We start from the raw sequence: 1139248 nt of genomic DNA, 5'->3' as shown, positions 1-1139248 counted from the left end.
TACCTCATTGTGACCCTGTTTAACAGTAGTAAAAGAAACAGGAGCTTGGCCCAGGGTGTGTAATTTATCCCAAGCTCTCATACACACCTTTGTTACTTGTTCCACGGTGAGACCATCAAAGCCTAATTTGGCGGTAGTGTCAGCGTAATTATCGGAGCCTGTGAGCTGAGCCTGAGTAATTGGAATGCCATCAGCCCGATTTAGCTCAGCCTGCAGATGGACCTCCTCTGACCACCAGGTACGGAATTGTAAATGCTGAGATGGAGTTAGAACAGCTTTTGCCAAAAGGTCCCAGTCTAAAGGAAGCAAAATGACCTCAGTACAAAGAGTCTGTAATACCATCCTAACATATGGAGAAGTAGGACCATACTGAGTACAAGCATCCTTGAATTCTTTTAAAAAGGTAAGATTGAGCTGCGCATATCGACACACTTGTACCCCTTGCGCCTTAGGATGTTCCAGCGCAACCGGATAAGCCCACGCCTCTAATCCACTTGTTTCTTTGTTCTGGCGTAATAAGCGTTGCATGGAAGTTTCAAGAGCAGGCACGTAAGATGGAGTCGGCATAGAAGTGACCGGAAAGGTATGTGTAGATAAGGGAAACTGAGGCTGAGGAGGTCAGACAGGTATGAGAGCGTGAGAAAGAGGCATTGGGGGAGCAGAAGAGGCAGAAGCATACTGGTGATTATTGGCCCAATCCCGTGCAACCGGAGTGGCAGGGGCTTCCATGTGTGGAGAAGGGTACAGAGAAGTAGGCTGCTGAGTGACCTACTTCTCTACATCCTCAACTTATGAAGATAACAGGATTAAGAGATTAAAGTAAAGCCAGGTATAAGAAATTATAAAAGTATTATTTGGGAACTGATAAATGTCCATGAAATCTTCACAATGTATGTTCCTCTGCCGTGGCTCCAGCCAGTCCCTCCGTTCGGGGTCCCTGACTTCCTGCAACAAAAATCAATGCTTCGAGGTTTTAGCAGGAATAAAATTTAGTGGTTTTAAATATGGGACTCCTTGGAAACTTCATTCTGATAGAAATGCCAGACATTTTTGATGCTCCCAGAGCCACTCGTCGAGAGACATCTTAGGGTAAGGTAAGGAGCCCAGAAACTTAGTCTACTTCAAACCAATGAAGCACAAGTAAGACCTTCCTAGCGCCAGGATGTACCATGTTTTAAAGATGCATCACCTATTCATTAGTTGCAAGAGCCTCTAAGTGGCAAGGGAAAGAGGGACCACTCTAAGCCAAAATGTAGAATAGGAAAATTGTGACTTGAGAGCTTTGGCCTCTTTTTTCTTTGCTCTTTCTCTTAATAGTGTCCTCCCTCCTCTTTCAACTGTCTCTGCCTATTTGTCTTCTCTTGCTTATTTGCTCTAAATGCTCTTTTTGAAAAGCATCTATTATCAGTCATTTACACTGTGTGCCAATTACAGTGAATGGTTCTATTTTAAGAACAATGGCATGACAAGCCTGATTTCTACCAGAGCAGTGAAATTGTTGGTCCTTCCATGAAACTATCAGACATCAGTGAGCAGGTAGGGAAAGATTCCGGTGACTTGGAGACTCAGCCACTGGGGATGCCCAGAATCTTGAACAGACAATGTTGTAGTATTTGTGGGCTAAGGGACTCAGAGCTCAGAAACTGGCTTGGAGATTGGGGCCCACCCTGGGCTATACAGTACTCCTGGGTAGTGCAGTCTCTATCCTGTGGGTTTCTCTTCTTCTTGACTGCTTCAGTCTTAATAGAGTAATAAGAACTCTACCCAGAGTTTATGACATCTGAAACTCTGATACCTACAACTATTTAAGAGGTGGCTATCAATCTGTTACTAGAAAGGTTTATATAAGTGAGTGAGTATTGAGCTGAGTCTCTTTCTAGTTTCACTCATACTTTGATCTGCATTCATTCATTTATTTACTTTTAGAGACAGAGTCTCGCTCTGTCACCCAGACTAGAGTGCAATGGTACCATCATGGATCACTGAAGCCTCAAACACCTGAACTCAAGTGATCCTCCTACCTTAGCCGCCTGAGTAGCTGGGACTACAGGCACTCAGCTAATTTAAAAAAAAGAAAAAAAATTGTAAAGCTGGAGTCTCTGCTATGTTGACCAGGCTGGTCTTGAACTTCTGGCCTCAAGCAGTCCTCCCAACTTGGCTTCCCAAATTGCTGGGGTTACAGGCATGAACCACTGTGCCCAGCCGCTTTGACATATTTTAAAAGACAAGCTGAGATAACGTGATAGGGAGAGTTATTTTTGTATGTCTTTGAGAATTTTTTGAGATACTTTATGGGATGAAATAATTTACTCTTTCCACACAGATGAGGACTTCTTAGAACAATCTCTTAGCAATCCATGGGCTTTGAGCCCTTAGCCCCAAAAGGAAGCCTATCTGAGTCCTTCTTTAAACACTAAGGAGATCATATTCCTACCTCCAGGAGCTTCTGGCTGGACCTACAGCCCAGAGACAACTACTGGGGGATTATTTCATGTTCATGGGATCCCATGGTGGCAAAACAGAGGTATGGCACTACTACCTCACAGCAACCCTAATCAAACAAAAATTAAATTGTTTGAGGCTTCTACTTGGCAAGTAGTTTGCTATTTTAGCTTGTTTTTTAATGCTTTCTAAATCGATAGTAAAGTTTTTAAAATTCAACATGTTCCCTCCAATTTACTAGAAAAAATAGGAACTGCATACACAAATATGTTTCAAAATTAAACAAGCTAACTCAAGAGATGTGTAATTTTAAGCAATTTAGAAACATTTTAAAAATCTGCATTGAATTCTCCCTCCCTATCAAAGAGTAAAAAGTTGGTAATTATTCACCATATTTAAAAAGTATCCTAGTTACATACAACTGATCAGCAATGGTAAAATGCTATGATTGGTGGAAAGAACATTGATGAACTTCTTGCAGGTCAAAGCAATGTCAAAGTGAATGGCAGTCGTAGTGGTAGGATCCCAGATGTGTGACTGGGGTAGCATGCTTCAAGAGCAACTGGTGTTTTTTGGAATGTGCCATGAGGATTGAGAATACGTGAAGACATCTCTTTCGTCTCACAGGACTTGGTAGTCAGTCATACAGCAGGCCTTAGGCTGCCAGCTTAGTATTCTTCAATTGTTTCAATGTAGATTGCTTATATTTCTGAGCTTTAAAGATTTCCAAATAAATAAGGAGTTTAATTTAGGTAACTATGAAATGTGTGATTTGGTATGGGTGACATCTGCATTCTATATTATTACATATTAAAATTTATTTTAAAAATACACTCACATCAGAAAGCATATTTGACAGTGGTAAAGCAGCAGTTTTTATTTATTACAAATTCTAAAAAAGAATCCAACTTTATAAGTAAAAAGGAACACTGATGATCACTTAAAACATTTAAATTTAAAATTACTACTAAAAAAACCCTTTACATTCACACAAGTCCAATGCCTTTGTTGGTTTTTACAGACATAGAATTTCTGTAGGGTTTTGGGCCCTATCAACAATTTTTATTAAGTACTGCAATAACAAAATAAAGCAATAAAACAACTGGACACTCCTAGAGGACACCAAAGATAAAGGGCCCATTAATCAGGTGCAGGCCAGAGAAACCCAACCTGTTGGCAATATGACGCTCTTTCCCAACTGGGTCTTGGTGAGACACGTGGCACAGCAAGGCTGTCAGTGCATGTGCATAAATTGTAGATCAGGTCCCACTATGCTACTTCCGGAATCAGCCAGCCCTTCCATGAGTCACAGAGGTCCCTTGGTCCTTATTCATCTTGATATACTCATGGGATGTTTGGAATTAAGGAGTCCAAACTACCTTACTTGCATTTGAAGTCTTTCACTTCATATCGTACCCCATCAGTCTAAGAGCCCACCCAACAAGGGTGGCTACAGATAGATGCTCACACTCTATAGGCTGTCTGATCCTGGAACCAGCCTGGGGCCCTGATTATGATCTCCACAGGGCTGTCAGTGGCAAAGGAAAGCTCTTTAAGACCCAGCGATCATAGCAGTGGCATCAGCCATGGTGAATCAAAGTTAAGTACAATGCTCCCAGCAAACAGTGTTACCAGTTGGGTTGAGCAATAACAAAATGCATTTGAAATCAGTAAGACTAAACCGTGTATATATAAACAATAATGAATATTACAAACACCAACAACCACAACAATAACAGATCAGGCTTCTCAAAATCCAGAAACCGGAAGGCTATTTTAAAGTGTTTAAATATAATCATGTAAGGAAAAAAAATCTCCCCAAAACAATAAAGTCAAGCAACCTTATTTTCACATCTATACGACTAAAAAATGAAAATGACCTTTGCTGGCATTATTGCTACGTGAATATCCATACTTTCCCCCTTGATATCTAAGGACATGTGGGAGAACTTTATAAAAAAGTAAAGTGTGCACAGAAGGCACTGTTTTGGCACTAGCAAAAAGGACATTTAATTTCACACGAATCACGTGAACTTTAATAACCCATGATATATATGCTAAACTCAATCCTTTAAAGCCCTGCGGAAACTGTATTTTTCGTGGTAGCAGTTGCTCGAAGCATATTAGGAGAAATCATGAGCAATATCACCAGAAAGGGAGAGTCAAAATCTTGGCATGATTTCATCATGTGGTTTGTAATCTCAGAACACACCCTGATTTAAGATGAGGGAAGGCAAGGCTCAAGTGCTCCCTCTGTTATCATGGGTATTGGAGGCCGATGACTTTTCCTTATGCTTCCTGCTAAGCATTTAAATAAATTTAGAAAATAGGTAAAAATAGATTCTAATTAAAGTGTTATATTTTTATTTATTTATTTATTTTTTTTTGAGGCAGGGTCTCACCGTTGCCCAGGCTAGAGTGCAGTGGCGTAATCTCAGCTCACTGCAGCCTCACTCTCCTGGGCTCAAGCGATCCTCCCACCTCAGCACCCCCAGTAGCTGTGACTACAGGTGCATGCCACCACACCCAGCTAATTTTTGTATTTTTTGTAGAGACAGGATCTTGCTGTGCTGCTCAGGCTGGTCTTAAACTCCTGGGCTCAAGCGATCAGCTTGCCTCGACCTCCCAAGGTCCTAGGATTATAGGTGTGAGCGAGCCACCATGCCTGGCCTTAAAAATTTTTTAACAACTACCTGTAAGCACTCAGGACTTAAAAAGTATTTCGACTAATATTTAAAATTTAAAAGTTTTTAAAAATTTCTTTTATTCATAGAAATGAAAAGAAAACAGTTTCTTACATTTTAAAGGACGGTAATTCTGAAACTAATATTTTCTATCAACTATGGATGGTGATGGTAAAGTTCTATATATTAATGTTACTTTTTCATATATATCTCTCTTAAATGACACTTTGGTTTTCGTTCTCTCAATGTTTATCTCTGGGGAAAATGTGATTAAGATAATCGGTATTTTAGTATATATCAAAAGTTCTAATATAAGTTTTCCTCATAGTTTTTAACAGAGTTTGCATAGCTCTATTCTTAAATGTAGGACTGCCATTGCCTTTTGGTGGTAATTCACAAATTATTATGTTTTCTTAAGAGTATAAAATTGAGGTGCCATTACAAGAAATTCTCACTGAAAATGTTAAGAATATATTTCTTAGTGTAGAAAAGTAATTTAAGCTGCTTTTATTCAATCACAAAAGAATTTGCATATGTATTTCTTAATTACTGGAGAAGACTTTATATAATTTTGATTGATTACTAGTCAAAACTCTACAAAACATTTAGGTAATTCTGAGAAAGTAAAAAAAAATTTAGTTAAAAACATTATGAATTTACAAGTAGAAACAGAAAGGTGCCAAAGAGCTGGTGATACTGACTTTTGCTAATAAAACACCTACCAGGACAGATCTGTCGGAAAAGGTGTGGCAGGAACAAGTAAACAGGAATCCCCAAATGCCCCTACCTCTTCTCCATTCCAGATTACAAAGCACCTGCTATAATGTACTAGAGTTTAGTGATTTCATATTAGAAACATTATAAATACGTCTTAAAGAGTCTATCTATAGGAAATATACATATAAAATCATAGTATATTTTAAAATAGTTTAAAAACTAAAAATTAGGTATAAGCATATCTATCAACATCAAACATCAATTTTTCTCCACATCAGTTGGGTTTTGTACCCACATAACGATATAGTGAAAGCCCACCATAAACCCAACTTACTTATACACTGACGTTTGAGATACACACACACAGATATATATACACTCATACAAACATACATAACTGTTAACATACATACAAACACACACATCCGTTGAGTCTTCACAGAAAAAAATGCACAGTGGCTGACAAAGCATCTTTTCATAGATATTTGTGTCTGCAAAGTGTTTCAATGTGGAAAAATAATTTTTCACTGAATTCTGCTTCAAATTGAGCACAGTGGGCATAACAGTTTTAGCTGCCTGTCACATTCTAAACAAGTTTCTTGATTTCGTTACAGTAAAAGATTTGAGTGTTTATATATAACGTTTGTTCACATTTCCTGTGTGAAGGGCCTATTCTAGACTGGGTATAGAATCAAATGGGTTTTCAGTGTACTGTGACAACAGCAAGGATTTATGAGCATGCCTACAGTCCCTACCAAAATACCCGATCCTGTGCTTATCCAACTCCTTCTCTCCAGTAAACCATGCAGCTTGAGAGAAAATTCTGGGCTTCAGATTTTACCATGTGCACCCTGGAAGTTGTGGAATGTCCGTAGTGAGTTCTGTGTCATGGATGCTATAACACTAGCAGCCAGAAACCCAGGCTTTCTACCTGTTTATTTGATGTTTAATCACAATAAACTCTTGGCTATACAAAACCATCGCAACTTGCTTTTTAATGGCATCAATAAAATAGCTCATTTCTTGGAAGACCCATGAGGAAAACGAATGTTTTCCTTGTCTTTGGATCACACGGGCCAGCTAGCATGCTTGGTAATGTTCACCATGGTGTCCTGGGAAATGTCACCCAGCCTCATCCAATGAACTATTTAATGATCTGTACAAGAAATAGTTCATGAGAAGCAAAACACGCTGCAAATAAACAGTCCACTATTAGGGAACCCTAAAAAGTAAAATATAACAATTAGAGAATCTTACATGTAAAAATTTATTTACTCATTTACAAGGGTAACTGTGTTTATATAGCTTTAATTCAATTTGGTTTTTTTTAGCTTCCAGTTTTAAATAATCATGTTTTTTAAACCAAAATATTTGATTCCCCAATCACTGATGGGTTATTGTATAACACTGGAGCTTGTATTATTAGGCTTAGTGTGGTCATTTGAAAGCAAATGGAATAAAAAGTGCTAAACAATTTATGGGGTAGGGGGAGAAAAACATTCCTAAATGTTTCCAAAAGAAACATCAGAGGCAAATTAGATCCAAAGTCCTTAAATTGGGCCATTTGCCATTTAATATTGGAATAGGGTTCATATCAGAACAGGGGGATTTTCTCTTCTTCTATCCCTTCATTTTTCCCTCTTTGCATGATGCTGCTGTAGCCCCCTCATCTCTAGGACAAGATAAAAAAAACAGAGAAACAAACAGGTGAACTCTGTGCCTGACGACGTTAAGAAAAAAACTAAACTGTGATTAAGTAAGTAATAGAAAAAGGAGGAATCATTCCACTAGTTGTGTGGTCTGGGAGAGTCTGTTGGCTTATTTTAAGTGACTTTTTAGAAAAGGATGCTTGGGGTCTACTTATTCAAGCATTGGTCTAACTCTTTGATCTTCAAACATATTCTCATTACGGCCACCCCATGAGCTTTCTGGCCATGGCGACTATCTTCACGTTTTAATTTAAAGGGTCCCAAGTAGATCACAGTGCCTCTCTTAAGTCCCTGACTGGGGATACGTCATTCACAGCAAGTGAAGACCTCGTATTTTAGGACCACTGTTTGCAAAGGAGACAAAAGTTCAAAAGGATGCCAACTAGTGGCATGGAATGCCACTCCTGGCCTGCGTAGTGCAGCAGAAGCAGACACCCCTATTGGCTGAAGTTTGAGCAAACTGTCATATCTCACAGGAAAAAAAATTTGCATTAAACCCACTGTTGGCATTCACAACTTATTGAAAAGGCTTTTTCCTTATCCCCTCATCTTACCCCTAACCAGTGACAGACACCACGATGAGTAACTGCATTTTTGGCATCCCCTAAACTGACATTAATGAAGTCAAATAAGGTAAAGCCACTAGTATTTCCCCAACTGCAGGGGGCATAGACGAAACCTCTTTACATTCAGTGATTTCCCTCTGTTTCAGTATGTGCAGTGTATGCCACCGATTAATGACGACCCTGGAAAAATGTAACACAATAACAGTAAAACACCAGCTAACTTTTAACACTCATGTTCCCAAGCATATACATACATACATACATATATACATACATACACACATACATAGACACATACATACACACACTCCCACTGTTTGGGGGCTATTCATCACTGATGAATGAAACCTCCACTCAGCATCTGAGGAGATACTGTCCAGATGAGTAAATATAAATTAGGGTGAACTATGTATGCAGCAAACCCATGACAACCCAGCATGCTGATGACATCCCGTCACGGTTTACTCAGAGTAGGATATGTATGCTAAGACGATGACCAGCTCTGCTCCTGCAAGTGTTAGAATTCACTTGTCTTTTCATGGAATATGAAAGGTGAACTGAGATTTCTTGGGTGATGGTCATTTGCTTGAATGGCAGATTTTTCTTCTGTTGCTGCATGAACGTTGTCTGGATAAGCATCTTCTTCATTGTTTTCTTCTCTCAGATGACCCTCCAGGCTGTGTCTGATGCCATAAGAAAAGTAAATCAGGAAGCCTGTTGGGGCGGGAAAAAAAAATCAATGTTTCAGGTATGCCAGAAAATGACTTTTAAGTTATTGAGGTGGAGAATTAAATGTAGAACTTAATAGAGTTTTTCTCTGTCCTTTCTGTAGTACTTTAGAACAGGGGTCACCAACCCCTGGGCCACAGACCACTATTGTTAGCAACCAGGCCACACAACAGGAAGTGAGCGAGCAAAGTCTCTAGCATTTACAGCGTATTTACAGCCACTCCCCATTGTCAACATTACCACCTGAGCTCCGTCTCCTGTCAGAGCAGGGCAGCATTAGATTCTCATAGAAGTGACTGCGCACGTGAGGTATCTAGGGTGCATGCTCCTGATGAGAATCTAACTAATGCCTGATGATCTGAGGTGGAATAGTTTCATCCCAAAACCATCCCCCACCCCGTCCATGGAAAAACTGTCTTCCACAAAACCCATCCCTGGTGCCAAAAAGGTTGGGGACCGCTGCTTTAGAAGAATGAAATGCAAATACAAGATACCCCACAGAAGGTGTCCTTGATCAATATTTTCCTGGTAGAATGTGCCTCTCTATTGTGAAGACCCAAACTTGATAGATTGTATTTTGCTCTCAACAAGTTTTTCAGTGTTTATATGGAAAAATTTTAATTTATGTTCTTAAAAGTCAATACTGTACTTTAAACAAAATGATACGTGGAACAAAGTCTCAAATTATACCCTAAATACAAGTGGTGAATTATCACAGTCAAGGTCAGATATTTTAGAAAGTACACCCTGTATTAACAAAGGGGACACGGACATGCTTTACACATGTCACTGTCACCAGGAGAGTCCAAAGAACTGTGTGCAAAGCAACTCTTTGTTAACAGCCACACTGACTGTGTAGGGATCAGGAGGCAATGTTTTAAGTACCCTCCTAAGATCACTGCAGACATGTAGGCATTTTGCTGTTTTAGTTCTATTTTAGAAAATTGGTTGTGAGTTTTGGGTTGATGTAAAATGACTTTTTCTGGGTTTCATTTTTTTCACCCATAAGCTGAAGGAAATAGAGCCTACATGGTTCTACAGGGTTAGTGGGAGATACTGACTTAAAAAGGCATCTGAAAACATCTGGAAAAGCACTCAGACATCCCTAAGAATTAGGAAAGAAAGAAATGGGAAAAAAAAAGCCTTTATTCCCAGGATGGGGGAGAGGGTGTGTTTCTCTCATCACAGCACACGACATAGGAAAGAGAACCCAACATGAAAAGACCTACCAATTGCCATCCAAATGCTGAATCTGACCCAAGTGTCTGCACTCAACTGGACCATCAAGTAAATGTTCACCAGGATGCTGAACGCTGGCAAAAATGGTAAGAATGGAACCTGAGGGGGAAAACAATCCTTTTCAATATACTCATATTTTGAAGCATATTCCCCAAGTTATTTCAACAGGGCGGCAATTAATTTGGCATATATACTTTCACACCACGTCAGCCACAGTTAAAACCATGCTTCTAGAGACCATAAAAGGAGAATCACATCTGAGAGTATTTACTAAAGCTCAAGGCAACAGGGGATTTATCAGATTCAGTAACACCTGCACCATCAAAATAATATTGGTTTTAGGATTTAGCTTTCTTTGGGGTTTACTGATTTCATTTAGACACACACAGGGGAGACCTCTGAAATGTGGGATACATATAGTTATCCCAGGTACATCCTTCCAGGAAGCCCTCTTCAAACCCAAGCCAGTATACGGTTAGCTCAAATGGGACAGGATAGTTTAACTTGCAGTGGAGGAGCTTAGCTTTTTAATGTTTAATTTAGTTTTATTTTATTTTTAGAGACAGTGTCTCACTCTGTCACCCAAGCTAGAGTGCAGTGATACTATGATAGCTCACTGCAGCCTTGAACTCCTGGGTTCAAGTGATCCTCCCACTTCAGCCTCCTGACTAGCTAGGACTACAGGAATGAGCCACTACACAAAACTAATTTGTTTGTTTGTTTTGTAGAGATGGGGTCTCGCTATGTTGCCCAGGCTGCACTTGAACTCCTGGCCTCAAGCAATCCTCCTGCCTGGGCCTTTCAAACTGCTGGGATTACAGGTGTGAGCCACTACAACCAGCCCAAGAGGAAAGGCTTTTGGTGGGAACAAAGTTCTCATGAGAAGGCAGTGAATTTCTAAAAACAAAATATTCACCCTACTTTTCTGATATTATAGCTTCTTTAACATGAAATTTGCTTACTATTATATATAATAACATTGTGATAGGAACATACCCGTTTTTGAAAAGGCAGTAAGAGGATCAATGTAGAAGGAATTCTGTACAAAAAGGAACATATCGAAAGATTCTGACACGCTCATTCACTGGCTAACCACATTAGAAGTTGCTGAAGCAGGCGGATCACCTGAGGTCAGGAGTTTGAGACCGGCCTGGACAACGTGGCAAAACCCTGTCACCACAAAAATACAAAAATAAACAGGGCATGGTGGCTCACACGTATAATCCCTGCACTTTTGGAGGCGGAGGTGGGTGGATTATTTGAGGTCAGGAGTTCGAGACCATCCTGGCTAACATGGTAAAATCCCGTCTCTTCTAAAAATACAAACATTAGCTGAGTGTGGTGGTGTGCACCTGTAATCCCAGCTACTGGGGAGTCTAGAGGCAGGAGAAGTGCTTGAACCCGGGAGGCAGAGGTTGCAGTGAGCCGAGATCGCTCTACTGCACTCCAGCCTGAGCAACAGAGAGAGAGACTCCATCTCCAGAAAAAAAAAGAAAAGAAAAAAGAAAAAACTCACCAAACTAATTATACAGAGAAAATGAACACAGTATTTTGGGTCTCTAATCTTCATTACACATACCATGAAGGCCACTTTTTGCTGATTCTGGGGCTGCCTCCAGATGGTGAGAACAATGGCAACACAGAGAACAAGAAACAGCGCGAGGAGAGCGAGGCTCCAGGCCTCCAGCCTGGTGATGGCGTGAACTCCGTAAGTGGTCAAGACACTCAGGCCCAACACGAGGAAAGCTGCAGGGGAGATGTGTAGATAACACAGTCAGTACACCGTGCTCCACCCAGACTGCTTGGTGCAAAACAGCATGTTCTGATACAACAATGAGTTCTGTACACATCTACTTGGCGAAATACAAAGAGTCTTCGCCTTGCCCTTTCTTCTTTTTCATTGAGGAGAGACGTCCAGTTGCAAGGGTTTAAGAACCATTGCTTATTTACTCATTACCCTCCCCTCCTTAGAAGCCAACCGCCCTTATTGGTGTTACTGACTGGCATTATCTACCCACGTGCTATCTGTGTCCTCACTGGTTACTTTCAGACTAGGATGCTGTCAGAGTGGTTAATTCCCTTTTTTCAAATGGGAAATGGCACATCTGGTTATTTTAAGCTGTTGTAAACATGGACTGTGATATGATTTGGCTGTGTCCCCACCCAAATCTCATCTTGAATTGTGGCTCCCATAATTTCCATGTGTTGTGGGAGGAACCCAGTGCAACATAATTAAACAGTATGCGGTTTCCCCCATACTGTTCTCATGCCAGGGAATAAATCTCACGAGATCTGATGGTTTTATCAGGAGAAATCCCTTTTGCTTGGTTATCATTCTCTTGCCTGCTGCCATGTAAGATGTGCCTTTCGCCTTCCACCATGATTGTGAGGCCTCCCCAACCAAGTGGAACTGTGAGTTCATTAAACCTCTTTTTCTTTATAATTTGCCCAGTCTCGGGTATGTCTTTATTAGCAGCATGAGAACAGACTAATACAGACTGCTAATGTACACAAACAACATATCATCTGCATCTTTTCTCCTTATTTCGGAGAATGACATCACCACCCCATCTCTGACCATCAAGTCTGCTCTAGGGGCACCTCCTATTTGCTCTGAGAAGCCTGTGCTTCCCTGCTTGCCACCAGTCATCCTGTCCTGTAAAGCCCAGTGAGAGTACGGACTGCCTCTCTTGGCACCCCAGGTGCCCAGTGGAGTGCCTGGCACACAGGTGATGTTCAATACATGTCATTGAAAATATGAACGATTACATAACTGTGGGTAAACAAACAAGGATTTTCTATATTATTGGACAATTCCATCGGGTTCCAGTCAGGTTATTGGCAGGGGTACATGGCCTGCTGCTTTCACCCAGAGGGCATCCTAACCTCTAATGAATGTGCCAGTTTGTACTTCTGTCACTCTCGTCTTGAAGTATTCCTTCCTCTCTTGTTCAATTATCAAGATACAATAAATTTATACAGGTAATATAAAGATTATCTCAACCACTGGTGATGCTTTAGGTGAAAATTTCAGGGTGGTTGCTAATACATTCTAGGGCAATGTGAGGCCCTCTGTTCTCTTTCACATCATGCCAGCTCTACTCACACACATCTTCTGGGTCCGTACAATGTAAGCAGAGAAGAAGACTTACCCAGGAATCCTACCAGAAAGCTCACGAGAGAAGCTGACTGCTGTGTCGGCAGAAGGGAGGGGCAGAAGAGGGTCCGCACACTGAAGCCCTGTCTCTGCAGCATGGTGACCTGGGACTCACTCTTCGAGGTTGCCCTGGGAGACGATCCCAGACCATCTTTCTCGGGAGAACATTTGGGCTGGTCGTAAGATAAGCCAGGCTGGTACCTATTCCCAAACAAACATCTATGTCTTTATTCTCAAATAGACATTTGGCCCAAGTGAAACCAGCACCTAAAACCTTAAGTAAGACATCATACAGAGTGATGGTGTGTAGAGTAAATCAACACTTATGACTCCAGTCCCAGAGCATGATGAGCCAGGACACAAACATTTTCGATGAGACATCTGCAGCAAAATACCCAAATTTCCCCCAGGAGTCACCTAATCAGAGTCATATATTAGATGGCACAAGAAAGTGAAATTGTAAAGTAAGGCAATCACAAAAAAAGAATGATTATTCTGAAATTATCTATGTCCAAAGCAAATGTGGTTCATGAAAACAGCAAAGAAACTCTGGGTAAATTTCAGCTATAAAATAATGCAGTCACCATTTTGGCATTCAAAGGCCTCATCACAGTCTGTCTTTCTGGCCTCATCCTTCCCTACCGATTGTTCTAGCTAAACCCAGACAAGCTCATCTGACCATCCTGCCACCTCTACACCCATTGCATGCCATTTTCCTTTATTATTTTATCTTCCTCCTGTATAGCTTATATCAGGACATCAGCCGTGATATGGTTTGGCTGTGTCCCCACCCAAATCTCACCTTGAATTGTAGTTCCCATAATCCCCACGTGCCGTGGGAGGGACCCAGTGGGAGGTAATTTCATCATGGAGTGGTTACCCTCATGCTGTTCTCGTGATAGCAAGTGAGTTCTCGTGAGATCTAATGGTTTTTCTTCTTTTGTTTTGTTATGTTTTTTTTGAGACGGAGTTTCGCTCTTGTTGCCCAGGCTGGAGTGCAGTGGCGTGATCTCAGCTCACTGCAACCTCTGCCTCCTGACTTCAAGTGATTCTCCTGCCTCAGCCTCCTGAGTAGCTAGGACAACAGGTACCCACCACCATGCCCTAAGGGGCTTTTCCCCCTTTGGCTTGGCACTTCTCCTTCCTGCCATCATGTGAAGAAGGACACGTTTGCTTCGCCTTCCACCATGATTTTAAGTTTCCTGAGGCCTCTTCAGCCCCGTGAAACTGTGAGTCAATTAAACTTCTTTCCTTTATAAATTACCCAGTCTTGGGTATGTCTTTATTAGCAGCATGAGAATGGACTAATACAAGCCTGCTTCTCCTCCTAGTGACTGCCCCAGGCTTTTCAGTGTGGCCTCTTCTCCTTCTGGGCAGACTTTACTTATCTTTGAAAATAACATTTTCCCTCCATATAAAGAAATAGGCTCACTGAGAAAAAATACATGAAAGTATACAGGAGAAATTTAAAACCAGCCATAATACCATCAGCCAGTGTTAATCACTGTTAGCACTTTGGTACAATTTCATCCAGGCATATGTTGTCTATATGGGCATATATGATTTCTTCATGAAAATTTATTATTTAAATAAGTTCAGACACTATATATACAATAGTTTTATATCCTGAAATGGATAAATTTCTCCATAAAATTAAATACCATTTTATTTGCTGTACAAGAGTTCAGTGAATAAATGTAGCCTCATTTATTTAACCATTCCTCTAGTGATCTTCAGCTTAGTTTCATTTTTTCACTATTGTAAATTACCTTTTCCAAAAACATCCTTTACATACATCTGTGTGTGCCTCTGATTAAATCTTTAGCACAAAAATTTTAACAACTGAATCAATGGAACAAAAGGCATAGCATTTTTAAGTGTCGTTAGACATTATGAGAAATTGCCTTTCATGTAGATCAGGCCAACATATCACTCATGGTCAACTTGCATTTGATTCTTTGCTAAAGACCAGATACGCTTCTTCCACTTTTCATTGCTATTTTGATAGATGTGACCTCTCACCTTGGTGAGACTGCTGGCTCCATGGAAGCCAGGAGAGTGAGGGCTCATTTTCTCACTCCCAGAGTCCCTCATGCACGGTACACCCTGTAGAACCACCAGGTGACTCACCTGAGGATGAGAACACAGGCTGCCACCAGAGAATAGGCCATGAGTGTGCCAATGGACATCATGTCCACGAGTGCCTTCAGGTCAAACAGAAAGGCCATCAAAGCTAGGGGGAGAAGAAAAGAATGGTGAAGTAAACGGCCCAGGAGGAAATTCCATACAGTTATTAACGTTCAAGTCAGGGACATCTGACTGCCACTTCGTTTTAGTAGCAAGGATAAGTCAACCAGAGTGTAGAAAATATATCTCACAGTTAATAAGATGTTTTTTACATCATATAAACTGCTGATAGGACTTCAAAAACCCTCAGCTCTCTAGCAACTACCCAAGGCACATTCTACTTGGATTACATAAAAAATATTTGGCCTGACAAAGAGTGAAAACATTACGTGACAGAACACCGTCTTTGATATTTCAGAAGAAAAACACTTCTAGGAAACACTGGCTAGCTCCTTTTTTAAAACCACAAAAAAACATTCAAACAGAAGGTGCTTTCATTATAGATATTATATAATCACTTTAGTTTCCATATGCACTGAGTTATATCATAGACAACTCAATTTTTTTTTCTTTTTTGAGACGGGGTCTCACTTTGTCACCCAGGGTGGAGTGCAGTGGTGCAATCTTGGCTTACTGCAATCTCCACCTCCCTGGTCCAAGTGAGTCTCATATCTCAGCCTCCTGAGTAGCTGGGACTACAGGCGTGCGCCACCACACCTGGCTAATTTTTGTATTTTTCGTAGAGGCAGGGTTTCACCATGTTGGTCAGGCTGGTCTCGAACTGGCCTCAAGTGATCCACTGGCCTTGGCCTCCCAAGATGCTGGGATTATAGGTGTGAGTCACAGTGCCCGGCCTGACTCAAAATTATTTTAGTAATTCTGATAAAATAAAGTAAAATAACTTTCAATTAAATTATGTTTCTGAAATAGGCTAAATTCTACTACGATTAAAGCCATGCATTCCAGGTAGACTTACTAGATCTGAGAGATCAATTTCTGGTCCTGCATACCAAATCCCAAAATATTAAGAGAGAAAACATACTTTAAACAGTTAAATAGCTTAACTTCCACTAAGCAACTGTTTTCTCCACTGAAACATCAAAATAGTGACAATATTAACTTGAATTTAGCATATAGTTTTCCCTGTCATAGTAAGTAGATAACATCACATTCCATTTACATGATGTTTCAGATCCCTCTACAAGATTTAAATCTCTGTGATCTCATCTTATCTTTGAGTCAATGATCCTATGAGATGGGAAATCATTTACGTTTAGGCATTTAAAATGGCTGGATTTGACAATTTTTGACCCCAAACTCAGCAATTGTGAGTGGTTTTTCTAACAGGATTATCCCCATCTTAGAGACAGGCTAACTTAGCAAGGCCACAACTACTTGTCAGTGGCAGAGTTCCCTTCATCCAACAGCCCCATGTTCCTTCTACAAGATCACAGTGTTTCTTTTAACACACTGTATGCCTCACTTTGAAAATTCTTTGCTGGGCACAGAGGTTCACACCTGTAATCCCTGCACTTTGGGAGGCCAGGCCGGGCAGATCACCTGAGGTCAGGAGGTTGAGACCAGCTTGGCCAACATGTTGAAACCCCATCTCTACTAAAAATACAAAAATCAGCTGGGCGTGGTGGCACGTGACTGTAATCAGAGCTACTCAGGAGGCTGAGGCAGGAGAATTGCTTGAACTCGGGAGGCGGAGGTTGCAATGAGCCAAGATCGTGCCACTATACTCCAGCCTGGGTTACAGAGTGAGACTCTATCTCAAAAAAAAAAAAAAAAAAAAAAAAGAAGGAAAAGTATTCATTGCTCATACACTTATACATCAGATTATTACAATTTTGTTATGTTTAAAAATCACAGAGAGCCAAATAAGGTAGCCAAGAGAGAAGAAAATGATAAATTGTCCACACAAGCTCTCTGATCCAAGTTAAAAACAAGCAAAGTAAGGTATGGGAGTACAAAATAAAACAAAAATATTTTAGAGCATTTTAAAAAGTGGTCTATTATAATTATCTTCTTTTAATTATTAATTTTAATATCTTAACATGCCACCAGGTTAAATTCTTCCTGAATAGAGAAAGATAAGCTTTTAAAAATTCCGGATCATTACTGGCAAGTATTTTACTGGAAAGAGAAAATTTTTTATGAGTTAAATAAAATGTATGACTCTTTGTCAAAAAATATTTATAAACTACCTTTAATATCATGTGTTGTTTAAAAATAAAATGGGCTTCACATCATCTGGGCAAACCTTCATTTTAGGGGGGAAGAAATCTAAGCCTGAGAAAATAAGTGACTTGACCTTCTAACATAGTTTAAGAAAGGGCCAGATTGATAAGAAAATGTTTACAAAGTGAAAGTGTTTAAACAAATACATTCTGACCCTGAAAAATTTCCATTTTACACAGAATGAAGCACTAGCTTTTTCTAACCTAATTTCCTAACAATTCAGAGCCTCAACAAAATTGTCATTTTGGTTTGAATTTCTAGTGCCAAGATTGTTCATTATTTTATGTATAAAGCTTGCTAAAGTCTTTCTTTTGCTTCCTGTAACAGTACCTTTAAGGCCATTGTCTGGATCTAGAATCTCACTGAAATTTTCTGCATGAGATAAGGATCTGGCCAAAGATGTTTTACGTGGATATTAAGATGTGCCAAAAGACTAGCAATCTGGATTTTCTGAACATAATTTAAGTACCAAAACTGTTGAAAGGAAAAATAGATTCCTGATGGAGTTGGAGAGGATATGTATGTTCGTAACTGTTAGATGGCTGCGATGGCCCTGGAAGCAAGGATGCCCACCACACTGAGGATGGTGATCACAAGGACCAAGCATAAATCATCTTGAATATTTCTTATTAATAATGCATAAAGCTTAGCATTTAAAAAATCCTATGGCCCCTTAGCAATATTCGATGTATATCCTAGACCAAAAAATTGAATCATTATTTTAAAATTAATATTTCAAAAATTAAGCAAGAATTCCTTAATCAAAAGTTTATATATCAATAATGTAATTTTGTATGCTAGTTCATCAGAAAAGCAATTCATAATATTTAGTGAAGAGCTATTATAACCCTTTGTACATTTGTTAGAGCCCAAAAGATTAAAATAACAAAACAGTAAAAAAAAAAATCCCAAAGGGTCAATTAAGAATGAACTTCAGTATACCACCACCACCGCAATTTTCACCTGTTAATCCCAATGCTTGTAGACTAATTTTTATCAGTGATTTTGTTTTTTTTAACTTACATGCACAGCATGCAGACCCTCTTTATAAGTCCATGCATGCGAATTAAATGTTCCAGTCCAATGCTCAAGAAGCCTAAGTTTGTAAAGCTTACCAGAAATGACCCCTGCAGTCAACGTGGCAGCAACTGGTGACTGCCTCTTACTCACTCTGGCAAGAAATCTAAACAGTAAGCCATCCCGGGCCATGGCAAACAGAATTCGGGGTAAAGGAAACATAGAGCCCAGAAGACTAGAACAGAAAAATTCAAAATCCACATGTGAGTTATTTTAAGGATTATTCTAGACACGTATAGACAGGTAAAGACTGGACACACGAAAATGCAGAACCAGAAAATTCAAAATAGGAAACACTGACAAAAAAGTGACTGAACTTCTTGTAAATCAAAACAGAAAACCACCTAGCTTTGTATTTTTAATGCAGAGTCCTTGATGAAAAAGATCCCCCGTTTCTTAAGAAAAGTCAACTCTCTCTCACCTGCCACTGCACCCGATGATAAAGTAGCAATTATTGGTGTCTTCGTTTTGGAATTGATTTGAGCTAGACATTTGAAAAGCAACCCATCCTCCGCCATAGCATAGATTACACGAGGCATTGGGAAAATGGATCCAAGAAGACTGAATAAAAAGCAAACACATGCAGTATGGCAAACATTCATGCAAGATTACATCCCCGAACGGAAATAAAATAATTGTATAATATTCAGCATGACAGTTGTAATTATGAAGTCATATTATTTATATTAACAATTATGTCATTATTTTTTAAATGCACTATGATAGGGCATTTAAAAAATTTGCTAATATTTACCATTGTGCTATTCATTATTCTGTTACAGATAAGTGCCCAGGAAAATTATCAGACTAAAAACAATATTGCAAGTAATTTGTGTGTACCCACAATTATTACCAAATTAAAACTAAATAATTAAGACTTAACCAAACCAATATTAAGACATTTTTAGCAGCAACAACTTAGAAAATAAAATTACTAATTTGATATGTAATTAAAGACTACGTAATTTTATTTCATAAGCAATAGTTGCAACCTTTATTCAATAATGATATTTTTTTACATTTATTGTGCCAGTATTTTTTCTCATATGCCCTGATCCTGGATCAAGTCAGTAATAATCCCCAGCATCATCAGATAATCAAGGTAGAAAAAGGCAAAGATCAATTTATGTAAATGTAGTATACAGAGGCGGTCACAATGAAAAGTTAGCAGCTGAAGTTTAGTAAGACAGTTTTTGCTTGAGATGTTCGGAATTACTTTTGTTTACTAGCTGCACCATTTCACACATTATTTAGTTGTGAAAAATAACCATGTAAGAGAAAACAAAAAAAAGTATTTTATTTAAAAATCCTTCTTATTTATTTATTTTATTTGCGACAGGGTCTCACTCTGTCACCCAGGCTGGAGTGCAGTGGTACGATCATAGCTCACTGTGCCCTCAAACTCCTGGGCTCAAGCGATCCTCCCACCTCAGTCTCTCAAGTAACTGGGACTGGGACTAAAGGCGCATGCCACCACGCTCAGCTAATTTCTTGAATTTTTTGTGGAGACCGAGCCTTGCTATGTTGCCCAGGCTGGTCTTGAACTCTTTGCTGTAAGTGATCCTCCCGCCTCGGTGTCCCAAAGTGCTGGGACTACAAGAGTGAACCACGGTGCCTGGCCCTTCTTTATCGTTAATAAGGCTCTTTTGAGCTTGGCCATAGATGAATCTTTGTCCATCCCTTCTAAGGCCATGCTGGCATGGTATCTTCACAGTTCAGACTTTTGAAATTACTTGAAGCTATTCAAAATAAACCTCAAGGCCGGGTGTGGTGGCTCATGCCTGTAATCCCAACACTTTGGGAGGCTGAGGTGGGAGGATCGCTTGAGCCCAGGAGTTCAAGACCAGCCTGGGGAACTTAGCGAGACCTCCTCTCTATAAAAAATAAAAAATTAACCAGGTATGGTGTTACATGCCTGTATCCTAGCTACTCAGGAGGCTGAGCTGGAGACATCACTTGAACCCAGGAGTTCGAGCCTCAGTGAACTATGATCATGCTCCGCACTTCAGCCTGCTTGACAGAGTGAGACCCTGTCTCAAATAAATAAATAAACCTCAACACTAGCAGATGGCTGAGAAACCAAGAGTGTCTAATTGCTACTTAATATTGTCTTAACTAGAAAATAAAAGGGAGTTTGAGGGGGAAAAATAAAGCTAGGCTGGTGAATTACATTAAAAGCCTTCTTTTTCTAGTTTCAGACTTTCAGAACCTTCTTTTCAGTGAAAAAATTACTAATCCGGCAAAAAGATTAATTTTCTCTTTGCAAGACTCTTCTACCGTGTGGCATGATAAAAAACTAGAACAAAATATCTGACTCATAATCATATGTTAATTGAAGTAAGGATAGCTCAGGAATCCTGGGAAATGAGTTCTAAAGTATTCAAACAAGCAGCTACTGAAAATCTGAAAACTTGGGATTCAACGACCCTTTTCTCTTCACATATTTATATGAATTTCCACCATTTATTTAAGAGTGATCATTTCTATTTCTAGACCAACTTCACTCTGATTGGTGCTAAGAAGAAAAAGTCTCCATGTTTCACAATAAAAAGCACATTATATTTTTAAAAGACAGAGCATAAGTGTCCACTCACACAGGCTCAGTATTACTCGAACAGAGTGTAGCAAATGCAAGGTCTGTACATACATTCTCAGATGTCTGAAGAACTACAAGTATCACCAAAGCCAACAGAGAAACATTTTAGGACAAGAATCCTGAAGTTTCATAATGCCTATATACATGACTACGTGCCGCAGATATATTTGTGTGTGTGTGTGTGTGTGTCTGTGTGTATCAATGCCATATATATTTCTCCTGAAGCCTGGACCATCACTATCTTAAAAAACTGACTCTGAACTAACAGCAGGGGAGTTTATCCTTTAAGATTTTTATATGGAAATTCTGAGCAAGCTAACCAATAAATACAAAGTTGCATAATATTTTGTTTCTATTAGGATACTTTTTAAATGGACAAAAGCAAATTTTTAGACACTGACTACTTTGTAGAATCCCAAACAGCCCCTGTCCCAAAGGCAATGCAATGTACCTTGTTGACAAGGCGCAGAGAGAACCAGCTGCGACGACATACTTGGCAGGACCCCATCCCACATATTCAAATGCTACAGGAAGGGGGCTTTTTTCATCGAGGAGGTAGTATGGCATCATAAGTGTTAAAGCTGCAGAGACCCCAAAATAGGCCATAAAGCAAACAAGCAAAGACGTCACAATTCCAATGGGAATAGCTTTCTGGGGATTCCGAACTTCTTCACCTAAGGAAATATAAACAAAAGATGTGTATGCTTAATAAAACATCAATAGGTAAAGAAATTAAATTGTGCAAAATTCTTCCTCTTCTCCAGGGTAATTCTTCTCTGCTTTTGTCCCTTTTCTTTTCTTATCTTGATCCATCTATTTTATTTTATTTTATTTTACTTATTTTTGAGACAGAGTCTTGCTCTGTTGCCCAGGCTGGAGTGCAGTAGCGTGATCTTGACTCACTTCAACCTCCGCCTCCCTGGTTCAAGCAATTCTCCTGCCTCAGCCTCCCGAGTAGCTGGGACCACAGGTGTGCGCCACCACACCAGCTAATTTTTTTATTTTATTAGAGATGGTTTGCACCATGTTGGCCAGTCTAGTCTCTAATTCCTGGCCTCAAGTGATCCACCCTCCTCAATGTCCCAAAGATTGGGATTACAGGCGTGAGCCACCGCGCCCAGCTGATCCATCTGTTTTACATGAAATTTCCTTTATTCTTGAAGGTACTTTCTTATTACATAAAAATCCGATTCCCAGAGGGAGAAGAGGAAAAGTCATGCCAGTCAGTTTCCTATCTCCAGGAAAGAAAAAAACCAACCAACCAACCAAAACCCACAACATAGCAGCACTACTAAGTGTTTAGCGATAGAATAGCAGTCTTAATCCATTTGGAAAATGATTCATCTACAGAGATTAAATGACTGCTGTGCCACTGGTAGGTCCTTAAGTATGAAGGCTTTGGATGAAGTTATTTCATCTATTTGTATGAAGTTCTAATTTCAATTTAAAAAACAGTATACTTTGTACACTAATGAGAATGAATACTCAAAATGTGGTCAATTGTATGGCCATACCATGACATAAAAATAGAGGAGGCATTTAGAGAGTGACTCTGTCATCATTATGATGTTGTATAAGATAACATAGGAAGAACTGACACAATATTTTTTCTCCCACTAACAAAGAGACCATTTAAGAACATGATCATCATGTATGGACCATGTGACAGCACTTCTGGACTGAAGGTTAGGGATGGTAATAATGACTAACATTTATAAAGTAATCAACAGCTTGCAAAGTATTTTTCATATGCATTATTTTAGGTAATCTTCCTACTATTTGAAGAGTAGGAATTGCTCTCCTAAACTTACCAACTGGAAACCAAGGGCAGAGAGTTGCATTCTTTCTTTTTATCATCGGCAGCACGTGTCACAGCTGGGCCTGGAACTAGTGCCCTTCTTACCCCAAATCCCTCTCTCTTTTCTGGACCCTCTGCTGCCACACATGGGTACTCGTGCAAGACAAGGAACACCCATTCTACACTGAGCCAAGACACTGCTCTTACCAGTTGTTGCAATGCAGTCAAATCCCACAAAGGCATAAAAGCAAGTTGCAGCACCAGCCAACGTTCCTGTAAAGCCATAAGGCATAAAGCCACCAGCCCCATAGATACTTGTTCCGTTTTCAGAAGATAGCTCTCTAAGAAAGAGAACAAACACATTGGAAAGTCACTTTGACAGAAAACTCTCCTTCTTGGTGACTTGTCTCAGACTATATCCTTGGAAGGTGGTTGTGTTTATTAGCTCTTTGAAGCTGATATACGTAAAACTGAAACCTTACTCTCTCACCCTGTGCTACAGAATGTGGTGGTGCCACTAACAATGGTACCTAACAATGACCCTCCTGTGTCACTGACACCCAATTACAGGTTGATTGATAGCACATGTAGAAGCCCCAGACCTGCTCCACGTGAACCCACAGCCAGGGAGGATTTTGAGAGCAGAGATTCCACATATGAGCCATGCTCTGGGACAAAGACCAGAAACTTCTTCTCATGGATGCTTATTCTTAGGAGAATTCATTCTTCAATTCATAAAGCATCGAGTAAGGCAGAGTACATGTCTCTAACATTCCTTAAGAAGACATTTAAAAACATGAAACAAAACTTCCTAGTCTTGATTGATAATAATGAAATTGAATATAATATTTTATTATATGTTAAAAACTATGTAAGTTTATAGGATACCAATTTTTTCCCTTATTGGAATGACTAAACAACCTCTGTCAAGAAAAACATACAGGTGTACCCCATTCCATGCAGTAGATATTTGTGTAATCTTACGTCAGCTTGTGCAACTAACAACATTCTCCAAAAAACAAGGTCTGAAGATTACTAAAGCATTAAGAGAATACAATAAAACTGAATGGTGGTCCTGAAGGAAGAACTAAAGGATGCAGGACTCAAAAATACTCATTGTTATTTAGTGGTGGCAAACTGCTGGGGGGGAAAAGATCAAGTTTTTCCAATGGTGATGATCTTCCCTTGCTCTTCCCCTAAACCCGGAGCAGAGCTTGAGGCTGGGAACCAGCAGTTGCATGGGTTCACACAGTTGCTCCACAGGGAGCACACCTATACCTTTAAGTTTGAAGGGAGTCTGGGAAGAGGGGTCTTGGAATGGAACAGCCTCTCAGAAGGGTCTCAGAAGCAAGAAATTTGAGAACCATTGCTCTAGAAGAAAACCCACATATGCCATCTGGTATGGTTTGGCTGTGTCCCCACCCAATCTCATCTTGGATTGTGGCTCCCACAATTCCCATGTGTTGTGGCAGGGGCCCAGTGGGAGGTGGTTGAATCATGGGGGCAGGTCTTTCCTGTGCTGTTCTTGTGATGGTGAGTGGGTCTCACAAGAGCTGATGGTTTTATAAGGGAAAGTTTCCCTGCACAAGCTCTCTCCTCTTGTCTGCCGCCATGTGAGACATGCCTTTCACCTTCCACCACGATTGTGAGGCTTCCCCAGCCATGTGGAACTGTGAGTCCATTAAATCTCTTTTTCCTTATAAATTACCCAGTCTTGGGTATGTCTTTATTAGCAGAGTAAAAATGAACTAATACACCCATTTAAAATATTTTCTTAAACAAGAAGGAGAAAAAAAAACCTCAAATATTTTACCTGGCACTTGCTGATATATTTTTGAGAAACTCTTCACTAATCTTCCAGTTTGCCACATTTCCTTTCACAAACCCAGCAACCATCACAAACAAAAGGACGAGAATATTAACAGCTGTGAAGACTTTATTCACCCAAGCAGACTCTTTTACTCCAAAAGACAAAAGACCTATGGAAAAAGGGCATTTCAATTTTTATTTAGCTTTAGGAAAGGCAATGGCATTTTGAGGCAAATACACGGCTTTGGGATATTATTTCACCAGCATTCATGTCTATAATTTCCATCTATCTACCTCTACCGCTAGTTCTTACTCATTAGTTAATTACCTAATTCTGAAACGTCTTCTGAATGCAACCAACTCAATTTTGGAGGCAGGTCATGCTCATAGAAGACATCACACTTTCTAAGAAACATAAATCTAGTAACTTTGGCCATCTTTGCCAATGATAGGTAAAGTAACATCTAATTTCAAGGTAAATGGTTGCAAACTATTTTTTCTTTTTTTGAGACAGAGTCTCGCTCTGTTTCCCTAGCTGAAGTGCAGTGGTATGATCTCGGCTCACTGCAACCTCTGCCACCTGTGCTCAAACAATTCTCTCACCTCAGCCACCTGAGTAGCTGAGAATACAGGTGTGTGCCACCATGTCCAGCTAATTTTTGTATTTTTTGTAGGGTTGGGGTTTCACCATGTTGGCCAGGCTAGTCTCGAACTCCAGACCTCAAGTGATCCACCTGCCTTAGCCTCCCAAAGTGCTGGGATTTCAGGCACTTAAGCCACAACTCCCGGCCCAGTAGCGAACTTTTTAAAAGTAAACGCTAAAACATATGTCTGCCATGCACACAAAATACATAAATTCTTCAATTGTGCCAAAAAAAATTGTTAAACCTATTCTCATTTTAACAGCTTTATATTCTGATTGTAAAAGTGATCAATTTCCTATTCAAGTACTTTGAAGACACATAAAAAATATAAAGTAGATCAACCGTGCTTTTCCCTCCCAAATTTTATACACACACACACACACACACACACACACACACACACTCTTTTGTGCCAGTAAATATATAATCTCATTTTTAACAGCTGCTTAATCTTTGACTATATTGAGGTACTACACTTTAATTCATCCCTTATTTATAGACAATTAGATCACTCTTTGTTTGTTACAATTATAAATAGCACTGACATAATAATTCTTTTATAAATATCTTTCTACACTTTCCATTTACTTCTTTACAATAATTTTCTGCAAGGTAATACTGCATCAAAGATATGGACTGTTGGTTCCTATTATCAAAATATTCTCTGGAAAGTTTGGCTCAATTTAAAGTATCTATTTTTTCTATTAGGATATTCTATTCATATTGATTATATGATTTGGCTGTGTCCACACCCAAATCTCATCTTGAATTGTAACTCCCATAATCCCCACGTATCATGGAAGGGACCCCGTGGGAGGTAACTGAATCATGGGGGCAGGTTTTCTGTGCTGTTCTCATGATACTGAACACACCTCATGAGATCTGATGGTTTTATAAAGGGCAGTTCCCCTGCACATGCTCTCATGCCTGTCACCCTGTGAGACGTTCTTTCGCTACTCCGTCACCGTCCACCATGATTGTGAGGCCTCCCCAACCATGTGGAACGGTGAATCCATTAAACCTCTTTTTCTTCATAAATTACCAAGTCTTGGGTATTTCTTCATAGCAGTATGAAAATGGACTAATACATTGATTTATAAAATTTATTTATATATTAATGCCATAAGCTCTCTACCTGCCATGTACAACAGATTATGTACATGTAGAAAAGTTATTAGACAAAAAAATAAATTTTCACTTTTTAGTTTCCACCTTGAAAAAAAACTCTTAAACATTAACCCAAAACATCTACTTTGTTTCCTTCCAGTATTTTTCTAATTATATTTATCATATGTATATCTTTAACCCATCTGGTATAAGATTTGGATTATGGACCTAAGAAAGTTTATCTTTTACCATTGAGCAAATGATTGCTGTGAAAAGATGATGCCACAGATTTACTTGTTTCTTCCCCATTATCTATACCACCCACCATCAAATAAGAGAATTTTTCCAAGCACAGATGAAAGAACTTGAATTTTGTTCTTCTACCTGTGTAATTCCTAGAATCATATATTAACCATATAAAGGAAAGCTGTGTGGTCAGCACAATTCCTGACTCTGTAATTATAAGTTAGGTTAGGAACTACTGCTATATACCTCAGAGAATAACAAAGCCACCTTTATATTTCATGTAAGTTTCCCAACAGCGTATATGCACTGTCTACTCTGAGGTCTCATGTCCCACCGGCAGATTAGACACCAATGAATATCTCATCTAAACGGAGCATACACTTCCCATGTATCTTTAGTAGAACAATCGCTTCACGTAACAAGACATTTGGTGTTACAATATGAATAGGGATTTACATAGGAGGTTTTGATCTTCAGAGATTCTAAGAACGAAGTTAAAACATAAGCTTCACCTATAATTAAAGGAAAGATATGATGGTGAATGAACACAGGACAAATGAGCCAAGACCTGAGTCTTGCCGTGGAATTAAACCACGTTATAATTGTGTCACAGCTACATGCTTTTCATCATTTAGAGATTAAAGTTGAATATTTTAAGTTCATTAAAATGATCCCTAAATAAAATATGATGTAAATAATTTAATGCTAGACTGGTTTCTATTTCTAAGCTAGACTGCTTAGAAACCAAAACAAAAATGAATTCTTTGTTGAAAAACAATTGGTGCAATTTCTCTTGACATTAGAATCAAAATGCAAAACATTTTAGATCTATGCACTTGGTTCATGTTCTTATCCTGATCCGTATATAAAACATTTAATTAATGACTCACTTTTTAAAGGGTAAAGCTATTTTAAAAATTATATAATTTTCAAGTAAACATTTCAAAAGAGAAAGATATTTCTGTCTCACTCTTCTAACAAGGGAGAAAACAGAGATAAGGTCGGACAAGAAAGCATGAGGCAGACTGCCCAGGGTAAATAAAGCAAGTAAGAAGTAGGAACAGACACGGTTTTTACTCTTAGGGCAATCCTTGATGGGCATAAGCAGGACTGCAGGTAGGAAGGAGACTCAAAATAGAAAACGTGGCCAGGCATGGTGGCTCATGCCTGTAATCCCAGCACTTTGGGAGGCTGAGGTGGGGGGATCACTTGAGGTCAGGTGAAACCCCGTCTCTACTAAAAATACAAAAATCAGCCAGGCGTGGTGGCGGGCACCTGTAGTCCCAGCTACTCAGGAGGCTGAGGCAGAAGAATCGCTTGAACCCGGGAGACGGAGGTTGCAGTACCACTGCACTCCAGCCTGGGCGACAGAGTCAGACTCCATCTCAAGAAAAGAAAATATTCAAAGAGTTAAGACAAATATAAGGAGACAGAGCTATGCCTATGAAATAAAATCGGCTACCACATGAGTGCTTACTAGGAACCAAACGAGAAGGCTGTAGGAGGCAGACACTTATGCCCTCATTTTATGTATGAGTGAAGGAAAGATTACATAAATTGTTCTATGTTCCAAAGGGAGTGAGTGGCAGAGCAGGATTGCAATCTGGTTATTCGAATTCCTGTGCCTCTTAAAACCGCTATGCTACAATACTGACAAAAACTGGAAAATCCAGGCACTAAGTATGTTTGTCTATATAATGTTGACGTTACAAAATGACAGGTGATTTGAACTTGCTTCCTTTACAACCAAAGGCCTATATTATATAGATGAAGCCATGTCAGAAAAACAGAATATCTTCTAGAAATTGCAAATATCCCTAGTTGTATCTAGCAAGATGAAACAATGCCAAGAAATTATACATTCTTCCTTACTGAAACCACTGCTATTCCTGCAAACCTGCAATTAATTATTTAAAAAATCAATGTCCTCATCCTATTATTTAGTGTGTACCAGGTGCCATTTACTCAGAAGTGCTATTTTTACCACTGCACACAATTTAGACTTAGGTTAAAATGCAATTCCAGCCAGTGACAAACCCCACAGATGTCTAACAGTAACAAAAATGTGTAAATATACTGATCTCGTCTTGGCAACTCAGGCCCCAAATTCAGAAGTAACCTATTTTCCTGAGACAAATAGTGTGGCTCATCCTGGGGAGAGGCGTAACTGGTTTTCTTACCTGCTAGAAGTAATATAAGGCACACAGCAAAAAAATCGGGATATTCTGCAAGACCAGTGTAATTCATTCTGAAGTATGTCCTCAAAAACTGACCAATCTGTTTGCTAAGAAGTTCATCAAAGGTGCCACTCCAGGCTCTTGCAACACTTGATGTACCTTCCCAAAACAGAACAGAGAATACGAAGTCACTGGGGCAAATTAACGTAGCATCATTTGCTACTCTATTATAGGATAAACATGAGTTCACAAAAGATTGAAAATTTTAATCATATATGTAGTATCTGGATATTGATAATCATACAGTAGTCATCAAACGCTCAAATCCATAACTACGGAATCAGGTAACTTTATTTGCAATAAAGAATTATAACTTAACAAGTTTGCAAGCCCACTAAAAGGCATAGTCAGAGATGAAGCAAAAATCACAGAATTTTGTGGCCGGGTGCCATGGCTCACACCTGCAATCCCAGCACTTTGGGAGGCTGAGGTGAGTGGATCACCTGAGGTCAGGAGTTCGAGACCAGCTTGGTCAACACGGTGAATCCCCGTCTTTACTAAAAATGCAAAAAATTAGCCAGGCATGGTGGCAGGTGCCTGTAATCCCAGCTACTCAGGAGGCTGAAGCAGGAGAATCGCTTGAAGCCAGGAGGCAGAGGTTGCAGTGAGCTGAGATCACGCCACTACACTTCAGCCTGGGCGACAGAGTGAGACTGTCTTAAAAAAACCCCACAGAATTTTGTAATTAGAAGGAGACATTTTCGAGATGACAAAAATGAAACACACAGACATCAACTGATGTACCCAACACCTACAACTGAACCTAAGGGCTGTGACTCAGGGCTGCGATTTCTTCCATTCCACACAAGTTAGACTTCTTTTTTGAAACATACCTATCACATACGATAAAATGAGATTCCAGCCAGTGATGAAGGCCCATAGCTCTCCGACAGTCACGTAGGTGTACAAATACGCAGACCCCGTCTTGGGGACACGGGCCCCAAATTCGGCATAGCAGAGGCCAGCCATCACTGAAGCCAGAGCAGCAATGAGGAAGGACACCACGATGCTGGGACCCGAGTCTGCCTTGGCCACCTCCCCAGCGAGGACGTAAACCCCGGCACCAAGGGTGCTTCCAACACCCAGGGCGATGAGGTCCATGGTGGATAAGCAGCGGCATAATTTGGTGTCTTCTAGATTGTCCAGGGTCACGATTTTTCTCCGGATCAGACATCGGGCAAAGGTCAGCGCGGCTCTGCAGGGAATCATGCTGACGTCTGACGAAGGCGACCTGAGCAGAAGGGAGGAGGTTAGAAGCTGATCTGGAATCATCATCCTTCCCTTTGGTAACCTAGCTTCCAGGCACAATTAGAGCTGTGTGTGTGTGTTTGTGTGTGTGTGTATGTGTGTTTCACTTGTTAGAAGAGATGCAGTGACCCAGAGCAGTCAGAAGGAAGGTTTAATAACCAGAGCCTCGAATTTCCTGTAGTTCAATTTCCTGTAGCATACACATCCCTTTATAAGAGACTGCAATAAATGGCTTATGTGGCAAGCAAAGGAATATAGCAGCCTTGGGTGATTAAAAAGATTTGCCATTCTTGTTCGCATATTATAATTCTGTGTTTTTGTTTTTGTTTGGAGACAGGATCTCACTCTGTCGCCCAGGCTGGAGGGCAGTGGCACAATCTTGGCTCACTGCAGCCTCAACCTCCTGGGCTCAAAACAATCCTCCCACCTCAGCCTCCAGAGCAGCTCAGCCTCGGGGTTACAGGTGTGAGACACCATGTCCAAGCTAAAAATTTTCTAACGATATGTTGACAGAAATATATTTCAAGAGATGGCTAATTTCATTCTCACTACAAGGAAGGGAGTGAATTGCCTCATCTTTTAGGTTCTGTCTCTCTTTACTTCAACCATCCATTTAATTCAGGTTCTTTTTTTTTTTTTTTTTTTTTGAGACAGGGTCTCACTCTGTCACCCAGGCTGCAGCACAGGGGCGTGATCATAGCTCAGTGAAGCCTCAACTTCCTGGGCTCAATCAATCCTCTCGCCTTAGTCTACTGAGTAGCTGGGACCACAGGCATGTGCCACCACGCTCGGGTAACTTCTTTATTTTTTGTAGAGACGGGGTCTCACTATGTTGCCCATGCTGGTCTTGAATTCATGGGCTCATGCAGTCCTACCTCCTTGGCCTCCCAAAGTGCTGGGATTACAGGCATGAACGACCATGCCTGGCCCAGATTTTTCAGGCCTTACTAAACACCAGGAATTGTGCTGGGAATATGTGTAGAATGATGTCTTATATAGATGGGGTCTCTAGCCTTACAGGACTTAGCTATCGTCTAAAAGCACGTAAAAACTTAATCGTTACGTATTCTACAGCTTTATCAAGCATGTGTGAGCTTCTCTGTTTTCATTTTAAACAATGAATGTGAAGCAGATGTGAACTTTTTAGAATTTTTTAAAAATCACCTCTCAAAGCCTGCTGAAATCTAAAATGGCTATTCAACCACGCTTTAAGTATGAATTTGTACTAAAATACACATGCTTATTATATTTGAGATTTCTAAATAAATAATTCCAAAGTCCATGCCAAATATTATTCTATGTTCTTTTAAAAATGGAATGAATAAAGTAGACAAAAAGTCACACTCCCCATCTCCTGCAAGCCTAAACAATCTAACACTGAAAAAAATCAGGTTATAAAACAAGGTATGAATATTAGTTAAGAAAAAATACATACGCATATATTACAGTAAAAAGGCTTAAAGCAAAACATATCAAAATATTAACAGTAATTATATTTAGATGGTAGGTTCTTACTTCTCTGTATTTCATATGTTATATTGCTAACACCTATTTCTAATTTGTCTCCAATGAATATGTACAACTTACATGCAAAAGAAATATTAAAAATGAAAGAGCTGTACATGGGATTGTCTACCAAAACATAACTCAGCAGATGAGGAAATAACTGAGGAACATTATCTACACATCAATATAAATATAAATAGAGCTTCCAATAGTGAAAGCAGGTAAGTCAAAGAATATGAAGAAAAGCCTAAGGAGAAATAAAAAATAGAGGACACGTTCCTTGATGAGAAAAATAAACTTTCACACATCTTCAGTATCTTCTGTGCCAACCTGACTGAGTGCCAAAGAATGGCACTTCACAAATGCTTGTGGGAAAATCTGCAAAGACGTTGACATCTCCAGTTTTGCCCATATTCAGGTTTTCAAAGTCAAAACCTATCAATGCTTCCATAAATCAAATGTGTATCAATTTCTACCACTGGCTAACCCTTAAATAGCCCTTTCTCATATATCTAGAAGATAAGTGTTCTGCTTAAAAAGAATTGAGAAGCAAAAAGTGGAAGTTATATAAAGACCAACTGAGGGGGCCAGGAGGGGTGGGAAAGGTAGTTACTAAATGCAGAGCTTCCGTAATATTTAAGCATTTTTACACAGAGATGTACAAAGATCAAGGATTAGGAACCACTGCCAACTGAAAAGTGCTCAGAAACAAAGACCCACTGAAGTTCATTAATGATTTAAGATCACGTGAAAATGAGACATGTCATATACAACTCTGGGAACACAACTGATAAACATACCCATTCGTCATTTAACCAAATAAAACATGCCCATCGTGGAGTACTTAATTAACCTTGACTTTTATGAATAAAAGACATAAATTCTACGACTATTGCATATTTAAAGAGAAAGGATCTGGAAGGAAGCAAGGAAAACAAAGGAAAGATTCTGGCGCTAATAGGATTGCGGGTAAACTTATATTAAATCCTTTTTTCCTGGTACTGTGATTATGATGTTATTTGTGAAATTTCTAAAGAAAAAACAGCATAAAATAAAAGAATAAGCAAGTCGACCAATAAACAAACCTCCTTTGAAAACGTTAAAACAGTAAAAGCTTTTATTATTAAGTTACCCAAAATGAATAAATTAGTGATGGTCATCTCTTCAACACGAAATTGAATTTAATTCACTCCAGATTACACAGGAAGCAGGACTGCTTATAGAAATGCACAGCTTTAATCACATAAGATATGATTTCTACTGCTTCTTTCCTATTTTTTTTCTTTTTTGGAGGAGTTGGGGGGAGGTCTGTGTAGGCAAATTACTTCTTTCCCATTAAAGATGAAAAGTATTTTATGTGTAGTCAGGTTCTCCATTTTGCTCTGGGGAAAAAAGACAAAGATCCCATTTGTCAAGCATTCATTTGCTTTTGAGTAATTAGAAAAGCATACGTCAGAAACTTCTCAGAACTGGCAGGTTACTCAATGTCCTTTGCAAACAATCTCAACTACGCACAGCCTGGTAAAATACGGATTGCAAAAGCCACAATGCAGAACTAATTTTGTAGAACTATAATGAGATGGGAGAAAAGTAAGGAAAAAACATATTGGGTCAATTTAATGAGTCATTTTTAAACAAACATTTATTGAGTCCTAGCAGGTGTATCATGCAGTGCTTAGCAGATGAAGAAAGTGAATCTCGTACGTTTGTAAAATATGCTTTTGTCGAGACACACTGATATATGAAAGTAGTGTGGCAACAAGAGAATGAGAAAAAAATTTGTGTCTAATATTAGTGATATAATTTGATATGTACATATTTTTGAAGTTTTTATAACGTTTTTAACATTTTTAAAAAGATAAGCTCCCTATATGAAATGGTTATGACCATCTTACTCTCATTTTTACAGGGGACTTACTGCCCAAGAAAAACATCCTTCCTACTTATACAACAAATACAAATGCAGAGATAAAATGCAGGGGTTTTGGAGGTGATTCCAATAATCTGGAGGGCACAGACTTTGTTTTTCCAGGAGCAGATGATCTGCACCGTTGTAACCATTGTCAGTTATTGCGGCTGTGACCAAGGGCTCATATTTAATATGAAACCTACATGCATGTAGTATAAGAACAATGATGCAGATTTTGGGAAGAGGCCCATATAAAATTCACACTCGTGTCCTCGTCCTTAGAATATAAGGCTCTAATCAATATCCCTATGAGGTCACAAGTGATTCTGGCAATACCAGAAATAGATATCTTTCTTCAATAAGCAATTATTTTATTAATTGCTGAGACAGTGGCGTCTCTTGAGGAAGATAAATATGTGCATATTAGCTTAGATCTGAAAATAGAATTAGCGAAGGGAGGGCTGGAAGGAACTAGCAACATGCTGTGCTGCAGAAAAGTCTCTGAATGATTTTCATGAGCCTAATGATGCATGTGGATCTTTCTTAGCCCCCACCCCCATTCTGCCCCAAACTTAAGTATAACCGTTTCTACACATCTTATTCCTTGATAAGGCCCTATTAATTCTTGCCAAAAAGCTAAATTCCTTCCTCAGCAACTTGGAATTACCTCCTTCTAAAACTTCTTCAGCCCAGGCCATGAACTTGACAGTACAGAATTTTAGGTCTAGTAAATCCCTAACCCTGATGACATTAATGGAGCAAACATCCTTTCAATGATCCCAGGAAATCTTTCCAAATCTGCTAATCATAGTCACAAGTTGATCCTGGATTTTCACTTTAGTTCAAAAGTTTGATGTTGCATTGAGTCACTTAGAAATGAATCTTTCCCTTCCTCCCCTAAGTAAAGGTTGACATTTCAAACTTAATCTTCTATATCAGTATCCCAGGCCCTGACAATAAATCTTACAGGAGAAACTAGCTGTCGCACACCGGCGGGGGGCAGGTGTTCCAATAAACCCTCGACAAATTAGTTTGTCCGAATTATAACCAATTTTTTCTATCTTCATTCCAGTTGCTAGTTTTGTGGTGAGACATCTGCTCTTTCTGTTTTGGGACTGATGGAAAAAAAAGTAATTAAATCATATAGATAAGTAAGGATCTTTACCGTATTGTTTTTGCCCTAGATCTTTTTTATTTTGCAATGTCCAAACCCAACGTTTCTACAGCGTTAAAGTTCCAAGATAAATTTTCAAATTATAATGTGGGTTAAATAATTTAGTAAAGAGGAAAAAGATATAGCCATAATACCATGGATTTATTGACTTTTATTCTTTTTGCTAAGTTTTGAGAGATTAATTTCTTTAAAAATTCATCAAAAGCATAATGTAGGATAAAAGACTATCACAAGTGGTAACTGCTCAGCCTTGATTAGCAAAAACAGAAACCACAAACCTTTGCATTCAACACTTAAGCCTGAATTTTTCTGGAAAAACAAAGAACACTCTTTCATATTCACTTCACTTTTATTGGGTGCAAAACTTATCTTTTCTCCAAATCAAGTTTTCTGAACAATTTCTTCCTCCAGAATTTTCTCCAGAGAAGTGCATGCAAGTGTAGACACAGGTCAAAACAAAAAACACAACTGAGGCCACTACAAAGTTACAACCAGTGTAGTAATAACATTGACATTTTCTTCCCTTTTATACCAAATCAGTACTGCCAGGAAGTTAGAGGAAAAACATATTATTTCAAATTTTCTGATACAGAATCTAGACACAGGCAAGCATTCTTCCTAAAGACATTCAACAAATAAAGGGCTGGGAAGTCTGTAAAGACAGCTGGTGCTTCCAAACATGTGACTCCATTTCACTTTAGTAAAAGCAACATTACAGTGGGAATAGGCGTACCTAGTTAGCTCAAAGAGATGCAGAAAAAAAAATTAAATGAAGCATCCAACTTTTGTGTTTAGGCTTGGGGAACAGAAGCAGCAAAAATTAAAATGAAGAAAGCAAAGCCCTCGGCACCTTGGTAACCGGAGTCCCTGCCCAGTCAGCACACTGCATTCCCGACCAGAGCTTGGTGGCAGGCTTGGACACTAGGCAGATGCCCACACCCATAGGTCTCCAGCAATCTTTGGCTAGTATGTCACTCTGACTGCCAGTGGGTACAAGCTGTTCCCTCTCCCCAAGCTGCTAGGACCTGTCACCTTATATGTGCCATTGCAAACATGAGGAATGGCCCTTTCCAGAATTTTTTACCTTACCTGGGATCCCGCCACTGCCTCCTGCCCTCCCCACAGCACTGTCTCCATACCCCCAAGTCATGGATCACTGGACCAGAGAGACACCTGACTCAGGGTTAAATAGTCAAAGGCTGGGAATGCTCAATTAGATGTTCTTGAAGCTCTAAAGAACAAAATGATTAGGTCGGTCAAATGGTCCAGTGCAGGCTGACGTCACACACACTGGGGACCGGCTTGACAAGGTGCAGAAACCCACAGGCTGGCAGTAGAAGCCACACAGGGTGGGCTGGGCACGGTGGCTCGTGCCTGTAATCCCAGCACTTTGGGAGGCTTCAGGAGCACTTGAGGTCAGGAGTTTTGAGACCAGCCTTACCAACATGGTGAAACCCCATCTCTACTAAAAATACAAAAATTAGCCAGGCATGGTGTTGTGTGCCTGTAATCTCAGCTACTCGGGAGGCTGAGGCAGGAGAATTGCTTGAACCCGGGAGGCAGAGGTTGCAGTGAGCCGAGATCGTGCCACTGCACTCCCGCCTGGGTGACAGAGCGAGACTCCATCTGAAAATAAATAAATAAATAAAAGAAGCCATACCATGGTCATTCAGAGGAGGACAGAGTTGTGAAAGGCAGCTGCCCCAGCAGGGAGGCAGGGCAAGAGGAGCCTGGGGAGCTTTTCTGTACCCCCAGGCCTTGCTGCTCTTCTAATGCTGGGTGTGCAAGATTCCCCGACATGGTTTGGACATACCTCCTGTGCACTTCAGCTATTTAGAGTGGTCTCTGTTCCTTGAAACCAGAAGCTACTGGCAAAGGTCAAGATGGTACTGAGCGGGCCTGCTTCACCCCACTCTACTCCCACTGTCAACTCTTCCAATCTGCTACCTTCAGCCATTTCTGCTACATTTCCTGGGAATTCCTCCTCTTTCCAAAAGGAGGTTTCCATGATAGAATAACTCTAATTTGTTCACTTTCCAATACGGTACTTAAAGGGTTTAGCCTGCATTAATTCTGCCCTTTACCCACAGACGTATATACTCTCTCCTTGAAAAAAATAGCTTGACATAAGGTAGAATTGTTTGTTTGTTTGTTTGTTCTGTGGCAGGCTGGAGTGCAGTGGTGCAATCTTGGCTCACTGCAACCTCTGCCTCCCGGGTTCAAGTGATCCTCCTGCCTCAGCCTCCCAAGTAGTTACAGGCACCTGCCACCACACCCAGCTGTTTTTTTTGTATTTTTGGTAGACAGGTTTTCCCCATGTTGGCCAGGCTGGTCTTGAACTCCTAACCTCAGGTGATCCTCCTTCCTTGGCCTCCCAAAGTGCTGGGGTTACAGGCATGAGCCACTGCACCCAGCCAGAAAATCTTTTCTTTTTAGACATACATACAACCAATCTGGATTATCGGTAACATCATTTCTCCCAATGCCCACTACTGGAATGAGGAGCATGTAAGAGCTAGTCAAGGCCCCAGGAATACCAAGGGCTCTACAGTACTTACTAAAAACATTTAAAACTTTTTTTTTTTTTTTTTTTTTTTGCCAATGAATCACGGAAGTAAGGCAGCAGCAGAGCAGTAATTCACCTAATGGAGGAAAGGATATAGAGGGAAGCACTGGGAATATTTTACCATACTGGAGAAGGTTTTTTAAGATTCCTGAATCAGGGAAGTCCCTACAACACTTAAGACTTGAATGTTAGTGGGTTACCTTTTGTTAAAAAATGTAAAAAAAAATTTTGTTTTGAGATGGAGTGTCCCTCTTTCACCCAGGCTGGAGTGCAGTGGCATGATCTCAGCTCACTGCCACCTCCGCCTCCCGAGTTCAAGCAATTCTCCTGCCTCAGCTTCCCAAGTATCTGTGACTACAGGCGCCTGCCACCATACTCAGCTAATTTTTGTATTTTTAGTAGAGACAGGGTTTCACCATGTTGGCCAGGCTGGTTTCAAACTCCCTACCTCAAGTGATCCACCTGTCTTGGCCTCCCAAAGTGCTGGGATTACAGGCGTGAGCCACTACGCCCAGCCAAAAATGTAAATTTCTTATAAATACTTCCACTACTTTATTCATTCCCCCAAATACTTGACGCACCCTATCAGGCCCTGAAACAACCATAAATAGGCTGCCCCAGTGCTTCCTTAGTGCCACCTGCAGTTGCAGAGACACACAGATGACAGCCATTGCAATATGAGACAGCTATGCTTGTGCATAGGGGAAGCAGGGCACTGCAAGGGCTCCTAACTCTGACTGTGATGGGGATACAGGTAGTTAGAGAGGCCTTCCTGGAGACAGCTATGTTTGGATGAGTTAAATTTAGCCATCTGAAAGCTCAGTGAGAAGGAGGGCGGGATGGGGCGGTGGGGACACAAGTGTTCTAAGCAGAGAGTGTTCACAGCAAGAGTAAAGAAGCAGAGGGTAGTTCAATCCACATAGAGCTTAGGGAAGGGGAAGCCAGAGGTAAGCAGAGCTAAGCAGAAGGGTCCCTAGGCCGTGCAAGGAGCTTGAACTTGACCCTGCGGGCAGTAGGAAATCACGGAGAACTTTAAGCCAGACGTAGAATTTGAGAAACATCATTCTGACTGTACTATAAATAAGGGATGAGAAAGATCAAGACTAGAGATAAGGAAAAAGGTAAACAGGCTACTCGAATAATCTAGGCACAAGGGACTCTGAGCAGCTCTAGGGGAAGGGCAGTGGGGTGAAGAGATGTGGGTGGACAACAGAGCTTAGCTTCTCCACCTTGAGAGTCAAGGAAGAGGACGAGTGGGAAGGGACACATGGATTTGTAAGCTGGGCGGTAGACTACTGAACTCCTATTCACTCCAAAGTTAAAACGTTAACTTTACATGTCATATAGTTTACAGATAACAATAACAGAGAATCAACAAATTATGTCAGATTGACTTCAGTATAACTTTGTGCAAGGAGGGTTCTGTTTTGTCTTTGTTTTTTTTTTTTCCATTTGAAACTTGCACGCGTGTTCTAAAACTGAAAAAGCAAACACATAGAGACTTTAAATACATGCCTCTAGAATACAGCTAAAATTTCCACATTGAGCTCCTTGAATTATCAGAATTCCAAACAGATTTTTTCTGTTTGGAATGATATTTTCATGGAACAAAGTATTTTAAATGAGTGGGTTTTCTAGCTTACTGAAGATTAGATCTCTAAGTCTTTGACACTGTCCATCAAATCTTGCCACAATTCAGTAATCCTCCTCTAAATGCTGTTGGATTTCAGGGTGGTTATCCACTGTGATGACAGGTGTCCGACCTACTCATCCTTACAAAAGGGTAATCACTTCTCAGATAAACTGTTTAAAAAGATGAGCATAACTGTTGTTTAAAAAGCAAACCACTCAATACTACCTTAATTCCACTTTGAATCCACTGTCCACATAAATTAGAGCTAACTCAAGGATGCCAAGGAAATCCCAAAGACCTGGATAGAACCATGTTCCCGCTGCCCTTTTTAAATAGCCTGTGCCCATCAATAATAGACTGGATAAAGAAAATGTGGTATATACACACTATGGAATACTATGCAGCCATCAAAAGGAACAAGATCATGTCCTTTGCAGGGACATGGATGAAGCTGGAAGCCATTATCCTCAGCAAACTAATGCAGGAACAGAAAACCAAAGACATGTTTTCACTTTAAGTGGGAGCTGAGCAATGAGAACACATGGACATAGGGAGGGGAACAACACACACTGGGGACAGTCAGGGGGTGGGGTGAGGGGAGGGAGAGCATCAGGATAAATAGCTAATGCATGTGGGGCTTAATACCTAGGTGATGGGTTGATAGGTGCAGCAAACCACCATGGCACACGTTTACCTATGTAACAAACCTGCACGTCCTGCACATGTACTCTGGAACTTAAATTAAATAAATAGCCTGTGCTTGGGAAGCGAGCTTCACTTTTCTCTGGATTAGTAACTGACTTTCAGATTAAAGATGCCAGAAGTATGTGCGTGGACCAGGAGGGTAATGGAGTATAAGAAAGCTTTTTGTCTAAAAGCAAAAAGCTGAGAAATACTTTAGAACGCTCTGGTTTCCTCTAATTATTCTCTTTCCAAACAGAGCCAAAGTGTATCCCTTTCAAATCACCACCCTGCACCCACCCTGTAAAAGTTACCTAATTTAATTAATTGTTAGAATTCAACCACTTTTGTCTCAGTGCTAGACAAAATTCTTTCCTTCAACTGTGGCAGAAATGGAATTTAACCAGAATTCACATTCATTTTCAGTTCAAGTTCAAGAAATTTAGAGGGATACTGACTTGGGATTTATGGTTTTGCTGAAAAGCCATTTATTGAAACAAAATGGTCACTTTTGAAACTATATTTTGAATTTTGAAAAACATATTCTGATTTGGTTCTTCTTAAAACACAGCAACAATGTATGAGCATAGATTTTTATCATTAGCTTCTTGATAGACTGTTGAAATGCTGCTATTGGCTCAGAGAAGTTTGCAAGTTCATACTGGCTTCAAATAAATCTGAATAAAATACTCCTATTGTGTGCTCAGAGAAAGCAATTAAAAGGGTGCTGGTTCTTCATGATTCAGAGCCTCTAAAATTTCTATCTAGAACATGCAAACCAAGAACAATTAAAAAAATTAAAACAACTGGAAATAACGTGGTCCTTAAAACTGAAGACTGATGTGCTTGTCACATTTCTATTCTACTTATTAATATGCCATAAATGTAAACAATTTCTCCAATTAAGTTTTCTCCAGACTTTAATTTTTATATTACTGCATAGACTGAATTCAACTTATTAGCTGTTCAATAAACTGTCAGTTTCTCTAAAAGATCAAGCCTTAGACATTTCAAAAAAAGAAAAAAGAAATCTAAATGCAATTTCCAAACAAAATTCCAGGAGGCAAGGGGATACAGGTACAAAAAGACAAGTAAACTGGCCATTACCGTAAAGCTAGATGTCTGTGGGTAAGGGAAGTCCAGGGTACTACTGGGACACACAGGAGGGGACTCCATGCTCACACTGGGATTGGGGTCAGGAGGCAGCAGGGAAGCTTTCCTGGGGAAAGCTATGACTAATCTGATTCTTCAGCCATTATTCCACTCTAAAATTGCTGCGGTTTTCTTTTTGAGACGGAGTCTCGCCCTGTTGCCCAGACTAGAGTGCAGCGGCGTGATCTCAGCTCACTCCAACCTCCACCTCCCAGGTTCAAGTGATTCTCCTGCCTCAGCCTCCCAAGTAGCTGGGATTACAGGCACCCACAACCACATCTGGCTAATTTTTGTAGTTTTTTTTAGTAGAGATGGGGTTTCACCATGTTGGCCAGGCTGGTCTCGAACTCCTGACCTCAGGTGATCCGCCTACCTCAGCCTCCCAAACTGCTAGGCTTATAGGCGTGAGCCATCGCTCCCGGCTACATTTTTTTTTAATAACTAAGAAATATCCATAATCTTTAAGACTCATTTTGAAATTTTGACAATTTATTTAATCAGTCACTTCTTAAAATCAATTCGAAGTCCAAATTTTCCTCTTTGTTACTTTATTTGAAACAATTCCTTCCTTGGAAAAAGATCTTGAATTTTCACATAAATATTTAACAGCAACTATAGTTATTTCCCTGATAAATAGAAAAAAAACCCTTAAAATAATCATATTAGTCTATAAAGTCTTAATCAGAAATTCCTAAAAACACGTATTTTGATTTTTAATTCTGAATAGTAACAGCTTAAGTTACTATAAAATTTAAAATTCAAACCATCTCATAAATTAAAAACTATTTTGGAATCACTGATGAATAGGAATTTTAAAATATTTAAATAAAGTGTGAAAAGTAGGTTTTACAAAGAATATAATTCATAAAAATAAAAAGCATTAGACACCCTGCAATCTAAGCAAAAATTTTAAAAATATATCCATATACACATATATCATACTACTCATGGAGTTTCTCAAATTTCTTTTTAACAACACTCATTTTTTAATCTTTTGTCACCCCAAAACAAAACTTAAACTATAAATTATTTTTCTGTCCTCTAAAACCTTTATAGTGGCTTTGTATTACATACAATATACGGCCATTGTACAGCTGCAGTATTTTCAAATAAGAAGACTGTAAGAAGAGAGAGAAACTCCCTTCCTCCCCGCTCTTGCTGCTTCCTTATAAAGAGGAGTTTCATCTGACCTTCAGGTCTTGCAGCACTAAGATGCAGACAGAGAGAGAGATATCCTATCTTAGGCTCTGAATTACACCATTTCCAGGAAACCAGCCCTGTTATTTCCCAGCCCTGACTTTCAATGATGCCCAGAAAAGGAAGCAATTATTTGAAACCACACTGTATGGAGATTTGTAAATGAATTAGGCTTCCTTCATTTTAAATATGCTTAGAAATATTTAGAAATATCAGCATACTTTAAAATAACAATTAATTCTTATTAAATTTAAATATTATATAAAGAATGAGATTTCAGTTTTAAGGCTTTGCATCTATTTACTGGCTAGATGCAGTAGCTCACGCCTATCATACCAGCACTTTGGGAGGCCAAGGCAGGAGGATCACTTGAGGTCAGGAGTTCAAGACCAGCCCGACCAACACGGCGAAACCCGTCTCTACTAAAAGTCCAAAAATTAGCCGGGCATGGTGGCACATCCCTGTAGTCCCAGCTATTCAAGAGGCTGAGGCAGGAGAAACGCTTGAACCTAGGAGGCAGAGGTTGCAGTGAGTTGAGACTGTGCCACCGCATGCTAGGCTGGGTGTCAGAGAGAGACCCTGTCTCAAAAAAAAAAAAAAAAATCTATTTACTCACACTTGTATCTAATCTGCCTTCTGCCAACTAACTTCAGCAACTTTCCTGGGTTTCCAAACCATCCCTCTGTGACCTGGCCCCAGCCTGGCTTTCTAGCCCTGCATGTTGCTATTCTCCAACGAGTACTGTAGCCCAGTTTGTCCTCCTACTACCCTTAGCACATAAGTCTTCTGGCTCACATAAAGGTGAAAAGGTTTTGACTGAACTGCCACATCCAGCTGCCCCCACCTTGCCCCCTTGCCCTCTCCCTCTGTCCCGGCTCCCAGGCCATCCGAGCTACTGCAGGGACACAGCAAGAAGGTTCTTTCTTATCCTGTCAGCTCCTGAGCTTTCCTTCTGACTCAAAGAAGCAGCGGCGGACCGGGGATGGGGGGCGGGGGGGAACGTAGAAAATTAAAGCTAAGAAACCAGGCTTATTTATATAGCATGGGGTAGGAGGCAGGGAAAAGCTAGCAGCCTGTAAAATGAGAACCTCCCGCTCATTCACCTGCCAGGAAAAGCCGGCAAGAGAGATAAGGGGATGTGGAGAAGTGCTGGTGTTGAATGCAAATGGGGTCTCCTTCAAGAGGTATTAGGTTGGTGCAAAAGTAATCGTAGTTCTTGCTACTGCTTTTAATGGCAAAACAGCAATTACTTCTGCACCCACCAACCTAACACAAGGGAAGGTTGAAATTCCTTTTCAAGGGACTTTTGGCAGCTTCTTTGAAAATGTCCCTCTGGGCCAGGCATGGTGACTCACACCTGTAATCCCAGCACGTTGGTAGGCCAAGGTGGGCGGATCACTTGAGGCCAGGAGTTCGAGACCAGCCTGGCTAACATGGCGTGAAACCCCCTCGTTACTAAAAATACAAAAATTAGCTGGGCTTGGTGGTGGGCGCATATAATCCCAGCCGATTGAGAGGCTGAGGCAGAAGAATCTCTTGAACCCAGGAGGTAGAGGTTGCAGTGGGCCAAGATCACATCAATGGGTGACAGAGCAAGACTGCATCTCTCAAAAAAATAAATAAATAAATAAATAAAAACAAAGAAAATGTCCCTCTGTAGAGACCGAGTACCATGGCACTTGAGTAGGATTGACACTTGCTTATACAATGTGTCCTCTTGCTCCCCCCATCCCCAATGAAGGGAAAACTGCTATTTATACACCATCACTTCTAAATAGGATTCATTTCGCTGGCCATAAATGACTGGCAATTGAGCCCTAGAAATGAGCTTGATAGAACAAGTCAACTAAGGGCAGCAGAGAGAACATTAAGAAAACGGAAGAGATGGTTGTACGTACACAAGACATGCGGTTAAGGACAATTACTGTGATTGCGGCAGAGTGTAAGGAAAACCAGTGTTACTGAACAGAGTGCAGCAGAAGTGTCTAAATAACTCTGCAAAGGTTTTTAAATGAATTTCAATTATTTAACAATCCCCCAGTGACACTTAATGTTAAAGCCTTTATAATGCCCTTTTTTATTATAAAGTACATGTAAATACATTTTAGAAATCTTAACATCACATTTGAAACTCTAGTGGATGATTTTTGTGGGGACCCTAGAGGAAACCGGTCCCCTCTCATCTTTCCTTCAGAATTCCTTTCATCCCTGACAGGCGGCCATGTTGTATGGGCCCGGAGAGCCCCAAGTTTCAAGGACATCCTGTCTTCTCCTTATGCAGCTCTCAATGCTTTTATTTCATGGAGCTCTCCTCCTATAACTCTTACCCATTAGTCTAACTCTGCCCTAAGAACAAACAAAGAAAAGTCTTCTCCTTCAACTAATTCCAAATAGCTACCTTCCCAAGATTTCTCTCCCCTCATATAAATATATTAATTCAAAGTGTAACGACCAGGCCGGGGGCAGTGGCTCAGACCTGTAATCCAAGCACTTTGGGAGGCGGAGGCAGGTGGAGTTAACTTCCTCAGAACTCTAAGCCTTTGACTGCCCCAGGAGTTCGAGACCAGCCTGAAGGAAAGAGCAAAACCCCGTTTCTATAAAAATTAGCCAGACATGGTGATGCGCACCTGTAGTGCCAGCTCCCTGCGGGGAGGCTCAAGTGGGAGGATCCCTTGAGTCCAGGAGGTAGAGGTTGCAGTGAGCCATAACCATGCCACTGCACTCCGGCCTGGGCAACAGAGTGAGACCCTGTCTCTAAAAAAACAAATAAACAAAAAAAGCGTAATGACCACACTGAAAAACAGTTATTAGCTTAAAATATCACCCTCTCAAGAAAACAAAGCGTTCCAGATGTAGGGAAGCAAATATAAAGCCTAATTAGCTTATGATAGTCCTCCATTTTGTCTACTTCTATTAATTCTTTTTGCTTTGTTCTTAAAAAGCACCCGACAGTATACGGAGCTCTGCTGGGTCTGCTCCTCCCTGTCTCCTCAGCTGTCTTCTGCTTCCTCCTCCTCCACTCGAGCTGCCCTGGGCTCCTTGAACTTCCTCAGAACACGAAGCCTCTGACTGCCCCAGGGTTTTCTGCACAGTTGTTTCTTCTTCCTGGAAAGTTACTCCTTCCCGTCTTCGCCTGGATGGCTCCCAATCACCCGACACTCCCTTGAGCTAAATTAGGTCACCCTGTTCTCACAGAACTCTGTATTTTTATGTCACATAAAAAAAATCCTAATTAGTCAACTACTTGGATGAAGACAGATTTTACTCCTTGTTATGTATTGAATTGTGTCCTCCATCCAGAAACATATGCTGAAGTCCTAAAACCTGGTACCTTATTTGGTGACCTTACTGGGAAACAGGGTCTTTGCAGGCGTTATCAAGTTAAGTCACTAATCCAGTAACACTGGTGTCCTTATAAGAAGAGGAAAATGCCATGTGAGACACACGAAGAATGCCATGTGATGACAGAGGCAGAAATTACAGTGATGCAGCTGTGAGCCAAGTAACGCCAAAGATCGACGGCCACAACCAGAAGCTAGAAGAGGCAAGGAATGACCCTCCCCTGCAGGTTTCAGAAGGAGCACAGATAGTCCAGCTGCCACCTTGATTTTGGACTTCAAGTTTCCAGAACTGTAAGACAATCTATTTCTTATTTTAAGCCACCAAGTTTGTGGTACCTTTGAACGACAACACTACGAAATTAATATATTCCTTTAGACTACATGTTTCTTGAAATCAAGGCCTATATTTATTCATTTGTCACATCCCCAGTGTTTTCCCAGTGACTGAAACATGGATAGGAGTAAATATTTGTCCAATGAATGAATGAGGGAGTGAATGATTTATATTTGGTTTGTAGTCAACTAAAACCCTCATGTCTTTTTTCTCAAATATTTCTATACAGTGTGGTCTTCTTGGTTCCATTTTGCTTCACTGATTATTTTAACACCTAAATTCAGCATTTTAAGTTTCATATTATTTGAGGTCATGTTATAACACAAGTCTGTCAATCATGCATTAAGTACCCTACCTACCCGTGTATCACTGCAAATTTGAAAAGCAGGTCTTCTATGTTAATCCAAATGAATGATTTTAAAAACTTAAACCTGACAGAGCCAAGGGCAGAGTACCATGGCATGCCACCAAGATGTCCCTTCAGGTTGATACTGACCCATTGATCAACACTCTGGTATATCATGCAACCAACTAGAAATCCACATTTCTCTCGAACTTATCCCCAGGTTATCACAATATATTAAGTGCTTTGCTGAAATCCTAATACATTATGTTGAAACTTTCCAAATTCACCAGTGTAATAACCGTGGAGAAAGACGGCATGCAGTTCGTTAGGCGTAACGTGTTCTTAGTGAACTCATGATGCTTTCTGGAGATCAGCTACTTCTTTTCCAAGTAGATACCACACACTGCTAAAATTTTTCTGGTGGATGGTCTTCAGCTCCCTGATCCATGGTTTCCAGCATCTACATTGGCTTCCAGTTTGAAAATAAGGGTAACTGCCTCTTTCCTTTCTTCTTCTCTCTTCCTCATACTTCAGGGCACCTCCAAGATGATCTCTAGTCACTCCACACACACACACATCTAAAAATTCCTCCAACGTCATGAGATGTAATTCATCCAGACCTGAAACTGTGAACTAGTTTTAACAGTGAGGTTCTCTCTCACCAACTCGGGTTTCAGGTTCCCTTTCCGTCATTTGTCCTGTCCTCCTAGTCAGGTGGCCCTTCTTCTTGTAAAGACAAAAGCAAAATAGAGATTTAGGAGCTCTGCTTCTCTGTCATCTGCTGCCACCACACCAGGCTTCTCCTTTCTTGTTCGCCTTCCTATTTTACAAGCTTCCAATCAAACATTTCTTTGCCATTTTTCACAAACCCATACTTTTTACTTTATTCTTCCACCTTTTAAATCTGAATCCCTGAAATGATTTCCCATGGCAGCTACAATGAAACCTTCTGGTATCTGCCCCTCTTGTTCCTAACTCAGAGCATTTGTTATCAGATTAGGATTTTGATTGTATTTGTCTTTTCTTCTTGCCAAAAAGTATCACCTTTTAGGGTTATAGTCCATAGAATTATCTCCATATTTTCTCTGAGTATTTAGAAATCTGCTTTTTAAAAATCTAGGGTATAGAGATTGAGTCCACTAGCTAGTCATGAGGGAATGTTCTAAGGTATATGCAAATTACTTCCCTATCATCAAAAGACAAACATTCTATGAATACTACCAAAAAGTAAAGCTTGTGTAAATTTTTTGAACTTCCCAAACTCTCAGTACTCAGCCTCCCCATTTCATTTATCTTACATCAACAAAGACCAAGTTTGTTTAAGAATCTTTCGCAGGAAGGTTTCAACAAATCCTGCTTGCAGGAATGTGCTGGTTTGCAAGCAACAGAACAGTATTTCATCATCTACCTCTCTAGCACCATCCAGTTGCTTAATGTACCCTGAGTGCAAACTCATACACAGCCAATCACTGTCGAGGCACTTAGGATTCTACCATGATAATTTAAAAGTAACCAGTTCATTGTCAAATTAAAACCCTAGCAAACAAATCCTCCCAGATTATCCCCTGTGCCTCCCTCAGGACTCGCCACTCCTACTGTTCATACACCCAAACCTGTATCTATATAGTGTCTTTTTCTAGGACATCTTGCTGTGAATGCAAAGATAACTTGTTGAGAAATAAAAAGAAAATGGAACAAATACTAATAATTGCAACTACGATTTTTGGCCACTTTCTTGTTTCAGATTCTAGAGCTTGTTTGTTTCTTATTGCATATATTTAAGTTCTACATCGTGATGTTTTAATATACATACTGAAATGGTTACGACAGGCAAGCAAACTAGCATATCCATCTGATCACAGTTACCCCCTTTTTTAAAAATAAGACTTCTAAACACTCTATTTTCTTCAAGTAGAGAAATACCCATAATGAAGATAGGCCTTCTAATGAGGGAGAAGAAGAGCCCAGCATCTCTAAGACACCCGGAAAGAAACTAATGAGTTTCTTTCAGCTTAAGAAGTCAAGGCAAACTAATCTGGTGCGCTGAAAGGATCCTTTTAATAGATAGGATGTGATGTAGAGAATGGTGGGAATACGTGGAAAAATGGTTCTGTGTTAGATTACAACTCTGTCTAGACGCAGAGAGAGAGTTGAGCTCTGAATCATCCTTGACCCTTGCCCCAATCAATAATTTTTGGTAATTTCTCCACTTCCAAAAGTTAAAGTACTATCACTATAAGCAGCAAGTGAGCACAGGGGAATTCATCAAGTATGCTAAGAACTTGTTCCTGATTGCATACTGTGGGTCTGTATTTTAATCCCTGCTACGAACAAGCTAAAAAAAAAAAAAACTCAGGATTAGATGCGGAAGACACAACTATGTACATAAATACATAAGTTCTTCAGCGGTGATTTCAGGTGCACCCATCACCCGAGCAGTGTACCCTGTACCCAGTGTGTCGTCTTTTATGCCTCACCACCCCCCACCCTTTCCCGATTCCCCAAAGTCCAATGTATCATTCTTATGCCTTTGTGTCCTCATAGCTTAGCTCCCACATATGACTGAGAACATACAATGTTTGGGTTTCCATTCCGGAGTTACTTCACTTAGAATGACAGTATCCAATTCCATCCAGGTTGCTGCAAATACCATTATTTCATTCCTGTTTGTGGCTGAGTAGTATTCCACGGTGTGTGTGTGTGTGTGTGTGTGTGTGTGTGTATGTGTATACATATCTATATATGTGTATATCTCACATTTTCTTTCTACACTTGTTGATTGATGGGATTTTTGAGCTGATTCCACATTTTTGCAATTGCAAATTGTGCTACTATAAACATGCACATGCAAGTATCTTTTTCATATAATGACTTCTTTTTCCTTTGGTAGATACCTAGTAGTGGGACTGCTGGATCAAATGGTAGTTCTACTTTTAATTCTTTAAGGAATCTCCACACTGTTTTCCACAGTGGTTGTACTAGTTTACATTCCCACCAACAGTGTAAAAGTATTCCCCTTTCACCACATCCATGCCAACATCTATTCTTTTTTGATTTCTTGATTATGGCCATTCTTGCAGGAATGAGCTGGTATTGTATTATGGCTTTTGATTTGCATTTCCCTGATAATTAGTGATGTTGAACATTTTTCCATATGCTTGTTGGCCATTATTTTATCTTTTTTTGAGAATTGTCTATTCACGTCCTTAGCCTACTTTTTGACTTTTTTTTCTTGCTGATTTGTTTGAGTTCTTTGTAGATTCTGGATATTAGTCCTTTGTCAGATGTATAGACTGTGAAAATTTTCTCCCATTCTGTGGGTTGTCTGTTAATTCTGCTGATTATTTCTTTCGCTGGGGAGAAGCTTTTTAGTTTAATTAAGTCCATCTAGTTATCTTTGTTTTTGCTGCATTTGCTTTTGGATTCTTGGTCATGAACTCTTTGCCTAAGCCAATGTCTAGAAGGGTTTTTCCAATGTTATCTTCTGGAACTTTTACGATTTCAGGTCTTAGATTTAAGTCTTTGATCCATCTTGAGCTAATTTTTGTATAAGTTGAGAGATGAGGATCCAGTTTCATTCTTCTACATGTGGCTAGCCAATAATCCCATCACCATTTGCTGAAAAAGGTGTTCTTTCCCCACTTTATGCCACGTTTGCTTTGTTGAAGACCAGTTGGCTGTAAGTATTTGGGTTTATTTCTAGGTTCTCTATTCTGTTCCACTGGTCTGTGTGCTATTCTTATACCAGTACCATGCTGTTTTGGTGACTATGGCCTTACGATATAGTTTGAAATCAGGTAATGTGATGCCTCCAGATTTGTTCTTTTTGCTTAGTCTTGCTTTGGCTATGTGGGCTCTTTTTTGGTTCTATTAGGATTGTTTTTCCTAGTTCTGTGAAGAATGATGGCGGCATTTTGATGGGAGTTGCATTGAATTTGTAGATTACTTTTGGCCATATGGTCATTTTCTTTCCTTTTTTCTCCCTCCTTTTTTTTTAATTTATGTTCCAGGATACACGTGCAGAACATGAAGGTTTGTTACATGGGTATACATGTGCCACAGTGGTTTGCTGCACCTCTCAACCCATCATCTAGGTTTCTATTTTTATTTTTTGATACGGGGTCTCCCTCTGTCACCCCGGCTGGAGTGCAGTGGTGTGATCATGGGTCACTGTAGCCTTGACTTCTTGGGTTCAAGCAATCCTCCCACTTCAGCCTCCCAAGTAGTTGGGATACAGGGGCACCCTCCATGCCCAGCTAATATTTTTATTTTTTTGTAGAGGTAGGGTCTCACCGTTTTGCCCAGGCTGGTCCCAAACTCCTGGGCTCAAGCGATCCTCATATCTCAGCTTCCCAAAATGCTGAGGTTACAGGGATGAGCCACTGTACCCAGCCAACCCCCGTTTTAAAAATACACTTCCTAAAAGTCACAAAGGAAGCTTTCCCTCACTTGCTATTAGCTAGAATTTGACCCTAGTATGCTTCAGGGGAGACAAAGGACCTAGTCTTTATTTCAGGTGCTCTTGTAGATGCCCAGCTAAAAACTGGGAAGCAGATGATGAGGACAAGCAGCATCCCCTATTACACTGTCTGAGAAAATGTGATCAAATATCGTAAGAATCCTTCCCAGTCTCCGTCCCCAGGTACTTATCAGGGTGGTACAAACAAGTGCACAATCTACTCAAGCCCAGGATGCAGGTTCAGTCCTGCTCCTTGTGGTCAGTAAGGCCAAGTTGATATGATTCGGCTGTGTCCCTACCCAAATCTCATCTTGAATTGTAGCTCCCATAATTCCTATGTGTTGTGGGAGGGACCTAGTGGGAGATAACTGAATCATGGGGGCAGTTTCCCCACACTGTTCTCATGGGAGTGAATAAGTCTCACGAGATTTGATGGTTTTATAAGGGGATACCCCTTTCACTTGGTTCTCATCCTTTCTTGTCTGCCACCCTATAAGACGTGCCTTTTGCCATCTGCCATGATTGTGAGGGCACCCTAGCCACGTGGAACTGTGAGTCCATTAAACCTCTTTTTTTAAAATAAATTATCCAATCTTGGGTATGTCTTTATCAGCAGTGTGAAAACAAACTAATGCATGCATACAACCTGGGTCATTTTCCTCCTCTTACCTGGGAGGCTGTGTTGCCAGGCAGCCACTACAGTCATTCAGGACACAGTCTCAGTAAGATTCTACAGCCTCTGCTAAAAGAACTTTCCAAACACAATTTCTTTAAGCACTGGCCACTGGGTAGCAGCTCCCTGTGGAAGTGGCTTGACAGAAAACTTTAAACAGGGAAACAAGGGCACGAAGAAACTTGCTTCCACATTTGGGTTTGATTTCTTCCTTTTGCAGCTGGCTGTATGCTAGCAATGCATCATTCTGGGCATGGACACAAGAGCTGGGTTTTCTTCAAGGCTTCGGCTCTTGAGATTTCCTCCTTAGCCAAGCATACCGCAGCACCCCATGCTAATGAGAGGCTTGCTGCCGGAAAGCTGAAAAGAGGCCACAGCTCAGTGCCACGTCTCCCTGTGAGGAGCCCCTGTCTCTGGGGCTACTGGCTCCTGCCACGGTTGTCTTCACAGGGTGGTCTGATCCAGGATGGAATTCCAGAAGCACTTGATGGATGGCAGACAGGGATGAGTGTGAATGAAACATCAGAACTCCCTCAGTGTAATTCCTTAACCAAGACGTTTACAGAAATTAATGAGACAGAGATAGTGTGCCTAGAATTAAGTATCAAGGAAATACCAGAATCCTGCCAAATTAATCTGACGTAAATTCTTGCAATTCTACACTCTGTCCTCTTGCCACCAATTCCAAAGAACCAACATAGGCCATTTACAAGCTTTTTTGTCTGTGGGGAAAACACAAAGTATACCAAGCATTGCCTAAGCTCTACAAGTATTTCCCTTCATTTTTTTGAAATATAAACATTTATTTGACCTCCCTCTATCAAAATATACAATTTCATATTTTAAATGTATTCTTTTTAGAGAGCAAGTATCCTAAAATGGCTCAAGGACTACCAAAAAAAAAATAGTAGAAGAAAATGTAGTTACCTTACATATATTAGCCTAATCAATAATATCAACAAATCAGCAAGAGTAACTATCATTATGGTACTATGTGTTTTCTTTCTAAAGGAAATCTCATCTAAAAAATGCTAAGCCTGAAACAGGTTTATATAAGGTCATTTCAGTAACATATATCTTAGCTGTAGGTTAAAAATCTAACTTTTAAAGCAATTAACAGAACTGATTTGCTTTTAAGACACTTAAATATCTTTTTTCTTCAGTATTGTGTGGTCACACATCAATACTGGAGTACGAAATAAACATGCTGCTCTATTTAAAAATATCCTCTGCTTAAGCTCATCTCTACTTACAGATACCCTTTTATTCCTCTCAAGGTCCTTCTCATCTCCCATCTCCTCCATGAAACTTTTTTGTAATGAAAGTAAATTTCTGTTTGGAAAAGTACTCTTTTTTTAAAGACAGGGTCTCACTCTGTTGCCCAGGCTGGAGTGCAGTGGTGCCATCTCAGCTCACTGCAACCTTCACCTCCCAGGTTCAAGCAATTCTCATGCCTCAATCTCCCAAGTGGCTGGGATTACAGACGTGTGCCACCACACTCGGCTAATTTTTGTATTTTTAGTAGACATGCGGTTTCACCATGTTGGCCAGGCTGGTCTCAAATTCCCAACCTCAGGTGATCTGCCCACCTCGGCTTCCCAAAGTGCTGAGATTACAGGCATGAGCCACTGCACCCAGCCATGATATTTTTTTATAAAAGGATGTGTGCGTGTGTGTGCATTTGACATATATATATATATATATATACACACACACACACACCCACATACACAAATATTCTCATGAACTCTATGCTTCAGATAACTGTCTTAAAATATAGTTTGTTGGAACATATGTCACAATAAAAAAGTTTTTCCCTTTAATAATTCTTTCCTAAAACATGCTTGCAATTGGTTACACATAACCTATGTTTTAAGATTTAAGATGCTTTTATCACTTACTGAAATCTCAAAATGCCCCAAATTCTACAGTCAGTACCAAACAGCATTCAAAATTAAGTATAATACAGCTTTAACATATATATTTCACTCTGATCGTCACTAATTCTTTCTCACAGAAAACTCTTCTTTTCCCAAGTCATTGTTGGGGAATAAGATGTTTCAACCAATCAGATGGTCTACTGGTAGACAACAAAATTGAATCCATTCCCAGGGTGCACAGAAGAAGAAGCAGGGTGCTCTCCTTGGATCACTCTAGAAGGTTTTATGGAGGAGAAATCATAAAAAATATTTTAGGCAATCAGAAACGTCTGCTTGGGAAGATGAATGTGAATATTTAGGAACCTGGCCACCTTGATTCAGAAGCCCCAAAGAAACTTTCATCCTCTTTATGTAAGTGACCCTGAAGTAAACAAAGGAGATGATGATATGGCATGGAGAAAAGTTAGAGAAAAAGTGTGAAGGGTTTGGAGCAAAGACTAGGGAGCCACAGGCAATGAGAAACAAGCACCTAAATATATGGCAAGGTCATAGTGAAAAGAACCCAAAACTCCACAGCCTCAGTGAAGGCTGACCTGGAGGGACAGGGCCGAAGGGAACAGGATTCAGATACAGGAAGCTCACAATTAGCCTAGAAAGAGAAAATGGCAACAGAAATATGGACGAAGATAGAGATTCTCATTACTATTGCTTAAAAAGAATTCAATCATCAATTTATAATTTCAGAAGAGTTCTGATAAGTTCCTCTAATGAGACATGCTCCTAAAATATACTACCATCGCTATAACTTACTTCTGGTGCTACTACTGAGAGCTAACATTTATCAAGCACGTACTATGTTTTAGGAACTAGGCTAAGTGTATTACATATATTAACCTAACTGAACTACCTATCAACCCTATGAGGTAAGTGCTTTTATTATCTCTAGTTTATAGGTGAGAAACCAATGCTTAAAGAGGTTAAGTACTAGCTGGTTGTTATAGACTACATGTTTGTGTTCCCCCAAAATTCCTATGAAGTTCTGACCCACGATGTGATAGTATTTGGAGGTAGGGCCTTTAGAAGGTAATTAGGGCTAGACGAGATCATGTGGATGGGGCACCCATGATGGAATTAGTGTCCTTATAAAAAGAGGAAGAGCCTGGAGCTGGTGTTCTCTCTCCACCAAGTGAGGACACAGGGAGAAGGCTGCCGTCTGCAGGCCAGGAAAAGAGCCCTCCCCAGAGCTCAACCATGCTGGCACCATAATCTCAACTCCTAGCCTCCAGAAGTATGAAAAATAAATGTCTGTCTATAGTATTTTATTATGACAGCTCAAGCAGACTAAGATGCTAGTACAGATCAATGTCAGGACAATGTCAGACAAAATCAAGTCTGTCTGACTCTCCATAAATGAATATAATATGCATTAGCATTTCAGAAGCAATGTAATGAAGTTTTACAATTAAAAAAAAACTTCTTTGTTTGTTTTTTGCTAATGGTTTTGTTTTGTTGTGGCCACTGAAGTTTCTGATTAGTTTGCACCATCTAAAGAGACAAGCATGAAGTTTACATTTTTCCAGAGCTCAAAATTTCCCATGATGAACACTAGGCTGAGGAAGCAGAGTGCTCTGATGAGCAAAGTGTTAACTGCCACATCCCAGAAAGCAAAGCACAGGCAGTTCCTACCAATAAATAGTCCAGTTATGAAGTACACATTCTAAACTGAGATGAAACACTATTCCAGAATGTGCCTTAAGGAAAGAAACTTGTCACCACAGCTTGGTGAAAAGCCAATGTTAAATGATGATGACATCATCTAGCTTAATATAGCACACTGAAGAGAAACTCAGAATCGATGCAGTTGCAGAATATTGTTTCCTTTACTTTTGGATGTTGTGCAAAAAAAAAAAGAAAGAAAAGAAAAATGAATAAATATTTGAGACTATCACATGGGGAGAAAAAGTAATTCAAAGGAAAGGGGATTCCATTTTTAAGCAAGGCCACTGTACCCCAGACTTTGATATATAAAAATAAAAATTAATAATAGAGATGATTCATTGCTTTCCTATTATGTCTTGGGCTCCTGACATACTTTATTTAACCCTCATAACCACCTCAGGAGAAATGTCCTATCTTTGCATGATGAAACTAAGGCTCAGAGATAAGTAACTTTTCAAAGTCACAGAGCTAGATCTGAACCTAAGGTCCGTGTGGCTCCAAACTCCATGCCCTCTCTTCTATGCTGCGTAACCCAGAAGCAGTGAGAAACAGAATGCTAGCAGTTCCCAGGCTCTCGGCAGCCCCCTAACACTCAGCTGATGAAAGAAAATTTGAAGGGCATCAAGATGTTACCAAAAATATATTTGAAAGACTTCAGAATTGTAAAACTTCATCTCCAATAGATTTTAACTTTTCAAATTCATGAACTATTACTGCCTTAAAACTGAAAATGTAATAGTTATTAAATGTAAGCAATAGAGGAAAATCAATGTTTAAGGACAAAGAAAGATACTAGATAAGCATCAGGACTTAAGTCTGTATTAAAAAGTCCAACACACATTAAAACTTATACCTCTAAGCTAGAAAAATCTCCCTTGATTTAATAGAAGAAGGTTACCTACAATAAGCAGATGAAGATTTTCACGGCCTTCACCAAAACACGTAACATTTTCTAATACACTTGTGTGCATTTTACAATTTATCTAGTTCATTTCTAACCCATCTCTCGGCTTCTCAATCGCTAATATTCTTGATTCTCTTCATATTCTTGAATTCAAAACATATTTCAGAACAAGCAAAGTCTTCTGGCCCTACAAATCACATCTTTTGTGTTTTCATTTTGCCTGGATTTTATTTCAAATGACCTCTGATAATATCAGGAACCTCTTCCTTCTATTGCCAAGTTTTTGTTTGGTCTCATTTTGCACCTAGAAATAAATGAGTATAAATCAGTTAAAATCAACATTATTTTCTTAATCCATGCAAGGAATGTGTGTTTAAAGTGATTCAAAGGGGGGGAGTGAGCAGAGATATTGGATCCATATTTAATACATCATTTGAACTTTTCATATAGAATTCCCACCTTAATGCCTTAACAGCACAAGCCTGCTTCTGCAACTTTTCTGTCCCCTATTTCAAAGTCCTCTTCAGTGTTGATTGTGGCGACAGGGACTAAGCCACAACATGAACCCTCAGTGTACAATGCATGAAGACGGGATTTGCTTGACTGCTCTGTTCACTGGTTTATCCCAAATACCTAGAGTGCTTGGCACATGGCAGATACTCAAATATTTCCTGAATCAATGGATACTTGGCATCCATGTTTTTCTTCAATGCTTAAACCACCATCTTTTTCTTAAGTGCTGACCAGTTATGTTCAGTGAAGAGTAATCCGGATGGGGTGAGAGGTCTGGGAGACCATGTCATCACTTAAAGAGCAATGAAAGAAACTGCAGGTGTGCAGGTACAATAAGCGAGGGTACAGCTGTGGCCCAAAGAGGGAAGAAGCCCTGAGCTAGCTAATAATCTCTAGCAGTTACCACCCATGTGTCTTTGGACAAGTCATTGGCATCTCGGTCTTCTCATCTTTAAAACAGACAACACATAGGCCAGGTGCGGTGGCTCACGCCTGTCATCCCAGCTCTTTAGGTGGCCAAGGTGGGTGCATCACCTGAGGTCAGGAGTTCGAGAACAGCCTGGCCAACATGGCAAAACCCCATCTCTACCAAAAGTACAAAAATTAGCCGGGTGTGGTGGTGCACCTGTAATCCCAGCTACTTGGGAGGCTGAGGCAGGATAATCGCTTAAGACTGGAAGGCAGAGGTTGCAGTGAGCCGAGATCATGCCACTGCACTCCAGCCTGGGCGACAGAGCGAGATTCCATCTCAAAAAAAAATTAATTAATTAATTAATTAATTAATTAAATTAAAACAGTTATCATAGAACTATCGTAAGGAATAAGTGGACAAGCAAAGTGTCTGACAAATAGCAAAAAGTTTTAGAATCACGAACAGGTATTATTGATATATTTAGTTTCTTTTCATTCTTAGGGAAAAAGACATAGAAAAGAGATGATAACTTTCTTTAAATACATGAATGGCAAGATGTAGGAAGGCAATGATCCCATGTATTTACTTCAGAAGACAAAACTACTAATAAAGGATATCACATAGAAAGAGTAAGGCATTGATCCAATAAAATGCAAATCTCCCTAACAAAAAGTGTTCCTACCCATAAGAAGCTGCCACCACTAAAGGTATCAGATGTCTGTCATTACTTAAAACAGAGGACAGTTGATTCAGGAATTTTGTGGAACCAGTTTTAGTTAGAAGGGTATTAGACAAGGTTATCTGCCAACTCAGATTCTAAGATTTAATGATAGGATTTTTATTTTGTGGCTGAAAAAGTAAGGCTTAGCCCATGGTTCTCTGTATCGTATAAACCAATAGTCAGATATGGGTAGGTAGATTACAGCAAAGCACACATTGCCAAAAACCCACCACCCCACTCAACATCCCCATCCTTCAAAAAAGTGGCAATCAGGCCAGGCACAGTGGCTCACGCCTGTAATCCAAGCACTATGGGAGGTCGAGGCAGGCAGATCACGAGGTCAGGAGATCAAAACAATTCTGGCCAACATGGTGAAACCCCGTCTCTACTAAAAATACAAAAATTAGCTGGGTATGGTGGTGTACACCTGTAATCCCATCTACTCAGGAGGCTGAGGCAGGAGAATCGCTTGAACCTGGGAGGTGGAGATTGCAGTGAGCCAAGATCGTGACACTGCACTCCAGTCTGGAGACAGAGCAAGAATTCACCTTAAAAAAAAAAAAGAAAAAAAATGTGGCAATCAAAGGCAATAAAATAAATTCACAGGGACTAAAAAATTAAAAGCCACAAGGTATGTCCTCATTATTGATGACTTTGGAAAAGTACCGGGTGTATTACACCATTACATAGTGACTATTTAGATCAAATAAATATTGAGTTGGTAAACGTTTCTTAAGTTTAAAGGTTCATCTGATGCAACAAATCTTTTTTCAGTGTTAGCAACTATGAAGTCCCTCCCCTTTTCCTGGTACCCTTGCATGGAATATTTAATTCAGCATAGCAGGCACTGCCTTTACCAATATAGCTCTACCCATGTACGTACTCATTACATAAAACAATTTCCTACAAGATCAGAAAAGAAATGCTGTTTTACCCACTTGGACCAGACAATGACAGTATCAAATACTGGAAATATTCATATTCTAAACTAACAGAAGATTTTATCTTTCTCATTTCAGTAAAACTAATCACAGGGTCTCCCCTGCCTTTATGCTCATTACTGCTATGATTCTAAGACTTAAGGTAGTTGTAACTCACAAACTTGAACAAGCAGAATCTGCTTAGGCGTGAGGCCTTTATTGAACACTTTTATAAGACATCATTTTTGGCTGAATCAAATGATAGTAAAGCTAGCCTAAGAAATGACTGCGGAATATAAGAAGCAAGGCAAGGACCTTCTACCAAGCAAAACTGAGTTTCTGTCCTACTCAGAACAGCTATAAAAGGGAAACCTGGACAACTTAAATTATTAAGTTATTCTAGAATTCGCTTCCAGGATCAACTTCCACCAATGGCTGCTATGCATTCCTCCATCTCTTTCTTTCTAGATATATTTTTGAGAAGGGAAAATATTGCATTATATGCCATTGTATTCTCACGTATTTAAAGAAATCTAAAATAAAAACATGGGTTTTCTTGGATCATTCTGCTTCTATTCTTCCCACAACGTCAGGGACTCTGCAGGGTTCTCTATAAATGTTGGATCAGTCACTGCTCCCAACTCAAATGCGTGTTTTGGGACACACTGTATTTTTTTTTTTTAATTGATTCCTCTTTGGTTTAACATAGTTAGCCACCACCACTTTCTATTTTGCACTAGCCTGTTTCATTCATTTCTGTTACTTACCTGGATCCAGGGACTTGGGATCAAATTACTGAGAGACTCTGTGAGGTCAAGGAAGCCTCACTAACGTGCAGAAGTGTTTTTACTCCCAATAAGGGCTGACCATATACCCTTGTAGAGAAGAACTAAGACTATTACGTGTCAGTGATATTTAGACGCTATTTGCAGTTGAAATTTACCCAGATTATTTTTAAATCCCTGCCATTATACACATGAATATAGAATATAACTGATCCTCAGAATAAATAGAACTTGATTGCTACTTTTTAGAGGTAGAAATGTTGAGCAGGATGACAGGTTTTTGGCAATATGTGCTCTGGTGTAAACTACTTACCTATAATTTAATCTGAGAATGAATGAAACTTTCCCTCTTAGAGCTGCTGTAAGTGGGACAAAAAGTCAATTTTGCTTGGTCAAATGTCCTTGCCTCGCTTCTTAGATTCCACAGTCATTTCTTAGGCTAGCTTCACTATCATTTGATTCAGCCAAAAATGATGTCTTATAAAAATGATCAATTAAGGCCTCATCTCAGCAGATTCTACTTGTTCAAATTTATGAATCACAACTACCTCAAATCTTAGAATCACAACAGTAATGAGGATAAAGGCAATGGAGATCCTGTGATAAGTTTTACTGAAATGAGAAAGATAAAATCTTCTCTTTTAAAATAAATGGAACTTTCTCTATCTTTTAAAATCATGGAAACAAACCAGGCAGGTTTTAAACTTCTTTTTGTGTGAATGGAGGTAAAAGTGGATGATTTTGTTTTCCGTTTCAGTTTAGAGCAAACTTGTAATTATAAAAACACTTCAGACTTCAGTATCCCTTAGGATGACTACTACAAAAAAAAAAAAAAAAAACAGAAAATAACATGTATTGATGAGGATATGCAGAAATTGGGATCCTTGTGTCCACAGTAACGTAAAATAGCTACTGCTGTGGGGAACAATATGGCAGCTCCTCAAAAAATTAAAAACAATTAACATATGATCCGGCAATTCTACAACTGGCTATATGACCAAAAAAAACTGAAAGCAGGGTCTTGAAGAGATATTTGCACACCCACGTTCACAGCAGCATCATTCAGGAAAGCAATCAAAAAAGGTATTCTACAAAACAGTGGAAGCAACCCAAGTGTCTATGATGGATAAATGGATTAATAAAATGTGCTTTATACATACAATGGACTATTATTCAGCCTTAAAACAGACGGAAATTCTGACACATGCTGCAACACGGATGAACCTAGAGAACATCACGTTCAGTGAAATAATCCAGCCACAAAAAGGCAAAACACTGTCTGATTCCACATGTATAAAGTTCCTAGAACAGTCAAATTCATAGAGACAGAAAGTAGAATGGTGGTTGCCCAGGGCTGAAGGGAAGGGGAAACGGGAAACTGATTAAACGGTACAGAGTTTCAGTTTTGCAAGATTAAAAAGTTCTAAAAATCTGTTGTAGAATGATGTGAATGCATTTAATGCTACTGAACCCTTGGCTAAGATGGTAAATTTTGTGTTAAGTCTACTAACTGCGATTTTAAAAATAGGGGGAAAACCCCACCATGAGGGAAAAGAAAGGTTATATATTTTTTACTCCACTCCACTTGGGGTTCTATATGTTTGTTTGTTTTGGGATGGAGTCTCGCTCTGTCACCTAGTCTGCAGTGCAGTAGCACGATCTTGGCTCAGTGCAATCTCCACCTCCCTGGTTCAAGTGATTCTCCTGCCACAGCCTCCCAAGTAGCCGGCATTACAGGCACGCACCACCATGCCCAGCTAATTTTTGTATTTTTAGTAGAGATAGGGTTTCACCATGTTGATCAAGCTGGTCTTGAACTCCTGACCTCAGGTGATCCACCCTCCTTGGCCTCCCAAAGTGCTAGGATTACAGGGGTGAGCTGTGCCTGGCCTAGGGTTCTGTTTTAATGATGGATTTTGGACTGTGTGTCTCCAGGGCCTTGAAAAAAAAAGCCGTATCTTTTGTTACTCTACTCCACATAGAGAGACAGAGAAACACTAATTAAAGCCTGACATAGAATATATGTTCTAAGAGCTCACAGGACATGCATGTCCTTTTTGTATATGTCTCTACCTAAGTACAAAGAGAAGTTCTGTGCTCCAGAAGCATTCCATAGCCACTGAACAACTATGTCTTAAAAGAAGAAAAAGGAAACTTTAGAATTTATCTTCAGGCAAGTATGCCAAAGACTTCCAAACGAGATTATTTTCTTACAGAACAACAGATTATGTTGTGAAATCACAACATAGTTCCATAGTGTCAGTATGTTAGGAGGTGGGATGCAGAAAGAACATAAATTTTGGTGGCCAGCCCTAGCATGGGTTCCAGCCCTCTAAATTTTAACTTTCAGAGTCTAAATTTTAAATGGAAAATTTTTTCAAGTGGGAAAGTTTTTGTTGAGAATTGTAAAGCCCCCAGTTTATTACCTTCTAACAGTAATTATAAAACGATTATTATCCTTGAAAAACCTCACCTTCAGTTATTTCTGCCAGTAGCCTTTTTAAAGTATAGTCAATATAAAGTATAATGTTTAATGGTTTAGCGACAGATCATATTACTTGAATAAGAACTGAACTCACTGAATTCTATCTATTCTGCGAATAATTTGTACAACAAATGTAATAACAGGATGTCAAAAAGCAGTAACTGTATTAGTCTAATTCAAATCATGTGCTGAACCCTCCCTAGCTCCATTTAAAAACTTGTAAAACGATGACTACACAACCAATGACTGAGAAAGAGGCAAGGTACTTAGGGTTCTTCTGATTCTCTAACAACTCCTCCCTCTTCCTAGGCACTGAAATAAAAGTGTTGGAAACATCAACGCTGCAGGACTAGGGATGAAGAAGTTAAGGAGAAAATGCTTAACTTTTTTCTACAGATTTTTTTTTTTTTAATTTTACTTTAAGTTCCGTGATACAAGTGCAGAATGTGCAGGTTTGTTACGTAGGTATACGTGTGCCATAGTGGTCTGCTGCACCTATCATTTAGGTTTTAAGCTCCGCATGCATTAGCTATTTGTCCTAATGCTCTCCCTCCCCTCGCCCCCAACTCCTCAACCGGCCCCAGTATATGTTGTTCCCCTCCATGTATCCAAGTGTTCTCACTGTTCAACTCCGACTTATGAGTGAGAACATGTTGTGTTTAGTTTTCTGTTCCTGTATTAGTTTGCTGAGGATGATGGCTCCCAGCTTCATCCACGTTCCTGCAAAGGACATGATCTCATTCCTTTTTATGGCTGCACAGTATTCCATGGTGTATATGTGCCACATTTTCTTTATCCAGTCACTCACTGATGAGCATTTGGGTTGGTTCCACATCTTTGCTATTGTAAACAGTGCTGCAATAAACATACGTGTGGATGTGTTTTCATAGTAGCATGATTTATATTCCTTTGGGTATATACCCCATGATGCGACTGTTGGGCCAAATGGTATTTCTGATTCTAGATCCTTGAGGAATCGCCACACTGTGTTCTATCAAAAAGTGGGCAAAGCATATGAACAGATACTTATCAAAGGAAGATATTCATGCAGGCAACAAACATATGAAAAAAAGCTCAACATCACTGATCATTAGAGAAATGCAAATCAAAACCACAATGAGATACCATATCACGCCAGTCAGAATGGTGACTATTAAAAAGTCAAGAAACAATGCTGGCAAGGCTGTGGAGAAATAGGAACGCTTTTACACTGTTGGTGGGAATGTAAATTAGTTCAGCCATTGTGGACGACAGTGTGCCAATTCTACAGCTTTTTTTCCTAGTTATAGATATTCTCAACATTTTACTGTTTTTAAATACAGAAGTACTGTCATTTTTGTTACCAGTTAGGCAATTTTGACTTTTCTGCAGACACTTTTCGTACACATAAAAAGGCCAGCTCACTCTTTTATTATTATTATTATTATTATTTATTTATTTATTTTGAGACAGAGTCTTGCTCTGTCACCCAGGCTGGAGTGCAGTGGTGCTATCTTGGCTCACTGCAACCTCTGCCTCCCAGGTTCAAGCAATGCTCCTGCCTCAGCCCTCCAAGTAGCTGGGATTACAGTCGCCTGCTATCACGCCCGGCTAATTTTTGTATGTTTAGTAGAGATGTGGTTTCACCATGTTGTTCAGGCTGGTCTCAAACTCCTGATCTCAAGTGATCCACCTGCCTTGGCCTCCCAAAGTGCTGGGATTACAGGCTTGAGCCACTGTACTGGGCTTCAATTCACTCTTACATAATGCACGCACCAATGAAAAATAGGTAGATATGGTTCTGGTTGAAATGAAATACACAGGCTTCTTCCAAACACAGAATGTGATGATTTACTAAAACTATTCATATTGCATATCATGTCTTTAGAGACGTGGGAGATTCCATTCAGCAAATAACTTCAGTAGCTGTTTTAGTAAAATGAACACTAGAAAAAAATTACTTTTCTCTACCATAAAACACTGTTCTGCATACATCACTTTGTTGGAGGTGAAAAAATAAAAATAAAAATGATTACATTCTTGTTTCTCTTTTTATTGTACTTAATAATAATAAAGAAATTGCTGGGCGTGGTGGTTCATGCCTGTCTTCCCAGCACTTTGGGAGACCAAGGTGGGTGGATCACTTGAGGTCAGGAGTTCGGGACCAACCTAGCCACCAGGTTTCATCATCATGAAACCCTGTCTCTACTAAAAATCCAAAAATTAGCCAGGTGTGGTGGTGGGCACCTGTAATCCCAGCTACTTGGGAGGGTGAGGCAGAAGAGTCTCTTGAACCAGGGAGGCGGAGGTTGCAATGAGTCAAGATCACACTACCGCACTCCAACAGGCGACAGAGTGAGACTCTGTATCAAAATAATAATAATAATAATAATAATAACAATAATAATAATAATAATAATAAGGAAATTACACTTAGTTCAATAAAATGAGCACTTTTCTTCCAGTTCCTGAAAATAGCCTGAATTCTGATTCATGGATACAAAGTTAGATTTCAGATTATATAGTTCAACTTTACTGATTTCTCTGGTCCAATATGCAATGCATTAAAATGACATGATGAAGTAAAGGCCCATTCTTTAAACAGATGACTTGAACTTTCTTTTTTTTTTTTTTTTTTTTTGAGATGGAGTCTCGCTCTGTTGCCCAGGCTGGAGTGCAGTGGCGGGATCTCAGCTCACTGCAGGCTCCATCTGCCAGGTTCACACCATTCTCCTGCCTCAGCTCCCCCAGTAGCTGGGACTATGGCGCCCGCCACCATGCCCGGCTAATTTTTTGTATTTTTTAGTAGAGACAGGGTTTCACGGTGTTAGCCAGGATGGTCTCGATCTCCTGACCTTGTGATCCGCCCGCCCCGGCCTCCCAAAGTGCTGGGATTACAGGCATGAGCCCCCGCGCCCAGCCGACTTGAACTTTCAATTACTGTTGGTACCAACAACTACAGCTGGTATCTACAGTTCCCACTCCTAGAGCTGCCTCCACTTTAGTAATATCATTCGACTGCCTTATACCACCAGCATCTCCATCTTTCACCAACACACACCACAGGAGCTCACCACCAAAAGGCGGCAACGATCAATCAACTGAAAGCCAAAAAAAATAAAAAATAAAAAATTCAACTCTATTGAATACTTTCAAAACTGAGAGAAATAATGTGGGTCCTCAGGGTTTTTAAAATCCTTATAAAAATTAATATATTAATATACTACCATTACTAGCAGTTCAATGAGATAAATCAGGCTTTCAGTCTTCAGCCACTTGACCAATTTATAATTTTTATTATTTGTTTATTTTTATTTTTATTTTTTTTTGAGACAGAGTCTTGCTCTGTCTCTCAGGCTGGAGTGGTCTCGCCTCACTGCAACCTCCGTTTCCCGGGTTCAAATGACTCTCATCCCGCAGCCTCCTGAGCAGATGGGATTACAGGCGCTCACCACCATACCCAGCTAATTTTTGTATTTTTAGTAGAGATGTGGTTTCGCTACGTTGGTCAGGCTGGTCTTGAACTCCTGATCTCAGGTGATCTGCCTGCCTTGGCCTCCCAAAGTGCTGGGATTACAGGCATGAGCTACTGTGCCCGGCTCAATTTATCATTTTTAAAAGTAGACAGGGCATCCAACAATACCTAGAGTTAGCAACGCAGAAAGAATACAAAAATATTTTACATAATTTATAAGAGTAACAATAAGGTTGTTTGTCCTTCACATTTCTCTTGTATTCTGTAGCAAAAAAGATGAGAATAATGTAAATATGTTATTCATTATTCAAAAAGTTCACATGATCCATTTCAGTACAGAAAAAATGCACTATCAACAGAAATTTTCTGCCAAGTCTGCTCTTTTTTTTGTTTGGTTCACTGAACTAAGTGCAAACCATCTGTTACCTATGATAATCAGAAAAAGTAAAAAATTCAAATAGTTTTTAAGAAAAGATAGCACAATAGCACTCCAAACAGAACATACTTGTTTAAAAGCACCATTTATGAGGTCCAAACCCTAACGACTTTAAAAGGCTTAGAACTCATATCAAAAGTCTTTTTATTTTCAGATTAAGACTATATTTTCCCATTTTCTGGTAAAAGTATGCCATTTAATAAACTTGTTCATATCATAAGAATGTCACTCTACTAAAATATCTTATCCAAATATATTAATTTCCAAGAAACTTTAAAATCTAAAAACTTTCTTTTCCACTCTTCCTGTAACACTTACAAATTTCTAAATGCACTTCATTAGCTTCAAATATCTCTTGGAAAAATAATTTAATAGCTTATCATGAAATCTTTAGGGCATATTTCTATTACATGTTATTGTTAAATTAACAGAGTTTTTAAAATTTACTCATTTGTATTTTTTCTTTTTTCACTGACGTAATAACTATACATATTTATGGGATAGAGAATGATATTTCAACATGTATACACTATATGTAATAATCAAATCAGGGTAATTTGCATATCCATCACTTCAAATATTTTTCATATCTTTGCATTGTGGATATTCAAAATCCTTTCTTCAAAAAATTTTAAAAGGCCAGGTACAGTGGCTTATGCCTATAATTCCTGCACTTTGGGAGGCCAAGGCGAGAAGATCATTTGAGGCCAGGAGTTCAAATCCAGCCTGGGCAATACAGTGAGACCCCCGTCTCCACACACGCAAAAATAATAATAATGCACACATACACACATTTAAATCGTTTCCAGCTTTTCAAAATTATATAATAAATTATAGTTAACCATTAAAATCTAAAAATGTTAAGTTATAATTGTGCTGATCCCCAATTTAAAAATTCCCACATAGGCCAGGCATGGTGGCTCACGCCTGTAATTGCAGCACTTTGGGAGGCCGAAGCAGGTGGATCACAAGGTCAGGAGATCGAGACCATCCTGGCCAACATAGTAAAACCCCATCTTTACTAAAATACAAAAAAGATTAGCCAGGCACGGTGGTGTGCGCCTATAGCCCCAGCTACTTGGGAGGCTGAGGCAGGGGAATCGCTTGAACCTGGGAGGTAGAGGTTGCAGTGAGCCAAGATTGTGCCATTGCCCTCCAGCCTGGCGACACAGTGAGAGTCTGCCTCAAAAAAAAAAAAATTCCACAAATAAGTAGTGCATTCTAGTAATTATTATTTGTTTCCACAAAAACAGAATGGTCTGATTTTTCAACATGCTTGGACTCTAGTCTTCACTCTACCCCTAGCTGTCTAACCTCACATGAGCCGAGATTGCGCCATTGCACTCCAGCCAGGCAACAAAGAGAGAGTCTGTCTCAAAAAAAAAAATTCCACAGAAGTAGTGCATTCTAGTAATTATTATTTGTTTTCACAAAAACAGAATGGTCTGATTTTTCAATATGTTTGGACTCCAGTCTTCACTCTATCCCTAGCTGTCTAACCTCAGATGAGTTACACCTCTCAAGACCTCAGTCTCTTAACCTATAAAAAGAGCGCTCTAAAATGTCATTCTGAGGCACTTACTTCTCTTGCATATTTGTCTAGCACCGTGCCAGAAACTTGATAACTGTCCACGGCGAGGGAGGCTAGAGAGGAACGTGTCCAAAGCCTCTGAAGTTTCGCACAGGACAGTTTTAAATGTACTGTGAAGTTTAGGCTTTAAAATATAAAACCAACTACCACAACAGTGTCTCACCATTTTTATAGTGATATAACCGAATGAATTTCCAGGACACCAAGCCTTATTCATGTTATGAATCCTCTTTAAAGAAAATAGTGATTTTTGTTATAAAAATGAAATTCTGCTAAGTTTCAGGAGAGTTTAAAGCAGGCACCAGCCCAGCACTTGTTTTCACAGCTCTAGTACTACAAATTTTATCAACACCCACTATTGTCTCTGAATGGCATGTAAAAGCGTTCTGTGCTGTGTTCTTGATGAATTGTACAGACACAAGTCCTATTCCACCTACACAACCACTATGTCACAAATGCAACGCATTTAAAAGAGGGCTTTCTTTTGCAATAAAACATTACAAATCCTAAGTACAAGTAAAGCAAGTGTTGCAAGAGAGAATTTCAGTAGCTAAATCAGCATTAAAGTTCCTCACTTTGTCTCACTATTATTCATTAAGCATGTTATTAAACAAACATAACTGTAAAAGGAAATGCTATGGGATAGTTATTTTACACTGTAAAACCTGATAAGGCCCTGCAAGGATGCTTCCATCGGTCTTTAGTATGATTCAGTTCTACTCAACTGTAAGTTCATTAAATCTCAGCGATTTCTACAAGAATATCCATATGAGACTGACATTGAATTGGCAAGATCACATTTCAAATGTCACACTAAAGATGATGCAATTTAAGATAAGAAAAGAGGGCACTAACTATGCTTATCCATTTTTTTTCTGTTTATGTCAGACATTTACAAATACTCAATTTAAATTATCTCAGCCAAAACTCAAGCAAATTTGTTCCTGGCCCATAGGAAGACATTGAAATCTATGAATCTAAGAATTTGGAGGAAAGAAAGATGGTGAGGCTGGAGATCACTGAAGTCAAGTATACCCTTGAGGCCAGGGAATGGCGTCCACCATGGCACTAGTGAGAAGGGTCATTGCTATGTTACTGTCATAGCTCTGTGACTCAGAGCCAGTTCTCAGCCCCAACTTGGAGGCCATAAGCAGTCTTCTTCAGCAAGAGGAAACGATGCATGACCAAGAAGGCCCCATCCTGCCCACAGGATTCTCTCCTAAGACATTTCTCCGAGAAGTTGAAATGGTTTCTGCATTCCAAGGTTCTTATCTTGGGTTTCTGAAACCCTACTTGCCCACTGGTTGGAATGCGGGAAGTCTTGACCTTCCAGAAACCTTACACAAAATTGCCGGAGGGAAGAGGCACAGTTTACACATAGATGTGCATTCTTTTTTACAGGAAAGTGAACTGGATGGGATCGGGTCGGGGGCAGGTACATGCTTCCATCACTTAATTTCCTTAACTCCCCTAAAACATCAAGGGAGCCACTGCTGTACAGAACAGCTGCTATGATCTTAGAGTTCTTCTTTCCCACAGAGGCGTGAATGTAAACAGAATGGCCAGCAGATCGGAGTAAAGGAGGAGGAGCTCCTTCTCTGTGTATCAGGGAACTATGGGAACCATTCATTCAAATGCCTTTCATTAGAAAAAACTGTAAAAGTCACACAATCTTTTCTTTTTCTTGACCTGAATTTCTTTAGTTCTCCTGTTTGAGTCAGTCATTCAGTCTGTTAAGAGTTGCAGTTAAATTTCAGAGACTGCTCAAACAGTATGGCCCTCAAGTTGTAAATATTATACAATTCTACCTAAAAAGAGTATGACCTTTAACTTCTCCAAATTTATTAATAAAAGTTGGTAATAAAGATGAAAGCCAAAGAGAAGAAGATGTGGTAGAAGAGTAACTGAGAACATATATGGGTTCTCTAAGGAATGCATATAGAAATACAATTGATAAACTTGATAGAATTAATTGTTACTTTGGTCACTCAAAATGACCTCAATTTTATCCCATAATAAGAACCACTGGCAATTCTATCAAGTATGGGCTCTGCCAATTAGAATTACACACACATTTAAAAATATCGCTGCAATTCAAGACTTTAAAGTAAAGTATGAAATAATTTAAAGAGCAACTAATTGAAAGGTAAGGGTTTCAATCCCCTAGACACTGAACTCCATAAGAAATTGACCAGTGGTCCAGGAGAGCCACAAGATCTCATTTACCACTTGCCTCAATCTCACTGAGCACTTGGCACATTCTCAGAGGGCACACAGCGGTGCTCAATACTTACTCCTCACTGAGGCTCACTAAACACTCAGCAGTGCCATTTTGTTTCAGGATGATCAACAAACTGAATTCTTAGTAGTTTGATATTCTTCTACCAATGCCTTCACAAAGGTCCAGATCAATGCAAAATGCCAGGCCTCTGAGTGAAAATTGAAATCTCACTTTGCTTGGTGAATCACAGCCAGTGTGACTTCACTTTCTTGCCATAGGCTGCTGTGGAACAAAGGTAAATTCCTCATGCGGCCAAAACACACCTGAGTGTTGCTGAGGCCTTAAGGATGGAGGGTCAAAGCTTACCCCAGGCTCCTTCTAGGTCTCCCCAGAACTCAAGAGCAGAGACGTCTCCCAAACAATTGCTTAAATCACAGCTGAATTAAAGAAACCACTTAAAACTTGCTGGTGAATTCAAACATAAATATAAAATTGTATTGTTTCATATGATCATTAAAGCAAATAAAAAGTCCATACAGAGTAGCCTAAAGTTTTGAGCTCAGGCTTTTCTCAGAGGAATTCATACCCACATTGATACAAATTATCATGAAGAGTTTCCATTTGAATTTTTATCAGGACAAGTACCTTGGCAAGTTGCAAATATTCTGTGAACTATGAGCATCATGTATGAATAATAAGTACCCTTTGCTAGAACAGACAAGGAACATTGTGGGAGTGAATATAAAGTGAATTTCAGGAAGGAAAAAAGCCACGATCTAAAGAAACAGCCACCCTTCTGAAGCATAAAATTTCTTCCAATAAAGATGTTTTCAGCCGGGCGCAGTGGCTCATGCCTGTAATCCCACTTTGGGAGGCTGAGGCGGGCAGATCATGAGGTCAGGAGATGGAGACCATCCTGGCTAACACGGTGAAACCCCGTCTCTACTAAAAATACAAAAAATTAGCTGGGTGTGGTGGCAGGCGCCTGTAGTCCCAGCTACTCGGGAGGCTGAGGCAGGAGAATGGCGTGAATCCGGGAGGTGGAGCTTGCAGTCAGCCGAGATCGCACCACTGCACTCCAGCCTGGGCAACAGAGTGAGACTCTATCTCAAAAATAAATAAATAAATAAAAATAAAGATGTTTTCTACTTGAAGAAAAAACACAGAGAAGAAATTTGTGAAATTTTTACTTACGAATTTATAGAAAGTTCATTTAAAATTTTATTAACTTATATAATATTTTAAAATGATAATATAATGAACATGCACCCACTGCCCAACCTAAGACCTAAAATGAATACTATTTACTGCCCATGTAAGAACCAATCATGGTATTATAGCAGTGTGTGGTGAAGAATTATGATTAAAGAATTTGGAGCACCTGAGGTCCATTGAACAAAAACCTCGTGAAGTGATTCCCCTAGTAGAAAAGGACTCACTCCAGGATTCCTTTAAATAATCTGCCTGAGTAGACTAAAAAATGTGAATCAATTTCTTGTCCAAAACCCCCTCCACCCAACCTCTCAGGAATGATTATCAAAAATTTTCTAAAAGGTACATTCACAAGAACCAGGAACCTGGAAAGTGAACCAGTGATACTCAACTCCATACCTTCATGGAAACCTTCCTTGTACAATGGAAGAGCAATATCTTATAGGAATTGAAGTACAGTAAAGATTGTTTTAAAATATTGTTTTCTTCTGCTAGGCCAAGGGTAGGACACTAAACCGAATGTGTTTCCTTCTAACAGAAGAACGCTTCCCTCTCTAATATGGAATAGGCACAAATCTTTCCACTGTTAACATTTTTTTTTTAATCAGTCCTTTTTCCACTCCAACATGCAAGCCAAGATTGAAATCAGCACTAACCTGTAAGGGCTCACTGCTTTCCTGCTGGTCTTCAGAGTCTCCTGCTGGGAGAAGCAATGATGGGAGTGATAACTAGAGGACTCATGTGATTTCTCCATTCTTTTTTTTTCAAGCCTCACCTCCCAGACTCAAGCGATCCTCTCACCTTAGCCACAGATATACTCCCACCATATATATATATATATATATAATTGTAGGAAGACTTAGAAGGACTTGATGAAGCCAAAATGGGTTAAGGAAAGAAGAGAATTTTCCCCACAACTGTGGGAAAAACTAGTAAGAATCAACAAGGGACATAAAAATTCCTTGTTGTGTATTGTTCACCAAATATTCCAAAAATGAATACAACACAGTTGGGGCTTTTTTTTTTTTTAAGCTCCTGTTACAAAGGTCATGGAATGTTCTCGCATCACTCGCCTTCCCGATACTGAATCCCAGAGTAGGCTCCGTTCTATAGAGGGGGGCTAGTACGCAGTAGTGCCAGAATGGGTATGCGGGTATTGCTTTCATTTTTTTTATCTCATTTTACATATTTTATATTTTATTTTTTGCAGGAGGATGGGGATATGGTGAAAAATTAAATTCATGACATTTGCAGCACTAGAACGCTCTAGCTTCATGATTCAGTCTTGGGTGTATAAAGTCCTGTATCAAGAAATTCCAAGACTTTCCATAACACATCACATCCATACACACCCAGAATAACAGGGAACCACATCTCTCTGAAGAGAGAAATTCAAACTAAAAGTCTAAATAAGAACAGAAGAGACGTGACCCACATATTTGAATCCAGCCTCTAAAATAGCTTTATTAACTCAAATCTTTTCTCAAGTCAATACTAATTATACGTGAGGTCAGCATAACGGCAGCAGATGCCTGTCTCAGAAATATTTAAACTTTAAGAGTCCATAAGAGGCAGAGCACACTCATGCCTGTAATCCCAGCACTTTGGAAAGCCGAGGCAGACGGATCACTTGAAGCCAGGAGTTCGAGACCAACCTGGGCAACATGGTGAAACCCCATCTATACTAAAATTACAAAAATTAGCCGAACGTGGTGGCACACGCCTGTAATCCCAGCTACTCAGGAGGCTGAGGCATGAGAATTGCTTGAACCCACGAGGTGAAAGTTGCAGTGAGCCAAGGTCACACCACTGCACTCCAGCCTGGGCGTCAGAACCAGACTCTGTCTCAAAAAAGAAAAAAAAAAGGTCGATAAGAATGTGGAAAGCAACAGCATACTGCTTGCTTCCATAGACTGATATATAACAGTTTCCACTACTAAGATGGACAAGAAAAATTAATAGGTGATTCATGCTGTGATTACCTTAACTAATTGAAGCCTGATGGAAATGAACTCCTAATTGGCTGGGAGTGTGTGTGTGTGTGTGTGTGCTGAGACAGAGTCTCGCTCTGTCACCCAGGCTGGAGTGCAGTGGCACGATCTCCGCTCACTGCAACCTCCACCTCCCAGGTTCAAGCAATTCTCCTGCCTCAGCCTCCCGAGTAGCTGGGATTACAGCCACCTGCCACCAAATCTGGCTAATTTTTGTATTTTTATTTTTTATTTTACTTTAAGTTCTGGGATACATGGGCAGAACACACAGGTTTGTTACATAGGTATACATGTGCCATGGCGGTTTGCTGCACCTATTAACCCAATTTTTGTATTTTTAGTAGAGACGGGGTTTTACCATGTTGGCCAGGCTGGTCTCGAACTTCTGGCCTCAAGTGATCTGCCCGATTTGGCTGGGTTTTATCAATATCATCCACAACATTTCCATAGCCACAAACACCACTTCTAAAACAAGAGCTAGAAAGTCAAGTAAAAGGGAAATACAAGAGGAGTGCGGACAAATTTGTTACTACTAGTGAAATAAAAATGTCCAGCACATGTGCTTTTGATGATGAAATAGTAGCATCGCCTTCATGTATTAGAGCATGTAAATTACTTGCTTTGTGGCACAGACAGGTCTGAAATCGTCTGCTTAGAAGTGGTATTTTTAATACAGTACAGCAAAATAAAAAAGTGCTCTTAAAATCCATCAATGGAGTTCCCCAAATGTAAACATAATTATAGAATCCCTCTAAAACCGGAGTTACACGTTACTTTTTTGATTTTCCAGTGTACAGAGTAGAAACTCAGTAAGTTTTCAATGAAGGAATAAATACATTTGAAGACAGATAAAACATCTTTTCTCAAACTGTTGAAATCAGTGGCATTTACTCAACAATAAAGACATATAAGCATGTGTTATGTGACACATACTATATTAGGTACTAAAATGAAAAGTTATTAAAATGGAAGACAATGACAAGAACAATTCCGTTAGTTTTCTGTTGTCATTCAAGGTTGTATCTATACGGTTTTTAACATCCAGATTAAAGGTTTAGAAATTAGTTAACAGCTTTGATTTTCAAGCCCATTTAGACAAGTGCTATCACTTAAGTGAAATCTTAGTTAACTAAGTTTTTCAGTATTCAGTTGGATGACAAAGCATTCAAATGATGCACCCAATACTAAATATGTGAGTATTTAGAAATATATTCCACTGAAAGTTTTTGCTTTTGTTCTAAATGTTTGGCATCTAGTAGGTAGTCTATAAGAGTCTTTAAAATCAATGTGTTCATATCTACATGTTTGGGGGAAATAAAGCAAACAGCAACATGAAGGTGCTTCCAAGATTCTGTTCTGAAAGTTGTCCACCAAAGGGCACCAAAGTAAAACCAGCAGATGGCTCTGAACACACAGAGAGAGAAGCGGGGAGAGAGAATGGAGGGAAGAGGGAGAGAGAGAGGGAGAGAGAAATGAGGGAGAGGGGGAGAGAGGGGGAGAGAGAGAGACAGAGAGACAGAGAGAGAGGAAGAGAGAAGGGAGGGAGAGAGGGAGGAAGAAGGAGGGAAAGAGGGAGAGACAGGGAGGGAAAGAGGGAAAAATAAAACAAGAGAAGACAGAGGCTAGGCTAAATAGAGAAGTTGCCAGAGGACTTCTGGGAAAAAACATTTGAAAAGGAAGGACTGAAAAGAGAAGAAATGGGCACAACGAGGACTCCGGGTCTGGCCATAACAGCCAGGAGAAAAAAGGGCTTAAGCCAGGAGGTCTGAAAAGAGAACAGAAGGTAGAGCACCTAGAATGGGGACAAGGCACTTCCACTCTGCAAAGGTGAGTGTGTTTGCAGTGCAAAGCAAGAAACGTGAACTTTAAAATTCTTCAGGCACATGTGTTCAAACAGCAAAGATATTTGAGAATGCAAGATGAAAAACTCCAGCGTAAGATGAGGCTTTTTAAACTGCCATAGCTCCCCTGTCTCCCCAGCTAGCTTCTATTCGCCTTCACAGGCTCCTAAGCCCAGTGACAGGAGAGACTCTGGAATGATTGGAGATTCTGGAATGAAAAGAGCTATGCTCACTGCTTAGGAGGCCAAGGATTCTGCAAACTGGATCCCTGCAGATACCACAGCGCTTTACTCTGGTTTCCAAGGCCATGGCGCACCCTAAAAGATTAAAATGCCTTAAGGTAAATGACCATTCCCAGATGAAGGCACAGAATGTAAACAAAGTGTGGGCCAACGGAAGAAACTTCAAAAATCACAGTAAAGTGGCCTCCCAGATTCAATCCAGAGCAGGCAACTAGCAACTTTGTAGTAAAAGGAGGGGGAAGAAGTCGTGTGTTCTGCACTGAGAGATCATTTCATGTCACGCTTCAGTGCAATTAAAATAAAAAAGGATTTACTAATTACAAAGCAATCCTAACAAGGTACATAATATAGAATATTCACATCTTATACATCTCCTAGAGAAAGATTACAAACACAGAATGTTTCACCTTCCGGAGGAGATAATTATTAAGTTTTAAAGACTAGCTCAGGCAAGAATGAAAAAGTATCAAGTCAAGACCACATACATTCTAATTTTATAACCCAGGCGGCCCTGGACAGGATTCAGAGAGCTCTTATTTGAATAAGATCTGACGATACCCTCTCATTAAAAGGATTAGTGTTTCTGCACAAACGTCTAGATAAATCTTATTACTGGTCCAAAATTAGTCACCTAAAGGCTTTAGACAGTTTTGCACAAATATTTACAACTCTGAAGAGGCTGAGTCCTTTTTCTCTTGAAATCCAGGCACTATATCCACTTCAAAAGCCACATATGATTGTGGCTTTTGCTGAGCATATTTCTTTTCGACGAGTTGAAGATGACAATCTCTCAATACCTTACTCCATAGACTGGATGGATGTAAGCGTCAAAAGAGGATGAAAAGGTACTTTATGAACGGACAGGTATTCTGGGGTGATGGGTTCGGAGATTCTCTAAGCCCCAAGAACAGCGTTTCATGAAATGGGCTTCACGAAACGGGCTTAAAAAATACAGCCCATCTCAAACGGATTTTAAAAGGCACCCAGTTACTTTAAAATACCCAACACAAACACCAAGACGGGCTATTTTAACAGGTCCCCTGCAGAATGTGAAGGGGCTTCCAGCGCTCCAAGCCGGGTTTCTAATTTAAGCCAAGAACCGCAAAGGAGCGAAGGCGACTTCGGGGACCCTGGCACCGTGCAGGGCCGAGAGGTTCAGCCTGCCCACCCGGAGAGGGGTGCGCCGAGCTCCCCTGGAAAAAGTGACTGAAGGGTCCCCGCGAAGTCGCCGTGCCAGCCCCTCTCCCAGTTCCAGCGGTACCCGAAGCCGCCGGGCACAGCCGGCTGCACAGGGACCGGACGAGGCGAGGCGCACCCCGGGGTGCAGCCCCGAGGACGAGGGTACACGGCTTTAGCCCCAGCCCACGGCCCCGACTCCCTGCCGAAGAGTCGCTGGAGCGCGGCCTCAGGGCAGCTGCGCGCAGCTGGACTCGTCCCTGGGAGCCCTCGACCCTCTCCTTCCCCGCCGGCCCCAGGGCGCCCTCGCCCCGCTCCTTCCCCGCCGGCCCCAGCGTCCGGGCTGCCCCTCGCCCGCGGCCTCTCGACGGTGCTGGAGACCTAGCAACTTACTGGGGCTGCGCTGGGGTCGCGCCAAGAAGGCGGCGGTGTGCTGGCGGCTGGAGCGCGTCGGGGGCCCGCGGCTGGGGGACGCTGGAGCAGCGGCCGCCGCCTCGCTGGTCCCGCGAACACGAGCGCCCGCCGGCCGCGCTGCAGAAGGAGGGCTGGGCACGTGGGCGCCCCACTGTGTAGCCACCCGGGGCGGGGGCGGGGCGCGGGGCCGGGCGGCACCACCTCCTCCAGCCTCCCCCGCGCTCCCGGAACGCGACACCGAGCCCGCCTCCCGCCGGGCCCCGGCCGCGCTGGCCAATCCCCGGGGTGGGCGGTGTGCGGCCGCTGCTCAGCGGGGTTTGCCTGGAGCCGAGCACACTTGGGCGGGCGCTAGCCCCGGGCTAGGCCGGTGGGCGCGGGCCGGGGAAGGGGGGCTGCGCGCGAGGACAAACTTCGTGCTCTCCTGGGAGGACCAAACCTCAAGGGCATTTCCGAATCTTCCAAGCAGAGTTCTAAGTGGGGTTTTGGTCCCCGCGTTTACTTTCCATTCTAGAAGGATTTTGGAAATAAGAAAATAATAATAAAATATAATAATAGCAATGATAAATGGAAGCCCAGGTGGATGTGCTTTGTCAAATGCAAACTAAACGTTGATAAATGATGTGCAGTTGCTATTTTGGAAGACTCCAGTAGTATGAATACGTAGTCACGATTGTTTGGGGGTGGGTTTACAAGGAAATGACATTATTTCCAGGGGAGCAAGAGCAGAAGTTACACAATGAGGGTTTCTCCTACTGTGCTATTGTTTACTTTAGGAGTCTCTGATAAGATTAAAGTCACAATGTGAAAGCCTGTTAATTTTCATCCAAAACGAAGCAAAACACGCACTGAATTGAACAATAAGTGTGTCAGTGTGTGTGTGTGTGTGTGTATGTATGTGTGTGTGGTTTGTCTTTAGAGACAGGGTCTCTGTCGCCCAGGCTGGAAGGCAGTGACACAATCGTGCCTCAGTGAAGCCTCGACCTCCTGGGCTCAAGCGATCCTCCCACCTCAGCCTCCAAAAGTGCTGAGAATTACAGGCCTGAGCCACCACGGCCGGCCTATTACTATTTTTGTTTGACAGAAAGGTCCACTTTGCTTAGTATTGCGGTAAACGCCCCTTTAACCCGCCTACTAGTAATAACTTTGGCAAAGTGCCACATTCGTATTGCTGCCTCACAGTACATATACAATTTTAATGTGATATTCTAAATCATTCTTGACTTCAAGACGTATTTCCCCAAGATAATCTAATAAATGGTGTGGGGTTTCATTCCAGAAGATAGCACACACAAAAATCTCAGTGTACCTCAGGAAGCCATCCATGGATTTCATCAAAAACTGAAAGCGTAGGCTGGGCGTGGTGGCTCATGCCTGTAATCCCAGCACTTTGGGACGCCGAGGCGGGCCGATCACCTGAGGTCAGGGGTTCGAGACCAGTCTGGCCAACATGGTGAAACTCCGTCTCTACTAAAAATACAAAAATTAGCCGGGTGCGGTGGCGGGCGCCTGTAATCCCAGCTACTCAGGAGGTTGAGGCAGGAGAATCGCTTGAGCCCAGGAAGCGAAGGTTGCAGTGAGCCGAGATAGTGCTACTACAGTCCAGCCTGGGCAACAGAGTGAGATTCCGTCTCAAAAACAAAAACAAACGAACAAAAAAACTGAAAGTCTAAACAGCACTATGATTACAAAGATATTATCTGATAGACTAAATGTCTTAAGTAATAGAGACTGTCAAAGTAAACTTATTTTTACAGTCAAAAAAAGATTCCTTATGCAAATTATCATTAATAGCATTAAGGGAAATGATGCATGTGGACTTTTAACACCAGATTCCTCCTCAATCCCACAGCTAGGAGGCGTTGTTCAAGGGAGCGACGACTCAGATACTTTGTGTAATTTCTAAGGGTGAGTAATCTGATCTAATATTTTTCACCTGGTTCAAAAAAAATAGAGATTCTCGGGAGTCGCGGTGGCTCAGGGCGGTTGCCCTGGCACTCGAGGAGGCGAGGTACACGTTCGAGGCCAACCTGGTCAACACTGATTAAAATAAATAAATAAAAATAGAGATTCCTGTTTTTAAACTTAAGCAATTATTTCCCCGCATATTTTTACTTAAAGGGTCTGTGTTTAAATCTGTTTAATTTGTGATTAAGTTACAACACAATGATTTGGGATAAACAAATTTATCTGACATTTGGAAACTGCCAATTTTGTCAGAATACCAATCTTTGAATTTATCTAATCTGCCCGCCGGAGCACTTCCTGAAGCAAGAACATGCTGTGTTCATGTGTGTGAATAAGAAACACAACTTCATCTCTAAGCAAAAAAAGAGCAAGTTCTTTCAAACAACTTTCTAACAAGATTGCTGAATATCTCGACACACCAGTTCTTGACTTAATATATTCCATTTCCTGTTTGAAATTATTGATTAACCCTGAATCCTACCTCATAACTTTGGTTATTTCTCACCTTTAAAAATGTGTTTAGATGCGGAAAGAGTAGGATGTCCACAGATTTAGTATGAGTCTCTTAAGACAGACTATGAGACAAGAGAAAATAGAATCGAATTTTTAGAAATGAAATATTTGAAACAGGTTAAGCTATTTTGACTTCATCTTCGTTTGCATTTTCTCTTGCTCCCCGGGGTTGAATTAGCATCTTTTTCCCAGTTGAGTAAAATTTTCACCCACCTTCTATTTCACCCTCCCTGGTTTACTGCCGTTACTTTTCACTTTCAGCCCTCAAGTTTCCTCCTTAGGAATGAAGCAGAAAATCCAACTTAGTCATTTTCAGCAGACGGAGTAGCCTAGTTTGTCATCTTCCAAAGATTTCACAAACATTCGTGCATGTCTGAACTCTTAAGGGTTTATGAAATTGCTGGGAATTTTAAGGGACTTTTGTAGCTGAATAAATTCCACACCCTGTACTCCCACACTTGCCAAATACAACCTAAAGTAAATCTCATGTCCACAAATGAGGGATTTACTTCTACCAGCAAGATTGAAGGAATGGATTCTTACTAGTTCTAATTTGTGACTCTATTATCCCCAAGCTATTTTAGCGAAGACAAGCTAAAATCCTCCAATTTTTTTCAAATGGTTGGATACTGGATACTAATGTTTGTGCTGTCACTGAATCGACTCAAAAGGGAAAAAGAGTTGGACCAGAGTCAGAGCACTAGCTCTTTGTTTTTTGAGACGGAGTTTCACTCTGTCACCAGGCTGGAGTGCAAGGGCACGATCTCAGATCACAGCAACCTCTGCCTCCCGGGTTCAAGCGATTCTCCTCCCTCAGCCTCCGGAGTAGCTGAGATTACAGGTGCTCACCACCACTCCTGGCTAATTTTTTTGTATTTTCAGTAGAGACGGGGTTTTACCACGTTGGCCAGGCTGGTCTCCTGACCTCAGGTGATCCCGCCCACCTCGACCTCCCAAAGTGCTGGGATTACGGGCGTGGGCCACCGCCCCGACCCAGAGCACTAGTTTTAAGAGCTTCAGGCCACCGCTGTTCTCCACTCCCCTTTCAAAAATGTGTAAAAACCTAGAGGCGACTTTCCACTGGACAGAGTCCATATCTGCCCATCCCTTAAGGCAAGCAACAAAATATTGAAAAAATGGTTGGAAAAAAATACAGCAAGTCCTTATAAATGACAAGTAATCTTTCAAATTCATCTTTTTCTACTTCTCTTTTAACTAAGACCAAATCATTGTTTTGCAATGATTTTCACTTCTACGTTGCTCTTCCTACGAATTTCCCTGCCTCCTGTCACTTGGTGTCTTTCTGGGGTTTCTTTACATTGGCCATTAATCAGGAATGGACCTGAGCTCCACCCACCCCTGCTAGTCTCTGATTCCTTCTGCCAGGATTCCTGCTGGGACTCTTATCTGCTGGAAAAAAGTCAGTTTTCTTAATCCAAACATCAGTTAGCCTGTTGCTCTAAGGAATGAAAACCAGGGATTTAGGAGGGAGCTCAGATAATGTAAATCCTCTCCTTTCTTTAACCTTGATGAGGGTCCTAATTGCTCCAGAAATCTCATCCTAATCATATCCAATGGACCTTTCCCAGTTCTCATGTGCCTCAAACTCGCTCCTACTTTCTTTCTTTCTTGAAAGTGGCTCCTCCTTGGCTTCCATGATCTCTTAGTCTTCCTCCTACTATCCTGATAACTTTTTGTCTTGCTTGCTAACTACAACACTCTTAAGATTAAATTATTGAATCATTCTTATCTCCATCAACCTTCACAATCTAGGTTGTTATGCTTTTTTTTTTTTTTTTGAGATGGAGTCTCATTCTGTCGCCCAGGCTGGAGTGCAGTGGTGCAATCTCGGCTCACTGCAATCTCTGCCTCCTGGGTTCACGCGATTCTCCTGTCTCAGCCTCCTGAATAGCTGGTATTACAGGTGCATGCCACCACGCCCGGCTAATTTTTTGTATTTTTAGTAGAGACAGGGTTTCACCATGTTAGCCAGGATGGTCTCCATCTCCTGACCTCGTGATCTGCCCGCCTCGGCCTCCCAAAGTGCTGGGATTACAGGGGTGAGCTTCCGCACCCGGCTGAGAGAGTAACTTTTATCTCCTTTACTACAAAAGAAAAAAATTAAAAACCACTCATCATGCTGGGGCAGACACTGACAGAGATCGTGTCACTGCACTCCAGCCTAGGCGAAAGAGAGAGACTCCGCCTCTACAAAAAAAAAAAAAAAAAGAGGGTAATCTCCTTTTATTTGCGGGGGGGGATATGTTCCAAGACCCTCAGCGGATGCCTGAAATCATGGATAGTACCAAACCCTATACATACAATTTTTTTTCTATGTATACGTACTGTGATAAAGTTTAATTTATAAACTAGACACAGTAAGAGATAACAACAATAACTAATGATAAAATAGAATAATTATAACAATATAGTGTAATGAAAGTTACGTCAATATAGTGACTCTCTCAAAATACCTGATATTAACAAAAATAACTATGATTTACTGTGGATAACTGAAAACACAGAAAGCTAAACCGTGGACAAGGGAGGGGAGGTACTGTTGTACTCAGGTGAAAATGTTACTGTTTAGCACCCTCCAGGGCTTCTCTGTAGCCACATCACAACATTAAATTCATTGAGCTCAAACAATGACAAGTAAAATTACCCTTTGGTAGTGGGGGAAAAGGAGGAAGGGCTATTGGTTTCTTGCTTTTAAAAGAAAAACTTTAGCCAAATTAAATTTAAAGGAGTTTAATTGAACGATGAACAATTCAAGAATCAGGCAGCCCCCAGAATCACAGCAGATTTAGAGAGACTCCAGCACAGCCATGTGGTGGAAGAAGGTTTATAGACAAAAAAAAAAAAAAAAAAAACCGGAAATGATGTACAGAAATCGGAAGTGAGGGGCAGAAACAGCTGGATTGGTTACAGGGGGACAGAAACAGCTGGATTGGTTACAGGTTGGCATTTGCCTTATTTGAACACCTTTTGAACACCGTTAGAACAGTTGGCTACATTTGATTGGCCAAAACTCAGTGACTGGCACATGTGTGGGCTACAGGCAGTTTACACCTCTACTTATTATACTTCACAACGTACAGAAAAACCTTTAGGCTGAACTTAAATATGTAAGGAGGCAGCTTTAGGCTAAACTTGATTGACATTGGCCAGCATGACTTTGATGTCTTCAACTGTCTGTCTCAGGCTCACCCAACGCATCCTTTAAAATGCTTTACGAGTTAGTAATGTTTCCTAATGTATGAGTGCTTCAGAGAGTATGTTTTTAAAAGTTCCACCTGTTTTATTTTTATGTTTGGATTGGCACTAATTGATGCCCTTCAGCAAATTAAGCAGCCTTTTTTCCCTTTTGTGACCCAGACAAAAAGGCAAAGTCCATTTTAATGATAGGTAGTCTGGTCCACCAGCTTCTTTATAACAAGTCAATGCTAGCTTACTCAGTCAGAAGAACATCTGGGGTTCTTCCTCAATTATACAGAAGAATTGAAACTGCTGGATGTGATGGGGCTTGTTCGCTAGTCTTAACTATCCAATTAAACTACACTGAGCAAGGTAACTGTGCATTTTCTCCAGAAGCTTTAGAGGAAACTTGCTCTTTTGTGCTTTTACCTGGTGCTATGGTTTGGATATAGTTTGGCCCAGCCAAAACTCATGTTGAAATCTGATCCCACTTTGTAGTGTTGGGAGGTGGTGCCTGATGGGAGATGTTTGGGTCACAGGGCAGGGCAGCTTCCTCATGAATAGATGCTCATGCAGGAGTAACTGAGTTCTCACTCAGTGGGAATGGATTAGTTCCTGTGAAAGCAAAAGCAGGTTGTTAAAGAGTCTGGCTTCCACAATCTCTCTCATTTCCTCTCTCGCCGTGTGATCTCTTTGCATACACCACTCATCTTTCACTTTCCACCATGAGAGGAAGCAACTGAGGCCTTCCTCAGATGCAGCTGTCTAGCTTTGAACTTTCCAGCCACCAGAATCACAAGCCAAATACACCTCTTTTCTTTACGAATCACCCAGTCTCAGGTATTCTGTTACAGCAATGCTAAATGGACTAAGACACCTGGAAATGGGGAGACTGAGCTCTTACAGCCAGGCTAAACCTGAAGAAGATCCTGGCCTCACCTGGAGGGCACTCCAGTTCTGCTTAGGTTTTTGTTTTGATCTTTCCTAAGATTCAATTCTGGAGAAGAAATTATAAAATAAAGAGATATGATTTAATATAAATGTGTAGTATAATAAAAAAATTAATCCTACTGGATGCTAACTTAACTAAATTTATGATTTTGAGCAAAAAAATTCCTCACTTCCATGTTTCTAAGTTTCTTTTTCCTGTGAACTGGGGACAATAATAGTTAATTTCTACAGAAGATTGTAAGGAGATACACAAGGGAATGAAAACACTGTGAGCAAGTTAAATCACTAAGTTTTTACTCTTATATCCGTTTATACCTTCATCAGTCTAAAATTTGGTGCCAAATACAATTTAAAGTTAAAAATCTAACTGTTCTCAGGTTACAGATGTAAATCATGTAATGAGGGATTATCTTTATGCATTACATTAAGACAAATAAACTAACGCTTAAAAAAAACTGACATTTTTAAACCAGATTGTTCTATCCAAGGAGTTGTTCAATACTACTTCCATCTATGAGGCCACCTCTGTGTGTCAACAGCAGTGATTGCCAGAGCGTGACCCATGAGCGTTAACTGGCGGAAAGGTCGTCAGCATGCTGCTCTTGCTGTTTCGCCTTCTGCCCTGCTGACCTTGTGTCTACCTGCTTCCCAGCATACTTGGAGATCAGAGACTATTGGTACAAAAAAATAACAAGAAGAAGAAAAATAGGAGAGGGGAGAAACATCATGAAATTACAATGCTTTAATTTTAAATGCTCAATCGTGTCACAGCCTATGTAGGTGTCAGAGACGTTTGAACCAGAGCAACTTCATCTTAAATAGGAGCTGGGTAAAATGAAGCTGAGATCTACTGGGCTGCATTCCCAGATGGATAAGGCATTCTAAGACACAGGATGAGATAGGAGGTCAGCATAAGATACAGATCACAAAGACCTTGCTGATAAACAGGTTGCAGTAACGAAGCATGCCAAAACCTACTAAAAGCAAAATGACGACAAGAGTGATCTCTGGTTGTCGTCACTGCTACACTCCCACCAGCACCGTGACAGTTTACAAATACCATGGCAATGACAGGAAGTTACCCTATATGGTCTAAAAAGGGGATGCATGAATAATCCACCCCTTGTTTAGCATATAATCAAGAAATAACCATAAAAATGGGCAACCAGCAGCCCTCCAGGCTGCTCTGTCTATGGAGTACTCTTTCTTTAATTCCTTTACTTTCTCGGTAAACTTGCTTTTGCTTTGCACTGGGTGGACTTGCCCTGAATTCTTTCTTGTGAGAGATCCAGGAATCCTCTCTTGAGGTCTGGATCGGGACCCTTTTCCCCCAATATAGTCATGTGATCATTATAAAAGTATATAAAAATATGTTCAAATATATTATTAAAGGCATCTAAGTATGGGTCTTAGAAAAATCCACTGGATCCCCTGTTTTAATTCAGAGGTTAAAATCTCAGCCTCCCTGTGAGACCTGGCAGGTAACACCAAAGTTTGAATTTAGTTGAGTACTAGACAATAGCGAGGTACTGAGAGAGTGGCTATGGAACTGAGAAAGCATTTGAAATGCAAAGCTTGAAAAAAAACAGGCAGACAGGTAATATGCAATGCAGGCTGAAAACGTTTAACATGTTCTCTAAAGTTTACTCATATCATCATGTGGTCAATGGAAATCACTTACGAAAAGGATTTTTAAAACCTCAAAAGCTGACTTACTCATTTGCAACAGGCTTCGTAGATATTTAATTTTCTGTAATATTCCAGTAATGTATTCCCTTTAAGGTACTGTTTTGTTGATTTTTAAAACAAATAGAAAGCTTAGTGTATATTTCTTTCAAAAAAAACTGCAAAAACATATTTCCCATGAGAAACTCTACTTGTTTGTGTGGGAAACTATACAAAGGAGTTTATTAGCAATAAGATTGTGCATGATCATCAGAATGGCAAAGTAATCTTTTTTAACTGAGTGCATATTCTAATCCTCCTGTATGATTTATGTGAATAAAATGTTTGAAGTATTGTTGAGGAGATAATCTTGACTAAATTGAACTTGACAGTAGTCCTTTATCCAGTTCCAATGTGCTTAGACTTTGAGGCGCATATAGAATCGGAGAGAATACTGGTTTAAAATATGATTCAGTGAGTACATTCCAGCAGTAGATAAAGTGCCTCGGGGCAATGAAAACTGCATTGAATAAAATTAGCTTCAACATCCACAGTCTAACATTTCTTTTCGGGCATGGGAGCGCTTGACTTTGATGGGCTGGCTCACTTCATTTTGTATTGTATTGTGGTGGTAATATCTAAGGAGATAGATAACCATTCATTTTGTATTGTGGTGATAATATCTAAGGAGATGGTTATCTAACCATTTGCAAATGCATGTTGTAAATCCAGTTGTGCCAGAATTCCAGAAGATTCCAGAAGATGTAGGCTACAGGTTGGAAGTCACCCTTGAGTTATGCAGAATACAACTTAGACAGCCTTATAAGCAGCCTCATCGAGGATCTAAGACTTTGATGAGCTGTTCCACGTAGGGAAGTTTCTCAAAGAAAAGAAATTTGTCCTTCTAAGTATCCCAATTTAAAATGGCTGTGTGTGTGTATATGTGTGTGTATATATATATATATATGCAAATGTTTTTTACATGCATTTTAAAATTTAGTGTACAATTTGAGCCCTCTCAAAGAACATTTTTTTGCATCTTTCATTCATGACTATGAGCATGTCAACAATTGATCTTTGCTTTGTAGGATGTTATCCCAGCAATTATTGAAGCATGTATGGTGGCTGGGCACTACAACAGTGTTTTTAAAATGGTAACATGCTTTTTAAAGAGAAAACAAAATTTCAAGGACCCTGCGTTATTTGGGGTACTCCTAGAGACACTGAAACAAGGATTTGAGTGCAAGAACTTTATTTGGAAGGCATAAGGGAGTAGGGAATTAAGACAGAGAAGGGAGGGAAGCTCACTCACGAGTAGAAGAGTGTGTTTTCAAGAAAAGTACGGCAAGGACTACTGGAGCTTAACCCTTCTCAGGAACTTTGGAAAACAGTGTAGATCATGTGTCTTGGAGTTAAGTAAGGGTGAGAAAAATGAGATGTTTATACAACAAATTCCATCAGCTTTGGATCAGAGCTTCTCCTGGGAGGTGTTAACTTCTCCAGAACATAGACAAGCATGCTTTAGTAGCCAGAGAAACCCCTAGCAAAGGGTCAGAGGACATAGTCTTCCCTGCCCTTATAATATCATAGCAACCGTGTATCCTCATTAATTAGGGCTTCTTTATCGCATCTTGGTCAACGGAATAAGAAGCTGAAAATGCCAAGGGAAAAGATATAACTTTAAATTTGGTGGAAACTTTATTCTAGCTCCTTCTAGAAGGATCCCTCTCCCTACCAGGAACCAGAACCTCTGGCCCAGCGTGGCGAAAAGTTGTGGAAATGAGAAGCACAAGTTCTCCAAGTGGTTCCTTGACCCATGCCTTTGAAACACGGACACGGTGGTGGGCTAACTTGTTAAATTAAATCAAGATGGGGTATGAAGGGGACCATAGCCCTTGCTTCTGACCATCCTGCCGAAGCTGTGATATTACTTTTGTTATTGTGGAGGGCATTTTCAGGTGGCTTCCATTTGGCCTTTCAAAACTATACAGACCAGGGACTAGCGTGAGGTTTGCCAGCTATAAATATAGCCATTTTGATTATGTATTTGGGCAACGGAGAAATTTCTACTTGGCAGTTCCATAGATCTGCTGGATCTACTGTGAGATGAACTTGGGTCAGGACTTCAGACTTCATTTGTCCTCTAGCTGCTGTGTACCTGCTCTTTAAAAAGGGGCCCTGAAGTTGCCCTAGGTCCACTGCATAAGTGTCCTGCATCCAAAAAGTGGAGCTGCATTCTGCTGAGGAAATGTAGGCAACAGCGTAAATGTGTGCCTCAGAATTATTTCACTCACGGGAAGGAAGAGCTGAGGTATTTATACTCCAGTTCTTTTCAGTCATAGACTGAGGGCTGCTGCCAGGAGGGTTAATTCTTTTCAGCTTATCTGGCCTGCTATGTGCATGGTGGCAAAGAAAAAAAGGCCCCAGTTGCAGGCATTGGTAGTTGGAAGTTAGTAGTGCATGCACTACTAAAACAGTAAGAGCCAGGGAGATACAAGTGGAACACTGTCATTACCTGCTATTTTTAATCAATTTAAAAAAATTTATTTGAATTTTATTCATTGCATTTAAAAAATACCTTATAAACATAAAACTAATTATTAGCTCTTTTGTTTATATCTCTTAGAAAACTATAAAACCTACCTACATCATAAATTTAGAGCAAATAAAATTGCAAACCACCAAATAGCCCAGCTACTTGGGAGGCTGAGGCAGGAGAATGGCATGAACCTGAGAGGCAGAGCTTGTAGTGAGCCGAGATGGCGCCACTGCACTCCAGCCTGGGCAAGAGCAAGACTCTGCCTCAAAAAAAAAAAACAAAAACATTAATTTAATATGAAATGATGGTTTGCTAAAACTAAAATGCCACATAAAATTATGGATATGATACTGACTACTAAGACTTTTCTTAGTTTGTGTGCTTTTATTATATATGAAGACTCAACTTTTCCTGCCATTTTTCTTTTCTTTTTTTCTTAACAACTAAAGAACTCTCATTCTATAGTGAACCATAAAATCATTTACTTTTGCTTGACTTGAATGCATTATTTGTACATTAAGCCCTTCTCTGTTCTTTTCTTCTCCAACAATTAAGGTATTAGGATAACATAAATATAAATGCAAACACTGGAAGGGAACTTTAATAAAAATATGGAAGTTTTACATTTTCATAGATAACTTGCTTACTCTAATATGAGAAACAGTGTTGAGCTGAATTGTTAGTGAATATTATACCCATTCTAAGAATTCTAAGTTGGTCAATACGGAAATTATGGTTACAGAATAGAATATGAATGGTATACTTCTTGACAATATATATAACATATATATTATGTAATACATATAAAAATGTATTTTAAAATATGTAAATATCAAAACCATTTTTCATATTAAGAGTCTAAATTTATCTTTATGTGTCTGAAAGTATCTAAATATTAATAAATAGTAAGTTATAAATAAGATATCTAAAGATTCCAAGAATATCATAATAATACCATGAAGTTGAATATTACTCAAACCTCTTAAAGATTTTATTGTTGGCCAGGTGCAGTGGCTCATACCTGTAATCCCAGCACTTTGGGAGGCCAAGGCAGGCAGATCATGGGATCCAGATAGCGAGACCATTCTGGCTAACATGGTGAAACCCCGTCTCTACTAAAACTACAAAAATTAGCTGGGCATGGTGGCTCACGCCTATAGTCCCAGCTACTCAGGAGGCTGAGGCAGGAGAATTGCTTGAACCCAGGAGGTGGAGGTTGCAGTGAGCCAAGAGAGCACTACTGCACTCCAGCCTGGCGACACAGCAAGACTCCAGCTAAAAAAAAAAAAGAAAAGAAAAGAAAAAAGATTTTCTTGTTTTTCTTAATCTTAGAGTGATTTTTAAAGACACATATTTTACAGTAAAGAAATATTAATCTCAAAGTTGTCAGTCCCTTCTGTTTTACTTTAATATCTTTTTCTTTGGTGGAATTAAAATTAAATTGAATAATATTAATTTTGAAATAACAGGTACACCATGATCCCTGGTTTTTGAAACTTTTTTTGTCTTCCTTCCTTCTTTCCTTCTTTCCTTCCTTCTTTCCTTTTGGCTGAAATTATATTTACTTTAGGCTATTACTGTTTTGTAATGATGAGAATTGGGGGAATTTTAAATTTTCTTCAGTTTCTATTATTAACATATTTTTACAAAAATTGGAAAAAGTGTTAGAAAATATAGTGCAATTAAACTTAATTTTCATTATTTTAAAAAATACTTCACAGCCTCTGTATTAATCTAAAGATCTAGACATAGTTTTAAATGAATCCACATTATCAACCAATCTGATTTCTAGAAACCAGCTGTTCCAGACACGGGTGATATTGCAAAATACATATCTATTTTATGTATTATGTATATATTTTACATATTTAAAAAATATATATGTATATAGATGTGTTTTGCAAGGGTCAGGAAAGAGGTGTTTAATTAATCGAGAGTTTCTCTCTTCAACCTAAATAAATGGAAGAGGTTCCTTATTATTCTCTACCCATTTATGTTTAAAATCTATCACTCCTTTATGGTTAAACCCATGGTTTAGGTCCCTGAAATTTAGGGTTATTATCAGTGCATTTAGAATTAACAAACAAGAGCCAGTGTGACCATGTGACAGGGTGATTATATTAGAAGGCACAGGAAACTAAGAAGTTAATCCTCCGTATAGTTCTTGAAGTGAAATGGGATGAAAATCAAAACCATAGAGAGAAAAAAGAAACTTTTAGAAAAAATATGACCTAAAACCTTAGATACTGATGATTTCTACCACATGGGCAATTAACTGCCTTTGAAGTAAGGTTGATGTAAAAGTAATTGCGGTTTTGCATAATGGCAAAACCGCAATTACTTTTGCATCAACCTAATATAATGTCCTAATTCTTTGCTAATAAATAGGCAACAAGGATCAAGAAACTTTCAACTCACCAACACCTAAAAAGTCCATATAACTGAAAGATCATTTTACTCAAAATCTAATGCCAACCTCAGCAACAACTGCAATTCCATCCCTTGGGTCAGCTGATCATGCTAGGTTATATTTAGCCACTGACGTTCACATGTTACAGCTTACTAAGATTCAGGCCTATTAAAAACAGGCTGGACAGGATGGCTTGAGTCCAGGAGTTCAAGACCAGCATTGGCAACACAGAGAGGCCCTATCTCAAAAAGGAATCTTTTTTTTTTTTTTTTCTGAGCAGTAGGTCTCAACACTGGGCTTAAAATATTCAGTAAACCATACTGTAAGCAGATGAATTTCACTTTACTATTCCACGAAGAGCACAGGCAGAGTACATTTAAGCATAATTCTTAAGGGCCCTAGAATTTTTGAAATGGTCTATGAGCACTGGCTTCAACTTAAAATCACCAGGTGCTTTAGCCCCTAACAAGACAGCCTGTCCTTTCAAGCTTTGAAGTTAGGCATTGATTTCTATCCATGAAAGTTCTAGATGGCATCGTTTTGCAATAAAAGGCTGTTTCTTCTACCTCGAAAATCTGTTGTTTAATGTAGCCACCTTCATCAATGATCATAGCTAGATCTTCTGGATGACTTACTGTAGCTTCTGTATCTTGCTCTTCACCTTGCACTTTCATGTTATGGCAATGACTTCTTTCCTTAAACCTCATGAACCAGCCTCTGCTAGCTTCCAACTTTTCTTGTGTAGCTTCCTCACCTCTCTCAGCCTTCATACAACTAAGGAGAGTTAGGGTGCTGCTGTGGATTAGGCTGTGGCTTAAGAGAAAGTTGTAGCTGGTTTGATCTATCCAGACTGCTACAACTTTCTCCATGTCAGCAATAGGGCTGTTTTGCTTTCTTATCGTTTGTGTGTTCACAGGAGTAGCACTTTTAATTTCGTTCAAGAACCTTTCCTTTACATTCCCAATTTGGCTAGCTGACACAAGAGGCCGACTTTTGGCCTATCTTCCCTTTTGACATGTTTCTTCACTAAGTTTAATCATTTCTAGCTTTTGATTTAAAATGGAAGATGTGTGACTCTTCCTTTCACCTGAACATTTAGAGGCCGTTGTAGGATTATTAATTGGCCTAATTCCAGTACTGTTGTATCTCAGGGAATAGGGAGGCCAAGGAGAGGAAGCAACATGGGGGAATGGCTGGTTGGAGGAGCAGTCAGAACATACATGTATCGATTAAGTTCTCTACTTTACATGGGTGTGGCTCATGGTTGCCCAAAACAACTACAATAGTAACATCAAAGATCCCTGATTACAGACCACCATAACACATATTAATAATGAAAATGTTTGAAATATTGAGAGAATTACCAAAATGTGACACAGAGACACAAAGTGAGCAAATGTTGGAAAAATGGTGCTGATTGACTTGTTCAATGAGAATTGCCAAAACCTTTCAATTTGTAAAAATGCAGTACCTGTGAAGCACAATAAATCAAACTGTAATAATACAAGATATGCCTGTATTGATACACACATCGTCATGGATGAATCTCAGAAATATGCTTTGTGAAAAAAGCCAGATCAAAAAAGTGCCTGCATGCTGTACATGGAGAGGAGGGTGTGGGTAGGGGTAGGAGTAAGGAACTACAAGGGGCAAGAGGAAATTTTTTTTCTTTAATTTTTGAGACAGAGCCTCACTCTGTGGTTCAGGCTGAAGTGCAGTGGTGTGATCGTGGCTCACTGCAGCCTCAACCTCCTGGGCTCAAGCGATCCTCCCACCTCAGCCTCCAGAGTAGCTGGGACTATAGGCACGTGCCACCATGCCTGGATTATTATTTTTTTTAATTTTTATAGAGGTGAGATCACACTATGTGGCCCAGGCTGGTCTGGAACTCCTGAGCTCAAGCAATCCTGTCCCCTCGGCCTCCCAAAGTATTGGGATTACAGGCATGAGCCACCACACTCGACCTAAGAAGAAACTTTTGAGGGTGATGAATCTATGAAACTATCACCACAATGAAGGTAATGAACACCACTCTCTTCAATATGGTCAGAATATCATGGATGTTTGCATGTGTTAAAGTGTATCAAACCACACACTTTAAACACATGCAGTACATCATACGCCAGTAATACCTCAATAAGATGAACCAGACTGAAGCTATAAGGAATGAAATGAAACTGATCTAATAAGCAAAGTTATTGAAAAGTTATAGGATTAAATGGAGAGTGAATTAGGAAAGTCCTTCTTTGGGCAGGAATGCGGTGAATTAAGGAACACAGTAGGAAGAATCATTATTCCTTGTGCTCTAGTGAGTTGAGACTTCACAATGTATCCATTATAAAAGTAGCCGCTCACTTGCCGTCAACAAATGCTGTTGCAAACCCAAGAGTTTCATTATCCTTATATGCTGTCTTGATCACCAAGTGTGAGTTCCACTAGTGCATTTTAAAGTCTCTTGACCAAAGCATCATGTGCTGGGGCTTAAGAATTAATCTCATTTCTTTTCCCTCAGAATTCTGAGCCGATTGAGAAATAGACACAAAGCTAAGTATTAGCTTTGACTTATTGTAACTGATTGGCAGACTTATAGTCCAACACCTTCTTTTATGATATAAATGTATCCTCCCACTACCTGGATAACTGCAGTTCTTCCCACAGCTCTCCAACACAGGGAAAGTTGTAGCAAACTCACATTTTAAAAGCAGGTTCAGAGGGAGAGTGACAGATTCTGTCTGTTCAAGCAGCTAAAATGTCACTGAGAGAGCTACTTGAAAAAATGTTTGGAATTGTAGAAGGAGTTTACTGTCATTATATACAGGAAGCTAATGATGAACTACAAATACTTAGAAAGCACCACTGTAGGAAGCGTACTCTAATGAAAAGAGTTTTACCTTGATTGCTTTTCCTTCACACAGACTGAAAAGTCACACAGTGAGTGACCACTTCAACACTGAACCAAGATTAGGAGGCATAGTTTTGAATCATCAACTGTTCTCTGTAAATAAATTGGTGAATTAGTATTCAGGAGCAAGTTTGTTTGTTTTTTTCTCCTACACTGGGATCAACACTAATCTCAGTACAGTTTTTTTCATTTGATGCCTTTTCATAAAATAGTCTTTAACAAACTGAAATATATCTTCTCCTGTATTTGCAGGACAAATAAAGATGACAAAACTAATTAAACACATATTATGTATTTCCTTTTTTTTGAGACAGAGTCTCACTCTGTCACCGGGGCTGGAGTGCAATGGCACGATCTTGGCTCACTGCAACCTCCACCCCCCAGGTTCAAGCAATTCTCGTGCCTCAGCCTCCTGAGTAGCTGAGACTATAGGCATGCGCCACCATGCCCAGCTAATTTTTGTATTTTTAAGAGAGACAGTGTTTCACAAGGTTAGCCAAGCTGGTACTGAACTCCTGACCTCAAGTGATCCGCTCGTCTTGGCCTCCCAAAGTGCTGGCATCACAGGCATGAGCCACTGCGCCCAGTCCTCAAATACTATGTACTTCAATTTAAAAATGAGTGCTATATTTGTGTTTCATAATACAGTGAGATACTTTTGCTTGTCTGCTTATTTTTCCTTAATAATACTATTCTGATGATAATCATACTCAATGCATGTAAAAAAGCAGGAAAAACAACAGGAAAAATATTAGGCTAGGCGTCATGGCTCCTGCCTGTAATCCCGGCATTTTGAGAGGCTGAGGTGGGTGGATCACTTGAGGCCAGGAGTTCGGGAGCAGCCTGGCCAACAGGGCAAAACTCCGTCTCTGCTAAAAACACAAAAATTAGCTGGGCCTACAGTGGTGGCCTACAGCCTGGGCAACAGAGCAAGACTCTGCCTCAAAAACAAAAACAACAACAAGAAAAAGAACAGACGAAAAATATTGAAAACATTAAACAAGATAGAAAGTTGTTTAAATGATCCAAATAAAAGGCAGAGATTATAAATTAGATTAAGTCCCAGCTATGTGCTGTCTACAAAAAACACCTACTTCAGATGTGAAAATTCATATATGCTGAAAGTAAAAAGATGAAAAATAATATAGTACATAAACACAAATGACCAAAATATCTAGAATGGCTATAGTAATATCAGATAGGGTAGAGAGAACAAAAAATTTAGCAGCCATAAAAAGACATATTCCATAATGAAAACGATGACAGGTTATAAAGAGAGCATAAAACTCTTACATGTCCATGAGCATAACAAAGAGTGTCAAAATACACAAAACATAAAACCAAGGAGCTGAAAAGTAAAGTAGGTAAGTCCACAGTTATAGCTGGATATTTCAGCCCTCATCTTAAAGAGCAAATAGACAACAAAATCAATAAAGACATAAAAAATTTGAACAAAGCTATAACCTGACCTTAACAACTTTTATGGAATACTCTACCCACAAATTGCAAAGTACACATTCTTTTCCAAACTACCCAGATACTTTCAAAGATGTACCATATCGAAACCATACACATTACATTCTCCGTTAGCCGTATAATTAAATTAGTAATAAAGATAAACTTCTAGAAAATTTTCAAATGTGAAAACTAAAGAGCACAATCATAACTGTAGGTGGAAGAAAAATATCACACAAGAAATTAGAAACTATTTTTGAATAGTATGAAAACGAAAATAACTGTTAAAAATCATGTGACACAGTTTAGAAAATGCTCAGAGATAAATTCATAGAATTAAATTCTGATATCAGAAAAGATCTCATACCAAAATTCTATGCCTCTACAACAATAAACCAGAAAATGAAGAAATTAAATTCAAATAATAAAAAAGAGAATAATAAAGATAATAGAAGAAACCAATAAAAGGAAATTTAGAAAAGAGCAAAAAATAAGAAATAAAACCCAAACTGGCTCTTTGAAAATATAAAAAAAATCATTAGTTATAATTATTAGAATAGAGAAGATGGAGAGGGAAAGCATTGGGAAGACAGAAACTGAATACACAAATTGCAAATATTAGAAATGAACAAGAGATCAATTCCTACAAACTATAAAATGTTAAAATGATAAGGGACTATTACGAACAACCATATGCCAATAAATTTGTCAATTTAGCTGTAATAGAATATTTCATATGAAGATTCAAAGTACTGCACGTAAGCAAGATGGCAGACTAGGAGGTCCCAGCCCTTGTACCCTCCGACCCAAAAACAACTTTACAACCATCCACAAATAAAAATCAGTCTGTGAGAGCTCTGGAGTCCAGTTAAGAACTGCAGCAACCAGTGAAGCAGAAAAAATTGAGGATAACTGCAGAGAAAGGGGTAGAAAGAAAGGTCTAATTTTACTTGCATTACTCCATTCTTCAGACTAGCAAAGCTCAGCACTGAGAGGAACCCATCGGCTGCAAGCTCCCCAGTGGGAGAAAAGCAGAGCAAGAAAATCACTGAGGACCTCATCTGGCTTAGCCATTGCCCCCGTGTCCAGACTTGGTTCCTTCCAGTGGGTTCGCAGCCTTGTTGACTTCAAGAATGAAGCCACAGACCTTTGCGGTGAGTGTTACAGTTCCTAAAGGTGGCACGGACCCGAGAAGTGAGCAGCAGCAACATTTACTGTGAAAAGCAAAAGATCGAAACCCCCACAACGCAGAAGGGGACCCCAGCCGGTTGCCGCTGCTAGCTTGGGTGGCCAGCTTTTATTCCCTTATTTGTCCCCACCCATGTCTTGCTGATTGGTGCATTTTACAAAGTGCTGATTGGTCCATTTAACAGAGTGTTGATTGGTCCATTTTACAGATTGCTGATTGGTCTATTTTACAAACCTCTAGCTAGCCACAGAGCGCTGATTTGTCTGTTTTTCCAGAGTACTGATTGGCGCATTTTACAAACCTCTAGCTAGCCAGAGAGTGCTGATTGGTGCGTTTCTACAGAGCACTGATTGGTGCATGTTACAAACCTCTTGCTAGCTACAGAGCGCTGATTGGTGCATTTTACAATCCCCTTGCTAGACAGAAAAGTTCTCCAAGTCCCCACCCGACCCAGGAAGTCCAGCTGGCTTCTCCTCTCACCATGGTCCCGGATCCCTGCAGCCTTCACTGCTGAGGACACAGTCTTTGCTGATGTGAGCTTCAGCTGCTGGAGCCACTCAAAACCCATGTTGCTGCACTTCCCTGACGCTGGGGCTCTTGACCTCTCCCTAATTTTGTCAGCTGGCACCACTATACAACCCCAGAACTATTGACTTTGTGCACCCACTGAACTAGCATTCCCATGCCCCTCTGAACCTGCCATCACCACGAAACTTACATAGCCAGTGCCCTCAAGTCTGTCACAGGTTAAGGTCGTTCTCTACTGAAGCGATCTGTAAAGTCTGAAACAAATGCTTGCTTCTTCAAATGTGCAGACACCAACACAAGGCTATAGGTAACACTAAAAATCAGGGAAATATGAAACCACTGAAGGAACATGATACATTTTCAGTAACCAACCTCAAAGAAATGGAGATCTACAAATTGCCTGACAAATAATTCAAAATAATTGTTTTAAAGTTCACCAAGCTGCAATGGAACACAAATAGATAAATCAGCCATTTTAGAGAAACAATACATGAACAAAATGATAATTTCAACAGGAGATAAAAGTCATAAAAAAGTTCCAAACAGAATTTCTGGAACTAAAAAATACAATGACTGAAACGAAAAATGCAATGGAGCTTCTAAAGCAAACAAGCAGAATAAAGAAGTAGTAAACTCAAAGGCAGGTCATTTGAAATTATTCAGAGAAGAAACAAAAAAATAAAAAAGAGGGACGAAAGCCCATGGGAGTTACGTGACATGATAAATAAAATCAGAATATGCATAATGAAGTTCCCAAAGGAGGAGAGAGAAAGGAGAAGAAATATTATTGAAAGAAATAATGACTGAAAACTTCTCAAATCTGGAGAAAGAAATAGACATTCAGATTCAAGAAGCCCAAAGCACCCCACACAGGGTTTTTGAATTTTGAAAGCAACAAGAGAAAAGCAACTCCTCTTATAGAAAGGAACCTCCATAAGATTATCAGTGGATTTCTCCTGAGAAAGTGGGAGAGAGTCCAAGAGAGAGTGGGATGATATATTCAAAGTACTGAATGAAAAAAAAACTGCCAACCAAAAGTACTATACGTGGAAAAGCTATCCTTTTAAAATTAAAGAGAGATAAAATCTTTCCCAATCAACAAAAACTGATGGAATTCATCACCACTAAACCTTCCTTATAAGCAAAGCTGAAGAGAGTTATTAAAATTGAAATAAAAACATGCTAAATATCATATACATAAGCATATGAAACCATACATCTCGCAGGTAAAGGTAAATACATAGACAAATATATAGTAACATAACACTGTAATAATGGTGCATAAACTAATGTTAACTCTAATACAAAAGTTAAAAGACAAAAGTATTATGAATAACTATAACTATACAATTTGTTCATGGATATGCAATATAAAAGGAAGTGAACTCTAACTGCAATAACACAGACTGGGTGGGAGAAGTAGAAATGTAGAGATTTTTTAATGTGATTGAAGTCGTTATAAATTTCTGTAGGTGGTTATAACATAATTACAAGATATTTATGCAAACCTCATGATAGCCACAAAAAACTGTGACATATACACAAACGATAATGAGAAAAAAGGAAAATCATTACATAAATCATCAAATAGGAAAGGAAGACAACAAGAGAGGAGAGAAACAAAACAGCTACAAAACAACTGAATGACACTAGTAAGTCCTTATATATTAATAATTAATTTAAATGTAAATATATGAAACTGCCCAATCAAAAAGCATAGAATCTCTAAATGGATAAAATACAAGATCAAGAGATACACTTTCTATGAGACTCACTTTAGGTGTAGGCACACAGAAACTGACAGTGAAAAAATGGAAAAAAATATCCCATGCCATTGGTACCAAAGGAAAGCAGGAGTGGCTACATTTGTATCATAGAAAATAGACTTTTCTTCAAAAACTGCTACTAGGGACAAAAAAATTATATGATGATAAAACGGTCAAATCAGCAGGAAGATATAATAATGTATATACACCCAATATCAGAACACCTAAAAATATAAAGCAAATATTGATAGATCTGAAGGGAGTAATAGACAAATAATAATATGAGACTACTTCAATACTCCACTTATAATAATGGGTAGTCTATCTAGACTCAAAAAAATCAGAAATGAAAGAAAAGACGTTACAATGGACACCTCAGAAATTAAAAAGATCATGAGGAGCTATTATGAACTATGCATCAACAATTTAGATAACCTAGAAAAAATGGATAAGTTGCAAGAAATATGAAACATACCAAGACTGAATCGAGAAGAATTAGAAAGTTGGAAGATACCAGCAATGAATAAGGAGAGTGAATGAGTAATCAAAAAGCTTTCATAACAAAGAAAAGCCTAGGACCAGGTGGCTTCACTGATAAATTCCATGAAACATTTAAAATATGAACAGCAATGCTTCTCAAACTCTCCAAAACGTGAAAAAAGAAGGAACACTTCCAAACTTTTTATGTGGTTTTTGCCTCCTACTAAGCAAAATTAACAAATGTAAACACACACACACACAGGAATTAATAAAAGTAGTATCAACACAATTTTCTTGTGCAATCATAGTTTTGTTTTTTTCCTAGGGGATGGGCCACTGTCAACACTTCCTCCTGTGCCTTTTAACAGGCAGTAGGGTGGGACCCACTTATAGTTGCAATGACAATGATGTTTATTGTTGCAGATGCCTCTCATATTACAGGTCTCAGGCGAGCAAGTACTTTCCTCAAATGGCAGAGGGACACACTTCCTATGTGTACACATATGTTTTGAGCCACACACTGTGCCATCTTTCACTTCACCAATATCAGGTAAGGTCATTCCAAAATGGTAGTCAGCACTCCAGCAGTTGATGCCATTGAAGTGAGCCCAATGCATCATAGAATGATCTCTCAAAATGGGAATTTCTGTCACATTCTCACACTGAACTCTACCACACAGGATATGTGAAATATTACATCTTACATATTTAGTATTATTGAAACCATAGCGGCAAAACAATCACCGTGTGTGTTCACCCTGTAGCAACTCTGATTTGCACTCTTGGCTACCTTGCCAAAAATGTGTCTACACTGTCCATCATTGTTTCTACATCCCTTTTGATAGTGGTAGCCACTGTCTATGCAACTGAGGCCATCCTGCACATACACATCTTCTGGACAATTATGCTAAGTTCCATTGCACACTCTGGAAGATCACATTCGTTGTGCTTTTCTCTACACAAGGATCCTGATGGAAGAAACTGGCAGTCTTTGCAACAAAGTCCAAAAGCACAAGCAGCCCCAGGTTTCAGAGTATAGTTTGCCAAACAACACAGATCTTGGGTACACAAGAATAAGGATCCACAGTCACACTCCTCTCCTTCCTCAAACACACCGTTCCCACGGTACCTGTGTATGAAGATGTTCTCTGGATTTGGCGAACCACGCAAACAGGTCGTTTTCGCAGTGATTGCAAACCAACGTCTGATAACAGCAGCTGCTGAATCTATATGTGATGTTTACTTTTGGAGACATTATGCATATTTTCTCCCCGCTTGTACATGGGCTTCTATCGTGTGGCGTACACAAAGTATGGCCAAGCTCATGAGCCACAATGAATGCAAATCTAAGCATTTGGTCATCCAGGAAACCAACAGCTCCGCAATTACCAGCAAGAGTACATCCAGTTCCGAGATAGGATGAACTAGCAAATCTACCATATCCTTTCTTCACAATAAGATGTACAGCATCCTGTTTTATGCGGGAATTTAAGCTGAACTTCTTCCATTTGCAAAATTCTGGCAGGACTGCATATAGGTCATTTATTGCTATGGGGTTTCTTCGATCCAAATCTCAATTCCAAGTAAAACCACATCAACTTCTATTGAAGAATAAAAGGCATTTACTTCACTGATAATAAAGCTTACACCCCTCTGCACATTTGAAATATTCCTTTTCTGATAAAGTAATTGCGTGCGGTCTACCACCACTGCCAGTTCAAGAAACCACCTGTGGGTCCACCAGCCCTCATAGGTGCTTTGCATCAGAGTGGAATTATCACTGTCTTGAAACTTCAATTGTCGCGCTATTTATTCTTCTGTTAATCCACATCCTAAGGGTGGGAATTGCGTCTCCTTGCTATCTAGCTTATACACCAGATGTTCAAATGTGGCAGAAAGCCTTTGGGCTTGATTTCATAAACAACATCATTTACTTGTAGTATTCCTTGAAAGCCCCCAAAACAGGTGCTAAGAGCAACCGGGGACTCTGGGTCCCCTTCCATATAACCATGGTAGTAGCAATCACTTTGGACAAAAGGTTGGTCCTCAAGGAGAGCACCCTGATCAGTGTAGCTGAACACAGAAAGGTATCTGGATATCAGATTCTTCCTGGCCTTCATGTGGACAATGCGTCTCTGTTGTCCAAAGCACAGGCTATACGAAAGCCAGCCTGGAGCCTTTATGTTTCTACCAATGCCAGTTACCCTGACAGGTATCACCACTTCTGGAGAGCTGTGGTATTGACAGTGTGCAATCTGGGGCCATCCAGAAAGGAACAGAAACACTCCCAGCCAGAGCAGCGAGAGAGTGATCCTCACCTGCACCGGGGGATCGCCTACAGCTATTATGGGGCCATCATGATGGAGCTATACGGGTGAGATCAAAGGAGGGCAGGGCAGGAGGCACTGTTGTTGTCTCCCTCTCTTTGAGTCATTTGTATGCAACACTGACCTTCACAGTCTGTCTTCTGGCAGACTCAAGCCGTCAGAGCAGCAGAACTAAATAGAAAAACAAGAAGGAAAGGGACAAGGGTGATGTTATGAACGGGCCATGGTGGAGGACAAAAGCAGAGTATGGGTGAAAATGAATTAATGTTTGGCTCAAGACATGACTTGATATACTGTCTTGGATTTGCGCTTACATTTTGGGGAGGCAGAGTCAGACTTGGTGTACAAAACAATGACAATTGGCCACAGGTTGATAATTTCTGAACCTAGATGAAGGGTACATGGATTCATTAGGTTGTTCTCTAAATCTGTAAGTCTGTGTGTGTGTGTGTGTGTGTGTGTGTACATTTGCACAATAAATATTTAAAGTAAAAGGGTCTTAATGAAAAGAGAAACATATATCTTGTTTTGAATCTTGATTTATGGATTTATATATATTGACTTGGAATACATAGCAATGGTTCTTCCTTTTGATAATAAATTATGTAGTTACATTAGGCAGGAGATATATATAAAAAAGTATGTCTTTTTTTTCTCATGGATATGCAACAAATCATTACTTGTTCCATCTTCATCCAATTTTGTCAAACCGCAAAGTTTGAAAGTATCAATTGTCCTGCAAAAATAGTAGCATCACCAGGAGCAGTGGCTCATGCCTGGAATCCCAGCACTTTGGGAGGCTGAAGTGGATGGATCACTTGAAGCCACGAGTTCGAGACCAGCCTGGGCAACATGGCAAAACCTGGTCTCTACAAAAACAAAACAAAACAAAAATTACCTGTGCATGGTGGTGTGTGCCTGTGGTCCTAATTTCTCAGGAGGCTGAGGTGGGAAGCTCTCTTGAGCCCGGGAGGCAGAGGTTGCAGTGAGCCAAGATCACACCACTGCACTCCAGTCTGGGTGACAGAGTAGACCCTGTCTCCAAAAAAAAAAAGAAGTAGTATCTACTATAATTGATACCCTCATTCCATTCGATAAAACAATAAACAATGGTGGAATTGGAGGGGCAAGTACCTTGGGTTGATTATACTCTTAAGAAAAATAATGCTTTTCAAGGCCTCTGGCCATAGAAAATGGAAATGAAGTCAAACTAGCTAGGAACGTAATAGCTGGAGGGGACAATATTGAAGGCAAAACTAAGTGCCTTCAGAAATGAAAAGGAGCTCATTGAACTCCCAGTGGAGGGAAGAAAGCTTTGGGAAAGTTCATATTGTTGTACCTGGGCAAAGGCATCAAAATTTCTGGCACTTTTGGAATTATAAAATAACCAGCTCCTGAGATGTACCCTGAAATATATTTATGTCATAAAAACATATATATATATACACAAAACATATATACGTATACAGCCTGGGCAACATGGTGAAACTCTGTCTCTACAAAAAATACAAAAATTAGCCAGGTGTGGTGGTGCATGCCTGTAGTCTGGCTACTTGGGAGGCTGAGGTGGGAAGATCACCTGAACTTGAGAGGTTATGGCTGCAGTGAGTCATGATAGCGCTACTGCACTCCAGCCTGGGTGACAGAGCAAGACCCTGTGTCAAAAGAAAAAGAAAAAGAAAAAAAAATACACACATATATCATATAAAACGTTATCTCAATAATACAAATGTATTATCACATATTTGTGAAAATGAGAAGCCTGGTTCTAGCACAGTGCCTGGCTAGCAATACTGTTTTGTTGCTTTGTTCTTTAATAAAATATTAGTAAAACCACATACTGTACAGACACTCTACTGCACACTTGGCAGACATAAATGAACGCTACTCGCCTCAATAAGTTAATGGTCTGGAACATAGGTTTAGGCAGAGCATTAGGGTGAAGATGCACTTAGGAATCTGTAAAGTCACCTTCGATATTTTACATATAAAATGCCTATTTTCATTTATCTATTGAGAATATTTATAGTCTTCATCAGGTCACCAAAGTAATGAGATTATTAAAGTAAAGAGATTTAAAACTACTAGCCTAGTTTGGGGAAATAAAAAACAGAGGAAAGTGAAATCTGCTCTGAGAGATCTAAAGCACACTGATCAAATACCATTTCCCCTAATAGGTAATACAAAAATTAAAGGTTCCAGATTTAGTACCTATCATCTCCTGGACCCAGACTCATTTCTCCTTAAATGTTGTTTTATCTCGATTCTAAGTTCTTTGACCACTTCTGTCTAGAATCATTTTCCTGTCCCTTTATGGAATCTTCCTTTGATGAAAAGCAACAGCGATCTCTCCTCTATTCATGCTTCTTTACAGAGAGCTCATTATTTCAACTTAATTTTACAAAAACATATAGCTCAACAATGACAAACCCAACAGAAGGGAAGTTTTGCATTCCCAGTATCCCCCTATGCCCTATAGACCAGATGTTTGGTTGTAACTTGCTTTGGTTACGAAAGCCACTTCCAAATCACCAAACTGGCAACCGTCTCATACCGTTATTTACCTTTCTTCCTTATTATAGTAACGTCCCACATCAATCCTGCATCAACCTCAAAGAAAGGCATTTCTCATTTACTATTTCCGTCTCCACTGGTAATCTCATTCACTCCTCGCTGTGTTGAACAAGAATGTGGACAAGCCATACAGCACTCAATTTTTTTTTACCTTTACAACTAACCTTCAATGATCTTTAGCCATTGACCTACAGCCATGACCTGTATTGTATTATCATACACAACCATCCTGACTCTTACATATTAAACAGAGAACCACAACTTTTCTTATGCATCAAATTTATAGAGAATTGAAATAATTTTTTCTTTTCATTTTTCCATTTTTCGAGTACCCATTCTTGTTCCTTTTTTTTCTATAGCCTCGTTCTGGATTCCGTCAGTTTAACCACTGTTGACCAAAATCCTCAACCCAATCTAGTTTAATCCTTTTGTCTGCCTTTGCCACTCCTATAACACAATGGCAGTACTGTGAGGAAAATAAATCACAGGGTTTATATTTAGAGGGACGCTTAAAAGGCAGAAGTACACAAAATTGGAATAAGATAGCCTGATGGTTCAGCATAAAAGATGAAGTCATGAACAGATATTTATTTCAAACTCTCCTGTACGTCTAATAATCTTCACTTTGTTGTCCACATTGTTTCTCTATTTTCAGATTTTCCAAATTTCCTCATCAATACTTATAACCCTCAGCTGAAGTTGACATTGTCTTGGTTTTTACAAGTTGCTATTATTATCAAATTTCAATCGTGGTAGTTTGAATTGGAAAACCAATAATTCTTCGTTTAATGCTTAATACAGTGTGAGTTTTTTTCCTAGTCTTTACTTTGTCATTGCACATAGGTGGCAGGGGACCTGTTTCAGGCTGAACATTATCCTCATCATGAAAGGGATGAGAGTTCCTTGATAGTTTAGGTAAAATAACCAGGTGCAATAAAGGAGAGGCTCACTTCAAAAAATGCTAAGAGCCCACAAGAAGAAAGCAAGACCAGTGGAAGAAATCTTTGAGGACAATATCTCTAAATTGTGAGTAAAATCCTGATTTGCTGATTTGCTCTTCATGTCTCTCTTGATATATATTTGATCATTTTTATGGAGTGTGGCTTTTTTTGTGATGGAAAAAGATTATTTATTAATAACATAACACTGTCGAGAGTGAACTTGGCCAAAATAAACAGGTCAGAACTTATTCCTAAGACTTCATCTTGTAAGTAGTTAATGGGAAGACAAACTTGAAAGACTATTTAGGCTGGGTGTGGTAGCTCACACCTGTAATCCCAGCACTTTGGGAGGCTGAGACAGGTGGATCACTTGACGTCAGGAGTTCCAGACCAGACTGGCCAACATGGTGAAACTCTGTCTCTACTAAAAATACAAAAATTAGCCAGGCATGGTGATGCATGCCTGTAATCCCAGCTACTCAGGAGGCTGAGGCAGGAGGATCCCTTGAACCTGGAAGGCAAAGATTGCAGTGAGTTGAGACCGCACCACTGCAATCCAGGCTGGGTGACAGGGTGAGATTCTTTCTCAAGAAAAAAAAAAAAAAAAGAACGAAGGAAGGAAGAAAGAAAGAAAGAATATTGAACTGTCTTTGCACTCATTCTATTATCTCATACAAGGACTCCAGAAACTACATGTGTTGAGAGGATGTAGCATTTTCATTCATAAAGTGGTGGAATACCATAATTATACAGAGAATTCAAGATTGATTGTCATACATCATCTTTTATAAATTCTGTTTTCTTCTCCCCCCAGCTTCATCAAATTCATAAATATCTGTACCCTGATTACCACCTACCTCTTACAGCCTAATTCAGTATTTTTTTAAACCATGAGTAAAATTCCATTAAAAGCACTTTAGAGGCTCTGAACTAAATAAATGGAATAGAATAGGAAATAGTAAAGGACATAGAACTCCTGTCTGAACACCAGACAATGATTTGTGTGTGTGTGTGTGTGTGTGTGTATTCATGCATGCAGCAGTGCTGGTGTTCCCTTTCTTTAGAGCCAAACTCTTAAATGACTTACTGTTAGGTGAATTAGTCGTTCCCATGATCCTTTCTACTTATAGTCCTCTTCATAGATCATTTGTTCCACCCACCTCTGTGAACAAAGATTTTTATTTGAGACCTCAGATGACACAGAGAAATGTAAATCCTCTCCTTCATTTGCGTCTCTTTTGAATAGGTTCTAGATTGAGCTGCTTGGCAACCAGGATCTCTCAGTTCAATAGAACATGGCAACTGGGTAAAGTCCTTCCCCACTGTGGCTCCAACATCACAACTAGACTTTTTTTCTAATTATTCTTCAATATGAATAAACCTGATTTCCTTATCCCCATTCTATATGTTCCTTACACACAGTATAACCATTTTACCTTTTGCGCTTTTGCTCAACCATTTCCTTAGCCCCAGATGATTTTCTCAACATCAAACCATATTATGAAACACTGAAAGTATTTCCAGTTGCCAACAAAAAAATTCAACTTCATTTAAAACACATTCTGAGGAATTCAGACATCAGTAATCATTCGTATCTTTTTTCCTAAGGTAAGGAATATCTCAGAGACGTTTCAAATCTGTACATAGGCACGCTTCTGTACATAGACATGCTTTTTTTTTTTTGTTGAGATGTAGTCTCACTGTGACACCCAGGCTGGAGTGCAATGGCACAATCTTGGCTCACTGCAACCTCCGCCTCCCAGGTTCAAGCGATTCTCCTGTACCAGCCTCCCAAGTACCTGGGAATACAGGCACATGCCACCATGCCCAGCTAATTTTTGTATTTTGAATAGAGACAGGGTTTCACCATCTTAGCCAGGCTGGTATCGAACTCCTGACCTCAAGTGACCTGCCTGCTTTGGCCTCCCAAAGTGCTGGGATTACAAGAATGAGCCACCGCACCCAGCCAGCCATGCTTCTTTATTCATTATAGAGAACTGCTGTCAGTAAGAAAAAGCAAAAACAGAATTTACAAGAAGAGGGGTGAATTAAACAAAAGTGTAGGAATACATTTCATAGGTAAATGTATTACCACCTGGAAGGCCAATAAATGCTAATCTGGAAAGACTACATTTAGCAAGTTGGCTAGGGAAACAAAGAAAAAAGTTAGTTTTTTATTATCCTTGAGAGTTTACCTGTGGGACAGAGGGAAGGTTGGTAGTATCTGCAAGTGTCTTTCCATTGCCCCCTCATCTTAGTAAGTCCAGCTCTGCCCTTTTCTTCCTAGCGGACTTTTTTTTGATAGGGTCTGGCTTTGTTACCCAGGCTGGAGTGCAGTGGCACGATCTTGGCTCACTGCAACTTCCCCTCCCTGGCTCAAGCAAGCGATCTTCCCACCTGAGCCTCCCAAGTAGTTGGGACTACAGGCGCACGTTGTTACACCTGTTAATTTTTTGTTTTTGTTTTTGTTTTTTTTAATAGCCACAGGGTTTTGCCATGTTACTCAGGCTGGTCTCGAACTCGTAGACTCAAGTTATCTGCCTGTCTTGGCCTCCCAAAGTGCTGGGACTACAGATGTGAGCCAGCCAGCTTGCCCTGGCACTCAATAGATTTTTTTCTTGCTTGCTTTCATCACAAGTAGTTCTTTTTTTTAATTAATTAATTTATTTTTTTGACAGGGTCTTGCTCTGTCTCTAGGCTGTAGTGCAGTGGCGTGATCATGGCTCACTGCAACCTCTGCCTCCCAGGTTCAAGCAACTCTCTGCCTCAGCATCTCTAGTAGGTGGGATTACAGGCACTGGCCACTGTGCCTGGCTAATTTTTGTATTTTTAGTAGAGGCGGATTTCACCATCTTGGCCAGGCTGGTCTTGAACTCTTGACCTCGTGATCTACCTACGTCAGCCTCCCAAAGGGCTGGGATTACAGGCATGAGCCACTGCGCCCAGCCTTTTACAACTAGTTCTTAAAGGACCAAACTGGGCCATGGTGGTTTTAATATCTGTATGAATTTGCTAGGGCTTCCATAACAATGCAACACAAAATGAGTGGCTTAAACAACAGAAATTTATTGTCTGACAATTCTGGAGGCTGGAAATCCAATATCATGGTGTCCTCAGGTTCACACACCCTCGGAAGGTGCTAGAGCATTACTGATTTCAGGCTTCTCCTCCAGCTTCTGGTAGTTTCTTGGTTTGTGGCAGCATAACTCCAATCTTCACCTGCCATTCTCACTGAGTCCAAAATTTCACAAGGGATACCTAGTTATATCAGACAATATAGACTTGGAGTAAAAAACTGTCACAACAGACAAATAATAATAAAAGGTCAATTTATCAGGAAGATATACAATAATTATATATGCACCCAACCTCAGCGCACTTAAATATATAAAACAGTGACAGATCTGAAGGGAAAAATAGACAGCAATATAATAACAGTAGGAGACTTCGGTACTTCACTTTCAGTAGCGGGCAGAATAACCAGACAGAAAGTCAATAAGTAAACAGCAGATTTGAACAGCTCTGTAGAACAAATGGACCCAGCAGACACATATAGTATATTCCACCCAACAGGAGTAGACTACATAGGCTTCTCAAGTTCACGCAGAACATTCTCCAGGACTGATCATGTTCCATCAAAAAACAAGTCATAAATATTTTAAGAAGATTGTAGAAGAAATTTACCTCAACATAACAAGGCAAAATATGTAAAGCCCAGAACTAACATTACATTTAATGATGAAAGATGCCAGCTTGTTTTCTAAAATTAGAAACAAGAAAAGGATGTTCACACTCTTCATTTTTATTCAATATAGTAGTAGAAGTCCCAGCCAGTGCAATTAGACAAGAAAAAGAAATAAAAGCCTTCTGAATGGGAAAGGAAGAATTAAAATGATCTCTCTTTGCAGATAACATGATCATTGACCATATATGTAGAAAACCCTAAAGACTCCATAAAAAACCTGTTAGAACTAAAAACTTCTAAGTAAGTGGCATACAAAATCAGCATATAGGATACAAAATCAACATAGAAAATTCAGTTGTATTTCTATACACTAACAAGTAAATTCTTAAAATGAAATTAAAACAAACCCAATTATAATAGCAATAAAAAGAGTAGAATTCTTAGGATTAAACTTAACCAAAATGCTGAAATAATTTTACATAGAAAATTATAAAGCACTCAAGAAGGACATTAAAAAAGACATAGATAAATGGAAAGACATATCATGTTAATGGATTAGAAGATTAATACTGTTAAAATGTCCATGCTACCCAAAGTAATCTATAGATTCAATGTGAACTCCATTAAAAATCTCAATGTCATTTACTATGCAAATTGAAAAAACCCTAAAATTTGTAGGTAGTCACAAAAGACTCCAAATAGCCAAAGTATTCTTGAACAAGAAGAGCAAACCTGGAGGCATCATACTTCCTAATTTTAAAATATATTACAAAGTTGCAGTTATCAAAAGGTATGATACAAGCATACAAATAGATATATAGAGCAAGGGAACAGAATAGAGAGACCAGAAATAAACCCATGCATTTATGATCAATGACCTTAGATGGAAGTACCAAGAATATATTATGGGGAAAGGATAATCTCTTCAATAAATGGTTTTGGGAAATCTGCATATTCACATGCTAAATATTGAAATTGAACCCTTATCTCCCACCACACACAAAAAATCAATTCAAAGTTGACTAAAGACTTAGATGTAAAACCAGAAACTGTGAAATTACTAGGAGAAGACATAGAGAGAAACTCCTTAACATTGGTCTTGGCAATGATTTTTGGATATGACACCAAAAACACAGGCACAAAAGCAAAAATAGAGAAGTTGACATTGCATAATACTAAAAAGCTTCTGCACAGCAAAGGAAACAATCAATAGATGAAAATGAAACCTAGGTTTCTTAGTCACTTTGAGCTGCTATTACAAAGTACCTCAGACTGTATGGTTACAAGCTGCAAAGATTTACTTTTCACCGTCTGGTTACTGGAAGTCAGAGATCAGGATGTCAGCATGCTTGGGTTCTAGTGAGAATCCTCTTCCAGGTTGCAGACTTCTGTTTTTTTCCTTTATCCTCACATAGTAGAAAGAGGGCTATAGAGCTCTCTGGGGTCTCTTTTGTCTGGTTCTAATCCCATTGGTGTGAGCTTCACCATCACAACCTAAATTATCCTTCAAAGGCAGTACCTCCTAATAACATCACATCAAGGGTTAGGATTTCAAAATATAAATTCTGAGAGAAAACAAATATTAGTACATTGCACTAGGGAATGGGTGAAAACATTTGCAGTTCATCTGATAAGAGGTTAATATCCAAAATATATAAAGAATTCACATAACTCAATAGCAAACAATCCAAATAACTCAATTTAAAAATGGGCAAAATCCCTGAATAGACGTTTCTCCAAAGAAGACATACAAACGGCCAATGGGTATATGAAAAGGTGCTCAACATCACTAATCATCAGGGAATTGTAAATCAAAACAAAAATAAGATATCACCTCACACCTGTTAGGATGGCTATTACCAAAAAATAAGAGATAAATGTTGGCAGAGGACATGGAGAAAAGGGACACTTGTACACTGTTGATGGGAATATAAATTGGTGCAGCCATTAAGGAAAAACAGGATGCAGTTTCTTCAAAAAATTAAAAATAGAAATACCGTATGACCCAGCAATCCCTTTTCTGAGTATATATCTCCAAAGGAAAAAAAATCACTGTTCCAAGGCTCTATCTGCACTCTCTTGTTCACTGCAGCATATTCACAAAAGCCAAGACATAGAAACAACCTAAATGTCTGTCAACAAATGAATAGTTAAAGAAAAGAAAATGTGCACACACACACATAAACACACACTATTATTCAGCCTTAAGAAAGAAGGAAATTTTAACACAAGTAATAAAGATGAACCCAGAGGACATTAAACTAAGTGAAATTGAAATAAACCAGACAAAGAAAGACACATACTGTATGATCTCATCTCCCTTTTTTTTTTTTTTTTTTTTTTACAAAATCTTGCTTCATTGCCCACACTGGAGTGTAGTGGTGTGACCTCGGCTCACTGCAACCTCCATCTCCTGGGTTCAAGTGATTCTCAAGCCTCAGCCTCCACATAGCGTGCACTGCCACACCCGGCTAATTTTTGTATTTTTAGTAGAGATAGGGTTTCACCATGTTGGCCAGGCTGGTCTTGAACTCCTGACCTCAAATGATCCACCTGCCTTAGCCTCCCAAAGTGCTGGGATTATAGGCATGAGCCACCCCGCCCAGCCTCATCTCACTTTTATGTGAAATCTGTAACAGTCAAACTCATAGAAGAAGAGAATAGAAAGCAAGTAGCCAGGAGCTGAGGTGGTGATGATCAGAGATTACAAAGACCCAAATGGCTTCACTTGTAAATTCTATCAAACATTTAAGATGCCAATAATTCTAATTCTACACAAATTCTTCCAGAAACTTGTGAGAAAGAGGAGAAAACACCATCCAGTTCTCTTTATCGGGTCTACACTAACTTGTACAGAAAAGAAAAGGAAAGCATAAAAACAAACCAACAAATAACCTCCCGACCCATACCTTTCCTGGACATTGACCTGAAACTCTTTAACAAAATATTAGCTAATCAAATCCAGCAATGTATAAAAAGAAAAATATGGCTGGGTACGGTGGTTCACGCCTGTAATCCCAGCACTTTGGGAGGCCGAGGGAGGCGGATCACGAGGTCAGGAGATCGAGACCATCATGGCTAACAAGGTGAAACCCCGTCTCTACTAAAAATACAAAAAAATTAGCCAGGCATGGTGGCAGGTGCCTGTAGTCCCAGCTACTCAGGAGATTGAGGCAGGAGTATGGCGGGAACCTGGAGGCAGAGCTTGCAGTGAGCAGAGATGGTGTCACTGCACTCTAGCCTGGGCGACAGAGCGAGACTCCATCAAAAAAAAAAAAAAGAAAAGAAAAAGAAAAATACATTATGACCAAGTATAATTAATTCCAGGAATAAAAGGAGCTTTAAGTTTGAAAATCAATCAATGTAATTCACCATCTGGAAAGACTAAGAAAGGAAAGCCATATGATAGAACACATTTGAGAAAATGTAAGATCTTTTAACGATCAGCAAACGAGAAACAGAAGGGAAGTTCTTCAAACAAATGTGACATCTACAAAAACACACAATGTGATGCTTAAAAGTGAAAGGCTGACTGGTTTAGTCCCATGATCAAATACAAAACAAAGATGTCCACTCTTGTCACTTCTATCAAACTTTGGAAGAAGTCAAGAAAAACAAAAGAAACACAAATTGGAAAAAAGCAAAATTATCCAAAAATTATTATTGCAATGATAAGATATGCATGAATAATAAACTTTTACTATCTTAACTTCATTATATCATTTCTTATGAAAATTTACCTCTTATTTTCTTGAAGTCAAACAACTAATCTGAATATGATGATGGATACAGTGAATACCTTAACTCTACATTCCCACTCAGACTTCTTTTGTAATAGTTCAAAAGTAAAGCAGGGCCGGGCGCAGTAGCTTATTCCTGTAATCCCAGCACTTTGGGAGGCCGAGGCAGGTGAATCACCTGAGGTCAGGAGTTTGAGACCAGCCTGGCCAACATGGCGAAACTCCATCTCTACTAAAAATACAAAATTTAGCCGGGCATAGTGATGGGCACCTATAATCCCAACTACTGGGGAGGCTGAGGCAGGAGAATTGCTTCAACCCTGGGGGAAGAGGTTGCAGTTAGCCGAGATTGTGCCACTTCACTCTAGCTGGGCGAAAGAGCAAAACATCTCAATAAAAAAAAGTAAAGTAGGCCCACCACCTTAAACCAAGACTACCTAAAACCAGTTGATCCTGTCTAGAAGCCCTATCTATTGCTTAATGATTGGTACTTTCTTGTGTTTGGTTGTGTTTTGTGACTAGCCAAGCAGCAAGTCAATATTGAATTACTTTCCAAAGATATTATCTGTGGGGAAAATGTTCTTTGAGGAATATTTTGCGTACAGAACAATCACACTAATAAACAAAATATACTGATGTTTGTGATACTGCTTTCATTTTGTAGCAACACAATGTACCAATGAACTATAACTCCTATTTTTTTGTAGCCTAAATTTAACTTTCACTTAATCTTTTTCCTAAATGTTGTATTTTAGCTATGAGTACCTCCAAAATGACTATCTGTAGAACATTGGGGTTTTATGCATTATTTTTTAAAACAGACTAATTGTGATAATTAAGTTTCCTAGTACCTTTAACAAACTGAGAATATTAAAATAAAAAGTATATAGTCTGAGCTCATAGCAGAGGCTGAAGTGTGAGTATAAGAGACTGACTTTGGGTGACACCTCAAGAGCCAAAGAGAGCATGGAAGAAATAGTCAACCCTGCTCTGCTTTTTAAGTAGCTTGTCAAAGTCTTGTAATGTGTAATTCTTATTGGATTTCTGAGCACCTTCCCCTCCCATCTTTCTCAGAATCCTTTTATTGGGTTGATGACTAACATTTGAAAAGTTTCACAGGAAAACTACAGTTCCAAAATGAGGTCACACACAATTAGGTGGCAAAGTATCTTTTTTTTCTTTTTCCCAGTCCAGAGTTCTGATTTGTGATCCTGTGACCCCAATTATAGGTTAGTGTGAATAGGTAGGTTTTCTCTAAAGCACTACATTTAAAACTCTCTTGCTGTTTTCTCTGATTTCAAGTCTGTGTTCTCTTTGGACTCTGCAACACATGAAATCATGTTATCCTCATAGCTGATTTGCAGAACACAGATTTCCTCATGTTCTTAAGTCTGTGGCTTAATAAATTTTTCCTAGCTACATATCAGCCTTCCTCACTTGCTCAGTGATAGACGCATCCCTCAATTAAGTCAAAGGGAATGATATCCAGGAAATTTATCAATAGTTTATAATGCCTGAATGTCTTAAACATATGAAGAAAAGCATACATGGTTTTTTCCAAAGAAAGAGGACAGATAATATCGCAATATCAATCAGTCTGTTGTCACACTTTGTGAGTTTTTCCCTTTAGTAAGAGATTCCATAGGTAAAACTCTTTATATTATTTTGTGTATAGTTTTTATTTGTTATAAAGTACATGCAAATAATACTAGCACTAACTCTGGAGTTAGGAGGTTAAGATTTTATATTCAAGCAAGATAGTAGAATAGGAATCCTACAGCTTCACTCCCTCCATAGAAATCCACCAGCAACTCTCTGCAGGCAACAATGCCCCCATGAGTATCACAGAATGCAGAAGTGAGGTTGAGACAGCCCCTTGAACCACAGAACTTAGAACAGCGGCACACAAAGTGTGAGAGGAGTGGCTTCACTTTTACTTCATTCCTTACCCTACTCCCAAGCCGGCACAGTGCCGCACACAGTGGATTTCCCAAGACCCACAGTTTTTACAGATGGAGGACAGAGTTGGAAGTGAACATTCAGCTTCCTGACCATTCTGGGATGCATCACAGAAGGCATTCTCTTGTCTCGCCCCAAAGCAAATACTGGAGGTATCTGCGGGGCTAGACCACCTGGGATCAGACGGAAACAAAGAACAGGTTCTTTGTTTCACACCAACCAGCTCAAGGATCTTGGCAATTGCCCTGCATTCTAGCCAGTGGAGGCACACCTCCAGAAAAACTAGCCAACAGCAGCACAGTGCAGGAAGAATGGTGGACGGGTCACCCAGGCTCAAATCCCTGGCCAGCTTCCACGCCCAGCCCCAGTGCTCTCCTTGAAACTTTCCCAGCCTGTGAGGTAGGAGGAGGTTGGCAATTATCTCCAAAGGGAGTATCTGGCCCTGCCTGGTCCAAGCTGCTGAGTTTTGTCCCTGCCAAGCCCTTGATATGCTCATTAATCCTTCCTTAAACTGAAAATCAGAGGCGGGATGGTGATTAACTGCAAAGGGAGTATCTGGCCCCACCCAGGCCCAGCGGCCAAGTGGCTGATGCTCCAATTCTTGGCGATCTGCTTAAAGCTACCCTAGAAAGGCAGGTAAACCCACGTCTATCCATATCTGTGGAGTTTAGCCTCTGGCCCTACCTACCCTGAGTTGTTCAGTAGCAATCCTAGATACGTTGCCCAACCTCAGAGACCAGCATGTGGCCCTGCCCAACTACAGGTCCCAAACTGCATTCTGGCCAGCCAGGAAAGACAACCTCCGCTGCTGCCCAATCAGAGGCAATCACAGCCCAGTCGGCAGATCTGCCTTGCTGCTGAGTACAGCCTGTGGTCTCACCAAACCACAGAGCTCAGCTGAGCAGGTCTCACTGCACCCCAGAGCAGTTCCACTGAACCCCAGAACATAATTAACATCCCAGGCAAACTAGAGAACATAATAGTAAAGTCTACCATCTGAGGTTGCCACCAAGTGGCCCCATCAGAATCTCAGACTGGATTAGATAATGAAGGTCTTCTACCATCAGAGAACACCAGCAAAAGCTGGAAGGGATGGCCATTTCCTCAAATGCACAGGCACCAATGCAAGACGTAAAGACTATGAAAAATCAGAGTGAAATGACAACACCAAAAGAAACTAACAAAGTTCCAATAATAGACCCTGAAAAAGCGGAGATCTATGAAATGACAAAGAATTCACAACAATCCTAAGTTCAGAGAACTAAAAGAAAATAAAGATAGAAAATTAAATACAATTTGGAAAATAACTTATTGACAAAATGTTTGATAAAGAAGTAGAAGCAAAAAAACTGAAATCCTAGAGATAAAAAATACAGTAAACTAAATTTTTTCAATAAAAAGCTTCAACAGCAGGCTTAATCAAGAAGAAGAAAGAATCAGTGAACTTGAAGATAAGACATTTGAAATTTTCTAGTCAGAGGAGAGAAAAGAAAAACGAGTAAAAAAAATGGAGAAGGCCTATAGGATTATGGGACACTATCAAGAGAACTAACCTATGCACAATAGGAATTCCTGAAGGAGAAGTGAGAGAGAAAGCCCCAGAAAGCATATTTAAGAGAATAATGGCTTAAAAGTTTCCAAATCTGGGGAAAGATGACAACATTGAGGTACAGGAAACTCAGAGGTCTCCCTTTAAATTCAACCTAAAGAGAAGTTCACCAAGACTTATCATAATCAAATTATCAAAAATCAAAGACAAGGAAAGAATACTGAAAACAGCAAGACATAAGAAACATAAGGCCGGGTACGGTAGCTCACGCCTGTAATCCCAGCACTTTGGGAGGCCAAGGTGGGCAGATCACGAGGTCAGGAATTCGAGACCACCCTGACCAACATGGTGAAATCCTGTCTCTACTAAATACAAAAATTAGCCGGGTGTGGTGGCACGTGCCTGTAATCCCAGCTACTCAGGAGGCTGAGGCAGGAGAATTGCTTGAACCGGGGAGGCAGAGGTTGCAGTGAGCTGAGATCTCGCCATTGCACTCCAGTCTGGATGACAGAGTGAGACTCTGTCTCAAAAAAAAAAAAAGAAAGAAACATAATATATGCAAGGGAGTCCCTTGATGACATCACTACTCTCGCAATGAAGATGGCAGATAAACCGTGGGTCAAGGCTGAAGCAGTTGCCAGGAGATTAGTACCTGCCTCAAATATGCTTCCCGCTAGATAAATACACTATTTCAATACTTAGGACAACTTGTCCTTAACTTTGTGATTTCAGAGATGTTAGTGGAAATGTAGGTGGAAAGACAGCAAGACAATCCTTAGGCATTTGTCAAAACTATCTGTCAATGAGATGAAATGTGTTACAAGCCTGTAAAAATACATAAGGTAAAATACTTGGGGTACTTATTTAAAAGGCAAATTTTCTTTTAATGTGTAAAATAAAGTAAATATTTTAAAAGACAAATTTTCTAACTTTGCTTTATCTATTTCTTATATGCTGCCTAATTTTTTCTCCTAAGGGATTAAAAAAACTTCCTTATGCTTAGTTTAAAAGAAAATATAATACAAAGGGGGCAAAGATTCAAGCAAAATTTAAGAAAAAATAAAGTAAATTTGAACTGTTCATCCCATCTGGCAGCCCTGTGATTAGTGATACTAAGGGGCGTGTGGAGGGGTGTGACTGGTAAATTGCAATCATTGCTTTCTACCTGGTGTTGACGCAGGTGTCAAAAACCAGTTGACAAGTCATGTGTGTTGGGCAATTCTTTTGATAACTTAGTTCAAGTTTCTCCTCTTAGCAAACACCTAAGTGAAAAACACTGTAAATATCCACTAGCTGGAATGCCTGAAGGCTAATCGGTTTTTGCTCCATGTCCTGTATACACTGCATCCCAGCAGATGGTTGAGATAAAGCGTGCAGGATGGGGTATGCTCTTTTATTCAGAGACCCACCAGTGACAAATTCTGTGTTATAGACGGTTAAGAGTAGTTTGATGCCATCCTGCAAATAAATGTCAGGTTAATAATAAATAATGTCTCTAGGAAAATCTATAAGACCTAAACCACTTTCTTTAAAATAAACCTTAATGGCGGTAACTTGATTTTACGAGAGTGAAAGAAATGCTATTGGATTCTGAAAGAAGCTGACATATGGCTAGCGCTTAAAAATTAAACTTTGTAATAAAGGAATAATGAATTATTGGGGTTTTGAGGTTTTAAAAAATAAATGTAGGCTTATAATGCTTAGAAAATTCTTTTAATGTAATTGCGTGGGTCATTACCCAATCCATAGAGAATGATGGGCTTTCTAAACACCATACTGACGGATAAAACTTACACAGTCTCTGCTCTCCAAAAGCTTTCAGTTGAAAATTGTGATCAATTAAATCAACATGTAGGACAACATTTGGATATGAAACTCTACAGCAAACACAGGAAAAATATGGCAAGATCCACACGCTTGAATCTCCTTTCAAACACAGTAGTTGATTTTATATAAAGAAAATGTTTTATTCCCACCCATCTGCTTACCCCTCAAGAAAGCAAGCATAGTCAACCTCATTTCCATTTAAATTAATAAATCTGAACACAGAATTTTTTAAGTCTCATGTATTCAATAGAAAATAATAAGCAATGCAATGGTCACCCATAAAGTGTCCATTTTAAAGTAAGGGGTAATCCTCAAAAGAAACTTTAAAATAGGGAAAAGTAAAATTCAATGCTGTGCCAAGTTATTACTGGAATTCACTAGGAAAAAATGAAAGTAATTTCATTGGGTTTGACTGAGAGAAACACTGTACCAGGCTTTTCCCAGAATATGTTTTGACAATCCCTGTTCCATTTTACTTTTAAGCTCATATGTATTGCAAAGAAAATGAAATCCATATGTTTCTAATTCATTTATACTCAACTCATCAAATGTGTGCTGTAGGAGTACTTGAAGTTGGGCAGCTTCTAAACCATATTTCATCCTTGCTAAATAGCGCTCAAAGACAGAATTGGCTTATGTTTAACTCTATAATTAATTTTTATGCTATCGGAGGAATGTCACTGAACTCACATGTTTTAGTATGTGTTATTAACCTCCTCTTGGAAATAGGCAAGCAGTATAAAAGTTTTAGCTAAATAAATCCTCTCTGTCCTTTCTGCCTATTGCCTTTTTGTTTCCATTGTTTTTCAAGAGAAACAAAAGGAATTAGACTTACAAAGAAAAATCTGTTCTCTCCTCAAGGAATATAACGTGTGTGATTACTTTCCTCCCTAAGTGTTCATGTAAATAATAATGCTATTCAGCAATGGAGCAGAGTCATTCTCATTTCTAGTTCTTGGTCAGACTTTTATTCAGAGAATTTTGGTGAGAGTTTGATTACTGTCTATAATCACTCAGCTGCAATGTTAGCAGCATGAAAATAGTGACTGTGTTGTTCAGTTTTGCATTCTCACATCTGGCTTGACACCTGGCTGGTCCTTTCAAGGTGACTGGCACCCTGCCCAGTGTTCTTTGTTCCTCAGTAGAGTGCGAATGGGCTTTACCATCCATTTGTTTTAAGCAGGCATGTTTGGGGATAAAATAAAGACGTAACGCTAAATCTGACATTGGGTTTTGCAGATTTAAAACATTTTAACTACTCCAGTCATTATAACATAAAAGTTGTTCAGTCTTTCCAAGCTGCTGTATTATAATCCAAATGGGATTCAGGAGAGTTACCAAATGAAAAATCCACTGCGCATCTTTACTGTGGCATCAGGAACATTCCACACTGCCCCCTGAAATAAGTTTCTTTCTCAAAGACAGTGTTTCTAAGATCAGGGCTTTCTCTGTCCTTTCTTCAATCATTCAGTGGTGGCTGGAATTCAGCCCCAATACAGTCAGCTGTCTCCTAGTATATGAATCTTTGAGGTAAGGACTTTATAAAATATATATTTACCACATTAGGCTCTTTTCTCCATTACACTTATTCCACAGATGACCCCACAATTATTTTCCAGTCCCTTGTAAAGGATACTTTATTATTAATTTTCTTCCAGCGGGGCTTAAATTGGCAGTAAGATATAGAAAAAAAATAAGTATTTAAGGTTAGATGCACCTGACTTACAAGATAAGCTATGCAGCCTTGGATAAATAGCTCAACGCCTCTGAACTTCGATTTAGTTACTTCAAAAGCAACCCAAATAGCTAGTTTAGCTGCCGTGCACAGTGGCTTATGCCTGTAATCTTAGCACTTTGGGAGGCTGAGGTGGGCGGATCACTTGCAGCAAGGAGTTCAAGACCAGCTTGGCCAACATGGCAAAACCCCTCTCTACAAAAATACAAATATTAGCCGGGCGTGGTGGCACATGCCTACAATCCCAGCTACTTGGGAGGCTGAGGCATGAGAATTGCTTGAACTCTGGAGGCGAAAATTGCAGTGAGCCTAGATGATGCCACTGCACTCCAGCGTGGGCAACAAAGTGAGGCTCTGTCTCAAAAAAAAAGAAAAGAAGAAGAAAAAAAAAAAAAGCTAGTTTAAAGATTGTAACACAGGCTGGGGGCGTGGCTCACACCTGTAATCGCAGCACATTGGGAGGCCGAGGCAGGAGAATTTCCTTAGCCCAGGAGTTTGAGACCAGTTTGGGCAGCATGGGGAGACCCTGTTTCTACAAAAAATAAATTAAAAAAAGCCAGGCCTGGTGGTACACACCAGTGATCCAAGCTACTTGGGAGGCTGAGGGGAAGGTAGCTTGAGCTGGATAGGTCAAGGCTGCAGTGAGCGGTGTTCACGCCATTGCACTCCAGCCTAGGTGACAAAGTAAGACTCTCTCTCAAAGCAAACAAACACAAAAATTAAAAATAAATAAAGATTGTAGTACAAATTAAATGAGAAAAAACTCACAGAGCCTAACACATAATTGATTCTCATAAATATTAATGTTTTCTCTCTACTCTGACAGCCTGAAGACTATCCCTTCTACCTGTACTGTCATTTTTATTATTTCAGTGCATTTTTGTCAGGTATGAGCAAGGTAATATATGAGGCGGCTCGAACGTTGCAGCGAAGAAAAGAGACGTGATCACTTCCTTTTGGGGCTTCAAATGGGGTGGAGAGAGACATTAAACAATTGCACAAATAAACGTACATGTACAAAGTATCACATACTATAAAGGAAAAGTAGAGTACTATGAACATTGTTACTCCCAGACACGTACCTCCTGCTCGGCCAGCTTTTTCCTGGCAAATATCAGGATTCATAACATCCAATAAATTTTCATCATCCTGGCTACAGTCACACGGGACGCTTTGAAATCCTATTTGATTTTTATGAAGTGGGGAGGGATCAATACCTGTGTTTATCAAACATACATGCCATGTACAAAACAGTGTGGGATCCATATCAAAACATCAGCATAAAGAGAGACTAACATTATCATTAGTATTTATTTATTAAGAAACTGATAAATTATTTAAAAGTTCACACCTAGAAGGCTGTATGATGCATCTGTTTGCACTAGGGATATCCTATGCACAAGATTTTTGTTATCAATAGAAAGCAGATAGTAGCCTTCATATTTTGCTGCCCAGGAAAGATGGTGGTCTTGTCAATTTTGTTGACAATGATTTGGAATTCAGAAACAAGGTCATGAGTGGTGATCACAGACCCAGACCAGCTCACATGGCATAGAGTTTCCATCACATAGCTGAATCATGATTGTAAATAATGTGCTCAGCTGGGTTCTGGGCTATGTGAAATAGAATGTAGAAGACAGAGAATACTCACCCTTTCTCCAATATAGGGGTGATCACAGGCCAAATTTAAAAACAGGTAAGAATGATCTGTGTACTTTTCAGCTTGCCCTCTGTGTCTTTTCCCTAAGCTCCTGGAGCCAGGATATTATTTAAAGCTAAATACCTGAGGCTGCTCAAAGTGATAAATGTTCTAAAGCAAGTGAAGGAGGGTTTTATTTTGTTATTTATAGTTATAAAAATAAAATTGTATTTTAAAAATGTAGAACATACAAAAAAGAAAAAAGTCCCAGATATTCATTATGCCAATATACATGTCATTCTTGCATATTTCCTTTTCCCTCTTCCCATGTTACATAAAGGTAATACATACTATTTGGTCTCCTGATTTTCTACCATTTTACTAACTGAGGCATTTCTCCTCTTGCAATTTTGTGTTTTTCAACATCACATTTAACGGCAGCTGGTATTTCACCAGCTAGATGTGCATCTTTTTTTTTTTTTTTTTTTTTGTGAGATGGAGTCTCACGCTGTTGCCCAGGCTGGAGTGCAGTGGCGCGATCTCGGCTCACTGCAAGCTCCGCCTCCCGGGTTCATGCCATTCTCCTGCCTCAGCCTCCCGAGTAGCTGGGACTACAGGCGCCTGCCACCACGCCCGGCTAAATTTTTGTATTTTTAGTAGAGACGGGGTTTCACCGTGTTAGCCAGGATGGTCTCGATCTCCTGACCTCGTGATCCACCCGCCTCGGCCTCCCAAAGTGCTGGGATTACAGGCGTGAGCCACCGCGCCCGGCCTAGATGTGCATCTTGATGTCATTAATCCTTCCCCTTGTGCTGGAAAATTAGATTGCATCCAATATTTTTTGTTACTACAAATAACACCATAAAAATTCCTCTTGCATGTAGGATGTTTTTCTTATTTAGGATAAAATCCTTAGAGGTCCCAAAAGGGAGACTTCCAGGGGAAAAGTTTGGGCAAAAATATTATGCCACATTGTTTTCCAAAGATTATGTCTCTTTCAACTGACTTCAGAAAGATTTGAGAGCATCAGCTACACTTCTTTCTTTCTCATCTTGCTTATTACCTTGTTATTTTATTTTATTAACTTTCTACTTTGAAATAGTCATAGATTCACAAGAAGTTGCAAAGAAATGGACAGGGAGATCCCGTTCAACTTTCACCTAACCTCACCAGATGTTAACATCTTGCATAACTATAGCACAGTTTTGCTAGGAAATTGACATTGGTACAATCCACAGAGCTTTAGATTTCACCAAACATGTAACCCTGTGTGTGTGTGTGTGTGTGTGTGTGTGTGTGTGTACCCACATCTCTATGCAAATTTATCACGTGTGTAGCTTCACATATCCAATACCACAATCAAGATGCTTTACTGTCACCAAAGGCTCCTTCCTATTACCCCTTAGTAGCCACATCCACACCTCTGTTCCCATACCTAAACCCTGGCAACCATTAACCTGTTTTCCATCTCTATAATTATGTCATTTCAGAACTGTTGAGACTGGCAGGAAGCAGCCAAATGCCTAGGTAGATGGCATAGGTCCCCAGTGAAACACCACATCCAAACTGAAGACAGTTTAAAGCCTGAAAGCCAAGCTACAGGCTAAATCCTCAGACCAGATTGAGAACTTGCCTTCCTGTTCAGTGTGCTTTTCTGATCAATCCCGACCCTTCACCTATTTTACATTATACTTACCCTTTCCTAATTGGTTTTCTACTCTGTTGTGCCCACCTTTGAGTGGTGTCTTCGCTTCAACCTTTCTTCTATACTCACAAACCAATCAGCACACACTCCGCATTCAGAGCCCATAAAAGGCCCTAGACCCAGCCACAAAGGGAAGTTTCCCACCATCAGGTAGGGGAAACCACCTCACTCCCTGTATCCTCTCTTTGCTGAGAGCTTTCCTTTCACTTAATAAATTCTACTCCACTCATTCTCCTCCACTGTCTGCACATCTAATTCTTCCTGGTTGTGAGACAAGAGCTAGGACCTAGCTGAGCTAAAGAGCAGAAAGACCAAAACAATATTACATAATGGAATATAGCAATATATATCCTTTGAGTTGGCCTTTTTTTCACTCCACATAATTTCCTGGAAGTTCACCCAAATGGTTGCAGGAATCAGTAGTTTGTACCTTTTATTGATGAATAGTGTTCTACGGCAGGTATGTACCACAGTTTTTTTAGCCATTCACCCCGTAAAGGACATTCCGTTAATTTCCAATTTCAGGCTATAATGAATAAAGCCTCTGTAAACATTCATTTACAAGTTCTTCCTGCAAATAAGTTTTCATTTCCATGGAATGAATGCTGAAGAGTGCAATTGCTGGGTCACAGGGTATATTGTGTGATTCGTTTTACAAAACACTGCCAAACTGATTTCCAAAGTGGTTGTGGCATTAAACATTTCTACTAGCAACCCATGAGTGATCCAGTTTTTCGGCATCCTTGCCAGCAGTTTGTGTTATCACTATTTTTTATTTTAGCCATTCAGGTAGTTATATAGTGATATCTCATTATGATTTAAATTTGCATTTCTCTAATGACTAATGATGTTAAATATATTTTCATGTGCTTATTTGGCATCTGTAGATGTTCTTTATGAAATATCTATTCATGCCTTTTCTCCATTTTCCAACAGATATTTTTAAACGTTCAGTTTTGAGAGTTCTTTATATATTGTAGATATAGGTCCTTTGTTGGACATGTGATTTGAAAATATTTTCTCCTAGTTTTTATAATTTTTATTTTCATCTTTTTAACAGGGTCTTTCCCAGAAGAAAAGTTTTTAATTTTACTAGACTTCAATTTACATTTTTAAATTAATGAATTATGTTTTTATTGTCAAGCCTAAAAATCTTTGTAGTCCTAGTTCTCAAAGATTGTCTCCTATTTTTTATAGAAGTTTTATAGTTGTTTTTTTTTTTTCCTGAGACGGAGTGTTGCCCCGTCGCCCAGGCTGGAGCGCAATGGGGCAGGATCTCAGCTCACTGCAACCTCTGCCTCCTGGGTTCAAGCAATTCTTCTACCTCAGCCTCCCGAGTAGCTGGGATTACAGGCACATGCCACCATGCCCGGCTAATTTTTGTATTCTTAGTAAAGACTTGGTTTCACCATGTTGGCCAGGGTAGTCTCAAACTCTTGACCTCATGATCTGCCCGCCTCGGCTTCCCAAAGTGGTGAGATTACAGGTGTGAGCCACTGCGCCCGGCTCAGTTTTATAGTTTTATATCTTACTTTTAACTCCATGACCTATATTGAATTACATGTTGTATAAGGTGTGAAGTTTAGGTTATAGTTTTCTTTCTGTGAATGTCCAATTCTTCCAGTACCATTTATTTAAAATGCTATCTCTCTTCCATTGAATTGATTTCGATCCTTTGTCAAAAATAAATTGGATCCATATTTGTGTAGATCTGTTTCTGAATTTATATTCTGTTCCACTGATATGTGTTTATCCTTCTGCCAGAATCACAGTCTTCGTCAATTTAGCTATGTAGTAAGCCCTAGGTTCAGGAAGAGTGATTACTTTCAATTTATCCTTCTTTCTCAAAACTGTTTTGGCTATCCTAGGGCTTTTCCTTTTCTATGTAAATTTTAGAATCAGCTTGTCTTTGTGTACAAAAAGCCTTGCTAGATTTTGATAGGAGTTGTGTTAAACCTATAGATTCATTACTAGTTTGAGTTTCCCAATCCATAAACATAGTATGTCTCTCCAAGTATTGAGGTCTTCTTTGGTTTCTTTAATGAGCATTGGAATTTTATTATTTAGGTCTTACGTATATGTTTTGTTAAATTTCTACACAAGTATTTTGTTTTCTTTGGAGTAATTGTAAGTGGTGTTGCATTTTTAATTTGGTTTGTATATAGAAATGTAATTGATTTTTGTGGGTTGATTTTGTATTCTGTTATCCTACTTAACTCATAAATTCTAAAACTTTTTGTAAATTCCCTGGTATCTACTTTATAGACAGTCCCCTCATCTGCAAATAGATACAGGTTAATTTCTTCCTTTTTAAGCTGCATGCCTTTTATTTCTCTTACCTTATTGTCACGGCTAGAACTTTTAGTAAAATGCTGAGTAAGAATGGTGAGAGCTTATATCCTTGCCTTGTTTCCAATCTTACAGAGAAAGCAATTAGTCTTTCACCAATAAGTATTATGTTAGCTGTGGATTTTTCAGAGTTGCTTTTTATAAGGTTGAGGACATTTTCCTATGTGACCATTGTATAGAAAGGTTTTGTTTTGTTTTTTTTTTTTTTTTTGAGATGGAGTTTCCCTCTGTCCCCCAGGCTGGAGTGCCACGGTGTGATCTTGCCTCACTGCAACCTCCACCTCCTAGGTTCAAGTGATTCTCCTGACTCAGCCTCCCAAGTAGCTGGGACTACAGGTGCCCACCACCACAACCAGCTAATTTTTGTATTTTTAGTAGAGATGAGGTTTCTCCATGTTGTCCAGGCTTGTCTCAAACTCCTGACCTCAAGTGATCCACCCACCTGGGCCTCCCAAAGTGCTGGGATTACAGGTGTCAGCCATGGCACATGACCAAGAGATTTTTTAAAATCATGAATTGTTGTTGAATTTTTCTTCAAATGCTTTTGTTGCATCAATTGATACAATCAGTTAATTGTATCAATTAACTGTTGATACAACTTCTTTAGCCTGTTGATATGGTGGGTTACATTGATGGATTTTTGAATATTGAACCCACTTTGCATGTCTGGTATAAATTCCATTTTGTAAAGGTGTTTTATTCTTTTTACACATTGTCGAATTGCTAAAATTTTGTTGAGGATTTTTGCATCTAAGTTCGTGAGAGTTACTGGTCTACAGTTTTCTTAGTCTGGTTTTGTTAGCAGGGTAATGATGGCCTTGTAAAAGGAATTAGGAAATATTCCTTCCTCTTTCTGGAAGAGATTGTGTAAAATTGAAGTTAATTATTTAAACATCTGATAAAATTCTCCAGTGAAAGATTTTAAAATACAAATTCAATGTCTATAGTTATAGGACTATTTGTGTTATCTATTTCATCTTTTTTGAGTGTTGGTAGTTTTCGGAGTCTGGGAAATCCGGGAAGGAAAAAATTTTTGGGTGAAGGTACTATTACTACAGTGGTAGGCAAACTATACTTAGAAGTCAGCCTCAGGTTAAACACTCAGGACCAGATCCGACTTGTTACTTTTTTTCACCAATAGAGTTTCCAAACTCACTGATTTTCTGAAGGATCTGTTTTTTTGTTTGTTTGTTTTGTTTTTTGTTGTTGTTGTTGTTTGTTTTTTTTGAGACGGAGTCTCGCTCTGTCGCCTAGGCTGGAGTGCAGTGGCACGGTCTCGGCTCACTGCAAGCTCCGTCTCCCAGGTTCACACCATTCTCCTACCTCAGCCTCCCGAGTAGCTGGGACTACAGGCGCCCGCCACCACACACAGTTATTTTTTTGTATTTTTAGTAGAGACGGGGTTTCACCATGTTAGCCAGGATGGTCTCAATCTCCTGACCTTGTTACCCACCCGCCTCGGCCTCCCAAAGTGCTGGGATTACAGGCGTGAGCCACCGTGCCCGGTCCTGAAGGTTCTATTTTTATTCCTGTGTTTCTTTTTCAACAGTACATGTGACTACAGACAGCTGAGAGTGGGTAACTGGGGCAGTAGCTATCAGTCTACATGTGTAGTTTGGAAGTCAGTATCTGGTTTTATAATTTTAATGTGTGCTGACACAGGCGCTCCACCAATGGGAATCTGACGCACTGCAAAACTCCCAGTTTTATTGCACTACCCCCTCCAAGGTGCACATATACTGAGTCATGTACAGATACTGGACAGTGACAGAGTAACCAAGCATCTGCCACACAATAGACTAAGGAGGAAAACTTCAACACCCCTTAAAACCCAATAAGCACTTTAAAAGACAACTCTAGGAAATTTGCTCTTCATTTTAATTTAAGAATACTGATTACAGGCTGGATACAATGTCTCATGCCTCTAATCCCAACACTTTGGGAAGCTGAGGCAGGAAGATCTCTTGAGCCCAGGAGTTTGAGGCCAGCCTGCGAAACATGGTGAGAACCTGTCTGTATAAAAAATAAACAAAATTAACTGGGTGTGATGGCACGTGCTTGTAGTCCTAGCTACTCGGGAGGCTGAGGTGGGAGGATCACTTGAGTTCAGGAAGTCAAGGCTGCAGTGAGTCATAATCACACTACTGCACTTCAGCCTGGGTGACAGAAGAAGACCTTGTTTCCAAAAAAAAAAAAAAAAAAATGCTGATTACAAAAAGAAAAAAAAAAAGCCTGAAATTTCTTTCTCAGGAGCCTGATCTAAATGTTGAGAAAACTGTGGTTCATTTTTGGGAGGGGTAGGAACCTGATCTAAATGTTGAGAAAACTGTTGCTGGATTTTGGGAGGGGCAGGTCCCTGTTCCATGTCCCTCTTTCAGCAGCATAAGAACATTTTGGCCAAGAGTTTCTCAGTGCCACACCCTTGGAACCATGGTCACAGGCTTTTCCAATGTTTCCAGACTCTATGGCATCCGTATTCCAGAAACAGAGTTTAGTCGCTCAAACCTTTGGCTTTTCAATCAGATAGTTGGCAAAGTTGCTATTTGCTGCTCACAAAGAATCCTGTCTTTGTGAAAAGCACACCTGTTGATTTAGAAAGGTCTTTCCCCGTTGGGGTTTCATGTGTAACGTGTCTTAGCAAATATTCACAGCATAGATACTAACCTCCAGAAGTAAATATGACCATCTACATTCATGAGGAATCAATTTGGTTAAGCCTGCTGGAAGAACACAGGACCCAAGGCTGTCAACCATGCTCAGGCCTGGTTGTGAGTGGTCATTAGACCATCAAGTGGTCAAGGACCCTAGCTAGTCATAAATACCAGCCAGGAGTATCCAAAATTATCCTGTCTCATTTTACAATCACTTATACATTACTAAGTCAGTTCTTGGCCAGAATACCTTTAAAAATATAATCCAGCTTTTATAGGTCACCATATTGGAGATTTTATTTTTAGTTTCAGAAGAATAAGACACTGGTGACTATTGCAATTCCAAACATCACACATTGTAGGGGTTTGATCCTATAATGTTAAACATTATAGAAATTTGATCACCATAATGCCAGATAATTACCAGACTCTAGAGCTTGTATTTTATTTACCTTTTTGTTGTTGTGTTTAAGACATTTACAAAATAAGAGTATTTGAATATTTAAATCAGGGATCCACTTCTAACTTTTTTTTTTTTTTTTTGAGGCAGGGTCTCACTCTGTTGCCCAGGCTGGAGTGCAGTGGCTTGATCTTGGCTCACTGCAACCTTCACTTCCTGGGTTCGAGCGATCCTTCCACCTCAGCCTCCCCAGTAGCTGGGACTACAGGCACGCATCACCATCCTGGCTAATTTTTGTATTTTCTGGTAGAGATGGAGTTTCACCATGTTGGCCAGGCTGGTCTCAAACTCCTGACCTCCTGCAATCCATCCACCTCAGCCTCCAAAAGTGCTGGGATTACAGGCATGAGCCACTGTGCCAGGCCCTCTAACATTTTTATTCAGACTTACTTTTGCTCTTTCCTGGTAGATCTTTTTGGTATTATTTTATAAAACGAAAGGCAAAAGGTGAGACACCTATTCTTTAATTAATAAGTTTATTAACAGATAAGCTTACAGCAACTGAAAGTGTTCAACATCTGTAGGTATGATGACATGAAAAAGTTTGAATTTGTTTCATCTATCACCTTGCACAGTATGGCAAGTGGAAAGAGGCACTGTAGGTGCAAATCCAGCAATTACAGCTGGTTAAGCCTAAAACTACAAGAAAATATTCCCAATTTCTTCTTCCATGAACACATGTATCTTGTTTTGGATTATATTTTTCCACTGCATTTTGACCTTCATAAATATTTTTCAAGTCTCCTCTTTCTGTCCATATTATTATGTCTTTCTATTCCATTCTGGGAAGCAATAGGATCTGGAGTAGAAAGATGCCTCTGATTTCCCCAGGCAGAGAGAACACACCAAGGAGAAAGGTTGCGTTAGTGTTTCACCACCCTTTAAAATCGGTGCTTCCCAAGTGTCTGACCGAGACACTTATTAAGAATACTAATTCCCAATCTGGGCCTTTGAAGAGTCTTATTTGATTGGCTTAAAGTGGTACCAAGGGACTTCTCTCTCTCTCTCTATTTTTTTTTTTTTTTGAGATGGGGTCGAGCTCTGTCACCCCGGGGGGAGTGCAGTGGCACAATCATAACGCACTGCAGCCTTGGCCTCACCCGCTCAAGCAATCCTCCGGACTCGGCTTCCTGAGTAGCTGGGACTGCAGGTGTGTGCCACTGAATCTAGCTAATTTATTTTTATTTTTATTTTTATTTTTAGAGATGCAGTCTCGCTATATTGCCCAGGTTGGCCTTGAACTCCTGGTCTCAAGCAACCCTCCCACCTCGGCTCCCCAAAGTACTGAAATTGCATGCATAAGCCACTGTGCCCAGCCAGACATCTCATTTCTTAAGCTACTGGGACACTGTTATCATCAGGGCAGTTTAGGATGAATTAAAATAGGTTCAAAGAACACCTTTAAAGGATCAGGACCACCGAGGGAGGCTGTAGAGGTTGTACTCTGCCCAGCCAAGTAGGGAGGAGCTGGGCTGAAATTTTACCAGCCCTGATGGCCAAAAGGTTCTCATTGGCAAGACTTTGTGGGAACCTGAGAAATAAGGGCTTTTAAATTGGTCCACCCACCGGAAGCATCTTTTTCTCATTGGCACCACACTGCATGTGTGTCAGCTACTGGCCCGATCAGAATGGCCTACAGCTCTGGTTATGTGCACAGACTCCTGGGTTCTTACCCCAGATCTGTTGAATCAGCATCTCTGGATTGGTTGTATTTTAAACCATCTCCTGCCACTCCCCACTACTGTGACTCTCATACATATAAAAGTTGGAGAACCACCAAGTTCTTAGATATAAAGCCTTTTTTTAAAATTCTTATTTATTTTTGTTTTGTGACAGAGTCTTGCTTTGTCACCCAGGCTGCAGTGCAGTGGCACAATCTCAGCTCGCTGCAACATCTGCCTCCCAAATTCAAGCAATTGGCCTGCCTTAGCCTCCTGATTAGCTAGGATTACAGGCACCCACCACCACACCCAGTTAATTTTTTTGTCTTTTTGGTAGAGACAGGGTTTCACCATGTTGACCAGGCTGATCTCGAACTCCTGACCTCAGGTGATACGCCCACCTCTGCCTCCCGAAGTCCTGGGATTACAGGCATGAGCCACCGTGAGATCCAAAGCCCTTAAATAGCAAACTCTTTGACAGACATGACTTCATATTCTTTTCCTCCCTAATCTTTGTGGACTTTTCAACCCTCATCAGAAGTTGCAGGCTTGAACCTGGAGGTGGAGGTTGCAGTGAGTTGAGATCGTGCCATTGCACTCCAACTTGGGTGACAGATGAGGCTCTGCCTCAAAAAAAAAAAAAAAAAAAAAAAAATGAAGTTGCAGGTGGCACTGAGCAGAAATTAGAAAGGACCCTAGTGCTCTAACAGTACAACCTGAAAAAGCAAAGTCCATAGGTCCCCAGTCCCTTGGGCCTAAAGGCATTCTATCAATTCCTAATACCTTTGGACCTGGAGTCTACTTATAATAAACATACAGACCCCAACTATGACTGTCATTACTGGAGGTCAATAACCACCTCTCCTACCTGCACTGCTATGTCCATACAGGACCTATGTCTCCCTCAGTTTCCTCTTAGTTTCCACACTTTCCTGGATTCTGTTCCTTATGCTCCAGTCCTACTGCAACTCATTTCAAAGTTTGTCTCTATTATCTGTAGATTTTGCAAGGTCCCTGAACCTCATCTTCTTTGATATTTCAACTTTTACATGCTGCGTTGCTTTCCAACCATTGATTCTCTTTGTAGCTTTTCCTCCCCACCTCCCTGACTGCCCACCACCTGATTAACCCTTATCCACCCACAGTGTTCAGCTTTGTTCAACCTAAGTGCCAGGGATATGCCCTCAGGACACATTGGTTTCCTTCCTTTGGGACAGAACAAACACCTCTGGATACCTACAGCCAGTGAGGCTTCATGGGGGCTACTCAGGTTCAGCTCTCCAGGAACAGATTTTGTTGAATTGTTTTCAATTTATTTATTTAGGTCTCTGACTAGGATATTATTGTGTCTGAGTCCAGCACATTTCACAAGGTGGTATCTGATTTAAAGCTTAGAGAAATGAGACACAAGAGAAAGGACAAAATTGAGACTCAAAGCAAAACTAAATGAACATCACTTCAGGTTTGCCTGTGGATCTTCCGTTGTGATTTAAACTCCACTGCCCCCTTTCTTAGAGTATTTTGATAGACTTTCCTTTTGAATCTACATCGCATGTTCCCCCTCAATCCCTGCCTTCTGAAACAGGGAATGCCTAGAAGTGCTTGCAGTTTTACCGACTTTGAGATGCTGGGAGAGATTTCTTTCCTATTTTCAGACTCCTTTTTTCATATTACTTCAGATCGCTGCTGATTCTGCTAGGTAACCAGGTTTCTCCTACTCCAGAGTTTAGATGATTTTACTAGACATGTCTAGAAAGTAAGATACTTCACTTATGGAATAAACTGGTGTTTAATGCATTTTTGCTTGGCTTCATGTAACAAGAGCCGTAACACAGTAGGAGATCAAAAATAATTCCTTAATGTTTTTAAATAGCTTTCCAGAGGTTAAAAAAAACCCCTAGATTTTGCGGAAATAATTGGTTAGGGGGAAAAAAACACCACTGCAATCTACTGATTCTTCCTAGAAACAACAATCTTGTCACCAAGACTGGACAGAGTGACTTGTTATTAGCAAAGGATAATTAGAAGGTGGCCATTTCTGAACATGAAAGACTACATATTATCTATTAAATGTTATTAATAAAGTGCACTATTTTGTTCTCTAATACAAGTTTTAGTCTTAGTAAGCAATTATTTTCCCCCTAAGACTTCCCCCCAGAAAACTGAGTAATGGATGGATAACTGTGCTGATTTTCCATATAACTGGACTCAAATAATCATTGTCGACTCTCCCTAACAGAGTTAAACGTCCTGTGACACAAATTTCCTAAAAAGCTTTGCTACGTGACGCTCTTTCAGTGGCCCTGTGTACGGAGATCAAGGAGTGAAAACGAGCCCTTAGACTGAAAGTGAACCTCACAATGGAACAGAACGACCCGCCACCAGACAAGATTCTGCACGTGGTTAAAGGACCAACTCCAGTCACAGGGATGACACACCAGTGCAAGGAGTAACATTTCAAAGGAAGAGAAAGCTCAGGCCACATCCAGTCACCGTGCATCACCAGCCTCAGAAGAAGGGGGGACTGGCTTATGCAAATTATCAAATTTGGTTCAGTTTCCCAGCATTGTCTTCCTTACCTGCGACTGTTTGTCTTTCATTATAGAACTAATACCAAAAGTTCTCCCTTACAGGTGGGAGCTAAATGATGAGAATTCATGTACACATACAAGGGAACAACAGCAACTGGGGCCTTCTTGAGGGTGGATGGTGGGAGGAGGGAAAGGAGCAGAAAAAAATAACTATTAGGGCCTATGCTTAGTACCTGGGTGCCGAAATAATCTGCATAGCAAACCCCCATGACATGAGTTATATATAAGAAACCTGCACGTGTACCCCTGAACCTAAAATAAAAGTTAAAAAAATGTACCCAGAGAATATGTCATGGAAAGGGAATTTCTCTTTGATTTGCAATACAGAAGAAAAGAAAAGCCCTTCTCTTACTTGGATAATGTGGAAAATATTTCACTGCTGTCCACACTGTGATAGCTTGGGTTGAGGGAGAGGAGAGGCAGGAGGCTGGGAAGCTGGGAGGACTCGATAGAGCATGGCTCCTCCTCCTGGGGTGTCTTCCAGCCTCGTGTTCTCTCTTGCGGAGAAAGTACATTCATGCTCAAATATTAACAGCCATTCCCCAAAGAATGGGCTTCTGAGCAGAATAAGATTTGAAAACTAGAATTGATATTTCGAAAGCTTTGGAAAAGTGATCCCTTACCTTTCTTTGTTGGTTGAAGGAGAAAGCTAGGAAACCGATGGGAGTGTTTTGATTAAAAGTTTTGCCAGACTAATGGGTGGGCTTAGGTTTTTCTTTTCTTCTTTCAGTCTCTGGTATAAAGACACAGCAAGTCAAATCTAGGGGGGAGTAAGGACTGAAGCAACGGGGAGACAGTGCTTAGTGTCAGGGTTCTGGTTCAGATAACAATTCAAAGTTTCTAACAAGCCCATAAACATCTGGAATCCATGCAACTGGCCTGGCGAGGTTGCAAGAAAGGCTCTCCGGAGATTTGTCAGTTACTTCCTGCCCTAATCAGGACAAGCATGTGTGAATATTTTTTCCCAGTGTGTTTCTACTTTCATTTCCAGGGGAAATGATATATGTAGGCATAATTGGAATATGGAATGAGAAAACACATTTCGTACATTATTATTAGATGATTATTTCCATAAACCCCCAGTAGTCAATAAGATTTGTCTGGTGATTTACTTAAAGTGTAATTTTAATAGAGCTCTATTTTTCATATGTTTGTACATATATATGTGTATATATTGCACACAAATGTAATATATATGTACTACATATTATATGTGTATTTAATATATGTGTATTATATATATAATATATAATATATATGTGTAATATATGCACTTATATTTAAAAAAAATAAGGAAGAGGCCGGGCACGATGACTCACGCCTGTAATCCCAGCACTTTGGGAGGCCGAGGTGGGCAGATTACCTGAAGTCAGGAGTTCGAGATCAGTTTGGCCAACATGGTAAAACTCCAACTCTACTAAAAATACAAAAATTACCTAGGCATGGTGGCATGCGCCTGTAATCCCAGTACTCAGGAGGCTGAGGGAGGAGAATCACTTGGACCTGGGAGGCAGAGATTGCAGTGAGCTGAGATTGTGCTACTGCACTCCAGCCTGGGCAAACAGAGTGAGACTCTGTCTCAAAAAAAAAAAGGAAGACAGCAAAACATTCATGTGCACAGAAACACAGATATAGAAATGCTAGAATCTTTTTGTGTTCCAGGAAAAAGAATGGCAGCCCCATATATGAAGAGACATGATTTTAACTCAAGTCAAATTCTTTATAGGAAAGTATACGGTAAGATTTAAAGACTTTTTTCTGTATATCTAAAAATCAATCACAGCAACTGGCTTAATGAAGAAAAAAAATAGATAAGAATAACACTTAGAATTTCTGTTCTTTTCTCCAGGGAGCAACTGCTTAGTACTATAAAGAATTGCAAATATTAATATTTTCTGTTTACAGGGAAAGCTTGAAAGTTATACCAGAAGTTTCAAAGACTAACTTCTGAGCCTTGAGCCTTTGCCAATACACTACATTTATTTTTGTCTCCGTGCGTGCTTACAGTTTGCTTATACCCCAAGTTCTATGCAGGCTTTGATTTTTTTCCCAAAAGATCTGTCCAACACTCCTAACGAATTCCCCTCTCTGAAACGTTAGTGACCTTTCCATAGGGGCTGAATGCACCAGTTTGGCTCATTTAAAAAACATATAAAACCAGTGATGGCAATGGAGAGAACACCCAGGAACCCAGTGCTGGAGCCTCATGTCACAGCAGAAATGATTCGTCAGCAATACGGTCAGCATTCCCAGGGCAAATAACTTCCATTTCACCACTGGACTGGAAGACAAAGATAGAGATGATTTTTTAAAATTAAGTTTTAAAATTTTGACATCTTGTACTTGGTAGTGCCTTTGACAGGGATATATGTATACACGTATCTGTGTGTGTGTGTGTGTGCGCGTGTGTATACAATCTTAGACTATCCTTCCTAGTCCCTAAAATATGTGATGAGAGATTTTATAAGTGAAGGAGTACTCCTCCGGGCCAAACATATGGATAAGAGAATTACAAAAAGCAATACCCCAATTATGAAGCCTAATTATATCTACTTAATAAAGGACAAACAAACTTCTTACAAACAGGCAAAAGTAATCAAACTCTAATCTTATTTTATTTTAAATGTGCTGAGTCCGGCGATTAAATTTTTCAAAGGTGAAGTCTGAATGGCCCTATATGCCTTGAATTTCGTGAATAGCACGTTGCGGTGAATAATTTGTGCAACAAACATATTAAAGAGGCTTGGAAATGAGAAAATAAGCTAATATTTAGTTTACTTTTCAAAAGGTGTGAGGCTCAGAATGATTATTCGGGTAGTGATTTTAATTTAGAGAAGATCTGAGAACGTGTAACCAAACTTTTGGAGGCCAGGAGAGCTACAGGCAAGTTCTGGCCAATCATTCAATTATCAGTTCTTAATGATCTATTTATGTGGCAAGTACTGCGCTAGGCAATGGATATATACAAATAAAGAACTGAAACACTCATGAGCTAGTGAGTAGACATGGAACACATTATTGTAAGGCACCATGCCAAGTGCCACAGTAGAGATGGCAACTAAGAACTCTAGGGGAACACAGAGTCAGAAGATACTGCTGGCCTCAGAGAACTGGGACAGCTTTCTTTAAGAGATGGGATTCTGCTCTGTTGCCCAGGCTGGAATGCAGTGGCACCATCACTGCGGCCTCAGACTCCTAGGCTCAAATGTTCTTCCCACGTTCACTTCCCCGAAGCACTGGGATTACAGGCGTGAGCCACTGCACCTGACCAGGTGAGGTGATCTTTGAATTGGATCTTGAAGGAAGAGCAGGCATGTTCCCGATGACAGAAGAGCCAGTACTTCCAGGCAAGAGGAGCTCCCAGTGCCAAGATATGGAGTCCTAAAATCACCCAATCTTTTAGAGAAGCTTAATGCTGCTGGAGTGTAGTTTGCTTGTAAGTAAGTACAGGGTAAGAGTTGAGCTCTGTGGATAGATTTTCCCACTGTTTTCCTGCATTATCCTTGGCTGCTTACTTAGTTTATAAAGTTAGACAAAAGGATCTCTAAGTTTCAAAATTTTATGATCCTATGAAATTTTTGGTAAAAAAATCTGTTCCTAGTTGGACGAAAAGAACTCTTTGGGGTGAACAAGGGTGTGGGATTGTTTCCATGAAAATGAAGGTTTGCAGCTGCCTCACACAGCTACATTAAACAAAAAAAAGGACAAGACTTTTTTTTTTTATTCTTAGCACATCTTCTTGACATGTGCTTCTAGCACTATTCAGAAGGCAAATAATTTTTCCTCCAATAATAGATAAGTTTCTTTTTTGCTTCTTTAATTAGACTCCCTCAGCAAATGGAAAGTTTTTGTCCTGGTGTCATTAGATGAAAAAGTGTGTGTTTTAAAAACAGCCAACCTACTTCTAAGAGCAAGATGAATACATATTTATTGTCATTTAACTATACACATGTACAAATGCAGGAAACTGAGGGTCCAAGTCTGGGTGGAACTGTCTGATCACAAGTTCTTTGCAGACTTCAGAAACCACAGTGGACCTCAAGTTATTGGGATGAAAGGAACGACCTGTAAAATTGATATGCTACTAATTAACGAAAGAGAAATAAACAGAAAACATCTATTCGGCACATAACGTATAATCTCAATTAAAAACATAAAAGTTGAAAAAAAGGTGGGCTTATAAAAGACAGACAGACATTTGGGATTTTTTTTTCAATACATAATATTGAAAATTATTATGACTTGATTATTTAAGTAATTTCACCTTAACTCATAAATACAGAGACTGTAGCTAAACTTTAAATTTTAACTCATAGACAAAACTCCAGGAAGAGATAATTGCTAGTTTTACAAAGTCATTTTTTAAAAAATCAGAAAAAAGCAATTATCTGCTGTTAAAAACTTGAATTTTAATATCTTATTTTTGTTCTTTTTTTTTTTTTTTTGACAGGGCCTCGCTCTGTTGCCCAAGCTGGAGTGCAGTAGCACGATCTTGGCTCACTGCAACCCCATCTCCTGGGTTCAAGTGTGCTTGTGCCTCCCCCTCCCAAGTGGCATGTGCCACCATCCCTGGCTAATTTTTTTTTTTTTTTAGTAGGGACGGGGTTTTGACATGTTGCCCATGCTGGTCTCAACCTCATGAATGCAAGTGATCTGCCCGCCTCGGCCTCCCAAAGCGCTAGGATTACAGGAATGAGCCACTGCACCTGGCCATAATTTGTTTTATTTTCATCTCCAAAGTTTTAAAGAGTACTTGATACATTTTGCTTCTCTGAGATCTGTGATTAAAGACCACTGATTGCTCTGACATAAGCAACTTCACCCCAAATACCTTTTTACGCTCTCTGAAATGGAAAAACGTGTGACATATAAGAAACCTTTGTGTTTCCCTGTTCCGATGCTCTCATAGCAACCGGCCCACCTGCCCAAAGCATATCCACCCTTTTTCATCAGATTTGCACTATCTCCCCCCTGTAAAACATCCTCTTGGTCATCTCTGCTTGAATAACTACTTTCAGCTCAGAAATTCTTCATTACCTATTCCCCATCACTTAACTGGTAATTAGCTCCATGCTAGCTTTTTAATAACTGTCCTCAGCTCTTTCATTGGTGACTCTAAGTAGGTTCTGGTGCTAATGCCTCAATCTACTTAATAATGTCATTGATGCTTGGGGACACAGACTTTTTCTTTTTGGCACTTCCACAGAGTTTAGCTCAGTCAATATTTGTTGATTTTGAATAACTGGTTAATTCAACAAACATTTACCAGGCAGCTACCATGTGAAACTAGCATAGGCCCTGTATCTTTTTCCAGGTTTGTCATTAAAAGCTGCCAGCAAACTCAAAGTAATTTAAACATAAAAATCTGTATCCCTTATAGATGAGTTATTTATGGAAGTTAATGATTTGAAATTTTTTATTTGGCAAAAAAGAGTAAGAAGGAGAAGGAGGAAGAGGAGAAGGAGGAGGAGGAGAAAGAGAAGGAAAAGAAATGGAAATGTTTATGGGGCTTTTACAAATCCAAATGTTTATTTTCTGTGTGTTTATTTCACAGCATTACTATTTATGTCATAGGTTTATGGCTAATGGTGTGATGACAAAAGGAATATATGCTATCTCTCTGAACTCAGGAACCTCCCATGGCTGTCTTGAAAAAGATGTGAGCCTCCTTCCAAAAAGGGCCAATAACCTATCTGATGTCAATATGTCAGCATCCTCAGTGACATGATGACTATCTTTGTTCATTTAGTGTTGCTGTAACAGAATATCTGAGACTGGGTAGTTTATAAAGAAAAGAGGTTTATTTGGCCTACAGTTCTGGTGACTGGAAAATTCAAGATTAAGCGTCTGCAACTGGCGAGGGTCTCGGGCTGTTTCAACTCACTGCAGAAAGTGGAAGAGGAGCCAGCCATGTGCAGAGATCACATGGTGAGAGAGGAAGCAAGAGAGAAGGGAGAGCCGTGGCAGGCTCTTTTACACAACCAGTTCCGGAAGGAACTAATAGAGTGAGAATTCACTCACTGACCTAAGGACGGTGTTAATTTATTCATGAAGGATCCACCCCCACTAGGACCCAAACACCTTTCACTGGGCCCTAAGTCCAACATGCGGGATCATATTTCAACATGAAGTTTGGAGGGGCAAAAACATCCAAACCATTACCAATAACCTAGTGGAAATGACAGGGCATGCGAATTTGAGTTCAATAACTCGATTTTTAATCTAACTGTATTGCTTAGTTTAGCTACTCAGCTTCACTTCTTGGAAAATCAGGGAAAATTATTATCATGATAATTATAATAAAGTTATCTTCATAGGGTTCATATAACAAAAGAACACGAGTATGCATGAAAAGGTATTTGAAAGCCTTTGAAAAATTAGATAGGATAACAAATTTCACTTTGGCCCATCAGTCCTCCATAATCATTCAACAAATATTATCTTCCCATATTATGATCCAGCCACCATGGATTTTGAAACTTGCTTAATTGTGGCATTCAATAACAATATCACCACATAATCTTGTTTTGTTCCTTGTACATGAACATTTTTTCTTAGATGAACTTTTTTTATATGGAGGAGAGCTCTGGCTCTTTCATTTCCCTGTATTTTAGGCAAGTTCCAAGGACTTAATAATAGACATAGATTCCTTATAATTGATGGTAAATCACAGCATTAAATATATTGCAAAAATTATAAAACAGAAGGTAGTATATTAAAAAAACAAGGAGTTTTAATGCATGTAAGCTATGCTATAAGAGATAAAGGTATTGGATCATGCAATTCAAATCTGCAAAACCCAAAAAAGGAATTTATTTATCTGGTAATGGAAGGCTATGAACAAAAAAGAATTGCAAATAAATACTGTACCCAAGTTGGTAAATTTCTTTCTGACAGGGGGTGGAAATGAACACTTCTGAAACTGCTTTGCGTGTGGAGTGAACAAATGAGTACACACGAGGAGCCAGATTTCTCACAGTCAGATATGAAGTTAAAAATAAGGAATACGAGAAGCTCAGAGTGAACCCTGTGGCTCTAGATTAGAGTCAGAGGCATCAATATAAACTCCTGTTTATGTTCATATATATGCAAATAGATAGAAAAAGAAATAATCTTAGATGTGCATATATATGAGTTAGTATGCATACATAACGTTGACTCAGCAGCAGTAACACCCCAAAGGCAATAAGCACTCTGTGTCCAGATTTTGGTTTCCACATATCATTATCCAATAAAAAGAAGCAGGGCTCCTTGGAGAAATGGCTGATTCTAGGGCTGGGGCAAGGAAAATACGAGACAGTTGTGGAGCATTTTGTAGTGCCAGAAAGTAAGGAAGTACTAATAAGAAGGAGGAGGAGAAGAGGAGTGGAAAGGAAGGGGGAAAAGGAGGGATGGAAGGATCAGAAGGAGGAGGAGGAGGAGGAGGAGGAGGGGAAGAATCAGGAGGAAGAGGAGGAGAAGGAGGAGGAAGAAGGGTAAAGAGGGAAAGGAGGAGGCGTCAGGGGCAGGAAGATGAGGGGAAGGATTAAGAGGAGGAGGACTAGAAGGACTAGAAGGAAGAAGAAGAGGAAGAGGAAGAGGAAGAGGAGAAAGAGGAAGAGAAAGAGCCATATTAAAAGGACCAAAAAGCCAACCTGAAAGGGCTCCCTATTGACAAACCTGGAACAATTTGAGCAACCAAATAAATAATGATAGCATTGGATTATAACACAAAGAATAAAATAAGTATTGTTGAGTCCATACTGGTATAAATGAATGAATGAATGAATGAAGGAGAAGGGGCATCTCTTTCTTACAGAAGAATGCCAAGCAATATACGTAGATACTTCCCGCTCCAGGAGGTAGAGCTTAATTTCCTTACTCTTGAGCGTGGGATGAACTTAGGGACTCAATGCCAAAACACAGAGAATGGAAAGGAAAAACAGTAACTTTACAGAGAAGAAACTCACAAGATACCATCTTAACCAAGTGGTAAGTCATGTGAATATCACCTACCTCTTAATATGATGTGAAGAGAGCTGCAAACCTTATCTCTGAGGTATTCTTATGAAAAATAAACCCTGGGAGCAATCTTTGTTTTTGTTTTTTTTTTGAGACGGTCTCATTCTGTCTCCCAGGCTGGAGTGCAGTGATGAAATCTCGGCTCACTGCAACCTCCACCTCTCGGGTTCAAGCGATTCTCCTGCCTCAGCCTCCTGAGTAGCTGGGACTACAGACTCATACCACCATGTCCAGCTAATTTTTGTATTTTTAGTATAGACGGAGTTTCGCCATGTTGGCCAGGCTGGTCTCGAACTCCTCACCTCAGGTGACCTGTCCGCCTCGGCCTCCCCAAGCGCTGGGATTACAGGTGTGAGCCACTGCACCTGGCCCCCTGGGGGCAATAATGAAGAAAAAACATGGAACTAACCCAAATGGGGGGAAATTCTATAAAATACCTGGCCTATACCGTTCAAAATTTCTGGATCATGAAAAACAAGGAAAAATAAGAAAATTTTATACACCAGAAGAGAAACTAAGGAGAGATGACTACTAAATGCAATGTGGTTTCCTGGATTACATCCTGAAACAGAAAAAAAATATTTTATTTTAAAAAAACTGAAATCCAAATAATGTCTGTAGTTTACTTAAACAGTACTATTACTTAGTTTTGTCAAATGTACCATGGTCATTTAAGATGTTAACATTAGGAGAAACTGGGTGAAGAGTATGGATATTATATTTGCAACCTGAAAGTATTACAAAATAAAAAGCTTATTTCAAAATTTTTTTGGTTTTGGCAATAAAAAGATGCGGTACTGATACATGCTACAATGTGGATAAATCTTGAAAACATTATGTTAAGTGAAAAAAGCCAGTCACAAATGACCCTATATTATAAGATTCCATTCATATGAAATAGAACCATCCATTTGTCTGGAACAGGCAAATCTCTAGAGACAGAAAATAGATTAGTGGTTGCCTAGGGCTGGAGGGAGAAGAGGAAGGGGAGTCACAACTAATGAGTACAGGTTTTTCAGAGAGTGATGAAAATGTTCTAAAATTGATGGTGGTTATGGTTAAATATGAATATTGTAAAAACCATTGAATTGTAAAGTTTAAAGAGGTGAATGATATGATGTGTGAATTATATCTCAATAAAGCTGTTTTTAGAACAAATTCTCCTGGGCAGGTTTTTTCTGTCACTGGATGTTGAAGTTCGAACATCATCATTAGACTTAAACTTGATTTTTCTGCATTTCTTGGTTCTACCTTCCTTTATGTTGGTGACCCCTCAGCTCCACATGGCCCCTTCAGGTTCAAATTGTATTCACTTCTCAACACTCTGGTGGCATGAGGATGTCTTTCTACCTACAGTCCCAACAAAAACCTCATTTCACTTTATTTTTTATTTTTTGAGGTGGGGGATCTTGTTATATTGCTCAGGTTAGTCTCAAACTCCTGGACTCAAGCGGTACGCCCACCTCAGTCTCCGGAGAAACTGGACTACAGGTGCAAGTTCTGATTGGATGATTAGAAAGTTTCTAAACCAAACTCCTCCCAAGTGTGTGTAATAGGATAGGGGTGGGAGGGGCGGATAGGTTTGTGTGCCATTGATAGCCACTCAGACAACAAATAAAGAAACAAACAAAACCCATCGTTCTGTTAACAGGAAAAATGTGAGTGAATGCTGAGTAGCAAAATAACATATATCTACCCTTTCTTGGTCAGTATGTAGAAGTCGAAAGAAATGAATCGTTTTTTTTTTTTTTTTTTTTTTTTTTTTTTTTTTTTTTGAGACGGAGTCTCGCTCTGTCGCCCAGGCTGGAGTGCAGTGGCGCGATCTCGGCTCACTGCAAGCTCCGCCTCCCGGGTTCACGCCATTCTCCTGCCTCAGCCTCCCGAGTAGCTGAGACTACAGGTGCCCGCCACCACGCCCAGCTAATTTTTTGTATTTTTAGTAGAAACGGGGTTTCACCATGTTAGCCAAGACGGTCTTGATTTCCTGACCTCGTGATCCGCCCGCCTCGGCTCCCAAAGTGCTGGGATTACAGGCGTGAGGCACAGCACTCGGCCTGTGAATCTTAATGAAATGAATGGGTTTTCCTTAAAAAAAAAAAAAAAAAAAGCAAATAAATATTTATGCTGTATTTCTAAATTTTTCTCTTTGTATTCAACAGAAAAAAAAGAAAAACCAACAGGAATAGAAAAAAAATTGTACCAGTTTTGAGTATACAAAAGTATACAGCATGCAAAAGTATTGGCGCTTTTTCTTTGTAGCAATTTAGTTGGTTTCTAACTTTCACTCAGGCAGGGAAATATGATATACCACCAACTAAAATTCAGACTGTTTCATGACAGGATAAAACTGTTCACTATTATAGCCATTGGCCACAGGTAACTATTCAAATACAAATTGAAATTAGTTACAGTTACATGCAATTTAAAATTCAGTAACTTAGTTGTATTAGTCACGGTTTTAACTGTTCAGTGGTCACATGTGACTAGCGGCTAATGTGTAACAAAGAATATTTCCATCATGGAAAAAAATTCCATTATTGAACAGCAACGGTTTCAATTATTTTATTTTTTATTTACACATTCATTCATTCATTTTTTTAGAGATAAGGCTGGAAGGCAGTGGCGCAATAATAGCTCTCTACAGCCTCAAACTCCTGGGTTCAAGCGATCCTCCTGCCTCAGCCTCCCAAGTAACTGGGACTATGGGTGCAAGCCCCCACACCCAGCTAATTTATTTTATTTTATTTTATTTTATTTTTTGTGGATACAGGGTCTCACTTTGTTGCCCAGGCTGGTCTCATACTCTTGGCTTCAAGCAATCGACCCACCTCAGCCTGGCTCTGGTATTACAGGTGTGAACTACCATGCCCGGCCCTGTTATATTTATTTCTAGAGTTTTATCAGACATCAGATTTTTGAAAGCATCTCCCATAAGACAATTTAATTAGGCAGATAAAAACAAAGAAAGACTCACACTTAGTTACCTTCATTTCCTTAATATGACCACTCCATTCTTATGAGGTTAGCTGGATGCCCCTCAGTGGTTACTGTTAACTGTCCATCCCAACGTGGCGTTGGAGTCCTTCGTGGCTAGACCCCAGAGTGGCTCTGTCTAGCAAGCAGTGAGTATTGTTAGTTCCCTTTCTTACCTCATAGTGTGTCCCTTCGTAAGTTCATTTGCTAGGGCATTGCTCACTGTAGGCAGAGCCCCAGTGTGCTCCCTAATGTGGAGCCAAAGACATTTGCTCCTGGTCACAGCTGCTGTCACCACAGATACACAGTGGCCCTTTGCATGCCAACATTGCCAGTTCAGCCATCACATTGAATCTTTTATTGAAATTGGCAGAAACACAAAAATCAATCCCACAACACATACTTGGATCACCCTGATCTCTTTTGCTCTTCTCAGCTTCTCAAGCAGACAGAGGACACCAGGGGTCTCTGTGTTGTGGTCTTTGCATGCCCTAGCACAGGGCTCTGTGGTTGTCTTCCCACAAATTAGAAGAGCCAGGCAAATATGCCCTTGGTAAGACATCCCCCCTCGCTCTGTGCAAGTGGGTGGGTGAGGAGTGTCATCAACTCCAAGAAGACTTGGAACGAATACTGCCAAGGCACTATTTCCGCTCCAATACTCCAAGCTATCAGCATCATGTTCTCCTATCTGGGCTTTTCCTTAAGATCCCATCCTCTCTGGAATGTGTAAACCTCCTGAGCCCCTAGAGACAAAGACTTTGCACATTTCACCCATGGAACTCTGCATAGCACCAGGTTTCACTGAATGATATCAGATCCTTGTTGACACAGATTTGCCATCTAGAGACTTTACTGTACAGTTTTACTTCTTCAGTCAGACCCTTAAAATGTGTAAACGATCCTAATGCCTGTAATCCTAGCACTTTGGGAGGCCAAGACAGGGGGATTGCGTGAGCTCAGGAGTTAGAGACCAGCCTGGGCAACATGGTGAAACCCTGTGTCTACTAAAATACAAAAGAAATTAGCTGAGCGTGGCGGCGTACGCCTGTAGTCCCAGCTACTCTGGAGGCTGAGGCATGAGAATCGCTTTAACCCAGGAGGTGGAACTTGCAGTGGGCCGAGATCACGCCACTGCACTCCAGCCTGGGCGACAGAGCGAGACTCCATCTCTACAAAAAAATAAGAATAATAAAATAAATAAACAAAAAATGTGTAAATGTTCTTTTAAAATTGCTGCTTAAAGAACTTCCAAAAATAACTCAATTTTGAAATTTAAAATATAGGATATAGAAATAGGCTGGGTGCGGTGTAATCTTAGCACTTACACGCCTGTAATCTTAGCACTTTGGGAGGCCGAGGCAGGCGGATCACCTGAGGTCAGGAGTTCAAGACCAGCCTGACCAACATGGTGAAACCCTGTTTCTACTAAAAATACAAAAGAAAAAAAAAAAAAAATTAGCTGGGTGTGGTGGTGGGCGCCTGTAATCCCAGCTACTCAGGAGGCTGAGGCAGGAGAATCGCTTGAACCAAGCAGGCAGAATGTGCAGTAAACTGAGATCATGCAACTGCACTCCGGCCTAGGCAAGAAAATGAGACTCCATCTCAAAAAAAAAAAAAAAGAAATAATCCAGATCTTTCTCAAGTGAATAAATTAAAATAACAAAAAGGTTTTTGCATAACAGCTTTACTGAAATATAATTGACATATGCTACTGCCATGTTCAAAGTATGAATTTGATAGGTTTTGACATACAGGAAACCTTTGCCACAATCAAGATAATGAATCACCAGGCTGGAGTGCAGTGGTGCAATCACGGCTCGCTGCAGCCTCAAACTTCTGGGTTCAAGTGATCCTCCCACCTCAGCCTCCCATGTAGGTGGGATTACAGGCATGTGCCACCATGCCTGGCTTTTTTTTTTTTTTTTATCATTTTTAGTAGAGATGGGGTCTTGCTGTGTTCCTCAGGCTGGTCTTGAGCTCCAGGGCTATAGTGATCTTCCCACCTCAGCCTGGCAAAGTGCTGGGATAACAGACGTGAGACACTGCAAGCTAGCTTATACGTATTCTTCGGTGAAGTTTCTGTTCAGGTATTTTGCCCATCTTTAAAACTGGGTGTTTGTTTTCCTATTATTGAGTTTTGACAGTACTTTATATACAAGTTCTGGACACGAGTCTTTTAACAGATATGTGATTTCTAAATATTTTCTTCCAGTCATTGGTTTGTCTTTTTAATCTCTTAAGATGTTTTTGAAAGAGTAGAATTTCTTGACTTTGATGAAGCCCAATATATGATGTTTTAGTGCATTGTGCTTTTGGTGTTATAGATAAGAAAATTTCACTTAATCCAAGGTCACATAGATTTTCTCCTATGTTTACTTCTAGAAGCTTTACAGTTTTAGGTTTCACATTTACATCTATAATCAGAGTTAATTTTTGATTGGTGTGAAGTACAGATCATAGTTGTTTGTTTGTTTTTTTTGCATTCAAAAATAACTTTTCTAACACTGCAGTTGAAATGACTCTCCTTTTACCACTAAATTGTTCTTGTACCTTTGTTGAAAACCAGTTGACCATATACGTGCAGGTCTTTTTCTAGACTCCGTTTTGTTTAGTTACTCTCGTATAACTGGTCTCAAGTCAAAACTACATTGTCTAGGTTACTGCAACTTTGTAAGTCTTGCCGTTTGGTAGTATATTGTGCAGTATATTAAAGTGAAATTTGATCATGAATATTTCCTGTCTGTCTCTCTTAGGATAGTATATTGGGTGGTATAAAGTGGTTCTTATTTTTCAAAATTAATTTGGCTATTCTAGGTTCTTTGCATTTCCATATTGTCAAATCAGTTTGTCAATTCTACAAAAACAGCCTGCTAGAATTTGGACTAGGATTGCACTGTATCTCCTACATGTGGAGTACATCATAATAATATTGAATCCTTCAATCCATGAAGATAGTACAACTCTATTTATTTTGGGTTTTTTTAATTTCTCTCAGCAATGTTTATAGTTTGCTGTGTACAAGGGTTATACTTTTTTGTTAGATTTATCCTTATTTCATATTTTTAATGTTATTAATGGCATTTTAAAAATTTTCAATTTCCAGTTGTTATTTGCTAACATATAGAAACATAACTTATTTTTTTGTGTTGATCTTGTATCCTACATCCTTGCTAAGCGTACTTATTAGTTCTAATAGCTTTTGTAGAGTCCATCAGATTTTCTGTGTATAGAGCCATGTCTTTTGGAAGTAAAGATAGATTTACTCCTTCCTTTTCAATTTGGATGTCTTCAAATTCTTGTACTTGCTACTGCATTGGCTAGACCCTCCAGTACAATGTCAAATAGTAGTAGTGGCATTGGACATCCTTGACTTGTTTCTGATGTTGGGAAAGCTTTCAGTCTTTCATCATTGGGTATGTTAACTGTAGTTTTCTTGTGGATTACTTTTTCAGGTAGAGGAAGTTCCCTTCTATTCATAATTAGCTGAGAGTTACTTTATTTATTTATTTTTATTTTTAAATCAGGAATGAATGCCAAATGTTGTCAAATAATTTTTCTATATCTATTGAGATGACAATATGGAGGTTTCATTAGTCGGACAATATGATGAATTAAATCGATTTGTTATTTTTAAACCAACCTGCATTTCTGGGATAAACAAAATGTTTTTAAAAACAGAGAAATTCATCAGGTTGGATTTAAGTTAAAGCAATCTGACTGCTTGGTTAGTGCAGCACAATTTATTAAATCATGGAAGATAAGTTATTTTTCTAGTTATGACTGTTTTCAATAAATCTCAAAAACTTTCTTAACTTTTCAGTGAAACTATACTAAAATATGTGAAATTTGTAGTGATCATTAGTTTATCAAGGTAAAATGCAACATATTCTTCTCTTCAGTCTATTTAGAAATTAGAAAATATCTGAAGTGTCTACTTTTCATGAGATCTTACGCATTTCCAAATACATAATTTTTTAGTCTAGGGCAAAGTATTTTGTGTGGTTCTACCTGTTTACACAATCCTCTCTTTTCCCTCTATTTTATGACACTCTTAGTTGAGAACTAGTCTAAACTCCCTTTTTGAGGCATTTTCTCAAAGGAGGTTGCAGTATTACTGCCTTGGGTGATCCTGGTAGCCCATGGAGGGAGGTGAACATAAATGCTTGAACACTAATACCGCCCGTTAGCTACTGCTCCTAAGAGAGACGGACAGGAAATATTCATGATCAAATTTCACTTTAAACTCAGGGCAGGAAGTCACTATCCTCATCAAAAGGGAATTAAGAGATTCCCTCGGGCCTCAGAAGACAGGGAGGCTGTTTGTACTAGTGAGAAAGTTGCCAAAGTGAGAAGGGAGATAATGAGCTCTTCAGATGTGGGGACAGAGCCAAGCAGACATCAGCTCTTTCATTAACCAGTCAATCAGGTGAAGCAGACTGGAAGGAATTCAAGCCTTCAGAAGAAGTAAGATGATCAAGACTTAATCCTCAAGGTTGTTAAGCAAGTACATAAGCAAAGGCCAGGAATTTTTGCCATACAGTGGCTGGTGGTGCAGGATTTGGGGACAGGGAGACCAGGGTTGAGTGGGGACTGCACAATTTCTTACCTATCTCTCCTTTCATTTTCTTTCTGTGCCACCCCAGTTTTCTTATTTGTGTCGTTGTGAGATGAAGTAAGTAAAGCAACTAGCGTATTACTGGTACTTCACTGTAATAGAAGAAAGATGCCATTCATAACCCTGACCGGCTTCTAGAAAGGATTCTCTTCAATGGAAGGCTGCTTCATGCTGCTGGAGGCTTAACAGGTTTGTACGAGAGCACCAGCTGGGAAGCGTCGACTTGCTCTGCACATTAAAGAAGCAGAACCCCGTCTCTAGTAAAAATACAAAAAATTAGCCGGGCGTGGTGGCGGGTGCCTGTAGTCCCAGCTGCTTGGGAGGCTGAGGCAGGAGAATGGCGTGAACCCAGGAGGCGGAGCTTGCAGTGAGCTGAGATTGCACCACTGCACTCCAGCCTGGGCGACAGAGCACGACTCCATGTCAAATAAATAAATAAATAAATAAATAAGAAGCAGCAGAATGTGGAGTTCCCAAGGCAGTCTTGGTGGGAAAGGAGCAGAGAAGTGAGTATGAGTAGAAAAAGCCAGTGAGGCTGGGCGCCGTGGCTCACGCTTGTAATCCCAGCACTTTGGGAGGCTGAGGTGGGTGGATCACAAGGTCAGGAGTTTGAGACCAGCCTGGGCAACATAGTGAAACCCCGTCTCTACTAAAAAAGTAGCTGGGTGTGGTTGTGTGCACCTGTAATTCCAACTACTCAGGAGGCTGAGGCAGGAGAATTGCGTGAACCTGGGAGGCAGAGGTTGCAGTGAGCCAACATCGCACCATTGCACTCCAGCCCAGGCGACAGTGTGAGACTCCATCTCAAAAAAAAAAGAGAGAAAGGAAAGCCAGTGAGAGGGAAGGCCCAGTGAGGGACAGTGAGAAACCCCCAAGGGTGAGTGCAAGAACACCTCCAACAGCCAAATGCTAGATGTTGTGGGTGAAAATGTCATAGATTTCCCCATATGTTGCAGAGGTATGCAAAATGGAAACTCTTCATTTCTCTGCAACTGAACTAGATTTCGAATGCCCCTTTCCGCTTGGTAGTGACAAAAGAAATCTGAGTCAGGTCAGCTCAGACACTTAGGATTCAAAACTCAGCGAATAATTGCTGTCTTCACAATCAAGTCCATTTCTTCCTCAGCTCTTTTCTCCCTTCTGCCCAGGAGGTGATGTAAATACCAGAAGGAAAGGATTTTAACTGTCATCCATATCAGGGAAGAGAATGCTTTATCCCCAGTCATCTTTTGTCTTTCTCTGGCTGCTACTGAGCTGAAACTTGTCCCCCCAGGCCTCTGGGTGCATGATCCACTGCTTATGCCAAAATGACCACTGTTCTCCCAAGGACTCTGATTACCTCTTCCATGCAAACCACGTGTCCTCCTCACTGGGGTATAGAAATCGGATTCCTTCACATCTCTATTAGTCTGTTTTGCATTGCTATAAAGGAAGTCCTGAGGCTGGGTAATTTATAAAGAAAAGATGTTTATTTGGCTCATGGTTCTGCAAGCTGTACAGAAAGCATGGCACTGGCATTTGTTCAGCTTCTGGTGAGGCCTCAGGAAGCTTTTACTCAGGGCGCAAGGTGAAGGGGGAGCTGGCATGTCATATGGCAAGAGACGGAGCAGCAGAGAGAGCAGGAGGTGACAGGCTCCTTTAAACAACCAGCTGTTGCGTGAGCTAAGAAAGCAAGAACTCGTTCATGACCATGGGGAGGCCATTCTTGAGGGATCCACCCTCATGGCCCACCTCTAACACTGGAAATCACATTTCAACATGAGACTTGGAGGGAACAGACATCCAAACCCTATCAATGTCCACTAGTCTAGGTGTCATCTCCATCGTCCTCTCAGGGGCCACAAGCAACTTTCTGCCACTGTCCCCTTATCACCCTGGAGGTCCATGAGGCCAGCTGTCAGGGTGTCTCACTCAGAATTTGCTGACCAGGATGGATGCTGAGTTTCTCCCTGAAACTCACAGTCTTCCCAGGTTTATCTACTGAGAAGAAAGGCCAAGTCCTTTCTTGTGTTGGCTCCCATAAACCCATATTAGATTTGCAGTTTTCTTCCCCACTTCAACACGGCCTGGGGGGAGGTGGAGCCAGGGGTCACAGACACAGGCAAACTCACTCTTTTGTTCTCCTCTCCTCTTTGAAGTTCTTTCTCCAATTCAAGCAATTGAGCAAAATATTTCATCTTCTTGTGTGGCTAGAAATGGACTCTTCATCTTTCTCCTTCGCAAGGATTGTTTATGGGTAAACATTGTGTCTTCTGCCTTCAGGCATTGGCTCTTGATAACAAAAGCCATGTTTTTGGAATTCAGAAAACGTTTTCCTCTTCAGGTGCTGTGGCTCTCAGCTCAAGTCTCTGCTGTTCCAAGGCTTTTTCTCTGTAACTTCTCTCTGACTAGAGTGTAGATGAAAGATGTTACAGGTGCTGGACCAGTGAGAAGAAAGGGGACGATCAAAGAAAATGTAAGGAAAGACAACCTCAACTGGCATTTCAAACATTATTCACTACACTAATATGTGTTTTTAGGTTGGTACTACTGTGTGGGATGAAGTGACCCTTCTATGGAACCTAAACATCTTCGGTATAGTGTATATTTTTGGAAATATTTGGGTTCAATTGTTTTTTATTGGAAATCTAGAAAAAAGCTTGGGTGTAAGTCTGAGATGACATAGTACAGAAGAGCAGCAATGGAAACCTGGAGCCCATATTGACCTTGAGCATATAAGCTCCCCTACACACATCTAAAAATCTGCAGATATGTGGCCTTTCCTGTAGTATGGACTGTGCACTCAAGCTCATTCTATCTCAAAGCGAAGATTTCCTTGGTGATATCTGGGTTAAACAAGAAAGGGCCAAAAAATGTTAGGTAATTATAGTAGTCCTAACAGAAGTAGGAATTGTGGTGGTAGGAATCTTCCTGAAGAATCAGACATTCCAGTGTGGACTGGCTGGGGAAAGAACAACGTGAAACAAGACCAGGACAGGAGGCATCTCTTCAGCAATGCTGGCGTAGAGACCTAGACAAGAGAAATGGAAACTGATATCCTAACTCACCTAATACCACCTATTGCTCATTATCTACAACATAAATTAGTGCTCTCAAGGGCCTCAATTTGTAGTCAATCAATGTCTCGTTTGCTGACCTTCCAGGCAAGTGGTATCACCGGGCATCTGTGTGGATGCATTGCTATGAATGAATACTTTGGCATTGTCTGAAAGAGGATAAGATAAGTGTATTAGACAGGGTTCTCCAGAGAAACAGAACCAATAGGATATACTAGTTTCATATATATCATATATATAAATGAAATTTATTTTAAGTAATTAGCACACACGATTGTAGGGGCTGGCAAGTACAAAATCTATAAGGCAGGCTTGCTGCAATTCTGGCAAAAGTTGGTGTTGCATTCTTTACTCCCAAGGCAGTTTTGAGGCTGAATTCTTTCCTTTTCAGGGTCCTCAGTCTTTCCTCTAAAGACTTTCAACTGATTGAAAGAGGCCCACCCTTGTTATAGAGGGTAATCTGATGTTTTCACTGATTTAAATGTTAAACACATCTATAAAAATACCTTCACAGCAACATCTAGACAGGTGTTTGATCCAACAACAGGGCACCATAGCCTACCCAAGTTGACACATAAAATTAATCACCACAATAAAGGTTTTTATTTTCTTTAGAGTAGAAACATATGAGTAGGGCAGACTGGGAAGACGAGAACAGGGTTAACATGGCCTAGTGTTTGTCCCCCTCTGGTTACTCAGGTTTCAGCAGTGATGGAAACATGGGTGAGCCCCAAACTAGGAGAGCTTCCTGAGAAATTCTATGGACTCTGGGCTCAAGCAGAGCTGCCCTGAGGCTGAGAGATATAAGATGTGACCCAAAGGTAGGAAGAGAGGCATCCTCCCCACTTCTGTAGAAAACCCAGCGTGGCACTGCCCTTCAAAATGGTCAGTCTGAAAGTTCCAGAAAACAACACTCTTGACATGGATGTTAATCTTCTCATTCAAGGGCCCCATGGCACTGGCAAGGATGAGGTCTTCTCCAGCAGGAGTTTTCATGTGGCAGAATCTGAAGTGGAGCGTGAGGTTAACAGGTGTTCCCAGGCCTATCTGAACAAGCCTCTAGGAATGCCTAGACATGCCTGCGAGGAGCTTTTCTGGAGACAGGACTTTGTGTGTTTTTTTTTGTTTGTTCCTTTGTTTTTGTTTTTTGAGACAGGGTTTCACTCTGTCACCTGGGCTGGAGTGCAGTGGTGCCTTCTTGGCTCACTGCAATCTCCATCTCCTGGGCTAAAGCGATCCTCCCACCTCAGCCTTCCTGAGTAGCTGGGACTACAGGCGCATGCCACTATGCCTGGCTAATTCTTTGTATTTTTGGTAGAAATGGAGTTTCACCATTTTGCCCAGGCTGGTCTTCAACTCCTGAGCTCAAGAGATGTGCCCACCTTGGCCTCCCAAAGTGCTGGGATTACAGGCTGAGCCACCTTGCCTGGCCAGAGACAGGAATTTCTGAATGAGCAAGTGGAAACAATGGGCCAGTGGAAGCCATATCCACAGGTTAGAAAGACCTCAAGACTTTTGGGTCATACTATCCTTTACAGACTGTAAATTCAATTGGTCTCAATAAACTTTTTGTGGATTTCATAAGAATCCTTACAAATCTTGTTACCTGTATCCATCTGACATGCTTTGGTTCTGTGTCTGTACCCAAATCTCATCTCCAATTGTAATCCCCACGTGTCAAGGGAGGGAGGTGATTGGCTCATGGGAGCGGTTTCTCCCATGCTGTTCTCGTGATAGTGAGTTCTCATGAGATCTGATGGGTTTGTTTGTTTGTTTGTTTGTTTTTGAGACGGAGTCTCGCTCTGTCACCCAGGCTGGAGTGCAGTGGCACCATCTCGGCTCACTGCAAGCTCCGCCTCCCGGGTTCACGCCATTCTCCTGCCTCAGCCTCCCGAGTAGCTGGTATTACAGGCGCCCACCACTGCGCCCGGCTAATTTTTTGTGTTTTTAGTAGAGACGGGGTTTCACCGTGTTAGCCAGGATGGTCTCAATCTCCTGACCTCGTGATCCGCCCGCCTCGGCCTCCCGAAGGGCTGGGATTACAGGCGTGAGCCACTGCGCCTGGCCTGGATCTGGTGGTTTTATAAGCATCTGGATCCCTTGCTCGCACTTTCTCCTGCTGCCATGTGAAGAAGACCCTTGCTTCCCCTTTACCCTCGGCCATGATTGTAAGAGGCCTCTCCAGTTATGTGGAACTGTGAGTCAATTAAAGTTTTTCTTATAAATTACCCAGTCACTGGTAGTATCTTTATAGCAGTGTAAAAAAAAGACTAATACACCATCTACAAATTGAACTCCACCTAATAACTAAAGTCAAGAGTCCAGGGTACAGGGTGAACAAAACCAGCTCTGTTCAGGTTACTGCATAATTGTATAGAAGAATGTATTAAGTTTATACTTGCCGAAAATCTGTTCTATGGTCAAACTGATAGAGCTGTGTTAGTTTAACTTAAAACCATAAGTGATTTAGTTTTTATGCACAAGAGCATGTGATTTGAAGTAAGATAATCATGAATTTGAATTCTTGTACCACCTTGACAACTTTGTGACTTGGATTAGTTAATTACTTTTTTCATCTCAGTTTCTTTCTCTGCTTATGAGTCTGTTATGAGCCCTGGACTATAGAAAGGACTCAAAAAATAGCAGTTGTTAATATTATTGCCTACTTCATCCACTACAATTTCCATTATTTTCCCTTAAACTTTAGTTGACATCAATGAAAGTGAGATTTAAATATCTGCTGTGGTTCTTAACCTGGGTGGGCATTTGGAACCAAGGGACAGGGCAGGAGGTGGGTTGCTGTTTTTGGCTGTCAAAATGATTGGGGATTTCTGCTGGCAATAATATAACGATAATAATAGTGCCCAGAAATCAAGAATAAGAAACAGTCTGCAATTTGTCGGTCACCTTGCACAATGAATTAACTGTCTCACCCAAAATACCCCTAGGGTCCATTAATGAGAAATGCTGTGTTTTCATTTCTGCCTATTTTGAGCTAGAAAAGAGAAATGAAATGGAAGAGGAGCTGAGTCCAGCAAGCAGGGTTTGTGAGAGTTTACATGTGGGAGGTACTCTTCTATCTGCTTACAACTCATTACTCTTTGATTTCTCGCAACTCAGTTATTAATTCCCATTTTACAAGTGAGGAAACTGAGGCACAGACATTAAGCACATTCTGGGCCTGTACAACTGAAATGGAGGAGCCAGTATTCAAGCCCAGGCAGTCTGGCTCCTGAGTCTCTGTGCTCTCAAGAGTTGCATTATAATGCCTCTCAAGTAGGTGAAATAAAGCAAAACAAAAAGCAAAAATAATTAAATGACGTAAAACACTCACTGTGGGTATAAATAGTTTTAGAGTTTCCAACGATAAATGAAAATTCTTTGTTTTTTTTTAAGCCCAAAAAGATTAAAATAAAATTATTTTCCTTGGTAGTGCCTCCCATTTCTGGTTTTTTTTGTTTTGTTTTTTTTTGTGTGTGTGTGTGTGTATAAATTTAAGTTGCGATTTTATTACATGGATATTTTCTTTAGTGGTGAAGTCTGGGCTTTTATGGTGTCCATCTCCTGAATAATGTACATTGCACCCATTAATTTCTCATCATCCACTTGCCTCCCACCCCTCCTATGCTCCAGAGTCTCCAGTGTCTACCACTTCACATGCTATGGCATGTGCACACATTATTTAGCTCCTACTTATAAGTGAGAACATGTGGTATTTGTCTTTCTGTTTCTGAGTTGTTTCCTTTAAGATAATGGCCTCCAGTTCCATTCGTTTTGCTGCAAAAGACATTATTTCATTCTTTCTATGGCCGAATAGTATTCCACTGTGTATATACATCACATATTCTTTACCCATTCATCCATGAATGGACACTTAGGTTGATTCCATAGTTTTCCTATTGTGAATAGTTTTGTGATAAACATACAGGTGCTTATTTTTTAAATAGTTTTGTGATGAACATGCAGGTGTCTTTTCGTATAATAATTTCTTTTGCTTTGAACTGTTATAGAGAAAGCAATTTGAGGAAGTTATTAGTAATCTCAGTAGTAACATACACACTTTGCTACAATTTGCAAGAGGTGTCTCCTCCTCTCAGTGCAGTGAACACTCTGTGTGTGTGTGTGTGTGTGTGTGTATGTGTGTGTGTGTGTTTGGGTGTGTGTGTGTGAACATATATTTTTATATACTCTATTTATAAAGATAAATTTATATTGAAGGAGTATTCATTCTCCATACCATTCTAATGAAAAGTTTGATAACAATTTTTTTAGAAAATAAAAATATACTTTATTGATTGAAGTAGAAAACAAAAGTACACTTTACTGATTGAAGGATAAGACAAAAGAGTAAAGGTAATAATGGACTTAAAGCAATCTGCACTTTCATTACATTCTATGATGACCTCAATTTGCAGACTTTGAACTTTTGCTTATCAACTGATAAACACACATTTAGAGTTGGCCCTTGGTAATCTGGCTGGCCAATTGACATATTCCTTTAAACTGTATTGCTTCCTTGGTTTGTCCAGAAGTGTTCATGCAATTACTTGAATATTGAATATATTCTTGCATTTTCCAATTATTTTTAATAATTGGTAATAGAAAAATAAGACTACTTTTATTAGTCCGTTTTCATGCTGCTAACGAAGACATATCTGAGACTGTGCAATTTACAAAAGAAAGAGGTTTAAATGACTGATATGGTTTGGTTCTATGTCCCCACTCAGATCTCATCTTGTAGCTCCCATAATTTCCACGTGTTGTGGGAGGGACCTGGTGGGAAATCATTGAATCATGGGGGTGCCCCTTTCCCATGCTCTTCTCATGATAGTGAATGGGTCTCACAAGATCGGATGGTTTTAAAAATGAGAGTTTCCCTGCACAAGCTCTCTCTGCCTGCTGCCATCCATGTAAGACATGACTTGCTCCTCCTTGCCTTCTACCATGATCGTGAGGCCTCCCCAGCCATGTGGAACTGTGAGCCTCTTTCTTTCTTATGTAAGAACCTCCTTTTTCTGGCTGGGCATGCTGGCTCACGCCTGTAATCCCAGCACTTTGGGAGGCCGAGACGGACAGATCACGAGGTCAGGAGATTGAGACCATCCTGGCTAACACGGTGAAACCCCGTATCTAATAAAAATACCAAAAATTAGCCAGGCGTGGTGGCAGGCACCTGTAGTCCCAGCTGCACGGGAAGCTGAGACAGGAGAATGCCATGAACCCAGGAGGTGGAGCTTGCAGTAAGCCGAGATTGCACCACTGCACTCCAGCCTGGGCGACAGAGCAAGACTCCGTCTCAAAAAAAAAAAAAAAAGAATCTCCTTCTTTTGTAAATCGCCAGTCTCGGGTATGTCTTTATCAGCAATGCGAAAATGCACTAATACAATGACTTATAGTTCCACATGTCTGGAGAGGTCTCACAATCATCGTGGAAGGCAAGGAGGAGCATGTCACATCTTACATGGATGGCAGCAGGCAAAGAGAGAGAGATTAGGCAGGGAAACTCCCCCTTCTGATATTGTCAGATCTCGTGAGACTTATTCACTATCACAAGAACAGCATGGGAAAGACTTGCCTCCATGATTCAATTACCTCCCACCGGGTCCCTCCCACAATACATGGGTATTGAAGATGAGATTTGGGTGAGGACACAGCCAAACCATATCACTAGTGATATGACAATAGTAGCAGATATAAATAATTAAATATGATAAGGCATTTAGCTTTAGTTTCAATCACATACTTTTTGAATTTCCATTTTGCAACTGTGTATTAAATAGTGAGGAAAAAGAAAAAAATCAATAAAATGTACAAAATTCTAAAAATAGATTGTTGATGTTTATGAATCACAGTTGAAGTGTGCTGATGATGGAAATGGAAAAATATTTAAAATTAAGGATTGGGAACTAGCACTGAAGACACTGTGGAAATCGGATGCTATAGGGAAGCTCACAGAGCCACTGCCAATAAGTTGGCTAGCAGAAGCTTCCTCTTTCAAAGCCCAAAGGAGTCAGGTGTTTGATGTCGTTGATAAATACCTCAATACAGTCACCACACATTGTCACAGTCTTCTGTTCAAACCTAGGCATTTTTTTCCCTAGCAATCTTCTCTTCCTAACATTAAAGCAAATTTCTTTTGTTTCAAGTCAGGGTCACTAGTAACCCAAGTGAATGAGAATCAGGGTAACAAATTACTTTAGGAAACTATTTTTCCTTATGTATTTAACCTATTTTTTGGGATTTATAGGCATTATGTATCCTGCAAAGAGACAAATACTATTCATTATACCACTATTAAGGATACTGTAATTTAAAAACTTTTCTAGTAATGGAAGTTCTGTTGCCCAGTTTATTGTCTATTCCATTGTCCTACTTTGGTTTTCAGGGCTTCTGGACATACAAAGATGAGTCACTAAATATGAGGTCATGGGGAAATCATTGCTGAGTGAGTCCCTTCTCGTTTCTCTTCTCTTTTATTCTTTAATTCAAAAGTTTTAAAGTTTAAAACAATGATTTCAAAAGTGGACAAGAATACTATCAGTTAAACCAGAGTAAGATCCATTTTTCTCAATATTCTAAAAAAGTTTATATAATTATCTCTATTTAATGTTTTGCTCTTGTAAATTGTCTTAAAATCTTTTGTGTTCACCATTTCCAAGACCAAAATGAATGAAAAAAATGCTAAAAAACATGATCATGGAATCAGGAGCAGTAAGCTAAGGAAATGGGTCCTTCATTGACACAATATCGTGTTGACATGACTATATTCTATATGTAACTATAAAAACAGTTACATATATGTATTTATATTTGATATATATATGGATATAGGGTTACATGTGTGTGTATATATATGAATATGGATAAACATATGGATATATATATGGATATGGATATACATATATGGATATATATATGGATATAGGGTTACATATATATGCATAGGAACTGGCTTGATCTTGAGTTTTAGGAACAGACCTTCTCCTTCTACCTTAGAAATAAGAGGAGCCACTTCTTATATATATATGTAACTCCACATCCTGGTAGGATATAGTTTCACAGTCTGCACAGACCATGGAATCTAAAGAGCTTTATGACTCTTTTAGCCTAACAATGTAAAGATAAAGAGTTGTTACTGGTCTTCAAGAGAAGCCACTTCTGATGGCACCCCTCCCACTTGAGAGCTGCCCAGTCCACCACTGCTCTGGAGTTTGTAGGAGTGCCTCCTCTTGTTTCTAAGGTAGAGGGAGGAGGTCTGTTCCTAAAATGCAAGGTCAAGCCAGTTCCTATGCATTTCGCTGGAGACATATTATAAATGGAAGTAAGATACAGTGTAAGCAGTAGCAGGATTAGTACCATTGTTTGCAGGAGGACGCAGGCACAGCCATCGTTTGTGAATTTGGAGCAGTGAACAAGCTTTTTACAACTTGACTTTTGCAATATAATGCATTTATGAGTTGATTCTTTCTCCTTCTTATTGTTATAAGTCCATTTTGTGCCGCTCTAATAGAATGCCTCAGACTGGGTAATTCATAAAGAACAGAAATTTATTCTCTCACAGTTCTGGAGGCTGGGAAGTCCAAGATCAAGGTGCCAACAGGTTGGGACCTAGTCTCTCTGTTTCTGAGACATTGCCTTGAATGCTGTGTCCTCCATGGGGAGGAATGGCGTGTCCTCACATGGCAGAAGAGCAAGAGAGAGAGACAGCCCACTCCCATGAGCCCTTTTCGTAGCAGCATTGATCCATTCATGAGAGGGGAGCCCTCATGACCTAAACATTGTCATTAGGCCCCATCTCTCAACGCTGTTGCATTGAGGATTATGCTTCTAACACCTGAATTTTGGGGATACATTCAAACCACAGTATCGATTATCCTTGCAAAATGGCTGAATGATTAGGAACGAAACACTGAAAATAAACTTGATTTACCCTACCAAAAAATAATGGGATTTGTGCCATGTTAAGTGCTTTAAGAATGTCTTTGCAGTGGCAACAGTCAGTAGCAACTGCCTAATCCAAATGCAAACACAGGTGGTTCTCAGCAAGTTAGATCCAGATCAAATGCTTATGTTATTTCACCATTTTGAACAAATCTTCTTCACTGCTTTTGTTTACAGAAATATTCTCTCTGCCAAAGAAGAGAAGAAAGAATAGTCGTGCAGAGCCAGCATTTGAAATTACTCATTATCTCCACAAGAAACCCTAATATAACCCAAGAATAACTTTTAACATCTGTTTATTAAAAATCTGAGAGTGTCCTGGTGAAAAGATCCATATTCATATACATTTTTCCAATATTTAGAATCTATATCAAAATTAAAAAGATGGTGGGATTAAGGTAAGGCTTTATTAATTATGTAAATTCTATTTTCTCAAATATCAAAGATATATTTGTTACCCAAATACCAAAGATGCATTTCAGATTTATTACTAAAAGTTAAATTGAGTAATTTTAATAGACTATTGTCTTCAAAGCACCATAAAACTTTCCTTTAAATCCAATTGGACTCATAGAAAAATCTTCGGGGTTTTTGTTTTTTGGTGTTGTTATAAAAGCAGCCTTGCCAAGAACTTGACAACTCAGGAGGAAACACCCTCCTCTTTTCTTTTTCCAGCTATTGTTATACATTTGGGATATTTGCTGCTATTGTTTCCTCATGGCAAATATGCCTGATTTTGTTCTTGAAAAATAACTGCTCAGAAAGACTATTTTTGAATTGAAATTTTAGGAGGGTCTTTCAACTAATCAGTGTCTAATTTGTGATTTGCTAAAAAAAAAAGTATTCTCTACAAAAAGTTTTCCTTTGACTCATGACACTATGATGTGATTATTGATTATGTTTGGTTTTTATTTTGAAATGCCTTTTTAAATTTTTTTTTTTTGAGATAGAGTCTTGCCTCGCTCTGGCACCCAGGCTGGAGTGCAGTAGCAGTATCTCGGCTCACTGCAACCTCCGCCTCCCGGGTTCAAGTGATTCTCCTGCCTCAGCCTGCCTAGTGGCTGGGATTACAGGCACCTGCCACCACCAGCTAATTTTTGTATTTTCAGTAGAGATGGGGTTTCACCATATTGCCTTAGCTGGTCTTGAACTCCTGACCTCAAACGATTTGCCCACCTGAGCCTCCCAAAATGCTGAGAATACAGGCATGAGCCACTGTGCCCGGCTTGAAATGACTTTTGAAAAATACTTGTTCTTTATAATTATTAAAATATGTAATGTGAATATTTGTAAAATATTTTTTAAAACATAAAATTAAAATCAACCACAAACCCACCACTCAGATGTAATTGTTGTATCTATTGATTCCTTTTTCTATTTTCTCTCTTCACACACACACACACACACACACACACACACACACACATTTTGAAACACAACTTAGGTCATACTATATATAACACTTTTGTATCCAGGTTTTTGGCTTAAAATTTTGCCATGAGCATTTTTCTAAGTCATTAAGCATTCTTTTTTTTTTTTTTTTTAATGAGACAGAGTCTCGCTCTGTCGCCCAGGCTGGAATGCAGTGGCGCTATCTTGGCTCACTGCAAGCCGCCCGGGTTCACACCATTCTCCTGCCTCAGCCTCCCGAGTAGCTGGGACTACAGCGCCCACCACCACGCCCGGCTAATTTTTTGTATTTTTTGTAGAGACAGGGTTTCACCGTGTTAGCCAGGATGGTCTCCATCTCCTGACCTTGTGATCCGCCTGCCTCAGCCTCCCAAAGTGCTGGGATTACAGTCATGAGCCACTGTACCCGGCCAGTCATTGAGTATTCTTTGAAACAATTTTAATGGCTCTATCATATTGTATATATGGCCACACCACACTTTATTTAATAATTCTATTATTTTTGCTATTTTTTCTAATTTTTCACTATTCAAAATGTGACAGGAAGTCCTAACTGGACTAGAGCTGGGACTCAGATGCTTCCATATTGTTAGGTTAGGAAAAATCCTGCCTCCCCCACTACCCCACCACAGTTCTATTGGAATACAATTATTTTCACAGGAGCTGAAGAACTTCCTGAATTTATAAAAACTTGAACCCTGAAGAGATATTTGCAATTATCTGAAGAACTAGACAGTCTGTAATGCAGGCTGCATATCATCTGCCCCACAAAGGTCCTGACTCCACCCAAAAAACGAGATAAACTCATCACAACTGCAAATGGGAAAACCGTGAAAAGCAGATTCTAGCATCAGGTTTTCATGTCAGAGGGAGAGTGGAGGCTCTGGGTACAATGGGCTTACTGATCTTAGAAGGCATCCCAGTGATGCACCTCGTGGGGAATGGCAATGTGCATGAATAGAAGGCCTATGGACTCTGACACTGTGGTGACCCAGAAACTCTGCTGTGGTGCAAACCCTTACTTAAGAATGTCCTAACTTCTCAAGAATATCTGCAGTGGGCAGATCTCTGGCACTGGGGTACAGTGGCAGCTTTGCGATTTCACAGGCATTGAGGAGAGCATGTCTTCAGCACTGTTAGTGGCTACAACCACAGTGAAAGTAACAATACTGGCAATGGCAGTGACTAACCATAACGGAAGCTAAGTCCCAGTCAAGAATTTGCACAGAATCGAGCTGTCATGGTGGGCCCAGCTTGGATCACCGTGATGGGAAAAGAAAAAACTCTTAAACTCTAGGAAGTGAACATCATTGGATGGGGAATTCTCCAAAATGAGTGTGAGTTTGATTCTTGAGTCATGAGCTGAGGCAGGCTTTCAGCTTCCCTGACATCACATGCTGCAAATTTCCCGCAGCCGCAGTGGCAGTAGAGAGGAGTAGCATATTTTAGGTCTTTCTGTGCCTACTGCCATGGAATCCTGAGCCAGCTGACAAGACAGCAGGGACCCACCAGGATTGGCTTGTGTATACGTGTTGGAAATATTTATTAGGGAATATTAGGAAGAACAAGACTTTGTCATGAAGATGGAGGCTTCAGGCTGGTGAGATTTTAGATATTAATAATCATGTGACTGTCTTTATACTCATAAATTCATGAAATCTGAAGTATTTAGATTTCATAAAAGCTGTATTGTGACAGGTATGTGTGTCAGGTCAGAATCAGCACAAGGAATAAAATCCACTCTAAGTACTTATATTAGTCAGCTAGGGCTGCCATAACAAAATGCCACAGAATGGCACAGACTGAGTGGCTTAAACAACAATTTACTTCTCACAGTTCTGGAGGCTGGGAAGTCCAAGATCAAGGTCCAGCAGGGTGCAGTTTCTGGCAAGGGCTCTCTTCCTGGCTTGCAGACAGCCACCTTCTTGCTGTCTGCTCACATGACTGAGAGACAGAGAGCTCTGTTGTCCCTTCCTCATCTTATAAGGGCACCAATCCTAAGGGATTAGGGCCTGACCCTTATGACATTATTTGACTTCTGTCACCTCCTAGCAGGCCCTATCTCCCAATACAGTCATATTGGAGGTTAAAGTTTCAACAGATGAATTTTGTGGGAACACAAACGTTCCATCCATAACAGTATTTTAAACCGACAGAATTTAATGCAAGAGATTAGGTGCTTACAAAATTAATGAGAGGGCAAGAAGAAGAAGAAAGCTTAATAATAAGAGGTGCCATAAAATGGATCATCCTGTCTGTATAGTTATTGAGAATGTCACTACATCACCGAAGCAATGCCCTATGGTGAGTATTTACATGGGACACAAGTATTTTCATACTCTGCGCTCTTTTGAAAGATCCATCCCTAAATATTTTCCTTATTTCTCATTGCCGATCTCAAATTTTGTTCCTTCCAAGTCCCGGGCATTGAACAAATGCTGGTCACTCACCTCTAATTGGCATCAATCTGTATATGTGGCCATCTATCCTTCAAGGCATTGAAGTTTCTAGAAAAATTGCACAGTTCTGCCCACCTGGAGAAGTTCCGTCCTCTCCATCCTTGGTGGCCACTCCTGAGCAGAGCTGTAGTGCTGCAGCATTCCACTTCTGGCCGCTTTGAGTTTATGGTGCAGAAACATACATAAACCAGGCTGGAACTTTTTCTTCTTTTGTGAACTAGGTGCATTAAATGCCCTATAACACTGTAAGTATGAATTGAGGGAGAGGTGGCATTGTTCGACACTGGAAGAAGGCATGGGAATCTGAACCACCTTCTCGGGCAACTCAGTTGGACCTTTAGTGTATGCTTCAGTGGGAGCTCTCTCTCTCTCTCTCTCTCTCTATTGTTTTTGAGACAGGGTCACCTCTGTCACCGAGGCTGAAGTGCAGTGGTGTGATCATGGCTCACTGCAGCCTCAACTTTCCAGGGAGATCTCTTATGTCCCACTTCATTCTGATGTTTGAGTGCTTCTGGGCTATGCAGAGGATGCAGACATCCTCTGCATCTTTTTAACATGAGTACAATGGACCACCTCATACCCATTAAGATGGCTGCTATAAAAAAAAAACTAAAACTAAAAATCCTCCAGAAAATAACATGTATTTGTGACGATGCAGAGAAATTGGAACCCTTCTGCACTGTTAGTGGGAAGGTAAAATGCTGCAACCACCATGAAAAACAGTGTAAGATTTCCTCAAAAAACTAAAAATGGAATTACCATATGACCCAGCAATTCCATGTCCGGGTGTATATTCAAAAGAATTGAAAGCAGGTGTCAATGAGATTTTTGCACACCCATGTTCATAGCAGCATTATTCACAATAGCCAAAATGTATAAGCAACCCAACTGTCCACTGGAGAATGAATGGATAAACAAAATGTGCTCTATCCACACAATGGAATATTATTCAGCCTTCAAGAGGCAAAAAATTCTGACATATGCTACAACATGGATGCACCTTAAGAAAATTATGCCAAGTGAAATAAGCCATTCACAAAAGGACAAATACTTTACGATCATACAGTATTTATGTGAGGTACCTAGAGTTGTCATATTCATAGTAATAGAAAGTAGAATGATGATTGCCAGGGGCCAAGGGGAGGGAAAAATCAGGAGTTATTGTTGTGTGGGTACAGAGTTTCAGTTTCGCAAGATGAAAAGTGTTCTGGAGACGGATAGTGGTGATGATTGCACAACAATGTAAATATGCTTAACACCACTGAACTATACACTTAAAATGGTAAATTTTACGTATATTTTACCATATTTTGAAATATCTTAAAAGTTAACACAAGGGCACTGTATGGCTGGTGGTGGGCCATGCAGTAACCAACTATGAGTCTTCAATTAGAGCTTGTAAGAGGCTCCTTACCAACCTCTATCTGCTGCAGTCCCCTTCAGTATATCTGGATCTGCTGAGGTCAAAAGGCCACTGTGATAGATCTGTATCCACTACAACCCAAACAAGCTGGAGAGCCTTTTTGTGCTCTGGGCCCTGTGCAGAGCTGGTAGCCTTTCTGGATAGCTCAGGAATAGGTTACATCACGTATTAGTAGGGGTGCAAAGTGAAGCAACTTGCCTTTTGCTTTGGAGAGGCTATTTTAACATGCTCCAGACTACTGCAGATCTCTAGAAATTCACTGAGATGTCAGGACCCTGAACTTTCCCAGAGTGTATCTCCCACCCTCTGATATGCATGTGTCTCAGTTGGACATCTGCCACTTTCAGTTCAATAGGTTCAATCAGCATGTTATTATCAATGTAGTGGACCGTGTAGTAGCCTTAGCATAATGTACTGATCAAGGTCCTCGTGGAAAAGTTGTGACAGATGAAAATAAACTGCTTATGATAATCTCTGCTCATTGAAATGAACAGACAAGAGTTACTTTGGAAGAACTGCATCTGGTGGGAATGTTCAAATGAATTTTGACATGAACCTCAAAGAAGTTGATAGAGGTGGAACAGCATGAGCGAAGACATAGAAATAATTTGCAAGTGCAGGATATAGAAAGGGATTGGTTGACTGATACATTTAAAAGTATGTATTGAGGCTTGGTGCAGAGGCTCGCACCTGTAATCCCAGCACTTTGGGAGGCCGAGGGGGGCGGATCATGAGGTCAGGAGATCGAGACCATCCTGGCTAACATGGTGAAAGCCTGTCTCTACTAAAAATCCAAAAAAAAAAAAAATTAGCCAGGCGTGGTGGTGGTGAGAGCCTACAGTCCCAGCTACTCGGAAGGCTGAGGCAGGAGAATGGTGTGAATCCGGGAGGCGAAGCTTGCAGTGAGCCGAGAGCGCACCACTGCACTCCAGCCTGGGCAACAGAACGAGACTCCATCTCAAAAAAAAAAAAAAAAAGTATTGAGCACCTACTAAATGCCAGTGACTTACCTGGCTGAGTTTGTAAAAGACAGCACTCTGAGCCTTAAATGACAGAATAAGGAAATAATTCACAAGGCAATTATAAATCACTTGAAGGTTTTTAAGCTGGAGAGTGATATGGTTAGGGTGGCTTTTCATGAAGATTAATCTGGCAGCAGAGGCTAATATTCCAGCCAGGAAGAAGCAATAGGTTATGACCTAGAGTCTGAACTAGAGCTGAACTAGAGGATCTGAACTAGAGTCATGACAGCGAAAAAGGAAGAGAAGGATGGGATGGAGAAATGCTGTAGAAGAGGAAAATGCATCTGCCCTGATATGGGGGCCAGTAGGAGAGATGAGCCAAAAACAACTCCAAGGCTTTGAGCTTGAGTAATTGAGATCAATGAAAGAAATAATGAAATCAAGAGGAGGAGTTGGTAGTAGGCAGGAGACAATAATAAGGATGATATTATTACACTGAAATACCTTGAGGGCAGGGACTGTGATTGTTTTGATCATACTTTTGTCCCCAGTGCTTGGCATAAGATGAATACTCAATAAATATTTGTCATGTAATATGTCATATGCTCAATTTCAGTAAACTGACATGTCCACCCTTAACAAGGAAGTATAATGATCCCTCATTTTTGCTATTAATTCTATTTTCATTTTGACCTACCTAAGGCATGTATAAAAATATAGGAAATACTATGATGAATACCCACATATATGCCAACTACTCAACCTGAGGAACAGATTTTTTTTTCTTTTACAGACATTATCACTACAGATATTATCTGTCTTAGTCCATTCAGGCTGCTGTAACAAAATACCATAAACAGAATGGCTTATAAAGAATAGGAATTTATTTCTCATGGTTCTGGAGGCTGGGAAGTCCAAAATCAAGGTGCTGGCCAATTCAGTGTCTGATGAGAGCCTGCTTCTGGATTCACAGATGGCTGTCTTTTCACTGTAGTTTCACATGGTGGAAGATGTAAGAGGTTTTTCTCAGGCCACTTTTTAGAAAGGCATAATCTCATTCATGAGGGCAGTTTACTGAATCCCAAAGACCCCACCTCCCAAAGGTCTCATCTCTTAATATCATCACCTTGGCACTTAACATTTTAACATTTGCATTTTGGGGCAACAGAAAACATTCAGACCACAGCATTTTTATTGTCCCCATCCCTCCTGAAGGTTCCACTTCCCAAAGGTCCCATCTCCTGATACCATCCCCTTGGTTGTTAGGATTTCAACATATGCATTTTGGGGAGACACAAACATAGCATTATCATTATTCCATCTTATAGGCAAGAAGGTTAAAACTGAGAGTGGTTAAATAACTTGGTTCAGGTCACACAGCTAATACGTGCCAGAGTCGTGATGTGAATATAGGTCTTTCTGCCTTCAGAACCCATGTTTATCACTTTATCTGGTTTGTGACATTAGGGTTATTGATGGGACATCCAAGTAGAGGTACTCAGCAGGTAGATGGAAACATAATATGGCATGTAGGAAGAGAATCCAGGACTGGAAATACTGATACAGGAATTATCTGCAGCCAAGTGATGGTTGAAAGGATAGAAGTGGGAAGGGAATAAGAAAATAAGTGTCCTGGGTGGATGCAGTGACTCACGCCTGTAATCCCAGCACTTTGGGAGGCCAAGGTGGGTGGATCACTTGAGGTCAGCAGTTCGAGACCAGCCTGGCCAACATGGTGTAAACCTGTCTCTACTAAAAAATACAAAAATTAGCTGGGCATGGTGGCAGGTGCCTGTAATCCAGCTACTTGGGAAGCTGACGCACAAGAACTGCTTGAACCTGGGAGGCGGAGTTTGCAGTAAGCCGACATCGTGCCACTGCACTCTAGCCTGGGCAACAGTGAGACTCATCTCAAAAAAAAAAAGCAAATGAAAATAAGTGTCCGGAAGACACAGTCTCGAACTTGAGCTGTATGCCTTCCTGGAGGGAGAACAAAATACAGGAGACTATTTTGCTATTTTAATTATTTTTAAATGTTAAAATATTTTATTATAAAAGGTTTTATTCTTATATGTAATCAACATATAATTGCACACATTTATGGGATACAGTGTGATATTTTGATATACGTATACACTGTGTAATGAACAAATTAGGGTAATTAGCATATCCACCACCTCAAACATTGATCAATTCTTTGTGGTGAGAACATTCAAAGTCCTCTTTTCTAGTTATTTTCAGATATACAATACAATATTGTTAACTATAGTCACCATACTACGGAATAAAACACCAGAACTTATTCCTTCAATCTAACTGTAATTTTGTACTCACTGACCCATCTCTTCACATACCCATCTCTCCCCGATTTTCCCTAGCCTCTGGTAGCCAGTATTTTACTCTGGACGTCCATGATATCAGCTTTTTAAGATTCCACAAATGAGTGGGATCACACAGTATGGGTCTTTCTGTGCCCTGCTTATTTCACTTATAATGTCCTCAAGGTTCATCCATATTGTCACAAATGACAGGGTTTCATTCTTTATGGCTGGATAGTATTTCACTATGTATCTCTACAACATTTTCTTTATCTATTCATCCATTGATGGACATTTAGGTTGATTTCATATTTGGCTACTGTGAATAGTGCTGCAATAAACATGGGAGTGCAGATATTTCTTCAACATAGTGATTTCATTTCCTCTGGATAAATACCCCCTGGTGAGATTGCTGGATCATACGGTAGTTCTATTTTTAATTTTTTGAGGAACCTCTATACCGTTTTCTATAATGGCTGTACTAATTTACAGTCCTGCCAACAGTGCATAAGGGTTCCCATTTCTTTGCATCCTTGCTAGCATTCGTTATTGTTAGTCTTTTTTATCATAGTCATTCTAATTGGGGTGAGATGATAGCTCACTGTGGTTTTGATTTGCATTTTCCTAATGATTAGCAATATTGAGTATTTTTTCACAGACCTGTTAGTCATTTGTGGGTCTCATTTTGAGAAATCTCTGTTCAGGTTTTTTGCCCATTTTTAAATCAGACTATTTGGTTTTTCTGCTGTTGAGTTGTTTGAATTCCTTTTATATTCTGGATATTAACCCCTTGGCAAATGCGTAGTTTGCAAATATTGTCTCCCCTTCTGTAGGTTGTCTCTTTACTCTGTCGTTTCCTTTATTGTATAGACGCTTTTAAATTTAATGTAATCCCATTTGTCTCCTACTGTGTTTGCTGCCTATGCTTTTGAGTTCTTATCCCAAAAACCCTCGCCGAGACCAATGTCTTGAAGAGTCTCCCCTATGTTTTATTCCAGCAGTTTCACAGTTTTGGGAGGAGGCTATTTTAAAGCCTTGACTGTTCACAGAGTAAATACTCTTTTCATGCTGCCCTAGAATTTCCCTTTTGGCTCCTAGAAAAAGGGCAGAGCTGACTGCAATCCACCGAGTGCTTTTCCTCCACATCTTTGTTACAGGGCAAGGCCAACAGAGACATTGATACATTGCATCATCGAGTTCATAAAAATCCTGAAGAGATGCTGCTTTTACTTTTTGCCAGGCAGAACCCCAAATGCAGCTCTCACCATAACATACTGAGTGACTCCAGATGAGGCTGAGTTTGTTCAGAGATGTGTTCCCTCCTCCACTTATAATATGGTCCATTTGGGTTTAATTACGCTGAATAGGATTGTATTGAGTTTGTAATCATTAGCAATACCATCCCCAAGGAAACACGTTTTGGTCTCACTGCCAGATCAGAAGTTTGCGTTGCCTCAGGAGAAATGTAAATATTCCGGAAAAAGTCTTGCAAGTGTTTTTGACAAGAATTCAAAACTCCTCAGGCCATTGAATATCACAGGATTTTGGGAAAGTGCCCAGTTAAAATCAAGTTTGTATTTTAAAATTCTGTAGCAAAAGTATTTGCAACTAAATTATCTATGTGATAAAAGTTACATAAGAAGAATTCTCTAGAAGACGTTTGGTAACTTGCAATCAGGTAGTTTAGGTCTTGCATATGGTTAGGTATCCCTAGAGATCTTTAAAGGCATTACCAACTCCCTCTTTAAAAAAATCAGAAACACAAAGGTAGAGACAGTGCATTATTTTGACTCTCAAATTCCCTTTACACTTCAACATAGTATAGGCTAGGCTAAATTGAGCGTTAAAGTTCAGTGGCTTTATGTGACAACAACAACAAAAGTGTTCTTTTCACTCACAAAAGAATCAGCTGTGGCTTTCCAGAGTAGTTCTTGTAATAATGTAAGCTAATGGTAATAGAGATACAGGCTGTTTCTCTCTTGTCTCATTTCATTTGAATACTGAATAGTTTGGGGCCAAAGTTTCTTCTAACATGAAGAGCAAATTCATTATTATTTTCTCGCCTTTTTAAAAAAATTTATTTTTATTTTTATTTTTTTGACAGAGTCTTGTGCTATCACCCGGGATGAAATGCAGTGGCACCATATTGGCTCACTGCAACATCTGCCTCCCGGTTCAAGCGATTCTCCTGCCTCAGTCTCCCAAGCAGCTGGTATTACAGGTGCCCACCACCATACTTGGCTAATTTTCGTATTTTTAGTAGAGATGGGATTTCAACATTTTGGCCAGGCTGATCTCGAACTCGCGAGCTCAGGTGATCTGCCCGCCTTGGCCTCCCGAAGTGCTAGGGTTATAGGCATGAGCCACCACACCCGGCCTTTTCTCTTTAATCTCAACATGTGACCTCCACATCATCAAGACAGGAGATGAGAGAACTGACGGGCCACACAGGGGCTTCGTTGGGGTTTGGCCCAGAAGTGGCATAAGCCACTTCCACAGTCCATTGGCCAGAACCAGTCACATGGCCCCATTCAATAGCAAGGGAGTTGAGAAGTGTAGTCTCTGTGTTCCCAGGTAGGACAGGAGAGTTAAATATTGATGTGCACAGCAATATCTGCCATTTCACAAGGCAAAAATCCCAGACACTGATGATAAAATGAGGACAACTACAATGTGCCCTGGCAAGGGAAAACCCAGTTAGATGGACACGCAGGTAACTAGATCTTAACTCTTGCTTTGCTTGATGGTAAAAATAGTTTTGTTGAATACACTTATTTTCCATCCAAGAGTCACAAACAGTAGAGAAAAAAATAGCCATTTTCCAACTCTGTGGACATAGGCTGATTTAGTGTAAATTTGAGTGTGGCTCCATTTGCAAATTACATAGAGTTGGAAGAATAAGCTTTTTTTTTTTTCCCTTCCCTTCTCATTTCTTGGCCTGGGGCCAGATGGAGAGATTTTTGCTCTGTGAAGACTCAGATTCAGACTCAGAGATGCAATATTCATCCTACTGGACCACGGTTCATTCCAGACACACCAAACATGAAACTTCAAGAAGTACATGATTCTAAGTCTATCCACTGATTTTTCTTGAAGTAACAGGAAAAATGCAGTAAGTAGATCATTCTTCTTGAGGCTTCTTTAGCATTGCCACAGGCTCTCTCACCACCTTAGTTGGTCTACCTTTTATTTCCTTGGTGTTGGCCATATCACAATTACAGGATTTAGTGTCCTTCTTATCTGGGACTCCCTTCAATCTTCCAGCATTTGCCATGATACCTTGAGTATGACCCATAGTTAAATCATAGCAATATTTTCTGAGTAAATGAATGGCTGGTTTTCCTTTTCTCTCTACTTAGGATGAATATAGCCAGATATTTCAACAACATACTCTCGGTTCCCTCACCTTACTGCCCTCCAATTCTTGCTACTATTTCAATCTCTTCTGCCCTGCTAGGTGGTGTTGGAATAGCAGTGAAGCTTGGGGGGCTATATGACACTTTAAGTACCAGAAAATTCTTTGTGGTTGTTAGGGATCAATACAGTTTGTGATCTAATATCTTAACATTAGGCTACTTAAATTGTTCAGACTTACCTCCCTTCAGCTACCAATCAGTGTTTTTTTTAATATCGAGTATAGTAAGCCACAGGTCAGAAGCACTTTCATGCAAAAATTATCAAGTAGACTTTTAATTAGCTCACCAGAAGAATAGAACCCTGAAAGCATATGATTTCAATATCATTTGCCTATTTAGAATGTTCCCCTCCACAAAACTATATAAGATTCTTGGTATTAATGGAATTTGGAGATGACAGCTAACTTTTGAGATCATCTGGGCAGGCGACTTTCTCGTTTTATAAACAAGGAGACTGAGGCCAGTGTGTGAGTTGGCACCAGAGCGCTCTTGACTCTATTCCTGGTCTTCTTCGGTAAAGAAGAAATTATGCCCTGGGTCAATCATGACATATGCAAATGGTGGTTTATAGTACTTATTCTAATTGCCTCCCAAAGCAGTAGGAGGATGAAATGGTAGAAGACGTATGAAAGAGGGATCTGGAATTTTTAAAATAAATTCGACACCGTATTAATTATTTGTTGGAAGCCTGCAGTGTGTCCAAGTATTAGATAAAAAAAGGTAAGCAGAGTCCCTATGGTCAAAAAAAAAAAAAAAAAAAAAAATCACAATCCAGCCTGAAAGATGAGTAAGAGTGAGGAAAAAATTGAACAAAACTATGTAGAGTTCTATAAAATTTCACTTATGGTGGAGCATTGTACTCTTAGGGCTGCAAGAAAAAAAAAAACAAAAAAAAACTGGAGGGCGTTCTTCTTCTCTTTGGCTTTTCCCAAGAGGCCTAACACTAAGAATGGCACCAACCCTACTGTTATTATCATCAATAGAGAAATGGTACCGCATAATGGATGCTTTGTATTTCTATCTCTCAGTTCAGTTGGAGCTAAATAAAGAGGGCAAATGAGCAGCCAACACCGTGCCAAGGGAAAAGTGTCGCCTGCAACAGTGAAGTCGCAGGTGGATGTGAGATGCCTGACTTAGCAGCGCGCTTACCAAGGCGCTAACACTGCTGCTATTATTTCCACCCGCACCCCCAGTGCTATGCCGGCCGCGCCTGGGATGAAACACACACACTGAGCCCACGAGACCGTGCTGGGTCTAGAGTGTCTGTGGCAGCCTTCTTTTCCGCCCCACCCTGAAATCCTGCCTATCCTGGGACGCCCTAGAAGGAAGCCCAGGGACGGTGTGGAGCAGCGTGTACTCCCCATCTCTCTTCCAGGAGGCCACACCCAAAACAAGGCCCTCTTTGTGTCTTGGGAAACAGTGGCGGTACAGTGCTTCGCCGGCTGCCCCTCTTAAGAGAGAGCGAGCAGCCATCGCCCCAGCAACCCCAAACAGAGACGCGTCACGGCGGCGGCGCAGGTGGGCGCAGGCGGGCGCAGGCGCGGAGCTGGGATCTCTAGGGCCGCGCGGGAGCTCCGGGTCCGCACGCCGCGCGCGGAGCACCTGGGGGCGGAGCCAAGACCGCGTCCCGCCCACTCCCGGGCGCGAAGTCCCCTCCCCGCGCCTCTCCTGTCGCGCCGCAGACGCGCGCAGGTGCGTGAGGCCGCGCCCGCCCGGGACTCTGCAGACGTGGGCCAGCCATGGAGCACATCCGCACGCCCAAGGTTGGTGGCACCAGCGCGGGCGGAGGAGGGACGAGAGGAGATGGGGGAGGAGGAGGAGGGATGCTCAGCGCGCGGGAGGCCGACTGCTCTGCGGGGCGCCGGCGGAGCCTGGACCGCGGGCGAGGGAGGAGCAGGCAGTGCCTGAGCATCCCGGGGTGCCTGCGAGCCCGGTCGTTCTCTTGCTGCCTCCCAGGCCTAGCCTTAGCTGCTGCTGGGTCTGACCTCTTGGTTTTGGGGGTGCGCAGTGGACACAGGGGTGAACGGGAGGGAACCTCAGTTGTCTGCTAGTAACTGGGTGTTGATCAACCCTTCTTTCTCCTGGCACGAGGCTTTCTCTTTTAGCTGTTGGCCGCTCAGAATAGTTGAAAGGGAAATAAGCCTTTCGGTGACAGGTGCAAGGAAAATGAGCTGAATGCAGATGGGCTCCTGCGCTTGGAAGCTTGTTAAATCTAGGGTGTCAGGTCCACCCGACTCGGCCTTCCCAGTCCCCATCCTCATCCTCAGCGTAGCAGCTGCAAGGGGCTTTACACAGAACGGATGATCAATATTCATTGTAGGTTGAATGATGGTGTGTTCTTGCCTTTTCCAGTCCGTTTTGTTCGTTAGAGAAAAGGACGCAGCTTACGGATTCGTCACGCACTGTTGTGTTTTAACAACACCAGCTTTTGCTAATCAACAAAAGCGAATGGTCCCTGATCACTCCAGTAAATTAACATTGGAAACGTTGATCGCTGTACCGACTCTTCCTACTCAGTTGTACTGATAATCTAATTTAGAATGAAAATGATGATCGACGTTACTGCCTGATAAAAACCCTAAACGAGTGAAAGACTATGTTTAAAAACCCCATTGGCTGTCTGTTGTTACTACCATCACAGCTCCTTGCGTTTTTGCAGGGTGAACTTCCATTCAAAATGTAGGCCCCTGACAGGTCAAAGCTAGGTCAGAGTGGCCATAGCTCAGGTGGTTCCAGGGATCCCACACATTTAAGAGGGGTGGGGGCAATTGCTTTATGGCCAGCAAGAATTGATTCCTAAATTTTGGAATAGTTCCTGAGTACCTTTTTGTAAAAGCAGATTAAAGTGATCTCATGTCATTGGAAGAAGAAATCTTTTAGTTTGCTGGAGAATGTCAGTTCCAACAGTAAATTTAAATTGTATTGATTTTGCACTAGGGAACTAAATTGTCGCTTCACAATCAGGAAATTGTAAACTTAGAAGACAGTGCTACAAACCACAGAATAGGTGGCTCAAAGCTTTCAGAGTTTAAGTGGTACTAAATAATTTATTCCAGAAGGATGAATTTAACTCATGGACTCTGCCCTTGCCAAGGGCATTCTTCCTTCTTCCATGATGAAGGGGGCCGTTTGTAAAAGTGATAGCTGTTGTGGATATTGATAGCAAGAATGATAGGGTGACATGGCAGTGGATGCCACTTTGTTACAGAATATGAATTTGGGGGAATCAAGGCCTTTTCTGTTCTATATACAAAGCCACCTGGTACAAAGTCACGTGTGAACCTGAGTTGTAAGCAGTGTTCTCACTTACTCTTAAAATTGGTGTTTATGGATACCCTCTAAGCAGTGCAGTACTTGAAGTCAGAAATCCTTATTTATCTGGAAATGGAAAGAAATTGGGGGAAAATGGAAAATTGTCTGAAGTGTTACTGAATTGGGTGGGTCATTAACATTTGCGATAATGCTGGTGAAAAAAGAAGAAATTCCAGAGGTTGGTTGGATCAGATTCATTTATTCATTTATTTTATTCTACAAGCATTTAGAACCTTTCATGTGCCAGGCTCTGTGTTAAGTGCTGGGAGCATCCAGGAACTCACAATCTGTAAGGGGAGGCAGTTGTAAATATGTCAGTGTATGATAGAGACATGTGCAAGGTGCAGTGGGTAGAGAGGGAGACTGAATAGAGGATCAGCTCTGCCCTCAAGGTCAAGGGAAGCCTTCTTAGAAGAGCCGTCTTAACCTGGAAGGAGTTAAGGAGGACTAGGAGCATTTTCAACAGTGGTCATGTAATTGTATAAATATATATTGTAATAAATAATTACAACCCTAAAGAAGCTGAAAAGAATAACAGCGGTCAAAGATAAATGATTCCTTGAGGTTAAATAACATCCTCCTTTTGTTTTACATTTTTAAGGGCAAAATTAATTTTCACAGTCTAAATGAAAAAGAGAACAACATTACTTACAGAGCTTGCGGAGTTAAATATATAGTTGTTACTGGTCATATTCATCTTTATTATTTGCTTCCATTATACCTGGTGAAACTATAGGTAAATTTCCTTCGATTTCGTGGTTTCATGTCTTGGGTTTGCAAGGAGTATATACAAAGTTTGTTTATCTGGCCCATTGTGGGTTTAAAGCAATATTTACCGTGTGGGTAGTAGAGTTTTAAGAGGAAAAGAATTTTATGCGTGTATAATGTACAGTTGCTTTTCTGTTACAATGGAAGTCATTCACTCACTGTAGACTGTGTAATATCCATGACAGCCTCTGTGTTCTGCTTTAGTCTCTGGAGTGCAGTTTAAGGAGACAGGTGCACGTGCATAATCTGCAATGCTTTGCACATATTTCTTTCTGGGGGTGCATGTATGTTTAACTGAAGCCTTTAACAGAGCATATGCTAAGCAGAGTGCTTCTCTTCCAGAATGGTTCCTCTAGAGGGAAAAAAAAGTTCCAAGGACAAGCTGGTTTGCGGTTGGGTTAAAGGGGGGACACCAAGTATTACTTGTGTACTCATCCCAGTGAACTTCTAGGTTTCTACTTCACTGTCTGGCTTTCTTTACCACTCTGAAAACTTGCTGGAAGCTTAGGCATAATTTGGGTACAAGTGCTGCTTAATTAAATGAAAAGACTTCAGGGCTCCTGGAAGTAGCTTGAAGTGTTTGTAGGATTTAGTTTGGTACTAGATTGAGGCAAATGTGTCCAGGATCCTGGTAAGTGATTTCTACTTTATATGCTTTGGTCTTTCTGGAAGGCATTTTTCCCACGTGTAAATTTGAGTTATGAAATAGAATATGTGATAACCTCCAAAACAGACCTTGCAAATGTCTTCTCTTCCTTTCTACACCTACCCCCTAGTCTGACCCTGACTGGTCTCCTGATTTATTTTTTTGCTCTTTTCTAATCCCGTTCTCACAGAGGGGCCTGGATGATGCTTTTATGTCTCAAATTGATCATGCTACTTCCCTGCTAAATTTCCTGGGTGGCGGTCCCTTTGTACCCAGGATATAAAGTGAGAATCCTCAGAATGGCTCGTAACGCCCTGTGTAGACTGAGCCCTTCCTACTTCTCCAGCCTCGTTTTGTGACAATTTTCTTCTTATCCACAACCCTCTGATCACAACTTGTTTTCACAGAGTTCTCCAATGGGACCAGTTCTTTTCTGCCTCAGGACTTTTGCACTGCTGTTCCATCTGGGGGGACATTAGTTCTCACTCTTCACCTGGCTAAATACCTCATCTTTCTAGTTTCAAATTGTGATTTCTCAGGCTATTGTCCAACTCCCCCATCTAAATCAGATCTGCCTGTTGTATTTTATCATAACACCTTGTGTTTTCCCCTTAGGTTCTTCATTACAATTGTTAAATTTATTTGAGTTATGTTCATTTAATGTCAAGCTCCCCTGCTTGATGGAAGTCCTATAATGGTAGGGATTATATTTTGTTCACCCTTTGTATCTATAGCACCTAACACAGTGCTTGGGACCAACTAAGCATGCAGTAAATAAATTCAAAATTGAATTAGTGAAGAATGCATAATTCATTACTTTTTGTTTGTTTGTTTGTTTGTTTTTGAGACGGAGTCTTGCTCTGTGGCCCAGGCTGGAGTGCAGTGGTGTGATCTTTGCTCACTGAAACCTCCATCTCCTGGGTTCAAGTGATTCTCCTGCCTCAGCCTCCCGAGTAGCTGGAACTGCAGGCATGTGCCACTACACCCAGGTAATTTTTATATTTTTAGTAGAGACAGGGGTTTCACTATGTTGGCCAGACTGTCTTGAAATCCTGACCTCAGGTGATCCACTTGCCTCGGCCTCCCAAAGTGCTGGGATTACAGGTGTGAGCCACTGTGCCCAGCCTCATTACTTTATTTTTAAGAATTTGCTTTATTAATCCAGGGCTCTTGTGCATTGTACACTTGTATACAATACTACTTGACAGTGTTGTGGATCTTATAGTATTAGTGTGAAATATTTGTGGATGTCAATGTATCTGACATAATATGTGAGATATATATGAAACATTTTGCAATTATATATATTTTAATGAGATAAAATTCAAATAATGTAAAATTCACCATTTTTATTAAAATGCACAATTCATTGGTTTTAGTATATTTACATATTGTGCAACCATCGCTACCATCTAGTTCTAGAACACTTTCATCACCCTGAAAAGAAATCCATTAGTAGTTAGCCCATTAGTAGTTAAACTTGATGATGCCCATCAAGTTACCCATTAGTAGTTAGACTTGAGGATAATATCTTATAGTTATCTATGTTGAATATTATCTCATTGAATTTAGACTTTTGCTTATGTCTTACTCTTTTTTGGATGCTGATACACATCTGCTGTTCCTGTCAGTTTGGTACCATCCACTATTTAATCAGCTTGCTTTCTATTACCTCATTCATTATCTTATCCAAGAGCAGAAGTGACTTAAGCCACTTGCCCCCATGTCTCAGGATCTTGATCCTAATAGCAGATTCAGTAGTTCTCTCAGTTTGATGTCATCTAGAAGTTGATAAGTTTGTCCTTCATCACGTCGCCAAACAGCTCATCAAAGAAAGAAAGGAAGTCTTCTGAAATGATGATGGTGGATCCATGATGTTCTTGCTGACTGATGGTTTCCACTTTTTAGGTTCATACAAAGGTCCATTAAATAACTCATTTTAGAACCCTGCCAGAATTAGTGTTGAACTCACCAACTTATAATTATACAGTTCTGTTTTCACCATGGGCAAATAGTTATCTCATTTTCAAGTTCTGTCTGTGATGGACGGACATCAGCATATCCATGAGGTTTGCCTTCTCTTGATCATTCACTGTCAGTATACTGTCAGCTCCAAGGGTTATCTCTTCTTTTATCTTCCTTTAGCAAATAATAATTTTCTGGTTATAAAAGTAATATGGACTACATGTAGAAATTAGCCACTGTTAATATTTGGCTACATTTTCTTCTGGTGTTTTTTCTCTTTGCGTACACTAAACATTGCTTAGAAATTTAGGATCACCCAGTTCAATTTTGTAGTTTGCTTCTTTAAATGTACCATATTGCAGTGTTCAAAACATACTTTTAGAAGATTATGTGGGGCTTTTTTTTTAATCCTATGGAAATTTCATTATATTTACTATTTCCCCATTTTAGGGCTATTATAATAATGTCCTGATGAACATCTCATTATTATCTGCATGTGATTTCTTCCCTAGAATAGAACCCTAGATGGAATTACTGTGTCAAAGAAGATGAATAGTTTTATAGTTGATATATATTACCAAATGACTTTCCAAAAACGTTATGTCATTTAGCACTTTCAGTAATAGAATATAGACTCTCTTTCTTACTATACCATTGCTTTATTATTTAAGGTTATTTTTTGCTAATTTAAAGGGGAGAATAGCACTTCATTCTTTTAGTGTATTTTTTTTACTAGTGAGGTTGAAGCTTTTCCAAAAATGTGTTTACTGACCATTTTGTTACTTTTTGAATTATCTATTTATATTTTCCCCATTTTAATAATGGGTGATTTAGTGTGTATGTATAGTATATGTATTTCAATAGCTTTATTGAAGTGTAATATGATTTATGTAGCATAAAATTTACCTTTCTGAAGTATGCAATTCTGTGATTTTTTTGTATATTCACAGAGTTGTGCCACCATCATCATTATCTAATTTCAGAACATTTTCATTACTCCAAAAAGAAACACTATACCCACTAGCAATCAGTCTCCATTTCTCCCTCACCCCACCCAAGGTAACCACTAAATATACATTCTGTCTCTATATATGTTTGTTTTTCTGGACATTTTAAATTTAATCATACAATATGTGGACTTTGTGACCTCTTCTTTTCACTTAATGTTTTTAAGGTTTGTCTAAGTTGTAGCATGTATATCAGTACTTCACTTTGTTTTATCTGTTCTGTGGCTAATACTGCATTTTGTTTATACGTTTATCAGTTGAGGGAGATTTGTGTAACCGTGTTTTGGCAATTATGAATAATGCTGCTATGAACTTCAGTGATAAGTTTTTGTGTGGACATATGTTTGTATTTCTCTTGGATAGAATTTCATTTTTCTGAGAACAGAATTGCTGAATCGTATAGCAACTTTGTGGTTATCATTTTAAGGCACTGCGAAATTATTTTCCAAAGTGGCTGCACTATTTCAGAACCCTGACAATAATGTGTAAGGGTTCCAGTTTTTCCATATCATCACCGACACTTGTCATTGTTTTTTATTTTAGCCTTTCAGGTGGGTGTGAAGTGGTATCTCATCCTGGTTTTGATTTGTGTTTTTCTAATGACTAATGATATTGAGCATGTTTTCATGTGCTTATCAACCATTTTCCTGTCTTTTTTGGAGAAATGCTTATTCAATTCCTTTGTTTCTTTCTTGAGTTATTTTTCTTAAATTATTGGGTTGCAAAATTATGTAATCTGGATACAAATCCTTAGTCAGTTATACGACTTGAAAACGTTTCCTCCCATTCTGTAGGTTTTCTTTTCCCTGTTTTGATGTCCCTTGAAGCACAAAAAGTTGTTAATTTTGATGAAGTCCAACTTATTTTTTCTTTTGTCACTTGTGCTTTTTGTGTTGTATCTATGTATATTTTCTAGAAAGCCTTTTTCTGATCATAAAAGTCATACATTACAGAAAATTTAGCTCAAAGGAGAAGAAAGAAAATAGTAATTCTGCATAATTTCAAAATCCAGAAAAAAATGCTGTGTGTATATTAGCATTTTTCTTTACATATATAAAACAGTGCAATTTAAAAGAAAATCATGTCCATTTTCTCTGTGGTGTGTGTGTGTGTGTGTGTGTGTGTAGTTTTGGGGAATGAGAACCTGTTTTTTAATATGTCAAAATATTTTTCTCATTTTATTACACCTTCTGAAAAGTGATTTTCTTTATAACCACATAGTCCACATTACAATGATGACCATACGTTATTTAGTGTCTGGAGGCAATTCTCCATGGCCTTTTGCAGTTTTGCACTTTTGTTCTAAACTATCTTTTCAAGGATGATTTTATAGTGAACAGCCTTGAAAGAGAGGAATAGCTTCTTCCTTAGTAGCAGAGGGCAGATTTATTTGCTGTCCAGGGTAATAAAGATAATGTTATCCTCATAAAGGATTACTTGCATCCTGTTTATGTGATGGGCATTTCTTAAACTCTGAGTCTCTAAGGTTCCTCATCTAGGACTCGAGCCCTGCTGTGTGCAGCATCCATATGGACTGCTCCATATTGCCCCTTAGACTTGGGAGGGGGAGCGTGGAGAGTCAATATGAAGATAAAGCTTCTCCCTCCTGGTGTACAGAGAATGTCCTTTGTCTCTGACCCAGAAGTCTTGTGTCTTCTGCCAGCACATGAAACACTGGGAGGCTACTTGTTAGGTTGTAAGCAGATTCAAATTTCAAACACTTCCTAGTTCTTGACAGTTAATCCCCTAGTATTTGATATTTAATTTGTCTCTATATTGTCACTATAATAAATAACTGATAGGCTGGGCGCAGTGGCTCACGCCTGTAATCCCAGCACTTTGGGAGGCCAAGGCAGATGGATGGTTTGAGGTCAGAAGTTCAAGGCCAGCCTGGCCAACGTGGTGAAACCCTGTCTCTACTAATTTACAAACCTGTCTCTACTAATATAAAATACAAAAATTAGCCAGTCATAGTGGCCAGTGCCTGTAATCCTAGCTACTCTGGAGGCTGAGGCAGGAGAATCACTTGAACCTAGGAGGCAGAGGTTGCAGTGAGCTGAGATCACGCCACTGTACTCCAGCCTGGGCCACAGAGCAAGACTCCGTCTCAAAAAACAAAACAAAACAAAACAAAAACAAAAACAAAACCACCACCAACAAAAAAAACCTGATAAGCATCAATGTATTTAAATTGTTGTGTAAATCTCTATTACCTCAGATTAAGTTTCTCAGGCATCTTCTCTGGTTCCATTTCTATACATATTTTAAAGATTTTTGATGCTGTTTGTATGTTTTCCTCTAGGATTGTGTCTGCTAGTATGGCAGAGGAATACCCTTTAAAAAATTCTTGAGAATTATAGATGAAGTATGGTTTCTTATCAATTTATGTTTATTTGTTTACTGTTGAGATTGAATTTATTTTTTACAATTGTTTATAACAAGAGCAATACAATAATAGTACTGATAGTACTGATAAGATCCATAATATCCATAAGATTCATAGTACCTGGATCTTATTAAGAAAATAATTTGTATATCTAATTAATTCCCTCTTGCCTCACACCCAATTTTCTCCTCTTGCACTCTTTCCGGTCTTGGCGATCCATACGTTCCAGTGCTGGAGCCAATAACTTTGGAATTATCCTTCACTCCTCTTTTTCTCTCCTCCCATATCTATTCTAATCAAAAATCATCAGCTTATCCAGGTTATCCCACCTCCATTCCTACCACCCTATTCTGAGATACTATCAACTCTTGCCTGGTCCCCTTTCTATTTTTGCTGCTCCCCTACCAGTTTATTTTTGCCAGATATACTGTTAAATATAATTTGGAGCTTGGACTTCTTTCGTGGGTCTCCTCACACCGAAAGCATCTAAACTGGAAAGGAAACAGTCAAATTATCCTTGTTTGCAGATGATATGATCTTATATTTGGAAAAAACTAAAGAGTCCACCAAAAAACGAGCAAACTGACAAAGAATTCTGTCAAGTTGCAAGATATGAAATCAAAATACAAAAAACAGTAGCGTTCATGTATGCCAACAGTGAACAATGTGAAAAAGAAATCAAGAGACCAACCCTATTTATAATAGCTACAAATAATATGAAATACCTAGGAAACAATTTAACCTAAGAAGTAAAAGATCTATAAAAGGCAAACTATAAAACGCTGATGAAAGAAATTGAAGAGGACACACAAAAACTGAAAAGATATTCCGTGTTCATGGATTGGAAGAATAAATATTGTTAAAATGTCCATACAACCCAAAGCAATCTACAAATTCAATACAATCCCCATCAAAATGCCAATGCTGTTCTTGACAGAAATAGAAAAATCGTAAAAGTTATATAGAATAACAAAAGACCCAGAATAGCCAAATGTATTCTGTGCAAAAAGAACAAAATTGGAGGAATCACATTACCTGACTTCAAATTATACTACAGAGCTACCGTAACCAAAACAGTATGGTATTGGCATAAAAACAGAGGCATAGACCACTGGAACAGAATAAGAAATCCAGAAACAAATCCACACACCTACAGTGGACTTGTTTTCGAAAACAGTGCCAGCAACATATATTGGGAAAAAGACAGTCTCTTCAATAAATGGTGCTTAGAAAACTGGATATCCATATGCAGAAGAATGAAACTAGACCCATATCTCTTGCCCTACCAAGTTAAAAAGCTTCTTCACAGCAAAGGAAACAACCAACAAAGCAAAGAGACAACCCACAGAATGGGAGAAAATATTTGTAAACTATCCACCTGACAAGGGAGTAATAACCAGAATATATAAGGAGCTCAAACAACTCTATAGGAAAAAGTCTAATAATCTGATCTGAAAATAGACAAAATTTCTGAATAGACATTTCTCGAAGGAAGACATACAAATGGCAAGCAGGTATATGAAAAGGTGCTCAACATCAGGAATCATCAGAGAAGTTCAAATCAAAACTACAATGAGATACTATATCACCCCAGTTAAAATGGCTTTTATCCAGAAGACAGGCAATAACAAATGCTGGCAAGGATAAGAAAAAGAGGGAACTCTCATGCACTGTTGGTGGGAATGTAAATTAGTACAATCACTATGGAGAACTGTTTGGAGGTTCCTCAAAAAACTAAAAACAGAGCTAGAATACAATCCAGCAATCCCACTACTGGTTATATATGAGTATGTCCAAGAGATATCTGCGCTCCCATGCTTATGGCAGCATTATTCACAGTAGTTGAGATTTGGAAGCAAACTAAGTGGCCATCAACAGATGAATGTATAAAGAAAACGTAGTACATATATACAATGGAGTACTATTCAGCCATAAAAAAGGAGGAGATCCTGTCATTTGCAGCAACATGGATGGGACTGAAGGTCATTGTGCTAAGTGAAATAAGCCAGCTACAGAAAGACAAACTTCGCATATTCTCGCTTATCTGTGGGAGCTAAAAATTAAAACAATTGAACTCATGGAGACAGAGGGTAGAAGGATGGGTTACCAGAGGCTGGGGAGAGTAGTGGGGTCTGGGGCAGGTGAGGGTGGATAGTGGCAATTGTTAACGGGTACAGAAAGTAGTTAGAAAGAATGAGTAAGACCTAGTATTTGATAGCACAACAGGGTGAATAGTAATTTAATAAATAATAATAATTTAGCATTTTAAAGTAACTAAAAGAGTATAACTGGATTGTTTGTAACACAAAGGATAAATGTTTGAGGAGCTAGATACCCCATTTACCATGATGTGATTATTACACAATGCATGCCTGTATCAAAGTATCTCATGTACTCCATAAATATATAGACCTACTATGTGCTCACAAAAGTTAAAAAAAATTTTAAAAATAATTTTCCAGAATTTTATTATTGACTGAATTTATTATGACTTATTTATATCAGACTACTTTCAAAAGAATTTGAGACCTTTGTAAAGTATACATGCTTTAAAAAATAACCCTATAAAATATGTTTTGTATTGTCATTCCATAGTTTCTTAAGATAAGGAACTTATCCATAAGATCCATAATATCCATAAGATTCATAGTACCTGGATCTTATTAAGAAAATAATTTGTATATCTAATAGGTACCTCCATTTCACTATGTCCCAAACTGAGCTGATTCCCTCTCGTCTCACACCCAATTTTGTCCTCTTGTACTCTTTCCAGTCTCGGCAATTCACCCTTCCAGTGCTGGAGCCGATAACTTTGGAGTTATCCTTCACTCCTCTTTTTCTCTCCTCCCATGTCTATTCCAATAGTAAATCCTCAGCACTCTGCTTTTAAAATATATCCAGGTTATCCCACCTCCACTCCTACCACCCTATTCTGAAATACTATCAACTCTTGCCTGGTCCCCTTTGCATTTTTGCCGCTCCCCCACCAGTTTATTTTTGCCAGAGATACTGTTAAATATAATTTGGAGCTTGGACTTCTTTCGTGGGTCTCCTCACACCCAGAGGGAAATTCTGTACATTATCTGCCCCTTCTCCCTCTCAAATCTCATTTCCCACAACTACCCCACTCCCTGCTCTTGGACCTCACTGCGTGACCACTACTCCCTGGATACCCAAGCACACTCCTTTTTCAACACCTTTGCACGAGATGTTTCCTGTGCCTGGAACTTGCTTTCCTTAGATATGCAGATGGTTTGCTCCCACACTTTTTTAGATCTTTGCTCAAATGTTATTTTATCAAGAAAGCCAATTTATCATCACATATAAAATAACAATCCTAACTCACCCAAACCAACATACTTTACCTCTTTATATTTTTCTCCATAGCATTTTTTCTGTAACATACATACACACCTACACACATACACATACCACACACATGCATACAGTCTGTATCCTGCGGATTGAAACTGGCAGCTAGCTGCGTTTATATACAACACTGAATGAACGAATATGGATTATTAAGTTCTATAACAGACCGTGTGTTCTGTACACCCAAGCCTCCATGCAAGACAACCAGACTTCAACTTTTGCTAGACCTGTTAAAAGTGAGGATTTCATGAAATGTGGGCGATTTTTGAGGAAACTTCTGTGATTACTTGGCTTAGACAATCTATTCTTACTTGGAAAACTTAAAAAAAAAAAAAAATACTGCCACAGCTACGCTTTTAAGTGGATTGCTTCATTCCAACAAACTTATCAGCCTTGTCTTTGGAGTAAGAGCGTATTTGATTACAGTGACTACCTCCTCAACAGCTGTTAAATATTGTGCAAGAAAAGTCTGACAATTAGATAAGAATCCATCTTTAAACAGGTCTAAATCAAAACAGCACTGAGGTTTGTTCTTTTGATAAAATCAAATTGCAACGACAAGAAAAACGAAGGGTAACGCTGGATAGTATAGAAGCAGCCCATTACTCTAGAGGCAAGGAAGCAAACAGGACTCCAGAGGGCCTGGAAACAGCATTGTAAGGCTGCTGGGAACCTAAACTGCATTTTCTTTCCTGTTCTCAACATCAAAACGCAAAATGGTAAAGTTGTTAAGAACACACACTCCGGGGCCACAGTGCCTGGTTTTGAATCCTCACTCTGCCTCTTATAGCTCACTAACTTATTTAGTGGGGATAACAACAGTACTCACCTCTTAGGGTGATTGTGAGGTCCAAGTGTCTTAATAAATGTAAATCTATAGAATGATGCCTATCACAATAGCTATAGTGTTATTTCAGGATTTTCTTGTACCAGTACTATCAGTACTATTGTTGTATTGCTCTTGTTATAAATAATTGCAAAAAATAAATTCAATCTCAACAGTAAATAAATAAACATAAATCGATGAGAAACCATACTTCATCTATAATTCTCAAGAATTTTTTTAAAGGGTATTCCTCTGCCACAATAGCAGACACAATCCTAGAGGAAAGCATACAAACAGCATCAAAAATCTTTAAAATATATATAGAAATGGAACCAGAAAAGATACCTGAGAAGTTTAATCTGAGGTGATAGAGATTTACACAACAATTTAAATACATTGATGTTTATCAGTTTTTTGGGTTTTTTTTTTTTTTTTTGAGATGGAGTCTTGCTCCGTTGTATATATGTACATGTTTTCTTTACACATTCATCTGTTGATGGCCACTTAGTTTGCTTCCAAATCTCGACTACTGTGAATAATGCTGCCATAAGCATTGGAGTGCAGATATCTCTTGGACATACTGATTTCCTTTCAGGTAATGTGATTCCTCCAGTTTTGTTCTTTTTGCACAGAATGCATTTGGCTATTCTGGGTCTTTTGTTGTTCTATATAACTTTCAGGATTTTTCCTATTTCTGTCAAGAACAGCATTGGCATTTTGATAGGGATTGTATTGAATTTGTAGATTGCTTTGGGTTGTATGGACATTTTAACAATATTTATTCTTCCAATCCATGAACATGGAATATCTTTCCATTTTTGTGTGTCCTCTTCAATTTCTTTCATCAGCATTTTATAGTTTGCCTTTTATAGATCTTTTACTTCTTAGGTTAAATTGTTTCCTAGGTATTTTATATTATTTGCAGCTATTATAAATAGGATTGCTTTCTTAATTTCTTTTTTGCATTGTTCACTGTTGGCATACATGAACACTACTGTTTTTTGTATTTTGATTTCGTATGTTGCAACTTGACAGAATTCTTTGTCAGTTCCAATTGTTTTTTGGTGGACTCTTTAGTTTTTTCCAAATATAAGATCATATAATCTGCAAACTAGGATAATTTGACTTTTTCCTTTCCACTTTGGATGCTCTTTATTTTTTTTCTCTTGTCTGATTGCTCTAGCTAGGACTTCTAGTACTATGTTGAATAATAGTAGTGACAGTGGGCATGCTTGCCGTGTTCCAGATCTTAGACAAAAGGCTTTCAGTTTTTCCCTATTCGGTATGATACTAGCTGTGAGTCTGTTGTTTATGTCTTTTATTATGTTGAGGTATGTTCCTTCTATCCTCAACCATTGGAAGTTACCAGAGGCTTGCAAATACTGTCATCCGTTATTTTAAATTGATGACGCCCTAGCTCTGATTGCTTGAGCAAACAGATGTGCAAAAAGAAAACTAATAAAAACTCTACACTTTCACTTTATACCCCCTTCTTTTTAACTTTTTGTTGCATCTCTTGATGTCTTACTGTACTATGTCTTGAAAAGTTGCAGTTACCATTTTTTATTGGTTCATCATTTAATCTTTCTACTTAAGAGTAGTTCACACACCATAGTTCTTTAGGTTGGGACGTTCTTTGTGGTTATCCCTTTGAATACATGTTATATTCCCATTTCTTCCTCTACCTCCTCTTTAAGGCCAGTAACTCTTAGATTTGCCTGTTTGAGGCTTTCTAGATCTTGTAGGCATGCCTCATTGTTTTTTACTCTTTTGTCTTTTGTCCCCTCTGACTGTGTATTTTCAAATAGCTTGTCTTCAAGCTCACTAATTTTTTTATTCTGCTTGGACAATTCTGCTATTAAGAGATTCTGATGCATTCTTCAGTACAGCAATTGCATTTTTCAACTCCAGAATTTCTGCTTGATGCTTTGTAATTATTTCAATCTATTTGTTAAATTCATCTAGTAGAATTTTGAATTCCTTCTGTGTGTTAACTTGAATTTCTTTGAGTTTCCTCAACACTGCAATTTTGAATTCTCTGTCTGAAAGGTCACATACCTCTGTTTCTCCAGGATTGTTTCCTGGTGCCTTAGTTCATTTGGTGAAGTCATGTTTTCCTGGATGGTCTTGATGCTTGTGGATGTTTGTTGGTATCTGGGCATTGAAGAGTTAGGTATTTATTGTAGTCTTTGCATTCTGGGCTTGCTTGTTGTCATATTTATTGGAACTTTCCAGGTATTCAAAGGGACTTTGTACCAAAGCCCAATAATGCTGTGGTTTTTGCAGACTCATGGAGGTACTGCCTTGATGGTTTTATATAAGATCCTGAAGAATTACCTGGATTATCAGAGAGATAGTCTTTTTCTCTTCATTTATTTTCTCCCAAACAAATGGATTCTGTCTGTGCTGCACTATCTGGAGCTGCGAGTGGGGTGACACAAGTACCCCTGTGGCCACCACCACTGGGACTACACTGGGTCAGACTTGAAGCCAGCACAGCACTGGGTCTTGCCCAGGATCCACTGTAACCACAACCTGTCTACTTCCAAAGTTCACTTAAGGCCCTAGGGCTCCACCATCAGCAGGTGGAGAAGCCAGTTAGGTGTGTGTCCTTCCCTTCAGGGTGGCGAGTTCCCCCAGGCCCTGGGCAGGTCCAGAGATGTTGTCTGGGAGCCAAGGATTGGAGTCAACAACCTTAAAAACCTACCTCATGTTATATTCTGCTGCAGGAAAACTGGCCCTCAAAACACAAGACAGTCTTTCCTGCTCTTTCCTCTCCTTTCTGCAGGCAGAGGAGCCTCTTCCAGTAGCCACCACTACCACTGGTCCATGGGGTTTCTGCAGGCCACCACCAACGTTCGCTTAAAGCCCAAGGGCTCTTCAGTCAGCTTGTGGTGAATTCTGCGAGGCTTGGAGCCCACCCTTCAGGGCATTGAGTTCCCCTCCAGCCTAAGGCAGGTCCAGAAATGATGTTAAGAGCCTTGGCCTGGAATCAGGGACCCCAAGGGACCCCAAGGGACCACGTGGTACTCTATCCCACTATGGCTGAGCCAGTACCCAAGGTGCAAGACAAAGTCCCCTTTACTTTTCCCTCTGTTTTTTTCAAGCACAAGGAGTCTTTCACCATAGACCCCACAGCTGCATATGTGCTGGGCTCCCCTGAAGCCAGCACACCTCATTCTCACCCAAGGCCCACTGTGTACTACCTGGGTATCACTGCTCATTATTCGGGGCCCGAGCTCTTTTGTCAGCAGATGATGAATCCTGCTAGGACTGGGTTCTTCTCTTCCATTCGGCAGGTTTCCTTCCGTCCCAAGGTGTGTCTAGAAATGTCATCTGGGAGCTAAGGCCTGGAATGGGGGCCTCACAACTAACTCTGCCCGGTGTCTGATCCTTTTGTAGCTGAGTTGTTATCCAGGATGCAAGACAGTCCTTTTTACTCTTTGCTCTCCTCTCCTCAAGCAGAAGGAAGGAGTCACTTCCAGAGGCACTGCCTGGGGTTGTGAGAGGGGTGGCACAAGCATTCCCTTAGCCACCCCAGCTCGTGTCTCCCTAGGCCACACGCTACCCCAGTCCACTGACTCTAAAGGCAGCCCAGCACTAGGACTTGACTAGGAGTTGCAGTCCTGTGTCCTGGATTGCCTTTCAGATTTACCGAGGACCTGGGAGCACTTTAGCCTGCAGTAGTGAGGCTTGCTAGAATTCAAGTTCTGACCACCGGGACAGGCAATTTCCCTCTAGCTAAGGCTGGTCCACATACTCCCTGAGCCCAACACATCTTTGCTTTGCTATGATAGGGCGGCACTGAGTTGAATGCCAAGTCCTCAAGTAGCTGTGCTCTCCTTCCCGCAAGTGCACAGATTCTTTTGCCACGTAGGAGAAAGAATCTGTGGACTTAGTCACTGCCAGGGGATGGAGGACAGGTTGCCTCGGCAATTCAAGACTGTCTTTGTTACACTTGTCAGTGCCTCTTTCAGCAATACAAAGTTAAAACCACGTACTTTAATAGCTCACCTGATTTTTGGTTCTTATGACGGTGCTTTTTTTGTGTGTAGTTGTTAAAACTTGGTGTTCTTGCAGGCAAGATGATCTGTGGAGGCTTCTATTTGGCCATCTCTCCTTCCATCCCTATAGTTTCTCTGGAATTTTTTTTTTATAAACCATATGTTGGTATGAGCAGCCATATCTCCTGATGGATATTATTATATTATTTAACGTTGAATATTTTATTCTATATCATGTACATAAATATACTTATTTCCAGTAGTTTAATTTTTGTTCTTTGTCACCTTCCCCTATCATCTATTAAGATTGAAGTCATAGACTCTAAATACATTTCCCAGTATGAGAAGAATGTTGTATTTAAAAGTGTACTGGATGGTTCCTTTGTAATGTGAAAGATTCTGCTTTGCTTTTTCTGGTTTCTATGTTTAGGTGTTTACATCTGTTTAAAAAAGCAAACAAATATATTTATATATTTGTATACTTATGTGCAACACCACAACCAACCCAGTTTAAACAGTGGGCAAAGGACTTGAATAGACATTTCTCCAAAGAAGATATACAAATGGCCAATAAGTACATCAAAAGATAGCCAACATCACTAGCCATTAGGGAAATACAGGTCAGAACCACAATAAGATACCACTTTATACCCATTAGGATGACTATTACTTAAAAAGAAAGAAAGAAAACAACAAGTGTTGGCAAAGGTTGTGGAGAAATTGGAACCCTTGTGCATTGCTGATGGTAATGTAAAATGGTACTGCTGCTGTGGAAAACCCTTTGGTAGTTTCTCAAAAAGTTAAATGTAGAATTACTGTATGACTCAGCATTTCTACTCCTGAGTATATACCCCAAAGAATTAAAAACAGGGACACAAACAGATACTGGTATGCCCATGTTCATAGCTGCATTATTCACAATAGCCAAATGGTGGAAACAATCCAAGAGTCCATCAACAAATGAATAAATAAACAGAATGTGATATGTACATGCAATGGAATATTATTCAGCCATGAAAAGGAATGAAGTTCTGATACATGCTACAATATGGGTGAACCTTGAAGACATTGTGCTAAGTGAAATAAGCCAGACAAAAAAGGGAAGATAATGTATGATTCCACTTACATGAGGTATTTAGAATTCTTAGAAATGAAAAGTAAAATAAAAGTTATGAGGAACTGAGGGTAGGGGAAAATAAGGATTTTTGCTTAATAGTTAGAGAGTTTTTGTTTCAGGGGTTGAGAAAGTTTTGGAAATTGATAGTGGTGATGGTTACACAACAGTGAATGTACTTAATGCCACTGAATTATATGCTTAAAATGGTTTAAAGGATATCTTTTATGTGTATTTTGTGACATTTAAAAAAAATATGTTTCCTGGCACATAACCACTGCTCAGTAAATACTTACTGACTGAATGAATTTGTCGAATGAACTAATACTTAATTTGGCAAGTGTATATCAACTATTAGCATTATAGTGGGTGGCATTGTGGGTCTGAAGTCGGATACTCAGTTAAAATTCTTACTCTGCCATATATATATTTTTTTAATTTGGCATAATTAAAAAACTAACATATTTACATATTATAAAATTTATCATTTAAAAGTATACATTTAAGTAGTTTTTGATATATTCACAACATTATGTAACCATCACTACTATCTATGTAATTTCTGAACATTTTCACCACCCCAAAAAGAAACCTGGTATTTAATAGCAGTCATCCCTCCTTTCTCTGTCCCTATACCCTGGACGATCTCTAGAGATTTGCCTATCCAGGACATTTTATATAAGTGGAATCATACAATTTTTGGTCCTTTGTGACTGGCTTCTTTCAGTTAAGCGTAACTTAAGATTTTCAAGGTTCATCCATGTTGTAGCATATATCAGTACTTCATTACTTTTTATTGCTGAATAATATTCCATTGCATGGATATACCCCACATTTGTTTATGCATTCATCAGTTGATGGATATTTGAGTTGTTTCTACTTTTTATTGGGAATAGTGCTGCTATGAACATTTATGTATAAATTTTTTTGTGTGTGAAAATATGTTTTCAATTCTCTTGGGTATATACTCAGGAGTGAAATTGTTACATCATATATTAATGCATGCTTAACCTGTTGAGAGGCTAACAGTTTTCCAAAGAGGCTGCAGCATTTTATATTCCCAACATTGATGTATGAGGGTTCCAGTATCTCCATATCCTCACCAACACTTGTTATTGTCTCTTTTGATTATAGCTATCCTAATGGGTGTGAAGCAGTATCTCGTGGTAGTTTGAGTTGTATGTACCTGGTGGCTAATTATGTTGAGCATCTTTTTATGTGCTTGTTAGCTATTCGTATGTCTTCTTTGGAGAAATGTCTATTAAGATTATTTGTTCATTTTTTATTTTATTATCTTCAACTTTTGTGTTAAGTCTCGGGTTACATGCGCAAAATGTGCAGGTTTGTTACATTAATAAACGTGTGTCAGAGTGGTTTGTTGTACAGATCATCTCGTCATCTAGGTATGAAGTCCAGCATCCATTAGCTTTTATTCCTGATGTTCTCCCTCTCCTCGCAACCCCCCTGACAGGCCCCAGTGTGTGTTGTTCCCCATGATGTGTCCACGTGTTCTCATCGTTCAGCTTCCACTTATAAATGAGAACATGGAATGTTTGGTTTTCTGTTCCTGCATTTGTTTGCTGAGGATGACAGCTTCTAGCTCCTGTTTGTTTTTTAAATTGGGTTATCTATCTTTTTAATGTTGAGCTGTAAATGTTCTTTATGGATTTTGGGTACTAAATAATTAGATATGTGACTTGCAAATATTATCTTTCATTCTGTAGGGTGTCTTTCTCATTGTTATCTTTGAAATACAGGTTTTTAATACTAATGAAGTACAATTTATCTATTTTTCTTTGGTTGCTCATACTTTAGGTGCTGTATCTAAGAAATTACCTAATCCAAGTTCACAAAGATTTACACTGTTTAGGTCTTTGATCTATGTTGAGTTAATGTTTGTATATGGTGTGAGGTAGAGGTCCAAATGCATTCTTTTGCATGTGGAATTCCAGTTGTCGCAGCAGCATTTATTGAAAATAATTTTCCTACTCCATTTAATTGTCTTCGTACCCTTGTTGAAAATTTATTCTTTATAGATGCTTGGATTTATTTCTGGACTCTCAGTTCTATTCCTTTAATATCTTTGTCTATCCTTAGCCAGTACCACACAATCTTGATTATTATAGCTAGGTATATGATCTTGAAAGCTTTGGTTTTCTCACATATAGCTTGTTAGAGACTAAACAGAATACATTTAAAGCTCTAAGTAATATGGCACATAGTACATTTTAGCTGTTTTCAAGTTATTTTTATAATCATCATCATTGCAAAAGGATGTGGCCAAAAGTTTGTATGCTGAAAGAACTTCCATGAAATTTGAGAATAAAAAGAATTTTCTAAATCCAAACATTTCATTTGACCTACTCATTTACCTCCCCGCTGCACAATGAGTTTCAATATTTTTTCCTCTGGAGGAACTCTGCAAAGAATGCCTCCCTGTAACCCAACTCTAGTTCACACCCAGACTTTGGAGCATATTGTTTTTTAATAAAAACATTGATCTCGTCAAACAAATGGATTTTAGGAAAGGTGTCAAGTTTCACTCAGGAAGCCTCTGCAGTGGCCTATGAGGCAAAGCCCCAGTGACATCGCCCTAGATTCCTGAAGGAGAGTCTTTTTGGAATGGAAGTATGGAGAAGAAAGTGGGAAACACACTTTGGCTTTTTAGTGGAGGAAAGTAAGAGGGTAACATTTGTGCTGCCATGAAAGCTTTAAAAAGGGATGCAACTTTAAGGCACTGTACACCTTGAAACATTTATATGCTTGTAAGGAATGATAAAGACATGAAACTGTAACCTCCTATGTAAGTCTACTTGAGCCATTATTTATTTATTAGTAAATTTTGACATTTCCCCATTGAAGTCACATTATTAACTGATTAGGTTTGGTTATCACTTCTGTCTTACATCTGGAGGCAAAACAGCATTTGGAATGCTTGTTTTCACAGATGTACATATATTTTCTCATCCTTATTTAAAGCTTATTTTTATTGCTTTTTTTTTTTTCCATTCTGAACAGGACAAGCTGTGAAGTATGCTTGAAATTAAACCTCTTGACCAGACACCCAGGATTCCGTGACTTTGTCCGTGTGATGGTGCAGTTTTATATTCTTATACTGCACTCAGAGGGAGTCCAAGAAGCTCATTTTGTACTATATTTCTTAGGCCAGGAAAAGTCTAAACTATTTTTCCTAGTGCCCTTTCCCCTGGTGGACAGCTAGTTGAAGCCTCTGGGAGTAAAAGTACTTCCCAGGACATAAACCCAACCCTTCCTCCCACAACCATTTAAAATGGTTTAAAAATAACCCCCACTTAATGTTTTGTGGCAGGCTATGACAACTTTATAAAAATTGTATGTTTACTTTTCTCCTCTTTTTCATTTATTAAAACACTGCTTATCATAGATTCCCGGAGAAATAAATTTATTGCCAAGCTGTGAAAGTAAATTTTATTCCTTAGGGCATGTAGCAAAGCACACATTATTTAGAACAAGGTACAGTTGAACTGTGCAAGTTGCGGTGAACTGTTCACCCAGTTTGAGTAGTGGTAGTTTAAGGAAGGGATTCTGCCTTTTAAGCTAAACAGATAAATTTAAAGACACTATTGATGCATATATCCATTCACTTGTACATTCAGCAAGTATTCCTTGAGTGCTTTCTCTATGCCAGATACTGTTTTAGGCCCTGGAGGTCCAATGATGAGTAAGACAGACAGCGGCCCTAGTTTCATGGAACTTACAGTGTAGTAAAGAATTAAACAAAAATAATACTGCAGTTCTTTAAAACAATATATATGTCATCACTGTAAGCCAAGATTTTGGAAAATCTCCGATTTTTAAAAGATTTTTCCCAGATCCTGCCACCCTCCCCCTATAAACCTTCCAGTTGCTTCCTACCCTACTCAGAGTGAAAGTTAAAGTCGTAACATTGTCCTGGAAGGCCCTACAAGGTTTGTCCATCTACTGGGCACCTCATCTCCTACTCGTTTCCCCTCACAGATGCTGATCCAGAAGTCCTCACCTCCTTGTAGACCCTTGACCATATCCACCTGTTCCTGCCCAGGGTCTTGTCATTTGTTGTTCCTTCTGCCTGGAATGCTCTCCCCAGATACCCCCATGGCTGGCTCTCTCACTCACTCTGGTTCTCTACTGAAATACCTAATTATGTTATTAGAGAAGACTTCCCTGGGCACCTGATATGGTCTGGCTCTGTGCCCCCACCCAAATCCCATCTTGGATTGTAATATGAATTGTAATCCCCACGTGTTGGGGGAGGGACCTCATGGGAGGTGATTGGATCACAGGGATGGTTTCCCCTTAGTATTCTCAAAAGTGATAATGAGTTCTCATGAGAGCTGATGATTTCCTAAGGGGCTCTTCCCCTTTCATTCTGTACTTCTCTCTCCTGCTGCCTTTGAAGAAGGATGTGTTTGCTTCCTCGTCTGTCATGATTGTAAGTTTCCTGAGGCCTCCCCAGCCATGCAGAACTGTGAGTCAATTAAACCTCTTTCCTTTATAAATTACCCAGTCTTGGGTACTATCTTTATAGCAGTGTGAGAAGAGACTAATACAGCATCCTGCTGGCCCTCCTCACCCAACTGCTTATCCTGCTTTAATTTCCTCTCTAGGAATCTTCTGGCATACATACGTGGTGATATGGTTCCAGCATATCTTATGCCAAATTGTAATCCCCAGTGTTAGAGGTGGGGCCTGGTGGGAGATGGTTGCATGATGGGGGTGGATTTCATATGAATGGTTTAGCACCATTGCCTTGGTGCTACTCTTGTGATAGTGAGTTCTTTTGAGATCTGGTTGCTTAAAAGAGTGTGGCACCTCCTCCCTCACTCTTCCTTGTTCCTGCTCCCACCACGTGAGAAGCTTCACTCCCCCTTTGCCTTACACCATGATTGGAAGCTTCCTGAGGCCTCCCCAGAATCAAAAGCCACTGTGCTTCCTGTACAGCCTGCAGAACCATGAGCCGATTAAACCTCTTCCTTTTATAAATTACTCAGTCTCAGTTATTTCTTTATAGCAATATAAGAACAGACTAATACATGAGGGGTTTCTTTTTTTTTTTTTTTTTTTAACATATTCCCTGTTTCCCTGCTTTCCCACCTTCAAGCAGAATACAAACTCCATGTGAGCAGTGACTTTATCTTCCCAATTCATGTGCCCCCAGCACTCAGAACACTCTATGTCTGGTACAGAGTAAAGGTGCACAATAAATATTTGTTGTACGAATGAATAAAGGAAATGGTTTAATGTGACTTGGTGTCGAAGCTTCAGTATCTTTCAATATCTTTCAACAGACATGTTTTTTCTTCTCCTCCAGTATTCTCCATTTTAGTTATATGGCCCTACTTTTCACATTTGCAGATGAAGTTTTATTTTTTCCTCGTCTCTGCTCTGTTTCCTGTATGTGCAACATCTTCCACAGCTGAATCTTTCTTAACTTCCTGTCTGAAAAGTCAAATTCAGTGATAAAGCATTCTGGGTTAATCATACCTAATTCTACCTAGAAGCCATCACATAATTTATTTTTACCATAGTACTGTTAATTTTCATTCATTGAACAAATACTTAGCATCTGTGCTTGGCATCAGGCTACAAAGATAGTCAAAAACATTAGTGCCAATCTTTAAGGATCCTGCCATGAAGGGTTGCTGTGATGTTCTGAAATGTGATCATTGTTGTTTCAGGAAGCCAGTAAGCCAAGGACCATGTGTCCCTTTCCTTTCTTCCCACAGTTGTAGTGTGAGTGTTTGCCTAGCATTGTTCATTGTGCTGCAGGGAATATTAGGAATAAAATAACTTGGGTTCCCATGAGAATATGATTTTGGTAATGGTCAGAGTGTACAGTAAAGATAGCATGTATTGAAGTAGTGTAGGATAAGTAGAAACCAAGTAGTGATCAGAGGGGTTACAGCAATTCAGAGGACAGTGAATGATCCCAGTGGACTGGGGTAGTTGAGGAAAGGTGTTACTGAGGAGGTGGATCTTGGGTGTCAGGCTGGAGGGGAGTGTGTTGCGCTGGGTGAGTGGCAGTCCTTTTCTTACTGTTCTTGGTGACCTCAGAGTGCACTGTGACAGGCAATTATGCAGCTTTGCTTATTGGGCCTCAGAAGAGGCCTCCACATCATTGGGTCTGCAAGGCATTCTACTTTATACTCATTTCCCAGAGTGGGAATGATGGACACTTTAGGGCCGGACTGTAAGAGGAGAAAGAGGAAAATATGGTGCCAATTATGCAGTCTGTCCTTGGGGGCTTTGAAGTCGAGGAGTGAGGCATGGGAATGTGTAAATGAGCTGGAACCTGGCCTTGGCCTGGGTGGACACAGTGTACCCCTTCGTGCTCTGGCACTGGTACTTGCCAGGGGTTGGTGGGAGGGAGAGCATGAGACTTGGGTCTCTCTTTGCCTGGGCTTTCTCCTCCCTTTGGACCAGTAGTTAGTAAGTTCTATTTGGCACAACTTGCCCTTGGAAAAATGTTTCCCCATAGTTCCCAAAGAGCTATATAAGTAGATGGTTTCGTCCTTTGCTGTTAGTGCCTTTGTCAAAAATAGGTCAAATTCAGAATCATTTTAGAATTTTATAAATATTGTTAAAGGAAAATCATAATCAAATAAGCCTTTGACTTTCTGTATTGCTTCAAAGCAAGGTCTTATTCTCCCAATACTAGTATATGTTTTTAAAATGACTTTATTGTTTTGAACCCAACTGTCTTTAGTAGGTCATTCCATACATTTACTCTTTGAGATACAAAGTATCATGTATTCACTGAGTTACAAAGAACCAGCATCTGTTCTGAATTTATTTTTCTTTTAACCTCTTTTTTCTTCTTTATGCTTGTTGAAAATGGTATTTTTGGTTGGGGTTATTTTAAGTTGGTGTTGAAATAAATCCTGGGACTTTGCTCTTGTTCAACAGTGCATGTTCTTTTAAGCCTACATATCCAGGGTCATCCTACCAAAATAAATTATATGGGCCCTTTGCAAAATTCTCAAGTGCCTGAATTTTTATTTATGAGCGTTGGCTGCTGGCATAACGTTTGTAATTTCCCCTGAGCAAAAATGGGCACTTTTTTCTTGTTCTGCCTTTTCTAAGAATTTCTATCACTCTTACTTCTTATGTAGCTATGGCTGTGTCACTATTTTAGCTTGTATATTCCCTTAGGAGAATTTTTAAAATTTCCTTAAACGTCAGTCAAATCTACTGTTTTAACAATTGTATAGGTAGATGGAACTCAACAACCTGCCCATTTGTAAACACTCAGGCTTATCCAAAATCATCAAGATTTTTTTTTACTTTGACCTAAACTAGATACAATAATCCTTATCTGAATAGGAAGTTTGGGTGATTTATTTTTCTCCTTTTAAATGCAAATTTCTCAAAGCATATTTTTCTCTGATGAGTATAATTTTATGTATAGGAATTAGAGATTTTAGGTGGCTCCAAAATCTGTAGAAATGTGTGTATCAAGTACCCCATTTCCCATGTGGAGGAAGGACTTAAATTTTCTGTCAAATTGAGAAATAGATTCTTCACTTGGGACACCGATATACTAACAATCCTTCTGACATGCGTAGAATTACAAGATCTGTATTCATTTTTAATGTCTTTCTGTGCAACCAACGTAACAAAACAGTCTAGATATATTCATTTATCCTTTCCCCCTTACTTTTCAAAGTTGTATCAAGATTACTGGGGTGAACTTTTCTACCAGTAGCTCCCCTGGGTCTGTCTAAACTTCTTGGATTGTGAGTCTATTTGAAACTGGGTCTTAGTCTTCGAAACTGGGTCTTAGTCTTCCAATCTGTACCTCCTTACTTCACTTAACCTGGCTGAGACTGGCTCTGTCCAGAGTTTGAAGTATGATGATATGGGCTCTCCAGGCTAAATAGATATTGGTAGAGGAAGAAACAGATGCTGGTACATCAGAATACTTGGGATATCTGGGATATCAGAATACCTGGGATATCTTCACATGCACAGATGCTGGTACATCAGAATACCTGGGAAGAATGATCAGTGATATCTCTCATATGAGACTGTTGACTGCTTTGGGAATGAAAGGAGGAACCTGTTTAGCAGGTAAGGTGGGGCCAGGTTGTGGAAGGCCCAGTTAGCAGCAGCGGGGAGACACTGTAGCTCTGAACAGAGAGTGACATGATCAGGGTGTGTCTAGAGTGACTACTGTTTGAGTGCCAATCTGGGGACTAGACTGTGTGGCAGGATGTGCTGGGCTTTGGCCACCCATCATCCGCTCTCCCATGCTCCCTCTGAGGAGCCATGCCTGCTCTATGCCCAGTCTGTATGTTTTTTTGGTGTGTGGCGTACTGCCAATCCAGCTACCCAAATCATGTCATTTCATGACCACACTGAATGGTTTAGGGATAAGCGTGTGACCAAGTGAGATGCAATGAGACTTGGCTTGGGCTCCAAGAAGGGCAGCTGGTGCTTTTCTTCATGGCCATGGATGTGGCAGGAGATGGGACAGGGGTAGCTGGAGCCATCATGAGCAGAGCCTGCTGAGAGCCAGCATTGAGGGCCCAGCGAAGAGTTTGAGGGTGAGGAGCTGAGTGTTTTCAGCCCCCCTCCCCTTCTGAAGCCAGCCCTATCACTGACCTTTGTAGACATACGATCCAATAAAAGCCCTTTTGGCTCAAGCCATATGAGGTTTAGATTTCTGTCTCTTGCTCCTAGAAGAGTCCTAGGCGATAGAGGTGGAATCAGATCATCTGTGGGCAGTATTACCAGTTAGGAACTTTTTGTTTTGTTTTTGAGACAAGGGCTCGCTCTGCTGCCCAGGCTGCAATGCAGTGGCATGCATGATCACGGCCCACTGCAGCCTTGACCTCCCCGGCTCAAGTGATCTCCCCACCTTAGCCCTCTGAGTAGCTGGGACTATAGGCATGTGTCACCATGCTTGGCTAATTTTTAAATTTTTTTGGTAGAGACAGGATCTCACTGCATGATCTGGGCTGGTCTCTAACTCCTGGGCTCAAGCAGTCCTCCTGCCTCAGGCTCCCAAAGTGCTGGGATTACAGGTGTGAGCCACTGCTCCTGGCCAGGAGAGTCTGATAAATAGTCTGGGTGCCTGGCACAGAGCAGGCACTCCACAATTTAGCAGATTTAATTAATTAAATTAAAAGGGCTTAAACTGATGGGCAGCAGCTGTCTAATTTTCACAAGGTTCTTTCACAAGTAGCTTGCTTTGTGTTGTATTTGACTATTAGGCCATTCTCACATTGGTATAATATCAGAGACTGGGTAATTTATAAAGAAAAGAGGTTTAATTGGCTCATGGTTCCACAGTTTGTACTGGAGGCATGGTGGCATCTGCTGCCGGGAAGCACAGGAAACACAATCATGGCGGAAGGCTAAGAGGGAGGAGATACTTCTTACATGGTAGGAGCAGGAGCAAGACAGAGCCAGGGTAGGTGCTGTACACTTTTAAACAACCAGATCTCATGAGAATGAACTCACTATCGTGAGGACAGTACTATATTCGTGTGTTCTCATGCTGCTAATTAAGACATACCCGAGATTGGGTAATTTATAAAGGGAAGAGGCTTAATGGACTCCCAGTTCTGCATGGCTGGGAAGGCCTCACAATCATGGCGGAAGACGACGGAAGAGCAAAGAGACTTCTTACATGGTGGTGGTCAAGAGACAAAGCTTATGCAGGGAAGCTGCCTTTATAAAACCATCAGATCTCGTGAGGCGTATTCACTGTCACGAGAACAGCCCAGGAATGACCCAGCCCCATGATTCACTTACCTCCCACCAAGTCCCTCCCATGACACGTGGGAATTGGGAGAGCTGCAATTCAAGATGAGATTTGGGTGGGGACACAGCCAAACCATATCAAGTACCACGAGGGATGGTGCTGAGCCATTCAGGAGAAACTGCCCCATGATCCAGTCACCTCCCACCAGCCCCACCTCCAACACTGGGGGTTACAATTTGACATGAAATTTGGATGGGGACACAGATCCAAACTATATCAACTGTATTAACTACGGTTTTGAAATAACTTAGTTTCACAGCAGAATGCGTTTTTTAAAGAATTAATTGTTTTGGGCAGCTTGAGAATAGGATTCTTTGCATGCCTCCCAGATATATCCCTGTGTGTGCATCCCACCAGGATTTTTCTTCATTATACTAGAGGTATCTAAGGGATTTCATGAAAGGTAGAGTCTCTGTTTCTTCTGGTTATGTGTCATATATTTTCTTGGATTATGCTCAATTCTTCTGTAATCTCTGACCTTTGAATAAAATAGTCCTGGGAAAAGACTTTCAATGGTTTTATAGATGTAGAAAGATTAAATACTCCTTTTGGAAAAACAGTTGATGTTCTTTATTTCTCTGTCAAAAGGCTGAATTTAAAAACTCCTGAAGCTTCATGGTTACCACCTTTTGTTTCAGCAACTTTATGTAAATAAGACAAGAGTGCTTTCTTTTTAAATTGGAAAAACCAAATGCTTTTTTTCTGTAATTATAAGAGATCGTGGCAATTCTACATTGTTTGGAAAATTCGCTATAGCTTCAGTTTTTCTTCTTGTATGTCAGAGTACTTTGCCAGCTATAGTTGGGTAGTTTATATTTTTTGCACACTCTGTTTTTTCTATGAGTTTAACAAAGGGGAAATGAAGTCGTGGACGTGAGGTGGCAGCAAGAAGTAAAACTCTGAAGTCTGTGTTATGGATATGTTTGTTAATAATTATTTTATTTATTTATTTATTTATTTATTTTTTAGAGATAGAGTCTCACTCTGTCATCCAGGCTGGAAGGCAGTGGCATGATCATGTCTGACTATAACCTCAAATTCCTGGTCTCAGACCGTCTGCCGACTTCAGCCTCCTAAGTAGTTGGGCCTACAGGTGCCTGCCACTATGCCTAGATATTTTTTTGTTTTGTGTAGAGATGGGGATCTCATCTTGTTGCCCAGGCTGGTCTCGAACTGCCGGCCTCAAGTGATCTTCCTGCCTCAGCCTCCTAAAGTTCTGGGATTGTGGGTATGAGCCACTATGCCCAGCCAATAACAATTATTTTTTAATAACTGCTGAGATGTATGCTTTTTTCCCCTCTCTCACACATGCAGTTACTTATAGATAGGATCATTTGTCCAGGAACTCTGAACTCCAACTTGAAACATCTTTTTTTAGCAACCATTATACAGACAGTGACACCTGCCATAAATAAAAATGACGTGAGAATTTCTATATGGTAGATGTTTCTATAATTACTGCATGGCGGGTTAGAAGTGGGACTTGGTTCCTGCATGGTTCCTCCAAAGCCGCAGGAGGCCATTGCACCTTTTGATGTGAAACATGCTGGTGCACACTTAAGAGCTCTGTCCAGAGAATCCCTGGACCACCTGGAGAACCAGGCCTTTCGGGGATTTGCCCCTCCAAACGAGAAATGAGCAAGTAGGGAGGTCACATGGCCAGCCAAGTTGCTCTGTACCAGATGACCAAATCTTTTAGCTGTAGTCAGAGCATTTAACTTGTTACACATATTCGTCTCTAACTGAAATCTCAGGGACGATGGAGGAGAGACTTTTGAGCCAGGATGTTTTTCCTTAATTTGCAATATTAGACCCAGACTGAAGAGGTCAGGTATGGGAGAGATCCAGGGAAGTGGACACTTCTGGTTTGAAATCTGGCTCTGCTCTAGCTGCGAGGCTTGGGCAGTTGATTGACTTTTCATGCACTTCAATTTTAGCACCTGTGAAACGGAGTAACCATGTCTTTGTCTCAGCTAAAGTTAGAAATAGCATATGGATAATACCTAGCGCAGTATCTGATGCTCGGTAGTTGTGTGGTCAATGGTAAAAGTATTTTCGTTGTTGTTATTACCCTTCCTCCTCTTGCTCCCTCTGCTTGAGGGAAAGGTTAAAAGGAACGCACCACAGTTCTGCTGCCTCCTTTGCCATAAGCTTTTCTGAAAAATTCGTCCTGGATTGCCTGGATTTGGCATCAGCACTTAGTTAAGTAGGGACTGAGGGGGTGGGCACTGTTTAAAGGTAAAACAGCCTCCATGCCCAGAACCATCCTCCCAACCTTGGTATCTAAGGGCGGCTCCCTTCCCTGGGACCTTCCACACCCCCCAGGTGGTGGATGTGTCTTATCTGAGCTGCCAACAGGCCCTGGATCCCCGTCCCCATATCTCTGAGCAACACCAGCCGCTCTCACGACATTCTGTCCTGACAGTTTGGTGCCCTGTGAGTGCTTCTTACAGCCAGTGCCCTTTGCCCTCGCTACATTCTCCTAATCACTGTGCTAATTACTACACAGTGTAATAGAACTGCATTAACTGGTGCATATTTTAAAGTGCAATATTAATGTAAATTTTTGTGCTTTACACCTGCACATTTTGTGGCTCATATAACATGTTCTGCTCACAATGGAAGAACATTGAGAAAAAAAGGACTCTGCCTGCATTTTTAGCTTCTCATTACTGTAGTGGTCTCAAATTTTGTTTCTGCACAAGGTCTCCTTATCACTCAGGCACTTTCTGATCAAGGGGTGGGTATTTCATTTGAGACACTAAGATTGTTCTGCATGCCGTGTAGCCCGAATATCAGCATTAAAGATTGCAAAAAGAAAAGAAGATGGGTGGATGGATGTGCTAAATAGATAGATTTTAAAATAAAGTCAAATGAAAGTCTTTATTTTTAAGAGTACAGCAAGACACTTCATCAATTCAGTTTTGAATGCAAATGATACTTAATTATGAGAGATAGAAATAACTCAGGAAATCTTACCAAGTGCTCTAGGGTTTCTAGCCAGTGATTTCCTAACTCCCCAAGAGAAGCAAAAAAGAAGAGCTCGAGACGGGGAAGGAATCTGGAGAATGAAAAAGAGCCACTGTGGCCAGGCAGCTTGTTCCTCCAGGCTGGTGGGCTTGGTGCCCTTGGCCTTGGGATGCTTATCACAGTCCTTTGGGACCAGAACACTGGATATCAGTGCAGCCTCTGGACCAGCTTCAGAGGCTGTTAGAGCATCATTGCTGCTGTGGCTGATGCTTCTTTTCCTCAGTAAATCACAAAAGTTGTGTTGGCCATCCAGGTTACTGAGTGACTTAATTTCCAGAAAATTTAATATTGGGTCATTATTATACGCATTTTTACTGTTGCCATTTTGTATCCTCGTAGGTAGTCTATGAAGTACCACTGGGTCACAGCTGCAGTCTGCTAGAATGGAGAGAGACATTAAAGACCCTTTAGATCCCTTATAGAAGTCAAAATGCAGGGATAGTGTCTAAACTGCCTACTCCCAGCAGTTCAATTTCAGAACCAGAACCAGAGCCCAGGCCTCTTGACTCACAAATACTTTTCTTTTCGTGTTGGTAGAGTTAGAAAATGTCATGATACCAATTTTAGCACAACAAACTATTTATCTAGCTGCTTTTCTTAGATTAGAACATAAACTTGTCTTTGGTTTTGGCTGCTGCAGAGATTTTGATTTCTCTCTGTTAAACAGTCCCTGGCTCTCTTCCCCCAGATGATTGACAGCGATCTGGAGCCTAATTTATATGGTTTTGAGGACTTGGTCTTTGGCCTGAAAAAAGCCAGTAGCCAGTGCCACTGCTTTCTGTCCTTTTCAATGACTGGCACCCCGGCCCTGCACTTTGGATTCTTCATCCTACAGAGCAACTTTAGTTACCCAAATAGTCTGAGATGGTTCTGGAACCCTGAATGTTCAGCAGTTCAATATTTGACCTGCAGGATGGAAAGACCCACATTCTACTAAGATTGAAATTCGAAGGTGGCACAATAGAGGGTCACTGAAGAAAGGCTCTGTCTCTCAGTGATTTATGAGGTCTTCCTGACACCCAGGCAGTGAAGGGAAGACCAAGGAGGACCTATGCTGGGCTGCCAGTGTGGCCTCCTCAGACCTAGAAGTGCGGTGGTGGGGCCCAGGGTTTTGACTGAATGTTTTCAGCCTTGGCCTAGAAAAGATGATGAAACCCTCTTTTCCCGTCAGTCTAACCCCAACAGAGGAAGGACGGGAATTCAAAAGAGCCATTAAAGTGGGGCATAGTCTTTTCCATTGAATCTGTAAGATTCTTGAAGATAGACAAAGACGCTACCTTATTCACCCTTTTGCTTTTTTTTGGCAAAACCTGACACAGTGCCACACATAGGCATCTTTTTGAATGGAATTAGATGTTTAGTGTTCTGTCTCTTTTATTAGTTCTGAGAATCTCCAAAGTCTGCTAGTGCCAATCTTTGGGCTCTTGTATCCATTGCCAAGCTTTTTGTCTCTGGGTTTATCTAAAAGAATAATATTGTGATAGTGGTTTGTGAATATAGTTTTACAGTATAATTTTGTCTTAAAGCATTCTGTTTTCAAATACTAATTTCATGTATAAGATTTCTTACAATAATTATTAACTGACTATGCTAAACATATTAATTTTGAATAACAATTCTAGAATGACATCAAAGGCATTTACAAGTGCCCACCGCAGCCATGGTGAAGGATGAACGTGGCTTTGAAGTTAGACAGACCTTAGCTCTAGCACGGGTGTCCTGCCCTTTGAATGTGAGGATGTTTTTGCCTATATGTGGTGGCGGATATCATGAAAATTATGCATGGTCCTTTTTTTTTTTTGTAAGCTCATCAGCTGTTGTTAGTGTATTTTATGTGTGTGGTGTGGCCCAAGACAATTCGTCTTCTTCCAGTGGGGCTCAGGGAAGCCAAAAGGTTAGAGACCCATGCTGGCCGGGCCACGCCACCTGTTCCCTGCAGGATCTGGGAATGTTTGTCAAGTCTCAAGTTCAACAGAACTGTGAAATGGGGATTACGCAAGAACCTATAATTCAGGGGTTACTGTGGGGATTAACTTGAGCTCAGGTATATAAAGTGATTGTGCAATGCATGGATATCGAATATCGAAAAAGATTTGTTATTGTTTTTATTGTTATTTGGCGATTTTTCATAAACAGACTGATAACTGGGCTTGGCCTGATTCATGAGATATTGGTGGAGTTCTTGAAATGCCCCAGTTCTCTTTTCTTCAGAAGTCCAAAGCTTTCCCCAGAATTTCTGCCAGTTCCCATGGAGGTTTGCATTTTCGCAGTCCCCTCTGGCATTCTGAATTAGTTCACGTTGCAGATCGACTCACCATCCATTTATGTGTCATTGGCTTGTGGCACAGCTCTTCCTTAATCACCTAGCTCTTCCTTAATTACTCTCCCCTCCTCCAAACCATCAGTGCGTTATGGTATATAGCCAACTGTTCTGAAGATTTTGGCAAAGGAAGGGTTGATACTGCAATGAAACGGTGCCTTCAGACAATTTAGATTAGATTTGTTCACTCCATCCCTGGGGATTATTTCCTGTGGTGCTTCACTACCTAATTAAAAAAACAAAAACAAAAACAAACAAACGATCAAAAAACCCAAAAAACACTTAACATGAGGTATAGGCATTTTTCCCAGAAGACTAACAGTGCTGGTGTTGGATTATGGTCCTAGGGGTGATTTTCTTTTCTTCCTGTTATATTTCCAAATCTTTAAACATTAAATAAATAAGTACATGTTTCCTAATTTTTAAAAAGGCAAGTTCTAAAAGCTGGGGGCAAAAGTTTGTTAGGATTGGAGAGACAATATAAGCAGGATAAACAAATCTTTGCTCAGTGATCCCCATCTCCTTCTAATCCTTTAAAATGTATTTTTCAATCCGGCCTAATGGAGTCATTTTATTTCCCGTGTGTATCACAAGTGCAGATGCCCCGGCTGGTAGCACTAACAGGCATCTTTCCTTCAGATGTCTTGACGTGCCAGTTGCTTCCGAAAAGCTAACGTGGCTCTTGCTGCTCCGGGGTGGAGTTCGAGTGGTCAGACTATCTGCTTCTGCCCGCTCAAACCCCACTTTGGCAAAGAGGGGTATCTACTTTCTCAGTGCCTGGGAGTTGACACCTCAAGCTGCTCTTTCATGGCTTCAGATCCTTGTGCTGCCAGGACCCCTTCTGCTAAGACCACCAGTGCCCCCATGTTCCTGAATCCAGTGGGCCACTTACAGTTCTTGCCTTACTCCATCTCTCAGCAGCATTTGACATAGACACTCGCTCTCTTTTAAAATATTCCCTCTGCTACCCTCTTGACAGCAGAATCTCCTGATTGTCCTCCTACCTGTCCATTTCTTTGTTTCTGTGCTTTTCTGATTCCTCTTCTTCATTTAGACCTTTAAACATTGGGTTTTCCTCAGATCTCTTCTCACTCTGCCTGCTCGCCCTGGGTAACCTTTTTTAGTGCCATGGCTTCAATTATTATCTTTTATGTGCTAAAGACTAAATTTATCACATTTCAATGAATCTAAGACATCAGCGATGCTAAGAGGCCGCAAGATTTTATGAACCACAAAAGTAGAAAGCAGCACTGCCAATGAAATGACACAATAGCTTCTTACACATCAATCATCAGATGTGTCCCATTTTTAGAAATACCAGAATGTAAAAAATGTACATCCAAGAATTAATAATATATTGTAATATCTTCTGCATAGATTTCCATAGCCTTTTTCAGAGTATGAATACCTCGTATGTCTTAAGCATAGTGCTCCTGGGAGCAGGCAAATGAGTTGCAACAATTTTGTTTTGAGAAGCTGGTTGTTTCCTTAGTCTTAGCTCTCCCTAAGTATAAAACTGGCCTTATTACTTTGTACTGTGTACAGCATATTATATGTATCGATGAGATAGAATTAAGTTAGTCCAACGGTAAGGCTGAATTACTGAGTCAGTGGGTCTTGAAGATGGTGCCCAAACTCTGAAATTTATTTCATTTTAGATCATTTTCAACGTCTTAATATAAACTATGAGGTGGTCCCTGAACAGTGCTTTCTGACTTCATAACATATCTAAGACAACTGAATTTTAATTTTTATAACTCATTTTTAATTGTTAGTATCTCTGGGAAATCATACTGTTGGTGTTCCCCTCCTTATTTCTTTTTTCCCTCTCTGTATCTTCAAAATTGCTTTTGACAGCTCTGGGACCTGTAGGAACTATTGCCAAATTTTGGAATGTAACTTTCCTGCAGCAGCATCCAAAGTTAACAAAAAGACATGGAAAAATCCCATCTCAATGGTAGTATTCTAATCTCCCAACATTTGCGTATCTTATTTTGCTCCACTGAGCTTTTCTAGAAATAATTTAAGTGATATAGCTTCCTCTACTTATGTAGGGAGAATAATCCATATCAAATATTTTTGCCTCAAAATATTATCTTATGCTTAATATGATTATCTCAATAAAGTTTCATTAGTCCTAAGTGCAAGGAAAATTATTTGCGTTCCATTTGTAGACATTTGTAGATATTGTTAAATGATATGTTTTCCCTGAACTTCTGTTTAATTTAGCTAGGCACATTTAAGCCTGCAAATGAGTTTTTTCCCAAAGAAATATTCCAAAATTAATATATCCCCTTATTTTTCTCCTCCCATACTCTTTCATAATATCTTTCCTGTAGTTAGTTTAAAATAGAATGTTTAATGATAAAAGTTTAAGTAAAATATCCCAACCATATGGGAATTTGGAACATCCTCCCCTTAAAAACTTTCAGGTCGAAGAAGAAATAAAAACTGCAATTATAGACCATCTAGAAAAAAGAATGAGAATACTATGAATAATATTCACAGGATGCAACCTGAGATATACTTGGAGGAAAATAATTGAATTTAAAAACTTTTGTTATTAAACAAAAAGAACGACAGTTAACAAACTGACTGTGAAATCTGAAAATTTAGAAACAGACAGACAAAAACCACATGGCATGTCCAAGCAAAGCAAGTTAAAACATTTATTAAGGAACCAGAAATTAACAAAGTAGGAAAGAAAAATATTATAAAGTTGATATATCCAACACCTGTTACTTTAAAGAAAAACCTTTGCCCGTCTAATCACAAAGAGGTAAAAAGAAAACAATTCACAGTAGTAGGAATGAGGGAAGGGATAAGAAGAGAGGGGTTTACCCACAGATAAGAATTAAAAGATTGTAAAAATTTGAAAATCTGCAGTAAGATAATTTGTAAAGGTATTATAATATTAAAATGAGATTTAGTAAAAATTGGAAACAGTGAACGAATCTGTAACCACATAAATTGAAAGCATTACTAAAGAATTATTTCTGTAAAAAGAAGTACTATACTTGTTTCAACTAATAAATACTTTGTATGTTGAAAGCTTCCTGATTAATTGATGTAATCATAACCATGGTTAATTCACTTGATAAAAGCAGCATGAATAGGCTAGGGCATGCAGGTTCTCTCTTAAAAGTATAGATGCAAAAGAAAAAAAATCAAAATAACAACTATGGTAGTGAAAATACAAGGAATATTAAAATATCAATACATAATGACTGTGTATGAATTATGTAGCTGTGATTTCAAGTTGGCCATATACCAGGAACACAAGACTCCTTTAAAGATTAGGAAATCTATTACTATTATTGATAATTTAGGACTAGAGTTAAAAAAGCAAATATTTATCCAAATATGTATTAAAAAGGCATAACATTCACTTCTGATTTTTAAAAATCAAAACTCTTAGTAAACTAGGATTAGGTCACTTTCACAATGCGATAATAAATACTAGCTTCAAACTCAATGGTAAAAGATTATAAGTGTTCCATTAAAAATGGGTGCACATAAAGAGATGCTAACGTTGTTAGCTATCAGGGAAATGCAAATCAAAACCACAATGAGATCGCATACTAGGATGACTATAATCAAAAAAAGAGATTATAATAAGTGTTAGCAAGGATGTGGAGAAATTGGAACCCTTGTATATTGGTGGTGGGAATGTTAAATGGCACAGCTCCTTTGGAAAATAATCCAGAAGCTCTTCAAAAGCCTTACTATATGAGTTACCAAATGACCCAGCAATTCCACTCCTACGTATAGCCAAGATAAATGAAAACATACGTCCATACAAAAACTTATGCTCAAAAGTACATAGCAGCAGCATTCATGGTAGTCAAAAGGTAGATACAAGCGAAATGTCTATCAATTGATGAATGGGTAAATGAAATATGATATATCCATATAATGGTATATCATTGGGCAACAAAAAATAAAGCACTGATACGGTCTATGAATAGATGAACTTGTATTGAAACATAGATTGAGAACATGATTGCTAAGTGAAAGAAACCAGTATCAAAGTATGACATGTTGTATGATTCTGTTTATACAGAATGTTCAGAATAGGCAAATCTATAGAGACAGAGGGTAAACTGATTTTTTTAGGGCTGGAGTGGTTGGGGGAATAACTGGGATGTGACTGGTAATGGGTGCAGGGTTTCTTTTTGCGGCGATGAAAATGTTTTAAAATAGTGTGTTAATGTTTGCACAATGATGGTGTATACAGTGCTGTGAATATGCTAAAAACCGTTGAATAGTACATTTAAATGGGTGAATTGTATGGTATATGAGTTATATCTCAACAAAGCTGTTATTAAACAAATGAAAAACAATGCAAGAGTGACTGTAGTCTCCATGCTATTTATAGTTACTCTGAAGTTTCTAATTAATGCTATTATACAAGGAAAAAAGATAAATATTGGAAAGGAAGCAACAAATTATTACAGAAAATATTTGGCTACTCAGAACATTCGAGAGATTCATACTAGAATTAATTTTAAAAAGTTCGGTAAGGAGGCAGTTATAAAAACTCATTGGGCCTTGGGCTACTAGCCTTACTGTATAAACAGTTCTTATAAATATGTAAGAAATGCTGATCACCCAGTAGGAAAGTAAACCAGTGATATGAAGACCATTCGCAAAAAATACACCATGATGGATAACCATACAAAAGAATGTGCAGCATATCAGTAACAAAAGAATTCTTCTAAAAAAAAAATCATAAGCTGGTAGGTGAAGGGCACTGTTGTTGAATGAATGTTTTTAACATACATAGACTTTCACAAGTCCTCAGGAATTTCACAATGCTCCAGAGTAAATTGCATGACTACAGATATTTATAATACCTAAGTCTTTATTGACCTCAGTAGATCTCTGAAAATTGGGAGGAAGTGAGATGGGACCCTCTAGAGCTACTCCTAGAGGGGGCTGGCTTGGCTCTAAGGGCTTAGAGGAGACTGAGGCAATGGGAGGTCTTGGGTCCTGTTTGCTCTTGGTGTTCTGAGGAATGTTCACGAGGTCTGCTACTCCCCCGGCTTTCCCTTGGAGTAGATAGGAAGTCTGAGACTCCCAAACTAGATCAGGACCACACCTTCTATTATTTATTCATTTTTGAGAAGGAGTTTTGCTCTTGTTGCCCAGACTGGGGTGCAGTGGTGTGATCTCGACTCACTGCAACCTCTGCCTTCCAGTTTTAAGCAATTATCCTGCCACAGCCTTCCGAGTAGATGGGATTATAGGCGCCGGCCACCACGCCTGGCTAATTTTTGTATTTTAGTAGAGACGGGGTTTCACCATGTTGGCCAGGCTGATCTTGAACTCCTGACCTCATGATCAAAGTGCTGGGATTACAGGCGTGAGCCACCGTGTCTGGCCTATTTATTTTTTTTTCAGATGGAGTCTCACTCTGTCACCCAGGTTGGAGTTCAGTGGCACGATCTCAGCTCACTGCAACCTCTGCCTCCAGGGTTCAAGTGATTTTCCTGCCTCAGCCTCCCGAGTAGCTGGGATTGCAGGCACCTGCCACCACCCCAGGCTAATTTTTGTATTTGTATTTTATTTTATTTATTTATTTATTTTGAGATGGAGTCTCACTCTGTTGCCAGGCTACAATACAGTGGCGCAATCTCAGCTCACTGCAACCTCCGCCTCCTGGGTTCAAGCGATTCTCCTGCCTCATCCTCCTGAGTAGCTGGGACTACAGGCACCCACCACCACACCCGGCTAATTTTTGTATTTTTAGTAGAGACAGGGTTTCACCATGTGGGCCAGGATGGTCTCGATCTCTTTACCTCGTGATCCACCTGCCTCGGCCTCCCAAAGTGCTGGGATTACAGGCGTGAGCCACCGCGCCCGGCCAATTTTTGTATTTTTAGTAGAGACATGGGATTTCACCACGTTGGCCAGGCTGGTCTTGAACTCCTCACCTCAGGTGATCCACTCGCCTCGGCTTCCCACAGTGCTGGGATTACAGATGTGAGGCAATGCAGCGGCCCACAGCTTCTATTTAAACTGAAGAATGGAGCGAATACAATGCATTAGTTCCCAAGCTGCCTCATGGAAGCAAATACCATTTTGGCTTGAGGGATGAGTCAGTGTTTCTCTGCAGGTGGTTGATCCTTGGCAGTGGTAGGACTGCTGTGCCTTGTGGTCATTACAGGAATGTTCCTCTGGTGGTTATGGTGGCTGTGTCTTACTAGAATTACCATTGCTTCAGTTTTCTGTCGCTCTGTACAGATTGTCTTGTCATTTCCATTACATTTCATGTTAGGATGATCTCAGTGCACGTGTCCTTAAAATTGTTCTGCATATAAGAGATGTATGCTTTGTAAAAATTGTTTCCAGAAATCTCTTCTAGCAGTTTGGATTTTAGCTGAGTGGTGATAATGCCATTCATTAGGAAGATTTTGTTATAAATGAATGTAAGCATCTTGAAATGGTATGTTTTCCAGATTTCTCTGATACTTTTTTCTCCCATATGTATGTTTATACTTCCTACTAGTTTATATGGAAGCAAACAGCCTTAAGGCCATTTCTACAAGCTAGAAACACATAGGAAAATGTGCTGTTTTCTTTTTCATAGAATGTAATTGATACATAGTGTAAACTCAGAACTTTTACACATACACTTTCTGCTTTAAATTAGAAATGTAATATAATTATAATGAAATGAAAGTGTTGACCATTGTAAAACTCAGAGAGGGTATTCTTAATAGGGTCTACAAATCTTTTGTGGTACCTTTAAACTCATATTTTCATAACTGGTGAATGTTCATCTTTTAATATACAGAATCCTACTCTGAGATCCGATTAACTTAAGGGGAGGTTTTTGGTTTTTATTATTGGGGGAATTCTCAAAAAATTGTATTTTGGAATAAGTGTGAATTTACCCTCTTATCATTTATTTCGTGAATTGCTCTTCTGCTTTACAGTAACTCTTTTCATCATGCCGATTTCTCTAGGTTGAAAATGTCCGCTTGGTAGATCGAGTGTCTCCTAAAAAAGCAGCTCTAGGTACTTTGTATTTGACGGCTACCCACGTCATATTCGTGGAAAATTCACCTGACTCAAGAAAAGAAACATGGGTATGCTTTCTTTATTTTTAGCTTTCCTTGTTTTGCGTTGTTTGAAGTAAAAAGTGTTTGCCCTCCATTCATTTTTCCTCAGGGTGAGATGGGTGGGCTTTTGTGCCTGGGTGTTAGGGAACTGTTTCTGGAATGTGTGTTTGGCCTTTTTCTGTGCAGTCATATCTACTTGATCTAGTATTCATTTTAAACACAAATTATTTGAACATCAGTGAAGACAGACTTAGAACTAGCCAGAAGATACAAGTGCTTTCTGTCACAGCTGTCAAGGAGAGATTCAATAATGTCAGTAGGCCAGATTCAGCATTGTCATCCTCCAGTGCTCCGTTTGCAATACTCTCTATTTGCAGGGTCCTGTAATGCAGCCATTTGGTCATTTTATTATGTTGCCTCTACTTTTCTGATAATTTTAAAAAGAAAGAAAATCTAGAGGAGCTTCATCATCAGGTATTTCTCCTACTTATTAATGAAACCATTAGATATTTGAACATCACTAAATAATAATAATAATAATTATTATTATTAATATTGTTTTTGAGATGGAGTCTTACTCTGTTGCCCAGGGTAGAGTGCAGTGATGCGATCTCAACTCACTGCAACCTCTGCCTCCTGGGTTCAAGTGATTCTCCTGCCTCAGCCTCCTGAGTAGCTGGGACTACAGTCATGCGCCACCACGCCTGGCTGACTTTTTTGTGTTTTTAGTAGAGGCAGGGTTTCACTATGTTGTCCAGGCTGGCCTCAAACTCCTGACCTCAAGTGATCTGCCCACCTTGGCCTTCCAAAGTGCTGGGATTACAGGCATGAGCCACCATGCCTGGCCTTATTATTCTTTCAGCAACCCAATCATGACATCCCTGAATTGTAGATTTCAGTTTTCTATATTCTGTGCACAGTGGTACATTTTTAGCAGAAGGTGGCAGGCACTTCTTAGTGGAGGGAAACTTAAAGATTAAAATGCTGCCATTGAAGACTGAGCAGAGACCCTCCTGTAACACCAGAGATGCACTTCAGTATGATTTCCTTTAAAGTTAATCTCTTTAGAGAGTAGAATGATGGTTTTACCAGAGGCTGGGAGTGCAGAGGAGAGGGAGGGAATGAGGAGATATTGATTGAAGGGCACAAAGTTTCCAAAAGACAGGAGGAAAAGTCTGGAAATCTATTGCACAGCAAGGCGACCATACTTAATGGTAATGTATATTTCAAAATAATTATGAGAGTAAATTTCAAGGGTCTCACTGTTAAGAAAAAAACAAAAAACACTATAGGTAAGTGATGGCTATGCTAATTAGCTTGATTTAATCATTCCACATGATGTACATATATCACAGCATCACGTTGTAGCCCATAAATGTGTACAACTATGATTTGCAATAAAAATATTAATTTAAAAAATAAAAAGATAAAATAAATCCCTTCTTTTGCAGCCTGCCCGACCACCAACAGCTTAGAAAACAACAATCCCGTGTTGATACAGAACTCGAACATTCCATGTGGAATTAAGGAGCATGGTGGCACCTCCCAGCGGAGCCATCTCTAACTTATGTTGATTGCAGAAGTTTATTTTGCTAACTTCTCATGACCTTATTTAATTTTAGCTATTAAGTGCATTCAACATTTGACTACCAAAATGTTTCCTTACCTGGACTTGTGCAAATTTATATGCTGAATGGTTTACTTCAAAATAACTATCCTGGATATCTGGAAGCTTGGTATTGAAAAATAAAACTATAAATTTAGGAAGTTGGTTCTTACCTGGAACATCTCAGTGCTTGTCATCTGAATGCAAGGGTTGAGCCAGCTGGAGGTTGGGGAGTGTTTCTTGTCTTTCTTTGAGCCACAAAGAAATGTTAGTCCTTGTCGTATTCATTAGTTATTTGTGCTTAGCTTATGCAAATTAACATTTGGTTCTAGATTCTTCACAGTCAGATTTCCACCATTGAGAAACAGGCAACAACTGCTACCGGATGCCCTCTGCTGATTCGCTGCAAGAACTTTCAGATAATACAGCTCATCATACCTCAGGAAAGAGATTGCCACGACGTGTACATCTCCCTGATACGCCTTGCAAGGCCAGGTAGGGAAGAGGAACTCGGCATTTAATATGGAACCTCTCTTAAAAATTCGCAAATCATGTTCAAGAATTTGTATGGTGCTTAGGAATGATAGGGGTTCAGGGATTATGTGTCAGTCTGGTTCTCAGGTGAGGATAAGCCCGAATGATCATCTGATACAGAGTTTGTTGTTTTTTTAGAGTCTCCCCCGAGTTATTAATTATGTGAGTCTCTTTCATGAATCTTAGTATTAACTTAATCTTGGTGGGGTTATAGGATGTCTTCCTTTTGGGGTGAAATTGCCTTTAAGTTATGTGCTTCTTATATTGTGGTAATCAAGCCACCTTGAATGGGGCCAGTGACAGAACTGATCAGTTGTTTTGTGTGGAAAATGTTATCAGACAGTTCTAGTTCAGTTTTCTCTCTCTTGAAGCTTTTAAGGTTTGGTCTCCATTGCTTTTTTTTTTTCTTGGGGTTTTAGTTTTTTTTTTTTTTGAGGCACTTTTGCTCCATTGCCCAGGCTGGAGTGCAGTGGTGCAATCTCAGCTCACTGCAACCTCTGCCTCCTGGGTTCAAGCGATTCTCATGCCTTAGCCTCCCAAGTAGCTGAACTACAGGTGCCCACCACCATACCCTGCTAAATTTTGTATTTTTAGTAGAGGTGGGGTTTTGCCATATTGGCCAGGCTGGTCTTGAACTCGTGGCCTCAAGTGATCCACCTGCCTCGGCCTCAAGTACTCGGATTACAGGTGTGAATGACCATGCCTGCCCCTCCATTGCTTTTTGATAATAATTTATTTTTTCCAAGGTTGGTACAACTAGACTAGCATCAGTGACTATTCAGGGTGTTGATCTGCTATTCTCCTGAAAAAAAAAAAATTTAATGTGATGGGAAGAACATTTGGATTTGAAAAATATGTTCTCGCCATTGCTATCTTGTTCTAGCCATCATCTTGGGCTCTTCAAATTTATAGCTTACTGTTCGCTTCTACAGAAGCGTTTCTTGCCTCTCTGTGTGGCTTGTGTGAGTTGTGGTGTCGTTTCCCTTAAAAGAAATATACTCGGCTGGGCGTGGTGGCTCACATCTGTAATCCCAGCACTTTGGGAGGCTGAGGCAGGTGGATGGCAAAGTCAGGAGATTGAGACCATCCTGGCTAACACGGTGAAACCCCGTCTCTACTAAAAATACAAAAAATTAGCTGGGTGTGGCAGCGTGCGCCTGTAGTCCCAGTTGCTTGGGAGGCTGAGGCAGGAGGATGGTGTGAACCCTGGAGGCGGAGGTTGCAGTGAGTCGAGATCACGCCACTGCACTCCAGCCTGGGCGACAGAGCGAGACGCTGTTTAAAAAAAAAAAAAAAGAAAGAAATATACTCTACTATACTCTACGTTTCTTGGAAGAATACAGTGAAAAGAGATCATTTATATAAAAGTTGTGTTACACAGAAGTAATTAATAAAGGAAATAAGATATGTGCTGATAATTACTTTGCCAAATGCTTTTTGATTCCGGACAAGAAGTTCAATTATAAACTTTTCAAGGCATTTGGTTGAAAGCATAAGTTTCTTATGCTTTGTCCATATTCTTTGTAGGTAGCTAAGAGCTAAAGTTACTAAATGGAAATGACGCCAGGGAGCTGTCAAAATCTGGTAGTTTTTACTTTACACTATTACCCTTTAAAGGCAGTTGGTTGAGGCTTTTTCATCCAAGTGTGTTAAAAGAAAGGCAGAGTAAGCCAGAAAAGCAGTTGAACTTTTCGGAGGGTGCACTAAAATTGGAACAGAAGTTCTGGGAAGATGTACGTTAGGTTGCACGTAGCAGAGAATGTGAGGAGGATTCTGTGCTAACAGTTTCTGTGTTGCTGATTCATGGAAGTACTAGGCGATAAATGTGCTCTGAGCGGAGTAACGGGATTTAGGAATAGCCCGGCGAACTGGGAAAGGGCTGAGCAGCTGAAAGAGTGAATCACAGGGACCAGGAGGGTCATGGCCCAGAGACAGCGAGTGCCAGGACTCTCGCTGTGAGGATCCTTGAGGGGGAAATTATTATGTTCCCTCACTTTTGAAAAGAGAAACTTTTTCCTTAAAAGATGAAGTTTTGGGAGTTGGGTATTAGATGTAGACAGAGATCTGACTGGCTACCTTTTCTAAAAGAAATCATAGTAATTCATTGAATCAAAGCCATCACCTAAGAGGAGCTAAAAACAATCACCAGCATTTTGAAACATGGGCATTAGAAATGCCAGTTTGCCTAAAATGTAGTGTTTTAATAAGTGTGGGAAGGTGAAACAGAACACAAGCAGTTCACAGTGTAATGTTAAAGGCAATGCTAAAATTAGGGCATATTGTAGGCTGTAACTTTGGAAGCAGGACTTTGACTCTGGAGGGAGATGGGGAAATGTGGAAGGGGTTAGACATGAAACTGTGGCCTTCAACTGGGGGATGGGGTGGTCTTTCAGAACCATCTGAAGATATTTTATAAAAGACACCCTCCACCGCCTTTACGGAAGGGTATGAGAATAAGGGTGTGTGTGTGGTTGGTGAGGGAGGTGTACTTTGAATTCTAGTAGTACAATATAGCTCTCTCGATATGCTGGTTAGTCACCAACAAAGTTTACATATTTTCAGTTTATTTATGGACACCCAGCTAACTGTAAGGTTCTACAGAGCAGGGGTCCCCAACCCTTGGGGCACAGACAGGTACCAGTCTACGGCAGGTTAGGAAGCGGGCGGCACAGCACAGCAGGAGGTGAGTGGCAGGCGTGCAAGCATGAGCTCTACCTCCTGTGAGATCAGTGTTGGCATTAATTCTCTTAGGAGCATGAACTCTATTGTGAACCGTACATGTGAGGGATCTAGGTTGTGTGCTCCTGATGATCTGAGGTGGAAGAGTTTCATCCTGAAACTATCTCCCAACCGCACCCCCATCCACAGAAAAATTGTCTTCCACAAAGCTGGTCCCTGGTACCAAAATGGTTGTGGACCACTGCTATGGAGGACAAAACAGTTGTTTTTTACATAAGAAGAAATGTTTGGGAATTCCTTTAAGTCCAGGTCTCTGAAGGAGATATTTTCAAAGCTGTTGTAATTTAATATTAAAATCAAAAGTACTTGAAAAATAGAAGAAGAAAAAACCCCAAACCTTAGTTATCAGCAGAATGCGAAGGGTGGGGAAGAGAAGAGAAAAGTTTCCAACTGTTAGCAGAGGGACACAGAGGTGTGAGGTGTTTCAGAACCAGTGTAACTATTGAAAGGGAAATTGCTTCAGACATTCTGCTGAATTCAGGCAACTTAAAATAAATGTCGAGATTATCTCTTTACTGAGTTAGGATTTCTGGTATAAGGTAAATCAAATTATTAAAAAATTAGAGACTTTATTGGTTTGCTTTTTGTGTGAATAAAGATTGATAACAATTTGCTCACGGACTGTAGAGGATCTCAGGCAAAACATAACATGTCTAAATGCAGGAAGCTGTTTCATTCTTGGTAAAGAACTAACAGGTTAAAATAAGGGTTGTGGCTCATATGAGATCAGTTAACCTTGTAGATCTAATGTATTAATAAGGATTGAACTTTTCTGATGAAAAGACCCCTGTTTCTCAGAGGCCTTCAGCTTTTCCCATGTCCTTTCTCCTCTCTTCCCTCCAATTTGCCTCCTGCTGTTTATTTTTGTATCAATTATCTTTCCCTCTTTAGTGTTTGTGGGCACTTCAACACTTAAATAATTTCGTTTGTTTATTTTCCCCCTTTTCCTAAACTAGTTTCTTTTTAGTATCTTACTCCCCAGATCTTTTGGATATTTTTTATTTAAAAAAAAATCTCATGATTGAAGTAGTCTCATTTGCTTTTTTGGTAACTTTTTATATTCCTTATATAAGTCATTGATGTTTAAGCAATTTTTGCAGTGGTAATTTCTTTTTTATCAGAGCGTAGCAGCCCTTTTCCACTGTGTTAGCTTTAACAGTCCTAATATTTAATTTCAACCCTTGTTTGCTTAAAATAGACCGATAAGGTGAGGCACCCTCATTTTTAGTTTAATTATGCAAAATCCAATAACAGCTGTATTATCTTCTCACCCCACTCTAAATGGTTTTTCAACTACAGTTATTTTAAGTTGCCTGAATTCAGCATAATATTTGATGCAATTTAGCTTTCAGTAGTTACTTTGGCTATTTAAAAAAAAAGCTTACATCTCTGTGTCCTGATGACTGTTGGTAAGTTTTCCCTTCCCTTTCCCACCCGTCACATTCTGCTGATGCTGATTCATGTTTGTTTTTTCTTTTCATTTTTAAAATACTTTTGATTTTAATATTACATTATTTATTGCTTCTCCCAGTTAGTCTGTAATGAGAGGCAATTACTCCATATATTTATCCTAAATATTCTGTTTTTATAACCTTTAACCTGATACCTAGGGAACAAGCTAGGTTATTTTCCTTCCTTCCCTAATGTTTTGTTTTACCACATCTCTCCCTTATTTTGGCAGAAGGAGCACCCTTTTCTTTATATGGGAGAGAAGGAGCAAAGGTTGTGTACGGACGCAGCCCCATTTATTCACCTGGTGGTTCCAAGTTGAGAGTTTCCACCTGATGTCTTGCATTTTCTATGGGAAGTAGGAAGTGGGGTTATCTGAGAGTGAAGGAGGCAGGGAGGGCAATAGAGACTGAGCTGCACTGTAGTGCCATAGGCTTGCCTAGGTTAAGGGGAGCACGATGAACACCAGTGCTAGAATAAGATCAGCCAAAACATGGATCTCTGTGCTTGGGTTGAGCTCATGCTTTCAACTGAAACACTGATTTGGTCTTCCTGGAAATAGCCAAACTGTTACTCATCCTTAATTTCGTGTAGTATTTTAGAAATTATCATTTTGCTTTCTGGGTAGAAAAACATTAAAGCTGGACTCCTCTTTCATTAGTTATATGATTTAAGTAGATAATATATGATACTGTAAATACCAAGATTTCCACATTAACTTTTTCTGAATGTTTTTTAAAAATTAAAGGTGCACATTCAGTTTACTCCCACAGTCCAAAGGCATTTTGAGTATTTGCTTCTTATTGGAGGAGCTCTTATGTAATGGGGCCCCTTAGGGTGAGGCCCTCGGTGTACTTCCTGCTGAAAGCTGCTGGTTGCTAACAGCAAAAAATGTTTTAGTTGGATATGCTGGATCAGACTGTGATGGGAAAAGCCAGTGGAGCTTTTTACATGCCTGTTTTAAGAGTGGGTACAAAATCAGCTGAGGGATATGACCTTCCTAGAGTGGGCAAATATTTTCTCTCTGTTCAGATTCTGTAAATATTAAAGATTTGTCTAAAATATAAGAAGCTTCTGCATAACAAAGGAAATGGAAGAAAATACTTGGAAGCCATATACCTGATAAAGGATTAATACCCAAAATATGTCAGGAACTCAAACAACTCTAGGAAAAAAAACAAGTACTCTGATTAAGAAAAGGACAAGGGACCTCAAGAGACATTACTCAAAAGAAGACTAATGTTAGATGGCTAACAGATACATGAACAAAAGCTCAACCTCAATAATCATTAGGGAGATGCAAATTAAAACCACAGTGAGGTATCGCCTCACAACTGTTAGAATGACCTTTACCAAAAAGATGGAAGATAACAAAGCTTTGGCAAGGGTAGGGAGGAAAGAGAATGCTTATTTACTGTTAGTGGGAATGTAAATTAGTACAGCCATTATGGAAAACAGATGGAGGTTCCACAAAAAACAAAAAGTAGAATTATCATATGATTCAACAGTCCTCCTTCTGAGTGCTTACTGGAAAGATCGAAATCTATAAGTCAAAGAAACATCTGCTCTCACATTTTCGTTGCAGCACTATTCACAGTAGCCAAGTTGTGGAATCAACTGAAGTATCCATCGTTGGATGAAGAGATAAAGAAAACATGGTATATACAAATAATGGAATGCTATTCAGCCTTAAAAAGGAAGACATTTTGTTATTTGTGACAACATGGATGGAATTAGAGAGCATTATGCTGAGTGAAAAAAGCCAAACGTAGCAAATACCGTGTGTTCTCACTTACATGTGGGATCTATGACAGTTAAACTCATAGAAGCAGAGAGTAGAATGGTGGTTACCAGAGGCTGGGGATGGGGGAAATGGGGAGATGATGGTCAAAGGGTGCAAAGCCTCAGGCAGGAGGAATAAGTCTCATTATTTTGAGATCTGTTGCACGGTGTGTTGAGTATAGGTAATAGTTCAGTAGTGTACATTTCAAAACTCTGAGAGTAAATTTCAGATGTTCTCGTTACAAAAAATGTTAAATACTTGAGGCAATGTATATGTTAATTAGCTTGAATTAATCATTCCACATTGTAGTCAAAAATAATAACATCACTTTTTGGCCGGGCGCAGTGGCTCATGCCTGTAATCCCAGCACTTTGGGAAGCCGAGGCGGGCAGATCACAAGGTCAAGAGATGGAGACCATCCTGGCTAACACGGTGAAACCCCGTCTCTACTAAAAAAAATAAAAAAAATTAGCCGGGCTTGGTGGCAGGCGCCTGTAGTCCCAGCTACTTGGTAGGCTGAGGCAGGAGAATGGAGTGAACCCGAGAGGTGGAGCTTGCAGTGAGCTGAGATCGTGCCATTGCACTCCAGCCTGGACGACAGAGCGAGATTACATCTGAAAGAAAAAAAGAAAAAAAAATCATAACATCACTTTTTACCCCAGAAATATATACAACTATAATTCATCAATATATTATTAAAAAGTCTAAGCAAAAAAAAATAAAGATTCTCAAGCCCTAGTTTTTTGTTTTTTTTTTAAGCTTGCCTCCCAGCTAATTGCTAAACATTCTGCTAAATATTTGGCAAAAGTAGAGAGCGAAAAGAACAGAAAATTATGACATGGGAACAATTCAGTAAAACTTTCATCTGTGCTTGTGGCGCTTTTTCATTTCTTAGAGTAGGCAGAGTCTGCAGGCTGCTTCTGGGCTTGCCTGTGGGTAAGAAACTTGCCCATATTGACATGACTGAGTGTTGGCTGAAAAAAATGGGCTTTTCCTGGCCTTCGTGTACAATTTTCCTTAAATTGGGCCTAAGGATTGGTTGATCACCCTTTTCCTTAAAAAAGGGAAAATTTCATAATTTCAGTGTCAACCCATCCTAATATCTCCAAGTTCAAGAGTGATCTGCTTAATGTCTGTTATAAATTATTCTTGCTGTAATTTATGGATAATTTCATTGCCTCTTCCCAGTGGAAACAGGTATCAGCCCACACAGAGAAAACTCTCAGTAGTCATAGGATGTTTTTCTTCTTCTACCTTTAAAGCTATTTGTAAATATTTAACAAAGGGAACTTAACTGCCATTATTAGCCCATATTCAGTAGCTCTTCTTTCACTCCGGGAACTGAGGCTTTCTCAAGAGATTCTTTTGGCGTCCTAAACAACTTGCATTTGTGGTTAACATTATGGTAGCAGAAGCCTGAGTCATGAAAATGGTACTTAGAGATGGAAAAGATGTGTCAATGTCGAGCCAACTGTTCCCATAACAGGATCTGAAGTTTCACATGCTGTCTGCAACATTAGCTAAGATGATAAGAAATTGATTTTACGGAAAGCGTCTGTTCTGCTTTGTGTGTGAGCGCACCTGGATGTGCGTATTTTGTTATTTGTCCAAATAGTCCGTATTCTAAGTTTTGAAGTTTAGAAACATGACATGGAGAAAGACTGAAATAGAACATAATTTATCTCACTGACATACAGCAGTTGCTTCTTACTCTCAAGAAAAATGAAGAAATCTGGTGCTTAAAATATGACCCTTATCTTTCCTCTTCCATGCAGATGAGTCATCTCAACAGCAATCAAAACAAGTTTGAAACCTGAGTTTTCATGTCAGGCTGCCTGTGTGTTGCTGCAGCCTCTTGCTGGTGGCAAGATCCTATAAAGGGCTACACATACATGTATTTAGGAAACTTAAATTGTTCACACTGAATACTGTCACTATGCTAAGGACATAGGAGGACCTAGGAACACTATGAGAAAGAAAGATATTGGAGAAAAACAGGAAGATTAGGGGACTGGAACGAGGAAGGAAGAAGAAGAGAGAAGGATCTGCATTTGGGGAGGGTGTGTTACAATTAGGAGCAGGCCTTCTGCAGCCAGATGTCTCATTTAAACCTGGACTCCCCGGTTACTGGCTGTGTGTCTCTGAGGGAGGGAATGTGCCTCCCTTTTGCCTCAGATTTCTCGTCGGTAAAATGAGGACCATCAATGTTGCCTACTAACTGGATTAATGCACTTAATTGCAACAGAATCTGGAACAAAACAAGGTCTGAGTATCAGCTATCCTTTATTATCATCAGAAATGCTTAGATCTGCACTGTCCAAGATGGTAACCACTGGCCACAGATAGCTGTTCAGCGCTACTCCGAACTGAGATATGCGGTTAAGTGCCAAATACACGTGAAATTTCAAAGACAGCACAAAACAAAATGTATCAAATATTAATAAGTTTTATATCATGCACATGTTGAAGTGATAATGATTTTGGATATATTGGGTTAAATAAAATAGCTTGTTAAATTAATTTAACTCTTTTAATGTGGCTACAAGGACATTTAAAATGACATACATAGCTCACATTATATTTCTGTTGGATAGCTCTGGTCTCTACACTTCCCTTAAATGGCAAGAGCAGAGCAAGAAAATCAAATCCTAGATTTTACTGGAGAGAGGGAAATAGTGGGGCTATTGGGCTTCAGAAGCATGAAAGGCAATATATAAAGACAGAGATAACACGACAGGATTGAAAGAAGCCACGTCATGATGCAGCCTTCAATTCGCATCCCACGAGCACAGCGCTGTGCACTATGAATTGATTTTTTTTATGAATCTTATGCAAATGAGCAGCACAATTAACGATATTTATGTAGTTGTTTAAAGTTCAGATGTTTCCAATGCAAACGTTTAATATATTCCAGAGTTTTTTCAACTTTGTTATTTTTTTCTTTTTTAACACTTGTGAGCATCAAAATGTGCAATTGGCCTGGGCCTTGTGTCTGCCTCTGAGAGGCCATCCCAAATCCAGGCTTGATAGGCATTAAAAAAATGGAATCTTCATGCCTAATGAATGCATATGTTCTTAATTTTTATGTTCCATATTTTATGTGGTCTGGAAAATATATTTGCTTTTAAAGCAACAATGAAAAAAGCACAACATGGAGATGTCCCTGTGTTCTAAAAGGAAAGAAGGTACTGCCAAGTTGAGTTCAGATACCCCAAGGTCATCTTGTCATTGGTGGGAGGAGGTGGGAGACCCTATCTACTGCACACAGGTTACTCCCAGGAGTGTGCAGGGGGTGGGGGTTGGGATGGCCTCTCAGGGCACTCCAGGTGGGACAGAATGTTTTCGGGGAGATTTGGCTCTGGTTTTGACTAAGCTTGATTTAACTTTATCCTACCTTTTCTTGCAGTGAAATATGAGGAGTTATACTGCTTTTCATTCAACCCCATGCTGGATAAAGAAGAAAGAGAGCAAGGCTGGGTGCTGATCGATCTTAGTGAAGAATACAAGCGGATGGGCCTCCCTAATCATTACTGGCAGCTCAGCGATGTGAATAGAGACTACAGAGTGAGTGCGTGAAACCCAAACACTGAAGCCACATGAAATTAGGATTTCAGCCAGCTTAGCATCCCTTTATTTTTATCTCCTTCAGGTTTTATAGCTCTTTGTAGATATCCATGTGTGGATTTCCAGGTCTCTCTTGGTTAGTGCCCACTGTATTTCCAACCTGGACCTAGAATCAAAACGTTTGAACCTGCTATAGAGATCACCCCTTCCAGACCCTTCATCTCATGGTTGCAGAACTTGAAACCCACAGAGGCCGGGTGGCAGGACCTGTGGACAGGCAGTTGGTGGGAGAGCTGGCCAGGATCTCATTCTCCCATCAGGTCTTTTTATAGTGTAGTGAGTGATTAGTGGGCAAGTCAGTGAGACTCTGAAGGCAGTTTGGCACCAGCTCCTCTATGTGCTCACTGAGCCCTTGCTTGGTACACAAGGTCACCAAGAGGCTTCCCTAGAGAAACATGTCTACACTCACAGGAAGGAATATGGAGAGGCAGGGAAGCTAGAGTGGCAGAATTAATCCCATCTTCTCCTTAATGACAGGCTTACAGATCAGGGGTGGTTTCACTATTAATTTTTAAAATAAGTAACAAAAGTAATGTGAGAACATCCTAGAGAGTTTACAAAAGGAAAAAAAAAAAACCCACCATCCCATTTTTAAAGCATTCTTATGTTTTAAAATTTTCCTTCAGTTGTTTTCTCATCTGTATAGTTTGATAACTTTTTTCATATGTAAGTAATGCATATTCATTATTGAAAATTGGAAAACATAGAGCAAAAGGATATTAAACCACCTAAAACTGCCATCACTCAGAGATAGCCACTGTTATTATATCTGGCCAATAGTCTTCTGGGATTTTAATGTATATATTAATTTTTTTATGTATGCACACACTAACCTATTTAAACATATATAACAAAAATGGAACCATTACATGTGCCTTATATTCTGCTTTTCTTCACATACATATTGAGAGATTTTTCTGTCAATAATTATATTTTATGATATATTTAAAACACTGCATAGTATTACCTAAGTATGGCTGTATCAAATAATATCTACCTGCTTTCTAATTTTTAGACATTTAGATTTTCATTACTTATCACTATTTTAAATAATGGAGAACATCCTGGTAACTATACCTTTGCCCATATTTTAATTTTTTTAAAAGATAGAATTTTAATATAATTTTTATGTCAAAATGCCTACACAAAGTTTTGTACATGTTGTCAAAAATAATTGTGGAAAGGCTGTACCAATGTCTATAAATTCTCAGTTGTGAATGCTTGATTCCTTATACCCTCACCAGTAAAGAGTTAGCTTTTAAAAATCTTTTTCTACCTTGATGGTGGGATGAGTGATTTCTTATTTTAATTTAATCTTCATATCTTGATTTCTTGAGTTGTAGCTTTTTATATATTGATTGACCATTTATATTTTATCTCCTGATAAATGACCATTTCCAGTTATGTATTTTGAATTCTGGTTATTTTCTTGACCTTGTCACAGGGATTTTTTTTCGGGTTTTTTTTTTTTTTTTTTTTTTTTTTTTAAGGAAACAGGGTTTCACTCTGTTACCCAGGCTAGAGTACAGTGCAGTATAGCTCGCTGCAGTCTCAAACTCCGGATCCCAAGGAATCCTCCTGAGTAGCTAAGATTACAGGCACATGCTACCATAATTGCTTAATTTTTCAAAGTTTTTGTAGGAATAAGTTCTCCCTATGTTGCCCAGGCTGGTCTCAAATTCCTGGGCTCAAGCAATCCTCCTGCCTTGGCCTCCCAAAATTGCTATAATTATGTGTGAGTCATCTTGCCCAGTGTCACGAGGATTTGCTACATTGCTATATGGTACTTACAACAATCAATGAAATGATTGTGCAGTAGTCCATCAAATGAATGCACTGTAAAGTACTAAAGTATTTCTTTATTAATATGCATTTAAGCCAGGCATGGTGGCTCATGCCTGTAATCCCAACAGTTCGTGAAGCCATGGCGAGAGGATTGCTTGAGCCCAGGAGTTTGAGACCAGCCTGCGCAACATGGGGAGAACCCCATTCCCACAAAAGCATTTTAAAAAATTAGCTGAGCATGGAGGTGTGCACCTGTAGTCCCAGCTACTTGGGAGGCCGAGGCTGGAGGATTGCTTGAGCCTGCGACGTTGAGGCAGCAGTGAGCTGTGATCGCGCCATGCACTCTAGCTTGGGCAACAAAATGAAATCTTGTCTCAAGTTTTTTAAAAAGGGCTTTTAGATTACTTAGACTTTTTTTTGCCATATGAATAATTCTTGATGTAGTATCTTTATGCATATAATTTCCCGCAATTTAAAATTATTTTATAAGAAAAATCTTTCCAGAATCTATCAAAAGGCATAAAGGGCCTAATTGTTTTAAAAATTTCAGGCAGGTAGGACATTGATGTTTTTGTTTTTGATCAGTATTTGTTAGTTTCTAGTCCCTTATATTGCATTCAGTGCACGTGGCCTGTAGAATTCATATTTGGGGAATGTTTTGAAGACTTATGTCTTCATAAAACACAGTATTCTATTAATTTTTAATAAATATTTTGAGTCTGGAAAAATGTGTATTCTCTGTTATTTAGGTGTGAAATTTCGCATTTATCTAAATTGAATTTCTTATTATTTTGGTCTCTTTGCTCAATTGATTTCTGACAGAGGTATGTGAAAATATTCCTGTTATGATTGTGATTGGACATTTTCTCCTTAAGTTCTAACATGTTTGCATTATATATTTTAAAGTTACTCTGCTTAGTGTGTAATGATTAAGGACATCTGCTTGGTGTATTCTTTTTGTCAGTTTCACATATCCCCTTTTCCTGTGAATTATTTAAACTTTGAATTCTATTTTATATGATTGTATTTCCACTGTTTCTTTCTCTTTGTCAGAATTTGCTTGGTGGAGCTCTGTTTAACCCCTTCTTTTTAACTTTCCTATGTAAATGTTTTGTCTTTTTAAGCTGAGTTTGGTTAGATTTTTTTACTCAATCTGAAAATCTTCTTTTGTGGTAAAATACTATCTGTGATATTGTTCTAGATATCTTGTATTGTATGTTTTATCAATTATGCTTTTTCCTTTTTATGTCTATCACTGGATGGTTTTTCCCTGTATTTGCTTGTAATTATTTCAGAAGTATATATCCTATTGCTTTTCCTCCACTGAGTATGTTTCATTTAGAAAAAAAGTTACTGAAATCATCCTACAAAGTAGAGAAGGAAAAAAGAAAAAAAAGTTATTTATTATGGCACACTTATGGCATACACAGGACTTTGAAGAATAACGGAATGAACGCCAGGGATCCATGTGCTGTATAAGATTGAACATCGCCAGTGCTAGTTAATTTCCCAGATGTTCCTTCCAAATTGTCTCTTGCTCCAGCATCAATGTCTGCAATTTGGCATTGCCATTCCTTTGCCTTTATTGCAGCATGTCTACATTTCTAAATATAGGAAGGCCTCACTTAATGTCGGTAGGTTCTTGGAAACTGCGACTTTGAGTGAAACGATGTACAGGAAATCCTCAAATAACATCATTTTGCTCGACATCATTTTGTGATAGCTATGAGGGAAAAAAAAAGGTGTTGTTTTATGTTCTTTTGCTTAAAGTTGCAATTGGCTACAACCTAAGGGCATTGTTGAGCAAGGACTTACTGTAGTAGTATGTGGTATTGTTTTGCATGTTTTTATACTGTCTGTACTTGTTCTGCATATGCTGTATATAGTTTTCTGAAATTTGACTTTTCACTCAGCATAGTAACATTTGTATTTGTGATCCATTTCATTTAAGAAACATGAATATAGTTACTACATGCCAGGTACTGTTCTAAAAACTTGATAAATATTAGCAAATATTAGTTCTATGTATAGTATTATTATTATTTCTACTTTATAAATGGAGAAAGTATGACAGAGAGATTAAGTAATTATCTAAGGCATAAAGAGATTAATAACTGTTGATACCAATAGCTCTGATTCCTTCATTTTTCACTACTGTGTTGTATTCCATTTCACAAATATACCATAGTTTTAAAAATTATTCATCCTTCCCTCTTTCTTTTTTTATTTTGTTTGTTGTGTTTTTTTGTCATGAATAAAGCTGTTAAGTGGCTATGTATGTCTTGTAGTATATTGTGTTTCTACTTAGGAGTAGTGTTTATGAGCTGGAGAGTATATAGATTTGAGCTTTACTAAATTCTGGAAAATTCTTTTCTAAAGTGTTTGCATGGACATATTGACCTGCTTGCAGGATATGAGTTCTCATTACTGCACAGACTCCCCGACAGTCGGTATTGATGTGATATTCGCTGGTATTCTTCTTTGTTGATCCCACAGTGCCACTTCTGAGAATTTATTCTATGGATTTAATAGCATACACACACACTGATACCCAAGGTTATTATTTTATTTTATTTTATTGAGACAGGGCCTCACTCTGTTGCCCATGCTAGAGTACAGTGGGGCGATCTCAGCTCACTGTAACCTCTGCCTCCTGGGTTCAAGCAATTTTCTTGCCTCAGCCTCCCAAGTAGCTGGGATTACAGACACCCATCACCACAACTGGCTAATGTTTGCATTATTATTATTATTATTTTTAGTAGAGATGGTATTTCACCATGTTGGCCAGGCTGGTCTTGAACTCCTGACCTCAAGTGATCTGCCCGCCTCTGCCTCCCAAAATGTTGGGATTACAGGCGAGCCACCATGCCTGGCCCCCAAGGTTATTTTTTTGAAGCATTGTTTGTAATAGCAAATATTAGAAGAAACCCAAATATCTTTAATTAGGTTCTTGGAAACTGCGACTTTCCAAGAACCTAATTCTTGGAATGGGGGCCAGCTAAATAATTTTTGCTCTATCCATATGATTAAGTTAGTTTATAACCATTAAAGGCAATGTGGAAGATTCCTATGTACTGATAAAGATTGCTAAAATATATTGTTAGGTTAGAAAAAGCAAGGCACAATATGGTGAATATAGTATAATACCTTTTGGCTTAACAAAGGAGGGAGAATAATAACACGTTTGCCCAAAAGTGATAACCTAGAGTGGTGTTGGTAATGGGGTGGATAGGACACAAGGATGAAAGTGGGATTTCTTCTCCTGCTCCAGCACCACTGGATGCAATTTAGCATTGTTGTTCTTTTGCTTTTATTTATAGCATTTTATGCACCTTTTGGTATTGTTTCATTTATATAACCATGTGGATTTATTAACTGATCTTAACTTTGAGCCAAACTGATTGGTATGAATTGGATCTTAATGTGGTTTTTGCATTGACCTGATCAACTAGTGAGGTTAAGCTTGTGTTTCTTGGCCATTCATGTTGACTCTTCTGTGAATTATCTACTCACATTTTTGCTCTCTTTTCTATAAAATTATTTGTTGTTTTCTTGTTGATTTGTAGTTCTTTATATAATGTAGCCAATAATTTGTTATAATTTATAGCACTTGCAGATATCTCGTCTCAGGAGATTCTGATACACTGTTCCAAGTGTCTTCAGAAGTTTTGAGTTGTCAGTCTTTCTTACCATGTTTTGTCTTTCAGCATACTGTTTTTCTTTTTTTTAATCCTGGTCTGTTTGCTAAACTTTGTCCCAATTTGACACTGTATAAATCCCACAATTACATTTTTACCAGTTATGATTATTATGGCTTTATAATCTTGATATCTTAAAAGTTAGTTCCTTTGACATAATTCATTAGGATATCTTGAATTTATGGATTTGGGCTAGAATGGACACTTCCATGACAGTGAATCTTCTTCATAATTACAGTTAAATTTAACAACCATAGAGTTAATTATTATAAAGTATCTGGCTCATGTAATCAGACTAATTTGTTCTCATACTAAAGCTAACTTTTGCAGTGAATTTTTGGCCTTGAAATGAAAGAAAGGAAAATCCAAGTTTAGTAAAGAAAATTGGATCCCTTTTTGTTAATATGACACATCCTTGGGCAAGGGAGAAAATGAGACTGAACCACATCTTGTGGAATAACGTCTCCTTGGAAATACAGGTTCTTCCTATTTTTGATGAGATTTCCTTCTAGAATTAGCGCATAAACATGACTCATATATAGTTGCTTAAGTCCTACATTGCACAGACTGCAAAACATGAGTTACTCAGCATTTCTTTTCAGAAGCAACACACAGCAAAACAAAACTAACAGCAAAACAAAACTAACAAGGAACAAACTGTTTTGAAGCAGAAAAGGTAAAAACCTAGGGGATTTTCTGATTTTGCAAATATCACTGAAATGGGGGGAAGATGATGTACCCTGATTTGTCACTAACTTAGCAAGAGAATAAAAGTTGTCTTATTTCAGAAAATTTTTGACTAATAATCCATGGAGAGAGAGATATCCAAATCCATTCCTTTTGCTTTTGACCCCATGGCTGAGAAAACGTTTACTTTTTCATCCCTTATTTTACAAGTTATCTTATTTCCTCTCAGAAATCCTTTGAGGACGGTGGGACAAGAAGTGTCATTTGATGGAAAAGACACAATTGCCGATGGTGGAAATAACAGCAGACGTAGAATACAAAACTTAGATTCTAGAACCAATTTTGCTATTTTCTTTGTGTAGCTTTGGGCAGGCTAATTATTACTATTATCTGTATCATCTTACTACCATTGCTATTTATAAGACACTTGCTTATGGTAGTGTAAGTCTCTAAGCTCAGATTTCTTTTTACACCTAACCCTTGAAATTGTCTTTATTTAAATAAAGTAATTGGTATTCATTGCTAGGTTAAAGTTTTAATCTAACTCTCTTGGAATAAAATATAAAATACAACCCAAACCAGTGATTTTATTAAAGCTCATTTATTTCAGTTCTCCACAGCTATATTTTATGTATCATGCATTATTTTGTTTTATTCACATATATGTCATTTTATCCTGTTCATAACCTCCTCCTTCTCCCTGTTCATCATAAATTCCTTGAAATAAATTTTAGCACTGAAATGTTTAAGAAGATTGTCTGTATAGATATCTCTCAGTTTCTGACAACTCTTACCCCAAAGTGCTCAGTTGAATGACTGGTCCTTGGAGGTCTGAGTGAAACTTTTGGATTGCATCTTAGATGGCTAGTAGCCTGCAATGATAAATATATTTACTGGAAGATTCTAACCTGGTTAACAAAGATCAGCTGTCCCGGGAGTGTGAAATCTTCAAGGCCAAAAACTCTTATTCATTTCTGCTCTTGCAACTGAGAGTAATGCCTGGCGTATAATAAGTACTCAGTAAAAGGTTGTTGAATGAGTGAAAGAGTTACCAAAAGATTCCTCTTGCCGGGACAGCACCAAGGGATGTGGGCACTTCAGGAAGGTCCATTAATTTAGTGGAGCACAAAGAAAATCGGTTTCCTTATTCATTTTAAAAAATGGTAAAATGATTAACTGACTTCCACTTTCATTAACTAAGGCAGAGTGCATGTAAAGAAAATTCAGGAGAAAAACATTTTCCATTCCTCTGAACTTCTCATATTCTCTCTGAATTTTGTCAGGTGGTTTTCCAAACCTGACAAAATCCTGAGAGGCATACTGAGTTGTTTGAAAATTAGCGATATATGTTGCATCATTGTGTGCGTTATTTATTGTCGGAATTTTGACTACAACTCTGTGAGCTTGTTGCAAAAATGGCAGCAGTCAATGCTAAGATTGTTTTTCCTTTTCTTTTTTCATTGTGATTTAAAAAATGCATAACATAAAGTTTTCCATCTTAGTCATTTTTAAGGTATAGTTTAGGAGTGTTAAGTAGATTGACACTGTCGTACCATAGATCTCTGGAACTTTTCATCTCCAGAACTGAAACTCTATACCCATTAAACAACTCCCCATTCCCACCTACCACAGCCCCTGGCAACCATCATTCTACTTCTTGTTTCTATGAATTTGACTACTTTAGATACCTCATATAAGTGGAATCATACAGTATTTTCTTTTTGTGGCAGGCTTATGTCACTTAATGTCCTCAAGGTTCATCTGTGTTATAGCATGTAACAGGATTTCCTTCCTTTTTAGGGCTGAATAATATTTCATTGTAATGATATACCACATTTTGCTTATCCATTCATCACTTGATGGACATTTGGGTTGCTTCCGCCTCTTGGCTGTGAATAATGCTCTGTGGATATGGTTGTGCAAATATCTCTTGTAGATTCTGCTTTCAAGTCTTTTGGGCATACATCCAGAAGTGAGATTGCTGGATCATGTAGGAATTCTATTTTTAAATTTCTGAAGAGCCTCCATACTGTTTTCCATAGTGGTTGCATAATTTTATATCCCCATCCACAGTGCACTAGGGTTTCAATTTATCTGCGTGCTCACCAATACTAGTTGTATTATGTTTTCATTCTTTCATTTTGTAATAGTGGCCATCCTAATAATTGTGAGTTAGCATCTGATTGTGGTTTTGATTTTGATTTCCCTAAGATACGCAATTTACTAATAGCTTCTCCCATTCTGTAGGTTGCTTTTTCACTTTTGATTGTGTCCTTTGATGTATAAAAGTTTTTAAGTTTGATATAGTTCCATTTGTCTAGTATTTTCTTTTGTTGCCTCTGCTTTTGCTGTCATACATAATAAATCAGTGCCAACTCCAGTGTCATAAAGCTTGTCCCTTATGTTCTTTTCTAGGAGTTTAATACTTTCGGGTCTTATGTTTAGGTCTTTAGTCCACTTTGAGTTAATTTTTTTATATAGTACAAGATATGACCCATCTTTATTTTATTTTACTTTTGCATGTGGGTATCTAGTTTTCCCAGTACCATTTGTTGAAGAGACTAACCTTTCCCCATTGAGTAGTCTTGGCACCCATGTTGAGGATCATATGACCATATACATGAGGGTTTACTTCTGGGTTCACTATTCCATTGGCCTGTTTGTCTGTCTTTATTCCAGTACCACACTGTTTGATTGCTGAGAAATAGATATGGCTTTGTACTATATTTTGAAATTATGAAGTGTAAGTCCTCTAACTTTCTTCTTTTTCTAAATTGTTTTTTGCTATTTGGGGTCCCTGGAGAATCCATGTGAATTTTAGGATGAATTTTTCTCCTTCTGCAAAAAATGCCATCGAGATTTTGATAGGGATTGCCTTGTGGTTGCTTTGGGTAGGATGGACATCTTCACAATATTAAGTCTTCCAATGCATGAACACAAGGTATCTTACCATTTACTTGCGTCTTTAATTCCTTTCAGTGATGTTTTATCTTTTCAAGGTAGGATTGTTATTTTAATTTCCACTTGAGAGTGCTGTCTACTTTGATGAAAGCAGGACAAATATCCATGCTTCTAGCTTGGTAAGAGGTTTTATCTTCCCGTGTTAACTGACACCCTAAAACTGCTTTTCTCAAAGGCATTCTGGCTTCTTAGAGTTCCCTAAGCAAGTACTCATCAGAATGCCTTATAACTTAAGCTGTGACCCATGGAGATTTTTCTCCTAGACCCAGTGCTCTGGGGAAGGCAGAAATCCTCGTAACTGGTATTGTGTTCGTTGAGGAAGGCCTCCACATCTGATGCAAACCTGGCCACTGGTGACTGGGCGCAGGTTGTTGAGCTCTTTGTCCTGGCACATGCCAAGCCATCAAAGTCTACATACCTCTACTCTGCAGAGTGAGAGCTCTGGTGCTCTTAGAGGGCAGGAGGTGGTCTTCTTGCTCCTTTGTGAATCAACAGGGCTGTGAGTTGGGGCCAAGGAGAGTGGGCCTCTGGGTGTTGATTTTCTCTATTTGGTCTCATTCCAGCTATGGTGCACACAGGGCCATGATGCCAGCGAACGTAGGTGTTTATTTAGCCTTAGAAGACCATAAAAGGGCCTGGCAGGAGGTTACCTCTTGCTCTTCAAAGAGGCTGTGTGAAATAAGCATGTTGACAAATATTGCATGTTACTTACTCTTATTTAATCATAAAACTTTGTAGTTCCTTAGTGTTGTTACAAGGAAGAATGTAGGTAATTCCCAACTTGCTGAAAACCTACTCATTTCCTTTTAAAAACTGTTATTTTAGGAAAATGTTGTTGGTCTGGTGCAATGACTACATGTCTCTTGAACCTGAGACAAACAGGTGTGGTCCATGTCATAGTGTTGTAGCTGGCTGACTTCAGGGAGGTTCAGACACCAGATTGGCATGGGGGAGGGAGTGCAGTGTTTTATGGCAGTCTTCCCAGCTAAAGCTCTCTGAGTCCAAGTTGGTTGAGCCTTCTGTTCTTGGCAGATTTTCCTTTAGAGTGTTAGTGCCACAGCCCATGTTAAACTCTTTGGTAATCTTCTTTCCTAAAATGTCTGGTAGAACCCTGAAATTAGATTCTGGGCCTGTGAACATCTCTTCTGTGGCACTTTTATTTCCTGCTCTATGTTGTTTCCTATTTTGGTAACAAAGACAATGGAGGCCAGCAAGGGAGGCATCATCACAGAAGACTTTATAAGAGGCTTGGATTTCAGTTGTGGGTTTTCAACCCCTACAACCCCATCTTCCAGAGTGATAAGGGTGGGTGGAGATGGACACAGGACCTGCAGATAAAGTATTTCCCCTTGATATGGGTTGCTGTGTCCCCACCCAAATCTCATCTTAAATCATAGCTCCCATAATCCCAACATGTCATGGGAGGGACTCGGTGGGAGGTAATGGGATCATGGGGGCTGGTCTTTCCCATGCTGTTCTCATGATAGTGAATAAGTCTCATGAGATCTAATGGCTTTATAAAGGGCAGTTCCCCTACACACGCTGTCTTGCCTGCCACCACATAAGACGTGCCTCTCCTCCTCCTTCACCTTTTGCCATGCTTATGAGGCCTCCCAGCCATGTGGAACTGTGAGTCCATTAAACCTTTTTCGTTATAAATTGCCCAGTCTCAAGTGTTTCTTTATAACAGTATGAAAATGGACTAGTACACCCCTGTTGTTACATGTACTTGAGGACTCCCTTGAGATGCCTAGGAAAATGTTTGACATCCAGGAAGTAAAGAGGTGCTTGACATATGCCAGGACACTTCCATGTGGGTGATCTTCACATTGCGAAAAGACTGATGGACTGAGTGAATGCAAAATGTGTTGAGCAACAGTAGCCTCAACTGCTATCACTGTTGCTACCACTAACATTTGTTTTGGATTTAGTGGTTTATAAAGTGCTTTGCCATGGGTGTTACCGGATTTGATCCATCTGTCAACCCCATCAGATATTGTTGCTGCAGTATCACTTCTAGAGATTAGCAAACCACAGTGCACCGTGTAGTTTGGCTTCCCCAGGGTCATGAAGTTGCTCAATCAGAGCCAGGTTCTAAACTGCTGATTTCTGGTTCTTAACTGCAAGATCCTTCCAAGGCGCCCTTCCACTGTGGTAATCACTCTCAGGGATGCATAGAAAGAGTACATCGATCCTTACCACTTATCAAATCAACACATAAGAAACAAAAATCAAGCTGCTACATTGCGCGGTAATGTGTGGCACATTAGGAAATCTGTATGGGCTGAAAGGTCAAGGAAGAAGCTTCCCGAAAGATGTGGAACTTGGATTGGCCCTTGAAGAATGGATGGGATTTGGGAAGGTGGAGGGCAGGAGTGTCCGGGGAGGCATCAGCTTGTGTGGTGTGTCAGGGTCAGGAATGCACTGGGCGTGTCAGAGCCACACAGGTAACCTGCTGGCTTAACCAGTGTGCTTATGTTTTAGGAAAAGTGTCTCCTGGTGTCATTCTGTCTTTCAACCAAATCCTGGCAGCTCAGATTTTCTCAGCCAGGATGCAGCATTGCAGTTTGTCTCTTTCTGGTGAAAGGAAGGCTTCATTGTCACTGGTCTTGCACAAAGAGCCCTTGGAGAGAGGGGACAGTGCACGGGGACAGAACACTAAGGGTAGCTCGCGTTCCTTCAGAATGATTACATACAATCAGCGGCACTTCATTCCTCTGAAGTGGCTTTGAGTTTCCTCGAAATAGCCTCCTCTGTAACATGGTTAAGGGAACTTAAGGATGCACCTGTAAGCGTGATGAAGTGGAATTTCTGGGGGCAGTTCGCAGGGCATTACTAGATGGCCTAAAAATCTCTTTGTATTTTCTGGTGACAGGTCTGTGACTCTTATCCTACTGAACTGTACGTTCCCAAATCAGCCACGGCACACATCATAGTGGGGAGTTCCAAATTCCGGAGTAGACGGCGATTTCCTGTCCTTTCTTACTATTATAAAGATAACCACGTAAGTCTCGAGGCATGTTTTTGTTTTACACTTTGCTTTTCTAGTTTTATCATAAGCAGGCATTTTCTAGCTGCCTTCTGCTGTGCGTGTGTGTGTTTGAATTCTTCAGAAGGTATGTGAATATTCCTGTGCATGGTATGACATGATACAACTATGCTAAGTCCTTATCTCAAGTAAACTTCCTATGTTTATTTGACAGTAATGTAATCATTCAGAAAATGACTCAATAGATTCAGAAAACTCCTAAAGCTAATCATCCAAGTGAATACTGTCCTCTTCTAAGTGGGCACCTTGGGAAGCTCTTTGCTTATTCAGTGCTGCAGATCTGTGGCATGCCTATTTTAGAAAAGCCCCCGAAGTCCATGGCTCTTTCTTTTTCTCTATTATGTTGTTTTTTGTTTTTTTTTTTTTTTTTGAGACACAGTCTCACTCTGTCACCTGGGCTAGAGTGCAGTGGTACAATCTCGGCTCACTGCAACCTCTGCCTCCCAGGTTCAAGCAATTCTCCTGCCTCAGCCTCTTGAGTAGCTGGGATAACAGGCACCTGCCAACATACCCAGCTAATTTTTGGGTTTTTTTTTTTTTTTTGTATTTTTAGTAAAGAAGGGGTTTCACCGTGTTGGCCAGGCTGGTCTCGAACTCCTGACCACAGGTGACCCACCTGCCTCGGCCTAACAAAGTGCTGGGATTACAGGCGTGAGGCACTGTGCCCGGCCTTATTACCTGTTTTTAAATGATGTGTTCTTTTGAGTATCTTCAGTATAAGAAATCTTTGATTATAGAGAGCATGGGTTTTATTTTTTAAATATTATTTATAAAAGCCAGAATTGGGTTTGTCTGTAATAGGGACTCTAAGTAACAGTGGCTCTAATAGGTTAGAATTTTTTTCTCTTGCGTAAAATTCCCAGGGGGGGCAGTCCTAGCCTGGTAGCCTGGCCCCACCCCACTTTGCCTTCAGGTACTCAAGCTCCTTCTACCTTTCTGCTCTGCCATCCCCTGGATTTGGCCATGGCCTGCCTGGTGCAAGAGGTCGCTTCAGTACAGTCACCACCCACACACTGCAGGTGGCAGGTGACCGAGGGCTAATGGTGTGTGCCCAGCTTTTTAAGGAAGGCTTCCAGAAACTGCCACGTGACACCTCCCTTTCATCAGAACTGCACAGGGCAGGCATGGAAGTACAGTGTTATGGGTGGCCATTAAAACAGCTAAAACTTAGAGTTCCATTTCTGCGGAGGATAGGAAAACAAATTCGGACGAGCAAGAATGGTCTTTGGCACCCACTTTTAAAAGGTAGCAAAAAACCACCTTTAAAAAAGGTGGTTTAAAAAAACAAAATGTTATTTGGTTCTAGCCAGGTGAGAGAGAAACTAGTTTTTAAGCTAGATAATATACTTCTGGATTCAAAGCCGAGTGAGGCTATAAACAAAGGGAGGGGAATGTGTGAGTGTGTATCCACATGCCTGCACCTACAGCCAGGGGGTACAGCAGGGTCTCAGTCAGTTTCTAAAGGCTTCCACAAATATCTGGAGCAATGCCGGCTTCATCAGAGTGAGCACATAGCCCTCTCTGTTGCTACTTTGAAGGAAAATATTAATTTAGTGGTGACAGTTCTGTGAATTGGTAGGATAAAAATTATTTTTAGTTACACTCATTGCTCTTCGTCTTTTCCTAGCCTTGAATGAGGGTCTAAAGTATTTTATTAACTCTGAATATATTTCAGCTTGCACAGAGCTGGAGCACTTGGTTAGAGGCAAAGGAAGATGTGATTTTTTTTTGTTTGTTTTTTGGAAACAAGATCTCACTTTGTCGCCCAGGCTGGAGTGCAGCGGCACAATCATAGCTTGGTGTAACTTCAAACTCTTGAGAGCTCAAGGGATCCTCGTGTCTCATCCCCACAAGCAGTTAGGACTGTAGGCACATACCACCACACCTGCTAAGTTAAAAAAAAAATTGTAGAGAAGATAATTTTTTTTTTTAATTTTTTGAGACGGAGTCTTGCTCTGTTGCCCAGGCTGGAGTGCGGTGGCACAATCTTGGCTCACTGCAGCCTTGATCTCCCCAGGCTCAAGTGATCTTCCCATCTTAGCCTCCCGAGTCACTGTGACCACGCGTGTGCCACCCCGCCCAGCTAATTTTTTTGTATTTTTTGTAGAGAAGAGGAAAGCCATGTTGCCCAGGCTGGTCTCGAGCTGCTGTGCTCAAGTGATCTACCTGCCTCAGCCTCCCAAAGTGCTGGGATTACAGGTGTGAGCTGCTGCACCTGGCCTCTTTTTTTTATTTAAAGATAGAATAAATAGAGATAGGAAATTTCACGATGTTGCACTTGAAATTGGGATGCTGGTAACATGCACTTTTTTTTTTTTTGGTAGCATCCATTGATTAAAGAAGAGAGAAGATGAATCCAGGAGAGGGAGAATGGATCTTTTATTGTTGTTTCAGAGGTGTTTTATTGTTGTCTGTAGAATATTTTAAAAGTGAGCACAGTGTGCCTAGCAACTCCCTTTTTATGTTCTTGAGACAAGGGACATTTTACTTTTTGTCAGTATGAGTAGTATCAGGATTAAATGTGTATTATCTCAGAAAGGAGAGAATTTTTAGCAGTTAGACCTCAGAGGCAGCTTCTTCCCCGGCTGACCTCAGACCCGCATGGCTCCACGCCTGCTCCCCCAAGTGCTATTCTACTGAACCTCCAGGCCTGAAAATGAACTCACACAGCATAGTTACAGCTTAAGAGTATTCATTGCCCATATTTAAGATTTTAAAGCAGAAACGACTTGAAGCTCTAGCTCTTCTTCCAAGGTACAGAACAGAGATGTGTTTCGAAGCAGCGCTGTGTGATCGGGTTACCCCAGGGAAGTCCTGAGTGAGCACACACTTGCCCGCCGACTCTCCCACCCCGTGAACAGAAATCTATTTTGCGGGTAGAATAATGATCAAATTTGTGTTTTATAACAATGTGTACATTTTAATATCAAGGTTAATTACATAAATGCTTCTGATTTGACTAGGGCTTTTCCTAAAGGGAGGTATTATTACCAGAGGTGGATTTCTGTGCTTAATGGAAGACACTGAAATGCCAGAGTAGTTATCTGTGCTGTCATTGCTCATCGATGGCCATATAGAAAACAGGCAGTCTCCCAGAAAAAGTAAACAGGTACACATTCCATAAATTTGCTGATCTATCTTTTCTTCTCTTTGGTTATTTGAGACATTTTAGGCTTAAAGTATGTATTCCTACTCCCAAAGAATTTATGCTTATGAATAAGGATACTACATTTTATGGTGAAAATACTGTTTCCCACGTATGTTACCAAAGGGACACTTTTGATTTTGGTGGTGAGATGACTTGGCTAATGTTGGGCACTGGGAACTGGTGATCAGATTAGGAGAAGCTTGAAGTGCACATGATTTTATGAACCTGAAGTTCTGTTCAATATAAAGGCCCCTGTGGAGGGTCCATCTTTCCCTTTGTATCAGCTGTTACCACATGTAGTGTTAGGTTGGTGCAAAAGTAATTGCAGTTTTTGCCATTACTTTTAATAGATGTAATCACATTCTTTCATCCCCGTGGTGAGGGAGGGATTCCTGCTGTAGGTTACAGGGACAGCCAGACACACAGCACTTGACACTGGGCAGGTGAGATGAACACTCACATATACTCACTGCCAAGGGGAGGAGGACACCACAGCCCATGAAGGGGCACATGAGGTTGCACTGAGGAGCAGAGTGTCAGCCAGGGGCTGTGAGAGGCAGGCTGTGTAGTATCAGGAACTTGGGGTCACCCTTGGTTCCTGCAGGAGGATGCGATTAGCTTGCGTGCATCATTCCATGGCTGGCAGGGAACTAAAACCTGCTACTGGGGGACGGGCAGGAGCTGCACCTGGTCTGCTGGATAAGAATTGTTTCACTGGGGAACCTTACCTGCAGGAGCAGAGCGTGGCAGGGAACTTGCAGTGAGGCCATTTGAGGCCCTCTCAGTTTTACCAGATGTCGAAGCAACACATAATATTAATTTGAGGCCTTAACGCACACGGGTTATGTAGAGCCACATGGGTTCCCTTTGAATATCCAGCTATTAACAGCTTTACAGATCATGGTTAGAGATGCTTAGTCATGTGCATTCAGAATTCTGTATATCTTTCTATGAGAGTTCTTAGAATTGCTGTAGCCTTTGTTCTTTATTATGCTAGGATTTTTTTTTTTTTTACGTTTCACTGTAACGTGGTGCACAGCATGGTCTCCCAAATTTACGGTACACATTTCTAGGAAACAAAACTCTAGAAGATTTCCAGTAAGGCAACTTTCCTTAGGAAAAATACAGATCTTCTTGGTCTCTTTTTATAATGAATACTCATTGAAACTTCCTATGTGTTAGGCACAGTGCCAGGAGTTTTACAGTGTTATGCTCCTTCTCACACCCTGTAGTTTTAATATTTTACCCATTTTATAGATGAGAAAACTGAGGATCAGAGAAGATACATAAATACCCCAGATCATACAGTGAGTGAGAGCACAACTGGGACTGAAAGCCAGGTCTTTCTGCTGCATCTTTATGTTTTGAGATGGAGTCTCGCTCTGTCACCCAGGCTGGAGTGCAGTGGCGTGATCTCAGCTCACTGCAGCCTCTACCTCCCAGGTTCAAGCGATTCTCCTGCCTCAGCCTCCCAAGCAGCTGGGATTACAGGTGTGCACCACCACGCCTGGCTAATTTTTGTAGCCAGTAGAGATGGGTTTCACCATGTTGGCCAGGCTGGTCTCGAACTGCTGACCTCAGGTGATTCACCTGCCTCGGCCTCCCGAAGTGCTGGGATTACAGGCATGAGCCACTGCGGCTGGCTTTATGCTGTATCTTAATGCGGTATTGTGCTGCCTGACCTATTTCCTCCCATTGGGGCTTCATTTACTTTGTTAAGAATTCAGGATCAGGAAATACTCTGTCTGGATTCAAATCTTGGCTTCCCTATTGCCTAAGTGTGTGACTTTGAGTATCCTACTTAACCTCTCTGTGCTTTGGTCACTTCATGTATAAAGTGGAGCAAATAACAGGTCTTATTGTATATGATAATTAGGCTAATTAAATAAAAATATGCAAAGTTCTTATAATAGTGCCTATCATATAAACACTCAAAAACAGTAGTAAGCCATCAAAAATGTTGGATATTTTAATTATTAGGAGCATTATAAATGAGTGCTATCCTTTACAGTTTGCAACTGAAGAGTTTTTAATATATGCTCCAACGTCAGTAAGAAATGCTGCCAAGTAATAGTCATACTCTTTGGATAATCTGTCTAGGGTATGTATAGGTGCACAAAAGCACTGAGACTACTTACTGTTCTGCACAAAATTGAAAACCACATGTTAGCAATTACTGAGTCAATGAAAAATTCCATTTAGAGCATATCTTTAGTTTATTAAGAAAATCTAACTACAAAATACCAAAAATGTAGTCTCTTTAATATGCGTGTTTTAATTTATCGACTACATTCCATAGTATAACAGTTCCAATATAGTTCCTCATTTAAAACTAGCCGTTCTAAACCAGAAGATAATTTGAAATAGTTGTTGTCCCTAAATTGCTTCATAATTGGTGTCTCACTCCTTTAGTGAAGTCTGGTGTGTGTGTTCTCAAATTCTCACCATTTAAATGTGTTCCCATCCCCACCTAACCCTTCTGATGGGATCTAAGATTGTCTGGTGGCAGCTGTCCTTAACTAATATTTCTTTTTTTTTTTGAGATGGAGTTTCACTGTCGCCCGGGCTGGAGTGCAGTGGTGTGATCTCGGTGCACTGCAGACTCTGCCTGTCGGGTTCAAGCAGTTCTCCTGCCTCAGCCCCCTGGGTAGCTGGGATTGCATGTGTGTACCACCATGCCCAGCTAATGTTTGTTGTATTTTTAGTAGCGACGGGGTTTCACCATGTTGGCCAGGCTGGTCTCGAACTCCTGACCTCAAGTTACCCACCCACCTCGGCCTCCCAAAGTGCTAGGATTACAGGCATGACCCACCACACTGGGCCAACTAATATTTCTTTAACCCGGGTAAAGTATCATCTAAAGCCAACTCAGAATTATTCTCTTTCCAGGCAGAATTCTCTCTGAGCAGGTGGCAGACCCTGACCCCTTACAGATCAAAGGAAACAGGACCCCTGTGAAAGCCATCTGTGTCATTTGCTTTCTGGACCTTGGACATAGCTTGCCTTCTGCTCGCCGAGTCCCTCTTGATCCCCACCTTCACTTCCCCTTGCTCCTGGCCTCGCCGTCACTTGCCATTTTCTCTGCCATGCTCATACCTGCTGATCTTTTTCTCCTCCCCACCAGTCAGGAATGAGCCACCCTAGAGCGACTCTGCTGCCCCTTTGCTTTGCTTCCCACGCCCACACCTTGTCCCCCTGAATTCTGAATCTGGCTGTAGGCCTCAGGCTTCCTTTAACCCCCTCCGTGATTGTCCGTCTCTGCAGAATGGTGTTGGTGCCCTCAGTCAATGGCCCCTGTAATATGTCCAGTCAATCTGTGGCTCTCTAACTTCAGAGCTAGCAAGAAATGTCCCCACCTTCTCCAACAAGGAGCACCCAAGCCCTTTGGAGAGATCCAAACCCATGTTAAGTTGTTCTGGGTTGGGCTTGAAGGACAATTAAGCCATGGTTGGACTAAGAGTTGGGGTGCACCTTCATGGATGGAACCCCGCAATGCAAGCACGCTGAATAGGCTGTGACACGACAGGACTATTTGCAGTGAAACTTTCCCGTCCATATTATCCTGCGTGAAGGGGTTCTGTCACTGCCTGCATTATTTCACACTGTGGACTTACAGTCTCATCGTAGATGCTTTGAGTCATTCATGCATTTTATTGGGTGTTTTGTGTTTAATTTAAATGTTAAAACCTAAATCCATAAAAGTACTTTGCCACAAAAGCCGTAGTTTTATAGCTGCAAGGTCGGGTCTGTACTACCTATTCCTCACTCGGGGAAATGTTTCTGCTCTTCCAGCTATCATCTGACAGTGCAATCTACTCCATCAGAATTGCAGGGTACGGGACTTGCGGCAGAGAATGCAGATTGATTCCAAAAAAAATCCCCCTTGTTCTAAGTAGACTTGAGTCAGCACGGGTATGTGCCTGCTGTCCTTCGGTTTCAAACCTAGCAGCAACCTGGGCTCTCGTCACCGTGAAAGTTTCCCGTTTAGAATTAGAATTGGTTTTTGGTATTTGTGATGTTTCTAGATGGGCTAGTTTTTTTTTTTAAAAAAAAAGGTTGGAAAGCATTAAAAAAAAGTTTATTTTACTAATGTCACCATTAATAGTATCCTATACATTTGAGGAGAACAGTTATTTATTTTGTATTTCTTCTTTCAGCAGGAAAATGAAGCAATATCAGTGAAAAGGAAAGTAGATTATTTAAATGGTTTTGAATATCATAACTTAGATCCTATCTAAACATTTCTACACATTCCTAATATTTTGCACAGACAGGCTGTTTGTATTGCTTGCCCATTAGTGGTTTCTTTGACTTGAATTTTAATAAACAAGGCTTGATTTCCAGAAAGCTGTATCACATTTTCATAAGCCGAGGTGGACTATCAGTGAGCCAAGGGCTCTTTGTTCTGGAGACACACGTAGAGTGTCTCTCATGGGTACAGTTACCTGATGATGCTATATTGCTGTCACCTCTCCCCCTAGGCCTCCATCTGCCGGAGCAGCCAGCCCCTGTCTGGCTTCAGTGCCCGGTGTCTAGAGGATGAGCAGATGCTCCAGGCCATTAGGAAAGCCAATCCAGGAAGTGACTTCGTTTATGTCGTTGACACCCGGCCTAAAGTAAGTGTCACCGTTGCGACGCATGTCTTTGCACCTGAGCTGTGAAACTGGAGACAGGCAAAGGCTAGCCGACTGCCCTCTCTTGTACAGGTTGCTTCATCTGCAAAGGGGCGGTTCCTCTTGGCATAGTCAGCGTCTGGGCAGCCTTCTGGCTGCTTCCTGGAGGTCTAGTGCACCTGAAGCCTCTGACTGTACAAGTACATTTTATATTCCCCCTGCCCCTAGCATTGTGCTGGGCACACAGGGCCACCCAAATGAATGTGGCTTCATTTTGGAGATTGCGCTCCTAAGTATACCATATTAGTACTTGGTTTCTTTCTAAAACAACCCTTTCTGCTCTGACAATAAAATTCACTCTGGAGCTCCAGCAGTTCAATTGTTGCAAAGTACTTAGCTATTATTTTTCAAATTCAACTTGTAGTAATCTATATCTAAGACTTGGAAAGATTTATAAAATATAAGGTAAATTAAAAAATGTATTTTTTTCATAAAAAGTTCTCGGTGTGTAAAAAGGTGTAGAAAAAGATCTGAAAGGTTAAACCCTGAACTCTTAAAATTCCATGGAGAAGGGAGTAGGATTTGGGGACATAGAGGGCTTTCTACTTGTTGATTGTTAGAAAATTATTAGTTTACAATTACATATGTATTAACATATTAGTTTTCTAATTTAAGAAAACCAATAGGAAATAATAGATCTAGACATCAAGGAGTCAGCCACGTTGATCTTACACTTACCTCCCACTCAGCCTTACTTTTTCGTTTTTAAGGAGAATCAGTGTTAAGTCCAATAAAATTCCAGTTTTTCTCCTTAGACCCAAGTCTTCTAAAACTTCAACAAGTGAAGTCCCCAGAGGGACGGACACAAAGTCACCTACAAGTGCATTGACTACAGCGGACAGAGTGAGATGACAGAATGAAACGTCCCTTAGTCAGCTTATTTGGCATTGCACTTTCCTAGCCACTAATGAAAATGTGCCTGGACCTATGACTGAGGAGAAAGATGAACGTCCAGTTCTGTCTCCTCGTATGGTAAGCAGAGGAGTCCAGGATGTCCTGTTAGGCAACAAGAGTGGGATAGAGAAATTATGTTTAATGTAATCCCGTTAAAAAAAACTGGGGCTAGGCACCGTGGCTCACGCCTGTAATCACAGCACTTTGGGAGGGCAAAGCAGGTGGATCATCTGAGGTTGGGAGTTGGAGACAAGCCTGACCAACATGGTGAAACCTCATCTCTATTAAAAATACAAAAATTAGCTGGGCATCACAGTGTATGCCTGTAATCCCAGCTACTGGGGAGGCTGAGGTGGGAGAATTGTTTGAACCTGGGAGGCGGAGGTTGCGGTGGGCCGAGATCATGCCATTGCTCTCCAGCCTGGGCAACAAGAGCGAAACTCCATCTCAAAAACAGAAAACAAAAAACAAAAAATTGAGAGAATGTATACCACACTGTTTAAGGTAGTTTTTCCTGTGGAGTGAGATTTTAGGAAACTTTTCACTTCCTAAGTTAGAGTTTGAAATTTTTTTTCAATATAGAAAAGGTAAAAGAGCATAAGGACCTTAAATTTAGTTAAACGTAGAGTTACCATGGGAATCAGCCGTTCCTTCCTAGGTATATAGCCAAGAGAAACGAAAACTTATGTCCATATAAAAACTTGTATGTGAATATTTGTTCATTATTAGTAATAGCCTAAAATGTAAATAATCAAATGTTCATAAATGGAGAATGGATTTACAAAAGACAGTATGTCCATTCAATGGAATATTATTCAGCTATAAAAAGGAACGGACTATGGATACATACTGCAACATGGACGAACCTTGAAAGTGTTATACTAAGAGGAAGAAGTCTGTCACAAAGGAATCATGAAATGTTTTAAACGGGCAATTTCAGAGCTATTGAAAGTAAACTGATGGTTGCCGAGGGCTGGGGGAAGGGAGAGAAATGGTGAGAAACCGCTGATGGGTAGTGGATGTCTCTTTAGGGTGATGGAAATGTTCTAAAACGAGATCATGGTGATGGTTGCACAACCCTGGGGCTATACCAAACACCACTGAGTCATATGATTTAGATGGGGGAATGGTATGACATGTGAATTACATGTCGGTGAAGGTACTAAAAAAAGAACATAGGAAATAAACATTACAACAGGAAGGGTAAAATAGAACCAGCAGCTCAAGTCATTTAAAAGCGTACACCGTGGGGAAGAGGTAATTATAGACACGGTCTATGCTCATTGGTGATCTGCAAAATCATGAGACCTGAATCCTATCCTTTGTGTGGATACTCAGGCCTTGGTGATTTTCACGGATTCTCTGAACTTCATGTCACCAGGTATTATGATTTGTGTCCAGGATAATGGAATGTGATGTTTTCCTGGAGTGAGATCAGTGCCCTACTCGTCCCCTCACCCCAGAACCATCCTGTCTTCTTCGGAGCAAAGCACCCAGCGGGAGAGAAGTGTGTGGAGTAGTGAGGATGGAGTTACTACTCACGGATGCCAGATGAGTGACTCAGTCCTGGAGATCAGTGATGAAACTGATACCACAGCTAGATCACATTCACATTCTACTAGATTATAAGTAAAGGGTCCCTTCCTTTTAAATTCTCAGAGCACGACACACAGATAAAAGTTTCAAACTGAAAACAAAAATAGCTCCTTTGCTGGAAGATGTTCACTGAAACATACCAGAAAATCTCTGGCTTTTACTGTTGTCTGTCAATGTGTGCCCTTCTCTCTGGCTCATTGTGTTTAAACCCTTCCTTCTAATGTGACTGCCTTCCCACCTCTTCTTCGTACCCTTTGTTGGAGCAAGGCGGGGCTGTTTTGAATTCCCTAATAGTTACAGATGATTTAGTAATTAGCTGCTTAGATATACTGAAGACAAGATAAGAAAAGGAAGAGAAAAGACGGGGGCTTTACTGAGGAGAGATTGGGAAGCCCGTTTCTTATCCTGTTTTTTTTCAGATTTAAATAAAGCCACAGATTCACCTACTAATTTTAGGACCAGTGATCCAGATATGTACTGTGTTGTGTAAACCTTCTAGGAAACGTGGCAGCTGTAGAGCCAGGCATATTCCAGATTTAAAATAAATTAATCCAAAGGATTTGATTCGAAGGGTATATTTAGTGCTAAGTGTGTTTACTCTCAGCGATGAGTTTGACACTGATCCATTAAAGAAAACTGGGGTTTCGTACAAGCCGTGCCCTCTTCTCATATTTATCCATGCACGCACACTTCACGTGAGTTTTAAACTGTTTGCTTAGAGCTTTCATTCTTTTAAAGATTGTGTTTGTTGATTTTTGTTCCAGAGTGTGTTAGGCCTCCTTGGTAGCCAGGAGACTGAGTTTGCTCTAGAAGGTGTGGACCCTGGCAAGCAGGCACTTCTCAGGTTTGCTCACAGGTTTCATTAAAAAGAAAAAGGATTAGGAGCTAACCTGGATCATTCTTGGCCTTTGAGCAAGGCTAGCCCCACGTGAGAACTTCCAGAGCTGCCTGTTCAGATGAAAGCCTCTGAATTGCTTGTTGACATTTTTTGGGAGACACCAGCCTGGGCAATGTAGCGAGACCTCCATCTCTACAAAAAACAGAAAAAATTAGCTGGATGTGGTGGCATGGGCCTGTAGTCCCAGCTACTTGGGAGGCTGAGGTGGGAGGATTGCTTAAGCCCGGGAGTTTGAGGCTGCACTGACCTGTGATTGTGCCACTGCAGTCCAGCTTGGGCAACAGAGCGAGACCCTGTCTTGACAGAAAAAGAAAAAATTGGGAGACAAAGTCAATGAGGTCTTCAAGCATGTACTGAATGTCAATTCCAAAAAAAAAAAATTATACTCTTCAGGGCACATATTATAATACTGCTAGGGTCTGGTGCTTTAAGAACATATGAAAGTGTTGCTGCAGTATTCGTTGAATTTTCAAATGAGGGCCAACTCAGTGCAACCTTGTTCATGACTTTCTCATTAATTTGTTCTGGGACTTTTGCTGAGCTTGTAAAAATGGCAGGCACTTTTTTGTTTTTTTGAGATGGAGTTTTACTCTCCCCCAGGCTGGAGCTCAGTGGCACGATCTCGGATCACTGCAACCTCCATCTCCCGGGTTCAAGCGATTCTCCTGCCTCAGCCTCCCGAGTAGCTGGGTTTACAGGTGCCCGCCACCACGCCCGGCTAATTTTTTTGTAGTTTTAGTAGAGACAGGGTTTCACCACGTTGGTCAGGCTGGTCTTGAACTCCTGACCTCAGGTGATCCGCCCGTCTCGGCCTCCCAAAGTGCTGCGATTACAGGCGTGAGCCACGGTGCCCGGCCAAGGTACTTTCTCATTTAGTTCTTTTAAGAATCCTGGCAAGTTAGGAGGGTTTTGTTTTGTTTTGTTTCTTTTCATGGATAAGGGCTAGAACTTAAAGAGGTTAAGTAATTTGCCCAGGGTCTCACAGTTAACATCCAGGATTCACATCCAGGCTTATCTAACCCCAGAGCCCACACTCGCTCTGTTTGACCATGGTGTTTTTTCTGTTTACAAAAATTCTCCAGCAGAGCCTCATTTCCACATGGAAGCTCTGTGGGGTTACCACCTCTGAGCACACACCTGACGAGGCCAGAGAACCCCCCACCAGCTCCTCTGACGCAGCCAGGGCCAGCGGAGGGGGTGCTGAGGCATGAAGAGAAGGGCCGAGGGCGAGGCAGCACTTGCCTCCGTGACGCCTGGCCTTTTGTCCTTGCTCCTTCTCCAGAGACTCTGCTGTGGTTCTGCCCCCTGATTTCACCAGGTCAGCGAGTTTTTAGTTGTGTAACAGGATGTCACGTGGGATGTTTTTCTTTTTCTCTGGAATTAGTGAGTAGGTGGTTCCTACTTGCTGAGTCCTGGGAGGGGTCACCTAGGAAAGTCAGTGGTAGAGATGAGGGGTGCTTGAGAGAGGGGAATCTGGGGTCTCACACTTGCTGATGGCCATCATGGCAGCAACCAGAGTGAAGAGAACTGGGGCGAGGGCAGTGTCCAGTGGCCGTGGAGCAATCTGTGCTCCCTCCTTTTGGCAGGGCAAGGATGGAGAAATTTCCTGTGGATCCAGTGGAGCCTAAGGAAGGAAGTTGAGCATGAGCCATCTTGCTTCAACATTCCTACAAGGGCTCAGCCGCTGGGTGTCTTCAGCTGTAGGTGACTTGGGGTGGGTATGCTGGTGAGGGAAGGTGAGCGTATTGGGATAGGCTCAAGCCAAGGTGCATTTCTCATGTCAGTTAGATGTGTACTCCCCACCTCCAAAAACCTGCGTCTATACCTTGGGAGATTCAGCACTTGGACACTATGCCAGAGAGGGAAATGGTGACCAACTCATGTCCAACCGATGAAGAGAGAATTGCAACCCTGCCTAGCTTTCCAAAGAGAAATTTACCTCTTCTCTTATCCCTCCTCTGCACGCATCCTCCCAGTACACAGATAGGGCCTATAAGAAAGAGGAGAGGGAGGGCGGGCCGGAGCAAACCCCTCACCAGTCCAAACAGCCTGTAAGGCGGCGGGGAAGAGCTAATTTTGCGTCATATACGGGACTGGAATTCTAAGTTAGGCTGGATGGAGGTTTTCTATCTGAATGTAAACCTGACGCTATTAAATCTGCCCAAGAGGTCCTTAGCAGGTAGAAAGGAGGATTTTGACTAGCACAGTTGTAGAGAATAGTTACAAGGAATAAAATCAACTCACGTTTGTGTCTGCACCGCAAGTGAAGTTTCTTCCTTTAACCAGTTATATAGGAGGGAGAGAGAAAGAGCGTCATTTGACAACCTGTGTTAGGGCAAGACCAAGTCCCCTTCCTGCCAAGATCGGCTTGTACAGTCATTTCCCAACCATGTCAGCATAGGCGCTGTCATTCTTCAGGCATAAAATGTAGCTGTGGAAATGGTAGACTTGAGGACTAAGGCAGTGACCAGGCTGACCTTTAACCTGATACCAAGATGAACACAGACTGAGTTTTTCTACATTTGATTGACTCAGGGTTAGGGTGAGAATCTCATGCTGTTTCTTCACAGTCTTGCCCTGCTCTCCCCTGGCCTCATTCTGTTGTCCAGTCATTTATGCATTTGCTCAGCCGGTCAGTAAATCTTCCTTGAGTGCCTGTTCCATGCCGGTTTGAAGGACACGGATGTGGCCATAAATGAGACACTCAGGGCCCCTCGTGGAGCCTGCATTCTCCGTCCCTCCTCTTTCAGCGCTGAGGTTTTCAGTGCCCACCCCTCTCTGCTCGCTTCTTATTCCTGTGCATCTTCTCGTTGTGGACACTAAATCAGTGTCCGGTTTTTCAATTAGACTTGCTCAGAATCCTGGAGTTGCTCTCCACTGCCACAGGTGAAGCCTCAGTTCCTTGGCTGGGCCTGTTGTAGTGGACCCTCAGTGCTTTCTAGCCTTCCCTCTTGCTGTAGCTGCCACACAGGAACCTTCGTCTTCACCTGGAGTGGTTAGTTCATTGGTCATCTAGAATGCCCTCCCCTCTCTCTCCATCCTTACAGATTGTGTTAAAGTCCAGCTCTAGCTTTCTCTCTTAAACAAAACGTTACCCCTGATCCCCAGGCCGACAGAGTTGCCTTAGATTTCAACACCTGTCACTGTCACTGTCTCTCCCGTTGCTCAGCTCTTGCCCAGTCCTGGTGGATGTCATCTGGGACCACTGGGTGCCATGTGCTTTCCCTTCCATTGTCAGTTCTAAGCTGAAGGCAGCAGGAACAGCTTCTTTTGATTCCGCTTAATGCCTGGCCATAGTAGGTGTCTATAGAGTGTTGACTTTGCTTCATTTATTAACTTCTCTGCACCCAAAGACACTGATATTATTATCAAACAGCAAAAGAACCTTGTGTTAGGAAACAGGGTATTTTTCCAGTCCTACTTTTCACCTATCTGTTGTGTTTCTTAAACATAAATTGAAACTGAAGTGGCTACCTTTATTGCTTTATCTACTTGAGAACTTTTAGGACCTGAAATGAATAGCTTTTCTTTAGTTGTGAAATGGAGTTCTCAGTCAAAGGGACAGAGGACCATATTTGATGTAGTAATAGCGATTTGTTTACGTAAGGGATGCTGTATCTTACTGCACACACATACATGTAAAATGTCCAAGATAACATTGAATTTTTATTAATTGTAAAACCATATCTCCTGCTTTGAGGGTTCAGCTTTTGCTACATTATCATGATAGGTCCTGTAAAAAAGGTGGAAATCCTAAGAAATTACACTTCAGATGGTAGATGAAATAGTGCCACCTTCTGTTCATTTTGAGAAGTGCACATTGGTGTTCAGGAGGTTATTTGTGTTGCTCCTTTGCTTTTAAGGAAGATTACCAATCACTTCTCCCAGATCAAGGATAATCAGCTATTTCATAATGTGTACATGGAGTCTTAATTGTAGATTAAAATAATATTTTTTGTTTATGTTTAAAAAATCTATTCCATATTCTAACTTTTGTAGACTATGTAGTCTCTCTCTCTCTCTTTTTTTTTTTTTTTTTGTATCTCTGCCTGGGATAACCCTCCTGTCCTTTGTGGGTGAAGGAGGAGAATGGTCGGTAACATGGGGTCTCGCTCTGTCACCTAGGCTGGAGTACAGTGGCACGATCACAGCTCACTGCAGCCTTGACCTCCCAGGCTCAAGCAGTCCTCCCACCTCTGCCTCCCAAGTAGCTGGGACTAGTCACATGCCACCATGTCTGGCTAATTTTTGCATTTTTTTGTAGAAATGGGGATTTGCCATGTTGCGCTTGAACTCCTGATCTTGAACTCCTGAGCTCAAGAGATCTGCCCACCTCTGCCTCCCAGAATGCTGGAATTATAGGCATGAGCTACTGTGCCTGGCTGGTTTTTGTTTCTTATGCTTTTTAAAAGAGTATCTCTGTGGTATGTGGTGAATAGGCTTAACTTGAATTAGTCAAGATACAGCATAAATGTAAGGTTCATGTCACGTAAGGATACTTGCAAGTCTCCTATTAATTCTATTTATGATGCTTGTTATAAAGGATAAACCAACATCTTTGAAAAATAATTATACAAAGCAGTGATATTTTATAATAGTTTTGGAAGAACAGTGTCTATGGTAATTTTACAAAAGTTTTCCCTATAAAATATTTATACTTTTTAAAGTGTGAACATAAGTTGTCTTAAATGCATTATTTTAATATTTTTTCTTGATTAAGGCCAAACTCTTTATTCTCGTAGCATGCCTGGGAGAAAGATGACACCCTTTTGTAGATGGGAACAGTGTCCTGAGGGGCTAATGTGGCCCAGCTGATGTCACGTAAGCCAAGTCATGGAGCAGGGCTGCTATTGAAACGTGAGGTGTCTGCCAGCCTGGGCCCCTATGGCAATGGCTTATCCTCTGCTGTTTTTTTCACTTCTAATATACTTTATTTCTATTATTTCAATTACAAACTTCATATATGCTCTCGGTATCAGTGAAAGATTACAGGGGCGTCCAAAGTAGTACCGATGGCATTCTCCTGTCGCCTGCCATGCTATCTTTCTGCTGTAATTGCTGCCAAATTGGTACCGTTTTCTCTACATTTTTATTCTGCTTGATAAACACGCAAAAACTTAAATACATATCTCTCAGTTGGTTTATAAAATGGATGATTGTATGAATATTATTCTGTAGCTTACTCTTTTCACTTGTCATGGGCCAATGCCAAGTCTATGCACAGAGGGTCCCTGACTTAATGGTTCAACCCATATGATTTTCTGACTTTTTACAATGGTGCAAAAGCAATAGACATTCAGAAACTGTACTTCTCTTGTGATGCTGGGCAGCAGCAGCGGGCGCAGCTCCCAGTTTGCCATGCACTTTTGACTTATGGCATTTTCAACTTAAAATGGGCTCATCATGACATAATCCCATCGTAAGCCTCAGAGCATCTGTCTGTCTGCTGTGTGATCCGTGCCCTCCTTCTTGGTCGTTGCTTGCAGGTCAGGGCATGATAAACCATTGTGTATCCTGTCATTGTCCTATTGAGATAGTCAAGGGTTTTCAGCTTTTTTCAATAAACATTCTTGGGCATCTATTTTTATGTGCTGGTACTTTTAATTTTGTCAGACTTTTAGGAGATCTATGACAAAGAACATATGTGTCTTTAACTTTAAACTTAGCTCTTTTAGCTTTTAAAAAGTACTATTGTGCACTGTGCTTTTAAAAGCAGATATTTTTTCTGGTGGTGAGTTCTCAGCGTAGATTCTCTGCCTGGGTTCGCCCTCCTGTCCTTGGTGGGTGGAGGAGGACAATGGTCAGCGAATGCTGTTTTCTAGGATGTGATGACCTGCTTAATAAAATAGCAAGAATGTTTACACATTCTAGAAACCAATGCATTTCCCAGCTAAAGTAGGTCTTGTCCCCTTCTTGATTTTAGCCACGCAGGCTAGGACAGTGTTTGGATTTAATAAATTTCTTCAAAGACCATTGTGACTTAACCTAGTTTGCACTTGGAGACCCCAACTTCTCATATGCAAAATTATAATAATGAAAGTGATCAAAAAGCCCAATAGATCTGTAGATTTAAATAAGGTGGCTGGCGGAAATGTCTCTGGAGACTTGGTTGCATTCCCTCTCTTCATTTTATTCAGTAATTCCTGCTCAAGGTTTAACTGAGCATCTGAGGGATCTTGTGGGCAAATTAGAATGATGCAACCCATTCCTATTTGATAACATGTTTATTGGCAATATAATACTAGAAGATATAATAATGTATAGAGCCTTATTTTGACAGCTGTTTCTGCGGATATTCTTCTGCCAACCTACCAGTTATGTGTGGTATTAAATTGGACTACTTGGTTCCATCACAGAATTCCACATCCAGTTTGGCATCTGTGACGGGGACTGCAAGTGACATCTCCAGAAGGGTTTATCAGTAGACTGCTTTCCAGCTAAGAAAATGTGACCCACACTGACAAATTCATGCTGTTGAATCTAAGCTCAGCAGGAGTGCCTGAAGCTATGTAGTTCAGTACAAGGTTGCAGTGATTCAGATAAGCATGTTATGTTTCCGTGCATCATTCTGAATGCTTTGATTGGGTATCCATGAAATGTTTTGGTTGTTTCATCATTGTTTCATCAATGTAATTGATGACTGTTCTGTTTTGCTGACCACTGCAGCTTAATGCAATGGCAAATCGTGCTGCAGGGAAAGGCTATGAGAATGAAGACAATTATTCCAATATCAAGTTTCAGTTTATCGGGATAGAGAACATCCATGTCATGAGGAACAGTCTGCAGAAAATGCTGGAAGGTAAACCATTTCCTTATGCACAGCATTAAAATGCAGTTAAGTATTTTGATGCCAAAAGGGAATAAGATAGTCTTGATTTTAAAACGTTTTTACATAGGTGTGATAATTTGGGAAGAATATCATGTTACAGTGGCTTTTTAAACACTTAAGAACCTTTCTCTTATTTGTAAGCATCACTGTGATGTGGTTTTGGTGGTTAGCAGTCAGGGACTCTACAATGGTACTTAACATGTAAGGTCAAAGTGCACAGGGATATTTTTGTTTCTTCTTCATAATGTTAGTTTGATCCACATTCAAGGTCATTTAGGAATAAGGCAATCCTACATTTAAAGCAATAACCAACCATTCTTGTATGGAGATCAGGCTCAAAAACTGTATCCTTGCTGAATGGCCATTCGAAGGGAGAATATTGGAGGAGCTGACCCTCATTTCTAAACAGCAGCCACTACAGTACACATGCATGTAACCTCCCGCCACCTCCACACACACTTCGACATATATGGCGAACACTACAAGACACGTACCCACAGACTTACATACTCGTGTGGACAGGAAATTAAAGAGATGGATTATGTAATAGAGAAGAGTTATTCATGTGGCCAAGCCAGCCATATGCTGATGAGCAGACATTCTGCATTTCAAGCAAAACCAGCTTAGTCTGCTGCTTCTGCCCTTATGATAGTAGTGACCCCAAGAGGAATCTGTCGCTGTAGTCTACCACTTCCGGCTCTGCGAACTGGGAAAGGACAGAGGATGCAGAAACCATGGCCTTGTGCCTTGGCTGTCCATGCAGTGTCTGCGCTTCTGGGGAAAGCCCTGGAGAGCTGGAGCTGGGAGCCCGGGAAGTGGGCTGTCTTGAGTGGAAATGCAGGCTCTGGAATGAAGAGGGACAAAGAAGGTGCTGAATTATTTTTTCCAGGAATCCACGTTTGCTCTCAGTTACTTAGGCCGCTCTTCATTTAATCAGAACACCCTAACGTTGGGGTTGGAGAAATCTGAGTGTCACAAACAGGCCTAGTTTCCATTCTGTTTCCTGGACTTTCTGGTTCATCTCAGTCATTATGAAACTTTGAACACACCAGTTAACTTGTTTGGGACTCCATTACCTGCTGCGAAATGACAGGATTAGACCAACACTTTCTATGGGTCTTCCAGCTTTGACAGTTTGATGCCCCTCTTTAGCAGAAATCCCTTTCTACATCTGAAAACATCTCAGCCCCAGAGCCATTTCCATCTTCTGTACATAGTTGGCAGTCCGTCTCTCAGGTCACAGTGACAATACCTGGACATTGTCACAGTGATCATACCCTGGGCATGATTATTTGAGCAGCTTAAACTTTTGGAGATTATCATGCACAGTTTGACTGTTCCTGCTACAAACTATGTTTTTTATGTGTTGAAAAATTGGACTAGCTTGGTACTGTTATTGGAAAGGTAGTCTGACTTTAGTCTGAAGACTGTTCATCATTTATCAGGATCCTTAAGTTATGCTTTAAATTTTTTATTTAGTCATTTCATAAGATGACCTGGAGAACATAAATGTTCTTCTATGCAGAAAGTTGCTCCTACCAGTGCTGATAGCATATACATTTGGCTTTTGGTTTTAAATGGGTAATTCTTTGGTTTCTCGTTAGGAACCATTTCTCCTGCCCTTATACCTGTGGTCTGACACTACTGTTTTCTAAAGAACATGCAAACTGACCAAGTTCTGGAGGGCAGCTGTCTGTTTCATAAGGGAACATGGTGCTTTGACATAACTTTTCCAGCTACGTGCAGTGCAGTAGGCAAGGATATCTTTCTGGATGCCTGTACGTGGTCTTGACCAATGTTTGACTATCTGTTTTTACTGAGTAAATTATAAACCATTGCGGAGGCTGAGCTGATGATGGTGTTGCAATCAGACCCACCTTCTAAGGCTTTTCCTCCTTCAAACAGCTATCCTTGGTATCAAAGAGATATGAAGGTTCATACTGCTGCTCACTTGGTAGGCAGAGGAATGAATGATGCATTTCATTCATGATTACTATTTTCTGAATTATTTTTTACCATTGTTATGGATATAATCAGAATAGATTCTGAATAACAGAAAAGTAAAATTGTTTGCATTCTGGTTTCAAACAGCTGTCTGTGAGCAAGAGCTGCAAGATATTTCATCAGAAACTGAAATCTAGGACCAAGTTCACATCCTGTGTAGGTCCTCTTATAGAGATGATTTAATTTTAACTTCTATTTGTAAGTCTCAACCGAACTATTTTTGTGGGATCTATACTTCCTAAGGAGAGAAAATGATGCCTTTCAGTCACATAGCAAGCAATTTTGTAATTTAGTGAAGTGATTTTCACAATAGATTCCCTTTTGATAATATAGATACTGGCTTTTCCCTCAAGTAATAAGAGGATACCCTGTATTTTCTTTTTTTATTTTAAATTTTTAAGTTCTGGGGTATGTGCAGGATGTACACAGGTGAACGTGTGCCATGGTGGTTTGCTGCACCTGTCAACCCATCACCTAACTATTAAGCCCAGCAGGCATTAGCTATTTTTCCTAATGCTCTCCCTCCACTCCCCTACCCCCGCCAAGAAGCCCCAATGTGTGTTGTTCCCCTACGTGTGTCCATGTGTTCTCATTGTTCAGCTCCCACTTTTAAGTGAGAACATGTGGTGCTTGGTTTTCTGTTCCTGAGTTAGTTTACTGAGGATAATGGCTTCCAGCTCCATCCATTAAAACAGTCTGTAGAAGAGCCTGGAATAGTCCCTTTCAAGGCCAGTGTATTATCATCAGCAGATGTGGAGCTTTTACCTCTTAGGCATCCTGGGTGTTGGGGAGGAAGTGGTGAAGAGGAAGGTGGAAAGGTACATGCAGTTACTTGCATCTCTCCACTTGTTGAGGGTGTGCCCCATTGGGACACCTCTTCATATCTGCCCTGAAGGTCAGCAGGCACTGATAGGAAAGACACAACAGTGACATCTTCCTCCTCTTCCAATCAACTTGCCATCTTTTGGAGGTCACCTAGAAAATTTCACTTTTTCCCCATGAGTAGCTTTGTGCCTGCCTATCTTCCACATGACTGTTAGATTAATACTGTTGGTCATTGTGTCACTGACCACTTATTCATCAGTGTATTCATTAAACTAAAGATTGAGCAATTGCTCTTTGCCACACTTCATAAGTATTTTCATTTAAATGATTGTATCTGATTTTCACAACAGTTGTGTGCAGTACGTGGTATTATCTGTACAGATGAAGAAGCATAATTTTTTAAAAGAGTAAACAGTAAGTTGAAATAAACATGTAGATAAACATGTAAACTTGCTCTGGTAATCAGAGAAATGTAAGTTAAAGTACCATTTGCCACCCAATTTTTTTTACAGATTAAGATATTCGCTACTCAAAAGAATGTGGTAAAACTGGTGCTCTAAATATTTATCGTATTATTTAAATTGGCTTAGACAGACATAATATATTTGGTTTAGAGATAGTTTTTTACCAGGTTGCTTCCTCTTAGGGACTAATCCAAAATATGTTTTTTTAAAAATAAAGATACAGGAAGGGCATGGAGGCTCATGCCTATAATCCCAGCATTTTGGGAGGATGAGACATTGAGGATCACTTGAGCCGCAGGAGTTTGAGACCAGCCTGGGCAACACAGTGAGACCCTGTCTCTACAGAAAATTTAGAAAATAAAAAAAAATCAACCAGGTGTGGTGGTGTGTGCCTGTAGTCCCAGCTGCTCAGGAAGCTGATGTGGGAGGATCACTTGGGCCTGGGAGGTTGAGGCTGCAGTAAGCCATGATCGTGCCACTGCACTCCAGCCTGGGTGACAAAGAGTGAGGCCCTGTCTCAAAAATAAAATAAGCTATAGACATGCCTATGTTGATAGTAGTGTTTTATTTATAATAGTAGAACATTGGAAGCTGAATGAATGTTTAACAGTAGTAGACTGATTAATTTTACTTCACCTTCTTGATAGAAAAGTTTGCATCCATGAAAAATACTAAATGTGAAGACTATATGTACTAACATGGGAGAATATGTATAATGTAAGCGAAAAATTCAGGTCGTAAAATTGCTTGCATATTCTTTTCACTATACAATAAATCATATGTCTGAAGAAAGACTAGGAGAGCACGTCCAGAATGGTCACTGCATTAGCAAGGAAAGATGAGAGTGATGTTATTCCCTTTTTCCCTCTTCATTTACAAAAGATTTGCTATGGCTAGTATATTCCTTTTTTAAAAAACGATATTTATTATCTCATGGTTTCCGTAGGGCAGGAGTCTGGATGTGTCTCAAGCATAAATGGGAACTCATGGACCCTCTTAGCATCTTTCAAGGCTGCAGTCAAAGTGGCAGCTGGGCTGCGTTCCCATCAGGAAGTTTGAATGGGGAAGAACCTACTTCCAAGCACTTATGGTTGTTGGCAGAATTCAGCTGAGGGCCCCATATGTTGGCTGTTCACAACACGGCAGCCTGTTTCTTCAAGGCCAGCGGGAGTGCCTCTCTCCAGTTACAGAGTCTGGTGTCTTACACTTTTAAATTGTTTTTTAAAAGCATCCTTTCCAGTATCACATTACAAAGTAGTATTTTAACCTAGCACTTTTTATCATATTACAGTGATCCTTGTTGAGTAGTGATTCTGATGTAAGACAAGCTCACAGCTTGTGACCACAAGGAACATTATAACCACCTCACATAGTAATGAAGATACATTTATGGAATGCTTACTATGTATTGGACACGGTTCAGATTTTTTAAGCTGTATTTACTCAAGTAAACCTCATTGAAGTTGTGGTTGCTACTCTTATCTTCATTTTATGGATGAGGAAATTGAGGCACAGAGCCTGAGAAACCTGTTTCAGCTCAAAATAGTAAGTGGTAGAACCACCATTTTTACCTACTTAATGTGAGTGCAGATGCCTCACTCTTAACCACTAGGCTTTTCTGCCTCTCGAGGTAGTGGGTTGGTATGGAAGGTTCCCTGGCCTCAGTGTGTGAAGTCCTAGGTTTGGGTTCTTGATTGAGTCTCTGGGTAAACTTGAACAAATCTCATTTTCTGTATTTGTAAAGCAATGTAAGCAACATATCTTCCCCACTTTAACTCATGATCATTAAAAGGATTTCTTGCAAACTATAAAGTGCTTTCCAATGTAAGGTGGGTATGCTTTCTCTTGGGAAGCAATAATGTCTTTGAAAATAAGCACTCAATGAAATGGACACGTTGATGGGCTGTAGGTGAATTCAGTCAGCCAGGCAAGTATTTGGTAGGCCCCATGCCTTCCTATGGGTACATTTGCTGAATTTCTTTATTCAAAAGACACGGAGTAAGAGCACAGTTTTCAGAAGTGTTTGTCTCGTGATAGGGTCTGTGTGCAATCAGTGCATGTTCATCAAAAATGATTTAATAAACAAGACATAGGCCTTTGGGTATTTTCTCAGCAAGTTGTTCTATGGACTTGCAAATCTTAGCCTGACAGTGGAGCAGGGGAAGCGAGCCCAGAGCATGTGGGACGCGGGCCCCGCGTCAGCTCAGGGATGTGGGCGATTGTACGGTCAGGGACTGAATGAAAGGGGGCCAAGCAGATCCATTCTAAAAGACTGGAATCTTTTTAGCAGGCCTCAAAATAGAACCACTTAAAAAAATATTCCCTGACATGATGGGCATTGACTGTGGAGAATGTTTTGTGGCAAAGTCAGGTGGCCCTAGAGATGATACCCGATCTGTTCTTCCACGCAAAGGTTTTGAGGCCTGATTGACTGGAATCTTCATTCGGTGTGGAAAGGATGGTTGGAGGCATAGCACTTGGAGTTGTCGTGGGAGGCACCATCGTGGTGGGTATGACGGTCACATGGTGGATGCCTGCTCTAGTCTCCCTGCCAAGTTGCCTTGGAGGCAGTCTAAAGGGAACAGCCCCGGACACACCCAGCTCCAGTGGTTTCTCTGAAATAGTTCTCTCTGCTTGGAGAGGAGAGGTTGTGGCTGTTGGTTCCGATGTCCCTTTTGCTCGACACATTCTTCTGTACCTCATGTCTTTATGGAGTGCTGGCTAATTCAACCTTGAGGAAATGGAAGATGGATTCAGCCCTTTGTAGATACTGCAAATTTAAGCTTTTCATTTAAAAGTATTTCTTTTATCACATTACCTGCAAATTTATGCTGTGAAATTCTACCAGATGTGAGCTAATGAAAAGCTGTAAAGGTTGGTCCTTCTCCAGCTTTCTGTAGTCTCAGTTTTTAACCATTATTAATTTCCTCAGATTACTTAGCTATTGGAGGAGATAACCAATAATAACCTGAAAATCTAGTCATTTCTTTCTCAAAATTTGGCACCTTGGCCTAGGTTTCCACGTAGAAAACCCATTTTCCCATTAAAGTGGAAATAGGTCGCTCTACATGGAAATAGCAGTTTGTATGGCCTTTTAACAAGTGTTCTGCTAGACCAGCAGCCTGTCAGGCTTCACTGGCTATTGACATGATCATTTAGAGGAAGGAAATGGATCAAGTACGTGTGCTTTTGCCTCTCTGGTGTTGTATGAGGATTTCAAACACAGCTGCTCAGGTGCTGGATGGGATCTGCCCATCTGGACCATCATACACTAAGCGCAGTGGCATAGGCTAGAGGAAGAGCATGGATGCATGTGCGGTGGAATGGATTCCAGCTCAGTTATTTACTGGCTATGTAACCATGGATGGCCTGGTAAACCTCTTGAAGCCACTGTTTCCAATCTGAAAATCGAGAGTGAATCTACCCTGTAGGGTAGATTATGCAGAGCCTCAGGCACAATACTTGCTTGTAGTAAGTACTTAACACACAGGAGCCGGGCCAGTTATCGCAGACGCTCATGCATTCATCAGACAGTTACCGAGAGTGTTCTATATGCCAGGCATTGGATAGACAAGTGCTTCATTCATTCATTCTGAAAGAAGTAACCAGTTTTGACCTAGAGCAGAAATCATGGGAGGAAGAAAAGATCATGCTTGTTTATTAGTGATGTCACTGAGGGCCTTCCCTGGGTAGGTCATATTGAGTGTTTTAACTGGATGTCAAAGCCAAAGCATTTGACATTATCAAAGGGACAAAAGAAAAGGTTATTTAATGAGAGAATAGTAGTTATATTTCTCCCAGTGATGCTTTATTTTGCAGTTCACTGAGACAATTCAAAGATGAATTTTAAAATGTTCACCCAGATGGCAGATTTCCAGAGAACTAGGAGAGCTTCAAAATGAGTGCTTGTAGAAGAAAGTGTAGCCCATCAAACTCAAGACAGTTGTGGCTAATGTTAGTGATAAAAGGAGCTGTTTTTCCATAAGGCTCTAGGTGGGGTTTGGCAGTGACAAACCCGATATTTGCTTGCCAGTGACAATACAGTCTCAAAGTTCATAAGAGTGTTGGTCCTGGAAGGTTTCTCAGCCGGCATAAGGCGTGTGGAATGACCCCCACCCCTGCGGCCTCTGCTGCAAGTGCTGCTCGTTTTACCACGTGAGTTACTGGCAGCCACCATCTCAGTCTTCCGGGATTCCTGGCCTTCTCTCTAGTGCCTACCACTTTATATCCAAGCCAGACTTTCCAGCCTCTCAACACCCCATCTTTTCCCAGTTTCGACTTCTCTTGTGCCACTTGCTTTGAGTTCCCTATTAGATTTTAGCATCCCTTAAACCCTACCTTCAGTTCGATTCCTGTTCATCCTGGCTCAGTTTGTATATTGACTTTTAATTATTCTCTATTTTTTAGTGAAAATAATATGGAAAGTGGAGTCAAGGGATTTAGATTTCGATCCCAGTGCCTTTGCTGCGTTGCTAGCATCTGAGCCCATTACTCCTTAATAAATCAAGATAATTCTGTTGGCTGGGTGTGGTGGCTCATACCTGTAATCTCAGCACTTTGGGAGGCTGAGGCAGGCGGATAACCTGAGGTCAGGAGTTCGAGACCCGCTGTCCAACATGGCGAAACCCCATCTCTACTGAAAATACCAAAATTAGCTGGGCGTGGTGGTGTGTGCCTGTAATCCCAGCTACTCGGGTGTGCCTGTAGTCCCAGCTACTCGGGAGGCTGAGGCAGAATTGCTTGAATCCAGGAGGTAGAGGTTACAGTGAGCTGAGATGACACTACTGCATTCCAGCCTGGGCGACAGAGCAAGACTCTGTCTCAACAACAACAACAAAAAAAAAAAGATAATTCTATCCACTGTAGATGGGAGGTTGTGAAGGTTCATTAAAAGGAAAGCACCAAGCCCCATTGTTTACATAAGGCAGATGTAACAGAAATGGGCACACACATACATATTTTTAAAATAGGAGAGAAGGTCTCCCTGTGTTGTCCAGGCTGAAGTGCAGTGATGCAACTGTAGCTCACAGCAGCCTCTGACTCCTGGGCTCATATGATCCTCCTGCCTCACCCTCCTGAGTATCTGGGACTACAGGCGTGCACCTCCACACCCAGCTAATTTTTTATTTTTATTTTTTGTAGAGATGGGGTCTTGCTACATTACCCGGGTTGATCTCGAACTCCTGGGCTCAAGCAATCCTACTGCCTTGGCCTCCCAAAGCTCTGGGATTACAGGCACGACCCACTGTGCCCAGCCACATGTTTTTTATTTGTTGTGAAGTTTTACACACCTCTGCAGTTAATATTCACTTTTCCTTACCACGTGTTAAACCTAAGATAGTAGAGGTTACCATCATACACTGTGAATTTGTCTTTAGACACAAAATTCTCATTCACACATACTAATAGTACATTATTCTATGAACTTGCTGCTTGATTTTCTTTAGGCCATTGGTAAATAGTATTCTGGAACATACGGTGATGAGCTTGTGTAGCCTAAACACTTCGATTGTATAGGCCATAATTAAGTCCTCTTTGAATGGCTTCACCTGGTGGATATTCAGTGGAGGGACATTATCATCATTTTGCCAGTTCTCTGAAGACTGTCTTATGGATCTTGGCTTCATGACTCCAAAATGGGAAAAGGACAGAGCCAACATTGGCAGAATTCAGACAAGTGCTGGGCTGGTAATCAAGGGAGGGCCATGTATGTTTCAACTTCAGATCTCAGGGTGCAAGAAAGACCAACCCCACAGGGTTCAAATGGAGACTTTTTTTGCACCCCCACTGACCTCACCCAGCAATTGCATAGGAGAAAGTAAGAGTGGTATAGGAAATACCTAAGGCAGATTATCTGAGGCTTATTTTCTTCTAAGTAAATTCCACATTTGCAGAGGTCCCAAAATTATATCTGTTGTCTTTGCTTTTTTATTTTTTTACTGTAATTTATATATGTTTCTGACATGTAGTTGTCCTTTTATATAAAACAAATATCACTAGACCTGGGCATGAAACTCCCGATTAGTAAGCCCTTTTCTCTGCAATTTGTGGCATATGTCTCTGATGTCAGCTGAAATGAACTTTGTTCAGCAAAATGGTTTGTAAATATTGGTTTGGGTTTGGCAACAAGAGTAAACAAATAAGTATTTCTGCCTTATCCTGAGTTTATCCAAACAAACCCAACAGTTTTATATTTAAAAATCCAGGCGCTAATCGCTTTGGTCTCAAATGTATCCCCAACTGCCCATGTCTGTTAATCATCTGCAGACCTCTTTGCTTTTCACACTGCCACTCAGCACACAGGGGAAGAAAACACCCTCTCAGTGGTTAACTTTGCTTGAGAAACTGGTGGGGTTATTTTACTTAGCACACGCAATGTTAATGCTCCTGAAAACAGAAATGTTGAACAAGAAGCCTTGTTAGTGCTGACATGGTAAAAGCCACAGCAGCCTGTCCCGTTGCTGAGAGCTAACTGGACAGAGAAGCATGGGGATATTCTCTCTGGCAGGACATTCTAGGGCCTGGTCCTGTGGCCATCCATTCCTCTCTTGCTTTTGGCACAGGCCATTTCCAGGTTAGCTGGCAAGCCTGGTGTCTTTATTTTTAAACTTGCAGTCATTTCCATGCCTTGTGGGAAGAGAAGGTGGTGAAGAGGATCTTTTGTTCCTGGGCTAAGCGTCAGAGCTTGGATGCCAAGGTATTCTTCAGGCCCCCTGAACTTATAATCAACGAGAATGCTAACTAGCCCTAAGCCCTATAATAACAACTGGAAAGTTTGGCCTGTTCAGTGAAAAAAAGACTGCAAGAGAATGTTATCTATGGAAGGCTTGGAGGAATCAATTGTGTCCTGAGACTTCACGCAGTGGAATGTGTGTATTTTAGGATTAAGTTGAACACTTTGGCGCATGGCCTGGGGAGGGACAGAAAGCCCAAACAGCAGGCGCCCAGGGAGTGGTGAGAGCTCATGGAGGGTGCTGGAATTTGCCATGCTTTCCACTGGGCTGTGTTTCAGGGCCATGTGCACAGGCAGAAGTGAGCCTGATGCTTGGAGGGCCTGTGCGGTATTGCTGGGCACTGTCACAAGGCAACAGATCTCCAGGAGAGCTGAGCTTGCTCAGTTTTAACTCGGGGCTGGCATTTGGCCTTTGCATCAGATTGTGCTGTCTTCCAGTTGGGTCCATGCATCCCTGAGTTCGCAGGAAGACTTTTTGAAGTGCACCCTGGCTACATTACTTTAAGGAAATTGGCTTCTAGATCATGAACTTCTGTATGTCCTCCTTACTACGATTACATGACCTGCCTCTCAGAATGCTCCTGGGGCCAGCTTTAAGCCATCTCTCCCTTCCTAGCTCCCTTCCTAATTGCCTTGTTGCCACCTTACAAAAAAAACCACCTTTTACCACACCCTCAGTCTTGCTATGATGCATCATCTCAGGGTGTGTGAAGGAATATGTAGTTTTATATTTTATTTTAGAGGTACATGTGCAAAAATGAAGACTTCTGATCAGATTAAGCTTCCTTGAGCAATCTAAGTCAATACTGTGCATAGAAGTAAAATGCAAGACACAAGTGCAGAAAACATTTGGAATTTTAAACTTTCTGGTGGCCATATTAAAAGTAAAAAGAAAATTTCATATGTTATGTAAATATATATTTATATTAATTTTAATAATGTATTTTATTTAACCTAGTCTATCCCAAATGTTATTTCAACGTTATCAGTATAAAAAGCTAGTAATGAGGTGTTTTTCCATTTTTTGTGTGTACCATGCCTTTAAAATTTGATTCATATTTTATACTTACAGCATATCTATCTCAATTCTGATCGGACATATTTCAAGTGTTCCGTAGCCACATGTGACTAGTGATTCCTATATTAGGGCAGCACTGTTGTAAGTGATAGAAAGCATAACCCTTAAGCTGATGGTATTTGGGAACCAAGACTGATTCCTGTTGAATTATGAAAAAAAAACAAACTGAGGTTGAGAGGCATTAATTAAGAGCATGAACTCTGGAGCCAGACTGGAGCGTCATCTCACCACGTATCCATCAGCTGGGAGATGCTGGACAAGCACTTAGCCTCTGTTTGCGTGGTTTCCACAATCAAGAATGAGAATAATAAGTGCCTTCCTCAGAATGATTGTTTGAGGATTGAAAAGCTAAAGCTAATCTATATAAAGCATAGTGTCTGGTACCTGGTATGTAAGTGTTACTATTATTATTTCTGGTAAAACCCACCAAGGTAGCCATGGTGTGGTGGCAAAAACTCTAGGTTTGTCTCTCAGAAGACTTGCATTTGAGATGTCTTTCTGCTATTGATCACTTCGTGCCTTAACTTTTCGGAGCTTCAGCGTTGACATGTTTGAGTGAGTCTAACACCTCCTTCCTCCCAGGACACCCCTGCTGGAGGCACAGATAATACAATGTGTATCATAGCTACCATTTTCGGGAATCTTCTTTATGCCAGCGTAATGCTTATTTGTATTATTTCATCTTCAGAACTGTTTGAGGAAGGTGTTTTTATCCCCATTTTATATTTGAAGACAGCGAGGCTCAGTAACTAGCCCAGGTTACCATGCTGAGCATGGGCAGAGCTGGAGTTTGAGTGCAGCTGTCTGCCTCTGAAACCCTTAAACATTGCTACATGCTATTGCCCATGCGTATATCATGATTATTACTCAGATGTACATTTTAGTTCACATAATACTAAAATCTAAGTTAAACGAGGAGGCCCTCCTATTTCCCCAAGATGGCAGAGTAAGCTAATGTGAAATCCCTGCTGTTAAAAACATCTGGAAGTGTCGGTGAGTTTGATCAGGGAAGCAGGACAATGAGCAGTGCTCTGGAAAAGGGGCCTTGTTTTCAGGAGATGTTGGAGATGTGAGGGTGCGGAGCTGGGTGCCTGGAAGAGCAGAGGACAAGTCACTGGTGAAGGCCTGCAGTGGGGGCTGGAGGGGACGCCTGTGGAGGCTGCTTCTCCTGTGTCAGGTGTCCCTGAGGGGCACAGAACTGGCCACCAGAGGCAGGGGACTGAGGACAGATTGGAGTGGGCAGGGAGAGCTTCATCAGCTGCCACTTCACGTCACCTTCCAAACACGCAAAATACCTGTAGGAGACCCTAACCTGGAACCATCCAGATGAGAGAATCTCAGGAAACCTGGCTGTGAATTAGCCGACATGATGGGGTAGGACCCCACTGCAGTGGTCAACAGCGATTCCTCCTGGAACCACGGGAAGAGTGAGTCCAGACACATTGGGAACACCATCCATTATGTTTGTGGGAGACTTCCATCCTCCTGCTCCAGTTCCAGTAACCTAAAGCCTGTTCCAGATGACTGTTCTATCATATCGGGTTCTTGGGGTGCTCATCCTGTATCTTTTTTCCTCTGCCTGCTACCCATTATCATGAACACTGTTCACTGGTGTGCTGTAAGCTTGTCTTCAGCCCAGCTTTTTCTGTGGGATTCCACAGAATTGTGGAAGTGTTGCTCCTAAGCAGCATTTGGTGTACATCTGCTGGGTGTCTGTGAGATTCCCAGCCCAAACATGATAATTCCTTATCTTGGGGACTTCTGTGCATAAGGAAGGTGTGTTTGGATCCCAAACATGTGTGAGACTAGGCCCAGGGTTTCAGCATCTCAGGAGAGATTTTTGTTTTCCTCATGCAGGGTCCAGGCAGAGACTGGCTTCCCATCATCATCCTGAGTGCATGAGTGGATTTTTTTAACAGCTCAGTTTGATGTAGGGAATCTCAGTTCCAGCTTCTGCCTTGCACAGGCCCAAAGTAATTTCTTGTTTCTGTTCCAGTTAAACACAACACATAATAACTTACCCACTTCCTCCTGACTTCCCACTAAAATGAGAATGAAGTGGAAAAAAAGGCAAAAATACAAAAGGACGGGAGATTGAAAGAGGAGGTGATTGAAACAAAAATATAAAAGCTGCAAAATAAATGGATGAGTGATAAGTAATGCCACAGACTAGAAAAAAAAGCTGCAATTTATGGTGGAAGTATGAGAAACCCCAAAGTAAGCTAAATAGAAGTGCAGATCCTTAGACAATCTCTGGAATTCGAGCCATCAGGTATCTCTGAAACAAGGGTAGTAGCCGAATGTTTGCACAAGAAGCAGTTCACTGGATCCCAGCCTCCTTCCTCCCCTGCACTGCCTAGTGAAGCCTCTTTCCACACTTCCACAAGAGAAGATGGTGATACACTTTCTGGAAAGTCAACCTTTCTGGAAACATTGACTACAGGGACTCTGGGTTCAGGAGTACCAGGCAAAGCTGGAAGAGGGGATGGGGAATTCCAGGCCAAAAACAGGGGTTAAGTGAAAGTATGGAAGAATGAGACCCACGGTTACTGCCCCAGCGGTCCTCTTAGGACACTGGCATCCAACGTGATGCACTCAGGTGTTCAGAAGATTCCATACTGGGGCCTGCAAACATCCAAGACAAAGGACTTGCAGATGTTACATTGGCCAAATCCCCCATAGCAAAGCCCAGCAGCTAAGAAAGCCTGCCCATGCACACAGCACACGGCACACGGCACTGCCAGCCAGCATCCTGTGTCTTGCTCTTACATGTGAATGGACAGGCAAAAATTAGCAGAAAACTGAGGAAAGCTCAACATGCAGGACAGAGACCACACCCCCACAACACACACACTTATAAGCAAGCAAATTCTAAAAAGTCTAGAAAACAACATTCAATTCAGAGAAGAAAACAAAAACTGCCATTAATATTCTTAGAGAAATATTATAAGATTGGCAAAACCTAAAGCATCAGCATTACCAAGTATTAGCTGGGATATGGGAAAAGGAACTTCCCACCCTACTGGTGAGAGCATAAACCACTGCAGCCCTTTTCAAGAGCAATTTGGCAGTAGAGTCATCCCTCAGTATCCAAGGAGAATTGTTTCTAGCACCCCCACCCCAGCCCCCATAGATTCTCAAATCCACACACGCCGAAGTCCCTTACATAATAACATGGTGTATTTGCATATAACCTATGCACATCCTCCCATATATTTAAAATCATCTCTAGATTACTTGCAATACTTAATACCATGTAGATGCTGTGCAAATAGTTGTTACACTGGATTGGTTTTCTATTACCATTATTTTTTGTTGTATTGTTATTTTTATTTTTTTTCAAATATTTATGCTCTGTGGTTGGTTGACTCCAAGGATGTGGAACCTGAGAATACAGAGGGCCAACTGTACATGATAGAGCTGAAGAGTTAGGAACTCTATGACCCAGCCCATTTCACTTATAGAAATCCAGGTACAGGGAGACTTTCCACAAGGAGACTGTAGAAAGATTTTTTTTTTTTTTTTACTGTACTGTTTGTAAATATTGAAAAAGAGGGAACAACTGTCAATAGTAGGGGGATGGATAAATAATTTAAGATACAGAGTGGAATATTATATAGCTGTTAAAATTAATGAAATTTATTTACATAATATGGATATCTAAAAAAAGTTGGATAAAAATTGCACTATAATATATATGTAAATTTTAATACCTATAAAATATTTATATTATTTGAGAATAATAGTAATAAGGGCTAACATAAAGAATAACACTTTGATACAGAGGCTATTATTACCATTTTACAGTTGAGGAAACTGAAGCACAGAGAGGCTAAGTAATCTGCCCAAGCCCACACAGCTAGTATGTAAGTAGTGAAAGGAAAAAAGTTCTTGGGAATATTAACAATCTTCAAAGGAAAGAAGCAGGATGACACGAAAACATGAGACTTTATTTGTAACTTTATTTTTTTACAGACAGGATCTGGCTCTGTCATCACCCAGGATGGAGTGCAGTGGCAAGATCATAGCTCACTGCAGCCTCAAACTCCTGGGTTGAAGTGATCCTCTCGACTCAGCCTCCCAAGTAGCTGGGACAATAGGCATGTGCCACTAAGTCTCACTAATTTTTTTCTCTTTTTTGTAGAGACTGAGTCTCACTACTTTATATAGGCTGTTCTTGAACTCCTTGGCTCAAATGATCCTTCTGACTTGGCCTCTCAAAGTGCTGGGATTACAGGTGTGAGGCACTGTGCCCAGCCTTTTTTCTGTTTTGTTTTTTTTCTTAAGAGACATCTGGAGCAGTTGTGGCCAATCTGGATGTCTGTTACATTATCATGTTTTTAAAGACTTTTTTTTTTTTAAGAGCAGTTTTAGATTCACAGCAAAATTGAGCAGAAGGTACAGAGAGTCCCAACTAGCCCTGCCTGCACACATGCACAGCCACCTCCATTATTAACATCCCCTACGGAGTGGTACACTGTTGTGATCAGTGCACCCACATTGGCACATCAGTATCACTCAAAGTCCACTGTACGGTTCCCTCTTGCTGTTGGACATTCTGTGGGTTTTGACAAATGTTTAATAATGAATGTAACCACTGTCATAGTGGACAGAATAGTTTTCTGCCCTAAACATTCTTGTGCTCCACCTATTTATTTCTCTCACAACCCTAACCCCTGGCAGCCACTGATTTTTTTGCTGTCTCCATAGTTTTGCCTTTTCTAGGAGGTCATATAGTTGACATCATATAATATGTAGCCTTTTCAAGGAAAAGTTGGCTTCTTTCCCTTAGCACTGTGCATTTAACTTCCCTCTGTGTCTTTTCATAGCTCATCTCCTTTTATCACTGAATAGTATTTCATTGTCAGGATATATTACATTTTAATCTTTATATGTTTAAATACTGTATAACTTTTAATGATTATAACTGTAAGCTTGGGAACTCTCAGCCCACGGCTGACTGCCCAGGGCTATTAGAGCCACAGATTCTGTGAATCACTGTGTGTTTTTTCACTGGCCTTCCACTAAGCACCCTCTCCTTTACTGTTCTGCATGCACTTTATCAGACACATAGTGCCTTCCTGACTGTGATGCTGGGCCTGAGGTGTGGAAGGGGCAACACTGTGACCTTAGAAAGGTAGTGCTCCGAACCAGAGCTAATTCCAAGGGCTGTCCCTTCACCAACTGCATATCAGGTCTTCAGAGCTGTGCTTCCAGCTCAGGGCAGGCATTTGGAAGGAAGATTTTGGAATCTTGCCTGAACATATTCATGATATGTTTTTCTTAGGTTGGGTGTTTTGCTGGGAATTTCAGTGTTATTTCCTTCAACGCTGTTGTCATCTATGACTCAGAATTTAACTACTTGTGCTTTTGTGTGTGTGGCTTTTATGCTGCAGGAAATCACTGAATCCTCTTATCTGCATTCTCGGAGGCAGGGCATCTGATGAATTAATATTTTTGTTAATGCTGCTATGTGACCCATATGCACAGTGCTTTCAAAGAGTTCACAAAGTTGAATCTGGGGGTTTAGAGTTAGAAGGATATAATTTATACACCTTCCCCATTTTAAAAATGAAGAAATTGAGGCTCAGAGACTGGAATAACATGGGCAAGACTACACAGCTCTTTGCTCATGGAGTTGGGGGTAGAAAAAAGGGCTCCCTTTTCCCTATGTGTGTTTACTGCATCACAGAGAACAATAAAATAAAAAGAAATCTATGATTTCTTGATTGAATTTCATTGGTTGATTGATAAGACTCCTCAATAGGGCTTTATGGGTCTAAACCTCCACTTTGCATTGCAGTATTTGTGATATGTACTCAGAACACTAGCTCTAAAGCTTTTTAATGCTTTACGTTAAATAAAAGAAGCTCCTGAGGTGAAAGTTGGTGGTTTATATTATAGAGGTGTTTGTACACCTGCCTTAGTTGTGTAAATATAGATATCACTGGGATCCTAGGTTTTCTTCATTTTCACTCAAAGGGAAAGCCTCTACCCTGATGCTCTAGAACTGGATCAGAGGCATATGTGTTATTTTTAAGCTTACAGGCCTTACTCCCATTGGGTGGGGGTTATTGGCAAGAGGAGTTTGATCACTTTCATTTAAGAAATTTAGGATTGCTCTGTCTTGTGTTTTTACAACAGTCCTAATCTGAAGTGGTTGGGTGATGGAAACTTCTAAGTGGGTAGGTGCTACAATTAGTTATATGATTTTTTTCCTCATAGTACTCCCAATTCATATTCCTTAGTGGCCCATTTTTAATTACTTTGCTGGAAAGGCAAATAGATGTTTTCTGCCAGAACTCTTAATGATTTTCATTAATATTAGGATTTACACCTTACATATATATAATACTTGTAAACAAGTGCAGTATTCCCTGTGACCAAGGAAGGCAGAAAAGCCTTACTTGAAATGGTTCCATAGAATCAAGTTTAGTAAACGTGGGTATTTATTTTGACTTAAGTCTTCCAGAAAATACCTATTACAACAAAGGAATCATTAACAAACTACCTATAAAACATGATCATATGTAAAATGAGAGAGTACCTTAATTTTGCTTTTATAACATCATTTATCTTGCAGTGTGTGAACTTAAATCTCCCTCCATGAGTGATTTCCTGTGGGGTCTGGAGAACTCTGGCTGGTTAAGGCACATTAAAGCCATAATGGATGCAGGAATCTTCATTGCAAAGGTATGCAATTGCAGAGGAAATAAATTAAGGGACAGATGAGCAAACCACTGACTTCAAAATGGGTATCCCTCTGCCATGGACTTCCCTGTCCTAAGCTGCACTGCATTGACTGGGTAGCCAGCTTTGTAGAGCTCCATATAGTTTGTGCACTGAAGATGTGATTTTGTGAAAGAATACAGTGCTTAGCTGATAGTATGTCAGCACTGTGATCAAATGGTAAAATATTTCCAGAGTATTCTCTTCCATTAGGCTTAATCCTGGATGGAGGAAAGAATTTTCTGTAGAATACAACCAAATGTGAGTTACTTCAGTGATGGGGCTTGGGGCTTACATCCAATAGAGCCTTCTTTTTAGTCATGGCATAAGCAAAAGTCATGGCATAAGCAAAAGTAGCTGGAAGGTAGCGTCCATTCTGCCATAGGAAAATGTTGCTGCAGCTTTCACACAAGCTGTTTTAGAATGCAATGTCTTTTGTGTTATTCAGTTTTTTTAAAAAAAATAAATTCCTTGGATTTATACCTAAAGAGAACCATATCTTCCCTGATGCCATGGTATGTTCCCTGTTTTGAGGTAATCATTTATTCAAGAAATCTTTATTTAGTGCCAGGTACTATTCTAGATTTTACAGATGTGATGTGAATAAGGCAGATCAAGTCTCTTCCCTCACAGAGCTCACATTCTGCTGTGGGAGACAGAGAATTTTTTTTTTTTTTTTTTTTGAGAGGGAGTCTCGCTCTGTCACCCAGGCTGGAGTGCAGTGGCACGATCTCAGCTCGCTGCAACCTCTGCCTCCCAGGTTCAAGCAATTCTTCTGCCTCAGCCTCCCAAGTAGCTGGAATTACTGGCATGCGCCACTATGCCTTGCTAATTTTTGTATTTTTAGTAGAGACAGTGTTTCACCACGTTGGCCAGGCTGGGCACAGACTCCTGACCTCAAGTGATCCACCCGCCACGGCCTCCCAAAGTGCTGGGATTACATGCGTGAGCCACTGCCTCCAGCTGAGACAGAGTATTAATAAACTAATAAAACTAGAATTTTAGGTAGTGATAAATACCATGATGAAATCTCTCCCATGTTTCCCAGCGTATGTTAACTGCTAAGATATTTAGCAAAAAATGATGTGCATTTGCAATAGCAAATAGATACTTTCCTTCGTGGAGATTTTCTGGTGTCATTTTTACTTTTGTTTTTTCCTTTCCTCAACCTTGGATCCATTACTTGACTCTTACCTTTTATTTATGACTTCATAGGTCTGTAATTTATAACTTTTTTGCCTTTTCCTTTTTGGAAATGGTTGGGGCCAGTAGCAACTCCAGAATTTCAGTAAGGCTTAATGTGGAAACCCAGAGGGGAGGGAAGAGGGTTGAAGGTCCATTTGCATAGGACGAATGCTTATATTTAGTTAAGTACATGCGCTTATTGGAGATGACTTGAGTGGTGGCTTCTGGATAGAATGGGAAGGGAAAGCTTTAGCTGCCAGCACCAGGCCACTCTGGCTCTGCCCTAATTAGGGGGGGCCCTAAATAGATGAATGGACAGGTGTTTCGTTTTGGCTGTTTCTTTCTGTAAATATACAGTCAAACCTGGCTGTGATGAGAGGTTCTGCCTTTTTACAGCCATTCTTTGTGACTCTTTGCGGATCGTGTGTTTTCTAGGCAGTTTCAGAGGAAGGGGCAAGTGTGCTTGTTCACTGTTCTGATGGCTGGGACAGGACCGCTCAGGTGTGCTCGGTGGCAAGCCTGCTGCTGGACCCTCACTACCGGACTCTGAAGGGCTTCATGGTGAGTGTGGCCACTGGGCCATTCCCACAGGCGGTGCCTTGATCAGGAATGGACCCCTGTTTTTACAACTACTGGCAACTGCTGTTTTCTTGCCAGCATTATTTTTCTTTTAGTAGCTCAGCAAGATTAAAGGGGAAGAGATCAGATAGGCCTGGAATAAAGAGATGAATTTCTGGGATATTGAAACCATTTCAAGTCAGTGCTACTGAATGAGTTTTGGGGCAAATATAAAATATATTTGGTAGTTTGTAAGACAATTTTATATATCATTTGCTCATAAGTATTTCGTTTGAGGTAACGTGAATATATAACAGAAAACTTTTTAGACAAAATATTTTGGGAAAAAATTTTCTATGTTGTGTATGCCAAAAGTCCTTGGTAGGAAAAACTGTTTTCACTTCCAGGGTATGTTTTTTAAGTAGTCCTTCACACCCCTGGATGAGGATACTGAAAATTTCACAGCCTTTGTTGTTGTTGTTCTTTGCTGAAATGACGAGTATATCCTGTAGAGTTTGAACTTTTTAGGTGGGCATCAAAATGTAACATGTTGCTTTCAACTACAGAGTATTGTATAGTTGCCTGGGATGGTGAAGTTTTCACTGATCTGGTATAAGTTCCTTAAAATGAATTAACCTCTTAACCATGATTTGGTAGAAAGTGCTTCAGTGAATCACGAATCCGTGCTACAGAAGATGCTGACAAAGGAGTCCTAATGGAGTATCTTTACTGCGGGGTCTCCATTATTGAGTAATATCAGCAACACCCTCGGACAAAAGCGAAGAGGCAGGCTCCCTCTCTGGGATGTTTTTATTTTTTTGGAAGTGTCTGAGAACTTCCAGTTACCTGTGATAGCACTGACACCTCAAAGTGATACTCTTGCTTCAGATCCCTGCTGGACTGAGGTCAGTAGGGCTGGATTGCTTCATTTGCATTTGGAGAGTAAAGAGGTTGCCAGTCACACACTGCCCTTAGGCTCTTCTGCACACATCCTTTTCCATCATCAACTCATTCTCATTGTGCCCCATTAAACTTACAACGCAAAGAAAATGTCTCGAGTTGTCAAGAACAGACTTCCACCAGTTCGTATTTCTTTGTAAGGGGAAATCTCTGGCCACTTGGAAGCGTTGAGGATATTGATCAGACTATCCATATTACTTGACTAAACACTTTTTAAAATCCAGGCTGGGTGCGGTGGCTCACACCTGTAATCCCAGCATTTTGGGAGGTTAAGGAAGGAGGACTGCTGGAGCCCCAGAGTTTGAGACCAGCCGGGGCAACATGGCGAGACCTCGTCTCTACAAAAAATTTTAAAAAAATTAGCCAGGTGTGGTAGAGCCCACCTGTGGTCCCAGCTACTTAGGCTGAGGTGGGAGGATCACGCGAGCTCAGGAGTTCAAGGGTGTAGTGGGCCATGATCGCATCACTGCACTCCAGCCTACGTGGCTGAGTGAGATCCTGTCTCAAAAATACATTTTAAAATATAAAACAATATAAAATACAAAACCAAAATAAACATTTAAAAATAATAATCTGGACTGCTTCAGACTTAGAAATTCATGTTAACCCTAATTTCAAAGCAGGGCTGAAGCTTTGAATATACCCCAAACCCCATCATTTTAGAATTCTTCTAATGTGTAGAAAAGATCACTGAAAAACTTCCCAATTGTTTTTTGTAAAGAGGTTGGTAATTTACATTACACTGAGAGGCAGCATCACACATTGGTTGAGATAGGGTTTGAAGTGGAGAGAGCTGGGCTGTGAAGTGGTGTCTGCTTCCTAGTAGCATGATCTTGGGCGAATATGAAACCTCTTTCCTTCAGTTCCCCTTCTAAAAGAGTGAGAATACCTATCCTACAGTTAGAGATCATATGTAAAGCAATGTGAACAGTGCCTGGCACATAGGAAGCATTCACTGGGTGGGTTCCTGCGTTTTTATACATCCATTTCCACTCACTGTTCCTGTGGATGACCTTCAACTTTGCCCTTGCCATGTGCATCTCTATATGGGTGGATAATGCCTGTTCATGCATTTGCAGGTTACTCGAGGATGGGGACTTCTGCAAGTGCCTCTGAATTCCTCAACATTATTGGTTGTGTGGTCTCTTATTTTTCGTCTGCTTCTCTCCATGATATTTGTATTCTTTCTTGTGTAGGTATTAATTGAAAAGGACTGGATTTCCTTTGGTCATAAGTTTAATCACCGGTAAGTAATATTTAAGACTGTTGTTTTGAATGTTTAGAATAAAAGCACTGTTTCTGAAATTTTCAATTGAATATTTAGGGGAAAATCGTCTTGTTTTTTAAGAGTTTGTGTCTCTTATTCAGAAAGCTTAAATTTTGTTGTATATGTCATATCATAGATAAATGAAGTTATAACTGATTCCTCTTGGTAACAGTTGGGCAGAACTAACTAATGTTAACTTGTTCTAGAAGAGACAGAGAATGCTTGTTCATTAATTGTCCTAGTGAGGATCAGCCTTCCCTTCCTCCTGCCATTTGCATGTGACTTACTAAATTATTCCATTTTAGAAGTCCAGAGATTCACTTTAGTCTGCAAGTTGTAAACTGCCTGTGGAACAGTTTCTCTTTGATCTTCTATAGTCCTAAGGCATTTGTATCGGAGTGCAGTTTGTCCCAGATGTCTCTGGAGAGATGATGAAGGCTTCAGAACCAGACACATCCAACTCCAGATCCAGGCCATGGTATTCACTGTCTGGCCTTGGACATCTGTGCTGCCTGACCTTTGGTCTCTCATCTGTGGAATGGGGATGCCGAGGCTGTTGTTTTGGGAGCCACCAGTCTACTTTTGTCAGTGTTGATGATGCCTGTATTGTGTTCTGGCGTTTTCTACTCTTTGAATTTTAAATAGTATAGCTGTACTTAGTTTAATCTTTGGTGATAAAATTTAAATTTAGGCAGCAAGTTTCATTAGTTTGATATATATTTTCAGATGTTTTACTGTGTTTTCTTAAAATTCTAAATGCATGCAACTGCTCAAGTGTATTTTTGTAGTTTTTTGCTTTTAGCATTAATTGATCACTAATTCTGTGATTTTCAGGAATTCTATTTTTCTAATTTTTTCCAGGAAAGCATAGGAATTCCATTTACAAATGAGAAAATTAAAGCCCTCAATTAGATAAACTTCTTAACATGGCATTATTTTCAGTTTGGGGTTCTATTAATATTATATGCTAGGCAGTTAGGATCTCCAAGATAGGCGACAGATGACAGAGAGAATATCGAAATGACTGAAGATCAGCTAGATAATTGTTTGATAAGGAAAAAATACATTAATATTAGGCAACCCTTTTTTTGATTTTCAATAAAGTTTATTTTGAAATAATTCTGAAGCCATAAAAGACTAAAATTCACTTTATGCTAAAATAAATCATATTCTCCCATAATGCAATTTTTTCTTCCTCATTTTTTTATTTTTTAATTTTATTATTATTATACTTTAAGTTTTAGGGTACATGTGTACAACATACAGGTTTGTTACATATGTATACATGTGCCATGTTGGTGTGCTGCACCCATTAACTCATCATTTAGCATTAGGTATATCTCCTAATGCTATTCCTCCCCCCTCCCCCCACCCCACAACAGTCCCTGGTGTGTGATGTTCCCCTTCCCGTGTCCATGTGTTCTCATTGTTCAATTCCCACCTATGAGTGAGAACATGTGGTGTTTGGTTTTTTGTCCTTGTGATCGTTTGCTGAGAATGATGGTTTCCAGTTTCATCCATGTCCCTACAAAGGACATGAACTCATCATTTTTTATGGCTGCATAGTATTCCATGGTGTATATGTGCCACATTTTCTTAATTCATTCTATCGTTGTTGGACATTTAGGTTGGTTCCAAGTCTTTGCTATTGTGAATAGTGCTGCTATAAACATACATGTGCATGTGTCTTTATAGCAGCATGATTTATAATCCTTTGCGTATATACCCAGTAATGGGATGGCTGGGTCAAATGGTATTTCTAGTTCTAGATCCCTGAGGAATCACCACACTGACTTCCACAATGGTTGAACTAGTTTACAGTCCCACCAACAGTGTAAAAGTGTTCCTATTTCTCCACATCCTCTCCAGCACCTGTTGTTTCCTGACTTTTTAATGATCACCATTCTAACTGGTGTGAGATGGTATCTCATTGTGGTTTTCATTTGCATTTCTCTGATGGCCAGTGATGATGAGCATTTTTTCATGTTTTTTGGCTGCATAAATGTCTTCTTTTGAGAAGTGTCTGTTCATATCCTTTGCCCACTGTTTGATGGGGTTGTTTTTTTCTTGTAAATTTGTTTTGAGTTCATTGTAGATTCTGGATATTAGCCCTTTGTCAGACGTTTAGGTTGCAAAAATTTTCTCCCATTTTGTAGGTTGCCTGTTCACTCTGATGGTAGTTTCTTTTGCTGTGCAGAAGCTCTTGAGTTTAATTAGATCCCATTTGTCAATTTTGGCTTTTGTTGCCATTGCTTTTGGTGTTTTAGACATGAAGTCCTTGTCCATGCCTATGTCCTGAATGGTATTGCCTAGGTTTTCTTCTAGGGTTTTTATGGTTTTAGTTCTAACATTTAAGTCTTTAATCCATCTTGAATTAATTTTTGTATAAGGTGTAAGGAAGGGATCCAGTTTCAGCTTTCTACATATGGCTAGCCTAGGCAACACTTTTTAAAGCTACCAAAGGTGAGAAACTGTAACATCTGAGAAGTTTCTAGACAATTTCCAATGTTCCCACTCTTGGGAAAACTCTAAAACTGATCATTGCTCATTTCTCTTCCTCAAGGTGATGATCTCTTACTAACACAGGGTTCTATATTGTTATTTTGTCTTTGATGACACCAAAACATCCTTTTGGATTCTCTGTAAAACTCACACAATAGTGTAAAGGGCTAAGGAGTCTTCATTTTAAAATCAATACAAATTTGAGGAAGACGATTCTGATGTGCTCTTGAAAAAGCAAAGCAATGGGAGATAAAATAAAAATACATGTGGAATCTGTGGTCACATGGAAATAAATCATGTGACAAGCTTTAACCGCTTTAGAAATGGGAATATTCCTGGCAACTTGGGAAACCACGATTTTTTTTTCAAGTTGTCTTTTTCCTCATCCCTTCCCAACAAAACAGTGCAAAAAATGAAGAGCCCTAAAGTTGTTTGGACATTTCTTCTCACCCGCTCATAAAGTGCAACATTTATTTTAAAAGTTCTAATGTACTTTTAAGCAATGAATTTAAAAATGCCCTTTTTCTGTGGAAAGTGTCTTTGAATTTTATTTCTTGCACTAACACTTTCTTTTGTAACTATAACGTGAACGCATCCCTTCTATCCAGACCTTCACTACAAAGTTGCTCTGGAAATTTGAATTTAAAATCTTAACTTTTCTACTTTTTTTGTCATTGCAAGTTTGTAAGATAAGATTTATTTAGGAACTAGGGTTGCTTTTATGGTTGTTTTTGCATTTATGGCTTTCTAATTTAAAAATAAATCTGCCTTGAAAAGTCTCTAATGCTTTGTTTTATAGATATGGCAATCTAGATGGTGACCCAAAAGAAATCTCTCCAGTTATTGACCAGTTCATTGAGTGTGTCTGGCAGTTAATGGAACAATTTCCCTGTGCCTTTGAGTTCAATGAGAGGTTTTTGATTCACATTCAACATCACATTTATTCTTGCCAGTTTGGAAACTTCCTATGTAACAGCCAAAAGGAGAGACAAGAACTCAAGTAAGTGTTTTGGTGTTTTTGGTTGTTTAACTTTTATTTAAAGATTTTGATGACTGAGAATTTTAGGTGGCCTTTCATAATTTTGAAGACTTTTTTCATTTAGTCACATACCTATACTGACAGATTAGTTTTATTTTCTTTTTCCTGGCATCATTTCAGAAATGGTTTAAATGTCATCAACTGACAGATAAATACAGTTTTTTTCCCTCAGTTTCTGCCTGATACACAGGCAGCTTGACAGACTTGATGCACGAATATCGAAAGGGAATTTTCTGGAGTCAAAAAAGTGGTTTTTGCATTTAAAAGGAAAAGGTTAGATATCTTTGGTGGCTATGCTACCATAATAAAAATTGCAAATTTAATTGGGAAAGCAAATATAAAAGCCAGAATTTATTTAGATTAAAACTGTATTGATTTATCCAAGGGTAAAAGTAGATAAAATGTGGACTTTAAAATAAGTGATAGTAAAAACCTTACAACAACAAAGTGATTTAGGCAGTATAAATGAGAGAACATTTTTTAAATTTTCAAAAAATGAAATTATTTTAACTATGATATATACAACATTATCAGATTTAATTTGGGGAATGATCATTTCAAATGAAATGGACTCATAAAATTAATTTTTGTAGTGGATACTAGTTTTTTTTCTCTAAGGAAGCTCAAGTGTGATTCCATGGAGATGATTTAGAAGGAGCAGAGTGTATCCTTCAGGGTCACCTGTTTTCTTGTACCTGACTAGCCAATTCTAACAGTATCTGCTTGGGTCTGAATATGGCTTTTTCACTTACTAGCTATAGGACTTTGAGAAACCACTTACTCTCTCTCTTCCTCAGTTTCCTCATCTGTAAATTAGACATACCTCATAGCAACTCAGTGAGGATTAAATGAGAGAAAACATGTGAAACATTTAGAATAGTGTCTGACAAATTATAAATGTCCAATGACTATTTGGGGGAAAAAACTCCCCCCAAAAGAACAGCTTAACACACACACACACACACACACACACACACACACACACACACACACACACACACACACACACACACACACACACACACACACACACACACACACACACACACACACACACACACACACACACACACACACACACACACACACACACACACACACACACTTAAAGGAATCGAACACCTTGTCAAGGCCAGTACAGATGGTGGTGAAGTTGAGATTATTACAGTGTTCTCCCTCTATACCATGAAGTCACCAAGATGATACATCTACCTGCTATCGAACAGACACGTGGTTTTCAGGTAACAATTATTAGTTCCTTTCCAGCATTAATATAACATATCTACTATGTGTAAGCACCAAAACAGGTAATTTATAGACTTATTTTCTTTATAACAGGATTCAAGAAAGAACATACTCATTATGGGCTCACCTGTGGAAGAATCGGGCCGACTACCTGAATCCTCTGTTTAGAGCTGATCACAGCCAGACTCAGGGAACCCTTCATCTCCCTACAATACCATGTAACTTCATGTACAAGTATGTAAATCCTTAGGAACTTTGTAGCTATGGTATGAACTTGGATTCTGGTACCGTTTAACATTCAGAGGTCAAAGTGTATGACACGGATCTCTGAGGCTTTTGTTGGACCCAAAAGACACCAGAAGGAGATGCTTGAATATCTCATCTGGTATTTTTGCCAGTGTCTCCTCTGCCTCTTTATTCCTCCTAAATGTGGAATTTTCTTCAGGAGGTGATGTTTTATAATAATGATATCATAAAAAGGTAAGTTCCAATTTATTTTTTTAAAAGCAAACGAAAGAGAATAATGCAAATGCCTTAAGTCAAATGTGGAATCACAAGTTTCAACAGTGATCATGACTTATTAAGGTTGGAGCAAAAGTAATTGTGGTTTTTGCGGTTAGTTTAAACAACAAAAAGGCAAAAACCGCAATTACTTTTGCACCAACATAATAGCTTGCCTTTTTGTCTCCACTGAATTAAGTCCTACTGGAAATACTTCCCTTGTGGAAATTACGTTAAGACTGTATGTGTCGGCCGAGGCGGGTGGATCACCCGAGGTCAGGAGTTCAAGACAAGCCTGGCCAACATGGCGAGACCCCGTCTCTACTAAAAATACAAAAATTAGCTGGGCATGATGGTGGGCGCCTGTAATCCTAGCTACTCGGGAGGCTGAGGCAGGAGAATCACTTGAACTAGGGAGGTGGAGGTTGTGGTGAGCCGAGATTGCGCCACTGCACTCCAGCCTGGGCAACAAGAGCGAAACTCCATCTCAAAAAAAAAAAAAAAGATTCTATGTATGAGGAGGATGGGGAGAGCAGGGTGGCATCCTACAGGTTCTACTAGGTATGTGCTAGACACGTATGTTTTTTCCTTTGGCTTCCTTGCTAGGCTTGTATAATATGAAAAAACTCAAAGGTGAACAACATCAAAAGCCTCATACAGAATAAACAGAAACCCCATCTCTTTCTTCCTACTCACTCCCGACACAGACTTGATGGCTTTTCTTCCTGTATAGATTTTGTTTCTCAAGGTTTTTTTTCTTAATTATTTCAATCTAATTATTTTCTCAGAATTTATAGCAGAATTTTCTATCATACTAAACAAAAGCCTCCATAGTGCACGTAAAACAAGTTTTAAGAGCTGTTGAGATATGACCAATTGGATTGCAACTAATTTATTATTAACAGCTGGTCAACACATATTTTATTGAGGATCAAACACTGTTCTGGGCACTGCAGATAAAACAATGACACCAAGTCCTTGCCCTCAAAGTACTTACTTATCTATGTAAATAAAATAGTGGGTCTAAGGATAACTCCATGATACACCATTTTTCTCATTTGCATTCCAGTTGCTTTTTTGTGTAGGATAAAAAGGGATTTATTGGTAAGGTGTGGTGGCTCCCGCCCGTAATCCCAGCACTTTGGGACGGTGAGGCGGGTGGATCACCTGAGGTCAGGAGTTCATGACCAACCTGACCAACATGGTGAAACCCCGTCTCTACTAAAAAAAATATAAAATTAGGTATGGTGGTGCATGCCTGTAATCCCAGGTACTTGGGAGGCTGAGGCAGGAGAATCGCTTGAACCCGCGAGGTGGAGGTTGCAGGGAGCCGATATCACACCACTGAACTTCGGTTTGGGTGACAAGAGCGAAACTCTGCCATTAAAAAAAAAAGGGGGGGGGTATTGCAAGTGCAAATGTCAACTTTTAGTGGTAGTGATACAAAAGATAAAAGCTGCAAGTTTAAGATTCCCTTTGTAGCTGAAAGATTCTAAATATACAATTTCAAAGTTCAAAACTAAGAGCCATTTTCTTAAAAGAAAATGGTTACATGTGCTATTTTACTTTTAGAAAAATGTATTCTGTGCTTTCTAATTCATATATACAAGTAGACTTTTCATAAACTTATTCTCCCCAAAAGGCATTTACTGACCCAAGAAAAAAACATCAACATGAAATTATTACATTAAGTAGTGGCTTTTTGAGGCTGAAATTTGCATTTGGTTATTATTAAGACTGTGGTATCACAGATACCTTAGAAGACTGGAGGATGTGAATTTTCAGACTGTGATAAGGTGGTATCATGACGCTTTGCCGTCCTTTCCAGGTTTTGGAGTGGAATGTATAACCGCTTTGAAAAGGGGATGCAGCCCCGACAATCAGTTACAGATTACCTAATGGCAGTGAAAGAGGAAACTCAGCAGCTAGAGGAAGAACTAGAGGCCCTGGAAGAAGTAAGACATACTTGCTTTGTTAATCTATTTTCTGTGCTTATTTCTTGAAGAGCAAGGCTTCATGAAAGCCTCTTAAGATTCAGTGCAATACAAATATTTCACATTTTTAGCCAGTAGAACACCTAAAACACAACCCCATCCAGGTCAGGACTCAGATAACCGAAGCCCAAACCTAGGCATTTAATGCATTTCACACATCTGGCTTGTGGCTCAGTTCCACAAATTTTTGGTTGTTCCTTATTTTAGGTCAACTTTTTTGGTTACTGTTATTTGAGAGTAGTAAAATTAATTTTTTTCTGCAAAGTGTGAAACAGTAAAAGAATAAAATCAAATATATGTACTTGTAAAAATCTTTCTCCAGTTTTAAAAATTATGTAACTATTATATTAATCTATAATTGGTAAAAGGGGAGACTGACTATAAAGTCTGTCTTTTGGCTTCTATTAACTTCCCTGTACTTGGACAGGGAGGTTATAATAAAATGCTTTTCCTAATTGGATAACTTTGTTTCCAATGGTACTAATGTAGTTTATGAACATCTTAGTATTTATTCTATTAGTCTATTCTAGCAATCTGGCTCTTTAAAACTGGCTCTTCCTTATTACAAAATCAAAATTCCTTAGGCTGGCATTTGAGATTTTCTCTTTTCAGCTTTATTTTCCATGCTAATATTTAATGGTTTCTGCTGCTTGTATACAATTTAGACCTTCCTACCTTTGTGTTTGTCCTCTCACTGTCCCTCCTCCTGTCAGGAATGCTTACTAGCTATCACCAGAATGTCCAAGTTTAAATCTTTCACAGTCCTGTTAAAATGTTCCTTCCTCCCTGAAACTTAGTCTGTTCTCTTCCTTCTAACCTTACCACTTCATCCCTCTTCAAGAACTTTTGCCTTTTTGAAACTCTGCCTCTGTCTGCTCCACTACTCCATGTTCCTTAGGGCTGGGTCTGTATTTATCTCTGTTCCTCACACTGCCCAGCACAGTGCTTTTGCACATAACCTAAATGAATGGTTTTGAATGAATACATAATACTTGATCTTATAACACCTCCTCTGTTAACATCAAAACATGAAATCTGGTAAAATGTATTCTGAACAACCCAAGTGTCCATGACATGATGAATGTAGAACAAAATGTGGTATATCCATGTAATGGAATACTGTTCAGCCAGAAAAAGGAATGAAGTACTGATACATGTTGTACCATGAATGAATTTTGAGAACATAAGCTAAGTGAAGGAAGCCAGATACAAAAATCCACATGTTGTATGATTCCATTCAATTTATATAAAACATCTAGACTAGGCAAACCCTTAGAGATAGAAGTTAATCAGTAGTAGCCAGGGGCTGTGGGGAGATAGGAATGGGGAATGACTGCTAATGAGTATGGGGTTTTCTTTCGGCAGGGGAGGTGATGACAGTATTTTATAATTAGTAGTGATCGTTGCACAACCTTGTGAATATAACTAAAAACCACTGAATTGTATACTTTAAAAGGGTGAGTTTCATGGTAAGTGAATTGTATCTCAGTATAAAAGTTAGATGATAAACACTTCATTCCTAATTTCTGAAAAATATTTTTTGAGTTCATGGGATGACACTCGTCATTTGAAACCATGTAGGTATAGAAAAGAGGGAGACTAGGGTTCACTGGGTGCTTCAACTGTGCTATATTGTTTATGATTACAGAAAACCTATGTCAAGGCAGGTATTATCCTTACCTTAGAGATAAAGAAAGCAGGCCCTCACAGATTTTGTCCAAGGTCGTGAAGTCCAGGTTTGAACTCACATCCCTCTGAGTCACATGTTCTTAACATTATACCCACCTGGGAGGTAACAAATGCTAAAGGCATGCATATATAGAAAAAGATAAATTATTTATGATTTTTCCCCGAAATTGTTCTTTCTTTCTTAGAGGCTGGAAAAAATTCAAAAGGTCCAGTTAAATTGCACTAAGGTGAAGAGTAAGCAAAGTGAGCCCAGCAAGCACTCAGGGTTTTCTACCTCAGACAACAGCATAGCCAACACTCCCCAGGATTACAGTGGGAATATGAAATCATTTCCATCCCGGAGCCCTTCACAAGGTGATGAAGATTCTGCTCTGATTCTAACCCAAGACAATCTGAAAAGTTCAGATCCAGATCTGTCAGCCAACAGTGACCAAGAGTCCGGGGTGGAGGATTTGAGCTGTCGGTCTCCAAGTGGCGGTGAGCATGCACCGAGTGAAGACAGTGGCAAGGACCGGGATTCTGATGAAGCCGTGTTTCTCACGGCCTGAAGTTTCCCTTTGGAGTTCCAAAGTAAAGGACACATAAGCAACACTTCCAAAAAGAAGGGAACAAGGTAGTTTATCATAAAAACAAGAAATGATGCATGTCATTGAGAACTATTTTAATGCAGCTCTGAAAAGGGAAAAAAGTGCCCAGTTCTTGATTTCTTAGATACTGAAGAGGACGTAGTCATTTCATTTATCAAATATAAGGAAAATTATTCACCATTTTGAAGCTCATCCCAGACTATGAAAATTATATTCACTGCAGAGCAATTACTTCTGTCATTACCTGAAGTGATCAGTATATATCTTCCTTGTCATAGCATGCATCTCTCAAAAAGCCTCCACTCCTTTCCCTCACATCTGTGATCATCATGATTCTTTTAGTTCACTTCCAGATGCATATTTTGTGTTTTCTAAAGCATCTGACATTATCCTCCTTTCCGACCCTCTTATACATATTTCTAAAAACAGGCACATTGGTGAGATGCACGCTTTTTGGTTGACAGATGCATTCCTAAGGAGCTTTTAATTGCTTATCTTTCAGGCATAATCATCACTTTAACTTTTCCTTAGAGCATATATTTTGAATTGTTAGAATAATTTTGTTGCTTTTCTCTGAGATCTATAGTCTGTTTCTCCTCATTATTTAAAAATGCTAAACCTTGTATCTCACTTTTTCTCTAACACTGATTTAATAGCTAACGAGGCAGAAGCAACATTCATTCTCCTGGTCTTACATATGAATTTAAGTATCAGCTTTCTTATAATAACCTTTTATTACTATTCTAGAGACTACACTACCGACAGTGTGGGCCAGCCACCAGCCTGATCTCAAAGTATCACATTATAAAGTTAGTAGATAAAACATCTGTGAGTGAAAATCCAGTTTCAAGAACCAGAGAATTGGGTTGTCATGTCTGTTTAATGAAGGGAATAGGTTTTGTAATCTATCATTTTAGAAATTATGTAACTGGCCAATATGGTTTCATTAACCTTAGTAACATCTCATGACCACTGACTGCTGAAAGTTCTGAAAAGAATTTTTGTTTTGTTACACTGCACATTTGAGGGAGAGTCCCTCCCCTTTCTTATGAGTTAAAAAAGACCTCACTAGGTGACCTAAATGAAACTTACTGGGGAAAAGTGGCCATGTTTGGACATAAATAAATGGTATTCACACTGTATGGTTTTAATATATTAGTACATTCTAGAATGTAAAAGGATTAAACTTTACAATTTACATCAATATTTTCAATATGTGAAAGGATTAATTTAAACTTTACAATTTACATCAATATTTTGAATATGTGATTTTTTTTATGGGAGAATGTATTACATTTCGCTGAAATGAGGACAAAGTCAAGAGGGCAAGAAAGCAACATTGCTGATCTCTCTAGTATGAAAGATCTGGAGGGAGTGTTGCAATATATATAAATGAAAACATTTAATTGTGTTCATCATATTTAAAAATAGAATATATTAGAGAACTGTGATATAGAAGTATTGTTAATGTAAAAAATAAAGCAAGTGTAATTCTTTCAGAATATAAAATTTGGGCATTCTCTGCTGAGCAGTTCCCAAATTAAGTACAAGGAATGTTTATTCATTTTCTGCAATATACTATATGTAATAGGGAATATCTTGCTAAAATAAAACTTAGGATATAGTGGTAATGGCTTTCACATTTTTATATCGTAACTCACTTCACAACCTTCTTGGAGCTGTCCACTCTTAGAAACTCTGTTGCCTAATATTGAGGATGCGGCTTTAATTTCTTCCATTTGACAGTGTATGTCTATAAAAACAATAAACATTTTTAAAAAAATGACAAAGTATCTATGCCAAACAGCACTATGCTTTTATTCGAAAAGCAAATAGTATAAATATTTGATGTTTTAAAATGTAGTTTTTTAATATGACAACTTCCACATCAGAGTCATAAACTTAGTCCCCTCAACTTTTTTACAAGACATTATAATTTATGTAACATGTTCGTCTACTTATTAGAAGTTAACCTAGCACTGAGATTTATATAAAAGGTTACACTTATTGCTTATTAAAACTTTACTGTACTTTCACAGATTCTTCAAAGAGCATGGCTAACCCAACGAGACTAAAATATCTAATAATCAAACATTAATCAGGAAGTGTTTTATTGAAAGCAGTGGTTTAAAGCATAGGGAATAATCCAGTATAAAACTGATTTGAGGCATATTACTTCCCAATTAGTAATATTTAGAATGCAAGTAATTTATTTTTTAAATTTGATATGAAATAGGTAAGAATTTTGACCATGACCCAGCAAATCAGTAACTGAGCTTTTTATAGAATGGAAGGTGACGATCAGAGACAGAAACCATAGAATAAATTTTTATTCCTTAAGAGCACATTAGTTTACTTTCTTCTCCTAAAAATGAATCTGAGCTGTCCTTCAATTTAAGCATATATATGTGTCAAGCACCCTATATTCTGATATAAATTTCCTAGTCTCAATGTATGCCTAGAAATTTCTTTCAACTTTGAAGTGGGTCTCTTTAATTTATACCTCACTGATTTAGAATTTTCTTCTATTTTGAGATATTAACCTTTAAATCTCTATCTATGACAAATTCCTACACTGATTAGTCTAGTAAGTCCTAAGTATTCGTCTATAATTCTGATTTCTATCTCATCTTGTCAAATCAGAATACAAACTTTCACATGCGTTTCATTTCTCCTGTGGCACTGCTTCTCCAATGTGGCCAATTTCTATGAAGAAAATATAAAGCCATAAAATTAGAAAAAATGGTCACTTAATCTCCTGCAAAAACAGAGCCCACATTCATACGGGCATATCCAAATGCAGATTCTTTTCATCCTGGGTGACGTATATAACCTTTATGTAAACTGATTTGTCTATTTGTTAAATGCAGATAACTGATCAAACTCCTCTGTTTCATGACTGGGTTGTAACAAAGTTATCCAATGAATGAATTTTGAAGGAGAACCTAAGCTGTGTTAACCGGTATAGAATGAAACTGGGATAGTTCAACTTTAAAGAATAAAAAACACTGAGATGAACTACTCATGTGATTATGTAGAAGATATTTACTCTGTAAGAAAATGTTTCATTTTTTTTCTGTTTTTCTGGTGAAAAGGAAAGTAGATAAGCATCTAAACAATGTTTATCTTTGTATAGTATTTCCACAATGCCTTATTCCTAGTAGGTACTTAATAAAATAGATAGATCAAGTGAATTAATCAAATGAAAGGCTGTGGTATGCTCCTCCCTTGTTATGGGATACACCTACCTGGTTTCTAGGAACCTGATTGTTGGCAAAAGATTGAGACTGTTATATCTCCCATTGCTGTTACTGCTGGGAAAATTAAGCTCTGGTGGCCAGTGCAGTAAGGAAAGGTTTCTGAATACCCACAAGACTATCATAAATTTGAAACACTCTTACCTCAGTTATCTACAAATCAGGAGTAATAATTATTCCTTCCTCATCTGGTCATTTTGAAGATTTAACAGCATGCCCTTAGCACAGTGCCAGGAAGACAATGAAAGTTATCTTCTGTATCCAACATTGTATCTTAGTCCATGTGAATACTTGGCCCTCCATAAAAAGACTTAAGTATTAAGCATGTTTTAATTCTAACAAAATAATTCTGTTTTTCCTATAACTTTATTGCCAAAAACATGTACAGGAAGAACTAAAAAATATAAAAAAGACAATCTATACTGTATGCTGGTGCTGGGAAGACAATCATACTGGGATGAAATTTAAGCAAAATTATGCATTAGTTTGTTTTGTAATTTATATGGTACCTTACCAAGCCTGAGCTACAGAGTTCACAGCATTTTCCTTTATGAGCTTTTAGGGCTTCTCAAGAAATACATTAATTTTGTGACATGGTATAGAAGCAAATTGCTCAACGTACTATATAAGAACACTCAATTAAATTCATTAAAAATCAGGATTGCCTAAAAATTAAATTTTACCTATTACTATAGCTTTTCTCTTAGGAAAAGATAACAGTAAAGGTCAGAAAAGTTCATTGACTTTTTTGTGTACAGATTTAGTGTTTATTAACATAAAGATTGATTTTAACATTAGGAATTTAGAAAACCTATCCAACCACAAATCTACCAGATACTTATTATTTTTTTTTAATTAGCATGAGAATTTGTGTTGGAATGGTTTAAATGAAAGGCAACTTTTTTTTTTTCTATTAGGTACAATATTTACTTGTATTGCTTCTTAAATGCATCTTTAGTTTTAAAAATGAAACAATATATAAGAACAGCTGGTTTATTCTTTTGATTTATTGTAGGTATTAAAAGTTTCTTTTGTGAGATGGCACCTATATAGGCAGGTTTGGTGTTTCTTAACACTATGAATATCTTAAATTGCTTTTGAAAGTTTTATCCACAAAGAAAGAAAAATAAGGGTTTCCTGACAGGTGAAAATAGTTTTTCAAAAAAGGTTAAGAGGAAAAAAATCTAAATACCATTCTTGATAAAGAAATGGAACTTCAAGTTAAAAATACAAATTTAAATGAAGTTTTATAAAATATTAAAAACTAGCTAAAAGTACATGCATAGGCATTTAATCAAGATAAGAGGAACAGCAGTGGAACTTAAATATGATAGGATTTATCAACAATAAATAAACATTTCAGTGCAAATAGTGCAGAAAAATTTCTCAAAGATCATAGCAATCATTCTAATCTGTACAAAATCAGTCTCAGTTCTATATACAATCTATATAGGATATCTGTGAATTTAGCCACTGATGAAATGCCAGTTTGCAAACCATAAATATAAAACAGTGTTTAGTTTTGTGTCCCATTCCTCTCTTGGCAGTTCATGTTTCCAGGAAAATCTAGAAAGAAAACAATAAAAGAAACCCTCTAATATTTAAGAAGATAAATATGTATCTCTTTACATTATCTTCCAATTAAGATTTGCCCATAGTGGCTCCCAGGCAAGATGGCTGAATAGGGACAGCTCAGGTCTGCAGCTCCTAGGGAGACCAACACAGAAGGCAGGTGATTTCTGCATTTCCAACTGAGGTACCTGGTTCATCTCATTGGGACTGGTTAGACAGTGGGTGTAGCCCACGGAGAGTGAGCAGAAGCAGGGTGGGGTGTTGCCTCACCCGGTAAGTACAAGGGGTTAGGGAACTACCTCCCCTAGCCAAGGGAAGCCTGGAGGCTCTATGGTACCCATCCCAGATACTACGCTCTTTCCACGGTCTTTGCAACCCGCAGACCAGGAGATTCCCTCAGGTGCCTACACCACCAGGGCCCCGGGTTTCAACCACAAAACTAGGTGGCCGTTTGGCCAGACATCGAGCTAGCTGCAAGAGTTTTTTTTCGTACCCCAGTAGTGCCTGGAACGCCAGTGAGACAGAACCCTTTACTCTCTTGGAAAGGTGGCTGGTGTCAGGGAGCCAAATGGTCTTGCTCAGCGGATCCCACCCCCATGGAGTCTAGCAAGCTAAGATCCACTGGCTTGAAATTTTCACTGCCAGCATAGCAGTCTGAAGTCGACCTGGGATGCTGGAGCTTGGTGGGGGGAGGGGCGTCCACCATTAATGAGGTGTGAGTAGTCCGTTTTCCCCTCACAGTGTAAACAAAGCCTCCGGGAAGTTTGGACTGGGCAAAGCCCACCTAAGCTCCACAAAGCCACTGTAGTCAGAATGCCTCTCTAGATTCCTCCTCTCTGGGCAGGGCATCTCTGAAAGAAAGGCAGAGGCCCCAGTCAGGGGCTTATAGATAAAACTCCCATCTCCCTGCAACAGAGCACCTGGGGGAAGGGGTGGCTGTGGGCGCAGCTTGCGCACACTTAAACGTTCCTGCCTGCCGGCTCTGAAGAGAGCAACGGATCACCCAGCACCATGCTCTACCTCTGCTAAGGGACAGACTGCCTCCTCAAGTGGTTCCCTGACCACCATGCCTCCTGACAGGGAGATACCTCCCAGCAGGGGTCGACAGACAGCTCATACAGGAGAGCTCTGGCTGGCACTTCGCAGGTGCCCCTCTGGGACAAAGCTTCCAGAGGAAGGAGCAGGCAGCAATCTTTGCTGTTCTGCAGCCTCCGCTGGTGATACCCAGGCAAACAGGATCCGGAGTAGACCACTAGCAAACTCCAGCAGACCTGCAGAAGAGGGGCTTGTTAGAAAGAAAACTAACAGAAAGCAATAGCATCAACATCAACAAAAATGACGACCATTGAAAAATTCCATCTGAAGGTCACCAACAGCAAAGACCAAAGGTAGATAAATCCATGAAGATGAGGAAAAACCAGTGCAAAAAGGCTGAAAATTCAAAAAACCAGAAAGCCTCTTCTCTTCCAAAGGATCACAACTCCTCGCCAGCAAGGGAACAAAACTGGACTGAGAATGAGTTTGATGAATTGACAGAAGTAGGCTTCAGAAGGTGGGTAATAACAAACTCCTCAGAGCTAAAGGAGCATGTTCTAACTCAATGCAAGGAAGCTAAGAACCTTGATGAAAGGTTAAAGGAATTGCTAACTAGAATAATCAGTTTAGAGAAGAACATAAATAAATGACCTACCTGATGGAACTGAAAAACACAGCATGAGAACTTCATGAAGCATACACAGTATCAACAGCCAAATCAATTAAGCAGAAGAAAGGATATCAGAGACTGAAGATCAACTTTATGAAAAAAAGCGTGAAGACAAGATTAGAGAAAAAAGAATGAAAAGGAACAAACAAAGCCTCCAAGAAACATGGGACTATGTGAAAAGACAAAACCCATGTTTGATTGGTGTACCTGAAAGTGACAGAGAGGCTGGAACCAAGTTGGAAAACACACTTAGGATATCCAGGAGAGCTTCCCCAACCTAGCAAGACAGCCCAACATTCAAATTCAGGAAATACAGAGAACACCACAAAGATACTCCTTGAGAAGAGCAAACCCAAGACATAATTGTCAGATTCACCAAGGCTGAAATGAAGGAAAAAATGTTAAGGGCAGCCAGAGAGAAAGGTTGGGTTACCCACAAAGGGAAGCCCATCAGACTAACAGCGGATATCTCTGCAGAAACCCTACAAGCCAGAAGAGAATGGAGGCCAGTATTCAACACTCTTAAAGAATTTTCAACCAATAATTTCATATCCAGCCAAACTAAGCTTCATAAGTGGAGGAGAAATAAAATCCTTTACAGACAAGCAAATGCTGACGGATTTTGTCACCACCAGGCCTGCCTTACAAGAGCTCCTGAAGGAAGCACTAAACATGGAAAGGAATAACTGGTACCAGCCACTGCAAAATCAAACCAAAATGTAAAGACCATTGATACTATGAAGAAACTGCATCAACTAATGCGCAAAATAACCAGCTAGCATCATAATGACAGGATCAAATTCACACATAACAATATTAACCTTAAATGGGCTAAATGCCCCAATTAAAAGGCACAGACTGGCAAATGATACAGAGTCAAGATCCATCAATATGCTGTATTCAGGAAACCGATTTCATGTGCAAAGACACACATAGGCTTAAAATAAAGGGATGGAGGAAGATTTACCAAGCAAATGGAAAGTAAAAAAACGCAGGGGTTGCAATCCTAGTCTCTGATAAAACAGACTTTAAACCAAGAAAAACCAAAAAAGTCAAAGAAGGGCATTACATAATGGTAAAGGGATCAATGTAACAAGAAGAGCTAACTATCCTAAATATATATGCACCCAATACAGGAGCACCCAGATTCATAAAGCAAGTTCTTAGAGACCTCAAAGAGACTTAGACTTCCACACAATAATAGTGGGAGACTTTAACACCCCACTGTCAATATTAGATCAACGAGACAGAAAATTAACAAGGATATTCAGGACTTGAACTCAGTTCTGGAACAAACGGAACTAACAGACATCTATAGAACTATCCACCCATAATCAACAGAATATACATTCTTCTCAGCACCACACAGCACTTATTCTAAAATTGACCACATAATTGGAAGTAAAACACCCCTCAGCAAATGCAAAAGAATGGAAGTCATACCAGTCTCCCAGACCACACTGCAATCAAATTAGAATTCAGGATTAAGAAACTCACTCAAAACCACACAGCTACATGGAAACTGAACAACCTGCTCCTCGATGACTACTTGGAAAATAATGAAATGAAGACACAAATAAGTAAGTTCTTTGAAACCAATGAGAACAAAGACACAATGTACCAGAATCTCTGGGACAGAGCAAAACTGTGTTTAGAGGGAAATTTATAGCACTAAATGCCCACAGGAGAAAGCGGGAAAGATCTAAAATCAACACCCTAACATCACAATTAAAAGAACTAGAGAAGCAAGAGCAAACAAATTCAAAAGCTAGCAGAAGACAAGAAATAACCAAGATCAGAGCAGAACTTAAGGAGACAGACACACGAAAAACCCTTCAAAAAAAAAAAAAAATCAATGAATCCAGCAGCTGTTTTGAAAAGATTAACAAAATATACCACTAGCCAGAATGAAAAAGGAGAAAAGAGAGAAGAATCAAACAGACAAAATAAAAAATGATAAAGGGGAGATCATACGGGCGTGGTGGCTCATACCTGTAATCCCACCACTTTGGGAGGCTGAGGTGGGTGGATCACCTGAGGTCAGGAGTTCAAGACTAGCCTGGCGAACATGGTGAAACCCCATCTCTACTAAAAATACAAAAATTAGCCAGGTGTGTTGGCGCATGCCTATAATCCCAGCTACTTGGAAGGCTGAGGCAGAGAACTGCTTAAACCCGGGAGGTGGAGGCTGCAGTGAGCCGAGATCATGCCACTGCACTCCAGCCTGGGCAACAGAATGAGAGTCCATCACAAAAAAACAAAAAACAAAAGATCACCACCGATCCCACAGAAATACAAACTACCATCAGAGAATACTATAAACACCTCTACACAAACTAGAAAATCTAGAAGAAATGGATAAATTCCTGGACACATACATCCTCCCAACCAGGAAGAAGTCAAACACCCCTTCATGCTAAAAACACTCAATAAACTAGGTAATGATGGAATGTATCTGAAAATAATAAGAGCTATTTATGACAAACCCACAGCCAATATCATACTGAATGGGCAAAAGCTGGAAGCATTCCCTTTGAAAACTGGCACAAGACAACTCCTATTCAACATAGTACTGGAAGTTCTGGCCAGGGCAATCAGGCAAGAAAAAGAAATAAAGGTATTCAAATAGGAAGAGAGGAAGTCAAATTTTCTCTGTTTGCAGATGACCTGATTGTATATTTAGGAAACCCCATTGTCTCAGCCCAAAACCTCCTTAAGCTGATAAGCAACTTCAGCAAGGTCTCAGGATACAAAATCAATGTGCAAAAATCACAAGCATTCCTATACACCAATAATAGACAAACAGCCAAATCATGAGTGAACTCCCATTCACAATGGCTTCAAAGAGAATAAAATACCTAGGAATCCAACTTACAAGGGATATGAAGGACCTCTTCAAGGAGAACTACAAACCACTGCTCAAGGAAATAAGAGAGGACACAAACAAATGGAAAAACATTCCATGCTCATGGATAGAAAGAATCAATATCGTGATAAGGGCCATACTGACCAAAGTAATTTATAGATTCTATGCCATTCCCATCGAGCTACCATTGAATTTCTTCAAAGAATTAGAAAAAATACTTTAAATTTCATATGGAACCAAAAAAGAGCCCATATAGCCAAGACAATCCTAAGCGAAAAGAACAAAGCTGGCGGCAGGCATCATGCTACCTGACTTCAAACTATACTACAAAGCTACAGTAACCAAAACAGCATGGTACTGGTACCAAAACAGACATACAGACCAATGGAACAGAACAGAGGCCTCAGAAATAACACCACACATCTACAACCATCTGATCTTTGACAAACCTGACAAAAGCAATGGGGGAAGGACTCCTTATTTAATAAATGGTGCTGGGAAAACTGGCTAGCCATATGCAAAAAACTAAAAATGGACCCCTTCCTAACCTTATACAAAAATTAACTCAAGATGGATTAAAGATTTAAACGTTAAGACCTAAAACCATAAAAACCCTAGAAGAAAACCTAGGCAATACCATTCAGGACATGGGCATGGGCAAAGACTTCACGTCTAAAACACCAAAAGCAATGGCAACAAAAGCCAAAATGGACAAATGAGATCTAATTAAACTAAAGACCTTATGCACAGCAGAGAAACTATCATCAGAATGAACAGGCCACCTACAGAATGGGGAAAATTTCTGGAATCTATCCATCTGACAAAGGGCTAATATCCAGAATCTACAAGGAACTTAAATTTACAAGAAAAATACAACCCCAACGAAAAGTGGGCAAAGGATATGAACAGTTTCATAAGAAGGCATTTATGTAGCCAACCAACATGAAAAAAAGCTCATCAACACTGGTCACTAGAGACATGCAAATCAAAACCACAATGAGATACCATCTCACACCAGTTAGAATGGCAATTATTAAAAAGTCAGGAAACAACAGATGCTGGAGAGGATGTGGAGAAACAGGAACACCTTTACACTGTTGGTGGGAGTGTAAATTAGTTCAACCATTATGGAAGACCAGTGTGGCGATTCTTCAAGGATCTAGAACTAGAAATACCATTTGACCCAGATCCATTACTGGGTATATACCCAAAGGATTATAAATCATTCTCCTATAAAGGCGCATGCACACGTATGTTTACTGCAGCACTATTCACAATAGCAAAGACTTGGAACCAACTCAAATGCTCATCAATGATAGAATGGATAAAGAAAATGTGGCACATATACACCATGGAATACTATGCAGCCATAAAAATGAATGAGTTCATGTCCTTTGCAGGGACATAGACAAAGCTGGAAACCATCATTCTCAGGAAACTAACACAGGAACAGAAAACCAAATAATGCATGTTCTCACTCATAAGTGGGAATTGAACAATGAGAACATATGGGCACAGGGAGGGAACATCACACACTGGAGCCTGTCGGGGAGTTGGGGGCAAGGAGAGGAATAGCATTAGAAGAAATACCTAATGTTGATGACAGGTTGATGGGTGCAGCAAACCACCATGGCACATGTATACCTATGTAAAAAACCTGTACGTTCTGCACATGTATCCCAGAACTTAAAGCATAATAATAATAAAAAAGATTTGCCTATAAAATAACTTGACTATGAGGGAATAGAGGTAAGGAACGGATTTGAGTATGTTCATATAAAGGAGTAACTACTCTGTGTCTACTACTTCTTAAGCTGGCAGATATGCAAAGTTGGTATCAAAAATCAGCCCCTACCCTTAAGGAATTTATAGTATGATTTGGAAAGTAACACATAAACCAATTCATTGTGAGCACTAATGTTACAAGGAGCAGAAATAGTTTACTGGACATGAGAAATGCTTGTCATTTCTTTTCCTGTACCCTAGTCCCTGTTTTAGGGAACCTCTCATGCTCTCTTCTCATAATCCACTCCCTCAGCCCAGTTGACTGGGCAGAGGACCACAGGATACCAATTCCCAGGCCAAACTGACTACAGTAGGATGGATAGCTTGCCCATACTGGGTCAGTTACTTTCCCAGGGTATGTTCTAGAACTCCTGGGACTCTTGTTTATCTCCATTGGCTGTTTGAACCGTCAGATGATATAATCAGGAATAGGTGAAGGGCAAGTAAGAAAAAAATTTTTTTTTTTTGAGACAGAGTCTTGCTCTGTCACCCAGGCTGGAGTGCAGTGGCGCGATCTCGGCTCACTGCAAGTTCTGCCTCCCAGGTTCACACCATTCTCCTGCCTCAGCCTCCTGAGTAGCTGAGACTACAGGTGCCCGCCACCATGCCCGGCTAATATTTTTTTGTATTTTTAGTAGAGACGAGGTTTCACTGTGTTAGCCAGGATGGTCTCGATCTCTTGACCCTGTGATCCACCCGCCTCGGACTCCCAAAGTGCTGGGATTACAGGCATGAGCCACTGCGCCCGGCCAGAAAAAATTTTAAAAAAGAACAGAGATGCAGAAATAAGAAACAACCAAACAAGCAGCCTCAAAAAAGGTGTGAGAAGAGCTGTTTTGGTCACTGAGTGGCTGTTTTCACTCTCAGGTGACTGTACTTTCCTTTGTTTTTACTCTATAATAAATCCCTGTCCTACCCAATAACATAAGCTTTTACTTAAGTTTGTTGGGGTGGGAACTATTCTTGCAAACAAATCATTCCTAAAACACAATAGATGCAGAGGAAAAGGAAAGGCATCTTAACATCAGGTACGAGCACAGCCAAAGATACCGTGGTAGAAGGAAGAATGTGCCATGTAAGACAATGCAATATAAGGGGAAAATGCAAAGTTAAAAGGGATGATCTGAAATATATGTGAGATTATGGAAATCGTAAAAGCAGAGAATTTGGCATGGATACTGTTATTACTAGGGATTAATTACAGGTTCTGGAGCAGAGCAAATTTTATCATAAAAGTGGTATTTTAGGAAGATCATTCTATCAGTGCTGCATAGGAAGAGAACCCTCAAGTCATGCGGACAGGCGAATTATTAGAGTAATCATGGTGTGGGATAGAAAAAGAGACTGGCTGGAAGTTCACTTTAAAGGAAGAAGTGACAAAGGAGCCTTCTGAGAAATGTTAGCCACATGATAAGGTATACTCTACACACCAGGTGAGAGAAACGAACTGACCATAACTTACAATTCTATATTAGCAGCTAATGTTAAAAAAATCTCATTCATGCCAAGATCATAGAAAATATCCAAAAGATTTCTACTAGTTATATGTTTATATTATGCTTATTATATAACACAAAGCATTCTATGTTACATAGCACAATAACTATAATGAGAGAATTATGCTTAAGGCTGATGAACAGTCACCATTAACAACATGTCTATTTAAAGAACACTGATGCAATAACCTTGAGACTCAAACTTGAAATACAATTTACCTATAGTGGAGCATGAAATTGGCTGTGCATTGCTATTGCCTGCTGAAGTTTCTCTTCCTTGGCTCTTCTACAGTGGCAAATCTAGAAAATAAATTTTTGAAAATACCAGTCACTTTTACAAAGATATGCCTACTACTTTACTTCCAACAGTATGACAGGAATCTTTTAACTTGTTGGCATTATTTTATGTTTTCAATGTTGAAGATACCTAATAATCTAATAGCTAAAATTATCAGATTATGAGCAAATTCATTTCATTAGCACTAATGTTACAAGGAGCAGATAATACTTTGAATGGGACATGAGAAATGCCTGTCATCTTCTTTCCTGCACTCCAGTCCCTGTTTTAGGGAACCTCTCATGCTCCCTTCTCATAATCCACTCCCTCAGCCCAGAGGACTGGGCAGAGGACCACATGACACCAATTCATTTTGAATTAGCTAGTAATCTAATAATTGAATGTTGAAGATAGCTAAGGTTGAAGACAGCTAAGAATTTAATAATCAAAAAAACAAAAAAACGCTCTTGCTTGGAAGACAGCCTTTGCCTGCAAGCTTCTAGAATGTAAAAAACACTGATCCTTTATATCAATTATCTAACTTTAAATATCTATGTTTAAAAAATATGGACGTAAATTCTGCTACTGTTAACCAGGAAGATTAACAGATACAAGCTTCAAGGCACAGTTACGTAGCATTAAAGAATAATGGACCAGAAATCAATGCCTTACTAACACTATAACCATAAGTAAGTCACTAACATCTCTGAACTTCAATTTCCTTTCATGAAAAATGGGAATGATAAAATCCACCCATCTGCCTTAACAGGAGTGTGAGTGTGTGTGTGTGTGTGTGTGTGTGTGTGTGTGTGTGTGTCTCACAGATGTTTCATAAAGTTTACTAACAAAATATTATTTTTAAAATGTGATTATTTCAGACAAATTAGGTAAATATTTTGGACTGTATTAAAAGGCAAGAAACTATTAAGCAGACTTTTTTGGATTTTTCTTTAAATACAACAGAAATATCAGAACAGAACAGAAACTGTTTCTCGATTTTTAAAAATGTATTCTATAATCCCTGTAGGTTATTCTTTCTTTCAACAAGTGGTAAAACAAGTCATTGAGGAGTATTTTTCAACTATTAGGACTAGATTTATCAGCTATATTACAGAATGATACAGATACTACCATTTCTGAAAAACTATTTGATTTACCTGCTTGTATACTCAGAAAAAGCAAGTCTAAAGTGATAGGAAGATGTTGCTATTATTCTCAAAAGGCTTTTGAGGTTCCTCTCATAGCACTCAAAACTCCAGTTCAGTAATGTGCTAATGTTTTTCACTCATGAGTATGCTAAAGTAATTTGATATTATGCTGTCAAAAAAAAAATTTTTTTTTTTTCCAGATCAGCACAAAGTTTATTAGCAATTTCTGCTCAGAAGAGCCCCCTTCTGACCAGGACTGTTCCTGTGACACACTAGACAGGAAATAGCCACATGTACAGGCCCTCACTCTCATTTATATCTCAAGTCACATCAAAAGGACATCTTAAAGCAATGGCAGTTGCCCCCCTGGGGTTCCCTGGGAATAGCTAAGGTGTGTGGCTGTCCAGAGTCCTATGACAGACCTTCAAAGTTTTAAGTTCCAGGAACCTGGTTTTTGCCCAAGTCCACACCCAAGGAATAGAAACCTTCCTTTCAGGTAAATAATATATTGAACAAAAAAAGGGGGATGATATCATAATAGAGAAATAGCTAAGACCCAGTGCTTCTCCTCCTCTATAAAAATACCAAACTTTATCCAATACTTGTCCTCAACTGACGAATATTACATACTGTTCTCTTTTCCATGAAGCTACTGAGAAAATCATCTATTTCCATCTTTCCCTCCAAGAAGTCTTCTGCAATATTATCAGATTCTTCCTCAGCTTCATGTGCAGCTACTTTCAATCTTGCCTGAAGGGCACTTGCACTACAGCTCTGAAAAAGAAAATCAGGCACTACTTTAATTTATGATACTCACGAGAACTCCTCACAGGGAACGGAAGTAAGGTAGTGTTATGGAGAGGCAATTTATTATATGCCGTATATAGCCTCTTTTTGAGAAAATCTGCTGTCTTATAATGCCCTACCCAGGTCCTTAGCTTTTGGATAGGGGTAGATACCTAACTCAAGAGAAACTAATCCATTGGCTGCAAACTATTAAATGAGAGAAACTGGGAAAATCATTGTTCTCTCCTAAGGATTTATGAATTAAATCATTCTGGTAGATATATGCTAAGGAGACTCTCCACTAATGACCTCACCTCCTGGTGTTCCTGCCCTTGCATAATCCCACTGTTGAGTGTGGGCTGAAACTGATGACTCATTTCAATAGAATAAGGCAAAAATGATGGGATTAAATTTCACTAAAGCAGTGAAAGACTGGTAAACAGAAAACCGTAAGGTACTGCTATAAGAAATTGAAGACATAAATTACTGGAAGACATCCCATGTTTATGGGTTGAAAGATTTAATATTCTTAAGAAGACATTACTAATCAAAGCAACCTATAGACTCAATGCAATCCCTATCAAAATCACAATGGCATTTTTTGCAAAAATAGAAAAACCCATCCTAGAATTCATACAGAATCTCAAGAGACCCCAAATAGCCAAAACAATCTTAAAGATGATTAATATTTCATTTCAAGTTACTACAAAGTTACAGTAATCAAAACTGTGGTAGTGGCATAAAAACATAAAGAACAATGGAACAGAATAGACAGCCCAGAAATAAACCCTCACACATATGGCCAAATGATTTTCAACCACGGAGTCCAGTCCAGTTAATGGGGAAAGGAGTCTTTTCAACAAATGGTGCTGGAAAAAACTGGATTATCGACAGGCAAAGGAACAAAGTTGGACCCTTACCTTACTTAAATACAAAATTGATTCCAAATGGATCAAAGACCTAAATCTAGGCACTAAAACGATTTTTTAATAATAGCTATCCTGCTCGACGTGGTGGCTCATGCCTGTAATCCCAGCACTGTGGGAGGCTGAGGCAGGCAGACGGCTTAAGCCTGGGAGTTCATGACCAGGCTGGGCAACATAGCGAGACCCCATCTCTACAAAAAATACAAAAATTAGCCAGGCGTGGTGGCACGCACCTGCAGCCTTGGCTACTTGGGAGGCTGAGTTGGGAGGATTGCTTGAGCCTGGGAGGTCAAGGCTGCAGTGAGCTGTAACTGCGGCACTGCACTCCAGCCTGGGTGACAGAGTAAGAAAAAAAAAATAATAATGGCCTTCCTAATGCATGTGGGGTAGTATCTCTTTGTGACACATCATAAACAAAAATGAACTGTAATGTACCATTTTCTTATTGCCCTTGCCAAAATTGGTTATCTATTTTTACAAGTATGGCTCACATGGATGTTTTATTTGGCTTTTAAAAAAATTATAGTATACCTGAACATATTTTCAAAAGTTTCCAGTTATTTATTCATTAAATATTTATTGAGTATCTATTATGTGCCAACCACTGAACCAGGTATTAGGTATACAGTACAAATGAAACAGAACAGATTCCTCCATCACGGAACCAACAGTCTACTGAAGTGGTTTTCATATGTTAGAGCGCAGAAGATTCATCATCCCCAGAAAATTTTGACTGAGAACATCTAGAAAGAATAGGAATCATTGTTCTGTGTGTGTGTGTGTCTTTTTTTTAAGTGTTTGAAGAATCACTTCCAGCAATTCTTATATGAATGTTTAAGGATCAGAATAACTGTTAAAGCAGAATCTTTAATGGACATTTATATTTCTCCTTTTGTCAGTTTCCTGTTGTTTCCTTTTCCAATAGACCATTGGCATTAGTATGTGTTGTATAGGCTAAAAATATCTGTACCCTTTTTTAACTTCACTTTTGATTTCATGATTTTTTAATATATCCGAGTTTTCAATCTGTATAGCTAAGTATGTCGAGTTTATCCTTTATGCTCATATCTGTTTTATTATGCTCAGAAAGGCTTTTCCCACCATAATCTTAAAGAAAAAATCCTAGAGGCTAGTTGACGTTTTATGGTTTCCACTGAAGCAGTTTATCTGTAATAACTTTCTGTGTATTGTATGATACAATGATCTAACCTTTTTCTAAATGGATACTAAATAACCAATTTTATAATTTATTGAATCCTCAATTTTTTCCAACTGATTATTCACATACACAAGTCTATTTTTGAACTGCATAGTCTGTTCCATAGAAATAATTTTCTCTTCCTATAAAACTACTACACTGTTTTAAATAATGAGGATTTACAGTGTATTCTGATACTGAGAAAGGGAGTTTTTTTTTTCATTTTTTCTTTTTGTTCAAGCTCTTCCTGACTACTTTTACCCATCTGAAAAATAAAGTTTCAGATGAACTTTAGAATAAATCTGTTAAGATAAAAAAAAATACTCGGCATTTTGATAAGAACTGTATTCAATTTCTAAGTTATTTTGGGGAGAATGAAATCTTTTTAATACTGGATCTTTCATTCAATGAATATTCTATGCTGCTCTAAATAGTCTGAGAAAATAGAAAACTCAACTCTTCTTTTATGGCATTCAATAAAGTTTCCTAACTTACTTCATGGGGTTTACTTCTAAGTACTTTACAATTTTGTTCCTATGGTAAATGAGTTGTTTTCTGTACTTCATTTTGCAGTAGTAATTGCTGGAGCAAACGGGAAAAAATGTCTCCGTTCTCTAGAATTTTTGATTGTTTATTTTTGGTAAACAACTGTTTCATTCTTTCTTTTTATGTTATACCACTTTTTTTTGTTCTTGCAGTACTCAAAACCTCCCAAGCAACGTTAAACAGCAGTGATCATGAGGCATTACTCTCTTATTCCTAACATTAATGGGATCCTAGAAATGTGTAGTAATTAAGTGTGAGGTTTACTGCTGGTAAATAAGAAATTTCTATTTTTTAGTTTACTAAGAGTTTGTATAAAGAATGATGTTGAGTACTATGAAAGCTTCTTCAACATTTACTAAGATCCAATATATATCTAACCGTACTTCAGTTGAGTCTCACAGATTTTCTGTGAAGGAGGACTGCTTAGGTTAGACTCCTAACTAATGTTTCTACTTGTATGACCTCAAGGAATTTATTTAATCTCCCTGTGCCTCAGTTTCCCTATCTGTAAAATGTAAAATGGGAAAAAGTTAACAATACCTATTTCATAGGATTTGGTGTAATAATGGCCCAATATATGTAAATAGCTTCATGCGGTGCAAGACATATTAATTGCTCAATGTTAGCTATTATTTCTTTATTCTGACAAATGACCATATTATCTGAAATTCATTATAAATTTATATTCTCCTTTACCATCTTTTTTGCTGTTGTTGGTTTATATCTATTTTATGTTTTATTTCATTGACTTTACCCAAAGTTCCTAATTTTACAGGAAATAGAATATTAACTATGAGGTTGTTATTGGTATGATACAAAGATTATGTCCTCTGTTTCCTTTTCATTTTTAAAGATTCCTTATTTTCAGAAATATAGGTTGAATTTTATAAAATTCTTTTGATTTTCACATAACTGGATTTCTAGCATAAAACTTATTTGTAGCAGATAATACTATATATTTTTCATATATTATTCTTTTTAATTTGTGAACTTTTCATTTAAGGTATTTGTAGATAAGCTTACAAGTGAGTCAAAAGTTTTTTGTTGTTGTTGCTAGTTTTCACTACAAGGGTTACGATGGTTTCATAACTTACCCAGAAAAGTTATGTGTCAGGGCCTGTCATAATTTTCTGTTTTGGAAACAAATATGCTCTTATATGAGCACAAATAATGTATGATGCCTCATCATTGAGAGCTGTTCATCCACGTTTAAAGGTATCATGTCTTATAAGGTCAGATACCTCATAAATAGTTTCTGATGATAATGAAAGTAAGATCAGGACTCATGCACATAAGATTAAAAAAAAATCTACTGCAAAGGGAAAAAACTAAACAGTCTTACCTCACTAAGTTCATGCTGCCTTTGCATCTTCTTTTCAAAAGTAGACTTCATCTGTGTAAGTAATTCATACTAAAAGAGAAAATGAAAAGGATGTTTTATTCTATTTTTAAATTACATAAATTTCTTCAAAATGATCACTAACTCACCTTATCTAAAACAGCTTGCCTTTTGGCTTCCAAGCTGGGTTCCAAAAGGAGATTTTTTCCTGTAAGATAAATCTCTAGTTTACTTCTAGGTAAAGATCAGATTTTTTTCAGGAAATTTGCGCTCAGGAGAGGGAAAACATACTTGCTAGTTCCTCAATACTTTTTACTAAGTCATCTTTGTCGGTAATAATTTGTTTTAGTTGAGGCAAAGTCAGAAACTGTTCTAGTAATACCTCCTCTTGTTCATTCATATCTGTGAGTTGTGACACACTAGAAACACAAAACAAAAAATGTTAATAAATATCAGACATCAAGTTTTTCTCCATGACAACTATTTACAATTTTTCAGCTTTATTTAGTTGATAGGGTTCTAAATAATTTTTACATATACACCTAAGGCTGCCAGTTTTAACCTTAAAATCATATAAAACATCAACCACAATGGAACATACAGCAGTCTGTAATATATTCTCGACAGAATCTGTAAAAGTAAATTCTGGTCCAATGGATATATCGATATATCTACTTTCTTTAAAAATCACAGCTGTGGGGAAGTGTTCACAGTTATACAGTGACCTGAAATTAAAAATAAAGTCAGCTTAACTCAGGTAAAGAACAATGTATGAAACTAAGGAGCTTATTCAGCTTAGGTTTCTTAAAATAGGGCAGCAGTAATATAGTTAAGTATTTTTTTCTTGTTCTTAATTCTGTTTAACTTAATTGCTTGAGAATATCACTTATTTCTTAAATTTCTCTGATAGGAACCAGACTTACTGATATGCAAAATTTAAGCTATTTATTTCTTCCAAGCATAATGTTGAACACACTACTACTATAGTAAATTCAGACAAGCACAAGTTCACAGACAAGGTAGCATTAGAAGAATTTCTTCCTAGTCATTTCATTGTATGTATTGATGACAGGGAAACAGAGCTGAAAAGAGGCCAGAGTAGTTACTGTAACATTTTGGCTTTTTCCTCTAGTCAGCTTTAGACCAAGTCAGTGCATGATTCCAAGGATGTGTTGGCCAAAACGTAGCCAGTAAAATCTCCCAAGACTCTACAAGATAAACAGTCTCTGCTAGTGTATAATGTCAGTTACTGTAGGACCAGTAAGACAGGGCGCATAAGCAGTCAACAACTCCGTTTTAACCTCTGTGCCTATTTAGCTTACAGATGTGTGGCTATCACAGTAAGAGTTATAGATATGTTTATGCGTGCTTATGTATATGTGTGTATAGATATTCATAAAATATTTAAAGAAAAGAAATAATGGAGGGCTAAACCAAAAACAAAAATGGTTATCTGTAGGGTGAAAGAACTAGGTGGAGCAGATATGCATGGAAGCAAAAGTTTTCTGAACGTATCTTAGTTTTGACTATGAAGCCATATAAAAACGTTGGATAATTTAAAAATAAAGAAGAAAAGAAAAAGCAGTCTTTAAAATTCAGAGAAAATTGACTGCTTTGAAAATAAATAAACCTGTACATTCTAAGTTATATCAACACCCAGAGAAAAATTATTTGAAGACATTAAAAAAACAACAGTATATTCTGGCATGTCATATCCTAAAGACAACAGAACTGTAAAAAACAAAAACAAAAATTAAACCTGCATTCAATAATCTTAGTAACGATACTGGTATTGTTATTTTGGAAAAGAACAAGCGCCCTTCAGAGAAATGGCTGACTCTAGATCTGAGAGAAGAAATGTTCATGATGAGCCCACAGCATCTTCACTTTGCCAAAAACGATATAGAAGGCAACTTGAGTTTCTCACCCATCAGAGCAACTTTTGGAGATGGATAGTGCAGCAACCTCATTATTGTGAAAGGTGGTAATATAAGGGGAAAAATTTAAGCATTTTTCTTGGTCCTGTATGAAGTGTGTCTCAGTATAACTAAATATGTAGTTGATTAAGTCAAGTTCTTCACAGAGTAATTCTGGTTAATAAATTCTGGTGGTGATGATAAAATCATTAAATCATATTTACGACCCTTGCTATATTAATGATGGTCAATGATTTCAGGTGCTTTAACCTGACATAATCTTAACGTCACTAAAAAAAGGGCAACCAGACCTCACTGCTGCCTCATGGGATGTAAAAGGAAGCATGCACTAATTATGACGTAAGTATGGGCAAAAGAATTGAACCTTGTCTACTTCTAGCCACCAGCAGCATAAACTATGGGAAACAGAGAAACATCTTCAATGGTACCACAAGGAGGCACTAAGGAAAAAACAGGATATGGAAAATTTTATAGGACAAATAACCAATTTAATAAACACACACTATGTCTAATATATACATATGCATGTATGTACATGGACATGTGTTTATTCCCATATTTGTGTACATGTATATGAACATATGTAAATACACATATGTATATGTCTAAGTGTGTGTGTGTGTGTGTGTGTATAAAAGAGAAAAGTTGGGGAGAAATGGTTCATTATTAAAAGGAACTTAAGAGAGCCACTATCCAAATGCAATAGGTGGAACTTGTTTTGAATCCTGATTCGAACAAACTGCCCACAAAAACATTAATTATTAAGACACCGGAGAAATAGGGTAATATTAAAGAATTACCATTAATTGTGTTAGGTATGATGATGATGGTGACTGGGGTTATGGTTAAAAAAAGGAAAGAAAATCCTTACCTGGTAGAAAATTTACTGAAGAATTGATGGGTTAAAAAGGACGTATTATCTGGGATTTGCTTTAAAATAACGGTGACTCATACCTACAGCCCTCCAAGAAAGCTGGATAGAAGAGGCATGAAGCACGGTGAGCAAAAGGGTTTACAGCTGGTGTTGCCACATGATGGATACGTGGAGGCTCATTATACTAGTTTCTTCACCTTTTTTGTATTTTTGATGTTTTCATAACAATTATTTCAACAAAATTTAAAGCAAAAAAGATAATCTTATTAAATGAGAACTCCTACCTTATGGGGTTATTGTGAGCATTACAATGCATATTAACCTTTAATGCATGCAGTATATTGTAAATACTCATTATTATTACAGAAGACAATAAATCACTATTTCCTTAAAATGACTGTAAAACACTGGTGCAAATAAATTCAAACTCTTTTTAAACTATAGAATTTTTCATGGGTATCTGGCTGTACATCTTTGATGAGATATATTCTAAAGACAAAAAGAACTGCAAAAAAAGAAAGAAAAAGTTTAACTGCATTCAGTAGTCTTATTAGTAATAAGAGCCTTATGAATATCATGAACTCTCAATGGGGGTATAAAGGGTGCAGTGCTTCCCAAAATTGAACGGCAAAAAACCATTTTCTTCAGGAAGCATTTTAGAGAAGCAAAGTTCCATGAAAAATGGCACCTTAAATTTGATTATAAACTTTTCTGCTATAAATTTGAAAAAAAGTTTGGCTCTGTAAAAACACCTAATACTTTATAACTTTATTTCTCTATATGTAAAGTTTATCTACTAAGGGAACAATGGAAGATCTAAAATAGGCCAAGATATATTTTGAAATTGTCAGGAATAATGTATTCAAAAATATTTTTCAAAGAATGCAGGCCACATGAGAGAAAGGATTTTGTTATCTTGGTAACTATTAAATCATTATAAAAATCCTATAAAAATCCCTGAGTATGTACCAGTCACTCAATTAATATAACCTATAGGACCTAAAACTGATTTTTAAATCCCACTAAGGCAACTACAATACTGTTTAGGAACAGTGAAGATTCTTAATTTTAATTTATATGGATATGAAATAATTATCTGGTTTATGCTTACAAATAAAACAGACAACGTGACCAACTTTACTTTCCAGGTTTACCTTAGTTCTGAGAGTTCTGGAAATGCATCAGGGACATCTGGCATCTTGTAACCAAAACCATTTTGGCTTGTCTAAAGAAAAGTTTTAAATGATATTAAATTTCAGCCATATTTTTGACTGCTCTCAATTACTAATAAACGTAATCTTTAATGTACTATATCCCATAACTGTTTGCATTATCATATTTTCATCTTCATATCTCACACTGCCTTAGTCTCCCCTTCTTCCTTCAGTCTGTCTTTTTTTCAGCGTCGTATACATAGGATTACTTTTTTTTTTTTTTGGTGAGGGCCATGTAAGTACCTGTGTTAGGTAGAGAACTGGTACTTCTATTTCTTGTCTAAGTATATGGCTGTAGATTTCATTGGTATATATGAATATGTTTCTCTCAAATGAAAGGCATTAAATATAGAAAAGCAGTAATTTAGCAACAGTCTGAATAGTTACATGCCTCAGTCATATGAGATGGTAGGGTAGATGAGCAACCGAGTAGCCACTGTTTGAATATATATGACTTTTTATCCTTGAGGACCCTTGAAAAGTCCTCTTGTAATTTTGTTCATACTACTAACTGTAATTTGTTCCTAACACTCATTAACACAATAAATGAAAGGTTTTGGAAAAACCAAGTCCACTTAGGTCTGTATCTTCTAAATGATTATAAACTCTGAAATTAGTAATGTTGGATATACTGTGGTTTTATACTTGAGTAATGCTATGGGTGATATTCACTGAGGGTTGTAACTGAAAGGTTTTATACCCCTTTAAATGTTTTATGCCCAAAGTATTAGTCTCTCCCTCAGTAACATTCCACATAGCCAACAGTTACCAGCTTAAGAACAGACGAGTTTTTAAACCAGTGGAACACTTGAAGCCCTCAGCGCACGTTAGCAGACCCATCATAATGTGAAACCTGCTGCTCCCACATGACCATTCGTCTGCCTTTGCCCACACCCTATATGGCAGCCAGAGAGATCTACTATAGGCAGCTTCACAAAAATGCCATCCGGTTTATATCTCAATGCCTGTGACAATGTTACTACCTCTCAAAGAATGCCTTATGTATCCCCTTGTTATTCTGGCAAATTAATAATGATCTTTCAAAATCTGGCCTCAAGCATAAATGCATGCATTTGTTTAGCTGCCTCGTTTTTAATGAGTACCCACTATATTCATCAGTATATTTGAGGCACTAAGAAAGTGGTGAAAGAAACCAGAATCACATTTTTTGTAAAGGCAACCTACTAGTTCTACCTTGGTCCCTAGGAGCACTGACCATTCCCCTAACTGTGTCTCTACTAAAACTCTAGCTGTCTCTTCTACTACACTAGAATTAGAAGCTCCATATTTAAAATTATTATTTGTTGGATACCTGTTACTTGAATTGAAAAATGTGATTTAATCTTTTCATATTTTGTGTCTAACTTATTGTCTGGCACACAGAGGCATGTAATAAATGTGTGTTGAGTGAATGTTTCAGTGGCACAAAATATAGATAACTGACGATACCAACCGGTATTGAAGCATCCATTGTGGGAATGGGTAATGGCAGATTTGAAAGGACACCAAATGAAGGAGCGGCAGGCTTAGCTGTGGTATGACTTGTTGTTGAAGAAGAAACAGTGTCAGCAACAGATAAAGAAGTGATACTCCTGTTTGCTTCTTGTGGAGGATATGGAGGAAGAAATGGAAAACCCTGAGAAGCATAAGGAGACATCCCACTTGGGTTACTGTATAGACTGAAGAGAAAAAGAGAAGATCATTACATTAGATTTTATGGATAAAACATGTCAAATTGTTTCTAAATTGTTCTAAATAACAAAAGTCAAGTACTATATAGATGAAATATTATAATGGCAGGTGATATTTATTAAATTATATAATGGAATTAAAGTGGTAAAATATGACCCCCTAATCCAAAAAAAAAGAATTGTAGAACTGTGGTTTCTACAAAGAAGATGATGAGTGCTTTAGAAAGCATGCAATTCAACTGGACAGAGCAGAAGTGGATAGACAGGACATTTTTGAGTTTTCAGCATTCCACTGGTATCAATCAGTATCTCCATAGAGGGAACGGAGAGCAATATTTAATCCAGGACATTTATTCAAGTAGAGGCTAACAGCTTTCTCTGTATTTGTCAAAATCTGACTGAAAGTCAAGACTGCTTTTCTAGAAACTTTTAAAGTAAAATTAAGTGTGCAGATGAGCTTCTAAAATGTTGAAATATTAAAAACAGATGCATATATAAACATGCATGTATATTAGAGTCACACAGCATTATGTACTTTGGATTCAATCACAGAACAATATAGTCAGTATTTATTTTTGCAAGATAACAAATATTTTACATTTAACATTTTTTTCCCCTTAGCAAATTTTAGAGAGAACCAGATCATTAGATTACTCTAAAAAGCATTAGAGTAATTCAGACCTAGATGCAGACTGAGAATCATCTAAATACAATATATGAATAATACAGTGAGTTTATATGGATCAGGCACTCTAGTGTAAAGGATGAGGGACTTACAGTTATGTTTTAAATATTAATGTAATGCTACTAAAATGCTTCCCTTTATATTGAAAAATGTTTCAAAATGTATAATTTTTTATGAGAGTACTATTATTTCATTTAATGACATAACCTGAGTTGGAAATTTTGTGGTAAGAAAACATTTTTTTTTAAATGTATATGAATGACACTAAAATGTATATGGAAAAATAAGCCAGAGTAGAAAGAAAAAAAGCCTGAAAAAGGAAGGTACAGAAATATTAGTCCTGTGATAAAGCAAAACAAATTATAAAACCCTAATACACGCCTGTAATCCCAGCACTTTGGGAGGCTGAGGCAGGCGGATCACGAGGTCAGGAGATCGACATCATCCTGGCTAACATGGTGAAACCCCGTCTCTACAAAAAATACAAAAAATTAGTCAGGCGTAGTGGCGGGCGCCTGTAGTCCCAGCTACTCAGGAGGCTGAGGCAGGAGAATGGCGTGAACCCGGGAGGCCGAGCTTGCAGTGAGCCGAGACTGTGCCACTGCACTCCAGCCTGGGCGACAGAGCGAGACTCTGTCTCAAAAAAAAAAAAAAAAAAACCCTCATAATACAACAAAATTTAAAGCATAATACTAGTGAATGGACAGGCAGATCAATAGAACTAGATACAAAATCCAGGAAAAGCTCAAACACATATAGGAATTGGGATATAACAAAGACAGAATCTCAAATAAATGAAAAATAGAACAGTCAAAAAGTAGTATTGAGACATCTGGAAAAAAGAAGTTGGAGCCAGATCCTCATTTTTACACTAGTGTAACAATCTAATGGATCAAAGTTTAAGTTTTTTTAAAAAACCTTAAAAGAACTAAAGACATCATCGAAAAATTATAACCTTGGGGCAGGAAAGGACTTTCTGTGAACCCAAATTCAGAAGCCATTAGATAAATATGATAAATCTGGCCGGGCGCGGTGGTTCACGCCTGTAATCCCAACTACTTTGGGAGGCCGAGGTGGGTGGATCAGGAGGTCAAGAGATTGAGACCATCCTGGCCAACATGGTGAAACTCCATCTCTCCTAAAAATACAAAAATTAGCTGGGCGTCATGGCAAGTGCCTGTAGTCCCAGCTACTCAGGAGGCTAAGGCAGGAGAATTGCTTAAACTTTGGAGGCAGAAGGTGCAGCGAGCTGAGATTGCGCCACTGCACTCCAGCCTGGCGACAGAGCAAGACTCTGTCGCAAAAAAAAAAAAGAGAGAAAATAGTAAAAGTGACAACATTTTTAAAAATCTACATGACAAAGCCCTTTATAAGACAAATAACAAATGTGGGGGAAAACTTCTATCACAGAGAGAGGGATAATTTCTCTAATACATAAAGAATTCCTACAAACTGATAAAAAGACAAAAAACCCAAGAGCAAAATAGAGACTAGGATAGTATATACAGGTTATGGAAAAGGGAAAGAAAAAAATCTCTAAAACACAAGAAAAAAAAGTTCAGTTTAGCTATTACTAGTAAGATAAATACAACTAAAATTATACTAATGTATTGTATTCTGCCTATCAATTGGCAAAGATCCATTTGATAACCTATTTTGGCAAAGGGTATGGGGAAATAGGGATTGTATAGGAACAGAAACTGGTACAAGTACTCTGGTGGGCAATTTTGCAGCATTTGTCAAAACTACAAATGTGCATTACACTTCTAGAATTTATCCAACAAATAAGCTCACATTTGGGTAAAATATTATTTTAAGGATTATTTACTGGAGCAGCACTGACGGCAATGAAGAAGGATGGGCTTTTGAGGGAGGATTAGAAAAAATGAAAATATCTGTCAGGCTTGCTAAAGACATTATAATACATCCATAAAACAAATACTTTGTGGCCATAAGGAATAATGAGGAAGTGCCTCAGTACTAACATGAAAAACTTTCCAAAACCGTATCATTTAGTGACCACCCACCCCCCCCCCCAAAAAAAAGCAAGGGCAAAATATGCTACCATTCATATAAAAAAGGGGGAAAATACAATACTACATATATTCTCTTGTAGATTAATAAAACAGCTCAGGAATTATATATACACAAACCCAAACAAATAACTTTAGATGCTAATGAGGAAAAAAATTAAGCTGCAAGGGAAAAAGAAGTGACACGGAGATTTTCACTCTATACTCCTTTAGACTTGTTGAATTTTGAGCCAAGTGAATATATGACCCCTACAAAAAATTAAGTTTTCTAATCAGCTTGTTCATTTCAAAGGATGGCTCATCTTTATCTTAAAATTACTTTTATCTAAAGGAATTAGTGATATGTATGTGAATATAATAAGCTATTTAGAAACAATAAAACCAACATGACAGAGTATTTGTAATATCCTTGAATTTAAATCAATAATTCTGACCCAATCTGCTTTGTTTTGAACTCAGTAGCAGGTACAACCCACAAAATAATCTAACAGATGCATCAAACTTGATTTTTAATAACGTGTACTATATCCCAGAACTTATCTGAAATGAAAACAAGTAAACTTTTCAGTTTATATTTTCAAATAAGGTAAATGAGTTTATATCCAACCCTATCACTACAGAAGATAGAAGTATGGGTTTTGAACACACTTTTTATCTGAAAATAAGGACTCAGGGCTCTAGAACATAGATAATAGGAAGAAAAAGATGAGGGGAAGAGGGCTGAAGTACCTGAAGTGGAAGGCTGCTATGACAACAACAACAACAAAAATCTAAAGTGTGGGAGTAGCTTTGGGACCAAGCGGAGGTATAGGCTGGAAGTCCCCTCAGAAGATTAGGAAGGTCTAATGGGCCTCAAAGAGGCTGTTAGGAGGAGCCTGGTGGGCCTTTGGGCAGATGGTCATTGGAAGGAGAACTTTATATTAGTGGAAAGTTTACCAATACTGCTGCATGCAATAATATGGAAAACAGAAAATGTACCTAGTGAATTGGATGATCTAGCTAAGGAGATTTCCAGGCAGTGCTGAAGGTGCCACCTGATTGCTAGCTGGCTGTAGTAAAATGTGAGAAGAGAGAGAAATTAAAGAACTGCTAAATATAAAAGATGAGATTTCCTGGATTTGAAAATAAATTTCTCTCTCATTCCTAGCTTCCCTAAGAGTCTCAAATTAAGAAACATCTCTAAAAGCAAAGTTCAAACCCAGCATGGGCTAGAAGATCCTTTGTTAACACCTCTGAAAGAGCCAAGGCAGAGCCTCAGGGAGCTGTCGAGTAAGAAAAACAGCCACTTAGGGCTTCAAAGAATCTTAAAGACATTGTCTCTAAGCAGCCTCACTGGAAGCCCAACAGCTTATTTGGCAGAGCTTAGTGGGTGTTGCTTTTGTTTAACGAAATGAATGAAAAATGGATTCATAAGAAATCACAAGCCTTTTTTTTATTTTTTGAGACGGAGTCTTGTTCTGTCATCCAGGCTGGAGTGCAGTGGCGTGATCTCGGCTCACCGCAAGCTCTGCCTCCCGGGTTCACGCCATTCTCCTGCCTCAGCCTCCCGAGTAGCTGGGACTACAGGCGCCCACCACCACGCCCGGCTAATTTTTTTGTATTTTTAGTAGAGACGAGGTTTCACCATGTTAGCCAGGATGGTCTCGATCTCCTGACCTCGTGATCCGCCCGCCTCGGCCTCCCAAAGTGCTGGGATTACAGGCGTGAGCCATCGCGCCCAGCCAATCATAAGCATGTTAAAGGAATTGTGCCATCTTGGGTCTACAAGGGACAGAGAGAGTACCAAATGAAAAAGAGGCTATCAGACCCTTAATTTCTATAGGCAGGAAGCAGGCTGAAAAAACTATGCACTTGGAAACAAGGGCTACATTTTACAGAAAGGAATAATGACACAGAAGGCAGAACCAAGAAACGAGAATCACTCTATGAAGAATCATTTCCATTAACTAAGTCTTAATAAAAAAAAAATTCGCCCAGTTGGATTTCAGTACTGGTATGAACCAGTGGCTCCTGTGTGCTTCCTACTTCCTCTCTTTTGGAATCTATAGTGGTTACCCGAGGCTTGTTCTACCATGTACAGTGGGTGTGTGAGGGGCAGCTACCTTGTCTCTTTAATTCCGTTGTCTTCAGATCAAGAGGAATTGTTCTTCGGGAACACAAGTGAGAAACCTCATCTGTACTTGAATCTGATTTAGATGAAAGAACACAAGCCTGATTCTGTAATAAGATGAACTCTGCAAGTTCTTGGGGAAAGGGGAGTGTGCCTATTCACATATAGGAAAGAGGTGAATTCTTATGGCTAGGAGGAAGAATGTGACAGACTTTATTTTCCAAAATGACCACAACCAGATTTCCAGTCCCATATGCACTTCTCGAACTTTGCTACCCCATCGAGAAATGAAGTCTACTTTCCCTCCCCTTTCAATCTGGGCGGGTCTAGGTGACTAACTTTAGAAAATGCAGCAGAAATGATGCTGAATAACATTCAGGACTAAACCAAAAAAGATAATACAGCTTCCACTTGGTTGGAATGCTCTCTCTCTTGGGATCCTGACCCTCAGATCTCATCCCTGCCATGCGGTGAGAAAGCGCAGGTCACATGGAGATGCCACATATAGATGTATCAGCACTAAAGTCTAACCATGAAGCCAACATTAACTGCCAGACAACACCAGCTAATGCAAAAAGTGGAGCAAAAATGAGTTATTGCCACTGGTCCCTAACCAAATGGTAGATTCTTAAAAAAACATAAATGTCATTATTTCAACCACGAGTTTTTAGGGTAATCTGTTATTCATCTGATATAGTTTGGATGTTTTCCCCTTTAAATCTCATACTGAATTGTAATCCCCAATGTTGGAGGTGGGGCCTGCTGGGAGGTGACTGGATCATGGGGGTGTATTTCTCATGAATACTTTAATGCCATCCTCTTGGTGCTGTCCTTGCCATAGTGAGTTCTCATGAGATCTGACTGTTTAAAAGGGTGTGGTACCTCTCCCCTCCTCGCTCTTGCTCTCATCATGTAATGTGCCTGCACCCGCTTTACCTTCTACCAGGAGTAAAAGCTCCTCAGATGCCAAACAGATGACAATGCCATGCTTCCTGTATAGCCTGCAGAACCCCGAGCCAATTAAACCTCTTTTCTTTATATATTACCCAGTCTCAGGTATTCCTTTATAGCAATGCAAGAACAAGACTAAAACAGTATCCTTAGTACGAGAACATGACTTTATTCAGGAAGCTACTGGAAGGCAGTAAACCAAGAAACTAGGAAATGGCCTGAGAAACGGAAAAACGAAATCTAAGAAATGGAGAATCCAATACAAGAAAGTGGCAAAGGGAAAATCCCAGGACGACAACAAAGGAAATTCCTGGCTGAGAGTTACGCAAACGTCACAGAGAGTAACTCAGAATGGAGGGAAGAAGTGGAGCACTGAATGTGAAGGAAACAATGAAACCTAGATATTACCTTACTGGTTTGATGTGAAAAAAACGGTTTAAAGGATATTTTTCATAGTTGCTAAAAGCTCTGTGGAAATTTAGTAAGATCTTAAAATTTAAGATGATGTGGAAAATGAAGATGATCTAAAACAAAACCAAACAAAATACAAAATGTAGGTAATTATTAATTCCAGAAAAAAGACAAAAAATTCCACCATAAGGGAAATGTAAACATGGTAACATACTTGGCTCAGCAACAGACAATATTTAGAGTCACAGTAATAAATACACCAAATATGGAATAATATTAAAAATCCTGATATAATTTCACTGAGACAATAAGGAGAAAGGAAGTTTAGTGAAAAACAGCTGAAATCTTCATCTACTACAATAGGAGGCCAATAGATAATATCTAAAATGAAAGAATCAAGCGATAGAAGTATGCATACATTATTCAGAAAGATGTAGGTAAACATTAGAAGAAACAGGTAAAAGAGTAAAACAGTTGCCTCTGAAAGTGTGGATGTATTTGTGGGGATGTAGAAATCAGAGGACTGATTTTTAACATCATTTGAATTTTTAAACTATATTTTGGTTAATACATTAAAATACATGCAGACTTTTTTATTTACTAGAAATATACTTACTAAGGAAATGCTGTTGAAGTAGGAGCTAAAACCGGAGGATTCTTCCAAAACTCATCCAACAGACTCTGAATAATTTTTCCAAGATCTGAGTGCATTGTAAACTGAAAGTAACAACACATGATGCTTAAAATCACTTTCAGAAAAAGATTATAAAGTCTCATTAGGATAATGTCACTCTAAATATTAACTTACTTTTGCAGGTCAAGAATTAAATGAAAAAGGATATTAGCAATGAACAAGTTATAACATTTTCTTATAGAATCGATACCATAAATATCTGGTGATTAATAAACAGGTTAGAAGTCCGTTGAATCAAAAATGGAGCCAAAATATTTCCTTACTTGACTATTTACAATAATTTGAGGGTTCAAAGGTAAATACTAGAGTATATGGAAGTTACAATCTTTCACAATCAACCATATCATATTGTAAGAACTTTAAGGCATAGTCTTAAATATTCAATTTTTTAAAAAAGTACTCATGACAAAATGAAACTTTAAATGCATTTCGGATTTCTAAAATATTTAGTAGAAAAGTAATACACCAATTATATTACCCTGAAATAAATTATCCCATATACATACATTGTTTACTAATGGAGAGGTAACATACACTCCTTGTTTATCCATTAAGTGATGTCGTATTGGTGGATAAACACTGATCACTGGTTTTTCCTGAGGAAACTGTGGAGGAAGCAATCTGGTAGAGGTAGAACAGATGAAAAACAAAAACAAAGATAACAAAGGTACATTATACAGTCAAAATCTTAAAACAAAGGTATTTAAAACTAAATTAAATTTTCACACTTTGATATGGGTTATTTAGTAATAAGTGCTCTATTATGGTGTTGTCTGAAAATATGTTTAAGACTAAAATTTGGTAACAAAACTAGTAATTCAACACAGTAAAATCTTAATGTGAAATATGGACATGAATTATAGAATATTCTTCACATCATGCCAATTAGTTGCTTTCAAACACAATATACCAAGCTATGCAAAATCTTAGGTAAAAATTAGATTGGCATTTTTATCAGGTGAACCATACTAGTCCAGTCTGGCTATTTATTGGACCACAGGTTCTAGCCATATAATTTTCTGTGGTTTTTCTACTTTGAGAATGCTGTCACGGCTGGGCATGGTGATGCATGCCTGTAGTCCCAGTTACTTGGGAGGCTGAGGCAGGAGAGCCACTTGAGCCCAGGAGTTCAAGTCCAGCCTGGGCAACACAGTGAGACCCCATCTTTGAAAAACTAAAGTAAGATAAAAATAAATAAAATGCTGTGCAACATTATTTCACTATTTACTGTATTTCTAAAGAGTAAGAGGATAAAATGTAAAGCAGGAGGTCTGAAACATTGTAGCTGTCATCAAGACTTGGTTCTACACGGCTCCCTTCTGAATGCCCCAAATGACACATCTCTCCCAAGCTAGAGGTCAATCACATGGTTTCACGTAAAGAACAGTAAATTTTCAACACATACACACACACACACACACACACAAAAGCGGAAATTTTAACCTTTTTTGAACTACTACAAAACCAAGATTAGTGAGTGAAATCTTAAAAATGAGAGTTTACTGGATATGAAACCCTGTTTCCAAATCTCTAAAACTCAAGAATATTCTACTTAGAATTGCCTCTTTGTTCCCCTGATGGTTCAGACAACTATTTGTTGGTCATACTGTTGAAAAGAAAACTGGGTCCTTGTTGGCCTCTCCTGCTTAGCTCTACCTGGGCATTTGATGAGAGATAAAACTACTTCATTTACAAAGCTGAAGATTTTAAAACTAGTTTGGTAAAAAAGGCACCAAATGGCCTTTGGAGCCCAGTTTGTATCTTGACTATGCTACTTACTAACCCTATTTCTGTAATTTGCCCTAATTTGCAAGGCTGCTGTGAGGATTCAAAAAGCTCACATACACCTGTAATTCCAGCACTTTGGGAGGCCGAGGCGGGTGTATCACGAGGTCAGGAGTTCAAGACCAGCCTGACCAACATGGTGAAACCTCGTCTCTACTAAAAATTCAAAAATTAGCCGGGCGTGGTGGGGCGTGCCTGTAATCCCAGCTACTCAAGAGACTGAGGCAGGAGAATTGCTTGAACCAAGGAGGTGGAGGTTGCAGTGAACCAAGATTGTGCCACTGCACTCCAGTCTGGGCGACAGAGGGAGGCTCCGTCTCAAAAATAAGTAAATAAATAAAAAAGCTCATATATATCAAGTTAACATAGCAGTTATATATTCATGCTTTAATTCACTCATTAGTATTTAATAAGGCCTCCTATGTACAGGCAGTATGCTAGGCAAGGAGAACGTGAAGGTGAATAAGGTAAGGTTCCTGTCTTCAAGTTAGGTGCCTTCTTATCTGGCTCAAACACTTGCTCTAGCAGCAGCCACTTAATGTAACCTCAGGTAATCACAACCTTTTCACACTACAGCCTCATAACTGCATTTAAGGCTAAATTGCTACTTCAGCAATCACTTTGTCCAACTTTTTGTAACTTAAGTAAAACCCTCATAATTATATTTTTAACTTTTTTGTTTTTCTTAAAAATGATCAGCAAATCAAATCTAACCTTGAACTTTCTGCTTGATGTAGTATGTCTGTTGCTGAAATTTGGAATATTTTAACTTGTTTCTGATTTAAAGGTGAATCTATCTCTAATGGCTTTATATATATAACCCCTTTGTTTTTTATTATCATTTTTCAGCATACCTCCAGCTAAGATTTTAGTGCTAATCAATAAAAACAATTACAGTACTAAGAATTAGTATTGCACATTTTTATTGCATTTCCTCTTTTCTAGTTTCTTTCTTATAACACTATAACAGTGATGGCTTTTGAATATTTGTATTTCACTGAATTGTGCACTATTTTATAAATTATAGTTACTTGAAATAAGTTCACCTTAAAAGTTTATTTCTAATAACTAAGAAACAAAACAATAAAAAAACTGTTAAGTCCTTTTACACGAAAAAGTAGGATACAATTCTACTCACATATTAATGTTAATTGTCAGGTTGTTTATGGTGAATGGCAATCTGTATTCCACATCTTTCTGTATTTCGGCTATACTGCAGGAGAAAATTTAAAAAAATTTACCCAAAGTCATGAAACCATTATTGTTAAAAACGAATGTTAAGTGCTAGAATCTACTAAAACTACCTTTATTTTTAATCACAGAATCTGGATAGCCAGCATAACTTGTATCTTGAGGGGAAGGAAAATGATCATAGTTAGAAAGGCTCATCAACTAAGCATACAGTAACATTCTGAACTATCCAGGGGAAGGGAGATGATTGAGGTAAAGAGGCAAGAAAAAACTCTTCATTAATGCTACACTGATTTACTATCACTCTATCCAATTTACCATTGGCAGAAGCAATTGTGTGTTCTCTGGTTAATACAGGTGAGCAAGCCATCTGGGTTTTAACTGCCACTATCCAGCAATATTGGCAGCTGGGGAAGTCTGGGTCTTAACAGCTTGAGCTTAAAAGTCTAGATGAGATGCATCCTACAATCTTATGACAGAGGATGCTGGCTGCTTTCCAAAAACAAATAGCCCCTTTTTTCTAAGTGGAGAAGCCTGATTTTATTCTGGCTAGCAATGTTCTAGTTAGTTCTTATAGCTAGTTGTTGCTATAGACTTAAATCCCATCCAGTAGAATGTACAGGAAAGTTGTAGGGAGAAATTGTGGGAAAATATCTTAAAGGGAACAAAATAATAGACAACTGATATGAGCGCACTTTGCCCTTCCTGCCTTCCTTCTACTGCCTCCTTGGATCTAGGAACTAGACTTCTCATAGCCATTTTGTCCCATGAGTGACTCTGAGAATTGAAGCCATGCACTAAGGAAAGCTAGGCAGAAAGAAAGAAGCAGCTTGGGTCCTTGATGACTATGAAATTGTCAAACTCTGAATTTCCTTTATGTGCGAGAAAAATAAACTTTTATCTTGTTTTAGCCACCATTCTTGGGTCTTTGGTATTGGCAGGTAATATAATTCTTGGCTTCTAAGTCCCTGATACTTTAACATTCTACATTCATAATTTTGTTTTATTGTTATTTGCAGGCATATTATTATTACAACTATAATACATTAAGCAAGTCTTTTGGGGGCTCACTTGAAATGCTAACCAATATTCATGATATTTCCAAGGGGGAAAATGCTAAGTAGTATTAATGAGGTGAGGGTGCAGAGGAAGCTTAATATTGAAATGGACATGAAACTTCCTCAAGCATGAATACCCTTCAAAGGCCTAGCTTATGAATAATGATTTGCTTTTTGTTCTTTTGGATGTTTCATCTAACAGCTTTATAAAACCTCTTATTTCCCTCTGTTTTTGGTCCTTTGATAAAAACCCAGCCTCTAGGATATGTAAATCTTAAGATAGCTTAAAAGATTCAAAAGTGTTGGGATGGAGTTACAGAAAAACTGTAGATGTACATAAGCTTTCCTCTCTGATATCCTATGAAATGGAGTTATCATTTAGAAGAAACGATTAAGAAAAGACTCAAGTGGATACTCAATATTAGGACTTGAACAGTTTTTCTGGAAGTTTTTCTTTGGGAATTCGGTTTGGACTGAAAAACCTCCTCCCTTGTATGAACACCACATAATCAACAGAATGGCCTAAGTTTTTTATTCCTCTACATTATTTTAGAACCTGAAGAGGTCACTGTTCAAGGAAATAAATACTGGTCACAAAAGCATCCACCAGTTCAAAGTCAACTAGAGCATCTTAGTGATTAAGAGCACTGCCTCTCAAGTCAGGCTTCCTGGGTTCAAATCCTGTCTTTACCATTTATTTACTGTCATGGTTAAGTTAAGCCTTTTCTCTCAAATGGGAAAGGGAGATGTTAAAAAATATCTACCTACCTAAAAGATTTGTTAGATTACGCAAAATAATCCATGTAAATCCCCCAACATAGTACCAGGCAAGTAAGTGTTCAATAAATGTTAGCTACTATTAAATAGGCATTTAGAACATGCAAGTTGGTCCCTCTCTAGATTTATAGTACCAAAGTTTTTTGTTTGTCTTTTTGAAACGGAGTCTCGCTCTGTTGCTCAGGCTGGAGTGTGGTGGCACGATCTTGGCTCACTATAATCTCTGCCTCCTGGGTTCAAGCATTTCTCTTACCTCAGCCTCATGAGTAGCTGGGACTACAGGTGTGTGCCACCACACCCAGATATATATATATTTTGTAGATAAGGGGTTTCACCATGCTGGCTAGGCTGGTCTCGAATTCCTCACCTCAAGTGATCCACCTGCCTTGGCCTTCCAATGAAGTTTAACTCCTCAGTTTTTCAGACATTGTTCAGATATTTACAGAAAATTTTCATTGAAAACATATTAAAATAAATTTGATTTAAATAATTTTTATCTAAATAATTGGTTAGAAATGTCCAATTCATTTTCTCCAGTTATACTGATGGCAGTTTCTAAAATTTTTTTATGAGTTTTCTTCACAGACTAGGTATCACAAATAACAGAAGGTGATACTTATAATATTAACGAGAGCTGAACCATCAACAAATTCCAAAACAAGTTAATCATGGCAGTCTAGAAATGCATTTTGATTAGCTGCATTAGATAAAACAACAGATAAGTACTTGTTTTACTTAATTAAAACAGGAATAATTCCCTGAATATTCATCACAAATGTGATTTTGAATGTTGCTATTTTAATACTTTTAAAAAACTTATTCCAAAACATTCATTCTCATTAAAAAAAGTTATCACCAAAAAACCACTGTTAACATATTGCTGTATAATCTTCTAAACTTCTTTGTACATTCATAGCCCTATTTAAAATAAAAATATAATTACACTGTACATCAATTTTGTAAGTTACTCTTTTTCCACTCAATTGTGATTATCTTTCCAAATCAGTAAATGTTATTTTACAATATCTTTTTTTTTTTTTTTTTGAGACGGGGTTTCACTCAGTCATCAGGCTGGAGTGCAATGGCGAGATCTCGGCTCACTGCAACCTCTGCCTCCCGGGTTCAAGCGATTCTCCTGCCTCAGTCTCCCGAGTAGCTGGGACTACAGGTGCGCACCACCACACCCAGCTAATTTTTGTATTTTTAGTAGAGACAGGGTTTCACCATGTTGGCCAGGATGGTCTCGATCTCTTGACCCCGTGGATCTGCCCGCCTCAGCCTCCCAAAGTGCTAGGATTACAGGTGTGAGTCATTGTACCCAGCCTACAATATAATTTTTAATGGCTGCATAATGTTGTAGTATATGGTCATACTATTATTTAAGCTATTTTCTACTATTAGATATTTAGATTGTTTGCAGCTTTTACTCTTATAAACCATGCTTTGAGAAACATTCTTATAGCCATATCTTTATACTGGCAGTGGTACTATTTTCAACGTAAATACACACACACACACACACACACACACACACACACACATTTTAAAGTAATATTTTAATCACACCACAAGAGAAAATTTAAATGACCTGTAAATTAATAATTTCGTTTTCTAGTTTCTCTGGGAGAAGACAATTATTATGGTTTTACCTCAGTGGCTCTGAATTTGTTGGGGCTAAATAAAGGTGTAATAATAAATAACTTTGTTATTAAGAATATAGATTAACTGGCATCCTCATTTCTTTGATAGTCCCCCAAATGGAAACAAATAGACCTTAACATGCAATAGAGATTTCAAGTTCCAAAATGGTGTCATAGAAGCAAGATGGCTTCACTTACTGTCACAGAAAACAACAAATATGTAACACTAAGATTAACACCAACAACATCCCAGAATCAAATATGAGGATCAGTCACTTCTCAGGGCCACAGAGAAGGGAAAAAACTCTGAGTAGATGGTAAGACAATCGGACTTCCATATCTGTGATGCCTCTCCCCACAATCTTCCCAGCAACAAGCATACAAAAAATTCCCTCGACTCACGATTTCTACACTGGAAAAAGTAAGATCGAGGTGGACAATCGGCTTCCCCACCATTTTTGGTTCCCTGGCAGGAGACTCATCCCTGCCTCAACTCACCGGAAGCATCATGAGGACTGAAGGGAGAAATATCCCTGAGGACAGCCAGAGACAAAGGGGAGAGGCAAGACTACCATCCTCAACCCTGGAAACTGCTCTGTCTGCAGCCAAAGAAAACACCAAATCAGAGTGCCTATTCAGCAGCTCCATGTTGTAGGAGATATGTTCCACAAATACCATGGGCAGGAACCCTTTGCCAGCCTTCCCACACTGTTGGGATACCCCCTTTGGGAGCTCGCCCATTAGAGATGGGCAGTGCTCCAGGTACTTACTAGAGCCAAGGCAAACCTGGGTTTAAAGTGCCACTGAGAACCAAAAAGGAGGCAGCAACCTTACAGTAAAGAGTCTTTAAGCAGATATATTTAATAAAACCAAAACAAGCCAGAGAGAGAAGACCAGAATAAATAACTAATTCTTCGAAGTAAAGACATAGATGCACATCCGCAGGAAATGAGCAAACAGGGAGCCTGACTTCCCTAAGTGGACGAAGCAAAGAACAAATGACTGACCCTAATGAGATAATAATATGTGAGCTCTCTGAAAAAGAATTTAAATAGTTGTTTTAAGGAAACTCAGTGATCTCCAAGATAAAACAAAAAATTCAGAAATTTATCAGAGAAATTTAATAAAGAGATTTAAGTAATAATAAAAAATTAAACAGAAATGTTGGAACTGAGAAATAGATTTGCTGAACTGAAATACATTAGAGGCTCTCCATGGCAGAATGGATCAGGCAGAAGAAACAGTCAGTAAGCCTGAAGACAGGTTATTAGAAAATATGCAGTAAGAGAAAGAAGAAAAAAGACTGAAAAGAAATGAAGACCACCTACAAAACACAGAATATTGCCTCAGAAGACCACATCTAAGAATTACTGATGTTCAAAAGGAAGTTGAGCCAGAGCAATGGGTAGAAAGCTTATTCCAAGAAATAGTCACAGAAAAACTTCCAAAGCTTGAGAAAGACATAAATATCCAGTTACTGGAAGGTCAGACACACTGAACAAATCTGACACAAATAAGGCTGCCCCTAGGCATATAATCATCAAATTCTCAATGGTGAAGAACAAAGAAAGGATCCTAAAATCAGCAAGAGGAAAGAAACAAATAACATAAAAAGGAGCTCTAATTTGTCTGGCAACAGACTTCTCAATGAAAACCATATAGGCCAGAAGGGAGTGAAACAACATTTTCCAAATGCTGAAAGGAAAAAAACAAACAAACACTTGCCATCCAAAAATACTGTAACTAGCAAAGTTATCTTTCAAATATGAAGGAGAGTCAAAGTCTTCCCCACATAAATAAAAGCATGGAGAATTCACCCCAAGACCCATCTTATAAGAAATGTTAAAGGGAGTTCATCAGTCTGAAAGAAAAAAACATTAACGTGCAAAGAGAAAACATCTGGAGGCATGAAATCCACTGGTAAAATTAAGTACACAGAGAAACCCAGAATCCTCTAATACTGTAATTATGGTGTGCAATCCACTTATAACTCCAGTATGAGGTCCAAAATAAAAATATATCAAAAACAACAATAGCTACGACAACTTGTTAAGAGATAGGTAATATAAAAATCTGTAATTGAGACAATTAAAAGTCAAAATGTTGGGGAGAAGGAGTTAAGGCATAAATATTTTAGTTTCTATTCTTTTCTTTGTGATCTAAGTTATCGTCTCTTTGAAATAACGTATTACATGTACGTTTTTTGTAAACCTCATGAAAACCACAGTGCAAAAACCTATAGTAGATTAACTAAAAATAAAAAAGCAACAAATTAAAACATACTACCAAAGAAAGTCACTTAACTACAAAGGAAGACAGTAAGAAAGGAAGACAGGAGATTAAAAACAACCAGAAAACAAGCAACAAAATGGAAGAAGTCCTTACTTATCAATAATTAATGAAATGGACTAAATTCTCCAATTAAAAGGCATTAAGTGGCTGAATGGATAAAGCAACAAGACCCAAGAATATGTTGCCTACAAGCAACCCACTTCATATACAAAGACACACGTAGACTGAAAATGAAGGAGTAGAAAAAGATATTTCGTGCAACTGGAAACCAAAAGAAGCAGGAGCAGCTATACTTATATCAAATAAAACAGACTACAAATCAAAGACTATAAAAAGAATCAAAGGTCACTATATAAAATGATAAACGGGTCAATTCAGCAAGCAGATATAACAATGACAAATATCTATGCACCCAAAACCAGAGCTCCAAAGTACATACAGCAAACATTAATGAACCTAAAGAGAAAGACAGATTGCAGTACATTAACAATAGGGGACTTTCACTCTACTATCAGTAATGCAAAGATCATCCAGACAGAAAATCAATAAAGAAACACCAAAGTTAAACTTCACGTTGGACCTAATAGGCCTAATTGACATTTACAGAACAGTGCACTCAATTACTGCAGAATGTTCTTTTCATCAGCACATGGAACATTCTCCAGAACAGAACATATCTTAGGCCACAAAACAAGTCTGAACAAACTCAAAGAAATCAGAAATTACATCAAGTATGTTTTCTGACCACAATGCAATAAAACTAGAAAACAATAACAAGAGGAACTTCAGAAACTACACAACCACATGGAAATTAAACCTGCTGCTGAACAGCCAATGGGGTGACAAAGAAATTAAAAAGGAAATTTAAAAAAGTCTTCAAACAGATGAAAATGGAAATAGAACACACTAAAATCTATGGGATAAAGCAAAAGTGATACAAAGAAGAAAGTTTATAGCAATAAATGACTGTATCAAAAAAGTAAAAAGACTTCAAATAAACAACCCAACTATGCACTTTGATGAACTAGAGAAGAACCAAACCTAAAAGGAGAAAAAAATATAAATATCAAAGCAGAAATCAATAAAGTTGAGACCAAAAATACAAAAGATCAAGAAAATGAAAAGTTGGTTATTTGAAAAGATAAAATCATCAAGCCTTTAGCTAGATGAACTAAGAGAGAAGACCCAAATAAATGAAGTCAGAATGAAAAAGGAGATGTGACAACTGAGACCACAGAACTATAAAGAATCATTAGGCACTACTATGAATTATATGCTAAAAAACTGGAAAGCCTAAAAGAAAGGAATAAATTGCTGGACACATACAACCTACTAAGATTAAACCATGACAAAATAGAAAACTTCAATAAGCCAATAATAATGAGATTAAAGCCATAAAAAAAAGTCTCACATCAAAGAAAAGCTGAGGACCTGATAGCTTCGCTGGTGAATTCTACCAAACACTTAAAGAACTAATAACAATTCTACTCATGCTTCAAAAAAATTGAAGACGGACTACTTCCAAACTCATTCTACAAGATCAGCATTACCCATAGAAACAAGAAAAAAGAAAACTACAGGCCAATATTACAGATTAACATACATACAAAACTCCTGAACAAAATACTAGCAAACCAAATTCGACAAAACATTAAAAAGATCATTCACCATTATCACGTGGGATTACCCCAGGAATGCAAGGACAGTGCAATATATACACAAATCAATAAATGTGATATATCCATTAACAGAACCAAGAACAAAAAACATATGATTGTTTCAACAGATGCTGAAAAAGCACTCAATAAAATCCTTTGTGATTACAACCCTCATCAAACTGGGTATAGAAGGAACATACATCAAAATAATAAAGGCCATATATAACAAACCATAGTTGACATTATAGTGAATGTGGAAAAACTGAAGGCCTTTCCTCTAAGATCTAGAATAAGACAAGCATGCCCACTTTCAAACTTTTATCCACTACAACAGTGGAAGTCTTGGCCAGAGCAATTAGGCAAGAGATAGAAATAAACGGCATCTAAAATGGAAAACAGAAGTTAAATTAGCCTTGTTCGCAGATGACACAATGTTACGACTGGAAAAACCTAAAGACTCCACCAAAAAAAACAGACAAACAAAAAACCTGTTAGAACTGATAAACCAATTCAGTAAAGTTGCAGGATACAAAATTAATATACAAAAATCAGTGGCATTTACATATGCTAACAATAAACAATCTAAAGAAAAAAGTAATCCTAGTTACAATAGTTACAAAGAATATAAAATACCTAGCAAACAATTTTACCTAAGAAGTGAAAGATCTAAACAAGGAAAACTATAGAACACTGATGAAAGAAATTGAAGAGGACACGTACAAAAAAAATGGAAAGATATTCCATGCTTGTGGCTGGAGGAATAAATACTGTTAAAATGACAATACTACCCAAAGCAAATTACAGATTTGGTGCAATCCCTAGCAAAATACCAATGACATTCTTCACAGAAATAGAATCAATCATAATTTTTTTTTAAATTATACTTTAGGTTCTGGAGTACATGTGCAGACGTGCAGTTCTGTTACATAGGTATACATGTGCCATGGTGGTTTGCTGCACCCATCAACCCGTTGCCTACATTAGGTACTTCTCCTAATGCTATCCCTCCCCTAACGCCCCCTGACAGGCCCCGGTGTGTGATGTTCCCCTCCCTGTATCCATGTGTTTTCATTGTTCATAATCCTAATATTTATATGGACCCACAAGACCCTAAATAGCTGAAGCAACTCTGAGCAAAAAGAACAAGGTTGCAGGCATCACACTATCTATCCAGCTTCAAAATTTACTGCAAAGTTATAGTAACCAAATCACAAGCTACTGGCCTAAAAACAAACACATAGACCAATGGAACAAAACAAGGAACCCAAATACAATTTACAGCCAACTCATCTTAACAAAAGCACCAAGAACATACAATGGCGAAAGGATGATGTTTTCGATAAATGGTGCTGGGAAAACCGGGTAACTATATGCTAAAGAATGAAACTAGACCTTATCTCTTACCATACACAAAAATCAAATAAGAATGGATTAATGACTCAGATCTAAGACCTGAAACTATGAAACTACTAGAAGAAAACATTGAGGAAATGCTTCAGGACATTGTTCTAGGCAAATAATTTTGTGTAAGACCTCAAAAGCACAGGCATCTAAAGCAGAAACAGATAAATGGGATTACATCAAGCTAAAAACCTACACAGCGAGGCCAAGGCGGGTGGATCCCGAGGTCAGGAGTTTGAGAGCAGCCTGACCAACATGGAGAAACCCTGTCTCTACTAAAGATACAAAATTAGCCGGGCGTGGTGGTGCATGCCTGTAATCCCAGCTACTTGGAAGGCTGAGGCAGGAAAATCGCTTGAATCCGGGAGGCGGAGGTTGTGGTGAGCCGAGATAGTGCCATTGCACTCCAGCCTGGGCAACAAAAGCGAAACTCCATTTCAAATAAATAAATAAATAAATAAATAAATAAAACCTACACAGCAAAGAAACAAAGTAAAGAGACAACCCAAAAAACGGGAGAAAACATTTGTAAACTATCCATCTGACAAGGGATTAACCACCAGAATACATGAGGAGTTCAAACAACTCAAAAGCAATAAAACAAATAATGTGATTTAAACATTGTCAAAAGATCTCAACAAACATTTCTCAAAAGCAGCATACAGGGTGTGGTGGTGTGCGCCTGTAAACCCAGTTACGTGCAAGACTGAAGTGGGACTGCTTGAGCCCAGGAGTTCCAGATTAGTCTGGGCAACACAGTGAGACCCTGTCTCAAAAAAAAAAAAAAAAAAAAAAAAATCATTTTACCCCAGTTAAAATGACTTTTATCAAAAAGCCAGGCAATAACGAATGCTGGCAAGGATTTGGAGACAGGGGAACCCTGATACACTTCTGGTGGGAATGTAAATTAGTACAACTAATTTGGAGTCTGCTATGGAGAACAGTATAGAGGTTCCTCAAAAGACTAACAATATCTCTGCACCTTTAGAACCTTGAAAAAAAAAAATGAAACTGCCATATGATTCCGCAATTCTGCTACTGGGTATATTGCCAAAATAAGGAAAAAAAAATCAAAGAGACAGCTGCACTCCCACGTTTATTGCAGCACTATTCACAACAGCCAAAATATGTAATAAACTTAAGTACACATCAACAAATGAATGGATAAAGAAAATGTGGCATAATACACAACAGAATATTATCCCACCATAAAAAAGGATGAAATCCTGTCATTTGCAGCAACATGAGTGGAACTGGAAGTCATTATTACGTTAACTGACATAAACCAAACACAAAAGACAAACATTGCATACGTGAAAGCTAAAAAAGTAGATCCACAAAGAAAGAAAGTAGCGTGATGGTTCCAGACACCAGGAAGGGTAAACAGGAGGGGAAATGAAATTAATTAGTGAGTTTAAATATACAATTGATAAAAGAAATAAGACCTAGTGTTTGTACAGCTATCATGTATCAATTTTAAAAGATTTAAAAATGCAAGAGGCATTAGTTATGAAGCTTCCTTTTACAGAACAAACAATAATTTATCACTTAGTTTATACACACACACACACACACACACACACACACACACACACATATATTTAAGATGAAGTCTCACTCTTCTTGCCCAGGCTGGAGTGCAATGTCGCGATCTCAGCTCACTGCAACCTCTGCCTCCCAGGTTCACGCGATTCTCCTGCCTCAGCCTCCGGAGTAGCTGGGATTACAGGCACCTGCCACCACGCCCGGCTAATATTTACATTTTTGGTAGAGACAGGGTTTCACCATGTTGGCCAGGCTGGTCTGGAACTCCTGACCTCAGACGATCCACCCGCCTCAGCCTCCCAAAGTGCTGGGATTACAGGCGCTCAGTGAGCCACTGCACCCGGCCCACTTAGTTTATATTTTGTATTTATGTTCATATTTAGTTTGATTTCATAAGACTCAGTTTAACTGAACACCAACCATATATCCAGCATCCTGCAAGGAAATGGAAATACAGAGATGAATATGGGGTGGTTTGTGCTCTGAATGAGCATGCGGTGTGATGAGAAACTCAAGTTACTAAAAGGATCAATGAAAGATAATGATATCATGCATTTCCCTCAGTGTTGGGTAACTCAAGTAATGTTTATAGGTGAATCTTGCAAATAAAAGATTCAAGTGCTTAGAATGGAGAACAGACAGACAAACATCCTATCTAAATCTCCATGATTTAGATAAAAAAATCAAAACAGATTTTTTATTTTTAATTATTATGGCTACATAATAGTTATACATATTTATGGGGTACTTGTGATGTTTTGATAGAAGTACAAAACAGATTTTTACAAAGCAAATCCATAACAGTGCTGAAAAGCAAAAACTACCATACACAGATAAATTTTGAGGAAACTGACAAACAGAAAGGATTACATGTAAGGAACGAGTGAACATTTAAAAAAAAAGAAGAAGAAAAAGAAAGTAAACAAGGAAAAAAAATCACAATCCAAAACATAAGACCAATATAAAGTTTGGAGCAGTTTGAAGGTCCTCTAAGCCCTTGAACCAGGTCAATGCAAACCAAGAGTTTGGGGGTAAGAATGCAGGTCAGGAGCATTTTTCAGAGTAATTAATCAACAGGGTGACATACGTGGAGCAGCAGGTAGGCTAGGGAACTAGCCTCTTTTCCTAGCTTGTTTCCAGCTTGTTGCTGGTAAACAGCAGTAATATTTGCATTCAGATTAACACAGAGATAGCCTCTAAACTAGCCGAGACTCCTCAGGAAGTTACTAATCCCATGACAGCTACTGACTCCCCAGGAAGCCTCTTTTTCCAGAAGGTCACTATCAACTTGCCCTACTTAAGGACTCGTCATTCTTATTCTTCATCACCAGAAGCAGACTATGGTAAACAGAGTAAGTATTCACCAACAAGTCAACAGGGAACCTCAAATACAGAAACGAGAACGTCATAAAGGTTTGAATAAAACAAAATCATGCAAACTGTGCACCAAATTCAACAAATTGAAACATAAAAACAAAAGAGCAAAGACAAGATGACTATAAATTTATGTAATATCATCAGAACAACAAAAGAAAATAGCACTTGCACACACACACATATATACACAGCTGATATAAGAATGAAAAAGTAAGAAACTGGAAATTTAAAACAAACAGCTCCAAAAATGGTTCAGTGTTGTCTGGAAAATCCTTCATACTATAGCTGTCTCTTGGAGAATGCTGATCCACTTTAGCACATTAAAGATTTTGAGAAATTCCAAAGTAAATTGTGTTTGTTTTCGAAATCTGTGTAACATGGAGCACTTATTTCACTTTTTTTTAATAGAACACATGATAATGACTGAGTTGTACAAAGAGCTATGAAAACACAGAAGAAAGCACCTAATCTAGCGGCAGTGGGGTCTTCTGGAAAAAATAATATCTGGGTTACATTTAAAAGAGTTAATACTCAGAAAAGTGAATCAGGGAAATAAAGTGTACATTTTAAATGGAGAAGCGCTATCAGAAAAGCTTCAGATACAAAATAACACAAGTTCTCCAAAAGTCTCCATAGCCTTTGCCATATATGAAACGTTACATTCTGTTTGTTGATATCTTTCCACCAGTCACATCACCATCTTCTGTGACAACCAGGAATCAAGTTAAGGTGGCTGGCCTTTTTTGACAAGAGTTAGGAAACTACTGAAAGGAGTGACATGGTCAAGTTTGAATTTTAGAAAGATTACTCTGGCAGCAATGTGGAAGAAAAGGTAGAGGGAAAAAGGCTGGAGGCAGAGAGAACTGTTAGAACCTCGTGGTAGTAGACATGGAAGACTGAATGGAAATGAAAGAGGGCACAGGTTTTCGGCTTAGGTGAGCAAACAGCAGAAATGGTTTGGAAGGAGTTCAGGTTGGGGGAGGGGCAGACGTGGCTGATTTAACTAGCAATGGAGAAATGACTGCCTTATCATAACTTTTTTTTAAAGCAGTAACAGACTAATATTTCTAATGAGAAAATTAACTGAAGATAGTACTTGAGCTGTATGATATTTCTTAAATGATACCATGCTTTATTGCATTATATGCTCTGCAATTATACGTCTTAATCACTGGTTACAAATACACAATATAATTTAATGTGTCAAAGTTTTCACTTAATTACAGGATTGATACACATAATTTTAAAGTTTACTATATAGAGCTCAAAGTGCATTTATAGAGTCAAAATGTTGATATTTTGTAGATTTCTGTAGCTTCAATGGGCTAAGGCATAACAGATGCTTGTGGAATTTTTTATTACAACAAGTTAATGTTATTTCCTTCCATAAAGAAGTTTTCCTATCAAATAACTACACCAGCGAGGTAACACACATGAATGAAGGCAGCTGCTTGTAGTCTAACAGGGAGTGAATTGCAAACTAGTGAAATGGGTAGTGGGCAGCCCAGCAAAGGAGACATGTACTCTTCAGCTTGAAGCAAATGTGGCTATGTGGAAACCAATCTTTCCAGATTTTCCATTTTAAAAGAAGAGTTAGAGACGACAGAGGACATAGGGGAAATCTTCTGCCTTTTAATTTTGCTATGAACATAAAACTACACTAAAAATAAAGTCTATTAAATAAAGAAAAATTGGGCTGGGTGTGGCAGCTCATGCCTGTCATCCTAGCACTTTGGGAGGCCAAGCCAGGCAGAGCGCTTGGGCCCAGGAGTTTGAGAGACAAGCCTGGGCAACATGGCAAAACCCCATCTCTACCAAAACAACAACAAAAACAATTAAACGTATGAGCCGGGCGTGATGGCATGTGCCTGTAGTTCCAGCTACTTGGGAAGCTGAGGTGGGAGGATTGCTGTGGTAAGCTGTGATCGTGCCACTGCACTCTACCGTGGGTGACAGAGTGAGACCCCGTTTCAAAAAATAAATAAATAAAAAGGAAACTTGGAAATTTTAATACAAAAATTGCAAATTTTGACTGTTCATAATAAATCCTTTTCATAAAAATATATAATATTCAACGTGTTGAAACACAGACATACACATCCCCTCATTACAATATCTCTTGTGTTACCAAGTTTGTGTGTGAGTCCTTATGAGCTGAGAATGAATTCTATAAAAATAAGAGCATGGAATTTAAGCTTACTCAGAATCCCATGAGATGGGGGGACAAAGTCTTACAGCTGTGATCAAGAGGTTAAGCTTAGCAGCTGTCGGGGAGAACTATACAAGAGCTGACTCTACAAGAAGTTTTAAGGCTAAACATTTAGGCAATCAGAACAATGGAATCCGGAGACTGGCAGCAAAAGAAAATATTAAAACAAATTTTAAAGACTATGGAGAATGGCACTACTATTTTAAAGATACGGACAAGAACAAAATACAATAACAATTGCTGTTTACATCTCCTGTGTGCAAGATAATATTTTAGGTTTTTTACCTGCATCATGCCTAATTTTATGAAGAAACTAACTCTCTGGACTTGCTTTCTAAATGGAAAGTCAGAAGTAGTTCCGCCAGAGACAGATGAGTTGTAGGTAGGCTTATGAGACATCTATAAACAATAAGCTGGCTAGAAGCTTATAGGCTAAGAGGCAAAGATTTCAAGCACACTGATTCTATGCAGTAGAAAGAAGGAATGTAATTTGTCCTATGCCTACTATGTGCTAGATACTCTTCCAAATGTCTTACATATATTATTTAGTTATCAAAAATCCTGCATGACAGGAACCACAATTCCTGATTTTACAGATAGGAATTGGAGGATCACGGTTGTCTCATATAACAATATCCAAAACAGGAGACATTTCTTCCTCCCAGTCATTTCTTACTATTGCTGAGAAAACATTTTGAGTAGCTCCCCAGCAGACTTCCCCTCCAACTCCCACTAACCAAGAGTCCTGCTTCCACAGTAACTTGGGGGGAAAGGTGACGAGACCATCATCACTGGCATAAACAATCCTTATTCACCTCTAGTGGAGGCTGGGTCGAAAGATCCCAGCCTCCACAAAGTATGGGCCTTGCAGAGGGAAAAACCAACAGTGTCCATAAAGTCGGCTTCCTCAGGAAGTATAAGAAACAGAATTAGTTCTACTCCTGTCCATAAAGTCAGGAATTTTGGTGATAAACTGAATACTGTGGTAAGTGTTACTTAGAAGAGAGAACATATTACTTGAGCCCAGGATATATAATTTCTAGTTTCCATTTTCACAGCTGATTTAAACACTTTGGTTAAACACTTTTTTGTGTGTGTCATCTATGACAGTTATCTCATTTGCCCTGCATATTGGTGAGACTCAGATGAAAAAATTTACATAAAATTCACCTTTTTTTTTTTTTGTAGAAGACTGAGGTAGCTGAGGAGATAAGAATTTAAGGCAACTAAAAAGTTCACAATCATTAGAGAAAGGGACAAAAAGAGACTGCTGCAGTGCAATTTTCAGAATTACAAGGGGTTAAAAATGGAAGGGAGATGAGAGAATGGGGTAGAGAAAGGTTACTCAGTAGGGCAGAAGAAAAGATACTTTCACTGCCAAAAAAAGATATTCACCTATTGAGCTTACATTTGGAGCTTACATTTATGAAGAGACATAAAACGAAACAAGAGGGAGGTGGGCAGCATGTAACAAGATATTGATATTCCTCATGTAACAAGTTTTTGTACTGCTCATAAAAAAAAAAAACACTGGAAATTCTTTCAACTTTTACACACCACACCTTTAGAATAACCAATCAGTGTCTGTTTGCACAAAAATCTTTTAAGTGTAAGTTGTACCACTAATTTAGGTAATCAGGCACCATATTGCCAGTATTGGGGCTCACAAAACAATACCCCAAAATATCGCACTTTGGCAGGCTGATTACTTTGAATTAAAGGAGTCTGGCGGGCCTCAGAAGTAAAGCTCTCTCTGACCACCTCCTGCCCCTCTTTCTCCCTTGAAGAAGTCATAGAAACCAGAATTCCTCCTCCCCTGGGCGGTATATTACAAACTAGAACCCTTCTTCCCTACAAAAAATCTAGAAAGGTCACTTTCCCTTCCGCCCTGAAGACCCTCACTCCATAGGAGTCTGGGCCCATCCACTAGAGGAGGAGGTTATACAGAGAAGCCAAGAAAAATCTGAACAAACAGGCCTTGGTGGGTTTCCCCCTCCTCTGTCTATTACCATTACCATACTCTTTTTGTCCAATCACATTTCTACATGGCTGTCCATTCTTCATTGAACCTAATCATAAATACAGACAGTTTTCCTTGGGTCTTTGGGGCTTCATTTCTGAAGGCTCCCATGCAGTGTAAAACTTGGATTAAATAAATCTGTTATGCTTTTCTCTTGTTAACCTGTCTTTTGTTATAGGAGGGTCAGCTGTGCCCCTTATGACTGATGAGAAAAGATATCACACCTTTTCCATCTTTACATCAGATACCATACAGATAATTTTTTACCTCCTAGCTTAAAAATAATATGTCATTATTTAAAAGGGTGGACTAACAAGAATAGGTGAATGGCATTTTCCAGGATTGTGCCATTCTTTGAAAACTGGAAGCATATGACCTACTTAAATGTCTCCAGAATTATTCAAGTATAATTTGTAAATGCGAAACATCTCAATAAAACTTCAAGCGTTTTTATAAAAGAACTTAAAACAATAAAATACTTAGTTCATAACACTACAAAATATATTACATTATCTAATGTAACCATGTCCAATCATACGTTCATAATTTCTGGTTCAAAAAATAATACATAAAATGAATCCTCTCTGTATCCAATTCAGGGTATTTACTGATCCTCTTAAGCCAATTCCAGAAGTCTTTACATTAACAATTGCTGCTATAGAATCTCACTTTATTTGGGAGGCCAAAATTATAAATTTCAGATCAATTACTTCCCTTACCAGCCTTAGCAGCAAGAGACTTTGGAGTATTTAAAAAATTAAACTCCAACCTCGAAGAAAAAAATTAGTCAGCATTGAAAATATTTAACATAATACTACATACTAAGGTTTAAAAGCAATTAATTCCAAAAGTGTGGTTCTAAAAAAGTGTTTCTGCAATAGCAGGACTGGTTCAGTATATAGTCTACCAAGGTAACAACTTCTAAGGGAACAAACATGTTAAAAATGAGTCCCCTTATTTTATAAGCATACCTTGTGACAGTAGCTCTTAAAGGTCAGTATAGAACATGATTTGGAGTAAGACTGACTTGTAAGAACTTTGTGAACTTAATTTTCCAAAATGAAAGCCACCAATAACAGCCTGCCATTCTTTTCTGTTAAACAGCATAAAATTTCACCTTTTGAAAGTTCTGAACAAACAGAACAATTGAGACAAGGAACCAAGAAACACCTAAAGTTCAGTCAGCATCAGGTCTTATTTTAGCCAAACTTATTTTGCAGTGAATTTTTTTATTAACAAGACTATCTAGTTTAAAATCAATCCATTTTAAATAAGAATTATTAGATATTATCTCAGGATACATATTTTTTAACTGTATAAAAATAATATTTTTAAAAGGGTTAGGAGCCCGGCGAGGTGGCTCATTCCTGTAATCCCAGCACTTTGGGAGGCCGAAGCGGGTGGATAATCTGAGGTCAGGAGTTCGAGACCAGCCTGACCAACGTGGTGAAACCCTGTCTCTACTAAAAATACAAAATATTAGCCGCGCATGGTGGCGCGCACCTGTAATCCCAGCTACTCGGAAGGGGTCGGGGGAGCTAAGGCAGGGTGATTGCTTGAACCCGGGAGACGGAGGTTGCAGTGAGCCGAGATCGCGCCACTGCGCTCCAGCCTGGGCAACAGAAGGAGAGTCCGTCCCCCCAGCAAAAAAAAAAAACAGGGGTTAGGGACTTAACAATGTTGTCATCTTTATTTAAAATAGTGTGAAACTGTTAAGTAAATATACTTGCAAAATGCATATAATATAAAGAAGCAGTTCTAATTTTTGAAAACCATTAGAGGCCATAGACATTTGCAATGTAAAAGGCTGCAGCAAACCAATTTACAGTAAAAGTTGAAATAACATGAATTGTAAAAATATTTCTAAACTGACCACGATAAAATGAAAAACTCATAGGAAGACAACAGAACAATCAAGATGAACATAAAGTAATTCTTGAGCGTGGGGACAAGACTATGAAAGAAGTGAGAAATGTACATGCACTGGTCGCTGTGGGATGGGGAGAGACTGCTCCCAACAGGGTAAATCTTAGAGACTCAAGAAGACTGACTACGTGATAAGTGACTCTCAGACGAGAAGCATTCACTGATGAAAACTCTGGCTTCCCTTTCCTTTGATGTTGCAACAGTTCTATTTTCCATTCTTTGTGAAACCTGGAGATTACTCTTCACAATTGTATTTTAACAATTCTGCTGACGCGGCAATCAGGTAGGCAAAGGGAAAGATCAGTGGGGAAGCCTGGGCAGCAAGGGATACTGGAAATAGACTATGAGAGAGATTGAGAGATTACAGTCAGCAGCGATGTGTCAGGAGGGATGAGGAAATCCGAGTTAGAAGCGCTGAGCAGTGGTGCGGCAGGAGGCAGGGAGGGTCCGGAGGAAAACAGTAAAAGTGGGCAGGAGTGGCAGAGCAAGCGTGTGACCCAGAACCAAGGGAGGTAAACCACATGAGGAGCTGGTGGGGAGCAGACTGAGGCGCTGCGAGGGTGGTTAGGACAAGCCCGCCCTCCCACCCTACTTTTTCCTCCGGTGGAGAGGCAGCGACCAGTCACCTGGAGTGTGAGTTCCGGAGGGACTCGATCAGGCGCTGCTTCTGCTGCTGGAGGCTGGTGAGGCCACCGGGGGACCCAGCCGCGGAGGAGGAGGCGCTCTTGGTCAGGGGAAAGAGCCAGCTCATCCTCCTCGGGTCCACGGGCCGGAGGCCCTGGAAGGCTCTGGCCTGCTTCTCCCAGTGGCTCGGCCCGGCGGTTCTCCAGCGACAGAGGAGCGGGGTGCGACGTCCGTGGCCCAAGCGCTGGGGACCGCGTCTTCTCTAAGCCAGTCCTGCCTGCGCTCCCCGGGTTCTGGGGGACATGCTACGAACGGCGGGCGGCTGGAGAGAGAAACTTGCCGCCCAGAACAGGCGGTTCCACCTTCACGGCCCAGACGCCCAAGCCGGCCAGTCAAGCAGCCTGGCCGCCCAGCGCTCCACCACCCGCGCCGCCGTCACATGCATGCCCCGCCCCCTCTGCGTGTCGCGTCATCATCTAGCGCCCGCGCCAGAACGTGCGAAAAGCGACGGCGCAGTACGGTGCGGCGCAGCTCCTGCTCGCCTTTCCCCTCGCTGGGCGAGAGGTGTCTATGGGGCACCCGCTGCCGCCGCCGCTACCGCCACCGCCACTGCCGCCGGGTGCTGTCTCTATGGCGAGGAGGAGGAGGAGGAGCGCGAGCTCAGCGACACAAGTATATCTTGCATCCGCTGCAGCCTTACGGGGGGAGGGGCGGGTTAGGGAAGTAGAAAGGGGGCGGGGACGATGAACCTGAGAGGGTGCGCGATGGCGCCAGCTGGAGTGCGGCTGGCGGAGGAAGGAGCCTGGCGGCGGGTTGGGGGCTGGGTAACTGGGGCTGGGGGTTTGTAAAGGGGTTGGCGCGTAGTGATGACGCAAAGGCTTTGTACCTGGGGCTTCGAAGTGGGACGGAAATTGGGAGTGGAGGGCGGTGGCCTAGATCCTCAGCTCTTCGTATTCTTTCACGCAGCAGTGCTTGGGAGTCAGTGTAGCTCCAGTCAGTGTTATCAGCACCTTCGCACTGGCGCTTTGCCAGGGAAGAGAGTTATCTATATGACTTGAATGCCTCGGTGCCGTCCTCTCGTTTCTCTGGGAAACTGCAGTACGGAGATGCTATCTCCAGTAATGAGAAGGCCTTTGGTGTCTCTTCGGGGCTTCTGGGACTGCAGTAGAGAGAGAGGTGGAGGAAAGCAATGTTAAATTACAGGGTCTTTCCAAGTCTGTGTGTTTTTGTGCTTATGTGTGTGTGTGTGTGTGTGTGTGTGTGTGTGTGTGTATCGGGGTGGGAGAGTTATAAAGGAGGGGTGTCCTGGATCTCCTTTAGTTTCTTGGAGAATTCGAAGTTACATTTCTGACTCTTCAGAGTTTAGAAGACAGTTATAAGACCCTCTTTTTACTCTTGGTTTTTTTTTTTTCCAATTTGTATGAAAAGTGCAGAAGGATTTGAAATTTCCCTGCCCAAGAATCAACACGAACTCTGTTTATAGACCAGAAATGTGAGATCTATCTTTGGTAACCAGGGAATATGCTGTGAGTTTTAGACGTTCTATTGTGTTCTTTTTCCCTTCTGCAACTGCGAACATTCAGATAATTTTCATGGCCATTACTTTTTTCTCAGAGCATTTACAAACATTTTTGACCCCTCTAGTCTAGTTTGAATAAATACCAGTAAAGTAGATCTTGTTATCAAGTCGGATTTTGGTTATTTTGTTAATGAGGAATAAAGATAAACACCATCTTTGGCATGGTAACATCTGATCTTGTCACATGTATATAAGTAATTTTTCGTTTTTGTCTGGAAATGGATGGCTTTATAAAGTTTTATGCAGAGTAGTTGAACTCAGATAAATCTTTAATTAGTGGAAAGTTATAAAATATGATTAGGATGTGTGCGTAAAAAAGCTATTTTAAAATAACTGAAATTAGGAACAGGAAATCCTGTAGTCCTTTTTTTCCTACAGACTAGCTGTGTGACCTTAAGTTACTTTCTAAACTTTGATTTTTTTTTTTTTAATGAGTCAAGAACTTTGAATAAATAACTACTTAGGTTCCTGCGAGATCAATTATTCTGTGATTCAGTTTGATATATCTGGTCTTCATTTTGTTTTTTTATTTTGACAGGTACATAAATAAAGGATAAAATATTTTATGAAACAATTCTTCAATCAAGTATAACATTTTGATGCTTGGCATCTAGACTCCCTTGTGCCCTCACTATGCCAGCGGCAACTGTAGATCATAGCCAAAGAATTTGTGAAGTTTGGGCTTGCAACTTGGATGAAGAGATGAAGAAAATTCGTCAAGTTATCCGAAAATATAATTACGTTGCTATGGTATGCCCACAAGCAGATCTTTAAAACGCTTCATATAAAGGAGGAAAAGGAAATTTTAAAGTCTTGAATTCAACCCTTTTGGTTGATATTTTTAGGGATTAATTTCACCATGAAAAGAAAGATTTGTCACTGCCCTCTAGCCAAAATCCATCAGGAATACACCTGTGATTTGACAGGTTGGGTTTATCCCTCATTGCAGTGAGGGAAAACGCATTGGAATTCATGGGAACCATGGGCCCTTTGAGTAAGAGAGGGTTAGAAAGGATTTGGGCTTGTGTCAAGTGTTCTTAGGGGAAGATAAGGGAAGCATGGCTTTACTGTGGATTGGATGTGGTCAGGAAGCTGGGGTAATTCTGTGATTGGGTATCTTACTAAGTCTTAAATGAGAGACTAGAATGAGGTTAAAGCTGCAGAGAAGGAACAGTCATTCATTTAGCCAGGATGGAGATACTTGGTCATTTTGTGGTTTGACATTATTTTTTGTCCTTGTTCAGACATGATTACAGAGTGGCCTTATTTGAGGTTGAACTTCTGTGAAATTGTGTTCAACAGGAGAACATTAGGGCCTAGCTATGAGTGCCAGCTCTGCTCCTAGCAACACCAAAGCCTAGCTGGTAGTACCACATGAGCTCCCAGAAGCTAGGGTGCTCTTTCTCAAACAAAAAAATCAGATGTGCCAGTGAAACGTTGTTGGTCTGCAGTTTGTTTTCATAATTAACACTGGAGTTCTGTGTTTTTGCACGTGCTGTTTGGTCTGCCTAGATTGTCTACCCAGTTAATGATTTTTCTTCTTTACCATTATATTGTCTATATCTGTTAGCTACCCTACTGTTTTCTACATCCACTAGATGATTATTAGCTCCATAAAGCAAGTGCTTTAATCATCCTTTCTCTCCCAACACCTAGCGTAACACATACGGTATTGAATAAAGTGGCTGTTGAATTGTGCTGAATTTAGAAAAATATTGATTTCTTTACTATTTCATAGTGACTTGATAGGTAGTTTTTATTCTTAGCTAGCCCTAGTTTCAATTCTAACACTAAACTGATGTATCTTTGTCTCAGTATTTTTAATAAAAATAAATGCATTACTTTGGGGAGGAGCAGGTTGATTGGTTAAAATATGACTGTTTCTTTGTAAATGACATACTATTTGATAAAGGTGTACTTACCCATGATTAGAACTAAAATGGTTTTCTTAACCAATGGAAATTCATAGTGATCATTGATTTCTCAGATGATAAAGAGTGGCAACATAGAGAAGTGATAACATCCTACAGGAGTGAGTAGGTGGCATGCAATTCTTGACAACCTGCTTTCTGTGGACTATAGAGAGAATATTGTTTCAGCCAGAGAAATTAGGAAGCTAATGATGTTTTTCTTAGGATTTTGGTGTTGAGAAAAACCTTGTCTCAGAGAAGCAATGGAAAGTACAGGGCGTTTTCCCCTCTTTCTAACCAGTTCTTCAAGAAACTTGGTTTTAGCATTGGAATACTGTGAGCATCATTTCACGTATCCTTTGGGAGATAGGAATTTATGATTTTCCCCCCTTTCTTGGTTATAGAGTAAGTATTTGGTTACATTTATCACATGTATCTCATGTAGTAGTTTTTTGGATATATTTAAAGAAAGGTTATTAAGTTTATAGAGTTTTATAGTTCTAAAAAGTGATGTTCTTTCTAGTTAAAATATGCTTTGTAATTGAATATAAATGTGTAGAATATCATCTGTAGGATTCTTTGATTTGCATCAAAAATTAAGAATGTGTGGATTGTAGTTTTGACTGTTTAGTACATAATGAATCTTAAAACTATTTTACAGGACACCGAGTTTCCAGGTGTGGTTGCAAGACCCATTGGAGAATTCAGGAGCAATGCTGACTATCAATACCAACTATTGCGGTGTAATGTAGACTTGTTAAAGATAATTCAGCTAGGACTGACATTTATGAATGAGCAAGGAGAATACCCTCCAGGAACTTCAACTTGGCAGTTTAATTTTAAATTTAATTTGACGTAAGTGGGAAATAACTGTATAACCCAGACTTTTTTTTTTTTTCTTTAATCTTAGGAATTGATTTTCCTCAAGTATGGTGACATGCTAGGTGAATTTGGTGTAGTTATCCTGGAAATATATAAAACGTAACATTTCAAAAGCATAGTTTTCTTTTTTACTATGGGACCAAAAAAAATACTTTGATGTTAAAGATGTTATATTTAAAATGTGACTGCAACTTTTTTTGTATTTGGAAAACTTTGGGTATTGAAAGTACTTCTGATAGAAAAAATAATCCTACATTAGTTTTACTTTCAAAAATTTTGTGTGCAATTTGAAATATAGCCTTTTATAATTACCCTTCTTGTAAAGATTTTTATTGCATTCATATTCCAGTTTATGAGTAGATTACATGTCAAATGCAGTAAGACGTTTTCTGGAACCTTGGGTACGTTTTCCTTTCAAGTCAGTATTATATAATCATTATGTTGCCACTTCAGCCCACAAAAGCTCTCTTAATTTACATATAGGAGAAGTAGTAGTATCCTTGAACCTGGTGTTTATCATATGTCAGAATCTGCATTCTAACTCAAGCCCTGGGTCTTCACCCAGTTTCCTTAGTTATAATATTTCTATATTATTAGTAGAAGTAGTCTTGATAGCTAAGGGAAGTTTTAGATGTTTTTGGAGAAGGGCAGATTATTTGCAAACTGTAAGTTGGGTAAATAAAATATTTAATACAGTCTAATTACAGCAGGACGTCAAATGTCATTTTCTTCAACACTGTTTCATGGTAACCTTCATAAAAAATAAAATTGATTCCTGACCTGGGCCACTATCTGTGTGGAGTTTGCACGTTCTCGTGTATATGTAGATTTTCTCCCGGGTCCTCTGATTTCCTCCCACATCCCAAGGCTGTGCACGTTAGGTCAAATGGTGTGGCTAAGTTGTCCCAATGTGAATGAGTAGGTGTATCTGTGTGAGTGCACCGTGCCACGGAATGACATGCATACCAGGGTTGGTTCCCACATTGTGTCCTGAGCTGCCAGAATAGGCTCTGGCTTTCTTCACCCTTCAGCTGAATAATGGAGCAAATAATTATCTTGTTTTTATTAATCGTTCTTAAATTTACATATAGCTCACATTTATTTCATTGTTTAATATTAGAAGTATTTTGGTTTTTATCTAGAAGTTTGATGATTTTTTTGTGACCAGAAATATGCCATAGGAGCTTAACTCTTGTTTTTATCAATTAGCCTGTGGTAAAAATTGGTTTCGTTATCCATCTTTTGGCTTAAAGTTGCAGTTTCCAAGAACTTATTGATAACGTTGAGTGAGTACTTAACTGTATGTTGCAATATTGCATTGTTCTTCTATTTGATATCCTACATTTGTGTCATATATCCTAATATCTGGTAGGTAAAATAGTAAAAGAAACTGTAGGCAATTAATGGTAGTGCCAATGTATGAATTCTTTCTTCCCGTTCTTTGTCAAATAAAGATATTTAGTATACACAATTTTACGAAAGTAGGGCTGAGGAAAAGCAGAGTAATGGTGCTTGTGGTATAGTAATATGGCTTATAATTACACTGTGTTTAGCGTGACTCTCCATTTCACTCTTTTGGGTTTAATAATATACTCTCCATTCGGAGACCAAGGCAGGAGGATTGCTTGAGGCCAGGAGTTCTAGACCAACCTGGTCAACATAGACTCTGTCTCTACAAAAAAAAAAAAAAAAATTGAAACTTAGCCAGGCGTGGTGGCTGTGTACCTGTAGTCCTAGCACTACAGGTGCAGGTACGGGTGGCTAGCACTACAGGTACAGGGAGACTGAACCAAGTGGATTGCTTGAACTGAGGTGTTCAAGGCTATAGTGATCTAGATTGCACCACTGCACTCCAGCCAGGGCAACAGTGATACTTTGTCTCTAAAAATACCTGTATCTATACACACACGCACAGTCTACAGAACCTTGTAAACTTGTCCAACCCTTGGCCCAGGATGGCTTTGAATGCAGCCCAACACAAATTCGTAAACTTTCTTAAAACATGAGATTTTTTTGTTGTTGTTTAACTTAGTTTATTTAATGTGTGGCCCAAGACAGTTCTTTCAGTGTGGCCCAAGGAAGCCAAAAGATTGAACACCCTAGTTACAAAGGGTGAAAAGTACTCCACTCAAACTGAAAACCTTTTATAAGAACTACAGCTCTGAAACACTGAAAATTGCCTCCTATCCTTTTTCTCAAATGATAAACCTTTATTAAAATTAGTGCTTTACCATTTCATTTGTTCCGTGTTACTTTTTGTTCAAGTGAATTAGAACATTGTTTTTAAATTAGATACTATTGTGATCTCAGTACATGAGAAGGAGGTAACCCATCAGCTTCTCAGTTTGGGTAAAATTGACAGTTTCCTTTTCTAGAAACACCTTTGTTCTAGTAACAACTGCTTTCTTAGTACAGCCTGTAAGTGACATTTTTTCTTTCTTACTCAAAAACGACTGCCAAAGTTTACTACCAAGTTTTGCTACCATTTATACCAGGGGTGTCTAATCTTTTGGTTTCCCTGGGCCACACTGGAGGAAGAATTGTCTTGGGCCACACATAAAATACACTAATGCTAACAATAGCTGATGAGCTAAAACAAACAAAACAAAAAAAACCTCAAAATGTTTTAAGAAAGTTGACAAATTTGTATTGGGCTACATTCACAGCCATGCGGGGCCGCATGTGGCCCACTGGCTGCAGGTTGGACAAGCTTGATTTACACTGATGTTAGGAGATGTTTAAGGAGAAGGATACAGTGAAAAACATTGGGTAGAAGAAGTCATTTGGAAGATAAACGAATAGTGCCTAATATAGAGAGAGCACCGTGAAGAGAATCTTGGAAATTTTGAAGAAAGATAAAAATTGACTTTTTAATGGCGTGGCTAGAATGAGTGTCAGTTACAGTGCTAGACACTAGGGATTTAGTACTGAGGAAAGTTGGTCATGGCCTTTATATCTCAGTTCTTTGTAACTCTTCAGTTTTCTCTCTATTGCCAAAGTCTAAGAATTAGAATTGTAACGTATGGGAATTCTCTCCAAACTGAATTTGGAGTTGATACATCCATGAAAATTGAAGTGGAGTACTGATGAGCTGTGAAGAAGCAAAGCATTCTGTGGAAATAATGTCACTGATAAGTCAAAGAGGATTAAAAGAAATTTTTAAAAAATCCTCACTTTTAGGCTGGGCATGGTGGCTCACGCCTGTAATCCCAGCACTTTGGGAGGCCGAGGCGGGCAGATCACAAGGTCAGAAGATCAAGAGCATCCTGGCTAACACGGTGAAACCCTGTATCTACTAAAAATACAAAAAAAATTAGCTGGGTGTGGTGGTGGGCACCTGTATTCCCAGCTACTTGGGAGGCTGAGGCAGGAGAATGGCGTGAACCCAGGAGGTGGAGCTTACAGTGAGCCGAGATGCCACTGACTCCAGTCTGGGCCACAGAGTGAGACTCCGTCTCAAAAAAGAAAAATCACTTTTGGTGATTGCAGTAATTCAATAGGATAGTAGAAATTACAGGGCACCTTGGGTTCGGTGGTAACAGAAAGGGTGCTGATGCTTCATTTAAGGAAAGTGGCAGTGTAAAGAAGGAGATAGAGAGTGCCATAAGAAGGAAGGCTGGATGCAGTAGCCCATTCCTGTAATCCCAGCACTTCAGGAGGCCAGTTGGAAGCCAGGGTGAGCAGGTCGTTTGAGCTCAGAAGTTCAAGACCAGCTCGGGCAACATGGCAAAACCCTGTCTACAGAAACAAAAATTAGCCAGGCATGGTGGTGCATATCTGTAGTCCCAGTTACTTGGGAGGCTGCAAAAGGAGGATTGCTTGAGTCCGGGAGGTCAAGGCTGCAGTGAGCCATGTTCAAGCCACTGCTTCCTGGATGACAGCCAGACCCTGACTCAAGAAGGGAAAGCAGAATCAACAGAATAGTGGTTTTTATTTTGTTTTACAGATAATGCACAGACATATTTGAGTGTTCATGAGTTAGTTAAGGAGTTGTATGTTAGCATAAAGATAGGCACTTGACAAGTCCTTTGAGGAATGGCGTGGAATAGTGTCTAAGGCATTGGTAGCAATTAGCTTTGGCGATGAGGCAAGCTGGCTTTGGCGTCTACATGAGAAAGATCTTCACATAGATGGGTAGATGTAAAGAAAGACAGGAATATTAATCTGATGTTTCTTTGTAAAGCAGGTATGGGGTGAAGCCATATGCTGCAAGTAAACAGGTGAAGGGTGTTATTGGAAACTTAAGAGAAAAAGGTCTAAACTACTTGTATACCTATACCTTGGCAAATGGCCAAGAATGATGTGAGCCTGGAGAAGAGTCTGTTTTTTAGGCCTTTCATTGCTTATAGTTGCTAAGGCATGCCTCAGTGTGAGCACTGGGACCTGATGAATGAGATTCTAATTTTTTGAGGTACATATTTTTAGCATAGGAAAGCTATGGTTTCACTGGGAAAAAAAAAAAAGAAACTACTTCATTGGGTTTATTCTGTTACCCTTCCTAAAGGATTTTCCAGGGGAGACTGACTTTTAAGTGATTGTTGTGGTTTCCTTCTCTTTTAAAATATTTCCATTGTTAGTTTTGTAATTTTTCAGACATTTAGAAATAAATTGATTTCTAAAGGACTAACCATAATGATACTTTTTGGCCCAAGTGAAATGTACCCCATGGTTTAGATTTGTCAAGTGTTTAATAGGAATTCCTTTTGCCAAGAGGTAGAAACCAGTATTCTTACAATCTAAAAAGTAAATAAAAAAATACTTTTTCACATATTCTCAAAAATGTATCTGTATTTTGGTAACTTTTTTGTTTTAATATTTCAGATACAGATATACTGTATTTTGGGAACTTCTAATATTTCAGATACACATATATTTGTGGTTGGAGATGGCTTTCTTTTTGGCTTAAGTGAAATCTTGAAGAATTGGTTTATATTTCGATTTCCTGGCTTGATTTTATAAGGCAGTCTTTTAGGAGTAGGATTGTTGGCAGAAGAAATTATTGCTGTTACAGCACAGTCCTTAACTTTAAACAGTGTTGCTTATTGGAGGCATTTGCAAGGCTCATCATTTGTGAAAGGAGGCATCTCCTTCTTTAAGATGAAGTGTAGTTTGACTCATCCACATGAGACGTTTTCCACTGGGTCTCCTTACCGGTGCTGCTGAGAGCACGGGAGATGGGCATATATGCACCACAGCTATGGCTGCAGCTCTATCTGGGAGCATTACAGTGGCTGCTGAGACTGAGAGTCTCTGAAAAAACTTGTCTGTCACTTTGCGACGGTAGTCCCTGGTGAATAGGAGACCCTTTTCCAAACCCAGTTAAATGTATTTAAGTATGAACGGCTAATAGAGTTAATAGAATAAAGATTAAAATTGCACCTTTGGACTCTTTGAATGATGTTTTATTATTCGAAACACTTTTGTGAAATAATGACCTTTGTATTTAAATTGCATTTTTCTTGCATATATGTAAAGCATTGAAAGAGGTGGACTCAAGCCAATTCTCTGTCTCTTTTCTGGCACTATAGTTATAGATGTAAGCAGAAGAACAGCTTGTTTGAAGTAATGGCATGTTTGAATGTTGTCTTTCTCTTTCCTCTGCCAGGGAGGACATGTATGCCCAGGACTCTATAGAGCTACTAACAACATCTGGTATCCAGTTTAAAAAACATGAGGAGGAAGGAATTGAAACCCAGTACTTTGCAGAACTTCTTATGACTTCTGGAGTGGTCCTCTGTGAAGGGGTCAAATGGTTGTCATTTCATAGGTAAAACGACTACATTGAAAATGGCATTTGTTTTTCCATCTCATACTTGCTCCACGCTTACTTGGGTCACTATGTTAGCAATTTCAGGTTTAATTCTAGAAAGAGTTGACTGCCATATAGAGTTGTCTCCTAAGTCTTAGGAGGCTAATGTTGGTCTACTTAAAGGTTAATTTAAAATATGGGATCCATTTTTGCCTGTGAGAAGCATGTTGCATAGTGGAAACAGTACGGGTTCTCTAAAAAGTGAAAGACCCTGGTTTAAATCCAGCAATGCCATTTGGAATTGGTGTTACCCAGGGTTTTCTTTTACTATTTCTACACCTTAGTTTTTAATGTTCTACAGGGGAAACCATTCATTTACATTTACACAACGTTATTGAGTATTTACCATATGGCAGGCACTGAGATGAGATTCTAGGAACTAAGCTGTGAATAAAACAGATGAAAATTATTTACCTCATGGAGTTTATATTCTCATGGGGGTGGACAGACAGTTTTTAAAAATGGAGTTCACATTGTGATTTGTTAGATAGTGGTAAGTACTATCTCAGAACAGCAAAGAAAATGCTAAGGATGGGTGTGGAGGTGGATTTTAATTTTTTTTAAAATAAAGTGATAAGGCATCCCTTAGAAGAAATATCTTGAAGACTTGTTTTAATGGTCACTAAAATACTTTATAAACAGTAAATTCTCAATCAGTGGTGGTTCTGAATTCTTTATTGTTATGAAACTAGATTATTTAAGAGTGTTTCTGGTAAGGAAACTATTCCGATTTTGTGAAATAGACTTCCATGTATGAAAAAGAGTTTTCCTATCTAAGCAAACTAAACTGACGTTCCAGGGACTAAAAGTAACCTTCAGAATGATATTGGCTTTTGTTAGGTTTTGAAAAAGCACTGTGTTACATAGATGTTAGTACTCTCATACTTGATCCACTTCACACATTTATCTTAACTCTGAGTCTCCTGCATGGTTTAGTTTCTGTCTCTGATCTGTGGGATGTTTATAGTGAAGGACTGTTCATGTGGGCAACTTTGATGTGTACTAACCAGAAATGGTTGAGTTGTAGGTACTGAACACACTCATTCTTACCTATCATCTTTTTTGTCTCTTCTGCACTTGAACTTGTACCTTAGGAAACATAACTTAAGACTTGACACAAATACCTTTTTTTTAGTCATTTTTCTTCCCTAGATATGAAGATGCAAAAGAACTGGAAAGTATTGCCCTACCCTTTTACTGTATATGACATACCCTTTCATTTAAAAAATACTCTGACAAAATACAGTGCACTAGGCACTGGGTATTAAGATGAACGAAAACAAACAGGGTTCATTCATGTCTTCTTGGAGTTTAGAATCTAAGTTAGACTGATATATTTGAATATTTATCAAGATAGAAGATTTTATTCCACTAAATATCATTAGCTGTTTTCCTCATATTCTAATCTATTTCAAGTAATGAAGAATAGTTTAAGAAGTTTATAAATCCTAAGCGCTAATATAATCTTAAACTTTTAATGTTAGTAAGCAAATGTTACATAGGCTTCCTGTCAGAGGTCCTGGAAGGAAGGGTAGACAAGGGACGGACGTGTCTAAGTGGCCTGGGAGTGTAGGGAGACAGAAAGCTGTGGAAAAGGCCGGACAAGGGAGAGGAGGTTTGGATTTGAGAGTGTAGGAGTTTGCATTTTCTGATCAAGAGAGTAGTTATTTTTTACTACCCTTCACTTCTTCCATGTGCAACATTTCCATTAATGACTCTCAGGGAGCCACACTGAGAGGAAGAGAATTGTGAAGGAAGAAAAGGGAGAGACCACTTCACACAGTCATTTAACAGAAGTGAAAATACCTTGTTACAGTCTTATTCTTTGGATACCAAAGTATATGATCACCTTATGTAAAAGATGGGATGACTTGCATTACTTTTGTCTACCGAATGCCAGTTCTCTTGCTACATTTGCTGACTCTTCTGGCCAAGTTTCCATTCATCTTTATTTCTCCATTTCCATAGTTATTTAAAAAAAAAATTTTTGAGACATCTGTGGGCAGCTTGATACTCTTCTTGGTGTTCTCTATTCAAATATCAACAAAATAGTATTTTATTGACCATAGGCTTGGTTTGGTAGTGTAGGTCTGTGTTGATATCTCTGGATAATAAAGTGATAAAGTTCTTAATACTGTAAGATGACGGCATTTTCCCATTATAGTTCTCAGTATGTTTGTTTTCTCTGTTCTTGTGTGCACTTCTCTTTAATGTTTTTGGGAGGGCTCTAGTGTGACTTGCTTAAATTTGAATCAGAAAAACTTTTTTTTTTAATCTTCATAGTATTTATATGTCCCTCTTCTTTATTCTTTTAACCCTTTTATAGCGGTTACGACTTTGGCTACTTAATCAAAATCCTAACCAACTCTAACTTGCCTGAAGAAGAACTTGACTTCTTTGAGATCCTTCGATTGTTTTTTCCTGTCATTTATGATGTGAAGTACCTCATGAAGAGCTGCAAAAATCTCAAAGTAAGGCTTCAGGTGGCATTATCTACAGCAGCACACTGTTGAGACCAAGTGACTGTCATGAGAGCCTAGGCTGGGATGTTGTTTTAAACCATATTTTGAAGTATTACAGTAAATGCAATTATATTATCTGGTCATGTGATTTTTTTTCTTGCATGCATAATTTATAGGGAATCCTTTTTTCAGAGCTTCAGTATGTCTTGGCAGAGGGCAGAATTTTCAGCACATTTCAGGCTTAGGTCAGGTTCTTGTAACTGCTTGCCAGATTGAAAATCACAAACCAAAACAAAAATCTGAGGACAGTGAGGCTCTCATATGCACGCCAGTGTGAGTTCTTTCTCCCAAGACGCATAGAATCTGTTCTCACAAGGTGGAATCTAAGGTGGCCAGCCATATGCAGATGTATTCAGTAGTGTGGCAAAAGTTTTTCTTTCCTTTTGGCTTATCTTGGCTAGAAATTATTTTGTCAGTTCTAGTGATAGGATAGTGTTCCTAGGATTAAACTACATAGCTAAAAGATTCTTTTTCTGGCCAAAAGATGTCAGCTTGTTACAGTTAAGTACTATGGGAAATGTGTAGGTCTTGCCTAGATAGTAGTAACATTTTGACGCTGCATAACGTGTATTTTTAAATTCTAAACATTAATTCTTTTTTTGTTTTTGAGACGGAGTCTTGCTCTGTCGCCCAGGCTGGAGTGCAGTGGCGTGGTCTCGGCTCTCTGCAACCTCCGCCTCCTAGGTTCAAGTGATTATCCTGCCTCAGCCTCCTGTGTAGCTGGAATTAACAGGTGTCCATCACCACACCCAGCTAAATTTCGTATTTTTAGTAGAGACGGGGTTTTACCATGTTGGTCACGCTGGTCTTAACAGATAACTGAATATGAGAAGCTTTCTTTTGGCCAGTGTTTACCTTTAATACAGGATATGGTCAGCATATGACTAGAGAAATTTTCAAGAAAGGTTATTTTATGTTTGTAGCAGTAGACTTCTGTGTAATTTGAGGGGACTTCCAGTAAGTGAACTTGCAGTAGGGTGTCCCTTGCTTGAGAAACTCAGCCCACCCTGTGAAAGCACTGCATGCTGAGGCCTACATGTTTTCATCTGACTTTTTTTTTAATTGACATGTCTGTATAATGACAGTTTTCAGGAACAGGGAACCAAATTATTGCTCATCATGTGGTTGTTACTGGGAAGTTTCTAAGTACAGATATTCTGAATGTGTCCTGAGTAAGCTGCTGTGTTAAAATTCAGGTTAACGACAAAGATGCTTTTTGACTTATAGTCAGCCATGCTGTTCTATTCAGTTCTGTTCTCCTAAGCAGCTGCTAATGATACCTAATCCTCGTGCTATTTTTAGCACAGAAGCAACTGCTGTGCAAAGCCTTGTTTCAAGCTATGATGCACAGAAGGGCCATTTTGCTGGTGGAGGCCTTAACAATTTAGAGAAGAATTTTTGTTTTGTTGTTGGTGTTTCTTTACTTCACTCTCTACTCTTATTCTCCCCTCCCTTTACTCTCCTTCCCTGTCCTCCCACTTTCTTTCCGTTACTGTCTTTCTCTTTCTTTCTTTCCACTGTCATCTATCTATTTTTTAATTTAGGAGTATTAACATAGGTGGATTATAGCAGACCACTCTAAGGAGTTGTGTGCATATACTGGTCTTAACTAACAAAACCATAGTGAAGCATTTAGCATATTCTTAATGATTTGGTTATTCATAATGGCTTTGTTTTGTAAAAATTAAGTGAAAACTACAAATGGATGGTGGGGAGTTTAAGAAAATATGCAAAAAAATGGTGTTATACTAGCTTTTCAGTTTTATAATTATTACTGGATTGATAGACTATGAGTGTACTTGATAAATATTACCCTATATATGGTCTGCTTCCCTCCCATATCTAGGAAAGTATTTACCTGTCATATGCCCTAAAACATGATGAAGATACATTTTCCCAATTACTATCTTGTTTTCTATTAAATGATACATTTTCCACATTCAACAAATACATTAGTAATTCACATTCTCTGTTTCTTCCCCCCAATCTTTATAAGATTCACCTTTACATACTAAAGTTTATTTTCATTTTGGTCAGCGTCTAAGTTTTTAATTTGTGAATTTAGGCGTTGTAAGATTTTTCTCCTTGACAAGCAATTTTTATTTCTTCTAGGGTGGATTACAGGAGGTGGCAGAACAGTTAGAGCTGGAACGGATAGGACCACAACATCAGGCAGGATCTGATTCATTGCTCACAGGAATGGCCTTTTTCAAAATGAGAGAAGTATGAAGACATCACTGCCTTTTTCTCAGTTGGTTGTTAGGTTGAGAACATTAAAAATCTTGTGGCCAAAGATTTTGGGCAACAAGTACCTACTAAGTAAAGATATAATTAGAGATACCAATATGAGTCACATCCACCACACTTAAAAGTATTCAAAAATAAGTCATCTTGAAATGTAGTTCAGAAGGAACTGGGAGAACATGTTCATCATAGAACCAACAATTTTAAAACATAAACTACCTGAGAAATCATGTAGGTCCAACCATATTATTTCTCAGGTGAGAAAACAGTCTAATAACTTCCATGATTAAACACATTACTAGTGGGAGAACTCCAGAATTCTTTTTTGATTCCCATTGGTGCTCCTTCTACAAGGCAAGGAATCTTTATATTAGGTTTCTTCTAGCATGGCCCCTTTTAGGGTTTAAACTGGTGATAAATATATTATTTGCTCATGTCATTCTTCAGTGCTTTGAAGATTTTATAGAGAAGAACTCAGGCTTTTTTACTGCATTGAGTCTTAAAAGGGGGGTTGAATTCTGAAGGGATCAAATAAATCCAACATAGTAGTTGCATCAGAAACCATATTAGGAAAACCCTCCTTAAACGGCAAAAGGCAGAGATCAGTTCCTTGAGTATAAAATGTTAGGTATGGAAGAATGAAACTTAATGAACCCATTATCTACTCCTAAGTAATTTTAAGTGATATGCACAGATACACCTAGCTATAAGTAAACAGGAAAATTGGTTGTGCAAAAACAAGTGAGGTTTTTCTTGACTATAAGTTTTCCCTTTTGCAAAAATTCGCTGTGGATTTGAGTATATTTTCTCTTAGACATTAAATTGACAGACTGAGAATTTAAAACTTTTTGTAGCAATGTATTGATAATAGAAAGCATTAAAGCTGTTTTGCTAAGTAGTGTTGTTGATTCAGAAGTGATTTGGACTATCCATTCATGACACATAAATATTTTGTTTTGGACTCCTTCCCATTGTTTCATTAGATAAACAACCTTTTGGATTTTTTAGGTTTGCTTTTAAAACTGTCTTAATGGTTTATTTAACTAACGGTGGATTTCTGGCACTAATTTGTCTTGATTTTTCTTGGCTTCTTCAAGGACAGTAATAGAGTGTGAATGTTTGGATTTTACTGTCCATGACTTTATGGTTTGATATTTATAGCCAGCTCAGCCTTGCACACAGATTTAAGACAGCTTATGAACCTAAACTTTTTTTCCCCCACCATCATTGGCTTTCTTCATTCTTGAGTATTGTTAAATTAATGGAATAAATATTTATTTTTCCATGATGACAAATTCTTATAAAAATGGTCTAAATGGAAAAGACATGCATTATACACTTTTTTTGTAGTCTCTTTGGTTTCTGAGCTCTGTACTTTTGAGGACATTAGTCTTACTCATTGAACTGAAATGCGTAGCCTCAAAGGAACACCATAGAAAAGAGCCATCATTATTGTCAGTGAACAGTCAGTACTTACATTGCTGAAATATAAATTACAAGTGGTTCCTTTTGGTTAAAATTATCTTTTTTTTCTTCAAAATTCCTTTTTAGATGTTCTTTGAAGATCATATTGATGATGCCAAATATTGTGGTCATTTGTATGGCCTTGGTTCTGGTTCATCCTATGTACAGAATGGCACAGGGAATGCATATGAAGAGGAAGCCAACAAGCAGTCATGACATGAAATAGTCCTTTTATTTTTATTTTATTTCAAGTTACACACATGCTTGTATATAGGTTTTATCTCTGGTTGAATCCCTTGAACAATAGACAGTACCTTCCCCCTCCCCTTCATGGCCCATTTTATTGTCTGCCTTTCAGTACTAAGTATGACCGTTCCTATCTCAGATCTTAATAAAAAGAAAAAAAAAAACGCATTCAGGTTAAATTTGGCCTTAATTTAATATACTTGTTAGCAAGCGTGTGTGACAGAGAGTGGGGAAAGCTACATCATTGAATATTTTGATAAACTTTACCTACTTGAGTTTGGTTTATTTTTCCCTTTTCCTAAATTAACTAGCACTGACTGTAATTTATATTCCCTGTTTCATGTCTCTCCCTTCCATTCTGCAGGAGTTTTAGCTATTTGAGATTGTGGACCATCAGTTTTGCACTTTAGAGAGTGTTTCTGACTCAAAACCTCTGTTTTATCAGAAAATTTGTTTTTTCTTGATCTTAGCTGGAAAAATCTGCCAACTTTACACAATATTTACTTGGTTTTGACCCACAGAATATAGCACATTGTGCAAACTGTCGATTCAGCGAAACTTAAAAAAGACAAGAAACTACTGAGGAGCTTAGTAACTGCTGTTTCTGTACGTAGTGTTTAATCTTCCAAGCACATCTAGTGTCTGTCAGTTTCTAATTGGCATGTGTAGGCTGCTCTGTGACTGAAGAATTTTCAAACCAGCTTTACACCCTTCAGGAAAAATCCCTTGTGATTGGATGTTTAGTATCTGCCAGGAAACTGGTACTCAAGATGTTGAAGCTACAGTTATTTTATGATAGCACACTTCCCTTGATCTGCTTATTTTTATTCCATCACCATTTACCCTTTTTTTTTTTTAAATTTTGTAGCCATTCTTATGATGCTCTTGATTTGTTGGTTACACAAATCAATTTTATTAAAATCCAAAGATAAGTCTTTAGGTATATTTTGTACCAAATTAAATTAGAAGACAAAAATTGCGCTTTCATAGTTGCTACAAAGGTAAATAATGGAGAGATTTGGTACAAAACAACAAAAAATATATATATATTCTCATATATATATATATATAGCTGATAAAATTACCTGAGGAGTGTAATGCTTGTTTTTTTTGTGTGTGTGTATATCTTTGCAATCTATTTTATATATATTGACAAAAGAGACTGTGAAATATTTAGCCATGCAGAATATGTGACCAGACCAGAGCATGTGTAGGAAGACTTTTCGGTAATCATTAACTCTACCCCGAAATGATGGACAAGTTATTATGTGTGTTACCTACACTTCAATCAGTAATATTAGCAAATCTCCAAATGTTAGTCACATTGGTTTGTCTCCCTTGTACATTCTTTATTCATATTACAGTGCTGTAACTGGGTGGTCCTTTTTAAACAAAACATTATTCGCAAAACAGAGGGTATTATTTGTTTTTAAAGCTTTTGTAAATAAAGGCTTCAAAATGTTTTCTTATAAATGTTGATGACTGGTGATTTTCTTTTGGAAATACTCATTTGGGGGATATTGTTCATTTTTATTTGGGCAACAACAGAATTCAGTAACTTACTTCATTAACCCTAGATGATTATTAGTCCATTAATTGAAAAATCAATCTGAGTTTTCTGCATTTCAAGTGTTGGCTTATTCTTGTTCTTTATGAGTACCTCAACTAGCTAATTAAGGACTGACTTCTGTTTCTCCTTTCTAGGAATGCATTTATTCCGAAGGATATACTTCACAAAGTAAATACATTTGGTATAAATGTGGCTTTTTAAAAAATCTAACACAATGTAGCAAGTTTCTCATTGGCTGCTTTTCTTTTGTCTTCCTTAAAAAGGAAGTGAAGCTTCTTTTCGCTTGTGATTTGTTAGTTGAGAAAACTAATATTTAAATTCTGTTCAACTATTCTTTGAGAAATCAATGCTGGATTTGAAATAGGAATGATAAAGATTGCCTTTTTATTAGCCACATAGTTGCTCAATCTCATAACTTGTATCAGTTCTGGCTTCTATCCCTAAAAAGTATAGATAATCCCTAACTTACTTTCGACTTAAATGATTTTTCAACTTTACAGTGGGTGTATTGAGAGGTAACCCCATCAAAAGTTTAGGAGCGCCTTAGGACCAACGATGGAGTTATAGTTTCTACTGAATGTGTATTGCTTTTGCACCATTGCAAAGTCAAAATTTATAAGTTGAACCATCGTAAATTGGGGGACTGTATGCTGTTGCCTGCATTAAATGCATCTTAGTATTTTTTCAGATGTAACCTCATTGTAGGTTGAGCACCCGTATAGTGTAACTTTTGTAGAGGAACATTTTGACTTTTACTGGGTCTAAGTTTTACTTTTTTATTTTGTTCCAGACAGTCTGAATGTTTGTAAAGTCTAGGTTCTAGATGTAAGATATTTGGCTGGTAATTTTTTTAGTGTTACTGAGCCATTAATTACAGACTCATATATTCTGTTAAATCTAGTAGAGCAAGGGTTGTCAAACTATGGCCCGTAGCCAGAATCAGCTTGCTGCCTGTTTTTGTGTGGCCCATGAACTGAAAATGGCTTTTAAATGGTTGGGAAAAATAATCAAAAGATTATTTCCTGACATCTGAAAATTACATGAAATTCAAATTTTAGCGTCTGTAAGTTTCTATTGGAATGCAGCCACAATCATTTACATATTATCTATGGATACTTTTTTGCTATAATGGGAAAGTTGAGTAGCTGCTACAGAACCTGTGTATGTGTGTCTTGTTTCACATTGCCGCTTGGCAAGCTACAGAATCATGGTGATGCAGATAGAACCTGAAAGCATTTCGAATGCCCTGTGTATTGCTTGATTTATTACTTTTTCTACTACCAGTTCATGCCCTGTATCTCAGAACAAGAAAAGTACCTTTGAATGTTATGCTTTCAAGGCACACTGGAATATGGACTATTTTATTATATGGTGGTACATTGTGTGTATAATGCAGTGACACTGAAACTGGTAAAAGAATAGACTGACAGTATCAGACTAACATCACAATATTCCCAACTCGTGGGAAAGCAACAGTCAGAAGAATTAGAAAATTTAAATGAAACATCACAGCAAAATTTCACAGAAGTAATAAAAATGAGGCTGCAACCAAAATGTTTACAAGTAGCCTATTTGTTAGCCAAGCAAAGAAAACCATTTACTAATGCTGAATTACATCGTGCTTGAAGATAGTAACCAACCCAAAGAAATGTGTCCAGAGAAAATTAAGACATCAGCCCTTTGATGAGAACAGTAGTTTGAAGAATGAGGATTTTGGACACATCAAATGACACTGTTAATTCTTTGCCTCTTACTAGTCAGTACTGCCTAGCTTTATTTTTTGAGAAACCATTGCTGGATTTGAAGTGACCGAAGAATTTGTATGGAACTACAAGTGGGAATATTTTCAAAAAAGTTGATAAACAGTACAACCTGAAGTGAAATCTACTAAGATGTGATGCAACTGATGCTGGGAAAAATGCATGGAGCAGAAAAAATGTTTATTTGGTCAAATTTTAAAGCTTGTGAAAATGTAAGTTGTTTAAAGCCTATAGTTACTCACTTGATTATTCATCAGCAGGTACTTTGCAGGAAATATTGGTGTTACTGAACTAGTCAACAGTTAACTTCATTTGCTCTTGTGGACTTAACCATCTTCAGTTCCATGATTTTTTTGTGAGAAACAGAAGCTGAATATCCTGATTTGATTTGCCACACAGGCGTTCAATGGCTTAGCAGTGCTAAAGATTTATTTTTATTTTTTGGGCTCTGGGCTGACATTGAAATTTTTCTGAATGAGAAAAACCATCCTCAACCACTGTTTTTTAACACTGAGTAACTTTGGAAATTAACTTTTGCCACAGACTTGAAAATGTTTCTTAATGAATTTGATCTGAAATTACAAGGTACAACAACATAATATGGTAAATTCATTTCAATAAAAACTAAAATTTAAATAAGATTGTCAAGCTGCTTTATATACTTTCTGTGCTATGAGAAGTCAAAACAGCGCTGTATTGCCAAATCCATTTTTAGTGGATATATTTTCCTGTAGCAGATTTTTGGACCTTGATGCAGTGCAAAGAAAATTTTTAAATTTTAAAAGCATTTAACTGCAATTAAATGCTTTTAAAGTTTCCTCTTAATCTTCTGTTGGAAATGAATCATCTTGAATGAATGACATGCTAAAGGGCAAATACCAAAAAGGTGAATCCTACAAATGCCTTACAAGTGATGAATATGCTTAACTAAAATGACATGCTCATGGGTGGATGTGTCAGTATTTAGCAGTACCTTGACCTATTTGTGTGAAAAGAGATTTTCAAAGATGAAATACGTGAAATCCCATTACACATCAGCATTAACAGATTAACATTTTCAATTTATTCCAATGAGGGAATACCAACTTTCAGCCCAAATTGAGCAAAATGTTACCTCCCGTCCCCTGCCAAAAAATCCCATTATTCCCATTAGTAGACCTCTATTACTAAAAAAAAAAAATTATACTCGATATTTTGAGTTTTCAATTTTTAGAATAAAAATTTTGTGAAAAGTTTCCTTGAGTACCTAAATAATGTCCTTCATTTTGTCTTAGCTTGCAAAGCCACTAATATTTGCTACCTGCCCTTTCCAAAAAAAAAAAAAAAAAAAAAAAAAGGCTTGTCCACCTCTCTACTAGAAGAAGCTTAAGGGTCTATATCTGTCCTCTTTACTATTTCATCTGCATTGCCAAATGCAGTGGCTCCTCTGGGTAGACAACCTGAGGTGGAATCAAATTATGAATGCATATGTTATCTCATGTCTATAAAATAAATGTGTTAGAATTTATAAATAAAGAGATAGGAAAAATACTGATTATTCTGTGTGTCAGTGCTTTGCAGTGAAGGCCAGTTCACACATGCCATTTGCTATGTTGGTGTAATTTATATTAGAGTTTCATTTATAACAATGTTACCTGTCATTTATTTTTCTATTAAGACATAGAAACGTAGGACTGTACACATCCAAGTCCTGCAGAATTTTCATTTCAGGTTTTAAAAGTTAAGAAATGTCACCATAGAGTGAAAATTCCAAGAAAACAAGATTCATGTACATTATCACTAGACAATTTCCATTTGTTTTAAACATTTTCTATAGCATTAGTTACATTTAACGTTTAGTATAAAAGCAATTGAGCAATTTCTCTTTAGAAGTCTATTATTTCATTGCTTTGTAGCCATAGTCTGTAGGTGAATGAACAAGCTACATTTCTCCAAAATTACTCATTTTCTTTTTAAAGATAAACTGGTCAATACTCTACTCTCCTTCCTGGTATGGAGGAATTTTTTGTACATGAGAAGCATTCATGAATATAATCTGCCCTCTTGCTTTATTGTCATAGGAGGGGAAATTCACCGCTTTCACACCCTTCTGTTTTGGCTCTTTCTCCCAAAAGATGAGAATCTTTATGTAGTACCATACCAAGAAATTGGAGTTCTTTAGCTTCAGACTGAGTATCATCATGGCTTCCAAATTGTTAGGAAATACAAGTTTGCAAGACTCCAAGGGGACTTAATATTTTACATCTTACTAGCCATGTCATAGCTTTTAAGTGCTTTTAATGGGGGAACTGTTTCACTCATGCCGTATACCTGTTTTGTTTTTTGTAAGTTGTGAGCAGGTGTCTTGTATCACTGCAAAACCCATGTATAATAAAAACTTGTTCCTGAGCTATATGTGTGTATACAGACTTTCCTTCCATTCATTGTAGCCATTCTGGGGCTGTCCTCTACTTCTTGCCTAAGTATATGTTTTTTAAATAACTTCAGCACATTTGCATGCTACTCCAAGATTAGTTTATAATTAAGGTCGCTTTTTAAAGTATTCAGCTTTCACACAGTAAGTGTTTGATTAGTTCATTTAAGATGTTTTTAATAGTACACTTTAGGGAGCCATACATACTGACAGAAAAAGACACAAAATCTAAACTGACAAAATAGGCTTGCTCTCATTAACTGAGAAAAATACAACAGGAGAACTGACGCATTCTGTAGTATCTTTTTAAATTCAGCATCAACAGAATTTTACCTTGAAGCATTATGCATTTTTTTTCAATTGATTAAGCACCTTTATCCATCAAACAAGCAATATATTAAGTATTAATAATTTCAGGTAGGATTCAGCTCCTTGTACTGTTAAACCTTCCCCGGAAGATGCAACATAAATCATAGGTTGTTTTCATAAACCATAAAGTAGTACTATTTTTCCTGAGCAATAGGGAACTAGCCATAAACCAGGGCTTAAAATAACTTATTAAAAGTTTCCCTTTGGTTTAATTGCTACTCAAATCACTCAGATGATTAGCCTTAACAGACATTTTCCCCCAATTGTAAACAATACAGAAATACTGAATACTGGCTATGAACATCAAAAAGATCTATTTTTGAATATTTTTCACCAGTTTGTTTTTGCCCTCACTTTCCTGCAACAAGAAAGGTCTGCAAATGATTAAAAGTGTCTTCTGTTGGCATTGCCCAGATTATTGTATTTGAACTTTTTGCTGGTATAGGAACAATTCTCAGAGGGTGTTGGTGATTGAGCTATTAGATACCTGGACTGCATCATCATAGTTCTTTGCTCACATTTCAAGGAGACTATTTTGAGGAAGGAAAAAAAATGGGTGCCCTGTTTCAGAGTCTCCTGAAACACTGAACATTGTTCTGGGAGATACTTCATATTCATAGCTGATTCACAGGAGTTTCTTTGAAACAAGCCTACTTGATTCCATCCTTTCAGTGATGTCCACTGTTGACAAGCCAGGGCACTACTACAATAAAAAAATAAATCTTATGGAAAAGAGAAAAGGAAAATGCATGGTTTGCAACATTATAAAGTATAACAATTTCCTGTGTTCTGTAACAAAATAAGATCCTTTGGTAATAAATTCTAAAGGAAATCTGGTGGGGAACAGATTGGTCAGTTGTAAAATCTAGGTTAATATTGGCTTCTACTTAATGCTTTTCATGGCATTACAAGATCAAATTGCTAACACTTGCAATAAAAAGTAGCCATCTAGGAATTTTTACCAAGGCAAAGTGAGAAAATTCTAGTGGTATCTTTGTAAAAGAGTAACAAATACTTCAGGTATGTAACATAGTCACCTTCCACATATAAGAGGAAATTGGTGCTGAACTGGCTAAGTATGTGGAAAAGAAGTGTAAAACATTTGGGATTAAGCCAGGTGGTTTTCTGCTTTAGAAGAACACGTTTCTGCAGAAAGATATTAAACACGTGTTATTTGTGAAAAATCCACTTGTTGAAATGTCACTTTGGTCAAAATACTCACAGATCAGAATCTGTAGTCTAGGTGTGTGGGTGGGATGGTTGTGCTGGAGGACACCTTCATCATGATTTACAATGTAAACTGCTTTGCATTTACCATTTTCTGAGGTTTGTATCTATGTTTGATCAAAGGTATCAGAACCATCACTTTTACAAACAAGTATTTGACAATATAAATACCGAAGGATACAGTACTACTTAAGAATCAGCCGAGCCCGTTTACGTTATTTCAAAACAGGGAAAATCTGCTAGTTTATAACATAATGGAGTAACACTTTTTTCATATGTTTTCTTGAAGCATGAATCACATGATTGCATGCGTAATTTTTTATAAACATGATTTATATCTTTGATTTCCCTAGTTGTTTGTCAACATATGCCATATTTCCAATAGTTGTCTATTGATTACAGTGTACTTGAATTTTATAGTCTAATTGTCCTCAGAATCACTTAACTACTACGAAGTAAATACCTTATCTTCTCACCACCCCTCCCCCAAAGACCTATGTTATGGCCACATTGAAGACATGAATTTTGCCATTAGCAGCTCTAATAAACTATTAGGAAAATTTATGCTTAAAATAATTTACATTGTCAGTGCAAAGGCAATTTCTTATAGACATATAATGAAGGTGATCAACCACTTTATTAGGGTGTATTAGGAGTGAATTCACAGATATGAACTTCATTGAATGCATCATGATTATATTCAGATGCAACTGTTCTTTAATATATCTTTGAAATAACAATCCTCTTCCCTACATAATAGTAAATAACTAACGTATATGAAGCATTGGTACACTATTTTTAATGCAAAATTTCTTAAATCTTGATTCCTATATAGTGAAATCTATAAAAACAAGAAAAATCAAAATTATCAGTTTAATGGACAATAAGGACAGTTGAAGTATGTGTCTTCAAGTTCGAGTTAAGCCATTAAATTTTTAAAAGTAAATACTTACAGGTAAATTTTATATAAATATGTACAAAATGTAGATTTATTTATTTAGCACTTTGTTCACTCAGATAAATTTATGTTGCATATCTAATGAGATATGCAATCATCTCCAAAAATTATAACTCCTATAATTCAAAACAAAACAACCCTTTAAGGTTATTCACTATATGAAAACAGAAAGGGAACAATTACAACAATGAAATTGTTTTAACTTTTTCAAATCTGATTCTAATGTGTATTGACATATATTTAATTATATAAAAGACCGCAGGAAAGGGGCATTAACAGTACTCTAGCAGAGTAAAAGATAAAAATCCCTCTTTTTCCCCTAGCTTCCAGTTTGACAAGAGGGAATACTTAATCGAATCCTGTCCACAAAAACAGCTAACAGTACTGTGCTTTGAAACAAACAAAACAAAACCTGACTTCATATAATTCTTAATACATCCTGTGCTGCTGTTGGTTTTAAGACTTCTAGCAGTAGCTATAGGTTCCAGTCTGGCACTTTAGGTATTTTAAAAAATGACCAAAACGTGCTCTAAAATGAAAGTTAAAATGTTATCCTATTTTCTGAGATTTCTTGAAGCAGATTGTCAGATGAAACTCTTCAGCTTAAAACAAATCTGTAAAAGACTGCAGATTTTTGTATTGTTTGAATTCTTTGAATTGCACTCAAACTATAAAGTGGACTTGGCTGACATTGTTTCTTCCATAAGCACAATTAATATAAAACTATACTTTTAGGAAGGATAAGTAATTGCAATGATCCTTTATTCCATTATCCTCTGGCCTTCTAGTTTATTTTGTGTTGAATGTTTGGTTTAACAAAGATTTTGAAAAGTTTATTACCATTTTCTCTTTGATTAAATACCAATTACTTAGTTGGTCCAGTTTTAAAAGGTAATCTGCTTTAAATTCTCAAAATCAGTACCAAAAAAAGCATACAGAGTATTATTCTAATTGTTAACATTTACATAAATTATACTGGACTCAAATAAAAAAAACTTTTTTAAAATAGTGCATACAAGGCACAAGAGCTTATTATATTTACTGAAGCTGAACATTCTGGCATCAACAAACACACCACTTCAGTTTATCTCAAACTAAATTTCCAAACAGCATGCCATTTTAGTTCATGTTAAACTAACTTTCCAAAAGTTGTATGATTTGTATTTAATGATTTGCATAATTTAATTGTAATAGGTGTTTAAGGAAAAATATAGTTTACCTGTCATCATTTTGATGAGATGAGAAAGAAATAATATAGATATCACTGGAGGGTAAATCTATTGACCTATTAGGAATTCTTAAGAGAAATTCAATATTTTTACTATCTTCAACAGGAGAAATAATCTAAAAAGAGATTTTTAGAAAGCCAAACTGACAAAAGAATGTCATAAAACAATCTTCATAATTGCTATCGTAAATTTCCTCCCAATTTAACAAGAAGAGATGAAAATACATTTCTGATGTAATAGAAATGTACTGTATTCTGACAAAAGTATTCCAGCCAACTGCTTTGAGAGCTCAAGCTTCAATGTCCACACTTATTTTCCAGCAGAAAACAAAAGGCTGGAATTAAGTGAGGCAAAAATGGTTGATGATCTTCAACTGCAGGCCACCTGGACTCTGTAATGAATTCATAATTATTACAGTGCACTCAGTCTGAGGCTGGATTCACATTAGAGGAAAAAAAAGTAGTATGGTTTGCCACTTCCACCTTCTTAAAGGTAACAAGTTTTATGAATAACGCTTATCATTATAATGTGACTTGAAATCTCTGAAATCTTAATATCTTAATAGTCTCAATTTTCAGATTCGGAAAATCAGATGATTAATGGAGTTTCTGTGTGATAAACTGTGCTACCCATATATTTGGGTAAAAACTGGTCCTCGGATTTATTCCAAGTTTTTCGGAGAAGATGTTTTCCCCATTGATTAATAAACCAGAACTACTTTTAATATTTAATAGGAATTTGTGTTAGTTGTAACAATGTGTGTACTGGATCCAAAACATGTTATATTTTAAGCAATGGCTTGGAGAGAACTAATCAATTCATATTCTGCATTTCCAGCCAAAGGGACATAGGTGCAACTGACTGGTGGCATCTTCCTGTGGGAAGCCTCTTCCATCCATCTACAGCATTGATACCTTGAAATGAAACAGAAAACATGAAACTACTATGTTAACCATAAACACGCAAAACAAACCAACTCATTTCATAATCTGTTTCGACAGTATCCCTCATTCAAAACTGTTTACTATGCTAGCAGGCTCAAGCAGACGTGTTCTTGAATATGGACCTCTACATCAATACTGCTCAAACTTTAATATGCATATACGAGAGGATCCTATTAAAATGCAAAAAAAAAAAAATTGCAGACTCTGATTCAGTAGGTCTAGGATAAGGCCTAAGATTCTGCATTTCTATCAATCTTCCAGGTCATGACAATGTTGCTGGTTTGGGGCTACAATGTGAGTGGCAGGGTTCTATGTTGTTAGTTCTGCATTCATCTGAGGCTGGAGTTTAGGAGTGGCAACTGAGTTGGGAAGGACATTTAGGGAAACGATTTTGAAACTTCATGTGCATAGAAGCACAGCTTTGTTTTGTTTTGTTTTGTTTTTTGAGACAGGGCCTCACTCTGTCACCCAGGCTGGAGTGCAGTGATGTGATCTCGATCTCAGCTTACTGCAAATTCCGCCACCCTGGCTCAAGCGATCCTCTCATCCTCCCACCTCAGCCTCCGGAGTGGCTGGGACCACAGGCACATGCCACCACACCCAGCTACTTTTTTTTCTTTTTGTATTTTTGGTAGAGACGGGGTTTCACCATGTTGCTCAGGCTGGTCTTCAACTCCTTAGCTCAAGCAATCTGCTTGCCTTGGCTTCCGTAAGTGCTGAAATTACAAGTGTGAGCCACCATGCCTGGCCAGCATTTTTTATTTATACCATATGATAGGAAAGGTTGGTAAGCTAAATTTAATTTACTTTTTAGTACTAACTATGGGTTTAGGCACATTATAACCATCTGGAAACTGCTGAACAAACAACTATTTTATAAAAACGTGACATCATTTACTATTGTAGTTCAAAAATAGGAGAAAAAATATGAAGTTTTTTTTTTTTAGAGTCTTGCTCTGTCACCCAAACTCCCAGGCTGGAGTGCCATGGCACGATTTCGGCTCACTGCAACCTCTGCCTTCTGGGTTCAAGTAATTCTCCTGCCTCAGCCTCCTGAGTAGGTGGGATTACAGGTGCGCCACACCACACCCGGCCAATTTTTGTATTTTTAGTAGAGATGGGGTTTCGCCTTGTTGGTCAGGCTGGTCTCGAGCTCCTGACATTGTGATCCACCCATCTCAGCTTCCCAAAGTGCTGGGATTACCAGGCGTGAGCCACCGCGCCCAGCCAATATGAAGATATTTAATATAAATTAGGCACATCAATATCAGACTATTATTTGATATAAATACAATTGCAATGAATTGCAAATCTGAGATGTAAAGCAGGAGAAAATTATTTTTAAAAGTCTAGTTTCTATTAGCTACTTTAGGGAAAGTTTAAGAAAACAAAACATGTTACTGCAACTGGTTATATCAATAGAATAGAAAACATTACATCAGAAAATCGGGTATATTTTTAGATCCATAGCGCTGATTCATGCTGCCATTTTGTGGTTATGACTACTAATGTCATATCTGAATTAATAAAATCAAGTTTCTGTCAGATTTTTAATTTCAATGTTTTTATTTTGTCACTTATCCATCAAATGTTGAGAACCTACTATGTGTCTGGCATTGTGCAAGGTGTTGGAGATAAATAACCACAATACTGGTATTGTCAAAATACTGAGAAGTCTCGATGGCTTTTATATAATATTACCATGTAAATATGTAAAACACTTAACACATAGAAAAATTCCTAATAGCACTGACCTTAAAAACAACGGTTATTGCAACTGATGATTTCAAAATATTGAAAAAAAACCCTGTGAAATTCTATGTTTTACAGAACTATGTTCTGTGTAATATTTTATTTGTGGTATTGGCTAGTGACTCATATTTGCTATAGCTATATTCTAAAATTACATTCATAGTTACATTCTAAAATTATTTTCAGAAATTTAATAATGTCTCTGCTATTTAATCAAATTCAGATGAAGTTTTGACTATTTTAACCAGTTATGGTCAGTCTGACCTATTGTAGCAACAGGTATTCAGAGCTGATCCTGGTCTTCCCAAAATCAGATACTAGTCAGCTGGCAAATTGCCAGGTCAGCATTTTGCTGATAATACATGGCTAACTTACCAAAACCAGAACAGACAAATAAAAACAGATATCCATGAATTTTGATGCAAATCATTTTGTTTTACAAGTGAATCTCTTGCTTTTCATACTTTAGGATTCTAGATTGCCGTTTTGTAAATAGAGAGTTATCTTGCTATCTTTAATATTCAGCTCTGTAAATTGTTTATTATACAGCTGTTTGTTCCAAAGGGGTTCCTTATTGTAGCTTTTTATTGACTGCAGGCTTACAAACAGATCATATTTTAAAGAAACTGATTTGGAACTGCAGGTTTAAAAAAAAAATAAGGCTTAAAGAAAATGATTTCGAACATCTATTATTTTAAGGTTAACACATGCTACGAGGCCCTACTATGACCCAAAAATGGGAATGACAGTGTGCTAATGAGTACATTAATGAGATATAATTATATTGCACTTCGACTTAGTGTTTCCTAATGGATGGTCAAGGATATAGCCACTGTATATTCTGAAAGATGAAGAAAAATTAAAAATTATTATTCTAATTTCCTATAAAATGACAAGATAATTTTTACGTATATTTCAGTATTTTAGGATTGATCCCTATCACTTAATGCATTACTATAAAATGACTTTTGTTCATCAACTTATTTCTATAATTAATCAAGTTAACAGAAATACCAGCTAATACTGAAGCTAGGTCTGTACTCAGAAGCCCCAGCATGGCTAATGCAATCTCACAAGTCAGGTAAAAGATCTTCTATATGAATCACTCACAAATTATTAAAAACGTTTATGGAAACTATTTGCCCTAAGAAAATTAGAAGACTGTTAAAGATATAAAACAATAAAGGGAAAATTATCGTACTTTTATAAAGTATGAATTTATCTTGCTTGAAGAGTTAAGTCTCATTCTCCATGGTTAATGCAGGATTGCTCATACCTTAATGAAAGAACATAAGTTAGCATTTTTGGTTGCTTTTGAACAAATAGGCAGAAACTTGTTATTCATCTATGAATTATGAATCCCTTGGTAGACTTCCAAAGGTGCCTTGTACATAATAAGGGTATGTTTAAGATGGTTATACAGAAACACACACACACCCCTTATATACAGTGTCAGTTACAACCACTATCTCTCTCTCACACACACAAAACACTAAAAACAGAAATATACATCTGAGGAAGTAGAGAAACATAATAATGAAAGATATATCGACCCGCACTGCTCACATCAGCTTACATCAGTGTTTCCAAATTATTCCTCTACCAACCTCATTCTAGTCAAACCAATCTTTGAGCACTTTCTCACCTCATTTTTCTTGCTTCTTTTCCTTCCTATACATCATCCTTTACACTTTAAGTAGTTCTTCATTTCATCCATCCAACTAACAAAAAAATTAATCGAACATGCTGAAGAATTATAATAGCACGTGAAAATCAAGAACACTGCTATGTTAATATAAATTATATAAGATGAAATGTGAATCCCTTCTGGATGAAGAGGAATTCTTTGTTTTTCCACTTCTCAACAATTGACCCCCAAGTATTTATCACTTCTCTGCCTCTAACGAAACTGATGGATTCAAAGAACAAATTGGTGTCATCAACTTTTGTTTAGGCAATGCCTAGTCCTTGCCATAGATTAGAAAGTGAAATGGCATGTTTGAAGGTCGAGAGAGTGACCAAATTATGAATAGTCAAATCATGGGACCCTCTGGGAGGCAAATATATTTCTTAAAAATAAGGCTACTTAAAGCTTATATTTTAGGAGAAGATGACTGATAATATATTAAATAATGACTAGAATATTTACTCAGGATCATCCATTTGTTTTTCGCTACCACTAAATCCCAGAGGTTTCTTCAAACTCTCATGCTGCCTGACTTTGGTTCACTACACTTTAAAACATTGATGACCGGTTTATTTGAAAAGACTAGAAACGAAGGAGAAAAGGTTAGTAGTCAATCTGAAGATTTTCTGGCTAATAACGCCTTAATCATAGATGTATGGCTTTAACTCCCTTATGTGGACAACACACATATATACACACACATGTATGTATGATCACCCTATTTTGTCTACTCCTTACCAACACCGAGAAATAGGTAGTCTTTTGAAAAGAACGAAGCTAAGTCTAAAAGATGTTAGGTAACGTAACACATATCACACCCTACTAGGAGCCCAAATTAGGATTTTTAAATCAGGTCTGACTTCGAAGTCTTGCTTGTTCCTTGCTAACAAACTACACTGACTGAAGAAAACAAAAGATTAAAATCAACAACAGTAACAAGAGGAATGTGAGTGGGATATGAAGAAATCGCAGGCAGCTGAAGTTATGGTAATTACACAATAACTTTACTTAGACATTTTGAAATTGGACAGAAATCTTGGAGTAAAAGACAGAACTGAATAATTTAAGGTCCTTTTCAGTAGATATTTTTCTATCTTCTATCTGATTTGATTGTAGCTTTTTCATTTTTATACTTTATATTTTGAATTTACTTCTATCATTTTATTTGAGGAATGGGGATAAAGATTTGGTTCTTTAAACAGAAAAAAGGCAATGCAGATCCATCTTTCACAAAATGATTTTCTGCTGCTAACAGGTATTAACGAACCTCATGAATAGTTCTTTGAAAATAACTCTGAATTTAGAATGGAAGTCTGACTCCAAACTAAGAAAATGTCTGTAGGTAATATAATGGATATATTTTTTTAACGACGTTTGCCTTCTAAAAATAAAATATATCAAAAGACAGCCAAACAAGCACACCCTTACCAGCTTTGCATTTTCCTGGGTTTATGCTGCTCTCCGTCCAAGACTGAGAATCAGTAAGAAGGTGGCTCTGGGACTCTCTCAATGGCTTTGCAGGAAACTGATGGTTTTCGAGACTGAATAATAATGGAATCATCATCAAAGTCATCATAAGCTAATTTGTGATAGTAAAGTTGATTGTTTCTCAATGTATGGAACCAAAACCACTTGCAATGCAAGATGATTGCAGGAGGTACCCAAAATAATGTGGGGAATACAAGAATAAGACATTAAATAGCACTGACTCGCGGTGAGAAAAGTGTTCTCTCTTCAGTCTCTTTTCCTTCTTCTGCTTACAATAAGATGATAATCTCTAACATTGGCAAATCTCCAGAGAATAGTCCTCAGCCCCAGGCTTTAGCAGGTAGTTAGAACTTAGTAATAGTATTGTATTATCAATTTTATGTATCTATTTATTTTTGAGGCAGAATCTCACTCGATTGCCCAGGCTGGAGTGCAGAGGTGCAGTCATGGCCTCAACCTTCTTGGCTCAAATCAATCCTCCTCCTTCAGCCTCCCGAGTAGCTGGGACCACACCACCACCCTCAGCTAATTATTTTGTTTTATCTTTTGCTGAGTGGACTCTCTATGTTGCCCAGCCTCATCACAAATGCCTGATCTCAAGTGATCCTCCTGCCTTAGCCTCCCAAAGTGCTAGGATTACATGCATAGGCCACCACACCTGGCCTATTTTTAAAGTTATAGTCTATTTATAGAAAGTTATGCCAGTTTCTCATTTATGAGAGTGGTATAAACTTTGGTTTTAAAAAAAGCATAAGTGCCAATTTAAATACAGAAAAATATTAGTTTTGTAAGTGATATGTGGATAAGGAAGAAAATATGAATGTGATGGTAGGAAGACAAAGTTGAGGAAAAACTGGCCTACAGCTTCTAAAGTGGCCTAAATGGTCTTGAACACAATTTTCTCTATCTTCTTCTGTAAAACTGAAACAACAAGTTTGAGCAAACTATCTTGCAGGAATATAAAAAACATCTGAAATTATCAGGTCTTACAAACCCAATGTTCAGCCTGGGGAATGAGGAGTCTTGTAAGAAGAATTTTCTTTAAAATTTAGGTGGAAATGCCATACATCAACATATTGGATGGCATGAAAAAGTATACATAAAAATATTTCACTTAGGAAACACTATCGGCATATAAACTATTGGTGATGTTTTAGAATGTTCTGAAATAGTAATTGTAACAGCATTCAAAAGAAAAAAAAACTTAAAACTCTTTCAAGAATAATTTCACATATTTGAGTTCAATTATATGTAGTAACTATTATGTTTTTAAAGGATACACAGATATGCTTTTTCTTCTTAATTACCTCATATCTAAAATTTTAGAATATTTCAATTTTGTGCAGCTTTAACAACTACTTATTAAAATTTTGGAGGTAAATCTTAAAAAATAGAAAACAGCATATCTCCACACAGGTTTAAATATATTATATAAAAAATCTTACTGTAATTCTTATTATTCTTCAAGAAGGGGACCATATAATAGGTACAGAAGGCTAACTAGATCCTGGTTTAGGGACTCTGAAGATTCGTTACTGCTAACAAGACTCTAGCAAAGGGCAAGAATCCATTCATTCAACAATATTTATTGAGTGAGTACCTGTCACTTTAATAAACGAAGTCTTTGTTCTTATGGAAATTTCACTGTTATTGAGGAAGAAAAATAAATAATATATATATATGAATGAAATGAGTCAGGTGATAATAACAGCTATAACAATAAAAAAAATCAGGCTGGGCACAGTGGCTCATGCCTGTAATCCCAGCACTTTGGGAGGCTGAGGCAGGTGGCTCACTTGAGGTCAGGAAGTTCGAGACCAGCCTGGCCAACATGGTGAAACCCTATCTCTACTAAAAATACAAAAACTAGCCGGGCATTGTGGTGTACATGTAATTCCAGCTACTGGGGAGGCTGAGGCAATAGAATTGCTTCAACCTGGGAGACAGAGGTTGCAGTGGGCCGAGATCGCGTCACTGCACTCCAGACGGGGTGATAGTGTGAGACTCTGTCTCAAAAAAAAAGAAAGAAAAAAAAAAATCAGTCTAACAGGAAGTGGCGGAGAAAGTTACTATTTTACAAAGGGTTATCAAAGATTGCATCTAATCTGAAGTTACGCCTGAACAGAATATAAATAAAGAGAAGACACAGCTCACTCAGATCGGAGGAAGAATGTTAAGGAAAGGGAATTAGCAAGGACAAGGCACTACATAAGGAACATGCTTGGTCCATGTGAGGAACAGCAAGATCTGTGTGTCTGAGGATTGTGAGTGAAAGGAAAGTAAAAAAGAATGACATCCAGAAGGCCAAGGTGAGAGGACTGCTTGAGCCCAGGAGTTTGAGGCTGCAGTGAGCTATGATCACACAACTGCACTCCGGCCTGGGCAACAGGCTATTAACAGAGACATTTTACTGTTATAACGGAGACATTATTAACTTGCTTTAATAGAGACCGGAAGACCCTGTCTCCATTAAAAAAAACAAAAAAACAAAACAAAAAAAATGACTGTCTGGGGTCAGATCAGACAGTCTTGTTAAGTGATGGAACAGACATTCATTAGCTTTTATTCCGAGTAAGATGGGAAACTAATAGAGCTTTCAGCAGAAGAGTGACACAATCTGACTTATATTTTGAAGGGAAAATAGATTGGAGTGGGGCAAAAATGTTAGATCAGTTAGGAGACTACTGCAGTAATCCATGGGAGCAGGGATGAAGGCTAGGACCAGGAAAGCTAGATATACTTTAAAGAGATATCTGATAGGATTTGCAAATGGAGTAAATACAAAGTAATTGAAAGAGAGGAATCCAGGATGACCCCACAGTTTCTAGCATGAACACGTGGGAGAATGGAGGCCACTAATACTGATATATGGAAGCATGGAGGAGATTCCGGTTTAGGGTGGTGATGAGGATACACATGGCTGGGAATCAAATTCAAAGTTCTGCTCTGAACCTGTTTAGTTGGAGGTGATTTTTAGGTGTCCAAGTGGGTATGTCAAGTAGACAGCAAGATATTCAACTCTGGAGTAAAGAAGAGAACAGAACTTGCCACGAAAATTTTATATGGGCTAAACATGGGAGATAGTAGAATTCTGCAGAAGAAAGACACTTTAGCTGTCTAAATCTGACCTCAACATTCAAAGGAAAGGAAACAGAGGCCTCAAAAGATTACTTAACTTCTTCAAGGTCACCTAGTTGGGTAACAGTGTCAGAACTAAGATTTCTCCCATATCTCATGGTGCCCTTAGTGGAAGGAGAAATATTATCTCTAAAGCCAAAATAATTTCTTAAATTATTAAAAAAACACAAAGGGCAAAAAAGTATCATAAACTACTACTGAATTTTGTAAAAGCTTGAAACATATTCTGAATAATTTATTAAAACTAGATTTTTCTGCATTGAGGTATATGAAAAACCATAAACATTTAGCTCTGTGGGATTTTCAAGCCCAAATGCACAAGGCATGATCTAGTAAAAAACTCTGATGCCCTTGAATGTCCCTGTGAAATATATATACCGGGCCCCTTCACTAACTGGTAGGGTCTGGCCTGTACATAGCTCACTCTAGGGATGGGGTGACAAATATGTTTCATCTCTTTTGACAACTTAAAAGGATTTTAAATATAAATTCCATTCAAATTTAATTCCCAATTTAAAAGGGCAGAGGCAGGAGGATCGCTTGATCCTGGGCAGTCATGGCTGCAGTGAGCCATGATCACTCCACTGCACTCCAGCCTGGGTGACAAGTGAGACTCTGTCTCAAAACTAAAACAAAAACAAACAAACAAACAACAACAACAAAAAGAACTTTAGAATGGCTACCAGGAACACTGCCTTGAGGTTTATGGGGTCACTCCAGGCTCCCTAGGAAAAAGTACTGTGATCAATAAGAAATGTTCAATATGGAGTGTTGGTGTGGATACTGTGTATGTGGCACTGCAGCAACTAAGAAAAGCTCTAACATTTAATGAAGAACGATATTATGGTTATGCTTTTGCTACTGGCTTTCATAGAAAAATTAGAGGAATGGTTATACTCAAATCTGTCCCAAAGGTATAAAAACTGGTGTTTCAAACCATTGAAAATTCATACATAGCATTTTAAAAGTTTAAGTAACTTTTCCTTTTGGCAGTTAGTAGCACGTTCAGAATCAAATGTCAGGTCTTTCTGTGGCCATCCTCAAATTCTTGATAGTGTGGAATCAAAACAAACTTAAAGCTGGAGCAAAAGCCTCCAGACAATGAATTTCCAAGACTCTGGCTTCTCTCTCCCAGATAGTCCTTAGAGGTCTTCCAAGGGCACTAAGCCCGTAATATACATTAAAATGGAATTGTCAAGAAGGTGTCTGGGGATCCATTTGATCTCCAATTGATCTCCAAAAGCCTCAAGTTTCTTTTTTTTCTTTTTTTTTTTTTGAGATGGAGTCTCGCTCTCTCACCCAGGCTGGAGTGCAGTGGCACAATCTCGGCTCACTGCAAGCTCCGCCTCCCGGGCTGCCTCAGCGTCCCGAGTAGCTGGGACTACAGGCGCCCGCCACCATGCCCGGCTCATTTTTTGTATTTTTAGTAGAGATGGGGTTTCACCATGTTAGCCAGGATGGTCTCGATCTCCTGACCTCGTGATCCGTCCGTCTCGGCCTCCCAGAGTGCTGGGATTACAGGCGTGAGCCACCGCGCCTGGCCCTCAAGTTTCTTTACTCTAACAGTTATCACAGAGAGGAAACACATGGCGGGTCAGGGGCGACTTTACCCTGTCTGCCTACCTGAGCAGTGGGTAGCTAATTTCGACTTACATTTTTTTTTTCTTTTAAGCACTACATTTAAAAAATAAGATTTCAGTCAACCAAAACGTATAGAGAATTAACACCTTTTTACTCACACTTAGATTAATAACACCTTTTTACAAGTATAATTGAAGCTTCCAATGTATCCCTCCTCAATCATACTTTCTTTTTTCTCTGATTTCAAGTGGAAACCATTGCAGTAAATTTTCTTATGGTCTTCATTGTTTTTCAAAGGAACATATAACCAAGAGACACAATATGGTAAAATACATTATTTGAAAGTAAAATGAAAAAAAAATATGAGATTACTTTTTAGCTGTGGAATTCAGCCCTGCGGGAGTAGATGCTTGTTCAGGATCCTGGTTAACAAGGCAAGTTGGAAAGGAGCAGCCATCACCTAGACTAGAATTAAAATAAAAATTTACAACTGAACCATACAAAAGACAACGGAGTGAAACCCTGCCAAAACGCTGATGTCCGAGAGCAGAACATGCTATACTCTAGGCAAAAAAAAAGTGTATTAGACATTGAGTTCAACATAGTGTTTAGGAAGATGATGAATTAACTGATTTCCACATTGATATTATGGTGAATCATAGAATAATATTTTTTAAAAACAAGAGTTCCTACACAGAATTACAAGCCTATGGAACTAGGGGCTTTTCCTGAAACTATCTTTTGCTGTATTATTTTCATTAGTTTAAAGCCTGAAAATTTTCACAAAAAAGTACCTTGAAAAAATGGGTAGCAACCAGTACTTCTTCTCATCACCAAAAACTTGTCGCATGTTTTTACTGAAACCCAAGCTGAATCCATTCTTATCTGTTCCATGTCGAAATACTGGACTTCTGAATGCCTCTAAAAAAAGACGGTAAAGGAATCACATGAGTAAAGAACATATTTACTAGCAATCCTGAATATTTAGCAATAATTGAAGTAAATGAAGAAACTCTGAAAATCAATGGCTAGCTGACTGTGAGTGCTTATGTGCCTGTCAACAGCCCTGAAATATACGGTGTCCATTCTGTTTTAAAATATCATAAGATATATCTATTTTAATTTAAAAATATGCCTTTTTATTATAATAGTACATGTGCATTGTAGAAAATTAGAAAATACAAACTAGCAAATAAACTAAAACTGCATCTTCTGGATCTTTTGATCAATAGATAGATAAATGGATGGATCCATAGATATAGATCTACAAATCTACAGGTGTATTTTTTTAAAAAACCATAATCAGACTATCTTTTACATACATTCTACAACCTTTGTTTTTAAGTAAATCCATTTTTTTTTTGAGCCAGGGTTTCACTCTGTTGCCCAGAGTGGAGTACAGTGGTATGATCATAGCTCACTGTAGCCTCGAATTCCCAGGCTCAAGCAATTCTTCTGCCTCACCCTCCCAAGTAGCTGGAGTAACAGGTGCCATGCCACCATGCCTGGCTTAGCATTTTCCAATTTCATTGAAATTGGTTCTCATCTAATAAAGTTTTTCCAGCTGACTATAAAATGTACTTTTAAACTAGTTTATCCAAACCGGGATCCAGTCCAGAACCATGTATTGCATCTGGTGATGCTCATTCTGCATATGAAAGCTGGTTCAGAGAGGCTCTGGGACTTGCCTAAGGTCACACAACAAACACACGACAGAGTGAGACTTGAATAAGGTCATCAACATTCCTTCAAAAATACTACATTTTCTTCTTGAATCATGCTGAAATGCAAAATCTAAAATTTTGTTTTTGGAATATGAACGTGGAGGTATAATGATTTTTCTCCATTAAAAAGAAAAATCTAACCAGCAGAATTAGGCACTATGAAAAAATGTCATTTGCAAGATCCTTAGCATTCTTCATCCCAGGATACATAGCTTTTTCTAAAACATTTCATAGGATCATATTATCCAGGGGAAGTCTTTTCAGTGCTACTAGTTAAATCTAGAAGTTTCCGGAAGTTAAAAACCTCTAGAAACAATAAATTTACTTTTGATGAATTATGATTTAACTGCCTAACACATAATTTGAAATAAAATTCCTGGGCTTAGAAATTACTTTATTTTATCAGTATTTTCACCCTAATAGTATTTGGTGTAATGATTTCACTTCAGAATTCCATAATGTTTCATTTCAGAATACTGAAAATGAACACTAATTGACTACCCACTGTAATTAATCCTCATTGCATATTATAATAACTGAAGCTCACAGCTTGGAGTGTCCTTTATGATCATAAGCATGTGTGGTCCTGGTTGCATTCTCAAACTCCTATCCTTGGCCTAGAAACTCTACATAGCTTAGTCCTTGCTTACCTCTCAAACCTCATTAATGTATTTCTCAATCTTTAGCTTTCTATACTTCAGCCACATGGAGTGTTTCTCAAATATTCCTAGTTTTTTTTCTCTTTTCCTGTAGGGTCTTTTATTTTCAATTGAGGTGAAATTCACAGAGTGTAAAATCAGACTTCTTAAAGTGAACAATTCAATAGAATATATTCATAATTTTGTGCACTTCCCACCTATATCAAATTTCTAAATATTTTCATCACTCTAAAAGAAACTCCATATCCATTAAGCTGTCACTCCCTACTCACCCATTTCTTCATTCCCTAGTAATCACTAATGTGATTTTCCTCTACAGATCTATCTATTCTGGATATTTCATAAAAATGGGAATCATATAATATGTAACCTTTTGTGATTGGCTTCATTCACTTAGCATGTTTTCAAGGTTCATACATGTGTAGTATGTATCAGGACTTCATTCCTTTTTATGGTTAATATTCCATTGTATAGATATGCCACATTTTCTCCATCCTTGGACGGGCATTTAGGTTGTTTCGACCTTTTGACTACTGTGGATAGTGCTGCTATGAACACTGGTATACAAGTATCTCTTTCAGTCCCTGTTTTCAATTCTCCTGGGTATATACCTAGGAGTGGAGCTGCTGGTTCATATGGTAATTCTATGGTTAACTTTTAAAAGAATTGCCAAACTGTTTTTCACAGTGGTGGCACCATTTTATATTCCCAAGCAAAGTAGGAAGGTTTCAATTTCTCTGCATCCTCACAAAGACTTTTTAATAAAATTGTAGCCATCCTAGTGAGTATAAAGTGGTACCCCAATGTGGTTTTGATTTGCATTTTCCTAATGACTAATGATGCTGAGCATATTTTTCTGTGCTGAGATTTACCAAACAACAAATAAATGATGGAGTGAGATTTGAACGAGGTCATCAACATTCCTTCCATAATACTACATATTCTTCTTGAATAATGCTGAAATGAAAAATCTAAAATTTTATTTTCCCCATTTGTGTATTTTCTTTGGAGGAATGTTTGTTTAAATGTCTATTCAAATCCTTTGCCAATGTTTTAACTGGGGTGTTTGTATCTTTTTGTTGTTGAGTTACAAGATTTCTTTGCATATTCTGGATAGTAGGGCCCTTATCAGAAAATGAATTGGAAATATTATTCTCCTTCTGCAGATTGTCTTTTTACTTTCTTGTGTTTTTTAATGCATGTAAGTTTTTAATTCTGATAGTGTAAGTTTCCTGTTTTATCTTTGTTGCTCATGCTTTTGATGTTATATCTAAGAATTCATTGTTATATTCAAAGTCCTGAAGATTTATCCCTCTATTTTCTTCTAAGAGTTTACAGTTTCAGCTTTTTCATTTAGGTCATTGATCCATTTTGACTTAATTTTTGTGTGTGATGTTAGGTAGGGATACAAGTTTATTTTTTGCCATGTGGATACTGAGTTGTCCTCACGCAACTCAAAGATATTATTTTTTCCCCACTAGGTGGTTTTGGCACCCTTGTCAAAAATCAATTGGCTAAAGATGTATGGGTTTATTTCTGGACTCTCAATTCTATTTTATTTGTCTATATGTCCATCCTTATGCTAGCACCACACTGTTTTGATTACTGTATGCTTTATAGCAAGTTTTGAAATCAAGAATGTGAGTCTTCCAGGTTTGTTCTTTTTTGGTGAATATTGTTTTGATTATGTGGGGCTTCTTGCAATTCTACATGAATTTGAGAATTGGCTTTTCCATTTATGCAAAAAAAAGCCATTAAAATTGCAATAAATCTGTAAATCACTTTGGGTAGTATTGCCATCTTAACAATATAAGGTCTTCCAAGTCCATGAACATGGGAATTCTTCTTTTATTTGTTTCAGCAATGTTTTGTAGTTTTCAGTGTGCTAGTAGTGTTACATGCACCTTCTTGGTAAATTTATTCCTAGGTATTTTATTTGTTTAGATGCCTTTTCAAATGGAATTTTCTAAATTTCCTTTTTGGGTGGTTTATTGCTAGTGCACAGAAATATACCTGACTTTTTAAAATCATGCACATTTCATATTTTGCTTATTAGCTAATCATTTTTATTGTGAATTCCTTAAGGTTTTCTATATATAAGATCATGTTATCTGTAAACTAAAATAGTTTTACTTATTTCTTTTTGATGCCTTCATTTCTTTTCCTTGACTAATTACTCTGGCTAGAACTTATGTACAATGTTGAACAGAAGTAGTGAAAAGGAGCATCCTTGTTTTGTTTCTAATCTTAGAAAGGCGGCTTTCAGCTTTACACTACTGTGTATGACGTTAGGCGTGGATTTCTCACAAATGCCCTTTATCTCCTTATCAGGTTGAAGGAGTTCCTTTCTTTTCCTAGTCGAAGTGCAATTTTTCTTAATCATGAAAGGATGTTGGATTTTGTCAAGTACTTTTTCTGCATTAATTTTTTCCATACTGATCTTAAATCATGCAAATTTCATAGTTTGCTTATTAGCTAATCATTTTTATTGTGAATTCCTTAAGGTTTTCTATTTCTATTTCCATCATTCTATTAATGTGGTATATTACCACTGACTGATTTTCATATATTAAACCACACTTGCGTTCCTGGGATAAATCCCTCTTGATCATGGTTGTGTAAGCCTTTTAATATGTTGCTGGATTTGGTATGCTAATATTTTTTAACAATCGTTCAATCTATATTCATATTGGTCTATAGTTTTCCTGTGATGCCTGTGTCTCTAGCTTTGGTATCAGGGCAATGTTGGCCTCACAGAATGACTCAGAAAGTGTCCCCTTCTCTTCTAATTTTTAGCAGAGTTTAAGAAGAAGTTAATTCTTCATTAAGTGTTTGGCAGAACTCATCAGTTAAGCCATTTTGTTCTGGGCTTTTCTCTTTGTTGTGAGTTTTTTTGATTACTGATTCAATCACTTTACTTCTTACAGGTCTGCTCTGATTTTCTATTTCTTCTTCAGTCAATTTGGTAGTCTGTGTGTTTCTGGAAATTTGTCCACTTTATCTAGGTTGCCTAATTTTTTGACAGACAATAGTTCACGGTACTTTCTTGGCCTTTTTATTTTCATAAAGTCAGTAGTAATGTCCTTACTTCCATTTCTGATTTTTGTGATGAGTCTTCTCTTTTTCTCTTGTTAGCCAAGGGATGTCATATGTGTTGATTTTTTAAAAAAGAACCAACTATTGATTTTATTGTTTTTCTATTTTTTAATTCTCTATTTCTATTATCTCCTATCTTTATTATTTCCTTCCTTCTGCTGACTTTGGTTTTACTTTGCTCTTTTTCTAGTTCCTTAAGGTATAAAGTTATTAACACAGAGGTATTTCTTTTTTTAATATAGTTATTTACAGCTATACATTTCCCTGTAAGCACTGCTTTTGCTGCCTCCGATATCTGTATGGCTTTTAAACATACATGTTCTGGCTTTTTCTATAGCTGACTTCTTAGGTTAAGTACTTTTTGTTGTGATAAGCTCTCCCCTGACCACTCATTCTACACATGCTCCCTTCCACCATCCCAATCCTTTTATTCATACCTCAGCATCTTTTCTTCAAAGCACTTTGCATTTTGTAATTACTTTTATGTTTGGTTATTAATTTTTGTGCCCCTCATTAGACTGTTTTGCCCCTGCTCACCACTATATCTATATATCTATATATCTATATATCTATATATATAGTCTCATATATATATAATATGAGACAATCAATAAATATATGGAATGAGCAAACCTGTATGTGTCTAAGCGACATATCAAAAAAACAATGAGGAAAATAAGAATGACTTTTACCACCACTTCAGGGCAAGCTGGCATTTAATCACATAGCAACTGTCAATGAATGTTGGTATACGTATTTAAAGTTCTGTCAACTACAATAATTGGATACTCACCTAATGTAGATTTATTTTTGCTGACTAGCCAACAATGATAGCCAAACAGAGAAGACAAGCTGACAGAAAACATAGCTGCAGCAAAGAATAAAAACATAATATGGAACTTGGCTTGAGTATCAGGTAGGCCATTCTATAAAGAAAGGAAGAAAATAACATGTTTTGTCAAAGGGATATGTATTCCCCTACTTTTATAAGTAAATTAGTAAGATTTTTTTTTGATTAAAATTTTTCGTAAATTTAATATGAAAAAAATGTGGCTTTATGTTAAAACTTTAGGAAAAATATGTATATATTTCATCAGATTAAAAGTTTACCAGAATATGAATATATATGACAATGATATTAAAATTTGGAATATTAACTGTGTTTTTCATAACCAAATCATAGAAAATTTATGGTAGTATATGTATAAACTGCAATACTATGAAGCAAGATAAATGGAACTATAAAATGTAGTTTTAAATTTATTAACGGAGTATGTTTTGTTAACATACTACAGAATCACAAATGTCTAAATAGTTTCATTATAATGCCAGAAAATGAAGGCTAACTGGCACAATTTGGCTACTATCCTTATTGATGTTTTACATTACTACAAATAACAGCATCAACTAAATGAATACATATAACAACACATTCACAATAATGCTTCAAGCTATCTTAAATAATAGCACCACAGAAAAGATCAACACCAGTGCATAACACCTGTCTAAAATAAATCTTAATATCCATGGGCTGAAAGAGTCCATCTCAAAGAAAACCAGTTAGACTCTTATTCTCTCATTGTTTATAAATCCAAAGAGACCTGGAATGGCTCTAGAATGGAGGGCTTGGGGCTATGGACACATAATGAAGCACCATGGCTGCCAAGAGGTGGCTCTTCTGATAAATGGTCCTCAGATTTCAATTTCCTGTAGTACCTGACTGATTGACACAGGTCACAAGACCTCACTGACAGTTTTTGACAGCAGCAGGTTTTTTTGACAAACAGTGAAAATTCTGGTCATTCCTTTTCAAATATATTTGTGGTTTGAAACTAAAATCATCCACAGGAAGGAGAAGCAGTGAGGTAATGCTCTCCCAGACATTCATTAGGGATCATTTTTCAAGCTGGACACTGAAAGAATCCTTGAATGCTAGCAGCAGGTCTCTTCACTCATGTCTTTCTATGCTTAGCAATAGAACTGGCACATAGTAGGCATTCAATAATTCTTTGGTATTAAATTTTGTTCAAATCTCACGTAAGTGATCTAGCAATTTAGAAATTCTTACCATAATAAAGATAATTTAATGAAAATAATAAATCAATACTGGCAGCAGATAAATTGCTTTTTTACTGTCATTTGGTGTTCACAAGGAGGACCTCTGGATATTTTAAATCCTCAATTTTAATTTCTTTTTGCCTACATTTAAAATATATAGTGTATAAAGTGTAATCAAGAAATACTGAATAAAAACTCAGGATATTACAGGCATAAGGACATTATAGGCATAATAGTTTAAAAAATAATCTTCTTAAACATAAAGAAAATACTTCTATTTTTAAATCCTGAAAAAAATCTTATATAGTCATCAATTCTCGTTATTCGCAGTACTTATGTTTTATAAAGTTTCCACAAACACTGAACTTGTGAATACTGAAAAACTGCTCCTATGGAAGATACAGGGTTAGGTTTCTATGAACTTCTGGTCACAACATCTTCGACAACTGATCAATGTGTTAACCTTGTTTTATGTGTGTTTCTGCTTAAATGCACCTTATTTAATATATATTATTGATTTATTAATATAGAACTCATAGCTAACAGCACTATAACTCATGCCTGAATTAAGCTTATCTAATACATGTATTTTCTCCATAACACACATCGGTTTTCTTTTGTTTAGAAACATTGGACCACACTTCAGCACTACACTTGAAGACCTTTTTTTGACAGCAAAATCACCAACAAAAAGCACAAAAATGGAAAAAAGCATGGCACTAAATAGACTGTGGAAAGCACACTTGTTTACAGTATGAGAGCTGAAGCAAGAAGGCAAAAGCGTCATCTTGTTCAACCTCAACTGGGAATGGGCATGGGGGCAACTCAATGTTTTTGCCACTCTGCACATGTCTGCAGACGACGAAAGCTGTCAGTATTGATGTGGGGGTTACAATTACATTTTAGTGAATTAACAAATAAAGAATCTGCGAATAATGAGGACTGACTGCATGTCAATGAGCTCTAGTCTATAGAATCAGTGTCTGAAATAATTCTGTTCTGAAAAGCCTATATTATCTATTATTGTATACTAAAAAAACAGTTACCAAGTTAATGACTTACTGTCCAAAATTTGATAAAATACTGTAAATCTGTTGCCGCAATAAAAAGGCAGTAGAGCAGAGAATAAGCCAAGAAAAGGAGAAAGAACTTATAATTTGAAAATCCAACACAATTGTTCACCCTGTTAACAAAACAAAAACATTTCCAGTGAGTTTTACATCTTCAACCTACGTGTGCATATGCTCAAGCAAGTGTTTAGCTTCCTCTCACTTTTAATTTATTGGCATTTCTTTAAATATAACTCATAAGATTTCTTTATGCATACAATCATTTAAAAATCCATTTCACTAAAAAGAAATCTGCTTCTATTTTTAAAATATGATATTTAATATTGCTTTAGTCAATCACAAACAATATAACTGCATGTCATGTCAAATTACGCAAGTATGCACATCTCTCAAAACACAGAGCCTGCGAGAAACCGTATGAGGCCAGGCAGCTTAGGTGAATTTACTAAACCCTTCCTCTATGCCATCTTTGGGTTTGATTTCCAACTATGATTAATTAAGTTACAATTTTTCAAGTATTCCCAAATTAGATGGAATATCTTCACACATTACTCTTTGCATGCCATCACTGAAGCAAGCGGACTGTCAAAGCATATTAAATGGGAGCTTTAAGAAAAGAAGTAGGCCTGGGAGTTAGACAGCCGGGTCAGAAGGCCCATTTGACACTAAGTAATGATGCGGCCCTGAGGAAGTGAAATCATCGATTAGAATTTCATTTTCTTTATCTGTAAGTTAAACACTCTGAGGTCATTTCCAAAAGTCGGCTCTAAATATGCTATAATTCCAAATATGGAAATTTATAAATCTCAGTTCTCACTCCAAAGTCGTTATCTGAGGGGGGACAACTCAAACTGTTGTATCAATAAACATAAGCACAAATACAATTCATTTTTATAGGCTCACTTTCTTTTTGTTAAGATTTTCCTTTATTAAAAAATTATTTATTTATATTTTATTTTACTTTAATTTTTGGGATAAAAGTGCAGGTTTGTTAGCTAGGTAAACGCAAGTCGTGGGGGTCTGTTGTACAGATTATTTCATCACCCAGGTATTAAGCCTAGTATCCATTAGTTGTTTTGCTTAGCCCTCTTCCTCCTCCCACCCTCCTCCCTCCAAAAGGCCCCAGTGTGTGTTGTTCCCTCCTCTGTGTCCATGTGTTCTCATCATTTAGCTCCCACTTATAGGCTTATAGGCTCACTCTCTATCAAAGTTTTTGATTTCCTTTTCATAAAGACAAGGGCACTACTGGATGACCTTGTGTCAATGTGATACATCAGCCATGTGGAATTGGCTAATATCTTCATGGGTTGAGTAACTTCTTGGTTAACCGGTATAATGAACCTATTAAATAGAACATACAGGTTTCCTTTTCTAGTATTCAGCCTATTGCATAGAACATACATATATTGTTTCCTTTTCTCAAATGTCCTTGTTCCCGTTCTAACATAGGTAAAAATCATCTCACTCTCCATCGACTTAGCTACGAAGATGAAACACTTTTCTTTCTAGACTTGTAAAAATGAAACCATGTTCATGTGAAAAAAATGTTTACATCATCTCCCTCAAAAAATATAAGGTAAAGGGAAGAGCATTAGATTTAGTAATTTTTAAACTTAAAGGTCTTACATATGGGCAAATAATTTATAAAGAAGCCACAAGTTGGCTGGGCGCGGTGGCTCACGCCTGTAATCCCAGCACTTTGGGAGGCCGAGGCAGGCGGATCACAAGGTCAAGAGATCAAGACCATCCTGGCCAACATGGTGAAACCCTGTCTCTACTAAAAATACAAAAATTAGCTGGGCGTGGTGGTACACGCCTGTAGTCCCAGCTACTCCGGAGGCCGAGGCAGGACAATCGCTTGAACCCGGGAGGTGGAGGGTGCAATGAGCCGAGATTGCGCCACTGCACTCCAGCCTGGCAACAAAGGGAGACTCCCTCTCAAAAAAAAAAAGAGAAAAAAAAGAAGCCACAAATTGTGGGTGCACACTGTATGGAAACAGTTACATCTGCATCTCTAGAGGTTCCAGTGGGGCGATGCAAGCCTGTTGGTGAGGTTGCCTTTTATGGTGTTTGAATGGAATCATGGCAGGAAATAATATTGGGAACAATTGGCCTAATCTAACTGTATTCTGTCTCAAAAGGATAGAGGATATTCCCATTGCTTACCTATGTTGGTTTCAAGGGGCTGGGTGCTTTAAAACTTTGGTGAGCATGGCTGGGCGCGGTGGCTGACGCCTGTAATCCCAGCACTTTAGGAGGCTGAGGCAGGCAGATCGCCTGAGGTCAGCAGTTCAAGACCAGCTGGGCATAGTCTTGGTGAAACCCCGTCTCTACTAAACATACAAAAAATTAGCCGGGCATGGTGGCACATGCCTGTAGTTCCAGCTACTAGGGAGGCAGAGGCAGGAGAAGCGCGTGAACCCAGGAGGCTGAGATTGCACCACTGCACTCCAGCCTGGGTGACAAGAGCAAAATTCCATCTCAAAAATTAATTAATAAAGTAAAATAAAAATACAAAAATTAGCTGGGCATGGTGGTGCACGTCTGTAATCTCAGCTACTTGGGAGGCTGTGGCAGAAGAACAGCTTGAACCCAGGAGGCAGAGGTTGCAGTGAGCCAAGATTTCACCACTGCACTCCAGCCTGGGTGACAGTGAAATTCCATCTCGAAAAAAAAAAAAAAAAAAAAAGACTTCAGAAAACATGAGTGTAAATAATGACTTGTGGACTAGGAAGAAATTGCAAGGGACAGAAAAGATTGTTATTGTTTCTCTTCCTGAAGGAATATAAGCAGCAGCTTTTGCTTATATAATAAAAAATAAAGAGTATTTTTATAAAATGATTTTGATCACAGATTTTGTAACAACTAATTTAGCTTTGCTTAAGAGGATGGTAAAATTTGCCATGTTAGAGCTAGGGACACAGGAGGTCAGTAAATAAAGACCATATATTTTAGAGTTTAATATGTATATATATAGAGTATGTGTGTGTGTATGTGTGTGTGTATGTGTGTGTGTATATATATATATATATAACTAGAAGAAATATAGTGACATTTATTTTGGATAATACCTTACTGTCTTCACAACAGACAGCTTTTGACTAGACATTTTAACTGCCTATTGCTTTATAGACTCAATTTGAAAACGAAGAAGACATATTCTGAATCTACTTCTCCATCTAGAAAAGGAATGATTTCATATGGAGAAACAAAACACGTTCTAGGTAAATACCCTTCTTATGTTGTTTAAGTTCAGTGTAAAACACAGCTGTTGGCCCTGTTTCTGGGCAATTGCTTTCTGACTTTAAATTGGAAAAAGAACATAATACATTGGAAGGAGTGTGGCCTTTGAAGTAAAAAAAAATTTCCTATGTGACTTTGAGCCCACTCTTTCTCTTTCCTGAGCCTCATTTTTTTCCCCTGTAAAATGAGACAAATACCCAGGAGGCGGAGGTTGTAGTGAGCCAAGATCATGCCACTGCACTCCAGCCTAGGCGACTCTGTCTCAAAAAAATAAGATAAAATAAAATGAGACAAATAATTTCTACTACTTTCTGTCGCTGTTAGAAGTATTACAGATTATATGTATGGCCTCTAGAACATAACTGGCACTCAATAAATTGAAGCTCAAATAATTTGTTTTTATTTGTGTTACTTAACCTTTGGCAAGCATGCGAAAGTATTATTAATATGAAATAATTAACTAAAATTTTATACTAAAGGAAAAAAATACTTTGACAGAAAATCCAACAAAGCAAATACTACAGCATCTGTTTTAGTCAAAACACAAGTATGAGATTGATCCCCAGAATTCTGGTGGGTAATCTTAAGTGGCCAGAGCAGAGATTGAGAAATCATTGACAAACAGAGAGGTACTGTTGATCCAATGTTTCAAATGTTCAAAGCTGACAGATATTAAGGTTCAAAAGACCTGTTTAAAATACCTGTATAAAAAAGCTGCGCTAGCCGGGCACGTTGGCTCACACCTGTAATCCCACCACTTTGGGAGGCTGAGGCAGGCGGATCACGAGGTCAGGAGATCAAGACCATCCTGGCTAACACAGTGAAACCCAAAATTACAGAAAAAAAAAAAAAAAACCTGCGAGGTATAGTGGTGGGCGCCTGTAGTCCCAGCTACTTGGGAGGCTGAGGAAGGAGCATGGCATGAACCCAGGAGGCGGAGCCTGCAGTGAGCCAAGATCGCACCACTGCACTCTAGCCTGGGTGACAGAGCGAGACTCCGTCTCAAAAAAAAAAAAAAAAAAAAAAGAGAGCTAAAAGGCTGCCCCTGGGTCTGAAAACATCCTAAAAGTCCTATAAGTGACTGCCATTAGACGAATACATTCACACAAAGCCTGTAGAAAAAGATTTTTTATATATTCATATGGAAACATTTCCAAGATATATTAAGTGAAGAAAATAAAAAGAAACAGATTCAGTCAACAGTGTAGTCACTTGTACTAAAAATAAATAAATAAATAAATAACGAGTGGGTTTATAGGCTACGCACACATACACTGAGGTCTGAAAAGTGCCTTGACATTAACAACCCTGGTTCTCTGTGTGTAGTGGAAGAAGGTGGGGAGAGGGACTGGGAGAACATGACCACCTGTTTTATTTTTGAATTTGGAACCAAAAGCATGTTATTAGCTATAGACTTTTTAATTTAAAATGTTAATTTGAAATTAAAAAATTAAATACAATGGCTGCTCCATTCAGCTGGCACCAAGTGAGTATTAGGCCCTTGGCATCAAATCCTTCACAAGTCAACATGGCTGCTGCTTTCTGCAAGGGAGCACCCAGAGCTAGGACAGTGGCAGAGACAGTGGATGCAGCACAGCAAGGGAAGTGATGGCGAAGTGAACAACGACACAGGTTAAAAGGTACCGCAGTCAGTTCATTCACCTTCCCACATTGCCACCTAAGGGTGGAGCAACAGCAGGTGGTGTGTAGGCATGCCACTGAACCTATTTTTAGAAATTCTAGGGTCTCATTTCTGTTGTTCTCCTTCACTTATTTAACAGAATCTGTGAAAACTGGAAAGGCTATCAGACTGTAAGTTTCTCATGAGGCCAAATTAACTGTTGACTTAGCAAGATTACTATAATGGTAAATTATTATTTTCTCTTTTTGTAATTTTGTGAGTACAGCAAGGGCATGGGAAGCTTTATAGGTATGTACTGACCTGATTTTTTTCCACGTCTCTATTCTTTGTCATCACAATCCCTTATTAAGGTCAGACAAATCAAAATCAACACTATGTGTATGATGACTACCACTCGCTGAATATATCTGGAGTATACAGTTATCCAGAAAGGAGGGTGCTTAACATGGGTTTACCCCAAAGCAGACTCTGAGAAAAGAACCTGGATGCAGTTCATTTGAGACAGGAAGGATAAAGCATTTTTTACTGGCCAGGCTGTCACTGGTTGAGAGTTGCCCCTGGAAGTATGAATGCCTTGGCACTTCTGGACTGCCTGGCTTGTGAGCTGAACAAAACTACCCAGGTAGAAGAGACCCCTCAGGTAGAGAAGAAAAGAAACACAGGTGCCTGAATGGGGAGCTGCCAGCAGGTACGGGAGCTGTTTACCACAGATGCCATGAATTCAACAGGTGGGTCATGGGGATACAGGTGGGGCACTGACAGCAGCTGCAGGCGAAGTCAACAAATGAATGTAAGGAGAATTAAGAAGACACTGGCCAGGCATGGTGGCTCGCGCCTGTAATCCCAGCACTTTGGGAGGCCAAGGCGGGCAGATCACAAGGTCAAGAGTTGGAGACCAGCCTGGCCAATATGGTGAAACCGACTCTACTAAAAATACAAAAATTAGCCAGGTGAGGTAGCGGGCACCTGTAGTCTGGCTACTCAGGAGGCTGAGGCAGGAGAATCGCTTGAACCCGGGAGGTGGAGGTTGCACTGAGCTGAGATCACACTACTGCACTCCAGCCTGGGTGACAGAGCAAGACTCTGTATCAAAAAAAAAAAAAAAAAAGAAGAAAGAAGAAGGAAGAAGGAAGAAGAAGGAAAAAGGAGAAAGGAGAAAGGAGAAGGAGGAGAAGAAGAAAGAAGAAAGGAGGAGGAGGAGAAGAAGGAGGAGGAGAAGGAGGAGGAGGAGAAGGAGGAGAAGGAGGAGAAGGAGGAGGAGGAGAAGGAGGAGAAGGAGGAGGAGGAGGAGAAGGAGGAGGAGGAGGAGGAGAAGAAGAAAGAAGAAGAAGAAAGAAGAAGGAGGAGGAGGAGGAGGAGGAGGAGGAGGAGGAGGAGGAGGAGGAGGAGGAGAAGAAGGAGGAGAAGGAGGAGGAGGAGGAGAAGAAGGAGGAGGAGGAAGAGGAAGAAGAGGAAGAGGAAGAGGAAGAAGAAGAAAGAAGAAGGAGAAGAAGAGGAAGAGGAAGAAGAAGAAGAAGACGATGACTAATTAAAGACACTGGGGGAGGGGGAGCACTTGTTGAAAAAAAAAACAGAAAAGAAAACTGGGGGCAGGGGGGAAAGAATGAATGCAAGTATCAATTAGTATGAAGCGGGCGTTATTTATTGAGACCTTTAAGAAGAGTGCCATTCTTATATGGGTTGACTAGCCTGAACGCTTTAAAGGAGAAAATCGAGGTGGAGAAAAGAGAGAGGTATACTGGTAAAAGAGAGAGGATACCATAATCCTACATTCCCCTGGGAATCTTTCCTGCTGCTAAGAGAACTGTTCCCTACATATACTTCACCCTACATCTACTGAGGACTTGTGGGCATGTCTACCTTTCTGTAGAGCCATCCCTGAAAGAAGGCTTGAAGAATAAGTATTACTCACGCCCAAATCCAACCTGGCCAGCAACCTGGGCATGACTGTCAGAGATATATGTACACTGGGATGAAAAATTATAGGAAAAGGAAGGAAAATTAACCTTACTAATCAGATCTTTCAAATAATCCTCTATTGAATTACCTAATTTCGTGACTGAGAAATATTAGCAAATATTAATGTATTCTATGTGGAAAATCTTGTTTAAATTTATGTGTACATTTGTATATCTGTGTAGTTGCTATTCTACTCCTTAATGTCAAATTCTGTGTAAAATGAATTGTTAAAAAGCTTTCGATGACTTAATTCTCTATAAAAAGCTTCCAGTGAGGTACTATGTATAATTTACTTGTACATCTTTGTGTATATTTCTGTGAAGTATTCTGGAATCTCTGTTTATGCACATGCATACAAAGAAAATCCTTTGTTCTGAGCTAACATGCGATATTAACTTTTAGATTGTTAACCTACTGGTTTTAAAAGTATTTCATGGAAACTCCCCTAAATAAAGTCTCTTTTAAGTTAAACAAATATTAGAAACTAAATCTAAAAGTTCCTGCTATGTCAACTTAAGTAATAATTCATTTGTGAAAAGATTTACATGGATAAGTGATTCAATTTATTAACATTTACAAGGGACACAAACTTGTTTAAATATACAGCCAACTCACCATGGACAATGATGATCCATCTTCAAAATACACCTAAAAAACAAAGCAAAACACAAAACCCAATACCCCATGAAATTTTAATCATATTAAATTATAAAAATATAAATTATGGTTAGTTCAAAGAGCTGCGGCAAGTAAAATATTGCAAAATTATTTACTTATCTAAAAATTGGTTAATAGCAGAAGTTCTCATCTAAAACAAACACTATAGCCAATTCTTATAATAATATAACTTGAGTTCAAAATATACACGCTTAAGATGCAAAGCAACTCATTTCCTAAAAACAATATAATGTATTAATATACAACTATCTTATGCTAAAGAAAGAATAAAACTGCAACGGATTTACAGAAAGTCTGGATAAAACTTCCCTTCAATATCAATCCTTGTGCCAAGTCATACTGTCCTTGGAGTATATTAAATATATAACAATGTCTGACTGTCATGAAGTCAACTGAGTTATCTTTATAAAAATGGAAAACACTCATAGAAGTATTTCCTAAATTGAACTAGCCAAGCCAGAACTGCTAAAAATCACATACTTCAGGGCACCGTGAATCTGGGGGCAAACTGACACTTGACTGTAGCCTTAGGCCTCACTGGTATGAATGCCAGTGGGTTATACCAACTGCATTTCCTAAATCAAGGGCTGAGAAGTGAGAACATGGAGAAGATAATCAGGAAAACAGTGAGAAAAGAAACATAATGAAGAAAAAGACCACCAGCATGTAGATATTTTAGAAGTTAAAGGTTCTCTTACTTATCACAGACGGAGCAGTGATGGCAGCGATCTGGTTTTATAAGTTGGCATCTGTCACAGTATCGGATGGCTAGGGACAAAAAGCTCCACTTAGTCTTAGAGTTAACACTGAATGGAATATACAATTAAATGGCTTTTATCATCTCTCCAAATTTAAATTTTAAAAAGCATATAAAATTTAAATTTGGCAAAAAATAAGATATTTGATGCTGTTTAAATACAAAAATGGAATGACTTGCCTACAGCCACAGTTCTCTGGAGGTTTAACCAGAACAGAGAATCTCCTAAGGAAATTTTTCTGATGCTTTTTCAATTGTCAGTAGTTATAATAAGGCTCACAAAGGGTACAAATATGTCCACGTTAATCAAAATAAATAGAATGTCTCCCTCAATTAAACCAATTTATTTCCTGTATCCTGTTATTTATCAAAAAAAGTTTTAAACTGAACTAGGAATAAGGACACCAGGTTTTTGCACCTTTTACTGTCACTAACTAGCTTTGGAAACTCAGCAATACTTTATTTCTAGGGGGCTTAAATTTCTGCAGTATTTGTTTAGACTTACAGGGTAAAAATACCTAAACATGTATAAGCACATCTCTGTCTTTGTAGGATAAAACCAAGGTCACAATATTAACCGGGAAATTGCCACTTGATGATCAAGAACCAGTGAAAACCAAAAGGATAAAAATTATGTGTGAGACTTATAGTTAGATTCAATTATGATTCTACAGTGAGTCAGAAACAAATATAAGTAATATAAAAACCTTTTTTTTTTAATTTTTTTTCTGAGATGAAATCTCACTGTCACCTAGACTGGAGTGCAGTGGTGTCATCTCAGCTCACTGTAGCCTCTGCCTCCTGGGTTCAAGCAATTCTCCCACCTCAGCCTCCTGAGCTGAGTAGCTGGGACTACAGGCGTGCACCACCAGGCCCAAGCTAATTTTTTTGTATTTTTAGTAGAGATGGGGTCTCACCATGTTGGCCACGCTGGTCTCGAACTCCTGACCTCAGGTGATCCACCTGCCTCGGCCTCCCAAAGTGCTGAGATTACACGTGTATGAGTCACCACACAGAGTCACAAATCTTAACGAGTTTTTCCTGTTTTTTTTTTTAAACATTTTTGATTTATTTTATTTTTTAGAGACAGGGTCTCACTCTGTCACCCAGGCAGCAATGCAGTGGTGCAATCACAGCTCACTGCAACTTCTAACTCCAGGGCTCAAGCAATCCTCCACCTCAGGCTCCCAAGTTGCTGGGATTATAGGCAAAAGCCACTGTGTCTGTCCATTAATGAGATATTTTATATATATTTTTCATACTAAGTCTTTGAAACCGTGTGTATTTTATACTTAGAGCACATCTCAGTTTGAACTGGCCATACTTCAACTGCTCAACAGTCACATGGGGCTAGCAGCTACCATAATGGACAGCACAGCTCTGAAGTCACAGAAGTTCTGGGCAAGTCTTGGTGGGTAAGCATCACTAGTCCATGTACATCAGTTTTAAGACAACTGTTTAGCTGGATAGTTGTCAAATTACCTTAAAATATGTCCCAAGTAAGAGATTTGTTAATTTATTGCATTTGTAAGAAAATTTTAAATATAGATAAAAAATTATACCAACACCTAAATGAAATTTTACATCACCTATATGACTGCTCTAAATTTATGAAAAAATACATGTAAAAGTATTCATTTTATATTCATTACAGATACTGCTGCCTTAAATTAAATATGAATAGGAAAATCTACAGTTAAAACCTTAAACATGAGTACTACTATAAATCAAGATTTGAGCAGTTCTCACATCTTCACTGAGTCATAACTAAGTAGGCAGAACAGGATGAAAGTCAGTTCTGATTTCCTTGAGATCTTTTTGCCGCAGTGTTATTCATGTTTCCATTCTGTTTTATGGAATCATACAGGAAAGATTTAACAGCAATCCAAGAAATAACACAGTATTCTGAAATGAGTGTTTTACCATTTCAAGTACATAAACACACTTTCTTACAGTCACCTTAATGATGTTATTTGCATACCATTGTAAAGCACTCATTACTGACATTTACCTCCAGACATGGTCCTGGTATAGATGGGAAGGTCCTTGGCTGCTCGCCTAAGAACTTCCTGATGGGCTTCTCCTCTTGACTCTCTCTCCAACAAGTCTTTCTCCGCATAAGAGAGATGGAACTGTGGAATACATTTAAATCTTAATCAGTATTTTCAAAGAAATTATAACATACTGGTCTTCTCTACCATACCCAGAAAAGGGTATTTGTAAAATATTAATGGTATATTGTACATTCAAAGAGACGATAGAGTTTGAAATCTGGGCAAGTCTGTTCACCTCACAGGTCATTCATTTGTGCATCTAGAAAAAGGGGTATAATCATCATCATCATAATACAACTATACCTACTTCCTCTGGTTTTTGTGTAACTCAAAAGGAACAGAGTACATAAAAATGCTTATAAACCGTAGAGTTCCAAAAAAATGTGTTATGTTGATAGATAAGATGGCCCAATGAATAAATATAACTCAATGAATAAATTTTTCGTTTAGATCATTAAGAACAAATGTAGAAAATCCATTAAGCATATTTTCTTATCTAAGTGAGTTTTAACTTAGGGATAATCCTGGAGGATATTCAAACCAAAGGCAAAGAAGTTGAAAACTTTGAAAAAAATTTAGAAGAATGTATAACTAGAATAACCAATACAGAGAAGTGCTTAAAGGAGCTGATGGAGCTGAAAACCAAGGCTCGAGAACTACGTGAAGAATGCAGAAGCCTCAGGAGCCGATGCGATCAAATGGAAGAAAGGGTATCAGCCCTGGAAGATGAAATGAATGAAATGAAGCGAGAAGGGAAGTTTAGAGAAAAAAGAATAAAAAGAAACGAGCAAAGCCTCCAAGAAATGTGGGACTATGTGAAAAGACCAAATCTACGTCTGATTGGTGTACCTGAAAGTGACGGGGAGAATGGAAACAAGTTGGAAAACACTCTGCAGGATATTATCCAGGAGAACTTCCCCAATCTAGCAAGGCAGGCCAACATTCAGATTCAGGAAATACAGAGAACGCCACAAAGATACTCCTCGAGAAGAGCAACTCCAAGACACATCATTGTCAGATTCACCAAAGTTGAAATGAAGGAAAAAATGTTAAGGGCAGCCAGAGAGAAAGGTCGGGTTACCATCAAAGGGAAGCCCATCAGACTAACAGCAGATCTCTCGGCAGAAACCCTACAAGCCAGAAGAGAGTGGGGGCCAATATTCAACATTCTTAAAGAAAAGAATTTTCAACCCAGAATTTCATATCCTGCCAAACTAAGCTTCATAAGTGAAGGAGAAATAAAATACTTTACAGACAAGCAAATGCTGAGAGATTTTGTCACCACCAGGCCTGCCCTAAAAGAGCTCCTGAAGGAAGCGCTAAACATGGAAAGGCACAACCGGTACCAGCCACTGCAAAATCATACCGAAATGTAAAGACCATCGAGACTAGGAAGAGACTGCATCAACTAACGAGAAAAATATCCAGCTAACATCATAATGGCAGGATCAGATTCACACATAACAATATTAACTTTAAATGTAAATGGACTAAATGCTCCAATTAAAAGACACAGACTGGCAAATTGGATAAAGACTCAAGACCCATCAGTGTGCTGTATTCAGGAAACCCATCTCACGTGCAGAGACACACATAGGCTCAAAATAAAAGGATGGAGGAAGATCTACCAAGCAAATGGAAAACAAAAAAAGGCAGGGGTTGCAATCCTAGTCTCTGATAAAACAGACTTTAAACCAACAAAGATCAAAAGAGACAAAGAAGGCCATTACATAATGGTAAAGGGATTAATTCAACAAGAAGAGCTAACTATCCTAAATATATATGCACCCAATACAGGAGCACCCAGATTCATAAAGCAAGTCCTGAGTGACCTACAAAGAGACTTAGACTCCCACACATTAATAATGGGAGACTTTAACACACCACTGTCAACATTAGACAGATCAACGAGACAGAAAGTCAACAAGGATACCCAGGAATTGAACTCAGCTCTGCACCAAGTGGACCTAATAGACATCTACAGAACTCTCCACCCCAAATCAACAGAATATACATTTTTTTCAGCACCACACCACACCTATTCCAAAATTGACCATATACTTGGAAGTAAAGCTCTCCTCAATAAATGTAAAAGAACAGAAATTGTAACAAACTGTCTCTCAGATCACAGTGCAATCAAGCTAGAACTGAGGATTAAGAATCTCACTCAAAACCACTCAACTACGTGGAAACTGAACAACCTGCTCCTGAATGACTACTGGGTACATCACGAAATGAAGGCAGAAATAAAGATGTTCTTTGAAACCAACGAGAACCAAGACACAACATACCAGAATCTCTGGGACGCATTCAAAGCAGTGTGTAGAGGGAAATTTATAGCACTAAATGCCCACAAGAGAAAGCAGGAAAGATCCAAAATTGACACCCTAACACCACAATTAAAAGAACTAGAAAAGGAAGAGCAAACACATTCAAAAGCTAGCAGAAGGCAAGAAATAACTAAAATCAGAGCAGAACTGAAGGAAATAGAGACACAAAAAACCCTTCAAAAAATCAATGAATCCAGGAGCTGGTTTTTTGAAAGGATCAACAAAATTGATAGACCGCTAGCAAGATTAATAAAGAAAAAAAGAGAGAAGAATCAAATAGATGCAATAAAAAATGATAAAGGGGATATCACCACCGATCCCACAGAAATACAAACTACCATCAGAGAATATTACAAACACCTCTATGCAAATAAACTAGAAAATCTAGAGGAAATGGATAAATTCCTCAACACATACACCCTCCCAAGACTAAACCAGGAAGAAGTTGAATCTCTGAATAGACCAATAACAGGAGCTGAAATTGTGGCAATAATCAATAGCTTACCAACCAAAAAAAGTCCAGGACCAGATGGGTTCACAGCCGAATTCTACCAGAGGTACAAGGAGGAGCTGGTACCATTCCTTCTGAAACTATTCCAATCAATAGAAAAAGAGGGAATCCTCCCTAACTCATTTTATGAGGCCAGCGTCATCCTGATACCAAAGCCTGGCAGAGACACAACAAAAAAAGAGAATTTTAGACCAATATCCTTGATGAACATTGATGCAAAAATCCTCAATAAGATACTGGCAAACAGAATCCAGCAGCACATCAAAAAGCTTATCCACCATGATCAAGTGGGCTTCATCCCTGGGATGCAAGGCTGGTTCAATATATGCAAATCAATAAATGTAATCCAGCATATAAACAGAACCAAAGACAAAAACCACATGATTATCTCAATAGATGCAGAAAAGGCCTTTGACAAAATTCAACAACCCTTCATGCTAAAAACTCTCAATAAATTAGGAATTGATGGGACGTATCTCAAAATAATAAGAGCTATTTATGACAAACCCACAGCCAATATCGTACTGAATGGGCAAAAACTGGAAGCATTCCCTTTGAAAACTGGCACAAGACAGGGATGCCCTCTCTCGCCACTTCTATTCAACATAGTGTTGGAAGTTCTGGCCAGGGCAATTAGGCAGGAGAAGGAAATCAAGGGTATTCAATTAGGAAAAGAGGAAGTCAAATTGTCCTTGTTTGCAGATGACATGATAGTATATCTAGAAAACCCCATTGTCTCAGCCCAAAATCTCCTTAAGCTGATAAGCAACTTCAGCAAAGTCTCAGGATACAAAATCAATGTGCAAAAATCACAAGCATTCTTATACGTCAATAACAGACAAACAGAGAGCCAAATCATGAGTGAACTCCCATTCACAATTGCTTCAAAGAGAATAAAATACCTAGGAATCCAACTTACAAGGGATGTGAAAGACCTCTTCAAGGAGAACTACAAACCACTGCTCAAGGAAATAAAAGAGGATACAAACAAATGGAAGAACATTCCATGCTCATGGGTAGGAAGAATCAATATCATGAAAATGGCCATCCTTCCCAAGGTAATTTACAGATTCAATGCCATCCCCATCAAGCTACCAATGACTTTCTTCACAGAATTGGAAAAAACTACTTTAAAGTTCATATGGAACCAAAAAAGAGCCCGCATCGCCAAGTCAATCCTAAGCCAAAAGAACAAAGCTGGAGGCATCACACTACCTGACTTCAAACTATACTACAAGGCTACAGTAACCAAAACAGCATGGTACTGGTACCAAAACAGAGATATAGATCAATGGAACAGAACAGAGCCGTCAGAAATAATGCCACGTATCTACAACTATCTGATCTTTGACAAACCTGACAAAAACAAGAAATGGGGAAAGGATTCCCTATTTAATAAATGGTGCTGGGAAAACTGGCTAGCCATATGTAGAAAGCTGAAACTGGATCCCTTCCTTACACCTTATACAAAAATCAATTCAAGATGGATTAAAGACTTAAATGTTAGACCTAAAACCATAAAAACCCTAGAAGAAAACCTAGGCATTACCATTCAGGACATAGGCATGGGCAAGGACTTCATGTCTAAAACACCAAAAGCAATGGCAACAAAAGCCAAAATTGACAAATGGGATCTAATTAAACTAAAGAGCTTCTGCACAGCAAAGGAAACTACCATCAGAGTGAACAGGCAACCTACAAAATGGGAGAACATTTTCGCAACCTACTCATCTGACAAAGGGCTAATATCCAGAATCTACAATGAACTCCAACAAATTTACAAGAAAAAAACAAACAACCCCATCAAAAAGTGGGCGAAGGACATGAACAGACACTTCTCAAAAGAAGACATTTATGCAGCCAAAAAACACATGAAAAAATGCTCACCATCACTGGCCATCAGAGAAATGCAAATCAAAACCACAATGAGATACCATCTCACACCACTTAGAATGGCAATCATTAAAAAGTCAGGAAACAACAGGTGCTGGAGAGGATGTGGAGAAATAGGAACACTTTTACACTGTTGGTGGGACTGTAAACTAGTTCAACCCTTGTGGAAGTCAGTGTGGCGATTCCTCAGGGATCTAGAACTAGAAATTCCATTCGACCCAGCCATCCCATTACTGGGTATATACCCAAAGGACTATAAATCATGCTGCTATAAAGACACATGCACACGTATGTTTATTGCCGCATTATTCACAATAGCAAAGACTTGGAACCAACCCAAATGTCCAACAATGATAGACTGGATTAAGAAAATGTGGCACATATACACCATGGAATACTATGCAGCCATAAAAAATGATGAGTTCACGTCCTTTGTAGGGACATGGATGAAATTGGAAATCATCATTCTCAGTAAACTATCGCAAGAACAAAAAACCAAATACCGCATATTCTCACTCATAGGTGGGAATTGAACAATGAGAACACATGGACACAGGAAGGGGAACATCACACTTCGGGGACTGTTGTGGGGTGGGGGGAGGGGGGAGGGATAGCATTGGGAGATATACCTAATGCTAGATGACAAGTTGGTGGGTGCAGCGCACCAGCATGGCACATGTATACATATGTAACTTACCTGCACATTGCGCACATGTACCATAAAACCTAAAGTATGATAATGATGATAATAATAATAATAATAATAAAAGAAAAAAAAAAAAAAAAAAAATCTCCCCCAGCACTTCTAAAGGGTCTAATTATTCATTTTACTTCTTATACTGACAATTTGGCCCAGCTAATTTTAAAATATTTGAGAAAAATAAAATTTGGGCTTCTGTTTAATAATATGTATATAAATATTTATCTTACACACACACACACACACACACACACACAGACACACATACACCTGTATAAATTTCTATAAATGTGCGCCAGGAGACATGTACAAGAAAAATCTCAGTATCATTGTTTGAAATACAAAAAAACTAAACACAACTCAAATGTCCATCAACAGGATGATGGATAAATTGGAGTATGATATCTCCAAATAATCGAATAGTACCGGCATTTAACAATAAACTATAGCTGTGTATAGCAAAGGAAAGAACCTCAGTATATTGAACAACATTAAACAATCTTATAGAACATATATATAATGATTCCATTCATATAATTTTAAAACCAGCAAGCTAAACAACATATACATTGTTGTTTAGAGATAAATGTATATGTGATAAAATTATAAAGAAAAAAGAATAATAGGAAATGCAGGATAGTTGTTACGTTTTGAGGAATTAAGGGAAACAGCTGGGAGATGCACAGCAGAGATGGAAAATATGAACAATGTTTGACATACTGGCTCGGTGGCTGCTTAGGTGTTCTCACTTAATTGTTCTTTAAGTAGTGCATTGTATATACGTTTTTGTACATATACAAAAATATGTATAAAATATTTTACAATTTAAAAAACTTCAAAAGTGATACGTCAGTGAAAGAATCTACTATAAAGACTGATGCACACATATGTTTACTGCGGCACTGTTCACAATAGCAAAGGCTTGGAACCAACCCAAATGCCCATCAATGATAGACTGGATAAAGAACATGTGGCACATACATACCACGGAATACTATTCAGCCATAAAAAAGGATGAGTTCATGTCCTTTGCAGGGACATGGATGAAGCTGGAAACCATCATTCTCAGCAAACTAACGCAAGAACAGAAAACCAAACACCACATGTTCTCACTCATAAGTGGGAGTTGAACAATGAGAACGCATGGACACAGGGAGGGAACATCACACACCAGGGCCTGTCGGGGGGTGGGGGCCTAAGGGAGGGTAGCACTAGGATAAATACCTAATGTGGATGATGGGTTGATAGGTGCAGCAAATCACCATGGCACGTGTATACCTATGTAACAAACCTCCATGTTCTGGGCATGTACTCCAGAACTTAAAGTGTAATAAAAAAAATGCTAATAAGCCACTGATGGACTATTAAATTTAAAAAATGGGAACAGGTACACTCTGAATACCAAAAAAAACTAAAAGGTTTTTGACTGCAGTCTTTGGATCTGTGATGGCATCTCTGGACCCGGCCAGGGCCTGAGCAAACTCTCTACCCTGAAGGGAAGGACCCAAGCCTGGCTGATTTTACTACCTACTGACTGCAGAGCCCTTCAGCCTTGGGCAAACATAGATGTGGGAGGCAGGTAGTGGACATAATGGGCCTTGGGCGAGACCCAATGCTATCTTGACTTTGGGTCTGACTGAGCACAGTCCCAGTGGTGTTGGCCACAGAGGTGCCATGTCACCCCTCCACCAGCTCCCGGCAGCTCAGCACAGAGAGAGAGAGGCTCTGTTTGTTTAGAAGAATATAAGGCAGAAGAACAAGAGTCTCTGCCTGGTAATCCAGAGAATTCTTTCAAATCTTATCCAAGACCACCAAGGCAGTACACATCTACCAGTCTGTAAGAACCACAGTATTACTGGGATTGGGGTACCTCCTAATGCAGATGCAGCTTAGATCACAACACCTAACCTGGAAAGCCTTCCCAAGGAGGACAAATACTAAAATTTATATGGAATCACAAAAGACCCAGAATAGCCAAAACTATCCCGAGTAAAAAGAACAAAACTGGAAGACTCACATTACCTGACTTCAAATTATACTACAGAGTTTAGTGTAGGGGAGTAACCTAAATAGCACGGTACTGGCATAAGACTAGCATTTGTACATAGTAACCAAAATAGCATGGTACTGGCATACATAGACCAATGGAAAAGAATAGAGAGCCCAGAAACAAATCCTTACATCTACAGTAAATTCATTTTCAACAAAGGTGCCAAGAACATACGCTGGGGAAAGGGCAGTCTCTTCAAAGCGCTGCTGGGGAAACTAGAAATCCATATGCAGAAGAATGAAATGAGACCCATATCTCTTGCCCTACACAAAAATCAAAATGGATTAAAGACTTAAATCTAAGACCTCAAATCATGAAACCAGTAAAAGAAAACATTGGGGAAACTCTCCAAAGCATTGGTATGGGCAAGGATTTCTTGAATCATACCCCACAAGCACAGGCAACCAAAGCAAAAGTGGACAAATGGGATCACATCAAGTTAAAAGGCTTTTGCACAGCAAAGGAAACAATCAACCAACTAAAGAGACAACCCACAGAATGGGAGAAAGTATTTGCCAACTCCCCATCTGATAAAGGATTAATATCCAGAATGTATAAGGAGCTCAAACAACTCTATAGGAAAAAATCTAATAATCCAATTTAAAAATGACCAAAAGATCTGAATAGACATTTCTCAAAAGAAGACACACAAAAGGCAAACAGGTATATGAAGATGTGCTCAACATCCATGGTCATCAGAGAAATACAAATCAAAACTACAATGAGTTATCATCGCACCCCAGTTAAAACAGCTTTTATTCTAAAGATAGGCAAAGGGCAGGTGCAGTGGCTTATGCTTATAATCCCAGCACTTTGGGAGGCCAAGGAGGGAGGATCATTTGAGCCCAGGAGTTTGAGGCCAGCCTAGGCAACATAGTGAAATCTCATCTCTACAAAAAATAAAAAAAAAAATTAGATAGGCGTGGTGATGCATGCCTATAGTCATAGCAACTCAGGGGGCTGAGGTGGGACTATTGCTCAAACCCAGGAAGTCAAAACTGCAGTGAGCTGTGATTGCAGCACTGCACTCCAGCCTGGCCAACAGAACAAGACCTTATCTCAAAAAATAATAATAAAGTAAAATAAAGGCAATAACAAATGCTGGTGAGATGGTGGAGAAAAGGGAACCCTTGTAAACTGTTGGTGAGAATGTAAATTAGTACTACTACGATGGGTTTCTCAAAAAACTAAAAATAGAGCTACCATATGACCCAGCAATCCTACTGTGAGTATACACCCAAAAGAAAGGAAACAAGTATGTTAAAGAGATAATCTGCACTCCCATGTTTATTGCAGCACTATTCACAATAGCCAAGATTTGAAAGGAACCTCAGTGTCCATCAATGGATGAATGGATAATGAAAATGCGGTGTTTACTTACACAATGGAATATATTCAGCCACAAAAAAAAGAATGAGATCCCATCATTTGCAACAACATGAATGGAACTCGAGGTCATTATGTTAAGTAAAATAAGCAGGGCAGAGAAAGACAAACTTTGCATGTTCTCACTTATTTGTGGGAGCTAAAAATTAAAACAACTAAACTCACAGAGATAGAGAATAAAAGGATGGCAACCAGAGGCTGGGAAGGGTAGTGGGGAACTAGGACAGAAGTGGGGAAAGTTAATGGTACCAAAACCAAAAAAGTTAGAAAGAATGAATAAGGCTGGGTGCAGTGGCTCAGGCCTGTAATCTTAGCACTTCAGGAGGCCAAGGCGAGTGGATCACTTGAGGTCAGGAGTTCCAGACCAGCCTGGCCAACATGGTGAAACCCCATCTCTATTAAAAATACAAAAATTAGGGCCAGGCGCCATGGCTCACGCCTGTAATCCCAGCACTTTGGGAGGCCGAGGCGGGCGGATCACGAGGTTAGGAGTTTGAGACCAGCCTGGCCAACATGGTGAAACTTCGTCTCTACTAAAAATACAAAAATTAGCCGGGCGTGGTGGCAGGCACTTGTAATCCCAGCTACTTGGGAGGCTGAGGCAGGAGAATTGCTTGAAACCGGAAGGCAGAGGTTGCAGTGAGCCAAGATTATGCCATTGCACTCCAGCCTGGGTGACAGAGCGAAACTCCATCTCACCAAAAAAAAAAAAAAAAAAAAAAAGAATGAATAAGACCTAGTATTTGATAGCACAATAAGGTGGCTTCAATCAATAATAATTTAATTGTACATTTTAAAATAACTAAGAGTATAATAGGATTTTTTGTAACACAAAATACAAATGCTTATGGTGATTGATACCCCATTTACCCTGATGTGATTATTACACATTGCATACTGTATCACAATACCTCATGTACCCCATATATACCTATTAGGTACTCACAGATTTTTTTTTAACTACAAAGAAATTCAGAATGTAAAGTGCTTGAATTGGTGTAATGGATTTTTCTCTTTTTTCTTTTTGCCTAGTCTTCATTTTCAAAATATAATTTAGTGCAGTTATATTACTTTTATATTGAGAAAATCTTACCAATGAAAAACTATTATCACTTTAACAATCTTGCTATGAAAAGGGCAAATTTTAATTCACATGTTCTAAGTTCAGGATCTTCATTTTACAAGCTAGAGGTCTCTAACAGCTGATCAATTAAAAGAATAGCCCAAGACCTTGCGTTTTATAAAGGGAATATTCTAAGGTTCTTAACCACCAGACAAGGGCTCTTTTTTCCTAACAGTGGTCTCCAAACTCTTTTGATCATGTTCCCCTAACCGTAAAAAATTACATGAGATCATACTGCTAACAGATGAGTATTTACTAGTATATATTCTTTTCTTTTTTTTTTTTTTTTTTTTTTTGAGACGGAGTCTCGATCTGTCGCCCAGGCTGGAGTGCAGTGGCGCGATCTCGGCTCACTGCAACCTCCGCCTCCCAGGTTCAAGTGTATTGGTATATATTTTATCAGCTAATATCTTATGTACTTCATATACAAAACTTTAAAAAACACAAACATTAAATGAATAATATGTAAAAAAATTTTTGCTATATTTTCCCCCATGCTTCAATTGAAGTCCTGGGCACTCCCACCCATTGTGCTTGCTCTCCATACTAGAGCATGGTGTAGCGAAAAGAAAGTGTCCTTAAGGGTTGAAAGGACTTTTGTTTGAACCTTAGCTCTCCCACACAGTAGCACTAGACACCTTAAGATAACTGTTTCATGTTCAAACCCAGTGGCTCCATCTGTAAAATAGTAAAAAATAATATCTATCTCACACAGTTGTATGAATAAGGCACGTCTTATTCATGTGTAGAAAAATCACGCAACGAAGCCTGATACCATTATAATGTCACTGTCATCAATTTGACTGTTCCTTCAATGCTGTGTTCTTTCTTCCATGTTTGTGTTTCATATCCTTTTGCCACTCTGTCCAATCCACTATTTCAAACCTTCTCTACTCTCCCAACCCTTAATTAACCCACTTACATCTTCATTGTTAGCCAATGATGTCATATATAATTTTAGAGAGAAGTTAGAAGTCACTTCAACTTCCCACCAAGGCCATAAAAATAAACCTGCATCTGTATGCATAACTTCTTCCCTACTTTCAGTCACCTAAAAAGTATCTCTTGAGTACCTTCTATAGGTCAGACACTGCTTTAGGCACTGGTGATGAAGCAGTGAACAAAGATAAATTTCATGCCCTTATGGAACCTACATTCTAGTGATGGCGTATTTTTAAAAGTATTCAACAAATAAATATGGAGTGTGTTGCATGATGGTAAATGTTATGGAGAAAAATCCAGGAAGGTAAGGTGCAGGGAATGCCAAGGGTAGTGGGGTTGTTATTCTATGCTGAGTCATCAAAGACAGCCTCAATGATAAGGTACCATTTGTATAAAGACATAAAAAAAGTGAGAGATTTGCCTTGTCTTTTGAAAGGATCACTTTGGCTACTGTGTTGAAAATACACAAGAGGAGGCAAAAAAAAAAAAAAAAAAAACCGAACATAACAAAATACCAAAAAAAAAAAAAAAAACCAACAAAAAGAAACCTGTTAAGACGCTACTGCAAACGTATAAATGAGAGAGGATGGTGGCTTGGACCGGGGCGGGAGCAGGGAGCAGTGCAGCACATGAGTCCACACTGTGGCCATACTCTGAGGGTGAGGGTACAGAATTTTCTGATTGACTAGATGTGGTGTCCAAGAGAAAAAGAGTAGCCAAGGATGACACCAATGTTTCTGGCCTGAACAGAAGAGTGAAACTGTCATTACTGACATAAGAAAACTTTAGGACTAGGAGAACTGGGGAATTAAATGAGAAATCAGAAGTTTGTTTTCAGTTTTGTTGAACCTGAAATTTCTATTAGATGTCAAATAGGTAGCTGGAAATGTGTCAGGCATTTATTAGCAAGCACCAGGCTAATATATTAATCTAAGAGCTGCGGCACTGGGGTGACACATGAAGTCACAGAACTCAATGAAATCCATGAGGGAATAAATGCAGGTATATAAGAAGAGAAGTCCAGGGATTAAGCTCTGGAACATTCCAATGTTGTGGCAGTCTAGGAGCTGAAGAGGAACCAGCAAAGGAGACCAAGAAGGAGCTGCCAGTATGAATGGAAAAAAAAATATTATTTCCATGAGAAAGGGGTAAGAATATTTTGGAAAGGAAATAATGCCATGTTGTATACAGGAAACTATGTGTAGTTAAGAACTACTAAAGCATAAAGTCAGAAATTGAGACAAGAGCTGCTATTGCTAGGCAGAAGAGACTGAGCTTTCCCCTGTGGGATATATGGAATCGCAATAGATACAAGCAGTAGGGGGAAGACATTACATTGGTTTTTAGGAGGACCACTCCAGCTTCAGGGTATTGGATGAAGTTTTGTGGGGTTCTGGGAAGGAAAGGTAGGCAAGGCTATAAACAGAAAACCTTAAGATGGTTTTCCAGTATGACCAGACAAACATTGCAAAAAGTAGATGATAGGCCATCAGACACAAACTAAAATGAGAGAAACATAATTATCATTATAATATGCAAGTACAGACTAAAATTACGGTATTCACAAATGATCTGCTTGTTTTAAAATAACCAAATTACCAGGAGAAGGATACAATGTCTCAGACAAGGGAGATGATGAAGACCCAGAATTATAGCAGTGATCAACTGCCCATTAACTGACATAAGAAACAGATGAGTAACAGTCTGGGGAAGGAGAAGGTGATGACGTCTGTTTTTGATGTTTTGTATTTGAGGTGTTGGTGGAATTATCAAGAAGCTATGCTTGGCAGAGGGATAGATAAGTGTGAAATTTAAGGGGGAGTTTAGAACTCAAAACAGATTTGGGAGTTATCAAAACAGAGGTTGTATGTAAACTACCAGAGTGGATGAGACTACCTATGATAGAAGTCTGTATTTTTCTTCAAACCTACTACTAAGGACAGGATGAGGGTAAGAGAGATGATGGAAAAGAAGCAAATATGGTAGGAGGAAGGAAAAAAAAAGACTGGGAAAGAAAACGAAGTGGAGAACAGAAGAAAAACAGGCAATAGATAGAGCATTCTAAGCCAGGCATACCATTAATTCTGTGCAAACATCTATGGTTTTTACCATCCTCTCCCAAGTCAAATAGCATATTTATTGGCTTTTTTGACCAAAGTTGCATTTCAAACTGATTACTTCAGTAAACAGTCTACAGTGATGCTTTTTTTTTTTTTTTTAAACTTGGCTTACTAAAACTACACTGTTATTAAAGTTAGCAAAGTATATTTTTATTCAACAATGTACTGGGCTATACGCCAAGGATACAAAAATGAGTGAGACACAATTCTTTGCTCCAAGAACATTTAACCAGGATGCATGATCCAGAAACAAACAGAATGATCTTTTCAACATGCAAATTTGATCCATCACTCTACTTAAAACCCTCTGGAGCAGAGATTGCTAGTTGTCTCTCAGTAACCATATTTCTCTTCTCTCATGATTAACATGGTCATTGAGAAGAAAGACTACACTCCCCACTTCCTTGTGGGTAGATGTGGCCATATAACCAACTTCTAAACGTAAGCGGAAATGACATCAGCAATGTCTAGAAAGTGTTCTTGAAGAGAAGGACATTTACTTCTCCTCTTTCCTACTTTCTTTGGTCTGCTGGCTACAATGTAGATGTGATGGTTGGAACTGCAGCGTCCCCCTTAGACCAAGAGGGGACCTTGGAAATGGAGGCTACACATGGCAGAGAAACAAGATAGAAGGAGTGTGGGCACCTGAAAGCTGTGGACTAGCTACAGACTTTTTGAACGCAGAGAAGATTAGCTAAGCCATTATTTTGTTGTTGTTGGTTCTGGTGGCTGATAACCAACTAATACACCTTTAATATGATAATTATCATAGAATTATGTCTACCTTCTAGCTCTATTTTATTATCTATCTTTGTCTACCTATCCATCCATCCTGATGTCTGACTCTAAACTGGAAATGGAATTATAACAGATTTAATACAGAAAATGCAGTGCTCATCTGGTGAAAAAAATAATATTTCCAGGTGAAAATTCAAGTATTTATTAACAGACATATTAATTTTTTTAATCTAAAAAGTCACTATACTCAATAAGTTTGCAACATTAAAAATAAAATTAATTCTTCAATAATACATCGGTATTATTGATTTCTATCTTTAGAATAATTTTGTTAATATTTTAACTTACTTCTTTTGAAGGATTCATTGGTAATGTAAATATAGTTTTCCAGTATGACCAGACAAACATTGCAAAAAGTAGATGATAGGCCATCAGGCACACAACTAAAATGAGAGAAACATAATTATCATTATAATATGCAAATACATACTAAAATTATTATATTCACAAACGATCTGCTTGTTTTAAAATAACCAAATTACCAATTATAATACATTATGAAAGTTCCTTTACTTTATACTAGAATAAACACAACTCAACGAATTTATTTCCAAAGCCAAGAGTTTTTTACAAAAATTCCTAAATGCATAATGAGATCTATGCCCATGAATAAAAGCCGCCCATCTGTAGACAGACCATCTATTGGCAAAATCACTAACAAGGACCTTTTCTAAATTGTAAAAATGAGGCAGTTACGCCTGCAACTTTAAACAGCAAACACAGCACTCAAAACGTGTTAAAACACTCAGGCTTTAAGAACTCTGCTTTACTGACATAGATAACAAAGGTAGTTCCTATTTGAGAAGCTGTTTGCTTATTTGCTTGGCTCTAGTCAAAGCTGGTGTAATGATAACATATTTAAACGGAGAACATCTGGACAAAGAGATTTCCTTCAGTGGGAGTTCAAGTGTCTTATTTATCACATGGGACAATTGTTTTAAAAAAGTGTACTGAATACTTTTTTCAGTAATGCATATAAACACACTCTGGGTGGTGTTATAAAGTCTTGAAATACTATCCAAAATTTTCTTTTCTTTCCTTTTTTTTGAGACAGGGTCTCTGTCACCCAGGCTGGAGTGCAGTGGGTCACTGCCACCTCCGCCCTCTGGGGCTCAAGTAATCCTCCTACCTCAGCCTCCTGAGTGGCTGGGATTACAGGCTTGCCCCACCACACCTGGCTAATTTTTGTATTTTTCTTTTTTTTTTTTTTTTAAGTAGAGACAGGGTTTCACCATGTTGGCCAAGCTGGTCTTGAACTCCTGACCTCAAATGATCTGCTCACTTTGGCCTCCCAATGTGTTGAGATTACAGGCGTGAGCCACTGTGCCCGGCCCAAATTTTAAATATTAATTTTGTATATGGTGATAATGATTCCTTCTGTGTAATACATTAATACACAATTTAATTCTGTAAGATATCATTGAATAAAATATGCTAATTTAAATATAGCATATTTGGCATTTTAAAACTTTAATAGCAATTTTTAATTTTTCTAAAGAATGATGATACTCATAGAATCATTAAAAATTTGAATTATTCAATAAGGCACTTAAATCGGTGTGAGATGACTAAAGCCAACAACATTTTTCATAAATTATGTAGGTGACTCATTTACAAGTTAATAATCTGAATTAGGAAAGGAAATTGTTGATATCCCTATACCTCAAAGCCTTAAGAATCTCTGGCACAATGACAGCCATTTCAGGATAGAATTCTCTGCCAAGTGTCTGACAGAATTCAATCTGCAAACTTAAGAGAAATGAGACATCTTTAACCCTAGCTTGTCTCCACATTCTCAAAGAATAATTTATTAATCCCAACCAAATCAAAGTGAATACAATTGGTTTTTTCAAACTATTTTAAAAATCTATAACATTAATATAATCTAGCTTACCTTGTTCGCCAGTGTTTTCCATGGACACTGTAAAGAGAAAAAAAGGTAATAGGTTATATGAAGCTTATGGTAAACAGGGCTTGACACAGACATAAGGCATTTATGTAGCTTAATAATTTGGCTTCCCTTCAAACCAACATTCTCTAAATATTTATTCAACTTTATCTGGAGGACAGGTGAGCACAGTGTGGAGAGAGGGTGGAGGAAAAGGCTGGAGGCTGCAGTCAGCCATGGCTCCATTGTGCACTTCAGCCCTGGCTCCTGTGCTGCGGAACAAAACTTGTCAAGTGTGCCCCTTGGGGGTCTTATTTCTGTATCATTTGGTTGATTGGTTTTCCTTCCAACTATAGAGTTCAGATAAAAGCAATGCTCTCCAGGTCATTACATTTCCGCAGGCATTTATTGCTCTTGATAAACTGGCAACCACCTGGTGAGCTTTCCACAAAGAATAAAATGTTGTGTCCAAAACAGATACTCTTTTATTCCCCCTAATTCCTAAAAGTACAAATGCTTATGCACAGTGACTTTACTTGCTCCCTACTGCACAATGAGAGACCAGGCAGTGCTGGGAAACTGCCATTCCTCAGGGGCTGTTGTAAATATTCCAAGCTAGCAGGTATTATAGATTAGGACAGGGGCCACAAGTGCTAAAGCAAGCTGCGACAAGAAGCTGTATTTAGTAATCAAGGCATTTGTATGCCTTTTGTATTGTCTATTTGTTTTCCCATTTGGTCTCTCTCTTTGTACTACAGTCTTTGGAAGTTTTGCCCTATCTCAGCTGTACCAAGTCTGACTTTGTATATTTTTGTCCTTATTCAGCTTTTCGAAAGGGCACAGGATCTCAGGACTTGGTGCTGGAATGAAATGTGCTGCCTTCTGAAGCCTGGAACCAGAGGGTAGTGTGAGAAGTGTTTCAGATTGCTCAGTCCAACCAATCTCCTGCCCAAGAGAGCTACAGAATATAAGTTCAGGCATTTCTAGAGCTAGCAGAAGCCCGTAGTTTTTTAGAGGGCAGCCCGTTCCATTGTTGGATTGCCGTAAGAATAAGAAAATTCATCCTTCCAGGGTGTTGAAATTTGCTGCTTTGTGACTTTTACCTGTGATATCGAGGCTTCCAAACCATAGCAATAAACAGAAGATCTAAATGACAGATCTTCACATATTTGATGTTATAGTTCCCCCCCTTAAATGTTCTAGTTTAAACCAACTAATATATGGTTTCCAGATCTCTTACTAACCTAGACGTGGCACCTGTAAATGCTTCCTAGGTTCTCCACTCCTTTTAACATTTCTGATCTCCAGAATGAGACAGGCAGGCGTGGATAACCTTTGATTTACGAATGGCCTGTTCTACAAGTCTGCTTGTAAGTCAGAGGCTAGTCAGAGTTTGCTTTCTCATAGAATCCCTGAAGCGGCTCATCTGAGTGGTACAGGAAAGGCTGGAGGCAAGCCTGTTTTTTAATATCTGACTCCACCGCCACAGGTATGCATTTCTCTCTAGACACTGACTACACCCTGTCTTCAAAAGTGCTCCAAAATTGACAACTCTTTTCTGGATCAAAATTTCCAATCCTTCAGTGGAGCTAATCTAAGGAAAGGAAAAGCAATTTGACTCCATTTGTGCATTTATATATGAATGACCCTTACTGACCATTCCAGACGTGCTGGTGCTTGCATAAAAACGTGTTTGCTACTCTGTTGACTTGAGTTGAGAGAACTGAAAACTGTAAAACAAAATGACATTTTAAAAAAGGTATAGTTAGGGGCTGGGCATGGTGGCTCACACCTGTAATCCCTGCCTTTTGGGAGGCCAAGGCGGGTGGATCACCTGAGGTCAAGAGTTCAAGACCAGCCCAGTCAACATGGCAAAACCCCGTCTCTACTAAAAATACAAAAAATTAGTCAGGTGTGGTGATGTGCGCCTGTAATCCCAGCTACTTGGAGGCTGAGGCAGGAGAGTCACTCGAATCCGGGAAGAAGAGGTTGTAGTGAGCCAACATCGCGCCAGTGCACTCCAGCCTGGGCAACAGAGCAAGACTCTGTCTCAAAAACTACAATAACAAAAGAGGTGTAGTTGGTACAAGTTGCTAATCTTTTTGGCCTGGACCACTACTCTATAAGCCTGATATGTAAAGACTTTGTTTTTAAAGCTATTATTATTATTATTATTGCCATTCACAGCTTGCTTTTCCCTAAATGTAATTCAAAATCCACAGATGTTCTATTTTTTAAAAAGTACACAACTTACACATAAATTCATCCTTATAGTAAATAATTGTGTAACATCTGTAGAATGAAATGGAACAGTTCAAAAGGCTGTATCCAATTACACTTTCGCCAAGATTATGAGCCTGTTCAATTTCCTGTAAACATAAGTCTGTTTAATTTTTGTCAACATCATAGTCCTAAATAAAAATCATTATTTTAGCGTTCATTTCCCTTAGTATTAGTGCAGTTTGGCATTATTTTTAAAATACTATGATTGGGACTTCCTTTCTCTTCTAAGTGAATGATTATTTTTCTATTGGCCTACTTAGTTATTGAGAGCCTTTTATATATTCTGGGCAGAAATCTCCTATCTGTTAGGTATATATTGCAAATAAAGTTGCATATAGCTATTTTAAATGATTTAATAAGTACTAGCAACATTTTTATCACCAGCAACATTTTTATCACTTGCCACTGATTAAGTAACATTATCTGGGTTTGCAAATTAACTTATTTCATTAACAGATATATGGACTATACAAGGTTTTACTTTGTGATACTCAGGAAATCAATGTTCTCTCAACCATGTTTACTTAATTAGTAAATCAGTGATTTACCTTGTAATTTTCAGTTTAATGGCAGAGTTGTCAAGTTCAAAGTTTCCTTTCTCACAGTGTAAAAACACATATAATACAAAGTTATGGTCAAATGCAAATATTTTTGTTCAAAAGTAACTGTTTAAGAAAAGATTGCTCAAATTTAGCCTCAAACACTTTTCTTATATATGTATATAAAGATAATATATGAAAAATAGAGACTCATTTTTGAAACAATATAGATGGTAATCAAATATAATTTGATTATTTATAACCGTACAAAAACTAAATAGCAATACTGAACATAATTGGGACAGGTCTTCTAAAAATGACTATTGGTTTTAATGTGGATTTTGAGTTTTAATCCAGGATTATTTAATTTTCTTACTTCACAGACAGAACTTCAGTTTAGTTGATTTAACAATGATGCTGATACCTATTCTCCAATTTTACCATAGAGAAACTTCAAGTGCTGTATAGCTTTCTTTATCCCATTTCCTTTAAACCAGCTATTGAGATAAATTAATAGTTATTTCAATTTTGTCAACAGAAAACTGTGGTTCACTCAGTTTTTACTAAAGCAAATGAGCTTTATTCTCAAAGTCACAATGAGCAGCACATTAATTCTATCTTAGAAATTCTTTTATTTTCAATTTAAACCTTTCCTGCATGTGACAAAAATGTTACAACTTCGGGCTCTGCTGGATCATATTAAAATTAATTCCTCATTAAAGCACAAGAACTGGCATAGAGCATCTGCCCCATTAATGTTTACTGAGTAAGAGACTGACTTAGACAAACAGACCATGACAACTAATTTGAATCACATAAAACTGGTATATCAAAGCGGACATATGAGAAGTGTTCGTTTTTCTTTTGTGGGCATGAAAAACTCAAGAGAAACGTTATTTCTATTCCCATGTTAGCTTAGCACACTGTACGACTCAACTCATAGTTGACAAAAGCGAAAGCAATCTCTTCTGTGAGGTGAAGAAAACACTTCTCTAAAGAGAGGAGAGAGGGAGAAGACAAAATGGTTCCTGTTCCTTTAAAAAGGAAAAGGATGAGGGAGATACTGGCTTCAACTGGACTTCAAGCAACTTTGAAAAAAGACCGGGTCTATAAGTTTACAGGGTTCCCTCCATTCCCACCTTGGTTTTGGTTCTTCCTTAGTATTGTACTTTTTTATAGTTGAATTTGTCAAAATGGAAAAGAGATTATTACTAAGCATAATGCACCAAAGAGCAACGGCTGGGGATAAAGAAGGCAAGGTCCAATCCCGCCTCTGCCACTTGCTCGCTTACACAAGCTATCCCACTCATTCCACTACAAAATGAGGGTGATCACCGCAGCAATAGCATTAGGGCTGTAGTGAGAATTCAAAGGGAAAATAAAAGAATGTACTTAACATAGTGCCTTGTGTAGAGTAAGCCCCATGAATGTACAATTATATCATCTTTCATCTTGATAATATTAACTGTAATGTATAACATATAGGAAAGGGGGCTAAAAAATGAAGACAAATTACAAAGAGAAAAGTAATATTTGTACAAGCTCCTGAAAGAAATAAATGCAAAATGTTGAATAAAAATAGACTTGGCGAGTGAAAATAAAAGGTGAAAAATAATGTAAATCTGAATTATCTTATAAGTCAATTGACTTTTTAAACGGATGTGTCATTGCAGAAACTTGTTTAAACCAAAAAGGTGGTCTTCATTCTTAACACAGAGTAACGATGAGATGTTAAAACTTCGATCTTGATGTGACAGTTAGTCCTTCTGAGAACTTATATGTGAAATAATCTATTTTGGATAGGCACTGTTTAACTTAATGAATAAAAACAATTACTTTTTTTAAAAAAATAAAGACCTAAATCTTATATTCACCCCAAAGAAGTTAGGTGCAGTTTATTCCTGGGAATTAAGAGAATTGCTACTATTACACTAAAATATTTACCAATCCTACATCTGGTGGATGGTACCATTCATACCACCTAAATACACACAATAGGAACACTGTGAATCACAATTTTAATTTTAATTTCAAACACTTATTTGCCTAATTTTATCTTGGATTAGCCTAATTTCTTTTTGGTCCATGCCCTACAATGATAATATTTTGCTTTAGCAATTTCTAATCTTCCAATATACCTCCAGAACTTCAAGTTCTTCTGTGATTAATTGTGGGAATTGCAGCACTTTCTTGGCGCTGATGGTATACAGGAAGAGAGAAAGTGAAAAAGGTAAATTGCTACTATAGTTACCAAGAATGTTCCTGTTTGCCAAAAGTAAAATGATAGCCTTCAGGAATTACATTTTGGGCTGGGAGGCCCACACATGTAATCCCAGCACTTTGGGAGGCCAAAGTTGGAGGATCACTTAAGGCCAAGAGTTGGAGATCAGCCTGGACAACACATTGAGACTGTGTCTCTACAAAAACATTTTTTTTTTAATTAGCTGGGTGTGGTGGCACTGCCTGTGGTCCCAGCTACTTGGGAGACTGGGGGCAGGAGAACTCACTGAGCCTAGTAGTTCGAGGCTGCAGTAAGCTATGATCACATCACTGTACTCCAGCCTGTGCGACAGAGTGAGACCCTGTCTCTTAAAACAAAAAAGAAGAAGAAATAAAGAAAAGAAAAAAAGAACTTCATCTTAAAATCTAGAACCATCATGGATACTACAAAGCTTGTAGTTTGGGTCACCAGTTGTGTTATCTGGCTGCGCTTTATGCTCGCCCCCTCCACCGCCACTAATCATGCCTGTAAGAAACCGAGGAGAACCAGGAACAGTGGCTCAAACCTCTAATCCCAGCACTTTGGGAGGCCAAGGTGAGAGCATAGTTTTGAGGCCAGGAGTTTGAGACTGGCCTGGGCAACATAGTGAGACATCATCTCTACAAAAAAATTTAAAAATTAGCCAGGCATAGTGGTGCCCACCCACAGTCCCAGCTACTTGGGAGGCTGAGGTGGGAAGATCACTTGAGCCCAGGAGGTCGAGGCTGCAGTGAGCTGTGATCCTGCCACTGCATTCGAGCCTGGGCAACAGAGCGTGACCCTGTCTCAAAAAAAGAGAGAAAGAAACAGAGTAGGACAACAGATAAAAAGGCTGAACTAGTCAGTCCTCAGTTTAGAATTGGTAAGACTGATAAGAGTGATAGTTTTTTGTTATAGCATTAATTGTTCTTTAAGAAATCCTTATGTAAAAATAAAACAGGTAAAATTGAAGTTAAAGAGTGAGGCTGTCAAAGTAACAACCCATAATATAGAAAAGGATGACAAACTGCTCCTTAATCCAACCTGGCTTGAATGAAACATCCTTTCAAACGTATACCTCCCTTATCTCTTTTGACTGAACTACCAAGCAATCATTTAATCCTAGAACCCTTGGTCCAAATACAGCTAGATGCCTGTTTCTATAAATAAAGTTTTATTGAAACATGTATGCATCCGTTCACTTACATGGCTACTTACATGCTACAATGACAGAGTTAGGTAGCTGAGACAGGGAAAGTACGGACTGCAAAGCCTAAAATATTTACTGTCTAGCCTTTTATAAAGAAAGTATTCCAGCCCTATGTACTAGTCAGGGTTCTCCACAGAAAAAGATTTAATAGGATGTGTGTGTATGTGTATATATATATATACTATAATAGAATTAATTTAGTCTAGAATGATTTAAATTCAACCTTGATTAAAAGCAGGAGATCATCTCAAAGGTTATTCCACTCGTATGTTTTTTACCTATTGATTATTTAAAAATTGGCTTTGATGATTATTATTAAAGTGTTACTGTCCTAAATGGTATCTATTGAGATACAGCAGCCTAGTAAACTGATGGTAACTTAAATCTAGTTGAACTTTTAGTCATAAATACATCCAAAATTCAAGCTTTCAGATACTTACATGGCTACTTGTGTGCTACTACGCCTTCATAACAGACAAAAAACGTACTCCCCCTTTTGAATTAGCAAAGAACAGTAAAGTGTTTCTAAAACAATGTGATTTTGGGGTATTTTATTGCAAATGTATATTGCTGTGATTTTAACATTTATTTTCTTAATCTGAATTTTCTTTTTCTTGTCTTCAAATTCAATCTCTCTCCTTTGGAGGAATAATTTACCTTTATTGCTCATACACAGTAACTTTTCAATATAAAACCACTATGCAATTTCCAGCCTAGCCTCAGACATCTGATAATTAAGAATACTGCCCCCCCACCCACACACAAACACACACACACACACACACACAAACACACACACCCCGAAACAGAGACCTGGTCCTAATCAATGACTCTGAAAGATAATTTTATAGCCAAGCTCTACATTTTTTCTGTTTAACTCATTTACTGAGAAACATTAATTGACTATACTGTGCTTACACTGTTGAGAACAAAATGGTAAATAAGACTCTACCTCTGTGCCGAAGCTTAGCGTTTATGATATCATTTTAGTTAGAAGTAAAAACTAACTGAAAAAACAAGCATGTAGGTATGAAAACATTTTCAGTAAATTCACAGAAGTAGCTCACATTCAAAAAATTATGACAAAAATACTTTATGCTTTAATATCTTTATAATATGCTTTAACATCTCCTGTCCCAACAAAATCTGTCCCTTGACTTCATGTCTCTAGCCACCATCCTAGTTTCTGGCCTTTTCATAGGAAAATTTAACAATCATCCAAAATCACTCTCTCTACCCCCAACCTCCTTTTACCTCCTCGTCCAACTCCAATTGGTCTAATTCCCCAGCATTCCCCTGCAATCACCTGTGTCAAGGTCACCAATACCCTCCCTAAGCTAATTTTTCTGTGCTCAAATTACTCTAACAGAATTAATTATGCTCTTCTTTTGGAAACAGTCTGTCAAATTCATAGTGAATTCTTCGACAAAATTGGCCAGGGCAACCCCCTGAAGCCAAATCCTTTGTCCTTTTAGCTACTTTCCCAAAATCTCCGGTTCATTTTTAGAGTATTAGAGGTCAAAATTGACACCCCTTCCAGACCTTATTTAATGACACGCAAGAAAAATATGTTATTCACATTAATATTTTCAGTTTAATTGCAACAGTACCCTTTTCTTCCTAATACATTTTTGAATTTACTTTCTTTATAACCTATCTACTTACATATTTTTATATACATTTTTTATTATACTTTAAGTCAAACTGTTTCTTTTTTTTCTTTGTTGTCCTCATACGTCATTGTGATTTTACTGATAACTCAAAACGCCTGCCTTTCTCTCCAAACTCACCTCACACGTCTTTCCTCTTGTGCATGATGCTTCTGTCACTCTGGGCTTTCTCGTATCTTGACCAAGCTAACATTGTACCCTCCCTTGATCCTCTGCACTGGCAGTGAACTGGGTGGTAGCAGACCTGGACTCCAGCCCAATCCTCCCAATATGTGTGATCTTGATCACGGCACTCAGCTGAGCGGTGCTTTAATTTTATTGTTTAAACTAAAATTTGCACTTTATCTCGAAGGTTTCTCTGGCTATAAAATTATCTTAAATCTTACCCTGATGTATTCTCGGGGAAAAAACCTTGACTTTTAAAGACCTAAGGCAAAAGTCATTCTAACAACAAACTGATCAGTAAATTAGCAGGAACTGCTTTGTCAAGAACAGATAAGTAGCTTCAAAATAGAAGCAAAGGTTAACAATAAGTCTTTGATGATGCAAAACTTGAATTCCAAATACACGGTTTTCAGTTTGTACTTTCTCAGTTAACATACAAGCCAGTCCTGATATTCCTAACAGTCTAACCACAAACACGGGGCAAGGCAATCGACTACCTCAATGGATCCCCACACAATTCCTTGAAAATTCATTTTGCAATAAGAAAACCATGATCTCATTTAAAATGCAATTCAATGATATCATCTCACTAAGAACCCTCCCAAGGCTTTGCACTCAATTTACAGTAAAATAAAGTCCAATCTCCTTACTTCAGCCTCAGTGGTCAAGCATGATCTGGCTCTTCCTCCCTGTCCTCCAAGACCACTTCTGGTCACTAGTCCCTTTGCTCACTAAGCTGCAGCCACACTGAGCTCCTGTTTCAAAAACACAACAAACCTCAGCGTCTTTGTCCAGTCTGAAAAGCTCCACACCTGATTCCACGCCTGGCTCCTTCTTTATCATCCTTCAGGTTGCAGCTTAAACACCAGCTTTTCCTGTCTCGTTAGACCCTGCAATCACTATGGCAATACATTATTTGTCTCTTAGCATCTCACACAACCTGTATTTTCATTTATTTGTTTCTTTTCCGTGACTCTCACTCAGGTTTGAATCCTGTCTGATGTTTTATCTTGAACAAGTTATTTAGACTCTCTGAACATTACCTCAATGTTTATCTTACCGAGCTCTTTTGAGAATTAAACTAGAAGGTAAAAGCACGTAGAATAGAACTTGGCGCATTATTAAGGTCTGTTCATCAAATATGGAGGATAAATTCATCACCAAACTGTGACATGTTAAGAGTAGGAGTTTCCTAAAGTTTAGTGCTAACAGTTTATTAACAATCTAGGGGAAGAAGTACATAGTGAATAATTAGCATGTAGTAATGCTAAAATTTTCTGCAGCGTGAAATGCCAAGTTGTTAGGAATAAACTGCTGGAAGGCCTTTTAAGCAGGGATAAGCAGAAAAATGCAAATAAATGACAATGTGGGTGAATTCGTAGAATGAGAAAAAAACTAAACCAGTAAATTTTTAAACTTTTGCCCTACCTCTCCCAGAGCTCCTTTCCTGTCAACCCCACCCACACTTGCAACCCACTAGGCCCTGTCCAGATTCTAACAGGGCGTGGCATGCATTGGTCCTATGCCAATGCTCTATGGAGTCTGACGATTTCCCTAGCCTCTACCTCAGAACACACATCTAAACAGCTATACTGAGCTAAACTATGTGCTAGAAATTATCAAAGAACGATGGAAAATGGCCCAGAAATTACTGGCAACCTTTTCCTGAAGAACAGCACAATGTGGCTGGGTGTGGTGGCTCACAGCTGTAATCCCAGCACTTTGGGAGGCTAAGGCAGTTGGATCGCTTGAGCCCAGGAGTTTGAGACCAGCCTTGGCAACATGGTGAAACTCTGTCTCTACCAAAATAAACAAACAAAAAAAACCCCACAATTAGCTGGGTGTGGTGGTGCACGCCTGTGGTGCCAGCTAGTCAGGAGGCTGAGGTGGGAGGATCCCTTGAGCCCAGGAGACGGAGGCTGCAGTGAGCTGAGATAGTGCCACTGCACTGCGGCCTGGGCAACGAAGCTAGACTATGTCTCAAAAAAAAAAAAAAAAAAGAATAGCACAATGCCAAACACAAAAATGAACAATACTAAGTTAAAGCATATAAACCAAGATATGAGAAGTCTCTTAAGGGGAGGTTATGACCCAAAAGATTTGTTTTCTGTGGTTTGGCCTCTGGATCAGCCATCAAAAGCTTCTGCATAGCACTATTAACAATATAACAAAAACTAGTGACTGTGTGTTAAGGGAAGCCTACTGAGTGCAACATCCAAACATATCTCCCTTCCAGTACAGTAGACCTGAGGCTGCCCTGATTTTCCTCCCTTACCTGCTGGGCTATGAGATCAGGTGTTCATCGCATTCCAAGTCTTCAGTGATAATACCTGTATTTGCTACAGCTGTCATAACAAAGTATCACAGACTACGTGCCTTAAATAGAAATCTATGTTCTCACATTTCTGGACTCCAGAAGATGGAGATAAAAAATTTTTTTTTTTAATTATAAATTAGCAGGGCATGGTGGCATGCACCTGTGGTCCCAGCTACTCAGCACGCTGAGGCAGAAAGATTAAATCTGGGTGGTCGAGGCAGCATGAGCTGTGATTATGCCACTGCATTCTAGCTTGGGAGACACAGAAAGACCCCGTTAAAAAAAAAAAAAAGAAGAAGAAAAAGAATTGAGCACAAATTGAGGTGTCGGCAGGGTTGGTCTCTTCCTAGGTCTCTCTCGTTTGCTTGTAATGACCACCTACTCTCTGTATGTTCACATCATTTTCCCTCGATGCCTCTCTGTATCCAAATTTCTTCTTTTAAGGATGGCAAGTCATGTTGGATAACGAATTACTCTGATGACTTCGTTTTAACTTAATTATTTCTTTAAAGACCCTTTCTCCAAATAAATTCTGAAGTCCTGGAGTTCAGGACTTTCACCTAAGAATTTTGGAGGCACAGAATATAGCTTGCAGCATCCTCCAAAATCAGACTGCAGCTTTACAGGAGCATTTGTTGAATGCTCTCTATGCCAGGAATTTGTGCTCAATTCTTTTTCTTTTCTTTCTTTTCTTTTCTTTTTTTTTAAGACAGGGTCTTGCTCTGTCTCCCAAGCTGGAATGCAGTGGTGCAATCACAGCTCATGCTGCCTCGATCACCCAGATTTAATCAATCTTTCTGCCTCAGCCTCCGGAGTAGCTGGGACCACAGGTGCATGCCACCATGCCCTGCTAACTTATAATTTTATTTTATTTTATTTTGTAGCGATAGGGTCTCCCTTTGTTGTCCAGGCTGTTCTTGAACTCCTGGGCTCAAATGATTCTCCCGCCTCAGCCTCCCAAAGTGCTGGGATGACAGGCATGAGTCACCGCACCTGGCCTTGTGCTCAATTCTTTGAATGTTCATCTCATTTAAACCTTAGAACAATCTGTGAGGTTGGTATTATCATTTCAAATGCTGAGAAGACAGTCTCACAGAGGTATAACTTCTAATGTCATCCAAGTCATGATGGGATCTACATATAGTCCTGTTTGGCCCCAAAACTCATGCAAGGATTCTGTGTGGCCTCCCAGGATCTGTGACATCGGATGCCTCGCAGCCACTGGGCTGCTTTGTCCTGGGCAGCCGTTCTCTTCCTTGCTTGCTCTCAGTTCTTGGTCTGTGCTTGATACTCTTGCCACTCCCTGTTACTTCTGATCTGGGTCACTCTAGAAAGTAGGGTTTAACATGTCCTCTTCTTGTCACCCTTGCTCCACCAACCAACTTAAAACCTCTGCAAACAGATAATTTTACAAACTTTGGATACAAAACATTCAAATATTTGGCCATATTTCAGAGCAGTACCTGAATATGGACTTTCCTAACCAGCCCACTTCAAGAATTTGGAGAGGAACAGGGCTCTGGGTTCCTAGAGCAACAGTAAAATGGTGATACTAGAAAGAGTAAGAGATGGGATAGGCTTCCTGACCTCCATCCTCAGCAGAAGAAAGGAGGAACGATAATTACTCCGGTTTGTCCTACACAGGCACACTCCTAAAACACATTTCTCACATGTACACACTGACATTAAGAGAGACAGAATATGCATCTGTCCTGGTTGGTAGCTCTTAATCCTTACGTTTATAAAAGTCTCCAGGTTATAAGTGTTTCTCTTCCCATCCACTCAGCATTTCTTTATTATTATAATTTACTGCATTAAGAAGACTTGAGATCTACTCTCTGAAATAATTGTAAGTGCATAATACCATATTGTTGAATATAGGCACAAGGACGTAGAGCCGATCTCTAAAACTTATTCGTCTAACACAACTGAAACTTTATACCTACTGAACTGCAGCCCACCCTCCATCTCCTTCTCCTTCCAGCCCCTGGCAACCACCAAACAGTCTCTGTTTCTTTTAGTTGACTATTTTAGATACCTCTGTTGTACTTGAGCGAGTTCGAGAAAATGCCACACTTTGAGACGAATTAAGAGTCCGTTTATTCAGCCGGCGGCCAAGAGACGGCTAACGCTCAAAGTTCTCTCGGCCCCGAAGAAGGGGCCAGATTTTCTTTTATACTTTGGTTTAGAAAGCGGAGGGGGGGTCTAGTTAAAACAATTTTACAGAAGTAAAGTAGGCAAAAAAGTTAAAAGGATAAATGGTTACAGGAAAGTAAACAGTTCCAGGTGCAAGGGCTTTAAGACTATTACACGGTGATAGACGCAGGGCTTTGGGCATTATCAATCGGACGAATTCCTGGGAACTGCAGATATAGTTCGCCACAGTAGCTTATCAGCTAATTGCATTCTTGGATGTGCTGGGAGTCAGCTTGCACAAGTTAAGTCCTTGAGGAAGGGGCTGCCAGTGAAAGCCAAGATGGAGTCTGTCTGGCTCTCTTAGCTAAAGGAGAGTCAATTCAGGTGGAAACAAGGCTAGGTGATTAAAGGAAAGGGAGAGTCTAAAAAACAGGGTTAGTAAAAACAAGGTTGGGCAATACACCTCATACAAGCAGAAGAAGGCAGTATCTGTCCTTCTGTGACTAGTTTTTTCTCATTTAGCCCAATATCTTCCAGGTTCATCCATGTTGTTACATGTGGTGGAATTCAACACCATTTCTGTAGCAATTTAATAGCCAAATCATTGCTCTAAATAGCTAAGCAGCTCTACTCGACAAAAACGGTGTAAAATCTAACTTATCTAATTGAAGGCTGGGTAAACATTCACTGAATGTTTGTATTTAAATCATTAGGAATGTGTGGGTCTTTCAATCTATCAGTTCTGAAAAAGGAATAAAGACGTCACCTTATAATGACGGCCCTGAAAAACTCACTGCCGCTTTCATCTTGGCAAAGGGAAGGACAATTTCTGAATCACTGACTGCACTAAGCAATGTAGATAAATAAGGAAATCTGATCTCAGGGCTGGCCCCCTGATCTTGGTGTCCTCATTTCAAAGCTTACTCAATGGAATCCTATAATCCCTGTCTCAAATTAAAATAGAAGAGGCTCCCACTGCCAGCAAGTTGTGCAGATTTGAAGGCAGGTGTAAGTTTACTTCTCCTGTTTAGATACAGTTGTATGGGTCTTTCCTTTTCTACACATGGCTACAACTCAACTCCAAGTTCCTACAATCACTGAATCGTTTCAGCCCCATCCCCTTCCTTTCCAATTCCAGATTCACTTCTTGAGGAAAGATGAGAGGCCATGACTGACTCCATAGAACCATGTAAGTCTATGGTGAATACTACACCCTCAACAAAGATCTGCCTGCTTTCCACATAATGGCTGTTTACCATCCAGGTGAATGTCAACTAGGGATTTATGTCCTGAAATACTCCCCTTATTAGTCAGAACCAAAATGTTAGAATTGGAAGTGCCTCAATGATTATTTTGCCCAATATAAAACTCAACTTTCTTATGTATGTGTGGATGTATTTATTTATTGGTAGCATGCAAAAAGTCCCACATGTATACTGGTTATTTCATCATTTAAAAAATATATACGATCAAGTCAAAACAATTTTTGTAGAGCATTTGTTAATGTCCTTACATTAATTTCTTATTATCTGGTATACTCAGAATTATCACAGAGGACAATGTTGAGAGTTCCTTATTTTTCATGACCAAACGTTATTAGCTATTTGATTTGTTAAGCAGAAAAACCAATGCATCTTTTCTGCATCTCCAAGGAAACAGGCAACGTTCTAAAACCATCTAGCAGGGTTAGCAGCTATATGTTGAGTACTATACGACCACAGTACACGCACACATAACACATTTAAAAATTAATCCAATTATTTCTAGGTTCATAAAATTATTTGACATTTATGAGTACTTTACAACTCTCCAGAGAAAGAAACTATATAAAGATGTAATTCCGACCTTTGTGTTTATGAGCTCATTGGAATAAAATTTACAGTGGCACACTTGAAGAGATGAAATCAAAGATTTAAACCAACACCAGCACCAGCAGTAATTGCTGCATGATAGCACTGGGTCACAATATCTATTAAAACATTCAAGAGTATCCAGCTATTCACTAGCTCACCCTTCAGTATTGGGTCACTGAGAAGCACTATTTTCTTCTGTAACTTCACTGTCATATATTCACAAAGTAAACATACACAATCTTTCTTTGATCCCAGCTGGAATTATACAATGCCTTTCTCTTACTTGCAGCAAATCATACTCTCACCCAACACTGCATTCACCTACAGCACTAGCACAATCTCTCTGACAGCAATTGCTGAAACAGTATGTATATTCAGTCAAAGCCAAAATAAATCTGACATTGTCATTATCTGGCCACCCACAGTTGAAAGATTCCCACGACTACTGCTTAAAGACACAACATATTGTAACAGTGTAATATTATACAAGTACCACCTGTTTATATACTAGATGCATTCATTAATGTAAGTGAGAAGTTCTAAAAAAATTATGCAAGGAATTGAAGAATCCAGTCATCAATATTTAGAATGAGTCTCTTCCTCTGCTCCATGTGTAAACTACATCTCAGGCTTCCCGCCTGTATCTCTCCCCTAATTTTATGTATGGATTTATGCTTTCTCTTACTAAAATCATTTCACTTACTCTGGATCTTTGGGCAAAACAAAAACCTCGCTCTTCATTTATAAATCATGTTCAGTCCCTGTGCTGTGGATCAGAATCGAGTTCATGATTGACACCATGCACTCACATGTATTCACGATGCATTCACGGCCTATTTCCCCTCCTCCCCACCCGCTCCTGTTTACCAGTTTGCGTACCATTTCCACCTGCTAATATGTTCTTTCAAGATTAAATTTCCATCTGTCGTTTCTGTGCTCTGGACTCTCTGGCTACTCAAAAACTGTTGTTGAATTCCTGCCTATACACAGTAAGCTAGAGGCCCTCGAGTTTTCTGCCCTGGGCATGCCCGATGACCAGCACTCTCATAAGGAACACACTACCCAGTGATGAAGACCACCATATGGGAAAAATGGGATTCTTCACAATCCCCTGCCCATCAGCTTTTCTGCTGAACCATGAAACGGCAAGACGGTAAAAAAAAAAAAAAAAAAAAAAAAAAAAAAAAAAAATTGCTGCAGTGACACTGATACATCTCATGGATACCTCTAGAGACCTTCAAATTTGGACATGTTTACAAGGGCATATATAGGCTTCTCTGGAATGACACTTCCATCAAATATCACCTGCTCCAGAAAAACAATATGGTGTCCTCAAGAAATTAAACACAGAATTACCATATGACTGACCAATTCCGCTCTTAGGTATCTACCAAAAGAATTTAAAGCAGGGACTCAAACAGGTATTTCTGGATACTGTTCATAGCAGCATTATTCACAATAGCCAAAAAGGTAGAAACAACTCAAACCTCCATTCACGGATAAACAATATCTGAGATATATATATGCCATGAAATATTATTCAGCCTTTGAAAAAATGAAATTCTGACACATGCTACAACACGAGTGAACTTTGAAGATATTATATAAGTGAAATAAACTAGACTCAAAAGGACAAATATTGTATGATTCCACTCATAGGAGCTACCTGGAACAGTCGGACTCATGGAGGCAGAAAGTAGAATGGTGGCTGCCAGGGGGTGGGGGAGGGAAGAATGAAGGTTAGTGTTAACTGGAAGAATGAGGGTTAGTGTTAACCGCACAGCGATGCAGTTTGGGAAGATGACAAAGTTGGAAAATGGACGGTAATGATGATCGCATAGCATTTTAAATGTACTTAATGACACTAATCTGTATACTTAAAAATGGTTAAAATGGAAAATTTTTATGTTATCAATATTTTACCACAATAAAAAATAAAAAAATAATCTGCTCTAGGGCTTATTCTCAAACCACAAATTAAGTTAAAAATCAACATTAGCTAAAGTTTTCTCACCTCTGGTCATTTCCATGGTGAAAAGTTTTCACTGTTGTTTAATATCTCAAAAAAGTAACCTCACAAGTGATAAGCAGAGAAAAACAAAGCTTTGTTGAGCTGTGTATGCCTAGCTAGGAATTTCCACATGCTAAGTGGCTCATTCATGAGTCTCCCCAGATTCTCAGTGCTTGAGATTCCAAAGAATGCCAAGCCAAAATTCCGGTCTTCCTTGACCTTTTTCAGTCAATAGGAAATAGATGAAAGTGAATGTAAAATCCTCAAACTCCAATGGTCTTGGATAGTAGCTTGATACATGTATCTATCTCGGTTTACTGCCTTAAATCAGAGTTAAATTATATTCAGTATACTCTAACAAGACTGGGACAAGGAAAAAGAAAATTGAAACATATGTTAGAAGGTCTTTTTAAATCTAAAAAGGGTAACAATTTTAGCACATTAAGGGCGGGTAGGGGTTAATTATCTGAAAACTACTAAAATGGACTACAGTTATCTCTAGGCAATGCTGTTGGAGTGTTTCCTGCAAATGTATTTCACTTATTTTTTTGTGATTATTTTATTAGTATACCGCGGCAAAAATTTTACATTCTAAATTGTTCTTATTTATTGTTTTTATTATAGATATATGAGGATATTACTTATTCTATTACACACATAAAGATAATTTATCTTTTAAATTTTCAAGTGAGTTCTACAATTAACTTTATCATCTAAATTCTCATTAAAGATAACGTTTTAATGTCCAGAAAGAAAAAAAGGTTTTTTATTGTTATATGTGAAACCATAAAAATATTACCAGCTTGTTTATAAACATCTGGATGATCAAACAGTAAAAAGCCAAAATAGATAATCCCCTCATGTAAGATTCAACATTCTTTGTTGCGTGAGATGTCCACTCTGCTCAGAGGGCTCAAACTGAGCAAGTTCAGCTGGCACTCATCTTTTGATTCATCCAAGAAACATGTCCCAAATGTTACTACGTGTTAACCTCTGTGTTTAGACACCAGGGCTATAAGGGTGCATAAACCAGACGTGGTTACCGCTCATGAAATTTTCTGTAGATTATTTTCAGATAATAAGAAAAGTTAAGCTTGCCTAACAGAGTAAAGCCTTTTTAATTTGGATTGAAGTAATTCAGATATCCCAGCAACTTGTACACTGGTATACGAGATTCTTTTTGGTGACCTTGCAAATTACACTGCAAGTCATCAGAGTCAGTAATAAGTTCAAAACAAAGGTTCAATGGGCACATTGTTAAATTCTCAGTCCTCCCAGTACATGTGGCAATGTTGATTCCTCCCTCCTCCTTGATACCCTTTCCTCCCCAGGCTTCAGCACACCACACTCTCTGAGTTTTCCTCCCCTTCACTGGGCGCTCCTTCTCAGTCTTCTTTGCTGGTTCCTACTCATCTCCTGAACTCTCAGTGTTGGTCATCTTTGGTCCATTTCTCTGCTCATTTACATTCTCACATGTGGTAGAACAAATGTATCCAGTGCCAAGTCTTTAAATCCAATTACATGCTGCAGACTCCTGAATTTATTCCCACATTCCATGCCTCTCTCTCAAATGCCAACTTCATGTGTGCAACTGCTTACTCAGCATCTCTATTTCATGACAGCGTATCCATTCCAGATCTACTGCAACCCTCCACGCCACCTAACTGATGCCTTCTGCATCTCAGTTGATCATCCTTTCGGTTGTATGGGTCAAAAACAATGGAATCATTTTTTACTCCTGTCTTTCTTACACAACTCAAATCTGTCTGTGAGTTCTGCTGTTGCTACTGTAAAAATACGTCCAGAATCTGACCACGTCTCACCATTTCCAGTGCCCACGCCATGGTTTGACACACCATCATCGCTCACCTGGATTGATGCAGTAGCCTAGGTCCACAGCGGCCAGAAAGATCTTTTCAAATCTAAGTTGCAGCGCATCACCTCTGTACTCAACACCCTGCAGTGGATTCTCATGTCACCCCAAGTAAAACCGAAGTCCTCACAGGGGCCTCTGGCCTGAGGCCCTCCATGATCTCCGCTTTTCTCCCCACATCCCTGACCTGTCACCTACTTCCCTTTCCCTTGCTCACTATGCTTCAGCCAAAATGACCTCCTTGCTCCTCCTCACACATGCTGGGCTGACCCCTGCCTCTGTGCTTGTAAATCAAACTCCCTTGGCCGGAGATACATTTCTCCACAATACCCGCATGGTTAAATCTTTCAGCTCCTTCAGTTCTCTGCTTAAATTTCATGAGTTCTTCTCCTTCTCTGGCTACCGTATTTAAAATCGAAAACTTGCTCCGGCATTCTCAGGCCTTCTTCCCTACTTTTTGCTTTGCGTCATGCCACTGATGATCCTCTAACAAATTGTCTAATGTACTTATGTTTTTAATTCATTTTCCTTCCCCCAATTAGAAATGTAAGCTCCAACATCTGTCAATAGATATTTTTGAACGAATAAATTAAAAGGGTGTCCAATGAATTATGGACGGTTAAAAAGCATTCAGTTCTTGGATTTGTAAAAGGGCAAGTTTATGGGAGGCTATGGTGAATCACTGCCCTTCCCCCTCCTTTGAATGACATACAGTTCTTTGTTTTGTATATCTTAATTTTCAGTAGGTATTAGTCCTGGAATAAGTTGCATTTCATTAAAATATGCTATAATTAAGACCTTGATTAAGTCAAACTCGTCCCTGCCCCAAATCTTTTCCCATTCACTGACCTCTCTGGAGATGCCCTGGCTAATCACTAGTCATAGTTAAGTACATAAATCCCTGACTGCCTTTCTTCCTAAAACAGGTCACATGCAGTTGCCCATTTAGTAGTAAACTTGATCACAAGTTAGCCCCTGGAATTTGGAGCAAGCTTATGACTTTCAGTGTGAGACTCATAATTGAAATCTTTTTTATGCTCGCAGTTGGCCTCAGGTGTCTCTCATTACAGCTCCAGCTCAGCTGTTCTGGAATGGACTGTCTTTCCCACTAAAATACTTCTAACATGCTATGTACATTACAAACACAATTCCAAATCACACCATTCCTCACATCCCTACAAATCTGGTGAAAAGCCATACTTCAATTCAGCTCTTTGAGAGGACTCATGGGATCCAAAGGGATGAGGGACGCAGTTCAGTTTGAATTTTAAGTCACCTTCCTCCATACATACCCTTCAAATATGATGCGAATCCATTCACATAATGCAGTAAACACAGAGATAGAATTTAATTTTATCTGTGCATGAGAAAACAGGTAATCATGACAAAGCCATTCTGGTTTCCCACATTTCACTGAATTATAATCACATAAAATTTTTGAAACTATACGAACTTATTTTTATAAGGATTATATCTTTTATAACATGATCGTGAAGATAGACAACTACCTAGAAACTATTTTATTATTTGGATGTTTGGTTTTAAAAGAATTAGAGAAAAAGTTTTTTTTTTTAATTGTTTAGTGTATATTTTGCTGATGAACTCCTCTGCACCACTCTGTTCCTCTGGGGTGGGGCAGTGCTAGTGAATAAAAGTTCTAATTAATTTAAGTATGGCAGGAACGCTTAATTGTATACTTCACATGAGGAGAAACTTCAGGATACCAGGAAGAAATACTGGCAAAGAAATAAAACCCAGCCATCTATAAAAGCACTTACTCATTGGCATTTTTAAAATGTAATCCAATCAATAACATACCTAAAATGAACTACCATTAAGTATGCACTTTAGAGTAAAGTGCTAAGATGAGAAATGCAGCATATATTTTCACTTGTGAGTATCTCTCAAATAAAAATGGATTTTATAACACTTCAGGCAACTAATATTTATAACTGAATTTAAAAGTCATGGCCAGATAAAAAGTCAAATTAGGAAAAATGCTACATAAATGATATAAAGTGTGATATTATCATTTTGAAAGGAAAATTCTCAAGCAACACTTCAGGCAACTAATATTTATAACTGAATTTAAAAGTCATTGCCAGATAAAAAGTCAAATTAGGAAAAATGCTACATAAATGATATAAAGTGTGACATTATCATTTTGAAAGGAAAATTCTCAAGCAATCATGTCTGGTTTCTTTACAGCTATCCTATTCTTCTTAAGAAATCAGAGCATCCTACCCAGCGCCTCCTCCTCCTACCTCCTGCCTTGATAATTTCACCCTTTTCACTTTTGCCATTTGATTGAAACAACAATCAAGACAATTATAATAAAATTCCCTTAAAGGAATTAGGAAAAAACTTTCAACAGTTTTCTAATGGACTATTAAAAACCTCATTCAATTATTTTATGCTTTCATTATAAATTCTCTGTAGTATTTCTAAATGGTAATATGTAATAACAGAATTCCACATAATATTAAAACTGTCTTTCTAATCATCTTTAGAATGTTGTTTTCCCAACAGACAGCATTAAGAATCTATGCCATATTCTAATCTGTCATTCTGCAAGTCAGACAAGATAGAATTTCTGCACTCATCATGAACAGTGCTGGAATCTCAGGGGACCCATGAATACACCACTTCCTGGAGAAGAGAAGGCTGAGTGATGTGATACAACTGTCAAAACGCAGTGGTATAAATCCACAGTATAAATTATGAAATGTAAGTATAGTTCTATTTTTCTGAAAAGGAAAATCACAAATTCTCCATCAAGATAAAACATAAAAACAAACAAAACAAAAAAATCAATGAGGACCATTTCATGGAGAACCCCTCGCCCCCATATATACTCATCTATGGGATACATTTGTCTTTTTTTCCCCCGCTAGCACACTTCTCACCACGGTAACGAAAAAAGATCAAACACCTGAGCTCGCTGGACCATGCAGCCTGAGATGTGGGCGCAACCACCTCAGCCTTGCCAGCTGGACACTGCCCAGGCTGGAACACTGGACCCGCTGTTACCAGATTGGGGGAGCAGTGGTGGTTCCAGTGCTCTGTAGTGACCGGCTGCCAGGCAGCAGCTCTTTCCAAAGGCCGTTCCTCAGGTGCAACGTCAGCTCCACTTCACCCACCTGCCCTTGGTTTCTGTCCATTTCTAAGATAAGCTCTCCAGGCTCGCCGTGGATTCAGAGAGTTGCATTCGTGCCCAGTTTCACCCACCAGGTCACAGGCCCTGGGCAGAGTAAAAGTGGCCCGAGCATCGGGTAAGAAGTGAGGGAGCTAAAACACCTCCTACTTCATAGCAGAGGCAAACACTGCTGCTTATAATCTTACTCTGAGACTACGTCAACCACTAAATATATGTGGTAAGATCTGTAACATGACTTAAAATTCATTTCTACTTACGTGCTCCCCAAAAGCTCTTTTTACCTGCCTCATTGTTTATCCTTTTCCATTAGCCAGGCAGCCAACTCACATGTCTAGGAGAGACGTTTTGCTTTCCATTTCTGCTTTCCTACCAGTCTCCTGTGGAAATGGCATCCAGAAAGGTGGCAGCTCCTCTCCTCATGCCCAAGCCAGCTAGAAAGCTTTGGTTTTGGGTTTTTTCCCAGAGGCTGTTTATTTTCTTGGCTACTAGGAAAAGATCTCTATTAAGTTATCTTCTAAATCATTTCTGTGGCGGGAAATGCCTGGCAAGTAAATGCTTTTGAATGAACCCTACTCAAGCCCTCAAGAAGCTGCCTGCTTTCTAACCTCATGGAAACACACCTTCTCTAGAGACAATTAATTATCTTGATTTAAGAAACCATCCCGTCAGCTTCTGTTTAATTACTGGAAACATTCCTGCAAGTACCAATTTAATGGCATGGACGACATTCTCAGTAAGCAATTGCAAGCAAACTTTTCTATAATAAGCCTCAGTTTAAACTGAGGTTTGACCCCAGATCCTATCGTCTCACTTATTTGCATTATACAATTGAATAAGACTAAGTAGAAATCACGAGATTAATTCATTCAACATTTATTGCGCATTTGTACATGCTAAGACTGTGCTAACTGCCTTAAATGTTTCTCTCTAATAGGGTTTAGTAGCAAATAGTAATGCTGCATTGTCCAGTACATCAAAAGAAAAGGAAGTCTCTGACACACTAAATGGAACCAAAAAAGCATTAAGCAGAGTCTTTTCTCTTACTCCCCTTCCCGACTTGACCATTTATATTAAAGTAAAATGGCAGCACGGATCAAGAGTTTGGAACATATCATATTTTATACATTTGAATTTTTGATTTGAAGAAATGTTGAGTTTTTATCACCCTATTCACATAAATTCAAATCTTTAAAATATTCAACAATATCAAGAAAAGTCACAGAAGTAATATATTTTGAATCATATTGCCAACAACTAATAATTTCTTTTTTTTCTTTTTTATTTTTTTGAGACAGCTTCTTGCTCTGTCACCCAGGCTGAAGTGCAGTGGTGTGATCTCGGCTCACTGCAGCCTCTGCCTCCCCGGTTCAGGCAATTTCTTCTGCCTTAGCCTCCCAAGCAGCTGTGACTACAGGCACACACCACCATACCTGGCTAATATTTGTATTTTTTGGTAGAGACGGGGTTTCACTATGTTGGCCAGGCTGGTCTCAAACTCCTGACCTCAAGTGATCCTCTCACCTTGGCCTCCCAAAGTGCTGGGATTACAAGGGTGAGCCACCGTGCTGGCCAATAAGTAATCATTTCTAAGGTGATGTAGGCATTAAATGTTTTGCATGCATCAGTTTTCTATGGATGTGCCTTACATTCCACTTAAAACTATTTTAATATTTAAAATAGTTGGCAAAACCAAGTAATGGCAAAAACTGCAATTACTTTTGCATCAACCTAATAGAACATCTGTATTCCCAAGATCTATTGCCTGTTCTTTTTTGTAAAAAATGCTTTATTGTCCTACAGTTTTTAAAGTAATAGTTTAAGTATCAGGAATATCAAGATATTAATAATATAAAGCTACAGTTTAAATATCAATAACAAGAATACATTTCTTCTTCTGAGTAGCTCAAATTCATTTCATGGTGGAAAACAATTGAGAGCCCCAGCAGTCTCTATCCTTGAGCCTGCAGTGGCCTTGAATGAATGGTAGGTCATAACTCACAGAATCCAAGTAGGAGGCTTTATGTATCTTCTTCTTAGGGATGTTTGTTTTCTGGTTTGTTTAAAAGAATGAAAACATGGCTGCATATCTCTCAAACTGATCCCTAAGTATTATAATCACTGTGGAATATAATAGGCTGCGATCATTGCTGAAGGATGTTTAGTAATAAAGACAGCAAAACTACGAGTAAAACCTCAAGATTCTAGTGGTCTAACTTCCAACATACTCCAAAGTTCAGCAAACTATTGCCCAAGGGCCAAGGTTGGCTAAATACTTTTGTTGAATAAAAGCCACGCCCATTTGTTAAAGTATCTTCAGTGGCGGCTCTCTAAGACAGTAGAGTTGAGTGGTTGGAACAGAGACCACATGGCTTGCAAAGCCAAAAATATATACTATATAGCCCCAAACTACAAAGCCCTTTAAAACTCTGAAATTGTGTAAAGACTGTTGGCTTATTTTCAGAGCTCTGTCGTCTCTTTGTAAACAATAATGAAGTTAAAAAGAGTTGCTGCATAACTTCAATGGGCTAAGAGATTTGGAGGCGGGGTTGCTGGGAAAAGGAGACATCTGGACATCTGCATCACAGTAGCTAAGGTCATAGTTGACACCTCTGGCTAGGTAACTCGAAGGAAGAACATTGAACTTGTGGCAACTCTGGAATTTAGTTTAACTCTTTCATTTAAACGTACAGGAGGGGTTAGCCTGGATGACCTTTAAGCTTTTCAAAATTCGTAATTGTTTCAAATGATGTAACTAAAACCATAAGCAAATTCAGAACCACATGAGTGTGCAACATCATAATAAATGTCCCATAGCACCTGCGTAAGGAGCAGGAAAGTAATATATTTAACAAAAATGGGAACTGAACTGGTTACACGAGGGTATGTGGAACTTTCTTGTACTACTGAAACTTTTCGGTAAATTTGAAATAAAGAAAATGGTATGAAATAGTTAAAACAATTTAAACGTTAGCACTTAAAAGGGGAAACTGCAGTGAACCTTCTTCAACAAGCGAAGTTAACACAGCAGCAGCCACAAGGCATCTGTAAAACATACCTAAACCACATCGTGTGCTCACTGAATGCGGCATGCCTGAGGCTGCAGACCACCCTGACTCCCTCTCATAGTGCAGCCTAAAGTTCCCCTTACAAATGTTACCTCTGAGTTTATCTTACTTGATGGAAACCAACCTAATATCTAAAGAGAGCAAAGAGAGTTAAGACACAAAAGAAGCCAGGAGTGGAGAGAGGGACAGGAGGGACAGGAGGGACAGGGGAGAGGGAAAAGGAGTGGTAAGGGAAGGAAAGGTTGGAGGGGGAGGAATACGAATAGAAGAGCCTCGTTAACCAACAAACGAGATAAATATGGTCCAAATGATTAGAAGTATAACTGTGTTTTGTGATCTCTTCTTTGGCAGAATAGGAAGCTGACTTAACCAAAAATACTTGACTCTCACACAATATATGTACATCCCATATATTTTACATATACACATATTCCAAAAAGAGAGGTTATTTTTATAAAATACAAACACTAAGCAAAAATTATGCTAACTGAAAAAGTGCCTAGAGAGCCACATACATCCACGTTGTTAAATATAGAAACTAACTGTAATGAGAATCATTATCTCCAGTTTCCAAGGATACCAGGATAAGCACTACTCCTAAATTGCAGTTCATTCAGCAAAGGGCACAGAATAATTTATATTCAGGGTCATCCCTAGCTGAGAGCAGATGTGGAAGGAGGACCAGGGTCCTCCTTGTTTCTTCCATTCCATTTGCTACCTGACCCAGTTCCCAGCCCCCGACCCCCACACTCTGGTCCCAACCTTGGCCAATGTTTTATGGAAGAAATTTGGAAAATCTGCTTGTAAATGGCAACTTCCAAGAGAAAAAGAATCTTCAAAAGGCAGGGCAGTCTGAGATGTCATTAATGCTGGGGGTGGGGTGGGGGCTGGTATTTCCATTTGCTTTGTCTGTGAAAAGGAAAGGAGTCTGGTTTTGTGTGTCAGTCACACTAGTCGCCATCTTTCCCAGTGCCTATAAGGAAATTTCAACTTCCCACTCAACCAAGGCTATGCAAAGCTTGCCACTCATAAACTGCCATGGTCTCTAGAATCAAATTCAGCTTCAACTTGTTCTTCCTTCTTAGACTCTAGAATCTAGATCTTTCATAACAATTACTTTTTGTTTCTACAGCAATAAAAATATAAAAGCTACTTTCTGAAAACCTAGGAGATATTGCCTCTGAATCATTTATTTGTTTATTCAAGACCACTTACTGTTGCTTTCAATGTGGCAGGCATTGCGCCAGGCCAGGCAGACAGGCATTGCGCCAGGCAGACAGGCATTGCGCCAGGCAGGCAGGGACAAGTGATAGGTGAGGTATCAATAACAGGCCACGCCACTTAGGCAGTTTAAAAAGAGGCATTCTTCCTCTTAGTCAAATCGTCACTTACTAAAATACTGACGTGGATTTTATGGATACCCTGGATTTGTCTTAAACTTACCGAAAGTACATATAAACATACGATTCAGATATAATAGCAATTTTCCATTTAGTTCCTTCCCCACCACCTGTCTACCCAATACAATAGTAAGACCTGCCATATAGCACCTCAGCTAGGAGCAGACATCCTTCTAACGGGCAGAAGAGCTCTCTCTGCCTTCAAATGCTTCCTCTAAATGGACATGAGACACTGTACCAAGATAAGCGTCTTAGCTTAATGTGATAATACAGGAGAAGAAGCTATTTTGATAATGAAGGCCTTCTAGGATGTCCCTTCTTTGCAGGTTATATTAATTGATATTGTTCACTGTTTTTAAGAGGACGAAGGAATGAAACACAACAAAGGTTCCCAACAGTTATGTAACATATACAGTCTATCTCAATAAGGCAAGCTATTTTAATAGTTAATACAAAATTTACTACACGTCCTTTCCTATATATTTTAGATGACCTGACGACTGCATACCTAAATGCAGCCTCATGATGATGCCTGTACAGCCTCATCTTTTCCTAACAACAGACTCAAGGTTTTTTTTGGACCATTACGCTTGTTTCTAAATCCCTTCAAGTAATAACAGCAAATTTTAAAACTATATGAAATAAAAGTCTCGGTTCTCTTAAAACTTACATCAGTGATTATTCTGATGAATTATTATGACACTTTCTCACAAGGGGCAACATTTTGAGGTAAGATGGCTTCAGACAAGATTTTACGTCTGAATCTTGAGGCTTTGAAAATGCTGAGGTTGTGAAGGCTCAATATAATAGGCCACTATTTAATCTTTTCCCTTGTCCCACCCAAAGCTAGCGCTTGGTAGGGCAAAAACAGACACTTTGTTAGGTGGAGCACCAAACACAGATAGCATTCACAAGTCACTGGCAGGTCATTTTCTGTTTTAACATCTTTTTCTGATAACCCAGATCAGTTTTCATAAAACCCCTGAAGGTAGAAACCAGCTTACATGAAGCGACATCATTGTACTCCCTACTTGTGCACAATAATCAACTTTTTAAAAATTTTTAATCTTCAGCATTAAAAGTATCCTACCCATCAATTCCGGAACCTAGAACTCGGACTGGAGCCACTTCGCTCTCTGGATGTAAAAACCTCAGACGATCACCTCTTTTTTTCTCTCCCTACTGTTCAAACACCTAAATTATGGTTTAGTGTGTTGCACACGTCCTCAAAAATACTTTCTAGTAGCTCACCTCCTCCACATCCTTTTTAACTAGAAAAGTGTCCAACTGGCAATCCTCAAATCATAAAGGCAGCAAAAACGCCCCTGAGCGCTGTCACAAATTTTTAACGAGTGGTTTGATGCCAACCAGCAAGGGATCCAGATCCGCCGCCAAGGCCAGCACCCCCGCGCGGGTCTGGCGCAGCTCGGGGCCGGGCCCAGCTCAACCCTTCAGCCCCCGGCGCACCTCGCCGGCCTCGGCCTCCCCTCTCCACAGCGGTCCCTGGGACCGTCCGCCCCTCTAGGGGGTGTGGCCGGGGCGGCGGCTGTGAGCGGAAGGCGGCGGGAGGCTCGGCGGCGAGTGCGGGGCGGAGGCGACACCGTAACCCGAGAGTTGGGAGGGGAGGGCGAGGGGCGTGCGCATGGAAGAAGCTGCCCCGAGGCTGCTTTCGGCGGCGGAGCCGGCGGGACGCGGCAGGTTGGCAGCGCCCGGGGCGCATCCGGGGGGCGAGAGCGGAGGCGCGGCTGAGCGTCCCGGGACAGTCGGGGTGGGCTGCGCTGGGGGCGCCGCGGCGGGGGGCGCACTCACCTATGCACAGCTGGATGGCGTAGGCGTAGTAGGACCAGCCGAGCAGGAGGGTGATGAACACCACCGGGATCCAGTACAGCACCCGCCGGCACCGCCGCCTGGCGCTGCTGCCCGGGCCCGAGGGCGCCATCTTCCAGCCGCATCCACCTGCGCAGCTCCGCCGCCGCCCGCGGGCCTGGCTCCGGGGCGGGCTGGGCGCGCCCGGCACCCCTGGCTGGACGGGCTCCTGGGCGGCGGCGGGGTGCGCTGCGGCCACTGCCGCCGCCGTGGCGCTAACTCCCCATCCCGCAGCCCCGAGCCGGCGCGGCGGACTCCCGGCTCCTCAGCCCGGCGGAGGCGGAGGCGGTGGCTGTGAGCGGAGGACGAGGAGTCGGAGGGGGGCGGTGAGGCGGCGGCGTCGGGAGGCTGCGCTCCGCCCCCGCCGTTCCCCGCCGCCCGGCCGCCTCCCCTGGCGTGGCCGGCTGCGCCCTCGGGCGGGCTCTGCGGGGATGCGGGGCCCTCGCTCGGGCCACCTCGGGGGCTCCCACCGTGGCCCCGCCGCCTCCGGCTCGGCCTCTGGATTCTGGGGAGGCGGGGGCTGCTCGGCGCTGGCGGCCCCTCCCTAGGCGCTCGGCACCCGGGGCAGTTGGGTCGCGAGCGCTGCCGCGCTTGGCGCAGGGCGGGGGTCGGAGGCGAGGCCGGCAGAGCGGCTGCTGCGCGCGGGACTCCGCGCCTGCCGCGACCCAGGCGCCCTGAGAAAGTCTGCAACACCGAGGCCCGCAGCCCGCGTGGAACCCTCGCGCTTCAACTTGTGGGTCCCTGGGAGCCCGCGGGGGCCGCGAGGAGCCTCCCTTTACTACTCGGGGTTTGGGGGGAATTAGAAATGCACAGCGAAAAGGGGGTGCCGAGTCGGCGTCTGGCATGGGAGGGGCTGTGGAGAGCGAGGAAGAGGCATTTTTGGTTGTGAATCCAGGCACCTCTGGAGTTAGAAACACAAGTTCTTTGCTCTGAGAATGTTGATGCTTTGGATAAATGATTGAGTGATTGTGACAGGGGCCGTTCCCACTGTCCCCTCCCTCGAGTACGGTGGTTCCTTCCACCAACTATTTATTCTTTTCCTCAACCCGCTCCTCACTACGGTGTTTACTTTCGTGGTGGCAATTCCAAACTTAGCAGATAGCTGATTCCAAAGCGGTTCCCAAAAAACACCGTAAGGGAACCTAAAGGTAGTCAGCCCAAACCTCCGATTTTATGATTCACGAAATGGAAAATAGACAAATGCCTCCTTTGCTTTTCCTTCATCTGATTATGAACGCACCTGATCCACAGGGAAACACTTCAATCAATGAGTGTGTGTAAATTATGTGCATCACTACTATACATAATAGGCACAATTTTTCTTAACATTAGTGAATATGTGTATTTACACCACACAGCAACCATAGTGAATGAAATTACTTCTTATTCATGTGTAGAAGTGAAAAAAAAAAAATACTGATTTACATGAATTCCGTCAAAGAAATTTAGCTTTGGTGTCTGCGATTATCTTTCTGTGACTGGATTACACAACAAGCTAATCTCTCCCGAAATAGCTACTACGTTACACACACACCCTCCCCCCTACATGTCTTTCCATTTCTCTTCAAAAATGCATAGAAAATGTCAGTCAAGTTTCTGTGGGACTTTAAATAATTGAAAGGAGAGACATATTGTGTCCCAGTGAATCACTTGATTTTGCTGTAGCATTTTATATTCTCTGTGGATATTCTGTATATTAATGTAAACATATAACTTCTCTGGATTCCTTAATGTTTTCCATGGATATTAATCCTGTGTTCTCCCCCAATCAAAAGAGAGTGAAAAACAGGAATTAAAAGTTCCTCCTGGGACTGAAATCCTCTCACAAAGAGAAGCAAATCAGTGATTGAAGGTCAATAGAGACCATCAAGGAATGAAAAGGAAGGGATCGGATTTTCCATACGGGAAACAGTGGAGAAAGTGCAAATAGTGCCTCTGTAGATCCTGGATGCCACAATGCCCTGTGCTCTTTCTCTTCTCACAGTCTTACAGGGTCTTGAAGTCTGAAATGGAATGGCATTCTGCCCAGTTTTCACATCATCTACCCTTTTGGAAAAGTATGCAGGTGTCATATCTTTGAAGGAGCTACCTTTTTATTACTCATCTAAGATGTTGTTTAATTGTTCCTATTTATAATAAATATTTGTGAAATATTTTCAACTTTTTTTTGTTATTGCCATTTTAAGGATACTACTATTACTGGATTTTTCAAGTTGTCTTATCTTAAATACAAAAAAAGTCTGGAGTAGGAAGAAGCATCTCCACAGCCACAAGATAACAGGATTGATCTCTGCGTAGTCTCTAATTAGGCATAAGCAGCACGCACAAATGTAAGCTTTGGTGAGTAGTCAATCTCTAGATACTAGTCTTTGATGAGAGCGGAAGGAGAACTTTTATTTTGAGGTATAGAGAGCCTTTGATTTATTTTCTTTTTCTTTAGGACTGTACATCAACAGAAAAAATAATTTGAAGGCCATAGACAATTAAGAAACTTCACTAGAGACTTACTGTTTAGAAATACAGAAGATTCAACTCACGAATTTTAATTTAGATGTTCAATAAGCATAAGAAATTGTAGGTTTCATGTATAACTGTGATTAAACTGATATGACCATTTATGAAAAAGAAAGCCAGCCACAGCAAAGGAGGAAGAAGGTAACGCTAAGGAAGAGAAGAGGTGAGCGGACAGCCAGGCAAGAAGGAGGGTGAGGGGAGTGACTGAGAAAGGGAGAAAGGCTCCCTTGCTGGATTTACCCAGTCCCTAACGACCATGACTCCAACCTCGCTAGGCCTCTGCCTTGTATGCTCCTTGCACTCAGCGGTCTAGCAACGTCATTCACCTCTCAAACTTTCACAACTCTTATTTTCAGATCCTGCCCCATGAAGGAATCTTTTTTTTTTTTTTTTTTTGAGACAGAGTCTCGCGCTGTCGCCGGGGCTGGAGTGCAATGGTGCCATTTTGGCTCACTGCAACCTCCGCCTCCCGGGTTCAAGCGATTCTCCTGCCTCAGCCTCCCAAGTAGCTGGGATTACAGGTGCCCGCCACCATGCCCGGCTAATTTTTTGTATTTCTGGTAGAGACAGGTTTTCACTATGTTGGCCGAACTGGTCTCAAATTCCTGACCTCGTGATCCGCCTCCCAAAGTGTTGGAATTACAGGCGTGAGCCACCACGCCCAGCCCAGGAACCTTAAACGTTCCTCCTCTCCCTCCAGCCCAGTCCCCAAAATTCTTGAGTTCCCAAACCTCAAGTCTACCGTACTTTCATGATTAATACTGCTAATCTTCCTTCTGCTTCCAGATCCAGATTAACATTTTAACATAGTCCCTTGCATAGTACCAATCAAACAGCATGCTAGCCAAACCCAGGAAGGCATGGACACACCCGCTGCTAGAGGGCACAGATACCCCTTAATGTTGCCTATGCCAACCTCATCTCAAGCTTTTCAGCCAAACCACCTACCAGAAACTTTATTAGGACACTTGCTTGATATTTACTCCTTCCTTTTGGAAGGGTTCTTAGAGGGCAACATTGCAACAAGATATGATGTCAGTCGTATTAGTCTCATGTATATGAGACGTTGATTGTCTTGATTTTGCTAAGAGGGTATGATACTTCACAAATATTACAAGGAGTTCTAAATCTTAGAAGGATTGGAAGCAATGAAGCTGAGGTCTGGATCTATCTTATTTATTCATGGTTCTTCCATCCTTGTTAGAGTGGTCTGCATGAATACTGATGGATTGTCTTTCATTATTTTCTCAAACTTAATTTTATCACTCTTTTGGGGGAGAAGAGCTCTTTAGAAGGCAGCAATCCATGGCATCAGTGACTCCAGTGTCAGTGTCCATGTTGGTAATAGCGGTCAAAGCATTCTGTATGGGAGAAGAATAGCATGCCTAAACCACTTTTTGTTTCTGGAGATACATAAAAGAAAAGGAATCGTGCTTAGGGAGTGTAGGAATGAAGTAATGCTTACATATGTTTTGGCTCTCAGAGATTTATGTTTGCAATTCTGCTGTAATTATATTGGATAAAATGGGAGATAATTTCAAAAGCCTAAGGATGTCTCTGTATACAGTTGATTGGGTTGAAACACTGGGAAAATGTAAAGTGGAGCAAACTCTCCCTGGCAAACCTGCCTTTCAGGTACACTAGGGCTTCCATGGTAGCATTAATGTGTCCTGACACTAGATGGCAGGCACACACCAAGGAGTGCAGCACTCTTCACCTTTTCTCCATAGATTTACTAGTTATCAACCCTTAGCTTAACCAAGGCAATTATAAATATGAATTATAACTTCATGAACAATTATATATCATTGTAACTAATTATAATTATGTTATAATTGGCCAGGCATGGTGGCTTATGCCTGTAATCCCAGCACTTTGGGAGGGCAAGGCGGGCAGATCACCTGAGGTCAGGAGTTTGAGAGCTGCCTGGCCAACATGGCAAAACCCCATCTCTACTAAAAATACAAAAAATTAGCTGGGCGTGGTGGCGGGTGCCTGTAATCTCAGCTACTTGGAAGGCTGAGGCAGGAGAACTGCTTGAACCTGGGAGGTGGAGGCTGCAGTGAGCCAAGATCACGCCCAATGCACTCCAGCCTGGTCAATAAGAGCAAAACTCCTTCTCAAAACAACAAAAAGTTATGTTATAATTATACAGTTTTTATATTATAATTTAATGGCTAACGATTAATAAAAATGACAACCCTATTCAAAAAATTTAAAAGACTTAAAGCATTTTTCTATATAGCAAATCATTCTGATTCTGTGTGCACTTCTTTAGAATTTGCACTAAGGTCAATCTCTTTGAAAATAAAATAGGAAATTTTCATTGAAATAATATTTTTGCTTACACTGATTCCCTTCTTTGCCCCTAAATGGGGAGGGGCACTGTTTATGAACCCAAAAGGTGAGCAGACATGTCCTTCCAGTGGACTTTCACAGCTATACTATGGATCTCTAAGGGGTGATACAATGGCCCAAGTTCAACTGGAGATTATTAGAAGTGGCCATTGTGGAGTTGAGAGCTGAACAGCCAGCAGAGAGTGACCAAGGGCAGCAGAATTCTGCAGTGTAGTGGCAAGTGTCCAGGGATGTCAAGAGCAGCAACGGCATCCTAGGTTGACTGTTCTTCGTGGCAAGATCTTGGCCATGCACCAGCTTCGTTTGTTCCAGCTCAAGCTTGATTCTCCAGGCTTCCTTTTGATTTTGGAGGAGAGCCTATATAACTGCAAAACATTTTTTATGTAAGTCAACTAGAGTTGACTTGTGTTTACAACCAAGAACTCTGACTGGCACGTAGTTTTAATTTCATTCTGCATCTCATTGCTTAAAGAGTCAGTTTCAACTCACGGAGACCAAGGCACCATGAGAAATAAGGACACAGGAATTTGGGGGTGAAGAAGCTTACTTTGTGCCATTCAAATCACACTCTCTTGACCTGCATTGTCCAGCAAGTACCCACTAGCAACATTTGTTGCCACTATTAAATTTGTTAAAATTAACATGAAATGAAATTGGAAGTTCTTAGTTGCAATAGTCACATTTCAAATGCTCAATAGCCACATGTGGCTAGTGGCTACTGCATTGGATGCTGCAGATCTAGAACATTCCATCATTGAAGAAAGTTCTGTTGGACAGAACTGGTTAGACATTTTGTCTTGTCTGAATATTCATAAGGCTTTATTTTTGTAAATGTAAGAAACAAAAAAGTCCCCTATGTAATAATCCCTTCACTGTTTTATAGAAACAAAAATGAGAGGTAACAGGAAGTTGAAAACAATTTTACATTTTGGTACTAGGAGATTTCTTCCTTTGAAGAGGAATCTAAAGAGTAAAGAACCACCTTTTCGTTGTGTCTACTGTGAGAATGAAGACCATTCTCTGCAACCAGACTGTCCATATTCCAGAAAATGTAGATATCACTTTGAAGGGACACCCAGTAATTGCGAAAGGCCCTAGAGGAACCCTGTGGATGGACTTCAATCACATCAATGTAGACCTCAGTCTCCTTGGAAAGAAAAAAAAACGAGGCTCTGGGATTGACAAAAAATAGTGGGGAAACAGAAAGGAACCGGCTGCCAGGACATGGTCAAGGATGTTGTGCTGGGCTTCCGCTGCAAGATGAGCTCTGTGTGTACTCACTTCTCCATCAATGTCGTTATCCAGAAGAATAGGTCTCTGCTTGAGTTCCGAAATTTCCTGGGTGAAAAATAAATCTACAGGGTTTGGAGGAGGCCAGGTGTTGCTTGTTCAGTATCTCAAGCCCAGAAAGATGAATTAACCCTTGAAGGAAATGACATTGATCTTGTTGCAAATGCAGCTGCTTTGATTCAGCCAGCCACGACAATTAAATAAAAACAAGGATATCAGAAAATGTGTGGATGGTATTTATGTCTCTGAAAAAGGAACAGTTAAGCAGGCTGCTGAATAAGACCTAAGAGTAGTCCAGCTACAGAAACAAGATGCCGGATGATTCCTAAGACCTATTTGTGATATTTAAATGATGCAATAAAAGACCTATTGATTTGGGGGAAAAAAGAAGAGTAAGGTGCCAGTTGGATCATAGAAAAAACACTGTACATCAATTTCTTCAACCCAAGGCTTATATGTGTAAATGTAAAAAACAAAAAAGTCCCCTATGTAATAATCCCTTCACTGTTTTATGGAAACAAAAATGAGAAGTAACAGGAAGTTGAAAACAATTTTACGTTTTTGGTACTAGGAGATTTCTTCCTTTGAAGATGAATCTAAAGAGTAAAGAACCACCTTTTCGTTGTGTCTACTGAGAATGAAGACCATTGTCTGCAACCAGACTGTCCATACTCCAGAAAATGTAGATATCTACATGATTACTTTAAAGTGTATGCACGGAGAAACTTAGAATGTTATGTCCAAATTCCTTTACATAAAGCTAAATATTAGATTTAGATTTTAAACCAACAGTGCTTGAAGATATAGCTTTATTCCTGGATAACTCCAGCCTTGAAACACAGAATGGTCTCTTTATCCAGTGGCCGTAAGACCCTTTCTGTTCTGTTGGAAGAGCAGGTAATCACTGGGGGCACCTGAGGAATAACTGGTTATATTCAGTTCTGTCTCTGTCAGATTGCAGGCTAGATTAATCATGTCGGGTTTTCTGTACGGCAGATATGAGTGGAGGTGAAGTCAATGTGTCTTGCCTAGTGGTCTGTGGAAACCCACATTGGCTCTGGTTCAAGACACGCTCCCCTGGAGGAGGAAAACGAAAGAAAGAAAGAAAAGAAAATACATCAGGTAAGTTTTAATATTTAATTTTAATAAGTATGTCCAAGTATTGTCAAAGACTTTAAATGTAAGTTGGACGTCAAGTTTACACTGCAATTTATAACTGTACAAGGAAAAAAGTCTAACCAGAGTTTTCTCTGGCCTTCAAAAAGAGCAGGCAAAATAAAGAATAAATATTTAATGATGACATTTAACAAAAAAGGCATGTTGGCTTCAGATTTGTAGGAGAAAAATTTTTATCATCAGCGATTCTTCCATCAACTAGAATTTATCCAGTGTAATTACGTCCTATAGCTCAAAGACTTTGAATTATTATTTTCAAGTGATACTCAGGCACTGTGTATTCTGAATTTCTTTGGATTATTTCCATGGTTGATAAAACCTTTCTCTATTTGCTCATATTTCAGTCTTTTAGGTAATGGGTCATGTTATATGAAATGCTAGGTTGGTAGTGGAATATCAATAGCCTTTATATCTGGAGTACGAGACAGGTTATGCTTTTGTTTTTCAGACATTCAGTATAGATGTTGAGGGTTCTGAATCCAAATGATTAGAGATTTTGGATTTTATGTTTTAAGCCAAATATGAGGTTTCGGTAATACATTTTTATTCTTTTAAGCTTTCTCTTGAATTCAATAAAATGTTAAAGATGACATTTTTTAACTTTCAGGAATCATAAAAGATTTGACAACTTGGCATAATCACTTTGTGAATTGTTGAAAGAATATGTTGATTTAATTATGATGTAGAAATTACACGGTTCTAAAATTTTTTTTAATGACGAGAAAAGGTAAATTGGACTATGTATATGGTGTGATACATATATACGTGTGTGTGTGTCCAACAGTGACAATAGTGCCCTATTCCTAATTATATACATTTATAATTACTCTTTAATGAGCAGCATTTTGGAATATGAATACACCAGCCTGAATGCAAATTCCAAGGACTGAAACTAAAGTTAAAACATCAGTATTCCACTGTTTGGTGAAATACAGTAAGCACTGCAATTAATTATATACTGCAGCCAACACTGGAATAAAATCTCTAGCTCAGCTACAGTTATTAATTCATTTTCTTTATAAAGAGGTCAGTTATAACTGTTTTCATTATAAAACAGCTAAAGTATCTGATATGTTTGCAAAATTTAAGAATCATGACCCTATTGAGGCTGCTTAAATATGACTAGAAATTTTTCAAAATTTTGTAGTGTATTATTTAACAAATATTTACTAATTGCCTGCCATGTGCCCAGATATTGGTGATATTCAAATTTAAAAATTTAGGCCAGGTGTGGTAGCTCACACCTGTAATCCCAACACTTTGGGAGGCCGAGGCAGGCAGATCACAAGGTCAGGAGTTCGAGACCATCCTAACCAACACGGTGAAACCCTGTCTCTACTAAAAATACAAAAAATTAGCTGGGCCTGGTGGCGGGCGCCTATAATTCCAGCTACTCGGGAGGCTGAGGCAGGAGACTCACTTGAACTCAGGAGGCAGAGGTTGCAGTGAGCCAAGATCGCGCCATTGCACTCCAGCCTGGGCAACAAGAGTGAAACTCCGTCTCACACACACACACACACGTACGCGCACACACACACACAATAAATAAATAAATAAAAATTTAGTCTTTAGCTTCAAGGAGCTTCTGGGCTAGTGAGGAGATCAATGTGCAAACATTTTCTATAATAAGATAAATAACAAGTACATTGGCAGCAAAGGAGAAGTGACTCAATGTGCCTAGAATAGTCAGGAAAGCCTTGAGAGAAAAGGAGAATTTGTGCTAAAGCTTAAAAAACATGTAGGAGTTTGCATCATGGAGAAAGGAAGGGATGATTCCCTTGTGCAGGGAATGCCTTCTCTTCAGGAGAGGCCCATTTTGAGAACTAGAAGAAAATATCACACGAGGGATTTCAATGGGAGGAATTTAAAACAGGAAATGAAATTCAAAGATGTTAGAACAGTAGAATGAACAATTAGGATGAGGGGAAACAAACACAAAGATTACCAATTGTAGAAAGTCACTACCACCTCTGGGGCTGGAAGGACAAAGGGAAGGTGTTGTTACTGCAGCCCAAGATGAATGATGGGTCACCTGGTAGTTGTTGGGGACCGTGGAGGTGATTTAGCCACTACTAGAGACATAGCCTGAGACACAGAGAGAGAGAGAGAGTGAGAAGAGAGAGAGAGAATGAGAAGAGAGAAAGAGGAGAGAGAGAGAGAGAACGCAAATTTACCTGAAAGCCAGATGGTATGAGAGCATGGGAAATGTAGTTTGCAGGGGTCAGTGCCCTGTATATAAAGTGAAGCAAAAGAAAAACAATCTAAGACCAAACAGGCAACCGACTAGAACAAGCGAGCTTAGATAACCCCACCTGGAACACCAGCACTTTGGCTTTGGGAGGCCGAGGCAGGCAGATCACTTGAGGTCAGGAATTTGAGACCAGCCTGGCCAACATGGTGAAACCCCGTCTCCACTAAAAATACAAAAATTAGCCAGGCGTGGTGGCGGGCGCTGTTAGTCCAGCTACTCAGGAGGCTGAAGGATGAGAATTGCTTGAACCTGGGAGGTGGAGGTTGCAGTGAGCCACTCCACTCTGAGCACTCCACTCTGAGACAGAGGGAGACTCTGTCTTGATAGGAAAAAAAAAAAAAAGAATAGAAAAACATGAACTCTTGGACTGGGACAATGGCAAGAGGAATGGAGAGGAAGAAACAGATTCTAGTTAAGACCCAGAGACCAGCTAGCTAACAGATGTGAAAGACAGGAAGGAGCAGGTGTTCTAGATTTTGGAAAGGAAAAATCTGCAGAAAGGAAATCCAGAGGAAAGGCTTTCAAGGTAAATGGGCCCATCACACTCCATGGGGCTCACCGTCAACTAAGGAAGAAAAAGGTCTTTGGCCACCACGTCTACTATTAACTACAACCTTCACGAGACTGTGACCTCCAAGTGAGATGCAGAAAAGAGACACAGAGTTGGGAAGTAGGAATGGTTATTTCTGCTTCAGCGGAGTCTACATATGCCCATCCCATTTGGGTGTTAACTGAGGTAACATCTGAAGTTTTCTTTGCGGGTTTTATCCTTCCATCATTCCTTCAAGCGTTTAACAATAACTCTTTCGTTTGGCTCCGGTTTGCTTAGCTCTGCAGCTACTCAGAGTGTGTTAGGGCTGCAGCTTTGAAAAATTATTTCATTGTGTGCACCCTTTCTCATGCTACAGATGAGAAAACAGGAGCATGAAGAAATTAGACGAGTTGCCCAAGGTGACACTGCTATGTGGACAAGCCAGGAACCCGGGTCTCCTGACGCTCAGCCTGCTGTTCCTCCCACATCACCACGAGCACAAGAGGATCAGCTTGTTTTCTCTTAGACTCCAAGCGTGGCAAGCTTAATCGAAGAAGCTAAGCCCAGGAATTTAAAATTCACAGGGGGAACCAAGTAAAATGTCATGGTTAGGTTTTCTTAAAAGAATATTAAGTATACCCAGGATAGTTGATATTCTTGGATAAAAGATCTAACCTAGAAAAAGCAGAAGAATCACTGAGGGGCAACAATGCTATGGCATTGGGGGCATGACAGTTATTCATTGTGTGGGACTGTCCTGAGCACTGCAGGCCATTCAGCATGTCTGGTTCCTTTGCACAACTAAATACAGGGCCACCCCTTCCTAGGCAGTATGACAAACAAAACCATCCTCCTACTGGGTGGGGATTGGGGGTGGGAGAGGGTTTGGAAAGAGTACCAGCTTCGAGACAACCACTGATAGACTAAAAAAATGGTACAGAAGTTCCATCTTAAATAGGCAATGGTGGGTGGGGTTATTTTTACCATCATGTTCTCTCACACAGAAAAAGAATACTTTCATGTCAACTATATAATGAAACAGTCTCATTCGGAAGAACATTAAATTTGTTTCCAGAGACGGTGAAGAGAAGATAAAGTTTTATCATGTTTGCACGGCAGAGGAATAGTCATATTTCAGGCTAGATATTGAGAAATATAACTGAAATACCAGTGTAAGAGTCTGATTTTCCTCGGAGGGTTGCAACGGAAACATCTGCGTTTGAATTATACTTCTATCACCTGCTAGCTGTTTGATCTTAAGCAAGTTACTTAAATTTTCCAGCATTTCCTGAGACATTTCTTATTTCCTAAACAAGAACACAGGGAAAGTAACATGTGAAAGTCCTTTAACAGGTCCATCCATTCATCCATTCAACACATTTGGATGACTTCCTGTGTTCTAGGTATTGTGCTAGGTGATGGTTATATGATGTGCAAAAAAATAAGCCCAACCAAACCAAAAACAAGGAGCTTGCCTTCGTGAAGTTCATAGTACGGATAAAGAAAATGTCTGCTCCTACACCTCTTATTTGAATGGGGATAATTTTATCAGGAGGTCCACTGGTGTGAGTGTCATTGAAAATGTCCTGCTGGTTTGTACACTGTCTCTGCTTAAATAACACTTGCTATGAAATGTGTATTAGGTTGGTGCAAAAGTAATTGTGGTTTTTGCCATTACTTTTAAAGTGGTGGCACATGCCTGTAATCCCAGTACTTTTATTTTTTATTTTTGTTTTATTATTATTATTTTTTTGAGATGAAGTCTTGCTCTGTCGCTGAGGCTAGAGTGCAGTGGCGAGATCTCAGCCCACTGCAACCTCCACTTCCTGGGTTCCAGCGATTCTCCTGCATCAGCCTCCCGAGTAGCTGGGATTACAGGCATGTGCCACCACGACTGGCTAATTTTTGTATTTTTCAGAGAGACAGAGTTTCACCATCTTGGCCAGGCTGGTCTTGAACTATTGACCTCATGATCCACCCGCCTCAGCCTCCCAAAGTGCTGGGACTACAGGCGTGAGCCACCATGCCCGGCCCATCCCAGTACTTTTAATGGCAAAAACCATGATTACTTTTGCACCAACCTAAAATATCCAGATATAAGAGTCAGTTTGAAATGCCATGACCTAAACCACAGGCAGTCTGTTTGTGTCTCAAAGCTCAATTATCCATAATTAGTGGGTTACCTGGACATGTTTCTGTGAATGCTTTGATGCCAAAATATATATTCCTCAAATATTGCTGATGTAAATTTTTAGTATAAAGATACAGACTGTAAGTAAGAGCCTTGGAATCTTCTCATCAAAGCAGCACATGCTCCAGCTCCATAACACGGTCCCTTTATTGGATATTTGCATTTGCGCCTCTAGATGCCTTCTCCACCCTTCTCTGTGTTATGGAAGGCTCACCCTTTAAGATCTAGGGCTCCTTTGTGTCTAGATTTTGGTTGGTTCAACCAGTGGGAGGTAGGCAGTGGATCAGAGGCAAGACAAGAGTATGAGGATGTTCGTTCCACCTCCCCCAGCCTGACACTGAAGATCACAGCTTCTGTGGGACACAGTACCTGTCTCTCCTTGTCCCTCAGGCCTGGGATGGGGGTGAGCACCTAACTTCCAAGGGTGCTCAACCACACTCTGTCAGTTTCTTTTAATTAAATTCTTCTCAGTTACCAAGTTTGAGTGCATCATCTCTTCCCTTACTAATATAACACCCCCACAGCCTGTCAATCTCAGTACAGTCTATTTTTGCTGAATAGAAAAAAAAAACCATAAAAAATAACATAAGAAAAAAAACATAAAAGTTGGCCAGGCGTGGTGGCTCACGCCTGTAATCCTAGCACTTTGGGAGGCTGAGGCAGGCAGATCACTTAAGGTCAGCAGTTCCAGACCAGCCTGGCCAACAAGGCGAAACCCAGTCTGTACTAAAAATATAAAAATTAGCTGGGTGTGGTGGGAGGCACCTGTAGTCCCAGCTACTCAGGAGGCTGAGGCAGGAGAATCACTTGAACCCAGGAGATGGAGGCTGCAGTGAGTCGAGATCACACCACTGTACTCCAGCCTGGAGACAGAGCAAGACTCTGTCTAAAAAAAAAAAAAAAAATCCTACTAAATTCCTTATTTAGAAAGTCAATATTATCTTTAATTATCTTTTAAAATAAAAAATAACAAAAATATATATAGCAGAACAATATATCACAGTTATAGAGCAGAAATTCTGAAAACAGAGAAAGATAAAAACTTCCCATGATTTTACCAATTAGCACAACCATTGTTATTTTAGCTTGTTTCCATCTGGTCTCTTTTTGTGTGTTTTCTTTTTAGAGTTGAAATGATAGCCTACATACAATTTTGTGTTCTCATAAATATTTCATTACAAACATTTTCTTCATGCTGCCATACAGGCTTCAGAATTATTTTATTAAATTAAAAAAAAGTTTTTTGAGACAGGCTCTTGGTCTGTTGTCCAGGCTGCAGTGCACTGGCAAGATCATAGCTCACTGCAGCCTCCAACTCCTGGGCTCAAGTGATCCTCCTGCCTCAGCCTCCCAAAGTGCTGGGATTACTACCATGCCCAGTCTAGAATGATTTTAAATATTTGCACAGTGTTCTATTCTGTAGAAGTACTATAATTCATTAAACCATTCCCTTCTTGTTAATTATGTAGGTGTTTTCTAATTTTTCACTGGCATAACATACCATAAATAACTTGGCTCATCTAACATTCCCCTTCTATTTAGTTGTTTTCTTTGGACAGGGCCGCAGAAGTAAAATTAAATCAAAGTGTCAAACAGTTCGAAAAACTATGTAGCTGTGACGATTTTAAATATGTGCACAAGTTCTTTGATACTTCGCCTTTCAAGAAGTGAAGGCTAATCCCCTCCCCTTGAGTGCTGAGTGGACTTAGTGTCTCAGTCCATTCTGGCTGCTATAATAAAGTATCATAAACTAGGTAGCTTCTAAACAACAGAAATTTCTTTCTCACAGTTCTGGAGGCTGGGAAGTCTAGGATGAAGCCAATGGCAGATTTGATGTCTGGTGAAGGCCAGCTTTCTGGTTCCTCCAAGATGCTTTTTCTCTGTACTCTTACATAGTAGAAGTGGCCAACACGCTTGCTGGGGCCTCTTTTATAAGGGTGCTAATTTCTTTCATGAGGGCTCCATCCTCAGGACCTAATCACGTCCCAAGGCTCTGATATGGTTCAGCTGTGTCCCCACCCAAATCTCATCTCGAATTATAGCTCCCATAATTCCCACGTGTTGTGGGAGGGGCCCAGTGGGAGATAATTGAATCATGGGGACGGTTTCCCCATACTGTTCTTGTGGTCGTGAGTAAGTCCCACGAGATCTGATGAGTTTATAAGGGGAAATCCTTTCACTTGGCTCTCATTGTCTCTTTGCCTGCTGTCATGTAAGACGTGCCTTTTGCCTTCTGCTATGATTGTGAGGCCTCTCCAGCCACGTGGAACTGTGAGTCCATTAAACCTCTTTTTCTCTATAAATTATCCAGTCTTATGTATGTCTTTATCAGCAGCGTGAAAATGGACTAACACAGGCTCCACCCCTAAACGCTGCCATCACCTAGGAGTTAGGGTTTCCACATATGAACTTTGGCGAACACAAACATTCAGACCATAGCACTTAGTGACTCACTTCTAATGAATAAAATAAAGCAGAATTAATAGTGGGAAATTTCAAAGACTGGTTCAAAAAAAGACACCACGGCTTCCTCCTCAGCCTGACCTCACTTGCCCGGTGAGAAGTTAGCTGCCCTGTCATGAGCAGCCCCATGGAGAGGGCCATGTAGCAGAGGATGGGCGTCGCCATGTGAGTGAGTGTTCTGGAAGTCAGTCCTCCAGCTGCAGTCATTCCTTCTGATGCCTGTAGTGTGAGTCAACAGCTTGACTGCACCCCCACGAGAGATCTCGAGTTAGAATCGCCCAGCAAAGCTGCTCCTGACTGACTCAGAAACTGTGGGAAATAATGTTTGTTTTCTTAGGCTGCTGCAATTTGGGGTAATTTGCAATGCAGCAATAGATAAATAATACAGCAACAACGGAACTATTGTTTTGGAGCATTTGTTTAACTTGGTTCGAACATGAGGCTCTTAATGAGCATCCCAACTCCGGTTAAACGCAACAAATTACTGCCATTTAAGGTATATGTAAAGAGCCAGTGAGGGACATAGGGAGGACGAAGAGGGAGAGAAAAGGGAGAAGAGAATAAGAGAGGAAAAAAGGAAAAAATAAGTTAGCAAGAGAGGGACATGGGAAAGATGACTACATGTCCTAGTTTAGCTTGGATAGTCCCAGTTTGTAGCACTGTCTTGATGTAATTCTGAATAGAGTCCCTTTTCACTTTCAAAAGTGTCCTGGTTTGGATGATAAATTATATGACCCTAGATATAGGCCAATAATACGCCTTCCCCCAATCCAGTTCTTCGCTTTAATATTCCGTCTTTTCGCGATGCCTCGTGCCCAGTCTGCTCCAGCTCCACAGCACTGCTCAAGAGTCCTAAATTTCCCACCAAACCATAGTCTCACTGGCACCTCTTCCATGGCTTAGAAGTCACCTCTGTTTACTTCCCAGTACTCTTGCATCACAGTAAGGAATTCATCATGGTGGTTAAGAGCTTGGCTCAGGAATTAGGCAACCTGGGTCTGAGTCTTGGTTTTATACTTATTGCTATATAACCCTAGGGAAATTACTTGACTTCTTTATGCCTCAGGTACCAGCTGGGGCATATATTATCTACTCTCTCATAGGAATGTTGAGGATATTAATAAGAGTATGTGCATAAAATGCTCAGCATAGTGTCTGGCATATATGTATGTATATATATATGCTAAGCATTTTATATGCATAATATATGTGATGACTATATGTTAGCTACTATCAGCATTTAGTACCCGAGAAAAAAAATCCATCTTATAGAGATGCTTTTTTTTGGTTGTTTTTGAGACAGAGTCTTGTTCTGTTGCCCAGGCTGGAGTGCAGTGGCGTGATCTCGGCCCACTGCAACCTACACTTTGTGGGTTCAAGCGATTCTCCTGCCTCAGCCTCCTGAGTAGCTGGGACTACAGGCGCATGCCACCACGCCCGGCTAATTTTTTGTATTTTTAATGGAGACGGGGTTTCACCGCGTTAGCCAGGATGGTCTTGATCTCCTGACCTTGTGATCCACCCGCCTCGGCCTCCCAAAGTGCTGGGATTACAGGCGTGAGCCACCACGCCCGGCTGGAGATGCTTTTTAGTTGCTGGGACATGCATCTTACTAGAAAACTCTCAAGTATGTCATTGTATTTTTGTTTTAATGTTAGGCGGTAGAAAAAGTTAGGAAATGTGTCAAGCAGTAAAGGAAAAGTCAAGCAGACTATATCTACCCTTCAGGCTTGATATTCCTTACTTTGCTTATTCATTCATTCATTCACTTATTTTTCAACAAATATACATTTGTTATCTCTCAAATACCAGGCACTATGCTAAGCACAGGATTCAACAGCACTTTTCAAAAAATAAATACCTAGAGAGCTTTATTCCCATTTCTTAAAGGAAAATCTTACATTAAAAAAAAGCTGTTGTGTGGCACTACTAAGTACGTAGGGGTTTGAAGCCAAATTTAGAAATTATATATATACACATATATGTTTTTCTGATGATCAAATCTTTCAAATGGGCTTTGAACAAACAGGAGCAATTTTCTGCTATAAAAAGGAATGTATTTTAGCTTTTGACCTAATGATTTTTTTTAAAAAAACTAAGAGTGGGAAAATGCAAATTATGTGAATATATAATTTGGCATCGGTGACATATCAGCAGAAGGAGCTGCTGACAGGAAGACAGTTTTTTTTTTTTTTTTCTTTTTAGCCATAGGCATTCCTCATTTCTGTTTTTAGGAACAAGGAAAACTAGTAGACAGAAATATCCCTGGGTACATGGACTACATATTTCACATGCACAGCATAAAATATTTAATAAAACAAAGGAGGTGCCTGAAAAATCGAGACTTCAATAGATGAAGGTGGTCACAACAATTAAAATACATCCTTTCTTCCCCCGCATGGAACAGGATAATGAGGTGTAGAAAAAATATGTAGGATTGCTTTAAACTATTTGGCATTATTTTCCAGATGAAATTTTGAGAAAACATTTTCTTTTCACCGTTTTCATTCCACTTCAATAATGAGTACCACATTATATGTTTCGATAGCCCATGAATTTTTATCTTTATTTTAATCGTTAAGGTCAAGTTAGCATTGATTACTAATAAGCTGATTCTAAATGAATAGTATTATTTCAGGAATAATAGGAACTAATGTTTATTAAATGTTTACTATGTGCTCAGTTCACTGCTTTAAAGGCAATTTCCCATTTAATTCTCACCACCACCCAAAGACACAGCTGCTGTCATGATCTCATCTCACACATGAAAAAGCTGAGAGGTGGAAAGTGTTACGACCTTGTTTAATTACAAAGGAAGTTAGCAAAAGAGCCGAGATTGGAACTCAGAGAAGTCTGACTCCAGAGCCCATGCTTACCCGCCATGCTATTCTGAATGGAAGGGCTCATGTAGTTCACCTGTTTATTCATATTTCCTAATTTGTTCTTTTTGAAATAGTTATTCCTGTTCAGATTCTACTTTTAATCGTTGCCCATTTTCTCAATTCTATGCAAGGCTCATTTAACTTAATAGTTATGCAAGTCCACACCTGTCTGAATGATACACTGGCTCATTCATTTAGTTGAAAGGTAGACACCAAATTGATTTTCAAAAAGACATACGAACCTAATTTAAAAAAAAATTAATGAATCACCTTAATGAGGAATTGGTACCAGGAAATCCAGTACAGAGAACCTCAGACAATTTGCTTTTGGAAAAGCGCTAATCAACCACATATTCATCTGGAATGAAAATGCCTCTCTAGCAAGACATTGTGTGATAATGAAGTACAGGAGGTGGGAGCCGTTTCAGTGACTTTTAATTATTTCTTATTCTTCTGTGTGTGAAGACGATGGTGCGTATATTACCGAAAAGTGAGGTGACCAGTATTCTTTCCAGCATTGGGTAAATTAAAGACAAAGTGGACATCATTTGCAAATTCTTGCATTTTTTTCTTTGCAGCTGTTGTTCATCATTTCCTTCCCTAATTTGTTCCAAGATTAGCTGACTTGTCACGGTCATTTCCTCGTGGTCCACCACCCTGCCATGACGGTTGAAGGTATGTTCTGTGTTCTTTAAACCTCTATTTTTTTTTTTCCGAAACAGCTTCTGCCTCATTCAAAATAAAAACATTATAACATCTTGCTATTATCTATTTTACATACATTTACGTTCTGCTGGAGTTACACCCCTTTTTAATGCAAACCTCTTTGGAATTTGGTTGTTGAGTCCCTAATTCTTATTGATGAAACTCAAGAAATCAGATCAGACATCATAACTCTTTAAACATCAAATTCTCTTAGAGTTTATCACTATGTGGGTGACATCTTTGGTATCATGAGCATTTTTACCATCTTAATATTCCTTCCTCCATTATAATTTTGAGAAAATCAAAATCCACTTCCATGTAATAGAAAATATGACTCTTGGCTGGGCATGGTGGCTCATGCCTGTAATCCCAGCACTTTGGAAGGCTGAGGCGGGCAGATCGCAAAGTCAAGAGATCAAGACCATCCTGGCCAACATGGTGAAACCCTGTCTCTACGAAAAATACAAAAAATTAGCTGGGCATGGTGGTGCGCACCTGTAGTCCCAGCTACTTGGGAGGCTGAGGCAGGGGAACTGCTTGAATCTGGGAATCAGAGGTTGCAGTGAGCCGAGACTATGCCACTGCATTCCAGCCTGGCGACAGAGCGAGACTCTGTCTCAAAAAAAAAAAAAAAAAGGAAAAGAAAATATTATTCTTTCCCTTGTCTGTTTCTTACCATCCTGTATTTATCCAAACTTAGACATATTTACATACTTGAATACTGGCCCAAATTTTCATATCGCAAGAAAAGATAGGCTACATAGTTTTTGAAGCCCAGTGTGAAATGAAAATACAGGGCCCTTTTTTTTTTTTTTTTTTTAAAGCAGGAAATAGTGTGGTTTAAGGTATCAAATATAAAACTTTTTTCTTCCTTCCGTGGTCTGTCTCTCTCAACTTGTTGTAGTGTTTTTATGTGGTATTTAATGTCATTCTAAGTAAAGAAAATTTAAAAAAATTTATTAATACGATGTTCTCACAGGCACTGGGAGAAAAAAAATTAGTATGATGTTTACTGCTTATATTGGGCAATGCCAGTTTTAAATGCAAATAGAATATTTAACTCCTATGTAGAATCACTGAAATTACATAATTCATACCTCATGGCACTGATAAGCCAACCTTAGATAGGGGTAGATAGGCAACCCCAAGGATATTGCAACCTTTGGGCTAGAAGCCTTTATGTACTTGGATTGAAGATAAGTGAAAGAAAGGTTTGGACGGGAGCGGTGGCTCACGCCTGTAATCCCAGCACTTTGGGAGGCCGATCATGAGGTCAAGAGATCAAGACCATCCTGGCCAACATGGTGAAACTCCGTTTCTACTAAAAATGCAAAAATTAGCTGGGCGTGGTGGCAGACACCTGTAGTCCCAGCTACTTGGGAGGCTGAGGCAGGAGAATCGCTTGAACCCAGAGGCGGAGGTTGCAGTGAGCTGAGATTGCGCCACTGCACTCCAGCCTGGCAATAGAGCGAGGTTCCGTCTCAATAAAAAAAAAAAGAAAGGTTTATCTCTCCTGAGTTGTGGTCCCCAGTTGGCTACAGCCTCTGCACCACGGCACTGCCAGCCTAGGGTAGAATGGCTTCCACCATGCGCTGCCTGAAGACTTTCTGGGTCACGTATGCCCTGCCCAACTCCTATCTATACTTGCACCCAGGCCCCTGGTGGGGGATGGAGACTGGCGGCAGTAGCTGGACAGGGAGGGGAGGGTGAGGCCCTTGGCAAGGCAGAGGGTAGCCAAGAATCCTAGGAAGGTGGGGACGGAATGGGAAGGAGAGCCATGAGTGAGCAGAGGCTCTAATCCCCTCCACAAGCTCCATTTTCCCACTGACTTAAAAATTGTTAAGAATTTCAAAAGGGTGACACGGAAGATTAAAACCCATGTGTGGGGCCCTTCTGACATGGGGCTTTGTGCAACTATGGTGGTCACAAGGCCATGAGCCCAACCCAACTGTACGAGAGACTTCGTATTTAACTCAAGGAGATAGGTATAAGCAAACAACATCGCTTTACAATAAAATAATGAAAAATAACGTTTCTATTGTTGCTGTCCATGATTCATACATAGAAATCTAAAAATACCTACTTTATTTTCTTTAAAAATATATGAGAAATGTCCCTCTCATGAATATAAGAAAACTCTTAGGGAAATATAATTTTCCCTACTGTAACCATATTCCAGCCTACTGGTTAATAACGATGATGATACTAGCTGAACATACCCTATGTGTTGTGTTGGAGATTGTGCTAGGCATTTTCTATTAATTTACTTTATGTGAATATCTCAACTATGTCCTATAACATGGAGTAAGTACAATTTTTACCTCTACTTTATAGATGAAGAAGCTAACATAGAGAAGTCAACTTGTCCAAGACCAGAAAATGAAAAGAATGATCTATTTGAGTTTATTACACTAATGTAGAATAATTTAATATAGGAAGCCTATAAAAAGATATATTACATCTGGAGGTCAAGTTGGAAAAGTGATATAACCGATTTATCAGTGAATGCTGAAAGGCATTTGAGATGATTCAACACTCAATCCTTTTTCTTCCAAATCCAGGAAATAAAGGATACTTTCTTCTGATCGACAGCAAAATGTTAATTTGAAGGATTATAGAGATCATCCTATTAAAATGGGAATTCGAAAGATTTCTGCTGCCTCTATTAGTATTTTACACTCTTCTGGAAGCTATGATCAATGCAATACAGAAGATAGAAATAGAAGCAATAATGTAGATAGGGCAAAGACACATTTGCCCTAGTTTGAATGTAATATGACTGCCCACCACAAAACCTAAGAGAATCAATTGAAAAACTTTCAGAACTACCAAGAGTTCAGTTAAGTGCTGAACAAATAAAATCAGCTGCTTCTCTGTATACCCACAAAAATCAGATAGAAAATCTAATGGGAAAAATGTCCATTTTTTTTTTTTTTTTTGAGACAGAGTCTTGCTCTGTTGCCCAGGCTGGAGTGCAGTGGCGCAATCGCAGCTCACTACAACTTCCACCTCTCAGGTTCAAGCAATTCTCCTGCCTCAGCCTCCCGAGTAGCGGGACTACTGCCCACCGTCACACCTGGCTAATTTGGTATTTCTAGTAGGGATGGGGTTTCACCATCTTGGCCAGGCTGGTCTCAAACTCCTGACCTTGTGGTCCACCCACCTTGGCCTTTCAAAGTGCTGGGATTACAGGCATGAGCCACTGCGCCTGGCCAAATGTCCATTCTTAAAAGCAACAATAGGTATGCATATTATAGGAAAGACCATAATTGTAAGAAGCAGGCATGACCTGGATAATGAAACCCATAAATCTTGACTTGCAAGTAGAATATACAACTGAACTCAAATAATTATCACTGAATGAAATGGTATAGTATAAAGGTGTTGTGATGGTTAACATTATGTGTCCCCCTGACTGGGCCATTTGGTGCCCAGATACTTGGTCAAACATTATTCTGGGTGTGTCTGTGAGGGTGTTTTTGGAGGAGTTTAACATTTAAATCAGTAGACTAAAGCAGATTGCTGTCCCTAATGTGGGCAGGCCACATCCAATCATTTGAAAGTCTGAAGAGAACAAAAAGGCTGACTTTCGGCCAGTGAGGTAGCTCACGCCTGTAATTCCAGCACTTTGGGAGGCTGACGCGGGCGGATCACGAGGTCGGGAGATCGAGACCATCCTGGCTAACACGGTGAAACCCCGTCTCTACTAAAAAATAAAAAAATTAGCCAGCCGTGGTGGTGGGCACCTGTAGTCCCACCTACTCAGGAGGCTGAGGCAGGAGAATGGTGTGAACCCGGGAGGTGGAGCTTGCAGGGAGCGGAGATCACGCCACCGCACTCCAGCCTGAGTGACAGAGCAAGGCTCCGTCTCAAACAAACACACAAACAAACAAAAGGCTGACTTTCTTCTGAGTAAGAGAATTCCTTCTGCCCAACTGCTTTCAAGTTGAAACATGAGCTCTTGCTAGATCTTAAGCCTGCCAGCCTTTGGACTAGAACTACACCATTGGCTCTCCTGGTTCTCAGGCTTTAGGATTGAAATAAAGACAACGTCTGCTCACCTGAGTCTCCAGCTTGCCACCTCCCCCTGCAGATCTTGGGATTTGTCAGCCTCCATAATCACATGTGCTGATTTCTTACAATAAACCTCTTTATGTACATCCCATTGGTTCTGTTTCTCTGGAGAACCATAATACAATTGTCAAATCAGTCCAAATTAATTTATAATTTCAAAATGATTAAATAAAAATCTCACTTGGAGAAGATAAAACAATTCTAATATTCATCTGAAATGATAAGCCAGTATGAATAGTTTTTAAAAATTAAAAAGAAGAGGAATTTATATGTGGCTATTGAAGAGGGAGGCACATTAGTCTTACAAAATAGTCTAACATATTATAAAGTAAGTAAAACAATGTGCTTACAAGAACAGCCAGATAGTCCAAATGAAGAGAATAGTTTATTTACATCCACCCACAAGGAGTATGTTGAAATAGATTTAGGTATGTAAAAATCTTTTTAAATATTTAAAATATAATTTGCATTATATTAGGTGTCAAAAAGGAAGAATTATTCCATAAATAGTGCTGGATAAGTTGGTTAGATATTTGGGGGTCAAACAAACTAGGACCTCATTTTTTACCATGTAACAAAATTAGTCCCAGGTGGATTTTTTTAGTTATATGCAAAGAAAATAGAAACAATAAAATATATGACAGAATATTTATTAAATTGGAAGAGATATTTCTAAGCTTAAAAGCAATAAGGAAATGGCAACTAAAAAGATCACATCCAAATACATAAAAATGAAAACCTTTGAGAGAGATATATATAAATAAAACTGAAATTATACATTGGAAGAATATGTGCAACTTATAGGACAGCCAAATGATCTATATATCTGATATACAAAGAGTGAATGAACAGATTTAAAAAAATATATGTGGCAAAAGACAGAAATAGATAATCCATAAATAACAAAAATCTTAATGGTTAGCAAAAAATGTCAATAACAAAGGGGTTTATTTCTAGCTTCTGTTAATAGTGGAGCAGTTTGATTGGACTAATCCTCCAATTAAAAACAAACAAACAACTAGATAGTGCACTTTCCCCATCATAACCAGAATACATGGGTTCAGGAATCAAAAGTAGGATGTAAGAATGGCTCCTCTATTATATTTGTCTTAGTCTGTTTCTGCTGCTGTAACAAAATACCTTATACTGGGTAATTCATAAACAACAGAAACTTATTTCTCACAGTTCTAGAGGCTGGGAAGTCCAGATCAGGCAGATTCAGTGCCTGGCGAGGGCTTGCTTTCTGCTTCCAATATGGCATCTTCTTGTGGCTCTTCACCTGGAGGAAGGGGTGAACAGTTCCCTTGCACCTCTTTTCCCAAGGCACTAATCTCATTTATGAGGGTTCCACTCTCATGACTTAATCACTTCCTAAAGCCCCCACTTCTTAATACTATTATGTTTGTGATTAGATTTCAACATATAAATTTTGGGAGGTCACCAACATTCAGACCATAGCAACACCTAATAACACACTTGTAGAATATTTGCTGCTTCTTCTGGCATCTTTGAGCTCTGCCATTTCAGAGATTTGAGTTCTTAAAGGGAACATGGTTTCCACCATGAGACACAATGGTTCCATTGAATTGGAGAAAGATTTCCATTTGGCTATTCTGGACTCCTCATGCTATTGAATCAACAGGCAGAAAGATGGATTGCTCTACTAGGTGGAATGACTGATCCCTATTGCCAAGAGGAAACTGGGTTGCCTTTACACATTAGGAGCTAGGAAGACTATGTCTGTAACCCAGGAGACAGTTTGGGGTGTATATTAGTACTCCATATGCAATAGAAAAGTGTAGTAGAAAAGTACAGAAACCAAAATAAAAGGCAGGATAATTGAGGACTTGGAACTTTCAGGAATGAGAGTTTGAATTACTCTACCACGTTCTGGCTGCAGGTGGGTGAAATCAATGAATAGTAGAAGAAGGAAGCCATAAGTAACTATTAGGGCCTTGTGACCAACTGCAGAAAAAAAGGCTGTAGTCATTTTGCAGATTTCCTTTTTTTGCTTTTCATATGTATGTACTTATGTATATATGCTCACATTTTCCTCTTCTTGCTCCCTTCTATTAAAAAAAATTTTATATGCAAGTTGCTAGAGGTTAAATTCACAATTAGTCTTTGGGCAACAGACTATCCAGTGGAACTGGGATGATTCTAAAGGGCAATTAATATAGCCACAGCACTGTATGCAATGATTGTTGCATCTCCTCATTTTGAAGATGATGAGTATCCTGTTAGGTGAAATGTAGAGTTATTATTGTATGGCATTCAAGTGTGTGTAGAAGGTATATATGGACAGTGAGTACTCAAAGGGGCAGACTATGCTGTTTATTGATTTATTTCCTCTTAGCTCCAAATTCACCATATTTTGGCCTACTTTGTAATAAATGAAGATGGATTTTGTAAATATTTCTCCTTTGCTAGCCAGCCTAGTGTTAAACCTTGTCAGCAGAGGGTTCTGGAGGGACGCTAGAGGAGGAAGGGATTTTCCTTTCCTCGTTCTGGTATGATTCACTCTCTAGGCTGTTGTAGGGCACACTCCACCCTCCCCTGCACGCTTATTCCCTGTGTGGTTTCTCCCATGCTGCAGGCTGCAACTTTCTCAAGTGTTCGGCTGGGGATTATCTGGGATTTCCCAGATGGTATGGGCCTGCACACCAAACCAAGTCACTGCTCCCCACATCTTTTCAGTCCTAGAATCCCAGGGCCATCCTGCAAGCATGCTGGGCTCCTAGAGAGGGCTGCTTCTCCAGATTTTGGTTCCAGCAGTGCCCAGCCACCACCAGCTCCCTCTGACACTCAGTGAGTTCACTCTGATGATTTAAGACTCCACTTTCTGTGGATGGCCCCCCTGGCACCCCAGAAACTTCTAGCAACTCCCACTTAGGCTCCCACTTACAAGGCACCTTAGTGACTTCTCCACTATCCAGTAAATCAAAGGTGTGCCCTTTCCAAAGACATCTGGATTTCAGCCCTAGTAGGGGGAAAGCTCTATATTGGGAGCTCTATCTCAGTCTTAGCCATAATGGTTGCTCCTGATATCTGCTAGTCTTTTATTTGTTAAAATTATCTTAACTTTCACTAGTCAATTTGCCATTATTCCAATCATTTCTTGCATTAAAATTTCCCTGTTTAAATGGTGGTTTTTGTCCCCTAACTGGACCCCAACTACTACATCTGGTAATACTCCTTGCCTTGACATTATTTTGTCTGATGTTAATACAGCCACTCCAGTTTCTTATTACTTTTTACATGGCATCTTTTTTCTCTATCATTTTACATGTACTCTATCTATGTCTTTATATATAAAATACATATTTTCTAGGCAGCAGATAATCTTCATTAAAAACTGATAACATCTGAGTTTTAGTTGGAATGTTTAGTGAACTTACATTGAACATAATTACTAATTTGGTTGAATTTATGTAATCACTTTGCTATTTTATTCTATTTGTTGTACCCATTTTTTTGTTTCCTACTTTCCTGCCTTATGGGTTAGGCATTTAAAAAAAATTATTGCATTTTAACTCACTTATGGTTCTATGGGTCACAATCTATATTAACTGAATTAATACTATGCCATTGCACCTACAATACAATCTTACAACAGTATACTTCTATTTACCCCTTTCTGTCCTTTGCGATATTATCAAATACTTTAATGATAAACTCGGCAGTGCATTATTTTCATTTTAAAGAGTCAATTGCCTTTTTCTTTTTCTTTTCTTTTTTTTTTTGTTTTTTTTTTGTTTTTTGAGACACAGTCTTGCTCCCAGGCTGCAGTGCAATGGTGCTATCTCGGCTCACTGCAACCTCCACCTCAATCAAGTGATTCTTGTGCCTTGGCCTCCTGAGTAGCTGGGATTACAGGCACGCGCCACCATGCCTGGCTAATTTTTGTATTTTTGTAGAGATGGGGTTTTACCATGTTGCCCAGGCTGGTTTTGAATTCCTGACCCCAGGCAACCCACCGCCTCGGTCCCCCAAAGTGCTGGGATTACAGGTGTGAGCCACCGCGCCTAGTCTCAATTGCCTTTTTATACTTAAGGGAAAACACTGTATATTTTACTAAACATTTATCATTTATGTGGTGAACTTTTATATTTTGTATGTATCAAAATTTCTGGCTAGTTTCATTCCCCAACTGCCTAAAGAAGTTCTTTTAACTCTTCTAGTGTGCAGGTCTGCTGGTTACATTCTCTCTGACAATATTTATCGGAAGGTGTCTTTATATAACCATTATTTTAAAAGACTTTTACTGAATTATACTATTCTAGTTTGACACATTTTCTTTCCACCGTTTAAAGATGTTGTACGATTATCTTCTGTTCTCCATTGTTACTGATAAGTCAGCACTGATTCTTATCGTTACCCTTGTATATATCTTTTGTCTCTGAAAAAAAATTTTTTTTTTTTTGCTTTCTCGCCATTTAATTAGGATATGAACAGATGTGGGTTTGTTTGGGGTTAAACTTCTTGAAACTCTTACACATTTCTTCAAATTTGGGAAGAATTTTGGTTAGTACTTTTTCAATTTTTCTTTTACTCTCCCACCCTCTTCCCCTCTTCTTGGTCTCCAATTACACTTACAGTAGTCTGTTTTGTGTGGTTCCATAGTTCACTGAGGTGCTATTCTTTTCTTTTCCTCAGTAGTTTTTTCTTTTTGTGCATCAGTTTGGATAGCTTGTATTTCCCTGCCTTTAAGTTTACTGATCATTTCTTCCGTCTCCAATCTTCTATTAGGTTCACAGAATGAATTTTTATTTCAAATATTATATTTTTCAATTCTAAAATTTTCATTTGGTTTTTATAGTTTTCATTGTTCTGTCTGTAATTACCATCTCCTTACCTATTATGCTATTATTTTTACCCTTGAACATGTTTATAACAGTTCTTAAAGTTTTTATCTGCTAATTCAAATATGTGGGTCACCTCTGGGGCCTTTTTCTATGAATGACTTTCTCCCCTTTTTAAGGATCACATTTTCCTGCTTAGCCTAATATTGGCTTACTTTATAGTGGATGTTGTGGATACTACACTGTTGACAATAGGAATCTGCTGTCTTCCTGTGCAGGTATTGAGTTTTGTTCTGGCAGGTAGCTGCAGTACTGATAGGATAGCTTGGTCCTGTCAAGGCTTAATTTTAGGATAGGTCAAGAGTTGTCTTTACTTTAGAGGTACAGTAGCCTTACCCCTAACCTGTGACCTTTACTTAATGCTTGGGTTGTTCAGTGAGACCTTCACACACTGGCTGATTTGAACACCGATGGCTCCCAGCACTATGTGACCTCCAGTGACTGTTTTCTGCTGTGCCCCATGAAGTCTTGCCTTGCTTATGTGCAGCTTAGTATTCAGACTTAAGAGTACCCCTATGCAGATTTTTGGTGCTTCTTTTCTGCACAGCTCCCCTTCCCTGGTACTCTGTCCCATAAATTTCAGCTACTTGAGCTATTCTTAACTCTGGTCCCATTTCTGCCATCCCATGCAACTCTTTTTTTGTCTGGGCTCCACTTACTTCTGCTGTAGTTTGGAAAGCCCTCCCAGGAAGAAAGCCACTGAATGTAGAGTTCTACCACACAGTTTTCCCTTCTTTCAAGGATCGAGGCCCTCAATTATTTGTTGTACAATGTCGTAGTTGTTTATGGTAGAAGGATAAGTCTAATAGTCATGGCTCTCCAATGGAGGTTTTGATTTCAGCAAATGCTTATTTCTAGAAATTCTATCTCATATCTGTTTAATCCCTACAGTTTTCTCATTTTGTATAACAATTTTTGAAATTTCAAAGTTAATTTCACATATAGCCTGTATTCTGTATTCAGTTCCAACATATGCATTTTCTGCAGTCTAAATGTATTGTTGCCTTTGATTTTCACTCATAGTGGCTACCTTTATCTGGATTTGGCTGAATTCTTTAAAAGTTTATGCTTGATTACCATCTAAGACTCTTCTGGGATAGTTTCTTCTGCTTCATTCTGGGGGGTGTGTGTGTGTGTTTGTGTACACTGATCTCAGGAACTTTTGGGATTCCCTTAAAAGTTTTAACTCAGAAAACAAGGGCCCATTCATTCAGGTCCTCTCCCTCACTGCTGTTTCAAAGCTGAATATGCTCACACACTGTCAGTAGAGAACTCTGGCTTCAGGGCAATCTCTCCTCTCTATAAAGCCTGCAGGCTCCCAACCATTCCAGTTCCAACCATCTGTGAACTCTGTTGCTCTAGCTGAGGGGCCTCCCCTTATGTGGTCTGGTTCTTGGTGATTTCTAGCAAGTCCGATTCAGGCTCTAAACTGATAGTTTTCACTCCTGGCTACTTGGGGCTCAGCACTTAGATTTTTTTAAAAATTATTTTTACCCCTTTTTTGTTTTTTAAGGGAAGAAATCACAGGACACTAGAAATAGTTCAGTGTACACTGTATTTGGGGTTTAGCTATTGTGGAGCAGAAATCAACCTAAGCTTTTAAAACCTCACATATCTGGGAGCAAAAACACATATGTTAATTTGCTAACCAGTCAAATAACAAAAATGAAAGGCAACAAAGATTATCTAAATTTCTAACATACATCTTTATGTGGCAATTCATCACTATGAGAAACTGAATTAGTAGCATAATCTATTTAGTATTTCCTTTTGCTTAATTTACTTCTTAGTCCAAATAGTAAAGGATACTTTCCACAGACTGAATCTTTGTAAATTTTAGAAAAAACATATTTAAGTTGACAAATGAAGGCTGACATTTGGCTATGCTTTAATAGGCTGAACAACAAGCAAATCCTATTGCTTTATTTGTTCATTGTGCAATACGTCTTGACATCACCTTCTCCTCTTTCTTAAATTTGCCTACTTAGCAGGGCACAATGTAGTTTTGATGTGCAATCTGATTTCAAAAGAATCTTTGTGAAAGCTAATCTTCTGTACACTCACTGTAATTAAATATTACAGCACAAATGGTACATAAGATAGTCACTTACTTGAGAACCTCTTAGCACCAAAGAGCAATGACATAAAAAAGTATAGATTTTCAGGGTGCTTTTCATAGATTTTTCAGCTTAAATATTTAACTCTTATAGCACCTAGAGCTTGCAAAAGCATGATATAGCATACACTCAAAATATCTTTACTGTTTTATTCTGTCCTGAACTCTTATTTTACCTCAGTTTAAAATCTGCTAGCAGACTAATGTGCTTACCTTTAAGTTACTTGCTTCATTCCTAAAAAATATGCATATAGGAAATGCCATACTGCATTAGATTAAATAATCAAGTTCAGTTGTCTCTGATGGTAAATGTGACCAGAATCTACTGTGTCAGAGAGTATGGCTGCCATCTTTACCTTTTTTAACTGAGTAACTGATTCCCCGTGATGTTCCTTGATCAATTCCTTCCTTCTGCAGTCCTACCATCCAAACCTAAACTGTGTGGTAGTTCCACAAATTTACAATCACCATAATACTTTTATTTTTTCTTCAAACCATCTCTTCACACTTCAAGAAGTAGTCTAACTCTAGATTTGGTGAATAAATTCACCCAATACATAGCCTTCATGATTTATTCCCACTTTTACCAGATTGAGATCCTAAGTGTTAAAAATGTGCTTTTCTTAAAAAGTAAAGATACCCATGCTAAAAATAATAGTTCAATAACAGCTCATTAAATATAACCATGCCCCCATCTTCAAAGATAACCATCCTTAAGTTCCTTGTGGGTACTTCCAGATATATTATAACTATGTCTAACTGTGGAGTTAAATATGTTGTTTTGGATGCCCATTTTTCCTCAGTCCCTCTTGAAACCATACTATAATGACAGAAAAGGAATTTTTTTTTTAAGTACAGGTTTCTTTCTCAAGGACAAGAAAACTGGAAGAGAGTACAGAGACAAAATTTTTAAATCTCAGAAACATATGGTAATAAACTCATAGACCATAGAGAACTGGTCTATGCATAGAATGCCTGCAACAGGGAGACACCTTGAAAGTGGCAGACTCACCCCACAGAGTTCCTGAAAGGCTTAAGTGAAGGATTCAGGTACCTCTCAAGGTTGTACTATAAGAAGGATTGACTGAAACTGTTTAGGAAGCATTTACATTACAGGCTCCTCCTTGCCTGAAACACATCCCCCTGGATCTCCCCTCCCAAACACATCAGCAGAAAACCCTTCAGTGGTCAAATCAGAGAGATGTTTTTTTTTTTTTGAGATGGAGTCTTGCTCTGTTACCCAGGCTAAGTGCAGTGGCATAATCTCGGCTCACTGCAACCTCCACCTCCCAGGTTCAAGTGATTCTCCTGCCTCAGCCTCCCGAGTAGCTGGGACTACAGGCGTGCACCACAATACCTGGCTAATTTTTGTATTTTCAGTAGAGATGGGGTTTCACCATCTTGGCCAGGCTGGTCTTGAACTCCTGACTCATGATCCACCCGCCTTAGCCTCCCAAAGTACTGGGATTACAGGTGTGAGCCATCGTGCCTGGCTACCAGAGAGGTATTATATGCACAAGGAGAAGAGAGGATTGAAGTTGGGGGTAACATATTGAAGAAAGGGGATTCAAGATTTCTTTCTCACTCAACTTTGAACAAAATAGCAGCCAACCTTTAAACTGCCAGGCAGGCGAAATCTGGCCAGCCAAAGAGAAAAGACCTATACATACTGATAGTCAAGACTCCTCATATGAAATGCCCCAGCTACAACAGCAAATAATAAAATCCATCAGTCAAAAGCTCATCTCAGCCACACAGAGATTCAAACTTCTTTGTAAATATGAACATATACCAAAGGATTGCCAGATATTTGAGAAATAACTCTAATATGAGAAACCCAAAATACAAATGGGAAAAAAAGAAATAAGGCAATGAAGGGAGCAGAAGAAAACTTTAAAGAAACTGAAATAATCAGAGAGAATAAAAGATAATAGATGAAACAAGAATGGGAGAAGATAAAAAAGGAAAACTTAAGAAAAAAGAATATGATGAAATTAAAAAAAAAAACCTCAAGAATGCAAATAGAAGACTAAGAGGAAATCTTTAAAAGGTACAATAAAAAGACAAAGACATGAACAGTGGAAAAGAAAGATTACAGGCTGAGTATAGGAGATTCATTATCTGAATAATAGAAATACCAGGAAAACTGAGCAGAGAAAACAAGAGGGGAGGAAGTTCTCAAATAAATAATTACAATTTTTTTCCAGAACTGAAAGCCATGAGTTTTTAGGTTGAAAACACTGTTGAGTGCTCAGCACAAACATCAAGCAAAAGACCTTTATCAAGGTACATTAATTTGAAATTTTGGAATAGTAGGGGCAAAGGGAAGATTCTACTAACTCCTAGAAAGAAGAAAAAAAGGTAATGGATTAGAATATAGCATCTGATTTCTTGGGAACAAACTGGAAGCTGGAAGACAGTGGGGCAATGCTTTCAGAATTCTGAGGGAAAAGGTATACCATTCTCTATTTCTATCCCTGGATGAGCCGTTACCCAAGTAGGAGGGTACAATAAAGGCGTTTTCAGCATACAAGATCTCAAAATTTACTTACTGTGCAACTTTCTCAGGAAATATGGAGGCTTATGCTCCATTCCAAAAAATAAAAGACAAACAGGATGACCTAGGAGATAGAGAGGGTTAAATACAATCTTGAAGAGAGACAGAGGGGAGATCCTAGAATAACAGCTCTGGGCCAGGCCTAGAGGACAACCATTCTAGATGGGACAGTAGGATGGAAAGCTCCAGCAGGCATTTCTAACATAACAAAACCTTACCTATTACCTTATATATTCAAATATATTAACCATGCATGTATAGTTCTGGTCACCAGTCTGGGAGAAGTTAATTATAACTAAATAAAAGGTAGACAAACAAGCAAACTGAAAAGGACAAAAGTATTAACTCTAGGGAAAGTAAGAAGATGTATAAGGAAGCAAATATAGTAACTGAAGATGACATAATAATTAACTCAGGTTATACTCTATACTGAAAGGATAGTGGAGGGGAAACATGTCTGTGTGTCTTGGAGGGTGACTTGAGTAAGGGAGACAAATCCTTATCTTCCATTGTAGGAAGTCAATAGTTAACAAGCTAAAAATAAGACCAATCAAAAATGTTGATATAAACATATTATCTTGAAATATGAAGGTAGATACCAAAAGAAACTGCCAAAAGATTTGAAAGTGATTGCCTCTGAGAAGCACAAAAGAGGGATGGTGGTTTTTTTTTTTTTTAAAGACTTCAGAGTTGTCTTTTAAAAATATATGCACATAACTTTAATAAAACTAAAACATAGTTCTATGCAATCAGAGTATATTCTAAACACAAACTAGTACAGTACACGTTCTTTCATACCTTACTATGCTCCCATTAAAATATTTTACAGATCATGTCATATAAACATAAGTGGATCTCCTACTTTTTTCAGTTATTATTTTAATAGTTGTATAGTATTTCATTGAATAAATCTATCTATTGACATGCAAATTTACTAACCCATGTATTGGGATATGATAGTCCCACAAGTAAAACTGTGAGATATTTCTCTATTGCCCTCCAAAGATGCTGCCCCCAAACTTACAGCTCACCAGCAACATTCAAGAGTTCTGAATTGCCCCCCACACTCAGTACTATACATTATATAACTATCCTTTCAATGTGCAAGGTGAAAGGATATGTTGTCATTTTAACTTGCATTTCTTTACATTTATTTTTCCAAAAACTGTCTACTCAGTCCATTAAAAAAAGAATCTATCCTCATTCAGATCCCTCTCCATTCTCTTATCTTTTCTATTCTATTTTTTTAAGTACACCTCTCTCTCTTCCTTCACAGTGCTGGACAAAATTTATCCTTCCCAGAAAACTTTCTCTGTGCATGTAGTCACAATTATAGGTATATTCCTCCATTTTTAAGATGTGTGCCAAAAATACTGATTATGCTATATAGAGAATTACAAATAAAGTATTTCACAGAATCTAAGATGCAACATTGCAAGGTGTACCATTATTTTATCAACTACTAAGAAATTAAAAATGCTACCAATTTTTTTACAAACCACAGGGATTTCCTATCACTTAGAATTTTTATTACACTTTCTGAATATTATGGAATTCATATTTTTATATCTTTTGGAAGTAAAATAACTATATTTTAAAAAGTGTTAATTTACTATATGGCCATAAGTAAGTAGGATAATAACTAGTGTATTTTGAAACATTTCTAGGTGTTATCTTAGTAAGATGATACCTACAAAATTAATACTCCATTAAGTCACATATAAACTTTCTGAAAAGTTTTCCAGTACCAATGACCATAGTTCTATAATTGAGGAATTCCTACAATATACTTTGAGAGGCTTTATAGCTCTGAGTTACTTACCCACAAAGGTGTTGATGAGATAAATGTCATTAGCTTGTGTTGCCACAGAAGAGGGAATAAAATCAAAAGAGGTTTAGTAACCCATAAAGATTTCCAAAGTTTGAAGGTTACATTTTCAGAAAGTCATTATTAGTCCACAGATACATATAAAAGCCAAGTACAATGTTTCTTGATTCAAGGGCAGAAATATTTATTTTAAGATAATATAAGAATGTAAGACAGGTTGCTTTGCAATTTATAATAAGAACAGTAAGTTGGAACTTAAGCTAAATAAATTGCTTATTATGAAATGGTTCTGAGAAGTACCATAAACTGTTTAACATGTATGCTTTCTCTAAAAAGTTTAATATGAATTTTATGTATAACTTAATTTTTCCAAAGAACAGTTTATAGAAGGAAACACTGACAATAACAGCATACATGTAGTCAGTACATTATTATTTTCAAACCACTAGCAAATTTTAAATTGATATAAGCAACAATTCAGTGAGATATTTTTATCTCTCATTTTATAGATGATAAAATTCAAGAGTGATAGTATGATGGAAATCACTGTAATTTACCACTTTCTTTTCTATTTTATCAGAATATTTATTTATTCACAATTTAATATTATGTTGCAGCCTTACAAATGTTTTCATCCACTCACTCGGATAAGCAATAAAGAATAAAATAAAGATTGCATATGTACAATGGTATTTTTCCTTGGGAAAATGACAGAATTATAAAGGATTTCAATGGGCTAATTTAATTTTTAATCTATATTTGCAGGATTTGCCATGTATGCAACATAGTATAACTTATAGTCAAGGATTAAAGGAAACTGCATTTTTTTCAATTACTTTAGGTACCAAATCATATTGAGAACATTCAGTGTAAGGTGAAATAGACCTGAGGTATGTTATATGAGTGGGTAGGCATTTTCATTTAGTCAGTCAATTAAATCAACTTTCAAAGCAAGTGAAATTATATTATTATACTATATGGGATCCTTGAACTTATAAATAATATATTTTAAAATTACTGTCATAAATAATATTAGATAAAGAATGTAAAAAGTCTAACATACAAAATCAATGCTAAGAGTAACATTTTCTTGGAAATAACACTACTTTTATAAATAAGCTGATGCAGATCAATTTCACATTTAATAACTTATAAAAACAAAGTCAGTGTTTTCTAGTTTCATAAGCAAAAGCAAAGTAATAGTTGGAGTGTATGTAACCTACTTTAAATATGTCTTAGAAAGGAAGATAAATGAACTTATCTTCCATATGCAATATGTAAATATATTAATTTAGATTAATTGTTCTATTTTTGTGTAGTATCTTTGTATAAACTAAGCATTTTTAATTGAACAGATTTCTATTAAGTATTATCAAATTGCTTCTCTATGTACAAATCTAATTTTGTTGTGATTCAACAGAAAGTTTTTATTTTCCCTTTTAAGACATATTCTTTTGAAATAATAAATTATATTTAAATTATTATTACTGGCTGTTTAGCATCACTTTTCAAGTGGTCCTTTTGCAAGAAACAAAAATATTAGCTTCTACTTAATATATACATCAGTCTTATAAACCATTTTATATTAGTCTTTTACAATACTCATTTGATGCTAGACATATGTTAACAATATGCAGTAAGTTACAGAGTGTAAGACATTATTTTTACTAGTGTTACTAACGTGTACCACCTACGATTAGGAGCAGCTTCATGTTTAAGAAGATAATGACAATGACAATGATTACTGTTACAACAAGTACCACTGCTTCTACTATCAACACATGACTTTTGGGGGAGAAAAATTCTACACTTTAAATTTCTTTACTGTATACATAAAAGAATAACAGACATTCTGTTGACTTTGGCAAATAAACAACAATTTTTAAAAACTTTATACAAGTCAAACAACATATGTTAATAAAGTACTTTTAAAAGTTAAAAGTACATGTAAACAATCGTTTTATATAGTAGCTTAATTTCTATTTGTTTTCAAAATTATCTCAGTGAAATTAAAAACTAGGCAAATAACAGGAATTTAATTCTAAGGGTATTATAAATCTCAAGCAATATTCATCTCTGAAAATAAGTTCACAGTCCAAAATCAAAGAAAATGCGATGTTCATTTTTAGGCGATCAACATTCCATGAGTCATAAATTATTCTGAAATGAGGAAAATTTCTAATGAATAAATAAATAAATAAATAATATTGAAAGTACATTCATATGTAGTCACCGGAAGTATCTATATACTTCTGAAGGGAATGAAAAAGTGCAGAGAGTTCAGCAAATCAAGGCAAAGCTCAACTTGATTTTATATATGTAACAGTTGTAGTACCAAGATGCATTTTATCTGTTTTATGTTTAAGAATTCAGTTCCAGAAAAAATATCAATTTCAAGGCATTCACCTTTTCCTTCATTCTCTACTTCTTCTGACCTCAGACCTGCTTCCACTCTCAAAATTTTGCTTCTTGTTATCTGTCACACAGATAGTAATCCTTTAAACTTTGTTTTAGGAGTATCTAATTAAAAAAAAATAGTAACACAAAAGCAATATTTATTTAGGAGATATCTGAGGTGATAGTGTTAATCAAATATTCTTATAATAATATGAAATGCAAGGAATTCAATAAAAACACCCCACATAAAATATAAGACACAAAGACTTAAAAGCTGAGTGTTTTGTTTAGTAATCTGTGCAATCCTCAGTCTTAGGCTTAGAGAAAGGTAGCCACTTCCAGGTATGGCTCTATGCACTATTACTTAGAATCAATGGTGCCAGTGTGATACTAGAAGTCGGTCGGGAACACTACCTGTGTGGACATACCAGTCAATGGTCCTTCTTTTTTTTAAATGTTTAGTTTAAGAATTTATAAGGCAGTTTAAAATTCCTTAAAATGGAGATTAAGAAGACCTGACTTCTTTTGTTAACTCAGCTACAATGGTTACCACCTTAGATAAGTAAGTAAGCCTGCTTGCCTCTAAACATTTTAGATGAGTATTTTCCAAAATGGGTTTCATAAAACACTAGATCTCAAACCTAATTTGCAAAATGCCGAATACTGCCATTTCCTTTTGGCAAGACAAAATGCATAGTAGCATATTACAATGTAATAAACTCTATGGGGAAGAAACTTATTTAACCATTTTTATTATGATATTTCTTAAACTTGACTAAGCAAATTTTTTTTTTAAGTGTGCATTGATGTGCTGAGGAACCACTTTGGGAAACACCGCTATTTATCTATCTATCTATCTATCTATCTATCTATCTATCTATCTATCTATCTATGCTTCAAGCTTGAGAAAAACAGCAAGAAACATATACATGAATATACTTGCAAGCATTTTTAAACCAACAATAAAATCTCCATTGCAGAAATCTAACTAATAAAAACCCACAACTGACCAAAATTTTATCGCTACAGTTGACTTTTGAAAGAAAAAAGAAAAAAACAAACCCCTTGCTTGGAGATTAGAAACAAGTTTGACACATTTCTTTGGGTTATAAATAATAAAAATGTGATAAGGAATAATAAGATATAATAAATACGAAGTAATAAATGAATAAGATAGAATGAAGCTTAAATTCTGGTTTTCCACTGACTAGCAAGTTATCCTATGCAAGTTACTTGTTAAACATTGATTTTTCTCTGTTGTTAAATGGGATATCTGTGAGAATTAAATGAGATACTACCTGTGGAAGAACACTTAATATAGTGCCAGACAACTAAAATAACTAAACAAATAAGCTGTTATTTTTTGTGGATGCTCAGAATCATGATCCTAAAAAACAGTAACAAATATTCTTTGGGTGCTAATTATCCTATATTATAAAAGTCCAATTTTGATTTATTACATTGTGTCTGCTCACATACAAAACTTCAGGTTTAACGTAAAATTTTTCAAGCAAGATACTCTAATGACTTAAAAATTAAAAATAAATTAGATAATTCTATTTCTTTCGGCTATTTTCTAAATGTTATAACAGAAAAATAAATTATGATCCCTATTGTTACTGAACAAATTTAGACAAATAGAAGCTAACATACTTATCTGCTATGAAGTTCTTTCTTCAGGCAGGATTTGAAAGTGGGGTACTTCTGGACTGTTTTATAACCCTGTAAAACAGAAGAGCAAAGTGTGCAAATGTACAGAAAGACAAATACAGCATGATTTCACTTACATGTGGAATCTAAAAAGTCAAACTCATAGAAGTGGAGAGTAGAATGTTAGTTACCAGAGGCTGGAGGGCTGGGGGACTGCGGAGGAAAGGGGGAAACTGACCAAAGGATACAAAGTTCCAGTTAGACAGGAAGAATATGATTTTGAGATCTATTGTGCAGTAAGGTGACCATAGTTAGTAATCATGTATTTCATATTTCAAAAACGCTTTTAAAAATTACATTTAAAATGTTCTCACAATAAAATGTGAGCTGATAGATTTCTTAATAAGTTTGATATAATCATTCCACTATATATATATCAAAATATCACATTTACCCCATAAATACGTATTTGTAAGCTATTATTTGTCGATTAAAAATAAAAATTTAAAAAAGTGCAAACGTAAATAAAATGCTAAAGGCCACAGGTATGTAATAAATAAAAATGAAAACCTAACACTTAAGAGAGCAATACAGTGTCAAACGTTTCTAGCGTACTTTATATTTAATTTGATCTTGCTACTCTAAAATTTTTGAGGCAAAATAAATGATTTTCAATGTATGTTGTTTCAAGTACTTCTGGCATCATCTAAAATGTTAACAACTAACCACCAGGTGGCAGTTAAGTACACAGCATCTTTACTCAAGTAGCTTGGACTTTAAAGTCATTAAAAATCTTTAAAAATACTGTCTCAGATAAATCTTGAGGTTTTGGATATATAACTTTTTCTCTTTTAAAATGTATAATACTGGCCAGGTACGTAATCCCAGCTGTAATCCCAGCACTTGGGAGGCCAGCACTTGGGAGGCCAGGGCGAGAGGATTACTTGAGGTCAGGAGTTTGAGACCATCCTGGCCAACATGGCAAAACCCTGTCTCTGCTAAAAATACAAAAAATTACCCGGGCACGGTGGTGCACACCTGTAATCCCAGCCACTCAGGAGGCTGAGGCAAGGGAATCTCTTGAACCCGGGAGGCAGAGGTTGCAGTGGGCTGAGATCGCGCCACTGCACTCCAGCCTGGGCAACAGAGCAAGACTCCCATCTCAAAAAAAAAAAAAAAAGGATAAAACTTAGGGATATTCTTGCAAGAGGGAAGATTGAATATTCTAGCTCTTAATTTTAACAGAACATTTTTTTCTCTTTTTCTATTTGTGGCACATCCATAATATGTTAGATATGTACACATTTATTGATTCATACTATATTTCTAGCTTTAAAACATGTTTCTTGGGGGAAAAAAATCACTGAATTTCTGGTAATTATTTTTTACTGTAAGATTTCGATAAACAAAAAAAATTTTTAACTTATTTTTCATATTAAAAAGTACTGATTATGCAGTAACATAAGAGCATCAAGTTACCTAGAGGAAATCTGTGTCATCTAAAATGAGAAATAGTGGCCAGGTGTTGTGGTTCATTCCTGTAATCTTAGCACTTTGGGAGGTCAAGGCAGGAGGACTGCTTGAGCCCAGGAGTTCAACGTCAGCCTGGGCAACAGAGTGACCTCGTTGCTACTAAAAAAAATTATAAATTAGCCAGGCATGGTGGCATGCACCTATAGTCCCAGTTACTTGGGAGGCTGAGGCAGGAAGCTCACTTGAGCCCAGGAGTTCAAGGCTGCAGTGAGCTGTGATCATGCTACTGCACTCCAGCTTGGGTGGCAGAGCGAGACCCTGTCTCTAAAAGAATAAATAAAATTAAATTAAAATAAAATAAAGTGACAAATAGTGATATTTATTTGTATAGTAACAAGTCCGAAAAGCTAATATGCAGACTAAATGTTTCGAAAATATTTGGCAACATTTTTCTTCCACAAACGAGGATGAAGACATTAGATTAATTGAATATGAAAATAAATTATTATAAGGTCAAACTGATTTCACATTTTTTAAAAAGCATTCTCTTTTATCACCTCAAATTGTTTTTTAAGGGAAGTAAGGCCTATGATTTTTTCTTTTCAAATAAAGCATTCATGTTTATATCCTTAAGAAATTAAGATAAATTATTTCTCAACTTAGATGGATTGATTTCCCTCAGACTTTAAAAAGGATATCAATAGGTTTAAAATGTGTAGGTTTACCCGGAATCCTCTATGGAGTCTGTCTTTCATAATTCCAATAAATTCTTTATAACTTAATTGATCATCTTTGTCAACATCAAAAATCTTGAAGACAGTATTCACTAAATGTGGTGAAAGTTTGAGTCCAGTAGCTACATAGACGGCACGTTTAAATTCATCTAGATAAATGTTACATAGAAAAAGAATAGACTTATTATTTTTATAATATGTGTTAATTACTAGAAAGGTTGTCAAAGAATTTGTTTTCTAAATGTGAATCATGATCTTATGCAACATGGCTTTCCATTAATCATGCTGTCTTTTAGGTAATAAACATTTTTGTGGTTTAAATGAAAAGAGCCAAGCAACAGCTGTATCTTAGGTTAATAATGCATTCACATTCGATGAATGTTTAATGAGCACCTACTATCAGTGACAGATACTTTAGAAGTTAGTAAGATGAATAGGTTTTCAAGAAACTTACGGTTCAGATGGGAAATGAGACCCCTGCCCAAATAATCATTACACAGGGCCACACAAAAAGTACCAATAAAGTGCTATGAGAATCTGGAGATGAGTGATCGCTTCTGTGTGTAGTGTGGAGCAGGGATAAGGGAGAGAAAGGCAGTGGTTAGGAAAAGGATGTGATTTGGTCTTTGAGCTGAACACAAAAGGACAATTTCAGCTTACAGATATGACAGAAATGGCAGATGAGATGACATGAATGAACCAAGGCAGGCGGGGAGGTGGGAGGGCATGAAGCACATTCAGAAAACAGGGAGTCTGGTCTGGGTGGAGCCGGGGACATCTAGGATCTCAAGAAACTCTGCACAGGGACTTTGAGGCAGGGAACCAGAACATTCTTCAATAGGCAATTGGAAAACTTAAGAGTTTCCCATTGCAGATGTGTCATAGAAAAGTTAATGTTTTAAGAAAGATTATTCTGTCAGGTGTGTAGGAAACATCAAAGAGGAAAGCAGCTAGTAGCAGGATTGTCCCTTTGGTGGCTACTACAATATTCCTTTTAAGAGGTAATAACCTGAATAAAGATACTTGTGATGGCAAAAAGAGATGGACGTATTTCTAGTGCCTGCAAGACAGGTGACACCATCAATTTTTTTCATTTCCCAGTTCTAAAAAACAAACAACTTTTCTATTCTGAACCCAGTAACCAGATATTGATTTGTCTCTTTGCACGTTGATGAGATTTATCACAGCAGTAAAGGCTAGTCTGTAGAGGCAGAGTTGCCAAAGGTTTTGGCTTTAAAACACTAAAATGGGTTGAGAATATGCCATATTTGAATATCTAGACTACAGAAAGGGTAAAATATAAAATTTTTCAGGTTTCTCTTATTCAATGAATAAATGAATAAAGCCACATAATGAAATCAGTATCTATGTTTTTGGGAAAGAGAAATTATCATCAGCACTTAGGGACTGCAGTTTGGCTTCTCTCTAGAACATAATAATAAAAAAAAGACTGTCCTCTGGGGTTTAAGCTTGTGCATTAACATAGATTATGGCAGAGACAGGTAAAATCACCTTAAAGACAAACAAGTCCCCATATGGCAAGAATTTTTAAAAAGGACATGGCCGTGACGGGAGGGAAGGTGATCACAGCCACAGGATCCTAGGAAAAGGGCTTGGGCTTCTTAGTCCACCTACAGCCAAAGACAGCTGAGGACACCAGCATTCTGAATTCTATGACCACTGTATTTGTTTGAAAATTATGCAAAACTGATACTCAATTTTACAGGTTAGTGGGTTAATGTAAGTCCATGGCTAAGAGGTGGCTCTGCTGAGAAAATTCCAGTTTCTGAGTCAGCAGGTGTTAAATTAGTAAAATAAAATACCATCCTGTGAGAACAGGGCATGACCAGCTGCTTCCTCCACAGGTAGACACAAGTCCCTCAACGCCACCCGGTGGCTATGAGGTTTCTTCCCTCACGGCTGTTTTCCGACAAGCACCAGAACTGACTTGTCACTGAACGTATACACCGGACGTTCACACAAGCTGATGCATGATATGTCACATTTAATTAACTGGTTGCCAAAATCTATAGAGACAATGTAGTATTACTTCTTGCTTTTAATTTTTGTAGATGATTACTTACCTTGCCCTATAGAACGACTTGCAAAGTTATACATATTCAGGGCTATTGCAAAGTCTTCTAGGTTGTTTAAAAACTGGAAAAATGACCTGAATTCATCAAATGTGATGCCCTATATTGGGAAAGGAAATGAAAATACATTTAGTATTGCCAAATTTATTAAAATCAGTATCTACACATAAGAGAAAAAAACAGATTAAGCATTTGCAATGTATCTTGTAAGTAAACATTTCCAGGGCACATTTTGACGTTGTTCTCCAAATGGAATGTAAAATTCACTCAGACTTACTTTCACTGGGTAGTGCTGCCTGCTAGTTACAATAGTGCTGCCTGCTATTAGAATAATAGGTAAAAGTATTTTTTAAACACTGTCGTGTCAGCACAAAATTCCAAAAAAAAAGCTCCAATAAAAAAGAATTAAAAAGTTTCAATTTTGAAAATCCTCTATTTTATGCCTGATTTTTTTTTAACCCTGTAAGGTAAATATGATAATAAAGAAAAAAACAGAAAAAAAAAAAGCCATAAAAAAGTTTCCCCTGCACATGTATTCCTCAAATGTAATTCAGCATCAGCATTAGATCATGAATGTCTTTATAATGACAATGCAAAATCAAAGTGCTGACTCCATGTCAACGCAGTGTATTCACACTTGTTCCTGTCACTATAGCACTGCCAGGGCAGTGGCAGGAAGTGCAGTGACCTCAGAGGTACAGTTCTGGGTGCCTCCACACTGGGCTGGTGTGGGATCATGTAAAGGACTGGTGGTCAGGGTGGCCTCTTCTGGAATGTCATGTGTATAAACTGCAATTATTGCCACTGCTGTTACTTCAGTTGAATAGGGAAAGTCTTTGAAATAAGTACAATGTATCTTAGAGCATATACATTTGGACAAGAGGAGCTGCAGTTAGTTAATGTGTTCTCCTCAGCAAATTAACATAATTAAGAAAGAGAACAGAGAGAAGAGCAGAAGGCCGAGTTGAGGCCTAACAAATTCTTATTTAATACAAGGGTGAGAGGAAGGGACACTAACTGAGGCCGTGTTGGAAGACCAGGGAAAGAACCACAGGGATCTAGTTTCATATAAGCCAGCTACTGATTAGATCAAATGATTTATTACCCAAACACTCAGCTTTTGATATATGTTACTCCAATTACAACTCATCTTTTACTTGCAATGGGAGAATCCTTACTGTCTTTTCTCCTCACATTTTTTACTTTCCTTTCCTTATATTGATCATTTATGACCATTCCAATCTTGGATCCTGCTTTGTGACCCTATCCCACCCATCACGTTTTCTGTAGAAGGCTGTTTGAATCAGTTAGGAGGACTGCACCAGAAAAGGTTTGTCGTGATGTGGAGAGCTTGTTGCCAAAAAAACTGGTCACTGCTGTGGTTCTGCACCAGTTTATGCTGCAACCTGCTGCCATAACAGCAGTGTCTGGGTGACAGGCTACTGTTAGTAGGAGTAAAACACACGAGGATGGAATATTTTTAAGTAAAGGGAAAACAAAAATATCAATATATTGGGGGGCAGGCATGAAATTAAGAAATACATTTAAAAATGACAGACTATAATGTTCAACATCTCAACTTTTAGATTTTTCAACACATGGTTCTCATGTTTGGAAAGAGGTCAAATTCAGAACATACAATCATTCTTTTGTGTAGATTAAACACTTTGTATTTAGAAATATAAAATTATAAAATAACAAATGGGCCATGTATTTTGATGGAGATAATTAAAGCAATGTTTCTTAATGGCCAAGAGGGACAGACAGTCTGAGAGAGGGGCAGACAAAAGGGGTGTGGCCATTTCTTCACTCTACCATCCTCACCCTCAGAATCACTACTGGAATAAACCATCAGGACTTGAATGGAATTTGTCTTAATTGTTAGAAATAAGGTGAAAAGAAGTAGCTTACATGCTAACAGAAATAAAAGAATGATAACTGAAAAGCTGAAAGCATCAAAAAATACATGCACTGAGAGTACAGGAATAAACTCAAATATTTATGGTCAACTGACTTTCAATAAGGATGTTGATATGGTTTGGCTCTGTGTCCCCACCCAAATCTCATCTCAAATTGCAATCCCCATGTGTCCAGGGAGGGAGGGACCTATAATCCCCCCATGTTGAGGGAGGGAAGTGACTGGATTATGGGGGCAGTTCACCCCATGCTGTTCTCATGATAGTGAATTCTCATGAGATCTGATGGTTTTATAAATGGCAGTTTTTCCTGTGTGTTCTTTCTCTCCTGCCGCCTTGTGACGAAGGTACTTGCTTCTTCTTTGCCTTCCACCATGATTGTAAGTTTTCTGAGGCCTCCCCAGCCATGTAGAACTGGGTCAATTAAACCTCTTTCCTTTACAAATTACCCAGTCTCAGGCATCTCTTTATAGCAGTGTGAAAATGAACTAATATAGATATCAATACCATTTATTGGGGAAGGAATTGTTTCTTCAATAAATGGTGCTATGACAACTGGATATCCACATGCAAAAGAAAGAAGCTAGACCCTAACTTCATACCATTTATAAAAACTAATTCAAAACAGATCAAAGTTCTAAATTTAATAGTTAAAGCTAGTAGAGTTACAAAATAACCAGACAAAACTTCATGACCTTGAATTGCCAACAACTGCTTAGACACCAAACACATAAGGAACAAAATAAAAATAGATAAATTAGACTTCATCAAACTAAAAGCATGTGCATTAAAGAACACTATCAAAATTAGCTGGGTGTGGTAGCATGGGACTGTACTCCTAGCTACTTGGGAAGCTGAGGCAGGAGGATCACTTGAGCCCAGGAGTTTGATGTTGCAGTAAGTATGATCGTGCCACTGCACTCCTGCCTGGGTAAGAGTGAGACCCTGTCTGTAGGAAAAAATTAAAGAAAAATAATAAATAAAAATAAAGTGAAAAGACAATCCACAAAATGGGAGAAGATAGTTGCAAATAATATATCTGATAAGGCTCTAGAATCCAGTTTATATAAAGAACATGTACAAAGCAGTAACAAAAAGATAAACAACCTAATTTAAAAATGGGCAAAGGACTTGAAAAATCATTTCTCCAAAGAAATGGCCAATAAGCATATAAAAAGATGCTGAATATAATTACTCCCCAGGGAAATACAAATCAAAACTACATGTACACATATATTCATAGCAGCACTACTGACAACAGCCAAAGGCAGAAATAGCCCAAATGTCTATGGAAGGATGAATGGATAAACAAATTGTGGTATGTACATAAAATGGACTATTATTATTATTCAGCCATAGCAAAGAATGAAATACTGATACATACTACAATGTGGATGAACCTAAAAAACACTATGAGACCAGTTATGGTGACTCACCCCTGTGATCCCACTATACTTTGGGAGGTTGAAGTGGGAGGATCACTTGAAGTCAGGAGTTTGAGACAAGCCTAGGCAAAACAAACAAACAAAAAAAAACCCTGTCTCTACCCCCCCCCCCCCCCAAAAAAAATAGCCAGGCACAGTGGGACATGCCTATAGTTCCAGCTCCCTGGGAGGCTAAGGTGGGAGAATCACTTGAGCCAAGGAGTTTGGGGCTGCAGTGAGCTATGGTTGCACCACTGCACTCCAGCCTGGGTGGCAGAGAAAGACTCCATTTCTTAAAAGAAATAAATTTAAGTGAATAATAAAAATACTACGAAAGAACCCAAACAAAAAGGTTACATGCTATATGATTCCACTGAAATTAAATATTAGAATAAGCAAATCCACAGAGATAGAAAGCAGAGTGATGGTTGCCAGGGACTGAGGAGAGAAGGAAACGGGAAGGGACTGCATCATAGGTACGGGGCTTACTTTTGGTATGAGGAAAATGGTTTAGAAGTAGAAAGAGGTGGCAGTTGCACAATATTGTGAATTCACTAAATCTCACTGAATTATTCAGTTTAAAATGGTTAATTTTTTGTTATACAAATTTTACCTCAATAAAATAAACAACAAAAGACTAGGAAGAGGAAAAGACTAACTCGAAAAATCCAAACAAATCATTACAATATAGTATTGACTAAATACACACAGACGTTCAGAAAACATGGTCTTATGAGGCTTTCAAGTGTATATAAGCCATGTTTGTTTTCAGCACAAAATTCATGCTGATCCCATAAATTATGCCACAATATATACTGTTCCAAGTTTATTGGTAACTGATGTAAATGGCAACTATATAATAACTTTTAGAAATATAAGTGAGTTTAAAAGGTTAGGAGAAATAAATCCAAACTCCAAAATTTACTGGCTGAATGACCTAAGGTAAGCCACTTAAATCTTTCTGAATATCCATTTCCTTAAAGCTTAATAACAATAATTATACTACTTTCTTGTTAACATTTGCATTACATGGTTAGTATGAGAAGCCATCTTTCCATCCCTTCTGGTCACTATCTACATTATCTCCTAGATAAGTCTACCTAGTCCCATGGCATTTTAAAATTTTTTAAATTATTTATTTAATATGACAATATATTCACTTGTTCAAAGTTCAAAAGGCCCAAAGATTGTATAGCACAAAATCTCCCTTCTACCCTTCGCCATGTAGTTTCCTTCCTTAGAAGAACCAATTTCTAGTCCTGTGAATCCTTCCAGAGTTAGCATAAGCTTTTTATACTCTACAAATGGCTCTAAATCATGCCCTTTGCACACTTAGTATATCCTGGAGATAGTTCTACACTAGTAAAGAATTTTTTTGATCTCTTTTCAGCTGCACCTTATTCTATTCTATAGATATATCATGATATATTTGATCAGCGACTTACTGAAAGACATTTAGGCATTTCCAGCCTGTTGCTATTACAAACAACATTATAATGAGTAACCTTGTACATGTGCCATTTCATCATGAGTGAATATATCTGTAGGTAAAATTCATAAAACAAAAAAGCTTCAAGTTCTACATTTTAAAATACCATCTATCCATCAATTAACAGGAGTTCAACATAATATATATATTTGCATACATATACATAAAATATATTTGTGTTAGGAATTAAGCAAATTATACAGTATGTTAGAATATGATAATGCTATCGAAATAAAAACAGATTAAGGTAGGAAGGAATAAGGAAAGCCAGAAGAGGGAGTATCATTTATATAATAGGTTATATATTATTCATATAATAGGCTATTATTTATATATTAGATTAGAAAGGGTAGGCATCATTGAGAAATAGCATAACGAGCCATGTGGCTATTAAGGGAAGAACATTCTCGTCAGAGAGGACAACATATACAAAGCCCTAAGACAGAAGATTTGAAAAACAGTAAAGAGTTTCTGTGGTTGGTGCAGAGTGAGCGAGGAGGATCAGAATATAGGAAGTGAGGTCAAACGTAATGAGGGAGCAGTGTGTGTAGGAGCCACTGTAAGGAAGAATGGCACTCTTACTGTGGTATGATCGAAATCACAGTCAAAAGCATTTCTGTGAATGCTAAATGCAGAACAGATTGCAGGGAGGCAAAGTTGGAAGCAGAAGGATGATCTGGGAGGAAATTCCAACAATCCAGGCAAGACAGAATGGTTACTTGGATGGTAGCAGTGGAGGTGGCTAGGAGTGGTTAAATTCTTATACGGGTAGTATCAATAGGATTTGTTGATAGACTGATTGTATGTAGAATGTGAAAAGAGGGAGTCCAAAATTTTGGCCACAAGAACTAAGAAGAACCAAGGTCCTATGAACTGAAACAGGGAAGACGGTTTGCGGAACAAGTTTTATGGAATGACCAGGAGTTCAGGTTTGCAACCATTAAGTTTGAGACATCTATTGGATCTTCAAGTGGAGATGCTGAGTAGGCAGTACATTGTAAAAGCCTGAAATTCAGGGGAGAAGTTTAAGCTGCGGACAGTGTGGAGGTTTATACACTAATGACTAATCAGTAGTCCTGACTGCACCCTTGACTGCTAGATTCACATATCCAACTTGCCTGCTTAGTTTTTCATTTAGATAACTATTAGGAATCTAAAATATGACTGGTTCCTAGTAAAACTCTTGATTCCCTCCTAACCCTAAATTCATGGTTTTGCTTAGCTCAGCAAATGGCATTGTTTCAGTTTGTGGTTCAAGCCAAAGCCCTAGGAGTTCCTGATTCCTTTTTCTCTTATAATGAAATATCCATGAACAGGTACTATCAGCTCTACTTTTTAAATGATCCAATCAATATCTGACCCCTTTCCCCTACTCTTACCCTGGTCCAAGCCATGCTTATCTATTGCCTGGGCACCTATAACAGTATCTTAACCTGTCTCTTCCTTTCAAAGCCAGGCCACCTAAAATCTATTCTGTTATGTAGCAGCCAAGATATCTTTTGAAACATGAATCAGATATCTGGCGCATGAATTAGACCACATCTGAGTGTCACAGTTGATTGTCAATACTTGTTGAATATTTGCTGAATGAGCATCATGCCTATGCAAAGCAAGGTTCACAGACCTTTTCTGTAAAGGGCCAGAGAGTCAATATTTTCATTTTTACTGGCTACATGGTCTCTGTTGCCTCAACTTTACCATTTTAGTGCAAAAACAGCGGCAGACAGTATATTAAATAAATGAGCATGGCTGTGTTCCAATAAAATTTTACTTACAAAAATAGGTGGGGTAGTTTGCTGACTCCTGCTTTAAAGTTTAAATACTATAGTGGCTTCCCATCACTCTTACAGTCACTATTTGAATAACTAAACTTCTTACCTTAGCCTACACAGTCTTAAAAGATTTGACCCACATCCACCTCTCCTTACTCATCTCCTACAATTTTCCTGTCCACTTACTTTACCTTTTGGCATTTTCTCAAATAAACTAAGCTTTTCTGTCCTCAGGCCCTTGGCATTTGCTGTTACCTCTGTCTCGAAGACTTTACCCAGAACTTTGCATAGCTCATTCTTCACAGTCTCTCCCCAGAAGTTACCTCTTCACTCTTCAGCAAAGCTCTTCCTAACAGTCTACTTTCTTTTCCAGTCCCCATGACTCTTGCTCCCTTTCATAACATTTATCGGTATCTGAAAGTATGTCTTTTTTTACTTGTTTGTCTCTCCACTAAGATATATTTCCATGAGAGAAGGATTTTGCTTATGTTGCCACTTTAACCCCAGTGGTTGGAATAAAGCCAAGTAAATAGCAGATGCTCAATAAATATCTGCTAGGTAAACAAATGAAAATGAAAGTAATTTAGAAATGTAAAGTGCTATTCAAATATTAGTAGCTGTTATTCTTCTGGAGAGAAGGAGATGAGAGATGGAAGGAAGGGGAAGAGTTAAGTAGGTGGAAGGAAGGGAAAGACATAAGTAGAGTGTGGTAAGAATATCACTGGCTTAGAAAGCCTTGGATTTGAATCCTTGGACAAGGGTCTAAGTATCTGAAAGCCTCAACTTCCACTATTCTAAAAGAAAGATGCGAAATAAAGTTGTCAAGCCTGGAAGGTTGCTCTGAGGATTGATGAGGTAATGTAGAAAAAAAAAAAAATCAATGAGAATCAATTAATTTTGGTTCACGTGCAAATTTTTCCATTTCTACAAGTAATCATTTGTGGTGCTTAAGATACCTCTAGAAATTGGAATTTTTCAGAAACTGAATTTAACTTTAAAAAACTTAACCTTTTAAGTTACAGATTTTAATATTTTCATTTAATAAAAGCAAAAAAAAAAACAGATTCAAGTCCCTAAGTAATACCCCAATAGCTGGAAAAACTGCACTACTAGGGTAGTACAATTTTCCATATTTATTTTTAGGGAAGTACCTATGAATTGGAAAAATTCCGTTTAACATGGAAAACAGACAAAAAGTACTCTAATTCGGAGATATCGTAAACTGATTGCCAAATGCATCAAGTCTTTTTTTTTTCATTCCTTAGGGGAAATGGAGAATTGTTAACATTGTCACAGTGTATCCATTCTAAACAAAGTCAAACTATTTGCAAGTTTTTCTTGGATGACTAACCTGATCCTTGTCTAAACACAAATAGAAGGCAATATATCTAAAACATCCCACGCTTGAAGAGGTACTTGTAACACTAGTTCTATTTGGTTGCAATGATGCATTCAAATACCACTAGATAATGCAACTGTTCAGAAGCACTGACAACACATTTGTTACTAAACAAATAGGCAATCAGTTGTCCCAGGTTCTTAACCATTCATGCCATCCAAACTCTTTGAAAAACTTCACTTGAGCTGATGATAAGATCACTCACTCATCAATGGTGGTCTTCAAATGACCTTTTATTAAGGGTGTTACGGAGAGGAATAGAGTGTGACAGAAATGATGTCAACATAAACTGTTTTTCATGAGGTGATGTTTAGGTAGTAGTCAAAGCATACAGCTAAGTGGAATTCTCCTGAAAAATGATATTGTTAATTTGAATAAAACAATTGCTAGCAGACTAAAGGAGTTTCGAAATACCTAAGAAAAATGTGGATATCTACCCAGAATATACAATTAATTTATTTTAAAAGTATAGCCAGAGCATTTAGGACACAGAATGAAATACATCCAAGATATCTTTTAATCCACAGAGAAGCAAAAGAACTAATAAAAAGGCCATGTGTTTTATAGGCACATATTACAAAACAGTAACATAACCAACTAAATATGAGGATTAGATACCTTTTCTTCAGGTATACTGTAACGCACATTTTCTAAAAATACTGATGTATTTTCCACATTTGTATATCGTAAAAGAATATGAGCAAAATCTTCCTCACTGATGGTATTCATTCCATTTGAGTAGGAAAGGAATTCTATTTCTAGAACTTCTGTTTGGAGATTATCCATGAATCTATGACAAAAATGTAATAAAGAAGGAAAAAGATAAGTAAAGAGTAATGGTAACAGGAGATGATCAAATACTCACTGTCCTAGAAAAGGTTACATGGAAATAATTGTATGATGACTCAAAGATTAATAAAGTTCCTCCCTGTAAATGAGAATGAAAAGAGCACACAATCTGTGAGGCTTTATCACTTAATGACTGTAGCACCCGGGGCAAATAACCTAGCCTTTCAGGGGTTTAGTTTCCTCATCTATAACATGGGGATAACAAAAGTACCTTGCAGAATAGCAATGATACTTAAACTACTTGTTACTATCACTGCAGCTTATTGAGACAAGGAATTGGCAACATACTTTCTTCTGAATATACAGGAGATAACAATCCAGATATCTGGAATTTAAAAAAAACATTCAGTAACTTCCTGTTATAATTATCAATATAACCACTGGTATGCAGGTACTGATAAATGTGGGTATTTATTATACAGAGGATCTTATTTAAAATTAAAGTAACAAAGAGGTGAGTATTGCTGTACTAGACAATTTCTAAAGATCCTTCTGATTTCAGTAGGCTAATAATTTTTAATAAAAATATAAAAATAAGCTCACCTATAAAAATCTTCAAAGTTGAGCTCAGCTTTTCCTTTCTTTCCAAAAAAGTGTACAAGAAGTGTAGTATCTGTTACTAAACTTGTGATGTCATCAGCACGCTTAAAAAAAAATCACAATTTAAAAGTTAGCTTCAATAAAAAAAAACAGAATAGGGATACCCAATATTTCCCAAAGAATTTTGTTATCAACATACAAACATCAAGAATGTAAATATATTAATATTAGAATGAAAAACACAGGCATATTAATACATGCAATTATAGTTAAAATAAAGCTCACATTTTAATAATAGAACTTTGAATGGAACTGATCTTTGTACTCAAAAATTTTTGAAGATATGATTTAAGAAATGTTTAATCTCAAATTATGCATACAGGATTCTATCTTTTAAATTATCCAAAATAATTGAAATCCTTTAATAATCATCTAAATATTCTATTTTTATTCAAGTAATTAGTTTGGATTTTCCTAATCAATCTGAAAAATCTGTTTTTTCAAATGATGTTCCAAAGAGGTAACCTCTGCAGATATATTGAATAAATGGAGCTGACAAAAGAATGGTCCCAAGCTTCACAAAACAGCTTCCTTTAACCATTGTATTCCACAATTATGATACTTTAAATGGATACTGTATTTGGAAAGAGAGAAACTAAAGTAATAATATGACCTTGAAAATTTATATGATCTATCATTTTTTCAGTCTTACATAACATGTCAAATGGATAAAAAATTAATTCCAGAGATTTTTCCTTTCCCACTCAACTTAATAAACTAAGTTCTAAGTATTTTCTTAAAACTGCTTGGTTATAGTCCTTATAAAGTATAATGGCCTATGAAAATCATCCACCTTCCTTTAATATAACTTTATAGATCTTCCTTTTCTCTCCTTCCCTTCCTTCCTTCTCCAGTTGGCCATTAACTCATTTCATAAACTCAGGTACAAAAAGCATAAAATTCAAAGGATTGTAACTCTCCTATACATCATCCTAGGAAATGTGAAAAAAAAGAGTTTAAATAATCCTATTTTTTATTGAAGAAAAATAGCTGTAGATAGGCACATAGTTTTTAACTTTTTGTCCAGAACCATTATAGTACTCCATAGAAAACATAAGACAGAAAACAAATACTTCTCTACAAAGGATCAGTCTTCTGTGGTTGCTGACCGAAAGTCTCATTCACCCATATACTAAATTTTCATATTCCTTTGATTCCTCATAGCCCTCTTCCTAATCTTTGATAAAGATGGCAATTTTGTCCTTCATAACATTTGTTAAATCTTTATTTCCTTTCTCCATGGACCAAATCTTCTTCTCTTTTAATGATTAACATGGAGTAACAGAGACCACATCTGATTTCCCCTGCACATGGCCCCTTTTAATGCATTAAAATCTGTTTCTAAAGTGACTAATTATTCACATGTCTTAAAAACTCCAGCATGTAGGGTCATCTGTACTTTAAATTATCTAAAATTGGTGACATTCTTTAGTAATCGACTAAATATTCTATTTACATTTAAGTAATTTAGTAGATTTTCCTAATCATATCCAGCATATAACCTCGTCATTGTTTGGTAGATCTCTACTACTACTTCTCAGTTTACCTTGTTGAGAAATCCCAAGAATTCTCCACAGCCGGAATACCTGAGAAGTTGTCTACAATAAAACCAACTTCTTTGAGGATTTGATAGTGGTTTGATCTGTTTGCCGGGAGGAAAAAAAATACAGCCAGGTAGCCAAGTGTCACATACTATGTTTTAAATGCATCTTCTTGAATAAGCTTCTTATGAAACTTGAGGGATATTAGTGGTACCAGTCTTTTGGGGCTCCATAAGTGAGGGGAGACTAGTATAATTAGAGTAGCTCTCAAAGGCATTACTGTCTCCAGAACTTTAAGTTGAAGAGGCAGCCTGCTCTAATAGAACAAGATTTAAAATTAGAAGACCTGGGTCACTGACTTTTTTTTACCTTCAGCTTTCTTATCTATAAAATGGGAATAATCCTAACCATAACAACAATTTTGAGGATAAAGTTAAAATATAAGCAAAAAATGTTCTTATTAGTAGTCATAAGATGCAAATAACTTTTGGGAAAAAAGAAATCTGGTATTAATTATAGGCACTCTTTTTGTGATTTAATAGAGTCTAGCTTAATAAATTTATTATCTTATTATTATCAGCTTAAATTAGTAGTAGGAGGAAATATTTCAGAGGTTACAGCATGCTCGAGTGGAGCATAAGAGTAGAGGCGCCTCTGTCTGGAAGCTAGAGGAATGGGGTGGGAGGAAAGGAGACAGAGTAGATCAGAAGGGGGAAATGTTGTTTTTGAAAAAGTTGCTTACTTCACAAATAGCCAGTATTGTGGTGAGCAAATAAGATGAGTTTAAGAGTCAGATTGCTGACTTTGAATGCAGGGACTTGTGATTATTTAAGTGACCTTAGAGAAGTTAATCTCTCGAGGATATTACTATCTTAAGGAATAATAATAGTATCTATCCCAAAGGGTTGCGGTAAGGATAACACATTTAAATCATTTAGCCCTCTGACTAGTGTACTGTAAATGCTCAGTAAGTGTTAGCTGTTATTATGTATTTTTGTCAAATTTATTTCAGGACACTGAAAAGGGACTAGACAAGACAGAAAAGAATGTTGAATCTCAATGAAAAAAAGACTTTTACATCATACACTCTTACTTCTTTTTTGCTGTTGAAATTACATATTATATACATCTGGAAAAAAAGCCTTAAAATGAATGAGTGGTTACAGGAACACCAAAAGTTTAGTGAATTCAGATAACATAATTAAGGAATGTTTTCTTACAGTGTGGGATGTCCTTTTCAAGAAACAGTATACTAAAATAAGATGGCTTTGTCTTATGCAGTTTTTAAATAATGACCTCATTCAGCCAGTTTTTCTCATGCCCACTGATCAGAGCAGATCTTCATTTAACAGTCTTTCAGCATCAAAATCTTATGAGATGTATGTTGCACTTATCCAGATAATCCAGATCCAATGAGGCATAAGTAACAGTGACATCAGAGAAACGAAAATGAAAATGGGGAAAACTTTTCCCCCATTCAGTGAAACAGAGAACTGCTCAGTCACTGAAAACTATACCAGTGTCCTTGGGATCCTAACAGTGTTATGTAACTTACATCACCCAAGGATTAAGAGAAGAATAGAGACTTTATCCCTGTGAGTCTTGTGCTCATTGTTAAAATAAAATGAACTCGGGTGTTTTCATAACAAAGGGAGAAAAAGCCACCAAAGAACCCCATGGGTCATTTATTCAAAGGACATTATCTTACTTTGTTTTGATTACAAACTATTTAAAATGATTTCATCAAAAATAAAATAAATAAACTTGCATGAAATATAAATATATCAAACTATTAAAGGGTTTAAAAATATTATTTTAACATATTTTTATTGATTATAATGTGATAATAACCCTATGAGGTATCCAAGGGCTGGAGGAAATCTTCAAACTTTTGATTTTGTTAATAAAGTTTTTGAACAATCCATTGAAATTTACCAAGAATATGTAATTTAAAGCAAATTTAAAGCAAAATTTTACATTTCATCTGCAGAACTCAAAACAGAGTTTATAATTTTGACACTGACAGACTATATTCAACAGTTGCACAATATACTCATCATACTGCACTAAGAATTTATTAGATATGATTTTGGTTAGAAAGTAGTCTTAGCTCTGATATTCAAATTTTCATTATATGGTTTCACAATAATTGGAGACACAGAGTTTTACTGTAATTTTAAAAATCTATGGTTAGAAACAGCTCCAGACTAGAATATGAGGGGCTAATACCCAATTTCCCTATAATAAACAGAGATTTTATCTCAATAATTACATATTAAATATATAATAAAGAAATACAAATAACAAATAGATTTCCAAACCTTCTTTCTGAACCAATATGAATCCTGAAATACTAATACTATAAACAATTCTGTATTCCACTGGTATTCAAAGTAACCTATAAGGATTTATATAATTAGTTGTAACTGAACTGTAGTTAATTCTCAATTATTATTCTAATGTGGAGGGTAGTAACAGATAATCCCCAAGTAATTATTTTACTTTGGAACACGATATAAGTTTTGTTTTCTTTTCCTCTTTTTCCTTTCTTTATTGTCTCCATCAGATTTACTTTCATGAAATTTGATTCAATTCATTCATTAATTTAGCAGCTTCGGATCAGAGTGTGGATTAATTACAGCCAATAGTGTGCTGGCAAACTGAGTTGTTCAGGAAAAAAAAAAAAAAGGCTGATTTGTAATGTTGGCCAGTTCTGTGGTATTCATACTCCTATCACAGCCACTTTCAAGTAACAAAGGGGGTGTCACAGAATGTTGAGTTGGGAAGAGGTGTGCAGAATTAATTAGCTCTAGGAAGCTGTAAAAGCCCACAGCTCCAGCCTATTTACCACAGAACCATATACATTTTCCAAAGATCTTACACAAATCATATAATTCTCTGAGTACACAGGAACTGACTGGTTTTCTGATATTAAACTTACCAAGATTTAAATTAAATTCAACATCTAATTAGCAGATTTTGTCTAACTGAGAATGTCTACCAGAGTTAAATGGGATGAAGATAGTTGGAGGCTGGAAGGTGGATACTCTAGTATGGGGAGAGACAACAATGATATGACTGTTGATTTGAAGCATGGAAGCTAGGACACAGTTGACTTGTAGGGACTCTAAGAGTCCCAGTTGCTCTTATTTTTAAGCACTGACTACTACAATGTGCCTACATAATGATTACAAAATAAAGTGCTTCTAAAATATCTGTAAATGGAACATCTGCCACTTCATACCTAAACATGGCTCATATTGAAAAGGTAATTTTAAAAGGTAATTGTTGGTCATAATTACATCACATTTATATATCACAGACATATTAAACATAGGACAAAATACTTGAATTGCTTTGGGACTTTAAAATTGAGCAAGGGTGACAAAATTAACATTTTCAAGTGTTTGCCCTAGTCTAGATATGTCAATGGAGTAACATTGATTTATCACAACTGATTCCAGTTTACTTCTCCAGATATTTTTAGGTGTAACTTAAAAGTTAAATTTAAAGTTTAGAAAAAGAAATGAGAAGCCCACTTTAAAGAGAAAGAGATAATGAAAAATAAATCTCAGTATTTATTGAAAAGTCTTTTCTGGTAAGACCGCTAGCTGCCTCTAATAAAGTTCTTAGGAAAAATTCTTAATAAGAAACACAAAACAGTGTTTCTAAGATATGGCCCATGTTGAAAAACCAGAAATCCCTACTGACAGTGGCATAAGAATAGGATAATGGAAGCAGTCTACTCCGATGCAGCAGTACGATGCAGATCTGTAACAAATTCATAAACAGTAATAGAACTGAAAGATGGTCAGTCTGCTTTTTATTTTCACTATGCACTGGCAATCTTAATGTCAAGGTAAAATATTCCTCCCTTCCTTGACTGGCTGTTCCTACCATAACTTCTCAAACTCCCATACCCCAGGCCCTTGGTAAGCCACTCACTATCAATACTAGGAAATTTGTTTAAATCTAACATAACTCTGAAGAGTCAGGTAACTTTTACTGGGGGAAACATTTCAGCATTTCATGTAACATGGTAAATTGTAAGCTTAAAAGATTCAGTGAAACTTTAAAATATATATATTCTAACTTCTAGAAAGTGATCCTTAAGTTAAAAAAAAATGCCATTTCCTTTTAATTAAGTTGAACTGTCAAAGCTGATGTATTCAAATACACAGTTTATATATAGTAATTTTTGCTGTACTAAAACAATGGAAAATGTAACATACATGTTGGGTTTCATCACTGTGACTAAAATGAAATGAGGACTAGATTAACAAGATGGCAAATAGTACAAGGACCTTGTTGAGGTTTAATTATACCTCTGCGAGGTCTGAAAACAGTGCTTGGCTTGTGTTACGTCTCAGTGTATCCCAATAGCTTCTGGAGACAAGTTCCTCAGCATCTGTTTTAAGTACCTGTAGAAGTTTTAAGAAGCACAACTGAAATCTAAAGAATAGTTACAAAGAATGATAATTTATACACTTTAAATCTAACGAACCTTGAAAAGGAAACACATTAGCTTACCTTTTTCTGTTTGTTTGTATTGTTTTCTGCTGTGCACCACAGTATTGTATTACACTGCTGGTAACTCACATACTTTCAAAGGTGTAATGGTATATAACCACTATTTCTAAGTACAATGTAGCTTTGTCGAAAAGAATCAAATTCTCCGATCTCTCCTTCTGCCCTTCTACTGAAACGTATGTAACTTCTAAGAAAGGGTGAAAAAAAATGCTATTCACACCTTGTGTGAAGTAAATTTGTTTGGGAAAAATTTTGGTAACTTTGTAGCAACCTATTAAAAGATAAATTATTGGTGGCTATCATTCATCTTGCTCGTGTATCAAAGATTCAAAATAACTATCTATGCTTTACAGAAACAAAGTTTAAATTCATCCCAAACTTGTCAAAAAGAAATAGACCTGTTTTAAGTCAAAGCACTCAAAACTACTTGAGATTTGGCAGGTGTTTCTATTGTGAATGGTTATGGTACTTATTATTTATTACAAGGACAGGATACTAAATTCTGAGAACAGGGTAGTCTGAAGGAGGTATCAGGAAGTGTAGATTAAAAAGTGTAGTCTAATCACTCTAGGAAGATGTCAAACTGCAAGCCTAACTTGGGTCCCCATTAACAAAAATAATTAAACCCAGTTTCTGTCAGGATTTATCAGGGAAGATTTCACAGGTTCTCAGGTGGTCTTTTGGTTAATGTGAGATGAAATGCTGCATGGTGTACTGAAGAGTGACTGGATGAAAACAGAACTTTTCTTTCTTTCATTTTGCCTTAACCTTTAAAAGTCCAGTGCTACTAATAAAATTATATGCATCTAGGAATTATTTCAAAGGTCCTCTAAGTTTCAATTCACTATTACTAACTAGAAACACTGCCCACTGCCTATATTTTAAAAAAATCTTAATAAAATGTAAATAAAGTATTATTTAGCAGGAACCATTTACATAACACAGACATAAATATTACCGTAACTATAAATGTAGCAAATTGACAGAGAATCTGCATCACTCCCTTTATAATGATATAAGCTTTAACTAAGCAGTTATAAACTAAACAGGTAAAAGTAGCTAAATACAGAACTAATACAGTTCATTTTCTTTTAAATAGATATGGAATAACCTCAATAAATACTAGCTAGATCAAATGATTGATCTGAAAATATTATTCACATATTTTGAATGTGGATGCATTTTAAAAGTTCAACTCAGAAGGTTAATATGTGATAAAGAAAGGGATTGTTAAACCCACCAAACTAGAAAATAAGGCTTACCGTGCACTACTGTTAGAAGAGTAGCAGAAATGATTCACTTTGTGAAGTCATGCCTCATCCTTACTTCCAAACACTGTCCACCATCACACACACACACACACACACACAAATATATTTAGAACGTATTAAGAACTAAAATTAGTTTAACCAACCATGTATTTTGTGGGCAAGAAAAAGAAGTAAATATATTAATTATCTCCAAATGTTGGGGTTAGGATATTTTAAATTTTCTTCTTGCTTTGCCATATTTGAAAATATTTTGAAAATGTGTATTTATCTATTAGGATAATATACAACTTTTCAAATTTAAAAAATCTTATTTAGAACATAACAGCTTGCAAGTGTCCTGCTACAGAAAGCTTTTTGGTTCATCATTTAGCCTCAGGGATTAAATAATGCTAGGATATACTACTGAATTGTTGTAACTGGATATATTTGTTTTTGTTTTATCTTACATCATCTTTTAAATAATTACAAAGTTTCTGAGGGCAGAAACAACATCCTTACAGCAACTATTGCTGCAGGAAAAAACAGCTAATAAATCAGTGATATGCCTGGCACACTCACTGATTCCTATATATGTATCTGTTCTGGAGACAGTTTTATATGTTTTAAACAATTTGAACGATGAAGTTAAGAGTACATTCTCAGAATATGCAAACTAGTAGGAAGTTTTATCGCCACGAAAATATAATACAATAAGGATATTTTACATAAGCTTAAAGTAGCAATGAAAGCCAGACTAGATTTTAATAGCAGGAAATGCAAAGCAAATATAAAACCAGAACATATCTATGCATACAGGCTAAGTAAGGAAAGGCTGACAGAGAAAAATGCCCAGGTGTAACTGGACACTTTGATGGCTGTGAAACAGACAACTATGATGCTTTGATATGTAAATAGTAGACCAATATTCAAAGACTTCCTGAAGTTTTCTCGGTTATCTTTGTTTGCTATCTGAGCTACTGGCCCCTTTACCAGATCTCATGTAAAATGTGTAGACCTTCATTAAAAGAGGTAAAAGAATATACAGATAGGTAGCCCAGAACTTCACAAGTGAAACGCACAGGCAAAATGATGTCCTGGATGTAGTGTGCCCTGTAAGTCTGACACATTTTTTGCTTAAGTTCAGAGTCTGCTATTGATAGAACTTCCTTACACTTTGTAGTTTTGGTCAAAAGCGCCCAGGGCCTTTTTGGCTGAGCCAAAGCAGGATCCCATTCAAGGCATTCCATGCCATATATGACTGAAAGGGAGGAAGGCAGCAAGAAAGGAATGAGACAAAAAAGGAAGGGAGGAAGGAAAGAAGGAAATAAAGAGGGAAGGAGGAAAGGAGGGAAAAAGGAAGTTAGGAGGAAAGAATATTGATTTAGAGATGGTTAATATATCACTGTGGTAAGCAGAATAATGGCTCCCTAACGTTACCCGTGTTCAGAGAGCCAAATACCCTGGCTGAATAAAGGGTCTAAGAAGGTTCTATTCAGAGATTAAACAAACTAGGGGAAAAATAAAGTAACAGCCCATAGGAACAGATAGTAAACTGTCTTTGCTATTAGTGATATTTAAACACAGACACACACACACACAAATTAAAACTATATCTTTATAATTCGTGTCACTATGACAACCATGGCCCTAAAAACTGTAATCTGAGACTTGTTATCTAAAGTTACATGGGACTGCACCCTAGGTATATCATAGGAAAAAAAGAAAAAGAAAACTGAATACAATCCTCCCAGGAAGAACATATCCTTCATCTAGTCCTTAAAGAATCTGAACAGAGACATTCCAACAATTGTATGCCCACAACACAAAACTGCTAAAGACAAAACAACATAAGCCACCCTAAGTGAGAGCCAGCAGAAACAAACAACAAAACCAGATGTGCAGACTTCCAATACTGAAATGCTTAGATATGGAATACAAAGTAACTTTGACAGCTTTGAAAAATATGAAGCTAGATTTGAAAGTATTATTCAGGAAAAACAGACTATCAAAAATTGTTTTACTCTTAAAGAAATAGCCAAATAAAACTCTTAGAAATTTAACTGCTGAAATTTAATATCAGATTATATATCTCTAGTAGAATTAATGAACTGGAAGATAAACATGAAGAATTAGGGCAGCATGAAAAGATAAAAATACGGCAAACTGTTAAGGAGAAATGAAGAGGCATAGAAGAATGAGTATCTTTTTAATATTTGGTGTGATGAAACAGGAAGTGTGCATACAGCACTACTGCTGCATACTGAAGTACCATGGTTGTCTTAAGAAAGAACACCTGTGTGATGGTTTGTGTTGCAAGCTGAACTAGCCACTTTTTTCATGAGCCACCACTTTTACTTGAAAGAACAACTAATAGACAAACCACGGTTATTCAGATTTCAGTACCTGGTAGACATTTTTTTTTGAAAATGAACCAAGCGAGAGCCTGTCACTTGAAAGTAAACAACTGACAGTATTTATTGCCAAAATAACATATTGCAACAGATCGAATGCAAAACAGCTATGAGAAACCAGCTGTCTTCTAGTAAGCTAGACATTAAAGAGATCTGCAAAAAATGTAAAACAATACCACTCTCCTCACTACATTTTTGAAGTTATTTTTCCTACATTAAAATGTTTATGTTAACATATGAGTTTTTAAATTATTGTTTTAAAATAGACTAATATTTTTAAATTCTCAGTTTTCACTTCTAATATGGTAAATACATAATATATAACATACGTAAACAAAATATCTTTTGGATCCTCAGTAACTTTCGACAATGTAATGGGATCACAGACCACAATGCTTGAAAGCCACTGTTTACAGCAAAAAAAAGTGAATTAACTAGGACTACATACAACACAGATGAAACTGGCAATCATGATGTTGAGCCCCAGAAACAAGAGACAGAAACATTCATATAACATGATGCCAGTTACATAAAGTACAAAAAGGGATAAAACTAAACTACACTGTTTAGGATGCATAAGTAGGTGGTAAAACCACAGAACAAAGCAAGTAAGTGATTTACATAAAAGTCATGATTGTGTTTATCTTTTGAAGGACATTGAGGGATTATGAGTGGGGACACACATGAAGGGGATTCGTGGTATATGGCAGTATTTTACTTCTTGATCTATATTATGGTGGTTATAATTTTATCATTATTTATTTTATTGTTATTTACGTTGTAATTATAGAAAATTTCTGAACTAAAATATATTTTAAAAATCAGGGAAAGCTTCATCATCACTACGGGAAAAAACAAATTAGTATAAAACATTAAAATAGAGGTAGGTAGTATATTTATTCTGATAACTAAAAGAGATTTTAGGGCAAAAAACATTTCTGGAGATCTAGGGATAGCATATAATAGAGGATTCAATTCACTAAGACGACATAAATAATCTATAATCTTATACAGGTAGCAACAATTCAAAATACATAAAACAAAAATTAAGAAAACTGTAAGTAGAAGTTAACAAATATATTGTAATGTGTAATTTAACATACTAATTGACAAATCAAGCAGACAAAAACATTAGTAATGACAGAGAAGATTTAAAACATGTAACTAACATGCTTGGTAATATACATCTGTATATATTACACAACCCCGTACCCCAAATTGGAAAATACACATTCTTTTCAAATACAGATCATTTAAGAATACTGATATTGTTTTAGTCCTAAAAAAGTCTCAATATACACCAAAGAATTGGTATAAAAACTGGTATATTTTCTGTCAGCAATGAAACTAGGAGAATTTAGAATAATCTTCTAAAAAAATCCTCTAATGCATGCCAAAGTCAAAGGTACTTGGCTTTTGGCATTATTTATCCTTTTGAATTTTTGTACTTCTTTTCATCACTGTGCAATGATGAAATTAAGAGTTGACCACATGAGAAACAGGAAAAGAATCATGGTTATTTGGAACAGAAAAGGTTATAAGGTAACAGCTGTCTTCATGAATACAAAGGTGTATGCTCAGTTTTACACTGCAGCAGGAAATAACGTGATGGAAAATAGGCAGCATCTACTGTAAAAGTGATTAAATTTTGGAACAGTTCACTACAGGGAACACAGAATCTCTATCTCCATAGTAAAAAGCCAAGCGGGTCACTGCTTTCCCTGAGGAAACTTCTTCCTAAAGGTAGAAACTGGCTCTTATAAATCTCTTAGTTTATATCCAGCTCCATGATCTATACTCAAATTAGATACTTGAGTTAATTTACAGCTCTGGAAACTAGCAGATAATTGCTAGTTAATTCATAACACCATACTAATAGATTTGTATAATACTTGTATCAATGATATTTCATATACATTTTCAGGCTGTTGGAATTTTTTTCTAATTGTAAATGAATGTCCCTTGTTTGCTTGTAGTTTATGAAAATAATAACTCCTTATTGAGCAAATATTTTTCTATTATAGGAAATTTAGTTTATCTAACCAAGTAAACTCATAAGGGAGTTGAAAAATCCTGTAATATTTAAGACTACGTAAAAATGACATCAAGTTACATCACTTTAATGTGTGCATTTTACATGAGAAAAAGCTGTCTTCTATAAAATGAAATAAAGAAAAAATATATTACCACAATAAAATGTAAAAATCATAATTTTTTATTAAACAGGCATAATATAAATAAAATTTGCGATTTAAGTCTGCTTCTCAATATTGTCTTAACGTGTCAGTGACTGCAATTTGCGTATGTAGTTTAAACTAGAGCAATATTAGGATCTATTTTCTTTTAGCAACGTTATTCTGAGACGTATTTTTCTAAAAAAAATGCATAATCACCCTATATGAAAACTGCTTGTGAGATTAAGGGAAAAATAAAAATTGTCAAAGTTAGAAAAATGGTTCATACAATGATGACATATTACATTAGAAAAATAAATCATAGGTCAGGCACGGTAGCTCACGCCTGTAATCCCAGCACTTTGGGAGGCAGAGGTGGGTGGATCATGAGGTCAGGAGATCAAGACCATCCTGGCCAAAATGGTGAAACCCAGTCTCTACTAAAAATACAAAAATTAGCTGGGCGTGGTGGCGTGTGCCTGTAATCTCAGCTACTTGGGAGGCTGAGGCAGAAGAATCACTTGAACCAGGGAGTTGGAGGTTGCAGTGAGCTGAGATCATGCCATTATACTCCAGCCGGGTGAGAGTGCAACTCCGTCTTAAAAAACAAACAAACAAATAAAAACCCCATAAAGTCCTAAGTATTATATGGCATATGGCATTATAATCTGTGAGATTTTCATCTTACACATTCCAGAAATTGTTGAAATCATTAACAGAGTCATCCTTTAAAAATGTAAAGGAAATGATAGGCTTTACTGAATGGAAAAGAGTAGTGATTTCTGTAGAAAAAATTTAAAGTATCTTGTAAGTAAACAAAACAATTACTTATATGGATCCCATTCCAGGTCCATTTTGTATAACGACGAAAAACATCTTGGGTTTAGTTTATGATGATCAGCCTAAAGTAGCTGTTTAAATCTATAACAAGAATTAGTTTGGAATTTTGATTAACTATCCAATATAGGAGACAATACACCTACTTTTAGAATTGTACACTACAACTAGAATACTTTTAGCAGGATAATATTAAATCAGTGACCCTGAATTCAAGGGCTCCTATGGTGGAATTTGCATAAATTGAGGGATCCTTGTAGGAGGCTTAAGGATCCTTGGGGAAATTAAGTGAACTGCACATGTTTACATTCAAAAAGTGCCATGGCCTGTTCTTCTTTAGTAGCTGGGCTAACCAAAAGTGCTGACTTTCTCAGGAGAAAAGAAGAACAAAGCTCAGCATAAGAAGAAGGGTACAACTGGAAGTTCATCTACAGAAATTCTCAATTTTTTTAAGACAAGAAAAGTCTGAAAGTCATTATCCTCTTTAGAAATAATATGATAAACTGATATAAACATATCAAGTAGCAGCTTACACCAGATTTTTGTGTAGAGCAGAGGAAATGGCAGGAAACAAAGGCTTTGAAAAAAAATTGTGAGCAAAAGTGAAAATGAAAAAAAGTCTATCCATTAAGACACTTCTTTATTAGAATTGAACAAAGACTGTATATAAGATGGTAGATCTGGTTCATAAAATACCTGTGTTCTGCAGGAACATAGCCTGAGAATCTGCTCTCTCTACATTACTCTTCAAATACTGCTAAAAAATATAAAATTTCAATTATTACGTTTCAGTTGTTGTACACTTACCTTTTCCTTATTTTAATCTAAAGTTAAAGATATAAATTATTCTGCATATTTTAGTCTTCGCATAAATCTAGGAATGAAATGTAACATTATGGCTTCATTGCACCATTGTGTTCAATAAATTCCAAAACATTCTATTAGTAAACAGCAGATATAGCTTTATATAAAGAAATAACATTATCAAGTATAACAGGTGAGGGCTATATACATAAAGAACATTTAAAGTATTGTACATACACTATTAGTAGGAGAATGGTATCCATAAAGTTGAAGACGCTGACATAGAGCACAAAGGGCCAAATGAAGTGTCATATTTCAGAATGAACCCAAGTACAGCAAAAGAAAAAAGGAAAAAGACGACAAAATAATCAATTAGGAAGGGCAAATCATTATGCTACATTTTATATAGAGCACACGAATACAAGTGGGATAAATGTTAAAGATGAGTAGCAAAGTTTTAAAAATCTCAGATAATTAAACATTAAATGAATTTTTGCTCATTTCAACCATTTCATTATAACCTTCTAACAGAACTATTGCTTTGAGTAAAACACGTTGCCCTGAAGTATGCAGTTTGATTTGGACATGCTTCCGCAATGCTACATGGCATAGGGGGAAATCCAGATGCAGCAGCATGGCAGTGGAAATGGTATGAGAGACCTGTGCTGGAATCCTGCTCTGCTGTGATCAGTGCTGTGACATTAGGCACATGAATCTCTCTAAGACTGTTTTCTCATCTCCAAGCAGGTATAATACTTACCTGGTAGAACTGTCATGAGGACTAAATGGGAGTAACATTAACAATGAGTATAGCATGGAGCTTAGCACATAAGTGTCCCAAGAAATGTTAAGTTCACTTCCCTTTTCCCTTCTGAATCACAGTTTTATTTTGGCATATAAATATTTTTAACTTTAGTTTTGATTTAATTTTTATTTAGGTATGTTAAGATTCAGTTTAAAGTAGCTACATGGTTCTACTAACTAAAGAATAAGTTTTACTACTAGCTAACCTTTTTGAGTGTTTATTACATTTCACATGGTTAAGTGGCTATGTGCTTTAACCTCCATACCAATCACATGTGGTCATTACTCCTAAAGTCCCCATCGTACAAATGAAAAAAAACTGAGGAACAGAGGTTAAGGACATTGTCCAAGGTCACCTAGGTAATGAGTGGCAGGGCTAATACTCAAACCCCAAAAATCTGGCTCCTGAGCCTGTGCTATGCTGTCTCTCTTATGTAATTCATATATTTTCACAATAAGTTAAATTTTAATTGCCTCAAAACTCAGCCAAAATATTCTAAGAATATGTGGAATCATATTGTCATTTCTATCACCTTGATAATATCACCTTACATTTTACATAATCTTTTCTAAGTAGTATAACTAAAAAAAATTTTATAACTAAAATCTTTGATAACTAAAGTAATATAAAATAAAACCTCCGTGGTTCAGATTTGCATTATTTAAAATGTGATTAACAAACAATGTTAACACTAATTATCATTATTGCTAAACACAGTAATGACTATTTGGAGAGCTATATTGTAAAGTGCTGTTAGTTCCAAAGTTGTACTAAACATTATTTCTGAATTGTTTTAAGGAAGAGTTCTGATAGCTACATTACAAAATTAAGATTTTAGAAGCGCTATTTAAGTTATATAAAACGAATACTTCCGAGGTACCTGTGGATATCAAAGACTTTAGTAAGCATTCGTTTATATATAAACACATTATATATTATATTACTTAAAAGTTATTTTAATCTGTTCTTTAAATCTCCTTCTCCATATATTTGAAAGGGAATGGTTCATTAACCCATATAAAATAAAATAATAGAATTTAGGGTATGCTGGTATAATTTAGATTTTATAATTCGGATGGATTTTCCCTAATTAATCTAAGTTAATGAGGTTTACTCTATCACTATTATAAAATATTTGCATTAAATCAATATTAAATTTCTTATACCTTGGCTGCAGTGATGCTCAGAGCCAAATTTTGTGCTAACACTGTAGGTTTTCTCAGTGTGCATTGTTTGCTAATATTTTTCTCTTTTTTATCTCTCTTTATTACTTGATGGATGTATTAATAAATGTTAATGACTAGAATAATACTATATTTTTACTGGAAGATGTGTAAGTCCTCTCTGGAAGTAGCATAAATAAACAAATAAATAAAACAATTATATTTATATCCATTGAAATACTATCTACTTTATCATTAAAGTATATCAATAGATTCATTAACATTATTCAACCTCCTTAAAGAGTATTTTATTAACAACCTGCCTATTCAGTCAATTATAGTTAGAGGTAATATATCAAAATTAAAATAACTGTTTACTCATTTAGTTTATTATTTACAAGAAATAAAATTTAAGAAAGTATTCAATTCTCTAGTCTTCTTTGCTAATACTCTAAACAGTTGCAATTATGGGGCTATTCATGTAGGATTTATTAATTACAATTTGAAAATCATGAGACCTGAATTAAGTAGAGAAATACTATTGCCCCTTTTAATACATGACTAACATTACAATCAACTCTTTGATTTTTTAAGACTGTCTTCCATAAGGTTTGTCAATAGTATACTGAGGGATGTTCAATGACTACTGAGAATTATAGCATGGACAAATATCCTATAAAGCAGTATGTGCTATACAATCCTGATAATCTGCTTTCATTCAACTAAATATAAATGTATACTTCATAAATATATTGGGATTGAATATGGCGCCCATCTGCTATAGATAATAATCTATGTTAAGAAAAACCTAATACATATTCTTATAAAAATGAGAATAATAAAAATAAAAGTTTTAGCTCTCTCAAGTTAGTTATCTGAATTCTATGTAGGACAATTAAACTACTGCACAGGGCCATTAATTTGCAAATGAAACAAATGTCATTTACATGCCAACAAAATTCATTGTATTTATCAGACAAAGAAATATGTCACAATGGATAAAAGTGAGGTTTTGGAGTTGGCCAGACACAGGTTCAAATCTTTGGCTTTGCCATTTAATAACTTATGTAACTTTGGACAAGATACTTAACCTTCCCAATTATCAGTTTCCTCATCTATAATTATGGATAATAAGAGAATTGTTGGGTAGATTAAATCAGAAATGTATGGAAAGCACCTAGTATAGTGTCCGATGGTAAGGTCTTAGTACCTGTTTGTTATTTTTATTATGTGAACCTGGCCTACGGTCAGGCTGAAATACTTCAGATAAAAAGAAAACTGGTTAGGAAGATGGGGGTAATGTTGCTTAACTCTAACTTCAGAAAAAGATGAAAATATTATATATCCCAGAAGAAGAATCTCTAATATATACATCTAAGAATGCAAGAAAACATATTATCTCCTTCTATTCGTTTCGACAGTCACATTGTTATATTACCACTAAATTCTGTCACATTATAAATTAAATCTTTGCAATTCACCTTTAAATTTTTACATGCATAATGATCTGTATTAATCTATTGTATGATATACCCTTCAAATCTCACAGATAACAATATGGATGAAAATGATTTAATGAATGATTATGGATACAGATGTTTAATATCAATATTTGAAGTAAATATTGATATCAATGCATATAAATACTGAAGCAATTTTTCTACATAAAAACTTTACAAAGTTTTCAAGAAAGGGACAGCTTCAAAGTTACAAACTTTAATTATTGTTTCTTAACATGAATAAAATAATTGTTGCCTAGAAAACCCACCTAAAGCTACTATAAAGTATTCTTACCAGCACTGCACGCTTTTCTTCATCTCCTTTAGTTTCTCTCTTCTCATTTTTTTTCCGGAATATCTCTTGAAGCTGACAAAGAAATCAATCAAGAATCAAATATCCAACAACAGTTTCTGGACACCTATCTACTATTCTGGACTAGGTATATTCCAAAAACAAAGAAAACAGCTTCATCTACCAAGAACATTTAAACTGCTATAGATCTATTTTCTGATTTCATTTTTTTCCCCCAAGAAGATATATCCTTTGGTATTGGTAACCCATAATTAAGTTAAATGTATTTAATGTTACAGTTTTACTTTATCTCTAAAATGCAGACATCCACACAGGCAACTTCCAAAGGAGTGAGTTCCAAAAGTTAATCTTTTACTTTAAGTCGGGGGATGGAACTTGGCAGTGTGGACATAGAACGTTTTGCAGAAAAACAGGCCCATTCTGAAAGTTCCTAAAATACAGTTGTGCACCATCATAAGAAAGCGACACTAACCTTGGCCATTTTCGGATGGCAGAAACACATCTACATCTAGTGTAATCAAACTGAAAACCGCCATCTCCCCATCATTTTGCAAAGCACTGGAATGAAGGCTCCAGCTCCAGTGGCGTGGCTCAGGGACTACACCTGGGCAAGGGCTGCGTGGGTGACAGTTTAAGCCTACTGATAAATCCCAGTAATCAGTCTGCTTGTTTCCCTTTGAATGGCTACTAATTAGCTTCTGATGAGGATTTTTATATCTTCTCTTTCCTACTAAGAAAAAGAATGATGTCATAGACTTCCTCTGAGTTTCAGCTTCTGAAGTAAATATGAAGCTCTTTCAGAGGTTTTCTGAGGAATTTTTACAGCTATGTTAGAAAGGAAAAGTAGAAAATAAAATGGCTGTTTAGAAGTTAGGGCCATAATTTAAAAAGAAAACAAAAAAAGAAACGAAAATGGCTGTTGATTTCCCTTTCTTTTTACTCGGAGAGTGTAGGTAAAGACAGAGTGTAATACATATGCTAAAAGCAGAGCATGTTACTCTAAGGAATAAATTAATAGTATTTTCTATTTCAGAGAAAAAAATAGACTAGGCATTTTGTCACGAAAAGAGGTGCAAAATACATGGGTAAAACAAACAGAAAAATTCTGGAAGCAGGGTGTGTGAAGTTGAGTGAGCAACTGAACTCACTGTCAGACCAGCGCCAGAGCTGGACCCGTCAAAGAAACATCAAAAGGTAAATATCTAAGAACTATCAGCCTATGGTCAAAGATAACAGAAAGGAACAGGGAAGTGGGGACAAGACTGGAATGCAAGGCAGGAGTAAGTGGAAGAGAAAAGAGAAAGAAAAATCATGAATCCTATATTGAGAAGGAAGAGAAGTTCCTATGGAAGGAGTTGTGCCTAGGTGGATGACATAATGGGGACTGAATATTAACTGGGCCTGTATAACCTGAGGACTGCCTGTTATCCACCCAACAGAAAACACCTGATACATTTCACACTTTTATGTAAGGTAAAAAACAACGATAATGATCATCATACACTGAATGTAATTTATATTTGTAAAATGTAAATATTGTTCAAAGTACCTGAGTATATACTTTATTAAGTCAAGGCAAAAGTATAAGTTTTTCACTCTTTTCTCTACAGTGGTATTCCCAATAAGGCAAAAACATAAAAATATAAGTAAGCAACATCTAATTATTGATAAATGCAGCATCTAATATACATACCACCAAGAACTCTTTTTTATCCACCATCTCATTGCCGTCAGTGTCAAACATGTTGAAAGCTATTCTGAACCCTGCATGTGGCTCTGCCAGAAGAAACAGAGAAGGAATTCACAAAATGGAACAATGTATTTTAAAGTACAAAATCCGTATTAGTTGTAAAGTTACTCATATTCTGTATTGGTTAAAGATAGTAAAAAGTGTATAAAAGTATATATATTTCTGCTTTATAATTAGTACACTTAATAAAAATTGATAATATACTTTAAAAGTACTTCTGTGATACTTGTTGCATAGCACTGAGAGAAAAATTTGAATACTTTCCTAAAGCACTTCTCTTTTTTAATCCAAAGTCTGTTAGTTTGTTTAAAAGGAAAATATCAACTCGTCACATTTTAAATATATTCAATATGTTCAGCTACTTAGATTGGCAGAAAAAAAACACGACACAATGAACTAGTTCCGATTCTTGGGAAAATTATAACTAAAATGACCTATGAAAATAAATGTTAAGCATAAGAGATTATAGTTTAAACTTCTAGAGGCTTCAAAAACAGAAATATAAAACAAAAGAAGACTGAATATGTGATTATCAATTCCCCCAAAATACAAGGAACAATTGCTTTTCTGAAAAAGACTTTCACATACTATGAAGTGCTTCAATTTCATGAACCTTATAATAATGAGGTTCAATCTCTTTCTCCTTTTCACTTCTAGAGCATAAAGGAGAAAACTTGGACAGAAGAAAACTTGAAAGTGTCCTTCAAAGAGCAGCTCAGTGGACGTGCCTTTCTCAAAACACTGGATCTTTTCTTTTGAGATGACTGGGGGGACGGGCATAAAGTTGAAAAAGGGACCCCCCACAGATACATTTGCTACCACCTGTTGTGAAATCTTGACCCTGCAAAAGAGGCACAGATAGTGTCCTACTTTCTTAACTAGTAACAGCTGTTTCTGAAAATAACAGAAACAGAAGCCAGTCCTTTATGCAAGCTCACTTCTTGCATGTATTTCAGAAATCTAATACAAATTTACACCATCTCTAATAACCAAGTTTTACACTTTAAAAAGATCTTGAAACTACATACAGAAAAGAAGTCCTCCTTACAAGCATTGTTTGGAGGGAAAAATACAGTACAAAGTAAAGAGGGAGACACTTATAGACAGGTAACCAAGATTATGTAGCCCACTTCTTGCCAGCCCTCTTTTCACAGTTTTCTTAGTTCTAATGTAAACAATATCCCATAATTATTCAATTCAAACTCCTTAGAAGCTTCTGTTGGTGAGTCCTGAACTCCACAGGAAGCTTCACAGCACCCAAAGATCCTCACCTTTCTGTGCCAAACGCACTATGTATGTTTTTTCTGACCCTCCTAAACTATACCCTGTCCCATCTCAACAAGTGGCTTTCCTAGCCAACACTTCCTGTCCTTGCCTATCACTCTGCTGGTTTAGGTACTTAGTTTAACTTCTAATATTGCATCCATCATTGTTTTGGCAAACAAGGTAACTTTTCAACACATCTTTGAGACATTCCTTTGCACCCACTCTCATTCTCAGGGTAGCATCATTGACTGGACTTGCTTCATTACTATGGCTTTGCAGAGTGGATCAACCTCAGGTAGCCCTATTAAAAATGTACAATACTAGTTCTTCAGCACTAACATTTTAATTTCATTTAAAGTCTGAAACTGCCATTTCAAAATTTTAATGGAGACAGTGAAAGAGATCTGACTAACCAACTCCATCTCGCTTTAATCTCCAAGCTGTGTTTGTTCATTCAGTTGCTTCTTGTTTAGTTAGGCCAAACTAACTTTGGGAGGAACTTAGTTTATAGTTTAAAAGAAAGATGATAAGAGCTCTTTCCCATAACAAACCTCCTTCTTGCCTGGGGACTAGATTGCCTTTGTAGGACTAACAAATTAGCCACAAGATTAGAAATTATGGTTTAGGAGTCATGCAGCTGGAGCTACAAGATTCTGACCCTCCCTAAATTGCTCCTGGGGATAACATCACTAATGTAAAACCTGAGACCTATGCTTGAGATGTTTTGCAGACCCCACACTTGATGGATCAGCTGTCACTACACAGAGCGATAAACTGACTCATCTGGTCTTGTGGTCCTCACCCAGGAACTGACTCAGTGCAAGAGAAAAGCTTCAACTCCTTATGATTTCATCTTTGACCTGACCAACCAGCGCTCCTGACTCACCCACCACCTACCCACCAAATTATCCTTAAGAACTCTGATCCCTGAATACTCAGGAAACTCATGTGAGTAAAAATAAAACTCCAGTCTCCTGTACAGCCAGCTCTGTGTAAATTACTCTTTCTCTGTTGTAATTGCCCTGTCTTGATAAATTGGCTCAGTCTAGGCAGTGAGCAAGGTGACAAGTCCAAGAGAAAAAAATAAAGATATTTTTTGAAATACACATATGTGAGTGCACGTACACATTCCTTCTTTTCAAAACTTACTGTAACAGAACTCAATGTTAACATCATTCCTAAGTTACAAAGTTAAGAATAACACAGTGGTGTGAATTTTTTAATCAAAGAAGTACAAGGTATTTTTAGATTGTTTCTAATGACAGAGTTTTACTGATGTTCTTGTTTCCATGCATCTCCACACATCTCCACAACTGGAAATTCCACTAGCAGTATTCTTTCATGTATTCCTTTCTTCATTCATTCACTAACTACTTTTTGGGAGGGTACCATGTGTGAGACACTGTTCTTGATACAGAGATGAACAAAAAAAGATAAAATCTTTGCCATAATGCACCTTGCATTCAAGTGTGGGGAGACAAGAACATGTAAACCAATAATACTTTCAAATAGTCTGATATGAAGAAGATGCAACGCAGTAAAGAGATATAAAGAGAGAGGGAGCTATGTTAGAGAGGCTGGCCAAGTAAGGATTTGCTAAATCTTCACATTTGAAAGGAAACCTAAATGATGTTTATTATCACGGGGATCTTGAGGATAAGTACTGATGGCACAGGAAGCAGAAGGTACAAATCCCTGAGGCGGCAATTCAAGGAATAGAAAGGCCAGGTGGCTGGAACACAGTAAACCATAACAGGATTGTCTCCACTAAATGCAAAGAAATTTAACTGAAAACGTAGTAAACCCTTCATATATTTCCTAAGAAATGCTGCACCTGAGAGGGAGAAAATAGAATTTTTGGATGTGAATGATGGGTATTCTGATAGACTCAATAGTTAAGAGACTCTCTCACATCAGTCTGGCAGAAAATATGATTCAAATGAGTACAGTAGAGATTTATAAATTATTACATGTCATGACCTTTGGAGTATGAGGTAGATTAAAACCACAAGAATTGATACATAATATTGTTTATAATTTATGAGCATTTATTACTATACCATAAGCTGTAGCATTTATGTTTTTGACTCTTCACAGTGCTATGCTTAGCACTTTTCTGTGGCATTAAACGTGAATTTTGCAGAACAGCATGGATATTGATTTTCAAGAGTAAGAGAACCTAAGATTTGCTTTCCAAGATTCTGTTTAAAAAATAAAGCTGCATCCAGAAATAAATGTAATAAGTATACTTACTTGTTAAAATACATAAAAGAAAAAGATATTCTGTGTAAGAAATCACACCTACAAGAAAAACAGTATCAGTTATATGTATAAAATATTGTTCTAGAAGCAATAAATGCTATAAATAATGAGCTTACAGTTTAAAATAGATGCTAGATATTATTTTAAATGACAATCATTATTATAAAATCATAGCAAAAGAAGCAACAAATTTAATTGTACTTTAATTGTTCCATATGCCTTTGTAGATATCCATGTAAAATAATTATGCTCTCAAATATACTGGCAAAAAAAGCAAAATTATAATGCATACTTATAGCAGTAACTTTTAAACTTGTTGCTAGTTTCTAATGTACGACTCTTAACATAAAATTAAAAAGTTGTCAAGTCCAGCAGAGCTTAAAGGAAAAAAACAAGTAAAAATAAAAAGGTTGGAATTGGTTAATTAACACTGTAAAGTGCTTAAACACTTTTTAGTAACACTTGGATAAAACACTTAGACCCTGTTACTTAGAAATGTGATTTTTGTTTCGCATTTTAAGAATAAAGCTCTATAGTTACCACTTTTCTGCTTTCAAATTATCTTCAATGCTTCTATTAAATATACCCTAAGGAGTTTTTATTGTAATTAAATGGCTTATACTTTCTGTACATCGCATCCTGAGTTCTCAGTAACTCCATACTTGCAAATTTTAAAAAGAGTGCATTTGAAGTAAATAAAAAAGTGCCTTCTGTTACTTGAATTCTTGCTTTTGGAATACAAAACCCAAAACTAGATGTAGTGCTTTAATTGACCTTCCAAATAGATACTGAGAAGATTGACATCAGGAATCTCTATCTACAATACTTATTTAGGTATCAGATAGTTCTGACGCTTGGTAAAAGGGTATAAAAATCCTTAAAATAACCAGATTGTGAACTTTAAAACTCCATTTTATCTGATGTTCTTTGAGGCTGTCTTCTTTGTTACAGAACAAAGAGATGAGGAGTCACTGTCAGGCAGTTTGTCAGAGACATGAAGGGCACTACCCAGGAGGCCCTGAAAGCATTCATTCCCTTCTTTTGTTTATACTAGAATATTGTGACCTATAGACAGATAGTTCTGGTTGATTGCCATGAATGTTATGGGAGAAAGATTCTGGAATGGTCAATGTATATAAAGATACAATACTTAAGAGTCTGTAGGGAGCCCTCAAAAAATGAAAGAGGAGCATAAAAGAAGGGGCGAAAAAAGGAAATGGGTTGGGAAATGGGCATGCTGTCTCCATAATCCCATCTCACTGACTGTTGTTCTAGTTGACCTGGTAGAATACACAAGAGATGTTGGTTGGTATAAAGAACTTTAATAACTGTTATGCATCTTTTATTTGATAGTTAACTCAAGATTTCCCTCAAGGAAAGGACTACTTAATAGTGAATGTCCAGGCCATGACTATCATGGTAGGCATTTGTCTGTAGGACCACATGGTGACTGAGGTGGCTTAAACCACAGGGAAGAAAAATGAAGTGAAACCCATGATATAATTTAATAAAAATGGTCAAGGAAAAGAGAAAATACTACTGAAGATGAACTGTATATTTTTAATGCTTTCCAATTATACAAACAGAATACTATAAAACTAACTCTTCAATTTATTTACGGCATCCAGGATCAAAAAATTTAAAAAAAAGCTAGGCATATAGTAATGTGTGATCTGTAGAAACAGAGGATAAGAAAGATGCCAACTAGGTTTCTTTCGAAAATTCAATCAAAACAAATTTTAAGGGAAGTTCCTTAAAAGCATTACATTGTTTAATTCCTATACACAATACATTGCAGTTGGCTGTTATAATTAAGTCTCTTCAATACAAGTTTTCATGAATGCATATCATTTTTTTATTATTTAAATGCATAACATTTTCTCTCGAGGTAATATTTTAAGTAGATAAACTTATAATTTTAAAATTAGTCTTTAGCCAGGCGTGGTGGCTCACACCTATAATCTCAGCACTTTTGGGAGGCCAAGGCAAGAGGACCATTTGAGTCCAGAAGTTCGAAACCAGCCTGGGCAACAAAGTGAGACTTTGTCTCTACAAAAACTCAAAAAATGAGGGGGAAGAATCGCTTGAGCCCAGGAGGTCGAGGCTGCAATAAGGCATGATTGCACCACTGCACTCCCGCCTGGGTGACAAAATGAGACCCTGACTCAATAAATAAATAAAATAAAACAAAAATAAAAATAAAATTAGTCTTCAGTAGCTCTAAAGATTTAGTCTTAAAATTTCTCTGCCACTTAATCGCTATTTAAGAAAAGCAAGGCTCTTCTAACTTCTCTATTTTACCTAACCTAATGATTCTAAAACTTTCTGGGATCATGCATCACCCTGATGATCTAATTAATATGATACAGATATGCATTGTACTACAGGGTGTAGCTATTTAAATTTAAAATACTTAAAATCAAATACAACTAAAAATAAGTTCCTCAGTTATGCTAGTCACATTTCAAGTGCTCAACAGCCATATGTGGCTAGTAGCTACCGTAAGAGACAGCATAGAAACAGAGTATTTCCGTCATAGTGGTGCAGAATAGATTCTATCCCCTGGGGAAGAAAATGCAAACGTGTATAACATGAGAAGGATTAGGATATGCTTAAACCTAGGACTTCCAGATTAAACCCTCCCCTTAACTTAAAAAAGGTTCTTTCTTCTATGCATTATTTTTCTCAGATTATATTTGATCCAATTTGTATTTTCCCATGAGGTATATTAAGAAAAATGTTTGAAATTCACCATACTTACTTGATCCTTATGAGCTGTGAATTTTCCTCATCCTATTATCTTACCCTAAGATCTGAATGGCAATCTTTAAGACAACATCTAGGAAAAAAATTTCTAAGATTTTTTTAAGACACTTTGGCCTAGGTTTCTTGAAGATTTAAAAATCTTACTTATGAAACACCTACAATAAAAGATATGGTGTCTCTTCCTTTCAGATTCTATGTAAACCATGTGGAAGCAATATGAACTTTCTAATTCTACTTAAATAAAATATATGAATTATAATTACTCCTTCAAAGTATTTGTCTTCAGGCTGAAGTACATTATTTTCAAACCAATATTGGTTCAAATTGATGAAAAGGGAAAATATAACTGCTTATGTAATTTCTTTAACATTTTTATTTTGCATATTCCTGTATTTGAGGATACAAAAAATATATTTCCAAGAAACATTACTTTTTAAGATTAAAAAGATTAATAAATTTTTTCTACAAATGTGTAAAAAGTTACCCTGTAAAAGAAAATTACAATAAAAGCCATATAATTTGATTGCCAGGAAATGTGTAAATTAATGAATTAAGCTAATATTGATATTGATAATACAGTAAGTTGAAACAGGTATATTTGCAGTAAGTGTTGGTCTTTAAAGGAAACATGTCCAAATTAGGCTGTCAAAGGACACATCCACTAAATTTTTCCTGTTAATTAGTTTAGGAGTATCTATAATTCCCTCAGAGCAAAATGGAAGGAAGAAAAATAGATCTTTGAAGATCTAGTATTTTTGTGAAATGTTTTCTTTGGGTAAATATAAAATATACTTTTCGATATGGTTAAAGAACAATTTTTTAAACTATGTAAGTCCCTTTTGATATAAAAAAATTTGGAAGATACAAGTAATATATAAACAATAACATGAAAACCACCCTTAATGAAGGGTGGAATTACCCAAGAGCAACATTAATACCCAGAAATGTTAATATTTTGCTGTTTTCTTCTTCAGTTTTTTTCTCTACGCATGCACATAGATGTAATTTAAAAATTATTTTAGGTATGGGAAAATATGCATATATAAATAGTATACATAATATAGTTTAAAAAAAGAACAAGTACTAAGGTTAACTCACCTCTTTCTTTAAGATTTCGAAATAGCTTTGATGAGCCTTTCCAAACTGGTGGTGTTTCTGCGAGCATTTGATTTAATTCCTATGACAGAAGTTATTATACTACTGATGAATTGGTAAACCACTTACTAATAAAATAGATCAAAAACATGTTTAAATGTCCATGCAAAATTCTCCACTTAAAAGATCTGAAACATGGCATTATTTATCCTATGTTATGCCTGTGGTTCATTCAAGCACACAACCCAGTATTTATTTGCCCACAGTTCAAACATAAAATAAATGATGAAGAGGCTACATTAAATTTAATTACAGCTACCTAAAATTTCACATAAGTTGAATAACGGGAGGTTATACATAAGACAACCAAATCAAGATAAAACAGTGAGTTTAAGTTCTGGAGCCAGTTATAAAGGGATCGTTTTAGGAAAACCATGGAAAAACATGGCTTTCCATATCAAGGTCGGAGATGGTCACATCACCCGGCTTCACGTAATGTCTCTTCTTTGTAACACATTTGGATTTAGAGAGCTTTGAGTAGAGGAAGTAAATGAACAAATAATTATGTTAGAAAGGAATGAAGAGTATTTTAACGGTTAGTGACTTAGAGAATGATAACATTGGATGAAGCAGAAAGACAAGGGTACTGAGTTATTGTGGTCACTGTTTCAATTTGTTTCTAATTTTAACTTAAATATTAAAGAACATAGACTTCAACTGCTGCTTAGCTTTTTCTTTTTTAAAAAAGTCAAACTACCACTGCTGCTCGGAAACTATTGGAGAATGTAGACATTTGAATCATTACCCATATGCTAAATCAATTTTGAATTTATTGTGTATAGTCTGTTAAAAACAACTAAGTAAAAACTATAATTTGATTAATTGTGAAGAAAAATGATTAAAAGATTTGGTGAGATAACTTGAAATAATTTGAAACAACAAAGTTAGTCTGCAACACATTAGACAAACACAGAACACACTTCTATTTTCAGATCTGATACCCACTCCTCAGAGCATGTGGCTCCCCAATAGTTTGAGCATCCCCTGAGAGCTTGTGCGAAACGCAGAATCTCAGTGCCCATCCCAGACCTACTGAACCACAACCTGCATTTTTAACAATATCTTCTAATTTTTACACACATTCAAGTTTGAAAGGCATTTCAGACAAACCATTTCTGATGCAGCTGTACCTAAAAATGCTTTCTGACATTTATAAATCATTTTTGTTTAACTGCAAAGCTGAGCTAGCAGGAAGAAAAATTCTTGGTATGTCAAAGGCAGGAACCGCATTTTTAGGGGATTTATGGACACCTTGAAGCCCATATGTGGATTCTTGTGTTTGTTTTTTTCATGCTTCTGTATCTGCACTGCAGGTAAAAGATGCCAGCAGATAATCAGTGCATCTGACTATAGAATAGCAATGGCACAGAATAATTCAGGTCCGAATTGTAATGAGAAACTGGGATATTTATTGTTTAGACAACAGTAAACTCAAATATTTTTGTTAGACTGAGAGATTAAATAAAACATTCTGGGCTGGACTCAGTGGCTCAGGCCTATAATCTCAGCACTTCGGGAGGCTGAGGTGGGTAGATCCCTTGAATCCAAGAGTTTGAGACCAGCCTGGGCAACATGGCAAAACCCCATCTCACAAACAAACAAACAGACAAACAATTAGCTGGGCACGGTGGCGTTCATCTATAGTCCCAGCTTACTCAGGAGGCTGAGGTGGAAAAATCACTTGAGCCCAGGAAGTTGAGGCTATAGTGAGCCATGATCACACCACTGCACTCCAGCCTAGGCAAACAGAGTGAGACCTGTCTCAAAAAAATATAAAAAAACTTAAAAAACAACATTCTGAATAAATTTTACGTAGCTTAATTTATACCATCTCTATTGTAACTGTATAAATATTAACTAATCTTTCTCCATTTTAACTGTTTCCATGTCTTCCAACCTCATCTGTTCTAACTTAAACTCAGCTACAGTGTTAAGACTGAAAAATCAAAGCTACCTTTTATTGGGTGCCCTCTATGGGTTTGGCAATAGGCTCGTATAATAACTTCATTCTAAAAACAATCCTCATTATGCATATTTTACTGAGACTTAAAGTGGATAAGTAACACCCAAGGTCACAGAACTAATAAATGACAGAGCCCAGATCCTTACTGACACCAAGTAGCTTATTTTAGTAATAATCTAGTTTCTCCTGGTCTAAATCACCCAATCAACACCATTCATCTTGACTTCTCTGTTAACTTTAAGGACTTCTAAAATTTATTAAAATTTTTATATTTCCACCCATGTCAGGAATCTCTCTCCCTACTCCCAACTCCCAGCTTGGTTTTGTATGTAGCAGTGCTATATTATAAAGAATTTGGCCTTTGTCCCTGGGTCCTGGGAAGCAGACTCTAAATCCTTGGTTCATACCTGAGTTTATGCTAAGGAGATGACTCAGGAGGGGAACTGCTTACCAGAAAGAATAACTGTGATTACAGAGTTGGGGCTTTAGCGAGCTTGACCTCTGGGGAGAAGAGAGAGGCTGAAGATTAAGTTCAATCACACGGCCAATAATTCAATCATGCCTATGTAATGAAACCCTAATACAAATTCTAAGCACTAAGCTCAGAGGAGCTTTCTGGTTGTTGAACACGCTGCTGTGCTAGGAGGGTGACACACCCCAACTCCATGTTCTCAAAGAAGGCATAGAAGCTCTGTGTTCAGGACCTTCCCAGACCTTGCCCTCTCTCTTCATCTGGCTGGTCTTACTCTGTATTCTATCTAATAAAACCATAACCATAGGTACTGCATTTTCTGAGTTCTATGATTCATTCTAGCAAATCATTAAACCTGAGGGGAGCTGTGGCAACCTCCTAGACTTGTAGACAGTAAGGTCAGAGTGTGGGTAGCCTGGAGCCCCCAAACTTGCAACAAGCATCTGAAATGAGGGCAGTCTTGTTAGGCACCATGCTTAAACTCGGAGCGGTTAGTGTCAGAATTAAATTGTAGGTAGAAAATAAATATTTGCTGAATTAAAGTCAGTCTCCTAGAATTATAGTTGCCTTTTAAAGGAGTTACACAATTTTCTTAAACAAGTACTATTAAAAAAATCATACAGTTAGTAGATATATATTATAGAAAAATGAGTAAGTACAGAAAATAAAAACTAATTGTAATCCAGGGATGACAAACTTAAGTTTTAAACCAAAGTTAATTGTCTCTAGGGGTGGCAAGTTAAACACACACACACACACACACACACACACGTTTTAACATCATTTTAGTCTGATTCTCTAGCTAGGCATATTTCTATAGTATTTTTGTTGTTGCTGCAAATATTAAATCATTCTCTACATACTGTTTTATAATTTACCCTTTACATTTAATATATTATCATGAGCATATTTTCCTGTCAAATATTCTTCATTTTCATTTTAATGGCTACACAGCAGTTGTCTATAGTAGCAGTTCTGAAAGGCAACTCTTCACATTCTTAAAAATATTATGGACCCAAAAGAGATATTGTCTATATGGGTTATATCTATCAATATTTAATTTATTTGAAAATAAAAACAAATTTTTAAAACACAATAATACACAAACACACATTCCATTAGTTGGAAGAGCAATGGCATCATTACCAAACAGCCTCTAGAAAACTCCACCATACAGGCCGGGCACGGCAGCTCACACCTGTAATCCCAGCACTTTGGGAGGCCGAGGCGGGCGGATCACGAGGTCAGGAGATGGAGACCACGGTGAAACCCCATCTCTACTAAAAATAAATTAAAAAAAAAAAAAAAAAGAAAAAGAAAAAGGAAAAGAAAACTCCACCATACACTCATGAGAGAATGACAGTGAATAAAACAAGTATCTTCTCAGTACTATGATGAAAATAGTTTTGACTTCATGGACCTTTGAAAAGGTATTTGCACTTTAAATGACTGTCAGTTAATATTATTTTGCAACTTGCTCTTTTACTCAACCTTGTTTTCTAGTTCTACTCATGTTAAAACACATAGCTGTAATGTATTTATTCATTTTAACTCTGTAATTCTACACTTATCCTGCCTGGGTTTCTCTATTTCACAAATTTTTCATTCACCTGCCTGATGATTGACATATTGTTCCCAAATTTTTGCTATTACAATTGATATTCAGGAAACACATATAGCAGCAGTCCCCAACCTTTTTGGCACCAGGGACTGGTTTCTTGAAGATAATTTTTCCACAGACCAGGAGGGAGGAAGAGGAAGTGTTCTGGGGATGATTCAAGTGCATTACATTTATTGTGCACTCTATTTCTATTATTATTACAATGTAACATATAATGAAATAATTATACATCTCATCATCATGTACAATCAGTGGGAGTCCTGAGCTTGTTTTCTTGCAACTAGATGGTCCCATCTGGGGGTGATGGGAGACAGTGACAGATCATCAGGCATTAGATTCTCATAAGAAGCACGCAACTTGGACCCCTCACATGCCAGTTCACAATAGGGTTTGGGCTTCTATGAGAATCTAATGCTGCCACTGATCTAACAGGAGGCACAGCTCAGGCAGTAATGTGAGCAATGAGTGATGGGGAGTGGCTGTAAATACAGACGAAGCTTCACGGGAAGGCGGCGATCTGATATATAGGATTTCTGTGGCAAATCTGAAAACATTTCTTTAGTATGCATTTCTAGAAGAGGGATTTCTCATATGCATTTTCAACATTATTAGGTATTGCCAAATTTCACTCAAAAGTAAATATACCCCAGCCTGGGTGACAGAGCAAAACCCTGTCTCTACTAAAAATACAAAAATTAGCTGGGCATGGTGGTGTGTGCCTGTGGTCCCAGCTACTCAGGAGGCTGAGGTGGGGGGGATCACTTGAGCCTAGGAGGCAGAAGTTGGAGTGAGCCAAGATCGTGCCACTGCACTCCAGCCTGGGTGACAGGGAGAGACTCTACCTCAAAAAAAATTAAAAAGTAAATATACCAGTTTATATTCTCACCTGGTTCCTTCTTATTCTCCCTGCTAATTATCGGTATTGTCAGATTTCTGGAAGCTAACAATCTGGTGGGTGTGAAATAGTATCATATCATTGGTTTAATTTGCATACCCTAAGTTACTAGTAAGGTTGACCTCCTTTACATATATTCAGTGGCCATTGTAGGTACGTTTGTCTATTTTTTTCTTATTAAGCCAATTACCTTTTTTACAAAGATAAAAAAAGGGGTTCTACATGACTGCAAGACACTTACCCTCTTCTGTTAATATGCTGCACGCATATCCTCCCATCCATCATACATCTTTTAACATTGTTTACACTGTCTTTTGATGCTAAACTTTCAAATATTTAATTTAGTAAACATTGCCAGTAATTTTGAGTTTTGCTTTGTGTCTTATCTAAAAAAAAAAGAACTCTCATGCCTCTCATTTTTGCTTTTAATCTTAGAGAATTTTTGTCACAAATAAGAACTTAATCCATCTGAAATTAGTTTTTGTATATGGTAGTAAATCTGAGGCCTAATTTGCCCCCTCCGTGGAAAAGTTATTATTCAAACATCTATGATTGAGAGGTCAATCTTTCTGCCAGTGATTTACAGATCTACCTATATATACCTGGATCTGTTTCTGGATTCTATATTCTATTACCTTGATCTAGTTTTTAAAAATATCTTTGCAATGACGTAATACTACTTTATTTATTATAGCTCTATTTCTAATCTTAATATGTGATAAACCCCATTATTCTCATCTCAGTGTTTTTTTTTTTTTTCCTCTTTCCTTTTCAGAATTGTTCTAAATATTTTGGGGCCCTTACTCATCCAGATTAATTTTAAAAGTTAATTTCGGATCAATTTGGTTGGGATTTTAATCGGAGTTACATTGAATTTATAGATAGATTTGGAGGATCATTATCATAAGGAAATGGCTTATTACCAGTATGAACATGATACAGTTCTCCATTTATGTGTATTTTTAAAAACATAATTTAATAATGTTTTGTACATCTTCTGTTAGGTATTGCTTTTAAGTACCTAATAGTTCTTGTTTCTATTATGAAATGCATTTTATTCAATATAGTTTCTAATTGCTCTTGCTGGTGTGGAGCATCTTATTAACTTTGGTTTATTGCTGTTATATCCAGTAGCAATCTTGCTAAACTTTTATTAAATTTAAACAAATCTAAAATTTATGTATTTTTACCTTTTTCTTCCAATCACATTCTATTCTATGCCTCTATTCTAATCCTTAGAGCCTCTTCTTTTTTTCATACTACATATTATGGCCTCAATTGTGCCCCTCTCCCCCATTCATATGTTGAAGTCCTAAGCCCCAGGACCTCAGAATCTGCCTGTTTTGCAGAGACGACCTTTCTTTAAAGAGGTAATTAGGTTATTATATAAGGTCATCAGGACGAGCCCTAATCCAATATGACTGACGTCCTTATAAGAAGAGATTAGGACACAGACATGCCCAGAGGAAAGACCATGTGGAGACAGAGGAAGAAGACGGCCACCTAAAAGCCAAGGAGAGAGGCCTCAGAAGAAACTACCTGCTGACACCTGGATCTCAGACTTCATGCCCCCAGAACCGTGAGAAAATAAATGTCTGGTGTTAAACCCACTCAATCTGTGATATTTTGTCATACCAGCCCTAGTATACTATACTAGCCCAGACTTCCAGTAAAATGCTATGGAACAGTTGTGACAGCAGGCATATTTGCATTGTACAGTAGTTCCCCCTTATTTGTGGCTTAGCTTTCTACAGTTTCTGTGACCCTCAGTCAACTACAGTCCAAAAACATTAAATAGAAAGTTCCAAAAATAAACAATTCATAAGTTTTAAGTTGTGCACTGTTCTGTGTAGCATGATGAAATCTCACACTGTCCAGCTCTGTCCTATCCAGGATGTGAATCATTCCTTTACCCAGTATATCCATGCTGTATATGCTACCCACCTGTTAGGCAGTTAGTAGTTCTCTCGTCTACCAAATTGAAAAAACATAGTATATATAGGGTTCAGTACTTTCCAAATTTTCAGCATTCATTACCAGGGGTCTTAGAGCGTATTACCCACTGATAAACGGGGACTAATATACCTAACTTTAAAGACAATGTCTCTCAAGTTTCACAAATGACCATGACATTTGCTATAGGTTTTTGGAGGATTCCCTTTAACTAGTTGAGGACGTTCCCTAGATTCTTTTTTTTTTAAAAATAAAATCATATCTATAAAAGTATAAAAGGAATATATATGCCATTTAAAGTTAAGAAATAGTTAACTTAAAAAATAGAAAATTAGCAGTACTTTAGAAGCCTCTTTGAGCCCATCACTGATGATATTCCCTGCTATCATCCTGAAGATGAATACTTTCTTGAATTTAATGTTAATTATTCCTTTGTTTTCCCACGTATGAATGTATCCTAAATAATATGATTTCATTTTCCCAGTTTTGGAATTTATACAAATAGAATTATACTTTGTATTTTTGAACTGCTTATTTTGTTTACCATTATGTTTCTGAGACTTATTTAGTTAAAGCACTGTTATAATTCATTTGTTTTCACTATTGTGTAGTATACTATATGAATATATCGACATTTATTTATGGTATAGTATTGATAAAGTTTTGGGGCCATCATATATGATCTATAAACATTCTTGTGAACCTCTCCTGCATATAAGCAAGAATTTCCCTAGGTATATACACTGGTATATACTAGATACTAGTGTATTTAGTATAGAAATTACTAGATCACAGAGTCTATTCAAGCTCAACTTTACAAGGTACATGTGCATGCACTATTGCAGAGTTTAAATGCAGGCATGCATTTACTAGGTATAGGGTAGGCATATCTTCAATTTTAGTAGATAATGCCAAATTGTTTTCCAAAGTGAGTATACCAACACATGAGATTTACCAGTAATCTACATTTTCACCAACCCTTAGAAACGTCCACCTTTTTATTTTCTGACAATCTGGAGGATAAAAAAAGGAACTCTGATGTGATTCGATTTGCAAAAAAATCATAAAATATATAAAAATACATAATATATTTTATGAAATATATTTTAATTACATATATATATATGCATGCACATATAAAATTTGTGTATATCTACCAAGAGCTTTAACTCACCTGTTTGGAAAGTGACTTCCAAGTTTTGGCAACTAAAATAAACAAATGTAAGATAATTAGATAATAAATACTTCATGGAATATATATCCATATTTGCTAACCATCTACAACCATAACTCATAACCAAACTTTTACGTCCAAAAGGCAAAGTTTTCTTTTAACCTCAAAATTGATCCAAATTTTGGATCAATTTGTGATATGATCTTATATAAGTTATCTATTTGTTTTATACACTATGCACTGTTTATAGTAAGTATCAGTGATATAGGAAACATTTCTCCACAGCCGTATCATCTTAATTTGGGCTTTCTGGACTAATAAAGTAAGCTAACTTTCTCCACGTTAAACATCTTGTGGGCTTAAAAGTACAAATAATGATACTTATAAAATAAACTAGAATATAAAATAACACTAACATAGATAAAACTATAATTTTAAGGTATTACTTGTGATCTTTGCTATACTAGTGTTCCATGACATAATTCACAGGTCAGGTCTCTCTAGGATGAAGAAGGATTGGGGAAAGAAAAAAAGAAAGGAAAGGGAGGCTAGGTAAAGTGATGGGGAAACTTGTCCTGTTTCATTATTCTTCCCTACAATTATTCAAGAAGCATCACTGGAGTAAGAGTGTTACAGCTGAATAAAATGTCAGGGATCACTTTCTTTTTGTGATTCCTCCTCACACCCCCAAAGATCTCAAACGCTGTAAAACTTAAAATGTGGAGACAAATGTATAGTCAGTATTGCTATTTCCTTTGCTCACATTTGAACACTATAAATATTTAATGCCTGCCTAAGAATTAGCACCAGGTTTACATGTGATTAAGCCCTGTAATATAGCTGTATTAGGAAACTGGTAAATATTATTTCAGCTACATTACAATAATGCCAACCAACATCTTTTTCTACCTGGCAATGGGGCTATTTCTGTATAATTAACAATATATCAAATTTAAAATTACAAAAAAAGCAATTTTTGTTGTGTAATTTTTTCTTTATTAGGCAACAAAACAATTCAATTTAAAATCAAAAGAGAAGAAATATGTTTCTAATGATAGATTTCTTCTTTATGTAGCAAAAACATCCTTCCTCTACCCAAGATAGTTGATACAAATGTGTAATCAAGTGATTCAAATCACAGGTGTACAAATTAGAATTTAGCATGGAAACTTAACTATGATACTAGGGCAAAGACACTTCCCTTTTAACAATTAACAGAACAATACAAATAATATTTATTATTCTGTTGCTCTTAAAATATAGCAGTAGGAAAAGAAGAAAAATAAACGGTAGAAATGTACATGCACATGCTCTTATGCAATGCTCAGAAAGTATTTATCGAAAGAGGAAGTTAGACGTACTCTTGAGTTTTGCAGGGTTTATGAGATTTCCATGGTAAATTATTCACAAAAGACATATTCATTCTGTTGGAAATGTCACCATGTTCAATACTATTAGCTTTTTAAATAAAGACTAAAGAGCCATTAAGATTGTTCTTCAAAGGATTTTCTGAATTCCTTATTTCATATGAAGTTACTGCATACATAAATATAACTGAGGTGAAGAAGGACTTCAATTCTAGTGGAAATATTATTTCTTAAGCTGTAGGTTGATGTTCATTATATTTTTAATACGTTTTTGTATGTCTGAAAAATTTAATATATTTTTTAAAATCTAAATTAAAATAATTCTTGATACTATGTTGGAAAATAATTACTGATTTTAGTTCTAGAAAAGAAAGTCACCATTTAGGTTCTATTTAAGTATGCAAAATAAGATTATAATGCAAAATCATAATCAACAATCAGATATCTCAACATTTATTTGATCTACAATTTTTAAGCAAATATTTACACAGCATACCATTTTTCCCTGTTGAACGTCATCATAAAACGGTGTCAAAGACTTTCAAAAATCATGACTATGATTTTAAACAGGGAAAAAATGGTATGCCGTGTAAATATTTGCTTAAAAATTATCACAGCTATGGGCTGGGCGTGGTGGCTCACCTGAGGTCAGGAGTTTGAGACCAGCCTGGCCAACATGGCGAAACCATGGTGAAACTCCAGCTCTACAAAAATACAAAAATTAGCTGGGCATGATAGCAGCTGCCCATAAACCCAGCTACTCAGGAGGCTGAGGCAGGAGAATCACCTGAACCCAGGAAGCGGAGGTTGCAGTGAGCTGAGATCACCCCATTGCGGTCCAGCCTAGCTGACAGAGCGAGTCTCCTCTTGGGGAAAAAAAAAAAAAAAAAATCATGGCTATGAATTCTGATGACGATGATGATGACATATCAATATTAAATGTTTACTGTGTGCCAAGTACTATACTAACCATAATTAATTCATTCAATCTTCAAGAAAAACTTCATGAGGCTGTTATTTTTATAAATGAGGAAACAGAAGATTAAATAACCAAGTTTTCAAAGCCAGTAAGTGCCAAGGTTTAAACACAAGTCAAATTTCATTATGCTACAGTTTTAACATATCTGATTTAATACTCAGTACATGAAACATTGTTCTATTCTTTTCCTTTTCTAAAACTCCAAACTTTCAAAACAGGATTTATGAATATCTTGATCTTTTGTGATTGTTCTTAATTATGTTTGAAAAGTGCTGGTTAGAAATTAACTGAAGTTGTGGTTGTAAAATATCCTGTATAACTTTTTTATAATAGAAACCAGTTTTTTACTCTTAAGTTATGGTTTTAAAATACCTATGAGAAGAATCACCACAAAAGTTATTTCCAAAAAGCAAAATCCAACAGTGTGCTTCCAGTGAATGTATGCTGAAGAAAAAAATTCTAGAAAATAATGACGTAAAATTTTTCAAAATATGAAACTGTGGCCAGGCACAGTAGCTCATGCCTGTAATCCCAGCACTTTGGGAGGCTGAGGCAGGTGGACTGTTTGAGCCCAGGAGTTCAAGCCAAGCCTGGGAAACATAGCAAAACCTTCTCTCTACAAAAAAATTTAAAAAATTAGCTGGTGGCATGATGGCATGTGCCTGTAGTCCCAGCCACTTGGGAGGCTGAGGTGGGAGGATCACTTGAGCCTTGGAGGTTGAGGTTGTAGTGAGTTGTGATCACGTCACTGCACTCCAGCCCAGGGGACAGGACAAGACCCTGCCTCAAAAAAAAAAAAAAAAAAAAAAAAAGTATATATATAGATTATTAACTATCACTTAAAGAATAGCTTTCAAATATGTTTGAAAAAATTATAGAATCTGATATAAAATACCATTTAGCATCTAAGAAATTCCTTCCTTCAAGAAATATTTATTGTGTACCTATCATGTGCCAGGTAACCATATTCTACCTTGGAGTTGGTTCTGTATCTTACGTCGTTTTATAATATTGTAAGTTTCCTGAGTGCACAGACTTTGTATCCCCCTTAGCATACAGAAAAGAACCTTAATACAGAAGTAGACATATAAATATTCCATACATTTTTATTTAATTGATTTGGTACAACATGGATTCTTTATATTTATTAGCAAATTAGTATTAAATCTATACTAACTCACAAATAAAGAATCTACATTGTACCAAATGGATTAAATAAAAAGGATATAACATTTATCATAGCCTTAAAATTCCTAAATAAAAAAAAAAGAACTCTACTTAATTTTTCACCTTTCCTATCACTATATGGCCCTACATATTCCCAAAGTGGCTACTACGACTATACCATATACTGTCTTGATTTCATGTTTTTGCTTATGTAGTTTACATTTCTTTAAACGCTACTCTCATAGTTTCTGGTTAAAATCTTTTTTTTTTTTAATTTAAAATCTTGCATAATCAAAAGTGTCTACTTCAAATTCCATTACAGCTACCTTTCAGTTCCTTTCTCTTTTGCAACCAAATATTATAAGAGAGTCCTTTACACTCATCGTCTTCATTTCTTCATCTGCTACTCACTCCTGCAATTGCCCTAATGACTCCACAGAAACATCATTTTAAAAAACCATCAATAACCTTCATGTTTTTAAATCTAGTGGACATTTTCCTGTTCTCATCTAACTTGAATTCTCAGTAACACTGCACTCAATTGGCAATTCTGGCTATTTTACTTGGCTTCCATGACTACACACCCTTACGATTTTCTTCCTATGTCTCTGGCCACTCCTATGTCCCCTTTCCTCATCCTTTCAAAGCCTTTGTCCATTCATCTTTTAAAGAGCAGAAATTCCTCAAGGCCTGGTCTTTGGTTATCTATATTCTCATCTTATACGGCTTCCCTAGGCAATTTCATTCATACACATTGTATGAATTAGCAATAATGCAAAGATGAATCCTAAATATATACCTGAATCTCTTCCTTGATATCCAGTGGAAATAATCCAAAGAATCAAAAATTCATTAAAAGTTACTATGTCAAGTAGCCAATTTGTCAAATTATTGAGGATTTATTTTAAGGTTCATTTTTGTCATATTGCTGACTCTGGAGGAAAAAATGGCTATAATTGTTCTAGTCTAAGTTAAAGTATTTGTGTGATAGTTTAAAGCAGATATGGGTTGAACAACTGATTATTTGTAATACTGATTTTTAGTGAGTGATCTTACAGTGAACTGAAATGAATTATTTAAAAAAAAAATCCAACTGTAACCTTTTGCATATCCAGGGTATCTCAAATAGATCATGACCAAAATTGAAATTGTGATTTTTCTCCTCAAACCTGGTCCCTACTGCCATCCATCCAGGTAAGCCAGCCAGAAACCCTCAGTTCTCATTACTCTTTTACCACCATCTATAGAGACTTTTGAAGCCTCAACTATCACCAGCCAATTGTGATACAGTATCAAAGGAGAGTATCTATAATTATCTAAAAAGGCAATTAAAATACTCCTTTTTTTACTGTCTATATCTGTGAGGTAGATTTTCTTCACATATTTCATGGAAAACAACATATTGTAACAGATCAAATAAAAAAGCACACATGAGAATACAGCTGTCTTCTGTTAAGTTAGATATTAAGAGATTTGCAAGAATGTACATACTTCCAAAAAGTTTGAGAACCATTATTCTAATGTATGAAAAGGTGAGAGACAATTAAACTATTAATATATGTACACTGCAGGAGCTATGACAAATGCAGAAGAGATACAGGTAGAATTCTTGCCCAGGGCTAACCTCAAAGCCAGTCCTCTGAACTACTCTGTTCAGGTCTGATATAAGAATGAATAGGCAGAATACGAGTCTTTTATAAAGAGTATCAAAAGTAAGGTGGTGTTAAGCTGAGAAAGATGGAGCAATTTAAAGTTTCTGAAAAGACAAGAGATGTGAGTAAGAGTCTGTAACAAATATCAGTCTGTAATACTGAATAGCACAATATCATGTGAAATACCACATTACTCAGTTCTTCTAAAAATCTTATACTGTTCCATACATTCACAAGCTAGAGATAAAAAAATTATACAATTATTAAGATAATTTCAAAAATATACTTACCTTTGGGCTCATCTGTTGTAACAGCCAAAATAAAATCATATGGAGTCATGAATAACTGCCCTTCACATTCTATAGAAGCAAATAAACGAAATCGCCTCTCCCGAGATGTGGCATAGAGGTCTAAGTCTTCAATGTCTGTTCCGCCAATAGCAACCTAAAGTTAAGAAAGCAAATACATTTCGATCATGTGAAGTAATACCTCCCTCTAGAAGATACTTTTAATTATGTTGAAAGTGAATAAACAGAGTAAATGAGGAAGTGTGAAAGTATTTTCTGAAAAACGTTAATCACTTTATAAATAAATTATTCACATAAATAAAATAAATTAATATTCGAAAGATTCTACAAAAAATATCATTAAGAGCTTAAGGATTTTAAACTGGCACTTTGGAGAAATGATTTGTGATTTTTTTTTTTGGTTTATTTCTTAAGCTTCAGTCTTGGAGAATATCAAATTATGGAGCCAGTGGTACTTTTAGAAGGAACACCAGTGCTTGCTGAATGCCTACTATGCACTCTTATAGGGTAATGTATTTAATTACAAGTCTATTCACTAACATCCGTTAATTTTCTAAAAGAATAAAGTAAAATCCCAATAGGCTACTTATAACTACCACTAAGGAAACCATTTAGTGGTAATACTTAGATTAGAAGTGAAATTGCTAATTCTAGATCACTACAATATAGTGGCCATCATTGGTCTGAATTTTACCTAGAACTACAGTTGGCTGAAAATTAATAGAATTAGAAAGTGTGTGTGCATATGGGGTGAGGGGTCTCTTTTCCTTCAAGACCTTTCCTTGTAGATAATTTTTCCATTGTTATTTTCTCTCTGAAGTAACTAGAGCAAATTTTTTTTTTTAATAAAAGGATTTATTTTCCTGATTACAAGAGAAACGCAAAGCTCTTACATGTAATTTAGAAGACAGAATTTAAAAAAATTTGTTAAGTATAATTTTGTTTTCTTTTTGGCAAAAAAGTGGGATTTTACCATACATGCTGTTCAATAACCTGATCTTTTTCACTTATCAATTATCAGGGCCATTTTTCTACATCACTAAATATTCTAGTAGTTACTGTATAAAATTAGAAGACAGAATCTAAAAATTTATAGATAGAATTGTTTTTGCTTTCTTTTGGCAAACAAAATGGGATTATACCATATATATCGTTCAGTAATCTGACCTTTTTACTTACTAAAACTTCGGGGCCATTTTCCTATGTCACTATTCCTGTAGAAGACCATTTTTGTTAACTGTATAATATTCCACAGAAAATGTTTATAGTATAACATCAACAATTCTACATGGTTATTCATGTTGACTTCTAATCTTTTGCTATTACAAAACAATGGTATAATGACCAACCTTGAAAATATTTAGAAATATCCATAACAGTTCTTGATAAATTCTTTTTTTTTTTTTTCAGACAGAGTCTCACTCTGTCACCCAGGCTGGAGTACAGCGGCATGATCTCAGCTCACTGCAATCTCCACCTCCCGGGTTCAAGCGATTCTCCTGCCTAGCCTCCCTTAATCCTTAGGAGTGAAACTGATTAGTCAAAGATGACTTTTTAGTCAAACTGTCTTCATGGAGTTTATAGCAATTTACATGATTATCAGTAACACACAAATTATATTTTCACATATTTCACAAAATTATTTCATATAAGAAAAAACTGTTCAAATATTTAGTACCTTGAGAAGCCATAACAAAAACAATCCAAAGAAACTTTTGGCAAGAATACTACTTTATTTCTAAGTTACACCTTATTAAATGAAAAGCCAGGCAAATGATTAATCTTTTCCATCATTCTGAAGACTAAGACTTCTCAAAACATTACAGTAGTAGTCAAATAAAAACTGAAAAAAAGTTTCACTCCCCACTTTTAACGGCATAAGAAATGGAATTTGTGGTGTCTGTCTTTAAGGAATGAATATCAATCTATACGGAAGGAGAGAATACTGGTTGGAAAGACAAAAGGCACAAACAGAGAAACGGAACGGGTTAAATGCAAGCAAATAGAAGAAAGGCGCCATAGGCTGGGCTTAAAAAGAAGGCTTCAGGAAAAATGATAAATTTTAATGTCAAGAAAAGATATGAACATGTGGGGTTTCTACAGCATATTTGAAAGATGGCCATAATCTTCCTGGGCAGAGGATTCACATTCATGGAGAAGTGTAGTAAAAGGATGGTGAGCTAATGATTTCTGAATGCCAGACTAAAGCCCTAGAGTTTAATTTGACAGTAAACAAATGGTCTTAGGAGATTCTTAAGTGGAGCAATGACTCAAAGAAAATGGTGCTTGAGAAAGATGAAGCAACCTGGTACCAAAGACAAGTTGGCTCAGCAGTATATTGGTAACAGTTGCTCAGGTGTCCACAGGTATTGGAAAATTGTTTTGGCCCTGCCGTGGGTGAGACATGAGATACTGAAGAGCTCACTGGTAAAAATGAGCAATAATCTCCCTGAATGGTCCTCGGGGATCAGACTACCATCTTAGTCACCTTGTATATGCATATCCCAGGGGTTTCTTCTTCCTCTCAAGGTGGGAAACCAATCTTGTCTGTGACTAGAGTTTACTTTTCTGCTTTTTTCTTGCTAGGCCATTTCCCTGGGCCTAGGTGACATCAATCAACCATGATTTATCACCAGTGAATTTCATGGAGGACCACTCAGCCTGGAGCTCCCACTGTTTTTGCACCATGATCTGAATGAAGCATGACTCGGTCTACCATTCTGCACCCCAAGTTTCTGCCTATAACATCTATATTTGATCTGTGACTTCTGTCTCTACCTGGTGCTACTACTGCTCCTGAAATGCCTGTTTTCTCATCAAACTTTCTTTCCTTAAGCATAGTCTATCAATCCCCCAGCTTACCAAACTCTGTTATCTCCTGAAATGCCTGTTTTCTCATCTCTTGCCACTACTGCTCCTGAGATGCCTGTTTTTTCATCAAACTTTCTTTCCTTAAGCATAGTCTAACAATCCCCCAGCTTACCAAACCCGCCTGACCACTGCAGCTGGGAATGTGATCCACCTTCTATGAGCTAATGCTGACAATCCCTCCTCCTCCTTTACCTCTACTAACAATCAACTAACGAAGCCTGTAGTCCTCTCTCTAATTTCACACATCAAAACCACTGCCACCACCTTTGTTCAGGGACTCATTCCTACTTCCCTACAGTTTTATAGTAATGCCCTAACTGTGATTGTTACCTCTAATCCATCCCATGCTGAAGTGAGAGAAAACATGCAGAACTGTAGAAAAGTTTGCATTCTTTAACCACCTAAGCAAGGGTATGAAAAGAAATCTCACCAAGCACAGTTGAAGGTTTTCATTAAAACTCCACTTTACGAATCCACTCCTGTTGTCTTAGCAATAATATTAAGTGGGGCTTTTGACAAGGGTATTAGGTGCATGCCCACATTTCTATTTAGCACCACTTTAAAAGAAGGTCAGTAAGGAGTTTGGAAAGGTTTTGTGCCCCAGGCAAAAAAAAAAAAAAAAAAAAGTTACATCCTAAAAAAAGAATATGTATAAAAGAGATAACCAGAGGCCTGGTGCTTAAAAGGACTTCCCAGTACCACCAACTGGTTGCTTTCTCCATTGTCTCTGCTCAATTTAGTATAATAAAGCACACAGTCTAATAAAACACATTAATACCACTCAGATGAAAAATGGACTGGTTAAATGTAAGTAATGGCCAGGTGTAGTGGCTCATGCCTATAATCCCAGCACTTTGGGAGGCCAAAGCAGGCGGATCACTTGAGGTCAGGAGTTCGAGACCAGCCTGGCCAACATGGTGAAACCCTGTCTCTACTAAAAATACAAAAATTGGCCGGGTGTGGTGGTGCATGTATGCCTGTAATCCCAGCTACTTGGGAGGCTGAGGCAGGAGAATCACTTGAAATCATTTGAAACCCAGGAGGCGGAAGCTGCAGTACGCCAAAATCACACCACTGCACTCCAGCCTAAACAACAGCACAAGACTCTGTCTCAAAGAAAAAAAAAAAAAAAAGCAAACAATTTCCCCATGATAACCCAGTAAATTAGTCTGATCCCAGAACAGTCTACTCATCATCAACTAGGAGAACTCAGCTCATCTGGTTGGAGAATGAGACAGGATGCAGAATGGAACAGGAACTCAATACTTGGGTTGGTTTTTAAGTTCTCTATTCTCTTCTACAAACTTATTTGCCTCTTTCTACTCAAATACTGTACTGTTTTAATGACTATATCTTTTGAATATGTTTTGACATTAAAACAAGACTGTACCTTACTGTCAATCTTTTTAAAAATATATGTGATGACAGATAGGTAATTTTCTATTCAAGGTAAACTTTGAAATCAATGTATCAAATTCTATTGTAAAAATCCTACTAGTATTTCGTTTGAGATGACATTAAATTTTGGGAGAATTGATAGTCTCACAAGATTGATTTTTCCAACCTAGGAACACAGATGTCTATTTAATCAAGTCTTCAACTATGTCTTTTAATAAAGTTTTGTAGTTTTCTTCATATAAATTTTAAATTTTTTTTGGTAGATTCATTCCTAAGCATTTGATAATTTCTGTGTAATTTGAATTGGGAATGGGATCTTTTATTCTATTACACTTTCAATTGGTTATTTTTTGTGTGGGAAGGCTATTAACTTTAGTATATTTGCTTCATATCCAACTATCTTATTAAATTCCTTCACTAAACTTTTTTCTCAGATTTGCTAAGTAGGTGATAGTTGTAGCTTCTCCTTTTCAGCATTTATATCTCATTTTCATTGCCTTAATTGCTAGAGTTGTAGGTCTATAAAAATGATGTTGAATATTATCAGTAATATTAAGCACTCTTGACTTTTTCTATGTTTTGAAGAGAATGCTTCTAATGAATTGCCAATAAAAACAATGTCTGCTGTTAGTTTTGATAATTATCTTCTACCTTTTATCAGGAATTGGTATTCACCTGGTCTCCTTTGTTCTCTGAAAATGAGTTTAGAGTTAGAATGGTCCTTAGAGATCATTTGATCCTCTTGTTTCTTCACCTTTTTATCAGAATAGAAACATAAATATTAGTCCCCAAACAAATATTTAAAATGTGTTGGGTGAGTAGCAGCATAAATAGGAATCCCAAAACAAAAACTCAAACTATATCGGATGAAACTCTATTATTTGCATTCTTTTAAGCCTATATAGTTTCCAAGATGAATATTTAATGTCAACAAATGACTAATGTAAATTCACTGACTCATTCAACAGGTACTTGCTGTGTGCCTATTACATACAAATGAAATATTATAAAATAATTACTCAATTGGAAGATTACCAACATTAACTAAAACTGTTTTAGGACAAAAACAAATAAATAAGTTTGGTTTAATCATGTTCTGCCTACATACACCTAACTACTTTCAAACACTTCAAGAATCCATATGCTTATTTCTCCGGAGTTTATCAATAGACAGTTTACTCAGAGAATGATCTAACGGCATAAGATGAATAATTTATCGTTTGTTACTATGATACAGTTCCGACAAAGCTAAACCTCAGAGTGCATAGGAGACTGGCTTGGAACAGTCCATGAAGTTCTGCTTAGTATACTAGACCTACTGGAACCTTTGAGAAAGAGGCGGCAGCTGGCCAGCAGACCATCAAAGTGTCACAAGGAACTCAGACCTTTCAGAGATTGAGCTTTGCTTCTGAACTTTCCAAAGTTTAAAAAAAAAACCCGAAGTCTCTGAAGTTTTAACATCACAATTATAAACATTCAAGAAAATAAAACAATAATAAAGGCGGAACATGACATTAAACCAGTTTACTAAACCTCTTGTGAGTCTTGCTTGTTTACAAATGACAATGATCTTGTATCACGTTCATGTTCCGGACCTTTTAAAAAACAAATATAGCCATTTCACTGGAGCACAATGAATCTGTGGTTCTCTGATTAGGGGTATATCCTTATATTACTAGGAATAGGTTTCACTGGCTGATCTACTTCATTTTAAATACCTTTTTTGCTTACCTAGATCCAATATATCTTTTAAAGGTTAATTTCTAATTAACCTTTAAAATCCTACTAAAATCAACCGAAACATCTTTCATTACTACGAATTATTTCAGTAAATGGTACTTTTGGCATCACAAATTGCCAACGTGTAAAAACTTGTCGCTAAGTATAATATGTCAAAAGTCCAATAGGGTACTTTCGGAGGCCGAGGCGGGTGGATCACCCGCGGTCAGGAGTTCGAGACCAGCCTGGTGAAACCCCGTCTCTGCTAAAAATACAGAAAAATTAGCCAAGTGTGGTGGTGAGTGCCTGTAATCTCAGCTACTTGGGAAGCTGAGGCAGGAGAATCACTTGAACCTGAGAGGTAGAGGCTGCAGTGAGCTGAGAACACACCATTGCACTCCAGCCTGGGCAACAAAAGCGAAACTCCGTCTCAACACCACCACCACCACCACCACCACCACCAACAACAAAAAAACGAAAAAAAGGTCAACAGGGAAAGCTAACCTTAAAGCCAAGAAAACCTGAATTATATTAATTCATGTGTTAAACCATAAATTGCTAAACTGAACATCATTATCATCAATTCAGTGTTACATACTTTAAAATATGCCTTTCAAAAGTGCTAATGTAGGAGGAGATCATTTGCAAATTGGTAGGGAAGAGACTGAGAGGAGTTATAGAATAAAGCAATTATATAAGAAAAATTCTTAATTTCTACAGATTATAACTTATATTAATTATAACATTAATTATAAGTTATAGCTGATTATCAATGTTAAAAATTTGCTCTAATTAAAAATTCTTAGAGATTAAATATAATTAATACTGTTTGATCCTTGAATTATTGTTTTCATACGAGTTTTGGAACCAATCCTGTTCCAAGTTGGCGGTAACCACATACTCTCAGGCCAGAGATCAGGGTGTTGCCTGTTATGTTCTGGGAACAAGAACTGAGCTGATTTGCTCCCTATCCTTAGAACCAACCCATCCCTGATTTCCCAATGTCTGTACCTGGGTTCCTGTCAACCTGTGCCTGAGACATCTTCCTCCTGCTCCACGGGTTCCCTCTGGAACTGCAGTTCATGCTTACCTACCCACCCCAGTGCTTGGTGTTAGGCTGCTACTTACCAGATCTCCTTAATGCTTCTTTCTAAACTCCGTCTGTTTAGAGCTCTGCCAGTTATCAACACATTCAATGGTTATTTACTGACAGAACTTCATAAAATCAACTAAGCTAATACTAACCAAACTCTAGGCTTAACCTGTTGACAGAAAGAAGAATGAGTCTAATTTCCATCTGAGCTTAGGATAAACTCTGGAAACCGTAATGGTCTCTGCCATGGCCAGCTCTGGGAATATTTTAGATCTACTTCAGTTCCCTGCTTAACTTCGCAATTTCTCTGGCGATGACTCCAATACTTTTCCAGCTATTGCCAAGGAAATGAATCCACGGTGTTCCATATCAAATGGAATATGTGATTCTTTTACTCAGACTCTCAGGAAGGCCACCTTCCAGAAAACTTCTGCTGTGACACCCTCTCTACTGTATAAGCTACTGCTCCACATCGATTCCTAATTAATCACATCCCTTGTGATAGCATACCTTAGACTCTGACCACACAGCTTCCCTGTGAGCCAACACAGTATCTGGATAGATCCTAGTGATTTCCTTTATATATCCCTATTACATCACTTGTACTCCTTTCCTCCATTCACACCAGGTTGCAATTATGTGTTTATGTATTTGTCTCTTCCATTCAATCATGAATTCCTTGAGCCGTAAGTTCTTGCAAGAAAAAGAAAAACATAAATATCACTTGGAAGAGGTTCAAATGAGTAAGACTGCAGGAGAGCACTACACAGAGGACTGCAGGAGCAGGCAGTAAGTGGAGGGAACAAGAAGCCAGACAGGAAAGGTACAGGAGATGCAGCATATGATTCATTTGGCACAATCCTAAACCAACTTCAAGACCCAGACTATGGACCTCAGCCAGGAATAGAGGAGATTACAAAGAGCTTCAAGCAGCAGGCAAATTGACTGAAGCCCACTATTCAAAGAAGAGTAAGTAGATAAGAGGAGCCTCCATTCACGAAGAAGAAATGTAGTCCCTGGGGAACTGACATAAGGTCACTGGGATCTTTTAAGTGACCTTCTAAGGTAGGAATCTGAAACAGGGGATTGGGATAGAAGACGGGCTAAATCACAGGGATCAATCAGTTACATTAATAATGTCAAGCAGCCAATTAGCTATTAATCTAAAGCTCCTTATACTCTGTGGGTCTTAGTGTGTGTGGTGAGGTTGAACCTACAGGCAGGCAGTTAGGTGAACTTTTATACTAGGAGGACTTAAAAGACATGTCTAGCTGACAGTTAATTCACCTTTATCCAAAAACAATCATCTCCCTTCTCAATGATCAAGACCTTCACCAATTAATCCCTTCTCTACTGTATTAGACAGGGTAGGCTAACTTCCTCAAATGTAATGGCTGCAACACAACAGAAGTGTGTGTCTTTCTTTCTCACATAAGAGCCCCGAGAGAACATACTAGGACGGGGGCTGGGAGTGGGATCAAGGAGTTCTGCTTTATACAGTCATTCAGAGACCCAGGCAGATGATGACTCTGTCGTTATCAACCAAGGGAGAGGGAAATAAAGTATGGGAGAAGTTGACGTGAGAAGCTTTTATAGGCCAGGCCTAGAAGTGGTGTAAATCACTTCTGCTCACCTTCAACTGAAGAGAACTTAAGTCACACAGCCACACTTAAGTGCAAGGAAGGATAGAAAATGAAAAAGAGCTGGACATCTATACCCTAACTATTACGGAAAAGGAGAAGAAATTGTGGTCAACAGTTTGCAGTCTCCCTGTCATACCAACTTCAGGTGACAACATCAGGGCCTCATGGAATATAAAGGACTGAAAACATTCAAGTAAGTTTAAGAAAGACGGAGAGACTCACTTCCAAAACAAACCACATCTGTAGAATTAAAAGCCTCATGGGAGGTAACACTTCTAAATCACCTTCATCGTTTCAGGAAACAGTAAACTGCTGTGATTCACTTAGGTTGACAGTTACATACATTTTATCCTCTGCAGACTGTATCTCTTTCCAAATTCTTAGACATAGCATGGGCTTGAAATTTAATGCTATTTGCACTTATACTCTGCCTGGCCTTGTTTTCCAAATTTGGCAAAATGCTTCCGGAACTCCAACCTTTTCTCAAAACACTGCAGTGAGATTAAGAAAACGTTTGGGGCTGGGCATGGTGGCTCATGCTTGTAATCCCAGCACTTTAGGAGGCTGAGGCAGGTGGATCATGAGGTCAGGAGATCGAGACCATCCTGGCCAACATGGTGAAACCCCATCTTTACTAAAAATACAAAAATTAGCCGGGCATGGTGGCGGGGGCCTGTAATCCCAGCTACTTGGGAGGCTGACGCAGGAGAATTGCTTGGACCTGGGAGGCAGAGGTTACAGCGAGCTGAGATCATGCCACTGCACTCCAGCCTGGCGACAGAGCAAGACTCTGTCTCAAAAAAAAAAAAAAAAAAAAAGAAAAAACATTTGGGTCTGGTCCTCAGTTCTTGAATGTTGAGAGATGTTGAATGTAAACAAATGGTTTTTGCTCTGCCTCCACAAACCTACCCACATTATCTAAGGGAGACTGAACAGTAAGTATTATTAGTATGCTACAGTTTAATTTATAAAAACTGACTCAACTACCTATAGGTCTTCACATTTTGCTCTATAATTATACAACTGAATTATTCCTAAACTTGGTGGCAGATTGCTGTACTCAAAGTATCTAACAAAAATAACCAAAAATTCTAAATCTAAAATCTAAGTAACAGAAACAAAATATAAAACTCCCTGCAAATACGTATATGTATATAAACTTCAGTTTTAAATCCTAACAACTTCATTTCTTTCATTCATATAGTAAAATCCATTCTGAAAATAAAATATAATCATCAAACTTCAAAATAATGAAATCATGGCAGGTATGATTTTGTCAAATATTACCTATTAAATGTAATAATATTACAATTTCTTGGCTTCATATGGGAATATTCTAACTAGATATGTGAAACTTTTTATAGTGCTATTCTTCACCAAATAGGAAAATATAGACATTGTAAAGTTCAAGGTAAGGTATCATTGCAGTATTTTTAGATGTGGCAAATTTTGCTGAAATGGAATTTTTTTCTATCAAAAAGACCTTGCAAAGCTCCTGCAGAAAACTGCCCAAGCACAGATCACAGATTTGGCACAAGACTTACCTTATTTATAAGTGTGACGCCACACAGTAGAAACATGAAATCACAGAAATCGAGAGCTAAAAGATAACTGAAATTTGCCATTTCATGTTACTCCTTCTAGGAAATTACACCTTACACCTTCTAGGAAATTATTTTATGGGAATTGCCTGACACCCTTTTCACATTTGCTAAAAACGTTTAGGGAATCTTCTTCTTTCTACCTGTAGAAAGCTCTATTTCTTCTGTTTTATTGAGAAATTGTGAGCTATTTATGAGAATTTACATTAAAATAATAAAAATATACATGATTTCTTCATAAAAATTAAGTAATAATTCTTTTTAGGTAACTGTGTGGATGCTCTAAGTCACGTTGACAGCACTGAGATGAGAAGCTTAAAAAATGACAAAAGTTTCATTTTAAAATTACCTCATCTTTCCAAGAGAAATAAAAATATTGTGTCAATACAATTATCTTCTCTGGAATTTCCAAACTCAGACCTTTGCAACAAGTACTTAGATGTTACTTGTTAAGGTAGTGAGGCTGGGGCCTTCAGGCAACAGAGTACATCATTATCCTTCCTATAAAAACAGAAAACAAAGGTTCACTGCCAAGGCACAGGCTCACGTTACTTCAGGTCAGCAATTCAAAAATTTACTCTGTGGTAAGGTCTAGTTTTCCCAGGGAGGCAAGATTAAATGCCAGATAAAGGATTCACTACTTGACAATTAGAGAAACTTACGCCTACCAGCTGATAATACCCTAAAAGAGGCAATTTAAAACAATTATATCAATTATCTAAACTGCATAATACCTTACTCTGCATAATACCTTACCTTTTAGCAACCATGAAACAGAGAAATGAGAATGAACAATGAAAGAAGAAAAAATTAAAATCATTGTATTCACCAAAATTATTTAGATTACTCGTTTTATTCAAAATTTTAAAAATAAAGAGTGATTTTAAAATGTGTTGATTTTATGTAGGGAATTGAGCACTGGTATTAGGATTTACCTTATGTTGGCAACTGTACCAACAATTTTATAAAACATAAAAGTAAATAATCTTGCAAATTTATATTTCTACACTATATTAGCTGGGCAAGAATCTTATGGACTTGCATGGGATTCTATTCAAGTAGCTAAAAAACATGTTCATGGAAGTATTACATTTGGTTTTCCCAAATGGCTTCAGGCTTACTTAAAGTCATCTTGAAGATAAAAGAGGTAGCATTTTCTTTGCTTGCTGGGTGGTCGAAAGGTTAAACCTCAAATTCCCAGTGTGGGAAAACCCCAAGTACTCTAAGTGAAATGTTTTGATGCTTAGTAAATGTGTCTTTGTGGAAATACACATCTGAAGACAAGCTAATAGTACTTCCCTGGCTGAGATCAAAGTTTTTAAAAGTTGCTAGATAAAGCAACTGACCATTTATAATTTTTAAGGCCTCTAATTGTATAACGATAGTTACCAGACTATGGGAAGGGTGAGTGGGGGTTGGGAAAATGAAGACAGATTGGTTAATGAGTACAAACACAGTTAAGATAGAAGAAATTAAATTCTAGAGTTCAATAGCACAGTAGGGTGACTATAATTAATAACAAAATTCATATATTTCAAAATAGCTAGAAGAGAAGATTTGAAATGTTCTTGACACAAAGAAATGATAAATGTTCAAGGGGATGGATAACCTAAATACCTTGATTTGATCATTACATACTATATGCATGTATCAAAATATCATACATACCTAATAAATACATACAAATATTATGTATCATGTTAAAAAAACAAAAAATTAAGTCTCTACTTGTATTATTATAGTAGCTTACATTATAGGGTTCTTTACAAGTTTATAAAGTACTTTCATATACACCATCTCATTATTTGATTGAAAGATGATATAAATGAAAGTCTTTTTCTCTAGAGGGAGTATAGCATAGTGGTTCAGCGTGTAGACCTCCTCTTTTCCTGCCTATTCAGACTTTGGTTCAGCAATACTGCCCTGGCCCTGCCAACCTATTTTTTCCTCTTCCACTGTATACTTCTCTTCAGCATACACACGTTGCTATTCCTCCCACCTTAGAAAGTGCTCCGTCCCACATCTCTATTTAGCCACCTTTGCTCTCCTCCCTGCCATTTTTCTCCTTCCCTTTACAGCAAGGCTACTGGAGAGTGTTGTTTACATTTCCTCTCATTCTTTTTTGATCTTACTCCAGCAAGGCTCTCTCCTCTACCATGCCACCAAAACTGCTTGTCAAGGTCATCAATGACCTCCTTGCTGCTAAATCCAAAGGTCACTTCTCAGTTTTCCTTTTACAGCATTTGACACAGTTGGTGGCTCATTTCCCCTTGAAATAATTTATTTTCTGTTTCTAAGATTTCACTCTCTTGCTTTTCCTCCTATCCCTCTGGGTATTCCTTTTTGGTATTTTTGCTGGTACTTCCCAACTACACTGCCCCAGGGCCAATCCTTGGACCTCCTTTCCTCTTTTAAATCTACAATTACCCACTTGATGATCTCATCTAGCCTTCAAATATTATAAATACGCTGAGAAATACAAAATTTGTCTCCTGCATTCCACAATATAAATTCCATGAACGCAGGAATTTTTTGTTTACTTGGTACACTTTAGTTTCCCCAGTGCCTAGAAGAGTTTTCGGCTTCTAGCAGGCTCTCAAATATTCGCTGAATAAATGAATAAGTGAATGTGGGTGTAAAGCTTACTATAATTGTTAAATGGTGATTGCTTTAAAAATTAAAATTTTTAAATTTTTAATTTAAAAATATAAGGTGGGGAGGGCCTTCAGAAAAATATAAGGTGGGGAGGGCCATGTAATAAAACATGCTCAATGAACTTTTTTGGAATAAAAAATTTTCTGATACTGATCTTTCCTCAAGTTTCAGATGTATATAAAAAACTGTTTAAATGTTATGTGTAACCAATTGAAGACCAGAAACAGGATGCATGACTTTCAAACTACTAGAGGGAGAGAAATAATAAGAAACTGGACCAATCTAATGCCAGGTGATACAGTGGTAACACATGCTCATAATAATACAGCAAAAATAAATGCAAACATGTTCTCAATCACAATAAATAGGATAGGTTTAAACTCCGCCATTGAAAAAGAGCAACTCTTATACTGTGTTTTCTAAAAAGCCATAAAAATGTCCCCTACAAGAGTCACAGTTAAACATTAGCCAGAATGTTAAAAAATACATGGAATTAAGAGTCAAAAGCATTAAATGGGACAAAGAAAAACTCACCAAAAAGATATTACACACATGAACTAAACAGCTTAAAATTACATAACAGAAAAACTTAGAGAATAGCAATGAAAATCTATCAATTCACAATCATGGCTGAGACTTGAATAGATCTCAACTAGAAATGGACAGATCAAATAGAGAAGCCAAGTAAGAAAAAGGATCTGAGTGACAGAATAAGGTGCTTGTTAATTTTGTTTTTAATAGACAGGGACTATACAAACTGATCATTTATCAATCTTCACAAAAATATCAATAAAAATGGAAATTATATCAGTTCAATGAAATGTTAATAAAGTAGTATCTTTTACAGTAGTGAAAGTAAATTAACTAGAAGTATATGTGTCAATATGTATAAATTTCCTAAATATATTAAATAAAATACATACATTATAGAAGGACATATTATTTTTAAAATTTACAAAAATATGTGTATATTGTTCAGGGATACAGCACTTGTAAGAAAACTGCTCATTACTTACTACATGTAGAAGTAAATCTTAGTGTACCATTTTGAAAAATAATTTTAAGTTTCTATTAAAATTTAATAGCTATAGAACCAGCAATATCTGCATGTACTTAAGATCCCTGGATAGTCACTGCAGCATGTTTCCAATAGTGAAAAAATAGAAACAATCAAAATTTCCAGCAGCAGGACAATGGTTAAATAAATTATGGCACACCCATGGAATAGTTTGTGACTATGAAAAGGGGTATGGTAGATCTAGAGGTGCTACCATATAAACAGTCACAAGATAACACACTAGGGTGAAAAAAACAGGTTGTAGAAAAATGAGTAAAAAAACAAAAGTTCATGTCTTATAGGAATATATGTATGTAAAGATGTAGATAAATTTTGGAATGGAGTATTATTTTTTTAAAAGGCAAGCAGACATATATTATTAGTGCAACTGTACAAAAGAGTTAACTTAATCTATAGGGGCCTTCAACAGGGTCACACAGGCAGCAAACGGGTCTGGGACCAGAACTTCGGTATTACAACACACAACCCAGTGTTTTTTCACATTACACAACTTGGTATATTGGAATGAAAGCATATGGGTTTTGCAATCCTTCCGGCCTATGTTCAAATGCCAGCTTCATCCCTTCCTAGTTAGGTTACCTTGGGAAAAATAACTTACTTTCTGAAAACTTTAGCATTTTCAACTATAAAATGGACAAATAAATACTAAGCCCACAAACTGTAAAGATTAAATGAAAACTACATGCAAATACTGCTTTTTCCCTTGGCCCACAGAATCAAGAGACTCTACCTCTTGATGTACTATTAACTAGCTAGGTCCAGAAATAGTGTTTGGCTACTCAACTCCAGGCCCAAAGTTTATAAATATCTAGAACCTCTGTGGCACTATAAGTTAGATATTCTCCAAATAAATCCAAGGAGATAAAACTATTCCAACTGCCTGGCTTTTTCTTGTGGATTTCACTGCCTCATGCTCTACCACCCTTCCCTCAGTCTTCCTGGCTCAGTGTCCCAGGATACAATGGAACACTAGGCATAAATGGGTTAAAATTTTTACTTGAAGAGTATTGTTTAGAAATTTAGTCTCATCATCTAAGAGAAAAGTCTGAAATGTTCCCAGTCTGAAATATTCCCTTACCAATGAAAGAAGAGAAAACGGCTGACGTTCAAAGAAATGGAGTAAGTTATCCATCCCCGAAATACAGAACTGTGTACTGTTTATTTGCATGGATCCATAATAAGCTCATAAATTCCCAGCACATTACAGAGTATATGCACCTAGACCAGGTTCAAAGACAGGTCGGGTGCATTGCTCACATCTAAGATCTCAGCATTTTGGGAGGCTGGGGTGGGAGGATCACTTGAGCCCAGGAGTTTGAGACCAGCCTGGGCAACACAGTGGCAACCTGTTTCTACAATTTTTTAAAAACTGTATCAGCTGGGTGTGGTGACATATGAGGTAGTCCCAACTACTCAGGAAGCAGAGGCAAGAGGATATCTTGAGCCCAGGAGGTTGGGGCTGCAGTGAGGGGTGATCACACCACCATACTCCAGTCTGGGTGACAGAGTGAATCCCTGTCTCAATGAAATAAAGAAATGGTAGTTGTGAAGAAGATTCAATTCAAAATCTCATCTTGAATTGTAGCTCCCATAATTCCCACGAGTCGTGAGAGGGACCCAATGGGAGGTAACTGAATCATGGGGGTGGGTCTTTCCCATGCTGTTCTTGTGATAGTGAATAAGTCACACCAGATCTGATGGTTTTATAAAGGGGCGTTCCCCTGCACATGCTCTCTTTCCTGCCTCCACGTAAGATGTGATTTTGCTACTCCTTTGCCTTCTTTAAGGCCAGCGAATTTCTAATTCATTTTTCTATTCTGTTTCCTTTTTCTTATTAATTTGTAGATCTACACATTTAGGATATGTAGTCCTTGTGAGGGCTATGTACTATAAATATCTTTTTCCATTCCAGGACTTCTTTTTATTTTTTTAAATATTTTAAATGAAGTGAAATGTAGTAATATTTTTCATTCTACGTTTTGTTTTTTATCTTGTTTCGAACATCAAAACATATATATTCCTCTAAATATCTCAAAGTTTTACTTATCACATGTAGGATTCTAATCCACCTGTATAATTATGACATGAAGAAGAGATTTTGGTTTTCCGCCTGAAACACTTTAACTCATCATGCCCCACTATCTTGTGTATCAGTTGTTCACTATTTGAAATCCACTTCATTGTAACTTCTTTTAAAATAATAATTATTGTTGTTGTATATAATCAATGGTTAAGAACTGCTCTCATTTTTACTAATTTCTTTGTTCTCCATTGCTTCTTGAATTTCACCCCTTTTTATGTTAATTCATTTCATTTCTTCCTGATATGCACTCTTCAGTGGTTCTTTCAATGACGATCTTATACTGGTAAACTCTCAGTCTCTTATGAAAATAAATTTATTTTGTTCTCCTTCCTAAATAACTTACCGAGGTATAGAAATCTAAGTGGCAGTTATTTTCCCTCACTTTTGAAGATATAGCCCACTGTCCTCTGGCTTCTGTCTGTTGCGATGGATTAGTCTATAATCAGGCCAACTGCAGTCCCTTTGTAGGAAGTCTGTCCTGTCTCTCTTTATCTTTGATTTTACAGTTTCACTTCAATGTGACTAAATATTTTTACTTATCTTGCTCAGGACTTATGAATCTGAAGATTAATGTCTTTGTTCCTTCCTGGGACCTTTTCAACCATTATCTCTTGGGATACTGCCTTTCTCATTCTCTCTCCTCCTCATCTGTAACCCCTAACAGATGAATTTTGGACTGTCTCAGTCTATTTTCCACATTTTAAAAATATTTCATAATATTTGACATATCTTCATTGCTGTGTTACATTCTGTGCAGTTTCTTCAAAATTATCTTTCAGATTATTAACTGCTGCTACAGTTCTTATATGCTGCCTAGCCAACCTGGCCTCCAATGGCTATATTCACATTTCTAGAAGTTCTATTTGATTCTTTATAGCAATCTGCTTTTTCATGCTAATTTTTCATTGTATCTTCAATTATTTTGAATATACTTAATTTACAGACTCAACCAAATTATCCTATTATCCAGCTGTTAGGAATCCAATCATTCAGTTTACTGACTCTTGATCACAGAACTTCATATATTTTGTACTTTGGATTACGAGCTCATTCTCATCTAGATTTTATCCGTAGGAATCACATATGGCCAGTGTTAAGGGCTTTTCCTTCCAAAGAAGTTTTGCTTTTCTTTCTGCCAGCTATGTCTGCTCCTTCACTGCTTGGGTAATGTAACTTCTAACCCTGAGCCCACATGAGGTGGTAGGGAGCCATGTGTACACATTCTCAGAAGAGTCTTCTTTCCTATTCTGAGCCCAGGAGGAAATTTGCAGGTTTCATGTCATCAGCTTATACCAGACATAAGATTTTTTCCTTGTCCATCCTTTTGATGAGAATTCTGGCGTTAGGTAGGTGGCATCTCACTTCCAGCTTCCCAAGGTCTAGTTTTCTGTCCCCACATGAGCACTGAAGTCCAAGTGCCTAGAATTCCATGAATCATGACCCCTCTCCTGCCCCAAGTAAGTCACAGTTCACACATCATTGCAGTTATTAGTTTCTTCTTTATTTCTGTCCCTGGCAATTTCCCTCAATTTCTTATAAGTACAGTGTGGTATTTAGTTACATTTAAAAGATTTTTATGACTGATTCTATATTACCAAAACCAAAAGGATAAAACTTTATCAAAGAGGTATTTGTTTGTAAATGCTTAAACCATGTTTTTCCTCTGCTCTCAGACCAACACAACAATCATCACAGAAGACTTCTGTGACCAAATGTGAGGTATGAGGAGGTTCTCCCCATCACCAAGCAATCAATCAGTTCTGCAGCAGCCACCAACTGGGTGTCCTCCAATCACTTCTGACACGGTGTACCTGGAGATAGTGCTAGATCCCACAGGTTAAGGGCTCTGTTCCCAAGATTGCCCTCTTCAGTGAAATTTACAAGTCCAGGGCTCCTGAACTTCTGACTGACTAGCTTCAAGCTGGGGTTCACGTGATCCCTCTTTGGATTCAAATAATTTGCTACAGCAGCTCATAGGACTCAGGGAAACACTTATTTACATTTATCGGCTTATTATAAAGGACACTGCAAAGCATACAGATGAAGAGATGCTATGGGTTGGCTGTGTCCCCACCCAAATCTCATCTTGAATTGTAGCTACCATAATTCACACGTGTCACGGGAGGGACCCAACAGGAGGTAACTGAATCATGGGGGTGGGTCTTTCCCATGCTGTTCTCCTGACAGTGACTAAGTCTCATGAGATCTGACAGTTTTATAAAGGGGAGTTCCCCTGTACATGCCCGCTTGCCTGCCTCCACGTAAGATGTGACTTTGCTTCTCCTTTGCCTTCTGCCATGATTGTGGAAGTGTGAGTCCATCAAACCTCTTTCCTTTATAAATTACCCAGTCTCGGGTATGTCTTCATTAGCAGCATGAGAACAGACTAATATAGGACTGTTCTGTGTAGGACAGAGTATAGGGAAAGCGCCATGCAGCTTCCCTGCCATCCCGGGTATGCCACCCTCCAGGAACCTCAACATGTTCAGCTATCTGGAAACTCCCAAACTCCGCCCTCTTGGGTCTTTTTATCGGGACTTCATTGGGGACTTTTTATGAGGCCTTTTTATGGGGACTTCATAAGCATGACTGAAACATGAACAATCATGTTGAAATGTGACTGGATAAAAAAGGTATGATCTAAACCCAGCAGGCCTGTCTGTTCAGATTCTTCTTGACCTCTCTGTGCAAAATTCCTTCCTCCAGGGTATGGGGCAGGATGCTCCCTGGAATGAGAGTCTTATGATCCTCAATCAGATTAGAGTCCTGCTGTGGGCAGGTGAAAGGCAGGCAGGAGAAAGAGAGACAGAGTCTGTTTACTGTATCAAGGACTATGGTAGTTACGAGCCAGGAACTGTGGACAAAAACATATGTTATCTATCTACCTCATAACATCAAAGTATTCCATAAAAGCCTCTTTCGTTAAAAGCCTCTTTCTCAACACAATAGGCTTCATCTAACAAAGACTAACAGATACCTCCCATTATTCATTCTCCAATTTTCCTTTAAAAAAAAAGAGCTCTGGTTTTTAGCCAGACATATAAAATAAAGGTTACCTCTTTCAGGCTTTGTTGCAGTTAGACAGGGCCACTTGACCAAGTTTTGGCCAGTGAAGTACAGATAAAATTGTTTTTTGAGAATTTCTGGAAGGCCAATTAAAACGTGTTCCCTTAGCTCCAGGAGCATAGGTAAGGAATGGCAGCATCATGATTTTCATTCAGGTCTCCTGACCCACCCCAAGCCAACTGCTCTTTATTACACCTGCTTTCACTTATTTCAGCCTATGTTATTTCCTTAATCACTATAATCTCTGAGCCTGAAGCTTCTGTAGAGGCCAACTGTAAGGAGAAACAGGCAAGGAGGTCACTGTAAAGTGAGGACATGCGGAAAGGGAAAAGGAGGAAGATCTATATTTTCCCAAGCACAAGCTAAACAACTACATGAAGATCCACATTGCTTTTGGACTAGGATGTAGTACTGTGAATCAGTCAATCAATATACCACGATGTTTTCACCAATTTTTCTAGGTTACATTCCTCTGATCCCTCTGTCTCCAGTGCTTTGTTTTTCCAAAAAAAAATTTTAAATTTCTAGGGAGCTACTCTGCTCTCCTACAATTAAGAAAACACTGCTGAAGAAGATACTTGAATTACACAGTGCCATCTAAGAATGCTACTTTCTCTGTAGATCCTAGGAGACTGCTTCCTGAGTAAAACATATCACCAAAATATATGAGACATGTTTTTATGACTTCTGTATTAGCCTGTAACCAAACAATGCCCTCCTACTACCTGAGTAACTTCTGCTCTTATATATCTGACATTCAGATAATGAATTTTCAGGTTCATATCCTTCCCATTTTGACCACTCTACTAAACATCAATGTTCAACCCAAACTACGGCTTTAACCATGTTCCAAATTCTGCTGTGTGAGAGCTGTGGGTATAGGAACAAAGACACAAATTGTTGCTCTCCTATCATTTGCTAGCAAAAGGCAAGAACCTTAAGTGTGCCTTCTTGCCTAAGGTTTTAGAAATATTTACAAACAACTACTATAATTCAGAATAACTTCAGGATTTTAATTATTTGGTCACATATATGTGGGATATTTTTCATAGTTCACTATTTAATGCACATTAGAACCCAATATTTGTACTTATAACTCACAAAATTTAGAATATTGAATCAAAGTATGAAGGATATATTTTACCTTTCTCTCCACATAGGATGTCTTGACTTTGATTTGTTAAGTTCATATTATAAAAGACTTGAATCAAAACTCTTACTTGACTTTTATGATGATCAACAAAGCTGGCAGACAGAGAGAACCAGACAGACATATTTGATAGCACATCTTCACAGTACTGGACCAAAAGGTTACTAAGTGTATTCTTTACTATAAGAACATAAAATCCTAATGTGACCCATTTATTTGGATAGAAAGCAGTCTGGAGGAGGTCATGTGACAACAAAGATTGAGTCCGGAAAGGAAGTAATGTTTAAGTCACACTGATCTCCATTCACCACAAGCCCTAGTCCAAAACCTGCCTATCACTGTCCTTATGACTATATTTTTAAGCTTGATGATAGTAGTATCTCAAAACCTTTCTCAATCTCCTGGGAACAATGTACGTATATGGACAATTACAAGTAACCTCTTATTGTCAGATTCGTAAGAATAATTGGAAGAGTTGGAAGAGGTTTAGATGATATTATTTTAAAATAACTAACTTTAATAGGTTGGAGCTAGCTTAAACTGTGCCTAAATTATAAGGACCTTTCTGATCCGATGTGAAGCCAGTTAGAAACATCACTTTGAATTGCTACAAGCAGTTTAAGCCATGTATTATAACCCTTTGAGGAAAAGGGACAATCTAAATATCTCAACTGGATAGATACCATACTTATCAGACAGGAAAAAAGGATTGTTTCAAAATTCTTTTATATATACTTCCTGTACTCTAAATTCTAGAAATGGAGTTTGAGTATTAAAACGGTTAAAAGACAATTAATTAGAAAATAGGAAAAAAAGCAGAAAATATAGATTCTACTTTTCTAGTTTAGAAAAATAACTCTTTAATGAGCAAAAACACTACTATGCTATGGTAGCACTACTATGCTAACCAATGAAACAATTCAGCACTGAAGTTCCATATTTTACTTAGCTTACATATCAATACATCAGAGAATAAAGGGGTAAGGACTTACTTAAAGAGGAAAGGGAAGAAAATAATAAATCTAGAAAATCCTGTTTAGTACACAAATGACTAGGCATTTTCTTTAATGCTAGATAGATAACGCCATAAATCGAGTTTGTTTGATTTTTTAAACACATTTTTTCCTTATCACAAGAGTGTTTACATAAAATAAAGTTACATTCTCAGCGTTTGGCACAATTACAGGAGAGCAGTGAGATCTAATATTAACCAGTTAAAACTTGTCTATCAAGTTTAAACAAAAATAACAAAATCTGCATTGTATTATAAGTTTGGTGCATTTGCTGTGTAAGTTAAATATTGCATCATGGGTAAAAAAAAAAAGGACTAATTCCATCAGATTACTAAGGTTTATACAAATCAAAAAAGAGATAACATCAACAACTTATAAATTAGAATAGTAAAAGTTGTGACCATGAAGAAACTGCATTTCATGAGCAAGTTAAAAATTACTTTCATTGTTAAAAAGGTCATACTGAGCCTTGCAATTACAAAACATGAACAAATGTAAAGATTTCATGGTTTTCCAGTTTTTTACAGTGGCTAGGTCAATCCTCCACTTTCCCCCAAACCTCTATCATAGCTACTCCGCATATTTCTGTATCTTGCTCCGAGAAGATGACATCACCTCCTATTTCACAGAGAATATAGAAGCCATCAGGCAAGAAGAACACCTTCAACTACTTGCCACTAAGCATATATACAGTGTCCTTGCATCCCATCCTCCTGTCATAATGGAAAAAGCATCCCTCCTATTATCTAAGATTAAACTCTTTCCTTGTGCTTTAATTTTTATCTCCTACTCCCACCTGGGTCCTTATCACATCAATTATTCTCTCTTTCCTTTAAATTAAATCTTCTTTTTTCCATCAGCATTTAAACACGATCGAGGGTCTTCCATCTTAAAAAAAAAAAAAAAAAATCAATTCCACGTCCCTCAGGCTACTATCCTCTCTCTTCTTCAGAGCCAAATTCTTGATATGGCTGTCAACACTTACCTCACTTAGTCCACTTTACCTTTTCTTCACATTTACTCAGCTTATCCAACTGTAATCTGATTATCACCTCCAATGTCTTCACAAAATCACCCATGACTTCCTTGTTGCTAAATCCAAGGCACACTTTGTATTTCTATCTCAGTTGACCTCCTTGGATAGCTTTCAGGATAACTGACTGCTTCCTTTCCGAAAGTACAGTATTATCTTTTTTTAACTTCCACGGCCCCCCTGACTTTTTTTTTTTTTTAACCTGTCTTGACCCAACTTTTCAGCTTTTGCAGACTTTCTTTTCTCTGCCGGTCCTTTCAGTCATGGATGCTCACCAGAGTTCTCTCCTTAGATACTTTTCTCTTCTCATTCTACATATTCTGACCAATGTCATCCATTCTTACAATTTTTAATATGTGATTCCCAAATCTATTTCTATAGTAAGGATTTCTCTCCTGAGCTTCTGACCTATGCATCCAAATGGAAATTTACCTTCAGCTGTCCAAAGGACACCCTGATCTACTGTACAAGTTACAGATTTATCATCCATGCCCATTATTCCCAACCTGTTTTTTCTCCTGAAGGCCTAGTCTCAGCCAATTGCAGCAAATCCACCCAGTTGCCCAAGACAAAAACTGGAATAACACCCTTGATTCTTCCATTTCCCTGACCCCTAAAACCCTAGAATTTTCCATTTATTATTTTCAGACAGAGGTTGGTCACTGGTAATGAAATCATGGAAAGTTAACCTGCAGATACAGTGGGACTACCATATATAATTTTACATGTGCCACTATATAAAAATAAGAAAAACATTAAAGCATTTGACCAGCCACTAATACTGAAGTCTAAGGATGCCTCTAAAGAAAATGAATTTTTTTTCTCATATGTTTATGGGGGAGAAAATAAAAATATATAATCTCTGCATTTGCTATTTCATGAAACTGTAAGTTACTAAATTCACCATTACTGCTAAAGCTACTATGACTCAGTATCCAATCATTAATGCTTACAGGTAACACAAGGTAACAGACATCTATTATTTTCCCCTTCTGTTATGCTGTTTATATGATCTTCTGATCTCCATAAAGTCCAATGCAAATTTGCATGAATGAAATGATTCTGTATGAGCAAGATTTTGAAAGAACTATAATAATTAGAAAAACTGTAATTTATTTCTGGATTTTTAATTAATTTGGTCATTAAATAAGGATTTATTAAAATCTTTTGAGATACAAGACTTGTATGTTATAGCGTGGGTAATGAATAAATCTTCCTCAAAGAAGCTTTAAAAATTTAAGGTTAAAAATATGATAATGGGGCCAGGCACAGTGGGTCATGCCTATAATCCCAACACTTCAGGAGGCCGAGGTGGGCGGATCACCTGAGGTCGGGAGTGAGAGACCAGCGTGACCAACATGGAGAAACTCCGTCTCTACTAAAAATACAAAAATTGGCCGGACGTGCTGGCACATGCTTGTAATCCCAGCTACTCGGGAGGCTAAGGCAAGAGAATCACTTGAACCTGGGAGGCGGAGGTTGCAGTGAGCCGAGATTGCGCCATTCCACTCCAGCCTGGGCAACAAGAGCGAAACTCCATCTCAAAAAAAAACAAGAATGCAAGATGATGGATACCTTCATTAGCTTGATTTAATCACTCAACAATATATATACACATATCAAAATATTACACTGTGCCATAAATATATAAAATTATTTTATAGGGTTAATATCATTGTTTAATGATCCCAAATGTTTTCTTTAATCTTTGGATAGAAAATAGCATTCATTTCTCAAAAATTACTAGAGATAAATTACATATTCAATCTGTAAGAGGGCAGCTACATATTACTTAGCACTTATAAAACACTCCAGCCCCAAATTATATATGTATAATCCTATATATAGGATTATATATAATATAGGATTATATGTGAGAATTAAGAAGTCACATTAAACCCAAATATTTAATAGAACTGAAAAGTAATCTCTACTCAAATCATTGCATGTGACTCTATTAGATGGTCAGGCCATTATAAGGCACCCAGACTCTCGTGCACTTGTCATGAGGTGATTGAAGAAACTAAGAGAGGGGATCAGCTATTTAGCTTCTCATACAACAATGTTATTCCACATAGAATTAGCTTATACTCAATTTCATGTCTATGTAACTTCCCTCACTATAAAAAACTGGGACTTTTCTCCATTTACAGGCATACTTTGGATACACTGCAGGTTCAGTTCCACACCACCACAATAAAACAAATATTGCAATAAAGTGAGCCACATAAATATTCTGGTTTCCCAGTGCATATAAAAGTTATGTTTATGCTACAATTAGCCTATTAAGTGTGCAACAGCATTATGTCTACAACAGTACATACCTTAATTTAAAAATACTTTATTGCTAAAACAGTGCTAATGATCATCTGAGCCTTCAGCAAATCAAAATTTTTTGATGCTGAAAGGTCTTGCCTGGATGTTGATGGCTACTAACTGATCAGAGTGGTGGTTGCTGAAATCTGAGGTGGCTGTGTCAATTTCTTATTTTTATTTATTTATTTATTTATTTTTTGAGACAGTCTCGCTCTGTCGCCCAGGCTGGAGTGCAGTGGCACAATCTCAGCTCACTGCAAGCTCCACCTCCCAGGTTCACGCCATTCTCCTGCCCCAGCCCCAGCAGCTGGGACTACAGGCGACCGCCACCACGCCTGGCTAATTTTTTGTACTTTTAGTAGAGATGGGGTTTCACCGTGTTAGCCAGGATGGTCTCAATCTCCTGACCTCATGATCTGCCTGCCTTGGCCTCCCAAAGTACTGGGATTACAAATAAGACAACAGTGAAGTCTGCCACATCGACAGACTCTGCCTTTCATGAAAAAAAAATTTCTCTGCAGCAGGTGATGCTGTTTGATAGCATTTTACTCACAGTAGAACTTCTCCAAAACTGGAGTCCATCCTCTCAAACCTTGTGTATTAGTCTGTTCTCATGCTGCTAATAAATACATACCCGAGACTGGGTAATTTATAAAGGAAAGTGGTTTAATTGACTAACAGTTGCACAAGGCTGGGGAGGTCTCACAGTCATGTCAGAAGGCAAATAAGGAGCAAAGTCATGTCTTACATGGCAGCAGTTAAGAGAGCATGTGCAGAGGAACTCTCCTTTATAAAACCATCAGATCTTGTGAGACTTATTCACCATCATGACAACGGCATGGGAAAAACCCGCCCCCATGATTCAATTATCTCCCACCGGGTCCCTCCCATGACACGTGGGGATTATTACAATTCAAGGCAAGATGTGGGTGGGACACAGAGCCAAACCATATTATTCCACCTCTGGGCCCTCTCAAATCACATTTCAAAACTGATTATGCCTTCCAACAGTCCCCCAAAGTCTTAACTCATTTCATTATTAACGCAAAAGTCCACGGTCCAAAATCTCATCTGAGACAAGGCAAGTCCTTTCTGCCTATGAGCCTATAAAATCAAAAGCAAGTTAGTTACTTCCTAGATACAATGGGGGTACAGACATTGAGTAAATACACCCATTCCAAATGGGAGAAACTGGACAAAACAAAGGGGCTACATTCCCATGCCAGTCCAAAATCCAACAGGGCAGTCAAATCTCAAAGCTCCAAAATGATCTCCTTTGACTCCATGTCTCACATCCAGGTGACACTGATCCAAGAGGTAGGCTCCCACGGCCTTGGGCAGTTCTTCCCCTGTGGCTTTGCAGGATACAGCCCCACTCCCGGCTGCTTTCATGGGCTGGTGTTGAGTGTCTGTGGCTTTTCCAGGTGCATGGTGCAAGCTATTGGTGGATTTACCATTCTGGGGTCTGGAGGATGGTGGCCCTCTTGTCACTGTTCCACTAGGCAGTGCCCCAGTGGGAACTCTGTGTGTGGGTTCTGACCTCACATTTCCCTTCTGCACTGCCCTAGCAGAGGTTCTCCATGAGGGCTCTGTCCTTGCAGCAGACTTCTACCTGGACATCCAGGCATTTCCATACATCCTCTAAAGTCCAGGCAGAGGTTCCCAAACATCAATTCTTACTTCTGTGCACTCAAAGGCCCAACACCACATGGAAACCTCCAAGGCTTAGGGCTTGCACCTTCTGAAGCAATGGCCTGAGCTCTACATTGGCCCATTTTGGCCATGGCTGGGACACAGGGTACCAAGTTTCAAGAATATACAAAGCAGCAAGGTACTAGTCCCGGCCCATAAAACCATTTTTACCTCCTAGGCTTCCAGGTCTGTGATGGGTGGGGCTGCTGTGAAGACCTTTGACCTTGCCTAGAGACATTCTTCCCATTGTCTTGGCGACTAACATTTGGCTCCCTACTTATGCAAATTTCTGCAGCTGGCTTGAATTTCTCCTGAGAAAATGGGTTTTTCTTTTCTATCACATCATCAGGTTGCAAATTTTCTGAACTTTTATGCTCTGCTTCCCTTTTAAACATAACTTCCAATTCCAAACCATATCTTTGTGAATACATAAAACTGAATGCCTTTAACAGCATCCAAGTCACATCTTGAACACTTTGCTGCTTAAAGATTTCTTCCAACAGATACCCTAAATTAACTCTCTCAAGTTCAAAATTCCACAAATCTCTAGGGCAGGGACAACATGCCACTAGTCTCTTTGCTAAAACATAGCAAGAGTCACCTTTGCTCCAGTTCCCAACAAGTTCCTTGTCTCCATTAGAGATCAACTCAGCCTGGACTTTACTGTCCACATCACTATGAACATTTTGGTCAAAGTCTCATTCAACCAGTCTCTAGGAACTTCCAAACTTTCCCATATTTTCGTGTTTTCTTCTAAGCCCTCCAAACTGTTCCAACCTCTGCCTATTACCCAGTTCCAAAGTCACTTCCACATTTTTGGGTATCTTTACAGCAGCACCCCACTCTACCAGTATCCACTTAGTCTATTAGTCTGTTCTCACACTGCTAATAAAACATACCCGAGACTGGGTAATGTATAAAGGAAAGATGTTTAATTGACTCACAGTTCCACATGGCTGGGGAAGCCTCGCAACCATGGCGAAAGGTGAATGAGGAGCAGAGTCACCTCTTACATAGCGGCAGGCAAGAAAGTATATGCAGGGGAACTCCCCTTTATAAAACATCAGATCTTGTGAGACTTATTCACTATCACGACAAATGAGTGGGAAAAACCAGCCCCCATGATTCAATCACCTCCCACTGGGTCCCTCCCATGACATGTGGGGGTTATTACACTTCAAGGTATGACTTGGGTGGGACACAGAGCCTAACTATATCACCTTGCCACTGCTCTATCAAACAAGTTCATGGAATATTCCAAATCTTTGTTGTTATTTCAACAATGTTCACAGTATCTTCACCAGGATTAGACTACATCTCAAGAAACCATTTTCTTTGCTCATTCATAGAGGCAAGTCCTCGTCTGTTAAAGTTTCATCATGAAATTGCAGCAATTCAGTCATATCTTTAGGCTCCATTTCTAATTGTAGTTCTCTTGCTATTTCACCACCTCTGCAGCTACTTCCTTCACTGAAATCTTGAATCCCTTGAGGTCATCCATGAAAGCTGGAATTAACTTTTCCAAACTCCTACTAATGTTGATACTTTTACCTCTTCCCGTGAATCACAGATGTTCTTAATGGCATCTAGAATGGTAAATCCTTTCCAGAAAGTTTTCAATTCACTTTGCCCAGATCCATCAGAGGAATCACTATCTATGGCAGCTATAGCCTTACAAAATGTGTTTCTTAAATAATGAGATGTGAAAGTCAAAATTACTCCTTGATCCACGGACTGCAGAATGGATGCTGTGTTAGCAGACATAAAAACACTGATCTCCTTGTAAATCTCCATCAGACCTCTTGGGTGACTAGGTACACATTGCCAATGAGCAGTAATATTTTCAAATGAATCTTTTTTTCTAAGCAGCAGGTCTCAACAGTGAGCTTAAAATAATCAGTAAACCATGCTGTAAACAGAAGTGTTGCCATCCAAGCTTCGCAGTTCCCCTAACATAACACAGGTAGCGTAGATTTAGCATAATTCTTAAGGGCCCTAGGATTTTCAGAATGGTAAATGAGCACTGCCTTCAACTTCAAGTCACCAGCTGCATTAGCCCCTAACAAAAGGGCCAGCCTACCCTTTGAAGTTTTGAAGCCAGGTATTGACTTCTCTCTAGCTATCAAAGTCCTAGATGGCATCCTTTTCCGCTAAAAGGCTGTTTCATCTCTACTGAAAATCTGTTGTTCAGTGTAACCACCTTCATCAATTATCCTAGCTAGATCTTCTGGATCACCTGCTACCCCTTGCACATCATCATTTCCCACTTCACCTTGCACTTTTATGTTATGGAGATGGCTTGTTTCCTTAAATCTCATGAACCAATCTCTGCTAACTTCCAACTTTTCTTCTGCAGCTTCCTTACTTTTCTCAACTTTAAAAGAATTGATGATAGTTGGCCAGGCGCGGTGGCTCACACCTGTAATCCCAGCACTTTGTGAGGCCAAGGCGGGCAGATCACGAGGTCAGGACATGGAGACCATCCTGGCGAACACAGTGAAACCCCGTCTCTACCAAAAATACAAAAAAATTAGCTGGGTGTGGTGGTGGGAGCCTGCAGTCCCAGCTACTCAGGAGGCTGAGGCAGAAGAATGGTATGAACCTGGGTGGGGCAGAGCTTGCAGTGAGTGGAGATCACGCCACTGCACTCCAGCCTGGGCGACAGAGTGAGACTCCGTCTCAAAAAAAAAAAAAAAAAAAAAAAAGAATTGATAATTAAGGCCTTAATCTGGATTAAGCTCTGTCTTAAGGGAATGTTGTGGTTTGGTCTTCTACATAGACGACTAAAACTTGCTCCATCTCAGCAGTAAGGCTGTTTTGTCTCCTTATAATCTGTGTGGTCACAAAGAGCACTTTCAATTCCCTTCAAAAACTTTTCTGCTGCATTCACAACTTGGCTAACTCTTTCCACAAGAGACCTATCTTTTGGCTTATGTAGTATTTCAACATGCCTTCCTCGTTAAGCTTAATCATTTCTAGCTTTAGATTTAAAGTGAGAGATGTGCAACTCTTCCTTCCACCTGAACACTTAGAGGCCATTCTAGGATTAGTAACTAACCTAATTTCAGTATTTTTGTGACTCAGGGAACAGGGAGGCCTGAGAAGAGGGAAAGAGAGTAGGGAAAAGCTGGTTCACGGAGGAAACCACACATAACATTTATTCTTTGCTGTCTTATATGGGTGCGGTTCATGGTGCATGGTACAATTACAACAGTAAGGTCAAAGAAAACTGATCACAGATTACCATAACAGATAAAATAATGATGAAAAAGTTTGAAATATTGCAAGAATTATCAAAACATGACACAGAAACATTAAGTGCACATATAATGTTGGAAAAATGGTGCCAACTGATTTGCTCAATTCAGTGTTGCCACAAATCTTGAACTTGTAAAAAGGGCAAGGACTTCATGTCTAAAACACCAAAAGCAATGGCAACAAAAGCCAAAATTGACAAATGGGATCTAATTAAACTCAAGAGCTTCTGCACAGCAAAAGAAACTACCATCAGAGTGAACAGGCAACCTACAAAATGGGAGAACATTTTCCCAACCTACTCATCTGACAAAGGGCTAATATCCAGAATCTACAATGAACTCCAACAAATTTACAAGAAAAAAACAACCCCATCAAAAAGTGGGCGAAGGACATGAACAGACACTTCTCAAAAGAAGACATTTATGCAGCCAAAAAACACATGAAAAAATGCTCACCATCACTGGCCATCAGAGGAATGCAAATCAAAACCACAATGAGATACCATCTCACATCAGTTAGAATGGCGATCATTAAAAAGTCAGGAAACAACAGGTGCTGGAGAGGATGTGGAGAAATAAGAACACTTTTACACTGTCGGTGGGACTGTAAACTAGTTCAACCATTGTGGAAGTCAGTGTGGCAATTCCTCAGGGATCTAGAACTAGAAATACCATTTGACCCAGCCATCCTATTATTGGGTATATACCCAAAGGATTATAAATCACGCTGCTATAAAGACACATGCACATGTATGTTTATTGCGGCACTATTCACAATAGCAAAGACTTGGAACCAACCCAAATGTCCAACAATGATAGACTGGATTAAGAAAATGTGGCACATATACATCATGGAATACTATGCAGCCATAAAAAATGATGAGTTCATGTCCTTTGTAGGGACATGGATGAAACTGGAAATCATCATTCTCAGCAAACTACTTCAAGAACAAAAAACCAAACACCGCATGTTCTCACTGATAGGTGGGAATTGAACAATGAGAACACATGGACACAGGAAGGGGAACATCACACTCTGGGGACTGTTGTGGGGTGGGGGGAGGGGGAAGAGATAGCATTGGGAGATATACCTAATGCTAGATGACAAGTTAGTGGGTGCAGTGCACCAGCATGGCACATGAATACGTATGTAACTAACCTGCACATTGTGCACATGTACCCTAAAACTTAAAATATAATTAAAAAAATGCAGTATCTGTGAAACACAAGAAAATGAAGCACAGCAAAACATATGCCTGTATGCATCTGGCAAATTCTTCGATATTCTGGGAAAAAGCAAGCATATCCTCACATCTCAAGATATGCTGCCTTGAGAAAAGAGGCTGGAAAAGATACAGTAAAGGAAACTTAATAATGTGTGACTATTTGCAATTATTACAGATATGAAAGAGATAAAAAATTTGTCTAACTAGTTTTCCACTCCAGAGTAATACTCAAATATGTTGCTTGAAGCTTCTTAAGGCAAGATCATGTCTTCTGTACAATTAAGTAAAACACTGAAGTATGTTAAGCAATCTAATCGTTTTTTTATTCTGGGCATGAAAAAAAAGGCAGTTCTAGAACACAATTTTTTGCCACTAATAAAAATAGTGCTTTAAGGCTAAAACTTCGAGGTTCTAATCAGAATCATCTCTTTATAATATATATAAAGGTCAAAGCCATAGTTTGCTAAAAAATTTTGGCAACCCAAACTTGCACAATTAAAATAAATACAGTGCCACGTGATCTGATCTCCCAAAGCCTGGAATTTTGACCTTTACTGAAGTTGTCCCAATTCAAATGCTAAAAATAACTGCTTTAGCTGAACAAAATATTAAACTCATTTCTCAGTGTATGTTCCATATAAATATTTAGCATGAGCTTATTTATTCAACAAATACATACTGTGCCTATCAGGCTAGGACCCTTACCAGGCAATGAAGACATAAATGTGACAAAGACGAACACAGTGCCTCTCCTTAAGGGGCTAAGACAAGTAAAGAGGACAAACAGTGAACAAATAATTTCAAAAAAGTCATTATCTGAAAGTAGAGAGAGATATTTCAACAAATCTATGGAGTCAGGGAAGGCATTCCGAGTTCAGAGCCAATGTCTTTGACATAAAAATCTTCAAGGCTATCATATAAGAGAACTGTATTTCTGTAAGTTACTGCTGTTCACTTCCATCAGTTAAATTATTCTTATAACACATACAGGTTAATTTACATGCCAGGCTTATGCTCAGCAGCATATTATACTTAAAAGAGACTTTATAAATCAGAAGTTCTTAGCTATAGTTTTAAACATCAAAATGAATCATTTCCATCACTTCAGAAAAATCAAAAATAATAAATGGGCTGGGTGCAGTGGCTCACGACTGTATTCCCAGCACTTTGCAAGCTGAGGCAGGCGGAACTTGAGGTCAGGAGTTTGAGACCACCCTGGACAACATAGTGAAACCCTGTCTCTACTAAAAATCCAAAAAAATTGGCTGGTCATGGTGGCAGGCACCTGTAATCCTACCTACTTGGGAGGCTGAGGTGGAAGAATCACTTGAACCTGGGAGGCGAAGTTCCAGTGACTGAGATCACGCCACTGCACTCCAGCCTGGGCGACAGAGCGATGCTATGTCTCAAAATAATAATAATAATAATAATAATAAAAAATGAAGAGGCAGCATAGGTTTAAAATAAAATTTCTTTTTCCTTTTTGAGTCAAGTCATGCTCTGTCCCCCAGGCTGGAATGGAGTGGTGTAATAATAGCCCACAGCAGCCTTGAATTCCTGGGCTCATGTGATTCTCCTATCTCAGCCCCCTGAGTAGCTGGGACTACAAGCACATGCCACTAAAATAATATTTCTGAAAAACGGCAGATTGACTCCATGATTCTCTTTCAACATCTTCTTCCCCTAACCAAATTAAATTCACAGTAAAGGAGTATAAAAAGGTAAAAATACAAAAGAGCTAAGATAGAGAAAAGAATGGGAAAGTAAAACTTTCAAGAGAATTTATAAAATTTTTATAAAACTGAAGAGATGGAGGAGCGATAATTGACTTAAGAGAACAGAGGCACTACCTGAGTTCTGCAGAGACCAAATAGAAGTAAGGTATTAATATTTGCTATATAGAATCCCAAAACGGACAAGGCCTTGGGAACTATGGAGCTATGGAGTCAGAGTAAGTAGTGGGGCTAAAAGCAGAGGATTAGATAACAATACCTAAGTATACCATTAGATACTCACCAACATAAGTGCTGTTACATATATGTGCACATGTGCCTGCTTCCAGAAGACTACGGCACCTCCCATCTCTCCTACTTTTTGTAGACGCTCAACAGCATCAGAGAAAAAGAGCTATAAAATACTGACATTAGGATGCTACACTAATAAGAAGCCCAGATCACCAAACGAAAGGACATATTATGCACAGAGACCTTCTGAGAGGTTCTCAAGTAATAGACAGGTAACAACCACAGACATGTGAGGAAAACCTCCAAAATGAAAGCAAGAGCTTATAAAATCAAACAGAAATAAAAAAGAACCTGGAAGAAACAAAGCAATGCACAGAGAAGGCCAAAGTTATAATTTATATCCTTAGAAGGCAAAACAAAGTTATAGTTTATATCCTTACAGCAAAAAGAGAAAATATAGCAGCCATATAGCAAGCAAAATAGAATGCTATAACTCATGAACATCAGAGAACACAAAGTCGCTCTTTCAATTAAAAAAGTAGAATAGCAGAAATAAAAAAATTCAGTAGGAAGGTTGGAAGATAAAGCCCAGGACATCTCCTATAAAAACAAATAAACAGATGAAAATATCTTTTAAAACCGAAATATAAGAATGATTAGAATTAGATTAGGATCTGTCAGGAAATTTAACTTCAAACAAACAGCATTTCCAGAAAAAGAGAATAGAAAAAGGGAGAAGAGAAAAATCATTAAAGAAACAATACAAGAAAATTACACAGAATTTTTTAGACACAGATTTCCATATTGAAAGGCCTCTTAAGAACCTAGCACAATCAGTGAAAAAATACACATCCCGAAGCTCATTACTGTGAAAATTTCAAGCACCAGGGATAAACAGAAGATCATAAAAGTTTTCGGAGAGGGAAATACAAAAGGCATGACAATCAGAAAGTAGGACTAGAGGCTAGGGAAGCGTAAGACACAGGACTTTAACATTATTTGACTTCTAAAACAATGAACAGAAATTTTTATAAACACTAAGCAATAATAAGTGCACAAAAGTAGACAATAAATAAACGAATAAAAAATAATTTTTTTTTTTGAGATGGAGTTTCGCTCTTGTCACCCAGGCTGGAGTGCAGAGGTGTGATTTCGGCTCACTGCAACCTCTGCCTCCCAGGTTCAAGTGATTCTCCTACCTCAGCCTCACCAGTAGCTGGGATTACAAGTACCCAACACCACACCCGGCTGATTTTTGTATTTTTAGTAGAGACGAGGTTTCGCCATGTTCGCCAGGCTTGTCTAGAACTCCTGACCTCAGGTGATCCGCTTGCCTCAACCTCCCAAACTGCTGGGATTACAGGCGTGAGCCACCACGCTCAGCCAAAAAATAAATTTATTGAATGTTCTTTAGTAGTACCATTGTTTTAAATATACTGTGTTAACTCATTTAACTCTCATAACATCCCAGGAGACTATTAGCCTCATTTTACAGGTGAGGAAACAGGCATTGACAGGTCAAGTAATTTCTCCATAATGACACAAGTAGCAAGTCATGGAGCCAAAGTTCTAGCTTTCTGAACGTGGTCTTTTTAAAAACTGCGCAATACCATTTCTCAACTGTAAAAGTAAAATTAATTTTAAGAAAGAAAAGAAAATACTATTTGAATTCCCTACCTTGCTGATCTGTTCCTAGATCAACTATGGTTAATTAAAAGTTCTGTCATCATGAACAATGCTATGCTCCTTGCCAAGCCACAAAAGTGTATGTGTACGTGTGAAGGGGGAGGGGGTGGAGGTTTGAGGGTATTTCTTACTATTTTGAATATTCATGTATAAAAGGACTTTATGTTATGTGCTTGTGATCTGCTGCTAGATAGTCCATAAAGCAGATTCCGTAACCTAATTGCATTGACAACCTCCACCAAAGGAAATAATGCACTTACATCAGATCACCACTGTGTATTAAGAACAAAGCCTATAAAAATTATATTAAAAACAGCATAGCTCCCTGTTTTCTAAATTATTTTCATCTACGCCCTTCACATTCTTCGTGTCTTGCAAGGAAAATCTCAATTTTCCCAGTCATTTACATGACTATTAAATATACTGATGTGACAAAAAAAAAATCACGGTCCTTTACTCACTGTTGCCTTTCACACATCTTTACCTTATATTATTAACTACATAATGACAGTTGAACATTTTCACGTGACTTTCTTCTGTAGGAGTTAGCGTCATTCACAGCCTCCTACATTTGCTGTCCTATCCATTTTGTGTTTTATTGTACCTACTAACGGGATTCTGACTTTAATGGGGGAAGGAAAAAGAGAGAAATACGTATGTCTCCTTTTGAACAATTTTTTTTTTCTTTTCAGACCTGGTAACATCAACATGCCCTGGGTATGATAAGGACGTTAGCATGCAGGTTTAGCAGTTCCTTTCTTGGGGCTAATAAATTCTCATATGCTAAAGTAGGGGCTTTAGAGATCTCAGACCGCTGCTTCGAAACTCATTCTAATGCAACAGACCTCCTGGGTCATTAGCTGTCACCCTGCGCAATCTAGGAGTTCCTTTTTCCCACACCTACAGCGGTCCACTTTCTGCCTGTCATGGCCTTCATTTCTGAATCTTTTTTTGTAAGAGGGGGAGGGGTGTTGGTTTTGGGTTTGGATTGACACTTGGTAGCTGCAGCGACCTTTAAGGTCCTGATGCATCAGGGACAGCATCAATGGTCTTCCCAATACGTGGGTGACCAGATCCTAGGCTGTCCGGCCTAGAAGGTGTCAGCCTCGCTCACGGGAAGTTCCCCAACCGCGGCCACAGCGCTTGCACCGTCCCCACAGCCTCCAGGGTCCTGCGCACCCGGCACGAAGGTCACAGCCTGCGCAGCCGGCACGAAGGTCACAGCCCCCGCGCAGGTGGGACGCGCGCCCGCGCACTCACCGTCTCCTTGGCAGCCGCCACTGGGATGGGCAGCATCCCCCGGCCGCGGGGCAGGTCCTCGGGCTCGGCGGCTGCGCTCTTCGAGGGCCGCCCGGTCGCCGGCGAGCCGGCCCTGGGGTCCCCGTACAGCTGGTAGCACACCAGGCCGACCAGCCCCCCGCCGGCCGCCGCCGCCACGCTCAGCTCCCCCCAGCGCCGCCGCCGCCTCCATGCCGCCTCCGCCACAGCCCTCTCCTCATCCTCTCGGGAGGAGAAGGGCCGGCCAGGAAGGCCCAGGGTGGTCCCCGCAGGCCACCCCCACGGCCCAAGGAGGGGCTGGTGAGCGCAGAGTGGAGGCGACAGCCGAGGTGGCGGCCACAAGAGCCTTCGCAGCGCAGCCATAGCAAAGGCCGCCCACCCTAGAGCTGGGAGGTGGCGGAGAACGGAGGGGCGGGGGCGGAGGGGGGGAAGGGGAGGGTCGCCGAAGCCTCGCGAGAAGTCGGTGCCGCGAGCTTCGCGGCCGGCCGAGAGCGACCTCTACACTCGCGCGGCCCCGGGGACCCGCGACGCCCCTTTCAGCGCAGCGGTCCCGTGGTTCGGCCCAGGAAGAGCCTGGAAGAGGCGGCGGATCCCGGCTGCTCCCCGGCCCCGAACCCCCAGCCCAACCACGCAGTCATAAATAACCGCGCCAGCCCGGCGACACCTGGCTACGCGACAGCGCGACACCGCGGGCACAGCCGAGTCAGCGCAACTGAGGCGCGGCCGAGTGCGGGGCTGCCGGGCGCCCCGGGCTGTCTGGGGCCCGCGCCGCTTCTAGGAGCGGGGTGGGTCTCCGAGCTGGGGTCAGCGCCCGTCTGGGACACTCACATCCCCTAACGGTCTCCTGACCTCAGGAAACTGAAGGTCTTGACTCAAGGTCGTGAACGATTTGCAATTGTATCTTCACATATACGACACAAATGAGGTATAAGCATTTGGCTCAAGTCATAACGATTGCAAATTAAGGCAAACACTTTGACGAGTCAAGGGCAGCTTCCGGACTTTTGATGGGAGAAGGTTAATGCTGTTTTTTAGAAGCATTAGCACACCCGCGGTCACTTAATTCAACAAATCAGAACTGTCTTGTGCATATACAAGTTAAAAATTTAAAAACTTCTGTGAATAAAGATAAAATCTTGAACGATACCCTGATTTTTCAGGGAAGGGCTGTTGGTATAAATATAAAATAAATGATAAGCGTATTGTGTCATCTTTTTGTTTTTACTATACTTTTTGTTTGCTGTGTCGTCAGTATCAGTTTTTATGAGAAAGTGTAGATGAAGTTCCTATCAGTTTCTCTCCCCAGACCCCAGTTTTGGTAACTTGAATTATGTTAACTTTTTCTTCACACTATGGAATGGTGCCAGGAGTCCCTAAAATATTGTGGATCTAAGGGGATAGACAACTAAATACAGTGGTCTCAATTGGGCTGTAGTGACAAGAGAATACACCATCAGTTGATTCTGGCAATTCTTGTAAAGACTAAAGGCTTTCAGAGACGACCAAATGAGTTTTTTCTGGCTCAGGTCCTACAATTTCTTCCTTTTTTTTTCTTTTTTTGAGACGGAGTCTTGCTCTGTTGCCTAGGCTAGAGTGCAGTGGCACATTCGCGGCTCACTGCAACCTCCGTCTCCCTGGTTCAAGCGATTCTCCTGCCTCAGCCTCCCCAGTAGCTGGGATTACAGGCACCCGCCACCGCGCCTGGCTAATTTTTGTATTTTTAGTAGAGATGGGGGGTCTCACCATCTTGGCCTGGCTGGCCTCGAACTCTTGGAGGTCCTGCAATTTCTATTCCTAACACCTTGCATGTAAATAGCACATCAGGTACACCCCGTTACCTGTTATTTTAATAGAGGTTAATGGCATTTTGCTTTCTTAAAGCTGCTAAAAGCGATAAGAAGAAAAATCTTCTGTAGCAGATGAACAAATTGTGTGTATTTTAAAACCTGTCTCTGGGTTTTCTTCAGTTTCAGCCTGTTGGTTTTATGGAGTCAATGCCTAAGGAAGACTCTGATAGCGTCTTGCTTTATCACCAAATTTTCCTCCATTTATGCTTTCTCTATATTCTGGAAAATGGTAGTTTCCCCAAATAAATTATTTTCTGGATAATAATTATATATATTATATATAATATAATAATCATATTGGCCGGGCACGGTGGCTCACGCTTGTAATCCCAGCACTTTGGGAGGCCGAGGCAGGCGGATCACGAGGTCAGGAGATCGAGACACCCTGGCTAACACGGTGAAACCTGTCTCTACTAAAAATACAAAAAATAAAAAATAAAAAAATAAAAAGCCAGGCATGGTGGCATGCGCCTGTAGTCCCAACTACTCAGGAGCCTGGGGCAGGAGAATTGCTTGAATCCGGGAGGTGGAGGTTGCAGTGACCCGAGACTGCACCGCTGCACTCCAGCCTGGGTGACAGAGCGAAACTCTGTCTCAAAAAAAAAAAAAAAAAATTATAATAATAGTTCTGACATTGTTTACTTTGAACTGAACATGATTTCCTGATTTTCTCATAAATTCTCAGTATAGCCTAATGCCAGAATTCTTGGACGGACTGATCAATTTTTATTAGTTGCATGTTAAAAGCTAAGTAGCTCTAAAGAAGATTAGGGAGGTAATACAATAACATCACATTACATATGAGGAAAATGACATTCTTTACCTAACATGACAAATACAGACACATACATATAGATTTCTATGTAGTTTCTCTATAGTTTTCTAAATTTGGTAGAGCTCCTGCAAACAATTTATCTGGTTAGAAGCTAAGTACTGCTGTGAGAAGGGCTAAGTTTAGGTTTGTAGAGCAGTTAGAGAGCTTTGGATAAAATATCTCTCACGTGCAAAAATAGCCTTACTAATAATTTTCAACAGTACTTTGCCTCTAAAGGTGAAATTTCCTTAAGGATAGTTACTGTTTTCTTCCCACATTTGATGCTCTGTAACTATAGCTACACAAAAGTAACCAAATTCCCTTGTTATGTGGATATTTTTCTGAGTTTACTTCCCAGGGGATAAATTTTAAGAAAATGTGATATTAGGAATTTGGAACCTTTTTTTGAAATTTCAGATAATATTGTTGGATCAATATAGAGTCAACCCAATATCCCTTATCTTTCATGTCAATTTTACTGAGCATTAAGAATAACCCCCAAAATACCCCTACTCCACAGTGAGCGCCCACACCTTGAAAGAAATATCCACTTATCGTTCACTATGGTCTAAATAAAAAGAAATGTTCTGAAACAATAAAAATGTTTAAAACAGTGAGGATTAAGCCAAAAAGGGTTTTTCAGGAAAGCAGATACCTCAGTGAATAAGTAATAAATTAGAAGTCAAGAAATCTGGACTCCAGTCTTGGATTTGCTGCATCTTAATTATAATGCTTTGGAAGCCACAATCTCTAAAATAGTGGAGTTGAAATAGATGATCACCTCTGAACCCACCTTTCTAATGAACTAAAATGCTCCAAGTATATCAGTAAACCATAGAAAGATACTTCATGGTATTTTTCATGTATCATTTCTCTTCTGAAAATCTACAATTGGCCTACGATTGCTTTCTTCTTTCAACTTAAAATTCCATCCCCTGACCACGCATGTTAACGTTTGTAAGCCTAGCACTTTGGGAGGCCAAGGTGAGTTGATCACTCAGAAGTTCGAGACCAACCTGGGCAACATGGCAAAACTTCGTCTCTACAAAAAATACAAAAATTAGCCAGGCATGGTGGTGCATGCCTATGGTCCCAGCTACTCAGGAGGCTGAAATGGGAGGATTGCTTGAACTGGGGAAAAGGAGGTTGCAGTAAGCCAACATTGAGCCACTGCACTCTAGCCTGGGTGACAGAGCAAGACTCTGTTTAAAAAAAAAAAAAATCAATTCCTTTATCTAATTATTTTAAGCTTCTACTGCATTTAAAATTGCAAATATGTTAGTGATTTTGAAAAGTTTGAAAATGTGAAATAAGTGTAATAGGCAGGAATGTCTTGTTTAACAAAACTTCTATTAAAATATACTGCTTTCCTTATTTTGGTCATTCTGAGCTCCAGATTCTAGACTAGTTAAAAGAGTAGCAGTTACATCTGAGATCTGTATCAGAGCACATGAACCGCCCCATCCCCAGGTCCACTCAAGTCTACCAGCAGAGAGCAAGGCTGCAACCATCTTCTTCTCTCTTGGGAAAGATGTCATCAATTTCTCAAATTGTCTTCCACCTTCGATGCTGTCTTCCTTAGGGGAAAATTGACAAAGGAGACAGTGCTGGGGAAGGTATGTTCTTGCTCTGTTTTCTTCAAAGTGCTAGCCACCAGCAATCTGAAACTCAAATCCTCAGCATCCAGGGCTATGGAAACCAAGTTACCCAAGACACTGAGGGTCTGTTTTCTGTTTTGATGAGCTCTCACTCCCAACGTTGTGATCTGCATCTCACCCTTTTTCCATTAGGCAAAGCCAAGCTGAGTCTAAGCAACATGAGGCCAGGGCATGCATCTTCTAGCCCAGTTCCTGGCACACATTAGGACCTCAATTATATTTACTAAATGAAAGGCAACATCTTGAGAAGAGGGGAAGGTGGAGGCCAACATAGGAAGGCAAGTTAGGAGACAAGGAAATACAGTGGCCCATCGGACACCGAAGAAGCTGACAAACCAAGCAGCACATCAATGAGAAAATGCAATTAACACAGATAGGAGGCTAAAGGGAAAAAGCAAGGGATTGGCAAAGAAGGATCAGAGATAGAGTGTGGGCCAGGCGAAGTGGCTCACACCTGTAATCCCAGCACTTTGGGAGGCCAAGGCAGGAGGATCATTTGAAGCCAGGAGTTCAAGGCCAGCCAGAGAAACATAGTGAGAACCTGTCTTTACAAAAATTAAAATTAAAATTAAAATTAGCCAGGAGTGGTGGTGCATGCCTGCAGTCCCAGCAGCTCAGGAGGCTGAGGTGGGATGATTGCTTGCACCAGGAGTTCGAGGCTGCAGTGAGCTGTGATCGTGCCACTGCACTCCAGCCCCTGGGTGACAAAGCAAGATCCTCTTAAAAAAGGGCGGGGGGTGGAGAACAAAGTATGATCATGGAGAAGGCTTGATTCAAGAACAGATTTTGTGATTTTGAGATTCTAGCCCTGAAGTTATCCTGTTACATATTATTTGGCCATATCCTCTTGGACTAGAGCCTTAAAGCAATAAGTTTTCCCCAAGGCTCTCTCCATTTTTTTTTTTTTTTCAAGACGGAGTCTCACTTTGTCACCAGACTGCAGTGCAGTGGTGCGATCTCGGCTCACTGCAACCTCCGCCTCCCAGGTTCAAGCAATTCTCCTGCCTCAGCCTCCCGAGTAGCTGGGACTACAGGCATGTGCCACCATGCCCAGCCAATTTTTGTATTTTTAGTAGAGACGGGATTTCACCATGTTGGCTAGGATGGTTTTGATCTCCTGACCTCATGATCTGCCTGCCTCGGCCTCCCAAAGTGCTGGGATGACAGGCGTGGGCCACAGTGCCCAGCCGGCTCTGTCCATTCTTTTGGTCCTCTGAGGAAAACGCAGCATCATCCATGGCCAAACATCAGTGACTTGATTGGCCACACCTCCCCTTTTCTTCTTAGATCTTTCACTGGGGACAATAACCAAGCTGGCAATTGTACACATTTAACTACCTTTCCAGACCAGTAACACCCTCACTTTGATTACTACATCTATCCAGTCTGTTTCACATAATTTCCAGGGTCTTTGTTGACGGTGTCTCACTGTTCAATTCCTGCTGTTTAAGTCCCGCAATCCCCTGTGTCTTTGTTCTCCATTTGGTGGTAGTGACTTCTTATGCACTTGGGACACAGGCAATAGCGGGACGGACTTACTACCAGCAAAGCCTCCCACCCGAAAACAAGGAAGCTCTTTCTCAATTGTCATTTCCTATTTTCATGTCTAATAGCGATTAAAGCTTCTATGTCCATCAAAAAGTGTCTTCTGGTGCAGAATAACCTCATAGTAACATAATGATCACCCATTACACAAGCATGACACTTTGGTAGCAAAATGTTATGGGATTTTTGGGGTGTTGTTTTCCTGTCCAGAAACCTCTGTGGCCAGTGGTTCCTTTGCCTGAGTTTTGCTTGGGCCCGCTAGGCTTAGCAGTGTCTACTAAAGCTGGACATATGCATGTCCTATGACCCATCAATTTCACTTTTTAGGTGAAATACTCATGAAAAGAAATGACATATAGAGGAGGCCGGGCACGGTGGCTCGCGCCTGTAATCCCAGCAGTTTGGGAGGCTGAGGCAGGCAGATCATGAGGTCAGGAGATCGAGACCATCCTGGATAACATGGTGAAACCCTGTCTCTACTAAAAATACCAAAAAATTAGCTGGCTGTGGTGGCGGGCGCCTGTAGTTCCAGCTTCTCCGGAGGCTGAAGCAGGAGAATGGTGTGAACCCCGGAGGTGGCACTTGCAGTGAGCCGAGATCTCGCCACTGCACTCCAGCCTGGGTGACAGAGTGAGACTCCGTCTCAAAAAAAAAAAAGACATATAGAGGAATATTCATAGTAGCATCATTTCCAATTGGCAACAAACCAGAAACTATTCATATGTTCATCAACAGTGGCTTGGATTATTTAAAAATGTGGCATATTCACATAATCAAATGATATAAAGCAATGAAAATTACTGAATTGCAACTACATGCAATCACTGGGATAAATTTTAAAGCAAAAGTAAGGTAAAGAAGGCAGACACAAAAGAACCAACTGTATTATTCTATTTTAAAAGGTCAACAACAACAACAAATAGGTATAAATAATGTTAGAGATTAGGATGGTGGTTTCCCTAGGTGCAGGGAAGTGATTAGAAGGGAGAAAAAGGAGCTTTGGGAGTTCTGTGTCTTGACATGCGTGCCAATGATACGTGTATTTACTATACAAATATTCGTAGAGCTGTCCACTTACAATTTCTATAACATTTTTATATATGTAACACTTCAATAAAAAGTCTATATAAAAGAAAACATAGATTTTCTTCCTAGTGTTCTTATACTAATGTGTTATTTACTAGAGGACTTTGCTCAATTATGAACTATTCAACTTAGAAGGAATGTGTAGAGCTTGAAAAGAGTTCAACTAAGAACAATAAAATTGATTGAAGAATTGGAAACTAAAGGAAAAGTTACATAAGCTTGATATAGCCTGAGGAGATTTAACCAAGGAGTAGTTTAATAAACATCTTTTACTACTTGAAGACTACTAAGAAGATACTATTAGTGATTTTTCTTACTTATTAAGGAAAAGACCAAAATGGACTTGGTATTTTAAGCAAACAACGTAGTGTTTTATCTTCTTTAACTTGCGGCATTTTCTCCTCTGAAATGTCCATATGGACAGACCCAGTAGGTATGTGATCGTAAGGCCTAGTGCAACCAGTACATATCCTTGTTTCTGGCTCTAACCCCAGACTGTCAGGTGTTGGATGGGGAAATTGCTTCAAGAGCAGATAACCAAATAGAAGGGCAGTCTTCAAAACAGATGGAAAGCTCAGCATAAAGAGGGAGCCATTAGAGACATCAAGAATAGCATAAGGTTAGTCAGTGTACATACCTGCAGAAGTTTAGTGGGATGGCAAACCAGTTTCATCCCCTGCCAACTTCAGTTGATTGATATTAGTTGTCCAGAACACTGTGCTAAGTAAAATTATCAGGCCAGGCCCAGAAATCACAGGAAAAAGTAGGTGAGTATCTCTGCTAAGATTGGGCCATCAGATTGGGACTGAGTTGAGTTGTAAGTCTACTATGGTTCTTTGGAAACGGTCTACTAAGAAAAGATAATGCAAACAACCGCAGGAACAGAAAAGCTGAAAAAAATGTTCAAATGTTTTTGTAATATGCATGGGAACATTTAATATTTACCCTATAAAGTTATAGAAGACCAAAAAGAATTTAGAGATAGCTCAGTCTGGGAATTTTCTAATCTTTCTAAGTTTTCGGTGGGGGTGGCGGGCGTGGGGTGGGGAGGGGAGTGCTTAGTGAAAACTGTTTGTCAAAAGAAATCTTATTTCTTAAGCCCCAAAATACAAAGTAGATAATAGTAGAGTGTCTCTAGTTGAAAAGGAGGGAAATCCGGACCTTGTCCATTTAAAGGTTCCTTTTCAGCTCTCACAGTGGAGCCTGAAGTAACTTTGTAGACTATTGGGGCTTAAATTCCACTGAAATATACGCTCGTTCCATTTTTACTGACTGACGAGGAAACTGAGAGGCTGCCAGGTTGAAGGATTTTCTCTGAGTTATACTATCAGAAATTGAGCCTAGATATTCTGCCCTACATCTAGATAGTTCCTGGATTAGAATCATCAGAAACTGACAGAATTTAAAACCATTTTTCTTAAGGCATATTAATTTGCAAGGAATCGAATAGCAATTGCATTAGCTCAAGTAAAAGACACATTTTAAGGATAAAATTGTATAGAATCCATAGAAAAGTGGTACTATGAGGCGTCAGGAAGTGTGGTAACTGGGTCAGCTCTAGGGACCTACATCATAAGAGCTCAAGGACATTCTTTCTAGCCCACTGCTGTGAGCATGACTTGGCTACTAATTCTACCAGTCTCTATGAATCTTAATGCAAATTCTAAAGAGAAAGCATTAGGTTGGTCTGGCCTATAGACGTTTTCTTCCTTTGTTAGTTTTTCACTCCTAGGCCAGCCAGCTGTGTCTGGGAGGAAAGGTGTGGAGTCATATGGAGATGCAGTTTCTGAGAAAGGGAGAACAACTTCCCTTAGAAGGCCCTGTGGGCAGGTATCAGTGACGTGCTGGTAAAGTGTTAACAATGGGTTCTGGGGTAGAAGAGGTGGGGAGTCCTGACTTGTAGTGTTTTCAGATTTCCATGGCATAAATATTCCCACCGTGGTGATTTCAGGCTACCAATACGACATTACTGATTGCAGAATTGGGAAGAGATGCGTGGTAGCACATTATGTAGAATTTCCACTATCTACATCATATAAAAGACGTAATGGTAAAGTAAAAGTGATGTTTTTAGTACTTATTACGTTTTATATTTACCTAATAAATATAAATTATATTACGTTTAATATAATTATCTAATTGTAAGTTTACATAATTTAATTTTTAATAAAGTCTCTAACAACTGGCTGAGAAACTCCTGAATATTTAGCAATCAGCTCTAGTGAGTTAGTGCAAGCTGGCTCCAGCCCACCAATGTGGTATTTAAAGATCACCATCTCCACTTGAGTTTGGAGGCTCTTGAAGACCGCTTTTGACATGAGAAGGACAGGGTGAGTGGGACATATGACTAAGCCAAAAAACATTAGGATTAAGAATTTGCGTTTATGGAAGGATCACTTGCGCCCAGGATTTCAAGATTACAGTGAGCTATGTTCACGTCACTGCACTCCAGCCTGAATGGCAGAGTGAGACTCTGTCTCCAAAAAAGAGTAAAAATAAAAATAAAAATATGCCGGGCACAGTGGCTCACACCTGTAATCCCAGCACTTTGGGAGGCCGAGGCAGGGAGATCGCTTGGGCCCAGGAGTTCGAGACCAGCCTGGGAAACATAGTGAAACCTGGTCTCTACAAAAAAAAAAAAAAAAAAAAAAAATTAGCAGAGCCTGGTAGTGTGTCCCTGTAGTCCTAGCTACTCCAGAGGATAAGGCCAAAGGATCTCTTGAACCTTGGAGGCAGAGCCTGCAGTGAGCCAATATTGCATCAATGCACTCCAGTGTGGGCAACAGAGCCAGACCCTGTCTCAAAAAATAAAAAATAAATAAAAATAAAAATAATAAAGAATTTGCCTTTAGCCACAAAGGGCAAAATGAATTTAGCCATCCTTTAATGAAGAGGAGGGAAACAATCTTTCTCACCCTCCCATGATTGTTAATTGGTTTCAATCAATGTATATGCAGATACTACTATGGAATTATTTCTACTCTCTCAGATTAATTATATTTGTTGTTCCAAAGACTTGGAATTAAGGAATCATCTCAGGTCTGTAGACACTGGACAGGTACAACTAACTACTCAGATGAGGTAGATATTATTCTTGAGCTGAGTTTGTAGGTATTCAGTTAAAAAGGTGTGCTTTTAACAGCTGATATCCAATAGGGACCAGCTCTCATTTGATATTGCCAGGTAATTAAGTCTTGCTTTAGGTTAAGGTCAATTTTTAGGCTTGATCAAAAAATATGATTTCAAATTCACAAGCATATAATACATCTAATCAATTCTTAAATTTATTATACTTAAATTTCATATTTCGTCCACATGAAGGTATTCATTCTTAAGCCAAAGTAATTATTGAGTGTTTAGGTCACTATGCAATATATTTTTCTGTTAAAATAAATTGGTTTGCCTCAAACACTAGAGATTGATCTAAAAGCGAGTCTGAAGATAGGTGTGTTCATAAATTCCTTGACAACTGAAGCATATCAAAACTCTTGCACTTCAAAAATGATTGCAAATATTTTTCAGGATGATCTCAAATCTTATGTTCGGGAACCCGCAAACCTCGGACCACCACATCAAGGGAAATGAAGTGAACCTTTCACTTGATGACAAGACTTTGTAGAAAACCACTAAATTAGCTACTCTAACATCATCATGCAGGTGCATGGGACTCCTTGAACAAATTATTCCAGAGTAAGATGGCCTGTTCCTCCATCATTCCAGTGTTATACCAGGAAACCAGGTTTGATTAGGATTTCATTGTGTGTAGTATTTGTTTCAGGCATATGCTTTGATCAAAATCTATGTAATGAAAACCTATGCTCCATGATATCTAGCATTAATCATTGAACTATGTCTATGGCTAAACACAAATGTTACACTGATTTACTTATTAAACACCTATTTGCCTGTGAAGAGTTTGTCTCTAAAAGTGAATTTTAAATATAGAGGAACACCAAACAATAATAAAACCAGTATATAAAACTCGAGGTTATTATCCAAATCAGGTGCTTTTTTAAACTGAAAAGTAAACAAATGAAGAAGGAAGAGCTGAAAGATGTACTAATAGAACATTATTTTAAGTCCTACAAAAGTAGAAACACATGAGAAATGAATTTCAGCATATGGTGTGTTCTTACTTCTAGTCTGTATATTAAAATTAAATTTTCTTCTAATCTTTCTTCAATAATTATGAAGGACTGAGATGACTGTCAACCAGAAAAGGCAACCGGGCAGTTGGAGATGTGAAACTATAGCCTTGGGAGAGAGGTCTTAAATGTGGTAACTGACTACTGCATGGAGTCCTGTATTGGAATTTAAATGAGTTTCAAACGTGAGATTAGTAAAAAGGAAAAATGCTTTGAAAGTTCACATATGCAGTAAATGGATTTTGTTGGAGTCAAAAAAGTGTAAATTACATAGCATTTATATCATAATGATTAGGAACTTGCAGATATATCTACAGAAATACATGTTAGGATTAAGAGAACTTCGGAAATTGTAAAGTCATGTATCTATAAAAGTATTTTATCTGGATATTTGTTTTGATAAAATCAGCCAAATATCAAATCAATATAGAAGTCCCATAATTTGAACCCTCCTTATCTTCTTTAAAGCTCTGACTTTAACGGTAGGAGAATTTAAGTAATCTGAAGAGACAGGCTTGTGAAAATTAGTCTACAAAGCAAAGTTATTGAATTCTCTTTTCCTATTAAATTTTGTCTTCAAATTTGGATAGACAATCACACAATGTTAGACTGAATGGAACCACAGAGATAATCTAATCTAAGGACCGTGTTTTAGGGAGGAGGAAACAAGAATGAATTGTGTCTTACCAGGGGAAATGTCCTGATCTGTTTCCTGTCTGTTTCCCACCCTTTTTCTGGCACTCCCTAACAGAACTCGGCTTAGATATAACTTCTTCCAAAATGCCTCACCTTTCCCTAGGCTGGGTTAGCACATGTTGCTGCCTACATTTTATTTATTTATTTAACTTATTTTAACTTCAGGGGCACATGTGCAAGTTTGTTACATAGGTAAATTTGTGTCACGGAGGTTTGTTGTGCAGATTATTTCTTCACCCAGGTATTAAGCCTAGTACTCATTAGTTATTTTTCCCGATCCTCTCCGTCCTCCCACCCTCCACCCTTTGACAGGCCCCAGTGTGTGTTGTTCCTCTCAGTGAGTCCATGTGTTTTCATCATTTAGCTCTCACTTGTAAGTGAGAACATGCGGTATTTGATTTTGTGTTCCTGCATTAGTTTGCTAAGGATAATGGCCTCCACCTTCATCAGTTTCCCTCTGCAAAGGACATGATCTCACTCTTTTCATGGTTGCATAGTATTCCATGGTGTATATATACCATGTTTTCTTTATCCAGTCTATCATTGATGGGGGAAAAATTTTGCAAACTGTGTATCCAGCAAAGGTCTAATATACAGCATCTATAAGGAACTTAAGCAAATTTACAAGAAAAAAAAACCCATTAAAAAGAAGACATGGGCCGGGCACAGTGGTTCACACCTGTAATCCCAGCACTTTGGGAGACCGAGGCAGGTGGATCACCTGAGGTCGGGAGTTTGAGATTATCCTGGTCAACATGGTGAAACTCCGTCTCTACTAAAAATACCAAAATTAGCTGGGCCTGGTGGTACGTGCCTGTAATCCCAGCTACTCTGGAGGGTGAGGCAAGAGAATTGCTTGAACCTGGGAGACAGAGGTTGCAGTGAGCCGGGATAGCGCCATTGCACTCCAGCCTTGGTGACAAGAGCAAAACTCCGTCTCAAAAAAATAATAATAAAATTAAATTAAAATTATAAATAAATAAATAAATAAATAAACAAAGAAGAAGACATACAGCCAAGTGCGGTGGCTCATGCCTCTAATCCCAGCACTTTGGGAGTCCAAGGCTTGCAGATCATCCGAGGTCAGGAGTTCAAGACCAGCCTGGCCAGCATGGTGAAACCCCGTCTCTACTGAAAATACAAAAGTGAGTCGGGCGTGGTGGCAGGCTCCTGTAATCCCAGCTACTCGGGAGGCTGAGGCAGGAAAATTGCTTGAACCCAGGAGGCGGAGGTTGCAGTGAGCCGAGACCGCGCCATTGCACTCCAGCCTGGGCAACAAGAGTGAAACTCCACTTAAAAAAAAAAAAAAAAAAGAAAGAAAAAGGGAAAAACACAAAGACATACATGCAACCAACAACCATATGAAAAAAAGCTCAACATCACTGATCATTAGAGAAACGCAAATCAAACCCACAATGAGATACCATCTCACACCAGTCAGAATTGCTATTATTAAAAAGTCAAAATAGATGCTGGTGAGGTTGCAGAGAAAAAGGAACACTTGTACATTTTCAGTGTGAGTGTAAATTAGTTTGTGGAAGACAGTGTGGCAATTCCTCAAAGACTTTAAAACAGAAATAGCATTAGACCCAGCAAGCTCATTACTGGGTATATACCCAAAGGAATAGAAACTGTTTTATTATAAAGACATGTGTATGAATACTGTAGCATTATTCACAATAGCTGCTACCTACTTTTGATAAAGCACCTTGAACTCCCCCAGTCATAGCACTACAACTAGAATGTAATGTGCTCCTTTACTTGCTTATCTCCACTAGTTGGACTACAAGCTTCAGGAGGACAGAAATCATATTTGCCTTTTAATGAACACAGACATTCCCTTTGGTGTAGTACAAACTTACGTATTTTTTGGATGAATGACAAATACATCATTTGTTTTTGTAAAATTACTGAGAATCCATGCAAATTTAACCTGAACAGAAGTTCTTTCTTTAGGATAATGGAGCTATAGATTGAATTATTGTTCAAAATTTCAGAAACGCAAGTCAATCATCTACTAGATCAAAATAAGATTGCCCTGCAAAATACGTTTCTATTGTAATCGCTCATTAGAAATACTTACCATGTATTACATGGGTAACTTTGAGGAAATAATAGCAGATCTGAGTTTACTGAAGTCAGTCATAAAAGGCTGCTGTCTGAACCTTTCATCTCTTATTTTATAAAATTCAGAGGTTATTTGCTGATGTGATGGTGTGTTTTTGTTGTTGATTCTGATAAAACGCAGTTTTATAGGTGACGCAGTTCTCATAGAAGAGCTTCTCTTTTTACTTGTTATGTATAACAGCAAGCTACTCCAAATCCAGTTCCTTGCCATTTCATTTACTTGACTCAGCTGCTTGTCCTTAAACTCTTTTCACAATTTCATTGCCAGCTAGAAACTTATAAGCCTTGTTCGCAGGAAGAGCTTGAGTCAAATATTTTCAGCGTCAACACTTTCGCGGTATCCTGACAGCTGCACAGTATCTGCTGAGCCGCTTTTTACTCCTCCTCAAGACTTTGACATTTTCACAATTTTTCTGTGATTTTTATCTTCACTAACGACCTGCTCATGATAATTGTGCTGTCTTTCTTTTTTTCATTTTTGGAAGTGAGACTTGCATGAGGAATTTACCAACAGTTTGACTAGAAGCTGGAGAAGTGAAACTTAGAAGCATTCATTCCTGTGTATCAAGGTTCCTCTTGGCCTTATCAAGGGTTTGGCAGCGTATGTGACCGCATCGTCCTCTAGTGGCTGACCCCATGAGAGGCCGGTGGCCACTCCCACTCTGTGTTAGAGAATGTCCTTTCAGTGCATGGCTTTATGACGAGAGGTTGTTATTTTTAAGGTAAAGGATATTTTTCTTAGCAAGCGCCTGTTTTCTAACAATCAAGTTACATTTTATGTCTTCAAACAAACATCCGACGACTTAGAACTATCCTTAGTTGGAGGAAATATAAACATTAATTCAAGAAATCAAAGCAAATATTTCAGATACCTGAAACAGTCTTAAGGAGCATAACGATCAATCAACAGATACTTATCAGGTAGGTAAAATATGCCAGGCACTGTTGTAGGTGCTTGATGTACGTTAAAAACCAAAATAGATGAAGATCCCTGCCTGCATGGAGCTTCATTCTAGTATGAGGACTTCACGAATAAATGTTTGTTTCTCCCAGGCTATCCTCAAACCAGACTCCTTGTAAATGTGACATATTTCAATAATTATATTCTGTGTTCTGTAAACTGTATTCTGAGTATTCAGTAAGTAATGTAATTGTTTTTGTCTTATCTGCTCCAGACCCCCTTCAGGGCAAGTAGGAGGTGACTGGCAACACATCACATATTAAGCTGGTGGCAACACATCGCATATTAATCACATGTTAATAATCACATATTAATCACATATCAATCATGCCTTGTCATTCAGAAGTGTTATTCAGCTCCCATGCACTAGTGTTTCCTACTCCAGAGATCATTATAGAAAGCTATTTATGTCTTGCAAAATGGTGTGCCAAAATTTAAGAAATTCCCTTTTTAGTCCTTTCTCTATTTCTCTTCTCCCAGTTCACCTCCCTATAGGGATGGAGGTTTATTTCTACTCCTCTAGCTGTTACTTGGGTAAACTCTGGAGGGGAAGATCTTGCCTAAGGCTAGATTTCAGTTCAGCATAAACAGGACTAATTACCTCAGGCCTCTAGTTAGGACACAGAAATGGGTAAATAAGGCTTTAGTTACTCCCATCGCTTTGCTTGAGAGAATGAAATTTCAAGGTAGTTTAATAAATCATGATGCCATTTTCTGACTTTTAAAGAGAATGTAATTTGTCTATATTTTTGGTCTTACCATAGATTAAACATTTGTATCTCCATTCCTGTAATGGTATTTTTTTATTTCTAGCGAATTCCAAAGAGAGACAATGAACAAATACATTAATTGCATAAATCTACTGACTTCTTAAATTTTATGATTAGATTTTTTTTCTTTTTTTTTTGAGACAGGGTCTCACTCTGTGGGCCAGGCTGGAGTGCAGTGGCGCTGCAATCTCGGCTGACTGCAGCCTCAACCTTCCGGGCTCAAGCCATCCTCCCATCTCAACCACCCGAGTAGCTGGGACTACAGGCGTGCGCCATCATGCCCAGGTAATTTTTGTATTTTTTGTAGAGATGGGGTTTCATCTTGTTGCTCAGGCTTGTCTTGAATTCCTGGGCTAAAGAGATCCTCCCACCTCGGCCTCCCAAAGTGTTGGGGTTACAGGTGTGAGCAACCGTACCTCACCATGAATAGATTCTTTATAAGAGTACAGTTTTTAAAAAATCAGAGTTTTGATGGCAATTATATGCCCTTAGAAAGGGCACTTGAGCTGATTTTTTAAAAATTTTAACCTCCACAGCACGGCCAGAGCTGAATATTGATTATTTAATTTTTAAATTCTTATAATAAAAACACTACTTTCATGTTTACATTGCCATTATCTTTTAGAAAAATGCAGCACATTTAATTTAAAATACTGTTTATTTGAAAACGGAAAAATTAAGAACAAAGAGGCTTAATAACATTGTGGATACATTCATAATAAGTAAGTAATAAAGGAATGGAAAAATGCCACGTATAATTATTTTTCTTGACACATTGTTCGGTTGTTGATTCTGGGAACAAGCAAGTATAGTAATGCATATGAACAGTGATGTCAATTTGAACCACATTTTTTTAGGTATACTTCATTTGCTCCAGAGAATCAACGTTTATTACTATTTGGATATTTGCAGCATAATTTGGTGAGAACACCATTGGAATTAGATGTGAAATATTTTAATTTCAATTATGATTTTCCCATTAACTAGGTGAGATTAATCTGAAAGCCATCTTCCTTATCTGTAAAATGAAGGTGTTTGGTTAAGGTGATCTGGCAAGTTTCTTTTATACAGTGAAAACAATATAAAATACTTACACCATGTAATTTGATGATATATTTAAATGATAATAACAGAAGATCATATGTAACACTAATGAATGAATATATAGGAATATGTAACACTAATGAATGTATTTAGCCAGGTGCTGTAAAATAGGCTACTTCCGAAATAGCTTATTTTAGAAGTATATTTAATTCCTTCATATCCATCTCAAAATACTACTTTAACATTTAACGTTTCACTGTAGGAAGCATAAAAATTATTTTTTCTGTGCTCCAAATAAAGAGCGTTGCTAATTTTGATGATACTATAATTCCACAAATCATTTTTACCTTTTTGCTTCCTGGAGCAGAACAATGGAATTTTAAGTGGGCTAAAACCCAGGGAAAATTGATAATGATTATCACCATTAAAATCGTCACTTAAATGTTGTAGCACCAATGGATTTTCATACCCATTTATCCGTGTAATTTCTATGTCACGTTTGCAAGTTGGATAGCCCATGTGTCTATCCTAATTTTAGAGGAAAAACCTGAGTTCCAAGAAGGTGATGCAATTTTCCCAAGGTCTCATAACTAGTGAGTATCAATATTCTGCTTATACCTAGCAAAGTGAGAAGGGAAAAAAAATGCAAGGTAACAAAATCAAATTATGTGTTATTAGTCTTTCTTGTTCTTTGTGGGGGATAAAATGCAGAGTGGGGCTGGATTAGAGTAGCTGCCATTCCTGAAATAAGCAAATAATAGCCAAGATGTTCAATTTGTGCCAAATTTTCATTCTGCCTTAATGTGATCCCCCAAATTATGTGACCTCATGGTCAATTAATATTCCTCTTTTCATGTGTACTTAATACTTCCCATGGAAAATACCCAGCCTGTTCTGGTTAAGGTGTGGGCTTTTGTGCAGATTGCAACTCTTCTATGCAAGTCGTTCAAATTCAGGACCTCTGATTTATCACAATTATCTTAAATAATAGCTGTTGAATTTATATTTTCTCTCGTATATTAAAATGCATCTAATATCTATTACGACTTTCAAAATATACATAAAACTTCTGTTATAATTCCGTGTTTACAGAAAAGTTACAAGAATAGTACAAAGAACTCCATATACCATTTACTCAAATTCTGTAATTGTTAACATTTTCTTTTCTTTTCTCCTCTCTTCTCTTCTCTTTTCTTCTCTTTCTTCTTTTCTTTTCTTTTCTTTTGTTTTCTTTTTTAAAGTTAGGATCTTGCTACATTTCCCAGGTGAGAGTGCAGTGGCACCATCATAGGTCACTGCAGGCTTGCAACCCTGGGCTCAAGTGATTCTTCCGCCTCAGCCTCCAAGTCCTGGCTAACATTTTTTTTTAAATTTATTTTTGTAGAGAGAAGGCCTCACTGTGTCACTCAGGTTGGTTTCAAATTCCTGGCCTCAAGCGATCCTCACACCTTGGCCTCCCAAATTGCTGGAATTACAGGCGTGAGCCACCGTGCCCCGCCAGTTGTTAACATTTCACTCCCTCAGCTTGATCATTTGCTCTCTCTCTCTCTCTCTGTCTCTTGTTCTGTAAGTTCATATATATATACATATATATACATATATACATATATACATATATACACATATATACACATATACACATATACACATATATACATATATACATATATACATGTATATACATATATACATGTATATACATATATACATATATACATATATACATATATACATATATACATATATACACACATATATACATATATACATATATACACATATATATACATATATACATATATACACATATATACACATATATATATGGTTTCTGAGTGATTCAAGAATAATTTTGCAGACATCATGCCTCTTTATCCATAAAGTCTTATTTTGTATTTCTTAAGACTTTTCCTTACGTAACCACAGTTCAATTATCATAATTTGGAATTTTAACAATGATACAATACTATTATCTTTTTTTTTTACTTTTATTTTAGGTTCAAGGGCACATGTGCAAGTTTGTTATGTAGGTAAATGGCATGTCATGGGGGTTTGGTGTACAGATTATTTCATCACCCAGGTAATAAGCATAGTACTTGATAGGTAGTTTTTTGATCCTCTCCTTCCTCCCAATCTCCACCCTCAAGTAGGTGCCTGTGTCTGCTCTTCCCTTCTTTTTGTCCATGTGTACTCAGTAAAAAGCTGAGTATTTGCTTTCAGTATTTGGTTTACTGTTCCTGCATTAGTATTTGGGTCCTGCATTCAATATTTGGTTTACTGTTCCTGCATTAGTTTAGGATTGTGGCCTTCTGCTCCATCAATGTTGCTGCAGAGGACATGATCTGATTCTGTTTTATGGCTGCATAGTATTCCATTGTGTATATATACCATATTTTCTTTATTCAGTCTATCACTGACGGGCATTTAGGCTGATTCCATTACTTTGCTATTGTGAATAGTGCTACAATGGACATACATGTGAATGTGTCTTTATAGTAGAAATATTTATATTCCTTTGGCTATATGACCAATAATGGAATTGCTGGGTCTAATGGCAGTTCTGTTTTAAGGTTTTTGAGAAATTGCCACACTGCTTTCCACAATGGCTGAACTAATTTACATTCTCACCAGCAATGTATAAGTGTTCCCTTTCCTCCACAACCTTGCCAGCATCTGTTATTTTTTTACCTTTTAATAACAGCCATTGCGACTGGTATGATGTGGTATCTCATTGTGGTTTTGATTTGCATTTCTCTAATGATTAGTGATGCTGAGTATTTTTTCGTATGTTTTTTGGCCACATGTATGTCTTCTTTTGAAAAGTGTTCATATCTTTTGCTCACTTTTTTTTTTTTTTTTTTTTTTTGAGATGGAGCCTCACTCTGTCACCCAGGCTGGAGTGCAGTAGTGCAATCTTGGCTCACTGTAACTTCCACCTCCTGGGTTCAAGAGATTCTCCTGCCTCAGCCTCCTGAGTAGCTGGGATTACAGGCGCATGCCACCATGCCCAGGTAATTTTTGTATTTTTAGTAGAGACGAGGTTTCACCATCTTGGCCAGGATGGTCTCGATCTCTTGACCTCGTGATCTGCTCACCTCGGCCTCCCAAAGTGCTGGCATTACAGGTGTAAGCCACCATGCCCATCGTTTTTACTCACTTTTTAATGGGCTTTTTGTTTTTTGCTTGTTAATTTAAGTTCCTTATAGAGTCTGCATATTAGACCTTGGTGGGATGGATAGTTTGCAAGTGTTTTATCTTGTTCTACAGGTTGTCTGCTCACTCTGTTGGTAGTTTCTTTTGCTCTGCAGAAGCTCCTTAATTAGGTCCCATTTGTCAGTTTTTGTTTCTGTTGCAATTGCTTTTGGCATCTTCATCATGAAACCTTTGTCAGGTCCTATGTCTAGAATGGTATCTCCTAGGTTATCTCCAGGGTTTTTATAGTTTCAGGTTTTACATTTAAGTCTTTGATCCATCTTGAGTTGATTTTTGTATGTGGTGTAAGGAAGGAGTCCAGCTTTAAACTTCTGCATATGGCTAGCCAATTATTGTAGCACCATTTATTAGTACTATTTTCAAACTCACACTCCATATTCAAATGTCGCCAGTTGTTTCAATAATGTTCTCTATCATTATTATTATTATTTTTTGGTTCAGGTTCTATACCAACATCATCTATCACATTTAGTTTTCATGTCACTTTAGTTGCCTTTTTATTTTTTATTATTTGAGACAGAGTCTTGCTCTATCACCCAGGCTGGAGAACAGCGGCTCGATCTTGGCTCACTGCAACCTCTGCTTCCCAGATTCAAGCGATTCTCCTGCCTCAGCCTCCTGAGTAGCTGAGATTACAGGCATGCACCATCATGTCTGGCTAATTTTTGTATTTTTAGTAGAGACGGGGTTTCACCATGTTGGCCAGGCTGGTCTCGAACTCCTGGCCTCAAGTGATCTGCCCGCCTCAGCCTCCCAAAGTGCTGGGATTACAGCCATGAGCCACCGTCCCTGGCCTTTAGTCATTTTTAAACTGGAATAGTTCTTCAACCTTTGTCTTTTTTAATTTTGACATTTTGGAAGAGCACAGCCAGTTGTAGAATGTCCCTCAATTGGGGTTTATCTGATGTTTCTTCATAATTAGATTCAGATTATGCATTTTTGGTAGGAACAACACGTAAGTGACATTGTATTCTTCGTAGAGTAAGAAGAGGCATATGGGGTTGGCTTGTCCCATTACTGTTATTCACTTTTATTATGTGGTTAAGATAATACTGTACTCACTAGATTAATTCACTATAAAGTTACTCTTTTCCCTTTGTAATAAAGATTCTTCTTCATCAAACTTTTATCCACAAGTTTTAGCATGCATTTATGTTTTTGTCTGGACCAGCAATGACCCTAGGATGCATGCAAAGTGGTCATTTTTCTAATTCTATCATTCTTTCAATGTTATTAGTTGGTATTCTGCCATGAGAAAAAGTTTTCCCTTCTCCCTTATTAATTTGTTTGATTGGTAGTTTGTGTACATCAACAGTTGCACTCAAATGTTCTTATTTATTTCATAAATAACTTGTTCCTATCATTATTTATTTTGATGCTCAAATTGTCCCAGATTTGGCTTATGTCCCCTGGACAAGTCCTTATTCTCTCTCTCTTTTTTTTTTTAGTACTTCCTTGCCTTCTGGCACAAAAAATAATGCCCCAGTCCTGGAACCAGACGTTTCTCCAAGGTTCCATTGATCATTTTAGTAGGAGACTGAACTGAGAAACCAAAGCTTAGATGCTAGATACGCTCATTGACTTGGGAGGTTTGCTTCTAGGCCCTTTTAGTGCACGGGGATAAGATATGCACATACACACACACAGGCACCAAGGATTAATACTGATAGCGGCAATTCCAATTAAACACTACAAGGTTCATTTCAATCTTCCTTCTTTTCATATTAGAACTCTATTCTTTAATAATGAAACCCCTAGCTCTCATTATCTTCAATATATTTATTCATTTGTTCAATTCTACAATACACTAATCTAACCCTTGCTACTAAGGAAAACAATCTTTCTCATTGAAGTTCGAGATTTGTTTATGTGGTTTTTCTTTAGATCTTGATTATATCATCAAAAGACAGAATTTGATAGTTACTTGAGTTTCTTTCTTTCTTTCTTTTTAAATATGTTATTCATCCCTTCTGTGTGGTTATATTACTCACTTTAATACAGTTAGGTTCATTTGCTCCTGGTTTTATTCCATCCCCACTTCTCTCTCATTTTTTTATTTTACTTTTAAAAAATGTAAAACATTAACATTTCTCCAAAAGTCAAAACTCTATAAAAAGTTCTCAGACGAGTGTCACTCCTCCATCCCTTCCACTCCATTCATATCCATCCCCTGGTAACCAACTAACCAGGTAACCAAGTTCATTAATTTTTGGTTATCCATTCTGTGTTTATTTTTAGAATAAATAAGCATACACATGTGGACATTTCTCATTTTTTTCTTTCTTACAGAAAAGGCAGACACTATATATATTCTTTGCTATTTTCACTTAACGGTGTATCCTGCAAATATTCCATGTTTGTTCATAGACATCTTTGTCAGCTGTATAATGCTCCATTGTGTGAATGTACCATAATTTATTCAGTTTCCTATGCATGGAAATTTATGTTGTTGCTAATATTTTGTAATTATAAATAATGAATAATGTGCAAATATACTCTTATTTTATTGGGGATGTATATCATGACTATTAAATCAGCTCTATTTCTTTTTCTCAAATTGAACACATGTGGTACCATCAAAAGGTATGAACTCCTCATGTGTAAAAACAAAGGTTCCTGACAATATATCATCTGAAAACCTATATAGGGATTATATAGTCTGGAAAACTCTAACTACATTTTGTGGAAGTAGAAGTTGTACCACGTATTTGTATAACAGCAAGGCAAGTGTGGTCTCTAGGAAGCATAGGTAAAGTTGATTAGATTGCAGTGTATACTTAAAAGTTGAATAATGCACTCTTGTAAAACACTCTTCAAAATTATTTAACTTCCCATGATATCATCACAGCATGTGCAAAAAAAAAAAAAAATCTTTAGTGTTATCTTTTCCTGTCACATGACTAGTGCAAACAAAAGAAATCCTTATCTTTTTGTTTCTAGTCTGGTCCTTTATAAAACGGCATTAAGCACCATTCAAAACTTACACATTAAAGGGTTGGTTTGGGAAAAAAAGATTTATTTTGTATTTCAGACCAATTATATTTGTTAAGTTAGAGAGCAAAAATTTTCACAACTAGAGTTTTCTAGCATATTCTATGCATAGAAAACTATAGTTTTAAAACCATTTTCCAATATATTTTTACATTTAAGTCTCATAGCAACTCTAGGCATAGTAGTTAGGCTGGAGTTATATTATCCTTATTTTACAAAAGAGAAAATAAAAACATTTAGAGAATTTAAGGAAATTGGCCTGTGATGTTGGACTCTGGACTAAACTAGGATCTAGGACCATATTTTTTCTCTATAAAGCAGGATGTGCCTATGTCATATGGCCATTGTGGTGATCAAATAAGGTAATACACGTGTAAATACCAAGGTGTACAAAGAGAAGGTGATTCTGTTATGAAAGTATTTAAACTTTCATGACTATTAATAAGAAATTCCCCATATTTTTGTATATATATAAGCAATACAACAGATTTGAACAGTCTAAGAGCTATAGCTCATACAGCAGGACTAAAGTGTTCATGTGGGAAAATAGTTTGTAGATTGAACTAGTACCTTTAAAAGCAGGTGATGATAATATATTTCCATTGTAGAATAATTAACAGCATTATATGTTGCACAGAACTTGGACCTTGAAACAAACCTCATTAAAAGGCACTTGATCTAAGTTTAAAACACTTAAGTATCTCCTCTTTAAAAGTGATCAGTGGATGTACTGGCTACTTCAGTTATCCTGCTATGAGATTCACACAACTTTGATCTAACTTTCTTTGATTTAACACTGCAATTAAGAAGATTTGGTTCAAAGTAAAAGCTCATTGGTTGATGTTTTACACTGATGTGATAATGTTTACACAGATGTGCTTTGAAATCTTGATTATGGTGGATTTGGGGTCCTACCACAAGACAGACTGCTGTTATTTGAAAGGTGAAATAATATAACATTTACCTGGTACAACCTTTAAAACAGACTTAGCAATATACGTTTCTAAAGTGATTTATCTGTTTATTGTTTTAGCCACTGTTTTTGTTTTATTTCATATCTATCAACGGTAAATCACTTGCTTTAAGAACTCTTTTATAACTTGGTTACACAAGGGTCAGTAGTTAGGCCTGTAGTGATGAAAATGTGTAACTATACCCACTTTAGAGCACCTGCCAATTAATTAGAAAAAATCCTTCAGAGCAAATGAAATAAACCAGTCAAATCCAACTGAGCTCCCAGGTTTAGGCTTTTTTTGAACAGACCATGAAACAAGACTGAGAAAGTAATCTTCATCAGTTCCCTAAAACTTTTCACTCAGAGGAAGCATAAATCTGCCCAATGATTCTCAACTCTTCTACCACTGAAAAATTTTAACAAAAAGATCTTGAATTTAACTAGTGGTGCAAAACCAGTTTCAACGTTTAAATGGACATGTATCTAATTCCTTGGCTTCCATGGTTTTTGATTTTACAAATATGCGCAAGCATTCTTCAATTTTACCAGTAACTTTTGAAGTCTCAAAACACATCAAGCCTCAAGACTATTTCCATTTAGTTATTTTTAGATTTTATAATTAAAATGTAAACCAAAAAAATCTAGCTTTTACAAAAACGCAACTAAGAAAAACAGGAAAGTGCTCTTAGATTGTATAAGGGCCCAAGAGGCCACTCATCATTTATGACAATATTCCAGATATTCATTTTCTATTCATGGCAAAATGTAGAGATGTAAATCATTTCTTTCCAGCCTATTTGGATTTACTCTAAATCCTTGGATTCGTGATTATATTATTATTTTACACTAATTAGAAGTTCATGACCTTAGCACACAACTAAAAATACATATGTGTATTATGTATATATATATATGGCAATTTTGGTTATATTATGTGCTGAGTAAAGATAAACATTAAAGAGAAATTGTAAAGAGGGGGAGGGAGGGTGTTCCTTACCTAACCTTGATTATGTAAAGAAAATCCCCCATCTAAATGATAAAAGAAAGGAGTAATGCTTGTACATTTTATTAGTGTTTTAAAATTAGTGAGTTAAACTGTCAAAGCTTTGATTTTTCTTTCATGTGTGTCTGGGCAGGTCTGTAAGCCTCAGGTAACGCCCTTTTTCCTTCTCCCTTGCTTACCTTTCTTTGCACCTGTCCACTGCAGGCTCCCAAGGAGTCCAATTCTCCTTTTCTCTCTTTCCTCCTCCTACCAATGCCCTCCTTCTCTTTCTCTCTCTCCCCGCCTTCCCTCCCTCCTCCCTTCCTCTTCTTCTATATACCTGCCAAGTTGGGCTCCTTTTAGCGGCGATCTATCACTGAAAAGCTCACATCAAAGGCGGTTGCACGGCCGCAGCTGAACAGCATCACCGCTGTCCCAAGGACAACCCCAAAGAGGGGCCTCGACTGCACCTCCTCGAAGTTGCTGGCTGGCTTTGGCCAAGTGCAGGAATGGTTTTTGCGAGGGCATGGATGGAGAAGTGCCAAGGGCCCCTTTTGGTCACTTCCGAAGAGCAAAAACGTGTTGAGAGGAGACCGGTTTAAGATTTCAAACAGAACCTCCCCAGCGCGCATGAAAGGACTTGATTAGCATATGTCAAGAGGACCCGCTTATATACTCGGTGTGTATGTACACAGGACTCTGATCTGATCAGTTTGCGGAATTGGAGCCCCAGCCCACAGCCCTAGTCCTGGTATTGGCTGCGGCAGCTATAGATATTTCTGCAGAGCCAGCAGCCGGCTCCCACCTACCCAAGGAGAGAAGATCGCTCCAAGACAGTGAGAGCTTCCCTGCCATTTCAGTGCAAAGTCCCTCCGGAGCGACCTCAGAGGAGTAACCGGGCCTTAACTTTTTGCGCTCGTTTTGCTATAATTTTTCTCTATCCACCTTCATCCCACCCCTACAACACTCTTTACTCGGGGGTCTTTTGTGTTCCGGATCTCCCCCCCACCCATGGCTCCCTTAGCCGAAGTCGGGGGCTTTCTGGGCGGCCTAGAGGGCTTGGGCCAGCAGGTGGGTTCGCATTTCCTGTTGCCTCCTGCCGGCGAGCGGCCGCCGCTGCTGGGCGAGCGCAGGGGCGCGGCGGAGCGGAGCGCCCGCGGCGGGCCGGGGGCTGCGGAGCTGGCGCACCTGCACGGCATCCTGCGCCGCCGGCAGCTCTATTGCCGCACCGGCTTCCACCTGCAGATCCTGCCCGACGGCAGCGTGCAGGGCACCCGGCAGGACCACAGCCTCTTCGGTACGTACTAGCATCCCGACCCCACCCCCATCTGCGCCCCAGCTCGGCTCCTCGTCCCCTCCCCGTGCACCTCCCTCTTTGCCTGCCAAGGGCGTCAGCGCTGTGCGGAGCCCGGAGCTCCCCTGGACCCATCCGGTGCAAGATGCAGGCTGGGGCTGAAGGGCTGGCCAGAGCAGCCGCGGGGAGAAATTTTCCTGCCGGTTTGTCGCCGCAGCCTCTAGCAGGGCAGCAGCTCCAGATGCTGGGGGCGGGAGGAGAAAGGATGGGCGCTTCGCAAGCTCGTTCCTGCCTTCCCCTTACCCTTCCCGCTGCCAGGGACACCAAGACCTGGTGCACTTGGTTGGCATCACAGTTCTTGCACTGCTTACCTAGCAGGCAGTTTAAAAAAAAATCCTTGTATGTTTTTCTCCGATTTCCTTTCTCATTTTCCCCCATGCCGTCCACTTTACAAAAATTAACAGCAGGAAGCGCTGGGCTTCTTCAAACATGCCCCACAGTTATGCAGCTGATTATGCACCCGAGGCTGCTCTTGGCATGGATTGCGAGCATTTACGTGTCTACGTAGAGACCTGCAAATGTTCACCTGAAGAGGTAGCAGATTAACTTTCCGTGGGCACCTTCGCTACTGTAGGGCTCACCTGTCTGAGGTTCCCTGAGCTCCTAAGTTCTATCTGGGTGAGAAAAGAAAAGGAAAGGGGGGGGAGGGGTGGGGGAGGGGGAAGACCACCCGGCTACTGAGCATGCCTAGTTCTTCAGCCAAGCTCCTCTTTAGAAATTGTGCAACCTGAAAGCAAGGATCTTGGTATTGACCTTAGGAAAGAGGAAATGGGAAAGCGAAAGAAGATATGGGTGGGAACACAGACCAACGTGTTTCAGAATACCTCCAGCAGTGCCTGGGAAGAGAAGGGGTTAAAAGAAACAAGAGAATGATTGTTAAGGCCAGTGTCTGTTAAGATACTAGATCGGGAGGGTCTCTCCTGTTAATGACTTCCTAACTAGCTGTGTAACTAGAAAGTGCTTTCATCAGTCTGAGGCTTAGTTTTCTGTACAAAGATGGGGTGCTCTCCGGTTCTAATATCCCAGGATCTTTCCCCATAGCTGAAGTTTCCATTCTATTAGTTAACCTGCCAGCAATCTCAAAGGATTTTTGATCATCAAACTTTTGACATCATTGGAAAAATTCATTTTATTTTTAAAAAAGATACCATTTATTTGTCAGCCACAATCCGTAGCGCTACGGAGTTCTTTGAGAATCCACCCCATCTCTGAATGGCCCTCTCTTATCGTGTCATCACCCCCTTGTTCTTATAATTATTCCCTTTTTGACTTGCAGGACTCATTAAAACTTTGGAGAAGTGTAAATCTTAGTTCGAGGGGGCATTTGTAACTCTAGATGTAGAAATAAGCATGTGGTGGTCATTTGGTAGCACTTAAAGGCTTAGAAAATTAACTTTTAAAAACCCACATGTTTGCAGCTTCCACTGATCTCTTCCAAATTCCCATTGACTATCAGTCAAGAGTGTCATGACCTAGTAGCCAACCTGGGGTCACTTTTAGAAAGTGGTTTTTAAATTGAGGAGGCTTGAGATTTTCTAACTTCTGGCCTCCGGCAATCTTCCCACCTCGGCCTCCCGAAGTACTGGGATTACAGGCATGAGCCACCGTGCATGGCCCTGAGATTTCCATTCTGAAGAATTTTGCTGACACCAGGTGGCTCAGTTCTCTTGCCTTTAAGGATGACTTCACTGCGCTCATTACAGAAAAATATTCCAACTACCAGAAAGCTTTAGAAATAAACACAAATGTGATAATACTTATAGGTAGAGCAGGTAGAAGTTAAGCTTAGGTAATAGTCAGAATTTCACCTGCCATACACAGTGTAGCCTTGGAAATTCTACTTTTAAGAAACTTGTGGCCGGGCGCAGTGGCTCATGCCTGTAATCCCAGCACTTTGGGAGGCCGAGGTGGGTGGATCACGAGGTCAGGAGTTCAAGACCAGCCTGGCCAAGATAGTGAAACCCCGTCTCTACTAAAAATACAAAAAATACAAAAAAAAAAAAAAAAAAAAAACCATTAGCTGGGCGTGGTGGCGGGCACCTGTAATCCCAGCTACTCGGGAGCCTGAGGCAGAGAATTGCTTGAACCCAGGAGGCGCAGGTTGCAGTGAGCCAAGATCACACCACTGCACTCCACCCTTGGCGACAGACCAAGATTCAGTCTCAAAAAAAAAGAAACTTGTAATTAAACTGTAATCTCCCCAGTGACAGAAAACAAAACAAAAAAAGGCCTCTTTTGCTTTGTGTCTGTTTATAAGACTGACCCTATGGGGAGAGATTAGTAAATATTTGTAGACTTGATAACATTCATTAATGGCATTTAATGGCATTTCTTTAGGAATGGAAGTTGAATATCAGAATTATCATCTTGCTAGCACATTTTGTTTTTGCTAAATTTGTGTTAATTATTTAGTAGCTGCAAAAAAATTGACATATTAAATTTGTGCCAGTGTAGGTCACTCTATGGTGGGAGACTATGTATAGGAACAAAATACTGTTAAAAAAAAGGAAGATAACCCAGATTAGTCTGGGAGTGAATGGCCTCCTTGTGATGTATTGTAGTGCATCCTAGTGGCCTTCAATATCTTAGACATCATAACTTACTTTAAGGGAGTGTGGGTAAGAAGAAAGTTTATGTTCAACCTATGTAACATTATGTGCTTCTGTATGTTTGGCTTCTTTTGCTAGTGCTTCAGTTACTAATTATTAAATTATTATGTTTTTTAAACTCTTATCTTTGCTGTCAGGGTGACAGTTTTGAAAACTCAAGGATGGCTATATGAGATGTTAAAGGAAATAACTTTTTTTTTTTTGGCCAGTTTTATACTAATTTGGCCATTAGTTATCTCTGTATTTATAATGGAGTTTTCCTGCACAGTAGTACACAGCAGGAACAGCTTACCTAATATGTAAACATGGAATCATTTCTGAAAAAAAAAGTTTAGCCTGAGATCAAACATATTTCTTTAAAGGCTTTTCCTTTATTCTCCCCTATTCTCCATAGATTTGTCTGATGTGGTTGCATTGTGGGTTGACTCACCTGTTTATTATGATTATTAAAAAGGCTGGCTTTGAAAGTGATACCAGAAAAACAAAGTACCTCCAAGTCTTTTTATGGGACACTGGACATTAGAAAATCTATCTAAAATCTGTGATTACCTCTTAAGGAAAGTTTTTCATGTCTACTCTTTGTAAAGGAATTAGCTTAGCTGCTACCTCATATTATAAGTAAGGAAGACTTGTCAAATCTCATTTAAGAATCAAATGATTACAAATTACTACGTGGTATACTATTTCCTCAAGGAGAAAAAGGATCAGAATTTAAAAGTGTGACTAAAATCTTTAAGAGGAACACACACACAAAACACATAACCTCTTTCCCATCAGTCCTATGAGCCATTGCAAAATTATTTATGCCTGGTTATATATAAGGTTTTGGGTGTTGTTTACTAAAGTTAAAACTATTGCATATAATTATTCTAAGAACATAAATAATCTTGTGTCTTTCTACAGCTACATTTTTTTTAGCAAGATGACAGCATTAAGATAACAATTAAAGTGTAGGTGGCTTACCTCTGAGTTTTCCAAGAAAAATGAACACTTTATGAGATTTGTTATATAATTAGCTTATATGGAAATTAAAGCCATATTTTATTGTAATTGAAAACTTGTTCTATTCTACATTCTAATCACTTAATCAGTTCCTGTTCTTTGAAAGACAAGAGAATCTTAATGTAAATCAGATACTTAAAGGGAATTAAGTTGCATTTCAACCACAGTACACTTTTTAATTTGAATGTAACATTCAATACAAAGTAATTATACATTTGTAATTATATCCTGAATGAAATTACATTAATATATATATTTTCTACCAATTATGTTTTGGGCCTATATTTTTGTTTCTGGCAGGACTCTTTTGCTAACGAACTTGGCAGTGAGTTTGATTTTCCTTCACTCCCCACCTCTGTATTTGTCATTATGATGGCTGTCCTAAGCCTTCTTGCTGTATCTTATCTTCTTAGGCCTTAGGCTTTCAATGAGGGATCCTGGCTCTTTCAAGCCACTTATAGACTATTTAGCAGTGTATTGTTGCTGTAAGATCCTTGATAGCTCTAGTGTTCTACATGATCTCCTAATAGTTTGAAAGAGCTCATTTGTCTTGCTAAGAATCTCTGTTTCTGACAAAGAGTGAATTAGGCTTTGGATAGAATAGAGCCCTGCATATCAGCAAATAGTCAGATTCTGTACTTTCCCTTGGCCTTGGGAGTATCACGTGTCCAAACAGGAACTTGTACAATAAATCAAGAAATGACTTAAGAGCAAGAGTCAGGCTAAATGGTACACATTTATACTGTTTGTAGAGCTCAGGATGGGGTGAAGGGGTGAAGGTAGAATGCTATTGAGGAAGGCAGTGCCAAGCATAGAAAATACAGCTATGCTTTTTCAGCAGAGTCGAAGAGGGAAGAATGAGACAAAGGCATTAGTCCAAAGTTTAGTGTGTGCAGAAAAAAAAAGGGTGATTCAGAGGGAGGCGTTAAGTTTTTCTTTTTTAAACTGTGGTGTATCGGTGTATTTAGGGAAGAGTTTTTGATCCCAGTTTACTGATAAATGGAAATAATTCCAGAAAGTTATTGATAGCAAATCTACTTGCATGCTAATTTATTATATTTGGCTATCATATTTAATGAATCATAAAGTCCTTTTTCTTCTCTGAACTATACAATTTAATTTTAAAAATTACATAGCAGGAAACATAGCATGTTATATAATCTATAAAGTCTTGAAACTACTGTATTGTCCTCAAGAAACAGTATCCTGAAGTAGAAACAGTGGATTAGGGCTAAGAATGTAAGTTTAAATGTCAGTTCTACCAATTATAAATATCATGTCCCTTAGGCAAGTCAGTAAGCCTTTCTGAGCCTCAGTTTCTTTACATGTAAAATGGGGATAATAATATCTTCCCTATTTATTTTAAGGGCTTGTTTTTTAGGGCCAGATAAGAAAATACAAACAAATGCCCTTTATTGACTATAAAACACTGTTATACCCAATAAGGGATGCTGCTGCTCCTAGAAACAGATTGACTTGATTTATTGTAAATAAAAACAAAACAATGAATAGAAAATGGTTATAATTAACTGACAGGATCATGGAAAACTGAGAATACCTCTATTATATATTAATTTATGATAATAATAGCTTCCATTTGTTGAATGCTTAAATGTGTCAGTCCTCACCCATCTCCTTTAGGGAGGCATTTCATCCATTTTGCATATGAGGAGGTTAAAGTTCAAAGAAGACAAATGACTTGCCTACTCAACCTAGTTAGTAAGTTCCTGAACTGGAATTCAAACCTAGCTCAGTCTGGTGTAAGGTTTCACACCCTTCACATTATACCATTGTTGTAGTACTTTCTCCTTAGTTCAGTTAAAAGCAGAGGTCCTTGTCACATGACCAGGAAAGATTAGGCTCATGGACACATAGAAGGGTGAGAAAAATGGAATTTATTGGCCAAAAAGGAAAAAAAACTAAGCAAAGCAAGAGAGGTTCCTGTTAACAGGCCCCCATCTTACAGATTGAATCCTAGGTTACCACCCCGTTACAGGGGAGGCCAGGCTCCTCCCCGCTGCAAAGGGTATCAACTTTCCGAGGCTCCATCCTGTTGTTCCAGCACGCAGGCCGGTCAGAGGTTCTCTGGGAACCCCTTTATACTTGATTGTCTCACCGTGGTGAACAATTTTTTCGTTTTTTTGTCTTTTTTTATCTGTCATAAAACAATTGCATAGCTGTTTCCATTGTACAAAGGACTTTTACACATACATCATTATATTTGGCAATAATGGCCGACTACCGCTACTGTTTGGAAGATTTTGTTAGTCATATGCTCATTCATAAATACAAAACATGGTGTTTTTATGAATTGTTTACATATGCAGGTATCTTGGAATTCATCAGTGTGGCAGTGGGACTGGTCAGTATTAGAGGTGTGGACAGTGGTCTCTATCTTGGAATGAATGACAAAGGAGAACTCTATGGATCAGTACGTATTATTTCTATTTTTTATTATTATTGTAATTCTTAAAATAATGACTATTATGTAATTAAAATGTCTACCAAGAATGTCTGGTAGAAGTATATAAAACGTACTTACGTAGAAATTGAAATCTATCCTGCTACATTTCCATGTGTCTGGGCAATAGTATAGTAACTCAATTATATTTTTAAAACCCCCAACCATTATTACCTTCAGCTCATTAGTTCTTCCTATACATTACCTTGAGTCTTTCTAGTTTTCTCGGTATTTTAATCATTCCCTCCAGAGACAGAGATAAATGGGAGAATATTTTTTTCTTGCCATGTTAAACTGTCTCACCTTTATGTTTATTTAAGGTAAACTTTGTCTACTTGTTATCATCTTCCACAGCTAAATATACGTCACTTACTTACTGACCTTTGTATTTAAGAAATAAGTGAATAAAGTTGTGGGATACTGCAAGTAACAGGAGAAGATGGCAAACACATTGTTCTTCTATGCCTGTAGTCTTGAAAATTACAGTAGCCATGGGCTCATTCAAAGTTGTATTGGGCAATTTTTAAGTTGCTCCTGGGGATGAGTGCACGTCTGTGGGTCTACTATAAATGTTTAAATATGCCACTTAAGTTATACTTTTCAGGTTAATATTTCATCAGTATAAGTTTTTTGTTTTTGTTTTTGAGAACAAATCTGCAATAGCAACACAAGAATTAAAATAGCAGGATGATATCCCACTCTACCTTACAGCACAATATGGATTTTCCTCTTTCATTGTTAACATTTTTTCATTTGTTCACAGTTGCTTAAATGCTTTTATAAGAATTGGTAAGATAAAAATGTATGCCAGTATCCCACTCCTCTTCTTATGTGAACTCTCTTCTTGAGGTTGAAGTCTCTGTAATTATTTCCATGAAGAATTGACTTTGTATGATTAAGCAGATGGCACTATCTGGTAACTTTTTTTTCTTAAAAAGTTTCTTAAAAAAACTGGAACCACAATATTCAGCTAGAGTCTTAATATACACTGAGAAGAATTGGTGATGATATTGAAGTAGATGAATATTTGTCCTTTGTAAGGGTAAAACTTTTTATTTCTAGGCTTCCTGTCAGCTCAGAACAAAGAAAAACAATGCAATGTGTAATAATCATAAGTATAGAATTACAATAAAATTAATAGAATTGCAATACAAAAAACATGCACACAATCTTCATGTGTATGTTGGATTTAAAAAAAGCAACTGTGGTTTATCACTTAGGACAATATACAGTCCATTTTGAAAAGACAATAAATCATTGGGCTTTTATCTTAATCGTAAAAGATCCAGATAAAAAATTGTGGAGAACATATCATCAAACAATTAGTAAATTCATAAAGAGAAGGTATATGATTTGGAGTGATGATCATGAATTTGGAATTTGGTTCTTAGCAAGATCTTGAAATGCTCCAAGGTGAGAGTAGAGGCTTGATAGGTAGAACTCTGGCATCTAATGATGGAAAAAGATAAACTACAGGTCTGCTTGGTACTGATGGTGGTAGTAGGGTGATAATATGGGACATGAGAAAATTCAGCGTATTTATTAGGTACTTGAAAATAAAATTGGGAATTGACATTTGACTGAAAGTTCTTTAAAGGAGGGGTCCCCAACCCCTGGGCCATGGACTGGTATTGGTCTGTGGCCTGTTAAAAACTGGGCTGCACAGCAGGAGGTGAGCAGCAGGCAAGTGAGCGAAACTTCTTCTGAATTTACATGCTACTCTCCATTGCTCACATTCCCACCTAAGCTCCGCCTCCTGTCAGATCAGCGGCGGCATTAAATTCTCATAGGAGCATGAACCCTATTGTGAACTGTGCATGCGAGGGATCTGGGTTGCATGCTTCTTATGAGGATCTAATGCCTGATGATCTGTCACTGCATCCCTTCACCCCCAGATGGGACAGTCTAGTTGCAAGAAAACAAGCTCAGGGCTCCCATTGATTCTATATTATGATGAGTTGTATAATTATTTCTTTATATATTACAATGTAATAAAAATGGGAATGAAGTACACAATAAATGTAATGCACTTGAATCACCCTGAAACCATCCCCTCTCCCCGTCCTGGTCCGTGGAAAAATTGTCTTCCATGAAACTGGTCACTGGTGCCAAAGAGTTGGGGACTGCTACTTTAAAGTACACTGCCAGATGAAGTCACCTGCACTAAGAATCAGAGATGACATATGAACTAAAACAAAATAAAGCAAAACCAATTTAACCTTTTTCGTTCTTTGACAAGGCAAATAAATGAAAATATAGAGTTGAAACTTGTAAGGAAATTATCTCAAAGGCAATTTCAAAAAATATCTCAAAGGTATTTAAAAAAATAATAGTTATCTTCTCTCTTTCAGGAGAAACTTACTTCCGAATGCATCTTTAGGGAGCAGTTTGAAGAGAACTGGTATAACACCTATTCATCTAACATATATAAACATGGAGACACTGGCCGCAGGTATTTTGTGGCACTTAACAAAGACGGAACTCCAAGAGATGGCGCCAGGTCCAAAAGGCATCAGAAATTTACACATTTCTTACCTAGACCAGTGGATCCAGAAAGAGTTCCAGAATTGTACAAGGACCTACTGATGTACACTTGAAGTGGGATAGTGACATTATGGAAGAGTCAAACCACAACCATTCTTTCTTTTCATAGTTCCCATCATAAAATAATGACCCAAGAATACATTCAGAATATTGAAGTCTATTTTCTACTGGGAGACTGGATTTGGAAAGAATATTGAGAAAAAAAATCAAAAAAAAAAATCTTGACTAGAAATAGATCATGATCACTCTTTATAAGTGGATTAAGTTCCCTTAGATACTTTGGATTAGTCCTTACTGGTAGACTGAAGCCAAAAATCTGTTAAATTGTGGATAATGGGAACCCTCACATGGTTGCTGCTGGTGCCTCACCTCTCTGGATTATGTTTACTTTAAAATTTATGTTAAAAATAGAGACTTCATGTTGAAGAAATGGATTGACTTAGTCAAGATCATTGCTACATAAACTCTGAGGACCTTGTAGAATTCACAGGTTATGGCATTATATGATTTAAGAAAAAAAAAAAACTGAACACCACCTGGGTGAAACATGAACTATGAAACATGCCACACCAAGACAGAACACTTTTTAAAAGAATGGACCTATTTATACACTTTCAATTTGAAAATATTTATTATATATATTTATTTATTAAAGAGTTTATTTTTTACTGGGATATGAAGATAATACAAAGAGTAAAAAACAACAAAACTTCCTTTGTTGTGCCATTACTTTATTGTGGTGTCTTGTTCTGTAAAAAAGACATTATTATACCACTTTAACCATAGAATCAGATTTTGAATTTCTTTTTAAAAATATAGTATAGATTATATTTTTTATGCAGTCAATTGCCTTCTAAATGTAACATTGGTTCCTTTTGGCCTAGAAAAATGCCTCATTGATTTGTATTAAATTCAACACACATTCAAAAGGGAATTAAACATTTTCATGTAATGTTTTGGCTTCATTGCTTTTCAGGTGAAAGTTCTTTTATTTATATAACATTTAAAAATGACAAAATTCTAAATGCCCTAGAGAAGGACTTTAGTATTTAAAGAACTTCTAATGTTGAAAAGTATTGAACATTACAGCCAACTTGAGTTTACTTATTTTCTTAATTCAGTGTGGCAAAGACCATTTCTTTCACCCAATATGGTTGTAGAAAGAATAAGTCTTTTTACCACCTCCATTAACAATGGTAAGTCCCCATCTACCTGAGTCGGGTATTCTTTTCATTATATCTCTTATTTAGCCATTTATTCAGCAAACATTTTTTTTTATTTTCTTTTTTAATTAAATTTTTATCGTAGAGATCGAGTCTTGCTATGTTGCCCAGGCTTGTCTCAAACTTCTGGCCTCAGATGATGTTCCCACCTCAGCCTCCCAAAGTATTGGGATTACAGGCATAAGCCACCATGCCTGGCACTGCACAGGTTCATTAAATGCTACTATACACCAGACACTGTGTTAGGCACTGGGGGAAATGGGGTGGTCCAGATAGAGGTGGGCCCTACATCATGGAGCTTAATGGCTGGTGGGAAAGACAGATAGTAAACAAGTAAATTAACAAATACCGTAATTATGAATGGTGAGTTATTCTATGAGGAAAACAAGGTTCAGACAGAAAAAAAAGAAAGAACAAATTTAGGATGGCTCAGAGAAGGCTTTTCTAGGGAGATGACATTTCTGATGGGCCCTAAAGGGTGAGAAGGGGCTACCCAGGTAAAGAGAAGGATGAGAACCTTCTAGGGGGAGGAAACAATAAGTCTGGGGTTCCTAAGGCAGGAAATAGCTTTGTGGCTGGAGCTTAGTGAGCTATTGGGAGAGTGGCACAGATGAGTTTAGAAAGCTAAGCAGATACAAATTCTGGCAGATTTGTAGAAGTCCTTCTGAGATTTTATTTCCTGGTGCCCAGGAGTTGTCAGTGCTGCCACCCTCATGGCTGGGCGTGTAGTCATGATAGTGGACCAGCTGCCACTCTTTACCAACCTGGAGAGGTGGGTAAGATGAGGATTGCTGGCCTCTACCCCCGGAGTTTCTGATGTGTATTTCCGGGGTGGGGTCTAAAAATGTGCATTTCTAGTTTCACCTAGTTTCCTAGGTGATGTTGACTGCACTTTGAGAGCCACTGTTCTGGAACAGTGTTTCTAACATTTGATGTACATATGAATCACCTGGGGGTTCTTATTAGAGGATCATCTGGGATTTTGCCTTTCTAAAACATCCCAGTGATGCTCGATGTTGCTAGATCTTGAAGCATACTTTGAATGACAAGACTATTGCTTTAATGCTATCTTATTTCTATATTCATTCACCATCTTATTACTTACACAAATTAATGCTGATGTGTACGGTGAGAGGAGAGAGTTCAACATATGACTTTAATAAAGCTACACATGAATGTTCGTGTATGTGAAGAGTTGGGTGTGCACTCGGGTGTGTATATGGGAGAGATAGAGAAGGAAATGTTTTAGCTCAAAACCTCTTGGTTTTGTGAATATAAAAAATAGTAAAAATAGTTTAGCAGTAGTACTTTAATAATCTTCAAAATAACCCCATTTTTACTTTTATTTATAAACTAAAAAGTAAAAAACTACCTTTGGTTCAATGCTTGACATCCATATTTAAAGTACATGCCCTAAAGCAAGCATTAAGCAAATATTTTAAGTCTTTTGCAAAGTGGTTCTGGTGTCTAAACTTGTAACTCTGAGGGAAATTTTATACATTTAAAAAGACAGTACACTGATCAAAGATGGCCCCAAATAAATGTTGTTTTTCAATCAAAATTTTTTCGAGATATAACAGAAATATATGTCTAACATTTTTATTGTGACAGACACTTGTAGTAATTTGAGGAATGAAATGTGATTAAAACAATGGTTTTATAAACTTGTAGAAAACTAGGAAGTCACTATATCTTTTAATCTTATTATGTTTATATATTGGCATCCATTCCTATGTCAGAAAAATCATTTGCCTTTGCTGGACTGACACTATTTGAAGAAATGATTATTGGGTATCCAGAGGGATTTTACTTGATACTACTAAATGGAAGTTATATGTCAACATATTAATTAACTCATACATGGAGAGATAAGAATAATTTGATTTATTATCACATCGATATTTTGAAACCAATTTATTATATTCTCAGGATGCTAGTGAGAAACTTCATCTGTTATCCTTTTCGTCTCCTTATTTTCTTCATTTAAAAATGTTCTATTAGTAATTATAAATTAACTTACAGTTTTTCTTCTTTTTTATTGCAATATTAACTATTAACTACCAATTGCCAAACTTCTCCACATTTTCTGCAATGATAAGAGAAATCTAAGTACATGGGGGTGGAGAAAACTCTTGGTCTGTCGATTCCAAAGGGTTTGGTTTTTAGACAAATGCAATGTCAAAACAAGGAATTTATTTTATTTATTTATTTATTTTTTTACTTTAAGTTCTAGGATACATGCACAAAACACGTAGGTTTGTTATATAGGTATACATGTGCCATGGTTTGCTGCACCTACCAACCTGTTTTCTAGATTTTAAGCCCCACGTGCATTAGGTATTTGTCTTAATGCTCTCCCTCCCCTGCCGCCCATCCCCCAACAGGCCCCAGTATGTCATGTTCCCCTCCCTGTGTCCATGTGTTCTCATTGTTCAACTTCCACTTATGAGTGAGAACATGCAGTGTTCGCTTTTCTGTTCCTGTGTTGCAAAACAAGGAATTTAAGGCCACTAACCCTTTGTGAGATTATAGATCTATCAAAAACTTAATGTATAAAAGTAAGAAAGCCATTCAGGCTATCCCTTACGTTCATAATGCAGTTACGGCAATTTCCAGTTTTGTGAATTAGCTAATCATCAGAAATATCTCATATATACCAAAAGCCTGACTTCAATAGAAAAGTTGTTAAGCCTACAGATACAATGAGTCCTCACTTAATGTTATTGATATATTCTTGGAAACTGTGTTATTAAGCAAAACAACCTATAATGAAACCAGTTTTACTGTGGGATAATTGATATAACAAAAGTTACATTCCTATGGCATATTTCCCATCACAAAAATATCACCAAACCTCTGACTAATGTAGAAATCAAAATAAAAATTTAGAGACGCATCTCTAAGCTTAACCTTTTTGTTGGAGAAGCAAGAATAGCAATGTGAGTCTTTTGCATGTCCGAAGAGCAAAGAGAAGGTTAGAGGTTTTACAAAAAGGAGAAATGTTCTGTATCATTTTGAAAGAAAGTTCAATTGACACTAGTAAAATGTGGGGAGCTGGCAAGTTCTGATTGGTGAGTGACTGCAGTGGATACAACTAGTCTTAGGGTCCTAACAGGTTGTTTCTGTAGATATTAGATGAAACTGGTCTCGAGTTATAGCAGGCAGTTTCAGCAGCCAGGCTTGCAGAGAATTACATTCTTGGGGCAATGCTATATGCCCTGAGTGCTTTCTTCCCTCTGGCTCCTTGACTCTGTTTTAGTTGGTTATGACACGAATGACTCAGTTTATATGCTTAACTTTCACACTAAAGACCCAAAACACTTTTAATGTTGAACATTGAAATAAATGGGAGTCACATGTACATTTAAGATAGATTAATAACAACATAATGTGATGATAATTATTTACTCATTATTTGGTGAATCAGTAAGCGACAGTGATTGTAGTGGTAGCAGGTTAAATCAAGGAATCAATGTTTGAAAAGCAAAAATTTTTAGGAGCACCTCTTAGCACCATGCAATTTACAAACAAACAATAAATGTGGCGGACTTGCTGAGCACTTTCCTATCTCATCTCTTGTCCTGCATTGGTATGATTATTGTATACTTGACAAATTTTTATTTTCCAATAATTTGTATCCATTCATTCGTTTTCCAACTCTCTTATTCAAGTTCAGGGTTTCTAGGTGCCTGGAATCTATTCCGGCAGCTCCAGGGACAAGGTAGAAACCAGCCCGGATAGGATGTCATGACACCACAGGGCACATTTATGCACACGTACACTCTCACACACACTCAGACAGGGACCATTTACACATATTAATTAGCCTAATGTACACATTTTAGGAAAGTGGGAGGAAAACAGAGTACCTGGTTAAAACCCATGCAAACATGGAGATAATGTGCCAACTCGACACAGGCAGTGGCTGTGCTGTGGAGCCATTTGTTTTCTCATCAACTTTATAATAAAATGACATTGAATGAAATGATTTTATGTGAGGACCTGCTGCACATGCTTTCTAATTTCTAATAATAAATTTTTAAAAAGCCATTACATATTCTTGGTAAGTGAGAAATCAGTCCATTAAGTAACCTTTATATGTTCAGTGCACACTGCTTCTACTAGCAAAAATAATTGGGGTTGTTTAGTCCAAGTTAATTCTGATTTCAATATTCTAACAGTCAACACTTAGACTAATAAAAAAAGGTACGGCCTCAAAGAGGATTGAGCTCTGTTGTTCCTAAGAGATACTCCTGGATCCTTTGGCATATATTTGCATTCTAAATCATATTTTAAAATTTTAAGGGAGAGTTTTTAGATTATCAATTACCCTAAAATATTATTGACACTTTATTGTGTGTGTGTTTTTTTTCTCATTTTTTTTTTTTGACATAGTCTTGCTCTGTCGCCATGCTGGAATGCAGTGGCACGATCTCGGCTCACTGCAACCTCTGCCTTCCAGGATCAAGCAATTCTCTGCCTCAGCCTCCTGAGTAGCTGGGATTACAGGTGCCTGCCACCAGGCCCGGCTAATTTCTTTGTGTGTTTTTAGTAGAGATGGGGCTTCACCATCTTGGCCAGTCTGGTCTTGAACTCCTGACCTCGTGATCCACCCGCCTCGGCCTCCCAAAGTGCTGGGATTACAAGTGTGAGTCACCGCGCTCGGCCTATTGTGTTTTTTTAAAGAGAGGGTTCTGAGTGAGATCTAATCTTTTCTAGCATAAGCACCAGTTTGAAAGACTCACACTTACAGGAGTAGGTATATAGGACTGTGTTAGTTTTCCATTGCTATGTAACAAATTACAGCAAATGCAGACACTTAAAGCAACACCCATGTATTATCTCACAGCTCTGTTGGTCAGAGGCCAAGAAGGCTTGTCTGGGTTCTCCGCTCAGGTTCTCTGAAATCAAATTTTGTACATTTTCAATACCTCCCATTAATGTCTTCACAGATATTAATGACCAGGCAATGTTTTTGCATCCATGAATATTTAAAGTTCACTTTAAGATATTTAATATTCACACTGCCTGGGTTGCCGGAGTTTTGTTTCCTTCAAATATATTCTTTGTATTGAATGCGCCTCCTCTGGTGGGGATGCTAGTTGGTCTTTGCTCTTTCTGTTGGGCTGGGGAACCATGTGGAATTACATCTACTCATTGCAGATGTGTAAAGATACAATGAGAGCACTAATTATCTATGAGGCAGTGAAGGAGTTGGCATGGAGAAGCTGAAGTAGAAGTTAGAAGATCAGTTGCATGTAAATGGAGTTTTGGTTGCTTGGAGCCAAATCTGAAAATCTCTCCATTGTAATGAAGGGCCATAACGTTTTCTGTGTAATATCACTGAACATTTTAGTGGCCAGATGGTGGATTTTAACATTTGTCCAGTTCTAGTGAGACAGTTATTTTAACCCTAAGTTAAAACTAACTAGAGTTAGTTTTAACCTAAGTTCTAGAGATAAATACATGGCCCAGGTTGACCAGTCTTACATGTGATCTTGGCCACAGTATTTATTTAATTTAATTTATTTATTTATGAGACAGAGTCTTGCTCTGTTGCCCAGGCTGGAGTGCAGTGGCACGAGCTCGGCTCACTGCAACCTTCACCTCCTAAGTTCAAGAGATTCTACTGCCTCAGACTCCCGAGTTGCTGGGATTAGAGGCGCCCAGCACAACGCCCTGCTAACTTTTGTATTTTTAGTAGAGACGGGGTTTCACCATGTTGGCCAGGCTGGTCTTTAACTCCTGACCTGAAGTGATCCACCCACCTTGGCCTCCCAAAGTACTGAGATTACAGGAGTGAGCTTCTGTGCTTGAGCATCCATAGTATTTAAATTAAGGATTGGCATGTGAGCCAAGCATTCCAAGCAAAGTCCTGCTTGGTATTCCTGCTGAAACTCTAAAGAAAGTCAGGTTCTCCCCTTTGAGGGCAGGGATTTAGAACCTTAAAGGTTTTGAACTTTAGGTCCGTCTGTGCTGCCTTGAAGGGAAATCCTACCCAAAGTTAAAGCCAAAACTAAGGAAAGTAGGACAGATAGATAGGGAGGGACATGGAAGATTACTCCCAGGTCTTGAAACCTCATCAAGGAACTCCCAACATTGTTCTGACCAGATCTGAGAATTGCTATAAACAAGTAACTCCTTTGTACCTTCCATTTCTTTCTTTTTGAATAGAAATATTGATAGCTTTTATTTTATGCCTATTCTACCATTGGGTGTGTTGGGTATGTTGGGTGTGTTGGGGGAATAAAACTTGTCTTTTTGGTCTCATGTAGTCTCATGGTGCCACAGATTGAGAAGAGCGTGCTAGAATTTGTACTTAACTAATTACGCCCCAGGAATCTCCTCCAAATCTACATCTATTTTTTATTTTAAAACTTATTTATTTTTTGTTCTTACGGATTTAGGTGGTACAAGTGCAGTTTTGTTACATGGATGTATTGTGTAGTAGTGAAGTCTGGGTGTTTAGTGTAGCCATTACTCCAGTAGTGTACATCGTACCCATTTTCATCTCTCCTCCCATCCCACTCTCCCACCTTCTAAGTCTCCACCGTCTATTATTCCACTCTCTCTGTCTATGCTACATCTCACTAAAATAATGAAATTTTGGACTTTCAGATGTTGCAATGAATGGGTTGATACTTTGGAGAAACTTGGGAGACAGTGAATATACTTTTCTTGCAAAAGGGACACGAATCATTGGAGCTAGGAGTGGACTGTAGTGGACAGATTCTAAAGTGCTCCTCCCTGCAATCCCTGCCTTCTGGTGCTCATGCTTTTGTGTAATTTCCTGTGAGGCACTTGTGACTTACTTCTACAAATAGAACATAGCAAAGGGGAGGGCTGTCATGCCTATGACCATGCTGAATAAGACTACTTTGCTGGTAGATTCGCTCTAGAGACTCATTGCCGAGTTGATGAAGTAAGCCACCATGCTGGAAAAAGCAGGAGTGGTGATGAACTGCAGGCGGCCTCTAAGCTGTGAGCAGCCTTCAGTCAATAGCCAGCCACAAGCTGGGGACCTCAGTCCTGCAACAGCAAGAAATTAAATTCTGCCAACAATCTGAGTGAGCTTGGGGGTGGATTCTTCAGCAGTCAAGCCTCAAGATAAAAATGCAGTCTGCTGGTTACAGGTTTGAGAAACCCTGAGCTGAGGACCCCACTAAACCCTGCTTGAACTCCTGACACACAGAACAGTGAGATAATCAATGCATGTTATTTTAAGCCACTAAGTCTATAGTAATGTATTTTATGAAAATAGGCAACACATACATTTATTAAGTCAGGGAAGATTTACCTTTTTTTTTTTTTTTTTTTTTTTGAGACAGGGTCTTTCTCTGTCTCCAGGCTGGAGTGCAGTGGCAAGACCTCGTCTCACTGCAACCTCCGCCTCCCGGGTTCAAGCAATTCTCCTGTCTCAGCCTCCTGAGTAGCTGGGATTACAGGCATGCACCACCACCCTTGGCTAATTTTTGTATTTTTAGTAGTAATGGGGTTTCACCATGTTGGCCAGGCTGGTCTCGAACTCCTGACCTCAGGTGATCCACCTGCCTTTGCCTCCGAAAGCATGGAACATTTATTGTTAATCATATATGACCCCAACATTCTGAGTTATTTGCTGGTGTCTGTTTTTCTCTTTTTTTATGCCTTCATCTCTGACCCTAGCCTTGGAACTGTTACTCAAATGAAATGCATTCTTGGACATGCCCCATAATTATGGCGTGGTTACTTCTCTGCCTGAATGAAGTAACTTAACTTCTTCCTTTACTACTGAGATGACTGATAGTGCTGATAATGATGACATTAAATCAAATTTATTTTTTTCTCAACTGGCATACTCAGATATAAGCTTCCTCTGCTTTTTCACATAAATATTGCAAAGGAGCAGGCATGCATGATCTTTATGACATAGAGAGATCTCACATGTTTGTTTCCAACTCTTTTATATGTTATTCAAATTATCTTTTGGTGATTAAATGGTCCAGGCCTTGTTGGTACCATTCTCACGGAACATTGGTCCATATTTTCCGAGATGAAGGCAGTTTTGTCACCTTTCAAATGGTCGAGTCCCTCCAGCCTGCAAATGAAGGATTTGTCCTACCGCGTTCCACCCTCAAATTTTCTATTGATTGGGAAAGAATGGATGCAATATTCTTTGAGGCATCATTTTATTTTATGTTTGGTCATTATCCAAAGTAAAATGGATGAAGGGAATTTGTGTCTCTCTAATTTAACAATGGCCTAAAATAGGCAAAATAATGACACCTGGCCCATCAATAACAAGGGCACAAGCTTTCAAGATGGACACTTCTACTGAAGCAGCTAGAAGACCATTCGTTACAAGTACTGAACTGGTTATTTATTGGGGCATTATATTCTTCTTGTTTTCAAGTTTATTTAATTTTATTTCTAATGGCCTTTTCATCTAGTATTCAGTTTTTATAAGGTGGTTCTATTTCAGTTCATTTCCATCAAAGATCTACAACCAGAAGTTGGGCCCAATTAACTTCAGACTTTTGCTTTCAGAGATTAGCAGAGATGACATCTTGGCCCTCTAGTTATATTTCACTTTCCTCTATTCAAAATACCCCCCAAATTAGGATATTTTGGTGAATATTATAATGTTTATTAGTGTAATTTATTTAATGCATGTAATTCCTTGTCCCAGTGTTAGACTGCGCAGCCTTTTCCTACTGACAGAGAAGGGATCCCGTATGACACTTCTAGTTCTTTAGAATAAGTTGAGATTAAAAAAAATTTTTTTGAGACAAGGTCTTGCTCTGTCACCCAGGCTGCAGTGCGGTGGTATGATCACAGCCCACTGAAGCCTTCATCTCCTGGGCTCAAGCTATCCTTTGTGCCTCAGCCTTATGAGTAGCCAGGACAATAAGTGTGTGCCACCATGCCCAGCTAATTTTTAAAACTTTTAGTAGAGATGACGTCTAGTTGTGTTGCCCAAGCTGGTCTCAAATTCCTGAGCTCAAATGATCCTCCTGCCTCAGCCTCTCAAAGTGCTGGGATTACAGGCATGAACCACCGCACCTGGCCAATTCAGATATTTTTATGGAACTTATAACTAATACTATTCTAAGATTTCCAAGCTGAGCCTATTTACCAAACCTACTGTGTATGAGTAACGTGTACAGGGTTAAGGCTGAAGAAGCTGAAGTACAGCAAGGTAGATACATATTTAATTAAATTGGCTCAACGGTTTCACTTCTTATTGAACAGAATACTTCTGTGTGCCACACGTGGATGTTGTAAGTTCCTTAACAGTTTTTTTTTCTTTTAAATGGCTGAAAATATATAAATAATACCATAGTACGGTACTAAATGAAGGAACAGTTTTGATCGATAATGTTTACACCTAGTCAGCCACAATATTTCCCTGACACCTTTGTGGGACTTGTTAAGGGGTTGCTCTGTTTACTCAGCCCACAGCTCTCAATTCCTCGCGGGAGGGAGCACGCGAGTGAACAAGGTGAGAACTGCAGTACACAAGCATTGGAGACAGCTGGCTACTCCAAGCACCTGGTGCCAGCAGGAGCAAACGCCACTCACTTAGACCTGCTGCATTCCACCCCTCGCAGGAGGGGTCATGCAGGTGAACAGGCGCAGGAGCCAGGGCAAGTGCTTTTCAGCATCTGTAGGAGCCAACCCTGTGATGGCCCCATGGCAGTGTATCGGGGTGGGGGATGTCCGCGACCCCTGAAGCCCCAGAGGGAGTGTTACAATACTTTTTTAGCTCTGCCATCCATGGATGGCTTAAGTGTCAAGAGCTCAGAGGGCCCTCTGCCTTTTCACATGAGGAGGCTGCCTTCTGCCAGCGAGGGCAAAGGGCAAGTGTGACAGCCTTTTGCATCTGCACTCGTGGATCTCAAGCTCTTCTCTGGTGCCCAGGAGAAATGAAGGCACATGAGTGAGTTGAAGGATGGTAAATGCAGGGGATTTTATTGCCGATGGAGGTGGATCTCAGTGGGAAGGGGAGCTGAAGAGGGCATGGAGGGGGAAGGTAATCTGCCCCTGAAGTCCGGCTATCTCTGGCAATATTCTTCTCTGAAGTTACACAATCAGGCCATCCCTCTGAAGTCAAGCTGCTTCTCTCTGAAGTCCAGATGCTCCTTCTCCATCTGCCAGCTGAGCCTGGGCTTTTTATGGGTGCAGAAGGGGGATGGGGTGGACCATGGGTTGTTTTGGAAAAGGCAACATTCAAGTTGGGAAACAGGAACATAAGTTCTCACTTTGGGTTGCAGTTTCAGGATTGAGGGTGGGATTTTGTTGGTAACCCACCCTTTTCTGCCTAGAATTTCTCTGCTTCCTCTCCCTATCACTAGTACCAGTTCATCTCCTAGCACATACTTACAAAGTGTGCAATATGATTTGTTTTGATAAATTGTTTTTTACTTTTTCTAAAGCAGGTTAGAGTAAGTTGCATTGCTCTTGTGGTTATTTTCTTCCCAACATAACTCTAGTTTAAGGGCACAAATAAATTTTGCACAGTCTGACTCATAAAAGCGGCCAAATGTTGACTGGCTACCTTTACTTAACTGCGGTTCTGTAAGAGAATTAAGCTCTATAGAAAACGATGACAGTGGCTGTTTTCTTAATTCTCCCAGGAAACATATCTGGTATATTTTAGATGTATAGAAGCTGATATATTACACATAATGGGTTTTTTTTTTTTTAGGACTGAATTCTCTCAGGAATCCTGTTGAAGGCTTATTGTAAGTCTGGCTGTAGTATTGTTAGAATAGCCTCATATCTCTGGAAGAATTGACTATTTCTCATAGAAGTTAGGTGTGTTAGTATAATTCTATTTGTAGCTTAACTAAATTTTCATATGCAACAAGATTTTTAATGTTTGGGTAGCATCAGTGTAATCTGGGTATGACTCCAAAGCCAATTAGATCTAATGAGACTCTAAAGGGTCTCTTCTATCTCATATCTTTCGCATTACTCCCCTAGATGCCCCATCAGATTGCAATGTAATGTTTCAGTTACATGGAGCACCTGCATTGCCTGGGACTCGTGGCAAGACATGCTTACTGAATATTCTACCCAGTAAATAGAAATATTCAATTTACATTACAGTATTGCTGAAAATATTCTAGTATTCTTTTTGATCATGTTGATAGACTAATTTCCCAGAGACTATCTAGAATGTCTTCAATTCAATTTTCATTAGCATTGATTAGCTTCTGTAGTTGCTGTAATAGAACAGATTGATCTCTTTCCTGGTTGAGTGTGTTCCCTATGTCCCAGTCATTGGCTATAAATGCTGCTCAATATATGGTTGGATATAATTGATACATTGAGACCATGGCTCTTCTCCATATGGAACCTATGGCATGGGAGGGAGGCTGAAACATATCAAACAGTCCATGACGGCTGGACTATTAAAGGTTTCCATATATGCCGAAAATAGCCTTTGTTTATCAGAGTAAGAAACCTTACATTCAGGTCCCCAAAGTGTAGTAGATTGGGACAAGTTGGGCATGGTGAAGTTGTATCTTCATCTTGTATAGGAGCATTCATCAATGGAGTAGAAGTATTAGAGAACTATGCTAGAAAAAAAAAATAGCCAGAGGCTTCCTAGTTTTAGAAGATTTTTGGGTTTTAAAGTAAAGTTCCTTTGGATTCCTGGGCAAGATGGCTGAATAGGAAGAGCTCTGGTCTGCAGCTCCCAGTGGGACCAATGCAGAAGGTGGGTGATTTCTGCATTTCCAACTGAGGTACCTGGTTCATCTCACTGGGACTGGTTAGACAGTGGATGCAGCCCACAGAGGGAAAGCAGAAGCAGAGTGAGGTGTTGCCTCACCCAGGAAGCGCAAGGGTTCAGGGAACTCCCTCCCCTCACCAAGGGAAGCCATGAGAGACTCTGCCATGAGGGACAATGCTATTTGGCCCAGATACTACGCTTTTCCCATGGTCTTTGCAACCCGCAGACCAGGAGGTTTCCTGGGGTGTCTACACCACCAGGGCCCTGGGTTTCAAGCACAAAACTGGGCAGCCATTTGGGCAGACACTGAGCTAGGTGCAGTTTTTTTTTGTACCCCAGTGGTGCCTGGAATGCCAGCGAGACAGAACCATTCACTTCCCTGGAATGGGGGCTGAGGCCAGGGAGCCGAGTGATCTTGCTCAGTGGATCCCACCCCCACAGAGCCCAACAAGCTAAGATCTACTGGCTTGAAATTTTCACTGCCAGCACAGCTGTCTGAAGTCGACCCGGGATGCTCGAGCTTGGTGGGGGGAGGGGCGTCTGCCATTACTGAGGCTTGAGTAGGTGGTTTTCCCCTTACAGTGTAAACAAAGCCTCTGGGAACTTCAGACTGGGTGGAGCCCTCCGCAGCTCGCAAAAGCCACTGTAGCCAGACTGCTTCTCTGTATTCTTCCTCTCTGGGCAGGGTATCTCTGAAAGAAAGGCAGCAGCCCCAGTCAGGGGCTTATCGATAAAATTCCCATCTCCCTGGGACAGAGCACCTGGGGGAAGGGGTGTCTGTGGGTGCAGCTTCAGCAGACTTAAATGTTCCTGCCTGTCAGCTCTGAAGAGAGCAGCAGATCTCCCAGCACAGCACTCGAGCTCTGCTAAGGAACAGACTGCCTCCTCAAGTGGGTCCCTAACCCCTGTGCCTCCTGATGGGGAGACACCTCCCAGCAGGGATCAACAGACATCTCATACAGGAGAGCTCTGGCTGGCATCTGGCGGGTGCCCCTCTGGGACGAAGATTCCAGAGGAAGGAACAGGTAGCAATCTTTGCTGTTCTGCAGCCTCCCCTGGTGATACCTAGGCAAACAGGGTCTGGAGTGGATCTCCAGCAAACTCCAGCAGACCTGCAGCAGAGGGGCCTGACTATTAGAAGGAAAACTAACAAACAGAAAGCAATAGCATGAACATCAACAAAAAGGATGACTATGCAAAAACCCCATCTGAAGGTCACCAACATCAAAGACCAAAGGCAGATAAATCCATGAAGGTGAGGAAAAACCAGTGCAAAAGGGCTGAAAATACCAAAAACCAGAATGCCTCTTCTCCTCCAAAGGATCACAACTCCTCGCTAGCAAGAGAATGAGTTTGACGAATTGACAGAAGTAGGCTTCAGAAGGTGGGTAATAACAAACTCCTCCGAGCTAAGGGAGCATGTTCTAACCCAATGCAAGGAAGCTAGGAACCTTGATATAAGGTTACAGGAACTGTTAACTAGAATAACCAGTTTAGAGAAGAACATAAATGACCTGATGGAGCTGAGAAACACAGCATGAGAACTTTGTGAAGCATACATAAGTATCAATAGCTGAATCAGTCAAGCAGAAGAAAGAATATCAGAGAATGAAGATCAACTTAATGAAATAAAGTGAAAAGACAATATTAGAGAAAAAATAATGAAAAGGAACAAACAAAGCCTCCAAGAAATGTGGGACTATGTGAAAAGACTAAACCTATGTTTGATTGGTGTACCTGAAAGTGACGGGGAGAATGGAACACAGTTGGAAAACACACTACAGGATATTATCCAGGGGAACTTCCCCACCCAGCAAGACAGGCCAACATTCAAATTCAGGAAATACAGGGAACACCACAAAGATACTCCTTGAGAAGAGCAACCACAAGACACATAATCATCAGATTCACTAAGGTTGGAATGAAGGAAAAAATGTTAAGGGCAGCCAGAGAGAAAGGTCAGGTTACCCACAAAGGGAAGCCCATCAGACTAACAGCGAATCTCTCTGCAGAAACTATACAAGCCAGAAGAGAGTGCGGGCCAATATTCAACATTCTTAAAGAAAAGAATTTTCAACCCAGAATTTCATATCCAGACAAACTGAGCTTTGTAAGTGAAGGAGAAATAAAATCCTTTACAGACAAGCAAATGCTGAGGGATTTTTTTCACCACCAGGCCTGCCTTGCAAGAGCTCCTGAAGCAAGCACTAAATATGGAAAGGAAAAATCGGTACCAGTCACTGAAAAAACACCAAAATGTAAAGACCATTTACACTATGAAGAAACTGCATCGACGAATGGGCAAAATAACCAGGTAGCATCATAATGACAGAATAAAATTCACACATAACAATATTTAACTTAAATGTAAATGGACTAAATGCCCCAATTAAAAGACACAGAGTGGTAAATTGGATAAAGAGTCAAGACCCACTGGTGTGTTGTATTCAGGAGACCCATCTCACATGCAAAAACACACATAGGCTCAAAATAAAAGGATGGAGGAAGATTTACCAAGCAAATGGAAAGCAAAAAACAAACAAACAAACCAAGACAGGGGTTGCAATCCTAGGCTCTGATAAAACAGACTTTAAACCAACAAAGATCAAAAAAGACAAAGAAGGGCATTATGTAATGGTAAAGGGATCAATGCAACAAGAAGCACTATCCTAAATATATATGCACCCAATACAGGAGCACCCAGATTCATAAAGCAAGTTCTTAGAGACCTACAAAGAGACTTAGACTCCCATACAGTAATAATGGGAGACTTTAACACCTCACTGTCAATATTAGATGAATGAGACAGAAAATTAATAAGGATATTCAGGAACTGAACCCAGTTCTGGACTAAGCAGACTTAATAGACATCTACAGAACTCTTCACCCCAAATCAACAGAATATACATTCTTCTCAGCACCACATACCACTTATTCTAAAATTGACCACATAATTGGAAGTAAAACACTCCTCAGCAAATGCAAAAGAACGGAAATCATAACAAACAATCTCTCAGACCACAGTGCAATCAAGTTAGAACTCAGGTTTAAGAAACTCATTCAAAACCGCACAACTACATGGAAACTGAACAACCTGCTCCTGAATGACTGCTGGGTAAATAATGAAATTAAGGCAGAAATAAATAAGTTCTTCGAAAGCAATGAGAGCAAAGACACAAAGTACCAGAATCTCTGGGACACAGCTAAAGGAGTGTTTAGAGGGAAATTTATATACTAAATGCCCACAGAAGAAAGTAGGAAATCAACACCCTAACATCACAATGAAAAGAACTAGAGAAGCAAGAGCAAACATATTCAAAAGCTAGCAGAAGACAAGAAATAACTAAGATCAGAGCAGAACTGAAGGAGATAGAGACTTGAAAAACCTTTCAAAAAATCAATGAATTCAGGAGTTGGTCTTTTCAAGATTAACAAAATAGATAGACTGCTAGCCAGAATAATAAAGAAGAAAAGAGAGAAGAATCAAATAGAGACAATAAAAAATGATAAAGGGGATATCACCACTGATCCCACAGAAATACAACCTACCATCAGAGAATATTATAAACACTTCTACACAAATAAACTAGGAAATCTAGAAGAAATGGATAAATTTCTGGACACGTACACTCTCCCAAGACTAAACCAGGAAGAAGTTGAATCCCTGAATAGACCAATAACAAGATTTGAAATTGAGGCAGTAATTAATAGCCTACCAACCAAAAAAAGCCCAGGAGCAGACAAATTCACAGCTGAATTCTACCGGAGGTACAAAGAGAAGCTGTTACCATTCCTTCTAGAAGTATTCCAAACAATAGGAAAAGAGGGAATCCTCTCTAACTCATTTTATGAGGCCAGCATCATCCTGATATCAAAACCTGGCAGAGACACAACAAAAAAAGAAAATTTCAGGCCAACATCCCTGATGAACATCAATGCGAAAATCCTCAATAAAATACTGGCAAACCAAATCCAGCAGCACATTGAAAAGCTTATCCACCACGATCAAGTTGGCTTCATCCCTGGGATGTAAGGCTCATTCAACATATGCAAATCAATAAATGTAATCCATCACTTAAACAGAGCCCATGACAGAAACCACATGATTATCTCAATAGACGCAGGAAAGGCCTTTGATAAAATTCAACACCCCTTCATGTTAAAACACTCAATAAACTAGGTATTGATGGAACATATCTCAAAATAATAAGAGCTACTTATGACAAACCCACAGCCAATATCATACTGAATGGGCAAAAGCTGGTAGCATTCCCTTTGAAAACTGGCAGAAGACAAGGATGTCCAATACTATTTGACATAGTATTGGAAGTTCTGGCCAGGGCAATCAGGCAATAGAAAGAAATAAAGGGTATTCAAATAGGAAAAGAGGAAGTAAAATTATCTCTGTTTGCAGATAACATGATTGTATATTTAGAAAACCCCACTGTCTTAGCCCTAAACCTCCTTAAGCTGATAAGCAATGTCAGCAAAGTCTCAGGATACAAAATCAATGTGCAAAAATCACAAGCATTCCTATACATCAATAATAAACAGAAAGCCAAATCATGGGTAAACTGCCATTCACAATTGCTGCAAAGAGAATAAGATACCTAGGAATCCAACTTACAAGGGATGTGGAGGACCTCTTCAAGGAGAACTACAAATCACTGCTCAAGGAAATAAGAGAGGGCACAATCAAATGGAAAAACATTCCATGCTCATGGATAGGAAGAATCAATATCCTGAAAATGGCCACACTGTCCAAAGTAATTTATAGATTCAATGCTATCCCCATCAAACTACCATTGACTTTCTTCACAGAATTAGAAAAAACTACTTTAAATTTCATATGGAACAAAAAAAGAGCCTGTATAGCCAAGACAATCCTACACAAAAAGAAAAAAGCTGGAGGCATCACACTACCTGACTTCAAACTATACTACAAGACTACGGTAACCAAAACAGCATGATACTGTACCAAAACAGATATATAGATCAATGGAAGAGAACAGAGTCCTCAGAAATAACACCACACATCTATAACCATCTAATTCTTGACAAACCTGATAAAAACAAACAATGGGGAAAGGGTTCCCTATTTAATAAATGGTGTTGGGAAAATTGGCTAGCCATATGCAGAAAACTGAAACCTGACCCCTTCCTCACACCTTATACAAAAATTAACTCAAGATGGATTAAAGATTTAAACATAAGACCTAAAACCATAAAAACCCTAGAAGAAAACCTAGGCAATACCATTCAGGACATAGGCATGGGCAAAGACTTAATTACTAAAACACCAAAAGCAATTGCAACAAAAGCCAAAACTGACAAATGGGATATAGTTATATTAAAGAGCCTCTGCACAGCAAAAGAAACTATCATCAGAGTGAAGAGGCAACCTACAGAATGGGAGGAAATTTTTGCAATCTATCCATCTGACAAAGGTCTAATATCCAGAATCTACAAAGAACTTAAACAAATTTACAAGAAAAAAAACAAACAAACTACCCCATCAAAAAGTGGGCGAAGGATATGAACACACACTTTTCAAAAGAAGACATTTATGCAGCCAACAGACTTATGAAAAAATGCTCATCATCACTGGCCATTAGAGAAATGCAAATCAAAACCACAATGAGATACCATCTCATGCCAGTTAGAATGGCGATCAAGAAAAAGTCAGGAAACAACTGATGCTGGAGAGGATGTGGAGGAATAAGAATGCTTTTACACTGTTGGTGGGAGTGTAAATTAGTTCATCCTTTGTGGAAGACAGTGTGGTGGTGATTCCTCAAGGATCTAGAACTAGAAATACCATTTGACCCAGATCCCATTACTGGGTGTATATGCAAAGGATTATAAATCATTTTACTATAAAGACACATGCACACATATGTTTATTGCAGCACTATTCATAATAGCAAAGACTTGGAGCCAACCCAAATACCCATCAATGATGGAATGGTTGAAGAAAATGTGGCACATATACACCATGGAATACCATGCAGCCATGAGAAAGAAGGAGTTCATGTTCTTTGTAGGGACCTGGATGAAGCTGGAAACCATCATTTTCAGCAAACTAACACAGGGACAGAAAACCAAATGTCACATGTTCCCACTCATAAGTGGGGATTGAACAATGAGAATATATGGGTACAAGGAGGGAGATGTCACACACCGGGGTCTGTCGGGGGGGTTGGGGGCAGGGGAGGGATAGCATTAGGAGAAATGCCTAATGTAGATGACGGGTTGATGGGTGCAGCAAACCACCATGGCACATGTCTACCTATGTAACACACCTGCATGTTCTGCACATGTATCCCAGAACTTAAAGTATCATTTAAAAAAAAATTAAAGTTCCTTTGTCTCTTTTTGGCAAAATATTTAGTGTTTCCAGGTTCCTCAGCCTATAAAGCTCCTTTTACATTTTGGCTTCTGGGTGGTTAACATGTACCTTTTCAACCATTTTGTCAAAGGGTATTTTAATATTTATATTAACATACTTGGCACTCAGAAACAATATCTGTCCTTCTTTGATCAACAAAATTTTTCCCAACATGGTTAAAATATTAAAAAAACCCTTAGAACAATATGTTTCCTTTTACTTTTTTAACCAACTAATTTTTCCCCCAATGAACCATTACTCTCTGTCCCAATTCAGTAAATAAGTCATCTCTACTACTTTCTCTCCAGTGTTTTAATGAAGAACTCAGGACTAATCATTCTCTATTATATCAGATCTCTTCATGGTGGTGAATATGGCCAGCTATGCCTGAGGCTCACTGTTACCTCATCTTGTTTGCCATGGGGCCTGAGTTATGACATGTGGTACTCTGAAAGGAGCAATTACTGAGAAGGTAAATAGTTTTTTTGATTAAGACTCTACTTGCAATCATTTTGTTTGCCCTGAAACTGGGATTTGAGTGGATATAACTTATACTGTTTGAAATAACAGTATTGGGCTGGGCTCGGTGGCTCACGCCTGTAATCCCAGCACTTTGGGAGGCCGAGGCGGGCGGATCACCAGGTCAGGAGATCAAAATCATCCTGGTTAACACGGTGAAACCCTGCCTCACTAAAAATACGAAAAATTAGCCTGGCGTGGTGGTGGCTGTAGTCCCAGCTACTCAGCAGGCTGAGGCAGGAGAATGATGTGAACCTGGGAGGCGGAGCTTGCAGTGAACCTAGATCATGCCACTGCACTCCAGCCTGGGCGACAGAGCGAGACTCTGTCTCAAAAAAAAAAAGAAAGAAATAACGGTCTTGGAGACATATTAGAGTAAAAAGTGCAGAGGTCAAGGACAGTATTTCTTAGAAGCAATGTACCTTTGGAATCAGTAAGGGTGCCCTTGCCAAGGGCTGGTCTCCAGCAGGGCAGCACAATCTGTGATGGCTTCATATCTCTTTGGAGATCAATATTACTCTCTATTGATTGTACTGTTTCCATTTAAGAATGGAAGTCTCATTTGCTCATTCCTCCTTGAGAGTAATGAGGTTTCAGATATAATGCAATTAATGGGGGTAGCAAAAGAATTTGATGTTCTCTTTATGAATTGCTGTTTTAACTATGGCACAATAAGTGGCTGGCAATTGACTTTCAAAATGAGAACACTATTTGGCAGACTTGACAGCTTTGTCATATGATTTGGGACATGCCGATGGTTCCACATCAAGGGCAGAGAGGTCAGAAAGTTGCTTGTGCAAGCTTTAAGGCATTTTGTTGTTCAGGATGCTGTGCAATTGAATGATGACACTACAGCCCAACACCCAGATGTGTCACTATCCACACATGACACTTGTTTCTTTGCCTCCTGTTTGGTGATGTGGATCTCAAGGATAAAATTTTTGTCTCATTCAGTGCATAATTTGTTTGCTCCAAATAATACTACTCTCACAAATGTTGTTTGGTGAAGGGCCCTTGAATTTTTTTCTGTTAAATTGTTCTAGCATTTTTAGTCATCAAACTAACGAGGAAAGACAGAGTTCAGTTATGATTATTTCCGACTGCTGATAAATACGACATCTATGAAAAGGATGAAATTTCTCCTTGAATTAGGGCAAGGCTCCTGTTTAAACTTTACCTTATTACATTATAATGTGGTGTTGGAGAGTTTACTCCTGTAGTAGTACAATAAAGGTATAATTCTTCAACATCCATCCCTATTATATAGTTTGGTGAGCTTCTAATGGAACTTGGTACTATTTCATATTTACAACTGTGGCGATCCTGGGCTGTTCTAGAGATTCCCTTTTGGAATGCCAATAGTTAGGCTCCTACTCTTTAACTTTTTGAGAAGAAGTTTCTTGCCTTTCCTAAAATTGCAATGAATTCCTTGCAATTACACATTCATGGAAAGGAGATACCACCCCAGGAAACTTCTATACCCAGCAATTATAACCCAGCAACTTCAGCCACTTTTTCTCCACATCTTTCAATAGTCAAAAGAATTTCTCTCCTTGTAGTCAAGCTTCCTAGAATTAAAGTTATCTTTGATCCTGTATCTGAAATTTCCTATATTCTTGAATATTGTCCTACATTCAAAGCAGGTCATAAGGTTTAGGGTCTCTCCAGGGAGATCAGATGTTAAATAAACCTGCATGTTAAGGACTTTGGGACAATTTTTCCTTCCCTTTGGGAGGCCGGGCTCGATCCCCCAGACTTTAAGGCCAGGCTTCTTAAATTTAGAGAGATCAGAAAAAAATCAGAGAAAATGCTTTAGATGCTGTCTTTGTTTTTCTTGTGTGGGGAGGAGTTTATCCTTAAGATTTACAAAGTCCTTGTCTCAGTGTTCCCTCTCTTGGCTCCACTCCCAGTGATTTTGAAGTGGCTTATTACTATCTGTGTGGAGGATTTGCTAAGGTTGTTGCCATGGCTGCAATGCCTGCAAGTTTAGCTGATTCTTGTGTCCTATTGATCTCCTCTGAATCTTAGCAACTTGCCAGTGTTCCTCTTATGAATTTGGGGTCATGTTAGCCCAAATCTAATTACCCTTTTGTCTTAGGCCACAGGGAAATCATTGTGCAGACAGTGGACCAAATCCAAATCCAAATATTTCCATTTAGCTAATTTTGCAGCAATTTCTCATGAAATTCATGCTTCCATTAAAAGCTTTGGGGAGTGGAAACATAATCCTCTGGGAGCAGACTTAAGATGTGAATTTCTAAAGGTGATAATCAGGTCATTGGGTTCGCCTATCCTGTTGATCAGGACAGTAGCTATTTGAAGTTCCTCCTTTCAAATCTCATTGGTCCTTTGTTTACATGTTTTGTGTTTTCGTGGCCAGGATTGCTCCACTATTCCTTGCAAATCAACTTGTGTTGGTCTCCATGCTTTCCTCACCCATGAAACAAAGCATTCATTTAATTGGGACATCCACTTTCCCCCTCCTCACATATTGTATTCACTACCCTTCCTTTTTTATTGTGGTAAAATACACGTAGCATAAAATTTACCATTTCAACAATTTTTAAGTGTACGGTTGTATTAGTCCATTTTCACACTGCTGATAAAGATATACCCAAGACTGGGCAATTTACAAAAGAAATAGGTTTAATAGACTCACAGTTCTATGTGGCTGGGGAGGCCTCACAATCATGGTGGAAGGTGAAAGGCACGTCTCACATGGTGGCAGACAAGAGAAGCGAACTTGTGCAGGGAAGTTCCCCTTTATAAAACCATCATATCTCATGAGACTTACTATCATGAGAATAGCATAGGAAAGACCCACCCCCATGATTCAATAACCTTCCACCAGGTCTCTCCCACAACACGGAATTGTGGGAGCTACAATTCAAGATAAGATTTGGGTGGGGACATGGCCAAACCATATCAACAGTTCTATGGCATTAAGTACACTCACATTGTTGTGCAACCATCATCACCATCCATCTTTAGAACGTTTTCTTATTCCTCAGCTGAAACTCTGTACCCATTAGTTACTAACTCCCCATTTCCCTCTCTCCCTAGCCCCTGGTAAATACCGTTCTGTGAATTTGGCTATTCTAGGAAACTCATATAAATAGAACCATACAATATTTGTCCTTTTGTGACTGGCTTATTTTACTTAGCATAATGTTTTCAAGGGTCATCAACGTTGTTGCAAGTGTCAGATTTCATCCCTTGTTAAGGCTGAACAATATTTCATTGTATTTATGCATCATATTGTTTATCCATTCATCTGTTGAGGGACATGTGGGTTGTTTCCACTGTTTGGCTATTGTGCAAAGTTGCCATGGACATGGATATACAAATATCTGTTTAAGTTTCTGTTTGCATTTTGTTTGCTACCCCTTCTTTAAAAAAATTAAACATTCTTTTTTAAAAACACTTTATTGAGTTATGATCTACGTAGAATAACTCAAAGATTTTAAGGGTAGGGTTTTATGACTTTTGAAAAATATATACACCTGTGTAACCACCTCCACATTGACTATATAGAATATTTTCAGCAAGCCAGACTGTTTCCCCTTGTCTAAATGTGGGTCATTATCCATTTTGCCCACACCCAACCTTGACCCACAGCTAAAGGAAACCACTGACCTACTTACTGTCGCTGGAGATTAGCTTTTATTTTCTAAAGTTTAGTATAGATGGAATCATTCACTATGAGCTCTTAACGTTTCTGAGATTCATCCTTATAGTGGCATGTATCTGATGTACCATCCTTTTTATTGTTGAGTTCTGTTCTGTTGTAAGGATATACCACAATTTGTTTATCCATTCAACTATTGATGGACATTTGATTGTTTCCAGTTTAGGTCTATTATGAATAAAACTGTTATGAACATATGTTTTAAATTCTCTTGGATAAATATCTAGGAATAAAATTGCTGAGTTGTATTAATAATGAACTTCCAGCTGGTTTTCCACAGCAACTATACTATTTTACATTTAAAAGAACATTGTGTAAGAGTTCTAGTTGCATCCTCCTCAGTGCTTTACATGAACAGTCTTTTTAGTTTTAGAAATTCTAGTATCTTGTGTAGTTTTAATTTGCATATGATTTTCATTTAAAATGAATTCTAATTTAATCAATTAAATTCATTGGTGACTAATGGGGTGTTGAACGTATTGTCATGAGCTTGTATTTGCCATCTGTACATCTTCTTTGGTAAAACAACAGTTCAGAGGCTTAGCCCACATTTATTGGGCTATTTATTTTATTATTGAATTGTGAGAATTCTTTACATATTCAAATACTTTTTGAATATAGATTTTGAAAGTATTTTCTCCCAGTCTGTGGCTTATTTTTAAAAAATTAACTGTGTCTTTTACTGAACAAAAGTTAAATTTAGATGAAGTCTAATTTATTGATTTTTTTCATGCTGTTTGTTTTATATTTAAGAAATCTTTGTCAAACCCAAAGTCACTAAGAACTTCTTCTGTGCTTTCTTCTTGAAGCTTTTCTAGTTTTAACTCATACATTTAGATCAATGATCCATTTTGAGGTAATTTTTACCTGTGAAATTTTTAGAATTTTAAAATATATAATGTACATTTTCTGTACGTATCAGCTAAAGATATTTGATAATTTATACACATGCCACCTCAATTATCATAGTGCTAAAAGTACAAACCTAAGAGTAATTTTAAAACATACACTAGAAATGCTTGTACAGATGTAAATATTGTGAAAATGTCCTGAGCTGTACTCTGTGGTCCCCCATGACTCATTCTCTGTGCTGAGTCTCATTCAGAAAAAATAATCCAAGTTGGGTTCTTTTACACTCTTTTTATTGTTATTATTACTTTTTGAGATGGAGTCTCACTCTGTCACCCAGATTGGAGTGCGGTGACACAATCTCAGCTCCCTGCAACCTCCACCTCCTGGGTTCAACCAATTATCCTGTCACAGCCTCCCAAGTAGTGGGGTCTACAAGCACCTGGCACCATGCCAAGCTAATTTTTGTATTTTTAGTAGAGACAAGGTTTCACCATGTTGGCCAGGCTGGTCTCGAACTCGTGACCTAAGGTGATTCACCCGTCTTGGCCTCCCAAAGTGCTGGGATTACAGGCGTGAGCCACCGTGCCTGGCTGGGTTCTTTTACACTCTGAGATAATAAAAAGTAGGCAATGTTTATTAAGCAATGCCCTTGGGATCCACTGTGGAAGCAAAGGCAAAAACATAAGACGAGACGGGAGAAGTTGATTTGTGATGTGAACATGACATCAAGCTTGATAATCTTGACAATGAGCTCTTGAACTAAAATGGCTCTAACTCTCTGGGCTGAATTGGCTAAAATCTTTTACCCATGCTTACATCCGTTGCTGGATGTGGGTCACCCCAGAAAGTGGAGGCAGTTCCTGAAGGGGCTGACAGCACTTGGACAGTTGGGGCAATAAACCCTTTCTTGCAAAGGAAGGTAGGTAGCACATCTCCATGTCCATTACTGTCTACCCCTTGTTGCTCAGATCCGCAGTCTCATAAATATTTGGAAAACACTCTTCCAGGATTCCATTAGGCTTCTTTTCCTGGGGGAGACTTGGAAGAGAAGGAGTGGTGGGACAAATGTTAGTCCTTGTTGGTAAAGCTGGTCTCAGAGCCATAACTGGTACTCATTGCCTCCCCGTAGCATTACCCAATCTAGACTATCCCTTTCTCAGCCCTCTGCTGCTCTGGGTGACTTTAGGTGGTGAGAATCAGACCCTAATGTTAAGGACTTGAAGCTCCTTGTCACCATGCCCTTCTCAGGCTAGGGCTGTTTAATTTGTCTATTTGCTTTCACAATTTTCAGGGAGTCTTTAAGGATGCCCACACCTGGGTTCTGCATGTATTTCTCCATATTCCAGTGATTTAACAGCAGCCTATTCCTCCCTGATGATTAAGATTTATTACCTCTGTCAAGATGACTATTTTCTCTTCTTACTTTCTGGTTCCTGGACACAAGGAAAATAAAGTGCCAAGAGCAGCCATAGTTATAGCTTGATGAGACTTCTGCTGTGTCCACTAGAAGAAGTATTCCCCTTTGGGTACCAGGACCTTCAATGCTGCAGGACTGAAGGGGCGGGAGGTATGAATTCTACAAGTGATATTTAGAGTGATGGCAAACAGGGATATGTCTCCCTACATTTCTCAGTTCCTTCTTACTGGGGACACTGCACAACATAGAAATCTTTGAACCATGGTATATGGTGCATTCTGGAGAATGTTGCATCATTTTTGTAAAATATCACCTCTGAGCTGGTGTTTCCATGATCCCATCACCAGGTTATTGCAATATTCTATCAGAATAGCAGCTTCTAGATGGGTTAGAACTTGTTATTACTGATGCATTTCTCTGTTATGGGTCTGCTCCCTTATCTACTCTTCGGTATGTGGGACCCTGTGTAGGTGGCACAGGCACTCTGTGGGCAAGAAAGGGAAATCCATACCCAGAAGGTCTATTTCTTCTGTGATTGTTCAGAATCAGTCACAGATCTTTTTAGGATAGAAGGGGCACAGTGTAGACAACTTGCGGTCAAGTGGCTAGACAGTGTCCTTGAGGAATGGTCTCACGTCATGGACTTAGCATTGGATTTTGTTGCTAGCAGACTGGACATTCAGAGGCAGCAGAAGTGAGATTCATCAGGAAAAGTGGCCGCCCATGCTGCTGTGCTGATATCTAACCTCTGTCTCTATCACCATGACCATTTTTTAATGTGTCCATTGTTCCAGCACTGGAATGGCCAAAGCCAGGCTGGCTAGTGTTAACCAGCTGAGACATTTTATCTACTCCTTTGTTAAGTGCCTCTTCCATGGTGGGGGAGCTACTGGATTGGTATTAACTTTTAATATGAAGATTTTCCCACTTTATGCCCATTCCTATTCATCCATATATATATTAAGGCTTGGTATACACGGGAGATTTGTTCCAGGACCCCCACAGATACCAAAATCTGTGGATGCTCAAGTCTCTTTTATAAAATGGCATAATATTTGCATATAGCCTATGCACATTTTCCTGTATTTAAAACACATCTAGATTATTTACAATACCTAACACAATGCCTATACCTTACTTCATTCGAGTGAATTCAACCTAGTACTCACTGCGTGACAAAATTCAAATTTTGATTTTTGGAAAGTTGTGGGATTTTTTTTTCCCCTCAACATTTTTGATCCAAGGTTGTTTGAATCCACAGATGGAGAACCCTCAGATACAGAGGGCCAACTGTATTCCTTTCTGCCAGACCGTTTTGTGTTCGATCTTCCAATCTTTCTTTTTTTCTAGGATTTTACCAGTTAGCCATTCCATTTGCCACTGCCCAGGAATCCTTATATGTTCTAATCTCAGACTACTTCTTTTATTACTCAAAGGGGATGGCAAATGTACTGCCCCAAACTTTGTCAATTGAAATAATTGTCTCTGAGTTAGACTGTAGTGCCTTGCATCCACACACTGAGCTGACCTGTCTGTAAACCAGTCTTGGGCACTTTGATCATCTGTCAGCTAGTCCTCAGGGATTCCCCTTCTGGGCCATAGGAGTGAGATGAGGAAGAGGTGTTGGCACAACAGTGATGCATGACATGCAGGCTGAGCCTAGCTGAGCTGGTGGATATGATAGATTAAGGTCAAGATGGAAGATTCTAGCCACATGGTCACATGGTGTCCCATAGTCTGGCTGTCAATTTGTGTGATGGCTCAGTAACACGCCACGAGTTGCATTTCAAAAGGTGTACATTCTCCGTTGCAAGCTATGTGACCTTGCTCTAGTATCCCAGGAGCCTGTGATGTGATTTTCCCACTGCGATTTCCCATAAATTCCACATGATATCTTTCCCAACCACTGATATCTCTAATATAAGAGGATCTCATGGCTCAAGCGGTAGGGCACAGCTTGATCCTGACAAACAGTCCTGGAATGTCTTTGGCTTGATTTTATTTTAACTCTGTTACTCTTTTAGCACCATTTCCAAGAGCTGTGAATAAGGATCTGAGCAAAGTGACTTCACAGGACAGAAGCTTTAGCTGAGCTGTCAGGTGAGACACCTGATATGGATTCTGGGAAGGGCTGTGTTTACTCTGTAATTTCTGGAGGTTACTATCTGCTGTCCTTAATAGACTAGAATTGCTTATGTCCATAATGGGAATCCTGGTGGTGGTGGTAAGGCTGGTGGTAGGGTATGTGTATATATGTTTACTAAAATTGGAGTGGAGAGGGAAATACAGAAGAATAGTATAGAGGGATAGTTAAAGTCCTTCAAACTGGCTTCTTTTTTAAGCTAAGAAGGGGTAATGAGTTACCCTTTTGTATTTCCACTCCTCAGAGAGGCAAAAATGACCCCAGGTCTCCTACTACACCAAAATGGTAAAACACGAGAATAACATATACTGTTACTTTTCCTTGTGAGAAAAGAAAAATATGCACTATTTATTCTAAAATCACAAATATTATAATTTTTCGCACTTGAAGATATCTTAGCTATCATCTCATTCAATCTCTTCATTTTACAAATGAGGAAAATCTTTTATGGACTCTTCAATAAAACCATGAAACAGTTTGTTGTTTATAAGTTAGTAAGTGTATCCATATGCTTTTATAGGGTTCTTTTATGATTTTGGCTAGCAATGATGAAGTTAGCTTGTTTTGATCTCTGTGCAACTTGTTCAGAAAGAACTTAAAAGAAGTATTTAGGAAAATCCAAGTGCTGAAACATTTAAGATATGCTTTGTGGTCTCAATTTTGTGTGATTGTCAGCCAGGAAGTTTTCTGATTGAGATGGCTTGCCAATTCCCCGCCAAATACATTATTTATTACACTAATGGGGATTTCCTATTTGGGATGTTAAAGATAACAATCTTACTGATACCATTTCCCATAAAATAATTGATGTGGGTCAATGGATACATTCTAATAAATTAAAATCAAGAACAAGACAGAGGTCCATAAAGACCTATAGGTATTTTATTGGCATATACTTACTCAAATATACCAGATTTAGTTATATTAAATATTTCTGATTCACCATTGACAGCGAAACTTGAAACTGAATGTAACTGAATTTATGTTTCTTTTCTTAGATCTGTATTTTTTGTAAGAATGAAATAACTTTTAGCAAGGACTGAATGTTGTTGGATTAAAGTGGCAGTTATGATACCATGGTGATGTATATGAAATTTTATAATTTCATAAGTTCCCTAAATTATAGGGAGACTTCTGTATCCTCGTGTGTTTCTGTGTAAGTGTACATGTGTATGTGTATGTGTATGTATATGTATATGTGTATGTGTGCTTACAGTGATAACTCCAAAGGGAGATGGGTTTCAAGCATCTAGTAAAGAATAAATACATGGAGGTAATTAAATTAACAAATACTCTAAATTACACCTGGTTTTAACCAGATAGCAAAAACATATATATATTTTTTAAGAGATAGTCTCATGCTTTCCACTCAAGCTGGAGAGCAATGGCAAGATCACAGCTTATTGCAGGCTTGATCTCCCGGGCTCAAGCGATCCTTCCACCTCAGCCTCCTGAGTAGCTAATAGCTGGGACTACAGGCACACGCCACTATGCTAAATTTTAAAAGTGATTTGTTGAAATGGGGTCTCTGTTTCGTTGCCTAGGCTGGTCTTGAAGTCCTGACTTTAAGCCAGGGTGTCCAATCTTTTGGCTTCCCTGGGCCATATTGGAAGAAGAATTGTCTTGGGCCACACATAAAATAAACGAATGATAGCTGGTGAGCTAAAAAAAGAAAATTGCAAAAAAATCTCATAATGTTTTAAGAAAGTTTATGAATTTGTGTTGGGCCTCATTCAAAGCTGTCGTGGGCTTCATTCAAAGCCATCCCAGGATGCATGCAACCCGTGGGCTCTGGGTTGCTTTAAGTGATCCTCTTGCCTCGGCTTCCCAAAGTTCTGGGATTACATACATGGGCCACCAGCACTGGGCTGAAAAAGATTTTAATAATTACACATTTGTAATTTATTTGTAAAATTAAAATAAATTTTAAAATTGCAGTTTGTGGTCAGTGCTATGAAGGAAAAGAACAAGACTGTAAGAAAGATCAGCTGAGCGAGGTGGCTCACACCTCTAATCCCAGCACTTTGGGAGGCCGAGGAGGGCAGATCACCTGAGGTCAGGAGTTTGAGACCAGCCTGACCAACATGGAGAAACCCCATCTCTATTAAAATACAAAAAATTAGCCAGGTGTGGTGGTGCATGCCTGTAATCCCAGCTACTGTGGAGGCTGATGTAGGAGAATCACTTGAACCTGGGAGGCAGATGTTGCAGCGAGCCGAGATTGCACCATCGCACTCCAGCCTGGGCAACAAGAGCGAAACTCCATCTCAAAAAAAAAAAAAAAAAAAAGAAAGATCACAGAGGCATCTCCTTTAGTTGAGACAATCAGAAAAGAAAAGAAAAGATCTTTCTGAACGATGAAAAGAAGTTGAAAACAGAGTTTGTGCAGTTTGGATGTGGGAGGCAGGCTGTGTATAGACAGCGATCTAGAGAATAGGATGATAAAGATCTTGCAGTTGGAAAACAGTGTGACATGTTCCAAAAACTAAAAGAAGGCCAGATGGCTAAGTAGGTAGTGGGGCCAGCATAGCATGAGATGAAATTGAAGAGATTGACATGGACGGGCCATATCATGACAACCCCTATGGGCCACAGTGAGTTATTTGAGTCTCTTTTTAGTGCAATGGAAAGTCATAGAAGGATTTTAAGCAGGAGAGTGACACCATTTCATCTATACATTTAAAAGACCACATTGGTGCCGGATCTGTGGCTCATCCCTGTAAACCCAGCACTTTGGGAGGCTGAGGTAGGAGGATCGCTTGAGCCCAGGAGTTCAAAAGCAGCCTGGGCAACATGGTGAAACTCCATCCGTATAAAAAAAAAAAAATACAAAAGTTAGCTGAGCGTGGTGGTGCATGCCTGTAGTCCCAGCTATTTGGGAAGCTGAGGCAGGAGAACTCATTGAACTCAGAAGTTCTGGGTTGCAGTGAGCGGAGATCACGCCACTGTATTTCAGCCTGGGCAACAGAGCCAGACTCTATCTCAAACAACAGCAACAAAAACAGTAGCAACAACAAAACCCCAAAAAACACATTGTCTGTAAAATAAACATTGGATTGGATTGAGGTAAAAGTGGAAGAAAATAGAAATTGTTTGGAGAAAATTGCATTAGCCTAGGTGAAAGAGTTGGAACAGTTTGGACCGGCATGTTAGCTATGAGAAGGGAGAGTAATGGGTGGACTTGGGATATTTTGATGGTAAAATTAGTGGATCTTATTGATACATTAAAGGTAGGGATAAGAGAGAGCTGTATCAAGCTATGCCCAGATTTTTGGCTCGAGTAAATAGATGTGTGTGTGTGTGTGTTTGTGTGTGTGTGTGAGACAGAGAGAGACAGAGAGAGGGAGGGAGTCTCATTTATTAAAATAATATGAGACTGAAGGATAAAAATTGTGTAGAAAATAGTAAGTTCAGTTTTGAAATGTTCATTTTTTGATATGAGTGAGATGATCAAGTGACTAGGTCAAGTAAGGAATTGAATATATATGGGTCTGGAAATGTAGGCTAGAGATATAATTTTGGAATTATTGGCATAAAGATGCTAGGGAGAAAAAATGAAAGTTCTGAGTCACATCAGGTCAGATGGAAAGGAAAGATGATTTAAAGAGAGGGAAGGAGATGCTAGATAAGAAGAAAATCAGGGAAGTTTTGCATCACATAGATCAAAAGAGTATTTCTAGGAGTGAGTAATCAACTGTGTTGTGTGCTACTGGAAGGTCAAAGAAGATGAGAGCTAAAAAACTATTAATCGCATTTGGCTATACGAGAGTCAATGGTGGACTTCAAGAACAAGAGGGACAGATGTTATTTTGAAGTGAGTGGAAGAGTGAAAGCAAGATGAGCAGCGGGAGAAAAGATGTAAGACAAGTGGGGTGAATACTGTTTTTTTTTTACCCGTGGCTATTTCCCCAATACTAATGGAACCCCTGTTCTTTCAGTGGTATCGGAGTGGTCAGATCTCTTAAAGAAGCTTGTGCACCTTCCAAATTGTAGGGAGCGAATTGGTATTGTCCACATCAATCATAGTAGTCTCATTCATCTTGCTATATGATTGGTATATCTATGAGCATTTTACACAATCTGGCCAATATCTTCCTCCCAGTTGTAACATAGGATAACACCCACATTCTAATAAAATATTATCACATTTAACAAAACAGCTTTAATTTTTGTTTTTCAAAGAAGTTATTTAAGACTTAGAGAAATTAAGTAAAATACCCAAGGTGATAATCAGGTAAATGGGAGAAGCTATTGGTGACTTACTCAACCCATCAGAATCACTCATTCCCTACAAAATAAAATATACTTACTATTACATCTATTAAAGTGTTGTTTTACCCCTGTGCTCATCTACTCTTGCCTGTTTTCTTCCTTGCTCAGACTTGCCCTTTTGATTCTATTGGCCTTCAGCCAACTATTACACATGAAGATTAAATATGTTGATTTTACCAGGCAGAGCCTACTGTAATGATAAGCTTTCTCTGAAGATATTGGAGAAGGGGTTGGGCTATTTAAGGACTGATCATAATAAGAAGCGTAAATTAACAATTTTGTTACCATGCAAATTTGTATTAGACTAAAGGAAAAAGTGAATATTATAAAGTGAAATCAAAGAAATATTATACAGAATTATATAACACTGACAAAGTTGGATTTTGATGGCATATTTAAATTTTCTTTTGGAAAGTATGCAAATACATAGTGTTTTGAAAATGGAGAGTAGCTAATTAAGGCAAAGTGTACTCTGCTAGGAATCAGATAATCACACTTTTATTTGAGGCTCTAGTGTTCTGAGACCAAAGTAGGGCTCATAACTATTTTGAATCTGTTTCTTCACCTGTAAAATGGACATAAAATTGTCTTATTTTCAAGACTGAAGTTCAAATGAAACAATAGAAAACAAAATATCCTGGTCGTGGTAATGGCATTCATACAACAGTCACTTATTTAATGTCTACTTTGTTTTAGGTACTGTAGTAACCTATAGTTTACTACAAATAGTAGAACAAATATAACAAATACATAAACATTATGTAAATAGATGATAAATGTTGTAGTGAAAATGTGTAAAGTTATACAGAATACAGGATGGTAGATGTGGTGAGAATGAGGCTGGAATAGGAAACTGGGCAGATAATATAAAAGGCATGAATGATTTGGGCTGTTATTCACAGCAATGTTCTTATTGAAAGTTTCTTAGTATAGAAATAATATATATGAATGTGATAAAGATGGTGACTTTTTCATAAATTCGAAGGGGAAGTATGAGAGTTACAGAAATCAGTTACCTTGCTATTTCCAAAACCCAGAAGAGAGTTGGTGAGTCTCAGGTAGGCTTGACAACATAGATAGGAAGGGATTGTGTCTCTGTTAACTTTTGTTGCTTAGCAAACCACACCAAACTGAGTGGCTGCAGCAAAGAATGATTTATTATTTCTCATCAGTCTATGGGTTGGCTAGATGATTCTGCCATTGATCTTTCTTGGGCTCATTCCTATGGTTGCAATCACATTATGGCTGGAAAGCCTGCATGGTTCAAGATGGATTTACTCATGGGTCTGGTTGTTCGTGCTAACTGTGGGCTAAGGCATCTCTCCTCTCCTCCATGTGGCCTTTTCTCCTGGAAGCTAGACTAACTTCCTTTCATCATGGTGGTCTCACAGCAGAGTTTCAAGAGGACAAGCCCCAAGGTCTATGTGCTTATCAGAACTCTATTTGTGTCACATCTGCTGATGTCCCACTGGCCAAACCAAGTCACATGGCCAAATATAGTCAAAGTAGGAGGAAGGTTAGATTACACCTCAGGATGGGAGGAGTGGGAAATAATTTGCATCTATTTTTAATCTATCAAAGATGTTTTGGGGACTTTTAGAGGCAAAATTGATGGCACTGGGAGAAAAATGAGATGTGGGAAATAGGAAGAGGGAAGATTAAGGATGACTCAGGTAAGGAGAAGTTTAATTAGGTCCCAGCTATTTATCTTTGTTTTTATTGCATTTCGTTTTGGGTTCTTGGTCATGAAATCCTTGCCTAAGCCAATGTCTAGAAGGGTTTTTCCAATGTTATCGCCTGAAGATATTTTTTAATTCAAGGAAAAAAGGTCAAATGATAAACAATTTTTTTGATATAAATTCATAACTGAGTATTGCATACTGAAATAGAAACCTTAAAGCCATTGGGACAACAGGAAAGGTCATTTGAAAATTAACACTGATCTGCCTGAGAAGATACAGGACATGAATCCCAATAACTCTCTGAACTGCATATAGTCATAGTGTAAAACTGTTCCTGAATCTGACTGAACAGTGTTAATAGAAAATTCAAAGGAACAGTTAATGTCACTGAATAGCTGTTGAGTGAGGGGTGGAAAGCTATTTAAATTAAAAAAAAATTTCTAAATGCTTATTATTTAAATCTTTAGTTAAAAAATTTTTCCCTGCAGAAATATATGAATGGTAATGATAAGAATGAGATGATGCAACCCACCACATGATATCAAAGGACTAACCCACATACCCTATGGACTTAAACATGGGTGCTACCTTGGCATGAAGGCTCAGAGTCTGATTCAGACCTGGATTCGGACAATTAATTTCCTGAGTCATTTTATGTTGGCTACATGAGGGAGGGATTGCGGAATCTGGAAGGTTGATTTTAGTTTCTAGTTAATATTGTAGAATTGTCTGTTTCTCATGTCTATTCTGTGAGTTCTTGCTTCATGTATTTTGAGGCTCTGTTGTTAGGCACATGTAGGTTTATAATTATTTTGTCTTCGGGATGGATTGATTCTTTGATTATTATAAAATGTCCTTTATGTCTCTAATAACAATTGTTGTCTCAAAATCTATTTTATCTGACATTAGTGTAGCCACTGCAGCTCTCTTCCAGTTACTGTTTGCAGGATGTGTCTTTTTTCTATGCTTTTATTTTCAACTCATTTGTGTTTTTAAGTGTAAGTGTATCTCTTGTAGACACATGCATGTTGTTGGGTCCTTTAAAAAAATCAGTTCTGCTAATATATGCCTTTTGGTTGGAGTGTTTTATCCATTTAAATTTAATGCAATTATTGATAAGGTAATATATGTGTCTGACATTTTGCTATTTTATATATACCTTGTATCTTCTTTGTTCCTCTTTAATCTCATTATTGATTTCTTTTATTCTACATAGATATCTCCTAGGTTTACTGTTTTCTGGGTTATTTAACATATTTTAAACTAACATTTAGAATCACCTAGGTTGAGAATCACCTTCATGAGAATCACCTAAATTGCTTGTTATAAATGAAAATTTCCTAGCCTTATGTTAGATTTACTGCATCAAAAGTTTTGGGTTTTTTCCCCCTGAAATTTGCCTTTTTCACAAACGCCATGTGATTCTTATGCTCCTTAATTTGAGAATAAATACATATAGAAAACGCTTTTTCTTTTCTGGTATCAAATATTAGGAGAGAAAGAGGAAACCAAGGTTAATTAAAGTTTCAATACACCAGCCTCTGTTCTAGACATTTAAAATACATTACTTATTTACTCATCAAAAAACCTCTATGGTATCCATATTATCCTCATCTCTTGTTAATTAACTTTCCTAGCACATATAGATAATAAGTAGCAAAGTCAAAATTTAAATTCAAGTTTCTCTAGTGAACAAAGAGGAAAAGATAATTCCAGACAATGTAGGACTAATTACAGAAAATAAAACACCCAGTGGAATATGAAAGGAGAGAGAATACATGTGCTTTGTTTTCTCTTCCTGGTAAAAGATTTCTAATGATTGTTTTATGCAAAAGGGCTTAGACATCCAGTTTGAATTCTGGTACTAATCCATGTGAGAAATATCAGAGAAGTCTAAAATTTAAAAATTGTCTATGCCCCATAAGTCTTAAAATACCTGCAGTTCAATTGAAATTCAAAACAACTTTTAGAACCCAGACCTACGACTGTCTTCCCAAAGTCTCAGAAGCAAGTTATCAGTGTGATTAAAACTCCCATGAGTTTTAGATTTTTATTTTTTTTAAAGTTAGTTATGCACATGTAAAAAACTTTCTATTACAAAAAAGATCAGGCCATAGATGAAGAGTCCTGTAATCTGTGTGCATCTATAGATATCAGAGAAAGGGTATAGACTTGTAGTGAGAAAATATGAGTCTGAGTTCTGATTTTGCCACTATTAGCTGCCTGATCTTAGGCAGATAATCTTAGCATTAATTCTCTCATTATGGAAAAGGGTATAGTAATAATCTTGCTTGTTTCATGCAGTCAATGAGAAGATCAAGTGTGATAATATACATATATGAAATTATTTTGCATTTGTAGATGGGATGCCATCTATCAGTTTATGGGTATTTGAGATTTATGTTTTAGAATCATCTTTAGAATAAGCATTAATAATAATAATAATAATAATTCTTTCTGTGTAGTAGAAAGAGGGTCTAGAATTAATGAAACTCAAATCTGCATACCTTTACAAGTCTCCAAATAATAATTTCCATCTTGTTTTAACAAAATTAATTTTTAATAGTGGTGAAAATTATCTCAAAATTTTACAAATGCTATTCCATGCTTTAGTTCATTAATTTAAAAAATGAGAATAAATCTGATTTTTTCTATTTATTGTGAGGATTGTTAGATGAGGCATGCAAATGTGTTCTATATGATGGAAAGAGCTACACAAATGCTGTTAAATATTATCTGTGATTTTTGAAACATGCATTTTACTAAGCAATTAAATAAACAGTGTTTTAACCTTTTGTATCACCTTTTAAAAATTAATAAACTTAATTTTTTAGGGAAGTTTTAGGGTCACAGAAAAATTGGGCAGAAAGTAGAGAGAGTTCTCATATACCCGGTGTCCCCAAGCACACAATATCTCCTGCTATGGACACCATTCATTCTAGTGGGTACATTTGCTGACATGCAATTGAGACATTGACATACATACATTGATATACGCCTGTTAGCCCAAATATATAGTTAACATTATAACTCACTATTGGTGTTGTGCATTCTCTAGGTTTTGAAAAACCTGTGCTATGTATCCATCTTATAGTATCACACAGAGTATTTTCTTTGCCCTAAAAACTCTCTGTGTTCTGCTTATTCACCTTTCTTCCCCAACCCCATCTCCTGGCAACCACTGATGTTTTTACTGTCTCCATAGTTTTGTCTCTTCCAGAATGTCATATTGTTGGAATCATACAGTAGGCAGTATTTTCAGATAGGCTTCTTTTACTTTGTAAAATGCATTTAAGTTTCTTTGTGTCTTTTCACGTTTGATAGCCATTTCTTTTTATTTTTCTTTAAAAAAAATTATGTATAGAGAGGCTGAAAGTGTAGATTTCTTACATGCACATATTGCCTGGTAGTGAAGTCTGGGTTTTTTGTGTACCTGTTACATGAATAGTGAACATTGTACCCAGTAAGTAATTTATTCACGCTCAACCCCCTCCCACCCTCCCACACTTCGTAGTCTCTTTTGTTTTTAGTCATTCTAATACTCCATTGTTCTGGCTATATCACAGTTTACTTACACATTCACCTACAGAGTGGCATCTTGGTTGCTTCCAAGGTTTGTCAAGTGTGAATAAAGCTGCTATAAACATCCGTGTGCAGGTTTTTGTTTGGACATAGTTTTCACCTCACTTGGGTAAATAACAATATGCTTACTTGCTGGATTGTGTGGTAAGAGTATGTTTACTTTTATAAGAAACTGACAAACCATCTTTGAAGGTACCTGTTCCATTTTACATTTCTACTAGCAATGAATGAGAGTTCCTGTTGCTCCACATCTTTGCCAGCATTTGGTGTTAGTGTTTTGAATTTTGGCCATTCTGATAGGTGTGTATTGGCATCTCATTGTTGTTTTATTATTATTATTTTAAAAATCTGTTTACTTTTAATTTTGTGGGTAAATAATAGGTGTATATATTTATGGGTTACATGCGGTATTTCAATACAGGCATGCAATTTGTAATAATAACATCCTGAAGAATGGGGTATCCATCCCCTCAAGCATTTATCCTTTGTGTTACAAACAATCTAATTATATTCTTTTAGTTATTTTAAAACTGTGCAATTAGATTATTATTGACTATAGTCCCCTGTTGTGCTATCAAATACTAGATCTTATTTATTCTTTCTCTTTTTTGTAACCATTAACCATCCCCACCTCCTTTCATTCCCGCACTATCTTTCCCAGCCAGCCTCTGATAACCATCCTTCTATTCTCAATCTCCATGAGTTCAATTATGTTGATGCTTAGATTTGTATAGAGTTGTTTCAGCTCCTTATATATTCTAGTTATTAATTCCTTGTCAGATGAGTAGTTTGCAAATATTTTCTCTCATTCTGTGGGTTGTCTCTTCACTTTGTTGATTGTTTCCTTTGCTGTGAAGAAGCTTTCTAACTTGATGTAATCCCATTGGTTCATTTTTGTCTTGGTTGCCTGTGCTTGTGGGGTACTACTCAAGAAATTTTTGCCCAGACTAATGTCCTGGATCGTTTCCCCAATGTTTTCTTGTAGTAGTTTCACAGTTTGAGATCTTAGATTTAAGTCATCAATCCATTTTGATTTGATTTTTGTGTAGGGCAAAATATATGGGTCTCATTTCATTCTTCTGCATATGGATATCCAGTTTTCAAAGCACCAATTATTGAAGAGACTACTGTTTCCCCAGTGTATGTTGTTGGCACCTTTGTCAAAAATGAGTTCACTTTAGGTATGTGGATTTGTTTCTGGCTTATCTACTCTGTGTCATTGGTCTATGGGTCTGTTTTTATGCCAGTACCATGCTGTTTTGGTACTATTTCTTTTAGCATAATTCAAAGTCAGGTAATGTGATTCCTCCAGTTTTGTTCTTTTTACTCAGGAGAGCGTTGGCTATTCTGGGTCTTTTGTGATTCCATATAAATTTTAGTATTTTTTTTCTATTTTTGTGAAGAATGTCATCGATATTTTGATAGGGATTACATTAAATCTGTGGTTTGCTTTAGGTAGTATGGACATTTTAACAATATTGATTCTTCCAACTCATGAACACGGAATATTTTTTTGTATGTGGGTGTGTCCTTTTCAATTTCTTTCATCAGAATTTTATAGTTTTCATTGTAGAGATCTTTCACTTCTTTGGTTAAGTTAATTCCTAGGTATTTAGTTTTATTTGTGGCTATTGTAAATGGGATTACTTTCTTCATTTCTTTTTCAGATTATTGACTCTGGCATATAGATATGCTATTGATTTCCATATATTGATTTTGTATCCTGCAACTTTACTGAATGTGTTTGTCAGTTCTCGTCGTTCTTGGTGGAGTCTTTGGTTTTTTTCCAAATATAAAATCAAATCATCTGCAAACAAAGGTAATTTGACTTCTTCCTTTCCAGTTTGGATGTACTTTGGTGAAGTTAATTCCGAGGCATTTAGTTTTATTTGTGGCTATTGTAAATGGGATTACTTTCTTCATTTCTTTTTCAGATTGTTGATTCTGGCATACAGATATGCTATTGATTATTTTATATTGATTTCTCCAGCTAGGACTCTCAATACTATGTTGAATAACAGTGAAAGTGGATATCCTTGTGGTGTTCCAGATCTTACAGGAGAGACTTTCAATTTTTTCCCATTCAGTATGACACTAGCTGTGTGTCTGTGATTTATGGCTTTTATTATGTTGAGGTATGTTCTATCTATACCCAGTTTTTAGGGAGTTTTGATGCTAAAGGGATGTTGAACTTTATCAAATAGTTTTTCAGCATCAGTTGAAAGGATCATGTGGTTCTTGTCTTTCATTCTGTTGACATGATACATTACATTAATTGATTTCCATATGTTGAATCATACTTGCATACCTGGGATAAATCCCACTTGGTCATGATGCGTGATTTTTCTAATGTCCTGTTGAATTCAGTTTGCTAGTATTTTGATGAGGATTTTTGCATCAATGTTCATCAGAGATATTGGCCTGTAGTTTAATTTTTTATGTGTCTTTGGTTTTGGTATCAGGGTAATACTCGCCTTCTAGAATGAGTTTGAAAGTACTCCCTCGTCTTTTTTTTGGAAAAGTTTGAGTAGGATTGATATTACTTCTTCTTTAAATGTTTGGCAGAATTTAGCAGTGAAGCCATCAGGTCCTGGGCTTTTCTTTAATGGCTTTTAATGACTTTTTATTATGGCTTTGATCTCATTACTCTTTATTGGTCTGTTCATGTTTTGAATTTCTTCATGGTTTAATCTTGGTAGGTTGTATGTGTCTAGAAATTTATTCATTTCTTCTAGATTTTCCAATTTTTTGGCTGATAATTGCTCATAGTAGCCACTAATGGTCCTTTGAATTTCTGTCATATCAGTCGTAATGTTTATTTTTTTACCTTTGATTTTATTTATTTGGGTCTTCTCTTTTTTTCTTAGTCTGGCTAAGGGTTTTTCAATTTTGTTTATCTTTTCAAAAAACCCAGCTTTGTTTCATTAATCTCTTATATTGTTCTCTTCATTTCAAAATAATTTATTTCTGCTCCTATCTTTATTATTTCTTTTATTCTACTGATTTTGGATTTGGTTGCTCTTGCTTTATAGTTCTTTAATACGCATCATTAGGTTATTTATTTGAAGTATTTTTTTCTTTTTAATGTAGGCATTTATGGCTATAAGTTTCTCTCTTAGTACTGCTTTCACTGTATCCCATAGATTTTGGTATGTTGGGTTTCCATTATCATTTATTTCAAGGAAATTTTCAATTTCCTCTTTAATTTCTTCATTGACACACTGGCCATTCAGGAGCATATTGTTTGATTTCCATGTTTTTATATAATTTCCAAAATTCCTCCCATTATTGATTTCTAGTTTTATTCCACTGTGTTCAGAGAAAATGCTTGATATTATTTCAATTTTTTTAATAGTTTAAGACTTGTTTTGTGATTTAACATGTCATCTACCATTGAGAATGACCCATGTGCTGAGGAGGAGTATGTGTATTCTGCAACCATTGGATATGTTCTGTAAATATCTATTAGGTCCATTTTTTCTATAGTGCAGATTAAATTCGGGGATTCTTTGTCAAATTTCTGTCTGGGAGATATGTCCGTTGCTGAAGGTGGGGTGTTAAAGTCTCTAGCTATTATTGTACTGAGGTCTCTCTCTCTTTAGCTCTGATACTATTTACTTTATATATCTGGGTGCTCCAGTGTTGAGTGCATATATATTTATACTTGTATCTTCTTGCTGAATCAGCCCCTTTATCATTATATAATAACTTCTTTGCCTCTTCTTATAGCTTGTGTCTTAAAATATATTTTGTCTGATATGAATATAGCTATTCTTGCTCTTTTTTGGTGTCCATTGGCATGGACTATCTTTTCCTGTCCCTTTATATTCAGTCTATGTGTATCTTTGTAGGTGGAATGTGTTTCTTGTAGGCCACAGATCACTGGGTCTTGTTTTTTATCCATTCAGCTATACTATTTCTTTTGATTGAGTAATTTAGTCCATTTACATTCAGTGTTATTGATAAGTATGAACTTACGTATTTTGCTATTTGTTTTCTGGTGTTTTGTTGTCTTCACTTCCTTCCTTCCTTTCTTCCTGTCTTCCCTTTAGTGAAGATGATTTTCCCTGATGGTGTGCTCTAATTTATTGCTTTTTATTATTTGTGTACTTATTGTATGTTTTTTAATTTGAGGGTACCATGAGGCTTGCAAATACTCTCTTATAACCCATTATTTTAAACTGATAACAACTTAACACTGATTGCATAAACAAACATATATGCAAAAAGTAAACTCATAAAAACTCTACACTTTGACTTTGTCCACCTGCTTTTTAACTTTTTATTGTTTCTCTTTATGTTTTATTTTCTGTCAGTGTCCTGAAAAGTTGTAGTTATCATTTTTGGTTGGCTCATCGCTTAGTCTTTCTACTTAAGACAAGAGTGGTTTACACACTACAATTACAGTGTTACCCCATTCTGCGTTTTTCTGTGTGCTTATTATTACCAGTGAGTTTTGTACCTTCAGATCATTTCTTCCTGCTCATTAACATCCTTTACTTTCAGATTGAAGAACTCCCTTTAGCATTTCTTGTAGGACAGGTCTGGCATAGCTGAAGTCTCTTTTTTTGGGGGAAAATATTTATTTATTCTTCATAATTGAATGATATTTTCACTGGATATACTATGTTAGGGTAAAAGTTTTCTTCCTTTAGCACTTTAAATATGTCATGCCACTCTTGCCTGGCCTGTATGGTTTCTACTGAAAAGTATGCTGCCAGATGTATTAGAGTTCCATTGTATATTATTTGTTCTTTTCTTTTGCCACTTTTAGAATCCTTTCTTTATGCTTGCCTTTGGAAGTTTGATTATTAAATGCCCAGAGGAAGTCTTTTTGAGGTTAAATCTGCTTGGTGTTCCATAACCTTCTTGTACTTGAATGTAGATATCTTTCTCTAGGTTTTGGAAGTTCTCTGATACTATCCCTTTGCATAAACTTTGTACTCTTGTTCTTTTCTCTACCTCCTCCTTTTGGCCCATAACTCTTAGACTTCCTCTTTTGAAGCTATTTTCTAGATCTTATAGATGTCCTACATTGTCTTTCATTCTTTTTTCTTTTGTCTCCTCTGTGTATTTTCAAATAGCCTGTCTTCAAGCTCACTAATACTTTCTTCTGCTTGATCGATTCTGCTATTAATAGACTCTGAAGCATTCTTCAGCATGTCAATTGTATTTTTCAACTCTAGAATTTCTTCTTGATTCTTTTTAATTATTTCAACCGTTTTGTTAAATTTATCTGATAGAATTCTGAATTCCTTCTGTGTTGTGTTATCTTGGATTTCTTTGAGTCCTTAAAACAGCTACTTTTGAATTATCTTTCTGAAAAGTCATATATCTCTCTTTCTCCAGGATTGGCTCCTGGTACCTTATTTAGTTCATTTAGTGAGGTCGTGTTTTCCTGGATGGTGTCGATGCTTGTAGATATTTGTTGGTGTTTGAGCATTGAAGATTTAGATATTTATTGTAGTCTTCACAGTCTAGGTTTGTTTGTGCCTGTCCTTCTTGGGGAGACTTTCCAGGTATTTGAAGGAACGTGAGCCCCAAGACCAATATTGCTGTGTTTTTTGCAGACTCATAAGGTAACACCTTGGTAGTCTTGGATAAGATCTGGGATAATTCTCTAGATTACCAGGCAGAGACTCTTGCTCTTTTCTCTTACTTTCTCCCAAACGAACAGAGTGTCCCTCTTTGTGTTGAGTAACCTGGAACTGGGGATGTGGTGATGCAAGCACCCCTGTGGTCACCACTACTGGGGCTGCACTGGGTCAGACCTGAAGACAGCACAGCACTGGGTTTTTCCCAAGGCCCTTCCCTTCAGGGCAGCAAGCTCCCCCAAGCCTGGGAATGTCCATAAATGTTGTCTGGGAGCCAGAGATTAGATTAACTAAATCTTAGCAATTTATCTGATGTTCTGTTCTACTGCAGCTACGCTGGCACTCAACCCACAATACAAAGTCCTTCTTGCTCTTTCCTCTCCTTTCCACAGGCAGAGGAGCCTCTCACTGTGGCCACCACTACCACTAGTCCATGGGGAGTTCTACCCAGGCCACTGCTAATATTCACTTAAAGCCCAAGGCTCTTCTATCAGCTTTTTGTTAATGTTCCCAGGCCTAGAACTCACCCTTCAGGGCAATGGACTCCCCTCTGGGCCAGGACATGTTCACAAATGCTGTCCAAGTGCCTAGGCCTGGACTTGGGGACCCCAAGACCCAGACTGTTGTTCTACCCCTATGTGGCCAAGCTGGTAGCCAAGGTGCAAGACAAAGTCCTTTTTACTTTTCCTTCTGCTTTTCTCAAACTGAAGGAGTCTTTCATCCTAGCTACCACAGCAGAGTCATTCCTGAAGCCTGCACATCTCAGAGTCCAAGGCCCACAGCGTACTCCCTGGGTATCACTGCTGCTTATTTGGGCCGAAGGGCTCTTTAGTCAGCAGGAGATAAATCCTACCAGGACTGGGTCCTTCTCTTCAAGGCAGTAGGTTTCTTTTTGTCCAACAGTATGTCTAGAAATGTTGTCTGGGACCTGGGGTCTGGAACTGGGGCTTCATGACTCTACCCTGATATCCAAGATGTAAGATAATGTCTTCTTTACTTTTTGCTCTCCTCTTCTTAAGCAGAAGGGAGGAGTCACTTTCATTGCTGTGAGATGCACTGTATGGAGTTGGGGAAGGCATGGCACAAGCGTTCCCTTAGCTGCACCAGCTGGTGTCTTCCTAGGTCACATGCCACCTTGGTCCACTGGCTCTAAGCCGAGCCTAGCACTAGGAGTTGCCTAGGAATTGCAGTTCTTGTGTCCTAGATTGCCTTTCAAGTTTACCCAGGACCCCAGAGCAGTTCAGCCCATGGTGACAAGGCTTGCTGAGAAACTCAAGTTCTGGTCATTGGAATGGGAAATTCTCTTTTGGCTAGGGCTAGTCAATAGCTGTCTTCATGCACAGGTGCTAGCTAAGCCTAGCATGGCTTTATTCTCCTCTGTGACAGGGTGGCACTGCATTCAATGTAAAGTCTCCCAGTCACTGTGCTCTCCCTCCCCAAATTGCACACAGTCTTTCTTTGAGCCACATGGCTGCTGGTGGGAGATGGGAGAGGGTTGGTCTCTCTTGCCCTTCTCAATGCCTTTTTCAGTGATATCAAGTTAAAACTAGGTACTGTGATCCTGCATCTGATTTTTGGTTCTTGTGATGCCGTGGTGCTTTTCTATGTGCAGATAGTTGTTAAAATTTGGTGTTTTGGGTGGTGGAGTGGGGTGAATGATGTAGGCTTCTATTCCACCATCTTGCTGTGTTCCCTCTCGTTGTTTTAATTTGCAATTCCCTAGTGATATGTGATTTTAAGCATCTTACTATGTGCTTACTTGTTATCTGTATATCTTCTTTGGTGAAATCATATCTTTGCCAATTTTTAAAATCAAGCTTTCTGTTTCTTCAGTCTTGATTTTTGAGAGATCTTTGTATATTTTGAAAAATGGTCTTTTATCAGATGTGTCTTTTGCAAATATTTCTTCTAGTCTGTTGCATGTCTTCTCATGTCATGACATTGTCTTTCACAGAGCAGAAGTTTTAAATTTTAATAAAGTCCAGCCTGCCAATTATTTCTTTTCTTGATCATGTATTTGGTGTTGTATCTAAAAAGTCATCACCATACCCAAGGTATTCTAGGTTGTCTCATATGTTATCTTTAAGAGTTTTAGAGTTTTGTATTTCACATTTAGGTCTATGATCTATTTTGAGCTAATTTTTATGAAGCATTTAAAGACTGCTTTTAGATTCATTTTTTTTTTTCCATGTGAGCGTCCCATTGCTCCAGCACCATTTGTGGGAAAGACTGTCTTTGCTTCACTGTATTTATTGTCTTTGCTCATTTGCCAAGGATCGGTAGCTATACTAATGTATATCTATCTGTGGGCTTTCTATTCTGTATCGTTGATGTACTTGTCTGTTCTTTCACCAATACTACATTAATTATTGTAGCTTTATAGTAAGTCTTGAAGTTGGTTAGTGTGAGTTTCTAACTTTGTTCTCATCCTTCAATATTGAATTGGCTATTCTGGGATTTTTTCCTCTCCATATAAACTTTGGAAACAGTTTGTTGATATTTACAAAATAACCTGAGGGTATTTTTATTGAGATTGCACTGAATCTGTAGATCAACTTGGAAAGAACTAAAATCTTGATAATATTGAATCTTCCTATCCATGAACATGCAACACTTTTCCATTTATCTAGTTCTTCGATTTCTTTCAAGAGTTTCATATGTTTTTTTCATATAGATCTTGTACATATTTGATTAGATTTATACCTAAATATTTCATATTTTTGAGTGATAATGTAAGAGGCATTGAAAGTGATTGCCTTTTGTATATTAACTTTCTGTAATCACATGTTAGTTCCAGGAGTTTTTTGTTGATTTGGGGAGATTTTCTACATGGATGATCGTGATATCTGAAAATAAAGGCAGTTTTATTTCTTCCTTGTCTGTATACTTTTTTTTTCTTATTTTGTATTAGCAAGAATTTTTAATATGATATTAAAAAACCAGTAGTGAGAGGAGACATTCTTTTTTTTTTTTTTTTTTTTTTTGAGATGGAGTCTTGCTCTGTCACCCAGGCTGTAGTACAGTGGCGCAATCTCAGCTCACTGCGACCTTTGCCTTCTGGGTTCAAGCGATTCTCCTGCCTCAGCCTCCCGAGTAGCTGGGACTACAGGCGCGCACCACCACACTCGGGTAATTTTTTGTATTTTTAGTAGAGACAGGGTTTCACCATGTTGGACAGGATGGTCTCGATCTCCTGACCTTGTGATCTGCCTGCCTCGGGCTCCCAAAGTGCTGGGAATACAGGCGTGAGCCACTGCACCCAGCCGAGAGGAGACATTGTTGCCTTATTCTTGATGTTAGGAAAGCTTTGAGTTTCTCACTATTAAGTATGATTTTAACTACACCTTTTTGTAGATGTTCTTAATTTAGTTGAAGAACTTCCCTCTATTCTGTTGAGCATTTTTTATTATGAATGACTATTGGAAATAGTTAAATGTTTTCTCTGCATCTAGTGATAAGAGGATGTGATTTTTCTTCTTAAGCTTGTTGATATGGTGGATTGTATTAATTGATTTTTGAATGTTAAACCAGCTTTGCATAACTGGGATAAATCTGACTTGGTCATAGTATATAATTTTTTTTTTTTTTTGAGAGACAGAGTTCTACTCTGTCACCCAGGCTGGAGTGCTGTGGTACAATCTGGGCTCACTGCAACCTCTGTCTCCTGGCTTCAAGCAATTCTCCTGCCTCGGCCTCCTGAGTAGCTGGGACTACAGGCACATGCCACCATACCTGGCTAATTTTTGTATTTTTAGTAGAGATGGGATTTCATCATGTTGGGCAGACTGGTCTGGAACTCCTGACCTCAAGTGATCCACCCACCTTGGCCTCCCAAAGTGCTGAGATTACAGGTGTGAGCCACCATGCCCAGCTTCTTTTTGTACACTGTTGAATTTAATTTGGGAATATTTTGTTGAGGATTTCTACATCTATGTTTATGAGATATATTGGTCTATAGTTTTCTTTTCTTTTAATGCCTTCACCTGTTTTGCTATCAGGGTAATTTTCTCCTTATGGAATGAGTTAGGAAGTATTCTCTTTGTTTCTGTCTTCTGAAAGAAATTGTAGATCACTGGCCTAATTTCTTTTTTAGATGTTTGGTAGAATTCACCAACAAACCCATCTGGGCCTGGTCCTTTTTGTTTCGGGAGGTTATTAATTATTGATTAAATTTTTAAATAGATATAGTCCAATTTAAATTGTTCATTTCTTTTTATGTAAATTTAGACAGATTGTGTCTGTAAGTAATTGGCAACCTATTTCATCTATGTTGCCACATTTGTTGGCATAGAGTTTTGTATAATATTTCCTTGTTATCCTTTTAAAGTTGATCAGATCTGGAGTGATGTCCCTTCTTTCATTTCCAATATTAATAATTTGTGTCCTCCTTCTTTTTCTCTTAGTCTTAGTAGATGCTTATTAATTTTGTTGATGTTTTCAAAAACAAGCTTTCAGTTTTGTTGATTTTCTCTATTGATTTCCTCTTTCCAATTTCATTGATTTCTGATCCAATTTTTGTTCTTTTTCCTGTTTAATTTGGATTTATTTGTTCTTGTTTTTCTTGTTTCCTCAGGTGGAAGCTTAGATGAATGATTTTAGGTTTTCCTTTTGTATATATGCATTCAGGGCTATAAACTGGTTTCTAATAACTGCTTTTACTGCATTCCAAAATTTTTCACAAGTTGTATTTTTATTTTCATTTGGTTGAAAATATTATAAAATTTTGTTTGAAGGTTCATATTTGACTCTTGTGTTATTTGGAGTATATTGTTTAATCTCCAAGCATTTTGGGAGTTTCTCAAAATATTTTTGTTATTGATTTCTAGTATAATTCCTTTTGTGGATAGAGAGCAGACATTGTATGAGTTCTATTTTTTGAATTTTAAGTTGTGTCTTAAGGTCCAGAATATGGTCATTTTGAATGTTCCATGTGATGTTGAGAAGAATGTGTAATCTAATCTTATCAGATGAAGTGATCTATAGATGTTAATTATATCCAGGTGACTAATGGTGTTGTTGAGTTTGACTATATTCTTACAGCTTTTCTGCCTGCTGGATCTGTGCATTTATGACAAAAAAGTTTTTAAAGTCTTTAACTACAATAGTGGATACATCTGTTCATCCTTGCAGTTATATCAGCTTTTGTTTACAGATTTTGATGCTGTGATGTTGTCTTCATACACGTTAAGGGTTGCTATCTCCTCTTGGAGTACTGACCTCTTTATCATTATGTAATTCTTCTCTTTATCTCTGATAATCTTCCTTGATCTGAAGTTTGCTGTATCTGATATTAAGATAGCTACTTCTGCTTTGCTTTAGTTTTCTATAAACGACATATAATTGGGTCTTATATTTTTAATCTACCCTGACAATCTCTCTCTTTAATGTTTTTTTATATCCTTTTTTTAGAGATAGCCTCACTATGTTGCCTAGGATGGACTCAAACCCTTGAGCTCAGGGGATACTCCCTCCTTGGCCTCCTGAGTATCTTGAAATACAGGTATGCACCACCATACCTGAATTCTGTCTTTTAACTGGTGTATTTACACTGCATACTTTTAAAGTGATTACTAATATAGTTGGAATAATATCAGCCACATTTGTTACTGTTTTCTCTTTGTTACTCTTGTTGTTTTTTCCTGTTTTTGTCTTCCTCTCTTTTTCTGCCTTTTGTAGTTTTAATTTAGCATTTTATATGATTCCATTTTCTCACCTTTCTTAGCATATCTGTTGTACTTCTTTCTTTGTACTTTTTTCTAGCAGTTGTCCTAGAGTTTGCTATATATATTTACATATAATCCAAGTTTCAAATAACGCTATCCCATTTCATGGGTTATGCAGGTATTGAATAATAAAGTAATTCTAATCTCTTCCTCCCTTCCTTGTGTCATTGCTGTCATTCATTTCACTATACACTATTTCTATGCAAACATACATCAGCATATATATGTATATATATAACAAATCATTCATTTCACTATACACTACTTCTACACAAACATACATAAACATATACATATGCATATATAATATATCTTATAGTATATAGCATATATAATGTCTTATGTCATCAAATACATTGTTGCTATTATTTTGAACAATCTGTTATGTTAGAACACTAAACATAAGAAACACAAATTTTTTTATTTTTACCTTCACGTAATCCTTTTGTCGGATGCTCTTTCTTTATTTAGTTCTGAGTTTTTGACCTGTATCATTTTTCTTCTTTCTAAAGCAGCAGTCTTCAACTCCCAAGCCATGGACCAGAATCAATCTGTGGCTTATTAGGAACTGGGCTGCATAGCAGGACGTGAGTGGTGGGTGAGCGAGCATTACTGCCTGAGCTCCACCTCCTGTTAGATCAGTGGCGGCAGTAGATTCTCACAGAAGCACGAACCCTATTATGAAGTATGCATACGAGGGATCTAGGTTGTGCAATCCTTATGAAAATCAAATGCCTGATGATCTTAGGTGTAAGTTTCATCCCCCCGTCATTCCTGGTCAGTGAAAAAATTGTCTTCCATGAAACCAGTCCCTGGTGCCAGAAAGGTTGGGGACTGCTGTCCTAAAGGACCTCTTTTAACATTTCTTGTGAGGCGTGTGTGCAATCAACAAATTCTCTCAATTTTTATTCGTCTGAGAAAGTCTGTATCTTTTGAAGGATCATTTTTTAGGGTATAGAATTCTAGGTTGGTGGGTTTCTTTCTCTTAATATTTTGAATATTTCACTCCACTCTCTTTTTGCTTGCATGGTTTCTGAGGAGAAGTCAGGTGGGTGTAATTTTTATTTTTGCTCCTGTATATACAAAGTGTTTTTTTTCCCTCCTGGCTTCTTTCAAAACTTTTTGTTTGTCTTTGATTTTCTGAAGTTTGAATATAATATGTCCTGGTGGAGTGTCCGTGTGTTTCTCTGTGTGTGTGTGTGTGTGTGTGTGTGTGTTTCTGTGTGTGTGTGTGTGTGTGTATTTGCATTTATCTTGCCTGGTGTTCTCTGAGCCTCTTGGATTTTTGATTTGGTATCTGACACTGATTTGGGGAAATTCTCAGTCATTTTTTGCTTCAAATATTGCTTCTATTTCTTTCTCTCTTCTTCATTGTTATTTTCATTGCGTGGATGTTTCCACTTTTGTAATCGTCCCACAGTTCTTGGATATTCTGTTCTTTTTTTTTTTATTTGCAGTGTTGGAAGTTTCTATTATTATCTCCTCGAGTGCTAGATTTTTTTCTCAACTGTGTCTAGTCTAGAATGGCCCTATTGAAGGCATTCTTCATCTCTGTTACAGTGTTTTTGGTCCTTAGTGATGCTTTTTAATTCATTCTTATAATTTTCATCTCTCTGCCCACATTACCCATCTGTTCTTGTATGTTGTCCTACTTTTTTATTAGAGCCCTGTATTAGTCCATTTTCACACTGCTGATAAAGACATACTCGAGACTAGATAATTTATGAAGAAACAGAAGTTTAATAGACTCACAGTTCCACATGGCTGGGGCTGTCTCACAGTTATGGTAAAGGCAAAAGGCAAATCTTACATGGTGGCAGGAAAGAGAGAAATAGAATCAAGTGAAAGTGGAAACCCCTTATAAAACCATCAGATTTTATGAGACTTATTCAATACCACAAGGACAGTAGGGGGGAAACTGCTGCCATGATTTAATTATCTCCCAATGGTCCCTCCCACAACACGTGGGAATTATGGGTGCTGTAGTGCAAGATGAGATATGCGGTGGGGCCACAGCCAAACCATATCAAGCCGTTAGTATATCATAGTTATCATAGTTGTAATACATTTCCTATCTATAGTTCTGACATTTCTGCCACGTTTGATCTGGCTTGTTCGGTGTCTTAAAACTTTTTTTTTTTTTTTTGTCTTTTAGTATGACTTGCAATTTTTTGTTGAAATGTGGATGTAATGTACTGGGTGAAATAAATTCCAGTTTATAGATCTTTATTAGTGTGGTGATCTGGTGTGGGGGAGAGGGAGTGTTGGTTGTATAATTACTTCTGTTTTGGTGAGCCTGTGCTCTTGGACTGTGAACTTCACCAGTGCTTCTAATATTCCCCCACCCCACCTAGCACGTAGAACAAAATGGCTAGTGGGGGCTGGAGATGGGTATTTCCCTTCCTCCAGGTTGGTTAGGCTCTGATGCAACTCTGGCAGGTTAGGCTGTGGTAAAATTGTTTTACCTGAGGGCAGACCTTGTTAAGAACAGAAAGCTCTGGCCTATCTCAAAATGTTTACTTCCAGCTCCTCAAGCACCGCCTCCATTTCCAAGCCAGAAGCAGGAGGGGATTTTTCTTTAAGGACCTGGCAGAACTCTTGGAAGTAAAATTCACAAAAGTGTGGGAGTCCTCCTATGACTGGGTCCCCCTGGAGTTTTTAACTCTCAGACTGGAAGAGTTAATTGTATTAATATTTCAGTTAGTTCAGGTTTTTTCTTGTTGTTAGAATGGACCGGCCACTTCTAAGCAGCTTACGTGCTGGTGTAGAAAACAGAAAAAGCTCACTTTTGAAGACGTACAGCAACTGACTTGGACTTGACTATGCTCAATGCCTTATGAGAGCAAATCAGCAAAAAATGTGTGACATAATTACTCAATGCCATCAATTACATATGGATATCACAGAGATGAACAGTTCTACAGATAATGTCGATTTAAATAATGAATGAAATGGCAAGCCTTGATGGTCTCACAATAGGACAAAAAGCTGAGTTTCGGTATAGTTGTAATGTCACAGCATTCCAGCGTTCTTCTTAAACGAGGCTTTGTGTTCTTTATTTCCTTGATGACAGGGAAGATGATGGTAATGATCATGATTACCATGGTAATAAACCAACTAACTCTCAATGCACGCTTACTTTGTAATGAGTGCTTACTGTATTTCAGGTACATGGTAATATCCTGAAGTATTGTCCTAAGTATTGTCATATTTAGTCCTCACTATAATGCTGTAAAGTAATGATGAATTCTTATCTTACTGATAAGCAACTAAGCCTAGAACATGCCTAAGATATTTAAATTATCCAAGCTCATAAGACACAAAATGGTAGACTTGCGCCTTCTGCTTCGGTTTGTCAACACTTCAGAGACTAAAAGGTTAACCACTTTAACCACTATGTCAGAACTAGAGAATTGAAAATAAAGGTGATCAAAAGCTACTTAAAAAAAGGCCACAAACGTATTTAGATGCATAAAATGCAATAGCCATTGGCAAAGTTAGAAAAAGAAATAGTAAATTTTAGTAATTTCATATCAATTAACTAAGGATTATTTGTTTTACCTGACCCACCAAAAAGAGATATCCATTAAAAAGAATAATCTAACACAATAAATTTATTATTTATTAATTAAATTTATTATTAATCTAACACAATAAATTTATTATTTATTAATTAAATTTATTATTAATCTAACACAATAAATTTATTATTTATTAAATGTATTATTATTTAATAATAATCCCAAGTAGCTGGGATTATAGGTGCACACCACCATGCATGGCTAATGTTTTGTATTTTAATAGAGACAGGGTTTCAGCATGTTGCCCAGACTGATCTCGCACTTCTGAGCTTAGGCAATCCACCCACCTCAGCCTCCCAAAGTGCTAGGTTTACAGGTCAGAGCCAAGGCACCTGGCCAAAATGTTATTTAAATATTAAATCAACTCCAAACATGGTAAATCCAAAGAAATTCATGCCCTGGCACTTCATAATCAAGCTGTTGAACCTAAAGACAAAGAAAAATAAAAATCTTGAAAGCAAACTATTCTTTAGGAATCCAAGTGAAATAAAGACATTTTTAGATGAAGAAAAACTGAGTAGATCTATTCTGAAGAATTGCTATAGGAATTCTTCAGAAAGAAAGGAAATAATAACAGAAGAAAGTTGAAACATAAGAAGTGACGAAAGAGATGAAAATGATGGCTATCTGGGTAAATATAGTAGACTATTCTACTATTGAATTATTTAGCATAGGTTTTTCAGTTGAAGGCAAAAATTAGAACATTACCTAATAAGATATTCCATGTGTAAATGTAATGTAAAAGACAACTATAACAAAAAAGGAAAGTGGCTAAAGGGATCTAGGTGGTGGCTAGAATTTCTGCATTTCACTTTGTGTGGTAAAATATTGATTCTAAGTAGATGGTAAAAAGTTAAGTGTGTGCATTGTAATCCCTGGAGCAACCACTGAAAAGCAAATCAATGCAAATTCATATTGTTAAAATATGATGAATTACAATGGAATAATAAAAAAATTTGCATAATCCTAAAGGAGGCAGGAAAAGAGAATAGGAGGAAAAACAACAGCAACAAAAAACCAACAGAACAAACAAAACAAGGAATAAATGAAACATCTATAACAAAAGATATCAACAATAACATTATATGCAAATGGCCTAAGCATGGCAATTAAAAGACAGAGAGTCTCAGAATGGATTAAAAAATATGAGCCATGTATATGCTATCTTCAAGAAAGTTACTTCAAACATAATATTGGCAGATTAAAAGTAAAGAGATGGAGAAAGATATGCCATACAAAGTAATCAAAAGAACCTGGAGTGGCTAGATTAATATCCATAAGGTAGACTTTAGAACAAACAAAATTACCAGGGATAAAGAGGAACATTATATAATGATAAAAGAATAAACTCATCAAGGATAAATAAGAATTTTAAATGTGTATGAATCCAACAACAGAGCTTCAAAATACACAAAGCAAAACCTTACAGAATTGAAAAGAGTAATTGACAATTCACAATTATACTCGTAGAATTCAACACTCCTATTTCAGTAACAGAGCTAGTAGACAGAAAATCAGTCAGGACATAGAAGAATTGAAACGATGTCATCAACTATATGAATCTAATTGACATTTATAGAGCCTTCCACTCAACAACAGCAGACTACTGCTTTTCCTGTTATATTCTGTTACTGTTTTTCGGTTTAATTCTCTTATGGCCAGAAATTTTACTTTGAGTGATTTCAATTCCATCAAATGTAATAAAGTTTGTTTTGTGATCCCGAATGTGGTTTGTCTTGGTGAATCTTCAAATGCATTTGAAAAGAGTATAATCCTATAGAAAGCAGTGTGGGTAGGCTTATGTGTAGAGATGGTGATTTAGGAGATTGGGTGTAACTCCATTATAAAGCAGGAGGCAAGGAAATATGCTGAGTTGGTAGTGAGGAGAGGATAGGAATGAAACTTCAGAGTAAGTATTATGGGTGCTACATAGAACACAGTCCTAAGTGATTCCAAATTTTAAAAACTGATATAAAGAACATAAATTTGCATGATTGTACAGTATATTTAGGGGCATTTGCCATTTCAGGTATGTGAGCAGAAAAGCCAGATGATCCGAGGACATAGTAAAAAGATAAGATGTCAAAAATGCTGACGTTCCTAGTAAGAGAAAAATTGAAATGATGCACCTTGGTGTCTAGGTTGGAGGGCAGCAAGAGAGGCCATAAAGGGAATGATGGATTGTGAGAAAACTGAGAAGTCAGAGGACTCAATATTGTCAAGGGATAGGAGAGCAGACATAGATGGGGAAAGGTAAAGGACTAATATTTGCATTATTGTAAATTACTTGTGGGCCATCTATCGGTGTAAATAGTTTTTAATCAATATGACAAATTCTTCAACTGAGTATAGATAACAAAAATGTAATTAACTATTACATGAGAAAAACTTGATTATTTTTTAAGATTGACAGTTGTAACACTTTTATTTATTTATTTATTTTAGGGACAGTGTCTTGCTCTGTTGCCCAGGCTGGAGATCAGTAGTGAATCATAGCTCACTGTGACCTTGAACACTGGGGCTCAAGTCATCCTCCTGCCTCAGCCTTGAAAAAAAATTATTAATAGCATGTTTGTCCTATCATAGATATTTTACTACTTTAAACCTGCTTAGAAAACACCTCTTTTAGCTTATATATTGTGCTAAATAAGATGCGCAGTGATATTTAGCCATTGTGGTTGCTTATGAATACAAGTGCTATGGAGGTGGAATGAATGCAAAATGGATAAAAAATTAATCATGTGGAACAATGCATTTAAATACAGGAGTATAAAGAATGTGGCTTATTGTCCATATGACCAACATATTCCCAGGATTTGAACAGAGGTTAAAGAAAATAGAACGCCTATTGGTACAGCTAAAAAAATTCCTTTGAGACTAAAGTATATTTAAGAAACTATATATACTATTTTACTATAATGATGCAAGTTTTTCCCTTGTGAATAACCAGGATGTAACTGAAGCGAGAAGTCAAGTGAGAAAGTCTGATTTAATGTTAAATTAGATAGAGCTCACTTATTTATAAATTCATACAGCAGCATCAATCTCTGTAACAAAACCCACTGAAATCAATCAGTTTGCAAGTACTGAATATGGAGTGTTCTTCAGTATCTGGCTCTGTCTACATATTTATATTTATCTTTTGATATTCATCCCTTCTGTTCCTTCTCTAGTGGCACTAAACTGCTGCAGTTTTCTTTTTTTCTTTTTAGAGACACGGTCTCACTTTGTTGCCCAGGTTGGAGTGCTGTGGCATGATGTTGGCTCACTGCAGCCTTGACCTTCTGGGCTCAAGCAATGCTCCCTCTTCAGCCTCCTGAGTAGCTAGCGCTACAGGCATGCGCCACCATGCCTGGATAATTTTTGTATTTTTTGTAGAGATGAGGTCTCGCTATGTTGCCCAGGTTGATCTTGAACTCCTGGCTTCAAGTGATCCTCCTACCTTGGTCTCCTTAACATAACACCACAAACAACAGTGGCTTCAACAAGACAGAAACGTATTTCTCAACCATAACGAGATACCATCTCACACCAGTCAGAATAGCTATTATCAAAAAGTCAAAAAATAGCAGATGGTGGTGAGGTTGTGGAGAAAAGGGAATGCTTATACACTGTTGGTGGGAGTGAAAATTAGTTCAACCATTGAGGAAATATTACTTCTCTTCAAACAAAAAATACAAATTCTGGCCAGGTGTGGTGGCTTATGCCTGGAATCCTAGCACTTTGGGAGGCCAGGCAGGAGAATCACTTGAGGCCAGGAGTTTGAGACCAGCTTGGGCAACGTGGCAAGACTCTGTCTCTACAAAAGATGTTTTAAAAAAGTTTCCTGGGTGTGGTAGCACATACCTGTAGTCCTAGGTACTCAGGAGGCTGAGGCAGGAGGATTGCTTGAGCCCAGTTTGAGGTTGCAGTGAGCTATGATTGTGCCACTGCATTCCATCCTGAAGGACAGAGAGTGAGACCCTGACTCAAAATGAAAACAAAAACAAAAACAAAAAACAAAAAAAGACCAAATTCTATAGTCTACTCTGTAGTCAGGTATGGATATGTAACTACATTTTGGCCAATGTGAGTAGAAGAGTTAAGTCAATTTCTTGGATGTTTCCTTCAAGAGATGATTCTTTTCTTTCATCATCCCTGGAGTTCAGTGTTGGTTAGAGCTCTGGAACCTTTTTGGATCAGGCAGCTGAGGACCTCATTTTAGCGGTAGTGAACAGTGAACTGCAAACAGTTTGAACCCCTGACAACTTTGCAGAGCCCTGTGCTAGTACTTAGCTGCCTAACTCTGGACTTCTTTCTATTTTTAAGTGAGATATATATTTCTTTTGAAAAAACTTTTATTTTAGGGTCAAGGGTGTATGTGCAGATTTGTTACATGGGTAAACTTGTGTCACAGGGGTTTGTTGTTTAGAATATTTTGTCACCCAGGTACTAAGCCCAGTACCCAACAGTTATTTTTTATGATGTTCTCCCTCTTCTGACCCTCCACCCTCAAGTAGGCCCCAGTGCCTGTTGTTCTCCTCTTTGTGTCCATGTGTTCTCATCACTTAGCTCCCATTCATAAGTGACAACATCTGGTATTTGTTTTTTTGTTCCTGCATTAATTTGCTAAGGATAATGGCCTCCAGCTCCATCCATGTTCTCGCAAAAGACTTAATGTTGTTGTTTTATGTGGCTGCATAATATTTCATGGTGTATATGTGCCACATTTTCTTTATCTAATCTGCCATTGCTGGGCATTTAGCTTGATTCCATGACTTTGATAATGTGAATAGTGCTGCAATGAACACACATGTGCATGTGTCTTTATGAAAGAATGATTATATCCCTTTGGGTATATACCCAGTAATAGATTCCTGGGTCAAATGGTAGTTGTATTTTTAGCTCTTTGAGGAATTGCCACGCTGTTTTCCTCAATGGTTGAAGTAAATTTTCACTCCCACCAACAGTGTATAAGCATTCTCTTTTCTCCACAACCTTGCCAGAATCTGCTATTTTTTGACTTTTTAATAATAGCTGTTCTGAGTGGTGTGAGATAGTATCTTGTTGTGGTTGAGAAATATATTTGTCTTGTTGAAGCCACTGTTGTTTGTGGTGTTATGTTATTTGTAAATAAACCTCATCTTCTCTTCTACACTATGAACTCCTGGATGATGTAGACCTCTGTTTTTTTGTATTTTGTACTACTCTTAGTGTGGTGCTTGGCATATAGGGAAGGTAAACAATAGACCAGCACTAAACAGAACTGAGGAAGTATAAATTGGGACAATGTTTAAATGAGAGAACTGGAGGATGGTCCTGTATCGTGAAGCATCTAAGTTAACTCTTATAGCAATCAGAAATGGGCACTTCAAACTTTAATGATGGCAATACAAACTGGAACAACTCTTTTAAATATATATATACACACACACATATATGAAGTATTTATATATTTGAAAGTTATAAATGTATATAACTATATTATATCATATATTATATATATTTATATATAATTATATGTGATATATAAATATATATATTTTTATATATTTACATTTATATAAAATTTATATTTTATAAAAGTGTAAATATATAAAAATATAAATACATATTTAATTTGTATTTATTACATATAATAAATTTATAACTAATTATATGTAATAAATACATACTCTCTAGAAGTTCTTAAACTCTTTTCAAAATATTTCCCCCTCTGTGCTTTGTCTTAAGGAAATAATCAGAAGTGTGTGTGTATGTGAGAGGCAAATCTACGTGAGCACATAAAGGACCATCATGAAAATGTTTCTCATAGGGAAAAACATCTTGGCAATAATGTTCAAATATGTTCAAATAATGGTTAAATGAGACACCGTATATCCACTGAATGAGCATTATTAATTATGCTCATTAATGTAATGGTAATTAACTAATTGCCATTACAATTATGTTTAAAATTATGCAGAAGTGTAGTAATATGCATTTTAAAAAAGTGAAAGAAACTGGATAAATATAAAATCAGTAAACTAATATATAAATACTCGAAACATAGGAACAGAGTTTAGAAGTGAGCTAAAACATTTATAGAGATAGTATTTGTGAGTTGGAATGAATCAATAATGTCCTCTTATCCTTCATGTAATTTTTTCCTGTATTCCACATTTTCCTTAAGGACTATGATGACTATAATTACTATAATTGTTAAATTGAGAAAGAAAATAAGAAGTTAAAGCTTGGGCAATAACATAAATCTTAGAAGAGCTCGTAGATTGCTGCTTAGTTGTATTTTTAGGCGTGTATTTAAATTGATATCACTGTCACATTCACTACTAGTCCATTCTCAAAGGCATTAATGATTTTTTAATGCATTCTGGTTCTTGAGTCTCAAATTGACTTGGGCTGACATAAACATTTCAGTGTTCTTTGAATCACGAAGGTTATTGAAATGTCATTTTATATATAAGATTCTGACTTCCTCATATATATAAATGTGTGTGTACATATATATATATATATATATATATATATATATATATGTTTTTTTTTTTTTCCCCTTGAAACAGAGTCTTGCCCTGTCACCCAGGCTGGAGTGCAGTGGTGGGATCCCAGCTCACTGCAATCTCTGCTTCCTGGGTTCAGGCGATTCTCCTGCCTCAGCCTCCCGAGTAGCTGGGACCACAGGTGCTCGCCACCACGCCTGGCTAATTTTTGTGTTTTTAGTAGAGACCGGGTTTCACCATATTGGCCAGGCTGGTCTCGAACTCCTGACCTTGTGATTGGCCTGCCTCAGCCTCCTGAAGTGCTGGGATTACAGGCGTGAGCCACCGTCTGGCCCCTCATATATTTTTAATTGCAAAATCACGAAATGAAGAAACTCATTTTCACAAATCTTGTAACTCAAAACAAGAATGTTTTATGTGCTTACTGCCGGATCCCCCAAGCTGTTTTACTATTTTAGATTACCCATTTGAAAGAAAATCCACCTGAGTACTGCTTTCAAGGAATGTTTTTGGGTGGTGATGAAATCAGGTGATTACAGGCTGAATTACTGCTGAGTAAATTAGGAAACCATCAAAGCACAGAACTGAATTGACTAGTTTCCTCCTTCACAACATTCTAACAGGGCTCTAAGTCAGACTAACAAATAGTCAGGTTGACCACCTTTGATTTGTTCAAACACATAGCTCTCACAGAAAACACTTCTTGCAGGGAGGTAGAGAAAGCACAGAGAGAAAACAAAACTGAAAGATGAGAAATGAAAAATAAAGTAGGAGAAGGTAGTAAAAAGGGAAGGAGTGTTAACCTTCTAAAGAAACTCTATTGTTCTAACCCCAGAAGATAATAAATTCAGAGAATTGGCCAGTCATAGACCCATAGGGTCAAGGAAATCTAAGTCTTCTTTGGGTTACCAGATCCTGTAGGGCAACCTAAAATTACCAAGAAAAACATAAGTAACTGAGAAATTGGACTTGCCATCCTTCAACATTGATAGGTTACTTATAGGTTACTTAAAGTCTCCTGTTGCAACATTGCAATTCCTAACGATGGTTCACTCCCTGGAAGTAACATGAAGATGGTGAGGAGGAGGAGTCAGTTGGGGACAAACAGCTTCATTCTCATTAAAGGCAAATTCTCATTCTCATGTATGTTTCAAATAACTCCTGGCATGATCAATCTTAAATGAAGATAAAAACTGCTTAACAACGAATTCATATCCATGGGATTATTTGCTTTCAAAAAGTATTTGAAGTTTAAAAATATATCAATCACAACAAATTACACACTGAGTTACCTTGTGCTGTTAACCAAAGGAAATACGTAAAAATCTTCAAGACTTCTAAAAAGGATGTAATGTAGTGAAAAAAAAAAAATAGGGAAAAACGAGCAAAAATCCTCCTTTCTAGGTCTATATTTTAAAAGAAAAGCTGTAGATCTCCAGGAAAAAGAAGACATATATAAAGTAATAGGCCAAAATATGGTTCAGATATAACTCAAGATAGGAAAAATCACATTACAAATTAAATAGGCCTTTAATTAGCAGGGAGACACTTCTGGCCTATGGGAGATGCCACATTTATCAGTATATAATTTTGCAAACTTTATAATATCATTCCTCTGTGAAGCTACCATTTAAATCTGTCGCTAATGATAGTGATAAGGTATATAAACCTAAGCAAATTGCTACTTCAATTATTTCCTCTTAACATATAGACTTTTTTGATACAGTATCAAGGTACTAAGCTGTCTGATTTTTAATGAAAGCTTTGCCTGACTATGAACATTAGCACATCCTACCAGTCATGACCATGGGCATTATCCCATGCTCAGAAGAGAGAGAGTAATAACGTTTGACACCTTGAACCAGATCTTGTAGGTGACCCTGCAAGAGGGGAGGCACAAGTGCCACGTGCAAAGCGTGGGAATAGCTGCAGTAGTTGAAGTTTGCATGCTGTGATCAAGCCCCAAGATGCACCCCTGCTTTCACTCTTCTTTTTATTTATTTATTTATTTATTTATTTATTTATTATTATACTTTAGGTTTTAGGGTACATGTGCACAATGTGCAGGTTAGTTACATATGTATACATGTGCCATGCTGGTGCGCTGCACCCACTAACTCGTCATCTAGCATTAGGTATATCTCCCAATGCTATCCCTCCGCCCTCCCCCACCCCACAACAGTCCCCAGAGTGTGATGTTCCCCTTCCTGTGTCCATGTGTTCTCATTGTTCAATTCCCACCTATGAGTGAGAATATGCGGTGTTTGGTTTTTTGTTCTTGCGATAGTTTACAGAGAATGGTGATTTCCAATTTCATCCATGTCCCTACAAAGGACATGAAATCATCATTTTTTATGGCTGCATAGTATTCCATGGTGTATATGTGCCACATTTTCTTAATCCAGTCTATCATTGTTGGACATTTGGATTGGTTCCAAGTCTTTGCTATTGTGAATAATGCGGCAATAAACATACGTGTGCATGTGTCTTTATAGCAGCATGATTTATAGTCCTTTGGGTCTATACCCAGTTATGGGATGGCTGGGTCAAATGGTATTTCCAGTTCTAGATCCCTGAGGAATCACCACACTGACTTCCACAATGGCTGAACTAGTTTACAGTCCCACCAACAGTGTAAAAGTGTTCCTATTTCTCCACCTCCTCTCCAGCACCTGTTGTTTCCTGACTTTTTAATGATTGCCATTCTAACTAGTGTGAGATGGTATCTCATTGTGGTTTTGATTTGCATTTCTCTGATGGCCAGTGATGGTGAGCATTTTTTCATGTGTTTTTTGGCTGCATAAATGTCTAAAACACCAAAAGCAATGGCAACAAAAGCCAAAATTGACAAATGGGATCTAATTAAACTAAAGAGCTTCTGCACAGCAAAAGAAACTACCATCAGAGTGAACAGGCAACCTACAAAATGGGAGAAAATTTTCACAACCTACTCATCTGACAAAGGGCTAATATCCAGAATCTACAATGAACTCAAACAAATTTACAAGTAAAAAACAAACAACCCCATCAAAAAGTGGGTGAAGGACATGAACAGACGCTTTCACTCTTCTTTTGACAACCTCAGCTATTTGGTTTTTATCAAGAGATTGGAAGGACCGTGGTGTAGGTAGAAGCAGAGGCAGTTCCACCATAGGAGTGACTCTTGATTCTAGCTTTTCCTCTAAATTGCTGTTGCTTTTGCCTTAGGTACAATGCCTGATACAGCACTGAGCACAATGATGGCATATCAAAATAATAATATTTGGCAGGTACAGCAAACACCTTACATCGGCTTTGTCATATTTCTGAATGACAACCCTGCAAGGCAAACATCATGCTACCCCCATTTTCCAGACCAAAGAGCTGAGGCTCAGGGAGGATAAGCCACTGAGCTGAGATCATATAATTAGCAATGAGCCTAAGTGGGGTTTGAACACAAGTAGTCTGACATAAATCAGTTGGTTTACTCACTAAATCATCTTGTCTATAGTAATAAGCTATTTTCATCACCATCAGTTCTCTTCACTCTAGTGCCCACTACAAATCATGGCTACAGTTGCAGGCAGACAAATGTATGTTGAATGCATGCATGAAATATGCTTTTTGTTTCTTATTAAAAAAAAAATCCCCTTTCTTTCACACACCTGAGACTCCAGGTATATAAAAACTATTTTGGTTTCCTGAAAAAGCATTTTTTAAAAACATTCTTTAGTGCAGGGGTCCCAGACCGCTGAGCGGCAACTGAGACCTGTTGGGAACCGGGCCACACAGCAGGAGGTGAGCAGCAGGCAGGCGAGCATTACTGCCTGAGCTCCGCCTCCTGTGAGATCAGCAGTGGCATTACATTGTCATAGGAGCGTGAAATTTATCATGAGCTGCACATGTGAGGCATCTAGGTTGTGTGCTCCTTATGGGAATCTAACTAATGCCTGATGATGTGAGGTGGAACAGTTTCATCCCCTAACCATCAATCCCCAGCATTCATGGAAAAATTGGTTCCACGAAACCAGTCCCTGGTGCCAAAAATGTTGGAGACCGCCACTTTTCTATGCCTGAAAAAATCTCATTTTTCCTTCCTACCTAAATAAACTCAACTTTCAAGTCCCAGGTTAAATGCCATTTTGTCTGTGAAACAGTCGCTAGCTCCTTGATTTGCCAACATTTCATTGATGCCTCAATTTCAGCACATATCTTTCTGTTTCAAACTGAGCTATGTAAGTATTGTCTACATCGCTAAACAATGAGCTCCTTAGGACATGGCAATGTTTTCTTTTACTTATGTTTTCTCTGTGCCAAATACAGCGGATACCTAGTGGGCAATTAAAACAAAGTGAGTTACTGGATAAGGCTTGTGAGATGCTGAAATCCATCTCTGAGTGTCTGTGAATATTTTTTTCAAACAGAGAGCCAAATCATGAGTGAACTCCCACTCACGATTGCTGCCAAGAGAATAAAATATCTAGGAATCCAGCTTACAAGGGATGTAAAGGACCTCTTCAAGGAGAACTACAAACCACTGCTAAAGGAAATAAGAGAGGACACAAACAAATGGAAAAACATTCCATACTTATGGATAAGAAGAATCAATATGAAAATGGCCATACTGCCCAAAGTAATTTACAGATTCAATGCTATCCCCATCAAGCTACCACTGATTTTCTTCACAGAATTGGAAAAAACTACTTTAAAGTTCATATGGAACCAAAAAAGAGCCCGCATTGTCAAGACAATCCTAAGCCAAAAGAACAAAGCTGGAGGCATCACGCTACCTGACTTGAAACTATACTACAAGGCTACAGCAACCAAAACAGCATAGTATTGGTACCAAAACAGATACATAGACCAATGGAACAGAATGGAGGCCTCAGAAGTAACACCACACAGCTACAACCATCTGATCTTTGACAAACCTGACACACACAAGCAATGGGGAAAGATTCCCTATTTAATAAATGGTGTTGGGAAAACTGGCTAGTCATATGAAGAAAACTGAAACTGGACCCCTTCCTCACACCTATTACAAAAATCAACTCAAGATGGATCAAAGACTTAAACGTAAAACCTAGGACCATAAAAATCCTAGAAGAAAACCTGGGCAATACCATTCAGGACATAGGCATGGGCAAAGACTTCGTGTCTAAAACACCAAAAGTGATGGCAACAAAAGTCAAAATGGACATATGGGATCTAATTAAACTAAAGAGCTTTTGCACAGCAAAAGAAACTATCATCAGTGTGAACAGGCAACCTACAGAATGGGAGAAGATTTTTGTAATCTGTCCACCTGACAAAGGGCTAATATCCAGAATCTAGAAAAAACTTAAACAAATGTACAAGATAAAAACAAATAACCCCATCAAAAAATGGGCAAAGGATATGAACAGACACTTCTCAAAAGAAGATATTTATGCAGCCAACAGACATATGAAAAAATGCTCATCATCACTGGTCATTAGAGAAATGCAAATCAAAACCACAATGAGATACCATCTCACGCCAGTTTGGATGGCGATCATTAAAAAGTCAGGAAACAACAGATGCTGGAGAGGTTGTGGAAAAATAGGAACACTTTTACACTGTTGGTAGGAGTGTAAATTAGTTCAACCATTGTGGAAGACAGTGTGGCGATTTCTCAAGGATCTAGAACTGGAAACACTATTTGACCCAGCAATCCCATTACTGGGCATATACCCAAAGGATTACAAATCATTCTATGATAAAGACATATGCACACGTATGTTTATTGCGGCACTATTCACAATAACAAAGACTTGGCACCAACCCAAATATCCATCAATGACAGACTGGATTAAGAAAATGTGGCACATATACCCCATGGAATACTATGCAGCCACAAAAAAGGATGAGTTTGTGTCCTTTGCAGGAACATGGTTGAAGCTGGAAACCATCATTCTCAGCAAACTATCACAAGATCAGAAAACCAAACACTGCACGTTCTCACTTATAAGTGGGAGTTTAACAATGAGAACATGTGGATACAGGGAGGGGAACATCATATACTGGGGCCTGTCGGGGGGAAGGGGTCTAGGGGAGGGATAACATTAGGAGAAATATCTAATGTAGGTGATGGGTTGATGGGTTCAGCAAAACACCAGGGCTCGTGTATACTTATGTAACAAAACTGCACGTTCTGCACATGTAACCCAGAGCTTAAAGTATAATAAAAATAAAAAAAATTTAAAAATCACATAAAAAAGTTAATGAGTTACTTGTTTTGCCACTGTAAAATTTCTTTGCAGTCCTTTTCAGAAGTGGTGGAATGGCATAAATAATGTCCTCTTTTTATTACTGTTATTCCATTATGTATGGACAGTTATATAAATGTATAATACTTGTATATTTGCAGACATACAAGTATGCAATAATTTATTGAAATTAAATAATGCAGTTTCTTTGCCCATGTAAGTGCAGTAAAATAGCAACAAGTCAAATTATATTTGGTAAAAGAAATAAGGTTTTAGATTTAGAAACAGCAATTCTATCCATGGACAATAAACTATCTCCTCTAAATAAGTTTATTGTAATATTATGTGTAAAAGGAAACTACAATAGCATATATATAGTTAGATTCTATAAAATAATTATTCTCTTTTCTGAAATATACTATAAAACAGAAAAAGTAAAAAAAATGGTTCCTTCTGCTAAATAAAGTAAATTTTGTAAGAAATTGGGGAGAAGAACAATCCCTCTAAACTTCAATAAGGTCTACAGGATGAAAATCAGGTTGCATCCAGATGAAAATGTCAGCAATAATGGATTAATCAACTGCATCTTCTTTTTAAAATACATAATTAATAGATAGCAAAATCAGAGGCCTCTTAGTGTTCTGTGTCAATAAAATAGCATTTAAAGAATCCCTCTGTTCTGAAATCTTTAAATCAGAGGAAGCACCTACAAAAAACCCCCCCAAAATAAAGTTGTATGTGGCTTCCCAGAGCACATAGAAGAAACAACAGGTAAACTTAGAAAAGCAGGAATTTGAAGAACCAGTAATAGATACTGTATCATAGGATGTTGAAATGTCATTCATTAATAATATCAAGATACAAGTTGACGAGAAGTATTGACAGCTGTGATTAAAGATGGTCACCTAATTCCATGTGGACCACACAATGTGAAACAATAACGAGATGACAGAAACCAGTGATCTAACTAGTGCACTAGAAAGAAGTAGGTAATGTAGGTAAAATAGCGCAGTTGAAATTTACTCTCTCGGCCGGGCACGGTGGCTCACGCTTGTAATCCCAGCACTTTGGGAGGCCGAGGCGGGTGGATCACGAGGTCAACAGATCGAGACCATCCTGGCAAACATGGTGAAACCCCGTCTCTACTAAAAATACAAAAAATTAGCTGGGCGTGGTGGCGGGCACCTGTAGTCTCAGCTACTCGGGAGGCTGAGGCAGGAGAATGGCGTGAACCCGGGAGGCGGAGCTTGCAGTGAGCCGAGATCGCGCCACTGCACTCCAGCCTGGGTGACAGAGCGAGACTCAGTCTAACAAAAAAAAAAAAAAAAAAAAGAAAATAAATTTACTCTGTCTTCATAGTTAATTCATTACCAAAAATCAACCTAATGAGGTGAGATTGAAAGAGATTTTATGAAGAATGAATAAAATATTAAACCTAGCTGCTATATATGAACAGTCTACAGGCATTTCAAATAATAAGGAAAGTGTTTCCAAAATGATGAAGACCACAGACAGCAACACATGTATTAATAATTATCAAACCCTGCCTCCGTCCCTCATGTACTCAGCAACACTTTACAATAACTGTAACGTCTCTATAATTTCAATTCTATGCATCCCATGTGGGAATCACCATTGTGGTCTTTCCATTCCACTGTCAGTGTCCTGTACACAATGATCTTCCAACCCCACTGGAGCCTGCAGTCCATTCATCCTACCATCCTTTTAATACCCTTCATGTCCTTACTCCTCTTCTTACTTGACGTACACTTCATGGCCAATCATTATGATGACTTCATTGCCCCCTCTTGCTTTGTTGAACTTGTACTCCCTTGCCAAAATCCCAGTCTTGGTTAAATCCAGCTCTGCCTACTCTCTGTCTGCACCTTGAAAGCTGAGTGTGGCTGGAGAAAGACATTGGACCACATTGACTGTCGTCTTACTTTTAGATTCATGACCACAAACCTCAGGTGGTATCTTAATGCTAGGCAATCACACTGTATTTCCCTAGTGCATTCACTGTCCCACTCTCTCTTAGACACCTTTTTCACCTGTTAGCATCTTCACCTGGATACTCTGTTTTTCTCCTTTTTCAACCATTTTCATTGCTATCTAAGATTAATCCCTTTGCTCCTATGTTAGATCCTATTCTCTCTCATCTGCTCAAGGGCATTGCTTCAGCAGTTCTCCTGTCTCACTCCAGCATATTTTTTTTCTCTCTACTGGGTCATGCCAACTGGCACACAATCATGCTGTCATTTCCCCATCTTAATAACAAAAATGATAAACTTTCTCTTGATCCGCTTCTCGGACCAGTTACCAGGACATTTTCTTTCTTGTATCGACATTAGACATCAATGCTCCCTTGGGTTTCTCCAGTGCCACTTACGCTTCCTTCTTCATCTCCTCTGCTGGTAGCTCCTCCTTAACTTTTTAATTTTTGAATGCCCCAGTGCTCAGATCTTGATTATCTTCTTTTCTTTCTTTACACTCCACCCTTGATGATCTCATCCAGTCTTATGGCTTTAAATATCATAGATAAGCTGGCGACTCCCAGTTACATATATCTAACCTGGATCTTCTCGCTGAACCCCAGACTAAAATATCCAAATGCCCTATTGACTTTCCTTTTTGCTGTTCAATCTCAAACTTGACATGTTCAAAACTACTTTTCCCCTTCAAACTTATCTTACCCATAGCCTCTGTCATCTCATTTAATGACAATTCCATCCTGCCAGTTGTTCAGGCCAAAAACTTTGGATTCATTTTTCACTCCTTCATTTTCTCGCATCTTCAATTCAACCTGTCTAGAACCCCGTCAGTTCTATCTTCAGATTATATCTAGAGGCTGTCCTCTTCTTATCACCTCCACTGCGGTAATTCTGGTCCAAGCCACTGTCATCATTGCATGGGTGATCCAATGGCCTCCTAACTGGTCTCCCTGCTTTTACCCCTACCCCCAATTTCTGGCTGCTCAGTTCTCAATACAGCAGACAGAGTGATGCTTTTAAAACCTGTTTGAGATAGTATGACTTCTCTGTTCAAAATCCTGCACACTGCAATGTGTTCCCATTTTACTCATAGTAAAAGCCAAGGTTCTTACGATAGATCTCAAGGCCCTTGTATCAGTCTGTTCTCACACTGATAATAAAGACATACTGAAGACTGGGTAATTTATAAAGGAAAGAGGTTTAATTGACTCACAGTTCCACATGGTTGGGGAGGCTCACAATCATGGCGGAAAGTGAATGAACAGCAAAGTCATGTCTTACATAGGGGCAGGCAAAAGAGCGCGTGCAGGGAAACTCCCTTTTATAAAGCCATCAGATCTCGTGAGACTTATTCACTATCACAAGAACAGCACGAGAAAGACCTGCTCCCCCTGCCCCCCTTGATTCAATTACCTCCCATTGGATCCTTCCCGTGACATATGGGACTTATGGGAGCAATTCAAGATGCGATTTGGGTGGGGACACAGCCAAACCATATCAGCTCTATATTATCTGCTTTCTCTTCCCACATGTCCCCCTCTTTGGTTTCATTTCTTATTCATCTAGCCATTTTCATTTTACTTCAGCAATATCCTAGTCTTTTGCATTAGCTATTTCCTCTGCCTGGAGCAATCTTCCTCCAGTTTTCTACCTGACAAATTCCTTCACCTCCTTCCAGTCTTTGCTCAATGTCATTTTTATTCACTGATACCTACGCTGATTTTCCTATCTAATGTTACATTTTGACTTCCTACGTCAGCACTCCTCATTCTCTCTTTATCCTATTCTACATTATTTTCTTTATATGCATTCATTACTTTCTAACATGCTAGATCATTTACTAATATATTACTTCCATTGCATTTTAAATGTCCTCTACCTTTGGAATGTAAGCTCCAGGCAGGCAGGGATCTTTGTTCTGATCATATGTGTAACTGAAGTATCTAGAAATGAAGCATGTGACGCTGAGTCAGGGTTCAGTACATTTTTTTTGAATGAATGAATGAATGAACATGAATGTAATTTTGTGTGATGTTAAATGTTTTCACAAATTATATCTGAGTTTAGATGGATACATTAAAAACACAGAGAAATTGCACATAAATCCCTATTTTTAGCATATTGGATTTTCTTTTGCAACTTCTAAGAGATATCATATCTCCCACCAAATTATTAACTTTGGTTTTGGGTGCATGCTGCCATCTAATGAGGTAAATATAAATTACATAAATTTCATTTTCTCCTGCTGTTTCTATAGCCTTGAAGGGAATGTTAACTAGCAAATTCTGATCCAGATCTTTGAATGCATGCAAGTAGAAGCATGCAAACTGTTCTCTTGAAGTCTGAAAGCACCCAATGTACAAAGCTGATGCAGAGTAAAAGATTATATCAATTACAAATGTATTATCTCTACTTCAAATAACATTTGCACAAGAAAATGAAACAAATCATTTTATGGGTCACACTTTTGTTTACAAAATAAACCTCTAGTTTGACCTTGTACTGACCTGAAACATGGGGAATTTCTTAACCATAAAATGGAGCCTCCAGGGAAGATTTGCTGGAGATGTAAGAGAGTGAAAGTGAAGAACTGTATTTTGTTCTCTACACCTGGGAATCTAAAGCTCACCTGGGGCTGGACTTTTAGAGGTAGTAGACCACAACTGATTTTATTCAGAAGCCAACTTTGCATGAAATATCTCGCAGGTCTATAGACATAGTTAAACTTTGAGAACCTTGTGACAAAGGAAGATACTGAGGGGGGCATAGTCTATTTCATGACCTTGATTGAGTGTGCAGCAACATTTTGGATCAACTAAATGAAGACTCGCTCATAACTTAAAATATCATGTAAAAATTTAGGTCAGTCATAGTGGCTAATGCCTGTAATCCTGGTACTTTGGAAGATCAAGACAGGAGGATTGCTTGAGCCCGGGAGTTTGAGGCTGCAGTGAGTTATGATTGTACCACTGCACTCCAACCTGCATAACAGAGCGAGAGTCTGTCTCTAAAAAAATTTTTAAAATTAAAGCAATTATATTTAATTCCTATGGATCCAATACCTATCACTTAATGAGTCTTTCATGGGGTAAAAAATTAACCACAGTATGTTGGCATTTCACAGACCACCTTAATTCATTTTTCCTGGTGTTTTTTATGACTGCTAAAAAAGGAGTTTTCTCTACTTTTTGAATTTTCTTTAACTTAAACTGTGTATGTGTAGAACATACGTAATCTTGAATTAGGAATTGATATCTTAAAAAGTCACTTTTATTTATAAACCACAAAACCATGTCATTATTTTTTATTGTGATAATCCAAAATAATAATGTTAAGGCCTTTGGCTTGTTTATTCTTCAAAATTAATTGAATAGAAAATTCTCTAACCTTTAGTGATTGAATGGCATCAGATATAAAGTTAAAATTCAGCAACCTGGCTAAAATTCTATGCAAAACACAAATTGCTACTTAATTGCATTTTAATAAATCCATTCCCTTCAATTCTTTTTCTTTTTTAATCTTTTTCTTTTTTGGGGGTTTCTTCTTTTTTTTTTCTTTCTTTCTTTTTTCTTTTTTTGATACAGAGTCTCACTCTATTGCCAAGGGTGGAGTGCAGTGGCACAATCATGGCTCATGGCAGCTTTGACTTCCTGGGCTCAAACCATCCTCTCATCTCAGCCTCTTGAGCAGCTGGAACCACAGGTGCGTACCACTACACCCTGCTATTTTAAAAATATTTGTAGAGTCAGGGTCTCATTACCTTGCCCAGACTGGTCTCGAACTCCTGGGCTCAAGTGATCCTCCTACCTTGGCCTCCCAAACCGTTAGCATTACGGGTGGAAGCCACCATGCCCAGCCTCTTCCAATGATTTTTTATCAAGTATCTAAAACTAAATTTACTAAGAAAACATTGGTATATAATTCCAGATCATTGATATTTTGATTGGTGCCCCTCATAGTATGACAAACCCTTAGGGAGCCTCTGGGTCAGTATTTCAACTGACCTAAATTTTTGCTCTCTGTTCCTTCTTCCTCTATAAATCATTTTGCCTACTTGAGTGGTTGAAATCTCAATTCTATTCTTCCTGTCTTCTGTCTCATGCCTGAAGACTGCATTAGAGAATTATCATAATCTACAGTATTACATGAGTGGCAGAAACACTGCTCTAAGTAAACAAAAAGACTCTGCTTGTATAACTGAGTTGTCTCTTACAATGTTGTTAGTCTTGGCTTTGTTTCCGGAATGAAATACTAATTAAATCATTTTATAATACGAAAACAAAAAATAAAACCATTTTATTTTTATATTCCCAGAAGTAATAGCAATCTATTGATAGCTTTTTGGAAGTTTCTCAGTTGACATTTATGTTGGAAAAATGTGAGTCATGTATTACATTGTTCCCTTCAAGTAATTAATATACAAGTCAAAGTGAAAAGTTGTTATAGATGCTTATTATCTTTCATGACCTTTTGCTGCTAGAAAGTTTTGCTTTTTTCAAATCATTTGAAATTTACCTTCAGATAGTGTATTTCTTTTTTCTATTTCAATACCAGCATATATTTTAGAGTATATATAACTCGAAACAGATAGAAACTCACTATAGATGTTGTCAGGTATCCTCTTCCCTGTTTAAATCTTCTATTCATTCCTCCCCAAATTGTTCATTTGGTTGAAGTGTTTAACCCTCCCAGACAGATGAGAACCATCTCTTGTCAAGGACACGAGTGACTATGAAGGCTTGCTGCAAACTGAAAAAAGGACTGAGTCAGAAGATAATTGAATCTTTCTGGCTTAAACAAATAATGAAAGAACATTGAATATGTGTGACCCATTTCTGAACCAGAGCATGGAAAAAGAGTTGTAGAGTTTGCTCATCCTTGTGGACCTCAGGGTTGGTCTAATGCTGATTGATGCGATGTGGTTAAAAGGCTAAATTTCATAGAGGCAGTCTAAAGTGAACAAATAACCCATATGTTTAGCGAGGAAACAGAATACTATTGAATTCATCACCAACAACTAGAATTAGCCCTAGGCAGTGCATAATCACCAACATAGAATAATGGTATTGGCCAGTTACCAGGGAATAAGGAAATTTTTGTTCCAAACAATAGACTTCCTCCTTAGCACAGTTCCGTAAATGCTCCTGTCTCGCAGAAAAATGCCTATTTCTCCTTAGTGTTTGACTTAAAATGTAACTTCCTTCTAAAACCTAATCTCCAACTGTGGGCATTTATCACCACATTGAGCAAAATAAGGATTTTTTGCATGTTCTTATTTGTGTGTGGCTCTCTCACATTAGACTGTAAACTTTATGGAGCTGAAACAAGGTCTTTTTTGCTTATTGCATCTTCATTGCCTATCCCACAGTTCTTAGCTCATAATAAATATTCAGTAAATAATTGTTGAATAAATAGAACCGATGACATAGTTTTTATTTGTGCGAAAAAATGCTTTAGTGTAACTAGACATGTCTGAATTCCAGTGATGAACACAGCGTATGTTCAGATATGATCTCTTCTGCTTCCATACACACATGTCGGAAAATAATACACATGTGAAGTAACAAGGGCTGGAACACATTAAAGGTGAGCTAATGGGAGGCACAGCTTCTTTAATTATAACAATTTAGAACAGAAATAATCCCTACTGTAAGAGTATTGCTAACCTGGCAGGAGGCAGCAGAATCAGCAAGGTGTCATGGAAAGTGCGATCACTGGCTAAGACTCGACCTCCAGCTACTCCATTTAGTGAATACAATGACCTTGAACAAGTAACTTAGCTTCCATGAGTTTCAATTCCTTCATTTGTTAGATGAGGAGGCTTCACTAGATGATGAATAGTTTATTCCTATTTATCAATTTTTGTTATGCCATAGACTCTTCAATAACCATGGACAGAGAGATTTGACTTTTCTTTAGCAATAATACAAGACAACTAGAGATGATGGCTGCCCTAGAGATCTTGACACCCAATAAAAAAATGTAAAGTCAGGAAACAAAAGAACTTAGAAAATGACAAATCATATCTATCTATCTATCTATCTATCTATCTATCTATCTATCTATCTATCTATCTATATATCTGTCTATCTATCTGTCTATGACAAAAGCATAGATAGGAGGAAAAATCTAGAATCCCAATGTCGGAATCAAGCCACTAGGATAATTAGAATACTTCAGTTAACAATACTGCAAGTGCACTGCTGGACTTTATACTCTGCTTTTTATTCTCTGAATAATCTTCAGCTAGCTACTTGTTTTCTTCCATCACTCCTAAAGATACAAGGTCTCAGGAATAACAAATCAAGCAGGCCCAAGTTCCTTGCTCATGGCCTGTCTACTGAAATCTCTGTCTCTCTTTCCCTTTCTACAGAGAGAGCCAAGGCCTTGCATCCTTTCTGGGGTAGCTGATCTGTTTCTGGGGAAGCAAAAATGTCAAGCATTTATCATATCTCATTTGTGACAAAATAACAATCTAGTGCATTATCTAATCTTAGAATTCTGAGGCTGGTTGATGTAGCTTGATGGCATAGATCCAGGCTTAGAAAACACCTCTTAGGCAGAAATGGGGGGAATGGTTTATGTGCCAGCCTTTGTTCCTGTGCATCTCAGCACTCCCACTGTTCTGAAAGCTGCTGCTCTGGGTTTTCCAGAGAGTCAGAGGAGGATGTGCTTTTCTGGCACTGCCAGCAGCAGCCCAGAGCCCCACGTTCTTGGGGAAGAACCATTTGTTGTCTACTCTTGTGCTTATTCCAGTGTCTTACTGCTCTGGGCTTTAGAAAATTAACTTTTATTTGTTATACTTTAATTAAATTAATTAATTAATTTATTTATTTTTGAGACAGGGTTTTGTTCTGGTGCCCAGGCTGGAGTGCAGTGCACTATCATAGCTAACTGCAGCCTTGAACTCTTGGGCTCAAGTGATCCTCCCACTTCAGCCTCCTGGGTAGCTGGGACTATGGGCATGTGCCACTGTGCCTGGCTATTTAAAATTTTTTTTTTTTGTAGAGATGGAGTATTTTTTGTAGAGATGAGGTCTTGCTATGTTGCCCAGGCTGGTCTCAAACTCCTGGCTTCAAGCAATCCTCCTGCCTCAGACTCCCAAAGTGCTGGGATTACAGATGTAAGCTGCCATGCCTGGCCCTGAAATTTTACTAGTGCTATGATGTTAAAAATGCACTGCATTGAAATGTGTACTTGTGACTCCTCTTATATTGTCTGGTAGTCTCAAGGAACTCTTGGCTAGTAAGGGAGTTATGTAAAAGTTTCAAATTGACTTGATCTCAATGAAAGAAATAATCTGACATAATTTCAAGCATCCTTTTGTATGTGACTAAGCCCACTCTACTCTGCTAACTTTCTTAGTCCTGATCCCCAAAGTTTCAATTATATCTTGTAGTGTTTTATTTAAACTTTGTGATTACATGTGTATCTGTATAAAGTTACTATAAATTTTTTATGGACAAAATCTCCATAATAATTTACTTACTTAACAAATAATCAGGCACATGCAGTGTTCCAGGCTCTGAGTATACAACTGATGAACAAAACTCGGTTTCTATTCTCAAATAGCATATGACCTTGTGATGCACACGTGTTATGTATAAAAATAATTATGGGGCAGTCTTATGAGGCATGGTATATGCACCTACATTCTGCCCTTCCTGTCCCAGCAGCAGAGTGGATGGGTACTCAGGTCATCAGTGGGTAAGGGGAGAAGGTGTTATGGGTTTTTCAGAGTAGCTGAGAATTTATCTGAAACCAAGAGGAAGAGAAATTATTTTTTTAATAGGAAAGGCATGAAAATGATATTTTAGGATGTGGGACAATACTTGAAAATAGAGACACAAGCGAGCATGGCACATTTGGCAAGTGGAAGGTAGTTTGCTTATGATTGGTTCAGATTTAGTTTAGATTTTATCATTGGTGATATAGAATTTTTGGTATGAAACTGACATGATCAGATTTGAGCTTTAGGCAGATCACTTTGGTGGCAATCACTGTGGAAGATGAGGCAAAATATGCATAAAGGGAATAAATCTGTAAATGGTCAGCTATACATGATTACTTATTTCAAATTAAATAAAAGGCTTATGCATTTAGATAAATCCACAAGAGATGTACATTTCCTCAGTAGGGCTCTGTTTGCAAGCTTGAAGCATCTAGCATTGATAATATGTGAACACATATGCCACTGGGTGGAACATTTGTTGGTTTTACACACATAAAGACAGTGTGGATCTCAGAGCCATCTGTCAGATGCTTGGCTAGATGGTGTTAGAAAATCAGCAGATCTTTGAGGTGGCTGAGGAGTAAGATGCTGAAATAATATCGAGTGATAGTCCCAAGATTTGAGAAGGACTTAAAACTAGTAGATTCTTTAGGTTAATGCCCATTGTTAATTTATGTTTAAGTCTTACTCATTGTTGAGTAGGTGATCATAGATATGATGTAAGAAAAATGGGCAAATACTACTTCTGGTTTGCTTTTCCCCTTCCTTCTCCCTTTTTTGTTGTGTGTTTGCTATCTTCCGGGCTCTGAGCTGCATGCCAGGGGGTTCAGGAAGACTAAGATATAGATCTTATCTCATGGAACTCAATTTCTCTTAGAGGAAGCTGGCTGGACAAGAACTAACTATAATTTAGTTAAATTAAATTACATACAATTTAATAAGTATCATGATAATGGCATACGCCAAGATTTTGGAGAGCAAAGAACAGTTCATTATTGTTGTCCAGCAGGACTGTGAGAGTTATCACAGAGGAGGTGACACCTGAGCTGAGTGTTGAAGGATGGACAAGATTTTCCCTTGTTAGGAGATACATCAACAGGGAATTGCAGACTTCAGACAGACCACAATTTCCTTGCTATTCAAAAAGAGCCCCTCGAATCTGTGTTCCATGATGCAAGAACATGAGGACATATGTTAATACTGACGCAGGAGACTCATTAAATTCTAATATTGAATAAAAACTGGGACTTACATATGGGTATGATGCTGATATGGAGAAGGAAAAGATAAACAGTATATGTTGATTGCTACTATTTGCCAAGTGCTTAATATAACTGATCTCAATTAATCCAAACAGTCAGTTTAAGTGGGTATTAGTACCTATTCATTTGTAAAGATAAGAAAAATGTTCAAGTCACTCAGTAGTTACAACCAATATTTAGACTTGGTCTTTCTGACTACAAAAATCAATGCAATTTTCATTGTATAGTTTCCTCTATGTGTCTGTCTTGGGTATATACTGTACATATCTTTGTGTGTTATAATACTTGTATTATAAACATATATACATATAAATAAATACATAAATATACACATGTATATCTTATTTGTGTTATTTACCATGGTATACATCTATGATGTTGGAATATTTTTGTTCACTAACATAAGTGATTTGAAACTCAAATTTATTATGCTTTTTAAGATAAATACATTATTGAAGAATGACTTTGGAAACTTATGTAATGGACATTATCAGGCCTAATCCTTGTGTGAGCTGCACTCTTTTGTTTTATTTTGGTACAAAATATTAGTAGGACAGCTTGTGCCTATGTCAAGACTCAGCCCATCTCTGTGCCTTTTTATTGAGAGACTTTCAACACATAGCTCACTTACTGTTCACAAACACTTACAACTGTTAAAATCTTTCATGTCAACAGGTTGGGGATCTGGCTGTTGAGTCAACCAGGGCATTTTGTTGACTTCATAGGGTTTTTACAAAGGAGATCAAAGGGATGCATTATGTTTCAATACATAACTTTATAGGACAGATGGAATCCACCTTGAAAGACCCATGACACTTAAAGCCAGATTATCAAAAGTTTCAGGCACTAAAACCTATTAGCTTGCTCCAAACTGATCCTCACACTGTCAACCCTTTGTAGCTTCATTTATAGGTAGTGGACACTCCGATTTGAATTTTAACTACTGCCAAAGTTCAGTCATGGGTTAGAAGGGCGGCCACTGAAATATGGGTTGTTAAAATAATGCTCTTGTTTGGTATAAGGACTTCCTCTCTTAAATGGTGATATCACACAAATGACTAAGTCACTTTATTTGAATAAAAAAATTACCCACTTGCAACTTTTGGGAAGAATTCCAGAGCTTAGAATAGTATTTGGCTAGGTGGTAACTTTGCAAATCTGTTCTATCTCTGATGAGAAAAGAGCATGAAAGAAAGTTGTTCATTCTTTCATCTTCCAGAAACTCCAAAGGGATTCTGTTTCTTCCCACATCTAACATTTGAAATACACACAACCTTTGAGTTTCCACCCCTCAAGCCTTGAAACAGATTGCAGTGTAACAAATGAGGGTGGTGTACTTGAGTATTCCTATTTTTTATCAGTGAAATAAATGATTTCTCTGTATACAAACTATTAATGTTTGACAAAAATCTTGTTTTGTAAAAACCAGTTAGCTATACAATGTATGTAGTAATTGAAGACAATTGTTTTATAAATTAAGATACTTAAAAGACATCTTATTGTTTGATGACATAGGAATTTAATCTAGTGTTTAAAACTATTTTTAAGTGTAATTAAGTTCCAATTGTCTTAACATATACAAAGTCTCAGTATTATATTACCTATTATGTATACTGTTCTTTCAAATGGTGTTGCAAAGTGGAAAATGTTGGTTTTTCTATAATGTGGTACTTCAAGTTGTAAAATTATTAGATTTTAAAATTTTTCTTGTACTTTAAATAGTTTGATTAAACATTTTCCCAAAAAGATAGTATATTTGTTCGTTTTGTCATGATTCATCTATAATTAACTCAAGTTTTTAAAAAAGTAGATTAAAACAATTATGTATTACTTAAAAAATAGTCTGAATACATAAGGTACCAAATTAAGTAAGCAAATGTTTAAGCTCTATAAATGACATGTCTTTGTCTTTCAAAAGTATTTTTTTGGAGACATATATGCTGTATTTATGCTTGATAAATTTTCCAGTAATAAGAACTGCTTACCAAATGAATTGATTAGGCTCTGTGTCCCCACCCAAATCTCAACTTGAATTGTAATCCCCACATGTTGAGGGAGGGAAGTTACTGCATGATGGGGTGGTTTACCCCATGCTGTTTTGGTATGTGAACTTGCTTATATGTGATAGTGAGTGAATTCTCACAAGATGTAATGGTTTTATAAACGGTAGTTTTTCCTGCATTCTCTCACAAGCTCTCTCACCTGCTGCCATGTAAGAGGTGCCTGCTTCCCCTTCAGCCATGATTGTAAGTTTCCTGAGGCCTCCCCAGCCTTGTGGAGCTGTGAGTCAATTAAACTTCTTTCCTTTATAAATTACCTAGTCTTGGGCAGTTCTTTATAGCAGTGTGAGAATGAACTAATACACCATACATGCTACAAAATGTCATAAGTTTACTTTGCTTTAAATAATAACTTGTCTTCTTTTGGTGTTTTTAGAAACCTACTTTTTTTTTTTTTCCAGTTTGGCTAGGAGAAATTGTGAATTCTGGTTTTTTTTTTCTTTATTAATATAAAGTTTCCTTCCCAGCATGTTGCCAGATATATTCTATAATTAAACATTTAAATCCTGTAATATAGGGCAGTTTTGTTTGCCTGTCCTTCTTAGTGCCTCTGTGACGAGTACTCTTTTCCATTTCTGCCTTTGGGGACCCATCAGAAGAAGAAGAGGTTAAAGGCATCCACCCATCCAGCAGGTGTGTATGGAGAAGTTTCTGTCTTCCTTTGTTGGAGGCCCTGAAAGTACAGGTGTTGCACATCAGCATCATCATTCTGTTTGATAGTTTGGTTTTGCGTGTGTCAGGTGGGGACATTTACACTAAATCTGAAGGGAAAAAACCTACATAACTTCGTTGTCTAGGCTGAGAAGCATAAAACAGATTTTTTTTTTTTTCTGGTTTTAAAGCTGAAAAGATTGGTGTGGCTTTACCTGTCAAGCTTACAGGTAGGAGTCTTGTTTTAACTTGACCATAAAAACAGATACAGTTTATTCCTTATTTAAAAAAAAAATTAAACTGCTCTAAATAGAACAGTAGGTATTTCCAGCATTTAGCCAAGAGTTCTTGGGCAGAGTGGAGGCCTTGCTCTAGTTGCAAAATATACTGCTTTTAAGACACTTGTATTTGTTCAGATCCTTTGGGTTTTAGCTATAATTGTACTTTGTTTTTTTATCACACTACCTGTCGCCTTAAATTAAGACGTATGTAGCACCAGGTCAGAGGCACTAAAAAAAAATCTCCTTCAAAAACAAAGAAATTACCTTTGGTATCTTTTGGCCTCCCTGGCTCGAATCCAGCTGTCACTTCTGCTCCATGATTCATTCTGATAATGTTAACCAGCTGTCGATTTAAAAATCTATTATTGCTGGAGGTCACTGCAGGCCTTTTGGTTCTTTCTGAAATAGCCAAACTAATATAATATTGACTTTGTATCCTTTATATCCAAATATGTTATTGTCATTTAAAAATCCAGGTGAAAAGTATGTCTATCATGCTTTGAATTACCTTCATGTCTGAACATGTTCCAAAAGGAAAAATAATTCTTGTATTTGCATCTCATGGAAATGTATCAGGAAGGGTTCCAACACTCCATAGTGTCAACATGTGACAACAGAGATTTTCCGAAACATTTTCAATGTCCCATGTTCCTTTTGAAAACAATCAGTTAACATTTCTATTAGGTGAGGGAAGAGGCCATGTGGCTCAACAAATGCCAATAATTTGGCAAATTATACAGCATTTATCTCTCTAATTAATTAAGCTGATCTCTTAAGTCACAACAATTGGTAGTAAGATGAAGACATATTCTATTAAAGGATTTTAAAATATCCTTCACACATTTTTAATGTTCAGTCTTGGTTATGATACAAATTAAATATTGAGCACTAAAATAAGAAGGTGAAGATTGAATAACAATAATAATAATGATAAAAGCTACTATTTCTTTGGGGCCCAGTCTGTGTCAAGTAGCTCCATTAATCTTCATACCAAAGATTATGCAAAGTATGAGAAAACTGAGAACAGGAAAGTTGGGACTTGAAATTACTAGTTAATGAGTGACAGCTAGTTTTAACCTGGACTCATCAATGCTCAAATAGCTTCTTTTTTCATCATGGCACGTGCTTCCCAGTAAAGAAAAAAAAATTCTCTGTTAAAAGGAAATAATTGTGTAACATGGTATTAGAATTAATTGAATTTTTAGGTTAGAATATATTCATTCACAAAATCTGCATTGGGTTGACTTTATTACCAAAAGATTTCTAGCACACACACACATACACACACACACACGCACACGCACATACTCACACTGCATGAGTGCTTTAAGAGTTAATATAGTAAAACTAAATTGATGATATTATAATGCATGCCTCATACGTGCTTGGTACAGATCATGTCATTTAATTATCACAATGACCCTATGGAGTAAATACTGTTGTTATTATTATTCCCATTTTACACAGGTGAATGCACTGAAGTCTGATAATTTAGCAAGCCAAAAAGTCAGGATTTGAACACAGGCCTTTCTTATTCTAGGACGTAGGCTATATTGCCTGCTAGCCTTACTCTGAAGTTCAATTTCTCGCTGCACAGATTTGAATGCACAGGGTTCACACAGTTTGAGGCTAAATTTATCCTGAACCCACGATCTTTGGGAGGCCGAGGCGGGCAAATCACGAGGTCAGGAGATGGAGACCATCCTGGCTAACACCGTGAAACCCTGTCTCTACTAAAAAAATACAAAAAATTAGCCGGGCGTGGTGGCGGGCGCCTGTACTCCCAGCTACCTGGGAGGCTGAGGCAGGAGAATGGCATGAACCCGGGAGGCGGAGCTTGCAGTGAGCAGAGATGTGCCACTGCACTCCAGCCTGGGCGACACAGTGAGACTCCGTCTCAAAAAAAAAAAAAAAAAAAGTATGCATTTGTTTAATTAAATCTAACATACCATTATTTTGTGTGTGTGATTTGCCACGGTCTCCCAAAATTGTAAGAAAAAAGCAGTTAATTAAGGACTCTAGTGTCGTTACTGAGGCTTTACTGCATTTTGAACCACACCACTGGAAAATTATATAGGTAAAAAGAATAGAGGCAGGAAGGGTGGTTCTTCATGCTTCAGACATTGCCTTTCGCCTGAGCAGCCCCTTGCTCTAGAGTCAGTCAGCTCTGGGGAGAAGTATTTGTACAAGTTTGGTCAGAGATAAACAGAATGAGAAACCGATGTTGTTTATATTTTCTGTGGTAATGTTACTGTGTGTTGCGCTTTCTTATGGATTTTAGGGTTATTTTGTTTTCACCCTCTTTCTAAGTATTTTGATCCTTCCTTCTTAGTGTATGAGAGGATTATGGGGAAAATAGCTAATCACAGGTGGATTAAGGAGCTGAAATGAGTTAATAAATGTAGGATGACAAGCTCAGTGTCTTGCTTGCAACAGGGACTCCATAAATGTTTGGTTGCTACTTTTAATCAAATACAGAATTTCCTCTTAATTGAAGCTTACCTTTTTTTTTTTTTTTTGTGATGGAGTCTTGCTCTGTCACCAGGCTGGAGTGCGGTGGCGTGATCTTGGCTCACTGCAACCTCTGCTTCCCGCGTTCAAGCGATTCTCCTGCCTCAGCCTCTCAGGTAGCTGGAATTACAGGCACCCACCACCACGCCCAGCTAATGTTTGTATTTTCAGTAGAGACAGGGTTTCACCATGTTGGCCAGGATGGTCTCGATCTCTTGACCTCATGATCTGCCCACCTCAGCCTCCCAAAGTGTTGGGATTACAGGCCTCTGCGCCCGGCCTTTTTTTTTTTTTTTTTGAGACAGAGTCTTACTCTATTGCCCAGGCTAGAGTGCAGTGGCATGAACACAGCTCACTGCAGCCTCAATCTCCCTGGCTCAAGCTATCCTCCCATCTCAGCCTCCTGAGTAGCTGCGACTGCCTGGGTAATTTTTCTGATTTTCAGTAGAGGTAAGGTTTTGTTATGTTGGCCAGAATGGTCTTAAACTCCTGAGCTCAAGGGATCCTCATGCCTTGGCATTTCAAAGTGCTGAGATTACAGGCGTGAGCCACCACATCGGGCCAAGAGCTTACTTTATTTACATCCTGGCCTATTTTCCCACTTTTGTTTTCTGTCTGCTATAGTATGGCTATCTTTTCTATTCTATGAGGCTAATTGATTAACATGCGTGTTACAAAAGCATTAACTTGTCAAGATGACGTGTAACTTCTTTATCCAGGTCACTCTGTTGAGCAATTCTTTCTAACTTTAAGAGTTGTCTTTTGTTGACATGAATTATTATAGCTATTTAGCCAGGTTTGATCTTTGTTACAGAGTTCATACTCAAACTCATATTAATAAATTTTAATTATATCATGAAAACAATACATTGCTAAGCCTCTAGTTCTTTCTACTACTGTAATTGTTAAATAGCCAATGTGAGTGTGTTTATAAACATATATGCGTGTTTCCCCACTTGAAGCTGTAATATTTATATAAGATTTAAAAACTTTCAGGTAAACTTTAAAGAAAATTATGTGCTCATCATTTTCTGGGAGTTAGTTGAATTTTGAGTTCTTGAGATAATTTCTTTTTCTCTCTTATTTTTAAATATTTCTCTTGGAAATATTATCATTTGTTCTTTTCTTGATTGTCCCAGGATATTTAAAGTAAAGCAATATGTTAATACAAAGTATATATTTTTGATAAATAAAATCAAATACATACATTACATTAAATCAAATACATACAATAAAATAAAATACATTACATTTTTTGATAAATAAAATCAAATACATCAAGTACATATAAAACATCATATGTATGTTTCTGCGTATAAGGTACAATGGAAATGCCTTTAGGTATTATGTAACCAGTTTTTTTCTGTTGTTGTTTTACTTTGTTTTTGTTTTTTGTTTGTTTGTTTGAGACAAGGTATCACTCTGTTGCCCAGGTTGAAGTGCAGTGGGGCAATCACAGCTCACTGAAGCCTTGACCTCCCAGACTCAAGCGATCCTTACATACATACTTCTCTGTATGTAAGGATACATACTTCTCTGTATGCCAGGCATAAAATCAGGTTGTATTAACTGAACATATTTAAATATGTAGGCATTTTCATGACTTCCACTAAGAAATAAAGTCTCTAATTTTTCTTGAAACTAATTACTGTTTTCATCAATCTGTCATCTTCCTACTTTTGAAAAGGAGGCTTGGATGTAAGAGAAACTATAGTGTATTGTTCTAAATGTATAACAGGAAGAAAAATAGCACAAGCACAATGATAGAAGGCAGCTGACACAATTTCACAGCAGAGAATGACAGGGACTGTGTCACACTAGAGAGCATACGGCCTGGCTAAAGGGGACATTGGATAAGCAGCTTGAGTTGATTGTTACTATTTCTGACTCTTTCAGAAGCAAGAAATTCACATTTTTTATGTGAAATCTTCCAATATTAAAACATTTCCAATGAATTAAGAATGTGAAAACACCATCCTTGCTAGAATGAGTCAAATAAAGCAAACTTACACACAGGCCTCCAGTTTGTGGCAATTTGGCCTATTTTTCTTTTCACGTGGTTTACCCAGAGAAATGGATAGGTTGCCAGTCAGCCTAGAAATAATATTTCCTTCCTCTCCAAATGTTTCCCTCTCAGTTAGCATCATTAATGACATTTTTGTTATTTATTGCATAGAAACATTAGTGTCCAAGAATCCAGGTTAGCTACTTTAAGGGTCTTGGTTGAGTCAAAAATTTTAGAACAAATTTTGTCTACTTTCTTTGTTTTATAAATGAGAAGAATGAGACCCAGGAGCACTTGTTCTTTTATGCTTCATTTTATAGTCTGACATGTAACATTTCTTTCAGAGGATTTTTTTTTTTTTACATAGTAAATTTCACTTCAGTTCACGAGTCTTTTAAAACTATATTTTCAGAATATAGTTTTAAAAAATTATCTATTTTGTTTACTAGGGGTTGCTGTTGTAAATATTGTCCACTTCCTCCTTTAATATCTCATTTATGAGAAACCTCCCTGGAGAAGTTTCTGGTAGATCTCTATGAAAGGAAAAGCATTGCTTCTCTGTGCAAGCAGGATATTTAGTCTTACGATCATTTGGTTTCTGTGTCTGACAGTGTTTCCTCTGTGCTTTGCCCTCTGTTGCCTACTAGTAAAGTCAGAGCCAAATTAGTAATTGAAATTTAGTAACTGACTTTAAGGACAGTGAGGCCTGCTTTTATTTGCTTAAACTTTCTCTCAATCTTTTCTACCCCTACAGTCTATTTCTCTGATTATAAATATTTTTATTCGTTTGCATTATATGTATTTCCATGTGTCACATGAAATATTTTGCAGAATTTGTGAAAAGCATATGATTGTGTGGGTACATAAGCAAACATATACACACTTATATAAAACACTTCTTTAAAATAGGTTGTATGCTATTATATTCTTCCTAGGTAACTGTTAATTTTAGTAATTATCATTTAAAAAATTAATAACAGGCCGGGTGTCATTGCTTACACCTGTAATCCCAGCACTTTGGGAGGCCGAGGTGGGCGGATCACCTGAGGTCAGGAGTTCGAGACAAGCCTGGCCAACATGGTGAAACCCCATTTCTACTAAAAATATAACAATTAGCCAGGCATGGTGGCAAGGGCCTGTAATCCCAGCTACTCCAGAGGCTGAGGCAGGAGAATAGCTTGAATCCGGGAAGTGGAGGTTGTAGTGAGCCGAGATCGCGCATTGTACTCCAGCCTGGTTGACAACAGCGAAACTCCATCTAAAATAATTAATAATAATAATATACAATAAACATGTAATTTATTTCCTAAGGCATTTGTTTTACTACCATGTTCACTGAACAAAGGATGAATCGTTGACTAGGCAAGTTCTCATTATTGAAGGCCAGGATATCGTTTTTTAGGGTAGCACATAAAAACTTTTAAGGAAATGGGTATCCACTTTGTATTCACGTGCTTTAGGGTTCATCTGTCTTCTCTACCTTGGATTATAGCGTTCCTAAAGAAGGTATAACCCTGCTTTAATATATTTGATAGATTTGTAACACTGTTTCTCACCCAGACACTTAATAAAAGCATTTAGTGATGGGAGTAGTTGGCTGATGTTCATCTTATAAGGGAGAGTGCTGTTGCTCTCATTTTCACTAGGAATGTAAGTAAACCGAAACATTGTTGAGAATCTGTAATGTTCTAGGTATTCTTTTCATAATCTTACTAACCTTTCAGTATTGTCACAACATCAGTTATTAACCTAGACTCTGACTTGCCTGAGGTCACCCAACTAGTGATTCCCCAAAATGGAGATCAAACTTCATCTGTCTATGTGCCCCGCTTTGTATGGGATCACTTTTCAGCAAGACTAATTTTGGGGGTTTATCTGAATTAATTTTATGCTCATCTCCCATTAACCCAGCTGTGCGACATAGTCTTTTAATGTTCAGATGAAGAAAAGATTTGGTAGGTTTGTAGGAGTTGATGTACAGTTAGGTCCAGTGAAAGCATGATTAAACACACTTATACACATTTGTCTCAATTGAGCCCATAAAACAAAATCCTTTAATTTATAACAATTAGAGTAATTTAGGATGCAATCTTCCTTATAAAGGTGTTTAATTCAACTCCAAGTGCCCCTGGTTTGGTTAATAATTTTGAGTATAAAACACTTAAATTCCTACTTAAATATAAAAGAGGAATTGCCTTTGCCTTAAACACAGTCTCAAGCTATGCGCCGACCTTTCTCCTAGGACCTGTGACTTACTAATAATATTAAACATGTATTACCTACTCTACATTGGGATCTACTGGACTGCATCTCTTTACATACTTATGACAAATGATTCTATTAAAATAGCAATTATTTCTTATTGGCTTGTTTCTAAACAGCCACTGTATAATTAACAACTTAAAATGATGGTTATATCATTTTAGAATAATTGTGTTTTTTTTTTAAATAGATTACTTGGTGACAAATGGCTTACCTACTGGCTCAGGCAAATATAACTTTGCGTTTAAATTCCTAAAAGATAGGAACTTTGCTGGCTACTCAATTTTTCCATTGTGTTTAATGCCATGGTAAATAATTTAAATTTCCACTAAATAATTAACCCCAAAAGATTACTACAGGAAAAATAATTTCAACAGACATTTACCTTCTTCCCTTTGTTTGCACTGTGAAAATTTTCTATAATAAGCACGTGTTATTTATATGGTCAAGGAAAGGTGATGGCTATGGTGGCATTTTAAACAAAAAATGAACCAGTGAAACTATAAGCCACTTTTTTTGAGGATCAAGTTGTAAATGAGATAATTCCTGGGAAGAAAGCTTTGTGTTTTATGGCTTTTTGTAGATTGTTTGGAATTCATTGACAAAAAAGCAGCATGAATACAGAATAAACATGTTGTAGTAAGGATTGATTTCACATTTCAAGATTTTTGTATTTTATATTTATTGGGGGAATTAAAGACCCCAATTCCGTTGTCAGTATTATTTATGCTGTGTGGAGGAAAAAGATCTTATGACTTTTCAAGATTGTCATTTTAAATTCTATAAATTTGGTTGAGACAAAGTGCAAGAATAACTTAGAAGGCTGTGAAACAAAATCTGAACTTCACCCTAATGGTGTGTTTTTAACCTAAGGACTCAATATGGAATGATTATATCAGATTGGAACGAAAAAAAATTCAGACTTGCATCCATTGGGATTGATCTGAAAAAAAATCTCAGTATTTATTATCAATAGGTTTTAAAAATATATTTTGATACTCATTAGTTCACCTACAAAATAGAAATGAATCTGTAGAAGAGAAACCTCTTTGAAACAAGTAGGGGCACACAGGGATTTAAGATGATATCCCTAATGAAATACAGAGCTTCAGTTCTGTGGGAAAATTAAGACTTGGGCCAAGAATCAAAGAGGAGCTGAATAGCCTTCAGAAGGCGTTTTTATAGTGTGGGATCAAGGAGGTTTCATCTGCTGAAGTGCCTAGGACTAGTAATGGTCTGGTAATCTATGAGGTGCTTTTATATTGTTTTCTTTGCAGTTTCTGAGACTGTTAAAGCTCAAAAGTAAGAGGCTGCAGGCTGGAAATCAGAGGTACTCTAGATGCAAGGTGTTCCACCTTATTTCAGTGTCATACAATGTTCAGGAGAACATGGAATGCTTTTAGGGCTCCCTTAAAGGTTAAAGATGTTAAAACATTCTCAGCCACTCCAATCACATTCAACAGACAGAAGAAAAAAAAAGAGAATAGAAGAGGAGAATCTAAAGGCATAGCCAGCTATTCTGTTTTTTAAAATTAAGAGTAACAATCTGTATATAATTTTTTTGGGATACATGGCATTTGATTCTTCCATAGCAAAGTGATCTTAGTGGCCAGAATAAATTGAGTATATATTTGCATATCAATTAATTGGAATGTTTATTGCAGAAACCTATGCAGAATATCTGTTCAGAATAAATATAAATGTTTAAAAACTGGAATTTGATCTTCTTAATTAAAAAAAATAAAGATTATTTGTTTCCATTTTGAATGCAGTGGTGCCACATCTTACCAGAGGCTAATATCTTAAGTTACAGCATACAAATATCACATAGAGTCAAAATTATGTTGAAAATTACTTAGATGTCCCATGAGGTGGAGCATATATGGTTTTATATAAACAGCCTTGTATAATAATTATGTTTATATTAACATATATACAAGTGAATATGCAAAGTATAATTTTATAGTACTTACAATGTTTGCAAGGACATTTCCATTTTATTCATTTTTTCTAAGCACATGTTTGTACAAATTAAATATGCTGCTGATGAAACTGTATTCTGAAGAAAAAACAATTAAATATGTGACAGAGTTAAAGAAAAAGCTCTTTGGTTTTCAAATGTCAGTATAGCAGGAATACCAAAAACATAAATGTTGCCTTGGCATATTTAATATACACTACCATTCTGTTGATTAGTTAAATCATCACCATTGGTCTCAACAGGGCTATCCCCAGGGAAGTGCTGAGTGCTCTAAAAAACGAACCCAAATGACTTTGAAAAGATGATTTCAACTGTTAGATCCATAAAGTAAATAGAATACCCCTAATCCTATCATCTCCTTTCTGTTACAAATTTAGAAAACTGACCAAGTAAATTATGGTAGTAAATAACCTACTAAGAATGTTTAAAATTCTAGTAAAAAGCAAAGCTTTAAAAAATTGATATACTCTTTTTGTTTTCTATTTTTTTATCAACTGTCTATAAAAATCTTCTGACTTGAAAATGATCACCACTACCAGAAAAGTCATAGTTCTTTTTCAGTTAAATAGCAAAAAGTAGTGTTCCCTCCTATTTTACTTTTAGAATGCCTAATGGTAGGAAGAAAAGTAGGCTAAATCTAAAAATATGGAAAACTTTTAAAAATAGTTTAGATATACCCAAGGGTGTGTTATATCCTACTGCAATAACTTTTTTCCTCCATGGCTATTTTGAAAATATATGAATGATTTTAGATGTTAGTTAACAAAACAGCTTTTGGACTTGGCAAGTATTCACTTTTAAACTAGGCTGAAGTGAAGGCAGCTATAGCCCTGGGTTTGAGTCTGGTTTCACTATATAATCAATACAAAATGTGCACATCTCTCGGAACTGTCATTATGAGGATTCAATAAAATAAACTTGAAAATTCTTTGTGTACCTTAAAGCACTTTATGTTTTGGAGACAATATTGCACAATGCAGATTAAGGGCCTTACTCTTGGACAGTTAAAACTTAAAACCCCAGCTCTTCAACACACTGTGTTGGCCTTCCCAATTTACCTAACCTCTTTAACCCCAGATGAAACATGCACATAATAATATTATCTACCAAATGAGGATGTGCAGATTAAATGAAATAATGCATGTAAAGCTTGTGGTCCAATGCCCGGCACATCATTTGCTACAAAACTTTCTTAGTTGCTGAGAATCTTAGAATTATGCTTTAAAAACCAAACACTGAACATCTAACATGAGCTGGTTCAATGTTCGATGTTTGGTTTTTAATGCGTCATTCTTTAAGATTTTTAGGAACGATGAAAATTTAATAGCAAATGTACACATGCACACAAACATTTTCTTATATAAATCTACAAATTATAATAGTTTTGAATACCTTTAAAAATCAAATTTAACACAATTAAAACAACAACCAAATAATATATTGTTCATTAATTGTACCCTGTTTGCTTGGATTTTCTACTACCGGCTGCATTTCCCAAAAACTCAGCAACTGACTGAAAAGATCTTTCAGTCATCTGATATCAACCCAAATCATAATCCAAGAGTATATTTTTCTGAGAGGACCTAGAACAGGCTTACTTTGTTAATGTGTGCGTGTGTGTGTGTGTGTGTGTGTGTGTGTATGTGTGTGTAAGGGAGCTGTGGATCATAACTAACCAGTCTTAAAGTGGGATGATTTGTAATAGTTCAAATCTTATTGAAGCCATTTGCTTAAATTAAATAGGTGATTTCTAGCCATGGCCAACATGGTTTTAAATGTAGAGCACAGCCTCCTACAATTAATTAAAAAATTCACAAACTGCATCTCATTTGCTTATATCTAAAGAAAAATAAGATTTGAAAAATATGACTTGGTTTTAAGACATGAAAACTGCATGAAATTGAAGTGTATGAATATAATTCAAATGTACTGTCACTTGTTGATAAGCCCAATGGTTTCATGTGGATTCAAGAATTTGGTTCAAGTTAACCAATGCTTAAAAAATAAAAATGTGAAGAGGAACATTTTGTAACCTCCTTATATATTTTACCACTTAATATATACAGACTATACACTTTATTTATTTATTTATTTTATTTTATTTTTTTTGAGACAGAGTCTCATTCTGTCGCCCAGGCTGGAGTGCAATGGTGTGATTTTGGCTCACTGCAATCTCCACCTCCTGGGTTCAAGCGATTCTCCTGCCTCGGCCTCCCAAGTAGCTGGGATTACAGGCATCCGCTGCCAAACCTGGCTCATTTTTGTATTTTTAGTAGAGATGGGGTTTCACCATTTTGGCCAGGCTGGTTTTGAACTTCTGACATCAGGTGATGCGCCCGCCTTGGCCTCCCAAAGTGCTGGGATTACAGGCTTGAGCCACCACGCTTGGCTAATACTATACACTTTAAAATTCAAGAAAGTGTTGTTACATACTGTAATACGTTTATTTATAAGCTTGTATAACTTTCATGCTGTGAAGACAAATGGCCCGGACAGCATCCACACCCTACCTGCTAGGTGACTGCCTTAAGAATGTGGCTGAATTGGTATCCTTGGGGCTTTGAAGCAGGCCAGTTCCTTCCCTGGGAGAATAGCTAGCAAAGGACCAGTCTTGGACCAGTTAACGATGATCTTTCAGTAACCACATCAGCATCTTCTAACACTTCCCAATTAAATTGATATTCAGATGACTTTTACATTTCCATAAGTAGAGAATTGCTCTTAACATTAGTGCTACTTGTAATCGTGCTGAACTTCTTCTCATCATTTGCTGAACTTAGGGCAATTAAATTATTTTCTAATTATTTTAATTCTTTATAAAACTATTGAATATTCAATATCTCTGTTATATACTGGGTAACAAAAATTATATATTAGAAGGCTACATTTGATTAAATCAAACCCAATCCTTCAGGTTGGCAAAGAAGCAGCATTTTATAGTATAGTTGAGCATACTTTTGTTGTCAGGGTGCCTGCATATTTTAATTAAGTAGCCTCTGACTATCTTTATTTCCTCATGTGAAAAATGCAATCGATGCCAGTAATCATAATTATTGAATAAGTTAATGTGTATTTAGAGTGGTGCCTGACACATAGCAAGTACTTTCTCAAAGTAGTTTATTTTTTATTAATAAAATGAAAGCTGTTAAGCATACAAGGAGTATTTAGTGAATTTTAACAAACTCATTTTATTTGCTCAAGACGAATTTCAATAAGGATTCAATAAAGATATCCTATATCCTAAGCACCTTCCGACCTCAGATCTCCCCCATAGGCACTTTGTTTCTTCCCTTTTCTTCGACCTAAAGTGGTCTGTTGGCTATAAATGTCTCAGTGGTCATAGGGGTGTTTCTGCCTGTGGTAGCTTTGAGGATGTAGATAACTTTGGGCATTTGCTCAAAGGGGAGCCATAACCACCAGCAGGTCTTCCATCTCCTCTACCTAAATTCAGGAATGCTTTAGCTGGGAGAACAGGCAGGGCCAGGCCCGGCCTGCTGGCCGCCAGAGATCCCTGGTGACACTGGCGTAGGGCATGGATAGGGTGTGCGATGGAGGTGGTCCCCACTGGCTTGGGCAGTGATGCCAGGAGCTGTGCTGCTTGAGTGAGCATTAACATGGTGGGGAGCAGAGTATTTGTGTGGGCTATTCATAGAACTAAGGACAGTGGCTATTTACTAATCAGAATGAAAATATTTTCAATATTTTAGTGATATGTAACAATTTAACAATATATAATGATATTGGTTGAACGTTTTCTCTGATTATAGAAAGAGATGAAATGAGCTGACAAAATGTTATGATTCAAGACATGCCTTAAAAGAAGATATATAAATGGCCAACAAACGTATGAAAAAATGTTCAACATCACTAATCAGGGAAATGAAAATTAAAATCACAATGAGATACTACCTTATCCCAGCCAGAATGGCAATGGCCATTATTAAAAAGTCAAAAAACAATAGATGTTGGTGTGGATGTGGTGAAAAGGAGCACTTACACACTGCTGGTGGGAATGTAAATTAGTACAACCTCTAAAGAAAACAGTATGGAGATTTCTCAAAGAACTAAAAGTGGATCAACCATTTGATTCAGCAATCCCACTACTGAGTATTTAACCAAAGGAAAAGAAGTCACTATATCTGAAAGACACCTGCATGCATATGTTTATCCAGCACAATTCACAATTGCGAAGACATGGGATCTATTTAATACCCATCAAACAGAGTGGATAAAGAAAATGTGAGATATGTATATATATATATATATGTGTGTGTGTATATATATATACACACACACATATATACACACACATATATGTATATATATGCACACACACACACACACACACACCCCATGGAATATTACTTAGCCATAAAAAATAATGAAATGTCTTTTGCAGCAAATTGGATGAAACTGGAGGCCATTATTCTAAGTGAAGTAACTCAGAAATTGAAACCCAAATACCACAGGTTCTCACTTATAAGTGGGAACTAAGCTCTGGGTATGCAAAGGTATACAGAGTGGCATAATGGACACTGGAGACTCAGAAGGGAGGGTGGTGGAAGGGGAGTGAGGGATGCAAAACCACCTATTGGGTACAATGTACACTACTTGGGTGAGGGGTACACTAAAATCCTAGACGTCACCACTGTACAATTTATCCATGTAATCAAAAACCACGTGCACGCCTAAAGCTATTGAAATTTAAAAAAAAACAAAAAAGTTATGATTCAGTGATCCCACCTCTGTGATTTGGATAATATGAAAGACTTTAAAGCAACTTTCTAGGGGTGATTTAAGCTGAAGCAGAGACTTGACCATTAATATCAGTGTTTGTTTGTTTATTCAGCAACTTTTACTAAGGGCCTCCCATTTACAATATTCTCTCCTAACTACTATGATAAAGACATAGGAGATCAAGGCATGGCCTTCTAGATTCTCAAGGAGATAAAGTCATCTTCTGGCTGACTACACAGGAAGTTAAATGGGACGTACGTCTGTGTTTTGAACTTAAGATTTTGTTATTTTACTTATCTAAATTATTGAGTCAAATTCATATAAACATATACCAGTAATTATTACTTATTTTAGCAGGAGCATAGAAGATGCTGTCACTTTGTTCTTTGGCCTATTTGTAGGGACAGAGCCCCAAGTTCTAGGATAAGGGGACTATAATATAAAAGTTAAAACTTAAAGGCATCTATATCCAAGGAATGTCAGTATGTTGAAGAGATGTCTGAATTCCTATGTTTGTTGCAGCATTATTCATAGTAGCCAAGATATGGACTCAACCTCAGTGTCCATGAATGGATAAATGGGAGAAGAAAATGTGAGATATATATGTATGAATACTATTCAGTCTTAAAAAAGAAATCCTCTCATTTGAGACAACATGGACAAACTTGGAGGACATTATTTTAAGTGAAATAAGCCAGGCACAGGAAGACAAACGTCACTTGATCTCACTTAAATGTGGAATCTAAAAAAGTTACATTCATAAAAATAGAGAGTAAAATGGTAGTTACTAGAGGCTGAGGGAGCTGGGGAGATGTTGATCAAAGGGCACAAAATTTCAGTTATATAGGAAGAATAAGCTAAAGAGTTCTATTGGACATCATGGTGACTATAGTTAATAATACACTGTATACTTGAAAATTGCTAAGAGAGTATATTTTAAGTGTTCTCACCATGAAAATAAGTATGTGAGGTAATGCATATGTTAAAGAGCTTGATTTAGTCATTTTGCAATTTATACGTATATCAAAACATCATGTTGTATACCAAAATATATGCATTTTTATTTGTCATTTAAAAATAATTTGAAAAACTCTAAAAAGCTAGTTTGCTAAAATATCCACAGGACTTTGTAACACAGTTCAGTACCATTAAATTTAATAGCCTTGATGCTAGTGGCTTTGGCAAGAATATGATAGCAACGTCACTACCTGTTCATAATAGCACCAGTTCTTTGTCATTGGGCACATTCTTTCTGGCATGCCTTCAGTAGGTTAGGCAACAGACATCCTTATAAGGATCTACTATAAAGGAGGAGAGATGCCAGATATTACATGAAAGCAGAGGGGCTCTTTTAATGAACACATGTGAGACATCCCAAAGAACTTGCAGAAATAGCTAAAAGGGAATTTTAGCCAGGACTAGAATTTGGTAAGGAAAGCACCAGTAAAATATCAATAAATGGATCTAACACTAGCTTACACATAGCTGAATAGAGGATAAGTGAAATGGAAGGGAGTTCAATGCAAAATATCCACATTAATCATATTTATTATAAGAATTGAATCTGTAATGAAATACTTTATCACAAAGAAAACTCCAGGCCCAGACAACTTCCCTAGATAACTCTTCTGAACATTTAATAGAACAATAATAAAATATAACCCCAATATTTAACATTTTTTTTCTGGGGAATAAATAAGAGGAAATATTTCCCAGTATGTCTTTTGGTGCAAACATAATATTGATACCAAAACCTGATAAGGACATTATGGGAAAGGGTTAGGAAAGAAACTGAAGGATCTGAGATTTTGTGCTACATACTCTGACAAACAAACACAAGACCAATAGGTCAGAGAAATAGATGATTATTACTCACAGCATGAGCAGCAGCCATACTAGAGCAGCATCCTCTGCTGATGAACCAGGCCTCAATTCCCACAGGAAAAGCGATGAGGCGAGATGGTCCTGGTGTCAAAATTAGGGGACTCAAGATACCCGTTAAAAATTATCTTCAAACAGAAAAAAAATATAGGCCAATTATCTTATAAAAATATACACAACAATACCAAACAAAATACTAAAAATAAAATCCAATGATGTATGAAAAGAATACATAATGACCAAATCAGGCTTACTCAGGACTTAAGGTTGACTTAACCTTAAATTAATCAACTTGGGAACTTCTGCTTCTGACTAAGATGGTATAACAGGGCCTGATTTACCTTCATATCATAAACAATAAACAAATTCGGCAAACAGGCCGGGCGTGGTGGCTCACCCCTGTAATCCCAGCACTTTGGGAGGCTGAGGTGGGCGGATCACCCAAGGTCATGAGTTTGAGACCAGCCTGCCCAACATGGCAAAAGCCCATCTCTACTAAAAATACAAAAATAAATTATCCAGGTGTGGTGGCGAGCGCCTGAAATCCCAGCTACCTGAGAGGCTGAGGCAGGAGAATCACTTGAACCCAGGATGTAGAGGTTGCAGTGAGCTGAGACAGCGCCATCACACTCCAGCCTGGGCGACAAAAGCAAAACTCGGTCTAAAAAAAAAAAAAAAAAAAAAAAAACCGAAATTGGGCAAACAACATATGAATAAACTGTTAACAGAAATTGGATAATGGGTAACACAGTGACAACAGACAGAAGGGAAACATGCACGTTGATCCCTGTGATTGCCCAAGCTCTCCCTCTAAAAACATTCTGGATAGCACTGGAAGTTGCAGCATACAGCTCCAAAGAGCAGAAAGAGAGCTCCAAAAATCTCTAGAGAAGTCCTTATTAGGCTTTGCAGAATCATAGGGTAATAACCCATGACACAATGTAAAGAATGATCATATTGATGTAAAATGAACCGTTCCAAGAGTTTACATAGGGCTGTGAGCTCTTTAAGTTTCTATCAGCTGGCCGGGTGTGGTGGCTCACACCTGCAATCCCAGCACTTTGGGAAGCCGAGATGGGTGGATCACTTGAAGCCAGGAGTTTGAGACCAGCCTGGCCAACATGGTGAAACCCAGTCTCTACTAAAAATACAGAAATTAGCCGGGTGTGGTGGTACACACCTATAATCCCAGCTTCTTGGGAGGCTGAGGCATGAGATTCACTTGAAGCTGGGAAGAGCAGGTTGCAGTGAACCAAGATCGTGCCACTGCACTCTAGTCTGGGAGACAAAGCAAGACTCCGTATCAAAAACAAAAAAAGGTTTATATCACCCAGAATATAGTCTTCATTTATCATCTGAGGAATTCAGTAGAGACACCAGAAATTTTTGTCATGCTTTAATAATAGAGATAAACTAGCTATACAGTAAAAGCTAACTTAGATTTCTCTAATAAAGCTTAAAAAAACCACAGGTCTCAAAACAATCAAGCTTACCAGCCAGCAACTGAACTGCCTCTGAGGATAAAGTTCAACACTTTTTAAAGGAAGATGACAAAATCCAGACACTAACAACAACGAAAACAACAATAAAAACACATACAAAATGCTTAGCATTTAATAAAAAATTACTAGACAGAACAGGAAGCAGGAAAATGTGGCACATAACTGGAAGTAAAATTAGTCCATATAAATAGAACAGGAAATGACAGCAATGATGGTGTTAGCAGATATAATTATTAAAAGTACTATTGTAAACATACTCAATATGTTCACGTATTTAAAGATAAACAAGAGAATGAGGAAATAAATGGAGGTTATTAAGATAAACTTCTAGATGCAAAAATGCAACATATGAAATATTTACTAGATTGTATTTACAGCAGATTAGACATTGAGGAAGAACAGTTTAGAGAACCTGAAGATATAGCAACAGAAACTATCCAAAATTGAGGACAGAGAAAAAAGAAACTAAAAAAAAAAGACAAAAAAAGACAGTGCTTCAGTGACTTGTACATACATGTAATTAGAGTCTCAAATGGAGGGGAGGGAAAGAAAAGCTAGTTGAAAATTAATAACCAAAATTTTTTCCAATTTTGACGAAAACAGTAAACTCACAGATCCAAGAAGCCCATTGAAATCGAAGCAGACAAACAAGATAAACAAAAAGAAAACCAAAATACACATCATTCTAAAATTGCTCAAAACTATCAACATCCTATGAATAATTTTTTTAGTAATTGAGAGGCTGATCCTAAAATTTATGTAGACATCCCAACGACCTAGAATAAGCAACTAATTTTGAAAAAGATAAATGAATTGGGAGCACATATGTTACCTGATTTCAAAACTTACCATTAAGAAACAACAGTAATCATAATAGGACACTGTTGACCTAAAATGAATGTAGTGATCAACAGAATGGAATACAAAGGCCAGAAATAAACCCACACATATGAAGTCCATTGATTTTTGACAAAAGTGCCAAGGTAATTCAATAAGGAAAAGATATTCTTTTCAATCAATGGTTGTTGGAATAACTTCATATCCATAAAGATAAACAATATCAACCTTGACCCTTACCTCACATCAGACACAAAATTTGACTTCAAATATAAGAATACTAGATCTAAGTACAAAAGCTAAGCCTGTAAAACATTAGAGGAAATCATGGGAGAATATCTTTATATACTTTTGTGGTCAGCAAAGATGTTTTGGATCATAAAATGAACAAACTGTAAAGAAATGGATCAATTTCATCTCATTAAAATTAAAAGCCACTGCTTTTCTAAACTGACCATTAATAAAATGAAAAGGCAAAGCACATAAACTGGAAAATATATTTGAAAAATCCATATAAGACAAAATACTTCTATGTAAATATAAAGAACTCTTACAACTTAGTAAGAGCACAATACAAATGAGGAAAATTTAGACATTTCACAAAGGATAATCTGTGAGTGGTTAATAAGCACATTAAAAAAGATGGTCATCCTCATAACCATTGGGGAAATGCAAATAAAAGACATATTGAAATAGCGAAACACATCTTTTAGAATGGCTGCAAATAAATGAGAGGTGGACAGTAACAATTCTTAATAAAGATGTCAAACAACTGAATTTTTATACATTACTGGTGGGAAGGTAAGAGGTAACTGCTATAGAAAACTTTACATATAGTTAAACATACACTTATTATATAAGTCAGCAATTTTATTCCCAGGTATTTCCTCTAGAGTATAAAAATATATTTCTATGCAAAGATTTGTGCATAATTGCTCGTAGCATCTTTATTCCTAACTTTAAACTGGAAATAACATAAATGTCTAGCAGGAGATATTTGAAATACATATAACTGATGAAGGACTTGTATCCAAATATATAACAAATGACTACAAATTAAGAAAAAGTCTATTGGGTTCAATAAAGATGAGCAAAGGACATGAACTGACACTTAATAATTTCCAGATGGCCAATAAAACAGAAAAAAAGATAGTTAATGACATTAATTTTTAGGGAAATGCAAATTAAAACCACAATCAGAAACACTTACATATCTATCAAAATGGGCAGTGTTAAAAATATCTGACAAAGTTTGGTGAGAACAGAAAGCAACAAGAGCTTTCATGCATTGTTGATGAGAATGTAAACTGGCACATCTATTTTGGAAAACTGTTTGGTAATATCTACTGAAGCCAAGCACACACACGTCTTATGCTCCAGCAGTTCCACTTCTGACAGAAATGCAAACATACATACACCCAAAGACAAATACAAGAGCGTTCCTATCAGCGTTGTTCATAATGGCCAAAAGTGTGAAAAAAATCCAAGTGTCTATCAGCCGTAGAAAGGATAGTGGTATATACATATAATACATTACATTCAGTGATAAAAATGAATTAATGATTATTGAACACAATAGAATGGATAATTGTACAAACCAGTTATATATAAAGGACAACATAGGATAGAGTATATACTATATAATTTTAGTTATATAAAATAAAAAATATGCCAAAATAATATATAGCTTTAGAATTTAGGATAGTGGTAACCTTTGGGAAGGAGGGCTGGATAATAACTTGAAGTTCATCTTCTACAACAGCGGTTTTCAATCTTACAAAAAATGCAGCCAGATCTTTTAAAATCAAGTTAACTGTCATGGTGAACCCCAAACCAAACTCAAAACATCAAGCACTCAAAAGGTGAGCCCTCTGGTATACCAGAGTGGGAGGGTCTGAGCCTGGTCTACTTTGCCTCCCTGTGCGCCTTTCCTGACCTTCATTTGAGACCCATTTGACCTGGAAAAGTAGAACGTGATAGGGCTCCCTGAAAGAAAACTGAAAAGGGTTTTATTGAAGTTCCATTTTTGAAGCCCAAATTTGCTAATCTCATTCCCTCGTTTAAAAGTCTTTGATATTTCTCTTTGCAAGTAATACACATCCAACTTCTTAAACTGCATCCAAGCCCTCTAAGTTCTGGCCTTGGTCTTTCTAACTTTATGGCTAAACCCTGTATTTCTACCTTCCTATGGCAACTTCTGAAAGGCTGAAACCATACCACATAACTTTCCCAGGTGAGAAAGTACCGTTCACGTTGGGGAGCCTTTACCTGAACCTTTACCCATGCACATGCTGAGCCTTTACCCATGCACATGCTGATCCCTTTGTCTGAATTCCTTTTTCCCCCTCTTGCCTATATCTAACTCCCGGTAATTGTTTCTTCAAGGCTCTCCACCCCTGTCTGTAAAGCTTTCTCTGACCCTAGCTGGAACAATGAGCTCTTTCTTACTCTGAACATCCCTCTTCCTCAGTGGTCTATAAAATCCTCAAGGACCAGAAGCATCTTTGCATCTTTGTATCTTCCCTTCTTTTCTATTAACCACAATCTCTATAGTGAGTGCATGTTATCCCATTCTTTTTGACGACATTGGACCCTTTTGAATAATTTTTAAATGTTATGTTTTTAAATATAATGTTCATTCACCATCAGAAATTTCCTTTTTTTAAGCCAAAGCCATGCACTTTTCTACTTGTAATGTATACCTAAGGTAAGAGAGTAATCCTAGCCCAGCAAGAGATCTGCTCACTAAGAGATGTTGCTGCATGTTGAAATAGTGCCTCTTTAAGAGAACTCCAATTATGAACCTGTGCCCAGTCCTTAAAACTCAAAGAAAATTCTCCCTTAATCTTGGACTTTAGTCCTATTTTTTGAGCTTTAAATTCCACCATAATCTCTTGTCTGGAATATTAATCTTTACCACTTGAAGGGACGTTTTGCATTATTATTATTTGACTGTAGAGGTTAATCCTTAACTGTAGGTTTGTGGTTGGGGGCCTTCTTAGAAAAGCTGTATTTTGGCAGGAACCTTAACCACAAATATTTAGGGGGTTTTCTTTGTAGTTCAATGACCTGATAGGACCCAAGCAGAATAGATGATGTCAAGTACTTGTTTATTCTTTAGAGGGCAAACCCTTTTTGGGGAAGTCTTTTTTTTTTTAATTAAATGCTCATTCACAGCTCATGATGATGATCTTAAAAAAATGCATTTTCTCTCCAGAATTCAGAAGTAATGAGAGTCTATTCACATGGAATGACTCTCAGAATTTTGACATTAAAGGATAATCCATCTGATTGGTTCCACTCAAGTGGCAATATTGTTTTAAGAAATGTAGTTAGAGAGATAACAATTTACAGGCTGTAAAAAGTTACTGGGAAAATGAGTGTAACATTCTATTTTGAATACAAAAGAATGCCTTCTATTTTAGAAGGCAAACTCTTAGAGGGCAGGGCCCTAGATTCTTTAAGGGATTCTGAAATATGCCATGATAATGAATGGATGGTGATAAAAGTAATTTAAAATTTTATGTTTCAAAAATATTTGAATATACGAATATATTGTAAAAACAAAACCTGTTATCACCTGAAATTTTCAGCCTATAAGTTAAAACAAAACATGCCAAACATGCCAACACATTATTAATACTCATTTGTTCTATAAATATAATATAAAACTATGTGCCATAGGAGCTTCATCAATACTTAATGATTGAGTAGCTCAACTTACTCAGATAAATGATGGCATCTACTGATGGTTCTAATGGTAACAATAATTTTTGCCACTCTGATAGCATAAATACTTAAATATTTCTTCTCTTTAATTATTTCCTTCTCTTTAATTCTTATATTTCCCTTAATTATATTTCTTTCTTTTATTTTTCTTAATTTTGGATACATTTTCGTATGTCATAGAAAAATAGAATGACAGAAAGGAAAGACTATGGGAGTGGATCTTGAGTGATAACTCTGGAAGGGGCTCTATAAAATGAGTCCAACTCAAATTTATAGATAAATAAGGGATATGCCCTAGGTTACAGCTAGCTAATTGCAGGACATTTCAAGAAAATCTAATCAGGTCACGTGGCTCTCAATTAATTTCTCTTTCTATTGTGTCAGACTTTTGAAAATGCTTCCTTTGGGCTAAGTCATTGCTGATATGCACTTTTATTTGAGTTTTGGTTGCAGAAAAAGTTTTATGGCATCCAGCTTAGTCCCTAGCTGCTTTAGGGTTACCAAGGTGACTCTTGGGATGAAGTATGGATGAACTGACACAATTTTCCTCTCAATTTTCATCATACAATTTTAGCTCAGACCATCTCACAGACTAGGAGAACTCTGGGCAGCGAGTTTATCTGTAACTCACTTTGAATTTTTAAAGAATGGCTTAAGTGAGGAATCATTGAAATAAACTGAAAATACTTAAATTTACATTTTGGTAATTCTTGACATATGTATACACCTGTGAAACCATCACCACAATCAAAATAAATAGCATGTCCATCACAACCACAAGTTTCCTCCTGCCCCTTTGTGAACTCTTTCTCCTCTTCATCTCACCTTGCTTTCTACTCCTGTTCCAGGCAAATACTATTCTGCCTTCTGTCATATAGATCCGTTTGAATTTTCTAAAATTGTACATAAGTAGAATCATACAGTACACACTCATTTTCATCTGGCTTCTTTCACTCAGTATTGCTATTTTGAGATTCATCCATGTCGTATTGTATATCGATGGTTTATTCCTTTTTATTACTGAATATTATTCCTTTGTCAGGTATACCACATTTTGTTTCTTCATTCCTTTGCTGATGGACATTGGGTTGTTTCCAGTTTTTGGCTATTATAAAGAAATCTGCTACAAATATTCATGTATAAGTCTTTGTATATAGGTATAAGCTTTCATTTTCCTTGGGTAAATATTAAGGAGTAGAATGACTGGATCACACGGTAGGTGTAAATTTATCTTCTTTTGACTCTGACAAACTGTTTTTCAAAGTGACGTTATCATTTTATATTTCACCAGCAGTGCATGGGAGTTTCAGTTGCTCCACATCCTTGTCAACACTTGGTATGCTTAGTCTTGTTCATTTTAGCTATTTTAATAGGTGTGTAGTGGTATCTCACTGTGGACTTACTTTGTATTTTTCTAATGACCAATGATGTTGAACATCCTTCAATTTATTTGCCATCTGTTGAACAGATGAATTTTCTGTTTAAGTCTTGTGTCCTTTTAAAAATTCTGTTGTTTGTTTAGTATTGAGTTTTGAGAGTTGTTTTTATATGTTCTGGATAAATTCTTTATTAGACATATGACTTGAAAATATTTTTTCTTACTGTGGCTTGTCTTTTCATTCTCTTAATATTGTCTTTCAAAAAACAAAAATTTGAATTTAGTGAAGGTCAATTTGCAATGTTTTGAATTCAATTTGTGGTATCTAAGAAACTGCTGACTAGAGTCACAAAGATTTTCTTCTATGTGTGCTTTTAAACGTTTTATAGTTTTGGTTTTACATTTAGGTCTATGATCAATTTTGAGTAGATTTTTGTATAAATGCATTTATTTGTATATGGATATCCATTTGTTTCAGCATTATAATAGAGACTATTTTTCCCCACTAACTTGCTTTTGCAGCTTCATTGAAAGTCCGTGTCCATATATGTGTGACTCTATTTCTAGACTTTCCATTCTGTCCCAATGATCTATTTATCTGTCTTTATGCCATTACCACACTCTCGTCATTGCTATAGCTTTATAATAAGGCTTGAAATCAGGTAGTGTTAACATGAATTTTGTTCTTTTTGAAAGTGAGTGTGTGTATGTGTGTGTGTGTGTGTGTGACTACACTAGGTCCCGTGCATTTCCATATGAATTTTAGAATCAATTTGATAATTTTTACAAAAAAAAGGCCTGCTGAGATTTTATGGGGATTATGTTGAGTCTTGAGTGCAGTTTGAGAATTGACCTTTTTTTTTTAAAGTTTTGCTATTTTAAAAACTATTATTATTTTTAATTGACACATACTAATTATACATAATTATGGGGTAATACTGAATCTTTTAATCATTAATTAGGTAAATCTCTCCACTTCATTAAAAAGATGTCTCAGAAATGTTTTATAATATTCAGGATGCAGGTCTTGTGCAACTTCTGTTATGTTTTCCCCTGTATCATGTTTTTGATGCTGGTGTAACTTTAAAAAATTGAATTTCTAATTGTCGCTGGTACATAGAAGTAGCTTTGAGTTTTGTATGTTGACCTTGTATGCTGTGACTTGCTAAATTCACTTATCATTTCTAACAGAGTTTTTGTAGTTTCCATTGAATTTATGTAGATTTCATTAGATTTTCTACATAAACAGTCACATCTGGGAGTAAAACAAGTTTTACTTCTTCTTTCTTAAACTGGGTATATTTTATTTTATTTTTCTCATCTTACTGTACACTGGTCAAAATCTGTAGTACTATGTTAAATACAAATAGTAAGTGGACCTCCTTGTCTTATTTCTGATCTTAGGGGGAAAGCACTTTGTCTTTTACTGTTAAGTATGTTTTGTCAACTGATTTTTCTACAGCTATTGCAATGATCATATCACATTTATTTATTTATTTTTGTTTAACATGGTGAATTACATTGACAGATTTTCAGATGTTAAACTTTGTATTCCTTAGATAAACCCCACTTGGTCATAATGTACTATCCCTCCTCTATCCCCTTTTTTTTGAGAGACAGAATCTCACTCTGTCACCCAGGCTGCAATTCAGTGGCCAGATCACAGCTCACTGCAGCATAGAAGTCCTGGGCTCAAGCAATCCTCCCACCTCAGTCTTCTGAGTAGCTAGGACTGCAGGCACTTGCTACCACATCTGGATAATTGTTTTGCAGAGACAGGGTCTCACTCTGTTTTCCAGTCTGCTTTTGAACTCCTGGCCTCAAGTAATCTTTCTCCCTTGGCCTCTCAAAGCACTTGGACTACAGGCATGTATCATTTTTATATATTGTTGGATTCGATTTGTTAATTTTAAGAAGTTTTGCTTCTAAGCTTATGAGGAGGATTGGTCTACAGTTTTCTTATCATATCTTGTCTGATTTTGGTATCAGGATAGTGATGTCCTCATAGGATAAGTTGAGAAGTGTTTTCTCCTTTTCAATTTTCTGGAAGATTTTATGTAGTATGTATATGTGTATAGCATTAATTAGGCAGTTCTTCCTTAAATGTTTGGTAGGATTTACCAGCGAAAATTTTGAAGGTAAGATTTTTTTTTCCCTCTGCAAGACTTAATTTTGTACCCTTGGAGATGATATTGCCATGGTTGAGAATGTATGATCTATTGAATTAAAGCTTTTTTTCCCGTAAACGTGTATTTGTATGTTGTCGAGATATAACTGCATTTATTAATTTTAAAGCCCTCTTAATGCAGACCTATGCACAAATATAGATAGATATGATATAGAATATGATATGATGAAGATCCTGATAATGGATAATAATAAGCTACTGGATAGCTTTTAAAGTAATAAATTAATAAGTTTAACAAACACCAATGATTCACTATGAATATGAGTTTTAAAAAATATTTGTGACAAAATGCACATAAAATTTTACCATCTTAAATGTTTCTAAGTGTATAGTTTAATAGTGTTAAGTAAATTCATATTGTTGTGCAATGAATTTCCAGAACTTTTTCAATGTGTAAAACTGAAACTGTATTCCCATTAAACAATGATTTTCCATTCCCCACTTCTTTCAGTCCTTGGATACCACCATTCTAATTCGATTTCCATGAGTTTGATTACTCAAGATATCTCTGGTCTTTGTGTGACTGGCTTATTTCACTCATCATATTGTCCTCAAGGTTCATTTATATTGTAACATGTGTCAGAATTTTCTTCCTTTTTAAGGTTGAATACTATCCCATTAAATGTATATGCCACATTTTGTTTATCTATTCATCTGTCAATGGATGTTTGGGTTATTATACCTTTTGGCTATTGTGAATCATGCTGCTTTGGACATAGGCTTACAAATATTTCTTCAAGACCCTGCTTTCTGGCTTTTGGATGTATGTTTAAGAATATTAATTTTAAGGCTTTAGTAATCAAACACATTTCCCAGGACAGAAGTGACAGCAGAAAAATAATGCCAGCTGAGACAAATCCTGGAAGTCAAATTTTATCCTCTTGCTATGGAATTCTCGTGACAAAACATAATACGTTTATATACTCAAGTTTGAGGCTCATGCTGATTAAGAACAAACTTAATAGTCTTCATGCCATTTCTTTCAATTCTCAATTCATATTTTGGAATATACTTAATTGGAATACGTGTTCAAATAGCTTTAAAGATAAGAAGAGATCAGTGTATTTCCTGGGTTTCTATGTAATGAGCATGGCTTTTTATTTCTTGTATATGTGTAGATTATGTCACGGGATATAAAATTATTGGCTAACACTCTTTCTCCTGACGTGACTGTAGACATTGTTCCATTGTTTTCAGAATAAACGTTTGTGGCTGACATGATTTGTAGTCTTTTATATATAGCTGAATACTTGTGGGTTTTAAATTTTATTCTTGTAATTCAAATATTTTGTCAGGATATGTCTATGTGTGGTTTACATTTCTCAAAGGCAGTAAGCCTTGACTAACTGGAAACACTAGACTTTTGGTTTTTAAATATGGGAAATTTCTTCAGTTGTGGGTCTAGCTATTGTCTAGTTTTCCCATTTGTGTTCTTGAGTTGAGTTTCTGTTCTTTGCTGTTCTTATTGATTATTATTTTTCTCATTATTTTCAGTTCATTGTGTTTTCTTCTTTGCATTCTAGAGTTTTTGAAGATTGTCTTTGGCCTGATTGATTTGGCTTTTCATGCTACCAAGTTCTGCCCTTTACTACCTTCTCTGTAAATGTTAATTCTGCTACTGTATTTTACATGTTCTAAAATTTCTCCCTTACTTCCCCTTTTTCATTTAAAATTTCATCATGATTTATTTTTTATTTATTTATAAAGAAAAGAGGTTTAATTGAATCACAGTATCACATAGCTGGGGAGACCTTAGGCAACTTAACAATCATGGTGGAAGGCACCTCTTCACAGGGTGGCAGGAGAGATAATGAGTGCAAGCAGGGGAAATGCCAGACACTTATAAAGGCGTCAGATCTCATGAGATTCACTTATTATCACGAGAACAGCATTGGGGAACCACCCCATGATCCAATTACCTTCATCTGGTCCCACCCTTGACATGTGGGGATTATGAGGATTACAATTCAAGGTGAGATTTGGGTGGGGACACAGAGCCAAACCATATCACATACACAGTGAGATCAACTAACATGTTTATGGGTTTTAAGTTCACTAATAATTAACTGGACTCTGGGTCACTGTCACAGATGAGAATTCTCACTGCTGGCGAGGAGCTGTGTTCCTTTAGAAGAGAAGAGGTGCTCTGATTTTTAGAATTTTCAGCTTTTCTGCTCTGGTTTCTCCCCATGTTTGTGGTTTCATCTACCTTTGGTCTTTGATGATGGTGATGTAAGATGGGGTTTTGGTGTGGATGTCCTTTCTATTTGTTAGTTTTCCTTCTAACAGGACCCTCAGCTGCGGGTCTGTTGGAGTTTGCTGGAGGTCAACTCCAGACTCTGTTTGCCTGGGTTTCACCAGCAGAGGCTGCAGAACAGCAAATATTGCAGAACAGCAAGTGTTGCTGCCTGATCCTTCCTCTGGAAGCTTCGTCTCAGAGGGGTACCCGGCTGTATGAGGTGTCAGTTGGCCCCTACTGGGAGGTGTCTCCCATTTAGGCTACTTGGGGGTCAGGGACCCACTTGAGGAGGCAGTCTGTCCATTCTCAGATCTCAGACTCTGTGCTGGGAGAACCACTACTCTCTTCAAAGCTGTCAGACAGGGATGTTTAAGTCTGCAGAAGTTTCTGCTGCCTTTTGTTCAGCTATGCCCTGCCCCCAGAGGTGGAGTCTACAGAGGCAGGCAGGCCTCCTGGAGTTGCGGTGGGCTCCACCCAGTTCGAGCTTCCCGGCCACTTTGTTCACCTACTCAAGCCTCAGCAATGGCGGGCGACCCTCCACCAGCCTCGCTGCCACCTTGCAGTTCAATCTAAGACTGCTGTGCTAGCAGTGAGCGAGGTTCTGTGGGCATGGGACCCTCTGAGCCAGGTGCAGGATATAATCTCCTGGTGTGCCATTTGCTAAGACCGTTGGAAAAGCGCAGTATCAGGGTGGGGGTATCCTGATTTTCCAGGTACTGTCTGTCACGGCTTCCCTTGGCTAGGAAAGGGAATTCCCTGACCCCTTGCACTTCCTGGGTGAGGCGATGCCACGCCCTGCTTCGGCTCACACTCTGTGGGCTGCATCCACTGTCCAACAAGCCCCAGTGAGATGAACCCAGTACCTCAGTTGGAATGCAGAAATCACCCATCTTCTGCATCGCTCATGCTGGGAGCCGTAGACTGGAACTGTTCCTATTCTGCCATCTTGGAACTCGGAAGCCATAATTTCTTTTTATCTCATTAATTTTCTCTTGTTGCTTTCTTGTTCTGGTTGTTAAAAATTATGTTTACTAGAAACCTACTAAGGAAAACCAAGTTTTTTTTGTTTGTTTGTTTTTGCTGTAAACTAATTTTATAGACTGTTGATTTCTCTGAATTTCCAATATGATGATTACTTTTCCTTACCTGTGGGAATATTTCTCTCTATGGGCCCAACAATAACCTGCCTTCATCAATTTATTTTTTTTCTGCCAAAAGATCTGGTGAGTGAATTTCTCTGCATCTCTTTGTTATTGCCACGGGTGCTATTAAATGCCCTCTTGAGACCTATGTGCTATGATACTCTCTGGTGAATTGTTCCCAGCCCAATCCCTAGTGTTAACAGGTTTTGATTTGTTTGACTTTTTTAGACCGACAAGGGATCTTCTCTTCCTGACACTTTCAACATGGTATATGAAAAACTACTCTTCTAAATATGTATCATGACCAGTCCTTTTCCTTCACCTGGAGATATAGTCTAATCTATAAGCACAATCTAGGAAACATGGAAATAAAAAGCCTAGATGAAAAGAAAAGTCCTGTAAAATGCTTCCAATGTTGGCTTAAAAACAAATGTGGACTAATGTATCATAAACTATGTAGAAGGCCAATGGCAAATAAAATCACAAATTGACCAAAGCTGGTTGAACTTGAAGCATGAATACTTCAAATAGAAATTAAAATGTGTATACAACGAAAACAGTGAGTGAATTCTGCACCAGCAACTGAGGTATCCAGACTTTCTCGTTGTGGCTGACTAGGCTGTTGGCATGACCCATGGACACCAAGGAAAAGCAGGGTTGTGCGATGTCCCACCTGGGAGCCACACAGGGCAAGGGGCGCTCCCACCCCCAGCCAAGGGAGGTGTTGAGTGATCATGCTACCCTGCCCAGGAAACCATACTTCTTCCATGGATCTGTACAACCCGCAGATCAGGAGGTCCCCATCATGAACCCCTGTTACCAGGGCGTTGGGTACCAAGCACAGAGATGTGCAGATTCTCAGTGGCCACTTGGCTGGAGACTGCCTAAGACTACCGAGTTCTGGGGGGAGGGGCGACCATCATCACTGCAGCTCCAGTCTGCCATTTTCCCCTTGCTGGTGCTGGGGACACTGGATGGTTTGGACCCAGGAGGAATTCCCCACAGCACAGCACAATGGCTGTGGCAGATCATGGCCAGATTGCCTCTTTAGGCCAGACCCTGACCCATCCCTCCTCACTGGGCAGGACCTCGCTGCAGTAATTTCAGCAACTCCAACCAGCAGTTTAGGGATGGGACTCTGATCTAACTGGGACTGAACCTCTGGGGGAAGGGGCAGCCTCAGTCTCCACAGAACCACATACTTTCCTTGTGCTTGCTCTGAGGAATCTGGGCAGTCCAGATGAGTGGGATTCCCCCAGCGCAGTGTAACCCCTCCACCAAGGGGCAGGCTGAGTGCTTCATTAAGTAGGTCCCAAATCTGGTGCCTCCTGACTGGGTGAGATCTCACAACACTGGTCGCCAGACATGTTATACAGGAGCATTCCCACTGGCCACAAGTTGGTGCCCCTCTGGGATGGAGCTCCAAGAGGAAGAAGCAGGGAGCCATTTTTGCTGTTCTGCAGCCTTCACTGGTGACACCTCCAGGGGTGGGAGGGATCCAGGTGAATAGGGTCTGGAGTGGACCCCCAGCAAACCACAGCAGCCCTATGGAAGAGGGGCCTGACTTTTAAAAGAAAAACAAACAAACAAACAGAAAGCAGCAGCAACAATAGCATCAACAGAAAAGTCCCCACAAAAACCCCATCCAAGGTCAATAGCCCTAAAGATTGAAGCTACATAAACTCACAAAGATGAGAAAGAAACAACAAGACAATGCTAAAAACTCAAAAAGCCAGAGTGTCTCTTCTCCTCTAAACATTCACAACACCTCTCCGGTAAGGGCACAGAACTGTGAGGATGCTAGGATGGATGAATTGACAGCAGTAGACTTCAGAAGGTGGGTAATAATGAACTTTTATTGGGCTAAAGGAGCATGCTCTAACCCAATGCAAAGAAGGTAAGAGCCATGATAAAACATTACAGGAGCTGTTAATCAGAATAACCAGTTTAGAAAGTAACATAAAAGACCTGATGGAGCTGAAAAACACAACATGAGAACTTCACAATGCAATCACAAGTATCAATAACCGAATAGACCAAGCAGAGGAAAGAATTTCATAGCTTGAAGACTATCTTGCTGAAATAGGACAGACAGACAAGATTAAAGAAAAAGGAATGAACAAAACCTCTGAAAACTATGGGATTATGTAAAAAAGACTGAACCTATGACTAATTGGGGTACCTGAAAGAGACAAGTAGAACAGAACCAAGTTGTAAAACATACCTCAGGATATCATTCAGGAGAACTTCCCCAATCTAACAAGACAGGCCAACATTCAAATTCAGGAAATTCAGAGAACCCCTGTAAAATACTACATGAGAAGATCAACCCCAAGATGCATAATCATCAGATTCTCCAAGGTCAAAATGAAGGGAAAAATATTAAGGGCAGCCATAGAGAAATGCCAGGTCACCTACAAAGGGAAGCCCATCAGGCTAACAGCGGACCTCTCAGCAGAAACCCTATAAGCCAGAAGAGATTGGGGGCCAATTTTCAACATTCTTAAATAATAGAATTTCCAACCCAGAATTTCATTTCCAGCCAAACTAAGCTTCCTCAGTGAAGGTGAAATAAAATCCTTTCCAGACAAGCAAATGCTGAGGGAATTCATCACCACCAGGTCTACCTTCTTCAGGAGCAAGAAGAGCTCCTGAAGTAAGCACTAAATATGGAAAGGAAAAACCATTATCAGCCACCACAAAAACACACTGAAGTACACAGACCAATGACACCATGGAGCAACTTCACCAACAAGTCTGAAAAATAACCAGCTATTATCATGATGACAGGGTCAAATTCAGATATATAATAATATTAACCTTAAATGTAAATAAGCTAAATGCCCCAATTAAAAGACACAGGATGGCAAGCTAGATAAAGAGTCAAGATCCTTCAGTGTGTTGTATTAAAGAGACCCATCTCATGTGTAAAGACACACATAGGCTCAAAATAAAGGGATAGAGGAAACCCTACCAAGCAAATGGAAAGCAGAAAAAAGCAGGGGTTGCAATCCTAGTTTCTGACAAAATAGACTTTAAACCAACAAAGATCAAAAAAGACAAAGAATGGCATTACATAATGGTAAAGGGATCAATTCAACAAGAAGAACTAACTATCCTAGATATATATGCACCCAATATAGGAGCACCTAGATTCAAAACACAAATTCTTAGAGACCTACAAAGAGACTTAGACTCCTATACAATAACAGTGGGAGACTTTAACACCCCACTGTCAATATTAGATCATTGAGACAAAAAAATTAACACAGATATTCAGGACTTAAACTCAGCTCTGGATCCAGTGGACCTGATAGATATCTACAGAACTCTCCACCCCAAAATAACAGAATATACATCTTTATGGGCACCACGTGGCACTTCTCTAAATTGACCACTTAATTGGAGGTAAAACATCCCGCATCAAATGCAAAAGAACTGAAATCATAACAGTCTTAGACCACAGCATAATCAAGTTAGAACTCAAGATTAAGAAACTCACTCAAAACCACACAACTACATGGAAATTGAACAACCTGCTCCTGAATGACTCCTGGGTAAATAATGAAATAAAGGCAGAAATCAAGAAGTTATTTGAAACCAGTGAGAACAAAGAGACAATGTTCCAGAATCTCTGGGATGCAGGTAAAGCAGTGTTAAGAGGAAAATTTATGGCACTGAATGCCCACAACAAAAAGCTAGAAAGATCTCAAATCAATGCCCTAACATAACAACTGAAAGAACTAGATAACCAAGAGCAAACAAACCCCAAAGCTCGCATAAGACAAGAAATAACCAAGATCAGAGCAGCACTGAAGGAAATAGGTAGGTACACAAAAAACCTTCAAAAAAATCAATGAATCCAGGAAATGTTTTTTTGAAAAAATTAATAAAATAGACCTCTAGTTAGGCTAATAAAGAGGAAAAGGAAGAAGAATCAAATAGGCACAAAAAATGATAAATGGGATATTACCATTGACTCCACAGAAACACAAACGACCATCAGAGAATACTGTAAACACCTCTTTGGAAATAAACCAGAAAATTTAGAAGAAATGGATAAATTCCTGGACACATAGACCCTCCCAAGACTAAACCAGGAAAAAGTTGAATCCCTGAATAGACCAATAACAAGTTCTGAAATTGAGGCAGGAATAAATACCCTACCAACCATAATATCCTGGGATCTGATGGATTTACAGCTGAAATCTATCAGAGGTACAAAGATAAGCTAGTACCATTTCTTCTGGAACTATTCCAAAAAAATTGAAAACAAGGGACTTCTTTCTAACTCATTTTATGAGCTCAGCATCATCCTGAAAGCAAAACCTGGCAGAGATAAAACAAAAAAAGAAAACTTCAGGCCAATATCCTTGATGAACATCAATGCAAAAATCCTCGATAAAATACTGGCAACCTAATCCATCAGCATATCAAAAAGCTTATTCACCACGATGAGCTTCATCCCTGGGATACGAGTCTGGTTCAACATATGCAGATAAAATGGAATTCATCACATAAACAGAACTAAAGACAAAAACCACATGATTATCTCAATACACAGAAAAGGCCTTCAATAAAATTTAACATCCCTTCATGTTAAAAACTCTCAATAAGCTAAGTATTGATGGAACATACCTGAAAATAATAAGAACTATTTATGACAAACTCAGTCAGTATCATACTGAATGGGCAAAAGCTGGAAGCATTCCCCTTGAAAGCTGGCACAAGGCAAAGATGCCCTCTCACACTACTACTCCTAGTCAACATAGTATTGGAAGTTCTGGCCAGGGCAATCAGGCAAGAGAAAGAAATACAGGGTATTCAAATAGGAAGAGAGGAAGTAAAAATTATTCCGTTTGCAGATGACATGATCCTATATCTAGAAAGCCCCCAGTATCTCAGCTCAAAAGCTTCTCAAGCTGATAAGCCGCTTCAGAAAAGTCTCAAGATACAAAATCATTGTGCAAAAATCACAAGCATCCCTACACACCTAAAATAGACAAGCAGAGAGTCAAATCATGGGTGAACTCCCATTCATAATTGCTAAAAAGAGAATAAAATACGTAGAAATACAGCTAACAAGAGAAGCAAAGGACCTTTTCAAGGAGAACTACAAACCACTGCTCAAGGAAATAAGAGAGGACACAACAAATGGAAAAACATTCCATGATCACGCATAGGAAGAATCAATATTGTGAAAATGGCCATACTACCCAAAATAACTTATAGATCCAATGTTATTCCCATTAAACTATCATTGACATTCTTCACATAATTAGAAAAAAACGACTTTAAAATTCATATGCAACCAAAAAAGAGCCCATATAGCCAAGACAATCCTAAGCAAAAAGAACAAAGCTGGAGGCACCACACTACCTGACTTCAAACTATACTACAAGGCTATAGTAAGCAAAACAGCATAGTACCGGTACAAAAACAGACACATAGACCAATGGAATGGAATAGAGATCTCAGAAATGAGACCACACATCTACAACCATCTGATCTTCAAAAAACCTGACAAAAACAAGCAATGGGGAAAGGATTCCCTGTTTAATAAATGGTGCTGGGAGAACTGGCTAGCCATATGCAGAAAATTGAACTGGACCCCTTCTTTGCACCTCATACAAAAATTAACTCAAGATGGCTTAAAGCCTTAAATGTAAAACCCAAGACTATAAACACCCTAGAAGAAAATCTAGGCAATACCATTCAAGACATAGGCACGGGCCAAGGTTTCATGACAAAAACATCAAAATCAATTGCAACAAAAGCAAAAAGTGACAAATGGGATCTAATTAAACTAAAGAGGTTCTTCATAGCAAAAGAAACTATCATCAGAGTGAACAGACAACCTATAAAATGGGAGAAAATTTTTGCAAACTACCCATGTGACAAAGATCTAATATCCTGAAGCTACAATGAACTTTAACAAATTCACAAGAAATAAGAACAACCCCATTAAAAAGTAGGGAAGGACATGAAGAGACAATTCTCAAAAGAAGATATTTATGCAACCAACAAATATATGAAATAAAGCTCAACATCCCTGATCATTAGAGAAATGCAAATCAAAACCACAATGAGATGCCATCTCAAGCCAGTCAGAATGGCAATTATTAATAAGTCAAGAAACAACAGATCCTGGCAAGGCTTTAGAGAAATAGGAATGCTTTTACACTGTTGGTGGGAATGTAAATTAGCTCAACCATTGTGGAAGACAGTGTGGCGATTCCTCAAAGACCTGGAACCATAAATAACATTTGGTCCAGCAATCCCATTACTGGGTATATGCCCCAAGGAATATAAATCACTCTATTATTAAGATACATCCAGGTGTATGTTCATTGCAGCTCTATTCACAATAGCAAAGACATGGAATCAACCCAAATGCTCTTCAGTGATAGGCTGGATAAAGAAAATGTGGTACATATATACCATGGAATACTATGCAGCTGTAAAAAGGAGTGAGATCATATCCTTTGCAGGGACATGGATAGATGTGGAAGTCATTATCCTCAGCAAACAAACACAGGAACAGAAAACCAAACACTGCATGTTCTTACTTATAAGCGGGAGTTGAACAACGAGAACACATGGACACAGGGAGGGGAATAACACACACTGGGGCCATTCGGGGGTGGGGCAGGAGGAGGGAGAACATCAGGATAAATAGCTACTGCCTGTGGGGCTTAATACCTAGGTGATGGGTTAGTAGGTGCAGCAAGCCACCATGGCACACGTTTACCTATGTAACAAACCTGCACGTCCTGCACATGTATTCCGGAACTTAAAATTAAGTTAAAAAAAAAAAGAAATTAAAATATGTGAGTTCAAAGGCATTTGTTTAAATTTATGAGTTGGAAACAGATTATATAATGAAATGTGAAAACTCAAGTAGAACCCTTTGCCTAAAGTGTAACAGTAATCTTTAAGTATTATTTTCTCTCTCCTTGTTTCTTCTTCTCACCTTCCTCTCTCCCTAGCCTCATCCTTTCTATGTGAATTTGGGCTGAGATTGAAGACACAGTTATAGAACCTGACAGCATATGTAGAAACTGTTCTTGTTGGTGTGAGATAGCTGGCCATGTCTATTTAAATTTAACTCCATTTAAACTCCATTTAAATTGTGAGTTGCAGATGCATAGTGCCTAATTTATGTGTTACACACACACATGTAAATACACAAATACACACATATAAATATATGTGTGTGTATATCCGTGTCTCTCTCTCTATAAACTATATATATACTTATTCCCAAGAAATATATTTTTGATTACTAATTTTTTAAAAAGTAATAATGGGAGTGATTCATTTCCAAATAGTCTTATACTTCTTTATCATGGCAATTCAATATAAAGCAAATGTGGAAACAATGTCACTGATTTAAAAGGAGGAGAAGCATATAAGCAATATATCATGCTTCCTTATTAATACAAGAGATAGATAAATAGTTTTGCTACTCTTTTTCCATCTTTATCATTTTCCTCTGGACTTGAACTTTAAAACTATAATCATTAAGCTCAGTTTTTATATTTTATTTTATTTTTAAGTTTTAAGCTTTGTGGGAACATAGTAGGTGTATATATTTATGGGGTACTGAGATATTTTGATACAGGCATGCGATTTTAATTATCACATCATGAAGAATGGGGTATCCATCTCTTCAAGCATTTCTTTGTATTTTAATGCACTTATACTCTTATTTATTTCAAAATGTACAATTAAATTATTACTGACTATAATCACCTTGTTGTACTATCAAATAGTAGGTCTTATTAGTTTTGATATTAAAAAAATACTTTGAAAGAAGGTTATGTAAAGCTTTACAGTTTGACTGTTGCTTTTTTGTACACCCTGGGTGGCTAAAGCTTTAAACACCTCAGGTGTCTTGAGGAACTATCAATCGACCATTAAACAGCTATATTATGCCATAGAACTATATTCCTGGCAGCATTTGACCCGTGTCATCATGTCCTTCCTTGCACATCTTCTAAAATAACAGTCCGACAGCCTTATGTACCCGTGTGTGGCATGGTAATGTGATCTCAGGCAGGTTGTAGGGATCATGTTCAGCTCAGATATGTTGACCTGTGGTCAAACAATGGGTAATATGTCAATCACAGAACTCGTATCCAATACAAGAACTTTGTTTTAAGCCATGACATACTTTGGTATATGTCACTTTTGTGTAAATCTTTGGCTGAAATTATAATGTTGAGGAAAAGATATGGGTAAATGTATTTCTGAGTCCTTTCTGTTTTTCTTCTCTTAATGTGTGCACCCCAATCAACTGCCAGTCAAATTCATGGAATTCACTTCATGCATATCTTTGGGAATGCTTTATGGCCATTAGAGTCAGATGAAAAAGGTAACAGAGGAAAGGAAAATGACTCCTAAGGAAAGGATGAGAGATAAATTGAATGATGCACAATTTATTGCCTTGAAAGATGGATAGGATACACATGGGTAAAATAGATTCGTTATGTTGGGCACAAGAGCTTAGGTTTTATATAGAAGACAAGATTTTGGAGAAGAGTAGACACCTGACATGAATCAGTATTTTAGGAACATTGATAAAGCAGTGGGCTACAGGAGAGCAAGGAGTAGGAGATGATTAGAAAGGGGAGAATATAACTGTATTAGCCTACAAGTCTTGAGGTAAGAGACGTAGAGTTTAGAAGGAAGGTGACATCCAATGAGAGAAAGAGGCAAGTTCAAGAGGAATGTTACTTGCTGAAGTTTTAGAATTTGGAATTGGCACGTGATTGGCTAAACGAAGTGGTAGTAGGAAGAATCTACAAATTAGGTGAACTGAAATGCGTATTTCTAAATATTTCTCCTTAAATTATAGTTTGATAAAACAGTAAATGATATTAGCTCATATATTTCCAAATACAGGGCACTCCGTCTAGAAAGTTACAAAACTATGTTAATAATTGAGGAAAAAGAGAGATAATTGGGATTGAAGACAGTGAAAGGAGATCAGAGCTGGAGAGCAGGAATAGGTTTCCCCCCACAAAACAGCCTCGGGCTGTATGAAGACAGTAGGTGCTTTGAAATTTTATTTCTGTGTCCAAGGTTATGAGGAGCCCACAAGAGCCAGGTCAGAAGTTACTGATAAGTACTTACCTGGCTTAGAGTTAACATGGGCGGACCTAAAAGTCTTTAACTTGGCATTAGGGGAAAGGTGGTTGAAGAAATACCATGGCAAAGTCTTATGATAGCACACATTTATTTCCTCTGTGGCAGGCACTTTTCTAAGATCTTTACATATTGTCATTTGGCCATCGCAATAATTTTATGAGATAGGTATTCTTACTATCCCCCAATCTCACCTATTCTTATGTTATAGGTGAGAAATCTGAGACCCAGAGAGGTTAAATAACTTGATTTGTGTAACATAGCTGATGAATATTAGATCAGAATTAAAGCGCTGGTGGTCTAACTTCAAGATCTTTGGACTCTTGGACACTATGTTAAATTGTCTCATGCTGCATACTTGGAGATATCCTTAGTTATCCTGAGTTAAATAAGTCAATGTGTGTTACCCAAAGCTTTCTCTGCAACATGTATCAAACATATACTGAATAGATGGGGCCCCTTTAAAATCAGAATCTGGAAGTCAATGAAATACAATGGTTTGATTTCACGCTTGTATTGGATAATATTGGCATCTGCCTTTATGCTTGTTCCTACAAAATCTGTTCTGCTTACCCTCGTATGGCTCACCTGCTTCCATCTGTGGGTTGCAGGCTCTCCATGCTCTGGGGTTTCTACCTGTGTTGGCAAGAAGCAGGCGCACAAGCGGAGGCATAAGCCCTCTAGGCTGCCTCCCTGACTTTCTGTTATCCCCATTTCCATGTAGACTAAATTCCTGATACTCCAACTGTAGCAAATAAACTGTCAGCAGGAGCATCACTTCAGCTCTTACCTTGGAACTGTTAAATCAGAAGCTGCACTTTAATAAGAGTCTCAGGTAACATGTGTGCACATTCAAATTTGAGAAGCACTGATATAAATGTCTTTACTGTTTAGCAGCTGACCTATCTGTGTGGTACCTGATTTCAAATGTAGTTTCTGATGTATTGTGAAACCTTTGTTTCTGTCACCTGGGTTTGTCGGTATCTAAGTGGTTTCTCAAACACATCTCTGTCCAGACTTCTAATGTTTGCACATTTCTCTATTTTTTCCATTCCTAGTTTCTTGTTCCGTCTCCTCCATGATGCATCCCTACTTGTGGTCTTAGAACTAGAGAAATAATAATAATTATATTACTTGTTTCCTTATAAAAAATCACAAAATGAAGATATGTAACTAAAGGAACTATTAACCTACGTGGAAATTTATATCAATTATTTGGACCAATATTTTGGCTGTTTTTGGACTATGACAATGCAATAAATCAACAGAGACCTCTTTCCCTCCACTCATTCCGTATCTGCAGTATGTGGCATTATATGTGAAACGAGAACTTGGTAATAGTTCTTATCTTCTCATTATGTTAAACAAAAAGACAATTAATTACTTATCATTTTTCAATGGGTGATGATTAATGAATGTCTTTGGTTGCCTTTCTCAGAAGTGTAGCAGAGGTCAACTGGCTGATTCCTCTGTTGCTACTTCTAGGATTCCTATGGTGTGTGAGATATTTAGTCAATTTAAGTATTAGTCATCCATGGGGATTTCCTGTGTAATAACTCTTACAGGTATAATTTCAAAGAAGAGCATAAAGGTGTATTTATAGACATCCACCCACACCCCTTTCCCTGAAGAGTGTACTTTTTAAGTGTTACTGTGATGAGTCTTCTTTGAAGATTCAACATCAGGTAGAACCTAGAAAAAAAAATGTTTTTCTCAGTAGATTTACAAAAGAAAGTTTTATCTAGTGAGTTTAGAAAACGGCACAGGGTTAGGTACAGAAGAAAAAATCAAAATGCATAGTACTTTTAAAATTATGAATTAAGAATTTGAAAACTAAATGACAGAGTCATGAGAAACAAGGAATTATTCCTTTATGCTCTAGTTATGACATTTGTGCAATTGTTACTATTCTGTTCCCTTACTTATTTTTCACAGGCCTGCATTGAAGAGCATACACAAAGCCTCTGTCAAATAACGTCTGTACATATCCCACGGACACTGCAAAGGTTAGACATTTGGAAAGATTCTACTCTCCCGAGGAGAGTCTGCAGCTGAGGAGCAGTAGCATACAGAATTAAGCTTCCAGGAAAATCCCTGGGTCACTTTGTAACCTTTTGAAAACAGCTTTATCCTAAATTGATCTCCAAAGCAAAGGCAAGTAATAACAACAAGAAATGCAAAGGCAAATAATAACAAGAAACACGTGCTTATTTTTCTAGGTGGCTGAATTGAAGATTTTTTGTTTTTATTTTTTATTTTTAAGTGATGCCCTAGGACTCTAAGGCTGTGCCATGACATAGTGAGGAAAGAGCTCTGGTTCTTTGATTTTATTTCTGGTTCACGGTTTTATCATAGACTCTTCATCATCTCCATTGATTTATAAAATCTTCACCATCTCCAGTGATTTGTAGAGTGAAGCTGATTGTGTGGGAAGCCATACTGAATTTTGCAAAACTGATAGGGTATTCATTGATGTGTAGAGACATAGCTTTTGATTGTGCTATATGGATTTGCCACTGAGGCAAAAACTAGTTTTAAGTCCTATTTAGGGTCAACGCGAGGGTTGGAGTAATTTTCTAAAAATGTAATAGAAGAGGTTCCACACTTTATAATCTCAGAATTCAGAGGTAGTCATGGGAAAGGGCAGTCTTTAAGATGGAATAAATTTTAAGTCTCATCAAATGATATAGCGCTTTCCTTGACATAATTACACTGTCTATTGGTACAGATGTTTGATTTCTTCTCTGACCTTCTATTCACATAATTTTATCTTTATACACCAATCTATCTAAATTCAATCCATTTTTCAAGGCCAAGCACTATGTGTTATATTGTGTTACATTTTTGTTCTATGATATTCTTCTTCTTTCATGGGGTCAACCTTATCTGAGTCAGCACAGGATTTTACATTTTTTTTTTCTAGAAGTCATCACATGGCTAACCTAGTTTAAATCACTCAATTTTTAGTTGAAAGAAGAGAAGCCCCAAAAGATAACATAATCCATGGCTCAGGCAGGACAAAGATCTTTGTTTGTGTTGTTGTTAATGCTCTTTACACCTTTTAATGCTATATTGCTTGGCACTTAGAGAACTACTGCTTTGCAATATTTGTCAATTCTAAATGTGCTTTTATATTTTTTTCCCAAACTAGAAGCTCCTCGAAGGTAGGAATACGGTTTTCCTCAGTATCTGTACAGAGATTAGCACAGTGGCTACCACATAGTACAACGAATCCTATATGCAATAAGGGGAAATCCTGTATATTAGGTAGCAATTGCTGTAACAAAGCTGTATAATAATGTCCTCCAATATTTGGTGGCTTAAAACAGCAATTATTATTATATGTGATTTGGATACAAATTGGCTGATTTAAATTGGGCATGGCTGGCTCTGCTGCAAGCCATGGGTCCACTTGGGCTTTGTATCTTCCTGTAGGCTAGGCTCAGGCTTACTCCAGGTATATTAATTCTACAGTCCAGGCAGAAAGAATAAGAACTATCCAAGGGAAGCTCATATTGTCTGATGGTAGAGGTTTGAGAGGGCAAGTTCAACAGCTAAGGCATGTTTCCAACCTCATTTCTCATCACTTCTGCTATGATTTCATTGGCCAAAGCAAGCATGAGGCTAAAGTTAAAGAGTCAGATGTTTGATATTAAGGAGTCAGAATTCTTTTGGTCCACTCTTAGGCTAAAGCAAGTCCCAAAGGTGAAGAGTAGAATGGAATATATACTGAATAACAGTCTACCACAACCTTAATCCTATACCCCGAAGGCATTCCTGTTCCTGCTAAGACTCTCTCCACTCTTGGTAGATTTTTGTTTCCCTGAAGTAATCATTAATAGTGCCCCCTTTCAATGTCTATAATGTACTAGTTTTAGTGAGAAATGTTATGATCCCTCTAATTAGGAGAATACAGGGGCACCTCTTTAAATTTCCAATCAGTTATTCCAATCCATTGGCAATGGCTCAGCATTTAAAGTGATGTATGAGCATCCATGGGTGTCAATAGAAAGAACTTTCCAAAAATAGTAGGAGGCACAAAAAATAAAACAAGAAAATGATTCTTGAAACAGTAATGTCATCAGATAAAACAGAGGAGGTCAGTACGAGCTCTAAAAGGAGGAATTAAATGCAGAGGTTTCAGGGGGATATTTCAGCCAGAACCTGGAAACAATCTGGTAACAGGGCATTTATTCTTTGCTCTGTGTCATACTATTTCTTCATTTATGTGAATGCATGTATGAACTAGACTGCATGTGTTTGTAAAAGTCTATAACTCCTACCAACATACTTAGTGGATACTTTATGTTTTATGAATTTAAAAACAGGCCGGGCATGGTGGCTCACGCCTGTAATCCCAGCACTTTGGGAGGCTATGGTGGGTGGATTGCTTGAGGTCAGGAGTTTGAGACCAGCCTGGCTAACATGGTGAAACCCCGTCTCTACTAAAAATACAAAAAAATTAGCTGGGTGTGGTGGCACGCACCTGTAATCCCAGCTACTCAGGAGGCTGAGGCAGGAGAATCACTTGAACCTGGGAGGTGGAGGTTGCAGCAAGCTGAGATCTCGCCAGTGCACTCCAGCCTGGGCGACAGAGCGAGACTCCATCTCAAAAAAACAAAACAAAACAAACAAACAAAAAGGGTTTTAAATTTTTAAGAAAGAGTTTGTGTGTACATTACATACAAAATGTACATTATATATTATATATACACTTGTAATACGTGTAGTATATACATTATATATCATATATAAATACCATACATACATAAATACACATACACATACATACCACACATACATAGATACAGTTATGCCTTGCTTAATGACAGGAATATGTTCTGAGAAACATATCAAATGATTTCATTGTCTTGTAAGCACCATAAAGCATACTTGGGCAAACCTAGGTGTAGCCTACTATACAGCTAGGTTCCATGGCATAGCCCATCACCCCTAGGCTACAAACCTATATGGCATGTTACTCTACTGAATACTGTAAGTAACTGTAATGCAGGGATAAATATTTGTGTATCTAAACATATATGAATACAGAAAAGGTACAGTAAAATTATAACATAAAAGATAAAAGATGGTATACCTGTAGAGGGCACTTACCATGAATGGAGCTTGCAGGACTGGGTGTTGCTCTGGGAGAGTGAGTGGTGAGTGAATTTGAAGGCCTAGGACATACCTGTACACTACTATAGACTTTAAAGCACCATACAATTAGGGTACGCTGAATTGATTAAAAAAATTTTTTGTGCCTGTAATTCCAGCACTTTGGGAGGCCGAGGCATGTGGATCACAAGGTCAGAAGTTCAAGACCAGCCTGACCAACATGGTGAAACCCCGTCTCTACTAAAAATACAAAAATTACCTGGGCATGGTGGCGCACACCTGTAATCCCTGCTACTCGGGAGGCTGAGGCAGGAGAATTGCTAGAACCCAGGAGGCGGAGGTTGCAGTGAGCCCAGATCGCGCCACTGCACTCCAGCCTGGGTGACGGAGCAAGACTCTGTCTCAAAAAAAAAAAAAAAAAAAAATTGTTTCTTCAATAATTTTGTTGTTTTGATTTTGAGACAGAGTCTTACTGTGTGACCAGGCTGGAGTGCTGTGGCAAGATCTCGGCTCACTGCAACCTCTACCTCCCGGGTTCAAGCGATTCTCCTGCCTCAGCCTCCAGAGTAGCTGGGATTACAGGTGCATGCCACCACGTCCAGCTAATTTTTGATTTTTGTATTTTTAGTAGAGATGGGCTTTCACTATGCTGGCCAGGTTGGTCCTGATCTTCTGACCTCGTGATCCGCTCGCCTCGGCCTCGCAAAGTGCTAGGATTACAGGTGTGAGCCATGGCACCCAGCCTGTTCTTCAATAATTAATTCACCTTAGCTTAATGTAACTTTTTTACTTTATAGACCTTTACATTAATTATAATAATTATGATAATTTAGCTTAAAGTACACATTGTATAGCTGTATATAAATATTTTCTTTGTTTTTATCCTAATTCTATAAGCCTTCTTCTATTTTTAATTTTGTTTTCACTTTTTAAATTTTATTATTAAAAATGAAAACGCAAACATGCACATTACTTTGGACCTACACAAGGTCAGGATTGTCAGTATCACTGTCTTCAATCTCTACATCTTGTCTGGCTGGAACATCTTCAGGAACAATAAGCATGGAACAGTCATCTCCTAGGATAACAATGCCTTTTTCTCCTTCTTTTTTTTTTTTTTTTTTTTTTGAGACAGGGTCTCACTCTGTTGCCCAGGCTGGAGTGCTGTAGTGCAGTCTCAGCTCACTGCAACCTCTGTCTCCTGGGCTCAAGTGATTCACCTGTCTTAGCCCCCCAAGTAGCTGGGAGTACAGGCGCAAGCCACCATGCCTTGCTAATTTTTGTATTTTTTGTAGAGATGGGGTTTCACCATATGGCCCAGGCTGGTATCAAACTCCTGAGCTCAGGCAATCCACCCTCGTCGGCATCCCAAAGTGCTGGGATTACAGGCATGAGTCATCTCGCCCAGCCAATAATGCCTTCTTCTGGAATGTTCCTGAGGGAACTGCCTGGGGCTGTTTTAGAGTTAGCTTAAAAAAAAATAAGTAGAAGGAATACATTCTAAAATAATGATAAAAGATATAATATAGTAAATACATAAACCAGTAACATAGTGGTTTATTATCATGTTCAAGTATTATGTACTGTATACAATACATGTGCTATACTTTTTTACAATTGGCAGCACAGTTGGCTGGTTCGCACCGTATCACCACAAATGTGAGTAATGTGTTGCAGTGTGACATTTGATGCCTATGTTACTAGCTGACAGGTATTTTTTGGCTCAATTATAATCTAATGGGTCCATTATTGTATATGTGGTCCATCCTTGACCCAAATGTCATTACCGTGTACCTGTAAATGTCTATAGAATTTTCCTTTAAGGATTTAATTTTTTGCTTCCATCAATTCCCATAACATTTCTCTAAGCAGGTATGGAAGTGAAATTCATAAGTTCTACTGTAGACTTTTATAGATAAAGAGAACCTAAGGAAATCAATATGCAAGACAACATAAAGATGCTCTGTATGTGATTGAAGCAGATAACACAAATACCCTCTTTGACCAAATACTGTTAGTTAAACAGATTTCTTGGCACAGCTAAGTCAGCTCTTTGAGCAAACCAAGGTCCTCTTAGTCCTTACCTTTTTCAAAGGACATGAATAGGAGTTTCAACAAAGAAATGAAAAGCAGATAAAGAGATTTTGGTTAATTTAAAAAACAAATGAAGAAGAGATAAGAGGCTTTTAGGAAACATAACCTGCCACTGTCAGGTGAGGGGACCAACTCAACCATAAGAGGGAGGAAGGTGGGGCTCTGTGGTCTTAATGCACAGAGTAAATGCTTCCCTGAAACAAGCTCTGAAGATGTGAAAATAAAGATAATTTCAGGAAGGAGACTCTAAGAGAAGCTTTAAAGTTAGGTTCTTTCTTGGCTTCTCTTCTTTGAGACCAGAAATACTGAGCTTGCTTCAGCAGGTGAGTGACGGAATTGGCGAAGAAGCCAGGACTCCTGACTCCTGTTGTGGTACACAGCATTATTGCAGCAGTCTCAAGGCAAGCAAATAATTACCAATAGAAATAAGACATATTTTTAAGCATTTCAACAGAATTACTTCTTTTCTGTCAAATACGTAAGAAAGTGTTTTTTAAAAGTAGCATATACATTTAAATGTGTGATTTTAAAACATCAGGTTAAATCCAATTGTAATCAAGACAATTTTAACAAAGATACTGCTATAAAAGAATTCTCCAAGACTTACTTGTACCCCATTCCTTCTTTTTCCTACTCTCCTAGTGTCTACTGGCAGCCCTTTATTTATTTTATTTTTTTTGTAATTTGTTTTATTTTACTTTAAGTTTTGGGATACATGTGCAGAATGTGCAGGTTTGTTACGTAGGTATACACGTGCCATGGTGGTTTGCTGCACCTATCAACCCAGCATCTAGGTTTTAAGCCCTGCATGCATTAGGTATTTTTCCTAATGCTCTCCCTCCCCTTGCTCCCCGCCCCACAACAGGCCCTGGTGTGTGATGTTCCCCTCCCTGTGTCCATGTGTTCTCATTGTTCAACTCCCTCTTATGAGTGAGAACATGCAGGATGAAGCTGACAGCTCTTTAAATATGAAATATATACAGAGACAGATATATAGATGCTTTCCAAATCTACCTAACACTGACTCCTATTTAAGCCCCATGCTTCCATTTCTACCTGCTTATGGAACAGTGTGTATGTATTGTTCCCACTTCAAGTGCAGTTTTGCTAAAAAATTACTGTCATCATTCTTTTCCACAAACCAGATTTCTTTTGAAAGTTCCAAATTCTCTCAATATTACTACCGTTTTTTGACATCTTAGCATCATCCTTCCTTCCTACTTATCTTTTAATCACTCCACCCATACTTGCTGATCGAATCTGTTACTTTGTTTTCTATGTGATACTGTTGAAGATTCTATCTCCCTTGTCATTCACACTATTTCTACTTCCTTTTCACACATCAGTCACTCCTCACCTGAGTGTGGTGACAACCTCTTAACTGGATCCCCTGCCTACACACAATTTTCTTTTTCTATTCTTAATCTAGTCTAGACACATTGTTCTTGAAAATAAAAATCTTAAAATTTTTTTTAACATGTCTTTTGTTCAAACACCTTCAATACCTATGACTAGGAGAATAAAGTCCAAGTTCTTAAGCTAACAACTAGAAATTTCTTAGTTCTTAGATTCCCCTCTACTTTCTATTCTCAATCTTAGCTTCCCCTCTACTTTCTATTCTTACAATTCATTTTTTTTTCAGATAAAAAACAATCAGTTGTATTCCTTCAGCTCTACTTAGAAAAGAGATGTTTTATGATGGTTTCATCTTGTTAAAATTGATTTTTAATTTTAAAATAATAAGTAAATTTTAAGGATTAAAATTTCATTACTGTTTTTCACTTATAAAATATCGTAAAAATTTACATTCCAGATTAATTTGGGTAAAGAGCCACACTTCATTGGTTTAACCATCCTATTATTTTGAGGTAGAAGTGATGTTATACATTCTTCACTGGCTATTCAAACACTGACCTTAAGGATAACCCAGAGCATATCTGAGAATGTGATAACCTAAGTCCCCTCTAATGATTCTTAATTGGTGTGATGGCTTTCTAGAATAGATGTGTCTTGAGCTGAAACTTGAAGGATTTATATCTTTGAGGAAGTTAGGAAAAAAAAGAGAGGAATCTGGGTTAAAGTAGGAGCATGACAAAATAAGAAAAGTAGAAATAATTATTGTTTAAGTGGGGACAGCAAGGCTTTCCTGGAAAAGAGAAAATGTGGTAGAATAATAGAGATAAAAATTGCACAAATTGTGGAGTGTATTGAATTATAAATGAAGGCTTTGAGCATGATTGGGCTGTTCTTGGACAAGCAAGTCATGAGGATAATTAAAGTAATGTTTTCTGAGGATCAGTCTTGTACTATGTGCAGAGTTGAGTGGGAAGTGAAACCAGACAGCTGGAGACATCAAATAGGAGGTCATGTAGTTGTCCGGAAGTAAGGAAATGAAGGCCTCCCTGCCGTGATGGGTGTGAAAACGGACAAAGCAAGTCAGACATGAGAACTATTTTGAAAGAAAAATCAATAAAATTTATGACAGATTAAACGTAGAGGATGTAGTGCAGGTGTCTTATAAAAATTCTAGTATCACTGACCTGTAAATACGGAATTGTGTATTAGAGACTGATTTAGGAAGAAAGACGATGAAGTTAGAGTCAAACATATTCAGTTGAAATGTGTGATAATGGAGATAGAGAACTTAGTTTAAGTGAGTGGCTAGAACTGTAACTATAAATAGATTAGAGATAAGGATTGAAACTGTGGAAATAGATGAGCTCATTAAAGAAGAGATTATAAGATAAGGAGAACAAAGGGCTTTGAACTTGTCAGAAAAGTCCTTTGCTCCTCAATCTACATTCATTACCTATTCAAATACCTTCACTTTTATAACGTCATTTCTATTTCTTTGTTATTTTGACTACCTGTTTTGCCCTCCTTTTTCAACTCTTTCTAAACTCTCAAATTGAGGATTATGGCTTTTATTCTGACCTCCATAATCTGTAGCTCCTTGATTTCCATTAGCTTATGGACTAATGACTTGATCTATTACCTTCATATTTTTCTTCCATCTTAGTTTCTTAGCTGCTGACCATATGAGATATTGTGATATAGTCTTGAGCTGTCCACAGGAAAAGAAAAAGAAACTAGTGAAAAATGTGCAGAAGTGGTTATAAAAATATGAGAACCAGAATTACACATTATAAAAGTCAAGAGGGAAGGAAGAAGACAATTCAGAAACTCTTGAGGATTGATATTATGAAATGCAATATTGGTGTCATAAGGATGCCAGCAAATTATTGGGGCATCATAGGGACTTTTATTCCTTCACAAATAGACATCAAAAAATCATACTAAAATGTTGAAAAAGTCACTATTCAATAAAAACTGGCCATTATAGAAAGTGAAGTTCTCATGGCATTGCAATTTAGCAAACTTACTTTCTTAATACTGCCGAACACATTTTCATTAGACCAAGCATAGGATTGTATTTTTTGGGGAATGCAATCCTGATGGCATCTGTCAGACTGAGGTAGGAGTTGGGACTTGACTCTGGAGGCAGGGCTCAGACACTGGATCAAATTGAGGACTAACTAAGAAAGATGGGACAGAAGCAGCTTTCTATAAGACACAACTACCAGTGTGCCACGTCACTTTACCATTGCCACGGCAACACCCAGGCATTACAACCCATTTCCATGGCAATGACCTGACAACCTAAATTTCTGCATAAACTTCCCCTTAATTTACATGTAACTAAAAGTAGGTATAAATATGACTGCAAAACTGCCCTGAGCTGCTACTGTCAGCACACTGCCTATGGGTAGCCTTGCTCAGCAAGAGCAGTCACAGAGCCGTAACACCGGTGGACTCTGCCACTTCAATAAAGCTGTTTTCTTCTCCCCTACCACTGGCTCACCCTTGAATTCTTCACTGGGTGAAGCCAAGAACTCTTGCAGGCTAGGCCCCACTTTGAAGCTCACCTGCCCTGCATCAAGGTTACTTCTGGCTTATAGGGTGAGGACTGGAAAAACTCTATTAACTAGAAGATTCTTCATTTTTTTTTTTTTTTTTTGTAAATGCTTCTCGTAAGTTGCAATGTAACATCCATGGTTTCATGGTAAGCAAAAAATACCAATTACATATGACTTTTGAAAAATTGTGTAAGACCTTTTGGAAGATACCTACTTTAATGTTAAGGTGGTTGAATGGCAAATGCAAAAATGTATTATGCCTTTATGGCCAATATCCCACTAATTAAGGATTTAGTTATTCTTGGATAGCTTCAGGCAATGTAAATGTAGATTTTGTGTCTGTTTCTAAATAGTGGTAGACTGCTGGTCAGGTGTGTTTCAATCACATTATTTTAAGCTCATGCTTAGATGCCTTATCCTTTTTCTAGTCAATTATCTGCCCTTCAAAACCTACTAAACCATTTTCTCTTTTCAGCTGTCCTAGTAATAACTATCATTTCAACTGTGCAGAGATGATTTAATACCAGTCTAATATGACAATCTTATAATCCATAGACTTAATGCCCCACCTGCAAATGATCTAGAACTATTACCTTCGGATAATGGTACTGATGGTTACTTTGCATCTGGTTTTGCAGATAATGTAAATTGCTAACAAAATTCTCGTACTTCTGAGTTGTGGGGGGTTCATTCTTGGTTAAGAAAATGTTAATTAATGCAAGTTTTTCCTTGAGCTTCATGCTCTCTTTTTGCACTTGGTTTTGATGATGATACCATTGTCAAAGAAATTTTCACCAAGGGCAGGAACTCTATCACAGGTTAGGGAGGAGATGAATTATATTATTACCTCATTCCCTCCATTCTGTCCTGCTCTTTCCCCGCTGCATTGTCATGATTGTCACCAAGTTGAGACCTATGGATCACAGGACATAAGGGAATTTTTGCCAAGGAGATCAACATTTGCTTTGAGCTTATTTTCATTACATATGACATCAAGATTAAAAGTGTCTTCCAACCTAAGGCTCATGGTCTCCTTTCAATCCCAGGTGGTTTGTTCCATTTGGAAAAAGAGCTTCTGAAATTTATTTTAAAAGTATGCAAAGAACTGCAGTTATTTATGCTTTTTGTATGAGTGAAAACTTTTAAAGATACACATTAGATGAAATAAATGCTTCTCCCTCAATAACAACCAAAACCAGAAAAATCACAATCTGGATCATTGCAAAAATGACTCAGAAAAATAAATCAATATTAATATCAAACTTTGTTTTGACATGCTGTAAAATGAAACAACTATAATCTTTCAAAGTACAAAGGCAGGGCAACCTAGTAACTTCTAGAGGACTTTGCCACAACCATTAGAAAGGGAAGTTCTGAATGGGAGAGCTGAGTTAATTTGCAAAGGGTATCTCAGCAATTAGACATTGAGATTAGTGACTAAACGTACTGACTTTTCTCCATGATCTTTACCTATCTTTTTCCTCTTTCCTCTTTCTCTTCCCCCTTCTTCTCCCTTCTCCCTCCTGATCCCTCCCTTTCCATTCCTCTCTCCCTCCTTTCCTTCCTTCTTGCCTGCTGTTCTTAATTTTTTCTCTTTATAGGTCTCTTGGTCCCTGTCTGAATGTTTCTGCTTCTTCTATCCCTGTTGAAATCTGTATTTTATCATTGTTAGGTTCAGAATTTTATGCTCTTTTTTTTTTTTTTAGTTTGAAAGATGAACAAAACTTTTAATATTTCTCTTTCTGGAAAAAACCCAACTCACATTGAATTTAATTATTTTTTTTCTGGTAGAAGAAATAAACAGAGGGAGCAACAATGAGTAAAACATGGAGGCAAAGAGAGATGAGAAAAGAAACAATGCAGAAGAAAATGGAAGAGGATGGGTGAAAGAACAGAAGTAAAAAAATGTATAAAATGGGCAGGGGCAGAAGGGAAAAAAAAGTTTAGGGGGTGATGGAATGGATTAATAATACTGGAGGAGCTTCAGGTTCATATTTGGCATCTTCAGTTTAACCGTGTAGACCGAACTTTTAATTTCTTCTTATTACCACTTTTTACATTATCTAAATTTACTTAAAATGCAGTGTTGGATAAAAAGAGGCACCTTTAAATGAGGTCTCTTAATTATTTATACCTTTGGCTACTTAAACCATTAATACTGAGAAGTACTAGAACATAAAGTAAAATTTTTTTATCAGTATAATTAATTCATTCTTAGTTAGTATGTTGAAAGCAGAATCCTTGGAGTTTGATAACCAAGTAAAGTTTCCATACAAACATCATTTTTATTATCTTCTCTACATTTAAAAATATCTACTTTTAATAAGAAGTAGCATCATTTTAATAGTATGCTTGCCTTTTTGCAAAATCTCTATTTTTATTTATTTTTACATTTTTTTTATTGAGACAGTGTCTCATTCTTGTCGCCCAGGCTAGAGTGCAGTGGTGGAATCACAACACACAGCAGGCTCAACCTCCCAGGCTCAAGCTATCCTCCTGCCTCAGCCTCCTGAGTAGCTGGGACTACAGGCATGCACCACCATGCCTGTCTAATTATTGCATTTTCATTTGTTGTAGAAACGGGGTTTTGTCGTGTTTCACAGGCTGGTCTTGAACTCCTGGGCTCAAGTAGTCTGTGTCCCCTGGGCTCTCAAAGCGCTGGGATTACAGGGATGAGCCACCGTGCCTGGCCCCAAATCTCTATTTTTAAAGTTTTATCGAGATGTAAAGTGTATAAACACACATATTTAAAGTGTACAATATGGTATGTTTTTGACATATAAATATTAATGCAACCTCACTTATATTGAAGTTAATGCATGTATTTGTAGAAGTTTCCTAGAGCTCCTTTGTAATTAATTCCTCCCTCTCACTTCACTCCTCTTCCACGCCTTCACTATCCCCGAGGCAGTCGTGATCATTAAACATTAGTTTGAGTTAATTTTTGTGTGAGGTATGAATTGAGTTCCCTTTTTTTCATATGGATATCCAGTTGTTCTAGCATAATTAGTTGAAAAGACTATGCTTTCTCCACAGTATTGCCTTTGCATCATTGATGAAATCTGTTGTTCTTATATGTGTATGTCTATTTCTGAACTTTAATATGTTCTATTAATTAGTTTGTTATCTTTATGCCAATACTAAACTGTCTTGAATACTATAGTTTATAGTAAATCTTTGAATCAGATCATATGAATTTCATATGGAAACGTACAGAACCCAGAATAGTCAAAACAACTTTGACGAATAAAATTACAATTGGAGTACTAACATAATCTGATTGACTTATGATATTTCTTCAAAAATAGAAATTAGACTTACTTGTTTCTTTAAAAACACAGGCTAGGATCTTGATTGGAATTAACCTGAATCTTGAGATTAGTTTGAAAAAACTGGCCAGGCATGGTGGCTCACACCTGTAATCCCAGTACTTTGGGAGGCCAAGGTGGGCAGATCTCAAGGTCAGGAGCTTGAGACCAGCCTGGCCAATATGGTGAAACGCCGTCTGTACTGAAAACGGAAAAAAATTAGCCAGGCGTGGTGGCGCATGCCTGTAATCCCAGCTACTTGGGAGGCTGAGGCAGGTGAATTGCTTGAACCCTGGAGGTGGAGGTTGCAGTGAGCCGAGATTGTGCTATTGCACTCCAGCTTGGGTGACAGAGTGAGACTCTCTGTCTTAAACAAAAAAAAGAAAAAATTGACATCTTACCAATAGCGAGTCTTGTGACCCATGAACACAACATGTCTCAATTTATTTAGAATTTCTGTCACTAATGTTTTATAGTTTTTAGTGTATCGATTTTTCAAATGGTTATCAGATTTATCTCTATTTCATATTTTTGTTGCTATTGTAAATAATGTTTTCAAATGTCAATTTCTGCTTGTTTTTTGTTAGTAAATAGAAATAAATTGATTTTTAAATTGATCTTGTATCCTGCAAATTTGTTAGTGTTCTCATATCTTTTTTGAAGCTTCCATTAGATGTCTACCTAGATGATGATGCCATCTGTAAATAAAACAGTTTTACTTTTTTGTTTTAATCCAAATGCCTTTTATAACCCTCCCATTGTGGCTAGAAGTTTTCGTACAATGTTTAACTGAAATGATAAGCCTGGGCCTCCTTTTCTTGTTCCTGACCTCATGGGGAAATCATTCAGTTTTTCACTGTCAAGATGTCAGTTGCAGTTATTTTCATATATGTCCTTTGTCAGAATGAGGCAGTTTCTTTCTATTTGTGTCTTCATTTTTGAAGTATGTTTTTTACAGGTACTGTAGAGTTGGATCTTGCATTTTTGTCTGATCTGACAATCTTCACCTTTTACTTACACTATTTGGACCATTTATACTTAATATTATTATTAATATGGTTAGGGTTAAGTGTATATTCTTGCTATTTGTTTCTATTTGTCCATTTGTTCTTAGTCCTTTGTTCCTCTTTTTCTTCCTTATTTTGAATTAAGTGAATATTTTTTATAATTCCATCTCCTTTGTTGATTTATCACGTATAATTCATTGTTCTGTTATCCTGGTGTTTACTTTGGGGTTTAAGTTATACATCTTTAACTTACTACAGTCTACCTTCAAGTGATATTATACCATTTCACATGTGGTACACAATGGTAAACACCCATTTCTCCCATCCCGAACTTTACCCTATTGTTGTTATACAGCTTATTTTTATATGTTAGAAACCCCACACTACATTTTATCATTTTTGTTAATGTTAGTTATCTTTTAAAGAGACTTACGTAACAAGAGATATAAACAGTAAGGTTTTTACTTATCCACATAACTTCAATTTCTAGTACTCTTCATTACTTTGTGTAGGTCAATAATTTTTTTCTTGTATGATTTTTTTTTCTACTTTCCCTTAACATTTATTATGGGTCAGATTGCTAGTCCTGAATAATTTTAGTTTTTGTGTGTCTAAAAAATGTTTCATTTTGCCATGGTTTTTGAAAGGTATTTTTACTGAATATAGAATTATGAATTGAAATTTTAATTTTCTTTAATATTTCAAAGATATTTCTCAATTGTCTTCTTTTGTGCATTGTTTCTCACTGGAAATCTAATGTTGTTCTTATCTTTGTTCCTCCATACATAACATACCGTTTGTTCTGTTTGATTTTAAGATTTTTCTCTGTATCGCTTGATTTGAGCAATTTGGTCTTAATGCACATGTGTGCCGTTTCCCTCGTGTTGCTTGTAGTTGGGGTTCATTGAGATTCTTGGACTTGTGGGTTTACAAATTAGAAAAAATTTTGGGCATAATTTCTTTAAATATTTTTTTCTGACTCTCCAACCCCTTTGAGGATGCCAGTTACATGTATATTTGGCTACAGTTGAACAATAGCTTACTGTTTATCTATTCCCTTTGAAAAATTCTCTCTCTCTGTGCTTCATTTCACATAGCATCTATTACTGTGTCTCAAAGTTCACTATTAATTTCTTCTGTGTAATCTTCTGTTAATTCTATTCATGTATGTTCTCTCTCATACATTGCAGTTTTCATCTCTAGAAATTCCACTGGGTGTTGTTTTTATATCTTCTGTGTCTGTACTTTGCCTTTTGGATATACAAAATACGAGTATATCATTTTAATGCCCATATCTGCTAATTCTAAATTCTGTGTCAGCTCTGGGTCACTTTAGATGAATTTTTATCCTCATTTTGGATTTTTTTTTACTGCTTCTTTATGTGCTGGTAGTTTTTTTATTAGATGCCAGATATTGTGAATTTTACCTAATTGTATGAAGGGTAGTTTTGTTATGGAAATAGATCCTTTTAGATATCACTTTTGCAATTTCTTCAGTAGGACTGGATCAGTGCATGGGAACTGCACAGCAATTAAGTCTAAATATTCCCCCACACTGAGCAAGGCCTTTCTGTGTGTATTCTATCCAACGTCACATGATTATTGAGGCCTGACTGATGGAAATAAGCACTATTCTTAGGCCCTGTGTATTTCTTTTCCTAGCCTCATGTGCTTCCTTTTGTGCATTTTGCTGATCAGTACTCAGCTGAATACTCAAGGGAGACCTTACTAGATTACTGGAATTCTCTCTTCATGCAGCTTTCTTTTCTTTGGCACTCTGTCCCGAGACCTCTTGCTATTTTGGTTTTCCTGGACACTCATCTCCAAATCCTCAGCTCAAAGAGTCTACTAGGCCCCACTTGGGTTTCTGCTCTCTGCACATAGCCTGGGAACTATTTCATGGCAGTACACTGGGACAGTCACAGGGTTCACCTCTTTCAAGGATCATTGTCCTTCATTGCCTGATGTACAGCGTCTTGCCAACCTTGTTCCATATATTTTTGTATTTTTTTCAAGGAGAATAATTCCCTTGTGTTTTCCTCCATCTTCTCCAAAACTGAAAGTCCCCTGAAATAGCATCATCTTACATTTTATTATATTTAAAATTGCCTTTACAATTTTAGGAAGTAAATTATACACTTAGATAATTTTAAGGAAACATTTTTTAAAGTAAAACTGTAAAGTTATATGCTAGATTACCTAAATAATTGAATATATTGTTCTGATTAAGGCATTCATCTTCCCATAGAATCCAGTTAGTATATAGCATTTGAAATAAGTAGTTCACCTCACTAGAGCTCATAAATGACAAATTTTAAAATTCCCAAATATATGTGATTTATCACTAGTTTTAAATAAGGCTAAGTTACTGACTTCAAAATTTATCATAAGAAAATAATAAAGAAACAAAGTTTATCTATGTGTATCTCTTATGCATTTATTAATTTTTCTGTCAGCTTGCACATTCTGTTTCAATGCATTTGGTATAGGCAAACCACTGGATCGTCCCTGAGGAACTTCCATAAGAAAAAAATGAAAGCTGAGATCAATAACCAAATCATATAACCGTTTGGAGATACAGTACTTCCACATGTCTTGCTGGGTGTGTCAAAACTGCAAATCTCTGAACATCCTTTTACCTGAGCCACTTCTCAGAGTTATTTATGCAGTGGATAAATTTGAGAGATGAGGTAGTTTCTTCTTCTAGACAGAATGTATTTGCTTACTGCTTGCTTTAATAGTAGTGGGGATCCTAAACTCAGTGTTCCTCAACTACAGTGCAAATTCACTGTGTATCCATGTGGGTCATACACCATCACTTCTGTGGGACATGTGGGTAAGGAGAACTGACACAAATGTTATAATGCTCATTTTGCTTGCTGTAGTTGGGGTTATTTGCCATGAGCAAATAAGACCTCGGTCTCTGATCCTGGGGTCTTTTGTCTTCTGTTTGCATCCATGAAAGAGTTATATTCTATTTAGTAGATTTATTAGTTTTTAAGTTGGATGAATTCAAATCCCAGACTGAATAACAGTTTTTCAAAGTTATTTCACTCTGGTATTTATCTTCTTTAGTTATATGAAAATGATAACCTTAGCAAAACTTCACTTTGTAGTTAAAGATTCAAAGACATGTTCTTTTCTTTTCTTTTTTTTTTTTTTTTTTGAGACAGAGTCTAGCTCTGTTGCCCAGGCTAGAGTGCAGTGGCGTGATCTTGGCTCACTGCGCCCTCCACCTCGCCATTTCAAGCCGTTCTTGTGCCTCAGCCTCCTGAGTAGCTGGGATTACAGGCATGTGCAACCATTAGCCTGGTTAACTTTTGTATTTTTAGTAGAGACAAGGTTTTGCCATATTGGCCAGGCTGGTCTTGAACTCCTGGCCTCAAGTGATCTGCCCACCTCCGCCTCCCAAAATATTGGGATTACAGGCATGAGCCACTGCATCCAGCCTCAAAGATTTTTTTTCCATGTGATTGTGGCAGAATTAAAATAAAAACGTGGATTAAAAAATATAAATTTATTTTTCACATAATAATCATTCCAACAGTCTCTTTCTTTACTTCACATTATTTGGCAATCTTCCAAAATAAATTAATTAAATACAGCATACTATAACTTATCTAACCAAGTGTCTTTTGTCTGAATTTGCATGTTTATATATGGATATATGATATAAGCTTCTATCTGCCCAGGAGAAAGATCAACTAAAAAAAGCAAAAAATTCAGCTAATAGAGGCATGATGCAGAATTGTAAAATTTATTTTTCTTTCCCAATCTTTATTCTCTCTCAATTTTAGAAGTATTTCATATTTTCCATAAGGACACTTTACCGTTCTAGTACTAATGACTTCTCTAATTGCATATGTATTTACTTTCTGTTAAATGCTAGGTGTTTTTATTTTATCTTTCCCTCTACTTAAATATAAAGACATGAAAGGTGTCATTATCTATTCTTAAGAAGCATTTGATAACTGTTTGGAGAAGTCTTTCATTTACTTTGATATTTTGATCTCTTACTTCAAGCCGTAACTAGTTCTAGGGCCTTTTCGTCCAGCAAGGTTTGAAACCACTTGGCAGTATTCAATCAGTTTTGTTGAAATAACTATGTCTCATTTCTTCAGTTTTTATAAGGTAAGAACACTAGAAAAATATATACCAAATTAGAATGCCATTATAATTTTAGAAAGTGAATTATACACTTTGAATATTTTAAGGAAGCATTTTTTTTAAAGACAGGAATAAGAGAGACCAGAGATATACACTCATCAGTATCTGATGAATAGAAAAAGATGATGACAGTTTAGGTTTGGCACACACATTTATCAGCTCCTTACTAGGAAGCCAACGGCTTTGCTGCTTTAGAGCCCAGGACTGGAGGAGTCCTAGTCATTTACATTTTGTGTCATTTGGTCTGTATTAAGTTTCGTTTGGTCAGATAACGGTAATTAGGAATGAATATTTCCAAAAGAATCTTTCCTCTGCTCTGCTTCTTGTAAAATTATCCAAAATCGAAAATATCATCTTTCTCTAGTCAAGCCATGAGCTGCAAATGAGTTCTGCGGGCTCTATGATAACCTCAAATATATTTGAGAGAATTTATTTATGATTCTAAATTAGACAGAGTTAGATTAGAACTAGATGTAAAAAGAACATACCCGATATTCTTAGCATTAGGATCAACATTGTTTTACTTAATCACAAAAACCCATTCATAATTGATGGCCAACACCTCAGACTTTCAACATTTTGGATTTCCTCTCTTTTACACTCTCTCATTTAATCCCTAAGGCAGGGATTGCATTAATTCCATCCCACATTTATATCAATACTGCTTTACTCAGGATTTGTAGATATCTCTTGAGTTTGTTTCCTCCATAGTTAGGTTTTTAGGTAGAAAGCCTTTGCTAAGAAAACAATGCCTCCAGCACCTTTGGATGTGAGGGTGGTAAAGTGATTGATGTGTTAAACGGGAGTGTTTGTTTTAAGATTAATAATGAGTGGTCTTATTTAGAATATTGGTCATTTTGTAGATAGAACTTGTCTTGAAAAAGAAATTTTCTTATTTCCATCTTGGTAATCTCTTCTAGAGTATAGATGTATCTAGACTAAATAGTATAGCGCTTATGAAAACTTGGCATTTACTAAATTAAGAATTAAAATGGTCTCAGTTTAATTAAATAAATTAAATAAATAAATCAGAATAAATTAAATATTCTTTTGGAATCCCGGGAACTTCAAAGAAAGTAGACTAAAAGGCAAGCTTTGGGATATTTATAACATTGGCATCTGTATGACAGGCCTTCTTTCCATCTCAATCACTGCCATCATCCCGACTGGCTCTGGTATACACATGGATGGAACAGCTAATGACATGGCCTCTTCATTTGGGACCTCTTCATCTCCTGTCACCATCTCCTCCTCTGTACCTGAGCCAGTGGCTCCCATACACAAGCCACTCATCTTAAGTACGAGAAAAAACATTTTCACCTACCAGCTCATTAATTCAAATATCCTACTGTATCATCACAACCTCTGCTCTCTCCAGTGGACTTATTCAGCTTTCCTTACTCTGATAATTCTTTCACCTCATCTGAGCCTTCAATCCACATATTGTCTATTTTCTTCCAATCTTCTCTCTCTGCCACATTCAATACATTTAATCCCCACCCACATCTAACATTCTGGTTCACCTCTCTGGCAAAACTCAACTGAAGATTAACCCCATATGCATGTATTCCTGCACTTGCATCTGAATAGGAGAGCACTTTTGGAGAATGTCATACAACAAGATTTGTTGGTTTCATAATCCATTTTTGATAATGACTTCAAATGGGCTTTCAACACTGCAGATCTTCTATCTCGGGTCAACAGTCTCTTTCACTATTCTCAGAAGGATTGATCTTAAATAAAAGGAGAAACAGATTTTTTGTTATAATGGGAGTCATGTTGCCAGGATGGGTGAAGCTACAAATATGTTTGCGAGTTGGCATAGGAAATGTGAAATGACAATGACCTCTTATTAGTTTAGGAGTATAACCATCCCATAAATAAGGGTAATATTAATCAGGCCTGGCGTGGTGGCGTGAGCCTCCCAGCACTTTGGGAGGCCAAGGTGCGAGGATCACCTGAGGACAGGAATTCAAGATCCATCTTGAATCCAACACAGTGGATTCAAGACCACTGTGACCTCAACACATTTTGAGGTCAACACAGTGAGACCTCATCATTACATAAAACAAAAACAAAAACTAGCTGAGCACAGTGGCATGTGCCTGTAGTCCCAGTTACTTAGGAGGCTGAGATGGGAGGATTCCTTGAGACTGGGAGGTTGAGACTGCAATGAGCCATGATCATGCCACTGCACTCCAGCCTGGGTGAAAAAAAATGTAACCATGGGTAGTTTCATATATTAGCTTAGTCCTTCCTATGAAAAAAGATTGTTAACATTATTTTCTACTTATATATTATAAATTATTACCCACAATGGGTGAATTAGGAAACTTTTGTTCAGGTTTGTGGTATAAAGATTTGCTGAAGTGTGCTTCAAGTCATGAAGCAGTATTTTGACCAATGACAAACAGCAACAGATAAAATCACCTGGAAAGTTGATGTCTCTGGGCATTTCCCTTCCAATTGAACTTTGAACTGATAGCCCTAAAAATTCGTTTTCATCACATCACTTCTCTTCTGCAAAACTACCATAGGTTCCATTGCCTGCTATATTATGTCTCAAAAATAAAACGTGGTTCTTCAAAGTCATCCATAATTTGATCCCATTCAATCTATTTAACATTATATTTTACCATATATTAGTCTTATTTCAAACCCTTCTGATTCTGTCCATTGCCTGTCTTCTAATTCTCTTTCCCCATGTCTCTCCCTTTATGAATCTATGTTAGCCAGCTTGACTCAGGAACTGAGCAGGCACACACTAGTAGCTGTAGGTAGAATTTCCTATTCATTTTTCCTGTTTGGAACCAGCTAATCCACATTCATGAGGCAGAATAAGCCCATGACCTGAGAAATAAAATTTGGAGAGAAGCATGTGGATCAGGAAAAGGAGAGAACATGGATGTACTAAGTAGGAGTTTCCAGAGCTGACTTTCAGGGAGGCCATTCAGATTGGGCACAATAATAATTCAAATTATTGGTCACCATATGCTTTCTTCTATGATTATTTTCTTTGGGCTTGGAGACGGGGCAATTCTCAGGTCAGGATGGAGGACAAAAATACCAAATTCTTAACTCATATTCTCAAATCGTGGTAGGCCATTTCTTAGTCGTAACATGCACACACACACACACACACACACACACACACTTGAAGGTGAACTGCTAGCACATCCACACTTCCTTAACCCATTTCCCAACCTTTTCCTCTCACCCATAGGCTAAACAGCTTTCCAGCTAAAGGGGAGGAGTGCTGGTAATAAAACAAGAAGGGTCGGGAGTGAACATGGGACTCAGCACCTTTTCTTCCACTCCCCAGGACACGGGGCAGGTCTTTGTAAGGAGTAACATGAAGGAATTTATTTTTGCAGATTCAAGTCCTGTCTGGAACCCATTAGCGGCCTTACAGAGACAATGGACAGGGTGTTATTGGCAGAATGAGAGTTTGCTGACAATCCCAACTCTCTCAAGGACACCAGGAAGATGTGGCAGAGTTGTTCAATTTTTGTGTTATCTGCAAGGGTGTAGAAGAGGGGAGGGAGGGCTGGTGAACCCCAAAGAGAGAGAAGAGGAGAGGAGAGGAAAGGAGAGGAGAGGAGAGATGGTGTCTCACTATGTTGCTCAGGCTAGTCTCAAACCTCTGAGCTCAAGCGGTCTTTCCACCTGAGCCTCCCAAGTAGCTGGGATTAAAGGTGTGCAGCACCGTGCGTACCTCCCTGGCTCTGGTTTTATGATGTGGGTCATATATGCAGTGCCTTTCACCTCATGATACCCTAAAGGCAACAGTGAGCCATTATAAGCAGCTCCCTCTTCTTTATATTCCTAAATCTTATCATCAACATGTCTTACCCCCACCAAAACTCCCCTTGTCTTTTTGTCAACATTTCCTCGATGAATCCACTCTTTCTCTACACCTACTTCATTTTTAGTTTTCATGTATATGTTCCACACATATTACTGAGTTCCAGTATGAACCAGGAACTTGGAAATACAAAGACTTTGCAACAGATGCCTTCAATCTTCATCTTGTTTAGAATCCTTCAAGGAAGACAGACAACACAGTTACACAGAAGGAAAGAAAGGGATGTCTTTACCTTGAAAGTCTGGGCAGATGTTAAAAATTCATGGAGCACTGAAATGGTCCATTGGACCTCGAATGGGGAGAGGGGTCTTCTGTTGAATTCTAGCTTTCCTTTTATCGATGGGCCAGATGGGTCTGTGGGATGTGAGATGAATACAATGGGCCGGGAAGAAATCGTGGCTAGAGGTGGAAGGAAATCAGAGGGGTTGTGGGTCAACTTTAGGTTTAGGATTTAGGTACCAATCCCACCTCGATCGTAAATCATAACTAGAAGGAAGCCCCTGTCTCAGTTTCCTCACCTGTAAAATGAATGGGGTTGATCTATGATCTTCCTTGGTTTTAGATGATTAGAAACGATATGTAGTAGGCAATTTGTGTGGGACCAGACATAAAAGCATAAGCTTTACTTTTCAATAAATAAAAATCATGAATGAAACTTCTCATAGTTTCCATTCTGCCTCTGGGGCTCTAAGTGAATAAAATAGAAAAAGGTTGATATCTAACATGCCATCTCCTTGACCTCTGGTCCCATGACACCTAAAATTTGGAATAATTGGAGAAACCCTTGAAGTTGGAAATAATCCTGAATTTATTTCGAAGCCTACTCTATGTGTTTTCTCTGTGATGAAAAAACAGTTCTAACATAGTGATGTTTCTTGATTTTCCAGTTTGAGACAATCTGAAGGACAGGAATTTAGCTCATAGCGTTCATTAAACGTGTAATTCCTTTCTTATGCCGAAGAACCTTTCCCTTATTAGGAGCCCCACTATCCTCCGCACCTTCCTAACTTCGTCTCTGAAGTGATGCGCTCATGGGCTTAGTTCCCCATGGAATTTTTCTGACAATGTAGATGGTAAACTCTGCAGAGAGTAAACTCAGGACCTGTTGACTTCGATAACAGAGTCCAAAAAAGGAGACTCTTCTTCGTGCTTTGCAGGCACCTGCCTATATAAACACACTGCACTCCGGGGGAATAGTATGCCCCAGCAGAGGCCACAGAAATGAACAAACCTACCTCTTGAATGGGGAAAAGATGAGCAGATCGACTCATAGGGCAATACAAGAATGACAGCATTCAGGGTGATAAGGTTATTATAGTCTCACTGTGGGGAAAATTTTACTTCCGTTGGTATGATTTTTCTACCAACATCTTTTGATTACCAGTGTGTAAGGGGTTAGAACTTTTGAAATCCATCCTGCCATTGTCATTTACAAAATCATTCTCTATTGTGATAAATTATAAAAAAGAAAAAGTGTACAGGGCCAAATGTTGCCAGTAAATCTATTCCAAGAATACTAGATGTGCTCTTTCATTCCCTCTCAACCCTCCAGGCCAGACGATCAGAAGTGTTTGTAATAAGCAAATGCCACTGCTTAAAAATCCTGCCAAAAAACTCCAATGAGTTTTAAACTGGATTATTTTAAAGGTCAACAGATACAAATGTTCAAAACATAATAAGTCCTTGAAATGTGAGATTTTGTGCTATTTTCTCCTGAGAATTATTAACAGTTTGAAATCAAATGGAAATGCGCAAAAATCATAAGCTCTTGGCAAAGGTCAAAAGATGAGGATCTCAAATTCAATTCCTATCCATCAATTAACAGTGCATTGGAACTTTACATTCTGAGAAAGTGTCAGTTGGTTTGGAGAAAATTCATATATACAAACCTTTCAGCTTCTCTTCAGATGTGATTTGCACTTCAGTGTTTGTTTAGGGGGAATTTCACACTGGAATTCTTTCTGAGTGGTTACAAAGCTCTTTACTTTAATGGCATGATTTATCCTGGGTAAAGTAAAGTATCCAGTTAGCTCCTGTTTAGCATTGCTGGATCCAGATAGAACCTCTGCTGCTTGTCACGTGGCAGCACAGTGAACATTCAGCATGAAGTGATAGCCACTGGCATCTACTAATGATGGCTTATGGTGATCTTGTTAGTTGTTCAGAAAAGTTGTCGGAATCGGTGTGGCTTTACTTGGTGTGCCCTTGTTGAACAGGTCTTACTCACCTGAGGTTAAAAGCGTGATGAAATGCTGTGTTTGTGTTAATGCTGTTTCTTATCTCCATTTCCTACACACTAGTTCAATAAAAAAGAAAATCGGCTTTTGCCATCTGTTACTAGAATGGAGAGAGGTAAGAATGGTGGCGTTAATTTTCAAGGCATATTCTGCCCCCACCATCAAAAAAACTTCCCATTGCAATTTCAGTATAGGGTGTCCTAGACTTCTTTTTATACCGAACGAACTTTATACTGGATCACATTTTTGCTCCAGCTGTTGCTGCAGTAATGAACAGTGTTGCTGCAGACGCAGCCTCAGAGCACCCAGCTTCAGCTGCTTTGTTTATGTTTTGTTTTTTTCCTGCTGGCTTCTCCATTCCACCCCTGCAAACTTGGACCAATGAGGGTGGGAGCCAGGGGATAAATAATCTTTGCTTTCGCATCTTTGGGTGGATAATCAGAGGCATATTATATGTAGTACCTAGGAGATTTCCCAGTTAGGGTACCAGATAAAATACAAGATGCCTAGGAAAATTTGAGTGTCAGATAAACAACAAATACTTTTTAAAAGTATAAATATGTCCCAAATATTGCTTGAGATACACTATTTAAAAGTATTCCTTATTTAGCTGACATTCAAATTTAGCTGAGTGTTGGGTAATTTTGTTTATTTTTTGTTCTTTTTGAGACGGGGTCTTGCTCTGTTGCCCAGGCTGGAATGCACTGCAGCCTCGACCTCCTGGGCTCAGGCGGTTCTCCCATCTCAACCTTCTAAGTAACTGGGACGACAGGCATGTGCTACCACGCCAAGATAATTTTTGTATTTTTAGTAGAGATGGGGGTTTCACCATGTTGGCCAGGCTGGTCTCAAACTCCTGAGCTCAAGTGATCCGCCCACCTTGGCCTCTCAAAGTGCTGGGGTTACAGGCATGAGCCACTGCACTGGAGTGTTGGGTATTTTTATTTGCTAAATGTGGCAACCCTCTTGCCAATGGTATTGAGACCTAGACATCCATAGCAGTAACCGGTGCAACACCACACCCTGGGATTGGATTTGCTTCTTTCCTGGTTTCATTCTTTCCAATCTCCTCCAATTCCAGTTCTTTGGCCGTACATCCTCCAGTACACTATCCAGGAACAAAGGCTTGTCTCAGGTTATGCTTTTATGGAAACCCAAACTAAAATATAAGGCTGACTCTAAAGTACTGTTGATTATAATCCACTGGAGTTATATTTGAGTGTTAGTATTTTCTAAATAATACACATGTCTGCCAAGTTCTCTTTTATTGATATGTAATAGTTGTACATATTTTTAGGGTACCTGTGATATTTTGATACCTGTATACAACATGTACCAGTCAAATCAGGGCAGTTGGGATATCTGTCACCTCGAATATGTGTATTTTCTTTGTGTTGGGAATATTTTCATTATTCTCTTCTAGCCATTTTGATATATACAATAAATTATTGTTTACTATAATTTTTCCACTGTGCTATTGAATATTAGAACTTATTCCTTCTATCTAACTGTATTTTTGTACCCCTTAGCCAACTTCTCTTCAGCACTTCTATCTTTTTCCCTTTCCGGCCTCTGATATCTACTGTTCTACCCTATCTCCATGAGATCCACTTTTTTATCTCCCATTATGAGTGAGAATAAGCAATATTTATATTTCTGTGTCTGGCTTATTTCACTTAACACAGTGACCTCCATTTCCATCCATGTTGCGGCAAATGACAGGGTTTCATTCTTTTTATGACTGAATAATATTTCAGTGTGTGTGTGCGTGTGTATATATATAATATTATGTATATATGTATTGTTTGAAATTAAGAGAAGATTGATTAGAACTGCCAAATTAATGTTTTGTGAGGGTCCAGAGCTGCCCCCCCTCACCCATGGAAATCTGTAATTTCTGAGATGCTACTGCTCTTATAGTTGTATCTGCTGTAAACTGTTGATTCTGTGAATCAGATCGGTTTATGGATTATTTCACGCTCCTGAATGCCCTGTTTTAGTTCTGCCCACTGATAATCCAGCTGCCCACTGATAATCCAGTTCTGCCCACTCAATCCCCAACCAAGAATTGAAAGCCAACCCCAACCAAGAATTGAAAGCCAACCCCAACCAAGAATTGAAAGCCAACTTCAACCAAGAACTAACCAGCTAGACAAACAAAATCACAAGAAGAATTGATACAAGCAGTAAACTTTTTAATTTTTATTTTGTTTTGATTTTAATTTTTAATTTTATGGGTACATAGAAGGTGTATATATTTTTTGGTCATATGAAATATTTTGATACAGGCATGCAATGTGGACTAATCACATCAGGATAAATGGGGCATCCATCCCCTCAAGCATTTATCCTTTGTGTTATCGACAGTCCAATTATACTCCTGTAGTTATTTTAATTTTTTTAACTTTTAAGTTTAGGGGTACATGTGCAGGTTTGTTATACAGGTAAAGTTATGCCATGAGGGGTTGTCAGATCACCCAAGCATTAAATCTACTACCCACTTGTTATTTTTCCTGATCCTCTCCTTCCTCCCACCCTCAACCCTCTGAATAGCCCCAGTATGTGTTGTTCCACTCTTTGTTTCCACGTGTTATCACCATTTAGCTCCCACTTATAAGTGAGAACATGCAATATTTGGTTTTCTGCTTCTGTGTTAGTTTGCTAAGAATAATGGTCTCCAGCTCCATCTGCGTCCCTGCAAAGGACATGATCTCGTTCTTTTTTATGGCTGCATGGTATTCCATGGTGTATACATACCACACTTTCTGGATCCTTTCTATCATTGATGGGCATTTAAGGTGATTCTATGTCTTTGCTATTGTGAATAGTGCTGTAATGAACATATGCGTGCATGTGTCCTTATAATAGAATAACTTATATTCCTTTGGGTATATACCCAGTAGTGAGATTGGTGGGTCAAATGGTATTTCTGTCTTTAGGTCTTTGAGGAATCACCACATGTTTTTTTCTTGTAGATTTTTTAGTTCCTTATGGACGCTGGATATTAGACCTTAGTCAGGTGCTTAGTTTGCAAAAATTTTCTTTCAAGAAGTTGTTCCATGGCCTTGCAAGTAGTAAATGAAAAATCCAGGATCCAAATTCTTGGTATATTTGAATTCAGAGTCCAGATGTCTGGGAAATATCTGGGAAATAGAGATATTGCTGAGACTAGTGGGTAGGGAGATGAAACTGGTTAGAATTAGGCTTCCTGGTGGTAGAATAAGGAATTTTGAGAGTTAGTTAATGTAAAATTTACTGTAATTTCTCTCTTTTCTTTCTAACTATATGTTGGTAAAGTTCTTGTTTGTAAGACTTGAACACTGTAGACCTAAATCTTAATTTGTCATAAATCATGTCCTGTCACTGATAAATACTTATAAAGGAAAACTTGAATCTTTAAACACAATTGATGTCCTGACTCCAGTTGCAAACTTAATTTCCCATCTTAGTTCAACCATTTGGAATTTCTGTGGTTAGTATGGTGACTAAGCTGAGGAACTACAGTTGCTGCTTTGATAATGATTCAATCTCATTTTGCTTACAGAAAAAAAAATTCTCACCCCGTAGCAAACTCAGGGGAAGAAAGGCGAGTTAGGAGAAACATTAGACATTAGAAAAAGCCTTTGCACGTTATTGCTGAGATAAAGATAAAATAACTCTTTGGCTTTGTTGTAATACAGGAGTCATTTCCTTATGGTCTTTGAACTCTAACTTCTTAAATATCTTTAATGTTGATTGGCAAAAGATATTATTGGTAGGTAAGAGGCACAGTGCCGCATTGTATTTTTGCCTTCTGTTGTTGTATTTTTTTTAAGCCCAAGAGAGAAAACTGAAACTTTATTTTAGATTTTAGAATGAATCTTTGATACCTTTTCATCCACTATGGAAACAATCAACTTTGTATTCAACATCAAACTAAATAATTTTTATTTCACTATCGCCTCTCGGAGTGATTGTTTTCTTTTGCAAATTGCATCTCCAATCAGCTTATTTCATTAATGTTAAAATTTTGTTTGGGTGAATTTAGCTTTTCATATATTTTGGGGAGAAACCTTACTAAGTTGGGTATATACATTTGTTTTCAAACCTGTAGTTTTATTTATTTAGTAAAATTGCTTCCAATTACATGTGTGTTGCAGGTAGAGCTGCTTGCACTATTCTGTTAATTCTGTTGTATGTTTAACTTGTTCTTTGTTCCTGGTATTTTGCAAAAGACTAGGCCCAAAGAGGGCAATCAAGAACAATAATACCACCAGAATTGAAAAACTCTTCTCCACCTTTGTGAATGAAGTCTGTAGTGACACAAATCTTGTTTGAAGAGCTTACGGTGTGGTGCTGGAGAATTAGTTTTTGATTATAAATCTCCTTCTCTTTCTTAATCAGATAAACTGTCTGGCCTGAAACACAGGTCTTTTATTTTCACAGACAGCTCTGCTTTCTTTCCCAAGGAGGTTTTGTACAGCATAAGGATGTATTTCAGTCAAAGAGGAGAGCATATTCAATTTGTATAATTTCTTTCACCTTATAATAGTTGTGAGAGAGCAAACTATCTATCTATATATATATATAGTTATATAAATTATTTTGGGAATATCTGAGGTGAGAAAATTATTTGCATCTTACTAATTAGTTCAAGTGTAACTAGACTATTTTATTTTTAAAAATGTGTTTGTTTCGCCAATTTTTCAATGGAGAGTCCAACTATACATGGTCAACAAAGTCTCAAAATATTCCTTTGCCACATCACTATTCATTAAGCTTAAAATTATAAGCTTAATTATAATGGTACAGACATAGCTCTTACTTTGCAATAATAATTACATAGGTTATATTTAATTTTTTTACTTGACATTTGTAATTTTTTGACTTTTTTATGTTTCTCTATGGCTGAATAGCTAAAAGATATTCCAATGTCATGGCATAATTTTAATTTTTAAAGCCAACTGTTCACCAAGTGTTTGGCAACAAAATTGCTGTTTTTCTCCCCTTTATCTCCCTCCCTCCCTTTCTTCTTTAATTTTTAAAGCTTCTATAGATAGCTAGCCTATAAATAAGAGTATTTTCTTTGATATTATCATAATACATAGTTTTATGATTGTGTTAGTCTGTTTTCAGGCTGCTGGTAAAGACATACCTGAGACTGACTAAGTTACAAAAGAAAGAAGTTTAATGGACTCACAGTTCCACGTCGCTGGGGAGGCCTCACAATCACTGTAAAGGTGAAAGGCAGGTCTCACGTGGTGGCAGACAACAGAAGAATGAGAGCCAAGTGAAAGGGGTTTCCCCTTATAAAACCATCAGATCTCATGAGACTTATTCACTACCATGAGAACAGTTTGGGGGAAACAGCCCCCATGATGCAGTTATCTCCTATCAGGTCCCTCCCACAACATGAGGGAATTATGGGAGCTACAATTCATTGAGATTTGGGTGGGGACACAGCCAAACCACACAAATGACTCTTCTTAGATGTTTTGTAAATGCTTTATTAACAGATTAGCCAATTTATTACATTTACTTACAAACAATTATTTTGTATATGAAATATGTTTATAATATATATAAAAATGGAGATGTGAGGAAGACAATGAGGCATCCTCTAGCATGGTGGGCACTTCCCTGGGGCTTCAGTGGTCTCCACCCAGCATTCACAGTTTTATAGACTCCCCTCCCCTTGAGTAACTTGCTTCTAACCGGTAGAATATGGTAACATTGAAGGGATGCTACTTTTGCAATTAAGTAATGAAAGACTGTGACTTCTGTCTTGCTAGTGACACTCTCTCTTATTGGCTTTGATAAAGCAAGTTGCGCGTTAAAGAGGCCCATATAGGAAGGAACTGAGAGTAGCTTCTGGCAACAGCCAGCAAAGAACCCTCAGTTCAGAATCCTCAAGGAAATGAGTCCTGACCACACCGATGTAAGTGAGCTTCAAAGTGGATTTATCCTCAATTGAGCTTTTGGAGGAGACTTCAGCCCTGGTCAATGACTTGATCCTTGTGAGGAAACTCTGAAACACAGGTACCAGCTAAGCTGTGCCTGGATTCTTGGCTCACAAAAACAGTAAGAAGATAAATGTGTATAGTTTTAAGTTGCTAAGTTTTAAGGGTAATTTGTTACACAGCAATAGATAACTAATAAAATTGTTAATATTTCATTGTTTCTTTTCAAGTCTTTTTTCTAAGGAATAAACATATACATATTAAAAGTGGGGTAATGAAAACACAGTTTTGCTTTGTGATTTTTTCCATACATTTCTATGATGCCATATAATGCTTCAAAATCAGATTTTTTTTTTTTTTTTTTTTTTTTATTTTTTTTTTAGAGACAGGGTCTTTCTCTGTCACCTAGGCTGCTGGAGTGCAGTGGCATGATCATAACTCATTGTAGGGCTCATATTGCTGATCTATGATTTTATTTAGCATATTAACCTAAAACCTAATTACTTAGATTAAAAAACATTTTAGAGGATGATAAATCATATTTCCAAATTCCATTCTGGGAAGATTACGCTAATTTCTTCTTCCTTCTGGAGATGTCCAAGACCCATTCCCTTATCCCATAATGGTCAATGCTGCTATTATAATTATTTTTCTTATTTAACAACTTAATAGGTGAAGAATTTTATTTATTTTAACTTGCATTTTTGATTTCTAACAAATTTGATCAAATTTTTATAATTTGGTTGGCTATTTACTTGGATATTCTATTTTTAGTGAAATTCCGTGTTGATATTTTCATCTTTTTTATTGTATTTATCTTTTTAAATTGTTATTAAGAATGATTCTCTTTTAAAATCATTTTATTAGATTTTTATTAGAGAGTATACAAACAGTTTTTTAAAACAATGCATTGTACGTTGAAAATCATTGTATTTTAAAATTACATTACTTTGACCTTGATTTTGGAACAAAGGGAACCAATATATTTGAATTTTTTTTTTTTTTTTTGAGACAAGTGTCCCGCTCTGTCACCAAGCTGGAGTGCAGTGGCGCGATCTCGGCTCACTGCAACCTCTGCCTCCCAGGTTCAAGTGATTCTCCTGCCTCAGCCTCCCTAGTTGCTGGGACTATAGGCTTGTACCACCACGCCCGGCTAATTTTTGTATTTTTAGTAAAGATGGGGTTTTACCATGTTGGCCAGGATGGTCTCGATCTCTTGACCTTGTGATCCACCTGCCTTGGCTTCCCAAAGTGCTGAGATTACAGGTGTGAGCCGCCGTGCCTGGCCATATTTGCTTTTTTATTGAGACGAAGGCTTGCTCTGTCACCCAGGCTGGAGTGCAATGGCATGATCTCGGCTCACTGCAACTTCCACCTCCTGGGTTCAAGCGATTCTCCTGCCTCATCCTCCCGAATAGCTGGGACTACAGGTGCACGCCACCACTCCCGACTAATTTTTGTGTTTTTAGTAGAGGTGGGGATTCACCATGTTGGCCAGGCTGGTCTCAAACTCCTGACCTCGTGATCCGCTTGCCTTGGCCTCCCAAAGTGCTGGGATTAGAGGCATGAGCCACCATGCCGGGCCAATATATTTACTTTTTTAGCAACCTCTTTCTCTCTCTCTCTCTCACACACACACATGTGCACAAACACACAGACATACACGCATACACACATTCATTTTTGACATTCCATCTACTAAAAATATAATGTCAAACAGTCTTTATTGAATTTGGATCATAGGTATGATGCTTTTAATTTATGTTAGCATCGTAATGTATATCTCACTTAATATTTACAACAACCCTGTCTAGGTAGGCCTAGGAGATTTTATTATTCTACTTTATCAAATTAAATGCAGCTCAGAAAATGTACATAGTTGATCCAACGTTATCGAGCTTAGTAATTGGTGGAGTTGAAGACCAAGTTGGGTTTTCTGACTTTATATCTAACACTTTTTTCTTCATTACTTTTCTCCATATCCCATGTCTGGTATTATTCTAGGTATAGAAGCCTGTAGACAAGCGAGGGCAGGGTGCTAATGTTTATAATGTGCGACGTGCATTAGCTCATTTAATTCTTACAATTCTGTAAGGTAATTATTTCCTAATTTTTATTAAAAAATGAATACAAGTCTCAAAGAATTATTTGCTCAAGTTTAGAAAATCAATCGAGGGTTTTATCTGGCTCTTAAGCTGACTGTATTAAGCCTGTGGTTTTCTCTTCTATCATTTAGAAATGGTTTAGCGTATGGAACTGGTGGAATGTAATTATAGAGCCATTTTCCCTTAGTACTTCTATTTTCCCACAGTCTCTGCACTTTCTTTTCAGGACTTTTCCACCAGTACAGGAGGTTTTATTGGGGCTGAATTTTTCAGCTGGTCAACATCTACTCTCTGGCTAGGGTTTATGTCAGGCATTGCCTCTTCCAGGAAGCCTGGGCTATCTTGAACTTTCTTTGTCCCTGTTCAGACACTATGCATAGCTCCATCATAGCACTCATCTCATTGTATTTTCTTTATCTGTTTAAGTATCTGCCTAAGCATTTTAGACTGTGGATTTCTAGAGGTCTTGGAGGACTGCTTATGATTCATTTCTAATTCCTTGCCTAGGACAGTGCCTAGCTCATAGCTTGTATTCAGTAAATCTTAAATGAATAAGTGAGTTAAGGGATGAATGGATGGATGGGATGCTCTAGCTAGGGGATTGCAGTTGGCTCATCAGCTGTTCTGTAAAGCATAGGAATCTGGGGTGCTTCCAATGTACGTATTTTTGATATTCACTTGTAAGAGAATTCCATAAGAAAGAATCAGAAGAAAATTTTGTTTCAGTCTTTCCCTCCTTCACTGTAGGGTATCTATTTGAAGCATTTAAAATAAAGTCCAAAAGAGCAAGGTAAAACAACTTAAATGTGACATTTTAGACTAAACATCTATTCCAGTTATTTACAGTATTTATAGAACAGAGAGCTAGAGGGTGTGTGTGTGTGTCTTTACATTTTTGTATTTTATGCAGATAGTAAAGATCTTAGCAGTAAGAACAAGGGAAATTCTATCAGCCTAGTTACTCTCTGCAAGGTGTTTCTGGGGATCCCATAGGGTTCTAAAGAACAAAGTTGGAAAGCCTATGCCACAGAGGATACACATTTGACTTTTACTTTTTTATTGGACAAATCTGAAGTAGTCATAGATTCTGTGCACGAGCATGGATATATGTATATCTACATATGTTATTTATTATACAGATTAATTAGTTATAGGGTAGAGTTGTTTAAATACTAAACATAAATTGCAATTCTATCATTCTCGTTAATTTCTGCAGGAAGAAATTGGAGGCAGTGATAATTATCTTCATGTTCTATAGAAGAGAATTTAAAAACCTTTTTCTGGAAAATTAAAAATATTAAATATGAACTACTAATTACACATCAAATACACACACATGCACACTCACACAACTAAATTCCCTTCATTTCTTTTGGTTAGTAGTTTACCTGTGACTCACTTTTAATTTCTTTTTTTAGAGATCTCCCTATGTTGCTCAGTGTGGTCTTGAACTCCTGGATTCAAGGGATCCTCCCACCTTGGCCCCCCAAAGTGTTGGGATTATAGGCATGAGCCACTGGGCCTCGCTCCTCTGACTCACTTTTAAATCAAAATGCATGAGATGAGATGTGAGTAGCGTGGAGTAATTTCCTCTTTAGTGGGCTGCCTGATGAAAATGACTGATCTTTAGACTTCAAAGCACCAGAAAAGATGTAAACATTATTAAATTAAATCAATAATTAAAACTGAATAATGACATGTTACAAAACGTTAGCCATATTGTAGCCGAATGTGTGGTGAAACTGTGTGGTGCAGAGTAGAACCATGTGTACGCACTGGCCCTATTTAAAATTGTGTAATTTGGAGACATTTCTTCAGAAATCAGCTGGGTGACTGCCAGTTTTGATCAAAGGTGAAGCTTCTGGCAGAATGCTATAAATCCCTAAGATCCTTGGGATGATTACAGCGGTTATCTCAGCTGAAGAATTTGACAAATACACAGAGCATGTTGATACGATTAATGAATGAGAAAGACTTTTAAGAAAGAAAGAATTTCAAAAGGATGAAACTTCTGAATGTTAATACTGATGGTTCTATTTCAGGGTCAAAACATGTATATAATAAATCCTCATGGGTGTCTCCTTTCAAAGATGCAAAATGTCATTCTCAGAAGAATTAGATTTTTGAAAAAATTCTAATTGTGGTAGGTATTCTCTTTAATTCCTAATGGAATTCTATACCCTAAAAAAATATGAACCATCTGCGTGCCTGTTAATTTCCATTCAGCAACTGGACTGTGCAACTAGCCACACACAGGCTGCAGCACCATCTAGCTAAATTCCAAGGTAATTCACAACAGCTTTGCTTCTGGTCTGTAATTATTTCAACTTTTCTTTTCATTTCTAATGAGACTGTATTATATAGATGTTTTTGTTTTCTTATCTTAAACTCAGCCTTTGGGGATTTAAAAAATCCCTATTTAAATAGTATAATGTGGCAAATGAAGTCCTACTCCTATGAAGGAGAATTTATTAGTGATTTAAAGTCCAGACATGCTTTAAAAGCATTTGGTTATATAATAAACACGAGGCTCTGATTTGGTTTGCATTTTTGGGAGGCTGTTCCATGGAGTTGCTAAAATTCCAAGATTAGTCACCTCTACTTACACTTGAAATACATTTTTGATGGTCAAGACTAGGTTAGGGTGAGACAGCATCTTTAAATAATACACATTTCCCCAACAGATCAACTCTGGCAGGCCTTGAATGCCAGGGTGAAGAGAGAACGCAGTAATAGAATGTAAAGTGAGTTGGGGGATGCTGGCGACAAAGGCAGGATCTGAGAGGCAGAAGATGGCTTTAAAAAGGAGAATCAGCCAGGCGTGGTGGCTCACGCCTATAATACCAGCATTTTGGGAGGCCGAGGCAGGTGGATCACCTGAGGTCAGGAGTTCGAGACTAGCCTGGCCAACATGGTGAAACCCTGTCTCTACTAAAAATACAAAATTAGCCGGCTGTGGTGGCGCACGCCTGTAATCCCAGTTACTCGGGAGGCTGAGGCAAGAGAATAACCTGAACCCTGGAGGTGGAGTTTGCAGTGAGCCGAGATAGTGCCACTGCACTCCAGCCTGGGCGACAGAGGAAGATTGCATCTCAAAAACAAAACAAAAGCCAAGAGACTTTAAAAGGAGAGTTTAGAAAGAGGAGATGGAGACACTAAACAGATAAATCAGACCAAGGGACAGACAAGGGTTGACCTGGGGGACTGAAAGAATAAGAATAAAGGAGGTCCAACAAAGAATAAAAAAATAAAGAGGGAATAATAGATGAAAGCCGAGAATAGGGATTTGTTTTCACCTTCAGAGTTAACAATAGTATGTGATACTATCTATTTGAAAACCAGGATCCATAAACTGGAACCAAATCAACACTGTTGATAGCGAACTAGCCCCACTAACATTTACTTTTTTGATTTTAACTTCATAGGTAGAAATTTACACCAGTTGACAAGACATTTTGAAATACGAAGTTAGTGCTTTTTTTTTTTTTTTTTTTTTTCATTGTCAGGGTCAGTTTACATCCCTGCAAAGAAAAATTACTTAAAGAAAAGTGAGATTTAGTATGAAAAATATGTTATGTATTACTAATCTTTCCTTTTCCATAGCTGGAGATGCTGAGATGTTCACGGGTGGCCAAAAGATGTTGACAGATATTCATAGCATCCTCCGTGGGAATAGATTGTTTTGATGTATGAAATCACATTTCAAACAGCTGTTCTTACGGACCTCTAAGTGCCTTACACAGCAAGGCAATTCATAGCACACACATGCAAGGATTTTTGGCAGTTCCTTAATGTAAAAAAATATAAACGGCAGGGCCGGGGGGGGAGCACCTTTACAAATATATTTGAAAAAGAAACGTTTTTTATTTTATTTTTATTTTTGAGACAGAATCTTACTCTGTCACTCAGACCGGAGTGCAATGGCATGATCACGGCTCACTGCAGCCTCAACCTCTCGGGCTCACGTGATCCTCCCACCTCATCCTCCAGAGTAGCTGTGACTACAGGTACATGCCATCACAACTGGCTAATTAAAATATATATATATTTTTTTGGTAGAGATGGGGTCTCACTGTGTTGCCCGGGCTGGTCTCAAACTCTTGGGCTAAAATGATCCTCCTACCTCAGCCTCTCAAAGTGCTAGGGTAAGAGGCATGAGCCATCACACCAGGCCAGAAATGTTATTTTAGAGATACTATGTAACCAAAATTTTTAGCTTTTTTAGATTTATGTAATAATAGCTTTATAAAAAATGTTTACCGTTTTTCATTTAGTAATGTGTGTCACTGGCCGGGCACTGTGGCTCATGCCTGTAGTCCCAGCACTTTGGGAGGCCAAGGCGGGCGGGTCACCTGAGGTCAGGAGTTCAAAACCAGCCTGGCCAACATGGGGAAACCCTGTCTCTACTAAAAATACAAAAAAATTAGCCAGGCATGGTGGTGGGCGACCGTAATCCCAACTACTCGGGAGGCTGAGGCAGGAGAATCGCTTGAACCTGGGAGACAGAGGTTGCAGTGAGCTGAGATCGTGCCGTTGCACTCCAGCCTGGGCGACAGAGCCAGACTCCGTGTCTAAATAAATAAATAAATAAATAAATAAAGTGTGTCACCTACTTTTCTCTTTAATTCTTAGCAACATCTCTTTGGCAAGTACAGATCAACAGCTCCCTCCCCACTCTAGCCACTTTTGTTTTATACCATACGCAGCGTGTGCAGAAGGTAGTTCGTCAATGACTCTCTTTGCTACTTATCAATATTCTTTTGATATCTCTTTGTTTCTCAGTTTACTGTATAACTCATCACACTCTCCATGTTTTGCTCAGAAAATACTCTATCCTGATTACCATTTGTACTTCCAGATGGCTTTTTACTAATGTCTGTTCAGCTATGAACTGATAATTAAGATATGAGCAGACAGTGAGTTAAGACTTAACTCCTTCCAGAAAACTTTTTGGAAACATACTTTGATAGAGATTATTCAAGGAAAGAAATCTCCAAGATCCCAAGGAATAAAAAAGATACAATAGGCAGTAGAATATACATTTTTAGATGAAACCCCCTCCATCAGCACAGATGTCTACTAGTAAGGCAGCCCTATTCAGGCCTTTTGCAGAATCTCTGTGCAAATTTTAGCATCGCCGCATTCAAAGCCCTGCAGGGATTTCTCAGTAGGGTCTGTGCCATGTGGCCCAGAGAATTGTAGAAACTTGTAGTTCTGGCCCCTTCTGCCATGTCCCAGCTTCTCTTCTAGGTCCTTCACATGGATCATCTCATTTAATTCTCACAGCAATCATATCCAGTAGGTTTCATTATTATTTCCATTTTGCAGATGAGACAGAGGCATATTGAGGTCAAGTGCTTTTTTCAAGGTGTCTCTGATAGTAGGCAGAAAAACTGAAATTGGAACTCAGGGCATTTGATTCCAAAAAGTCATGGATTTACTACCAGATTATACATGTAATGTGGTCATTTAAATATAAAACAATAATGTTTCTTTAAAGTCATCTATGTTCTCTTTCAATGAATTGGAGTGAAGAATAGGCATTCTTGTGGTACTAAGATTTTGTGCTCAACATTATATAACTATATATGTTATATATGTTAACTCTATATGTTAACTTTATATATAACATGTATGTGTTATATATATATGTTAACTCTATATAAATATAAAGTTAAAGAGGCAAATTGCCTAAATTAGATTCCCTTAAAGATCTCTTCTAAATTGAATATATTCTTTTCAAAGTTCCATCTCTTTAGACAGGTTGACATGAAGCAATTTTGTAGACACTGCTTTTCGACATGTAACTAATCTATTTTCAATTTTAATGAAGTTTTGAAATGACAATAAATTTCCTAGAGCAGACAACAAGACCAGAGTCTTTCTTCAGAATCAATGCACAAAGTCAAGGACAATACACTTTGTTATTATGTGAGATTGCAATTCTTGAATTCTTAAATTTGTTTGAGTATTTCATTAAGTGAGTTTTAGACTTTAAGGACTGTGATGGTTAATACTGTGTGTCAACTTGATTGGATTGAGAGCTACAAAGTATTAATCCTGGCTGTGTCTGTGAGGGTGTTGCCAAAAGAGATTAACATTTGAGTCCCTGGGCTGGGGAAGGGGATCCACCCTTAATCTGGTGGGCACAATCTAATCAACTTCCAGCGAATATAAAGCAGGCAGAAAAACGTGAAAAGGAGAGACGGACCTAGCCTCCCAACCCACATCTTTCTCCTGTGCTGGATGCTTCCTGCCCTCATCACTGGACTCCACATTCTTCAGTTTTGGGACTCAGAATGGCTCTCTTTGCTCCTTCAGCTTGCAGACAGCCTACTGTGGGATCTTGTGGTCATGTAAGTTAATACTTAATAAACTCCCCTATATATATATATGTCCTATTAGATCTGCCCCTTTAAGAGAACCCTGACTGATACAAGGACATACTAATTTGGAGTGTTTCTAGAGTTTAGAAATGTGTGTTCCACATTTCTGGCATTTTCATAATTCAGTATCACAGATGAAAATGTGTGAGGTTGCAGGGGATTGCTATGCCTACCAGCATCCCACGCATTTGCGGGATGGACCTAAATGCTCATAAAGAAGACAGGCAGCTATCAGGTGGTTGATTTGTTGGAAGTGATAATTCACCTTAATTCAACACCGAACCTTTGTGTTCTCGGGCAAAGAAGAGATTTAGAGCCTGCTCTCCAATGACTTAATCTTGTGGTAAGGTGGAAACACACAAAACTCACTCTGATATCTCACAGGTAAATGATGGCCGAGCAAACCAATCGATGTGCTATGGGTATATGCGGCTGGGGAAGTTCACTTATGATTGAGAACATTTTTGGGGGATATCTTAAGAGATGGAATTTGAACTGAATTTTAAAGGATACGCAGGACTTGAGAGAGATGTGTGGGAGGAAATATCATTATGTAGCAGGAGTACTAGCTTTGTGATCAGATGCGCCAGGCTAAGAAGAGTGTCCAAGTTCTTTACTCTCTGTGTGATACTGGGTAAGTTTCTTCACCTTTTCCAACCTCACTTTTCTCATCTGAATAGAGGATAATAATATTTGCATCACAGAGTTTTCGTGAAGATGAGATCCTGAAAGAAGAGTCTAATGTAGTACCTGGGATGTCATAGGCATTTGGTAACCCATGTGAATATAAGTTGACACATTTTCGGTATCTTGCTGGAAAATTGCTACCTGATAATCAGGATTGAATAATTTTTGCTCAGTCATTAGCTATTTCTCATTGCTCCTTAAGTGATTCTTATGTGGTTTGTCAATCTTCCTTTTGTTATCCAAAAAAGAGATCCTAGATTATTCTGGAAATTAAGGTTTTCAAGGAAAAGCAGGAGTTGAATAGGGGCAGAAAAAGTTAACAGCAGATACTGTCCTCTTATAAGTTTTTTCACCTGTTTCCTATGTAATAAAAAGCAAAATCTACTTTGTTGAATGACTACTCTTTTATGTGGGAGGTAAATATTTTTATTTCTGAAGGAAGAGAACAGCTATTGACCTGTGAACAAGAGTAGTTACCTGAAAGTACAGAGAGTGGGCCGTGAGTCCCCTGCTGGGTAGTCCAAGGTGGCGTAAAATGATTCAATGGAGTGAGAATGCTTTCTTCCTTAGTCCTCACAGGAGTGTCGAAGGAATCTTGCTTTTAAATGAAATGAGAACATCATTGAGAATGTCTGCCAGGAGATGAAGAGGTTTTGGTCTCTGAGTGGATCTAGCCAGAGTGAGGCCCAGGGAGTACTGACTCATCTATTTGAATGACTAGAAATGGGGCACGGTGCCTAGAAATTAGGTCAGAGCCCTTGGATGTGAAGGAGAGGGTTTTTAATGTGTGTGTGTGTGTGTGTGTATGTCTGTGTGTGTGTGTGCGCGCGTGTGTGTATCTGCAGATATGCATATATCTGTATATGTATATTTCTGGGATCATTGCCTAACTATGGAAAGCAAATAGATTTTATAGGAATTTTCTCCTGGACTTAGATTTTTCAGTTGAAGAATCAATTCAGATAAAAAAATGCATACTATTTTGTCTTAATAAACAATTTACTCTGAGTAATACTGGGTGACATCTAAGTTACTAGAATTCTGTCCAGTTTTCCCTGCTTGAAGGCAGTATTTTTTTATTATTTGGTACACATTTTTAAAAAAATATATAACTAACTTGAGTACCTCTTCCAAAGAATTGTTTTTGACAAGACAGGAATTGGGAATAATTATATTAAACAAAATTTATCCTGGAAGTATTCTATTAAGAATCATCTTTAATCGTTATTATATTAAAGATCCCTCTTATCAGAGAGAGACAGAGTATTTTAAGTGGCTGATGTTTAAAATTACTTTGCTTATAAAAGATTTTCAGATGCCAACTGTAATGTTTAATATAGATATTTTCAAATATGTGACTTATAAGTTAGGAAGTATCTGTCTTGGTTGAAAAGTAGTTCCACTGAATGTGTGGTTCTCTCCAATCATTGACATCATGGGATCCTGGGCTTATTTTTGAGTCCTTTACCTAAAGGACTTGGAGAATAACAAGACTTTTTAAAGTTAATATCAAGAAAAGAGAAACTAGGAGAGTCTTGGTGGAAATTCTTACCAACAGTTTGCTTTTAGATACGAATCTTGACTTTATGACATTATTGTGCCTCATTTTATCTGAAAAAAGAATCCTATGAAACCCACAAAAAGTTCTTTAAAAAGATTTTAACATTTCTTTAAAATAAAAATATAAGGAATCTGTTATAAAATACTTTGGTTCTGGAGTCAGTGAAGACAACATTTTTCATTTGCTATATGGTAATTTTTTTTAAATGATGCCATGAATATATATATATATATTGTGATCTTGGATAAATTTGTTGTGAAAATTTTTTGCCAATTTCTCCAAAAAATAAATGCTATTTTAAAATTTCTCCTGTTCAAATGTAGAAATTTAAGTGAACTCTGAAAGATAAGTAATTACATATTCCCTGTGAGACATGGAGGCTCTTTTTAAAAATTGTTTTAGTTTTAAAATAATATACAGAATTGAGTGATTCCTGAAACATGACTTATTATATCAGATCAGACGTACATTTCTTTTTAGAAGGAAAAATAATTGCCGCCAGTAGATATAACACTCAGGAAAAAAAATTGAATTGTTCATCTTTATTAATGCTGTAGACAAGGTGTGCTGAATGGTTCTTTTTAGCAGGCAGATATTTTTTAATTCATTATGAATATTTCTTCTTTTGGTTTTCATGAACTGTAAAGCATATATTCTATTATTCTATTCTGGAGTACGTTCTATAGAATATAATAATAACCTTGTTTACTTGACAATGACTTTAAGAAATCATCTGTTTTTATTCCAGAGGCAAGAAGAAGGGAAAGCTACATTTAAAAATTATATTTTACCCAATTCATAGATCTCATACAATGTTTTGATGGCTATATTTAGAATGTATGTATTATATATGTATATATATAATATGTATATATGTGTATATATATGTAATATATATGTGTATATATATATGTAATATATATGTGTATATATGTAATATATATGTGTATATATATATGTAATATATATATATATGCGCACACACACACACACCCCCCTGGAAATTTGTCTTAAAGTTTTCATCAATGTAAAGTACACTTACAGAAGTCCTTGGGATATACATTGTGAAGAAAAGAGATTTTTAAAATTCCTGCTTTTGTGGAATTAACATTTAAGCAGGAGAATACAAAACACAACAGATGTGTAAATTATGTAGTGTGGGGGAACGTGCTAAGTGCTGTGAAAGAAAGAATACAGGAAAAATTGGGTAGGGGAAAGGCAGTGAAATTAAGATTTTTTTTTTTAAGAGAACACATTTTTCTTTATTTTCTTAGACTGATAGCTCCTTTGACAAATAAAAGACAGTAGCTCAAAATCTAGTGGTAGAAATGGTGCAAGTGCATAAAGGCAAAAAGCAATAATGCAAAAGAGAAACAAATAATCTAAACTTGTTTCTATGGTTCTATGATTTTAATATGTTTATAAATATGAAATCATTCCTTTAATGGAAACTTTCTCATTTCTAAACCCTGTATGTGAACACTGTGAGTACTGATAACTTCTTTCAAAATGAGGATATCAGATTATTCCTTATTCCTTTTGTGCACATTTAGAGGAAAATGTCTGCTAATTTCCAAACGTAGATGAAGACTTAGATGTAGAGATATTCATTGTATCAGTGTTCTCAATAGTGAAAAACTGGAAACAGACTAGATGCCCATCAATGGAGGAAAGGATGTATTAACTATTGGAAATTATAGTCATATTTGGAAATTATCCAGCAGGTAAAATATTTAGCTAGAATTATATGTATTGTCATGGAAAACTTTTGAGGACATAACATTAAGTTTTGAGAAAAACAAATTTCAAAACAATATACTAGTAAATTGATATTAAAATAATCCAAACAAATCAAAACTATATATTGGTATATACATATGTACATATGATTAATCAGTTTATTTTTACCAAATCTTTACTCAATCTCTGTATTCAAATTGAAGATCCATATCCTTTTTGATGTGAAGTGCTATCATATAATAAATTCTTTGTTATAATTTGAATCTGTATCCTCACCGAAATCTCATGTTCAATTGTCATCCCCAAGTTTGGACGTGGGGCTTGGTGAGAGGTGATATGGTTTGGCTGTGTCCTCTCCCAAATCTCATCTTGAATTGTAGCTCCCATAGCTCCCGTGTGTTGTGGGAGGGACCCAGTGGGAGATAACTGAACATGGAAGTGGTTTCCCCCATACTGTTCTCGTGGTAATGAATAAATCTCATGAGACCTGATGGTTTTATAAGGAAAAACCCCTTTCACTTGGTTCTCATTGTGTCTGTTGTCTGCTGCAAAGTAAGATGTGCTTTTTACCTTCCACCAGGATTGTGAGGACTCCCCAGCCGCATGGAACTGTGAGTCCATTAAATCTCTTTTTCTTTCTATATTACCCAGTCTTGGGTATGTCTTTATCAGCAGCATGAAAACAGACTAATACGGGAGGTGATTGGATCATGGGGGCAGAATTCTCATGAATGGTCTAGCACCACCCCTTTGGCACTGTTCTCATGATAGCGAGTGAGTTACTGCGAAATCTGGTCAGTCAAAAGAGTGTAGCGTAGCACCTTCCCCTTCTCTCCTCCCTCTACTCTCTCTTGCTCCTGCTTTCACCATGTGAAGCGCCTGCTCTTGCTTTGCCTTCTGCGATGAGTAAAACTCCCTGAGGCCTCTCTAGAAGCAGATGTCTCCATGCTTCCTGTGAAGCCTTCATAACAGTGAACCAATTAAAGCTCTTTTCTTTATAAATTATGCAGTCTCAGGTATTTCTTTACAGGAAAGTGAGAATGGGTTAATACATTCCTACAACTATTTGTGTCTATAGCTCCCTGCCTTGTCTTGCCTGGCTTTACAACTTGTCTTGCTTAATGGAATGTTAGAGGGTATAGTGTAAGTAGAAGCTTTAAATGTCCTTGTGTGTTTTGCCTCACCTCTTTACTTGACTATTTTCCATTAGAAAATTCAAGTCCTGGTAGTTGATGGTCCCAGAGGCGAAACAGTTAGAATGAACCTAAACTGATCTATAGCCTGAAGTGGAGCTACCATAGCTGCCGCATAATATCTTGATCAATAAAAATAAATGTTCTAAGCCTCTGTTTTTTTTAGTTTGTTTGTTTGTTTGTTTGTTTTTTAGACAGAGTCTCACTCTGTCACCCAGGCTGGAGTGCAATGGCACAATCTCGTCTCACTGCAACCTCCGCCTCCCAGGTTCAAGCTATTATCTTGCCTCAGCCTCCTGAGGAGCTGGGACTGCAGGCACCCATCACCACGCCTGGCTAATTTTTGCATTTTTAGTAGAAATGGGGTTTCACCATGTTGGCCAGGCTGGTCACGAACTCCTGACCTCAAGTGATCCACCCACCTTGGCCTCCCAAAGTTCTGGGATTACAGGCATGAGCCACTGAGCCTGGCCTAAGCCTTTGATTTTTGAGGTTGGTTGTTATGAAGCATTATTGCAGCAATAGCTAAGTGATACAACATGTTCGTATGTGAGTGCTTAGAAAAAGATCAGGAACAATAGTTACCAGACTATAATCTTTATTTCTGAGAATTGGGATTGGCTGTAAACAAGTGCATTAGTTCATTTTCACGCTGCTGATACAGACATACCCAAGTCTGGAAAGAAAAATAGGTTTAATGGACTCACAGTTCCCCATGGCTTATTTTCCCTCTTTATTACCTATATTTTGTTCTTGACTTTGCTTTTTTCTGTCATTAGCATATCATAGAGTGATCTAGTTATTTTAGTACATATACACCTTCTGCATTCTATTTTTACAAGTGTCTAATATTTCATGTTGTAGAAGTACTTCATTCAGTCAGTCCAATATTTTTGCAAACTTGGATTATGTCTAGACTTTTTCTACTACAAACAATGCCCACAATGAAAAATCTTGCACATATTATTCTACAAGTGCGCCATCATCTGCAAATAGTTTTATCTTTTCCAGTTTTTAAAAAGTTGTATTTTATTTTAAATTGACACATAATTGTACATATTTATGGGGTAGAGCGTGATGTTTCTATACATGAATGCATTATGTAGTGATCAAATCAGGGTAGTTAGCATACTCATGACCTCACAAATTTATCATTTCTTTGTGGTGAGAGCATTCAAAATTCTCTCTTCTAGCTTTTTGAAATATACAATACATCATTGTTAACTATAGTTATCCTACTGTGCAATAGAACAACAGAATTTCCTTTGCTACTTTTATGCACTAGCTTTTTTTCTCTTGCCCAATTGTTTAGCTGAATACTTTTAATACAAAGTTAAATAGTAGAGTTGATAGTGGCCATCCTTAGTCTTGTTCTTCTTGTGTTTCTTCGTTAGGAAAGATGCTAGTGTTTGGACTTGCTAATCTACAATCATGTACCAGGTAAGATCTTTGCCACAAACAGTACAATGAATTAAGTAACTAACAAAAGTTTAATGAAGAGAAAACATTTATAACAATGTAGGCAGGATTAAGGAACCAAAAAGGGTCTCCAGCACACATATTAAGGAAGTGCCTACTGAATGACTTTTTATTACATATTTTAAAAACTAAGAATAGAGTCGAATTGATTAAATAACTTTTCAGTATCCATGGAGATTATTATAGGTTTTTCTTTTTAGATAATGAATAGAGTAACTTTATTAAGATAACTTACTGAATCTCTTAATATTGAGCCATCTTTCACAGCTAAATTTAATGATTATGTCCAAAGTTTTTAAACTTCATACAAATGGAATAATAAAACAGGTAAACGAATACACGTGACTTCTTTTGCTCAATGTTGTGAGATTTCATCCACAACATTTTATGTAACCATATGTATGTGTACCATGTAATATACTCTTTCACATTTTATTTTGCAAATATTCTATTTTATTCTACTGTTGGTGAATATTTGGGTTATTCTAGTTGTAGCTACTTAAAAATACTGCTGCTGTGAATATTCTTAGACATGTCTTTTGATGTACATAACGTACACATATCTATTTACCTAGGAATAGAATTGCTGGGTTTTTAGGTGTACTTATTTAATTTATTTTTTGGGAATTCCTAATGTATTCTGGATATGACTCCTTTGTCAGAAATATGTTTTAATTTTTTTTTCAAATTATCGTTTATCTCTTCAAATACTTAATTATGTCTATTGACAAACAAAAATCTTTAGTTTTTATGTGGGCTAGTTAATCATTGTTTTCCAATATGATCAGTACCTCTTCCCCTGTTTACACATTTTTTTAATCCAAAGTTCCTGAATAATTTTGTTGTGTTATTTTCTAGAATTGCACTGTTCAATACTGTACCCAGTAGCCTAGTGTAGCTATTTAAGTTTAAACATAAATTACAATAAATTTAAAATTCACTTCCTCATTTGTGCTAGTCGTGTTTTAAGTACTCAGTAGTTACAAGTGGCTTGGTGGCAACCCTACTGGGCATTGCAAATAGGGAACATTTCTATTGGACAGCACTGTTGTAGAAGCTTTTGTCATTTACTGTTCACATTTAGATCTATAATCCATCTGGAATTTTTGTGGTAGAACTGCAGCAATTAGCTTTTACTGTGGAGCAAACCACCCCAAAACATAGTAGCTTAAAACAGCTATTTCATTTAGCTCACAATTCTGTGAGTGGCTGGGATGGCTGGGTTGGCTGGCATCTCTCCCACATGGTCTCTCATGCTACGTCAGTAGGCTGGTCCAGGATCATCCGATGATGGTCTCAGGGTTTCCAGCAACAAAAGGGCAAGTCCTAGTGCGTGAGTGCTTTTCACAACTCTGAGTATGTCACATTTCTTATTGTCCCTTTGGCTAAACAAGTCACGTATCCCTGCCTAGATTTAAGAGGATAAATAGACTTCACTTTTGATATGAGAAAAGGCAAAATCATGCCACAAAAGGGTATGCATAGAGGAATGGGAGGGATTTGTGGCCATTTTTGTAACATATTTTAGTGACATATGGGTCAATATTATTTTTTCTATATGCCTGTACAATTGACCTGCCATATTTATTGAAAAGTTAACTTGAAAAATAGCTTGTCTGGGACTGCTTCTGAAGACTTCATTCTGTTCCACTGGGTTATTTATTTACCTTTGAGTCGATAATGACTATTTTAATAATTAATGCTTCATAATTTATTTTGATACCTGACAGTGTAAGTCCTTTAGCCTTGCTGATTTTTCAAGAGGGTCTTAGCTATTCTTGGCCATTTGTATTTCCGTGTAAATTTTAGAGTCCACCTGCCAATTTCCACAAAAAAATCTGTTGAATTTTTATTGGGATTTTATTGGATCTGTAGATCCATTTGGCATAATTGGTCTCTCTCTGAGTTTTCCTGTCTATGAACAAGGTACATATCTCTGTTTATTTAGGATTCGTTTCGTTTCTGTTAATGTCTTTTATTTTGCTCAATAGAATTCTTATGTCTCTTCCATTATCTTTATTCTTAAGCAATTGAAGTTTTTTCTTTCATTCTTTTCTGTTTATGTTTGGAATGTTGTTACATTTTTTCATTAACTTTTTGAAAATGTTTTCTCCAGTGAGTTTTTATTATCTGCAGGAATGTTACACCATTCTTTTTCATCACTTTCTTACAGAGTTTGACAAAACTCTCTCAATAAATAAAATATCAGATAAAAAATAAGTAAGGTTACAGGAGATCTGAGTAATACAGAACAAAATTAAACTAATGGACACTTACCCAAAATCTTTGTATGGAGGCAGAATGTGTTCCTCTTATGCTATCTATATTTGAAGAAGATGAATTTTCCCACCTGGCAGCAGGTGGTTTCAGCAGTGTGGATATTTTGGGGGTGAAATGAAAGTGTGTCAGAGTGAATATCCTGGTGCTCCCTTCTCTATTTCAGCAAAGGCCTTAATAAATGACCCCTCTCTGTTCTCACTTTTTCTCTGGCTTTCAGACCTTACATGAATACAGAAGAGTTTCTATCCCCAGCTCTGAGCTTTTCAGATCTCTTCACATTCTTTATTGCCAAAATATTGGACTCACCTTTAGAAGTTGGGTTTTGCTGAAGCGTTCAAGTCCAGATGCATCTGCTATCTTTTGTATTTTCTAAACTTACTTTTTGCTCACTTCTGGGTACTTTCTGGACGTACAGTCTCTACCCTTTCACAATAATCATACTTTGTTCAATCTCAAAACAGTCTTCTCACAGGTAGGGACTTCTCCTTTGGGTGGGAATATTTGATTAAAGTTTCTGGGGACTTCCTGTCCCTAGGCACTTTTACGCTTTTGTTCTTTCTCAAAGCCTACCCCTGTGGGGTTTTTTTTAGACTGTTATTGCCTCTCTAGCACATTCATACTATTTGGAATAATATTAGAACTTCTCATATTTTATTATATGCATAGTGAGAATTAATCACATATTATTTCTATAATTGAAATAAGGAAAGAAGAAAAAATGCTTTATTTCTTAAGCTTTTGAAGAGGAAAGAACACATGGTTATAAGCATCTGTGGGCTGGGCATGGTGGCGCATGCCTGTAATCCCAGCACTTTGGGAGGCTGAGGCTGGTGGATTGCTTGAGCCCAAGAGTTTGAGACCAGCCTGAGAAACATAGTGAAACCCTGTTTCTCCAAAATAAATAAATAAATATATAAATATATAAATATATAAATATTACGAAAAATTAGTCAGGGATGGTGGCATGCGCCTGTGGTCCCAGCTACTGGGGAGGCTGAGATAGGAGGATTACCTTAGCCAGGGAGTTCAAGGCTGCAGTGAGCCATGATGGTGCCACTACACTCTGGGCTGGGCAACAGAATGAGACCAAAAAATAAATAAATAAATAAAAATATGTGATCTGGTACTTAGCCAAGTCTTTAAAAGAGCATTTGTATCATAAACTGATAGAAACATAAATTTGGTGTTTAATCATAATACAGACTATCCCATTACAGGCTCTTGCTGCCAAGTAGTGGTGTTAACCAAATTTCTCCCAATTATTCCATTTACTTTGGAGACAGCTCTAAGTTGTTCTACTTTTAAAATCTCTTTAATTTAAAACGCATAGTTCTCTATTTCATTAACAGATTTTGTCTTGATTTTCTCTTTAGTGCAGATCAAAATAAATCTTGTTGTTTATCAAAAATGAAACAGATACATTTTCTTTTATAGTGAAGTTTATGATTTTCTAGAGCATTATGATATGATTTTGAGGCAAAAGTTTACAAATATTTTCTTTGGTTCAGTTTCAAATTAATGATATTTGTAAATTGAGTTTTAAGCCATTTATGTTATTTTTCAGTGTAGAACCCAGATAGAAATTCAACGATTAACCCTGCTCTGACATAACTCCTTCAGAGATCAAAGAATAACTTGTTAAGCACTTAGAAAATACAACAGTTTTGTTAAAACCCATACAATCCTGAACTGTTTAGAATTTCCGGTTACCTATCAGACTTTGAATTAGAGAAAAGGGACAAGTTTAAAGGACTGAACAAAACACCTATCTAACTTCTCTATTGACAATGATAAAACATTGATTCATAGATATCCTGCCCATGAGTGTTTTACTCAAAATATTACAATGCAGCTTTCATGATAGTTTTGCAGAATATTTACATTATTGTAATGTTATTTTTCTGAAAAATATGATCTACATTGTCTTAAATAAAAATTGGTAAACATTGAGATCTGATCTTTTCTCCATATTATATATTCCTAGAGCATCTCGTATACTGTTCCAGTACTTTGCAGCTTAAATGATTTAATTATTTTGAAACAGTTTGTTTAATGTCTATTTTGTCCAGCTATGTCATTAGTTACACAGAAAAAGATTATGTCCGTTTTTGTCAAAAACTATCTCCACTTTCTAGGACAGTGTCTAGCACTCAGTGTCTATTTATTGGCCAACAAACATTGAGCTGGATAAAAGTATGTTGAAGTCTTTTCAGCATCTGCGAGTTAGGCATGTGATGGAGAGCTTAGAATCAAAAATCACAGATAAACACTCTAATGTTCATAGGTTTACTCAAACTCTTCTTCAAAGGCTGCTCTTTCAATAGCTTATGCAGTTAGGATTTCCATGTAACTGCTAATAAATAGCCTTGTTATAAACGTACCTCCCTCTAAAATATGCTGCTCTGTTCCATCTTTTTCTTTTCTAGTGTTTTGCTACCATTATATTATCTTTTCTATTAGACAATGGGCATCTTTAGGGTAAGGACTTGGTATTTCCCATAAGGACTCAGAAATATTTCTTGATTAACTGATAGATTGAATGGATAAAAAAATCACCACCCCATTATTAATATGAATGTCCTTATTAAGAGGATTCCTACATAGAAAAGAATTAAAAAGCAAAAGTTACACTTTGATTTAAATATATTGCTTCTGGTCTTCTTTATGTGGAGAGAAAAATTATAAAATACTGAATATATTAAAAAATGATTTGTTTATAAATAAAACTAGCTCAAACTCAATATTCAAATAAATTATATCATCATTTAAGCTCTCTCTTTAAAAATAAACTATCTTAAACTTAAATTTACACATACATATTAGAAATGTCTCAAATTTTGAGAATGAATATTGGTGATTGATATAGTTTGGCTGTGTCCCCCCATAAACCTCATCAGTTGTAATCCAAATTGTAATCCTTACATGTTTTGGGGAGGGAAATGTTGGGAGGTGACTGGCTCATTGGGATGGTTTCCCCCATGCTGTTCTCATGATAGTGAGTAATTTCCCACAAGATCTGGTTGTTTAAGTGTCTGGCACTTTCCGCTTTGCGCTCTGTCTCCCCCCTCCCCCAACTCTCTGTCTTGCCTGCCCATCATGTAAGACGTGCCTTGCTTCCCCTTCCCCTTCTGCCATGATTGTAAGTTTCCTGAGGCCTCCCCAGCCATAGGGAGCTGTGAGTCAACTGAAACTTCTTTCTTTATAAATTACCCAGTCTCAGTGAGAACGGACAAATATAGTGATTAATCTGGGTAAAATCATCTTATGTTACAATTTAACAAGACTACTATTCTCATGAGAATTATGATCAGACTCTGGAGGGATTTTAAAGGAATACTTTCAAAAAACATTTTTAGTGATGATTGTTTATTGAAATAAGTGTATAATGTTTCTGGTTGAGTACTTGAAGGAAGGTTGGCTGACAAATTTCACAGTTGTCTACTAATAAAGTCCCACTATAGTACGAGTATAAAATATTTGTGCAATACCTCTGAATTTATAAAGTATATTTTCATGCTGCATATCAGAGAATTCTCAAAATCATGTGAGTTATTTAGTATCTTCTTTATTTTACAAAATAGAAAATTGAAGTAACAGAGGCATTAAGGGGTTACTCGTGACCTCCTATTTTTACACTACAGATTTTACACCCTAGTTTTTTGAGGAAAGGTGGGACACTGTTCTTTGTATTTGAATAGGTGTCTTTCCTAGATAAACAACACAGGTTAGGATGGTTCGGTTTCTTACATACAGGGATATAGAAGCTAAGTACTACAAAGCAGTGTCTCTACCATCCCAAGATAGAATCAAAGGTCAATAGAAAAGGGAACAGAATCTGCCTCACGTTGTGGTTAAGTTCTCAAAGATGTTTAAAAATGCTTTCCTCAATTTAACTCCTTTTTTTAGTGGTGTGAGCCTCTTAGCCACCAAATTGTGAGTTTTATTGGTGTATACAATCGCAGGAGAAAAATCTGTAAAATTTGAAAAAGCCATTGTTTTCTTTTTTTCCTCAGATTCTCTCTCTCTTTTTGTCTCTCTCTTCCATCATACATGCATATCATGTAAAATATACAAGATACTATACAATTAATTATTTGTTTGCTTATCTACCCATTGCTAAGATATTAATTTTGAGGCCCTTGTTCATTGAGAAGTTGCTGGGACATTTGGAGAGGAATGCTTTTACTGCAAAAGAGAAACTCCAGATAATGTCATCTATATAGATTTTGGACTTTTACTTTAGTTACAGTAGGATTTTATCATGCAATACGCTTTCTTTTACCAAATGTATGGGTTGAGAAAAGGATTCGAAAGGAATTGTTTGGCTGTGTTCATCCAGGGTCACTTAAGAGCTTCAAAATGACCCTTGAGGGCAACTGTGGCATTTGGATTACCAAAAGAAATAAACATGTCTAAGAAAATTTCAACTTGTTGTTATCTAAATTTAAGACATTGACAAGCATTTGAGCTTGATGGTCCCAGTAAAAAGTGATGGCAAACATATGAAGAAGTATTGCTTTTCTTTGTTTCTCTTCTTTCTCTATTGCCCAAACTTAAAGCAACATTGAGTAAGATTAGAAGTTTTTTTTCTAATTTATATATAATAGTTGTACATAGTTTTTAGAACTTTTTGATTGTAACATTCTCAATGCTATCAGAAATGAAAAGGGCAGTATTCGTTTCATGTGTTGAACCACTAACATGTTCATTATTTAAATTTCTGTTCATAAGGTATAATAAAAGTGTTAGACATTTTAGAATTCTAGTTTCTTTCATGCAGAGGGTCTCTAGAAGGAAAATTCTAGAAAATGATACCATCACCTCTCTGTGATATCCCAATTTATTGTAGAACATGGAATCCCATGTAAAATAAATAAAAAATATTTAGTTTATTTTGGGTAGAATTAAGAATAAAATAATAAACAAAATTAGTGTTAATATTCAGTATTTGACTAGGTGAAAATTATAGAATCTTCTACATAACTTTAAGGTCCGTATTTACCATCTCATTGGCAATTAATTATCAATTACTTAAGCAAATACTGCACCACTTTTGCCAGGCTCTGTTATAGGCTCTTGTGATTTATAGGTTAAGAAAACCTATAAATTCTGCCCACCAAGCATTTATATATAAAGTGTACAAACATTTGATACATACTTATACTGTGTTAAAACGTATGTAAACAGGCTGGACTCAGTGGCTCGCGCGTGTAATCCCAGCACTTTGGGAGGCAGAGGCGGCCGGATTATTTGAGGTCAGGAATTCAAGACCAGCCTGGCCAACATGGTGAAACTCTGTCTCTACTAAAAATACAAAAAAATTAGCTGGGCGTGGTGGCAGGCGCCTGTAATCCCAGCTACTAGGGAGGCTGAGGCAGGAGAACCGCTTGAACTCAGGAGGCGGAGGTTGGAGTAAGCCAAGATTGCGCCATTGCACTTCAGCCTGGGCAACAAGAGCGAAACTCTGTCTCAAAAAAAAAAGTACGTAAACATTTAATAGATTTTATAAAACAGCAAATAATGCCAGTGGTGCATCTAAAAGGTTTAAGGAGCCATTGGAAACACAGCATATAAAGTCACAATGTTGGAGAGCCTTTTATTCATTATCCAACAAATATTTTGTGAAGTTACCAAAGTTGGAAATGCTATATTGAAAACTTTCTGTACTGATTTTAGTGATTCTAAGAATCACGATTTGTAAATCATATAAATGTAATAACCTGGTGTGGAAGATGGATGAGAAAAACTCAGTGACTCTAATCCATGCAATTGCTGTTCTAATCATCAATAATGTAGCGCATTTTTTTTTTCTTGATGAAGTGAACTTGTCAAGCCATAGAACAGTGTGGTTTATAGTAGGTAGAATCTGCACACACCATTTGGGTCAAGCCAAAATGTCCCTAGGGGCATCATGCTCTACTGGTCAAAGGAGAGTTGAAAAAGAAATGTTACTGTCTCCCCCGCCCCCAGGAATGTTTTTTTTACATTGTGGTTTCAGAATGTCACTAGAAAAATACAAATATTTTATTGAATGCTTTTTAATATTGTGGTTTCAGAATGTCTCTAGAAAAATACAAATATTTTATTGAATGCTTGTATACATTGTGGTTTCAGAATCTCTAGAAAAATACAAATATTTTATTGAATGCTTTTTTTATATTGTGGTTTCAGAATATCTCTAAAAAATACAAATATGTTATTGAATGCTTTTATACATTGTGGTTTCAGAATCTCTAGAAAAATACAAATATTTTATTGAATGCTTTTTTACATTGTGACTTAAAAATATCTCTAGAAAAATGCAAATATTTTATTTAAATAAAAAACATGATTTCACCAAATAAATTATATATCCTACATTAATTTTAAAAACATTCTTGGCCGGGCACAGTGGCTCTCGCCTGTAATCCGAGCACTTTGGGAGGCCGAGGCAGGCAGATCATGAGGTCAGGAGTTCGAGACCAGCCTGGCCAACATGGTGAAACCCCGTCTCTACTGAAAATACAAAAAAATAGCTGGGCGTGGTGACGGGTGCCTGTAGTCCCAGCTACCCAGGAGGCTGAGGCAGGAGAATCATCTGGACCCGGGAGGCAGAGGTTACAGTGAGCCGAGATCACGCCATTGCACTCCAGCCTGGGCGGCTGTCTCAAAAAAAAAAAAAAAAAAAAAAAATTGTAGGCTTTAAAAATATTGTTAAATGACTTATTTATATATTTATATTTTTGCATTTAGAAATATGTTGAAAAAAGAAAAAAATTAGGTGAATTTAAGAACATACAAAAAAGATTTAAATAGCTTCCTTCTACATTGATAAATAATAGAATCGATGGTTATTTAAATGACTATATCTGATTGTTTAGACACATTAAGTGAGGCAACTTAGCTCAGATAAAGTCACTCCAACAATCCCCTTCAAAAAGCCAGCAATTCACCCAACTTAACCATTTTAATAAAAAAGAACCTCTGTTCCTGTTGCTTTTATCACAGAATCGGGATGTGGGGGGCGAGGGACAAACTACAGAATAAGCTTTGATAAACACACAAAATGATATTTTCCTTTAGAATGGGAAAGGAAAGTTGCATTGAAAAGAACACATCTCAGGTAAAGCTAGTTTTACTTTTATTCTTCCTCTTCTTAAAGCTGGCTGTAGAGAAGCTCATTGTGTTGCCCTATACTTTTTGTTCAAGGCACCTGAGCAATACACAATGTATCACTTATCGGTAGAACAAAAGACTCCTTCATCAGTCAGACTCGGGGGAAGAGGCCAGCTGCAGACTCAGAACTGCACTAGGCAGGTACTTTGCTTGAGACAGAACAGGAAATAGACCATTCATGTGGACCTTCATGTCTAACCCTATTTAATTTGACTCAAGCAAGATTAGTCTCTTTCAAAACGTATCTATGTTTAATGGTAATCTTAGATGTTTGTTTCTTATTAGAGACTTGGTTCAGAAAATGCAGAAAACGCGTTGTATTATGTGGGTTTCGCAGTAGAAACAATGGCTATTTTTATTTAGCTGAAGAGTGCTGCTATAGATAGATTTCTACATTGTAGAAAAATATCTTTATTGCAAAAATTACAATATAAAAATCATATTTTTTATCTTAATGTAAGACCAAAGAAAATCAGGAAGGTTTTGTGCTATTGATAGTGTAAACGAACATTAAAAAAAAAACTTTCATTGTCCTGCAAAGACACAATTAAAATTGACAGTTTAATCCAAATATGAATCTTATCATTGAATATATTCTTTTTCCTTGAATGTATATATGTGTGTGTGTATATATGTATACACATCCTTTTAGGATTCTAAGATTATACTCAGATTTCCATTAAATTAAAAAAATCAGTTTCGAAGGTTATTAAAATGTAGAAACCCAAATTCTTGAGAAATCATGAAAGAAATAACTGTTTCCTTAATAATTCAAGGATTTCTTAGCTGCTATGTAGGCTACCCCCTACGGGATAATTTAATACAGAATAGTTCATGCAAGTCAGCACCAATCACATTTTTCTTTCATTCTGTTTCGTGTGTCTCTGACATAAATGTTTGAGTAAGCACACATTAGAATAATAAAATATATTGATGCTTATGCCATCATTTACTCCATGACAATAGTATAAACAGAATGTTGTCATATATTTGCAGTATGAATAATTGCAGGACCTCATTAATTTAGAGTGCCTTGGGGAAGGAAAGAGAATCTATATTAAAAAATTTAGAAAAACAAAAAAAATGGACAAACTCCTTACACGTATAGCCTGACTCTTAAGTGACTTAGAGACTTAAAGGCAGGGCATACGGCAGTTCTTGTTTGAATAAATAGTTCAAAATTGTTTATAATTAGCGTATTCGTTTTTTGCCAGTGGATGCCTCTATCTGGTTGAAAATTCTTCTTTCTACAGTAATCTCTTGATCTCCTACAATATTTCTGGCACTGATTTGGATAATGAGGATAGCTGTAAACAAAATGATTTATTTTCAATAGCCTGATCACAAGGGCTGTGAGATATTTTGTATTAGTCATTTAAATCACTGAATGGTTAAAATTAACTTTATCACAGTATAATTATAAACTTAGGTTTTGTGCAGATCTAACTTTTCATTTAGTGTTTTCTCATTTGTGTAGGTCAGAAAATTGCTTCCCAGTTAAACAAGTAGTACCTAAAATTTCAAATTGGTATTGCTATAATCTGGCAGGTGATTATGTGTGAATGAATATATTATATCTATCAATTTGATATACAGATTGCCTATATATATTTAAATATAGGTGTATATATCTATTTACATATATTATCTATTTATAGACATACAGATGCTCCTCTTCTTACAATGGGGTTATGTCCCGATAAATCTATTGTTAAGTTGAAAATATTGTGAGTTGAAAATGTATTCAATACATGTAGCCAGCGAACATTATAGTTTAAATGGGCTGACCTTACACGTGCTCAGGACATTAATATTAGCCTACAGTTGGGCAAAATCATCTAAAAGAGAGTCTATTTTATAATAAAGTGTGGAATAGCTCATGTGATTTACTGAATACTGTACTGAATATGAAAAATGGAATGGTTGCATGAGTAGTTGAAGTGCAGTTTATACTGAATGTGTTTATACTGAATGTGTATTCCTTTCGCACCATCATAAAGTTGAAAAATTGTTAAGTTAAATCAGGGGCGTCAAATCTTTTGGCTTCCCTTTGCCACATTGAAAGAAGAATTGTCTTGGGCCATACATAAAATACTCTAATGCTTACAATAGCTGATAAGCTAAAAAAAAAAAAAAAAAAAAAAGAAAAAGGAAAAAAAAAGCTCGAAAACATGTTGTAACGTTTTAAGATGGTTTACGAATTTATGTTGGGCCACATTCAAAGCCGTCCTGGGCTGCATGCAGCCTATGGGCTGCTGGTTGGACGAGCTTGAGTTAAACCATCATAAGCTGGGGACGGTCTGTGTAGATACAGACATATACACCATGGTCCATATTCCAAAGGCCCAATTAAACTGATATTACAGAATTCTGAAAAGCATAATATATCTTGCTTCCTTGAAAATATTCCATTTTGTTTACTTTATGTAAGATTCTTGTTAAATGGAAATTTAAAAATCAAAGCAGTGAAAAAGTTTGAATTGAAAATTGGATTCTGAAGGTTTTGGTTCTTGTTGAGGACTTATTTCTTTAGGCCTTTCTGCTTTTGGTAACGTTACTTGGATATTGTTATGTTACATTCTCCCGCATGGTCTACCTCCCTGTGGTCCTCCTCACCTTCTATTTCAAAAGCAGCCAACTCACCTGTCTCCTAGAAAAATTGTCTTCCTTTATCTACAGCTAGATGTAGAATTTAAGCAGGAATGATTTTTCAGAATACTCCAAATTTTTTTTTGTTTTGTCCCATTCTCAGACTGCCTGATCTGTGTCTCCTGATTATAGTATATTTAGAAGCCATGCACATCTTTTTTTCAGTTTATCCTTTAAAAACTATTGATCAAAACTTGAGACATTTTCGGTAATACTTCCCATTGTCTTCACAAACCTCGTTCTTATTCCCATGGCTACTTTTGTGGCTATTAGTAAAGTAGTTCACTTTTTATGATGAAATAGAAATGACTCCTGATAAGGGTAAGAATGTATGTAGTGGTACCATGAATGTTCAAATCATTCCATATGTCCCTATAAACTTTTGCTGAAATATCTCTCAAAGGACAATCCTGATTATTAGACAAAATGTTAACTTTCTTTTTCAGTTTCCAGAGGCTTATTTTATTTTATTTTTTGTTATTATGGATATGGGTGTCTTTTTATGTTTCCCAGGCTGACCTTGAACTCCTGGGTTCAAGTGATCCTCTAGCCTCAACCTCCAGAATAGTTGGGATTTTAGGCACAGGCCACTGTGCCTGGTTTCATTTGTTTTAGTATTATTCTTCTTCCAGGGAAATAATTTTTGTAAATTGCATCATATGTTGAAAAAATGGAAATTATCAGTATGTTAATGAGAAAAGTAGAAAAATAGAAAATGTGAAGGGAATCATTCTTAACAGAGTTAACTTAGAATGACTGCTTCATTCATGAATGAGTATAACAGCTCTGTGGGAAACTTCTAGTAATTATCACTCTTAAAATAATAATGGTACCTTCAAACGGCTAATCATGATGGCATTTGAATTTCAACTTTAAAATAATTGTGTCATGTCATAGTTCTTTACACTTACTTCTTCAATCACCTACTATGGTCAAGACACCATGGGAAAGGGACCTACTCACAAGAAGGTGCAGTGGAGAACATCACAGAGAGAGACACTCACCAGGAGAGGGAGGAACAACACCAAGCGTGTCCTTCCATGAGAAGGAATAGCCCCAGGCGACAGGCGGGGAGTAGGGAGTCTGAGATGACTTCTACAATGTGTTCATAAAACAATGTGTCATAAATCTCATGAGACAAGCCCACAAAAAATTATGGGAAGTCAGAGAGGAGATGCTAATAGAAACTGTGTTCGCTCATAGCAGCTGTATAACGGTATTTCTTAGAGTGTTTTTCAGAACAATGAAATTGGTATTATATGGTCTCTTATTAAAAATGCCAGTTGAGCCCCACCTAAAACTTGATTTTTTCTAATTTCAGGGAATCTCTGCCCTGGAATTTTGGAGCTCAAGGAGTGGTATCTTCGAGTCCACTTTCCTCCTCGTGCAGGGAGGGGAAGTGAGAATGGGAGATGCTGGATGGCTCTAAGATGAATTTCCCCTCCCCCATACTCTTGAGACCATTTCTACTCTGGGCACCTGGGGCTTGCTGTTATCCATCTGCAGGTGGTGCTTTGCAGTTCTCATCAGAACATGGGGCTTCCTTAGCACTCCCTCCATTTCAAGTGCTCTCCTGTCTCGGTTTTCTTACCATTGCTCCGTTCTGCATCTCCTCTCTTTCTTTTGCAGCTTCTCTTAAACCTTCTTTATTGGCTCGTCTTCCCCTGCCTTTCCTGGAATGGTTGGACATCTATAGAGTTCTTCCTCGATCCTCCCAATTTTCTCATTTTTACTTCGGGAATGTATGAGTCTCCTTTCATGTGTGCCTTATCCAATGCAGCAGCCCTCAATATCTGCCTACCTCTTCAGCTAAGATCATGTCAAATTTTACTTTTTTAGTTTGCATTAGTTGTATTGACTATGTTTTAACAACTATACAACTGATGATAATCACGGCCTCTCCTCCTCTTACTACTACTTAGGCTGGAAAAATCATGGTTTAAGTACTCCAAACTGCAATTTTCTCTCTCATGGCTTTAGCGATGACCTCTATACTAAAAAGTCCCATATCTATTACTTATTCTGAGATGTCTTTCATTTCCAACTTTTCTCTATTTGTGTCCGAATTATTTTCTGCATCAAATTTGGCCTTTCTGTTTCATCATATGTGCATGTATGTATGTGTGTGTGTGGTGTGTGTGTATACATACATGTCTCCACTCATGTCTTGTATCCGTTTGGTCACTTATTCCCATTAATTCTATTTCTGAAATCCTCTTTCTCTCCTCCACTCCTTCTCACTTCTTTCTTGTCTGGACTATTTTATTTTGTTTCCCAACTGCTCTTCTAATGGGCAGTTCTATCACTTCCTAGATATCCTATTTCTTCATGTTGCTCTTAGAGTTATTTTTTTGATAATTGAAGTTTTTCTTTTACAAATTTAAGCCATCAGTGTCTAAACAAACAAATCTCAATGTGTCAAAAAAGAAGTAAAAAAAAAACACAACAAAACAAAACCTGTCACAAACTGGTCCCAACCTGCCTAGGCACCCTCACCTCTCTTTGCTGGTCACCTTATTAGTTCAGAAGAATTAATAATCACATAGATCCTGCACATAGTGGATACTTGGTAAATGATTGTTGGTGAGTGGAAAATACTGTTTAGGTACATTAACCTACTAGCAATATAAAAATAAACTTTTCCCCTAGACAAATAGAAATGTGTGAATTCTGTAGTGATGCAAGGGTCCAATTCATTGGCTCTTAAACTTTAGTGAGCATTGGAATTCCCCAGTGGGCTTGTCAAAACCCACATTGCTGGGCCCCACCCCCAGATTTTTGTTTAAAAAAATCTGGTCTCAAAGAAGTCTGGGACAAGGTCCCATGATGGTGATATTTCTAGTCTAGGGACCACATTTTATAATCTACTAGTCTAGTTAATACTACTTAAATGGTTAACTAAAAGTCATTAGCTTTTTTTGTTGTTGTTCCTCTACACATCTAATTAAAGAGTCTACTCTTGTTTATGGCACCTGATATGGTTTGGCTCTGTGTCCCCACCCAAATCTCTCCTTGAATTGTAATACTCCCCATGTGTCAAGGATGGGGGCCAGGTAGAGATAATTGAATCATGGGGGCAGTTTCCCCCTTACTGTCCTTGTGATAGTGACAGATACAAGATCTGATGGTTTCATAAGCATCTGGCATTTCCCCTGCTTGTACATTCTTTCTTTGCATGCTGCCATCCATGCAAAATGTGACTTGCTCCTCTTTGCCTTCCACCATGATTGTGAGGCTTCCCCAGCCATTTGGAACTGTAAGTATATTAAACCTCTTTCTTTTGTAAATTGCCCCATCTCAGGTATGTCCTTATCAGCAGCATGAAAATGGACTAATACAGTAAATTGGTACTAGTAGACTGGGGCATTGCCAAAAAGACAACCAAAAATGTGGAAGCAACTTCGGAACTGGGTAACAGGCAGAGAATGGAACAGTTTGGAGGGCTCGGAAGAAGACAGAAAAATGTGGGAAAGTTTGAAACTTCTTGGAGACTTGCTGAACAGCTTTGACAAAAATGCTGATAGTGATATGAACAATAAGGTCCAGGCTGAGGTGGTCTCAGATGGACATGAGGGGCTTGTTGGGAACTGGAACAAAGGTGACTCATGTTATATTTTAGCAAAGAGACTGATGGCACTTTGCCCCTGCCCTAGAGGTTTGTAGAACTTTGAACTTGAGAGAGATGGTTTAGAGTATCTGACAGAAGAAATATCCAAGCAACAAAGCATTCAAGATGTGACTTGGGTGCTGTTCAAGGCATTCAGTTTTATAAAGGAAGCAGGGCATAAAATTTCAGAAAATTTGCAGCCTGACAATGTGATAGAAAAGAAAATCCCATTTCCTGAGAAGCAATTCAAGCCAGCTGCAGAAATTTGCATAAGTCACAAGGAGCCGAATGTTAATCCCCAAGACAATGGGGAAAATGTCTCCGGGACATGTTAGAAGTCTTCACAGCAGCCCCTCCCATCACAGGCCTAGAGGCCTAGGAGGAAAAATGGTTTTGTAGACCAGGCCCAAGTTCCCTGTGTTGTGCGCAGTCTAGGGACTTGGTGTCTTGCATCTTAGCTGCTCCAGCCATGACTAAAAGAGGCCAAGGTAAAGCTTGGGCCATGGCTTCAGAGGGTGCAAGTTCCAAGCCTTGGCAGCTTCCACATGGTTTTGAGTCTGTGGTGCAAAGAAGTCAAGAATTCAGGTTTAGAAACCGCCGCCCACTCCGCCTAGAGTCCCTACTGGAGTGCCACCCAGTGGAGCTGTGAGAAGAGGGCCACCTTCCTCCAGACCCTAGAATGGTAGATCCACCCACAGCTTGCACCGTGCACCTGGAAAAGCCACAGACACTCAATGCCAGCCTGTGAAAGCAGCCAGGAGGGAGGCCGTACCCTGCACAGCCACAAGGATGGAGCTGCGTAAGACCATGGGAACCCACCTCTTGCGTCAGCATGACCTGGATGTGAGACCTGGAGTCAAAGGGTATCATTTTGGAGCTTAACAATTTGACTGCCCTGCTGGATTTCAGACTTGCATGGGCCCTGTAGCTCCTTTGTTTTGGCAAATTTCTCCCATTTGGAATGGCTGTATTTACCAAATACCTGTACTCACATTGTATCCCGGAAGTAACTAGCTTGCTTTTGATTGTACAGGCCTTGTCTCAGATGACACTTTGGACTTTGGACTTTTGGATTAATACTGGAATGAGTTAAGACTTTGGGGGACTGTTGGGAAGGCATGATTGGTTTTGAAATGTGAAGACATGAGATTTGGGAGGGGCCAGGAACAGAATGATATGATTTGGCTCTGTGTCCCCACCCAAATCTCAACTTGAATTGTAATAATCCCTGTGTGTCAAGTGTGAGGCCAGGTGGAGATAATTGAATCATGGGGTGGTTTTCCTATACTATTTTCTTGATAGTGAGTTCTCACAAGATCTGATGGTTTTGTAAGCATCTGGCATTTCCTCTGCTCGTACATTCTCTCTTTGCCTGCTGCCATCCATGCAAGATGTGATTTGCTCCTCCTTGCTTTCTGCCATGATTGTGAAGCTTCCCTAGCCATGTGGAACAATGTCAATTGAAGCTTTTTCTTTTGTAAATTGCTCAGTCTTGAGTATGTCTTAATCAGCAGCATGAAAACGGACTAATACAGCACCTATATGCCATGTACATAATTTCTGCTGATATTGTGAAGTCTTCCAAGGCCTCCTGTGATGGTTAATTTTGTGTTATCTTGGCTATGCCATGGTGTGTACACATTTGGTCAAACACCAGTCTATATGTCTCTGTGAAAATCTTTTAAAAATTTAAATCAGTAGATTTTGAGCAAAGCAGATGTCCCTCTGTAATGGGAGTGAGCTTCATCCAATCTGTTGAAGGCCTTGGGAGAAAAGAGTGAGGCCCCCGAGGAAGAAAAATTGTGCTTTCAGATTGCAACATCAATTCTTTCCTGGGTCTCCAGACTGCTGGCCTGCCCTGCAGACTTTGGACTCGCTAGCCCTTACAATTGTGTGAACCAATTCCTTAAAATCTTTCTCTACTTTCATGTCTCATTCATTTTTTTTTTTTTGATTCTTTGGAGAACTCTGACTAATATACCCTCTATGTCCTTAACCAAGGATGCTGCAGGATTGGAAATTATCGGGAATCTATTCTCTGTCTTTGCCATGCAAAAGACTTAAAGACTAGAAATCTCTTAGTATTTCAGCTGAGACATGATATAAGAAATATTCAAATGTAAATTACATCATGTATTTGGGTGCTAAAATTTTTAATCTTTGTTTAGATGAAACAGTCCTACTGAATTTTTCTTGATTTAGCTTTTTAGAAAAATACCAAGCATACAAGTGAAATATAACTGAATACAAAAGAAGAAATGAAGAAATGTGCTTTTTTCCTTTTAAATGCTGAAATTTTTTATTAGCTGGTCAAGGTCAGTTAGCAAGAGGGACAAAATTAATGATCACTACAGCCACTAACAAAACAGGGACAGTAAAACTAGTTTCACTCTTTTTCCCAATATCTATAAATGAACATCTTAGCAGTAGTTGTGTCTTTGTGTTGGTTTTATAAGTAGATACTATCTCAAGAAAAAATTGAATCCTGGTGAAGTAAAATGGAAAAGTAATGAAAATGTGTTTCCATCTCAAGCTTCCTGTTCATTTCAAGGAAATTATTTTCTTATTATACCTTAGTCGTAGCTATAACAGTGGCATAATTATTTCTTAGTGGAAAGAAAGGATCAGCAATGGGACAGTGTTTTGTCCAATTTCACACTAAGGAACATGATCATCAGTTTTTTTTTTCTTTTCTCTAGCTTATACTAACAGGAATGCAAGGATTACACAAAATAATTGCATACTTGATCACTTCCTGCCAATATAAGATGTCACTGAACACAATGGCAGGGCCTATTTCCAAATGACTGCGGACTTTTTGGTTTGGCCTATGGAGATAAATCACATAAGCTCCTTAAAGCTGGAATCATAATCTTTCAAGATTAAAATGATGAAAGCTTTAAAGCTGGCCTGATGCCAAATTTCAATTTCCTGTTGTGCCTTTGGGGCATAATGTGGTCAATATTGGAAAACTGTTCTTTTCTATGGTTTTTCAGATACTTTTGTGCAATTCATTCCAACTTAGCTACTGTCATATTTTAAAAGCTGGCCAGTTTTTGGTTAGTTAATATGTACTAAGAAACCTGACACTTTAGTACTGTTTTCTCATTTATTAGTAATGAGGCTGTGTAGAGTCGAGTCTAAGAGCACAGATTTTGGACAGAGAGAAGAATATGTTTTTCTTTTATTAGTTTAGTGATTAATTCAGTGATAACTTGGGGCAAGTTAATTAGCATCTAGCTAAAAATTATAAATAAAAGTGCTATAAGAATCATCTCGAATGAGATGGTGCATGTACTTACTGTGGTACTGGTCACTATGGTATCACTTAAGAACATAAACACATTTTTACTTTAATGTGTACTAGATATCCCCAAACCCACATGCCCAGTGCTGACGCCTGATCTCAACTCCCGTTGTGCCTCACCTGCAACTTTCCCCATCTCAGGTGATGGCAACTTCATCTTTCTACTTTCCCAGGCCTCACCTTTTTCATATCCCACATCAATCCTTGAGGAGAGCCTTTGAATCTATTTCCAAAATATTTCAAGAATGTAACCACTCTTCTTGCTTCCATTACAGTCACTTTGATCCAATACATCATCAACTTTCAACTGGGTGACTGCAACGGCCTCCTAGCCTGTTTCTTTGCTTCCACTCTTGACCCGCTGTAGTTTATTTTCAATTATCACACTTTTTCTTTTTGCTTTAACAGTTCTGAACCTTGATGATTTTCACAGTTCAGTAAGAGGCTTCCTCCAAACTTATAGCCTACTTAAAAAATAATAGCATCCTATAGAGTAGTTTTTTGTCAAAGCACGCTCCACCAATCACCTGCATCAGATAGAGTTGGGTGTTTACTTGGGTGTTTGTTAAAAAATTTTTGGACCCCGATCCAGACCTACTCCACTCAGTCTCCTGGGCTAGTCTTGGTTGTCTGTATTTTAAATAAAATCTTTAGGTAATTCTCATGCAAACTAAAAGCTGAGAACTGCACTGATGAGAGGAGCTAGATATGCATTGTTTAGAGGATACTAAAAGTTTTCCCGAGTGCATTTAATACCTGGCAGACCCATTCATACATTTAATTCTCTCTCCATTCCTTGTAGGAGATGATTTCTGGATACCCATTAGCCTCAAAATCCTCCCTGAATATACTATATTTCTTTTTTTTGTTTAATATATGTATCACCTTACATACTCTACTTTTCAATGCCCTAATGAGGCACAGGATAAAATGTCCTATAAAATAAATGGGTACATATAGGGAGTGTTCTCTAACAATAGGCCATAACCATGTCATTTTCTTCTTATTGGTAGGTTTAACGAGAATTATTCTCTTCTATGCATAACTGAACCTGAATTAACAAGTTTATTTATTCATTTACTTTGAGACAGAGTCTCACTTTGTCTCCCAAGCTAGGGTGCAGTGGTGCAATCATGGGTCACTGCAGCCTTGACCTCCTGGGTTTAAGTGATCCTCCTGTCCCAGTCCCCCAAGTAACTGGGACCACAGGTGCACACCCCATGCCCAGATAATTAAAAATTTTTTCCTGTAGAGATGAAGTCTCCCTATACTGCCCAGGCTGGCTTTGAACTTCTAAGCTCAACCATTCCTCCCCTGTGGGCCTCCCAAAGTGCTGGAATTACAGGTGTGAGCCACCATGCCCAGCCCTAAATTAATAGTTTTAGAGCAACTTGAATTTGGCCTGCTTGCATCAAAGGGTAGCTCAACACCTGAAGTGCTGAGCTTTTATCTTCTCACATCTGTTGCTTGTGACCTCTTTTGCAATCAGTTTATAAAGTAATTCTCTATGAATTTTAACCCTTTCCTTCTTGTATCTATCAAGGATATTGAACTAAAGAGTAAGGGACAATTACATGGAATCTGAGTGTGAAAGATTCATAGCTAATTTCTGTTTGAAAAAGAAATGTTCTTTTTTCCTTAAAGAAAAAAAAACTATTTTGACAGGTAATTTTCTGGGTAGCCCCAATATATGTATATGTTTTATTTACTTATCCATTTATTGTAATTATTTTCATTTATTCATTGGTTTCATATCATTTTTCTTTACTATTACACATACTTCATCTATTTAGTATAATTATTTTCTTCTTCAGATAAGATTAGCCCAACAATACAATTTGGATTTCATACAGGCTGATCTAGCAAAAGAGATCTTCAGAATTAATTATCCATAGACACTCTGTCAAGTATTTATAAGTTAGAATAAGTTCAGTTGCGTGTAACACAAAACCTAAATCAAGTGAGTTAACACATAATGCAATTAATTTGCTCACAAAATAGGAAGTTCCAAATTAGGAAAGTGTTTGCAGTTACCCATGCAGCAGAGGAATCATTCATCAAGAACTCAGGCTTTTCCTAGTTCCCCGAATTCCCCTTCTCCAGTTTCCATTTCATCCTAAGCTGCTTCCCCTTTAAATTGTAGGATTGCTGTCAGCAGCATTGGTCTGAATGCCTCCTTGTTCTTATTCAATAGAAGAGAGTGTGGAGCTTTCTATGACTCTCTTAAGAGGTAGAAGATTTTTCATAATTCCCAGCAAAATTCTCCTTCTAAATCATGAGCCTTAAGTGGGTCATTGCTCATTCCTGAACCAACCTGTATTTCCAGAAAAATCCCTTGTGCTGATGATTTAAGGTCAATGCTTCTGAACCAACCAACAACAATAACAACAAAAATAAAGGAATCTTGTGAATGGTTTTACTGAATACAAACCTGGCTCTGTGAAACTGTACGGTTGCTATGTAATTGTGCTGGGGAAAGGTGAAATGAATGTTTAGGGAGATTGGATTATGATGTGCAATACAACATTTAAAAAAATATTTTAGTGTTAAATATGTATGTATTTATAATATAAATAATTTAATATATTGCATAATATTTAAGCATATATAATATATTAATATGTAAGCATATATTTTATATATATGAATATATATGTTCAGATTCTGACAGGAAATAAGTATCTGGATGAGAGAACAGACCATTTGTTATTTATAGACCATGTCAGTTCTCACAGAGCTCCAATCTCTATGGGGTGACACAGTAAAGGCCTTATATTACCCTGCACATGCAGAAGGTATTACGCCCCAAGAGAGGAATCCTGAAATTATGAGACTTGGAGCTCAAGTAGAGTGGCTGGTGTAACAGCCCATCTTCCCTCCTGCAGAGAGAGAGAGAGAGAGAGAGAGAGAGACCTTTACGCTGGAATGTAAACAGATTTTCCCCAGTGAGGAAAGGGAAAGTCTCTAGACTCCCTAGCCTGGAATATAAGCTAATGGTTCTAGGAAGATAACACTACATTTCTCTGGAATAATATATTCTCTCTAGCTTCCAAGGCATATTTGTTCTTAGGCATCCTTTAACCAATGCCCTTTGCTCAGAAAGCCTAGATTGTCCAGAAATGTAAAAATATTCTTGGAAAATGATCTCCTGATAGCTAAACAAAATTCTTCCAATAGAGATTATAGAGTGGCATGAAAATGTCAATCTGGTAGGCAGTGAAGTATTGGAAAACCTTATGCTTTGATGAGATCAGGTTGAATTGAATTGCCACATTTCTCAACACTTAACTCTTTTAAAACTTAAGTGATAAAAACATCTTATGTCTTCATTTCATTAACTCAGAAACAATCCACTCAGTATAAACTAAGGGCAAGTCGATACTGAGAAGTGATCAGAATGTTGCCTTTTCCTAAGGGAGCATACAAGTTAATAGACAGTTCAGTGGACCCTTGGACGACGCCAGAGTTGGGGACATCAACTCCCTATGCCATCAAAAATTTGAGTATAGCTTTTGACTCCCCAAAATCTTAACTACCAATAGCCTACCCTTGACCAGAAGTATTATTGATAACACAAAGCCAATTAATACATACTTTGTATTATATACTGCAATCTTACAATAAAGTAAGTTAGAGAAAAGAAAATGTTATTAAGAAAATACAAGGAAGAGAAAATACCTTTCCAATAACACTGTACTTGTGAATACCAGAAGTTTATTCATCTGTTTCAAGATGAATTGTGTTTCTGAAATGGCAGCAATCACTGTAGCAGACCTTAATCTATAGTACATATCAAGCGATTCAACTTTTTCTTGTAATGTCACAACTTTGCTCCTTGGGAGCACTTCCAGCATCACTATTGGCACTTCGTATGGGTCCCATGGTGTTATTCAAGGCTTATGGTATTGCACTAAACACAATGAAAAATATGGGAGGACCACGAGAGATCACTTTTTACTGTGCAATTTACTGGAGAGAGGAATAGCTCATGTCAGATGATTAGTGACACATGATGTTTTAAGTGGATACTTACAACACTGGAGCTCACTGCAACAGCAAGAGGAGGTGGCTACAAAATTATTACAGTAGTAAAGTATGTACCAGTTAATTTTATGCAGTTATGATTTAATATTGCATTAATGTGTCCTTTGACTGTGATTGGAGTCATGTCCATTCTCTATTTGTGTATTTATTGAAAAAAATCCATATATAAGTGGACCCCTGCAGTTTAAACCTGTGTTGTTGAAAGGTGAACTGTACAGTAGTCTTCCATGATCTGTGCTTTTGCTTTCTGATCCTTCAGTTACTCAAGATCAACAGAGATCTAAAAATGTAAGTGGAATATTCCAGAAATAAACAATTCATAAATTTTGAATCATTCGCTGTTCAGAGTAGCTTCAGGAAATCTTTTACCAACCTGCTCCATCCAGCCCAGGATGTGGCTCATCCCTTTGTCCAGCATTTCCATGTTGTCTGCATTATCTGCCCTTTAGTTACTTAGTAGCCTTCTTGATAGTCAGATGGACTGTCATGGTATTGTGGTGCTTGTGTTCAAGTCACTCTTGTTGTACTTAATAATGGCCCCAAAGTGCAAGAATAGTGATGCTGGCGATGTAGATATGCCAAATGAAAGCCTTGAAGTGCTGCCTTTCAGAAAAAAGTGTGTGTGTGTTGAGGTAACCAAGGCAAAAATGGAAAGATGGGATATCAAATTAAAAAGCTTCTGCACAGCAGAGAATACAGTCAACAAAGTAAAGGGACAACCTACAGAATGGGAGAAAGTATTTGCAAACTACCCATCTAACAAGGAATTCATAAGCAGAATATATAAGGAGCTGAAACAACTCTATAGGAAAAAAAATCTCATAATCCAGTCAAAAAATGGGCAAAAGATTTGAACAGACATTTCTCAAAAGAAGACATACGAATGGCAAGCAGGCCTATGAAAAGATGCTCAACATCATGGATCATCAGAGAAATGCAAATCCAAACTACAATGAGATATCATCTCACCCCAGTTAAAATGGTTTTTGTTCAAAAGTCAGGCAAGAAATAAAAAATGCTGGCAAGGATGTGGAGAAAAGGGAACACTCATACACTGTCAGTGGGAATGTAAATGAGCACAACTACTATGAAGAACAGTTTGGAGGTTCCTCAAAAAACTGAAAATAGAGCTACCCTATGATCCAGCAATCCCCCTGCTGGGCATATGCCCAAAAGAAAGGAAATCAGTACTTTGAAGAGATACCTGCACTCTCATGTTTTTTGCAGCCCTGTTCCCAATAGCCGAGTTGTGGAAGTAAACTAAGTGTCCATCAACAGATGAATGGATAAAGAAAATGCGGTATATATGCACAATGGAGTGCAATTCAGCCATGAAAAAGAATTGCAAAATGACAGGATTTTTTGCAGCAACGTGGATGGAATTGGAGGTTGTTTAGTGAAATAAGCCAGATACAGAAAGACAAACATTGCATGTTCTCACTTATTGGTGAGATCTAAAAGTCAAAACAATTGAACTCCTGGACATAGAGATTAGAAGAATGTTTCCCAGAGGTTAATGGGTACAAAAAATAGAATAAATAAGACCTAGTGTTTGATAGCACAGGGTGACTATAGTCAACAATAACGTAATTGTACATTTTTAAATAAAAGAGTGTAATTGGATTGTTTGTAACACAAGGATAAATGCTTGAGGGAATAGATACCCCATTTCACATGATGCGATTATTACACATTGCATGCCTATATTAAAAAATGTTATGTAGACTGGGCACAGTGGCTCATGCCTGTAATCCCAGAACTTGAGGAGCCGAGGTGGGCGGATCACTTGAGGTCAGGAGTTTGAGACCAGCCTGGCCAACATAGTGAAACTCCATTTCTACTAAAAATACAAAAATCAGCTGGGCGTGGTGGTGGGTGCCTATAATCCCAGCTACTCAGGAGGCTGAGGCAGGAGAATCGCTTGAGCCTGGGAGGCGGAGGTTGCAGTGAGCCGAGATTGCATCATTGCACTCCAGGCTGGGCGACAGAGTGAGATTCCGTCTCAAAAAAACAAAAACAACAACAAAGATATCTTGTGTACCCCATAAATACATACTCCTATGTACCCACAAAAATTAAAAATATTATTTTTTTAAAAAGAGAAAAGGCAAAAGTTCTTGACTTAATAAGGAAAGAAAAAAGAAGTCATGCGCTGAGGTGGCTAAGATTTACAGTGAAAAACAATCTTCTATCTGTGAAATTGTCAAGAAGGAAGAAGAAATTCATGCATGTATGTATATATATAGAGTTTAGTACTGTCCGTGATTTCAGGTATCCACTGGGGATCTTGCAACACGTCTCCACTGGATAAGGGGAGACTACTGTAATTGTCATTTAAGTGGATTAAACTCCCTTTCTTGGTTTCTTTCTAGCATGAGTTGACAATTTAACAACTCTCATTTCTTATATTCATTAAAATGTTTTCCCCTCTCTGACTCCCCCAGAAATCTCTTTCATTTTTCTCCATCAGACTAATTCTGTTTCTTGAAATCTTCATAGAAAGTCGTGCATTGCTCTATTCACTGTAAGGTTCTATCCATTTCAGTTATATTAATTTCTACTTCCAGAGAGCCATATAAGAGTCTTTGTATGTTTTTGTGCTTCTGCTACATGCTTTATTAGAATTTTAAAAAGCTAACAGTTATCAAATGCTTACCAGGGATGAGGCTTTTTGCTTTTTCTTGCACTTTCTCATTTAATTCTCACAAGGACGTTAGAGATAGTGCTCTAGCTTTACAATTGGTAAAACGTAGGCAAGAAGAAAGTGGGTAATTTCACAATAGTCACATAATTAGCAAATGGCAGAGCTTCTGTTTATCAAATAAGAAAATGCACATGGAAGCCCAGTATGGTGGCATGTGTCTGTAGTCCCAGCTGCTTGGGAGGCTGAGGTGGGAGGGTTGTTTGAGCCCCGATATTGGAGGTTACAGTGAGCTATGATTGTGCCACTGCACTCCAGCCTGGGTGATACACCAAGACCTTGTCTCAAAAACAAACAAACAAACAAAAGAAAAAGGAGATTGCATATGCCCATGGAGTGCCCTGTGCAAGCTATACACCTCCATGCATGTTGCTAGGGTTAAAATTATTTATTCTTTCATCTCTCCTATTAGATTCGAAATGACTTTAGGGTAGGTAGGAAATTGCAAAGTGAGAAATTTCCTACACTCTTTGCCCCTATGATCCCAGGGTAACTCATACTTAGTCTTGAGTGACCAGATGATTGTCTTTGCCTATGAAAGCAATTGTTTCATGAGTTCATGTAAAGCAAAAAACCTGACATTCACTAGCAAATGCTAGCAGCAGTGCAAGGCAAACCATATTGCTCATGAAGGTTTGGCAGAGCCCTGGTAACTGAGGCAGTTGCTTCTCTTTAGGCAATTTACTTGCCACTTTACAGCCATTGCCAGTAACTTTGCCAAGCTAGTCCCGGCTGTTCTATAACCCACTCTTTAATGTAGATCTTTTACCAGAAGTAAATCTATCTTACAATGGTCATCCTTCAAATGACTTGGAGAAAGACTCAAGGCAGCAATTATTCAACTTTATTGCTTCAGTGACTAAAGCATTTTTTGCTTTAATGGGCTGCCAAGCTATATAGAGAGAAAGGGCTTGTGGCAGGACTGGAAAGTGGAGAACACATTGAGAGTTAGAAAGCCAACTCCGCTCCCTGGGGCTTTAGCTAAATAGCTGGCTTTGAGATTTGCGTGTTTCATGAAACTCTCCTATTGGCAGCTGCGATTGGCTATTTGACCCCCTTTATCACCTGTTCATGTTAACGCAGAGGTTCACAGTGTTGTTTCTTGTCAAAAGAACTATGCTAAGATAGAGGAGCCAGGGGGAGGCAGAGCACCAAAACAAATTGTGCAGGGTGAATATTTTACAAAGGTGGCAACCCATGGCACAGAGTGCCCTGAAATGATGTGATTTGGGCAAAACAACCCAGATCTCAGATTTATTTGTTTCCTCCTGTTTACTTTCTGTGGGCAACAGGTGCCTAAGGTATCATTTCAATAGGAACAGATCACTATTTTTTTTCTAATTCAGGGTTGCTGTTATCAACAGATATAAGTGTATTAAGTGCATCTCAAAAGAAGACTCCAAATGGATAAGGTAATAGTTATTTGATCCCTAATGAAGACTTTTATCTCACCTTCTATTACTCTGACTGTGTATTATATTGCCTTAGGTCAATTTGACTTACAATATTGTTGAATACAGTACCATTTAAACTAGCTCCAGGAAATTTGGTCTGCCTTACATGATTTTGTACTTAGCTATGGAGGATATAGTGTAAGATTTAAGGCAGTTGAAAACAAAGAACCCAGCAGGTGATTTCAAGGCTGTGAGTTCTATTTAGGTTGAGAAAGACATGAAAAAAAAAAGTTCCTATGAATATCTCTATGAGATTCAGCAACAATTATAACCTCAACACAAAGGGTCATGAACTAGAGTTAAGTAGAGAAATAACACTGAAGCTCTGATTTTGTTTCACAAATAATAGTAGAGGTACAAAATATCTTGTTAAAGGTAGGGATGTCCAAATGGAGTCTGAAATACTTGAGTCAACAACAAAAAAAGGAATAAAAGCTTACTGTATAAAGAAGCTTGAAGCAGTGAGATCTAATGTCAAGATTTTTAAAGGGTCTATCTATTCTTTATTTTTCTTGGGTAATTATAACATTAGATCATTGTGTAGAATTTTCTTTCCTTTTTTTTTTTTAGAGAGGGCAATGATAGGTTCTCACTATATTCCCAGTCTGGTCTCAAACTCCTGGGCTCAAAAGATCCTCTTGCCTCCGCTGGGACTACAGATGTGTGCCAATGTGCCCAGCTTAAATATACAGTATTTTATGAGACTGTCCATGACTCATATAATAATAAAAATTGCCCTAAGAATTATTGCAGAGAGCTAATATATGGATTTTATAATTTATTTTCTTTTTTAAAAATTTGATTATTATTATACTTTAAGTTTTAGGGTACATGTGCACAATGTGCAGGTTTGTTACATATGTATACATGTGCCATGTTGGTGTGCTGCACCCATTAACTCGTCATTTAGCATTAGGTATATCTCCTAATGCTATCCCTCTCCGCTCCCCCCACCCCATGACAGTCCCCGGTGTGTGATGTTCCCCTTCCTGTGTCCATGTGTTCTCATTGTTCAGTTCCCACCTATGAGTGAGAACATGCGGCGTTTGGTTGTTTTTGTCCTTGTGATAGTTTGCTGAGAATGATGGTTTCCAGCTTCATCTATGTCCCTACAAAGGACATGAACTCATCACTTTTTATGGCTGCATAGTATTCCATGGTGTATATGTGCCACATTTTCTTAATCCAGTCTATCATTGTTGGACATTTGGGTTGGTTCCAAGTCTTTGCTATTGTGAACAGTGCCACAATAAACATACATGTGCATGTGTCTTTATAGCAGCATGATTTATAATCCTTTGGGTATATACCCAGTAATGAGATGGCTGGGTCAAATGGTATTTCTAGTTCTAGATTCCTGAGGAATCTCTACAGTGACTTCCACAATGGTTGAACTAGTTTACAGTCCCACCAACAGTGTAAAAGTGTTCCTATTTCTCCACCTCCTCTCCAGCACCTGTTGTTTCCTGACTTTTTAATGATCGCCATTCTAACTGGTGTGAGATGGTATCTCATTGTGGTTTTGATTTGCATTTCTCTGATGGCCAAAACAGAGATATAGACCAATGGAACAGAACAGAGCCCTCAGAAATAATGCCGCATATCTACAACTATCTGATCTTTGACAAACCTGACAAAAACAAGCAATGGGGAAAGGATTCCCTATTTAATAAATGGTGCTGGGAAAACTGGCTAGCCATATGTAGAAAGCTGAAACTGGATCCCTTCCTTACACCTTATGCAAAAATTAATTCAAGATGGATTAAAGACTTACATGTTAGACCTAAAACCATAAAAACCCTAGAAGAAAAGCTAGGCAATACCATTCAGGACATAGGCATGGGCAAGGACTTCATGTCTAAAACACCAAAAGCAATGGCAACAAAAGCCAAAATTGACAAATGGGATCTAATTAAACTCAAGAGCTTCTGCACAGCAAAAGAAACTACCATCAGAGTGAACAGGCAACCTACAGAATGGGAGAAAATTTTTGCAACCTACTCATCTGACAAAGGGCTAATATCCAGAATCTACAATGAACTCAAACAAATTTACAAGAAAAAATCAAACAACCCCATCAAAAAGTGGGCGAAGGATATGAACAGACACTTCTCAAAAGAAGACATTTGTGCAGCCAAAAAACACATGAAAACATGTTCATCATCACGGGCCATCAGAGAAATTTATTTTCTTATATAAAAAAAGTCTTGGGATTTTGAGTCTTACATTTGACAAAGATATAAACTAAGATTTGACTAAGAATAAGATACACTAATAATTTAGTACGGTGTATATATTTTTTAATAGAACAAAGTTTATGGCCAGTTCTGTTTTTTGTTTCTTTTTTTTAAGTCTCGTTCTGTCACCCAGACTGGAGTGCAGTGGCGTGATCTCGGCTCACTGCAACCTTCGCCTCCTGGGTTCAAGCAATTCTCCCGATGCAGCCTCACAAGTAGCTGGGATTACAGGCATCTGCCACCATGCCCAGCTGATTTGTGTATTTTTATTAGAGATGGGGTTTCACCATGTTGGCCAGGCTGGTCTCAAACTCCTTACCTCAAGTGATCCTCCCACCTTGGTCTCTCAAAGTGTTGGGATTACAGGCGTGAGCCGCCACGCCCGGCCCAGGTCTTTTATGTGTTAGCTTCTGTGGTCCGGTTTCAGGTTATATGCCAGACGTTTTTTCCTTCATAAAACTTTTAAAGCTCACAGATAAGATTAGTATGTAGCTGGCCGGGCGCGGTGGCTCACACCTGTAATCCCAGCACTTTGGGAGGCCAAGGCAGGCAGATCACGAGGTCAGGAGATCGAGACTACTGTGAAACCCTATCTCTACTAAAAATACAAAAAAAAAAAAAAAAAAAAAAAATTAGCTGGGCGCGGTGGCAGGCGCCTGTAGTCCCAGCTACTCGGGAGACTGAGGCAGGAGAATGGTGAGAACCCGGGAGGTGGAGCTTGCAGTTCAGTGAGCCGAGATTGCGCTACTGCACTCCAGTCTGGGTGACAGAGCAAGACTCCGTCTCAAAAAAAAAAAAAAAAAAAAAAAAAAAAAAAAAAAAATTAGTATGTAACCTACGTGAGATCAGGAATGGTAATATTATCATAAAAGAAGGGGATTGCAGGTGGGATGTCTAAAAAGTAGTGAAAGTATCAGGAGGTGACAAATAGAAATATTTGCCTATTATTCTCTGTTGAGGAAAGTTGTGACACTCTTTGTATGTTGGGTGGGAGAAGAGTTCAGTGATCAATTATTGCTGCTTTTCCTGGGCCATGGAACAGGGAAACATGGGATATTTGTCTTTTATTTGGTGAAGTTGTAAGTAAAAGAATGTCTTGATTCTATTCTAAAGAGTAGAGAATAGCAATTCATTAAGGTGGCATAGGTTGATAGAAACATTCTATAAGTGACTGTACCATTTAATATTGTCACCAATATGAAGGTTCTTTCCAGTTTCTCCAAGTCCTTGCCAACACTTAACATTGTGTGCATTTGATGTTCTAGGGGTGTGAAGCGGAATTTCATTGTGGTTTTAATTTGAATATCCCTAATGAGTAATGATGATGAACTTCTTTTCATGTTTGTATTGGCCATTTCTATATCTTCTCTGGTGAAACGTCTATTTAAACCTGTTGCCCATTTTTTTAGTGTTTTTATTTTAAAAGATGGGGTCTCACTCTGTTGCCCAGGCTGGAGTGCAGTGGCATGATCATGGCCCACTGCAGCCTTAACCTCACAGGGTCAAGTGATCTACCTCATTCTGCCAAGTAGCTGAGACTACAGGTGTGCACCAGCACATCTGGCTAATTTTTAAAAAAATATTTTTTTGTAGAGACAAAGTCTTGCTATGTTGCCCAGGCTGGCCTTGAACTCCTGGACTTAAGCAATCCTCCCACCTCCACCTTCCAAGGTGCTAGGACTACAGGTGTGAACCACTGTGCCCAGCCTTTGCCCACTTTTTAATTGGGTTGTTTACCACCTTAATTATGGAGTTGTAAGAGTTTTTCTTTTTATACTTTAGTTACAAGTTTATTACTGGAGATATGATTTTCAAACATTTCTTCTAGTCCATGGCTTGTCTTTTTACTTTCTTGATTGTATATTTTGAAGTGAAAAGGTTTTGAATTTCAGTGATGCCTATTAATGTTTTTCTTTATTTCCTGTGTGTTTACTTTTGTAAAATTATTACATAATCCAAGATCACTACTCCTATGTTTTCTTCTAAGAATTTTATAGTTTAGTTTAGTTCTTACTTGACTTGTAAGTATACAATATAGTTCAAGTTACTCTTTGTGTATGGCGTGAGGTAAGGGTTCAAGTTCATTACTCTGCATGTAGGTATCTAATTGTTCCAGCACCATTTGGTGAAAAAACAATTTTTTCTTCTATTTAAAGGTATTAGTACCTTTGTCCAGAGAGAGTTTCTTGTTATGCATAATTCTCATAGCAAATCAATGCAAGTAAATCTGGCTACTAAATACTATAGTCAGTATCCTCATCATGTTCATGAAGAAACTGAAAGGCAATGCTAAATCTATAAATTTCTGATATATAAGATACTGTACTATTGTGCTAAGTCCTTGATAGTATACAGGACATATCTAAATACAGGGCAGTGGCTATAGACATTAATCAAATAATAATATGTGTACAGTTATGAACTGTGGTAAGTGCTGAAATTATTTTTGTTTCTAAAAACAGATAGTTCAATAGTAAAGCTATTATCAATTATACTTCTTATAGTACTAGAATATAAATTTCTAATTGGTTTTATAATTTTAAACTTGGAAAATATTGAATAGTCATATTAATAATTTTAGTTGTGTTGGTTGTAAAAAGAAGCTGCATAATAAAAGTCTTCTAAAAATTCAGTGGAGACAGAATTTATTCCTTAGATTCCACTGAGCACTGAGCTAAGCATTGGGCATTTATCATATTCTTTTGCAAATGTTTGCATTTTAATTTTCCTTTGAGGGTTAAAGCTGAGACAGATTTTGTTCTTGTGCTTCTGAGTAAGTCACTTAACTCTTCGTGCCTCAGTGTTCTTTTCTCTTAAATGGTTGTATGAATCTCATATGGTTCTTGTGAGGATTAAATACATTTATCTATATAAAATACTGAAAACGGTGCTTGACGCGTAGTAAGTGTTGACTACTATCCATCACTTGAATGTAAGCCCTTTGAGGGCAGAGATTTTTGTTACTTTAATTCACTAATATATTCTAGTCCCTTAAACACATACCTGACACATATCTGGTGTTTAAAAACTGTAGAGTGAATTATATAAGACATAAAATGCTAGTTTCTAATAGGGCAAATTGTGGGAATTTCATTAGACTTATGGTAATGGGCTCATCATACCATTGAAAGTCTTTTCCCCATTCTCTCTTTTTTTTTTTTTTTTTTTTTGGCGATGGAGTTTCACTGTGTCACCCAGGCTGGAGTGCAGTGGTGGGATCTTGGCTCACTGCAAGCTCTGCCTCCCGGGTTCAAGGGATTCTCCTGCCTCTGCCTCCCAAGTAGCTGGGATTACAGGTGCCTGCCACCGTGCCAGGCTAATTTTTGTATTTTTAGTAGAGATGGGGTTTCACCACATTGGCCAGGTTGATCTCAAACTCCTAATCTCTGGTGATCCACCCGCCTCGGCCTCCCAAAGTGCTGGGATTACACACGTCAGCCACTGTGTCGGGTCCTCATTCTTTACCTGTTACCTGTTTACCTTTACACAAGAGTGTATGATGTGCTAATACGGTGCACCAGATTGCAGTTACTTTTGTACACCCTAGATTTGGAGCCATGTTATACAAGGGAATGGGCAGTTTTACAGAGACTTATGGACTAAATTGAGATACATGTAGAGCAAGTCATAAATAAAACTGGAAAACAATCCTGATCTCCCAACATACCCACTTAAAGAATTGAAACAATTTGGAGAAAAACGCTGGCAGAACTACCAGATGGTAGTGAGGACTGTGAAGTGAAAGTGTGGCAGAAAAGATGAGTTGGAATGAAAACATCCCTTGGTTTTTGCAAAGTTCCCTACACATGTATTGAATTTCCAATAACATTTAGGATGTTTTGAGAGATGAAGAATCCGTTTCTAGAAATCAATTTCAATTTGAATCCCACAGTGAGAGGCGCCTTGGAAACTCTCATTGTTTGCTACTTGGAGCTGCACATTGTCAAGTCTAGATTCTATCAAATGAAGATTCTTTAAAAGGAAAGAGAAATTTGATCTCTACGGGGAGTAGGTAAAGTCAATTGCTGAAATGAATAGGAAAAGGACACAGTTTCAAAGAGAAAGTGAGAGTATCCGAGTTGGCTCTTTCGATATGCTTCTTGACAGATGTGCCATCTTCCAGCTTCTTTTCTCGAGTGAGTTAAGGAAGCCAGTCTTAACAAAGGAGGACTCTCATGTGTTTCCCTGCATGGAAGACAGTGCCTCTAATTGCATTTGGTTACTCTTAAAAGCCCTTGTTCTTGTGGTTTGAGCTCTTGTGGTTTTCAGGAAAAAGTCTGAGGAAAGCAAATATATTTATTTTTAGAAACCAAAGAGGCAGATGCCATTAAACTGTATCCAGTACATCTTTTAAAATTGAAATACAGTGTCAAATGTCTCGGAGCAAGTGACTTAATAATGCAAGGTGTTTCCTTGCAATCTGGATTAATTCTCTTAATTTATCCTAATGTTTTCCTGTTATTTCAGTGGGTTTGTTTTGATCTAAATATGTATATATTGATTTAAGCTTTGATCTGTTTTGAGAGAAGAACAATTCTTGTTCAGATCAATTCTGTGGATTTATCCTCTATAGGAAGGAAGATGTCATCCACATCTACATGTGGATGACAGGTATGGCTGAGGTTTTCCTAGGAAATTCAGTATTTGCCATACTGGGCATTGACTGGGAGGAGATGAGGATCGTGGATCTAGTTTTCATAAAATCAAACCAAGCCAAACCAAGCGAAACAAAGGAATAAGGGAAAGCCGAGAAATTGCCAAACAACCAAAATTTGGAATTCTTGTTTCAGTTGCAGGAGAGTTCATGAATTTCATATCAGATAATAAGATAGTGCTACATCTGTGTGAGCACTTTAAGCTGTGGAAGATTTTTCACCTACGTTGTCACATGTGATCCTCAGAACATTGTTAGGGCAATGGCAGGGCAAGGTGTGCCTTCATTAAAACCATTTTGTCAGCGGTGAAACTGGGTGTATTAATTTCCTAGGGCTGCCAATAACAAATGTCCACAAACTTGGTGGCTTCAAACAACAGAAAGTTATTCTCTTATAGCTCTGGAAGCTAGAAGTCAGAAATCCAGTCAGCAGGGCTATGTTTCTTCTGGAGGCTCTAAGATGGTGGTCCCCAACCTTTTTGGCACCAGGGACCTGTTTCATGGAAGACAGTTTTTCCGTGGGCAGGGGATGGGGATGGTTTTGCAATGATTCAAGCACATTAAATTTATTGTGCACTTTATGTCTATTATTACATTCTAATATGTAATGAAATAACTATGCAACTCATCATAACGTAAAATCAGTGGGAGCTCTGAGCTTGTTTTCCTACAACTAGATAGTCCCATCTGGGGGTGATGGGAGGCAGTGACAGATCATCAGGCATTAGATTCTCATAAAGAGCTTGCAGCCTACATCCCTCGCATGCTCAGTTTGCAATAGGATTTGTGCTCCTATGAGAATCTATGAAGAATGTTGCTGCTGATCTGACACGATGCGGAGCTTAGGGGGTAATGAAAGCAGTGGGAAGTGGCTGTAAATACAGATGAAGCTTTGCTTGCTTGCCCACCTCTCATTTCCTGTTGTGTAGCCCAGTTCGTAACAGGCTGCAGACCAGTGCAGTCCATAGCATCTGGACTGGGGACCCCTGCTCTAGAGGAGAATTCATTCCTCGCCGCTTCTGGCTTCTGGTGGCTGCCAGTATTCCTTGCCTTGTGGCCACATCCCTCCCATTTCTGCCTGTGTAACCACATTGCCTTCTCCTGTACAGTGTCTTTTCCTCTTCTGTGTCTCAAATCTCCCCCTACCTTTCTCTTATGAGGACAGTTGTTATTGGCTTTAGGGGCCCACTCAGATAGTCCAGAATGATCTCTTCATCTCAGGATACCTATGTGCTTTCAATGGTTTGCTGTCCCACGTATGTTAAAGAAAAATGAAATGGTCTTGGCTGAGCGTGGTGGCTCACGCCTGTAATCCCAGCACTCTGTGGAGCCAAGGCAGGTGGATCACAAGGTCAGGAGTTCAAGACCAACCTGGCCAATATGGTGAAACCCTGTCTCTACTAAAAATACAAAAATTAGATGGGCGTGGTGGTGGGCACCTGTAGTCCCAGCTACTGGGGAGGCTGAGGCAGGAGAATCATTTGAATCCAGGAGGCAGAGGTTGCAGTGAGCCAAGATTGCACCACTGCACTCCAGCCCTGGCGACAGAGTGAGATTTTGTCTCAAAAAAAAAAAAGAAAGATGAAATGGTCTCATTTCAAGAAAATTAAGACCTTAAAACGAAGCGTACACAGATGAAATAATAAAAATGAGTAATTGACTGTTAAACTCAAGAGTCAAGAGGTCTTGTATATTTGGGATTCATCATGTTAAACAAAATGAAACAGACTTTTAAATTACAAATATGTCAAAGTCCTTAATATATTTCAGTGCATTTTGAATTTCCAAGGCAAATATAATGTTTCCCAAAATTAAATGAAGAAGAGAATTCCTTTTTGCTGAACTTCAGGGACGAGTGGACTTCAAAAAACAGTTTAGGAAAACAGTGCATTTCCTGCTTGACAAAGAGAAATTTAGCTCAACTATAGTGAATGGCCCGGGAGAAGAGTTACACAGGTTGCTATCATGTATTGAGTACTTACTATGAGTTAGGTACGTATTAGGTGCTTTAGATGCATTAACATTTAATCTTTACAACACACTTTTGAGGTAGGTTCTATTATAATTATTTTATATGTGGGGAAACTGAGGCAAAGAGATTTACACAACTTTTCCAGGTTTACACAGCTAGTAAGTGGTTGAGTTTGGATCCTAATCAAGGTAACCTTCTTAATATCATAGATATTATAACCACTATCATAACCACTGTATTAATCTAATATTAAAATATTCTAATAAAGCAGCTCTAGTGTAACCAAGTAGTTAATAAATAAATATGGATACATATGCATATCATATATGTATATTTTTTCAGTCTCAAGACTTTGGAAAGCGGAGCTTAGGCTATTTTGGTCTGTATTTGGCACCAGAGAAACAAGGCTCGCTGTCCAATCCGTCTGTCATTGTTTCTATCATTTAGGGTTCCAAGAAGCGGCAAAGCTAATGCTCTGAAGGAGGAAAAGAAGTATGTTGCTATGTTCTCAAGACATATATCAAAGATATTTCAGTCCTCAGGTAATTTACTAGATCTGGTTCTATTCCTATTTGCTTCAAAGCTTCAGTAAAAACAAAAGAGATGCCAAATGGTGTTTAGTTTAGCAGAGAGACATCTGGGCCCTTCTCCTGGATCTGGCCTTGCTGACAGGAAATTTCTCCTGACAATCGCAGGGCCGTGGTGAGGTGGAAGAAATTTCTTTTCTCCTAAGATAAAATTCCAGGTTATTATTTTTTGAATATTCTCCATTAAATTTTCTATAGTGCACTTAAAGCTTGTTCCCGTAGTTAACAACTACTGCCATCGCTCCACATTTATTTTAGGAATGAAGGCTGAATTAAGGATGAAGAAGGGATTACTAGGTGGAACAATACCACAGGGCCCTATTTCATGGGGTGGCGTTAACCTCAGAGAATCAAATCAGTGATTGTTAGCAAAGTGCTTCGAACAGTGACTGCCACACATGAGGGCTTGCTTACTTACTCAACAAATTAAAACAAAACTGAGGGAGAATGTGCCTTCTCTCGGGATAGTCCTGGGACTTCTGAGAAAATCCTAAAGGACTCAGCTACTGCTCTCAAAGCAGGAATTTGTTTGCAAGTTTGCTGAGCTCAACATGCAATATGTAGTGATTTCTAACTTTTTAAGGCTTGGTGGTTTGGAACAGTGACAGATGCTTCCAAATGATGCCTAGCTTCCATACAGATGGAAGAAAGAAGGGCCATCAAATCTGCAAGGAGCCTCAGGAAATATAGTGAGATATTATTATCACTGTTTTCCAGACATGGAAATTGAGTCTCAAACAGGTTAGGTTTCCTGCTCAAGTTCATGCAGAGTGAGGATATAAGCCCACACCTCTCTGACACCCACATCAAGATGCTTCCACTACACTACTCAAGGCAACCAGGCATGACCTGTAGATAGTCTCATTAGAACAACTATGTATGTATATATTTATTTATTTCTACCTCTCTTTTTGGTCTTATGGAACCTCTTCCTCACGAGACAATAATTCTTGTTGCATGCTTTAAATTGACAAGTTTCCCTTGACTGAACTAATGCTTTCCACGGTGGACTCAGGGAGATTATAGAGCGCTTATTAGGTGATATGAGACCTAGGAGAAGCTGTTATATGCTTTGGGAGAATGGGAATTTACATCTTCTTTATAAAAAATAACTGGTTGAATCAGGAAAATAATTTAAAAGTTTGGTCGTGTCTGATCAAGGTTCACTCATTTGGTAAGCATTTTTTGAAAGCAGACTTTCATGTCAGAGGCTTTACTAGGCTTGGGGAATATAAAAATCAAAAAGACATGCATCTTGTAATGAGCTCACAACCTAGTGTATACACAATCTGATAGTATAACTTTGTTATTCAAGGCGTTAAATATTGCAAAAGAAACAAAAACTATTATTTAACCACTGAACTAATGTGTTCCTCCAAAAATTAATCTGTTACAGCAAAAAGTTGTATGTATCCGTACAAATACAGATACATAAAGGTATGTATAGGCATTTGCAATCACTTTCTCTCTTATGTATGCCAAAGTCTAGCCATAATGAGTAGCAAAAGGCTAGGATATTTTATATTAGAAATAAGATCAAAATGCTAATAAAAAGGTGACAAAATAAATTCAATCAAACCAGATTGTATTTACACTATGATAATGATTACTAGCTACTATTTGTGGAATTGCTAGTTATCTGGGTCAGACGCCATGTATTTTTAATACTATGTCTCGTTTGCTTACTTATTGTGGGGTATTTTCCACATTACAACCCAATGATATGTTTCACTTGCTGTCTGTGACTGGCCATACAGTAATCCAAATACCATGATCTGTTACGTTTTCATCCTCATTAGACAATGTTCATGAAACACGTATCCAGCATAAGCATCTTATCCTTCTCTCTTCACTCAATGAAAATACATATTGGATATTTGCTATTAACTATACTATGTATCTCCTAATATTTTCATAAGACTTAAATTTCAGGGAACCAGAGGTAAAATATGGTAAAAAGCCCACATTCTGCTTCTCGTTTAAAAAACTCCAAAGCATGATTTATATGTTCTAATTTCATAGATGGTATGAAAACTGTTTGTAATTAATTTTTAAATATTGCACGTATCATGAGAAGATGATTATTTCTAGAGACCTGAAGCCTAAATGTGCTTTAGAATAACCTACTAAGTAACAGGAATTACAATGATTACCTCATTTTAATCTTTCTATGCCTGTTCTTTAGTTCCTAAAACTGATTTTTTTTTCCTATTTAGTACTTTGAATCTATTTTTGCTTTAGCATAATGAATAACTTATTTTCTGCAACTGCTGGAGCCTATACCTTATTCTTCAAGATAAGTGGCTAAACGATGAGTGCTTTGGGCTGCGTTTTCAGAAAAAGACATTCAGGATGAATCTGTAGAATCACCTGTGTCTTTTGTGTCTGTTAATTCACTGAGGGCAAATGGATCTACCTCGCTCTCAGACCCCCATCAGGCAAGTTTGCCTTTCCTTTTCCCATCCGCAAGACAAATTAAGAATGCTGAAACCTTTCACTCATAACAAAACAGTGATAAAGCAGGTAACAAGACCTCACATTAATCAGGTCTTTCAAAGAAGAGGCCCCAACCTGCACCCTTTGTCTAGCCTGCTGGTAGGTGGGTTTTTTTTCAGTCTCTTTTTAGGGGCCTAGCATTCTTTAGTTCGGCAGCACATTCTCCTTGGAAATGTTTCACTTTTCAGACAGCCTCTGTGTTGATCAAAAAACCCAGAGAGCCACTACAGAAATCTGAACTTCTAATGATCTTCTTTTATATTTTCTTACAATGGACAATGGCTCTCTCAATGCTAATGACATCAGTACACAGGCAACAATGCAAAGAGATGGAGGGTGGAGAGAGTAGCGACTGTCACAAGATGTGCTGTATCATCTTGGCACACAAAAAAATCCTGTTTTCTGTAGCCAAATTGTTGCTGTCTCTTGTTGAAAATATTCAAGATTCCTGTAAACCAATGCTAAAGAGTAGATGAATAATATTCTTCTCAGGAGGAAAACATTACCTTCAGTTAAATGGTAATAGACCAGTTTTCTTGTGCTATTCTAATCCTTTTTACTAACATCACAAAAATAGAGTAATTTCTCCCTTAACTTTCTTCATGCAGACGTCGACCTGTTGTTCCCAAGCTAAACTGTGTGTACGCTGTACATACAATTATGTTGAGTCAAGCACGCCCTCTACTGATCAATAAAAATACTATCGAACAGGATTCACCAGAACACTGAACTCACAAAGGAAAGAATTTTTGTGCAGTTCTATTTGCGAGTGTGTTTTTCAAACATTGCAAACATTAGAAGAGTGTAAAAATTTGTATATTAGATTTCATAGAAACATAATTAAATTTAAATTAATTTAAAAAAAAATTTAACTTGTACTACTAATATAAATTTACAAAATTTACAAATTGCCAAGGATTGATCAGAAAAGTTGAAATAACTTCACCTCTTCTCTTAAAGTTTTTTTTTTTTTTTGTGGAAGAACTAACATTTTAACAATACATGCAAATAAGTTATTGTTTTAAAGCAAGGGTTGGCAAACTTTTTCTGCAGTGAACCAGATAGTAAATATCCTAGGCTTTGCTGGGCTGTTAAGTCTCTGTTGCAACTACTTAACTCTATTATTATTCTGCAAAACTAGCCATAGACAATACGTGAATGAGTGGGTGTGGCTGCGTTCCAATAAAACTTTATTTACAAAGCAAACCAGGCTGGATTGATTTGGTCTATAAAACAGTGAACTTGAAGGTTTGTTGAACCATAAAAGAATGTAAACACCCCCAAAGTGTTGCATTCTTTTAAAAAAAAGTTACTCTGGAGTAGGTGGCTGTAATTTTAACTTCAAGGCTGATATGACTTCGAAACATTCTGAAACTTTTTCTTTTTGATTAGTTCCCTAACTCAACTTACAAACATTGTTAAAAATAATGAAAGGTTAGAACCCACAGGCCCTCAAAGATCATTTCTGCGATTATCTAGTTTACAGATAAGGAAACTAAAGGCTTGGATTTCCTGAATGCTACTCCAGCCATCTACATTATTTTCTGGATCAATTGTCAATGACTTTTGGTCATTTGGATAAGTTAATGCATGGAATAATTTTACAAACTAGAAGGAATTAAACAAATATGATTGTTATTAACAAATTAGGAAAAGAAAATTACAGATATTTGTATTTTCTTACCCTCTGAAGATCACGTCTACACGAATGATAAAACTACAGCAGGTCAATAACATCTCCCTCTCTTGTAACCACCACAAGTATTAGCAATATTAACTCATACAGATATTTTGTGTATCATAATATCATAGATTTTAGAAACTTTATTGGCAGTTGGGTACAGAGATGACTGTAATTTCTCTTGGCATTTGAGCAAAACAATGAATTATTTGTGTTGATGCAGGATAACCAAAGATAGACTCTTCACTGTTAAATTATTATTATTGTTATTATTTTTTTGAGATGAAGTCTCACTCTGTTGCCCAGGCTGGAGTGCAGCAGTGCGATCTTGGCCTGCTGCAACCTCTGTCTCCCAGGTTTAAGTGATTCTCATGCCTTAATCTCCTGACTAGCTAGGATTACAGACTTGTGCCACCATGCCTGGCTAATTTTTGTAGTGTTGATAGAGATGAGATTTTGCCATTTGCCCAGGCTGGTCTGGAACTCCTGGCTGCAAATGATCGTCCTGCCTCAGCCTCCCAGTGTGCTGGGATTACAGGCATGAGCCACCGTGCCTGGCCTTACATTATTTTTTAATGCCAGATAACCAATCAAGGGTGTGTTTTTGATTGGTTTTGGCAAAGGATGTCATTATGTGAAGACACATCCTTATGGCCACTACATATAAATAAAATTTCCTCGAACTTCATTCATTGCTGCATATTCTGACCAATCAGTGAATTTTAAATGTCTTTCAAATTAAAACTAACAATGAAGACTTAAATCAATTCAGTAATTACTCCTTTATTTAACGTTCATTAAAAATAGTTAGCTAAGGGCACTGTGTTAAGTGGTGGTGATCCAGCTCTGATCAATAAGGCCTATTTGATTCTTGCTGTCATTGAGCTTTCAGACTATGCAGAAATTATTATTGATACAGCCTGTCTTAGTCTGTTTGAATTGCTGTAACAAAATACCATAAACTGGACAGCTTATAAACAACAGAAATTTATTTTTCCCCTTTCTGGAAAAATACATTTTTGCCAGAATTTCTTGAACTGGGAAGTCTGAGATCAAGGTGCTGGCAGATTGAGTGTCTGGTGAAGGCCCTTTCTCATAGATGGCGTCTTCTTGCTGTGTCTCATATGGTGGAAGGGGAGCGGCACCTCTCTGCGGGCCTTTTTCACAGGGGCACTAATTCCATTCATGAAGCCTCTGCCCTCATGCCCTAATCACCTCTCAAAGGCCCTACCTCCCACCGTCATCACATTGGTGAACAGGTTTCATCGTATGAATGTTGGCAGGAACACAAATATTCAAACCATAGCAGGCCATGAACTCTGAGTTTGAAAACCAAAATGAACATGACATTTTTATTTTATGGTCAACTCATTAGTCTCATTTGTACTCTCTCTCAGCAAACTTGCTGTCAAGGGATTTATAGAAAGTATAAATGAAAGTAATCATATGACAATAATAATATAATAAGAATAAAATGAGAATAGTTAATAATAGTAGTAATGATATAATAAAATAATAAATATATTTATTAACCATAAAGTGAGAATAATAATAAATAATAATAACTAAAAAGTCATCTAGGGAGGAGATTAGTTACTTATGGAATCCCAAAGAAGGCTTTGTAGCAGCATGTTTGATCCAAGCCTTGAATGCTAAATAGGATTTAACATGTAGAAATGAAGCAGGAGAGGAAAGAATGGAAACGTTCTTTTTTTTTTTAATCTGTGTACATTTAAGGGTTAAAAGTGCAATTTTGTTACATGGATATTTAATTTAGTGGTGCAGCCTGGGCTTTTAGTGTAACTGTCATCCCAACAGTGTGTATTGTAGCTGTTAAATAATTTCTTATTCTTTACCTCCTTCCCACCCTGCCACCCTTTCGAATCTCCAATGTCTATTATTCCAAACCCTATGTCCATGTCTATACACTGTTCAGCTCCCATTTCTAAGTGAGAACATGCAGTATTTCTCTTTATGTTTCTGAGTTATTCCACTTAAGGTAATGGCCTCCAGTTCCATCCATGTTGTGGCAAAAGACAGGATTTCATTCTTTTTATATGGCTGTGTGTGTGTGTGGGTGCACACACCACAGTTTATCTCATTATCCATTGATGAACACACTTTTTTTTTTTTTTTTTTTGAGACGGAGTCTCGCTCTGTCGCCCAGGCTAGAGGGCAGTGGCGCGATCTCGGCTCACAGAAAGTTCCGCCTCCAGGTTCACGTCATTCTCCTGCCTCAGCCTCCCGAGTAGCTGGGACCACAGGCGGCCGCCACCACGCCCGGCTAATTTTTTGTATTTTTAGTAGAAACGGGGTTTCACCGTGTTAGCCAGGATGGTCTCTATCTCCTGACCTCGTGATCCGCCCATCTCGGCCTCCCAAAGTGCTGGGATTACAGGCGTGAGCCACTGTGCCCGGCCTGATGAACACACACGTTGATTCATATCTTTGCTATTGTGAATAGTGTGGCAATAAACACAGGAGTCTTGACAGAAGAAGTGTCATCATGAAAGACATAAAATGAAATGTGGTTGGAGAATAGTGAATAAAGCATTGTGGCTTGACTGTGTATACTTTTGTGAGATGATGTTGACAGGGAGATTGGACCAGATCGTGGGGGATATTGAAACAACGAAAGGAGGTTGAGAAGGTATTGGAGAACCATGGAAGGTTTTTTAAGTTGGTGGTGACCTGGTCAAAACTTTAATTGGGATGGCAAAGTGAGCCCCTAATCATGAGGAGATTGGCTGTTATTAAGATAACTTGGGAGATTGGGAGAAAAGTAACCTGGGCTCGCATTTCTCAGTGGTGTGTGTGTGTGAATGGACAGAAAGAAATATGATTTAATTCCCAAGGTGGAGAAAAATCTTTAGAACTGAGTGACTGATTAACCAAGGAACTCTTTGATAAAAGGAGAAATAAAGATGATTGTTAAGCTTTATTGTGTATATATAATGGCAGAAATGTTATAGATGACGAATCACAAAAAGACACCAGTTAAACAGGGAGAATATGAGTTTTCTTTTGGCCCTACTGGATTTGAAGTGAGAATACAGTGTCCATATAAAGGTAGACCACCAGAATTTGCCAGTATGTTTCTGGTTTTTATTTTTATTTATTTATTTTTTTTGAGACAGACTCTCGCTCTGTTGCCCAGGCTGGAGTGCAGTGGCGCGATCTCGACTCACTGCAAGCTTCGCCTCCCGGGTTCACACCATTCTCCTGCCTCAGCCTCCTGAGTAGCTGGGACTACAGGCACCCACCAGCACGCCCGGTTAGTTTTTTTTATTTTTAGTAGAGATGGGGTTTCGCTGTGTTAGCCAGGATGGTCTCCATCTCCTAACCTCGTGATCTGCCCGCCTCGGCCTCCCAAAGTGCTGGGATTACAGATGTGGACCACCGCGCCCGGCCTGTTTCTGATTTTTAAAAGAGATTCAAATTTAAAAGTCACTTAGAAGTCACTGGTTACTAAATCAATGGAAGTGATGCTTTCACCTTATTGCTTTAATGTTTTCATTTTAAAAGGACTAAACTTTTCATTTGAGTCAAATTAGAGGTTTCTATGGAAGCCTTTGATATCATAAATCCATATATTCTTTGATAGGAATTTTTATGGCACTTAAGTTAGAAAGAAGTTCTTTAGGATGTTAGGACTTTGAACTCAGCAACTTTTTACCCCCTAAATGGGTTAGGAAGAAGGGCTAGATATGAGTTTGAAAGGAGCGCTTAAAATCATGGTATAGTGGACATGTTGCCTATTTGTCGACAGGTTGAAATAAAAAGAAAGGAAAAAAGAGTCCCTAAAGCTTATCTGCAGTCCCTGTTAGTAAGATATGACAATATTAATATCAATTTAAGAAAGTTGAGCTTATGAGCATGTTGGAGTTTGGAAGGGTTGTACAGCATTCTCCAATTTTCCAGCTTGTATTTTCATTATGAGAAAAAATCTAACTAGATTTACTAATTTAATCTCTCACGATATTTTATTTTGGCATTTACAGAACAGGAAAAGGTTAATGGCTAGCCTGAAAGACTCCCCTTTGAACTTAGAAGCTCAATATTCAGTTGAAAGAGGAAGAAAGCCTAGTAAGAATGAGTGATATTTTGTAGAGGGAAGATTCAGCAGCTCACTCTGAATTAAGGGAAGAAGTCAACATTTCACTAGAAAAAACAAAATACAGAACAGGATTTTATAAAATCAATAGGAAAATAGAGAAGAGACCAACTTCATCCTTCCTAACTGCCCATAGCTTCCTCTCTCTACCTTCTCAATCTCAGATAAACAAAGAGCAGAGTGAGTGTGACCTATCAATACCCAGTCTTCACGCTGACCCTCTGAAGGTAAGACAACACTCAGGTCGCAGATAAGAAGAGATTCAAGGAGAGTTCACACATGGGCACAGAGAAGAGCTGCCCTGTCTAATATGAGTGAAATGGGAAGAAATAGGATAACAGCTATGAGAAGTTCCTATGATTATTTAAAAAATGAAATAAATGACCTTCTCATGCGTAGTACTCTAAATGAGAACATGCCCTAGAAAGCAAAAGAAAAGCATTCACAACTAATGCTTTGCATTTTTAAAGAAATTATAAAGTGCATAGACTATATAAAACCAAAACTCAAAGATGAAAAGATAACAGACAAGAGAATAGTATGGGAGAACCAGGGAAATGAATTAACTGTAAAAAGACATAATATTGGAACTAATAAAAAATAGTGAGGTAAGCATTGTTGAAAATTAAACCAATGATAAAGAGGCTGGAAATAACTCAGATAATGCAAAGAAAAAAGATAAAGCATGAAAGAATTTACAGAAAATATGGTCAATATAAAAAACAATTAACCTCTTCTGGATTTAAAAGAAAAACAGAAAAAATTCCAAGATATAATGATAAAACAACTCCCCCAGCTTTTCCACTATAAAGAAATTAGTAAGTTTCAACATCTAAAAATGAGAAGGTGCACCGTGTTCCATAAATATCAATCTATATAAGGCAAAGTTACTGATTCTTAGGGATAATTAAATATTCAGGATTCAAGAGAAAAAATGAACTAAACATCAGACTGGTTTCAGAACTGTTCCACACAACCTTTCAGCGCCAGAGGACAGTGGAGGAGTATCTAGACTGTTGAGAGAGAAAAAAAAAATTTCAATAAGAATATTTATACCTGGCTCATTTCAGTTAAGGTATGAAGATTACATATGGATGATCTTGAAAATGCAAGGACCTAGGGAATATGACATCCATGAATTCTTCCTGGAAAAAGTACTTTCTGTAGAAATCCAATCAATTAAGAGATTAATAAACATGTAGAACTTAGAGTTGTACTTGGAATTGAATTTAATCAGGGTGGATGTTTTGTTAGATGAGTGTAAAGAAGAAAAAGTGGATGAAGGGGCTGAGGGTATGTGTGGTAGTCATTATAATGGTAGGTCATGGGATCTAAGCTGGGTAAGGAGGGAACGGAGGGCGTGAGATGCGTGTTGGGGCATAAAAAGTGGCCAGCTCAGTGGATTGACAGATGCAGTGAGTTTGACATTACATCGAGTAATAGGAGTGAAGCTTATTGGAATTATTATAATTCCATATCCATTCCATAATTCCAGTGATCATAATTCCAACTTAATTGGAAGTCATCATAGGAAGTAATTATCAGAGAAGGGGGTGATCAAAACTCAGATATTGAAGATGATGTAGTTGTTAGTGGAAGAGGCAGGGTGTAGAAGAAAATTATTGAAAGCACAGAGGTCAAGAAACTGGAGGGGCAAGGTGTTGACTACAGGCATAGTGAGTTACCCAAATTGCTGATAGTAGTTGAAAGAAAGTCATAGCTGAGTGCTACAATTCTCAGTACATTAAGCGTGTCATGTTCTGCTGGCTTGTGCTCTGAATTATCAAGGGAGTTTTAAGAAGTAGGGGGTAAGATGTTTGGATGTAGCAAGGAGGAAAAAGTCTGACATCTAATCTACCTTTGGGTTTGGTGGCACATATAGTATGGAGAAAAATCATGTCTACTTGAGAGAGTTACAGAATATCAGTGTCCCTAGAAGACAGACTGCATTCATGAAGAAGGACGAATAATGCTCAGAGAAGAGGCTGAAGATATTATAGACTACACTGATGAATATGAGTTTCAGAGAAGGAATATAGGGGATTTGGGAGAGGTGGGGTATTGGATTTAGATGGTGAATGTACAAAGTGTTAGGAGGTTAAAAATCTGGTAGAGCAGTGTGCTTGATAAGATTGGATTGTTGAGGTGAATGGAATGAAGGCATAATGTTGGGTTCTTAGGAGCAACGAGGGAACAGTGAATTATATGTTCCATATAATAGTCTCCTTTTTGTCACTGGCCTGTAAGTTACTTTACTGTGGTCAATGAGAATGCTGTAGGGGTTTGTAGGTGAGAGTGAGTAGGAAAGGTGGTTTTACCAAGAACACAGGTTATTCTCTGGGCCTCTTTAAGTCTCATCTAAGACAGTAAGACCAGAAGAAAACAGTATTACTTGGGCCACAACAGAAAATTCCTTGTAGAAAGCCAACATAAAAGCATTATCAAAACCTAACAAAGACACACACACACACACACACACACACACACACACACACACACACACACACCCCTCCTATGACCAATCATACTTATGGATAATAATTCAAAATTTTTAAATGAAGCATACCTAATAGATATACCATTGTTTTTTTTTTTTTTTCTTTGAGAATGATGGATGTTCAAATAGGATTTTTTTTGCAGGGTGAGTTCTTGGCTGCCCTCTGCTCCAATCCTCTCATGTGGGAGATTCACTCTCCAGCTAACTTCTTGTGATTCATCCTCAGAGCCTCTGTGATACAGGATAGGTAGTCATGGAAATACCCATGTCCTTGGGATGCATCCACCATGGTGACCATACAGTCCAGACAATAATCCCCGGCATTTGCATTGTAGTCCAGCTCATTCAAGCAAAGCTATCTCCACCAGGGAATTTCCCCTGTAGGGAGCATGTGCACTTTGATTTTATCTGTCCTCAGACTGACCATGTGCTCACTATAATACTAAAAAACACACACCCTGGGTGGAGATTTAAGATGCTAATAAGACACGTGACATATGAACAAGCATGTACAGCTACTGTGCATGTGTGCCCAGAGGACCACCCAGACACCTCTTCCCACTTGCTCATGGATAATTACGTAAGATTCCCATAAAGGGAGTCTCCCTAGTGCCAGTCTTTGCTGTCTCATCCTCACGGGCAGGTCACTCTGACTCCCTTCTCAGTGTGTATTGCCTATTCTGCACTTAATTTTCAAAATATTTTTTTTCTTTGCAATAAATTACTCTATGTTGCATCTCTTTTCCTGTGTGTTGCTTGTTTAAATTATTTCAAACTAAGAAGAAAAGAATCGAGGTCTCACAACAGGCATCAACATCCAAAGGTACTACCCATAGCTTCTTATTGCTGAGGTCCCCTTACCCTGGCTGTTTGTTTTGTTTCTTAATTTTATTTTTTGGGAATGAGCTCTTCAGGGGGCTTTGACCTGTTGAACTTCTTCTAGAACATCCACTTTCTCTCAGGCAACTCATGCATCATTGCCCGTCTGAATTATGAAAGAATAGCTGCCTTTTTTGCTGTGCTTTTCTTGTCCTGACATTGCAAGCAGCTCACAGGATGGATTTTTGCATTTGCTCTACTCAGCCTTGAGTCAGACACCAGCTTCTTTGCTTCTCACACAATAGGTAGCTCTACAGGTGGTCTTCTCGAATCTCCTCTTTTAAGACTTATGGCAAAGACGAGTACGTGGGAGAATGCCTCAATTGTCCAGCTTTCACATATTTCAGCCTCTTCTACTACCAACCCTTGACTGATTGTGAACTAAGGCTCATAAAAAACAGTTTTTAAACATCATTTTTGCAAATTTGAACCTTTAATTTTGTTTCTGAGCCTTTGGGGACCTCACCAAAAATTGGGGCGAGAAGTTTCCTATTTTAACATGCTGTTAGATACTGTTATTTCCAAAGAACTAGATGTATCCTTCGCAAAGGTCCTCCACTCTTTCTGCCAAGATCTCAGTCTACGAACAATGAAGCTTAAATGAGATTATCAAATATATACTACTTATATGTTAAAGGTATTGATTTCATTTTGACTATAATTGAAATTAGTATGGTGAAGTAGTGCATCTTTATTAGACTGACAAAGTTTTAATTCTGGCCCCATGATTTATAAGTTATGACCCTTGGGCAAGTGAATTAATCACTCTGTAAAATGATGATAATGGTCTGCTTCATATTGTTTTCATGGAGATTAAGAATTAAAATATGTTAATATGTGTTAATGATGTCAAATAAATAGTACCAATTCAATGCAACCTTTTCCAGAAAATCTTTCCAAAGAAATTTCAAGGGAACTACAAACCAATAGCTAAATAAACACGGATGCACAAATTTTGCAAAAAGATTAGTAAATTGAACCCAACAGTTTTTTTTTTTTTTGAGACAGAGTCTCGCTCTGTTGCCCAGGCTAGAGTGCAGTGGCGATCTTGGCTCGTTGCAACCTCCACTTCCCAGATTCAAGCAATTCTTCTGCCTCAGTCTCCCAAGTAGTTGGGATTACAGGTGGCCACTAGCTAATATTTGTATATTTAGTAGAGACGGGGTTTCACCATGTTGGCCAGACTGGTCTCAGACTACTGGTCTCAAGTGATCCACCCACCTTGGCTTCCCAAAGTGCTGGGATTACAGGCATGAGCCACAACACCCGGCCAAACCTAACAGTATTTAAAAAAGATATCACATAATGCTCCAGTAGAATTCATCCAAGACTGCAAGGTTGGTTTAACACTGAAAATCAACCTATGTAATTCACCATATTAACAGATTACAAAAGGACCATGTGATCACCTCAGTAGATGTGGAAGCAGCTTTGGCAAAATCCAACATTCATTTCTGAAAAAAACTATTAGCAGAGAAAGAAGCTCTGTTAACCTTAATAAAGGGTATCTGTGAGAAACCTACAGTTGACATCAAACTTAATGGTGAAAGACTGAATGCTTTCCTTCTAAGGATAGAAAGAAAATAAGGATGTCTGCTTTAATTACTTTTGCTCAATTATTGTACTAGAGGTTCTATCCAATGCAACAGGCAAGAAAAACAAAAGTCATGCCAATAAAAAAGGGAGAAGTAAAACCAATTATATCTAGAGATGACAAGATACAAGTTCAAAATTAAATTGTATTTGTATATATGGGTGGCAAACAATTAGAAATATAAATTTTAAAAGTACATTAAAAAAAGCATTGGAATAATGAGGAATACACTTAATGAAAGATTCTCAAGACCCATACTTGGAAAACTACTGATCATTGCTAAGATAACTTAAAGAAGGCCTAAATAATTGGAGAATATACTGTGTTTCAATCATAAGTTTCAATGTTATTATTAATTATCCCCAAAATAATCTACATATATAACACAATGATAAACAAAGCCTTAAAAAGCCTTTTTTTAAGGCAATTAACAACATTATTCTAAAATTTATATAGAAATGCAAAGGACATAGAAATTCCAAAACAACTTTGAAAAGGAAGAAAGTTAGAGGTCTTCATTAACTGATTTTAAAACTTAGTGTATAAATCTGCAGTGAGCAAGACAGTGTGATTTTGGTGTAAGAATAGAAAAATAGGTTAGTGGAATGCGTTTAATGGGAAAAGTATAATCTTTTCAACAAATGGTTTGGGAACAATCATGTAGCCACATGCAGAAACCCAGTACTCAATTCTTAACTCCCAACAGCAACAAAAATTACACTGAAATGGTGCATAGACTTAAATATAAAAGCTAAAATTGCTGGATGTGGTGGCTCATGCCTGTAATCCCAGCACTTTGGGAGTCTGAGGCGGGCAGATCACCTGAGGACAGGAGACCGAGACCAGCGTGGCCAACACGGTGAAACCACGTCTCTACTAAAAATACAAAAATTAGCTGAGTGTGGTGGCGGATGCCTGTAATCCCAGCTACTTGGGAGGGTGAGGCAGGAGAAGTGCTTGAACCCGGGAGGCACAGGTTGCAGTGAGCCGAGATCTCACCATTGCACTCCAGCCCCTGGGTGACAGAGCAAGACTCCGTCTCAAAAAAAAAAAAAAAGAAAAAAAAGGAAAAAGTATAGGACTTCCAGAGGGTAACATAGGAGAAAACTTTAGTGGTCTCAGCCTTGGAAAAGATACCTTAAATACAACACCAAAAACACAATTCATAAGACAAAAAAATCAACATTGTGCATTACCAACTAAAACATTTTATTGTTAAGCAAATAAACCAGGAAAAATATTGCAAACATCAATCTGATAAATAACTTGTAATTAGAACATAAAAATGTCTTCTAATAAAAAGAAATAGCACAGTAGAAAATGGGCAAGATATCCAAACAGATGTTTTATCAAAGGAGTTATAGAGATGATAAATAAACACATCAAAAGAGGCTTAAGATCATTAGTCACTAGGGAAATGAAAATTACACCACAATGAGTTATCACTACTCACCCACTGAAATGACTGAAATTTTAAAAGTCTGAGCATATTACATATAGGGAGGCTGTAAACTCTTTTTTTATTTTTAATTTTACTTTAAGTTCTAGGATACATGTGCAGACTCTGTAGGTTTGTTACATAGGTATACATGTGCCATAGTGCTTTGCTGCACCTGTCAACCCATCATCTAGGTTTTAAGCCCTGCATGCATTAGGTATTTGTCCTAATGCTCTCCCTCCCCTTGCCCCCAACCCCCCCGACAGGCCCCGGTGTGTCATGTTCCCCTCCCTGTGTCCATGTGTTCTCATTGTTCAACTCCCGCTTATGAGTGAGAACATGTGGTGTTTGGTTTTCTGTTCCTTGTTAGTTTGCTGGAGGGACTGTAAACTCATACATTACTGGTGGGAATGTAAAATAATAAAACCACTTTGGGAAACAGTTTGGAATTTTCTTAAAAAGATGTATGTACACCTACCATATGACCCCTCCATTCCACTCCCAGGAACAGTAGAAGGAAAGTGGAAACATATGTCCACCAAAAAGCTTTTACCTTAATATTCACAGAGACTCTATTTGTGATGTTTACAAACTGGAAACAACCAAAATTTCCATTACCCGTTGAATGGATTGAGGTATATTTATACAATAAAAAGGAATGAATTATTGATATAAGCAACAATATGAATGAACCTCAAAAGAATTATGTTGAATGAATGAAGCCAAACAAAAAGAGTACATATGGTATGATTCAATTTATATAAAATTATATATAAAAATGCAGACTAATCTATCATGATAGAAAGAAGATCAGCTGTCTGGGGATGAGAAAGCAGGGAGTGGTGGGAGGGAGGGATTGCACCTTAAGTAGTTAATAGTAGCTTAATATTTTAGCTATTGTTATAATTACTACTATTATTAGCCTCTCACCTCCACAAATGGAAAAGGAATGAGAGAGAATATTGAGATTACATAAGAAATGACTAAGAGAAGTAATTTTATTTTTTAAAAGTTTTTAATAGAACTGCCAATGTAATACAATAGGACCAATATAGTAAAAACACAATTTGTTGCTCAATAAATATTTTAATTATGTAATTAAAAAAATGCCTGAGAAAACCTTGGAGTTTGTTTTGAATGATTAGACCAAATTTCTGTTATTATGTGAAATAGTGTATTCAAATTGAGGTTGAGTTACAGAAAAACAAGAAAATAATTTTATTTTTGGTTAACATGGAGAGTCTGAAATAGTCTACCCTTTACACACACAACACGTACACACATTGTGGCTGTCAGTCCTGTCTTGTATTTTTCTGTGTCGAATCAATGATCATTTTCATGTTGAGGACCATAAATCATAGTTTTGTATTTTGAATGCCAGTCTCTAAATCTGCATGATCACAACAGGAACCACTACCACACATTTCATGTACCCTTCCTGGCTTTGCATTGTCTTCCTCGCTGGATGCAGGGAACTCCACCAGCAATCAGTATAGGCTGTTGACTGGTGGACTCAAAGTGCCTATGGGTTTTTTGTCTTCCGTGATGTTTCTCTGTTTTTGACAATCTCTGGCCTAAGTGAGAAATAAAGATTCTAGGAATTTTGGCATGGTTTTTGACAAAGGGTTTTACTGTTTTTTCCTAGGGGATGTGGTTGAAAATGTGCAGTGCTCTAGCAGCATTCTGAAGGTGGGGCCAAAGACGTTATGTGTCTTCCAATCATGGGATAATCCTCAACAACCTAGAATTGCGTCAAAGGCTAAAAGCACCGCTGTGGGGAAACACTGAGTCCTAGTCAACAACATTATAAGGTAAAGGAAATAGAGCCACCGAAATGTTGAACCAAATGATCTTCATGCTCACTCAAGTGCATTTCTTTTACACAAGGAGGTTTGGGCTCATGTTTTATACTCTGTTACGGTTGCCTTGCAGCGGGCATGAGGAACATATCCACTTTGGGATGACGTATTATATCCCCATTGACTTCAATACAGCATCATAAGGCTTCAATACCAAGAGCGCTAGACAAGGTCTGTTTTCACGCCGCTGATAAAGACATATCCCAGCCTGGGCTCTTTACAAAAGAAAGAGGTTTAATGGACTTATTCGAGTTCCACGTGGCTGGGGAGGCCTCAAAATCATGGCGGAAGGTGAAATGCATGTCTCACATGGTGGCAGACAAGAGAAGAGAGCTTGCGCAGGAAAATTCCCGTTTTCAAAGCCATCAGATCTCGTGAGACTATTCACCATCAGGAGAACAGCACGGGAAAGACCCGCCCCCATGATTCAATTATCTCCCACAGGGTTCCTCCCACAACACATGGGAATTTGGGAGATACAAGATGTGATTTGGGTGGGGATACAGAGCCAAACCATATCGCAAGGATACAGGTCATTTTATTAGAAAGGTTAAGAACTGGTCTGATGTCAAAAGGGCGGTAGAGACGGAAAAAGAGCTCAGGGCTTCTGATCCTCACTTCAGTTCTGACACTGAATTGGGAAGTTTGAAATTTCTGGAAAATTAGCAAATAAATAATATAAATTAGAACAGTATACGCTTTCTCCTTAAAAACAGCACAATATAAAGTGAACGCACATTGAGAAATGTGCGTTCACTTTATATTGTGCTTTTTTCTGTTTTCATTCGGAGCTTAAGAACATGGCCTCTGGAGTCTGACTTCCTGGAACAAATTCCAGCTCTGCTATTTCTGTGGCGAAGGCGTAATTTCTTCATCCGTACTAAGGGGGAAGAATAGGATTGTTTTGGGGATTTATAGAAGATAATTTATATCAAGCCCTTACCAGTGTCTAGAATACAGTGAGTCCTCAAATGTTAGCATAAGTTTTGCTTAATATCTGCCTACGTGCTGAGATCCTAATGAATGAAGCATGCATTACAGTACAATTATAAGCCTCAAATCTGTTGTTCTCTAGAGTTTTAATCAACTTATAGTAGCCATACAATTTGGAAATTATTATATATGGTTATAAGAATCCTATAATTGCTTTTGAAAGTGACATGATTTAAAAGCACACTTGGCCGGATGCAGTGGTTCACATCTGTAATACCAGCACTCTGGTGGGCTGAGGCAGGAGGATTACTTGAGACCGGGAACTCGAGGCTGCAGTGAATTAGAGTCACGCTACTGTGCTCACTCTAGACTGGGCAACAGAGCAAGAGTCTGTCTAAAAAAAAAAGAAGGAAAATCTGTGCTATCTACAGAGCTGATGGTGGAAAATAACCCCATTGATTGCCTGAAACTGAGGAACATCAATATGCTAATTCATGTGGTCTTGAGGATTTTTTATACATACAAATTTTTAATCATCTAGCTAAATGTTCTTCATACGTTTAAAAGTTTGCCTCGTCTCACTTTCTTTTATTGCCTACATTTATTTCTAAATGTATTATTGGTGACTGTACCTTTCCCTGTCTCCCTGAAAGATTGTGGAATTATTTTCAAGTTTTAACTGGCTTCGTTAGTAAGTGAGAGCTAATTATAGACATTTCTGTTTTGTCGTTCACTGTATATATCCATTATGACATTTTACCATGTAAATGCCAAATGAGACTGTAAAAAACAAAATTTTTGAACTATCCACTAGGGGGAGGCCTTGCTCTTCTATTCAATGTAGATTTTCTTTTAAAAAATATAAGTGAAATTTAGATTTCTCTCTATGAAAAGCTGAATGCTTCAGTCCTGGTATTAAGAACTCTGTTTAACGTCATGGTTATATCTTCGCTTTGCTGAGTTTGACAATGAAGAATTCACTTGAGGAGAAAAGACATTTGTTGATCTGTGAACAGTGTTTAGTTTCCTTGTTTCTTTATCCTTCATGGACTACTCAAGCGACAGTCTCACATAAAATATTGTTTTTCACAGAAATGTCACACTGCTCTAAAGACTAGATCGAAGGACTCCCTTATGCCTCTTTACAGAGATGGCTTACTGAAGGATCTCTGTGTCATGTAATTGTACTTATTAGTCTCGATTTTTTCACCATGTTGATGGAAATTTTCAGAAGAAATGTGGGAGTGATATGAATGCTTCTGGGGTTTTTTAAGCAGATTTACAAAAAAAGGAAAGGTAACTTTTAATGGCCCATTTGAATTTGAATCTCCTAATAGTTCCAAGTAACTAGCATTTAATTTTAGCGTCTCGTCTCTATAGATCAATTTTGCTTATCAGATTATATCACTTTAGCAATAGATGGGATAATATGAAATGATAGAATGATGGAAGTATATTAACTGGTAAGAGCTAAGAGCTGGCAGAAATTTATGTTCTATTTTGGTTAGCAAATGTAGTCTTGTTCAAAACACCATGATTGTCATTTACCTGGTACTCAGGAAATTTAAAGTTTAAGGTAGAATGATGGTGTAGCTGCTTGGGAAAAGTTTGGCAGTCTCTTAAAATGTTAAATGTAAATGTACCATAAGACCCAGCAATTTCAGTTCTAGTTACCTACCTAAGAAAAATAAATCACACGATGTCTTGTATGTAAATGTTCAATCACAGTTTTATTTATATTAGCTAGAAAATGGAAAGAACTCAAATGTCCATTAGCTGATGAGTAGATAAACAAAAAATAGTATAACCACACAACACAATACTATTGGCCAATGGAAAGGCATGGAGTACTGACACATGCTGCAGCATCTATGAACCTCGAAAACATGGTGCTAAGTAGAATCAGCCAGACACAAGAGACCACATATTGTAGAATTCCATTTAAAGGAAAAGTCCAGAAAAGGTAAATTGATAGTGACAGAAAGTAGATTAATGGTAACCTGGGAGTTGGAGTGGATTGGAGTTCCTTTCTGGAGTGATGGAGATGTTTTAAAATTGGATTGTAGTGATGGTTGCACAGCTCTGTATACTTTCTAGCAGCCAATGAATTGTACACCTAAAACTTATTGTATGTTTAAAGCTATTAAAAATGAATAGAATGAATCTGAAGATCAAATGTTTCATGAACATTTTGTAGGGAAGAAATCAAACTCATCAGATATTTCAGCTTCCCAGGCCAGGCCAGATTTTGTCTTCAAGAATCAGAAAAGAGTAGGAATGCATGGCTTTTGTTTCTGTCACCTTGAGAAAAACAGCCAAATGTGTCTAAATCAAAGCCTCAGAATTCAAGCTATACTTGCCTGTGACCTGTAAAAATTCCTTTAACTCACACAATCTACTACTCTCTGAACTTGACAAGACTCTATCAGTTACAGTCCTTTCTCTCAAGGCGTATGAACACCATGTTGTTTGCTTATCTTGAGGAATTAAATACTATTATTGGGAGGTGAGGTGCATACAAAAAAGAATTATTATTTCTTTTAGAGGCAGGGTCTCCCTCTGTCACCCAGGCTGCAGTGCAGTGGCATGATCGTGACTCACTGCAGCCTTGAACTCCTGGGCTCAAGTAGTCCTCCTGCCTCAGTCTCCCAAGTAGCTGGGACTACAGGTGCATGTTACCATGTCCAGATAATTTTAAAACTTTTTTTGTTTGTTTGTTTGTTTTTGGAGAGACAGGGTCTTGCTATGTTGCCCAGGCTGGTCTTAAACTCCTGGCCTCAAACGATCCTCTCGCCTTGGCCTCCCAAAGTGCTGAGACTACAGTCATGAGCCACTGTGGCTGGCAATAATTTTTTTTTCTTTTTCCAGCTAACTTCTGACAAACTGTAAAACCTTGGCCACCATTTTCAGTATGTCTTTGAAATTGTCCTTTGCCCTTATCTGGCCAGAGCAATGGGTAATATTTTCTGACATCACAGATGCAGAATTTTGGCATAGCTTAGTTCTAAAAACCACTTAAGATAGAAATCTTCAAGGAAAATATTTGAAGTAAAATAGTATTCACAAATACAGTGATAATTTCGCTTATGGAAATGAATCTATTCTTCTCTCTCTCCCTCAAACCTTATTAACAGTCACAACTATTTTGAGAGTCATTGAAAATGTTTGAAATTAGTTTTACAAAACCCATCAAAAAGCTGCTTAGATTTAAAAGGAAATGATGGAGTGTTTGTCTATGTATGGTTGTCTTTTCCATCTTGGCGAGCAAGCACTTTTTCTTATATGTTTTTGAGAAATTTTCCTTGAAGGAGTTATCTTGTGAGTGTTCATGCATCCCACTGGTGGTTAGACCGCATTCCATAAGCTACTCTACTCTTTAGCGCAAACTTTCTATCCTTCAATCACTTGATAACTACTGGGTGCTTACTATATCCTGGGCTGTGTGCTAGACCCAGCTTTGATGTTGTTATAGCAGCTAACCAACCTAATACATTTCTTGTCTTCAAAACCCATTTTTAATGAATAAGACCTAGTATTTGATAGCACACCAGGGTGACTATAGTCAGTAATAATTTAATTGTACTTTAAAAACAACTAAAAGTGTACAATTGGGTTGTAACACAAAGGACAAATGCTTGAGGGGATGGGTACCCCATTTACCCTGATGTGATTATTATGCATTGCATGCTTGTATCAGGATATCTCATGTACCCCATAAATATATACACCTACCATATACCCACAGAAATGAAAAACAAACCATTTGTAAAGATGATCTTTAAACAGAAATCAATAGATGGTCGACCAAGGTATAGAAAAATTTAGAATCTCCATTTATCTTAAAGTTTTTTAAGCTTTCTGTTTCTGAGAATGTTTAGAAGGTATGTTATATATAAGTACATGTGTATAATCTATAAATTATAAAATCCACACATTAAAGGTACATACTCATTTACTGATAGAAACTTAAATAAAAAATGTTTGCAAACCACTGGTTTAGTTCATTAGTGATACTAACAGGTGGCTTGTGAGAAATTTTTACTCTCATAGTAATAATGAACCCCTCCAAATGCATACCAAATAAACAATAAATAGAAGCAGAAACATAGTGCCTACTATTTAAATGCAGCTTCAATATAACTCCCCTATTCACCACCACTTCTCTGTCTTAAGTACTTTAAATATCAAAAATTTATGGCACTAGCATCTCATTCATTCCTCTCATTCATGTAGCATTAAGCAATTAAAGTACTACATGGAGAAGAATAAGTATTAGGAATGTTGGCAGCACACAGCAGGAGTAGGCTAGACAGATCCTGGGGTCAGAAGAAAGTTTTCCGTGGATGTGGCATCTAACTTGAAACTTGAAAGCAAGGTAGAATTTGTTATTGTATTTCTAAGAAGTAGAAGAAGAGCCTTCTGAGAAGACACCAAGTGCAAGCCTTTAATGCTTATTAATAGCATTAAAGAGCAGCATGCAAATTTGAGGTTATTAATAGTATAGTGATGCCAGGTGAGGAGGCTTATGCCTGTAATCCCGGCGCTGTGGGAGGCTGAGGTGGGAGGATTGCTTATGGTTGGGAGTTTGAGACCAGCCTGGGCAACATGGCAGGTCCTGTCTATGGGACCAAGAAGCATGAAGACCTTCTGCAGTTGGTTGTATAATCCAGAGGAGAGATGGCATCTGGCATTAAATGAGTGATAAGGAGGACAGAGGGTAATGCTGTGCTTAAGACATAGAATACACAGGAGACGGTGGTTGATAGGACATGGGGGATGAGGACTATGACACCCAGGTTACTGAGACACAGAAAATGAACAGGTTTTTCAGTTGGAGAAAGACAACTGGATTTTGAGAATTATGGAATTTAAGGTGTCTGCAGGGTGTCTAAGAGAGGGCTGGTATACGTTTTGATATATAGGCCTGAACTTATGTACAGAATTCTGAGCTGAAGATAGAGATTTCAGGGTTGTCTGCATAAATATGGAAACTGAAACTACATGAGTGAGTGAGGTGCCCAGACTGAATATGTAAAGTGTGAAGAGAAGACGCTTGGAACAGAGCCCTGAGAAACTCCAACACTTGATGGATCAGTAAAAGAAGAGTAGCTCGCAGAGAGAGGGAGCTGTGAGAGTCAGAGAACGAGGAAAGGAGGAGAGTGTAATGTGCTCATATCAAAGAAAGGGACTACTTCAAATGGAGAAAGATGTCGAATGGAGAATACTGTAGAGAATAAGATAAGAACTAAAAATAACCACAAGGTCACCTTGGCAAGAGAGCTTTACTGAAGTGATGGGAAGGGATCTAGGACTTGAATAAGTGAAGTGTAAGACGTCTCTTCACAGAAATCTTTAGATGTGTGTCTCTATTAATTGAAAAGAGATGGACGGGCATGGTGGCTTGTGCCTGTAATCCCAGCACTTTGGGAGGCCGAGGCAGGTGGATCACTTGAGGTCAGGAGTTCGAGACCAGCCTAGCCAACATGGTGAAACCCCTTCTCTACTAAAAATACAAATATTAGCTGGGCATGGTGGCACATGCCTGTAATCCCAGCTGCTCGGGAGACTGAGGCAGGAGAATTGCCTGAACCTTGGAGGCGGAGGTTGCAGTGAGCCGAGATTGTCAACAGAGTGAGACTCCGTCTCAAAAAAAAAAAAAAAAAAAAAAAAAAAAAAAAAGAGATAGTAATGATCTGGAGTAGATGAATTAATTCCTTGACTTAATGTGTTCCACTTCCTAGAAAATGTAACAGCCTAGTTAATATACATGTGTCCTTAAAAAAGCCCCTAAAGTAGTTAAGGATAAGACTGCCTGGCTCCAAAGAAGACTGGAGACAAAGACCTTCAATTTCTGGCTAAAGGAAGTTTCAAGGTCATAAAGATCACCACAGAGTCAGTGGCCTGCTTTTCCCATAGAGCAGGCTAGAACTTGCAGTGAATTGTGCTTTTCTTTTTTCTTATACCCTGAATCCGGTCAATTACCCACTGTCATTTGCTCTGCACTATTTTTAGTACCTGCTTTTTATAATTATCAGCCCTTGTTTTTTGTAATTATCAGTAATTGTCCAGATTGTTAACTATAGGAAGCCAGAATACTGAAACACAAACTACTGGGGTGCAGTCTAGAAATGGGATATAATTGCTCAGGCTCTGATATTGGATTGATTGTGCACCAAGTCTCAGTTTCCCTATCTGTAAATTATGGGGGTTCATAGTGAGCTCATCATGTTGTTGTAAGGATTAAATCAGACAAGATGTATGTAAAGCACTTAGTTGGCTGGCCTGCTGTAAACATCTAAATAAAAGTTCATCACTAGATAAATTATTGTTTCACCTTAAAAAAATGTCATTTCAAACAGACTTTGTGTGTACAGAGACGCCATTCCAAGGTCAAGATTAAAGTCAATATCAGGGTTGTAAGAATAAAGTTGACAGTGTGTTTATCTGCAATATTCATTTGCCTGCTGTATTGAAAATCCAGAGATAATCTTCTTAGTGTCAGTCAACCCTCTACTGCTTCTGCCTTGGCATTAGCAAAAACTCAGCTGTCCTTTCCTGCATTATGTTGCCAATTTATGATTGTTGGCATTCCCACTTCCTGTAGCGGAATTATCGTCTTTCTGGGTGTCACTTAAGTATTGTAAGGTTCAGCTGAATCTGCTTAAGAACTCCCAGGTCACTGAGCACAAGTGTTCTCAGTTGTCTGATGATGTTTGGAACCGCTGTCAGAGCCTGAGGGTGTATCCTATACACTTAACCATGTTGGAAGTTCAATTATTAGCACTTTGAAGACCAAAAGATACTTAGATATGTCTAAGATCATTAGCATTATGAATTTATTAGCTACCAACATCAAACGCACAAGGCTATTAGAGCAAAGAGAAAAATTAATCTTTAACTGCCAGCAAAGAGAACATTGAAAAAAAGGTAAAAATGCAAATGTGTATTCTCAGGGTACAGAAGAATTGCAAAATTCTGGAGTGGCTAAAGTGTATTCTAAACAAGGGTTATGGAAAGATTTAATAAACATGAAATATTCATGTTTTAAGTAATCACTAGCTTGTTCTAGTATCTCTCATTAATTTAACAATTAATAGAAACTTCGGAGAGAAGGAAGAACACTGGCTCAAAAAAGTTGGAAATATTGATAAAGTGTGAACAAAGTGTTGCATGATGGATAATAGAATCTAAGTAATTAGTACAGAACATGAAGGCAGGATGGGTTTCAAAAGGATCCAAGAAAATAGAGGAGATAGTAGACCTAGAAATTAAAAGATGTGGTAGAATGAGAATTTAATATGTCAAAGTCAGACCAATTCTAGATAACAGGTGACAAGACTTAAGCCTCTGGTCTTGTCCAATTGTCCTGTTCTTGCTTATCTGCAGTATTGCTACCCTGATTGTTACTTTTGGAGAGAATATGGACTAGAGATAAGTTAGCTTTATAGCATTTGAAAAATGTAGCAGGATGCAAGCTTACCCTTAGGGGAATGAGTCACTCTCTCTATTACAGTGTGGACATAACAATCTGTCTTCCTACATAAATGTTTACACTAATTTAACCGTTTTGTGATATGGTTTGGGATCGTTTGCATTCAGAGAATCCTGTACATAAGCCACTATTTTGTGATAATATTTTCTAATTTTGGTTTAAAATTTTTTTTTGCATATGGTTTCCAGAATTACTTGAAAAGAGTGGTTCAGATACCCGTTCTACAAAAAAAAAAAACCTGTGTATTAAAAAAAATTCATTGCCTACTCAATTGCATAGTAATTCTTAGAATTTTTAACGACAGGAGTTTGTGAGCTATAGACTGAAAAATGATCAAAGAGCCAGTAGCACTAACCTTACTTCTATTTATAGTTATCATAATGGCCCCCAGCCCTGACTGCGACTCTTGTTCAACTTCAGTCATCCGGAACCCATCAGCGACGTTTCAATGCATTGGCTTATTCTCTTAAAGTTTCACTGATGAATGTTTTTTCGTATTTGGTGCCTGCCTTTGGAAAGATAGCTGCAAGCAAGGAACACTCATTAACTCAGTTATACATGGGGGAAGGGTTGAAGAAAGGCAAAGTTTTCTTATCGATGTAAACTCATTTTTGGAACCATTAAACCTCTAGAGGAGAAAATGATTTTGCAGTGCATATTCCATGCCTTGTAGAGTCTGTCACAAACACAGCCACTGACGTTTAAAGGTACTATTTAAGAAAACACAGCTGGTAGGCATAATATTTAAATATTGCCCCGACGTGATGCCCGGCAGCTGCTGCTGCGTAACTTTTGAAGTGCATAATAGTCAAAGTTAGAGCCGTCTCCGGGGAAGTGTTCAGAGAGAGTGAACTGAAACTTGTTCTCTAGTCTTTTCTCCCGGATGGGAAGCAATGACGTGGGGAGAGAGCGCGGAGGAAGGGAGAGATGCAGAAAGGTAGATTCTTCTGTGTAGGTGAGTGGATGAGATAATGAAGCAAGTTAATTTGGGCTCTGCTGACTTATTTGTCTGTCCCTGGTACTTTTCTCTGTACAAGCACAGGAAGCCATCTCCTTCCTGAGGTTTTTAATGAAACAATTTACTTGAAATAATAAAAAAAAAGAAGAGCTTCACACACTGCTTGCATTTAAATTAGAGTCTTTCCTCTGCAGAGTAGGCTTTGTAATTGATTAGTAACACTGAGATGAAAATATCCCAACTATCTCTGAGAAAGGTGGATTAATTCACTTGTGGTACGCTAAATGGTTTGAATTGTTTTTCTCCATCTCTTAAAATGTGACCATGACAGACATTGAGAAAGTTAATGAGTGTATGATTTTTTTTCTTCTTAAAAAGAAGACAGCTATTTAAAAAACAAAAAATGAGAAAAAAAGAATGTTAGTTTTATGAGATAGTGACCAACGTTTCTCCCCAGAAGTTGTATAATTGTGATTTAAAACCATGGTGACCGATGTTTCTCCCCCAAAGTTGTATAATTCTGACTTTACAACTGATTTATAATTCAAGCTTTAAAATGGATTCCGACTGACTCTTTGTAATATTCAGGTTGTACCATCCTGTGCCGAATGTGAACGCAGAGAGGGCAAGCACTATATTTTGGGAATGTTTTACTTAGTGCCAGGTATTCTGTGAGTATAAAGTGTTAATTGATGTTGTTGACTCCAGAGATACTTATGTTTGGGATTACATTTTTGAATACTGAATTTATTTTAGAAACCATGTCGAATTGAAGTATACATCTTTTTGTGTTTAAACATTTAAAATGATATTCTTTACTTTTCCAATTACTTGTTCCACTCTTTGAAAATTACTAGTGTTAGCAAACTCTTCATTATATTTAAATATATTTATAGAATCACAGGTCTCCTCTTTAAGATGCTATTTCTTTGCTCCTAGTAGCCCTCAGAGGATTCACTACAACATTTAAAAATCTAAAATCATACGGAAGCAACTTGTGATTTTCTTTTATATTACATTCCAGTGTCAAATAACTGTTACAGTTGAGAACATTTTCCTTTAAAACTAAATTCCTCCCCTTAAATTTTAAGCCTATATATTGGAACCCAGAACAAGACCCCGTCTACCCACCCTGTACAAAGCTATTATTCTCTTTTTTGCCTGTAATGGTGAGATAGAAAAAAAAGCTGTTTGGTTTCACATAAGGAGCCAATTTTTCATCTTGACAAACTCATGTGATTACTGTGTTTACTGATATAGTTCCATGACCAGTCTTTGAGTAATCTCTTTGGAGATTTTACCACTTTTGACTGTAAGGGAAGAGAAAGTTATGTGGTGCTTTTTCTCCAAGAGCATCTAGGACTTGCAGAACAAATGCTGTGGGATAATAATTTCACCCAGCAGGCTCTAGGAAACTAACTGCAGCTTTCTAGGTGATTAAAATTTCAAAAGACCTAGATACCCATTTAAATGTAATAGGATTGAAGATGAAAGTGCTTAGGGTGTTTGGTTAATTCCTTAGGATCTAGCCTAGACTTGTTACAGCTAATGTCCAATTAGAGGACGATGTCCATTATTAGCCTAAAGGTTTCTCTAAATTTCCATTTTCAACGCAAATCTAATTATCACAAACATTAAATTATTGGGGATGAGTAGAGCAAAGAGGAAAGGATGATTGTTGCATATTCACCATTGCTTCCATTTGTAAAGACAATCACTGTTGGAGATCGAAAGATAGCTAAGACAGTGTTCTTGCTTTTAAAGACCGAATGTTCCCGAAAGTGTAAAAGCTAAGTACAAAAGTATGGGTTTCATAACGTGAGAAGAGAAGAAACCCAGAAATGGAAGAAAAATAGTAGTTGTTGGGGAAAGACCAGTAATCCAGTCACAAATACTGAACAAAGTGCTGAGTCACGGGGGTGAGGAAATAATGCAGAATTGAAGAAGAAAGGATATTACCTGAATTAGAGCTCTGGCTACTTTGAATAGCAGCAGGAGCTGTACAAATAACTCTTTAAGTGATATGAGTGTGAGGACAGTGTCAGATTTTTATAAAAAAATATTCCAACTCTTTCCTTGAATTTATAATGGCTATTTTTATTGCTGTAAGATTTAGAATTACTGCCATATTGAAGAAAATGAGAACAAAAACTTTTCAGTCTTTCCAGAAAATTCCCCGGAAGGAGAAAAAGAAGCAATGAGTGAACACGACAAATCAATGAGTCGAGGTGGTCATAGGGTGTTCCTATTATTTAAATGTTAAGGCTGGTTTGTGTCTTTAGCATTGCCTGGTTGTCTTAAAATCAATTTACCTTAAAAGTTTGCCTCTCAACCAAGGAATAAATAATAATCAAAATGTGTATTTTCATATAGTATTCTTCTTTAAAACATTCATTTTATTTTTCACATTCTCAGTGAGTGAAAAGTAATTGAAACAGGATGTAGGGGGAAGAGCAGTCCTGTCTCATGACTACTCTGAGGCTGTTTCCTCATCTGTAATGTCTATGCTGTTAGTTTTGATAGGTGACTGTGTAATGCAGAGATTTGAATAACTTGCCAGCTGCTTTTTGTCACCTGGGTTGCCAAAGAATAACTGTGATGGAAAGGACAATTAAGGCAAACGTGCATACTATTATTGCCTGCTGAGGATTTGACCATGTTACCCTGTGTTGGCTGGGCACGGTGGCTCACACCTGTAATCCCAGTACTTTGGGAGGCCAAGGCGGGCAGATCGCTTGAGACCAGGAGTTCAAGACCAGCCTGGCCAATATGGTGAAATCCCGTCTCTACTAAAAATACAAAAAAATCGCCGGGCATGGTGGCACGTGCCCACAATCCAGCTATATGGGAGGCTGAGGCAGGAGAATTACTTGCACCTGGGAGGTGGAGGTTGCAGTGAGCTGAGATTGTGCTACTGCACTGCAGCCTGGGCAACAGAGCAAGACTTCGACTGAAAAAAAAAAAATACCCTGTGCTGTATCTTATTGTGGTAAACAGAAGGAACAGAATGAATGTGAGCCTCCAAAGGTCATTTTCTTGCCTAGCTGAAGGCTTAGATGAGCCCGGTGGCCTCCTTATTTCCTTATTCTTTTTTTTTTTTTTTAGTATACTTTAACTTCTGAGGTACATGTTGAGAACGTGTACTTTTTTTACATAGGTATACACATGCCATGGTGGTTTGCTGGACCCATCAACCCCTCACCTACATTAGGTATTTCTCCTAGTGCTATCCCTTCCTTAGTCCCACACCCCCTTACAGGCCCCGGTGTATGATGTTCTCTTCCCTGTGTCCATGTTTTCTCATTGTTCTACTTCCACTTATGAGTGAGAACATGTGGTGTTTGGTTTTCTGTTCTTGTGTTAGTTTGCTGAGAATGATGGCTTCCAGATTCATCCATGTCCCTGCAAAGGACATGAACTCAACCTTTTTTATGGCTGTGTAGTATTCCATGGTGTATGTGGAGAAATAGGAACGCTTTTACACTGTTGATAGGAGTGTAAATTAGTTCAACCATTGCAGAAGACAGTGTGGCGATTCCTCAAGGATCTAGAACTAGAAATACCATTTGACCCAGTAATCCCATTACTGGCTATATACCCAAAGGATTATATATCATTCTATAAAGACACATGCACATATGTGTTTATTGGGGTACTATTCACAATAGCAAAGACTTGGAACCAACCCAAATATCCATCAATGATAGACTGGGTAAAGAAAATATGGCACATATTTCCGTATTTTTGACTCCTGTGGTCTTACCTCTCTGATGAGATTAGAGGAAACATGAAGATGAATACAAGGTAGAAACAACATTCCTTTTTTGAGATATTAGAGAAGAGCTAGCTTAAGCCATTCAGATCATGGTTGTTTTTTCTTAGATTCTACCATAATCCTGCTAGGTCTTCGAGGGTGCCTCACCTGTGCACCAGGGAGGAAATCTACATGACAGGGGAGGAAAGAGAGAAAAAGAAAAGCCACAAGCACACAAAAATAGACAAACAGTTGTGCCACTCAAGTAAAGTATGCAAAGAGAGAGAATAATTGAACAAAAGATAATCCAGACAAATAATTCCAAGTAGATGGCTGACCCACTGATTCGTTTATTCATAGAAATCTTGCAGAGTGTCTACTGGGTATGAGGTACTTCCTTAGGGTCTAAGACAGACGAGGACCCTTCGTTCATGGAAGTTACATTTTAGTGGGATGGGAGAAACAATAAACAAGTAAATGTGTAGCTGAAGAATATAATTTCTTCTAATTGTAAAAATTATTAAGAAAATAAAATATGAGCTGAGATTGGTGACTCACACCTGTAATCCCAACACTCTGGGAGGCCTGAGGCTTGAGCCCAGGAGTTCGAGGTGGCAGTGAGCTATGATGGTGCCACTGCACTCCAACCTAGGTGACAGAGTAAGACCCTGTCTCTAAAACAATAGAAATAAAAATTAAGAAGTAAAAATAAAATAAAATATGGTGTTGTTGTAGTGAATGGAGGGGGCTGAATTGAGTCTGACCAAATCCTTGGAGAAGGCATCACCATCCAACGAATACTGACAGATTTGGTGTCAATCAAGTAGACAGACACAGATGGGTGCTGCACTCTTTAGTCTGTGCCTACAGGATAACACATATGACTATTGTCTATACATTAAAACTGCTGGATCGGGTGAAATCATATGAGATCATATACAGGAAACTCTTTTATAAAATCTATTCAACAGCTATTTATTGTACACCTTCTATAGGCCAGACATACGTTAGTGAATAACACACACACACACACACACACCCTGCTTGTGGTGTTTACAATCTATTTAAAGATAGAATATAATTATTCTTTTTTTTTTTTTTTTTTTACAAAAAGGCAAACTTAAGGCTAGAATTTCTGTAATGAAGCCATTTTAATTTGTGTTCTATTATATTGAAATTTCAAATATTTGCGAAAGAAATGCTGCATTGTATTTATTTAGAGGCATTTTCACCTGATGTTCTTATACCTTGCATAATTGCTTTATTCTGAATCAGGTTTGGTCACTAAGCAAAGTGAGGTTTCTATTTTGACTTGATCATTCAGTGTTTTGTATTTCTAGCCTTCTGGTTTATCCTACAATTTTATTCTGCAAAGAATTTGTCTATTTTTGAAGTTACTTATTATGGTATAAGCAGACATAAAACTATAACTTCTATATGCCTTATGGTTCAATCTGCTATCTCAAAACAGCTATGTGAGTCTATTTATCTTTCCTACTTTCTAATGTATTTTAGCAGACTAAGGAATATTGGTTGAAGACGCAGAAACATACATCTTATGAGAAAGTGGGTCGGCTTAACATCTTCAACTTTGAAATGGGCATGCAGCCCAAAATATTCACAGCAATAAAATTATTCCTTAACTTACAATGATTAATGAGAAGGTGCCCCTTTACCTCAGCTAAATTCTACAGATGACAGAGCAAATAGGAGAGAAGGAATACAACTTGCTCTGAGTTTTTTCATGACCCTAGTGAAGGTTAAAATAACAGGAAACTGACGGGTCATACAATGTCTATTTTCCATTAGTCCGTTTTCACACTGCTGATAAAGACACACCCGAGACTGGGTAACTTATAAAGAAAAAGAGGTTTAATGGACTCACAGTTCCACATGGCTGCGGAGGCCTCACAATCATGGTGAAAGACAAAAGGCACGTGGCGGCAGACAAGAGGGAATGAGAGCCAAAAGAAAGGGGAAATCGCATATAAAATCATCAGATCTCGTGAGACTTATTCACTATCACAAGAACAGTATGTGGGAAACCGCCCCCATGATTCACTTATCTCCCACTGGGTCACTCCCACAACACATGGGAATCGAGGAAGCTACAGTTCAAGATGAGATTTGGGTGGGGACCTTCCCCTTAGACGTGTGAATGTGTAGAGAATGACCTACTCTTATTAGTTTGTGCAGTAATACACAGGGTTGATTTATATATGTCAAGGCAGATAATGTAAGTCTTACAAAACATGGCGCAGTAACGACTCAAAGGACAGAAGCCCGGAGTAGGTACAGACTTGGCCTTCCTCTCTGAAGGGGCCTGGATCCATCAGAGACAACTATCAACTACCAATCTGCAAACTCCCACAGGTGAGTGAACTGCATTCAGGGTACCCAGGCAAATGATATTCAGGGAGAAAATGGAATTGTTTTTAAAAATGTACCCTATAATGTGTGCTCACGATTTTTTTGCGGTGAAAATGAAGTAGTAAGTATAAAATTAACTCTGCATTCTAGGATTTCCTTAGAAAGTGCTCAGCTCCCCTAATTCTATGCGAACAAATAGTATTAAATTAGAAAAAGGAAGCAGAGGAAAATAACTAAAAAATGTCAGATACAAAAGTTAACACAGGAAAAGAAAAAAGAAAATATTGAAAGAAAGTATGACTCAAATCCCCCATGGTTCCCCCAGCAGTTCAACTAAAGTAAACAATGAACTACTGTGAAATTCTTCCTAATCTATTTTTTTAAATGGCTGACACATTCATGATAATACCTTGGATAGAACCTTTTGAACTTGGGAGAAATATTTTTTTGGAAATCACATTGTGAACCGGCATTTTCAGATTCTGGCTATGATGCTGCCTAGCCTCTAGATAAGGGCAAATGAGTGACTGTCAAAAAAAGAGAATCAGTGAAAAATGACTGGGTGGTAGTGACATAAGATAGAAAAATAGAAAAAAGATGAGCAGAAAAATAAATCTGATGAGGCTTTTTGTATCAGACAATAGTACTTTTTTGTAGTTTTGTTTTTTTTTTAAGAAATGTCATTTTCTAATCCTGTGTGTCAAGATAGACGGCTGTGTGTTGTTTTATTAGCTGGGCGTGGTGGCATGTGCTTGTAGTCCCAGCTACTCAGGAGGCTGAGGCAGGAGAATTGCTTGAACCTGGGAGGTGGAGGTTGCAGTGAGGTAGAGGCTGCAGTGAGTTGAGATCACGCCACTGCACTCCAGTCTGAGTGACAGAGTGAGACTTGGTCTCAAAAAAACAAAACAAACAAACAAAACAACAGCAACAAAAAAAGATAGACTGCTATGTGTTGTTTTCTGCTTAGCTTATCTAGAACAATCAGGCAGGTGCATGCAAGATATTTTCTGCTTTTTTTGTGTGCCATCAAATCTATTTTCTATCATCAAGAGATTGTTCAACCCAAGGCACCTCTGACAGGCAGATATATAATTACAAAACATTATGTTTTAGCCTCCATAACATTAGTTTTGCTGATACCTCTACTACTGTGATAACCACTCTATTGAAAAAGAGTGGATTATGCCTGAGGACACAGTTGTTGCTTCAGCAACTTGATTTGGAAATTAATCAATCTGAGGTTCTGTGAAATTTAATTCAGAAACTGCTGGCTTTAAATTTGAATTTTGCTTTTTTTTCAGGGGGCCACGAGTGAATTTTTTTATACTCAAGGACAATAATTAGCCCTTGCCTGTCAAAGAAGGAAAATTCTGCTTCATTAATAGACCCAATAGAGGAGGCTCTCTGAACTTGCTTTAACATCCAGCTTGTAGAGTCAGGATTCAGCAGAGAAGCATCTGGGCTGCAAAGGGATTGGGGGCTTTCCTCCCAGGGACTAAAACACTGCTTATTGTAAACATTTCTATTATATTAGCATCAAGGAGAATTGAAAAATAAGAGGACGGAATCAATTTTGGGCAGCCAGATTTTATTTCTCCTGTGGGCACATATGATGCTTGGGAATTATTATGTTAAGCATAAACTTAACAAATGCTTTTTACAGTTCTCCCCATTATAATTATATATGCAAGAGAAAGGTTGCATGTTCCCTCAAGGATATTGGGTTTCAGATTAAGGTGCCCTATCATACAACAATTCAAAAGACGCTGCCGGGCCAAACTCATTTCTATGAGAACATAGCAATGGGTTAAGGCAGATGGCAGTTTCAATCTTTTTCTCTTCACTTCATTTTCTGGTTTGCTAGTATAATGATGTCTGAGTACGTTAGTCAGTGCTGTCCAATAGAACTTTCTGTGATGATGGAAGCGTTCTATACCTGCATTTGTCCACTATGGTAGCCACTCATCACATGTGGCTACTGAGTGTTTGAAATGTGTCCAGTGAGACTAAGAAATACATTTTAAATTTTATTTAATTTTAGCTGATTTAAATTTGAATAACCAAATGTGGCTAGATACTATAGCATTGACAGAAAGATCTGAAGGATGGAATAAAACCATTAATGACACGTTGATCTACACTGATTAGGCTTCTTCAATGCTAGCATTAGAATTATTAAAATGTCACGTAGTGTTGTCACTTCACAAAAATAAATTTGCTATGCCTTTTATTTTTTAAACCAAGAGAGGAACATGCATTTTCAGGTCAGATGAGCGGTTCAGTGAATATGCTTTCATGAACAATTTTACTTCTCCTATTTGGCATAGGAAATTGATCTCTGAGTCATGTAAAGGGAACTCTTTGCTCCTGGAGAAGACACATCATGACACTCAGTGGTAATTGAACATGAATTGTCTGCAAGTTGCAATATCTCAGTGTTGTTCAGGATTAGGCTTGCTTTCTTCAACAGGAGAGGAGAACTGTCACTATTAGGTGAAGGGTATCAGGTGAAGTGTTCAGGCGCTCTGAACTTTTTGTGTTACAATTGTATTTGTATAACAAGGGATGGACTTTTTGTATTGCAGTTGTAGTTGTAAAAGAAGTTAATAGTAGATATTTAATACTTTTTCCACTAATTATTCTTACAGTGAATTCTGTTATGTGATCTGTTTCATTCATGTGTTAACTATGTTATGAGAGACAGAACATCAGCTCACATCAAGAACCAGAAATTTCTCTCTTTTAGGATGATAGATAGAACATACTCTATCTTGATCTCATATAGATGTCAACACTTTTTCATAATAGATTATTTATAGCATGCCAACAAAAGATGCAAATATAAATGTGAGCTACTGAAATGAATTTCTATTCCCATGAACTTTCATTATGCACTATGTAGGCGTTATCTAGGTGTTAAAGGTTTCATTCCATAATACATGAAAGTTGCATTTATATAACAATGGTGGCAAAATGATAACAGCAAGCATTGTGGTGGCTAACAATTTGGCCTTCTTATCTTCATATTCACTGTCATCCTCATTCTCTCTGTTTCCAAAGAAGACACTGTCACTGGTGTGCTGGAGTGTTCGTGATGGTTGACCAGAGCTGAATGCATATGTTTTATCAACTCCATGTTCAGTGATACCATGTTGGGAGCTTGAAATTGGCCACGTTGGGAATATGTAGACCAAGAAATTGTCAAATGCTACAGATCAAGGCTGTTTTATTTTAGGAGAGATGGTTGTTAAACACTTACCAGCATACTACTAGATACAGAGGTGACCAGCTCTGTACTAATTATAATGGTGGGGACAGAAGCACCAGGGACAGGAGATCAGGGAGCTATTTCTTTTCTAATCCTGTCCCCTCATTTCCACTGAAAAATGTTCTATTTGCCAATCAGGTAGAAATAAAGTCTGAGTCAAAATATTCCACAATTGTCTGTACAGGCTTGATGGTAAGCTTTATATAATTATTTAGGCCAGGTGTGGTGGCTCAGGCCTGTAATCCCAGCATTTTGGAGGCCGAGGCAGGAAGACAGCTTGAGCCCAGGAGTTCAAGAACAGCATGGGTAGCATAGCAAGACCTTGTCTCTACAAAAATACAAAAAGTTAGCTCAGCACGGTGGTGTGTGCCTGTAGTTCAAGCTACTTGGGAGGCTAGGGCAGGAGGATCACTTGAGCCCAGGAGTTTGAGTCTGTAATGAGCCATGATCCTGCCACTGCACTCCAGCCTGGGCAGCAGAGTGAGACCCGGTCTCAAAAAAAATTAATAAAAAACAATTATTTGTAAGCCTCTTATATAAATAGAACCCCCATTGTGAAGAGTTTAAAGGAATTTGTAATGAAAGTTGGAGCATCCCAAAGTTGCAGCCAAGACCTGTCAGTGACCCATCTTATTTGGGGCACTCTAGTAATTACAACCATTGCCAAATCCTTTCATGTTAATGGAGAACGTTGAGATGAAGAGCTTAAACATGACTTTGCACTATAGCCATGCAAAGTAAACCCTGTGTGAGTTTATGGTGGGGTTTGACAACACATAGAAAAAATATGCACCCTTTTCAATCCTAAAAGTGAGCTCAAGTTCATTATACTGTTTGTGGGGCTAAGGGCTCCTTTCTATTAGGTATAGTTCACTACTGTCTCTAATTTTAGTCTTAATTCTGGGTCCATGTCTTTCTATCATTATACTTTCCCTCATTTCCAAGACTTCAATCTTTTCTTGACTCAGGAAACGAAAAGCGGATGAAGCTGGGAAAATTGAGGGACTCTAGGAAATTTAACGGATAGATTGTGAATATTTATGAATTATTTCACATCCTCTCCTCTGTTTCTTCCTTGTCAACTTTCTTCTACAAATGTTTTGCTAAGGTGGAAAGACTAATCAATTTCAATATGAAATATGTAAAATGCTGTCAGCCTAAAGAATTGCCCTCTGATAACGTTACTTTTACAGATGTTTCTAGACAAGAGGAGTAAAATTGCACTCAAGATGTCTATGAGGAATGAGTTGTTATAGTAATACTTTTTACTAAAGGAACTTACTCATTTTTTTCTCCTCTTTCCTCATTTTGAACTTTGTCCCACTTACTAAACTCTCTTGTGTTGTATTAGCGTTCTTCTCCTAATTAAATTAAAAAAAACCCCTCAAAACTCATGTTCTTCAGAATATTTGGAGATAAGTTATCAGGAAAACTCACTTACCTTACCTAAATATATTCCAGAAAGATCTCATTTCCAGTGCTGTCCATTGAGAACCTTCCTAACATACTTTAGTACTTCCCATTCTGAGCTCTACAACTGTGGACAGTCATTTAGTTTAAGAGAATTTGGGGGTGACAATGTGTTCAGGGAGATGCAGTGCCAAATTCTGAAAGCTGATTGCTTCGTTAGGGAGACTGGGAATGTTGGCAGCACTGAAATAACTTTTTCTTTTGGAAGGTTTGCTCCTTGCAATGATAATCTCACGTCAGGTGCAAATCAGCACATGGCAAAATAATAATCCTGGAATTCTGATTCTTTTGACGTGCTGGAGATAAGTAAGAGTTCAACTCCTCTTTCTCAAGCAGAAGTTCACATATTTGAGGAAGCAATCCACCTTTTGGAGAATATAGCAATAAAAACAAACAACCGTTTTTCAAGTAAAAATCGAAACAGTAGCAAGTTTTCCTGCAGTGTTTCCTTTCAGAGCGTGTCTTTTAAGAGACTAAGAGAAAGGCAGAAAGGAAAAGAATGAAAACAAAAATCTTTGACAACTTACAAGACTTAAGTAAAAGAAACCTGAAGATGCTCCGTATAGCAAATACTCAACAGATGCATGCTTACAAAACATTTCATGGTGTTCAGTTTGACTCTAGACATGCTGACTTAGGAAGCATTAAAGTGAATGCTAATTTTTCTCACAACCACACTTCTTATCCTAACATCTAAATGGCAGTCAGAAATTCCTGGTGCTTGAACTCCAGTTGCTTTTTGGCTGAGTTTTTAAATTCCATAAGCCTTCTTCCTTCATACATATATATATATATGTATGTATTATATATATGTATACATGTATTTTATATGTTTACATTACGTATATACAATAAATTTATAAATAAATTACATATATACAATAAAATTACATATATATAATAATGACATTTGTCATTATTATTTGTTTTTGTTTTTACTTCCAAGTCATACTATGATTCTATTTACTTGTTTTCATATCTGTTGCCATTATCCTAGCCCAGTTGTCAATCATCTCTTACCTGGAACACTGCGATAATTTCCTACTAGTCTTTCTCTTTCTCTCTTGATTTTCTCCATTTCTTACTCTATTGCACAGAAATTTATTTCTGGAAAAGAGAAGTAAAATTGCACTCAAGATGTCTACTAAGAATGAGTTGTTATAGTAATACTTTTTACTAAGGGAGCTTACTCATTTTTTTCTCCTCTTTCCTCATTTTGAACTTTGTTCCACTTACTAAACTCTCTTGTGTTGTATCAGAATTTTCTTTCTCCTAATTAAATTTAAAAAATCTCAAAACTGATATTCTTCAGAATATTTGGGGAAAAGGTATCAGGAAAACTCACCTTACTTAGATATATTCCAGAAATATCTCACTCCCAGTGCCGTCTGTTGAGAACTTCCTAATATACTTCAGTACTTCCCATTCTAAGCTCTACATCTGTGCAAGTAAGTTTCTGTGCTAGTGAGTAAGAAATGGAGAAAATCAAGATTTTCTTTCTCAATTTACTTTCTCAATTAAAATAATTCAGCATTTTCCTTTTGTGGTTAGAATAAAATCTGAACTCTTTTTCTTGGCCTGAAAGGATTTAAGAGATCCTGGCTCTTTTATTTAATTTTCTCTAGGCTTTTGTAGTTGCCCCTTCTACAGTAGTTGCCTGGAATTTTTTTTTTTAATCTATCTCCAGTTCTTATTATGTGTGGCTCTTTGTCCTCTGCTGGGCCCATCTCAAATGATGGTCTTCCTTACTCCTTCATCTCACTTGTACACACCTAGCTATTGCCAATCTAACCACCATGCTTATTTTCTTTAGTGCCATATAAACTTACCTTTAAACATCGATTGGTTTCTTGTTTGTGTTTTATTTCCCCATAGGAATATAGGCTTTACTGAGGTAAGGAAACATGGATATCTTGATCACCATCATATTTCCAGGGCCCAGTAACCACGTGGAATGTAGCTGTCATGCGCAGTAAGAACTAGGACATATTGAGAACTCACTCTGTGATAGGCCCTCTTCTAAGGGATTTAGGTGCACAAACTCATTTGCCTCTCATAACTTGTGGGATAGGTATCATTTTTACCCTGTTTTACAGATAGGAATTTGAATATTATGACCAAGGTCATTTAGTTAAAAATGGTAGCCTAAAGGAGAGTAGCTGCAAAGTTCAACTCTATACTCGTTTTTCGAATCCTAATTAATATTTGTTGAATAAGTCACTGTTTAGTGAACTGTAGATGCCTAGCATTCTAACAAGTGTTAAAAATTAAAGCTATTATTCATATTATTTTATTAATATTGGAACCTTTTATTCTTATTGGCACACTGTCTCAAAGCTGTAGTGATCAGGGTATGAGTTAAAGCTGTTAGAAAGTTGCACGAGTTGCTGACCAGACCGTGAAAATTCTCCCAAGTTAGCTGTCTATTTATAATAATTCTGTGGCAGACCTACCTGGAGTCAGATCAGCTGATTTGATAAGGCTATCTCAAACAGCCTTGTGGAATGTGAATCTTCATTTTAAATTTGAGAATCTAATGCTACTTGATGTTTCACAAATCTTACTTATAATCAATGTTACACTTCTATGGAAGCTATAAAACATATTTCAGTGACTGGAAGCCATTCAAAAGATTATCTAGAGATTTAATGCTTTTAAATTGGAAATGGAATAAGTTCAGGGGTTGAGCAACAGAGGGGAAACTCAGGGCCGAGTCTTCATCTGATCCCCACCACACTATCTTTTGTTGGTCTTTGCTCATGTAGATCAAATTTGACATTTAATAAGAGACTTAAAACAACAAAAGGAGGTGAATACTCATTTAAAGTTTAAGTTGTTATACCAATTTGGACTAACAACACATCCAAAAAAGACTAGTTAATATGCTGGAGATATGAAGCACGTTTTGACAGAATTCTGTTCACAGAGTAGTGGGGTTTCTTACCTTCACTCTAAGGGTTAGGTAGGAAGTCCTGATCATCTTGTCTCATGGAACTATTATGAAGATTTGAAAATAATAATACATGTAAGAAATTTGTGCAGTGCCAGATATATAGTAAATGATATAATTTTTCCAAATCGCCACCCCCAACCACTTTTTTTTTGAGACAAGTGCTCACTCTCTTGCCCAGCCTGGAGTACAGTGGCACAATCACAGCTCACTGCAGCCTCAACTTCCCAGACTCAAGTGATCCTCTCACCTCATCCTCCTAAGTAGCTGGACTACAGATGCCTGTCACCATGCCCAGCTAATTTTTGTATTTTTTTTTTTTTTTTTTTTTGTAGAGACAGGGTTTTTCCTTGTTGCCTAGGTTGGTCTTGAACTCCCATGCTCAAACAATCCACTTGCCTCAGCCTCCCAAAGTGCTGGGATTACAGGCATGAGCCACCCCACCTGACCAAAAATATCACGAGGCCAGTTTTTCTTCTGGAAAACTAAACAAATGTGTGAATGTGTAGAGAATGACTCACTCTTATTAGTTTGTGCAGTAATACACAGGGTTGATTTATATATGTCAAGGCAGATAATGTAAGTCTTACAAAACATGGCGCAGTAACGACTCAAAGGACAGAAGCCCACAGTAGGTACAGACTTGGCCTTCCTCTCTGAAGGGGCCTGGATCCATCAGAGACAAATTCCTACCTATTCCTTTTCCCATTGGGATGAATTGTGGTTTCTGAGAAGCATTAACAATGTGTGCAAAACATGAGAGCTCAGAGGCAGCTGTTTAGGACTTGTTAGTTATCACTAGCTGCCATAACAAATGGCCATAAATTTAGTGGCCTAAAACAACAACATTTATGATCTCACAGTTCTTTAGGCTGGACATTTGGTAGGCTCAGCTGGTTTATCTGCTGTGGATGCCACAAAGCTGCAAGCTGAAAGCTATGGTGGAGAATCTGCTTTTAGGCTTATTCAGGTTTTAGCAGAATTCAGTCCTAGGTGGTTGTAGGACTGAAGTTTCTGTTTTCTTGCTTGCTTTCAGCCAGGAGTCATTCTCAGCTTTCATAGCTGCCCAAGTTTCTTGACTTATGGACCTCCGTGTCTTCAAAGCCATTTACAGTCGGTTGATCTCTTGCCTCCTCTCTCCTGTCTGCTCTTCTGCTACATCTCTCTATCTTCCTGCAGCCGACAGAAGTTATCCATTTTTAAGATTTCATGTGACTAGATTGGTCCCCTAGGATAATTCAGGATTATCTCCCTCTAATTGCATTGGCAAAGTCCTTTCTGCCTAATTGCATTGGCAAAGTCCTTTCTGCCAGGTGTATTAGTCTGTTTTCACACTGCTATAAAGATACTACCGGAGACTAGGTAATTTAAAAATAAAGAGGTTTAATTGCCTCACAGTTCCACATGGCTTGGGAGGCCTCAAGAAACTTACAATCATGGCGGAAAGTGAAGGTAAGCAAGGTACGTCTTACATGGGCAGGAGAGAGAAAAAGCACAGGGGAAATTGCCAGTTTTAAAACCATCAGATCTCAGCCTAGTGTGTTGGCTCACACCTGTAATCCCAGAACTTTGGGAGGCCAAGGCAGGTTGATCGCTTGAACCAGGAGCTCGAGACCAGCCTAGCCAACATGGTGAAACCCTGTCTCTACTAAAAATACAAAAATTAGCCAGGCATGGTGACCTGTGCCTGTGATCCCAACTAATGGGAAGGCTGAGACAGGAGAATTTCTTGAACCCAGGAGGTAGAGGTTTCAGTGAGCTGAGACTGTGCCACTGCACTCCAGCCTGGGTGCCAGAGTGAGACTCTGTTTCAAAACAAACAAACAAGCAAACAAACAAGCAAGCAAACAAATCAACCCATCAGATCTCCTGAGAACTCCCTCACTATCATGAGATACATGGGAACAGCATGGGAGAAACCACCTTCATCATCCAATCGCCTCCCACCAAGTCCCTCCCCACATGTGAGGATTACAATTCAAGATGAGATTTTGGTAGGGACATAGAGCCAAACCATAACACCAGCTGAGGTAACATATTTACAGGTTCAGATGATTCTTGCTGTGTTCTTACACAGCCTTTCATCGGGACTACACAGAGAGCAAGCAAGCTTTCTGATGTCTCTTCTTCTTCTTTATTTTTTAAAATGTTTTTGATATGGTATCTTGTTCTGTCACCCAGGCTGGAGTGCAGCAGCGCGATCTCGGCTCATTGCAACCTACGCCTCCCTGGTTCAAGTGATTCTCCTGCCTCAGCCTCCCAAGTAGCTGGGACTACAGGCATGTGCCACCACACCCAGCTAATTTTTGGATTTTTAGTAGAGATGGGATTTCACCGTGTTGGCCAGGATGGTCTCGATCTCTTGACTTTGTGATCTGCTCGCCTTGGCTTCCCAAAGTGCTGGGATTATGATGTCTCTTCTTATAAGGACTCTATTCCTATGTATCAGGGTATCACTTGTATGACCTTATTAACCTTAATTACTTCCTTAGAGACCCCATCTCCAAACACAGACTCACTGGGGGTTAGGGCTTCACCATATGAATTTTGGGAGGGATGCGAATATTCAGGTCATAACATGGATGTTGAGTGGGCAATGGAAAAATAAGCCTGGAATTTGGGAGAGATGTCCAGACTGGAGATATAAATCATACATTTGGGAGTTATCTGCAGGTACCTGAGAATGATAAACATGAGACAGATGAGATTGTCAAGGAAAGAAATGCAGATAGAGATGGGACTAAAGACTGAGGCCTGAGGTTTTACAGTAGGTTTAAGAGAGAAATTAGAGACCAGGGATAAAGATGTCTCTTGAGGAGCTTTGGTGCAAAGGAAAGCAAAGAAATGTGGTGCTATCTAGTGAAAGAAATGACATCAAGATTTATTTTTAAAGACTGAGCGTTAATAGAATATAAACTAATAGAAATAATCCAGTAGTGAGGACAAATTGATGGTATAGCAAAGAGAGGAAAGAATCATCTAAGTGCTATCCTCATATAAGTTAAAGGGGATGGGTTATAATGTACAAGTCCAATAAGTCTCTTTGGAAAGGAAAGGGAATCTTTAATCTCAGGGAAAAGCTGGGAAGGCAGAATGGGTGAAGATGCTGGTTGGAGGGTCCATAGATTGTGGGAGTTCTTTTCCAATTGAATAAAGTAGGAAGCCAGATTGTCTGCTGAGAATGAAATGAGGAGAAAGTGTTGAAGGTTTAATGATGGAGAGAAGATGGGAGATAGTCATCTTGAGAGAGTGGAGTATGAATGGGCAAGAGAAAGTATAATGTGGTTTCCAGAAAGCATTAAAGGCTTGGTTCATGGTCATGAACATAAAGCAACCTAAATGGGGGTTTTTCTTTATCTAGATTCATCCACCCATGTGCAGGTGAGAGAGTAAGCACAAAGTTGGATTTAACTGGTATGTGATTTTGCCAGAGAAAGACAAGGAAAAAGAGGAGTAAAGTCATCAAAGGTGTATGCAACAATTTGATGGTAATAATTGCTGGTGGAATTTTGCCTGAGTAAAGAGGGCATAGTGGCTCATGCCTGTAATTCCAGCAATTTGGGAGGCTAAGGCAGGAGGATTGCTTGTGCCCAGGAGTTCGAGACCAGCCTGGGCAACATCACCAGACCTTGTCTCAATAAATAATAATAATAATAATAAAACAGGGATGTAGAATGTAGGGGGTGTTCAAAATATCATGGTGGTGAGGATAATGGATTGGAAGTGCTGGTGAATTCTGAGGATTGTGTGAATTGGGGTGCTAGAGGAAGTGAGCTAGAAAGACCCAAGCTGGTTATAAAGCAGTAGGAATCTTGACATTGAGATTATAAAGAAAATGCTGTTATTGCTAGTGACAAAGTCTGAAATGGCCATGGGAATGACTGTAAACTCATAGGTTGTATGTGTTTGCATATGTGTGTGTATGTGTGTGTGTGTATGCGTGTTTTAATATGCTTTGTGGAAAAAAGAGTAGTACTGTATCACCATACCAGGGGGTATTGTACCTATGTAGAATTTCTAGAAGGTAGGTAATAAGAAATAGTACATGATCCCACCTCATCTCTATTAAAATATGGCTTTGATGACTGGTAATGATTTTTTAAGAGTTTAATATGAGAAAGTGATTCATGGTTGATGACAGCAGTTCCGAATCTGTAAAAATGCAGGACTTTGAAAAGTGTCTTCATCTCAACTAACTTTGAAATATATATATATATGTGTATTTTTTCTTTTTTTCAAAGTTTTGAAATGTGTGGTCACTGTGCAGCTCACTGCCCATCTGGAACCTACTCAATTCATAGACGTTTTCAATCTGGTTTCTAGGCAGTTCTCTTTGCAATGAAGCAGTACCTCCATGAATACAAAATGATTTATGGATAAACTAGAACCATAGCTTTTCTGCTCTTCTTCTGACCTTTTGGAGTCAAAAGCAAAATCCAATATCACAGACGACAAATTTTTATAGGATGACGGCATGACTTGGAATTACTTTCATTGCACGTAAGTAGTTGCACTCTGATCTAGAAAATCATAGCTTATTCAGATCAATGGCTTTTCATTATTTCTTGCTTGATATTATAGGTTCAAGTTCAACTTTAAATACATCTCATCTGTTAGAAAGGTGTGGGTTTCTAATGTGTGCTGATGACTTTTAATATTACTTCAATAATCTTTTCATTTCACTGAAATATGTTTGTAGTAATCATATTGTTCAGACAAGAGAACAATCTCTGAGGTACAATTTGATTCAATTATCTGCAACCTCTTGCTGATGGCATTTCATTTAAAAATGTATTTAGTTGTTTATTTGCATTTTTGTATATTTATATTCCTTCCAGATTACATAAAAGAAGTAAGGCAGCTTATGACAGTCTGTATTTGTTATGGAAACTTTTTTGCCTTCTTTTTCCATTAAATCCCCATCAGTGCTTATTTGCCAGCTAGGTTTAGACAGACTTCTCCACTCCTTAATTATACTTGCAAATAGAATTTCTTGCTTCTTGAGGCTTCTAAGACAAGTTCTGGACTCATGATTTTAACTTTCTTTGTGGTCCTTAGCATTTAGTGCCAGCCAGGCTAAACTTGGTAACAATACCCCACAGGTAAAAGTGGTACCACATTTATGTTTATTTATGCCATCATGTAATATGTGAGACTGAATATGAATAAGTACTGGAATAAGCAAATCAGGTAAGCCAAGTGATACAGAAATTTAATAGAGAATTAGGATCTGGCAGGGCTGTTTCTTTGTTTTTATTTGTTTTGAGAGGATATTTAATTTTCAAGGTCTTCTCAAATCCTAAATATCAGAAGCTAGAAAGTCTTTCTTTGGACTTGGAAACTTTGTATACTCTTCCTGATGACGGTTGCAAGTGCTTTTGCAACTTTTTGACCAGATTTCTGGTTTTGGTCTCAACTTTTTGACCAGATTTCTGGTTTTGGTCTCAAAAAGCAGAAGGGTGGGAAAGAAAAGAATACAGTATATGAAAGAAAAATTTTAACTTTTTTTTCTTTTGAGAAGGTTAATACTAGCTTCTATATGAAGGTTTCGGACTGCTTAAACTTCTCAAATACTTTCTCCACTAACCCCTCATTGTCTGATATTTTCCCCATTAACTTTCTCTTCAATGATTTAAAGCTTTATTCACAGTTAAAATACAAATGCCTGTAATTCACCTACCCAATTATTTCAGGCAAGCGTTACATGCTTTGCAACTGCCAGTCCTCAGGGCAGGTTTTATAAGAGATCTGGTAGGAAGGGTGATGATGGAAACTACTCACTCTCACTTTCTTACCATCGAACTTTCTCCTCAGTTGTACTCACCATATTCATGCCTGATTCTTTCTCTTACTCTCTCCCTCTTTTCTTTCTTCCCTTTTTCCCTCACTTTTTCCTTCTCCTTTCTTTCTCCTTTCTGCTTTTCCTGACTAAAAATTCCTGTTGAACTAATTCAGTTGTGAATTTCAGAAAAATTTCCAGGATGTGTCTCAGTTTTTTTTTTTTTTTGAGATGGAGTCTTGCTTTTTATAAGTAGAAAACTAATGATATAATATTTCTAAGATTCTTGATTTAATTTGAAAACAAATTTTTAAAAGAAAGTTATCTACAATATCAAGCAGTAATTTGATTATTATTATTATTATCGAGACAGAGTCTGTCTCTGTTGCCCAGGCTGGAGTGCAGTGGCGCGATCTCGGCTCACTGCAACCTCTGCCTCCTGGATTCAAGCAATTCTCCTGCCTCAGCCTCCTGAGTAGCTGGGACTACAGGCGTGCACCACCATGCCTGGCTAATTTTTGTATTTTTAGTAGAGACGGGATTTCACCGTGTTGGCCAGCATGGTCTTAAACTCCTGGCCTCCTACAGTGCTGGGATTACAGGCATGAGCCATGGTGCCCCGCCCATGTCTCAGTTTTGATAATTCTTTCTCATAATCATGTTCATTTTCTCAAACATCGTAGGCTCATTTAATTGGTGGACCCATTTTTTCCCTTGCTTCTCATGGAAATTTTCTTGTGATACATAAAAATGAACTGTTTTCCCTATTCCATTTATAGAATAGAACACAAGAATTCCCCAGAAGGAAGAACAATTGATTTTCTTTTGCTGGATCATTATTATTTGTCTGATCTATCTACTAACTCTCTTCTAAGCAGTTAGTAGTCTCAGCCTTTACTCTCTGCATTCATTTGTCCTCTAATTCAATATTTGGCCCCATATGTTGTTTTCTGTTATTTTTATTTATTTATTATTTTTGTTAGAGTGTTTTTATCCCCAGTTTCTCTTTTTTTTTTAAAAAAAAAACAACTTTGCAATCTTGTTTTTCCCCTTCATTCTGTTGTCTTATCCTTTTAGTGAGTGTCTTATTTTATTGATTTCACGTTGCCCATGAGTTCTTCTAAAATACAAATGACTCATTGTGGAGACTTTTTCCCACTGTTCTTTAAGTAGTATTTTATTCCATAATTGATTCTTCCTTTTTGTTCCTTGTCTTTAAAAAACATTTTGCTTATCTTTTTCTTTTCATTTAATTGGATTAAAATTGAAAAATAAATTAATTATACTTTTCTTGTAATTAGAAAAAACTACAGAGGTGTATAAATAATTTTTTTGTCCCCACAACCTCAAGGTTACTATTGCTGATAGTTTCATGTACATATTTCCACATTTTTCTATGTGCTATTAAATATGCTTACTAATACATATTAATATATATATGCACACATAAACACACACATAGCATAGAGAAGTATGTAAACATACACATATGCTTTTCTATTTCTGTCAAAATTGGGATCCTATTCCACATGCTTCCTTGAATTTCAAAAAATTATTTTTAAGTTTTACAAATTAAATTCTGTCATTTGCTTGTTTGAAATTTGCTTCTTTGAATTACCTTTTAAATATTTGCTTTCTTCAATTTAATAATCTATAATAAATACCTTTCCAAACCACTCATCTAACTTATTTTTTAAAAACAGCTGCTTAATAGTCTATTTTATAGATAGATATGCTATATTCAATTATACTTTTTTTGAGACAGAGTATGGATTTTTGGGTAATGGTCTTGTTTCTGTTACTGTATGCTATATACCTTTTTGCTTTAGTAGATAGTAATGTATGGATATTCTTATATACTAATGCTTTTATATCTGTTGAATGAACTCTAAAAGGGGAATTACTGGGGCAGAGGGTATGTGCATTTACTCATTGGCAGATACTATTGGATTGAAAGCTCATAATCCTTCATTCTTGCATCAACATTGCATGTGAGCGCCCATTTCCATGTCTACTGGCCAGTTCTAGATGTTATAAAATTTTATTTTTGCTAATATTATGGATTAAAAAAAGATCTCTCCTAGCTAGTTTGATTTGCATTTCTTGGGCTGGAAGTGAGAATGAGCAACTTTTCAAATGTTTACTGGCATTTCCTCTTCATAAATTACCTCATTATGCCCTTCCTATTTTTCTATTGAGTTGTTTGTCATTTACATCTAGATCTATATTTGTTCCTTGGGCATAAATTCTTTTTTCTGCGTGTTGCATGTATTATTCTCCTAGTCTCTGCATACCTTTGAACTTTATTTATAAAATATTTTACCTTAATTTTATTTTTATTTGTAATACTATGAACTCAAGCAAATTGTTCTCTGTGGAATTAAATATTATGCCTTAATCACATGTTCTCTCAGACAGTTTGTATTTATTTTTATTTTTTAATTTTTGAGACAGAGTTTTGCTCTTGTTGCCCAGGCTGGAGTACAATGGCGTGGTCTCAGCTCACTGCATCGTTCACCTCCCAGGTTCAAGTGATTCTCCTGCGTCAGCCTACCAAGTAGCTGGGATTACAGGTGCCCGCCACCACGCCCTGCTAATTTTTGTATTTTTTAGTAGAGACAGGGTTTCACCATGTTGGCCAGGCTGGTCTTGAACTCCTGACCTCAAGTGATTCACCCACCTTAGCCTCCCAAAGTGCTGGGATTACAGGCGTGGGCCACCACTCCCAGCCCAGTTTTAAACTTTGTTAATTTTTCCCTGAAATTTCTAATTCTTGTGCCTTTAAAAGTTCATTCTATCTCTTTTCTAATTTTTAATCTCTTCTAACCTGTCTCATCTATGGCACTCCCCTTTAACCCTAGGACCTCTCTACTGAAGTCTTCTTTTCTTCTATTCTTCCTGTATGGATTGATTTCTATCCACCTGCGGCACCACTGTTGATGTTCTCCCCTTTATTGTCTTTTGCTTTGATTTCACTACTGATCTTTCTGTTCCTGATACTGTTTGGTTTGCTCCTCACTTGGCTGGATGGTATCCTCAACCAACTTCCTAAGTAAAGTATAAAATGTAAAATTTAGGTGCCCTTGTTATACCTGAAAATGAAATATTACTTTACCTATGTAATTTATAATTTTAGCTGGGTAGACAATTTTAGGTTGAAAATGAATTTTTTCTTCATTGTCTTATGATACCCAGTGATGTTCATTAAGTGTTAAATTTAAGCATAATTCTTGTTCCTTTGTTTGTGACTTGTTTTAACTTCCTGCTCAATGTCTTATGGAGGATGAGAACATATTCTCCTTATCCTGTTCTTAAATTTTACTCCGAGATGTAGAACTTAAAAAAAACCTACCTGGCATTCACTAAGTTGTTTTAATTTTAAAACTTATGTCTCTTTTTAACTTTTGCTAAATTTCTTGCATGCATTAAAAAATGATTCACTTCCTGTTATGGACTGAAGTGTTGTCTCCTTCAAAGTCGTATGGTGAAGCCATAACCCCTTGTCTGACTATATTTAGAGATAAGGCCTTTATTGAGATAAATAAGATTAAATGAGGTCACAAGGGTGGGGCCCTAATCTAATAGGATTGGTGCCCTGATATAAGGAGAGACATCATAGCTTGTTCTTCCTCTCTGTGGACATGTAGAGAAAGGCCACGTGAAGACAGAGTGTGAAGGCAGCCGTCTGCAAGTCAGGATAAGAGGCCTCACCAGAAACCAAACTTACTGGCATCTAGATCTTGGGTTTCAAGCCTCCAGAGCTTTGAAAAAATAAATTTCTGTTGTTTAAATAAATCCCATAACTGTGGGATTCTGTTATGGCAGGCTGAACTCACTAATATGCTTCCTTTCTCTCCATTTTCTCTGTTTCTCTCTTGGGAATTTCCATTCATTGAATCTCGTACCTCCTGGAGAAATTGTCTGTGTCCTTTATCTTTTCTTTCTTATTTTCTATCTTTTATTTTTTGATAGCACATTTACATGGTGCCTTGATTTTACCTTCTAATGCTATTAAATTAATAGTTTTGAAATTATCTTTCTCATTTCTGTGAGCTTTGCTTTCTGATGGTTCCATTTTATTCTCAAAATCCCCTGAGTAAATAATGACAATGCTCCAAAAGTTATGGTTTTCTAGGCAATTAGTTTGGTAGTTCTTTTTTTTTTTCTAGGATTGTTTTTACTTTTGTTTATATTGGACTTTTTTTTCTCGCTGTATGACATATTCAAACAGTTATTCAGCAAAGACTTTTTAGTTCTCATTGTGTATCACTACTGCAGACAGTGTGGTAAACAAAAGAGACAACCGTGCTCCTGGAACTTGTATCCTTGAGCAAGAGAATGATAATATATGAGTATTAGTATGCAAATAAAAATAAGCATACTAAGTATATACAGCTGTAACATAAAGGCATTTGCAACTGTGGGAGCTTTTCCATGGGATGGAGAGAGTCTGGGCAGTCAGGAAAGACTTCTCTAAGGAAACTGAGACCCAAACAAAAAAATACCGGGAAGAAAGAAGAACAGTTCCAAATGTCCTGAGGTTGAAGTAGTCTTCAGAAATCTCGAATGAATCCAAGACTAACGTGTTTATAGTAGTGTGAGAAAGAGGACAATGACCTGAGGTGAAGTAAGGGAAGGTGGCAGGGACAGTAACACCTATGGCTTTGGGAAAGGATTTGGGCTTCATTTCGAATGACAAAGAAAAAAGTCTGTTTGGTGGACTCCAGGGGCATAAAAATTTTTGTTTTTTTAGTTTTAGAGATGAGGTCTCACTCTATCACCCAGGCTGGAGTAAAGTGGTGCTAACATGGCTCACTGCAGCCTTGAACTCCTGGGCTCAAATGATCCCGCATCTCAGCCTCCTGAGTTGCTGGGACTGCAGGCATGGCTATCACACCTTGCTACTTCATTTTCGTTTTTATGTTTTGTACAGACTGGATCTTACTCTGTTGCCCAGGCTGGTCTCAAATTCCTGGCCTCAAATGATCCTCCTGCCTCAGCCTCCTAAAGTTCTGGGATTACAGACTTGAACTACTGCGCCTGGCCTAACAAGTTTTGATTTACATTTTAAAAAGAAAACTCTGGCTTCTGAACAGACACTCCATTGTAACAAATCAGAATGAAAGCCAAGGATAGTGGTAGGGAAGTTAGTTGTGGGTATCTAGGTTAAAAATTATGTTGGTTTGAATTTCAGTGGTTTCAGTGGAGCAAGGAAAGTTGGCTTGGTGTGGGATAGATTTTGGAGTCAAAGTTGACAGAACTTGCTTTTGGAATGAGGAAAAACTCATTTGGCTTGAGCAATTGAGTGGCTGGTTTTGCCATTTTATTTACTAGAATACAATAGAGTGAGGAAGAGATTTGGTGGGTGGTACAAGTTCTTTGCTTTTTGACATTTGAGAAGCATATAAAACAGGCAATGTGACATAGATTTTGGTAATACCAGCATAACTGTGGTACTTGCAACAATGGGATTTATTTTGTCCATAGAAAGGGAGACTCAGTAGAGAGCCTGATGGAGATTTCTGGGTATGTGGTTTGGGCTAGTCGTCGGCCAGGCTTTGTTCTAGTGAGAGCAGACTGGGAGCTGGTCTGAATTCCAGAGCACTAATGCCAAAATTCGGAGGACCTCAATGAGTGTCAACACTAGTTTTAGCTGTCCTAGTTGTCTGGAGATAATTCATTCTACTATTATATAATTATTAGCAAAGGCTGTTTATTTCTCCCTGGAGTATAAATGTTTGGCTCCTGGCACTCTGCATGCAATAAATTTAAGTCAGTATAGATTAAAATCTTTTATAGGGACCTTTAACCCAGGCTCTCATGCTCAGTTTCTTACTGTCATGCTCTGTTAGGTCATGTAGCTGATGCCCAGATCTTTCTGAGGTTTCCAATGAGCAGGCTGGTGCTCCCCATTGCTATAGGATACTGCTTTTTTCTGACTCCTACTTGGAATGCTTTCACTCTTCTGGAACTTGGTTGGATCATGCCGTTCCTTCCTCTTTGTTGTTCTTGAATTATAGCTTTGTTATGCTCTTATCGTGATTTTGTCAAGATTGCAGAAGGAACAGAGAGAAACACAGGTATAAAGTCTGCCATCTTGAAATGGAATATTTTTATTTTTGGGTAGAGGAAAATGTTTGCCCTATACAGAGTTGGTTCTTCAGGTTTTTAAAAACACTTATTTCTCTCTATTATTTTATGAAAAATTTTCATAGTTTACATGCCATTTCATTCAATTGCATCAACATTAATGTGAGCAGCTCTTCATAGAATTTCTGTGTAATGATTCTCTTCTGTTAGACTCTTTCTTCATCTTATTGGAGACATGATAGTCTTACTCTTGGAGCTCCAGAGTGGTTTCTGAAGAGCTGATGCAGAGGCTCACCTAGAGCTGTGGGCAGTCTTCAATGGTGTACTTGCCTTTTCTTCCTTTTTTCCTTGTAAACTAAATATTGTTTGGTCCTGCAAATTTTCACTTTGTTTAGTGACTATGACCACTAAATTTGACATTGTAAAGTTAGGATTCTTTTTTGATTAATCTGTGTATCCCCAAAGAGTCTGACCCTGAACTGTAAACACAGGAATTCAAGAAAGACTTGATGAAATGAATAGCTGAAGGGAACATTTTTCTTTCCTCCTTCTACTAGCTATACTTTTTACTTATTCATTCAAAAAATACGCACTGAATAACTAATGCATTCCAAGCTCTGAACACTGTTATATGCTTGGGATGCAGAGCCAAACAAGGCCTCCATGCTTTCTAGAAATTAAGGGATGTTGCACACATCATCTTTTGTTTTGCACTCTGTTAAATATTTGAAAGTATCTTCTCCCCAGTAGAAAGGTGGTTCAGGGTGAAAGTTATTTCCTGTATTTCTTTGGCACCCATTCCCTTTACAGGTCAAAAAATACATGGGCATTACTTATAGATACATGGTCCTTCCTGGTCTGTGTTCTCCTCCCATCACAGATTTTAAGATGCTTACTCGTATTAGGCTCCATCTCCAACATTGGGGATCAAATATCAACGTGAGGTTTACAGGGACAAACATCCAAACTATAGCAGTGAGTAACAGATGGTATGCAGGTCCTATTGCCAGTTTAGTTGTCCTCTTCTTGATAATTTGCTCTGCCCTAGATTTTTATCTTTCTTTTCTTGTGAAACGTACAGAAGACCTACTTATACTTCTTTCCATAGCTCTTTCTTAAAGTCATGGTCATGGGTCTCTTATGTATGTTTCTTCAACACTTTTTAAATATTAAGTGTTCAAAAATGTTGTTGAATTAAATATCATGGTAGAGATGGTATATGAGGTGGTGCCCGGAACAAGGTTGTAATTTGTTTTCACTTGAACAGTGTTTGGGTGGGATAAGGCAGGTTCAGGGTTTAAGGAAATAATATTCAGGTATGGAAGAAATGAAGGCTGGGTTTGGGAGTGATCTCTCAGCATGTTTGAGTCGCTCTTTCCATTTTCTTGAGTCAAACACAGAAGACCAAGACAAGAAAACACAGTGTGAGTGTCTTAGTCTGCTTAGTGGTGCTATAAAGGAATACCAGAGGCTGGGGAATTTATAAAGAAAAGAGATTTATTTGGCTCACAATTCTGCCGGCTGGACTGTTGGGCATCTGGTGAAAGCTTCAAGGTAGGCTGCTTTCACTCAAGGCAGAGTGCGAAAGGAAGCAGGCTGTGCAGGGATTACATGGCAAGAGAGGAAGCCAGAGAGGGGTAGGGGAGGTGCCAGGCTATTTTTAACAACCAGCTCTGGAGGGAACTAATAGAGCAAGAAATTACTCATCCCTGCCTAATATAGGGGGGGAGATCAATCTATTCAGGAGGGATCCTCCCCCATCACTCAAGCACCTCCCATTAGGCTCCGTCTCCAACACTGGGGATCAAATATCAACTTGAGGTTTACAGGGACAAACATCCAAACTATAGCAGTGAGTAGCAGATGGTATCCAAGTTCTATTGCCAGTTTGGTTGTCCTCTCCTTCTTGACAATTTGCTCTGCCCTAGATTTTTATCTTTCTTTTCTTATGAAAGGTACAGAAGACCTACTTATTATCTAATTGCTTTTGTTTTTGCACTGCTGAGAAATTGGGTGTGTCATTATGTCCTAAATTTTTATATTTTTATGTTTTTTCTGAATTTAAAAAATAGTGGTAAATGTGGGGACAGGTCTTGAGATAATTATTGTATAGATTATGTCACTATGGCATGTATGTTTATATATAATGCAATATATACATAATACAATATGATGTAAAATAGTGTAATATAGCACAAAAGAATGCACAGAATCCTTCCTGCCTATTAAATGAGGAAGTGCTCAAATTTAATTCTGCCCAAAGTCTTCCTTGAACGAATATCTGGAGGTCATCTCTCTCACCATCTGTAATATGTATTTGGCACTTAGATAATTACACTAGGCAGTTTATGATATCTGTTTAAATATTAAAGTAATAATAATAGTAGATATTATGTATTAAGTGTTCATTATATGCTAGGCACAGTAACAGACAAACCCAGATGTATATTTCCTGTAGGGAAGAACAATGTATTTGAGGTCATTGCATCCCCATATCATAGAATCTGTATACAAAAATGAACTTTGAACAAGATGGCTCATGTCCGTAATCCCAGCACTTTGGGAGGCCGAGGTGGGTGGATTGCGAGGTCAGGAGTTTGAGACCAGCCTGGCCAACATGGCGAAACCCCATCTCCACTAAAAATATGAACATTAGCCGGGCATGGTTGTGGGCACCTGTAGTCTCAGCTACTTGGGAGGCTGAGGCAGGAGAATCACGGAGGTTGCAGTGAGCCAAGATCATGCCACTGCACTCCAGCCTGGGTGACAGAAGGAGACTCCTTCTTAAAAAAAGAAAATAATATTAATAATAATCAAAATATTGTAGATAATTTTCTTTTAAAAATTTGTTTTCAAATTAAATCAAGAATTTTAGAAATATTATATCAGTAGTTTTCTAAAATAGTTGAAAATACAAATAACATTGAATTTTACTTATTAGAGAGTCAGAACTTAAGCATGACTAGTCTGCTGTGTATTCTTGAAATAGAATAATAGTAATTGATATAACATTTATTGATTACTTATCTGGTACACACTGTGGTAATAAATAACTTTGAAAGATTAGCTCTTTTAATATTTGTTACTATTCTATGTGATAACTATTCTTATTATCCTCAATTTCAAATAAAGACATTAAACCTCTCTATGCTAAGTTGTCAATGAAAATATAGTATTCTGATTTTGTGTTTGTGTATTTTTTTGTCAGCTATGGTATTTACTGTAATGTAATGTATAGCTGACTATGTTTCTACGAGAAACTAAAGAAAAAATACATAGGGGAATATATATTCTTAATAGTATATGACTTCTTTAGAAGGATAATTTTGTTTTGTTTTTGTTTTTAATTTTCTTTATTTTGAGACAGAGTCTCACTCTGTTGCCCAGGCTGGAATGCAGTGGCACAATCACTGCTTACTGCAGCCTCAATCTCCTGGGCTCAAGGGATCCTCCCATCTCAGCCTCCTGAGTAGCTGGGATTGCAGGCACACACCAGCATACTGGCTAATTTCTGTATGCTTAGTAGAGAACATGAAATTTTGCTACATTGTCCAGGCTGGTCTTGAACTCCTGGACTCAAGTGATGTGCCTGCCTCAGCCTCCCAAAGTGCTGGGATTACAGGTATGAGCCACTGTGCCCAGCCAAGAACAATTGTTGACTGAAGGGCTACATCAATATAACCACTGATAAGCGGGCTACTTTAGAATAAAAGGATACTGTGGTAAGGTTATAGAATTATATTAATTAATTCATTGTCCCATTCAAGATTAAGCTACTGCAACAACAAAGTTGATAACAAAAATATCACAAACTAATGCAAATATTAGTGTGTTAAATTTGTATAAAATTAAAATAAATTTTACATCTGATCAAATGAAAGCAAGCTTACCCATGGATGAAGTGAAATAAGTTTTTTACAATAAGGTTTAGTAGGAATTTGTTGATCTAGAATATTAACATGTGGTTCTGCTTATTAAGGACTCTCTTCCTCTTTGATTTATTTCCTCCTCATTTTTACTGTGGGTAACTGAGTATGAGAAAGTCATGATACCTAGGATTTTAAAAAGTTTATTTGAATATACTGAGAACAACAAGCATAGCTACGCTTCTTCTTGACTTCACAGTGAAGTATTAGTTAAAAATCATAGCATCCTAGAGATTTGGGATCAAATATTATTCTCACTTTGCAGGCTGCTTTAGGCACTGACCAGATAACTGTCTTATCAGAGATCATTGGCAAGCCAGGGGCAGAGCAGGAATTAGAATGTCAAACTCTGGATTCTTCATCTTGTCTTTAGTCAAAAGATTCTCACCAACTCCTGGGCAAACCCCATGGCAAATGGGGAAGCAAAGGTGGAACCAACTATCAGTGATACCTGAGTCTGCTTGAGGCTCTCACTGTGAATTTCTGCGTGTCTTGGGGTTGTTAAGGACTCAGGAGCCCATAAACTAACCTCCAGATAATAACATAAACAATCTATTTTTTCAAGTTCCTACAATTTTTTGATCTGACAGCCTCATCTCCCTGGTTAACTTCCAAAGGCTAGTACTGTGCTGAGCTTCATCACGAAAATTTTTATCACTGTAGAAAACATCTGAACAAAAATAAAATGATATTTTTCTCTTCAGTTAAACCTATAGCTCTGTGTATTCTAGGAAAGTGCGTTGCTTACTGAAAAACATAAATCATTTCTACTATATATTTGTTAAAAATGAATCTATATTAGGTATAAAAAAGATGTAAATCAGTTAAGTAAAATTTAGCAAAACTGGAAAGCTAAAGTGAGATGATAAAAGACTGGAGGCAAATTTACAGTTCCAAAATATTTATGGCTTTACATTAAAAGCTAAAAGCACTACTGAATAGTCTGCATATTGAAAACAGATGCTCACCTTCTGAAGTTTTGGTTTTTAAGGAACATTATGAAAACGTATATTGCCCAATATTTTCTTCTTATAGGCAAAATGGCAAATTTGATTTATGAATTTAATTGTCAGTTGTAATAAAACAGATTATAACATAATCATTTTACCTAATAAGTAATATGATATTCTAAATTCTTTCTAAACTCCAAACATTACTAAAATCATGTGGAGAGAAGCTTTCAGAGCCACAAGGAAGGCACTAGGGCTGATATACTACAAATCCATCCAAAAGGGAGAGAGGAGATTAAAAGTATCATTTTTATTTAGGTAGAGAAAAGACAGAAAATTTGGAAGAAAATACATCAGCATATCTTAAGCCAGAGTAAGCGTTTTGTTGTATTTTATTTAATATTTTTCTACCCAAATACATGTGTTATTGTAACAAAATCTCTCTGCATATATTGCTATTGTTATTTCATTTATTAACATATTGTGATGATTCTCTATATTTTTCACTGTTTAGTGAATGTGGTTTAAACAGCTATATCTTAGTCCATCATTTACAATGCTATAATCCATTTAGTTAATTTTGTGTATCTGATCATTTGGATGTTTCCAACTTTTACTTGTTATAAATAACATAATGATGAGTAAGTATGTGTTGAAATTTCTGTGCATATGTTTGATAATTAGGAAGTTTTGTTGGGTCTGCCTTTATTATTTAATTCTTTTGATTTATCCTTTAAGTGGTTAAAATTTGATGTTTAAATTTTTCATATTCAAAAATAGAATTAATATATATTTGAGTTATTGCGTATTGGATGTTTTCCTTTAACCTTTATGTATAAGAAACATGTTATATATGGATTTCTTGGTTTATAATTTTTGCCACCTCAAACTCTGTGGATGTTGCCAATTGCTTCTTGGTATTTCTTGCTATGGAGGAGTCTGACATCAGTCAGATTTTTTTCTTTATCAGCAAGCTTTTCTGCCTAGTTGAAAACAAATCATTGGCTTTTTTCTTTACCCTTGAATTTATGAATTTCAACAGGATCATTTCAGGCTACTGTTGTCATTAATGTTTCCTGTTAATCACATCTGTAGACTCAAGCCTTTCTTTCACGTAGGAGTATATGCTCCTGTTATAATTCAGATTTATTAAATTTCTGTTAAAACTGTTTCTTTTCATGAATACTTATTATGTTACATACCATTTCTCTGTCAACCATGTCTGCTTTTTCTTCTGTCATTTTAATCTCTGCACATTTCTTATATACGAGAGGCAGCTGCTGAAATGTACACATTACTATTCAATTTTCAGCAGTGTTGCCTTTGTTCTTCAGTGAACCTAATTTTGAGTAATTCTAATTTCGTGAAGATACTAATTTTACCATTTTACTTTTAATTTATTTCCTTTTTATTTCAACTCACCTCCTGTATTAGTCCATTCTCACACTGCTAAAAAGACATACCTGAGACTGGGTAATTTTTGAAGGAAAGAGGTTTGTTTAATTAACTCACACAGTTCAGCATGTCTGGGGAGGCCTCAGAAACTTACAGTCATGGCAGAAAAAGAAGCAAACATGTCCTTCTTCACATAGTGGCAGCAAGGAGGAGTGCAGAGCGGAAAAGGGGTAATGCCCCTCATAAAACCATCAGATCTCATGAGAACTCACTCACTATCACAACAACAACATGGAAGTAACTGCTCCATGATTCAATTACCTCCCACCAGCTCCCTCCCATGACACATGGGGATTATGGGAACTACAATTCAAGATGAGATTTGGGAGGGGACACAGCCAAACCATATCACCTCCTAACCACATTTCTCTTCATGTCAGTATGTTATCTCATTCCTTAGCTCTTATTTCACAGGTCTACACTATGAATTTTATTGTGAACAGAAGACTATTTCTAAAATTTCATTTTCTGTAGTGTTCTGTAAGAAGTCCATTCTTGAAGCCAGGTTCTTTAATGTTAAAGAAAAAATTTCCAATCTCCAACCCTTGTTTGCATTTTTTATTCATTTTCTGAACAGGAACTAAATCCAGCCTGGTTGTGACTAATGAGCAGAGATGTTGTGTCAGTTGGAATTGTTTTGGCTGAGGAAAGAAAAAGTACCACAGCGGCTTAACCATACAAAGCCCTTCATTCTTACATGACCAAAGTCAAGTGCTAGGCAGTCCAAAGCGAAGCGAATACGACTCATCAAGAAAGTGGCTGAAGTCCAGGGCTTCTTCTAGTTTCCTAACCTCCAGCCCGAGTGTGACTTTAATGGTTGCAAAATGGTGCACCAACTCTAGGCATCATGTGTATATCACACATATATTGAAGAGGGAAAGGGCAAGACACAAAGGTGAGAGTCCTTGTTTTGTTTTGTTTTTGAGATACTGTCACCCAGGCAGAAGTGCAGTGACCTGATCTTGGCTCACTGCAACCTAAAAAATTGCTCCACTCAGGACATTTCTGTTTTCATTTCATTTCTAAGAACTGTGTCATGTGGCCACCCATAGCTGCAATAGACATATGTATTTTTCATTGGTGCTAATCCTTGTGTGCTCATAAAATTGGGATTAATTGATAAAGAAGATAGAGAAAATAGACGTTGTGAAGGATACAGGTGCTGATATAGTTTCTCTCTTGTACCATGATTGTTCTCTTCTCAATGTTAAATTTTAGAGCTGGTAGATCAACCCCTAGATAGGTTTTGTGTTTTCATTTGCAATTGATCACTTCTTGGTGATAGACTGAAGAGACATGTCTTGTTCTCATAGTCAGAAGTTACTTATTTCTGGATAATTCGTAGTGTTCTATAGTTATAGTCTTCCCAGTAATAATTGAAAATCTCTGCTTTTGGAAATATGATCACAGTATAATTTGTTGCATTTTTTAAAATATTAGGGATAAAAATTCAATATTTGCAGGTGCAAAATACCTTTGCCATTTTGACTCACTGGCAATATATGTAAAAATATCAAATGCAGGAAGGTCTCTGGCCATGTAGTGGTCTGCATATTTGTGTTCCTCCAAAATTTGTAGGTTGAAACCTAATCACCATTGTAATCATGTGGAGAGGCAGGGCCTTCACGAGGTGATTAGGTTGTTAGGGCAAAGCTCTTGTGAATGGGATTAGTGCCCTTATATAAAGGCCCCAGTAAACTCTTTCCTCTCAGACTATGTAAAGACATAGCAAGAAAGCACCATCAATGAATCAGGAAATAGGCCCTCACCACACACCAAATCTACCAGCACCTTGACCTTGGATTTCACAGCCTCTTTAGAAGTATGAGAAATGAATTTCTGTCATTTACGAGCTCCCCAGTTTATACTATTTTGTTATGGTAGCCCAAAAGGACTAAGGTGGCTGGGTGTGGTGGCTCACAACTGTAATCCCAGCACTTTGGGAGGCCAAGGTGGGTGGATCACCTGAGGTCAGGAGTTGAAGACCAGCCTGGCCAACATGGTGAAACCCTGTCACTACTAAAAATACAAAAATTAGCTAGGTGTGGTGGCAGGCACCTGTAATCCCAGCTACTTGGGAGGCTGAGGCAGGAGAATCACTTGAACCCAGGAGGCAGAGGTTGCAGTGAGCCGAGATCAAGTCACTGCACTCCAGCCGCCTATATGATAGAGTGAGACTCAGCCTCAAAAAAAAAAAAAAAAAAAAAAAAGGGACTAAGTCATGCCACCTGGGGAAGCAGACCCAGTTTCTATTCTCTGAGGTAGAGGACAAGAATTGCCTAGGTTGGTGATTCTTACCTCAACTTCTTAACTCTTACTGCTAGCAGAAAACTTTTTCAGAGTTTGCAAGATAGAAGAGACTCAGGAGTTGCAATATTTATTCAGACATGATCATAGGAAAGATATAAAATGTAGTATAATTTGGGAGTTATTTATTAGGTTAGTGGGCTCTGAAGTTAAAGAAAATAAGATCGGTAAATCTGAAAGTAATATTTGTTAATTACCTTCTGTGTGGTAAGCACTAGGAAATATACAAATGTGAAATGTATTGATACTGCCTCTTTTATTATCAAATAGGAAAAGTGAGATAGAAATATAAATAATTCTAAACTATAAATTCTTTGAGGGCCTTGTACCTTTTTTCCCCCAAACTCGCTTATTGCCTCATTCGTAGAAGTCAATAGATTTTTGCTAAATTAAAAAGATGAAATAGAATACTGTAGATAAGTTCATTTATAAGAATACGTATACTATGCTCTGGGGTGTGGAGTGAAAAGAGATTGTAGACTAGGTAATTTGTGAACGTGGTGGTCCACGTGCTAGTGCTTACAAGGTAAATAGGGCTCGGTCAGGAAGGAGGAGATGCAAACCCCAGGGAAGCAGTCCAGGACCAGGTCTAGCATGAGCTGGAGTGCCTGATTCTGTTAGCAGCGGAACATACGTGGGTCCTGTGGCACCAAAGTAGGTTCCCCGCGGTGAATCCACACGGGTCTGCATCAATCTTAGTTTTTGCTTTCTCAGAAGGAAGAATTTGAGCAGCACAAGGCAGAAGGAGAGACCGAGACAAGTTTTACAGCAGGAGTGAAAGTTTATGACAAAACTTTAGAGCTGGAGTAAAACGATGTAAAGTACACTTGGAAGAGGGCCAGGTGGGCGACTTGAGAGATCAAGTGTTCGGTTGGACCTTTTGACTTGGGGTTTTATAAGTTGGCATACTTCCATAGTCTTGCAATCCTTCTCCCCTGATTTTATCCTTGGAGTGGGTTGTTCACATACCCAGTGGCCTGCTAGCACTTGGGAGGGGCTGCATGCACAGCGTTTACTGGAGTTGTATGCATGCTTACTTGAGGCATTTTTCCCTCACCAGTCAAATGTCCCTAGAAGGTCATATACCAGTTAAATTGCACCATTTTGCCTCTTAATGTTTGTGTTAGTCCTTTCTCACACTGCTGTAAGGACATACCTGAGATTGGGTAATTTATAAAGAAAAGAGGTTTCATTGATGCACAGTTCTGTAGGGCTGGAGAGGCCTCACAATCATGACAGAAGGCGAAGGATGAACAAAGGCACCTCTTACATGGTGGCAGGCAAGACAGTGTGTGCAGGGGAACTGCCCTTTATAAATCCATCAGTTCTCGTGAGACTTATTCACTATCATGAACAGCATGTGAAAACCCACTGCCATGATTCAATTACCTATTACTGGGTACCTCCCACGACATGTGGGGATTATGGGAGCTACAAGGCAAAATGAGCTTTGGGTGGGGACACAGCCAAACCACATCGATGTGCATGCTTGAGCCCACTTACCCAACTTTTAAGATATTTTTGGGAAGCTGCGGATTATCATTTTCAGGTATTTCTGTTTATTGGGAAACTGCCTTTCCCTGGCACTGACTGTGACCAATTATTATTTTAAAGAGACAGTTAACAACCTCCAGACCATCACCTTACGGTTGCCTGACATTCCTTGTGTGTGTGAGTTGCTGGGGGAGCCCTCTGCTGCTCTGCTTATGTCTGACTAGCTGCCTACTCTAACAGTTCAATGAGAGGATGGAGAAGGAAAATCCCATTTGCATCATCGGGCCTCTTGACCAGGTCTTTTTTACATGAAGAAATTTTGAGAGGATGTATTAGAAATATGTAAGTGAAATGGAGAAGTCAGCACTGGAGGCAGGAGACTAACCCAGGTCTTTCTAGCTGCCCTCCAGGATTTAAGTAGGGTGGTAAGTTCATATATGATTTTAAAGAACCTCAAATGCACGGAATTGGAAAAATTGTAATCATTATTACATGAGACAATGCATGGCTCATTTTCTTTGCATGGCTCGCTGCTTTTATTCATTCATACCTTTATTTATTTTTATTTAAAATAATATTATGAGCACTATGAACACAGGCCCCAAACTAAGCATATGGTCCCACACAACCACCTGGTGTCTCTACTTCTTCCCAAATGATTTCTGTGATCACTATTTCTTTCTTCCCCTTTTATATGGTTTTATTGCATTTGTATGTATTCCTTAAGAAATATATACTTCTTTGTTGTTTTTACCTTTTTAAAGAGGCATTTTGCTGTATGTAATGTTTGGACTTTTTGTCTCTCATTTAACATTGTATTGCTAGGATTCATCGCATATTTTTAAAAATGTAATTTCTTTTTGCATTTTTAATTATTTTCTTTTAGCTGTGATGAACTTGACAGTGACCCAGTAGCGATTTAATTAAATGAAGTAATTTATTTGCCTAGTTTAGTTAACTGCCACTGCAGGAAATTTGTGAGAGGGCTGGTTCCAAACTAAGTTTTCTTTGATATGATCATGAAATAGTTGATTCTGTTAAATTCAACCTTAATTTGATTGAAAGTTCTTTGCTACTATCTAGTATGTATCAGTAATAGCATATACACATAGCCCTTTTAGTTAATATGGTAGGACATTTTCTCAGATGCGTCATAGTGAGACAATTTTAGCAAAATATCATAAACTTCATGAATTTGTAGTCATCATCCCCCTAACCAGAATAAACATTAAGTATGCTTAAAGTAGTAAATAAATGTGCCAGTTACAGCTGCACGTAAAGATGAAACTTTGGGCCAGGCATAGTGGCTCAAGCCTGTAATCTCAGCATTTTGGGAGGCTGAGGCAGGAGGATCTCTTGAGTGTAGGAGTTCAATACCAGCTTGGGCAACATAGTGAGACCTCATCTCTGCAAAAAATAAAAAAATTAGCTGGGTGTGGTGGCACAAGCTTGTGATCCCAGCTACTTGAGGGACTGAGGTGGCAGAATGGCTTGAGGCCAGGAGGTTGAGGCTGCAGTGAGTCACGATCATGCCACTGCACTCCAGCCTGGGTGACTAAATGAGACCCTGTCTCAAAAAAAAAAAAAAAAAAAAAAAAAGATGAAATTTTGTGTGATCTGTTAATCTGCCAGAGATTAATCAAACTTACTAGAGAAAATTTGTAATATTTGACCATTCAAACATTAAAAAAAAAAAATTACCCTAAAAGTCTTGGACTTTTGGGCCTAAGCTGAAACAATTATAATTGCTCAATTTCTTAAGAGAGTATATAATTCCACATGCATTGTTTGCCAGTATGAATCACATCATAAGAACGTTTTCTTGAATATTTCTGTCTTTCCCGAGTCAATTGAGAACAATGACGAGACAAGTCTCAATCATTTTAGGAGGTTTATTTGCCGAAGTTAAGGACGTGCTGCCAGGAACCAGGTCTATGCTTTCCTCTGAAGGTGATTTTGAGGGCTCCAAATTTAAAGGGGAAAGGGCAGGATTTTGAGATGTACACAATTTTCATTTGGAAGGGGAGTAGGGAAAATAGTCATTCATGCCTTTGTCTGGCTCAGTGAATCTGCACTTTTTTACACAAGATGACATAGACAATTGGGGCCAAGGAAAAATGCAGGGTATCTGCATTTTTACATAAGATAACATAGACAAAATGGGACAGGGGAACCATCAGATATGCATTTGCGTCAGGTGGGCAGGGGGTGTGGCTGCATCTGTAAAGATAAGCTATAGATTTACATTTCCATGGTGAAATTTTAACAGAAGTACTTTAGGGTAAAGATCTTGGAGCTCACTAGGAATTTCTTTGTGGGCAAAATATGGGGAAGGTGGGTAGCTTTTCATTTTGTAGATATCTTATTTAGGAACCAAAAGGGGAGGTGTAAGAGTTAAAGAAAGAGGAAAGAAAGACAAAAAGCAGCTCAACAGTCAAAGACAGGTTTATTTTGGTGAATAAACCTGAGAGGGGCTTCTGGCCAATTTGGATCAGGAGCGCTCTGTCTTACAGACTAAGAGTATTTAAAGGTTCAGGGTGAAAGAACTTATCACAGGCTTGGAATGTTTCTGTATGGAGGAGAAGATTATTGCAGGATTGGAATGTCTCTGTCAGAGTGGAGGTTATTTTGGGGCTGACATCTCTCTGGCTGGAGGGAAGGTTATCTCAGGGCTGGCGTGTCTCTAGTTGGGGAGGGGTTTATCTTAGGGTTGGAATGTTTCTGATCGGAGATGTCATTTGTGGTTTATGGTCATGGTGACCTTAGCCATTGGGGCTGATGCCCTTTGGATTTAGGCAGTTTTTGATCAAGGGAAACTTTAAAATGGCGGTGTCTGTCTAACGTGGCGATGCTCCTGCTCTGTCAGGAGGCAGGTGTGTGTGACCCAGTTTCCAGCTTAACTTTTCCCTTTGGGTTAATGAGTTTGGGGTCCCAAGATTTAATTTCCTTTCACACCGGAACAGTGACTTTTTTGGTACTTGGTACTCTTCCATGCTTGTGATGCTTAGTCAGCCACGTAAGACTGGGCATAGTTAGGTTACCAATAATACATGCCCTTTTGATGATGAATTCCAGATATATTAGATTGTCATTTACATTTTAATATAACATTTGTATTATTTCCAATTCATATTTTGTAGTATGGCATGAAAAGCCTAAAATATGAATATTTAAAATCTATCCTTTTAACTAATCTGAATTATAGAATATTTATAAAGTCATTTTATTTAAGTACATATAGTAATTTGGACTACACAAACATCCTCATTTTGCTTTAATGAAGAAATGAGAATGATTTGTGATGAGTACTTCAATTGTTTGTATGCAGTGCCTGAAAATAATTTGTTCTAGCAACCGTTAGATTGGAAGTTTCCTCTTTTAATTTTATTTTCTCTAAAAGGGTTTAGAAAAACTGTTCTCTCTTACAGAGGAAATAGTGGGTAGTAGTTTCAAGCATGTCTTCCAGTATCAAAACTTATGGGTTCAATGCCAAGTTTTTGCTCTTCCATGTATTTAGCTATGTGATATTGAGAAAGTTGTTTAACTTCAGGAAGGCACAGTTTAAATTAAAAAAAAAATTTCAGTTGGCATGTAATAACTGTACATATTTATGGGAAATAAAGTGATATTTTGATATATGTATATGATGTATAATGATCAAATCAGGGTAATTAGCATTTTCATCTCCACATGTATAATTTTTTTTTGTTGTAAACATTCAAAATCCTCTCTTCGAGGGGAACAGCACACACCAGGGCCTGTTGGGAGGTGGGGGGTGAGGGAAGGGAACTGAGAGGATGGGTTGATGGGTGCAGCAAACCACCATGGCACACGTATACCTATGTAACTAACCTGCACGTTCTGCACATGTATCCCATTTATTTTTTTTTGAAGAAATAAAAAACAAAACAAAACGAAAAAGCAGAATAAAATCCTCTCTTCTAGCTTTTTGAAATTATACAGTAAATTGGTAACCATATTTATCCAACAATGTTACAGAACACTAGAACTTATTCCTCCTATCTAGCTGTATTTTTGTTTCCATTAACTAACCTCTCCCTGTTTGCACCTCCCCTCTTCCCAGCCTCTAATAATAACAATTGTCTTCTCTGAGTTCAGTTACTTTTTAGCTCTCACATATGAGTGAGAACATTGAGGCAGAATAAGTAAGGTTAGGAGGCCATACTGACTTGTCCCCTTTTGTGAAGCCCTGTGGACCAGTGGATTGCCAGATGGTTCCAAGTTCCTAATACCCAGCATGGCCCGGGAAAGAGAACAAAAGTCCCTTATTCTTTTTGTTGTTGTTTTGTTTGTTGGTTGCTTGGTTTGTTTTTGAGACAGGGTCCCACTGTGTGGCCCAGGCTGGAGTGCAGTTGTGTGATCATAGCTCACTGCAGCCTCTGTCTCCCAAGTTCAAGCTATCCTCTGGCCTCAGCCTCCTGAGTAGCTGGGACTGCAGGCATGCACCACCATGCCTGGCTAATTTTTGTATTTTTTGCCATGTTGCCCAGGCTAGTCTCAAACTCCTGGGCTTAAGTAATTCTCCTGCCTTGGCCTGCCCAACTGCTAGGATTACAGCATGAGCCACCATACCCATCCAAGTCCTTATTCTTGTTATAGCTTCCTCAATCTCCAGCCAATCAGCACCAAAAGCCCAGGAAGCTATTAGCTGCAAATTCTTGCCTTGGGGAGAGAGGCTCAGAACTTCTCCAGGGTCCCACATGTGCAGCTAGGCTCAAGGTTTAGCTTATATGACCTTTTCCTCATTTTAATAGTAAAAATGCACACCCCTAGGTGGAGATTTTATATGCTAATGATACATGCAATGCATGTGAGAGCATGTAGACGCTGAGTACATGCACCAACTACAGGTCTTCTTTTGCATACTTGACCTCACTGGTATTTTATGAATGTGAATGAAAAACTCCTTTAAAGAGAATTCCCCTGAAGGCACTAGTTGCTGTCTCTCCCTCTGAGCAGCTCCCTGTGCCTGTCAAGAGTGTACTTTCACTTTGCAATAAACTTCTTTGCCTACCCTTGTTTTAAACTCATTCTCAAATTCTTTTGTGTGCCGAAGTCAAGAACCTGAACCAGCCCACTGACAACAATATTTATTTTTCTGAAGGCACAGTTTTTTGATCTGTAAAATGGTATAATAGTACCTATCTAATAAGTTGTTATGAAGAATAAATTGTGTATAGCAGGACCTCAAATAATGTCACGTATTTTCTTTTCTTTTCTTTCTTTCTTTCTTTTTTTTTTTTTTTTTGATACAGAGTTTTGCTCTGTTGCCAGGCTGGAGTGCAGTGGTGCGATCTCAGCTCATTGCAACCTCTGCCTCCTGGGTTCAAGTGCTTCTCCTGCCTCAGCCTCCCAAGTAGCTGGGACTACAGGTGTGTGCCACCACGCCCAGCTAATTTTTGTATTTTTAGTAGAGACAGGGTTTCATCATGTTGGCCAGAATGGTCTCGATCTCTTGACCTCGTGATCCACCAGCCTTGACCCCCCAAAGTGCTGGGATTACAGGTGTGAGCCACCACGCCCAGCCATGTCATGTCTTTTCTTTACAAGGTTGATGAGAAAAAAATTGCTTCCCGGTGGGGCCACCATCTGTGTGGAGTTGGCACTTTCTCCCGATGCCTGCTTAGGTTTCCTCCCATATCCCAAAGCTGTGCCATTAGGTGAATGGGCTGTCTAAGTTGTCCCCATCTGCCAGAGTATGAGGGTGTGAGTGGCCCTGCCATGGGGTGAAGTCCTGGACAGGGCGGGTTCTTGACTTGTGTCCTGAACTGCAGAACAGGCTGCAGCCATCCGAGACCCTGAACTGGAATAAGCAGGCTGGAAAATGAATTAACGTACGCACTGAAAAAACATTGTTAAATAAAAATTTTTCAAGTAGACGATAGTCACACAAGTGCATAAGAATAAATGATGCCGTGCAAAGTGCTCAGCAAGCTGCCCCAGTTGTGATTGTTTGTTTTTGAGCTTAATGGTGGAAGGAGGTGCTCCTGACAATTTTCACTTCACAAACATTTTATTCCTTGATTTTGCCCATCACCACTATGACTGCTATCACTTGTCAAGTCACCAAAAATTGGGTTAATAATTACCTTACTTGTTTCGATTAATCTTTCTTAAATGCATGTATACCTCACATTTATTTCAACGTTTAATATTACAAGGCTTTTGGATCTTCATTTAGAAGTTTGGTGATGGTTTTGTGACCAGAAATATGCCTTAGGAACTTCACTCTTGTTTATATCAGTATATGGCAAAATTGGCTTCATTATATGTCATTTCCCATGAAGTCATAGTTTCCAAGAACTTCTCAATGATACTGGGTGAGGTCTGACTGTAATTTAAGGTAGTCATGTGTTTTATTGTTTACTAGAGAGAAAGTTTTCAATATTTTGGCTACAAGATAAGTGGAACTTAGACTTGTGCCAGAGTAATATCTACACCGGCTTACCATTGTTTTTTCTGTAATGGGATCAAATTTTCTAAATTAGTGGGTTTTCTTTGTATGTGTATGTGTGTTGAGGACTTTATCATTGGAGAATTCCAATACATGTATGAGAAAGGACTTCCAATATCTCTGGCCAATTGCACTTTTAACTGAGATCTTATGTGGCTAGAAATAGCTACACGGAGGTACCTGATTTCTTCTATTAACCCATGTCCTATGTCAAATTTTCCTCAGGGGATCGGACAGTTAACTGACTAGGTTTGCCCATGTTCCCTCTCTCATTGCAGATGTGACTTACTGAAGCAAAAGTTGAGTTTTTAATTGGCTTCTGAACGATTTAATCAGGCAGCGTTTATGCTCTGGTCATAAAGAACGCCCTGCAATGGGCCTGCCATCTGTTCAAAATAAAAATGAAATCCCCTTTGAAGACGCAGGCAATTGATAGAAAGATTTTAATGAATGTTTAATGTTTCTGGATCTATGTGAGGGGCTTACCGCGACAGTAACATAAATGTTGTCTAAGCCCGAGGGCTCAATCTTAGTATTTCAGTTCTTATTAAGTCGCTGCTGGAGTACTGTATTTTAAATTTCTGAAGTTGTATACCAAAGTGATAGGGCAGGGATTGAGTCCAGTGAAGTGTTTGCCCCAGTCAAATTCTCTTTTGAATCTCTGCTCACCCATGCCTGGTTACTGCTCTCCAATAGGAGTGTTTTGACTGTAAGGTGGTTTTCTCCTTTAGCAACCCATCTTTCTTCAGATATTGTTTATTTTATAAATTATGTTTTATGGATTTTAGCCAATATTTTCATTTCTTTGGAATCCAAACTATGTTATCCTGCTATTCTGTTATGCATCATTTCCTTTCTGATATACATTCTAACTATACTTATTTCATGTTTGAAGGACCTCGTATTCTCCCTCCTGACATTTTGTTTCTGAAACGTGGGCTCATTATAACATCCTGCCCGTCTTGTTTGACCATTGCTGTCTCTTCAAATTGAAGTGCGCAGTCATAGCAAACCCAGTAAGAGGTCTAGCTAGGGAACAATTTTCTAATTTAAGACTGTCACTGCATATGGTTTAGTTTTCCCGTGGATTTCTGATTGAGGTTGTTACAAGGGTATTATAAAAGAGGGAAGAGGAAAGCTTTTCCCCAAAAGTGATATCATGAAGTATATAAACTTGACCTACAATGTGAAAATTTCGTGTATTTTCTTCAATATAAAATGCTATTTGGCACAGTGGATGTTTCCCAGTGTCATTTTGCTATAGAATAGTTGCCTATTTGTCAGAAGCTATTTGTCAGTTTTCTCAGTATCTGCAGGTGGTAAGTATGCTTCAGAATTCAGAGAAGGAAAATTGTGTGCTCACAGGGATTCATGCAAGTGCTTGACAAAAAATATGATCTTATTTCTGAATTCTTCCACAGCTTAAATGTGCATAATCAGGATATTTGCTAGATTTCTTGTTATCAGGAACAGTTTAATCAATCTGAATTGACGATAGTGGTCGTCATCACACTTTGGACATAAAAATTTTCCAACATTTATTTTATCTTCTAATTATTGTATTTCACACAAATAAATGCAGTTTGCATGTAAAAGAAAGCAAAGAGAATCAGGTATCTATGAGGAGAAATTCTGCTAATGTAGATGTTAGGATATAGTAGCATGGACATACTTATGACAGTGGCCTTGGGGATTGGAGAACAAGCCAAATAAGATATAAATTAGGATCCTTTTGGCTACAAGTAATATAATAGCATACTAAATGCAGCTTTGGTAATAAAGGCTTACAATTTCATGTAAGTTCAGAGACAGGCAGTTTCAGAACTGATTTAATGCTCAGTGGTGTCAGGTTTCTGTATTTTTCTTTTCTTCCAGGGAAGAAATTCTGTCCTGGAAGTTCCTAGCAGGTTTCTCCTTACATGTCACTGCCCAGAATGAGATACCAAGCCTCCTACCAAAGCATGCTTCAACAACGGTCCACGGAAGGGGAGGGCAGGCTTGTGACAGGTTGAGAACAATCACGAATAATTCCTTGGAGCTGAGCCCCTTCCCTGAGCATGTTGGCATCTCAACAAAATTGGAGCTCTGTTAACAAGGAAGATTGGGATGGGGTGGAGGTGACTGCTGGGTATAACAAATAGTATTTTCTAGCCAAAGAGCATAGATGGAGAGTGTGAATGGAGGAAACAGCTCATCAAAAAAATACGTGGGTACACGCGCTATTTTTTTAAAAATTATTTTAGAGCATGTTATGTAACAGAAATGTATTTTGACTTGTATTTCAGAAATGAAAAAATAAATTGTTGAAAGCAAAAAAGAATATGGATGGAAACGGTAAATGGCTTCTGACTATTTTACATACTGCGTGCAAATGCGAAGATATGATTAATTAGGTAACAGTGATTTTGCTAGTTTGATAGGGATGGCTTTAAATAATTATTTTCTGTTCTATCTGGGATTAAATGTATTGCTCCTCCTCTGGTTTTAAAGCATTAACCTGTCTTAGAATATCTCAATTTGGTATCATCAGGTGAAATGTGTCTTCTTGGGTAAAATTATTTTACAGATGCTCAGTGTACAAACTGGAAGTGTAAGAGAAAAAAACAAGGCTCAGAGGAATTTTTGGTAGCATTTGCCTAATCATGCAAGCTGAAATTATTGGTTTACCTTTAATGCATTAATTCTCTCATGTTGAGGGGAATTAAGAGAATTCTTGCACTTTAAGAGGGCTGGGCTGTTAAATCCTCAAAACCACTTTTCACTCGTAGAAAACTCAGTAAAATTTTCTATTTCAGTGTCAAAACTTAAAAAATCCCCACAGCATAGTCAGAAACATGCATTTATTACATTTTGTGAAAAGGCTGTATTAAACATTCGGTTACATTGTGTATTTCATTTTTGTTTATTTATTTATTTAGAGACAGGGTCTTGCTGTGTCACCCAGGCTGGAGTGCACAGTCATAGCTCACTATAACCTTGAAATCCTGGCACAGTCATAGCTCACTATAATCTTGAACTCCCGGGCTTAAGCAATCCTCCCATTTCTGCCTCCCAAGTAACTGGGACTACAGGTGAGTGCCACCACAACCTACTAATTTTTGTAATTTTTGTAGACAGGGGTCCCGCTATGTTGCCCAGGCTGGTCTCGAACTCCAGGCCTCAAATGATCCTCCTGCCTCAGCCTCCCATTTTTTATTTTAAAATAAAATCTCAGATAGATTGACAACATTGCATAGTCGCTGAAAGCATAGCCTTTGGAGCCAGACTGTCTGGGTTTCGATCCTTGCTCAGCTACTAATTAGTTTTGAGACTTTGAGGGGGTTATATCTCAGCTTTCTCAAACACAAAATGGGAAGATTTACCTATGTCATGGGATTATTCTGAGGATTAAGTTGTTTTTAATTTCTTCAAGTATCACTTGGCACACAGTAATATTCAGGTTTTAAAAATACAAATATGCCTTGAATTATCATTGCATGCTTTCTTATTAAATGTATTAGGAGAATCAAAATATTTTTTTCTGAAAAAATTCTCTAAATATAGCATTCCTGTGGCATGTAACATTTTCTGTTATTTTTTCACAGATACACACATATATGGAATAAATTATTCAATATATTTCTAATGAGTGTCTATATTGCATTATTCTTTCTAGATGCAAGCTTATTGAGAGTAGCAAGAAATTCTTAATAGTTGGGCAGACAACGTATTGTACCACTTTATGATGCTGATGATATTAGGGAATTAATATGTTCCATAATGTGCACAGAGAAGTACAAATTGTCAAATTCACTGCCAATGTCAACATGTCTAGACAAATGAAAATTATAGGTGGCAAAATTAGTGACCCTAGGAACAAACTTTAACATTTATACACCTCTATTGGGCTATAACGTATATACCCTAATACTTTCAGTAAGTGTCCATTAGTACTTTAATATAATGGACAAGCTTTTAAGGATTAGTGATGGTAGGTCATATATCTATTTGGACATATTTATAAGATATATATGGTCTTTCAGGGCCATGTATCTCATAAAAGCAAAAAAAAATCATAAACTAAGTATAACTAAAGGAAATAAAACTAAAAACCGTTAATAGACCTATGTGAACGGCTGAAGGATGGCAATCTGCGGAATGAAATGATTTTCCATGGAGATGGGTTAGGTCCTGAATGTCAGATTTGGATGAGTGGATGCAATGGTGAGGAGAGTACCGAGGACATTCCAGGGCAGGAGGTCTCATATGGGGCTTGTCATTGTTCTTATGGGATTGACTTGGATACTGGTATTAAAGGAACTGCCCTGATTGAAGTACATACAAGATGTTTTCCCCTCTGATTTTTTTTTCTGATTTTAGAGACTGAGCATGTATTTCAGAGTGTTTTTTTGCTATACATAATCACATTCTAATATAAGAAGAGTATTCAGAAAGTTCTTAAATGGACCTATTTCATCTTGTTCTTGTTTGTTGTAGGAGTGTATATATATATATATATATATATATATAGTGTATATATATATAGTGTATATATATATATAGTGTGTATATATATATATATAGTGTATACATATATAGTGTGTATATATATATATATATATATATATATATATATTTGAAGGATGAGGATATTTGCTTGGCTTGGGTGGCCATGAAGTTCTCAGGCTTGTGGTTCGCAGCCCAGCCTAAAGCATTGGATAAATTCCTTTACAGACCAGATTCCCTCATCCATCTTTGCTGCCATCCACAGTGAGGTGATGTTGATGGCTAAGTTAGTATGTTTCTAGCAAAGTTACAGTGTTGAAAACTTGTGTCTTAAAAATGTATAAGAAGAGCCTTTAGAGAAATGCCTTAAGAGTTTTGTTCCCATCAAAGAAACGTAAATAATTCGACAAAAGGGGAAGCAAATAATCCAATGTATAAATCATAAACACATAATTAAAAGTCAGACTATACATATATATGTGTGTGTGTATATATATGCATATACATATATATGTGTGTGTGTATATACATATACATATATATGTGTGTGTGTATATACATATACATATATATGTGTGTGTATATACATATACATATACATATGTGTGTGTATATATACACACACATATACGTATATACATATGTGTGTGTGTGTATATATATATATGCATATACGTGTGTGTATATATATACATATACATATGTGTGTGTATATATATATACACAGACATATATGTATATACATATATGTGTGTGTGTGTGTGTGTGTGTGTGTGTGTGTGTATATATATATCTCAAAGTCACATAGCTCCAGAGCTCCACAGGGGGACAAGTATGAGAATGTTCACTGCAGTGTTTAACTATAGATAGTTGGAGACAAAATGGGTGTCTATTACAAAGGGATGATCAGTAAAGCATGTGTCCATCTTGGAGTATTATGCAGTAGTTAGCAGGAGTGGACTAGATATACACATGGAAATATGGGTAAATATTTGGTCTTAGTCCTTTTGGGCTTCTATAACAAAACGCTATAAACAGGATGGCTAATATAGAACAGAAATTTATTTCTTGCAGTTCTGGAGGCTAGGAAATCCAATATAAGGTGCCAGCAAATGCAGTGTCTGCTGAGAGCCTACTCATCATAAATGGTGATCCTCCCGTGGTGGAGATGGCTAGTTAGTTTCTGGGGTCTCTTTTATCATGACACTTATCTAATCACTTCTCCAAAGCCCCATCTCTCAGTACTGTCACACGGAGATTAGTTAATATGTATTAATTTTGGGAGGATGCAAACATTGAGACTGTAGCATATTTGAAAATAAAATTCTGAGAAAAAAGAAACAAATTGAAATATATAACACAACCCTATTTGTACAAAATAAAATACATGAAAACCAACCAGGCCCATATATTTTATAAGAACATAGCAAGCAAAATGATATATGTTGAATATATGAAAATGGTTGACTATGGGAGTGGGGGAGGAAAATAGGAATTGAGAAGGAGGAATGGTGTAAAAAAAATGGGATTAAAGATGACAATATTATCCGTGAACTGAAGAGTATAATTTACTGACCTCTGCTCCTTCCGTCTAATAAAATCTGTCCCAGCCTCCAGCCTCCTGTTTCTTCTGCCAAATATATAAAATAGATCAAATAAACAAAAAAGCAAAGCTTGAGTGTATAGAGTATGCGTTCTTTGTAAATTTAGCTTCTTGCAAAGTGATTTTGATCTATTCATTCTGGTTTAAATATGCTTATGTTTATGTAAACATCCATGTTAATAGTTCTTCGGTAACAAAGTTTACTTCTCTTTTTGAGGTTGAAAAGTTTTTAAAAAGACTAGTCTGAAGCACCTCTTTTCCTGACGCAAAAAATCTTTAAGCAATATTCAAGATTGAATGCTTGAAAACACTACCTTCTGTGTTCTCTTGTGCCGAGGATTTCCCCTGTGTCTCAACCGTGCTGAAGGCTGTCTCAGCTGAATATTTCCTTATAACACCACTCTTAACTGACATTTCTTCATCATGTTGCACTAGTGCCTGTTACAATGTTGCTTTGCTTTAGTTGATACCAATCAAATACTTCAAACTGCAAATGGTAAAGGAAGTTGCCATTTAGAAACTTAAGGGCTTATACTTCGTTGAAAAACAGCTGATGTTTCTATGCTGAAAAACATGTTCTCAGAGTATTAGAAGTAAACTTCTCTTCATCCATGTCCCTGCAAAGGATATGAACTCATCTTTTTATGTCTGCATAGTATTCCATGGTGTATATGTGTCACATTTTCTTTATTCATTCTATCATTGATGGGCATTTAAGTTTGTTCCAAGTCTTTGCTATTGTGAAAAGTGCTGCAATAAACATACATGTGAATGTGTCTTTATAGTAGAATGATTTATAATCCTTTGGGTATATCCCCATTAGTGGGATTGCTGGGTCAAATGGTATTTCTGGCTCTAGATCCTTGAGGAATCGCCACACTGTCTTGCACAATGGTTGAACTAATTTACACTCCCACCAACAGTGTGAAAGCATTGCTGTTTCTCCATCATTCTCAGCAAACTAACACAGGAACAGAAAACCAAACACTGCATGTTCCCACTCATAAGTGAGAGTTGAACAATGAAAACACATGGACACTGGGAGAGGAACATCACACAGTGGGGCCTGTTGGAGGGCGGGAGGCTAGGGGTGGGATAGCATTAGGACAAATACCTAATGTAGATGACGGGTTGATGGGTACAGCAAACCACCATGGCATGTGTATACCCGTGCAACAAATCTGTACATTCTGCACATGTATCCCAGAACTTAAAGGATATATATATATATATAAAAGAAAGTCACTTAAGAAAATAACAAAAACAAAACAAACAAAACAAAACAAGTAAACTTCTAAGAAAATTTGTGCTTAATGTATTTTTATTAAACAAGTTCTGTAGAACTGATGTTTCTTATTTTTGTTAGTGATATCCAGGAAACTCACTTGATAAAGGGCAGGAACCAGAATTTCTCAGTTTTATTAGTATGTTTTGTTAGTTTGGTTCTCCCAGGAATATCTTCCCTGAATTGCATTATGAGCCTGTATGAATTCATTCAAGAAATAATCAGCACCTACCACCCTACTATGTTCCTGGCTCTGTTTTATGTGTCCAGAGCATATTGGAGCCCCATACAAAGATCCTTGTCCTTTTGGGTATCCCATGCTAGCAAGAGGATAAAGACAAAAAGCAATAAACATAATATATGAGTGAATTGTATTTTATGTTAGAAGGTGATAAGTGATATACAAAAAATTTTAAAAAGGGTAAGGGGGATTAGGAGGGCTGGAAAATTGTGGGGAAAGAGCTTAGAAGGATGTAATATTGAATTAGTAGTCATTGAACAGATAAAATTATTAACAAATTTCGAAACAGGTGAGGATGTTGCCAAAGGATATTTGGGAGAAGAGCTTTCCAGTCAGAGAGAACAGCTTAGAACTCAGGCCTTAAGGCAAAGAGAGTGCCCTGGTGTGTTCTCACAACAAGGAGGCCAGTGTGGCTGAGCAGCACTGGGGAGGAGAAAGTGGAGATGAAGTTGGGGAAGTAATGGAGGGGCCAGTAGTTGTAGAGTCTTGTGGGACCTTGTAAGGACTTTGGATTTACTACAAGTGAATGGAGAATCCCTGTATGCTTTTGGGTTGAGAAGTGGCATGATTTAACTGCCGATTTAAAAGGGTCACTCTGGCTTCCATGTGAAAAATAGAGTGTGGAGATACCATGGTATACACATGTAACAAACCTGCATGTTGTGCACATGTACCCTAGAAGTTAAAGTATAATAAATATATATAAAAAGAAATGAGAAGACCTAGCGCTGTAAACCTTAAGTAAGAGAGGTTGGTGGCTTTGTAGCAGTGAAAAGTGGTGAGAATCTATTGGATTCTGGAAATATTTTAAAGCTAGATCCAAGAGAATATCGAATGGATTTGATACAGGGCGGGAAAGAAAAAGTCAAAGATAATTCCAGAGCTTTGGCCTGAACAACTGGAAGGATGGTGTTGCCATCAAATAAGACAGGGAAGACTATAAGTGGAACATGTTTGGGAGGAAAATCATGAGATCATGAGTCTGATTTTAGAAATTTGACTTTGGAATGTTTATTAGACATTCAGGGGGCAATGTTGAGCTGTCAGATGTATGAGTCTTGAAATCAGGAGAGTAGTCTAGGCTGGCAATACAAATTTGGGACTGGCCAGCATATAGATGGTACTTAAAGCTATGAGACTGGATGGGATCCAAAGAAGAGACAGTACACGGAGAAGAGAATGGACCAAGGGCTGAGCACACCCAAATTACCAGTTAAGGAACAAGAGGGAAGACTGGGAATCTGTAAATGAGTGTGGTAGAAGAAAATTCAATTAAGGGGAATATTCTGAAATCAAAGAATTCAACTGTTAATCAAAGATTGAAACAAGAAACAATCATTTAAAACTAGCTGCTCCTTGTCTATAAAATTGTCTTGGAAGATATTTTTTTTTGTATTGCTTGATGAATTTTGCACATAAAGCCAAAGGACATTGCACTGAAAGTAGAACTGGGAAAAGCTTGTATCTTTTTTTGAAGATGAAGTCTCGCTCTGTCGCCCAGGCTGGAGTGCAGTGGCGTGATCTCGGCTCACTGCAAGCTCCGCCTCCTGGGTTCACACCATTCTCCTGCTTCAGCCTCCTGAGTAGCTGGGACTACAAGTGCCCGCCACCACACCCAGCTAATTTTTTTTTTTTGCATTTTTAGTAAAGACGGGGTTTCACTGTGTTAGCCAGGATGGTCTTGATTTCCTGACCTCATGATCTGCCTTCCTTGGCCTCCCAAAGTGCTGGGATTACAGGCATGAGCCACTGCGCCCGGCCAAAAGCTTGCTTCTTTTAAAGGATTATACAGATTACCTTTTAAAAAAACAATAAGAATCCCAATGTATTATTTACTTGTTTATACATACTGCTATGGTTTGGATGTTTATCCCTTCCAAACCGCATGTTTTGGTGATGGGGCGGATTCCATATTTCTTGTGATGTGATATCTGTACATGCCGGCTTCCTTTAGTCTCCTGCTATGAGTGGAAGAAGCCTGAGACACTCACCAGATGCAAATGCCCGCTCTTGAACTTTCTAGGCATCAGAATCATGAGCCAAATAAACAATGCTTTTTTTTTTTCGTAAATCACCCAGCCTCAGGTATTCCCTTATAGCAACACAAAAAGGAGTAAGACATAAACTTTGATCTATACATTTAAAAAGAGAATTAGAGAACTGGAGTTGACTTTTGGACATACCTGAGGTATAGGGAAAGAAATAATAAGATAATCTAATGCCAAATGAAAGATTCAGGGACAGAAGCATCACAGAAAGTCATTTTCATTTGTAAGAAGGGGATCAAAACTTTGGCTTCGACCTTTCAGTAGCTAGAACAAACAGAGAAACATAAGCAGTTGAAATAATCACGGTGTCCATAAGTTTCAAATGAGAACTGTTTCTGGTACTAAAATCATAGTGAAGTTTTTCTCATGGATACTCATAAAAAGGCTCTGTATGTTTTGGTGGAAGGTGTAATCAATAACATTCTTGTGATATCCAGTGTTAAATTTCACTGACCTACTTCTCATTATTTCTTTCCTTTAGAGATTATGATATCAAAGAAAAATTTCTTCAGATCATTCAGTGAAGAATCAAATTAGTTTTATTATTGTCTGGATTGATCCAATAATTATATCAAATGTCTGGAAGTTAGTCTCAATCTCTCTTGTCTGTTCCCTTTTGACTCACTTTATATATGTCTAAAAATCGTGTGTATGTTGAGCTGTGTACTCATGGCAATAGGAATGATGTGAATGTTTAACCAAGATGGCTTTTTGGATTTTTGTTTATTTTTCCATTTGGGAGAATAAGAAAGTTGGAAAAGTCAGGACAAGACATTTCTAAGAAGGGAAATAGTGACTTTATTTGTGTAATACCTTTAAGTGTCATACATGTAAGTCATACAGATCCTTCTGTACTTGATGAAGCCTGTTATACTTATCAGACTACACTTTCCACCATCTGCTGGACCTTTATGCTGAGAGTAGCAGCAGTTCTTGTGCCACGTTGAGGAAGGAGATTAAATTCTTCAAGCCACTCAGCCATTAAATTACATTCTAATGTTCAGTGATGTTTTAAAAGGGATCCTTATTATTATGATATTAGTGTACTTGAATTTGATATTGTGTTATGGTTTTGAACTAGTCCTGCCAGTGGTGCCGAGAAATTAAGAATACAGGAAAGAATTATCTGTAGCTTGCTTTTATGAGGGAAACAATGTTATTTAGTGTAAAAAAACCTACTTACCAAAATACCTGCTATTTCTTTCTCCTCTTTTTACTTAGAGAGTGGCTTGGGCTGAGATGACTTGGAGAAACAGGAGAAATGTAAAGGGAAGGCATTCAGTTTAGTTATTAAAATGGTGTGATGCTTATTGTGTTTACAGAAGACTAAGAATTCATTTTTTAGTTGTTGGGTAGATGTTAGTGTAGTTATAATTATTGCAAAATAAACATTTGGGCAATAATAATAATAATAATAGTATTTCAAATCAGTAAATAGATGTGATACAGAAATAGTGCATTTTTTTCTCCTATCTCTCAAGTACATATCAAAATACACAGAATATACCCCATATGTTCTTCAATGAATGGGAGAACCATTTTCTGGGAAGTGGTTATGATTCTTGAAATAGATAATTATATAATGTTTAAAAATATCATTAATAACAGATTCACTGAGATGCATACTATATAAGTCAAACTTTCTTAAAAAAAATAAATATAATATCATTTCACCACCAGCCATGATATAATGTTGAAATGTGTTAGGATCTTCTTGGTGCTAACTACTTAACGTTTCATGTATCAGGAGCAGTTACGCAAACAATAACAATTCACATACTTGTAATGACAAATCGAATAGAAGGCAGACGAAAATAAGATAAATTCAGATATCCATTTAGTTCTCTGTGAATTATGAATGTGTGCAATTACTTAGGTCATGGCATGGTGTTGGTGTCATTCAGCTGCTGGTATATGGATAATGGAGACCATTTCATCAGTATTTGAGCGAATGCTATTTTATTGCCTTTTGTTCAAGTCTTCCTTTTCACCCCAATGATTTCACATTTTCTACTTGCTGTCTTATTCTTGACTTCCCACTCTTTGGATTTTCTCAGTGGAGCACTTTATCTCACTCCTAAGTAGCTCCAATATTTTCAGTACACAGTTCAGTGAGTCAAGCTGATGAAGCATTAAGGTTGCAAAACACCACTGCTGATTTTTTCCTAAAAGTTGTGTTTAGATGGAAAATATTCTTGAGAAAACCTTGAGAAGCACTAGAATGCAGTGGAGTTTTACTTTCCTATGACTTCTATCAATGCAGCTAGACTGGATTTAGTTTTCAAGTTGTCCCATCCTAAAATTGATACCACTGGAGTTCACAGTTAAATCTTTTATTTTTTTTCCAAGTGATTTTTAGCTATGTTACCTCTCTTCTCATTCTGTACTTATGTAATTATTTTTTGAACATAAATACAGGACTTTAAATTCACCTTTTGAGTTTGAGATCCAATCTCTCATAGTGATATTTAATTTTGGTTTTATTATTAGGTTCTTACAAAGGTAATTGTGGTTTTTGCCATTAAATGCCACAATTACCTTTGCACCCACCTAATATATTATTCTACTTTCCAGTTCTCTGAACTCTGTACATTTGGTGAGAATAAATTTCATTTTTATTATATTTTTATTTTTTATATTTTTGGTATTTTTCCACATGTTCTAATTTTTTTCTATTTTATTTTTGTTTTCTGTCATTTTAATTTTTTGATAACGAATAAATTTTATGTTTAATCTTAGTTAAATAATTAGTTTAATTTTTAAGTATGAGTATATTAAGTATATAAAGTCTGTTACAAGTTTTCATAGTATAACTGACAGGCAAAGTCAATGAAGCTATTGCAAGAAAAAAAAAGACACCTGTGAAACTTAAATGTAGGTTGATGAAAAAGCAATAAAAATATATAGAAGGAATAGAAGGTCAGAATAAAACTGGCTAGACTGAAGGAGAATTTAAGCAATATCTTGCAAAGTGCTCGGGAGTGAACTATAGGAGATCCTCAAATAGTCAAGAAAGGAAACCAGCTATAGAATCAATGCTACCACTTAATCAGAGCAAATTTGGGATTCAGCAATGAAAAGGAGTTAGGTGGAAAGATAGATAGATAGAATAATATGTTTTTTGCCTGACTCCTTATTGAAAGATGTGAGAAAAATCTATTTAATAAAGTATCCCTGAAAATATTTATATTAGACACTTTCCTTTATTAAATACATTTTAGACCTTACATATTTTACACAGTACTTATTTTTACAGCTACAGCAAGTGTGACTTATTAATCTCAAACTCTGCTCAATAATCATTAACATATATATTAAAGTTAGAAAATGACTTATAGTATGTCTTCTAGTTTAACCTAGTTTTCTTTATCACTGGGGAAATAATTTTCTATGATTCCATGAAGTATTCCTTCTGAGTTAATTGGGAACATGAAAGAGCATAAAATTCAAGCTTTCACAATGTAAGTGTATGTTGTTTTTGCTTATTTATTCATTCCATAGGCATTTATTTAGTATCTTTTATGCTGGGGATATGTCATGTCTTCCTCAAGCATTGTACCATCTCGTAGAGTTTACAGTCTCTTTTGCAGCTAGAGCTGTGTGTGATTCCTTTTTCAGATCTGGTTGTTAATCTCAAAGTAATCTCAAAGTTACTAATTACTCCTGTGGTCCAATTGGAAGCACAGTCTCAATGTGGATCGTGAAACAAAGGCTGTGATGGATGCTGCAGTGTTCACAAGACACTGTTAGTATGCAAATAATTGGGCAATGCAACTGTTGGGAAAACTACCATCTACATTGAGAGAACAGTTCATTTAAATGACCACGATTGAGGAATGATTTCATAGTCTGCACCTTTTAGCTACTTATAGCCATTTTAATTTTTGCTAGTGAAATTTTTATTAGTGAAATTGTCGCAGAACTATAGCTAATTATCAAAAAATACTGATAATATTTTTATAGTTTGTGTGCATTTTATAGATAAATCTTTTATCAAGTATTTGCTATTTCAAATAATACCACTGTTAAATTATGAAATTATTCAACTTATTTTACTGGAGAAACCAGTACTTTCTTTAGATGAATATACTCTTCCCTTCTCTGAGTTGTAATGGAAATAAGGTCATATTAAAATATTTGGTCAATCTATATTTTACTAAAACATTTCAAGGACTACTAAGCTCCTTGGCCTAGAATGCAATTTATGGAGGAAAAAATAGTTTGTTTAAAATGTTACATTAAAGTTTAGAGACAAAGTTATTTTTGGATGTTCTTCTTTACTAGAATTTATAATTTTATTTACTTTCTGTTTTTTTTTTCAAGTAGGTTTTATTTTGTAGAGTAGTTTTAGGTTTACAGCTAAACTAAGCAGAAGGTACAGAGATTTCCCATATATCCTCTGCCCTCACACAGGTGTAGCCTTTTCCATTATCAACATCTGCCACCAGACTGGTGCACTGTTGCAACTGATGAACCTACACTGACACATTATCATCCAGAGTCCATAATTTACATTAGGGCTCACTCTTGGTCTTGTATATTCTGTGGATTTGGACAAATGTACGACATGCACCAACACTGTAGGATCATACAGAGCAGTTTCACTGTCCTAAAAATCTTCTGTGCTTTGCCTATTCCTTCCTTCTTCCTCCGAAATTCTGGCAACCCTTGATCTTTTTTGCTGTCTCCATAGTTTTAGCTTTTCCAGAATGTAACATTGTTGGAATCATACAGTATGTAGCCTTTTCTGATTGGCTTCTTTCACTTAGTAACATGCATTTAAGTTTCCTCTATTCATGGCTTGATAGCTTATTTCTTTTTAGTACTGAACTATATTCCACTGTCTGGATATAACACAATTTGTTTTGTTTTAGTGTGTGTGTGTGTGTGTGTTCCACAGTTAGAATGTAAGCATCATTTAAAAAAAAAAAGGATTTTGTCTGTTTTTTCATTACTCTAATCTCCAGGCCCTGGTACAGAGCAGATGCTTTCAAAAAATTTTCCCCAATGATTGAAATGGAAATTAAAACTCTCATTAGGAGGAATTAAAGCAAATCAAAACAAATTCTCTCACTATTTTTTTTTTTTTTTTGAGATGGGTCTTTCTCTGTTGCCCAGGCTTGAGTGCAGTGGTGTGAAAACTGCTAACTGCAGCCTCACCTCCTTGGTTCAAGTACTCTTCCTGCCTCTGCTTCCCATGTAGCTGGGACCACAGGCACGCACAACCATGGCTGACTAACTTTTTGATTTTTTTTGTAGAGACAGTCTCACTACGTTGCCCAGGCTGGTACTCTTCCTGCCTCAGCTTCCCATGTAGCTGGGACCACAGGCACGCACAACCATGGCTGACTAACTTTTTGATTTTTTTTGTAGAGACAGTCTCACTATGTTGCCCAGGCTGGTCTCAAACTCCTGGGCTCGAGCAATCCTGCCTTATCTCCCAGTGTTGGGATTACAAGCATGAGCCACCACACACCATGTTAAGTGGTTTAGGAGCCACAGAAAGTTGAGGAAGGGCAGTGTAGGGTAACTAACACTTGGCATCAGAGGTGTTCTGCATTTCTGCTTTGTAAAGGATAAAAATATTTGGGGGGCAGAGAGTGTATCTTTTCTTCCACTACTAATTTCAGAGTTGTTGGATATAAAAATGCAGTCCGAGTATGTCAGGAGTGGAATCTTCTTTTTTCTTTTTTTCTTTAGAGTGAGGAGTTGAATCTTATTGTCATTATGTTATTCCAAACATTAAGGTTATGCTTAGCAATAGACTTAAGCATTGTCATATATACCTGGGAAGTCAACATACAATTGTTGAACCGATGTCAGTGTCTTAAAGGCAGTGGGGAATAAGATACACTGGAGAAGTTCTCATCGGGAGAGTAATAAAGAAGGTCAAATACACACTAATCAGGAGATTTGTGCAGCCTAAGTCTTAAAATTTAATTTGATTTTAAAGTATGTTTATTTTCATTTTTGTTCTGTTTTAGGTTGGTTCTGTAGAATCAGTGCCTGAACTAGGAATTCAGGTGACAGTGATTTCTTTACTGAGGAAGTGATCTTCAGGAAAAGCCCCCTAGTGGAGGGAGTGAAGCAGGAAAGAGAAGAGAGGGAAGAAGGGAAGGAGAAAGAGCCAGGCAAGGATGTGGTATCAGATGAAGGCTGGGCATGGTCTGATACATGGAAGCTGGGTATGTGTGTGGGGCGTGGGGAGCTGGGAACTTTAGAGTATTCACTGCATGAATGGCAAGGTGGTTGACCTTTTGTACTCCAAAATCACTCAGTCATTAACTGGTGGCTATGACTAAGGAGGCTGTGGTAAGGCAGATTTTGCCAGCTGAGGGCAATTCCTGGAGAAGGCAGCAGCTGTGAGCTCTTGCCTGCCAACACAATGGGATTGTACCCTTGCATCCAGGGTTAAGGGGAGATACTTTTCACACAGCAGCACCAAAAAAGTTTGCTGAAGCACTGTTAAGAAAATAGAAATTATAGGAATTATAGCAGTAGATTCTGACTTTGCCTTTCTTTTGACACAGGTTGTATTGCCTGTAAGACAATAAAGTTAGAAATGATTTAACTGGATAGAGATGGAATTTCTCTATTGATTTATATTGAAACTTATGGCACCTTGTACTTTATCAGCAGTTGCTTTACCTCTGATTATAGCTTCTGCCAGCCACAGCTCATCATGTGCCTGAGGTTGGAATGCCTGGAAGTGACAGTTCTATGATAGGAACTTATTTTAAATCAAAAGCCAGATCCACTTCAATTTCTCTGACAATGGGCTCTTCAAATGCTCTGAAGAACAATAGTTTCAGAAGTTAAGTTCTCTGGCCTTGTGAGTTTCTCTCCTAGCAAGGATTACTGAAATTTCATTAAAGTCTTTTTGTGGTCTTTGCTGTATCCAAAAGAACTTGTATGTGTTTGATTGCTTTAGTTGCAGTATATCCAGTCTTTGGAGACTCTGTCATCCTTGATTAGATGTGAAATTTGTCACTTGTGAAATTCCAGCGATGCCAATAATTAATCAATGGTTACTACCACAGTTTCTAAAAAGAGTGGGTTCCAAAAAAAAAATGTTCCTTTGGAAATCACCTCCGTTTTAAATCTCCAGGTTTATTTTATTATTTGTGAATGCTTCAAATCAAAAAAGGCCTTCTAATATATATTAAGATTCATTGATCCTCCTGTAATCTGTTTAAAGGCTAGAAGGTATGATACTATTCTGGTACATATGTCTTAATATATATGTGTTGCAGAATGATTGGATTCCAATTATGTTTAAAATATCTAAAATGATTAAAACATATAACCATCTTATGGAATGTTTACACATTAGAGGGCAAACCTTAATCATTCATAATCTTACTGTTCATGTCATTTTGTTTTTAAATTTTCCCTTCCAAGCTTATTTTGTTCCTCAGAGTTGTAAATAAAATTTACCCTTAGTACTTATGTCATCAATGTGGCCCATATTACATATTATCTGCAACCACCATTTGAAAAATATTGTTCTGTTTTTTGAATAGAAACATTATGCATGTTCATTGGAGAAAATGAAAACAATAAAAAAGTCAATCCTAGTACCACTGATCCCTTATTCCCCTTTGTCCACTTATGATCCCAGGGCTCACAGTGTGGACCTTGTCTTTGAGTGTGGCTGGCAAAGGATATGGCCCTGATGACCTCTCTTGGGCCCTCCTGAGGCTGAGATTTGGTCTCAGGTACTTCTTAGGGGGAAATCTTGGTTGGTTCTCCTAGCAAATGTCTGAAAATCTATACTTTAGCAGATGTGCCTACCTATAGCCCTTTGAGGTTGTTGACTTTTCCTTAGCCACTGTCAGAAGAGGCTGATTCTTTTTTAAATTTTTTAAAACTGTTGTTATTTTGTTCCTTTTATTTTTAGTTGACATGTCATAATTGTACATATTTATGGCATACAGAGTGATATTTCCGTATGTGTATACAATGCATTATGAGCAAATCAGGGAAATTAGCATCTCTATCACAAAGAATTCATTCTTTTCTTTGTGTTGAGAATATTCAGAATCCTCTTTTGGAGCTTTTTGAAAATATACAATAAATTGCAGTTAATCATCTTCATCCTACAGTACTGCAGAACACCAGAGCTCATTCCTCCTATGCAGCTGCAATTCTGTAGCCCTTAACCAACCTCTCCCTATCCTCTGCTCCTTCTCCCCTTCCCGGCTTCGAATACCTACAGTTCTACTCTCTACTTCCATGAGTTCAATTGTTTTTTAGTTGCCACATATGAGTAAAAACATGTAGTATTTATCTTCCTGTGCTTGACTTATTTCACTTAATATAGACTCATCCATGTTGCTGTGAATGACAGTATGTCATTCTTTTTTTTTACGGTGGATCAGTATTTTCATTCTTTTTTTATGGTGGAACAGTATTCCATTGTGTATGTATACCACAATTTTCTTTATCCACCACCTGTTGATTGACGTTTATGTTGATTCCATATCTTGGCTATTATGAATAGTGCTGCAGTAAACATGGGGTGCAGCTATCCCTTTGATGTATTGAATTTCTTTCCTTTGGATAATCAGTAGTGAGATTGATTGCTGGATTACATAGTTCTATTTGTAGTTTTTTTTTTTTTTGAGACGGAGTCTCGCTCTGTCGCCCAGGCTGGAGTGCAGTGGCGCCATCTCGGCTCACTGCAAGCTCCGACTTCCGGGTTCACGCCATTCTCCCGCCTCAGCCTCCGGAGTAGCTGGGACTACAGGCGCCCGCCACCACACCCGGCTAACTTTTTATATTTTTAGTAGAGACGGGGTTTCACCGTGTCAGCCAGGATGGTCTCGATTTCCTGACCTCGTGATCTGCCCGCCTCGGCTTCCCAAAGTTCTGGGATTACGGGCGTGAGCGACCGCGCCTGGCCCTCTTTGTAGTTTTTTGAGAACCCTTCATACTGTTTTCTATAATGGCTATACTAATTTACATTCCCATAAACAGTGTTCTCGACTGTTCTATTTCTACCATGTTGTTACATCAGACACTGGCTCTTCTCATTGGTTTGTTTCCTTAGAATTGCCAGGTAGAAACTGGAAATTCTAATTGGCTCAATTGTTTTTATTTTAGTCAAATATTCTTCTGGCCAAGTCTTATAGATAAGTACACAATGATAATAATTTATTATATATTTAAAAATAAGATATACTCAATATGTAACCTAAACATAATAATTTTGTCTGTTACGTCTCGTTAGGAAGAGAAAGTAATACAAATTTTCTGTGGAAAATTCCTGATACACAGGCTGATAGCTGGTTCTCTTTTTGTTACACTCCAAGATGAGATGATTAAAATTATAACTTTAGAAGTCTCTTAAACAAATGGTTATGTGGCTTTGTTTTTCTTTTGGGATTTAGCCTGTTTATGTGTGTATGTGGTTTTTGTTTGTTCTTTTTGGTTTTAACAGTAGTGTTTATGCTTAAAATTTGTAAGAGATATTTACAAATAAAATATTATCTTCATTATGCACTTTGCAAAATATTCCCAGTTTACATAATATTTTGTAGTATGTATTTACTATTCAATAATTATTTATACAGTTTCCATTCTTTTTAAATAATGGCATTTACATCAGTTTAGACTTAGTTGTGTACGGAAGTGATGAGACGTCACTATCAGGTAACTTTTCTCCACCTTGATTTCTCTATTCCTGAGTTCCTGATTTCAATCTGTCTCATGGTTACCTAGAATATGTCTCTAAATCGTTTTTTAAAGATAGGTAACATATGTTTACTTTATGAGGGTATTTGAGAATGCTTTGTTGCATAATATGTGAAACATTCATTTTTGTTTGTTCTAGAATTTCTAGTTTATAACATTTCACTTCTCACAAATCTGTAGTCTTGTTTCATAGTGTTCTTACAAATAATAAGGCAGAAGAGTCTGTGGCGAGTTTTTATATTTTTCTTTTGTTTTTCTGCATGGTTGCTTGTATGACTTTTTTTTGGATTTGATGCTAAACTTTTATTTACCAGAGTATGTTAGTTTTTTTTCCCTATATTTTAAAATTTTGTTTCTGGAAAGTTACAAGTTTTTTAAGATACGAAGATTGTAGCCTTCATCTCAGGGGTTATATAATATTTATGAAATATGACATATTTAAAAATATATATATCATATATTTAAAAATATATTTCATTTTTTTGCAGTCTCTTTTTCAGTGATGTCAAATAGCCTATCATAGTTTCTCTTGCAGTTTTCGTCTCTTATTTCAGTGCATTCTGGTAGTTGTAGTAAATTGGTTAATTTCATATCTTAGATGAAACCTTCTGATGTATTTTGACTTCTGTAAGGCTGCTTTTATCCATGGCATTTCTAATTTTTTACATTTTTTTCTGTGTCTTATTCAGCTCCGTTTTACTATTTTATCATCCTTCCTTTTTCTCCTATTTTAAGTATTTCATGTTTCATAGAATTTTACTGTGAACTTATTAATACATCATAATTTACCTCTGTTTTCTTAGGAAAGATCAATACCAAGCAATATTCTTTTGCTTCTTCAACTTTGCAGAATAAAATCCAGGTGTGATAGTGGATTTTGTTGGTACACCATTCCAGCCTGGTATTCATCGGAAACATAGTCAGAAGCTTTGTTTGTATCCTCTCACTGTCCATAAGGATGTTATTAAAATTACTTTCTAGTATGTTTTGCAGAAGAAATTGTTGATAAAAGGTGACGTTATCAGTTCTATGATCCAGTGCCTGGGATAAGGGGAAATAAACAGACTTTATTTTAGTACAGCTTGTTCTCTGTAGACAGCTATGCTTCTTTGGCAAAGGCCAGCTTTCGTATGTAATTTTTTACTGAGCCTTCATTCTCAGTAGAATGTGAGGGGACAAGCATGATGTCCACCATCTTCCTGGAGGATGGCCTACCATGTCAGGGAAAGGCTTCACCATTGGGCTTCTTATTTCGCATAGTTGTGTCACAGGGCGAACCTCAAAGTTGGGGTTCGGTTTGAGAAGTTATATAGATTCTTGGCTTTGCACAGGAAGGAATTCAAGAGCGAGCAGACAGAGTTAAGTGAGAGCAAATTATTAAGACATAAAAGGTTGAAAGGGTGGCTACTCCATAGGCTGGTTGGCTATTTTTTTATTATTTCTTGGTCACATGCTAGACGAGGGGTGGATTATTCATGAGTTTTCCAGGAATGGGGTGTGGAATTCCTGAAACTGAGAGTTCCTTTTCCTTTCAGACCACGTACAGTAACTTCTGGATGTTGCCATGGCATTTGTAAACTGTCGTGGTGCTGGTGGGAGCGTCTTTTAGCATGCTAATGCATTATGATTAGTGTATAATGAGCAGTGAGGACCACCAGAGGTGGCTTTTGTTGCCATCTTGGTTTTGGGAGGTTTGGCCAGCTTCTTTACTGCATCCTGTTTTATCTGCGGAGTCTGCTGAACTCCTATCTCAGAGCATGTGCCTCGGAGTACAGCAGATGTCAACAAGGTTTTGAACTGTTTGCTGCCAGTTCCATATTCTTCCTGTCCCCCCAGTATTCATTATGGAAATGTATGATTTTCAAAGAATTTGCTAGATCTTTAGGAATTTATGTGGAACTACCTCAAAGATTGTGCCATGTGAATGTCACCTTGATTTTGTGTTCAATGTTCTACAATTACTCTTCTATTTTATTTTTCTTTCATCACTTTGGGATTTGAAGGAAACACTAAGATCCCCGCACCAATGTTATAGTTAGTCTAGAAGTACTCTATTATTTTTAATAGCAACATATTGTGTTACCAATTGGATGTCCTTAATATTTTAAAGTTTTTGTACATTAGATTGGGTTTACTATTTGTACGAATATATATTTTTTCTAATATGTAAAATTTTGATCCAAGAAATTTATTTTTCTTGAGCCTCTTTTTTTGCTGTTTTTTTGTTTGTTTGTTTATTTAGATACCTAGTAATTTTTATTTCCTATAATTTTCTTTGATGGTAAACATTCTGAGGAATGAAATTCATGGTTTCTTAGCATAGCCTCCTATGCCCCAAAAGACAAATAATATATATTAAAAGAATGGATTGCTTGTCTCGAGTTGCTATTAGGATGCAAATCAGCCCACTAGAGCTCTGAAAAGTGTTACTTGCTCTCTGTCACATGCTCTGATTTTCAAGTGCAGGACAGGCTCATTTGCCCTTCAGTTGGCCTCCCCATCTGGGAGTCCCTTCTCATCTTCTTGTCATTATTTTTGGAGAAGGAAAGAACATGCCATTATTTGCAAAAGCTCAGGCTTGTAGGCCACTCATCAGAACATTGACCATTGACCCTTTACTTGAAATGCTTCTTATCAAACATGCAACGGAAACTTCTATTTTCCCTCTGGCATTCAAATCTGTGTAATTTCAAGAGTTCTACAGAAATGAAATGTAAAGAAAATACCCTGACCTCCTGTGTTAACCAACCTTATACAAGAAGCATATAAATGTACATTCCCTAAATCTCTTAGGATTGTAAGCTGTAGAAAGTAATAAATTGCCTTACTTAGTTCTCTTAATTCTCCAAAGGTTTGCAGAGACTCAGAATGCCTCTATTTTTAAAGTTTTCAGGGCCTTGTGCTATCATTTCACACATCTCCAAAGGCTCATGGTGTCATGTGATGTATCTTTCATTTGATGTATTATCTTCCATAATTGTAGCATATGTTTTCTGTGCCTATTAAATCAAAATGAAAATATCAGAGAAAATGAAGATTTTCCCTAATGATTTGCTTATGTTCACATATTGTTTGTTGTTCATATCCACCACCAACCATGCCTATTTTTTTTCCTGGAGTTATTTTATTGTTGTCTATGGGCTTAGTTGCTGAATGGTTTGTATCAAAGCATGTTAGAAACATCCAAAATGGAGTTCAGAACCAGAAAATATCTGGAAGAAAACCAATTAACTTAGCACATTCACAAAATGTGTTTAGCACATTCACAAAAGTGATTAGGAATGGAATACATTTTGTAAGCCCCTTTTTAAAGTGACATTTAGATCCTCCATTTTTGTGGGGGCAACTTGGGGTTGACAGAAAATGGGAAATAAATAGCATTCTTTCTTGAAGATTCTAAGGATGTAGTTTTATCCTTACACTACAGAAAACACTTTGTGAGTAGCACATGTTAAACCCAGCTCATATAACTATTTTTTTTAAATGTTATTATTATAATTTTTTAGAGACAAGGTCTCACTATGTTGTTGCCCAGGTTGGAGTGCAGTGGCACAATCATAATTCACTGTAACCTCAAACACTTGGGCTTAAGCAATCCTTCTGCCTCAGACTCTCAAGTAGAGAACCACACTTTTATAGGAGTTTGTATGGCCCAAATACCTCTCTTCATTATAATAGGATTTGTTCCTTCCCCTTGGTTTTGCTTCCTTGCACCACTGTAAGAACTATTTACCACAATACATAATACACGTTGAGGTTATTATCCTGGGGAATTTTCGATATTTGTTAGGCATCTTTTGCAGGGATCACTCCCTTCTTTAATCATGTTTCTCCCTGAATTACTTCTTTCTCTCAGAACTCCATGACATCGATATGGTCAAATGAGCCTGGAGCTGTGTCTGTTTTGGGAAAGTTTTCTGCAACTTTAGAAGCCAAATATGGTTAAGGTTAGGACACAAAAGAAATGACAGAATGAGATGCTCTAGTGAGAAAACTATTTGTATTGGTTTATGTTTTTTATGCCTCTTACCACCATCAGAATATTAAGAGCTATAGATTCAGGATCAGATAGCGAGCCTAGGGAAAGATACAAATGAAAGCTCATGTTTATTGCATGCTCATTACCAGCTAGTAATTTTCTAGGCCTTTCCCATTTGGTAAAATATTTAATTATCACAAAAGCTTGGTCTCATCTTCCTTTATGTGTGCTCTAGGAGCAAATGGTATTCTTGACCCATCTGATCCAGTGCTCTCTTAAGAGTGAGAGAGAAAACAAGAATTTGGAGCCCAATCATGATTAGTGTTGAGAAATGACTTTCTGCCCACTCACCTCCTCTGCATTTATTCTTTGGCACCTTTTAGGGAGGTAATGTGTAGGCTAAAGGTTTGAGGACTCAAAATTTTGGCCAATGTTGTCTCTATCGCAGAGATGTTCCTACTATGTAGGTTTAGAAAAATCTGCAAGTCTGAGGCTACACTAAATTCTCTATACAAAAGCATCTTCTTTTACATGTTATTGTAAAGAAAGCTCTTACCTTGATTGCAATCTTTAGCCTCCGGTATAAACAGATGAAAGACCTTGTAATCAATTTTACTTCAACTCAGAAAAAGTTGGTACCTTGATTACTTTCTTTTCCTTTAGTCAACATTAGAGGGAATTATAGAGATAACTTTTTTCTTTTCTAAGGGTTTTCTGAATTTATTTGTCAGCAGAGGTTATTTAATGGCCATGTCATAGCCTCAGAATCTATAATTCATCTCTCGTAAAATTTCTCTTAAAATACTATTATGATTAATAGGTGCTGAAAATAAATATATAGATGTTCCTTGACTTACCATGGGGTTATGTCCCAGTAAATCCATGGTAAATTGAAAATATCATTAAGTCAAAAATGTGTTTAATACACCTAACCAAACATCATAGCTAAGCTTAGCTTGCCTTAAACATGCTCAGAACACTTACCTTAGCTCACCGTTGGGCAAAAGCATCTAACGTGAAGCCTATTTTATCATAAAGTGTTAACTATCTCCTATAATTTATTAAATATTATACTGAAAGTGAAAAACAGAAGGGTTGTATGGGTATTTGAAATATGGTTTCTACTGAACGCATATGGCTTTTGCACCATCGTAAAGTTGAAAAATTGTAAATTGAACTGTCTTAAGTTGGGGACTGTCTGTATATGCTTAAATTATTCCTCACAGACTCTCGCCTGGGCTTCAGTAAACAAATTTGGCAGGGAGAGTTTCAGATGATGTTCAGTGACAAATTTGTGTCTCAGACAATTTGTGATTCAGAAGAATATTTTGTTGCGACATTGGATTAACTCAATTATGTAGTAATTAACAAGATCTACTTCAAGTATGAGGATTTCAACACATGCAGATATACACTTACCACCTAGAGTTTTTAGTGACTGGAAAGCAGCGGAAATCCTCTTGAAGGGGAACTTTGTCATCAGAGACCAAAGAAACAGGCCTAGTAAGTAGTCCAAAGTTATTGTGTGGCAATAGCTGGGTAAAATGTACAACAGCAGGAATTTATTTTTGTTCAGGACTCTGGTGGTTTCTTGTATCATACCATAACATTAAATGCCGACATCAGCTAATGCTAAGCTTCTCTCCTGCATGAAGTGTAGCCCTTTCTGTTTTCAATACCACCATCCTTCTTCTTTGCTTGCCTACATTTAGAGGAAGAGTTTCATCACTTACCAGGTAGACTGAGAAAAATGTGGCCTTGGCCCTTTTTGAATGGCGTCATTACAGATATGCCGAAATTTAAAAATGATTTTGCACAAACACATGGGCTTGTGATTTCAGGAAATATTTAGTTGACTTCTTTCCTGGAGATGCTAGGCCATGAAGGTGCAGCAAAGTTAACCAGAGGGTAACAGACAATTATAGACACATTCATAGCAATACTACTTGCAACAGCGCTAAACAGGAAACAACCCAACCCAGTAGAATGGGTAAATTGTTATATATTCATACAATGGCATAATTCAATCACAGAAAAATTTTAAAAATGCAGTGGCATGGATAAAGCTGACAAACATAATAATGGGTAAAAGGACCCACACGCAAAAAATATGCACCATAGGATTCCATTTATATATATTTCAAAAAACAAGCAAAACAAACCAATTCTTTTAGATCTTGAGATAGTGGTTACCATTGGAGGCTTCTGTCTGGAAGGGGACACACTGGGGCTTCAGGGGTTCAGTAATGCTCTGTTTCTAGGTGCTTATCTTGTGGATGTATTCGCTTTGAAAATCCAGTGGGCTGAACTTTCTTATTTGTTCGTTATGCTTCAACAAAGAATTTTACATTAAAAAGAAGAAAGAGAAAGCAAGCAAGCAAGCAAGAAGGGTGGTAATGAGAAGCTGAGAGCAGTGTGCCAACTCGCAATGCCATCTTCACTGACATGTAAAAATATTTGTGTTTTAACAAGTGTCCTTTGCTTAAATGAAATAGGTATGTACTCCCATTTAGGTGTCATGTGATGGACGGTTGCTTTTGTTTTTGGCAAATTTTTAAGAGGGAAATTGAGTTGAGCCCAGTGGCATAAAGCAAGAAAGAGGACCAATTCATTAAGGAGCCCATCTGATGACATACCTACGTTAATAGCAAGAAACTACTAATTAAAACTACTAATGATACTAGCCCCATTGGCCTATATTTTCTGCATAATTCTTGATTTGTATGCTCTTCTAACTAAATTGCTTTTCTGAATATCACTGCACATGTATTCGTTGTTTGACAGAAAGGGAAGGCCGGGCGTGGTGGCTCATGCCTGTAATCCCAGCACATTGGGAGGCCAAGGTGGGTGGATCACAAGGTCAGGAGCTTGAGATCATCCTGGCTAACACGGTGAAACCCCGTCTCTACTAAAAATATAAAAAATTAGCCAGGCATGGTGGCACGCGCCTGTAGTCCCAGCTACTCGGGAGGCTGAGGCAGGAGAATGACGTAAACCCGGGAGGCGGAGCTTGCAGTGAGCAGAGATCGTGCCAGTGCACTCCAGCCTGGGTGACAGAGCAAGACTCTGTCTCAAAAAAAAAAAAAAAAAGAAAGAGAAAATCTCCGCATGGATAAAGAATATCAATATATTCTCTTTGCAAATGATTAAGGAGGTCTTATTAATTCACAGTAGATTTTTTGTTGAAAATGTGTGAATGCATTTTATGCCTTCATTCGCCTTTTTTTTTTTTTCTGGGTGGACTCTGGGGATTTTTCTAATGGACTTCCTTTTCTTAGAACATTTCTAGATTTACGGAAAAATTAAGAAGCCAGTAAAGAGGGTTCTCACATAGTCTATGTGCACTTTCCCCTATTATTAACATCTTACATTAGTATGGGTCATCTGTTACAATTAGTGAACCAATATTTGTATATTGTTATTAACATATACATCCACAGTTTATTCAGATTTCTTTAGTTTTTTACCTAGTGTTTCTTTTTCTGCACCAGGATCCCATTCAGGATACCATGTTACGTTTTGTTGCCGTGTCTCTTTAGGCTTGTCTTAGCTGTCACAGTTTCTTAGACAACTCTTGTTTTTGATGCCCTTGACAATTTTGAGGAATCCTGGTTAGATGTTCTATAGGATGCCCAGTATTGGAATTTGTCTGATTATTTTCTTATGATAAAACTGGTGCTATAGTTATCGGAAGGAAGAATAGATATAGCATCATTTTCATCACCTTATATCAAGGATGCTTACTATCAACGTGACTTGTGATTGTTGATGTTGACCTTGGTCGACTGGTAGAAGTCGTGTCTGTTGGGTTTCTTTACTGCAAAGTTCCTCTTTTTGTCCTCTCTCCTTGCTTTGAATTGGAAGAAAACCACATATTGAATTACCCTCCCCTGTATAAGAGTGAACTCATGCTATTTGAAGCACAAAATTTTCTTGCTTTTAAGAAGATAGAAATTATAGGGGCATAAATGGCAAGATCAACCAAGTCTCGAACATCAAATTGATGTTTCTTGTGCCATTTCCCTATGGGGTTATTGCTTTTAGAATCACTGAGGTGGGTGATTTGAGGAATAGATACTAGCTATCATACTGCCTGGCATTTTGAGAATATTTGGGTAATTAAATCTTAATTCATTTAATCTTTTTGAATATGATTTTGAATTATGTACAAAACCTGCCTGATGCATAGATCTTTTAAAATAATTGGTGGTACTAATACCTCTATGTCAGATTATTGCATGTTATACAAAAATAGCAAAATTATTACCTTTATAATAATGCTTATACCTTTTATAAATATCAGATGAGTTACATTTTGAGAAGATTTACCTGAAAAAGACAGGACAATCCTGCTAACATTGAGAAAGCTTATCCTGTATGCTGTAGAAGGGGATCTTCTCTGTGTTACATATTTTTGATGAAATTAAAATACCTGGGAAGGAATTCTGAGTGTCACAAACTGCTGACATGAAAAATGAAAGTGATTATAGGTTTAAACAGAAAAACTGATTATAAGGTTGCTAAAATTGAGCAAAGCTTTATGAATCATAGCATTAGACAACAAAGTTTATCACTTTTTCATAGTAAGTTCACAGTGATTTTCCATTTTATGTTTTAGTTTATGACACAGCAGAATTCTTGACAATAAATCTCTTAATTCCTTTAGAGTAAATAGTTCCCATTACATCTAGAAATGCAGAAATATATTTACACAATAAAACAATTCTTTTAAAAACAATTATGTTTATTCAAAAAAAGGCTAGATGAAATTAAATCAGGCTATTTTAATTGATAATAATGCAATTTTAAAGATTAAAGCCAAGTATTAAAAGACTAAAATAGCCAAGAAATGCTGAACTGATTAGTAAATAATATGATTAGCTCAAAATGCTCTTATATTAATAATATAACAAAATCATTTTTTCTGCTGACATTGATTATAGCTAAGTTGACATTGTGAGAGTTAAATGTAGTTTACTGAAACCTGAAATAGTCGAGTTGCCTCGTCTAATAATGGAGGTAAGGTCACTTTATTTGAAGGTACTAAGCTTACTGCATAAGTAAAGCTGGCAGAGTTCTACTTGCCGTACTTGCGGTTACCAAATTTAAATGCCTTCCTGGTGAAAGAGTGTTGGTTAACTGAGCCCTGTCAAATTTTTGATTCTGACTGCCTCCATTGAAGTTGACCAAGCTTGTGGCTGGTGATGCCCCAGGCTTCCTTGTAGCTGAAGAAAACTAAAGAAATGAGGATACTACATTGTAATAGAAGAGAATACGGTTGCAAAGAGGCAGAAACCAAGTATACACACACACATACACACACACACACACACTACACACATGGTGTTTTTAGGTGCCATTTCAGAGGCATTGTATCTGTGTATGTGTGAATACTTGGTTTGTGTCTCTTTGCAACTTTATTGAAATAAGATCACACATAGCATATCTGCTTGCTTCCTGCATTGCAAAGCAAATTTTAAAGTTGTCATTCTTCTGACCGAGGCTCACTAACATAGACAACATTGAGAAATAAAAGGAAAAATGATTCAGTATTTTTATAATTTCATAAGCAGAAAATGATGTAGTGGAAAGTATTCTAGATTTAGGAAAGTATTCTAGATTTAGGATTCAGATTTAGGTGTTTCATTCCTAGCTCTGGTGCCATTAGGAAGTCATTCAAATCTTTAGTGTGTGAATTTGTTCATTTAAAGAATACTTTTGGATTAGATAATAAGCCCTCAATAAGTAATATTATTATGTGCATTATATACATTGTCATATTTAGTCCTCATAAGAGTTCTATGAGATGGTCTTTTGCAAATGAGTAAACTGAGGCTGATCAGGCTTAAGTAGCTTACTCAAGATCGCCTGATTTGAATGGGGCTGAATTCAGGAATGTAAATGAAATGTTATTTTACTCAAAGTTAGCAAGTTATTTTTTAAAACTGTGTAATTAATGAAAGCGTGTGTTGTGGATTGAATTATGTTCCCCCAAAATATACGTTGAAGTCCTAACCTTCAGGACCTTATGTGAATGTGACATTATTTGGAAATATGATTTTGGCAGATATGATCAACTTAATATGCAGTCACACTGAATCAGGATGGGTCTGAAATCCCGCAACCAGTGTCCTTATGAGAAGGCAACCAGAAGAGTCAGAGATGCACATGTGAAGACAGAGGCAGAGTCTGAAATTATGCATCTGTAGGCCAAGGAACACCAAAGTGTGTCAGCAGCAAACAAGCCAGGAGGAAACAGACTTTCTCCCTCAGAGCCTCCAGAAGGAACCAACCTTGTGGGCATCTAGATTTTGGACTTCTGGCCTCCAGAACAACGAGAGATTACATTTCTGTTTTGTTTTTGTTTTTAATGTTTTAAGCCATGCTGTTTGTGGTACTTTGTTTCAGGAGCCCCGGGACCCTAACACAAAAGGTTTATTTTTAAAATTTATTTATTATTATTTTTTTTGAGATAGAATCTCGCTTTTTCACCCAGTCTGGAGTGCAGTGGCGCGGTCTTGGCTCACTGCAACCTCCACCTCCCCGGTTCAAGCGATTCTCCTGCCTCAGCCTCCTAAATAAGCTGGGATTACAGGTGTGCTCCACTACGCCGGCTAATTTTTTGTATTTTTAATAGAGACGGGGTTTCACCATGTTGGCCAGGCTGGTCTTGAACTCCTGACCTCAGGTGATTCTTGACTTGTTATTTTGGACGGACTTTGAAAGGGTCCGTCAGTGGAAGGACTGAATGTTGTCAGGTTACTGTTTTCCCTTTCTTCAAATGCATTGTTACTTTGCTGTTGGAATTTGGGAAGAGTTTCTTTTTGTTTGTTTGTAAGCATTCTTACAGAGTGTGAAGATGAAGAGAAAGCAAATCGTTCTTAAGGTTATAGAATATAAGAGAATAAACTGTCATTCTGTTCAAAGTGCAGTGTGTACATTTTAACAGGTAATATTTTTATTCTATTATCTCAAAAGGCTCTCATTACACGTGTCATTGTTTCACAAATTTGGTGAGTTAATTTGGTTTTTGTTTGTTTGGTTTTGATAATACAGTAAGGAGACAGTGCATTTGTCTTTCCTTTCCTGAACTATCAGGAAAGATAAATGGTCTCCCTTTAGATGCCTTGTCAGCATTAAAGAAGTAAAATAGTGGCTTTTCACTCTGTTAGGGGGTGGTATAATCTCTGCAGAATATTGATATTTCTCGTGTACTCTCAGAAAATATTGTCTGAAACTGAAGTTGCAAAAAACCTCAGTCCATTTAAAACAAGACAGCAACGTAACTAGAAATGGCACTTGAAAACATGACCAAATTTGACACATTGCACCATTAATGACACAGTCAGCCACATTGAAGTTCATTTTGATGATAAGGCATCAGTGAAATCTGACCATTTCAACTTGTTAGGCTATTTCTTCCCACAGCAGCAGTACATCTAAATCACCTGTACCCTTTAAAAAAATATATATATATATATAATATAAATTCCTGGGCCTTCGTCTGAGATTCTGATTCAGAGGTGTTGGGTGAGGCCTGGGTGTATGTAATTTTGAAAACTCTATATGGGATTCTGATGTTAGCCAAGATTATGAACCAGGGCTATAACAGAAGTGATAATTGTTAGTAAAAAAGAGGCATCTCCTTTGGCTATGAGTATAGCATAAAGTTCAGCACGCCAAAAGAGTCTTCTGGTTTTGTAGCAGAATTTTCATAACTGCTTAATTCTAATTGCCCTTGTGTAACTGGTGGTAGGGACCAGACTTAGAAGTTGATTTTTAACCCAAACTAGCCAACCTTCAACAGACCATAATGATATACATCATTTATGTTAAATGATTAACTCATACATTTGAACATCTGGAGAACCAGGGTAAAGAATTGTGACAATCCTACTATTAATTAAAATAGGGCTTAGGCAATTAGGTTCTTTCAATTTATGATGACAATTGTACATTATTTCTCACTCTTTAAAATATATCAACATCAAAATGAAACAAAATTCATATGTAACTAATAATTGAGTTGTAGCTCACAGGATGACACAGTGCTGTGTTGGCAGAAATTACATAATTTTTTTAAAATTTTATTTTTTTCATATTTTTGAGTCATTATTTTTCCCCCAGATCTCAGATATATGTATATTTTTTGGTCACTGTGAAAGGAGTGGTTGCTAGATCCTAGGTCAATACGGTTTAATGTTAAAAAGATCCTGGGAGCATTAAAACTACCTCTGGAATTTGGTCCAAGATATTTGCTGATATCTTTCAAAACCACTTGATTGCTCCTCTCTCAGTATGATGTGAAATATAATAGATTTCAATCAAACCGTAAATAGAGTATAAAGGGAATGTAAAGAGTTCTGAGAGCTGGATGCTGTGTCACTTGAAGACACAAAAAGCTTGAGAAATAGCTTTATTTTCAGCTCCTTGCAATTAAAGTCAAGAGGCATATGCACAGGATGACTTGTCAGAGTTACCTGAAATGGCAGAATGCAATAATTAGATCAGAGCATCATCCAGCACAATATCTGGGCTCCAATTATTAGACCAAACAGTAGCTGATGTGCACGTACAACATGCACACACGCATACACTGCTCTACACTGACCTGCTACTTTGGATATGCCAGCTCTGGAAATCTGAAGGAACATTTGTCTCACCTCATCAAATGTCAGTTACATAAGTGCAGTTGTTTTATTGTTCCAAGGAATCCGACTTTCCTTTTGAGAATCACAAAAGCTGCCTCTGGTGCAGCTGGATGGATTTGATGAACTTTTCACTGAATATTGTATCATTTTTTGTATATGCTCTTAATTCTAAAATATTGGGCTATGCACATAAAATGTGCTCTCATTACAATAACAAACAGATCAGTTGAAAGGACACCCTTTGCCTAGAGAGTTTTTGCGGGTCTGAATTTGAAGCTGGATGATGAATTGAAGAAGATACTTCAAAGGACAGATATATGGCATATCAAGACATGACACACACACACACACACACAGATACACACACATTCATGAATGCATATCCTGATGTTATGTAGTGCTTACTACTCAAGGTGATAAAATGTTTTATTATTGTTCTCGCCACTGACCAGCTATGTCTGTTCTGAATCTGATATTCCCTCTGTCATTCCCTTTATTGGATTCTGCCGAGTTATCAAATGTACCACAGCAGATCTGCTAAAAGTAAAAATGAGAAACTCTCTTTGATGGTATCAACATAGAAGCAATTTATTTTCTTTGGCTGTAATAAGGGAGGACATAACTTTCTCTTGTTACCAGAGGCTGTGCTGTTGAAAACTTACGGGTGATTCTATCATCGTTCTTGATATGATGAGACAGTGTTGTGATCTGGCCAAATGTGCAGACGCTGTAGCCACATTGCCTTGGATTGGGTTGCAACTCCACCCCTCACTGCTGGGCAATCCTGGACAAGTATATAACTCTTTGTGCTTCAGACTCCTCGCCTGTAAAATGAAGCTAATCATAGCATCTGCCTCAGAGAATTGATGTGAGGACACAATAGGCCAAGAACTGCTAAGCACTTAGTGTGGTATCTGGCACAATCAGAGAAGGTTAACCATTGCTATTCTGTCATTACTTAAAATATATTTTTCATGTCAATTTAAACAACATTTTTGCCTTTAATTTTCTTTTCCGTGATTTTAGTTGGTGAAAATAAAATTTGAGCCCATTAACTCATTCCATATATTATGAAAAATCAGCATAAAGGTAAAAGTATTAATTTCTGACTGAGCTCAAAGAGCAGATATTTATGCCACTACGCATGTGGGCAGGACTCTGTACTGAATAACAAAATACATTAGCCAAAGAAAGATTAGGATGAGTAAGGGAATTTTCTTTCATATGAAGCTCATTTTTCAAATATCTATCAATTTATTAACAAGTTCAGCAAAAAAGAGAAATAAAGAAAATACAAATGAACAAGTAGCTATTAGAGTTAGTTATGAACTGAGCAAATGAAGACTATTTCTTGATGATCTGCTGAGGTTTAAAGTTTTGAGTTTTGAGGAACATAGTCATCTTCATCTAAATAACTTTCAATATAACATCATTGAATTTCTGATCTATTAAATTAAAACACGTACACCATAGATAACATGGAAATGCAAAAAATCATAAAAAATACAATTTGCTTTATAATTTTGAGGTATTTTGATATAAAATTTAACACTCACAGTTTAGACTCCACTGTATAAAATAATGTCATATCCTAGTTTTACTTTTATTCAAGTGTTGTATTAGAGAAGTTTGCCAAATATTCTATTGAAGCGTGATTTTTAACAGCTGATTGCTCTTCTAGTATGTGTCTCAATCATGATTATTTTTGTCATTCTCTTTTGTTGAACATTTAGATTTTTAAATTTTTGCGATTGTAAATACAGTGTGAGTGAGCATTCTTTTATGAAAATCTCTTATATATCTCATCTATCATTGTTATCTTAAGGTGGATTTCTAGAAATGAAATTGCTGCAGCAAAAGGACTGCATAATGTAAACACTCTTGAGACAGATGACCAATTTGTTTCCTGCAGTTTGTTTGCATTTACATACTTCTAACAATATGGAAATGTACGTCTCACTGAAATCATGATGACAACAGGTATTATAATTTTTTAGGGAATTTTAAATTTGATAGAAATATGTATATGTTCACTGTTTCCAGTTGCATTCTTGGATCTCTAGGTGGGTTTACTTTTAAATGGTTTAATGACTGTTCTTTCTTATTTTTAGAATTTTTTGCTTTTCTGTCTGCCAATTTTTCCTTTGGGGCACTCATCATTTTGATTACTTAAATGTGCATCTTATGTAAGTGATACAAACTGCTGGTTTTTTTCTCACTATTCGTTCATCCCTTTTCATACATCATAGACTTTTGGACTCAGCACAGCTAAGGATTATATTTTCCATCTTCCTATATAGCTGGGTATGGACATGTGACTAAACTATGGTCAATGAAATCTGAATGAAAATGAGCTATGACATTTTGGGTTGTGCTTTAACAGCATGTGATACGGTCTTGCTCTCCATTCCCAGGGTAGAAACTGGAACCACTGTCTTGAATCAAAAGATGGAAGAAGCTTCTCTTGAAGATTAAAGGGACACAAGACAGAAGTTGTCTGTGTCCCCGAGGGCTTAGCAGAGGAGAGTTGACCTACTTTCTTGGGCTTGTTGTGACATCTATTTTGTTTGAGGTAAACATTGCTAGTTTTAGGATTCCAAAGCAATATTTGAACTATCACTAGCCTTAGTACAGTGTCTGGAAATGGGACGCCTTAACAGAACCTAAAACTTGATGCATAGTCTCAGTGGTCGGGTGGCAATAACAAGGGTACAGATATTGCAGGTTTGCCAGCAGGTGACACTTGCTATGTCATACCAATATGTGTGGCAAATCCATTATCTGTGATACCTTGAAAGTCAGTTGTATGCCTACAGAGCACATGTTAAGAAAAATGCAGAAATTTGATGTATGTTGGTTATTTTAACCTTTTATAGTAAAGTCCTATTAGTGAAATGAATTTGGGCTGTAATACATCATTTTGCTCGCTGAGATGAAAAGGTTGTCAACAGAATGAAATCTAATAATGGAGCATCTGGGTTTTAAAATCCAGTGTTGAAAAAGCCAACTGCTTTTATTCCAAAATGAAGCCTTTGTATGAGATGGCTCTGAACAGATAGTGTCACTGGAGACAAGATTTCTAAGCTGAAACTCCTCACAAGCAGCTTCCCTGAATTTTTCTTTGACAGACCACAGACACCATCCAGAAACTAACAAATAGTTTTCTAAGGGATATTCTTTTTTCCTTATTGTAAATGACATGTCAAAATGACCGCCACTAAATTGAAAGGGATAAGAGTAGTAAGAACACAGAGGTCAGTAAATAAATGATCAGAGTTTTCAGATTTAAAAATTATCCCAGTTGAAAACTTCAGTTGTGGTAACGTGAATATGTAACCAACTAGAGGCAAATAGAACAGAAACTTCTGAGGGCTTGGTGTCAAAGAAATGAAAAGTCTGGCTTGTAGTAGCCTGTCATTACTTGGCTTCTGAAGCCACGGCTAAGCTTCAAAACCAGATTAATAGAAAGCAGTCACCAAGACGTGACTTGAAAGTCTACTGCATGTGTGACCATTGAGGAAAATGGACAAGAAAGAATATCATGGACAGTAAAGTCCAGAACAACAGAAAAGAACAGGTAAGGGGCTCCTTTCATAGAATAAACCAAGAACTGAGTGTATTCCAACTCCAAGCCAGGACACTTTGTCACAGTTTTCTCTTTTCTACTCCATAATTGTATTTTGGGTGTATACATGTGTGTATATGTATGCATATGTGTATGTATGTGTGTGTGTGTGAGAGAGAGAGTGTGTGTGTGTGTGTGTAAATGACTTACCTCTTTTACTATAGCTCTTTGAACCACATGGAATTTCCCCATGAGGTCTGGATATGGTTCATTATGGTCCAGACTTCTAAACACAATAAGGCAAGTTTTCTAGGAAGAAGCTATGACTCTCAATTTGTTAGCTTTCTGCAAATGTTCTCTACACATTTTTGCAAAATAATTTCTAATCATTTCTTTACTCTTTACCTAATACATATTAATTGCATGCAATTAAAAGAAAAATTTATGAATTGGAAAGGTGGTTTCAAAAATAGCTTATTTCCTCTTGTCATTAGATAATTAGATAATTAATAATTTGTATTTGCATAATGTATGTTCATTACATAACATGTCGAAAAGCAAAAAGATAAAAATGTCTTAAATCTCATTTTTCATAGAAATTCATGGATACTACTTAGGAAATGTCTATCATAAAATTCAGACTGGGTAGGATAGTATGCTTTTTCCATTTAATATATTTTGAAGAATGTTTTATTAACTATTCCTTAATAACTTCAATTTAATAGATGTCTAGAATTTGATTGTCAAGTTTTCTATGACCATAATTCAGCTATTTCTGTCTTAGTAGATAATTTAATTTGTTTATAACATTTTGCCATTTAAAACAATGTTTTTAAAAAAGTTTATTTGTATTTCAATAGCTTTCCAGGCACAAGTGTTTTTTGGTTACAGGGATACATTGGATAGTGGTGAAGTCTGAGCTTTTAGTGTGCCTACATCATGGGAACTTGGGCAGTGTATCCAATAGAGGAGAAAACAATGGTGCACTGTAAATCTTTGCAGCCAACCCCCTTGTTTATATCCTTCATCATTTCTTACATTAAAACTGTAGTCACTGGATCAAAATTATGTTTATTTTATGGCTGTTTTCTTGGGAATTAACTGTTTATTTCATTGCTACAGTTTTTACAGAAAACAGTTAATATTCTTGCTATACAAATAATGCTTGATATCAATAATTAAATTACAAATAATGCCAGAAGAAATCAGTCCATAAATTTGCCCTGTTACTTTTTGATTGAGCTTATGATTTTAATAATTTTTTTCGATCAAATCTGTGAAGAATTTCTGATATGCCTATGTTTAATGAAGGACTAAGATTACATAAATATCCCCCTGTACTCTCATCTAGGTTGTTTGTGGTTTCTTATAAAATTCTCAATGATTATGGAAGTTATTATGTATACTGTTTCGGGTTCTAACAGTTTTAATATTATTATTATGAACTAATTTGTTAACCACTCATCTCAAGCAAACATTTTTGATTAATTCATCCATTTCTTTACCTTTCCTTAATTTGAGTGGGCACATCATATATTAAATGTGTGGAACTCATATATCATCAAAGTTCCTCTTGCCCTTTGGGGACCCAGGTGTATTTTGTTCCTATCTTCACTGATTTGGTGTGTGCCCCTTTGGCCTCCCAAGGAAGGTATCTTCCCATTCCTAGCACTTCACTGCTTCATGGCCTCTCCTGCTGAGCTCCTGTTTCTGAACACAGAGCCCGTTCATCAAACCAATTTAATCAAAAAGCAAAACTCATTAGTTTTCTGAATTTCCCTAAAATAGTCCTTTTACCCCAATAATTCATATGTTTCTTGGTGGTCTCCTGAGAGGAGATCATAGCTCATTGCAACTTTGAACTCCTGGGGTCAAGTGATCCTCCCACCTCAGCCTCCAGAGCAGCTGGGACTACACATGCTTGCCACCGCTCCTGGCTAATTTTCTAATTTTGTAGAGATGGTGTCTCACCATGTGGCCCAGGTTGGTCTCAAACTCCCGGACTCCAGCAGTCCTCCCATCTCTGTCTCCCAAAGTGCTAGAATTAGAGGTGTGAGCCACTTAGCTTACAGTTTTATAAAATACTCGTTTATACTTTCTAACATATCCTTTATATCTAATTTATCAGTTTTCTTGTTAATTTATCTTATCTTACTTTACATGATAAGATACATTTCATCTGACCTGCTTTCCTGTAGCCATCCAGGGAAGGAGAAAGCCTTAAATAACAGTATGGTTGTTTTAATGTTGCTCCTAACTTTCTGAGGTAGAAGGTCTTGAAATCTTCTGTTAAGGTTTTCTGATCGTGGATTGAGCCCTGAGCATTTACTAGTGAGCTGTCTTGAACTTATTCTTTCTTTTATTTCGATCCCACATGTGCTTTATATAGCAACAATTCTTCAAAATTGGTAAAAGTGCATCACAAGTTTGCTAGTTTTCAGTGCTGATATAAGGTTTTACTTATTTTTATATTCACTTGTTTTTCTCAAGCATTGATGGTGGTCGGGGGGAGTTGGAGTTATAGTGGGGGTTTGGTCATGAGTGTTAGATGCTTTTCCTACATTGCCATTTTATCAGAATTTCCACATTTAACTTTTCACAACTATTCAAACCAATTTTTGATAGCAGTGTCAAACTCAATTTTTTTCCCTAGTACTCAATTTTCCCAGCCCAATTTCTTCAATATTGACAATTTTTGGGTTGATTGATGATGCTTCTTATATCATGTAGTAATTTAGTATGTAGTAGGTTCCATTCAGAACTTTTCCTGTTTGTGTTATTTTTTTACTAGGCATATGATGTCTTTATAATGTGTATTAAGTATGCAGTCTGATTTCCAAACAGACTCCTCTCTGTTTTTATAACAAATTTTATTATGTCATGTTCCAAACATGATTCTCTCTATCAGCTTCTAAGCCCCAGGAGGACTTACTCAATCTAGACTTCTTTATGCTAGCACAGTGCCTTCTAAGTCATGGATGTTATGATGGTCAGATTTATTCATCATCATGGCTAAGCTATAGTACCCAGTTTTTCAATTAAACACTAACTGAAGTGTTGCTCTGATGATATTTTGTAAATGTAGTTAACATCTATAATCAGCTGACTTTTAGTAAAGGAGATTGTCCTTGATAATCTGGGTTGGCGTCATCTAATCAGCTGAAAGGCCTTAAGAGCAAAACCAAGGCTTCTCTGAGGAAGAAGAAACTCTGAGTGTAGATTACAGTGTCACCTCCTGTGGGAGACTGTCCAATTTGTCAACCTGCCCTAAAGATTTAGCACTTGCCACCCGTGCGGTTCTGGAAGCCAATTCCTTGAAATCTCTCTCTTTCTCTCTCTCTCCCTCCCTCTCCCTTTCTGTCTTCCTCCTTCTTTCCATCTATCTCTCTTTATCTCTATCATCTCTATCTGTCTTTATCTCTGTCTCTGTCTATATCTGGTAGAACTCTGACTAATACAAGTGCCTATAAATCTATAAATGTTTCTTCAGTGTCAGAGAATATTTTTTTTCTCTACACCTTTTACATGTCACTGGTGTAATTTACTGTATAAAAAGCCAAGTACTATTCTTATATCATCTTATATCTCGTGAAAACTTGTAACTAGTCTTAGGATTCAAGCAGAGAAAAAGAGTACTGTTTTCTACCCACAACAATGGTAGATTAACTCATGCCAATACTTTCTGTGCCAGCCAACAGCAACACAAAGAGTGTATTTTGTTCTCCCAAGGTGAGGTAACAATCATTCAAAAAATGAATAAAAGGCAAGAGTTTATTTTATATAAGTTCCATTGTAATGTATTTATTGTGCAACTAGCATAGACTTCCTCTTACAATAGTAGATCAGTGACTAAGATAATGAGGATATTCACTTTAGCATAAATACCTCTTCACTGGTGTCTTCTTTCAGTAACCAGAAAACTCATATAAGAGTGTTTACATCTTTTATGATGAGAAGATAGAGCATGTGCGTTACTGAATCACAGGAATAGATGTATCAAAACGACTTTCACTATTTTCAAGTGAATGCAATTTGATGTGAGAAACAGTTCGCAGAATTGAGATACCATTTGCTTCTCTTTTTAGATTAAACACCAGACTCCTGTGGATACACAGTGCTTGCTCTTCTAGGGTAGATTCACATGAACGCATATCCATTCTAAAACTCATTGGTATGGCCTTTTTATAACTAAAACACGGTTCCAGCAAGGCTGAAAACTCAAACGGCTGCTCCATAAATGTACGCACATTATCAGAAATTGGTACCACTAGTGCTACACAAATGAGTAAACAGAGCACTAAACTTGTTCTTGCTCTCTTTTCCTGGGGTTGTAATGGCATTCAGAAATACAGTTTAAGGAAGGAATGATTATTAGAGAATAAAATCAATATCTCTACACCTTACCAATCTTCAAAAGAAATAAACTAAGAAATAGGAACAGAGATATTAGCTTTACACTGCATTGTTTTTCGATAAACATAAACAATAGTTATTTAACAATAAATGATTCTTACTTTAGGAAAAAATGCATTTGCTTCAGCCGGGTTAGTAACTACAGAAAGACGCATTCCTTTAACTGCACTGTTGTAGTTGATTGTATGTCTTTGCAATAAATCTATTTTACCTTATGTTTGTGTTGGGGTGTGTGTGTGTGTGTGTGTGTGTGTGTGTGTTTGAAAATTGCTTATGCTAAATGTTCTGTTAATTGAATATAGCATATAGAAATAATACATTACTCCTTAATCTAAAGATAGTTTTCTGTACTTCATCTTGAAGTTTCTTTTCTGTGCTATCTGTACAGAATAATTAGAGTTGTAAAAGTAGGAGAATTTACAGTTACGTGTGTGTGTGTGTATGTATGTGTGTGTGTTGGGGAGAATTCATAAAACACACAAAGTATGAACTATATTGAAAACATTATTTTTGTGGAAATTTTGTTGTTCAGATGCCTCTCAATTTTCATCTTGTTTTGGAAATGCTGCAAGGGCAAGAGGATACTTTTAATTATTCATCATTTAGATGTGCTGAAAGATGAGATTATTCTTTTCAAGACAAGAAGGCAACCCAAAGTATTAAATTTACATTTGGTCAGAAATGCCACACTGCAGAAGAATGAACATGCTTGCATGTACATATGAATCATGCCATACATCATGCCATTCAGTCTATTCTGGAAAATTTTAATTTTGTTCATTTACTAACTTAGGTAACCCTCCACTTTTTTGTCTCCTTTGAGCTTCACCTCTATACTTCTGCAAATCTCCTCTTGAATTACACTATAATTCCACAATTTTTCTCCTTAGTAAATCCAATAATTAATATGCAGGTCTCATTGTACTGCATTTGTCAGTAGCATTTGACAACAGTCAATTATTCTTCCCTCTTTAATCATTTGGCTTTCAGAACAGCACTCGTAATTTTCTATGATTACTCTCTGTATTGTTTTCCCATTGCTGTGTCATAAGTTGCCACAAATTTTGTGGCTTAAAATAATACTCATTTGTTATCTTAGTTTCTACTGGCCAAAAATCTGGCTCAGGGTCTCACAAGGGTAAAATCAAAGTGTTGGCGGGGGTATTTTCTCATCTAGAGGCTTGTCTGGAAAAGAATTCACTTTGAGGTTCATTCATATTATTGTCAGAACTCATTTCTTGCAGCTTTAAGATTGAGGCCTCTGTTGTTTTGCTGGCTATTGGATTGGGGTCACTCCCACTCCTAAGGCTGTTTTCAGGTCCTTGCTACATGGCCCTCTCAAAAACCTCTCAAAACATGGCTGTTGGATTCTTCAAGCCCAGGAAGAGAATATTTTACATTTTAGTGGGGTGTAGTGGCTCACCTGTAATCCCAGCACTTTGGGAAGCTGAGGCGGGTAGATCACTTGAGTCCAGGAGTTTGAGAGCAGCCTAGGTAACATGGTGAAACTCTGTCTCTGTGAAAAAATTATAAAAAATTAGCCAGGCATGTTGATGTGCATCCGTAGTCCCAGCTACTCAGGGGGCTGAGGTGGGAGGATCACCTGAGCCCAGGAGGTCAAGGCTGCAGTGAGCAGTGACCATGCTACTGTACTCCAGCCTGAGTGATAGAGCAAGACCCTTTCTCAATAAAATAAAACAAAGTAAAATAATAAAATACCTTGCTGGATTAGGTCATGCCCATACAGAATAAGTTCCTTTTTTAGTAATTTAAATCTACTGATTAGGGACCTTAATTACATCTGCTGAATCCCTTCACCTTTGCCATAAAATATAACCTAATCATGGGAGTAAGATCTAATTATGTTATTAAGTCCCACCTACAGTCAAGGGGAGGGGATTATTTGGGGTTTGTACACCAGGAGACAGGAATTTAAGAATTCTGTCTACTGTACTCCTTCTAAACCTTCTTCTCTCATCTCTACAATGTCTTGGTGCTCCAAGGCCACAGGGCTCAGTCTTTGGTTCTCCTTTCTCCTCTATCTTTGCTTACTCCCTAGATGATCATATCATTCTCACCTATTTAAGTACTATTTAATGCTGATGAATACCAAACTTATAACCCCAGTCCATATTTCTTCCTTTATGTCAGACTCAAGTATCCAATTATGTATTTGATTTGGACATATATTAGACATCTCCATATTCACAAATCTCGGACTTTTATCCCTCTCTGCAATCCACTTGCTTTGTGGTCTCCCCTTTAATTTGTTATTTTTCACAAATCCTATCAAATTACACTGCTAAGCCTCTTTCCATCTTTATAAAGGCAGTATCCTTTAATCTTCCTCCCTCAAATTATTCTTCTCCATCTGCCTTACAGACTTCCAACCCAAGGTCAATCCTTTTATCTCTTTGTACTATCTTTTACCAAGTGAGTGGAACGGTGATAGAGAACATAACATAGGCATACATTTTTTTGCTGCCACTTTGTGCCACTACAAATAAATGATCTCCAACTCCAAGGGGGCCTCTGTGCTTTTGAGGAATAAGTTTACTTGTCTACTCTGTCTTTGCATCTTTCTGATATAAATGCCTTTAAACATTTATCGTTCTTTTAACTTCTGTGCACCAATGAGAGTTCCCCATAAGCAGGAGGTACTGGTGCCTGCTACCTAATATCTAATGCCTATACTCATGAATACTCATTCCACTGTTTTCCTGTGATCTCAGATAAGTCATTCTTCAAATGCCCCATTTTTTAATATTTTTAATGCTTTCCTTTCCAGTGGCTCTTTCCCTTAGGTGATAAATATGTACAAATCTATTGCATCTAAAAACAAACTAAAAAAAAAAAAAAAACACCTTCTTTGTCCTTGGGTACTTCTCTGCTTGCTACCTTGATTTTCTTATACACTATTCAATCAATCATCTTGACAGAGTGCTCTTATTTACCCTTTTATTTTCTGACCTGTTTACTGCATGACTCTCGGGCTTCTGCTCCTAAAATACCATTAAACTGCTGTCTCTCAAAAGTTACTAATAACTGCTAAATTGCAAAACCCATAGACATTTTTCAGGTCTCTTCTATTGCCATCTGACTGTATCTGTCACTTCTGTGTTCTTGAAACAATGGAATTATTGGACTGTAGTTCCACTTCTACCTCTCGGATTGCTTTTAATTTCCTTAGACATTAATTTCTCACTCTGTGTCCCTTAGTTTCTTATTTCTTTATTATAACATCTGATTATTTCCTCATCTAATCCCACAACTTTAACTATGTCAAATAGATTGGTGACTCTGCTATATAAATTTATTTTTTAGGTCTGGCTTCTAGATCCAGATCCTTATTCCTAATCTAGACATTAGACAGACCCCAAAAAACTTAGACTCCTTCACGATTCTCTTTTTCCCCCCACAACATACTTGTCCTTCTGTAATGTTAGTCTTGGCTTATGTGTCCAGTTGCAAAACCAAAAACTTGTTGGTAACCATTTCATTTTTTAATTTATTAACTCACCAAGTATTTTTGAGTGTTAATTATATACTATGCATGCACTGTGCCAAAGGCTGGCAGGATATTAATGAAACGAAGAGATGCAGTTTTTAATTTTTTTTTTGTTTACCATACTTTTACTTTATATTCTAGTGGGAGAGACAAAGAGAAGACAACATGCCAATTAATAATTGCATCTTTGGTAATTTTTCTGAAGAAACATTAGATTGGGTTAGAGAATAATAGTGAAAAGGTTGCCCTAGAAAAAGTGATAAGCAACAGCCTTTCTGGGATGGTGAATATGAAGAGTATGGTAAGATCTTTCTTTTTCTTTTTCTTTTTTTTTTTTTTTTTTTGAGACAGAGTCTCTCTCTGTCGCCCAGGCTGGAGTGCAGTGGCGCGATCTCGGCTCACTGCAACCTCCGCCTCCTGGGTTCAAGCAATTCTCCTGCCTCAGCCTCCTGAGTAGCTGGGATTACAGGCACCCACGACCACGCTTCACCAATTTTTGTATTTTTAGTAGAGACATGGTTTCACCAGAACAGCTTGTGCAAAGGCCATGAGGCATAAAACTACTTAGCCAGTTTTAGGGCCTGATGAGTCCCAAGAAGGAGGTTATAATTAGAAGTAATCAATCATATGTCTACCCAAGAAATTATCCAAGCTAACTCCTGCCTGCCCTTCATGCCTTTTAAATTTATTTTATTTTATTTTTGTGAGGGTGGGATGTGGCTTCTGTATTCTGCACTGGGAAGACCTCACCTAGGATATTGTGAGGATATTGGCTGGATACAGTGGCTCCTGCCTGTAATCCCAGCACTTTAGGAGGCTGAAGTGGGGAGATCACCCGAGGTCAGGAGTTCGAGACCAGCCTGGCCAACATGGTGAAATCCAGTCTCTACTAAAATCACAAAAATTAGCCGTATCCACCCAGAACACTGTATCCACCCAGAACACACTCTTCTGGGAAGCTCACCTTTGGAGGTCTTTTAATCAAATTGAAGAATGTTGAAGGACAAGGAATGAGAATATTTCTGGGTCATTGTAAATCCATGAGAAGGAACTTGAAGGAGCTGAGAATATTTCATCTGGAGAAGGAAACAATCAGGAACTTGATAGCTGTTTTTGATTATTTTTAAGGACTCATGTGTAGTAAGGTTTGGATTGATTTTGAGAAGTTCTGGAGGAGAGAACTAGGATAAAAAGTCGAAATAATGGGAGGGAAAATTTAACTTAACATAAAATAATTTCCAACCGTTAAAGAACATCTCAAAATGAATCAGGCTACTTTAGAGAATAAATTCCTCAATCCCGTATGTGCTTAATAATAGGCTAGAGAGACACTTTCATAAAAAATTAAGCTAGATTACCTCTTAAATGATAAACTCCCTTTTACATTCATGTTTTATTTTATTTTTATCATATTATTCTTAAAAATAAATTTTAAGTTTTATTTTAGAATCAGCAGTTGCTTGGAAGTATTTATTACATAAGTATATTGTGTGATACTGAGGTTTGGAGCACAATTGATTCTGTCATCCAGGTGCTGAGCATAGCACCCAAGAATTAGGTGGTTTTTTGTCTGTTTGTTTGTTTTTGTTTTTGTTTTCTTTTTTGAGATGGAGGCACGCTGTGTTGCTCAGGCTAGAGTGCAGTGGCGCGATCTCGGCTCACTGCAATCTCTGCCTCCTGGGGTCAAGCAATTATCCTGCCTCAGCCTCCCGAGTAGCTGGGATTACAGGTGCTTGCTACCACACCCGGCTAATTTTTGTGATTTTAGTAGAGACTGGGTTTCACCATGTTGGCCAGGCTGGTCTCGAACTCCTGACCTAAGGTGATCTGCCCACTTCAGCCTCCTAAAGTGCTGGGATTACAGGCACGAGCCACTGTATCCAGCCAAGAATTATTTTTTTAACCTTTGTCCCTGTACTTTTCTCCCTCTACTAGTCCCCAGTATTTATTGTTGCCTTCTTTATGCCCATGAGTACCCAATTTTTAGCTTCTACTTACAATAAGTGAGAACATGCGATATTTGCTTTTCTGTTTCTGCCTTAATTTGCTTAGGATAATGCCTCCATGCCTTAAATTTGTTCCCAAAGAAATAATAAATATTTTAGATGATGGATATGCTAATTACCATAATCTGAGTTTTACAAGTTTAAGATTTTTTTTACTGTTACTTCACATTTTAACTCCATTTTTGTTCAGGAATATTATTCTATATGATTTCAATTCTTCTGAATTTGAGATCTTTTATGCCTCAGCAGGTGGGCTATCTTAGTAAATATTCCATGTATCTTTAGAAAACATGGAATTCCATCTGTAGATGTTCATTCCATTTGTAGATGTCCATATGTCCATTATGTCCAAATGTCCATTATGTCTACTTATTTGATAGTGTTTGTGTCAAATGAAAAAGAATGTCTTAGATCCTTTGTAAATAAATGAGTCTACCCATAGCAAGGAGTGTGGTTAGCTGTCAGCCTCTAGCTGCTAGCTCCGTTAGGGTCTACCTCAGGTTTTGAGTTGAGGTTACTTTCTTCTTGACAATGCCTGAACCCAACATGAGGCTCTTCTAAAAGCAAATCTTTGTTCCAGAGCTTCCCATGGGGTTGGCCAATACTTTGTGAGATCTTACATCACCATCTGATGAGTTCTTCTCCATAAGCCTTTCTCCTTTCCTTTCTAAGACATTACTTGTCAATGCAACTTCTGTAAATCTAACGTTATCTCAATGTCTGATTGCTGGAGAACCTGACTAACATAGTTGGCATGAGGAGTGTTTTGATAATGCAAGCCGTGCTCAATTAGCAAGTCATTGAAAACTAAGCGTGAGAGCCAGAGTACTTTGGCAGCTTACAAAGAAGCCCTTATCTCATGCAGTAGATTAGAAAAAGCTGAAGACCAAACCCTAGTCTAAGAGTCAGAGCAGGTGAACTTCCAAACAGTTGAATGCACAGATGTAGTTGTGAGATGTCAAAGTCAGGGCCCTAGCTGGAGGACCTGGAACCGTACCCCAAGGATAGTGTTATCTGGGTGAATTTATCCCTCCTCCAATTTGATTCCTCAGACTTCTTTGAATCTTCTGAGCTTTTGGAAGGACCTTTCTCCCATCCCAGAAGGCACTAACACTATCCCTGTGCAGAAAGTAATATAGAGGGACAGAGAGGGAGGGAGAACATGAGTACCAGTTATTGTGACTATGGGGGAATAGCTGGTCTGATTCAGTTACACCATTGTGTCTGGAAGTAAAACATTTTCCTTTAACTTTTTAATTTAAACTTTATTTTTTATATCAGTTTGAGGTTCACAGCAAAACTGAGTGGAAGATACATGAATTTCCTATATACCCCCTGCACCTACATGTACACAACCTCCCCTACCATGAAAATCCTGCCCCAGAGTGGTACATTTGTTACAATCAATGAATCTATATTGACATCATTATCAAAGTCCATGGTTTATATGACTCTTGGCGTTACACATTCTATGGGTTTTGATAAGTTGATAATGACATATATACAGCATTAGTACTATAGAGAGTAGTTTCACTGCCCTGAAAATCCTCTGTGCTCAACCTATTCTTCTTCCTTCCCCAACCACTGGCAAACACTGATCATTTCACTCTCTTTCTAAGTTTTAACTTTTCCAGACTGTCATTCATTTGGAATCATACGGTATACGGTCTTTTCAGATTGACTTCTTTCCCTTAGTAATGTGCATTTATGGTTCCCCCCTAAGTAGGCTTTTCATCACTTAATACCTTACTCAATTTTTAGTGCTGAATAAGATTCCATTGTCTGTCTGGATCCTCATTTCTTTTGATATGTTAGCATGATATATCTTTCTCAATCTATTACTTTTAATATATATGTGTCTTTATATTTAAAGTGTGCTTCTTGTAAACAACATATGGTTAGGTCTTGTTTTTTTTTATTCATTCGGACAATCTCTGTCTTTTAATTGGTATATTTAGACCATTGATGTTTAAAGTGATTATTGACATACTTGGAATAACACCTACTGTATTCGCTAGTGTTTTCTATTTGTTACCCTTGTCCTTTATTCATAGTTTTGAATTCTACTTTTTCTTCCCTTTATGCTTTTAATTGAGCATTTTATTTAATACCATTTTATCTCCTTTCTTAGCATAACAGTGATACTTTTTTTCCTATTTTTAGGTGGTTGCCCTAGAGTTAGCAATATAGATTTATAATTCATTAAAATCCGCTCTCAAATAACACTATGCTCCTTTAGTACTGTGAGTACTTTATAGTAATAAAATAACGCTCATTACCTGAATTATTGCTGTCATTTATTTTATTTGAACAAATAAATTGGTTACAAATTTCCTCAAATTTTGTTTGTCTGAAGAAGTGTTTATTTCTCTTTCACTTTTGAAGGATAATTTCTTAGGACACAGAATTCTAGGTTGCTGGGATTTTTTTTTCTCTTAATACATTAAATATTTTACTTTATTCTCTTTTTGCTTGCATGGTTTCTGAAAAGTAATTGGATATGATTCTTATTTTTGCTCCTATTAGTAAGGTGTTTTGTTTTCTCTGGTTTCTTTCAAGGTCTTCTGTCTTTGATATTCTGAGTTTAAGTATAATATGGTTAGGGTTCTTTTTATTTTTCCATTTATCCTGTTTGGTGTTCTCTGAGCTTCTTGGATCTGTGCTTTGGTGTCTGACTTTAATTTGGGGGGAATTTTCATCCATTATTGCTTCAAGTATTTCTTCTTTTCTCTCCCTTGTTTTCTTTTCTTTCTTCTTAGTTTGCATATGTTACACTTTTTGTAGTTCTTCCACAGTTCTTATATACTGTTTGGGTTCTTTTTTCAGCCTTTTTTCTCTTTGTTTTTAGTGTTTCAAATTTTCATCGAGTATTCTCAAGTTCAGAAATTCTTTCCTCAGCTGTGTTCAGTCTAATAATAAACCTATCAAAGGCATTCTTCATTTCTATTAGTGTGTTTTTGATCTCTAGCATTTCTTTTTTATTCTTTCTTAGAACTTCTGCTGACATTGTTCATCTGTTATGATGTGTTATCTCCTTTATCCAATAGAGCCCTTAGCATAATAATCATAGTTGTTTGTAATTTCTGGTCTGATAGTTCCATCATCTCTGCCATATGAGTTTGGTTCTTATGCTTGTTCTATCTCTTTAAACTATGTTTGTGACTTTTAGTATGCCTTGTAATTTTTTCCTGGTAGCTGGACATGATGTACTGGATAACAGGAACCGTGCTAAATAGGCCTTTAGGAATGAGGTGGTAAGGTGTGAGAGGAGGGAAAGTGTCCTGTAGTTGCCTGATTAGGTCTCAGTGTTTTAATGAGCTTATGCCTCTGGACTGTTGACCTCACACGTGCTTCTCACTTCTCCCATGGATTGCCCCCATCCCTGGCCCCAGGTGGGACAGAATAGCTAGATTGGACTGGAGTTGAGTATTTTTCTTCTTTTATGTGGAAAGCTACAGAAGGCTAGAGTTGGGTATTTCCTTTCCTCCAGTTTAGTTAGGACCCCAAACAAAACTGTAGTCTAGGCTCTGGGAAAACAGTTTCTTCTGGGGGCAGGCCTTATCAATAGCAGGATACTTTGGTAACTTTCAAAATGATTACTTTTTTCTTCCCCTTGCAAGAAACATGAAGGGATTTTTAAATTCTCTTCTTTCTTTTTCATTTCTCTTCTCTTTCACTGTCAAAACCTGGTTTAGCTCCAGGAGCTAAAGCTCACAAAAGTGTAGGGGTACTCCTTTAACTGGGTTTCCCTGGACTTTTAGACTCTCAAAATAATCTATACCAAGCCTCTAGTAATTTATTAATTACAGCTCAGGTTTTCTTACCCGGCACTGGTCCCCATGGAGTTTTCAGCTTGTGGGTCTTTGCTCTGGTAAGTTGTGATTCTCTGATTTTCTGTATTCATCTATCTGTCTCTCCAGTTTGGAAGCCAGTGATTTTCCCTGTGACTTTACTTCTCTGACAGGTCTAAGAAGAGTCGTTGATTTTTCAGCTTTTTTTTTTTTTTTTTAAGACGGAGTCTCGCTCTTTCACCCAGGCTGGAGTGCAGTGGTGTGATCTTGGCTCATTGCAAGCTCCGCCTCCCAGGTTCAGGCCATTCTCCTTCCTCAGCCTCCCGAGTAGCTGGGACTACTGGCGCCCGCCACCACACCTGGCTAATTTTTTGTATTTTTAGTAGAGATGGGGTTTCACCGTGTTAGCCAGGATGGTATCTATCTCCTGAAATTGTGATCCGCTCGTCTCGGCCTCCCAAAGTGCTGGGATTACAGGCGTGAGCCACAGCGCCAGTTGGTTCAGCTTTTTACTTGGTAGGAATGAGTGACAACGTCTAAGCTCTCAACCTACCAGACTGTATATTGGAAGTTTGTCCTTAAAATATCAATTCTAGTTTTTAAAACATTATTACTACCACATATCTTTTGAGAATAAGCTGTCTACTAGCTCATTAGCTAAGCTATTTTTTATTGTTCAATCTAAGTTTTAAATGTTAAATTTGAAGTCTTCTTTATTTATAAAAATGCAATGTTCTCTCCCAAATCTTACTTGTTTTCTACAGGCTCTTGTTCCCAGTTTTTTCTCTTTTCTTTAGATGTTTAAAATAGTCTGATAATTCTGATATTTACATTCTTTGAGGGTCATCTGTAACTTTTTATGTGGTTTCTTTTAGGATTTTTGACTCTAAACTGCTCATTTCCCTTGGAACTTTATATGTGAAAAGTTTTTGTTCCTGAATTGATGTTGCACATCCCTAGAGATGATTTTACTTACTTCTATCAGTCATCAGGGAGCACTGGAAACCTTACTATACTTTAAATTAAAATTTCTGCTCCAAGTTTTACTCCTGAACATGTGGGTAGCATAAATTCAAGCAAAAATCCATGTGACACTCAGTTCGTGGTTACAAATTATCATGGGAGATTTTCTTTTCTTTCATCCAGTTCCAAGTTTAAAATGGATAAATATTTTCACTGTCACTTCTTTATAATGGGTTCATTTTTCATTCATTCTTTCGCTTATCATAGGGCACTTTGGGGTACCAGATTTATCAGGCATATTTTATTAAACTACCCATGTCACATTAAAAACTTCTGTTCTTTCTAGCCCATGCAGTCCTAGGGAACGGGAAACTTTAGTCTCCCAAAATTTGGCAGAAGTTTTCAAAATAAAAGCTGAATTTCACACACTTCATTTGCTTCTCAGCTTCTGTTTACATTTTATTTTAGCCCTCTGTGATTTCTTCACTGTCTCTACAGCTTAATGATGTATTCATATATATTTAATTTTTCCCAGTTTATATATATATGTTTCTCATTAGGAGCATTATTTTATAAAAGAATTATTTTTTCTTTGTTTCAGCTAACAAAATTTGTGTTATATATTTATTTTTCATACTTAGAGATAGCAAATTGCATTTTATTTTTATGCTATTAAATCTGTATGTTCAATCATGTAAGTCAGAATGTTACATGTACTTAGTAAAATTCTTCTTCAAATAAGTTTAATCAATGGTTTAATTCATCACCTATTAATTTCATTACATTGTTTATGACCTGCTTATTTGGTATAGTGAATATTAATTGAAAGCATTTACATCCATATTAAAACAGAATTACAATGTTCCTGAAAAGCCACTTTCCTGAGAAGAACTGCAACAGATTTTCATGATATCAAGAAGGCTTTATGTTCCTGTAAGAAAGTTTGGCTGTAAGTTCCTATCAAGATTCTACAAAGTAATTTTTATATGTCGCTGTAAAAATGTCATCTAATGTGCTGTGTTGTGATGATGTTTATGTAGTTTGCCCTGTTATTCTCTTCTTTCTTATCCCTAAATAGAGTTTATTGCTGAAGTTATTTCTTTATGGAAATTTATGGTACACTTGCCAGTGCTTTGTTCTGTCAGGACGCTGGAGCGCAATTCAGTAAGTAATGTACCTATGAACACTCTCAAGGCCTCATCGGAGCAATGCTATATCTGAGGGGATCTGATTTACAATCAAAGAGGCAGCCAGGCAGAATGTTGCTGGATGAAAAGTTCAAAACTCTAAATAATATATAAAATAAAAATAAAATAGAATATATCTCATTGCATCTATTTATTAGAGCTTTTTTTTGAGTTAAATCTACAAGAGTAAGCCTACTTTAATTTCTTAGAGAAAAGTTACTAAATAAATCTAGGTGGTTATGAAAACTTTAAAATATATCATACTTTCTTCTTAGAAAAAATAAAACAAATATACTTTGGAAGATACATAAAATAACTTTTCATAGGAATCTGAAATAGAGATTTGGAGAAGTATTTTGAAGATCCCTAGTTTTAAGAGTGTTTTCTGCCATTAAATATATGTTCTAATTTGAAATAATCCTACAATTAAGAGATGGCTTTAAGGTAAGGAAAATAATATTTCATCATATCTATAAAATATAAGTTCCTTATACTTTTATTTAGTGTAGATTGTAGAAAATAAACTTTTCTAATAGCACATTAAAAGGACATTTTCTCTCAACATGGCAGTCATAATTCTCAAAAGTCTGAACATATCTTAGACTATAATGAATATTTTGTTTAGAAATAAAGGCACCTTTACTTACTGAACTTCTGTTAAGCAGAAAATTAGAAAAAAAATGAGAAAGAATTAGGATCAAAGCTATATTTCACATATGTAGCTGGGGTTGATTAGTGTTTTATGAGCAATAAGGATTTTATCCAATGATAATGTAGACTAGTAGGTGTGAATATATTTTTGTCATTAAAACCAGCTTGCCAGACTTTTGATTTACGATACGATGATGAATTAGTATGTGTTAACACCTCCCTTTCCTTATATTCACCCTTGTAAGTGTCCCAAAATGAGAGAGAGGAAGGTGACAAGCTCTCTTTTTTTAGAGATAGGTCTTACCTTGTAGCCTAGGTTGAAGTTAAGTGGCAAAATCATAGCTCACTGTAGCCTCAAACTCTTGGGCTTAAGCAATTCTCCTACCTTAACCTCTGAAGTAGCTGGGACTACAGATGCGTGCCACCATACCCACTAATTATTACTTTTTATTTTTGTAGAAACCAGATCTCTCTGTATTGCCCAGGCTGTTCTCAAACTGCTGGTCTCAGGCAGTCTTGCCTTAGCCTTCCAAAGGGCTGGGATTATACGTGTGAGTCACCACACACAGCTGGCTGTCATAACCTGGGATTAAAATAGCAAAAGACAAAAAAAATGCACAAACAAACAAAATGGCTAGGCCTACAAACAGCATAAGAGTCACGGGGAAGAAATAGCAGTCAAAAAAGGAAGAGAACTACAGATCATGGATAGGTAGACTGGGGGGTTATGGTTTTTGTTTCAGTTATAAAACGATGGTTCATTGCTATTCTCTGGTCACTATGAAAAAGTCCAAATCCTAGCAAAAAAGGGAGTTGCCCACAGAAAGAACCCCAGATATCTGTGGAGAGTTAACTTCAAGGATTCATCTGAATATTGTCAGTGCATACATTAGAGAAAAGAGCTGCAGCCTGGTCAAAAAAAAAAAAAAAAAATCTGAAACAACTAAAAAGGTCAGTGCCCAGTACTTACACACGGGTGCGAATAATGACTATTCAAAACAGTTAGACCTAATAGCTCATAATTCATAGGGCATTGGGTAGTCTATGCAGAGTATCTTGTGTCAGTGGTGAGTAATAATTAACCCTACACTGAGCACCACTCCAGACCCACTAAAAATCATACAGGCAACACCCAAGAGTATCAGACAGTTTCTCAGTAATTTAAAATGAATTTCAGAAAAAAACCCTCAAGAATACTTAAAATAATTCTTGAAATCCGGTAACTATCAAGGTAAAATTCATAATGTCTTGTATCCATTCAGTGATGACTAGGCATGAAAAATGAAACCAGAAAACAAGACCAATATGAGGAGACTAATCAATTGACTCAGAATTTGTATAGTTGTTAGAATTAGCAGACATCTACATTAAAACTTAATGTAAAACTTTTCGGAGGAGGAGCCAAGATGGCCAAATAGGAACAGCTCCGGTCTACAGCTCCCAGTGTGAGCGACGCAGAAGACGGGTGATTTCTGCATTTCCATCTGAGGTACCGGGTTCATCTCACTAGGGAGTGCCAGACAGTGGGTGCAGGACAGTGGGTGCAGCACACCGTGCGCCAGCCGAAGCAGAGCGAGGCATTGCCTCACTCGGGAAGCGCAAGGGGTCAGGGAGTTCCCTTTCCTGGTGAAGAAAAGGGGTGACAGACGGCACCTGGAAAATCGGGCCACTCCCACCCGAATACTGTGCTTTTCCGACGGGCTTAGGAAACGGCACACCAGGAAATTATATCCTGCACCTGGCTCAGAGGGTCGTACGCCCACGGAGTCTTGCTGATTGCTAGCACAGCAGTCTGAGATCAAACTGCAAGGCAGCAGCGAGGCTGGGGGAGGGGTGCCCACCATTGCCCAGGCTTGCTTAGGTAAACAAAGCAACCTGGAAGCTCGAACTGGGTGGAGCCCACCACAGCTCAAGGAGGCCTGCCTGCCTCTGTAGGCTCCACCTCTGGGGGCAGGGCACAGACAAACAAAAAGACAGCAGTAACCTCTGCAGACTTAAATGTCACTGTCTGACAGCTTTGAGGAGAGCAATGGTTCTCCCAGCACGCAGCTGGAGATCTGAGAACAGGCAGACTGCCTTCTCAAGTGGGTACCTGACCTCTGACCCCTGAGCAGCCTAACTGGGAGACATCCCCCAGTAGGGGCAGACTGACACCTCACACGGCTGGGTACTCCTCTGAGACAAAACTTCCAGAGGAACGATCAGACAGCAGCATTCGCAGATCATGAAAATCCGTGGTTCTGCAGACACCGCTGCTGATACCCAGGCAAACAGGATCTGGAGTGGACCTCTAGCAAACTCCAACAGACCTGCAGCTGAGGGTCCTGTCTGTTAGAAGGAAAACTAACAAATGGAAAGGACATCCACACCAAAAACCCATCTGTACAACACCATCATCAAAGACTAAAAGTAGTTAAAACCACAAAGATGGGGAAAAAACAGAGCAGAAAAACTGCAAACTCTAAAAAGCAGAGCGCCTCTCCTCCTCCAAAGGAATGCAGTTCCTCACCAGCAATGGAACAAAGCTGGACGGAGAATGACTTTGACGAGTTGAGAGAAGAAGGCTTCAGACGATCAAACTACTCCGAGCTACAGGAGGAAATTCAAACCAAAGGCAAAGAAGTTGAAAACTTTGAAAAAACTTTAGACGAATGTATAACTAGAAAAACCAATACAGAGAAGTGCTTAAAGGAGCTGATGGAGCTGAAAGCCAAGGCTCGAGAACTACGTGAAGAATGCAGAAGCCTCAGGAGCCGATGTGACCAACTGGAAGAAAGGGTATCAGTGATGGAAGATGAAATGAATGAAATGAAGTGAGAAGGGAAGTTTAGAGAAAAAAGAATAAAAAGAAACGAACAAAGCCTCCAAGAAACATGGGACTATGTGAAAAGACCAAATCTACGTCTGATTGGTGTACCTGAAAGTGACGGGGAGAATGGAACCAAGTTGGAAAACACTCTGCAGGATATTATCCAGGAGAACTTCCCCAATCTAGCAAGGCAGGCCAACATTCAGATTCAGGAAATACAGAGAACACCACAAAGATAATCCTAGAGAAGAGCAACTCCAAGACACATAATTGTCAGATTCACCAAAGTTGAAATGAAGGAAAAAATGTTAAGGGCAGCCAGAGAGAAAGGTCGGGTTACCCACAAAGGGAAGCCCATCAGACTAACAGCGGATCTTTCGGCAGAAACTCTACAAGCCAGAAGAGAGTGGGGGCCAATATTCAACATTCTTAAAGAAAAGAATTTTCAACCCAGAATTTCATATCCAGCCAAACTAAGCTTCATAAGTGAAGGAGAAATAAAATACTTTACAGACAAGCAAATGCTGAGAGATTTTGTCACCACCAGGCCTGCCCTAAAAGAGCTCCTGAAGGAAGTACTAAACATGGAAAGGCACAACTGGTACCAGCCGCTGCAAAATCATGCCAAAATGTAAAGACCATTGAGACTAAGAAGAAACTGCATCAACTAATGAGCAAAATAACCAGCTAACATCATAATGACAGGATCAGATTCACACATAACAATATTAACTTTAAATGTAAATGGACTAAATGCTCCAATTAAAAGACACAGACTGGCAAATTGGATAAAGAGTCAAGACCCATCAGTGTGCTGTATTCAGGAAACCCATCTCATGTGCAGAGACACACATAGGCTCAAAATAAAAGGATGGAGGAAGATCTACCAAGCAAATGGAAAACAAAAAAAGGCAGGGGTTGCAATCCTAGTCTCTGATAAAACAGACTTTAAACCAACAAGATCAGAAGAGACAAAGAAGGCCATTACATAATGGTAAAGGGATCAATTCAACAAGAAGAGCTAACTATCCTAAATATATATGCACCCAATACAGGAGCACCCAGATTCATAAAGCAAGTCCTGAGTGACCCACAAAGAGACTTAGACTCCCACACAATAATAATGGGAGACTTTAACACCCCACTGTCAACATTAGACAGATCAATGAAACAGAAAGTTAACAAGGATACCCAGGAATTGAACTCAGCTCTGCACCAAGCAGACCTAATAGACATCTACAGAACTCTCCACCCCAAATTAACAGAATATACATTTTTTTCAGCACCACACCATACCTATTCCAGAATTGACCACATAGTTGGAAGTAAAGCTCTCCTCAGCAAATGTAAAAGAACAGAAATTATAACAAACTGTTTCTCAGACCACAGTGCAATCAAACTAGAACTCAGGATTAAGAAACTCACTCAAAACCGCTCAACTACATGGAAACTGAACAACCTGCTCCTGAATGACTACTGGGTACATAACAAAATGAAGGCAGAAATAAAGATGTTCTTTGAAACCAACGAGAACAAAGACACAACACACCAGAATCTCTGGGACACATTCAAAGCAGTGTGTAGAGGGAAATTTATAGCACTAAATGCCCACAAGAGAAAGCAGGAAAGATCCAAAATGGACACCCTAACATCACAATTAAAAGAACTAGAAAAGCAAGAGCAAACACATTCAAAAGCTAGCAGAAGGCAAGAAATAACTAAAATCAGAGCAGAACTGAAGGAAATAGAGACCAAAAAAACCCTTCAAAAAATTAATGAATCCAGGAGCTGGTTTTTTGAAAGGATCAACAAAATTGAGAGACCGCTAGCAAGACTAATAAAGAAAAAAAGAGAGAAGAATCAAATAGACGCAATAAAAAATGATAAAGGGAATATCACCACCGATCCCACAGAAATACAAACTACCATCAGAGAATACTACAAACACCTCTACGCAAATAAACTAGAAAATCTAGAAGAAATGGATAAATTCCTCGACACATACACTCTCCCAAGACTAAACCAGGAAGAAGTTGAATCTCTGAATAGACCAATAACAGGATCTGAAATTGTGGCAATAATCAATAGCTTACCAACCAAAAAGAGTCCAGGACCAGATGGATTCACAGCCGAATTCTACCAGAGGTACAAGCAGGAACTGGTACCATTCCTCCTGAAATTATTCCAATCAATAGAAAAAGAGGGAATCCTCCCTAACTCATTTTATGAGGCCAGCATCATCCTGATACCAAAGCCTGGCAGAGACACAACCAAAAAAGAGAATTTTAGACCAATATCCTTGATGAACATTGATGCAAAAATCCTCAATAAAATACTGGCAAACCAAATCCAGCAGCACATCAAAAAGCTTATCCACCATGATCAAGTGGGCTTCATCCCTGGGATGCAAGGCTGGTTCAATATACACAAATCAATAAATGTAATCCAGCATATAAACAGAACCAAAGACAAAAACCACATGATTATCTCAATAGATGCAGAAAAGGCCTTTGACAAAATTCAACAACACTTCATGCTAAAAACTCTCAATAAATTAGGTATTGATGGGACGTATCTCAAAATAGTAAGAGCTATCTATGACAAACCCACAGCCAATATCATACTGAATGGGCAAAAACTGGAAGCATTCCCTTTGAAAACTGACACAAGACAGGGATGCCTTCTCTGACCACTCCTATTCAACATAGTGTTGGAAGTTCTGGCCAGGGCAATTATGCAGGAGGAGGAAATAAAGGGTATTCAATTAGGAAAAGAGGAAATCAAATTGTCCCTGTTTGCAGACAACATGATAGTATATCTAGAAAACCCCATCGTCTCAGCCCAAAATCTCCTTAAGCTGATGAGCAACTTCAGGAAATTCTCAGGATACAAAATCAATGTACAAAAATCACAAGCATTCTTATACACCAATAACAGACAAACAGAGAGCCAAATCATGAGCAAACTCCCATTCACAATTGCTTCAAAGAGAATAAAATACTTAGGAATCCAACTTACAAGGGACGTGAAGGACCTCTTCAAGGAGAACTATAAACCACTGCTCAATGAAATAAAAGAGGATACAAAGAAATGGAAGAACATTCCATGCTCATGGGTAGGAAGAATCTATATCGTGAAAATGGCCATACTGCCCAAGGTAATTTATAGATTCAATGCCATCCCCATCAAGCTACCAATGACTTTCTTCACAGAATTGGAAAAAACTACTTTAAAGTTCATATGGAACCAAAAAAGAGCCCGCATTGCCAAGTCAATCCTAAGCCAAAAGAATGAGGCTGGAGGCATCACGCTACCTGACTTCAAACTATACTACAAGGCTACAGTAACCAAAACAGCATGGTACTGGTACCAAAGCAGAGATATAGATCAATGGAACAGAACAGAGCCCTCAGAAATAACGCCGCATATCTACAACTATCTGATATATGACAAACCTGAGAAAAACAAGCAATGGGGAAAGGATTCCCTATTTAATAAATGGTGCTGGGAAAACTGGCTAGCCATATGTAGAAAGCTGAAACTGGATCCCTTCCTTATACCTTATACAAAAATTAATTCAAGATGGCTTAAAGACTGAAACATTAGACCTAAAACCATAAAAATCCTAGAAGAAAACCTAGGCATTACCATTCAGGACATAGGCATGGGCAAGGACTTCATGTCTAAAACACCAAAAGCAATGGCAACAAAAGCCAAAATTGACAAATGGGATCTAATTAAACTAAAGAGCTTCTTTCTGCACAGCAAAAGAAACTACCATCAGAGTGAGCAGGCAACCTACAAAATGGGAGAAAATTTTCGCAACTTACTCATCTGACAAGGGGCTAATATCCAGAATCTACAATGAACTCCAACAAATTTACAAGAAAAAAAACAAACAACCCCATTAAAAAGTGGGCGAAGGATATGAACAGACACTTCTCAAAAGAAGACATTTATGCAGCCAAAAGACGCATGAAAAAATGCTCATCATCACTGGCCATCAGAGAAATGCAAATCAAAACCACAGTGAGATACCATCTCACACCAGTTAGAATGGCAATCATTAAAAAGTCAGGAAACAACAGGTGCTGGAGAGGATGTGGAGAAATAGGAACACTTTTACACTGTTGATGGGACTGTAAACTAGTTCAACCATTGTGGAAGTCAGTGTGGCGATTCCTCAGGGATGTAGAACTAGAAATACCATTTGACCTAGCCATCCCATTACTGGGTATATACCCAAAGGATTATAAATCATGCTGCTGTAAAGGCACATGCACACGTATGTTTATTGCGGTACTATTCACAATAGCAAAAACTTGGAACCAACCCAAATGTCCAACAATGATAGACTGGATTAAGAAAAGGTGGCACATATACACCATGGAATACTCTGCAGCCATAAAAAATGATGAGTTCATGTCCTTTGTAGGGACATGGATGAAATTGGAAATCATCATTCTCAGTAAACTATCGCAAGGACAAAAAACCAAACACCACATGTTCTCACTCATAGGTGGGAATTGAACAATGAGAACACATGGACACAGAAAGGGGACTATCACACTCTGGGGACTGTTGTGGGGTGGGGGGAGGGGTGAGGGATAGCATTAGGAGATATACCTAATGCTAAATGGTGAGTTAATGTGTGCAGCACACCAGCATGGCACATGTATACATATGTAACTAACCTGCACATTGTGCACATGTACCCTAAAACTTAAAGTAGAATAATAATAATAATAATAATAATAATAAAAAAATAAAAATCATTAAAAAAACTTTTCATGGGTTCTGAAATTAAATTGAAACAATGAGGTACCATTTCACACTGTTTTGAATATCTAAAATTAAAAGGACTGATAATGCTGTGTGTTGGGAAAAATGTGGAGGAAGGGTAATTCTCATCCTTTCTTATTAGAGATACAAAATATCACAAAACCTAAAGATTTTATGATTGTTTATAACACTGAATATACACCTACCCTATGACCCAGGAATTCCCACTTCTAGGTACTTATCTAAAAGAAACGAAATCACATTGCTGCAAAAAGCCTTGTGTAACAATTTACATGGTAGATGTGTTAATCATATTCAAAACCTGGAAACAGCTCAGGTGCATCAGCAAGAAAAGGAATCTGCAAACTGAATTAAAATAAAAATGATGATATGGTAAAATGCAATCTTAAAGTGGAATAGAATTCACAGATTAAAAGGAGGAACTACTAATACAAACACAACACAGAAGAATATCACAGATATTGTACTGACTGGAAGAAACAAGAAGCAAAAATATATATAATGCATGATTTGATTCTACAAAGTTCTACAACAGGCAAATAATGGAAAGCAGAACAGTAGTTGATTTGGGGGCAGGGGGGGATTGACGTGATATGGGCATGATTTAACTTCGTAGGGTGATAGAAATGTTCTATATCTTCACACGGGTGTGAGTTACATGTCCACAAAACAACCATACATATTTTTGAAGACTGCATACAAACAAAAATATTTATTCAACACTTTGCATTGCTGGGGTAAATGCCCCAATTAAAAGACACAGACTGGCAAATTGGATAAACAGTCAAGAACCTCTGGTGTGCTGTATTGAAGAGACTCATCTCATGTGCAAAGATACACATAGGCTCAAGATAAAGAGAGGGAGGAAAATTTATCAAGCAAATGGAAAGCAGAAAAAAGCAAGGGTTGCAATCTTAGCCTCTGACAATACAGACTTTAAACCAACAAAGATCAAACAAGACAAAGAAGGGATTACATAATGGTAATGGGATCAATTCAACAAGAAGAGCTAACTATCCTAAATATATATGCACCCAATATAGGAGCACCTAGATTCATAAATCAAGTTATTAGAAACCTACAAAGAGACTTAGACTCCCACACAATAATAGTGTGAGACTTTAACACCCCACTGTCAATATTAGACAGATAGAAATTAGATAGAAAGTTAACAAGGATATTTAAGACTTCAACTCAGCTCTGGAACAAGTGGACCTAATAGATATCTACAGAACTCTCTACCTCCAAACAACAGAATATACATTCTTCTTGGTTCTGCATGGTGCTTATTCTAAAATCAACCACATAGTTGGGAGTAAAACACTCCTCAGCAAATGCCAAAGAAATGAAATCATAACAAGCAGTCTCTCAGACCACAGTGCAATCAAATTAGAACTCAAGATTAAGAAACTCACTCAAAACCACACAACTACATGGAAATTGAACAACCTGCTCCTGAATGACTCCTGGGTAAATAATGAAATTAAGGCAGAAATCAAGAAGTTCTTTGAAACCAGTGAGAACAAAGGGACAAAGTACCAGAATCTCTGGAATGCAGCCAAAGCAGTATTAAGAGGGAAATTTATAGCACTAAAGGCCCACATCAGAAAGCTAGAAAGATCTCAAATTGACACCCTAATGTCACAATGAAAAGAACTAGAGAAGCAGGAGCAAACCAATCCAAAAGCTAGCAGAAGGTAAGAAAAAAGAATAAAAGAGAAGAATCAAATAGACACAATAAAAAAATGACAGAAGGGATATCACTGCTGACCACACAGAAATACAAACTACCCTCAGAGAATACTATAAACACCTCTATGCAAATAAACTAGAAAATCTAGAAGAAATGGATAAATTCCTAGACACATACACCCTCCCAAGACTAAACCAGGAAGAAGACGAATCCCTGAATAGACCAACAACAATAAATAGCCTACCAACCAAAAAAAGCCCAGAAGCAGATGGATTCACAGCTGAATTCTACTGGACATTACAAAGAGGAGCTGGTACCATTCCTTCACAAACTATTCCAAACATTTGAAAGGGAGAAATTCCTCCCTAACTCGTTTTATGAGGCTAGCATCATCCAGATACCAAAACATGGTAGAGAGACAACAAAATAGAAACTTCAGGCCAATATCCCTGATGAACATTGATGTGAAAATCCTCAATAAAATACTGGCAAATCAAATCCAGCAGCACATCCAAAAGTTTATCCACCACGATGAAGTCAGCCTCATTTCTGGGATGCAAGCCTGGTTCAACATATGCAAATCAATAAACAAAATCAATCACATAAACATAACCAAGACAAAAACCTCATGGCTATCTCATTAGATGCAGAAAAGGCCTTTGATAAAATTCAACATTCCTTCATGTTAAAAACTTTCAGTAAACTAGGTATTGATGAAACATATCTCAAAATAATAAGCACTATTTATGACAAACCCGCAGCTAATATACTGAACGGCCAAAAGCTGGAAGCATTCCTTTTGAAAACTGGCACAAGACAAGGGTGCCCTCTCTCACCACTCCTATTCAACATAGTATTAGAATTTCTAGTCAGGGCAATCAAGCAAGAGAAAGAAATAAAGCGTATTAAAAAAAAAAAGAGAGGAAGTCAAAATATCTCTGTTTGCAGGTGATATGATACTATATTTAGAAACCCATCATCTCAGCTCCAAAACTCCTTAAGCTAATAAGCAACTTCAGCAAAGTCTCAGGATACAAAATCAATGTGCAAAAATCACAAGCATTTCTATACACCAACAATAGACAAGCAAAGAGCCAAATCATGAATTAACTTTCATTCACAATTGCTACAAAGAGAATAAAATACCTAGGAATACAGCTAACAAGGGACATGAATGACCACTTCAAGAACTACAAACCACTTCTCAAGGAAGTAAGAGAGGACACAAACAAATAGGAAAACCTTCCATGCTCGTGGATAGGAAGAATCAGTATCATGAAAATGGCAGTACTGTCCAAAGTAATTTATAGATTCATGGCTATTCCCATGAAACTAACATGGCCATTCTTCACAGAATTAGAAAAAAAAAAGCTACTTTAAACTTCATATGGAACCAAAAAAGAGCCTGCATAACCAAGACAATCCTAAGCAAAAAGAACAAAGCTGGAGGCATCACACTGCGTGACTTCAAACTATACTACAAGGCTAGAGTAACCAAAACAGCAATGGAGCATAATAGAGACCTCAGAAGTAAGACCACACATCTACAACCATCTGATCTTTGACAATTCTGACAAAAATAAGCAATGGGGAAAGGATTTCCTATTTAATGAATGGTGCTGGGAAAACTGGCAAGCCATATGCAGAAAATGGAAACTGGACCCCTTTCTTACACCTTATACAAAAATTAACTCAAGATGGATTAAAAACTTAATTGTAAAACCCAAAATTATAAAAAATCCTAGAAGAAAACCTAGGCAATACTATTCAGGACATAGCCATGGGCAAATATTTTTTGATGAATTCACCAAAAGCAATTACAACAAAAGCTAAAATTGACAAATGGAATCTAACTCAACTAAAGAGCTTCTGCACAGCAAAAGAAACTATCATCAGAGTGAAGAGGCAACCTACTGAATGGGAGAAAATTTTTGTAATCTGCCCATCTGACAAAGGTCGAATATCCAGAGTTTACGAGAAAAAACAACCCCATCAAAAAGTGGGCAAATGATATGAACAGACACTTCTCAAAAGAAGACATCTATGCGGCCAACAGACATATGAAAAATGCTCATCATCACTGGTCATTAGAAAAATACAAATCAAAACCACAATGAGATACCATCTCATGGCAGTGAATGGTGATTATTAAAAAGTCAAGAAACAACAGATGCTGGAGAGGCTGTGGAGAAGTAGGAATCCTTTTACACTGTTGTGGGAATGCAAATTATTTCAACCATTGTGGAAGACAGTGTGGAGACTCCTTAAGGACCTAGAACCAGAAATACCATTTGACCCAGCAATCCCATTACTGGGTATATATCCAAAGGAATATAAATCATTCTATTATAAAGACACATGCACATGTATGTTTATTGCAGCACTATTCACAATAGCAAAGACATGGAACCAACGCAAAAGGCCATCACTGATAGACTGGATAAAGAAAATGTGGTACATGTACACCATGGAATACTATGCAGCCATAAAAAGAATGAGATCATGTCCTTTGCAGGGACATGGATGAAGCTGGAAGCCATCATTCCCAGCAAACTAACACAGGAAGAGCAAACCAAACACTGCATGTTCTCACTCATAAGTGGGAGTAGTTGAACAATGAGAACATATGGACACAGGGAGGGGAACACACACGAGGGCCTGTTGGAAGTGGGGGGTGCAAGAGGAGGGAGAGCATCAGGACAAATAGCTAATGCATGTGGGGCTTAAAATCTACGTGACAGGTAGATAGGTGCAGCAAGCCACTGTGGCACACATATACCTATGTAACAAACCTGCACGTTCTGCACATGTATCCTGGAACGTAAAGTAAAAAACACAAAACAAAAAATGAACCAAAAAACACTCTGCACTGGATAATATATGGGTATGGGAATAAAAAGTAATAAATAATTATGTAAAAAATTATAGTGGCTTTGCTCAGATAATGATCACTATACGCCCTGAAATTATGGCTAGGAGCAACTCAACTCTTTGCCTACATCAATAAAGAAAAAATACAAGTGTTTTGGAGTTGGAGGGCTTTATAAGTTCACCAAAGCACTTTCCTTTCATGCCATGTAAATTGCTGCAAGTTGATTAGGTATCTGAAAAACATGTCATGTGAACAATGCCTATCTTACCTTAGGCAGGCAGAGCATTTTTTGTTTATACTCACATGTACAGTAGGTTCATTTGTTCATATTGGTGATAAGTTAGAGAAAAATTAGCCAATAATTTTATTTAACATAGTGAATTGTCATTTCTAATTCTTAAAAATGTTAGCAATCATTTTTTGCAATTATATTTTTAATATATTCTCAACTGTCAGTAATGTTTTGTAGAACTTCACATTCAGTATTTTATATGTCTAAAATAGTAGTTCAAACCATTTTTCAGTCTACCTACATGTGGCCCTCCTTCCTATCATTTACTCCAGAGATCCTCTTACCTTTTCCCAGGAGTATATCTGCCTCCTCTCTAACTAGTATTAATAGAAACAAACAGTGAGAAAAATATTAAAAGAAATAAGAATTCTGTAGTTCAGTGAGTCACTCTGTTGCTAGCACAACTATTTAGCTTTTCCAAATATTGGCTTGCTTATCTTTGCCAACCTATTAACTTTTCCTGGTGATTTTCATAGCTTTGATTCTATGAATTTGCCCACTCCCCGACACTTGTTCTGAGCATTAAGCACTCTACCTGGCTCTTAATTGATCTTCATTTAAAGCATTTATCTTACTGATAGAATTTCTAAGCCTCTACTTACTTTTATTTCTCCCCTGATTGTGTCAAGTAGATCGGAATTATCTTTTAAAAGGGATAAACGTAATATCATTGCATTTCCTGATAGCTATTCCCACTGCACATTCTGCATCCCTACTTCTGGATGAATGAGCTCTATTTTATGACTTAAATGTTAAACGGGCCCTCTTCCTTTTGCTTCTGAAATGAACCAGGCAGCAAGATCTAGATCAACAAAATTAAAGATTTAAGAAATAATAGAACTAACAAAATTTTTATCTTCCTCTTGCAAAATCCCTGCCACATTGAACGTATTATTGCAATGTAGAGGGCCCAGCTCCTACAGATTGTGATTTTTGTCCCCTAAAATATTGCCTCTAAGTCTGATATTATATTGTGAACACAGACTCCACTTATATGGAATAACTTCAAAATATTTGTGACAGTTATTTTTTTCTCTTCATTTTTTCCCCCTAAGATTGTGTGACTGCAAAAATGCCCTTTGAAGTAGTTGGTCCAGAAACACTGAAGGTTTGTATAAACCTTCCACCCTGTCTCTTCTATCACATAGCAATGACTGATAAACTGGAAAATTTAAAGAAGACATAAAGGCTAAAATCCATGACAAACATGTCAGTGGACTACTCTAAATGGAAGTGCAAAACAGTAAATGTGCAGTGAAGTGCAAACCCAACTGAGTTCTACATGACCGAATATAAGCACAGATCACCAGGAATTCAGCTCCTACAAAGAAAATTGGAACCAATGTATATTGACCCTTGCCAAAAAGTAGAGACTGTCTTGGCTATGAAAATAGTCCTGGTCACAGCTCCCACCAAAAAATGAAAACTTAAAAATAATGATAATTTTAAAAGCTGGGATCTATTTTTGAGGGCCGAGGAAAGTTTTGCACTGAGTTACTTGAGATAATGGGAGAAAACTCAAGACAACTGTGCAGCCACCACAGGTAACTCAGGAACTGGATAGTATGCCCGGTTAGGATTAGAGACTTGAGATGTCTTATGTATCAATAAACTGAAGCTATCAGTGGCATGCAAAGAAAACCCAAAGAAAGCAGAAAGGAAATAATAAGTACTAAAGGTAAAATCAGTAATTTTAAAAAGAATATATAACCCAATAGAATCAAAGATTAGTTCTCCAAAAAGACAAATAAAATGGATGAACTTTGGCATAAATAAAGAAAAATAATTAATACTAAATTATTAATTTAATACAGCATATATGTCTGTATTGAAATATTAAATATAATACAAAATTTAAAATCAATAAAGAGCAAAAGAGAAGAAACAAATTACTGATAGTAGAAATAAAAATGAGAACATAATCATAGATCCTACAGACATTAAAAAGACAATACATGATGCCTAAAATTTATATGAAAAGGCAAGTGACATACCTAAGACAATATTAAAAAGGAAGAAAAGAGTGGGAGCAAACATCCTGCTGGAATTGAAAAAATACCATAGAGCTGAAATAATCAAATATTGCCAAAATGATGTGTTTTTTTTTTTTTTTTTCCAAATAGATGGATCTTGCTTTATTGCCTAGGCTGGAGTGCAGTGGTGTGATCATAGCTCACTACCATCTTAAATTCCTGGGCTCGGCTGGGCGCAGTGGCTCACGCCTGTAATCTCAGCACTTTGGGAGGCCGAGATGGGTGGATCACGAGATCAGGAGTTCAAGACCAGCCTGGCCAAGATGCTGAAACCATGCCTCTACTAAAAATACAAAAAAATTAGCTGGGCGTGGTGGCAGGCGCCTGTAATCCCAGCCACTCAGGAGGCTGAGGCAGAGAATTGCTTGAACCCGGGAGGCGGAGGTTGCAGTGAGCCGAGATCGCGCCACTCCACTCCAGCCTGGGCAGCAGAACAAGACTCATCTAACAACAACAACAACAAAAAATTCCTGGGCTCAAGTGATCCTCCTGCCTTAGCCTCCTGAGTAGCTGGGACTACAGGTGTGCGCTGCTGTGCCCAGCTAATATTTTTTATGTTTTAAAATTTTTTGTAGAGACAAAGTTTCACCATCTTGCCCAGGCTGGACTCGAACTCCTGGGCTCAAGCAGCCTTCCTTTCTTGGCCTCCCAGAGTGCTAGGATTACAGGCATGAGCCACCATACCCAGGCCCAAATGATTTTTAACAAAGGTGCAAAACAGTTGAATGAAAGGATAGCCTTTTCAACAATTGATGCTGGTCCAATTGGTCAACATGGCAAAAAAAAAAAAAAAAAAAAAAAAAAAAATCTTGACTTAAGAAATATACCTTATAACATTAACTTACAATGAATCATGGACTTAAATGTAAAATGTAAAACTAAAACATTTTTAGAAGAGAGGAGTAAAGAGACTTTGAGACTTAGGGCTAGGCAGCTTTTAGAGTTGACACCAAAAGCATGATTTTAAAAAAGAAAAAACTGATAAATTGGATGTCATAAAAATTCAAGCTTTTTCTCTATAAAAGACCCTGGTAAGAGTATGAAAACACAAGCTACATACTTGGAGAAAATATTTACAAACCATATATCTGACGAGGGACTTGTATCTATAACATATAAAGAACTCTGAAAATTTAAGAGTAATAAACAAAACAATCCAATTAGAAAATATACAAAAGACATGAACAGGCAGTTCACCAAAAAGTTATAAAAATGCCAAATAAGCACATGAAATGATATTCCACATTACTAGCCACTAGGGAAAAGGAAACTAAAATAATAAGATATCACTACATACCTATTAGAATAGCTAAAATAACAAAAATTTAAAATAGCGATAACACCAAATACTGGTGAGGATGTGGAGAAACTAGATTACTCATAAATTGCTGGTAATCATATAAAATGGTACAGAATTCTAGAAAATAGTTTGGTAGTGTACTATAAGAATAAACATAAACTTATCCTAATGACCTGCCAATTACAGTCTTAGGCATATATCTCAGAGAAACCAAAAATGATATTCACATAGATACCTGCATGTAAATGTTCATAGCAGCTTTGTTGATAATAGCTGAAAAACTGGAAACAATTCAGATACCCTGTCATAGGTGAATGGTTATGCAAATTGTGATACTTCCACACAATAGAGTATTACTTAGCAATAAAAAACAAAAAATATTGATAACACTCAATAACTTAGATGTATCTTTGAATGAAAATAGCCAATCTAAAAAGGTTACACAGCATATAATTCCATATATCTAACTTTTGACATAAAATTATAAAGATAGAGAACAGTTTAGTGGTCACCGTGGTTAGAATTGGGGAAAAAGAGATAGGCATGGCTATAAACAGGTAGCACAAGGAGGCTTTGTATCATGAAACAGTTCTGTAACCCCCATTGTGGTGATGGTGACACCAATCTATGTGACAAAGTTGTACACACACGCACACACTCTTTCTATCACTCTTGAACAAATGAGTGCATGTAAAACTGGTGATATTCAAATAATCTCTGTGGACTGTATCTATGTTAATTTCTGGTTTTAATATTGTGCTATAGATATGCAAGATTTTACCATTGGGAGAAACTGGGTGAGAGTCCACGAGACTTCTACGTACATTTTTTTTTGCAACTTCTTGTGAATCTATAATTATTTAAAGGAAAAATTTAACTCCCTCCCTTCCCCAAAAAGATAATCAACTGATTTTGAACAACATCAATCAATACATTTGACAATCGAGATAAAATGGGCAAAGTTCTGAAAAAACTGAACTTTAAAATTATGCACGAAAGCCAGTATAAGCCTGTGTTTTTCTAAAAATAAATTTAAGGTGTTACTTATAAACTTTCTCAAATGAAAACCATATGGTATCACAAGAGAATTCTATCAAACATATAAGCAACAACACATCTTCTAGAGAATAGAAAAGGAAAAAAAAGTTTCTAAATTAATTTTTGAGGCTACTATAACCTGATACTGAAACTTAAGTCGTTACAAGAAAGGAAAACTGCAGATCAAAATCTCTTATGATTATGGATACAAAAATCTAAAGGAATCTTAGAAAAATTAATTCAGCAATATATATAAAGTTTAATGCATCAAGACCAAGTGGGTTTTATTTTAGGAATTCAAAGTTGATTAAAAGGTGAAACTCAATCAATGTAACTCCAAATTTCAACAGAAAATGGAGAAAAGTATATAAGCATATCAACAGATGGAGAAAAATATATTTGGAAAATTTGACAATCATTCATAATAAAAATTCTCAGAAAGATAAATGAAGTAATCCTTCTAAAGAGTGGTTAAAAACAAACCTACAACCAACTCCATACTTAGTGGTAAAATATTAATAGATTTCTCCCTAAGGCCAAGAATAAAATTAGGACATCTGTTATCACTTCTTCTATTAAATAATGTATGGGATTTTCCAGCCAGTGATGGATAAGAAAACTTGTTAAGCAATCAGGTATAAATATTAGAAAGCAAGAAATACAATCAATTTACAAAACAGATAACACAATAGTGTGTGTAGAAGATTCAAACTGCTAAACTATTAAAGAATTTCCAAACTTAGAAGTATTGAGTGATTTTAGAAAGTATGCTGGATGCACACTATATTTTATATACCATCAGTAAGCAAATAGAAAATAAAATATACAAATAATATCATGTGAGGAACATAAAATACCAAATGTCTATAAACAGAATAAAAATGTTTGAGAGGCTGATATTGAGAACTACAAATAAATTGCTGTTGAGAGGCTGAAGACCTACTTAAATGGAATAATACACAATGTTCATGTAGTAAAAGCTTTGCTATTATAAAGTTGTCAATTTCCTCCACAGTGATTTATACATTCAATGCAACTTGTATAAAAGTTGCAACTACAAGTATAAAAACACTTGTAGCCATATCTTGTGGAAACTGACAAATAGATTAAAAAATCATGAGGAAATACAAGAGGTCAGTGTGTCTAAGGTGGCTTTCAGGAAGAACAAAGCTAGAAGACTCACCGTGTCAGACATGAAGACATTAAGAACTATAGATATTAACATGCATGATATTGGCAAAAAATAAACAAATAGAATAAAGAGGCCAGAAGCCAGTATAAATAAATACAGTCTCCTGTTTTATAAGTGGCAATGATGAAAGACTGTCTTTTTGATAAACAAAGCTGAGTCAATTAGATATCTATCTATATGCAGACAAAAAACAAACTTTCCCTGTATCTTTTACAAAAATCGATTTCAGATCTGAATGTGAAAGATCAAACAATAAAACTTTTATAATAAAACATAGGTGGATATCCTTATGCCTATGCATTATGCCAATATTTCTTAAACTAGACAGAATATATACTCATAAAACAAAAACGATAAATTTTTGTATATAAATTATGTTCACCAAAAGATGACATTAAAAGAGGAAAGGCAAACTAAAAATTTGGAGGATGCATATGCAGTACATATATCTCACAAAGAACTTGCAAACGATATATAAAAATGATTTCTGCAAAGAAAACTAGCCAATCTAAAAGAGAAGGATAACATTTGAACAGGCACTTTACAAAAGATGATCTCCAAGTAGGCAACAAACATATGAGAAAGTGTGCAATATCATTAGTCATCATGGAAATGCAAATTAAAGTCAATATGAGATATCAATATGTTACTACAAGAATGACTAAATTGAAATGCCTAGGCAAGATCAAGTATTGTCAAGAATGCAGAGCAAATGGAATTTTCATACACTGCTGGTGAGATACATAGTTATAGAAGAGAAAAAACTGCCAAAAATCAAAGTCAAAATAAACTATTGAAAGGAGAGGAGAAGGTTGGAGGAGAAAGAGAATGGAGGATATAGTTAAAACACATACAGAGAAACTAATATTTGAATTACGAGAGTCTTCTTGTTAGAAGACAGTAGAACAATATTGAAAACAAACAAACAAAAACCTGTCAGTCCACCATTCTATAGCCAGAAAAATTATTTTTCAAAAGTGAAGGTAATGATATTTTGAGACAAACAAAAAGCTGAAATAATTTATTGAAAGCTATATATCACCTCCCCAGTTTACTCAAACTGAAGACTTGTAGCCATGATATAATTCAAGAGCAGTGATTTGGGTAATAATATTTCAAATGTATGGAACTGCATAGAGATAAAGAACATACTATTATTTTAAAACAATTTAGCGCTGACCCTGCTGGTGAGCCTACTCATTCCAAAACAGTGGCCGCTGAGACTGTGGTAGGCTGGGTGCTGTGGCTCAGGCCTGTAATCCCAGCAGTTTGGGAGGCCGAGGCAAGAGGATCGCTTCAGCCCAGGCATTTAAGACCAGCCTGGGCAACATAGCAAGACCTCGTCTCTACAAATAATTGAAAAATTAGCCAGGGGATGATGGCAATCACTTGTAGTCCCAGCTACTCAGGAGGCTGAGGTGGTAGGATCACTTGAGTCCAAGGGGTCAAGGTTTCGGTGATCCACGATAGTGCCACTGCACTCCAGCCTGGGTGGAAGAGGGAGACCCTGTCTAAAAAGAAAGAAAGAAAGAAACAAAGAAGAAAGAAAGAAGACTATGGATTGTATACAAAATTTCATGGATCTACATTTATTGTCAATAAAAGAGGGCAAATATTGCTCATGTTTTATCAAGTCTCATTTGAAAAGAAGTCAGTAAGATATTCCAACTTGAGAGCTAGGATATATTTGTTATGCATTGGTAATCTTTAAGGAAATGCATACGTTTGTGTAGTAATATTAGAAATAATAGTTTGATTGTATGTGGTAGTAGAGGTTGTATAAATTATAGAACATTGCATAAGTAGCAACTTTTAGAAAAGCATTATCAAGAAGTATCTCAAGAAGTGCAATAAATTTAATACATGCTGTGTATTTAGAAATAAGATGGAAGAAGCAGCCTCAGAGACAGAAAAGAGCTAATTTTATGCAGATCTAGTTTAAGGTATGGTAATGATGAAAAGGGGCTAAAGTAAATCTAAGACTATAGAGCTGTAGAGGTAAAAAATTATAACATCATAAACCTACATTTTCCTAACGTAGAAAGTATAATCACCACACACACACACACACACTCTCTCTCTCTCTCTCTCTCTCCTTTTCCAAAGATGGTTAATAAAATAATGACTAGAACCAGAGTCTGTGAACTTATAATTAGCACATGTAGCAAGATGGGTTTATAAGATATGATTTGGTTAATCAGATAGTGTGAAAAGCAGGATTCTAAGTCATAAAGTAATTTGGGAACTTTAATGAGAAGCTAGAGTCTGAAAATATTCTTTGTCTTTGAACAGAGAAACAAAGAATGTTATGTGCTGATCCATGATGAGAAATAAAAATTTAGGTATCAGATTTACATCTGCACAATAAGATTTGAAGGGTTATTTGTAGATAAAAGTTACTTGTAGATATCCAGACTTTATAAGTTTCGTGTGATCATCTTTGAAATGCAACCATGTATCACTTTACTTATTGATATTCAGCAGAAAACAGTATCCAATCTAGGGTTTGTATATGCTTGTTGGTTAAGTTTCTGTGTTTTATTGGTTAGACAGGAGAGTTTCAAATCAATGTATCTATTTCTTCTCCTTTTGGTTCTAGGGTAATTAATATATTGACTTAAGCAAATTATTTTTCTTTTCAAATGCAAAATAGATGCATTTCATTCCTGATGATTTGGTTAATGTAAATAACCTAAAATAAGGTGATAAAACAAATTAAAAATAGAAATATGAAAATAAGAAGAGCACCAAACAAAAAGCAGAATGTTACCAGGAGTTATAGGCCAATATTAATAAACTAGATCAAAAACAATTTTTATAATAACAAAAAGTCAATTTTTAATCAAAATATTACTCATGAAAAATCATAGTAGTGAGGAAATAAACTATTACAAACATAATAAATTACTAAGTATGCTTTATTTTCTTATAATAAATTATTAGAATATAAGAAGAAAGGAACAGGAATGCAACTGGATATTAAACTTTAATGCAATACCTTTGATTTTCATTGGATCAAAAAAGAAAATAAGAAATTGAGAATTATAATATTAAACTATTTGTTCAACTTAATGGTATATGCCAATTTCAGTTTCTTACAAGAATTCACCTCTTTTAAAAGCCCATGAAATATATTTTTAAAAGTAATCACACACTCAACAAGCCAATAAATCTAAAGAAGTGAATTTTTTTAATTTGATATGTTGTCTGATTACAATAAAAGACCTGGAAATTAGCAATAGACTAAAAATTACTTCCTTAATACCCTGTGGAAGTATGAAACATATTGCAGAATAATTTCATGGTCAAAAAAGAAATTAATTTTCAATTACACAATATTTCTATTACAACATTTTGTATTAAAACATGTAAACTATGACAAAACCAACAACCAGAGGCAAATTATAAGCATTGAATAACTTTCATTATGAAATAAAATTAAACAAAAATGAATAAAAATAAATGAGCTAACACATTTAACTATGGAAATTAGTTCATGAACAAATGCCTTGAAACCGCCAAACAAAAACTTAATAGGATGAAGAAAAAGTGGTTTTTGTAAAGATTCAAGCAGAAATTAAAGCACTATAAAAGAGAGAAAGTCAGGAATTGGTACATATTATTATCTGTCTTACTTTTTCACACATTAGGCATTTAAGATTTACTGAAATTTGAGGTTTCATATTACACCCATTCCATCTAACTTGAGTAAATGGCTACTGTATCTTCGTAATTCTCTCTGGGATAGACATCTATCAATTGTCTCCTTAGCAAACAAGAATTTTATGAGGATCTTTACACATGTCCTATTATGGTCCTGTTGAAATTTCTTGGACATATTCTGGGACCATGATTTCTACTTTACTCTTTATCCTCCTAAGTTCAGCCAGCTCATCTCTGGTGTAGCTATTTCTGCCTACACGCCCAGAAGCAGTACCTGAGGTTTCTGCCTCTCATACTTCTCTATCAATACTTGTCATTATTCAGCTTTCTTATGTTACCAATCTTATGTGTACAAATTGTATTAAAAGATAAACTTAGGTACATTGGAATTTTAAGGGGTTTATTTGAGCATTCAACTAGTCACGAGCCTAGTGGTACCAAACCTCAAATGCGGAGGGAAGAATGGAAAATTTTATAAAACGCAAAAGAAAATATATTTGATTGATAAAAGTGGAAAGTCTCTAGTAAGAGATTAGTTTGGCAGCTTCTAATTGGTTAGCATAAATTCCATCTTACTGTTTGCATTGAGTTGGGCTTAGGTTTGCTTATATAGGAACCCAACCCATTCCAGCTTCATAGCCTGACAGCTATGTGTTTTGTAACAGATGACATATTTTTGCTTAAGTTGCAGTGCTTCACTCCTCAGTGGAGGTTGAACATACCTTTGTTTTCTTGACACGATTTTATGCTTCCTGAAAGACCCGTTCATATTTCCTTGTAGTGTCTTGTTTGTCTTTGGAATTCAGATTATTTGATTACCTGTGACCTCAGTTCCTTGATGGGTTCAAGAAAATTTTTTTTGCCATTTTCCCAGCATAAAAGGAGGTAGTTTTGAAAGGGTGATGGTGGTGGAAAATGCTGAGGCACAGGTTTGGGTTGATAGGATTTGAGAGATCTATAGAAGAGAGAACAGAGAATACTAGAGGATGGGAAGGGGAGAGGGAAGGGAGAGATTTGTTAAAGGATATAAAATTACAGCTAGCTGGAGAAATAAGTTGCAATGTTCTATACCACTGTAGGATGACTATAGTTAACAATAATATATTACATAGTTTCAAATAGCTGGAAGGAGAATATTGAATGCTCCCAACACAAGAAAATGATCAATGTTTGAAATGATGGATATGCTAATTACACTGATTTGATCACCATACATTATATGTACTGAAATATCACTGTGTACCCCATGACTATGTACAATTATAATTTGTCAATTAAAAGATTAAAACAATAACTAAGTGAGAGATCATTGCTAGGAGAATAGAAAGAATGAAAGGCAGGGGAGAAAATTATAAGCCTGAAGTTGAAAAGGCTGCATTCCAAAGGACAGAACAAGAGTCACAATTAAAATACATATACCTGGCTTCTTGTTATTTCTCTTGCTAAGACACTTCTCCAATTTGTAGGTCATAGTATATAGTGGTAAACAGCCTGGGCTTTGAAACCAGACAGCTGGGATTTGAATCATGACTCTCTTTCCTACGAGCTCTATTACCTTGGGCTTGTTTCTTCTCTATGCATTAGTTTGTTAACCTAAAAGAGGGAAGTTAATATTACCTACTTCCCAGGATTATTGTAAAAATTAAATGAGTTCATACATAAAATGTCATCACATTTAGATACTTACAGGGTGTCTGCCACTCATTTTATCTTCATAATCACTTTATCTTACCTACATTTTTCTTTCACTAATGTAAAAACTTAGAAAAGTAGCTTCCTCAGGGTAGTTCAATGTTAAATGATGGAGTCTAGACAGGAAACTTCATGCCCTTCATGAAGGAAACTAGTTCCTGTCTGTGCAATTTCGCCCTGGTCATTTGGTGGTCTTCTTTTATATCTTTAAAATTGAGGGATTAGTTGAGTCTATTCTATATTCATTTCTAGCAATAAAATTATATGATCTAAATACTAAATGAATTTGCAAAATTCATGGACTCTGTCTTAATCAGTTTGGTCTGTTATAACAAAGTACCATAGAGTGGGTGGCTTACAAACCACAAAAATTTATTTCTTGCAGTTCTGGAGGCTGGACATCTGAGATCAGGGTACCAGAATGGTTGGTTTCTGGTGAGAGCTCCCTTTCCATTGTAGACTTCTACATTCTTGTATTCTCACGTGGTAGAAAGGGAGCGACAGAGCTCTCTGGGTTACTTTTATCAAGGCACTGATTCTATTCATGACGACTTTACTCTTATGACTTAATAACCTCCAACGTCTCCCTCTCTCACTACCATCACATTGGAGGTTAGGATTTCAACATATGAATTTGAAGGGAGGAGGACAAATGTTTAGTTCGTAACAGGCTCACATTAGTTTTAATTTTCTGTACTAATTCACTTTTATACTTCATATGCTTAACCGTATCATTACATAAGGTAAATAATTTTCTTTGGTTCAAAATCAGAGGAAATACAGATAGTTTAATGCTGTAATCATGACCCAAAAAGCTCCCATTTGAACCTAAAATCCTCTTTCTATACCTGGCTGAAATCCTACCTTCTTTAAGGATTCAGTTAATATAAAGTGTTCACATGAAGAAAATGAACTCTATAGATTTTTACCAGCATCCAATAATGAATATCCCTAACATAAATAACACATAAGACTTTTCATGTTTATGCTGAAATTAGCTTTATTGGCTGCCTTTCTGTAAGACATATTTTTTTTTTACTCTATACTTAAAAGTTTTAAAATAACAGTTTACTTTCAAAATTCCACCGTCAACAGACAGATTTTATATTCTTCATCATGCAAGCATAAAATGGGTATATTTTGATTAAATAAAAAAGCTTAAAACTGAGCATAAAGCTAAGTTAATTACACCTGTGGCAGTGAATGTACATGGTTTATAATAGATGTTCAAATGAACAGTTTAAAATTGATTAGGTTCAAAGTTTTCATTTCATCTGAATAATATTCAGCCCTAGAACTCTCCTGTGGCAATACAGTAGAGTATTAGTGAATAAATCTTAAAGTAAAAAAATCAACATTAGTCATGTAAATACTATGTCATCACCAACCATTAAATCTTTTCTTGATAGAACAACCTCAATTACTCCTCACTTTAAGTACTCAAATTTAGCATTTGACCTTTTATACCTATAGACTGAAAAGCTACAGTTAAATAATCAAATGTGGTAAAATGAGTTCAACCCCGTTAAATCAATTTTTTAAAACAGCCATAAATGCAAGACTTATTACAGCTGTTAACTCACCGGGTACCACTATTTGAATAGTCATTCACCAGAAAAGGAAAAAAGAAATAATGAATAAAATGAATCAAAACACAGATCACAGTTTTCTAGGGCATTAAAAAAAACTGTTACATAGTTTATACTTCTATTTTTTTTATGCGATGAGTGGCCAGCTGAATTACAGTCAAGAATGAGGCTAAGAGTATTTATTGCCATAGGTTCTTAAGAGACTCAGCTGTATACTTATGATAGAATGGGAATGAAAACACAAAGGTTGGGAAAAGGAAAATCTATGTACTTAGATTTGCACAGAAAAATGGAGGAACAAATCTCCCTCCCTACCAGACAGAGGTGAAGAAAAGAAATCAACAGATTAGATAAAAATAATTTAAAAAAGTGAATAACAAATCCTAAGTGCTGGTTTACTGAAAGAGTAATAAAATGAACACATTCATGGATTGACTAGTTGAGGAAAATAACAAGGGAGAAGACACAAATAAACAAAATGGAGAATTCATTCATTTACTTAGGCAATTATTTATAAAGCACTTACACTGTGTTGAGCCCTCTTCAATATGATGGGTATGTCACAGTATAAAAAAATAATAGCCTAAACACCATTCTCCCAGGGAAGTTTAATTAGAGTAGGCAGAGATGAATAAAGTTCAAAATAAATAGGAAATGAGGAAGTATGTTAGATGATGATGAGTGCTGTGGTGCAAAATAAAGGGCAAGGTGATAGTTGCAATTTTAAATAGGATGGTGCAAGAAGGCCACACTGAGGGAGGAATATTTGAGTCAACACTTGACTCATGTGGGGAATGACTAATGTGGGCATCTGAGGAAAGACTGTTTCAGGAAGAGGAAAAAGCGATGCAGAATGAATTAGGGGAAATTATCAGAGACAGAATTATAGATAACAATAATAAAAGCATATTATGAACAGTAGAAAAACAATAAAATTCAGTGATGTTTTAATGCAGAGCAATGATTAACTTAAAAAGACCTAATATGGTAGAATTTGAGGAACCAGGGTAGTCCAGTGAGAGAGATAGTTGGGAAAGAGTAGGTTCTAGGAATTCCCAAATAGTTGTTTAGTTAGCTTTCATTTAGTGTGGGCTCCATAAGTGACACCAAAACATAAAAATAAAATATTCCTGGCATGAGGATATTAGGAGATTGGCATTAGGACAGTTCACATGCTTCAATAATATAGGCTTAAATACACTTTATTTTCACTGCCAGTGACAGGAGCATTATATGATGATTGCTTCAAAACTGTGAATTCGGGCAGCCACAATGCAAATTATATTTGAAGAGCTGGAGACAGGTTTTCTCAAATAGATGTCCCAGCTAAAAGTAGGGATTTAGATACTTTACATAGAACTTTGCAATTTATCTGTAGTTTAAAATTTACCAGTATTTACATCTATTTTTGTTTCTTTTGCAACATATTTTATTATTTTTATTTTACATATAAGTTACATGATATGTAAGTATAATCGACTTTTTCAGTTATAAATGCTGATGCTTGCATCCTATAGGAAATCCTGTGCAGGCCTAAGTTCACGGCTCAGGCTGTCAATTTTTGCTGTTGGGCGTACAGAAAACATGAATACATAAAAATAGAAGCAACAGAAAACAAAATTAGAAAATGAAGTGATTAAATATACCAAAATTTACAAAAGAATAAAAGAATAAAAAATGTTTAGTAATTCAAGATTGTGCCTTCTGAGGAGGAATAGTTCTATTGAAAGAAGCTATTATTAATTAAAGATTCTGTAAATATACTCTTTATTCTTTTATTTATTCTGTTTTAAATCTATCTTGTTAGAATTTATAACATCAACAGGTATAAGGGCTGCTATCCCAAATACTTCATGAAAGATTTAGATAATGTTCTGTCAAAGTTGGTATAGCCACAGTAAGGTCAGGTCATTTAAGAGCCTAATACATATGTTTTTAATAACAACTTGTCTCTTACAATAATATATGCACCTGGCTGTTAAGTTTAATTTTAAATTCAAAGAAAAGCTTTAAAAAATTGTCCCTTACTAAAGTTAATGAGATTTAAAGGTAAAGTCCAGTCTCACATTTTAACCATTCCTTATGGCTAAATGTTGGGCAAGAAGTGAAATGATGTACACACTTAAAATGTGATTTCCTTTACAAAGAGAAAGGTTCAGTTAGCAGTCAGGAGGCCAGAGTTGTTTCCCTATTGGAGAATAACTTTCACTTTTGCTCTGGGCAAGTGCTTTAATCTCTAGGACACAATCTGAGCACTATGAATAAACATGTATGCCACTTTCCCCTCATTAATGTTGGGATTTTGTAGTGCTGCCAGGAAAGAGCTTTAGGGTTTTGTTTGTTTGTTTGTCTTCTCAGCTACATAGCAGAGCATAGTAGCCAACTTTATTCCTCAAAATGTTTGAGAAATAGTTTTTTTTTTGTTTGTTTTTTTTTTTACTATGGGGATTTTAAAATGGATACTGTATTGATGCTGTATTATTAATTCAACTAAGAAGTTGGTTGAATAGCGTTTGAGTTACTGAAAACTGGAATTTATGTACATGTAGAGATTCCTTTAATTTGTTTTCCTACAGTTGTGAAAGTGATGTCTTATTTTGTTGAAAAATTTGAAAGCACACAAAAAAACACAAAACCCATGTATTTTGTGGCAATAATACTATCATGTAATTCCTAATTATGTGATCCTGAGATGCTTGTTGCTTCTTTCCATTTTTTTCTTTAAAGTAATTGAAATAATTAAAATAGGAATATTTATGTTATATATTCATACTTTTAAATTATTTTCCATTTGACATTATATCATAAGCATTTATTATTTTCTCAAAACTTCTTTGAAAAATCACAAGTTTTAATTACTGCAACATATTTACTTCTTTGGAAATAACAGTGTAATCAATGTTTGTTAATTTTTCTCTTTATTGTTAACTTTTACAAATAACATTTTAGTAAACAACATTATTTAAATCTCTGCTTAAATCTTCGGTTTTTCTTGAGGTGAATTTATGGGTATTCTTAAAGAATAGTGTTATGATTATTTTGCTTCAATAAAGAGATAAATTAGCAGAATGTAAACATTTAAAATATTTAAGTTTATATCACTCCTTGAGACATGGCATATATTCTTATAAAATCACTAAATACTTTTTGCTTTCTTGTTTCTAAGTTTCTAACTTTTACTAATGAAGACAAACAAATACAATACAAAATAAAATAAGTTTAGGAGTGGAAAAACTAAAGCCAGTTAGGGGAGAGGTGTTTCTGGTGGTGTGATCTTTAGAGGGAGGAGGTGGGTCTTACTTCCATGAATGGAAGCAGGAAGCAGTTTAAGGAACAGAAATGCAAATGTAGGGGAAGGGAATGGGGTGGATCCACTCAACCATGAGCTTTCTGGCCCAAATGTCTATGGGGCATACCCTGCTAGTTGAGAGGGTGCTTTGAAGATAATTCTCCCTTAAAATAAGCTAATGAAGTTTTGGATCCAGCAAATAACTAATTTCACGGAAGTACTTACTAGCATAACACCTATCACCAGCCACCAGCCACCTTGATGCAGACCTTGAGAACATCTCTTGGTGCCATAAAGAATTGGGCAGTAAGGGCTTCAGGGTTTCTGCACACTTCTTTCTTTGTCCTCTGAATTGCCAATAGACAAGTCTATTCTTCCAGAGTTAAAGGGTAAAAAGTGTGTAATTCTATCTGCCCATTTAGGGAGATTAGGATACATTATTTATCGCAGTAAATTTTTAACTGCCTGCAATGGATGGAATTAGAAGAGCATATGAATATATTCCAAGCATTTGAGTTTATAGTATTTATAAAGCATTTTTTTAATTTTTAATTTTAGTGGGTACATTGTTTTATATATTTATGGGGTACGTGAGATACTTTGATATGAGCATGCAATGCATAATAATCACATCAGGGTAAATGCAGTATCCATCCCCTCAAGCATTTATCTTTTGTTACAAACAATCCAATTATATTCTTTTAGTTATTTTAAAATGTACAATTAAATTATTATTGACTATAGTCAACCTGTTGTGCTATCAAATACTAGTTCTTAATCATTCTTTCTAATTATTTTTGTACCTATTAACCATCCCCACTTTCTCCCCCAACCCCCACTACACTTCTCAGTCTCTGGTAACCATCCTTCTACGTTACTCTCTATCTTCATGGGTTCAATTGTTTTAACTTTTAGCCCCTACAAATAAGTGAGAACATATAAAGCATTATTTTGATTCCAATATTTCAATAGATATTTTTCCTTAAGCGCAGAAAAACAAAAAGTAAAAAGATTACCTTGACCCCATAACCTCCAGCATATCAGTTACTGTTTACAATTTGATATAAATATATTTGATAAAGTATATTTCTTCCAGTCTTCTAAATACACATTTTGTTAATGATCTAAGGCTTAATTATGCTGCAGTAACAGAAAATTAAAAAAAGATCGACAATGGTTTCTTGCTCAGACTACATGCCTGAGACCAGCTGGTGCTCATCTCAATAAGATCTTCAGTCCAGAACTCAGGCAATGAGCAACTTCACATGTGGCAGTGTGGGGGAGGGAAGAGATAGAAGAAAATGAGACAGGATTTGCACCTGGTGCATGGAAGAGGCGCGCGTAACTTCTGTTTACATTTCATTGGCTAATTCAAGTCACATGGTGGAACTTGGCATTAAAGAGGCAACCTAGTGTGTGGTCAAACTAGAGTGAAGGGGTGTGGATTCATAAATTAACAAATCTTTCCATGCTTGTGGAGCAGCTCTCTCATGATTGAGAATTCAGCGCCAGTAGCAGCAGGGATCTTCCTGTGTAATGACGGGTCATCAAAGCCAGGTAGGCCTTTGTAAGATTTTTTTACACTAACATTCATACTGGATCTTTATATTCTTTAAGAAAATAGCAGAATAACAGAATTTTAAGGTCAACTAGAATGAGTACAATAAATTTGTTTGTACAATATATTAATAACTAAAAATAACTTTGCCGTATAAAGTAATGCCAATGTATTTTTTTATTTTCATTACTGCATTTTAAATCAAGACAAATTTGGCAGGTTAAGCAGTATAGGAAACAACTTGAATTTAGCAAAGAAACTTGTAGCCAATTCAAGTAAGCAAAACACTGTATCATAGCAATCTACACTAATTTATTCTCAGTGGTTCCTCTTACTGTCACATATTATTCCATTCATTTCATGATAAATTGTACCTCTCTGGGTCAGAAAAAAAGCATTCAAATAGAAATAATTTCAGCAATTTTCTGATGTCACACTCTGTTTTTTCTTCCACATTTTGAATTATTTTATTGGGATGCATACCCCTATGAGCTCAAGTCTTATCACCAAAGCAGGTTGCTAACTAAGTTTCTTATTATGCTGTTGTCATCATCTTCTTAGATGTTGTATCTTTAAGACAGTTTCTATTTGGCTAATGGCATTCTTTATCTCCTGTAGTTTAGGCTTACCTTAAGTGAACCAATATTGAATGGATTATCCTATTTTCACTATTTCCAATAAAGACATGGCCTCAATCATAGATATATTAGGCTTCTTTTAGCGGAGCTAGTGCAAGTATAAATGTAGAAAGAGAAAAACTACTTGACGAACAGCTTAGTGAATTTTTGCATTGTTTACTTGAAAATGAATCTTGTTTTTGGTAGCCATTTCTCAAAACTTTACTATCACATGTTTTTATATCCTAATTATTCAATTCAGGTTTCCTTAGTTATAAAATCAGCAAAGGGATCTGTTTCTATTTATTTTCACATAGCTAGGACTTATAAAACTGTGAATTTAGAAATTGCTAGATTGTAATTCATTTCATCTTATAAACCCCAGCATACTCATTTAATAATAGAATCAAGATAAACAATTATAGGATAGACAAAAAAATAGAAATTGAACTAGAACATTGAACAGAGTGCTAACTACAAGTTCTAATATTTTTGTTTTTGTTTTACATGTTCAAATATTCATGCATGCATAAAATATTATGTGGAATTTAAATAATTTCTTTAAAATGGAAATATGTTGTGTTTAATGGACACTAATTTGTTTTAAAACTACAGAATGAATCCAGGAAAAGGGTGCATAATTTAGTAGTTGCCTAAATTGTACCTTCTACAGATGTTCTGAGTTTATTAAAATTAGTTATTATTAATTACTTGCATAAAATATTAGCATATCAAACTAAAACCAAAGGATTAAAACTCAAAATGTTAGGCAGATAAAAACTCTCATGGTTTTTTGTTCCTTCAGGGATTTATAAGAACTTTCAGTCTTTTGCAGTGCTATTGTGAAACCAATAGCTGGTTGTTATTTTCAATCTCAAAAAGGAATTCGAATTTGGGATCCTAACAGGAAATGACATTTACCCAAAGGAATTCAAATAAGGAAATATTTGAAAAAGTAAGTGGAAGATATATTCAAGGCAGCATCTTTTTCTCTTTTGAAATATGTAACACAGCTAATGACAGGTGTAGTTGCATTTCCTGACATTAGTTTTGTGTTACAGATGAGGAGCCAGTTAAGAATGGTCTAGTCTGGATGTTAATTATGCACAGAAATCCACTGGCTTTGTTTTGAAGATAGCTGGGAATTTGGGATGGCATTAGAGGGGTTCTAATTGCGAAGGAAAGCCCTTGCTTTGACCTCTCTGACTTAGGTATCTAAATATTGCGAAACAATTAAAATAGGTGTAACTTGAACATTGGCTTTAGGTTTAGTATGATTTTAGAGATGAGGAAAAGTTGTCCATATATGAATATCTGCCAACATTTCCCCCATCATCTCAGTGTTAACTTTCTCTTCTGAGAAATGAATTCATTCATTCTTTCTACAACCAGAAGTAAGGATGATTCATCAGTTTTAGGTGGAGTAGAGAGGAAGATTCAGGCGAATTTCTTTTGGACAGGTGAGAAATTTCTAAAGGAGGGCCTCAAATTGGAACTTGTGTATGTTGCTGTTCAGGGAGGTGTAAGCAAGCTGGGTGGTCAGCCTGGGAAAGTCAGATCTTTAGTTGCATCACAGTTTATAGCCCTGACTTTGGATATGTGTAATAATTTCACAAGTATTTTCAGTCTCTTGGGCACAGTGGCTCTAAATGAAAGTGTGAAGAAGTAGTTACGTCAGCATACTCCCACCTGCTTTAAAATATATTCTCCTTTCCCCACTTTGGCAAATGGCCTAAAGGTGCTGCTAGTTTCCATGTCCCACCTGGTATCCTAAACCTTTTCACCAGCTCTCTTTGATCTACGTTCCTCGGTGTCTTCTGAAGCCTGCTTTAAATCCTGGTATTCAATACTAATTCATTGACTATGGTATGGTCAATACCATACCAAGGATCTGATAAAATAATACACAATTATATACCAGTGGGTAAAAATATCTTTCTTTCTAGGCTTTTTTGCATTTTAATGCAGAGCACTCATGATTAACTTTAAGAGACCTAATGTGGTGGAATTTGAGGAACAAGGGTAGTCCAGTTAGAGAGATGGTTGGAAAAGAGTAGGTTCTGGGAACTCCCAAATAGTTGTTTAGTTAGCCTTCATTTAATGTGGGCTCTATATTTCAGAATATAAGGAAAACCAAAATGTAAAAATAAAATATTCCTGTTATGAGGACATTAGGAGATGGGCATTAGGACAGTTAACGTGCTTCAAAAATATAGGCTTAAATATGCTTTGACTTATTTTCACCACCAATGCCAGGAACATTATATGATGATTGCTTCAAAATTGTGAATTCAAGCAACCACAATGCAAATTATCTTTGAAGAGCTGGATACAGGTTTTCTCAAATAGATGTCCCAGCTAAAAGTAGGGATTTAGATACTTTACCTAGAACTTTGCAATTTATCTGTAGTTTAAGGTTTACCAGTGTTTAAATCTATTTTTTTCTTTTGTAACATATTTTATTATTTTTATTTTTATAAAATTCAACTTTTATTTTAGATATGGGGGTACATGTTTAGGTTTGCCATATAGGTATATTGCACCCAGGTAGTGAGCATAATACCCAAATAATTTTATCAACCCATGTCCCCCTATCTCCCTCCCTAGTAACTGCAGTGTCTCTTATTCCCATGTTTCTGTCCGTGTGTGCTCCATGTTTAGCTCCCACTTATAAGTGAAAACATGCCATACTTAGGTTTCTGTTTCTGTGATAATTCACTTATGATTATGACCTCCAGCTCCATTCATGTTGCTGCAAAGGACAGGATTTCATTCCTTTCTATGGCTTTGTTGTAGTCCATGGTGTATATATACTACATTTTAAAAATTCAGTCCACCATTGATGGGCATCTAGGTTGATTCCATGTCTTTGCTATTGTGATTGGCACAGAGATGAACATATGAGTGCATGTGTCTTTTGGTATAATAATTCTTTTCATTTGGGGATATACACAACAATGGGATTACTGGGTCAAATGGTAGCTCACTCTATACACATATTAACTCAAGATGGATTTAAGAGTTAAATGTAAGACCTCGAACTCTTAAACTTCTAGAAGAAAGCCTCTGAAATACCTTTCTCAACATTGGCCTTGGCAAATAATTTTTGGCTAAGTCCCCAGAAGCAATTGCAACAAAACCAAATATTGACAAGTAAGACCTAATTAAACTAAAGAGCTTCTACACAGCAAAAGAAACAAACTATTGATAAACAGACAACCTACAGCATGGGGAAAAATATGTACAAACTGTGCATATAACAAAGGTCTAATATCCAGAATCTATAAGGAACTCAATTCAACAAGCAAGAAACAAATAATTCCATTAAAAAAATAGGCAAAGGACATGGACACACACTTCTCAAAAGAAGACACACAAGTGGCCAACAGACATGAAAACATACTCATCATCACTAATCATCAGAGAAATACAAATCAAAACCGCAATGAGATACTGTCTCACACCAGTCAGAATGTCTGTTATTAAAAGGTTAAAAAGAGAAAAAAAGATGCTGGTAAGGGTGTTGAGAAAAGTTAATGCTTATCCACTGTTGGTGGCTATGTAAATTAGTTCAGCCACTGTGGAAAGCAGTTTGAAGATTTCTCAAATTTGTTTTTCATTCTTTATTAAAATTAAGATAATTTCAAATCAAGTTTTAAGTCAAAATTTAAAGTAATTTAAACTTTAAACTGTAAAACTTTTCTTCAATTTATTCTACACTTTAAAATTGTCTATCCAGTCCATTCACTTGAGACCATATTGTTAAAGGAATTAACAGTTAAATATTCCAGCAGGGTAGTCAAATGTAGAATTAGATGTTTGAGGTTTCTTCCAGAATTTGGATCTTATATATCTCAGAAGACTATTCAATAGTCTACTTTGATTCTATTGCAGCGATGTTGTCTTCTGTTTCCTGTTCATAAACCCGCTTGGAGGAGAGTTTCCAATTTATGCCAAGACTGCAAATTAGCACAAGCTGATGCTGCTTTCCAGCAAATCAACCCGAGGGAAACTGGCGGGGAGAAGGAAAACTCGATGAAGACTCATAAAAATGTGAGAAATCCTTAGAAAAAAAGACAGCTACTTTGAACTAGTATGTGGCAAGGCCGGTAGATGGCTGAAGCTGACAGCAAAGGGCTTTTGGCTCAGCTGTTAAAGCAGAAATTAGAAAAGAGCAGTTGAAATAGTGTCTTGGCTTCCCCTTTGCCTTCTTGTTTGTTGCAGGATTTGGCAATGGTTGCTCAAACCTTTGAAGGCCAATACTTCCAATGGCCCATCCTTCTGCTGGAGATGCCAATAGGGATAAAATCAAGGCAATGCAAAATCCCTGACAGGCTGGAGAATTGAGGAAGACTAATGGATGAGGACTCACCAGCCTTGGCTTTCTCTCTTTCATTCAGTTTCCTCCAAATTTCCAGGGCTGATGGATGACAATTTAGGCAGTCTTCCTTTTCCTTGGTGTTTGAATGTAGAGTGTTGACTTGAAAAGTTACTCGGTGCGGTGAAACCAAATAGGAGTGGTTAATTCTGGTTTGTGGTAACTTGAGTTCTTCCCCTGAAAGCCCATCCCTTCATAAACCTTTGACCTCTAAGGATTGACCTAGATTCCTGCTTCTGCCCCTCCCCAGTTCATATTAACAGGCAACATATCTATCTCTTCAGGGATAAGCCAAATAAGTAATATTATTAAATGCCAAAATACTAAGATATAACGTATTTAAATCAAACATTTCAGGAATATATCTTCCTTAAATTAAAAAATGTAAATTGGACAACATATCAGCAGAAGTATTAAAATGGAAGAGTCAGAATTTGAAATAGAGAAAATATGCAACAAGGGGAGGATATTATCAATAGGAAACAAGAATAAGATGTAATGAAAAATAATCAAATAGAAACACTAGGTGCAAAGAATTTAACAGTTGAATAAAAAGCCTAATAGATAGATTGCATATGAGAATGAATATAGCTGAAGAAAGAATTCATCAATTGTAAGCTGGGATACCAGCACATTCCTAGAAGGAAACAAATATGATTGAACAGCTGAGAAATATCCATAGAAGTGTAAATATCCAGATATAGAAGTTCTAGACAGAAAATAATAACAAAGGTAATTTCTAGGAATTAAAATTCAAAAATCCATAGAATGAAAATATCCCTTACAGTATAAAACAAAAAAAAGCCTTACGCTTTTTGCAATGACTTTTTTGGATGAAGTGATCTAGAGGTGGTATGCAAACTTCTTAGGGTCACCAGATATGGAAGCTAGTTGTCCAGTAATCCCTGTGGGGTATACAGATGATACTCTGAAAGGCTCTTGAAAGCAGAGTAGGGGTAAATTTGCTAATGGGAAAATGTGACTGGAGACATCTTTGGTGGTATACAATAAATACAGACTCTCTTGAAGTAATGAGAGATTGTTGTTCTGATTAAGGAAATTGTTGAAGTAGAAGTTTTGGTTCCCTCTAACTCTCTTTTCCAAATTCTTGTCTGGTCAGTACTTAAGACAGATGGATCCTGGAGGTTAACAGTATGAAGGATTCAACAGGTTGGTACTTCTGATTACCTTCATTGTAACTGACATTGTAAAGACTATAAAGGAAGTGCCTCAGATCATGGGGGATGGTATGCTATTGTTAAGAAAAACTTTATAGACAAATTAAATTTAGTAGACTTTATTTGAGCAGAGAATGATTCACAAATTGGACAGCTCTCAGAACCAGGGGAGGTTCAGGGAACTTCGTCCAGCCATGTGGCAAGCAGTTTTTATAGACAGGAAAAGGAAGTAACGTACAGAAACAGCTTTGTTGGTTACAGTTGAGAGTGTTTGCCTAATTTGCATGGTGTGATGAGGCATTGGCCCTATATGGACATGGTCTGATCAGTTGGCAGCCTGTGCTTGTCTGGAGCTCAGTGGCTGTGATTGGCTGAGACTCAACTATTTGTTACAAAAATAAACTCTTACTTAGGTTGCAGTTCATTCCTTAGGAACTCAATGTATGAAGGTTGCTTCAGGCCAAATTTAATTTAATTTAGCACTATTATAGCCATTCCGATTTGGGAATCCAGCCAGTCACAATTTGCATTCTTGTAGAAAGTGAATCAGTATTTATTTCATGCATTGATATAGGGATTTTAAAATTTACTAGCATTTTGCCATATTCTCATGAAGGGTTTGGAGTTAAAAATCACTAATAGAAAGTCAGTTTGCTACACTGACAGTAAGAGAATTGCTTCTTCAGAGAAAGATCAGGTTGAGCTAAAGATGAGAGGCACCTAAATGAGAAACAGAGGCTGGCTGATAAATCCTGCTAAAATTTAAGGTCTAGTCCAACCCATGAAATTCTGAAGAATGTATATAGATGGGAGAAACCAGAGATAGTTCTTCTACTTTGACAGGTAAATTACTGGTTCTCCCATATACTGGAAATAGGCAAGAAACTTAGAGACTAGCAGGGCTTTTGGGGTTTTGGTTGAATCATATTTATCTATTAATCCTGTTGGCCTGAACCATAACATCACTAAAAATAATCTGAATTTGAGTGGGGCTTTTGCAGAAACAAGTGTTAAAGATATACCAAGGGTGTTGGCCCAGATATTTTCACTGGACACTTATGATCTACTCAGATAATATTTGAAGTTGTTGTAACCAGTACATACGCAGATTGCAGGAATTTGCAGAAGTTGAATAGGGCTATTCAGTGAGTTCTCTTGAAGTCTGGCTAAAACTGCTGAGTTGTTTAGCATATACAACTTAGGAGAGAAAAGTGAGATTGTTACTGAGGGTTGGTTCAAACCACTCTCACTACTTAAGGGAATCAGAAAATTCTGAGGACACAAATACTGATTGTGCCATGGGTGATATCAGAGAGGCATTCAGATAGGAAGAGTGCAGCATAGCAAAGCTTGTTCACAAGACAGAGACAGTATATTAAAAAGATGCTAAGAGGGTAACTTCAAGGGAGCCTACAGTTTATATTAACAGTTGCTTCACTGACTATAGAACCAAAAATAGAGCCCACTAAGGATACTGTGTAGTCTGGGTCTTACCATTCTCTCCCAGTCATGGAAAAGGTGGCTTCTTAGTCCGCTGAAAGGATCCTCTAGAGTGCGAGTACAGAATAAGGGCCACAGGGCCGTTTTGTAAAGCCTTGAAGAAGGAAGCAAGTTCGGGTTTGCACAAGGGCAATAGCAGTGGAATTAGCAGAGGAAGACTTGTTAGACTTTCACACGGGAGTGTTTGGTTATTTACAGACTACTGTACTTTAACCAAAGGTCCTGCTGTATGATCTGGCAAACGGGTCCTAAATGAATGAACAATGAAGAACATATCTGCACGGTTTCTTGCATGGACATATCTGGAAGCTTACAGGAAAAATTAAAGTGATTGACTTTAATGCCTGCCCACAATAACAACACAAATCCCAGGTCTTCTAACTTCTGCCTAAGAATGTAGACATCTAGAAGGAGTACCCATCTGCCTTACAGCAAGATAAAGATAGATGGTCCTCAAAATCCTAATTTTTCTGGAACCTATTGGAGAGCTAGTGTTGCAGGACAACAAGTAGCCTGCAATCTGAGGAAAGACAGGTGCCTCTGCAGACAGATAGAGAACAAGCATGGATTCACCTGTGTAAGAGCACAAGAGGAAGAGAAGACCACCATACAAGTGAATAAAAATAATTCACAGTGAGTTTTAATTAATTTTCAAAGACTGCTTGTCTGATACTGTGAGAGTATGGAACCTGTGAAGACAGCCAGTTGCAGGCTTTTCTCCATAGACTTCACTGTATGCTGATGAAAAAAGTTTGTTGGCAGGGCAGCTACTGATATAGACTACTTTGGAGATGCAGCCTGAAGAAGAGGTACATCCACTACTGTAAGAAACACAGGAACCCATCTTTGGTTTCTTCTTACATAAGGAAAAAAGACTTATAAGATGCTGGGGAATAGCAGAAAGCTCTTGGCCCAGTGCAAGGAGAAGATGTCTCCATTGTAGGTAGGGGAAGGAAAAAAAAAAAAGAAAAAAAAAAAAAGAAATACTTTATCCATAGGTAGGAGCAAGAAATGTGCTCAGAAGAGCCCAGACCAGTAAAGGTCTCCTTCCGTTGAATTTGGAACAAGATCACTGAGAAAATCCATATTCTAAGACTCAGGGAGACAATGACTACTTAAACTGAGGCTGAATCAGGATGACAGAGAACCTTGTCCACAACCATAACACCTCAACCTCCAAGACAGAAGCAACAGATTAACACTGGAGAGGACTAGAGAATTTCCCTTTGAGGGGCAGTTGCACAGGGAGCCCTAATGAGTGGAGCAGAAACATCGTGAAAACCCAGCAGCAAACTATCTCCAACCTAAGAAAAAACAGGAATGTAAAGACAGTGGTGAACAAAACTGAATATTGCAATAAAATCCAAACTGGGCTCAACTCTTGAGTTAAATTTACTCACCTTCCCATAATAACAGCTTAGCAGACAAAAAAATGACATTTACCTAACACATAAATACTACTTTTATCAGTCTCTACCACTCGGAACACTATGTCTGGAAATTAGTAAAAAAGTTAACAGACAAAAAAATCAAATTAAAAACAAAACACACCACCCTTACTGTCAAGAGACAAAGTAATCAACTGAACAAGACTTAGAGATGATCCAGATGTTGCAACAATCAGACAGGTAATTGAAAATAGCTATGGTTAATAGGTTAAAGGTTGTAACACAAAGATGTACACCATGCATGAATAGATAAAGATTTCAGCAGAGAAATGAAAATGACAAGAAAGAGCCACATGAAAGTGCCAGAAATGAGAACCTCGATAAAAAATATGAAGAATGCCTTTGGTGGGCTCACCAGTAGACTTGACACAGCTAAGGAAAGTGATAGAGGTAGTGAAAGTCAGTTAATAGTAATTACCTAAACTGTCAAATGATTAAAGGTGAAGAAAAAAGGAAACGAAACAACCAAATGCCGTAAGAAAATATCATTAGTGTGATATATGTGTCACTGAAATCCTAGAGAAAACAGAGAGAATGTGAGGCAGAAGAAATATTTGAAGAGATAGTGGTTATAAAATTTTAGAGAATAATTTATCAAACTACAGATCCAATAACTTCAGAGAACCCAAAGTAATCGATTGGATAGTAATTCACTGACTAGAAATCAATAAGGAATTGTCAGATGTGATCAATATTATCAAAGCCTTCACCAACCAAATCAACTTTTATTGAATACTAAATATAAGCAGAATATACATAATTTTCAAGTGCATGTGGAACATATTGTATAGTCTATGTATCATGGTTCTGGCCATAATTCAAACCTCAATACATTTAAAAACATGTACATAGTATATTCTTTGATCATAATGGAATTAAAATAGAAATCACAAACAGATATCTGGAATAATTACCAAATATTTTTTACTGATGAACATACATCTAAATATCACTTTAAATGGCAAAAACCACAGTTATTTTTTCACCAACCTAATAACTTACAGGTCAAAGAGAAAATCAGAGGGGACATCTGAAAATACTTTCAATTGAATAAAAGAAAATAATCTCTCTATCATGCAAAATTTGTGGGATGCAAATAAAGCACAATTTAAAGAGAAATGTATAGCATTTCATGTTTATATGAAGAAAGCCTTAAATCAGTGATTTAAAATTTCTCCTTAAGAAACTTGAAAAAAAGTAAATTAATCCAAAGTAAGCAGCTGCAAAGTAATAATAAAGAACATAAATAAAATTGGAAATGGAACAGCAGAGAAAAATCAATGAAACCCAAAGCCTATGATGAGACTCACCAACAAGGAAGAAGACACAAATTATGATATCACAAATTAAAAAGAGGACATTGTTGCAGACCCTACATACATTATATTCTCTATAGATATAGAAAAAAATTATATTCTCTATAGATATAGAGAAATAATTTTACAAAATTCAATATCCATTCGTGATAAACTCTGTAAATTTTAGATAGAATGGAATTTACCCAACATGATAAGAAACAGCTACAGAAAACCTACAGCAAACATCACACTTACTGATAAAAGACTGAACCCTCACTCTAAGGCAAAAGAAAAATGTTCTTACCACTCACATTTAACATTGTACTGGAGGTTCTAGGCAGTGTAATAAAAAAAGAAAAATAACTAGGCATACAAATAGAAAAAAAAATGTGGAATTGTTGTTATTCACTTTCAACATGATTGTATTTGAAGAAGATTTCAAAGAATGTACAAAAGAAAGTTACCAAAGATATAAGATCACAATTTAAAAATTTAATGGTATTTTTAGGTACTGACAATGAACAGTAAGAAATGGGAATACCACCATTGATGGTGGAAAAACATGAGTTAGTTAGGTATAAATGTAATAAAATGTTTAAAAGATGTGTATGGTAAAGGCTACAAAATAGTGAAGAAAGAAATCAAAAAGGCTGAAATAAATGGAGAGGCATATTATATTCATGTATTGAAGGACTCAGTAGTGTTAAGATGCCAAATATGTCCAAATTCCAAACTGATCAAACAAGTAAATACAATCCAAATCAATGTCATGGCAATATTTGTCATAGAAATGCACAAGAGATTATAAAATTTATGTGGAATGGCAAATGAACAAGAATAACCAGAATTATTTTGCCTAGAAAAACAAACTTGACATTCACATGCTACCTTATTTCAAGACCTTTTATAAAGCTAGAGATAGTAACTCAGTATGGAATTGGCCCATGAATAGGCATATAGAGTGTAACTGAAATGAGAGTCCAGAAACAGACTCACACGTATACAGTTAATTGACATTTGCCAAAGTGCAGAGGCAAATAAATGGAGTAAGTGATAGTCTTTTAAAAAATCGTGCTGGAATAATTTCATATCCATATGCAATAAATTTTTTAATGTAATAAACCCTAAATCTCTTTGTCATTTGTTTTAAGTAACAAGTATTTTAATTGTTTCATTTTATATCCACGGAGTTAGAAAATATATGTGATATTTTCCAAGGAGCCATTTCTTATAAATCCACAGACTCTAGGTTTCTTTACCATAAACAATACTAACTAGAAACATTTTAGTTAAAAGATTCCTGAGATTAGGATTTTTCTCCTAGTAAGTACCACTAGTTTATTTACCATAAAGTCCCTTGTTTACACGTTTACAATACAGTGTGACCAGATCATCTGCCTTCTTTCTTTCTCAAAATTGTCCTCCAGATATGGTAATGAAATGATTGAAGAGTAGCCTCATAGCCTCTTCCTTTCCATATCCCTTCCAAAGCCTGTTAGAATATGTTCTGAGGTAATTGTTTCAATAGGAGTTCATAGCAGGTCAACTTTGAATTCTTACTTGTGTGGAAAATCCTTTATTATGCCCATGATTCATTTATAATATGTCTGGGTATATAGAATTCAGAATGCTTTTTGTTTTGTTGTTGGTTTTTGGCTTGTTTGTTTTCTCTCATTTGTTTGAATCCATTGCTGCTTGTTGTTCTAGGAGAAAGTGTTACAGCTGAGAAATATGACAATGGTCTTATTTTCATTCAATTGTAGTCAATTTGATTTTTTTTCTTGGAAATTTTAGGCATGCTTGTGTATGTGTAAAAATGCCCTGAGGTTTAAATTAATGACTTGTGTATTTACAACCAGTATACTTTCTTCCCTTTACTATGTGTATATGTATTAAGCTTCAATTAAGGGGTTAAGAAAAGTAAAGTTTTATACAATACAATAAAGCTGTAAATTTTAAATTTTAAATTTTAAAATAAATTTTAAAAAACATATGAAAGTATGAGCCCCGCCTTTTTTTTGGTTAAGAACTTTCATTAAAGGGCTATCATTGCTTGATAACCAGTGTCTCTCTTTTCTTTTCTGGATCATTTTATGCTTTATTTTCTCTTACACATTTTCTCACTTTCATTTTATGTAACTCTCGTTAGATAAATACTGAAAATATTCAGTACATCCTTTCTGTTTCTTGTTTCTTTTATATATTTTATGTTTTGATCTCATTCTATATTCTAGATCTCAGATTTATTTTCTGTTCCTTCACTGTCCAAAACAATAGCCCTTAGTCATAGGTAACTATTTAAATTTACATTAACTTAATTAAAATTAGTTATAAAATCAGTTTTAAAATGCTTTATAGCCATTGAGGCTAAGGGGTACCATATTGGACAGCACAGATCTAGGACTGTTCCATCATTATAGAAAGGTCTATTGGACAGTCTTATTCTAGGCTATATCTATAGAATAATTTCATGCTTGATATTTAAATATCCTAGACTCTGAATGTTCAGGTATTTCATTGAAAACTATTTTTGTATTATTAAAGGAATATTTTTTCAATGCTTTTTAAAATACGAGTTTCAGTTCTCCTTCCTTTCCTTTCTACTCTCTCCACCTCTTTCATATATTCTTGGCAAGAGAACATTACTTGTGATAAGTCAAGCATTCTTGGAGACCTTTTCTTATTTCTGAATCATCATTTTTGAAAGTCAAAATATAAGAAATTGGATCTTTTATTGTCTATATTCCTCCATATATATATATTTTTTTTCCTGAGGACAGAGCCCCAGCTCTGTCAGGGAGGAAAATACAGGAAGAAGGACTAAAGTTTGACTGATTTTTCCATTAGAAAAACGGAACTTAGAACTAACTTACAATTAGAACTCTGTCTTGAGTAGCTTCCATTTCAGGTATAGCATACATTTATTTTGTGCATATTCTGGATGGCAACTTCCTCTGCTCTAATTTATTCATCAACTCAATTGTATCCTCTTTATGTCTTGCAGAAACCTGTTCACATATAAAGTAGTTTGATTTAGGCTAACACACTCTTCCATCACAGCTTTGTTGTATTGTATGAAACTTTTCTTAAGCCCTTAATTGAAGCTTAATACATATACATATAGTAAAGGGAAGAAAGTATACTGGTTGTAAATACACAAGTCATCAATTTAAACCTCAAGGCATTTTTACACATACATAAGCTTATATAACTCCATCACCCTCTAATGTTCTCTTCTGCGACTTCCATGCCATTAACTACCTTTCTTCACTCCCACCAATGAGGTAATCTCTATTCTGATTTTTATTACTATAGATTAGTTTTGTCTGTTCATGAATTTTGTGTATGTGAAATCATAGTTTGAGTAATTTTTTGGTGACTAGCTTCTTCCACTCAGCATAATGCTTGTGAGCTTCATCCTTTCTGGTGCATCTATCAATAGTTTTTATCTTTCTTTTTAAAACTGCAATGCAGTAGCCTATTGTATGAACATATCACTAAATTATTCAAATTGAAAATGGAGGACAGGACCTTGTATGTGCTCAGTCAGCTATCTTGCATGAAAGTTGTATGGTTCTCATAATACAGTACATCAAATCTGTCTTATGTTGTATGTGGTTATACTGTCACCCTCAAAAGACTGAGTGACTTGAGTAGAGAAATATGGACTGTTATATTTTCTATGTTTTAAAAGTGTCTTACATATATTATGTAGTTAGAATTCAATTAATATATGCTCAAAAGCAGAAACTTTAAGAACATTTCTGCATCAAAAAACAGGCTAAATTAAAAATAATACATTTTATTCCCTCACAGGCTAAGTAGGATGTCTTTAATATCAAATGGTATAGCAAATTAAGCATATTATTTATGTGTGCTGATTTATATCTGCACCCAAATTACACCCCATTTTGAGGATTTACTTAAAGTCTAATAGCACTGAAAAGATAATTTTAAAACATAACATTTTTAAAATCTGTATTGTAGAAACTTCCAGAGAATGTATAATTTACATAAGCATTGATGTAGTGAACTGGTTTGGTAGAGAAAAAGTCTGAAAATGTTTACAGCATAAATTGTTGTTGCTGACCATTCATGATTACTGTTACTGACATTTTAGAGTACAAGATAATTTAAATTAACTTTTCCTTGAATGGTCTATTTTCATAAATAGATGTAATAATGGCTATTATAGCATTTTGACAATGCATTAGCATTTAAGAGAAGATACATTGAGTAATACTGTATATCATCTTGAACAGACCATGTGTGATGATAGAATCTGATCTGCAAAGGCAAACTAAGGGGGGAAGATAGATGTTGGGAAATATCTATGAGCTATTATTTGCCCTCAAGGAGCAAGAGCCTCTGCTTTGCAGATTATACTGTGATTGTGTCCTTTGTTCATTGTTTTAGTATTTTCTCCTCATATAGAAATATATTCAGTAGCTAGTATTTTTGTGATAGATTTTCTAGATACAAGAAGAGATTTTAGCTAAGACAACATATGCTTGTTTCTAATGCATTAAATTCAGACACGTTAAAACCTGGGGATGTGCTGAGGAAAACAAAATACTATTAAAGTTTCTGTGTCTTTGTGATATCCCCAGGGAGATTTCTCTCAGCTGAAAAGTTAGCTTTCACAAAGCTACTTCTAAAGCCATTCAGTGGCTTGTCTCCTGTTAGTAGAACTTTAGTGGAAATAAAACCTAATGCATAAGGCAAAACAACAACAAAATTTCTATTCAAGACTTTCAAAAAGCTAAAGTATAAATTAAGTGGCAAAATAAATGTGAAGAATGCATCAACATTAATTAATATTTGAGGTAGGATTTGACATGGAAAAGAGAATACTTCCTTCAGGTGTGGCTACAATGTCATTTCTATGGCCAGTGAAGGACGTATTTCATGTTTATATGTGAACACGGCACTCTTCAGTGGTAAACAATAGAATGCAGATTAGAAAAAATTCCTCATGTTAATCAATTATTGAGATAGCAGTTGTGAGGATTACTCCATAAGTATCTTGTCCTGAAAAGGAAAATGAAATTGTTTATAATTAATTTAATTAAGGCCAAAGCTACATATGGTTTTTATGATCAGAAATCTGCTTTTGTTGAGATTCATTCTAAGCATGCCAGAGAGACAGCTAAACGGGACCCAATGTGGACATTTTAATCAAGTAGTAAAGGAAGTAACGAATACATAAATAGGTACAAAGAACACTATGTTTTGTCATTTATCTGTATGAATTTTAAGCAAGTTAACTTGCTTTAGTATTGTCTGTAACAATAGATATACTCCTAATTTTCAAAAGAGTTTTGCTAAATAAAAAGGATAAATATTAGGAAACTATTCAGACAAATGCCTGAAACAGAGTAAGCTATACATCATTTTCAATTTTGGCTTTGTTTTGAAATAGACAATTTTTATTGACAGGCAGACATATAATAAATGCACATTTCTTAACCGTATTTTGACAAAAATGTAGATCATTTACTGAAAAAATAAACAATGTAGGATTAAACATAAACTTTTCAGTATAGCATTTTTGAATAAGAAAGCTAAAGCTTCTGGTTTTCAAACATGACTTTCCTTGGAAACATCAGAATATTTTCTTGGGTTGCCCTGTCTGGAGTTGGTTATCTCATGATAAATATTTGGAATTTTTCATAGCTTTCCATTTAAGGGAATGAATTACCTACTTTTCTACAAATTGCATATTTGTTGGAATTTTCCAATAATCACAGTCTCAAAATAAAAGTAAGTTTTTAGAGACTAATCAAACAAATCTCCCTGTTCCCCCCTCAAAAAAAAAAAAAAACTTGAGCAAGTTCTTGGGAGGTTTTTGAATGGAAAATACCTTTAGAAATATACTCACTGTAGCCTTGGTCTCCTGATAAATGGGTCCTAAATCACAGGAAATTTGGCCACCAATTATTCATACAGTTATTTATTATGCTAAAGAGTAGGTAACTGTTCTTAGAAAAGTCACAAAACAGTATTTCTTGTACCCAAAACAACGAGTGATTGTTTCAACCTTGTTTAGATTGAATTCAATAACTTATTCAATTTTTACAGGATGAGAAATTGATGTTGCAACCATGAACCTCCCCTCCATTTTTGAAGAAATGTCAGAATAGTTTGATTTTAAAGAATATTCCATTTATAAATATATTCTTCTATACATATGTTTTTCTTGAGACTGTGATTTGGAGTAATAGGGCAAAATAATGTGAAAATAAGCTAAAAAGCTGAAAATATAATTGAAATATAAAACAATATTTTGAGAAAATTAAGCAAATCCAATTCATGATCATGAAATAAGAGAAAATCTTATCTGTCACATTCCAGAAATTCAATAATATTTACATCGTATTTATGTGTAATATGGTGATCCTCTATGTAAAATAAGGATAATAGTAATATCTACTATTGCTATTGGGAGGATCATATAAATTAATGAATCAAAGCAAATAGAATAATGCTTGGCACTTAGTAAACCCTGAAAAAGGTTACTGGTTCCTTAATTGTATGGAGTTTCAGTTTTAAACTAACTCTATTGTGAATTTTAATTTTGCTTTGGACATTTTAGTTTCTTTGAAATCTTTCATGAACCTCAACTCCATAATTATCTCTATTTGTGTATACATTTCCCTGATGGAAAAAGTGCTCTAGTGTTAAGTATGAGGCTTCTGGAGCCAGAATCTCTTGGTTCAAATCCCACTTGTAAGAATTCACTTTTGTATAATTAAGGACAAGTTACCTAAATCTTTTGTTTCTCAGTTTCCATATCTGCAAAACTGGGAGAGGAGTAATAACAATTTCATAGAGCTGTAGAGAGAATTGAATTTATAAATCTCCATAAAAATACCTTAGGCTAGCATGTGACTTTAACTGTTATTTTTACTTAAAAAAAATAATCAACAAACTTTATTCCTCTACATGCTTTTCTGTTCTTGTCTATTAGCGTGTCTTTTGCATCTTCTCACAGGAGAGCAAGCTGACATTTTATTTTAAGTTTCTTTTTATTTTATGTTAAAGCGTTTTTATGTTTGCTTTTCAATATGACTCCTTTACACACTTTAAAAAATAGATATAAATGCTCACTTCTCTTAGGGACAGGAGAGATTTTATTGGGCCCCAAATTTGCTGTTGAAGTGTTAGAAAATTTGTAAATCACACTTGGCTTGTTCACTTAGTTCATGAGCTGGCTGAATCCTTTTTCCTATTTATGGCTGAAGGGAGTTTGAATACGAGGGCTTTTTTTTTTTTTCTTTTTTTTGAGACAGAATTTTGCTCTTGTTGCCCAGGCTGGAGTGCAATGGCACGATCTCAGCTCACGGCAACTCCGCCTCCCGGGTTCAAGTGATTTTCCTGCCTCAGTGTCCTGAGTGGCTGGGATTACAGGCACCTGCCACCATACCTGGCTAATTTTGTATTTTTAGCAGAGACAGGGTTTCTCCATGTTGGTCAGGCTGGTCTCAAACTCCCAACGTCAGGTGATCTGCCCACCTAGGCCTCCCAGAGTGCTGGGATTGCAGGCGTGAGCCACCGTGTCCTGCCATTATGTGATCGCTTCTTAACCCAACATACTGCAGGGTTGCAAGCCTTTAGTGGGTTCTCTCTTAATTCCAGTGATTACTTCTTTGATGGAATCTGCGGAGGAACTGTCAAACTCTAATGCTTGAAATCAGATACTCTTTCTTTCGTGTGATCACTAGTAATCACTCTTTTGATTTTATGAGTTTCATGAGTTTCTGGTTCAGTGCAGTCTAAACCTTCTGGGTTCAGGTCCAGCCTCAACCTCCTGAGTGGCTGGGACTATAGGCACACACCAGCATGCCCACCTAATTTTTTAATTTTTTGTAGTGATGGGGTCTCACTATGATGCCCAGGCTGGTCTCAAACTCCTGGGCTCAAGTGGTTCACCCACCTTGGCCTCCGCAAGTGCTGGGAATATAGGTGTGAGCCAGTGCACCAGGCCCTGTGACTCTTAAATAGAAATGTCTACTGTTTGTATCTTTGGAGAGAAGGGTCCACACTTCTTTTCACCCAGCGATCTGAAACTAGGAAAAGTGGTTGGTTTATACACATGTGACACAAGTTCTTTCTTCCTTATTGTGGAGCACCCTGTCTGAAGCACACAGTGTTCCTCACTCCTTCCTACAACACTTACTGAGGCATCTCTTTCTCTCCAAGGTGACAGTATACCATTGCCCATGTATTCTGATGGTGACCACAAGGTAAATTTACTTGTGGGGATAAATTATTTGGAAGCTTATTTCTAGCCACGGTTCAAGGTATGTTCTGTAGCCTAATGTTATCAGTGATAAAGTTAATGTTTCTAATACTCCTCTGACTTAATTCTCTGCTTGCTTTCCCCTTTTTCTCTTTCTTCTTTCTCTCCCTTCTTTTTTTTTCTTATCTTTCTTCCAATTTTTTCCTCTCCTCTTCCTTGTGTTCCTTTTCTTTTGTGAATGTTCTATGTCTTATTAAAGAATATGGGGTAGTACTCTATAAATATGAATGAGAAAGGGTTAGCAAAAATGTTTAAGTATTTCATAGCTTCACTGATGTTTTATTTTGTTGTTCTGTTAGTTACTGGCAGAAATGTGTTGAAACTCCAAACTCAGGTTAAGAATTTTCAAATTACTCCTCTTAGGTCTATCAATTTATATTTTGAAGCCCATGTTATTAAATACTTACAGATTCAGGATTATTATTTCTTCATGATGAATTGGACCTTAATCATTATGAAATTCACTTTCTCTAATAATATTTTTCCTCCTTAAACCTATTTTGTCTGATATTAATGTAGCCACACCATGTTTAGGTAATGTTTTCACGGTATTCCTTTTCCCCTACTTTTTCTTCCAACGTAAGGACTTTCTGTGTCCTTACATTTAAAGTGTAAACAGCATAGATTGGGCCTTTTTCAGAACTCTTTTGAAAATTTACACACCTTTTAATTGAGGTGTGTAATTCATTTACATTTCTTACAATTACAGATGCATTTGAGCTTAGTTCTGCCACCTTTCTTTTTGTTTCCAATTTTACGATCTTTTCTTTGGTCCTATTCTTATGTTTCCATTCCTTCTTTTGGGTTCATTAAGATAAAAAAAAAGACTTACCTCCTTTATCAGCATTTTATCACTACGTTTTAAAAATTCATTTATTGGTCACCTAGAGATTACAATATGCATTTTTTCTTTTTATAATTTGCTTTAATGATTTTACAACTTTCCATACAAGAAACTTCAAACAGTAATTTCTTTTACCTGTACCCCTACCTTTGAGCTATTGTCATATATGGTACTTCAATATATCTTATCAACCCCCAAGACATTTATATTGCTGGTCTAAGCAGTTAAGATGATTTTATATTTACTCTCATATTTTACCTTTCTGGTTCTCTTTAGTCCTTTCTAAAGTTTTGTCCTTTTTCTCTGGTGTGAGACTACTTATGACAAATGTTCTTGTCTTGACCTCACCTTAATTGTTGGAACTCTTTGTTTTGTGATTTACAGGAAAGTTCCAAAGATAGTACTGATTATTCCTATATGCCCTTCACTCAGTTTTCTCTAATGTTAGCATATTATATAATCATGGTATAATTTTCAAAACTAAATAATATGATACTATTGGCTAAACTATAGACTTTGTGTGGATTTCATAAATTTTTACATCAATGTCTCTTTTTTGTTTAAGGATCCAATCTGGGACAGCACTCTGCATTTAGTTGTCACGTCTATTTTGTCTCTCCCAATCTTTCTCAGTCTTTATATTTTTTTTATAATCTTGATCCTTTTGAAGAGTACTGGTTAGAAATTTTGTAGAATGTCCTTCATTTGGGGCTTGTCTGATGTTTTCTCATAATTAATTAAGTTTATATATTTTGGGAGAATACTACAAAGGTGATGTGCCCTTATAATTTCAAGAGTAGCATGATATCAACATGACTTATTATTGGTGATGCTAAGCTTAAAATCACTTTATTACAGTGATGTCTGCCAGTTTCTCTACTGTGAAGTTACTGTTGTTCCCTTTCTATACTCTCTTTGTTGAAAGTGAGTCATTAAGAAAAGTAATTCCACACTCAAGGAGAGACAAATTAAGTTCCACCCCCCTAAAGAGAGAATTACCAAAAATTTCATGAGTGTATATTAAAATCACAACAAGAATTAAAAAAAATAGGGAGCTATTTGAATCTAGGCCCCTATCCTGTTTGTTCTTAAAATTTTGCTACCCACTATAGCATACAACATTGAATCTTGCCAGCAGAAATTATTAATGTGGTGTTTTAAAGTTGGTTTTCTATTTCCCACATCTCTTCTATAGTTATTAATTAGAACTATTCCATAAAGAAGAGTTGCCTCTTTCTTTTTAGCTGTATTTTATTGTTAAGTGCTTATGGATACATCAATCCAATGTAACACTTATAATCCATAATGTGTTATTTCTTTTATTGTTTGATTGTTCCAGCTCTGACCATAGAAAGATTTGGCAACTGTGTCACTTTGATGTGCTCTTATCCTTTTTATTTGTATTTAAAAATTTTAGCACTTCTTTTTTTTTTTTTTTTTTTTGATACCACAAGATGTTCCAGGCTCATTGTACAAGCGTACCTTGTACAACCTCTGTTCCAGTCTCCCAATCAACCATGGAGCGTTGGTTCCTTTTACAATGAAATTGTACATAAAAGTAACTCATTTTAATCTGGGTGTAGCTAGATCATTCATTCTGAATTTTGTATGCAGATTTGTTATATTTATATTCTGTTCCATTTTTCAGTTTGGTATTCACCAAAAATTCATTCATGTGTAATTTTTACATGTAACATAATGTTTTCTGTCATTGCTACTTTAGAATATGTACTGCTCTCAACTATACTTTTTAGTAGGATAATAACATGATGTGATAGCCTAATTATTTGATTGAATTGAATTGGTCTTCAAAGAGTCTCGTTTGAAAAGGGCAGATACATTTTCTTGGAGACAGGCTATTTGGCATTTGGCCAAAAGAATGGATGAATCAATAAACCATGGAGATGTCTCTTTGCTTGAAGTCATATAAAATAACAATTAAATATTAATGAAAAAGTTGTGCATATTGCTTTGACACAGATCAATATTCAACTTAGCAAGAATGAGATGAAGGAATTGATTTGTGTTCAAGCTCAGAAGCAGTTTCTTTCAGCGACTTTTTCTGGTGAGACAGCAATTCCTCTAGTACATAACATGAAGGACTGACAAGTTACACTCAAGCGTGGCAAAGAGAAATAAAAGACATTGCAGAGGGAAAAATAACTCTCTAGTCTTGGACACCATGGACGAAATAGAGATAATAACTGTTCCAACGGATTTATGACAAAAACGGGAGCATAGAAAAATGTGAAAATAAATAGGAAAGAACAAAGGTCTAGGATTATAAGAATAGCTGTACTGCTTACCAGCATGTGCCTTCATTAAAAATTGGCCATTTAGAATATTTAAATTCAACATTAATTCTTTGAGCACAAGATATATGTCAACTAAGGAGCCAAGCCAAAGGAGATACAATGAGCATTACTGGTAGTGCCTGCCAGTAAGCCCACCTTCCAGTCTCAGACATAGGTGGGAATATGGTCTCAGTGGAACCTATCAGACTTTCTCCTGAGGTTATGAGTGATAGAGGTTACGAAGCATATGAATCTGTTGGGTGCTATGATATCTTGACAATAGTCAAGGTTCATGAGTTCCTGCTATAGAGAGAAGAGCTGGCCTTGATTCTAGATTTTATTTTTTATTTTTAAATTTTATTTTTATAGAGACAGGGTCTTGCTATGGTGTCCAGGCTGATCTCGAACTCCTGGGCTCAAGCAATCCTCCTGCATCGGCCTCCCAAAGAGCTGGGATTAAAAGTGTGAGCTACCATGCCTGGCTGATTCCATATTTTTTTAAAGGCCTGATCATTCCAGTTTTTCTTCGATATTGTAAGCTTGTCAGTATCTTTCAAAATAAATTTCCTTTAATAAATCATTGAGGTATTCAGAATCACCCAATCCATTGAGAACCTGAGTAGAAGAAAAAGGCAAAGGAAGGGAGGGTTTGCTTTTTCTGTTTGAGCTGCAGTGCGCATATTCTCCTGCCCTTGGACAAGGGCTAGGAGCTCCTGCTTCTCCACCTTCTGGACCCAGGCTGAATTACACCACTGGCTTTCCTGGTTTTCCAGTTTGCAGATGGTAGATCGTGGGACTTCTTGGCTCCATAATCACTTGAGCCAATTCCTATAATTAGTGTCCTATTATATATGCACATATCCTATTGGTTCTCTTTCTCTGGTGAACCCTAATACAGCTGCACTGTTCATAATGTAGTGGCTTCTTGAGCTTTTGCAGTTCTGCTTCTGTATCATTTTTGGGGTCCTGCATTCCTGGCAAACTAAGAAACATCTCTCTGAGGTCTGAATACCTCATCAGACACTGCCTTGGACCAGTTAGTGCACCAGCCTCTGGTCCAAAGATTGAAGACTCTTTCTTTTGCCTATTTGGTGGAAACCGGCGTCTGCTGCAAAGATGTTCTCTCTGCTCCCTTCTGCCCAGGTCTCCTATCAGTCTCTTCATTTTGCTTAGGCTTTTGTGAAAGAAAGTCTTCTTTGGTCTTCTCTTAATCTTATTGCTTCCAAAATCTCTGATTCAAGAAATTTAAAAAGTCTGGCTACCTAATTGAACTGAAAAGAGAAGACAGGTATGAGATAAATTTTCAAAGCAAAATAAAATGTAATATCTCAAAAGATCAATGTATCAGAATTAAGTACTAGGCAATGCCTGTGCAAGAATTTGAAAATATATTATGTAGTCACTCAGTAGAGGTGGTTAATAGTTGAAAGATGAGGATGTTTATTGATTCTGGCTGCTGACTTCCATATTTTTCTAAATGCCAAATTAGCCTTCACCTGTAAATATAGGCCAACCCCTTCATCTAGATCAATTTTGATCCCAGATAAATTGCTCTCTGAAAGAGCCTGGCATCAGAATTGTGTTGAAGCCTTTCTACCTCTGATGCTCTGGTTTCTTGATTCCTGGTACGCACTCTGGTTATCCACCTCCCTGTGTTGAAACCCCAGATTCCTCATGCTAATAACTTGTCTCTTCGCAACTCTATTACTGTCAATTGTTGGACCCTTTTGCTTGATAGCCATCTGGATTGACATCCCAGATAATCGTTCTATGTGCACCTTTTAACCTCTGGTTAATCTTTCATTTCCTGATCAGTTCTCGGACTCATTTTCATGAAATCCATCCCTAGATTGGCATCACCGTAGCCATATCCTTACAAAGCCTTTCATTATTAGACGTATTTGGATCGGACTTAGAAGACTATTTCAGTCAATTCTGCTGACTTCGAGTACTGGAAATGGCAGAATGGTGAAAAATAATTAATAGATGTTCCAGATCTCCCGGTGGTTACGCAGCCACTCATGGACGTCTTCACTTCTGCCTTTGTTCTGGATATTTAGGTAAGGTATTAATCAAAATGTAAAAAGGACCTTGATGGGGACAAAGAGTTTCTTTCACAGTGGAAATTTACCCATTTCAAGGACACTGCTGCTAAACGAATCTGATTTGTGATTTTACTGTTGTGAGCTAGTTGTAGTACTTAGTTTTGTTATTAGAAGATGGTTTTAAAAGGGCAGCACAAATTTGTCTGGTAATAAGATAAGCAGACAAAAGGTCAAAGAGCCACTGCCAAAGAGATTGTTTACTGAGAATTGAAGACAGGCTTCCCGTTTGAAATGGTATCTAGGGAAATTTCCACTAACTCCAATGCCAGTAGAATGAAACTGAAAGTGAAATTGGTAGGTTAGCAGTACTGTGCCAACTTCAAAGTAGGTAGAAATTTACTTAGTTTCTCCTTTGCTGTGTGCACCTCACCAAAACTGCAGGGTCTCTAGCAAACAAAAAAAAGCAGAGTAGCCATCCTTCTATGAAAAAAATACATATGAATATATATAATTTATTGGGCACCAAACCCTATATATCACATGTTAGATTCATTAGGTGGGTACGGCTCTAAAAAACTAATGGGTATGAAAGTGACAAATTAAAACTATGCAGCATACTTTCTCCACATAATTAGTCTCATAAAACTGAGTAGATACAGGAAGAATCCTAGTGGCAGACAGAAGAGCAGATTTTAATTTTTCTCCAAGTTCATAATATTTAGTAAATGCTAGGAAGAAATCAAGTTCGTAATATTTAGTAAATGCTAGGAAGAAATCTTATTTACAACACATGGGTGGCTGTTAAGAGGCTGGAAGTTGTTATAGAAATCCTACTGTCCAACCGTATCTGCAAGGAAGAGATTTGAAAAACGTCCAAGTGGTTCTTGAGTGGGAGAATAGTAATCACATGCTCCCCATTTTGACAAATCTTGTGTTTGGAAAGATTTTATAGTTGTTTAAGGATAAATATAAAGGAAATAGCATATTGGGACAGAAAGGTTAGGTTTAGAGGGTATGTTAGTTTTCTGTTGCCGCTCTAACAAATTACCACAAATTTAAAACAATACAAATTTATTATCTTAAAGTTCATGAAGTCGTAAATCTGAAATAGGTCTTTCTGGGCTGTAATTAAGGAGTCAGCAGTGCCGCATTCCTTCTGGAGACCCTAGGGAGGATCCATTCCTTTTCCTTCTTACACAGGCCACCCACATTCCTTGGCTCATGGCCCCCTTTCTCCATCGTCAAACCCAGCATACAACTGAGTCTTTGTCCTGCTGCCATCTCTCTAGTGTTTTCACATTTCTGTCCCCTTTCACTTATAAGGCCCCTTGTGGTTACACTGGGCCTGCCCTGTTAATCCCAGTATAAGCTCCTCATCTCAAAAGTCAATTAGCTTTAATTATCTCTGCCACCTTAATTCCTCTTTGCCATGCAATTCTAACATATTCGTGGGTTCTAGAGATTTAAACTTGGACATCTCTGCATCTCTGTTATTCTGCCAGTCATAGAAGGCAATATAATTAAGGCTATACATTCAAAGCTCTATAAATTACTTATATGAATGGGAGGGAAATTTTAGAAATTAAAATCTCAAAAAATGTTTTTAATAGGTAAATAACAATATACTCTCTGTGATAATTGCTAATTTTACTTCTTGCTTCTTAACTTTTATAATTATTATTATATCATCTACATTTCTGGAACAATAGAAAATAATAGTGATGATGAAGGAAAAGGCCAAAAAGAAAAAAACCAACAATATCAACAATATAAAAATTAAATAAGTGGCTGGGTACAAAAGAAATAGATGGAAATTATTAAAACAGGAAAAGTTTTCCCTTATCCCCCTCCCAGGGCATGTGACAGGAGGAGTGGCTCACTTCTTTGGTGCCCCACAGCAAAGAAGCCCTAGGGGAAGCATGCGCAAGGGCAGGTCGTGGGGAACGTGGGCTTCAACCCCACTGCAGCGTCTAGGGTTGAGTGTTTACAGCTCTCAAAGCCCCAGTAGGCATGTATGACAGTGCACTGTTTCAGCTTAGCCGTCCACAGGTGGCTTGTGTTAATTAGCTCAATTAGACCCTCTGCCTTATTCCAAGGACAGAGGGCTTTCTGTATCCTGGGGTTCTTGCCCTAGTATACCAGAAAAATCAGATCACACGTAGGCTTGGAGAATGAGTGCAAGGTTTTATTGAGTGGTGGAAGTGGCTCTCAGCAGATGGATCGGGAGCCAGGAGGGGGATGGAGTGGGAAGGTGGTCTTCCCCTGCGTGGGCCACTCATTCAGCAGCCTGGCTCTCTTCCCACTGCCCTTGGCTGAATTTTCTTCGGCATCCATGTGGTTCCTGCTGGCGGTATCTGTTGGTGTGTTCTTCTGCTGGTGTGTTCCTCTCAATGTCCAGCTATTTGTGTGTGTGCCCGCTAGGGTCTCAGGGCGGTTTTTATAGGCACAGGAGTGGGGATGGAGGGTGGCTAGCCAGGGTGGTCTTGAAAAATGCAACAGTTGGGTGTGAAAACAGGAGTGCCTCTCCTCACATGGGTCCATGGACACAGGCCTCAGGGTGGAGCCTTCCCCAGGGACCCTGCCTTTATCTATCCAGCACTTCCCTGCCCACCTCCCGTATCATTACAATACATAGATACATATATAATGCAATTTATAGACGTGTGTATAATATCATATACACAATAATGTGCATACATAATTTAAGTGTATATATTATATATGATATAATCATATACACGTATATATCTACACCTATATGTAGTATCATTTTTATATATGTACAAATAATATTTTAGAGCAAAAGACCTCATATCAGTAGGAAGAGAAATTTCATTCCCATGTTTACAAAATGGCATATGTGAAACAGTACTCCTTGAAGCAATATTATGATAGAAAAAGATTGGAAACAACCTAAAAGTTTTTAAGTATCTCACAATCAAATAATCTGATGACAAATAATATTTTTTTTGGTCCCACACTAAAATGGAAACGTTTCCAGTTTTCAGCAGTAAGTATCCTGCTGGCTTTTTATTCTAGGACTAAATTTAGTTTAGGAATAGGAAAATGAAGAAAGCCAGTCTTCTACAAACCGAAGGCTATAAATATAAATTTTAAATTCATCTGTACATGCACACTAACAGACATTCATGTCATACAGGCATAGTAAACATTATATGAAGGAAAATGTTAACAGGGTGTACTTTTGGTGAATATAAATTAGATTTCAGAGAAAAGAAGATTTCACTTTATCACACTCTGCACTTCTAGATTTTACCATGAATATTATTAAAGTTTAAAAATGTTAAGATACTCTTAAAAAGAACAAGATTGAAATGGGCATTTTCTGTCATAAGAAGCAGAATTGATACTGCTTTAATCTACACAGTGGCAAAAATGAGCAGCTCTTTAAGAAGGTGTAGAAAAACCATAAATAGTGTAAAAACTGTGAAGGAGAAAAAGGATGTGGAAGACAAAACAAAGAACTAACAAAACCAAATAATGATATTTCTACAGTAGGCCAAAATTTACAAATAGAAGCAATTTTCAAATACTAAACAGAACATTTCATTTCTTCTGATTTGAAGCAAGATCTGTATATATAAATTGATGAATTCTTAACATTCCAGGAAAAATCAATTAATGGGCCATATCTACACACTTGTCCTTTGCATTAATAGAAAGGATTCTAGTCATATGGGAACTTTACCTTTGAGGGAATGCATAAATTGAATTTCTTTGGATTACCTATGAAGAATTACAAATAAATTGATTTGTAAAACTAAGGGACACAAATCAATAACTTTTGTAGTTTTGAGAAAAACAAACGATGGTCTTAATTTTGGTTTTATTGTTATTTTTTTACCTAGAAATTGGTTAATGTGCTAGGCAATGTAAAAACGTGGACATATCTAAGGCTACTGTTAATATTCCACTGTGGTACCTATAACAAAGGAAATGGAAAAGTCATAGTTATCATGTTGCTTGATTATTTAGCATCACAGTCTAAGTACTTGGCATGAGTACTAACTTTTTTGACTTCCAGCAAGATATAATTGAGCAGAGTCAAGAGCTCCGTATTATATTTAATATATGCAGAACTTTTTCTTTACAATTTCCCACCTGCAGTGTGTTCTAGTTTTTTCCCACTCTGTAAGGCCTAATCCCTGCAGCAACAATAGAATCATGATCTATGATGCTGTTTCTGCTGTGTAGAGGTGAAAAATCAATGTGATATAAAATTTATCATTATTAATATCAGCTAGGAGTAAAATATATGTCACATATGTATAATACTGTTATTCATGCTGAAATTACTGTTGTGTTGCCCTGCAGACCTATATGATTGATGAATTTTAAATTAAAAGTAAATAAATATTGACCTTTGGGTACTCAAAAGGCACTTTAAAGGAAAAATGAATAAGAAGAACTAAAGTTTTAGAAATAAAATCTTATATTTAATAATTTGGGTTTTAGAATTTGCGAGAGAAGATTTTTCTTGAATAGTCTTTTTTTTTTCTCCAGGGAAAATATGTTACTAAATTTTATCCAAATCCATCTGGATGTGTACATCTTCATAGGAATACATTGGACTCCATTGGTGCTACAGAAATGAAATGTGCTTTGCTGTATCTGTGCTGAGAGTTCAATATGTTATTTTTTGATATCATTATCAGTCTAGAGAGTGGTGAGCCCTGAGGTAAAGTTTGGGCTAGTCTTCACTTCCCCACGTGATCTCCATGACTTATACCACTGACTTCAAATTCTTTGATGTAAAACAAGTAGATTTTCAGTCTTCTGTAAAGGGTCACCAAGACGTAGATTCAAGAAAAGTCCCCATATGCCGCCCAACACAAAAACCAGGCAATCACCTGCAAGCCCCTCTTATTTACTAAATCTATATCTGCCACTGACTACTGGAAGTGGCCATGTCTTAGTTATTTCTAAGAACAATATGTACAGTTTGTCCTTCAGAAATGCTTTGCAATTAGATAGTTACTGCACTCAAAGAGACACCTTACAGCTTTTAATAGGACATTTTGTCTTTTCTGGGAGCAGCAAAGGAGTTGTGAATGGGTGTGAAAATAGTATTTGTTCAGTAATATATTTTTGCTAGAGCACAGTTTTGGTGGCTGCAATCAGTGGAGTGGTCCCTTGTAAATCTTGATGTGATATTACTGGAACTTAATGAAATAGAAGAGATCACTCCTTTGTTCTGATTTTTACAGGAAAATGCGTGGCTGGAAGCTTTGTAACCACTTTTTTCTCTCTGGAGGATTGATAGTTCAGTCCTTTCAGATGTGGATCAGACATATACTCTATGGGGTGTGAAGTGGGCAGAAGGAAAGACAATAGGAAAAATGATCTTAAATGACATTAGCAATCAGCACAATTTACAAGAGTTAAAGTTACCATAGGAACACAGAGAAGAGGGAAGTTTACTGCCAGAATTAAGTAGGTACAACACACATACACACACACACACACACACAAGCACACAGGTTTCCAAAGGTCAAAAATTTTTTTAATTTTTATTTTTCTGCTTTTTGACTGTATCCCCAGTGCCCACAATTTTGCTATGAAGACCAAGGCACTGTGGAATTGTGTGTCTGCGTTTGGAAAGTCAGCTTGTGCCTAAATGGATTTTAGAGATATCAGGCATTCTAGGATTGAGACTGAGAATTCCTTTTGTTACAACAGGCTAGAGTAAGAGCCAATAAATAAAAGAATGCTACATTTTAATTTTCAAAGATACGATTTTTTTTACATTTGGTATCTCAAATCAGGATGTACCTTGGAATCAATAGTATGTTCCATGTGAATTGCCAGTGTTTAAAAAAAAATTGTTGATGGTAAATCAGATAACGGTGCATCTTATAACTGATGGCATCTTTAGATAAGATGAAATACGGTATTTTGATAGTGTGTAATATGTTTTTAGTTTGTAATTTATTAATTTATTTTACTTTTCTGTGGCTGCTGATGTAGTCGCCTGGTGATTTATTTCAATTTGAGAATTCAGAGTTTGAAGGTGAGCTCATTAGCCAATTAAGTGCATATCCATCTCAGTCAGTGTACGGTACTCACAGCGTCAAACAACTACAGCTTTCTTCCTAGGCTATACAATGTATTTGTAATAGACATTTTTTGGAAAATTGTATTTAACATGTTTAGGCTATATTGCCACATTTAAAAATCATCAACTACTTTGTCAACTTCAATATGGTAAAATTAAGTTTAAAGGTCACCTTTATATCTTTATGTGTCCTTTATATCTTATTCTCTTATTTTTACAGTTATTTAAATTCCAAATATACCCTGATTCTAAATGGAGTAAAGAAGGATGACTAATTTGAAGAATCAGATAACAAAGGGGTCCCGAAAATCTGAAAAATAAAGAGAGTTAATGTGATGCTAATCATGTAGACACTTTAGGAAGTTGTACATTTGATAAAAATTTTCTGAGAGATGACATTACTTTAGATACAAATTTTAATAGTTCCTTTTTTGGTTGTAAATATCATGTTATATAGAAAATGTATACATTTATAATATAATTTAATTTAATAACATACAATTGGCAGCCAGCTGATCATTTCTATTTTTCTGTTTTTAGAAGGAGAGTTGCTCTTTCTGCTATTCTGGAAATCATGTTTTATTTTTCTCTAGGGTGACAGAAAATTATCAGAACTAAGAGGGCAATTTTATTCCTTCTAAAGTAGTTAAAATTCATTCGAACAGTTAATTTGTGTCTCCCTTGTATATCATTTGCATCCTACTTTTAGTTTTTCCTCTTTTGTTAAAATGCAGTCAGTATGTTTCTCCCTTGATAGAGACCTCAGACATTTTTTCTTGATTTAAACTTGAATTCTTGCTCTGTGTTATTATAACCACTACTTTTTTGTTGGAGAATAGCTTATATTTACTTACTCCCATTTAACCATGTGGAATATGGATTCCCATGAAGAAAAATCAAGCAAATTTCAGGTACTATCATATTTTCTGTGGGTCGATTCTCCATCTGTAATCTAAAGAAGTGGTCATGGGTAGAGGCCCTCTGAATAGCTTCTTTGAGGTAGGAAAGAGAGTGTTTGGCCCTCTAACTACTGTGGAATATGGGAGAAACCACACTTATTTCTATTTTTCCTCTGGATTCTCTCCAAGTTAAAGGATAAAATAATATGTGGAAAGGAATGGAAGGAAGACAAATTACGGGATGTTTGCACTGTCAGAGGTAGTTCAGAGAAAAGAAAACTTCTAATGTCTATTGAACTCTTGCAATGCTATAACAAGAAGAGAATTATCTTCTTAATACTCTCCATAGTTAGTACTTTACTTCTTATTTAATCTTCAAAACACTTTTTTTATGTTAGGTGTTAATACCATGCTTGCTTTAGAGAGTAGACAATTGAAGCTTAGAACTTAAGTAGCTTGTCCGAACTCATGCAGCTATTGTTAGAGTGGGGATTCGAAATGAGGTTTATTTTGCTATAAAGTTCATATCCACTTTATTTTTTCTACATACTGTTATCTGTATGCAGTGAAGTTATTAAATAATTTAAAACATCTAAGTGACATTATTGCATTTTTGTGTTAGAATATCACCCTGGGAGCAGTGTGGAGACAGTTTTGATACAAGGGAGTAATAATAGAGCCCAGAGACCTTGAAAGCCAGTTAGAGACTTAGTTCAGTAGATGATTAATGCATGAATTACAGTGGTAGTAATAATAACATAAATAATATTTATAAGTAACATAAATATTATTTGTAATATTAATATTATTGTAATTGTAATATTTGTATTATTTCTAATATTTGTAAATAACAAAACACTGGATAAAAGACAATCCTCTGCTGAGGAAAACTTGAAAAACTGGATTAAACAATACAAACAAAAGCCTTCTATTTAAAAAGGCATCAGAGTGTTAATGAAGAAATACCAGCCCAGGATTCAAGAACAGAAGAAAACCAAGATTGGCGAATTCTAGCACTTAGGCTATTTTCCCCCTAGATTATTGATAATCCTGGGGCAGTTGACAGGCAGCTGAATTTTGCTACTGACAGTCTCACAGAACTAGGGTAATAGGGTTTAGAGTCCAGGTCCCATCAAAAGCAGTGGTTCTGCTAAGCACCCTTTACCTTTGGTGAGGGGCCGAAAATTACACCTTTGGAAAAAAAAAAAAAAAAAAAGAACTAGGAATAGATAGACCTTTTCAAGGACTACAGCTCAGCTATGAATCATTTTAATCTTTGGAATTGAATTGAAGTGATCCCAGATTGTTAGTGCATCCAAGTACCTGACAAAAGCAGCCTAATTCCTCTCTAAAGGAAGGTGATGTGGTAGCTCTCAAATAATTTTCTACAACGATTTTGCAAATATAATGTCAGGTACAAAGAAAGGAATCAGGTACAAAGAATACAAGACATCCTGGATGACAGTGAAAAGCAGACAAAAGAAACATTCAGAAGTGCCTTAGATAATAAAGACAGAGTTAAAATAACAGCTTTTCTCCTAGAACAGAAAATAAGCGATTGAGAATTTTTTGAGAAAGACTTAAAAGAATTGTAACTGAAAACTACAATATTGTTATTGAAAACATCAAAGGATTTTTTTCTTTTCTTTTTTTTTTTTTTTTTTGAGATGGGGCCTTGCTCTGTCACCCAGGCTGGAGTGCAGTGGTGTGATCATAGCTCACTGCAGCCTCGACCTTCTGGGCTCAAGCAATCCTCCCACCTCAGCCTTCCTAGTAACTGGGACCACAGGTGCATACCACCATGCCTGGCTAATGTTTTAAATTTTTTGTAGGACGGGATCATTCCGTGTTGCCCACCCAGGCTGATTTCAAACTCCTGGGCTCAAGTGATCCTCCCACCTAGGCCTCTCGAAGTGTTAGGATTAGAGGCATGAGCCACTGCACCGAGCTCAAGGATAGTTTTTATGAGAAGAAGAAATGCAAATGAAGAAAAATTCATGAAGAAAAAAATATATAAAAGATATCACATATGAATGAAAGGGTAAGAAACCCTAAGCTTTGTAGTTAGAGTTGAGAAATACCAGATGAATGTAAGATTTGAAGAAATGTTTTGCTTTGCTGATACTTATTAAAATTAATAGAAGATATCATGCAACAGATGGAAGAGGTCTTATGAATGAGAAAAACTCAAATCCTAGTATACGTCTTTTAGCTATACATTTTATGAGTAGCTTAGAGGGTGAATTAGAAAGTAATCTCAAAGATCACATTTCTGTAGTTGTCTTACTGACATTTCACTTTGGCCACGTTGGGTGTTTACTTCATAAACATCTCATGCTTTCAACCTATAGCCAAATGTAAAAGAAACTTTTGGACCTTGAATGTTCATTCATTTGTATATTCTAGCAGATCCAGGACCATTTGCTGAGAAAAATCCCATCACTGTCATGAGGTTTTACCTTGGTTTGACTTGGAATGATTTTGATGGCCCCTTGCAAGCTCCCTCTCAAAGATTCACGGTAGAAACTACTTGGGTGACTTGAAGACATCCTAAAGTAAAAAACAAAATTGTTTTAATTGTTTAATTTAGCTAAAACTTAAGTCCAAGCTCCACATCAGACCCCTTTTTGTGTATAACAGTTGTGACCCAGGGACATCCCTTGGGGAACATTATTCAACTCAATTTTGTTCTTACTAAGGTAAGAACATGTGACTCAGAGTTAAAGTGAATCTCTTAAGGTCTCACAGTGAAGAGCAGAGCAAGGAAAGAAAGTTTGCTTATTATTTGGTTTGATTTTTGTTTTTCTTTTAATTTGGCCTAGTTGTTTTTTTCTTAAAAAATATAGCTCTGTTAAAGTGAAAATCCTAAAGTGCTCAGTCACACTTGACAACTGAAATCACTTTGTAACCTTGCTAGCTGTATCTTCTGGTGGCAATCTCTATATTTCTAAATTATATGCATATGTATATAATGTATATATATGTTATATATGTGTATATAGTTTCATATGTATATAGTGTTATATGTATTATGATACAAATTATAATTATAATGTATTATGATTTATTGATTTTAGACTATATCTAATGAGTTGTATTTGTGTTAGATTGAGACTTAACTTACTTGGAGGACCTCACCTCATCCTCTATCTTCTCAAGTAAATTATAACACATTAGTTATATTATGAACTATTTAGATAGTTCATATTGAACTATCATATTGTTCAGCTTATAAATATGTAAGAATTATCCAGATATCTTTCTATAATAAAGACTGATTCCTATTCTGATGTTTGATCACTGACAGCTTTAAAGCTCCACCCCTACCTCTTTACCTTTTGTCTCGCATCTGGAAAACTGATTTACAGAAAAGCTCAGGAGCTCCCTCCCTTGGCATTGGCGGAGAAGTTCAAACCATGTAGATCCCCGCCTGGTTTCACCTCTTAATCCAAAATAAGCTAGGGTCATCTATTCTCCTCATGGTTGTTTTACTACAGAAGGAACCTGAGCCCTTTTCTTGGAGAATACTTTTGCCATTTACTATCTGAGTAATAAACTTTATTTCATATTGATTAGTGTCTGTGTATGTCCTTCTTCCTGATATCCCCAAATTTCTAGGCAGAATATAGTGGAATATATTAGTTTCCCAAATAAAACACATTCAGCTATTGATCAGATTCCACTGTGGCAAGAGAGGATATGATTTCAATCCTTTTCTTATGGAATGAGATTTGTTTTATGGCCTAGCATATTTTTCATTTGGGTTGAAAGTTTTGTGAATACTTGAAAGTAAAGTATTTCCTGTTGTTCTTGGGTAAAGGATTCTGTATATCTCAACTAGGTCAATATGGCTGATAGTGTTATTGAAAGTTTCTATACTCTTACTGATCTTATATCCACGTATTCTGTCAATTACTGAGAGACGATAGTTTAAGTCTCCAACTAGAATTGTAGATTTCTCTATTTCTCCTTTCATTTCAGTTCCATCAGTTTCTGTTTTACGTACATTGGAGTGTGTAATGTACACATACTTACCATTAATTTTTTTGATAAATTGATGTCTTTATCATTATGTTCTTCTTTATCCCTGATAACATTTTCTTTTCAAAAGATATCCCCAGTATATCTTTTCTCTTCAAAAGATTACTTAGTATAATGTTCATGGCACCACTGCAGTCTTCATTTGATTAGTGTTGGGTATGTGTGTATGTATATTTGTGTGTATATATACATATATATGTATGTGAGTATATATGTGTGTATATGTATATTTGTGTGTTTGCATATATTATTTCTGTGTACATATTTGTGTGTACATATACATATATGAATATGCATATATATTTGTGGGTATATGTATATTTGTGTGTGTATATGTATATTTGTGTGTACACACATATATATACACACGTATATATATACACATATATATGCATACACACATTTTTTTCCTCTCCAATACTTTTATTTATGTCTTCATAAAGTTTTTACCCCTACAACATGTAGTTGGATCTGCTGTTTCATGCAATCCAGCGATCTCTGCTTTTCATTCAGCCTGTTTAGACCATTTACTCTTAATGTAATAATTGACATAGCTGGATTTCATTCTGCCATTTTAATAATTGTGCCTTTTCACCTCATCTAGGGCTTTGGTATTTTTTTTCCCTTTCAGACCCTTTAAAAAATAGTGAGTAGTATGTATCATCCCTTTTTATTTCTACCATTGGCTTATTAATTACATAGCTTTATTACCATTCTATATATATGAATATTGATAATATAAAGGTTGCTAAAGGTTGATAATATACAGGCATACCTTGGAGCTATTGCATTATTTGTTCTGGTTCATCAAAATCATAAACATTTTACAATAAAGAGTGCCACACAAATGTTTTTGTTTCCCAGTGCATATAAAAGTTATGTTTATACTATAATGTGCAATGGCATTATGTCTAAAAGATGTATACACCTAAATTTAAAAATACTTAATTGCTAAATGCTTCCATTAAAAAATACTGAGAAAGAGACAGTACATGCTGTTGGAAAAATGGCTTCACTGATGGACTTTCTTGATACAGTTTTGCCACAAACCTTCAATTTGTAAAGAACACAGTGTCTGCAAAGCATGATAAAAACAAAGCTATAAAACAAGATATGCCTGTACTTTAATTTACCATAGTTTACTTTCAAATAATATTGTGCTACTTCACATATAGTATGTGAACATTGTAACTGTATACCTCAATTTCCTTATTTTATCCTCTGGGCTACTGTTGCTATATAGTTAATTAATACATATATTATAAACCTCACAATATATAGTTACTCTTCAGAAAGTCAAATTCTTTTAAACAACTAAAATTTTTTTGGGAGAAAAGGACGTTTACATCTACCCTTATTTTAATGATTACTGGCAGTCTTAATTCCTTTGTGTAGATCCACATTCCTTCTGCCTGAAAAAGATAATATTTAATCTAACATTTCTGGTAGTGCAGTTCAAATGGCAATGAGGTCTTTGAACTATTGTCTGAAAAGTCCTTTATCTCACTACCATTTTTGAATGATATTTTTGCCAGGTATAGAATTTTGAGTTGACAGGTTTTATTTTAGTGCTTTAAAGCCTTCTTTTATGTTTGGGCTTGCATAGTTTTGAAAAAGGAGTCTGATATCATTTCTATCTTTTTTATTTCCATATAACATTTCTTTTTTTTCCTAGCTGCCTTCAAAAGCTTCCTTTTTTTTTCTTTCTTTTTTTTTTCAATGTAATCATGATTCATTTAGGTTTTTAAAAAGTTCATCTGATTTTTCAAGTTCCGTAAACTTCTTGGATCTATGATTTAACATTCATAGATCCTTCCGAAAAATAGTTCACTAATCTTCTGAAGAAAATTCTTGGCTATTATCCCTTTAAGTATTTATTTGCCCCACTCTCTCTCTCTTTTTTCCTTTTGACTCACCTGTTGCACATGTGATAGACTGTTTGGCATTGTTTCACATAACTTGGATTCTCCATTTGTCTTCCTTCTTTGTTTCCATCTTTGTGTTTCAGCTCATATAATTTCTATTGCCTGTCCTCTAGGTCTATGATTGTTTCTTTAGGTGTGTGTAATGCCCTGATAATTCCATCTAAGGAATTACTAATTTCTGACATTGTATATTTCCATTTGGTTGTTCTTAAAATAATTTCTTACTTTTGGTTGAAATACCCCATCTATTCATCCATTTTTTTTTTACCTTTTCCACTAGATCTTTAACATATTAAATACAATTACTTTAACGTCCCTTTCTGATAGTTTCAACTTCGTGATGTAGTTTACTCCAGGAATTCTCGTTTAAAGGATTGTGAAGATTCCTAGTTAGAGAATAAGTGTATGGTTCTTGATTTAGGATGTTCCTTCTTTCCTCACTCAAAAGTTGGGTTTCTCCTCACAATTCTTATGGTTTTGAGTAATTGGTTTAGTTAAATAAGCTCCTGAAAAAAAGAGATGGGAATAATGGAATAAAAGAAAAGGCAAGAAAATGTTTCCTGGGATACCTCGACTCTGGAATTAATTAAATCAGATATTAAATTTTCACCAAGATGACTGCTACAAAGCACTCAAGGATGAAGATTTTGATTTTGGTTTTTAACTTTTAAGTTCAGGGGTACATGTGTAGATTGGTTATATATGTAAACTTGTGTCATAGGCGTTTTTTGTACAGAATATTTCATCGTTGGAGTATTAAGCCTAGTACCCATTGGTTATTATTACTGATCTTCTTCCTCCTCCCACCCTCCATCCTCCAATAGGCCCCAGTGTCTGTGGTTTCCCTCTCTGTGTCCAAGAGTTCTCATCATTAAGCTCTTACTTATAAGTGAGGACATGTGGTATTTAGTTTTTTGTTCGTTTGCTAAGGATAATGGCCTCCAGCTCCATCAATGTTCCTACAAAGGACATGATTTCATTCTTTTTCATGGCTGCATATTATTCCATGATATATATGTGCCACATTTACTTTATCCAGTTTATCATCAATGGGCATTTAGGTTGATTCCGTGTCTTTGCTATTGTGAATAGTGCTACAATGAATATACAGGTGCATGTGTCTTTATAGTAGAACAATTTACATTCCTTTTGGTATATACCCAGTAATGGAATTGGTAGGTGAAACGGTAGTACTGTTTTACGGTCTTTGAGGAATTGCTACACTGTACTACACGTGATTGAACTAATTTACACTCCCACCAGTAGTATAAGTGTTCCCTTTTCTCTGTAACCTCACTAGCACCTTTTATTTTTTGACATTTTGATATATAGCCATTCTGACTGAGGTGGTGAGATAGTATTTCATTGTGGTTTTGATTTGCATTTCTCTAATGATCAGTAATGTTGAGCTTTTTTTCATCTGTTTGTTGGCTTCATATATGTTTTCTTTTAAATGTGTCTGTTCATAAACTTTGCCCACTTTTTAATGAGGTTGTATTTTTTCTTGTAAATTTGTTTAGGTTCCTTACAGAGGCTGGATATTAGACGTTTGTCAGATTCACAGTTTTGTAAAAATTTTCTACCATTCAGTAGGTTGTCTGTTGATAATTTCTTCTGCTGTGCAGAAGCTCTTTAGTTTAATTAGAAAGAAAGATGGATGTTTTTATTATGATAGGGATAAGAAGGAAATGTTTTATGGTACCACAGGACTTTGAATATGGCACTCAGTGGTAGAGGAATAAGAATAAGAGTTCAGAGGATGAAAAAATTCACTAAACATTCGCATTGCTTATTTCTCAGTAAATATATTGAGATTAGTGTTAAATGCTAAAATATTTACCTTTTCCAACTCCAGTCTAATTTTTTCATTTAAAAGAATTTCCCCATCCATCTCACCATTACTTTATATAATTCTTTTATTGAAAGAAAAATTAAAGATAAAAAGTAGTTTGAGGAAGAGAAAGAGCACAATGTAAGTAAAATATTTCCCCTGTTACCATAATGGTATACTTTACGGTACATAAAATCTATATTTACCATATTCAGAACATAACCATAGTTAGCATTTGTATAGTATGATAGAGATTGCAAAGTGTTTTTAGAAACCCTGTGTCATTGAACCTTAGGCAAAAACTTGAGCTTGCTATAAGCAGCAGATGAAATAGATCGTAAAAGATAATATAACTAACCCAGAGTAATATCACTAGACAATGGCAGAGCGAGGCCTCAAAAATAGCTTTTCTTTCAACATCCCTTCATGATAAAAACTCTCAACAAACTGGGTACAGAAGAAACATACCTCAACATGATAAAGACCTTATACAGCAGATGCACAGCTAGTATCATACTGAATGAGGGAAAACTGAAAGCCTTTCCTCTAAAATCTGGAACAAGTCAAAAGTGCCCACTTTCACCACTGTTATTCAATGTAGTACTATAAGTTCTAGCCAGAGCAATTAGACAAATAAAGAATTAAAGTATATCCAAGTTGGAAAGGACGAAATCAAATTATCCTTGTTTGCAGACAATATGATCTTATATTTAGCAAAACCAAAGACTCCACCAAAAAACTCTGAGCTGATAGTCAATTTCAGTAAAGTTCTAGGATACAAGATCAACAAACAAAAATCAGTAGCATTTCCGTATGTTAACAGTGAACAATCTTAAAAAAAAAGCAGTCACATTTAAAATATCTATAGAAATAATTAAAATAGAATACCTAGGGGTAAGCTTAGCCAAAGTAGTGAAAGATCTCTACAATGAAAACTATAAAATATTAATGGAAAAAAAATTGAAGACACAAAGAATGGAAAAATGTCCCATATTCGTGGGTTGGAAGAATCAATACTACAGAAATGTCCATATTATCCAAAGTGATTTACAGATTCAAAGCGATCTACAGATTCAATGCAATCTCTATCAAAATACCAATGACATTCTTCAGAGAAGTAGAAAAAAGAATTCTAAAATTAATACGGAATCACAAAAGACCCTAAGTAGCCAAAGCAATGCTGAGCAAAAAGAATGAATCTGGAGAGGATGTGGAGAAATAGGAACACTTTTACACTGTTGGTGGGACTGTAAACTAGTTCAACCATTGTGGAAGTCAGTGTGGCGATTCCTCAGGGATCTAGAACTAGAAATACCATTTGACCCAGCCATCCCATTACTGGGTATATACCCAATGGACTATAAATCATGCTGCTATAAAGACACGTGCACACGTATGTTTATTGCGGCAGTATTCACAATAGCAAAGACTTGGAACCAACCCAAATGTCCAACAATGATAGACTGGATTAAGAAAATGTGGCACATATGCACCATGGAATACTATGCAGCCATAAAAAATGATGAGTTCATGTCCTTTGTAGGGACATGGATGAAACTGGAAATCATCATTCTCAGTACACTATCGCAAGGATAAAAAACCAAACACCACATGTTCTCACTCATAGGTGGGAACTGAACAATGAGAACACATGGACACAGGAAGGGGAACAACGCACTCTGGGGACTGTTGTGGGGTGGGGGGAGTGGGGAGGGATAGCATTAGGAGATATACCTAATGCTAAATGACGAGTTAATGGATGCAGCACACCAGCATGGCACATGTATACATATGTAACAAACCTGCACATTGTGCACATGTGCCCTAAAACTTAAAGTATAATAATAATAAAATAATAATCAAAAAAAGAAAAAAGAAGAATGAATCTGGAGGCCACATTACCTGACTTTATATTATACTATGAAACTATAATAACCAAAAGCAGCATGGAACTGGCATGAAAACAGACACATAGACCAATGGAATAGAATAGAGAATCCAGAAATAAACCTATGCATTTACAGTAAGCTGATTTTTGCCAAAGGCATCAAGAACACACATTAGTGAGAAAGACAGTCTCTTCAATAAATGGTACTGGAAAAACTAGATGTATGTATACCAAAGAATAAAACTAGACCTCTATTTCTTACCATATCTAAAAATGAAATCAAAATGGATTAAAGACATATATAAGATCTTAAAGTATAAAACTACTAGAGGAAAACGTTGGGGAAATGCTTTAGGATATTGGTCTTGGCACAATTTCTTCAGTAAGACTTCAAAAGCATGGGTGACCAAAGCAAAAATGGGCAAATGGGATTATGTCAAGCTTAAAAGCTTCTGAACAGCAAAGAAAACAATAAAACAATAAAATGAAGAGATAACCTACATAATGGGAGAAAACTGCAAACTATTCAACTTACAAGGGATTAATAATTAGAATGTACAAGGAACTCAAACAACACAATAGCGAAAAAACTCAATTGAGAAATGGGCAAAAGATCTGAACAGATGTTTTGCAAAAGAAGACATCCAAATGGACAACAAGTATATAAAAAATGCTCAATATTATTAATCATTAGACAAATGCAAATCAAAACCACAATGAGAGATCATCTCATCCTAGTTAAAATGGCTTTCACAAAAAAGACAAAAAATAACAGAGGCTGGTGAGAGTGTGAACAAAGGGGAGTGCTCATACACTTTTGGTGGGTATGTGAATTAGTTCAGTCACTGTGGAAAACAGTATGAATGTTCCTCAAAAAACTGAAAATAGAACTACCATATGATTTGGCAATTTCACTGCTGAGTATATATCCAAAAGAAAGGAAATCAGTATATCAAAGAGATATCTGCGCTCCCATGTTTATTGCAACTCTCTTCACAATAGCCAAGATATGGAATCAACCTAAATGTCCATCAATGAATGGATAAAGCAAATGCGGTACATATACATAATGGAATATTTTTCAGCCACAAAAAAGAATGAAATCCTGTTATTTGCAGCAACATGGATGCTGTTGAACATTATGTTAAATGAAATAAGCCAAGAACAGAGAGACACATGTTGTATTTTTTCACTCATATGTGGGAGATAAAATTTTGATTTTATGCAGGTGGAGAGTAGAATGATGGTTACCAGAGAAGGCTGAGAAGGGCAGTGGGGTGGGGATAAAGAGGGTTGGTTAATGGGTACAAAAATAGAGTTAGATGGAAGAAATAAGATCTAATGTTTGGTAGCACAATAGGGCAATAACAGATAATAATTTATTATATATTTCAAAATAACTGGAGGAGTAGATTTGCAATGTTCCTAAGGCCAAGAAATACATGTTTGAGGTGATGGATATTCCAATAGCCCAGATTTTATCATGACACATTGTATGCTTGCATCGAAATACCACATGTATTTCATAAATATGTAAAACTTTTATGTATGCATAAAAATAAAAATAAGATACCTTCTGATTTAACATCTCATGGACATCACCATCCCAGCTTCTTCTCAGGTCTTTGGAATATGCTGAATTTATTTAAGAATATATGTGGTATTATTAAACTGCTTGAATACCCTAAGGACTCCATAATAATTATGTTTTATACTACATGTTAATAGTGTTAGGGTAAAAGGAATCTTAGTGGTTTGGGGTATTAATTCTGGATCACATAAACATGCTATTAAAACTTCTAATATCAAAATAGTTTCTCTTAGTCCACCTAAATTTTTGAGCAATAGAGTGATAACTCCTCAGCGTACTTCTGGAAATAGTCTAAAAACACCTAATTTTAAATTTCTAAACAATAAGCATTTGTTTCTGGTCTAAAGTTAGTTCATAGTAAATTAGAAGTTTACTAAAGCATCAGAACACTTTTCATGCCAGTAAGACTACACTTGGTATTTGTACTGTCATTGACAAAGAGGAATGTAATTGTAAAACTCCTGAGAAGGAGTAGTTTACAGATAGGCATGTCAGTATTCATTGATACAATGAATACGGGAGTTTTTGAAGAGACTCTGCTGGAAATATTACAGATTACAGGAAGGAGACACATCATTCTGTAGCAAATTTTAGTGCCACAACAACCATGCCAAAATGTATTTCAAAGCACCAAGAATTGGAGATGAAACAGTTTATGCCTGGCCTGTAAGCACATGAAGATGTTAAAAAGCTGTCTGACACTGGAATGCTAGCACCATTGTATCAGTCAGGGACATTGATTGTGGGAAATCAATATAAATCAAACTTTGAGATTTTACATGGAAATGAAATGTATTTAAAGCATATTTGGTACTCATATAATATACAGAAAGATTAACTCATCATGCTTAAGAACCAAGGGAAGCTTTTGATGCAGCCAGTAGAACTCCCACCACTGGCTGTTCCTCTGAGAGGGCTCAATATTGATGCAGGGTTTTATATTCTATCATGACTAGTGTAAATAGTTCCAATTGGCTTTGTAACTGCATCGTTCCTGAAAAATTCAAACTGTTGGACATGCAGTTGGCTGAGCCTAGGTCATTTGTCTATGATTCTATGATATGAGAGGGGTTTCTGGTGCCAGGATTGGATAGCTTTTAAATGAACAACTTCCCTACATATGTCAGCCAAGGTTTGCAAGTTTTGTCTACCCCAAGATCCCTGACTGACCACAGTGATGTTTGTTTTATAGCTGTTAAAATATTTTCACTTACTTATTTACTTGGGAAAGAGGCTTACACTTTGCATATAATTTTGGCAATATTCAAGAATGATATGGTTTTTCCATGGAATCTATAGTGATTACAGTTGACAACTTTGAAAAAAAAACTTGCTGGATAACAATAGCAATAAGTTCTACAGTTACATTTTAATTTTCCATTTCCTAGCCTCTTGATAAAGATTGTCCAATATTTCTTTAACTTTTTTTTTTTTTTTGGTGGGGACAATAGGGTTTGCTAGAATTTTTAGAATTTTATATTTTTCTATTTTTTAACTAGATTTTAGGTTTATGGGTACATATGCAGATTTGTTATATAGGTAAATTCATGACTCAGGGGATTGGTATACAGATTATTATGTCACCCGGGTACTAAGCTTAGTTATTTTTACTGATCCTCTTCCTTCCCCAAATATCCACCCTCTAATAGGCCCCAGTGTCTGTTGTTCCCCTTTTTGAGTCCATGTGTTCCAATCTTTTATCTCCCATTTGTCGGGAAGAAAATGTGGTATTTGGTTTTCAATTCCCATATTAGCTCGCCAAGAATAATGGCTTCCAGCTCCATCCTTATTGCTGCAAAGGACATGATCTCATTCTTTTTCTTGGCTGCATAGTATTCCAGTGTGTATATGTACCACATTTTCTTTATCCAGTCTAATATTCATGAGTATTTAGGTTGATTCCATATGTTTGCTATTGTGAATAGGGTTGCTATAAACATACGCATGCATTTGTCTTTATGTAGAACGATTTATACTGCTTTGGTTATATACCCAGGAATGAGATTGCTGGGTTGAATGGTAGTTCTGTTTTTAGCCACACCGCTTTCCAACATGGTTGAACTAATTAACACTCCCACCAATAGTGTATAAGTAATCTTTTTTCTCTGCAACCTTGCAAGCATCTGTTATTTTTTGATGTTTTGATAACAGCCATTCTGACTGTGAGATGTTATCTCATTTTGGTTTCAATTTGCATTTATCTAATGATTAGTAATATTCGTCTTTTTTTCCATATACTTGCTGGCCATATGCATGCCTTCTTTTGAAAAATATCTATTCATGTCCTTTGCCCCCTTTTTAATTGGTTTGCCACAAAACAAATAAAATACTTAGGAATATAGCTAACCAGAGACGTAAAAGATCTCTGCAATAAGAATTACAAAATACTTCTCAAAGAAATCAGAGATGACACAAACAAATGGAACAACGTTTCATGTTCATGGATGGGAAGAATCAGTATCATTAAATTGGCCATACTGCCCAAAGCAATTTATACATTCAATGCTATTCCTATGAGATTACCAATGACATTCTTCTCAGAACTAGCAAAAACATCTCACAGTTCTGGATACTGAAAAAAAAAGAACTAGAAAAATTTATTTTAAAATTCATGTGGAACCAAAAAAGAGACCGAACAGCCAAGGCAATCCTAAGCAAAAAGAACAAAGCTGGATGCATCACATTACCCGACTTCAAACTATACTGCAGGGCTACCAAAACATCATGGTACTGGTACAAAAACAGACACGTAGATCGGTGGAACAGAAGAGAAAGCCTAGAAATAATGCTGCACACCTCCACCTGATCTTTGACAGTGCTGACAAAAACAAACAATGGGGAAAGGACTCCCTATTCAATAAGAGGTGCTGAGATAATTGGCTAGTCATATGCAGAAGATGGAAAATTAACCTTTTCCTTGCACCATATACAAAATTCAACTCAAGATGGATTAAATACATAAACATAAACCCCAAAACTATGAAAACCCTGGAAGATAACCTAGCAAATACCATTCTGGACATAGGAACTGGCAAAGATTTCATGCCAAAGATGTCAAAAGCAATTGCAACAAAAACAAAAATTGACAAACGGGATCTAATTAAACTAAAGAGCTTCTGCACAGCAAAAGAAACTATTAATAGGGTAAACAGACAACCTACAAAATGGGAGTAAATATTTGTAAACCATGCATCTGACAAAAGTCTAATATCCAGCATCTATAAGGAACTTAAACAAAGTGGTAGAATTTTGTAAGTCTTGGTTTCATGTTGGGAAAGAGAACTAGTAACTGAAAACTAACAAGTAGAACAAAATTCTCAAAGAACCATGCCCTACGTTGTCATGGGACCTTCCACCGAGCAGGAGATGATTAGGATGGGGAAGAAAATGACATCTGAAGCAATGAAGCCTTATGCCTTTAAGAGTCAAGATTTTCTAATAAACTGATTACGCTTTTAATATGGAGAACTTGGGAGAAATTTAAGGGAGTTCTACAAATACGAATTATTAATATTTAGTATTTCTCCTTATTTTCTTTTTTTTAAGATGGAGTTTCACTCCTGTTGCCCAGGCTAGAGTGCAATGGCGCAATCTCAGCTCACAGCAGCCTTCGCCTCAGGTTCAAGAGATTCTCCTGCCTCAGCCTCCCAAGTAGCTGGGATTGCAGGCACCCGCCACCACACCTGGCTAATTTTTGTATTTTTGGTAGAGACAGGGTTTCACCACGTTGGCCAGGCTAGTCTTGAACTCCTTACCTCAGGTGATCCGCCCACCTCGGCCTTCAAAAGTGCAAGGATTACTGGCGTGAGCCACTACGCCTGGCCATTTCTCCTTATTTTCTTAAGCATAAAGCATCAACAAACATTTATGTATCTTGAATTCCCTGAAAATGATACTTGATTTCTCCATCTCACATTTACTGTGACTGGAAGAACAGCATTTTTCAAAACGGAAAAATTCAAGAGGCATACTTAATGAAAGGAACAATAGCTCAATTAAGTGCAATACAGGGAAATGACTACTTAATATAAATAAATGAAACCAGATTTCATTTGCACTTCAGACATCAGCATGAAGCATTACTTTCTGAATTGGTTTTATTGAAAACTGCCAGGAGCAATTTTTCAATGAAGTATATTATTCTGCAGCCTCTGTTTCCTGTGGCACCTTCCCCCATCTTAATAGTATGAGACACATCCCCTGACCTATGATTATGCTTCCTTTCAGGTATTTGAATATCAGTATCTCTTTAAGTCAACTGTATTTGACAATCTGTAGTTACCTAAAAGTAAAATGAGTTTAAAGTATGGTTAAACTTTATAAACAATCTGTACTCCCTTGTCTGGGAAAAAATGAAAAGCTATTGCTTTCATAGGTTTTAAGAACATTGAGTGAAATTACAAAAGTCAGTAAATAATGTACTCAATAGATTAAGTCTTATCCTTGAAAACAAATTGAGTGTTCTTTGAATATTGAAAAGGCAGTTTTTTAATGAATAATATTTTAAAATAGATGTACCCTCTTTTATTATTGAAGGTGGCCATCTTAGAATTTCTCCTGGTAGACATGGTGTTTGTAGCATTTTGCACAAAAGACACAAGAACATCTTGGAAAATAAAGTAAAAAGTACGATTAAATTGAGAGACAAAGACTCATTAAAGAACTCATTTGAAGAAATGGCATCTCCACTCTATTACACAAAAATTGCTTCCAGGCACTAAATAAGCTCTCTCTTCGTGAAAAAGCAAATCAGTCATGTTGATTTTGTGAACATTTATCTTTAGTTCTTAGTGCAATTAAAGAAACTAGAAAGGCTGCCCTACTTAAGATGAAAGACATGAAAACTCTTTACTTTCTTCACTTTTCATAAATCAGAATGTATTTAAGTGAAATAGGACAAACAGAATGTCTCACCATTTTCAGTATTAGTTATCATCAGCTTTCTTTCTCAAAGAAAAAGTTTGAGTGATATAAAATTTTAATGCTACATGCGCATTTTGGGTAAGTTAAACCTGTCAGTCTTTATGTCAATACCACTTTAAAACTTACCTTTAAGATCTTATCCACTTATCAAATCAATTCTATCTTAGAGACATGAAATAAGAAAAATAATTACTGAGAAACTTACTTTGAGCTGAGCATGTAAATGAAATAAATTTTGCATTGGCAAGTGACTGTTTAATTGTGGAGCTAAGTTTTTAAAGATGAACTTTTAGCAGTAATCATATTCCTTATAAATTTGTTCATTTGTATAATCCTTTATTATATGTTGTGAGAAATGTTTTGCTAGTATTTGTCAAGGATTTTTGCTTTTATATTAATGAGATATATTGGTCTGTAGTTTTCTAAGGATCTTTTTTTTTTTTTTGTATCAGGGTAATGCAGGCCTCAGAATGTGTGAGGACTAACTCTGTTTTTGAAAGAATTAGTGAAGGGTTTGGGTTAATTCCTCTTTAAAAATTAGTAGTATTCACCATTTGGTTCTGGGATGCTCTTTCTGGGATGGTTTTTTTTTTTTTTTTATTAGTAACTAATTTTTTTTCTTGTTGTGTCTATTCATAACTTCCATTTATTCTTGGGTCATTTTCAGTAGTTTGTTTTTAGGAATATATTAATTTCATCTACATTTACTATTTACTTGGCAAATAATTGTTTAATAGTATTCACTTATAATCCCTTTTATTTATGTAAGGTCAGAAGTAATACTGCTTTTTCATTCCTGATTTCAATATTTTGAGTCTTCTCTTTTTCTTTCATAGGTTTAGCTAAATTTGCTGATTTCGTTGATCAATACAAATAAACGAATTTTTGTTTTATTGATTTTTGTCTATTTTTTAAATATTCTACTTAATTTATCTACACTTTAATCTTTATTATCTCCTTTTTATGCCTGCTTTGGGCTTAAGCTATTCTTCATGCTTCTAGTTTCTGAAGGTGAAAGGTTAAGTTACTGGCTTGAGATCTTTCACCTTTTTTTTTTAGTACAGGTATCTACAAATTTTCTTCTACGTGCAATTTTAGATGCATTCTGTAAGTTTGATATCTTTGGCATTTATTAATTTCAAAATATTTTCTAAATTATCTTTTAATTTATTCTTTGGCTTATTGATTATTTAGCAGTGTTGCTTAATTTCCATGTATTTGTGAATGTCCCAAATTTCCATGTTTTATGAATTTAAAATTTCATTCAGTTATGGTTAGAGAATATACATTATATAATTTTAATCCTTTTTAATTTATTGAGAATAACATGTTTTATGGCCTAACATATGGTCTATTCTGTTCTATGTGCAATTACAAATAATGTATATTCTGATATTGGAGGAAGTATTATGTAGATCCTATTAGGTCTAGTGGGTCTAGTTATGGTGTTGCTCAAGTTTTCTATTTCCTTGTTGTTTTCCTCTCTAGTTGTTCTATCCATTATTCAAGGTAGGGTATTGAAGTTTCCAACTATTATTTTTGAGTCGTCTATTTCTTCCTTCAATTTTTTAGTGTTTGATTCATGTATTTTGAAACTCTGTTTTTAGTGGATGTACATGTTAAAAATCGTTGTATTTTCTTGAAGAATTGACCCTTTTATCAATGTATACTGTCCTGTTTTCGTAAATCAATGACTTTTTGATTTAAAGTGCATTGTTTTGATATTAGTATATCAACTTCAGGCCTTTTATGCTTACTTTTTGCATATTTTATTTTTTTCCTCATTCTTTTACTTTCAAGTTATTTATGACTTTGAATCCAGTGTGTCTCCGTATACAGTATATGAGACCATTGTGTTTATTTTATCCATTTTGCTAATCTCAGCCTTTTGATTTGAGTGTTTAACCCATTTACATTTAATGTAATTACTGATAGGACTTATGCCACTCATTTTGCTACTTCTTCTTTGTATTTCTTATGTTGTTTTGGTTTCTGTATTCTTTCATAATTCTTTCTTTTGTGTTAAATTCATATTTTCTAGTTTGCCATTTTAATTCTCTTGTTATATTTTATAATATTTTTGAGTTATTTTCTTAGCGGTGCCCTGGGAATTACAATTCAGATTTTTACTTATAATAATCTAGTTTGGATTAATACCAACTTAATTTCAATAACATACAAATTTTGCTCCTGTATGCTTGTATTTCCTCCTCTTCCTCTGTGCTTTATTGTTTTACAAATTATGTATTTATGCATTGTATTAAAATCAATACAAATTTATGATGATTGTTTTGTTCAACTCTTTTAACTCAGATAGGAGAAAAAATTGTTGCAAACAAAATATACAGTTATAATATCTCTTATATTTACCTATGTTCTGCATTTACCTTTACCAATGCTCTTTATTTCTTTATGTGAATTTGAGTTATTGTCTAGTGTACTTCCATTACACTTCGAAGGACTCTCTTTAAGATTTCTTATAGGGAAATCTGCTCTTAACAAATTTTCTCAGTATATGTAAATCTTGAAATGTACATACTTCTGCTAAATATAGAATAATTGGTTGACCTTTGAATATAGCATATCACTTCCTTCTGTCCCAATGGTTTATGATAAGAAATTAACTGTTAATCTTTCTGAGGATCTTGGAATATAATGAGTCACTTTTCTTTTACTGTTTATAAAATTCTCCCATTGTCTTTGGCTTTCAACAGTTTGATTTTAATGAATCTCAGTGTGGATTTCTTGAGTTTATTTTCCCACTTTAATGTACTTTGAGCTTCTTGGTTATAGAGATTAATGTGTTTCAGAAATTTGAGAATTTTTCTACAATTATTTCTTCAAATATTCTTTCTGCCTCTTTCTTTCTCTCTCTTCTGCTTCTGGGACTCTCATTATGCTTATTATGTGAGCTTAATGGTATCTCACAGGTCTGTAAGGCTCTGTTCACTTTTCTACAATATTTTTCCTTTTTTCCTTATACTGACTCCTTTGTAAGTTTGTTGGTTCTTTTGCCTCTTAAAATATGCTGTTGAGCGCATTTGGTAACTTTTTCACTCCAAAATTATTCATTTTAATAATTTATGTCTTCTTATTGATGTTCTTTATTTGTTGAGACCTTATGTCTATGGGTTGTCTTAGTGTTTTATACATGGTTTATTTTAGTTCTTTGAACATGTTTTAAATAGTTGATTTAAAGTATTTGTTTAGTATGTTTAATGATGGGACTTCTTCAGGGACAGTTTCTATCGATTGATTTTTTATTACTTCCATATGGGCCATACTGTATTGTTTCTTTGAATGTCTAATAATTTATTTTTTGAAAACTGCGTATCTTTGTAATACACTGCGTATCTTTGTAATACAATTTGAAAACTCTGGAAATCAGATGTTTCTTCCTTCTCTAGGGTTTGTCTTAGGTGTTTGTTGTTACCCTTCCCACTTTTTTGTTAATGACTATCTTGAACTAATTCTGTAATGTCTATATTCCTTGTCATGTATCACCTCTTAAGTCTATGCTCAATTAGCTTATTTGTGAGCTAGTGACAAGATAGATTTCCTCAAATCTCAAGAAACGCTGTCTCCTAATCTTGGTGAAGGGCTTTCTGTGAGTGTTACAGAATGCTGTTAACATTTAGCCAGGCAATTTATAATTTTGTCTTTCCCATCACTTCTTCCTTGTGCAGAACTTCAAGGTCAGAGACAAGAACTGAGGGTCTTCTCAGGTCTTTTCTGAGTGTTTACATAGCCCTACATATGTGTGTGGCCTTCTGGATTCTCAAGAATATTTAAGAACTTTTCAAATCCTCCTATGAACATCTCATTTTCCAGATATTCGTTTTTACACTTTTTTTTTTTGGTTTATTTGTTTTTTGCCCCAACTGTTTTCACTGTGTAAGGCAATGTTAAACCATTGCCACTGACTATTTTCAGCAAGTGCTCTTGGGGAACAGACTGTTTCCAGTTGGTGAGCTCTGAGCGAGGTTAAATAAAGACAAGACTTGTGAGTAGGTTTTTATGTACCTGCCGGACAGGTAAAATAATTACAAGTGTTTGAGAATAGGGATTTGAAAGAGCATCAGCCCTCTTCTGACCCCTAGTGGCTACTAGGCTACTGGTTTTCACAAAAATTGATGGCTGTGGATTTTCTAGGCTACCACAGACTGGGAAGAGGGAATGGGAACAGCATAATTTAAAATACCACAAAATCATCTGTTCTTGCCAAGGTTTAGTCTCTTTTCTTGACGAAATGCTCCAAATATGGGTACAAGCTTTTGGTTAATTTCTAGAGTTTTGAAAAAGTTGATTTGGAGAATTTTTATGAGTCTTCTCATTGCATTTTTGGAGGAAAGAATCTTTGGGGGTCATTACTTCATTATTCCTGATTATATCTTGACAAGTTTAAGTAAACTAATATTTCAGTTCTAACATACTGTTATTAGTGTATACTGCAGAATATTTTATAGTTCCCATGTTCTTATGGTTTTTATTGGTTACTTATCCTTGAAAGAGGGTGATTTTATTCTTGCCTGCTAACAATAGTATAGATATATTAAAAAGTAGGTCATATTACTTTTTTTTTCTTGGTGCCATTAGCATTTTAAAGTAAGATCTTAGCTGGCTGAATGGAAGAATTAGTTTTAAATAATTATTTCAATCATTTTCCCCACTCAGTGGTTGTGACTCATAGACTGTGGGACTGAGCAGTATTGAGCAACAGATAGGAGGTAGGGAATTTTACAAACTCAGGAAGAAAGTGCTGTTTTACTGTTTTTCTTCATGCCTATTGAAACTGCCATGGAAGAAAGAAGGTGTAGATGTGTCTGGCATTATTCATAGATCTTCCATCCACCAACTTGAAGTTGTATCTTTCCCTCTTAAGGAGAAACAATCCTCTAGTGACAGCAATTACTCCTACACATTAAGAACAAACATGCCAGTTAGTGAGAAATTAATCAGAGGGAAGCTCTATCCCTTATATTTTTTGACTTACATAGTCTTATGTATTTCCATTCCGAACTCATTTAAAACTGTTTAAATTTTAACACAAAGGCAAAGATACCCATCCCTCCTAGAAATATAAACTGGGAAGATAAAATCAACTTTAAACAGAAAAAAATGCTTTGAAATTCCAATAGCACCTAATTTATGCCAGGCTGTGGTTAAAATGATTAAGAGAAAACAAAAACCTATAATCCAATATTACATAGTTATTTACCATTGACAGAAAGTATTCAAAGACATATTAGAAAATAAAACTCATTCATACATTAAGAAAATATTTAAAATAGTCAATAGGAAGTTTTTCAGAAATGCAAAATTGGACCAATAAAAGAAAGTGATTTTCTTCGTTTGTATCACTGTCACTAAAGTAAAAGTATACATCTGAGCTAAGTAGGAGTACTTTACTTTCATGACTACAAACCTCCAGTGGACATTTGAAACTGCATGTCAGTTGAAGCATATTTACTTGTAAGGTTAAGCACTCCTTTCAAGGTTACAAAGAAGTGAGTCAGAGCTAGAATACATACCTGCTTCTACCTAACTTGAAGGTTTAAGGTTTTTCTTTTTTTTTTTTTGTACTATATACCGTGCTATAGTATAGAAATATATTATTTTCAGTCCATTATTATTGGCCCCAGTAAGCATAAGTAACCACTGTTTTTGCAGTGAGTCAAGACTTGACTTGGAAACTTTTCTGCAACCTAGGAAGGTTCATTGTGCCCCAAGTTTTGCTGTTTCTTGTGACAGACACAAGCCCCTTTGGGAGGGAGCATTCTATGGTTGCCACTCTCATATTTATATATAGATTTCCAGACTTTCTCGGTTAAAAGAAACCTATTTAGCATCAACGTCCTTCAAATTAAATAAATACAGACACCATATTTATGCATTGTTTAAATTACTATTGATAGAGCACAAATTATGTTCCAGGTAGGAAGCAGTGAAAAAGTAAAGCACATTGCTCTGATGGTGCTTACATTCTAGTGGGAAAGACAGACAATAGATAAATAACAATATAATAAAATTTCTGGAAGGGATTAGTACATGATCTCAAATAATACTAGCTAAGGAGTAGAGAGTCATGGAGTGGGAGGTTCTATTTTAAAAGTGGTGGTTAGTAAAATCCTTTTGGATGAGGAGGTATTTAAGCAGAGCTTTGCATGAGAGGAGTCATGAGCCCAGCAGATGTAGGACTATCTGCAAGTAGGAGACTCTACAAAGACAGAATAGCAAGTGCAAAGTCCTGCAGTGGAAATCTACTTGGAATACTTGGATCACCAAGTCTTGACAAGTGGGGAAGAAAGGCATTAGGAAATGAGGTTGTAAGAGATAGGAATAGTGAGGACTGAGGTTCCAAAACATTATATATTTTTTAAATCTCAGGAATCTTTTACATTCTTAAAAAAAATGAATGAGGATCTCAAAGAACTGTCAGTCATGTGGATAATATCTATCAGTAAACACTCAGAAACATAACCTAAGCACTTTAAAAAATAAATAATCAGAAATTTAAACTGAGCACTTTATTAATTCAAATAAAATTAATGAAAAATCTATCAAATGTTACTGTAAATAACATACTTTCTATGAAAATAACCGTATTTCCAAAACAAAAAATAGTGAGAACCGTGACATTGTTTTGCATGTGTGAAAAATCTCTTTAATATGAAGCTCGATAGAAGTTAGTGGAATTCTCTTATCTGTTTCTGTATTCAATGTGTTGAAATGTGTTGTTTCGGTTGAAATATATGAAGAAAATTTGCCTTCACAGAGGTATGAAATTAAAGGAAAAATATTTCTATAGACTTTTAAATTGACTCTGGATATTCTTATTTGATACTACTTCACAATTCTGCACATGGTAGTTTCTTGAAGATTTGTTGTAATGTGAAATAGGAAAGCACATCAATGATACTGTTGTATTTTGTTATGTTTAAATCCATCGATTCATCTTGCACTTTGAATGGCTCTTTTTACCCCTGGGTGATTTTGTAACATCATGCATTAAACATTTGGAAAGTATTGGTCCATTGAGTTATGCATCTTCTAAATGTTGACAGATTTTATTATATAATATATCATTTTTAAGCCATATCTTTTAAATCACTATCCATCTCATCAGAAGGGTCTTTTAAGTATTGGGAAGCTGTCAAACTCAGGTGACTGATATGAGTGACAGGCTTACTTTGTTTTCAAGAAAATGTCTACCAGATATGCAATTTGAATAACCACAGTTTGTATTGGTCAGTGTTTTTTTGCAAGTAAAAGTATTTTTCTATGAAAAAGTGGCAGTTTCAGTTTGCAACTTAATGTTATCCGAGTGTTTTTCTGGAGACAATCATCACACTTGAACATCAGATGCAGCAGAAATGCTTTATACCTGCTTCCCATTTTATCACACTGAATATTAAAAAGATGTGTGCTTAAGTGTTGAGACTTAATAAAACACTAATATCTTACCGATGAATATCACCATTGATATTCTTGAGTGAAATTGACTTTTTTTTGTTTTTTTCTGTGTGTGTACCTGAAGAATAAATGATGACTACAACAGCTTAATGCCCTGCTTCAACCTTGATGTTGCTGAAGCTCCAACAGTTTTACCTACTATTATTTTGCATTATCAGTGCAAATGAAAACATATTTAAGAAGGCAATTCATTTTTTGATATCATTATAAAAACAGTCTTGATAACAGAGATCCCATGAAAGGGTCCAAGAGAAGGGAAGATATGTGGGGATTACCTAAATGAAAAAAAGACAGTAGGCGAGTTTACTTTCTTTAATATTTTTGACAAAGAATTTATGGATATAAGTCTCTTCAGATTATACTAGTCTTTTTTGTTCAACTCATTTTATTCCAATTGTTATAATTACAATGCAATCAGATTAAACAAGCATGATGGAAAGACAGTCATTGAAATGGCTGTAAATGAAAATGTAAATAGTTGTATTAGAAGAAAGTGAAATAAATCCGCCCAAACAAGCAGTAGTATTTCTAATCCCAGAACACCAGAGAGAAGATATTCAAATTAGGTTATTGATCCAGTAGCAAGGAAGCTGTGCCTGTATGTAAAGCTAAGTGATTCCTTCAGGCTAAACAATGATGCGGGAGTTGGGATCGCTTCTGGTCAGAGTCATTTCATAAGGGATAGAAAGGGGTAAAGTTCAAATCCAAAGGTAAAGGGACAAGTCAGAACAAGAAGCTCTCAGTGAAAACCACAAAGCACAAAGTAGAAATAAAGCAGCATTGAACAGATGGTGTTACATTAACGAGGTTGCTTTTCTTGGTAAATTAATAACTTGGAACTTTGAGTGGACTCAGGCCTTATGCCACCCTGGTAAGACCACGACTCTGTCTTTATTCTGCCAATAATTCCCTAATGGCTTCAGTGTCTTGACTAGAAACACACCTATTTCTAAGGATTTGTCATTTCGCAAAGCTGTGGTAAGTTCACGTTTGGTTATAAGGGCATTAGAGATCATCTTGTTCAACCCCACTATTTTGTAAATGAAGAAAATGAGTTCCTTATTGGTATAGGTTACATGGTTTAAAATATTACAAATCAGTACCAGAACTCAGATATTCTTGTTGTTTCATATAGCAGTGTTAGTTGAATATCATCTGAGATTCATCAGAGTATTTCCATTCTATTTAAACATGTTTTCTAAAAGTTAAAAATTCTACAATGTGTAATTTTTTCCTACATCTGAATCACCTTAATAATGGACTTAACTATGTTCAAAGCTGCTGGACTGTGATAATGTAGGTTACTCAGGCACGGGAACGAGTTGAATTCCTTTTTACATATTATATGGTAGGAACATAAATAAGCTTTTGTTCTATATTATCATTTCTGGAGCTGAAATAATAGGTATTTATTTTTGCTTTTTTGTACAGTTTTTTTTTAAATTTAACCCATCAAAAACAAATATGCTTCCATTTCTAGAGCTTGAATTCTAGAGCCATTCTGACAGGCTTTGAAGACTGGTTTTACCACATGTCTTATATGTGGCCTTGGGTAAGACAATTAATCAATTTGTACTTCAGTTACCATATCTGTAAAATGGAAGTAATAATAGAATGTAAAGGTCAAATGAATTAATACATGTAAAGGGCTTAGTACAGAGTCTGGTAAAGCGTCATCACTACAAAAGTGAGAGTCATTATTGCAATTACAACCATTAGTTTTAGTATTACGATTTATAATTGTTTTGAGAGAAAAATAGTAAACTTTTGAGATGCTGCTTAAGTTCCATAATATTTAATGCATCCTAGGACGACACAAAATCTTACAAGTTAGAATCCCATGTTTTTTATGCTAGAGTGTGCTATAATAATTTTGTTGTGAATCTCTTTCAGAAATGAAAACATGATATGTAACTCCTATGCCCAGGAAAAATATAAGAATACAGGCCACACATAACTTGGAGTGATGATTTATTTTATTCCCATTGCTGTAGAATGTTGATATCCATGGAGTAAGTTTGCTCAATATTCTGCTTAAGGGTTAATCTTTCAGAAACTAAGTAGGTATGAGCTCTGTAAGCTGATATTCTTGTTAATGTACAAGTGTTGACAAGACTAGAAGCTTTTCAGTTATTTATATTTAAGCTGTATTTTGAACCATATCTACACAGATACCAACCATTAATCTACAGCAAAAATTCACAATAACTAACTTGTTACTTTCTTTTATGTATACATATGTACTATATGAATTTTGTTTTTTAGTAACATAGTTATTTAAGTACAGACATTTAATTCTCCCCAGTCAAAATGCCTCAGTGAATTATCCAGGAAATTATAAAACTGGAAAAAATATCTCTTAGTTAAATAAACCAAGAAAGTATAAAGGGTATATTAGAAACTTTGAGAGTCTGTGCTTTCTGTCTGATACAATTTAGATATATGATCCTGAAGAAAGGCATCAGAGATTTTACTTGGGTACAACTAATATCCCAATATCCATGAATCTGAACAAAATAATTACACATTATATTTTAAAAATATATTTAATAACATAAATAGCCCTGTAATGCAAATAAGAATTGGAAATACTTCTAGATATTGTTACAAACAATGAAGATATTTGAATACAATGGAAAACAAACAAGATTTACAAATGTTTCAGATTTTAACTCATGTTTCTGAGGGTACCTTAACTTCAACAATAAACCAATCAACTTATCTTCAAGTATTCCTACTTTGAAGATTATTGAGTTTTTAAAATACTAACTGATTTGGAACATTTTAGGCTTGCCAACATTAGAATCAGGATTGAAAATTTGGACTCATTTATCTAATGTTTAGCTTTGATAAAAGGTGGCATAATGCAGAACAAATTCAAGTTGAGTACAAGGAGGCTACTGCATAGCTAATGAAACTATTACCATGGTGACTGTACAATCAAGGTGACATGAGTGTCATAGCACACTCTTGAAGCTGAATGTAGCCTTCCTGTTGAATTCTCTAGAAACCAGTCAAGTGTTCCATCTGATGAACCCCAAATCTTTCCAGTTCTAATACACAAGAGTGACGATAAAACGTTTTTATTCTACTCTTCTTATTAGACTAATAAGAACAAAGATACTTTTCTAATTGTAAGTATTCATTTTATTGTATTTTTGTATATCAGAGGAAATTCATTTTAGGCAAAAAGCTGTACAAAGAACAATTTTAGATTATTTCTCCTTGAAAATAAAAGATTATGAAGAAAATCATCAGATGGGATCTTCTTTAAAATCATGCCCGTTTGGGAACATCCTAAAATAACAAATGAATAAAAAAACTTCACTGTTTAGTTGGTTTTCTATTGGTAGTCCCAGAGTCAAAGTTTAGCATAAAATTAAGCTGATGACTATAGAAAAAGAAAGTCTAATTAGCTAGACTGCTAGTCACTTTATCTATTTATTTTTTAAAACTTTCCATTAATAAAGGGACCTCATCTGCATTTTCCTCTTTTTACTCAAGAAATTTCCCTAATGCCTCAAGTACAAGTTGCTGCTCTAAAATGATTTTCTTCTTCACAATGTTATGTAAAGACGTTAATGGCCACATCTTGGTCATTGAATAGGGTTCGAGTAGTAGTAAACAAGGTGACAGAGGACCTGGATTATGTACCACTTATTTCTTTAACCTTTTTGGTGACATTGGAGATATTGTTTCAACTCCCTGAACCTTAATTTTTGTCATTTATAAAATGAGCAAGAAACAAATAAGAAAATTCCCTTCCAGCTCTAAAATTCAAAACCTTTATTTTTATTTATTTATTTATTTAAATTAAAGTTGTCCTTACCTGAATAGTAGAAAGAACTCTCACTGAAGGAACTAACCACTAGATCTTTACATTTTGTCTCAGGTTTTCTGTTGTTGGTTTATCAGCTTAAAAATTTCCAACATGCAAAGTAGAGGTCTCAGGCAAAGTTCTGATTTCTATGGAATGATATCTGAGATTTGAGTTCATGGAGGTTAGAAGTGTTAATGGAAAGAGGTTAATAACAAACTTAAGTCACATTCATGGTTTCAGAAACTGATAGAAAAGGGTGAAAGGGGGCCATGTGTGGTGGCTCACGCCTGTAATCCCAGCACTTTGGGAGGCTGAGGAGGGTGGATCCCCTGAGGTCAGGAGTTCGAAACCAGCCTGGCCGATATGGTGAAACTCCGTCTCTACTAAAAATACAAAAATTAGCTGGGGTTGGTGGCAGGCACCTGTAATCCCAGCTACTTGGGAGGCTGAGGCAGGAGAATCGATTGAACCCAGGAAGCAGAGGTTGCAGTGAGCCGAGATTGTACCACTGCGCTCCAGCCTGAGAGGGAAAAAGAAAAAGAGAGAGAGAGAAAGAGAGAGAGAAGGAGGGAGAGAGAGAAAGAAAGAAATAAAAGAAAGAAAGAAAAGAAAAAGAAAGAAAGAGAGAAAGAAAGAAAAGAAAAGAAAGAAAGAGGGTTAAAGGGCTAGGCTAACTGTTTGTTCTTGTCTCAGTTTAAGGGACTTTTCTTAAGCAGTGTCCTTAGTACAAACCACCTTATTTCGGTGGTTGTAGAATGTCAATAAAAAGATTGGGAATGGAAGGCATATTTTGAGTCCCAATTCATTGGTCCAGTTAGAAATGCGTGACATTGTAGAGATAGACTGTAAAATCAATACTCCACACTGTTTTCTGTAAAACCATTCTTTGAAGAGGAAATCTTGAAAGCTGTATCAAAGAGCTATGGAAAACAAAAGAAGAATATTTGAAATCCACTGTCTGTATATGTAAAGACACAATACTTCAGAGCCAAATGTCTATGGAAATGGGAGATGGGCCTGTAGTTTCTAAATATGTCATTTCCGCCTGCACAATTGATATAGTGTGTTTTTTTTGAGGACATAGTTAGAATGGTCCTTTCAGTTAGAATGTAAGTTTATCTGAATATAAAATTTGGATAATAAGAATGCAACTTTTTGAAACTGATTTGAATTACATCTTCCCTTGTTGAGTGACTAGCTGAAGTTTCATAATCCAAGGATTTGGGAAAAAGAAGCCAAGTTGAATTCTTTAAAAATATGGGTCTATGCAGTTTTTCCTGAAAGAATTTTGGTGTTTTTTTCGGTACTTTTCTCTCACCCTATGAAGATTGTACAGAACTATTGCAGCATATTCAGCCACTGAATACCTTACCTCATTACCCATGAGTTAAATTGGAGCTAGGAAGGATTTCAGATGATTTATATGCTAATTAGAATTCTCTTGAAAAACAAATAGAAAACATGGGTTATGGTGGTGTAATGAAATCTTCAAAATAAAGATCCAGAGCTTTCTTGTGGTATGCACTAAATAAGAGAGCTAGTAAACTGGGGGATGGAATGTTTTAGTCAATAAAATTGATGTCATTTTGTAGTACTTGTATAAGGCTCATCTCTTTTTACAAATAAGAATCTGCAGTTAATTTAAGCTTGTCAATGCAACAGTATCTGTTGTAGTTCATTGATTCCTCTGATGATAGTAAAGGATGGTTTTCATGGGCAGAGATTTTATATTTTGAAGTTATAGAAAAACTTCCCGTCCAAAAAACCCACACTTGTTTAGTTTTAGTCTAGAAAGGGGAAAGCATGTACAGCTTTTTAAATAGTCATATTTCTATAAACTCAAAAATTTAAATGTGAAACCATTATTTAAAATTATTTGCAAGAGTATAATTGGTTGAAAACATTTCTCCAGCTCTTACAAAGTTTCTATAACCTTGAAATCATTACAAAATACAATACAACTTTGGAATCTAATGATTTTCTGAGTGTATTGCTGTGAGGGTTAGAAAATGCATTCATTCTGAATACTGCCTTGTCTGCCTCAATGATAAGTTGCAATATTGTTTGTGTGTCAAGCAGCTTGAAAAGCTAGACAATGCTGTTAGGAACGATATGGAAATGATAGGTAGAGATATTTTTACCTGCTGCTTTGTTATTTGGTTAAGTCACGATGGTAATGGTTTTCTTATCCTTTCATTCGTAATGAATTGGCATAATAAGAACTGCAGCCTACTTAAAAAACATCACTATGTAATCACAGCAGTGGTAGCAAATTAATTTCAGAAACATAACATCCAGTCACTTCTGTGAAAGACATTTATAAACTTATTTGAGAAACAATGAACTCTTCTTATATTAGACAAATGAGTTTTATATACTCTTCATTTAAAAATTCTTTCACTGCCTTCTGCTACCTGTATAGATGTGGTGTTCTGTGAATGATTTTGATGTACTATTCAATTGAGTATTTTCTTTCTCACTATTTCTACTTCTTTGTACATTTTTGTTTTTTCTCATATAAATTAAGAATATTAAGATTGGAATTTTAATAGTTTCATATAGAACAATTAATATGACAACCTCTTAGTTATTTGGTTTATGGCTTAGTAGGAGAAAGTATAAAATTTCATGAATGTGATTATGAGAGGAGGTAATTCTGCTTTCCTTTCCAATTATTTATTGACACCATCTCAATGCCTTATAACTGTATTTGTTAGCCAATTAAGAAGTAATCATAGGGTTGGATTTGTGCAGAACAGAACTATTTAGGAATTCTTTTGGCTAAGGTCAAGGAGAGGGAGGGAGAAAGCAAAGGTGATTTTTTACTTTCAGTATTACAGTTGTATTATATCAGAAAAATCCCACCAGAGCATAAGAAAGAGAGGTTTGGGTGCTAGATGGAATAGCAGGTTGACTGCTGTGTCATTTAGAGCAGTAACACAGATATGAGGCTCAATAATGCAGGACAAAGAGAATTTGAATACATATTTGTTATGCTAATATAAAATTTCTTATGTTACGTTAATCTTTCTTTAGGCCTGAGGTATATCTTTTTCCATGGTGAAATCATCCCAAAATGATATTAACATGATTAATAGCTTCTCCAGACCTGGCTAACTCCCTAGGCTTGCACCAAGGTAGGTGTGGAGGTGGGGCTGGGGTATGAAAATATCTCTCCCTCCACCCCCACATCACAGAGCAATACTTTCTTATTTCTAAGAGGAAAAAATCAGTAATATATTAGCAACAGAAAAATATGGAACATGAGAGTTTATGGAAATACATTAAAAAACAAGTAAAAATCAAGTGAAACTTTATTTTGTTTGAGGACAGTGTGAATAATGTCTTTACTTTCTCTAATGAGCGAATTTGTTTTCCAAAACCATAGAAATATAAATACCTTCTGATTCATTTCCTGGCAAGAGCTAACTGTATTACTGTAGATTATTATTATTTTTTCTCACTGCTTCTGTTGACACTGATTACTATAGATTATACCTCTCCAATTGCATTACTTCTTTTAGTGGCTCTGGTTGTAATTTGTAGGACAGGAGAAAGGATATTTAGGAGCTGAAAATTAAGGTCCACGTACTCTTACAGCAGTATTCTAAAGAACACTCACTCACGTCACCCATAAAGGGCAGGAATATCCTGCTCACACTTCCTAAGCGGAAAGCTTGCATTTTATTTTAAGTTACAGTAGTCCCCCTTTATCCAAGGTTTTGCTTTCTGCAGTTTCAGTTATCCATGGTCCATCATGGTCCAAAAATATTAAGTGAAAAATTTTAGAAATAAACGATTCATAAGTTTTAAATAGTGTGCTGATTGGAGTAGCTTGATGAACTCTCATTTGGATGCTTCAACACGCTTTGTGCAGTGCATCCACACTGTCTATGCTACCCATCCGTTAGCCACTAAGAGTCATCTCAGTTATCACATGGACTGTTGCAGTGTTCAAGTAGCCCCTATTTTACTTAATGATAGCCCCAAAGTGCAAGAGTACTATGTCTAATGTATAAACTAAACTTTATTATAGGTATATATGTATAGAAAAAAACACTGTACACAGGATTCAGTACTATCTGCAGTTTCAGGCATCCACTGGGGATCTTAGAACATATCTCCTGCAGATAAGCTGGGCTCTTGTACTCCTTCACCTTCTTCCTGTTAATTTATAGTAAATAGAATAGCAGTATTGAACTGTATCAAAGGCCAGTGAGCCCTATCTGACATGTCCGGAAGGTATTGCTGGATCAGGGTGAAGACTGACCAAAGGAAGTCACCCAAAGAGAAAGGCAGTATCAGACAGCCTTCCCATCTACCCAAATCACCTTTTCCTTAAAGTGGGGGAACAGTTTATTTGACTCAAGAAATTCCTGAGAGTCTGGTGTCACTGGGGTTGTGTGGAATGTGGCTCCTTCCTTTTTCTGTGTTTCTCAAGGATTGACTATGCTCAGCTGCGCTGGGCTCACCTTTCAGATGAACTCCCCATGAGGTAAGCAAATGAGGTCAGGCCAAGTCACTTCACTGTGCTCTTTGTTCAGCTTCCTTTCCTCTCACGACATATGTTAATTCAGGTTCCACAGTCACTGTGGTCTCAGGACTGGCACAGGAAGCATTTTTATTAGGGTCCATGCTGTATTTTCCATCTACTTCATCAAGGATCCCTGTGATGATGCTGATGGGTCTCTCTGAAATTCTTTCTGTTCTTTTTCTACTTCATTGCATAGAACCCTTGAGGTAAGTAGGAATGCACCTTGAAAATGACCATAACTACAGATATTAGCATAGAAGTGGTATTATATATATCATATATATATTATATATATATACATATATTCGCATAGAAGTGGTATTCCTTTACCAGAGATCAGTTTGCATTGTTTTACATACTTGGCTATGGGTGACTTTTCTGCTGATGTAAGTGAACTTATGCTAAAATGAATGAAATATAGGTTTTTGAAAATCAGTTCCTTAATCACACAGAAACACTTTCAGCCTTAGAGCTATTTAGTGAATAATGAAATTAAGTAGGTAATAGTGTAATTAATTCTAATATAGTTATTTGTTTACTTCCAAGTGCCAATATACAACTGACTATAATAAATTGTGGTACCTCTGGGATGTCAATAAATATTAAAGTAGACAATTCCAAGAATGCGAAATATGTGTTTGAATATGCATATCTACTTATAACTTGTATTAAATTGATATAAAGATAAATGTTATATAATTCTGGATTTTTAAGTGGTTTTAATATTGTAGATTTATAGTGAAAAAGGCTAGGAATCTCAAGCTGTAAATACATCCCAAGACCATTCAATTTGCGCAAGCATATAATGATTTTAAGAAATAATTTGAAAAATAAATCATTCCTAATAGTTAAATGTTCAAAAGATTGACTATATTTTGACCAAACATTCTCTATCTGTTAGCAATCTAATAAGCTTGAGTTGTTTTATAATTGTTTGTATGTCTACTGGTGTTTATTTATTTTTTTTCCATAGTTATTAAATACTAGGTTTAAATTAAATTTCTTTAGCTCGGACTGAATAAATATTACACATTAATTAATGGTCTTATGTGAAAGAACTTTGTCTTAATTCCCTACCTTGTTTGAGTGATTTTCTAGTTTCTAATTCTTCTTTAATTTTATACACACTTTGCATTAATTTTATTAGTACAGTGTTCTTAGGTACATTAATCTTCTCTGTCCCAATTAGATTGTCAAAAAAGCATTAGTATTAGTTCATTTATAACATCCATTTAACATTTACATATCACAAAAACAAAATCAAAAAATTATGGGTACATGACAAAGGCTAAGGAATGGGAGAAGTTAGTTATACAAGACAACCAAGCCAAAAAAAAAAAAATTAATAGAATTGAAAGCAAAACTTGTCCTGGAGCCTTTTGACTTCCAGTGCAAAAAGGGATTCATGACTTGCATTTGACTTGCTCTTATTAGGAAATAAAATGGAATATACTAGTTGAAAAGGTAAGAAAGTGTTACTTTGATATAGATTTATGAAAGGGATTTATTGCATGAGTTTGTTTTTTCGTCTGTAAGTGTATCCCTCGTATATATTGACCATTTGCAACAGCATAGTGAAATGTTGAAGCACATTTATAAAAAGAGATTTCTGAGATTAGTTAAGGAAACTTGGGAATTATCCCTGATTCCTTCCTGTGCTTCCATGCTCCATGTCACTTAACCAAATAGTCTTCCAAAAATGTCCCAAATCACCATTTTACATCATCATCTTTCACATTTCACATCTGTGACACCATCTTTCACATTTCACTGTGTTGGATCATCTTTCAAATTGTCATTGTCTATGTCACATATAACAGGCTCCTAAGTGCTTTCTCTGTTCCTACATTTGTTCCTCTCCAACTTATTCCTCACATTGCAATCAGAGTGAGTTATCTTAAAATCCAAATCTGAAAATTGCTTCCCTTATACCTCATTCATTACTTATTGCACTTAGCACAAATTTAAACTTATTAAGCTAACATACAAAAGACTTTCTGCGTTTCAAAGAATAAATTGTCAAATAATGATCATATACATTTTCCGGGTACGATGTGAAGTTCTGATATATGTGTGCCTTGTGGAATTATCATATCAAGGTAATTAATATATCCATCACCTCACAAATTTTTTTGTAGTGAGAACACTTAAAATCACTGTTTTAGCAATTGTGAACTATATGATACATTATTACCAATTGTGGTCACTGTATTGTGTAATAGATTTCAAAAAATTATTCCTCTTGTCCACCTGAAATTTTATACCTTTTAACCAGCGTCTCATCATTTCCCATCCTCACCACCCTCCCACCCCTAGACTGTAGTAACCACGATTATACTCTTTACTTCTATAACTTTGACTTGGTTACATTTCACTTGTAAATGAGATCACATAGTTTGTCTTTCTGTGCTGGGCTAATTTCGCTTAGCATAATGTCCTCCAGGCTCATCCATGTTGCTGCAAATGACAAAAATTTCCTTTTTAAGGCTGAATAGTATTCCATTGTATATATGTACCACATTTTCTTTATCTATTCTATGGAAAAGTATTCTCTGGACATTTGGGCTGATTCTGTATTTTGCAACTGTGAATAATGTTGCAATGAGCATAGGAGTACAAATATCTCTTTCACACTGATTTAAATTTCTTTACACATATTCCAAGAATTGAGATTGCTGGATCATATAGTAATTCCATTTCTGGCTTTTTGAAGAACTTCTGTTTCTTCAAAATGTTTTCCATAATGTCTGCAGTAACTTACCTTCCCATCAACAGCTTCTCTCCATATTCTTGATAATGCTTATCTTTCATCTTTTTGATAACAGCCATTCTAACAGGTGTGAGGTGACATTTCGTTGTGGATTTGATTTGGACTTCCCTGATGATTAGTGATGTTGAGGATTTTTTCATAAACCTGTTGGCAAAGTACCCTCAGTCTTTTGTCTCTAAATCTGATGGCTTCATTTTTCCCAATTTTGAGTACAGAATGCAATCTAATTTACTATACTTCTTAGAAGTTCTTCATGAATTCTCATGGCTCTAATCTTTTCCCTTGCATCCGGATATTCGCCACTGTATTTCCTCTGCCTGTGATACCTCTGCAGCCTCTTAAAGTATCCTTTATCAAGATAAAGGATACAGAAACACTTTCAGCCTTAGAGCCATTTAGTGAATAATGAAATTAAGTAGGTAATAGTGTAATTAATTCTAATATAGTTATTTGTTTACTTGCAAGTGCCAAGGATACTTTATCCTTTAATATTACTATTAACTTCATATTCATCAAGTGTATTAGTCTAGATATCAATTTGTGGAGAAACCTGCCTTCACGTTAGAAGGTAAGTTAGGAGGTCCCACCCATGTGCTCTTCTAGTGCGAAGTACTTACCTCCACAACTGAATTAACTGGACTTAATTGCAACTAACACATTGATGCCAGTCTTCTCCTAGTGTCTAGTGGAATAAGGAAGGTCTTGGACTCTGAGCCAGACTGCCCAGATTAATATCCTGACTTACCTCTTAAGTGCTGTATGATTTTGAGCAAGTTACTTACTCCTTCTATGACTCGTTATTACCATCCGTGGAATGGAGATAATAATAGTGTTTACTTCTTAGGGGGCTTGGAAAGTTTAAATATGTCAATATATATTGCTTATTACAGTGTTTAGCACATAGAAAGTGCTTTATAGATACTGGATGCTTTATTACAATCCCAGTACCTAGTACAGGGTACATAGTATATATGCAATAAATGATCGTGGAATGAGCAATTTTTCCCATTGTGAAGTAACCCAATTCAGAATTGATACAGTTTTGAAGTCTTGGGGAGGCCAAATAAATGAATTAATATGTCACTTAGACTATCCCTCTAAAATAGGCAATCCCATTCCATGTTTTTAAAGGGCTGTAAGGCAGAAAATTAAAAATTTGTATGTGTGAAAAACTATCAAATAAAAATATATTTAAAGTAAGATGTTTTCAATAAAATTAATAACATATACATTAAAATACTCGATAGATTTTTGTTAATAAATTGACAATTATACACTAAGATATGTTCAACTGAAAAATATGAATTGAGATTAAGTAGGATTTAGCAATGAACGAAAATGTTTTACTGCTGTATATTCTTTTTTTTTTCCAATTGCACTAAAAATGGCAAGTAGGCACATTAAAGCCGAGGAATGTCTACTTCGTGTTTTATAAGAGTTTAGAAATGCAGTGGGACAAATATCCATGAAGTGAATACTTGCAATTATCATTTTAACTTAAAAGCATTTTAATCAAATTTGGGAAGTTTTCAGTCATTATTTCTTAAAATATTGTTTCTGTCTCTTTCTCTTTCCCTTCTTTTCTGGGGCACCTGTTATGCATATGTTGATATACCTGGTGTTATCTCACAGATCTCTGAAATTGTGTTCATTTTCCTTCATTCTTTTCTCTTTCTCTTCTTCAGACTGGGCAATTTCAATGAACTACCTTTAACTTCACAAATTATTTCTTCTGCCAATGCCAATCTGATGTGACTCCTTCCAATGAATTTTTCATTTCAGTTATTTTAATTTTCAACTCCAGAATTTCTGTGTAGCTATTTTTAAAATATAATTTCTGTCTCTTTAATTATATTCTCTATTCGCTAAGACACAATTCATACTTTCCTTTAGTTATTTAGACAAGGATTCTTTCAGTTCTTTCAACATATTTACAATAACTGATTTAAAGTGTTTGTTTAGTAAATACAATATCTAGGCTTCCTTAGCGACAGTTTTTATTGACTACATTTTTTCCCTTTATGTCTTATAACCTTGTTGAAAACTGGACATTCTATAATGTAATAATTGTGGAAATCAGATTCTCTACCTTCCCCAGGCATGTTGTTTTTGTCATCTGATGTTTTTTTCCTCTTTGTGTAGCAGCTTTGCTGTATGAATTCTGCAAAGTCTCTATTTCCTGTCATGAACAGCACTGAAGTCATGGCTTGGTTAGTTTACTGGTCAGCTAATGATAGGACAGAGATTTTCTTAAATTGATTTTTCCTTGAAACAATGTATCCCACCCTTTGCAGAGGAGCTCTATATGTATTAGGGCATGCCTTTAGCATTCAAGCAGTTTAAAGCTGTGCCTCAGCCTTTACTTTCTGCTTAGAGATTAGGACCTTTCTGGGTTTACCTGGGCACGTGCACAGCTTTGCACATGCATGGGGCCTTCTAGATCCCCAGTAATACACTGGAGCTTTTCCAAGCCCACTAGGGGCTTGGAAAATCTTCCTTTTTGGGCAAAAAATCTTCCTTTTTTGCCCAACCTCTTGTTTGCCTCAGTTGTTACCTCGGCCTCAGGCAGTTGCCATGTTAACCAATTAGTTTCAACAAATGTTTTGGAGACGAGACTTTTCCTGTTGAACACTGGATTAGATGAAATAAGGAAAAGCCTTGTTAATGGAGATTTCCCAAGGAGCTGCCAGACAGATTACATATGTGGGGACAAGCATTCTGAGGAGATCCAAGTCCAGTTAACTGTTTCTGGTAGCTACTGGTCTGCTTGGTTTCACTACCATGGCTGTGAAGCTGCTGGTGTTCAAGGTTATTGTGGAACCGACGAAAATGAGATGAGAATAGGGCAGGTTAAAATGGTACAAGCCAGCTGGGCGCGGTGGCTCACGCCTGTAGTCCCAGCACTTTGGGAGGCCGAAGTGGGTGGATCACCTGAGGTTGGGAGTTCGAGACCACCCTGACCAACATGGAGAAACCCTGTCTCTACTAAAAATACAAAATTAGCCGAGTGTGGTGGCACATGCCTGTAATCCCAGCTACTCAGGAGGCTGAGGCAGGAGAATTGCTTGAACCCAGGAGGCAGAGGTTGCAGTGAACCAGAGATCGCGCCATTGCACTCCAGCCTGGGCAGCAAGAGCGAAACTCTGTCTCAAAAATAAATAAATAAATAAATAAATAAATAAAATAAAATAAAATGGTACAAGCCTTTCTGTTTTTTACTGAGGTTCAGCTATTTTCCTTGAAGAAATTCCCTGCAGAGTGATGGAAGTTTTGGGTTAACTTCTGGAATTTCAAAAAAAGTTAATTTAGACAGTTTTTGCAAGTGCTCTCATTGCTCTCATTGCATTACAGATAAGCAGATTTTTGAGGTCCTAACTGCCATTCTGAAAGTCACTGCACTGTAAGAATGTTTCACAACTTTATATTTTTCACATTTCCACTGGGACATGGCACAAGTGCTGAACCTGTAAACTCTTGGAGGTAGGAATTTGCTCACTTACTGGAGGTCATCTTCCCCACAACTGGATGGTTCTTTCTTGGACCTCTATCCTCAAATACCTCAACCACCATCAGTATTCTGAAGTGCTTAGGGCCTGGCTAGAGATTGAGTTCCTGCTTTTTTTTTCACTAAGACGTCAGAATGAAGCCTTTGGATCATATTTTCTCTTAGATAGCCTTCTTCAACTTCATCTGAAGTTATTTGGTGCTGAGATAACAAGGCTTTTGAAAATTTCAGTCAATGTGCTGTGCTCTCTAACAAAATCATATTTTTTTCTAAATCTTTTTTTGGGTTTAAGGATTTAAAGGATATTATATATTGCATAGCAATAAATACATTCTCTGTGTAAGTCTGGGCTGATGGGTTCCCTAGAATTCCCTTTCCACTGTTTTCTATTGTAACCTTGCAACTGTAAGCTCCAGTAACTGGGATGTTATCACAGTAACTCAACGATAATGAATGAACAGCAAATCTTTTAATTGGAACTGCTCCTTCAGAGCAATAATTATCATTGGGATGCAGGCATGTGAGAGTAACTTGTATTTAAAAATGAAAAAGTCCAACTTAATAGTTCAGTGACTGTTCAAAACAGAGAAAGAGAGCATCATGATGAAACAGATGAATACTACCAAGTGAGTAAGGCCTCAGCTCTCAGTTGACTTCATAATCTGACTTGGCTTAACTTTTTGTGTGTGTCGTGAACTAATGGGGAGAAATATGCATTTGTTTTATTATGCCATTATTTTTCACATTCAATTAAGACAAAAAGAAGTTAAATCAAACTATATAGCAGTGGCTAATCCTCAGACTTTTCTTAACAAAAGAAACTTTTCTGACAAAAGTTTCTGCATCAAGGTTAAGTCACTCAACTCTATTTCTCAATTCCTTTCTTGGCAAGACAAATATGTTTTTGCAAGAGAAAACTAGTGTTGCATTTAATTATCTCTGCAGATACAATACATCAATACAATTTTAATTAAGAAATTCTTTGAGTTTCTTGGAAGCATGCTATTAGGAAGGCTCTTGAAACTTTTAAGTAACAAAGACACCTACAGGCAATGTTTCAAATGCATTTTTCCTTCTTTTTCTCTTTATTCAAAGGGAACACTATAGTTGCCTTGATGATGTACCTATTTAGTTATAAAATTGCATATTTTAATTGTGTATCAGTCTGTGTTCGTAACAGTACTCTATGTGTAATAAAGACTCCTTTGTTTTTATAATAAAATAACAAATTTTATTATTTAAAACTTACAGCATTAGAATTATTCCAATTCGTCCCATTCTTTGTCATAGTTGTTTCTATAATGTATGTGCAAATCTACTAGTATTTCAGGCATTATTTGCAATTGTGAAAATAGTAAACATGACCAGACAATAAAAACTCAGAGTCATGATTCTGCCATTGTAGAGTGATCTTATAACAATCTGAGCTAACCCTTGATATATTTATAATATCAAGAAAGATAATATGTTGAAATACTTTAGAAATTAAGCATAATTCAAATGTAATTGTGAAATGACTAGCTTTAATACTAAGTTCCATATACCTACTGGAAACTGTGGCTTTTATGCAGAAAAACGATATAATCTTGAGCTGATAACTGTCACAAGAATAATACAGATTTTAGAAAATAAGATAAAAAATTTTTATTTTATTTCTGAGGTAGACTGAAAGAACTGTGCTAAGAATAGGTAATCTCAAATATGTGACATCTTGGAAAATGAATTGCTCAATACTGTCATTAAGGTAATGAGATTTTTGTTTTTAAAAAATACATTTGCCAATATCTTTGTTAAAATCCATATTAATTGCCTATCTTTTTGAGTGTTCATTTTAGAAGAGAATAATTGTTGCCAATATCACTGCATTTAGGTAGACAATAAGAATCTGTTTTGGTCTCTTAAAATAAAAGCTTTTATATGTATAAATGGAGCATGAAAGTAACTAATGTCAAAGAAATTATCTCTCCAGCAATAAACTAGATGGCAATTTAAGCTCATTTGTTTCACAAGATGATCAATATCTTTTTTATAAAGTATCATATCTTTATGACTAACAATATATCATTCTGATGAGGTCTCAGCTGAATACATATTTATAATTTTTTAGATTTTTTTCTGCCTTCTGTAAAACTACCACTGACCTAATCTCTTTGCCTAGTCTAACCTCATATTTCAAAATACAAACACTGCTCACCTCATCACCCTTGGGAATAACAAAAACTTTCCATAAAATATAGAGAATGGGAAGCTCTAACATGGGGGAGCTATTTAGAAAAGATAAGTATATATTGTCTGACTGCTATTTCCTGCTTGACCTACCAGTGTAATTTTGAGAAAATTTACCAAACATGTTTGAAAAGTGAGATAGAATAGAAAAAAGATGTTTGTCCTATGTGTTAGAAATCTGTATTTTGCTCCTAGCCTGATTCACTAAACCAAACCAAATATATCACCAATACAGTTGTACCTTAACCCAATTATCAAATATGCGTGTAGCCTCGATATTATAGTGTAATTGTATATATTTTTGTCGGGTGGTGGTAGAGATAGAGATTGGCATAAAAAGTGACAGTCATCTTCATTGAATTTAATATATCTTAGTTTTAGAAAGTGTCCACAAATATATGATCGTAACTTCATTGTAAATCTTCCTTTTTAAATGAGATAATTAAAAACTCAGAGTTGCTTCATATTGAAAGCCAGTAAGTTCTCCATGACAACAAGGTAAAGGCCAGAATTTATCATATTACCTCTGTAGCAAGGGTTCAAGATCATTTGAGATTGTTTGTACTTAACTACTTATTATATTATTAGCATTAGTGCATCAGTACTAATATTATTAATGTAAAACATATAAAATGATATAATAGCATTATTAATAGTATTAATACCCATATACTAATATTAGTATTAATTGTGTCATTCAAGCATTCCTTGTAAAGAACAGTTCTGAAAGTAAACCATGCCAACATACTGCAAGAGTTTTCACCTGTAAAACAGGCTTACTGGGTGTTTTTAAATGAATATTCAATATTCTGGTTATTGGAATTCAGAAAGGCATTCTTTAAATCTTCATTCTCAATATTGTATGGGCTACATTTTTTTTCAGATCCAAAAAATCATGTGACAATGTGTTTAAGTGGGTAAGTTAACATAGGTACTTCAGGCTGAATTTTCTTATAATGAAAGTGAAATAGTTGTATAGAAAAGAATACAGCATACTAAAAAAGTGACAGCCTTTGGAACCATAGGAACATTATTTCAAATTCCACTTTGAATTTGAAATTTTCCATGTACTAGGTACTCAACCTTGTGACTTTTGGTGAAATGGAGAAACTAATGCTACCTTGTAGCTTTATTGAGAGGGTTAACAACCACAGACAGAATGGATTCTCCTAAAATGTAACTTTCTTTTTCTTTCTTTGTATTGGCATAAAAAACTTTAAACATTATTTTTCTTATCCAGGAGCAATTTAAGTGTATGGTACCTGAAGATTTTAATTTATTCAAACTTTAATGATTTCTTATTCTTTCATTAAATTAAAATAATAATAATACAAAACATGACACTAAAGTGAAGCAAACACAGTTGGAGATATAAAAAGGGAGACATTCTCTTGGTGTACTGTGAATTAAGTTGTTACCCAGGCAGTATCAGGTTTGGATTCAGATAACATCATTTTGAAAAACTCAAAGAGATGATCCTTTGGGAGAAAAAATGTCAATGATCTATTGCAGACATAGCTACTTCAGTTATCATTCATATTAGGTAGGAAACCATGTGGAAGAAATAGGGTAAACGCTACTTCAATAGCTCAATCTTAGAAACACAATGTAGTGATAGAAATGACACCTATGAGAGTTAGTGAAACACCAGAACATATTTATTGTGGAAGCACTCTGGAAAAGAAATGGGATTGCCTGCAGAGTTGCACCATCAAAATGTAATTTTCCAAGTAGTCAGCAAAACACATTGTGTTCTCAAATATTGGGCAGAAGAGCAGTAATCAAACATGGGATTCTGAGAAACAATTCCACACAGTCCTTATAGCATGTGAAGATCATTGTTCTGAAAACGGGGGTTTCTAAATAAGCTCAATTGAATATGTAGGCACATTCTTTAACCTCAATGATTAATACTCCTTGGAAATTGTTGGTACAGTAGAACTCTGACAGTTTCTTAAGACACACCTTTAAGAATTCATGTGGTGGGCAGATCACTTGAGGTTAGAAGTTCGAGACCAGTCTGGCCAACATGATGAAATCCTGTCTCTACTAAAAATACAAAAAAAAAAAAAAAAAAAAAAAATTAGCTTGGTGTGGTGGCAGGCACCTGTAATTCCAGCTACTCAGGAGGCTGAGGCAGGAGAATCGCTGGAACCTGGGAGGTGGAGGTTGTAGTGAGCTGAGATCACGCTACTGCACTCCAGCTTGGGCAACAGAGCGAGACTCCATCTCAAAACAAGCAAACAAGAATTGATGTAGCATAAAGTTTTCCCCAAAAGTACTGATGTTTTACAAACTTTCTTGTTTGTTTCTGTATAGGTCAGAAAAAATGAGTTCATTTAGATTATTAATTGAAACCACTGTAGAATATAATATTTCATTGTTTTGTTTTAACCCTAAGATGTTTTCCACCTAAACATCATCACTTTCTCAGATTTAACTATTTTCTTATTTCAGTCATCAGCACTAGGAGTTGATTTTTTAAAACAGAAATAGATGCCTTTCACAAGGACAACTATTTTTAATTAAAAATTATTTTTTATAAGTGTTAGTGCATATAGAATAGAAAGTAAGAATAGTATGGCCATATCGAGATACAAATAGTAGGTGATTTGGGGGTTAACTTCATAGCCAAAGGCCTGAATAGGGCATGAGATTTTAATATGACTCTTATCCCTGTTTACATCTGTGGACTGTGTGGAGTTGTTTCTGAGACTCTTGTGTTTGATAGTGCTGTTCTGCCCAGTATTTGACAACAAAATTCAGGTATGTGATTTGCTGCCTACTTTGAAAATTGCGTTTGATGACACAACTGTGTGGCACAGTTCCATTTCTTTTCCATGACTTATCCTGAGTCCACATGACTAAGCCCTCTTCCAAAAAGGTGGAATCATAAATAATATACTTAGATTTGCTTTTGGTTTAATTACAGCATATTAGTAAAATTGAATAAAATAATAATCAGCACATATTACAAATTAAGAATCTAAAGAGTTTATCTGTACTTGTCTATAGTTCCCTGAGAAACCAACAAACTAAATGCAATTTCTGTAACATTTCATTTTTTATATGCATAACAGCATTACTTTATTATTTTAGTCTTGAGTTGTTTAAAAAAATCATATGCCCAGATTCAAATATATATCATGACTAAATATAAGGGGATATGAATTATCCTACAGTATACTTCTAGCATGCTAGTTCCTCCACTTCAGTAATCCAGACATATGATTCTAAGATGGCCAAATCTTCAAAGACAAGCTTTTTTTTTTTTTTTTTTTTTTTTTTTTGTCCAAGGCAACTGTTGCTTCATTTTCAATGTGTTCCTGATTATCAGGTGTATTGGAAGTACTCCTGCTGTCACTCTACTTGTCTTAAATTTACTCACGGCTTCAGTTATTCTGATTTTGCCATAACTTTCTCCTAAATAACTCATTTGTTTTCCATCCTTTAGTTCATTTTTTTCACCTTTTACATGTTTATTCTTTCCTGTTAGTGTCTATCTATTCTCACTCATGTTTCCTCGGGTTTCCTGGTCTTTTTCTCATCTTTTTGAATAATAATTTCAAAATAGCTTACCAAGTTACAACTGATTAGAAAATAATTTCTCTATTTTTTATACTCTTATTTAAGATGATATGACACCAATTAAATGATCTTGATATAATTTGTGGCTGGCCTTGTTGCCAAAATACTAAAATTGTAAAACGCTCAGAAATCAACGTACAACTATAAACATTTCTGTGAATATTTCTATGGCGTATATTTTTATAAAATAGGAATTATGGGATATCTCCAAAGGCTATACTTATTTACGGAGCACCTACTCTCTTCCAAGCATTATTGTATAGTTACAAAAGAAAAAATGCCAATGAACATCTCTGCCTTCAAGGATTCAAAACATTTGCTTAGGGTATAGTTAGGTAATTTGTCAAATATAGCTCCTCTCCTCTCCTCTCATCTCCTCTCCTCCCTTTCTCTCTCCTCTTCGCCCCTCCCCTCCCCTTCTGAGACCTCAGCAATGATCTTGAGCAGTAGGATATAAATAACTCCCACATCCTTAGCATTCCAATGATAGAACACTAGGCATAAATGGGTTTTAATGCACTCCATTTTGGCTTTTGCACCCATTGCTCCATCAAAAATCCTCTTAGCATTGACAAAAGTAACCTTCATATTGTTAAGTCCAATGCCATTCCCAGTTTTCCTCTTATTTGTCAGAAGGATTTGGTGGAGTTATTTATTCTCTACTCCCTAATACTCTTTCATCGTTTGCCTCCCTGGATACAACACTCATTTGGTTTTCCTCCTTCTCTGTAGCACACCTTTTTAATTTTAATTTTTAAATTTTTTATTTCCATAGGTTTTTGAATAACAGATGGTATTTGGTTACATGAGTGTGTTCTTTAGCGGTGATTTGTGAGATTTTGTTGCAACCCTCACCTGAGCAGTATACACTGAACCCAATTTATACCTTTTATACCTCACCCCCCTCCCACCCTTTCCTCCTAAGTCCCCAAAGTCCATTGTATCATTCTTATGCCTTTGTATCCTCATAACTTAGCTTCCACTTATGAGTAAGAAAATACGGTGTTTGGTTTTCCATTCCTATGTTACTTCACTTAGAGTAATGGTCTCCAATTCCATCCAGGTTGCTGTGAATGCTATTAATTCATTCCTTTTTATGGCTGAGTAGTATTATATATACAGCATAGTTTCTTTATCCACTTGTTGATTGATGGAAATTTGGGCTGGTTCCATATTTTTGCAATTTCAAGTTGTGCTGCTCTAAACATGCGTGTGCAATTATTTTTTTTGTATAATGACTTATTTTCCTCTGGGTAGATAACCAGTGGTGGGATTGCTGGATCAAATGGTATTTCTACTTTTAGTTCTTTAAGGAATTTCTGCCTTGTTTTCCACAGTAACTGTCCTAGTTTACATTCCCACCAGCAGTGTGGAAGTGTTCCCTTTTCCCCACATCCATGTCAACACCTTTTTAGTCTTAATTACTGTTTTTTCCCTTTTTTCTTTCTCTCAGAGCCCATTCCAATTTTAGCCTTCTTTATCTCAGTTCATAGCAAGTCGATGTTCCCAAAACATTGGACTTATCCTTGATTCCTATCTTTTTCTCACACCCATTACAATATGCTGGGAAATCTGGTGACTTTCCAGAATGTGAGCACTTCTCATCACTTCCACTTCTGTCATACAGATCTGAACAACTTTTATCTCCTACTTGGATTACAGTGCTTTTTCTGTCTTGTTATCCTGCAGCCTATTCTCAACACAAAAGCAAGAATGGTTTTCATAACTGAAGTTAATGCTAATTCTGTGCTCAGTGTCTTACATTGGCATACGTTTTACTCAAGGTAAAGACAAATATTTGAATATGGCGTATAACACTTTGCACAATCTTGTTTTTGCTACCTCTAGAACAGCAGTTTTCAATTGCTGGCTGATTTTGCTCCCCCAGGGAAAATTTGATAATTTTTGATGATCATTACTGGGTGGCAATGGGGGTAGGGAGTTGGGGGGCTGTGGATGTTGCTACCATCCAGTGAATGGAGCCCACGGATGTTGCTAAATATCCTAGAATGTCCAGGTTACTCCCTTACATCAAAGAAATATTGGATTTAAAATAGCATTTGAGAATCCCAGATGGAAAGCCTCATTTTCAAATGTTCTCCTTTTTCTCTCAATTCCAACACTGGCATTCTTGTTGACCTTTGAAAACACAGGGATTATGGAAACCTCGCAGTCTTTTCACTTTGTTTTCCCTCACTGGAATATATTCCTTCTAGAAATTCACATGGTTTGCTCCTTTGCTTTTTCCAATCTCTGTTCTGATGTCCTATCTCATTGGGTTTCTCTTTGATCACCTGATATAAACAAGAATTCCCTAGAAATCTTTCTCCTCTAACCAATCTTTACTGGACTTTTTAACATCTGAGCATCTGATATCTATAAATTGTATTATTTATTGTCTGCTTCTCCTCATTAGAATGTAGAATGCTACTGAGTGGCTGTTTTGTGTGTTTTGCTTACTTCTTTTCCCTCTAGAGCAATGACTGGCATGTAGAAGGTACTCAGAAATAATCATAATATAAAGCAATGAAGTGGAGAAAACCAACAGAGTCTTTCAAAGGAATATAAGACAAACATCAAACTCATATTGGCTGAAGCTATGTCTCATTTGGTCATGGAAGGATGTCTGATTTGTTTGGTGAAAAGGGTGGTGCTCACCTCTATGTACTTTAGGTACAGGACACAGCATGCTCTTGAGTCTTGCAATTAAAGAAAATGTTTCCTTGGAGAAATGGGTGGCATAAACCCTCAGAGGGCCCAGAATAAGTCAAAACAAATGAAGTGGGAGGGTTGAGCAGGGGTAGGAACATGCAAGGCCTTCTAAACTACTGCAAATCTGGATTTCTTGAACACAGTGGGAATAAGGAGTTGGGTCATGTAAATATTTTAAGTCAAGGAGTATCGTCATCATATCTGCATTTTAGAATGGTCAGCATCACTGTGCAGTGGATCCTAAGCTGGAGGAGAAGGCAACAATGAAAAGTAAGAAAATCAATTAGGACACAGCTCTAGTAATTAGACGAGATAGTCATGCTTTTTAAATATTTTATTTCCTATACATCTTCATATTTTTAAAAAATTTCTAAAGTAGACCTGTGTTTAGATTTGAATAATTTATAGATTTAAGTAAAAAAAAAATGAAAATGTGCCTTAGAAATTAGGAAACAGGAAAATGGTGCAATACCCTAGATGTCTTGCCTAGAATCTGGTGAAGGAACAAGACCAATTATTAGATCATTAGATGTTCTTATTAGTCACTGATTTAATGAAACTCAAAGTTTCTTGTAGCATTTCTTGTGGGATGAGGTTCCTCACCCTCCTCACTTTCTTAACGTTTGCTACTATGATCCAGTTGTGCTTGTGCCACCCTCCAAATTCATGTGTCAAAATCCTAACGCTCAAGGTGATGGTATCATGAGGTGGATCTTTGGGAGGGAATTAGGAATTGAGCCTTAAAAGATCCCAGAGTGCTAACTCCGCTCCCCAAACCTTAGCCATGTGAGCACACAGAAAGAAGGAGCCCTCACTGAATCAGAAAATGAACCTCGCCAGAAACTGAATTTGTGGCTCTTTGATCTTGGACTTCCCAGCCTCAGAACAGTATGAAATAATTTTCTGTGGTTTACAAGCCACCCAGTTTATGGTATTTTGTTATAGCAGCCACAATGATCTAAAATATTTGGTTTTCTCTGTTTGTGAGTTGTGTGTATGTGTGTGTGTGTGTGTGTGAGAGAGAGAGAGAGAGAGAGAGAATGTTTTGCTTCAAATTAAACTGTTTTATTCACTCTTATTTCATTGGTTCCCATGCTGTTGAAAACACTTTGTTACTTTAAGAAATAAACCAAAGCAATATAGCTCCTCTAGCAATTTTTAGTAGTCTATATGAATTGGCACAGAAATTTCTCTTCCTAAAATTCCCTGTTTACAAGACACTTGCTAGGAATAAACTATTTTTTTAAGTTATTGAATCATTCTGATTAGGACATAGTCTCACTCAATGTTGAGTTTTGAATTTTGGCCATTGCATTTATTAATACTTGAAATAATCTTATATTTATTTATCTGCTTGCCTGCTTGGTAGCTAGATCTCAGCTTGTCTGTCTTTCTAGAATGAAACTGCTTTAGTTCTTTTTCTTGTCCTGTACCTAGAAGAGCACCTGGTAGAGTGCCTGATTTAGTGAGTGTTTTGGCTGATTGTATTATTATTTTGATATTAGAAAATTGCTTTTGAAAATACACTTTGTTTTGAAACAAAGCTATTTGGGCCTCAAAGTACAGAAAAGTCGTAACTACTGCCAGAAAAAAAGATTCTGAAAGAATATAGATTAAGGCAGGGCTTTCTGCTTATATATCAAAACAGAAGGAAGCATTTTTTGGGCTTTCAGCATTTGATTTCACAAACCCTATGGATAATTTCACTCCATTAAGCAAATTTGTAATCATTGTAGCCCAGTTTGCTTGTATATAAAATAAAGGGATAGAATTAGACTGTCTTTCTGCTCTAAATTCCTATGCTCATACGTCCAACTGGTTGATAATATTAGCTACAAATCACGTATCTATGTTCTAGTTTAAATTTTCTCTTTAGGCCTATGACTTTGGGCTCAGTATTTATGTTTTGAAGATCTTTAATTTCCTCAGATAAAAAGTGATAGGGTTTAAACAGATGATTCATTTCCAATATCTGTGAAATTCCATAACATTTGTTCTTCTTAAATTATAGTAATATTTAAAGCTATGAAGATGGGTTTATTGCACGGTCTCGTGGTGTTTCAGTGTGATAAAGTTAGGATTGTTAAAGAAACACTTCTGCCATGCACAGTTAGGCTCATAATCCAAGAAAGATTGCAGTTCAGAAGGTAAGAGGGTAATATGAGAGCCATTATTCTTGGGAAGTCTAAGATGCTGGAATCCAAAGATGAGTACACTTGACCCTGGAGTTCTTTTGTCTCCTGTTCCAGATATTCTGGCTTTTTCTTATAAGACCATTAACAAGAACACTTGTATTGATTTTTATTTGTCATATAAATTGTAGGAGTTAAGACTTGAGCTGTTTTCTTCTATAGGGAAGGAATTTAATCTAGTGTAAAAGCCAGTTGATGAACTATTTAGAAAAATAGGTGATAGACACTGGAACTACTTTATTGTAAGCCATAAATCCTTAATTTGATCTTGATTAATGTTATAGTAGAGCCAGAACCTACAAATTTTTATTTAGAGAACCTTTGGGATTATGTAAATCTATTGGACATAAATGCCTTTGAGAATGCAAACCTCTAGGTTACCATTGTTTAGACCCAAAAATAAGATTAGTAGACATTTACTTCCCAGTTACCTCAAATTCTTTCCCCATGATATTTAACAAAATTTACACTTATTTTATATTTCATTATCTGCAAATTGAGTTTCTGGCTAAGTTCATTCACCAAAATGAGCAATGTAGTTTTTTCTAATATTCAAAAGTTTTTTTAGTAGTGACTGTGAAATTATAAATCGGATAATATAAAATTTTATCATTAGAAATGATATGTTTTAGAATGCATATTATTGAAACTGTTTACATACTTTTGTATATAATACTTATTGAGGTTGCTTGTAATGACAAAAATTTGCTAAAATTAGGAACATAAATAAAGATACCCCACTTCATAAAAAGTTGCCACAGAATTAAGACAAGTAACTCTACATTAAATTTAAAACACAATGCAAAATTTTGATGATTATTACATCCAATTTTAAGAAAATATTTTTGTACCAAAACAGAAAGCACAGTGAATATGGAGACACAAGTTTGAAAGAAATAGCTGAAAATTGAAAAAAAAATAAATTTGTATTCAGAGTCAAGACATTTTTGTTTTGGTTATATGTCTCATGATGTTTTTGCTAAAGAGTTGGAGTCATTATTTTTCTTTCTTTAGAAATATTTTAAAATCCATTGAAATCATACATTCAAATTACTACTACTCATTTTATCAAAGCTAACCAGTATTTTCATACATTACAAGTTAATCATTTATTGCCAGATGTCAATCTGTAGCCAGAATATTAGGGCATTCAAGATATTGATCAAAATACTGAAGTCCAGATATATGAGGTTTACATGCATTATGACTAGTTTAACTGATCTATATTTTAGCATTGCAATTGACAGGTAGTATGTTTATAGTTCTTTCCCCGGATCAGCATGTTGTTGAAGTTTCCCCCAAATTTCTGCAGTGTCTTTAAAGATGCTTTATGAAAAAAATGTAATGGTAATAGTAAAATCGTGGCTGTAACTTGCTTTTTAGTCACCAGGGACCATTAGAAAAACAACTAGCTAGAGCTGGCTTCCTTTGCCTCAATGGATTCCTCTAGGCTCTACTCTCACCTTCAAATGTACACTCACTTTTTCTTTCCTTGTTTCTCCAGTTTAAATCCCTTTGTCTCACCAGTGTTCTTTTTCTCAGTTTAACCCATTTAGATTATATTTGGGTATGGGATTGTCTGCCTGGCTTTCATTTCATCCCAGGAAGTGGTTTCTCAGATCAATCTTTTAGTCTCTGCACAAATGCTCTATGGCTGTCAGGTGACACCTAAATCTGCCCCAGGGATATTTCACCGTTTTTGGTGGCCTCTATTTTTTTCTGGGAGGAAGCACCTGCTATTACTAAGAATTATACTTCCTGTCAGTGATACTGACCTGAGTTCAGGAGAAAGAAAGCACACAGACATTATATAACCATAAGTTTTAAGAGAGGTGAATTTTATGTGTTGTTTTTGTCTTTAAATAAATGAAAAGTTGGTAATTTTTCATGGTTAATAAAATGTCAAGCCATTACTTGCTGCAATTTGTCTTATTATGTCTATGTCATAATCAGTTGAAACAGTTGAGATTAAATCGAAGAAACAGAATCCTACTTATATATGTGATAAGAAACTTATGATAAGAATTTGACCTTATACAGTTGTAGGAACTGGTTAACGTCTGTATAAAGCTGTTTTGTGCTTGGGGTTGGAGCCTAACATCAGTAGAGCAGGTAGTCAGGAAGGCAAGATGATACTAAGTAGAACAGAGGATGGATAAGCTGGAATCCATGATGGCAAATTGAAACCTTCATATTTCTCCCTCTGCCTCCGAGACTTCAACTTTGACGATAAGAATACCTTCTAGGAGAACATGATATCCTTCATCACAGAGTTAAATTCCCCTCTCTTTTAAAACTTACGGTTATATAATGTCAGCGTGTTTTCTTTCTACTGAAGTCAGGTCGGTATCATTGACAGGAAGCATAATTCTTAGTAATACCAGGTGCTTCCTCCTAGAAAAAAATAGATGCCACCAGAAAGAGTGAAATATCCCTGGGGCAGATATCCTGTCCCAACTAGGATCCGGCAGTAGGCACAGGATGCATAAGTGCTGTGGGCCAAATGGTGCCCCACACAGCCCCAGTGAGCCAGCAGCAAGTGACAATATGTGTAAGCTGAATTCGTACCTGGTGTTCTCAATTCATGTTTCAAGCATAAGTACAAAGCTGCTGTTTCACTTTCACCTGCCAGCTCTTGCACAAAATATCTCCTGTGGCTTGCATTAACTTAGAACTATGCGAGAGAGCAGTGCTGGGAAACATAACTTGGTCTAGCTAAATTGACAAATACAAATTCAAATACAAATTCACCCAACTGCATACAGCAATTGCCATATAAATTTACATGACCACAAACTGTGTATAAGAATTCCTATTGGGCTCCCCATTCTCACCAGTATTTGTTCTTGTCCAACTTTGTTTTTACATTTTTGCTACGATGGTCATTGTAAAATTATATCTCATTTTGATTGTTTTTAACTTGTACTTTTCTAATTCGTGATGGATTGAATATATTACCATGTGCTTACTGACCACTTGGGTTTCTTCTGTGGAATTGCCTGTTCATATCTCTTGCTCTGTCTTTCTACTGGATGGTCTTCTATTTGTCGACGTGAAGGAGAACTTTATAAATTCATATTATTAATTTTCTGTTGATTTATCATTTTCAAGTATCTTTTCCCAATTTGTGGTTTGTTTTTTATGTTTTTAAAAGGTTTCCCTTAATGAACAAATTTCTTATTAAATTTAGTGATAATGAAATTTTAAGAGTTTTTAAGAAATATTTTATAGTTTATATTTAAGGTATACAAGACAATTTTTAATATACATAATGAAATAGTTCCTATATTCAGGCAAATTAACATATCTATCATCTTACAGTTATCCCTTGGAGTGTGTGTGTGTGTGTGTGTGTGTTTGTGTGTGTGTGTGGTCACCTAAGATCTACTCTGTCAGCACATTTCCAGTATACAAAACAATATTATTAGCTATTATCCTCGTGCTGTACATTAAATTTCTAAACTTATTCATTCTACTAATTGCAACTTAGCAGCCTTGAAACTACATATCCCCATTTCCTCCCTACCCCCCAAGAGTTCTTCATATAATTACTTTTTGGTATTTTGTTTAGGACATCATTCTGTATATTAGGCCATAAACAATTGTTAAGTTTTACACATTTCTTTCTTCCTCTCCTGTTCTAAAGCATGCTGTGAGGTAAGAGTTCTATTACTGTTGTTTGCCCCATATGGATAACACATTGTCTCAGCACTAATTATTAAGTCCTTCCTTTCTCACTAATACACAATATTTATGTGTAACAAGTTTCTGTATAGGTTGGTTCTGTTTTGGTGTTCTATACAAATTACTCTAGCTTTGTAATAAACCTTGATAATACTTCTTGGTGAGTGCTTTAGCTATCACTGGCCATCAGATTTTCAAATAAAATTTCAAATCATAATATCAGTTAACTAAAGAAATGTAGTTTCCATTGGAATTGTATTAAACGCATAAGACAGTTTGGGTTGAACTAATTGTCTTGTCTTTACATGTAGAGTATCTCTCTATTTATTATAGTCTGCTTTAATATACAAAATTGTATCATTTGTTGATATAAAGTTCTTGTCCAACTTTATGTGGGATTATTTCTAGGTGGCAAATAGATGTTTTTTGCTAAAAATGACTATATCTGATAATAAAAGTATCAATTGATTAAATATTCTTACCATAGCTTCTCGACGTTTGCTATATTTATATTATACAATCATGCATCTGCAAATAATGATAGTCTTTTTTTCTTTCCAATTATTAAATCTTTTATTTCTTTTTCTGGCCTTATTACACTGTCTAGAGCCTTTAGTACAATCTTTTTTCTTGATTTTTTTATTGTGATAAAAAACAGAATTTACCATCTTTACCATTTTTAAAAGTATGGCAGTGTTGATAAGGAGCTAAAAAGAAATTATTTAGGCAGTTAGTGAGGGTAAGAGAGTCCTCAGTAAGGCTTCCCTTTTAACAAAAAGGCAGCCCCCAAATCATTCCTTCTCTAACAAAGAGCAGCCTGTAAAATCGAACTGCAGACGTAGATAAGGCAAGCTGGATGCTTGTACGGGTGAATGCTGGCAGCTGTGCCAATAGGATAAGGCTACCTGGGGGCCACGTATGTTCAACATTGAGGCTCCATTTTCCCTTATCTTTGTCAACCACGTGTACAGTAAAGGAACAGACAACACGGAGCTGGCCAGACAGAGAACCCATCTGCATAATAAAAGATTAGGGTGGGGCCACCAGTTTCTTCTCATCTATAAAACCCCATGCGTTTCACCAAGAAACCGGAAGACCCACTTGGGAGCCCCTCTCTCTCCACAGGAGAGAGACCTTTTCTCCTTCTCTCACCTATTAAACCTTGGCTCTTGAACTCATTCCTTGTGTGTCCACGTTCTTGATTTCCTTGGCATGAGGCAACAAACCTCAGGTATTACCCCAGATGAAAAATGCTGCTTCAGTGTTAACCGTATGCACACTGTTGTGCAACAGATCTCTAGAAATCTTTTATTTTTTATAGCTGAAGTTTTATACTCATTGAACAATTTCTCTTTTGCCCTCTCCTAGTCACTGGCAGTCACTATTCTGTTTTCTGTTTCTATGAAGTTCACTATTTTAGAGACCTCATATAAGTAGAATCACGTAGTATTCGTCTTTCTGAAACTGGTTTATTTCGTTTAGCATAATGTCCTTAAGGTTCAACTATGTTGTCGCATATAGCAGGATTCCCTTCTTCTTTAAGATTGAATATTATTCCATTGTATTTACATATGTCACATTTTCTTTATCCATTCACCTGTTGATGGACAATTAGGTTCCTTCTACCTCTTGAATATTGTGAATAAAGCTGCTGTGAACATGGGTGTGCAAATAGCTCTTTGTGATCCTGTTTTCATTTCCTTTGGATATATATTCAGATGTGGGAGTGCTCAATCATATTGTAGTTCTATTTTTATTTTTTTGAGCAATTTCTATACTATTTTCTATAGTGGCTGAACCATTTTACATGCCTACCAACAGGGCCCAAGGGTTAGTATTTTTCCACATCTTCAATAACACTTGTTATTATTTTTTAATTATCACCATCTTAATAGGTGTGATATTTATTACATTGTAGTTTTGATTTGCATTTCCCTAGTTACTAGTGATGTTGAGCATCTTTTCATAGGCTTCCTGGTCATTTGTATGTCTTTTTCGAGAAATGTGTATTCAAGTTATTTGCCTATTTTTTAATTGTTTATTGATGTTGTTGTTCAGTTGTAGGTGTTTTTTCTTTTATATTGGGATATGAACCCCTTATCAAATATGTGGTTTGCAAATATTTTCTTCCACTCTATATGTTGCCTTTTCCTTCTGTTGGTGTTTTCCTTTGCTGCACAGAAGTTTTTTAAAATTGACGTAGTCCCATTTATCTCTTTTTGCTTTTGTTGCCTGTGCTTTTGGTGTCATCCAAAAAAAAACTGCCAAATACGATGTCATGAAGAGTTTCTCCAGTTTTTTGTTTTGTTTTTTTTGCCTTGGAGTTTTGTAGTTTCAGCTGTTCCCTACAGGTCTTTAAACCATTTTGAATTAGTTTTTGTGTACAGTGTAAGGTCAAAGTCCAAGTTCATTTTCTCAATTTAGTACAATCTTACATAAAAAATATAAAACACGCATCTTTGTCTTGTCTCCATATTAGAGAGAAAACATTCATATTTCATCATGTGCTTGATGTTTACAGTAGATTTACTATACATATCTTCTATCACACCAAGTTGCCTCTATTCCTAGTTTGATAAAATAATTCAACCATGAATCTGTGTAGAGTAATATTAAAAGCATTTCTCACTTTGGGTGACCGAGGCGGGCGGATCACGAGGTCAGGAGTTCGAGACCATCCTGGCTAACACGGTGAAACCTCGTCTCTACTGAAAATACAAAAAAAATTAGCTGGGCGTGGTGGCGGGCGCCTGTAGTCCCAGCTACTTGGGAGGCTGAGGCAGGAGAATGGCGTGAACCCGGGAGGCGGAGTTTGCAGTGAGCCGAGATCGCGCCACTGCACTCCAGTCTGGGCGACAGAGCGAGACTCTGTCTCACAAAAAAAAAAAAAAGTGTTTCTGTATCAGTTGAAATCATCATATAATTTTTCTCCTTTATTCTCTTCATGTGTGGAATGACACTGGATTTTGGGAGTTTTGTACAATAAAAGTCTGGAATAAGTACAAAATGGCCAATATATGTATTCATGTATAAGTGCTTTATTTCAGAGTTTGCATCCATGTTAATGAGAGGGATTGGCCTTTAATTTTACTTTCTCACAATTCATTTGTTGATGTAACAAGTTAGGTCGAGCTTATAAGATGAATCAGGAATTATTCGCACTCTTTCTGTATGCTGAAGAGTTCGTTAAGATTGACATTATTTCTTCTTTAAATATTTGGAAGAATACACTAGTGAGCCATTTGGGCCTAGATTCTTTCTGTGGAAAATTTTGCTTATGGGTTTAGATGTTTTAACAAATGCAAATTTTATTAAAATATCTATTGCTTCTTGCATTTGTGTTTTTATTTTAGGAATATGGCGTATTATTTAATTTTTCAAATGATATTTCTCCTATTAAAATCTTTCAAATATCAGAATAATTTTTTGCTAACACTAGTAAATTTTACTTTCTCCCTGTCTCCTTTTTTTAATCCATCTTGTCAGAGATTTTTTTTTAATCATTTTTATTGGTCTCAATCATTTTTTGACTGTGTACCTTTTATTTAATTTTTTTCCTTTTCTTCCATAATCTTCCTCTTATATTTATCATATCCTTCTTTCTTTTTAGAGTCTGTTGCTTTTTTTTTTAACTTCTGTTTTATTTTTCAATAATTCAATGTTAGTTATATCACACAGATTTGGATATGGTATGTTGTCATCATTCAGTACAAAATATTTTCTATTTTCCTTTGACTCATGGATTCCTAAGAAGTGCATAATTTAATTTAATTCCCAAACATTGGACAATATTCTAAGGTATCTATTTGTTGCTAATTTTCAACTTACTTCCATTGAGGTCATAGAACATACGGTATCTGAATTCCATCTATTAAAATTTGTTGAGGCTTGCTTTATTACGGTGGTTAATTTTAGCAAATGTCTCATGTGCATTTAAGAATAATACATATTCTGAAGTTTTGTGGTTTAGTGTTCTATACATATCAGGTCAAGTTTGTTATCAAAGCATCTGTATCTATACTAATTTCTTTTGTTGGTTCTTCCAAATGTTACTGAGTTATACATGTTAAAATCTCCCACTATGTTTTTAGATTTACTTATTTCTCCTTTTAATCTTATCAATACATGCTTTATATATTTTGAAACTATGGTATTGGTTGCATATTCATTTTGGATTGATATATTGCCTAGTAGAGTAATCCATTTACCTTCTTACAGTTCACATCTTTTCATTGTATTTAAGTTACTATTTAACTGGATTTAAGTTTTGTTTTCAATGATTTTAGTTTTAATTTTATAAGTTCTAGAATTCTCTTTCAAAAATGTCTGGTGATGGTTTACAGGATTTTTTTCTTGTTAATATTTCTGATACCATCTTTTATTTCCTTAAGCATTTCATTAGTTTTTACCTTTTAATATATAATCATTTCTAGATGTAATGTGCTTACTCTGCTCATTATTCTTTTTAACTTCTTTATGTTTGCGTTGGCTTGTGAAAATTTCATTGTTAATGTCTGGTAATATTTTCACATTGACTTCGTTTTTTACTAAGTTTACAAGATAGAAACTCTAAAATATCTATCTCATTTTGGAATATTTCTCCCAGAGAGAATTATGTTTACAGTTTTTGCTGTTGGCAGAGCATCCTATGCCTACACATTAGTCTTTGGCTTTCCTTCTTCCCTCCCTCCCTGCCTCTCCTCCTCCCTTCCTACCTTCCTCCCTTTCTTCCTTCCTAGCTTTATGAGTTTAGCAGTGCAATTAAAATTGCTCGGAGTAATGTACACAACTTTTCACAACAGCTTGTTTGCCGTACTATCAGAAGTGGCTGCTTTTGGTTATAAATTTTCACTGTCAGAAATTTTAAATTCTTCTGAAATTAAATCTACAAGTATTTTCATTTGATAGCAATCTCTTTCTTTAATGCTTAGAACATTCTTATCCACACTACTTTTTTACCTTTTGTCAATTTATTTGCATATTTGTATTAAGACATTTATTTAATTCTAGCTCTCCTTTTAGTTCTGTGACTTTGGGTAAGTTATTTAACCAACCTTTGCAAATTTTTTAATTTCTTACTCTGATAAATGGCTTAATAATTGTCTCATAGTAAGTAAAAATATTGTTATTAATACTAACATTATTAATAAAAATAATTTAGCTGATATAGTCTATAAGGTAAGAATCTCATTTGAAGCTGTTATAAATTGTTAGCTAATTTTCTTGACAGAATTACTTCCTTATTGCTTTAGGATGTGTTTTACATGTTACTGTGTCTTTCATTTAAATGCCTCTTCTTTATTTAGAAAATAGCAACTTTGAGAAATATTATTTTTAATAAAACACTTAATATGTCTTAGGTTAAGACTTCCCCAATTCTCTTCATTTTTAACATTATCATCTCCATTCTTGCTAGTTAATTCTAGAAAAAAATTATAAATTTTTTCAAAGTATTTTAATTATGTCATAAATATATTTGCCTTCTACATTTTTTATCTCCTTAGATAGAAGTACTAATACATTTCTTAAACAAAAATTCATACAGAGTTCTTCAAAATAATATATATTAATTATTGTGAATTTATTGTTAAGAGAATTATATGCATGCTTTCACCTAGGCTTCACAATAACACTTTGAAGCGAATTTGTTTAAATGTTACAAATAAGAAAACTAAGACTCAAAGAATTAAATTATCAACCCCAAATAAAAAGTTATTAAGTGGTGAATTCTACCTGTTATCATCTTATATGGATGTTTTTGTTCCTTTTTCTTCCTTTGTGATTTGCACTTTTTAATCTTTTTGGCATGTCAAAAAACCCAAATCATTATTATGAGATTCTCTGCTAAAAAAAAAAAAATACAAAAATTAGCCGGTTGTGGTGGCGCATGCCTGTAATCCCACCTACACAGGGGGCTGAGGCAGGAGAATCGCTTGAACCCGTGAGGTGGAGGTTGCAGTGACCTGAGATTGCACCACTGGACTCCAGCCTGGGCGACAAGAGCTAGACTCCGTCTCAAAAAAAAAAAAAAAAAAAAAAAAAAAAAAGCTGGTGCATAATGAAGTAGAAAAAACATGGACATTGGACAGCTTTGTAGAGTATCTGGCACAATAATTGACCCTCAGCAAGTGACTATTATTTTTCTTATAACTAATTTTGAATGATAACAGCCACATACAATCAGAGGATGATTCCTGCTGCACTTATACAGGTTTTCATTTTTTGTATAATATCTATGTACACTATTATTATAATCGAAACCATTTTCGTTCAACTTCTGGAGTATTTATTTTGAAATTAAATTTTATCACCCTTTGAATGACTTAATCAATTTTTTCATTGCAGTAAAAAACAATTTCTCATTATACTTTAGTATTTCATAAAATATTCTTTACTATTACAGATTTGTTGTGAAAATAAACAGATACAATAACTTATATCTCTATATTTTCTCATGATAGTGATTCAAATTATGATACCTATTAAAATTCATATGCAATGCTATAATTAGAAATAGGGTAAAGCAGATGGCATATTACTTATAATTCTGTTTTACAAAGGAAAATACATGTACTAAAGGAACCTAATTGCGGCATTTTCACATGTTTAGATATTGAAAATCTATTGCATTTCATAATCTTGTTAACAGTTTCTGCCTGGAAGAATATGACTAAATGGAGAAGGTATAAAAATAATTTGGATGACTCCCCTTGTATAATTCGCCAAAACAACCTGTGAAACAAGACAATAAGGAGTTGGCAAGTTATATAAAAATTTGTAATTTTCCTCCATCCTTTAAAAAACAACAGATGCTGGCAAGGATGAGAAAAAGGAATGGTTTTACACTGTTGGTGGGAGTGTAAATTAATTCAACCATTGTGGAAGACAGTGTGGCAATTCCTCAAAGATCTAGAAGCAAAAATACCATTTGACCAGCAATCTCATTACTGGGTACATACCCAAAGGGATATAAATCATTCTATTATAAAGGTACATGCACGCATTATATTCATTGCAGCACTAACCACAATAGCAAAGACATGGAACCAACCCAAATACCCATCAGTGATAGACTGGAAAAAAATAAAGTGTGTTACATATATACCGTGAAATACTGTGCAGCCATGCAAAGGAATGAGATTATGTCCTTTGCAGGGACATGGATGAAGCTGGAAGCCATCATGCTCAGCAAAGTAATGCAGGAACAGAAAACCAAACACCACATTTTCACTTGTAAGTGGAAGGCAAACGAGAGAACACATGGATACACGGGGGTAGACAATACACACTGGGGCATATTAGGGGTGGGGAGGGAGGGTATCAGGGAGAATAGCTAATGGACCCAGGGCTTAATACCTAGGGGATGGGTTGATAAGTGCAGCAAACCACCATGGCACACATTTACCTATGTAACAAACTTGTACATCCTGCCCATGCAACCGGAACTTATAATAAAAGTTGAAAAAAGATTTTCAGATAAAAATGTGAATAAAGCAGACAATTCCTTTAAAATTTAAAAGATACAGTCATAGAAAAAATATCAATGGGTTATGAAAGTGTACAATATGGTTGAACCCAATTTGGTTTATCATATGTTTAGGTGAACTGTGGGTTAGTTACATTAACATTTGCCTAATTAATATAGTAACCTTAAAAATTAGATACTACATCCTCATTTTACAAGTGAAAGAAATAACCACATAATGTTAAGTAGTTTTCCCAAGGCTATACAATAGCAAGTGAGAGGCTTAAAAAGTAGGTACTTGAAGTTAATGAAAAATCCTCATGTTTTTTACAATCTGTACTCTGCCTGAAGGGGAAGAAGCTCTATTATCATGTGAACGTGATACTGCTGGTTATTGGTAAGGACAGGACATTCTATTGACATAGACTGAATTGTGGAATTATTTAACAAATAATCTTGAAGAGCTCCTATGAAACAGATAGTGTGCTAAATGTTGAAAATATAGCAGTAAACAAGATGGAAAAAAAAAAAAAAAAAAAACGTGCTCTCATACTTGGAGACCTAAGCCAATCAGTACCAGATTTGGGTGTTGTCAAACAAGGTTTGGCTCTCCAGTCAGAAATAAATCAACACGTTTTGACATTACATTTCTTTTTCAAAAACATCTTGGCAAGTTTTTGTCATTATGTAGAACACAATGTTCTATAAGTTTATTCTGATTATAAAAACAACATGTGCTTCCTGAAGACATGCTAGAGAATGAAAAATAAAAACATGACCAATTATATAATTATCTAGTGTTAACATTTCTAGACTCACATTTTGTCCCTCAAATTAAGACAATACTGGGAATGCACTTTGATGTTTATTTCATTTTACATTACACTTTGAATAATTATTAAGTTATTTAATACCAACTATGAAATGATTAAAAATATATAGAAGCACAAAGAAGAAAAAAGCTACTAGTTACAATGTGACATCCCGAGTTTATTACTGTAATATTTTGATGTATTTTTTATACATTTATATTATAGTAATTTAATTATTATAGTAATTTGACATATAGAAAAGTTAATGTCTTTATTTTTTAAATCATAAGTATTTGGTAGTTCATTTCCCTAACTGAGGTTAGTAATATTTATAAAGCTGTGAGATAGAGCTGTTTGTTTATATATGTTGGTCCATAGTTCTGAATTTCCAAATGATAGATTTGTTGAGCTGGAGTGTGTTCATGCTAATGAATCTAAGCATTTTCAGTGGGTAGAGTATACACTGTCTAATGGCTTTTTTTGTTTTCTTTGACCGGGTCTGGCTCTGTCATTCAGGAAGGAGTGCTGGAGTGCAGTGGCACGATCTCAGCTCACTGCAACCTCTGCCTCCTGGGTTCAAGCGATTCTCCTGCCTCAGCCTGCTGGGCTCCTGCCTCAGTAGCTGGGACTACAGACGTGTGTCACCACACCCAGCTAATTTTTGTATTTTTAGTAGAGACAGGGTTTCACCATGTTGGCCAGGCTGGTCCGGAACTCCTGACCTCAAGTGATCCATTCACCTCGGCCTCCCAAAGTTCTGGGATTACAGGCGTGAGCCACTGTGCCTGGCCGTCTAACGGCTTTTTAGAATGTTCTTAATTTAAATTCCTAAAAGTAATGTCTGATAGATTTGCAGCCCTGAATTATTATTACTAACATTGAGCTGTGAAACATCAGGATATTTTACACAAAATGATACCATTTTTGTCTACTAACTTTCACTTATTTACTTGTAGTCTGCTTAAACCTTTTCCCATATCTTAAGTAGGCATTAGAATTGTTTGCTAGGGCAATTCTGTTTTTTTATTCTTTTTCAACTCTTATTTTAGAATCAGGGGGTACATGGGAAGGCTTGTTACATGGGTGTATTGCCTGATGCTGAGGTTTGGGATATAACTGAACCCATCGCCCATGTAGTGAACATGGTACCCAATAGGTGGTTTTTCAGCCCTTGCCTCCTTCCCTCTCTCCCTCCTCTAGTGCTCCCCAGTGCCTGTTGTTCCCATATTTATATCCACGTATAACCTATGTTGAGCTCCCACTTATACGTGAGAATGTATGATATTTGGTTTTCTGTTTCTGCATTGCTTCACTTAAGATAATGGCCTCCAGCTGCATCCATGCCCGGAGCTTTACCAGGATAATTATTTGACTATGTGAACTTCCAGTCTTGGGATTGGGCAGTAGAGGACGTGGGAGCAGAGGGAACCTGACAGCCAGCAGGCAGTCAGCTTGAGAGGATGCTTAGACCACAGCCCCAGTGAGGGTTTGAATTCTGACTCTATCTCCTACCAGATGTGTGACTTTGGCTCCTTGTGCATCAGTTTTCTCATAGGACATTCCAATTATTGTATTCTTTAGCTCCAACATTTATACTTGGTTCTGTTTTATAATTTCTATCTTTTTATTCATATTGTCTGTATAATCACTATCATGTAATTCTCTTGGTTTCCTTTAGTTCCTTGCCCATGATGTCCTTTGATTTTTTGAGCGTCATTGTGGGTCACTAGGGGATACTTTAAAGATTGATAATGCATATGGAACACTTAGAATAATACTTGGGCTGCCCATAGTAACTCCTCAATAAATATCAGTTCATTGTTAGTAAAGAAAAATCCTGATGCAGCCATAGATTTGATCCTGTCAATCTCTTACCATAATCTCTGATGAAGTCTCTTTCTAATCACATAAAAATTCTAACTGACAAATGGGTCACTATTGCTATGAGTTTAGGTAAATCTCAGTAAGGATGACTGGTTTTATGTAAGCCTTTGCTGATACCTATAAGATGAATAAACAGTATGTACAGCCTCTTACAGAAACAACTAACACTCTTCTCATGTTGGTAGGGCCAGATTAGCCTTTTTAAAATAAAACAAGTTGCTACCAGCAAAAAATGAAAGAGATGGATCAACAGAAAGCCCAGAGCATTAAAAAAAAGTCATACATTACTGGAGAAGAGAATTCCTATTTAGTAAATTCTGTGAGATACGTGTTTAACAAGTTTGATGAAAATAGAGCAATTTAAACTCTCACCTTGACATTACGAATGTATTTAAATTTCATAATATCAAAGAGTTATAGTTTTAAAATATCTTTGGAAAGATTAAAAAAATAAATTTCTGTCAAGACATCAAATGAAGGATATTTCCTACTGTTTAAAATTATGAAAAATCAAATATATTTTAAATAGTCTATATTTAGAATCATAAAAAGTTTAACACTGAAAAACAATTGCCACAGATGTGACATAAGACTAATGTTATTATCATATACAAAAATCTCATAGAAATAAAACATTTTCCTTAGATTAGTCTATTCTTATGAGGAACCAATTCTTTATTGGGAAGAACAAAGGAAATGAAGATGAATCAGCTTCGAGATTCTTGTTGGGTTCTGGATATGAGCTGACTAAATGTCACAAAAAAGGCTTGAAGTACAAATATATTTCTATCTATTTGGTAAAGAGGCTGAAACTAAGGGAGATTCAGTAACTTGCCCGTATTTATAGTTTGATAACAATAGAGAAGCCACAGTCCTTCCCTACACATATATGGGGGCAAATTCAGTCTCACTTAGGATGCTATTAAGGCAAAATAAAAAATCATGTAATATTTTTATTAAAGAGTATAAATTTATTTTTTAAAAATATCAAGTCTGGTGTATTATCATAACACCATTTATAAATAAAAGAAAAATATAAATAAAGTATGGGATATACTTTTGATGAGTTGTTTTGCATGACTAAATTAATGGTTATAAAGATGACTACATGAAAAATTCTTTGACATAAATATTAGGATAAAATGAAATACATAATTCATTCTGTGACCTCATCTAGCTTTTAAAAAAGTAATAAATGTAAAAAAGATTATAAAAGATAGTGGTTTTTTGTTTTTCTATTTTCTCTATTATGTATTTTTTCTTCTATATGAAACACTAAATATCAATTTAAAGAAGAAAATGAAAAAATGGCATGAATATGTCAGTTTAAAAAAGTCTATTATCATTTCCTTTCATCCCTTCCTTACTAAGGCGGCATATTCTCTTTTCTAACTTGAAATGTGTCAAAGACCACCTGGGTTATTTGTATTCATATTCTCCGCACAATGGGAATATAGATTCATATTTACACAGATGAATGCGGGGCAAAGGGTGACAGGTACTGCTTTATACCAGTAGAGTTTACTGTTGCAAATTCTCATAATTTTTAAAATTACTTCACCTGTGTAAAGTTTGATGATTCAGAATTCTTTGATATACACATGATTTAAATATTTTAGCACTTGCCAGCTATTGAGTATAAATGATATAATATTAATAAGAGCCTCAATTTTACTGACTTTTACTGATGTCTACACTAAGTGATAACTTGACCATTTAACCCTTAGTCTCCACATAATTCTGAGCATCTCCAAGGTGTGTCCTTATGACACGTGTCTGACTGAATTAAAGTATTCTTGGAAAAATATTAATAGATGAAAATAAAATGGCCTTCTAGAGATTACTATAGAATAATATATTAGCCTTTGTTGGGTCCTATATATGCTTGCCTCATCCTTTCCATCCCTAGCTAGCTAGATAATCCTATGATGTATAATTATCTTCTCTACTTTTGCCAGTTAATTGTTCTAGAATAATTTTGCAATTGATTTTTCAAGAATGTTTTCATGTATAGTGTTGTTATGTTGCCAGTTATCACCTTTTGTGGATGTTGTTCTATATAATAACATATTTGTCTTCAACAATGAACATGATTTCCAAGAATCACAGTTGGCCATTGAATTTTGATTGTCTAATGTTTATTGCACAAGGGTGAAATTAGTGACCAAGACCAAAATGTGACATAAAACAAAACTTGAAATTCATCTTTATAAGAAAAGATTCAGCTTATAATTAAACAATTGCATATTTGAAAATAAGTACTATTTCAAAGAAAAATGCTATTATTTTAAGGAACAGACAAAAATAATGCCTTAATACATTAAAAAATTGACTCTAAAATTATAGTTTATCCCCCTAAAAGTTACTACTTATAGGTAGTTTGTGATCGTGCTATAATTTTTCTTGAAGTAGAGATAGATATTCAACCATATAGGGGGACTAATACTTCTAATTTTTTTTTTTTGAGATGGAGTCTCGCTCTATCACCCAGACTGGAGTGCAGTGGTGCAATCTCGGCTCATCACAACCTCCACTTCCTGGGTTCATGCAATTCTCTTGCCTCAGCCTCCTGAGTAACTGGGATTACAGGTTCCTGCCACTACATCTGGCTAATTTTTGTATTTTTTATGGAGATGGGGTTTAACCATGTTGCCAGGCTGGTCTTGAACTCCTGACCTCAAGTGATCAGCTCACCTTGGCCTCCCAAAATATTGGCATTACCGGCTCGAGCCACCACCCTCAGCTTGTAATTTTTTAAAAAAAGGCTCTAAAATTTAAATGATTGGGTATAAACTGCAATTTTAAAGAAATTATTTTAAATGTCTTCATGCCTTTCTTTTGATTAGCTATTGCTGTATAACAGATTATGACAAACTTAGTGGCTTAAAACAACAAACAGTTATTATATCACAGTTTCTTGGGTCAGGAATCAGAGCATAGATTAGGAGGGTCCTGGATTGAAACCTGTCAATGTTTCATAAGCTGCAATCAAGGTGACAGCAAAGTTGTGGTCTCATTTGAGGCTCAACTCGGGAAGGATCTGCCTGCAGTTTCTTGTGGTTGACAGCATTCAGTTCTTTGTGAACTGTTGAATTGAGGGCCTCAGATCTTTTCTGGCCATGAGTCAGAGGGTATAGTCAGTCCCTTGCCACCATATGAGACTCTCAACATTTCAGCTTATTTCGTCAAACCCAGCAAGGGAATGACACAATACAGAGAGTCTGCTGGCCATACAGAAGTTACAATCTTATGTAATGCAATAATGGAATTAACATCCCATAACAGTTGGCTTCTTTTACTGGTTTTAAGAAGGTCACAGTTCCTGCCCACACTCAAGATTACATAAGACATGCATATCAGGAGGCGGGATAACTGGTGATCATTTTAGAGTTTGTCCAACATGGTTTTAAATATAAGAAAATATCCTAAGAATAATAAGCACTATACATATATAATTGTATAAGTGAAAAAAGCATATGAATAATTATTGATTTTTTTCATTGTTTTGGTATCAGTTATTTACTCAATGAGAAATGTGGGCATTTTGACAAATAATACTAATAATGATGCATTGAAGGTGTATTATAGAACACGATTTTTTAGGATATAGAACTTCTAATTTTTACATAAATATTAATACTTTAGTAATACTTTAAATACTGTAAATAGCAGTACTTTTAATGGCAAAAACCACAGTTACTTTTGCACCAACCTAATACTATGAATAAAAAACCAAAAGCTTAAATAGCATTAGAAAAGATTTGAGCAAAGTAAAAATAGTACTGCATTGTATCCAAACTAAGGTGCGTTACTTGTAAGATGCACTATTATCTCATATACCACTAAAAACAATACTGTTAATTTTTTACCATGATATAATACTTTTTTTCTATCTTACAATTGTATACTTACTGAAGGACCTCTTTTAGGCTTAATTTACCACATAAATGTTCATTTATTTATGTTTCATATATATAAAAGAAAAATGAAATGAAACAAATTAGGTAAAATATTCCTAAAATTTCTTTATATTTGGAGCCTGACTGTTCTGAATCGACCTTTTGATGCAGAGTAATCCAGATACATGTTTTCACACACATTATGGTCCTCCCTGGCTCTGTAATACTCTGTAACAACAGAGATTTAGGGGAACAGCATTTCTTAAGGAGTCTATAAAATAATTCAAAGCTTTTTATGCTGAACTCTAAAACTGGCTTTGTGAGTATGTAGAGCTGGTCTACATTTTCTCCTTCTCTAAGACTGTTGCGAAACATATCAAGCCACCACAGATCCCACCTCTTCCTCACAATCACTTTTTCCTAGGGATAAAATGTGTTTATTCCACTATGGAATCCAAGTTTTCTATCCAAGCATTGACTTCTATCCTACTAGTTTTGACCCTGAAACTTTTGTTGCTTGCTTATGTATAGGCAACGACAATTCCATCATGCGAGGTCAACAGCCAGTGTTGGGTGTTTATTGAGTTAAAGGATTATAAAATGTGGAAGAAATGTACATCATAATACTCTATGAAGTACAATAAGTGTTAGACCCACAATTTAAACTTAGATTTATATTATGCCAAAGTTTATTATCTTTTCTATCCATTATATTAACTTCAAAAATAGCAGTCTACAAAATTAAAGTCTTCTTGACTTTAGTGTGAAGCTCTTTTAGATATTTTTAGTTATTTTCCCCCAGTGATGTAAAAAGTACAGTAAACTTGATGTTTCTCATATCTTGCAAATAATCTAAGGAAAATGTGATTTTCCAAGGCAAATTTGAAGTTATTCCTATAGCTTATATTTTGGAGACTGTAAAGGTGTTCTGAACTCAGTAGCACATTATCTCCAAAAGTGCTTTGATTGCAGATTTCTGTCAAGGTATGGGATATAATAATAAATATATAAAGAAAAATACAAAACTGATCTTTGTAAGAAAATCAGTTCAGAATATTAAAGCTATCTGTTGAATCTTTTCTAAGCTTTAGTTTCAAATTTTAAAAAAGCCTTTCTATTTTTACTTTGTACTTTATTCATATATTATAAATGATGTATTTCTGTTATAAAAATGTTCTACTTCTCTGCAGAGTTCACAGAAAAAAGAAAAAGTTCTAGGCAATATAATGAAACTAATACAGTGCAATCATATTCATTAATGTTTGTAGTAACTTAATATTTACAAGGGCATTTGCTATAAAAATAAGCTGGAGTACCTGTGTAGTCTTAGAACAGAGTTTAGATAATAGAATAAAAATATGGAATTAAAAAAATAAAAACTGCATACATGATCAAAAATTTTGCAAAAGAAATGTAGAAGGAGAAATATCAGTGTAACTATACCAATGATGCAAGTCTCAAAAGCTTTATAATGAAATAAATGGGTATATTCATCCACCATTTTTAATAATATTCAACAGTTAAATTAGAAACATTGGAAAATAATGTATATATTTCAGAAGAATGCCTTAAAAAATAAGAAAAAGGGGCCCAAGTAGCGGTAATTGTTATTCGTTTCGGTCTATAGCACTATTTTCATTAAAACAATGAAATGGTGACTATTTTCATCAGTTAAGGAGTTTTGGTTATGGCAACTGAAATAGACTCTGATGAACTTAAGTAGAAATTTAAGTTTTCTGAAAGTTCAGTTCAGATAATCGATGGGAATTCTCAGGAAAGAACAGATCGTAGAAAAGGGGAGGAGGTGCATTTACTATGCAGTAATGAAACTGAAGTTTCAAGTTCTTACAAGTAATTCTTCCAATTACTTCCAAGTAATTTTTGTTATTTTGCATTCTTTTGTTTTCAAGTGGACCCTCCAAACTGTATAAGCTATTGTCCCACATAACTTGGAACCTCTTGACTCCAGGAAGCACAATGATTCAATTCATGAGAACACCATCAAAATACAAAAATGCAATGAATAGGCTCTAACTGTCTTTCAGTCTTTACATTATTCTGCTTAAGATTTAAGTTCTTAGAAGAGAGAGAACCCAGTAGGCCTAGCTTTCTTAGGTCATGAGAACACACTGTAACCAGAAGTTAAACAGTCCTAGGATGGGTACATATAGTGGACAAGAAATTCATGAAGGTTTACCCCTACATCTATCCTCATCTTTAGTCCTAAAAGTATGCTTTCAAAAAACTTTCCACCTGACATAATGCAAACATTCCATATGAAAATAAAATTGTCATCCTACCCCTAAGAACACTTTCCAGCTTCAATTCCAAGATTTCTAAGTGGTATTCATTGTCCTTAATTTCCACCATGATCTTGTTCTGGTATATTGGCTAAATATATCACTGGCAAATGGTAAAGTTATATGCAATAGTGAAGAAAAGAAAGTCAAAGGGAAATTTGAAACATAAATAGAACACTAGAACTTATTCCTTCTATTTAGCTGTAATTTTGTATTCTTTAAAAAATCTCTCCTATAGCACTGGAGGGTCTATAGTTAACAATAATGATATAGAAGTTAAAAAGAAATTATTTAGGCAGATAGTGAGGGCAAGGAAGCCCTCAGTAAGGGTTTCCTTTTAATGAAAAGCAGCTCCCAAATAATCTTCTTTTCTAACAGAGCAGCCTGTGAAATCGAGTTGCAGACATAGAAAGGAATGCTAGAAGCTTGCACGGGGGAATGCTGGCAGTTGTGCCAATAGGAAAGAAGCTACCTGGGAACTAGGCAGGTTTAAAATGGCGGCTCCATCTTACCTTCTCTTTGCCAGCCCCGTGTATAGTAAGGAGCATACAAGATGGCCATGGCCAAGCAAAGACTCAATTTGCATAGTAAGAAGATTAGGATGGAGTGGCCAACTTCGTCTCCTGCTATGTAAGCATCACGCCTGGACCAACCAATCTGCGGGCCTTATGTAAATCAGACACCACTTCCTCAAGCCTGTCTATAAAATCTAGTGCACTCCCCTGTGTGCTGGAATTCCCATTTAGTCACTCCTCTTTCTCAAGGGAGAGAGAGTTATCCTTTTTTCTTTTTCTTTTGCCTATTAAACCTCTGCTCTTAACCTCACTCCACATATGTCTGAGTCCTTGATTTCCTTGGCATGAGGCAATGAACCTCCTGTATTTACCCCAGGCAGTGACGCTGCTTCAATAATATGTTGTATAATTTCAAATAGCTAGAAGGAGGATATTGAATGTTCCCAACACAAAGATATGACACATGTTTGAAATTATGAATATGCTAATTACCCTAATCTGATCACCATATGATTGGAACATCACTATGCACCCTATGAATATGTACAATTATTATGTGTCAATTAAAAAATTAAATTCGGAAAGAAAAAAGTTCTTTTCTTAATTAAAAAAATATATTATATATATATGAAGGAGGAAGAGTAGTAGTCACAAATAGCTCATATTACAAGTTAGATATCCAGAAAAAATAGATTGCAAAACACCTAGAGTCTTTCTCCTGTGCTCTGACATTCTGATTAGCAGGAAAGTGATTAGCTGAATGTCAAACAAGATTAAGTTCAGTCTGAACTGGTAATCAAGAGTTTTTTTAGATTGTGCTTCATGTTTCACGTGGATAAAAATGCTCAGTTTCTCAGATCCCTCTCCTTCCCCTGCTTCTCTCCTTCTGTTCAAGTGGATAAGGATTGAAGGAGAATTGCGGGCTTCTGGCTTGGGGAATGAGGTAAGGAGCAGCACCCTGGCCTCATGCTGGTGTGGAAGGTACACAGTGGTTTTTATGCTTCTCCTGAATAAATTTCTGTCCTTCTGGGTGTTTCTGGTCTTGAAGTGTGTAACTAGTGATCGTGTTTCTCTTGGTCCATTGCTAACCTTTCAGTATGTATTAGCTAAATGGGCCTCAGCTCGGCTTACACGGATGGCAGACACTGAGGCTCTGCGTGTCTTCCAATCTGTGAGAGCCTTATTCCAGCATCAGCTAAGAAGCCACCTCCCGTTACTCTGACAGAGCCGGTGGCAAGCCCACTGGCTCTTCAAACAGCTCCCTGATTCACAGTGTACTGAACACAGCCCAGGAGAGCCAAACTCCAGTGCCTGCCTCACTGCGCATGAGCACACTGGATGGAGGCATGCTAAATCGTTGCACAGTAAATTCTTTGCTTCTTGTTGCCCTCCATTTGTCGAATGCACTCCCCTGCTCTGTGAACCTGATTCCAAAGAAGAAAAATCAAGAGATGTATTTATAGTCCTTTTCCTTGATTTCATGATCCTACAATTGCCTTTATGCGAAAAGAGCTTTCCGTTCATCATAATACTAATAACATCTCTTTCTTCCTAGCTCCAATAGATGGATATCTAAGCCTTAGTGGAAAATACAGATATTCTAATTAATTACTCTAATTAAATTATGAGATAACCTGTGAGCTGAGTCCTCCAAACTCCATTATGATAGAATTTGCAACATCCTTTTTCTATACAATTGCTTAGCTTATAGAACTATGCAATCCTATTTTTGTGAATGATTGAATCTGAATATCATAGTTTTCTTCATCTTGGCATGCCAAATTCTACTTTCCTGGGCTTATAGTTGTCTGGAACATTATAATCGTGCCACTGGCTACAAAGAAACTACATTACAAAAATCTGAATCTCCCAGTATGAAGAGATGATGAAATGCTGAAATATATACATTACCTATTAACTCTGGCAGAACAATGTAGCTAGATGTAGTTATTTTTCCAATGGGGTGTTCTAAGCACTTGACAGTTCTGCTTTTAGAGAGAGTTATTTTCATAATTTAAAAGGTTGTGTGTGTGTGTGTGTGTGTGTGTGTGTGTGTATATGAAGGAGGAAGATAGTAGTCACAAAGCAGGCAGAATACGTACAATTACAATTGTACGTATTCTAAGAGTAGTAATAAATCTTCACTTCTGGGCATGGTGGGGTAAGCAGGTACCAGGGTCCATTACTAGAAATCTTTGATCCAATTATGGAGTAGCAATTCTTTTTTTCCTGTTAGCATGGGTCCATCACTTATTCTGACTCCAAATCATCCTTTTCTGTATATTTATCTAACTGCTATCATAGTTTCCAATCCCGTGGAAACATTTTTTTTTTTTTTTGTCCGTTGGTGGAAATAGTGCTCTTGAGTACAAAAATATCAAAACCATGGTGAAAACCAGAATAAAATGTTTTGCTACTGGGTCATTAACCACTGCTTCACTGGGTTCTAGGCTATGGGAAAAACAGCAACACATATGGGATGCTTGTACTGCAACCAGGTCCTGCTAGGAGTGTTTATTGCTTTAGATCCCTCTAAAACCCTTTTCTGGCCACTTTGGTATATGGGTCCAAATTGGTATAAGTTGCTTTCAAAATTTAAACACGTCAGTAAACATGAGGAAGCAAATCTCCTTAAGACTACAGCATGCAGCAAATTTTTCCTCACACTGAAGTGAATATCCTATGGTTATTTATTCTCAGTTGAAACTTAATTGATAAGGCAGATTCTTCTATTTTCAGAGAATCTATTTTCCCTCTTCAGTATGCATACAACTTACCAAGGCCGTTTAGGATGGTTTCTACTCTCCTTTCCAGATTCTATTAGCATGATGTTATTAATAGGTTGCATCAACATCATGCCTTGTGTGGTGATGTATTTCTAAAGTCCCGCAGATTATGATGTAGCACAGAACCTTAGTGTTGCTACCCTCAGGATCAGATGTTAATGGTATATGGCTGTTTCTACCAGTTAAAGCAAACTGATTTTTATGACCTCTGTTTATTAAAATGCACAAAAATGCATGGGTCAGGTTAATAGCTGCATATCGGCTATGAGGGATTGTATTAATATCCTCCAAAAAATCTACAACATCTAAAGCAAGAGCTGTAAGTAGCATCCCCAGCTGACTCAGATTATAAGAATCCACTAGCAATTTCCCAAACGTATACTCTGCAGCATGGGCTGAAATGTTGGAAGTAAATTGAGATATACTGGAATCATAGCACCTGAATATTTCAAGTCTTTCATGGTGCAACTAATTTGTGCATTTTTCTCTGGAAATGCTGATTTGTGAGATTGTCTCCTGTCTGTATCCTTTGCTAAACGATTTGCTCCATGAGGGCTGAAATTGTGTGTGATTTATTCATAGTTATATCCTAAGTAGCGTCTTTCACTTTCAAAATTTCTCCTGTGTCAGAAGCACTTACAAAATGTCCTTTGTCAACGATCTGAATTCAAAATTTAGTAAACAGTTTCCTTTGAGATGGTATGATGAATCCTCTTTTAATTGGAGTGTACACATGAACCATTGGACGACATCCCAAGAGTGTTCTACTGAGCATCAATATGACCAAACGTACTTTAGGTTAAGTGGTCCTTTGGCAGAAATAGTCCTCTGTAGTACCAAAACATCAAAAACATAATATGGTGCATGCACCTCTTAAATAATTTCATAGTTCTCATCCCTAGAGACTTTCTGAATATCTCTATGGAAAAGAATATTTAATTTTATACAAGTGGTTACAAATTTAATTGCAAAACACTATCTGCAAAACTCTCATTTGAATATTACAGATTCAAATTTTCTGATGCATACTTTAGAAAATGTGTTATGAACAATTAAATTAGAATCTATATGGAGAAAGATGAATACCAGCTGACCAGTTAGATATGACTCAGGGCAGAGGATCTGGATTTATGTCTTAGCAAGATTACCTACTTTCCATGTGAACTCAGGAAAACTGTCACCTCTATGAACCATTTCAGTCCCACCATTACATGACTCTCAAAGATATCTTTACAGATTCAGGAGCTGTGAAAACTGAAACAGCCTGAGATTTTCTTTTCAATATGGACAAATATCTCACACATTACTTTTAGATAAATGGGGCAGAAATTTGTTGAAAAGGACATTGTCTTGTTATGGAAAAATGATAGAGAGAATAGACATGTGGAAAATTAATTTTTTTCCTTTAGCTCAGATTCAATTTAAAAAACTCCATTTTGGGCCTTCTTATATAAATCTATGTCCCTTAACCATAGCACATCTACATAAGTTAGTTACGGAATCAAAACAATTACTATATATGTATGGCTGTTTTTTATCCTTTCCATCAATGTATATAAATTAACAGTCAATAATACATCAAGATCTTTGTAAAACAATGATTTCACCCTTCCATATTTTCTCCTCTCCTTTCCTTTCACTATAGTGTTTTTGAAAAATTCTTATTCTGAGACTAAATGAGCTCATTTTTATATCCTTGTCAAACTTTTCCCTTGATCTATAAAATACTCTTCCAATTTCTAATCTCTCTTAGCATTTCAGTATGAGAATTTAAATTTCCATTTTCACATTTACATATAATAAGAGAAAAAGGAGGCAGGGCAAATACATTTTACTTGACACGTATCAATAGAAATATATCATTTCAATAGAAATATAACTATAGAAATAAGTGTAGGAATTTAAGCATCAGATATTTCTGTGTCATATGTATCAGCTTAAATGCTATCCAGAGGAGAGCATTGAGAAATAATTCCTGTTAGATACAATGTACTTGGAGGTTGAATTTACTACTAATGGCTGAAGTGCTAGATTCAGGGGGAAAAATATTAAAGGGTATGGCAGAAAGTCTTTAATTCTTCAAAATATGGAGCTAGAGATGTGAGCTACAGATTAGGGCAGACTGTGGCAAAATTGGGAACCCACATTTGGCATCTTTTTGTCATCTTAGAGTGACATTTAAGAGCAACAGCACTGAGGCCCCAGGAGAGGGGCTGCAGCTATACCTATGGATCTGGTAATGACTCTTTGACACACCAGACAGCAGACTTCAGAGAGGGGCAGAGTCACACTTGGAATGGAGGTTGAGCTCCTGATGGAATCCAAAGTTAAATGAGACATATCCCTCTCTTAGCCTGCATACGTAATTACTACAAGCAAGCATATTGATAATTATTGTAAATCAGATACCAAAATCCAAAATTATAACTACAATTATTTGTGTGTTGCTACACAAAGCTAGATATTTAACTATCACAAAAATAAATAGTTATAGAAAATAAACAAATGGAAAGTCTGTAAATATTTTCCACACATATGAAGCTATAATAATATCCTTCAAATATAAAGTCATTAAATATTTAAAAAGTAATAACGAAAGGAAATGAGTAATGTGTATGGCAAAGCCATTCACAAAATAAATACAAATAACAAAAACATGTTCAGCTGCTTTAGTAATCAAAGAACTAGCTAAGTCTGATAACATTTCCCCTGCTATGCTATATCCATACAGTTAAATCCTACAATGTCACGAATATTACAAACTGCACTGATATTAGCAAAGAAAAATTAAATCAGGAGTTTTATTCTTTAAAGGAGTAAATATTATTTTTAAAAACTATATTTTTTCTATTACTTAGTTTTTCAACAAAAAAAACATGTATGCATAGAGAAAGGCCAGGAAAGATATGAAACAACATGTTTCTTAATGAATTTGGAGGATGAAACTCCAAATGGGATGATTATAGCTGTTTTCGTTTTTGCGCTTGACAATATTTTTTCAATTTCCTTATTATTATTATTTTTTATTTTGAGATGGAGTCTTGCTCTGTCGCCCAGGCTGGGGTGCAGTGGCACCATCTTGGCCCACTGCAACCTCTGCCTCCCAGGCTCAAACGATTCTCCTGCCTCTGCCTCCTAAGTAGCTGGGACTACAGGTGTGTGCCATCATGCTGAGACGGGGTTTCACCATGTTGGCCAGGTTGGTCTCGAACTCCTGACCTCAAGCAATCCACCCGTCTCAGCCTCCCAAAGTGCTGGGATTACAGGCGTGAGCCACTGCATCTGGCCTATTTTTAAATTTTCAAAAAGTAATGTATGTGAACCAATGTTCTGTAAGACCATTGTGCACATTTGAATGAAACTAATGGATATTTTGATGGACTTAGTAATAAATATGAGTCAAAGTAGGTGCATGAGCATAAATCACCTTAAAAATTATCTGAGACATATTATCAAAACTAACGTAGGGAGCAGATAGCTTTTCAAGTTTATTTTCTTTAAATATAAAAAGTAAATCACTCCAATGCAATTGGTAAGCAACTGAGTAAATACAACCTAGTATGCTCACACAATTAAATGTTACATGGCAGTCAAAATGAATGAATATAACTACATTAAAGAATACAAGTGACTATTTTCATTTTACTGATTGAAGAAAGTAACAGAGAGTTATTTAAAATGCAAAACTTTTCTTTTTTTGTAAAGAGAAAAAAAAACTAAAACTGAGCAGTAAATTTTTTAAAAGCAAAGTGACATGACTTTAAAAATTGTAATATAAAACCAAATCACAAACACAGGCTACAGAAGAATGACTAGGTTGGGAGGATGGCTAGTTTGAGGAATGGGCAGAAAAGCAGATATAAATTCTTGTTAAGTTTTTCATCCTGAGTAATGGGTGATAAATGAGGTTTATTTATTGTTGATCAATGAATGAAAATGAGGGACATACTCATATCAACGATGTGACTGTGTCATGAACCAATTGTATGATAAATTTAAATTTGTGCGCAAAATGACTACTAAATCTGAATTAAAAAATAATTCTCAGAATGAATATTCATGTTATAAAATATTGTAAAAATATTTACTGAATATTAGAAAAATGTGAAAACATTTTTACTTTATTTTGCAAAGATATTGTCACTTTCTTAACACAATATGTTGAAAATAGAGCGAAATTAATGTGTTAAAGGGAAAATCATAAAAAATCATAAATGAAATTATGTATATTTTTGAACTGAATGAAAATACAAGATATCAAAATGTGTAGTATGCATCTAAAAAATAGAGCTTACAGGGAAACTTACAGTTTTCAGTGCATAAATGTATTAATTTTTGCTTAATCACTAAATGCCCATTAAAGCCATATTGATAATTTAAACTCTATTGGATTATTAAAAGCTAAAATTTCTCACAGTATTAATATTAAGAAAGCAGAACAACAGAAACTCTTATTGAAGTCATATAAATTATAACAACAACCAGGGCTGATTTTCCCTTTAAAAATTAATTAATTATTTGGTAGTGTGTGGCTACTAACAAAATAGAAATCCTTTGTTAAAGATCTAGTTATCCTTCTAGTATTGATTTCTTGTTTAATTCCACTGTGGTCACATAACATGCTCTACATGATTTCAGTCCTTTGAAATTTGTTGAAACTTAGTGTATGGTAAAGTATAAGATCTCTGTATATCTTGGAGCATTGCAGAGTATTGGTGAATAGTCAATTTGGTAAATGGTCTGCATCGGTAAATGTCACATGTGTACTTATAAAGAAGGTGTATTGGGTAAATGTTGAATATAAGGTTCTACATATGGAAATTTGTCCAACTTTGTGTTTAAATATTTTGTACCCTTACTGATCTTTTACTTACTTGTTTATATCACGGTCTGAGTGTAATGTATGAAAATATCCAACTGTGACATTGAACTTATCTATTTCTATGTTTAGTTCTGTCAACTTTTGCTTTATCTAATTTGAGGCTGTGGCGTCACATGTATACAATGTTGGTATTGTTATGTCTTGCTGTGGCATTGAAAGTTTTTGTTATTAAAAATGACTCTCTTCACCTCCAGTGATACTTATTGCCTTAAATTCTTAAGGCAATTCTTAAATAAATTCTTAAATAAATTTGCATAATATCAAAATAGGTATACACACTTGTTTATGTTTTTCAAGATATAACAACATCATTTTCCATCCTTTTTCTTTCAACTTTTCCCATAGCTGTATTTATAAAGTATGTCTCTTGTATACAGCATACATAGGAATCATTTTTTAAAACTCTTGTCTGACAACCTTTTATTTGGGACGTTTATTTTATTTACACTTAATAAAGTTACTGATAGAAATACGGTTAAGCCTGAAAATTAGCTATTTGTTTTCTATTTGTAGTGTTCATTCCTTGTTCCTTTACTTCTCCTTTATTTCCTTCTTTCAGATTAATCAAATATGTTTCTATTATTCAATTTTTTCCGTAATCTTTTGAGTTAGGCACATTTATATCATTTTGAGTGGTCATCCTAGAGATTTCAGTGTGGATCCTTGTCTTAGTACGGTCTAATTAAATTGATACATTTACTAGTCACTGAAACACGTAAATATCTTACAATAGTTTCAGTCAATTGTTTATTCCTTTTCACCCTTTGCACTATTGTTGTCCTTGTCATTTCTTTTTCATCTGCATGTTGTAAAGCCCATGAGACATTATTATTATGTTTGTTTTATCTTGTTAAAAATTAGTTATATTTACTCATTAAAAAAAATCTTTTCAGTGCTCTTTCTTCCTTCCTGCGTGTTCGTACTTCTATCTGGGATCATTTGTCTTCAGTCTGAAGCAAGTCCGTTAGTATTATTATTATTAATAGTAGTATTGTAGTGGATCTGTTAGCAATACATTAACACACCTTTTCTTGTTTTGAAAGATATTTTCTCTGGGTAGTTGATTCAAATAAAGAAGATTATTTTTCTTTTATCACTTTAAAATCTTATTCCCCCTTTTTTGTTTTTTTACTTTTTCAGATGAAAAATGAGCCATATGTTTTACTGCTGTTCCTCTGAAGAAAACATTTCTATTTTCTCTGGCTACTTTTAAGATTGTTTTTGGGTCTTTAATATTGTTCTTGCCTATTTACTTTTTTCTTTCTGAGATCCAATTACATTTTTGACAAAACTTGTGACAGCATTCCATGTGTTTCTCTCATTCTGTTATTTTTTTCTTTTTTTCTGTACCTTTATTCTTTATCTCTGTACCTCAATGGGATTATTTGCTACTGAACTTTCTTAGTTTACTACTCTTATCTTCTACTGTGTTCAAACTGTTTTTAACCCATCCATTGTGTATTTATTGCAGACGTTTTATTTTTTGCTTATATAATACTTATTAGATTGCTTTTATGTAGATTCCAATTTTCCATTGACATTCTTGATCTCTTCATTATGTTGTACCATAAGTCTGTTCAGTCTTCTATAAAAAATACCATAAACTGAGTAGCTTATAAACAATAAAATTTATTTCTCACAGTTCTAGGAGCTGGGAAGCCCAAGATCAAGGGAGATTCTATGTTTGTTGAGGGTTTGCTTTCTGGCTCACAGACATAGCCTTCTTGCTGTCTCCTCACATAATGGAAGAGGCCCATACACTCTCTGGAGTCTCTTTTATAAGGGTATTAATCCCATTCGTGTAGGCTTCACCCTCATGACCTTAATCTTTGGGAGGTGTCCCAAAGGCCCCATCTCCTACCATCATCGCCTTGGTGGTTTGGATTTCAACCTATACATTTTGAGCATGACAGGAACATTCAGTCCATTACGTACCCTTTCTTCTCTATCTTGAATATATTAAACATATTTATTTTAAAATTTTCTATCTATTCATTCCAATATTTGAAGACCTGTGGGTCTTTCAAAAATATGTGCTTTTTCCTCTTGGTTTTTAGTTATTTTGGATTCTAGCATGCCTCATACAGTTTTACTGGATTTCAGACATTGAGAATAAGAAACTGTAGCATCTCTGCATGGCATTAGGTTTTTACTGGAGAATGTGAACATTTTTTTGTAACAAGCAGATAAAGTAGCAGTGTGTCACCTTGCCTCTGTCAAAGTTTGATTTTAGACTTTGTGAGAGTTGTTCCTATAAATTTCCTCTTACTTTTAAGTCATGGGTCATAGTCATAGATGATGACCCTATCTTCAGGGTCATGGTCCTTCTTGAGATTCACATAAAAGCTCATCGTATTCATAAAGATATCTTTATCTTTACAAGGCTTGGACTAATCTCTTTCTTTTCAGATCATGTGGCTGCTGCAATCCCTGCTCGGCCTCCCAGATACTGTTTTCCACTGGGTTTCTTGGAGTTTCACCCTGTGTATGTGGAGGTTTCAAGTTAATGCATTTCAGTCAGGCATGTACCTAGGAGGAAAAATGATGGTTCACTGGCTACGTGTATTTTTGGGGCAGGATAAGTAAGATTACATAGCCATGCTGACTTGTCCCCTTGTGTAATGCCCCACGGACCCCTTTTGCAGGAAGCTTTGCAACTCTTGCACCTTCCCGCATCAGCACGTAACTCTTTTGCAAGATAAGCAGTCCTACAGTATACCAGCAGATTACCAAATGGTCACAAGTTCCTGATACCTGGTATGTCCTGGGAAAGAGAACAAAAGTCCCTTATTCCTGATGTAGCTCCCACAATCTCCAGCCAATCAGCACTAAAAGCCCAGGAAACTATTAGCTACAAATTCCTGCCTTGGTGGGTAGGGGTTTCTTCAGGGTCCTGCCTGTGCAGCTAGGCTCAAGGTTTAGCTTATAGTGACCTTTCCCTCATTTTAATGGTAAAAAACACACTCCTATGTGGGGATTTTTATCTGCTAATGATACGTGCAATGCATGTGAGAGCATGTAGATGTTGAGCGCATGCACCAACCGCAGGTCTGCCTTTGCATACTTGACCTCACCAGTATTTTATGAATGTTTGTGTACAACTCCCATAAAAGGAATTCCTCTTAGGATACTAGCTGTTATCTGTCCCTTTGAGAAGCCCACTCTGCCTCTCAGAGTGTACTTTTGCTTTGCAGTAAACTTCTTTGCCTACTCTTACTTTGGACTTGCTTTCAAATTCTTTGTGTGGTGAATGAAGTCAAGAACCAGAACTGGCCCACCAGCAACATTTTCAGATTAGTAAATACTGGCAAGTAGTTTTCTAAAGTGGATCAACTAATCCATATTTCCACTAGCAAGGATAAAATTTCCCATTGTTTCACATCTTTGTTAATTCTGCACATTACAGTACAATTTTATTACTGGATTTTCCCACCAAATGACAAAATAATTCTATCCTAATCATTACGACAACCAAAAGCTGGTCCCCACATTTCTAAATGCACCTCGAGGAAAATAATATCTATGTTGATAACCACTAAACTGTGCTCATGTTGGATAGTCAAGTAAAGCTATTTGAGTGCCAAGGGAATGCTCCAAAGTTGAGGGCAGCAGTGTAGAGCTCTTAATATGTGACACCCTTTACTGCCATTTTATTGCACTAATCACTTTTTTTGGTGATTTTTGTTTAAACCCGTCTCCACATTTGACTGTAAGCTTCATGAATTGGCTTTGTTTGCCACTGTTGCTGGCAAGTCACAATCAATAAATACTTGTGGATTGAAATAATTTCTGAATGCTTAATGCTTTAATTGATCAAAAAGCTGCCATGGCAGAGAAAGAGAGAGATTAACAGTGAGATCCTGGATGGGAAAATGAGAAAGTTACAGTGTTTGCCATCAGACAGGCATGCAAAACTTTTCAAGAAAACAGAGGCCATCCTCAGAGTTAGAACTTGAGTTTAGAGCCCCTGTATAACCAAATATTCTGTTGTGAATAGAATATACTGTCTTGAATGGAAAGGTCTCAGTTTGACTTTGCATAAAGCCAAGCTTGTGAACTTGTTACCAAGATTAACATGCTTTCAAAAAGAGTCCATATTTTTTCCCAGTTACCTATTTTGAATAACAAACATGAAGTAATCTTACAGATTCCGATGGCTTATTATCATCTATATAATAAGCTTTCCAGTTCCCATTTGATAGGTGAGGAACGTCACTGAAACATTTTCCTGGATGTGGATAGATGGTTTGAAACACTCTCTGCACTATTTTTAAAAAGAATGTCACCCACTCAGCTATGTGGCAACTTTATTGTCACTGTAGCCACATGAAATTTATGTTTTACGGTTCCCCTTTTACCTGTAAATTAACCAATCACAGAGGTTACTTGACCCAGACAGAGCCCTAAATCAATTTCACTAAGTTATTTGAACTTTGCCCTGGTGGTGAAATAAATAGCAGTGTATCTACCACTGCTGTGAAGACATCTTGGTACATCAGTGTTTTGTGATAACAACTTTGGAAAAATAAAACACCACACCAACTGGAGATAAGCATATGCTGAAACACAGCTTTAATTTTTTACTACATAAGCAGCCAAAGGTTTTTTTAAATTATTATTACTAAGTGTGTTTTGATCCACTATGCTATACTTCTTTTCTAAATGAAGAAATCTATACTATTGATTAAGACTTAGAGCTTCCAACTTTAGCTAATTTTGATATTTACATGTGGTATTTTTTTTGGTTTGATTTTATTATTATTATTATTATTATTATTATTATTATACTTTAGATTTTAGGGTACATGTGTGCAATGTGCATATGGTATTAATCTTGTTTGTTCTACTTGGTGGAACTTTTATAAAATTCTTACTTATTTTAGTTGTGTTCAACAGCCCAAATGTACTTTTTCTAGTCTCTTCTTTGTTTTTCTTTCAAATATTTCTAATATATAACTATATGCCCACAAAAAGACATGATTTTTGAGATTTATATTTTGTTGTTATCTTGGTATATTGGTTGATAGAAGGGGCTTAATTGTTTCACTTTAAGAGATCAGATTTTGCATTTGAGATTATTATGTTTAAAACACAATTGTGCAATAACAAGATGTTCATACAAAGCCTTGGTCACATATCACATATTTTATATCAAAAGCAAGATAATTTGTATTTAGAGGATATACCCTAGCAGGAAAAGTCAAAGTTAGGATTTCATTGATAGGGGATATGTCATAATTGTTTTCCATTCATCGTATGCTGGCTAGGTTTTGCAAGGATCTGGCTGGATTAGAGAGGGTTTTGCGACAAAAAAAAAATTGTCACAGCACTGTAACCTCTGAGGTCCCAGAAATGTCAGGGTAAAATAATGTAGTTTTTATAATTTTTGCAAGTGAATCTTGCATTTCCAAATTGTTAAGTCCAGAGATAATGCTCTATGGAGACTGGCTTCCCTGGATCCTTTGAGCCCACTGCACATTGATTTAATGAACTGTAAATACACTGTAAAATATACATGCATTTTTAACAGTGAAGAAAAAGTCAACAGCTAATATAGTAACTCATGTCTTCAATTTTATATTACAAACATTTAAAATGCATATGTGTATTTTATAGATTTAATCATAGCATGTATAGAGTTTGGTATGCTGGTCAATTCAATTAACCTGTAATTAACATCATAATACTGTTTTTATTTTAAATGAATATTGCACTGATATTGTCTACTCTTTCTTGTATTTTTGTCACCCAAGAAAAAACTTCTCAAGTAAGAGCTTTGCTTTAATTTTTTTTTCATGTTACTTAAATCATTTGCACAATTTGTGCTTTCCACATCAATGCTGATGGAAAAAGTAAAATAGCAATAAGAATGCAGCAGATCTGTATTGCGTGAACTCTGTGGAACACAGTGTAGTAAATGTGGAAGGATAGGGAAAAGAGTTCAGCCTGACATTTTGGACTTTGCAATCCAAGAGTAAAAAGATATAGAAATCATATTACAAAGAAGAAAGGAAAATACTAAATGAAAGTCCAATTATATGATGTATACATGTAGAAGAAGGGCTCCCTAAAATCAAGAAAAATGGTGGAAGAAACAGGGAGGTATTCAGAGAAGATGAGCTGAATGTGAGCTGAATTTTTGGGAAAAATAGAGAAGAATAAAATTTCCAGAGGGAGATAAGAAAGAATGAGCTATCCAGATTGCAGGAGGAAAACATTCCTCTTCTTTTTTTTTTTCCAGGTTACTTTTGTTGTTATTTCTGGAACAAAATAAAAAACTATTAATCAGTAAGAATCCGTGAATTCATAGCATTGTCGTATGTAGACAACAGTATCTCTAGGTAGGAGTATAGTTAAATTCTACCAGAAAAAAAGGAATTAGGATTTTGAAACACACTGTGCATAAAAAGACCGTAAAAACATGTTATTACTCTATAATTAATACTATTTATTTCCCATAATTTAAAAAATCCAGTGAATTAGAATGCCTGAAAAGTAATTAAGTATGAAAAATTTGTTTTTTGTTGACACAGTAAAAACTAAATGGAAAATTTTTCTTAATATTCTGTCTTGCTATACTTTTTATTACTTTCAAAATACATTAACTCTGCATTTAATTTGCATTTTACTTTGTCCTTTAGAGAGTTTCATAAATTTTAAGTTTTTCTTCTAATATGCTCTCTGTGTTTATTGTTTAGGAATAATTTATACATGAGTTGCATAATGTATAATTCTGATGCATATACATACATATTTTTGTAAAAATTGTTAGACTTATATGTGTATATGAAAAATTAAAAGTTTTATATCAGCTTTATGGCATTATAATGAAGCACATTAATAATAAATATTCTAGGAACAAATTGTTGGAATAAGAAAGTATTTATTGAACAAAGAAATTTAGTAGGAAAGGAAGTAGAAAATGCTATTTATTTGTTCACACTAATAAGGAAATGTCATAAGGTAAAATATGTAACAAATTATAAAAGTACACATTTGAATAATTTATACACAATATATCTTAAACATTGAATAAACGACTCAGTGGAAAATTCTTAGATCATTTACAACATTGTTCCTGAAATTTTAAAAATATTTATGTCTGTCTATAAATTTGAGACTCTTTGTGCCTGTAATTTTTCTTTATTTAGTCATCTATTGGTACTTTTTTTGGCCTGAAACAATTTCTTCAAATTGATCAGGTTCATACTATATCTAACTTTAGCAGTAGATGAACTGTAAATCTTTCTAATTCTGCATTTTGTGGGATTTGATGGTATAGAATGTGCTGTCATTTTTCATTAAACAAATACACAAAATTTTTGTGTATTTGTTTACACAGAATTACACAAAAAAATTTGTGTAAATACTTTCATATTTACAAAATCTAAAAATGGATATATTCATTAGTCATGTGATCTCTCACCCTCATTTATTTATATCGACGTTAATTATACTGGATCTAAACTACTACCCATCTAAAAACAACTTTTTGAGAGAAGAAGACACACTACAAATATAAAAATGTTATCAATTGTAGAAACATCAATATGAGCAAGGTCTGCAAACATATGAGTATATATTTGTCTACAGGGAGAGGTATACCTGTATTCCATAGCTAGCCCTTATTCATTCATTTAACAGAAATACTGAGTTCCTACTGTATGTATGAAAGAGACTAGGTTTCAACAATAGGAAAATAAGTTAGAGGTAGTCTATACCTGAGAATTTGCAGTCTCTCACCTGAGATACACAAATAATTTCAATAAAGTGTTGTGTTATAATAGAGACGTGGCTATAATACTAAAAAGGAGCGCTCATAATGTTCACTATTAAGACTACTACAAGATTGCTTTGTGGAGTAGAATCCCCGTTGTTCTACTGGCATGGCTTGAGCTATTCAAATATTGAAGGGAATTCTGGAGTTTCTTTGATTTCAGCAAAGGGATATAATGAGTTGTTTTCATCATTGCATGGCCATTGCCAGAGAGTTCTACGGAGTGTTACCATTGAGCATCCCCAGGCCAGACCTTCCTCTTATTCAGAAACCAAGCTTATGTCGGCCAGGCAAGGTGGCTCACACCTATAATCCTAGCACTTTGGGAGGCCGAGGCAGGTGGATCACCAAGTCAGGGGTTTGAGACCAGCCTGACCAACATGGTGAAACCCCGTCTCTACTAAAAATACAAAAAAATTAGCTAGGCGTGGTGGCGGGCGCCTGTAATCCCAGCTACTCAGGAGGCTGAGGCAGGAGAATTGCTTGAACCCGGTAGGCGGAGGTTGCAGTGAGCCGAGATTGCGCCACAGCACTCCAGTCTGGGCGACAGAGCAAGACTCTGTCTCAAAAACAAAAACAAAACAAAACAAAACAAAACAAAAACTAAGCTTATGTCATCTTATAATAGAAACGTAATGGACGAGAAGGTCCCAAACAAGGCAAACAGAGCCTTCATTAGATGCTTCTGGCTGTCAGGAATTGGAGCTTGGGGTCTGAGTTTTCTCTCATCACACCCCGTCTGCCATCTCTCCCCTCCATCCATGCCATTTCGTGCAGTTGCTGCCTGCCCTAGAGGGATGAACATGTTAGATGGAGAAGTTTCTTCTGTAGGAACATTGTTCAAGAACAAATCATCAGGCACATTTCCTTGACTTCAGATTTATGAAACTAGATCTATTCATTTTCAATCCTCTCTGGAGGCCAGGGACAGATGTGTCTCTCTCCTACTTTAATATCTATTTGTTATTTTCTATCTATATGCCTATTTATCATCTATATAGCTATACACATATACATATATGTATATACGTGTATGCGTGTGTATATGATTTCATAATCTTTGTTCCCGACTACTTTATTCTAGCGTGTAAAATCCCTCACTTCATATTTCTTTTTGTAAATGATGTTTCAATTTTATATTAGAGAACAGCAAAATGTAACGTGCTTGTTAATAAATTGTTCCTTTGTGCTTCCCATGCCCCGTGTACTCTTTCTTATTTTGCTTTAATGTCAATTGCAATATTCCCTACTGAGAATGAAATTGATGTAAAATATAAGATTCATGATTCAATTTTCATAACCCAATTGCTGAATTGGAAGGCACTTGGCATTTATAATGTGCCAATTTTAAGAATGGCTAAGACATGTTTTTGTGTCACATCAATTATTCTTAATAAAAATGTATATATTTACTTAACCCCTTATTTTTGCAGAACATATTGATGCTCTGAAAGATAACCCCAGAAGAGTATGAGGAGACATACACGGTCTACACAGGCCTGTAAGGTAATTTTTAGAATTTGTGCTGGTTCAGTGCCATGGGAAGCCAGAAATCGTAATCAGTGCATAGCAGAAAGAACAATCAGTTGGTCATAAGGAGTTACTAAGCAGATAAAGACAACATTGCTAAAGACAGCCTTGTGACAATAGTAACAGGATCAGGCCCAGTAATTAGGCAGTTTGTGGCAGTTGATAGGAAAAGACAAAGAATTATCTGTGGTTAACCTACATACGCAGGCACTTAGGTTGCTGAAGAATCACAGATGGCAGAAAAAAAGTGTGGATGAGATGGGTCCCAAATTATGTGCACTGAAAATACAAGCTGATGTATTTTTCTAAAAGAAGGCCATTTTATACATTTCTTACACAAAATCACAAAGTTGTTTAGAAAAAAAATCAAAAAGAACAAAAGTAAATGGAAGGATATGCAATGTCATAGTAAAGAGAGAAATAGAACAGAAAAGAGTGATCAGAAGGAACTCTCCACAATCGACCTAAACAAATACAAACAAAATGATTCAGAAATTGTTCCTGTCCTCAAGGGGTTCGTAGGTTAATGCAGGACGCATATGCACATGCACGTACACACACACACACACATACACACACACAGATGTGTAAATATCTATAAAATAAGACAAGGTGTTATAAATGCTGCAATAAAGTTTAAAAACATGTCTGGGTACTGAGAATTTAGTAATTCCTTTTATGTGTGAGGGTAGGAGATTTTTAAAAGGCCAAATAAAACATGTGATGTTTATGCAACATCTTGATAATTGAGAAGAGTTTGGAGAAGTAATGTGGACACAAAGTAGAAAATGAAGAATTAGAAATTAGTGCCCAAGGTCAGAGGGGACAAGATAGGAGAATGATTCAATGTAGAGATTGTAGACAAATCACAAGATTGCATGTTCCTTTACGTGTGTGTGTCCTGCCACTAGCTTTCCTAGGGTCAGGTGTGATGATAGAGCCACAAATGGGAATGAGTGTGAACATTGATTGTTAGAAAGCTTAGCTGCTAAAAATCAAAAAAGTGTGATGGTAAGAGCTGGGCAGGTCATTTAAGCTTTGCTAATTCTCAAATCAACACAAACACTTTGGAAGAGATACACACTAGTCAGGTGATCAGGGAGTACCTGTAAAAGGTCAGAAGCTTCCAATGTATTTCCAGTACTTCTCTAAATCATTCTATACAAAATAGAATATCTGATCACCAAAATATTACAAGGAGTATTATTATTTATCCTTATCTATTAGGAAAAGAAAGCTAAAAGGCAGAAATTCTCAAGTTATTTTCCAGGTGACTATTTAATTTATCTGATTATGACAAACTACACGAATCTTCAAAAAATAGCTTCTTTCTTCAGATTTACATTAAATGAACTGAAGTATTATTGACAGAATACTATAATAATTAAGATTGGTCTAAAATGGTTGAGATTAGCCAAACTCTCAGTTAAAGCAAAAGAGCTAAGACTTACAGAAAAAGTAATTTGCCTTAAATGCCATTTTCTCTTTACTTGACCCCAAATGGCTGAATAGAAATGCTGAAGCTTCAGTCTCTTTAATACAGAAATAGACTTCAGTATCTGATGCTATCATCAGCAACTACGTATCTTGTGTGAGTGATTTCTTTTTGCTGTGAGAACCAAGGTGTATTCATTGCCTATTTCTGTGTAACAAATAGTCCCTGAACTTAGCAACTTAAAATAATAAACAGTTATTGTTTCATGATTTCTTTGGGTCAGGTATCTGTGTGTGGCTTAGTTGTGTGTTTGTGGCTTAGTGTCTCTCACAAGGCCAAAATCAAGATGGTGGCCAGGGCCACAGTCCTTTCAAGGCTCACCTGGGAGAAGAAGGATCTGCTTTGAAGGTTATTCACCTGGTCATTGTCAGGCCTCAGAAGACCCATTTCCAGGCTCACTCACAAGCTTACTGTCAAACACCAGGATTTTGCTGGTTATTAGCTGGAGATCTCACTGAGTTCATTTCCTGCTGTGTGGCCTTTCCATAGGGCAGGTGAAAACATGGTAACTGGCTTCCCTCCATAGGGCAGGTGAAAATATGGTAACTGGCTTCCCTCCAAGCAAGAAATTAAAAGAAGAGAGATTATCTAAGAGAGAAGCAAAAGTCTAACCTCAGAAGTGCCATCCAGTCATTTACGCTGTATCCTGCTCCTTAGATGCAAGTCACTAGGTCTAGCCCACACTCAAAGGGAGGAGATGTCCCAAAGGAGGGAATACCAGGAAGTGGGTGGGGATCACTGAGGGTCGTAATGGAAGTTACCTACTACAATCTGGCTTCACGTTTTAGTTTTTTGAAAAATCATTCACACACTCCAAAATCCCAGTTAATGGTTTTGTAGCTCACTGCATAATCCTCTGATTTGTTCTCAAGTTTTTAGTTGTCTGTATTTATTATGATAAGCTGCAGAATTTTTTTTATTTATGAAAATAAGGACATTGAAAACACAAAGGTGTTTCAGAATATGGGAAATCTGTACTTAACAAATGTATGGAAGATGACACAAAATCCCATCCGCGTTCCATTTCTCTTGTGAAATTTGTCACAGTGGAGGGAAAATAATGCTAGGCTCAAAAGCCTATAAGTAACAGCAAATGGTCCAAGTCAAAACAGTTCTCATCTATTCTTCAGAGGGTGCCTAAACTGGAAATATAGTTGACATTTTGTATTAAATGCAATTGAATTGGTTCATGGTTTTCCTCTTTACATGAATTTACTAATACTGTTGTATTACAAATGCTATATTTTATAAGATCCATAGTTTACTTTGTTTTTATCTATCTTTGGAGAGCAATCAAGAGACATAAAAGCAGCTAATCAGAAATTTGAGGAAGGGTCTTTAGGGATTACATACATATTTGTTTCTATAAGTGGAAAGATCTTACTGATAGGCAATAATTACTAATGGAAAGAGCTCACTAGCTGGTTTTTAATATTTCAAAATTGCTAATGGAAAATTAACATTTAGCCATGATAAAACTGTATAGACTAAATTATTAGTTTATTTGCTTTTTTCTGTAGTTATATCACTGAAATATGAAAATTGTCACGTATCTGAAGTTCTCATTAGCATATATTTGCAGATGTGTATATATGTGAATATATGTATATATGTGAATACATGTATATACGTGAATATATATATATATACAAACACAAACATACACACACATACACACACACACCTCAATAGTGGTGGTCAAATAAATTATTGTTGAGTAAATTTGGTTGGATGAGCAACACACCAGTATTAGTTTTTTTTTTTTTTTCTTTATTATTATTATTATACTTTAGGTTTTATGGTACATGTGCGCAATGTGCAGGTAAGTTACATATGTATACATGTGCCATGCTGGTGCGCTGCACCCACCAACTCGTCATCTAGCATTAGGTATATCTCCCAATGCTATCCCTCCCCCCTCCCCCCACCCCACAACAGTCCCCGAAGTGTGATGTTCCCCTTCCTGTGTCCATGTGTTCTCATTGTTCAACTCCCACCTATGAGTGAGAATATGCGGTGTTTGGTTTTTTGTTCTTGCGATAGTTTACTGAGAATGATGATTTCCAATTTCATCCATGTCCCTACAAAGGACATGAACTCATCATTTTTTATGGCTGCATAGTATTCCATGGTGTATATGTGCCACATTTTCTCAATCCAGTCTATCATTGTTGGACATTTGGGTTGGTTGCAAGTCTTTGCTATTGTGAATAATGTGGCAATAAACATACGTGTGCATGTTAGTTTTTTTAAAAATGTTGAAAACAACTACTCAACCCCTGTATTTACAAATGAGAAAAATTTGACACAGAAATAAAACTGACTTCTTGCAATACTTATAGCTAGTTAGTGGCAAATTCGATATTACAACCAAAACTTCTGATTCTTTTTTTTATTTCTTCTAAAAAAAAAAAAAGCAACAAGCACAACAAAAAACGGGACACATGTTCAGAACGTGCAGGTTAGTTACATAGGTGTATGTGTGCCATGGTGGTTTGCTGCACCTATTGACTGATCCTCTGAGTTCCCTCCCCTCGCCCTGTACCCCTCAACAGACCCTGGTGTGTGTTGTTCCCCTCTCTGTGTCCATGTTTTCTCATTGTTCAGCTCCCACTTATGAGTGAGAACATGAGGTATTTGGTTTTCTGTTCCTGTGTTAGTTTGTGGGGATGATGGCTTCCTGTTCCATGCATGTCCCAGCAGAGGACATGATCTCATTCCCTTTTATGGTTGCGTAGTATTGAATGGTGTACATGTGCCACATCTTCTTTATCCAGTCTGTCATTGATAGGCATTTGGGTTGGTTCCATGTCTTTGCTATGGTAAATAGTGCTGCAATAAACATATGTGTGCATGCGTCTTTAGAGGAGAATGATTTATATTCCTTTGGGTATATGCCCAGTAATGGGGTTGCTGGGTAAAATGGTATTTCCGGTTCTAGATCCTTGAGGAATCCCCATACGGTCTTCCACAGTGGTTGAACTAATTTACATTCCCACCAACAGGGTAAAAGCGTTGCTATTTCTTCACAGCCTCGTCAGCATCTATTGTTTCCTGACTTTAATAATCACCATTCTGACTGGCATGAGATGATATCTCATTGTGGCAAAACGCCTGATTTTTAACCCTCTTTTATTTTGGCTATAAACCAAGACTCTGACTTAATCTAGATAAGGGCCAAGTTTTTGAACAGGAAGAAAGAAAATAATATTTTTTAATTAGGACAAGCATGAAGACAAGAATCCAGCCTCCCTGGACAGCAGATGTCTTTCTTCTTTCTGCTCCAGGGCCTTGTCCCAAGAACATACATAGCTATGATGGACAAGTTTAAGTAGCAAACCACACAAGGGCTGAAAGCTGCTGGACAAGTGCTCTGGTCACCTGTCCTTAGGAAGGAATTCTGGAAGGTATTTTGTATGCTTTCATTAGTTCTAGCTAAACTGAAGCCCTCTAGAGGTTCATTATGACCACGTTGATAATGTGCTTTTGTTTTAAATCACCATTCGTGTGGTTTGACATACATAGAAATATTCACCGATTTTATGTATATGTTTAGATGATTTGTGACATGTACGTCGTCAGTTAAATATCATCAGAATCAAAGATGTGGGAAATTACCATCACCCCTCAGTTTCTCCACGTCCCATTAGTCAATTTCCTACTCCCATCTCTTGCAATAATTGATGACCTTCCTTTACTATAGTTTTACTTTTTCTAGAATTTTGTATAAGTGGAATTATACAATGCAATGTCTCTCGTGTCAGGCTTCTTTCACAAAAAGATATTGATATTGTGCATATCAATATTCCCTTCCTTTTCATTGCTAAGCAGTATTACATTGTATGGATGTGTCATTTTTTTGCTTATTCATGTGTGATAGACCAGTTCTGGTATGCCCACACCACTTCCTAATTCTATGAACATTCACATGCATTAGGGAGCCTATGTGTTCATTTTTCTTGGGTAAATGTCTAAAAGTGGTATTGGTAAATCATTTGACAAGTGTATGTTTAACTATCCAAGGAATTAACAAAATAGTTTCCAAAGTGACTGTGCCATTTTGCATTCCCACCAGAAGTCATCCTTATCAGCTGGGCGCGGTGGCTCACGCCTGTAATCCCAGCACTTTGGGAGGCCGAGGCGGGCGGATTACGAGGTCAGGAGATCAAGACCATCCTGGCTAACACGGTGAAACCCCGTCTCTACTAAAAATACAAGAAAATAGCCGGGCATGGTGGCAGGCGCCTGTAGTCCCAGCTACTTGGGAGGCTGAGGCAGGAGAATGGCATGAACCTGGGAGGTGGAGCTTGCAGTGAGCCGAGATTGCGCCACTGCACTCCAGCCTGGGCGACAGAGAGAGACTCTGTCTCAAAAAAAAAAAAAAAAAAAAAAGAAGTCATCCTTATCAATGTTTGCCTTGACCAGTCTTCTTAATTTTAATCATTCTGTAGCATGTGTAGTGGTATCTCAGTGAGGTTTCAATTTGCATTTCAACTAATGAAGTTGATCAGGGTTTTGTGTGTTTTTTTTTTTTTTTTTTTTTTTGCCATTTATATATCTTTCTCGGCTATCTGTCCTTCTTTCTCCAGTTCTTTCTTAAATTATTTGTCATGTTAATGAGTTAGAAAGAAGTCTTTATTCTGGATTAGAGCTTTTTAACAGATAAGTACGTATATTTTCTCTGGTATGTCTTTTGCTTTTTCATGTTTAGAATCTTTCAAAAGCAGGAGCTTTAAATTTTGATGGAGTGTAATTTATAATTTTTTTCTTTTATGATTAGTGCTTTTTAACTTTTTAACCTAATGCTTTTTTTTGCCTAATAAATCTTTGCCTAAGCTGAGGACAATTCTCTTCTCCTGTGTTTTCTTATGGAAGATTCATAGTTTTAGGTTTTCTGAACAGGCCTATGATCCCTTTCAAGTTAATTTTTTACATATCACTGCTTCCATCCTGTTCCGTTGTTCTATATGTATAGCCTTATGTCAATACTGCACTGGCTGATATCATTGCACATATTTTGTTGCATATTTTAAGTATTTCATGTTTTTTCATGTGATTATGTTGTAATTTTAATTTAAATTGCCATTTGTTTATTATCACTGTATAGAATTACAATCGATTTTTGTTTATTGCTGTTATACCTTGTTGCTCTGCTAAACTAACTTAATAGTTTCAATTGGTTGCTTTAAGCAGATTATTTGATGTGTTCTACTAAGAAGATAGCATATTCATTCTATACAGACACTTTTACATCTTTCCTTTTAATTTTTATGCCTATTACTGCTTTCTCTTCTTTACTGCACAGCCTAAGACCTCAAGTAGTCCATGATCATGAAAATGCAATGGTTGTAATACATAATGCATTATCCTGAAGCGGCTGGCCCCACAGAGCTCTGACACAGCCTTCTAAAAGCACAGTTAAAATGCCAGTTTAGAGGCAACACTCTGAAAGAATGGGTGTTATCCTTCTGGTTGCATTACATGCATTAAATTAAAGATTTATATGGTTCATTGTCCCCAATAAAAAAGAATGCCAAGGAATGAGAAGTGATATACAATCAGTCTCTAAGACTGAGATGGTTTGTGTTATGCATTCCCACAACTCCGATTTCCATTGAACTGAAGGTCACGGTTCCCAGTGGGGCACACTCTTGCCAGAGTCAAATAAAGAATTCCACTGGGCCACAAGTTATGGCAACTGCCAGGGCTCTTTGGACTTTTTGTGATCAGGAACCAGCAGATGAGAAGAAAAGTCACCATAAATCAGCTGCAGTTGACTCTGGTAGACAGGAAGGCGTAACACTGCTTCCAATCAGTGAGCGCAGGGGGTTGCAGATGTGCTGAACCCGGGTGATGTACTAGGTGCCTCTGGGTACTAAATACATGTAGCAATACTGGCCTGATAAAAGTGTGATTTCCAAGGCTCAGATACTGCAGAGATAATGGTTGGGGCCACACCAGATAAGCCAGTAAGATCTGCCAAGGTGAGAGCGAGGATAAGACTTTAAAATGGATAATGGAGGAGAAATAGAAGGAGTAGTAGTGTGGCCCTGAGCATAAATTTTCAAACAGGTCAGCAGTTAGTTCCACCAACTTTCCTCTTCTACATTTCCCCTCAGAGAGAGAGGGAGAGGCACTTGCACCACACAGGAGTATTGCTAGAACCTGCAGACAGAAGGTTTGTGGGGTGGAGTGGGAAGTGGGGGCTGTAATCTCTTGCTGAGAAGGTGCAACCCACTGCAGGCCCCTGCTGCTGTCTCGCATTTGCCCTGAGGCAATGCTGGCCACTGCTGTGTCTACCCACGATGGAACACACCAGCTGTGCTAATGCAGGCCAATTCCCGTGAGATGGGGGACTTCTTAGTGGATTACTTTGGTTTCAGGACTCCCCGTCAACTCTCCTAAGTCTTTTCCATATGGTGCTGCAGTGGTCTGAGACTCTTCCTACCCAATTCACTTTTCTTCCTGTTTCCTTTCCTTCACAGGTGTCAGACCAGCATTGTGGTCTAAAGATCGCCCCGGTTTCTGTGGCTCTATTTTTTTTTTCACAGCTGTTGCCCCGATAAATCTCTTGCATGTCTGATGTCATTTTAGCATTTGCTTTTTGGAAGGCCCGAACTATCATATAAGTCAATATAAAATGAGCAATTATTTTAGACTGAGTTAGCATTCTCACAAAGGAAGATACACACATGGCCCAAAAAAAGCATGTGAGTTATCAGAAAATGTAAATTAAAGTCATAGTTACGTGTCATCTAACACTTACTAGGAATAAAATTAGAAATATTGACAGCAGTAAATGTGTGAAAAGTTACAAATAGAACTCTCAATGATTGCTGGTGATTGTATAAAAGATTACTAAAACTTTGGAAGTGCTTTAGCAATTTCTTACACGGTCAATTATACACATACTTTTTGAGGTAAGAACTGCACTTCTATTAATATAAATGCATAAATGAAAGTTTATGTCTAAAGATGGAGTTTTACAAGAATATTCTTGGAAGCTTTATTCGTAATAGCCAAAATTTGGTAGCAGCCCAAATGTCCATCAAAAGAATGGATAAAAATATTTTGTAGATTTAAACAATAGAATAATACGAATCAATAAGATGAAATGTAATACTGAATCAGAAAACAACATGTGTCTGTCTCAAAATCACTGAACCAGATACAAAACTTACTATATGATTTTCTTTATACACAATTCATAAAAAATACAATTAGTCTATAGCAACAGAGAACAGATTAGTAGTCATCTAGGATGGATCAGGGTGGTGGAGGCACAGAGGCCCTGCAAAGAGGGGGGAGGAGGCTTCGTAGGCAAAGAAAATGTTCTTTTTTTTTTTTTTCTTTTATTGTAATTATTATTATTATTATTATTATTATACTTTAGGTTTTATGGTACATGTGCCCAATGTGCAGTAAGTTACATATGTATACATGTGCCATGCTGGTGCACTGCACCCACCAACTCGTCATCTAGCATTAGGTATATCTCCCAATGCTATCCCTCCCCCCTCCCCCCACCCCACAACAGTCCCTGAAGTGTGATGTTCCCCTTCCTGTGTCCATGTGTTCTCATTGTTCAATTCCCACCTATGAGTGAGAATATGTGGTGTTTGGTTTTTTGTTCTTGCGATAGTTTACTGAGAATGATGATTTCCAATTTCATCCATGTCCCTACAAAGGACATGAACTCATCATTTCTTATGGCTGCATAGTATTCCATGGTGTAGATGTGCCACATTTTCTTAATCCAGTCTATCATTGTTGGACATTTGGGTTGGTTCCAAGTCTTTGCTATTGTGAATAATGCCGCAATAAACATACGTGTGCATGTGTCTTTATAGCAGCATGATTTATAGTCCTTTGGGTATATACCCAGTAATGGGATGGCTGGGTCAAATGGAATTTCTAGTTCTAGATCCCTGAGGAATCGCCACACTGACTTCCACAATGGTTGAACTAGTTTACAGTCCCACCAACAGTGTAAAAGTGTTCCTATTTCTCCACATCCTCTCCAGCACCTGTTGTTTCCTGACTTTTTAATGATCGCCATTCTAACTGGTGTGAGATGGTATCTCATTGTGGTTTTTATTTGCATTTCTCTGATGGCCAGTGATGGTGAGCATTTTTTCATGTGTCTTTTGGCTGCATAAATGTCTTCTTTTGAGAAGTGTCTGTTCATGTCTTTCGCCCACTTTTTGATGGGGTTGTTTGTTTTTTTCTTGTAAATTTTTTGGAGTTCATTGTAGATTCTGGATATTAGCCCTTTGTCAGATGAGTAGGTTGCGAAAATTTTCTCCCATTTTGTAGGTTGCCTGTTCACTCTGATGGTAGTTTCCTTTGCTGTGCAGAAGCTCTTTAGTTTAATTAGATCCCATTTGTCAATTTTGGCTTTTGTTGCCATTGCTTTTGGTGTTTTAGACATGAAGTCCTTGCCCATGCCTATGTCCTGAATGGTATTGCCTAGGTTTTCTTCTAGGGTTTTTATGGTTTTAGGTCTAACATTTAAGTCTTTAATCCATCTTGAATTGATTTTTGTATAAGGTGTAAGGAAGGGATCCAGTTTCAGCTTTCTACATATGGCTAGCCAGTTTTCCCAGCACCATTTATTAAATAGGGAATCCTTTCCCCATTTCTTGTTTTTCTCAGGTTTGTCAAAGATCAGATGGTTGTAGATATGTGGCATTATTTCTGACGGCTCTGTTCTGTTCCATTGATCTATATCTCTGTTTTGGTACCAGTACCATGCTGTTTTGGTTACTGTAGCCTTGTAGTATAGTTTGAAGTCAGGTAGCGTGATGCCTCCAGCTTTGTTCTTTTGGCTTAGGATTGACTTGGCGATGCGGGCTCTTTTTTGGTTCCATATGAACTTTAAAGTAGTTTTTTCCAATTCTGTGAAGAAAGTCATTGGTAGCTTGATGGGGATGGCATTGAATCTGTAAATTACCTTGGGAAGGATGGCCATTTTCATGATATTGATTCTTCCTACCCATGAGCATGGAATGTTCTTCCATTTGTTTGTATCCTCTTTTATTTCCTTGAGCAGTGGTTTGTAGTTCTCCTTGAAGAGGTCTTTCACATCCCTTGTAAGTTGGATTCCTAGGTATTTTATTCTCTTTGAAGCAATTGTGAATGGGAGTTCACTCATGATTTGGCTCTCTGTTTGTCTGTTATTGATGTATAAGAATGCTTGTGATTTTTGCACATTGATTTTGTATCCTGAGACTTTGCTGAAGTTGCTTATCAGCTTAAGGAGATTTTGGGCTGAGACAATGGGGTTTTCTAGATATACTATCATGTCATCTGCAAACAGGGACAATTTGACTTCCTCTTTTCCTAATTGAATACCCTTGATTTCCTTCTCCTGCCTAATTGCCCTGGCCAGAACTTCCAACACTATGTTGAATAGAAGTGGCGAGAGAGGGCATCCCTGTCTTGTGCCAGTTTTCAAAGGGAATGCTTTCAGTTTTTGCCCATTCAGTATGATATTGGCTGTGGGTTTGTCATAAATAGCTCTTATTATTTTGAGATACGTCCCATCAATTCCTAATTTATTGAGAGTTTTTAGCATGAAGGGTTGTTGAATTTTGTCAAAGGCCTTTTCTGCATCTATTGAGATAATCATGTGGTTTTTGTCTTTGGTTCTGTTTATATGCTGGATTACATTTATTGATTTGCGTATATTGAACCAGCCTTGCATCCCAGGGATGAAGCCCACTTGATCATGGTGGATAAGCTTTTTGATGTGCTGCTGGATTCTGTTTGCCAGTATTTTATTGAGGATTTTTGCATCAATGTTCATCAAGGATATTGGTCTAAAATTCTCTTTTTTTGTTGTGTCTCTGCCAGGCTTTGGTATCAGGATGATGCTGGCCTCATAAAATGAGTTAGGGAGGATTCCCTCTTTTTCTATTGATTGGAATAGTTTCAGAAGGAATGGTACCAGCTCCTCCTTGTACCTCTGGTAGAATTCGGCTGTGAACCCATCTGGTCCTGGACTTTTTTTGGTTGGTAAGCTATTGATTATTGCCATAATTTCAGCTCCTGTTATTGGTCTATTCAGAGATTGAACTTCTTCTTGGTTTAGTCTTGGGAGGGTGTATGTGTTGAGGAATTTATCCATTTCTTCTAGATTTTCTAGTTTATTTGCATAGAGGTGTTTGTAATATTCTCTGATGGTAGTTTGTATTTCTGTGGGATCGGTGGTGATATCCCCTTTATCATTTTTTATTGCATCTATTTGATTCTTCTCTCTTTTTTTCTTTATTAATCTTGCTAGCGGTCTATCAATTTTGTTGATCCTTTCAAAAAACCAGCTCCTGGATTCATTGATTTTTTGAAGGGTTTTTTGTGTCTCTATTTCCTTCAGTTCTGCTCTGATTTTAGTTATTTCTTGCCTTCTGCTAGCTTTTGAATGTGTTTGCTCTTGCTTTTCTAGTTCTTTTAATTGTGATGTTAGGGTGTCAATTTTGGATCTTTCCTGCTTTCTCTTGTGGGCATTTAGTGCTATAAATTTCCCTCTACACACTGCTTTGAATGCATCCCAGAGATTCTGGTATGTTGTGTCTTGGTTCTCGTTGGTTTCAAAGAACATCTTTATTTCTGCCTTCATTTCGTTATGTACCCAGTAGTCATTCAGGAGCAGGTTGTTCAGTTTCCACGTAGTTGAGCGGTTTTGAGTGAGATTCTTAATCCTGAGTTCTAGCTTGATTGCACTGTGATCTGAGAGACAGTTTGTTACAATTTCTGTTCTTTTACATTTATTGAGGAGAGCTTTACTTCCAAGGATATGGTCAATTTTGGAATAGGTGTGGTGTGGTGCTGAAAAAAATGTATATTCTGTTGATTTGGGGTGGAGAGTTCTGTAGATGTCTATTAGGTCTGCTTGGTGCAGAGCTGAGTTCAATTCCTGGGTATCCTTGCTGACTTTCTGTCTCGTTGATCTGTCTAATGTTGACAGTGGGGTGTTAAAGTCTCCCATTATTAATGTGTGGGAGTCTAAGTCTCTTTGTAGGTCACTCAGGACTTGCTTTATGAATCTGGGTGCTCCTGTATTGGGTGCATATATATTTAGGATAGTTAGCTCTTCTTGTTGAATTAATCCCTTTACCATTATGTAATGGCCTTCTTTGTCTCTTTTGATCTTTGTTGGTTTAAAGTCTGTTTTATCAGAGACTAGGATTGCAACCCCTGCCTTTTTTTGTTTTCCATTTGCTTGGTAGATCTTCCTCCATCCTTTTATTTTGAGCCTATGTGTGTCTCTGCACGTGAGATGGGTTTCCTGAATACAGCACACTGATGGGTCTTGAGTCTTTATCCAATTTGCCAGTCTGTGTCTTTTAATTGGACCATTTAGTCCATTTACATTTAAAGTTAATATTGTTATGTGTGAATTTGATCCTGTCATTATGATGTTAGCTCGATGTTTTGCTCGTTAGTTGATGCAGTCTCTTCCTAGTCTCAATGGTCTTTACATTTCGGTATGATTTTGCAGTGGCTGGTACCGGTTGTGCCTTTCCATGTTTAGCGCTTCCTTCAAGAGCTCTTTTAGGGCAGGCCTGGTGGTGACAAAATCTCTCAGCATTTGCTTGTCTGTAAAGTATTTTATTTCTCCTTCACTTATGAAGCTTAGTTTGGCAGGATATGAAATTCTGGGTTGAAAATTCTTTTCTTTAAGAATGGTGAATATTGGCCCCCACTCTCTTCTGGCTTGTAGGGTTTCTGCCGAGAGATCCGCTGTTAGTCTGATGGGCTTCCCTTTGATGGTAACCCGTCCTTTCTCTCTGGCTGCCCTTAACATTTTTTCCTTCATTTCAACTTTGGTGAATCTGACAATTATGTGTCTTGGAGTTGCTCTTCTCGAAGAGTATCTTTGTGGCGTTCTCTGTATTTCCTGAATCTGAATGTTGGCCTGCCTTGCTAGATTGGGGAAGTTCTCCTGGATAATATCCTGCAGAGTGTTTTCCAACTTGTTTCCATTCTCCCCATCACTTTCAGGTACACCAATCAGACGTAGATTTGGTCTTTTCACATAGTCCCACATTTCTTGGAGGCTTTGCTCGTTTCTTTTTATTCTTTTTTCTCTAAACTTCCCTTCTCGCTTCATTTCATTCATTTCATCTTCCAGGGCTGATACCCTTTCTTCCATTTGATCGCATCGGCTCCTGAGGCTTCTGCATTCTTCACGTAGTTCTCGAGCCTTGGTTTTCAGCTCCATCAGCTCCTTTAAGCACTTCTCTGTATTGGTTATTCTAGTTATACATTCTTCTAAATTTTTTTCAAAGTTTTCAACTTCTTTGCCTTTGGATTGAATATCCTCCCGTAGCTCGGAGTAATTTGATCGTCTGAAGCCTTCTTCTCTCAGCTCGTCAAAGTCATTCTCCGTCCAGCTTTGTTCCGTTGCTGGTGAGGAACTGCGTTCCTTTGGAGGAGGAGAGGTACTCTGGTTTTTAGAGTTTCCAGTTTTTCTGCTCTGTTTTTTCCCCATCTTTGTGGTTTTATCTACTTTTGGTCTTTGATGATGGTGATGTACAGATGGGTTTTTGGTGTGGATGTCCTTTCTGTTAGTTTTCCTTCTAACAGACAGAACCCTCAGCTGCAGGTCTGTTGGAGTACCTGGCCGGCCGTGTGAGGTGTCAGTCTGCCCCTGCTGGGGGGTGCCTCCCAGTTAGGCTGCTCGGGGGTCAGGGGTCAGGGACCCACTTGAGGAGGCAGTCAGCCCGTTCTCAGATCTCCAGCTGCGTGCTGGGAGAACCACTGCTCTCCTCACAGCTGTCAGACAGGGACATTTAAGTCTGCAGAGGTTACTGCTGTCTTTTTGTTTGTCTGTGCCCTGCCCCCAGAGGTGGAGCCTACAGAGGCAGGCAGGCCTCCTTGAGCTGTGGTGGGCTCCACCCAGTTCAAGCTTCCAGGCTGCTTTGTTTACCTAAGCGAGCCTGGGCAATGGCGGGCGCCCCTCCCCCAGCCTCGCTGCCGACTTGCTGTTTGATCTCAGACTGCTGTGCTAGCAATCAGCGAGACTCCGTGGGCGTAGGACCCTCTGAGCCAGGTGCGGGCTATACTCTCCTGGGGCACCGTTTCCTAAGCCCGTCGGAAAAGCACAGTATTCGGGTGGGAGTGGCCCGATTTTCCAGGTGCCGTCTGTCACCTCTGGAAGGGGAACTCCCTGACCCCTTGCGCTTCCCGAGTGAGGCAATGCCTCACCCCTGCTTCGGCTGGCGCACGGTGCGCTCACCCACTGACCTGCGCCCACTGTCTGGCACTCCCTAGTGAGATGAACACGGTACCTCAGATGGAAATGCAGAAATCACCCGTCTTCTGCGTCGCTCGCGCTGGGAGCTGTAGACCGGAGCTGTTCCTATTCGGCCATCTTGGCTCCTCCCCCAAAGAAAATGTTCTGTAGCTTGATTATGGCAGTGCCTTCCCCAGTGCATCAACTGTTAAAATTAATTGAATTGCCAATTAAGAGAACTCAATTTACTGGACATAAATTATACCTCAATCAAATTGATAAAAATATTTCCACACATGTAGATTCATCAAATATATTGAAAATAAACTAAATGTTCTAATTTGATGGAATGCAACCCCCATTGTTTGGAAGTTATGTGTCCACAAATAGAAACTCAGAGATAAAGACATGTAAAAAAAAAATTAAGTATTAAAACATATGCAGTACACGGGAAAAAACTTTCTAATATTACCGGCATTTTTATGGTTCCATAGCTCATAAAACTATGATCTGTGTTTTTGTAAAGTGCAGAGGGTTTGTGATGTTTTGTATTGGGTTAGAATCACAATTTCAAACATTTGTCACGTTCTTCTTTTTCTTGCATCATGTGATTTTCATATAAATGCATTTCTTGCATATGTATTTGAATTTATTATGAGTAAACAAACTTGAAAAAATTACATCACTAGTAAATTATTGAAAGTGCTGAGAAAAAAGTTATTCTATATTCAGTAAATTGTTTAAAACACATCATTAAAACTTGTCTAAAATACATTTCTGGAGATAATTCTGATTATTATGCTCATAAGTAATGATTCCATCATTTAAAATGAAATACTATTAACATTTTAAATGGTATATTAAAACAGTATTTCATCTACTGAATTTCCATAATTCTTAATAAGTGCTACAGTATTGAAATGCAGTTACATTTTAGTTTGTATCGAGAAGCGCATTATATCTAACATTTCAATAACACAATGTTTGCTCTGTAATATTATGGCTGTATGTATAGTTTATTTACAATACTTTCTGTAATAGTAAGATTACAGTTATGGAATATAATTATTGTAATTTATTTATACAGCTGCTTTTTACAGCAAGATATTATTATTACTGTTATTCTGAGTAGTTTTTTTAAAAATGGGAGTGAAGGGGTCATTGAAGAAATAACATGCAAGAACTGTGGATTCAGAGCCTGTCTTTCTACTTACCCACAAAATCCGTTTTCTGCTTCTATCGTTTCTTTAAATACTTATATGTACTTTTCTGTATCCTTAAAGGGTGATGATTTGCGATAAGGGGTATTATCCTATGGCATAAAGGGAGGAGAGATGAGTTTAAAATTCTGAAGCCTGTTCAGATAGCTTCGTTCTGCATTGTGTGATTGAAGATGTGAAAAACAACATGGTAGTCTTCCAGCATTCAGTGTGTGTCCACATACTGAGATCTTAATGCTTGGACCTGTACCACCATTGTGCTTGGTTTTGTTCATCACTTTGTAGTTTGACATCCAGAAATGAGTGGGGTAAAACAAAGGTGTGAGTCTGGACAATGTTTTAGGTAAGTTTGAGTGTCATGGGGTGGTAGGCTGGAGAAAAGTATATTTTTAAATATGTTTTAACGTGAAAGAATATGTATGAATAGTAGTGAGAAACAGCCATTCATGGACAAATACATTAATGATGAAGGGTAAGAGGAGAAGTCAGGGGCAGGTGGGATTCAGAGGAGAATGGGGCAGAGGATGTGTGGAATTCAGGTAGATCACGGGAAATTAAGGGAATTACCTCCTGGTGAAGCTTCTCATTTTAATATATCGTTCAAGTGAAAATAAAGTCATCAATTCACTTAGAAGGTTTGTAGGAGAATCAGAACTTAGAGTTTGGATCAGACTTTTCACCTTCCAGAGGGTAGCAGAGTGAGTTTATTAAAGACATTTAGAAGAGATGGCTGCTGAGTTTAGAGGTATTCTACAAGGCTTCAATGACAAAATGCATGATGTATTGCTTGGTAAACTAAAACATATTGAAACGGTACTCCATTTGCCATGTTTCTATAATGCCTAAAATAAAGCAAAATAAATGAAACTTAAAATGCAGTTATAAAATGACATGTAATCTTTAAGAAGTTTTCAGTGAATTACAGCTCTATGTTTTAACCGGTACATTTGGTCAGTTAGTGAAACATTAATCACTACAGAAAGCTAGACATTTTACAATTTAATTTTTTGTATGTATAAAAGGAGTTAGACAAAGTTTCCTGTTCAAGTTCCTTGCTGGCACATAGTAAAAATGGAACTCAGAAATTTTATTTTCCAGCCCACTGATTCAGTCACACTGATGAGGCAAAAACAATTCTCTCTGGTAAAACTAGTTTAAACGTGGCAATAAATCAATCTAAAAGCAACTTAAAGATTCTTTCATTTCTTTTTCTGACAGATTCACCTACTGACATTATGAAATTTCTGTGTAACAAGAAACTATTTTGTGTGTTCTATCAGGTCAAGCTTACTCACATCTTAAATGGTTTCAACATCCAAATTCCTAACCAAGGCTTTAAATGAAGAAAGAAAATATCAACGTATGCTAGATCATTCAAAGTGACCTTGTTTTAATTAACCATTTGAAATTTTTTTTACCATACATCACAAATACAACTCCTTCCTTCCCAAATTCCACCACTGGTCATTTAACAAACCCATTTTATATGGCAAACATGAATCTTCTACATGGTACATCTTTTCCCAAAAAACTGCCTGTAAAATTTCAAACCGCTTTAGGTCCAATTCCAGTACTGCCTTTGCCAAGAAAGTGTCTCTAGTCATGTCTACAAACTATTAAAAAATAGGCAAAACCTGAAAAGACATTTTCTCTTTATTCTTTATTCTTTTCTTTTTTTTCTTTCTTTCTTTTTTTTTTTTTTAGATGGGATCTCACTGTGTTAACCAAGCTGGAGTGCAGTGGTGTGATCTTGGTTCACTGCAACCTCTGCCTCCTGGGCTCAAGTGATCCATCCTCTCACCTCAGCCTCCTGAGTAGCTGGGGCCACAGGTGCATGCCACCATTCATGCCTGACTAATTTTTTGTATTTCTTTTTTGGTAGAGATGGGGTTTTGCCATGTTGCCCAGGTTAGTCTTGAACCTCTGAGCTCAAGCAATCCACCCGCCTTGGCCTCCCAAAGTGCTGGGATTACAGGTGTGAGCCACTGTGCTTGGCCCATACATATTGAAGAGAAGAGATACAAATGGCCAACAAGAATATGAAAAATGCTCAACATCTGTAGTCATTAAGAAATGCAAACTAAAACCATGGAAATACCATCTCACTCCTGTTAGAATGGCTGTAATAAAAAAATGAATGATAACATGTGTTAACAAGGGAGAAAAGGAATCCCTTGTACGTTGTCAGTGAGAATGTAAATTAGTACAGCCATTTTGGAAAATAGTTTGGAGTTTCCCCAAAAAACTAAAAATGAAATTACTGTATGATTCAGCAATCCCACTACAGGGTATATATCCAAAAGACTTGAAATTAGTATGTGGAACAGATACCTGTACTCGCATGTTTATTTCAGAATTATTAACAATAGTCAAGGTATGGAAGCTACTTAAGTGTCCATCAACAGACAGATTTTAAAAATGTGGCATTCCATTTTAAACAACGAAATATTATACAGCCTTAAAAAAGGAAATTCTCTCATTTGTGATAACACAGATGAAACTAGAGAACATTGTGCTAAGTGGAGTAGGACAAAAGGACAAACACTATATAATCTCACTTGTATGTGGAATCTAAATATGTCAATCTCATTGAAACAGAGAGTAGGAAGGTGATTACCAGAGGTTGGGAAGTGCGGGGAGAAGAAGGGATAGGGACAAGGGAGATATTGATCAGAGGGTACAAATGTTCATTTAGACTGCAGGAATAATTTTTAGTGCAATAATCTATTGCACTGCGTGGTGACCACAGTTAATAATGTATTGCATATTTCAAAATTGCCAGAAAAATAAATTTTTAATTCTCACCACAAAAAAAAATGGTAAGAGGATGAGGTAATAGATATGTTCATTTGCTTGGTTGAATGTTGGGGTGATCAGACCCAACACCAGGTCGAGGGGGCGACGAAGTTTGGCGGAGTCAAAGGATTGAGAAAAGACAGTTTGAGAGAGAAAGGTGGGACCAGGGGGCCATCACGATCGTGGAGGCTGCGAAGACCCTGAGCTCTGGGAGCCCACGCTATTTATTGGTAATCCAACAGAGAAACAGGTGGTGAGAATGTGGAGGTCAAAAGGGCACGTTGCATTAAGCACATGATTTACAGCTGTGATGATTTAGCATTTGCTCTGCTACTTGAGATAATGGAGAGCAGGTTCTTTTAACTCAAGATACAATCGATTCTGGGAGAGCAAAGAGCAAGGAACCAGCAAGTCTAGACACATTCCAGAGCCACAAGCCCTGGATTCTATCCAAGCCACAAGGGATTTTATGCCCTGGGCTTAGATTATGGTGTGTCAGGGTGGCCTTCCAACCGTTTAGCACAGAGCTTGGTGTTCCAAAGGCCACAAGGGGTTTTAGACCCTGGACCCCGGACATGTTCCAAGACTCTTTTACATTATGTCAACATGTAAGCCCTGTCTCAGCTTCTCCCAACACTCAGCTTTTCCCAACAGTTGAAACTTTCTACAATGTGTACATAAATCAAAATATCATGTTTTACATTATAAATACACACAGTTATTATCTGCCAATTACAGATAAATAAATAAAATAAAAAGCTTTTTTTGGAAGGTCTTAATACACGAAGAGGTAGCAAATGGTCAAACCTTAATGGATTAGAGGTAGATAGGGAGATGGGAAGATGTACAGAGGGTAAGTCATTAAGTAAAGATAGCACTCTCTGGGGAAGAGCCTGGGTGGATATGGCACATGGTCCATCATTATACTTATTGTTCGCCATGAGGACAAGACAGTGAGAGGATCAGGAATTACCGAAAATGAGGTATAATAGATGCAAGGTCCATTTCATTTATTTTTAAACTTTTAAGACTATTCTCTCCTTAAATTTTATATGGTTATTTAGGGACATCCTCTGCTTTATTTATGTTAATACTATTAGTATTGCTGTTCACAAATTATTATTTACATCTTTGTTAATTTCTTTTGATCATGCCCCAGATGCATTTTTTTTTTTTAAAAGGTTTCTGGTACTTGGAGTCAAACTAGAAACATTGGACCAAATTACATTAGTTGACAACATGTTAGTTTCAGTTTTTATCAATACTATTCAATGAATTTTCTGTCAATTCTTACATCAATACCACTCAATTATTAGAACAATATAATATTTTTAGATTTGAACATCATGTTTTTGCTCTTTGTTAAAAAATTTGTGTTGTCATTTTTCTGACCTTCATATTCTAATCAAGATTCCTCAATCTTGGCAACTGTTAACATTTTGGACCAGATAATTCTTTCTTGTAGGCACTATTTAGTAGAGAATATTTTGTAGGATCTCTGGCCTCTACTAGCTAGATACCAGTAGAAATAACCATGGTTGTGACAACTAAAAATGTCTCTAGACATTGTCCAGTGTCTCTTGGGGGTAAATAGTTCCTGTTAAAGAACGACTGTTGTAAATAAACTGTGACATCATTTTTTTTAATTGAAAAGTGAATCCCACTAGCAATTTCAACTGGCGTTGAATTAATCCTATAAATATAAGGGTAAAAAATAAACTTCTTGACAACATCTGTTATTCTTAATCAATGTATTGTGGTGCCAAACCACAGTGTTTCTAACATTGCTTTCTTAATGATTCACAGATTTTCTATCCTCTCCTGAAAAATATGCATTATCCATTAATATTGTTGCTGTTGTATGCAATATGAGAGATTTCTTCCGGACATTGCCCATAGGAAGGCTGGGAGTGCTGGTAATCTTAATTTGTGAAGTATTTCATGAAAGTGTATCAGTGTGTACATGCATGTCTCTGTGTGTAGGTTTGTGTAAACATAAGGCTATGATATTTTTGTGGAAAGTTAGGAAGGCCAAATTAACTTAAACTCCATTTGAAACACAAACAGAGGCTCAGCAGTTTGAAAAGCTCTCTGTCAATAATGAGACAGAGCCAGGGCAATGTAAAATGAATTGCCAAGGTTGGAAAGGGTAAACCCATAAGTGACGCCAATTGTTTCGTGGCATCTAGATACGATCAATATTGAAGAACATTATCTTTGTGGGTAGCTATTTGGCTCATTTCTCCCATTGTGCTGGATCCTACATAAATAAATTATTTTGCCAATGGTAAAGCCGGACACTAGTGAAAATGGTAAGGACTCATTTCAATCAGCAATAATTATTGCAATAGAAGAAAAGGGTCCATTGTGGACTGAACTCAACTTTGATTTGTACAGAGGTGACAGGAAATTCTAAAGAGAGAACAAGGGAGTAAATAGGAAAGGAGGTGAGCATGAGTTTGGTAGAGTCAAGGATGTGAAAAAATACAAAGGGTTAGTTAGTGTGACTGTGGTCAGGCCAGCTGTGCTTGCTAGCTGGAGATTATAGGAGATATTTATCATCCCAGAGAGACTGGGAGACAGAAGCTCTGTCCTCAGGTGTTGGACAAAACAAATAGTAAAATTTTGGGCAGCCTTAAATTTTCTCAAACAAGTGCTGTAAGGCGGCCTAGGGTCATCTTAAGGATGTGGTCTGGAGGTGTTAGAAATGATGTTAGTGTTTGTTGAAGTCTTTGTGGGCCAAAGTTATAGCCTAGTGGAACAGGAGGCCCAGAGGAGCCTGGCTGGAGTTTGGTCAAAGAGAGAGTCTTTGATAGTTCCACAGAGATCAATGTAATCAATTTTCCCAGTTATTTTCATGTTTACTATCAATGCTTGTTTGTTGAAAAGTTAAATTAGCTATCAGAGAGAAAGTAAATTTGAAAAATGTAAAATTGAGCTAAAATGGAACTTCCATCTGTATTCTTACTCAAAAATACATCAAGCTTTGTATATCAGAAATCCATAATTAATCTTGAAGCTTATACAAATTTTTGCGTAATATGGTTGGGAATATTTCCTTGACTGCTACTCATGCATGTATAAGTTTGGTATGAATTTAGGATGCCATTTATGCTTAATGTAGGGAAGATTATGTCTCACTTTGCTCCAGAACCAAACAAGATGCATTCAACTACAAAATATAGAATGTAAATATATAGTCTATTTCAAAATCTTCAGAATTTATTCTGATGTATTATTTAATATAAATACCAGGATGTTTTAAAAGTTTGACTTAATATACTTGACTTATAGGGACAATAACTTTTAGAAACTGAATACAATATCTACATCATCGAAAATCCTTAACCTTATAAATCTCTGAAAGTGCCTTTAGCTATAAGTGATTTAACTGAGATCTAGATAAATCCCAAGTAACAGAAAGAAAAATATCTTTAAAGAGAAAATCTAGAATATTAGATAAGGAGCAAAAACACAAGACATGTATCGGTATAAAAATATTTTCTCTTAGCAACAATTTTTCATACGGATGGAAGAATGTTCTTCCTGAAGCAGGACTCAGTGATGGGGTACAGAAAATTGTCCCTGATGCTATAAATTTTTACTGCCAAGAGTTTTAAGAGCTATAGATAGTCAGATTCTGTAAACTCAAGTCATCTTCCAAAGTGTGAGGTTTCTAGTTGCATCTTTACTGTATTTACTCAGGTTGCACCATATATAAAGGAGTGCAGGAGTCCATAAAACTTACTCCCTCTGCTCTTGAAGGTGAACAGCACATTTTAGTAGCAAAAGAAAATTGGTATTGAAAGCAAAACAAGGAAAGAAATCTCTCTGGGCCCTGCTTCTGTTTCTCAAAAGATAAGTCAATTTAGTTTTAGTGGTAATAAATAGATATATGATTTAAATAAAGACCAGCTCAATTCTGAAAAAGAAGAAAGTAACTTCAAAAAAATGTTTAATGTTTAACATACTCTGTTTAGAAATACCATATAGACTTAAATAGTCTGGATTAGTTTTTCTTGGAAATGATCATCATAACTTCTGGAACTATTTTAACAGGCATGGAAATGTGCTTTAGGTTTTTTGTGTGATCAAAAATTGGAATGACTAGCTCAGCATCTGTCTTTGGCTGCTGTAACAGAAATACCATAAGTTTGCTGGCTTAAGCAACAAGCATTTATTTCTCACAGTTCTGGAGGCTGGGAAGTCCAAGAGCAAGGTGTCAGCAGATTCATTGTCTGGTGGGGGTCCACTTTCTGTTTCATAGAGGCTGTCTTCTTGCTGTGTCCTCACCATGGCAAGCAAAGAGGCAAGAGAGCTTGCTGGGGTTTCTTTTATAAGGTTGTTAATTCCATTTGTGAGGCTCCACCTTCATGACCTAATCATCTTCCAGAGGCCCCACCTCCTAATATCATTACAACGATGGTTAAGATTTCAACATACGATTTTAGGGGGACACAGATAATCGTCCTTAACAGCATCCACACACTCAAGTTGCAGCAAAGTTCTAAACAGGACATACATTTGAACGATCTGTCCCGAAGAATATTTGCAAAGTGTATCATCTTTACTCCACAAATATATCATTCCCTGAAAAGCACATTTTACATGCCTTAAATGTGAGCCAGTGGGAAAACAAGCTCATGTATTGAATATTAAGCCAGCTTGTCAGGTTTCTTTCATTAGATACAATTGATTTCTGAACTTATGACCATGGATATTGCCAAAATATTTTTCAAGGCTTTTCTTCATTAACTACTTTAAGAAACATACAAAAGGCCTTCAGGATGACTAGAAAGTGAATACAGACAGCCTCTTAAGATCGTCTATCACTGCTGATGTTTTTAAGTATAACGGAAGGAGCATTGTCTGAGAAGTGGTCCTTTTCCTACCATGAAAAGTATTTTTTATTTTTTCTATGTATTAGGTGACAGATTATTATATTTAATGTGTATCTCTACTTCCCTTTTTCTAGTCATATGTCACTTTAAAATCTAGGTTTCACTCTAATTGCTGCTATTACACATTTTCTGAATATCAGTTAAAGTCCGTGGAGGAGGATATTTTAGCAGTAGTATTTTGTTAACACATACAAACTAAAAATGAAAACAAAAGAAAATTACAGTTCTCCCTCTATGTTCTAGAACTTTAGGCAGTCAACATTTCAAAAAGATAGATAATTACTATTTTTAGTAATATATAAACCTAATGTATAAAGACAGAATTTCTCTTTAAATTATGTATGTCCTCCAAACAAATATTGCTTTAACTACCTGGATGTTTACAGTTCTTGATATTTCTATATGATGACTCTTCTTTCATTTTCATTGACTTATCTCCATCCTCAATTCTGTGTCTTTGCACTAATAAATCGTGATTAGATGTCAAAAATAGAAAGTAGGTTTTATTCATATATTCACTGATTCAATGAACAATTATAATTGAGTTCCTGCAGTGTCCCAGGCATTGTCCTAAGCATGAAGGTAATCGATAGATTAACAAAACTGATCTGCTCCCTGAACCCACTCAGCCTACTGTTTACCAGATGTTGGGTATAACATTTCACAAATTATTCCACTTAATTTTAACAAAAATCCTGTGAAACATATAGTATTACAATCTAGTTCTATAGATTAACAAATTCAAGAACCTTTACTTGACTTGGCTATGTCATCTGATTAGAAAAGCACCATTGATAATTAGCTCATAGCATATAGATGTCCTTCTCAGGATAATTTCTTTTTTAAATTGGCTGAAGAATAAACAAACAAACAAACAACCGCCAGGTCAAACCATTGAATACAGAAGATAAAATCGTGATGAAAAGATTGTTTTTCACTCTCCTTTAAAAAGTGTATTTTATTTATGTGCTCAGGTTGTTTAGTATTCTTTAATAAATGAATAAATTAAATCTGGATTAATAATAATACAAATAGATGTTTTGCATTTTAGTTGTAAAAATTATAATAACAATTTGAGGAAAAGCTCTGGGTCTGAAGTAAACTGTACCATATGATATTGAATAGCCAATTGGTAAGGAAGGCAGAAAGTTAAAAAAAAAAGGTATTAGAGGGAATTATTATTCAAAGTGAAATGAAGCTTCTAAACAGAGATGTTTTCAGACTCTGTTCATTTCATCCTCACATCCTGGAAAAAACAAAAACAGGCATTACAACTACTACGAAACACTGTGCTGGCTGACAAAAAATATTTTGGGTTATCTTTATTTGCCAGTTTGGGTTGTGGATGAAGTTTACCATTCTACTTTAGGTTTCTTCACCTGTAGATTTAAATACAACTTTGGATGAAGGTAAGTGGTTTCTAAGGATGTTTTTTAAAACCTCTATGATGACTATTATTACTCATATTGCAAAACAAAACAGAAAGCATTCGGTCAATGGCTTATAAGGTGATTTTTGGAATTAAAGCCAATCTTTACAGAACTACTACAAGCCAAGCTCATAAACTTTCAGATGAAATTGGCCTCTGCCAAACAATATTGACCAATTATCATCACAACTGTATTTGCAAAACCATAGTAAAGGAAGTGGTATGCTATTTTGTTTGGACTCTATTTGAGAACTAATTAAAATGATCTAAAAATTAAACAAACTTTATTTTAAAAACTTAGATATATGTTTTTATTTTACTCACTTATTTTCCAATTCTTTGGATAGTCATTCAAATTATGGGAAATAAGAATTTCAATTTGCTTTAATTAACATATTCTTCATTTCTACGTGAGACAGCACTACTACCTTTATAAGATAAATATAGCTGGAAGATTGACAGATGTTATTATGGACATAAGTGGCCATAATAATCGGCATGAGTTTTGAATGCTGTAATTACCCAGTGGGATGGACTAATGCTGAGTTTGACTACACAAAATTTTCCCTGAAGCCTTGCATGGAAAATTTCATACATGATGTCAACTCATTGATTTTACAATAACGTAATTCTGGAGCAAATACTAACTGTGTGTGTGTGTTTTGTATAGTATGCTCTTGATAGTTCAATATATCATGATACTCTACAAGGCAGGATTCAGGAGGGAGTGCTAACTTGCTGCAAAACTCTCACTTTTTAATTTACTTTACTGACTCATTTTGAGATTCAGTGTCACGTAAGTCAGACCACAGCTTGTGTCATTCTTATTCTGATAAGAAACCATTTGGCATTTTGAAAAATGACCTCCATGTAATCACAATCAGAATACATAAGGATGTTTTAATGGGGAAAAATCCTTTTCTATTCAATCTGTGTGGGTGTTTCTTCTCATAAGCCACTAAATAAGCTGCAAATTTCAGCAGATAAAGTTTAACTCAGTTTGTTCAGTGCATTTGTCTTTAGATATTGCTTGCAATAGTATAAACAGGGCAATCAGCCACTCCAATCTATTGCCTACTATCTGACATAATATGAATAAAGTAGATACCACATTATACATATGAAAAATGATTTCAAGAGTAAATTCAATTTTATTTTCCTTAGAAGCTAGTACTTTTAAAAGTATAATATTGAAGATGAAATACCATATTGAAATATAAATTAAGGTAAGAAAAGTGATCAAAAGCAAAATAAAATCTAGGTAGGAAAATGGATGAATCTTTTTAAGTTTTCTAGAGTAAAAACATATAAAGCCATCTGTATATGTATGACCTTCTTGTCTCTGCAACATATATAGTCATTACTTTACAAAATTAATATTATAAACTTATGTTCTTCCTTTATTGCTAATTATAAGATTAGTATGTTTTGTTGTTATTCATCAAAAACAAATTAAGATTAAATAGATCATAAAAGATTTTACAATGTAATCTGTTATGTTCGCAGTGCTGCCCACTCAGCAATGTTTAACAAGTGCATATCAACAATCACTAAATGCCTTTGTTCCTGATATGCTTTCTGAGTGAGCAGGTGACATGGACATAGGAAGGGGAACATCACACTCTGGGGACTGTTGTGGGGTGGGGGGAGGGAGGAGGGATAGCTTTAGGAGATATACCTAATGCTAAATGGCAAGTTAATGGGTGCAGCACACCAGCATGGCACATGTATACATATGTAGCTAACCTGCACGTTGTGCACATGTACCCTAAAACTTAAAGTATAATAATTTAAAAAAATAATAATAATAAATAAAAAGTGCTCTAAAAAGGGCAATTTTTGCTTCAAATGTTGTATGGAATTATAGGGAGAAGTATCAAGTAAACTGGAGTTAAGAAAGTGAGAACTAAGGGCTGCAAGATGATTTACTGGAGGGCAGAAGTAGTAATTATTGAATAATTCAGGAAGTAAATAAGAAAGGTCCTTAACAAGCACAAGATAAAGCAATGGAGAGAATCTAAATTAAATTTAACCAATCAGCGCACACACACACACACACACACACACACACATACATATATATATTCAATATATTCATTCAACAATTTTAATAAAATATTTATCATGCTCTAGGCACACTTGTGGGTGATGGGGATACAGCAATCAGCAAAAAAGGCAAAGGCAAAAATATCTGTTCTTACATCCTTCACGGAACTTGCATTCCAATGAGACACAGCATTAATAAGAAAAATGAACAAACCATAATGTACATTAGTAAGAAATCCATGCTGTGGCAAAAATAAAACAGCGGAGAGGGGAAAGGAATGTTGAGAAGTTGGTTAAACTTTAGATAAGTGTTAGTTTTTTATTGCTGCTGTAACAAATTGCCACACATTTAAGAGCTTAAAACAACACAAACTTATTACCTTTCGGTTGTGTAAGGTCATATAGAGCCAGTGTGTAATGGGTCTCACTGGGCTAAAATCAGGATATTGGCAGGGCTGCGTTCCCATCAGCTTGCTCTAGGGGTAAGTTCATTTTTTGGCCTTTTCTTGCTTCTATGGATCATCCACATTCATTGTTGGCTCATGGCTTTCTTCCTGTGTCTTCAACACTAGCAAAGCTGCCTGTCTCTGTGTGTTTCTTCCGTAGTCACGTTTCCCTCTGGATCTCCTCTTCTGCCTTGCTCTTCTACTTCAAAGTACTCTTGGAGTTCTGTGGAGCGCACGTGGATAATCCAGGATGAGGTCCTTATTGTAAAGTCGACTAACTAGCAACCTTAATTCTATTTACAACTTTAATTTCCCTTTGCCATGTAACCTAACGTATTCACAGGTTTGGGGGATTAAGATGTGGCCATCTTTTATTCTGCCTATAATGAATATACAAGAAAAGGAGACAAGGATAGCCAATAAAAGCCTCACTCACATTTGAGTAAAGATGGCATGAAAATGTAACTCCTGCTGCAAGGGCTCTGAAGCAGGGATTTGCCTAGGCCTTCCAGAGACTGTGTGGCTGAAATAAAGAGCTCAGGATAAGAACATGAGCAATAGGAGAGGAGTTCAAAGAATTAATGGCAAAATTTGGAGGTCAAATAGTGTCTTGTAGCAAAACAAAACAAAACAAAAAACTCACTTCTACACTAAGTGAGATAAAAATCCCTATAGGATTTTAAGCAAAAAAGGTAACATTCTGCCAAAGATTTAAAAAAGATAACCCTGGAAGCTTGTTGATGGTCAAAGGCAGCATCTAGAGAAGACCAACCCAAAGGTACAACAAGAATCTGTATAGAAGGTGAGGGGGGCCAGGGCCCAGCAGTAGTAGCAGTAAGAAGTGAGAAGCAGTTGGATTCTGGGTATATGTCAAAAGTAGAGCTGGCAAGATTTGCTGTAGGTTTACAGCTGTAGTGTAAATAAAAGTAGTTAAGGGACTCTCCAAAGTAGTTGGCTTTCACATTTGGAAAAACTCGTTTGCCTTTTATTGAGATGAGTAAGATTATGGGAAGAACACTATGATTTTATTTGATTTGTTTTTTAGAAACAGAGTCACTCTGTTTGTAAAAGTCTTACTGCAGCCCTAAACTCCTGGGCTCAAACAATCTTCCTGCCTCTTCCTCCCAAGTAGCTGAGACTACAGGCATGTGTCACCATGCCCAGCAACAGTGGATTTTTGGTGGAAGATAATATTAGGAGTTAATCTTGAACATGTAAAGCTTAAGATGGCTGTGAGATATCCAAATTAAGATAGCAAATAGAGAGTTGAATAGATGAGCCTAGAGTTCAGAGAATATATAAATTGTAATAAGTGAAAGATTGTGTATGTTTTTTAAAGCCATGAAATTGATTGAGGTAGTCAGCCGAGAGTTTAGATAAGAAATAAAAGAGACTAAAGACTAAACACTGGGACACACCAAATGGAAGTGAGGGGAAGGAAGAGGAACCGGGAAAGAACACTGAGAGACAAGAAAGAGAAGTTGGACAAGACCATGATGAGTAGAGTCCTGAGAGCCTAGAGGAGAAAATGGTTCCAAGAATCACAATTACTCTGTCATGCTGTTGTGTCAAGCAAGCAGATGGCGAAGAATGACCATTGGATTTAGTGATGTCAAGGGGTTTTGTTGATGGGCACAGCTGCAGTGGGAGGCAAAACTGTGATTGGGGTGAATAGAAAACTGGGAGAAGAAAATCAGAGACCACAAATAAAACTTTGTATACATTTCTCTTTGTGCACATGAAATGCTTTGTACACATTTTGCTATAAAAATTTACACAGTAAGTGAAGGAGGATTGGGGTAAATGTAACATTCTAAGATAAGAGAAGTAGTATTTACTGTGGAGAGTGAGTTACTAGAGACGAAAACTTCAGACATGGAAAAAAGGGAGAATTGCTAGAAGAATATTCCTGAGTGTAGGCGGGAGAGGAATTAATTCTAGTGCAGACACCTTGACCTTGGATAGTAGAACATGAAATTTATCCATAGGTACAAAAAAGAAGGCAAAGTATGTGTGCACAGATGCTGAAACTCTAAGTGGTGGTGACCTTATGGAGGGTTTTTGGGATGGCCTCAGTATTTTCAGTGAAACAAAACACACCACCACCTCATATGAGTTTTTGGTGGTGTACATTTGAAGATAAAAGGCAGTGAGAGAATAGATGACTTAAGAAATATAGAAAAACTTGTGTCACCGTTATGGGTTTAACTGAAGTTAGTGTCAGGGAATTTAGGAGAAACTAGTTATCTTGGTTCTCTGCTTTTTTCCCATCCCCATTCAGCTCTATCAGTACAGAGATACAATATTGGGGGTGGGGGGGGGACCAAATTTAACCAGGATTGTGGTTTAAGCAAGTAACTGACCAAGTGACAGGGACAAGGGATTTGGAGTACAGGCAGACTTGGTTTCATTGTGCTTCACTTTATAGTACTTCACAGATCTTGAAGTTTTTTGTTTATTTGTTTGTTTCTTTGTTCGTTTTTTGAGAAGGAGCCTCGCTCTGTCGCCCAGGCTGTTGTGCAGTGGCACAATCTCGGCTCACTGCATCCTCCGCCTCCCGGGTTCAAGTGATTCTCATGCCTCAGCCTCCCAAGTAGCTGGAATTACAGGCTTGCAACACCATGCCCAGCTAATTTTTGTGTTTTTGGTAGACATGTGACTTTGCCATGTTGGCCAGGCTGATCTTAGCTATTCCCGACCTCGAGTGATCCACCCGCCTCAGCCTTCCAAAGAGCTGGGATTACAGGTGTGAGCCACTATGCCTGGCCTGCGTTTTTTACACATTGAAGGTTTATGGCAAACATGTGTTGAGCAATTCTATCAGCACCATATTTTTTTTTTTCACCAGCATGTGGTCACTTTGTATCTCTGTGTCACATTTTGGTAATTCTCACAATATTTCAAACTTTTTCATTATTATTACATCTGTATGTTGGCCTATGATCAGCAATTTTAATGCTACTATTGTAATTGTTTTGGGCAACCATGAACTGTACCCGTATGAGAGAGCAAACTTAATAAATGTGTGAGTTCTGACTGTTCCACCAACTGGCCATTTCCTCAACTCTCTCCCTCACCTTAGGCCTCCCTATTCCCTGACACACACCAATAATAAAATTAGGCCAATGAATAACCATACAATATAGCCTCTAAGGGTTCAAGTGAAAGAAAAAGTCACACATACCTCACTTTAAATCAAAAGCTAGAAATGATTAAACTTAGTGAGAAAGGCATTTTGAAGGCTAAGCTAGGCCAAAAGCTACACCTCTTGTATGAGTTGGTTAGCCAAGCTGTGAATGCAAAGAAAAAGTTCTTGAAGAAAATTAGAAGTGCTACTCAAGTGAACACAGGAATGATAAAAAAGCAAAGTAGTCTTATTGCTGATACTGAGAAAGTTTTAGTGGTCTGGTTAGATCAAAACAGTCACTACATTTTCTTAATCCCAAGCCTAATGCAGAGCAAGGCTATAACTCTTAAATTCTATGAAGGCTGAGAGAGGTGAGGAAGCTGCAGAAAAACAGTTGGAAGCTAGCAGACGTCGGTTCATAAGGTTTAAGGAAAGAAGTCATGTCTATAACATAAAGGTGCAAGGTGAAGAGCAAGTGCTGATGAAGAAGCTGCAGCAAGTTATCCAGAAGATCTAGCTAAGATCATTAATGAAAATGGCTACAGTCACCAACAGAATTTCAGTGTAGACAAAACAGCCTTCCCTTGGAAGAAGATACAATCTAGGACTTTCATTGCTACTGAGAAGCCTATGATTCTCCAAGCTTCTCAAACTTTGGAAGCCTATATCTTCCAAACTTCAAAGAACAGGCTGACTCTATTGTTAGGGGCTAATGCAGCTGGTGATTTTAAGTTGAAGCCAATGCTCATTTACCATTCTGAAAATCCTAACCCCCTGAGGAATTAAGCTAAATCTATTCTGCCCGTGCTCTATAAATGGAACAACAAAGCCTAGATGTCAGCACATCTGTTTACAGCATGGTTTACTAACTATTCTAAGGTCACTATGGAAAAAAAAAGTTCCTTTCAAAATATTACTGCTCATTAACAATGCACCTGAGCTCAGATGGAGATGTACAAGGAAATGGATGCTGTTTCATAAGTGATAACACAATATCCATTATGTAGCTCATGGATGAAAGAGTGATTTCGGCTTCCAAGTCTTTTTATTTTTGAAATACACTTTGTAAGGATACAGCTGCCATATATATACAGTGATTCTGATGGATTTGGGCAGAGTAAATTGAAAGCGTTCTGAAAAGAATTTACCATTCTAGAAACCATTAAGAACATTTGTGATTCATGGGGGGAGGTGAAAATATTAACATTAACAGAAGTTTGGAAGAAGTTGATTCCAACCCTCAGTGGATGACTTTGTGAGGTTCAAGACTTCAATGTAGGAAGTAACTGCAGATGTGATGGAAATAGCAAGAGAACTAGAATTATAAGTGCAGCCTGAAGATGTGGCTGAATTGCTGTAACCTCATGACAAAACTGGAATGAATGAGGAATTGCTTCCTATAGATGAGTGGTTTCTTGAGAGGGAATCTACTCATGATGAAGATGCTGTGGACATTGTTGAGATGACAACAAACAAATATTCCATAAATGTAGTTGATAAAGCAGTGGCAGGGGTTGAGAGGATTGACTTCAATCTTGACAGAAGTACTGTAGGTAAATGCTACCGAACAGTATTAAATGCTACAGAGAAATTTTTCTCTTTTCCTTTTTTTTTTTTGTTTTGTTTTTGAGACAGAGTCTCGCTCTGTTGCCCAGGTTGGAGTGCAGTGGCACGATCTCGACTCACTGCGACCTCTGCCTCCCAGGTTCAAGCGATTCTTCTGCCTCAGCCTCCTGAGTAGCTAGGACTACAGGCACACGCCACCACGCCCAGCTAATTTTTACATTTTTAATAGAGATGGGATTTCACCATATTGGCCAGGCTGGTCTCAAACTCCTGACCTCATGATCTGCCTGCCTCGGCCTCCCAAAGTGCTAGGATTACAGGTGAGAGCCACCGCACCTGGCCCAAGAAATTTTTCTTCAAAGAAAGAGTCAATCGATGTGGCAAACTTCATTGTTTTCTTATTTTTAAAGCTTGACACAACCACCTCAGCCTTCAGCAAACACCATCCTGATCAGTCAGTAGCCACGAACACTGAAGCAAGACCACCCACCAGCAAAAAGTTATTACTTGATGAAGTCTTATGTGATTGTTAGTATCTTTTAGCAACAAAGTATTTTAAAATTGTACTTTTTTTGAAATCATGCTATTGCACACTTACATTACAGTATATTGTACACACACTGGTTTTAAGCACTGGAAAACCAAGAAATCTGTGTGACTCACTTTATTGTGATCTTTGCTGAATTGTGGTGGTCTGGAACTATACCCACAATATTTCCAAGATATGCCTGTATATCCTTTTCTATTATATTTAACCTATGTAAGAAGAGAAATCAGGGTATTATGAACATGAGGGACCATAAAATAACGTGAGCATCAATGGAATAGTGTTTTGAAAAGTTGGTAAGCAACCACTAATTGGAAGGAGCTAAAACAATGCCACTGGCATCAAAGAGGAATATATTGCTCACAGAAAGTGTGTGGCTATTGGCAATGTCAGGTCTTGGGTGTAACCATGGAAGTGGTGGATGAGGTGGGGTCCCAGGCAAGTTGTCGGATGACAGATGACTTATTAATTGGACATGCTAGGCTGTAGCTGTAAACACAACCCAAAAAAACACATCATGTCTCCGTTTTCAAACTGCGTTTCTAGTTGGTGGCCAATTTTCTTCCACTAAATGATTCAGGAGCCCAACTCCACCTACCTTTTAAATTTTTTCAAACCTTTATTTTTCTTACATTCTATAGGCAGGAGAGTGAAGAGGGCATAGAGGAGGTCAAATGACTTTTAAAAGCCTTGATCTTGAAGTGGTACAGATCAGCTTTGATCATATTTTATTAGTGAGAACTAGTAATATGACTATATCTTAATAAAAAATTGGAGAAAGATTCTGTGACATGCAGCGTTCATTTAGCTTGAAATTTTATTCATGGAAGGACACAATGGGTTTTAGTTGCCATTTCTTTGTCTTTGCCACAGGAGGACCTGGGAAGAAGGGATTAGGGGATTAAAAGGACCATGTACATTAGTATAGAAATCAGTAAAACATGTGACAGAGGTAGTGCTGAGGAAAGAGACTTTGGTCAGGAGCCAAAGGGAATGAAATGAGTGTTCTAAGAAGTGATAGATGAGCGTTGTAAGGAGTCATAGTGTGTAGCAGGGTCTGATGACGCAATAAACAAAAGTGGGTGTTTGTGGGATTTGAGAGCAAGAACCATCTGGAAGTGAATATGAGAAACAACGAGGATGTGAGCCATGTCTTCTAACCTTGGTGTAGTGAGGGGCGTGGGAGAGAAAACAGCCACTACATATGCCTGCAGCAGGAGCAATGTTTTAGGGAAGATTTGGACTTTTTTGGACAAGAAAGCAAAGGAAGCTTTCACAAAAGAATTTGAGGCCACAACAGATTTTGCTATTGATGGAACTGAAATTCCAGAGTGCAGAGTGGAAGAGTTTAGGAGATGAGGAGTGTCAGAAGTTATATGAGGGTGCCCAGTTATATGAGGGTTAGGGTCCCAGGAGATGAAGGACCAAAGCATATTCAGGATCTAACCTATTTTATGACCTCACTTTTACCAATCCCAGCCAAGCCACTATAATCTGGTGCTTGAATTATTGCTTTGGTTTTCTATCTGGTAATCACTACTGTTTTAAAAACACGTCAGATTATTTTGCTCCTCTGGAAAAAAATAGTAAGAAAATCCTCACAATGGACACAAAGTCCTTCAAACTCACAACTTTGCACGCTTCTTCTCCCTACCCTTTCTTCTTCTCCCTACCCTTTCTTCTTCTCCTTCTCCTTCTTTTTCTCCTTTGCCTCCTCCTCCTCTTCCTTATTGAACTTCTTTTTCTTCTCCTCCTCCTTCTTCTTCCTCTTCCTCTTCTTCTTCTTCTTCCCCACCATCCTCTTCCTCCTGTTCCTCCTCCTCCTCTTCCTCTTTCTCTTCTTCTTCTTCTCCTTATTCTCCTTCTTCTTCTTTGTTGAGACAGGGACTCACTCTGTCACCCAGGCTGGAGTGCAGTGGTGCGATCACAGCTCACTGCAGCCTCAAACTCCCTGGGCTCAGGTGATCCTCCCACCTCAGCCTCTGGAGTAGCTGGGACTTTACAGATATGCCACCATGCCTGGATAATTAAAAAACATTTTTTTTTTGTTGAGAGATGGGCTGGTTTAGAACTCCTGGGCTCAAGCCATGTGGCTGCTTTGGCCTCTCAAAGTGCTGGTATTACAGGAGTGAACCACTGCACCCAGCCTCAACACTCTTCTTTTTGATCACTCTGTACCTAGTCATACTGGCTTTTTGTTTCTCTCCTGCACCAATTCAGGACGATTGTGCTTGCTGTCCCCTCCTCATGTGTTTTTCTCACATGCACATGGTGTGTACTATAGCTTTTGAGACTCTGCTCAAATATTATTTTATTTAAAAAGTCTTCTCTACCAATCTTATAAAACGAAATCTTAATTGCGTGGACCTTGTTATTTCCCATATTGCTTTATTCCTCTTCATAACACTCATCACTCTATTACCCATTTATATGTGTGTTTGTTTTTTCTAACTCTTCCTACCAGAATATCGTGTTCATGAGTATGGGAACTTTGTATTTTTCACTGTTATTATGCCAGCTTCTATAATGGTGCTTTGCACATAGATGACACTCAATAAACTTTCTTTTAACACATAGATGAAATAATCCAGTTGAAGTACTTGAAGCATAATGTGGGTGGAAGATAGAACACAGAATTGGTAGACCATACTAGCTAGAAGATTAGGGCCATGATTCCAAGACTTGCAGTGAAAACATGAGCTGACTTAAATTCCTGCACCCTACTGATGTATGCAGTAGGATTTACCCAAAAGGTCTGCAGGTATTAGCAGACCTGAAATTTTTAAGTGAATGTAGATGGACAAACTGACATTTTTTTAAGTTGAATTATTATTCTTACACCATGTCCCACTGAAGACCATTTGTAAGGTTTTCATGTGCTGGCTCATTACAAATTTGATGATGTGAAGAAAATGTATTTAGCATCTGATGATTTTTCTCAGTTTGAAGAGAGAGAAGATGTTGTGAAATAATATTAGTGAATGGCATCTCAAGTTTGCTAGATAAAAATAGTAAAGTTCCTGCAAATCTTGAGCGTACCTTTGAGGTTTTTCATTATTAATTCAGAGTTAAAACCAGGGAGACTGGTTGGGTGATTTCCCTTTAGCATGTTTCATGGATTAAGGCAAGGAGGAAGGAGCTATTTGGCTTTATCTAGAGCTAGAGTCTTACCAGGTAAGTACCAAGGACAGAGGGATAGGCAAGGAAGCTGAGGTCTTTTGCAAGCAAGTGGTTATAGAAATGGACCAGGGCAATTAAGATGAAAAGGATAAAAGTGAAAACTGGGGAAGCTAATATATAGTGAGCTCTCAAACTTGTATTTACCTCCCAGACCCATGTTTTTTCTGCTGTTAACTGTGGCATCAAAGAAAGTATCTACTGACCATCATTGTGTTTTAACCCTTCAGAAATTATTAAAAATGTATTTTCATAAATGTGAAACATTCAAAGCGTAACTTATTAAGTTTTTAATATATTTTATGTTCATTTCTAACCTCTCAATACCCAAGATAAGTAAGATATGCCCCAACCATCAATGAGCCCAAGCCTAATGGGCAAGACAGACATGTAAAGGAATTACCAAAACATCTTAAGCACTTTTGATAGAATGCAGAGAAAGAAGAATGATCATAATCCCCACTCTGATCAATAGCCAGCATTATAAACGCATAGTACTGTTAAATGAATGCATAATTTCAATAAGGGTATGCATGGAAAAAGCTTGCAAACATTTATTATTCATTTATTTGATTCAAGAAAGATTAGGACTGGCTTAAAAGCACCGTCATTTAAAACCTGAAAAGCACTGTTATCAACCTGAATGTCACTTGGCCTGGCCCCCATGATTTTTTATAGATGTAAAAATTTCTGACTTCCAGAACACATAAAAATCTTCTAAAAGGAGTGCAAATATTTGCCAGTTTTTCTTCCTTTGTGCCTCTACTCAAATCTAAAGAAAATAATACAGAGCATAATACAGAGGTGATCGTTTGAAGTTTCCTGCTGATTTCAGACATCATTTCTCATGAAATATTAGAATATATCTGTGTCCACATGGCATTATTACAGATATCCCTGCTATAGGGGTTAAATGAAATAACGTATAAAATTGTCTTAGCCCACTTCTGGAAAAAGGACAGCGGTCAATACTTGCCAGCTCTACAGTGACATATTGCTGACATCCTATAATTATTGTTTTTCAGGATTTTTTTAAAATTTCTTTTTTTCTCTACCTATTTACTCTACACTCTCCTTAGATAATTTTATCCACTGATATAAATTTTATTATTGTCTATATGCTAACAGTTCCAGAGCCTGTATCGAGACTAAGAACAAAGTGAAATCTCAAGAAAAGTTTAGGCTTGATGTATTTATTTGGGAATTATTGGCATATTGATAAGGTATAGAAAGTGACTAAAGATATGGTGAACGTGAAATGTCATTGAAACGTAAATGGAAATAACTGGTAAGCATATCGTTAATGAAACTAGAAAAAAATTTTCTGCGACCTTCTGAAGTTCCAGTACTTCCTATCTGAGCAAATGCCTTCACTATCTACTTAGCCACTGATTCTGGAAACTAGAGGTTGTATTCTGGTTTTTAAATTTCCGTTACCTAGTACAGGACCTAAGCCAATTAATCATGAAGGCATCTATGTAAAATAGAATTCATCTAATTCTTTCTTTCCTCACTATTACTACCTTGATCTAATTCATATTGCCTCTTCGTTCTCTTATAGTAGTAGCCCTCGAATCAGCCTCACAGTAGTCATTCTCAAATAAACCGTATCCTTGAAAAGGTTAGGCACCACATGTATGCTATCTTTGCCAAATTATCAACATGTCTGTTGGGGATAAACCTGAGAACTGAAGATGTTAAGAAAATGTCAGTAGAAATGTAGGAAGACTGCTTATTGGATATATGTGTCAGAAACCATGCTCATTGTTTAGGTTTAAATTTGACTTGTAGTTTTTAGAATTTAAATCTTCATTTAATTTTCAAAGTATCAGGGGCTTAACTTTGCTGCGTTGAGCTCTCTCTCTGGCTAGTCCTTGGGACTCATTCAATATCTTCCATCTGTTATATATAATTTGTTCAAATAATTGTTGCAGGAATATCAGAAATCTAAACCATGGGAGTAATTTTATAGGATCCTATGTGATAATAAAAATAATAACTGTCATTACAGAAAAACTCTAGAATATGCAAGAAATTTTACATGCAGAAGTTCGAAGCATTACTACAACCCTGCAAGTTAGGTGTTTTGGGTGGCATATTTTGAGGCATTATCATGTTTTAAAATCTGTGTATTCTCCCCCTCCACTCCCACTTCCCTATCCTCCCATTTCATATGAGTAAATGGTCAGACTTGTGCTTGTTTTGAGTGAGTTTTGAAACAAGGTAGAATGCAGAAGGCTCTTGCAAGTCTTTCTAAACTCTAGAGACATGAGAAGATTGAGACATAGATAAAATATCTTAACCATAAATACAAAGGCAGGATTTCACTGAAACTAGAAAGTTTTCCCAGCTTGGCATGAAAGGAGATGGTGACAATGGAGATGGGGCTTCAAAGCACAAGTGACATGTCCTCAGCTTCCAGCAGAGAAGCCAAAAGGCCAGCGATAGTCCAGAGGGGAAATGGTTACAAGAGTCATTTAAGGCTGGGGGTGGTGGCTCATGCCTGTAATCCCAGCACTTTGGGAGGAAGAGGCAGGCAGATCAGTTCAGGTCAGGAGTTTGAGACCAGCCTGGCTAACATGATGAAACCCCATCTCTACTAAAAATACAAAAATTAGCCAGGACTTGTGGTGAGCACCTGTAATTTCAACTACTTGGGAGGCTGAGGCAGGAGAATCACTTGATCCTGGGAGGCAGAGGTTGCAGTGAGCCAACATCGCACCACTGTACTCTAGTCTGGGTGACACGAGTGAACCTCTGTCAAAAAAAAAAAAAAAATTAGCTGGGTGTGGTGGTGTGCACCTGTGATTCTAGCCACTCGAGAGGCTGAAGCAGGAGAATCGCTTGAACCTGGGAGGTGGAGGTTGCAGTGAGCCGAGATCACGCCACTGCACTCCAGCCTGGGCAACAGCGAGACTCTATCTCAAGAAAAAAAAAAAGAGTGATTTAAGCAAGCAGAACAACTGGTGACCTCAAGGAAGATCTCAGAACCCCATGTAGAACTTGAACTCATTCAAGCCCATCCCGGTCCTCAGGGTCATGATGATGAGAAGGACAGTGCCTGTCAGGATAAATGACTCTTGTACTGTAAGTTATCTGCCTCAGAACTGTACAGGATTCTAAAATAGAAGCACAGATTCCGAGGAAGGGATAGCCCTCTCTCCCAATCCCACCTAAAGACTCTAAAAAAATAAGATTGGGCCTGCCCAGAATGATAACTCTTTCTTGACTTTCTGTTTCTTGTGATGACTAAGGAAGATTGCTGAAAATATCAGAGATACTTAGAGGATATATTTAATTGAATTGAATTCAACAATGGAGTAATTTAGAGATCTAATTACTTCATTCTCATATAACAATGCCCTGTGGCTATAAATGTATGTGTTTTTCAGACATTATATATTTTCTGGATCCTCACCTGAATCAAACGCTTATCTAATTGAAAGTACACTGGAACTGGATATAGTAAAGAAATGTAATTTATCATAATTCCTTTCTGTCATGAATTTAGCGAGTAAAGTTTGTTTTGCGTTTTAAGGAATAAAATTGCAGCAGCTGACACTCATTACAGTACATTCTAAAGCCTAATTTATGGTGTGCCTATAAATTTCCATGCTAATGTATTTCCATTGTTATATTTTTGCTTACAAAGATTTTAGTGTCACTTTATTTAATTGAAGTCAAATGATGTTATTTACCTTTTAGCGATGCAGAAAAAATTGCATTTGTAAGCTACTATTATTCAAATTGAATTTTCTTGTAGAACGCTGGATGTCTTGAGTGCAGAAAATTTCAGATATAAATTTAAAACAAGTGCTAAACTGTGACATCTACTCTGTCAAACCAATAATAGATATGATATGGGAGCCGAGATTGTAATTGATTATGTGCAAGGCATTTGTTGAATCATCAAATAACACAAGATTTCAATAAATTATTCTAAATATAAAAAGTGCAATATCTGATATCTATAGACATTATCATCACTTTGTATAACATATTTATTTAAACAACTGAGTGAATACGAAGACAATAACATTCCGTAATGTTCTGTACCTTCAGCAGCATCATATGATTACTTTGGGGTTTTTAAAATTACTGGAATGTATATTTTAGAAAATAATTCAGAAACTCACCTATGCATTTAGCATTCTGGAGGAGGTGCTTGTTTATGACTGACTCTTTGAGTTATTTGTATATGAAAAACAGATGTAGAGTTATTTCCAATTGAACTGATATCTGATGCCATTCTGAAACTTATGAGTGACTGAGGAATTTGGTAAACATTCATGTACATTTCTTGCTTTCTCAACTGGATGAACATCATTTTCTGTGTCTTTAGGCTCAAGTGGCTACTTTGGTTCTGAGTTAGAAGGTTCCTGCCAAACCCAATAAAATTGAGGAAACAAATGGAATACATCTTCTTTTTTTAACGTCAAGGTCCATATTTCTTTATCTTCTCATAAAAAAAAATAGACTGATTTGGCACCACATATGGACCAAAATAGCTTTATGAGAACTCAAGAATCCAGATAAGAGGTTACAATACTCCGGGATGGCACAAAACCAAGAAAAATCACATTAAAATGACAAGAAGAGCAGTTTCCTATCACCCACTCCCTCAAGCCAGCACACCCTAGTATTGAGGGAGTTTCCCTCAACCTGTGATTTTTCCCATCAGGGAAAGGGAATCAGTGGGCATCTAACATCTCCAGGCTTTTGGGGCACTGCTCAAAAGACCTGTTTTTGTCTTATCACACTCAGAGTGCTAAGGGAATCCAGCATAGTTAGAATGCCTGGGGGAAGCTAAGAACAAAGAAAAGGGATAAGTGGCTCTCAGCAGCTGGTGCAGATGTTAACAGCCAGTGTGGCTCTCAGCAGCTGACATGAATCCCAATTGACAGAGTGGATCTTATCTGATGGGGCAAATATCCATAGCATATGCAGCTCTCAAGCTGATGGCACAGATCTCAGCAGATGGTATGGATCTCAGCAGCTGATGCAAGTCTGAACAGATGGGGTAGATCAGGCAGCCAGTGCAGCTCTCAGCACTGATGTAGCTTTCAGCAGATGGCATGGATCTTAGCAGCCAGCACATTCAGCTCTCAGCTGGATGTGTAGACCTCAGAAGCTGGCTTAGTTCAGTGGGATTGGGAGAAGATACATAATTCTGAAACTTCTTGTTTAGGCAGGAGGGAAAGAAATGTAACTTATACTCGACGTCCCAACGTTTTATTGAGCTGCCCCAGGGAAAAGGAGCCTGTGGCTTTCGGCACCTGGCATGGATCTGAGGGATTAGGAGAAGATGGACAATCTTGAGATTTCTCCCCAGCAGGTAGGGAGAAGGGTAAAGTGTGCCAATACATACAAAAATTTTGGAAACTTCCAGAATCACTAGAGGGTTAATTGAGGAGGTCTCTCCCTTCCAAAGCAAGGCCTATAAAGGCTGGACAAAGTGGATATACTTCAAATGCACAAATAGCCACTCAAATCTGAAGTAAAATGAAAAATCAGGGAAACATGACACTAAACACACACACACACACACACACACACACACACACACACACAGAGTAAATCTCTGGTAACTGACCTTAAGGAAATGGAGACTTATGAACGGACTGACAAAAAATTCTAAATAATCATCTTAAAGAAACAGAAACTCTGGAGCTGAAGAGTACGTACAATAACTGAGCTAAAAAATATAGATATTCAGCAGGAGACCTGATCAAGGAGAAGAAATAATCTCCAAACCTGAAGACAAGTAATTTGGAATTATCAAGTTAGAGGAACAAAAAGCAAAAAAAAATGTGAAAGAGTAGAGAAAGCCCATGGGCCCTCTGGGACATCATTAGGGGAACAAATAAGCACATTATGAAAGTTCCAGAATAAGAAGAAAGAAAAGGGCAGAAAGCTCATTTAAAGAAATAATGGCTGAAAACATCTCAAATCTGGGGAGAGAAATGGACACCTAGATTCATTAAGCTCAAAATATCCCAAATCAGATGAATCTAAAGAAACTGACATCCAAAGAAGACATATATTATAATCAAATTGTCAAAAGTCAAAGGCACAGAGAATTTTGCAAGCAGCAAGAGAAAAACCACTTATCACTTATCAACAGGGTACCAAGAATATACAATGGGGAAATGGGGAAATGACAGTCTCTTCAACAAATGGTTTTAAGAAAACTAGGTATCTATATACAAAAGAATGAAATTGGGCTACTACCTTACCCCATTTAGAAAAATCAAAGTGGATTAAAGACTTAAACATAAGATCTAAAATCATAAAACTCTAAGGAGGAAACATAAGGGAAAAGCTTTATGCTACTGGGTTTGACAATGATTTCTTGGATATGATACAAAAAGCACAGGCAACAAAGCAAAAACAGAGAAATGGGACTACCTCAAACTAAAAACCTTCTGCATAGCAAAGCAAACACATAGCAGAGTAAAAAGGAACTTATGTAATAGGAGAAAGTATTTGCAAACCCTTTATCTGATGATGGGTTAATATTAAAACTATGTGAGAAACTCCTACAATTTAATAGCAAAAAAAATGAATAACATGACTACAAATGGGCAAAAGAGTTAAATGGACATTTCTCCAAAGAGGGCATACACATGGGCATTAGGTATGTGAAAAGGTGCTCAGTATCACTGATCATCAGAGAAATACAAGTCAAAACCACAATGAGGTATCACCTCACAGATGTATGGGATGGCTAGTTTCAAACAAAAGATGACACGTGTTAATGAGGATGTGGCAAAATTTGAACCCTTGTACACTATTGGTGGGAATTTAAAATTATGCAGCTACTATGGGAAACAGTATGCAAATTCCTCAAAAAATTAAAAACAATAATACTATATAGTCCAGTGGGAACTACTGGGGAGGGGAGGTGGGGGCAAAGGGTTAAAAAACTGTCTATTGGGTGCTATGCTCACTATCTGGGTGATGGGAACATTCCTACCCCAAACCTCAGCATCAAAGAATATAACCACGCAACAAACCTGCACATTTTACCCCTTGAATCTAAAATAAATGTTGAAATTATCAAATAAAAAGAAATACCATGTAATCTGGAAATCCCACTTCTGAGTATATATATTTAAAAAACTGAAATCAATATTTTGAAGAGCTATCTGCATTGCTATATTCATTGCTGCATTGTTCATAATATCCAATGTATGAAAGCAGCCCACGTGTCTATCAAAAGATGACTGGATTAAAAGGCAGCATATAATACATACAATAGACTATAGTTTAGCCTTAAAAGAGATCTCTGCCATTTGTGACAATGTGGATGAACCGGAAGGACAGTCCGTTATGTAAAATAAGCCAGTCTTAGAAAAACAAATATTGTATGATTCTATTCATATGAGTTATCTAAACTGGTCATTCTCATGAAAGCAGATAATAGAATGCTGGGTGCCAAGGGCCTGGATGAGGAGCAAATGGGGAGTTGTTGATGTGTGTAAAGTTTCAGTTATGTGAGATAAACAACAGAATCTAGAGATCTGTTGTACAATGTAAGCACCTGTAGTGAACAACATGATATTGTGCAGTTAGAAATTCATTAAAAGAGTAGATCTCATGATAGGCATTCTTACTATACCAAAAAACAAAAAAAGGGGCGGGACATAAATAAACTTTAGATGTGATGATATACTTATTACCTCGAATATCACGAGTATACGCATATGTTCAAAGTCATCAAATTGTATCCATTAAACATGTTCGGTCTTTCGGTATATGGATTAAACCCCAGTAAAGTTGTTAAAAACAAAAGTAAAAATAAAATTCCTAGCAGAATTTTTTGTAATAGAAAATAAGACAAACTACGTAATTGTAATGTATAGAGGAATAGTTAAACTGTGGCATTATCCAGCTGTAGAATATTGAGCAACTGTGGAAATGAATGAGCTAGAAGTTACCATAATCAGCATGTTTTGGGGGGAAAAGTTGTAGACAAATGCATACTATGTAGCGTACATGTATATTGCATAAAGTTTAAAGCATGGAAAATAAAAACTTATTATCTGAGAACCAAACAGAGATCTATAGTTGCATTGGAATAGGAAGCAGCAGATTCAAAATAGTGGATCCCTTTGCAGGAAGAAAGTGAGGATTTATTTTTTAAGGTGATAGATAACAGCAGCGATATATACCATATTATATTTATGCTTCTTGTCTGTCTAAAATATTTCATAATAAAACATTAACACCTTGAAAATAATTAAAAGATCACTGTGATAGAGTGATTATTATAAGCACAGATCTGGAGTCTCAGAGACCAGGGTTTAAATATAAGTTTCAGTATTTACTAATTATCTGTGTGACTTTGGCTGTTAAGATGCTTTGAGCTTTATTTATTTATTTATTTTAGTTTGTAAATTGAAGCTTACAAAGTTGATTTGAGGCTCACTGAGATGGCATAGCTCTTCAGAGCTAGCAGAGCCTCAACAATGGATACCGGTCCTTGTGTTTCACATTAATGCATGAGCTGTGAGGAAAAGGCTTTGGAGACTTTTTGAATAGGAGGGAAAAAAGTAAATCAAAGATGTGGTTGAACAAGATTCAAGATAAGATTTGCTTCTTTGTGATTGTATCTATAACTAACCCTTGTCTTAATGTATAGAAGATAAATATTTTTGGAAAATAAATAAAGAACAATGCCAAAATTAAAATATGCAAACTTTCAGCTTGTAAAAAGAAAAAAAAAGTTTTTAACAAAGAATTAAGTCTCTGAATGATTTACTGAGGGAGGTTGTAAGGATTGTATAATGTATGTATACATACGTGTATGTATGCATAATGTATGCATGTGTCTATCAATCTTTAATGAACAAATGCTGTTCATTTGATTATTGATATGTTTAGAAATAAGTTGATATTCTAAGATATCACTTGGCATTTTTCTGTTTCGTAGGAATGTACCCAGGTAGATAAGGGAAGTCAAAATATATAAATACACCTAGGTAGATTAGGGAAGTCAAAATTATCTACCATGAGGCAACGCCTATAAAAGATCATTTCTTCCCCCTTGGACGTTTAGCAAAAGGCTGATTGAATATATTCAGACATGCCTTAAAAGCAAACCATAGTGACTCAATAGAGAAAACACTATACAGACAGATTTAAATATTGTATTTCCCATTCAAATGTTTACCTTTACATGTGTTATATCTATAGGTTTGCATTTGTTACTTTTAGTATCTCAATTTTCATTCAGTAATTTTTACTGCATTATTCTCTTTGTCCTTTGGAATACAGAAATGGAGATGTTGCTGTTAAAAACTTAGAATTATTTTTTAGTCAAAGTTTTGAATATCAAATAGCAATCAGAAATTTCAATTTGCTTCTTAAGGTTTTCTTTATTTTTCCAAATAAGTATTTATTGCTTTAATAATTAAGAGATTAAATATGAACAAACCTGCACATTCTGTACATGCATCTCAAAAGTTAAAGTATAATAAATAAATAAATAAGAAAAAAATGAAATTGAATATGGTATTTTAAAATTTTAAGAACCAAAGTTATAAATGACAATCTAAAATCAAACAGTAAATGAAAGTGAGAATTTTGGGAACTTCAATTACACTTTAAAAACACGTGCTCATTTTGAAATCAATGTTCCTGACATTGTGAAAAATTCTTGATTTAATTATATTTTAAATTTAACAATTCAGTAAAAAAAAAGTTAGTGGTATTTATCACTCTGTGCTAAGACTACAAGGGGTACTGCTTTTCATTCATTATAATTTTCTGACTTTTAAATAACAAACATAATTATTTGTTAAAATTTGTACCAAAACCATGCAAAAATATGCATGGTTTATGTCAGAAGACTATAATAAATTATAAAAGGTTTACTAAAAAGTGCTTTATATGACATAATAATTTAATTTAAAGAAAGAGCATTTGGGTTCCTATGTCACAACTAACCAAGATTTTATAAAACTGTATCTCATAAGGAAAAGGCAGTGATGATCAACAAAAATGTGGAATCTTTACATATGTAAGAATATTTATAGTCTTCAATTGCATATGAAATTATTCTATTCATAGTTTACTACTGACTACTTTCTTAATTGCAGAATAACTAATTAATTTGAAAACATTTTAAATAGCAGTACTTTTTATTTGCCAATCAGGCTATTATTAGTTATATATATATGTTAATAACATGGATATAATATATTATTTGTTGCGGCAGGCAAAAATATGACACAGTTTATTTATTGGCTGTATGTTATTTGCATTCTTTTTTTCTAGTTGTAAACTGAAAATTTGAGATCCCACTGATCTCATGACTATGGGATAATAATTTCAACAAAGTAAAATTTATATAGTGAGATAATAGAATTATTGTTTTCGGTAGCTTATCATTTATGTGGCGAACTTAAACACAGCCAGTCTGGTTTATTACCCATGATTATAGTGTGCATCAAATTTGGAGTACTTTTTGAATGGGATATGATCTGAAGTTGAGGTGAATAATGAACAATTCTTTAACTGTTCTTTGTTTACATTTTTATACAAGTTAATTTCTTGAATAAGACCTTCTACCTTAATATATAGTAATTTCAATGAAAACAATTTTGGATTATGTGTTCTCTAAATTACAGACATTATAATTATGAACACCACATATGCTGGTTATATACATCTACATATTATAATTATAAGCATTCTGGTCAATACAGCAAAGCCTGTAGTGTTAATTGGAAATGGTCTTCCCTAGTAAGATTTCATAGAAGACAGAAAGCTTCTGTTCCCCATCCAGAGCCCTACAATACCTCCACCTGTGTCAAGGGACTTTACTTTTTATACCTTCAGGAGAGCCACTGTCTGCAGTTAATGGCGTGTGAAATGAAAATCAAGAATTTTTGGTTTTGGAATTAGATACTTGATTCTTCTTCTTTACTCCTACTGATATTGACAGCCTTTCCTAGGACCCTCTCCACTGAGACCCTGATAGCTCAGCAATCGGAATGTTTTGATCCTCTGTTCCACTTTACTTCTCTACATTCTAACACATTTTTAACAACCTCAACACCAAAAAGAATCTCCCTAAGCATAGAAATAATGAGATTCCTATGCTATCTACAACAAGTAATTAGCGATATAAATTGGGTTCAATCTGAATGTCCTTTAATTAAATGGATTAAATACTTACAAAACATATTTATTTTATAACACAGGCATATTCAAGACCATTCTTGGATGTGTAGTTGCAGTGTTCCTTATACAACATATTCAACCATTTATTTGTTCATTTCATAAGACTCACCCATAAACTATTATGATAAATTATCATGGCAGGCACGTAGAATGCAGAGGAGTACACAGGACTAAACATATCATTACACTGCAGGCAGGACAGCTACTAGTTATAAAACATCATGCCAAATACTCACAGACTTAGTTAGCAAGTGATGTGGAAGCACGAAAAAGGAATGATCAAGTATGTTTGGGAAGTCAGAGAAAAATTCACAGTGTGTCTCATTGAGTGTTCAGTGGAGGTGGGGAGGCGATGTTTGAACTTAGTCCATGTGCATGACATATTTTTAAGGTGAACAATGAAATTGTACAGGGGAAGAAATACACGTTTTTTAAAAGAGATGGATCTCACTGTGGTGCTCAGGCTGGCCTTGAGCTCCTGGGCTCGAGCAATCCTCAGATCTCAGCCTCTAGAGGAGCTGGGATTACAGGCAGGTCCACCATGCCTGGCAAGAAGTATGATTTATAGCATTAGGATATAGTGGTTAAGGACTTGTAGTGAGGAGTTTGAAGAATGAAATTTGAACCTCAGTTTCCTTATTTAATATTTTCACAAGTTACTTTCTCTGACGATAAGTAGAAACAAAAGTGATATATATTTAATAAATTTCTAGGGAAAATCAAGTGACCTACTCACAAAATAGTTAGCAGCATGTCTGGTCCATGATAAACAATCAACAAGTAATAGCTAATAACTATATTTTACATAAGGTTGAGGGCCTATAAGAATCATTTAGATATTAAAATGAATGATTAGAGAAATAAAATACGTTTTCTTCATCAATGATAGACTAGATAAAGAAAAATGTGGCACATATACATCATGGAATACTATGCAGCCACAAAAAAGCATGAGTTCATGTCCTTTGCAAGGACATGGATGAAGCTAGAAATCATTCTCGGCAAACTAACACAGGAACAGAAAACCAAACACCGCATGTTCTCATTCGTAAGTGGAAGTTGAACAATGAGAACACGTGGGCACAGAGAGGAAAATATCACACACTGGGGCCTATTGGGGGGTGGAGGACTAGGGGAGGGACAGCATTAGGAGAAATACCTAATGTAGATGGCGTGTGGATGGGTGCAGCAAAACACCACAGCACGTGTATACCTATGTAACAAAACACCACGGCACGTGTATAAACTATGTAATAATAAAAAAAAGTTGAATATAACGTATAGTAGAATAAAAAAATAGAATGAAATGTCTATAGCCCATTACAGAAATTCAACAATAACAGAATAATATAATTCACATAGAAAAGTTAAAAAATTTAATTGAAAATCAAATTCTTAAAACATTATACAAGTATATAAGAGAATGAAGCTCTATATATAGCAATCAGCTGCTGGTGTAATCCCAGCACTTTGGAAGGCTGAGCAGGCCGATCTCAAGCAAGGAGCTTGAGACCAGCCTGGCCAACATGGCGGTGAAACCCTGTCTCTACCAAGAACACAAAAATTAGTCGAGCATGGAGGCGCACTCCTGTAATCCCAGCTACTCAGGAGGCAGAAGCAGGAGAATCACTAGTACCCAGGAGGCGGAGGTTGCAGTGACATGAGATTGTGCCACTGCACTGCAGCCTGGGTGACAGAGTGAGACTCTGCATAAAATATCTATATCTATATCTATCATAATATATCATAAATATATATCATAAATATCTATATCTATCATATATACACATATATCATATATATGCACACATATATATCTATCGTATATACACATCATATATATTCTAGAATAATTCATAGAAAATGCTTTGGGAGAGGAAAAGAGTGATATATCATCATGTTTTGGTGTTTATGTCTAGTGGTGATATGGATGACTTATTTTCTTCTTTGTGATTGTCTATACTTTTGCATCTTTCTACAGTTGTCATAAATTATTTTTATTATTTGTAAAACCATATACAATCATATATTTAAGTGACCTTTCATTTTCCTCTTGGTCTACTTATTCTTGTCAAATGCATCCACCTGAATTTGTTTTCCTATTAAGTTGAATTCTTTTTCAGGACTATGCAGAAATACATCCCTAGTTAGGAACAGATGTGTGTGTGTGTGTGTGTGTGTATGTGTGTACATATGAACACGAATTTCTAGTGTTAAAGAAAAGTCATCTAACCAAAAAGGAGTTTGTGCTAGGTGCTGTTTTATTTTGCTATTGGAAAGATGAGTTGTGGTGATGTATTTAATGTACAGCATAATCAAACTGTTGTCTTTGGATGAATTATTACTATAATGTATCATCAAAGCCCCATGGCTTTGATATAGTACACTAACATGTTTTTTGAACAAAAGAAGTTTGATGATTTATTAAAATAATGCTATTCTACTGTTTAAAAGCTGCTCAAAAAAGTAAACAAAACACTCTTAAAGACTAAGAAAATAAAACTCACTAAACTTTAAACTCACTAAAAATATAAGAAGAGATACTTATTGTTTATCATTAAACAATGTCAAAGCCAAGTTCTTGAAACCTTTAGTGAATCAGGATAACTGCTTATCTTCTTATAAGGTGTTTGTGTTTTGTTCTGGTTTTCTTGAAAAAACAGAATGCACATTCTAATTATATAATATTTGACAATGCATAAAATGTATATGCTGATTTTGCCTTCATTCAGAAATTTACACCTTTTATTCTCCTAAAAATATATAGAAATTTTACATTGTAATCTTGGTTGTTGGGTGAGCATGGAAAGAAATGTAATCATGTCATTTTCAATGAATGATTTTGTGGCTATGTTTCATTTATCATCTCCACTGAAGCATCGTATGAATATGCATAATCTTGCTTTCTTTACTGAGCCTTTACAGTGTAATTTCACAAGTAAATGATAAATGCTGTATTTAGATGGTTGGCTGGATTCCCAGCTTTGTTTTGCTTTATTCTTTTGTTTTCTGAAATTCAAGGGCAATACAGATTGATTGATTTTTTTTTTACATATGCTTTGCCTTTTATATAATTAATTTACAATGTGTCATTTCTAATGGCTTTAGTGAATGAAATAATAATCTCAATTATTTTGCTTTTGATTTTACTGACAATCTAGAACATACTTCATATATTAACTTACTGATAAAATTATTTTTTGTGTGTGGTTAATAGTAAAACATTTGTTGAGGTGTTTTCTGCTATGTGCAATGACTGCTACTTCACTTGAATTCACTGTAATCCTATACCACAGTGACATTTCTTTTCCTTCTATTTGGATTTTAGAAAACTGAAGGCTACCCAGAGGGTAGATATTGAGTCAGGATCCAAACACAGTTGGACTTTACAGCTCTCAGGATCGTAACACCTAACTTCTTCCAAAAAGTGAAATGACTTTACTTCTAATTTCCTCTATTCATCCAATACCATTTGCAAATAGTGTCTGAGTGTATACTATTTTTCAAGCACTGTTCCTGGGAATCCAGGTACACAGTAAACTTTATAGACAAAGTTCCTGGTCTTAGTCCACTGTTGCAGTAGGAAAAGACATCAACATCAGGCCAAATAGATAATAAAGAAATAAAAGTTAAGAAAGTCTTAAGCACACCAAAAAACATAAAGCAATGTCTTGGGGTAGAGGATGACTGGTGTGTGTTATGTTTGATATAATAATCAGGGAAAACAAAGTTACTATTTGTTAATAGATCTGAAGTTTGAGAAGCCAGACATAATACAAAGATCTAGTTGATGAATATTCTAGGCAGGGCGCAGATAATTAAATTTAGTTTAAATCTTTTCAGTGAGGAGAGGCGAAGAGCCTCTACTGAGTACCCATTTAAAATCCTACATGATTTGTAGGATTGGTTCTTAGGAAGCACTAAGACTTAGCAGTTTTATGGGGAGGGGTGGGGGAGTAAGAGAGAGATTTCGTAGGTCTCGTTAGTTCCCATTGGGTTAAGATTCATCTTCTCTCGTACTTGAGAGATGAGAGGAAATGTGAATACTGTAAATGGAAAAACACTTAGGGAAGTTTTATAAGCATTTTGCTTCCTTATAGCTAAGAAAGGTAATTTGCGTACTTCGTGGCTTGGATGCTTTCTTTAAGACTCTCACCAATAAACAGATTGGTGAACTGAAGCCCCTTTAAGGTAACCTCACATCCGAGCACAGAAACACAAGGCAGTAGACTCAGGCCTGGTTCCACCAACCATTTCTGTCCTGTCCTTGTGTTATCAAAAAGTGATATTTTATCCATTCCTTCATCTTTCCCAACACTCTGGTAACATTTTCCCCTTTTCCATTATTTCTGAATTCTCTCTTTCTATCGTTAACAAATAAAATAGCCCTACATTTCTCTTTTTTATCTTCAATTTTTACTACATTAATAAAAATACTGCAAAAAATAAAATAGGAAGAGAATCATAGACACCACATAATATTTTTAAAAGTAATTTAGCAAGAGTTTTCTCTATGATTTCTATAGGAAGATGTCAATTTGCCAAATTCCTGATTCTCTTTGTATCTGAGTCCTTGAAGACTTCAAACTTACATGATTAATTTATATAAATAAATGTATCCTTTAATATAGGTGAATAGAAAGATCATAGTGAAATTTTAATGTGTTTAGTTTGTTCAGTGTAACTCTCACATTCTTTGTTCTTGGGAAGTAAGTTAGCTTGTCATCTCTTTATTCTCTTATATATATATATTTTTATTTTCTTCAGCTTCCCGAGTTTTGCAGTTTTTTTTTTTTCAAGGAGTAGCTTAGCACCTAGATGTGTTGTAAGCATAAAAACAGAAAAAAATAGAAATGTTGATTATCTGAGTTTTAGGAAACAGAGAAAGGACTTTTCTAATGAGGTCTTAAATATAACATAAATCTTGTATTAAATCACTTTTAAAATGGCAAGCTTTTAAAGTTAAAAATTATAAATAATTAAAGATGACTGATGTACAATTACAATTCCATTACATACCCTGAAACATTTTCATGGAGAAGATAGATGGTATAAATGACCAACTAATTATTTTCTTTTAGAGAAGCAACTCCTAATTGAAAGGCTACTAGCAAATGAAAACAAAGAAATGTACTGTTTTTGATCAGGTAGTGTTTGGTGGATGCATGGGTACACTGCATCTTACAGAAGATGTGAAAGGGTAATAAAAAAATGCTTATAAACTTTTTAAAAAATTAAAATTGAGCTGGCTGAAAAATATAATTTTTCTGAAATAGTTTAATGTTCAAGTTTTGCCACACAACTTTTCAATTTAAGATATATCAAACAAACCCTTATTTTCTATATTCATGACATGTCATTTATGTGCCAGGAAGTATACTGAATGTAAAATCAGATACTTTTCTTGATATTAACTATATGACAGAGTTGTTATAATGTTATGCCATCCTATTTTTGCTGTTTCGCCTTGCTACTCTATCTCTGCACATATAAATTCTGTTAAGTCATCAGAGAGTCTAATACACATCGAGAGAAGGGAAGTCAACCAAAAATTTAGAGTTTTAAACTGTCATTCAGTTTTTACAAGTGCATCCAACAAGTTAATTTTATTTGGATTATGTAAAGCCCATCTACATCTCTTTATTTCTGGTATTCAATTCTTTGTACTTATGATCATTTTTTAATCTGAAAATATTTGAGTGTCTTAATGAGAGCCAAGTTGTGATTCTCTTAAGTGAGACAATCACAGCTGGAGAGAAGTACCTGGTCTGCATTCAGCCCAGTTGGAAAAGACTTAACAGTTACATGATCATTACAAACAACTAATACAGGAGCCACTGAAAATCTTAGAATGTATTACAAATTATATGTATTACATATAATAAATATTGTATCTATTTTGGACCAAGGATGTGATTTCAGTTGGAAAATTGCATCTAGTTTTGTTCTGGGTATGTCCCTGAAGGACTTTGGTAAGTTAGTATATACTAGGACCAGGAAAACTAGAAAAGAGAGGAGACATTGTGATTGCGGGCTTTTATTATGTTTCAGACTTTATTCTAGAAGTTCTCACATATGTTACCTCATTAAAATGCTAAGCCTTATTGAAGTGCTGTGATGGTAATGTTTAAATGCATTTTGCTTCAGGAAACTTGGAATGACATAAGTTAATTAATTTGACTAAAATTACACTACTCCATCTTAATAATTTCTCCTAAATACCTCAGCTCCTAATTCAAATACAGTTTGGCAGCGTCTACAGTTGACACTGTAAATATTTAGCCATCAGAATGAATCAGCAAACACTTGATCAAACTGCCCCTTCTTTCACTTCACCAAACCTAGCCGACACATTTGAAGTGGGGACCATTTGGAGTTTTGGCTGTCATGCTGTTTAGGGCACTCTTCATGAAGCGGCATCATTCATCTGGGGTAATACCCGAGGTTTCTTGCCTCACAGCAAGAAAATCAAGGATGTGGACCCACAAGGAGTGACGTTAAGAGTGGAGGTTTAATAGGTGAGAAAAAGAGAAAAGCTCTCTCTCCTGCAGAGAGAGAGAGGCTCCCAAGTGGGTCTTCTGGTTCCCTGGTGAAATACATGGGGTTTTATAGACAAGCTTGAGGAGGTGGTGTCTGATAGGGCCCAAAAGATTGATTGGTCCTATTGTATCATCTACATAATGCATGAAGAAGCTGGTCACCCCACCCTTATCTTTTATTATGCTGATGCATTCTTTCCTTGGCCGGTGGCCATGTCTGCTTCTTCTTCTTTTTTTTTTTTTTTTGAGACGGAGTTGCCCCCTTGTTGTCCAGGCTGGAGTGCAATGTCACAATCTCTGATCACCGTAACCTTGGCCTCCTGGGTTCAAGTGATTCTCCTGCCTCAGCCTCCTGAGTAGCTGGGACTACAGGCTGTGTCACCCCACCTGACTAATTTTGTGTTTTCAGTAGAAATGGGTTTTCTCCATGTTGTTCAGGATGGTCTCGAACTCCTGATCTCAGGTGATCTGCCTGCCTCGGCCTCCCAAAGTGCTGGGATTACAGGCGTGAGCTATCACACCTGGCCTGTTTGTTGCCTGCTTCTTTACTGCACATGTGGCAGCAAAGAAAAAGAAAGAAGGAGCCTCCATGTTGAACATACCTGACTTCCAGGTATCCCTTTTCTATTGGCACAGCTGTTGGCATTCACCCGTGCCAGCTTCTAGCTTGTTTTTCTGTCTGCAGCTTGATTTTTCAGGTGGCCCTTTGTTAGAAAAGAAATGATTTGGGGGCTGCATTTTATTAAAAGGGAAACCTTACCGATGACTCTCTTACCCTCACTAACTGCCTAATTTTTAGCTCCCATATCAATCATTCAGTTTCCAAACTTGTGAGGGTATAGTTATCTCTAAGTTGTCATCCAAAGATAATAATTTTGAATTGTGGGAACTGAGGAAATCATAGCTGACACACTAGAGTATTATAACTTGTAGATAAATAAACTCTACAGTATCTATAGGCTGAAGAAGAGGGAAAGGAGGTGGGAACCACCACAGGGTTCTTTTCCCATCCTTTGTCTAATTTTCACTTGCTTTTTGGATCCAGAATTTGTCTCTCTTCTCTTAGCTAAATATGGGTATATGAATTCAACTTCATGAGAATTTTTGTTTTATTTCCCCAAACTTACATTATTTGTGTGCTTATTGGTATTTTATTTTAAATATCTGAATGCTGCTTTTGGTCCTCTAATTATTCTTTGTAACGAACTACAAACTATGGCTTTCTATACCTTGTCTTGACTTCATGGCTGCATAAGCTTAGAGAGGAAATGTTTTTCTATGAATATATTAAATTCAATAATGTTTACATTTTCTCTTTCTTCTTGCATTGATTTCATTTCTTCCAGTTTGTTTGTTTTCACTATTTGTTCATTTTGTGCCTTTATTTTGTAATAAAGATATTCTTGAGATATCAGGTGATCATAGACTATCCCTTCATATGTAAGAAAGAAGCATGAAAAAGATTTGTGAGCATAAACAGAACTTATAAAATGGTGTTTTTTATCATAGTGTGAGTGGTAGGGAACCAGTGGTTTTCACTGCAAATATTTTTTAGACATATTTATATTAGTTATGTATATATTTGGGTAAGGTAGTAATTTATCATATAGGTAACATCTCAAGTTCAACTGGGAGTCTTTCTCATAACTTAGGATCTTTCATTTTCTTAGGATCTCAGCATGACTTCATCATTCTAATTTTTCAAATTCTACACAAAATTAAAGAAACAATTATTGGACCTATGTTTTACCTTGGCCAAGTCATTACTTTTAGTCTCCTCTTGGACGTATTAGAGCATATGTCAAATTCTTAAAATCTGTTTGTATCCCTTTGGGGACCCACAGAATTAATTCTTGTGCTCAGAAGTGGTCTATTCAAATCCTATAAAGTTCTATAAATTACAGAATTAATAAATCAAATAACTAGAAAACATATTGAGATGATTCAAACCACTGAAGAATGAATCAGTGACCTGATTACTATTGAGAAATGGAATATAAAACTTCTCCTAGGAAGTCACATATATGCACACACACACACACACTCATGCATATACATATGTGTATGCATATATATACATATATATTTTTATATAATTTTAATATTATAATCTATAATATTTTGCCCTTATGGGCATTTATGTACAATCAGTAAGTTTAATTGCTCAGTAGTCAGGTGGGTCTATTTTAAGCTTCTAATTCATTTACCAAGTAACTGGAGAAAACCATTAAGATAATGATCTTTTGTTTATTTAGTCTGAAAATTTTAATTGAGTGGCTTTTATGTGTCAGATGGTGTTCTAGGAAAATTACAAACTCCACTCCTGAAGTTTTGGACCTTATATTTCATTGAGGAAATGTGTAAATATATATGTATGTATACACACACAAATAGTTGTATAATTACATTTCAGGTAGTGATATTTTTATGAAGAAAACCTGTCTTTGTTCTGGCTTTATCTACGTATATCTTTTCACGTTTGTCAGATTTTCCTGATCTTTATTGATTGCACAATGTATTTCTCAACTCTCATTTTCTTCACCAGGATTGATTACTTTTTGTATTACTGTTTGCTGATTTTTCATTTTTGCCTGCAATTCACTGTGATGTCAACTCTTGGTCATGTTAAGGATGTTTGTATTCCTAATATAATCAGTAAAATAATAAACAGCTGTGAGCTCAATACTTAGGGACTTACTCTTTGCTATACCTTCTCCATCATTTTTGCTATAATATTACAAGCCTATATTTACTTTTCATGTATTGTTTCCGAGAGCCAATATTTTGGATTCTTTGGCTATGAAAAAGGCTTGACAATAATTTTGATCAAAAAATTCTCTAATGGCTGCAGTGTCACATGAAAGTTTCCTGTCACTGGATACAAACCAGGAAACTGTGATGCATCCTGTGAAACCTCAAACTTCTCCCCAGTCTGAATATCAATAGCGTAGTCCTTATCAGTAGTTTTACATTCAGCACTTGGGTGAACCACACGCAGACACAGATACATTGCTGTTTTATAATTCATACTAATTTTATCCAGTGAACAAATTAACATATTCTCCTGCTTTTTCTCTTTTAGGAAGAAACGTGTGTGTGTGTGTGTGTGTGTGTGTGCGCGTGCGCACATGCATGTGTGCGTAGTGCATATATATACACGCAAGAAACATATATAATACACATATATATGACATTGTTAAAAATAATTGAAATAGAATTCATATATGGACCCTTGTGTCCTCTATTTTCTAGCTGTTTCCCTTTCTATTGACACTGTTCTTAGGTCATGCATATATGTTTATAAAAACATACATATATGTTTGTAAAACTTATCCCTCTGTTATACAAACGATTGCACTTCATATATTGTTCTGTACCATAGTAAGATACTGCAGAGTAAGCTGCACTAAGAAATTAATCCTGGAATGTCAATGTCAAACAGTTATTTCTTGATTGCAGTTTATAACCAGCCTGGGTTGACAGCCAGGAGTGAGAGTACCCCAGTGCTCTGCTCTATTCTGTCACTCAGGGAGCTGGGTTGCCAGTCTCCAACTTTCTTTTTGTCTCCCTCCTCCCCTGCAGAGCAAAAGAGTGGGAGAGGATGTCATTCAGGAGCAATTAAATGCTTCAATTAAGTCAATCAGAAGCAATTAAGGAGCATAAGTCTCTTATGCTCACAACCCTTTGGCCATAACTGGTCACATGATGCTGCTGCAGGAAAAAGGCTGGGAAATATGGTCGTCCTGAAAATCATAGCCTTCCATGTGCCCAGAAAATAAAATATATTAAGCATGAGTTTATCATCCACATCTTGCATTTTTATTTAAAAACTAGCTAGCTAGCTAGCTAGCTATTATCTATCATCTATATCATCTAGCTATTATATATCATCTATTATCTATCATCTATGTCCACTATCTATCTCCTATCTATCTATCATCTATCATTTATCTTTATCTATCTATCTAACATCTATCTTTTTTCTATCGTCTTATCTTCTATCTATCTGTCTTTATCTATCTTCTATCTGTTACTATCTATCTATCTATCTATCTATCTATCTATCTGCCTGACTACCTCCCTCCCTCCCTCCCTCCCTTCTGGAGCTTGTTATTTGTTAGTATATGCAACTCTTATTTTAAAGCTTAATAATGTCACATTATATGAAAATTCCAAATTTTACTTATCTAGTCCTGCACTAGATTGTCTCTAACTGTTTGCCACTATAACAATGCTGCAATGAATGTCCTTTGTGAACAAATACAAACATGTTAGTATGATACATTTCTGGAAATGAAATTTCTGGGTCAAATTGTATGGGTATTTAAAATTTTGAAAGATTTATATTTAAAAGCTACTTATATTTCCTTTTTGTGTGTTGTGTACATCTTCAGAATATTTGTCTCTCTTTTTTTATTTGTAGGAACTGATTTACATGTTGTTTTGATTTCTGACAATTTATGCTCAGCTATTGGAGCATAGATATTAATAACTGTTGTATCATCACAACAAAGTGCCAGTTCTGTCACACTTCACAAGTGAGCACTCAATTTGTTTTTTATTTAGAATGTGACCCCTGCTTTCATTTTGTTCGTATTATTATTTTACTTACTTGTATTATTATTTTGTGGTATTGCTGTTTATATTATACCCTCCTTTCTATTCCTGACTTTGTGACTACTTTATTTTGTTTACATGAAATTATTGGATTTTGCTTTGGCATTCAATTTAATTATATTTATGTTTTAGTGGGCAAATTTAGCCAATTTATGATAATTATCAAATTTAGTCTTTCTTTTGGCATCTGTTTGTGTTGTTTTCACTCTTTAATAATTACATGATTTATTTTATTTCCTTTGTGTCTTTTTAATTTATTTCTTTTGATAATTATGGAGAATTGTAATGTTTTTAGAACTTCCCTTTTAAGCTAAACTTTTTTGCTTATGTTCATATAATACTTAACTTCCATATATTAATGCAATATTTATAAATTTCCTATCATGATCATTGATGAAATTAGTATAATTCATATTTTTCTTTACCTAATTTTATTAATTATATTTCTTAATATTTTCCTAGTTATACTACTTGAGTTATTACTTGTAAATGATGCATTTTTGATACTTTAGATATAAAATAGAGGAAATTCAGAATTCCTACACTATTGGACACTTTTTTCTGTCTCACTTTCAATTTTTATTAGTTTTATCAATTTACTCCTTGCCAGGGCATAGAAAAAACACTTTTAAAGCTATTGTTTTGGCATTTCTTTTTGTCATAATAATTTATGGAGTTCTTCATACTCTTTTCTGTGTATAATTTCTCTGTAACTAAAACAATGGATTATAGTTTGATAAAAGAACAACTTTTTCCATCAGTTTTTGGTTCACTTTAAAATAAAATAACTTTTATTCCTCTTTACAAAGGAACTTAATGGCATTTGAGGTTAAACAGAATGATCTAATAGAAAATATATCAGTTAGAACTATAAGATTTGTAATTGAATGTGTCATGCTGTGTTCTCAGAATATCATAAGAATATTGATTCAAATATATTCCCAAAATGAATTATCAAATTTCTATTTGTTTTATTGGTAAGATGTTTTCAAAAGGAATTGATATACCTGGTTAATTTGCATAGTAACATATAATGCTAATATAATTTAAGACTCTTGCTTAAGAAATGAATCCTATATTTGTATAGCTCAAGTGAAGTCAGAAGTTTTGAACTGCAAAACATAACACTATACAAAGTTTATTTTAAATAGAATGTAAAAAGATCAAATAGTCAACCCTTTGAATTTAACTACAGGGAAACTGAGGGCTACGGTTTATAATGGAATAATAAAATTAATAGCTTAAATAAAGGCTTAAGAATGAACTCATTTATTTGCTTCGTTAATAGAGCATTTCAGTGTTATTTACATTTTAAAAGTTCTTGATTAAGAGTGTTACATCTTTAAAAATGAAAAGTCACACTTCTAACATTGGTAGTGGGTACATCATCTTTCTGTCAAAGACACTGCATCTGTATATTGTTTTATATTTAAAATTCATATAGTATATCAAGCATGTAAAATAAAGAGAGAATTTTATATTCAACACCCATGTGCTGAAGTTAAAATTCATCTCCATTTATTTCAAATTATGCATATTTTTGGAATAAAACATCATGGTTTTGCTCTCTGGGGCCTTTGTGTGTGATTTTTCAGATTGTGTGTGCAGTGCTCACATACCCTGAACTCTAAGGGAAATCATGCTCGCAGACCATGCAGAACACATCTTTCAGAGCCTAAGGCAGCCGTTATTCCCTCCCTTTAAATAATTAGTCATTATTCTGTATTTGGATTTATAATTTCCAGCTATGCTTGACTGTATACACATGCAGACCCTAATTTATTAAACAGGAATTTATTAAGGGTATGAAACAGAAGTACCTTATTTTTCTCCAGATATAGTCTTTAACCATCCTGCAAGAAGATTATCTTCTTCCACTCTCAACCTGTCAAAACTAAATGTATTTAATATATATGGATTTATTCAGGTTGTTTTTATTTCTTGACATTGTTTTACTAACTTGTATCTTTCTAGAAAGGAGTGAAATAAATATTTTTCTAATTTAATGGTTTAACACAATACATACTGTCTTTAATGATTAACTACTAAATGAAGTAATACATGTGTCATGCTTAGAAAAATGTTTGGCACATCATAAGGGCCATATAAAACTTAGTTATTAATGTTATTGCAATGTAATTTTTAAAAACGAATGTATCAGCAATTAGTAATTATGTCCATTTTATTCCAAATTATTTGATGATGTTTTCTCTATTTTTATGAAATAACTTTCAAAATATTTCGCTGTTTTGTCTTATATTCCCCTTTATTTTTAAATTCTTAAATTCATAATATCCCCATTTAACTACTCAGTATCTCTAACCTCCTTCCTAAGATCTTAGGCAGCTTTAAATCTGTTCATGTTTCCTCTCTTATTTTTATTTTTCTGGCTCCATTATTAAAGTTCTAACTTTTGTAAAACGACTAAAGATAGTCCCTTTTTAAATTGTTTCATACAATCAGTGCTTGTTTAGTTTTAACCATGGTTTATATTTTTCAACCTCCTTTCCTTCAGGGTTAAATATCCTTATTCTTGAAGAAAGTCTTTTCAAGGAAATATTAGTGCTAATAACTTTCGGTCTTCTCATCAAAACACCTGTATTTTTTCCTAACTCTTGAATAGTGTCTTACCTGCTGTTAGAACGCCAGAGGAAACCAGGTGTTTCCTCTCAACACCAGAAGACATTTCTCAAATGTCTTTTGGCTTCTTTTTTAAGCCATTGACCAGTCTACTTGTTAGCATCACTGTCATTTCTATGTTGCTAATGTCTTTTCTCTAAGCTTGTTTCAAATAGAATTCTCTTGTTTTTGAAGTTTTGTAGTTTAATGCATGCATCCACGTGAGATTTCTTTTTATCACGTTAAGGAAATACTGTGCTTTTTGAATATGAAGATTTATGTCTTGGAAAATTTATGTCATGGAAAATTAACCTCTTCAAATATTATCTGATATGGTTTGGCTCTGCATACCCACCCAAATTTCAGCTTGAATTGTAATAATTCCCACATGGCAAGAGTAAGATCAGGTGGAGATAATTGAATCATGGGGGCGGTTTTCCCTATGCTGTTCTTGTAATAGCGAGTGAGTTCTCACGAGATGTGATGGTTTTATAAGGGGCTTCCCCGGTCTCGCTCCTGTTTCTTTCTCCTGCCACCCTGTGGAGAGTGGCTTTCCGCCATGATTTTAAGTTCCTGAGGCCTCCCCAGATATGCAGAACTGTGAGTCAGTTAAACCTCTTTTTTTTTTTTTTAAATTAATTACGGAATCTTGGGTATTTCTTTATAGCAGTGTAAGAATGGACTAAAACACATCACCTCTCTGCTATTCTCTTCCTTTACTTTTAGAATTCTAGTTAGATGTTGGTATGATGTTATCACACTTTCTCTCACGCTTTTCTCTCAGACGTCAGCATTTCCCTTCTTTCCTTCCTCCCTTCCTTCCCTCCCTCCCTTCCCTTCCTCTCTTCCCTCCCTCCCTCCTCCCCTTCCTCCCTTCTCCCCTTCCTCCCTTCTCCCCTTCCTCCCTTCTCCCCTTCCTCCCTTCCCTCCTTCCCTCCCTTCCTCCCTTCCCTCCTTCCCTCCCTTCCTCCCTTCCCTCCTTCCTCCCTTCCCTCCTTCCTCCCTTCCCTCCTTCCTCCCTTCCCTCCTTCCCTCCCTTCCTCCCTTCCTCCCTTCCCTCCCTTCCTCCCTTCCTCCCTTCCCTCCCTTCCTCCCTTCCCTCCTTCCCTCCCTTCCCTCCTTCCCTCCCTTCCTCCCTTCCCTCCCTTCCTCCCTTCCCTCCTTCCCTCCCTTCCCTCCATTCCTCCCTTCCCTCCTTCCCTCCCTTCCTCCCTTTCCTTCTTCCCTCCCTTCCTCCCTTCCCTCCCTTCCTCCCTTCCCTCCTTCCCTCCCTTCCCTCCCTTCCTCCCTTCCCTCCCTTCCCTCCCTTCCCTCCCTTCCCTCCTTCCCTCCCTTCCCCCCTTTCTTCCCTCCCTCCCTTCCTCCCTTACCTTCCTCTCTTCCCTCCCTTCCTCCTTTCCTCCTTTCCTCCGGTCTTGCTCTGTCGCCCAGGCTGGAGTGCAGTGGCGTGGTCTTGGCTCACTGCAACTTCTGCCTCCCGGGTAGAAGTGATTCTCCTGCCTCAGCCTCTCGAGTAGCTGAGACTACAGGCACACGCCGCCACGCCCGGCTAATTTTTTGTGTTTTTAGTAGAGACAGGGTTTCACCGTGTTGGCCAGACAGGTCTGGAACTCCTGATTTTGTGATCCGCCGGCCTTGGCCTCCCAAAGTGCTGGGATTACCCGCGTGATCCACCGCGCCCAGGCCCCATTTCCCGTATCTTTATCTCCCTTTACTGCTTTCTTTGTGGTGTCTTCAGATTCACCTTTGAATATATGAATTCCTTCTTCAACTGTTTTTAGTATCCTTTCATAATAACTTACTGGATATTATATTTCCAAAATTGCATTTTTTCTTTCAAAGTTACCTGGTTTTTTTCATATTATTCCTTTTATATTTTTATTAAAAAATGTCTATTAAGATTCCATTAACTGAAGTTCTCAGATAGCTAATTTTGTCGTTACTTCTGCAGACTACTTTACCTACCGTGTTTCTTCATGTTTATATTACCTTGGAGTTTAAGGGGTGGTTGTTGTTGTTGTTGTTGTTTCCGTAGCTTTATACCTGGGGAGGTTATGTATGGGAATGCACCAAGATCTGTTTGAGAATGTTCCCACTGTAGCACATAAATTTTTACTTCGGTTAAAAGGAGTCAGTTTTTGTGTTTCTCACCTGGGGCTCTCAGAAAGCCCAAGTGGCTTTCATTTTCAGGAGATTCTTCTCTCTACCTTACCTCCTCCGACCCTCCCCCCAACCCAGGGTCAAAGGACCTGACTTTATGCCAAAAATCTCAACTACGACTCTGACTTCGCAGAGAATCCAGCTACATGCTTCTCACTCTATTTTGTTAGTCTCCTCTTGATTTGAGGGTCAGGTGGCTTCCCTTATTTTCCAGAGAGTTCAGTTGTGCATTGAGAAAAGATCCTTTGTTATATTATAACTTTGATTTTAAGGTATTTACTGTGGGGGCATTTTCAGGTTATTTATTTTGCTGTGTTGACTTTAGGACACGATGTTTTGTTCATTTGCGAGAATAATCACTGTTGTTTGGCTGGGTTGGGGGAATATTTAAGGATGTAGGGGATAACAAAATTGTCTTCTAAGTCAGTTAAAGCTTACACGTAAATTATTATTGCACATATTAATACATAACTCCTAACAAAAGTAGGATGAACAAGGAAGTAGGATTATAAAATAAATTACATCTAAGTGATATAATTGTACATATATATATGTAGCATTATCCATGAAATTTCTACCGGATATGTGGTGTTATAAAGTCACTTTCAGGATTTACCTCCCAAATAAAAATTAAAAATCATATGTATTTGAATAATTATGTACATGTCATGAAATGATTATAGTAAATTTTTGTCATTTGGAGGATTAATGCCAAGATAATGACTTTGTAATTCATATAACGTAAAATAATAAAATATGTAGACACAGAACAGAGTAATAGAAATGACCTGAGGTTTATTTAATGTATATTTTTAATTACAAACATTAAGAAATTTAAATTTACAACTTATTAAGATAAAATATTAAGGTAAATCGACTTCCTTGAGGAAATGCTCGTAAGAAAATGTTGTGTATAAACAAGTTTAAAATATACATGGTCCACTTTGCAATGTTTTATTTCACCAAAATACTAAAAAGTGTATCTGTAGATCAAGGGATTATAGATGTTTAATAATTTTATTTTGACATTTTGCTGCATTTTCTAGATTTTCTACAATATACTTTATTATTTTCAATAGTAAAGAAATCCAGTAACTGGTATAAAAAGTGCTTCTATTTAGGTATTTTCCAACTTTGTGCCTAAAAATACAAGTTTAATTTGTTTATTGCTAGAATTAATTTTGTGGCTGTCACAGACTTAGCTATCTCAGATATAATAATACTGTTAATTGATACTGTTGCTGAGGGTCACTTAACGAGGTAACTTACGATGTTACATTTATAATGATATAAGGTTTGTATACTACATCTCAGCAAAGAAATAGCAATTCTTTTCAAGAATGGAAAAGTTCATGAAAGGAAAGTTCATTACTTTCTGAGTCTACTTTAGCTTTCTGTCGTTTACTGTATACTTTTATTTTTTCAATTTTTTTATATAATGTGAATGTCATATAAATATTTGAGTATGTACCAAGACATTTAAATCAAAATGCGTCTTATTTCGTTGAAGAAAATTAAAAACAATTTTAAAGGACAAAAATCATTTTATTTAAAAATAGCTAATGAGATTCAGGTTATAATACTATGATGGCATTAAAGTTTTAGATATTCAAATTTAAATAGTTAAAACTTAAAATATCATACATTAACTTAAATCCTGTAATTTAGCTTGAAATTTTATACTCTTGAAACCACATCTTATCCAAATAATCCTCACATAGTCACAGTCTCTTTAAGATTACTCCTTTTGTAATTATATTAATTTAATCACAGAAAAAAACTAAGAGGATTTTATAATGAGAAAATACATGATTGTCTTCACCTCTGTCTCTGTCCCCTAACACAACGCCTGGTTCTCAAAGATAACGTCATTTTTAATCCTCTTGTGCATCTAAACCAAAACATAATAAACTCCATCCCACCCCACCCCTGGTACTGTACTGAAATTTAAATAAAATTAACTAAGCAAAGAAATGATCAAGTTTGTTTCCTAGGCTGCAAATGTGTAGCTTCTTGGGAATACAATTGCTAGCTAAAATACATATTTCACTGTCAGAGAAAGCTCTCAGCTTTGCCACTTCTTAGCTCTGTGGAAAATCACAGAACCTTCTTCCTAGAGTTATTACATGTTTAAATTATGTGAATCTCGTATTACGAAGACAAGCGCCTAGTTAGTAATATATCAATTACTATTATTATTGTTAATTCTTTTATGTTTATAGAATTATACATAAATACTTTAGAGCAATGTTGTTTTGGGGTCATTTCTTTTTGTTGAAAAATTGCTGCACAATTTGAGGTAGTATGTAAAAACTTTCACCCTGTTCATTTAAGTATTTAAAGGCTTCGAAGTATATCTACACATGTATATTTTTCTTTGGCTTACCGTAAATGTCAGTTGAGACTGGCAGGGTATCACTTGAGGAAATGGGGACAGATACTGTCATTGTACTTTTCCATCTTTTAATGCCTGCAGAACTCAGAGTAAATTTGGCAGATCAAGTAGCTGATGATCAAATCTGTTAATATTTAGGAAAATCATGTATTAATCTAATAGTTGTACCAATTAGAATTTTAAAGGAAGTATTACCTTGGAATGAGTAAGCTCTTTAAGACTTTTACAAAAGCACAGGCATTCTGTAATTCATCAAGTTGTGAATAAACTCATTTCCTGTTACTTAAGAAGAATATGTAACTGGTCCTGGGTATATAACAATTACTTATAAAAATGAAACAAAGTATATCATATCCAGGAATAAATAAAATTATGTATAATTGATATAAAACTGTGGAAATGCATTCCCACTGGGAAACGTTTCTCACTATGTATTTGAAATTGAAAATCCTTAGCATACAGTAAGTGTGGTAGTGTAAAAGTAGCAGTCATTTAAATATAATGAATGTAAAGCAACATTGACATCAATGCTTCTTTTTTGTTGTAAATCTCAAAAACTGTACATTCAATAAGGTTTCTATTATTTGGAAATATTTATATTCAAGAAATTAAGTAGCATATACACTGTTAAGAGTTTGACTACTTCTTGGTGAGATTATTTATGGCCCAAGTAACAGATGCCATTAATAATTCATGTACATGTATGAGTTACATGTGTGTGTATGTATACGTATGTTTCTTAGCATGGTAGGAACTTAAACATTTTCCAAAATTATAAAGACAGTCTTGTTACAGTTAAACAGTTCACGCTGAAAATGTGTATGCTTATTGAGATTCTGTGCTCAGAGGAAATTTCTGCCAATGGGAAGAATTTAGTTAGAAGCATTAACCCTCCTTAGAAATGAATGTTAGACATTAGGGAGAATGCAGTGGAGGCCTGTTTTTTCTGGAGTCTGATCAAGGTCTTATGTATGAATGTCTCTTACTTACATTGCCGGGGTAGAGAAATCAGACCTCCTCATTTTCCCATTTTAAGTATCTATTAGTATATCATAAGATTCTATGAGTGTTTTTAGAATATTTACCTCTACTCCCTCTATCAAAATAATAAATGTTTCTGAGGACTGGCTACTTTGCTAAAATTTTTCCGTGTTACTTTCAAGTCTTAGCATTCCCAGAAGATACATTATATTATTTACTTTTATAAATTTGGAAACTGAAACATAGAGAAGCTAAATAAGTTATTCAGGATCAGAGAGCCAAGAGATGCACAGGGTCCCAAATGGTTTCTTTAGGAGGAAAAAAAAAAAAAAAAAAAAAGGCATCCAGGTTCCAGCAAGCAAGACAGAAAGGTAGAAGTTACATGCACTCTCTTAAAAAACCCATTCCAGAAGTTGCAGAGCTCATTTTAGACTCTATCTCATTAGCCAGAAGTTAGTGACAGGGCCCCCACTGAATCACAGGGAAGTCTGGAAAACACATTCAGTCTTTATTCTGGAAGGTTGTGCTTATCTAAATTTTCTAACTATAAAAGGATATAAAGGCATGTGTTGGTAGATAACTCGAAAACAAATAAGTTTCCATCAAGTTGTTCTAATCAATTATCCTCATTCTTTTGAGTGTCTTTCATGACTTCATCAATTCAATCTGTCACCAAAAACCCTTGCAAATTAAAGATTGAGTAGTCTGCATTTCCAATTGCTGAGTTTTTCCACAGATTTAACCCAGGAATAATCTTCTGACTTGGATTAATGAGGATTTACCTAGACACAAGAAGAAGCATGTGCATTCATCTGTTGTATTATTGCTAAGTGAACTTTATATTTACAAAAAAAATCCCAAATGTTGGATTTATTCTGTCGTGTACTGGGGAGCTGAAAAATTTCATGATCAATTTCAAATTCCAGTGTTTGATGCAATAGAGTGTAGGGAGTTTTGGAAGGATAGACATAGGATTTAATTCTTACTTTTCTACGTACCCCCTGTACAAACTTGGGACTTAGATTTCTTATCTAGAAAGTATGCTTAATAATACATGCTTTGAGTGATTTTGAGAGTATCAGACACAGTAAGTGCTATATATGGGTGTATGTGCACATTTGTGAGTGTCTGTATATATTTACCTACGATTTTTAAAATAAAAACTGTCCTACTTTATGTTAATACATGGTAACTTGATTTTCCCCTATGTTGCATATTTTAAGATTTTTTATATACAAAAACATGTATCTGCACTAGTATTCTTTTTTGCTTTATTTCAATTTTTTTTTGATATTTTTATTTTTTATTCTACTTTAAGTTCTGGGGTACATGTGCAGAATGTGCAGGTTTGTTACATAGGTATACACGTGCCATGGTGGTTTGCTGCACCCATCAACCTGTCACCTACATTAGGTATTTCTCCTAATGCTATCCTTCCCCTAGCCCTCCACCCCCTGACATTCCCCAGTGTGTGATGTTCCCCTCTCTGTGTCCATGTGTTCTCATTGTTCACGTCCCACTTATGAGTGAGAACATGCCGTGTTTGGTTTTCTGTTCCTGTGACAGTTTGCTGAGTATGATGGTTTCTAGCTTCATCCATGTCCCTGCAAAGGAATGAACTTACCCTTTTTTATGGCTGCATAGTATTCCATGGTGTATGTGTGCCACATTTTCTTTATCCAGTCTATTATTGATGGACATTTGGGTTTGTTCCAAGTCGTTGCTATTGTGAATAGTGCTGCAATAAACATACGTGTGCGTGTATCTTTATAGTAGAATGATATATATTCCTTTGGGTATATACCCAGTAATGGGATAGCTGGGTCAAATGGTATTTCTAGTTCTACATCCTTCAGGAATGACAACACTGTCTTCCACAACGGTATTCTTAATCAATCTGTGGTATCACATTCTGTTGGTTTCCTAGTGTATAAAAATACTATTGATAAAGTATATAAGTATTAGAAAAACAAATCTGGTATTTACAGATGGCATCCCTTATACATTAAACATTGAAGAAAATTTGGAATAAATTATTTGAATTAATAAGACATGTTGGTAGGTGGACTGATTGTTTTCATCAGCTAGCAAATGTTTATTGAGCATACATGTGTGCCTGGGTTGCATCTGTGAATATAATAAATAGTCTTGACTTGTTTCAGCCTACGTTCTAGCGAAAACTGTGGGTAGAAAGGAAATAGTAAATAAGAAAATAAATAAATCATATACTTGTTAGAGTGGAAAAGAATAAGGCAGAGTTAGAGTCAGACATGCTGGGATGGAGTAGAGATTCCTATTTATTATTATTATTATACTCTAAGTTCTGGGATACATATGTAGAACATGCAGGTTTGTTACATAGGTATACACGTGCCGTGGTGGTTTGCTGCACCCATCAACCCATCACCTATATTAGGTACTTCTCCTAATGCTATCCCTCCCCTAACCCCCCACCCCAACAGGCCCCTGTGTGAGATGTTCCCCTCCCTGTGTCCATGTGTTCTCATTGTTTACTTCTCACTTTTGAATGAGAACATGTGGCATTTGGTTTTCTGTTCCTGTGTTAGTTTGCTGAGAATGATGGTTTCCATCTTCATCCATGTCCCTGCAAAGGACATGAACTCATCCTTTTTTTTGGCTGCATAACGTTCCGTGGTGAATATGTGCCAAGTTTTCTTTACCTAGTCTATCATCGATGGGCATTTGGGTTTGTTCCAAGTGTTTGCTGTTGTGAATAGTGTCGCAGTAAACATACGTGTGCATTTGTCTTCATAGTAGAATGATTTATAATCCTTTTGGTATATACCCAGTAATGGGATGGCTGGGTCAAATGATATTTCTGGTTCTAAATCCTTGAGGAATCACCACACTGTCTTCTACAATGGTTGAACTAATTTACGCTCCCACCAAAAGTGTAAAAGTGTTCCTATTTCTATTTTAAATGCAGTGCTCTGAGTAATCTATGTGAAAGTGACATTTGGGCAACGGTGTATAAAATGGTGAAAGAGATAGCCAAGTAGATTTCTTGGATAAGGGAATTGTAAAGTGAAGGAGCAGTCAGTGCAAAGGTCCTGAAGTGACTGAGTGCCTATCTTACTTGTGGAGCAGCAATAATGTCATGTGCTGGAGGAGAAGGCAGGGAAGAAGAGGCAAGGGATGTAGTTGAACACTAACGGGAAGCTGAGTGCCCTAGCGTACATGTTTAGGACTTTGGCTTTTCCTGTGAAGCAAATGTGGAATCACTGCAGGATTTTGAGCAGAGGAGAGCCATGGTCTGATTTACATTTCTGAAGGACATCTTAGCTGCTGCACTTTGAATAGACCACAGAGGATGCTATGTTCTTAATCTGTCCCCCAGAATTCATGTGTTGGAAACCTAATCCCCAATACAACAGTGTTGGGAGGTGAGGCCTTTTGGGAAGTGTTTAGGTCATGAGGATTATGCCCTCATGAAGAGATTAATGCTGTTATAAAAGGGCTTGATGGAGGGAATTTGTCCCCTTTTGTCCTTCTACTTTCTTCCATGTGAGGCCACATCAAGCAGGCATTCACCATACACCAGATGCCCGCACCTTGATCTTAGACTTCTCAGCCTCCAGAATTATTTGAAACAAATTTCTGCTCTATATGAATTACCCATTCTGTGGTATTTTGTGATAGCAGCACAAATGAACTAAGACAAAGGGCATTCATGTATGCCGAGAGCATGCAGGGGACTACAGCGGTAATTCAGGGGAAGTGTCATGTGGCATGATGACTCAGATAAGGGTGGTAGTGGAGGAGGTTGGGAAAGTTGAGAATTGTGGACATATTTTGTAACTAGTTGCAATTGGATCATCTGAAGGATTACATAGGGTTTGTGAAAGAAAGAGAAGGGTTGAAGATTTCACCAAGGTTTCTGGACTAAACAACAGGCAGGACAGAGTGTCATCAGCTGAAGGGAAAGACTGTGGGAGGACAATCATGAGAGAAGATCACAGGTTACATTTTGAACATGTTAGGGTTGAGATGTCTGTTAATATCCAAATGCAGAATTTTAAGGAGAGCTTAGGTGTAAAAGTCTAAATTTCAGGGAGTAGTTTTAGGATGGGGATGTAAATTTGAGAGCCATCAGCAGATAGATTGTATTTGCAATGACATCATAGGTGAGTACATTTAAGTAATGAAGAGAGCCAGAAATTCAGCCCTGAACGCCCTCCTAAGTTAAGAGGTGGAGAAATGGAACCAAGTAGAGGAGACCGAGAGGGACCTCTCAGAGTGGCAGAAGCAAAATTTGGCAGGTGTTGTACCTGAGAAGTCACATGAAGACAGTCAAATGATGCTGACCAATCAAGCACAAATCTGGACTGATAATTTACTTAGGCTTTAGCAATGTGAAGATCATAGGAACACAGGTTAGACCAGTTGCACTTAAGTGGTAGAGTAAATGCTTGATTGGCCTTTTGGTTTGGTAAGACTGCTCTAGCCAACAAATACAAACTAAGTGGCATAAACAACAGAAGTTGATTACCTCACAACTCGGGAAGTGAGAGATGGGAAATCAAAGTGTTGGCAGGGTTGGTTCCCTTCAAGGGCTATGAGGAATAATCTGTTCCTGCAATTAAGGTAACAGAGAAGCTAAGGATGTTGTTGGTAATGACTAGGTCTAGAGGGTGATGATGCAAATGAGTTGCTACGTAAAGGCAAATATAAAATATCTTTGGAATAGTGAAGTTCAACAAACTGAGAACCCAAGCTGGTTGATGGATCATGAGGATGTATATTAAAGTGAAAGGATTTCATTTTAGAAATGAAGAAATATAAAACAGGGAATTGGGAGCCAAATCATACAAAAGTAATGGATTGACCTAAGAATGAGTGGGTAACAGCAGAAATGAATAGTCATGAGAAATGAGTAGTCATGACAGTACATGTCATGTAACAAAGTTTATTGACTTAGGGTCTTAATGGAAGTCCTAACGGTTTTTCAGCAATCTTTGGTATTCTGTGATTTGTAGAAGCAGTACCCTGATCTATATATCTTTATCTTGACAAGGTGCTTGAAGTGTGTGTGTGTGTGTGTGTGTGTCTGCAAATTTCCACTTTTTATAAGAACAAGAGTCATATTGGATTAGGGACCCACTCTACTCCAGTATAACCTCATCTTAACTAACTATGTCTTCAACAGCCATATTTCCAAATAAGGTCACATTCTGAGATACTGAGGGTTAAGACTTCAACATATGGATTTGTAGAAGGACACAATTCAATTAATAATAATTGCAGACAAATTAAAAGAGAATGGAAAGAGAGGGAAGACGATGGAAAGAGGAGACAGTGAGTATGGAATACTCTTGGGGATTTTTCTGTAAAGGGGCACAGAGAAATTGCACAGTGACTGGCAAGAAGTGGAGTTAAGAGATTTTTTACATTTTGTTTTATTGTGTTTTTATAGTAGAAAATATCACCAAGTTGATGTACACATAAGACTGATTTGGGAGAAAGGAAAAAATGTGTGGTTATACCTCAGAGAAGGGAGAAATTCTGTAGTATTAAGCAAGCAATAAGAAATAGGATCAATTACCCCTGAAGGGGCTGACTTTAGGCAGAAGACATGTAGTTGATTCCCAGAAACAGATGGCAGGGATGTATATACCGATACTTGGAGTGAGGGCATATGTGGTTGTGGCATTCTTTGAAATTTTACTTGTGGTCATTTCATTATTCTCAATGAAGAAGTTGAGGTTATCAGCTTAAAAGGAAGGTGGGGAAAGGGATAATCAAGGTTTGAAGAAATAAGAGAAGTGTAAACTGTAATACAGAATACAGGAGGAATGATTGGATTAGGAAGTATACCATGCTTGCATAAAAGCAAGCATTACGGGCCCCCTTGAAATTGTCATGAATTCAAAGTAAAACCACAGACATTGTTTCTAGTTT

At 37.5% G+C, this 1139248-nt stretch overlaps 7 protein-coding genes and 1 pseudogene across 28 annotated transcripts; 4 read left to right on the top strand and 4 right to left on the bottom strand.

Moving 5' to 3' along the window:
- Positions 1-3293: 3293 nt before the first annotated feature.
- On the bottom strand, positions 3294-76462 carry SLC7A2 (solute carrier family 7 member 2). 4 transcript variants are annotated; one of them, XM_063668532.1, is made up of 13 exons: positions 76244-76462; positions 71257-71300; positions 29962-30359; positions 29072-29227; positions 24899-25064; positions 23293-23426; positions 21739-21961; positions 18730-18866; positions 15374-15476; positions 13239-13444; positions 11666-11832; positions 10077-10185; positions 3294-8832 (listed from the first exon to the last, which is right to left on the bottom strand). In XM_063668532.1, the coding sequence occupies exons 3-13, from the start codon at positions 30335-30337 to the stop codon at positions 8636-8638; spliced, it is 1974 nt and encodes a 657-aa protein (XP_063524602.1). In that variant the 5' UTR covers positions 30338-30359; positions 71257-71300; positions 76244-76462; the 3' UTR covers positions 3294-8635. The 4 variants fall into 4 exon arrangements, with proteins under 4 accessions (XP_063524602.1, XP_063524601.1, XP_054354478.1 ...); XM_063668531.1 differs by lacking the exon at positions 18730-18866 and adding an exon at positions 19113-19252 and having other exon boundaries at positions 76244-76460; XM_054498503.2 differs by lacking the exon at positions 71257-71300.
- A 94982-nt stretch (positions 76463-171444) lies between these two features.
- On the top strand, positions 171445-288330 carry MTMR7 (myotubularin related protein 7). Its single transcript, XM_054499618.2, has 14 exons — positions 171445-171555; positions 211301-211423; positions 213335-213497; positions 222914-223071; positions 235138-235266; positions 242941-243075; positions 253187-253319; positions 271037-271146; positions 272803-272928; positions 275082-275131; positions 278454-278654; positions 280032-280172; positions 282268-282394; positions 284308-288330. Exons 1-14 carry the CDS (start codon positions 171532-171534, stop codon positions 284668-284670), a joined length of 1983 nt encoding a protein of 660 aa, XP_054355593.1. The 5' UTR covers positions 171445-171531; the 3' UTR covers positions 284671-288330.
- VPS37A (VPS37A subunit of ESCRT-I) lies at positions 253313-338191 on the bottom strand. Of its 9 annotated transcripts, none has more exons than XR_010127153.1 (13): positions 337716-338181; positions 319134-319208; positions 316717-316831; positions 316133-316233; positions 309089-309314; positions 307576-307646; positions 303902-304029; positions 303760-303818; positions 303614-303682; positions 299446-299589; positions 297610-297690; positions 286371-286462; positions 273030-284677 (listed from the first exon to the last, which is right to left on the bottom strand). XR_010127153.1 is itself a non-coding variant. In XM_063668527.1 (13 exons), the coding sequence occupies exons 4-12, from the start codon at positions 316759-316761 to the stop codon at positions 297610-297612; spliced, it is 924 nt and encodes a 307-aa protein (XP_063524597.1). In that variant the 5' UTR covers positions 316762-316831; positions 319134-319208; positions 319300-319344; positions 337716-337809; the 3' UTR covers positions 286505-289532. The 9 variants fall into 9 exon arrangements, 8 of the variants coding, with proteins under 8 accessions (XP_054355597.2, XP_054355601.2, XP_063524597.1 ...); XM_063668527.1 differs by lacking the exons at positions 273030-284677; positions 286371-286462 and adding exons at positions 286505-289532; positions 319300-319344 and having other exon boundaries at positions 337716-337809; XM_054499622.2 differs by lacking the exons at positions 273030-284677; positions 286371-286462 and adding an exon at positions 253313-254193.
- Positions 338192-338203: 12 nt separating this feature from the next.
- CNOT7 (CCR4-NOT transcription complex subunit 7) lies at positions 338204-355842 on the top strand. 3 transcript variants are annotated; one of them, XM_054499640.2, is made up of 7 exons: positions 338204-338385; positions 339831-340042; positions 341864-342057; positions 347690-347851; positions 350220-350364; positions 352528-352638; positions 354211-355842. In XM_054499640.2, exons 2-7 carry the CDS (start codon positions 339926-339928, stop codon positions 354337-354339), a joined length of 858 nt encoding a protein of 285 aa, XP_054355615.1. In that variant the 5' UTR covers positions 338204-338385; positions 339831-339925; the 3' UTR covers positions 354340-355842. The 3 variants fall into 3 exon arrangements, with proteins under 3 accessions (XP_054355615.1, XP_054355614.1, XP_054355617.1); XM_054499639.2 differs by lacking the exon at positions 338204-338385 and adding an exon at positions 338439-338537; XM_054499642.2 differs by lacking the exon at positions 338204-338385 and adding an exon at positions 338590-338889.
- Positions 355843-360272: 4430 nt separating this feature from the next.
- On the bottom strand, positions 360273-1081708 carry ZDHHC2 (zinc finger DHHC-type palmitoyltransferase 2). 5 transcript variants are annotated; one of them, XM_063668529.1, is made up of 13 exons: positions 1081629-1081708; positions 409173-409199; positions 407567-407661; positions 393383-393503; positions 391313-391382; positions 390552-390584; positions 383085-383205; positions 380758-380890; positions 375280-375406; positions 374858-374950; positions 369707-369819; positions 367793-367867; positions 360273-364809 (listed from the first exon to the last, which is right to left on the bottom strand). In XM_063668529.1, exons 2-12 carry the CDS (start codon positions 409192-409194, stop codon positions 367827-367829), a joined length of 969 nt encoding a protein of 322 aa, XP_063524599.1. In that variant the 5' UTR covers positions 409195-409199; positions 1081629-1081708; the 3' UTR covers positions 360273-364809; positions 367793-367826. The 5 variants fall into 5 exon arrangements, with proteins under 5 accessions (XP_063524599.1, XP_054355607.1, XP_054355611.1 ...); XM_054499632.2 differs by lacking the exon at positions 1081629-1081708 and adding an exon at positions 436894-437263; XM_054499636.2 differs by lacking the exon at positions 1081629-1081708 and adding an exon at positions 436336-436357.
- LOC129043085 (large ribosomal subunit protein uL6-like) lies at positions 437261-448534 on the top strand (annotated as a pseudogene).
- Positions 470909-565650, bottom strand: MICU3 (mitochondrial calcium uptake family member 3). Of its 5 annotated transcripts, XR_008504284.2 has the most exons (16): positions 564427-565650; positions 528605-528758; positions 523150-523181; positions 515015-515093; positions 511142-511189; positions 507566-507648; positions 505855-505926; positions 502330-502368; positions 494412-494507; positions 488489-488589; positions 487715-487886; positions 479088-479196; positions 476995-477152; positions 474800-474868; positions 473156-473269; positions 470909-472909 (listed from the first exon to the last, which is right to left on the bottom strand). XR_008504284.2 is itself a non-coding variant. In XM_054499614.2 (15 exons), exons 1-14 carry the CDS (start codon positions 564805-564807, stop codon positions 474800-474802), a joined length of 1593 nt encoding a protein of 530 aa, XP_054355589.1. In that variant the 5' UTR covers positions 564808-565650; the 3' UTR covers positions 470909-473269. The 5 variants fall into 5 exon arrangements, 4 of the variants coding, with proteins under 4 accessions (XP_054355589.1, XP_054355591.1, XP_054355590.1 ...); XM_054499614.2 differs by having other exon boundaries at positions 470909-473269; XM_054499616.2 differs by lacking the exon at positions 494412-494507 and having other exon boundaries at positions 470909-473269.
- On the top strand, positions 589975-600197 carry FGF20 (fibroblast growth factor 20). The gene is made up of 3 exons (XM_054499146.2): positions 589975-590575; positions 596571-596674; positions 599056-600197. The coding sequence occupies exons 1-3, from the start codon at positions 590290-590292 to the stop codon at positions 599299-599301; spliced, it is 636 nt and encodes a 211-aa protein (XP_054355121.1). The 5' UTR covers positions 589975-590289; the 3' UTR covers positions 599302-600197.
- Positions 1081709-1139248: the final 57540 nt, after the last annotated feature.

Source organism: Pongo pygmaeus, chromosome 7 (assembly GCF_028885625.2).
Source record: "Pongo pygmaeus isolate AG05252 chromosome 7, NHGRI_mPonPyg2-v2.0_pri, whole genome shotgun sequence".
NCBI lineage: Eukaryota > Metazoa > Chordata > Mammalia > Primates > Hominidae > Pongo > Pongo pygmaeus.
Note: the sequence above shows the minus strand (reverse complement) of the source record. Positions and strands in the feature narration are given on the sequence as shown.

What these genes read in the sequence shown, in the direction of transcription:
- SLC7A2 (XM_063668531.1), bottom strand. Translation starts at nt 30,337, where the DNA reads ATGATTCCCTGCAGAGCCGCGCTGACCTTTGCCCGATGTCTGATCCGG. An exon ending in ATCATCGGGTGCAGTGGCAG is followed by an intron (nt 15,477 to 19,112) that starts GTGAGAGAGAGT and finishes TTCTCCCCCTAG; the next exon opens with CTTTGATGGCCTTTCTGTTT. An exon ending in GCCTGTGTTCTCATCCTCAG is followed by an intron (nt 13,445 to 15,373) that starts GTGAGTCACCTG and finishes GTTTGGGAATAG; the next exon opens with GTACCAGCCTGGCTTATCTT.
- MTMR7 (XM_054499618.2), top strand. Translation starts at nt 171,532, where the DNA reads ATGGAGCACATCCGCACGCCCAAG. An exon ending in AGCACATCCGCACGCCCAAG is followed by an intron (nt 171,556 to 211,300) that starts GTTGGTGGCACC and finishes CGATTTCTCTAG; the next exon opens with GTTGAAAATGTCCGCTTGGT. An exon ending in AAGGAGAGACAAGAACTCAA is followed by an intron (nt 278,655 to 280,031) that starts GTAAGTGTTTTG and finishes TCTTTATAACAG; the next exon opens with GATTCAAGAAAGAACATACT.
- VPS37A (XM_054499624.2), bottom strand. Translation starts at nt 337,840, where the DNA reads ATGAGCTGGCTCTTTCCCCTGACCAAGAGCGCCTCCTCCTCCGCGGCT. An exon ending in CTCCGGAACTCACACTCCAG is followed by an intron (nt 319,209 to 337,715) that starts GTGACTGGTCGC and finishes TTTCTCCTGCAG; the next exon opens with TATAGCCGAAATACAGAAAG. An exon ending in ACTTCAACAGCATTTCCTTA is followed by an intron (nt 309,315 to 316,132) that starts GTAAGTATATTT and finishes TTTTCTCTTCAG; the next exon opens with TCTATACAGTAACCCAAGTG.
- CNOT7 (XM_054499640.2), top strand. Translation starts at nt 339,926, where the DNA reads ATGCCAGCGGCAACTGTAGATCATAGCCAAAGAATTTGTGAAGTTTGG. An exon ending in AATATAATTACGTTGCTATG is followed by an intron (nt 340,043 to 341,863) that starts GTATGCCCACAA and finishes ACTATTTTACAG; the next exon opens with GACACCGAGTTTCCAGGTGT. An exon ending in AAATGGTTGTCATTTCATAG is followed by an intron (nt 347,852 to 350,219) that starts GTAAAACGACTA and finishes ACCCTTTTATAG; the next exon opens with CGGTTACGACTTTGGCTACT.
- ZDHHC2 (XM_054499632.2), bottom strand. Translation starts at nt 437,023, where the DNA reads ATGGCGCCCTCGGGCCCGGGCAGCAGCGCCAGGCGGCGGTGCCGGCGG. An exon ending in CAATGAATCCTTCAAAAGAA is followed by an intron (nt 393,504 to 407,566) that starts GTAAGTTAAAAT and finishes TGTATTCCACAG; the next exon opens with TTCCATCTCTCTTATGCGGA. An exon ending in ATGGATCATCATTGTCCATG is followed by an intron (nt 383,206 to 390,551) that starts GTGAGTTGGCTG and finishes TTTTGTTAACAG; the next exon opens with GGTGAACAATTGTGTTGGAT.
- MICU3 (XM_054499614.2), bottom strand. Translation starts at nt 564,807, where the DNA reads ATGGCTGCGCTGCGAAGGCTCTTGTGGCCGCCACCTCGGCTGTCGCCT. An exon ending in TACAACAGATGAGCCCAAAG is followed by an intron (nt 523,182 to 528,604) that starts GTAAGTATATTT and finishes TGTTTATTTTAG; the next exon opens with TTGCCAAAACTTGGAAGTCA. An exon ending in TGTTTTCAGACCTCGCAGAG is followed by an intron (nt 488,590 to 494,411) that starts GTATAATTAAAC and finishes TTTTTTTTTAAG; the next exon opens with CGTGCTGATGACATCACAAG.
- FGF20 (XM_054499146.2), top strand. Translation starts at nt 590,290, where the DNA reads ATGGCTCCCTTAGCCGAAGTCGGGGGCTTTCTGGGCGGCCTAGAGGGC. An exon ending in GCAGGACCACAGCCTCTTCG is followed by an intron (nt 590,576 to 596,570) that starts GTACGTACTAGC and finishes TTACATATGCAG; the next exon opens with GTATCTTGGAATTCATCAGT. An exon ending in AAGGAGAACTCTATGGATCA is followed by an intron (nt 596,675 to 599,055) that starts GTACGTATTATT and finishes TCTCTCTTTCAG; the next exon opens with GAGAAACTTACTTCCGAATG.